General features: G+C 46.7%; 1 protein-coding gene across 1 annotated transcript; it reads left to right on the top strand.

Moving 5' to 3' along the window:
• The first annotated feature begins 26,983 nt into the window (after positions 1-26,983).
• On the top strand, positions 26,984-752,690 carry PPM1E (protein phosphatase, Mg2+/Mn2+ dependent 1E). Its single transcript, XM_069226399.1, has 7 exons — positions 26,984-27,301; positions 402,311-402,429; positions 537,509-537,708; positions 565,793-565,981; positions 664,211-664,354; positions 743,567-743,660; positions 749,673-752,690. The coding sequence occupies exons 1-7, from the start codon at positions 27,111-27,113 to the stop codon at positions 750,728-750,730; spliced, it is 1,995 nt and encodes a 664-aa protein (XP_069082500.1). The 5' UTR covers positions 26,984-27,110; the 3' UTR covers positions 750,731-752,690.
• The last annotated feature ends 400,743 nt before the right edge of the window (positions 752,691-1,153,433 follow it).

Below are 1,153,433 nucleotides of genomic sequence, written 5' to 3' on the forward strand. Positions count from 1 at the left end.
GAACATCACACTGCAGTCCGACCTAAAAATTTCCCCACAATACCAAGTCTGGAAGCACACTTTGTGACGTAGAAAACATACTCATCGACACAAATCTTTTGTGATCCATGTAAAGTCCAATTGGTGGTTCTATCAAATGGTGGTTACTTACCAAGGTAGCACAGGGGTAGCTGCCATATTAAAGCTCATTTTTTTTTGGTTTGTAGCATAGGACACAAATGTCATAGAACAACAATCACCTACACTGATGGCAAGGCCATGATCAAGTAGCAGTTAACACATAATGCAAAGGGTTAACTATATATTTCTTCATAACTAATCACACCAGAGGCAACTAAGGGAAAAGTCATACCTACACTAATCTAACCTGACTACTACCTACCCACAACTGTCCCTAACTAACCTAAGCTAAACTTACTCTACACATATAATGAATCAATCTAAACATCAACCCCCACCCACCATTATGAGACAGGACACATGCAGGACAACACATACTAACCTACACACATACTATACTATCCTAAACAATCATATATTTTTTTGTAAGTTTTTTTGATTTTTATTATTTTCTTTTTTCTTTTTTTTCTTTCTTTTTTTAACACACAGGAACCCCAACATTGACCCCCACCCACCCACTTAATAATTAAAATTAGAAAGAATCAGGACCCCCCACCCTCCTCCCGAACACTAACTAAGCTAAAAACCTATACTAACCTAACACTAATCCCCCAAGCCCACTAATCATGATAACAAGGAAAGAGGAGGGAGGGGAGGGAATTATGTACATTGACCATATCAGTCCTAGAGGTTGGCCCTCCGGAGGGTCCGCCTGATAGACCTGACCCGCTTCTTGATGTAGGCCACATCCTGGCTCAGCTTGTCCACCTTCCTCATAAATTTGTCCATTTTTCGTTCCAAAGCCTGGAATGCCGCAGGGTCAATTGGAGGTGCTGCTGCTGTCTGGGTCCCGGCAGAGGTGCTCTGTGTGGGTGTTGAGCCTAGCCCACTGGACTGTCCTGCAGCTGTCATGATACTGGGTCCTGGTTGTGCTGCAGAGGCAGGGACAACTGTCCCCGCGTGGCTGGGACCACTTGGGGAGAACCGGTGGTTGTGGTGGTGGTGGCTGTAGTGGGCAACGTTGGGCCACCCTGTGGTGAAGCCCACCATGCTCCGGAGGCCCGATCCGACTGGTATTTACAGGCCATCCGTCGGAACCCCGACTGCACCTGCAGGTTGTGTCGGTACCTCATGGCCCGCCTCTCATATTCATGCCTCTGTGCGGCACTCATGTTTGCAGCTGTGAAGACAAAGGGCAACTATTTACCATAGGAACTGCATTGTGTAGAATAGCACAAGTGGCCAATCTGACAATACATTTACTGTACTTGTAACAGCTCATATTACCATACAGATCATTGAAAGTCTCAGAGGAAGTACATGGGAAGCCTGGATACAAAGGTCATCTCACACATAGCATATACAATAATCTACATGATGGGTAACAACTGCCAATAACTTGTCATCAAAAAAATTACAATTGCAGCCAACAATCATGCTGCACCTCCTCCGCCTATTGCCTGGACTACATATGTCAGTGTATGTGATAACAATCACAAACCTCAAGATCTGCAATTTGTAATGGGATTTGCTAGTATAGAACTCATGTGCCATAACCGAGTGTGTACACTAGGTGCAAAACAAAGTTTCAAATGGTCACAAGTATGTGTAACATACTGGTTGCTTCAGTCTTAGGTACCCTATTCCCAAACACATGCCTGTCTTTGAGGGGGGGGGGTGGGAAGAACAACCAACAATCCCAAAATAGATGCACACCCAGGAGTGGATAGAAACCTCAACATGTTTTTGCCTCCACACACACACCACCAGTAAGGGCTATCAACAAACTGGAGTCAGCTAAACCTTGTCCTATCCAAGGTACACACATGTCAAAATGTACTGACCTAGGCCAACATCACATACTTACAGTGAGGCATATTTTTCTACAGACACAGAGGAGCAAGAACACCCATGATCATGAATAGCATGCACACCTAGGCCGTTGCACTCTAGTCCCACACACGTCTAGTACAACTTGTGGAAGTACATGCACCCGGAAGATCCAACCTACAGTGTACTCAGTACATCGGTTACTAGGGAAGCAGAAGATTTCAGACAAGCCATTTGCAGAAGCTATCTGGGAGAATGTCAGTCTGACATGCAGACTCAGTCCGAGACGAGTCCCAGTGCAACTCTTACATTAACTAGTGTATTCCACATGACTCACCCCATTTCCCATAGCGGGCCCTACAGGAATGGCCTACAGACCCAAAATCTGACAAATGGATAAGCATAGGTCAACTCAAAATGAAGTGATAACTGAAATCCCATTAATGGAACAAGACTAATGATTGGGCAGCGCATCAAACTTTGCAATGTGTTCAACACACTGTAGTCCATCACACATCACCAGCAAACACAAAACATACCACACATGCAACACTCACTGTAGGTGTCGGGGTCCTCAAAATGAGCCACCTCTCCCACTGTGTACGGTGCAGGTCCACCTGTAAAGCATAGAAGGAAGAATATACTCAGAATCCGTGCACTGACAAACAATTTCAAATACAAACACAATGTGATAATATGACATGAGTAATGAAACACTTTCACACATGCTCATACTGCATGGAATTATTCATGTGCAACATTTACATAGGATGGGTCTCCTGCTACAGTTACACACACTTCTACACACATGCAGTCGGCCAGACTGTCATGTGGTGGCAAAGATGCACCTACATTAGAATGCAGCAACAATATAGGTGTGCATTCATCTCATCATGTGCATCCAAGAGAGACATCCAAAAGCTGGTTACTTGAGGACTGCATGACCTGTCAAACAGCCTATTCATGACACATTTGTGACAGATAGGTACATGGTACAGAGGGCCAGGTACTTTGGCAATACCTCATGTTGTTACAGTTTCATAAATTGATGTGTCCAAACAATGGTGATTGGCACCAAACATAGATGTTTGTACCCTAGTCCATACCTTTGGACTGCCATCCCTATTCTGATTTTGGCACAAGTGACAATAAATACCTGTCTAATATGTTAGCTGAGGGCACCTGAGTCCTTTACAAATATGGTTCGTGCTCAGATCTGGCATGTAACAATAAAATGTGAAGGAGCACATTTATCATGACAAGGCACGGCACTTCCGTTAACATTTTCCCTACACACTAACCAAACACACATGTCACATATGTGTGGTCCACATTGCTAACTTCAATTGACGTGAAGGCAGCACTCATTTTCAGCATCATGTAGGGTTTCAAATGTCAGTCTAGCTATAGCGTCAACATATGTAGGTATGATGTTACTACATTCATACTTCACTGGCTATTGTGACCTGTAGAGTCCTGATTGCGTCATTAATGTGTCGCTTGTCTGACACAAAGGCGGCACTACATTACATTCTGCAACAAGCAACCTGTATGTGTGGAAAACATGAGCTGCCTGACTGCTAGCATTTGTCATCCTTCACATAGTGCATCAATTACCCTGTATGTTTCCCTAGCATTACACACAGTCAGCTACTTATCTGGCAGATTGGGTAACAATCATCACATGTCACAACGCAGCTTTAAATTGTGCACATTTACATGATCTGTACTCACCAACATGGCCACCAATCCTGATTCCCAGGTGGTCCAGCAGATCTTGCTCCCTGGAGATCAGGTCAGCCCAGCGGTGCTTCAATTGATGGTCATTCCGTTGGCTACCATATAGACGCACCAAGTGATGGCGCACCTTCCCCCACCGGACTTTTCTGGCCTCCGTGTGATACCCCTGTATCACCCTACCCCCAGCCTCCAGCATAAGTGGGAGGAAATGGCAAACAAGCCATATAAATCCCCCCAATTCCTCCTCACCCATCCTGGAAAGCCGTGGCCTACCAGACATTTGAGCACTGAAAATGTTGAAAAAGTAGTAGAAAAAAAGAAAAGGGGGAAATGGGGAAAGTTAGAGTGGGGAAATACAAAGAAAACTTAACAAATGGAAGAGCCCAACTATCCCCTATATCACAGTACCCACAACAGACTCCCACAGACAATATATACAACACTGGACTTGACAAATTTATACAACACAGACTCCGACAGTATTCTACAACAAGATAATGGTGACAAAACAACAAGTGAGATGGCACACTGGACAAAAAAGCACTAATACACAGGACAACACTTTGCACACAGCCACACAGTCTAGAATAATCAGAGACTGCAAAGTGAAAGTGAAAGTACACCCACTGTACAGATTCTGTAAACATGACATCCTATTACATCACATCCTGCATAAAATGGCCGCCGTTTTTTCCCATTATGCGTCATATTTTCACGCATACAGGTTGTGCGTCATATTTTTTGACGCACAGGAGTGCAGATAATGCAGAGTCAAATAATTTTTCATATTTGGTAAATACTATTTGTTTGCGGCATAATTTACAGTTCTAGAGGTGAAAATTAAGCCGCAGCCAAATATGATATCTATTTATGAAAATAAAATTTGACTCTGCATTATTTGCACTCCTGTGCGTCAAAAATATTGACGCACAAGCTGTATGCGTGAAAATATGACGCGTTATGGAAAATATGTATTTCCTTTGTCCAATTGAGTAATGTAATTTTGCATGACAAAATGGTGCTAAGTGATAAACTTTGGGGTTAGCTATAGCAAATGTCGCTTAAAGGATGTATAGAAGGTATTCACAGTGCAATAGTAATGATTGGCCAGAATGGATATTACTCATTATTGTGCACATATGTAGGTAATTGCTGATTGTAAATTTCTATATATGAAAGACATACCTGGATGTATTCCTTAGCAAAATTGTGAGCACATGTATCAAGCTATTCCAAATTGCATTAAGGCCAATTAGGTAATGTAATTGTCGCCTAAACCTTTTTTGGAGGTACCCATGTCCTAATTATGAGTTGATGTATCTAAAATGTGTTTCACTATTGACATGTAGGGCACACATGCGCCTTATGCATGTGTGTGCTTCACATGTGCATAATAAATTTATATTTGTGGTGCAGCAGAGGGGGACTTAGGCCCCCAGCACCCTGGGCTTTGCTGTTCCTGACTTGCAACTTTATCCAGGCTTTTCCCAAATTCTGTAATGCTAAACCATTGGCAGCAGGCCCATGGAACCAGCCAGGAGGACCCACACAAGAACCAGGACACTTTTAAGAAGAAAAGAAAGTGTCGCTTTAGTGCTGAGGAACAGGAAATTCTGGTTAAAGAGGTGACGGAACACCGGCGCCAACTGTTTGTCACCTCAAAATTGCCAATTAGTAGGAGAGAGGCTATATGGCAACAAATTGTCGACAAGATCAACAGTGTGGCAGAAGTACGCAGAACAGTCATCGAGTGCAAGAAACGCTGGCATGACTGCAAGCGCAAGGCGAAGGAAAAGATGGCCAGGAAAAGGAAGGCAGCACTGCACACTGGAGGTGGGAGTCCAGCGCACCAGGAGGCCCTGGACCACATGGAGGAGATGGTCGCAGCCGTCATCCCTGAGGAGATCGTCACAGGGATTCAGGACAGCGCAGACTACCACAATACAACTCACATGCAGGGTAAGTCGCATGGGGAATTAAAATGCACTAATGTTAACTGCAAGCGGGGGGATACAGGCCACAAAATGCATGGAGGTCATCATATACATGGAGTGGCATGGGTAAAGGGGTATGGCATGGGGGCATGGCCTGCACAGACAGAAGCTGGGGCACACCATTACACAACACCAACAACAGTCCCATGGGGGCATGATGCCATGCCAATGATGGAGCAAAGGTAAAGCCACGCCAGGAGGGAAGGGCACAACGTCAAACTGACATCCCGGCACACGTCAGCCACCATACCCCCTACATTAACTAGGGCCCTATTAACAACCTCTAGCCATACCAACAACTGGAATGTAACTGTGACAACAGTTGCCACTACCACCTCCGCTCTGTGTGCAGCTCAAGTAGCCAATGGCAGTAACTTCCCCATGGATCATACACACCTAAATTAGAGGGTTGAGGATGACAACTCCAGTAATCCCCTGAAACAAGACAAAGGCCCCAGTACTGTCAAATATCAATGCCCATAGTTGTCGCAAACATCAGCCAAAGTCATCAACAATAGGAGCTACACAGCACTAAGGACATACCCATGCTGCATATGTCAGGGTCCATCCTGTGCCTGGGTCACAGTGTAACATCCCAAATGTCATACTGCTCAGACAACAGCATTGAGGGGGAGGACACATGTAACTGGTCACTGAAATACACCTGTACAGTCAGAGGAGGAAATAGGACACTGATACGATTATCAGGGCAATCCAATGGACCACACATTCCCAACATCAGCTGTACACATTACCAATGCCAACATCCATATCGTGCCATAACAATGCTATGCATAGGATACGCTACATGTCAACTACATTTAAGTGGATGTGAAAGATCAGAGATTGGGGCAGGTCCAGATTGTGCTGCCAGTGTGCTGCCAGTGCCATCAGAGCACCCACAGCCAGTGAAAGGCCTCACCATGAGAATGGATGTAGACGGAGGCTTGAGTAGGACAAGAAGGTGGCAATTCACTATTTGGCCTAAAACAATACTAGAGGAGATGATGCTGAGAAGTCCAATAACTTAATACTATACATGTGACATGCAGGTGGGCCATACGCCTGGGAGAATGCCCATCTGAAAGACTGGAGCAATGAACACGAAACAAGATCACAATGTGAATTCATCACAAGGCAGACATGTCACATCACTAATGCCACAACACACACACACACTAATTGTACCCCGTTTCATTGCAGAGGAAGATGGATCTCCTGCCGATATGCCTGTCCCAGAATACCCTGATGACATGGATGATGAGCTGACACACATTCCCCAGGAGACCATCCAAGAGTTCCTTGGAACCCTCCAGACCCCACCTTCAGTCACAAGGAGGAGCACAGAACAAGCAGCAATCACACCCACCACCCCAATTGTAAGATCTGCCAGCTCCAATACAGCTGAGGACTCAGACGACAAAAGGCACCAGCTTTGAGAGAACTGTAGTTGGGGTACAGCGGGAGCTGGCCAATGAGGTGCGGGTAGGGATGCAAACTATGGCAGCCAGCCTTGAGGGGGTGCGTTCGTGCATGATGTCATCTGCAGATCAGGCAGCAGCTATGCAAGGGCTAACATCTATCTTGCAGGAACAGCAAAAAAGCCTGAAGGAAATCAGCACAGCTGTAATACAGTTGACCCAACACCTACAACAGCAATCCTGTCAACGCGTGCACGAATGCAACATTGAACCCCTCAGGTCCGACCTGGCTGCCTACCATCGTGATGTGGCTGCTATTCTTAAGAATCAGCAGATCCTCCTTGCTGCAGTACTGCCCTTAAGACCTTCACAGGTAGCAGCGACCAGGATGTCTGACTCCACGTCTTCTAACACTGAGGTGTGTGTTGCCCCTTCACAACCACCACCAAAAAGGACAGAGGAGGCAACACACACATCAGAAGAAGAAGACATGGAACAGATCACATTCACACGAAAAAGTACCCGGAAGCACTAGTCCCTGCCACATGGCCAACTATTACCAAGGTCCTGCGTTTTGTAACATGCCAGTCTTACAACAACTCTACTCAATGACTGTTATGCTAACCACTGTATATCTTGTCAGCCTGCCCAGTGATTTTCTCTCTCTTACTCATTGGCAAATCCTGTCCCTCTGCAGTGTCTGAAACATCACCCCAGCATGTCAAAAGCATTTCCTTAACCCCTTGTGTAGGATCACAATGTAAGATGGCACTATAATGGACTCACAATCATGGACAATGTACATATAGCACTACAGCACTTTTCAATAAATAGCACTTACACAACAAATCTGTCTCTGGGTAATGTGACACATCAACCGCGCAGTAGATAACTGAAATGTGCCTACTGTCAAATTACGTAGCTTGTCAATACAATTGTCCTGATATTATGTATTGCATCATACTCGGCCCTTCCTGAGGGTAATATCTGATGAAGTGAGGAACTATACACCATCATGCTGTGTTGGACAGAATAATGCTTCCTCAAGGGATATCTAAGTCATCAAATAGTGGCAGCAAAATGTTGTCACCATGCAATACTAAGACATATAACAGTGCACACAAATCTAAGCTAACACTACAAAAACTGCATGAATGAAGCTGTCTGAGTTTACATCCAAATAGGTAATCATGCTGAACAGTTTCACAAATGATCTATGTGAGTCATGAAGACAAGACTACAAGAGTGCTTACGACAACTCATCTTATAAGGGTGTCCTTGAACATCACACTGCAGTCAGACCTAAAACTGTTCCCCAATACCAAGTCTGGAAGCACTGTTTGTGACGTAGAAAACATAGTTATTGACAAAAACACTTTGGGATCCATATTAACTGTGATTGGTGGTTGCAACGAATGGTGGAATCTTTGTAAGGTAGCTCTGGGGTAGCTGCCAATCTTACAGCTCAGTTGGGATTTGTTTGTAGCATAGGACACAAATGTAATAGAACAAAATTAATGTACACTAATGCCAAGTCCATGATCAACTAGCATTTAACACATACTGCAAAGGGTTAACTATATATTTATTAAATGGTAATCACAGAAGAGGAAACTGAGGGAAAAGTCTTACCTACCCTAATCTACCCTGACTACTCATTACCCACAACTGTCCCTAACTAACCTAAGCTAAACTTACTTATCACATGTAACGAAACGTTCTAAACTTCAACCCCCCCACCCCCCTTATGAGATGGGACACATGGAGGACAACACATACTAACCTAAACACATACTATACTATCCTAAACAAATATATATATATATATATATATATATATATATATATATATATATTTTTTTTTTTTTAATCTTATTCTTTTTTTATTTTATTTTTGTATTAAACACACAAGAACCCCAACATAGCCCGCCACCCACCCACCCACACACTTAATAAGTAAAAATAGAAAGAATCAGGATCACCACCCACTTACACTAACTAAACTAACAGACTATACTAACCTAACACTAAGCCCTCTAAGCCCACTAAGTATGAGAACAAAGAAAGAGGAGGGAGGGGAGGGAATCATGTCCATTGTCACCAAAGTCTAGAGGTTGGCCCTCCGGAGGGTCCACTTTATGGACTTCACACACCTGTTAATATGGCGTACATCCCGGCTCAGATTATTTATCTTCCTCAAGACACGGTCCATCTTACGTTCCATTTCATGGAATGCTGCAGGGTCAACTGTTGGAGCTGGGGCAGTCTGGGTACCGGCGGAGGAGGTTTGTGGGTGTGTGGAGCCAAGGCCAGTGGGCTGTCCTGAAGCTTTTGCAATGCTGGGGCCTGGAACTACAGCAGACGTAGGGACAACAGTCCCACCTGTGGGTGGGGCCACCTGGGTAGAACTGGTGGTTGTGCTGGTGGTGGGCAAACTAGGGACACCCTGTGGGAAAGCCCTCCATGCCCCGGAGGCCGTTCATTGCGGTATCGACTGGCCATCCTCCTGAACCCCGATTCTACCAGCAGGATATGTTGATCTTTCATGGCCCGCCGCTGGAACTCACGGACCTGGATGGGAGTCATGTTTGCAGCTGTGAAGACAAATGCAAATAATGTACATTATGAACTGCATTGTGTGAAATGGCACAAGAAGTCAATCAGACAATACGTCTACTGTACTTGTAATAGCTCATATCACCATACAGATCATTGAATGTCTGTACATGGCAATACATGGCAGTATACAAGGAAGTACATGGCAGGCCAGCCTACAAAGGTCACATCACACATAGCACATCCAAAACCTACGAGATGGGTAATAACTGGCATTGACTTGCCAAGTGAGTTCTGCCAGTTATCAGCTAACAATCATGCTGCATATCCTCCGCCAATACCTGGGCTACAAATGTCAGTGTACGGAATGCAAAACTAAAGCCACATGGTCTGCAAGTTGTAACTGAACTTGCCAGTAAAGTACCCATGTGCCATACCTGAGTGTGTATACTAGGTTCCAACCAAACAGTCACTTATTCACATGTATGTGTAACATACTGGTAGCATCAGTCCTAGGTACCCTACTCACAAACCCATGCCTGTGTTTGAGGGGGGGTGGAGAAACAACTAACAATTCCAAACAACATGGACACCGAGGAGTGTATAGAAAACTCCACACGTGTTTGGCTCTACACACACACCACAGGTAAGGTCTATCAACAATTATGAGTCTGCAAACCCTTGACCAATCATAGCGCTACTCATGTCAGGACATACAGAGCTTGGTACACAACATATACTTCCAGCAAGGCATGACTTACACCAGACACAGAGTTGCAAGAACACCCATGATCATGATTAGCATGCACAGCTAGGCCATTGCACTCAAGTTCCAAATACCTGTAGCACTACATAAGTACTTTGGTGAATAGGCAAGCAGAAGTCTGTTGGAAAGCGATTTGCAGTACCAATCTGGGAGAATATGGGTCTGACAGGCAGACTAAGGGCCATATTTATACTTTTTGACGCACAACTGCGCCAACGCAGTTGTGCGTCAAAAATGTTAACGCCGGCTAACGCCATTCCAAAGCGCCATGCAGGCGCCTTATTTATGGAATGACGTTAGCCGGCGGAGCTGACTGGTGTGCGTAAAAAAAAATGACCCACACCAGGCAGCGCTGGCGTAGGGGAAAATGGAGCTTGGGCGTCAAAAAATGGGGCAAGTCGGTCTGAGGCAAAAAATCTGCCTCAACCCGAGTTGCGCCATTTTTTTGGACTCCCACCCTCCATTGACATGACTCCTGTCTTAGCGAAGACAGGAGTCATGCCCCCTTGCCCAATGGCCATGCCCAGGGGACTTCTGTCCCCTGGGCATGGCCATTGGGCATAGTGGCATGTAGGGGGGCACAAATCAGGCCCCCCTATGCCACAATAAAAATTTTAAAAAAATACTTACCTGAACTTACCTTAAGTTCCCTGGGATGGGTCCCTCTATACTTGGGCGTCCTCCTGGGGTGGGCAAGGGTGGCAGGGGGTGTCCCTGGGGGCATGGGAGGGCACCTCTGGGTTCCTTCCGAGCCCACAGGTCCCTTAATGCCTGCCCTGACCAGGCGTTAAGAAATGACGCAAAAGCGGCTGGACGTCATTTTTTTTTACCCGCCCACTCCCGTGCGCCATTTTTGCACGGGAGTTTAAATAAGGCGCACATGCTTTGGAGTCATTTTTTAGACGGGAACGCCTACCTTGCATATCATTAATGCAAGGTAGGTGTCCACGGTAAAAAATGATGCAAACTCCAAGATCTTTGGCGCTAGACGGGTCTAACGCCAAAGTATAAATATGGAGTTAGCTTTGCGTCAAAAAATACGACGCAATTCCGGCGCAAACAGAGTATAAATATGCCCCTAAATCTGAGCTGACTTCCAGTGCGACTCTTGTTGATACAAGTGTCATCCACATGACTCACCCCAGTACTCATTGTGGGGCCTACAGGAATGACCTACAATCACTAGATAATACAATAGGATAAGCATTGGCCAAATCAAAACTTTTGAGAAACTGAAATCCCACTCATGGAACAAGACAAATGATTGGCCAGCGCATCACACCTTGCTATGTGTTCAACACACACAAGTCCATCACACATCACCAGCAAACACAACACATAACAGACATATCAACACTTACTGGAGTGTTCGGGGTCCTAAAATGTAGCCACCTCTCCCACAGTGTAGGGTGCCGGTCCACCTGTAAGGCATGGAAGGAAGAAATGTGCTCAAAATCTGTGCTCTGACCAACAATTTCAAAGACATATACAATGTGTAAGCTGAATAACAAAATGACAGCCATTCAGACATGATGATACTGCATCTGATATATCACGGCCAACATGTACATAGCATGGGTCTCCTGTGACAATTACACACATATCTGCACACATACATTGGCCCTAACTATCATGTGGTGGCAAACATGCCCCGTCATTAGTGATCAGAAATAATAATGGAGTGTAATCGTCTCATCATGTGCATCTAAGAGAGACATCCAAAGCCTGGTTACTTGAGGACTGCATTACCAGTCAAAAAGCCTATGTGGCCATGACACATTTCTTACACATAGGTACAATCTACAGAGGGGCAGGGACTTTTGTAAGCCCTCCTGTTGGTACAGTTTCTTCATTTGATGTGGCCCTGCAATGGTGATTTGCACCATCCATGGAGATGTGAAGCCATGTGCATACCTTTGGACTGCCATCCCTAATTGGAATGTGGCACAACTAACTCCAAATACCAGTCTAAGATGTTAGCTGAGGGCACCTTACACCTTTTCACAATGTTTTCAAATCCTGATCTGACATGTATCCAAAAAGATGAAGGACCACAATAATCCCTAACATTCATAGAACTTCCGTGAACGCTTTCCTTCCACACTCACCAGACTCACATGAGACATATGTCTGGGCCACTTTGCTATCATCAATTGACGTGAAGCCAGCACTCATTTTCTGCATCATGTAGTGTTTCTAAAGTCAGTCTAGCTATTGTGTCAACAAAGTTAGTTAATATTTTAGTACATCTTTACTTCTCTGGCAAATGTGGCCTATATAGACATGATTGGCTCCTATTTTGTTTGGTTGTCTGACACAAAGGCAGCACCAATTTACTTAACAGAAAAGTATCCTGTACGTTTGCAGAGCACGTGCTTCCTGACAGCTAGCAATTGTGATCCTTCACATAGTGCATCAAGTACCCTGTATGTTTCCACAGCATTACAGGCAGTCAGCAAGTTAGCTGGCAGATATTGTACAAATCATCTGATGTCACTACAGAGCATTTAATCGTGCACATTTACATGATTAGTACTCACCAACAGGGCCACCAATCACGATTCCCAGGTGGTCCAAGAGATCCTGCTCCCTGGGGATGAGTTCAGCCCACCGGTGCTTCAGCTGGTGGTCACTCCTCTGGCTGGCATACACGTGTTGCAGTTGATGCAGCACCTTTCCCCACCGGATTCTGCGCGCCTCAGTGTGATACCCCGTATCACCCTGCCTCGATCATCAGTGGTAGTAAATGGCACACAAGCCATATAAAGCCCCCCAACTCCTCTTCACCCATCCTGCCAAGACGTGGCCTACCAGACATCTTGCAAATGAAAAGGGGAATAGGGGTAAAAGAAGTAGAAAGGGGAAAAGGGGGAAAGTAGGGGTACAAAAACAGATGAAAAGTAAACTTAACCACTAAAAAAGCCCAACTATCCCCAAACTAGCACTACCCACAACATATTCCCACAAACAACAAAAACACTAGAATACTGGACAAATGTAAACAAAACACAGTAGGACACTATACAACAACATTTATTTCACAAAATGACAATTGAGATAGCACACAGGACACAAAAGCACAAAATCACTGGATACCACCCAGAAAACAGCCACACAGTCTAGAAGATTCACAGACTGCAAAGTGAAAGTGAAAGTACAACCACTGTACATAATCTGTAAACAGGATATTCTATTACATCACTTCCTGTATAAAATGGCCGCCGTTTTTCGCGTTATGCGTAATATTTTTTCACGCATACAGTTTGTGCGTCATATTTTTCGACGCAAAGGAGTGAAAATTAGCCCGCATCCAAATAATAGTAAATAGTCTGTACAATGATTTGGATGCGGCCTAATTTTCACTCCTGTGCGTCAAAAAATATAACGCACAATCTGTATTGGTGGAAAAAATGACGCATAACGCTAGCAACGTCAAAAATTCAGTGCATAAACTGGTTTTGGGCATTTTTTCTGTTTTTATGTTATGTTACATTTGGGACACATCAGAGATAGGCTGATGGCACCCACTATGGTGTTGATGGTGTATGTTCACATGTGAGACATCATACTGCAGCGGACCATGACCCCGCTGCTTCCTTAACAGGATTTTGACGGTTGGCTGACGCACTAGATGGCCATATGTGTGGCCTACATATATGTATTGCACAATTTGGGCATGTTTGGCATCAGGAGAGGATAGCAATGTGACGCACATATGGACAATACCTCAATGCCTATGGCTCAATGTGTGTGCAGTGGCAACTAATGTAGTTGTTGACCGAGTGTGTGTGCATCACATGATGCATTATTGAACATATGCTTGTATGAATGTGAAGTCAATGTGTCCAAACCTTAGATGCAAGTCATTGTGGAAATGAGAGAGGACAAGTGTTAGTCATACATGTAGCAACATCCGTTATGTGTACTTCCAAGATTTTGGTTAACGTAGACACCACAGATGACATAGCATGCACCAGATAGATGGCAGACGCTTGATCATGTCAATGGTCCACAATTTCACCATCCTATGTCCTAGATTTTTGGTAACAGCTTCCTAGGCACTTGTTGGTGAATCCCACATTGAGTCAGACACATGCATTGAGGAAGTGGGTACCATGTAGTTGGCCCAGACAGCCAAAGGTGAACCACAAATGTATGATGACTCCACAGTTGAGGTCATATAACTGAGCCACAACTCTCCAGTGGCTGTGGTGGACCAACAGACGAGGCAGCACGTGTCCACATATTTCCAGTGATCAATTGCACAGAGGTGTCTTTTTCATGTTTGTGGTCCAATTTTGATCCTGTATATTTTTTGGGGTGTAATTTGTCACAGTTCGGTCCAGGACTCATCATGAGTCAGTGGCAGCTATTCCTGTATCTACTGAATATCCTTTGTTGATCAATGTGAGTAAAGTGGTTGAGGACATGAGAACCTACATGGGGATGGTCCCACCCTGTTACTGAAGACGTGTAATGAGACTGTCAACAGGGCAACCTTGATGTGCTGAGTGAGATAATGTCTCAGGTGTCATGTTCCGGGAGGTGTCATTACAACATTTGTACACAGGTTAGCCTCTGCAATTCCCACTGCATCTGGGAACATCATAGCCTCTGTGCTGATTATTCTCACAGGTATTCACCACACACGGCCCATCAAAATGTTGTGAGCAATGTAATTCTGTGTGTGAGCTGTCAGGGTCCTGACATGTATGGATTTTTCATGTACATTATCAGAGGTTGCTGGTTCTGCTGAAGGCCCTGTACCCAATCCCTGCATACAACCCTGGGACACTGTCACACTTTGTTGTTCATGCATAAATGAGACCCAGACAAGGGATGGGCCATGACTTTTGGTATCCATGGAGGATTTAACTCATATGGTACAGTTAAAAGGCAGATGATGCTATACAATGTATTTGGGTATGCATTAATGAAGCACATGCCCAAATACCCTCTGAGGAATGAGAGGTTTGCTAACGCAAGCGTGGTACATATGTAGCCACAGGGAAACTTTAGGGTGACGCACAGACAGATGCCAGTCAGGCTGACAGGATGCAGGGTGAATCAGGATCCAGCAATTTCACAAGTTACATAATCAGTGGTCGAACTAAGACTGTTTGGAGGATGAACTAGACAGTTGACATGTAAAACTGTGTATTTCCTGTGTTTTTGAAGGTGACAAATGAACCCAAGGGCTGTGTTACACTGCTTTATTAGTAGCAATGCTTAATGGTGTATTTGACAAAATGGCAACTCCTATGCTGTTCCAGGCATCAGCAGGGGCAGTGCTTGTTGAAATGGATGGTGTGCATGGAGGTGATCACAGGTGTGGGCTGCATCAGTTTCTCACAAGTCCTGTAAGTGAGATTTGCATTCTAATGGCCAACAGACATTTTCACATGGGAAGCAATCTACAGGTGCTAACAGGGCTTGGAAACTAGAAGCCTGTGTATTAATTGACCTGACGTCCATGCAGTCAGGTGTTCTATGACAATGGTATACCATAGGAAAGGGTGTAGCACACTGAATTGCTATTGACAAGGTGTGTGTGTGTAGAGGAGGGAATATCGGGGTACACATCTTACTATTCCAGGGACTTCTTCAGACAGGTGGGTTGTGACCAGGCGCATGGGTGTGTCAGGAGTTAGGAAATGGGCTGACATGTACATGGAATGTCATGTGCGCAATGCTGCTCATATGTGTGGCACTTGTGCTGTCTATGTTCTGCTTATATGGAACTCTAGTCACAGATAGTACTTCCAAAGATTGGATGCAGTTGGACTTACTGCTGTCAAGGGTCTGGTCAGGCATTCCTGTTACTGATGCAAAAGCACATCAACTGTCTCATGTATGAGGCTTGTTTTCCCCTTATTGAGTGATGGTGTCTTACTTGTGTGCCATATGCTGCGATGAACCATGTTTCCAACATGTATGTGTAAAATAGGTGTGGTCCTCTGCTAGTGCCCTTCAAAGGTGAAATGTACAGGATATATGTCATTTACAGTGTGTGTGTATGTGACCGTTGTATCGTACGCATCAGATTTGCTCTGGGATTTTCAGTGTCCTAATCGGTATATCAGCAATGCTCCATGAGGCAACACTCAATCTGATAGTTAGAGATAAAGGTGTGCACAAATTAATAGCCAAACCATGATATGGTGATTATTATAGGTGTTTATTTAAATTAGTTCATAAAGTTGTGATGGTGATTATATTTAAAATAAATTGTTCACGATATGTTGCCGCCTACATAAACCAGCGGCCGTGTTTTGTTGTTCCCCTTCATGTTGCAGGCCACCATCATCCTCTTCCTCCTCTTCAGGCATGTGTGGCTCGGGTTCCAGGAGGGGAATGTTCCTTTTTATGCAAATGTTGTGCAGAATAGCACATGTTAGAATGATCTTACAGACCATTTCTGGGGAATATAGGAGGCTACCACCAGTGATGTCGAGGCACCGGAACCTCGACTTGAGGATGCCGAAGGTCCTCTCGACTATGGTGCGTGTCCTCCTATGTGCGTCATTGTAGGCACACTCTGCTGCAGTACTCGGGTTGCCAATAGGTGTCATTATCCATGGCTGGATGCCATACCCCTGATCATGCAAGAGAAAATGAATGGGATCATGTTGATGTAGTTAGCCCCATTGAAATCACCTTGAATGGCAGTAGTTGTCTTGTGTTGTCTGTGACTCTTTTGTGTTATTATGTCGCATCCTAGGCCTGTAGGATATACCATCTACATTGTGTTGTTTCCTTGGCTGAATGAGTGTTTGGCTGCTAACCAGTTGTCAGCAGTATGTTTTGGGATCTGCAGTACAGTGTGCCCTCCCTAGCATTATGACTTGTGATACAGGTGTCCCAGTGTCTTCACTGGGAGTGAGATGATAGTTCCATACACAGGTTAAAATTGACAGTGTTGTTAACACGTTCATTTCAATGTACCCTAGACATCCCATACCTTTAGACTTATGCAATGGATTAATGTAAACATAATTGTGACACTTACAATTTGCAAGGTGACATTTAGGCAACCCACTCCAAATGTTGTGATCATTGACGTCTTAACATTAGACTGTACACTAATTTCAGATGTGTGCCAGGTTCAATGGTGACCTAAGAAACATGGCTAGCGGTGTCACAACCTCAGTGTGTTCCTGTCGACATGTTGCTGTTGTGGTGTATGTGTTGTGTGTCCTAGAGGGTTGCTGTGCAGTGTGTATATAAGTAGGTTTTTGTACTTACCAACAAGTAGTCCATTGCCATACCGTCCATCCTGGAAGTGTTCATTGATGGTGCAGTGATGGAAGATGTATGAGTCATGTACACTCCCAGGATATTTAGCCACAATGTTGGTGATCAATCCCTGGTGATCGACTATTGCCTGCACGTTGATGGAATGTGTGTGCTTCCTGTTGCGGTAGAGGTGTTCAGTTGCAGCAGGTGGCACAAGGCGTACATGTGTGCAGTCGATTGCACCAAGGACGTGTGGGAAGTCACTGATGAGGTAGAACCCCTGTTTTGTTTCCTGCTGCTTCTGCAGTGTGTTAGGGAAGCAGATGTGGCGGGGTGTCAGTCGAATGATGGCATCCAGTACTTTGGGCAAAAAGGCGGAGAATGATGGTTGTGATATTCCGCCAACCAGGGCACCAGTTGTTGGGAAAGAGCTACTTGCCAGCATATGAAGTATGGCAAGCAGCTTTGTTTCTGTTGGGATGGTGCGGGGTGTCACCAAAGTGGGGGCCAACTGCTGTTCAATGTTTCACAGCAGCTGCTGAAAGGCCTGCCAGTTCAACCGGTACCTCTGGATGATGTTGTGTTCCCTGAGGCCCTGAAGGGTGGTTCTTGGGCGGAATATCCTCTCCTGCCTTCTGCGCTGCCTTTGGGGTCCCTGCTGATGTGGTTGTAGCTGCTGTTGTTGCTGCTGAGCTCTGCGTCTGCCTGCACGCTGGATTAGTATCACCTCCATGGCTCCCTGTTGCTGCTCTGCTGTTTGTTCTGTGTGTTCTGATTAAATACAGGTGTTTGCCCCATTTTAACGCCTGCCCTGACCCAGGCATTAATTTTTGACGCAAATCGGGCTGTGTGTCATTTTCTGGCTCCGCCTCCCGGCCGTGCGTCATTTTTGCCCGAAAGCATAAATACGAAGCACGGCCCTTTAAGCCATTTTTTGGACTGGAACGCCTACCTTGCATATAATTAACGCAAGGCGGGTTGCCGCATCCAAAAAATGACGCACACAGCGGAATTTTGTCATCCGCGGGCTCGGGCGTCAAAGTTTAAATACGGGGCAACGTTTGCGCTGATTGTGCGTCAAACTTTTTGACGCACAATCGACGCAGACGGAGTATAAATATGCCTCACAGTCTTTAAAACTAGCAATCGTAAGGAACAAGAATGCATCGGCTCAAATGGCGATCCCATAAGAAAGGTCAATACTAAATTAAGATACCACTGAGTCATAGCAAACGGAGTGAGCGGAAACTTATTAGTGAGACCCTTAATGAACCTCAATACCAAAGGTGACCTAAACAGAGAGGGTTGGTCTGGGATACACAGAAAAGCTGACAGCGCTGATAAATAGCCCTTTACTGTGGCAACTGCACAACCTTTCTGTGCCAAGGTTAAAGCAAATAATAACACATCAGACAAATGAGCCTTCAAGGGATCAATTTGGTTCTCTCCACACCTACTGACAAATCTGGCCCACCTGCTTGCATAGATTGATTTGGTGGAGTGTCGCCTGGCCGATAAAATAACATCCACCACCTCCGGCGGGAGAGAAAAGGAACTCAGATTGCCCCGTTCAATCTCCAGGCATGAAGGTGCAGGCTCTGGAGGTGGGGTTGTAGAACCTGCCCCTGCGACTGCGAGAGGAGGTCTGCCCTGTAAGGGAGACGGAGCGGAGGGCACAGAGAGAGTTGGAGAAGGTCTGAATACCACACCCTTCTTGGCCAATCCGGGACTATTAAGATGACTTGGGCCCGTTCTTGGTGAATCTTCCTCAGAACCCAGGGAATCAAGGGTATGGGGGAAACACGTAAAGCAACTGACCCTTCCAGGACATCTGAAACGCGTCCCCCAAAGCTCCTCGCACCGGATACTGGAGGCTGCAGAATGACAGGCAGTGTGCGTTCTCCCGAGTGGCAAACAGGTCTGTCTGAGGAAACTCCCACATCTGGAAGATGTAAAGAACCAGATCCGGATGAAGACGCCACTCATGATCGGACGAGATGAGCCGACTGAGACTGTCTGCACGCATGTTCAGAACTCCGGCCAAATGATTTGCTACCAGGACCAGAGTCGAAGAGCTTCTCTGCAGAGAAGATACAACCCCACTCCTCCCTGCTTGTTTATATACCACATTGCGGTAGTGTTGTCCGTCAGGACCTGGACTGACTGACCGCGAAGGGAAGGGAAGAAGGCCTTGAGAGACAGACGTATTGCCCGCAATTCCAACAGATTAAAGTGAAACCTCTGTTCCACTGGAGACCAAAGACCTTTGATCTCCAGGTCCCCCAGATGAGCTCCCCACCCTAGAGTGGAAGCATCGGTTACAACTGTGGCCACTGGCGGAGGCAGCAAGAATGGCCTTCCTTGCGACAGGTTGCTGACCGCAGCCCACCATTGAAGATCCGCTGCAGTGTCTCTGGAGATCCTGATCGAATCCTCGAGATCTCCTTTGTATGAAACCACTGCCTGCGGACGACCACTGAAGAGCTGTAGGAAGTTGGCTCTGTATGTACTATTTCAAAGTAAGAAATAGCATGCACAGAGACCAAGGGTTCCCCTTAGAGGTAAGATAGTGGCAAAAAGAGATTATTCTAATGCTCTATTTTGTGGTAGTGTGGTCGAGCAGTAGGCTTATCAGAGGGTAGTGTTAAGCATTTGTTGTACACACACAGGCAATAAATAAGGAACACACAGTCAAAGACAATTCCAGGCCAATAGGTTTTTATATAGAAAAATATATTTCCTTAGTTTATTTTAAGAACCACAGGTTCAATATTTACAAACAATACTGTAAATGAAAGGTATTTCACTCAGGTATCTTAGGAACTTTGAATTATCACAATAGCATGTACAGTCCTGGCATAAATGGCAATAAGCTATTTTAAAAGTGGACACAGTGCAAAAATCAACAGTTCCTGGGGGAGGTAAGTAAATGTTAAGTTCACAGGTAAATTAAACACTTACAGTGTTCAAAGTTGGGTCCAAGGTTGCCCACCGTCCGGGGTTCAAGGCAACCCCAAAGTTACCACACCAGCAGCTCAGGGCCGGTCACGTGCAGAGGTCAAAGTGGTGCCCAAAACACATAGGCTTCAATGGAAATAGGGGTGCCCTGGTTCCAGTCTGCCAGCAGGTAAGTACCCGCGACTTCGGAGGGCAGACCAGGGGGGTTTTGTAGGGCACCGGGGGGGACACAAGCAGGCACAGAAAGTACACCCTCAGCGGCACAGGGGCGGCTGGGTGCAGAGTGCAAACAGGTGTCGGGTTTTCAATAGGAATCAATGGGGAGACCCGGGGGTCACTTCAATGATGCAGGCAGGCACAGAGGGGGCTCCTCGGGGTAGCCATCACCTGGGCTAGGCAGAGGGTCGCCTGGGGGTCGCTCCTGCACTGGAGTTCGGTTCCTTCAGGTCCTGGGGGCTGTGGGTGCAGTGTGGTTTCCAGGCATCGGGTTCCTTGAAGCAGGCAGTCGCGGTCAGGGGGAGCTTCTGGATTTCCTCTGCAGGCGTTGCTGTGGGGGCTCAGGGGGGTCAACTCTGGCTACTCACGGGCTTGCAGTCGCCGGGGAGTCCTCCCTGTAGTGTTGGTTTTCCGCAGGTCGAACCGGGGGCGTCGGGTGCAGAGTGGAAAGTCTCACACTTCCGGTGGGAAACGTGTGGTCTTTAAAAGTTGCTTCTTTGTTGCAAAGAGTTGCAGTTTCTTGAACAGAGCCGCTGTTCTTGGGAGGTCGCTCGACCCTGTTGGATGCGTCGCTGTTGCAGTTTTCTTCGAAGTAGGGAGACAGGCCGGTGGGGCTGGGGCCAAATCAGTTGTCATCTCCGTCTTCACTGCAGGGCTTCAGGTCAGCAGTCCTTCTTTTTTTTTAGGTTGCAGGAATCTGTCTTCCTCGGTTCTGGGAGCCCCTAAATACTCAATTTAGGGGTGTGTTTAGGTCTGGGAGGGCAGTAGCCAATGGCTACTGGCCCTGAGGGTGGCTACACCCTCTTTGTGCCTCCTCCCTGTGGGGAGGGGGGCACATCCCTAATCCTATTTGGGGAATCCTCCACCTGTAGGATGGAGGATTTCTAGAAGTAAGAGTCACCTCAGCTCAGGACACCTTAGGGGCTGTCCTGACTGGGGAGTGACTCCTCCTTGTTTTTCTCATTATCTCCTCCAGCCTTGCCACCAAAAGTGGGGCAGTGGCCGGAGGGGCGGGCATCTCCACTAGCTGGGATGCCCTGTGGCGCTGTAACAAAGGGGGTGATCCTTTGAGGCTCACCGCCAGGTGTTACAGTTCCTGCAGGGGGAGGTGAGAAGCACCTCCACCCAGTACAGGCTTTGTTCCTGGCCACAGAGTGACAAAGGCACTCTCCCCATGTGGCCAGCAACATGTCTGATGTGTGGCAGGCTGGCAAAAACTAGTCAGCCCACACTGGAAGTCAGGTGTGTTTTCAGGGGCATCTCTAAGATGCCCTCTGGGTGTATTTCACAATAAAGTGCACGCTGGCATCAGTGTGCATTTATTGTGCTGAGAAGTTTGATAACAAACTTCTCAGTTTTCCGTGTAGACATTATGGTGCTGTGGAGTTCGTGTATGACAGACTCCCAGACCATATACTCTTATGGCTACCCTGCACCTACAATGTCTAAGGTTTTGCTTAGACACTGTAGGGGCATAGTGCTCATGCACCTATGCCCTCACCTGTGGTACAGTGCACCCTGCCTTAGGGCTGTAAGGCCTGCTAGAGGGGTGACTTATCTATGCCATAGGCAGTGTGAGGTTGGCATGGCACTCTGAGGGGAGTGCCATGTCGACTTAGTCATTTTCTCCCCACCAGCACACACAAGCTGGCAAGCAGTGTGTATGTGCTGAGTGAGGGGTCCCCAGGGTGGCATAAGACATGCTGCAGCCCTTAGAGACCTTCCCTGGCATCAGGGCCTTTGGTACCAGGGGTACCAGTTACAAGGGACTTTCCTGGGTGCCAGGGTTGTTCCAATTGTGGAGACAAAGGTACAGTTTAGGGAAAGAACACTGGTGCTGGGGCCTGGTTAGCAGGGTCCCAGCACACTTTCAAATCATAACTTGGCATCTGCAAACGCAAAAAGTCAGGGGGTAACCATGCCAAGGAGGCATTTCCTTACAAGTGTAGATTCCCTTTGGGAGCGGATAGACATTGGAGTTTGGGGTCTATGAGCTCACAATCTAAAAATACATATTTTAGTAAAATTGATTTTAAGATTGTGGGTTTGAAAATGCTACTTTTAGAAAGTGAGCATTTTCTTGCTTTCTGTGACTCTGCCTGTTTGTGGATTCCCTGTCTGGGTCACTTTGACAGTTGGGCTGGTTGCACCTCTCACTAGACAGTGACACAAAGGGGGCTGGGGTGTAGTCTGCATTTCCTGATGAGCCATCTGTGCTAGGAGGCAGGGGAGGAGTGGTCACTCATACCTGAAAGGGCTGTGCCTGCCCTCACACGATGCAGTCTCCAACCCCCTGGTGTGTGTCTGGGGCCTGGCCTGGGCAAGGCAGGATTCCACAAACAAGAGAGACTTTTCTTTTTTGAAGTAAGCCTACTTCAAAGGGCAAAATGGCTATAAGAAGGGCACCCAAAACCACAGATTTTAGATCACTTCTGCAAACCAAGAGGAACCTCTGCCTGGAGAAGAGCTGAAGAGCAGAGGAAAAGGAGCTACCCTGCCTGTGACTGTGCTTTGTGGTGCTGTCCTGCAGTTGCTGCTTCTGCCTGTGCTAGAGGACAAAGACTGGACTTTGTGTGCCTTCCTTCTTGTGAAGAACTTCCCAAGGGCTTGAATTAGAGCTTGCCTCCTGTTGTCTGAAGTCTCAGGGACAGCAAAGACTTCTCTCTGCCAGCACCTGGAGCCTCTGCTGAGACTCCTACTCTGCCAAGTGGTGCCCATCCAGTTCCTGGGGCCCTGAAAAGAGAAGCTGGCAGAACAAGAGTGAGAAATCCATGCACCGACCGCTGCACTGGGAAAAGATCGATGCAACTCAGATCCGCGGCTGATAAATCAACGCGCCGCCGGCTTCACGGCTGAAAATCGACACTTGCCTGCAGCGCGGCTATAAGATCGACGCACGCAGCTGGAGAAACGACGTGCAGCATCGCTGACGGAGGCTAATGAGATCGCAACCCGTGCTGTGTGGTTTTCGGATCATCGTGCGGCAGGATTTCCGATGCAAACATCGCTGGGCATGTAAAAACGACGTAAGGCCTGCCCGGACCCGAGAGTGTGGTTCGAATCGATGCATCGCTCTCCTGTGGAGAGAAGAAACGACGCACGCCGACTCGACTGAAGGAGAAACGACGCACGGTCTCGCTCATGTGTGATATCAACGCATCGCAAGCCCTTTTTGATGCACACTCGTCCGTGCGGGGTTATTTTTGACGCAATCATGTACATTTCCACTCTCACAGCGTTAGCATTGTGTTTAAAATTACACGAAGATTCTTTTTGGTTTTTAATTGACAACTTGACTTGTGTATTGTGGTGGATTTTTGTTGTTTTGGTCTTGTTTTGTTTAGATCACTATTCTCTATTTTTCTAAACCTGTGTTGTGTCATTTTGCAGTGTTTTCATTAAGTTACTGTGTGTGTTGGTATAAATATTTTACACCTGGCACTCTGAAGTTAAGCCTACTGCTCGTGCCAAGCTACCCACAGGGTAAGCGGGGTTAGCTGAGGGTGATTCTCTTTTACCCTGACTAGAGTGAGGGTCCTTGCTTGGGCAGGAGGTAACCTGACTGCCAACCAAAGACCCCATTTCTAACACACGCTGAGTTGCCTTCAACTGACTGTGGCTTTCAATCAGCTAGGCTGATAGCTACAGAGGTAGCTGCACGTAATGGTCCCTGATCGATAATTAAAATAAACAAAGAGGGAAAGGCCATGTTAAATATAAATACAGAAAAGTTTCAATAAAATGTTACTGAAGTATCATGACGGGCCTCTGCAGTATCTTAACATGTGAAAAAATGGCCTGTATATTTTTCTGGAAAAGGTGGCTACCCTTTCACTGTCACACAGATGGTTAATGGAGTATTTTTATTTTATTCAAGCACTAGTGAAAATGTTCTTCTACAGAATGTTATCTATTCGCTCTCCTTACCTCCCTTTACTATTTTGCCCTACCCCACATCCTTTCTGAGCATACTCTTTTCTCCCATCTCACCCATTCATTCCCCTTTCTTCTGTTACTCCTTGTATCTCCCTTGTTAACCTACCTACTCTTCTCTTTACAGTTTGTCTTTCTCTTTAGTCTGAACTCAACTTGTAAAGTAACTTCAAGATGAGCAGCAACCAGTCACTTTTATGATTGTGAACTTTTTGGCAGAACTTTCTTTTAAATGTTGTCTTTCAATGGTTTCTTTAACAACTAACATGCATTTGTGTCGCACACACTATATTTATACGAGGCAAAATTAGAATTTCTCTGATGTTTGTCTCCTTAGTACACTTTTATGGATAAGCATATTAAAGTGGTTCAGATATGTTTTTTAACGTTGAAGTACTTCATCTCACCTTCATTAATTAATACCATGGTGCTGTTAATCTGCAACATTGCAGCTGTGTATGTCATAGCATGAGCGGCTGTTCCCTTCTGATGGTTCCCCTTGCCTCTCTAACCAGGTTCTTCCCTCTCTTTTGTTGATCAAAGTGGTCTGGGGGAAGCTGTCAACTTTGAGCCTTGGGTCACTCATCATTACTGGTACTGGTTTAAAGTCTTAATTAACGATAGGGCTGTTGAAATACCGTCCAGTTGGCAACTCTACTTTTGGGGAAGACATGCCTGTTCTCTCTTTCCATTTCTGACAAGTTTTTTATGGTCTGGCTTGACAGTGCAGCTGTCGCCACCCAACTATGTGATCATTACCAGAGAGGGGCTTTGGCTAAGCCCCATGTTGGGAGCCAGGAGTACGTGTTCTGATTGGGCTGAAGTTGTATGTTTCCACAAAAAAAGTGCCTGGCTGCCACCCACCTGTGATCATTTTGTTTATCTATCCAAGTGCTTCAGGTTGAACTTTCAGGGCACACATGACATTATAGTACTATTAAATTGTCTTAGATAACAAGATAGTTTCTCTGGCAGGAGCACATATGGGATGTTTAGGTCTGGCTAGACATTCCTAGCTATACCTTCTGGCACTGCCAATACTCGTCATCTTATTTTATTGGTCCCACTAGACATTCCTCTAAAAAAGATGAATGCCCTCCTAAATAATACTTTGAACGCTGATCATACCTCATACGACTAATGTTTTAAGCATAAAAAAATATTCAGTGTAAAACTGGCGGAAATATATAGTTTCAGAAGACGTTGTTTAAAGTACCCTTGAAATATATGGGATGGGGCTCAAATAATTTCATAGTAAATGCAGACAATTCGCTGAAAAACTGGCACTGGCCCTCAAAAATAAAATATGGCAGGTGCATACCTACATCTCAAATAACCCGCTTCCGGGAGGCTCTTTTACCTGCTATGTATATCGATGGGAATAACTGCAAGAATACAAAATATCTGCCTCACGCTAAAACTGACGAGGGGAACAAAATCAAAGAATAATAACAACTAAGAGAAATGCGTCCCTTTCTTTTGTGTCGCCTCTTTCCCCCTCCCCCGGGTTTTTCTATTGTAGACATACATACTAATTTAACATCGAAATACCGAGGTCTCTATGGAAACAGTCTCTGAACCTAGCTGACTGCGCCTAACACATACTGAGGCATTCGTAATAAACGTGAGGAGGCGAGCTCGGGGAGGGGGTGTTTGGTCCCCGGCCCTCACTTCTCCTGAATTAAAGGGGGCTGCACGCACCTAGTCCATCATTGCAAGCGATGCCGCTGCCCTTTTGTTGCGTGGCAAGAGAGCGTTTCGGTGGCGCGTGCCCGTCATAACGCGCTCTTCACCTGAGAAAGAAAAGGTTGTTGAGATTTCCACTGACTGAGCGCGCGATTGCTGCTCAAGAGACCATGAAAGAGGGCGAGGCAATTCGGTGCGCGCGGGCTGCGAGTCGAAGTGGCTGGCCAGCGAGTGAGGCTCTGAATAAGAATGACGGGCAGTCCTCCATCTGCCGTGCTCTTCCTTGGGCGGGGAGGGGGTGCGGGGGAGGCACGCCACCCCAAAGGAGCAATGACAGGCAGGTGACGCCCCCATCGCGCGCGCGCACATACTTGGGCGCTATGGCCACTACCTAGCAAGTGCGAGCGCCCCTTAGTAAACTGACAGGCCAGGCAGGACCCGCCCCCCTTTCCCGCACGGGCGCGCGCGCCGCAGTTGCCTTTCACGCGCTCCTCCACGCCCCCTTTCAGGAGCTATCCAGCGCACTCTCCCGTCCGCCTACTCCTCCGCCTTCCATCTGCAGCCGACGCCGCCACCAGAGGTCGGGTCCGCGCTGCTTGGGCTCCTCGTCCTCCCCCCCCCGGCACCGCCACCCCCGGGAGATGAGAAGCAGCGATGGCCGGCTTATCCAACAGCAGCGAGGAGAAGTCGTGCCGCCGCTTCCTCGAGCAGTTCCTGGGGGAGTTTCGGGGGCCATTTGCCGGCGAGGAGGACCCGCTGCCGCTCCGACCGCTGTTCGAGCACATCGCGGAGGACGAGGCGGAGGGAGAGTGCCTGGATCTGTGCCTGCAGCAACTCTACAAATAGTTAAGTAGCGTCCTGTTTGTCAAAGTGTACCACTGTTCATCTTATAAGTGGAGCCGACCGTTGTATGAGCGTTACTACCGGGAGGATATGTCCCCTGTCTGCCCATCACCGGCAGCAGGGTGGCCCGTGGGGCATGTTATGCAGCTCAGATATCACAATAGAAAAGTTTATCCCCTTGCCACAGACTCTACTCACACACCCCTTGAGCATCAATTGAATGCCCTGGAATCTTAACACAGACCTTTGACTCTCAGTAGCCCACCGCCGTTCCTCAGCAATCTCACCAGGTATCGGCTTGTCTCACTCACCGTATCCAATGGACTCCACCCACCGTTTCGATTGATTATCCTCAAATGTCCCACGCACCCATGACTTATTCCTTCCATCCCCATGCAGGCTGCATGAATTGTCTGCGTTCTTTACTCGTGTATCCTGTTGTGTCTCTCCGCATATGATGTGTACTTTCTGGCATCTAACGGAATCGATTTGCTTCACGTATTCCTTGGGCTGCTTGCATATGACTTAAGCAGCCTTTCCATGTAACTTATATTCACCTCACATATTGCTTGGGCGTAGTTTAGTCTTACATAGTTTTGGCTCTTCTCGCATGCTCCGTAGACTCTCTTCAAAAACCTTGTAGAGTCTTATCACCGAATAAGTTTCCTGCTAGTTCCGTGAGTTACGCTCGCATATCAAATGTACGCTCCTTAATGTTTCAAATTAAATCTGATCTCATACCTCATTGGCTATGTACACTTCTTACCTTCTACTCATGCGTCCTATGTACTTCGCCTTCATATTACATGGACTCTGCTTGAATGTTCCACGGACACCTGTACCCCGTGGAACACTCGTGTATTCTTCGGCCTCTCACTCATCACTTAACCTCCTAGACTTTTGAAGTATTCTCATCAAATAGCTACTGCACTGTTAATTTTACTTATCTGTCCTTAAAAACATCTTAGGCATTCGTCTGTGCTCTACTTGCGTACTAGTGGCTCATAAACTGTACTTGATGCGTGAGCTCTCCCTACCTCATCCCGTGGTCTCCCGATGATCTCCTCGCAGCACCCCTCCACATACCCGTAGACAATTTAGGAAGCTTCTCTCTTGTCCTTTAAACTGTCTCGTATGTCCTATAGATCTTACATATGCCTAAGGCTCTTCTCACACAAGGTGCAGTCTCACAAGTCATCAGCATGCCTATCCACTGCTTTGTTTTCACAAATTCCTTGTGCTTTACTCACAGTAACGTGGACTACACTCTCAGCATGGATCAGCACATTATGTATTCTTTGGATCTTTTCTGTGGAACGTCACACATTTTGGACACATTTCACATATCAAGTGGGCTCTTATTAGAACATACTGAGCCACTAAACCAGTGGTTCCCAACCTTTTGACTTCTGTGAACCCCCACTTTTTCATTACTAGAACCCGCGGCCCCCCACTGAATTGTTATTGGAATCTGGGGACCCCCCCATTGAGTCATTACTGAAAGCTGGGGACCTAATATGTTAATATTATTTAATTTTCTAAGCAGACGTGAAACCCCAGGGTCCCTGGACCACAGGTTGGGAACCACTGCTCTAAACTAAACATATTACCCTTTATTCCTCAGTAGAATTTTCTCGCACATTGTGCAGACTTCATTTATATGTTCCATGCGTTCACTTCACATTCACCTTGAACTTTCCTCAATCAACACATCATAATCTCTCAAACATCTTTAATTATTGCGTGGAAGCACCTCACACTTCATGTGACTCTTCGACACTGATTGTGAGACTCACCTCGGACATGCTATTGGTTCCTTAATGATCCCACAGTATTTTGAGTTACTCTTTGGTCTCTTCTTTATGTGGTGGGAAGCTCTGTTTTATAGTGAGACGCTTAGTCTCCGGGTGCATGTCTTTGGATCCTTTCAGACAACTCAAAGTACTCCTTTCACATCCACAGGCTCTCTTAGTACATTCCTTGTACTCTTCGTGCTTATCCTTCACCTACAAAAACTCGTTTTGAAAGCCTGTAAATGCTTCATTTGAGTAGTGGAGTCTTTTCACACTTTATGTGCTGTCGTTACACATTATGCAGAGTTTTATAACGTATCCGTGGCCATCTCTCTTTGCTGCTTGTTAGTTCTCAGGCCCACATTTTTGATCTACTAGCAGAATGTAACACCTAAAATTGTAGGTAGAGACGCCTGTGGCATATGTTGAAGAAGGGTTTTTGATGATAAAGGTGGATGCAGATCACCTTGCGAAGGACATTTTTCTTTGCAAATAATCTAATTCTGGCATAGGCTGATCAAGTCCAGGATTTAATCTCTAGCCTCTTTGTATACGTTTTATGGCTGCATGAAGGCTGCTGCGTATGTGTTTTACACAGTACACTTTTTGTGTTGCTGCCGCTAGATTTTCGTATTTGTGGTGTGGAGCCTCAGGGGGGAATCCCTGTCTTTGGTCCGTCCCAGTCCATTTCCCTGCTTAACATCCATCTTGTACTGGTTCTGCTCTATTTCCTTTTCAGTGCCCATGCAGTAGTCTATCCTCTGTCATTGTGTCTTGTCCTTCTCACTTGTCCGCTCTGCTTAACCCTCACTTTGTACCCTCCTGCCACCTTTCATCAGTATCATAACCCCTTTACCATCACAGTGCTCTTCGCTTCTCCCTTTCCAATACTTCTCAATACTTAACGCCCAAAGCCGACCAGTACATTACATGCATTCCTCTCACAACTCATTGAATCTTCACCGTACACGGAAACTCCACTGACAGTATATGCTTCCCCGTGCATTTATTGGACGCTTCACAGTCATCTCTCTTACAGACTGTAATCACTCATCTCATAATATGATTTTAAAAGTGCCTTAGAGAGGACTGCACCACATACCCGTGAACTCTTCTGTTGCATCCTAGTTACACTTCCCAATCAGAATGAATGCTTTGAAACAATCTGCAAAATATCACTCAGCCCACAGACGTTCCTCACAGATTCAGAAGACTCTTCACAAAACAGATATGTTCTCTTATTGTATCCTGTGCACTTTCCTAACATATCAAGACATCCTCATACAGTCTTGATAAATCATTTTGAGGGTACATGCTCCTCATGCATACTGCTTATACTCTTTAAAAGGCATATAGAGATTACCATTAAATGTCAGACGTTTTGTACATTGTAGCTATCACAAGGGGCTGTTCTTCACATTCCCTACTTCCTTGACTCTGAAGGGCAGTTTGGAATTATTGTTAGAAGGGATTTGAGATTCATTGCTATTTCAAGTATGCATGTTTAAAATATCTACCGTTTACTATCTTTTATTTTTGGTTATGTCAAATATTCCCTTTTTTACTTTTGTAAATACCTTTTCATTGGTCTTAGACATGCACACATGGACAATAGCAAAACACAATGCTGCTGGCATAGACAAAGATATGATAGACCATAGTGAATACAGGTGATGTCACATGTTTAGGCAGTTTCAGAAGGCACACACTGTCCCCTGTTACCAATCAGAGTTGTACCAAGAGAAGCGGTCATTGCGAATGTCTGAGTAATGTAACAACTTTTACAACTTGCTCAAGTTAGTCAGGGCAAGGGTGGTAGGGTTCTTGAGAGGGTAAAACGGGGAGACAGGACTTAGTGTACCATAGGGTAGACAACACGAAGTGGGGAGAGGCAGGACAAGTGACCCTATCCTGGGGGTTGCAGAGTTGAGAAGGATGCATTTCAACGTTCAAGGGGGCCTAGGTGTTTCAGAGGAGGGATCAAGTGTCAGCCTGTATCGTCGGTGTCAACTATTTTTACTAATTCTTTTCAGAGGTTAGATTGAGGTGGAGAGGCCTATGGTTTCATGAGAATGAAATGACAACAGTTGCCCCGTCGAGTGCCAGTCTCTGAAATTCAGAGTGCTCACTTACTTAAGGCTAAGAAAAAAACCCAGTTATTAATATTTCGCCAAAACTAAAAACAAAGGGGCAGATTTATGGAAAGTGGTGCTGCACAGAGTGCAGCGCCACTTACCCTGCAACCCTTAGTGCCCCCCTACCGCCACCATGTGTGCGCCGTATTTAAAATACAATCATTTCTCCTCGTTGCACCCTGCTAACGGCACCCCTAGGGTTGCGTTAGATTTGGCACTGCTGCAGTTTTACGAAAACTCATAAATCTGGGGCAGCGTCAAAATGCAAAATGGCACACCCACAGCAACACTAATTGCACGGCCCTTCCACGCAAAGTGCTGCATGTGAAGGGGCAGTATTTACAAGGTGGCGTTAAGCCACAAAAATGGCTTAACGCCACCTAGTCAATACGGTGCAGTGCCTAGCGCCACTGGAGCATCACGAAAAGTGATGCTTTGGTGGCGCTCTTAAATATGCCCCTATATACTTTAAGAAACAACACAATAATGATATAAATCACAAAAATAAAACTGCCTCATCAAATAATACAAATTGTCAAATTAAATACACATTTACAAAATGGAATAACATACGAAATAGATAACAATGCATGAGCTGCAGGTATCTTAAAAAGTATATATTTATATTTATTAAATACATTATACTATCCCCTTGACTCGTGTATAATCTATTTCATTATATATCTGCATACATACAGATTTGGATTTGGCCTTGAGCCCAATGGATATGGCCTTGAGCGCAATGAGGAGAAACAATGAAAGAGAAACAACAGCACCCAAAAGCTGCTGCCTTTGTGTGTCGAAAGATGGAACTTCAAGGAGGAATCCTTTTTTTAGGTCTCCATTTGACAGTGCAAGTGCTGCTTTGAAGAGACATATCATTTACAATTTAGTGGGCTTCAGCCTGCCATAGGCTTACTATTTGTTTGTGCCTTCATTGCTGTCGTATCCTGTGTTCTCGTTTGTCCATAGCATGACTGCGTCTTGCTTCTTCCTGTGTTTGGCCATCTCCCAGAGCATGGACCAGGTACTCGTTCCGTCCACCGCTCCTGTTTTAGGGGCTTCTCTTTTCTTTGTCTTTCAGAACTCCACATGAGTGCTCGTGTTTTCACTCGGTCTGTCTCCTCCCACTGCACACCCACATGGCATTTGGTAATTTAATATTATGGAATTAGAATTTAGTTAGTATTGCAAATCTGTTGAAAGGTATGCTTGTTCTGTAGTGATACTACATGAGTCAGAAAGCTAAACAACTCATTTGATCAAATATAGTTCAAATGCCATGCACACTTTAATCATTTATTTTGCACAATATAATATTGATTTACAAAAATATGTTGCTTTATTATTCCATTTAATATATATCATTGCATGTAGAATGAAAGTAAATTAAGAATAACCTACGCATGTTCATAAACTAGAGCGAGTTGAGTAACCCAAACATGGCTGCTCTTCTTGTGTTTTCGGTCCAGATGATTTTGCACAGACTCAGAAATGAATTTTTAGGCTTATTCCTTCGTCAGTGCTTATGGCTGTCTGCTTTGAAGAGTGTGCTATAAAGGTGTTGCATTATCAAGCAACATGTCTGGGTACCTTATGCGTTATACTGTGAGCCTGCTGGAGACTTGCGTTACACGCTGCAAGAGCCCATGCAGGATGAGGTCCTGCCTGTTTCTGCTGTTCATACTACACATGACATCTGCTCCTGTTCACCAGGAAGTAGGTGTGTGCATACAAATGATTCTGTGAAATATGCATGCCTCTACAATCTACAATCTATTCTAATTTGTTCTGGGTGCAGACTGGGTCATAGTGCTTATCTACATGACTTTCAGCCATACTGAATAGCAGCCATGGTGCTATTCGACATGGTTAAAAGACATTGAAAACGTCAATAGCTTTCAGAATCCCAAGACCTATTGACTTTGCCAGTGCTTTTTTTAACTTCTTATGCACCTGAGTTTTCCCAGAGAACTAACTTAGATACAGGATAGAACAGCAATCTAGGTAAAGAGCCTTAGAAACAAAATGGGACATCAAGCCTAGGTAAAGAGCCTTTTGACTAAGTATGGTAATTCAACATGTGTGCAGGTGTAAAGGGTAACCAGTACAGTCTCCTCTACGCGGGTGTAAAGTGATCAGCTACCCTTGTGTCTGTTTAGGGCAGAGCCTACCACACAGTGCAGCTGTCTGGTTTGCTTACAACTTGTTGTGGGCATTCTGAAAGCTTCTCTGAGAATGTATTCCGTCCATTGCTGACCATTGGCTTTGTGGTGTGTAACTTAACATTTTCAAGCTTTCTATTTCCTTCCTTTATTTGTTTTTGGTTGTCTCAGTCCATCCTTCCTGTTGCCCAAATCTTGCTTACTGTATTTTTCCACAAACTCGCTTTCTGTAAACAGGCTTTTAAATCTTGCTCTTTTCTTATCACATTTGCTGTGCATTCAAAGACAGAGGACAAATGTCAGGCTCTGTTTTCCAAGGGAGTTTGGTGTTTACTTTTCTTTCACGGACTTCTCAGTGGGAGAATTTATGTGACAATCCTGCTGAGTAACCATGTGAGAGGAAAGGGTGTAAGATGTTGTTGTTTTTTCTAGCACAAAAAAGGAGCAATGCTGATGTTTCTGAATATATCATATTAGTACCTATGAAGCATTTTTTTGTAATTCTGAAGTGTGGTGGAAAAAATATTTTAACAGACCAATACACTAGGTGATGACATTTGCACACATTATCATTTGTGTGTGGTAAAACCCTATTTTGATTTAAATGTAATGGGCATTTCAATTGAAAATGTGTTGAATGTAATGGCAGTGCACTACCACACCACGCATACTCCACTCCACACCCTTCCACTCCAAGCCATGCCACTACATTCTACTACACTCCAATCTACGCCTGCCACTCCACTCAGTGCCCCCCCTCAAAGAAACTTAAGGGCACACCACTCCACTTGACGCAGTAGCACTCCTCTCTACTCCACTCACTCTATGACACAACATGCCACTCCAATCTATGCCCCTTCACTCCACACCACTTAACCCACTCCACTCTACTCCAGTCTATCCTGCTCCACTCCACTCCACCCCAGTCTACCCACTCCACTTCGCTACAATCTATCCCAGTGTACTCAACTCCAATCTACCCCACTCCACCCAATCTACCCCACTCCAACCCAATCTACCCCATTCCAGTCTACCCCACCATACCTGAGTATACCCCACTCAATCTACCGCAGTCTACCCCACTCCACTCCAAACTACCCCAGTCTACTCCACAATGATCCAGTCTACCCCACTCCACTACAGTATACCTGATACACTACAATGTACCCCAATCTACAACACTCTACCCCATGCCATTCTACCCCAGTCCACTATACCTCACTCTACCCCACTCTACTCCAGTCTACTCCACTCGATTCCAATCTACCCCACTCCACCCACAATCCACTCAAATCTACCCCACTCTGCTCCAATCTACTCCAGTCCACCCCACTCCACTCCAGTCCACTCCAATCTACCCCACTCCAGTGTACCCCAATCCAACCCACTCCACTTCAGTCTACCCGATATGAGTGTACCCCTCTCCACTCCAACCCACCCCTGTTTACTTCAAACCAATCTACCCAACTACACGCCAAATTTACCTCCAATCTTCCCGACTCTACTCCAATCTATCCTAGTCCAATTTACCCCACTCCATTCCAGTTTCCCCTACTTCGCTCCATTCTCCTCTGCAATCTATCAACCTCCAGTCCAATCTACCCCACTCCAATCTACCACACTTCACTCTACTCTATCGCAGTCCATTCCACTTAGATCGAGTCTACCCCACTCTACTACAGTGTACCGCCCTCTCCGCTTACAATCTACCCCACTCCACTCTAACTCACTCCACCACAATCCACCCACTTCCATTCTACCACAATCCAACCCCACTCCACTTCACTTCAATCTACCCCACACCGGTCTACCCCACTCCATTCCAATCTAGCCCACTCCACACCACTCCAGTGTACCCCATCTCACTCTACCATACTCCAATCAACCCCTCTCCAATCTATTTTACCCCAATCTACTCCACCCCAATCTTCTCCACTGTGCTCCAGTCTACTCCACTTTATCCCACTCTACCCTAATGTACTCCACCCCACATCCTCCCACCCTTCCCCACTCCAATCTACACCACTCCACTCAGTCTACCCCATTCCCCTCCAGTCTCCCAGTCTCACCCAATCTACCCCACTCCAATCATCCCACCTTCATCTACCCCACTCCAATATACTCCACTTCATTTCAATCTATCCCACTCTAATATACACAATTACCCAATTCCACCCCAATCAACCCCACTTCAATCCACTCCTGTCTACCTCACCCCAACATTCCCCAATCTGGTTTACACCATTCCAACCTATCCAACTCCAATAGACCCCAATGTACCCCGCTCCAATCTACCCCATTCCACACTATCCACTCGATTCCACCCTACCCAATCTGCCCCAATCCACGTCACTCTAATCCACCACATGCACTCAAATCTACCTCACTCCAGTCTAACTCACTTCACCCTACTCCAATCTACCCCATTCCACTCCAGTGTACCCTAATCCAATGCACACCACTCTCCCCCAATCTACCCCAGTATATCCTACTCCACTCTACCCTGATCTACTCCACTCCAGTCTACCCCACACCAACCCAGTATACCCCACTTCACCCAAATCTATCCTAATTCACTCTAGCCCACTCCAGTGTACCCCAATCTACTCCATTCAAGTCTACTCTACTCCAGTCTACCCCACGCTACTGCAGTCTACCCCAGCCTACCCCAATCCACCCCACGCCAGTCTTCCCCACTTCACTCCAGTCTACCTCAATCCAAACTATCCCAATCTCCTGCACTCCATTCCATTCTACCCAACTATAATCCACTCAGTCTACCCCACTATAATCTACCAAACTTCACTCTGCCCCACTCTAATCCACCCTACTCAAATCTAGTCCACTCCACCCCAGACTACCCCACTCCACTCCAATCTACCCAGATTCAACCTACCCCCTCCAATCTACCCAACTCCCCCACTTAAATCTACCTCACTCCAAACTACCCCAGTCGTATCTATTCCACTCCAGTCTACCCCACTTCACTCCAATCTGCCCTACCCTAATCCAACCAAACCACCACACTCCAATCTACCCATCTCCAACCTAATCTACCCCACTCCATTCAATCTACTCCTCTGTAATCTACCCCACTCCAGTCTACACCAATCCACACCTACTCCATTCTACCCCACTCCACTCTACGCCAAACTTCCCCAATCTACCCCACTTCACTCTTTCTTAACCTACCTCACTCCATTCTACCACACCCCACACCACTAACTGTTAGCCATGCTGAACAGCAGCCACACTGGTATACAACATGGCTAAAGCACATCGCCAAAGCCAATATTATAGATGTTGCATAGGCAAGACCTACTAACTTTGCCAATGCTTGTTTTTATCTACCTGCTGCATACAACACTACATTCGGAAGCAAGAAAAGATGTTTTGAAAGTATGAGCAAGTCTTAGATCCTTTAGTTCAACCTCAACAGCACAAGTTGCAGTTCCTTTTTGCAAAAGATTTATCGCAGTTTAATAGTATGTTTAAGATTTTATCTTTGTTTTCTGGCAGCCAGCAGTTCCTGTCAGAGCCATAGTCAGCCCAAACATAGTTTAATACCTGGTTATAGAATGTATGAGCAAGGGTGCAAGTTGATACTAATTTATGCTAGTGTAAGAAATTTAATGAATATAGGCTCAGATTTATGGCAAAGTGGCGCAGCGCAGTGCTGCGCCAAAAATAGCAGTGTCACATCACTTCTGAAATGCAGGGATGTATGTACAGGAGTATGTCACACCCCTGTGTTTCTCCCTGTACCGGCGCTGAATTAAGCTGCCGGAGCCAACGCAGGCATCCTTGCACCATGGTACAAGGGTGTCTGCGTTGAGGGGATAGATTGTCTAGACTGTTTATGTGCAGGAAGGTGCCCCTTCCTGCACACAAACAATCTACAATAGCGATTTGGCATTCTATGTGTGCTGCATTTTTTAGCACACATAGAAGTACCAAAGCGCCATTTTGGAATGATTGTTTATGTGCAGGAAGGGAAACTTTCCTGCACATAATCAATCATTCATGGCGTTTTGCTCTTTCTATGTGTGCTGCAGAATACAGCAAACAAAGAAAGAGCAAAAAACGAGGAGGAATAAAAGTATTCATCCTCGTTGTGCCATGCCTGGGGTAGCATTAGTTATTGTCGCTGCCACAGATTTAGGCCTTAGTGTAAATATGGGCCAGCATCAAAAGCAATGGGTGTTGCGGTGGAACGCCCGCAGCAACACCCATTGAACGCTCTTCTGACGCAGAAAACTGCGTCAGAGAGGCCCATATTTACAAGGAGGCGTTCTGTTTTGTAAATATGGTGCAATGAGACGCTCCAGTGGCACTAGGGCCTTCTAAATCTGGCCCATAGTCTGTTAAGATTATTTCTTGATCTATGGCAGTGTGCTTTCACTTGTGTTTAAAAACAGAGTGACCTGTGCCAGTTTTTTCTTTTTCAGGAACCGTATTTCATTATTGAATTCTAGACCAAGGGGCAAATACGTCGGTAACGTTGTATAGGCAGCATCTATAATATAGACAAGAAGCATAAAAACAGAAATACGACTTAATGTGAAAGTGTAGACTCCATGATGCTGCAAATAGTAATGGTCGTTCAGAATAATACAATGAGATTTATTTACATTTAGGTGAAATACCAAGATGCTCATATGAAAATTGTTGTTTGAAAATTATATGTTTTCCTTTGAAATACTGAACTATGTTGTTAGTGAAAACCGTACAAACTAGCCCTTTGCTGTTCACAAAACCCTTGGCATAAACTGCTCTAAATATTCGTGTCCAGTAAATAGATATGGCTTTTTCGGTTTCTGCCAATGTTCGGCACGTTGTTGGAGTAGAAAAAGGGATGCAAGCGAGAAATGGCGACCCCGCTTTTACATTGTCCAGTTGGATAGTGTCGCTATAGTAAAAATGATCAATCACTTGAGAAAGCGTAGGCTCTTACTGTCAGGCTTGGCTTGGTACAAATGGACGGCACACAGCAGTGCTGAACAGAAAACACACGACAGCACCAGCAGGTGATGATTTGACAAGTATTGAATGGTATTATGTGAAGTTAGACTCCTGCAGGTGATAATACTTCCAGTGCTGATCCCAAAGACTAACAGAAAACCTTAGTTAGGTCTTCTGGGCCTGCGGATGATGCTAGATGTTTTTTACATCCGACAAATAATTCATTGCAAATCTGCTTTTACAAATAAAACACTTTCACGAATGCCACAAGAAACCTGTGAAAATATGCAGGAAGAGAGTAGTATTCTGTCTTTCGCATGCACATTTCTATAAGAAGGTGTTACTCGACAGCAAACAAATAAAGCGCAAAAGCCCGCATTACAAAACGCTGGTTGAAACAAAACCTTTGTTTTGATTTTCAACAAGTTCGAAATAACCAGATCAGAGGCGGTGGAACTGCCAATATGTACTTGTTTAGCCATTTTATTGTGAAAGTTTGAACGATTTATCTTATCAAGTACCAATTTACGAAGTGACAATCACGAATATTTCTACTTTCAGAAAGTCCTAGCTATTTCAGTCTCATCCTTGGAAATTAATGACCACCCATAAGAGTTATGAAAGCTGGATATTACCCCGTTTTCTTCTTTATAGTGAGTTAGGCAGTAAACATTTAAGACAGACTAAGCGGCATATTTATGCTCGGTTTGCCCCGAATTAGCGTCATTTTTTTTAACGCTAATTCAGCGCAAACCTAACTCCATATTTATACTTTGGCACTAGATACGTCTAGCGCCAAATTATGCAGTTAACATCACCTACCTTGTGTCAATGAGATGCAAGGTAGGCGTTCCTGTGAAGAAACGACTCTATGGCCCTTGCGCCATATTTATCCCCTGTGCTAAAATCATGCACAGGGGGCCTTAAATAATGGCGCTAAGCTTGCTTAGCGCCATTATTTAATGCCTGGTTATGGGCAGGCGTTAGGGGACCTGTGGGCCTATTTCCATGGTTAGAGACCATGGAAAGAGCCCACAGGTGCCATTCCCTGGCCCCAGGGACACCCCCACCCACACCAGGAAGACACCTAAGGATGGGGGGATCACCATCACAGGTAAGTAGAGGTAAGTAGAGTTGAGTATGTTAAAAAAAAATGTAAGTGCCATAGGGGGGGCCTAACTTGGGCCCCCCTACATGGCACTGGGCCCACTGGTCTGGGGGGCATGACTACTGTCTTTACTTAGACAGGAGTCATGTCCATGGGGGTTGTGCGCTGAAATTTGCATCTAATCAGGTTAGAGTCATTTTCTTGACTCTAACCTGACTAGCGCCATTCTTTGATGTACAACCTCCAGTGTTCCCTATGCCTCCCCCACACAGCCGGGGTCTTGGGATGACGCTAGCCAGCGGTATACTTTTTGACGCTAATCTGCGTTAGCGCAGTTTAGTTTCAAAAGGTATAAATCAGGGCCCAAATTTGTTAGAGGAGGCATGTTCTGGTTGGCTGAGGTGAGGTCCTACCTAACCTGGCAGAACTTACTACTTCAATCAATCATAGATTTATAAAGTGCAGCTAATCACCCATAGGGTCTCAAAGCGCTGTCTGTGGGTGTGCTGCTTAGTCGAAGAGCCAGGTTTTGAGGTCCTTCCTGAACTGCTTCAGTGATGCGGTCTGGCTGAGCTTGGGAGTTAGCATGTTCCATGTCCGGGCTGCCAGGTAGGAGAAGGATCTTCCTTCTGCTGTGCTTTTCCAGTTCTTGGGGACGGCTGCAAGGGCAAGCTGGGAGGAACAGAGATCTCTGTTGGGTACGTAGAAGGCGAGGCGGTGGTTGAGGTATACCGGTCCTATGTTGTGCAATGCCTTGTAGGTGTGGATCAGGAGTTTGTATGTGAATAGCTTGTTGACTGGGAGCCAATGTAGGTCTCTGAGGTGAGAGGAGATGCGGCTGTGTCAGGGATGTCCCGGATGCGTCTGGCTGCTGCATTCTGGACCCTTTGTACTCTTGAATGAAGTTTCTTGTGATGCCGGCATAGAGTGTATAACCTGCACTCATTCTTGGGTACCTTGGCAAAGAGCAGTGAGGCTTATCACAGAGGCAATATGTAAAGCATTGGAATAGCACATCCACACAGTAAGTACACTGAGCGTCACAAACGAGCCTTTGCACTAGGTAAAGTTTGTATTCAACACACACATGAATTAAGACCACATGAACGTCATGTAAATCTGGGCATAAATCACTTTCAGAAATATCACTAATAGTACGAGGCCCAACAGGGTTAGTACCAAATCAACAGTATGTAAACATGAGAAACAAATACTTTCCCTCTCTGCACCCACATGGGGTACTACTGCATTGGCACCACAAGACCCACTCCGACGATCACCCCAGTTCAATATAAAATGCATTCCGGTTCCCGACGAAAGCAGCAATGTATACATATAGAGAACTATAGCACTTTTGAAATGGCTCCGCAGCCTAGGCCACACCAATAAATGTCAAAGTCAGCCCCAATCGTAAACAGCTTGCACAGCAATGCAGCCACAATGTGAAATAAAACCTAGACACTCACTCCCACACCATCACTCTGCACCGCTACGCAGTGCCACAGATGTCAGCCACACTTGCCTACATGCACTCACACACACTCGCTTCCAGCACCCTAAGGCAGTGCTCTGACAACCGACAGGTAAGGTGTAAATGAGTTTACAGACCCCTCTTGGACCCAAACCTTCCTCCACCCTCCAACCAGTTCCTGACTCCTCCCCAGAGAGAAAATGAAGCAACCTTTCCCCGGATACTAGGCCATTGGCGGCCGGTGGTTACACTTAGTCAATATCCCGGTGTAAATGTACAGAGGAATGAAGTAGAAAATGGCTGATTAGGCAACAGTCGGCCAATGGAGGTTTGGTCCCCAGTCGAGAAGTTCACTCAGGGGTCTCCACACCATAACCAGTGACACGGTCACCACACGCAAAGAGCTTGCAGTCTGTGGTCGCAGGAGATGAATGCGGCACACTCAACAACAGCGAGCCATGTGGGGTCCCGCAACCTGTTCACTACCAACCAAACACTTATGTGTGACATGGCTCCATGATGAAGAGTCACTCTCCTCGAATGCGAGCTGTACTTTGCAGGCTCTACACCAGGTCAATCCGGTCTCCAGGTCCAATACTTAATAAATCATTCACACTGCTGCTACCAGCGTCTATGGGCACATGTGCCCTGACTCACGCAAAACCCTTCAGAGGCAGCCTGCACACAAGCTTTGAGAACACCACAAGGGTGTAAGTGTGCCCATATACATCTGCTGTGCCAGGCTCAGTACATATATAAAAACCCAGATTTGCAAGTGTGCACTTGCACACCTACTTGCACTCGCACACACTCACTTCCAGCACCCAAATGTGGTGCTCTGACAAGCGTCAGGTGAGGTGTAATGAGTTTGCAGACCACTCTTGGACCCAAACCTTCCTCTACCCTCCAACCAGTTCATGCTCCATCAGAGTTCGAATAAAGCAACCTTTCCCTGGGGACTAGGCTGTTCGCAGCCAATGGTTACACTTATTTAAGATCCTGGGGCAAAGGTACAAGAGAAAAAGGAGAAAATGGCTGATTAGGCAATATTCAGCCAATGGAGGTTTGGTCCCCCACTCGGGAAGCTCAGTCAGGTCTCCACACAGGCCTTCTGATGCGGGCCCCAGTTTGCAAAGCATAGAGGTAGAATAGCCTTGGGACATGCTGTTCACAGTTTCACCCAGCCAAGCCAGACACTCCACTTCACAGATAGTTATCAATTCTGCACCTCCCAGGACAGGAGGCACCACGTCTGGGGGCGATGACTTGGACTATCCCAGCCGTCTATGTTGCACACAAAGAGGTGTGCAGTAGCCTGAGTTGCACCAGGCACTTTCAAATGCAGATGCAAAGGGCTCAATGCAGGGCTTCCCCCAGGTGAGGTGCAACATCTAGTGTGCAATGACTTGAGTCACACCAAACAGTCTGGCTGCACATGAAAAATTACTACTGCCGTGCCTTCCTGGAATGAGGCACAACGTCTTGCGCGCGATGACTTGAGTCGGACCAGACAATCCCGCACACAAAAAGTTACCCATACATCTCCCTGGAATGAGACACCCCGCCTGTTGTGCGAGGACTTGAGTCACACCAAGCACTTCTGGACACACAATCAGTTCCTTGTCCATACCTTCCTGGAATGAGGCACACTGTCTGGTGTGTGATGACTTGAACCGCACCAGACAAATCTGGTCACACGCAGGAACGACAGTTCACTGGTACTGCATGAGTTAGAATGCGGCACTGCTCGGGGGCGCCCCTACCTCAACCAGTGACACAGACCCCGCACTCAATGAGCGTGCAGTCCGTGGTTGCACAATTGAAATGTGACACAACAACAATGAGCCACACGGGGTCCCTCAACCTCACTGCCAACCAAACACTTATGTGTAACGTGGCCCCACGATGAACTGCCACATTCCTTGAATGCAGGCAGTACTTTGCAGGCTCCGCACCAGGCCAATCCGGTCTCCAGTTCCAGTACTAAGTTCAACACTCACACTGCTACTAACAGGTGGAATCTAGCTGTGACGTAGATGCGTAGAAGGGTACAGCTCTCCAGATGACACAGTAAAAGGTGCAGGTCCCTCACAGAAGGTCTTTGAAGTCCCTGAGATCTCCATACAGAACAGGGTGCAAGCCTGCGCTGGGGCTGCCTGGTGTGAGTCATTTTTTTTTTACGCACACCAGTCAGCTCCGCCGGCTAACGTCAAACGTCATTCAATAAATAAGGCGCCCGCATGGCGCTTTGGAATGGCGTCAGCCAGAGTTAAAATTTTTGACGCACAACTGCGTTGGCGCAGTTGTGCGTCAAAAAGTATAAATATGGCCCTTAGTGTAAAGATGCAGCAAAGTTAACCTTCAGACAGATTGTTGCAGTGTTTTTTTCTTGGTCGTCCAGTAGTCTTGAAGCAGTATATAGATTTTCAGTGGATATAAAGGTCTTGATTAGTCATAGCAACCTGAATTCATAACAAAGGGCGGAGTCCACTTAGATTTAGCACACTCGGGCATCTTACTGGTTCTGACAATCACACACTCAGGATCTCTACCTTTACTCATACAGTATTCATTTATAATCCTGTACAGTATATTTGAACTTAACACTGCTCTAGGTTCAACTATAACGTATTGACTCTAGAAGATTTCCAAGCACAACTTGTTAGATATCATCAAGCTTTTTAATTTTACCATCACTATCCCTGCACTCACTTGTTTGCTGCAAGTTTTTTGTTTCTGTTTTTCATATTCACGTTGCTTTATTGTATGATCTATTCATACTCCTGGGTATGTAAGTGCTGCATTTACATATGTTACTGTTATTCACCTTAATGGATAATCATTGACTGGAATTTGGAAGGACAAAATTCTTAGCCAGCTTTCAGAAGTTTGCCCACAAGTTATGCGCACATGTTGTCAGGAGGTGCATTAAGCATATGAGCTTTCTAAAAGTCTTTTGTTCTCTTTTCCATCATCACTGTTCAGCATTTGAACTTCGTAATGGTGGAGATGGCCCTTCTTAGCAGATTTCCTTAAGATTTTTAGCTTTTTCTTCTTGGTTTTTAGTTGACTCTTTGTGTGGCCTTAGGACTGTGGGCACTTTCCCACTGTACTGCAGTTAGAAGGTGTGCATGCCCTGCCTACATATGCTAAGAGGGGGGGCTTATGTGGTTGGTGCTGTACCCTGGAGTGCCGTGTAAAAAGGTACACCACCTACCTGGGGCAGGGTACAGCCTTGGCTACTAGTGTGCCACCCACTAGAATAGCCTGTGAAACATGTAGGGGGGCCTGCCAATGCAGGCCTCTGGAGGCGCAGTGTGCTTGGGCTTAGATTGGCACTGCTAACGTCATTGCAGATCCCGAGGGGACCCTCCGCCACCCCTAGAATGCCCCCCCCTGAAGGGCAGAGCAGGTGGTAGAAGGGAGACTGGACAGGTACACATGGGTGTCCCATGCCGGTAGGGAAGAACCCCCATGTGGGTTCTCCCTACCTAGGGGGGTCAGCTCATCCCATAGGTTTTCGCTGATTCCCTACCTGGTGGCCTTATAGCTGTGGGCCCAGTCCCTTGTCAATGAAGTGGGGAAGTGGACGCACCTTCCTACTTGTAAGAGGACGTGTGCTCTGGCCAGTGTGTGCTCATGTGCCCACTTTTGCGCCAAATGTGTTGGGCCTGTCATGGCAGGCCTGGGAGCGCACCTGCCACTGCGGCATGTTTGAATATGTATTCAGCCTGTCTTAACAGGCCTGGGTGTGCATACTAACCTGTATCCAGCCTGTCAGAGCAGGCCTGTGCATACGCACTAGCACCTATGGGGTCTTAAATATGTATCCAGCCTGTCATAGCTAGCCTAGGTATGTGTACTAGCACCTATTTCTCTGCCCTAAAACGCTTTGTGTGCCTTTTAATTTGACTTGAGTCCACACTGGGGGATTGAGGAGCACATTTGTGCATTCCCCGTCGACAGCTATAAAACTCAGGCACACAACTAGAACAAAGACCTCAACCATTTGTGGGCATGGCTGGATGGATTGGAGGGAGAGGTTCTGACATTTGGCCTCTCGGAGATAGATCATGGCCCCAGTAAAGATTAAGATATGCATTCCACAGCCTCATATTACAACAAGGGTATGCCATTCTTTTAGAAGAAAAGATGAAGAATGGAATCGGTATGGTTCAAGTCTGAGGTACCAGAAAAGGTCTGGTCCCTCAGGAGCAAGAGCCCTCACACATCCAGAAGGGCGTCATGCTTCAGCATAGCAAATGCTCCTCATCAAGCTGGCGCTCAGTGTGCGACAGGCACCCGCTAGGGGGATCTTTGCCAGTGATATTTTATGTAACATGCCATATGTGAAGTAAGGTTGTGGGCCTAATGCTGTAGATTGGTGATACAAAGTTGTGAGTGTGAAGGAATGTGCAGGATAAGATAGACTAAGTGGTCCTCACTGGAATTTTTATAGACGAGTCCACCTGTCTAATGAAAAGAATGGCCGCTATCTAGAGAGGCAATGATCTTTGACAGCTCAGTGGGTCAACATGTTTCTTGCTGTTCTAAGTCAGTGCTGATCTTATGGCCATTCTTCAGGACCAAACATTCTAATCTACACAGTAGTTGGCACCTATACTTATGTGTTTCCAATAATTACCAATCACAAATCACCACAAGTTGGTGGAAGGGTAATACCTTGTTAATATTAAGTAGATTATTAGTAAGTAAATTATTATTAGGTAAATTATTAGTAGTATCTCCTCTAACTCAAAATTTCCCAATACTTTCATCCAGAGCTTGACATGTCTCTATATGGCAAATTTTGAGTTGGAGATCATCTTCTGTTCCACCAACCCGTATCCCACCAACATTCTCTTGTGACACCGATATATAGATGATATTTAGCCGAGTTAGCAGCATGTATGCTGGACCTATAAGCATTCCTGGTCCCTTCTTTTTGTAGATGGTTGCACAGCCACATGGCAGACAGGACTGAAATTTAGGGGAGACATCTGTAGTTCAAAGGGGAACCATTTGAACCTCCCCCAGCTTCAAAAGCACACTGCAGTATAACTACTGGTACCCAACTGTAGCAAAGTAGATACACACTTGCAGGAACGTGGAGCACACTGCCAGAAGAACCTGTTGTGCACAAGGAGTAATTACTGCCCTAGGAAGAGAATGAACACCCTTCTTGCATCATGGCTGGCCTGGCCAAACTGGTTGCCGCTGTGTGGCACTCTGAAGTGTGCTGTCCAAGGGCTTGTTGGCTTGCCCCCTGTTCTTTTGTAAAGGTCTCAGGGACATCAAATGCCTCCAGCAAGGGATCTACACATTCTACCTGTGTCATCTGGAGAGTGGTGGCTCTTAAGTGCCTGCATTGTCTGCTGGACATCACCTGGTTGCAGGGATGCGGGTGTGGAACTAGGTATTTCTCCTGGAGATCGGATTTGCCTTTTTGGCATTTGCAGCAGTTCACACTTAAGCCTTGTAGGAAGGTAGCCTCTTTCTAGCCTTGTTACCCCCACTTTTGGCCTGTTTGTAAGTATATGTCAGGGTGTTTTTACTGTCTCACTGGGATCCTTCTAGCCAGGGCCCAGTGCTCATAGTAAAAACCCCATGTTGTCAGTGTGTTTGATATGTGTCACTGGGATCCTGCTAGCCAGGACCCCAGTGCTCATAAGTTTGTGGCCTATATGTGTTCCCTGTGTGGTGCCTAACTGTATCACTGAGGCTCTGCTAACCAGAACCTCAGTGTTTATGCTCTCTCTGCTTTTAAAATTGTCACTGCAGGCTAGTGACTAATTTTACCAATTCTCATTGGCACACTGGAACACCCTTATAATTCCCTTGTATATGGTACCTAGGTACCCAGGGTATTGGGGTTCCAGGAGATCCCTATGGGCTGCAGCATTTATTTTGCCACCCATAGGGAGCTCAGACCATTCTTACACAGGACTGCCACTGCAGCCTGAGTGAAATAATGTCCACGTTATTTCACAGCCATTTACCACTGCACATAAGTAACTTATAAGTCACCTATATGTCTAACCCTCACTTGGTGAAGGTTGGGTGCCAAGTTACTTAGTGTGTGGGCACCCTGGCACTAGCCAAGGTGCCCCCACATTGCTCAGGGGAAATTCCCCAGATTTTGTGAGTGCGGGGACACCATTACACACGTGCACTACACATAGGTCAATACATATATGTGGCGTCACTATGGTAACTCCGAACATGGCCATGTAACATGTCTAGGATCATGGAGTTGTCCCACCAATACCATTCTGGTATTGGGGGGACAATTCCATGCATCCCCGGGTCTCTAGCACAGAACCCAGGTACTGCCAAACTTGCTTTCCGGGGTCTCAACTGCAGCTGCTGCCAACCCCTCAGACAGGTTTCTGCCCCCCTGGGGCCTGGGCAGCCTGGTCCCAGGAAGGCAGAACAAAGAATTTCCTCTGAGAGAGAGTGTTACACCCTCTTCCTTTGGAAATAGGTGTGAAGGGCTGGGGAGGAGTAGCCTCCCCCAGCCTCTGGAAATACTTTGATGGGCACAGATGGTGCCCTCTCTGCATAAGCCAGTCTACACCGGTTCAGGGATCCCCCAGCCCTGCTCTGGCGCGAAACTGGAATAGGAAAGGGGAGTGACTACTCCCCTGACCAGCACCTCCCAGGGGAGGTGCCCAGAGCTCCTCCAGTGTGTCCCAGACCTCTGCCATCTTGGATGCAGAGGTGTTGGGGCACAATGGACAGCTCTGAGTGCCCAGTGCCAGCAGGTGACGTCAGAGACCCCTCCTGATAGGTGCTTACCTTTCTCAGTAGCCAATCCTCCCCTGAGGGGTATTTAGGGTCTCTCCTCTGGGCTATTCCTCAGATAACGAATGCAAGAGCTCACCAGAGTTCCTCTGCACTTCCCTCTTCGACTTCTGCCAAGGATCGACTGCTGACTGCTCCAGGACGCCTGCAAAACCGCAACAAAGTAGCAAGACGACTACCAGCAACATTGTAGCGCCTCATCCTGACTGCTTTCTCAACTGTTTCCTGGTGGTGCATGCTCTGAGGGCTGCCTGCCTTCACTCTGCACTGGAAGCCAAGAAGAAATCGCCTGAGGGTCGATGGAATCTTCCCCCTGCTAACGCAGGCACCAAACTTCTGCATCACCCGTCCTCTGGGTCCCCTCTCATCCTGACGAGCGTGGACCCTGGAACAGAGGAGCTGGGTCCAAGTGTCTCCCACAGTCCAGTGGCCCTTCTGTCCAAATTTGGTGGAGGTAAGTCCTTGCCTCCCCACGCCAGACAGTAATCCTATGTACTGCGTGATCTGCAGCTGCTCGGGCTTCTGTGCACTTTTCCAAGTCTTCCTTTGTGCACAGCCTAGCCCGGGTCCCCAGCACTCCGTCCTGTATTGCCCAACTCTCTGAGTTGGACTCCGACGTCGTGGGACCCTCCTTTGTTACACTGAGTCGACCGCTGTCCTCAGATCTTCTAAGTGCCTGTTCTGGTACTTCTGCGGGTGCTGCCTGCTTCTGGGGGGGCTCTCTGAGTTAGTGAGCGCCCCCTCTGTCTCCTCCAAGGGGCGACCTCCTGGTCCTTCCTGGGCCCCAGCAGCACCCAAAATCCTCAACCGCGACTCTTGCAGCTAGCAAGGCTTGTTTGCGGTCTTTCTGCGTGGAAACAACTCTGCATCCTCCAGCACGCTGTGGGACATCTTCTGACCAAAGGAGACGTTCCTGGCACCTTCCGTTGTTGCAGAATCTTTGGCTTCTTCCATCCGGAGGCAGCCCTTTTGCACCTTCATCCGCGGTTTAGTGGGCTCCTGCCCCCCCTGGACGCTTGCGTGACTCTTGGACTTGGTCGCCTTCCTTTATAGGTCCTCAGGTCCAGGAATCTGTCTTCAGTGTTTAGCTGGCAGTTGTTGTTCTTGCAGAATCCCCTATCTCGACTATACTGTCTTTCTGGGGTAGTAGGGTAACTACTCCTCCTTTTCAGGGTCTTGGGGTGGGGTATCTTGGACACCCTTAGTGTTTTCTGACACTCCCAGCGACCCTCTACAACCTACACTAAGCCTGGGGTCCATTTGCGGTTCGCATTCCACTTTTGGAGTATATGGTTTGTGTTGCCCCTAGGCCTATTTCTACCTATTGCATCCTATTGTGATTCTACATTGTTTGCACTACTTTTCTTACTGTTACTTACCTGATTTTTGGTTTGTGTACATATAATTTGTGTATATTACTTACCTCCTAAGTGAGGTTATCCTCTGAGATACTTTTGGCATATTGTCACTAAAATAAAGTACCTTTATTTTTAGTAACTCTGAGTATTGTGTTTTCTTATGATATAGTGCTATATGATATAAGTGGTATAGTAGGAGCTTTGCATGTCTCCTAGTTCAGCCTAAACTGCTCAGCTATAGCTACCTCTATCAGCCTAAGCTGCGAGAACACCTCTATTCTACTAATAAGGGATAACTGGACCTGGCACACGGTGTAAGTACCACAAGGTACCCACTATAAGCCAGGCCAGCCTCCTAGAAGCCTTCATAGCATTTTTTCCACAAAAGAAGTCCAGGCAAACTTTGCTTCCTTTTTCACATGATGGACATTTTAATGGTACCCATGGTTTGTAGGAATACCCTGGGGAAACTGAGAAAATAGCCAAAATATAGAAACAATTTGTGCTGTACAAGAAAGTGAGTGTTTGTTCCATACAAATGACATCAACTAAACTTTTGCTGTGCTAACACCACCCTCTTCCCACCTTTCAGGAATATGCAGAGTGCCTAAAACATTTTTTACCTCAGTTTTTGTAATTTTCTAGGTTGAGTTCACTTTCCTATTTTTGTGGGTTCTAACTAATTTCATTATGTGAGCAAAAGAGGTGTGAAACCGGAAAGCTATGCATTTCTGACAAGTAGACGCATTTGTCTTTCAGCAAGGGTTCATTGCTATTGCTCTTGCATGGGTTTGCCAAATAAATTATTTGTTGCATTCAAAACTTAATGGAGTTCAAAACCTAATGGAAATATGTGGGGGAAAATAGAAATAGTATAGTGTTTTCTTCCATGTTTTTTCCCCCTAAAGGCATACTTTTAGACCCGTCAGACCATTTTGGTTGCAGAAATATATAGTTTTTGTTGGTTGGTTAAAAACACGCAATACCCAGAGCCATCAACCGAGCTGCAGCTTACGATGGTTGGTTTTTTTGTACCGACCACCATGCATCCGTTCATGAGGTAAAATCTTCTGAAAAATCGATATGAAGGACAGCTATACCTTTTTGAATGTGCCAAAGAATCTGAGTATGAGAAGAATGGTTATTCATAATATTCTGCATTTTGGGCTACCCATAATATCGTGATTCAGAGTGTTTTTTGAAAAATGTCTTCTTTCTCCGCACTGATTTATATTTAAAAGCCAGAATAGAAAGAAATGAAATAGATAGCAGCAAATGTTTGATAATTCTGTGTTCCCACACTTCTTTCAATGAAATCTGTACCACGTTTGTATGGCTGGAAAAGACCCCAAAATGCAATGTTGAAACCAGTCTTTCTGTGAATGTGGATACCGTGGTACTTGTCCCCAAGGTCATCTGCAAAAGAAGAAAACCTACCAACCCCAGATATTTCTGAAAACTAGACACCGTGAGGGAGTACACCATCAAGGGTGATATGGCTTACATTGGACCCTTTCTCTTTTTCTTCCCCCCGCATTCCCTGAAAATAGAAAACTTTGACTAAAGTCATAGATTTCCCCCACAGTTCTGAGAGGGAGAGTTCCAGAATTATTAGGGATACACAAAACTCCACCCGGAGTTTCCACGCTTCCCTTAATACAAAACAGTACCCCACTTGAGTGACTGGGCCAATCATGGACAACAGGAAAGTCCCAAATGCAAAACGGAGATTAATATTTTTCCTTGAAATTTCAGCCTTTCTGGCAATAAGGGTAGCTGTGGTATATGGGCTCTGAGTTGGCCCACACCAATGAAATCCTAGCAGTGCTTGACATTTATGTAAACTAGACACCCATGTTAGTCCAGGGTGATGTGGTCTGCATTGTTCTATGTTTTCTTACCCAGATTGCCAGCAAAAAACAAACAAACTTTGGCTGTGATCACAGCTTTTTCTCACATTTCTGTAGGATCGATGAAAGTTCTACTGCTTAGCGTTCACACATGCTTATCCTGATTAAAAACGGCACCCTGCTTTTGTGAGTGAGACTGTCACCTGTAACTAGACATGGGCGAAATTCGCATCATTTCCTTACCTGAAATTACATGAACTATCCCAAAAATAAGCAAAATAAAACATTGTTACACAAAATGCTCACATTTTATGCTATATACAAACAGCAGTCAGTCGTTTTCTCTTTGTGCATTTTAGTCATGTTCTTCTGCAATAGATTTTTTTGCTTGAATGAAGTCTCAAATGCATGACATGGTGTAACACTGAGTACTTTAAAAAACACAAAATGCTAGAAATTAGGCAAGATCACGCCAGCTTAAACAAGCCCTACCTGCAACAGGAAAAGCCCCAAAATGCAAAGTGGAAACATCAATATTTTTCAATTGAATTGCAATCTTTCTGGAGATGTTGGTAGCTGCTGTATTTGGGCCCAGAGGTGGCTGCCATCCAAGGAATCCTACCAATCCCAGACACTTCTGCAAAGTAGACACCAGTAGAAACAAGGGTGGTTTAGCTTGCATGGATCCCACTACTTTTTCTTACAGAGAATACCCTGCAAACATCAAACTTTCTCTAAACTCACAGAATTCCTCTTTCTTTCCATAGCAGATTACTGTAATGTTTCAGCCTGGGGTCAGCCATCACGCAAGGAAACCCACCAACTCTAGCTATTTCTCAAACCTAGAGAGATGGGAATCCAGGGTGGCGTGGCTCGGGTGGATCCCAGCCTGCCAGCACCAGCCTGTCTTGACATCAGGTCCTACCCTGGGACACAAGGTAGTAATTCTGCCACCAAGGAAAACCTAGATGAGGAGTTTAACACCCTTTCTGCCAGCCATATTTCAAAACTACACCCAAATGAATCAGAATTTCCTTTCATTTGCCATGGGCATGCAGTCATTGTTGAAGCTGTATTCTCCAAGTGGCAGAAGAATTATGTGGACTTTAAGGGTGAAGGGTGTTTTCCAGTGCCGTGACTGGCCATCCTCCACCCTTTGTGTAATTTTTAAAACATCAAACCCTGTGGCCTTGAGGGCTGATTAGGGTAAATCCACTTATCTGCCATCCAGTGGTGGGACAGAAAGATCGCTGGAACTTTAGGGGTGGAGAGTGGCCCAAAACCAGTATATGACACCTTCTACCCCAATTTATCCCTGACGTCTTGAGTATAGTGAGCTTTCTGTCCTCCCTTCCACCAGGAGGCAGACTGGGGGTAAATATCCTCAGGGTGGCAGAAAGGACTGATAGTGCCTAAGAGGGGTAGACTCAGTACTAAAAGGGGATTGTCTGGCTCAGGACCAGGAATGGCTGTCATATATCCATGCCCTGATATCTAGTAGGTTTTCTGCTCCCGTTCCTCTCCCCAGGGCAGGCAGATTGGGATAAATCTCCCAACCTGTCTGCCAGTGGAGCCTGAAAGATTGTTGTAGCTTCATGGGTGTTTAGTGCAGCTCTTGCCAGAGCAGTCCATCCCCATCCCATTTTTTAATATCCGTGGTGTTTAGTATGCTTTCCACCCCACCAACCCTTAGAGAGGGAGAGCAGAGGTAAATCCTCCAGTCTGCCCCTTAGGGAGCATAAAGACTGTTTGCTCTTTAGGTGTGGGTGGTACTATCCAGTACCAGGCAGGCAACCCCCATCCCATTTTTTTAACGGAAAAGAGCTCTTGGTTCTAGTGGGCTTTCTGCCCTTCTCTGATAGACAGATTGACAGTAACCCCCCCAGACTCTTTTCCCAAGACTGTGGTGAGCCTTGGTGGGTGGAAGGAGCACTTGCCCATGTCTAGCGGTCACTTACCCCCCTGTCAAACCCCCCTTTGTCTAGTTGGCAGATCCTTGCTACAGATGGCCCTCAGTCGCTGAGACGTAAGGTGTTGAGGCAGTGGAGGGTCACGGCGTCGTAATGGATGCTGGCCAGGGGTTGGCTTGTCGGAGATCCAGGGTTCCTGGTGCTGGACGCGGTCTGGGCACGGATGGGTGCAGACAGGCTTGCCTTTGGCGTGCCAGCAGTGCGGCCTCCATTAAGAAGGGGGATGTGGGGGGGTCCGGTCACGTGAGAGGTTGGGAAAGGCACTTCACAGGGGAGGGGGTGGGGCTGCATGGGCAGCAGCAGCAGGGGAAGGAGAGGGTCAAGGAAGGGACAGAAAAAGAGAAAAGAGATGGAAGAAGCCAACAGTAAAAACGAGTGAAAGTAAGGCAGAAGTATAGAAGCAGGAGTAAAGGAGAGATAAAGATAGATACTTACTTGTTGATGGCCACCAGGGATGAGGAGGGCCTCGAACTGAGAGTCAGGCAGGCTCCCAGTTCATTCCCAGGCAAGGCAGAGGCAGCAGCCAGAGGAGCTGGGGAGGGCAGCAGACGCTGCCCTTCTGGGCTGGGACTAAGCCCCCAGTCTACCATCCCAAGACTGTTGGGGGCCTCAGTGAATCAAAAACCCAGAGGTTTGGTGGGGCAAATCCTACTCAATATTGCTATCCTGCAGGAGATCTCCATGCCAAGATCTACTTGAGAATCTCCTCTTTCCATCGATGCCGATCCCTTTGTGATGGGTGCTGAGGGGGTTGAGCTACTGCATGAGCACCAGTGGCACTGAAAGCAGCTGGGTTTTAAAGGCTGAATGAATTATGAGATTTCTGTAGCAGTTGGCAACAGTTTAGATAAATAGGTGTGTTAGCAGGCCTAATAGATTGTTGTCTGAAGTTTTTTAGTCGTTGGTTTAACACATCTAGGTAAAGTCATACGTTGTTAAGGGTCTTTAAAACCTTTATTCTGTTTTCAGAGCAGTACTGGATTGAATTATTTATTAATGATTGGGATTGGAAAGAGATACTAGCCGAGGCATAGTTTGAGGTGTTACCCTCCACAAAAAATAACTCCACTATACGAAGTATGTGGGACCTTTTCTGTCTCAAAGTTTAGATTTGTCGAGCGGTTTGAGATGCATGTTTTCTCCGAATTTTTCACCAGTTGTTGGTTGTTTACTTTTATACGCTGAAGTCCGATATATTTGTCCAAATCCCACCAATGACTTTGCTGAGCTGTTCAAGGCAAAGTCTCATCAGCGGATCAACATCCACATTCAGAAACCTATAGCGTTTCAACGGTCTCCGTCCCTTTCATTTTGCTGTTCGCTTCGACATGGTAAAGGAACTGTGGTAACTTTCACTATCCTGGTATTCTCATAGACAGTGCCAGAACTGGAGTCTGCCCGTTGCAGCCTTCCGTTGTTTCCATGCTCTTTTCAGAACCACCCCCTCTCCGCTATTAAAGTTGAGACTCCTGAGCTTTGTCGGTTATGGAAGCACGTGTTTAACTAAATGAGTAATTTTCCTGTGTCACTGGTTTATAAAGTGTTCGTAAGTGAGTATCAGAGAAAACGACTGATTTGGCACACTAATTATAACTGTTACACATAATGAACTAACCTACACGTTGTAGTGTTTCTTCTTTTGAACCCATTGCTACTTATTTGCTGTGTTTGCTTTCATATTGCAGAAATTGGCTTGAAAATGTACGTCTAATGTTAACAAGAGCTGTAAATGCCCAGCTTTCCTAAAATCATGGGCTGATCCATGATGTTCCTCTGATGTGTGCCTTTTCCCTCATTATCTTCAGCTTTTATGCTGAGTCAGGTAGGAAGCGCATTAGTTCCCCGCATCCAGTTATGCTTCTTAGACGTTGTGCAGTAGATACAGTCCCTTGTGTAGTCTGAGAGGTCTTCTATGCCTTATAATCGCCGTCTGCGCTGGTCTCACTGCCTGGATGAGATTATTGTCAATGTGAGAAAATATTTCAATTTTCTGTTTCCTCGTGTATTCTCTTGCCTACTCTCCTAATATCATTGTCCACTTCATTAGTCTGAGGTTAATCGTTGTGGAATTATTGTTGTCAAAAATAATGTATGCTGGATCGAAGGGGAACTCTCTTGCTAAAACGTAATTATTCGTACTCCATCTGTGAAAGAGGAGGTGTGTTTTGAACATTCATGTTTTTTACACACTTCTCCAGTGGTTTGGCTGCAGTTTAGTTCCCGGGTTTCATGGAATTCACAAAGGAAAAGCATAAATGAGTTTAACCACCTTTATAGCCCCCTCAATAAAGCAAACCTTATTTTTGGTGCTAATTAGTGTAACACCCACAAGCAGATGGTGTAGTGAAAATTCCAAAGATGGGCAGGCTCAATTTAGGAGGTACCCTCAATGGTTTGACATGTACAGTCATAGACGCTGGAAGTGAGGGTCCTGGAGTTCTGCTGCACTCCTAAAATATAACCCTATTGGAGTTCGGAACGTGAATGAGCAAGAAAGATGCCTTTAGATTTTGTGTTTGTCGTGTCACATTTTCTGTGCATTCAAATACAGATGTCAAATATCTTACTATGTCTTGTGACGGATTGCTGCTTACTCAGAAACTGGTGTTTACATTTATTTCTTTGACTCTAAAGTGAGAGGACGTTGTAAAAGTGACCTAGGTGACAAAATTACTGGGGTACAGAAAGTGACGCTAAAGGCCGTAGTTTTTTTCTAACGACAATTGAATATCTGTAAATGAAAAATACACGTTTCATAATACATCCGCGATTGGTAAAGTACAAATGAAGCATATGGTTTGTAATTCTGAAGTGCAATGGATCCTTAACATTCTCCTGCTGAATGGGCGTTGCACATTTGCTACAGTTGTTTTTTTATGTGGCGCTGGGATTATTCACAATCGCTGTGACTTTAGTGGTGTAACATTAATGGCAGAACCCCCACTCTGAAAATTGTTCCAGCACGGCTGCGTACAGTGTAGATTGGTGGTAGAGTTTTTAAAGGAGGCACACAAGAAGAGGCAGCGATAGAACACTTAGTTCCAAATGTTAATGATGTTCAGAGGGTAGTTTTTAAATGAAAATATTTCAGGGGGTTGCAATTAGTCGTTTTAAATTTGACCCTGGCTGTGACGAGGAGGTCACTTTCTGTAAAAGAAAAAATATCAATTTTCTTGAGTTTGCAAAGCATTCCCAACTATTGCATTGTGCCAGTATTTTTTGACAACCTGCAAGAACCTTATGCTCTTATTATTTGAACTATGAACAGCAGAGTGGAAACCTACCCCTGAAAAGCCTTGAATTGTATGGAACTGCTTCTAGGGTTTCTCCTTTCAGATTGTTTTTAAAACCACTTGACTTTTATTCATATATAAAATATTTTTGTTTCATGTTATTTTGTTACTTTGGTCCTCATTACGGCCGTGGTGGAGGTGGGAACGCCACCAAAGCAGCTGTCTGGCCTCCACATTACCACCATGGCGGTCCCACCGCCATGCAAAGGCTGGCGGAAGGGGGGTGCTGGGGACCCCATGGCGGCCCCTGCACAGCCCATGCACTTTGCACGCCCAGTGCAGGGTCACCAATGGACAGCCCTGTTGCGGTTTTCACTGCCCGATTTACGGGCAGTGAAAAGCACGGTGGGTGCTGCCACACCCAACGCACCACAACTTTGCCGCCGGCTCGATTTCAAGCCTGCATCAATGCTGTTTCTGCCTGCTGGCCCAGAAGGAAACTCTTAATAGGTACCACGGAGGGACGGTCATCCCGATTATGGACTTTCTGTCCGACAAAGTCAAAATGAGAGACTTTGGGGGTCATTCTGACCCTGGCGGTCTTTGACCGCCAGGGTCACGAATGACGGAAGCACCGCCAACAGGCTGGCGGTGCTTCCCTTGCCATTCCGACCGCGGCGGTAAAGCCGCGGTCGGCCTGCCGGGGCGGGCGGTTTACCGCCGTTTTTGCCCCGGCTGGTTGAATTCGCCAGGGCAGCGCTGCCCTGGGGATTCTGACCCCGTACCGCCAGCCTGTTTCTGGCGGTTGTCACCGCCAGGAAGAGGCTGGCGGTAAGGGGTGTAACGGGGCCCCTGGGGGCCCCTGCACTGCCCATGCCACTGGCATGGACAGTGCAGGGGCCCCCTAACAGGGCCCGGCCAGCTTTTCACTGTCTGCCTAGCAGACAGTGAAAAGCGCGATGGGTGCAACTGCACCCGTCGCACGGCCGCAACACCGCCGGCTCCATTCGGAGCCGGCTCCTGTGTTGCAGGCCTCATTCCCGCCGGCCCAGCGGGATTGTCAGAATGGGGAGGCGGTTTTTTGGCCGCATGGCGGCCAAATGGCGGTTCCTGCCCGCCAGAGTCGGAATCACCCCCTTTATGTCTAATGGCACCAAAAGCTGAATTTGAGTTCTTCTTTCAGATTTTTTCTGTTGCTCCATTCTCAGTCCCATTTGGTAGTGGGGAAATTGCTTTTCTGTAGGGGCCAACTTGTGCAAGGGTGACACTCTGCGCTGGCTTAAATGTTTTGCTGGTCTTCTGGTTCTTGTTGCTTAAAGATGTTTAAGATTACAAATGTAGCAGTCACACCTGCATATATATATGGGTCCTCCTCTGTGTTTTCCCAAAAATATTCTGGATGGCTTAATGCATGAGCATCTGTGGTCTCTACCCATTCCTAGCTTGAGGAGCCTGTTTTCAGTTGATTTATTAAAACAGAGTACTTAGGAATGCTAATGAAGGCCTTACTGGGCTACCAAAAGCATCAGTGAAATACCTGTGTGTGTGTGTGTAACCACGATGCAAATAATGGTGCTGGTAGCATGACTGTAGGTGTGGGTTATAAACTAAAATCTTGAAAAGTAATTAGCACATCTGTAAGTTTGTTTCCTGCATTAAGGAACCAAGGGGAATATTTATACTCTGTTTGCGCCGACTTTGTATTTTTTTTGCCCAAATTTGGCGCAAACTTAACTACATATTCATATTTTGACGCTAGACAGGTATAGCGTCAAAATATTGGAGTTTGCCCCATTTTTTGGATGCGTGAACCTACCTTACGTCAATGAGATACAAGGTAGGCATTCCCATCTGAAAAAATGGTGCTATCAAAATAGCCCAATATTTATCCCCCGTGTTAAAATGATGCACGGGTGGGAGAAGGGGCAAAATAATTGTGCAAACTATGCTTTGCACCATTATTTAACACCTGTGTCAGGACAGGGGCTAGGGGACCTGTGGACCCGTTCCCATGGCTAAACACCATGGATTGGGCCCACAGGTGCCCACTCCAAGTCCCAGAAACACCCCCACCAGAGGGACACTGGAAGATGGGGGACCCCATCACAGGTAAGTTGGGTAAGTATTTTTTAATGTATTTATTTTTGCCATCAGGGGCCCTAACTTGGGGCCCCCTTTATGGCACAGGGTGCAATGGCCATGGCCAGGGGACACTTGTCCCCTGTGCTGGCCATTGGGGTGTGGTGGGCATGACTCCGTTCTTTCCTAAGACGGCGCTGGTTTGCGTAATTTTTTTTACCGCCGGCTAACACCATTCCAACGCGCCAGGCGGGCGCCTTATTTATGGATTGACATTAGCCAGCGCTGCAGGCTAGTTAGAGTTTAAAAAAAATGACTCTAACGGGCTGCGCAGGCGTAGGGAAGAATGGGGGTTGTGCGTCAAAAAAATGGTGCAAGTCAGGTTAGAGTCAAAAATCATGGCTCAAACCAGACTTGCGCCATTTTGTGACGCACAACCCCCATTAAAAAGACTCCTGTCTTAGGAAAGACAGGAGTCATGCCACCCTGCCCAATGGCTATGCCCAGGGGACTTCTGTCCCCTGGACATGGTCAATGGGCACAGTGGCATGTAGGGGGCCCGACGTTAGCCCGCCCCCATGCCACTTAAAAAAACATTTAAAATGACTTACCTCAACTTACCTGTACTTACCTGGGATGGGTCCCCCAATCCATGGGTTTCCTCCAGGGGTGGGCGAGGGTGGCAGGCGGTGTACCTGGGGGGGGGGGGGGCAGGGAAGGGCACCTGTGGACTGTTTCCATGGTCAAAGACCATGGAAATGAGCCCACAAGTCCCTTAACGCCTGCCCTCACCCAGGTGTTAAAAAACGGTGCAAATCAGGCTGTGTGCCGTTTTTTAAAGCCCCCCCCCACTTGTGCATCAAAATGACGCGGTAGTATAAATAAGGCGCACATGCCTTAAAGTCATTTTTTGGACAGGAATGCCTACCTTGCATGTCATTAACGCAAGGTGGTGTCACGCATCCAGAAAATGATGCACACTGCTGAATTTTGACGTTCACAGGGTCGGGTGTCAAAGTATAAATATGGTGTTAGGTTTGCGAAGAATTTGCGCCATAATGTTGTACGCAAATTCGGCGCAAACAGAGTAGAAATATGCCCCCATGTTTTCTAGTTTTTGTGTTTATTAAATACCTAAAGAACCTTGCACACCAAAGGCGAGGGCTGCCACCAGATAACGTGGCTTACCCGTGCCGTCTCACACACCTTTCAGGACTCCTTATTGGCAACTCGTAGGAACTGGAAGAGGGGGATAGGTCGGGAGTTGACACAGTAAGCATGAAATAGAGCGCTCATGTGCCATGGAAGACTTCCCACAATGCTAAATTCTAGTATATACAACATAACATTTTACACAGGGCTTATCTCACTCTGGCGAGGCTCCATAGCATATTTGGATCTGCCTTGACCTGCCTGCCCTGTAGTAAGCCTGATGCTGGTATGGCACATATGTTTTGGAACTGCCCCTTTGCCGAAGACCTATGGCGTGAGGCCATGAACATACTACCTGACATAACAGCCATTACTGACCTCGACAACATGGCGAGTGACATTATGGGGCCCTTTAGACATAGGAGAGCAGAAAGCTTTATGAACCACTTCGAGGACCTGGCAATGCTGATGACCCTGTATGCTGATTGCCATGAACTGGAAAGCTAATGCACTGCCTGGGTTGGGACACTGGGGCGTGGCGATGCTCAAGTGGGGCAGGGCCGAGATGATGGCGTTGTGGCGTAAAGAAGCGCGAGGACTGTGTAAGACACCCTATAGCAGCACACTGGGAGAGCTTACTTGAAGACCTGCAAGTGCCTTAGGAGGAATTTCCTGCGCAGGACTGAGACGCGTACCCTACTGAGACAGAGCTGAGATGCACTGCTTCCCCTCTACCATACACATGTTAACTTGTCCTAACATCGAGACTGAAAGCGCACAGGTGTTGAGGAGTGCAGGTCAGTGCCGGTGGTTTCCGGTGCGGGAATCAGTACTTATTTTTGAGTGCCAGCACTTACTTTTTTGCTTCAAGCATTTACTACGAGCAAAAGACATTCGGAACATAGACTACAACACCCTTATTTAGTGTAAAAGGCCATTTAATAGGACAGGCTTGCTCAATAATCATAACACATCAAATATAACCAGAACTTAATAACAACATTTATTTTAACCTTGTAACTCCCTTTCATCCATTCGCATTTCAAACCTCCACTTATCCTTCGCATCTCCCCAAATCGACTTCTATTTCCACTCATCCCCCTTTTTCCTTTTACCCCTTGCTTGACTCTGGCCTCCCCCGTCTGTCATCCTTCACCTGCTTCTTTCTCCCCCCCTGGAAGGGTGGACAAGCCCGCATCTGACTCTCCACCTTCCCCCGTCCACTGCTCGTGCCGAGCACCCTGTCCTAAAACTGGCAATGAAAAATACACCCTCCCCCCCAATCCTTCGTCGCTCACTCTCACTCCAGACCCATCCATCTCTCCATTTTCACATGTAGGACGGGCAGGTGGCCAACCTTTGCACAGCGTGACTTGATGGTGCTGAAGAGGCCGATCCTCCCAACCCCACCCCTCTTTGTACCTTCCTAAAAACCCTCCCCTGCCTAGCACAGCAGCCAATCCCTCCTAAGGCGGTCTACTTCTGGCCTGAGAACTCCTGTGAAAAGACTGGACTGCGTCCAGCTCTTCACGGGGCTCTGTCGGGACATAGACTCCAACACCCTTATTTAGTGTAAAAGGCCATTTATTAGGACAGTCTTGCTCAATAATCATAACACATCAAATATAACTAGGACTTTACAACAACATTTATTTTAACCTTGTAACTCCCTTTCTTCCATTCGCATTTCAAACCTCCACTTATCCTTCGCATCTCCCCAAATCGGCTTCTATTTCCACACATCCCACTTTTTCCTTTTACCCCTTGCCTGACTTTGGTCTCCCCCTGTCTGTCATCCTTCACCTGCTTCTTTTTCCCCCCCGGAAGGGTGGACAAGCCCGCTTCTGACTCTCCACCCTCCCCCATCCACTGCCATTCAGCAAAACCCACTTGGCGTTTTGCTGACCCAACAGCGAACACACTGCAAACTCATGCTTAACCATCCATGCTCCCCCACCAAAACCTTTCGCCCCACAAATCCGTTAGCAAGAAACGCAACTCCATCAGGTAATTTGCATTTCCCATGTCTGAGAGATGCACACAGTCATCTCTGAAAAGCACCTGTTCCTCCTCCTTCAGTCCCTCAAACGTCAGAACCTTAATGTCAGGGCCCCACAAAAAACCTGCATAGCCCTATTGATCTTCTTCTAGGCCCTCTCAATTGCCCCATGCTTTTGTGCTCCACGCCATTTCCTTTGTGGCACAAATTCTGTCTACACCAAGCAAGTCCCATGCATGATGAGCCTCATCAGAACCAGATCTTGCTGCATGTGTTGCAGTAGGGTGAGCCCTGAAAGATGGACCAAGTCATTTTCCCAAGGTGTACCACCAGCACATCTGGACATCCCCAAGTCGGCAAAATTGAAGTGATAAACGGAAGCAAATTGCCCCACCTCTTGCCACTCTTTCCCCACCACAGCACTTTATGCCGGCTGCTCAGTAGTCCCAAAGATCGTCCATAGACCTGTTTTCCCACATACTTGGCTGCCCAATGCACGAAAGAATGACCACCAGCCACGTGGTTGACTTATTCTTCCCCGGGCCACTTACGCAACCTGGAACAAGAAAAAAAATTCAGCACATCATGCCACAAAGCCCAGGCCTTCTCTTCGTTACCCAGACCTAACCGCCTCATGCTCTCCCCTCAAATGAAACTAGGCTCGAAAATATCTCTCGCAGCACTTTGAGCGCCACCGTCCAATGGGCCCGATCCTATCCCAGTCCCACCCCAACCTGGCTGCCTCCGTTGCTGCCCCTATTCTAAAGGAGTGAGTACCAAAATTACTTGCCTGCCTTCCCAGTCACCTCAGGGCCATCCTCAAAACAGACAACAACTGAAATGCTGTAACCTTGGTGCCATTCTCATGCCGTAAAACCCATTCTCCCTGACTTCTCCTGCATGTGAATTTGTCCCATTTTCGTACCGGGCAGGCTTCCACCACTCCCCCTTGCTCCAACCAAATCCACTTACCCTTGCCCAACTGATCCGTTTTCGATCGCCTCAGCCATATCCCCAATCTGCCACCTTGGTGTTGCACCTCCCACATCTTTACACCACACTCTGTTCCCACCCCCAACAATTCAGACACTCGAAAAGCCCCCGAAAACATCCATATCATGCATAGCCGAAATAGTGTAACCTCATCTGCATTAAAACAACAACCTGGCTAAACGTGCAAGATTTCCAACAACAACTCAAAAGTAATGGCTTCCCGAACAAAAACTGAACTAGAGCGAACCCTCCCCCAACCCTTCAGCATTTTCCCTAGAATGTCATTCTTTGCCGGGTCCCAGCCCAAAAATAACTTCCCATAAAAAGACACCCCCGGCAACTTGCCCCCAATCGTGGCAGGCGATAAACCTTTCCGAAACAAAAACACAAAAAAACGCATCACTCAAGCCTCCAGTACTTCCCGCTTCTGACTCCAAAAGTGACCCCATAAGCTTCAAAGTCCTGAAACTCCAACCATGCCAGGCGATAACACTAAGGGTTGATTCCGCTAGCGACCTCTCCACCAGTCTCATGACCATCACGCCCCTCTCTCCCAAATGTCTGCTGGTACCGCTGTCTTGAATTCGTCCGCGCCGGGTGCCAACTGTTGGAAACACTGCCACTGCAAACGAGATAGGGAATCTGCAATGGAGTTGTTTACCCCAGGAATGTGCGCAGCATTAAATATTCAATAAAAATAAAGAGTCAAACAACGCAACATAAAACACCTAAGCAACTTCAGTATTCTCACATCCCTTGCTTTCTGCTTGTTAACCAACTCCACCACTGTCAGATTATCCACATGAAACTTCATTGTCCTGTTAGCCTATTCATCTCCCCATACCGCCAGCGCCACCAAAAGAGGAAAGAATTCCAAGAATGCAATGCTCCTCCCTTGGCTCAGCCATTGCGCAGGCCATGTCTCTGCACACCATTGCCCAACCCAGAACAATCCAAAACCAGCTGCACCAACCGCATCAGAAAAGATCTGCACCTGCCAAACAGTGTCCTCCTCCCGAAAAGACATTGAGACCCCATTAAACTGCATCAAGAACAGTTCCCATATCCTAATGTCTTCTCATAATCCCACTGTCAACCTTATCCTGTGATGCGGGAGGGATGCACTCGACATGGCTATACCCATTTGCCTACAAAAGGTCCTGCCACCCCAGACCACCGGCATGCAAAGTTGAGGAAGCGCTATAGTTGTTAAGCCACCCACAGTTCAATTTTACACCTCACTCTGACCTCCCTCAGGAACAACAGAATCTCCCCCACCTTCTCAGCTGGGAAGCGAGCTATGAAATCCCCCTTGTCCAGTTCGATCCCCAAAAAGGTTAAGACACAACTAGGGTCTTCTGTTTTCTCCAGTGCCTGAGGCACCCCGAACTCCTGCCCCATCTGTTCAAAAAGCTTAAGTGCCCTGCCTCACGAGCCTGACTGCTCTGTCCCTACAAAGAAAAAATCATCCAGGTAGTGCAACACCGTTCGATGTCCACTCAACTGAAGAAAAACCCACTGCAAGAATGTACTGAAGGTTTCAAACAGTGCACATCAGATCATACACCCCATGGGCAGGACTTTGTCCACATATATTGCTCCCCCCCCACCCCAGCTGCATTCCTAGCAAAGAGAAATCTTCCGGGTGAATAGGGAGCAGCCGAAAAGCTGCTTTGATGTCACCTTTTCCCATCTCCGCCTGTTTTCCACACCCTGTATGATCCGTATGGTATCATCCACCGTGGCGTATACCACCCTCATATCCTCTGGTGCGATGAAATCATTCACAGATGCCCCTTCAGGCCATGACAAATAGTGTATCAACCTAAATTCCCTACTGCTCTTTTTAGGTACCATTCCCAATGGTGAGATCATCAGGTCTTCCATAGGCCACCCGTGAAAGGGGCCCACAATCCTGCCTTCCGCCACTTCCTTGTGCAATTTCTCCACCACTACCTCCGGCATAGACTTAGCTGACTGCAAGTTCTCCGCCCATCTCCTCTTCCATGGACCCTGATAACCCACTCGAAAACCTTCTCTGAACCCCCACTTCAATTTGAGCGCTGTGTCCGTATCTGGGTACACGCGCCACCAATGCATTAATCCCTATTCTAATTGGAGTAGGCGCCCTTTGGCCCAGTAGCGCCCTGACCCCCTCTATCCCTGGCTGCTCGCCACTGTTTGGCAGGACTGGTAAGTGAGAAACATTGCATAACCGGATGCTTGCCCCCACATTTGGAACACTCATGTCCAAACTTACAAGGGTGCCTAGAGCAGAACCCCTTGTTGAAATTTCAACAGGCTCCTGAGGTAGATACCTGTGCCCTCTGAGGCACATCTGCCCCTCCCTGAGTGGGACGCTGCTGAAACGGCTCATACACTACTGGGAGACCACAAGCTGTATGGGTTGATGCAGCAGAATGCGATGACGCCATCCACTGCATCCATAACTCAGAATCCACATCCCCACGGTTTCTCCCGGTTAATGCTAACTCTGGCATAAATCAAGAAGGCCGAAGTCCAATTGTCCATGGTTATTGGAACCCGTGTCCTCTTCTCCAACTCCCACTCCTTAGAACCTTCTTTAGCCTGTATATCCCTATGCAGGAGTTTGAATACGTCCACATATTCGTGCCTCCAAATCCTCGCCTTCGCCTTACCTGCCACATGGGACCCTAAAGGCATCGCGAGACCCATGTAAGGGAGTCTCTTCTAGTGCCCTGCAACCCCTTTATCCTCATCTTCTTTATCCCCGTCTACCCCTTTATCTTCATTCCCGTCCTTTGCCGACGGCCCCTTGTCATCTCTCTTATCTGCCCCGCCTGCAACCATGCCTCCTGCCTCCGACTGAAGGTATAAGGAATCCTCACCCACTCCCACAGATTTGTACTGAGCCATGCCCGCTTTCCCCTTCTTAACTTCCCATGGCGCCCACCATTCTCCTTTACCTTGCAGCCGCTGAGCCGTTGCTCCAACGTCCGTCACTAGCTTGCGCCTGCCACCTTCCTTGCGGGAGACCGTGTGTCCTTGCGCCAACGTAGAAACCTGTAAAGCAGAAGCAGAAGAGGGGGTTGCGCCGCTCCTGCGCTCCTGCCCATTCCCTTGTACCCCGCTCGCCTCCTTCTCTTGGATCTCACCCTCTTCCCAGTCATCCAGCTCATCATCATAATCCAGCTCAAGCACCACCTCTTCATCCTGTCCCATTCCTTCGTCCACGCCAATTGCATCCCCCAGGCTGTATTCATCTCCCATTCTGAAACCCCCCTGGTGTAAATCAGTTGTGTCCTTCCTGCGCTACCACGGTGTTAAAAAGGCCATTGAAACCCCTCTAGTGCTTCCGACCAACATCCAGGGGCTGTATTGCGCCCCTTTGGCTTCGCCACCTTTCTGCCCGCCTCAGATGCCGGCATTGACTCTCCTCATCGCGCCTGGCCGTATGCGCTAACCCCTGCCGTCAGGCTGCCAGACGCACCAGCCTCCTGCTCTAACCCCTGCTCCTCCCGTGGTATCCATACCCAGCTACCCTTCTCTGGTCTGTACCCTTTATCTTGGCACCCCCAAGAGATTTGGGGATAGTGAATGGGGGTTTGGGTGATAGTTTAGTGTTAGGGAATAGTGGTAAAGGGTGAGTGCATAGGAAGTTGGCGCTAGTTGATAGGGGCTAGGAAAAAAGATTTAGGGCCCATATTTATACTTTTTTTAGCGCCGCATTTGCGCTGCTTTTTGACGCAAAAGCGGCGCAAACTTACAAAATACAATTGGGGTATATTTATACTCTGTTTGCGCCGAATGTGCGCCAAAAAATGTGACGCACATTGTGCGCAAACACTGCCCCATATTTAAACTTTGATGCCAGACCCCGCGGACGTCAAAATTCCACCATGTGCGTAATTTTTTGGAAGCGGGAAACTGCCTTGTGTTAATGATATGCAAGGTAGGCGTTCCCTTCCAAAAAATTACTTTAAGGCCTGTGAGCCTTATTTACACCCCAGCGTCATTTTGATGCACAGGAGGGGGTGGGCCTTAAAAAAAGGCTGTGCGCCGTTTTTTAACGCCTGGGTCAGGGCAGGCGTTAAGGGAACTGTGGGCTCGGAAGGAGCCCAGAGGTGCCCTCCCCTGCCCCCCGGGACACCCCCTGCCACCCTCGCCCACCCCTGGAGGATACCCAAGGATGGGGGGACCCATCCCAGGGAAGTTGAGGTAAGGTTTTTTTCCAGTTTTTTTTAGGTGGCATAGGGGGCCTGATTTGGGCCCCCCTACATGCCACTATGCCCAATGACCATGCACAGGGGACAGAACTCCCCTGGGCATGGCCATTGGGCAAGGGGGCATGACAGGAGTCATGTCAATGGGGGTTGTGTGTAAAAAAAAATGGCGCAAGTCCGGTTTGATGCCTGATTTTAGCCTCAGACCTGACTTGCACCATTTTTTGATGCACAACCCCCATTTTCCCATACGCCAGCGCTGCCTGGTGTGAGTCATTTTTTTTTACTCAGACCAGTCCGCAGCGCCGGCTAAAGTCATTCCATAAATAAGGCGCCCGCATGGTGCGTTGGAATGGCGTTAGCCGGCGGTGAAATTTTTATAAGTATAAATATGGCCCAATTGTAGTTTGTAAGTTTGCGCCAATTATGCGTCAAAAAACGACGCAAATGTGGCGCTAAAAAAAGTATAAATATGGGCCTAGGTGTTTGAAGTAAGGAGTATGGGTAACGGTTTATGAATAAGGGGTTAAGGGTTTGAGTTATGGGGTAGGAGATAGTTAGTCATTAGAGGTCATGGCCGAGGGAATGTGTGGGAATAACTTTGGTTCCGTATTAGTGCAAACCACGTGATTCAAACAATTGCCCATTTCACTTCAGATCATTTTCAAACCATTTGGTTCAAACAATTAATATAGAATCATAGTGTGAAGACCTAAGCAGCCATTTCTTTCATTTTTCTAGATGTGTTTCTAGTTTGTTTTTTCAGTGGAGTATCTTCAAATACTTCCAATTCAAAGGGATTCTACTTAACATACGGCGGTATTTGAAAATTAAAATATCAGCTTAAAAACTGTGGAGTGAACCAACAGGTGTACAAACATGATCTACTCATTTACCTTGTTTCAGCTCAGCTGACATTTCCAAAACCTGCATGATATTTTCCTTTGGTTTCCTTAAGCTCTGAAGTAAAGGTTGGGATAGTTCTGGTTTGATAAAGCAAGAGGTCTATATTTCTTGCTCTTGGGTAGTTACTACTCACATTGAAAATGAAGCTTCATTGATACCCGTAATCGGAATCTCAGTTGGAAACGTTTCATCTTTTCCGCTTTAATACTCCACATCTTGTCTCCTTTGTCATTGCTGGAAGTGAGACCGACAAAGCCAGTACCAAAAAATCCAAACAGAAAGTCTTATGCTGGAAAAATATACAAGCTGCTAAGGTCATCATAACAGCATGACAACAACATTGATTCCTGTGCCTTTCACATTTGTCTTTCCTCAGCTGCTGCCTGAGTGTTTTCTCTTCCTCCAAAGTGATCAGCGTACTCCTTCAGTTTCTGGTCTGTATACAGGATCAAGATTCCCTTATGTGCCATTCATATGCATTTCTCTTCGACTGAAAAATGTCCCCTGGTGTACCCTTGCAGTGGCTTGTGTTGGACCTTCAAACTATTCCCATTAGCACTTTTTTGGAATACGGAATCACTAAGATTACTGTGATCCCTATCAAATGCAATGATGCTGAGAATTTTTGTACATTTTTTTTAATTGTTTTACTAATCAGCATCATCTCATGCCCAGCATTATGATAGCTTAGCAGCATTGACACCACATGTCTGGACGGAACAGAATTAAAGGACTCTACAAGTCTTGGGAAATGTTCTTGCTGTGGGTTTCAACCCGTGTATCTGGTTTTTCCATGGTCCCCATACCTTATCAAACTTCAGTGGGCAGCTCCAAGATTTATACACTGTGGTCCTGATTTATACTTTTTGGCGCAAACCTGCATTAGCGCAGGTTTGCGTCAAAAAGTATACCGCCGGCTAGCCCCATTACTAGACACCAGCCGCGTGTCATATTTAAACTATGACGCTACCCAGCGGTAAAGCCCAGTTAGCGTCAAAATTATTGACGCTAACCAGGTGGGGGAGGCGTGGGGGAAACTGGAGGTTGTGCATGAAAGAATGGCGCTAGTCAGGTTAGAGTAAAAAAAAAATACTCTAACCTCATTAGCGTCATTATTTCCCCCATGGACATGACTCCTGTCTAAGCAAAGACAGAAATCAGTCCCCCCAGCCCAATGGCCATGTAGGGGGACCCAAGTTACACCCCCCTTGGCACTTTGCAAAAAAAATGAAAATACTTAGCTGGACTTACCTTCCATCCTTAGGTGTCCTCCAGGTGTGTGTGTGGGTTGGTGGGGGTGTCCCTGGGGGCAGGGAAGGGCGCCTGTGGGTTGTATCCATGGTCTCTGACCATGGAAAAAGGCCAACAGGTCTCCAAACGCCTGCCCTGACCCATGCGTTAAATAATGGTGATAAGCATGCTTAGCGCCATTATTTAAGGCCCGCCTCTCCCGTGCGTGATTTGTGCACGGGAGGCTAAATAAGGCAAAAGGTCCTTTGAGTTATTTTTTGCCCGGGAACGCCTACCTTGCATCTCATTGATGCAAGGTAGGTTCCTGCATGCAAAAAATGACTTTAACTCCAAAATTTTGGCGCTAGACATGTCTAGCGTCAAAATATAAATATGGAGTTAAGTTTGTGCCAGATTTGCGTTTAAAAAAAATTACGCAAGTCCAGCACAAACAGAGTATAAATATGCCCCTGTGCTCTTGGCCTGCATGCACCAGTCTAAGCCATCTTACACAGCAAGAAAAAGCAATAATGACCCCTACACCCTAAGAGAAAACTTCCAGGGTGTATGGACCGTTCGCATTTTTTTAAAAATAAACTCTCACTTTAACAGGTTGTTTGAACAACACAAAACATTTGAAAAGTTTCAGATCATGCTGTTATGACTGACATTATCATCTGTCAGTTTCTTCCTACATGATGACGGTTCCTGTCAATTTACATAGTTGCCCACAGGACTGACGGAGGTTCCTTGGGTTTAGGGGGTATTGTCCTTTGCCATCCAGACAGAGTAAATTCTGTTAGCCAAACTCTAAATCAGTCCTTTTGTCTTTACAGAAGTCATTATGCACACAAAGCTGATTCAATGCAGATAACAGCAGTGAATGCTTCCTTTAGTCAAAGGTGCAAGATGGGTAACAGCTCTGCAGCTTCCCCCGCAGGCAGAACAAAAATAGCTTAGCCAATTGCAGTGCACGTTTGCACTGAGCAACCAGCAGCAGGTGTAATGGTCCTTCAAAGAGCATGTACAGCCCAAAGAATAGCATTGAAAACCTCATATAAGATACACTCCGTGACAGGGTCAGCTGCACTAACAGGTTTTGCATGACTCACGCAGAAGCAGTATGTATTCATTTCAGAAAGATGCATTAACATGCTTAAGTCATGCATAGAATTGGCAGTCTGAGCAACAGCAATGCAAGGTAACTTTCTTCACATGTAAATGGTGCAGCTTTGTCTGGTGCGAGACAAGGTAGATACACGCACACTCTTTATTGACAGAAGAACATACCCTCCATGAACACATGCCCACGAACAAAAAGCGCTTTGCGAGCGGTAGCGGTGCATGAATCCTTTGCATATAGGTTATGAAAAGAATAACAATTAGCAGGGGAAATGTGCTTCACAGCAGCAGAAAGAACCACAGAGGTATGCCACTAGGAAGGCACAGGTTTTTGCCAGGCTTTAAAATCCCACAGTTTTTGCACGAGCAACATTTGTGAAAAGGTTTAAAAGTCTGTCTCTGTTGGAAGCAGTGCTTTAACACTGACAACTTTGAGTCATTACTGCCCTTATTTATACTTTTTGGGGCAAAACTGCACTAACGCAGTTTTGCACCAAAAAGCTTAGCACCGGCTTGCACCATTTCTGTGCACAAGCCGGGCACCATATTTATGGAATGGTGCAAGCCGGTGCAAAGGGTAGGCTAGTGTAAAAAAAAATTATGTTAGTCGGGTGGGGCTGGCAGTATGGAAGAAGGGGGTTTTTCACCAAAAAATGACATTAGGCAGGTTAGAGTAAAAAAAATGACTGTAACCTGCCTAGAGTCATTTTCTGACGCAAAACCACCCATACCACAGTGGCCAGCACAGGAGACCACGGTCCCCTGGGCATAGCCATTGCACCCTGTGCCATGTATGGGGGCCTGTGTCAGGGCCCCCTATGGCACTTTAAAAAATAAAATAAAATACTTACCTGTACTTACCTTACTTACCTGGAATGGGGTCCCCCATTCTCCGCTGTCCCTCTGGTGTGGGTGGGGGTGTCCCTGGGGCCTGGGGAAGGCACCTGTGGGCTTATTCCATGGTGTTCCACCATAGAAATAGGCCCACAGGTCCCCTTACACCTGTCCTGACCCAGGCGTTAAAAAATGGGGCAAAGCAAGCTTTGCACCATTTTTTGACCTGTCCCGAGCACCATTTTTGCACATGAGTATAAATATGACGTTACGTCCATAGAGTCATTTTTTGCACGGGAACGCCTACCTTGCATCTCATTAGGGCAAGGTAGATTTCCACGTTACAAAAATGTCTTTAACTCCATAAATTTGTTTTTTTTTTAAATTGACACTGATTTGGTGCAAAAAGAGTATAAATATGCCCCAAGGTTTGTATGATATAAGGTGGGACGTACTCAGCCAGGGCACAAGATAGCTGTGTTTTCTTGAATCTAATGGCAAGGCTTCATTCCTTTACCTGCCAACTATGCTGGAGATCCTGAATATGGCAAGACTCTTGCTTCAGAAATTAGACCTGCCTCCTCTTAGAAGCGCAGATCATGAAGAACCGATGGAGCCATTGTTGGTGATCATGTGAAGCTCCTTGAATCATCATAGGTGGGACTTGCAGGACAGAGTGGCTTGAGTGATTTAAGTGGCTAGGGCAAAAAAACAAAGAGGTGGAGTGGTGGTGGCAGAAAGTTAACCAGAGATGACGTCTGACAAAGAGGCCACTGGCAGTGCACCTGGTGATAGAAGCAAGCCAGGGAGGTGTTACGCGGTGTTGCCTTCTTTTGTGACACTGCAGGTGTTCTTGTACTGCTGACCTCACCCGGAGCCTATCACCCCTCATAGGCACTGTGTTGACTGCCTACAGACACAAGTATTTTTGAACAATGATCCTACCACCAATCCTGCCTTTAGATAAGTCATGCAAAAATGATTCTGTTGCGGCCAAACAAAGATGAAAATAGATGACTTCTTCAAATTGGAGAATAGCATCCTGTGCACAGAGTGGATGTACAAACTCTCCTTAGGTAACTCAGGCCCATATTTATCCTTTTTTTAGCACTGCATTTGCGCCACTTTTTGACGCAAAAGCGGCGCAAACTTACAAAATGCAATTGTATTTTGTAAATTTGCGCCGCTTTAGCGTAAAAATATGACGCAAATACGGCACTAAAAAAGTATAAATATGGGCCTTAGTGCTCTTCATGAAAAGTTTAGGCAGATATTCACAAAAAGTGAAACTGCCATTTTCACTGTCAAAGAGAAGATGTTTAATTCGGTGTTGTAGGTCGAAGAGACATAAGCGGCATTGCAGTCTAAAATCTGTTGACTTAGGATCAAAATAAAGAACGTTTATGGAGTTGGCAGTGTCCAAAGAATATGCAGTTGTGGATCTTGTGTGACATCAGCAATGCTATGAGATGCCTTACAGCTAGTGAAAGAGATCCAACATTAGAGTTTTGGTAATCCTTATGATGCTGGACAGTGGCTCATTGGTTCATGCAATGGAGAAATTTCAAAAACCTTATGGAGTGTTCTAAGGGAGAGAAGCAGTGGATCATTTTGCAAGGCATATAGATTGCCAGGAAAGAAGAGAGTGGGTGGGTTTGGTAGAGGGCAAAACGGTTGAAAGTAATCCAAGAGGCCATAATAAAAGCAGCAATGCATTTAAAAACAATAGTGCATGACAACAACCACTTCCTTTTCACCTATCTGACCCCGGGCAGTGTAGTCAGGCAAACAACCAGGAGCGTTAATGATGAGCCACTAGGGTGGAAAATTTGTCTTCTTTCAAAGTAATGCTGCAAAGTCGGTCTTACATGGTCTGCAAGGGGGTGATGGATGAGACTTGCATAGATGTGATTTATTCGGTGCCCAGGCTTAGGTGTAGAATGGGGTGCTATACCGACCTACTTAATGGTTATTTGGAGAAGGTCTCCAAATGGATGGCTGGCAGCTGCCTAAGGTTAAATGGGAGAACATAGAGGTGATGGTGGTAGGTAACAATCCGCCCCTCTGGCAACAGCTTAGGTGGCCTACTGTGTTAAGGAAACACCCAATACCCAAAAAAGAGGTAAAGAGTTTAGGTTCTACCCTAGACAACCAGGACTCTATGGCCTTGTAAGCAAATAAGATAGCTGCCACCTGTTTCAGTTTATTAAGAGCACTTTGGAAAACCTTGAAATGGCTTGTGGCTGATTCTAGAAGAATTCTGATCCAGGGGCTGATCCTATTATGCTTTGACTATGGTAACTCACTGTACGTAGGCAGTCGAAAGGCAGTGGTGGGGAAACTTCAAATCATCCAGAATGCCACATCCCGGACACGTTTAGGTAATCCAAAAATCAGTCAGTCAGGTGAGCACTTAAAATGCTTCATTGGCTGCCCATAAGCAGCAGAGTTCAGTTCAAGGTACTCTGCATGGCTCATCAGGCCGAATACAAGGCCCAAAAGTTCTCCACCAATTGATTAAACTGTATCAACCAACAGGGTCCTTAGATCTTGCAATTTTGATCTTGTAGCTATACCCGAGATATTTAGAGCTAGGTATGAGGGTTGATAATTTTCAAATCTTGCCCCTAAGACTTGGAACTCTCTGCCTTTCAAGTTGAGATGCGAAAACAAATTCCTGCATTTTAGAAAGCAGCTAAAATCTGCTCTTCCCATAATGTGTGGTGCTTGTACTTTCACTGTTTTCCTGATGCTGGGAAGCCGGGCTCCAGATAGCCATGATCCTTATAAATCTGGTGAATTGAATTGAATAGAACTGTTGTAGGGGTTATGCCTTCCCTGGGGAGACTGATCTAGGTTTGGAAGTTTAGCTACTGGAAAGGTTTAATTTCTTCTTCTTTTCGTCAATCTTCTATCCTCACTTCTTTCTACAGGCTTTCTGTGCCTCCAGGATGATGCACTGCAGGCTCTCTGTGAGCCTCAGAGTCGTGTGATTAGTCGTGTTATTGTGACCTATTCCAAGGGTTTCTGAAAATAGAAACAGCTGTGGGTGGTAATTTGTGTCCAGGGGCTGACTGAATTCTATACAAGAGGATTTTATCCATTGTTGAGCTAACTGTGTTTTATTATGGCTTCTTCGTCTAAGATATCAAATAAAACAACCAAAACTTGAAAAAGAAAAGGACCCTCGGGGTTATTGTGAAGGAAGGTTGGGTGTCAAGCAGAATACATACACAAAGTTACCTACATAAAATGTGCACCTTGATTTCCCTTTTCAGGCTTGCGATATTATTGATCTTATTATGTGAATACATGAAGTAATGACTTGTAATAGCAAACCCTGGTGCTACTGTTCAGGGTAGAAGGCTGTACAAAGAGGAGTCATACATCACCATGATCAGAAGTGTTGCAATAAAATGGTTTTACCATGGTCCCTGGGATGGAGGCGTGGCCAAGATGGCGACTGGAGCAGACGGTTAAATCCGACTCCGCTCCAGGCCCTACTGTAATCCTACACTAAATGCTCTAACCCTGGCTGTGGGTCGCATTTTGACCCGCGATTGTTGACCTCCGCCCAAGAAGGAAGAATACGCGCACCCCCTGGCTCCTGGGAGTGCGTTCGCGGAGAGCGATAGCCCGAGGCACACTACAGGGAGGAGACAGCGTCCGTCCTGGTGAGTGCGAGGAAACGTGGTGAAGCCTCACCCGGGAAGCGACTAGCCGCGCGAAGACAGAGGCTGCCCAGGCAACAAATAGAGGTTGTGGCCCAGGAAAGCCTGCTGGAGGCCGCATTGGCGCCCACATAAGAATGGCGCCCCCCCCATGCTGAAATCTGTGGTACCTGACGATCCTGTCGTAAGGGTCCGGGTGGGGGGAGCAGCCGATGGAGCCCGCAGATCGCAGCTCTCCCTGCTCCTTATGCCTAAGGATTGGCTCCAAGAGAACTCACATAGGGCCTCGGATTGAAGCAAAGACGACGAAGGGAGGGAGGAGCAGAATATTAAATATGTGCTGCAACTCCCGGCAACTCTCCGGATCACACAGGATAATAGCACCACCTTTTGTACCACACCAGACAAAGCCAGGTTTCATGGCTGGAAGGCAGAGGCATAACCCATGCACTGCAAAAACCACCTCCATGGTCAACAAGGAACAGAAGACGGGAGAACCAGGGCACAAGTAAACGGCAACCACGGACTGGCCCATCGAAAGAACAAGCGGCCAAAGAAAGAGCACAGGTGGTGGCCGAGGTGGGACTTTGGGCTGGGACCCTGCCTCCGCCCTTGGTGAATGGGGAGCAGCTCTAGGCAGATGTCTCCGAACTGGACAGCAAACAGATACATGCATTATTGGGCGGCGGCCCACCTGTAACACCACAAACTGCTGAAGACTTGCTATAGGATATGTTGCTGTTCTGGTAATAATGTGGTAGCTGTAGTGGGCCCAGCACACATGCGAACTACTGTACACATAGAGAGGCAGGGTTGACATATCTATCCTAAGGGCTGAGCACTATTAACTTATGTGTTGTTACGAAACTTGTCTCTGATTGGCCACGTAACCCCCAACATACACCACTGTGTATTCACAGTTGAATAATAGATAGTTAAGTTATGTATAAGCATTACAGTGCTATTGGCTGATCGCCAATTGGCACCACAGCCCGGGATGTGTTATGTCAGAGGGTTTGTTTTATTGGTTTCTAACACTTCTGAAAGATTGTGCATATCAGGATGTGTGATGGGAGGGGGATGGCGTTGAAAAGGGTGGGGGCGTTCAAAGTGAAATCGGAACTCCCAGTCGTCCCACCTTGCACGCAAGTCATAGGTAACTCAACATATTACCAAGCAAATGGCACAATACTCTATTATGACGTGGAATCTAAAAAGGTTGGTGGGCTTTGTTAAAAGATACAAGGTATACCAGTTTTTACGACGGGGCAAAATACAAATAGAGTTGCTGCAACAAACGCATCTTACCACACTAGACCTGGAAAGGATATGCAAGTGATGGCGGGGCACATTAGTAGGGAGAACAAACTCAAGATATGCCAGGGGGACGCTTATATGGGTGGAACCAGGGTTACCTTTGGAGAAGCTACACACCAGGATAGACCCAGAGAGGTGGTATGCAATACTAGAAGGGAACCTAGATGGAGCACCGATCTCTCTAATCTCACTTTATGCCCCTAACACTAATCAGATCACATTCTTGCAGTCACTCACTACTACTCTGCTCCATAATCCGGCAGCACCCTGCTACTGGGGCGGAGACTATAATAGCATCCCAGACATAGAACTGAACTGCTCTCGCCCACCGGTGCCAGGTGCCCAGTCCATATCGATCGCACTACATTTACGTCAGTGGGCAACACACAATCGATTACACGACGCATGACGGGCCTGTACCCCACTGAGTGCGAATACTCATATTATTCAGGGCTGTATGACCTGCACACTAGGATAGACCTTATTTATTGTAATCCGGAGGCATTATTAAAAATTAATAATGCCGAGTATCTTGGTTGTACTCTATCAGATCATTTACCCCTACAAATCTGGCTGCAGTGGAACTGCATCCCCCCCAGCATACCCACACGGAAGATGCCTGTATCAGCTTTACAGGATACAGCATATATGGACTCCCGCAGAGGGCATATTATTAATACTTATTTTGAGATAAACAAGGGCACGGCATCAGATGCAGGGATTCAATCGGACGCCTTTAAGGTGGTACTCAGGGGTTATGCGATAAAAACTGATTTTGGTGCCGGGCTACACCTGCGCAGGGAGCTCCAGGAGCTAGAATCCAAAATACGATATTATGAGCAACTCCTGCTCACAGATGATACTGCGGCCACGCCGCTGGCGAACATATGCATTGCCCCAAAAAAAAGCATTTGATCGACTGGCCCAACTGAATTAAAGGGAATACCAAGCACGTAAGCACACCGAGGTGGATAAAGCGGGCAAGCTCCTGGCCTTGCTTCTAAGGTCGGAGACCGCCCAAACCCCAATTACCGCTCTACGGGGTAGGAATGGGCAGTTGCTGAACACATTTTACAAGTACTACTCCACATTGTACACCACCCCGGAGACGGGCATGGAGAGTGTTGAACTAGAAACGTTCCTGGATGCCTTGCGTATGCCGCACGTGGTGACGGAGGATAGTGATGTGTTAGAGACTCCGCTGTAGATGTCGGAGATGGAAGAGGCAATCAAATACACGGTGCGAGGAAAGACTCTGAGTACCGATGGTTGGCCGATCAAATTCTATGCCACATACCAGACAGTATTAGCCCCTAGAATGTTAATGCTGCATATGCCAAGGAGATCCTACCTATCTCTATACGAGAAGCGACATTGGTGGTCTTGCCCAAAACAGGGAGAGACCCACTAATGATGGGGTCATATAGACCACTGTCACTACTTAACTCGGACTACAAGATACTCAGTCGTATACTGGCGAACAGGCTCTCACCCATTATCACAGAGCTGATCCATACCGACCAGAATTAATTCATCCCAGGCAGGAGCATGTTTCTGAACCTCCCGCGTTTGTTTTCAATAATGAGCTGGGCACGCACGGGGGGGGTAGAAGCATGGATGGCATCACTTGCTATAGAAAAAGCATTTGATACACTGAGATGGGACTACTTGATGAGGGTGTTAAAAAAAAATGGGCGCGGGTGAGGACAAGCACCCTGATCTCCCCCCACTTTTGCCATTGGGCGGGGGACTCAACAGGAATGCCCTGTCACCATTACTCTTCGCAATGGCGATGGAACCCTTGGCACACGCCCTCTGGGTGCCCGCGCCTGATTGGGTATTGTATATGGGTGGTAATTGGCATATTATATCAATATACGCGGATGACGCTTTGGTGTACCTGCGCAACAAAGCCAGGGTGCTCTCTCAACTGATGGCACTGCTGCAGCAATTTGGTAGAGCATCCAGTCTCGAAGTGAACTGGGAGAAATCCTGTTTGTTCCCCTCACATCCCTGACTGTAGCCCAGTGTGAACAGCTGCCCGCCACCCCACTGTCGTGGTCCTGTGACAACATCAAATACCTGGGGGTCATAATATATCACGAGGAAAAGGATCTTATAGATGCAAATATTGGAAGGGTGTTGACAGACGCGAGACCCTACCTCTTTCCCCAATGGGCAGACTGGTCATTTCCAAAAAGCTGGTGCACCCAAGACTATTATATTACTTCTCTGCCATCCCGGTATCCCTCCACGTAAATCGTTTACCGAAATGCGGTCATTTCTTGTAGCACTAATATGGGGCAAAGGAAGACGTCAGAAGTCTCTAGATAAACTATACGCACCCATATCAAGGGGTGGCTTAGGTGTGCCAAATTACAAACAATATTACGCAGCTGCCCAGCTTCAATGGCCTATGTACAGGGTGGCAGCTCATAACCTACACGAGTTGAACAATACCTTCCGGCACGGTAATTTGACCAAGTTACTGAGCTTGATCATGAAATCCGGCCCAGATACACCAGAAAATGATAGCAATCTAGTAATGAAAACAGCCAAGAAATGCTGGACCAAATAAACGCACACTACACACCAAAAATATCCATATGTCCCCCGCTTGCCACTCTGGGTCCTGCCGGGATGCATGGATAAACGTTCCGAGCCAACGGCGTCTGCATGGGAGAGTGCAAGTATAGCGGAATGGGGAGACATATTTGAAGAACACATGTTGGCCCCATTTGACAGTCTGGTCACTAACTATGGTATATCATCAGGCACCTTCCTTGCTTACGCATCAGTAACTCGCTACGCCTCACAATACTGGGGCACCATACATGAGAAGCCACAAACATCGGCATTGTTGCAAACACTATTATACCATGGGGGAGAGAAAAAAGCAATCACAATTATATACAATGCGTTAAACATAGACAGCACACAGCCTCTTAGGGCACTCTGGGCACACTGGGAAACAGCAATCCAGACATCGTTCACAGATGAACAGTGGGAGCAAGCCCTCCTAGTACAAAATATTATCTCCACGAATGCTCGCTACAAATACACACAATTTAACTACTTACATCACACTTACCGTACCCCCGCAAGACTGGCGAAAATGTACCCGGAAGCAGAAGACATGTGCCTGAGATGCCATGCCTGTGATGCCAACTTTTTGCACATGGTGTGGACATGCACCCATGTAACCAAGTTCTGGAACTCTATATCCGAAATACTGAATTGTTTTATGGGATGAGAAACACGCCTGGACGGATCACACGGTATACTGGGGGGTAACACAAAGATCCTTGCAAGGCCACTGACAAGGTCTTAGACCTAGTGCTGATCCTTGCAAAACATTGATTAGCAATGTGTTGGAACTCTAGCGTGACACCACCAACCATGGGATGACTAACAGACGTACACACAGGAATACTCATGGAACAACAAGTAATGCAAGCGGCACGCGCACATAGCGGCCCCACTCCCAGACCCCCAAGACTGGGCAACAGTTCTAGAAGGAGTTGAGAGAATCCTAAACAAGCAGAGAGCCTAGACGGGCACGGGGCATAGGAGCCCTCACTTAACAAGAGATGGGCCGCCCCACTCACCCAACAAGCAGAGTACTGCTGTATCCGCAGACTAGAAGACATGCGCCCTCTCACACGTGCACGCCCTGAGTGCACCCTTAGTTGTTACCAGTTATACTGTTACCTTATTCTGTTTCAGCTTTATCTGATACATAAGTCACTCATGGGTACAACAAACATACAATACATAAGATATTCCTACCACAATCAGTCGTAATGATGAGTGCGCTAAGCACTAGTACACATAACCAAATGGTATGTACGGTCCTAATACTGTAATTGCCAGGTACAATATGTTATGAGATATTGCTTGTATATTACATTGCTATGAAAAAGATGTTTGAACGTTGTATTATAGAGATATGCACCCTGAAACTGTTATCTAATTCTCAAAACTGAGAAAGAGATATGGAAAAAAATGAGGGTCCCTGAGACAGAACAAGAGGCCAGAGAAAAAAAGCGTCTCTGTGAGGGCGTTAGACAAAAGAGAGAGTCTGGGTGTGTATAAGAGTAATTGGAGCAGTCTTGGGGATATGGACTAAAAAGTGATGGGAGCTGGTCGGTAGGGTAAGAAATCTGGATTCAGTGTGAGTGAACTTGCAACAGGCGACAGAACAAGGCACACCGCAGACTAAGTAGGAGGGGTTAGGCTAATCACTATCTTATAGGAAACGATGTGTGGGAGAATAAGACTGAAACTGAGACATTAAGGCCCATATTTATACTTTTTTAGTACCGCATTTGTGTCATTTTTTGACGCAAAAGCGGCACATACTCACAAAATACAATTGTATTTTGTAAGTTTGCACCGCTTTTGCGTTAAAAAGCGGCACAAATGCGGCGCTAAAAAAGTATAAATATGGGCCTAAATGAAATGTGAGAGAACATGATGAAGCCTGGTGTGGGGTAAGGAACTTGGGCCCATATTTATACTCTTTTTGCACTGGATTTGCATCATTTATTTGTACACAAATTCGGCGCAAACTTAACTCCATATTTATACTTTGGCACTAGACCCTTCTAGCACCAAAGTTATGGAGTTTGAGTCATTTTTTGAACGTGAAAACCTATCTTGTGCTAATGACATGCAAGTTAGGCGTTCCCTTGCAAAAAATGACTCTAAGGCATGTGCGCCTTATTTATCCTCCGGCTTCAAAATGACGCACACGAGGAGGTCGGCCTTAAAACATGGCGACCAGCCTGATTTGCGCCGTTTTTAACGCCTGGGTCAGGGCAGGCGTTAAGTGACCTGTAGGCTCATTTCCATGGTGGGAGACCATGGATGCAGTCCACAGGTGCCCTTCCCTGCACCCTTGCCCACCCCTGGAGGATAACAATGGATGGAGGGACCCATTCATGGTGAGTGCAGGTAAGTAGATATATATTTTTTTAAGTGGCCTAGAGGGGCCTAACTTGGGCCTCCTTACATGCCACTGTGCCCAATGGCCATGCCCAGGGGACAGAGGTCCAATGGGCATGGCCATTGGGCAGGGGGGCATGACTCCTGTCTTTGCTAAGACAGGAGTCATTTCCATGGAGGTTGTGCGTCAAAAAATGTTGCAAGTCAGGTTAGAGCCAATATTTCTGACTCTAACCTGACTTGCACCATTCTTTGGCGCACAACCACCCAGTCTTCCCTTCGCCTCTGCTGCCCGGTTACCGTAATTTATTTTGATGCTAACCAGGCGGCAGCGCCGGCTAACGTCATTCCATAAATAAGGCGCCCAGCTGGCGTGTTGGAATGGCGTTAGCCGGCGGTAAACTTTTTGACGCAAATCTGCCCAAGCGCTGATTTGCGTCTAAAAGTATAAATATGGGCCTTGAGGTATTTGCTGATGAATTTACACAAGAGAGGGATTTTGTGGGAGTAGAAGCAAGCCTGAGGCTGGAGAGGCATTTTGGAGCAGTAGGAGAGAAGCTAGAGCAGGAAATGGATTGTGGTGAGCATAAGAGTCTAGGGTAGGGTCAAGAGACCAGTTTAAGTCAGAGCATGATTGTATTGTGAGCGAACCCTGTGGAAGGACAGAGGGCCTCAGCTGACAGCATTTATGGGGCAAGAGTGGGAGACTAGGGAAGTAATTGGGGGGGATCAGCGAAGTCTGTAAAATTTTTGAGTGAGCATTTGGCAAGCGACTATTGAGTGAGGTTGTGGAACTGTGGGAATATAGCGAGTATGGGATGAGTGCTATTGAATGACAACATTAAAATATAAAATGATTGTGTACAAGCGTGAAGGGGGGGCCTGGAGAAGAAGTCAGTGATTGTGAGGCAGCATAGGACAGGAAAGGGTCTGAGTGAGTGTTTGAAACCTTGGTGGTTCTCAGGGCACATTAGGAGCAGGAGTAGGCATTTAGGGCCATATGTACGAACACTTTTTCCCATAGACACAGAATGGGGAAAAACCTTTGCTACATCTGGCCCTTAAGGTGTGAGGAATTTATGGAAGAAGGCTCATTCTTGTGAAAAAGCATGCAGGAGCTAAAATCCCCTTTTGCCAGTGGCTGCAAAAAACCTTGCCCACGCCCTTTATGAGAGTTACACAGGTTTGTTGAACTACGATACCAAGAGCATATTGAAGAATATAGAGGAAAGGACTGACATCATATTAAGCAAGACTAACATAGAGCGAGCAACAGACGTTAATACAAGAATAAACAAGTTAGTGTTAGATACCTCAGGAGTAAGGAATTATTGAATTTTCTGAATTAAAACTATTTCAAGAATGATTTGCAGCTGGGTTACAGTATATAAAAAAATATATAATCAGTCAGCTTCTCTCTCAAAAAACGATAGACAAGTGGGAAACGCTACAAAATGTCCTATTGAACGAACCACTACAATACCAACTTGGTAACCAATATAGCACTCCTCTTTCATCCAGTGATCGCCCCCTCTTTAGCCCAAACGAGAATATGGGCGAGCCATAAAGCTTTCTGGACTTCCAATAAACTACGTAAGGGAGGAATCCTTAACTCCGATATGTGCTTTAACTGAGAAGAAGAGGCTGGGAACCTGGAGCATGTGCAAATTCAACTGCAAATATTTCAAAACATGGTTCATAATTCAGATGTCATCCAGAAATGTTTAAATATTGAGCTGTCTCTAAACCTCAAATCAGTTGGAATATATATTCACAAATCTTGCACATCTTTCAGTCGTCATGGCCAACTGCTAAGCGACCTCTTACTAGCCAATGGTGTCCACTCTAGTCTATGGGAAAGTGAGGAAACATTACTTTTCATACCTGGTTGGCTTGGCTATGCCTCGTCAGAAGTGAGGACAGCATGTTCTGCTCTTAAACCAACTCTTTAAGTACATCAAGACAGATATGGGATAGTATTAATCTTCATTTACAGTCATCCAAACCCGCTCCTCCACACACACAGATGTCAACCGGCTTGAAGCCCATTTACCCCAAACTCCACAGCCTCCATTCCAGGACCGCATGCACAAGACAACTGGAGAAAAGTTGGTCTGGAGCAGTCATAATCACAAGCTTCCTAATGAGCAGGTTTTACTTGATACACACGTACATTTCCGTTCCCCCTCCGACCTCTTTGCTACCTTCTAATCTTTAGTGCTGGATTTTTCTTTGGTATATAGTTCAGTATATCACCATATCATCCAGGCAACCGGACCCCGAATCGCCAACGGGTTTTATTGTAACCTCTTATTTATGTCCATTTCAGCCAAAGCTGCTTGTCTCAAAATGTCAGCCGATATCAAATTAAACAATACATGCATCATCCAAACCTGGATAATGCTGTGGTATATAATATTTGTCCCTTCATCTGGACAATGTACTGTCTTGTACTTTGTAACTTTCTCTCTTTGTAATTTCAGTATTTTTTTAATAGCAAAACAATACAACTCTTTAAAATAAAAAATATAAAAAACTGTCTCAAGAATGGCTCAGCACTCAATGCACAAAGGACGCAGATTTTCGTAAGCAGGTCGCCCTGTTTCCACAAGTAGCTACCGCCCACACCAGACGTCAGAAGTGAGTTACCGAAGTGGCCATTTCGGCAACATTTTCCACAACATGGCAGCCAATGTTTTAACAGTTTATTAGTATATGATAATATTGTGCGTTGTTTGCCATTTTAGACTCAAGACATTTAAACATGTTTGTACTCACGAAGAACAATTTCCCTGTTTTGTGTTTACCCACCATTTTTCTTCTTCGGAAAAACGAGTGCCAGAAGTTGTCGTTTTACGAGGGGTACTTAGACCTCTGGGTTGTGTTGGCTGTTAACTTTACTACATCCCTTCAAATCCCTTCAGATAGCCGGTGTCGGGTACAGAATATAGCGATTTGGCAGACCTGCTGTTACTTCAATGTTTCATTTGGAACTTTTCTATATCCACCCCTCACTCCATGCTATATTGAGGACTCTGCTGTTATTGATAGAACTAATTGACTAAATGCAATACACGCCTTTCGTAAAATGCATCTTTTTCCTGGAAGCTAAATTGAAGAAGAGTTCATGAATGCAAAACGTACCCTTGAGCCAAAGCTATCTTTGGTGCCCTTAATAATGCATCACGCTACTTTATAGAGCAATTGGGAAAGGCAACCACGTCGCAGAACTCAATTTATTTGTAATTTGGTGTTTAGTGCTACTTTTGCAGTTATTGGGTCACGCATATCAACAAAATATTCCACCACATGGCACAAAAGTATATTTTTTTCATTTCAGACGCTCAAAGGTAAACGAAATGCAGTTTTTTGGAATTCAGAGCGATCATGTGGAGCGTGATGTGTGAATTATCCTTTTTATGCATTGTATTGTAATGTATTGTATTTGTATAGCTCTTACTTCTCCAAAGTGGGGAGCTGAAGCACTTGTGCACACGGGCTAGACTGCGTGGATGCTTGGCAGTGGATTGGCTTTGATTTGAGCCTGTGTTGGAAATGTTTCTATGTCGATGACCGCAGAGGTAAGGGACGCAGTACTGATGGATGAGAACGTGTGAAAGTGATACCTGCAATTTCGTTGTTTCTGGTAGGATGGCAGCTCTGACGACTTCTGCGGGTCCCTTATTGTGTTGGTAGTTTTCTTTTACGCCCTGAGTCTGATTTCCTATGCTGGCAGTGTCAGGAGGTCGTTTGCTCTCAAACCTTGTAGGTCAACTGGAGAAAACGGCGAAAATAGAGAACGAAATAGGGGGCCATACCATGAGAATCTGCGAGACTACCTCGTTCTAGTTATCCCTTTTGTCATTATAGGATATCGGTGCTGGGGGTGTATGACTGTTTGCTACCTCCAGGGTGGACACTGTTAGAATCTTCTGTTGACCAGCACTGTGTGGCAAACTTATTTTGTCTTCACAAGGCTGGGTTGCTAGTATTGATTGGTTAGTTTTAGCAGGCTCCCATAGCCTGTATGTGTGGCCTCCAGTTTCAACAGAAGTTGGAAAGGTCCTGCCATATATTTAGAGGTGGGCGAGCCACTAAAAGCTCAAGCCATGGGCTAGGCCCAGGATTAACTCCTCTTGGCACCTTGAGCCCAAAAACATGGGGCGCTTTTATGTGGCTTCTGCGTGCCATCCATACTGAAATGTCTCACACCCACATTGAAAGATAAAACATAAGCTTTGTAAAGCAGGAGAAAGATCTACCCATCTAGTGACTGAATTGCAGAATGTGAATCTAGAAAACTTGGGATCAATTCCAGCTTCCCCACTTGACCAAATTGTGTGGTCCTAGACAAGTACTTTTATTTTACCAAATCTTCTTTTTTATCATTATCACATATGGGAGCACATTCAAATACATGAGTTCAGGATGTGTGCTCTACAAAAACCTCCCTTCTGTTTGATTTAATAGACTATAATATTGCTCAATTACTAAAGGGAATCAAGGCCACAACTACTTCCCTTTTAGTACTCTACTGGCATTGTCGTCAGGGCTCAAGGAGGCATGAATGTTCATATTTGAAAACTATTACTTTTAATAAATGTATCTCCATGCAGTGATATAATCTAATGTATTAAGGTGAAAGGCTTCCCCATATTATATAACTACACTTTTCTCATTTTGAAGTTATTATTGTAGGAAAGTGGAGTATTATGTGGTGTGAGGTTTAGCCCTTAACAGGTAAGACTAGCAGAATACCTCAGAGATGGTCCTTGGATTCATTCTAGTAAACCCACAGCTCAAGCCTGGTAGTGTGGCAATAGCAGTCAGGCTTTACTTAGAGGAACATGTGTTAACCACTTCACAGCACAAATGTGGACAATAAGTAATTGACACGACTCAAAAGAAATCCAACCCCAATTTATAAAAAATAGAGCCTATTTTTATATAATTTTAGACACCAGAACAAACAATATAGGTTAGGAAGAACTGGAGATAATGATTTTAGAAGCAATAGAAAACCACTGCATAAATGGCATTTATTTGTTGCATTGAAGTCAATGGGAAAATGTCATATATTGCAAAAAAATCACTTTGAAAGTGAGTTATGTAGAACCCCGTGGGGGCTAAGCTAGGGCAGTCCCTGGGACCAGATCACAACAGTCCGACCAGTTACCTGATCCCTGGAGTCCGGGTGTGGAGTTGTCCTGACTGTCCCTGGTTTTGAACGGGACTTGTGTTAAAGTCAATGGCAGGGATGCCACTGGTGTAATTCGACCACTTGAAGGTCGAGCTGCGCAGAATCCTTACAGGGGTAAGGTGGTGCGGGCCCTGGGACGAGGCCACAACAGTTAGTTCACTCCTTCCAGGTCTGGGTGCAGAGTTGTCCTGGATGTCTTTGGTGCTGAACGGGACTTGCGCTGGTCCTGTTTTTACCGCTGACACAACAAAGCTGACAAACGGATGCAGAATCTCAGCGGGGGCTCGGTTGCAGATGTCAGATGCAGGTTGCACGCTGTGCCCTACACCTGCAGCATTGAGTAAAGGGGTTTGTTACCAGACTGGCAACCGCATGTCTTGGCAGCAGCAAGGGGGCAGAAATCCTTTGGGAAGTTAGCGGGGTCCAATAGAGTGAGGTAGTGATCTGAAACTTGGAGGTAGGCTGGACTACAACTCCCAGGAGACACTGGACCACCTGGTTTCCATTTATTTCACAGCAGGTTCAATGGCTGGTGAAACTTTGGATCCTGCTGCTTTTTACCTGCACTTTGCAGGGGACTGGTGCCACCGGTCTAAAGGAAACTGAAGGTGCTTCTGGCTTCCACAGGTGCCCCTCTGGGTGGAAGTGATAAGCTATGGCAAAGGACGAAGGTCGATCACACAATTCCCAGTCTGTTGCCTCAGGGGCAGAGTCTGGTTGTCGGTGATGCAGAGCTTCTCTAGGTACTTCTTCGAAGTTGGTCGATCAGATCTGAGGTTCTGATATCAGGGGTGTCCCTTAAGTTCTAGATTTAGGGGAGTTAGGTGTGTGGAGGCTAGTGGCCGATGGGCAGCTAGCTCCTACAGCTAATCCGCCCCTGAGGTGACCATATCTGGTGGAACAGGTCACCTTTATCTACCCAGAACCCTCTATTCTGCCACTCCCAAGATGGCAGAAATCAAAATTTAGTGGGCAGATCAAGCTGCTCACCCTAGCTGTGTGGTCAACCTGCTGGGAGTGTGCACACACCTAGATACCTAATTTTCTGCCTGACCACGAGTAAATGTGCCTGGGGGTAGGGAAGGGCTGTTTCATCACCGGAGGACAGCACTGATGGCTATCGGGGTGATGAAGCCTTTGAAGCTCACTGTCGTGATGGCTCTAGTCACTAGCCCAGCTGATGGGCGGGAGGTGTAACCTCCTTCCTGCCTCAGCCCCTTGTTCTGACTCCTGGGAGCACCAACGCTATCTGGCAGTTGGTCAGAAACCTGTCTTGGCAGCAGCAAGCATGGGAAGAAGTGAAGGCTGCTCGGCCAAAGCACAAAGAAGGGTGGCAAACAGGTGGCCCAGCACTAGTGTGCTACCTGGGTGCATACCAGCCATCCCTCGACATGAGAATCATGTTGGGGGAGAGAAGGCATGTTGTTTGACACCAAACTTGACATATCTGGGCGGTACCATCATGGAGCTAGCAACCCTGGTAAACCGGGGCTTAAGTCCCATGTTAGCCTATGGACGGGCCTGCACTTACATTGTACCTTAATGGGAAGGACACTATAAAGACATGGAAGCTTGTGCTTACATGTCTTCATCTTAAATATATTGCACCCTGCCTCCTGGGTTGCAGATATCTACCTTAACAGTGTCTGACATACATATATGGCAGTGCATGAGACAGTGCTACTCTTGGTGAGGGCACAGTCTAACTCGACGAGTTTGCACTGCTCAGTACTTTGGGAGGGTCAACCATAGAGGCACACACTTGTGCTACAGTTCTAGGTACCCCTTTACCACCTATGCCCTGGGTACCATCTGCTAGGGCCTTACAGGAGGATAAAGGCTTGACAATAAGGTAATTGCCAAGTCAACATAAATATTTAGGGAGAGAGCACAGGTACTGGGGCCTGTTTAGCAAGCTTCCAGTGCGCTAACAGAGTCATACACGTCAGCATTGGGGGCAAAAAGTGGTTGGTGACCATACTCAAAATGGGCACTTCCCTACAATTCACATATATTTAAATTACGTTTGGTGCATGATTTACATAGCAGTCGTATAGTGCGCTGGCTCTCAGAGTCGAGCGAGACCCTTGATATAGTTCTGCCTCGGTTATTTTGTTGGCCTACCTCCACATATTTTATATGTGTTTTCCTTTGGTGAATGATGGGTCAGGATGGTGGACAGGACTGGACAGGGTTTTTATTTCCAGTGTAATTCCCCAGTGGGATGGAGCCTTTGGAGGTTATTTTGAAAGCCGAGCGCATCTCCTGGTGCCTCTGTCACTTTCCCCAGCTCCCCAAAGTTAGTTGCAACAGGTACTGGCAGGCTTTGAGAAACAGCAAGAGACCGAGAGAAAGGTAGTCAGGTAGTGATCAGAGGCAAAGTAGAGGGAGAAGAGAAAAGGAGAGAGAGAGTGATGATGAATGGATAAGTGGATGGATGGATGGAGAGAGATTGTGCCAGGAGATGAAGAGAGCAGGGCTGGGTTTAGTAGTTTTGCCAGGGCTGCTTTTGGTTCCAGATGATGGCCCTGGTAGAGAATTGGTATTGATCATCATATGATAACATAGATTGGATCACATTGAGGCAGTGCGTACTGTTAGAAAATCTAGAGGTACTGTCTTTTATCTTGTGGCTAGAAGTCAAATGTAGGGCAGGACAAACAAGATTTGCTATGTATGTGCAGGGCTCGAAAAATCCACTCCACCACTCTTATTTGATCAGGTGGAGCTATTTTTAATACTTACTCTTGGCGAGGTGACACTGAACAAGTGTTCTGTTCAGTTGAAAAGTGGAGGGGCAATAAAAGATGCCTTTAAATCTTGTTTTTATGTCACATTTGTTCTGTGCTCACAAACAGAGGTCAAAGGTCAGTTTTTAATTTTCCTTCTGACTGCAGAGTTCCAGGGCTTTGTAAGGTGAACTGTGTGACCTGCTGCTTAGAATGTAAAATAAAAGGATATTGGGTGTCAGGTTTTTCCTATCACACACCATTTAAATGATTAAGTCAATGGTGCAAACATTTAAAAATATATTTCAGTAGTTGTGAAAGCCTTTTTATATTTCTGTGTGATGAAAAAATATTTTAATAGGATGAAAACAAATCAGAATACTTTACATGTTGATGTGCAAAGGATATGTTTTCTGAAGCCCAATTTTCACAGATTGGTAATACACTATATAGTTTTATCACTAAAGCTGCAAGTTAGTAGAGAGGTTTTTGGACATTTCTTGGTAAGTTACTGTGTGTAAATTACAATATGTTACTACATCATGGTTTATTAATATATTTATTCAAATTGAGTGTTTAAACAAAATGAGAAACACTCCTGCCCTGATTGCAATATTGTTAGTAAACCTAAAAAAAAATAGGTTATGTGGGCTAGACCTCATGGGTATATGGGCTAGGCTCTTGTGATGCATGCAGCAAACTTTAGTCTACTAAGTCAAACAAAAGTGTTTTTTTGTACTGCAGAAATGCTGAGCTCACATATTTGAAGGTGCAATCATATGTGAGAATTAAGAAAAAGGCGACTCTGTAAACGATTTCCCTAGGATCACACAATTTGAGACCCGTTTACGGGTCAAGTACATTACGGTTAGGTCAAGTAGGTTTTTTAAGTTACACGATCTGCAGGTCTAGTAACATTTTATGATTTTTTGAGACCTGATGTGATGTTTGTGTGGGGAGCAATGGTTAGAGTCTCATTAATTAGGATCTGTGCCTTCAGGTGCTGAGCAGCAGCGGCTACTTCTAATATTGAGATGGGGCATACCTTACAGTTGAGATGGTGGAGTTCTTTTATTCCATTCTTATGTCAAGAACATTCTAAGGTAATGTTGTGCGGAGGTTCCCAGTTGTAGTAGGTTGTCTGCAATCTTGGTATGATGTGGTAGTTACGATTGTTTTAATGGCTCTGAAGCGTACCTGTACTTTTAGGAAAGCTTTATTGTTCTGGGTTCTATCACAAGGTCAGCGTTTGATGTAGTTATCTTGAGAACAACTATGTTTTTACCTCTTTTTGGAATTTTAAGTGCTCCTCAATGCTTCAAATATTGGTTGGCGGTGAGTTCCAGAGCTTGATGGCTTGTACTGAGGAAGTGAAGCCTCAAATGGATTTGTATGAGAATCAGTGGTGCTGTTCTGGAGTGCAATGTCCTATTTTGTTTGTACTGCACAAACTTAAATTGTAGGCAATGTGGTCCTTTTCCTTGGAAGGCTTTGTGGACGGTTCAATTTGTCTTGTACATTGATCTGATCGTTTGACTACAATTAGTAAGTGAAGTGATCGCAGGACTGATATCATGTGTTCTCTGTGATGATGATGGAGGACTTGTCTTCCTACAGAGTTGTGGATTCATAGTACTGTTTTGTGTTTAGCAGGGCGTGTCAAGATGCATCTTGTGTAAAGTATTTGTACATGTATTAATTAACTCTGCAGCATAGAATTAGCTGGTTTGCTGCATGAGTCTCGATGTAAATTTTGTAATTTTGTTAACTCTGTATGACACATTGGCTTCATTAGTACTAGGAAAATATTTGTGACAGAAGAGCCTACATAGTAGAATATTATTATCTCTGTTCTTTGGGTGTGTGTTTTACGCTGCCTCTTGCTCAGTCCCAGGATATGAGTTACAAGCAGGCTGAGCAGCGAGCTATCCTACTGATGGACTGGCATCTTTACTTGGTGTAGACTTAAATCAATAAACTTTATGATGCCCATTTTATGTTTACTGAGTTCAGCCTGGTACTTACTTGCAGAGAGGCATTTCGTTTTTACAACATTTTCTTTGGACCGATGACTAGCCATTTTCAACCAGACTTGGAGACTTAGGTGGAAAGTGCTTGGTGCAGCTGCATGCCTCTCTGGTAGGCGCTTTGTCCCTCTGCTGTATCTCTGTATTCAGATAGCCTGCTTTTGGTTTTGGAGCTGTTTGTTGGTACAGAATCTGATGGGAAAGAGCAGCTTACAATAATCATTTGGTTAGAAATACTTGCTGCAGCTGAAACCTGTATTTACATTGGTGTCTTACTGCTATCTGAGCTGCTAAGGAAGCTGGGGAAAATGGGATAGCTAGGAAATGGTAGCCTTTAACAAGGATCATATTTACTTCTGCAAGCAGACTGTTACAAGCACAAAGGTACTATTTGCATTAAAAATTGCAAGTGCCACTTACCTATTAGTGCATTATTTTCACGCATCAAATGTTTTAATTTATTTTAACTGGTATTAATTTCTATTTTATTTAATTGCTGCTTTGTTTTGAATTCGTTCTTCCACTTTCCTGTCAGTTCTTGTTCGGGAAAATAGGAGGCACGCATATTAATGATTGTGTAGGCATTACCTGCTGCCTTATAATGACTCAGCAAAAGGGGATTTCTTTGAGCAGTTGAAATCAAATACTAGAATAAAACGCATCCATTTCCAGGCTATATCTGTTCCGTACCTACAAATAAAGATTGCACTGCTGCTGCCCAGGGATTACCATTTCTGTGTCTTACCGAAGCTTGAGAAAACCCCTTCACTCTTCACCAATCAAAACAATTAGCACTGCCAGTGTTTGTTTCTTCTTAAGTGAAGCCTGTTCATAATGACCTGCTTTGCAGGGATGTTACAAGTACTTCTAACTGCAGTGCCAACAACAGCGAGACAATCATTGTTGTTAGTGCCCTGTGCACCCTCATCTTATTTGTTACCTTAACATTTCTGAAACTGTGCGCAAGATGAAAAGTTCTTCCCTTCAGAAGATCTTTCTTTGGGCTGTACCATGGGAAAATATTGAGAGGATTGTCAGAAGATGCTAAATTCTTCACTACCGTCAGGCTGTGTATCAGTTGACCTAAAACAGTGGAAACACTAATAAGAAATTAAAGTTCAGGAGCCACATTAGCGCTGCCATAGTGCCATTTTTGTGACGCAAAGGCTGCATTGTCGTGGTATTTTCCCTGCGCCATATCTACAAAGTGGTGCAATGCACGCACTTCGCCACTTTGTGAACCCTTACGCCCCATTATGCCTACAGCAGGCATAAATTATTCATAAGGGGGCAGAAAAAATAGGGCAAAGAAACCTAAAAGATTTGCTTGCGCCTTTTTTTGGGCACTTTTAGTGCCGGCTCAGAGAAGGCGTTGAAAGGGGGCATTCCATTATGTATAATGGGCCCCTATGTTCTTTTTGGCACTACTCCTGCAGAGTACATCAATGGCGTCATCAACAATGATGCTATTGTCCCCTACCCTGCACCATGGTGCTCTGTATTTTAAATTCAGTGCACACATGGTGGCGGTAGGGGGGGCGCTAAGGGGAGCAAGGAAAGTGGAGCTGCACTAGGTGCAGTGCCACTTTCCTTAAATATGCCCCTAAATCTGAATGTGATGATCCAGTTTTACACTTGCTGTATGTTGACAAGAGGTGACTGATCCATCTCTTACTTTAAATCTTATTTTGAGTGGCTAATGCTCAGTCAGTTTATCTATAGAGTCAAAGTACAATGTTGGCAGTGGTCGATAGGCAATAGGGTTTGCTTTCAAGGTAAGGTAAAGGAAGGAGCCACAAAAACAGTGTTTCAGATCATTGAACAGGGGATTAGTCCATATGCACATTTGAAAAGTTGTGTTTTCAGACCTTTCTAGTTATATGTCTCAAGGTACAAGAATAAAGGGGTGAGTCACCAGAGGATATGTAAAATTGAAAATCATGTAATGCACCCTGCAGAGTGGTAATCTGTGCTGGGCAGTCCCTCATTAGGCATGTGGTAAAGTGGGTTTGATGGCATAGACCTGTCAACTACATTTGACTCCTAAAACCATATCATTTTTCAGCATCTTAAATTTAAAATAGGATTATGGTAAGCCTCACTGAATTTAATTGAAGGTAGAACTCAACATACTAAGGCCCATATTTATACTTTTTGACACAAAACTGCGCAAACACAGTTTTACGTAAAAAAAATATAGCGCTGGCTTGCAACATTCCAAAGTGCCCACCGGGTGCCAAATTTATGGAATCCCACAAGCCATCGCAAGGGGTGTGCTAACGTCTCGGAAAATGAAGTTAGCTGGTTGAGGGTGTGGCGGTATGGGGGAAGGAGGTTTTTGCACCAACAAATTATGTTAGGCTGGTTAGAGGCAAAGATGCCTCTAACCAGCCTAGCGTCATTTCTTGACGCAAAACCATCCATACAACATGACTCCTGTCCTCCAAAATACAGGAGTCATGCTTACCGCCCCAATGGCCAGCACAGGGGACAAGAGCTTTAACTTTATTCAAGTGTTCCTATGTTTTCCCACTGAACTTCTGTTACCTCACTTGTTCCCATTCAGTCAGATCTGATGTACACAAATGCTGATCTAAATGTACTATTCCGAGATGATGGCCATACATACAAAAGAATGGTGACATTCCAATAGATAAGTGTTTATTGACTGTAAGGTTTACCAACCACAACATTTTACTTCAATCCTTTTTCTTGTTGCAAATCTTGACATCTGAGAAACTTAACCACAGTCTTGAAATTAAAGGAATCTAACTGTCAGTAATCAAATTCTTTAGAATGGATGTATTTGAACACTGTCGTGGAAAAATCTGTGCCATCTCTTTTGAAATGGGTAGCTCTGACAAATGTATGACGTAGCCCATTTTAGACAAAAATACTAGACTTACTATACAACCTTGACTTTTGAGTAATCGCGCAGTGAAATATATTGAGACTGTATTTATTCCAAAGTCTAGATGAGACAAGCAGGGATTTTGGTAACTCCATAAGACTGCTGTGAGTATTTTTAATCTAAGCACAGGTAGCCCCATTTGTGCACAGTACTTAGGGGCATATTTATACTTTTTGATGCAAAACTGCACTAACGCAGTTTTGCATCAAAATGTTTTCCACCGGCTTGCACCATTCCTGAGCGCCAGCCTGGCGCCATATTTATGGAATGGCAAAAGGTGGGCTAGCTTAAAAAAAATTATGTTAGCCGTTCGGGTGGCGGTATGGGAGAAGTGGTATTTCCACCAAAAATGGACATTAGACTGGTTAGAGGCAAAAAAAATGCCTCTAACTAGCCTAGTGTCATTTTCTGACACAAACCATCCATACCACATGACTCCTGTCTTAGAAAAGACAGGAGTCATGCCCACCACCACAGTGGCCAGCACAGGGGACCAGTGTCCCCTGGGCATGGCCTTTGCAGCTAGAGCCATGTAGGTGGGTCCATTTCAGGGCTCCTAATGGCCCTCTACGTCACTCAACTCTATGCCACTCCACTCTGCACCACTCTGCGCTACCCTTCTGTAAGCCACAGCACTCTATGCTGTGCCACTCTACTCTGCGCCATGCCACTCTACTCTGCACCACTGCACTCTACTATGCACCACTTTAACCTACGCCACTGCATTCTACAACGCTGAATTGTATGTCACTGAATTGAGTGCCACTGCAGTCTCCACCACTATACTCTGTAACACTCTACGCCAATGCACTTCACACCAGTCCACTCTACTCTATACCACTCCAGTGTATGCCACACTATGTGACTCAACACTATCCACTCCAATACACAGTACTCTCCGCCACTGCACTCTACAACACTCTTCGCCATTCCATTCTGTGATACTCAACACGACTCTCCTCTACCCCACTAGCTTTTAGCCATGCTGAGCAGCAGCCCTGTTGGTGTGCAACATAGCTGAAACACATTGGCTAAGCCAATCGCTCTTGCGTAGACAAGACATATTGGCTTTGCCAGTGCTTGTTCATTTTCTGAATCCAGCCTAGCACTTGGTGATATTCACAAGGCAAGGAATCTGCATTTGGAGTATCAACCAAAAAGAGCGTTACTGAAGGTAATTTTTTTTTTTTTTGCTGCACTTATTTTAACAATATAAAGAACTGTTTCAAATCTTTCTCGTCTTCACTATTTATTTGATTGGCACTTATTTAATGAAAAATATTTATTTACAAGTCTGTTTTTTTTGCGATTCAGGCCTTTTATTTGATGACATTTTATTAGACAAAACAAAAATAGACAAAATCCAGGCCATACGTCAATGTGTTTATTTAATTTATACTGCCAGTGAACATAAGTAAATCCCCACAACAGCAACCTCAGCCACAAGAGACCACAAATGTAGACGACAATTAACAATCAGTTACTGCGGTCTGTTACTGTGTCAAAGCTTGACTATAGGAAGCATAATGCCAATGGAACAAACAAAAGTACCTGCGATATTCCTTCCGCAAGCACCGAATATGGTTTTCCCAAGCTGCAAGATGACGTTTTACCTTAGCGGACTAGTTTGAAAATTAAAACCAAAACTTAAAATGGTGGCCACCAGGATCCCCGCAAACCAGACCACACTGATAAACTGTTGTTACAAGTAAATCCTTTATTTCTAAAATCCTCTTTTTAGTTCATCATGTATTTATTTGTTGGGATTGTTTGTGTTTATGTCTAATTAAAGAACACGCAGATTGTATGATACGTAAATACTAGAAGTCTTCAAACATGGAGCAAATATATTCACACTTGGAAACTATTCTTTCGATTTAAAGGAGCATTGTGGGGCATATTTATACTCCGTTTGCGCCGAATTTGCGTTGTTTTTTTCGACGCAAATTCGACGCAAAACTAACTCCATATTTATACTTTGGCGTTAGACGCGTCTAGCGCCAAAGTGCATGGAGTTAGCGTCATTTTTTTGCGTGAACACCTTCCTTGCGTTAATGATATGCAAGGTAGGCGTTCCCGTCTTAAAAAATGACTGCGATGCATACGCGTCGTATTTATACTCCCGGGCAAAAATGACGCCCGGGAGTGGGCGGGTCTAAAAAACCCGCATTTGCGCCGGATTTTAGCGCCTGGGTCAGGGCAGGCGTTAAGGGACCTGTGGGCTCAGAATGAGCCCAGAGTTGCCCTCCCCTGCCCCCAGGGACACCCCCTGCCACCCTTGCCCACCCCAGGAGGACACCCAAGGATAGAGGGACCCACCCCAGGGACATTAAGGTAAGTCCAGGTAAGTATTTTTTAAAAAAAAAATTTGTGGCATAGGGGGGCCTGATTTGTGCCCCCCTACATGCCACTATGCCCAATGACCATACCCAGGGGACAGAAGTCCCCTGGGCATGGCCATTGGGCAAGGGGGCATGACTCCTGTCTTTGCTAAGACAGGAGTCATTTCAATGGGGGATGGGCGTTGTAAAAAAATGGCGCAAATCGGGTTGTGGCGATTTTTTTGCCTCAGCCTGACTTGCACCATTTGTGGACGCCCATACGCCATTTTCCCCCTACACCGGCGCTGCCTGGTGTACGTCGTTTTTTTTTAACGCACACCAGACAGCGCCGGCGGCTAACGCCGGCTAACATCATTGAATAAATACTGCGCCCGCATGGCGCTAATTTTTTGGGCGCAAAACTGCATTAGCGCAGTTTTGCGTCAAAAAGTATAAATATGGGCCCGTATGTTTATATCTTACTTATTGAAATACTAATAATATACAGAATGCATTGTTGCAGGGAAAAGGCAGAAGAAATCACTGAATTTTCATATATGGTCATTGTTATTTTATGACAATTTAAGTCACTCAAAATAAATATAGGGTCTTATCAGCTAGACAGTTGGCTTGTGAAAAAAAGGCAAAAAAGTTTCCTTCAAAATTTACTCCAACGAAATGTCTCCATTTAGTGCAGAAGCATATGTTTTTTCTGATTGAGCTATTTGAAAATTCTGATATCACCAACGTTGGAGGTCCTTCAGATTTTTAATTATGTAGAATCTAATCAAAACTATAAGAAGGAACAGAACAACATTGTCAAATTTAAATGCGTGTGCAGCACCTGGAAATGTGCATATTCCGCCTCTCACAGATACTGTCTGCCCATTTCTCTATTAACCACACTTGGACAAGTCAGATTGTGTTTTCTTTTTTATATGTGACTAAATGGCACTTGGAACATATGCTGTGATCTTTCCTTGTGATTTTCTTCACCTGGTGGGGAATTACCCACTTCTTTGTTTCAGTCAAGAGTTGTATCTTTCATGTTTCATAAAATGCATGCAGTGCTGTCTCCTCTATTACGTGGAAGCACTGTTGGGCAGTAATATCTTGGTCTATTGAGGGTGCTATTAAAGACTCTATTCAAACTCATGAATCATGCTCTTAAAGTTACTAACATTCCAGACTACATGAATGCTATTCATCCTTTGTGACGTTTAACAGTTTAACATTAGCTGTGTGGTTTCTGTTTCAGTGGTGAATGCGTGTTTGGCAGGAAACCCTACACATTTCTCTAGCTTATAGGATATTCCTACCATATCCAAAAGCTCCAGCTGAGAATGAGATTAGGTTTTGTTTAAGAGATTACATTCAATGGACATTTTATATTAAGCCTGAAAAGTGAGGCATACTCACCTTCATCATGAATATACATGTGTGACATCTCTTATCTTTGAGGGTGGGCCTTACATAATTTCTTCTAACTAGGTTGTCCAACTTTGGGTGACTGATCCATGCCCCATTACAAGGATAACCACTTAATTTGCAAACAATTCCCATTTTGGTTCATATGTAAACATATAAACATACTGCATGCAGATATCCTGAAAATCTGACATGAATCCTACTGGACCACTGTTGGACAACACTGTTATATTTGTATTTACTATCACTTTTTTGGCATAAAGCAGGAGATCCAAGAATTGGCACTTTATTGTTTAACGGTGCATTATGACAGGACTCCTGGGTAGAATTGTCTCCTACTACCCGGTGACTCCTCTGTCCTCCTGGTCAGCCTCTGCTGCCCTCTGTGCAGCTCCACCTGTTGCTGCTGCCTCTGCCTCGAAATAACTGAGAGCCTGCCTGACTCTCATTTCGAGGCCCCCCCTTAACCCACAGGCATGTAAGTATCTTCTGTCTCTCTTTTTAGTTCTGCTTTTACTTCAATTTTTTTACTTCTGTGTATTTTTCTGTCTTTTTATTCCATTTGAGTTTCTTTCCTTCTTGTCTCTTTCTCTCTCCCTTCACTCTCCCCACATTGTCCTTGTGCCGCTGCTGCTCCTGCAGCCCCATCTCCTCCTTCCCTGCCAAGTGCTTTTCTTGCCCTCCCACCTCCCTCCCCTTCTTAATGGTGGCCGCTACATGGGTGTGCCGCTGGTGCATCAAAGGCGCATTAAAGGCATGCCCATCAGCGCCCATCCATGCCTGGACCGCGCCCAGAGCCATGGACCCTGGTCCTCATCCCATCCACCAGTTCAACTTCAATAATCTACTCGCCCTCAACCCAGGAAGCTCCTCAGCCTACCACCTAGCCAACTCAAGGAACACTCATGGACCTTTTTCATGCGTGCATGCTCCTGCACCCTCCAAGGACCACCACACGATCCTGTACCAAGCACCGATGACCACCTTAAGTGCATACTCTTCAACACACACTCCTTCGTCAAGCATGCAGTAGAAGTCTGGGACCTCCTTGACTCGACCACCCCAGACGTTGCCTTCTTCACAAAGACATAAAGCAACCCCACCTTTGCCCTGGATATTGTCATGGCTATCCCCGACAACTACAAAATCATCCACAAGGACAGAGCCAACTGGCCTGGAGGAGGCATTGCCATAGTCTACAAGAACACCCTCTGCCTGACAACCACCAATGAGTCACAGTCTGAGCCAACCCATGAACACCTACACTTCCAGATTCAGACCAATCCCAACTCCTCCCTCCGTGGCATACTCATTTACGGGCCATCCGGACCCCGACCTCAATTCTGCAAATGCCTCTCCGACCTCATCGCCCCCCAAGCTCTCACCTCCTCCGACTACATCCTACTAGGCGACCTCAACTTCAGCCTTTATTTCCACCATGACCCCAACCCCACAAACCTCTTGGACAACCCCGTAACACTTGGACTCAAACTACTTGTCAACGTCCCCACCCACAGAGGGAACAACATCACCATCTCTCACACCTCCGAACACCACTTGACCGACCACAAATGTGTCCATTTTCCTTCAAGAAGAAAACTGCATGCCACTATGCACCTGCGCCCTGGCAGATGTTGTGGCAAAGGTACAGAAGCACAACTCACTAACGCTTTCAGCCACTCCACCCCTACCAGACGCAGCAGACGCTAATGAAGCCGCTCGCAATCTACACCCCTGGCTATCCGAATGTGCCCACAGCATAGCCCCCCTCAGGAAACCAGCTGGAAACCAACATAGCAAAAAACCTAAATGGTTCACAACAGACCTACAAGAGGTTCAAACGCTCCTGCGGATGACTGGAACACAAATGGAGGAACAGCAAATCAACCGAAGAATGCATAGCCTACAAGAACGCAGTCACCCCGCACCACCAGAACATCAGAGCTGCCAAAATAGCTGCCATTCAAGAAGGCCTCAGCACTAGCGCTCACAACAGCAAAGAGCTCTTCGACATCATCAAAGAATTGGGACAGACACCTCATCCATCCCTCCCTCCAAGACCTCTGAGACGACCTCGCCACCTTCTTCCACCAAAACATCCAGGACATTTACAAAGCCCTCAAGAACCAAAACCCTCCTGCATCGCTCACAAATACCACCACAACACCAGACCCTGAACTCCTGGACCCCCTTCACCAAAGAGGACACCCCAAAGACATATGAACTCCATCCACTCGGGAGCACCCTCGGATCTGTGCCCTCATCACATCTTCAACCAGGCCAGTACCACCATAGCACCTGAGCTCTGTCAAGCTTTTAACCAGTCCTTCAAGACCGCCACCTTCCTATCAGATTGGAAGCACGCCAAGATCAACCCGCTACTCAAGAAATCCACCGCCGACCCAAGGGAGCTGAAGAACTGCAGACCCATCTCTCTGCTCCGTTTCCCAGCTAAAGTAACGAAAAAGTCCATCAACCAGCAACTCACTGAATTCCTCAAGACACACCAAATCCTACACCCTTTCCAACCCGGATTCAGGAGCAACCACAGCACCGAAAAAGCACTGCTAGCAGCCACTTACATATGCACCATACTAGACCACAGAGGCACGGCTGCACTCATCCTTCTTGACCTCTCTGCTGCATTCAACACTGTTTCACACCCCGCCTTTTGTGCCAGACTCCACAACCCTAGCATCCGAAAAAAAAGCACTGGAATGGATCAGATCCTTCCTCACTGGAAGAACACAAAGTATCAGACTACCTCTGTTCACATCAGAACCCAAAGCTACATGCTGCGAAGTACCCCAAGGATCATCACACAGCGCCACGCTTTTCAACATCTACATGGCCCGCTAGTCAAGGTCACCAAACATCACAGGCTGAACATCGTCTCCTACGCCGGCGATACCCCACTGATCCTCTCCCTGTCCGATGACCCTGTGAAGCCCAAGAGAAGTTTCCACAATGGGATGAGAGCCGTTGCCACCTGGATGGAAGCCAGCTACCTCAAACTCAACTCAGACAAGATGGAGATCCTCATAATCGGCTCCACCCCTTCCGCCTGGAACGACTCCTGGTGGGCCACCGCTCTGGAAAACACCCACACCCCACTCCCACAGACAACGCACACAATCTAAGCATCATCCTGGACTCCTCATTATCCATGACCCGCCAAGTCAACGCCATTTCTTCGTCATGCTTCCACACCCTCCAAATCCTTCCAAAGATCAAGTGGATCCCGTCCGACACAAGGAAGACAGTCACCCATGCACTTGTCACTAGCAAACTGGACTACGGCAATGCACTCTATGCCTGCATCACCAAGAAATTGCAATCAAGACTACAAAGAATCCAGAATTCAGCAGCCAGACTCATCCTGGACATCCCCAGACACAGCCACATCTCCTCCCACCTCAGAAACCTAGATTGACTCCCATTCAACAAGGGCATCACATGCAAACTTCTGATCCACACCTACAAGGCACTACACAACATAGGATCAGCATACTTAAACCACCGCCTTGCCTTTTACGTACCCAACAGACAATTCCGTCCATCCCAACTTGCAGGAGGAAGATCCTCCTGCTATTGCTCAAACTCAGGCAGACAGCATCCCTCAAGCAGTTCAGAAAGCACCTCAAGACCTGGCTCTTCGATAAAGCAGCACACCCACAAACAGCACCTTGAGACCCTATGGGTGATTAGCCGCGCTTTTGAAAATGTTTGATTGATTGTTGATTTTATGCGAAAGACCTTACTCTGCAGCTTCTGATCAGATTGTCAGCCATGCACACCATTGCATAAGGTTGCTCTTGGTTTGCAATTTTAACCAGCTGTTTGGCAGAATTAGGACTTTGATCTTTATCATGCAGGTTTCAGATTTTAATCCTGCCACACGGGGACATGCAAGACCTAGTTTAGAAACTAGCCAAACGTGTACCCTAGTACATAGTGTGACAGTAAGACTGATTTCCTAGTATTGGCCACATTTAATTCTGGTTTATCAATTTCAGGCATTCCAAGAAGGAAGCCAATTTTTGAATTGCACTTTATTAAGGTAGTTGACATTTTACTGTTCTACAAAGGCATTGTGCTGTCCTTCTTGATTTTATAATTGAAGTTTTAAATATGGCGGTGATAAACCCTATTGTAATATCTTTTAAGGTTGGCAAAATTAGTTATGGGTTTGACGTAGGTTACATGGCTGATCCTCTTGATCTACCCTAGGTTGATTCATGTTTTTTTGGCGGGCTTAATACCACTTTAAAAGTGGTTTGGGGATGCTTTATTTCATTGTTTTGTAATGCACTGACTTGCGAGAAAGAGACACTTTGCAGTCTTGCTGAGCAAATTTTCAACAGTTCCTTTTTTAGTTCCCTGCTCTTCCACAGTATATATCAATAGGAAGGAGATGCATAATTGTGGGGGGTTGGGAGATCCCAGTGGTATCAGAGTAACAAGAGAAAACTTATTTGAAGACATTTGCCTTCGTCTTTCTTTGGATAAAGCCACATATGTTCGGTTTCTCAGGCCTTGACTGTGCCAGTTCCAAAGCTGTGCGTCCTTAACATAAAACCTGTAATTAAGACTGGCTGATGTTATCACATTTGCTTTAAAACAAAACCAGAGGTTTCAGCTGGTTCTATAATTTGCCATCACACACTGTAGATGTTTAGATATGTGGCCCTCAAAAAAGCTTTGGAAAGCAAATTGAACTTTATCTCTACGTCACCAGGAGCCTGTGAGGATCTTTAAGAGTTGAGTTAAAGTCCAAGCAGAGTCTGGCTACTAGGTTTTTAATTTAATTTTAGGCTATTTCTTTAATGCTGTTAGGTAAATAATGTTGCACTAATAATGTTGCTGTCAGGTAAATATCACTGCAGTAACAATGCATAAGTAAATAACGTTGTAATAATAAGCAAAGGCAGCATGAAGTCTTGATAAGGCAGCTTTTCCGCATCTGGAAATCGATGTGCTTTACGCAAGTAGTGATTTGTTGTTTTGTGTGACTTTCTGTGTGGACGGTGAGTTGGAAATTGGCCGCGAACATTCAGAACTTTACTTAAAGCAGAATATATTTTTGTAGTTGAAATTTTGGATGTGAAATATTTTGTTGAAGGTTATTTTAAACTCGATATTCTGGCAATATAAGCTCCAGAGTGTTGCCATTTTGATTAATTTAAGAAGAGAGAAACAGTGTACGCTTCTGCCTATGCCTTGTCTTGATCATGAAAGCCTGATAAGTCTCAGCTGGAATATTTGAGACTTTAGTTATCCAGCTAATTTGCACAATGGATTGAAACTTAATACTGTGTAATAAGAGGAGAACGCCTGAGCCATTTAAACGTCTGATTAGTGCTAAATGAGATGCCCTACATGCTAAGTCAAAATATTTTACCATAGTCAAACTTTCAGAACTGTAGTATTTTTTTGTCAAAGATCAATATCTCAAATGCTAAGAACTCTGTGTTAGTCCACCTACATATCTCAACAGACCAGTCCTCTCATGTACATGTAAAAAATACTGCTTAAGCAAAGACAACAATTGTAATTACTCAGGCTCCACTACACATGGTGTCCTTTGTTAGGTAGGTTGAGCTGTGTCTCTATTTATTTATTGCTTGACCTCTTATCTTTTTGCTCTAAGCTAAATCTTTGTTCGTTTGGTAGCTATATATGTATATAATGTTTAAATGGATTGTGCTCTTTTTTTTCCCCTTAGAAGCACTATCACAATATCTTGTAGTTCAAGCTGAACAATTTTCATAACCCCAAGAGGAAAGTTAACATCAAAAGACAAATAAATATTTCAGCTCACTGCCTCCTGTGTCGGACGTTCGGATCTTTAAGCAATCTAGTGCCCCATATTCCTGTCTCGACAGAATAAACCATATGATCTGAAACGATCAGCTGAGTAATAAAGACCTTAGAACAGTGGTTCCAACCTGTGTTCCGGAAACGCCGGGGGGTCTGCGACTGCTTCGAAAATTAAATAATATTAACATACTAACAAAGTATATATAAATAAAGTGTCTATATTGGAAATTTAAAAATGTACTATAAATGTCAAGGAATTTGAAATTTAAGGCTAAAATTGAAATTAGTATCTTCAGATTGATTTGTGGGAGCAGTACAGGCGCATCAGACAGAGCATGGACGATGTGTGGCTTTAATTACATTTCTAAAAGCTTCAACCTTCCTATAATTTTTTTAATTTTTTTATTTATACTTCTTTGCAAATTAAATAAAATGTGTTATCATTTGTGTGTGTGTGTTTGATGAATACTTGTTTTTGCATTTTATGTGTATTGTTTTGCGGTTCACATCATCAACAATGTTTAGGCTGGGGTCCCTGGCTTCCATTAATGACTCAGTGGGGGGTCCCCAGACTCCAATAATGATTCAGTGGGGGACTCTAGGTTTCAGTATGATAAAGTGGGGGTCCACAAAAGTCAAAAAGCTGGGACACAATCCCTTAGAACGATTGAGATGGTGGATTGTCATTTAGTTACTGAAATGGTACATTTTACAGCTAGACTGGATTGAGGTTAAGTAGTCTAATACCAGTGAAAAGTGCATTGATTAATGCTTTGAAACTAGCATTCTTGCTTTGAAAAATGATGTATTCAACATAATCGGTTTTTAATTAGTTTACCCCTGTCTCGGAGGATTCGTCAAGTTTCAGGTATGTCTATTGTGCTCTAAAGTGTAACATATAAATAGTTCAGTGCCCCGAAGAAGTGGTTGCTTCTAATATTGACTTGTATCAAATACAGCTGTCCAGCAAGGAAAAGGAGGTCCTATGAAAAATACTCATACAAAGCCTGGTCTTCCACTTTCTTTCAGAAATAGAAATGAATACATATTTCGTATGGGCTTAAACAATTTCCATTGATAAAAGCCAAAACTGTTCATAAACCTTCACATTTTAAATCTGTGGGACAACGGTAATGCTGATTGGCTTTCTCAGTGTCATTGGTAATACAACAGACTAGCTTTCAGCACCTGTGTTTAATTACTTAATGCTCTTTGTAAAAAAAAAAAAAGACAATAAACTCCATTAAGCTAATGGACATTTTAATGCTGATTCACTGGGGAAGAATATAATTGATAGCCAAGAGCACTGCAACTACTGATGTTAATTCATTCTTAAAGATTGGATTAAATTGTATTCTACCTGTTATATTTCGTGTGTTTTCTACTCTGGCTTGGATTCCGGGACAGTCAACAATCCATGGAAAATATTTAGTCACTTACTGGATACCCTGTTTCACATCCCTGAGAGCCACAGTATCATTGCCAGATCTGCACAATGATGATATTGTTGGTGAATAACTATCGAGATTGTACTCAGCCTCCTGAATTTCAGTGCGTCCCCATCAGGGAATTCAGGGAGGCAATGAGGCTCATTTTCCTAACTCAAGCAAAAATATAATCTAAAGTGATTCTACAGATATTCCTCGATGGCATGAACTAATTTGATTCAAGCCTCTAATCTCAGTCAGCAGAGGTGTGAGGGCCAAAATTGACCTGACCAAGTGGACATGAAGGTAGATTTGGATGCCAAAAGATCATATGTAGCTGCAAATTGCTTACTTAAATTGTGAGCATATGCGACCTACACAGGTCATTGATGCTTGAGGACTTCTAGTCCCTGTTTGATGCCTTCCATCCAAGAGTCAGGTGGTATTCCGGAGACTATTGTGTACTTTTGAACAAGAGTTTCATTGTATGTTGGATTGATCGGACTGTGCAACTGGTTTTGCATAACGTGTGGCCTTGTCAGCAACACCTGTAGATGTGTTTTTGGAAACCAGATATGGCTGAGTTGCTGGGGCACAAGCTGCTTCAATGTGAACTTGGTCGTCATCTGAAACAGTTTTCCTAGCACAGGAGACAATTACACCTCTTCTTGATGCCCAACCCATGGATATACGTAAAACCAGGAAGGTTCCTGTGGGTCTTTATCTTTTTGAAAATATTTTGATCATTCATAAGACTCACATTTAAAGTATAACAATCTAGAATGAAATAATCCAGTGTCTTTATATAATTGTTAACGAAAAATTGAACAAATACTATATTGTTATAAGAATTTAAACTGTATTGTGAGGACAATGTGAAAATGTTTCTGGCATAAGTTATTGTTAGACCTGTCAGCTCTTGACATTGTTTCCCCTGTCTTTTTAGCGTCTGACCTCCTGTTTTTGAACCTGTGCTGAGTTTTGTTTTTGATGGCTTTAGGACTCTGGGCACTTTACCACTGCTGACCAGTGCTAAAGTGCAGTTGCTCCCTGTGTAAATAGTGATGACGATTGGTTTACCCATGATTGACTTATTTGATTTACCAGTAAGTCCCTAGTAAAGTGCACTATGGCCCTGATTTATACTTTTTTGTGCAAAACTGCACTAACGCAGTTTTGCACCGAAACGTTTAGCACCGGCTTGCACCATTTCTGTGCACCAGCCAGGCACTATATTTATGGAATGGCGCAAGCCGGTGCAAAGGGTAGGGTTGCGTAAAAAAAAAATGACGTTAATCGGGTGGGGCTGGCGGTATGGAAGAAGGGGGGTTTGCACCAAAAAATTACATCTGGTGAGCACACAGAGGTGGACATTGCGGATTTGGAAGAGCAGAGTCTTCATGGTGATTTTGTGGCACAACAGGGTCTGATTGGGGGAAGGCACCCTCCATGGCAGACAGCAGTGTTTATTCAAAGGGTGTGAGCTCAGAGGAGCTGGAGGCCAGGCGAGAAGCTAGGAAGCACACTTTGGAGCTTGAAAGGTTCAGGCTGGAAAAGGAGGCAGACAAACTGGCCATAGAAGAAAGGAAACTTATCTTGGCTCATGAGCTGAGCTTAAAGGAGCTGGACTTGAAGGGTAAGGCCAGCACAAATGGTGGCACCATTTCATCAGTGCAGTCTCAGAGAAGGGTGCACCTGCTTAAGAATCTAGGGAAAGAGTACACTAAGGCTGATGACATACACAGGTGGTTTTAGGGCTGTGAGGCAGCTCTCCACATGCACAAGATCCCTAAGAAAGATGATGGGGGCAGGTCTATGGAACTATTTCACAGTGGAGGAGAGAGACACCTTGTTAACACTGGGGCAGCAAGCGAGCTCACCTACACTACGGTGAAGGATACCCTTATCACTAGGTATGGCCTCACTCCAAAGATGTACAGACGGAAGTTCAGGGAGAGTAGGAAACTTGATTCCCGCAGAGGGGTTGGGTGTGTGTGTGTGTGTATGTGTGTGCGTTTACAGTTTGCAGAAGGACTAACACTCCATTCCACGCAAAGCAATCGCCCATTTCTTTTGTTAAGATGTTTGCCCCATTTTCTTCTGCTTTAGCTCAGCAAGTCTGTTGGCTGATTTAGATACCTCTCATTTTGGTGCTCACTCAACCTGCAGTGCTGTGGCTTTCGTCACTTTTCTGCTGGTGAGCATATTGGATAATATCTTGAGGGTCGGAATTTTGTTGGCCAAGCCCCTTTCAAAATGTTTCTCCTCGCACTGGTCTCAACTGACTACACGCTCCAGCCTGCTTGGGGCAGCCCACCCACCTTGCCCTGCAACTCGCTTTGGGATATTTAACAAGAGCAACGCTCCCGCTGCATAGCTCGTGCCCGGCGAGGACTGGGCCAAGAGCGGGCCCATTTTTGCCCATCCATGCCCGTGTTAGGTTGGGCTGGGCCTATTTTCTTCAATCTTTAATTTGCTGACTGAGTGCAGAAGTCGTGAAAAGCTGGTGAGTGGGCATGTGGTTCACTGATGTTCATTGTCATCATGGGTGAAGCAAAAGCTGTGGGTGCTACTGGGCCCCCGTTTACTAACATAGTGGCCCGCCCTAAAGCCACCATAGATAGAATGCTCTAGAGAGCAGTAGAGATAATATCTACAGAGATTGCTCTTGGCAAATGAACACTTTATTTGGCCAACGGCCCTATAGCTGAGGAGTGTTCCAACTTAACAGTTAGCCCTGCAGAATCCTCTGTTGTAACTGATAATGACAAGGGTGCGGGCATTACACACCCACGCTCTCTGACTTATGAGCTTGCTAGCGCAAACTCAGCTGTGAACACTATACCCGAGTCTGATTTGCCTTGTACCTCTTCTTTCCAGTTACCCGCCCGTGCCCAAAATGGCCCAGCTGCTAAAAGGAAGAAAACTGTTGGTAAAAGTCGACCTTCTAAAACTATTAACAAGTCAACCAGTCCTAATTGCCAACATTCCAATCTCCAGATGAATTTGAAACAACCTTGGACATGGGCACGACTTGCAGCGGTGGCTACAATGCAGTCTCAGATAACTCAGTCTCAGGATTTGTCCCCCCCCCCCCAGGCCGTGATGCCCTGCTGGCACAATTTCGTCTGATTATGGATGAGAAACGTCCGCCTTTACTAGATAGGTTTGACTGCATTAAAAGCTGGCTAACCGGCTTATTTCCTTTCACAAGCTAGTGTCAATTTTCAAGGTCCTCAAACTGTTCGAATTCCGACAACCATTCTAGCCCTAGTAATAACTTGGTGAGTGACAGCGCTATTACGGCTCAGACTGATCAGACAGGTCACTCTCCATCTCCCGTTAGCGTTGGGCCAGTAAATCTCGAACAAGTAAGAGTCGGCAGCTCCTCTGTTCCCTTGACAGTGAGTGGAGCTCAGTCAGCAAGCATCCTCATCTGAGAACCACTGCACAAGTGCATAACTGTGCATCGAATAAGGATATTTTGAACTTGCCCCAAGCGGCAAGCCCCCACGTTATGGTCCTGACAGCAGTTCCACCCTAGAGCGTAGATCAAAGTGAAACCTGGGAACAGCTTCGCAATCAAACTAGGCATTGGCTTAGCCAAAATAATTATTGTAATTTGTACGATCACAAGGAGATCATCATGGCACAAAGGGTTAATTGGGTGGGGTGTTCTGAGAAGAGCTTATGGGGGACTGTTATGTTGGTCAGTTTTAGCAACCCCCTGTCTTGTGTGCAGAATACTGGGTACGAAGCAGCCTAGTTGCTTAGATCTTTCAAGAATCTCGGATCTCCCACTTTTTATAGGCCAGCTTCTCCGTTTACCCTGAGCTCTCGCATGCACACGGCTGCTGATCCACTGTCCCTGTTTCCATGTGTCAATAGTTTTGATGCCTTGAATAATTTAGAAGGCGTGGAATGACTAGTTAGTGAGCCAACTGCTTTAACCAGTTCAACAGGTGATAATATGGAATGCTTTTCCTCACCCAGGGTCCCTCCCAGTTTTAGCTCGGAATGCACCCTGGGGTCTATCATTAAAAATATTAAGCTGGAATATAACTGGGTTGCGCTGGAGGTTACATCTTTCTGAATGGCTCTCACTTATTAAGAAATATGATAATATCATTTTCCAGGGGACCTGGGACGTATCTCCCACTTTTGTTGATGGCTATTAGTGCTTCCACAATCCTGCAGTCCCCTCTCGTTATGGTTGTGCTTCTGGGGGTTTAGCAGTATGGGTTATTGTAATCAGTGGGGGTCATATTTGTTTTTTGACTCATTTAAAAGTGATTTTCAAGTCATACTGGTAAAAGCTCACATCAACGTATATTTTGTAATGTTTTTATATAGATTTTGTCAATGTCCAAAATGCTAAATTGTCGGTATCAATTATATCAACAACTTGATTGAAAGGGCGGTCTTTTTTGGTCAGCTTATCTAATTTATGTTTGGTGGGTGATTTTAACATCAAATTACCACCGTTTAGCAAGGTTCTGTGCAGTAGTGCATCTCCTTCACATCACATGGGCCCTAGGACGTTAAAATTAGTAGCTCTCCATGTGCCATGTAATCTGTACAATATAATGGAAGACGCAGGTGCACCATATGTGGATGAGTTCACCTACAGGGGTAGGTGCAGCCCCTCAGTTATTGACTACATCTTTATTATGCATAGCTAGGAAGATATTGTGGTTTCAGGGATAGTAACTGAGACCAGTTTTCAGTGATCATAATCCCTTGGAAGCAGTTTTTTCTATGGCCCCAAGGTAGAAACCCAGAGTATTTATTGGCGCAAATTGCCTTCAGCCCTCTACTGACAATCTTAGGCTTTAATGGCAGCTGCTCAGCCTGCTAGGTTTTTAAATTTAATTGTTAGCACTAATCGCGAGCTAGTAGAAGTGTATCTTACAGAGGAGGATATAGCCTCTTTGATTTCAAAGGCCTTTTGTCAGGCTTTGCTTAAATATTAGAAAAGCACTGTGGAAACCATTTAGTCCTTAGGTAAATTCACTTAGGTGGTTTAACCATGAGTGTTCCGTAGCTAACTGTAGGAGACTGGCCCTCTAGGTAGTGTGCAAAGCTAGGCACACTGTGCAGGGGGGTCCAGGCAACCAAACGTTGGTTTGCAGGGGTAAAAACTAGATCACCTAATGCTCTAATTTTTAAGGTAGCTTGGTTGAGCAGTTAGGCCAATTTTGGAGAAGGGCAAAGCATTTGTTGTATTCACAGTCTTGCAACTCACAAACTTAAGGGAGTAACTTGAAGCCAATTTATAAAAATACTTCAGTTTTTTAGGTAATGTTTGCGACTAAGATCATCGCAATTGGTTAAGTACTTTTAGAGATATAAATTTTTGAAGTTTAATTAAAATAGTCTTTGTGTGTAATTACGCACCATAGGAATCAATGGGAAAAACCTTTAAAATACATATAAAATCTGAGTTTACCAAGTTCTTCTTTTGCAGGTTGATCGAGGTCATCGGTGAGCACACTGTGCTAGCAAGAGAAGTTCGGGCAGCTCCCGGTTCTGGCAGGAGCAGCGGGAGAAGGTCTCTGGAGCAGGTGTAGGGCCACTGCCAGGGACCACTTGGATACGCACTGCACAAGTAAATTTAAAGGTGAATCCTGGGGGTCCCTATGGAGTGTTGAGGTCGCAAGGATGAGGGACCTTTAGGGTACAGCTGGTTCATCGGTTCAGGGCACAGGGCGGCCGGGTGTAGATCGAATCGGTGAGCCAGGAGCTTTGCGCAAGGATGCCATTAGAAGTAGGAGGTAGGTCGGTTCAAGGGTAGTTTACAGGACTATGGGGGCATTCTGGTGGGAGGTCCAGGTTGCTCCTGAAGTCCCTCAACTGGGGCTTCCTCCTGGTACTTTTGCAGCCCCAGGCGGGCTATTTTTCTTGGTGTCCGATGTGGGCTGACCAATACCCAGGGTATTGGCACGGTTTGGACGCTAGAGGGCATAGTGCCACCAAACTTGGCAGGATTTGTCCTCACAGTCATCGGGGTGCAGTTTGATACAGTTGCACCCCGATGTTAGCGGGGTACCTCCACTCCGGTTCTGGTGTTAGCGTGGTACCTCCACTCCGGAGGGAGTTCTCTGGTGATTTGGGAAGCCTGGAGGTCCTCAGGGTATTTATAGAGTTGTCCAGCAGCTCCTCAGCGGCGATTGTCTGGTCCTGCAACAGGCAGGGTTTGGTGCCTTTGCTTTGATGCAGCATATCCACAGTTCTTGTGCTTCGGATCTTCTTGGTGCTGGTCTTCTTCTGTCCGTCGAATCTGATTTCTTGGTCAAGGGATGCCCACTAAATACTGTATTTAGTGGGCATTTTGGGGGGAACCTGATAGTGACCAGTGGGTCCTCTTACCTTAGGGAGGCTACACCCACTAAGTGACCACTTCCTGTGAACAGGGTTCACTTCCCTACACCTGATTGACTATTTTCCTTCCATCCAAGATGGGGGAAAATGAAATGGAGGGTCCACTTTGCAGGCAACACATTAGGGGCAGTGCATGCCAGGTGGGACCACTCCTTCTATCCTTTGTTTGAATTTCATGCCATTGCTCCCGCCAAAGGTGGGGGTTTGCAACAGGGGCAGCCATCTGCTGCTAGCAGCAGGCTTGGGCGGTAGAGTTTCAAAGGTGGTAGCCCTTTGAAGCTGGCCACTAGGGCAATGCACATTCCTGAGGGAGGGGGTGTTAGCACCTCCTCCCAGGAAGGACTTTGTTCTGCAACCCAGAGAGAAGGATCTCTCACCCCAAGGTTGTAGATTGGTTGTCTGGCAGTGGCAGGCTGGATAGAAGCAGTCAGCAACCATGCCAGGCTAGTTAGCTTTTGGAGGGGGCACCTCTAAGGTGACCCTTCGGTACATTTAGTAATAAATCCAATACTGGTACCAGTTTGGATTTATCATTCTGAATTGTTTTATATCAAACAACCCAGGGCTCAGAGTGGACATCATGTAGCTGTGAAACTTGTATTGACCAGTGTCCCACACATGTATCAAAATGGCAGCTCTGTTCACTCACTATGTCCAAGGCTTGGCAAGGACACAGTGGGGGCATATTGCTCATACAGCTATGCCCTCACATACATTATAATACACCCTGCCTTAGGGCTTGAATGCCTGCCAAAGGGGTGTCTTACCCATAGCGTATGTAGTTTATGGTGGGCAGTGCACACAGGCAGGGTGTCATGTTGAGTTTGTGTTTTAGGTTTGCTCCAGAGTACTCAGCCTACAATGGTAGGACTGGTGCAGCTGGATGCTTGGTCCTAGAGGGTGACACAACCAGTGCTGCTGCCCTTAGGGGCCTTCTCTTAGTACCCCATACCCAAGGTACCTAAGTACCTTTTACTAGGGACTTTTAGTGCAGTTTAACGTGTTTCCAATTGTGCCAATGCATCACAACAGTTTAGGGAAAGAGCTCTGACCCAGGGGACCTGGTTAGCAGGGGCCCTGGGCACTAACATTTTTTTAGGCTACATCATATACCAGGCACAAAGTGGGGGCTAACCATGTCAAAAAGAGGTCTTTTCTCACACTAACAGTCAGTTGCACCAGGCCCTTGCAGCCAAACCTAGCAGCTGTGAGCACTGCAAGGAGACACTACTACGAAGTGATCAGTATGCACTGGGAGAAGCTAGCGCAGGCTACTTTGGTACTTTTAGTACTTTTTTGGTCTACAGTTAATGAGCTGAGGTATAAGCATAAGGTTGTTAGTCCTGTATCTTGTCATGCTACTAATACCACCTGGGAGGACCATTTATTAACATCTATAAACCCCCTGTGATTGGTGTTGAGTTTGTTATAGACCCTGCCCTACTTGGTGAATGTAGGTTTAGTCTGGTTAAAGTGACTAGCGCTATCAATCAGAGTGTAAGTAGTAAGGCCCCTGGCCCTGATAGCGTCCCAATCAACCTTATTAGGCATAATACAGACTTTTGGGTGCCACTGTTAACCAATGTATTCAATAATCTGACTCTCTCACCCCTACCATCCTCATTGTCTACATCAGTCATAGTGCCCATATTTAAGAAGGGAGACTGCTCTTTCCCAGGTTCGTACAGATCGATTTCCATGATTGACTCGACAGTAAAACATTTTGAGGAGGGTCATTTACAGCACAGTCAGGGATTGGATTTAAAACGAGGTGGTACAATACCCGTGTCAATATGATTTTCGGAGTAAGTTGGGCACTATGGAAAAGTATCTTTGTACAAAGAGCATGGAGCGACCATCAAAACTCAAATGGTTCTCCTGCTCCATTGGGCAGTATGGATCGTTTTTGGAGGGAGGTGGAAAACCAACCCTCCCCACCAAAGTAAAACTTGGATGCACCCTCCCAATTCAATATCTCACCACAAAAAGGGGTGAGGGTCACTAGAAGAGAAATTATATACAGTGCCAGAACTTAAACCTTGTGCTGGGGAAATATACTATCACTAAAAACACCATTACACCTAGCGTTTATGGCCTTTGATTGTGTTAACAGGTCGAAGTTGTGGCACATGCTTATCGCAATGGGGATGGACGCTGTTCTAGTGCATTTTCCTGCGTATTTGCGCACTGACATGAAGTTAAGATTTTGGATCAGTAAACAAGGGGAGGTCTCGGGGGACATTTGTGTTGCCCCTGGTGTATGCTAAGGGTGCGTATGAGCACCTTTACATTTCATACTATACATCAACGAGCTTCACCCTTACTTACTTAATGTTACGCAGTATGTACCCATAGTTAAAGGAGTGTTATTACCTTCCCTTTTGTATACAGCTGACGCCGCGCTTATTGCCTTATGCTGCATGGGTTCGTGGATTTTATGGCCATCTTAGATTTGTGTACCAATTTTTCTAAATCTTACGTTATGGTGTGTGGCCCTAAACACGCACAGTTTACTAGTCTCTCTATAGGAACTTCTAAGTTAACATGCACCAATATCTTTTCTTACCTGGGGGCTATCTTTGCATCTTCTGGGTCTTGGGCTTCCAATATTGTGCAGCGCAGAGTTAGATTTTCGACTGCAATAGACTCGCTGTGCAGTTTCCCCCATCCTGTGAGAGGTGGCTCGCTTTGTCCCTTGCTTCAAATATATAGATCTCAGTGCATTTCAGTCGCATCATATGGGGAAGAAGTATGGGGAATATCAGATTGAGCGGCCATGCAATGGGTGGAAAACCGATTTTGTAGATGGTTACTTGCAGCACCTATTTCTTCCTCTAGCCTCATCTGTCACAAAGAACTAGGGGGCACATTTATACCCTGTTTGCGCCGGATTTGCATCATTTTTTTTTAACGCAAATCTGGTGCAAACGTAACTCCATATTTATATTTTGACGCCAGATCCGTATAGCATCAAAATATTGGAGTTAACGTAATTTTTTTACTGTGTAAACCTACCTTGCGTCAATGAGATGCAAGGTAGGCGTTCCTTGGCTAAAAATAACTCAAAGGCCCTAGCACTTTATTTATCCTGCCATGCAAAAATCACGTACGGGAGGAGGGCCTTAAATAATGGCGCTAAGCTTACTTAGCGCCATTATTTAACGCCTGGGTCAGGGCAGGAGTTAGGGGACCGGTGGGCTCATTTCTGTGGTCAGAGACCATGGGAGCAGCCCACAGGTGCCCTTCCCTGCCCCCAGGGACACCCCCACCCACACCTGGAGGACACCTAAGGATAGGGGGACCCATCCCAGGTAAGTCCAGGTAAGTTTTTTTTTTTTTAAGTACCATGGGGGGGGGGGGGGTAACTTGGGCCCCCCTACATGGCACTGTGCCCAATGGCCATGCCCAGGGGACATAAGTCCCCTGGGCATGGCCATTAAGCAGGGGGGCATGACTCCTGTCTGTACTAAGACAGGAGTCATGTCCATGGACATTGTGCGACAAAAAATGACGCTAGTCAGGTTAGAGTCATTTTTCTGACTCTAACCAGACCAGCTCCATTGTTTGATGCACAACCTCCTCCTGTTTCCCCTGCGCCTCCCCCACCCGGTTAGCATCATTTATTTTTATGCTAATCGGGCCTTACCGCCGGCTAGCGTCATTCCTTAAATATGACGCCTGACTGGTGTCCAGGAATGGTGCTAGCCGGCGGTAAACATTTGAGGCAAACCTCCGCTAGCGCTGGTTTGCGTCAAAAAGTATAAACCAGGGCCTAGGTCTGAACTTTTTGGAAGACCTAGGCCCGAATTTATACTTTTTGGTGCAAAACTGTCTAACGTCAAAATATAAATATGGAGTTAGGTTTGCGCCGAATTTGCGTCAAACAAATGATGCAAATGCGGCACAAGAATTTATAAATATGGGCCCTAGGTGTTTGTGACAGAGGAGGATAGCTGTGGCTATCCATATAGAAGAACGATCAGGCAAGCCTGACCAGAGATATTACCACAGACTATTTATCTTGTGATAAAGGCATGTCCATCCCATGGTTGGCATATATTAAATTTGTTTTTGGCAGGAATGGCTTGTTGAGGGCTTTTTTTGCAGCCCGATTTATGTACTACTCTTTGTAAGAAGCAGATTAGTTGTGCCCTTCCCTATCATGCCTGCCAGCAACAAACTGCTCAGGAAGTTAAGAAGGTCAGTGTGACCAGGTACCTGCATTAAACTTTTCCATGCAGTACTTTTAACTATTTACAGGACGCGCAAGGACGTTGAGAGCGTTCACTGCTGTTTCGTTTTAGGGCAGACACAATTACAATTTTGTTGTTTTTCCCTTTACGGTTTTTGCACCATCTAGATGATGCTTCCTGCCCGTGTGATGGTACGTCAGGTCAAACAATGATGCACTTTGTTTTTTTTGTTGCAGGTTTTATGACAGATTTACTAAGCTGTTCTTAATCTTGCTCTTAAGAAAAAGACGCCTTAATGTCACACAGGTTTATTGCAGCTTTCTGGTTGTGGTACTGTTTTACATATGGGTATGTTTTTAAAAACAGCAGTGAAAGTGCTTTGGACAACGCTCTATTAATTTTTTATTATTCTGTACTTTTATGTATTTTTTTTAACTTGATGAACTTTTAACACTGTTGCTATCTATGTATGTATAATGAATTATTAATTTTATGGTTGCTATTTACTTACGTATAAAGTTGACTTGACTTGAAAAAAAATTTTTTAAGACAGTTGTTGATTTTGCTTTTATGGTGGTCAGATTGATAAAGCATGATTCTCGCCATCAGTACTGCCATAGACCATAATGGGGCATATTTAAGAGCCCCTAGTGCTGCCAGAGCATTACTTTTAGTGACGCTCCGGTGGCGCAGTGCTCTGTGCCATATTTATAAGGTGGTGTTAAGCCACTTTTTGTGGCTTAACGCCACCTTGTAAATACCCATTCCATTTTGACACTGCCCCAGATTTACGAGTTTTTGTAAACCTGAGGCTGCGCCAAAATCTAACGCTACCCCAGGGATGGCATTAGGATGGTGCAACAAGGAGAAATGCTTTAGTTTCTCCTCGTTTTTTGCAGCACACATAGAAAGAGCAAATCACATTTAAGATTGTTTTTGGGCAGGAAGGTGTTCCTTCCTGCACTAAACAATCTCCCCCTCAACGCAGCCATCCTTGCACTGTGGTGCAAGGGTGGGTGCGTTGGCGCACAGCAGCAAATTTAGAGCTGGCCCAGGGGGAAACACAAGGGTGCACCGTATTCTAGTAAATACGGCACATCCCTGCGCTTCGAAAATGACGGTGCGCAACGCTGCCAAATTTGTTGCGAGTAAAGGTTACAGTTCTATGAAGTCACGGAGGCAAGGACCATACTGCCTTTTGCATTATCTGTTTAATATTTCCTCCCTGTTTAGAAGTATTTGATGACTCTTGAGTGGTTTTCTATTAGGCCTGCAAGAGGTAGCACTTCGAGGCTGATATGGCTGTGCTTTGGTTTTGATGAGGTGCAGAACAGAGGCAGTTGTGAGGATGACTTCAGTCACAAGAGTAGATTTGAACTGGAATCAAAGTTTTTGATGTGCTAAGATGATAAGACTATCATGGGGCGTGGTATCGATGTCGGGCACTAGATCGGCAGATGGTGTCACGTGTAGTTTAGCAGTTGTTTTGACAGGGATTCTGGGAAATTGTTAATGCTCTGTTTAGCTGCTGTCTGCAGTAAAGGAGATTTTGAGGCTAATTCTCGCCTCCATATCCATAAGTGAAACAAAAACTTTTGTCACAGCAGCTACGGTCTTAAAAATTGTATCCATGATTTTTTACACATGGAATCATGTACCTAATGTAGTTTTGTCAGCAGTGGATACTGAATAAGACTGCACAACACTGTGTTAGTTTACACGTCGAACTTATCTGCTGCCTTACCTGCGTTATTGAACACTGCAGAGGAATTTGGGAAGATCTTGGGTTATCATATCAATCCCGAAAAAACTGAGATAATGGTATGGAACCTGAAGGCTGATAGTTGCCATACCACAAACTCAATAAGGTATTTAGGGCTATCAATTGTCCAGGAGATGGAACGAATCACGGCGGTCAATATTAAGTCTGTGGCAACAGAGTGTAGTAAGCTAATGGTAGGATGGCTACATCTTCCTCTCACAATTATTGGAAGGGTTAATTTGGTCAAAATGAGTGAATTTCCTTTATAATTCTATTACCCTACAAACGGATAAAAAACTCTTGATCATGCTTCAACAGAAAATAAACTCCTTTATTTGGGCGCAAAAAGGCCCCAGGATTGCATGGAAGAAATTGCGTAGAAGAAAAGAGAAGGGGGGCCTTACACTTCCTGACATACAATACTATGTGTGCGCATTTCATCTTAAGAATGTTAGAATGTTATTCTCTTACCCAGATCACTTAGCGGTTGTAGAAATGCTTAATTACATGGTAGCAACTGAAAAAGGCGCAGTAAAATACTTTTTACACAAATTCAGTAACCCCAAATTTTTCAAGAAAGTGAGGTTGAAAATATTACAGGATGCAGTCAAAGTTTAGTACAGGTCACGGCAAGTGGCAAAAATCGAGTATTATAGTTATTGCGCTCCGGTTTGGGACTCCCCGGGAACCCCCAGTGTTTGACAGATGTATTGGCTTTGCCCCTTAAGAGAGCGGGGATTGAATTTTGGGGGGAAGTAGTTAGGGATGGTTCTATATTTTCCTGGGAATAATTTACGGAGTGGACAAGAGGAAATTTCTCTAGGTTAAAGTACATTCAATTAAGGAATTGGCCTCAGAGGGCTACAGTCAGGTTGGGGTCTGCAAATCAGTTTGAATACAACTTAATTAAAAATCATGGGAGGTTAAAGAAGGTTTCGAGTTGGTATTGGGGTTTGTTGGATACGCTGGACGGTGATTTTAAGTTGCCCAACTCCCTTTGGGGGGAAGTGATGCCCTCAGACCAAGTACAAGTATGGTGGAAAACATCAATGCGTATAGCATTTAAGGTAGTTAAACCGGCATCATTAAAGAGGAATCATCTTTTTACTCTGCATAGGGATTTCTTTACCCCGTGTAAGCTTTCTAAGATGAGAGGGGGAGAGGCAGTTAACTGTGCAAAATGTGGCTTACTGAGTGCACCCGACATTCATATGTTTTTGGAATGTCCAGCAGTACATAGTTTTTGAGTAAAGCTATGTATGGCGATCTCAAGTCTCCCCTTAGTAATCTTCAGTATACCAGGAGAAGGGGAAGTAAACAGCAGAGCGACAAAGACAGTATTGTTTTATGCGATACTTCTGGCCAGGCGTGAAATCTGTCTGAAGTGGATATCTGTTTCTCTCCCTTCATATACTGACTGGTTTGACACTCTTATTGGTATATCAAAGTTGGATATGGCGGGGAATAATTTAAATAAGGAAAAGAAGGTAAAAATATGGTCACAGTTGTGGAATGGAGGGTCATAGGAGAGTAATATTTGATGGGGTTGCATTATTAAGTTTTTGGACTATGATTAGCCATATCAGTCTCTATTCTTGAATGCAAACTCCTGCGTTGATGTCAAGTGAGAGAGATCCGTGTTCCCTGGCATTAGTCATCTCCATACACAAGAGGGTTTTTGTTTTTTGATCAGGCGAAATGAAGTCGACCAGAAGACAGAGGTGTATGAGGACAAAAAAAACACTGTGTTAGTGTGTAATGCTATTCGGTACCAGCAGCTACTGGACATACATTAGGTTCAGGCTCAAACATCTACAATACCGTCAATACAGTGTTTAAGACCGGCATAACCTATGGATGTTACTGTTTACAAACACCTTCCCCTTTTACTTTGCTTTCACTCCTATCATCTGTGCTCCCTCTATGTCTTATGCCCCTTTGGCAAGATACTTTTTGCTTCTGAACTAATGTACTAAAAGGCATTTCTGGGAAATTCAACTGAAAGATAATACAGAATTCTGAACTTTGATTATTAAAGAACAGGTAAAACCTCTATCATCATTAAAGAAGAGTGCTTTGTTTCAAATCTTGGTTGTCATGATTAAATAATGACATTGAAAATTACCTTCCATTAGTTGGAGCCAGATATTTAGACGCTGCTATCTTTTGTAATGCGCAGGCATTTCGAGTCTGCATAATGTTCTATGATTTGAACGTCATTAGAAATAATTAACATGATGCCAGACATGAAGTCTAATATGGAAAACTAACAATTCTCAGAATAGGAGACAGGACTTTGAGGCAGTTAGAAGAAGTGGACCAATATAGGTGAGCATCCCAATCTAGTGTACACAGAGGGCCGTACTACACTTTGCAAAGTGCAGGGGTGCTGACATTACAGAGGCTGGAAACACTGATTCTGTATGGTAGTTGCACCCCTGCACCATGAAGTTTTGAGATTAAGTCACAGGAACAGAAAATAACAAAGCTGAATTGGAATCACCTGGTCCTTTTCTCGCATGGTTATCCCCAGTTCAGGGAGACAACCATGCTGCCTCTGAGACATGCCGTGTGCACAGTTCTGCATGCCCATGTGTCGGTAGAAATCGCCCAGTGCTCCTGTTACGGCCAGTGTGATAATGAACCAAAGTGGATACACGATTGAACAACTGTTTATTGATTATCACAAGCCTTGCATTGCCAATTTAAGTTGGGGGTGGGAGGACCAGGAGATCAGATATGAAAGATGCCTTGAGGAAAGTGCACTTAGGGGGTCATTATGACTCCGGCGGTCGGTGCTATAGTGGAGGTATTACCGCCAACAGGCTGGTGGTACCTACCTCCACTATTATGACATTGGCGGTTTGGCCACTTCAGTCTCCAGCCCGTCGGCCGTCACTAGGCCACCCATGGAATTATGACCCCGCCCACCGCCATGGTTTCAGTGGTTTCTGTACTGCCACGGAAACCATGGCGGTAGGCACTATCAGTGCCAGGGAATTCCTTCCCTGGCAGTGATAGGGGTCTCCCCCACCCCCCTACCCATCTCCAGAGTCCTCCCCACACTCCCCCCACCCTCCCTCGACACATACACGCACATACATATACACCCATACACACATTCACCCACGTATGCATACATTCATACACGCTTACAGCAACACTCACAAACATACATCCAGGCACACACGCACTCACACGACACAACATGCACGTACACACACACCCACTCATGCACACACGCATTACACACGCATGCACGCATTCAAACACAGTCACACACACCCCACACACACTGTTGCTTGAAGGGGGTCCTCCATCAGGAGACGGGATGTGGCGCTGCTGCCAGCAGCAGTGCCTGCCAGCAAAACACTGCTAGGCCGTATCATGGAACATGATACGGTAGGTGGTGTTTTGCTGGCGTGGCGCTGCTGCTGGCAGCAGCGCCACCTTACCGTTGCCTGCCACCATGACCGTCTTCAGAATTCCGCCATCATTCTGGCGGAATTCCGGCTATGGTCATAATGGCATGGACGGTCGGTAGCCATGGCGACGGTATGTTGGTGGCCGTCGCCGTGGCGGTAGGTGGCATTTGCCGCCAATGTCACAACGAGGGCCTTAGTCAAAAGTCCATTGTAGTGACAGAAGCAAGACGTTTCTGTAGTCAAATAAGAGTTTAATTTTCAGAGCTGGATCCCTCATTCCTGTCCACAAAAGAGACAGTAAGAACGTTATAAAAATGACAAATAAGTATTGTATGGCACATAGAATCCTCAGACTAAAACAACCTGTAATTAACTAAGGCAGCCAAGCTCCAGAATACACAAACCCCACACTAGAAAGCCCTATCCACATACCATCATAAGACACCAGGGGGCATATTTATGAGCTGGTTGTGCAACCACTGCATTAGCATGCGCCAACCCATTCCTGTACACCTGTTGAGCAGCAATGTGGGCTTCACTGCACATGTTTACCTAGTACCGCTGCCTTGACAGTCAGGTCTGTCTTGACCGGCACTTTGCCTGTTCTGTCCTGCAAGACATTCTAATGTATTTGGCTTTGCAGTACCACCTCCAGGGAGGATTTGCTTGGGTCTGTATTCTAAGTCAAGGAATCTCCAGCTAGAAGTCTCTATCAGATGAACAAGTTATATACCTTTGGTAAGCATTATCTCGTAGACACTATGGCCCTCATTGCAACCCTGGCGGTCGGTGTTAAAGCGGCGGTAATACCGCCAACAGGCCAGCGGGGAAAAAAATGGAATTTTGACCATGGCGGCTACCGCCATCCAAAACCGCCACTTTAACACACCGACCGCCAGGGTGGTAACGGCCGCTGGGCTGGAGTCTTTGGTCTCCAGCCTGACGGCCACCACAATCCCACCCTCAGGATTACAACCCGGCCTACCGCCATGGTTTTTGTGCCAAACATAACGCCACGAAAACCATGGGTGATTAGGTCAGGTCAGCAGCTTGGTCCTCCCTGCTCGATGCAGTTGGCTTCTGGGCACAGGTGCGGGGATGGCAACTGAGTTGCTTCCAAGTGCTGCAGTGGTGGATGAGGGGTGCCAATCGAGCGCACTTCTGGTCAGCGCCTCAGCCACTCCACAAGCACTTAAGCGCATTCTAGCAAGTGCTACGAGGCACCAACTTCCTTCTTGTGGCATAGTCTGCACATGCACACAATTGTGCCACCAGGCTAGCCTCTATAGCAGTTCATTCAGGCACGCTAGTGGCACCTGCCATCAAGTTACTCATGTCTCTTCTTCTTCTTAACAAGTGCTGCAATTGTCTTTCAGTGTTGCAGACTGCTCAGGCACATAATAGGGCAATAGTCACGGTTGCAATAGCACAGTTGATGGCATGATTCGTTGATCATACTTCGGTAGTGCCACCACTTCTCCTTTACGATGGCAAGGACCTGCTCCGAGCATAGAGTCATGCTTTAGTGAGTCTCTGTAAGACAAATCCACAGCACTGTGGTTAATACTCTTGCCCATGCCAGTGTTCCACTCCTCACTCGTTCCTTCTTTCTCAGATCGGAGTCTCCCGGGGTTCTAGGACACCAAACCATTCTTCTTACAGATCAGACTCCAGGTGATGTCTCCTCACCTCTGGGAAGAAGGCTGTCAGGCAGACACCAGCTCTGGTTGCGCAGTAGTACTCTAGGTACTCAATGGAGCACCCTTGTTTAGTTGAAGAGAACGTGGAACTGGAACAAGTGGGTCAACAACTTCCACAAGTACAGCAGGCATGGGTTATATATTATCTATCTGCACTTCCAGGACCAGTTTGGGTCAGATTTTCTTTCCTATAGCCTTCTCAGGCTGTTTACTAGATTCAGTCTAAAGTGATTCCCTTCACAGCAAGGCTGTCTCCTGATTGTAACACCAAAAACAGAGGCACAATACATTGGGAGCATTCTGCACCTGGCTACACCTGACAGTGCTCAGGAAGAGGGAGACAGATGACTGACTCGTTTCTAAAGGACCTTCACGCTCTGACAACTGAAACTGCAGTCCCATCTTCACCCTTGTCACTACCAAATGGCTGTATGCAGGGAGACTAATCAGTTGCTCTCTGCAGCAAAAGGACCTCATTGAAATTCTCTGGGGACCATGTCTCCTCTTTCCCCACTTCATTGTCTAGATCCCCTCCCTCCACTCTCAGGAATGTTAGCAATGCACTTCCACATGAGCAGTCAGAGGGCTTCCAAATTGGAACCCACATGCTTCCCTCACTTTGGTTCAATCAAACAGTATACTGTGTGTACCATGCAAACCACGCACACACATACACATGTGCATGTGCTTGGGATATCAGCACATGCATCTAGTTCACCTGTAGCAGCAGAACTTTACACTAGTGAGCCAGTGGGCCACCACTCTTCTGCATAGATAAAAAGGTGTAGTCACACTAAGATCCCTACAAAAACATGGTATGCTGCCACCACTGTGCTACATGTGTGAATCTGTGTCAGGGACAGTAGTCCGTTGTCACTACACTACTGAGCACGCTTGGTGTCCATGACAGGTCCATGACAAGACTCATATCAAGGTCTTCGTGCACATGCTAGATTATTCTAAATAATAGAAGCCCCTTTTCAACACCTGCTCTGAGCAGGCGTTAAAAGTGCCGTAAAAAATGGAGCAAGGAAATCTCATAGATTTCCTTGCCCCTTTTTTCGGCCCCCCTTACAGTGGAATGCCCCCTTTGCATACGTTATGCCAGATGCAGGCATAATGTAGCGCAAGGGTTACAGAGTGGCGCAATGCATGCACGCCACTCTGTAAATATGGTGCAGGGATTTCGGCCTTGTTGGGCCACATTAGCATAAAAAATAATGACGCTAATGTGGAGCAAGGTGGCGCTAGGGTATTATAAACATGCCCCTAAGTGACTTCTTTACAGTAAGTATTGTTGAGCTGTTCGGTAGCTGAGCAAGCAGAAGGGTTCTTTTCGAAATTGATGAGCCCCAAGTTACAATAACAACACAATTAAACAAAATGAGTTAATAAATAAAAATGAAAGTTATGTCCAGAATATATCCTTCATTTGTCATGTGATTAAAATATAAATTGGAGGAACAAACAGGTCACTAAAATCCAGAAAACAGGAACACTACAGAGATCTTCTGCCACTAGATCCTAAACATACATTTAAGGACCATTACACCAAATATGATCAGAACAAACTGACATTCATATTCCATACCATTGACCAATACAACGGGTGAGATGACAGGCACAAAACAGATAATACATCTCAACAGTGTTGTGGAAGGACTGACCCATGACAAAGAAATGCAATTTTTTCTGATTTGATGGAACTATTATTTCATATTATACGGATAGTTTGCATGTTTGAAGCAAAGCAGAATATATTTTTCTGAGGAGTGTATATTTTTATACCCATAGTTTTTTAAAATTGTTTTTCAACTAATTTGTGACTAAATAACAATCATTAACATTAAGTTTATGTTTGTGTAAACAATTTCTTCTCTGCATTTTCAACACATATAAAACACGGTTTATATCCACGTTTTGTATTCTAAGGAGGAGTGCAGAGAACCTACAAAACTATCCAGGCTTAGATTATTGATATTTTGAGTATTTGGGTTTAAAGTCTGAAATTATAATACCATCTTGTATGAACATAATTTAATTATCGTGATTGAATACTACAGAAGCACACTGACATTCACAGATTTATTTTTCAAAACAGAACTCATGGTAGTGCTTCAGTTAGTCCTCCATCTAACTACTCCGGCCCATATTTATGAGGATTATGCATTGTCCTTGGGTCACGCAAGACGACGCATGAACAATGTAAAGGCTTGAGTAATATTTACAAAGCCATGCAAGGCCTGATTTGTGTGGCTTTGTAAAGAAAAGTTAACACAATGCAAGCTGCTTGTGCATTGTGATTTACATTTCAACTTGGGAGACGTTCCATGAGTGGAGCATGGGCATTCGCATTTGACTTTGGCACATTACCAGATTTGTTAAAGCTAGTAAGCCTGGGAATGCATCTAAATGCTACACCTTCCCGAATGAGGTGTGACAAAGACAAATATGTTTATTCCTCTTTCTTATTTCCTCCTTCCAGGTGTGCTGAAGTGGAATTGTAGCTTTTTAGGAGTCTGGTTTGTACTGAGAGTGTGGGAGTTTCTTAAGGGATTGAACCTAGATGACAGACAAAATTAGCAACCTTACTGTTAGCCTGAAAACTATCCTTGGAAAAGTCACTAAGGACAGGGAATGAACAAGTCTAGAAAGAAGGGTTCAAGAAGTGAAAGGTGAGGCACACTCTAGCAATCAAAGGTGTACAAGTCTGATGGCAGACGTGGAGGCCCACAAGAAGAATGTTTATGATACAGTAACGTCCACCTGCTTGTTTGACGTGCGACCCATGATGAGAATGTGTGATACATTGAGGGCCTTTTTAAACATCCGTTCCCTGAGAGACCAGAGCTAGAAGGTTTGGTTGTGGGTAGCACAGACAGACCCTTTGGCCTGAGGCCAGCACATGGTGTCAATCCTGACCGATTATAGATTGCATCCTGCGGTTCAGGGACAAGACCATCCTGTTGATGGCAGCTCGAGAAACTGGGCACTTACTAACTAGGGATATTGCGTTCAGCCAAAACGTATCCTCAGAGACCGGAAAATCGACCAATGGTTGTGACAATGTGAAAAAGAAATTGGGAGACGTGCTTATTAAGTATGTCATTGTAGACAGAAACATCTGTCTATTACATGTAAAACTCCCTGTAAATTGCGTAATAATGTTAAGCAAACGTATTGTCTGATCACTCAATAGCATGATTTAAATGTTCCAAAAAGTCTGGTTATTTGTTATCATAAAGCAATGTTATGTGACAAAGACCACCATAGGTGTTTTTCCCTTTTGTTTAACAGTATTAAGTGGGAGAAGTGGATGAAAGTTTGCAATCAGCTTGTCGTGGTGACAGCGTTATTCATTGCATGAATAAGAATCTTGTACCAACGAAGATAGCAGCTGGTCAAGACCTCTGAACCTGTAGCCTAGATGGGACACATGTTATGTTGATGGTTTTAGGTTGGACTTCAGGGAGATTTGTTTTGCTGATTTTAAGGATGTTTTGGGATGTTTGTGGTTCCTATGTTTGGAATTAAGATGAACTGTTAGAGTTTGTTAACAAAATGTACAGAATCACGCTTGGGGCAAAATTAAGCTATTTATAAATATATATTTATTAGACCTGGCACCCTTAGGTGGTGTTACCCCAGACTTTTTGCCTTTACTTCCGGTTTTGTTGCTGTAACCTTTTGTTGGCCTTTGGACTCCGTGCACTTTACCACTGCTAACCAGTGCTAAACTGCATGTGCTTCTCCCTTAAAACATGGTAACATTGGTATATCCACAATTGGCATATTTAATGTACATGTAAGTCCCTTATAAATCGGTGTACCATATAAACAAGGCCCGTAAATGAAATGCCCCACTAGTAGGCCTGCAGCACTGATTGTGCCATCCACTTAATTAGCACTGTAAACTTGTCCCAGGCCTGCCACCACAGAGCCTGTGTGTGCAGTCTGACTGCATCCCGATTTGTCATTTAAACCTCATGCCAAGCCTTAAACTCACCTTTATGTGCATATAAGTCACCCCTAGTGTACTCCCCAGGTAGCCCATAGGGCAGGCTGCCATGTAAGTAAAAGGCAGGTCATGTACTCTTAAGTCTTTCATGTCCTGGTAATGAAAAACTCCCAAAGACGTTTTTCATTACTGTGAGGCCCGCCCCTCTTATAGACCTGCATTGAGAATTCCTTATAATACTTTTAAGCTGTAATTCCTGATCTGAGAGGAGTAGCTGCATCATGTTTAGTACCATTGGAATGGTAATGATGAATCCTCGCTACTAGTAAAGTTGGATTTATTATTACTATTTTAGAAGTGCAATTTTTAGAAAGTGAGCATTTCTCTGCCCTGTGTGCCTACAGCCTATCTCCAATATACATCTGGCCTGAGCTAGGTGACAGCTACACTTGTGCATTCCCTTCAGACACCCACAACACAGGATACTCATCTGCATTCATCTGCATACTGATGGGTCTTCCTGGGGAGAAGGTTAGGAAGGACTTTCACTTACATCTCAAAGGGTAGTGGCCAGAGCCCTTACAAAGGGGCTGATTATCTCCCATTGATAGTCTGGAGCCATGGCTGAGCTGAAAGGGGGATCTGCACGCTTCCCAGGAACCTTTTGAAATCATCCCCCACATCAAAGACACTTCGGAGTGTAAGTACTGGGTCTCTGACCCACTAAAATCATGTCACTTCTAGACTAGAGGAAACTCTGCTGGAGTAAAGACTGCTGTGCTGGAGGATCACCACTTTGCTGTGCCTGACAGTTTCAAGGAACTGCTGCCCTTCCTTGCTGAGCTGCCCTGAAGATCTCTCCATTGTACCCCAAAAATGAATCAACTATCACCCCCAGAGTGACTCCAAGGGCTTGCCGACTTGCCCCTCGTTCTACGACAGGTTTCCAGACTTCAAAGCCCTCAAGTGCGGCTTCGTTGCTGCTTGCTGCTCATTTAATTGAGACTTCAGAGTGGCTTCGTTGTGGCCTGTTACTCATCTCATCAAGACTTCAGCACAGCTTTGTTGTGGCCTGCTGCTTATCTCATCAAGACTTCAGCGCTGCTTTGTTGCAGCCTGCCGCTCATTTCACCAAGACTTCAACACTGCTTCATTGCAGCCTGCCGCTCATCACATCAGGACTTCAGAACAGCTTCAGTGCGGGCTGCTGCCCTTGTTGCCAAGTGACAGAGATGCTCGATACGCGCTTACCTTCTTTAGCCAGTGAGACGTACTAAGACACAACCCTGCTTTGTGCCCTCACGCCACCCCAATTCAGATCACTTCGCCTCAACCTGCGGCTGCAGCGTTGCATTCCCAAACCACGAAGGCCCGAGCGGCCTTAAGCCTCTGCTTTGCTCTCTACAGTCTGAAGGTAACACACCTTATTCTCTCTACCTGGACTGGTCCCGAACGGCCTGATCAGTCTGCAATGCACTCCTCACAGAAGGACACCAGTAGTCTCATAAAATACCATTAAGGCTCTAAACAACACCATACAGAGTGCTCCTACTGTGATACCTCTTAAAAGTGAATATTCATTGGATTTCTGTCATTTTGGTCTTGATCTATTCATATAAATAATCTCTTCTTTTTTTACACCTGTGTGGAGATCTTTTTGTGGTGTTTCATTGCGATTGCTGTGTGTGTGTTGCACAAATACTTTACACATCTAAATTCTAAGTTAAGCCTGCCTGCTCTGCACCAAGCTATCAGAGGGAGAGCACAGGTTAATTTAGGTCTGGTATTTAACTTACCCTGACTAGGTTAGTAGTCCCCACTTGGACAGGGTGCATACCCCTGCCAACTTGAGACCCAGTTTCTAACAATATTTAAATTAGATATTACATTGATTATAAGGAATTCTTTCTGAAGCCCTTATCTGTAAGATTAGTGTACCTCATTTGTTGAAACAACCTGTAAGGACTCTGTAACTTTAGTGAACGCACTGCAGTTTGAGCTTGTGAAATCTGCCTAGTTTGTTGCTCTACCCAAGATTGTGATACTTATATCATTCTATTATTTTTTTGTCATGTCGTTTCTAAGGAGATTCTCAGTCACCATAACATGTTATCTAGAAACTACTTTGAAGGGGTAGGATGAAAAAATGAATTGAAGTGAAATGTAGAAATGTTTTAGTTGCTGTAAAAAGCAGTAAGGCACGTGAAATTGCATTGTCTGAAAAGCCCATGTCACCTGTTACTTTTTTGCAGCAAAATTGTAATGTTTTCAAACATATCTGAGGGAAGTAACCCGCAAGACCTGGGAGAGCTAGGCTTACTTGAAACAGCAACAGAGTACTGATTTTTTCATGAGGGCCCTTTCAGAGCCGTCAGCGGCCTTTTAGCAAACATATGTCAAAGTTGTTCTGTAAAATGCCCTATTTGCCCCCATTTTAAAATGTTCTCGGAGAAGAAAGGCTTGCAAACCACTTTTAGGAAAGGTGGGCCTGCTTGCTGCAGGTCAAGGCAGGTAGTATGCTCCACCACTTTCAAAGACCAGGAGGCACCATCCATCTAGCATGGAAGGTTTTGCTCAATTTGTTTGCTCCCTTTTGGTTAATTGTTCTCTTCTGAGAGGTTAGGGGCTCATTTACAAGCCCCTTGTGCCACTGTAGCATAATTTATTTTTATTCTATGGCAGCGCAAACAGTCCCCCACACAATGCCGCATTTACAAACTGGCACGATTGGCCTATTGCGCCAGTTTGTAAACCTTTGTGCCGCACAAAACAAATACAGCACTACCATGGTGTTGTTAGGGTAGCGCAGGGCTTTGCAAGCAAACTGACACATCGTGATGGATGCACCAGTTTTATAGTAAAAGAGGGCACAGCGCGGTGCTGCACACAGTTGTGTTGTGCCTAGCTGCTTCATTTCCAAAACGTAGTAATGCGCCATATTTACAAGAATATTGTGTATCTCTGTGTTTTTCCCCCTGCACCTGCACTAAACCAGCTGCCTAGAGCCAACGCAGCCACCGTTGTGCCATGGCGCAAGGATACCTGGGTTGCAGGAGTGATTGTTTATGTCCAGGAAGGAACACCTTCCTGCACATAAACGATCATTAATGGCGATTTGGTCCTTCTATGTGTGCTGCACGATGCAGTACAAATAGAAAGAGCAAAAAACCGAGGAGAAATAAAAGTATTTCTCCTCGTTGCACCACTCTAACGCCACATCAGGCGTGTCGTTAGGTTTTGGTGCTGCCTCAGGTTTACAGTTTCTTATAAATCTGCGGCAGGGTCGAAAAGTAATGGGTGTTGTATGGGGACACCACAGCAACACCCATCGCACAACCGATTGCCACAGAAAACTGTGTTGGGCGGCCCATATTAACAAGGCCGCATTAAGTCACATAAAGTGGCTTAACGCCACCTTGTAGAAATGGAGCAAGGCACATCTCCATCATAGCGTTGCTAAAAGTGACGCTCTGGTGATGCAAAGGTCTCATAAATGAGGCCCTTAGGCCCAGATTTATGAAAAGTGGCGCTGCACCTAGTAGAGCGCCCCTTTTCTTGCGCCACTTAGCATCCCCCTAATGCCACCATGTGTGGGCCGTATTTAAAATATGGCGCACCATGGCGGTAGTCAGGGGGACTAGTGTCATAATTTTTTACGCTAGTACAGCGCTTTGCAGGACTAGCGTAAAAAATTCTGACACTAATCCTGCAAAACACCTAGAGGTCCATTGAACACAATGGAAGCCTCTTTTTAACACCTGCATCTCAATGATTCCTTTGTGCCATTTTTAAGGCCCCCTAGCACCACAGCGCCCCCCTTTCATACATTATGCCTGGCACAGGCATAATGTGGTGTAAGGGATTACAATGTAGCAAGCATTGCGCCACTTTGTAAATACGGTGCAGCGTTTTTACCTTCCAATGCCACATTTGCATCAAAAAAATGACACTAATGTGGCGTTGGAATGGCGCTAAATCCACCATAAATCTGGACCTTAGTAAAAGAGGTACTGGGGTAGCTGAGAAACTGTCACTGGGGTGTATAGTGAGTGCATTTTGAAAGACATTATTTGCACTTCCTAGTTTATTCGGCCTGTGGATTACGATCTCTGGTACGAACGTGCCGCCCAGGGTAGTGTGAGTAACTTTATTTTTCTAGCTTGCATGTCGTTTTCAGTTTCAGGATGGCTCATGGTTACATTTAAGAAAAAAGAAATGATTACTTGTGCAGTCGCATGCATAATCCACCTATGTTGGCAACAGGCAATGCAAGAGATTTTCAGATTAGTGTCAATGAGATAAAGCATTTGTGGCCTGTTTATGCTTCCTTGATTGCACACAGCCTGATTCTGCTTCAGGTAGAAATGATTTAACATTTACATTCAGTGTGCTTTGTAAGAAGGGCTTGAGGGCGGCTGTACTCTATTTTAGAAAAGTACATTGTCTAGTTGCGTATTTACATTGCAACACTGCCCAGCAATGTGAGCCTTTTTAGCACACAGTGCTCCCCTTGATTCTGTATCTTTCATCTCTAAACTTTGACAGTCAGTTTTTTTTTTTATTGCACTCAAACTTTCTTAACATTCAGATTCGAGAGGGCAGGGGGTGCAATGACTCCTTCCTGACACTTCCTATATCCAAATGAAACACCTTGGCCTATAATCTAAAGGAGTAAAATAATTGTTTTTAAAAAAACTGCCGATTATCCAGGGGATGGAGATAATATTTTAATGCAGTTTAGAAATGAAGTACAGAATCTTTTTTCTTGTTTTTTTTTTTTACAAATATATGCCGGGGAAGCAATATTTTAGAAATGTTAAAGTATTTGTGCAGTCTTTGCCCAATGCACCAAGGCGTACCAGCAGTGCAGAATTGTCACATTAACAGTCTGCTATTTCCTACTAAGGGTATAGACGATGGTGCAACCTAAAGTGAGTAAACAGGGCTGTTAAATCCCTATTTACTTTCTGTTTGTGCCTTTAATTTAGAGACTAGGGCCCATATTTATGGGCTTGTGGCGCAAAGAAACATTCCGTATCTATGGCATACGGGGCATTCATATCCTTTACCACTGCACTAGTGTGGTTTTGGCAGCCTAGCGCCAATGCAGGCACCTTTGCACCATGATTCAAGGGTGTCTGCATTGTAGGCAGAATTGTTTTTGTGCAGGAAGGGGCACCTTCTTGTACAAAAACAATCCTGGAAGGCTTTTTCCTCTCTATGTGTGCTGCAGAATGCAGCATACATAGAAAGCGGAAAAAGGTTTTGGCGCAGCTTCAGGTTTACAAGGTCTTGTAAATCTAAGAATGCATCAGAATGCATGGGTGTTCTGTGGGAACGCCAACTGCAATGCTCATGGCACGCCTTCATTGAGCAGGGTAAGGCAATGCAGCGATTTCCTCTTGTAGGAAGCTGGCCTGGTGTGGTAGACACCTATTGTGTTGGCACCTTATACCAGGGCCAGGCAACCCCTATTAGTGAATGAGTGAGTGTGTGTCTAGGAAGCCAGGACTCTCTAGAGGAAGCTGTGGATAAGCATCCAAGACACATCTTGGAGACATGCAAAGCTTATTTAATAACACAACAGTCACACAGTAACTTATCACACGTGAAAGGAACCACACAGTACTACAAAAATAAAGGTACTTTATTACAGTAACACTACACTAGATTACTTATAGCCAGCCCCCCCCCCAGTCGAAGGTAAGTATACATAGAATGTACACACAAACGCAATCTGAAATTAGTTTAGAAAACAGCAAGCATTGGCAAGAACTGTAGAAAATAGCTAGTGTCCTAGGGGAGGGCCAAATCATATACTAAAATAGTGGAATGTGAATTGAAGTCCCCCATACAAGGGTATGGGGTAGTTAGAGGGGAGCTGGGAGAACTCAGGACCCAAAGACGTGAGTACCATAGTGACCTCCAGTGACCAGGAGAGCAGAGGTAAGTACTTGGGGGCATATTTATACTCCGTTTGCGCCGAATTTGCGTCGTTTTTTTAGACGCAAATTCGACGCAAAACTAACTCCATATTTATACTTTGGCGTTAGACACGTCTAGCGCCAAAGTTCATGGAGTTAGCGTCATTTTTTTGCGTGAACACCTTCCTTGCGTTAATGATATGCAAGGTAGGCGTTCCCGTCTTAAAAAATGACTCCGATGCATATGCGTCGTATTTATACTCCCGGGCAAAAATGACGCCCGGGAGTGGGCGGGTCTAAAAAACCCGCATTAGCGCCGGATTTTAGCGCCTGGGTCAGGGCAGGCGTTAAGGGACCTGTGGGCTCAGAATGAGCCCAGAGGTGCCCTCCCCTGCCCCCAGGGACACCCCCTGCCACCCTTGCCCACCCCAGGAGGACACCCAAGGATGGAGGGACCCACCCCAGGGACATTAAGGTAAGTTCAGGTAAGTATTTTTTTTTGTTTTTTTGTGGCATAGGGGGGCCTGATTTGTGCCCCCCTACATGCCACTATGCCCAATGACAGAAGTCCCCTGGGCATGGCCATTGGGCAAGGGGGCATGACTCCTGTCTTTGCTAAGACAGGAGTCATTTCAATGGGGGTTGGGCGTCGTAAAAAAATGGCGCAAATCGGGTTGAGGCGATTTTTTTGCCTCAGCCTGACTTGCACCATTTGTGGACGCCCATACGCCATTTTCCCCCTACGCCGGCGCTGCCTGGTGTACGTCGTTTTTTTTAACGCACACCAGACAGCGCTAAATTTTTGGGCGCAAAACTGCGTTAGCGCAGTTTTGCATCAAAAAGTATAAATATGGCCCTTGGTTTTCCCAAGGACTAACAAGAGGAAAATGGATTGTGCAAGAACATGACCAGACCAGAGGAACCCAAAGTTGGATTCTGAAAGAAGAGGACCTGTAAAAGTAGGGGACAGAGTGCAGTCCACGATGGAGTGCCCAGTCGGGGCAGGAGCCAGTACCCACCCCTCTGTGGATGAAGAGCTGGGTCGACAAGGGAAGGAGAAGACCAGCTGTGGAGTCCCGTAGCTGCAGAGGAGTCTTTGGAGTGGTGCAGATGGCGTCCCACGTTGGTCGTCGGGTTGCAGATGGTCAATAGCCAGAAGAACCACCAACAACCCTTGGCAAATTCAGGAGGAAGCAAAAGAAGAGTTGCAAAGCAGAAGAGGACCAGCAAGGTTCAGGGGACTCGACCCTTGGAGGGGAGTCCGGGCTGACTCTCAGCAGTTGGGATAGTCAGTTGAAGCAGTTGCAGCCCACACAGGCAACCCACTGGCAGCAGGCTCAGTAAGTTGCAGTGAGGCCCCATCAGCACACCTGGAGAGGAGCCCCACGTCGCTGGAGCAGCAGAGAAAAGACCGTCCTTGCAAGGATGAAGTGTTGGTGGGGCAGGGCTACTCAGAGCCTAAAGATCCCTTGGAGCAGGAGAAAACAAGCCTTGGATGCTGCAAGAGACATGGTGCACAGGGGTACTGTCCTGCAAGGAAGGGCCAGGGCTCACTGTCTCCCAAGTTGGACAGCGGGCAGAGAGGACCAAGGGCACCCTCCAGACCACCACCTATGATGCAGGATCCATGCATTTCCGGAGGAGAGCAGACCCGCCCAGCTGGACGTCGTTGCTGTAGGTGCCTGCAGATGCAGGGGAGTGACTCCTTCACTCCAAGGGAGATTCCTTCTTGCTTCTTGGTACAGCTGAAGTCTTGCCAATACCAGAGGATGCACAGCTGAGGAAATGTTGCAGTTGCTGGAAGGAGCCAGGGTAACAATGTTGCAAGGCAAGATCATCTCGAGAATTGCAGTCTTGTCAGTTTCTGAAGCGTCCAGTTGCAGTTCCTGTGGCCAGGAGCAGAAGTAAATGATGCAGAGGAGTCTTTATGGAGTCTTGCATGTCGAATCAGGGGACCCACCTGCTCGGGAATCCCTAAATAGCCCTAAAAGGAGGTTTGGTCACCTGCATGGTGACCACCTATCAGAAGGGGTCGTTGACATCACCTGCCTGTCGTGGCCACTCAAATGCCCTGAGGGGCCTCTGCACATCTTGGTTTCAAGATGGCAGAATCAAGTGGCCACCTGCAGGAGCTCTGGGCACCACCCCTCGGGTGGTGATGGACAAGGGAGTGGTCACTCCCCTTTCCTTTGCCCAGTTTCATGCCAGAGCAGGGAACAAGGTCCCTGAGCTGGTGCAAACCTGTCTATGCAAGGGCGCCACCAAATGTGCCCTTCAAAGCAAACCAGTGCCTTGAGGAGGCTACCCCTCCCAAGCCTTGTAACACCTATTTGCAAGGGAGATGGTGTTGCCTCCCTCTCCCACAAGAAATCCTTTGTTATGCCTTCCACTGCCTTAGCTGGTCAAGCAGCAGGAGGGCAGAAACCTGTCTGAATGGCTGCAGCAGCGTGGGCTGCCTGGAAAACCCTAAAAGACGGGTAGGAGCAATACTATGGGGTCCTCTAAGGATCCCCCAGAGTGCATGGAATTATACAACTAATATTGGCATTAGTATTGGGGTATGATTCCAACATGTTTGATACCAAACATGCCCAGGTTCGGAGTTACCATTATGTAGCTGCACATAGGTAGTGACCTATGTCCAGTACACGGGTAAAATGGCTTCCCCACGCTTACGAAGTCCAGTGTAATGAAACTGTAGTTCATAGGGGCACCTCTGCTCATGCAAGGGTGCCCTCACACACAGGGACCTGCATGCTGCCCTTTGGGCTGGAAGGGCCTACCAAAGGGGTGACTTACCTGTTACAGTGACCTCTAGTGAAAAGGTGCATGGACCTTTTCACGCAGGCTACAATGGCAGGTCTGCAGACACATTTTGCATGGGCTCCCCATGGATGGCATAATGCATGCAGCAGCCCATGTGAGTCCCCTGGTGTCCCAATGCCCTGGGTTCCTAATTATCATATACTAGGGACTTATAATGGGATATCAGTATGCCAATTGTGGAGTACACAAAGGTCCTAGGTAACCAAATTTGGAGGGAGAGAGCACAATCACAGGGGCCTGGTTAGCACGGTCCCAGTGAAAACAGTCTAAGCACACTGATAGCAGGCAAAAAGTGGGGGTATCCATGCCAAAAAGAGAGTACTTTCATACAGCGCTGCCTTGCCTTACTCCATATCTATGAGGCCATTTGAAGTGCCTTTGCGTGGTCTCATTGATATGATTTCAAGGTTTGCACCACTGTTGCGTCACAAAAAGTGACAAAATGGCGGTTCAAGGGGCTCATAAATATGCCCTTTGTTGTCTGGAAGGGCAAGTTAGGGGTAGCAGTGGCTGTCCCTGGAGTCTCCTAATTGACATCTGGTACCTGCACCAACCTTTTCATTGCAATATTAGACTTTACTGCCATCTTGTCTCACTATGGGGATGAGGGTGGGATAGTTAACCTTGAAGAGCCTGAAGAATGGCAGCTGAGAAACTGAAAAAGTTCAGGCAGACAAGATTCCTTAGGCAGTCTGAGGTGACATGAAAGTGAGTGTCAGACCTGACATCCTTAGGGTGGTCCTACCCCCGACTTTGTGTCTTTACCTCCTGATTTGTTGCTGTATCTTTTTGTTGACCTTAGGACTCTAGCTCTTTAGCACGGCCAGTCAGTGCTAAAGTGCAGATGCTTCTCCCCTAAAACATGGTGACATTGGTGTATCCCCAATTGGCATATTTCATTTACCTATAAACCCCTTGTAGAGTGGTATACCACATACCTAGGGGCCTGTAAATTAAATGCTACCAGTGGGCCTGCAGCACTGATTGTGCCACCCACTTCAGTAGCAATGTAAGCCTGTCTCAGGCCTGTCATTGCAGAGCCTGTGTGGGCAGTCCCACTGCCACCTCAACTTGGTATCCAAAACCTGTTGCCAAATCCAGAACTCCCCTTTTCTTACATATGTCACCTCCAGGGTAGGCCCTATGTAGCCAATAGGGCAGGATGCTATGTAAGTAAAAGGTAGGACATGTATCTTTAAGTTTTTCATGTCTTAGTAATGAAAAACTCCTAAAGTCTTTTTTCATTACTGTAAGGCCTCTCATAGGCCAGCATTGGGAATTCCTTATAAAATGTTTAAGCTGTAATTCTTGAACTGAGTGGAGCAGCTGCATCATGTTGGAATAGTAATAATAAATTCTCTTTACTGGTAAAGTTGGATATATTATTAGAAATGTCACTTTTAGAAGGTGGACATTTCTCTGCACTCTCTCCCCTGTGTGCCTACAGCCTATCTCTAATACAGGTCTGGCTTGGGCTACGTAACAGCTACACTTGTGCATTTCCTTCAGACACCCGTAACACAGGACACTCAGCCACATCTGCATTCATCTGCATACTGGTGGTACTTCCTGGGGAGGAGGTTGGGAAGGGCTCTCACTTACACCTCAAAGGGTAAGGACTAGAGTTCACTCAAAGGGGCTAATTACCTCCCACTGGCTGTCTAGTGCCGAGACTGACATGAAAGGGGGACCTGTGCACTTCAGAAGAATGTTTTTGTGGTCATCCCCCCACACCAAAGGCACTTTCTTCTATACGTATTGGGTCTCTGGACCCACTCAGTAGTACATTGCTGGACTAAGAAGAAACCCCGGTGTCGTAAAGGATGTTGTGCCAGCAGGATTGCCGCTCTGCTGGGACTGACTGTTCACAGGAACTGCTGCCCTGCTGTGCTATGTTGCCCTACTGCCTGCTGATCTCTGCCCTGCAACTGGGAACCAAAGATCCCTTCCAGTGTGACTCCAAGGACTGGTTTGCTGGCCCCTACTCATCACCTGCTGGGTACTGCGACAGCCATGTAAAGCGGCTTTGTCAGCTTGCCGCTTTGTTCACCACGAGGTCCTATGGACGACCCCGACCTCGATTCCTTTTTGATTGACAACCCAGCCCTGAGGCCACTCTCCCCGACCAGCCCACCGTACTGTGGAAGTGTGTTTGAGAACCAGCGGGTGCAAGAGAGGAGGACTTCAGTCCCCAACCTCAGTCTGCTCCGTAAACCCACACTTGGCCCGAGCGGGAGACTCGTGGCCAACGGACTCTGCACTCTGCTGCACTCCCTGATTGGACCTCCCCACTCACCCGGGCAGACGAGGAACATCACCCAGCAACGCAGGGCCCATGTCCACGACCCACCTGCACTACTTGCGGCTGGCTCCCCAGGCCTGTCTCATCCACGGAGCTATAAAGCAGCAATCTCACTACGCAGCAACTGCACTCTGCTCATAAAGGTACTGTGAATGTGTGATCCCGACAGCTGACCCCTGGGACATCGCAGGCAGCTGGGGGAGATTACCTGAAAGCATCTTGGTCTTTTTCTAAACCTCCAGAGGACCTTCCGAATCACGATTCAGCTTCTGTAATTGTGTCATTCTTGCCAAGCAGAATTGCCGTAGGGCTCTAAAAGGAGCGTAATTGATTTAAGCACTGCTCTTTCAGTTAATCCTTGTAAACTATGGGGTATATTTATAATGCCCTAGCGCCACCTTGCGCCACTTTAACGTAATTATTTAATAATTTAACAAAATCCCTGTGTGCGCCACTTGGTAACCCTTTGCGCTACATTATGCCTGCGCAAGGCATAATGTATGCAAAGGGGGCGTACCCCCGTTAGGGAAGCCAGAAAAATGGCGTGAGGAAATCTGTGAGATTTCCTTGCACCATTTTTTACGGCACTTTTAACTCCAAGGGGGCTTCCATTCTTTAGAATGGGGCCCTATGTACTCTGCAGGAGTAGCACCAATATTTTGGCGCTACTCCTGCAGAGTACATTGATAGTGTCATGAGAAATGACGCTATTGCCCCCTACCCTGCACCATGGTGCGCCGTATTTAAAATACATGGTGGCGGTAAAGAGATGCTAAGGGGCGCAGGGAAAGTGGCGCTGCACTTGGTGCAACAACACTTTCCATAAGTCTGCCCCTATATATCTCTTGGTCTGGTGATGACATTCTTCGTTGTTTTTAACACAGATAAATATCACCTATTTTTCTAAACTTGTGTGGAGTTTTTTTGTGGTGTGTTCATTGAGTTAATGTAATTTAAGTGTTGCACAAATACTTTACACATTGCCTCTTCAGTTAAGCCTGACTGCTGTGTGCCAAGCTACCAGAGGGTGAGCACAGGTCAATTTAGGTGTGTATCTGACTTGCCCTGACTAGAGTGGTGGGTTCTGCCTGGCTTGGGTACATACCCTAGCCAAGCAGAAACCCCAATTCTAACAGTGAAATTCTACAAACATCACAAACAAGACATGGGTCAGCGGGGTTGGAAGTTACATGAAAGCCCACAAGTACTTATTTTGGCACTTTCATAAATTTGACAGCTTCAATATATTTTGCTAACATATTTTTTCAACTGGTCAGGTCTTTGCTTGTGTTGTTGGTTAGGAGATGTATACTGGTATATTGTGTTAAGATAGTTACCTAAGTGACGCTGCAAAAGTCCTTAGTTTACTTTGGGACTCTATTCTCCAGCAATATCTGATCTGGAACCAAAAATAATGTCACTACAGCTTAAGCAAATCTGCAGCGACTCCCAAGAGCTGACTACCTAATAATGAATAATGAATTGGAGATTTACAAACTGATTTACATCACCAGAGGGACCCTCCAAGTGTAAAATGAAATAACCAGTTTTGGATCTTGTAGGTGAAATGGTGAGTCGGTGTCTCATCACAAAATTTTCCCTCCCATTCTGGAAAATCTGTTTTGCCCGATATGTCTTTTCATCTTCACCGTGTTTCGACAATATTGAAAGGTGGGCGTTGATATGACAAAACAGCATGACGGGTCTCTTTAATATTCACCCGTTGAAAATGAGTGGCAGCTGCATAAAAACATATAACAGAGCCTTTTGTACATTTATTTTAATAGCAACCTGGAAGGGCAGGCGAGTATTCCCCAGAGTGGTTTAAATGACACTTGATGCAACACAACGCCCTGTTTCTTTTCACTTAGCTCTTTTCTGTTTGTGTCACGATTGAAAGTGCAAAGCAGTCTTATCCTTGTTGCATCTTAGATCACTTTGAGGTTTGTCTGTGTTATTCCAAAAGAAGCAAAAATGTCACCAGATAAAGTACAGAGAGGAGCAGTGATTACAGACAGAAAGACAAGGGGGCAGATTTCAGTGGCGGACAGAAACTTGAGCCCCTCCCCCTCCTGCAAAGTACCTTTAAAGGGGGGCCTTTCCCCTGGACCCAGTTAGGGGCCTGCTGCCCGTGCACAGTGAGGGCGCCCCTGGAGCTCGGGGAATAGGGAGAGGGGATTGCTTTGTTACGCCAGTGTCATATTTGTGGTACAAGAATGAGTTTTCAAAATGATTCTTCGGTGTTTTGGCGGAGGCGGAGACTCCCTGCGGCCATATCATGAACAGTTTTGTGTGCGGTATTCTTGTTTGTTGTGCAAAATATTCTTTATTAAAACACCTGAGCAGCGAAGAAGAATACATAGTATGACGGAATGTGCTCGCATCAAGCACAGTGCAGTCGACAGCTGACATTATTATAGCGCCAGGAGATTTTACCTCCGACAAATTCACTGACTGCAGCCGTGAAACGGCCAATACCGGAGCCACGTCCCAGTGTTGCCAGGCCCATGCAAACCTCCTTACACGATACACCCTGAACTCCTGATGTGTTCTGACCTCAACAGCAGGAGACATGATGCCCTTACATGAATGGCAGAGCGGGCAACCTCACCGACGGGTGGGTGGGGGCCGTTTGGGAACAACGTTGCAGGCAGTGCGCCTTTGACTTCCGAGTCTGTCTGTCACGTGAATGGATTATTTGTCACTGACTTCAGTCGTCCGTATTTTATTACGTTGGCTAACCTTTATCTGACTGTGCAATACTGGTGCTAATTCAATAGAAGCAGTAACATGGAAGTCATGAATATATTTGCCACATTATTGATTATTTGTCAAATGTGAGTGCAGACGACCATTCAGAACCTAGGACATTGCCCTCAGCTGTCTCGGGATCACAGCTGAATAGATGGGCTAATCTTTTGTTTTTCCCATTTTATCCCCGACAATCAAAATTTGACGGTCTAAGGCCCATATTTAAACTTTTTCACACAAAACTGCGCTAATGCAGTTGTGCGTGAAAGAGTTTACCGCCGGCTTACGCCATTCCAGAGCGCCATCCAGGCGCCATATTTAAGAAATTGCACAAGCGGGTGGGCTAACGTCAAGGAAAATGACCTTAGCCGGATGGGGGTGGCGGTATGGGGGAAGGGGGTTTTGCACTGAAAAATGACACTAGGCTGGTTAAAGTAAATAAAAAAGACTCTAACCAACCTAGCGTCATTTCTCAACGCAAAACCTACCATACCACATGACTCCTGTCTTATAAAAGACACGAGTCAAGCCCACCATCTCAGTGGTCCGCACAGGGAAAAAGGGTCACCGGGGCTTCGCCACTGCAACCTGTTCCATGTAGGGGGCCCGTTTCATGAACCCCAATGGCACTTTTAAAAATTAAACCAAATACTTGCCTCTACTTACCTGGGATGGGGTCCCCCATACTCCGCTGTCCCTCTGGTGTGGGTGGGGGTGTTCCTGGGGCTTGGGGTGGGCCCCTGTGGGCTTTTTCCACAGTGTTCCTCCATGGAAATAGGCCCACAGGTTCCCTAACTCCTGCCCTGACCCAGGCGTTGAATAATGGCATTAAGCAAGCTTAGCGCCATTATTTAGGCCCCCCTCCTGCCCGTGCACCATTTTTGTACGGGAGGATAAAAAAGGCGCTAAAGCCTTAGAGTAATTTTTTGCCCGGGACTGCTACCTTGCATCTCGTTGACGCAATGTGGTTTCCCACTAGCAAAAAATGACTAACTCCAATATTTTGACATTAGAAGAGTCGAGTGTCAAAATATAAAATTGGAGTTAGGTTTGTGCTGAATTAGCATAAAAAAAAAAGATGCTAATTCAGCGCAAACAGAGTAAAAATCTGGGCCTGAGTGTTTTGTCATTTTTTCTTTTGGGAAAATGGTTTGAGCAAAAATTATCTTGCCGATAGACGTTTTCTGTTTGAACCACTTTCATAGTGGTTACTTGTGCAACTTTTTTATGCGAGACATGGTTTCACATAAAATTTTCATGCACAATATTGTGAAACTACAATTCACACCGTTCATGTAGTTTTGCATCATTTCATCAAATTATCACTACAAGTGGTGATCCTCCTATTATTCAAATTTGTTTCCAGATTCCTTTTCCCACGCTCTACCTCCCTGAGTATTGAATACTCTTATTCTATGCAAAGATCTGGGTCCTGAGATTTCACAAAACGTTTTCTGCAAATTGATAATATCGTATTCATACTGACATGTTAAGCGTTTCTTGAAATTCAAGCCTCACCCCACAGAATCAATCTTTTTCAGTCTTGGAGTACAGCAGCACAATGCAATCAATCTCCCTCTGATCCAAAAACGCATGGTTCGAATCCAAGAGGAACCAGAAATACCTAGGCCCATATTTATACTCTGTTTGCCTCAATTTTCTTAACGCAAATTCGGCGCAAACTTATCTCCATATTTATACTTTGGTGCTAGACCCGTCAAGTGGCAAAGTTATGGAGTTTGAGTCATTTTGTGCAGGTGAAAATCTACCTTGCGCTAATGACATGCAAGGTAGGCGTTCCCCTGCAAAAAATGACTCTAAGGCATGTGCGCCTTATTTATCCTCTTGCGTCAAAATGACGCATAGGAGGAGGTGGGCCTTAAAACATGGAGCCCAGCCCGATTTGCGCAGTTTTTTAACGCATGGGTCAGGGCAAACGTTTAAGGGACCTGTGGGCTCTTTTCCATGGCCAGAGACCATGGAAGCAGTCCACAGGTGCCCTTCTCTGCACCCAGGGACACCCCCTGCCACCCTCACCCACCCCTGGAGGATACCCATGGATGGGGGGACCCATCCATGGTGAGTGCAGGTAAGTATATATATTTTTTGTTTTAAGTGGCATATGGGGTCCTAACTTGGACCCCCTTACATGCCACTGTGCCCAATGGCCATGCCCAGGGGACAGAAGTCAACTGGGCATGGCCATTGGGAAGGGGGGCATGACTCCTGTCTTTGCTAAGACAGGAGTCATTTCCATTGGGGTTGTGTGTCAAAAAATTGAACTAGTCAGGTTAGAGCCAATATTTTTTACTCTAACCTGACTTGCACCATTTTTTGGCGCACAACCCCTAGTTTTCCCTTCGCCTCTGCTGCCCAGTTACCGTCATTTATTTTGACGCTAACCAGGCTGCAGCGCCGACTAATGTAATTCCTTAAATAAGGCACCCGGTTGGCGTGTTCAAATGGCGTTAGCCGGCGGTAAACTTTTTGACCAAATCTGCCCAAGCGCTGATTTGCATCAAAAAGTATAAATATGGGCCCTAGTATTCTAGATTAATTTGATTAGGCCCTGCCACCACCAAGTTGCATCCTGCTCATAGCTTTCTCACATGCTAATGTGAATTCAGGGCTGCAGAAATAGAATACTGTCTTCAAGACAGCTTCTTTCTTTAGGATATAGATACAGATTTACAAACACTTTGCATCGGGTTTCCATTATTTTGATATTGCAAGCCCGAGTCAAAGAGTTGTGGTTGATATTAGGATTGGAACCTAATGTAATGCAAACCTGTGCAATGTGCTGCCTTGCGTTTCTTTGCTTCAAAGAGACGGTCCATGGGAGGTGTATGAGCGTTCCCCTGCAGCCTCCCATGGGTTTTGACATGAATCCCTATCTACAACAAATTGTGGACAGTGATGTGCGCCAAAGTCCTGTTCCTCCTTGAGTCAGGTGTAACAAGGTGAACTGTTTTAATTTCACCTCTTTTTTCACTCTTTGCAGTCTATGGCACACATTCATAGTGGAAATCACCTTAAATCACAGGAGGCCTTCCAGCACAAAAACTATGGGTTTATACTCTGTTTGCGTCGAATGTGCGTCAAAAATGTTGACGCACATTCAGCGCAAACCCTGCCCCATATTTATACTTTGACGCCCGACCCCGCGGACGTCAAAATCCCACCATGTGCGTAATGTTTTGGAAGGGGGAATATGACTTGCGTTAATTAAATGCAAGGTAGGCGTTCCCTTCCAAAAAATGACTTTAAGGCCTGTGCGCCTTATTCACACCCCATCGTCATTTTGACGCACAGGAGAAGGTGGGCCTTAAAATACGGCGCACAGCCTGTTGTGCGTTGTTTTTTAACACCTGGGTCAGGGCAGGCGTTAAGGGACCTGTGGGCTCTGAGGGAGCCCAGAGGTGCCCTCCCTTGCCCCCAGGAACACCCCCTGCCACCCTTGCCCACCCCAGGAGGACACCCAAGGATGGAGGGACCCATCCCAGGGAAGTAAGGGTAAGTTCTGGTAAGTATTTTTTTCCGTTTTTTTTAAGTGGCATAGGGGGGCCTGATTTGGGCCCCCCTACATGCCACTATGCCCAATGACCATGCCCAGGGGACAGAAGTCCCCTGGGCATGGCCATTGGGGAAGGGGGCATAACTCCTGTCTTTGCTAAGACAGGAGTCATGTCAATGGAGGTTGGGCGTAAAAAAAAAATGGCGCAAGTCCGGTTTGAGGCCTGATTTTTGCCTCAGACCTGACTTGCACCATTTTTTGACGCACAACCCCCATTTTCCCATACGCCGGTGCTGCCTGGTGGGAGTCTTTTTTTTTTACGCAGACCAGTCCGCAGCGCCAGCTAACGTCATTCCATAAATAAGGCGCCCGCATGTGCGTTGGAATGGCGTTAGCCGGCGGTGAAATTTTTGACGCGGTGCTGCGTTGGCGCCCAGTTATTTTGAAACAAAAAAAAACTTTATTTTGAAACAAATCTGAATTTTCAAATATTTGGTAACCTGGGTTTGTCCCAAAAAGGTGCTCCTACCTGACGAAGACTTAATAATGAGAAATATCCTCTCTTCGTCGCTGCATTCTGCAGCACACTTAGCAGAAGGAGTAAGCCTCTAAGGTTTGTTTCTGGGCAGGAAAGTGTTCATTCCTGCACAAAAGGAATCCTGCCTGTGCGTTGGCGCGCCGCTGCCTGAAGTGTGCCAGTGCTGGGAGAAAGTAGAAGTGCGCCATATCTTACCAGATGTAGTGACTTTCTGCACTCTCACTTTCAAGCAGCCCTGTACAGAAAATTTCCTGCTGCGTTACCTTGTGTGAAAGAATAGTAGATCTGGCCGCACTCGCCACGATTGCCCTGTTTATTGATTTTCAGTTTACTGGTCTCGAGCGGATTGAGTTTACTGGTCTCGAGCGGATTGATTTTACTGGTCTCGAGCTGATTGATTTTACTGTCCTCGAGTGGATTGATTGCTGACTCCCCATCTCTGAATTCGAGCTTGTGGCCTGTGGATTAAATTCCTTTGAAAGACAACAGAATGAGCAGCTTTGAGTATTTTAATAAACCTGAAAAAGCCTGAAAACTTATTTTTGTAAGGGATGCTACATAAATAGATAAGAATTATTTATGCCTATTTACTGAGAAAACAATACTCTTCCTTAAGATCAGTGGCTATTGGTTGCCTCACAACAAAGGCAATCTGATACAATCCTCATCCTCTTCCCTTCAGAAGTGTTAATGAAGCTTTTGAATACTGGTTTATTTAGGGGGTTTATAAAAGTATTTGCTTGTTTTGCTATCCATCGGACTGGAGAGATTGGATGTGACACCGTTTATCATTTGGTGAGAGGTCTGCTGTGAAAATGCCTGTATTGTTTACTTCTGTTAGGTACACAGTGGGCTTTAATGTCAAAGTTACGTGTTCTAGCATTACGTTGCTGTGAATCACATCACTTGTTCTCAAATTGGATTTGGAAGAAGAGGGAAGACATACCTCTTTGTGTGAAAAATACAGGAGAACAGTTAATTAAATATGTATAGATATCTAGATAGATGGCGGGATAGATAGATAGATCGATAGATAGATAGATAGATATCACATGTTTGGAGAAGTAGAAACATAATAACTGGTGTAACACAACACCGTAGGGGCATATTTATGCGTTTTTTCACGCAGCGCAACATTCACCTTGTTTTGCTGCACTGTGTGACAGGGAAAGGGCAGGAGTGTGCCGTATTTAAGTCAATATGGCGCATTCCTGTTTTTTCCCCTGTGCTGGCATCCTTTTAAAAGGCAAGGGCCAAGGCAAGCACCCTAGCACCGGGGTGGAAAGGTGTCTTTGTTACATGCAGGAATGTTTTTGTGCAGGAAGGGACAGCACGCATAGATAGAGTAAGTAATGAGGAAGAATAAAGATATTTCTCCTTGTTATGTCACCCATGGGAAGGCTTAGCATTTTGGCGCATTTCCAGGTTCAGAAGTTCTGGTAAATATACGAATGTGTCAAAACCCATGGGAGTTGCGTGGGAACACCCACGCGATGCCCATGGAACGCCTTCCTAGGGCAGAGTAAGGCAATGCAGCGATTTGCGCTACTTTGCCTTACTTCAGATTTATGGAACCACTCCCAGGCAAGGTTGCTTTGTGTGGCATTTAAGGTTTGTGTCGTGCCTGTTTCACGTTACGTGGTGAAAACATGACACACACCTGCACATAAATATGCACCTTAATGTATAATGACTAGTCTAGTCGGTATACCTCATGCTGATATTTCATATTTTGAGAGGCACCATAATTTTCACTAATTAATTTTTGTAGTACTCTCAATGACCCTGTGATTCATTTATTGATATAACTTTCCAAGCATTAATCATTATTCATTATTCACCTCTAGAAGCTTCTCGGGCCAATACGTATTTTGCTGTACTTTAGATTGCTTCTTCAGGTCCAAGTTTAAAAATTCACAATCTGTTTCCATAGGTGTAGTTAAGAAAAATGACGTTCATTTCATTGTAATATGTCATAGTCAAGAAACAAATTTTATCTGAATAAATATATTGTCTTTCATTTAATCTCATATATTAAGATGAGGGCGCTCTTCATGGTAATTCCCAGTTTTATGATGCACATAAAGATCATGATTGCTCATAAACAATTATGCTATGTTCGTATATCTCAGCGCATATAGGCCCGTATTTATACTTTTTTTTGCGCCGCATTTGCGTCGTTTTTTGACGCAAAAATGGCACAAACTTGCAAAATGCCATTGCATTTTGTAGGTTTGCGCCGTTTTGTGCTAAAAAGCGGCGCAAATGCGGCGCTAAAAAAAGTATAAATACGGGCCATAGTATTTATTCATAATTATTCTTGTTATAAATTCAAGGACCCAAGTTTAAGATATACATTTCCTAATCTCATTTGCCTACTAACGAATTGTTTGCAGTTTATGCTTTAAGCACTCTTTACAGTACATACATAGCATCGATAAATAACAATTATTTTTGTATTTCTTCAATAAAGGCATATTTTTTACTGTTAATTACTAAAAGCATACCTTCTTCATCATGTCCGATATTTTCTCCTGCATTAGGTTTTGAATAAATTCACTATCTCTGTGTTTTTTCGGACTTCTTGTAATGATACGTATACCTATAAGTCAAGTGAGCTCAGTATTAATTTATATTTCATTGATGATATGTAATTTTTGCTAGACCTTGTCTGCTACATTTACTTTGTTCTTGTTTCTAAACTCATGCATCTCCTGTATGTCAGGCAAAGTATCCTCTCAAATCCATGGTATGGCCTGCTTGAGAGGTATGTGAAAATGGCCACTATTTTGTATGTTGACTGTTTTATTTGCGCCTGCCACGTGTATCATGATGTCCTTAGCGCAGCTCTGTAGTCCATACAAAACTACGAATCAGTTCCCATGGAAGACCTTTCTAGGAGGTGGAATGGTGCATCTAGACAGCAAAAGCATGACTGTGAGATTAAAATACTTCTCTAGGTTGCTCCAAAATGTGATTTATATACACTTTATTTTCTTTATTATTGCTTTCAATTAAATCGATCTAGACAAATTGGAACCAACAAAAGACAGTTAACAGGTGATTTCACCACTTGTCTCAGCCTAGCTACCCAAGGGTTTTCTCCAAGTGTTCGAGGCTAGACTTATTTTAATACTTTTTCTGCTTTTTACTAGTACTGTCTGCATTCACTATAGCCTTGTTATGTGCTCTAACTTTTGAATCAAGTTTTGTTTATTCAAGATATCACAACATGAAATACCCCAGCCAACAGCCAACAGCCAACAGACGTCTTCTCTCTCCCAATTTCAACCGCCAAATCTCCTTAGTTACTGTCAACAGATTCTTACTGTGACATACATTCTACATGGAGGTTCCACATACAGGATGCCACACATCTCCCTCCCTTTATCAACAAAAGAAGAAAGATTTAAGTAAAAGTGTAACAAAGTCATCTATAATTTTGGAGAACAAATCAAAATGAGGAAACATAAATATTAAAGTCATCTAGAATTTTGGGGCGTCTGATAATTCTTGAAGATCTTCTTGGTGAAAAATGATTGTTAACATTACTATGTTTTCCCTCTACACCAATTGCTTCCAATTCCTTTTCTCTACAATCACTTTTCACCTTGACCACTCTCCCAATATTCCACACTTTGTGATCTTCACTTCTTATGGCATTTCCCAGAACTTTCTTAACCTTGAGAGGAATAGAACATTTTGAATGTTCTTTTGAAAGACCAAAGCAAGGACTTTTTACTCAGACCAAATCACCTACTCGAATTACTACTTTCTTCACTGCTCTCTGCTTATCAAATCTGATCTTCCTTTCCGAAACTTTCTTAAATTCTTTCAAACATTTCTGCTTATCATTACATGAAGTATCAAATTTTGAACCAACCTTATCATTCACCCATGAAGGACAGACTAACGTGTTAGGTTTTCTCCTTCTGAATAACTCAAAAGGTGAGAAACCCGTAACAGAATGAGGGGTCAACCGATAGATTTTGATCTTACATGACACTTCCTCCTTCCAGCATTTATTATTTGCCAAAGCCATTTGAATAGTTTCCTTTAGTACTCTATTTAGTCTCTCCACCATACCATTGGTCTCGGGATGGTAAAGACCAGTCTTCTTATGTTTAATGCCTCTCTCACTCAAAAAACGTTCCATGTCCTGTGAGACTAATTGTACACCATTATCAGTGAGTATGGAAGATGGAAACCCTTCTCTGTCAAAAATATAATTGAGGAAGCCTATCACATCATGTGTTTCCACAGAAGTGATTTTGAATTCAGGCCACCTTGAATACATATCCATTAACACAATAAGATATTTATCAAAGCCAGAATATCTAATCGGACCTAAAATGTCCAATGAAATTTCTTGCCAAGGTTCTTTTGGTAGCTCCCTCACTTTCATGGGTTGAACTCTACAACTTAAAATCTTATCAGCTTTGGAACACTCCGCACACTCCCTAACACATCTTTCGATTAACACATCCATACCTGGCCATCAATACATGAGTCTCAACCTTTCTTTTGTTTCTGAAATGCCAGGATGACTCTCATGAGCTATGGAAATTAGTTCATCTCTCAACTTCTCTGGAGGAACAAGCCTAGTTCCTCTCAATATGAAGTCACCATGGGTTGACAATTCATCTCTGACTCTCCAAAATCCACATAATTGTTGATCATTCTTTTCAGTACCATCCCATCCACCTCTGATTTTTTTTAGAACTTTCTGTAAAACTTCTTGAATGACTCCAACATCCATTCACTCACCTTAATTATACCATCCCTGATCATACAAACATCAAAATCATCGCTACCATACATGGGAGAATCCTCGGTCTCAAAAATGTCACATACTATCCTTGAACAACAATCTGCAAGGTTGTTTTCAATTCCAGGTATGTACTGAACACCAAAAGTGAATTCCTGCAAAGCTACTACCCACTTTCTGATTCTACCAGACACAGCATCCAAACCCTTCCTTTCAAAAATCTCTTTTAACGGTTTGTGGTCTGTTCTTACCAAAAATCTACTACCCCAAACGAACTTCCTTAGTTTATTCACCGCCCAGAACACGGCTAACGCTTCCTTTTCGATAACAGAATAATTTAATTCTGCCCCCTTCGAGGACCTTGACAAAAAAAGTATAGTTCTTTCAACTCCATTATGTGTTTGTATTAAGACAGCTCCAAGACCTTTGGCACTAGCATCTGACATTATTACTGTTTCATGTCCAGGTTGAAAACTACTTAAGCCAGAAGCACCTTTCAAACTTTGTTTCATTGAGATAAACTCCTTTTCACACTCATTGCTCCAGTTAAAGGTGACACCTTTCCTCACTAATTCCCTCATACATATAGTTCTGTCAGCAAAATGATCTACAAATTTACTTTAAAACTCTGCCATACCAAGAAATTTTACCACCTCGTCTTTTGAGGAAGGACTAGAGAAATTAACAATGGTATCTACCAATTCTTTCTTGGGTCCAATACCTTTTGAATACATTTTGTGATTAAGATAATCGATTTCATGAAGATTAAATTTGCATTTTTCTGCTCTTAAGGTCAAACCACTCTCTTCTAGTTTCTGAAGGACACGGCAAACTCTTTCATTATGTTCTTTTCCATCTTTACCATATACAAGAATATCATCTTGATATATTTTGGTTCCTTGTAATCCTTCTAGAAGTCTTTCCATGGCACGTTGAAATACAGCTGCAGCCGAAGCCAGACCAAAGGGCATACGGATAAACTTGTAGGTACCAAAAGGAGTAATAAATGCTGTTAAATTTTGAGAGTCTTTATGTAGAGTAATCTGACGGTAGGCAGACGTTAAGTCTATAGATGAGAAACAATTCGCATTTCCTAATAAAGATAGCATTTCATTAATGTTAGGCAAAGGGTAATGGTCCACTACTATACATTTATTTAGTTCCCTCAAGTCAATGCAAAGTCTTGGATCACCATTGGCCTTCACAGCCATAACTACTGGAGCCAACCATTCAGTGGCTTCCACTTCTTCGATAATGCCATTTTGTTTTAGTTTTTCTAATTCTGCTTTCATTTTTTCCTTGACCATTAAAGGTACACCTCTTACTTTACTGACCACAGGTGTGACATTATCCTTCATCTTACTTTTATGCACATAACCTTTCAAACATCCAAGTTTGTTTTGAAAAAGATCTGGAAATTCTTGTTCATATGACGGTCTCAGATCATTAGCATAGATATTACTAGACTCACACTCTTTCACAGTACTAATACAGTCATCATTTTTCAATCTCACAGATGGACATTCATTAGGGTCAAGATACACTCGTAAATCTCTATGGTGGAACCAGCTAATGAGGGAATCTCCCCTCATAGAAACATAAACTTTGCCAGCTGTAAGCTTGAATTGAACCAACAAAGTAACCCAATAATTTAATTGGTTTTCCACCATACCGTTTGGGTGAAATGTCTGGTTTGAAAAGTTTTACCGAAGTTCTGAGGTGTCTTTCAAACAAAACCCTAGGAATAAGTGTAATCTTAGCTCCAGAATCAAACATCATGGGAATATGTACTCCCTCAACTTGTACAGTTTCTATTGGGCCACCGATACCATTTTTGACTTGCAAGACAAATTCCTCTGGGAAATCTTCATCCTCTAAAGTTATTTCTTGAACCCTCTTTCTTTTTATGTCTGTACTCCTGCAACAGGAAGTAACATGTCCTTTCTTATTACATTTCTTACAAGTCATCTTCCATCCAACACAGCCTTTAAAGTTAGCATAATGACCAAACTCACTACATCTAAAACATTTTCCTTAGAAATTTTCCTTCTCCTTATTAACTTTCAAATTCTCTTTCACCATTCTCTGAGGTTTCACCCTCTCTTGTGGGTTCTTCCTCTGACTAATAAGGTGTACATCACATACATCACATTCTCTTCCAGCAAAATTTGTCTTCTTAATTTCTTCAACATAAGCTGAAGTATGTTCATGCATTTTAGCAATGACAATTACTTCACTAAGAGAAGGGTTATCTTTGTTCCAAAAAGATTCTCTAGCCTTCTCAATGCTACAACCCAACATAAACTGGTCTCTCAACCTCTCTTCTTTATTGCTCCCAAAACCACAAGATGAGGCTAATTTCCTTAGAACTGTGATGTACTCCTCTACAGATTCACCTGAGTGTTGAACCCTTTTCCCAAAGTGATACCTCTCTAATACTGTGGACACTTTAGGTAAGTAATGCAAATCAAGTTTCTTAATACAAACCTCAAAATCATTGAGCTCACTCGCATCTTCCACAGAAAGTTCAGGAAGATTCTCGAAAACCTCCTGACCTTCAGCCCCAAGGCAGTGTAGCAAAAGAGACATCTTGCGCTCGCCACTCAATGAAGTGCCACAAACCCTTGCATAATGCGTAAATACACATTTCCATTTTTTCCATGGAATTAGTGGTTCACCAGGGGAAGGTAGGAAAAAGGGAGGACAAGTTACATTCTGCATGTTGAACGGTAGTAGAGATAAAATATGAAAACTTCTTTTAAATTATTAACACTTGTAAAACTCTAAAAACTTTCCTAGAGATTATACAGAATACTTTAAATCATTGCATTTGAAATTACCACACTAGATTTCCATTTATATATATGAATATACTATAAGGTAATATATTATTGGAGAATTAAAAGAGTCATGAAGAGCAAAAACTTTCTTTGTTTCAGATAAACACTTAAAAGTCATAAAACTATGGCTCCAGTTCCAGGAAGCATTTTTTTATGACCCCAGAACTATGGAGCTTCCTGTGCACCTGAGCGACTTCCTGTGCAGTTTAGCGCCACCATCTGGTACTCGGAACAACTTTTGAAAACACTGTCACCAGTGCGGAAGAAACGGTAAACAAAGCGAGATGCCGCTACATGCTGAGGCAAGTCTGTAACTCCGTAGCTGTGTTATTAAGAATTTTGAGGTGATTAAGGAGTAGTTTTATGTTTATTGGAGCGACCGAGAGACCGGAGAGGCTCTGTCGGTCTGTGCCGTACAACGGCAGTTATCGGAGCGACCGAGAGACGGCACTAATCGGAGCGACCGAGAGACCGGAGAGGCTCTGTACAACGGCAGTAATCAGCGCCGAGCTCGAATCTCGTACAACAGCAGTAATCAGCGCCGAGCTCAAATCTTTGCCTCGACTCTGCTGATCCGTGCCACACGATGTTCCGCAAGGCAGAAAAAATACGTTGTGCAGCTCTGTGTGCCTTCACAAATCCGATCAGGCACTTTCACCAAACCGAACCACAGTAATCAGCGCCGAGCTCGGATCTTTGCCTCAGCTCTGCTGATTCACAAATCCGATCAGGCACTTTCCGATCAGGCGCTTTCACCAAACTGCCTCGGCTCTGCTGATTCACAAATCCGATCAGGCGCTTTCTGATCAGGCGCTTTCCCCAAACCGAACCTCTGTGCTCGCAGCGCCTTCACAAATCCTTCGGAAGTTGAAAAATCTTCAGCAAGATTACTGGCAAAAGAAGCAGTGTTGGGGTGTTCACGAAATCTCGATGGATTCTTCACCCTCGTCGCCAATGAAATGATGGGAGGTATGCCTTCTTTATGTTCAAATCAAGTTTCGTTTATTCAAGATATCACAACATGAAACACCCCAGCCAACAGACGTCTTCTCTCTCCCAATTCCAACCGCCAAATCTCCTTAGTTACTGTCAACAGATTCTTACTGTGACATACATTCTACATGGAGGTTCCACATACAGGATGCCACATATTCATTGTTTTCCAACATATTACCTGGTTCCGGTAGTGGCCCACAGTGTCCTAGTGCCATTCTGGTTGGTATTCTGGACAGTGGTGCATTATCAGAAAGACTGCTTGATTTGACTCTGCACACAAAATCATTCTGCTAATTGGCTTTTGTGCTTAGCGTGATTAGTAAGATGCCTGTTTGAAGGACCTGTAGGTGTGCTTCACAAAACCAGAGGATGTGCACTCTTTATGTACTAGAAGGGGAGGTACAGAAAGGTTGAACAGTTGAGTTACTGAGTTGTTAATTCTCATATATCTGGGTATATCAGCACTGGGAGACTGTGGGCCCCCAGATGCGAGAGTTACAGGATCAGAAAATATAGAAGCACAGCCCACAATCTGTCAGGATCATAATGCGGAGAACATGGATGTAGAAGACAGCAACAGTGGCCTGGTAACCAGTGCTTAATTTGAAAATAACAAGGTGCCGATGCTCAAAACTCTCCTCTTAAACATGCGGCTGCTGCCATTAAATGTGGAAACACGAAATATTGAGGTAGCGTAATCCTGAAGCCATCTTGGGCCACTTCAATCCATTTAAAGCCACTCCCTGCCCCTTCAGATCACTTTTGCAGCTTTCTGCTTTCTCCCATTGTGACGCTTTTTAGTTTTTCTCTTCCTCCGTCTTTCGCATATGTGTCTTTTGCTCGCAGCAAATGCTTGGGGCGAACAATAAGCATCCGCTCTCAAAAATAAGTGCGGTGCTCAGCACCAGAAACAACAAGCACAAATTAAGCACTGCCGGTACCACAGGACACTGCTAATCACACGTGGTGTCTTCTTGTACAGTACAAGGTGGGAAGATGTAGGGCTGTATTTATAGGCCCCTAGCGCCACAGGAGCGTCACTTCTTGTGACGCTCTTGTGGGGCTAAGCACTGCGCCGTATTTACAAGGTGGTGTTAAGCCACTTTTTGTGGCTTAACACCACCTTGTATATACGGCCCCTTCCCACACATCACTGTGCGTGGAAGGGGCGTGCAATGGGTTTTGTTGTGGGCGTGCCACAGCAACACCCATTGCATTTTGACACTGCCTTAGATTTATGAAATTTCATAAACCCGAGGCAGCGCCAAAATCTAATGCCACCCCAAGGGGTGGCCTGAGCAGGGTGCAACGAGGAGAAATACTTTTATTCCTCCTCATTTTTTGCTTTTTCTATGCGTGTTGCATTCTGCAGCACGCATAGAAAGAGCAAAATGCCAGAAATGATTGTTTATGTGCGTAAAGGTGCCCCTTTCTGCACATAAACAATTATTTGAACATGACGCTTTGGCACTTCTGTGTGTGCTGCATTGTGCAGCACACACAGAAGTGCCAAAGCGCCATTAGCGATTGTTTATGTGCATGAAGGGAACCCTTCCCACACATAAACCATCACATCCCTCAACGCAGACATCCTTGCACAATGGTGCAAAGAAGCCTGCATTGGTGCTGGCAGCTAAGGGGTGCGCCGTATTCAGTTAAATACGGCGCATCCCTGCATTTCTAAAGTGACGCACCACAGTGCTGCCAATTTTGGCGCAGCACCGCGCTGCACCACTTTTCAATAAATCTATCCCGTAGTTTTTGCTGTGGCACTGACCAAACACATACTCTACATTATCACTAGAGACCCCTTCTAACTGGAGGCCATACTTTATTAAAAAGTTGTCTGCGGTTGGCAGGTAACTGATATTAGCTCTGCAATATTTGGAAAAAACCTTGTCTCTGCTCAGGTAACAGCTCACACAGTTATCCGTGATTTAACATATGATACCTGTCCGGGGTTATAATGGGAGACATCCCATCGATGTTCACATAATTTGAAATGTTTTACAATAGATTTCTTTTTCAATGAGTTTATGGGATGAGAATAGATCCGATACTTCAGGCGACTATTCTCTAAACAGCTCGGTATTTCAACCCTCTTAATTTATTTAGATGTTCTCCCCTCATTCCAAGCAAGACAGCCTTGGCAGTGATTCAAGATGTCATTGCCAACAAGTTTAAAGGAACGGAACAGCTTCTATGTAGGTGGTATTGACAAGCTGGCAGCCTTATGTCTGTGAGAATCCAAGTTTTAACAGGAGTTTTAACATACAACGTTTTTGGAGTAGGAGCTGGATGCTTATAGTACATTCAAGTACAACTTCTGAAACATCAGAACTTTATTTTAAACTATCTCCTTTAGTTTCAAATTGTGAATTACCACATGCAGGACACGATGCATTAGTAAATTAGATTATTTCCTTCAAGTCAGATTCAGGTTCTTATATTTTGGAGTAGTCGGCGGTGTCCCTCTTTTCCACCATTTCTTTCATCCGTCTTTTAATGTTAACTTTCAGTTGGGTGGTCATCAGATGTGAAATAAGGAAGTAGTGGTTGGCGATTACAGTGATCACAGCTATCACCAGGTTCTTCTTTATGGACTCTTCTTCACCTTGCTTTAGTCCTCTGACTATTTATTACTCAACTCCCATAGATCTATGGAGATATGTTTAGAACTCCACAAGCATCCAGCGGCAGTTCCTCCATAGGGGCGTCGCCCTCACCCCATACTGCTGAGCAGAAACTGTGAAAAATAAAATGACTATAAAGTGATTTCATTGCCATTTTATTTTTCACTCTCTGCCAGCAAACGAAGTGTGAGGGCAGGGCCAGTGCATCACTGCTGCTGATTGGCAGCAGTGTGGAGTGGCCACTTCAGTTTGAAGTGCACATGTTGGTTTGGCCGGCTACCTTGCTACGGCCAAACCAACATGCGCAATTCAAACTACTCCTGTATTAGACAGCTGGGCTGGAGAGCAGGCACAAGCCTCCAGTGATTTTCAGAGCGCTGAGTCAGCCCACTCCAGCCAATCAAGACGCTGCTCTCATGCTGCTTAACAGCATGAGAGCAGCATTTTGACTGGCTAACAGAGGTGGCTGTGGGACCTCGTGCTGGGATTGGAATCCGCAGCCAGCAACAGCAAGAACGTGCTGCTGAACATCGAGGACATGCTGCCGGCATTGTAAGGTAAGTGTAACTTTTTTTTATATTTAATGTTTGTTTTGTGCTCCTCAATTTAAATATTTCACCAACCGCCACTGCATGCATCCTCTGAAAACCCCTGTACATAAACAAAAAGATGAGTGGAAAGTTAATATTCTGCTAATAGGCTGTTTCTTTCTCTTGGGATCTCCACTGATAATCATAAGCATAAAATTGTTCCTCCCATGTGCAGGGACCCTGGAGCACTAATTTCAAAGTCAAATTTTTGTTGTATTCTCATTTTTCCTATGTATCTAGACCTGTTTAGTGTAGTCTGGAAATATCACTATGTTATGTCTTTAGTAGGTCACAGTATCTCTTGTCCTTATCTCTCGCAGCATCCGAATCCAGTCTGTTTAGTTCAGGATTCTCGTAATAAGTGGCCTATGTGTGGTGCCAGAAGGCCTCTGGCGGAAAGCACTGTGTGTCCTTTCCGTAAGGAAGCATGTCAACAGGTTTTCCTTTGGAAAAATGCTCCTAAGCCAAGTTTAAAAGAATTGCTCAGGATTCTTTCCTTCCACTTACTTTGGGAAATATACAAACCACCATTTATTCCTCCTTGGTGTACCATATGCATCTTCTGCATGGCCTTGCATGGGGCGTTTGGTAACAGTTAAGTGGGCTAGTGTAATATATAGCTTGTGGACCATGCTACCTAGGTCACATGAGATGAGGTTTTCGGTCTCTGTAGTTCTGTCTATCCCTTTCCTGAGGTCCTGCCTTAAAAAAGGTAACATCCATGCCTACCTCCTTTAATGTGGTTTCCAGTGCTTGGTGGGAGGCCTGAATCACTTGCAGAATCATTGCTGTAAAGGAGGAGGGCTCTATCTGTCCTGGAGCCAACAACAAAGGTTATTTCTTTACCACTATAGGGCTCTGAGTCATCTCAAATGTTGTCTGTGACATCTGGCCCATTCCTGCCTGTCGCTCAAAGAATGGCACAGCATGACTGGAGCACAAGTTGCTGGGGACAGCAATCAGAATACAAGTGGGAGAGGCCTCTTTGGGTCACCAGTATCACAGTCAGGATTAAAATGTTGCTCTTCGCTGGGTCACTTATCATGTCGCCCCTTACTGCCGCAGGCCTCGTGGGCAGGAGTGTTTCTTTGGGGTGAGGGTTACACCCCTCTAAGAAATATATCATGCAATAAATATTTGGGTTCAGTGGCTTGTAGGGTGAGATGTCACATTGGATTTCAACAGGAATTTCACACACACACAAACAAAAACTCACACACACTCTCTCATCAATTTGCTTGGGAATACTTATTTTTTTTTGGTTATTTCACAAAATAATGTGCCTTATCTCACTTAGTGTATGTATGTTGTGATAAATATTTAGGTGCAGGGGCTTGTGGTTGGGTATGGTGAGGAGTCCTGTCAGATTTCACACACTCACACTCGCCCTCTTTCTCTCACTCTCGCTCTTCCTCAATCTGCTTGGGAATTGTTAGAAATGGGGTCTTTGGTTGGCAGTCAGGTCACCCCCTGTCCAAGCAAGGACCCCCACTCTAGTCAGGGTGAAGGAGAATCACCCTCAGTTTACCCCCGCTCACCCCCTTGGTAGCTTGACACAAGCAGGCAGGCTTAACTTCAGAAGTAGGGTGTAAAGTATGTGTACCAACACACACAGTAACTCTGTGAAAACTCTACAAAATGACACAACTCAGGTTGAGAAAAATAGATAATATTTATCTAAACAAAACAAGTCCAAAACGACAAAAATCCAACATACACAAGTCAAGTAATGAACTTAAAAAGCAAACGAGTCGTAAATCCTTTAGAAAACAGTGAGAACGTTGTTAGTGTACAAAAGCACCTGGGTAGCATCAAAATAAAGCAGTGCGAGTGTGCGTCGAAAAAGGCCAGCGATGCATCGATTTCTTACTCGCAAGCGAGAGCCTGCGTCGTTCCTCCTGCGGTCGGCTCGGCGTGCTTAGTTTCTTCTCTCCCACAAGAGAGGGATGCATTGATCCAGACGGACACCTCTGGTCCTGGCAGGCTTTGCGTTGATTTTCCACGCCCAGCGATGTTGCATCAAAATCCGCTCGCACGGTGTCAAGAAACTGCGCTGGGTGGCTTGCATCATTAACATCAGCCGCTGCGGGTGTTGTGTGTCATTTCTCCAGCCACGTTGCATCGATCTTCCAGCCACGATGCAGGTGGAGCATCGATTTTCGCCGCAAGGCCGGAGGCGTGTCATTTTTCAGCCGCAAATCGGGTGGTGCGTCGAAAGTTTCCCCACACGGTGGTCTTCGCGTGGATTCCTGTCCTTTTCCACCAGCTGTACCTTTCAAGGGCCCAGAGACAGGTTAGGGTACCACTTGGCAGGCTGGACTCTAAGCAGAAAGCCCAAGTGCTGTCAGAGAGAAGCCTTGCTGTCCCTAAGACTTCAACAACAGGAGACAAGCTCAGTTTCAAGTCCTTAGAGATTCTTCACCAGTGGAAAGTCACACAAAAGTCAGTCTTTGTCCTCTCTCAGGTAGAAGCAGCTACTGCAGGCCAACCCACCAAAGCACAGTCACAGGCAAAGGGGCAGTACTCCTCCTCCAGCTTCTCCAGCTCTTCTCCTTGGCAGAGGTTTCTCTTGGTTCCAGAAGTAATCTGATTTTCAGGGCGTTTGGGTGCTCTTCTTATACCCCTTTATGCCTTTGAAGAAGGCCTACTTCAAAGAAAAGTCTCTCTTGTTTGTAAGATCTTGCCTTGCCCAGGCCAGGCCCCAGGCACACACCAGGTGGTCAGAGATTGCATTCAGTGAGGGCAGGCACAGCCCTTTCAGATGTAAGTGACCACTCCTCCCCTCCCTCCCAGCACCGATGGCTCATCAGGATATGCAGGCTACACCCCAGCTCCCTTTGTGTCACTGTCTAGAGAGAGGTGCAAACAGCCCAACTGTCAAACTGACCCAGGCAGGGAATATACAAACAAGCAGAGTCACAGAATGGTTTAAGCAAGAAAATGCCTACATTCTGAAAGTGGCATTTTCAAACACACAGACTAAAAACCAACTTCACTAAAATATGTATTTTTAAATTGTGAGTTCAGAGACCCCAAACTCCACATGTCCATCTGCTCCCAAAGGGAATCTACACTTTAATAATATTTAAAGGCAGCCCCCATGTTAACCTATGAGAGAGATAGGCCTTGTAACAGTGAAAACTGAATTTGGCAGTATTTCACTGTCAGGACATGTAAAACACATAAGTACATCTCCCACCTTTAACATACACTGCACCCTGCCCATGGGGCTACCTAGGGCCTACCTTGAGTGTGCCTTACATGTATAAAAAGGGAAGGTTTAGGCCTGGCGATTGGGTACACTTGCCAAGTTGAATTGGCAGTTTAACACTGCACTCACAGACATGACAGTGGCAGGTCTGAGCCATGTTTAGAGGGCTACTAAGGTGGGTGGCACAACCAGTGCTACAGGCCCACTAGTAGCATTTGATTTACAGGCCCTGGGCACTTCTAGTGCACTTTACTAGGGACTTACTAGTAAATCAAATATGGCAATCATGGATAAGCCAATGTACACATATAAATTATACAGGGAACACTTACACTTTAGCACTGGTCGGCAGTGGTAAAGTTTCCAGAGCAAACAAAACAGCAAAAACAGAGTCCAGCACACAGAAAGAACCTTGGAAGTAGAGGCAAAAAGTTAGGGGAGACCATGCCAATGATGCCAAGTCTAACAGGAATACTTAACAAATGTTGGGTATTTCACAAAATAATGTGCTTTCTCTCCCTTAGTGCTCCAACCAATCTGCATTCCTCTCCCCTGCCCCTAAGCCCCTCTTGTGCACCAGCTTATCGTATAATGCAGCGGCGGCATCTGCAGATCTGAACCTGAGACGTCGGCCAAACACACATGCACACTTAGGAGCACTCTCTCCTCTTATCCCTCCCTATTCCCGTGGCCCAGCCCCACCCCTCCCTGTACTTCTGAGCGATAGTGGAACTATCGTTTCATTTTTCATCTCCTGGCTCTTGGCCAGGGGGGCGATGCTCATCCGCTATTGCGGAGAAGCCGCTTCTAACCTGGGGTGACTGATAAGTACTCCAACTTTCTGACCGTCCTTTGCATTTTCTACACAGGCCCCCTGTACTCAAGGTGGTCACATAGCATTTCCTAGTCTTCTAGTTTCTGGCGCTGGTTCAGACACTCTCTGGAGTTCTGCTTGCAATATTTTCCAGCGGTTCTTGGCTTCTGATAGGTAGAATGGCAAACAATATTTCTGAGCCTGTCATAGCACCTCCAAAGAATGTCTGTCATCTTGGCTGGGTTAACCACACCCCTCTGCACAGCTGTTGAGGTCAGATGATTTAAATTGTGGCTGAGACCTGGGGACCCTCTAGTGCGGGTGGGGGTGTCCCTGGGGCCTGGGGAGGGCACCTGTGGACTTATACCATGGCGCACCACCATAGAAACAGGCCCACAGGTCCCCTAACGCCTGTCCTGACCCAGGTGTTAAATAATGGCACTAAGCAAGCTTATCGCCATTATTTAGCCCGCCTCCCTCCCTTGCACCATTTTTGCACAGGGGGATAAATAAGGCACCTGGGCCGTAGAGTAATTTTTGTCTGGGAATGCCTACCCTGCATCTCATTGTCCCAAGGTTCATGCTAGCAAAAAATTACTAACTCCAAAACTTTGGCGCTATACAGGTCCAGCGCCAAAGTATACATTTTGAGTTAAGTTTGCGCTGAATTAGTGTAAAAAAATGATGCTAATTCAGTCCAAAGCACGTATAAATCTGAGCCCTTGTTTTTCTCAAGTAAGATAATGCTTTTGACTCCATGGAAGCTGGCTTTTATCTTTAAGGGGGCCACTGCTTTATCAACTGTCTTTGCTTCTATTAGGCTTGTGTTTTCTGCACGTTTGATACTGATAACCACTGCAGTTTGATCACCAGGCTCTCCAAACTGGGGGTTCCTTATGGAAAACTCTGGATTTCCATATTTTCTGTGATACATGCGGAGCATTCCCCCTTCTTAGCTGAATCAGGTCGCTACCATGTATTAGGATGTGATGTAATTTCCAAGCCTTTCTTTACATTGTTAGCCTATTGGCTACTTATGGTTCGGGACACTTTGAAGGCTTGTATTAGAAGACTGACCATCACATGAGGAAAAAAGGCGGATAATAGTAATTTAGGTCTTGGAGGCTAAGCATACTTGATTACTGAGAGTGGGACAAGCAAGTTTGGTAAAAGTAGTATATTAACAGTGAAAATGCTGCCATTCAGATCTACATTCTCTTGTTATCTATTGCATGTGAGAGAACACCAAATAAGAAAAGCATCTCTGAGCATACAGTTTACATTAGCTGTACTTCAACAGAGGAATGCATGGAATAAGATTGAAATTGTATTAACATGCTGAATAATGTGACCAAAAGCAGAAGAAATCTTAAAGTCTCAAAGGACAGGTATAAAAGTCTGTATAGAAATAGACGTGTCATCCAACAAATATAACGATTATTACCTTCTTAATAACCTTCCTAAAATGAATGGGGAACAAATTAAGTTTCTAAACCTTGAGGTATTTCTTGAAGAACTGTCGGATATTATTAAGACTCTTTATGATTTTAAAGCTGAAGGCTCAGACGATATTGCCAAGAAATTTTAAACAACGTTTTTGGAACAATTACTACAGATTGTTAACAGTCTTGTTTAGGTGAACTAACCTTTCAAAGCAGGACCTCTGCTCTAAACAACGTCTTCCAGTCTCCATTTTACTTAAAGGGCCTCTAAATATATGCATCATATCACTCACTGCTCAATATGAACATCACAATTTATTCTAAGCGGCTTACATGGTTTGTCAATCTCCTGGTATGCAAGGATTATGCGTTATGCGTTTATCCATGGTCTAAACACATTTAGGGCCAGATTTAAGAAAAGTGGCGCAGCACCCAGTGCTTCGCCACTTTTCTTGCGCCCCTTATCGCCCCCCCTAAAGCCACCATGTGTGTGCTGTACCTAAAATACAGCACGCCATGGCGGTACTTAAGGAACTAGTGTCAACATTTTTGATGCTTGTTTGGAGCTTTGCATGATTAGCGTCAAAAATTTTGACGCTAATCCGGCAAAGCTCATTGAGACCCATTATGAATAATGGTGTGCCTCCTTTTAATGCCTGCTCTGAGCAGGCATTAAAATTCCCCCCAATAATAATGCAAAGAAATCTTTTACATTTCTTTGCTCTGTTTCACCCCCCCTTTAATGGGGGCAACGCCCCCTTTGCATTAATTATTGTTGGCGCGTCCATGATGTAGCACAAAGGGTTACAAAGTGGCGTAATGCATGCATTGCGCCACTTTGTAAATCTGGTGCGCCATTTTTTGCCATTTAACGGCATATTAGTGTAAATAAAATGACACTAATGTGTCATTAGATGACACAAGGGGCTCTTAAATCTGCCCCTGAGTGTATTAGAATGGGCCATAGAGACGGAGATAGAGACGGAGAAGAATTGTTCCTTCATTGAATACTAGCCAGGACCACTGCTCTTGGAGGTCGCAAGGGTAGAACCTTAACACAGACTATTGCAACTGGAAAGATCACCAGTGACACTAGGGCCCATAATTATACTTTTTTGCACCACATTTGCGTCATTTTTTGATGCACAAGCACCGCAAACTTGCAAAATACAATTATGGCCCTCATTTATACTTTTTGATGCAAACGTGCGTTAGCGCAGGTTTGCGTCAAAAAGTTTACCCCCGGCTAGCGGCATTCCTGGATGCCAGCCGGACATCATATTTAAGGAATGGCGCTAGCCGGTGGTAAGGCCCGATTAGCGTCAAAAGAAATAACGCTAACCAGGTGGGGGAGGCGTAGGGGAAACAGGAGGTTGTGTGTGAGTTTTGCACGGGAGGGTAAATAAGGAGCAAAGGCCTTAGAATCATTTTTTGCCCAGGAACACCTACCTTGCATCTCATTGAGGCAAGGTAGTTTTCCGCAGGAAAAAATGATGTTTACTCCAATATTTTGACGCTAGACGGGCCTAATGTCAAAATATAAATATGGAGTTAAGTTTGCACCTGATTTGCGTAAAAAAATGACGCCAATCTGGCGCAAACAGTGTATAAATATGGGCCTATAATTTGCAAGTTTGCACCGCTTTTGCGTCAATAAATGACTCAAATGCGTCACAAAAAAAAGTATAAATATGGGCATAGAGGTTTTGGACCAAAGGAGTATAGTGTAAGGGCTCACCAGCTACCCCTCTCCTTACACACCTCTGTTTGGGAATACAGCGTTTGGACCAGGCTATAAAGGGATGTATTCCGAAAGTGGTAAAAAGCACTGTACATAAAAATTGGAGACTTATTTGCATATTTTGACAGAAAGAGGAATGACAAATGAAGGAACTGTTCCCAGCCATGTGCGTTGGGACGCTTCACATTAAAGAAATGTGGCGGGATCTTTGAGTTTATTTATTTACATATTGAGCATTCAATTCTTTGTGGGTTTGACTGAGTTTAGTGTATAAGTTTGTGTGATTACATCTGGAAGTGTATGGATGGCTGGCTGGGTGCCAAATTTATGGAATAGCGCTGGCCGGCGCTAATGCCCTGTTAGCGTCCTTGGAAAGGACATTAACCGGGTGGGGAGGCGTAAAGGAAACCGGGGCTTGTGCGCCGAATTATGGCACTACACTGTTTAGAGGCAGAAAAATTGCCTCTAAGCAGTGTAGCACCATTTTCTGGCACACAGCCCCCATAGACATGACTCCTGTCTTAGCAAAGACAGGAGCCATGCCCACCACCCCAATGGCCATGCCCAGGGGACAAGTGTCCCCTGGGCATGGCCATTGTGGCCAGCGCCATGAGGGGGCCCCAAGTCAGGGCCCCCAAGTGGGGGGAAAAAAAATACTTACCTGGGATGGGTCCCCCATCCTGTGGTGTCCCTCTGGTGTGGGTGGAGGTGGGGGTGTCCCTGGGGCCAGGGAAGGGCACCTGTGGGCACTTTCCATGGTCTCTGACCATGGAAAAATGCCTATAGGTCCCCTTACACCTGCCCATACCCAGGTGTTAAATAATGGCGCTAAGCAAACTTAGCGCGTTATTATTTAAGGCCCTCATCCCCCCGTGCTGGATTTTAGCACAGGGGGATAAATATACCACTAAGGCCATATTGTCCTTTTCTGGATGAGGACGCCTACCTTGCATCTAACTGACTCAAGGTAAGTTTTTACATCCAGAAAACGATGTTAACTCCATAACTTTGGCGCTAGACGTGTCTTACGCCAAAGTATAAATATGGAGTTAGGTTTGTGCTGAATTAGCATTAAAAAATGACACTAATTCAGCGCAAATCGAGTATAACTATGGGCCTGTATCTTTGAAACTATGATGAATTTTGCAAACTGCGTTAATACAACTCACATAAAGTAGTAACTATTATGATATTATGTAATAAAATACATTTATACTGTAAACGTATGTATTAGTTTTTGTTTTACTCTACATTCGACATTGTACCGTTTTGCATTATGCTTTTATTAGTGTCTAAAACAGGTCGAGTTGGCAGGTTATTTTTGTATTGGTAAGAGAAGAGGCAAGGTTCAGGTATGTTTGTAAAACTGTTGCATAATGTGTTAGACAATTTCCATCTTATTTCAAGGATTTTCAGGCTCTTTGTGGAAGGGGAATCCCGAATAAGAGAGCGCTTTTTATACAGATGGGAAGAGAAGGTATGCCAGGGCTTCCTAGTGAGCAAAGAGATACGTTTATGAGCAATGCACATACAGGAGGTGCCCACTTCCAGGGGCATGACGCGGGCTGGTAACATATTGTTTAGGTGGCATTGAACTCCACAGCACCTGCATGCACTGAATAACAAGAGACAGGATCAATGCTGGAGGAGCAGTAGCCAAGTATACACATTCTCACACATACTTTGAGGCTAGCTTCTTATTTACGGATACTGGTGAGAGGTTCTTAAAGTTTTAAAATCAATACTGGCATAAAGATCCCAAAGTTACCAGAAGGATAGGAGATGGCAGATTTCGTTTGGAAACTAGGAAAGAAGCCTGCTCCTTCACACATCTACTACTTCTGGCTGCTAATCAGACCTTTTTGACTAAATGGTGCAAAACGCTTACCCCGACAATACGATTAATTTAGGAGATTGTGGTAATTTTCTGGGTGTGGTAAAAATCGCTCATAAATTACAATGGGAGGAGGTAGCATTCTCTACCACATGGGGACAACTTCTACAGTATTTTGCAACAGATAGTAGACAACTGTTACGCCTGAGATCACGGGCAGCCCTACAGATACTACTGTGTTATCTCATCTAGTATAGTGGGGAAAGAGGTACAAAGGACGATACACCGACTTTGAATGGGTCCCAAGATTCCAGTGATAGAGGGCGCTATATGCATCAGCGCTGTCCCCGTCAGCAGGGTCTTTAGAGACTTGCTGTGGCTTTTAGTTGGTGCTAAGTATTGTTAACAATCCTCAGTAAGAATTTAATTAATAATAAAAACATGTAGTGCTTTAGTAGTATTAATCTCTCTAGTAATCCTTTAGTGTTGCTGACACCAGCACACACTCTTTTGCAGTGATCTTGCTTTATAACAAGAACACCATATATAGTGTTGCTTGTGTTTTTTAGGCTATGCTTGTTAAGTGTGTCTTTCACTGTCCATTTGTTGGAATGGGTGTAGTAAGTGGTTTATTAGTAGGTGCTGGTAGGTACCTACAGATAGTAATAACACCACAATCACAAATAAGGTCCTGTCGAAGTCTCAATAAATTAATCCTAGCTCAACCCTTGGTAGCTTGGCTGACGAGCAGTCAAGCTTATCTGAGGTGAGAGGTGGGTGAAGCATTTAAAAACACCAATACAGTAAATAAGTAAGACACAACATACAATAAAAGTCAAACGCCAATTTATAAAAATAGGACATATTTTTATGATTAAAATGTCACCAAACAACCAAAATCCAATGTAAGGAACAAGAGATATGAATTTTTTTAAGGTTAAAAATAAAACTAGTGCTTAGAAGCAAATAGCGTTCAAAGGGTTAAAAAAAGGTTATGCTGGACTGGAACAAAGTCAGAAGTTCAGGCTGCCCAGGATGTAGCACATTTACTCTTACTTTCAGAAGTGTTTCTTGGTGTAGGAAAGTGTTCCCAGCACCAGGCAAGGGTTCAGAAGCTCTGGTTTGCCTCTTGGGTTCTGGGACTACAGGTTCCACAATGTACCTGGTCAATCCAAGTAAAATTCAGGTGAAGCTTGTCAGCTGAAGTTGTCCTTGTTGTTGATGTTGCAGGTATCCTTTCCAGCATTTTTCTACCTGATGCTAATCAGGGTATCCACTCATCCTTCAAGACAGACAAAGTCCTTTTGTTGTGAAACCTTGTGAATGCATCAAGTGCAGTCCTTAGTACAGTCCTCTCGTGCAGTCCAAGGGTCCAGCAGGGCAGTCCTTCTCCGTATGTTTCTTTTGGGTCTTTGAGGGTCCACAACACCAGCCAGGGGGCCAGAAGCTCTAATTTCCCTTTTGAAGGATTGGGACTACAATTCAACAATGCACATGGTCAAACCCTTTAAAGTTCAGGTAAAGCTGACCAGCTGGGCTTGTCTTAGTGGGGTTGATGCAGGTGACATCTTGAACCTCTTTTCTACCTGTGCTTTCAGGGAGCCCATTCCTTAATCTTTTGAAGCAAAGCAAGAGAAAGTCCACTTTTGTGGAGCCCAGAGTGTGCAGCAGGGGCAGTCCTCTCTTGGTGCAGACTAGGGGTTCAGTAGGGTAGTCCTTCTCTTGATATTTCCAGATTAGGATCCGAGTTGCTTGGTAGCTCTCCTATATTTATCCATGTTTCTAGGCTGGCAAGAGAAGGGGGCAGCCGTAACCTATGGGGTACAGAGTGCCACCCACTGTGATTCCAACCTCCTTAGATGTGTGGCATATTTCTGTCCCAAAACACACTGTTTAAAAAAAAAATTAAAAAAAGTTAAAATGTCTCCTGGAGGTTCAGGTCTGGTTAACCCAACCCACAGGTGTGGCTAACGTTTCCTTCACTCCCTTTCCAACCTCTCTCTCAATCAATTTAGAGAGGCTGCCAACTGGCTGGGAGTGCGGGACGTGTGGTGGGCCTGGGTCCTGCACTATCTGCCCTACCTTTAAAGACCAGTTTGGCTACCCAACCCTGTTCCTGCCCTGGCATCTGCAGGCAACTGATCTCCTCCCACTAGATGTCTCTGTTGTCTCAGCCCAGGCCACTTCACACCTCACCAGAGCAGTTTAGCTCAGCCTGTAAAGGTTGACCAATCAGGAGAGGCTGCTTCAGGGCTCATTTTAGGTAACGTTTAGGAAAACAGTTCTAAAACTACTTTCCTGCAATAGGTATAATAAATCTAGCCTTGGGAAGTTGTTGGATTTATTGTAACTATTATTTTGATACTTTGGATGACTGCTCTAGCTCAATCCTGTAAATAAAAATAGACTTTATTAATGTTTAATAAGGCCTTCCCATGTTAGCCTATGGAGCTAGCAGTGCTTAAGGGGGAAAGCGAAATTGGCAGTTTTCCCCTCACCAGGGCATATGACACATCTTCTATAATGCCCCTGCTTATTTTAACATGGCACATGGGTATGTGAGGTTTTCAGCCACAACGAGGCACACAGCTTTGAGGCTTAGAGGGGCTGATCCTTCCGCAATCCTCTTGGCCCAGTTGGCACATTATCTGGATGGTACGAAGCAGCTAAAGCCATGGCTTCTGGGTCCAGATGTGTCAGATGTCAGTGGAGTTTGGAGATCATGCCTCTTGGTATAATGGACAGTGCACAGGCATAGGGGAAAATGTAGGTTGCCTGTTGGGTCCTCAACCTTTCATTTCCCATACTTTATATTTATAGGGCATTGTGAGACTTTGTAATCATTTGTTTAAATTGACATTTTATTTATTGGTGGTCAGAGAATCCGGTCTTTCCTACTGGGTGATGCATGAATTTTTTACATGAGCAATTTCCTTTCTCTGTGTCAGTTGGTTGACACTAGAGAAGACAAAAATAGGTTGAAGAGGAGATTTTCTCTTCTTCTTCTTCTTCCAGCAAGGATGATTCATCCAGATGAACCTGCTTTAATGACTGCAGCAGTGGTGCAAAAAATGATTGGTGATGCAGTGGCTCAGACTCTGAAAGAGAATAAGCCTAAGCGGGCCAAGCAGAAGGTGGCGCAGGACTTATGCTTTTTGTCAGATGCAGAAAGGCTTTTTACTTCATCAGGTAGATGTGTAAGGAAGAAGGAGGTGCTGGAGATTTTAGGGCACATTAGACGCAACCTGGGGTTTCAGCCATTCCCAGGCCAGGATAATGAGGATGTGTTATTTCCGCAGTATGCAATACCTCCACTGATCTTTATGCCACTCCATTCTAAAATCAAGCAATCCATTTTTGGTGCATGTAAAGAGCTGTATCAAGTGTCAATTCCTCTTTTTCTTCAGAAGCTCTACACTCTTAGAAATTCCAATGATACGTTGTCTTCTATTCTTAAAATAATAAATTAAGAGTCTATTCTCATTGGTACAACTTCCTTGAATCCAAAGGCCTGTTCACCCGCAAATTCTGTGAATGAAAAGGATGAAAGCGCCTTTAAGAGAGTTTTTTCAGCTCAAAATCTTTCTTTAAGATCCTCAACTTATGCAGTTTACTCGGCACAATCATTGGTGGAGCATTTTGATGGGTTAGCAACAGCTATCAGACTGTTTTAATCTTTTTTTAGCCATTAAACAGCAGGCAGAGTATCTTGCTGACATCTCAAATTTTCTGAGAGCTTCTTTAGTGGCAATGAGAGTGCTAGTAGCGGTTAAACAGAACCTTTGGGTGCACTAATTGAAAGTGGACCCAGTGAAGAAATCAGCTCTATTGAAAACTCCCTTTTCCTGCAACAAGCTGTTTGAGGAAAGGTTAGATGAAATGATTATGAAGGCATTTAAGGACAGAAAACACATTCTCCCTTATAAAGAAAACTCTTCCTTATCTTTCTCCCATCCGAAATCTTGGGGTCATTCCTCTTGTTCCCCTCCTAGGCGTGATTATCAAACCTCTTATCGCAATAAGATGTTTCAGCATTAAAAGCAGTGCAAGAAAGATGACGCTAGAGTCCAGCTAGGAACAGCTAAAAAGAGATCCTGACTATTCTGGATCTTCAAAATAAACAGAATGTGTTAGAGGTCGACTTCATTTGATTGTGGACGTTTAGAAGGCATATGTCAACAACAAATGAGTACTGTGTGTTGGTTAGAGCAGGTACTGGATAGTCGTTTATACATTCCTCCCTGGACAGGGTGCTGTTCCACTCCAGTTCCAAGGGATTTGATCAAAATGCAAAGCCTCCTTTCTGGAGTTCAGGAACTCCTCGTGAAGAAAGCTGTTGATAGAGTTCGTCCGTCAGAACAAGGAGAAGTCTCCTATCCCATTCAGTTCCTGCTTCCAAAACTCTCGTGTGAATACAGGGTAAAGCTGGATTAGAAGCGGGTAAATTCCTGGATTCAAACTATCCACTTCAAGATGGTAGCATTGCAATCAGTGATTTCTTCGGTAAAGGAAGGAGATTTTCTCACCACTATAGATTTGGAGAATGCCTATCTCCACATCCGTATCACAGTAGAATTCCAAAGAGATTTGAGGTTTGCAGTGGGAGGTCAACATGTCCAGTTTGCAGCTCTCCCCTTCGGGCTCAAATTCACCCCAAGGGTATTTACAAAGGTCATTGCTCCTCTAATCTCTTTGCTCCATCTTCAAGCCTTCTGTGTTCAGCCCTATGTAGATGATTTGTTCACTCAAGCACCATCAAAGGATATGGTCTACTCCCACACCCCATGTGGTTCTTACTTTATCTCAAAGCCACTGATTTCTGATAAATTGGAAAAAATCAGAGACAGTTCCATCAGAAGACAGGCTCTTAATAGGAGTACGATTTCATACAAACAGGTGGATAGTGACTCTTTCTCAGACTCAGACGAGATTGTTAAAACTCCAGACAAGGTTGCGCAGTCTGTTAACACAGACAAATACCGTCATTGTTTCATGCCTACATGTTAAGGAAGATCTGGCTTATGTTGTTTCTGTGGTTCCTTAGGTAGGGTTCCATCTTCAGCAGTTCGGAAGATACATTCTGTCTCTGTGGGATCTTCTTAACCTGAATCTCGACCAGAGAATCTCTGGTCAATGGTGGCTTGTTCTCCTGATGGTGATTTTGTTTTCTCCATTAGCCCCCTTGATCATCACAACGGATGCCAGTCTCTTTGGGTGGTGGTGGTGGGGGGGGTGAATAGATTATCATCAAACCCAGGGAGTATGGTCTCTTTCACAGAGCAGGAGGTCCTCAAACTGGAGGGAATTATAAGCTGTCTGGCTAGCTGTGAAAGTTTTCTATCCCCAGATCTCAGGCAAGGTGGATCTTGTGAAAACAGATAACATAACCACCAACGCTTACCTCAACAGAGATCACCATCTGTGGTGAAGGTTTGGACATACTTTTCTATTGGGTAGATAGACATCTCACATCCCTTTCTGTCAATCACATTATATAATATAATTTTTTTGCAATGGAGTCAAATGTGCTGATGAACAAATACTGCTCCAGAACAAGGGAGAATCAAAATTGGACAGTGGATGCCTGAACCTGCCATTGGTTTCCTGGTCTTCTTTGTGCTTTTCCCCCCTTTTCTCTACTTTTGATGTTTTTCTGAGGGAGAGTGCTAAGGTACTTCTGATTGCTCCAATATGGGCCCACTCATGGTTGTTTCTTCTCCGGACATCTCTGAAATTGGAGAAGGGGTCCCACCAATCCATCTTCATTAGCTTTTCCATTTCTACAACAGGGGATTCTTATTAGGCTCAAGCTAATGTTCTGCATACTTGGGGTATGGAGAAGAGTGGGCTTCTTAATAACTTGTTTCATACTTTACAGGCATCTAGGCATCCCTCTAACTTAAAGGCTTTTTCCAGAAATTGGAATTCTTTCAGTAAATGGACTGGGACTAGGCAATTAGACCCAACCACAGCAGACTTGTTCCTGGTTAAGGTCATTTGATTTCAGAAACTCTATTCTAAAACTACAGTAGGCTTCTATCTGAGCTTTTAGAGCATCTTGGTAATCTGCTTGATCCAAAGGCCTAAGTTCCCATATAATTTAGGTGTTATATCGTGATCCTCTGCATCAGTACCCGTCTTGGGATTTATTGTTAGTTTTAGAAGCATTAAAATCTGCCCCATTTGGAACCTTTAGATCACATTTATTTTAAGACTTTAACTTTAAAGATTTTCTTCTTCCTTTACATTACATCAGCTAAGAGACTGGGGGAATTAGCAGCGCTTTCTTATAGCCGTCCATTTTTGCAGGATTTTTGAAGATATGATTGTGTTACAACCTTTTCCCTCTTTTTGTACAAAGGGTCTGTCACCTTTACATCAAGACCAGGAAGTTACCTTTCCTCAATTTTTTCCTTCTCCAATTTGTGACGAGGAAGAACAGCTTCACAAGTTGGATGTTAGAAGAGCCCTCCAGATATATCTTGAAAAGCTAGCATCCTTTAGACAGGCTGAGTCCTTACCTGTTAATTTTGGACCTGCCCAGAAGAGTTGCAAACCATATGTAGCTTCTTTAAGCTTTCTTATTGCAGTGGCTTATAGTTCTGTTGGTTACTCTCCTTCAAGTCATATTCAAGGCAGGTCAAGTCGTGGTAGGTTCACATCTATAGCAGAAATCCAGACGGCCTATAAAATGGATATTAGTAAGGTGGCAACATGGGCTTCCCCATCCACTTCCATTAATCACTGTAAGTTTGCCTAGGACATAAAGTTGGGTGATGTTTATGGTTAAAAAGTCTTAGGCCCATATTTATACATTTGTGCAGTTTTGCGTCAAAAAGTATAGCGCAAGCTTGCGTGATTCCAGGGCACCAGCTGGGCTCCAAATTTATGGGATCCCGCAAGCCGGTGCAGAGGGTGGGCTAGCATCAATAAAAATTATGTTAGCCTGGTGGGGGTGGTGGTATGGGAGAAAGGAGTTTTCCACCCAAAAATGACATTAGGCAGGTTAGAGGCAAAAAAAATGGCTCTAACCAGCCTAGCATCATTTCCTAATACAAAACTATCCATACCACATGACTCCTGTCTTAGAAAAGAGAGGAGTTATGCCCACCACCCCATTGGGCAGCACAGGAGACAAGGGTCCCCTGGGGGTGGCCATTGCACCCTGTGCCATGTAGGGGGGCCCATTTCAAGGCCCCCAATGGCACTTAAAAAAGAAAATACTTACCTCTACTTACCCTACTTACCTGGGATGGGGTCCCCCCATCCTCTGGTGTCCCTCTGGTGTGGGTGGGGGTGTTCGAGGGGATCGGGGTGGCCACCTGTGGGCTCTTTCCTTGGTGTTTTCCCATGGAAATGGGTCCACAGGTCCCCTAACGCCTTCCTGACCCAGACGTTAAACATTGGCGCTAAGCAGGCCTAGCGCCATTATTTAGGCCCATCTCCCTCCTGTGCACCATTTTTGCACAGGAGGATATATAAGGCCAGGGGTCTTAGAGTCTTTTTTTGGATGGGAACACCCACCTTGCATCTCATTGACACAAGGTGGTTTCACGCATCCAAAAAATGACTTTAACTCCAATATTTTGACGCTAGACGGCTCTAGCGTCAAAATATAAATATGAAGTTAAGTTTGTGCTGCATTAGCATAAAATAATTATGCTATTTCAGCGTAAAGCAAGTATAAATCTGGGCCTCAGCCTCTATGAAGTAATAGAGAACATTCTGCCAGTACAAATGATTGTGTATTTCTGATGAAAGTTCATTTATGAAGCATACACACAGTTGTCCTGGTTGTTTACTTTGCTTTGTAGATCTCAAATAGTAAGGAAGGAAAAAAAAGGAGTACAATGAGTAATGCTTCAATTACTTACCAGTAGGCGCATTGCTCTGAGTTCTTCAATTTGCTTTCCTTACTTACTTCCCTCCCTTCCGTTCAACAGGCCAACTCTAACACCATTAAGGGCTTGGTACGGACAGGATGATTTTAAGGGGAGGGGCCTCCTTGCTCTGGATTGTTGTTGTCAGTCGGCTATCTGGAGAGGAAGGGCTGGAAAGCAAGGGGAAGGACTCAGAGTAATACCACGAGTAATACCGGTAAGTAATTGGGGCATATCCTCAACTTTGTTACTCACTTGTCTTGCTCATCTTGCAAATATACCACTAAGAGTTAAATGTTTATTGAAACGTCCACAATTACCGATTCTCTAAATCTATATCTTTGAAGACTCTGCACAGATGGCAGTTCTCACCGATGCCCCCTTTAAATATCACTTGTGGCAGGAAAATGTTTTCTGGATCAGCCCCACAGATGGTAGTAAAGACGGTATTCTGCAAAGTGTGATGCTACTGAATGAAGGGCCTGATTTAGAGATTGGTGGAGGGGGTTACTCTGTCTCAAACGCAACGAATATCCCGTCCACCATATTGCGATCCCATTGTAGCCTATGGAGATCATAATATGGTGGCCAGGATTTCCGTCACATTTGTGACAAAGTAACCTGTCTGCCAAAGTGTAAGTCAGGCCCTAAGTCTCCATTCTATTCATTCAGATGCCCTTTAAAGTGACTTTATAGAAAGCTTGTCTGTAAAAATGTTTAGAATTCAGATGTTGAAATTAAAACATTTCTTCACAGAATTGGTGAACAACCGGTCATCCAACCCCATTGGTTAGGTCCTGTTTGCCTTCAGAGTTTCCTCTGTGGTGCAGTTGTCCCCACTAATGATTTAACTGATGCATTGTCCTGGCAGCCACCAACCATCTCACATAGTTTCTCTGGTCCGTGCAGATTCTTGGGAGCAGACCTTGCCATGCTGTTGGCTAAAGCCGTCTTTTTCAAGGCAGAATCTCATTTGTGTTTGAGAGTCAGTTCAGAATTATAATCACTTCTCCGAGTTCAACTAAATTTTCTTTTTGGGTTTGTGTTTTTTAGGAGAAACTTAGGATAATTCAAAAGATGTTAGACTAGAGCTGAAGACGGCTATATGTTTTGAACTCGTTCAGCAGCTTTGGATGATGGTGCCGTTTAACATGAAAGGGGTTCTACAAGTTGATTTAGTAGTATTGGCTTGGGAATACTTTGCATGCAGGGTATCACTTTAAAGAATTTTCTAAATGTATTTGAGGTAGCACTCAATTAGCCAGGTGAAGTTATACACTTAGCAATCTGATCTTATTCTTTTCAAACAACTTAATGTGCATTGTTACGGTCCTTGCATGAAAAACACACAACCTTCCCATAGTATTCTGTTATATGTGAAATTAAAAACAAGATCCTTTTTTATTCCATACTGAATTATAGGTTCTAGGAAGGAGTGAATGCAGTGTAAAGGTCTAAAAAAAGATGCTTATTTAAGGTGATTCCAATCCAAGGTGCAGTGAGTTAGTGTAGCCTGGTGGTTAAGTCATCTGAATGGGATCAAAGGAGCCAGGGTAGGTAGGGATTCTAATGTTCAGCTTCTTCTATTATCAATATCGTCAGGTACACCTGTTTGTTTTAAAAAGCCTTTATGTAATGTATATATTTATCAAACAAAAATATATAGCAGAAACTCAGCCACAAGGGTAACATAGGACTGTACATTAATGCAGTTTATCAGAAGACCTGAACCAGTGCAACCTTTCCCAGGCATGTAGTTTGCTTTCTTCATTCGCCAAGGAGTGAACAATTTTGAGCAAGGTCTTACACCCCCATCTGCTTCTCACTATTCGTAAGGCTCACACATTCCGTGTCCTTGAGTTGCTAGAATGAGATGATAAGAGGGCAAGTCACGTACTTTGCAAACAACACCGCTTAAGGTAATTTTCAAACTATGATACGTTTTTGAGAAAAGGAAATGTAATGTGTTGTTTGCCACTTACTGTTTCGAATTTATATAGCTTTATAAATAACAAGTGAAATTCTCTACAAATGTGTTTGATATGGTAACAAGGCTAAAACTATTACACATGCCCCTTTGCCATTTGCTTTGTCTACTGCATGTATGTTTGATCATACTTTTTCAGCAATAGCTATATGAACGTACATTGTCCTGGTTGTAATCACACCAGACGTCTGGTAGTGCATAATTAACAACTGTATGTAATTTTGTGATAGTCACATTGCATTCATATGGAGTACAGCCCACTGTTTTTAGGTCGACCCTTCTACACAGCGCAAGGGCTGTATGTCGCGAGGCATATTATGACTTTGCTAAGAACGTAGAGGGACTTGGAGCTCACTCGTTGCTTACCATTGGTTGGCTTTTCTTGTCACTTTCATTTGCTTTCTTCTTATTTGTGTCCCAGCTTGTCGGTTTTGCATTTGTCCCTCCTATGGAGCATTGCCCCTTTACAATAACTTTCATTAGTTGGCATTTTAAGCACTTTTTTCTTTTGTATAAAGCACCCGATGAGAGAGTGTTTGTTTTCGAGTCGTTTCCCTCGTGTACATCTTTCCCCCTGCACTCTGTGTTCTCCCAGCCCCTTTTCCCTTGCACTCCACCGTATGCTTCTCCTCATTGCTTCCCCCACCTGCGTCTTCGGTGTTGTCTTCCCCAACCCTTGCTTTTGCTTCCATTCCTCCCCCATTGCTTTTGTCTCCTATCCAGCCCTGGCCCCTGTTGCTTTGTCCTCTACTGGTTTTGGCGTTCGCCACCACCCTCCCTTGTGTTGTTTTGCCATTCACCCCTACCCTCCCCAGTACTGCTTCACCGTTCCTTCACCCTACCCAGTGTTGACTCCTTGGGGCTTGGAAAATGTGGCGGTTCCTTAAATAATCCGGTCAAACGCCAACCAGAACTTTTTGTGGCATACATATCTTGAACACTCTTGAGCAGTTTTACATCGGACCACAAAAAGAGATTACTTTACATTGATGTTAGTGTGATTGATATCAGTAGTTTTTGCTGTTTGCTGTAGAGTAGAGAAATACATCGTAAGGGACTTAAAGTGAGAAATGCTACATTTCAAATACCCCAAATAACGTTGTCTTCCTTTAACTAATCAACGTGGAATTTGAAATGAAGAAGCTGAGCTGGACTGGAAAGCTTTGTATTGAGTTGTTATACTCACCAGTGTACGTAAAGAAAAAAAAAAAGTTTCCAGTGGAAAGTGCAACATGACCCTAACTTCAGAACTCTGTGGACGGAGAGATTGTTGAAGCTGTTCTCTGCAAAGTAAGGAAACAGTAGTCAGTGACTGAAATTAGAATGTTCAAGTTGTTAACTTCTCAGGAACAGAAGAATGTTGATTTAACAATGGACAATGGACAGCAATAAAACCATACGAAGTGTTATTGGGTTTTCATTATGATGAAAGACATTAAATATATTCAGTATTTCACAGGGTCCTGCAAAATATTTCACATATTTCAGCTGGGCCTCTAAAGTATTTTCCTCTTTCACAGGTCCTTGTGAAATATAGGTTTTTATAGCAGCGCACTTTGGCCCATATTCATACTTTTTGACGCAAACCAGCGCCGGTGCTGGGTTACAAATTGGCACAATGCATTCATTACACCATGTTGTAAATTTGGTGTGGTGATTTTGGCAATTCTTAGTGTAAAAATTAATTACGCTAACGTGGCAGTAGGGGCTCTTAAATCTGCCCCTAAGGGCCTGATTTTGATTTTGGTGGATGGAATACTCTGTCACAAATGTGACAGATATCCAGTCTGCCTTATTACGATCTCCTTAGGATATAATGGGATCATAATACTGCAGACGGGACATCCGTCACGTTTGTGACAGAGTATTTTTCTCCACCAAGATATAAATCTGGCCCTCATCCTTGTATGGCTTTTCTAAAAAACTGGATTATTATTTGGGGGGCGGCTGTCCACCTCAAGGAATAAATCACAACTGTTGTCAGGGTGAAACCTCTAAGTCACTTAGGGGCCTGACTTACATAGATGCAATCTTCATACCTGCCAACTCACACAATGCCATAATGTGTCACACTATTTTGGCTGTCTTCGCATGGTCACCTGGTGAAGAGGCGAAATCATGCGGTGGCAGGTAAGAGGAGCTGGAAACCACTGGAAATGTAGATTTCCATCTCCTTTTTGAAGGCTATGAACAGCCGATGTCCATTTAGAGGTCTGAAAACACCCCAGGACATCTACTGCACCCCAGCAACCTTTGAGTTTTTAGTTTTTCAGAGAAGGGGGAAGCAGATCAATGGGGCAAGGCATGGGGCAGAAGGCCCTCAAAGGTATAGTTCAGCATAAAGCCCCAGCCCTCCACAGACACACCACCTTCTAACACAGTGATTTTTATTTTCAGTTTGGCAGCTCTGAATTTTGCATTTCCTAAATAGTAACTTCATAGAAATCGCTATTTAGGAAATGCAAAACGCTAGCATGTGTGTGCTCTATTGCACTTTAAAAAAGCATTTTTGGGTGCTTTTTAAAAAAATTGCACCTGGTTACCATCTACTTGAAGTCAATGGTAATTGCATTTCCTAAATGCTCTGTTTGCATTTAGGAAATGCTTTGTACATGTGCCAAGAAATTGCAAAAAAGAAATCCGTATTTGCGATTCCCTATTTAGGAAATCACAAAATGCTTAACTTAGGGCCTTATGTAAAGTAAATAAAAAGTAAAAAAAACTAACAATAAAATTCCAAACTGAATTAGCAAAATAAACTAAAATGTAGTAACCAAAATTGCAATAAAAGAACAAAAATTCAATAAGGAGAACCAAAAATAAAAATTTTTAAATTTGTTGATAGGTATAGCACTAAAAAGTGCAAAGTACCAATATTAGTCAATGGTTGTGGAAGACCGGTACCTAGGTGCTATTTGAGGACAATCGCTTGGAAACCAAGCAGATTGGTCCCACTGATGCCTGGAAGTTGCATAGTTAAAAGAAAATCTAACTTTTAGTTCAAAAAGGAATTGTCTAACTCCTCTCCACCCAGGTCACACCTGAACCTTTAACCTGCTCCGCTGATCCACTGGTCAGATTCTTGAAGCAGGTTTGGCCCTGCTGACACTGTGGAGCTTTTCAAGTTTAAGTCAAAAATCTTTTAAGTTTCCATACAGAAAGGACTTTGTTGCATTTTAAGTGATGTGGAAATCTCTAAACGGGACAAAGGTATAAAGGTGGAATTACGGCCAACAATGTGGAACTACTAATCAGGTACTGGTCAGATACATTTTGCAGCGGGAAAACAAGTTTTTCAACGTTTCCAAACTTTCTTCTTGTGCCAAACAACCACAGGAGTACATGTCTAAGGCCAACAGGAACTATGGGAATGGACTTTGAGGTTTTCAGGCAGGGGCCAACAGCAGAATATAGTCCAAGTCTATTTGTCAGTGGTCAGCAGCACACTTTAGGAATATTTGTCTTGAAACTTGTTCATGCACAGTGTTGTAGTCAATGATGTCATTTCAGATGTTGTAGTGATGTTATCAGTAATGTCATAGATTATGTCATGAGTGATGTAATGTGAGGTCATAAGCAGTGCATGGCGATGGCACGAGTTACAGTTACTTCAGTTAACTATAACTAGTGAATTTCTGTGGCCTTCAGCCGTGCATGGTGTAGCATTGGGAGCAGGATCTGGCCTGCGGCCATCCCTGTGCCACACCCCACGCGGGCCAACACTACATGTGAGCAGCCAAACTCTTGCTGCGCACAGCCTTGGTCATTCACAGTGTTGGGTTAGTGTAGGAGGCTGGCCTGGCTTGTAGTGGGTACCAAGGGGTACTTACACTCGGTACCAGGTCCAGTTATCCCTTATTAGTGTAGAAGAGGTGTTTCTTGCAGCTTAGGCTGATAGAAGGTAGCTATAGCAGAGCAGCTTAGGCTGAACTAGGAGACATGCAAAGCTCCTACTATACCACTGGTGTCATATGCACAATATCATAAGAAAACACAATACACAGATATACTAAAAATAAAGGTACTTTATTTTTATGACAATATGCCAAAAGTATCTCAGTGAGTACCCTCAGTATGAGGATGCCAAATATACACAAGATATATGTACACAATACCAAAAATATGCAGTAATAGCAAAAGGAAGTAATGCAAGCAATGTAAAGTTACAGTAGATTGCAATAGGAGCACATAGGTATAGGGGCAACACAAACTATATACTCCAAAAGTGGAATGCGAACCACGAATGGACCCCAAACCTATGTGAGCTTGCAGAGGGTCGCTGGGACTGTAAGAAAACAGTGAGGGTTAGAAAAATAGCCCACCCCAAGACCCTGAAAAGTAGGTGTAAAATGCACCTATATTCCCCAGAGAGCACAGAAGTTGTGATAGGGGAATTCTGCAAGGAAGACCAACACCAACAATGCTGCTGTGGCCCAGGAGGGACCAGGATGTCGCCACTTGTGTGAGGAGACAGAGGGGGCGCCCAGCAAGACAGGGAGCCCTCACAGAAGCAGGCAGCACCCGCAGAAGTGCCGGAACAGGCACTACGAAGAGGAGTGAACCGGAGCTCACCCGAAGTCACAAAAGGAGATCCCACGACGCCGGAGGACAACTCAGGAGGTTGTGCACCGCAGGTTAGAGTGTCGGGGACCCAGGCTTGGCTGTGCACAAAGGAAATCCTGGAAGAGTGCACTGGAGCCGGAGCAGCTGCAAATCACGCGGTACCCAGCAATGCAGTCTAGCGTGGGGAGGCAAGGACTTACCTCCACCAAACTTGGACTGAAGAGTCACTGGACTGTGGGAGTCATACTTGGACAGAGTTGCTGAGTTCCAGGGACCATGCTCGTCGTGCTGAGAGGGGACCCAGAGGACCGGTGATTCAGTTCTTTTGGTGCCTGCGGTTGCAGGGGTAGATTCCGTCGTCCCACGGGAGATTTCTTCAGAGCTCCTAGTGCAGAGAGGAGGCAGGCTACCCCCACAGCATGCACCACCAGGAAAACAGTTGAGAAGGCGGCAGGATCAGCGATACAAGGTTGCAGTAGTCGTCTTTGCTACTTTGTTGCGGTTTTGCAGGCGTCCTGAGCAGTCAGCGGTCGATCCTTTGGCAGAAGGGAGAGATGCAGAGGAACTCTAATGAGCTCTTGCATTCGTTATCTAAAGAATTCCCCAAAGCAGAGACCCTAAATAGCCAGAAAAGGAGGTTTGGCTACCTAGGAAAGAGGATAGGCTAGCAACACAGGTAAGAGCCTATCAGGAGGAGTCTCTGACGTCACCTGCTGGCACTGGCCACTCAGAGCAGTCCAGTGTGCCAGCAGCCCCTCTGTTTCCAAGATGGCAGAGGTCTGGAGCACACTGGAGGAGCTCTGGGCACCTCCCCTGGGAGGTGCAGGTCAGGGGAGTGGTCACTCCCCTTTCCTTTGTCCAGTTTCGCGCCAGAGCAGGGCTGGGGGATCCCTGAACTGGTGTAGACTGGCTTATGCAGAGATGGGCACCATCTGTGCCCATCAAAGCATTTCCAGAGGCAGGGGGAGGCGACTCCTCCCCAGCCCTGACACCTTTTTCCAAAGGGAGAGGGTGTAACACCCTCTCTCTGAGGAAGTCCTTTGTTCTGCCTTCCTGGGCCAAGCCTGGCTGGACCTCAGGAGGGCAGAAACCTGTCTGAGGGGTTGGCAGCAGCAGCAGCTGCAGTGAAGCCCCGGGAAAGGTAGTTTGGCAGTACCCGGGTCTGTGTTAGAGACTCGGGGATCATGGAATTGTCTCCCCAATGCCAGGATGGCATTGGGGTGACAATTCCATGATCTTAGACATGTTACATGGCCATGTTCGGAGTTACCATTGTGACGCTGTACATAGGTAGTGACCTATGTCCAGTGCAAGCGTGTAATGGTGTCCCCGCACTCACAAAGCCCGGGGAATTTGCCCTGAACGATGTGGGGGCACCTTGGCTAGTGCCAGGGTGCCCACACACTAAGTAACTTAGCACCCAACCTTTACCAGGTAAAGGTTAGACATATAGGTGACTTATAAGTTACTTAAGTGCAGTGGTAAATGGCTGTGAAATAACATGGATGTTATTTCACTCAGGCTGCAGTGGCAGGCCTGTGTAAGAATTGTCAGAGCTACCAATGGGTGGCAAAAGAAATGCTGCAGCCCATAGGGATCTCCTGGAAACCCAATACCCTGGGTACCTCAGTACCATATACTAGGGGATTATAAGGGTGTTCCAGTATGCCAATATGAATTGGTGAAATTGGTCACTAGCCTGTTAGTGACAATTTGGAAAGCAGAGAGAGCATAACCACTGAGGTTCTGGTTAGCAGAGCCTCAGTGAGACAGTTAGTCATCACACAGGGAACACATACAGGGCACACTTATGAGCACTGGGGCCCTGGCTGGTAGGGTCCCAGTGACACATACACTAAAACAACATATATACAGTGAAATATGGGGGTAACATGCCAGGCAAGATGGTACTTTCCTACAGTTAGCCCATGGCGTGGCCTGTGGCAGCCACCCCCTACCACTCACAGCTAAGTCCTGTGCCCACCCATGTCTAGGCAGCCAACCCCCTGCTGCGCAAAGCAGTGTGTGGCATGGAATTGGCCACATGGCCTAGTCTCAGACAGGCCCTGTGCCCAGAACCCTGGATGCGGGCCCCCTCCACCGTGAACAACCTTTGACCATGCACAGTGTGGGTTAGCCACAGGGCCAACCACCCTTTGTAGCCAACCCACCACACACATGCCCCCTTTCTTTTAAGTGGTTTTCCAACCCCACTGGACTCCTATGGGAGCCAACATGGACTTCTGTGCTCTCACCACAAACTTCAGTTGGTCAAGGTACCACCGCTCTTATACTTTAATTTCTCTTTTTCATTTTCAGAACACAGGGCCTGAGCCCCTCCTAACTGTAAATGGTGGCTGCAACTTTTCTCTTCATGTTGCAGTCAGCCAATCACAGTGCATACTCCTTCAGGACTGGCACGAGCCTCTTGCTCCTGCCAGAGAGCCACAGCTGAAAGGAAAATAGACTCTCTGGGATAATCAGATCACTTCATTGTTTGAACACAACATGCGGGAATCCTGTCTACCCAACCGTCCTGGTATTTATACATTTTGAAAAATATTTACTCAAAAACTAATAAATGGGTTTACACCAAATTACAAAAATTAAGCTTTCTGGGTAAAGATGTAGCTTTCTGCCAAATTCGGTGTAATTCAGGTCAGCTGTTTGGGCTGCAGTGGTGTTTAAGGTTCCTATGGGAAATTGCATAGTGAAATTGCATTTGGGACACCCCATTTTTCTCCCAAGGTATTTAAGAAATGGTTCCAGTGAACTAAATAAATTACGATAAGAGAAGGCTGCTAAGCTCGGTAAAGAAATTTACTGGTGGCCATTACTCACCATTGCACAGCTCATCAGATTTCTATGCACATTGCATGAATCAATGTATGTTAAATAGACTGGTTTGGATTTACTGATTAACACATATTATACAAATATAGTTGCCGAATTAATTTGTGCAGTATGATATTAAAAGGGACAAAGCTTTCTTAACTGTCTATTAATCTTAGCTGCATTGAAGTCAGGATGGGCCCATCCTAAGTAACAGTAAGAAAGGTACCAAATGAATAAAAATATATTGGTCTTTCTGATGAGAAAGATTGTGAATAATCAATTATGTTTTTAATACAAACACATTTTTGACTACATGTCCCAGAAATCTATGTTGGAGGCAGGACGGACTAATTTTTTATATTGTGAAATAGAAAACAAAATTACCAACCTTGAACAAGACCCATTAATTAGGTCGAAACGTGTCAGTACTGCTCTGGTGTACCATGAATAAATGCTTTTGGAATTGAAGTTTGCAGAGTGCAGCAAATTTCTGTGTGTTGGAATATATAAATATACACAAACGTACAATGCAGATACACACATGAAAGTAGAACATTGCTCAGAAATAGAGCTTTTCAGGCTTTGGTATAAATCTGTTTAGTACTTTTTGAGGTATTAGCATTTGATAAAGATGGCTGGTGGTCTTGAAAGGGTTGACACGTTTGTGCATCTTGTCAGTTGAAAAGCAATTTATTGATTTGCTTAGATATTTTGCACTTTTTAACAAATATGCATGACATTTGCCAGACGATTAACATGTTTAGAATACTGTTGGCTTTTTTCAGATTCCTGCAGATCCATCGAAAGGGGGAGGGGCTAGTTAAAGAAGTGGAGCGGGGTAAAAAAGTAATAATTTGATAATAACTTTGGCACTGTGTTGTGAATCTGCACAAAATTTGGCAGAAGCTTGGAAGGGTTAGTTTCTATTGGTATGTCAACTTTAGCACAAATCCTGCGGTGGGCAAGGATAAGAAGAGGGTGGGGTCAAAAAACGTTCATTTGCTTTTAACTTTGCACTGTATGAAGAGTCTGCACCAAATATGACAGCAGTTTTCACATTACAGTCAGTATAGGTATGAATTTTTGTTCAGATCCGGTGGTGGTGCAACATTAACGGGGGATGGTCAAAACACTGTTGATGTACTAATAACTTTGCCACTGTTTGATGGCTCTGCATGAAGTTTAACAGAGACATAGCGCCTTACTCTTGCCGTTTTCAAATTTGTGCATATCATCTGGGTAGCAGGGGGTTACACAGAGAAGGACAAAAACGTCTTCATTTGCTACTAACATTAGCATTGTGAGAATTTCACAGAAGCTTAGAAGAATTGGTTTTCTATTGGTATTTCGATGTTTTGTGCCAGTCCATCAAAGGGGGGTTGTTAAAGGGAGGAAATCAAAAGTTTATTTAGTTGTATCTTTGCCACTGTTTGAAAAATCTGTATTAACTCTAGCAGGCAGTTGCAAGTTACACCCATTGCGTGTATTTAAGATTTCCGTGTGATTCAATGGAGGGGGTGCAAAATTAAAGGGGGAAGGTAAAAACATTTTTGATTTACTAATACCTTTGCCTTTGTTTGATGGATCTGCACGAAGTCTGGCAGACTTAGCACATATAGACAGCTCTTGTTTTCCCAGTTTCATACAGGGCCATCAAGAGCAGATTTGAGAGGAATGTCAAAAAAGGATATATGTGCTAATAGCTTTGTCACCATTTCATGAAGTAGCATGGAATTAGGCAGCCATTTAGTAGGTTTAGCATTCTGTTGGTTAGTTCAAGTTTTGAGCAGACCTGCAAGTGAGAGGCACTAAAAGTTTATTTACTATTAACTTTGCCGCTCTTTGATGAATCTGCATGTAATTTGGCAGTCAGTTGACAAAGTCAGAACAGTGCAATGGGAGTGACCATCTGAAAATAGTACAAGCAGTAAAAACATTTTTTTGTAATGAGCTGGTTTGGATCTGCTGTTTTTGTAACACTATTTTGAAAAAAGTAATTAATAGATTTTATTGATTGTTTATTTTGCAACATAATGTGTCTTTTGTTCTGTAATAATAGTTGTATGGCTATTGTTTATGTAGGAATATGTTGCAACGTGCGTGGTGACTATATACTGAGACGGGGGTATGGATTTGTGACACTGCTTTTGTGTTTGCATCTGCTCTCCGATATTTCATATGGTTGTCCTCAAGAGGGAGGCAGAAGGATCCTTGTTAGGAGCAGCACTCTGCGAACAAGATTCATTTTTAAACAAAAGGCGAAAAAGGTGATTGGCATCGAGTGTGCACTTTTGTGACATACAGCTGATTGTGCTCCACTGGCCTCCCCAGAGGTGGAGGGACCACACCAATGGCAGGGGTGGGCAGCAGTCTCTTGGGAAAAGATTAGGGCTAATTGCTCGACTGTTATTTGAGTTATAGATTGTGGTTTTAACCATAACTTGCAAATTGCAATGATTACTTTGTTTGTTTATTCGTAAAGCTAACTGCACTTTCATTGTGGTTTGTCAGTGCATCTCTATGGTTATTTGAAACCTAAGTTAAGGAGTTATCAAAAGGTAACCATAACTTATCTTTAACCTTTGGTTTATTCCAGTGCATTTTAGTGTTTTTTATCATGTGCTAACCAACAGTTCACTGTGGCCAACTCTCGCTGTGTAAGGCTTTCAGCTGTGTCTAGACCCTGTGCTCAACCCTCCATGGGAGCCAAACCCTGCTGTGCACAGCATCTGGCCACGCATAGTAGGGGTTGGGTGTACCACAGTTGTCCAACCCCAGTTACACGGCCCAAAGACCATGTGCAGCAGACTTTCCCAAACACAACTGTAGTGCATGAAATTAACATTTGTTTGGGCCCCAGGACAGGCTGTCTGATATGTATTCACTGAAAAAAACAAAGGTTTAACTCTAACTCACACCCTAAGGTAACTATAACTTGCGCCCTTGCCATCCACAGTTTTCTTATCAATAATTTTACTGCAAATGTTGCAGTGATAATGTCAAAGATGCCATACAAGATCTCATCAATTATATAATATGTGGAGTATTTAGCTGTGCATGTCGAAAGCGCAAGCTATAGTTACCTTAGGGTGCGAGTTATAGTTACTTAAAAGAACTCTAACTACAACTGCTGAATTTCTATGGTTTTGCACGAGTAAATTCAGAACCTAACTATAAAGTCCCTGTCACCTTTCGCTTTTTCAGTGAATTTCTAAGTTTTTTTTAACATAAAGCAGTTTAAATTATTATACGTGCGCAGCAGAGGTTGGTCACAAGGCCCTTATAACTACCCAACCCCATGCCACGCACATATTTTGGCTGTGGGCAGCACAGGTTGGCCACAGGGCCTGTCTCTGTCAGTGGATCTGTGAGTGGGTGCATGACTGTTTGAGTGGATCTGAAAATGGGTGTGAGAGTCTGAGTGGGTGAGAGGGTGTGCATGAATGTCTGAGTGGTGTGTGAGTGGATGTATGAGTGAATTAATTAGTGTATGAATGAGTCTGGTGTTTTTTCTTCCGGATTTTTCCATGTTTGCAAATATTTTGTGAAAAGTCACGAATACCACGCAAGGTGATGCAAAATTATGTTAAACCAGTGATTTGCACCTAAAACATATCTATATTACACCCCTGGGTTCAGGATATCTTCACCCTGACCCCTTATGCCAGTTTAAATTCAGATTTTCACCCCTGGGGACCGTTTCCCGTGAAATAAAATGGCAGCCTCAACTTCTTTTCGCAAGCGTATTCGTGAACAATTTGCACATTTCGCAAATTATTCCTGGCTAGGGATATACAAATTTATTTTCCCTTCAATATCTGAAAAACTACTGAACAGATTCACATCTAGCTTTCTGCCAAATTTGGTGTAATACCGTCCAGTGGCTCGGCCTGTAGTCATGTCTAAAAAAAATCCTATGGTAATTAACATGGGAAACGCAACCTTTTTGAGACCCCTTTTTGTCGACCCCCACTTGACGGATCCCCTCGAACCTTTCCATGCACAACAAGAATCACTGTGACACTTTTTTGGAAAATTTCTGGAAGATTTGTCAAACGGTGCTAAAGTTATAGACAATTCAAACAATGCTTTTTCTATGGAAACATGGCGACCGCCACTAGGTAATATATATATGAGAAGAGAGAACTCTGGGTAGTTCCCAAATTTAGGTGGAGAGCAGCTCCAGAATAGAGCATCCTACAACACCAGCGACACTAAATTTGCTCATCGCAAAAGTCTTCTTTTCTAGTGAAGCTTTTAAGCATAGGATTAGCACAGTGCCACCCACGGCAAGCAAGAAAGGGACAGATTTACAAGGCCCTATCACTTTTAGTGACACTCTGGTGGTGCTATGCACTGGCCGTATTTAAGCCATTTTTTGTGGCCCAATGCCACCTTGTAAAAATGGCCCTTTCACACGCAGCACTTTGCGTGGAGGGGCATGCAGTGTGTGTTGCTGTGGGCATATTACAGCAACACCCATTGCATTTTGACGCTGCCTCTGATTTACAAGTTTTCGTAAACCAGAGGCTGTGCCAAAATCTAACACCACCCCAGGGGTGGTGTTAGCATGGCGCAAGAAGGAGAAATGCTTTCATATCTCCTCGTTTTTTGCTCTTTCTAAGTGTGCTACATTTTGCAGCACACATGGAAAGAGCAAATCGCCATTGAAGATTATTTTTGTACAGGAAGGTGTCTCTTCCTGCACAATAACAGTCTCCTCGCAGTGCAGACATCCTTGCACCATGGGCACAAGGATGGCTGCGTTGACACTCGGCAGCAGATTTAGCACCGGCACAGAGGGCAACACAGGTGTACCCCGTACTCCATTAAATACAACGCATCCCTGTGTTTTGAAAATGGCGGAGCGCGGTGCTGCCTAATTTGGTGCAGCGTCTCACTCCATCCTTTTCTCGTAAATCTGGGCCAAAGTCTTTTACCATGTATACAGCAAAGTCTTTAAGCATAAGATTAGCACAGTACCGTCCTTGACGAGCTGTAAATGACAAAAGCCTTTCACCACTCCAGGCACAGTATTAGGGCTTTGAATTGGTAAAATACAACCACAGCCAATCTGGAATGAGCAAAAGCAACCTCTGACATGTTTTGGAAGTATTATAGCTCTTCAGAGAGGTTTAGCTTTGTCCAGACACAAAGGAGCATCCAGAATTAGTCAAAACAATACCCTTTCAGGCATACACACACACACATTTTTGTACATATATCATTCATACATATTACAAAGAAATTGTATTATTCTGTGTGATGTTGCGAATTTTCTATTTATACACACAAGCATACGTATTTTTCACTCCCTATCTTCGCAGCTACATTGTTTATTTTTAGGTGGAGATGACGCAGGCGAGTGTTCCCTGACATTTCCACCATGTTCATAACTGATTTGCTCTGCAGGAAGAGAAAAAAAACACGTGCTTTGGCTTTTTCTTGAGCGAAATTCAGGCAGACAACTACAGCTGTTGGATTTAAAAATAGCTCTGGGTGTCCGTAGCAATGAAGGGTTTCCTTTGGTTGTTATGGCAACAATTTGAAGGAATCTGGTTTAAGTGATATTCTGAATTTTCTATTAAGTATACACTCATACAAATTGTAATATTACAAGCAATTAATTTGCTAAAGGAAATATGTATATCATTGCAGAAAAATTAGTTCTGAGTCATAGTTCCAAGTTTTAGCTAGGATTTCATTTGACATAGACTCGATTTGTTCACAGCAAGGAAGTGGAAAGCACAAGGCCGTTTTACCCTATGGCATATGTGACATGCATTTATGCTGTACGATTAGTTGTGACCGCGGGGTGAGATAATGTGGTCATTTAAAATCTGGTGAAGAGGAAAATGTTCTGTAATTGGGTAACTGGACATTTTTACTGCTGCACTGCATTACAACATTACTGGTGTACCGCCAGGCATCACAGTAAGTATCCGCAATGTGTTCAGAAGCTGAAGGCATCTGTGGTGATGTGGAATGTAAAGGCACCACCACTGCTACCACCAATTATTCCTCAACTTCACCACTGAATAGATAAATGTGACAGTAATGACTTGCAGAGACAGTATTATTGTTATGGGCTTATTACTTCCGTATTAACCAGTGGGTTATAAAAGATTCCAATGACTCTTACATGCCATTTTGTAGAGAATACCAAGGGGTGATAGCCCAGTCATGTAGGCCGTCACCTAGAACTGGGTGGTAAAATCCGGGGGCAAAAATCTGATGTACAAATAAAGTTGCCGTGATTCGAAGTTGTGGCATAATTCCTGCATTGTGAGTGCAGAAGCGAAATAATCTGGTATGTTGAAATACCGAGTGCTTTTACTGTGCTGACCTTTTCCAGGGTTCACAGCATTTTTTGTGAATGCTAAACCCATGAACCTTTTGTGGCAGTAACTTTGTAAAGTAATGTAATAGCTGCATTTCTCAGAATTAGCAAAAATACTACATGTATGAAGCAATCCCTGGTCTCCGCTCACTGCCCTGATCCCCTCAAATATCAATTCCTCCATCCACTCTGGGGCCCCCACCGACCCCTGCCCCCACCACCTTTACAACCTTGCATTGAACCCTATCAGCATGTCGCTCACCAGCATCTTCAACACCTTCATCACCACTGCTACCTTCCTGAAGAAATGGAAACACACAGACGTCAGACCCCTCCCAGAGAAAGCCTCCCTGCTCCCCTTCCCGGCCAAAGTACCCGTGAAAGCCATCAACCAGCAGCCCACCGAATTCCTGGAACAAAACCACCTGCTGGACTCCTTACAATCAGAATTCCATGCCAACCACAGCACTGAGACCATGGTGATTGCTGCCAGACGACATCAGAACTCTCCTCGACCGTGGAGAAACTGTGGCCCTGATCTTTCTCGACCTCTCCACTGCGTTCGACACAGTCTCCCACAGCACCCTCATCAACAGACTCTGCAGCATAGGCATATAGCAAGATGCCCTCAAGTGGATCACCTCCTTCCTTACAGCACACACACAGAGCATCCAGCTGCCTCCCTTCACCTCCGCACCCAAAGACATCATATGTGGAGTACCACAAGGATCATCTCTCAGCCCCACCCAATTCAACATCTACATGTCCCCCCTCGCAGACATCGTCAGATCTCACAGATCCCGCAGATGGCACTCAACTGATCCTCTTGCTCACCAGGACCCCTCCGACACCAAAAGCAACTTCTGCAACACCATAGCCAACGTAGGCGAATGGATGAGACACACAACTGCCTCCAGCTCAACTCTGACAAAACGCAGTACTGATCTTCGAGAACACCTCCGCATGGGACCACAGCTGGTGGCCTGCAGAACTCGGACCCACACCGACCGACCATGCACATAACCTCGGCATCATCCTCAACAGCCAACTGACCATGAAACGACAAAGCAATGCAGTCGCCTCCTCCTGCTTCCACACACTTTGCATGTTCTGCAGAATCTTCAGATGGATCCCAACCAACACCAGAAAGACGTCACTCAGGCCCTTGTCACCAGCCACCTCGACTATGGCAACGCCCTGTATGCCGGCATTTCCACCCATCTCCTCAGAAGACTCCAAACCATACAGAATATTGCAGCCAGACTCCTCTTGGACCTCCCCAAATGAACCCTCATCGCCTCCCACCTGAGGGACCTCCATTGGCTCCCTATCCAGAAGAGATGCCATTTCAAGATCCTCATGGCATGCCCGCAGAGCCCTCCACGATGAAGATCTGTCTACCTCAAACATCAACTGAACTTCCACCAACCCTATAGACACCTGCACTCCTCTTCACTCGCCCTTGCGCACACCTCCTGCACCTGTCTCAGCTGCAGTGGTGGCTGCACCTTCTCCTACATTGCTGCCAAGACCTGGAACGACCTTCTGCTCCAGCTCCGTACAGCTCCCTCGCTGGCAGATTTCATAAAGAGACTCAAGACCTGGCTCTTTGACAGAGACCCCTAACGTGACAGTGTTGTGCTTTACAGATCCGGAATGATTGATTAATTGATTGATTGGTCCCATCCCTGAATGGTTCTTCCTTATCCCCAGCACTTTAAATGAAGTTGTTTGGTGTGAATCTACAGTTTATAAATATGTTTGTGTCACACTCTGTGTCAATTTTGCTGTTAAAAATCAGAAAATGAATACGAGTTTGTTCAGTCCTTAAAAAAACGCTTAATGTACATTAACTGTACAGCTGTCTTTTACTGCCTAACATTTTTACCCCAAAGATAGGAGTATTTATTTCAAATGTGGCAGAAACACATACAGAAGATTCTAGGGATATCACTAGCCTATTCATATTTTTAAATGTTCTGCAGGCATCGACTGAATTTTTTTTTTAAACGACAATTCTAAGGTAATCAAGTATTTTCGACCTTTGGTAAATCTGATAATGTATCTTGTGGATTTTCCCCAGGGCAAAACCAAATCAGTGCACCAATTTCTGCAGATTTTTCCTTCTTCTGACCTACAGTATTTTGCTGCAGGTGAAAAACCTGGGAGTGTGCTCATTTCATACTACTCCTAAGCCCGTATTTGAATCTAATATCTGATTTAGCCCTTTATTTAGAATGAGTGGGAAACATTTTTGTAGGCTCTCAGCAAAATTGAGACCAAAAGACCAATAGGCCTCATTAAATTAAGAGGTTCCCATATATATAATTTTGAATTTTATAGATCACTGTCTTTTAGCAGCACCCACGATTTATGTTTTGGGGTAGTAGTACTTCTGGGGAATCAATTGTAGTGCTTTTAGAACCAACACATATGGTCGCCAGACTGAGGAGTATTTGGGAAGTCTCTGATCATCTTGTGACATCACACTGGCCCCCCCCCATGGAACGCAGAGTTTTAGGTCCTTATAATTTCGTCACTGTCCCCTTGCTAACAAAGTCCCCGTGTTTACGCACCATGGATTTCAACAGTATAAACCTGCCAGGGCTCCTTTTCTGTGTGTGCAAACTGTACAGGGATTGGTAGTGCTGCCCTGTGATTGCCTGGTACGCTGCTGTCAATTCTGTCATCTAAAGCAATGGGAAGAAATCAAAGTAATTTATTTCTGTAATCCATTAAAATATAATCAGAATAATCTTTTTTTATTATGGGAAGATGAATGAGTCTCCTTTTTAGCCTAATTCAAGATAAACTCATTAGAATGCCAAAGGTCTAAAGTATCCTTGAAAGGTAGTTGACAGGTTTTAAGCATTGCCACATAAGATAAATTAAAATAAATGAACTGAAATAGTCAATGGTTAATCTGAAAATATGGCAAGGATTTTGTCCCCTGGAACTAAACTGGACACCTGTGAATTAGATCTAATAACAGGTAAAGTAACCACGTGTAATTTATTGAAAGATAAAGCTGTCAAAGTATTTTCTCTTGTAATTGTAGGCACAGTGAATTAATAAGAATCATTGATTTAAACTCAGAAAATGAATACGAGTTTGTTCAGTCCTTAAAAAAACGCTTAATGTACATTAACTGTACAGCTGTCTTTTACTGCCTAACATTTTTACCCCAAAGATAGGAGTATTTATTTCAAATGTGGCAGAAACACATACAGAAGATTCTAGGGATATCACTAGCCTATTCATATTTTTAAATGTTCTGCAGGCATCGACTGAATTTTTTTTTAAAACGACAATTCTAAGGTAATCAAGTATTTTCGACCTTTGGTAAATCTGATAATGTATCTTGTGGATTTTCCCCAGGGCAAAACCAAATCAGTGCACCAATTTCTGCAGATTTTTCCTTCTTCTGACCTACAGTATTTTGCTGCAGGTGAAAAACCTGGGAGTGTGCTCATTTCATACTACTCCTAAGCCCGTATTTGAATCTAATATCTGATTTAGCCCTTTATTTAGAATGAGTGGGAAACATTTTTGTAGGCTCTCAGCAAAATTGAGACCAAAAGACCAATAGGCCTCATTAAATTAAGAGGTTCCCATATATATAATTTTGAATTTTATAGATCACTGTCTTTTAGCAGCACCCACGATTTATGTTTTGGGGTAGTAGTACTTCTGGGGAATCAATTGTAGTGCTTTTAGAACCAACACATATGGTCGCCAGACTGAGGAGTATTTGGGAAGTCTCTGATCATCTTGTGACATCACACTGGCCCCCCCCCATGGAACGCAGAGTTTTAGGTCCTTATAATTTCGTCACTGTCCCCTTGCTAACAAAGTCCCCGTGTTTACGCACCATGGATTTCAACAGTATAAACCTGCCAGGGCTCCTTTTCTGTGTGTGCAAACTGTACAGGGATTGGTAGTGCTGCCCTGTGATTGCCTGGTACGCTGCTGTCAATTCTGTCATCTAAAGCAATGGGAAGAAATCAAAGTAATTTATTTCTGTAATCCATTAAAATATAATCAGAATAATCTTTTTTTATTATGGGAAGATGAATGAGTCTCCTTTTTAGCCTAATTCAAGATAAACTCATTAGAATGCCAAAGGTCTAAAGTATCCTTGAAAGGTAGTTGACAGGTTTTAAGCATTGCCACATAAGATAAATTAAAATAAATGAACTGAAATAGTCAATGGTTAATCTGAAAATATGGCAAGGATTTTGTCCCCTGGAACTAAACTGGACACCTGTGAATTAGATCTAATAACAGGTAAAGTAACCACGTGTAATTTATTGAAAGATAAAGCTGTAAAAGTATTTTCTCTTGTAATTGTAGGCACAGTGAATTAATAAGAATCATTGATTTAAACTTATGTAGGATAATGTAATGAGGGCAGTTATTTTTTATAATCTAATCAGGGGTGGCTCCTTCGCAATGGCAAAGGAATGTCAGCCCCCTGGCTAAGAGCCAGCAGCTGAAAAAACAAAACAATATTATATTATTTTATTTTTTAGCTTCTGGTCCAGCCAGCAGATGCAGGGAGGGGCGGGTCTGGTCCGTGGGAGGGGGGAAGTAGGGGAGTGGAGTCAGTGCGCTAAATGTACATGTCAGTTTGACCGGCCGTCTCAAGCTGGCCAAAATGACATGTGCACTTACGGGGTTGGAGAAACTGCACAGACTCCTATGCAGTGTCTGAGCAGCAGAACAAGCCACTCAGACCAAACCTGGTGCCGCTCTCATGCTTGGCGTAGCATGAGAGCAAAAAGACCTTGCCAGCCTGTTGGCGGTGCTACCGCGGTCATTCGCCCTGGCGGTTTTTACCGCCAGGGTTAGAATGACCACCATAGTATACAATAAGAAAAATTGTTGTTTTCAAACTTGACAATACAACTGTAATTCCATACCAAATACCCTGCCGTACATGAAAAAAAACACATTTTTTACCAGAAATTAGACAAATATATATTCAAATCAACAGAAGAGTAGTTAGTCCCTTAGCAAGTTCATACAAAGTCCAGCAAATTGATCATAGGGACAGAAATTGTCCACTCTGGTGATATGGAAGCAGAAAGAATTGTCTTCATCCAATAGAGAAAATAATTATCCGGTTCATCCAGATTCAGCCGACACGTGTTTCGTCCCAACATGGGACTTTATCAAGGCTTTGAATATTTCTTTTTAGCTATTCTTTATTTGAAGTTGATAATGTAAGTCCAAAGCTCATCGCATCATCACGAAAAATCTGTAATTAAATGTCTCAATTTATGAGACGTATCTGTAGAAGTCCAATGTCAGTCTAATACCTAAATATAAGGTGCCTTTAAAAGTAGTGTGTCCTCCGGCGGTCGAACCTTCATTAACGGCTTCAAAAAAGTGTGTTGCAATTGTTTACAGAGTTAAGATATGAGAGTAGATTTATCAAATACAGTGTAAAACAAGTATCATAATGTACTTGTGCAATCAAATTAGAGTTAAAGAAAGTAGAATCTTTTGCATTCTAACCCAGATTAATGTACCCAGAGTACTATCTATGTCTGAAATCTGTTGCAGGATAAACTAGTTAGAGCAACCTCTTTTTGTAATCTTACATACAATAAAGAAGTGAATGTATAGTCTCTAATCAAGTAAAGCCTAAAGCCATGGGAGTAATTTCCTTCTGCAATTAAAAGCAAATGTAATGTTAGCAGAGTAACCTCCAATTATTGTAGGTTGGGGAAGAAAGTGATCATGAGAAGGGTAGTGTCAACCACAGTGCTGCCTGACTGAAGAGTCATAGAGAGCATTAGCAGACTCATTCAGCAAATAACTACTTTAACTCTTGTGCTAACAAAACCTTAGCTCTTCATCCCCCTGCTCATCCCTGATTGAGAAGCAGACATTGAAGAAAGACTATCAACCACTAGGATATTATAAAAATGGGAGACCTTATGAAGACTAAACAGATAAAAAGGTAACATAAAAAGAAATAGAAATTAGACACATAGATTACAATTATTTTAGAAAGAATAGAGCTAGAGGAAATAAATGATAAGATGAACACTATTGAGTTAGAAAAAAAGATCACAAACATTGGATCGGAGAATTAGACAAACAATGCAAGTCAAGACAAATTTTAAAACAATTTTATTGACTCAGAAAAATATATTAACTGAATATAAAATGCACATACATACTAATGTATACCTGTAGGTATAGCTATTTGTGATGGGCTGCAGTGCACAATATTGATTTTACCTGCCATTTCGAGCAAAAGGATTTTGAGAAAATGTTCGATTATTAAGTTTACGCTAGCAGATTGTTTATGTGCAGGAAGTTGCAGAATGCAGCACATATAGAAGTAGCAAATCGTCAATATTGAATTATTTTTTTATGTGCAAGAAGGGACACCTTCCTGCACATAAACAATCATTCATGGCCATTTTGCTCTTTCTATGTGTACTGCAGAATGCAGCACATATAGAAAAAGCAAAAATTAGGAGAAATAAAAAAAAAAATCTTGTTGCACCATGCTAATCCACCCCAGGGGGTGGCGTTAGTTTTTGCCGGTGCCTCAGATTTACGATTCCCTGTAAATCTGAGGCAGCGTCAAAAGCAATGGGTGTTGCTGTGAAACGCCCACAGCAACACTCATTGCACGCCCCTCTGCCGCTGAAAACTGCATCAGAGGGGCCTATATTTACAAGGCGGCGTTAAGCCACAAAAAGTGGCTTAACGCCACCTTCTAAATATGGCGCTAAAGGATTGTAAGTATGCCCTTTAGACTCAATAGGTATGTAGCTAATAACTGTACTCTTGGTCTTCCTGACCTTTGAAAACTTCAGTTGACATTATTCAATAAAAGTTGAATGTTACCTTCTGTGGCAGTCTTAGGAGATGTAGAGGTTGAAATACATTTCACAGTCTTTATTGTTTTTAAAGAGACAAATTAGAAAAACAAGAGTAACTATATAGATTGTAACAAGACAACACAGACAGTCGTATTAACTTAACATAGATCTCAAGGTGCTGATGTGAAAAGATGGAAGAAGAAACAGAAAGGAAAATCTAGTCAACCATGTGTAAAAGGCAGACCAGAGGATTCAGGGAAAGGAAAGGTATGGTTTAGGGGAAGATAGAAAGAGGACCTGGATTGGAACAAGAATAATGCCCGAGGTGTCACCAGAGTCAGAATTTATTATGGTGAAGCAGAAGAGGGAGAATTTGAGGGCAGGGGTTCTTTATGGGGTTTTTCTTTCTTAGAGATACATGTACAGTGTGTTCCAAAGTGTAGCAGAGGTTGTGTGGTGAAAATGACCATTGGCTAGTATGTTGTCTGCACCCCTAACAAAGCAAATCCATACCCACCATCAGGGATAAGAGTTGTTTCTGGCACGTTGCCAATCACTAAGGATCCTTTAGATTTCTATAATAGTAGATCAAGTGGGGACAGCTCAAAATGACCTAAGGTACCTTGGAGAGAAGAATACACTGGATCCAGGATGATCCGTGGAAGCTCAATTGTGATTTCTGTTTGAAAAATATCAAGTGTGGTCGGCTCAGTTTGGTCCCAAAGAGAGTTAGCAGCCTCACAGTAAAAGAGCATGCGTTCCAAATCAGCCACATTCCCTGAGCTGCCGCAGAATTTAGAGGACTCTGTAAGCCCATGCTTATGTAGTTTTTCTGCTATCCTAAACAATTTGTGGAGAACCCATAGTTTACATTGGTATAACAGAGAGGAGATCTTAAATTCTAAAGAGTGTTCTAGGCACAAGAACCAGTCTTTGTTAGTCAAGGGGGAGGTAGTTGTTGAATCAAACGGAGAGTTTTGCAATCTCTTTTGAATGCAGGAAGTATTAAAAGGTTTCCTATTTATTACGTTTTTGGTAATTTTATGCATCCATATGCGTTTGAAAAGCGATTTTGTTAAGGAAATCGAAAGTGTCTGAGTGGTGACATTTATCATTTTTCTTCAGGGCAGGTTTGAGTCTAAGAAACCTTTAAAAGTCTATATTGAATAGATCATGTTTCTTCTACAAAGTTGTGAATGTAACCTGGGGTACAGTACTGAAGTCTTTGACCAGTCTAATCCCTTTTTTGCCCAGTTTTCCAAATCTCTTTCTTACCACTAATTCATATGTTAGGATTTAACCAAAGGGACAGTAGGTCTGAACCCTTAAAGCGGTTTGTAATGGGTTTGTCTAGAGTTTTGTGTGATTTAATTGAGTTTTTTAGTATCCATTGTGAGTGGGCTAACCTGGGAGTAACTAATGTTAGTGTATTTTGAAAGGATAGGCGGAAAATGAGGTCTATTTCAATCCTTACCCATGGGAAGATTTTATCTTTGGAAGTGAAGAAAGTCTTAGAAAGATATATGGGAATCATGCTAGGGATGAAGTTAATTCGAGGCGATAGCATCATTTTTAAACAATCAGATCTACCCCATTAAGTTATACATTTTGGGTACCATGAATCTGTTAGGTCTTTGATTTTTTTTATATAGGGTTTATTCAGTATGTTCTCCAGATTCCGATAGGTTTTTCTGGAACTCAGTGCCAAAATATCTCAAGTGTTTGTTTTGTCAATTGAGACCGGCCTCAAGATTTTGTTAAAATCATATTTAAGATTTTTTAGGCGGGTATGAGAGATACACCTTTTGTGGATATGAGGTCATTCTAGAGGGCTTTGATTTCTTTTCTAAACTCGTTAGAAGCGCAGGATCTTATGTTTTTTTGGCCATAATGTTGATCATTGTACCTTTAACCAGAAGCTTTGATGTCCTCCCAAAGTATTTCTGGAGACAGTAAAGAGGTTTTGGTAAACTCTTTCATGTCAGGGTTTTGCAAAATATTATTCATTCTCCATATTTTGTCTTTCGGGAAGAACATATCAAGGTTGAGGTCCAAGGATATACAATTGTGATTGGAGATTATTGTGTGGTCAGTTGCTGGATTTGAGGTTCTGGTGGTAAGCAACAGATTAGTTTGGAGGTAATCTATTCTTGTTAAAGAATTGTGTGGGTGGGAGAGGAAGGTAAATTCACTACCAGATCGGTTGTGAACCCGATATATGTCTGAGAGGTTGTGTGTTGAGATTAGATTTAGGAGTTACTTTAGGAGATGCTTTTATGACCTGTCAATACAAGAAGAGAGTCTAGCTAGTGTTAGATCTATAGGTAGGTTAATGTCTCCTCCAAAAAGTATTTCTGTTTTGTTTGGGATATCCTTAAGCATTTTGTTAAGGTCAATCCAGAATTGAGGTATATCAGCAGCTGGGGCGTATATTTTGATCATGAAAAGCAGGTGTTATTTTTGTTAACTTCAGTAACAAGCCCCTGTTCTTCTGAGCCATGCATTGAGGTTTTAATGGAGTTGTTAGAGTTCTTAGAAAACATTGTAAGAACACAGGTCCATATTTATACTGCGCCGGCGCTGGTTTGCGTCAAAAATGTTACCACCTGCTAACGCCATTCCTACGCACCATGCGGGTGCCTTATTAAAGGAATGACGTTAGCCGGCGCTGTGGACTGGTCAGAGTAAAAAAAAAAGACTCAAACCAGGCAGTGTCAGCGTAGGGGAAAATGGGAGTTGTGCGTCAAAAAATGGTGCAAGTCAGGTTTGAGGCAAAAATCATGCTTCAAACCGGACTTGTGCCATTTTTTGACGCACAACCCCCATTGAAATTACTCCTGTCTTAGCAAAGACAGGGGTCATGCATAGTAATTGGGCACAGTGGCATGTAGGGGGACCCAAATTAGGCCCTCCTTTACCACTTTAAAAAAATTTAAAAAAATACTTACCTCAGCTTACCTGTACTTACCTGGGAAGGGTCCCCCCATCCATGGGTGTCCTCCAGGGTGGGCGAGGGTGGCAGGGGGTGTCCCTGGGGGCAGGGAAGGGCACCTCTCTGTACTCCTTCCATGGTCAGAGACCATGGAAGTGAGCCCACAGGTCCCTTAACGCCTGCCCTGACCCAGGCGTTAAAAAACGGCGCACATCAGGCTGTGCGCCGTTTTTAAGGCCCATCCCCTCCTGTGCATCAAAATCGCGCAGGAGTGTAAATAAGGCACACAGGCCTTAAAGTCATTTTTTGGCCGGGAACGCCTACCTTGCATGTCATTAACGCAAGGCAGTTTCCCTCATCCAAAAAATGGCACACACGGAGGAATTTTGACATCAGCGGGCTCAGGCGTCAAAGTTTAAATATGGTGGACGGTTTGGGCCAAATGTGCATCAAAATTTTTGATGCAAATTCGGCGCAAACAGTATAGAGATGCCGCACAGTTTTTCTTTTTAATAGCAAAAGAATGTGCCACCTTGCTGATCACGAGTTTCGCAGATAGGGCCTCTTTTGCACCAATTCCCACTTTGCAGGAAGATAATATTTCCCTTAAGTTTATAATCCTTTTTTTAGATTAATTTGACTGGATGATTAAGATCCTTTGTATTCAAAGAAAGAATTTTCAAAGAAGTTGCCATAGAGGAGTGGTGGTGTTGTATTGCAGTACATGAGTGGGAGAAAAATCACTTGAAGATGTGTTCTGGATGCCTGGTGATAACTAATGTTCTTTCCATCGAGAAGAGGAGGATAAGGGTCGGGGAGCGATTGGAAGGGCATAGGCACAGAAGAAGAGACAAATAGCAATGGGTATCTAGAGAAAGGTAAAGGTAGATAGCTGGAGTGAGAGAGACAAACCTGGAGGGAAAGTACCTCCCCTTTGTAGCCAACCCCACTCACTTCCCCAAGGAAGAAAATGGACGAGTGGAGGTCTAGAGAGACCACTAGGACAGAGGGTCTACAGAGCGTAGAGTGTAGTGTCAATTGAAAAATAGCTCTGGTTGTGGAATTCAGTATTCTGTATTTGGGACTTATTTGAAAAATTACCATAACAGTGTATCAGTATAACATAATGGTTAAAGGTAGTTATATTTAGGACCTACTTTCCTTAGGAAAGTTGCTTAGCCAATAACTTTGGCGCCGTTTGAAGTGAGTGACATACTAGTTTTGAAATCTCTGTGAAGATTCATCAGTTGCCGTCTTGAAAGTTTCGGGGTCCTTCTTTAAGTGGGGGCAGAGAAAAAGGGGGGCCACAAAACACTTTTTCCTCCCGTGCAGTTTCCCTAGGGATTTTTAGACATGAATATAGCCCAAACCGCTGGACAGAATTATACCAAATTTGGCAGAAAGCTAGATCTTGGTTCACAAAGCGTGCTTTTTGTAATTTGGTGTAAATCCGTTTAGTAGTTCCAAAGATAAAAAAGCAAAAAAAAATATAGATATTCTGAGAGCTGACTGGCTGCCAACACTTCAACCAGGAAGTGTTGGCAGACATTTTGGGATTCAGACTGAGTCGAGTCCCCCAAAAAATGTTAAACATAAAGAAAAAGGGGCATTGTAGGAATACCCAGACTCCCTAGGCCTGGTGCTGGGGTGCATCGGGGACCCTCGGCATGGCCAAAAGGCAATTTTTGAAAATATTTTTCTGTGATTCCACAGAGAATCCATGGATCCGGGGGGGGGGAAATAAATGAGCGCTGTTTCTGTTTGAGCCCCTGGTGGGCCATGTCCCGGGGGCATAATATATGATATATTATGGGTAGAGGGTTGCTTGCGGCCCCTTCCCCCATGGTCGATATGGGCCCCAGGGACTGCCACCACCCAGGGCTAGACCAACTGCAAATATGATGGGGGCACGCGGCCTCCATCCCTAGGCCCTTTACAGCCTCGGGGACCGCCACCTTCCCAGGGCTTGGCCTTTAAATTAAAGGGAGGGCCATGCAGACACCTCTTATGTGCCCTTAAGGGCTCCGGGGGCCACCACCTCCCCAAGGCGAATGGTTTTTCAGCCCTGGGACCACCATCTCCTTCAGGCTGGCCCTGCCTAAACAAAGAGGGGGGGCACAGCCCCCTTCCTGGAGCCATTAATGGCCCTGTGGACCGTAACCCCCCAGGGCCAACTCTCTAAGTCCTGAGGTGCCCCGTCTTTGGACATAGTAGTTTGCTGTTGCTTGGCAAGAGCTATGACAGTTCCCCCCTAGCGAGAGCAAACTGTAAGTCTGCTCACAGCAGGCAGGAGCAGAAAAATTGCTCCTGCTTGCTGGGAGTGGAGTTGTCATCTGTTTTCCTGGATGCTTTTAAGTGGGAGGAAAACAGTTGAAGCAATTGCTCCCACACGCAGAGAGCAGTACATCCAAATCTGCTCGGTGGTAAGTGTGGCTGGAGTCCTGCCGTCAGCTACTCTTTCCTATGGTGCCTTGGTGGCAGATGGGAGTCCTTGGTGAAGTCAGGGGGACTCATGCTGTTTAAAGTCTATGGGACTGCCAACATTTAAATATGATGGGCGGACTGTTATGGCGGCAGGTGGGTTTTCAGTCAGACATCCGACGACGGGACCATTACCACCAATATCTAAATCAGGTCCTTAGTCTCCCCTGGCCTGCCTTAATACTGCTTCAACAGTGTTCATAATTTCTAACGCTTCATTTTGCACTATTTCCTCCCACTGTCAAAAATTACAGCCCATTAATTTATTTCTCCTTACTTTCTGGTTTCTTCCCTTCTCTCCTCTTCTCATTACCTCTACTGCTCCTTTTATACCTGTATGTTTGACCACAAAAGCCAACAATCCACCACACTTCATTGCTTTGTCCTTGTGAGATGCTTGTTTTTTAGGAACTTATTGCTCATTTCTCTTCCCTGCTATCTTGTTCCTTCCCTTTCTGTTTCCTCTGACTCCTTTTATATCACTTGGACTGCCTGCGCCCCTGTGCTTTAAAGTGAACAAAGGATGATGTAAAATTACATTGAAATTTAAGTAACAGCATAATACTGTTCTGTAATTTATTGTAGGGTGAAGACTTTTGTCCTTTTTGACTTTCCTTTCTAGCTGCTGATTTTGCCTGGAAGTCCTCTGCACTATTAGACTGAGTAAACCCTGAGCAGCATACAGTGTGGTAACCTGCAAACCAGTGCTTAATTTCAGCTGGGGGTTGCCTGTGGGGGGCACCGGCTCTTATTTCTGGGGACCAGCGCTTATTTCTCCTCATCAGACATTTACCAAGAAAAACAGAGGGAAAAACAAACAAAATGGAAACGCTAAGGAAGAGAAATGCAGAAAAAAGGTTACCAAGGGAGAAAACACAAACCTGTAAGAGTGAGAAAACTGGGCAAGGAGTACCTTTCAGCGAATTAAAGAGGCCTGAGATGGGTTCAGTACTGCTCACCCTTAGTATTCAGCAAGCTGACATTTTATAGCACTGATCACTGGTGCATGAGCAGCGCTTTGGGCATCTGCACTTACTATTTTACAAATAAAGCACTGCTGCAAACTGCTCAGGTGAAAGCTTTGACTCAGGCTAATATTCGGCTAGATGGGTCAGGATAACCATGGAAGTGTTCTCTTCCCTCTTGGACAAAGCTAGGCTGTTGCATGGTGTAAAGCATAGATGCCTTCTCAGCATTAGTTTTCCACTATGTATAGTGGCGATTTGCCAGCAGCTTTAGTCTTAGAAGAAATCTTGCTCTCTGAACAATGTTGTGACCCCAGAGCACATGCTTTTGTACACAGATGGTATGGAGTTGATGGACTACACAAGTGTAGGGCTTCAAATGGAGCTTAATTGTATAACAAAATTCTGTGTAAAACCTGTTAGAGGCTGGGTATTGGTAAGGGTAAGTATACACCTACCACTAGCACTACACCAAGATCCCACAAAGTAGCCCCTGGCTCAACCCCTGGTAACTTGGCAGCGAGCAGTCGGGCTTAACTCAGGAGACGTATGTAAAGCATTTAAATACACCAATACAGTGAATAAGAGAGACACAGCTCAAAATACAAGTCCCACACCAATTTATACAAATAGTAAATACATTTATCTTTACAATGACACCAAAACGACAAAAATCAAATATAGGGAACCAAAGATATGAATTTTTAAAGAGTAAAAGTAAAACTAGCGCTTAGAAGCACATAGCGCTCAAAGGGAAGGTTGCACCGGACCTGGACAGTCAAGAGTTCCAGCCGTCCACAATGTAACACTTTTACACTTACTTCCAGTAGTGTTTCATGATGCAGGAAAGTGATCCACAACCCCAAGCCAAGGTTCCAGAATCTCTGTGCTCCTTGGGATATTGGGACTACAATTCCCACAATGCACCTGGCCAAGTCCTTGCAAGTCCACTGGATGCAGTCCAGCTTGGGGACTTTTGTGGAAGTTCTTGCAGGGAAGCTCTTTTAACCTGTTGGTCCAGGGAATCCACTCCTGAGTCCATTATGAAGCAAGGCAAAGTCCTTTGGGCTGTGGTTCCAGTGTGCAACAGGCACAGTCCTTAAGGAGCATATTTACAAGAAAGTGTTGCATTAGCTCTGATGCACCATTTTTTATGCATCGGCCCGCACCCCATAACATCACTATGGCAATGCTGTATTTACTATACAACGCATCATGGCGCACATTAGCACAATAACGTCATAATTTATGACCCTATTGTGGCGCTTTGCTGGATTAGCACCATGAATTATGGCACTGGTCCAGCAAAGCATAGGGAGGCCCATAGGTTATTATGGGAGCGTGACTGAAAAAATTCTGTAGTGAAATCTTGTCAATTTCATTGCACCTTTTTTTGGGGCCTTCCTGCATGGAAATGCCCCCCTTGCACAGGTATAATGTGGCGCAAGGGGTTATGAAGTTGTGCAAGGCATGTATTGCACCCCTTTGTAAATATGGGCACAGTGAGGGCCTCCTTAGCATAAACAAAGGATGCTAGGACAGTGCAAGGAGTTGCAAGGGGCTTGTAAATATGCCCCTAAGTGTGCAGGCCTCTGGGTCGCAAAGCAGGGATTCAGCAGGGCAGTCCTTCTTGTGGTTTCAGGCAGCAGATCTGAATTCCAGTGCAGATCAGCCGCTTTTATTCAGTCATCTTGGGAGACAGGCAGTGGGCATCATTGTCCATTGAGCTGTAGGGTGCCACCCATAAGTATGACAACTTCCTCCTAAGTATGCATCTTTTTGACCCATAAAGTACTGCACTTAAAATTCCAAGATGGAAGATTTTCCCCCGGAGGAGTAAGATCTGGCTAAACGAACCCCTTGGTGTAGCTCATTTCCATTAACAGCCCCCCTCACACACCTCCATGGGACATCTGCAAATTCCTTTCCTAACCCCACCATCTACTTCTGGGGTACAGGGGTGAGAGGGCAGGCCTGGCTGCATTCCTTTCTGACTGGTATCCTTTTGAAGCCTCCGCTTGATCTACCCAGCCCCCTTCTTGGCCTTGGTTTCACCATCTGCCTACCTCCCCCATCAGATAAACTCTGCTCAGTGCAGGCCAATTATCACCTTATCAAAGAAGCCTGGCTCATCCTGTTAGGGCTGACCAGTCAGGACAGACCACTAGCAGGCTGGAATTTGTCTCACAGTAAAACAAAAGTCTCATAACTTATTTTCTGTTTATGTTATGATAAATTCAACAGTTGCAAACTGTTGCATTTATCATTGCATTCATTTTAGTCCTTTCATGGCATTTTATCATTTTCCTAGCAATATTTAGACTTATGACAAATATTTTCATTATAGCTTATGGAGGCAACTTTCTACAATGGGGGAAAATGAAAGGTGCAGTTTTTCTCTCACCAGGGCATATAAAATATATTTTCTAATGTCCCTTCGTATAGTTACATGGCACCCTACCCCTGGGGCATCTAGGGTAGGGGAGACCTTGGGGGTGACATATCCATAAAAATAAGGTAGATTGTTACTTTAGAAGTGCCATTAATTCCAAAGTCCATTTTGAATGCATTTTACATTTTAAAGACTGTCTGCAAGGCAGGGCCGTCATTACAAATGACTGCAGGCACACAGCAGTGCACACTCCAGTGCAGGAAATCTACTGGGCCTCTTCACTTCCCTGCCCTATTATATGCTAAGGATTTCTATAAAGTTTGAATCCCCCTTGCTCTATAATCTACTATGGAGTAACAGGGTCTGTTGTTGCTAAATGGATTTATAACATTGTGCCATTTGATCACAAAGGGGCGGATGGGGGTGGGGTGGGCGGAGAGAGACACAAAAGATCTTCCATGTCTCCCAGTTTTGTTTTATAAAAAACAAATTCTCCAATGCAACACATCAGAGGATTTTTTTACCCCCCTCCCTGGTGTCGGCCACTGGTCGTGACCTGCCCCAGGGAGGTAGTGTCGCCGACGCCCGCACTAATGAGTTACAGCTTGCTCCATTTCTAGTATGGCGTCCATCAGGCAGTGCCTGACAATCCTATCGAAGAGGGATCAGTCAGCTCATGTGAAGGATTGTGTATGGTTTAGTGCAGTGCTTAATTTGTGCCAGTGGTTGCTGGTTGTGGACACCAATACTCATATATTGGGACCTGGACCTATTTTCTTCAACAGACATTCACACAGAGAAAAATAAAGATAAACGCAGAAAAGGAAGAAAAAAGAGGAAGAGGGAAAAGTATAAAGACAGTAGACAAAGAGAGATTGCAGGGATGAAAAAGATCCTGAAAGAACAAGACAAAAGAAACAGGAAGAACAGTGTGGTGGAAGATAGAAGCATTAATTGGAAACTGGAATCAAAGGGCCTGATTTAGATCTTGGCAGAGGAAATACTCCATCACCAACCTGACGGATATCCTGTCCTCATTATGACGATCCCATAGGATATAAATCAGGCCCAAAATGAGCCACCCTTTGTATACAACAGCTCCTACGTTTGCCAGCTCTGCAGAGGGTTTTAAGTAAAACATCAGATCGGGAACCTGTTTTTTTTCTTTTCAAATCTGAACCAGATGAATGTTATACGAGTGGAGGGAGAAATTCTTAATAGCAGTGAGCCAACAACTACTTTCCTGCTATAAGTGAAAAGGGCAACTAAATGCTGGGAAGTAGACCTAGATGTTAAAACACTACTAGAGAAAAAAATCATGGCGTGATTACCTTGTCTTTCTTGATTTCCATCCACACTGGATATCTATCAGCGTTGCCGGTTTCAGAGGAACAGAATAGATTTTTGAGATTTAAAGTGAGATTAACTTGTGCTGGGGAGAAGGAGGGAGCTTAAATAGATTTCTTGCGGGAAGTTAGTTTGTGTAGGTTCTACCATGATGAAGTATGTAATGTACACAGCATGGTTAGATGTCTGGCATTAGAAATGATGGGTAATCGGCTGTTAAATCCTTTGTGGTGCAGAGGTAAAGGCTTTTGAATTAATAATGAATGGGAATTTAATTAATTAATACCGACCCGTGAGAAGATGGTCAAGCACTAATCCATATTCTGGATTAAAGTTTTTCTTTTGTTGTAGGGTTGTATATGATGTGATTATAGCTGTGTAGGATATTTTATTTTATATTTTATTTTATTTATTTGGGTTATATAACCTAAAATAAATCCAATCTTTAAGGAAAGAGTAAAGACCTAAAACAAGATTATGAGTAATCTTGTGAAAAGTTAGGTAATCAGAGTAATCTCCTTGAGCAATTTAATACATATAATGGTATGAATATTAGCATTTCTTAGAGTATTGCGGAAGACCTATTCAAAATAATGTAATCTAATAGAGTAATATAATTAGAATGAGCTACTGGAATTCTTTTGTGATGTAATCCATGTAATCATTTAGGTTAATATATGATATAGTAAAAAAAATCAAAATATTATCTAATGCTTGATAAGTAGCCAGCACAATTGCTTTTTGTAATCTGATGTAGTTTGTACTGCTGCTGCCCATACTATTATATTAATAGGCTTTTGTTGCAGGGCAGCGCAGAAAGTTATCTTGCTGCACTGAACTGCCCTGCGACAGGAATGCCCGCTGGGCTAGTGCCGTTTTGCCAGCTTCGCATTAACACAGTGCCATGGTGCTATGGTGTCTGCATTGTAGGCAGGATTGTTTTTGTGCAGGAAGGGCCACCTTCCTGCACAAAAACAATCCTGGGAGTTTTTTTCCTCTTTCTATGTGTGCTGCAGAACGCAGCACACATAGAGGAAAAAACGAAAAATAGTAATATTTCTACTTGTTTCGCCTCCCCTGGGGCAGCATAAGGTTTTGATGCATCTCCAGGTTTACAAGGTCTTCTAAATCAAGGGATGCATCAAAATCCATGGGTGTTGTATGGGAACACCCATTGCAAATCCCATGGAACGCCTTCCTTGTGCAGATTAATGCAGCGCAGCGGTTTGTGCTGCCTTGCCTTACTACATATTTATGAGACTATTCAAAGCAAAGTAGCTGTGCATGGCTTCATTGGTGAGTGCAAGGTTTGTGCCACTATTGCGTCGCAAAAAGTGATGCAACTGCGGCTCAAGGAGCTCATAAATATACCCCTATGTGCTTTGCACGCTAGCTACACTTGCTGTATCTGTTATAAATGTGTGATGATAGCTTATGCTACTGATGCCGTGCTGTTGCCTCTTCTGTGTGTAAGGTAAGCATGGCCTGCAGTTAACTTGCTGTCCCTGTTCTACATGTGAGGCAAACATGCACTGCTGATGCTAATGCTGTACCTGTTTCTTTTAGTCTCGGTTACAGACCAGTACAGCTTTTTGTTTCCAATTTAATCAGTGATCGTATGTTCAGTCCTGTGCTCATGATTTCATAGCGTTGTTGTCTGTCAGTGGTGTGATTCTGATTCAATACCTTCCCTCAGCATTGTATTCTAGTGCTTGTGTTGTCCAGAGGCATTTCGGTCTTGTGGGTTCTGATTAAAGGAGTTGTATCCTTCCACTGCTTACGTGTGATGACCCTTAATTCGTATTGTTAGCCCAGGTTTCCAAAGAAAATTGGAATAAAATACATATGTAGACCACCTTTTAGTCAACACTTTTTATCCATTGGTCTTTTCAAATGTAATGCACTTTATTCTTCCTCCAACCACAGCATGCAACATAGGACAGTGGGTCAGCACACTCCATCCATCTACTGCCTGCACTTTAAAAGTGACTTAACTTTGCTGGGGTGCATCCACCTAAACGGTAATAAGCCAGGGTTTCAAGACTAAAGGCACTTGTACATACAAAATACTGTTATTACCTCTGTGTATTAGAGTGTCTTTCACATTCTTCCATAACAGTCAAGACACTTACTGAAAGCTGCAATATTGACTTGTCATAAATGAAGTTTAGCATATTAATTTAGTCCATGGAAAACGACCACAAATCATTTAAGGAGAAAAGTCTATACACAAATTAAGGGGGTCATTATGACCCTGGCCGGTGAGTATTAATGTGGCGGTAGTACTGCCAATAGGCTGGCGATACATACTGCCACAACCCCCCACTTCTCCACTCATACTGCCATGGTGGTATCAGCCGCAGGGCCGGAGATGTCAATCTCCTGCCTGGTAGCCGGCACAGTACCGCCGGCGGCATTATGAGCCTTCCTACCACCATGGATTTTGTGCCATTAATCCCTACGGGTGACAGGGAATTCTGTCTCTGTCACCGGTAGGTGGCTCCCCAACCCCCCCAACACTCACCAGATGCCCCCCACCCCCCTCCATCCAAACTCCCCCCACCCCCTCCGATCAACGCACTAACCCCCATCCCCTCCGATCAACACACACCCCCCCTCTGATCAACACACACACAACCCATTCCCCTGTCATCAACACACACACCGCACCACCCCCTCCGATAAACACACACACCCCACCCCGTCCGATCAACACACACCCTCCCACCTCCTCCGATCCACAAACACCCGACTTACCTTGTCCGGCGAGGAGGTTGTCCGGCAGGGAATGGTAAGGGGCACTGCTACCGCCAGAAGCACCCTGCCAGCAGAACACCACCAGGCCGTATTAATTGTCATAATACGGCTGACGGATTTCTATTGGCGTGGCTATGCTGGTGGTTGCAGCGCCAGCTTGCCACCATCTGCCAGCATGATCACTGACGGATTTCCGCCCTTCTTGTGGTGGAAGTCCAGCGGTGATCATAATACGGCGGACGGATGGCAACCGCGTTGACAGTATTTTGGTGCCCGTCACTGCGCCGGTAGGTGTTTTTTATTGCCAATGTCAAAATGACCAGCTATATGTTGAAGCCACACCCTCTCAGCTTTGTAAAGGACTTGTCAAGAGCTTGTACCTTGTAATGACTTGAGGTAATGTAGCTTTGTGAAGAACTATTCAAGCAGTTGCTTCTAACTTGAGAGGGACATCTAGTACCCCATGTAGAGCTGCAGCCTTTTGAAAGACTCTTCAGGAATTTGCCTCAGACATGACATGAGAAAGCTATCTAGTAAAGACTTGAGGCACTGCAGCATTGTGAAAGACAGACTTTTCAACCAGCTGCATCTAACTGAAGAGGGACGTCTAGAAATACCTTAGCTGTTCTGCAACTTTGTGAAAGACTTTTAAAGCAATTTTAGAACTGTAGCTTTTTGAAAGGCTTTTAGACATTTGTATCTGACTCAAGAGGGACATCTAGTAACACCCTGCCGACTGCAGCTTTGCAAAAGACTTCAAGCAGTTGCATCTGACTCAAGAGGGACATCTAGTAACACCCTGCTGACTGCAGCTTTGCAAAAGACTTCAAGCAGTTGCATCTGACTCAAGAGGGACATCAAGTAATTCCTTTCGGCTCTGCAGCTTTGTAAAATATTTGACTCAGAAAGGGCATCTAATACACCTTGTGGTACTCCAGGTTTGTGAAAGTCTAGACCTATTGACTATGCCAGTGCTTGTTTTACCTTCCGCACTCCACCGGGTGGCATGTGTTTCCTTTCTGTCTCTCACTGTTTTGTATGTCTCTCCAGCCACTATATCTTTATACCTCCCACCCTGCTCCCCTGTACTTCCCACCCCACTTCCAACCTTCTCCTTGGGTAGAAAAAAAACAAAAAAAATATATATACATATATATATGTTCGATGGCATGTGTAGCTGCAGATACACATGCTTTGCACATCCCGCCATCTAGTGTTGGGCTCAGAGTGTTACAAGTTGTTTTTCTTCGAAGAAGTCTTTTCGAGTCACAAGATCGAGGGACTCCTCCCATTTCGGCTCCATTGCGCATATGCGTCGACTCCATCTTAGATTGTTTTCTTTCCGCCATCGGGTTCGGACGTGTTCCTTTTCGCTCCGCGTTTCGGTTCGGAAAGATAGTTAGAATCTCGGAAAATTCGACGGTATTGTTTGCGTTCGGTATCGGGTTAGTTACAACAGATCGACACCGATATTTGGAAGAGCTCCGGTGGCCCTTTGGGGGTTTTTCGATCCCCCGTCGGGGCCTGGTCGGCCCGACCACGTGTCTCTTCAAGGCTGATGGAACGGACCCCATTCCGCTTCTGCCCCAAATGTCACAACAAGTATCCTTATACAGATCAGCATCTGGTCTGTAACTTGTGTTTGTCTCCAGAACACAGAGAAGATACTTGTGAAGCCTGTCGAGCGTTTTGGTCGAGGAAGACATTAAGAGACCGAAGAGCAAGAAGACTGCAAAAGGCGTCGGCGCCGACAGGACAAAGACACTTCGAGGAGGAAGAAGAAACCTTCTCCATCCAGGAGTCGGACTCGGACGAGCTCGATCCCGAAGAAACGCCTAAAACCGTGAGTAAGACGTCGACACACAAAACTCATGAGAAGACCACAAAAGCCCAGGGGACGTCACCGCCAACAGGCCATGGCTTAACCCGAAAAATAGATGACCGATCATCGGCACCGAAAAAGGGCACGCATATGTCGAAGTCATCCGACTCCGGTCGAGAAACCGGCACACAGCGACCTCGACCCCGAGACAGCGGGTCCGAGCAAGTTCGGCACCGACAGGGCGACACCGAATCAAGTCGGCACCGAGAGACCGCGATGCCGAAAGTAAAGAAAGTGTCGTCGGAGCCGAAAAAGGCTACCGAAAAGGTTTCCATTCCGAAACATCCAGCCTCGGAACCGAAATCAGGTTCCTACACAGAGGAACAGGGACTGTCCTCACAAATGCAAGGACATAAGTTCGGACAAAAACTAGAGTCAATGGAGCCAGACTACACTCAGAGAAGGCTCCACATCCAAAAGGACACAGGGAAGATAAGTACTCTTCCACCAATTAGGATGAAAAGAAGACTTGCCTTTCAAGAAAAGGACAAGCAGCCACAGGCAAAGGTGGCAAGACAAACAACTCTGCCACCGTCTCCACCACCATCAACCCACACATCACCGGTAGCCACTCCACCACTGATGCAATCCCCAACTCATACTGGAATGAGTCAGGATGATCCCGACGCATGTGATCTTTATGATGCGCCGGTGTCAGATAACAGCCCAGACTGTTACCCAGCGAGGCCGTCGCCACCTGAGGACAATACAGCCTACACACAGGTGGTGTCAAGAGCAGCAGCATTTCATAATGTCACCTTGCATGCAGAACCTATTGAGGATGACTTTTTGTTTAACACACTGTCCTCCACTCATAGCCAATACCAAAGCTTACCTATGCTACCTGGAATGCTAAAACACTCAAAACAAGTGTTTCAGGAGCCCGTGAAGGGCAGGGCCATTACTCCAAGGGTGGAGAAAAAGTACAAGCCACCGCCAACAGACCCTGTATATATTACGCAGCAATTAACACCAGACTCTGTGGTAGTAGGGGCAGCTCGCAAGAGAGCAAACTCTCACACCTCAGGAGACGCACCACCTCCAGACAAGGAGAGTCGCAAATTCGACGCTGCAGGGAAAAGGGTTGCAGCACAAGTGGCCAACCAATGGCGCATTGCCAATTCGCAAGCACTGCTGGCAAGATATGACAGGGCTCATTGGGACGAAATGCAGCATTTCATTGAACACTTACCCAAAGAGTTTCAAAAAAGGGCACAACAAGTGGTGGAGGAAGGACAAAGTATCTCAAATAATCAGATACGGTCAGCAATGGATGCAGCAGATACAGCTGCTAGGACAGTAAATACAGCAGTAACCATAAGGAGACACGCATGGTTGCGTACGTCAGGATTCAAGCCGGAAATACAACAAGCCGTGCTGAATATGCCTTTTAACGGACAGCAGTTGTTTGGGCCGAAGGTGGACACTGCTATCGAAAAACTTAAAAAAGACACTGATACGGCCAAATCCATGGGCGCACTCTACTCCCCACAGAGCAGAGGCACATTTCGCAAAACACAGTTTAGAGGGGGGTTTCGAGGACAAACTACAGAACCCACAACCTCACAAACAAGGCCCACTTATCAGAGCCAGTATCAGCGGGGAAGTTTTCGGGGACAATATAGAGGGGGACAATTCCAAAAGAGTAGAGGGAAGTACCAAAGTCCCAAAACTCCTCAAAACAAGCAGTGACTTCCACGTCACAAATCCCCAACACATAACACCTGTGGGGGGGAGACTAACCGAATTTTACAAACATTGGGAGGAGATAACAACAGACACTTGGGTCCTAGCAATTATCCAGCATGGTTATTGCATAGGATTTCTCAAATTCCCTCCAAACGTCCCACCGAAAACACACAATATGTCAAAACAACACATGGACCTTTTAGGACTAGAGGTCCAAGCGCTGCTACAAAAAGGAGCAACAGAATTAGTACCAATTCAACAGAAAGGAACAGGAGTTTACTCTCTGTACTTTCTCATACCCAAAAAAGACAAGACTCTAAGACCTATATTAGATCTCAGAACATTAAGGGGCATATTTATACTCCGTTTGCGCCGGATTTGCGTCGTTTGTTTTTACGCAAATTCGACGCAAAATTAACTCCATATTTATACTCTGGCGTTAGACGCGTCTAGCGCCAAAGTCCATGGAGTTTGCGTCACTTTTTAGCGTGGACACCTACTTTGCGTTAATGATATGCAAGGTAGGCGTTCCCATCTAAAAAATTTACTCCGAGGCATGTGCGCCGTATTTACACTCTCGGGCAAAAATCACGCCCAGGAGTGGGCGGGTCAAAAAAAATGACGTCCAGCCGCTTTAGCGTCGTTTTTTAGCGCCTGGTCAGGGCAGGCGTTAAGGGACCTGTGGGCTCGGAAGGAGCCCAGAGGTGCCCTCCCATGCCCCCAGGGACACCCCCTGCCACCCTTGCCCACCCCAGGAGGACACCCAAGGATGGAGGGACCCATCCCAGGGAACTTAAGGTAAGTTCAGGTAAGTTTTAAAAAATATATATTTTTGTGGCATAGGGGGGCCTGATTTGTGCCCCCCTACATGCCACTATGCCCAATGACCATGCCCAGGGGACAGAAGTCCCCTGGGCATGGCCATTGGGCAAGGGGGCATGACTCCGGTCTTTGCTAAGACAGGAGTCATTTCAATGGGGGTTGGGAGTTTAAAAAAATGGCGCAAATCGGGTTGAGGTGAGAATTTTGCCTCAGCCTGACTTGCCCCATTTTTTGGCACCCAAGCTCCATATTCCCCTACGCCGACGCTGCCTGATGTACGTCATTTTTTTTCACGCACACCAGCCAGCTCCGCAGGCTAACCCCGGCTAACGTCATTGAATAAATACGACGCCCGCATGGCGCTTCAGAATGGCGTTAGCCGGCGTTAGATTTTTTGACGCACAACTGCGTTGGCGCAGTTGTGCGTCGAAAAGTATAAATATGGCCCTAAATACCTACATCAAATCAGATCACTTTCACATGGTGACATTACAGGACGTAATCCCACTGCTCAAACAACAAGACTACATGGCAACACTAGACCTAAAGGATGCATATTTCCATATACCGATACATCCTTAACACAGAAAATACTTGAGGTTTGTATTCCAAGGGGTACATTACCAATTCAAGGTGTTGCCATTCGGAATAACAACTGCGCCAAGAGTTTTCACAAAATGCCAGGCAGTGGTAGCTGCACATATCAGAAGGCAGCAAATACATGTGTTCCCGTACCTAGACGATTGGTTAATCAAAACCAACACGCTAGAACGGTGTTCACAACACACAAAGTACGTCATAGAAACCCTCCACAAACTAGGTTTCTCAATCAACTACACAAAGTCACACCTTCAGCCGTGTCAGACACAGCAATACTTAGGGGCGACAATCAACACAACAAAAGGGATTGCCACTCCAAGTCCACAAAGGGTACAAGCATTTCACAATGTAATACAGGCCATGTATCCAAGACAAAAGATACAGGTCAAGATGGTGATGAAACTACTAGGCATGATGTCCTCATGCATAGCCATTGTCCCAAACGCCAGATTACACATGCGGCCCTTACAACAGTGCCTAGCATCACAATGGTCACAGGCACAGGGTCAACTTCTAGATCTAGTGTTGATAGACCGCCAAACATACACCTCGCTTCTATGGTGGAACAATATAAATTTAAACCAAGGGCGGCCTTTCCAAGACCCAGTGCCTCAATACGTAATAACTACAGATGCCTCCATGATGGGGTGGGGAGCACATCTCAATCAACACAGCATCCAGGGACAATGGGACACTCATCAAAGACAGTTTCACATAAATCACTTAGAACTACTGGCAGTATTTCTAGCGTTGAAAGCATTTCAACCCATAATAAGCCACAAGCACATTCTTGTCAAAACAGACAACATGACAACAATGTATTATCTGAACAAACGGGGGGGAACACACTCAACACAGTTGTGTCTCCTAGCACAGAGAATATGGCATTGGGCGATTCACAACCACATTCGCCTAATAGCACAGTTTATTCCAGGGATTCAGAATCAGTTCGCAGACAATCTCTCTCGGGACCACCAACAGATCCACGAATGGGAGATTCACCCCCAAATACTAAACACTTACTTCCAAAGATGGGGAACACCACAAATAGACCTATTTGCAACAAAAGAAAACGCAAAATGCCAAAACTTCGCATCCAGATACCTACAGGATCAGTCTCAGGGCAATGCGTTATGGATGAGTTGGTCAGGGATATTAGCATACGCTTTTCCCCCTCTCCCACTCCTTCCATATCTGGTAAACAAATTGAGTCAAAACAAACTCAAACTCATACTAATAGCACCAACTTGGGCAAGACAACTTTGGTACACAACACTACTAGACCTCTCAGTACTGCCTCATGTCAAACTACCAAACAGACCAGATCTGTTAACTCAACACAAACAACAGATCAGACACCCAAATCCAGCATCGCTGAATCTAGCAATTTGGCTCCTGAAGTCTTAGAATTCGGACACTTAGACCTTACACAGGAATGTATGGAGGTCATAAAACAAGCTAGGAAACCAACCACTAGACATTGCTATGCAAATAAGTGGAAAAGATTTGTTTATTATTGCCATAATAATCAAATTCAGCCATTACACGCATCTGCTAAAGACATTGTAAGCTACTTACTACATTTGCAAAAGTCAAAGCTAGTTTTTTCATCCATTAAAATACATCTTACCGCAATTTCAGCTTATCTGCAAATTACGCATTCAACTTCATTATTTAGGATACCAGTCATAAAAGCGTTTATGGAAGGCCTAAAGAGAATTATACCACCAAGAACACAACCAGTTCCTTCGTGGAACCTCAACATTGTCTTAACACAACTCATGGGTCCACCTTTCGAACCTATGCACTCGTGTGAAATGCAATACTTAACATGGAAAGTTGCATTTTTAATTGCTGTCACATCTCTAAGAAGAGTAAGTGAGATACAGGCATTTACCATACAAGAACCATTTATTCAGATACACAAGCATAAAGTAGTCTTACGAACAAATCCTAAATTCTTACCAAAAGTCATATCACCGTTCCACTTGAATCAAACAGTAGAACTACCAGTGTTCTTCCCAGAGCCAGATTCTGTAGCTGAAAGAGCACTACATACATTAGACATCAAAATAGCGTTAATGTACTACATTGACAGAACAAAAAAAATTCGGAAAACAAAACAATTATTTAATGCTTTCCAAAAACCTCATACAGGAAATCCAATTTCAAAACAAGGCATTGCTAGATGGATAGTTAAATGCATTCAAACTTGTTATCTCAAAGCAAAAAGAGAACTGCCTATCACACCAAAGGCACACTCGACTAGAAAGAAAGGTGCTACCACGGCCTTTCTAGGAAATATTCCAATGACTGAAATATGTAAGGCAGCCACATGGTCTACGCCTCATACGTTTACCAAACACTACTGTGTGGATGTGTTAACGGCACAACAAGCCACAGTAGGCCAAGCAGTACTACGGACATTGTTTCAAACAACTTCAACTCCTACAGGCTGAACCACCGCTTTTGGGGAGATAACTGCTTACTAGTCTATGCAAAGCATGTGTACCTGCAGCTACACATGCCATCGAACGGAAAATGTCACTTACCCAGTGTACATCTGTTCGTGGCATGAGTCGCTGCAAATTCACATGCGCCCACCTGCCTCCCCGGGAGCCTGTAGCCGTTTCGAAGTTGATCTTGAACATTTGTAACTTTGTAAATATATCACTTTAAACTACATTATGTACATACATATTCACTCCATTGCATGGGCACTATTACTATAACACACAACTCCTGCCTCACCCTCTGCGGGGAAAACAATCTAAGATGGAGTCGACGCCCATGCGCAATGGAGCCGAAATGGGAGGAGTCCCTCGATCTCTGACTCGAAAAGACTTCTTCGAAGAAAAACAACTTGTAACACTCCGAGCCCAACACTAGATGGCGGGATGTGCAAAGCATGTGAATCTGCAGCGACTCATGCCACGAACAGATGTACACTGGGTAAGTGTCATTTTATATATATATATATATATATATATATTTTAGAAAATGGTGACCATGGTGTCATTAAAGGGGGTGGGGCGACGCAAGAAAAGTGGCGATGCACCACTTTCTTGTAAATATGCCCCTAAGAGTCTAGCTAGCAGCCTTTCTTTCATGACGGATGTGCTGTAACAGAATCAAACCACCACATATCTTTTTGGGAAGACTATGGTGCACAACTCACACACTTTTTTGTTGTTTGCTGTTTTTATTGTAAATTTGGCCTGCTTAGTACCGTTTCCACAGGAGGCGTGTTTCGTTGTATACTGTGTCTTTTGGTGCGCTCAGGAGCAGGGGAATACGATTTTCTTCTATTAAATGCGGAAGCTGCAGGGTCAGCTGTTGCAGTGGAACTATCTTGCTTGAATAGAAAACCAATAAAACCCAGACTCGATGAAAGCGTGGACTTCAATCCGCTGTCAGAATGATTCATTGGTAAGTCGAAGTGGCTTCGAAGGAGAGATTGATGAACCCCTAACACTTGCCATTACAGGAAGTAGTTGTTCCTCTCGAGGTTTCTGGGGTTTTGAGTCTCAGTGGGGACAGAAAATGAGCTGGAGGGTTAGAGAGGAGCCTTCTTCCAGAGTGACAAATAACGAGCATCACCTTGCAGTCCGGGGTTGTGCGTCAAATCCGATGAAAACCCCTTTGTTATGGCAGTATTGTCCATGGGAAATCGAGTCAACTGTGGGCTCATTGGTCTGATGGTGGCTAGGGTTTTCCAGCCTGTAGGATCAGCTTTCAATACGGTTTAGCGCCCCTTCTGTTTCATTGGCTGGCATGTCCACTACCACTGTGGTGTAGGTAGGTGGTTTCCCGCAGGAGGGATAAATAATGCTCCTTGTTTGGATTTTCTGAGTTTTGCAACATGGCTTATGCAGAGTGGGTAATTATGCATACCTACAGATATTGATTCCTTAGGAGTAATTGATTAATTAGGTTTTTGTTGGATTTCTGGACTACATGATTTCTTCTTTCTTCTGGAGGGAGGTTTTGTCAGTAAATATGAGTTTCTCAGTATGCTTGTAATAATAATAGTAGGAGAATGACATTGAAGCAAGGTTCCAAACATGAAGTACATCTCCTAAAATATTCTTACATATTTCTAGCCTTTTATCCTGGTCATAAAATCTTGCTCTCTTGAGCTCAACTGGTGCTCTCTGTTGCTTTTGTCCGCCTGTTTCCATAAGGTCCCCTTAGTGCAATACAGGTGAAACTAACATACATAATGAGCTCCCTTAAAAAAAAATCTCTGCTGTGTGGATCTTTCCTATCACACCAGCCTTGCAAGTGCTCTGGACAATGAGATGGACTCTGCTGTCTCAATTAAGAGAAGTAGTGAGTCACTGTGAGTGATTCTGTCAGGCAGTCAAGTAGAGACTGAGGGGCAAATTTATACTCTGTTTGCACCGAATTATCGTCATTTTTTTTTTTTACTGTAATTCGGTGCAAAACGAACTCCATATTTATACTTTGGCGCTAGACCCGTCTAGCGCCAAATACATGGAGTTAAGGTCATTTTTTGGACGTGGAAACCTAACTTCCCTTAATGATATGCAAGATAGGCGTTCCCGTGCAAAAAATGACTCTATGGCCTTAATGCCATATTTATACTCCTGTGCATAAATGGTGCACGGATGGAGGAGGGGTAAAAAAAAGGTGCAAATAGTGCTTTGCCCCATTTTTTAACGCCTGGGTCAGGGCAGGCGTTAGGAGACCTGTGGGTCTATTTCCATGGTGGAACACCATGGAATAAGCCCACAGCTGCCCTCCCCAGGCCCCAGGCCCCAGGGACACCCCCACCCACACCAGAGGGACTGCAGAGGATGGGGGACCCAATCCCAGGTAAGTACAGGCAGGTATTTAATTGTATTTTTTAAATTGCCATAGGGGGGCCTGAAATTGGCCCCCATATATGGCACAAGGTGCAATGGCCATGTCCAGGGGACCCTTGTCCCCTGTGCTGGCCATTGGGGTGGTGGGCATGACTCCTGCCTTTTTTAAGGCAGGAGTCATGTGGCATGGTAGGTTTAGCGCCATAAAATGACGCTAATCTGGTTAGAGTAATTTTTTTTTACTCTAGCCTGCCTAACGCCATTTTTTGGTGCAAAATCCCCTTCTTCCATACCACCAGCTCCACCCGACTAACGTCATTTTTATTGAAGCTAGCCTACCCTTTGCACCGGCTTGCACCATTGCATAAATATGGTGCCCGACTGGTCCACAGAAAAGGTGCATGCTGGTGATAAACTTTTTGGTGCAAAACTGCATTAGTGCAGTTTTGCACAAAAACATATCAATCAGGGTCGAATACAGCAAAGTGAAAGGCAGGTATTAAATAACGACTCTAGAAATGGTGCAGTGGAATCTCATAGATTCCTCTGCACCAATTTTCTGGCCCACCAAACACCAAAACGCACCCCTTGCATACATTACGCCTGGCGCAGGCATAATGTGGTGCAAGGGTTTACAAAGTGGTGCAATGCATGCCCTGCGCCACTTTGTAAATATGGTGCTGCGCTTCTTCCAACCTAATGCCACATTAGCATAACAAAATACTCTAACGTGGCACAAGGTGGCGCTAGGGCCTTCTTAAATCTGGCCCTGCGGGTCTACGTTGCTTGGAAACACCATCCTGTCTAACCTGTGTTTCCTATGTAGCCATATGTTTTCCCACCAGTGAAATCTGTGTTGGAGTGTTAAGTCTCCCAGACATTTTGTAACATAAACATACACTTGATCTCTATCTTCGCCAAAGGTTGTGTGATGCCACTATTGAGACTCCCAGAACATGCAGTGTCACTTATGATCTCTGTAATTTTGGTGCAATAATGTCGCTGAAGTCTTTAAAGTGTTGGCAAGCATGGCATATGTTCTTTTCAAATCCATGATTGACTCTGTGTGAAGAGTTTCTAGTTGAAGCAGTCTTTGCTGTGCACACCACAGAGCCTTATGCAGACCACTGGGGTCTTATTGGTTTCAGACTTTGAGGGGCATATTTATACTCTGTTTGCGCCGGAATTGCGTCGTTTTTTTTTACGCAAATCCGACGCAAAACTAACTCCATATTTATACTTTGGCGTTAGACCCGTCTAGCGCCAAAGATCTTGGGGTTTGCGTCATTTTTTAGCGTAGACACCTGCCTTGCGTTAATGATATGCAATGTAGGCGTTCCCGTCTAAAAAATGACTCCGAGGCATGTGCGCCGTATTTACACTCCCGGGCAAAAATGACGCCCGGGAGTGGGCGGGTAAAAAAAAAGCACGTCCAGCCGTTTTAGCGTCATTTTTTAACGCCTGGTCAGGGCAGGCGTTAAGGGACCTGTGGGCTCGGAAGGAGCCCAGAGGTGCCCTCCCATGCCCCCAGGGACACCCCCTGCCACCCTTGCCCACCCCAGGAGGACACCCAAGGATGGAGGGACCCATCCCAGGGAACTTAAGGTAAGTTCAGGTAAGTATTTTTATTTTTATTTTTTGTGGCATAGGGGGGCCTGATTTGTGCCCCCCTACATGCCACTATGCCCAATGACCATGCCCAGGGGACAGAAGTCCCCTGGGCATGGCCATTGGGCAAGGGGGCATGACTCCTGTCTTTGCTAAGACAGGAGTCATTTCAATAGGGGTTGGGAGTCAAACAAAATGGCGCTAATCGGGTTGAGGCGAAAATTTTGCCTCAGCCTGACTTGCCCCATTTTGTGGCGCCCAAGCTCCATTTTCCCCTACGCCGGCGCTGCCTGGTGTAAGTCATTTTTTTTTACCCACACCAGGCAGCTCCGCCGGCTAACGTCATTCCATAAATACGGCGCCCGCATGGCACTTTGGAATGGCGTTAGCTGGCGTTAAATTTTTTGGCGCACAACTGTGTTGGCGCAGTTGTGCGCCAAAAAGTATAAATACGGCCCTGAGTGTCTTTTCTGCTATGGTCAATGGAGAGAATCTCTGCACGGTGCGTTATTATGAGAATACAGTGAGTCTAAAGCACGGAGGCCCATATTTATACTCGGTCTGCGCTGAATTAGTGTCATTTTACTTGACGCTAATTCAGCGCAAACCTAGCTCCATATTTATACTTTGGCACTAGACACGTCTAGCGCCAAAGTTATGGAGTTAACGTCGTTTTCTGGACGGGAAAACCTACCTTGTGTCAGTGAGATGCAAGGTTGGCGTTCCTGACCAGAAAAGGATGATATGGCCTTTGCGCCATATTTATCCCCCGTGCTAAAATCCAGCACAGGGGATGGGGGCCTTAAATAATGGAGCTAAGCTTGCTTAGCGCCATTATTTAACGCCTGAGTATGGGCAGACGTAAGGGGACCTGTTGACATAATTCCATAGTCAGAGACCATGGAACTTGCCCACAGGTGCCCTTCCCTGGCCCCAGGGACACCCCCACGCAAACCAGGAGGACACCTAAGGATGGGGGACCCATCCCAGGTAAGTCCCGGTAAGTATATATTTTTTTTATGCAACACAGCTTGGGGGCCCTGACTTGGAGCCCCCTGCACGGCGCTGGCCCCAGTGGCCATGGTCAGGGGACATTTGTCCCCTGGGCATGGCCCTTGGGGTGGTGGGCATAGCTCCTGGCTTTAGTAAGACAGAAGCCATGTCCATGGGAGTTGTGTGCCAGAAAATGGTGCTACACTGCTTAGAGGCACTTGTTCTGCCTCTGAACAGTGGAGCACCATAATTCGGCGCACAAGCCCTGGTTTCCCCTACGCCTCCCCATCCCTGTTAGCGTCCTTTCCAAGGACACTGACAGGGCATTAGAACCGGCTAGCGCCATTCCATAAATATGGTGCCCAGCCGGCGTCTTGGAATGGCGCTATACTTTTTCACGCAAAACTGCACTAATGCAGTTTTGCGTGAAAAAGTATAAATCTGCCCCGGAGTACTTCTTTTTCGGTCTGGTGTTTGAAACAGCTTTAACTGTTTCTCCAAACTATTGTTTTTTTAATAAAAAAAATCATACATATTCCCCCTCTGATCTGTTGAATGCTCACATAGCACACAGCTTTAGGTGGGAGCAAATTTTCTTTTTTTCTTTTTGTTACTTATTCGTGCAATAAAATATTAACCATTGTACTTGCTGAGGCCAGACTAATTGGCTTTTCGAATGCTTGTATTATATGTTCGCAGCTGTAAGTGTATTTTAAAAAGAGGCTGCCGCAAAGCTACATCTGTTCTTTTAAAACTCATCACACAGCAGGCTTTCCACTAGGAAGTTACCAGCAGTGGGTTAGCAAACCAGAGGGAAGAAGGATAACAGTAGAAATTCAAGATGGGTTTGGAGAAGATGTGAGCTGGACGGACAACGAACAAACAACAGGACGGCAGACCTAGGACAATAGCAGCATTATCAAAATAAATGGCCGAGATCTTCATGAAAGTTGAGAAGCTTCATAGCCTATGATTAAGTATGGCAAAAGTATCATCGTAGCCTTTGTTTCATACCAACAGTTGTAACCGGCAGAGACAATGACCCTCCATGAAGGTTCACTTTTAGGTGCAGCAATGATTCTGGCAGTTCCTTTTGATGTTTCTGACCCAGTCTTATTCTTTACAGCATCCTTCAGTCAGATGGTCCATTGATGTCAGTAACAACGAACCAATAAGATATCTTATTTCGAATGTTCAAATAAGGTGTTTCTCCTTAATCAGAACTAATATATTATGAGATTTGTCCAGGCATCTTTGAAGTTGACATCTGGTAAACCTTATTAAGAATGCTCATTTACAACGTCTGTTTTGCACTTTAGCACTGGAGTGAAATTCCCATTATATAAGGTGTTAGGGAATGCCCATTCTCTTCTGTGCACTTCGTGGTAATGTTTTATTCTGTCAATGCAGCCCAGTTCCTTTTACAAGCAGCAACCATGCAAGAAAATGCTTGTCTTTGATAGACAAGCTGAACATGTTCAACAGTTGACAGTGCTGCATTTAACGGGCCACTGTATAGGCCGTGCCATAAGTCTAGTTTTTGCTTGGAAACACAGGAGTTAAATTGTCAGTCTCGCTGAGCCTTCATTAAAGAGGTAAAATCCTCGACAAAGAGTTGCAGGGACTCTTTGTATATGACCACACTGATTCCTTAATTAATTAATTCTTACCCTTGAATACCCAAATATAGACCTTATTGAACTCAGGGGCATATTTATACTCTGTTTGCGCTGAATTAGTGTCAATTTTTTTTACGCAAATTCAGTGCAAACCTAACTCCATATTTATATTTTGGCGCTCCGGCGAGGGGGTCCCGGTAATAAGAGGCCTCACTGATGTGCTGTGCCCTGGCCGCCCGCTTGGCCTCAAATTGCAGCTTGGTCTGATACCCCTCTGACTTCCCCATTCTCTGGGCTGAGGCACAGGAGGTTGCTTACACCAGACAACATGTTGCGTCTCATAGTTAGTACCCAGATGGTTCCAGATGCCCCCACACCTCCACCCCAGCTTCAGGGTGTTGATCCGTGGGGGGACGACGACATACAGGACAGGCACATAGACGTTATAGTGCAAGGAGGTGCATACAAGCCCTACTAGATCTAGCTTCACCTGCCACCTTCAGGCAGTTCAGCTTGGGCCCCAGGGAGGCCGATTAGTGGTGTGAAACAGGGGAGTAGGATGGGGCCCTCCCACTGGTACCACTTGCAGCACCAGCAGCATAGGCAGAACCCCAGATAACATCGGTCTGGCCCCTGGGGCTTCAGCAGGTGGTAGTAGTTGTGCCTCCCCAGAGGATCATGCAAAATGAGCCCCCCAAGTGCGGGGAAGATGTATCCCCCCGGGTCTGGAAAGGTGCGATGGAGAACAGAGCAAAATGCAGAGTCTCACCTCAAAGTCCTCTGTCTTGTTGCAGTACTGTGGTGGGGGGTTGAGGGGAGAGGGAGTCGGTGTTCACCACCGTATGAGGCGGGCCCCAGTGGGGGTGTCCTCTCCACTCAGTCAGGCCTCTGGGCCCAACCAAGACACTGCAGGCACGAGCAGACTCCGGCCAGCCGCTGTCGTTGCCAGCAGGGAATAGTAGCGGCGAGGGATGGGCCCCAACACAGCCCTCCACCTGAGGAAAGGACCCTGGTCCCACCTTCAGGCCTGACCACAGAGCCACAGGCTTAAACGGGTCCTGGCCCCGTGCTGCCTCCGTTCTGTGGGCCCTCTTGATGCAGGCAGCAGGTGACAGTAGTTGAGGGGGCAGACCCCGGTTGGAGGGGGCAGAAGATCACAGGCACGAACATGCCTCAGCCAACATCTTCCTCTGCCTTCTGGCATCTACCTGCCAACACACTCCGACAATGGTGCTTGCCGAGCATTGCGTCTCTGCCGGGGGGAATGCATTTGTCTCCTTCTGTCCTCCTCTCCGCCATGTTCAAACCCAGGTCGGCACACAGACAGTCCAGCGCTGAAGAGCAACATGCTCCCAATAACTGATAGTCCCCCTACTGCAGGCTGGAATCTCCCACACTCCCCTGCCATCTTGTAGTGACCAGGTATGTCGCTCCCAGCGCAGTTCTGCCCAACACAAAGGGCGATCAGGTGCACAGAGGAAGCAGTCAGTGTCCATGGGGTGGCACATTACCCAGCACTGTCAGCCCCCCCCTCCCTTGGCAGTTTTTAATTCAGATGGTGAGACCGGCACAAGAACCCTCATCTTGAAGCCTTCACTTTGGTACTCTACCAATCACCATTTCTTATCAACTCTGGCTCATGCCCAGCCTTCCTCTTTGGTGGCAGTGATCTTTATAAAATATATACAATCTCCATTGATCTTAAATTTGTACAGTGCCTAATGAAAGTTGCATAAAATTATTCAGATCTAGCAAATTAACATGCTAACTTGATGCACTTAAAAGCCTCACTTTGATGGTGCACTGCACCCCCCTTTGTTCGAATCAGTTTATGAACTATTTTTTTTCACTGATTGTTACACCTAGGCACATTGACGTTATCAACTCTCTTTGGAGATTTTTTGTGATCACAGGTTATAGTTTACCGTGTGAAAGCAACAATTTTGAAGATAGATTTGCGATTACTTTTTTGCATTGTATCCTAGTATTTTTTTTAAATGCATCAAAATCATAGTGAAGCAAATAAAGAGGTATGGATTATGCTTCTTAAGCACCTCTAGACTAAAGGCTTTTATTTACGATATGGTAGCATATTATTTTCTTCTAAGATAAAACAGACGTTTGACATTGAATAGTCCAATGTAAAGTTGTATTCTTTCGAGCAACAGGAAGAGATTGAAATTTGATCAGTTTGGCTGTTCTTTTAAAGTTCAATATATAAGCAATATTGTCCACTTACATATTTTTGTTCATTGTTCTATTCCTTCTTTATTTTGCAGCAAAAGCTGACATTTCAGTATAACACGGCAACCACTTACAAGATACCAACAAACATGTTGTGTTTCACCAAATATGTTGTGTATGTTGCAACTTGCAAGTGTGGTTTGGTGTATATTGCAAACACCATTAGGCCATTGAGGGAACACATTTTGGAGCACGTCAGGGAAATTAGACTCAAGGATGAGAGGTATCAATTAGCTTTACATTTTTACACTTGTAAGGGTGATAGAGGGAAACAGACATGGTTTCATGGGATACAATATATTCCCATTGACCCTAGGCATGGAAATAGGGCACTTGTCCTTGGTAGAGCAGACACTATTTAAATCTAGAAACTGAAAGAGGCTGAGCTATTTCTTAAAGGTAACCATCAACTACAGTACTTTGCGGAGGACTGATACTCTTGGTTCAATCTTAATCTGAATGTATTTTATATAAGGCAACCGATTCTCTTGCTGTGAGGGGTCTCCCTTAAGATGTCCTTTTGAGGTATATGCTAAAGAAACACCAAGAGGTATTCATAAATCACTTGCTTTGATATGAGTGGTCCACTGATGAGTTACTCTTGTTACTCATGACCAAGTGATATAATTGAAAGTTTAGTAAATACGTATGATTTGTACTCAAGGTTATATTATCTTGCAAGTTGAATCTGGTATCTAAAGTCATATACAGGGAGTGCAGAATTATTAGGCAAATGAGTATTTTGACCACATCATCCTCTTTATGCATGTTGTCTTACTCCAAGCTGTATAGGCTCGAAAGCCTACTACCAATTAAGCATATTAGGTGATGTGCATCTCTGTAATGAGAAGGGGTGTGGTCTAATGACATCAACACCCTATATCAGGTGTGCATAATTATTAGGCAACTTCCTTTCCTTTGGCAAAATGGTCAAAAGAAGGACTTGACAGGCTCAGAAAAGACAAAAATAGTGAGATATCTTGCAGAGGGCTGCAGCACTCTTAAAATTGCAAAGCTTCTGAAGCGTGATCATCGAACAATCAAGCGTTTCATTCAAAATAGTCAACAGGGTCGCAAGAAGCGTGTGGAAAAACCAAGGCGCAAAATAACTGCCCATGAACTGAGAAAAGTCAAGCGTGCAGCTGCCACGATGCCACTTGCCACCAGTTTGGCCATATTTCAGAGCTGCAACATCACTGGAGTGCCCAAAAGCACAAGGTGTGCAATACTCAGAGACATGGCCAAGGTAAAAAAGGCTGAAAGACGACCACCACTGAACAAGACACACAAGCTGAAACGTCAAGACTGGGCCAAGAAATATCTCAAGACTGATTTTTCTAAGGTTTTATGGACTGATGAAATGAGAGTGAGTCTTGATGGGCCAGATGGATGGGCCCGTGGCTGGATTGGTAAAGGGCAGAGAGCTCCAGTCCGACTCAGACGCCAGCAAGGTGGAGGTGGAGTACTGGTTTGGGCTGGTATCATCAAAGATGAGCTTGTGGGGCCTTTTCGGGTTGAGGATGGAGTCAAGCTCAACTCCCAGTCCTACTGCCAGTTCCTGGAAGACACCTTCTTCAAGCAGTGGTACAGGAAGAAGTCTGCATCCTTCAAGAAAAACATGATTTTCATGCAGGACAATGCTCCATCACACGCGTCCAAGTACTCCACAGCGTGGCTGGCAAGAAAGGGTATAAAAGAAGGAAATCTAATGACATGGCCTCCTTGTTCACCTGATCTGAACCCCATTGAGAACCTGTGGTCCATCATCAAATGTGAGATTTACAAGGAGGGAAAACAGTACACCTCTCTGAACAGTGTCTGGGAGGCTGTGGTTGCTGCTGCACGCAATGTTGATGGTGAACAGATCAAAACACTGACAGAATCCATGGATGGCAGGCTTTTGAGTGTCCTTGCAAAGAAAGGTGGCTATATTGGTCACTGATTTTTTTTTGTTTTGTTTTTGAATGTCAGAAATGTATATTTGTGAATGTTGAGATGTTATATTGGTTTCACTGGTAATAATAAATAATTGAAATGGGTATATTTTTTTTTTTGTTGAGTTGCCTAATAATTATGCACAGTAATAGTCACCTGCACACACAGATATCCCCCTAACATAGCTAAAACTAAAAACAAACTAAAAACTACTTCCAAAAATATTCAGCTTTGATATTAATGAGTTTTTTGGGTTCATTGAGAACATGGTTGTTGTTCAATAATAAAATTAATCCTCAAAAATACAACTTGCCTAATAATTCTGCACTCCCTGTATACTGTTTATAGTTACAAAACACCTAGCTTGACTCTGGAATGATTTTAACTTTCTGAACGCTGACCATTTAATGATGGCTGCTGTTCTCCTTTTCCTTTCCTTTGGGATGCTTTGAGTCCCATTCCTGTGACAATGTTTGTTGACATACAATCCGGTTAACTGCCCAGTCGGTCACTTTTCATAGTTACATGATCTCCAGGCTAAATTTGTGTTAAATTCATTACACATACCATTCAAAGCTGGCTGTCGTTCTTCATTGCTTTTGGGATACTTTGAGTCCCATTTCTAGGACGACGTTTTGGTAACATATGATGGCACCCGAGTGCAACTGTGGCACATGTGGTAATCGCATGAGGTAACCGAGCGTGCAGTGGCTTTGAAGGAAGTTCTCTTGTTGGGATTTCTGTTTATCCCTGATCTGCGCCATAAATGTATTTACTGATTTTACTTTAATGCAAACCTTACATTTTTTGAGCGATGCTTGATTACTTAGCCAACTCTATCACCACTTGCTAGATGTATTATGATGGTTTTGTGATTACTTAGGTATATGTGGCTTCATTATTGACCACTTGGTGATCACTGAGTGCATGGTTTTGGACAGGAGCAAAGGTTGGTTTTTTAGTACACATAGTAAAAATGTACTAATTGCTCGCAGTATGAGCTCGACTGGTTTAGGTGATATTGAATAATTTAGTAAACACATGCTATTTCAGTATGAGGACTATTTTCCTTGGGAATCTGTGTGTAACTAGGGAGTTGGTACAGTACATGATTTGATTTGATTTTGAATCTGGGATTCATATTACTTTGCAGTAGTAGGACTGCCTTGATATCAAGTTTTCTACAACGAAAATGTATGCTGTTATATTCACCAATTATACCGATATGGATTTGGACTTTGCGGTTGACATAACAGTGTGTCTCTTTGGGCCTCAGGTAACTATAGTAGTTGGGCACTCATCTCTCAATGGATCTACTTATGGGTGACTTGTATACGCATTAGGGTGCTTTTAGCCCAGGGATCATTCCCACTCAATTCAACCGGTCTTTTGTTGACTTCTCGGGTCCTAAATGGTAAACGAATTTTGAGGTAATATGTGTATTAAATATTTATGTGTTCATATTGATTTTATATTAGGCTTGCATGCAAATGAATGTAATTGTTTACCTGCGGAGGATACAATAATTTTGGGAAATGCATATAGTGCGTGAACTAGAATCATGGAGAGCCTGGTGAAGGCTATGTTAATTTTGAAAATATCAGACATATATATTTATTATACATATTTTATCTGTTCTTTTAGCCCTGCAGAAGTTTTGGAGAAAGAGCCTGACAAACATGTGTTGGCTAGAAGCGGTATTCTGAGTCCAAGAGAATAAAAGAACGGCTTATAAACACTTCTTGCAAGACTCATTACATGTTCCTTTAAATTTTGTCTATATATTAATTGTTTTACTAACTTTCCTGCAATGTTAGAATACATTGTTAAATGATTGACATTTAAGGTTTACTTTGAAATCCTTCATCTGTAGCCTCAAACTTAGATGCCTCTAGTAATTTTGGAGTGACATAAATGCCTGCCTGGGTGAAAGCAGTGATTCTGTTGGGAGATAGTATTGGGCCCAGGTAAGTTAAAATTCATGATGTGCAGCACTGTGTGAAAACCAGCAATGCCGCTTTGAGTGAATGGGAAAAAAAGTCAGTGCAATGTGCTGTTTTAGCAAACACTAGTCATTGCTATACACCACAAAAGCATACCAGCACTGCTTTTGTGTGTGATTTGTACTCTAGATCCCTCAGTACAAATTTCAATGCAAGAACAACCATGTTGGAAAGCCATCCTTTTTGCCGTGATCACCCTCATGTTTTGACTGATGTTGGTGGTTACTGACTGTGAAAGTGCCCTGGGCTCTGCTAACCAGGCCCAGGGCCATTGCTCTGTCCTCTAAAGATATATGGTAATTTATATAATTCTAATTGGCTGAGACAGCCTACCAGTAAGTGGTAGGGCATATAGGTTTAGAGACCCCCCGGGACTAAGTGTCCACCACTGTGGTGTCTGGTGTCATTTTACATCCACGTCTGCCTTGCAGGCTGGTTTTAAAATAAAACTATGTCCAAATTACTCTTTGAAATTAAATGTACTTCCAAAGTCCAAAACTACCTTTTCATAACATAAATGTCATCCCTAAGGTCTGCCCTGGGGGCCCCAAGGGTAGGATGACTTCTTATAACAAGCATTTCTCCAGTATTGGATCTTTCATAGATTCACATGCTTGAATCATCCCCGTCGTCGAGGTGGGAGCCTCACGGTAAACTTAAATATATAAAAAGCAGTAAGTCAGTAAAAGTAAAACCAGTAGGCCCTAGTAGGCCTCATAGGGTATTTTACAGTCTATCCACTTTATTTTGTGAAAAGACCCAAACTTGAGTATCAACCAATCAGGATTCAGCCCCTCCCAAACACTCCCAACAGAGGCTGAATTCCCTCAGATTTTCTACCGCACGTCGTGTGAAGGGAGTCTCCCTGAGCTCTGCTCAGTTTTTTTCCTATTTTCTGACTGAAGATTGTTTTTTCTCTCAGGAAACTAGTTACAACTTTACTATGTCTGAAAAGGCAAAGAAGGGTCTGTTCAGAGACTGTGACAACTGTGGGAAGAAGAGACTACATATTGATGACCCCCACAAGAAGTGTATTTACTGCCTTCATCCAGACCATAAGGTGAGAGACTGCAAAATCTGTCGCACCTTTAGTCAAAAAACCCTCAAAGACCGAGAGGGTAGACTTCTCTTATGGCTGCAAAAACAGAAAGCCTTAGAGCATCCTTCATCAGACAGCGAAGAGTCACCACAAACTTCTCGCCCTCAGAAAAGAACAGGTGAGAGAGATAGAGATGCGGATGAACCACCAAGAAAAATGCACAAAAAGACAAAACAAGTCTTAACTGAAGAGGCAGTTAAACATGGACCAAAAAAGGTTCATTCAGAACCTACTACGCCGTTACACAGGAAAAGCACCTCAAAGAAACCATCCCTGTCTCTGTCACCACAAAAAGAGCCAGAAAAACTCTTTTCGGTGAAAAAACAACCGTCGACGACCGCCCCGTCGACGACAGTGTCGACGGTAACAGCGACCACGGTATCGTCGACGTTCACAACACCATCCTCACCGATGATTATGACGTCGTCGCCGTTGTCATCGACGACGATTATTACTGCAAAAATCTTCAAAAGAGCTTCGTCGGCAACCACAGCGTCGACAGCGGAGGCCTCCTGGGTTCACAAATCATCCAGGGCACTCCCATCTACGCAAGATACGTCGGCGAAGCGACCGTCGTCGGTAAAATACCCGTCGACGAAGGGACCGTCGACTAAGGACCCATTGACAAAGACGCAGTCATGGACGGAAGCGTCGACGAGAGACCCGTCGACGACAGTACCGTCGACGACAGTACCGTCGACGAGGGAATCGTCGACGAGGGAACCGTCGACGAGGGAACCGTCGACGATGGAACCGACGATCACCACAGCATTAACAGTTTACAAACCTTTGGACATTTCACCAGATCATTCCTCATACCATCATGAGGACTCCACCAGATTCTTACCCCTTTCCCTTATTAATATAGGGGACAAGCCATCTGACATTTTGCCGATGCATACATCACCAAGTAAAGTGCTGCCATACCCACCGCAACATCTTTTAGACGATGATGATGATGAGGATCAAGGAATGTTTGGGGCAGCTAGTAGCCCGTCCCAACTAAATGTCAAATGTCAAGAGTTTGATGAAGAAGAGGATCAACATTACCAGCATAGTTATGCTTCAACATCTTATCCACAGGCAAACCAACCATCGCCACTAGCTATGCCTAGCACATTAGTGACAGATTTACAACATATGTTGAAGGACTACTATAAAAGGTTCCCACCGTCAACTCAGTCCACGCCACCTAGACCTCAAAGTTACCAGCAAGCTCAAACTACTAATGTTTCCGAAAAGCCACAGGCTAGTAGACCTGTAACTAGCCAAGCTCCGGAAGCTTACCTCTCGTCGGACGACGAAAGGGAAGAGGGCGAGCTAGCAGATTCAGCGGCTAGTGAATGGGACGATTATCTCGTTCCCACACAATCTCCACCTCCAGCAGCTCCAGTGGATTCTCCTCCAGAAGACATAGGAGGTTTCCATAATATCATAGAGAGAGCGGCGAAACGTTTTGGCCTGGCAATTGTTTCCCATGAAACTGAGTGTTTTTTGTATGACTTTAAAGAGCCATCAAAGAGATCTGTAAGAGCCATACCGATTGTGGATTTCTTATGGCAGGAGGGTTTGAAGGCAATGAAAAACCCGGCAACAGTGCCTTCACAAATGCCAAGGCTAGAGAAAAAATACAAGGCCCCAGATGATTCTCCGGCCTGTTTAGTCTAACAGCCGAAACCTGACTCGGTTATATCACAGGCGGCTCAACGACGATCCAAAAACCCCTCTACGCCTATTGCGTCTCCCCCAGACAAAGAGGGAAGGAGACTAGACAATATCGGTAAGAAATTCTCCTCGGTTGCTGCAGTAACGGTCAAGGCGGCCAATTCCCTCGCCATCCTGGGAAGGTACGATCGCCAGATGTGGGCAGACATGTCCGCTTTTGTAGATTCACTGCCAGAAGATCTCAAGGTGGAAGCTAAAAAGGTCTTGCAGGAGGGAGAAAGGGTCTCCGCAGAGATAATAGACAGTTCAATAGATATTTCCCTCACTGGCTTTCGACAATTAGCTGGAGCAGCAGTCCTGCGCAGACAAGGGTGGCTTAAAGCTACTTCATTCAGACCAGAAGTCCAGACTCGTGTTCTCGACATGCCCTTCGATGGAGAGAGTTTGTTTGGCAAACATGTCGACGACGTGCTGCAGGCTATCAAGACGGATACCGATACAGCAAAATCCCTAGGTACCCTGCAGTATAAAAAACTACCTTTTCGTGGAGCAAGGGGTAGAGGTAATTACTCCTTTCGAGGTGGATACCAACAATACAGGTCACAATATCCATCTTCCTCCACAGGACCAGGACATCAGCACCATCAACAACAGCAGCATTATCGATTACCACCAGCCGCAGCTTACAAACATCCGGCTAGAGGAAGAGGAGCTGCCCGAGGAAGAGATACAGGCAGAAAGCAATGACCAGCGGATAATCTCAACACCTCCCCAATCAATATTGAAGGTCGGAGGTCGCATCAATTCTTATTTCCCCAAGTGGAAGGCTATAACATCGGACAGATGGGTACTAGATGTAGTGACCAGAGGTCATACTCTGGAATTCATGCAAACACCACCGAGTGTCCCTCCATCGGGTACACCGCCTCCGAGGTTGAACCAACTTCTCAGGGAAGTAAGAATAATGCTAACAAAAGGAGTAATAGAACCAGTCCCTTTATCTCAAAAGAACAAAGGATTCTACTCCCGGTTTTTCCTTCTAAAGAAACCCTCAGGAGACTGGCGCCCCATCCTGGACTTGAGAGCACTAAACAAGTTTCTAAAGAAACAATCGTTCAGGATGGTAACGTTGCAGGATGTCCTGCGTCTCTTAAACACGGGAGATTGGATGGCATCCCTAGACCTCCAGGATGCTTATTTTCATATCCCCATATATCGCAAACATCGCAAATTTTTAAGGTTCAGGGTAGGAAGTATGCACCTCCAATTCCGGGTTCTACCATTCGGTCTCAAATCAGCCCCCAGAATCTTCACAAAAATGTTAGCTCCAGTAGCAGCACATCTTCGCCAGTCAGGTATCCAGGTCTTCCCTTACCTGGACGACTGGCTTATAAAGGCACCCTCAAAATTCCAAGTAACAAATCATATTTCCTATTGCCTTCAATTGTTACACAGCCTGGGGTTTGTAGTCAACTACCAGAAATCTCAGATCTACCCCAAACAAGAATTGAGTTTCTTGGGAGCAATTTTGGACACAGTACGCAGCAAAGCGTACCCATCACACGAGAGGAAACAAAAGTTAACCTCTTTGGCAGACAACCTATCCAGAAAAAAGTTTGTTTCAGTCCGCATCTACAAATCATTGCTCGGAATGATATCATCGTGCATTCCGCTAGTCCCAGATTGCAGGCTCCATATGCGACCCCTGCAAGAACAATTGGACATACAATGGACACAGGTCCACGGCTCCTTCGAAGACAAGATTCGCATAACGCCTCTAATGAAGAACACTATGAGGTGGTGGGCGACTCCAACCAATTTCTCAAAAGGGCTGTCTTTTCTTCTTCAAACACCAAGTTACATAGTAACAACGGATGCCTCTCTCGAAGGATGGGGTGCACACTGCCAGGACCTGCAAATCAGCGGAATCTGGAATCAGCAAGAGAGCCAGCTCCACATCAATTATCTAGAACTCAAAGCAATACACTTAGCTCTAAAAGCTTTCTTGCCAAAGATACAATGTTCAAACGTCTTAATCCGGACGGACAACATGACCAGCATGTTTTATCTAAACAAGCAAGGAGGCACAAGATCCCTACAACTCTCGCAGCTAGCCCAACAAATTTGGACATGGGCCATCAAACACAATATTTCACTAAAAGCGGAGCATGTGCCAGGACAGATCAATGTTCTAGCAGACACCCTGAGCAGGACAGTAATTCCTTATCACGAGTGGGAGCTAGACCAGAAAACTCTCAATGGCCTGTTTCTATTATGGGGCAAACCAAACTTAGACCTATTTGCCACTCTCGAGAACAAGAAATGCCAGTTCTACGCAAGTTGGCTTTCCCAAAAAGATTCGTGGGGGAATGTGTTTTCGATGAGATGGTCAGGAGTTTATGCCTACGCTTTTCCTCCGATCCCGCTTATTCCGAGAGTCATCAGAAAAATGAAGACGGAGGGGTGTCGACTTCTACTCATAGCTCCCAGATGGCCCAGACAAATATGGTATACGGAGCTCCTCATGCTCTCCGAACGACCACATCTACCACTCAGACAGAGTCCGACTCTTTTAACGATGCACCAGGGACAAGTCACACACCCACATCCGTCGTCTCTTCATTTGTCGGCTTGGCTCCTGAACACAATGAATACTTAAATCTCAAAATTTCCCCAGAGTGTAGAGACATCTTAGCAAAAGCTAGAGCTGACACTACCAACAAAACCTATAGACTTAAATGGAAACGGTTTTGTGTTTGGTGTGCAGTGGAAAATATACATCCTTTATCTTCTACTCCGGAACAGATACTTCCATATCTCCTGCTCCTGGCAAAATCAGGACTTGCATATTCTTCCATACGGGTACATCTGGCAGCAATTTCCAGATACCGCAGATCACCAGATAGACTCTCTTTGTGTTCCACAAGAATTGTCAAACAATTTATGAAGGGCCTTTTTCGGGTCTTCCCGCCAATTAGGAAACCTCCGCCTCTATGGTCATTGAATGTTGTGTTGATGCAGCTCATGAAAGCTCCTTTTGAGCCGATCCACAAAGCTGACCTAAAATTCCTCGCATGGAAAACAGCGTTACTGTTAGCTCTTACTTCGGCAAAAAGAGTCAGTGACATTCAGGCGTTCACTATCAAACAGCCGTTCCTCCAGTTTACAAACTCAGGTGTCATCCTACGGACAAATCCTAAATTCATTCCGAAAGTTCCCTCAACATTTCATTTAAATGAACCAGTCATCTTAAAAACCTTTTTTCCAAATCCGCAAACAGTGGCGGAAAAAACATTACATTCTCTCGATATTAAAAGATGTTTAAAGTTTTATCTACAGAAAACTCAGGCCATCCGCCAGTCGGATCAATTATTTGTAGCATTCGGCGGAACAAAAAAGGGACACGCGGTGTCCAAACAGACTTTAGCAAGATGGATTGGCCTGGCGATTCAGTTCTGCCATTCAAAAGCAGGAAAGCCGCTCCACACCAGGGTGAGAGCCCACTCTACAAGATCGGTAGCCACTTCAGCTGCACTCTTTGCAGGTGTACCACTACATAGCATCTGTAGAGCAGCGACATGGTCCAGCCAACACACATTTACAAGACATTACTGTCTAGAGGAGACTAACCAGGTCGATACAGCAGTGGGACAAGCAGTGCTGAGGCATCTATTTCGTTAAGGTGAGCCTCTTACACATCCCACCACCACACTCGAGGTATGGTCATTAATGGTTCATTTTCTTATACTGTGTTAACGTGTCGTATTCTCCATAATAATAGCATAAATTGTGTCAGGATTTCTTGCCACACACCTTTTATTGCTCTTATATTCGGATGTTTATGAATATAAATATAATTATATGTAAGTGCATATTTAAAACTGAACTAATATGAATCACATCACGTATAGAATTACGATGGAATTACAGTCAATGTAATTCAGTAAGTAAGAAAACATTACTGCTCGTTACTCTGATTCAAGCATGTGAATCTATGAAAGATCCAATACTGGAGAAGAAAATTAGTTACTTACCTGTAACTGCAGTTCTCCAGTATTGGTATCTTTCATAGATTCACATGCGACCCACCCTCCTCCCCTCAGAGGCTCCCCTATTATACAGATATTAAACTTCACACTCCTACTAGAAAATCTGAGGAAATTCAGCCTCTGTTGGGAGTGTTTGGGAGGGGCTGAATCCTGATTGGTTGATACTCAAGTTTGGGTCTTTTCACAAAACAAAGTGGATAGACTGTAAAATACCCTATGAGGCCTACTAGGGCCTACTGGTTTTACTTTTACTGACTTACTGCTTTTTATATATTTAAGTTTACCGTGAGGCTCCCACCTCGACGACGGGGATGATTCAAGCATGTGAATCTATGAAAGATACCAATACTGGAGAACTGCAGTTACAGGTAAGTAACTAATTTTCTTTCAATGCAACGGCTCTCGCATTTGCTCGAGTTAGAGCTATTACCGTTGTAAACTCCTAACTGGATTTTTCTTGCCACACAAATTAAAAGAAAAAAAACGCAGCGCAATCGCGCTATGTAAAATACAGTATGATTGATAAAGAAGTCCGGAAACCATGCTGAAAACACTGAGCCTCGTATGTTTTTCGTAGTTTTCCGGTGCTGTGTAGGTGGGCTAAACACCGGCAAAAGCATGACATATGCATGCCTTTCACAAATGAAAGCAAGCGGATTTTAAAAGGCAAACCCATGAACCAATGAAGTGACTGACGTGACCCAGGCGTGGTTGGAAGCCCAATGAGAGATTACAGCATGGGACGGAGTGCTTTGCGCTGGCCCATAAAAGCAGGGCCAATATAAAAGATGTTCTGTATGCCCTGGTAAGGAAAAACAGCTGAAGTCGTTTTCTCCCTATTTTAGTGCTGTTAGCCCCATAGGTTAACATGGGAAGGCTTTATTTAACTTTAAAAAGTCTAACTTTTGATTGCGGTGAGCTAGTAATATCATTCAGTGTATCAAAATAATGGATACAATAAATCCAACAACTTGCCAAAGTCGGATTTAATATAACTATTACAGGAAAATAGTTTTAGAAATTAGGGGCATATTTAAGAGCTCCTAGTGCCACCAGAGCGTCACTTTTAGTGACGCTCAGGTGGCGCTATGCACTGCACCATATTTACAAGGTAGCGTTAAGCCACTTATTGTGGCTTAACGTCACCTTGTAAATACGTCACTTTCTGTGGAAGAGCCGTGCAATGGGTGTTGCTGTGGGCTTGCCACAGCAACACCCATTGCATTTTGATGCTGTCCCAGATTTACACATTTTTGTAAACCTGAGGCAGCACCAAAATCTAACGCCACCCCATGGGGGGCGTTAGAGTGGCACAATACAGAGAAATGCTTTAATTTCTCCTTGCTTTTGGCTCTTTCTATGTGTCGTGCTTTGTGCAGCACACATAGAAGGAACAACTAGCCATTGAAGATTGTTTTTGTGAAAGAAGGTGTCCTTTCCTGCACAAAAACAATCTCCCCCTCAAAGCAGCCATCCTTGCACTATGGTGCAAGGGTGGGTGTGTTGGCTGCAAATTTTGCACCGGCGCAGGGGTAAACACAGGGGTGCGCTATACTATTGTAAATACAGCCCATCTCTAAGTTGTGAACAGAATGGTACGCAGCACGGCCAAATTTGGCGCAGTGGCGCGCACCATCATTTACACGTAAATCTGGCCCTTAATATCCTGAAGTTACCTAAAGCAGAGCTCTAGCGGCTTCGTCTGACTGGTCAGCCTTTTACTGAGCTGCTACTTGAGTAGGTGTGAAAAGGCCTGGGCTGAAACAATACAGCCATCTTCCTGGAGAAGTCAGGGAGAGGAAGGAGGCTGGGGAGATAAGCTGGACTTCAAAGGCTGAAGAACTGATGTCACAGGACCATGGCCAGCCCCACTTCCTTGATCGCCAGGGGGAGCCCCCCTAATTAGATTACAAGAGGGGGTGTAGTTAGATGTTAGCCACACCTCTGAGTTGGGTTACACAGGCACACAAGGAGAGAATTTCTCTATCTTGATTTTTGTCAAAAGTATGCCACATTTCGTAGGAAGTGGTCATAGCAGAGTGAGGTAACTACACCGCCTATGGTTGGGGTGTGTCCCCCCCTTGTCAGCTCAGAATGGCAAATATAGAAGAGCTGCAGGAGCTCCTCAGAACACAGTCTGGAACAAAATAAGAAGAAGGACCACCCAGCTGGATCAATGGAATGCACTACAGAAGGCTTGTACTCAGAAGGACTGCACCTGCTGCATTCTCAAGGCTCCACAAAGAAAGGACTGTGCCTGACTCAAGGAAGAGTTACATATGCATTGCGCCACTCTGAGATACGGGGCGGGGTTTTCAGCCTTGTTGGGCCACATTAACGTCAAGAATAATGACGCTAATGTGGCGCAAGGTGACGCTAGGGAATTATAAATATGCCCCTAAATCTGAAGGACACCTTTTTGACTGGGACCTAGTGATCACCTTGTCCGACCCGCGCCCCATTACTATTGGCCCAAAACTTAGACTTTGTCCCGGTCTAGCGCGACTAGATAGCCACAAGTGGCGCTTAATGCTTTTTGGTGCTAGAATGCACATTTTTTTTTTAATCTTTAAACATTCATATGTAATGCAGGGTGCAAAAGTTTTCAGTGTGGACGGAAACCCTCAAGCGACCGGAGCAAGACACCACAATGTCAACAAATGTGGCTTTGTGCTGGAAAGTTATAATCCCCAATAGACTAAGCTGACTGCCAAAGTTTGGATTTCCTGAGACTCGCGCTTTGCTCTGGCTGCTTCAGCCTTCCAGCCAGCCTGACGCAAAGGGTTCACCTTGATTAATACAGTATGGTTTCACCAAGCTGTGCACTTAACAAGAAAGATCAAATTTACAAAGCTGCTTGTACTTCCAAGTAAAGCCTGTGAAGTTTCATGGCCTGAGGAGACCCTAAAACAATTGAGTTGAAACGCGTTGACCTTTGTCACTAGGGTATTGATTGAAGGAAACCACACAAGGAGTGAATCCCTGCAAACACGAGCCGCTCCTTGCCAAATGACTTATTTCAGCCCCTGGTTTATTTTACAAAACAGAGTAGACATTATAATTGGGACTTTGACTTTTATATTGTACCGTTATGCTTTAAGGAATTGAACTGTATTGTAGCTAAGCCTATGTCATACTATTCCATTTTTATTTTACTCAGCACATAATGGTGTAGGTTTAGCTCTTACTAAGATTCTGTGGGTGAAATGTGTATTTTAAATGTTGATTTATGTTTTGCCATGACCAGTCCATGTTGTGTATGGTATACAAAAAGTAATGTATGAGTGTATGCCTAATTAATGAAGATTAATCAATGTGATTATGCAAATTAAATGTATTGATCTTGTCAGTAAGTGGTTGCTCTAAATTGATGCACGCAAGGTGCTTTACTTCATTGCTCTCCTCTGACTTCCAGGCACAACTCAAACTATGCCTTATAGCCTGAACATCAGAGCCTTAGGTGAAGGCTACTGTACAGAGACAGTTAAAAGATGCCGACTAGTAATTTAACCTGGTGTCCCAAAGCAGAAAGTCTTTCCTTACAGTCGTAGCCTCCTGAATTCCCGGTCCCAGGATTTGGAAAATTTCACAGTAGTGACTGTACATTGTAAGAGGCATAGGTCAAAGCTCTTGCAGCAAAGTTTGAAGCAGCACAAGCCTTCTTCATTGCCACTTCCACCTTCTTGCTGATTGGATCTGTTTGGGTGGCATCTTCTGATATTATGGTGCTGTGGACCTCTGAGAAGCCAACCTGGTCATAATGGAATCCACCTTATCTGAGGAAGGATATTTCTTTTGAAAATTCCCCAAGGGATACAGCCAGGCCAGAAAGTGAGGAAAAACTGTTTTTCAATGTCCTTTCACTCCTTAACAATGATTATTTGATAGTTTTGTGCACAGACAATGAATCAGGATCCTTTTTCTGATACTAAGTAGAAACATATTTTTAATTGTGCCCCAAATGCACCAGTAAATTTAAATTTTGTCTAGGGTGCATGAAAACCACATTAAAATCCTGACCATGAATATAATAGAATAACACCTTTGCTCAGAGTTCTCATCAGCAGGGTCTTCACTATGCCCCAACATAAATTGTTTACATGGGGGTTCTTGTTTCTTTAATTCTGCAGTCACAGTTTTTGTTTATCATATCCACCAATTCTTGTGTTCTGGGATATGCAACAAAGGAATAATCCCCATGACCCACTGTTAGAAATTGGGTCTCTAGTTTGCAAAGGTATACACCCTTGTCTAAATAGGGACCACAATCCTAATCAGGGTAAGTCACTCACAATCCAAACTATCATGTGCCCACCCTCTGGTAGCTTGGCACTGAGCAGCCAGGCTTAACGTAGAAGGCAATGTGTAAAGTATTTGTGCAATAAACCATACAGTAACACAGTGAAAACTCCACAAAAATACACCACACAGGTTTGGAAGAATATGTGATATTTATCTGGTTAAACTAAGGTCAAACGATAAAGTTTCAATAAGCGCAAGTTGAGCTATCACTTTGCAGGAATCAAAAGAGTCTTAAGTCTTAGAAATCCACAGTTGTCTCTTGTTTGCACAAAGTACCTGGTTTCCGTAAAAAATAACAGCACAGAGACCGCAGAGGAGGAGATGCGTGGAAAAATAGGCTGTGCGTTGGATTTTCCGACATGCCACAGGCAATGCATTGTTTCTTTCCATGCTGCAAGGGGCTTTGTGTGGATTTCCAGCCTGCAGTCTTGGTTCTTCACTGCGATGCGGGGATCTTTTTGATGGCCAGGGACCATGCGGTGAAATCCTGGGCGCGCAAGACAAAGTTACAGGTGTTGCATTGATCCGGTATGGCGATTCGTAAAATTTTCTGTAGCACGGCAGGTGCTGGGTCTATTCGTAACTTGGGAAGTCGGGCTGCGTCATTCCGGTTCGGCTGTGTGTTGATCCGGTAGGGCTGGGCGTCAAATTTCCGGCTGCAAGGCAGGCGCTGCGTCGATTCTTCACTCGGGAAGTCGGGCTGTGCCGTTCTGGTTCGGCTGTGTGGCGATTTCTCAGTCGCACCACAGCTGTGCGTCGTTTCAAGCAGCCAGTGCGTCGGAGTTTCCTGAAGAGATGAAGGGGAATATTTATACTCTATTTGCGCCGAATGTGCGTCAAAATTTTTGACGCACAATCGGCGCAAACCCTGCCCCATATTTATACTTTGACGTCCGGCCCCTCGGGCGTCAAAGTTCCACCATGTGCGTCATTTTTTGGAAGGGGGAACCAGCCTTGCGTTAATTATATGCAAGGTAGGCGTTCCCTTACAAAAAATGACTTTAAGGCCTGTGCCCCATATTTATACTGTGACGTCATTTTGACGCACAGGAGGGGGCAGGCCTTAAAAAACGGAGCCCAGCCTGATGGGCGCCGTTTTTTAACGCCTGGGTCAGGGCAGGCGTTAAGGGACCTGTGGGCTCAGAAGGAGCCCAGAGGTGCCCTCCCATGCCCCCAGGGACACCCCCTGCCACCCTTGCCCACCCCAGGAGGACACCCAAGGATGCAGGGACCCATCCCAGGGAAGTAGAGGTAAGTTGGGGTAAGTATTTTTTTTCGTATTTTTTTTGTGGCATATGGGGGCCTGATTTGGGCCCCCCTACATGCCACGAGGCCCAATCACCATGCCCAGGGGACATAAGTCCCCTGGGCATGGCCATTGGGCAAGGGGGCATGACTCCTGTCTTTGCTAAGACAGGAGTCATTTCAATGGGGGTTGGGCGTCAAAAAAAATGGCGCAAATCGGGTTGAGGCCTGAATTTTGCCTCAGCCCCATTTTTTGACGCCCAACCTCCATTTTCCCCTACGCCGGCGCTGCCTGGTGTGAGTCTTTTTTTTTTACGCACACCAGTCCGCAGTGCCGGCTAACGTCATTCAATAAATAAGGCGCCCGCATGGTGCTTTGGAATGGCGTTAGCTGGCGGTAAAATTTTTGACGCACAACTGCGTTGGCGCAGTTGTGCGTCAAAAAGTATAAATATGGCCCAAAGTATTTTTGGCCCTGAGACTTGAGAAGGCAGGAGGGAAGCTCAATCCAAGTCCTTGGAGAGCACTTCTCAGCAACATCAGAGGCCAGCAGTTCAACAGCAGGGCAACAGTCCTTCTCAGCAGAGCAGTCGAGATGCGTCCTTTGGGCAGCCAGGCAGTTCCTTTTGACAGGTTGCAAGTTCAGGTCCAGAAGTGTCTGAGTTGGTGGGGTCAGGGACCCAGTTTATATACCCAAAAATGCCTTTGAAGTGGGGGAGACTTCAAATAGTGGTTTTGAAGTGCACAAGTACCCCTTTCAGTACAAGTCTGTCTGCCAGGGGCCCAGTAGGGGGTTTGGCAATCCATAGTGTGAGGGCAGGCCACTAGCCTTTAAAATGTAAGTGTCAGGCCCTCCACCCTTCCAGCCTGGGAAGACCCATTCAGTATGCAGATGAGTGCAGGTGTGACCGAGTGTCCTGTGTTTGTGGTTGTCTGCGTGAAATGCACAAGGGAGCTGTCAACCAGCCTAGCTCAGACAATGATTGGAGACAGGCTGTAAGGCTCAGATGGGTTTTAAGTGCAGATAAATGCTCACTTTATGGTAATATAAAATCCAACCTCACCAATAAGCAGGACTTTCTATTACCATTCTGGCCATAGTAAACATAACCTGGTTACCCCTTTCTGATCAGAATCTACCACTCAAACAATATATGAAGGTAGCCCTAATGCTATCCTATGTAAGGAGCAGGCCGCACAGTAGTGGAAAACAAATTTAGGAGTTTTCCAGTACCAGGACATATAAAACACACATGTACATGTCCTGCCTTTTACCTACATAGCACCCTGTCCTATGGGTTACCTAGGGCCTACCTTTGGGGTGACATATTTAGAAAAGGGGGAGTTTAAGGTTTGGCAAGTACTTTTAAATGCCAGGTCGAAATGGCAGTGAAACTGCTGACAAAGGCCTTGCAATGGCAGGCCTGAGACATGGTTAAGGGGCTACATATGTGGGCAGCACAACCAGTGCTGCAGGCCCACTAGTAGCATTCAATGTACAGGCCCTGGGCACATGTAGTGCACTTTATTAGGGGCATAAAAGTAAACCAAATATGCCAACTGGGAATGAACCAATGTTACCATGTTTAAAAGGGAGAGCATATGCACGTTAGCACTGGTTAGCAGTGGTAAAGTGCTCAGAGTCCTAAAACCAACAAAAACAGTGTCAGAAAAGTAGAGGGAGGTAGGCACCCTCAGGCTGTCAGGTCTAACACCCATGATCTCTAAAGCAAGGTTCTCCTCTAAGTGTCTCTTCTTAGTAGAGTCTTTCTTGTTAGGTTTCTCCATCTCTGCAAACATAGGGCCTAATTTACAACTTTTTGGCAAAGGGTAGCGCTGCAAGGCTTCTTGCTGTGCTGCCCTATGTCAAAAGGAAAGGCCGTAATGTGATGTATCAATGAAATATGGGGCATTCCTACCCTTTCTGCCTGCGCCAGTGCACAAATTGGTGCCTATTGCCAACACATGCACCCTTGCACCTTGGTGCAAGGGTGTCTGTGTTGTTGTTACAGTTGTTTTTGTGCAGGAAGGGGTACCTTCCTGCACAAAAACAATCAATGCTACAGAATGCAGCACACATAGAAAGATGAAATAACGAGGAGAAATAAAGTTATTTCTCCTCATTATGCCTTGCTTGGGGAGGTGCACAGTTTTGACGCATTCCTAGGTTTACAGATCCTTCTAAATCTGGGAATGTATCAAAACCCATGAACATTGCATGGGAAAACCCACCTTAAAACCCATGGAACGCCTCCTTGATGTAAAGTAAGGCACACAGGGTGGCTTTGCATCACCTCATAGATATGATTGTGAAGCCTGCTCCACCGAAGTATCATAAAAAGTGACGCTCCGGCAGCGCCGGCCTTTTGTAAATGAGGCCCTTAGTTGTGAATTCCAACAGGGAAGCACTTCGTTGTCTTAACATTCAAGAAACAGCTCACTGGCTTGGCACAGGTGTGCTCCCAGTAAAACCTTGATTAAGACTTAAACTCACACCTCCAAGCTTCATTTAAAAAGAGGATGTGCTGGCTTGGCTCAGCCATGCTCCTCTGCATAATTTAAAAGGTAGCAAACTGGCTCCCAGTGAAGATCACACTGCACTACAGAGTCTCCAACCCTACACAGTTTAGAAAAGGCCCTTCTGACCACAGATGAAGATGACCCCTGCCTCCTGATATTGCTGGACCTCTCAAATGCCTCAGACACAGTCGACCATCCCACTCCTGTAGGCACCCTCAAGTAACAAATGGGATTCACTGGCAATGTTCTTCACTGGTTCTCCTCCTACCTTTCCAGCTAACATCAGTTTGTTCCCATGGGTAGCTCCAGCTCACAAAAGATCCCTATCACATGTGGAGTCACCCATGGTGGCATACCGTCTCCTGTCATTACCTTTACATGGAGTCGTTGGTGCTCTACTCACAGATAACAGCATCAAAACTCACCAATGTACCAATAAAACACTGCTCTACTTCAAAGTTCCCTCTGCTTCACACTTCTAGCACCTCAAACATTGCTTGCACATCATCCTGACCTGGATATCTAGCTCCTTCCTGAAACTTAATCTAACCAAGACAGAAGTCCTATATTTTGCCAAGAACAACAAACCAGATACATTACCAGCCTCGCTCAATGGCATAAACCTTGACTGTTTCGAACCCCGACTCTCACCAAATGCCAAATTACTTGGATTCACGCTGGACACCAAGGTCCTGATTTATACTTTTTGCTGCAAACCTGCATTAGCGCAGGTTTGCGGGAAAAAGTATAGCGTCGGCTAGCGCCATTCCTTGACGCCGGCTGGGCGTCATATTTAAGGAATTACAGTAGCCGGCGCAAAGGTTCCACCATGTGTCAGGGCAGGCATTAGGGGACCTGGGGGCCTATCTCCATGGTGGAACACCATGGAATAAGCCCACAGGTGCCCTCCTCAAGCCCCAGGAACACCCCCACCCACATCAAAGGGGCACCACAGGATGGGGGACCCCATCCCAGGTAAGTATTTTAAATAATTTTTAAAGTGCCATTGGGGGCCCTGAAATGGGGCCCCCTACATTGCACAGGGTGCAGTGGCCATGCCCAGGGCACCCATGTCCCCTGTGCTGGCCACTGGGGTGGTGGGCATGACTCCTCTCTTTTCTAAGACCGGAGTCATGTACTATGGATGTTTTTGCATCGAGAAATTAAGCTAGCCTAGTTAGAGTCATTTTTTTTTACTCTAACCAGCCTATCGTCATTTTTTGGTGCAAAACACCAACCTCCCATACCACCACCCCCACCCGGCTAACATAATTTTTTTTTTTTTTTAACGTTAGCCCACCCTTTGCGACGGATTATGCCATTCCATTAATATGGCGCCCAGCTGGCGTCCTGGAATGGTGTAAGCCGGCGCAAAACTACGCAAACACAGTTTTGCATCAAAAAGTATGAATATGGGCCACAATACCATAGTGCCACCTTGCGCCACATTAACAGCATTGTTTTGGACGTTAATGTGGCCCAACGAGGCCGGAATATCTGCGCCTTATTTACAGGGTGGCACAATGCACGCATTGTGCCACCCTGTAACCCTTTGCGCTACATTATGCCTGCGGCAGGCATAATGTATGCAAACGGGGTGTTCCCCCATCAGGGGAGCCGGAAAAATGGCATAAGGAAATCTATGAGATTTCCTTGCGCCGTTTTTTAAAGGCACTTTTAATGCCTTCTCAAGAGCAGGCATTAAAAGGGGGCTTCCATTCTTTCGAATGGGGCCCTATGTATTCTGCAGGAGTAGCCCCAATATGTTGGCACTACTCCTGCAGAAAACATCAATAGATTCATGTGAAATTACGCTATTGCTCCCGAAACTGCACACACAGGCCTTGCAATGGCAGGCCTGAGACAGGGTTAAGGGGCTACTGAGGTGGGTGGCACAACCAGTGCTGCAGGCCCACTAGTAGCATTTAATCTACCTGCCCTAGGCACATGTAGTGCACTCTACCAGGGACTTACAAGTAAATTAAATAGTCAATCATGGATAAACCAATCAGTAGTACAATTTACACAGAGAGCATATGCACTTTAGCACTGGTTAACAGTGGTAAAGTGCCCAGAGGTCAAAAGCCAACAACAACAGGTCAGAAAAAATAGGAGGAAGGAGGCAAAAAGTTTGGGGATGTCCCTGTCAAAAAGCCAGGTCCTACAGTGGCGTTAGAGGGGTGTTAAGGGGGGCAGGGAAAGTGGCGCTGCACTCGTTCCAGAGCCACTTTCCATAAATCTTCCCCTTTGTGTTGCGTTCACTTCATGGAAAGTACAGATCTTAAGAGAGTTCTGGTCCATAGAATCTGATGAATTTGGCCTTTGCAAAGGGTAGTAAGAGCGAGATTAAATAGCGCATTATCTTTATTCTCAGAAAAAGCCCTGATGTGTGTGTGTGTGTGTGTGTGTGTATGTAACTCGATTTTCTGGCTAGTATATTTTTGTAGGACAGACGTGTTGCACTTAATATTCGGACATGCAGCCCTTCAAGCGGTTAAAAGCCTTACATTGTGTGCTGGTTGCTTGGTTCTCTCATCCCTGTGGCACTGTAAGATGGGCGGCTCTTGCAGAAGTGCGAGGCTCCCTCCCCACCACCCACAGTGAAACAGTGCAGTGCAGCTCCGACAGATGTCCTTGGGGGAGATAGCACGCTGCTTTGTTTCCGCAGAGGCCAAGAGGACCCGAGTTCTGACGCTGGCCTCTTTTTACCTGAGAAACTGAAAATGGACTGGCTGCCGAATCCCGATAGCTTTCTCCTGAGAGTGTCTGCAATTTTCTTGTCAACACGATTTGGCCTTGAGCGGCTATGCTTTGCTGTCAGCACTGTCCCTGCCTGCGAGACTGGAGTGATGCAGTCCGTTTCTAATTTTAGTCCAGGAACGGCATTGCAGGAGCAAATATGCAGCGCTTACAGCTAGAACATTCGGAAACCACTTTGATGACAAATATACGTGATTTATCGTTTGTGTGACTGTTGGTTGATCAGTTGACGTTTTAATGCAGCGATCTTGACTACTGCTAAGAACGTTATACTGACATCACATTTACATGGGCACAGCCCTTAGCTGCATCTGACCTGATATTCTGTTTTGACGCCTATTTTACCAGTTTGATTGCTAGAATACGTTGGAGGTGAGGTGATAACTGTCTGGTGGTTGTCTTTGTGGTGGCCTTACTCCTATAAGATATTGTTATTGTTACAGATGAGCATTATCTACCAAGGGCTCGCGTTTCCTTTTGTTCAGCACATTCCAAAATGTTGACATCAGTAGTTTGTATTCGTGCAGTGGCATTTGTCGATCCTTTCCTTTTTCTGCACATAACATTGAGACCCTAAGGTTAATTTGAATATAGCTATGACTCTTTTGTGTGTGGTGGCGGAAAGCTATACAGAGCCTATTCCCCTTAAAGTGGCTTGATTCCTTTGCCTCTGCTGGTTTTCGCCATCTTTCATTGTCTCCTACCACTGCTAGTGCCCCCCTCCCACACTCCCCCCTGGTTGAAGCTCTCTTGAGAGAGAGGCTGAAGAGAGGGGTATTTTTACTGTCAGAGCAAACAACCTTAACATTGTCTTCACTCAGATTTTGACATTTAAAAAAATATTTTTGTTAAAACCTAGAACAGTGGTTCTTAACCTTTTGATGTCTGTAGACGACCACTTAATCATTACTGGAACCTGGTAACTCCCACTAAATCCTTATTGGAAATAGGGGACCCCCACTGAGTCATTACTGGAAGCAGGGGACATCGGCCTAAGCGTTTTTGATTATTTGAACAGCAAAACAATACACAAAAAATACAGAAACATGGACTCATCAAACAAATACACAAATGCTGAAAAACTTTATTTAATTCGGAAATAAATATTTTAAAAAAATCAAAATGTAATTTTAATAGGAATATTTGAACTTTTCTAAAGTCAATTGAAGCCACACATCATCCATAGTGTATTCTGTTTGATGCACTAGTACTGCTCCCACGAATCAGTCTGAGGATAGTAATATAATTTTTATCCTCCAGTTTTGAATTCCTGCACATTTACAATAAATGTAATTTTTTTCAATTGCACTTTGTGCTTCTCTATTTATATACACTTTATTAATTCATTTTTTTTTAAATTCCCTAAGCGGTCACTTATACCCTTAGAAGATGTCACGGACCCCCAGGTGGTCCTCAGACTACAGGTTAAGAACCACTGATCTAGACGTTTTATTCCTACCCATGGAAGGTTCCACATCATTATTCAGCAAGTGTTTCTGCTGTTAGTTCACTATTAGTAGCCCAGTCGGCCACTCCCCTCCGTGCTGCCAACAGAGATAGCTTACTACAGCTTGGTGGTGAAGAGAAACACTAGTCAGTTATTACTTAAGTGGACTTACTCTTGTTAAATAATAATAATGCTATTCCCTGCTATTGACCTCGCTGTTTTCATCGATTTCCTAACCAAAAGCTCTTTCTAATTAGCTCACTTTCTTTGAAAGCGATTTTCTTACTTAGGTCATCCCCCATTTTGTGAACTGCCTTCAATCCCTGAAACAGAAAGTGACTATAAAGGAGGGCAGGCCTTCGACCATTAAAACAGCAGGGGTACCAAGTAAATGGTTACATGTATGGTTTGCTTGGCATATACAAGTTTACATGCCTGGCAGTTATGGCCTGTTCCATATGACTATTTGGTAATTCTGTCGCCTTGTCTCTTCATAGTCATTTTTTGCCCTGCCATCCTTTCAGCCTAACACATTGATGTATACTTAACACTCATGTCTCTCCCACCCACAGACCAATATCTGGTGATCCTCAGCCCCTGTTCCTACATTTGTTAGCAATGCTACTGCTATAATTTCCTCAGAGTTGTACTATGGTGCTTTGGCTCTGGTGCTCATCCTTGTTGTGATATCCCTTCGCATTGAATGGTAGTCAAAATAATTCTTGCTTACTACTATGGGTGCATGGTTGCCATAGTTAGAATAGGTGGCCTGTTGTCAAACACTGTGCTTGGAGGTGCTTTAGGTAATCATCTTGCCCCCTACAGAAGGAACATTCTACTTTCAAGGAGTGGTTGAGTATTCTTGAAAACCTTAGCAGTGACCTACTGTCTTAAGAAAACAAACTGATTTCTTCCCCACCTCTGCTAAGACAATGCATTTTTTCTTATGTTGAGATGCCAAATGGAAGAAAGATTGGAGGCTGATGAGGCGGCATTGGGGCTGAAAATTGGAAACACTGTGGGGCATATTTATAGGCCCCTTGCGCCACATTAACGTAATTTATTCTGACGTTAATGTGGCCCAAGGAGGCCAAATCCCTGCGCCGTATTTGCTCAAGAGCAGGCGTTAAAAGGGGCCTTCCATTCTTTAGAATAGGGCCCTATGTACTCTGCAGGAGTAGCGCCAATATTTTGGTGCTACTCCTGCAGAGTACATCCGTCATGTAAGATGACTCTATGGCCCCCTACCCTACGCCATATTTTAAATACGACGCACACATGGTGGCGGGAGGAGGGTGCTAAGGGGTGCAGGGAAAGTGGCGCTGCACTTGGTGCAGCGCCACTTTCCATAAATCTGCACCTGTATGACTCATAATTCCTTGCAGCTTATGGCGACAATCTTGTGTTTCTCTATCTGCTTTTTTATCTTGTTCATAAGAGATTCTGGGGCATATTCATACTCTGTTCGCAACGGATTTGCGTCCTTTTATTCCAAGCAAATCCAGGGCAAACTTAACTCCATATTTATATTTTGGCTCTAAACATGTCTAGCGCCAAAATATTGCAGTTAAAATCATTTTTTGGCTGCGGAAAACTACCTTGCATCAAAGAGATGCAAGGTAGGTGTTCCCGGGCAAAAAATGACTCTAAGTCCCTAGCGACTTATTTATCCTCCTGTGCAAACATCACGCACGGGGGAGGAGGGGTCAAAAAATTGTGCAAAGCTTGCTTTACACCATTTGTTAACGCCTGGGTCAGAGCAGGCGTTTGGGGAACCGTGGGCCTATTTCCATGTTGGAACACCATGGAATAAGCCCACAGGTGCCCGCCCCATGGACACCCCCACCCATACCAGAGGGACAGCGGAGGATGAGAGACGCCATCCCAGGTAAGTACAGTTAAGTACAGGTATGTATTTTTTTTTTCAAAGTGCCATTGGGGGCCTTGAACTGTACATGGCACTGGGTGCAATGGCCATGCCTATGGGAACCTGGTCCCCTGTGCTGGCCATTGAGGTGGTGCGCATGGCTCATGTCTTTTCTAAGACAGGAGTCATGTGGTATGATGGTGTTGCGTCAGAAAATTACTCTAGGCAGGTTAGAGCCATTTTTATTTACTCTAAACTGCCTAACGTAATTTTGTGGTGCAAAATCCCCTTCTTCCATGCCGTCAGCCCCGCCCGACTAACGTCATTTTTTTAAACGCTAGCCTACCCTTTGCACCGGCTTGCACCATTCGATAAACATGGTGCCCGGCTGGTGCACAGAAATGGTGCAAGCCGGTGCTAAACGTTTTGGTGCAAATCAGAGCCTCTGTTCCTTTATAGTCATCCATAAAGAGTGTAATGACATACACAAATCATAAAGGAAATACACTAACTTTGACTGAACACAAAGTGATATACATAATATACTACAAGTATAAACATACTGCTTATTGGCAAAATACCAAAGAACTAGGACAGATGCTAAAAGCTGTATAACAGGTCTGGTGTCTTTCAGTGCTAGTTAGACTTCTCTGCGGTATCTTGCTCTCTATTAGCAACTTTTTGAGAGGATCAGATTGCTGTTGCATTTGAGAGGTACCTAGGGGCATATTTATACTCTGTGTGCACCGAATTAGCGTGATATTTTTTTACTCAAATTCAGTGCAACACTAACTCCATATTTATACTTTGGTGCTAGACCCGTCTAGAACCAAATTTATGGAGTTAAAGTCATTTTTTTGGAAGTGGAAACCTGCCTTGCCTTAATGAAACGCAAGGTAGGCATTCCCGTGCAAAAAATGACTCTATGGCCTTGACGCCATATTTATACTCCCGTGCAAAAATGGTGCACACAATGGAGGAGGGGTCAAAAAATGGTGCAAAGTTTGCTTTGCCCTGTTTTTTAACTCCTTGGTCACGGCAGGCGTTAGGGGACCTATGGGCCTGTTTCCATGGTGGACCACCATGGAATAAGCCTGCAGGTGTCCTCCCCAGTCCCCAGGGGCACCCCCACCCACACCAGAGGAACTGCAGAGGATGGAGGACCCCATCCCAGGTCAGTACAGATAAGTACAGGTAAGTATTGCATTTTATTTTATAAAGTGCCAGAGGGGGCCCTGTAATGGGCCCTATACATGGCACAGGGTGCAATGGCCATGCCCAGGGAATCCTTGTCCTCTGTACTGGCCATTGAGGTGGTGGGCATGACTCCTGCCTTTGCATTTTCTGTGGCATGGTAGGTTTAGCATCATTAAATGACGCTAATCTGGTTAAAGTCATTTTTTTTACTCTTACCTGCGTAAAGTCATTTTTTGGTGCTAAACCCCCTTCTTCTATACCGCCAGCCCCACCTGACTAAAGTCATTTTATTTTACTGTAGCCTACCCTTTGCACTAGCTTGTACCATTCCATAAATATGGTGCCCGGCTGGTGCACAGAAATGGTGCAAGCCGGTGCTAAACCTTTTGATGCAAAATTGCTTTAGTGCAGTTTCGCACCAAAATGTCTAAATAAGGGCCCTAGACTGTACTTTGGTTGGTGACCTTATCATTCACTCACCAACAGTGTGGTTAATACTGGGTATACGATGGGGCTATGTGACCCACTGTTTAGCAACATTAGTCACATTTTCAGGATATCCACAATGAATGTGCTCGAGGCAAATTGGCATGCAATAAAACTATTTGGATATCACTTTGCCTTCCTGGAACTTGGGGGCATATTTATACTCTGCTTGCGCCGAATGTGCGTCAGAAATTTTGACGCACATTCAGCGCAATCTGACGCACATTCAGCGCAAACCCTGCCCCATATTTATACTTTGACGCCCGACCCCGCGGACGTCAAAATCCCACCATGTGAGTCATTTTTTGGAAGGGGGAACCTGCCTTGCGTTAATTATATGCAAGGTAGACGTTCCCTTCCAATAAATGACTTTAAGGCCTGTGCGCCTTATTTATACTCTGGCGTTATTTTGACGCACAGGAGGGGGTGGTCCTTAAAAAACGGCGCACAGCCTGATGGGCGCTGTTTTTTAACGCCTTGGTCAGGGCAGGTGTTAAGGGACCTGTGGGCTCGGAAGGAGCCCAGAGGTGCCCTCCCCTGCCCCCAGGGACACCCCCTGCCACCTTTGCCCACACCAGGAGGACACCCAAGGATGGAGGGACCCAACCCAGGGAAGGAAAGGTAAGTTCTGGTAAGTATTTTTTTGTAATTTTTTTAAGTGGCATAGGGGGGCCTGATTTGGGCCCCCCTACATGCCACTATGCCCAATGGCCATGCCCAGGGGACAAAAATAACGGTGCAAATCCGGTGTGAGGCCTGATTTTTGCCTCAGACCTGACTTGCACCATTTTTTTATCCACAACCCCCATTTTCCCAGACGCCGGCGCTGCCTGGTGTGTCATTTTTTTTGGCGTGTACCAGTCCGCAGCGCCGCAGCTAACGTCATTCCATAAATAAGGCGCCCGCATGGCGTGTTGGAATGGCGTTAGCCGGCGTTAAAAGTTTTGACGCACAACTGCGTTGGCGTAGTTGTGCGTCAAAAAGTATAAATGTGGGCCTTGATTTTGCTATCCCGCCTTTGCTGGATGGCTTTCTTCCAGGTGACTGTGATGTATTTTATTTCAGTTGTCTTTAGACTGTCCAAAGGTTGGGTGTATCTTTCTACCTTTCTTTCAGTTCCTGCTAGCCACCTTCCCCTAGATTCACATGACTTGCACGGCGCCAATGCAGTTGAAGCAAAACCAGTATGAAGTATCCATCACATCCCTGGTGCTCACAATAGCAACACGCTGCAGCAACACTTGGCTCAGTGACAATTAGACATTACCCATGCTGCAAACCAGTGAAACAGTTCTGGTGATCTGCTGTCCGCAGGGTCGCTTCACTTGTTGCCTTTGAAACTGAGCAAATCCAAGTTGATATATAAACATATTTACCAAGAAAGCCAAAATAGATATCCATACAGCAGGAGAGTGTCTTTGCCACTGCTGCTAAACTCTTGGGGGCATATTTATACTCTGTTTGCGCCAAATGTTCGGCAAAAATTTTGACGCACATTCAACGCAAAACTTGCCCCATATTTAAACTATGATGCTCGACCCCACGGACGTCAAAAAACCTCAGTGTGCATCGTTTTTTGGCTGCGGGAAACCACCTTGCATTAATGACATGCAAGGTAGGCGTTCCCGTCCAAAAAATGCCTTTAAGGCCTGTGTGCCTTATTTATTCTCCTGCGTCATTTTGACGCACAGGAGGGGGCGGGCCTTAAAAACCGGCGCACAGCCTGATGTGCGCCGTTTTTTAACCTCTGGGTGAGGGCACGCGTTAAGGGACCCGTGGGCTCACTTATTATTATTTTTTTGTTTTTTAAAGTTGCATAAAAGGGCCTAATTTGGGCCCCCCTACATGCCACTGTGCCCAAAGGCCATGCCCAGGGGACAGACATCCCCTGGGCATGGCCATCGGGCAGGGGGCATGACTCCTGTCTTTGGTAAGACTGGAGTCATTTCAATGGGGGCTGTGCGTAAAAAAATGGCGCAAGTCCGGTTTGAGCCATGATTTTTGACTCAAACCTGACTTGCACCATTTTTTGATGCACAACCCCCATTTTCCCCTACGCCGGCGCTGCCTGGTTTGAGTCATTTTTTTTTCACTCTGACCAGCCCGCAGTGCCGGCTAACGTTATTCCTTAAATAAGGCACCCGCAAGGCGCATAGGAATGGCGTTAGCCGGTGGTAAACTTTTTGACGCAAACCAGCACCGGTGCTTGTTTACGTCAAAAGTATAAATATGGGCCTTGGTCCCTTTCTGTGTCCAGGACCATACATATTCTAATTCAGTGAAAACATTCTTAACATAGGCGATAATCAAACCACAGTTTGCTTAAAGGGGAACATATAATAACATTTCCAAAGGCTGGGTGATGGCCACCCCTCCCTTTTTACTAGGGTGCTGCACAAAGCACCAACACTGTTATATCATTGCTTGATGATGTCATGCAGATCATCATAACTCTTGAGCCATACAACTATACCCTGTAATAAGCTAAAGTGTGGTGCAAAACTAGACAAACAGTACCGTGGCATGCTTAATGCAAATGTTTGTCAGTAATCATGGAGCACAACCAGACCTTGCAAAATATATATTGTCAGTTTACCAAGAACTTACAGTGGGCTTAAAGCTCACCCATTGCTTAGCATTGGTTGGCTTTATTGCCACGCTCATTTATTTGCTTCTTCTTTGATTTTTTGATGACTTCATTGTTCAACTTGTGTTTGTCCCTCCCCCGGAGCATAGCTTTTTTACTTAAGCATTACAAGAGACTGCATGTGTTTTCCAGCTTTCTCCCTTGTGTGCTTCTCTCTCCCTCACAATCTGTGTTGCTCTATCTAGTCCATGATGTGCTGTGCTTCTCTCCTTTCAAGCAAATGCCCTATCTCACCTGTGTACGTCTCCCCCGCTCATCTTTTGCTGTCTTCCTCGTGTTCTTCTCTCAGTGGCGTCTCCTCCCCAGTGGCAGAGGGGCATCACCCCCGGCTGAGCTAGCAGATGAAAAATAAAATGATAGCTTGCTATCGTTTTATTTTTCATCATTTTTTATCTGCTGGCTCAGCCAGCAGCGTGTACAGGGACGGGTGGGGCTGGACCACAGGAGGTGGGAGAAGGGAGGAGGGAAGAGTACTCTAAGGGGCAAATTTATGGAAAGTGTTGCTGCACCGAGTGCAGCGCCACTTTCCCTGCACCCCTTAGCACCCCCCTACCACCAGCATGTGTGTGCCGTATTTAAAATACCGCGCACCATGGCGCAGGGTAGGGGGCAATTGTGTAATTTTTAATGAAGCTATTGATGTACTCTGCAGTAGTAAAGCCAAAATATTGCCACTTCTCCTGCAGGGTACATAGGGGCCCATTCTAAAGAATGGAAGCCCCCTTTTAACGCCTGCCCTTGAGCAGGCTTTAAAAGTGCCATAATAAATGGTGCAAGGAAACTTTATAGCTTTCCTTGCACCATTTTACCAGCTCTCCTATCAGGGGAACGCCCCCTTTGTATGCATTATGCCTGGCGCAGGCATGATGTAGCGCAAAGGGTTAAGGAGTGGCGCAATGCATACATTGCGCCACTCTGTAAATACGATGCTGGGACTTTGGCCTCATTGGGCCAGATTAACGTCAAAATAAATTACGTTAATGTGGCGCAAGGTGGCACTAGGGGCCGCACATGCGCACTTAGGTTTCTCCAACCCGTCTGTGCTGGAGACACAGCACAGACGCCAGGCTTGTGTCTGAGCGGCAGTCCAAGCCACTCAGACCAATCCTGACACTGCTTTTATGCCATGTTTAGCATAATAGCAGAGCCAGGATTGCTGGGGAGTCTGTGCTGGTGTCCCAGTTAATGCTGGGACACCAGGCGAAGAGGCGAGGCGAGCGAGGCAGCATGATGTGGCAGGTGGCAACGACGGGGAGAACCAGCAAGTGGGTTTTCCTTTTTTCCTGTTTTCCCGACCCTGCCCCCTCCCCACCTTGACATATGCGGCTCTTGCTGCTGTCTTCTCCCCCACCCTGTGTTGCTCTTCACCTACCCCAGTTGCTTACCTCCAACCCTCGCCCCCCTCATGACTTCTCCACCACCCTATCTATGTTGTTATTTTTTAAATATTTGTTTTGTGGAGGGCCAAACATCAAATTGCTGCTGGCCTTCACAGAAGGGTTTTGCACACTTACAATTTCTTTTTTGGCTGTTGAAAGAGGTACTAGCATCATTGCAGCTTTCTTTTTTTTGCTGATACTAAACAGCACCAGGAAAAAACATTTGGGCCCATATTTATACTTTTTGATGCAAACCAGCGCCGGCGCTGGTTTGCGTCAAAATGTTACTGCCGGCTAACGCCATTCCTACACACCATGCGGGTGCCTTATTTACGGCAGGGAAGGACACTTCTGGACTCCTTCCATGGTCAGAAACCATGAAAGTCAGCCCACAGGTCCCTTAAGGCCTGCCCTCACCCAGGTGCTAAAAAACGGCGCACATCAGGCTGTGCGCCGTTTTTTAAGGCCCGCCCCTTCCTGTGCATCAAAATGACGCAGGAGTATAAATAAGGCACACAGCTCTTAAAGTCATTTTTTGGGCGTGAACGCCTACCTTGCATGTCATTAACGCAAGGCAGTTTCCCGCATTAAAAAAAATTACACACACAGAGGAATTTTGACGTCCGCGGGCTCGGGCGTCAAAGTTTAAATATGGTGCACGGTTTGCGCTGAATGTGCGTCAAAAGTTTTGACGCACATTCGGCGCAAACAGAGTATAAATATGCCCCTTCGTTTTTCCAATACTGTTCAGTATCGCCACAAAGCATTGCAAAAGCTTGTGGGTTCCAAAGGTGAGACCTATTGACTTTGCCAATGCCTGTTTTTATAGTATGATTTTAACTCGGGGAATCGGTACAGTAAATCAGGTCCATTTGTACACTATGGCAGCATAAAAAGATTTCTGTACGTTTTCTGCATAACTTTGCCTCGAGATGAAATCTGACTTAACACATATTGCGTTGGAGCTTCATACAGGCCAACCAGGCACACACTTAGGGCCATATTTATTCTTTTTGACGCACAACTGCGCCAACGCAGTTGTGCGTCAAAAATTTTAAAGCCAGCTAACACCATTCCAAATCGCCATGCGGGCGCCTTATTTATGGAATGACGTTAGCTGGCGGAGCTGACTGGTGTGCGTAAAAAAAAATGACTTACACCAGGCAGCGCTGGCGTAGGGCGAAATGGAGCTTGGGCGCCAAAAAATGGGGCAAGTCGGTCTGAGGCAAAAAATCTGCCTCAACCCGATTTGCGCCATTTTTTTTTACTCCCACCCTCCATTGACATGACTCCTGTCTTAGCAAAGACAGGAGTCATGCCCCCTTGCCCAATGGCCATGCCCAGGGGACTTTTGTCCCCTGGGCATGGTCATTGGGCATAGTGGCATGTAGGGGGGCACAAATCAGGCCCCCCTATGCCACAAAAAAAAAAATAATACTTACCAGAACTTACCTTAAGTTCCCTGGGATGGGTCCCTCCATCCTTGGGCGTCCTCCTGGGGTGGGGAAGGGTGGCAGGGGGTGTCCCTGGGGGCATGGGAGGGCACCTCTGGGCTCCTTCCGAGCCCACAGGTCCCTTAACGCCTGCCCTGACCAGGTGCTAAAAAATTACGCAAAAGCGGCTGGACGTCATTTTTTTTGACCCGCCCACTCCCGTGCGTCATTTTTGCACAGGAGTTTAAATAAGGCGCACATGCCTTGGAGTCATTTTTTAGACGGGAACGCCTACCTTGCATATCATTAACGCAAGGTAGGTGTCCACGCTAAAAAATGACGTAAACTCCAAGATTTTTGGCGCAAGACGGGTCTAACGCCAAAGTATAAATATGGAGTTAGCTTTACGTCGGATTTGCGTAAAAAAAAAATACGCAATTCCGGCGCAAACAGAGTATAAATATGCCCCTTACTGTATGCAGCAAGGACACCATGTTCTAGATGCCACGCAGTACACTGATTGAATGCCAAGCAACTAATGATTTGATTTGTAATAAAGATGGATCTTACATTAAAAAGACCGCCACTACCACTGTTTTTCCATTAGTCTAATTTAGTATAAGTCTGAACCAACTCCTCCAAGAGCTGCACGGTTTGAATACATTGAAAGGATTATTTTCTCTGAATATTGAAAGGAATATTTTCTCTGAAGTGGCTTGTTAGATATCAAGACTGCCCTGTGACTGGCCCTGGTTAGGTGTGTTTCACCTAGGGAGTGTTGGGTGTCCCTGTGTTCACTTGTATAGCTGTCCCCATCCTAGGGAGGATACAGGCATGCATTCAAGTGTGAAGACAGGATGAGCGAACACAGCTGGGGCCAGTATCCTGTAAAGCAGGTTTCTCAAACCAGTAGCTTGTGAGTTACTGGTAGCTCTCTAGCTACCTGTGAGTAGCTCAACTGTGTGCACCCCAGCCTATTAAATTAGAAGTTTTTGTTTTGTTGAATGAATATGTATGTATATCAAAATAGAAAATTGCGTTTTCAAGAGGAAAATGTATATATTTTAAGAACTCATAATTTCCAAAATATATTTAAATCTAATACTTGACTGACTATACAACATTGGAGACTAAATATTAATAATATTACCTTGGTGTCACGGGCATTGCTGCTATGGCTGTTATGTAATACCCATGTAGAGGGATCTTAAAATTACAAATCTTCTTGTGGATTACGTCTGGCAACACAGCTCTGAAGTGGTCACTGCTGCTCATCTTTCATATGTTGACCACTAATTTATTCTTGTCTGATGTAGTCAACACTAATAATATTAGTAGCTAGAGGTGATTTTCATTGAACAGAAGTAGGTTTCATTATTGAAAAAATGGAGATCCTGCTGTAAAAAATGAATTATCACACCTGGACCTACCATATACTAAATACAGGAAGGGAAAGCAAGTTAGGTATAATTGAAGTAAACTGTACGCAATGCTGAATACACATATATTGTAACTATTAAAATGCCTGAGTATCATTGTACTGCAACATATAGGAAATAACAATGAGTTCCTGAAACGTGTCCTAAAGCTCTCACATCCCTTACTACATTCTTGCCCTGAACGATGGGACCCATTGGTGTCAGTGTTGATTGATGGTGAAGTGAGCTATAGGTACTTTCAGTCTCTAGCAGGCACATCACCAACAGTGAAGGCTGGTTGTAGAGTAAGGTGCTAAGCTGATATAAAACTGCAGCCCTGCCGGACTGTTGCACGTTTGCTCTTGACTGACAATAAGCAGACAGGTGAGACATTGTTGTAACTTGAGATGGATAACACTCTAGAAGGAGCATAAACAGGTCTTGGGCACACTACCCAACCTCCCCATGTAATGATTGACTTTGGAGCTAGGTACTCCAGTAAGAAGATGGGCACAGTCTATCGACCATACCAACCAGCTAGCCCTCCTGAAAACTCTAGAGGTTTACTATATGACAGTCTCTGGTTGTAGCAACAACTTGCATGCTCCAGAGAAGTAACAATGGTACAAGGGTGGGGGGGTGGGTGAAGGGATCGGTTTATCAACAGTCTCCTGGAAATGTTTGGTCCAACCATAAACAATAGTAAAGCTATTGGTCCATATTTACCATGTTTTCATGCAACGCAGCAGGATAACTTTATGCGCTGTGTGAATGAAAGGGAGAGGGCAGGAATCCTCTTCGTGGACTGGCGCACTCTGTGCAGCCTAGTGCCAATGCAGGCACCTGTGCGTCGTGGTACAAGGGTGCTTGTGCTGCAGCCACAATTGTTTTTGTGCAGAAAGGGACACCTGCACAATAGCATTCCTGTGAGGCAATTTTCTCTTTGCCAGTGTGCTGCAGAAAGCAGCTCACTTAGAAAGAGGAAACAACGAGGAGAAATAACAATATTTCTCGTTGTTGCACCTCTGGTAGGAAGACATACAATTCTGATGCATTTCCAGATCTACCCGTGTTGGTAAATCTGGGAATGCATCAGAATGAATGGGTGGATGGGTGGGTAGATCCACGCTCCACTCATGTTACACCTCCATCACGCAGTGTAAGCCAGGGCAGCGACTTCCGCTGCCTTGTGTTACACTAGGTTTACCAAGCCTATGTGACTTGTTAAATCTTATTCTAGGTTAGGAGGAGCCAAGATGGCGGCCGGGACGGTCGCTTGATCCGAGCGCTCCGTCCCCGGCCACTCCGAGACATCCTGGAAGGCGCCCCCCCAGTGGCCTGGCAGTGACGGCCGGGACGGCGGCGTGGCTGGGGGAGACCGGGGCACCCAACTCACGCTGCGAGCGCTCCCCGGACCACGTGTGAGGCGAGATTGGGACTCGTCGGTCCGCGTCGGGTGCAGCACGGGGCGGGGGGAGCTGCGGCTGCAGCCCCGGTCGCGCTCTCGCCGGGCGCGGCCGCCTCCTGCCTCCCCGCCTGCCCGCGATTGGGAGAGCAGAAGTGACGCGTCCAGAAGTGGACCGTACAGTTTATCCTGCTGGGCGCCCTGGGACACCGACTCGAGGAGCTGGGGCGCCATTTTAGATCTCGGCGACCGGCACGGATGAAAGCAGCAGAGGAACAGTGAAGAGGCCCGGTAGAGTAGAAGCGAAGCGGCGGCGGCCCAGCAGGCAGCGGGGATTCCAGGTGCAGAAATATCTTAATTTCAAGGAAAAAAAAAAAAAAAAAAAATATTTAAGAATAAGGTGAGGAGGGTGCCTACGAGGAGGGGAACACCAAAATTATACGGAGGAGGTAAACCTTGGGAACGGTAAGCGCCCCCCCCCCTTCACCCCACCGCTTCATCCTCGCAACTGGGCAAGATAGATGCGGATTGCGTGCTCCTGGGAGCACAGCTTATTCAACAAACGCAGAATGGATGGCTGGGCTGGACTGTGGATGCGTGGCCTGCCCTGGACTTCCTAGCGGTGGATCCCTGCCGCAAATGTTCCTAGCTGCACAAGGTATATTCGCAGCACCCCGCGAGTGCCTCAACCCGTGATTTCTCCCGCGTCTCAGCGCCTCACCCGACCGTCCAGCAATCCTCCCCTCTATCTGAGGGAAACCTCTGGCACCAAGCCCTGCCGCCACACAAGAAGAAACAAGTGTTCTCCCCTAACGATTGCATCCTCTACGCATCTAAGTGGGCCCGGTGGACAGCCCCACGGGAACGTATAGTTAGAACATTGAATTCATCAATGACTGCAATATTTGTCAGTGAACACACAGGCCATAATAAACCAAACTAGGACTGGATGTTCCTTTGCTTTGCTACCTAACTGCAAGCCCACCAGTGCGAAGTCTCTGCAGATTGGGAGGCAATCTCATAACAGCCAAAATGGCCGGTAGAGCCAAGTCAACCAAGAACCCAGATCGAACTACCCAAGTGATAACGCCTACAGATCAACAATTTGGCCCATCCCTACAATCTCTGGAAAACACACTTCTAGCGCATTCTGCTCAGTTCGAGAAAGTATTGCAGGCAATACTGGACACTAAGTCATCCCTGGAGGGCAGAATTGATGCAGTCGCGCAAGACTTGAATCTCCTACGAGTGGATCATCGTAGCCTAGCCGAAAAAGTAAAAACAACTGAAGCTGAAATAGCGGAACTAACTCCAATAGCGCAAGGGAACCAAAAACAAATTCAGCGCATGGATGAAGAGCTGAAGATACTCTGGAGAAGATCCGAGGAAATGGAGAGCAGGGCGCGCCGAAATAACGTGAGATTTCTGGGCTTTCCGGAAAGTATGCGTCAACCGGAATCAGAAATTTCCCTAGAGCAGTGGCTAATTAAGGAGGTGTTAAATGGGGCTCCATCCAAGTTTTTCTCAGTTGAAAGGGCTTACAGAGTCCCGGGTAGGCCTCCAGCCCCCGGCCAGTCCCCCAGACCATTGATTGCCAGGTTCTTAAACTACAGAGATCGAGACGCAATATTGCAACAATTCCGCAATAAGGGCCCGTTCAAATATGAAGACTCGAATATCAATGCCTACCCAGACTTCACGCAAGAGGTGCAGAATCAGCGTAATTCTTTTGTTAAAATCAAGCAACGCTTACGAGAACAGAACATAAAATATGCCCTGCTCTTCCCAGCCAAGTTAAGAGTAGTGATGGAGGACCGTACCCATATATTCACCAGTACCGAGGACGCCTGGACATGGCTCCATGCTAAGGGCCTTGCATACCCCCGGGAAGACGCAGAGGGGGACGAGAAACGGGGGAGATCCACTGCAGGGAAGCGATCCAAACGGCGCACCAGAGGCCAGCCCAATGACTGGCAAGCAGCAGAGGAAAGAGCAAAAGTGCTTAAAGAGACGCCGCTACACATGCAAAGCAGCAGTATAACTCCCGACGGACTTGTGGAGCTGGAACCGGATTCAGACACAGCCAGCTCCGCATCCACGGTAACAGGAGAACTAGGTGGACCGAAGGTCACCCCGAGATCTGCCGATGATCTATAAATTATTTGCTCAGGTCCAGAGTGAACACTAGGGATGGCGATTGCAACTGGAAAACTCACAGAGACTCCACGACACTGCCGAGTTGTGGGGATAAAGTGCTTCCAACAATATACATCTTTGATATAAATACTAAGCTAAGTGATTTGGGGCACAAACAGGTGGCATGTGGCGGGTGGGTGGGGTCAGAGGGAACGGAAATATGCCAAGGGGGGGCGCCTGAAGATATTGGCAGACTCAGTCTGCGGCATGATGTGAGCCCCTTACAAGAGCCTGTAAGATATGAGAATCCCACTAAGCAAATCCAACTGGATAAAAGTTATGTTACACATTTTTAAGTTTTGTAGTTTCACTGTAGCTGTAAGTAGTATAGGGGGTTTAATTAGGGGGGTGGGGATTAGTAGTTTAGTAGAAATGCAGCGATCGGAATTACTTAATGCACTAAAGATGGACCTGCACCCGCTATAACTAAATGTTAGCAGCAGAAAGGCAGAGACCAGATGGACCAATATTAAAACCCAGGCCCACAATACAGCAACATACCCCCTGCACCCTACAAGATGTCTTCTAGAAGCAACATGGGGAACCAGTATATTATATTAACATGGAATGTCAGGGGCCTTGGGACGCCGAGCAAACGGGCTAGAGTGCATGCTCGACTTAAGAGACTAGGAGTGCATATCGCTATTTTGCAAGAGACACATATGCTAGAGGGGTATTTACGAGACATGCGCGTGAAGTGGGGGGGCCAGTTGATAGGCACAACATATTCGACCTTTGCGAGAGGGGTGCTGATTTGGATAGCAGCGGGAGTTCCATTCCTCATGTCAACACACAAGATAGACCAGGGAGGGAGGTACGCAGTAATGGAGGGCAGATTAGATGGTAGACAAATGGCTGTGGTCGGGGTATACGCCCCTAACAGTGGCATCACAGGCTTTCTTACCACTCTCACCCCAACGTTGCTGACCCACCCCATGCCACTAGCCATCTGGGGAGGTGATTTTAACAGCACCCCAGTAGCAGCATTAGACAGAACCAGCGCCCACCAGTGCGCATCAACTAACAGGAAGCTCGTAAGTCCCCTGCAAGAATGGGCAAATGTTATGGGCCTATATGATGTATGGCGGTTAGGCCATCCAGAGCAAAAAGAATATTCATTTTATTCAGTCCCACACAACACCCACACTAGAATTGACATTGTATGGGGCACCCGCGAAATAGGGGCGCTGATCACTGAATCCGAATACTTGGCAAAGACAGTCTCGGACCATGCGCCTCTGCGGGCAACTCTGAACTGGGGCAGGGCACGCCAGGTAATTCCCACTTGGAGATTCCAGGCGGAGGCTCTACAAGATCAAGCATTCACTGCAACATTGGGGAAATCTATAGGCCAATATTGGGAAATAAACGCTATGTCTGCAACAACCCGGGCGATAGAATGGGATGCCCACAAGGTAGTGGCCCGTGGAGTATGTATGTCCACTACGTGGGGAGTGAGACGCTCCTTACAGACGGAAATTAGCAAACTCGAGAAGGAGCTGAGGATTGCGGAAAAAGCGGTAGCACGGGGGGAAATTACCAGCACTGTCCTTAAAGAAAAGCGCTTAAAATACAATGAGGCAGATAGCAGGCTCCGCTGCCACGACTATAATATTACTTAACCAGGTTGCAAACGGAAGGAGATAGATCAAGCAGAATGCTAGCGTGGCTACTCCGCGAGGATAGACAGCAGGCTCCGATAGGGGCCATCCGGGTGGGCGCGCAAGAGATGGCTACTACACAAGCAGAAATAAACGAGGCGTTTAGGAATTACTACTCTAACTTATACACTAAACGTACTTCGTGCACAGCTACACAACTAGAGGCCTTTCTGGCGGACTCCTTCCTACCCCAACTACCACAAACAGATAGAGATGGAATTGAAACCCCTATAACAACAGCAGAAATAGAACTAGCCCTTGCACAGCTGCCCAGGAACAAAGCGCCCGGCGCGGATGGCCTCCCTTCGGAGTATTACAAAGCCTATTTACCCAGCCTGAAATCCCATCTGCTAGGAGTGTTCCAGGAGGCGTGGACTAAAGAAAGCTTACCCATATCTCAAAGGGAAGCTATGATAGTGGTACTCCCTAAACAGGGTCGAGATCACACGGATGTGAAATCTTATAGACCACTATCGCTGTTAAATACAGACTGCAAAATATTAGGCAAAATATTGGCCAACAGGTTAGCTCCCCTCATGCACTTATTGATACATGCAGATCAAAGTGGCTTCATCCCCAAGCGTAACACCTTCCTAAATATTCGAAGATTGCTGGGCATAATAGGAGATACCCCCAAGAATGCACAGGAGGAAATGGTGCTCTCATTAGACATAGAAAAGGCCTTTGATACGCTCGAGTGGGACTTCCTGTTGGCCACGATGGCCCGTATGGGAATAGGCCCTAATTACATCCGCTGGGTTCGGACATTGTACTCTAGCACGAGCGCGAGGGTGAAATCAGGCGGGGTGATTTCTGATAGTTTCCCGATTTTTAGGGGGACACGGCAGGGATGCCCCTTATCCCCGCTACTGTTTGCCATAGCAATGGAACCGTTAGCGGCAAAAGTTCGCCTCATGGAGCACGAATGGGGAATTATTAGGAATGGGTTACATCACACGATTTCATTATATGCAGATGATGCTTTGATATATATCAGGAACGGTTGTGCAGCTATCCCACCCGTAATATCTTTATTGGCTGAATTCGGAGGCCTGTCTGGCCTTGTGGTAAACTGGGAGAAATCGTGTGTCTTTCCCCTGGTAAAAAGGGCTCCCAACAACCATGATCCCCCAGAGGTAGGACACCTTAAGTGGTGCCCTACAACATTTAAATACCTAGGGATAAACATATACCATGCCACGGAAGACTTAAGAGATGGGAACCTGGGGAAGGCGCTAACATCTATAAAAGGCTCCCTACAATTCTGGAACAAGCTCCCTCTCTCGCCACCCGGCAAGGTGGCGATTGCTAATATGTTGATTCTACCTAGGCTTCTATATTATTTTGCGGCCCTGCCGATAATCATTCCCAAAAGCTTCTTTAGCAATCTAAACACAGCATTGCTGCAGCTCATTTGGGGAGGTGGCAGAGCGCGAGTGGCGCTATCCACACTACAACGCCCGCTGGATAACGGTGGCCTAGGAACTCCGAATTTTGAAAAATACTACGCAGTCGCACAACTTCAATGGGTCCAATATTGGATCCACAGACCGGAGCAAGCGGAACCTACGAGCCTAGAGCCTCGGCGGAACGGGACTCCCCTTTTAAATTGGCTGTCGACAAAGCCCCCCAAAGTGGCACTGGTCAACCCATTGCTTGCAGCCGCGCATGCGTGCTGGGCCAGATATGTGCAAAACAGAGCGGATAAGCTCCCATACTCTCCGCACGTACCGCTAAATTACCTATTGGTGGGAAATGCAGCTAGAATGCAAGCTGTAAAGCTGTGGAATGAAGCAGGAATACTGACCGTAGGGGATTGCTATGAAGACGGTAAATTAATGACGTTCGAGGCCCTCCAGGCCCTCACGGAGATAAATCCTGGACAGTTCCTGACATATCATGCCGTATGTCACGAAATCAGAAAAATATGGGGAATGGGCACCTCGGAACCAGAGATCTCCCCTGTGCTTCACCAGCTTCTACATTATAGTGATCAAACAAAAACAATATCCAATCTATATAGAATCCTCAACAAGACCCCTGATACACAGACAGGGAAAGCATGGGGTAGATGGAATGCAGTACTCCCCACCCCGATCCCACTGGAAGACTGGCCCAAGGCCCTGTCCCACATCAGAGGTGTGTCAAGGAATCCCAGATTTAGATATACCCAATTCAATTACACGCATCAAACATATCTCTCCCCAGCCAGAATAAAGCGCATGTTCCCTGATGCAGTATCAATATGCCCCAGATGCAGATTGCCGTCAGCACCCTTTTACCACATGGTATGGGATTGCCCGAATATACAAACGGCCTGGGCGGAGGTGGTAGAGGAGGTATCTGGACTAACGGGACTTGCACTGGTAGCAGACCCCGGGTCCTGCCTGCTGGGACTTAGGAAGAGACCAAAAAAACAAAGACATTTACACAAATTTATAGACCTGGCCTTTTTAATGTACAAAAGGTTAATAGCAATGCATTGGAAAGCCTCTAAGGCTCCCGATCTGAAATCCTGGCACTCTCTAATAATACGCTGGGCCCGCACTGAATATCAGGTACTAAAAAGAATGGTGCGCGAAGGGCGACAACACACAGGATGCTCTACCTGGGAGGATATGGTAACAAAGCTGGAGGCCAAAAACGATGAGAAGCCTCCTCGATCTGGGGCGCGCGTATCCGCAACAACCACAGCATAAATTCCCCTGCACCCCCCATCACGGAAACAAAACTCATAGGACACCCAGGCAACACAGCGTACACACATCATCTCCTCCCATCTCTCTAGTAATAATCGCCCACTAAATCTATGTCACCACAGTTTTGGCGTGACGCGGGGAGCAGAAAACCAGGGGAGCCACCCGCATACACTAATCTAGTTGATGCCCCCCTCAGACATTTAGGGAACCCATGCACGCAAAGCAAGGTCCACACTGGTCTCAAACGAATGCCTATATAAAATAAACAATGAAGGATAAACCTATGGAGGGTGCAGCCAGAAATGATACTGCAAGATTAGAAGTGTTCCGTGAAGTGCATATTGGGGGGGTGTGTAACTGTTTCATGACTTTGATAATTAGCCACTGTTTTGGTTTACCCTGTGGTTGCAAATTGAACAATTTGTATCATATTTTGAAAAATAAAACCAATAAATATATTTTAAAAAATATATATATATCTTATTCTAGGTTTTGCATGGCCCTTTGTTGCCTTTACATGGCACAAGGAAGATGCAAAACAATGATAAATCTGGCCCTTTCTTTTTAATCACCACCCTTGGGTTTGGTGGGTGACTCCTAACTCCACAGGAATCCTAACCTTTTTAGTCTTCCCTGACATCTGACATTGTGTTCTAGCACACAGAGTACTAAAAACAATGAATGAATCTGTGGAGCCAAATAACAAGCTGGGCACTGCTTAGGTATAAAAACAGTAAACATTGGTCATGTAGGAATAGTTGAAGAGGCAAACCAAACAGTGGTCTCTAGCTGGAGAAGAGCAAGGATGGCAGGGCTCTAATCCCTATTCTGGCACAGTGGCAGCAAGCTGAGTATAAGCAGGACAGCCGCAGGTCCTCTCCTTCCACAATTTCATCAGAAGAGACCAGATGCCTCTCAGGAGGCTTCTAAGATTCACTAGTCTTTACGGGGAACTGAAACGTTCATCCAGGTAGTCCCAGAAGAAGAAAACCTTTAACCAATTAACGTTTTGCCTCTCCCAGAAATACCTCATCCCTGGGCTTTTACAGTGATATAACCCATACCATCTGGGTATTTAGACCAATACGGTATTTTGATAGTTTCCTTTCCTTACCTATTGCAGTGCTTAGTTATTTAAGGTTATCTTTGAGCCAGATTTACCCAGGGACAAATATTAGCTCAAAACTAGCTTAAGGCTAGCTTTAGTCCCGGCTTAAGCGTGCCTCGAGTCAGGGACCAAATTAGTACAGGAACCTTTGCATCATCCTACAACAGTAAAAAAAAAATATGAATAGATTGCTTGAATTAATCTCAGCCACTAGTAAATACTCTGGGCTACAGTCCAATCCAACATTAATTTTGCTCACTCAGACAGGAAGCAGCTATATGCATGTGGACCTGCACCAAAAGGAACAGTCTAGCCTGAACTGCAAGACCAGGGCCCCGCTGATAATTGTAAATCAAAGCAACCCAGTCCATTTTTTTTATTTTACTCAGTATCCCACAAAGGCAAGCTTCTAAGTTCCCCTTATCGAATTGGTGCAACCAAACCTCCCCACCTTCCCCACTGTGCTGTCTGCTGGGAGGCACCAATGAATGTCACAGCTCTCTCACATCCTGCCTACTGAAGAACACGGACACAAACGTTGTGGCTGCCTGCTCTGATGTAGGGAGATGGGGGAGGGCTGCACTACTCCTGGTGGGATTTTGTGGGCTTGGATCACAGGCCCCTTTAGTTGTGGTACCAGACTCTTGGCTGACTTGAGGCTATGATCCATGTAGAAACAGGAACGGGTATTTCTTGGTCACACCTTTCCCCCGGGCTTTCACAGTCCAAAGAAAAGTCCAGGGGTAGGTGCCAGGGTGAAGCGACGGGTGTGCACATCTCATTGCAAACAAGCAGAGTACAGCATAGGCTTGTGTGGAAGGCAGATAGTCAAGACCTTGATTACCTGAGCCAGCAGATTTATTTGGCACACCACTGCCTGCCTGAGGCAAGGTTCATTAAGGGAAAGAACTCACCCTAACACTTAAGAGAGGAATCACCTGGCTTCAGAGCAACACGTTTAACCTATGTTTGTAGTCCCATGACCAGAATATTAAAATATCACTGATCACATAAAATTACAGAGAAAATTTGATGTCATCTGTAATGTTTGTGGGTATGTTTTGCTCTTTAAGAACTTAGGGCCAAATTAATCAAGCCATTTAGTTGTCACAAACACTGCAGTTTGCTAAATTACAGTGATTGAGTCTGCTAATTGGCTTTTTAGTATGTACCAAACCCATTTTGCGATCGCAAAACGGGCATAATCATTCTCAGTTTGTGAAAGGAGTGTGTTTAAGGTCCTCCCTTCCAAATTGTGATTCAGAATGTTAAATATCAATGGTTTGCATCCGCAGTGTTGACTGCAAACTATTGATGGGACTCCTCAAATAAGGTGGTAACACATTTGCAAAGGAGAAGGGATCATTTGTGGGTCCCTATAACCCTCTCTGAATATAAAACATATGTTTAGGAGTCCAGGGGACGACTGCCAACTCTCAAATATTTTTATTTTTTTAAGACGTAAATACTTTTTAAAATTCTGGCCAATTAAAGGAAAACGACTACATTAAAAAATACTTTACTTAAATACAGTCACAGGCATAGTGGTTTACTGACCCCAGCAGGCCACCATCCTGGTGATGGCATTCACTTGTAGTGAGTTTCAATTTGCGACTATCATGAATAGTAATGAGGTATTTCAGATTGTGAACCACTCTGAATGGGGATGCAAACCGACCTTTAAAACAGACATCGGGTCGCAAAATCAGAATACTTTTGCAAAAAGTTAGTGCATAATTTGTAACTACTTTTTGCACACTGATTCTCTGTACATCTGGCCCTAATATCCTTTTCTCCATACCTTCCATTTTGTTGTCTTGCACATATTCAGATGGCAACTGATTAATTTATCTAAAACCACCAAATAACAGAAAAACATAAAATAATTTTTAGCGACTGTGAACTGCCACAGGCTTTCCTATTATCGATGGCGTAGTGGAACCCCCAGTAGCATTTATCCTTACTCCTACTTTTTGGAGAATGTTTTCCCCCAGATGTGTTGCTGATGCAAACCGCTGACTACAAGTAACGCAACTCTTCGCCATATTAATGAATAGTGGCCATTCTGAGATTCAGGTGACCTGTCCTGCACTCCATCATCGGTGTTTCTGCATAGTCACATTTTGCTGAATGTTGTCATCCACCAACTACGCCACCTAAAGGGCTGGAAACATGGTTTGATTGTTTTCATTTACTGCAAAAGTTCTTGGGCCAAAATGGTTCACATGACTTCTTCAGGTGCACATGTAAACAGAAACCCAGGCCCTGATTTATACTTTTTGGTGCAAAACTGCATTAACACAGTTTTGCAACAAAAGGTTTAGCACCGGCTTGTACCATTTCTGTGCACCAGTCAGGCACTATATTTATGGAATGGTGCAAGCTGGTGAAAAGGGTGGGCTAGCGTCAAAAAAATGACGTTAGTCAGGTGGGGCTAGCACTATGGAAGAAGGGGTTTTTGCACCAAAAAATAATGTTAGGCTGGTCAGAGTAAAAAAATAACTCTAACCTGCCTAGAGTCATTTCCTGATGCAAAACCATCCATACCACATGGCTCCTGTTTTAGAAAAGACAGGAGTCATTCCCACCACCCCAATGGCCAGCACAGGGGACCAGGGTCCCCTGGGCATGGCCACTGCACCCAGTGCCATGTGGGGGGCCCATTTCTGGGCCCTCTATGGCACTTTAAAACATAAATTGCAATACATACCTGTACTTACCTGCGATAGGGTCCCCCATCCTCCACAGTGCCTCTGGTGTGGGGGGGTGTCCCTGGGACCGGCACCTGTGGGCTAATTCCATGGTGTTCCACGATGGAAATAGGCCCACAGGTTCCCTAACGCCTGCCCTGACCCAGCGTTAAAGAATGGGGCAAAGCAAGCTTTGCACCATTTGTTGACCCTTCCTCCCTCCTGTGCACCATTTTTGCACGGGAGTATAAATATGGCATTAAGGACATAGAGTCATTTTTTTGCATGGGAATGCCTACCTTGCATCACATTAAGGCAAGGTAGGTTTTCACTTGCAGAAAATGACTTTAGCTCCATAAATGTGGCACTAGATGGGTCTAGCGCCAAAGTATAAATATGGAGTTAAAAAAATTTAGAATTAGAGTTAAAAAGATGATGCTAATTCAGTGCAAACAGAGTATAACTATGCCCCTGAATCTGTTCAGAAGCAGACTTGAAACACTGATCTTTCACATTTCTATGGAAGGCTATTACTTCTTGTGCTTCTAAACTGGACAAACAAATATAGCACATAGTTACAGGGCCCTTCAGTGTACACCACATGTGCAGAGGTGGCTCTTTTAGGCAAGAGATAGGTTGGGGGGCAACAGTACATAGTAGTGTCTGCCCATGGAGTCACTTGGGGTCTAAATATTAGCTAGATATGGAAATGGGTACCTTTTGAGTTTTATTCCAACAGCACAAGAAAGAAGGGGTTGGCAGAGGTATGGAACATCCTTGTTGTGGCAACAGCTACGATCCTCACAACTGTCAAAAGCTCAGTTCAGAGGACTTTGGTTATATTGAAAAATCACGGCGAGTCGGCAAATAATACCATGGGACCACATGTGGGTTGACATGCCTGTGTGTTGAAACCTTGTTGGGGTTAGGAGTTTTAGTGTAAATCTCAAATAAATAGTTAGACTTACAACTATGCGTAGCTGAGGTTTACAAGTCTTTTGCCCGGCATAGGTTTATGTATTTTACCCCTTATATACTGCTTTACACCCCTGATGTGGCTGCAAAGAAGTCCTGTTTGCGTTATGTTCCTGCTGCCATTTTAAGTGCGTGGATAATATGGTGTTGGATGTAGTTTGGCCTATAAAGGATGCTAGCTGAGGTATGTAAAGATGTTTTATGAATCAATCATTTTTTATTGTAAAGTCGCATAGTGATTAAAACAGTACACAGATAAGTGCCTACAGCCCCTAGGGGCTGGCAGTGTGGCAGTTTGGAAGCCATGAGTGTACACAGCATTTGCCTTCAACCCAGAGACCGGCAGTGAGAGTGGCACATACAGCAGTTTTATAAATGAATTAATGAAAAAAACAAGAACAAACTCCAATAACAACCCCCCATTCCTTCCAAAGATAGGGGTTATATTCGCAGAATCAGTCATGTCTAAGGGTGGCTTGCAGTAAACGTGAAATCGCCATGGTGCTACACTGGGGTAGTAGGCAGGGAACAGTCAGGGGAGGGCAGCAACCATAACAGTTTCAAGTAAATGGCGCAAGCCAGTTTGTTAAATTCCATAGATAATATACATATGAAATGGGGCTATTCCGTGGGATAGTCATCTAACAGCTGATCTAGTGCGAGCAACTTTCTTTCCATTCCTAAGATAAGCCATAACGTATGTAGTCAGGACGCCTATTGAGGGATTTTAGAGGTCCCCCAAAGGGCAATGATGAATTGATGTGCTGCCCCTAATGCTGGTGCCATATGTCATTCTTAAAACTTTATTTTGGCTTCCAGGGCCATAAAAGTACAACATCGAAACATATACAATAAAAATAAATACATTAGTAAAAATAATTTACAAGTACAAAGATAAAATATGCAATCAAGGAGCAATATTGGGATGAGTAAGTAAAGTTTTTGATCTAAGGATCCACATAGCTCCAAGGAATTTAGCAAAACAAATAGCTAAAATCTAACCAGTGTCAGATTTAAGAATGCGAAGAGCGGTGGAATGCCTACGAACACCTAATAACTTACAGGCAGGAGCAAGCAAATTCGTGCGAGGCACTGTATAAGCAGGACAAACAAATAGAACATGAGGGAGATTTTCGTTGAGGGAGTTACATGCTGGCCAAGTCAAAGCCCCCCCTGGGCGTCCATTTGTGTGTAAATTACCTCAAAGGGAGAGCCCCCACTCAAAATTGGAAGTAAAGCTTCCTATCTTTGGGGACCAAAATCTCATCCCAATAAACTTCATATCTGTACACATCTTTAAAATCGATAAAATCACATGTCAGCCTAGAATGGCCCATATCACACAACTCATCAGAGTCTACCGCCCTCCAGTAAAGCTTCTTTAGAACTCCTTTAGAAAGGATAAGGGTGACACTAGGACAATTCTATAGCTCGCACAACTCAAGCCAGTAGAATGCTTCGTTGATGTTTCTAAACCAGGGGACAGTAAGAAAATGATCAGCTTTCAACATGACCTGTAGGGAAGCAACGTAAGGACCTAACTCCAGAGTAGTCCAAAGCTGCCTCCAATAAAGTCCTTGAAAAGAGGGAGCAGCTGAGTACTTTGAGGGAGTGACACAAGATTCCTCATAAAATTATTTTCGATTGAGGATAAATCCTGAACATTGGAAAAGCCCCATAATTCTGCACCATAAAGGGCAGAGCCTGTGGCTTTAGCTTCATAAACCTGAAGTGCGGGCGAATAGGTTTAGTTTAAGAGGACGCAAACTCCTTGATAAGAACACCTGTGACCTGATTGTGCTTTAGTGCCGCCTTGCCAATATGACCCTTCGAAGACATGTTCTCTGAAATAGATAAGCCTAGGGGGCATATTTATACTCTGTTTGCGCCGGAATTGCGTCGTTTTTTTTGACGCAATTCCGACGCAAAACTAACTCCATATTTATACTTTGGCGTTAGACGCGTCTAGCGCCAAAGTCCATGGAGTTTGCGTCATTTTTTAGCGTGGACACCTACTTTGCGTTAATGATATGCAAGGTAGGCGTTCCCGTCTAAAAAATTGACTCCGAGGCATGTGCGCCGTATTTACACTCCCGGGCAAAATTCACGCCCGGGAGTGGGCGGGTCAAAAAAAATGACGTCCGGCCGCTTTTGCGCCGTTTTTTAGCGCCTGGTCAGGGCAGGCGTTAAGGGACCTGTGGGCTCGGAAGGAGCCCAGAGGTGCCCTCCCAAGCCCCCAGGGACACCCCCTGCCCCCCTTGCCCACCCCAGGAGGACACCCAAGTCTGGAGGGACCCATCCCAGGGACATTAAGGTAAGTTCAGGTAAGTTTTTTTTATTTATTTTTTTGTGGCATAGGGTGGCCTGATTTGTGCCCCCCTACATGCCACTATGCCCAATGACCATGCCCAGGGGACCTAAGTCCCCTGGGCATGGCCATTGGGCAAGGGGGCATGACTCCTGTCTTTGCTAAGACAGGAGTCATGTCAATGGAGGGTGGGAGTAAAAAAAAATGGCGCAAATCGGGTTGAGGCGAAAAATTTGCCTCAGCCTGACTTGCCCCATTTTTTGGCGCCCAAGCTCCATATCCCCCTACGCCGGCGCTGCCTGGTGTACGTCGTTTTTTTTCACGCACACTAGGCAGCGCCGGCGGCTAACGCCGGCTAACGTCATTGAATAAATACGGCGCCCGCATGGTGCTTCAGAATGGCGTTAGCCGGCGCTAATTTTTTTGACGCAAAACTGCGTTAGCGCAGTTTTGCATCAAAAAGTATAAATATGGCCCTAAATATCTAAATGATTTCACCATCTCAAGTGAGGTGCCTTTGAGGACAATATTCCCTTTAAATGATTTATGTGGGTTATACAACATCAGTTAGGTTTTAAAGGAATTGATATCCAGGCCCCTAGTGGAACAGAACTCCTCAAAGCGTTCTAGATGTCAACCTCTGCACCAGTAGAGAGGAAACGTCTGGGGGTTAGGGAGTCCGAGTAGTGTGTAGGCTGGGAACCGGGGAATGGATGTCTCTAATGCCTTGACAATGTCGTCTATCACCTACTCCCTGAAGCATGAATGTTTTTTACAGTGCCATAGCAGATGGATTAATGTGCCCATCCCCCCACACCTCCACCAACACTCATTGGAGTGCTCAGGGTGCCAGACTCCCATTCTAGCCAGAGTTAAGTACCAGTAGGACACTATCTTATATGCTGTTTTTATACTGGAGATGTTGTTTGCCATGTGTTGAGCTCTATAATATATGCCCAGTCCACAACGGTTAGGGACCTGCTGAGCTCCCCCTCCCATCGCCTTTGCCCAGGTGTACGCATAGTGATTGCTTCTTTGCTAAAGATAGTGTATAGTTCTGTGATTAAGCTTTTGTCATTGCGTTTCAGGGTTTGCAATCTTTTGAAGTGTGTCAGTGTCCTCTCTGCATGTGGCCTTATGGAGATATTAGACTCGGTCTGCCTCGGTGAAGCCATAGTCTGCTGTAAGCTGTTCAAAGGGAATGATCTCTTGGGGTCGAACAGGTCTTTGATCCTTTTACAGACCCCTCACACCACCGCCAGAACCACTCAGGTTGTAGCCAGAGTGTGAACTCAGGGTTATGCAGGATTGGTGTCATAGGGGAAGGGAAGTTCATGAGCTCCACCCTAGCCGCAACTGTGTCCCACACTCGGAAAATGGCCCCTGTCACTGGTGAGGAGTAAAGCCTCCAGGCTCTGTGTTTCTTAGGGAGCCAGGGTTCTTTCCATATATGAGTGAGTACCTCTGCCTGGTCCATGGAACACCAGTATTTGTCGGTGAGCAGTCTGGCCCATTCTACCAGAAACTGTAATTTCGAGGCCTGGTAGTAGAGCTGGAGTGAAGGCACGGCTAGGCCACCCTCTTGCAATGGTCGATACAGGAACCTTTTCTGAAGGTGTAGTTTCTTCCCCCCGTACCCAGATGAAACAGTTCATAGCAATCTGCAGGGACCGGAGTGCTTATCTACGTGGAGTTAACAGCAAAGTTTGGAAAAGTTCGAGAATTCTAAGCAATGTGGTCATTTTGATAGCTGCGATTCTGCCAAACAAAGAAAGGCCCAATCGTTCCCATCCAGTTTTGTCAATCTTAACCTGTTTAACCAGGGTATCGTAATTCAAAGAGATGGTGTGCTGAAGTGCCTTCGCCAGATAGAGCCCAAGAAATCGGATATGGGCGGGGACCCACTCGAATGGAAATTGAGCCCGGAGGGCAGCTTCTGTCGAAAGTGAGGCGGAGCGATTCATAATCAGCGATTTCCCCATGTTCACCTTGAATCCAGAGAATGTACCAAATGTCTGCAGCTCCGTAACCAGGGCTGGGAAGGAAGTCAGAGGATCTGTGAGTGGTAGAATCACATCATCAGCATATAGGCTGATAAGGTGTTGCTCATTCCCAAACGTGATGCCATATATGTTGGGATGCGCCTGGGCTCTATATAAAGGGAAAAAAGAAGAGGGGACAGGGGCATCCCTGCAGCGTACCCCGACCAATAGGAAAAGGCATGGAGGAAATCCCATGAATATGCACCATTTCCCCAGGAGAGCTATAGACGAAACTGGCTGCTAAATCCAAAGTGTTCCAGCGTTTTGAACAAGTAGGGTCATTGGACTCAATCAAGCGCCTTTTCTGCATCAATTGAGAAGAGTAGGGCTTCTTTCTGTGTGCGTGATACTTTGTCCATCAGATGGTAAAGGCACCTAGGGGCAGATTTACAGTTTTTCACGCAAAACTGTGTTAGTTTTGCTTGATACAAGTATAGCGCCAGCTAGGGCCATTCCAAGACGTCAGCCGTGTGCCATATTTATGGAATGGCACTAGCTGGCGCTAATGCCCTGTCAGCGTCCTTGGAAAGGATGCTGAAAGAGCTGGGGAGGAGTAGGGGAAACTGGGGCTTGTGCTCCGAATTATGGCGCTACTCTGTTCATAGGCAGAAAAATTGCCTCTAAGCAGTGTAGTGACATTTTCTGGTGCACAACCCCCATGGACATGGCTCATGTCTTTGTAAAGACAGGAGCCATGCCCACCACCCCAATGGCCATGCCCAGGGGACGCCGTGCAGGGGGCCCCAAGTCAGGGCCCGAGCAGTGTTGGATATACTTACCGGGACTTTCCTTGGATGGGTCACCCATCTTTAGATGTCCTCCTGGTGTGGGTGGGGGTGTCCCTGGGCCCAGGGGAGGGCACCTGTGGGCAATTTCCATGGTCTCTGACCATGGAAATATGTCTACAGGTCCCCTTACGCTTGCCCATACCCAGGCATTAAATAATGTCGCTAAGCAAGCTTGGCGCCATTATTTAAGGCCCCCATGCTGGATTTTAGCATGGGGGATAAATATGGCGCAAAGGCCATATCGTCTTTTTCTGGACGGGAACGCATACCTTGCATCTCGTTGACGTAAGGTATGTGTTCATGTCCAGAAAACGACGCTAACTCCATAACTTTGGCGCTAGACGTGTCTAGCGCCAAAGTATAAATATGGAGTTAGGTTTGCGCTGAATTAGAGTTTAAAAAAATGACAGTAATTCAGTATAAATATGGGCCCTAGCATTGTCCCCACAGTGATGCGGCCGAATAATGCCAGCCTGGTCTGGGGAGATCAGACATGGCATTAAAGGATTAGGGCGGTGCACGGATATACTAGTGAACAGTTTGGCATCGATATTCAAGAGGGATATAGGTTGGTATGACCCACATAATGTTGGGTCTTTGCCTGGCTTGGGATAATTGTTATGGAAGCCTCTAGCATGGAATCTGTAATAGAGCTTGAGGAGGCAAATGAGTTAAAAAATTATGTCAGGAGTGGTAGAAGGTTTTGTAAAATTGTGGGGAAAAAACATCCGGGCCTGGAGACTTCATAGGTTTAAGACATGCGATGGAGGAGATTACTTTCTCAATACATATGGGTTGGTCAAGGGACTCAGCTGTGTGTATTGGGAGCATCTCTAAAGGCTGTGATGCAAGGTACATCAAAGTATCCTCTGCAGCCCCCTGGGATTCGGTGTACAATGTTTTGTAAAAGCTTTTAAAAGCCTCAGCTGTGTCTCTGAATCTACCTCAGTAGTGGAAGTGGGTCTAATCGCTCAGACAGTACCGGATTGCGTTTTAGCTCGAAGACGATGGACCATGAGTTTTCCTCAGCGATTCCCCCTGAGGTAGAATTTATCTTTTAATCAGAGTAACACATACTCCACCCTATCTAAGTCTAGGCGTTTGAGGAGCAGACACGTGCATTAAATTTCACACCAGACCCGTGGTGCCCCTATGCATTTATAGATCGTCTCGAGTTCTGAGACCTTCTGCTCAAGGGTCTGCCATTTCTCCTTGCAAAGGCGGTTTTCCAAAGCCGAGAAAGCAATTAATTCTCCCCTAACTACCAATTTCAGTGTTTCCCATAAGGAAGACAATGCAACTTTATCATTATTATTGGTCTGCAGGTATCAGCTAACATCTTCCTCATAGCTGTGACAGTTGCAGGGAACTGAAGCAGCGAGTCCAGTAGGAGCCAGCATAGGGTGGCTGGCCTGATGCATTCGAAGCGCATGGTTAATGTTAAGGGGCATGATATGAGAGCGATCTCAGATTCACAAACTAGGGTCTGGATGGCAGGAGTAGGCAGGAAATAATCTATCTGGGCGTATGTTTTGTGTGCTGCTGAGTAGAGGGTATAATGGTGTATTCGAGCAGACATCAGCCAGTCTGCAATCTGCCAGTCAGCAGCGACCTTGGGGTGATGTTGCCCCAGTTTGGTCCGAACATTGGGTCGAGTGATCAAGATCATTGTCCATGACCGGATTGAAGTTTCCCCCCCAATCAGAATAGATGTGTCCAGAGTTTGCAGTAAGGGAGTGAAGGCGTTTGTGATAAATGGTTCTTGTCATTCTTTTGGGGCATACACATTAGCTATGATAAAGAGCCTATACCTGAGAAATCGTCCCTGGATTTCAGTCCCTTTTGAAATTATGTTGCCCTTAAACCAGGATGAAAATAGGATATCTATTCCTCCCCGCTTCGTGACATTTCGTGGACCATAATTAACGCATAAACCCCTTTGACTGCATGTGGGGAACATCCTTGGAAAGGAGATGGGTTTCCTGGAGCAAGCAGATATTGCTCTCTGAGCACTCAAGGAGGTAGAGCATTGTCTTCCGTTTAGTGGGACTGTTGAAGCCTCGGACATTGATGCGTAAGACTTTAACCTCCAAAGTCATCTGTCTGTGGAAATCAAGGGTTGTGTGATATACCCGAGGTAAGGTTCGGGGGCCCCAAGTGGCAAGTTATTTGTAAAGGCCAACAAACCAGCCCAAGACACGTCTCAGTACCCATGTGCAGGAAAAAGGAACAATCACCCCAAAGACCGAAAAAATAGAGGTAACAGTAAATAGACATCTTAACATGAACAAGTCCATCGTCAATGATCATCAGCATAGTCAGATGGGCCCGCCGGGGAGGGGTGGAGGGTTACTGCCTGCCAGTGGAGAGAAACCCTCTGGAAGTTTTACCGGGTGGTGTGTCTGGCTCTCCAGCCCGCTGCACAGAGGCCCTCCCACCACTGACCTCGTAGGAAGATTGTAGGAGGACCCCTCTCCATTAATGCCCTCTAGGCTTCTTGATGTCCCCCGACAGCGCCTGCAGCAATGATTGTCTCTCCTTGGCCATTTGAATGGGGTCCGGCCTCACCCAGGTGGGTGAGCTTTTGACGCGCTGCCATAGTGCCATCTTGCGATGTTGTTGCTGGGTGGGTCTCATTGACTGGTATAGGCTTTGAGATCTGTGATGCCCAATATGTTGCTGGCTTCTCGGAGTGATCTCAGTTGGATCAGCTTCCCATTGTGGCGGAATATAATCCTAACTGGATGACCCCAAGAGTAAGGTATTCCAGCATTCAGTAAGTGGGCTGTAACAGGGTGGAGGTCTTGACGCCTCTTAAGGGTTATTGTGACAGGTCCTGGTATAAGACAGAAGTGTGGTCCCTGAAAAGCATCAGGTGGGCCTCTTTAGCCTTGCGCAAAATGTCTTCTTTAAGCTGAAAGTCGTAGACGCAGGTCAGTATGTTTGCTGGTGGAGCCCCTTCAGGTCTAGGTGGGCCCACTCGGTGGATACGGTGGAGTTTTAGGTCCATGTCCTCAGTGTCTCCTAGAATGTGACGAAAAAGGGCCTTCATGTATTCTTCAAGATCCAGTTCTTCTGCATGTTTCGGGACTTCTCTGATACACACATTGTTCCTCTGGGATCGGTTCTCAAGATCTGTGGCTTGAGTCTGGAGCTCTGTGTTGTTCCTGCAAGCGTATCACTTCTTGATGCAGCCATCTGACCTCCTCATCTTGCCCCATTTTGCAGTCCTCCACTAAAGACACCTTGGGCCATATTTATACTTTTTGACGCAAAACTGCGCTAACGCAGTTTTGCGCCAAAAAAATTAGCGCCGGCTAACGCCATTCTGAAGCGCCATGCGGGCGCCGTATTTATTGAATGGCGTTAGCCGGCGTTAGCCGGCGTTAGCCGACCGGCGCTGCCTGGTGTGCGTGAAAAAAAACCACGTACACCAGTAAGCGCAGGCGTAGGGAAAAATGGCGTTTGGGCGTCCAAAAATGGGGCAAGTCAGGCTGAGGCAAAAAAATCGTCTTAACCCGATTTGCGCCATTTTGTTTTGGCGCCCAGACGCCATTAACATGACTCCTGTCTTAGCAAAGACAGGAGTCATGCCCCCTTGCCCAATGGCCATGCCCAGGGGACTTCTGTCCCCTGGGCATGGTCATTGGGCATAGTGGCATGTAGGGGGGCACAAATCAGGCCCCCCTATGCCACAAAAAAAAATTTAAACAAATTCTTACCACAACTTTTCTTCCCTGGGATGGGTCCCTCCATCCTTGGGTGTCCTCCTGGGGTGGGCAAGGGTGGCAGGTGGTGTCCCTGGGGGCTTGGGAGGGCACCTCTGGGCTCATTCTGAGCCCACAGGTCCCTTAACGCCTGCCCTGACCCTGGCGCTAAAATCCGGCGCAAATGCGGGTTTTTTAGTCCCGCCCACTCCCGGGCGTCATTTTTGCCCGGGAGTATAAATACGACGCATATGCATCGCAGTAATTTTTTAAGACGGGAACGCCTACCTTGCATATCATTAACGCAAGGAAGGTGTTCACGGCAAAAAAAGACGCTAACTCCATGAACTTTGGCGATAGACGCGTCTAACGCCAAAGTATAAATATGGAGTTCGTTTTGCGTCGAATTTGCGTCGAAAAAAACGACGCAAATTCGGCGCAAACGGAGTATAAATATGCCCCCTTGTCCCCTATCTCTTACAGGTTGTGTCGGACCTCTCTGAGATCTGCTGATAAATCCATTTTCACCACTTGTATGTCATCCCTGATGTAGGTGAAGAGAGCCTCCAGGAACAATCTGGTCCCCGGGCCGCCCTCGTCTCCCTGCTGCGAGAGGGTGGTCCTCTTCATGTAGAGATGATATAGTGTTTCACAATTGACTGTCCCCTCACCCCCGGTCCAGGCTAACAGGAGCCCCCAAAGCTGGTGACTGCACTCACTGCCTCTCCCCCAGCTAGGGATGCAGGTCCAGTGCCCCACTGCTACCCACAGCCGCGGGATTCAGTGCTCACCCCAGGGGCTATGCAGTTTGTCCCCTCTCGGAAGTCCTGCATTCAGCCAAGGAGAGGCAGGTAAGCTGTCTGTGCCCACTGTGCGGTCCAGGTGTGCTCAAACAGGCCCCATTCAGTGTTCTGCCACCATGCCCACCTTCTTGTCCCTCTTGGCGGCCAGGCATGACCTCCATTCTCACTCCCGGATATGGAATAGGAGCACCCACTGGAAGCTAGTGGGATTAAACAATGCCAGATGAGGGCAAAGAGCCACACAGTGTCTGGGGGGTAGTTTGTTCATGGCAGGAAGGGCGCTATGGTATGCCATAGTCTTGTCGAGGTCAGGAAGACCAGGGAGTGTGTCTCTTTAGATCACCATCTTGGCCACGCCCCATGAATATGTTTTAAAATGGTTTAGACACCTGCACTCACAGTAGCCTTCCAAGTGATAACCGGAGTCTGCCAGTGTTGTTTGCTCTTACCTTTTCTGTGCCTGCTGGCCATAGACTGGATCATGAAGTAATCCACAGCAAGGCGTAGAAAAAGGATTCAGTGGACACCCTGGAGGCTGTACAACCAGTGACTTTGGAGATGACCTGGCCCTATGCTCACATACCCATCTGCAGATGTAAGATAAGACCAACAGTGTGGCAGTTACATCAGCACAACTTGGCCTCAACATTCAAAGGTGGGGGGGCAAGATCCTGAAGGCTAACACAACGAGCACAACTAAAGTCACTCTCTTGCAGGTGATGCATTGGAAGGGTGGCACAGACGCCAAGGTTAAGACAAGAATTGGAAAAGCAAGGGCTGCCTTCATTTAGCTATAGAAAGGTCTGGAGCTCCAAGGACGTAACTCTGCAAACAAAGATCAGGCTTTTAAACTCCAATGTAAAATCTGTCCTTCTAAATGGAGCAGAAATTTGGAGGCCAACCTCCAGACCTTCACCAACAACTGTCTGAGGAAAATCCTCTAAATCTGCTAGCCAAACACCATCAGCAACAACGACTATGGCAGCAAACGTTTCAACTCCTTGCTCATGAAGAAATCACAGAAAGACACTGGACCTGGATAGGTCACATCCTCTGCAAGCCTGCATCAAACACCACCCTGACCTGGAACCTTCAAAGGAAGGCCAAGAAACACCTGGCAGCAAGGCCTCAAGGCTGACTACGAGGAGATGGGTTACACCTGGAGTCAGATTGAAAAAACAGCCCAGGACAGAGATGGCTGGAGAGTTCTGGTCGATGGCCTATACCCCAGGAGGAGTAGAAGGCGTAAGTAAGTGACCTGCACTGCACTGAAGCATGAGTTGCTGTAGGGCATGCCATTCATTTTAGAAGCTGTCTGTGTCTTAAATCTGAGACAGTCACAGAGTGCATAGCATGAAGATAGTTTAAGTCTACCAGGGAGTATGTTATAGGGAGTACACTCCAAGCCTACAGAGACCGAACCTCTAGATTCACTATTAAACATCCAGGTTATATAGCGCAAAACGTCAACTGAGAAGCAATTGGAAGTACAACACCTGGTGTCACTGTTAAAAAAAAACACAATATATATTGTGCATGGTCCAACCACAAGTTAACAGAAACAAAATTATCCCTACTAAGAGCTGCTGTATACTGGATCATCGGGACTTAAAATATATGGGCATCTATGTAGTGCAAGTCTAACTTAGCCAGGGGGTCATTGAGAACCTGTGTTCCTTTTGACCAAAAAGGCGGGCAATCACAGAAGGCCGATAATCTATAAACTAACATAAGCGAGGAATGAATACTGCCAAATAAGTGAAATTTGGCCAAATGGGGACTACAGCAGTTGGTGCAACAAAGCTGATGTGCAGTTACAGCACAGCTTTTTAAAGCCATGTATAACACCCTACTGTTGTACATAGACACCGAAGAAGCAAAGTAAGAAGTGACGAGCAATGAAGGTTAGCAACCTGAGCAGAAAGTACAGAAATGTAAAAGCCCATATTTTACCTACACCTCCTAGGCCAAAGGAGAGTAAATTCTAAGTAGGTGTTTGCGTCTCAAGCCCTTCTCATTCGGCGAGCCATAGGTCATTCCTCAACCCATAGACAGCCTGGCATGATGCACATGTGAGAATGACCCCAAAGCACTTGTTAGCTTGCCCTGATAGAACAAGAGTAAAATGGCTCACCCACATTGCCCTCCTGTCCTCACCCTTCCATGGAAGCCTAATAGTATCTCTTACTTCACCGAGGACCGTTTTGTGTCTAGTTTACATGGGAAGATAGCTTCCTTCCCGCCTAAAAAGTCTTCCTAGACATATTCTACTTTCATTATTTGTAGGGAATGCCAGTTCAGGTAAAAATGAAACTGGAGAATTGAGACTTACCCTGTTGCCACTGGTAGGGCTAGGCGTACATTTTTACAGAGTAAGCCCAAGTCTTCTCTGTTCCTGAGTCTTGCAAAGAACGACTTTTATACAGTTAATGTTAAATCCTATCTCCTCTAGACAATCTCTTCCGATGGCTCAGCTTACCCAATGAACTGTTGTAGATAGAAAAAATATCTGTGAACCACGCTGTAAATAATCTCAGATTCGTGTTGTAATTTTACTTTACAGTGATTGTATCAGAAAATAAGCAGTATTTTATAGAATAACCCTTCCATTTTATACCACCACATGTACTTTTAGAGTGTGACCTAATAGTTAAGTCCGCCGGTCAAAATAAACTGTGAGTAATGGACATTGAAAAGAACTATAAATCCCAGAGAGTGAAAGCAGACCATTTAGATAATTCACTGTCCTTCAAGTAAAGGAGCTTAGCTTTGCCTACGCAGAGTTTCTTTTTTCAGAGTTTCTAGGTTAATAGCTTTTGTGACAACATTTTAATGTCCTTCCAGGATTCGCAGGAACCTTAAGATCATGACTCAGAAACTGCAAATTGCCAAAGCTACACTGGTCTAGATGTCATTTTACAAGGCGTAAAAAGGCACTATTTTGTAGCTGTATGGACCTATATGATTCAAATTCTTATTACTTTATTGAATTAATTCAATTGCTAAAAATTGATGCAACTGAAAATCTCTTGAACTTTTATTGAACTGCTGGGGTTTAGCAAATATACGTATGTATGTTATCTGCTTCAAGCAGGCAGTGTTTGAGCACGCTGATATTCGCAGGTGATTCTACAAATGTATCCATGTTGATCAGTTACCATTCTTCCACCTGCTCTGCTCCATAAGCAGGCAAATCCTCTCCGAGTTTCAAAGAAAAGCACACCTATTCTTTTCATTTTGGAAGTGATATTCAAAAGGCAACAAATCCCCTGAAATCAACAAAAAACACTTTCTCAGACATTACTGTTTGTGCTGTGTTTGGGTGGCCTAACACTTGGGGGGGTCATACAGCCACCCTTACTTTCAGCTTGTTTTATTTGCTCCTTCAGGCTATGATGGCTAAAAGAAGGATTAGAAGTTCCAAATTGGAGTTCAGAAATTGAAACATCTATAAGCTACCTATCACAAACAAATAAGTAGCATGTTGTATTTAATTTGGAGAAAATTAGCTTAACTGTTTCAATGAAAACCAATATGTGGAAACATTAGCATAGACATTTCTCTAAATCAATATTATCCTATTATCCTTTGTGAAACGTTATAAAGGTAAGAACAATGTTGGTACTTGTCCATTTATTAGGACAAGAGCACCAGCTGGGCTGGCTTATCAGTTTATGTGAGTCTATAGGTTTCGCCTTATTATGAAGCTCCTTTCTGTCTAGTGACAGTAGTGTTGAGTGATGAGAAATCCAAAAAGCAGCATAATCTGCGCAGACACGTGATGTGGGTGTAGAGAGGTTTAAAAAATGAACAATACTCAGGCCTTTATGAAGACTGCAGACAATGCACCATTTGTGGACTGGTTGTTTGGATGGTCCTTCATTGGGTCTCTCCAGGTGCTTAGGTGGTAAAGCTAGTAATGTAATGTGATATTCAGGTATTACATACAGAAGTTCAGCAGGCAGTTATTTTTTAATCATAGTAATTTTATTGTTTTTTAAGAACAAAAGTAAGGCCTGATAGGCCACGTAATACATCAAACAGTTTAGCATATATTGTTCATGTGAAACATGGGGGCATATTTATACTCTGTTTGCACCGAATTAGCGTCATTTTTTTAAACTCTAATTCGGTGCAAAACTAACTCCATATTTATACTTTGGTGCTAGACCCGTCTAGCGCCAAATTTATGGAGTTAAAGTCATTTTCTGGAAGTGGAGACCTACCTTGCCTTAATGAGATGCAAGGTAGGCGTTCCAGTGCAAAAAATGACTCTATGGCCTTAACTCCATATTTATACTCCCATGCAAAAATGGTGCAAGGAAGGGAGGAGGGGTCAAAAAAATGGGGCTGGTGTGGGTCAGACCATACAGGGGATAGTAAAATTTGTGGAATTGTTTAATTTTATCTTCTTTCTGAAGTAGGTTTCTCCTTTCGATTTAATTCCCTTTAATGTACCCTCACTCTTGAATCTGCTTTAATTGTCTTGCTAATATTGTACCTCCTTTATTTCCTTGGGAGTAATAAGTGCTTTGTAAGTGGAGAAGAGAGAGTTCTGCCCCATTTGTGTCCAGGGTTCTAATTTGGCCCTTAATGTTTATGACCAGGAGAAGGAGTCATGGAGAGGCTGATTGGCTTTAGTTCAACTCTGCAGTGTGAAGCTGAGATTCGAGTTGTGCCCTCAACAGCCTTTTGACACGTTTCACCTCAGCCACTAGCTCTATAATGTTGCCCCTCACAACAGCTTTGAACACATCCCACAGACTTGATGTCACCACTTCCCCAGTATCATTGTAATCAAAATATTTTTGTGAAATAAGTGTGAAGTTTGTCTTTTAGAATAGAATGTCTCAAAAGAAGTCTCAAAAGAAGTGGCTGCAGGATCTGGTGCCAATACAGAAGTAACTGAACAGGGGCATGATCTGAGACATTAATTTGGCCTATGCTTGCTCTAGAACTAATGGGCATCGGCGTATAGTTAATCCAGATCTAACCGATGTAAGTATGAATGGTGCACATGGGAAAACAGGTGCAGCTGCATTCATCTTTATGGTTTCCATTTGTATGTTAGAGCCTTAGGCCCATATTTATACTTTTTTAGTGCTGCGTTTGCGTCATTTTTTGACGCAAAAGCAGCACAAACTTTCAAAATACAATTGTATTTTGAAAGTTTGCGCCATTTTTGCGTCAAAAAGCGGCGCTAATGCAGCGCAAAAAAAGTATAAATATGTGCCTTAGTTCCTTAGGACTTCTTTTTAGTGTTTTAGAGAAGGAGCCCATATGTGCTGCGGTCGTATGTGAGCTATTGAGAATGTGATCTTGTGACCAAATAAAATCTCCTGGCACTTTTAGGTGACCTTCAGAAAATCCCTCTACAGAAACTAGGAATTTACATAAAATGGTGTCTTGGCCCATATTGGGAGCATATATGATTGCAAAGGTAAACATCTTCCCAGCTAGTACTATCTTAACTTGGAGGGATCGACCTTCTTTGTCTCTCTTGACTTTTTCACCTCAAAGGGGAGGGATCCTTGTATAAATAATGCAACCCCATTGTGGGGATTGGTCCAGGGGGGTCCCTCCCTTCCCATCTGTCTTGCTCTGATATCAGTGGTCTGTATGTCATGGTGAAGATAGAATGTGTTCTTCTCCTTAGAATAACCCCTCCAACAAAGAGAAGGAAGACTGTGAATATACATAAAGCAGTATCCAAATACACATTCATTGTTGTGCACATGGGAGTTCCTCTCCAAAGCGATACCTTCGGCCACCTCACGAGTGGATAAGCCATTGCATCAACTCGGGGTAACATTCCTTACCTAGTCATGTAATCTAGGCCTCTCAAAAAGGAATTGCCTTTTTCCTGTATGAATTTGGCGGGTTTATGCCAAGCATGGTACCTCTTAAGTTACCTTTGTGCAATGTATAGTAGAAGGATCTAATAAGCCCACAGATCCATCCTAGACCTAGAGGAAATATGGTAGCTACTATGTTGCTATATGTCCTACTATAATCTAGACTGCCACTGTAGAATCACAGGGGACAACAAGAGGGTTGGTAGTCGCTCAATCATTCTTTACTGCCACTGTAGAATCACAGGGGACAACAAGAGGGTTGGTAGTCGCTCAATCGTTCAATTTTGGTTTCTCTCACACACTGCGGTCTGGGACTTCTCCACCCATAGAGCCCATTGCATGGGGTTTGGTCTTATCGCATGGTTCCAGCATAGCTGCACCTTTGTTCGTCCAGAATGAGACCTAGAATTGTTGCTGTCTACTCCACGTTCATAATATAATGGGTCTTGGTTCAGAATTTGAGAATTTGAAATACAGGCCAAATGGTTAGGGCCATTGATACCTTATTTTATCATACCTCAGTTTGTCTGTGATGGGCTGGATTTGCACACAACGCACAAGTGTTGCCGATGTTATTTCTTGAAAAGGTTTGCATTCACAATCTCTATGTTGAACTGGGGCTAGGACTCTGGCTACCGCACAGACTCTTTCGTTCTGAAGAAAACTGTATAATTTAATAAGGAAGTTGTGGTGTTTTGAAGTCCCCGATGGGTGCTGGAAAACCCTATAGATGTTGTCCAGACAAATCTCTCCTGCTGTCTCTTTCAGTAGACTTGCTGTCATTTCCTCCACAAATTGTTGTAGATCTGAACTTTCCACGCACGCTTGTAGTCTGCCAAACCTAGTATTTTCTCTTCAAGAGCAATTTTCTCAATCCTTCATGTTACATTTTTCCCCATGATTGCTTGGATTTGGAGGGTGTGCAGTTGTTCAGTAAGAGATCGATTTGTGTATTCTAACTGCTGGTCTTTGGCTCCCTTCTCTAATACTCTGGTGCTTGCTGAATCTCCATCATTGCGTAGTGTAGTAATCTTTTTATCGACGTTTGAACACAACGTAGCCAGTTCTCATTGACGTCGGATGTTATTTTGTCCCACAGCACCATCTTGAACATGAGTGTCAATCAGGTTTGCGTTTGTTAAAACCATTATCGGGGCTAGTTCATCCAGTGTCGTCGTTGCCAAGAAATGGTGTGTTGTTTTCATATAAGAACTGAACACGTGCTTCACTGTCTTACGAATCAACTTTTTTGGCGGCATCTGAAATCACTGCACTGAGCATCGTTGCTATGGTGATTCCTTTATGTTTCCAATTAAGGGGAAGGAAAGGTTCTTTTTGATGAGAACAGTGAGATGTATCCACCAGTTGAGCCTGAAGCAAGTGGTCTGATCTGACTCTTGCGTGAAAAAGAGGGCTACTTTCTCTTCTAAGGTAATTATACCATTGATGGATTCCCTGTGTGTAGTTTCTTAGGTTCCAGGAGTGGGAATCGATTAGTGGCTATCCCTATTCATTACTGATCCTAAACCACACAGTGACGTGAAATTATTGGCTAAATTAGAAGCACAAACGAGTGTTGACACTAAAAACAGGCCTTAGTCTTCATAACAGCATATACATAGTCATATTGCCATAGACCATGTAGCTGGCTTGCGCTATGCTGTGTTTACACATAAACTTAACGAAATGTATGACTCCCTGGTGCAGAGCAAGATTTGCTTCCCTCTTTCTGTTGTTTGACAGGCTGAAGGGCTCAATAGCATTAACCTTTTCTGGTTTTCACTGAACTGCATGCCACAGATATTGCAAAATTTGGCGTTTCAGCTCTCTTGCAACTCTCTTATTAATACTCAATAATCTTACACAGTAGCGGCTTGAGGACAGCGGGAGGGGCGAGGTGGGAGGGAATAAACATTGAATTAAATTTTATTAAAAAAACACTTACCTCCTCCGCTGCTCCTTGTCCCTCGACGCGCCTCTGCCTCTGCAGGCACAGGCTCCTGCTCAGAGCAGTGTCAGGATTGGCTGGGAGCACCCTGCCAGGGCGTTCTCAGGCAGACTGGGAGCCTGTGCAGGCTCTCTCCAGCCCAGCAACTGGTTTGCTGGGCTGGAGAGAGCCTACAGCGCATGTGTGTTTGGCCGGCCCGAGATGGCCAGCCAAACGCACATGCGCTGTGAAGGGGGAGTGCTGAGCACTCCCCCTCAGTGCACGTCACCCCCATGACATAGTGTATTATTGTTTTCTTTAAAAGGTTTTGCAGCTGCCGCTGCTGGTGGGGGCGACGCTCCTCCGCTCAAACAGAGGAGCCGCCACTGATCCTACATAGTACTAGGACTATGGCGACGAGAACGTGTTTGATGGAACACTTGGAACTAAGTACGACATTTTGAAAGAACAGCAGTGTTTTGGCGCAAGAAGTCTACAACAACAAAGAGGGTCAAAGGAGGACCTGTAGCCTCACACCTCCTCTGAACTTGACTTCTTCATGTACGAAGAACCTGTTAACAAATAGGGACCCAATAGCTGCTCATAGAAATGATTTATAACCTTCAGCAATTTGCCAACATTTACTAAAATGTGCACGGTCTCCCACGCAACGCAATGCAATTTAGCACTGAACACATGGACATTTAAAATAAGTAAATCCACACAATCTTTTGTTTTGCCTTTTGTCATGCGTGCACCCACCCTAAACTTTAGTAAATGGGACCAAAGTTTCTAGGCATTGCCTCTAGTTTGTAATCCATCCATCCATCCCTTTACCACAGGTCTCAGTATGGGTACGAAACACCAGATGCATACTGCAAGCTAGCCAATGAGTATTTTCACAAGTATTTCTCATCACTGGAGACTTTGCAAACCTTGTTGATTTTACCAGTCAATAATTTAAAAGTTATTAGATTAAACATTGCATGAGAGTATCTAATCATTAAAAGCAAACTTCCTTGTTTTCAGCCATTCCATATACTTACAGGCATTTACTTTTTATATTGAGAGAGGACAATTTTGCGTTGTGGCTTTTATAATGATAAGTATAGCAATGCAATGCTTTCAATCAATCAATTAATCAGGAATTTATGAAGCGCACTACTCACCCAGAAGGGTCTCAATGCTTTGAGTCACTTTGCACTACCGCAAAACTGTAGTAAATAACTTCCATTGATTTTTTACATTTACCCTCATGTGCATTTCATAATATTTTCTAAATTATGTATGCATGAATTCTGATAGCAAGGGAAATCCCTGTGGGTAGGTGTCCCTGTAAAGTCATAACTTCCCACTGCTAGTTGAGCCTAATCCGTTCAAGGTTAGCATCATCGCTATCGCTGGAATTCCTTGATGATGTTCAATCAGTTCATCTGCTCTCATGGCTTCATTTTGCAGTTAAGGCTCAGTTTAGATTCAGCACCAGGCTGCTCTTCCCTTCAAGCGAAACACTGTTATGGATGAGGGAGCAGATGGCAACACTTAGACTGTTGTTTTTTCCTCACTCATTTACAAAGAATGGGAATTCGTTTTCACAAATGAGCATCTAATATCTCACTTTATCGTATGTCGCTTCTCGAAGGGGATGTACTCTTTTTATATCTCTCTTGCTGCTACAAATATAAAATGACTACTGATAATTGATAGGTGGTGTGGTCTAGAGGCTAAACTGCGAACTTTGAATCTGGGGATTTGGGTTTGAATTCCTGCGTTTTGTGTGTGATTATGGGGAGAACAATTAATCATTCTGTGCCTAAGGTGTAAATATGTGTATTACCAATGAGACATGTAATTGTGTAATTCACCAATGTAATAATTAATGTAAACCCCTCAATTGCTAGCACCGCGCAATATAAACACCAATGCATACATAGAACAGATGAAGGTGATCATATTACTGCATTCCTTTGCTTGGTAGCAGCCAGTCATATCCCATTGGTGTTTTCAAACATTACTCTAATTATGCTCCTTTACCCCATAGCACAAAGTATAGGTCAGTAGACCAGCCACTCCAGGGTTCTACTTTGAGCGCCCTTACAGATACATCCAAAAAAAATAATGCCCCAAGAATAGAAATTTGTAGGCAATTGTACTTTCCAGTGACTACTAGAAGCAATTACAAACATTTGTGGTGGGGCATGTAGCTAGAAACAGAAAAATAACTCTTAAGGTATTGGGTGAAAGATTTCTCTGTGACTGACCCCTAGCAGTGGGGGGAGGAGTTAAATAGAAACATTTGTGGTACAGTGGGAAAATATGCAAATGTTTTGAAAGAAGGGGTACAGGTAAATAAAAATGGAAAAGTAAGTCTGCCTGGCCCTGTTGCTACCTGGGTGTCGGGTCTTACAAATTTAATGCAGGTGCCAGCCGGTGTCATGGTGTGGTTGGTGAAATGCTGTCTGGAACAGTAGAGTTATTTAAGCTTGGTGGGGAACAGTAGACACCATCGCTCAAGTCTGCCACTGTTGTTTGTTTTCAGGGTAGCCACACGAGATAATGTTATGTATAATAATTTAATTCTTAAATTTTATTAGTTTGTAAATAGCTACCACGAGAGCCTTGTTCAAACTACATTACAATTCCATTTTTATAAAACAAATCTGAAGGAGGAATAATTTGTAGTGTAAATGGTCATCATGAAAACCTGGCTTCAATTGGGCGATGAATCAGTGTTGAAAACCCTGGTTTAGAGCATCACCGTGCACCATGAGATGGAAAACAGTGTTCCACTTTCGGTGGTTTTACATCCTGATTTTTTTTTTGATTCCTTTAGCAGCTTTCTCCCTCTTTTCCGCTTCCAACTTTCTAACTGGCCCTTGTCTAGGTAGCTCTGGTTACTTTATGTGTGAGGAGGGAGCACTATGGCTGAGTAGGATACAATAGGTACCTCACCATCCCCTTATCATTTTTCCATGCATCCCAAGTTGCCCACCTTCTCCTCTCAGTCGGTACCCTATTGCTGCAGTTCTTCGACGTGCTCCTGTGAAGATGACTAACCTTCTACTAAAGTGCAAAGTTTGAACAAAGAAATAAATACTACTGAGGGGATTGGGACCTTCCTGAAGGAGGAAAGTGCTGATCCTGCCTGATAATGTTGTTGCCAATTTTCTGGATATATGCCTAGTTTGTGGTTAGTCTGGAACCCATTTCCATTATAACAAATGTAACATGTTTTTTAAATGTAGACATAGATTGGGGGGCGTTGGGTTGTTGGAAACTTTTTAGTCAAACAGCTTGATTTTATACACTATCTCAGTGTTGATACCGAGAGCAAATAACTCAGAGGCATTTTAAAATATTAAATATGCTTTTCTCCCAATCAGTGTGGCTGAATATTGCAAAAGGAATACTTTGACTAATTTTCTCTTTCTCTCGTTTACGTGTTTTAAAAGACCTTTGTGTTTAAATATGTGTGTTCTGCGACCGCAAGCTTTCATTGGCCTGCCTCAGACTGTGTGAGCAGTTGCATTGCTGTCTATCCCACCTGGGGCTCCGATTCTCCCAGACCGTGACAACTGTTGACATTTCATGATGCGGTGAAGGGAAGAGAGAGGAAAGTGACATTTCAGAGTCCTAGGGGCACTCTTGATAGCTGGAGTTGAAAAAAGGCATCGAAAGCTCACTGGAGAGGAAGGGCTCTTCATGCTTAGCAGAATCATTATGGAAAGCCATTTTAGGGAAAATAAAAACATCCTAACTATTACTCTATGCATTTGTTGTTTTAGATTTTACAGCTACCGCAATGAATGCCAATATTTGATTTAGGTTTCCTACGCATGCTGGATGTTGGTATGATGCTTTTCTGCATTAGATGGTATCAAACAGTGCTTTGTCAAGCCGCCCTTTTCGTGTGTATTCGGAAATGAACAAATTCGGCCTTATTACAACATTGGCGGTCTGAGGACCGCCAATGCCACGGTGGCGGTCAGACCACAGCGGTTGCGGCGGTCCAACCACCACATTACAAGGTTGGCGCCAACCTACCGTTGTCCCCGCCAGGATCTTTTATTCCGACAGGATGATGGCGGATGCAGGTTGTAAGCAGCCAGGGCAGCGCAGAAGTCAGTACCACCGCCATTAAAAGGCTGGCGGAGAACAGGTGCATGGGGCCACAGAGGGCCCCTGCACTGTCCATGGCATGGGCAGTAAAGGGGCCCCCTGGCCCAGCACTCTCGAAATGTGCACTGTCCACTGCGGCAGCATTGCCGCCGGCTCAATTACGACCCAGTGACAATACTGCAGGCACCTTGGTTTCCGCTGGTCAGTTCAGTGGGAAAATCATATTGGGGCCGGCGGGGAGGTCGCCAGCAGGGTTGCCACCATCCTGTCAGGTGTTTGTCAGACAGGTGTTCCCATCCGCCAAACTCTTAATCGGCCCCACTGTCACATGCCTGGTAAACAGACCTCCGCTGTGCTGTTCCTTCTCATTTATAATTCTTGGCATAATTGATGACTAGAAGCTACATTTAAGGCCTGGTGTCTGGCTCTTATCACCACACATCTCTGTTAAACTGGATTGATAGGACTCACTGACTTTTGTACTCAAGTGTTTTTGTGCGCTGAATTATATTTTTGGGGATGCAGTAAATGGGTTGGAGTTTTACAATTTTGAAGCAGGTTTTCGTTTTCCATTCCAGGAAATTGGCAAATGCTGTGCTTTGGGTCTTTGCAGGCATAGCATCTCTCATAGGCATCTCTTTTACCTGATGAAGAGTATGCCAGAGGGCACTACAATTCCCATGCATTCAAAACCAAATTTAGGTAACAAGCGCTTGATACTGAAGGTCTTTCTTACCTAAGAACTGCGATTGGCGATATTTATCAGTTTCATTAATAGGCACTAAGACCTTAATCCCTTACATGGAACTGGAGCAGCAGTGTCCTTGGCAGTAGTTTTCCTGGGATTGTAACTGCAGTGTTGATTTAATGGTGCTTCCATATAAGAGGTACAGCATCATATTAAGACATGTCTTGACCCAGCTAAATCATTCAGTAGGTCAAATCCGATTGTGTACTTTGAATCATTAAGTTAGCTATAGTTAATCAAGAAACCTAACAATCAGATCAAAATTTGGAGGAGGGGGAAGACTTCCCTCTTTGTTAGTTAGTCTTGCATTAGGAAAATCGGTCATACACCACTTTTAAATTCAGAACCTTTATAGTGAAATTGATGTTTACACTCTCAACCCCAACAGTGTTTTCTGATGTTCTGGAGATTAAAAGTGGACACTTTTACTTCCTTTGTCCCAAGTGAGAAAAGTTCTGGGGCAGATTTACAACATTTTGTGCTGGGTTGCTGTCACAAGAGTGGCACAAACCAGTGCAAAATATTTTTTAAGATTTACTTTCCAGTGCAAAGCTTGTTTTGCGCTGTAAATTTCCCTCTAAGTAACGCAGAATGGCACTTGCCACAGCTTTGCATTAGTCTGCTTCAAGGGGGCGTTCCATGGGTGGTATATGGGCGTTCTCATGCAGCCACCCTTGGTTTTTGAGGCAAAATTCTCCTTACTAACAATTGTGGGCATAATTGTAGGCCAGCACTAGCAACAGATCTTCTCTGCTCTCTTCCTGTCACATAATGCAGCGCAGCAACTTTGGGGAAAATTTATACTTGTTTTGCGCTGAATTTGGGTCATTTTGTTTATGCAAATTCAGTGCAAAACTAACTCCATATTTATACTTTGGCACTAGACCCATCTAGCGCCAAATTTATGGAGCTAAAGTCATTTTTTGGACATGGAAACCTACTTTGCGTCGATGAGATGCAAAGTAGGCGTTCCCGCGAAAAAATAACTCTATGGCCTTAGCGCCATATTTATCCCCGTGCTAAAATCACGCACAGGAGCGAGGAGAGGGTCAAAAAATGGTGCAAAGCTTTCTTTGCACCATTTTTTAACACCTGGGTCAGGGAAGGCGTTAGGAGGCCTGTGGGCCTATTTCCATGGTGCAACCCCATGGAATAAGCCCACAGGTGCCCTCCACAGGCTCCAGGGACACCCCCACCCACACCAGAGGGACTGCGGAGGATGGGGGACCCCATCCCAGGTAAGTATAGGTAAGTACAGGTAAGTATTTTTTTTTCTTAAAGTGCAATTGGGGGCCCTGAAATGGGCCCCCCTACATGACACTGGGTACAATGGCCATGCCGAGGGGACCGTGATCCCCTGTGCTGGCCATTGGGGTGGTGGGCATGACTCCTGCCTTTTCTAAGATAGGAGTCATGTGGTATGGATGGTTTTGCATCAGAAAATGACTCTAGGCAGGTTAGAGTTATTTTTTTTACTCTGACCAGCCTAACGTCATTTTTTGGTGCAAAACCCCCTTCTTCTATACCGCCAGCCCCACCCGACTAACGTCATTTTTTTTATGTAGCCTATACTTTGCACCGGCTTGCACCATTCCATGAATATGGTGCCCGGCTGGTGCACAGAAATGGTGCAAGCCGGTGCTAAACGTTTTGGTGCAAAACTGCATTAGTGCAGTTTTGCACCAAAAAGTATAAATCAGGGCCTTTGGGTGCTGCACTGCATTCTGTGACTTGTGTCTAAGGATGGGAATCAAGAAAAGAAAAGCTCCAAGGTGAACAAGATTGCAGAATGTTTTCCTTCTGAGTACAAGAAAATATTTTGTATCTCAAAAGGACAACTGCAACTGGCTTGTGACCTTGATAGCCAAACTACAAATTACTGTCTTAATGTTCATTCTGATCAACACACGTAGTCCGTCAATCTGTACCTCAAATTTTAGATAATCATTCAAATCAGATTTCCACACTGAGGATTAAAAAGTTTATCCTGAAAACCTTTTTTCTGACTCGTATGAATGCAAACAATGTATGTGATATCATGAAATGATGCTGCCTTCCCTATAGGAAAAAAGATAACTAGGCCCTACCAACATTTAAATTAAATACTGTATGCCACATTTCACAGTTGCTGTCCCTCCTTTGCTTCCTATTAAACATATCAAATTTAAGTAATTCTTCTTTCCACTTCTGGCATTAGGGCATAATTACCCACATTGTACACTTTACTCCTGCACCTTCTCCAGTCCAAAATACACATGCATTTTTGTTGTGCTTGAAGTGTTACACCAAAAAACACAACAATAAAAAATGACATCGGTTATATAATCTTTCGTACAGTCACTTATTTAATTTAATTTCAGAATCGTTATTGGGCTTAAAACAAGTAAACCATAAAAGACAATAAAAACAGGATGACATCACAAAAGTGAAAAATAACAGCAGTGAAGTTACCATAATGCAATAAAACCATACAGTGTTGCAGCTTAAAATAACAAAAAAGGCACAAGCAACCCAAAAAAAAAAAATATCCAATTAGAATCAGAGAGCTTCTCTTTTTACCAGCACATTTTAAAAAGCAATCAGTCAGCATCTGGAGATGCAACAAGCTGATCCTAGCTAATCTAAAGTTACACTCCGTCAAAATTGATTTAAAAAAATGTTTGCGCATGAAAAAATAAAAAGAACAAATAAGGACAAAGTGCATAGTGTGTTGTACCAAACAACCATCACATTGACAGGGATTATCTAATTCATCATTCGCCCAGCCATTAGGGACATGTAACAGGTGGTATATTAGGTTAAACTGGAAGAGTGTTAACAGAAATCACTGATTATTTGAGAGCCCATAAGTTAGATAAGGTTCCAGTGAGAGCACTGATTGAACCAGGACATAGGATCTCAGCGAAGACAGAGTCGAGGCTCTAGATTCTCTAGCTTCAGACTTTACCGTCACAAATGCTTTACTGCTCCAAGCAATATCACCTTTGCTGTAGATTCTGGGTGGTTAAACAAGTCAGGACGACCTAGATTGTGAAGCCACTCCATAACATATTTGAGCCACAGAATTTTGTTGTAAACAATCTTTAATAATGACTCTGTTAAGCTCAAGACCTTTTCAAGCCAAGTGACTAACCAGAAGGACAAAGGGCAAAAGTGGATTATATCAGAAATGCAGCCAATTGCTAGCTCTTCATGAGCATTAAAAAGGGACACACAGCAAGGCATTGAAAGAAGACGCTTAAGAAACCTATTTTCTGCAGTTTGTCGGGGCAGTGAGTTGGAATATTCCCCAGAACTCAGCACCTTAGGTAGCAATGGCAAGGCATTTAGGCCCATATTTATACTTTTTGACACAAACCAGCACCGGCGCTGGTTTGCGTAAAAAAATGTATCGCCGGCTAGCGCCATTCCAGCGCACCTGGCGAGCGCCTTATTTATGGATTGACGCTAGCCGGCGCTGTGGGCTGGTCAGAGTAAAAAAAAATGACTCTAACAAGGCAGCGCCAGCGTAGGGGAAAATGGGGGTTGTGCATCAAAAACTGGTGCAAGTCAGGTTAGAGTAAAAAATCATGGCTCTAACCGGACTTGCGCCATTTTTTGACACACAATCCCCATTGAAATGAATCCTGTCTTAGCAAAGACAGGAGTTATGCCCCCCGGCCCAATGGCCATGCCCAGGGGACTTCTGTCCCCTGGGCGTGGTCATTGGGCACAGTGGCATGTAGGGGGGGCCCAAGTTAGGCCCCCCTATGCCACTAAACAAATAAAAAAAAATACTTACCTCAACTTACCTGTACTTACCTGGGATGGGTCCCCCCATCCATGGGTGTCCTCCAGGGGTGGTTGGGGAGGCAGGGGGTGTCCCTGGGGGCAGGGACGGGCACCTGTGGACTCCTCCCATGGTCAGAGACCATGGACATGAGCCCACAGGGCCCTTAACGCCTGCCCTCACCCAGGCTTTAAAAAACGGCGCACAGCAGGCTGGGCGCAGTTTTTTAAGGCCCACCCCCTCCTGTGCGTCAAAATGACGCGGGAGTATAAATAAGCACACAGGACTTAAAGTCTTCTTTTGTACGCCTACCTTACATGTCATTAACGCAAGGCGGTTAACCGCATCCAGAAAATTACGCACACAAAGGAATTTTGACGTTCGCGGGGTCGGGCATCATTGTATTAATATGGTGCAAGGTACCATTTTCTAAGATAGGAGTCATGTGGTATGGATGGTTTTGCGTCAGAAAATGACTCTAGGCAGGTTAGAGTCATTTTTGTTACTCTAACCTGTCTAAAGTCATTTTTTGGTGCAAAACACCCCTTCTTCCACAACGCCAGCCACACCCGACTAATATCATTGTGTTTTTTTTTACACTAGCCTACCATTTGCACCGGCTTGCACCATTCCATAAATATGGTGCCCTGCAGGTGCACAGAAATGGTGCAGGCTGGTGCTAAACTTTTTGGTGCAAAACTGCATTAGTGCAGTTTTGCACAAAAAAGTATAAATCAGGGCCTTAGTCTTTGGGCCCTTGTAAATAAGGGATGAGAAATTCTTAAATGGCATCCAGGATCTGCAGTTTATGTCTGGCACCAATGAGTGAGGACCCCAATTCTGCAGTCCAGCTAGCTGACTCCAAAGTATTTGAGAAATGCATGTGGCATAAACCTTCTTATTCACACCCCTTGCCCCTCACCCCCATTCAGAATTCTCTATACTTTACATTTCTTTTTGTTTCCTTTCTCCTTTTTATTAACTTTATGTGGATTACAGAAACGGTAATAGCCCAGGATGTTTACTGATAATTACAGTGCACAATAGTGCACTGCTTTATTAATTATGGGAGGTTTTCTTGTCTTAAAATGCTGCCATTGTCATTCAAAGAATTCCAAATTCTCACAAACTATCTTTTGACAGATGCCTCGTAGTGCATCATGATTCATTTTCAATAGACTTGTGTTACTCATTAGGAAGCATTGTTTGGCGTTCTTTGTGGTATTGTTTGGGATTTCATTATAAAATGTGAGATTCAGCAGTAATTTCTTCACACATAAAATGTCAGCATTAGTTTTTTCGTTTTGTACTTTTTCTAGAATAGTTTTGCAGAAGAATTCATTGCAAGAAGAAACAAACTTTAGCTTGCTTAGGGTGTTATATATGTTATAATTTTAAAGTCACTTATTAGGCGCACGAACACCGGACTTTCTTGGCTCAGTCATCCAATTTGAGACCCACTGTTCGCCTAATATCCTCTTGTCTCTAAACAGACACAACATTTGGAGCCCCTAGCACCACTGGAGTGTCACTTTATGTGATGCTCCAGTGGCGTTAACCTCTGCTGCATATTTACAAGGATGTTTAACGCCACTTTTTGTGGCGTTACACCTCCTTGTAAATATGGGCTACTCCGAGGCAGTTATCTGCATCAGAGGGGCATGCAATGGGTGTTGCTGTGGGAGTGCCGCAGCGACACCCATTGCATTTTGACGTTGCCTCAGATTTATGAAATTTCGTAAACCAGGGGTGGCATTAGCAAGGCACAACGAGGAAGAATACTTTTATTCCTCCTCGTTTACTGCTTTTTCTGCAGCACGCATAGAAAGAGCAAAACGCCAGAAATTATTGTTTATGTGCGGGAAGGTGTCCCTTCCTGCACATAAACAATCATTTGAGAATAACATTTTGGCACATCTGTGTGTGCTGCATCCCACACATAAAAAATCATACCCCACAATGCAGACATCCTTGCACGATGGTGCAAGGATGCCTTCGTTGGGAGCTAAATTTAGCTCCAGCGCAGGGGACAACACAGGGGTGAGCCGTATTCACTTAAATACGGCACATCCTTGCTTTGTGAAAATTACAGGGCGCGTCGCTGCCAATTTTGGCGCAGCATCGTGCGCCGTCATTTTCCTATAAATATGGGCCAATATTACTAGATGGATACCCCTAGTTATAAAAGACAGAATGAGGAACATTGACAGAGTAACTGATTGAAAAGCAGGGACATATTTATAAGCAGGTGGCGCGGGGCTGTGCCAAAAATTTCAGCGCTGCGCTGTGTCACTTCAGAAACGCAGGGATGTGCCGTATTTACAAAAATATTGTGCGCCCCTGTGCTACCCCTAGAGCTGGCACTGAGGGGCGTATTTATAGTCCCCTAGCACCACAGGAGCATCACTTTTTGTGATGCTCCTGTGGCGCTAAGCACTGCGCTGTATTTACAAGGTGGCGTTAAACCACTTTTTGTGGCTTAACAACACCTTGTAAATATATTCCCTTCCCACGCAGCACTGTGCGTGGAAGGGGCGTGCAATGGGTGTTGCTGTGGGTGTGCCACAGCAACATCCATTGCATTTTGACGTAGCTTCAGGTTTATGTCATTTCGTAAACCTGAGGCAGCACCAAAATCTAACACCACCCCCAGGGGTGGCATTAGCAGGACGCAGCAAGGAAGAATACTTTTATTCCTCCTTGTTTTTTGCTTTTTCTATGCGTGCTGCATTCTGCCATTAGTGATGGTTTATGTGCAGGAAGGGTCACCTTCCTGCACATAAACAATCACACCCCTCAACGCAGACATCCTTGCACGATGGTGCAAGGATGCCTGCGTTGGCACTGGCATCAGAATTTAGCACCAGCGCAGGGGACCACACAGGGGTGCGCCGTATTCACTTAAATACAGAGCATCCCTGCGTTTCTAAAGTGACGCAGCGCGGAGCTGCCAATTTTGGCGCAGCACCACGCTGCACCACTTTTGCATAAATCTGGACCTACATTTAGCTGCCTAGCGCCAACGCCGGCACCCTTGCGCCATAGTGCAAGGGTGCCTGCGTTGCAGGAAGTGATTGTTTATGTGCAGAAAGGTGTCCCTCAATCAGTAGTGGCAATTTGTCACTTTTATGTGTGCTCAAAATGCAGCACACATTGAAGTAGCAAACTGTCATTATTTAATGATTGTTTATGTTCAGGGAGAGACACCTTACTGCACAGAAACAATCATCAGTGGCTTTTTGCAGTTCCTATGTGTGCTGCAGGATGCCGCACACACAGGAAAAGCAAAAACAAGCAGAAATAAAAGTATTTCTTCAAATTGTGCCATCCTAACGCCACCTCTGTGGTGCCGTTAATTTTTGGCGCTGCTTCAGATTTACATTTCCTTGTAAATCTCGCGCAGTGTCAAAAAGCAATGGGTGTCGGGGTGGAACACCCAAAGCAACACCGATTGCATGCCCCTCTGTCTCAGGAAAACTGCAACGGGGGCTCATATTTACAAGACGGCGTTAAGCCACAAAAAGTGCCTTAATGCAGCCTTGTAAATATGGTGCAGGACACAGCATCACAAAAAGAGACGCTTTGGTGGCACTAGGGGCTTGTTAATATGACCCATAATTCAGTAAGTCCTTTTAGAAACTACTGATGGTTTTCTAACTTACAAATTCAAGTGAGAGTTCCTTTCACTCTTTCACCGTAACATAATGCAAAAATCTTCTTCAACACTATATAAAGGTCCGGATGACAGTTTCAAATGGTGGTTAGTTTGAGATCCCTTAGCAATTGATACATTCTTGTTCTTTTTCAGAAAAATTGATTTTATACCCATAGACTTAAGTTAGGGGAAACTCAGGCTGCAACCCTGGCTTGGTGTTTGTTATCACTTACACTGACTTTCTACTCCTGCTTTTAGGAGTCATAGCAGAAAAAAACAGCAACAGAAAATAACAAGGGATATATGTATGTGTATATATATATATATATATATATATATATATATATATATATATATACTAGTTCTTTAAGAGGCCCTTATCAGCAAATAGAATGTGATTCAAAGGTGGGGCAATAGTTCAATACTGTGATGTCACTGGGGGTCAGAAGTTGCCTATGTCACCTCTGCAACGTTGCTAAGGTATGGTGTTTGGCCCATTACTGCCAGCTGAGGGTGGGAGCATAAAAGTAACAAGCATTTGCAACACAGTAGTTCTCGTAATTGCTTGAGTTAGAGCTAATGGTGTTGTAAATGCATAACTGGACTTTTCTTGCCACATAAATTGGTCAACCCTGCTGCATAATTTGGTCCTCTCTGCAACATATTTCCAGTGGCCCTCCATATAACTAAAGCACTTCCATTTACCTTTTTTCTCGTCATGTGGTCAGTTATGGGCAAAAATGTTTTGTAAAAGAAATGCCCTGCATAGCATTATGGGGCGAGTTTCCGAGTGCAGCGAATAGTGTAGTATGTTAACTGTAATGCTCAGAACAGCCCCTAGATGGCACCACTATAAAATAACATTTGTAAGAAACATGGTCATGTAACCATATAGTCAGCCCCTAAAGAGCATAACCACATGAAAACAGAAGCTAATGCAGTGTAACAATGTATTTAGCTCCTAGGCCCATATTTATACTTTTTTAGCACCGCATTTGCATCATTTTGTGACATAAAAGCAGCGCAAACTTACAAAATATAATTGCATTTTGAAAGTTTGCACAACTTTTGCATCAAAAAATTATGCAAATGCGGTGCTAGAAAAGTATAAAAGTGGGTCTTAGTGCATCATACATTTTCAGGTCTAGCAGGCCTACTAGAATAATATTATAAACAAGGTCCTTAAAACACAAACTACTCTCAAAAACAAAAGTTTCAGCCATGAGAGAAATTAAAAAGACACTGACTGGTGGGAGGGCTTATCATTTTGGGTTCCCCCCAACCTAGTGTGGGGATCCAGCAATGACCCAGACAGAAAGAGTGTGTTGTGCTGAACATTTTGATGACTGTCCCATTGTCCTAGGACCAACACACGGTGAGTTATGGGCAGGCATGTTTTATAAAAGGAATGCCCCCAAAGCATTATCGGGGACGTTTCTGAGTGCAGCGCATATTGTAGTTTCTTGACTGTAATGCTCAGAACAGCCCCTAGAGGACCCCAAAATAAAAATAGCATTTGTAAGAAACATGGCCATGTAACCATACAGTGAGCACCTAGAGGGCATAACGACATGAAAACAGAATGGCAGAGAGTAATGCAGTGTAACCATATATGTAACCCCTAGAGGCCTTACACATTTTCAGGCCTAGCAGAACTACTGCAATGCTATTATGCAGTTTAGCGTCAAAAGGTATACCGCCGGCTAGTGCAATTCCAAGATGCCTGCTGAGTGTCTTATTTATGGAATGGCGCAATCCGGCTCAAAGGATGGGCTAACGTCATGGAGAATGACGTTAGCCAGGTGGGGGTGGCAGTATGGGAATAGTGGGTTAAGCGTTAAAAAATTATGTTAGCTTAGTGCCATTATTTAGGCCCTCCTACCTCCTGTGTGCCATTTTTGCACAGGAAGATAAATAAGGTGCTAGGGCCTTTGAGTCATTTTTTGCCCGGGGACACCTACATTGCATCTCATTGACGCAAGATAGTTTTCCGTAGGCAAAAAATGACTTTAACTCCAATATTTTGGCGCTAGACATGTCTAGCGCCAAAATATAAATATGGAGTTAAGTTTGCACCGGATTTGTGTAAAAAAAAGGACACAAATCCAGCTCAAACAGAGTATAAATATGCCCCAGGGCCCTTAAAACACAAAGGGCCAGATTTACAAGGCCCTAGCGCCTCTTAGTGCCACACTAGCATAATTTTCTTTACTCTTATGTGCAATTTTCTTTACTCTTATGAAGCCATTCTCATTTGCCATATTTACATAGTGGCGCAATGCATAATGTATGCACAGGGGGCTTTCCCACACAGGGAGGCCCGTACAAATCGCACAGTGAAATGTATGTTTTTAGCCCCATATTTATGCTGCCAGCGCAGGTTTGCGCCAAAACGTTTACCGCCGGCAAACGCCATTCCAAGTACCAGCCGGGTGCCTTATTTATGGAATGATGTTAGCCGGCGCTGCGGCCTAGTTTGCGTCAAAATAAATGACTCAAACTGGGCAGCGGAGGCGTAGGAAAGAATGGGGCTTGTGCGTCAAAAAATGGTGCAAGTCAGGTTAGAATCAAAAATATTGGCTCCAATCTGACTTGCGCCATTTTTTTACGCACAACCCCCATTGAAATGACTCCTGTCTTAGCAAAGGCAGGAGTCATCCCCCCCTGCCCAATGGCCATGCCCTGGGGACTTCTGTCCCCTGGGCATGGCTATTGGGCACAGTGGCATGTAGGGGTGCCCAAGTTAGGCCCCCTTATGCCACTTAATAAAAAAAAAAAAATTATACTTACCTGCACTTACCTGCATGGGTCCCCTCATCCATGGGTGTCCTCCAGGGGTGGGCGAGGGTGGCAGGGGGTGTCCCTGGGGCAGGGAAGGGCACCTGTGGACTGCTTCCATGGTCAGAGACCATGGAAATGAGCTCACTGGTCCCTTAACGCCTGCCCTGACCAAGGCGTTAACAAATGGCACACATCAGGCTGGGCACCATTTTTTAAGGCCTGCCCCCTCCTGTGCATCAAAATGACGCGGGGATAAATAAGGCGCACATGCCTTAAAGTCATTTTTTGCCCTGGAATGCCTACCTTGCATATCATTAGCGCAAGTTAGGTTTTAACGTCCCAATAATTACGCAAACTCCATAACTTTGGCGCTGGAGGGGTCCAACGCCAAAGGTTAAATACGGAGTTAAGTTTGCGCCGAATTTGCGTTAAAAACAATTACACAAATCCGGCGCAAACAGAGTATAAATATGCCCCTTAGCGTCATTTTTAACACCTAAGGCAGGCGTTAAAGTGAGTCATATACTACAACGAGAGGGACAGGGAGATTAATGGTCTAGTGTACAGCAACTTATGATACTTATATACAAGAGTACACTGTTCCAGAAAAAAGGAAAAAGTAAGTCCACAAGGCACTCCTTAACTAGAAGCAAATGCCCTCACACATCCAATTGGATGTCATGCTTCGTCATAGGGCTTGCTCCTTGTCCGACTGCCGCTGCAATGTCTGATGGACACCCCATAGAGAGGGCTCTTTGCCAGAGATCTTTTATCAATATTGTGTGCTGTGGTATAAGCTATAGGGAAGAATTCCCACCTACAGGCAAGCAGGCAATAGGAGAGCAGAGGAAATTAATAAAATTGGCTCAAAACCCTACACACAACAACAATTTATTGATCAGGGAGGGGCCTTGGTCAAGATGAAAACACGTATGGGAGTGAAAAAGAGATAATGATCAATCACTATCTCAACAACCATCGAATGGGGTGACCTTCACCCCGTTAGTCATCGTATCCCAGACATGGTGACTCCTGTCCTGGGAGGTGTCGGATTGGTAACTATCTGTTGGACTTTTGCTTATGCAGGGTCATCCCCAGTCTTTTTTTCGCCTCCTGCCTCCTATTTTTTTCTGACATGTTGCTGTTGGCTTTTCAACTCTGAGCACTTTACCACTGCTAACCAGTGCTAAAGTGCATATGCTCTCCTGTTTAAATTGTATGTAAGTGGTTTATCCATGATTGGCATATTTGATTTACTAGTAAGTCCCTAGTAAGGTGCACTAGAGGTGCCAGGGCCTGTAAAATCAAATGCTACTAGTGGGCCTGCAGCACTGGTTGTGCCACCCACATAAGTAGCTCTGTAATCATGTCTCAGACCTGCCACTGCAGTGTCTGTATGTGTATTTTTACACTGTAAATTCGACTTGGCAAGTGTACCCACTTGCCAGGCCTAAACCTTCCCTTTCCTTACATGTAAGGCACCCCTAAGGTAGGCCCTAGGTAGCCCCAAGGGCAGGGTGCAGTGTATGGATAAGGTAGGACATATAGTAATGTGGTTTATATGTCCTGACAGTGAAATACTGCCAATTTCGTTTTCACTGTTGCAAGGTCTGTCTCTCTCATAGGATAATATGGGGGCTACCTTTAAATATGATTAAAGTGTAGATTCCCCTAGAGAGTAGATGGACATGTGGAGTTTGGGATCCCTGAACTCACAATTTAAAAATACATCTTTTAGTAAAGTTGATTTTAAGATTGTGAGTTTGGAAATGCCACTTTTAGAAAGTGAGCATTTTCTTGCTTAAACCATTCTGTGACTCTGCCTTGTTTGTGGATTCCCTGTCTGGGTCAGTTTGACAGTTGGGTTGTTTTTCACCTCACACCAGACAGTGACACAAAGGGAGCTGGGGTGTAATCTGCATTCCTGATTAGCCATCTCTGCTAGGAGGGAGGGGTGGAGTGGTCACTCTCATCTGAAAGGACTGTGCCTGCCTCTGACAATGCTGTCTCCAACCCCCTGGTGTGTGTCTGAAGCCTTGCCTGGGCAAGGCAGGATTTCACAAGAAGGTGTGAGTCCCCTTTGAAGGAAGGTGACTTCAAAGACTAAAATGGGTATAAGAAGGGCACCCAAACTTACAAACTTTAGAAACACTTCTGGAACCAAGAGGAACCTCTGCCTGGAGAAGAGCTGATAGCTGAGGAAAACGTGCTGCCCTGCCTGTGACTGTGCTTTGTGGAGCTTTCCTGCAGTGCTGCTTCTGCCAGAGTAAGAGGGCAAAGACTGGACTTTGTGTGCCTTCCATCTTGAAGAAGAAATCTCCAAGGGCTTGATGTAGAGCTTGCCTCCTGTTGTTGAAGTCTCAGGGATAGCAAAGACTTCTTCCTGCCAGCACCTGGAGTCTCTGGAGAGACCCCTACTCTGCTCTGTGGTGCCCTTCCAGTTCCTGGGACCCTGAAAGGAGAGGCTGGCAGCCTAAGGACAAAAATACACGCACCAAGCGCCGTGCGGAGAAAAGATCGACGCAAATCCGATCGCGGCTGAGAAAACGACGCGACGCCGGCTCCGCAGCTGAGAAACGACGCCGCAGGAAACGCGACCGGAGAATCGACGCCCGGAGCAGGAGAAACGACGCGCAGCATCGCTGACGAAGGCTGAGAGATCGCAACCTGCGCCGCGGGACTTTCGGACCGTCGCGTGGCTGGCTGTTTCGACGCGCATCGCCGTGCCGAGTTGTTTTCGACGCATATAACCGTGCAGGGTTATTTTCGACGCACACCGCCCGTGCGGGGTTATTTTTGACGCAAACCAGGTACATTTTCACGCTAGCAGCGCTAGTGTGTTGTTACAACTACCTAAAGACTCTTTTTATTTTAAACCTTTAAAAAATCATAACTTGACTTGTGTATGTGGGATTTTTGTCGTTTTGGTCTTGTTTTGTCTAGATAAATATTTCCTATTTTTCTAAACTGGTGTTGTGTCATTTTGTAGTGTTTTCATTAAGTTACTGTGTGTGTTGGTACAAATACTTTACGCCCAGCACTCTGAGGTTAAGCCTACTGCTCTGCCAAGCTACCAAGGGGGTAAGCAGGGGTTAGCTGAGGGTGATTCTCTTTTATCCTAACTAGAGTGAGGGTCCTTGCTTGAACAGGGGGTAACCTGACTGTCAACCAGAGACCCCATTTCTAACATTGGTGACCAGCGGTCGGGATTGGACTTGTATTTGTACTTGACATACAGTAATTAAGTGTACACTACTGTTTTTGATCTCAGACCACTACGTGACCACATACTACTTGTTTGGTGATCTTTTGATTTTTCTCTTAAGGACTCTTTTTATTCTACTTCCATGATTTTGCTGATCCCTTGACTGATTCTTTTTACTTCATTGGGAAATTATTATTTTTTCTGCCTTTGGAACTTTGCACTTGTGACCATCATGTCTCAATCTGGAGATGCAACAGCTGGAGCTGTGTTTGAAATGGAGAAACTGAAGGAGTACTCAGTTGCTCAATTGAAACAGTTCCTTAAAGATCTTGACTGTCCCACTGAGAGCTCCACCAGGGAGGGGGAGCTGCAACAGGCACAGAGGGCTTGGGTGACAATCAAGAAGGCTGGAGGGCACACAGAGGAGGAGAATATGGGGGGGGAAGTGCAGAGGATACACAGTGGTGTAGTGGAGGAACCTGTTACGCCTGGGGGGAGGGTCCCCAGGAGGGATGGCAGGGTGTCACCCAAGGGTCTGACTCCTGAAGAGTTACAGGACAGACAGGCAGAGAGGGAGTACCAATGGGAGCTGAAAAAGCTCGATTGGGAGTTGGAAGAAAGGAGGAGGAACTTAGAGATTAAAAAAATGATTTATGCTTACGAGCTTAAATTGAAAGAGCTGGAAGTCATGAGGGCTGAGTCCAGCTGGAATGGTGGCAGCAACAATTGTATATCCAGTGATGCTGCAGAAGTGCACATGCCCAGAGAGGTGGTGCCCTACTTGAAGGAGGGAGTTAACACACGCCAGGAGGTTCAGGGGTATGAGGTAGCTCCAGTGATGCACAGGGTCCCTGAGGTGGATTGGGGAACTGGCATGGGGAGTCATATTCCTACTGGTGGGAGGGACACTCTACTGACTCTAGTTGAGAGTGACAGGGAGAGGGGTTCCCCCCAGGTAGAAGTCCTGGTTATGGAGTGTGAAGACATCCCAGAAGAGTGTGGGTTGAGTGTCAGGGACAGTCAGGTACTGTCTCACCAGTCTCAGGAGGGTGATGTGGGGTGCTTTGTCAAAGCAGAGTCACTGGATGGTTGGGTGAAGGGTACTTTGGTTAATTCATGTGAGGGGCTGAGTGATGTAATTGCTGGAGAGCATATGTCTAGTCCTTATTTTCCAGAGCTATGCCAACACCAGGTGGAGTGTGAGTTCTCTGACCCCAGGGAGCTTACAATGGAGGCAGACTTCTGGGTGAGTACCAGAGAGTCTGAAGAGGCATTTGGGGGTGCTCCTGAGAGGAGTGGTCTAGGTAGTTCCCAACCAGGTGAGGTAGGGAAGGATTGTAGTGTCCCAGGTAGGTCCCAGTGTAGTGGGATGGGTGAGGGACCCCATGTCCAGTCTCAGAGGAGAGGGAATGGGGATGGGTTGAGGCCCAAGGTGCCCGAGATCCGGTCCCAGGTCCTGGAGGGTTCCCTGCGGGAACACCAGGAGGGGAGCCTAGCCTGTACCATAGGGCCATCTGTTGAGGGAGACCCCACAGTGTCAGGAGAACTTGGGGGGGCGGCTGTAGCCAGCGTCCCACCAGTTCTGGTGTCTGGCAGTACCACTCCTAGTGAGGGGGTGCAGAAGTCCAGACAGAGGGTTGAGAGGGGGTTGCGGACCCCAGTGGAGAACCTGGAGGGTCAGGGGTCAGCTCTGAGAGCAGAGCCCCCCATGAATGACCTTGGTGAGACCATTTCTGGGTTGGGGGGAATCCAGACTCTGTCAGATGGGCAGAGGTCAGGGGACCTGCGCCCGCCAGACTCTTGTGTGGCCCTTCGGGACAGTGTGTCCCTTGAGGGGGGTAAGTGTGCCCCCCTGGAAGTCCTGGTGTGCCAGGCAATGGTTCAACCGCAGGGTGGTGACTCTGGGTTGAATGATCAGGTTCAGGGGGTAAACTCTGACCTGATGGGGGGTAAGTGTGCTCCCAAGGAAGTCCTGGTGTGCCAGGCAGTGGTTCAACCGCAGGGTGGTGACCCTGGGTTGGATGACCAGGTTCAGAGGGTAAACTCTGACCTGGTAGGGGGTAGGTATGCCCCCCAGGAAGTCCTGGTTTGCCAGGCAGTGATCCAGTCTGTGGGTACAGACCCTGGATTGGGAGGCCAGGTTAAGGGTGTCCCCCCTGACCTGGAGGAAGGGGCTACTGCTAACAGTGCCCCTACCATGTTGTCTTCTGGGGGGGCCACTCCTAGTTGGGTGGTTCAGGACCCCAGAGGAGAGGGCAGGGGGAGGGAAGCCTCACCCCTGGCCCTGGTCCAACCTGAAGGTACAGACCCCAGGTTGGAGGATCAGTTGCAGGTTAACATCCCTGCACTGGTGGAAGAATTGTGCAGGACTGCTTCTACAAGCACCCTGACAGTTTTTGACTCTGGGGGTGCCGCTTCTGCAGGGAGGTTACAGAGCCCCAGAGGGGAGGACCAGGGTCAGGTTGTCATCCCTGACCTGGTGGAAGAGAGAGTGGTCAAAGGGTGCCAGGCACCTGGGGCTACCACCCCCCACTCTCCACAGTCACAGTGGTTAGAGAGGCCTGAGGTCGGGCTCTCATCCCTGACAGTTGTCTGGGGTCACTGTGGCTTGCTGTCCTGGTGGACAGAGTTGCCCCTGGGGGGGGGGAGGACGAGAGTCACACCCCGGGGGTGGAGTGGGCAACACCACTGTGTTGGCCCTGGTGGTACTATCTGCCCATTGCAATACATCTGTGAGCAAAGTAAAGTTAGGTGTTGCACAGATGGTGTCTGTAGATGTGGAGAAGGGTTCCCCATGGGTTAGCTTAGTGGGCCCTGAGAGTATGGACAGAGGGATCCAACTGGAGTCAGGAAGGCGTAGAACTGGAACATGCCCCTGCTGTTGTGGGCCTGGGTCCCTGTTCTATCGCCCCAATCAGGGAAGTACATCAAGGTATTGATTGTTCTCCCCTGGCTTTAGGCTGGTAGGGGGTCGTGTTGGACTTTTGCTTATGCAGGGTCATCCCCAGTCTTTTTTTCGCCTCCTGCCTCCTATTTTTTTCTGACATGTTGCTGTTGGCTTTTCAACTCTGAGCACTTTACCACTGCTAACCAGTGCTAAAGTGCATATGCTCTCCTGTTTAAATTGTATGTAAGTGGTTTATCCATGATTGGCATATTTGATTTACTAGTAAGTCCCTAGTAAGGTGCACTAGAGGTGCCAGGGCCTGTAAAATCAAATGCTACTAGTGGGCCTGCAGCACTGGTTGTGCCACCCACATAAGTAGCTCTGTAATCATGTCTCAGACCTGCCACTGCAGTGTCTGTATGTGTATTTTTACACTGTAAATTCGACTTGGCAAGTGTACCCACTTGCCAGGCCTAAACCTTCCCTTTCCTTACATGTAAGGCACCCCTAAGGTAGGCCCTAGGTAGCCCCAAGGGCAGGGTGCAGTGTATGGATAAGGTAGGACATATAGTAATGTGGTTTATATGTCCTGACAGTGAAATACTGCCAATTTCGTTTTCACTGTTGCAAGGTCTGTCTCTCTCATAGGATAATATGGGGGCTACCTTTAAATATGATTAAAGTGTAGATTCCCCTAGAGAGTAGATGGACATGTGGAGTTTGGGATCCCTGAACTCACAATTTAAAAATAGATCTTTTAGTAAAGTTGATTTTAAGATTGTGAGTTTGGAAATGCCACTTTTAGAAAGTGAGCATTTTCTTGCTTAAACCATTCTGTGACTCTGCCTTGTTTGTGGATTCCCTGTCTGGGTCAGTTTGACAGTTGGGTTGTTTTTCACCTCACACCAGACAGTGACACAAAGGGAGCTGGGGTGTAATCTGCATTCCTGATTAGCCATCTCTGCTAGGAGGGAGGGGTGGAGTGGTCACTCTCATCTGAAAGGACTGTGCCTGCCTCTGACAATGCTGTCTCCAACCCCCTGGTGTGTGTCTGAAGCCTTGCCTGGGCAAGGCAGGATTTCACAAGAAGGTGTGAGTCCCCTTTGAAGGAAGGTGACTTCAAAGACTAAAATGGGTATAAGAAGGGCACCCAAACTTACAAACTTTAGAAACACTTCTGGAACCAAGAGGAACCTCTGCCTGGAGAAGAGCTGATAGCTGAGGAAAACGTGCTGCCCTGCCTGTGACTGTGCTTTGTGGAGCTTTCCTGCAGTGCTGCTTCTGCCAGAGTAAGAGGGCAAAGACTGGACTTTGTGTGCCTTCCATCTTGAAGAAGAAATCTCCAAGGGCTTGATGTAGAGCTTGCCTCCTGTTGTTGAAGTCTCAGGGATAGCAAAGACTTCTTCCTGCCAGCACCTGGAGTCTCTGGAGAGACCCCTACTCTGCTCTGTGGTGCCCTTCCAGTTCCTGGGACCCTGAAAGGAGAGGCTGGCAGCCTAAGGACAAAAATACACGCACCAAGCGCCGTGCGGAGAAAAGATCGACGCGAATCCGATCGCGGCTGAGAAAACGACGCGACGCCGGCTCCGCAGCTGAGAAATGACGCCGCAGGAAACGCAACCGGAGAATCGACGCCCGGAGCAGGAGAAACGACGCGCAGCATCGCTGACGAAGGCTGAGAGATCGCAACCTGCGCCGCGGGACTTTCGGACCGTCGCGTGGCTGGCTGTTTCGACGCGCATCGCCGTGCCGAGTTGTTTTCGACGCATATAACCGTGCAGGGTTATTTTCGACGCACACCGCCCGTGCGGGTTTATTTTTGACGCAAACCAGGTACATTTTCACGCTAGCAGCGCTAGTGTGTTGTTACAACTACCTAAAGACTCTTTTTATTTTAAACCTTTAAAAAATCATAACTTGACTTGTGTATGTGGGATTTTTGTCGTTTTGGTCTTGTTTTGTCTAGATAAATATTTCCTATTTTTCTAAACTGGTGTTGTGTCATTTTGTAGTGTGTTCATTAAGTTACTGTGTGTGTTGGTACAAATACTTTACGCCCAGCACTCTGAGGTTAAGCCTACTGCTCTGCCAAGCTACCAAGGGGGTAAGCAGGGGTTAGCTGAGGGTGATTCTCTTTTATCCTAACTAGAGTGAGGGTCCTTGCTTGAACAGGGGGTAACCTGACTGTCAACCAGAGACCCCATTTCTAACACTATCTGTGAAGTGGTGTCAGATTTGGCTGGGCACCACTGTGAAAAGCGTGTCCCAAGGCAACACTCTCCCTGTGCTTTGAAGACTGGGGCCCGCCCCGGAAGGCCCATGTGGAGTCCCCAGAGTGAACGTCCCAAGTGGGGACCAAACCTCCATTTGACGACTGTTACCTGATAAGTTATTCTCTTTCTTCCCCTGTACCTTTGCCCTGGGATCCTGACTAAGTGTAACCATCGGCCGTGAGCAGCCTAGTATCATGGGAAAGGCTGCATCATTTCTAACTCAGAGGAGGCAGGAATATGGTGGAGGGTGGAGGAAGGTTTGGGTCAAGGGGGGTCTGCAAATTCACTTACACCTCACCTGCCAGCTGTCAGTGCACCACATGAGGATGCTGAAAGCGAGTGAGTGCGAGTGTGTGTATGCTAGCATGACTGATATCCATGGCACCGCAGTGCAACGTCAGAATGTGGGAGCAAGTGTCTGGGTTTGATTTTACCACACGGTACCATTGCCATGCACATTGTTTCCAATACTGCTTTGCACTGACATTTACTTGTGTCGCCTAAGCCGCAGGAGCTATTTTAAAAGTGCTATAGTTCTCTGTATGTATACATTCTGCTATTGTTGTGAACCGAAATGCATCCTACAACTATTTTATATTGAATTGGGGTGATGGCTGGGGTGGGTCTTGTGCTGACGTAGTAGTACCGCCTGCAGGTGCGAGGAGTGAAAGTATTGTTTTTCTCAAGTCTACTTACTGCTGATGTTGTATTAACATTGTTGGGCCTTGTACTATTAGTGACCTTTCCAAATGTGATTCTTGCCCAGTTTTGAAGTTCTTGTGCTGTTAATTCATGTGTGTGTTGAATACAAGATTTGCACCATTATTTCACCCCTCCTCCCCCGTGCGTGATTTTAGCACCGAGGGATAAATATGGCGCTAAGGCCAGAGAGTCATTTTTTGCACGGGAACGTCTACTTTGCATCTCATTGATGCAAGGTAGGTTTCCACGTCCAAAAAATGACTTTAAGTCCAGAACTTTGGTGCTAGACCGGTTTAGTGCTAACGTATAAATATGGAGCTAGTTTTGCACTGAATTTGTGTAAAAAATGATGCAAATTCGGCACAAAACAAGTATAAATATGACCCTATATGCCTTATTCTATAAATTGAAATGTTTCTCCATTTATCATAGGACACTTCAAATTAGGGTTTATGATACCTTTATTGGAGCTGAAACCAAGGACAAAACGGTTGTCAAGCTCTGGTTGTAATGGGTGCTAGAATCCTTTCTCAGGGAAGCAGACGAGTTTAAAATGTCAACATTAAATATTAAATGATACCACTTGTTGTTTGTCGTTGTAAGAGGAACACAGTCTGTGCACTTTTTGTCTGACCTTTTCCTTGTTTGGTGTCAATTCTACTTTATAAATCGCATAATGAAAAAGGCTCATTTTCCTCATCCTGTCCTTTCTAAAACTAGAGAGTAAAACGGAGATAAGCAAAGGTTCAGATAGAACCTTGGGGCTGCTTAAAGCCTATTCTAATGGATGTGAGAGAAGGAAAAGAGCTTGACATGAGGCAGTTAAAATTAATTGATGAAAAATTGAAAACTGTACTGATTTATGCACTTTTGATTTTGTATAGCGACATACATTGGTAATCGGTTTCTTTTGTTTGGGTGCCTGTGAAGAAAAACACCTGTTGTGCTGGATAGTAAATAGCATGTGCTGCTTTGTGTCACTTTATGCCAGCTCCAGCTTAAAGCCTTAGTAAATCTGAGCCATAGGGGCATATTTATAGGCCCCTAGCGCCACCTTGAGCCACCTTAACGTCATTAATTTTGATGTTAATGTGGCCCAAAGAAGCAAAACTCCCAATGCCCTATTTACAGAGTAATCCTTTGTGCTACATTATGCCTGCACCAGGCATAATGTATGCAAAGGGGGTGTTCCCCTGATAGGGGAGCCGGAAAAATGGCGCAAGGTAATCTGTGAGATTTCCTTGCACCATTTTTTACGGCACTTTTAACGCCTACTCAAGAGCAGCCGTTAAAAGGGGGCTTTTGTTCTTTAGAATTAGCCCCTATATACTCTGCAGGAGTAGCACCAAGATGTTGGCGCTACTCCTTCAGAGTACATCAATAGCGTCATGAAAAATGACGCTATTGCCCCCTACCCTGCGCCATGGTGTGCCGTATTTTAAATATGGTGCACATGTGTTGGCGGTGGGGGGGGCTAAGGGGCGCAGGGAAAGTGGTGCTGCACCGAGTGCAGTGCCATTTTCCATAAATCTTTCTTATACTTTAACAGAGTCTGAAGTGCGCTAGTATATTTTTAGTGGATGGGTGGAATCTTTTTCTCCACATTTTATCTAAATATTTTCCATACCTAGAAGGAAAGTATAATACTAATGCCCATTCCTGCAGTAATTAATGTGGTGAATTGTCAGGCCCTTCTCACAATTCAGAGGAACAGTGTTAGGAAGTGAAAGTAATCACGGAAATCTATGACTTAAATTAACTGACAAGGGATAATATTTAGGATTTTTTTAAATTCCAAAAATTAACAGATCCAAGTAAATAATTGGCATAAATTTGGGTTGCAATTATTTGCACATTCTTTTGTGAATCAGTGTTTCCTTCATTTTAATCGTCTTCAATTTGATCGTCAGGGATAATATTTTGGGAGATAAGCACCACCACGTTTACTAGATGGCTCCATGTTTTTAGGAACCCCATCTTTAGCTCTGGACTGTCATTTAACAACCCTATTTTATCTGGCACCTGCAGTCTTGTTTCACCTCAAGTCAAGTAACTGGTCTAAAGCTATAGAACGCAGGGCCTTGCAGAAAGAAATGTTGGGCTGCACAATGGCACTTCCCGTACACGGGGCCTTTTACTCTAGAAGGCGTGCCAAAAAGCTCCTTCTTGCCTAAAGGCCACAGCTATGGGGGAAGTCTTCTTTGCTTTTCCGATTTGATGAGGTATTCAGCTTATTCATCCTTGTTACCTTGAAAACTTGCAAAATAGTTGCTTTCGACGGCCCAGGTTCATGGTGAACGGAAGGTAATGGATTGAATCTTTTTTAGCAGGATGTTCACCTTGCAATATTATTCATTATCTCAAATGATTCATTCCACAATCACAACTCAAACCTCGCGCCAGTCATTACCAGACAGTAAAGTGTTGGGCAGAAGCTGTGCAGTCTCGCACCCTGCACGCACACACGCTTGCTGGAAATCTGCAGCTCATTCAGAATCAATCCTTATAACCTTCGTGTGCGTAGAAGGCTATATATAGATATACACCGCAGGCGAGCTAAATGCGGCTGTAATCCTCAGAGGATCATACCACATGAAAATGATGCTTCATGCAGGCTCCTCGCTCGATAGATGATCTCAGTCTAATGTAAACTTGAAGTGACCAAATGGAAGTGTTCAAACGCGGAATGCTGGCCCCTTGTGCTTCTTCATTCCAAAATAATGTTTTTATTTGATTGTGCGCCCCTCAAGGCATGCAGGACTAGTTCTTAAACTATTGCGGGCGTATTGAGTGTATCAAAACCAAGACTCCCGTCAATGCCTATTCAGGGGCCTGCTGTCTTGAAGCATGTTCTATTGAAGACCTATCATGTGTCTTCACTCCACCTCCAGGAATCTGGGTCACTTGGCCAATGACGACTGTTATTAATAAAAACAACGGGAATCAAAAGTTTTTGTACATCCTGGTTATTTTGTGGCAGATTTATGGAAAGTGGCGCTACTCCGAGTGCAGCACCACTTTCCCTGTGCCCCTCAGCACCCCCCTACCACCACCATGTGTGCGTCGGATTTTAAAATACAGTGCACCATGGTGAAGGGTAGGTGGCAATAGCATCACCCTTCATGACGCTATTGATGTACTCTGCAGGAGTAGCGCCAAAATATTGGTGCCACTCCTGCAGAGTACATAGGGCCCGTTATAAAGAATGGAAGGGCCCTTTTAATGCCTGCTCTTGAGCAGGCGTTAAAAGTGCCGTAAAAAATGGCATAACGAAATCTCATAGATTTCCTTATGCCATTTTTCCGGCTTACCTAACTGAGGAACACCCCCTTTGCATACATTATGCCTGCTTCAGGCATAAAGTAGTGCACAGGGTTACAGAGTGGCGCAATGCATTTGCAGTTAGGTCATGTTCTACTTTCTGTTACTTTGCAGTTTTACTTCTACAACACTACTTTTCTGGTCTCAAATGGTCAGTATTGTAAGGAGAGAGGAGACAGTTGTCTGGCCTTTTCTTTGAAATTGACATTTTTATATTTTGATCTCGATGGAATTTTTATGAGAGTTCCCCAATTATATCTTTGGGAACTCTCAATGATTTTTGCTTGTAATGCAATCTCAGTAATCAATATTTGCAACAGCTAAGAAAGGGAGTACTCGAAAACACCATAGATGATGAGAAGTAAGATGTTCAGCTTGCAATGGTATTGTACATAGTTGTTGGACCTGGCTTTTTGACAGGGACATCCCCAAACTTTTTGCCTCCTTCCTCCTATTTTTTCTGACCTGTTGTTGTTGGCTTTTGACCTCTGGGCACTTTACCACTGCTAACCAGTGCTAAAGTGCATATGCTCTCTGGGTAAATTGTACTACTGATTGGTTTATCCATGATTGACTATTTAATTTACTTGTAAGTCCCTGGTAGAGTGCACTACATGTGCCTAGGGCAGGTAGATTAAATGCTACTAGTGGGCCTGCAACACTGGTTGTGCCACCCACCTCAGTAGCCCCTTAACCCTGTCTCAGGCCTGCCATTGCAAGGCCTGTGTGTGCAGTTTCACTGCCACTTCGACTTGGCATTTAAAAGTACTTGCCAAGCCTAGAACTCCCCTTTTACTACATATAAGTCATCCCTAATGTGTGCCCTAGGTAACCCCTAGAGCAGGGTGCGGTGTAGGTAAAAGGCAGGACATGTACCTGTGTAGTTATATGTCCTGGTAGTGTGAAACTCCTAAATTCGTTTTTACACTACTGTGAGGCCTGCTCCTTTCATAGGCTAACATTGGGGCTGCCCTCATACACTGTTGAAGTGGCAGCTGCTGATCTGAAAGGAGCAGGAAGGTCATATTTAGTATGGCCAGAATGGTAATACCAAATCCTGCTGACTGGTGAAGTCGGATTTAATATTACTATTCTAGAAATGCCACTTTTAGAAAGTGAGCATTTCTTTGCACTAAAATCTTGTTGTGCCCTTCAATCCACGTCTGGCTAGGTTTAGTTGACAGCTCCTTGTGCATTCACTCAGACACACCCCAAACACAGGGTACTCAGCCTCACTTGCATACATCTGCATTTTGAATGGGTCTTCCTGGGCTGGGAGGGTGGAGGGCCTGCCCTCACACAAAGGACTGCCACACCCCCTACTGGGACTCTGGCAGACAGGATTGAGCTGAAAGGGAACCTGGTGCATTTCTTAGAGACTCTTTGAAGTCACCCCCACTTCAAAGGCACAACTTAGTATAAAACAGGGCCTCTGCCCTACCTCATCAGACACTTGCTGGAGAAGAAACCTGAACCAGAAACTACATCCTGCCAAGAAGAACTGCCTGGCTGCTCAAAGGACTCACCTGTCTGCTTTCTACAAAGGACTGCTGTCTTGCTGTTGCCCTGCTGCCTTGCTGAACTCTTGTCTGGCTGTGAAAGTGCTCTCCAAGGGCTTGGATAGAGCTTGCCTCCTGTTCCTTGAAGTCTCAGGACCAAAAAGACTTCTTCCTTTCACTTGGACGCTCCGTGTGCCGAAAATTTCGACGCACAGCTTGTTTCGCGGCGAGAAAAACGCCGCACACCGACGCTGATCGACGCGACGCCCTCGGGACGATCGAGACTTCGACGCACAACCTCGCAAGGACAAAGCCGCCCGACTTTTCCAGGAGAAATCGACGCGACGCCTACCGTGAGTGCGAAACTTTGACGCACGGCCTCGCAAGGACAACGCCGCCCGACTTCCAAGGAGAAATCGACGCGACGCCTACCGTGAGATCGAAACTTCGACGCGCAGCCCCGCAGAACGACGCGCAGCCGGAAAATAAGCAGGAGAATCCACGCACAGACCCGGGACATCTGGTAATCCCCGCGATCCACAAAAAGAGACTGTCTGCGCGCCGGAAAACGACGCCCGACTTCCCCGCGTGGAAAAGAACGACGCAAGTCTGTGTGTGCTGAGGAGAAATCGACGCACACACCCCTTTTTCCACGCATCTCTTCTCCTGTGGCCCTCTGAGGAGATTTCCCACCAGAAACCAGGTACTCTGTGCTTGAAAGACACTTTATTGCTTTTTAAAGACTTAAAGACACTTAATATCACTTTTCAGTGATATCTTTACAAATTCGTATTGCAACTTTGATCGTTTTGACCTACAATTACCCAGATAAATATTCTATATTTTTCTAAACACTGTGTGGTGTATTTTTGTAGTGTTATACTATGGTGTTGTATGATTTATTGCACAAATGCTTTACACATTGCCTTCTAAGTTAAGCCTGACTGCTCGTGCCAAGCTACCGGAGGGTGAGCACAGGCTGATTTTGGATTGTGTGTGACTTACCCTGACTAGAGTGAGGGTTCTTGCTTGGACAGAGGGCAACCTGACTGCCAACCAAAAACCCCATTTCTAACAATAGTGTATTATTTATATGAAAGTTCCAGCGTGACCAGTATGTTTAGAACCAACATGCTGACCATCTTGGAATGGTATAATGGTTTAGAGGCAGTAAACGTGCAGAATGCTGTGCACTGCAGATTAAATAAGCAGCCCATTAACAGTTCAGGGAGCTGTAGTATTCTCTAAGAAATTAAAATAATATCAGCCCACCGGCATTAGCACTGAAGCGCACTCATTGTTAGGCAGACATGTATTGGTGATACAAATGCAGTTACTCAGAAGGCAAGAGAGCCAATAGCTGAAGTTAGTTATTCTGTTGTCCCATGATGTATGCTGTCCTGGATAGAAACAGGCTTCAGCACAGTGTTATACCAATCTACCCTTAAAAGCCTATAGGCTTTAACACATCCTTTTCACAATAAGTAAGTCAGGCCTACTGGCTTTGTCATAACTGTGTATAATAAACAGATCAAATTTAAGCAATCTGATATAACATTTTCCAGTGAACAAATAAGGCCTATAACCTTTACCATTACTTTACACCATGATCAACACAAGTCTACTGTTGGACCTGACTTTCTTGGTGTGGTTTTCCCCCATATTTTGCCTTCAACCCTCCTGTTTTTGCTGACTTTGTTTTTGCTGGCCTTAAGACTCTGCACACTTTACCACTGCTTACCAGAGCTAAAGTGCTTGTGCTCTCTCCTCAAAACATGGTAACCCTGGCTTCCACCCAGTTAGCCCCTTTAATTTACTTGCAAGTCCCTAGTAAAGTGGTACGACCTGTACTCAGGGCCTGTAAACTAAATGCAACTAGTGGGCCTGCAGCACTGATTGTACCACCAATTGAAGTAGCCCTTTTAAATCATGTCTCACGTCTGTCATTATTGCTGGTGTGTATCGTGTTAAACTGCAATTTATAGCTAGAAGTATAAACCTTTTGCCATTTTTAAACCTTGCTATTTAATACACAGAACTCACGTGTAGGGTAGGCTCTAAACAGCTCATAGGACATGATGCAGTATATTTAAAAAGTTTGCCATGTAGTTTTAACCTTTACATGTCCTGGTGCTGAAAAAATTGAAAATTATTTTTTCACTACTGCTAGGCCTACCTCTCCCATAGGATAACATTGGGTTATCATATTACATTTAATAAGTGATCACTTTCATTTAAGAGTAGGTAGGAAAGTCAAGTTTGGTCTCTAAAAGATTTGTAATTTAAAACCATTTTTAATGGTAAAGTTGGATTTTAAGTTGCAATTCTGAAAATGCCACTATTTGAATGTTGGCATTTTCTTGTCCCAACTATTTGGTGCCTGCAGCCTGTGTCCTGGGTCACATGACTAGGTGTTCTGGCAGTTGGTCTTTGTGTATTACTCCCAGACAGTGAGACAAAGGGGGAATACGTGTCAGAATGGGCCATCTCGGTCAGGATGAGAGGAAGGGGGTTTCACCTGTCACGCTTGCACATCACACAGGCTCTGCCTCAGCACACTCGCAAAGGGTTTCACACTAGTCTTTTGTGCCTCCAGGCAAGCTGCTGCCAGGGTCAGGAGGAAGGAAATTCCAGACACCTCTGTAGAAGGAGGACTCTGGAAACTTCTCCCACTTCAAAGTTAGGACCAGGTTTAAGTAGATCCAACTCTTTAGATCACTTCTGGACCTGTGGACTCCGCCAGGAAGATGGACTGCTCATCTGTGAAGTCTGCCCTGCTGACCTGCTAGCTGACCAAGGACTACTTTGCTGCTCAAGGCCTACTGTTGCTGTGCCATGACCTTTCCACTGCTGTAAGCTGCCCTGATGAGTCCAGGCTGCCTGTTTGGACCTAGGTCTCCAAAGAATCTCCAAGGACCAGTCCACTGGCTCCCCTGTCAAGCCACAGGGGCATAACAGGCCTTTTCGCTGTTGACGCATTGGACGCAGCTCGCCATCAACTCCAGCCCAGCACTAAGCAGTTCGTCCTCGATACCAACACATCTCAGTGCAAGTCCTTGCAAGCCCCGGTGGCATCTTTGACATAGACCCAGCCCAACGCCGACACCGGCCCAGCCGCGATGCTTCTCATCTCCTGTGCTGACACGGCGCAGCGCAAGTCTCCACAAGCCCCACCTGCTTTGTCGACAAAGAGGCAGGACCTTACACTTCAGCTCTTTGACAGTGGTCATCGACTTTGCCGCTGTGTGACTCATCTCAATGCCTGACCTCACATCACAGCTTCTCCGCGACGGCTCCTCACTGCCAGCCTGCGTAGCTCAACGCATGGACTTCGCATCTCGACACCCAGACCACACGGTTCTGCTCAGCTGACCAAACTTAGTCGTGCATCCAGCCCACTCTCCATCGCAGTCAGCCTCAGCTTGTGACTTGGACCGGGTCTACCATGACCAGATAACTGTGGCACTTTTTGCTTCTTAGAGCTGGATTTCTAAAAAACATTTAAAATTGCATATCACTGGTTCTTCTAATTGGATTTGTGTTGTTTTGGTGTCAATTTATTAAATGTTACTCTATTTGTCTAAATAGGTGTGGTATTTTTCTTGTGTTGTGTTTTCACTTTATTACTGTTTGCCTGCTGCATAAGTAATTTACACATTGCTAAGGTAGCAGAGGGTTGAGTAGATGTTAATTTGGGGTTTGCTTGTGTTTCACCCTGACAGGACCTGTGGTTGCTAACAAGGATTATCACAATTTAAACCGTCTGATCCTATGGTTTGTCAGAGTGAGTAACCAACAACAAAACCCTTGCCTACTGTGGTAATCTTCTGAGATTCCACAGGGCAAATTACCTGGCTGCAGGTGTTAATACATAGTAGTAGCAATTCAGCCTTAAATGTCTGCTGACTTTAACATATGCTTTTCATGATGAATACGACAAGCTTACTACCTTTATCGTAACTTTGCCTAATAAACAGATCAGGCCTATAGCCTTTTTCTTTAGCTTTAGTAATGCAAAACAACTACAGATTACAGTCAACCATATGAAGTCTTAACATTTTGACACGCCTTTGCTCTACAGACTCTGAGATATGCTTTTACAGTATACAGACGAAACAGAGATTGGGGACATTGTTTACAGCCGTAAGGGCTGTGAGACAGTAGTAACTAGCATCAATACGTTTAGAAGCTGGAGTTAACTAATGACCAGTACCCTAAAAATTGTTGTAGATGCTAACAGAGAGTGTGTCCGGTCGCTTCTAATTACAAAAACTTGTCCCTAAGCCAGTTTTCTTGAGTTGGGATCCATCTCCTTTCTGAGCATTGCACTATGTCCCTTCGCAAGCGGTAACGCTAATGCTGTGATATTCTTGTCCCCGTGGGGAATGGGTTTAACCAAGCCAGGTATGCAGGTCTTAGACTCTGGTATAATCTCGCTGTTTACCACTTAATGCAGTAATGCGTTCACAGTATTCATAGATGAGGGTGAAGTCCATATGCATTCGCACCACAACAGGCACAGCGTGAATCAGTAAGCCATTTTATTATCCGAGTATGATATTCTATGTAAGGACTTGAAGTGAATAACAGTGAGGCAGCTACTAGTCAGTAATGTGCTGGAAAACTTCCATTTCTATTTAGTTGGTAGCTCGTGCTCATCAGTATTCCACTTATCTGATGCCGTTCGTCTGATCATTGGAAATTTGACTTGTATAGAGTTATGCAACCTTGTGATAATGAACTTGGTGGTTGTAGTAGTTAGCACCAGTGAGTGTCTGAAGCGACTCTGGCTTGTGTGGGAATGTTGGGAAATTAGCGCCGCGCACGGGCTGCGCTTAATCAATAAATGTTTCTAGGGTGACGGAGTGCTACTATTAGCTATATCCTTTAACTCAAAAGGTGCTATTCAAGAATCAATCCGAATGAGTGTAATAAATCCAGCATCTTTGTTCTTGTTCTTCAAGGATACCTTGATGCAGGAGTGGCATGGCCGGGAGTAGAGGAATGCCAGATTGGCTCTGCCACTTGCCTTCCCACCTCCAGTTACCTTGCATTCTACTCTGTCTGTTTCTGCTTGTGCCCATGATATGCACTGAAAAACATAGCCTGCAGTGGAAGGGGGAGCAACATTAACTTTTTCAACCGCCAGATGAGGGAGCCATGCTGTTGGGTGGTACCAATGGTGCACATATACTGCCTTCATGCAGAGATAGTATAAAAAATCTAGCTGTGCGAACGCCCCAACCCCAAAACTCTCTACCCCATGGACATAAAGGAGTGTAAGAATTTCCCACTTCAGGCTGGGGCTCTTGACGGCCCATGACAATGAAATTTGGCTAATGCGTTCCTTGGATCCTGCAGTGGGATGTTATTGAATAGATAACGTCGTTTAGGGAGGCCAATCATCTTCATAAGGTACATTTGGGCCACAGTTGAGAGGAGGAGAAGGATCCAGCCATTTACCTGGCTCTCCAATTTGGATGTTGTGACTCCATAGTTGTTGCGCATAATCATATTTATAACCCTGCAGACTGACATTCCATGGTATTACACTGATTAATTTGTCAACTTCGGGGGCACTCGGTGGGAAAGCCTTTCTTCTTTGAGGTGAGATATGGAGCCCTGATAGGTTGTTATATTTCATATATTCTCTAATTACAGGCAACAAGTGTTCTTGCGGAGCTTTTAGGATGATGACCATGTCACCAGCATACATTGAAATAAGAAGTTTACGGTCGGTAAAGTTCATGGCAATGCGCATAATGCTGATGTAGTCGACATGCAAGAGGCACTAGTGCAATCACAAACAGAACCGTCAGCAGTGGACATTCTTGTCTAATGTCTCATGTTATCATCATCTGGTAACATACTGTGCCATTTACACAGATGTGTGCTGTGGGGAGAAAACAGAGCAGCATTATCCAACCCGCAAACGTTTGTGGCATTCCCATCAGTCTGAAGATTGCAATCATATACTCCCATTCGAGTGAGCCACATGTTTTGATTGCACTGCCTTACACTAGGTTGCAATCTGTGTATTAGGCCAAACAACGAGTGCAGATTAAATGGCGTGGATCTATTCACGACGAATCCAGCTTGATCGGGTCTGGCTCGATCAGGAAGAAGAGGACGAATTCAAGTAGCTATAGTTTTAGCTAATATGTTACTGTCCCTCTTAAGGAGTGAGCAGCCTTTGTGGTTTTTAATGCTATTGGTGATGCCCCTAGAGGCCGGCCCCCTCTGCCAATCTAGTCGAGTGCTGTATTAAAGTCCCCCATCCCCCTAATATCACAGTTCGAGGAGATAGCTGCAGCCCCTTGTTTCAAATCCTTTGGTACAATTATGGCTCATCTACGTTAGCGCCATATATATTAAGAAAGGTAACCTGCTTGTCATGCAATGTACCCTGCACATTACAAACCTTCCCTTTTTGCCTTCTGTCAATCTGAGTGGAGGAAGGGGACACCCATTTACACCAAGTTAGTATCCTCCAGATACAAGTTTGTACGACGCTGCAAATCTATGCAACACCCAACTTTTTGCAATTAATGGGCTCGCCTGAAACTGCTAGGTTTCTTGGAAGATAGACATTTCTCCCTTGTGTGCATCAAGATATACCAATATTTGGCAGTTTTTTCTTGAGTTATTTAAACGTTGTACATTCCATGTAAGGAGAGACAGTTCATATGCTTGTAATTCTGAGGTGAGCTAGATAACAACATGGTGCATTCGATGCAAGCCATCTACAGTTTCTTTTTTCAATGGAGAGATATTCATGCCTGGCCTGTTCTACTTTCAGGGTGAAGCCTGAACCCATAATAATGCAGTTTCCATTATATGTTAGTTCCTTTTTTCTCTCTGCATAGTTGAAGCACTGTATATCATTTGCTGAAATAGAAGAAGCGTGCTCTAATCAGTTAAGCAGAATCTCGTGGGGGAGGTGGTCTTGGTTCCACTGATCGGTGAGCTCTGTTAATTGGTAGGAGGAGCTGTCTGTTCCAAATTCCATTGCCAAGTTTCCTCCACATACCACTCATGTCGGTCCCCATTTGCTGATTTAGGCATGCCAAGGCCGTGAAGGTCAATTCACCTCAATCTGGCTTCTAAATTTTCATTCTTGGCTTTAATCAACTGAAGGATATACTCTGTGTCTAGTAGCTTCTCACTCCTTTCCTTGCACCCATCTTCAACATTGGAAATTTGCTTTTCTGCTTCTGATAGGTGCTGCTTCTGCCTTTCAGTTTTAGAGTTCATGGTAGCGATTCTGTTTATAAGATATTCAGGCCCATATTTATTCATTTTGACGCAAACCAGCACCGGGGCTGGTTTGCGTCAAAAAATTTACCGCCGGCTAACGCCATTCCTACGCACCATGCGGGCGCCTAATTTAAGGATTGACGTTAGCCGGCGATGCGGGCTGGTCAGAGTAAAAAAAAAAGACTCAAACCAGGCAGGGCCGGCGTAGGGGAAAATGGGGGTTGTGCGTAAAAAAATGGTCAGGTTAGAGTAAAAAATCATGGCTCAAACCGTACTTGCGCCATTTTTTGACGCACAACCCCCAGCAAAGACAGGAGTCATGCCCCCTTGACCAATGGCCATGCCCAGTGGACCTCTGTCCCCTGGGAATGGCCATTGGGCACAGTGGCATGTAGGGGGTCCCAAATTAGGCCCCCCTATGCCACTTTAAAAAAAATATATATATTTACCTCAACTTACCTGTACTTACCTGGGATGGGTCCCCCGTCCATGGGTGTCCTCCAAGGGTGGGCGAGGGTGGCAGGGGGTGTCCCTGGGGGCAGGGAAGGGCACCTCCGGACTGCTTCCATGGTCAGAGACCATGAAAGTGAGCCCACAGGTCCCTTAACGCCTGCCCTCACCCAGGCATTAATAAACAGCGCACATCAGGCTGTGCGCCGTTTTTTAAGGCCCACCTCTTCCCGTGCATCAAAATGACGCAGGAGTACAAATAAGGCGCACAGGCCTTAAAGTCATTTTTTGGGCGGGAACACCTACCTTGCATGTCATTAACGCAAGGCGGTTTCCCGCATCCAAAAAATTACGCACACAGAGGAATTTTGACGTTCGCGGAGTCGGCGTCATAGTATAAATATGGTGCACGGTTTGCGCCGAATGAGCATCAACATTTTTGACGCACGTTTGGCGCAAACGGAATATAAATATGCCCCTCAGTCTTGGCGTTAATGAAGGTTAGACTACATTGCATCATCCTCAGAAGTGATTTAAAGTCAGAATCCTCTACCTGTTGCGCTCTATTACCTCTTCACCAGTTGCAGCTAACAGCCCCCTGTCTGCCATTTTCTGCCTCTCTCAAGATTCAGATGTGAGTTTAGCTTACCTGTTGTCACCCTTGCCCATGTTCACTGCCAGTCCAGGAAAGTTTAATTGTCGGTGTTGTGTAGAGTGAGGGAGGTTTTTTCCTGCCTCTTACATCTGGGTGAACGCAGCGCAATTGTGTGATACAGCATTTCTTAGATCAGGCAGATTGTCCACCTTACCCAATCTTTTGGGCTTTTCCCTCGTTCTATGCCACTTTTCATTCAGGAGTTGTTCAGAATGCAGCTTTTCCACTGGAATATGGCTAGGGAATAAGCTGTTGCAATGCAGCCTGGTTTCCCACTGTAGACCCGCTCGCAGCATGGCACTCTGCAGCCAGCTCGCACCTCACAATGCCCTCAGACTTTTCTTGTCACAGGTGGGTTCTTAGATAGCACACTTTTTTTCTATTCAATTTCTGGCAATTAAGGTCTTCTCTAATTATCGTCATGAGATGATTTTAGACGGATCTTGTTTTCTAACACCAAGGCCCATATTTATACTTTTTTTCCGCCGCATTAGCTTCATTTTTTGACGCAAAAGTGGCTCAAACTTAGAAAATACAATTATATTTTGTAAGTTTGCACTGCTTTTGCGTCAAAAAAGACGCAAATGCGGCACAAAAAAGTATAAATATGGGCCCAAGTGCCTCACACATGTGCAACCATCTTGGAGCCTGGCACAGTGGCGCCCCCAAGGCCCATATCCTTGACCATTGGCCTGCCACCATAATTAGTACCTCACACATGTGCAACCATCTTGGAGCCTGGCACAGTGGCGCCCCCCAGGCCCATATCCTTGACCATTGGCCTGCCACCATAATTAGTACTGGCCTGCTGTATTAAGCATAAACTTTACCAAGAGGTAAAACATGGAATACAAACAGTAATTTTCTTCAGTGGAGCACACAACTCCGACCAATCAAATGGTCTAGGGAAGCAAACTAATGTGTGGGAGGTGCAATCAACCCCTCTCTCAGTATTACTTTTGAAAGCTCTCTTCATATTGATTACATAAGATGTTGCGCTCTCAAGCCAGCCCTAGAGAGGTTAAAGGAGTAAATTTGCACATTCTTAAGCTATAGCATAAACTTAAATAAGAAGATACATGCCCAGAATTACTAAGGTGTACCAGCACAATATAATGTAATGTGAAGCAGGTTTGAAGTAAATATTTGTGAGGAAAAAAGTAGATTGCTCTGGAGGGTATGAGTGGGAAAAGTTACCCCCACCCCCTAAGTAACAAAGATTTAGTTTCACAATTAAATCAGAATTTGAAAGCCAAGTATGAAATAATTTGAACCATTTTTTAGTATTTTCCCCAGCAGAGCCAGGAAATGAAGATTTAGGCCCATAGTTATATTTTTTGACGCACAACTGCGCCAACGCAGCTGTGCGTCAAAACATTTAACGCCGGCTAACGCTATTCCAACGCGCCATGCGGGTGCCTTATTAATGGAATGACGTTAGCCGGCGCTGCGGACTGGTGTGCGTCAAAAAAATGACTCACACCAGGCAGCGCCGGCGTATGGGAAAATGGGGGTTGTGCATCAAAAAATGGTGCAAGTCAGGTCTGAGGCAAAATTCAGGCCTCAAACCGGATTTGCGCCATTTTGTTTTACGCCCAACCTCCATTGACATGACTCCAGTCTTAGAAAAGACAGGAGTCATGCCCCCTTGCCCAATGGCCATGCCCAGGGGACTTAGGTCCCCTGGGCATGGTCATTGGGCATAGTGGCATGTAGGGGGGCCCAAATCAGACACGCCTATGCCACAAAAAAAATCAGAAAAAAATACTTACCCAAACTTACCTTTACTTCCCTGGGATGGGTCCCTCCATCCTTGGGTCTCCTCCTGGGGTGGGCAAGGGTGGCAGGGGGTGTCCCTGGGGGCAGGGGAGGGCACCTCTGGGCTCCTTCCGAGCCCACAGGTCCCTTAACGCCTGCCCCGACCCAGGCGTTAAAAAACGGCGCACATCAGGCTGTGCGCCGGTTTTTAAGGCCCACCCCCTCCTGTGCGTCAAAATGACGCCAGAGTATAAATAAGGGGCACAGGCCTTAAAGTCATTTTTTGGAAGGGAACGCCTACCTTGCATATAATTACCGCAAGGCTGGTTCCCCCTTCCAAAAAATGACGCACATGGTGGAATTTTGACGCCCGCAGGGTCGGGCGTCAAAGTATAAATATGGGGCAGGGTTTGCGCCGATTGTGCGTCAAAGTTTTTGACGCACATTCGGCGCAAACAGAGTATAAATATGCCCCTCAATCTAGTCCTATTCAGGGTAAAAGATGAGAGCACACTAACGCCAATAATATAATACATTACCTTCCTTTGGGTATACAAGGCACACTTTGGGGGTGGGGGCTTAAGAGTATATAAAACAGGTTTCCCTTACATGACAAAGACATTTTTAATTGCTGTGTGTTACTGCAGGGCACTTTAAACTACAAACAAGCCAAATCACACTGGTGCTGTTGGCAGGCATATCATTTTGGTCATATATGTGGATGGTGAAAATAGACACTTAAGCTCACATATGATATTTAAACCCATGCCATACGTGCATTTTCTGCACCGCCTACAATGATCTTAAAGAACAGTAAAATAGACAACTGTGTGAAACCTATTTTACCAGTACCATTTTGGAGCTAGAGCATATACAGTACAGCACTAATTAGCTTTGTCACAGGGCAAGAGTCTTATTACCAGCAAACATTCCATATGCTACTTGTGATGTCAACGCTACAGCTGGGCATTTTAGTTATGTACTTTTCATTGTTAATGACATCAAAAGCAGTAAATGGAACAGAAAAAAGCAGTAAAAAATATTTTCCGTAGCTTGAAATGACTCTGCTCATGCTTTTTTGTTTTGTACGAAAAGCGACCTATTTTTAGTGGCACCAAACTCAAGAAATAAACAGGCTGGAATTATTATTTTTACACCATCTATTAATTTCAGACTGTTGTGTGTAATTCAGTGATGGCGACTGGGGGAGTTAGCAACTTTCAAGTCTATGTAAAAATGTGGAAACGTTTGTCAGAGTGTGTTAAATTTAAAACAGATTCAAAGAGTAATACAGCTGTTTAGTTAGTTTAAATACATTTCTTTGCTAGCTTTGGCGACTTTCCAGATGTAAAATTAAATTAACTTTTTCACTAACGTCAGTCCAGTAGAAAGACGGATCCCTCGCCCCGCTAATGGAGCCATTAGAAAGATATTGAATCATGCTGGCTTTCAAATTGACTGAGTGCCAGGCATGCAGGAATCAATAATATACACTTTAACTTCCTAGAGATATTTCAAACGGTGCCAAGCAGACAAACCTCATAATCTTGGTGAATACACAGTTTTTCTATTTGAACCAAAACTGTAAAATATTAAATGAAGCTCATGCTTACATAGTTTGCTGAGGATGTACAGCTTCTTTTATCGCAGGCATGTTTTTTGCATCAGCGTTTTAATTTGCATTGCAAAGTTCATGAAATATTAACAGTAATTAAAAACTAAATTCTCTTGTATAACCCCTTTGAAGCGATGTTCCGACCCCATGTCCTTTCAGCACAATCTTAACAAATGTTTTTAATGCATTATTTTATCTCCTTTTTGGAAATGGGGATTGCCTTGAGTGTACCAAATATGAAATATAATATGAAGCCGTGCCTGAGGGCAGGGTATAACCATGCGATATTGAATCTACATTTTTAAAGTGAAGGTCATAAAAAAATTGCCGAACCGACATCATGCAAATGGTGTTATGTGAAGCTGTGCTCTTTCTCTCAGATGCTTGATGATCCTGAGTAACAATCTATGAAGGTATTCGTGTCTATGTTTTTTATCACTCTTAGGCCCATATTTATGAAACGTTAGCGTTGCCTTAGCGTCATTTTTTTTATGCTAAAGCGTGCTAACTTAACTCCATATTTATATTTTGACGCTAGACCTGTCTAGCGTCAAAATATGTTAGCGTAATTTTTAGGAGGCGCCAACCCACCTTGCATCGAATTTTGACAATGATATCAAGGTGGGCGTTTCCTTCCTAAAAATGACACTAGCCCTCTAGTGCCATATTTACCTCCTGACGCTAACACGACATGCATCTAGGAGGCAGACTCAGAAAACATCGCTAAGGTCGATTAGCATCAAACTTTAACACTTGGTCAGTCCATGCGTTAAAGTGCTGTTAGGCACATTTCCATGGGGAAACACCATGGAATGGGAACATAGATGCCCACTCCAACCCCCATCATGACCATCACCCACACCACAGGGACACCACTGGAGGAGGGAGCCCATCCCAGGTAGTTTTATGTGTATGTGTGTTGTGTGCCACTTGCGGACACTTACATGGGGCCCCTTGGCTGGCACTGGTTGTGCTGGGGTAGTCCTGGGGACACTTGTCCCCTGTGTTGGACATTGGGATTGTGCTAATGGCTCCTGTCAATACTTTGACAGGCGGCATTTTATGGCGCTAGTGGGTCAAAAATAACGCTAGGCTGACTAGCAGCAAAATATTTACCGCTAACCAGTCTAGCGTCATTTTTTGCCCACCGGCGCCATTTTCCGTAATGCCATTGAGCACCTGCTAGTGTCTTTTTTGCAGACACTAACCAATCCTTAGCGCCATCATGCGTCTTTTTTTTAAATATGGCGCATGGATGGCTGTAGGGAATGGCGTTAGCCCGCGCTATATTTTTTGATGCACAACTGCGCTAGCATAGCTGTGCGTCTTTTTACATAAATATGGGCCTTAGAGGCTTATTTACAAGCTCTTATAACCTGGAAGTTCCTTGGAATTTAAAAAAAATGAATGGGGTTTTTATGAGTCTTCACATAGCTATGAGCTGAATATATGTATTTTACAATATTTGTATGATAGCTTTAACTTTATTTAGGAGGCTTTTTGAAAACCATGCTTTGTTGCAGTTTTCATGCAGATCAGCATATTCTAAGGTCCCGTCCATGTTTATGCCTAAAGTTTCCACAGGCCATCAAACTGACTTATCCAGTTATATGTCAGCCTTCTTCTCACATCTAGTTGCTGAAACTGAGGCCTAGATTTACTAAGGCTCTGCTCAGGTTTTGCATTAATAAAAGCAACACAAACTAGAACAAAGAGGCATATTTATAGTGCCCTAGTGCCACCTTGTGCCACATTAACATAATTGTTTTTGACGTTAATGTGGCCCAACAAGGCTGAAATCCCTGCGCCTTATTTACAGGGTGGCACAATGCATACATTCCGCCACCCTGTAACCCTTTGCACTACATTATGGCTTCTCCAGGCATAATGTATGCAAAGGGCGCGTTCCCCCATTAGGGAAGCTGGAAAAATGGTGTAAAGAAATCTATAAGATTTCCTTACTCCATTTTTTACAGCAGTTTTAACACCTGCAGGTTTGCGGCAAAAAGTATAGCGCCGGCTAGCACCATTCCATGACACCATACAGGCGCCATATTTATGGCATGAGCTAGCCGGCACTAAGGCCCTGTTAGCGTCCTTGTAAAGGGCACAAACGGGGCCAGGGAAGCGTAGGGGGAACCAGGGCTTGAGCACCAAATTATGGCACTACACTGTTTAGAGGCAAAAAAAATTGCCTCTGAGCAGTGTAGCGCCATTTTCTGGCGCACAAGCCCCATGGACATGGCTCTTGTCTCAGTAAAGACAGGAGCCATGCCCAACACTCAAATGGCCATGCCCAGTGGACAAATGTCCCCTGGGCATGGCCTTTGGGGCCAGCGCCGTGCAGGGGGCCCTCAAGTCAGGGCCTCCAAGCAGCATTGGACAAAAAATAAAAATAATAATCCGGACTTACCTTCGGATGGGTCCCCCATCCGTAGGTGACCTTCTGGTGTGGGTAGGAGTGGGTGGGGACAGGGAAGGGCACCTGTGGGCAATTTCCATGGTCTCTGACCATGGAAATCTGCCTCCAGGACCCCTTACGTCTGCCCATACCCAAGTGTTAAATAATGGCCCTCCTTCTCCCGTGCGTAATGTTTGCACGGGAGGACAAATAAGGCGCTACGGCCTTTGAGGCATTTTTTGCCCAGGAACGCCTACCTTGCATCCCATTGACGCAAGGTAGTTTTACGCAGGCAAAAAATTTAATGAACTCCAATATTTTGGCACTAGACATGTCTAGTGCCAAAATATAAATAGGGAGTTAAGTGTACGCCGGGTTTGCATAACAAAAATGATGCAAATCCGGCACAAACAGAGTATAAATATGGGCCTATGTCTTTTCATATGGAGGATAGAAGAAAGGCTTGTGTGTAAAACAAGTCAATAGAAAACTTCATGACAGCAGCACAATTTGTGTTGCGTCTGATTGTGCTGCGTGAGTAAATGTTTTCTCTGAGCCAAAATAGCTTAGTGTATTGTGACCAAAATGTGGTTCTGTTATCAATTGGCTTCTTGTTTTCCCAGAGTACATTCAGCCAGAAAAAAAGCCTGCTACTGCAGCCCTCTGGTAAACTTCCGCCTTGGAGAAATAAGGTCACTACACACCTTCTGTCAACATTAGTGGATTTTAATTAATTCTAAAGCTGAGCTGGAATAGTGTACACAGTTCTCACGAAGAAACCCTTTCAGATAAGGGCTCACTTCTCACTATTTCCCTCTCAGAATCTGACAGCTGTGCATTGTTGTCATCCAAATGAGTGAATCTGTTCACAAATGCAAGTACATCCTTTGCAGATAGTTAAATCCTTTTAAATGCTTTCCTTACGAAATGAAGTGTTTTATGTTTCTCGCCTGTAGCTGAGACAATTACTTAGTCAAGTAGAACTACTAGAGAACTACTGTAACGGAGGGAGGGTTGCAAAATTATTATGTTTGGCCTACAACATTTAATGAAAGTCCCTATCTTGGCTTTTTGCAACGTTTCTTGGTTTTCCTTTGACTTCATCCCAGCAAAGGTATATTCCTATATTGAATATTTGTATAATGTTAAGTGAGGATCAATGCTTTAGAGAAATCGTGATTTTTACAAATCGTAACCTAACGACTGCAAAAAACAAAACATTTGCAACTTTTCACACTCCCTTTTACAGTCAATGCCGTTTCCTGTAGACTGTAGCTTGTCTGTGCTGACTGGGGTACTACATGGTGCAGCATGTGATTCTGTCACATTGAGAATCATTGTTATCTTGAATATTCATCCTTTTTTGGCGCAAAACACTCCATTTGGTGGCAACATGCCTGTGGATGTGTATGTGTACGTATTTATAAAGCATGAAAGAGGAGAGGTTTGCCAAGTGGGCTGGCAGGAGGACGGAAGGGATGGGATCACTAGATGGATTTGTATACTAAGGGGCATATTTACTGGGATGGTGGCGCAGGGAAGCGCAACAAGTTACCTTGCTGCACTCCCTGCGCCACAGGGAAGGGCAGGAATGCACCATATTTATGCAACACTGTGCATTTCTGTCCTTTCCCCCTGTGCTGGCGCATTTTAGGGAGTCTAGCGCCAACCCATGTACCCTTGCACCATGGTTCAAGAGTGCCTCCTTTGCATGCAAGGTTGTTTTTGTGTAGGAAGGGGAACCTTCCTGCACAGGAACAATCCATGGAGACATTTTCCTCTCTTTATGTGTGCTACAAAATGAAGCACACATAGAAAGAGGAAAAACTAGGAGAAATAATGATATTTCTCCTTGTTACACCTCCCCTGGGGCGGCGTAAGAGTCTGACACATTCCCAGGTTTACAAGTCCTTGTAAATCTGGGAATGCGTCAAAACCTATGGGAGTTGCTTTGGAAAACCCACTGCAACACCCATGGAACACCTTCCTGGTGCACAGTAAGGCAACTCTGCGACTTGTGCTGACTTGCCTTACGCCATATCTATGAGGCCATGAAAAGCCATGCAGAGTGGCTTTGCATGGGCTCACAGATATAGTTCTGCAGCCTGCGTCGCTGGAGCAACAAGAAAATGATGCTTTGGCAGCACACGGGGCTTGTAAATGTGCCCTGAACTGTGAGGGTTTAGGGATGAGATAGAGTTAACAAGCAAGTGATTGGTAATGTGGTTGGTAATTTTGTGAATGCCTTTATTCCTTGCGTCCATACAAGTTTTTGTGGCTTGCTACCATATTTTGTTGTGACATAAATACACAAGATCACTGGCTCAATCTTCTGACTTTAGAAGCACCATTATGACTCGACTCACTACCTCCGCATAGGATTTTTAGAAAATTCGGGAAATGGGGAAAAATTATGTTTCGGAAATCACTCACTCACTGAGGCCCCAATTTATCAACACTGTGTATCAGTTTGTGTTACAAAAGTGTCAGCAAAGTGCTGATTCTGGGATTAACTTTACAGCGCAAAACATCTTTTGCACCGGAAAGTAGCCCAGTACAACTACCCATGGGTTTTGACACAAGTCCCTATCTACTAACATAGATACATATGGATTTGCACCAATAATTTATGCCAATTCAAGACAAGCATAACGTTTAGGAAAATGCGTCTTTTCTCAAAACGTTCTACGGTACCATACAGCACGCAAATAGATGTAAAACTGTTAAAATATGTCAAAACCTAGGGGTATATTTGAGAGGTTTCTGCTATCGGAGCGTCACTTTCTTTGATGCTGTGGCGTTGCAAGCCTCTCAACCATATCTATGAGGCCTCCCAAAGCCACTTTGCATGGTCCCATATATATGAAGTAAAACCAAGCAGCCCAAGTTGCTGCCTTGCCTTACTCTGTACCAGGGAGGCATTCCATGGGCTTTGCAGTGGGTTTTCCCACGGGTTTTGATGCTATCCCAGATTTACACGTAAACCTTGGGCAGTGTCAAAACCTTACGTGTTCCCAGAGCAGGCATAAGAAAGAGAGATGTTATCATTTCTCCTTGTTTTTTCTTCTGCAGCACACATAAAAAGAGAAAAACGCCTCTCTTTATTGTTTTTAGGCAGGAAGGCATTCTTTCCTGCACAAAAACAATCCTGCATTCAACGCAGGCACTATTGCACCATGGTGCGTGGGTGCTTGCATTAGCACTAGGCAGCTAAATGTGCGCAACGGAAAAAGACAGGAATGCACCATATTTCAGAAATATGTACAGCGGCGTAGGGCAGAGCAGCAATAATTTTTACGGTGGGGCCCTGCACCAGTTCCCCATAAATATGGGCCCTATGGTTTTGTCCCAGAAGGATCCCTTTCCTTTACAAACCTTGACTGAAATTATACACACACACACACATACACACACACCTTTGCACCCTTTGCAATTTCCAAGGGTGTGTAGAGTACTGTCCTTATTGTATCTGACCGGGAGAGACAAAAAACCGTGCCATATCTTAGTAGATATGGATCTGATCTACTGTCTCCCTTTCACACAACGCAGCACAGCAGCTGTTTCCTGACTGCATTGTGTGAATTCTTTGTTGTAAGTTTACCCCTGATGTCAAACAGGATGATTTTTAGAGGGAGCACTTTGATAGTGTAGAGGCGGCATAGTCGATCTGGATCCTGATACCGACCTTTAGAACACTGCTAGCCAAAACTTGTTGATTGTGTCCAACTAAACTTACACATAATATGGTATTTTTTTTAATTCCACACAGAAATATCTATAAGAGTTGCATTCATGGTTTCTGAAAATGAGTTTTGACAGCCCTGCAGACGAAGAATTGGTGCTGCTGGAGCCGCATTTTCCATTAATCATTTTGGGGCATATTTATACTCTGTTTGCGCCGAATGTGTGTCAAAATTTTTGACGCACAATCGGTGCAAACCCTGCCCCATATTTATACTTTGACGTCCGACGCATCGGGCATCAAAGTTCCACCATGTGCGCCATTTTTTGGAAGGGGAACCAGCCTTGCGTTAATTATATGCAAGGTAGGCATTCCCTTCCAAAAAATGACTTTAAGGCCTGTGCCCCATATTTATACTGTGATGTCATTTTGACGCACAGGAGGGGGCAGGCCTTAAAAAACGGCGCCCAGCCTGATGGGTGCCGTTTTTTAATGCCTGGGTCAGGGCAGGCGTTAAGGGACCTGTGGGCTCAGAAGGAGCCCAGAGGTGCCCTCCCATGCCCCCAGGGACACCCTCTGCCACCCTTGCCCACCCCAGGAGGACACCCAAGGATGGAGGGACCCATCCCAGGGAAGTTAAGGTAAGTTCAGGTAAGTTTTTTTTTCCGTTTTTTTTTGTGGCATAGGGGGGCCTGATTTGTGCCCCCCTACATGCCACTATGCCCAATGGCCATGCCCAGGGGACATAAGTCCCCTGGGCATGGCCATTGGGCAAGGGGGCATGATTCCTGTCTTTGCTAAGACAGGAGTCATTTCAATTGGGGTTGGGCGTCAAAAAAAATGGCGCAAATCGGGTTGAGGCCAAAATTTTGCCTCAGACCGACTTGCCCCATTTTTTGACGCCCAAGCTCCATTTTCCCCTACGCCGGCGCTGCCTGGTGTGAGTCATTTTTTTGGACGCACACCAGTCCGCAGCGCCGGCTAACGTCATTCAATAAATAAGGCGCCCGCATGGCGCTTTGGAATGGCGTTAGCCGGCAGTAAAGTTTTTGACGCACAACTGCGTTGGCGCAGTTGTGCGTCAAAAAGTATAAATATGGGCCCTTGTATTTCTATGCCCTGCTCTACATTGTGAAGAAATTATTTATTCCCTAGCACTGTGAGGATTTGAGTGTGTGCTGATCCCAGATACTTTGACCCAACACCCCTTAAACCCCCAGTGATTTGAAGTACAAAAAGAGTCTGAACACTTGGGCCCGTATTTATACTTTTTTAGCGCCGCATTTGTGTCATTTTGTGATGCAAAATGGGCGCAAACTAGTGGTGCTAAAAAAGTATAAATAGAGCCCTTGATTCGCTGTCATGCGTTATTATATATCATACTGTGAGTAAAAAAGTTGTCTAATGTAACCGTTCTTATTGTACATGCTTATAGTTTATGTACTCACCTTCTCCGTTATATTCTCCATAGAATCACTGCTTTATGACATAAATTATGTTCTAAGAGGAAAATATTGTGGAGGGTGGACAAAAGCAGAACCTGTGTTTGTAAAGCTCAAGTTCACTCCTTGGGGCATCTTGGCGCTGAATAACAGATATTAATTGGTACTCAAATAAGTGTTAATTACTGATGAACCCCAGAAGTATGAAAGGGGACCCACAGGGACTCAAATTTGTGACCAGAAGGTCAAACACAGACCCGCGAGAGGGATAGCTTAGTCCACTGAGCCACCAGACCAAGCAGTCTGATGCATCCATCTTTGCAAAGACCTCATCCACGTCACTGTGGTAACATGAGTCGATTTGTGATTCATCCGGTCACACCTGATGAGCCAAGAAGGTACAAAGAGATGGTGGTCTACAGGCGAAGGGCTTTGCTCACCCTTCATCCTGGTTAGTAGCAGCACTGAGGTTTTCATTGCAAACTTCAAGTAAAAAGGAAAAAAAGTTCAAAATAACAATGGGAGCTGTCATACCTGTCTCATCCATGCCTCTTTTCACCTTTAGTATCTCCGCTTATTGGGTGGTTTAATAAAGCTCCAGTTGACATATACCGTAAAAATAGAGTGTAGGATTTCCTTCTTAGAATCTGAATATAGCTTCATTTACCTATGAATATTGCAAGCCTAAATTGCTGTGAAACTATATTAGCTCTTGTTACCCAGGGGCGAAGCCAGCTGAACTCTGTTTAATTATGGAAAACGCTTTATCATACCTCGCGGCTGCGTTTCCCTGTTCGTTTTTAGCAGCCTTTGCTGATTCTCGAACAGTTTGACACAGAAGCCTGGAAATGAAATGCCATGAGCAGCTGGTTTGCTGACGCAAGTCCATTGCACAGTCCATTAGAGCTCTCCGTGGGTGCAGCTCAGAGACTGCACCAGAAGCAATGCACCAGGACTGTCTGCTTTCTGGACGGGGGACGCCATGCAGCTCCGCCAGTTCCACCCCAACCCCGCCCCACCATCCCCAACCCCTCCGTTTAATATACTGTCTCGCACTCCTGGAAATTCAGGAGTAAATCATTCCTAAGTCAGGGGAAAGACACAATTGCTCACAGAAACCGCGTCTTTCTCACTGTTCTACTCACACCACGGTCTGCCGCTGCCCTCTTCACCCTGCTGTTCTCATCCTCAGATATTTGCAACCTAACGACACTATGATTGTGCCATATTTACAATCCTGTCCTTAAGACAATAGCGTCAACATTTTTGATGCTATTGTGGCCTTTAATGCACTAGCATAAAAAAATGTTAGGCTAGTGCAGCAAAGCACAGGGAGGCCCGCTGATTAAAATTGGTGCGCCATTTTAATGCCTGCTCTGAGCAGGCGTTAAAAATGACAGGAAAACATGGCGCAGGGAAATGTTGTAAATTTCACCGTGCCATTTTTTCAGGCCACCCTCTGTCGGAATCCCTCTTGCCTACATTATGCCTAGCACAGGCATAATGTGGCGTAAGGGTTTACAGAGTGGACCAATGCAAGCATTGCGCCACTTTGTAAATACGGCTTGGGAGAAAGGCCTCCTTTACGCTGTGTTAGCTTTAAAGAAAATGACACCAGGACAGCGCAAGGTGGTGCTGGGGGCTTGTAAATATGCCCCTTGGAGTGTGAAACTCACTTCCCCCTATGCCTTTCCCACACTCAGGGCCATATTTACAAGGCACCTGGCACAGGGCGGCGGAAAGGGAAGTACTGCACTGTATCTACAAGATACGGTGCGTTTCTGTCCTCTTCCCCGCGCTGTTGCAGAAATTGTTGTCATGTGCCAGAGTAGGCACCCTAGCAAAATAGTACAAGGGTGCCCGCGTTGTGGGGATGATTACTTTTCTCAATGCAGCACAGATAGAAAGAGGAAAAAACAGGGAGAAGTAAAGATATTTCTCCCCATTGCATCACTCTTAGCTTTTGACACATTCCCAGATTTACAAAGCTTTGTAAATCTGGGATTTTGTCAAAACCCATGGATGTTGCTTGGAAACACCCAGGCAACACCCATGGAAATGCCTCCATGATGCAAAGTTCGGCAACGCAACGTCTTGCGCTGCGTTGCCTTACTCCATATCTACAAGGCAGTGAAAAGCCACACAGAGTGACCTTGCATGGCCTTGTAGATATGGGTCAGCAGCCTGCGTCGCTGGTGCGTCACTCACATGCTTGCAAACACCTCTCGTTTCAGCGTCTTTCTTTGAAGCGCCGTGGCGTGGGTGAAGGTTTGCAAGATGGGAGAATTTTGTGACCTTACAGTATCTGGCACTAGAACATGCTCTGATGAGAGAGAATAACATGATAACAGGAGGGAGAGGTGTAGAGGATCTCTCACACGCTATCAAAGGAACATGGAAGTGGAAAAGAAGGCACGAATGTTGGAGTTTGTGCAGGGAATTGTGTCTTGTAACTTGTAAGCGGGAGGTATATAAGGAGCGAATACCTGCAACGGGCAAGAAATGGCAATATAATAGCATTCAAATGGCCCAGCAGAGAAGTTCCGTTAAGTTATATATTCTTCCTTTTTAGGGCAGATTTTGTCCAGAATGGAGATCTGCAACAGCATTGGGAAGAATTTTTGCAGCCTTGCTACAGAAAGAAGTTTGTTGCAGTTCGTGTTATATTAACAGTTTTACACATACTTACAGTGGGCTTTTGGTGAGCCATGTTGATCATGACTAGATGGCGTTCTTGCCTATTTCAGTTCTTTTCTCCTGCATTCAATGGGTTTCCTCCTTATTTTTGTCCTTCCCCAGAGCGTTTAGGTTCCACCCTGCGTTTTGCTTTACTTGGGTGTGTACTAAAGGTCTTATCAGGGAATTATGGGCCTGATTTATACTTTTTTAGCGCTGCATTTGCGTAATTTTTTGATGCAAAAGCTGCACAAACTTACAAAATTCAATTAGATTTAGCATGTTTGCTACACTTTTGCATAAAAAAATGACTCAAGTGCAGCGCTAAAAAAGTATAAATTAGGCCCTACATTTCTTATTGCTTATTTTGTGTGCTACTTCTTGCTCTCTCTTCATTTTAACACAACTCTCTTTTCCTCCTAACTCCCCATCTCCTCAACAGTTTTCTCAGTTACTAGTGAATCTCCAGGCCTCTGTCTCCTTTCTGCTGCTGACATCTGCCCACCTCTTTTTCCAGCAACGAACACTGGTTTGCCTTTGTGTCTTTCTCTCTCGCTCCCATTCCCCCTCCCTGCCTCTCTCTTCACAGTACCACTCTCATCTGCCAGTGCTTGTACAGTTATTCCACCATAGAAAAAGCCAATAGGCGCGGGCTTTGCTAATGCTTTTGATGCAATTGTGAAGTATTGACAAAGCCAGTACCTGTAGCCAGACATCTAAAAAGGTGAGTTTGCCGCTTCCGCATTGACCCTGGATACAATATAGCGACCATCTTGGAAGTACAGAAACTAACGGTCAATAATCTTTTAATGTTATTTACTATAATTCAAAATTGGCTGCTGTGTTTCCTCTTGGCACACCATAGTGGCTCTCTTGGAAATATTGGAAATAAAAATCCAAGTGGTTATTGCCACTATTGGATTTGCCACTGCATGTGCTGAATCGGCAAAGCCTATATTGGCAGAAAACAAACATTGGCAAAGCGAGACAGATTGGCTTTTCAATGCTTGTTTTGAATGCTGCCTCTTACAGAATCTAACTACACTAGTTTTGCAACTACTCAGTTAAGGTTCACTCTGTATGGATACAACTTAATAGTGGCTTGGGGTCAGTAGAATGCACCTAGAAACATCAAATGTGGCCTCATTGCCAGATGAGATGAAAGCAAAGTGGCAATTACGAGCCCCCTTTCCGCCAGCCTTTGCATGGCGGTCTCACTGCCATGCAAAGGCTGGCGGAAAGGGGGCGTTGCGGCCCCTGCACTACCCATGCACTTGGCATGGGCAGTGCAGGAGCCCCCATGGACAGCCCTGTTGCACATTTCGGGCAGTGGAATGCACGAAGGGTGCTGTTGCACCCAATGCACCACAACATTTCGAGCCGGCGTCAATGTGGTGGTGGGTTTTCCGCTTGGCCAGTGGGCGGAAATGCTGTTTTTGCCAGCTGGTCCAGCGGAAAACTCCTAATAGGGTGGGCAAAAGACCTCCAATACTGGTGGTCTTTTCCCTGCAGCGGCTTCGGCGGTCCTGTGAAAGGACCGTCAAAATCGTAATGAGGCCTTGAATCTACAAATGTGAAAGTTCTTTCTCAATGATGATATTTAATTATTATTCATGCCTATCATTTTCTATAAATATTTACTTAAGATAATGTACAGGTCATCATTAAATCGACTTGTAAGTGTACATCACAAACCACGTCTAAGCATAATTAACAATGTTCCTTGTTGGTTTACTACCATATTATCAAGTTTTAAATATATAGCTACCAAAATATTGTAGTTATAATATTGATTACCAATATATTGTGAACTATAAATGGGTTAGTACAGATTAACTATACTTAACTCCACATATATATACTTTGACAATATATATCTTTAAGATATGTAGATGAGAAGACAAGAATGCTAAATATATAGTTTTCTTCATATGCTTACCTTCACAATTGTTTAATAGTTGATATCCTGGCTATGATATTTTGGTAGCACAATGTTTTTGCACTTAGTATTCTGACTTGCACCCTTCCTTATATAGAGATATGAGAGAGATAAAATTTTATTAGTACATTAGTGGCATAGACGTTAGCGTATGATTACTAATTAACCGTCATTTAAAAGGCCTAACAGAGAAATTATTATAGAAATGAAAATGTGCTTTTTTGAATTATGGTGAACCATGTGGCGGCCATTCGTATTTAACATAACGGTTTAACATGAGGATATTTTGGCATTTACATTAAATGAAGTACTAATGTGAATTAACTTTGAGTGTTTTTTTATTAAGATGAATATTAGAATTGAAGTATTAAATGAACATGAATTAATTGCACTAATATTGATTTAAATGAATTTTATCAGCATGAGTTATATGTGTGCAGAAAATGAATGCACATTTTAAACTTTTCTAACACGTCGTAAATAATGTTTGCAATTAAACAGTTTGCTTTGCATATTTGATTTAAGTTGGAAGATGTGCAATAGGTTTATTAATGTATTAATCGTAGTAATGTGTATTAAAGCTTTCTTAGTTTGATTAGGCCTGAAAGATTCATTTTGCAGCAGTAGAGGAAAAATATTTGATTTATCTGTTCCCTCTGACCTGAATTATTTTCCTTGGTTGCTGACGCGATATTGAATGTCCTATTGTATTGAAGACGAAGAACATGTTTCACTATTAACTATGTAGCACTATTTGTTCTAGCTGTCGAACAAGACAGTAAACTTGTAGTTTGCATTCGAAAATTGCGTAGTTTATATTGTGTTTTGTGAGAAAGGATCCTGATAATGCAAATAACTAGAGAATGTAATGTTTTGTTGGAATTGTGTGAAGTCATTGTAATGACAACACGCTTTTGCTGAGAAAATCCGAATAGTTGCAAACTTGATGGTGCTACAGGCAGCCATTGGATGATGAATCTGGTGCATAAGGGTGAGCCCACCTGAAGGACCAATCAATGGACCATGAATATTTCGAATTAAGTGAGGAACTTTAAAACTTTGAGTTAGTCCACTTCTTGCTCGAGTCTGTCCAGGACTCTGGCAAAGTCCATCTATTCCTATCTTAAGTTAGCTGCTGTCACCTTCTGTCTTCTCCAGGTCTCCTGAATAGTTTTCACATAGTCTTAATTGCCCCATTTGTCTATGCTGTTCAGTACTAATATGCCCAACTAATTCTGAACTGCTGACTTGTTTCATGTGCAGCCTGTGTTCTGCACTATCTTGATGCTGCTGTCAACTGACATTGGAAGAAAGTGACCGTTCTAGCTGATTAAGGCCCGTATTTATACTCCGTTTGCGCCAAATTAGCGTCGTTTTTTTCGACGCAAATTTGGCGCAAAACTAACGCCATATTTATACTTTGGCGTTAGACGCGTCTAGCGCCAAAGTATGGGCAAATAGCGTCATTTTTTTGCGTGAACGCCTTCCTTGCGTTAATGAGATGCAAGGAAGGCGTTCCCGTCTAAAAAAATGACGGCGACGCAAATGCGTCGTATTTATACTCCCGGGCAAAAATCACGCCCGGGAGTTGGCGGGTCAAAAAAACCCGCATTTGCGCCACTATTTAACGCCTGGGTCAGGGTAGGCGTTAAGGGGCCTGTGGGCTCAAAATGAGCCCACAGGTGCCCTCCCCTGCCCCCAGGGACACCCCTGCCACCCCTGCCCACCCCAGGAGGACACCCAAGGATGGAGGGACCCACCCCAGGGACATTCAGGTAAGTTCAGGTAAGTATAATTTTTTTATATTTTTTAATTTTTTTTGGTGGCATAGGGGGGCCTTATTTGTGCCCCCCTACATGCCACTATGCCCAATGACCATGCCCAGGGGACATAAGTCCCCTGGGCATGGCCATTGGGCAAGGGGGCATGACTCCTGTCTTTACTAAGACAGGAGTCATTTAAATGGCGTCTGGGCGTCGAAAAAAATGGCGCAAATCGGGTTGAGGCGATTTTTTTGCCTCAACCTGACTTGCCCCATTTTAAGACACCCTAACGCCATTTTCCCCCTACGCCGGCGCTGCCTGGTCTACGTGGTTTTTTTCCACGCACACCAGGCAGCGCCGGTCTGCTAGCGCCGGCTAACGCCATTCCATAAATACGGCGCCCGCATGGCGCTTCAGAATGGCGTTAGACGGCGCTAAATTTTTTGACGCTAAACTGCGTTAGCGCAGTTTAGCGTCAAAAAGTATAAATATGGGCCTAAGTATTTCTGTTTGCTGTCCCATGAGGAGAGGTATAACTAAATGTGATTTCTTGTTTTCTTTTCAGCTTAAATAATTACACCAGCATAATTAGATGATTTTTTAAAAACTATTTTTTTATTTTCTTTTGCCCGCATGTGTTAGCCCATTCCCACACATGCAAGTCTGAATTTGTGTTAGAGTAAGGATGGCTGAGCTCTGAAACTGATGTGAAAAATTGTATTTTGATGATTTAATGATGTCACCATCATCTGCTTTGAAATCTGATAATGTGCATATTTTGTTGTTACTAGTTTATGTTATTGAGTGGTTAATAGTACTGATGTTTAGTAGATTAAGGGGCATATTTAAACTTTTTGGTGCAAAACTGCGCTAACGTAGTTTTGCACAGAAGGTTTATCGATGGCTTGCGCAATTGCTGAGCGCCAGCCAGCCGCCATATTAATGGTATGGCGCAAACCGGCATTAAGCTTGGGCTGGCTTCAACAAAAACTACACTAGCCAGGTGGGGTTGGCGGTATGAGGTCAGGAGTTTGTGTGTCAAAAAATGACGTTAGGCTGGTTAGCAGCAACAAAAAAATCTGCTATCCAGCCTTGCATCATTTCCAGGTGCACAACCATCCTAAAACATGACTCCTGTCTTAGAAAAGACAAGAATCATGCCCACCACCCCAGTGGCCAGCACAGGGGGCCAGTGTCCCCTTGGCATGGCCATTGCACCCTGTTGCATGCAGGGGGACCCTTGTTAGAGCCCCCAATGGCACTTAAAAAAAACACTTACCTATATTTAACATACTTACCTGGGATAGGAACCCCCATCCTCTGGTGTCCCTCTGGTGTAGGTGGCTCCAATGGGGCTTGGGGTGGGCATTTGTGGGTCCATTCCATGGTGTTTGACCATGGAAATGGGCCCACAGGTCCCCTAACGCCTAGTCTGACCCATGTGTTAAAAAATGGCGCTAAGCAAGCTTAGCACCATTATTTGGGGCCTCATGCCACCTGTGCTTCTTTTTGCGCCCGGGTGATAAATGTGGCGCTAAGGCGGTAGTGCCATTTTTCGATGGGAATGCCTAGCTTGCATTTCATTGATGCAAAGTAGGTTCACGCATCCAGAAAATTGTGCATACTCAAAAATGTTGACACTAGATGTGTCTAGCATCAAAATATAAATATGGAGTTAAGTTTGCGCTGCATTTGCGTAACAGAAATTATGCAAATGTGGTGCAAACAGTATAAGTATGTCCCTAAATCTCTTCAGACGCTTTGGTCAGCCTATTGTTTTCATGTATGTTTATAACTTAGTTTTGCGCACCATATATGTTACATTGAGTCTGGGATTGTAATAAAGCTTTGAAACTTTATTCTGTTTGGAGTCTGATTTAGTGTTAAATTGTTTATGTTTAATGGTGTCCAGAATTGTTTATGGTTTTATGTGATTGATCTGTGAATCCCACTACTACACTCGTCACCAAGTCCAAAAATTCAGTTGACACTTTAGTGGTTAGGTTAAGGTATGTTTACTCACCAGTGCGCTTGTGATAACTTTTATCTAGTACATGGCTCAGGCCTATCCGATTCCTTATATGTTTACAGCTCTGTCTTTCAGAATCATACCTTGCCATTGTTCTAAGAAACCTCTTTGAATTAAAGATTGACTGTTTAGACCTATGCCCACAGAAGATCCAGAACCCAGCAGACATGACTAGGGTGGGTACCCGCAGTTCTTCCTATAAAAGGATCATCCTCATAGCTCCGCACTCAATAGATGGTACAAAGAGGTACCAGTCTAAATATTAGACTGTAGTTTTCAAGAAACTCGCATTCACTTACCTGCGCAGTTTCTTATTACGGAGCATCACACTTCATCATCCCGGTAGGTAAAACTACCTCTGTTGCATCATGAGTCTTTAATAGCCACCAGTGACAACAAGCTAGTGTTCCATAGTTGAATTATTTGGAAGCTGATTTCTCTCAATAGTAGAGTAGAGAGCAGAATATATAAGTATATTCTGTAAAAGGTAAAGCATTGGTTCTTCAAATAATGTCGCTCCAAAGCTGGGCAAAATTGTTCCACATTGTATGGACGCATGCCAGGTGGAACACATATTGAGTAATTTAACCACGGGTCAGCGAGCCTTATGAAAATTCATAATATTATTAATAAGATAAAATACATGCCCTTGGGATGTTGCCTTTAATGCCATGTCCTGCCTTTGCAAATGGAATGCACATGTTTATCTATGGATAGGTAATTGAAGAATGAAAACCTGCAGAGCAACAGAGCGCAGAACATGGACAGGACCCTATGATATGATTTACGATCGTTGTGAAGATGGCGATTATTTATAGTTGATGATTTCCATGGTTTAGAGATGTACTGCTCTCTGAAGAGGTGAGCCTTCATCTGTTTTTTGTTCATTGGAGGAGCGCCGGGGTAGTTTTAATGTTGATGAGAATGCTGTTTCAGATGTTGGAAGCATAGATGGAGAAAGCCTGTCTGTGTTTGCAACTGTTTTCCAGTCAGGCAGCATCGTATCTGCTTGCAGGGCTACCTGAAGGTTGTTATTTTCTCGGCTAGGTGTGCATAGGCTGGTTTCCGTGGCCATGTATGCGATGCATCTTGCACTGAATATGTTGTAGACATGGACGGTGGGTTAGTGAGGCCCCTTCATGCTTGGGTTGATTTGGTCGAACTTTAAGCCTTTGATTAGATGTGCTGAAAGTATGAGATGCCTTCCTGGGGAGGATGAGAGGGGTCAATATGATGTAAGGCAAACTATTGCCTCTGTCTAAGAGGTAGGAGTGGACTAATACTCTGTTCTGGAATCTGTATCATTGACAAAGGGTTTCACTTTCTTTATGAGGGACAAAAGGTTGCCATGGAGTTTTTGGTGTTCTTTTAAAGACAGGCCAGATTCAAGGCGCAATCCGAGTAATTTCATGTTACGGGTCGACTGAAAGTGAAACCCTAGAGGTTCAGCTCAGGCTTGGATTTGTAGTTCTTTGTTTTTTTGGCCAATATGATGAAATCTGTCTTGACTGGGTGAAGTTTTGGATTAGGGTTTGAAATCAATTCTGACTGAGACTGATTGTAGGTTTGAGTTGCTAAATGTCATGAACACTGGAGATACAGTTGCTTGTTGTTGGTGCGTTGGTGGATTTTGATGCACATCAGCCATTTCTAGGGAGGAAGAACCTTAATCAGATAAGGCCCGCAGACTGCCACAGCAGGGAGATCTGTACTGCCCTTAGCTGAGTACATCATAAAAAGAAGCAAGTGCCTTTTAGTAGTTCTACAATTGCTCCTTGCAGCAGGAAGCATGCCAGTGTTTGTCCTGTGCCAGATATGAGTAGCCCATCCAGGCTTTTGTTTTTGTTTTGCTCAGTGGCAAGTGTAGTCATACATTTACATTGTGGCATATCATGCATAGATGAGCTGCTCTTAGTTGTAAATAGTATTTATATAGCGCTTGCTTTCCCTAAGGAGGAATTGAACCCAAGATTTGACAGGAAGTAGCTGGTGAGCAAAAATTGACAAACTAAAAAGTCATGCCAATAAGGCTTTATTAAATTGAAGGGGGCTCCCTGACAGAGTGGTGCTGAGTGACTTATGTAGAGTAGACGACGTCTCGCTCTCTCTCTTTTGATTTATCTCAATATGCGTATGCGAGCAAACGAGCGGGAGAGGAGGCCTATAAATCTTAACTGAACTAAAAATGTCTGCAGTTGTGTCTGCATTTATGAGCTATACCTCCCTGCCTCTATTAATAGCACCTTTTCCTGGCTTGAGTTAGACTATAATTGGACAGCAGTTGCCAAACGTTATTTTTCAACCAGTGAGTGGAATGCTGACATTTTCTGGTGACTTTGCAAGGCTAAGCTAACCACAGAAGTGCTTTTGAACGTTCTGTGTGTATTTGAAAACCTGCGTCCTATAATAATAAGGAACTTTGGGGCATATTTACAAACCCCTGGCACCACCGGGGCGTCACTTTTTGTGGTGTCTTGGAGGCGCTGTGCCCTGCGCTATATTTATAAGGCGGCATAAATATGGATCCCCTAATGCAATCTTCTGCAGCAGAGGGGCGTGCAATGGTGTGTTGCTGTGGGCGTACCCATTGCTTTTATACATTGCTCCAGATTTACAAGGAGGCAGCGTCAAAAACTAACGCAGAGTGGCACAACGAGGAGAAATACTTTTATTTCTCATTGTTTTTGCTTTTTCTATGTATACTTCATTCTGCAGCACACATAGAAAGAGCAAAAGTCCATTAATGATTGTCTTTATGCAGGAAGGTGTCCCTTCCTGCACATAAACAATCACTAAATAATGAGGATTTGCTACTTCTGTGTGTGTTGCATCCTGCCAATGAACAATCATTCCCTGCAACACAGGCACCCTTGCACTGGTGCAAGAGTGCCTGTGCTGGTGCTAGGCAGCTAAATGTAGCGCCAGCGCTAGGAGAAACACAGGGGTGTGCTGTATTTTTATAAATACGGCACATCCCTGCGTTTCTGAAGTGATGCAGCGCAGCACTGCCAATTTCTTGTAAATATGCCCCTTTGAAATACATGATGAGGTTGCGAACTGCTCAGTGTGAATCAAGCAATATCATAGGCAAGCTTGAATCCAAACTGGAACGGCATGGGTAGCAAAAAAACAATGAATTTTGACCCAGATCACGATACTGGGGGTGAATGTTTGACATTGTGCAGCATTCTGTCCATCACTTGTCTTTTTAGCATTTGTCGCCCTAAGTGAGACGGGTATGCCCAGATTTGGGTCCCGTGCTCCCCATGGCACTGGAGTCAAGCTAGCCTGCCTGAAAGGGTGTGATCCCCTAAAAGCAGTTCCTAGTCCAGAGAGGACCTGGCCTGGCAGATTTGCATATGGCTGAGTCCAACCTGGAATGGCATGGGTAGCAAAAAAATATGGATTTAGACCCAGATCTCTGTACTGGGGGTGAATGTTTGATATTGCTCTGCATTCTATCCATCAATTGTTCTTTTAGCATCTGTGTGAACTGAAGCACGTTTGGAATAGTTGTGCTGTTGATGGGATGGTTTTTCTAGTCCCTGGGGACATAGGTGGAAGGAACAATGCACTACGCTTTTAGGTTGATAAATCTGCTTATTTGTTTGTGAATTTAGGCCTCTTGGTTAACAAGATGCAAATTGAATCCGGTGGGGGTGGCGGTATGGGAGAAAGGGGTTTTGCACTAAAAAATGACGCTAGGCTGGTTAGAGGAAAATAGAATGCCTCTAACCAGTCTAGCGTAATTTTCTAATGTAAATCCATCCATACCACATGACTCCTGTCTTGGAAAAGAAAGCTGTTACTCCCACCACCCCAATGGCCAGCACAGGGGACCACTGTCCCCTGGCATGGCCATTGCTCCCTGTGCCCTGCAAGGGCCCCAAGTTGGGCCCGGATGGCACTTTATTTAAAAACAAATACTTACCTATACTTACCTGGGATGGGGTCCCCCATCCTCCACTGTCCTTCTGGTGTGGGTGGGGGTGTTCTTGGGGCTCGGGGAGGGCACCTGTGGGCTCTTTCCACGCCTGGTCTGACCCAGGCGATAAATATTGATGCAAAGCAAGCTTTGCACCATTATTTAGCCCCTCCTCCCACCCGTGCATCATTTTAGTACGAGGGGACAAATATATATATATTTTTTAGCAGCCATCTCTTTTACTTAATGAAAACCTCTGCAAAAGTTCAAATATAGTGAATATATAGGCCCTCATTACGAAGCTGGCGGTCATTAGACAACCAGCCTCACCATGGCGGTCCTACTGCCGCGGAGCCAGCAGTAAAGACTGCCACATTACCAGTCGTGGGGCTTGGCAGACGCCAAGCCTCCACAACCCCGCCTGGAGCCACCGGTGCGGTTACTCCGCCACGGCCGGTGGTGAGCACCTCCAACCCGGCAGAAGGCCTCAGCCTGCCATCCGAATTACGAGGTTGCACAATGCCAGGCTTTCCGTGGCGGTCATCCCGCCATGAAAACCCTGGCAGTCACGCACCCAGCGACAGGAATCGTCCTTCCTGTCGCCAGCACACATATACACACATGTCCCCACAGACTCACAAATCCCCCCACCCGTCCACACACACTTAAACCCCCCACCCCTTCACCCTTGCATGCATTGACATACACACATGCAGCACACGCATACATGCACTCAGAAACCCCCACTCACTCGCATTCATCCACACAGACACCCCCACTCACTCGCATTCATCTGCACAGATCCCCTATACATGCGCACATACACACACACACACACATTCACTCGCAGACATGCACGCACTCAGCACCCCCTCCACAAACACGCACACACACACCCAAACACACAGACCTCTTCCCCACCTTTCAGCTGCCCACTTACCTTCTCAGTCGAGGGGGGCGTTCGAGAGGGGATGGGCCCAGGTGGTCTTCCCTTATCACCCCCACCATGGCAACAGGACTCCGCTAAGCCGTATTACGGCTTGTAATATGGCAGGCGGAGTCCTTCTGGCATGGCGGTGCCTGGGGGGGAACCGCCTCTCCATCACCAACTGCCAGCACAACTGCGGGCTGCTTTCCGCCTCAATAATGGCAGAAAGCAGCCAGCACTCGTAATATGGCGGTCGTCTGACGGGTTGGGCTTTGGTGCTCAGTGAAATTGGCCACCAAAGTCCAAAGGAGGGCCATAGTCTCGGTCTCTGACTGCTGAAGCCCAGACTCACAGAATATGATATTTTCACAAGGCAGCTCCTCAGTATATGGAAACATCGTATGGAAACACTCATTTGTATTTGTTTCTTATAATAGCGAAGTGGATCAGAGGTGCACACATTACAGTTCTTTGATGACCACAAAGGCTAGGGCGCTTATTTTCATTGGGCTCCCAAACATGTCCACTGGATGTTTGTACCAAGAAAAGTTAATGCGCAGTATTGACTATGTCTATGTTTCTGTATTCTGTATTCCAATGTCTAAAACTCTGATTGTTAGGTAATAAGGGGACTACCACTAGTCCCAATAATATCACATACACAAACACTATATTTTATCTGGGATCAAGTGTTTCAATAAATGTGTATTTTCCACTGTGCTCAGTGCCTCCAGCTCTTCTGTAGTGGCATCTATCTAGGCCAATGAACCTAAGAGCAGGGGAAAAATCAGGACCCTCAAGTATATATCACAGTCTCTTCATTTTCTGTGGCCTATCGCGTCTCCATAGGACACTGTTGGGGAACACATAGGAGGTTAAATCACACCTAGAGGTCCAGCACTGCCCTCATCATGCAGTCCAAGTGGTCCATGGCACCTTCCGATTTAAAATCCTGCAGAGGGGATTTTTAACAAAGATGTTTCCACCTCTTGTTTTTTCTCTTGCTGACTTCTACTGCTCTGCCTTTGTCGGGTTTCCTAAACCTATTGCCCATCCTCTCCAGATTATCCAACATATTCTGGTTGCCTTTTATTCTCCCTGTCCTATCTCATGATGCAGATTATCTTTTCTTATCTTGGTAAACTCTGCTGGCAATCTTGGCTTCTTCAATGTTGATTCCATTTTCTGTGGCACCACCTTGTGTAAATTTAATTGTGTACAGCCTTTCAAACTTTTTGAATCATTACTGTCTTATTCTTATGTATCCCTGTACCTCCATGTGTTCTCCCTCATTTTCACTTGTTTGTCTTCTAGATATGTAGGTGTATGGTATATTTATAGCACAATCCTAACTGAACGCAGCAGGGTGCTGCACTTGGTCAAAGACAAGTTTAAAGTCAACGAGTGATAGAAGAGGAAGCAGGGTTGTGGACAGTGAGGCCCAAATTTATACTTTTTTATGCAAAACTGCCTTTGCTGAGTTTTGCATCAAAAAGTATAGCGCCAGGTTGTGCCATTCCAGGACGCCAGCTGGGCGCCATATTAATGGAATGGCGCAATCCGGGACAAAGGGTGGGCTGTCGTCACGAAAAATGACATTAGCCGGGTAGGGTGGTGGTATGAGAGAAGGGGGTTTTGCTCCAAAAAATGATGTTAGGCTAGTTAGAGTAAAAAAAAGTTGACTCTAACCAGCCTCGCGTCATTTCTTGATGCAAAACCACCCATACAACATGACTCCTGTCTTAGAAAAGACCAGAGTCATGCCACCACCCCAATGGCCAGCACAGGGGACCCTGGGCATGGCCATTGCACCCTGTGCCATGTATGGGGGCCCATTTCAGGGCCCCCAATGGCACTTTAAAAATAAAATTAAAATACTTACCTATACTTACCTTCGATGGGTCCCCCCATCCAGTGGTGTCCCTCTAGTGTGGGTGGGGGTGTTCCTGAGTCTTGGGGAGGGCACCTCTGGGCTCTTTCCATGGTGTTTGGACTTGTGTAGGGCCAAAATATAAATATGGAGTTAATTTTGCATTGAATTAGCGTTAAAAAAATGACGCTAATTCAGCGCAGAGTATAAATCTAGGCCTAAGTGCATTGTGATGCAGTGTTCTTTAAAGAGGTGCAGCTTCACCTCCTAAAGCAGCAATAGGACGGTCCTGATGAACATGGGGATGTTGTTCCATATCCTATCTGCATAGATTGAAAAGGCCGGTTGTCTTGTCTTTTTCTTTTTTGCACTTCTTAGTCTGTAGTCTGATGGTGCCCTGACAGGGGTGCCAAGAAGCACCAGATATGATGAGTTAACTGCACAGTAAGAAGGGGTTCTGGTTGTGATAGATTTGTAATAAAAAATACAGCTGGTTCTGAAGACACAAGGGGAGCCAAAGGAGTTCCATCAGGATGTGATTGTGTATCTGCTGGTCCTCCTGGATGTAACATGCTCTGGCATGCAGGATGCCCATCAGTTATTGCAGTGTTGAGTTCGGGTGGTCATGGAGTAGGTATCTAAACCAACTGTGGAACATGCTCTTTATTCACCCCAGGAGTGATTCAGCCATATTAATCTTTTTTTTAAAAACACTGAAATCCCCTTTTCATGGGGTATCTGACCAACCTTTATTCAAAGGACTAAAGGTTATTTCATTGTAATTTTTCGTAATCTTTTGCACTGTTTCAAATAATGTTTTTCCCTTTTACGTATAAAACACGTATACGTATATAAGCGCTATAATATATACAAATATATACAAATATTTGCCTCTGATTAATGTATGTTTTCTGATCTGAAACAGTAGATCTCTTCCCCTTCCAGCCATTGGTTCTACTTTTCTTTTTTCTATGTGCTTTTTCATTCCTGCTCTTCCCTGTTCCTTTGTTACCCCTCTATTTTTCTTCTCCCTTCTGACAGATGTTTGTCACTTCCACCTGAGTGCACTGTGCTTTATAAAGATTGATAAACTAGTTTTTACGTTTCCCACTTCCCCCAGGGTTTCTAAGACTGCCTCGCACACATGAAGTGGGTTGAATAATGACTACATAGTGTGATGATATGTGGGATGGGTTTAGGCTGCTTGAATATGTTTTGGCAGCTAATTGATGGAAACAGCCACCTTTGAGATGTCTTATTACTTAAGCACTGCAATCCCAAGTCTGTAGAAATGCAGCTGTGGGTATTTTTGAGACACCCACGCTGCCAGAAGATGAGAAAAGATACACTTTAAAACCTGTAATTTATCTAATAATGTCTCTGCCGTCTTTGTAGGTTTGGCATGTCAGTGAAACTCTACGTCTTTCTTAAACGGTGCAACTTAGAAATGTGGCGGAAGTGGGTTTATTCTCCTTTGGTGGGTATTTGTGGCTCCCTGAAAAAACGTCTAATCAATCTACTGCTAACCTTCTAAAGTCTCACGCTGGGAGATTCACACAGGAAACATCAAAGTATTATTTACTTCACAGTGATGCCCACTGGAGACAAGAGAATTTTAGGCGAAAGAAAACATGATTTTTTTTGTTACTTAAATTAGATGCCTTTCTCCTTGGTTACTGCAAGGACAGTTTTTTACTTGCAGGTAAAAGGACATCACTGCTGAAACTCCAAAACTAAATTGTCCACAATCCACCATGTCAGCATGACCAGATATGTTTGGTCAAAGCGAGTCAATGGCTGAAGCACTATAATGTTTCAACAACTCTGCCATTCACCCAGTCAAAATGTTTGCCTGTGTTTAGGCCATTCTTTCAGAATTTTTTGAGCTCACTTGTGTTCCCGGACCACTTTCAGATACATGAAGGTGCAGGTTTTATGACAGGCCGGTCATCGTACAACCCCAGCGGTCTATGAACACAGCAGAAATCCACCTAGGCCCAGATTTTGAGTCAGGATTGCATCACTGCTGTGATAAAGCCTCGATGCAAAATCCCTTTTGGTATTTACGAAGACATGCAAAGACATTGGCCACGGAGTCCAAGATGGTGGCCGCAGTTTAGCAGCGCTCTGATGGTCCTGTAGCATATTGCCTGCATCCTGACTGAGAGCAATCCGCCAGTCCTGCCTGCCTGTCTGGAGCTAGTGAAGTCATTTGAGCAGGCTCTGCTGATGGAGCACTCAAGACATTGTGGAGCGGCCTACCCTGGTCGGGAGCGGAGTCCTAACAATGTAGCAATGGCATCGACCTTTCTTCCTGGACGGAGATTGGCATGACATCCAGGTGGGTGGCAGAGCTCCACCGGCCTGACCAGGCCCCTTCTGCTTTTGGAGCCGGGGAGATACGCCCAGGTCCCTCCACACGGCCAACTGGCTCTGCGAGAGGATGCGAGGCCCTTGCACAAGATGTGAGTCTGACCCGAGGCTCTCTTCACTCCCTCTGTCGGGCTGCATGATAGATCTGGCCTTCCTGGATTGCGGCACCTCGTAGGTGGATTTCATCGCCTGCATGGCAAAACCCTGTGGCCCTGAGCTCTCCCCCCCCATGGTGACCGGGTTGATTGAAGATTCATCCACAACCCCCCCCTTTAAACTGGGAGACAACAATGAGCGCGAGGCCGCCCACATTTGCACCCTAGTGAACTAAAGAGCCTCGAGGTGCCAGACAACTGACTCCAGTACTACATCCTAAGGATTCCTTAGGGGGCAGAGACGGGTGTGCCTGTCCGCACCACCTGATGTTTGTTGCTGCACGCTCAGGATGTCACTGAAACCCCCCAGGGGGTTGGTGGGACCTATGGCTCTGGTCATTGACGGGGGTAGAGCTCTGCTAAGGCCACTGCTGGCTTCTACAAGGAAGCCCCCCATCCCTCCTTCTGCTCTTCAATTTCCTGCCTGGCTGGCCTTGAGCGCGGTGCCCAGGACCATCTTACCCCTTGCTCGGCAGGGGGACTGCCTTGCCGAAGTGTAGCGGGAGTGCCTAGGTGTCTGTCGGACCTGCAGACATCCAGGACTGCAACACTTTAGGAGTGACATTTGGACACATGTTGTTTTTTTTATCCCGGAGCTGGTGATGGCACGCCTGCCAACGGCTCGTGCTGCCACCAGGTGGGTGGCGCAGCCATTGACCCACAGGGCCTGGACTGAATCAGTGCTCTTCACGCTGAGCAGAGCGCCTTGGATCTGCTGAACCGCCTCCTGAGTCCTGAGACACGGGCTGCTTGTGCTGCCCTGTGACAAGCGGGCAGACCAACTGCCATCCTTTTGCCATAGGTGCTGCCCTTCCCTTGACAGAGAAATGGGGCGAGATAAACACCCATAACCAAAACCCACCTAGACAAAAATAGACTAATGCACCACAACTACAACGGATAACAGAGGAGCTTCTGGAGAGTCACCCCTGAACCCACTGGCAACACCCCCTGTGGACCTGACGACCATTCTTTTAAAACAAAAAAAAAATGTTTTATTGGTTTTAAACAGATGATAAAGATTGACATCAAGCAGGGAGCACCCACATAATATACAATAGCGAAACATAACCCATTGGCCCCAAAAGCAAACTTTTCACCTACAAACATTCCTTTTTCAATTACAAAAGAGTGTTGGGGTTATTACCATCCCTATGAGGTAGGTATGTTACCATCTTCTGGATTTTCCAAATCGTAGTACCTGCAGCAAGGGCCCCAAATCTTACCTAATTTCTTTTGCAGCCTCTGACTTTACATGTAACCCTTTCATCCGCCATGTATAAATCCCTTCCCTTTTTCCAATCAGCTATCATTGGTGGGTCAGGAGCCCCCGTCTGCGCTATGTCTTTCTTAACCACCGCTAATCCCAGATTACAAAAACGTAGTTGTGCTCGCGTGATATCTATGTTTGTGGGAATGCCTAGAAGTGCATATTTTGGATCCACAGGAATTGATGCCTTAAGTATCCCTCCCAATTCCATTATCACCTCCCAAATTGTTGAATCATTGGGCAGTCCCAAAGGATTTGCAGGAATGTTCCTTCTCACATTTTACATCACAGGCATTCCAGTGACTCTGCTCTCCTGAATTTATGAAGCCTGACCTGATCATAATAAATGAGGTGCAGTATTTTAAATTGTATAAGCCTGTCTTGTTTTTATGGCCACTACTCTGGGGTGCATAAGCACTGCTTCCCATTCAGTATTGTCACGTAGGCTCTCATTATCCTAATGAGACCACTGGATTTTGAGCAACAAGATCGTCCACGATGTGGGAGACTGAGTCTAACCCACGGTGAATGACACTTGTCACTCTAAATCCGGGTTTTGCTCCGGCTAACTAGCAGTGCCTCATCTCTCCCAAATGGAAGAGACGATTGGGAAGCCGAGCGCATGACATCTTAGTACTTCTCGGGGAAGTCGTAGTCACTCAGGTCACAACCGGTTCTCTCATACACGGTACGGTCTCATATATAAATGACAAAGGCAGTTTAAGTTTTAAAGAGTGGTTTAATAAAACAACTGCATTTTAGATAGCAAAGCGTGAGCTGCAATAACCAGAACTATAGAACACAGTAAGATTAAAATAGTAACGATTAGAGTGAAGCACAAGAATAAGGCTATCATAGTGCCTCTAGATTATTTTCTCTCTGTTATATTTCGAGCACAGCATGTTAAGCTCTAAGCCTGCCTTTCAGGTTCCCCCGGGAGGACATCAACCCTCATACCTGATCAAAGGCCTGTAATCTGCATCACCATCTGCAACGGGGCATTCAGCATCCAGTTGTAGGTCCCTGTCTGGAATCTCCCTCTTGACGTGTACTAGGACTAGGAAGTGTTTTTATAACTAACACGCAGATGTTCTTAGAAAATGTCCCTACATAAGGGTATATATTTTTCTATGAATACTGGAGACTAAACTTCTACCATGTTTACTGGTAATGTACCAGACTGTAGCCTTGACTGAAGCACAGGGCGATCAAGAATGCATTATTTGAGAACACAGTGCTGAACTAAGCTAAACAGTGTGATAGAAGAAATTAAAACAAGACCGTAAAAACTGGTTATTGTAAAATAACAGTGCAAAGCTGAATAAAGTATATCTAGGGCAGAGTGCACAGCGGCCTAGTATGTCAAACTAACGTGCATGAAGCTATATTCAAAATGGCTACACTACAGTATCATCTAGTTCTCCTAGTTACCCACCCCGTATGTCTCTCCGTTTCTGCAGGTAATCCGGGGTGTTATTATTTATAGTTTTATATGTATATGAAATCCCTTTTTCCGGTATATTTTCCTGAAGAAGCCTACCGTCTAGTGGGGTATACTCTGGGAGTTCCCCTATGTTGATTCCCTCTGCCTTCCGTGTATGGTTCAGCTGTAAGTATCTATAATGTTGCATTGAGTGCAATTAGTATTCTTTCTGGAGGGAGGTAAAAGGGATCAAGTCTCCATTCTCTATGACATCTCCTAATGTAGTTATCCCTATGAGGTCCCAAGACCAAAACCCTTTGAGCTTCCCTATTTCCGTTAAACTCCGACGACCAAGCCATAGTGGGGTCACTCGGGTCATCTTTCTCTCCATCCTAAATATTTACTGGCTATGAGTCATATGCCAATCGTGTCTGTGTTGCCCGTAACAACTTCTTCCATCCTCGTCCTCCATACAAGTAGTGCAAAAAGGACTTTGGAATTGGTGGCGTTCTGCTCGGTAGGAGGGGTGGTCGGCAGATGCGTGTACCCATTTGTTAATTGTTATCAGATGGGCCACCCAGTAATATGCCCTCACGTCTGGGAGGGCCAGGCCTCCATTATATTGGTTTCTCTGTAAAGTTTGTAGTGCTAGCCTCGGATGCCCCCTCCCCCAACCCCCCCCCCCCAACTGCCATCCCCCACCCCCCCACAAAGCAGTTGGCGTACTTCACTATTGATTTGGACCAAGTATTCTTTTCGGCTATATAGATATTTTGAAATATGTATAGGAATTTGGTCAGAGATATAATTTTGAACATTGCTGCGTGACCCATTAAAGTCAGTGGCAGCTCTGCCCATATGCTCACATCTTTTTTGGAAGTCCACTAGCACTCAGTGGAGATTTCAAGCTAGATCCTTTTCTTTATCTAACGTGACATAAACTCCTAGATAGCTAAATCCTTCTCAGTCTATGCTGATATGACGAGGTAGGTTATCCAGCGCTGTGTCCTTTCCAGTTGGGTATAAGTGTGACATATTCATCAACTACCTGTAATATTGCCAGAGTGGTCTCCTCTGGGTTTGTAACATAGAGGAGGACATAGTTTGCGTACAGGGAGATCCTCTCATGCTCCCCTGAGGTTTCCTCCACATGAAAAGACCCTCTGATGACTGGGTGGGTCCGAATCAGGCAGGCAGCGTCAAGGTGAACAAATAAGGGGGAAGTGGGCAGCCTTGCCTGTAGCCCCTTTCTATTGCAAAGTCAGCAAACTGAACACCATTTACTCTAACCTCTGCTTTGGGGCCTTCATAAAGGAGTTTGATCCAGCTTTGGAACCCAGGGCCAAAGCCATATTGTTAGAAATGGGGTTTCTGGTTGGCTAGGGTATGCACCTCAGCCAGGCAGAACTTACCCACTGTAGTCAGGGCAAGGGAGTTACACGTCCAAGATAACCCCTGCTCACCCCCTTGGTAGCTTGGCACGAGCAGTCAGGCTTAACCCGGAGGCAATGCGTAAAGCGTTTGCACAACACACACATACATATGACGCAATATCCCCACCACAAAGGAAACACAACACCAGATTATATAAAAATACACTGTATTGTACACAACGTAATTATTAGACCAACATCACATAACAGTACTATCCTGCTACCTTAGCAGTTGTCAGAACGTTACACATTAGTTACTCTGCAAACTAGCAGTAGTCACACATAACACACAGGTTACTCAGTATTCTGCAACATAAGCAGTAGTCAGGAAACACGTTATCACATTAGCACACTTGTCACCAGAATATCATACAATGCCCATAGTAGGAACATTAGAAAATCTATGGCAAGTTAAGCAAACATATTAGCAAGTCATGCCCATAAAAGGAACATGTGCACACATATGTAAAAGCATCAAAATACAGGTAGGCAATACATCATAATTAATAAAGTCTGTAGCAAGAACTTCCATTATGGGTATATTGGTCCATGTTAGACAGTACCTGTTTTGATGAAGCAGGCACCCTCCGTGCCTGCAAACAAAGAAGAAAGGGGCCCCCAGCGCTCCTCTGCGCAGTGAGGGGGCCTCCTCAAAGTCCTGGGGAAGAGGGGGGCGGCACGCACCCCCTCTGTACTGTTGATGGGCCCCTCCTGGGGCCCGCGATCAGTGGGGGCCCCCCCCGGGCCTCCACCGACCCTCCTGTGGGGGGCCAAGGTCACCCAATGTTTAAAGAGGGAGGGGGGCGCCTCGCACCCCCTCCCGGTTTCCACACGGGCCCCTCCGGGGGTCCCGTTAACCTCTGGGGTCTCCCTGGGCCTCCGGGGCCCTTCCTCGAAGGGAGACCCCGAACTGAAGTATTGCTGGGCCCGCGAGGGGGCCAACCAGTGAGCCGGGGGCCAGGGCGGGCCTCCGGCGAGGCTGCCACCCGGCCCGAGTCCACAGGGGAGTCCTCCGGGACTCCTCCACGCGAGGGAGAGGCGTCCTCCTCTCCCTCGTCGTCCCGATCCCGTCGCAGCCCAAGGTGGGGCCTGCTGGTGCCCCGGGGGCGCTCCTCGGAGCGATCCCTACCCCGGGGGCACCGCTAGGAGCAGGCTTGCTCCGGATTCCTTCAAGTTGGTCTTTCTCGCGCCCCGGGGGCACAGAGTCGAGCGCGGTCCTCGCGCTTGGACAGAAAACAAATAACCCGGCTGCGGCGGTGATCCTGGGCTCAAAATACAGCGCTTTTCACAGCGCTAAGGTAAAATCTGCAGCCTGGGCTGCGGCGGTGATTTTTCCTTTGGCAAAGGAAAAAGCGCTTTTCAAAGCGCTAGTAACCATCTAAAGCCCGGGCTGCGGCGGTGATTTCTTTGGGGCAAAAGAAAAGGTAGTTGCAGGGGTCAGGGGCCACAGCACCCTGCCCCTGGGAACAATAATCAAGGAGACGGTACAGGGCTGGTGGGTCCAGCTACAGGCCAGCACAAGGGGTGCAGTTGGTGGCAGTTCCTCCTAGTGACCAGGCAGGTCACAGGTCAGCACAGCAGCAGCAGTCCATGGCGGTTTCCTGGTGAGTCCATTCATCAGCGTTCTGTGTCCAGTTTCAAGTTCCAAGAATGTTCAAATTGTGGGGAAAATTCCCCTGTACTTATAGTCCTTTTTTTACAGTGTTTTACAATGACAGGGAGAGGAGGTTCCAGCCAGTTACAACTGGTTCTGGGAGTGCCCCCTCTCTCCTTTCAGCACAGGCTCCAAACATCAGTGGGGGGTTAATGACCCTATTGTGTGAGGCCAGGGCACAGCCTTTACAAATGTAGGTGTGCCCGCCTCTCCCTTCTCTCAGCCCAGGAAGACTATTCAGTATGTAGATGCACCTCAGTGACACCTCCACCCTCCCTGTGTACAGGCTGTCTGAAAAGTATGCACAAAGCCCCAACTGTCACTCTGCCCAGACGTGGATTGGAGTCAAGCTGCAAAACACCAGAATTATAAGCACAGATAAATGCGCACTTTCTAGAAGTGGCATTTCTGTGATAGTAATAAAAAATACACCCACACCAGTAAGCAGTATTTATTATCACCATCACAACCATACCAAACACGCCTACGCTACCCCTCATAAATCAGACAATACCCTTTACACATAAGGCAGGGCATTTCTAATGCAATCCTATGAGAAGGCAGCACTCACAGCAGTGAGACACCAAGTTAGGCTGTTTGTCACTACCAGGACAGGCCATGCAATATGGCACATGTCCTGCCTTTCTACATACATGGCACCCTGCCCATAGGGCTAGCTAGGGCGTACTTTAGGGGTGACTTACATGTAGTAAAAGGGGAGTTCTGGGCCTGGCAAGTAAATTTAGATGCCAGGTCCCTGTGGCAGGAAACTGCGCACACAGGCCCTGCGCTAGCAGGCCTGAGACAGGTTTGAAAGTCTACTTCAGTGGGTGGCGCAAGCAGCGCTGCAGGCCCACTAGTAGTATTTAATTTACAGGCCCTGGGTATAGAGATACCACTGTACAAGGGACTTATAGGTAAATTAAATATGCCAATTAGGTATAAGCCAATCATACCAACTTTAGATGGGAGAGCACCTGCACTTTAGCACTGGTCAGCAGTGATAAAGTGCTCAGAGTCCTAGAGCCAACAGCGAGAGGTCAGAAAAACCAGGAGGAAGGAGGCAAAAAGACTAGGGATGACCATGCGTATGGCCAAAAGTCCCAAACATAGGTGGTCATTACGACCCTGGCGGATTACTTCCGCCAGGGCCGCGGGACGCGGTGGCACCGCCGACAGGCCGTGGATGCCCCGCGGGCATTCTGACCGCGGCGGCTTAGCCGCGGTCAGAGAAGGGAAACCGGTGGTCTCCCGCCGGTTTCCCGCTGCCCCCAAGGAATCCTCCAAGCCGGCGCAGCTTGCTGCGCCGGCTTGGGGATTCCGACTCCCCCTCCCGCCATCCAGTTCCTGGCGGTTCTCCCGCCGGGAACCAGATGGCGGGAGGGGGAGTCGCGGGGCCCCTGGGGGCCCCTGCAGTGCCCATGCCAATGGCATGGGCACTGCAGGGGCCCCCGTAAGAGGGCCCCGCTTGTATTTCACTGTCTGCATAGCAGACAGTGAAATACGCGACGGGTGCAGTAGCACCCGTCGCACCTTCCCACTCTGCCGGCTCGATTACGAGCCGGCTTCATGGTGGGAAGGTCGTTTTCCCCTGGGCTGGCGGGCGGCCTTTCGGCGGCTGCCCGCCAGCCCAGGGGAAAACTTGGAATACCCTCCGCGGTCTCTGGACCGCGGAGCGGTATTCCTGACGCGCAACATTGACGGGCGGCCTCCGCCGCCCGTCAATGTTGGAATGAGGGCCATATTTTTTTAGTACCTGCATTTGGACGGGCCAGTGAACCGAGTCAAATAATTTTTCTGCATCCAGTGTTAGGAAAACGTGCAGATCCTTGCGATGTCTGGCTGTCTCCAACCGGTTATATATATAATGCAGATTAAGTCTGATTGACCTCTGCGGTATAAATCCTGATTGGTCTTTATAAATTAGGGGACTGATAACTTTTTTAATTCTTGCAGCCAGTATTAATGCTAATATTTTGGTTTCTTTATTTAATAAGGAGATCAGGCGATAAAAGCTACAATTATTGGGCGGTTTCCCTTTCTTATGTATGACCACAGTTATGGCTCTTCGGAGATCGGGGGGAGACACCCTTCTCCCTTAGCTTCCACATAGAGTTTCATAAGATGTGGGGCTAGCATGGAGGAGTTGCTTTAAAAAAATTCTGCTGGTATGCTATTGGGGCCGGGGACACTACCTGTGTGCATCTTTGCTACGGCCTCTTGGACCTCTGAAAGGGAGATGTCCTCTTCCAACTCCTCACTGTCTTCTGGTTTAAGACTTTGCATGGGGATGGCTGTCAAGTAAGACTCAATTTGCGATGCATCAGCTAGTGGATTTGCTTCATAAAAGGCCTTGTATTAATCGGCGAACGCCTCTACTGTTGTCATGTCAGTATTATGGCCAGTACCGTCCTAATCTACAAATCTACAATATTGAAAACCCACCTTACCTCCATTTCTCTACATCCCAGCCAGGCCAATAGCTTGCCTGCTTTGGCTCCTGCATCATACAGTTTATGCTGGGTGGCAAGAATCTGAGATCTCACCTCCCTATCAGATAGTGCTCGGTATTCTTCTCTTAGTAGTGCTGTAGTACGCATCACCTGCGAGTCTGTCGTGGTGTCTAGATCCTTTTCAATGGAGATCAGCTTTTCCTCTATTGTTTCCATTTCCCTTTTTCCCCTTTTTCTCTTGTGGCCAAGGATATTTTGTTCCCTATCTCTTAGTATAGTTTTAAATGCCTCCCACAAGATTGTTGTCTGACTCCACCGAGGCAGTGTTTTCTTTGAAGTATAATTCAGTATCAATCCTAAGCTCTTTTTTAATTTTAGCATCCCTGAGCTCAAAGGCTTTCAGCTTCCATCCCACACCCGGTGCCTGGGGTTTTTAAGACCCATTGTGATCATGAGTGGGGAATGGTCGGGTTTTCTCCCTAGCCACGTATTTGGCTGCCTCTATCACCGGCACGTCCCTTCCTGGGGCAAAAATATGACCCAATCTTGAAAATACTCCATGGGTGCTTGAATAGTAAGAATACATCCGACTTTCTGGATTATGCCTGCACCAGAGGTCTGTTAACCCCAGTGTACTTACAAAGCATGCTAAGGGTGTTTCCTGTGTGGGGACGATCTGAACCTATCCAAGTTAGTGTGCATTACATCAATAAAGTCTCCCCCTACTATATGTAAGGAGGAGTTGGAGGGCAGCAGACTTTCAGTTACATTTTCCAGAGTGGCCTTCTACAGGTGTCAGGGGGGCATAGACACTAATAAGTGTCATGTCTCTCCTTCCCCAGATGTTCTGTACGGCTACATACTTCCCATCTGGATCTATCCACTGCCTGTCTGTGTGGAAAGGGGGTGTTTTTCTAATTAAAATCGCAAATCCACTGGAGCCGAAAGTGAAATTAGCTTGCACCAAGGTGGTATAGGCCCCTCTATTAAGCAGTCTACAGTGGGATCCCATCAGATTTGTCTCCTGCTGTAAGACCACATCAGGTTTTAATCTCCTGAGAAAATTAGGCCCATATTTATACTTTTTGACGCAAAACTGTGCAAACTCAGTTTTGCGTCAAAAAGTATAGCGCTGGCTTGCGTCATTCCAAAGCACCATATTTATTGAATCCTGCAAGCTGGCGCAAAGGGTGGGCTTACGTCTGGGAACATTACGTTAGACGGGTGGGGGTGGCGGTATGGAGGAAGGGGGTTTTGCACCAAAAAATTACGTTAGGCTGGTTAGAGGCAAAAACAATGCCTCTAACATGCCTAGCGTCTTTTCCTGACGCAAGACCATCCATACCATTTGACTCCTGTCTTGTAAAAGACAGGAGTCATGCCCACCACCCCAATGGCCAGCACAGTGAGCACAGGGGCAAGGTTCCCCTGGGCATGGCCATTGCACCCAGTGCCATGTAGGGGGGTCCATTTCAGGGCTCCCAATGGCACTTTCAATTTAAAAAAATATATATTTACCTATACGTACCTGGGATGGGGTCCCCCATCCTCTCATGTCCCTCTGGTGTGGGTGGAGGTGTTCCTGGGGCTTGGGGTAGCCACCTGTGGGCTCTTTCCGTGGTGCTTGACCATGGAAATGGATCCACAGGTCCCCTAATCTCTGCCCTGACCCAGACGTTAAATAATGGCACTAAGAAGGCTTTAGGCCCGCCTCCCCGTGCAACTTTTTTGCGCAGGAGGATAAATAAGGCGCTAGGGCCTTAGAGTTTTTTTGGGGATGGGAACGCCTACCTTGCATCTCATTGACGCAAGGTGGGTTCACGCATCCAAAAAATGACTTCAACTCCAAAATATAAATATGGAGCTAAGTTTGTGCTGAATTAGCATCAAAATAAATGACGCTAATTCAGTGCAAACAAATTATAAATATGAGCCTTAGTGACTAAGCTTCTCTTTATTTTATTGCCCAGACCATTTTCCTTCCAGGATAGGAATCTCTCTCGGTCGTCCCCATTGCCTAAATGGGTACCTGGCTTGGTATGTGTGCAGTGCAATTACCCCCGCTCGTGTCATCCAACAACTGTAAACAATAAGAAAATAGCCATATATCTTGAAAACTTAACTGTCATCCCCACCCTCTACACCTCTCCCCGTTCCTTAACCAACGTCCCCAGTCATTTATGATCAACTGCATTGCAAGGACACCCTGTGAGGTCAGTAGCCTTCTGTACCCAACACCCTAACTACACTTGGTGGTATTCAAGTCTCAAATGAGCGCTCTCTCCACACTTACTCCCCACACCCCTCCCTCTTTCTGTAAGTGCTGGATACCATACTTGTCTATCTAAATATTAAGAACAATGAATTAAAATATTGTAATAAGCAAGGAAACAAGAGGGGAGAAAAGAAAAGGAGTGTGATAGTCAAAAGGAGATAGAAGGAAAATAGAAAGACAAAAAAGGGGGGCAGAGAGGGGTGCCAGAGTATACGAGCTGTGGGCCCAGTAAGTAATTCAGCTTTGGGTGCTCATCCTCCCTTAGTAAGAGAAATGAAGGAAGAGAGTTAAACGCAACCATCATATCCTTGAGTAGATTCAACTATATTCAACTGTATGTCTGTCAGACTCCCCTCTTGTCTCTACCAACTCTCTTGTTGTGATGGCCGCGACTCAACCCTTTATGACTGATGCAGTGTGTCTTGTGGTATGTGTAATGGTGTGCTATCTGTCTCCCATGCTGTTATGACATCTCCTTGGACCGAATCAGTTTGGGATGAGTTCTAAGATGTCACCACCTCGACCAGTGCTCTGGCCTTTTCTCTCCAGCCGTTGCTGCTCCAAACTCAGCATGCCATCCAGTTGTACCACTTCCTTTCCGATTGAGCCAGTTTGGCGCCGTCACCGTCCACTGCCTCTCCTTGAGGTGGCCACCTGATTTCTCCTCTGCTGGGTGCCACCACAAGCCCCCTCCACTGGTGTCGCTGGGACTCTATCCGCCCCCTGAAGCTCCAGCCAGTCCCCATTATTCTCAGGTGTTTGAAAGAAGTGTGAGGAGCTAGCATGCAGGACTTTTAGTTTAGCGGGGTATAGCAGCATCTATGTAAGCCCCATGGCCTTCATCCTTTGCTTTACCCTTTTGAAGGATTATCTTGGAAGTTGGATGGACCCGGCGTAATCTGCAAATATTTGGATAGTATGATTGTCTTAGGCCGGATCTCCATGTTTCCGCATCTCTCTCAAAATAGTGTCCATGTCTCTGTAATTGAGAATCTTGGTGATGAGTATCCTCGGGGTGGGGGGACCAAGTGGGGAGGGGTGGTGGGACCAGTGCCCTGTGTGCACGTTCTGTCACAAAGACTGGTGACAGTGGTGCAGAGGGGCATGTCTGCTTAATCCAGTTCTCCTGAAATAGTTCTGGGTTGTTTCCCTCTACCCCCTCCAGGAACTCCACAAACCGCAGATTACATCTGCAGGACCGACCTTCCACTTCCTCTAATTTATGCGACCTTGTCTCGAGGACTGTCACCGTAGCCTTTAGGCTGTCTAGTTCTTTAAGCAGCATGGACATGTGGCGATCTATCTCAGTGGACCTCTTTGCCACTGTACGCAGGTCCGTTTGCAGTAAATTGACATCCAGTGCCATAGTCTCTATCTTTGCCTGCATTGCTAGTCCGGAAGACTCAGTGGCCGCCATAATCTGGGTGCCCGAGAGTTACCTCGGGTCTCATGTGGCACCACTAGAGTCCACTCTCGGACCACCCCTGCGCTTTGTGCTGTGTGTTGGTCCATTTTAGTTAGCTGCATGCCTTTTGTGAGTCTGTCCTTACCCATGGCGGGGGAGGGGCGCAAACGAGTCCTTCAACCAGTTCATGCCTATGGCGTTGGGGGGAGGTATGGAAATCACACACCCCCGCAGGCGCCATCACAAGTGGTTGTGTTCTCTGGTGCTATGTTCCGTGAGGTGCAGTGCCGGGCCATGTTCTGTACCTTGGACCCAGGGGGAAGGAATCCATCAGGGACCTCGGAGCGATGACCTGGTGCTCCGCTGAAAATAACTGTGTGTCATACAGATATTGCAGCCCCTCTATGTCTGTTGGGTCAAGGGAATCACAGCTCATCCAGACTTGCAGGCACAATCAGTGAAAAAGAAAGGAGGGGGGCCCCCCCTTCGTTTATCCACTCCGGTGTTAGCTACACCCCAACTACCGGGCCTCTCTGACATCTCTTGCATTAATGTGGTGTCTCTCCTTTTATCTCTCTCTTCCCGTCAATGCAGCCCTCCCACAAGCAGCGGTGTCCTCAGCACTCGGGCCGCACCGGCTCAGTGGCTACCTCCGTATTTGCCCTTGCCATCAGCCCAACAGGCTGTTCCAGTAAGTATTGGAGGCAGAGGATGCTTAGCAGCCTCTAGCTGGGCCGACTCACCCAGTGCTCCACCGCTTCCTCGTCTCCAACGGCCGCATGAGCTGTCTCCTCCCTTCGATCACCTCCAGGATGCCCAGATAGGCCGAGGTGGCAAGCCGGGCCAAATCAGAAGCCGTAACCAGCGCTGCCTGCCACCAGCTCCGCGGCCCATCACTGCTGACCTCTGTGTCCGCCATCTTATGCCGAGCGAGTTGTTTCTTGTTGTTGGTGCCGTGACAGTCTCAGGAGAGTGCGATCGGCCCCTGCTTGCCTCAGTTGTGTCGATCCCTGTCCAGAGTGGGGGCCATTAGGTGGGCAGAGCACTAGGGCAGCAGGACTATGCAGGGTATTTCTCATCAGGCCAGGTGCTCGCACTCTATGCAGTCGATCTGCCATCTTGCAGGCCACGCCCCCTGACGACTATTCTTGAAGCAATCCAAGACTCTAGGGAAGCTGTAGAATCCAAGATGGAGGGCCTACGAATAGACCTCTCACTCTTGTGCCAAGACCTTCACTAGGTGGATGACAGGGTCACAGAAGCAGAGACTCAAATATCCACGACAGCGTTTGAGGTGACAACCCTCAAATGACAGGCCTCTGAATTGTGATCAAAGTTTGTGGCCCTCGATTACCTAGCAGAAGATGCTGAAAACTGTTCCTCTAGTTCCAATCTATGGTTCCCCCTTTTTTGGTTTGTTCTGATTGAAAATGTTCTTTATAGGGGCGACAGCTTCATGGGTAGAAGTATAGGGAAGGGGTACTTTGGGGGGAGGGACATCTTTCCTTTTAGGCACTTACTGTATGGGCCTCCATGGGTAAACTATTTGAATGCTAAATATAGCTTGATGCAGTGCTATATTATCTGCCCAATAAGTCAGAGGCCTACACTGAACCTGAGTAAAGATGTAACTAAAAGGGAAACTGTTGTGGGGTGGGGAGTTGGTTTACCGTTAACTACTTACTGGTTATAGATGCTACTTTATGTGAAAGACTTCATGACACAGGTGATGACACATTGACATACCCCCATAGGGTATTCCACATGCCTTGAGCCGACGGAGGCGTGGCTCTTCACAATTCTCAGTTGACAGCATATCTCAATTTGCCCCGCTTGACTATGGCCACCACTTCTACTGACATGACGCCTATTAGCTTCCTATCTTGGAATACCAACGGTCTCCTCGACCATATGAAGCGTACCACAGTCCTTAACTTTGCTCACAGACAACCCTAGCAGTCTTACTACTACAAGAAACCCATATTATGGGCAACCATTGTCCCTTTCTGACGCGTAAGGGCTACAACATGGTCTTTCTCGTGGGCTATTCACGTGGTGCCTGGATTATGGCCATCCTTTTAAGGTGCACCTTCTCCCTAACAGTATCCAAAGAGATTCATGACCTCCATGGTCGCTTCCTGGCTGTCACTGGTACGTTGGAGGGCCGATGGATGACTTTAGTGAAGGGAATATCCATGCACCTCCAGCAGCCCTCTCTACCGTCCTCCAAGATCTGCCCAAGGTCCTCGTGCACCTTCCAACTGGACTAACTGTAATAGATGGCAACTTTAACGCAGTTTCAGATCCAGAGATCAACACCAGTGGCCCTCCCACTGCCTCTTGATGGACCTGTGCCTGTAAACTTAATGACTGAGCCACTAGTCTTGGGCTGTGCGATGTGTGGAGGATCTGGGATCCGCAGCATCGTCAATTCACACACACATTGGCAGCACACCATACTCATCATGTATAGACCTCAAATATATGCCTGCATCCAACTGCTGTGCCATTTCCCAAGTCCAGATGCTTCTTCATGGTATCTCAGACCAAGCTCCCCTCCTTTTTCACCTGGGTTCCCCCGGGGAGGCTTGTGCCCCATGACGTGCTTCAACGCATAGTATCTTCAAGACAAATCTTGTACTCAAGCTTTCCGCTCTGAGTTCCAGGCATACTTTCAGACCAATTAGCGATCCTTAACTTCCACCGGCAACTTAAGGGCAGCAGGCGAGGTGACTATACAGGGACTTGCCAGGGGATTTATACGCACACAGGAACATGCCCGTTCCCTTCACATCACCCAGCTAGAAGCCTGTGCCTTTCATTTAGAAGAAAGCCTAGCGACCAGCCCATGCGGTGATACCTCTTGCCAACTAAATCTCCTGTATGAGGAGGTATGTATGCAATCCCTGGAGGTGGCTAAACTGTTATGGCGCACCACAACGGCTAGGATCTACGGTTGGGGACAAAAACAGGAAGCTACTGCATTGACTGGCCTCCCAACACCCGGTGACCTTGATCGTCTTTGAAATTGTTGACGGACTGAGTGCCACTCTCTATGCACACCAGGAAATAGTGCAAGCATTTGTTTGTTATTATCAGCGTCTATATACAGCAATTTCTGGGACAAATGCCGCCTTCCCCTCTCAATTATTGAGTGAGATACCCCTTCCTCGACTCTCAAGGGCCGAGACTCAGATGCTGGACAAGGCATTTATGAGGGAGGAGATAAGCGCAGCACTGTCTGTGGTGGCTCCCAGGAAGATCTCTGGCCCAAATTGTTTTCCAGCAGAATACTACACAAGGTTTCAGGATTTCCTGATCCCCCACCTTATGTGGAGGGGGAAGGTACCTTCCCACCAGAAATCAACACAGTCACAAGTGTGGTACTCCACTGTCAATGGCATGCGTGGACTCCCATCCTATATTCCTCATCAACAGGGAGATCAAGATTTTTGCGAGTGTACTTGCCGCTCGGCTTCAACAAATTCTGTCTACTGTGTTACATCCTGACCAATGCAGCTTCATGCCCACTAGAGGCACAAGGCACTGCATTAGGCGGTTCCATGTGGCCCTGGCCCCCTGTAGTCGATTGCTTCCTGATTTACCATTACTTTTCATCGACTTCAAAAAGGCTTTTGACACATTGGACTGGGGTTATCTGACAACGGTACTCAAATGTGCAGGGATTGAGCAGCTTCTAAATACTGGTCCTGGCCCTGTACTCCAGGCCCACGGTGCAGATTCAGATTAACAGAGTCCTCTCTCAGGCATTCCCTCTCAGCTGGCGCACCAGACAGAGTTACCCCCGTCCTCCCTACTTTTAGCACTAGCAATGGAGCCACTGGCATGCCTCATCTGAGCTGACATCCACCTACGGGGATGGAAGTGGGACAAAGGACACAAGGACCCATCTCCCTGTATGCAGATGACATGCTTCTTTGCCTGGCAGACCCCGCAACGATTGGCCTGCGCAGTCTTTGCATCCTCCAGCTCTTCGCAAGGCATCAGGACTCAGGATGAATCCCTCCAAATCAATATTAGTGCCCCGGGCCCAGCCCTGTGACTGCTTCAGTTGGCAGGACACCATCCCCATATGCCATCTTAGCTTTAAATACCTCAGCATCTGGGTAACTCTGCATCCTGAGCTCTCTTGATCCCTAAATATTAACCCACTGGAACGTAAGACCAGAGCTGATCTCCCTAAGTGGCAAACGCTCCCCTTAAATGTCAGGGGTCACATAGCCCTGTTTAAGATGGTGATTCTGCCAAGGTTTCAATACATCTTTCAAAACCTGCCTCTCCTCATACCATGGTCCTGGTTTAGGGCTGTGGACAGGTCCACAATTTTTTTCCCCATGCCTCGCTCTAGCGCACTGTCAAAGAACTCCATATGACAGGGGTTTAGGCATGGTAAACCTATATTACTTTGCCCGCCCATGTCCCGGCAATTCACGACTGGCTTAATGGAGGCTGGTCAGAACCCGTGTGTCGGATTGAACTGTTCCTCATGGGGTTTTCCCAAATTTTGGGTACACTTTACCGCTCCCCCAACCCCCAGGAGATGCCACAGTTGACGATGATAGTCTTCCTAGCTTGGAGAATAGCCCTGCACCACACTCAACGGACCTCAACACTCACAAGGCAAACACCCTTATGGCTCAGTACCCAGCCGCAGGAGATGGCCTCATTGAGGGGATTCTGGAGGTGGAACCTCATAGGTATGTCCCAACTAGGCGACCTGTGGTCCGGCACACACATGCAGTCCTTCCGAGAACCCCAGACTGACTTTGCACTGGCTCACACACAATTCTACAAATATCTATAACTAAGGCACATCTTTCAATCAAACACCTGTTTGTCAACTGCTCTCCCAGTATTCAACCCGCTGGAAGCTAAGCTTGTTAGGGTGCACTGGGCAAATGTGGAATTTCCAAAATATATAACGCACATTGATTATCAGTATCCCAGGCACCTTAGACCACCTTAGAGCTCACGGGAAAAACTGGATAGGCCCACTTGAGGATGCGGACTGGAGTGCTGCCCTTATGGCTCCTAGGATTATCACTGTATTGGCTAAACTATGTCTGATTCAAACGTATTTCTTATTTCTTGTATGAGGCATACCTCTCCACAACTAGACTACATTGAGCAGGCCTCATCCTGGAACCCACCTGCCCCCGATGGGGTGATAGCCCAGCTGGCTTCTATCATGTGGTTTGGTTGTGCCCCAAAATCTAAGAGTACTGGGTCGCAGTGGTGGGGGAGCTGACTGGGGTGTTGGGGTGGGAGGTTCCCCAATCCCCTTTCATGATCCTACTGGGAGTCCTTGAGGGTTATGGGGCCACAAGAGCCAATAAAAACTTTTTAGGTGCAGCCCTAGTGACTGCCAAGAGAGATATTGCGACTCGTTGAAAGAATTCGACCCAAACTATTTTACTCAATGGCGCCACAGGGTGGACTTGTGCTCGCAACAAGAAAAGCCATTTTATGATGCCTCAGGAGGGCCCTCATAAGCATGATCGAGGCTGGGACAAATGGCTTGGTCAACTGATTTAAAACCTTTCCTGTTTTGGGAATTGCAATCCGTACCCTGCCGGGTGACATTTCAGGTGGAAGTTATTATTATGTTGGTTCGATGTGTCACCCTAACATGCTTAACTGTGTCTCATTATATCACTTGTGTAAAACCCAATAAACTTGTTTTCAAAAAAAGACATGCAAAGCCACCTTGTGTGGATTTACATGGTTTAGTAAGTACAAAGTAAGGCAAGTAATGTTACTTATGTTACTTTACGTTGGGCAGGCGTTACATGGGTGGAGCATGGGCGTTCCCATGTAGCCACCCATGGATTTTGGTGCATTCCCAGATTTAGTGAAGGCAGTAAACCTCGGAATGCATCAGAATCTATCCCTTCCCCAGTGAGTTGTAACAGGGAGAAACATATTTATTTTTCCTTATTACTTTCTGTTTCTATGCATAATGCGTTCCGCATCACACGTCCTAGAGGAAAATGTCTCTAAGGATTGTGTTTGTGCAGGAAGGTGTCCCTTCCTGTACAACAATAATCCTGCCTCTAGCGCAGGCACTAAAGTGTAACGGTGCCTGAATTAGCATTAGACAGTACACAGTGTGCCAGCTCATGCAGATGCCAGAAATGTTCCATTTTTTAAAAAATATTGGGCGTTTCTGCATTCTCCCTTTCATACACAGAAAGGGCCAGATGTACCAAGCAGTTTTGCCCATTCTGGGGGTTATTCCAACTTTGGAGGAAGTGGTAATCCGTCCCAAAAGTGACGGTAAAGTGACGGATATACCACCAGCCGTATTACGAGTCCATTATATCCTATAGAACTCGTAATACGTCTGGTGGTAAATCCGTCACATTTGGGACGGATTACCACCTCCTCCAAAGTTGGAATAACCCCCTCTGTGTCTATGGGAAAATGTGTTCGTACATATGGCCCCAAGTTCCCTACTGCGCAGCATTGCGTGAAAGTAAATGTGTGCCCCCCAGTAATTTATTTATGTGTCCTTTAAAGTAAAGTACAATTCCAAAAGGAGATTTTAATGAGTAGAAGCTGTCCTTTGAAACTTCACAGAAATATTTTCTGTTAACTGATGAAGTTCTAGGAGAGTTTGGATACTTTTGCCTAGCCTGTTAGGTTCCCCAATGGCATATTTCGTGAAGGTATTGTTTACTGAGACTAGTCCTGATGATAGACAAAAACACAAAGGCCCTGATTACACATTGGGTGGAGCGATATCCCCAGGTTATTTACCACTAAAATGTTATCATCAACCTGCTTCCTCTGGACCCCTCCTAAGACATGGGTGAGCACAGAGTTCGCCTCCTCTCCCTACATACAATAGCTCAAGCTTCAAATTTCCCCCTGATGGCCTCCCTAGTCCTATCCTGTCTCCCAGCTCCCCCCTTCATTTTCAACATGCTTTGAACAAGTGGTAAATGGCAATGGATTTGTTCCCAGGTAGGAAGTCAGCATGTGGATATTAAATCTGTAATAAAGGGTCTGCATGTTTTTAATTCATTCTTGAGATAAAAACTCAGGAAAGCTTTAGGTACCTGGATACTGGCTGGAAACCTTACTTCTGACAACTAAATCCCTACATTTAAATTTGTTTGCATATCAAAAAACTGGGCTCTTATTTGCAAAATTGCCTTCGCCAACCATTGCACCTTCAGAGAGAAAAATCTACTTTTGAAGAAAAGCATCTACATTGAGGGACATCTGTTGACCGAGGGAACCCTGCAGAAATAAAGGCAGAATAGATAATAGGTGAAGTGCCTTGTCTCACTCAGACAATTTTTTGTTCTGTTGACTGAGCATTTGGACTAGGACTACCTGACTTTGATGCTGCCTTACCATATATGACTTTCTGGTTCAACCCATTGGACTAATTTTTCCTCCAGGAAAGGTCCTAAGTCAGAAGGTATAATCTTTGATCAGCCAAACCACCAACTTTCACTCAACCACCTGCAATGATGGAGTGCTGTGAGGGGACATTTTATTGTTTTCGGGCTTGTTAATGTTTTTACATCACTTTTAATATGATTTTCTACAGGTTTGTGGCACTTCTGCTTTTTACAATTTTTTTCCCAATTTGGTTGGTATATTTAGGTTATTTATTTTTTCTTTATCTGTTGGTGGGAGCATGTTACCAAAGGTGAACAAAGGTAATTCTTTTAAGAAGGTGTGACTATGCTCTGCCTATCATAAACTGTACACCCATCATGGCACCACACCTTTCATCATGATTACTGGCAATATGACTAGACCAGGGGCAAGCGGAATTGTTGACTTCTGTAAACGTTCAAGTCTTGCTCTTGGCAAGATGAACACACTGAACTGAACCACATTTGTGGAATGATACAGATCGGCATGAGTTGAGGTACATGATACACAACATCACACAAAGATCAGGTATCGATTGTATGTCGAATTATCATGTTTTTCACCTGGCCCTTAATTATATCATGTCCAGAATATCAACTGCCAACATATCTTCAAAGTAAGAAGGTAAATAAACATAAGGAAGTGTAGATTTATCACAACCCCACATCTAATGCTGCTGATGATAACTTCACACTGACTTAGTTTGACTTTCTCTCTTTCTCACTATATGTATATATATAGACACGCATATATTTATATGTCCATACATATATATGTATATATTTTTGTCAAAGTAAAGAGATGTGTAGTTATGAACTGTAAATTTACACATCCCTTCCCTTTGTCAACTTACATTGACAATATGTTCACAGTAGTCGTTCTGAATGATATATAATTTCAGGTCACAAAAAAACTCGATAGTGGCAGAACACCTCATGTGCCTATGTTATTGATGCTGTGTAGTCAGCTATGTGCCTTGTAGTCAGCTTCTGCTGTTAAAGGAAAAAGATCTTCTTAGCTAAACAATTAGAATCTGGGAATTCCAAAAAACACCCATATCTCATGGGCAGCATTACTCGAGAGAACACTAGACGCATGCCCTACATCTGCAGTTACGAAAATGAACTGAATCCTCTGCTGTTTGGCAGTACCCCAGTGATCTGTTGAACACTGTGCAGTGTACTGCTGGAGGTGAACGGGATCTAAATGCAGTTCTTGCCCTGCGGAAGGATTCAGTAGCAGAATGGTTAATCGCTTGAAGCAGAGTATTTTTATTAGCATACATATCGCTGAGGCTTGGAAGTATGGTGTGTGGGCTGAATCCTCCAACTCTGGGAATTACTGTGATATCACACCGTCAAAATCGGCTTTTTAAATAATTGGAAAAGCCAAGCTAATACTATTCTCAACTCGAAAGCATTTGTCATCATTGAGACTTCTGCTGAATAGTAAAAAAAAAACATGTGCCGCTTCCTGTCCTGCTTGCTCCTGTGCAAAGCTTTAGTAAATCTGGCCCTTAGTCTCCCTTAGCCCCCTTTTCCCTCTAAGATTGTTGAGAAATGGGTAAATCAGCAGCTCTCCATCTTCACTGAGGCAAACATGCTTCGCCATAGGACTCAGTCAGGCTTTCGCCCCCTTTATAGCTCAGAGTTGGCACTGCTGCTAGCGTCCATCAGTCAAATCATGGACAGGGGCAACACTGAGGCACTGCTGATGCTGGATCTCAGTGCAGCTTTCGACTCCATGTCACAAAATCGTCTGCCTAAACGATTGTGGAGGTGCAATGTCAGGGACACAGCCTTGCAGTAGTTAGCTTCTTTTTTGTAGGACCGCACCTTTCAGGTGGCACTGAAACTTTTCCAATCTCAGGTTTTCCCGCTGCAGCAGGAGGTGCCTCAGGGCTGTTCTTTGAGATCTGGGTTATCCAGTTTGTACATGCACTCCCTGGCTGACATTGCAGAGCGGTACGGATTCAGCATCATTTTGTACGCCGATGATACCCAATTGATCATCAGCCTGTCATAGAGGGAAGTTGACTCTGCCCCACTACTAGGGACCTGTTTGATGGAGGTGGCCCAGTGGATGGACCTTAACTATCTTAAATTGAATGCTGGAAAAACTGAGGTCCTTATCTTGGGGAACAATCCGTCAATGTTGCCTGGTGGACAGACTCGCTCGGCCCTTTGCCTCCTCCAAGGCAGAAAGTCAAGAACTTTGGTATATGATTTGATGCTGAGCTTTCTTTTGAAAGTCAGACCACAGCCTTAGCAGGCAAGTGCTTTGGGATCCTAACAACCCTTAGAAAGAGTTTTGGACTTTTCCCTGAAGCTGCCAGAAGGACAGTAGTCCAGGCCTTGGTTATCTCTAGGTAGGTTTTTTCTGCAAGTTTCGCAATTTCGGCTGATGAGGCTTCAGCGTGTAAAGAACACAGCAGCTCGTCTGCTATTGAACCTCCCCAGGTGGTCCTTTATGGGTTCTGCTCTTCCAAAATTGCAGCGGTTGTCACTTAAGGAATGGCTTACTTTTAGAGCCATGTGTTGTTGTCATAGGGTCCTTAGGAACAAGGGCCCTCGTTACTTGCACCCTTTTTTCAAGTCCTATGTTTCTACTAGAAAGCTAAGATCGGCTGGGGCCTTGCTAACATCTATTTCTACTGCATAGAAGGTGAGGATTGAATATCGATCACATTTGTGACAGAGTAATCTCATCCGCCAAACCCTAAATCAGGCCCTAAGTTTGTAAAGGTTTCTTTCTCATTCAAACAATGCAAAAGTTATTTTTAATAGATCCTTCTCCAGTTTCGTTAATGTTATTATTTCTTTTCTATTTATGTACATGCTATGTGAATTTATGAGTGGTTTTCCTATTCCTTTGGAGTCTTATTAATGGAAAAACAACTTTATCTAATTTCAAGGGGAAATTGTTGCATTCATAAAAGGGGTAAGAGAGGTCTATATTATTGTGTTATGACTGTGTAACAGACACAATTACGACACTTAAACCTTTTGTGTGCCTGTTTTTGATATTTCTGGTAATTCTTAGGCCCAGATTAGCTGCAATCCTTCAGGGATGTGCTGCATGAAACTCAGCAGCACTGTCCCCCAATGATGTCATCAGCTGTGATCAACCCTGTGGGTTTCGTTATTGCCACGTTGATGAGACAGGGAGGGGTCTTGTGTGTATATATAGCAATTTGAAGGTCCTTCCCTAGTCAAGATTATTGACAAAATATTTATGTTTGTGCTTATAAATGTTGAATCGGTTTGAGGAATGATTGATGGGGGAGGTATATGGCTTTTTATGGGTCCTAGAGTCCTAAGAACAATCAGATAGAATGGTACCCTAATATGATAGGGGAAAGAAGTTATTGAAATCAGAGAGTCATAAAAGAGAGCGATAAGGCGTTAAATGGGTGTGAGCTAACAAACTTTTGTCTTGATTTTTATGAAGGAGCTTAAAATAGCGATAATGTATTTATAGTACAAGTGCGATCTTTCCATTGTTCTGCATGCTCTCAAAACCTCTGATTGAAAGATTGTAGCTGTAGGCAATTTTACAATTCTTGCTTGTACTGAAGACATAACAGTAGATGACAACAAATTATCCAGATATGAGTTGATGAAATTTATCAACAGTTAATGTTTCTTGGTGGGCGATTAGCGTGTTAATACATTATGGGTATTGTAGTTTTGCTTTGTTTCCATTTAATGAATTAAACAGTGCTTCTCCAACCTTTTTTAGAGCTACTGATATTCAATAAAAAAAATCATCTGGAGCTACTAACACAAATTACCAGTATTACAAAAGTGACCACTTCAGACAAGGTTCCATTATTAGCCATTGCTTGCAGGATAAAAAGCAGTGACCGCCTCAGTGCATCAGGCAAGGTCGCCAGTAATAATGCCAAATACAAAGCTTCATCAGTTTTTAATTTTGAATGGCTCTTTAAGTAATAGCAATCATATCCACAATGCCCTTTGACACATAAAAGCGAATATCAGTGATTATTAGTTCTGAAAATATTCAGATTTTACTTTTAAATGCATCCTTTTCAATTTCAAAATTATGAAATTCTACAAAACAAAATATTTTTATTTACCAGGTTGGGCTACACATAGGGTGTTACTCACAAGTAGCTGGAGAGCCATCAGTAGCTACATACCTGCTAATTGGAGAACTGTCAATTAGACTAACATAGCTGAAATCAATGATTTGTAGGTGAAATGTTCAGGACTGAAGGCAGTGTCCTTAATAAACTGCAGTGAAATGGAAACCTTATGTGCTACTTCCAATGTTGATAAGTTTGGTAGGATACTTAGGAACTCATTTACAAGGCCCTTGCACCACCGGTGCTCCAAAGGCGCTGTGCCCTGCTCTATATTTACAAGGCTGCGTTAACTTTATGTGGCTTAACGCGGCCTTGTAAATATGGGCCATCCTGACGCAGCTTTCTGTGGCAAAGGGGATGCAATGGGTGTTGCTGGGGGTTGTACCCATTGCTTTTTGACGCCCCAGATTCACAAAAAATCGTAAATCTGAGGCAGTGCCAAAAACTAATGCCACCGCAGGGGTGGCGTTTGAGTCATGCAACGAAGAGAAATACTTTTATTTCTCCTTGTTTTCTGCTCTTTATATGTGTGCTGCATTATGCAGGACACACAGAAGGAGCAAATTGTCATTAATGATTGTTTATGTGCAGAAAGGTGTCCCTTCCTGCACATAATCACCCCCGCAATGCAGGCATCCTTGTGCCATGGCGCAAGGGTGGCTGCGTTGGAGCTAGGCAACTGATTTAGCGCTGGCACAAGGGAAAACATAGGGATGCACCATATTCTTGTAAATACAGTGCATCCCTGCTATTTGGAAATTGCGCAGCTCTGTGCAACATTATTGCTTGCAGCACCGTGCTGCACCATTTCCTACTAAATGAGGGCCTTTTAATGCCTCTCTTACAAGGTGTAGATCGAGGGAGAAAGGTAGGTAGGTGAGTGGGTGGATGAGTCCCCAAGTTTAATATTTATCACTGTGAAAATGTAGTTTTAGGTCTAGTTTATTTATATTTAAAAAGTCTCCATTTGATGAGTAAACAAGTATAACAGTGCTGCAGAGCTCAAAGAAGTCATCCCTGCCAAATCAGGTCGACCTGTCACTCACAGTGACATTGTGTAGCTCCTGGGAGGCATTGCATACCTTTTTCACACCTATTCAAATGTTGGTTGGAGAGCAAATGCAAATTAGTCCCTGGGAACCTGAGGCTGGGGAAAGGTAACTTTGTATTACTTTTCCTTAATATGTATTAAAAATCCAACCTCACCATTGAATTGAATTCATAATAACTATTTATAATTGCAGTTTATTATCTAAATATTTTTCTAGCTAGTCCCATTCCCAAGATGGAGCATTAGTATTTTTATCTGTTTTCTGCAAAGGGCAATTAGGCCTTCCACAGTGAAAACTAGCTTTTGGCCACTGTAAGGACATGTTAACCAGTGCTTAATTTGAGCTGGTGGTTGCAGGTCAGGCCCACCAGCACTTGTTTTAGGGCCACGTCACTTCATTTTCCTCAACAAGCTTGTAATCAAGAGCAAGACAAAAAACTCACAAAAGCGAAAAAGAAGTGGGAAGAGAAAGGCGGAACAATGGTTACAAAGAGAAAAGTCAGTGATTAAAAGAACCTGCAAGAGTGAGATAGAGTCAGAGGGTTCGGGTGAAAGGTTAGAGAGGGGTGAGGTGCAATCAAGGCTATGCAGCATTTGTTATTCAGAACCTTGGCCTTCGATAGCGCCAGCCATGAGCTTCTGAACAGAACTTTGGGCATCAGCACTTATTTTTTACCAATTAAGCATGTATGTTAACATTGACATTCTTTGTGCCGTCTTTTTAAATATCTTGCAGTCTATCTTGTGGACCACAAGGCCAGCATGGGAATGACTTCTTAATATTTAAATGAGAGGTTGTGATCTGTCAAAAGGTTTTATTTCACCAGGTGAATTCGAAAGCCAGGTTTGCACTGCCACCATAGTGGATGGTACAAAAGGTGCTTCAGTCCACTGATGACATTTAAATTTCAATCCTGGGTATTTTTTGTACCATATACTAGAGGGCTATGAGTAAGTTAAATATGCCAAATAGGAATATGTAAATTCATCCATGTTGGAAGGTGGAGCACAAGCACTTCCCTACTCGCTAGCAAGAGTAAAGTGCACAGAGTTCCAAACCCAAGACAAATATAGGTTCCAGCAAAAGAAGAAAAATCTGGAGTGAGCATGCAGAAAATGGCAGATTTACTACATTAAGTGTGGTTCTTTTTCATCTCATTCATTAACACTTCTAGCCCAATACATTATGACCCACACCTTTTCTTGCCCTAATGATGGTTCTGAAAATTGCTGACGTAGGACCAAAATGTCAACTTCACGTACAAAGAAGCCCATGTATATAAAATAGCAAATCTTTGTTTTTCTTTGGACTGTTCTCTGAGGAATATTACTTATTCTTTTCATACTCTGGTATCTTGCCTGGGCCCGAGTCTGTTGTTGCATCTATAAAAATGTTATATATGGACTATATGCTGATGGACTGGTGGTGGAGTTCTGTGTGCTTCATGTATTAGTAGTGCTTCAATAAAACAGACATTAGAAGAAGAAGACTTTTATTCGGTATGAAAAAATTCATCCATTACAACAAATAAACACCAATACAATTGTTAATATAACAATAAAACCATATATAGTAAAAACATCGATTAAAAATATAGACATATAAAACCTCATTCATAGAAAACAGTAAGATCATTGTAAAAATTCTACATTGTTACGCTAAGTAATAGCTCCCTTCAGGAATGATCCCAGGCCCTTCCACACCAATACATCAGAGGCCATTTGCAACCACATAAAAGCAGGACGCTATTGCACGAAACCCTTGGGCCTTAGGAGAGGTAATAGAAATCGAGGTCTAAACGGGGCATAAAAAACACAAAACAATGTAAAATAGGAAAGGGTCCGTTGGGACACCCCATCACAGGGGCAAGGTCTAATAGATTTTTGCCCCATACTGGCCTAGCGGGAAGCACAGATTACTTCTAATGATCCCCAAACGGAATCGAGTTATAAGAGACCTTTCCCTCACATCCTTTATCTCTAAGAGATAGCGCTCAGGACCCACCCACATCTTCAACATGATAAAATCCCTGATCGATTTTTTCCCTAAGGCCTCCCCCTCCCTCTTGGTCTCCTGGATTCTCAAAAAATTGTCCTTAGCCCATTTCTTATCACAACTAGTCAGGCCCTCAGGGAAGTCAAACAAATCAGGCCGCCCCAGATCAATAAGCCATCTTCCTTATGTATGTCAACCATGGAATATTCTTTGCATTGTCGCAAGCCAAACAATCCCTTAAGATATCCCTATTAAGAGTGGCATGTTCGTTACTCCAGATTGAGATCCATAGCAGAAGGGGAGCCAACTGGATAGTGTCCTGCACATACTCAAGATCCAGTTCCAGATGAAGGCAAAAACCAGGGATATTTTGTCCAACTCCCAAAAGCCTTCTACAGAACCGATTTTCTTCCACCGTAAGGGCTCGGGTATCCCTATACCCCCACAGTGCTGCACCATACAGCACGACAGGGAGGCATTTCCGCCTATAGATTTCAAGCAAAGGCTTGATAGGTTTACTACCTACCCTTACAGCAAAGTCAAAAGTCGCACCAACTGTTGCATGAAAAAGCACACCCCTTCTGGCAATACAGGGTTTCCAAGATCCTTTCTCATCAAAAATGACTCCTAAGTATGGAAACTCATGGACCCTGCTGATAATTTGATCCTCCACCCTTAGCTCCCCCACCCTGCTTAAGGGTCTTCCACAAACCATAAAATGTGATTTCTTAAAATTGACCTCTAAACCAAAAGATGACATAAAAGAGGCATAAGCTCTAACTATTTCCCGGAGACCATTCATAGTGCGGGCCATAAGAACCGCATCATCAGCGTACGTCAGCACAGGGATATCAATACCATTCACCTTTGGGACATCCCTACAATGTTCCATCAAAAATCCAGACAGTCCATTTGTATATAGGAGGAACAAAGTAGGAGCCAGAACACACCCCTGGCGAACACCCCTTGAAAGCTTAAAAGCCTCTGAGCATTCCCCATTAGGCCCCACCCTCACATTTGCAATCGCCCCAGAATGGAGATATCGGAGCAGCTCTACAATATTAGGATCCAACCCTAACTAATTTAACCTCTCCCATAAAATGGACCGGTTCACCTTATCAAAGGCACAACTAAGGTCCATAAAAGCAAGATAAAGGGTAGCTTTCCTGGCCTACGTGTATTTACCAATCATCATTAATAGGTTGAGACATTGTTCTCGCGTACCGAGGCCTTCCCTAAACCCACACTGTCCCGGCTTAGAATATCATTAGTTAAGTTGACCTTGTCCCCTTTATGTTTTCTTCTTTTACTTTGCTTCTTTTTGATACTTTGCACATAATAATCTATGTAGAACATCTTACAATTCAGATTTAAAAAGAAGGAGATACATGTTCAATTGAGGTAAGTCCAAGGTTATTTTCCCTCTTTTTTTCTCAAATTAATCAAAATAATACTGCCAGAAAAGTGCTCAATATTGACACGTAGGTTTCCTTATTTGCTGCATAATTTAAATGGTCTTGGTTTGGGGCCTCTAATTATGATGATGAAATCCATATTTCACACCAAACCATGAAATATGTTCATATTTAATGGGTCCCGGTGAAACACAGATTTTATACCACTGCATTTTATGCCGTAAAAGAATCAAAACATAACATAAGGTAATAGGACAATACCCCAATTAACATATTGAGCATGTATCTACAATCACCCTAGAGTGAGAATCCAGTTTATAACTCCATATTAAAGGCCTGGAAATGACCAAAGCATTTTTAAAGTGAACCCAAACACAAAATATATCACCTTTGACTCCTGGTACCCAAGGGACGTCCTCATGCAGGACTGGTTGGAGAGACGCTAGTCTGCCTTCTTCTGACTTCTCTCGTTCAAGAAGTCCTTCAAAAGCCCAAGGATAGCCTAGGTGCTCAGTCATTCTCGTGACCATAGCGTGGTCTCACCAGGCCTCTTTCTCAGATACTCTGTAGCTCATCTGGGTGGGTGGAGGTCGTATGGCTTTTTCTCACACTAGACAATCTGCCTAAGGATTCTTAGGCCCATATTTATACTTTTTGACGCTAAACTGCGCTAACGCAGTTTAGCGTCAAAAAGTTTTGCGCCGTCTAACGCCATTCTGAAGCGCCATGCGGGCGCCGTATTTATGGAATGGCGTTAGACGGCGCAATCAGACCGGCGCTGCCTGGTTTGCGTGGGAAAAAACCACGTAGACCAGACAGCGCCGGCGTAGGGGGAAAATGGCGCATGGGCGTCTTAAAATGGGGCAAGTCAGGTTACGTCGAAAAAATCGTCTTAACCCGACTTGCGCCATTTATTTTCGACGCCCATCCCCCATCAACATGACTCCTATCATTGTAAAGATAGGAGTCATGCCCCCTTGCCCAATGGCCATGCCCAGGGGACTTCTGTCCCCTGGGCATGGTCATTGGGCATAGTGGCATGTAGGGGGGCACAAATAAGGCCCCCCTATGCCACCCAAAAAAAATATAAAAAATAAAAAATAAAACTTACCTGAACTTACCTGAATGTCCCTGGGGTGGGTCCCTCCATCCTTGGGGGTCCTCCTGGGGTGGGCAAGGGTGGCAGGGGGGGTCCCTGGGGGCATGGGAGGGCACCTGTGGGCTCATTTTGAGCCCACAGGCCCCTTAACGCCTGCCCTGAGCAGGCGTTAAAAAGTGGCGCAAATGCGCCGTTTTTAGCCACGCCAACTCCCGGGCGTCTCTTTTGCCCGGGAGTATAAATACCACGTAAAGGCCTGGGAGTCATTTTTTAGACGGGAACGCCTCCCTTGCATCTCATTAACGCAAGGAAGGGGTTCACGCTAAAAAATGACGCACATTCCGGGAACTTTGGCGCTATTCGCCTCTAACGCCATAGTATAAATATGGTGTTAGTTGGCGTTAGTTTTGCGTCTAAATTGCGTCAAAAAAAACAACGCAATTTCGGCGCAAACGGAGTATAAATATGGCCCTTAATGCTTCTCATACGAGCGGCTGGGACATGGACTCTAGGTGCACTAACAGGTTGCGGACTTTGGAGTAAGTGACTGTTAGATCCCAGACCAGAGGCTAACCGCCTTTGCCCGCAGGGCAACCCCCAGAATGCCTAAGGTAGGCCTATTTTCTTTTGAGCACTATTCTTTCTGTTGAGCATATAACTTTGCTCTTTAATTGTAGGGATCCCTGACCCTGATGAATGCCCCAGATCCCTTGTACTATCCAGGTAGATTAAATGTCAGCACTCCCTCTGCAGTTCTTTTACCAACGAGGTTGAGTCCGCCCAGGTAGTACCATCTTACCTGGGTGGGGCTAGGTGGTCATATGATGAAGCATGACACTATAATGTGTGTGAGACCACCTAGTGCGTAAAGGGAACTCCCTCAAAGGCTAAGCCACCCATCACACTCATACACTTCTTGTTCACTTCACGCTCAATCAGCACTTCCTGAACAGGCCTTAAGAGCCCTGTTCCTTTCTCATATGACCCCACACACTTGGTGTGTTTACAGTCTCTAGTGCAAACGGGAGGTAGTGTGGGGTTAGATCACTCCTGATACTGTCTCCTTGTTTTATAATAATCCTAATGCTTCACTTTATTTGTCTGTTCTTGAATAAAGAATATACCCACATGTTGGCAATAAAGGATTAGGATGTCGGACATTTGCCCCTGATGCACAATCTTACCCTTAGCCCCTAGGCTTCGCTATTTCCAACACCGTATTCAGCAATAAGCCCCGTTTTAAAGAGGAACTTGCAAGGTTGCACGCTCTTAGAATGGGAAGGCCTGACCATGTATAAATACTAACACATGTGGAACTGGCCACACAAAGCTCTTGATTAACATTTTCTTTAGGTGGTAGGGTGTCCACATCTTCTCAATGGAAGATAGCCTTACAGACGAGGAGTAAGAGAGTCGATATACAGCTATAACTCTTTCTTTATAAAGCTTAGAAAGTTTAAACCTAAACAAATTGTTTATTGGTCCTTAAATAATACTTATTATGCCCACAAATTGTATCCACCTCGGAAGGATGAAAATACTGAGTCGGCCATACCTGTATTTGGGGAAATATCCAGAACAACGTGTCCAGAACCACGCCTGCGTTGTTCACGCAAGCAAAACGACGCTTGCATGCGTGGGAAAGGCATGCTTGGAAACAACGCGGTCCTTGTTCTGACCGTGTTGTTCACGCATTCGTGGTTCCATACAACCATTTGAGGAAAAATCCGGAACAATGCGTCCGGAACCACGCCTGCACATGCGTGGTTAAGGCAGAGAAAAAGGAAGATCCGTCCTGAGAGGACGCAGTTAGGTAAGTGGGGCTGGTGCAGGGTTAGGGGTAGTTTTTAGGGGTGGGGCGCGGGTGAAGAGGTTGTGGTGGTTAGGTTATTTTTTTTTTTTAAGGGATGGGGTGGGGGTTGGTACTATGGTTTTTAGGGTGGTGTGGGGGGTCAGGGTTGTTTTGTTTTTAGGGGCGGAGTGGGGGGTCGGTGATTTTGTATTTGGGGGTTGGATTGTTAGGGGGTGGGGTTGGGGTAATTTTGTATTTAGGGCAGGTGGGGGGGTTGGGTTTTTAGGGGCGGGTGGGGTCAAGGTAATTTTGTATTTGGGGGGTTGGGGTAAATATGTTTTTAGGGCGGTGGAATTTTAGGGATGGGGGATGGGTAATTTTGTATTTAGGGCAGTGGGGGTCGGGTTTTTAGGGGAAGTGGTGGGGGTTGGGATAATTATGAATTTAGGGCAGGTGAGAGGCGGGTTAATGGGGTGGGGGTGGGGTTTGGGGTAATTTTGTATTTAGGGCAGGGGCGGTTGTTAGAGGTGGGGGTCGGGGTAATTTTGTATTTAGGGCAGGTGGGGGGTCGAGTTGTTAGGGGCAGAGTGGGGGGTTGGGGTAATTTTGTATTTAGAGCGGGTGAGGTGGGTTATTGGGGTGGGGGTCGGGGTAATTTTGTATTTAGGGCGGGGTGGTTTTTAGGGGTGGGGGTTGGGGTAATTTTGTTTTCAGGGGTTGGGTAGTTTTATTTTTGGGGCGTGGGGGTCGGTTTTAAGGCTCAGGGTGGGTGTGGTGTATTGGGGTAGTTTTTAAAGGTGGGTGGTCAGGGTACTTCTGTTTTTAGGGGTTGGGTTGTTTTATTTTTGGGATAGGGGTCTGTGTTAGGGCTCAGGGTGGGTGTGGGGTATCGGAGTCGTTTTTAAGGGTGGGGGGTCAGGCTGCTTCTGTTTTTAGGGTGGGAGGTGGCATGCGACAACCATGCATGCCGTTTCCACACACTCCTTTACTAGGCATACCTTTTCAACGAAAAATCGTTGTAAAGGCATGCGTGGTAAAGGCATGCGTGGGAACATCGCGCTCGTTGTTCCAACAGCGTTGTTCAGGCATGCGTGGTTGCCGCATGTGTGGTTCCATCATACATCTCTGTATTTGTACCAATGATATGCAAATTACAACAGTAGCTCTGCAGTGGTGGCTTATTCGGCTAACTAGTCCAGTGTAATTAATTAACCATGATTCTTTAGTTCGAATCTTTTAAGCGTGTATTTGCAATATATTTTCTTTACAGTTAGGCTAGGCTACCTTCCATCTAGGCTTCTGAAGGGTAGAACACATGCTTGCTGTTTCCTCCAAGGCGATCTACTGTTTAATGTTCAGGCCTTGTCACCGGCTGCAATTAAAAGAAAATGTTTGATTCCGTGAGACCTGAGTGAGCAGGAGCCCTCTTATAATAAAATGAATCCTTCTAATGTACAACATGCTGTTTTCTGATTGGCTTATGGCACTTCTCCGATTATAAATAGCATCGCAGATCCTGAAATATCTATGGATTAACTTCGTACACTGAAGAGCCTTTGTCTTTTTTTGATGAAGTCCTATTTATATGATGGCACCCGTCAGCTCAGGCTCACGAGGAGATTTATTTCCGGCATTCACAGTGTCCGAGCCAATCCCACCAATGGTATTTTAAAATAGGAATGAATAAAGTGGAGAGCATAAAACTTATAGGGCCATGTTGCGTAGCTTTTTCCAATTTTTGTTACTTCTTTGACGCAAAATGGAGCCGTTTTAATAACCTTATGAAAATTAATTTTGCCTCAAACTTTTCAGCATACATTTGAAAGGTAACATGAGTTTAGTTAGCTCTTTTTTTATTTTGCTTATGCAGTGAAAATGTTGCAAAGCAGCCCTTCAAATTGTATTCCCCGACACAATCTCAAGTTATATGGTCGAATTTGGACCCAGAGGCCTACTTCAGTGGGACAGAATCTGAGTCTGGACCCCGGGACCTCTGAGGCACTCCTGCGGGGCCCCATTCCCATTACCTAATTTATATGAAGAATAAAAGAAATAAACTCATGGGCTCCAAGGTGTAATTAGGAGACTGCCGCCGCCGTATGCCAACAATGCTGAATATCAAGGCCGTCAGTGCCCAGTCCTTTTTCTACTAAATGCCTTCCTTGCAAAACCCTAAAACTCTTGTCTCTTTATTTCGTTCATTTACCTAATTTTTAATCACTACTTTGCCCCCTTCTTTTTCTCTTTCCTCCAGTTCTCTCTCTTGCTCTTTGTAAAAGTTTGATGATAAAAAGTAAGCCCCAATCTCCAGAATCTCAAGTTTGATGATGAAAAGTGAGTCGTAATCTCCAACAAGCACCACAAAGCCAATAGGGCTCAGTCTTCAATGTTTTTTTCCTGCACTTTTTGCTTTGCCAATGCTTTTTGTCCATTCTATTACACATCGACATAAAGAATATATAGATGGGTGTTTATGGTCAAGCGGCAGCCATTAAAAAAATGTTTTTTTATAAGTTACTGTTTCAAGATGGCAGCCCCCATCTCTGATGCGCCACTTTGCTTGCGTCGCCCCTGCCCCACCTAATGACACCATGTGTGCGCCGTATTTAGAATACTGCGCACCATGGCGGTTGTTAGACCAATAGCGTCAGCATTTTTTATGCTATTGAGGCTCTTTATTGCAAGGAGGCCCATAAGTTATAATGGGTGTGTCATTTTAACGCCTGCTATAGACAGACGTTAAAAATGATACCAAAAATGGCACCGTGAAATCTTGGAGATTTCACTGCACCATTTTTGTGGGACTCCTAACGCCGGAGCGCCCCTTGTATACATTATGCTAACACAGGCATAATGTGGAGCCAGGGGTCGCAAACTGGCGCAATGCGTGCTAAGCGGCAATTTGTAAATATGGCGCAGCAAAAATTGCCTCCTTGAGTCACAATAGCGTAAAACAAAATGACGCTGGTGTAGCGAAGGAGACGCTAGTGCCTTGTGAATCTGGCCCTTAGGCCCATATTTATACTTTTTGACGCTAAACTGCGCTAACGCAGTTTAGCGTCAAAAAGTTTTGCGCCGTCTAACGCCATTCTGAAGCGCCATGCGGGCGCCGTATTTATGGAATGGCGTTAGACGGCGCAATCAGACCGGCGCTGCCTGGTTTGCGTGGGAAAAAACCACGTAGACCAGACAGCGCCGGCGTAGGGGGAAAATGGCGCATGGGCGTCTTAAAATGGGGCAAGTCAGGTTACGTCGAAAAAATCGTCTTAACCCGACTTGCGCCATTTTTTAACGACGCCCATCCCCCATCAACATGACTCCTATCATTGTAAAGATAGGAGTCATGCCCCCTTGCCCAATGGCCATGCCCAGGGGACTTCTGTCCCCTGGGCATGGTCATTGGGCATAGTGGCATGTAGGGGGGCACAAATAAGGCCCCCCTATGCCACCATAAAAAAATATAAAAAATAAAAAATTATACTTACCTGAACTTACCTGAATGTCCCTGGGGTGGGTCCCTCCATCCTTGGGGGTCCTCCTGGGGTGGGCAAGGGTGGCAGGGGGGGTCCCTGGGGGCATGGGAGGGCACCTGTGGGCTCATTTTGAGCCCACAGGCCCCTTAACGCCTGCCCTGAGCAGGCGTTAAAAAGTGGCGCAAATGCGCCGTTTTTAGCCACGCCAACTCCCGGGCGTCTCTTTTGCCCGGGAGTATAAATACCACGTAAAGGCCTGGGAGTCATTTTTTAGACGGGAACGCCTCCCTTGCATATCATTAACGCAAGGAAGGGGTTCACGCTAAAAAATGACGCACATTCCGGGAACTTTGGCGCTATTCGCCTCTAACGCCATAGTATAAATATGGCGTTAGTTGGCGTTAGTTTTGCGTCGAAATTGCGTCAAAAAAAACGACGCAATTTCGGCGCAAATGGAGTATAAATATGGCCCTTAGGCCCGTATTTATACTTTTTTTAGCGCCGCATTTGCGCCGCTTTTTGACGCAAAACGGCGCAAACCTACAAAATACAATGGCATTTTGCCAGTTTGCGCTGTTTTTGCGTCAAAAAACGACGCAAATGCGGCGCAAAAAAAGTATAAATACGGCCCTTAGGCCCATATTTATACTTTTTGACGCTAAACTGCGCTAACGCAGTTTAGCGTCAAAAAGTTTTGCGCCGTCTAACGCCATTCTGAAGCGCCAAGCGGGCGCCGTATTTATGGAATGGCGTTAGACGGCGCAATCAGACCGGCGCTGCCTGGTTTGCGTGGGAAAAAACCACGTAGACCAGACAGCGCCGGCATAGGGGGAAAATGGCGCATGGGCGTCTTAAAATGGGGCAAGTCAGGTTACGTCGAAAAAATCGTCTTAACCCGACTTGCGCCATTTTTTAACGACGCCCATCCCCCATCAACATGACTCCTATCATTGTAAAGATAGGAGTCATGCCCCCTTGCCCAATGGCCATGCCCAGGGGACTTCTGTCCCCTGGGCATGGTCATTGGGCATAGTGGCATGTAGGGGGGCACAAATAAGGCCCCCCTATGCCACCAAAAAAAAATATAAAAAATAAAAAATTATACTTACCTGAACTTACCTGAATGTCCCTGGGGTGGGTCCCTCCATCCTTGGGGGTCCTCCTGGGGTGGGCAAGGGTGGCAGGGGGGGTCCCTGGGGGCATGGGAGGGCACCTGTGGGCTCATTTTGAGCCCACAGGCCCCTTAACGCCTGCCCTGAGCAGGCGTTAAAAAGTGGCGCAAATGCGCCGTTTTTAGCCACGCCAACTCCCGGGCGTCTCTTTTGCCCGGGAGTATAAATACCACGTAACGGCCTGGGAGTCATTTTTTAGACGGGAACGCCTCCCTTGCATATCATTAACGCAAGGAAGGGGTTCACGCTAAAAAATGACGCACATTCCGGGAACTTTGGCGCTATTCGCCTCTAACGCCATAGTATAAATATGGCGTTAGTTGGCGTTAGTTTTGCGTCGAAATTGCGTCAAAAAAAACGACGCAATTTCGGCGCAAACGGAGTATAAATATGGCCCTTAGTCTTTAGTGGGGAGAGCAAGAAAAAAAAATGTGCTCCTTCGGTATTATGATTTCTCCAGCTCACACACTCCCTTCTAGGTACAGTAGTGTTCCCCATAGCATATTAAGCTGAGCATTCTAAGCAGGGTTATAATAACTCTTTTCTATATATCTCCGCTAAATACAACTTGGAGGAGGAAGGGAGATAGTCTGCTGAGGCGTCATAGACAAATAAGTCTTTGAGTCCTTCTCCCAGTCTTGCAAGAAGCGTTTACAATAGCCCTGCTAGCCTGTGTCAAATATTAGAAGCACGGATACGGCCTTTGTCCTCATCCAAGGTGTAACTCGATCACAGTAGGGCATGGTAGGGCAAGCGTCCTCAGTTACAGAGCAAGTACAGCAGATGCAGTGCAAGTGATTCCTCACACACCGAGCAGGTGCTACATAAAAACAACCTTGCAAGCGTCCCTAACAGACAGAACAGGCACAGCACATCAGCAAATAATACACAGGCAAGAGGAATACATGGTTCCCTCAGATAGACATGATCCGACATGGGAAGCGTCAGAACAATCTTCTGTTCACGCTCGAGAAGAAATGAAGATTGCAAAAAGGAAATCTCCAGAGCAAGCATCCCTTACTCAGACCTAGTACAAACTAGCAGCAGAAATGCATGGTTTCTTCCATTAACAAGGAAAGAAAGTGAAACAGCTGCAACGCATCAAGGACACAGGCATGTCAAGTAAATCAGTGGAAGCAATAGTACAATGTTAACATATACACCCAAGTATGGGCCTGGCAGTAGGTAAACAAGCTTCTTTCAACCCAGAATAAATTTATGTCAGACATGATTAAATGATCTGGTATTGGACTTTACTTTCATTCTGGAACTTGTAGTATTGATATGCCATTTTTAAACGCAGGACTAGTGTACAAGTTAGTTCTAATTAGAATTATATGTGCTTATTAATGTGAGTCATTTGCAATTGAAACAAAATTATCATGATGTGTAGAACTGTATTTTTTTGGCCTGTGCTACCTAGGCCTTCATTCCCTTTGAAGTAAAATAGCTGTTGTTTCATTATATTCATTGTGCATTTATGTTTTTCTTTGTCACCGCCTGCAGCTAAATGTGCGCTATTTATTTTGTATGGCGTGTTGGCCTCAAGAACTCTGGAGGAAGCCTTTATGTACTTTTCAATGCCCTTCCTACTCACATTAACGAGTATTGGATTAATTTATGAGCATTTTCATTGTTTATGTTACTGGTTTGTTCTGAAACCTCTAATGACGTTAGGTCAGAAGGGGCAATATATTATTAATATAATGGGGTAGTGCTAAAATAGTGGAAATATATGATGGTTTATAATTTTGAACTGTGATTTGTTCTAATGTCTATACCCCACTGTGGGTGCTATGACTAGCATGCAGATTATTAGAGCGATAGCGCCCACATTAGTATAAGAGCGTAAACGAAAAGCAGGGCTTGGTTAGTATCTTATCATTGGACAACCCAAGACCTTTAAAATGTTTGCACTATGAGGAGTAGCAGACAGACTTGCATACCCTACACAGAACAAAGCAGACTGCAGCATAGCACACTTCTCTCACACAAGACGAACATGCACTGCATTAGCAGAAACAGTGCAGCCGCATCCCCTTTTGCACAGAAATAATGTTGCAGAACACATTTGACTCACATGGAAACTAACACAAGTCATCAGGAGTGGACCACCCATAGAGGCGTACACAAGCACGACTCACGCTTACAGCAGCAGTGTATGCTCTACAGACAGAAACTCACTGTATCTCAGACACTAACACACAGAGGCCCTCATTACAACTTTGGCGGGCGGCAGAGGCCGCCCGCCAAAGTTGCGCGTCGTGAATACCGCACCGCGGTCGGAAGACCGCGGTGGGTATTCAGAGTTTTCCCCTGGGCTGGCGGGCGGCCGCCGAAAGGCCGCCCGCCAGCCCAGGGGAAAACGACCTTCCCACCATGAAGCCGGCTCGTAATCGAGCCGGCGGAGTGGGAAGGTGCGACGGGTGCTACTGCACCCGTCGCGTATTTCACTGTCTGCTATGCAGACAGTGAAATACATTTTGGGGCCCTCTTACGGGGGCCCCTGCAGTGCCCATGCCGTTGGCATGGGCACTGCAGGGGCCCCCAGGGGCCCCGCGACTCCCCCTCCCGCCATCCGGTTCCCGGCGGGAGAACCGCCAGGAACTGGATGGCAGGAGGGGGAGTCGGAATCCCCAAGCCGGCGCAGCAAGCTGCGCCGGCTTGGAGGATTCCTTGGGGGCAGCGGGAAACCGGCGGGAGACCGCCGGTTTCCCTTCTCTGACCGCGGCTAAGCCGCCGCGGTCAGAATGCCCCGCGGGGCACCGCCGGCCTGTCGGCGGTGCTCCCGCGTGCCGCGGCCCTGGCGGTTCTATACCGCCAGGGTCGTAATGAGGGCCAGAGTCTCCTTTCCTCATTGCATCCCACTCTACCACACTAATACACACACCACTAGTACTGCTGTGCGAGGAGTCGAAGTTAAAGCAAAGAAATTCTCACTGGCCTAGATTGGTGATGGCTCTGTCAAGACAAAGGGAACAGGAACCCAGAAAAGCACCTGTAGTTCCATTTGCCCATTCCCTTGGGCTATTTATGCCTTTCTGCCTTCATCCTGAGGTGCTTGGTTCCGAAATCTAACTCAAGAAAAGTGTGTTATGTTAGAAGAAGGCAATGGGAGACGTTTAAAGGCTTTTTTTACAGTATGGCTCCACCTAGTTGCTGGCCCAGTGGAATAAAATGTTTGCCCTCCGCATAGTTCAGAGTTCTCTTTATGATAATGAATGCATTCTCCACTGAAGGCCGCGGGGCTCTGTAAAGGAATGGGGACTGGGGCAAGGAGTCCTACGAGCACTCTGGTTGTGATGGCCTTGCCCTCTCCTTCTTTATGTTTACCCAAAGACAAAACTGTTTTCTCTCCCTCTTTCGGGTTTGTTGTTGAAAGTGTAGGCATTATGGACAGGGCCCTGCACCAGTGAATTCCTTTCCAATGTATGCTGCAGGAGCAAGATTTTAGCACCTGATTTCATTCAATGTGGACTTTGACTGCAGAAGGTGGTCCCCTTTCTGCTGATCTCTTCTTGACTCACTCTTTCAAAAAATGCTGGGGTGCCATGAGGCACTGCTGAGCCTGTGCTCAAGTGTTCTATGACCAGGCAGAGTCCTTGTCCTTCGACAGATGTTAGCTCACCCACAGTTTTGTTCCCCACTTGTGTGCTGACACCCCTGTTCCCAAACCTAGGGCCGTATTTATACTCCGTTTGCGCCGAATTTGCGTCGTTTTTTTCGACGCAAATTCGACGCTAAACTAACGCAAACTAACGCCATATTTATACTATGGCGTTAGAGGCGAATAGCGCCAAAGTTCCCGGAATGTGCGTCATTTTTTAGCGTGAACCCCTTCCTTGCATTAATGATATGCAAGGGAGGCGTTCCCGTCTAAAAAATGACTCCCAGGCCTTTACGTGGTATTTATACTCCCGGGCAAAAGAGACGCCCGGGAGTGGGCGTGGCTAAAAACGGCGCATTTGCGCCGCTTTTTAACGCCTGGGTCAGGCATGGCGTTAAAGGACAAGTGGGCTCAAAATGAGCCCACAGTGCCCTCCCCTGCCCCCAGGGACCCCCCCTGCCACCCTTGCCCACCCCAGGAGGACACCCAAGGCTGGAGGGACCCACCCCAGGGACATTCAGGTAAGTTCAGGTAAGTATTTTTTTTATTTTTTTTAATAATTTTTTTTGGCATAGGGGGGCCTGATTTGTGCCCCCCTACATGCCACTATGCCCAATGACCATGCCCAGGGGACAGAAGTCCCCTGGGCATGGCCATTGGGCAAGGGGGCATGACTCCTATCTTTACAATGATAGGAGTCATGTTGATGGGGGATGGGCGTCGAAAATAAATGGCGCAAGTCGGGTTAAGACGATTTTTTCGACGTAACCTGACTTGCCCCATTTTAAGACGCCCATACGCCATTTTCCCCCTACGCCGGCGCTGTCTGGTCTACGTGGTTTTTTCCCACGCAAACCAGGCAGCGCCGGTCTGATTGCGCCGTCTAACGCCATTCCATAAATACGGCGCCCGCATGGCGCTTCAGAATGGCGTTAGACGGCGCAAAACTTTTTGACGCTAAACTGCGTTAGCGCAGTTTAGCGTCAAAAAGTATAAATATGGGCCCTAGTTCTCCACCTAAGTGCAAATAGTAGAGGGTGGGTGTGTGTGTGTGTGTTTGTTTCACAAACTTCTTTCTCACCCATGACAAAATCCCTTTCAAGGATAGGAATGGGATTGTAACGTTACCAGATTTTTTAAAAGGTAAATCAGCTTTATTAAAATCAAAATATATATGGGTTATATACTAACAATACAAGATATCTGTCATAACGCTAATTATATAATTTTAAAAGGAATTGTAAAAGCTGTTTAACATTTTAAAGTATAAAAAGGGGAAGAAACATTGAAAACGGAACAAGACCATTTACAGTGCGAAAAATGCATTGGATCTTCAACAGTTAAATAAAAGAAAAAAAGTCATATTAAAAAAATCATAAATGTAAGCTTAATTAAAATTCACTCAAGAACAGAAAAATAAAGAATTCATGGTGGCTTAAAATTCTTAGATAATGTGCAATTAGTAGAATTACAAGCAACAGCATCAGTCAAAGGTAACCAATACAAATCTCTATTTATGGAAGGGCAGCATAAAGAGGTAAAAGCAATATCTAGTCTATGGTAGTGACAAACATTATTCCACCAAGCTTTATAGGAAATATTGGATGAATTTTTCCAATTGAGAGTAATTTGTTGAAAGCCCAAAGCTTACATGAGATCCAACAATTTTAAATTATCATCATCTGAAACAATGTCAGCAGAGAGACTACCTAAAAAAGCATCAGTGGAGATAATTGGGATTGCAAATGAAAAATGCAGGTAAGCTGACACCAAACCTTTCTCTAAAAAGAGACAGTAGGAGGACATTCAAAAAGGATATGCATAAGATCTCCATTTGAGCTATCGCAGGAACAGAAACTTGGAGTGGAGGATACAGAAAATGTTGCTATAGTAGAAGGGGTAAAATAAAGTCTGTGATAAAGAAAGAAAAGTGACTGTGTGGTAGAAGCTGATCTGGATAATTTATAAGATCGATGCCACACCTTATTCCAAAAGGAAACAGTCCAGGTACATCCCAAATCCAATTCCCATTGAGATTCAATTTTAGATTTAGGACGCATCAAAACAGGAGACTGAAAAAGTTTATAGATATTTGATACATTAGGATATGAGATAAGAAAGGAGGACAAAGAAAAGACTAATTCTGAAGAAAGGGAAGGGGAAAGCAAGGAAAAAAGTACATCAAGAATAATATTAATAAGAAGAAGATATTTAGGCATAAATGAATTAGGACAATGAAATAGAAGTTGGAATTGTGAAAAAGAAAGTGGAGTATTATTGTAGAATAAATCCTTGACCCAAACTATATTTCTTTGTCGCCAGGATTTCCAAAATAAGGGTTTTTTATTAATAGTGATAAGACAATTATGCCAAATAGGGGAATTCAGAAAAGAGGAATGAGAAACCGATGGAGGTAAATAGTGAGAGCGCAGAAGAGAGCAAGTATGTTTAAGAAGCAGAGAGGAGATAAGTGAAATATTATAGGAAAAGGATACCACCTCACTAGGGGAAAAAGGCAAAAGAAAAGAACACTCAGGGCCATATTTATACTTTTTGACGCACAACTGCGCCAACGCAGTTGTGCGTCAAAAATGTTAACGCCGGCTAACGCCATTCCAAAGCACCATGCGGGCGCCTTATTTATGGAATGACGTTAGCCGGCGCAGCTGACTGGTGTGCGTCAAAAAAAATGACCCACACCAGGCAGCGCCGGCGTAGGGGAAAATGGAGCTTGGGCGTCAAAAAATGGGGCAAGTCAGGTCTGAGGCTAAATATTGGCCTCTACCCGATTTGCGCCATTTTTTTTTACTCCCAACCCCCATTGAAATGACTCCTGTCTTAGCACAGACAGGAGTCATGCCCCCTTGCCCAATGACCATGCCCAGGGGACTTATGTCCCCTGGGCTTGGTCATTGGGCATAGTGGCATGTAGGGGGGCACAAATCAGGCCCCCCTATGCCACAAAAAAATAAAAATAAAAATACTTACCTGAACTTACCTTAAGTTCCCTGGGATGGGTCCCTCCATCCTTGGGCGTCCTCCTGGGGTGGGCAAGGGTAGCAGGGGGTGTCCCTGGGGGCATGGGAGGGCACCTCTGGGCTCCTTCCGAGCCCACAGGTCCCTTAACGCCTGCCCTGACCAGGCGTTAAAAAATGACGCGAAAGCGGCTGGACGTCATTTTTTTTTACCCGCCCACTCCCGTGCACCATTTTTGCACGGGAGTTTAAATAAGGCGCACATGCCTTGGAGTCATTTTGTAGACGGGAACGCCTACCTTGCATATCATTAACGCAAGGTAGGTGTCCACGCTAAAAAATGACGCAAACTCCAAGATCTTTGGCGCTAGACGGGTCTAACGCCAAAGTATAAATATGGAGTTAGCTTTGCGTCGGATTTGCGTTAAAAAAAACGACGCAATTCCGGCACAAACAGAGTATAAATATGCCCCTCAAAATCCAACCATAATGGAGTAAACCTAGATCCTGACAGGGAGACCCACCTAGAAGCTTGACACAAACAAAAGGATTTGTGATACAATCTAAAATCAGGAAAATTGACTCCTCCCTCCTCTTTAGATTGGCGAAGATGACTAAGAGAAATTCTAGATTTCTTATTGTTCCAGAGGAATTTAGACAATTTGGAGTCCAATTGTGTAAAAAAGGTACCAGGTAAAGGAAGCGGAATCATGGATAGGATATATAATATGTTAGGAGAATTCATCATTTTAATGGAGTCAATACGACCCCACCAAGATAAAAATAAGGGATTCCAAGACAGAATCGATCTATCAACTTTCTCTAAAGCCTCTGAAATATTTACTTCAATGGACTTTTTAATGGATGAAGTGAACCAAATACCTAAATATTTAATCTTAGAAGAATTCCAGTGAAAACCAGTGATATCAAACGATGCTTTAAAACAAAATTTTGTTAGAGGGAGGATTTCAGTTTTATCTGAATTTATCTTATAACCTGAAATCAAGGAAAAATCCACAATTTCCCGAAGTAGAGACGGAATCGAGAGCTCAGGGTTTGAGATATATAAAAGTATATCATCTGCATACGCCGTTAATTTTAAATGTTTCTCGCCATACTGGAAACCTTCAATTTTAATGTTATTTCTAATACTGGATAGAAAGGGCTCGAGAGCTAGAATAAATAGGAGTGAAGAGAGCAGACACCCTTGACGTACACCTAGACGTAATACAAAATATCTAGACAATTTCCCATTTACCAATATCAAAGCCATTGGAGATTGATAAAGCAAAGAGATAAATGAAATGAAATGAGGCCCCAAACCATGCCAGGCTAAAGCTTTTAATAGAAAAGACCAGTCTAACCGGTCAAACGCTTTCTCAGCATCTATGGAAATTGCCGCTAAAGAATACGACACAGCGGGAGCTTTGCTGAGTACATTAAAGAATGTTCTAGAATTGTCAGAAGCAAGCCTACCTTTGACAAAACCCGTTTGTTCCTTACTTTTCAGCGCAGGTAAAAGGGTATCAAGACGTAGGGCTAATAATTTAGCAAAGATTTTATAATCTGTATTGAGAAGAGAGATTGGTCTAAAAATCTTTACAGAAAGTATGATCCTTACCGTCCTTTGGAATTAGGCAAATCGAAGCTTCCTGAAATGTGCCCCCTGTAAAACCAGAACCCATGAAGAATTGGAAAAGTTTAAAATGTTTAGGAAGTAACAGGTCAGAAAAATGTAAAACAAATTCCACTGTAAATCCATCAGGACCAGGAGTTTTCCCTTTTTTTAGAGATTAAAGGGCTTTAAAAGTTTCTAACAAAGAAATATCTGCTTCAAGTGAAGTAGCATCAATCAGTGTCTTATGAGGGTTTGGAATATTCTTTAAATAATCATCAATCTGTAAGGGGGTCGGCACTGACTCAGGAGTATAAAGTGTCTGGTAATAATTAACAAATTCAGCTAAAATATCTTCATCCTTAAAAAGGGACTCACCAGTATCTGAAACTATAGACTTCACATTATGGCGTTGCTTTCAAACTTTTAAATAATTAGCCAGAAGCTTCCCCGCTCTATTTCGACCTCCATAATAACAATCACTACTACTTAGAAGAAAAGAGGAAGCATTATCTGTTGAGATTTTGTTAATTTACAGTTTTGCCTGAATAAGTTCTTGTATATTAAAATTGGAGGAGGAAGAATAATACTGATGTTCTAAGCGTTTAATTTTGAGAAGCAGTGCTTGATGCTGGGCATTGAAAGATTTATTTGTGGAAAATTTGGTGTCAAGTAATAAAGAATTATTAAATCGCCAACTATTGGACTTGGGATGCACCGGGAACAAGTCAAAATCTGTAATGACTGGGGCATGATCAGATATTACCATAGGTTCAATGGAGGAGTTAATAAGATTTTGGGATAATGATTTAGAAACAAAAATATGGTCAGGTCTAGATAAGGAGCCATGTGGTGGAGAATAAAACGAAAAATCCCTATTATCAGGATTACAAGTTCTCCATGAGTCAATTAAATTACATTGTGAGAAAAAATGCCTTAAATTGTTTATGCATTTTATGGGGAGAATTTTTTTATCACAGATTGCCTATCTATAAAGGGATCAAGAATGTGATTGCAATCCCCTCCAATAAGAAGAAAATCATCATTATACTCCAAACATTGTTTAATAATATTGGGCCAGAAAAGATAATCTGAATTATTTGGACCATAAATATTACCAATAGTCATTGTAATCCCCCTAATACTGAGCCTCACAAAGAGCCACCTACCATCAGAATCTGAGTGTTGCGAAATAACATTAACTGATAATTTTTTATGGCAAAGCACAATTACACCATTTTTCTTTGTAGACGAAGGTGAAGTAAAAACATTGCTCACCCAGCCTTTTTTAAGTTTCAGAGCTTCAGAGTCCGTCAAATGGGTCTCCTGTAGAAGAACCAAGTCTGGATTATATTTAGATAAGTGGGATAAAATTCTCTGCCTTTTGATTGGATTAATAAAACCTTTGACATTCCAAGAAACAATCCTGAATTTACGTCACATAACCATATATATACACGAAAGGCCTTGTACCATAAATAACTGAAAATGCATATAAGGAAAAAGAAAACAGAAAAAAAAAGGAGAGAAGAGTAAAGGGAAAACAGCAGGAAAAAGGATGGAAAGTAGTCATGAAAAAAAGAAGAGACAGTACATGTCAAATAAAGACGACTGCAAAAACATACCTGAAATGAATGAACAATAGGGGAGGGGTGGTGACAGCACAGATTGAAGACGGCACAGCAAGGGAACGGAACGCATCAACAGACAAAGGTTACAAGCAAAAATTGTGATTATAGAGCACCAGGAACCTGTGAAAAGAAAACAATACATTAACAAAAAAGGGTCTGTAGTCATGTCAATATAGTATACTTATAAACTGCATATGAAGGACCATCATCTCTATCGCAATAATAGTGAAAGGGCATAATAAATTAAGAAACGTATATAGTCAACGTGTAGAAGGACCAGCTGTTTCCATAGAAATTGTAGAGTGTAGTCGTAGAAAATCACAAAGAACTGCAGGAGAGGTAAATGAAGTGGTCTTGTTTTGATATGTCACTTTCAACAGACACGGATGGAATAATCCAACACGAGCTCCCAAGTCACGAAGCTGTGGACGAAGATCCAAAAACTCTTTCCTTCTGTCTGCTGTAGCTTTGGACACATCCTGTAAAATGAAGATTTTACTTCCCTCCCAAGAAATTTGTTTTTTGGCTTTCTCAGCGTTAAGAATTCACAATAAATCAGTAAATTCAAGAAAGAAAATAATCACGCCTCTTGGTTTAGATGTGGAGGAATGCGGAGAACGATGACCAATGCAGTGCGCTCTTTGGATGTTCAATACTGTAGAAGATGGTAGACCCACCAACTGTGGAAAGAATGAGGTAAAAAATGAAATTGGGTCACTCCCTTCAAGACCCTCCGGTAATCCATAAAGGCGAAGATTATTGCGCCTATTTCTGTTTTCCAAATCATCTGTAAGAGTCTTCAAGATTGCCACTTCCTTCTCCAAACTAATAATTTTATGTGTTTCATCCTGCACGTCGTTGACTCTTTGTTCCAAAGCAGAGAGTCTCACTTCCATTTGAGACCACTTAGAATCAAGATTTTTTATCCGACAATTAATTTCTTCGATAAAAGGACACAATGCACGTATTTCGTCAAGCACAAGTTCAAGAGAAATCGGCGAGGGAGATTTTACTGGTGAAGGTGGGTCTTGTTTGACCCTGTTATGAGTGGATGTAGAAATATTCTGAGGAACTTTAGGCGAAGAAGAAGATGAAGACATCTTTGATATGGAAGAAGAAGAAGACGCTGCAGCAGAAGTGTCCAATTGTAAAAAGTGCAAAAGTTTGTCAGCTGAGGAGGACTGATGCAACAGAGATTTTGTTTTCTTTAGTTTGCCCATATAAAAATAAAAAGCCTTCAATAAGGAAGCAAGTGACACAGGAACTCCAAAAATATGTTAACGAAACAGCAAAAAATAAATAACCAGGCTTGCGCAAAAAAGAAAGTCAAATATTCAAAAAAGTATAATGTAATGGTGAGCAAAGTTAGTCAAAATGGCCGCATTCATGAGGAGAAGTAAGAAAAACTGTAGTTTTTCAGGCGGATTGGGAATGGGCTCCTGTGGCATATGCCAGTAGAGCTTTAACAGAAACTGAGCAACGCTATTCACAGATTGAAAAAGAGGGCATTGCTGTACATTGGGGCTGTAGACATTTTCATCTATATTTGTATGGTCAGCCATTTGTTGTGTATACTGATCATAAACCTTTGATTCCGTTGTTTAATGGATCCTCATCTAAGCCACCACCACGTATTGAGAAGTGGATTTTGCAATTACAAGATTATAATTTCTTGGTGGTATTTCGTCCTGGTAGTTTGAATTGTGCTGACTATCTGTCGCGACATGCCAGACCTGTTATGTCTCGTGAGGTTGCAGACGCCGAGGATGTTGAGGAATATGTACGTTTGATCGTGGAACGGTCTCGCCCACTGCCTATGTCTCTTGATGACATTCGATTAGCCACGAAGGAGGATGAGTGCTTACAGTTGGTGATATCAGCTGTGGCATCCGGAAAGTGGCATTCCCTTTTGAGGAATTTGGCTCTTCAGACAGCTGCAGCACGTACCAAGTTGTCCTCATTACATAAACTTCGACATGAACTGGTTATGTCACCTGATGGATGTTTGTTGAGAGGACACAGGCTTGTCATACCTATGGCATTGCAACAGTCGGTTGTGGACCTGGCCCATGCCTCCCATCAAGGCATGGTGAAGACTAAGACCAGATTGAGAAGTAAAGTGTGGTTCCCGGTACTGGATGATCATGTGGAGCGGGTGGTACAGCAGTGTATGATGTGTCAGGCTGTTGGTCCTGGTGAACGACCTCCACCAATTATTACCGAGCCCATTCCTCCTGTTCCCTGGTTCAGAGCAAGTGCTGATTTTGGCAGTTTGCCAGATGGTCGTCACACCTTTGTTGTGATAGATGATTTTTCGAAATATCCAGAGGTGGAAATTATTGACTCTGTTACTGCAGCCCAAGTTATTCCACGGCTGGAAAAAATCATGGCCACTCATGGTCTTTTGCAGGAGATTCGTACTGATAATGGCTGTCCCTTATACTGGGTGCAGAACCAAACATCATGAACAAGTCCTCTTTTATACTTTTGTTTCCGAAATACTGAACAAATAGTTTGACCGCATCATTGTTTACAGATCTTTTTCCTGTGTTGTGCTATTGTAAAAGATTGTGATTTTGTCAGAGACCTGGTCGTTAAAATCACTGTGTTTATTTTACAATATCGTCATAAGCGGCTTGTGAAAATGGATTATTCAAAAATAAGAGGTGGAGACGATAAAAAGGTGTGTAGTTTTCAAGTAACGTGGGTGCGTATCAGCATGTATAATAGGCACTCAAGACTTAGCAAGATTATTTACCACTTAAACTGAAAAACTAAGAATAAATGATGTATCGTATGCCAGAAAAAAATACCACTTTTAAGTGTGTAGAAAAGAGAATTCATATTTAGACTAATGTTTTCTTCGTTTTTTCTAAACCTGTAATTTGGCATTGAGTGTGGTCTTAAATGTGTCAAAGGGAGACGGAGTTTGACTTCAACATCCATGGCATGTTGTATATTAATTAGATGGCATGGTGCTTTGTGATATCATGGAAACCAAATTCCAATATAACTTTGAGTCCTGCCCTGCACTGTAAGTAAAGCTTGGGGAAGGCGGCTTACAAGGTGCATATGTGGTTGCCAGTGACCAGCAGTCACAGTGCGAACTTGCTGAAGTCAGTGGCTGTGGTTCTTAAGCAAGCCTTCAAAAAGTCTATTGGTTAAATTAAGATCAAAATTATCATCGCTCCAAATGGAAATAATCAGATTAAGTCAATTTTGGTTTAAATTTCACCAACCAGATTTCCAGGTTTTTAATCTGTCGCTGATTATCTGTCCCGCAAAAGAGATCTCCGCACCAACAACAAATGCCTTTCTTGTTTTTATTATCTTTACAGTAATTGCCCTTCATTCCTGGCGTCAGCATTGGCTCGGGCGACAGCAGACGAAATCCTTCAGAGTGACCTCTCGGTGCACTATTTGCCAAAGCGAGTGGATGGCACAGAAGGCGTCATGCGTAAGTACATGGACTGGCTCTAGGCCTAAATCTCAGTCCCAGTGTTTCTCCCGACACAGGTCATTCACAAACCCTTCACACCCATTCAGTTATAAACAAGGCGTTTGGATGTGTAGGACGCGTGGCCTAGAAATAGATTCAATACTTATTAAGGTTTATTATCTGTTTTCATGAAATCACACAGTTAATGAATAGATGAATGTGTACATTTTTACGGATTGTATCCTGATTCTACAAACATTTGAAGTATCTGATTCGACTGCAGTAAAAAACTCTTACATGCACCAATGTGAAAAAAGAAAATAAATACAATTTATAATAACAAAACTAAATATGGTAGTATTCTAGGTTCTGTGCTGTATGTTCAAACGGCTTAAAGGAGTGTCATGCACGTGAAAACATGCCAACTCGGGCGAATTTGAGTCGAACAAGACAAGTTTTATATGCCTTAGATTTGCATTATTTGGCATTTATGTATCCTAAAAGTCATTTTCACGAAAAATATTAACCGATCACCAAACTTCTTTAAACTCTCGAGTCATAGATGCTTTTATCCTTTGTCGTGGATTCGCCGTGTCATTGTTCTGCTGTAAGGATATGCGCCACTGCTCTTATTACTGTCCAGGACCACATTGTAAGTGATTGTGATCATTCATAGAGGCATGCTCAAGTAAGACAGAAAGTTAAACACATGAATGGATTGGGAGAGGGTCAGATTCAGATGCAAATGTTCAACAGACGTTTTCAATTCATCCTTGTGTCTGTAAGTAAGGGATACCCTCCTGATTTTTTGAATTCTCCCTTCCTAAATTGCATCCTCAGTGAAAATGACGCTTGCTTATCACTGACTCTTTAAAAGGAGTCGACGGCGTAATATACAGCAGTACATTTGATACTACAAAAATGCCTTTGGACTGTCAATAACTAGAATAACCCGAGCACAAGAGGTCAATAGTTGACCAATGTGATAATATTTTCTACCACAGAAGTGCTTGGGGCATGTGAAGGTAGATTCTGAGTGTGACTGTACCATATACTTAGGGCCATATTTATGGATTTTGATGCAAAACTGTGCTAACACGGTGGCCGTCAAAATCCATAGCGCCTGCTAGCGCCATTCCCTTGCGCCAGCCGGCTGACATATTTAATGCATGGCTCACTGTGGCACAAAGGACAGGCTACTGTCTAAAGAAAAGACGCTAGCCTGCGGGGAATGGCAGGAGGGGGAAAGGCGTTAGTGGGTCAGAAATTACGCTAGGTTGGTCAGCAGCAATAAAATGTTGCTAACCAGCCTAACGAACTACCACTTAAAATTGACTCCTGTCTTATTAAAGACAGGAGTCATGCCCACCACCCCAGTGGCCAGCCCAGGGGTCCTACTACCCAATGCCAGACAGGGGGCCCCAATTAAGGGGCTCCCAATGGCACAAAAAAAAAATATATTACCTATTCTTACCCAGGATGGTGTCCTCTTTCATCCCTCTAGTGTGGGTGGGGGTGTTCCTGGGGATTGAGGAGGGCCTCTGTGGGCCCGTCTACTCCGTGCGCGCCATTTTTGCACCAGAATATAAATAAGGCGGTAGTTAGTTAACGTGATATTGTGGACGGGAATGTCTACTTTGCATCTAATTAGCCCAAGGTAGTTTGCCGTATCCACAATATGACAATAACTCAATCAATCAGTTTTTATAAAGCACAACTTCGCACCTGTGAGTGTCTCAAGGCTCTGGTGGTGGGTCTGTGCCTCATTCGAAGAGCCATGTCTTGAGGTTCTCCCTGAAGATGGTGAGTGATGGGCTTTGTCTAAGGTGCATGGGTAGGTTGTTCCAGCTCTTGGCTGCGGGGTAGATAAAAGATCTTCCTTCGGCGGTGGTTTTCTGCATACGTGAAAAGGTGGCTAGTGCCTGCTGGGAGGATCAAAGGGGTCTGGTGGGGTTATGGAAAGAGATGCGATGATTCAGGTAGGCCGGTCCGATGTTGTGAAGGGCCTTGTACATATATTATGACGCTAAATGGGTCTAGCGTCAAAATATAAATATGGAGTTAAGTTTGCTCTGTTTTAGAGTAAAAATAAATGGCGCTAAAACGGCGCAAAAAAGTATAAATATGCACCATAATGTGTGAACGATGAGCGGTGTTTTGGTGAGTAAAGAGGATGCCACACCGTTAGAACCTAAGAGAATGCTGTGGTCTTATGCAGTTTATTTGAGCTTTCTGCACATTTTCTATTTTGTCAGGAGCCTGGCCTATTTGTAGCATTCTGATGTGGTTGTGTCATGTGAAGTTGTGCTAATTACTTGAGGTCCTGCATGCTGCATTACTGATTGCAGTGTTGCAGGAACTAAAAATAGGGGCATATTTACAAGCCCTTAGTGCCACCAGAGTGCCACTTTTTTGACGCTCTGGTGGCGCTGTGCACTGCACCGTATTTACAAGGTGGCGTTAATGCCATCTTGTAAATACGGCCCCTTCTCATGCAGCACTTTGCGTGGAAGGGACGTGCAATGTGGGTTGCTGTGGACATTCCACAGCAACACCCATTGCAGTTTGAAGCTGCCCCAGATTTACGAGATTTAGTAAACCAGAGGCAGCGTAAAAATCTAATGCCACCCTAGGGGGGCGTTACCATGGTGAAACAAGGAGAAATGCTTTCATTTCACCTCGTTTTTTGCTCTTTCTATGTGTGCTGAATTGTTTTTGTGCAGGAAGGTATCCATTCCTGCTCAAACACAATCTCCCCCATAGTGCAGCCATCCTTGCACCATGGCACAAGGGTGGCTACATTGGCGCTTAGCAGCCAAATTGAGTGCTGGCACAGGGGATAACACAGGGATGCGCTGTATTCTAGTAAGTATGGTGCATCTCTGTGTTTTATAAGTGACACAACGTGGTGCTGCCAATTTTGGCGCAGTGGCCGGGCTGCGCCACGTCTCAGAAATATGCCCTATAGTGTGGAGTGATGGCCTTGTAAATTATAAAGTGAAGATCCAAAGTAAAGCAAGAAAGCTCTGTCATGCAAAGTTTGTGGCCTAAAGCCTATGGCAAAAAACGTCAAATCCCTAATCTGCATCCCAAGATGTTTTGCAGTGAGTTACTATGTGTAAGTTGATGACTTAGGCTAAGTTCATTGGAACACTAGGGGACATCTGTGAGAGATATTCAGAATCAGTTTAATTAGTATATTAAGCTACAAACTCACACTGTCACTTTTCCACGTTTGTTTTCAAATTTGAAGTATGTTGATAGAAGCCCTTAAATGGCTTTCAAGACTGAACTTCCTGTCTTCATCCAAATCCAACAAGCATTTACAATGCATCGGGTCTCGCGTTTGCTCATGTTAGAGCTGATCGCGTTGTAAACTCCTAACCTGACTTTTCACCTATCGGGCAAAAGTGCATTTATGCACATAACCCGAAAAAGTGAAATCAAGTACGTAAAGCGCTCGACTTCTGCCAAGCGAGATCGGTCTCGTAAATTAGAGAAAAAAAAGTCCACGAGCCCGATGGAAAACAGCGAGCCTCGCATGTTTTCTGTACTTGGTCGCTGCGCTGGAGGAGGGCTAGCCACCGGAAAAGGCATGCCATATGCGTGCCTTCGACTTATGAAAGCAAGCAGATTTTATCAGAGAAGCCCACCAACCAATAAAAAACACTGATGTGAAGTTGACAGGGCTCCAAGCCCTTTTATAAATACAAAAGAGTCTCCCTGCGAAACGCATGCGCGAGCGCATGCAACACAGGCTCGACCCTAAAAAGAAGCATGTGCTATGTGTACTTATTGTTTTACTGTATGTCATTTTTATTATGTAGTACATATAAGAATTTCACAGAACACAAAATCATTTATCTGTACCTAAGATTAAGTTTATCAATGGATTTAGCAATTAGCGGCATGACATTTCTACGAGAAATGTCTTCCATAAGGTCAAATGAAATACATAACTGAGTAAACGTTAAGGAGTGCAATACCCTTGATGGTGATCGGAATCAGGGCTGGTTTTAGGACTGGTGGTGCCCTGTGCGACAGTTTATTTTGGCGCCCCCATCCCATGATCTCCTCGGTTTCGCTCACTACCACTCGGCAAATGTGCCCCTCATCTCTCCATCGCTCCCCTTTCACACACATTCATGCGTTTTAAAGCACTTGTAAAGGCTGGCTTTACTAATCCACTCAGCTAGCCACTTAAAATATAGGGGCATATTTAAGAGCCCCTGGCGCTATTCTAACGCTACATTAGCGTCATCTTTTTATGCTAATGTGGCATTAGAAGGCCAAAAACCCTGTGACATATTTACAAAGTGGCGCAATGCATGCATTGCGCAACTTTGTATTGCTTTGCACTGCATTATGCCTGTGTCAGGCATAATGTATGCAAAGGGGGCACCCCCCTGTAAGGGGGGGCGGGGCAAAAAAAAGGCGCAAAGAAATTTGACAGATTTCATTGTGTCATTTGTTTCCGGCACTTTTAACGCCTGCTCAGAGCAGTCATTAAAAGGAGGCTTCCATTGGTTACAAGGAGCCTCTGGGTGCTTTGCAAGATTAGCGTCAACATTTTTTATGCTAATCCTGCAACACACCGGAAAAGCTTAAAAAAGTCTGACGCTAGTCCCTTAGCTACTGCCATTATGCGCCGTATTTTAAATATGACGCACACTTGGTGGCATTAGGGGGGAGCGCTAGGAGACGCAAGAAAAGTGGTGCAGCACTGTGTGCAGTGCCACTTTTTTCAAATATGCCCCATAGGGCAGTGCTTATTTGTAAATAAAAAGGTGCTGGTGCCCAAAGCCCTCCTCTTAAACACGCAGCTGCTGCAATTAAATGCGTGAACATGGAAAACAGAGGCAGCATAACCCTAAAGCCATCTCGGGCCTCTTCAATCCATTTACAGGCACTCCCTGACCCTTCAGCTCACTCTTGCGGATTTCTACTTTTTCCCATTGTGGCACTTTTTCGTTTTTCTCTTCCTCCGTCTTTCTAACATGTGTCTTTTTCTCGCAGTAAATGCTTGAGGCAGCAAAATAAGCGCCGGCTGTCAAAAATAAGTGTCGGTGCTCCACACCGGAAACAACAAGCACAAATTAAGCACTGCCATGGGGCATATTTAGGAGCCCCTAGTGCCATTCTAACGCCACATTAGTGTCAGTTTTTTACATTAATGTGGCGTTGGAAGGCCAAAATCGCGGCACCATATTTACAAAGAGGTGCAATGCATGCATTTCGCCACTTTGTATCCCTTTGCGCTACATTATGCCTGCACCAGGCATAATGTATGCAAAGGGGGCATCCACCTTTTGGGGGGGCGGGGCAAAAAAATAGCGCAAAGAATTCTGACAGATTTCATTGCGTAATTTTTTTCTGGCACTTTTAACGCCTGCTCAGAGCAGGCATTGAAAGGAGGCTTCCATTGGTTGCAATGGGCCTGTGGGTGCTTTGCAAGATTAGCATCAACATTTTTGATGCTAATCCTGCAACACACCGGAAAAGCTTAAAAAAGTCTGATGCTAGTCCCTTAGCTACTGCCTTTATGCACCGTATTTTAAATATGACGCACACATGGTGGCATTGGGGGGGGGGCACGAGGGGATGCAAGAAAAGTGGTGCAGCACTCTGTGCAGCACCACTTTTTTCAAATATGCCCCATAGGGCAGTGCTTAATTTGTAAATAAAAAGGTGCCGGTGACCAAAGCCCTCCTCTTAAACACGCGCCTGCTGCAATTAAATACGCGAACACACAAAACAGAGGCAGCATAATCCTAAAGCCATCTCGGGCCTCTTCAATCCATTTAAACCCACTCCCTGACCCTTCAGCTCACTCTTGCGGATTTCTACTTTTTCCCATTGTGGCACTTTTTCGTTTTTCTCTTCTTCCGTCTTTCTAACATGTGTCTTTTTCTCGCAGTAAATGCTTGAGGCAGCAAAATAAGCGCCGGCAGTCAAAAATAAGTGTCGGTGCTCCGCACCGGAAACAACAAGCACAAATTAAGCACTGCCATGGGGCATATTTAGGAGCCCCTAGTGCCATTCTAACGCCACATTAGTGTCAGTTTTTTACATTAATGTGGCGTTGGAAGGCCAAAATCGCGGCACCATATTTACAAAGAGGCGCAATGCATGCATTTTGCCACTTTGCAACCCTTTGCGTTACATTATGTCTTTGCCAGGCATAATATATGCAAAGGGGGCATCCCTCATTAGTGTGGGCCAAAAGAATGACGCAAAGAAATCTGTCACATTTCTTTGCGTAATTTTTTTCCGCCACTTTTAGAGCAGGCATTAAAAGGAGGCTTCCATTGGTTACAATGGGCCTCTGGGTGCTTTGCAAGATTAGCATCAATATTTTGTATGGTAATCCTGCAAAGTGCTTGACTAGCGTAAAACATTCTGACACTAGTCCCTTAACTACCGCCATGGTGTGGCGTATTTTAAATATGACGCACACATGGTGGCATTAGGGGGCGCTAAAGGGTGCAAGAAAAGGGGAGCTGCACTGTGTGCAGTGCCACTTTTCCTAAATATGCCCCGTAGTTCTTTTTTTTGCTGCAGGCATATTACCCCTCTATGCTACTTTATGTTGAGTCAAAGCTGCCACTAGGCAAAACTCCCATCTCTCTCTCTATCAGGAACATTAATCGCAAGAGGCATCTAGACATTTTAATTGTTTCTTGAAGGCTAAACGCACAGGGAACTTTTCAGCAGGTGCTTTTAAATCGCAAGTTTCTGAAGTTATTGCTAAACACAGCGCCCCCCTGAGGTCAGCGCCGGAGCGGTCGCACAGCTCGCTCTGCCCCAAAAGTTGGCCGTGATTAAAATTGTGTACAAAGAAGCTATTCTGCATAGTATATTGACATAATATACACTTTGGTACAATGTACTTGGTCACTGTTCTTTTGCTCCAGGATCAGGAGTGTGCATTTCAGGGATTTCTTTGGTTACAAATATAAAAATGCATCATCCTTTTCACTGTGTCAGAAAGTAATGTAGTGAGGGCTGCGTCCAGCAAACCTATGGCGAAGCATCAATTCAGGATTACCTCAAAATAGTTTTGTGTTAAGCTCTAGAGCATAGCTTAGCCAGTACATTACTTGATATGTCAGCAGAAATTATGTATGTGCTGTTTATTTATTTGCATAGTTTTGTAAAGTGCTACTTTGTCACCCTTTCGTCTCTTCGGAGCACTAAAACAGCATATGATGTCGACACAGAGAAAGGTATTTAGGGCCAGATTTATGAAAAGTAACACTGCACTCAGTGCAGCACCACATTTCTTGCGCCCCTTAGCGCCCCCTCTAACGCCACCATGTGTTTAAGATATGGCGCACCATGGCAATAGTTAGAGACTAGCGTCAGAATTTTTTATGCTAGTTCGGAACTGTGCAGGATTAGCATAAAAATTGTTGACACTAATCCTGCAAAGCCCATTGAGGCTCATTGTAAACAATGGTGTGCCTCCTTTTAACACCTGCTTCAAGGAGGCGCTAAAAGTGCCGAAAAAAATGATGCAGAGAAATCTCTTAGATTTCTTTGCCCCATTTTTTCAGCTTCCCTAACAGGTTAACGCCACCTTTGCATACATTATGCCTGGCACATGCATAATGTAGCACAGAGGGTTACAAATTTGTGGAATGCATGCATTGTGCCACTTTGTAAAATTTGGTGCCGTGATTGTGTCCTTGTTGGGCCACATTAGCGTAAAACAAAATTACACTGGTGTGGCGCAAGGAGGTGTTAGGGGCTCTTAGATTTTAAATCTTCCCCTTAAAGTCTAACCATGCCTCTAAGGTATTCATCTAACATTACCCTTTATGAGTGAGGTGCGATTGCCAGTTTCACGAGGGCTTGTTGACTGAGACTAAATCTAACAGACTTATTTTGCACACTCTGCAGTTTGTCAGTAAGTTTCATACGGATACCATTGTACATGATATTGTTGTAATCAATGTGTTCTACTACTAAGGTGTGGTCTAGCTTCACTCTGTTGGATTTGCAGGAGTCAGTGTATGTTCTACAAGATGGTACGCTGGCAGTGTCACGCCTTTTGTACTGCATTATCTGTGCAGCAAAGGCTAAGCACATCTACTAGAGAACTGTAGCATACATTCCAGTTCTACTTTATTCAGTAAAAAGAAAGACATTGAGGAAATTAGAAGTCTGCAGTTAGGAAAGTGTTAAAAAATACAATTGATCCACATGTATTTAAAATTTTCAGCCCAGTTTACAATCCTACAACAATGTATCAGATGGGCGCACATTATTTGGGAATAGGAAAAAGCACATGTGATTGAAAATCTTTAACTTCTTTTAAATTGGTTTACTTTCATTTGTTTGATTAGTAGTGTTGCCATCTTGTTAAATCCTCATGGTTTACATCTGTGAAAGACATTGAAAAGTGTCAAAAAAGTGACTGCCAAACACATAAACCTCTAGTGAAAACTAGAAAAAACATGTTTTATTATATTAATTTTCCAAATTAGTCACCAATTACCAAATTAAAAAATCCACTTCCTATCACTTTTCGATTTCACACTCACTTTTGTTATTACTATCTTTCTAATTGCAAATTCAAAGTGTAAACTAGCAAATGTGTTTGGAAGTTACCATACTTGATTGTCTGTAAGACGAACATATACCACCATAGTGCCATTTGTTCTTTCTTATTTCCCCATCAAACTGTTAAACTAATAATTATGCCTTTTTGATATTGTCAGTCACTCAAAGGCAAGTAAGTAAGAAGTCTACATTTGCCAACTGTTGAAGTATAATTGTACTAACTACCCACTTAACCAGAATGTTCATATTCTATGACTTGGAATTTGGTCTGTGGAACTTAGATTTACTGGTCTTTTTGATTCTGGTAGCATAATCTTATTATTGATTCTCCAAGTCAAGTACCTGGGGTTCATCTTTGTATTTATGTGTTGGTCTTTGTGGAGCTGTAAACCTAGGGCCTAATTTACAAGAATCTGATGCATCGTCATCGATTCATCAGACTTCAGGCTCCAGCCACAGATCCCCTAACAACGCCGTAGATGCACTGTATTTACAATACAGAGCTCTATGGTGCACGTTTTCACAGATTAGTCAGAATTTCTGATGCATCTGTTGGCGCTAAACTGACCCATTGCTGAAGTTGTGTTGTTAAACTTATGCAACTCCAGCAATGCGAGGAGAGTCCCATAGGAAAAAGGCCTGTGTCAATTTTATGCCTGCTCTAAGCAGACGGGAAAATGTTGACACAGTTAAGTCGTATAATGATGCAGTGAAAAGTTGTAAATTTGACTGCATCAGTTCTATCTGTCTTTTTCATGTGGGAATGCCTACCCTGTATACATTATACCTTGTAGTGAATCCTAGTTTGTTTTAACGGTACAACAGGAGTTAGCTTAGCCGTAGGCTTGTAAACTCATGCCCCCGTCACCAAGTGACTTTTAACCTACTTAGCTTGCTCTGTCTTAGTCCAGTTAATTATTTATTTCCTTTAAAATGGCGGGCTTGTTTATAGTTAGGCCACTTGTTATGGGTTCTATTATCAGTGTCACTGCGCCAAGGCGTCAAGATCAAGCACGAAAGACAAACATACAGTAGGCATTCACACTTAGGGATTTTCCCTCTCTATACTTTCGAGGGATTGTTGATATTAATTGCCGTCCCAAGCATGCCTGTTATCTATTGTTATGAATAACACTTATGTCAGGGGACTTTGTAAATCTGTATAAATACAACACACTTTTAGACAGATAATCAGAGGGATTCCGACCAGAGGGCATCGCCACCATCGCTGATACCGATGCTGCAGTCATCTTGACGCTGACCCAGTCTTCATGTCCCTGCGGAGTCTGAGATAGAGACCTCATTCCAAGGTAACGAGGGTTGGGGGCTCCTCTCATGGACACGGCTTTGGCAGATTAGGTTTAACGAACCCAGCTCTCCTTTTATAGGTAGGAGGTTAGACTTACTCTCCTTAGGGTATTAGGGCATATTCAATTTTTTACATATACATATATTTCTTTCATATATTGCATAATGGTGGGGGTCTTTATAACAATGACTCTCCTCTTCACAATACTGTTGCTTTGTATATTCATTATCCTAATCATTGCAGTTCATGCAACTTATCGCAAATTGCAGTTATGTTGAATAAAAACTATTATAACTTCACTGCATCTGTGTTATTGCCTTTGTTTGTATGAGACATAATAAATCTGTGAGAAAAGGGTAATTTCCGTTTAACCACGACAACCCTGAGAGATCTTACTTTGAGTCCATGCGTAAGCCACTGCTACAAATCACCTTTTACTATTATGTTTCGGGTGAGGTACTGCTAGTAAGCCGGTAAGGTTTGGACAACAGTTACAACTAGTTGTAGGAAGGAACTTAGTCACCTACAAACAAAAGTACTGTCATCCTGAGACCAGCAGTCTTGCTCAGAGCAAGAGTCCAAACTACGACAACCTGACACAGGTAAAATGTGACACAGGACTTTACAGACTGACGTATTGGGCCCAATGCATCAGTTTGTAATATGGAGCAGTGTAGTGCACTGCTAGGGCCACCTCTGTGTAAAAAAAAAGACTCAGCATTGGTGCAAAGGGCTTGTAAATGAGGCTCCTAGTTTGATAGCAACGGAGTGTTGAACAGGGGATATGGCCCCTGGGAAGCTACAGTCATTGAGGGAAAGTTAAGGGAAGACTGTTGAGGTACGGGTAGTGCTCCCTTAAGAAGTGTGTCTGGCTTTTTTCTGAATTGTAAGAAGGAATAAAATAATACAAATACAATACTCTAGTCTTGGCTTTTCGTGGCTTGGATTGAGTCACAGTAATATTGTTGTGTAACTAGGATTATTTCCTTGGATGGGGCGGGGCTAACAGCCAATGGTATAGGACATGAAAAATCAGAGCTCCCGGCAGGGCTCCGTCATCCTGACCCATGGACGCTGATCATGCCCCAAGAACTAATAGCAGGGGTGCAGACTAATGTACCCCCCTTGAATGTCCTGGGAGAGAACCATGGGACTCGGCCGATTACAGAGACAATGAGATGGGCGATGAAGCTCTACAAAGTAAAGTTGCCCCAATCACAAATGGTGGTGCACAGAGGCCCACGACCCGATCTAGTGCCTGGACTTGTGTGACCTCTTGTATCCCGACAGAAGATCCCTAGTGCCCCATGATCCACGTTGTCCCTGAGGGGGACATCTCCTGCCTCAGCGGGGTCCAGAGGGGTCCAGAGGTGAACTATGGCGCTGCAATTGGTAGGCGTGGAGGAGCTACAATAACAAAGGAAGCGGTGAACTGAGCCCCGATTGAAGCAGCTGCTGTGTGGCAAGAACAGAACGACTTAAGAACTCCTTGCCGACTATAATCCTGATGAGCATCTTTGAGACTGCTGCGCAAGGGTGCAGAGATTAACAGGGAGACCCGGAGCTGCGGTGTAGCTGCGGTGGACCTGTCTCTGCTGGAATCCGTTGATGGGACTGTGGTCTCACCAGGGACACATGGCTGCATTGAAGCCTCCAGATAGGAATGACGATATAACTGGCTCCTCTCACTCTCCAGATATTGACATTGGCATAACATGCTGGAGGTGATCTGAGCGGGGGGACCTGAAATTCTACCTCCTAACCAGCCACACCAACTTCACCTACCTCCTCTAGAACTCCTGGGGCGTGTGTGCCTGTGTCCCTGTGCAACCTGGTCAACTGATGCGTGGGAGGCCACTTGTTGGAGAGCTGAGGGTGCCTGCAGGCAGCGGCTCCTGGCTGGCCTTCCCTGGGAGTGGTGCTTTGGAATGAGAAACTGAATGATAAGCGACTAAGAATGCCCAAGAACGATCTCTGTTAGTGGCCTACATATAGGGGCCCATGTGGAGGTCCCATCGGTGCGTTTACATGCAAGAGTAACAACATTGCCCCCCTTTTGCAACCTGGAGTCTCCCTGTGGGCTACATTATTTGCCTAGTGCTGCATGCTTGATCACATTCGGAGGTGGGGCCCGACTTTGCTACCAATAAATACCCCCTGCTCTGGTGAGCAGTCTGTCGTATTGCACTGCTGGAGGTGCCTTCCACGGACCCAGTGACATCCGCTGGCAGCCTAACCGCTATATACCTGGGGGACTGAAACACTGTTTACAACACTTGGCTTCTTCTCATTCTTGTACCCTATAAACAGTACTAATTAATAGTAACCCTTCACCCATGTAAAGGGAAGCTTGGCTGCACAGATCATACACTTACAAACTACAACAAAATGGGTACAAATTCAAAGAAAAAGTAGGCCAGTGACACAGGCCAGTCCCAGGATGATCCTCCTTTCATCTCCATGGCTGAGATTGCAATGGAGAGACCTTCACAGGGGGGCACAGTGCAGCCACCCTGGATGTCATCCTTCAAGCAATAGCTGGCTCACATGAAGCACTTAAGTAAAATCAACACTATGATTACTGATCTAGGGCTGTGGAGAGATGACCATAGGGGACTAGCAGAAAGGGTTACCACCACTGAACGAACACTGCAAGATCTAAGCCCTTGGGTCCATACACTTCAAGAACAAATGACAACCATGGAGAATAGAGTAGAGGTACTTGAGCTGCAGGCAGAGAATGCAGAGACTAGGTCAAGGAGGAATAATCTCAGAATTATTGGACTGCCTGGATGCATTAAGGGGACTGGCGCCAATATGACATCCTTTTTGGTTGAATGAATCCGTACTGAGATAGCGCCTGAGGGCCTCTTCCCAATTCTTTGCACTCAAACGTGCCCACCTCGTGCCCTCCCTGCCCCCAGTGACTGGAATGGGAGCCGGTCCCGTCATGGCCAAGGTCCTGCATTTCAAGGATGAGGATTATATCCTCATACAGTCTAGACTCAAAGGGGAAATAGTGATAGAATTCCTAAAGGTGATGGTTTAGAGGAAGTGCAGTGGCAATGGGCCTCATTCACCAATGCTAAAAATAAACTCAGAAAACTAGGTATTAGATATGACATGCTGTTCCCTGCCTGGCTCCATGTTGCCCTTGACAATAATGTACAGTTCTTCACCTCCACACCCCAGCTCTAGGAATGGATTGAGCGGCTACCCCTGCGGGAGGTCAGCTCGGCATCTTGCAGTCAGCAAGATACCCGTCGACCCCTGAGGAAAAGAGCTAAAATGGTGTGAAAACTATCCTGCCCCACTCTCAAGCCTTACAGGAACAACAAAGGGCAGTGGAGGTGGTGGCGGCCATTAGTGGAGCAGGCTCTGTGCCTACCTCAGACCTTGGTTAAGAAGAGCTACAGGACTCAGACTTGGAGCGAGTTTCTGTTTCTTCCCATAATCTTGATATTTTCCTTCCACAGGTCACCCCAGCGCAGCAGACAAACTTATATAGGACTACTGCCTAAGATATGAGAAGTTAATTTTATTCTGTGTTTGAGACTGTTTAGATACCCCAAAGACAATATGATCATGGGCACTAACAATGGGGCGAGATTAGTTTTTAAATAACCACTTTATATTCCTTGGATGGCGTTTAACGCGGCTGGAAGGCTCTGTTCTGAGCCAATCCCACAGTGTAGATTTGTGCATATGAGATATGCGCAAATGTTATTTCACTGTTTACTAGTTTGTATGGGGGTGAATGCACTTGTTGTCCTGGGGCTTAGAAGTCAATGCTTAATATGGACTATAAAATTGTGGGTCACATACTGGCCTCCCTCCTCCTTCCACATATGACCGCAACCAAACCGCATTAATTCTGGGGCAGAACATGGTGTTAAATATATGCAGACTCCTCTCCCTTATGGACACTGCAGGCCCAGACGAGGACTGTTCGGTGATAGTTTCTATAGATATCGAAAATGCCTTTGATAGCCTGAGGTGGGACTACCTGTACCAAGTGATGGAAAGAATGTGTCTGGAAGTGGGTTTCCACCACAGTGGACCAGGCATTTCTATACTGAACCTACAGCCCGGGTCCGCACTGGCAGATGTAATATCCACTGGTTGAGGGGGGTGAAACCTTTCTCAAGCAGCAAGCACAATTCTTTGTTAGAGTGAAGTCAGAAGCAAACCCTAAATCAACCTGTGCTCAACCCTCTGGTGTCTTGGCGCAGAGCAGTCAGACTTAACTCAGAGGCAATGTGTAAAGTACTTATCCAGAAGGTCACATAGTAATAAAGTGAAACACAATAAAAATCCCATACCAATTTAGAAAAATAGAGTAAAATTTAATAAATAATTTAGGATCAAAACAACAAAAATCCAATCAGTAGAACCAGAGATATACAATTGTGGATATTTAAGTGAAAATAGTACCAAAATGTACATAGCTCCACCTGTGTTCTGGTGCGGCGTGACCAGATAACCAAAGTCAATCAATCTATCAATTTTGTAAGCGCCTAAGGCTGTTCGCATTAATTAATGCATAGCAATTTCAAGATGGCGCCCATTTTTTATTTTAACACTCTGTCCTTTTTCTGTTTCGGGCCAGCCAATGATTCTCATCATCGATTAAAAGAAGGACCAAACAAACATACTGCCCGTCATGCCGAAGAATTTTATACACACCCCTGAGACCTTACTCTGTGTCGTGTAAGACCTTATTCGGTGTCTTTCTATCAATTTTTATAAGCACCTAAGATTATTCGCAATAGATAATGCTTAGCAAATTCATCCACCCAGTTGGACACTGTCTTTTAGTTGTGTCTTTCACACTCCAAGATGGTGCCCACTTTTTCTTTCAACACTCTGTCCTTTTTCTATTTCGGACCTGCCGATGATTCTCATCATTGAATAAAAGAAGGACTAAACAAACATACTGCCCGTCATGCCGAGGAGTTTCACACACACTCCTGAGACCTTACTTTGTGTCTCTTCTATACCTTATACCTCTAGGTAAGTGACATTAATGTTAACCTATGTATTTTGCACCTTATTTTGAGGGGGCTGAGTCTGGTTGCTCAACTTAGAAGCAACATATGATTATAATCTTTGTTACATCGGTTTTAGATGACACGGAGGGCTTACACGTCCCTTTTCTCTACATACACGCCAGCTTAATTATCGGGGAGCAAAACACAGCGCCCCCAACACAAGAATTTACCCATAAGAACTGTTTTGTTTATATGTACGTGACCTTTTACTTTTAGATTTACGCCATATTGCTCAAGCTTGTCACTACTTCCTTACTAAGCGATCTTCTCTTCTAGATCGCACTGTAAAAGATTTTGGATCCATACGTGCTGACTTATGAGCAGTCCCTCACGAAGACTCGGGGATAGTAGTGTTTTGCCCCCATCACATGATTCCCACTACTCTTTCTCTATTGGTATGTGATAGTCCTTTTGTTAGTTCCTTTTAAATTCAGCTTACTCATTATCTTCCTCCTAATCACTTACAATCATTTTATTTCAGATCGTACATTATCTTGAAGAGTTTTACTTGATTAGGATAAGTCATCTATTCATGTTAACACCTTACTTATATGTTGGCACGTTTTCCTTTATTCATACACACTTGCGAATGCTTAATTTAGCACACTCACTATATGACGCCTTTCTGTTTCCTTTTTTCCTAATGACACCCTGTCATCAAGAGTGTATTTCTCAACCTTAGTTTCCATTTCTCATCGCCACATATCTAGTGGGAGTCTTTATCCCTATTTCTAATTCTCAATTTCTACTTCGTTTCACGTGCACATCAAACTTTTGGTGATATTTATAATAATAAGTTTATCACTTGTGGTAAACTGTAATCACAGTTTTTTCTCTGTGGCTCCGTTTGGTAATGTCACTTGATGATTTTAGACACTCACGTGTTACTGGTGAAGGACTTGGCCACGATATTAGTGCCAGGTATTAATTTTCCATAATCATGTATAACTACAGATTATGACCAAGCTCATTATTATGTTTCTTACAGCCCTGAGGAAGTCAATGAGATTAATTTCTCGGAGACGAAGCACGTGTTGGCTGTTGGATGTTGTTGTGATGACCACATATGGAATCTTTCTGATGTGATGAACATGTATGAAAACCTCGCACAAGAATAAAGACACTGAACTTTAACTCTGTTTGGATCATATATTGATTTTCCGAAGACCAAGAACCTAACTGTACAGACTCTTATCTTATTTCATACGAGTGTCCTGGCCTTTTGAATCACAAACTCAGGCTGACTGCAATGGAGCGTGGACCAGCTACAGGGACCCATTTAGACCTTTGAGGAAGAGTACCTTAAATCCTGGTTGCAGAGCGTAGTAGAGTCCTGCGTCAAGGATGTGTTTCACAGCCAGCGAGTCCTAGGAGCTGAAAGCTGTGATGCAAGCTCGATGGCGGTATGCCTTTTAAAATGACAGTTATAATTTTTTACTTATCCTTCCTTTTCAGTTCCAAACTGAATCAGTATTTGTTCTTGTGGCATTGTAAAATTGTTGTTTAAGCTTTGCCTCAAATATTACACAGAAAAATAAAGTGGAATTCACAAGCAATACAGGGTAGCATTTGTGGAATGAAAGCAATAATATATAAACACTTATTTCTATGGATGCTTTTTCAAAACAGCTTGAACATTAAAACTATTTACATAAGTCACACTGTGATGACTGCTTTTTTCTATGGTATTGTACCCTACGCATGCACTGAAGGTCACAGCTAGAATGGTAAACTGATTTGACTCCCAAAAGAGGGCAGTAAACACAACAATCAGGCATAATTTCATCTTCACTGGCACCGTGGCCTCTCGCATTACATTCAGCTTTTCTGAAAACAGTAATTACCTTCCCTGTAATTTTGAAAAATCTGTTGTGAAAAGCTACAGTTGGGACAGAACTACCTGCATTGAAATAAGTGCACCAGCACAACCTCTGGCAAAAGTTTGAAAGAAAGGGTAACCAAATGGTACATTTTACAGCACACACAATTACCACATAATCGGGAGCTTCTGTAGGAGCTCTCACTCCTTCATGATGCGTTCAGAAAGCCTTGTTCTGCACCAGGGGTCTGGTGTTTATCCTTTTCAAGACCACTTTGGAAGCAGAGCATTTGGACATAGCAGTATGTTTTGTAATACTTTACTAGTACTACAAGCTATGTACAAAATGCTACTCACAAGCTATGTGCAAAGGCCTACGCCTCAAAGTAGGGAAAAAACCTCCAAACAGGAACTCCCTGGAACAGAAGGAGGACACAAAAAAATCAGAACTTCGATGCCAGGAATTTCACAGGAGGGACAGAGGAAAACACAGGAGCAAAAAACTGGAGTCCAATAGAAGACCAGCAGGAGCATGACCACCACAGGAGAAGTGTTGCAACGCAAGGAGAAGAAGAATATATCCCCTTACATACCCCTTAACAGGAAGTGACATACAGTAAGAAGTAGGACTGCCATCTTGGATTGGGAAAGGGGCTATGGAACCAGATAGGAAAAGGCACCATTGTAGTAAGGGAAACAGATGCATGCAGGGAAGATTAAAGGAGAATGGTATGCTTGGAAAGAGAAATCATGGCTCCTCCAGGAGGAAGAAGGAAAAAGAGAAGGCCCTAGACAGGGGCCCCAGGTAAGTGGAAGGACCGAGGGGGGGTGCGGGCACCCCGCAAGAACACCCGCGCCACGCAGTATGTGCAGTGAGGACCGACGCCCAAATCCTGGGCCTCTGGTCTCACCACGCTCTATTTTCTTTAAACAAAGGCTGCGGCGGGCCCCCGACCCGAAAAACGGTCCGCGGCCCCCACCGCGGCCTGAGTGTGAGATGCAGCAAAAGGCCACGGCATGACAGTAGGTCCCCTTCCCCGAGGCCCCAGGTTTGCGAGGGAAAAGACGGAAAAAACAAAGGACCAGAAGAGGGGCATGAACGGAAGAGGTGTCCTCCCAGGAGCATTCACTCATAGGATAGCCCTTCCAATGGATGAGGAACTGGAGATGTTCGCGGAAGAACCGTTAGTCACAGATCTCCTGGACCTCGTATTCAGGCACATCATCAACCAATTGTGGAGGAGGACAGGAAAATTGTCTGTGAAAAGGATCAGGCACATAGGGTTTTAGCTGAGACACATGAAACACAGGATGTATTTTCCAAGTCCGAGGCAAATGAAGACGAACAGAAATGGGATTGATCTTTTGAAGAATCAGAAATGGACCGTAATACCGGGGTTTGAACTTATTTTGGGATAATCAGAGAAGTAAGAATGTAGAGGAAAGCCAGACTTTATCATTCATTTGATAAGACGGGGCATCACAACGTCATTTAGCAGCCATCCTTTTCATGTGTATCTTGGTGGCTTGAAGATTAGAATGTATCACACGTTGGATACCGCGTATGTTGTGAAAGCAGGGAGTGTAGATGATTCTCTGAGAGTAACAGGAAAGGCCTTAGGATGGAACCCATATGAGCAATAAAATGTAGAGACCTTTGAGGCACTATGCACTGCATTGTTATATGAAAATTCGGCGAGTGGTAAGTACATAGACCAATTACTTTGCGTAGCATTGCAGAAACTACGTAGATATTGTTCAAGACCTTGGTTTAGACATTTTGTCTGTCCATTTGTTTGAAGATGGAAGCCAGATGACAGAGCCACGTCGATTTTGAGTGATCTACATAATTGTTTCCAAAAGCGTGAGATGTATTGAGAACCAATGCTCAGAGACAATGACTTGTTGGAGGCCGTGAAGCCGTGGGTAACTTCTTTAATGCAGTGAAATGAGCCAATTTAGTGAATGAGTCAACTGTCACCATTACTACTCGATTCCCAGCTGAGGGAGGCAGAGAACACATGAAGTCAGTGGATACAGTGTGCCACAGAGCCAGTGGAACAGGTAAAGGACGGAGCAACCCTGCTGGTCTATTACGAGGTATCTTTGCTTGTGCACAGATGGGACAAGAAGTCACATAGCTTTCAGTGTCTGTTTTCAGTGTGGGCCACCAAAAGGAGCAAAGAAGGAGATCTTGGGTGGTTTTAATACTGCGATGACCTGCGACACATTGCGGGTTGCCCTGTGTGCTGAATTTTTTCTCCGCTCTGCTGGTGTTGCAGTATTTAGGTAGGGCGTCATCATGTAGGTGCGCACTGCGTAGGCACTATCTCCTGAAAGGAACAGAAGGAATAATGAGTAGCTGAGCCATCTGACGTCACACTGCCATCAATGCAGCATTGTAAAGAACGAAAATACCTAGTAGATATCCTGCACCAAATTCCCCAGCTAGCAGTCTTGTGTGAATCCAGCTGTGGCGAAAGATGTACGAATCATGTGTGCTCCCTGGGTACCTGGCCACGAGATCAGTTATGATATAGGAGGCATTGCATATCACCTGTATATTAATTGAATGTTGGTATTTACGGTTGCGGTACACATACTCTGTGGGCGATGGTGGGCAGATTGCAACATGTGTCCCATCTATGGCACCTAGGACGTTGGGGAACTGTGCTATCTGGTAGAAATCTATTTTTGTCTACTGTATTTCCTGTGGGGTGTTGGGGAATCTGATGTACTGGTGTATCCTGCTCAGCATGGCGTTTAGAAATGCATTGAAAAATCTAGAGAGGGCACTCTGTGATACCCCTCCAGCTGCTGCTATGACCCCTTGATTGCTCCCTGAGGAAAGTAGGTGCAGGGAGCCTAATACCTGCACATGGGTGGTATGCTATTAGTCCTGTGTGTTGTGTGCTGCAGTATGGGTTGTAGCACAGCTATCAGGTCAAGTATCATGGCTGAGCTCAACCTGTACTTCTCAAATATTTCCTCCTCAGTCTGGTCCAGTCTGGTCAAAAAGGGTAATGCGCACTCTGAAAATGCGCTCCTGTCCCCTCCTCCCTCTCCTCAAACCTGCCAAGATCCTCATTCTCCTCGCCATGACATAGAGTGCAGCCATTGTGGAAAAGAGTCTGAGGCATTCTGGGCCTCTTTATATAGGTTGCACCTGGTTACCACCTGGTTTCAATCCGTGGTAATTTGCATGTGCAAACGGCCATTCTGCGAAAATTTGCAATTTGCAAATTTTTGATGTATCGAATTGCGACATGGTTTTGGGTGTCGCAATTTACGTCTCGTAATTCCCGACATGAAATACCGATTCTGTATTTGCGAGTCGGACTCTCAATTTGCGAAATGCTATTAGCGATCCAGTATTTCATGTTGCAAATTGTGAGACGCAAAATGCAGCACGCAAAACCATGTCGCTTCACAAACATTCGCAAATATTGCGATTCCTTGTTTTTGGCCTGCGAATGCCTTTCATGCATCGCACACCACGTTTTTGCATTGGCAAATGGCTGATTTCTGCGATTCGCACCGTTTGCGAATGCAAAATCATTTGATACATCTGGCCCATAGTAATGTGTTTTATATGCCCTGACAGTGAAATATTGATAACTTCGTTTTTCACGGTTGCAACGCCTGTCCCTCTCATAGGTTAACACGGAGGCTACCTTTAAATCTGATTAAAGTGTAGATTCCCTTTGGGAGCGGACAGCCATGTGGAGTTTGGGGTCTCTTAGCTCACAATTTAAAAATACATCTTTTAGTTAAGTTGATTTTAAGATCATGTGTTTGAAAATGCCACTTTTAGAAAGTGAGCATTTTCTTGATTATACCTTTTCTGTGACTCTGCCTGTTTGTGGATTCCCTGTCTGGGTCAGTTTGACAGTTGGGCTGGTTGCACCTCTCACTAGACAGTGACACAAAGGGAGCTGGGGTGTAGTCTGCATTTCCTGATGAGCCCTCTGTGCTAGGAGGGAGGGGAGCAGTGGTCACTTACACCTGAAAGGGCTGTGCCTGCCCTCACACAATGCAGTCTCCAACCCCCTGGTGTGTGTCTGGGGCCTGGCCTTGGCAAGGCAAGATTTCACAATCAAGAGAGACTTTCCTTTGAAGTAAGCCTACTTCAATAGGCAAAATGGTTATAAGAAGGGCACCCAAAACCACAGACTTTAGAACACTTCTGGAAACCAAGAGGAACCTCTGCCTGGAAAAGAGCTGAAGAGCTGAGGAAGAAGAGCTGCCCTGCCTATGACAGCTTTGTAGAGCTATCCTGCAGTTGCTGCATCTGCCTGTGCTAGAGGACAAAGACTGGACCTTGTGTTGCCTTCCTTCTTGTGAAGATCTCCAAGGGCTTGATTTAGAGCTTGCCTCCTGTTATTTGAAGTCTCAGGGACATCAAAGACTTCTCTCTGCCAGCACCTGGAGTCTCTGGAGGGACTCCTTCTCTGCCAAGTGGTGCCCATCCAGTTCCTGGGACCCTGAAAGGAGAAGCTGGCAGCCCAAAAGTAAGAAATCCACGCACAGAACGGCGTGCGGGGAAAAGATCGACGCGACTCCGATCTGCGGCTGAAAAATCGACGTGCCACCGGTTCGTGGCTGAAAACCGACGCTCGTCTGCAACGCAACCTGAAGATCGATGCCCGGGGCTGGAGAAACGACGCACAGCATCGCTGACAGAGGCTGGTGAGATCACAACCCACTCTGCATGGTTTTCGGATCATCGTGCGACTGGATTTCTGACGCAAGCACGCGGGGTGTTTAAAAAACGACGCACGGCCTGCCCGAACCCGAGAGTGCTGACCGGATCGACAAATCGCTCTCCTTTGGAGATAAGAAACAACGCACGCCGACCCGACTAAAGGAGAAACAACGCAAGGTCTCGCTCGTGAGTGATAGCAACGCATCGCAAGCAAGCCCTTTTTGACGCACACTCGCCTGTATAGGGTTATTTTTGACACACCCAAGGTAAATTTTCATGCTAACAGCGTTAGCTTTGTGTTTAAAACTACATGAAGACTCTTTTTGTTTTTTGATTGATAACTTGACTTGTGTATTGTGGATTTTTGTCATTTTGGTCTTGTTTTGTTTAGATAAATATTTTCTATTTTTCTAAACCTGTGTTGTAGTGTTTTCATTAAGTTACTGTCTGTGTTGGTACAAATACTTCACACCTAGCACTCTGTTAAGCCTACTGCTCGTGCCAAGCTACCAGGGGGGTAAGCAGGGGTTAGCTGAGGGTGATTGTCTTTTACCCTGACTAGAGTGAGGGTCCTTGCTTGGATAGGGGGTAACCTGACTGCCAACCAAAGACCCCATTTCTAACAACCACTATGGTGCGCCGTATCTTAGATACAGCGCACACATGGTGGCTTTAGGAGGGGCGCTAAGGGGTGCTAGAAAGGGAGGGCTGCACTGAGTGCAGCGCCACTTTTCATAATTCTGCTCCTAAGAGGCCTGTCAGGTAGTGGGGAAGCGTTCCCAAATTTAAGGCCCATGGCCATTAAAAAGATACCTAAAGGATTTCTTACTTAATATATGGAAGCCATAAGCTGGGAAATCCTCTCAGTGCCAGTCTGTCCTGTCTCCAGACCCAGCTCATGATCAAAGTAGCTGTTCAACTCTCTCTCTTTTGGATGATTCCCTGCTGGCTTTAAGGGAGGAAGGAGGTGGGTGATGGGCTGCAAGATTGCTGCAGGGGGGTTGTCAAGGGAAAGCCATGCATATCCCATCTTTGCTAAACATTTGGGTATGGAGCCTGTTAACAAAAGATAAAGATCTGGGAATAGCTCAAACTGCTCCTACCAATATTATAGCTTCACCCACAGGCCCCACCACTGCAGATAACTTGTCACCCTCACAGAAAGCAGTACACCAGCATAATCAGAATGCTTTGATCAGCTCAATTAGTTCAGCAACAATGGGGCAATGAGGGATTTTACTTCTGTTCTGATTTGTGCACCTTAAACAGAGCCTCTCAAAGACTCCACTGCTGCCCCCAGCCTTTTATTCAACTGTTAGAGCCAATTCTGCAGGAAATCAAATAACTTAAGAGCTCAAAAGAGCAGAAATGGTCTAAAGTGCAAATCAGCTAACTGGTATTGAAAATAAACTTTCTCTCATCACTGACCAGCTTGAGGAAGTTGAGCAGAGAGTATCTCATCTTGAAAATTAATAGGGACAGCTCCAAAAGATTCTGAAAATTTTGAAAAAGATATCAACACCTTAAGGGAAAAGCAAAATGAGATGGAGAATCATTCATGCCGCTCCAATCTGAGGTTTATCAGAATCCTAGAAAATGCAGAAGGATCACAGGGGATGGTCCCATTAATTGAGAAACATGTTCAAAAATGAATTCTGGCTGATTTTATAATAGACCTTGCAATAATGAGAACACACTAAGGGCCAGATTTAAGAGAAAACGACGGTGCGTGTCACTGCGCCAAATTTGGCAGCATCGCGCACCGTCATTTTCACATCGCAGGGATGCACCTTATTCAATAGAATACGGCGCACCCTTGTGTTTCCCCCTGCGCCGACACCGACTTTGCTGCCGTGTGCCAACGCAGCAACCCTTGCACCATAGTGCAAGGATGGCTGCGTTGAGGGGAAGATTGTTTTTGTGCAGGAAGGAACAACTTCCTGCACAAAAACAATCTTAAATGGCGATTTGCTCTTTCTATGTGTGCTGCAGAATGCAGCACACATAGTCAGAGCAACAAACCAGAAGAAATGAAAGGTTTTCTCCTCGTTGCGCCATGCTAACACCACCTCTGGAGTGGCATTAGATTTTGGTGCTGCCTCAGGTTTACAAAAACTCGTAAATCTGGAGCAGTGTCAAAATGCAATGGCTGTTGCACGCCCACAGCAACACCCATTGTACGCTCCTTCCACGCAAAGTGTTGCGTGTGAAGGGGCCGCATTTACAAAGTGGTGTTAAGCCATAAAAAGTGGCTTAATGCCACCTTGTAAATACAGTGCAGTGCATAGCGCCACCGAAGCCTACTAAAAGTGACTCTCCAGTGGTACTAGGGTCTCTTAAATATGCCCCCAAGTTCCTGGCCAGATCAAGAACACCCAACCAAAATATCCACAAACATTTTTGGTCAACTTTTTGGATTTGGCAAGAGAAATCGTTTGGTTCACCAAAGGAGTTGTCCTTTTGGGTTTTTCCGGATATGACAGTAACAGCAGCCCAGAGACTTCAGAAATCTGCTGGACCCATTTAAAACATTTGGCACACAGCCCTACTTGTGCAGCAGTCTAAGCTGTGGCCACTTTCAGATTTACACTCCGTTTGAGCAAGCACAAGCATTTTTTAAATCGATACAGAGCTCTGAGAAGTAGTCAGATGAGCTATACCCAGATTGATCAGATGGCCTGTGAAAATGCAAGAAGTTAGCAACGAGGTGGCATTTGAAGAATGTTAGATACTCATGGTCCATGGTATAGATGTTTGGAAGGGAATTATGTTCACAGTAATGGTGGGGTAGCCCCTGTCTCTCTGAGGAGGTAGGTCCAGGTGAGTTGAATAGGGTTAATGTAAGGTTTGGATGCCAAGGGTACGCCACAGGGGAAAAGGGGCTCCGGAGGAAGGGGGCACTTACTGTGCAATTGAACTGGCTAGTGAGATGGTTGACGATAGTGGGAAGCCAAAATCCTTAGATATATGCCATATGGCCGCTGGTGGAGGTATGGAGGGTCTACAGTTGCAGCCTGATGCAGAGTGCAGGTGTCATTCCAGAGTGGTCCGCCCTGCTAGTTTTTGCTGGAAATTATACACTACTAGATTGAGAGGGTGCCTCCCCGTGCCCCAGAGGCACCTCTGATGTATTTCTGGTTTCCTGAAGGTAGTGTTCATGTTTGACAATAGGCCCTGGGCTAAGGCTGAGATTACCACAGTGGGGAGAGGGGCTATATGAAGGTGGGAAGCTGTGTCCTTTAGAATCCCTGCACAACTCCACATGTATTGGGGTTGGGCAATTTAAGGATGAAGTAGGCCTGCAACGTCAGGTCAAATGCACATGGAGTTCCAAAGAGTGGGAATTTGACAGATTTTGCTGCCTCACATCTCTATATACTGTAAGGACCTGCGGTCCCGAGATTGTTACATACAGCAGTAGCCCCGGTGTTCTATATATCCCTTGATCCCTTGAATGATGGGAGCAGTGCCTGGGGAAGGAAATCACAGATGCAGAATAGGATGTGGCCTTGGCGTACTGACGGGAAGTTACTAGGAATCAGAGGTTTAAATTCATGCAAATGAATTAGGGGCGCCAAATGTTTTTATTACCCGTGACACTGGCCAGAATGTTCAAGAGTGTATTGAATTGGTACCCAAAATGTCAGTGGGGGAATTCTGATTTTTATCACACGGTCTGGCTGTGTCAGTGATACAGGTATATTGGGTGGAGGCATTGCTAGAGACAGGGAAACTAAGGAGAAGGTGGTCCTAATAGATATAGAGGCCTGTATCCTGAGAACCAAAAATATCAAACACAAATGACCTTACACCAGGCTTCTCCAACCTGTAGCTTGTGAGCTACTGGTAGCTCTCTAGCTACCTGTGAGTAGCTCTCCTGTGTGTAACCAAGCTTATTAAATTAGTGGCTTCTTTTGGTTGAATTAATATTTATGTTTATCCAAAAGGAAACTTGTGCTTTTGAGATGAAAATGTGTGTATTTTAGGAACTCATAATTTCTCAAATTTACAAAGCCTTTTTTGCATTGCATCACTGGGGGCAACCCTACACTGAGGTGGACACTGCTCCTAATCTCACAAATGTTGACCACTAATTTATTCTTGTCTACTGTAGTTAATACTAATAACATTAGTAGATTGGGGAGAGTGCCCTTGAAAAGAAGTAGCTCTCATTACTTAAAAGGTTGGAGACCCCTGCCTTACACTGACCTCGCTTTAGTAATGAAGTACTATAATGGCCTGGAATGTACACAGTACTCCATCACTTGCTGGCTGGTCAAGAGAGTGGTCCCTAGCTGAGGTTACTGCTTTGCTTATGCTAAAGGGCAGAGGTGCACTGGGAATTCGGTAGCCAGCTGGGAAGGATTTCTTAGGGCCATTGAAGCTAAATCAGATGATTTCTTCCCAAAGATGTTTACCTCATCATGACTTATCTTTCCAAGCTGTAGTGCATATTTACACGAGGCTTGTGCTGCTGGTGCGTCACTTTTTTTGACGCACCGGTGGTGCAGGTTGCAGGGCCATATCTACAAGGCCACGCAACGCCACTTTGCTTGGCTGTTCATGGCCTTGTAGATAAGGAGTAAGGCAAAGCAGCACAAGTTGCTGAGTTGCCTTACTCTGCATCAAAGAGGCGTACCATGGGCCTTGCAGTGGGTTTTCTCATGCAACACCCATGGATGTTGACATATTCCCAGATTTACAAGGATTTGTAAACCTAGGAATGTGTCAGAAGCCTACACCTCCCCAGGCGTAAATAGCTTTATTTCTCCTCATTTTTCTTCTTTCCATGTGTGCTGCATTCTATAGCCCACATAAGAGGAAAATGTCTCAATTAATTGTTTGTGTGCAGGAAGGCATCCCTTCCTGCACAAAAACAATCATTCCTACAACGCAGATACCTTTGCACCATGGTGCAAGGGTTCCTGCGTTGGCACATGGCAGCCAGTTGTATGTCAGCACAGTGGAAGAGGACAGGAATGCGCTGTATCTCATAGATAAGGTGTATTCATGGCCTTTCCTTTTGATGCGGACCAGCACTGCAAGAAGCCTTGTGGCACTGCCCTGTGCCAATATATTGTAAATAAGCCCTTGTGTGTTTTTTTGGGACCAGTTCTCTGGACGTGTGGATTAAGCTCCTTGCTGGGCACATTATGGGCTTTTCCCCATATGGTGTCTCTCGTTATTGCCTGTAGCTGTACGCAACAATGCTTTTAATTATAGACCCTGTGGTTGGTGACATGTGTATTGTAATCTGTTTGTGATATTTTGTGAGTACTGCATCCTTGGTGCTACAGGGCATGTGGTATGATGTACTGTGGGTAGACCCCAGTATACTTTATAATGTCTGTGGATACTCCATGCCTTTTTATGCTATTGGTTATAGCACTGTATCCTGGTACTGATTTATAAAAGCAACCAAACGTAAATCGGGGTACATCTGCCACGAAAGGATCCACAGAAAATTTAGCTTTAACTGTGCCTGGAGATTTATCAGGTTTGAGCCAAAGAAAAAGAAGGGAAAAAAACAACAGAATATATGTGAAGGAGGTCCTTGTCACAATGATGCATGGGAAAGTCAGGTTCTAAGTTACTACTCAAAACATTGAGCAGAAGGGATGACAGCTATTTACTGATTACTCAAACATGATTTTGAACTAAATAGATGCTCTTGATTTCCAATAAAAGTCAGGAGTCACTAGAGCAGTTGTCTCACAATTACCAGTCACTTGACATCAGTGTGTGTGCTAATGAAAGATGCACATGCACCTGCACAGTTGTGTACATGTACAATGATATCACCAGTGCTTATTTTGAGGTAGTGGTTTCTTGTGCTCGGCACTGGAACCTAATTGGCAACACCAGCAGTTATGAAATTCTGCCACATGGTGGCGCTGTTTATCTCATTTAGGGATGAGCACAATAACAGTTATGTATTGATTAAATATACATTACAAAAATACTGTTAGAAATGGCCCTTCCTGCAGGGTTATTCTCAGACTTTTTGCCTTTGCTTCTTGTTTTGTTGCTGTATCTTTTTGTTGGCTATAGGACGCTGATCACTTTACCACTGCTAATCGGTGTTAAAGTGCATGTGCTTCATCCCTAAAAATTGAAACATTGGTGTATCCACAATTGCCATATTCAGTTTACCAGTAAGTCCCTTGTAAAATGGTATACCATATTCCCAGGGTCTGTAAATTAAATGCTACTAATGGACCTGCAGCACTGATTGTGCCACCCACTTAAGTAGCACTGTAAACATGTCTGAGGCCTGCCACTGCAGAGCCTGTGTATGCAATCTCACTGCCACCCCGACATGGCATCTAAAACCTCTTGCCAAGCCTGAACTTCCCTTTTCTTAGATATACGCCACCCTTAAGGTAGGCCCTAGGTAGTCCATAAGGCAGGGTGCTATGTAAGCAAAAGGCGGTTATGTACTTTTACATTTCTCAAGTCCTAGTAATGAAAACTCCTAAATTTGTTTTTCATTACTGTGAGGCATTCCGCTCTCATCAGTAAGCATGAGGGAGTTCCTTATATTACCTCTAAGCTGTAATTCCTGATCTGAGAGGAGTATCTGCATTGTGGATAGTACCACTGGAATGCTAGTCATAAATCCACTTTACTGGTAAAGTCAGATTTATTATTACTATTTTAGAAATGCCACTTTTAGAAAGCGGACATTTTTCTGCACTCACTGTTGTGTGTGCCAACGTTATATCTTCAATAGATGTCTACCCTGAGCTCGGTGACAGCTACCTTTGTGCATTGCCTCCAGACACCCACAACACAGGATACTCAACTACATCTTCATGCATCTGCTTACTGATGGGTCTTCCTGGGGAGGAGGTTGGGAAGGGCTCACACTTACACCTCAAAGGGTAGTGACTAGAGTCCACACAAAGAGGCTGATTACCTCCCATTGATAATCTGGAGCTGAGGCTGACCTGAAAGGGGGACCTGTGCACTTCACAGGAACTCTTAGTAGTCACCCCCCACATCAAAGGCACTTTCTAGTATAAGTACTGGGCCCATGACTCACTCAAATCAGTACACTTCTGGACTCAAGGAAACGCTGCTGGAGTAAAGACTGCTGTGTACCAGGATTGCCACTCTGTCACAATTGACTGCTCCGAGGAACTGCTGCCCTGCTTTGCTATGCTGCCCTGCTGCCTGCTGACCTCTGTCCGGTAGCGCAAGATCCAGAGTGACTCCGAGCAGCTTTTTGCTTTCCTTTGCCGCATGTTACTTCAATCACACCCTCAAGCAGCTTTGCCAAACTCTGCCATTTGTAACTCATCATTCAGAGAGGCCCTTCTGAATCTTTACTGCTCGCTGTTTCAGTCACCCCAAGCAGCTTTGGCAAACAATGCTGCTTGCATCTGTGAACACCTGGAGCAGCCCTGTTGAGCCTTTGCCACTTATCGCTTCAATCAACCCAAGTGGCCTTGTCCAACTTGGCCAGGTGCAGCTTCGACCACCTAGAGTGGCCCTGGTAGCCGTCGTCGCCCATGCTTTACTTGCACCTGGAGTGGTCCTGCTCAACTCAGCCGTCACACTGTTCTCCCGTGGACCCCATCTGCTTCGCCGGTGACTGTGCCTGGAAATTACCCATCTGCTCCCAGAGAGGAGCACAACCAGGACAATACTGTTGTCTATAAAATCACTGCACACTCGTGCTGAGGCCTCCTGGCACCACTTATTTGATCGCATCATTGGATATCAACCTTGTTTTATTTTGAGTCTGCAAAGCAAATATTTAACCATTTACGAATTGGATCTGTATTGTGCTGATCTTAAATTAACCAGATAAAAAAGCTTTATATTTCGACTTCTGTGTGGAGTCTTTTCGTGGTGCACCTCCTGTTGTTACTGTGTGTGTGTTGCACAAGTACTTTACACATTGCCTTCTAAATTAGGCCTGCCTGCTCTGTGCCAAGCTACCAGAGGGTGAACACAGGCTAATTTATGTTGTGTCATTGATTTGCCCTGACTAGGATTGTGGTCCCTAATTGGACAGGGTACATACCTCGGCCAACTAGAGATCCAATTTTTAGCAGTGATTTATACTTGCCGCCCAAGCCATTTTTAGAGCTTTTGGGGCCTGGGATAGCTTGAAGTGCCACACATGTAGGAGTGTGATGTTTAGTGGGTGTGTTTGTACTGTCATTGGTAGCGCTGACAAGGGCAATGGGTGGTGCTAACTGCAGGGGCCCCCTGACAAGATACTTGGTGATTTTCTTTTTTTTAAACTAAAAACTGGGTATCATTGTACCTGTAGGGCTCCATTTAGGAAGGGCTCTCTCAATAACTTTTGTCTCCGGGTGAGGATTGGTGACAGATCAAGAGCAGCAATAACTGTTGAACGTCACCATAGGGCAACTCTGTTGAGCTTCATGACCCCCGTACCACCGACTTTGTGATCTTAGGGGCATATTTAAGAGCCCCTAGTGCCTTTTTGCACCACATTAGCGTCATAATTCTTGACATTAATGTGGCTCAACGAGGCCGAAATCCCCACACCGTATTTACAGAGTGGCGCAATTCATGCAATGCGCAACTCTGTAACCCTTTGCGCTACATTATGCCTTCACCAGGCATAATATATGCAAAGGGGGAGTTCCTCCATTAGGGGAGCTGGAAAAATGGCGTGAGGAAATCTATGAAATTTCATTGCACCATTTATTACGGCACTTTTAACGCCGGCTCAACAGCCAGCGTTAAAAGGGGGCTTCCATTCTTTAGAATGGGGCCCAATGTACTCAGCAGGAGTAGCGCCAATATTTTGGAGCTACCTCTGCAGAGTACATAAATAGCATCATGAGAAATTACGCTATTGCTCCCTACCCTGCGCCATGGTGTGCCGCATTTTAAATACGGTGCACACATGGCGGCAGTAGGGGGTTGCTAAGGGGCGCTCGCAAGTAGTGAGGCAGCACATAGGAAGCAGGGCCTAAAGACTAGTTCGAAATGGTGTTCTGGGAAAGACACCCCAGTCCTAATAAATTGCATGCTGAATATTCTTGTTAGACCTGACAGCCTTAGGGTAGTCACCCCTAACTTTTTGCCTGCCTCCCTCCTCGTTTTTGGATACTGTTTTTGCTGGTTTTTAGACTCTGCGCACTTTACCACTGCTAACCAGTGATAAAGTGTATATGCTCTCTCTCTGTAAACATGGTAACTTTGGATCATACCTGATTGAACTATTTAATCTACTTATAAGTCCCCAGTCATGTGCACTCCAGGTGCCTAGGGCATATAGATTAAATGCTACTAGTGGACCCGCAGCACGGATTGTGCCACCCACTTAAGTAGCCCCTTTTCCTTGTCCCAGGCCTACCATTGCTAGGCCTGTGTGTGCAGTTTCACTGCCACCTCGACTTGGCATTTAAAAGTACTTGCCAAGCCTAGAACTCCCCTTTTTCTGCATATAAGTCACCCTTAATGTGTGCCCTGGGTATCCCCTAGAGCAGGGTGCTGTGTAGGTAAAAGACAGGACATGTACCTGTGTAGTTATATGTCCTGGTAGTGTAAAACTCCTAAATTCGTTTTTGCACTACTGGGAGACCTGCTCCCTTCATAGGCTAACATTGGGGCTGCCCTCATACACTGTTGAAGTGGCAGCTGCTGATCTGAAAGGAGCAGGGAGGTCATATTTAGTATGGCCAGAATGGTAATACAAAATCCTACTGACTGGTGAAGTCGGATTTAATATTACTATTCTAGAAATGCCACTTTTAGAAAGTGAGCATTTCTTTGCACTTAAATCCTTCTGTGCCTTACAATCCACGTCTGGCTAGGTTTAGTTGACAGCTCCTTGTGCATTCACTCAGACACACCCCAAACACAGGGTACTCAGCCTCACTTGCATACATCTGCATTTTGAATGGGTCTTCCTGGGCTGGGAGGGTGGAGGGCCTGCCCTCACACAAAGGACTGCCACACCCCCTACTGGGACCCTGGCAGACAGGATTGAACTGAAAGGGGACCTGGTGCACTTCTTAGCCACTCTTTGAAGTCTCCCCCACTTCAAAGGCACATTTGGGTATAAAACAGGGCCTCTGCCCTACCTCATCAGACACTTGCTGGAGAAGAAACCGGAACCAGAAACTACATCCTGCCAAGAAGAACTGCCTGGCTGCTCAAAGGACTCACCTGTCTGCTTTCTACAAAGGACTGCTGTCTTGCTGTTGCCCTGCTGCCTTGCTGAACTCTTGTCTGGCTGTGAAAGTGCTCTCCAAGGGCTTGGATAGAGCTTGCCTCCTGTTCCTTGAAGTCTCAGGACCAAAAAGACTTCTTCCTTTCACTTGGACGCTCCGTGCGCCGAAACTTTCGACGCACAGCTTGTTTCGCGGCGAGAAAAACGCCGCACACCGACGCTGATCGACGCGACGCCCTCGGGGCGATCGAGACTTCGACGCACAACCTCGCAAGGACAAAGCCGCTCGACTTTCCAGGAGAAATCGACGCGACGCCCACCGTGAGTGCGAAACTTTGACGCACGGCCTCGCAAGGACAACGCCGCCCGACTTCCAAGGAGAAATCGACGCGACGCCTGCCGTGAGACCAAACTTTCGACGCACGGCCTCGCAAGGACAACGCCGCCCGACTTCCAAGGAGAAATCGACGCGACGCCTACCGTGAGATCGAAACTTCGACGCGCAGCCCCGCAGAACGACGCGCAGCCGGAAAACAAGCAGGAGAATCCACGCACAGACCCGGGACATCTGGTAATCCCCGCGATCCACAAAAAGAGACTGTCTGCGCGCCGGAAAACGACGCCCGACTTCCCCGCGTGGAAAAGACCGACGCAAGTCTGTGTGTGCTGAGGAGAAATCGACGCACACACCCCTTTTTCCACGCATCTCTTCTCCTGTGGCCCTCTGAGGAGATTTTCCACCAGAAACCAGGTACTTTGTGCTTGAAAGACACTGTATTGCATTCTAAAGACTTAAGACACTCTATATCACTTCCCTGTGATATTTCTACAATTTTCCATTGCAACTTTATTCTTTTTGACCTACAATTATCCGGATAAATATTATATATTTTTCTAAACACTGTGTGGTGTATTTTTGTGGTGCTATATGGTGGTATTGTATGATTTATTGCACAAATACTTTACACATTGCCTTCTAAGTTAAGCCTGACTGCTCGTGCCAAGCTACCAGAGGGTGGGCACAGGATAATCTTGGATAGTGTGTGACTTACCCTGACTAGAGTGAGGGCTTTTGCTTGGACAGGAAGTAACCTGACTGCCAACCAAAAACCCCATTTCTAACATTGGTGATCAGCGGTGAGGATAGGACTTGTATTTGTGCAGTGACATACAGTAGCTAAGTATTTCACTACATACCCACAGTTGAAGGTCAACTTGGTTTTTATCTCTTTTTGAAAATCCGTTTTTTCCTGACAATTTTCAAAAACTAAATCCTCACTCAACATGTCTCTGACTGGGTCTCAGACAGGGGACTTTGACCTAGTCCAGTTGGATACATACACGGTCAAACAACTAAGAGGATTCTGCAGGGCATTAAGGGTACCCACCCAAGGGGCCTCCAGAAAGGAGGACTTTCAAGTGGCGCTGAGGGCCTGGGCAGAAGCCCATTTAGAGGATGATGAGGAAGAGGAGCCAGAAAATGGCCCCTCAGAAGGATTTCCACTATCTATGGATGGTGTTACCACTGCAATTGTGCACCCTTCCAGACCAGGGAGCAGTGTCTCCATGCAAAGCCTGACCGCAGAGGAAAGGAGAGAAGAAAGGGAGTTCCAATTGCAAATGGCAAAACTGAAAATTGAGGCACAACAGGAGGAGAAGAGGGCAGAAAGAGAAGCCAAACAAGCTGAGGCTGAAAGAGCAGCCAAACAGATTGAAGCTGAAAGAACAGCCAAACAAGTGGAAGCTGAAAGAGCGTTGGCTGAAAAGAAACTATTGTTGGCTCATGAACTGAGTCTCAAGGAGCTGGAGATCAAGGCAAGACAGTCTGAATCCAGCAATAATGGTGGCAGCATACAGACAGGACCTGCTGGAGAAAAGAAGGTTCGTATACCCAAAAATGTGGTGCCCAGTTTTGTGGTGGGAGATGACATAGACAAATGGTTAGCTGCTTATGAAGTTGCACTAAGGGCTCATGAGGTTCCTGAAGGGCAATGGGGGGTAGCTATGTGGGGTTATGTGCCGCCATTGGGGAGGGACACACTTCTCACATTGGATCCACCGGATCAAAACACATACCCACTCCAGAAAGCCACTTTACTTGCCAAGTTTGGGCTGACCCCTGAGGGATACCGTCAGAGGTTCAGGGACAGCACCAAACAAACCACACAAACATGGGTAGATTTCTTTGATTTCTCTAGTAAGGCACTGAATGGATGGGTGCGGGGCAACAAAGTAGCAGATTATAAAGGTTTATATGACTTGATCCTGAGAGAGCATATGCTTAATGTTACTTATACCGATTTGCGCCAGCACCTAGTGGATAGTAAGCTGACTGATCCCAGGAAGCTTGCTGAGGAGGCGGACCTCTGGGTTAGCACCAGAGTGTCCAAAAAGGTACCTGGGGGGGACTCCCACAAAGGTGGTCAGGGTTCCCAACAGAAGAAAGAGGGGGGAGATAAACTTACAGATAAGGAACTCTCTAAAGGCCCCCAAAAGAATTCCCAGGGAGGGGGTGGCAACCCTTCCTTTTCCAAATTTGGGAAGAAACCAGGGACATTTGACAGGTCAGGAAAATCTAGCCCCAAATGCATGGAGTGTTACCAATATGGTCACTACAAAGGCGATCCACAGTGCCCCAAGAGGGCACCGTCCACTACCGGACAGGCGCCTGGGTTGACTAGTGTAGCACTCGGGGGGGAGATGGACCCCACTAGCTTTGGGGAGCAGGTAGAGATTTCCCTAGTGTCCCTGGGAGAAGGAGAAATGATGTCCAAGGTCCACATGCCTAAAAATACTTCCAAGTACCGGCAGTGGGTCCTCATTGATGGGCAGAAGGTGGAGGCTCTGCGTGACACAGGAGCCAGTATGACTACTATCAAGAGTCAGCTGGTGTCCACAGAGCAGATAATCCCGAATACATTCCACCAGGTCATAGTCGCTGACAACCGCGAGAGTCACCTACCGGTGGCTCGGGTTCCCTTTGAGTGGGGGGGGGTCTCTGGTACTCTGAAAGTAGCTGTGAGTCCTGCCATGCCTGTAGATTGTCTGTTAGGCAATGATCTAGAGCATACTGCTTGGAAAGAAGTAGAGCTCAGGTCTCACCTGGAGATGTTAGGGTTACCTGAGTGGGTCTGCATGACCACCCGGTCCATGGCTGACCGAGAGGGAAGTCAAGGGCATCTGGAGCCTGGAACGATGGCCCAGGGAGCTGCCAAGAGGAGGGACGAGGGGCGCGGGAAACCGGCCCCAGAAGTTCCCACAGTGGCTGACGGGGCTCCTGAGGAGGAGACTCCCGAGCCAACTGGGGAAGACATTGCCACCCTAGGTGACTTACCGGAGCTTGCTGGCTGGCAAGTTGAGGGTGGACCCACCAGGGAGGAATTCTGCCAGGCGCAGAAAGAGTGTCCCACTCTAGAAGGGTTGAGGAAACAAGCCTTAAACCAGGCAGCAGGTGACGCCTCTGGCAATCACCACCTATATTGGGAGAATGATCTCCTCTACAGTGAGCCTAGGGTTCCGGTCTTTGGGGCAGCACGTGTGCTGGTGGTCCCCCAATGTTACCGAGCCTTCCTACTGGGTCTGGCTCACGACATTCCCCTGGCAGGACATTTGGGACAAGACAAGACCTTCAACAGGCTTGTCAACCACTTTCATTGGCCCAAAATGAGGACACACTCAGACAAATTCTGCAGGGCTTGTCCTACCTGCCAGGCTAGTGGTAAAGCAGGAAAGAGGGTTAAAATCCCCCTGATTCCACTTCCTGTCGTTGGCACCCCCTTTGAAAGGGTGGGCGTCGACATTGTTGGCCCCTTGGACCCCAAAACTGCCTTAGGCAACAGGTTTATCCTGGTTTTGGTGGACCATGCCACCCGGTACCCAGAGGCAATCCCTCTGAGGACCGTAACTGCATCGGTGGTAGCCAGAACCCTGATGGGGATATTTACCCGTGTGGGATTCCCCAAGGAGATAGTGTCTGACAGAGGCACTAACTTCATGTCCGCGTACATGAAGCATCTGTGGGATGCGTGTGGTGTAACCTACAAGTTCACCACACCCTATCACCCCCAGTCTAATGGGCTTGTGGAGAGATTCAACAAGACCCTGAAAGGCATGATTGGTGGCCTCCCTGAGGCCATGAGGCGTAAATGGGACGTCCTCTTACCATGCCTTCTCTTTGCTTACAGAGAGGTCCCCCAGAGGGGGGTAGGGTTCAGTCCCTTTGAGCTTCTCTATGGGTACCCCGTCAGGGGACCCTTAAGCATTGTCAAGGAGGGATTGGAGAACGCTCCAAAGACACCCCCTCAGGACGTGGTCAGCTACATGTTGGCCCTCCGCAATCAGATGACCCGCTTCTGGAAAGAGGCCCAAAGTAACCTGGAGGCCAGTCAAGAGGTGATGAAACAATGGTATGACCAGAAGGCCACTCTGGTAGAGTTTCAACCTGGAGACAAAGTGTGGGTAATGGAGCCAGTAGAGCCCAGAGCTCTCCAGGACCGCTGGTCTGGCCCATTTGAAATAAAGGAGCGGAAAGGGGAGGCCACTTACCTAGTGGACCTCCAAACCCCTAGGAACCCCCTAAGGGTGCTCCACGTGAACCGACTAAAAGCTCATTTTGAGAGGTCGGAGATCAACATGCTTCTGGTCACAGATGAAGGAATGGAAGAGGAGAGTGAACCTCTCCCTGACCTCCTCTCTGCCCAAGAAGGTGATGGGTCCGTAAGCGGGGTCATTCTGTCTGACTCCCTGACTCTAAACCAGAAAGGAGACTGCTATGAGCTGTTGGAGCAGTTCTCCCCCCTCTTCTCCCTTACTCCGGGACTGACCCACCTCTGTGTTCATGATATTGACACCGGTGACAGTCTCCCTGTGAAAAACAAAATTTACAGGTTGTCAGATAAGGTGAAGGCCAGCATCAAGGAGGAGGTCTCCAAGATGTTGACGCTAGGGGTTATTGAGAAGTCCAGTAGTCCCTGGGCCAGCCCAGTGGTGTTGGTCCCCAAGGCTACTGCCCCAGGCGCGAAGCCAGAACTCCGGTTCTGCGTGGACTACCGGGGTCTCAACTCAGTCACACGGACTGATGCTCACCCCATCCCCCGAGCTGATGAGCTCGTGGACAGGCTAGGCGCTGCCAAGTTCCTGAGTACGTTTGATCTTACTTCAGGGTACTGGCAGATCGCCCTGACTGAGGGGGCTAAGGAAAGGTCCGCCTTTTCCACCCCTGACGGCCATTACCAGTTCCGGGTGATGCCGTTTGGATTGAAAAATGCCCCCGCTACCTTCCAACGGTTGGTTAACGGGGTCCTGGCTGGCAAGGATGCCTTCTGTGCAGCCTACCTGGATGACATAGCTGTCTACAGTTCCAGCTGGGAGGAACACCTGCTCCACCTCAAGGAGGTGCTTCAGGCCCTGCAACAGGCAGGCCTGACCATCAAGGCTAGTAAGTGCCAGATTGGGCAGGGTTCCGTGGTGTACTTGGGACACCTAGTAGGTGGTGGCAAGGTGCAGCCACTCCAGGCCAAGATCGAAACTATCAAGGCCTGGCAACCACCTCGAACCCAGACTGAGGTGAGGGCCTTTTTAGGCCTCACCGGCTACTACCGCAGGTTTGTCAAGGGCTATGGTACCATTGTGTCCCCCTTGACACAACTCACGTCCAAGAAGCAACCTAGGTTGGTGAATTGGACAGAGGCTTGTCAGAAAGCCTTTGACGCCCTAAAGGAAGCCATGTGCACGGCCCCCGTGCTCAAGGCCCCTGACTACTCCCAGGAATTTATCGTGCAGACAGACGCTTCAGAGCATGGCATAGGGGCAGTCCTAGCACAGCTAAATGAGGAGGGCCAAGATCAACCGGTAGTCTTTATTAGCAGAAGGCTATTACCACGGGAACAGAGGTGGAGTGCTATTGAAAGAGAAGCTTTTGCTGTGGTCTGGGCACTGAAGAAGCTGAGGCCCTACCTGTTTGGGACTCACTTCCTAGTTCAGACAGACCACAGGCCCCTCAGATGGCTCATGCAGATGAGGGGTGAGAATCCAAAACTTCTGAGGTGGTCCATTTCCCTACAGGGGATGGACTTTACGGTGGAACATCGCCCAGGGGTTGACCACGCCAATGCTGATGGTCTCTCCAGGTACTTCCGCCTTAGCGATGAGAGCTCCCAGGAGGTCGGGTAGCTCTCCCCACTTTCAGCTGGGGGGGACACATGTTAGACCTGACAGCCTTAGGGTAGTCACCCCTAACTTTTTGCCTGCCTCCCTCCTCGTTTTTGGATACTGTTTTTGCTGGTTTTTAGACTCTGCGCACTTTACCACTGCTAACCAGTGATAAAGTGTATATGCTCTCTCTCTGTAAACATGGTAACTTTGGATCATACCTGATTGAACTATTTAATCTACTTATAAGTCCCCAGTCATGTGCACTCCAGGTGCCTAGGGCATATAGATTAAATGCTACTAGTGGACCCGCAGCACGGATTGTGCCACCCACTTAAGTAGCCCCTTTTCCTTGTCCCAGGCCTACCATTGCTAGGCCTGTGTGTGCAGTTTCACTGCCACCTCGACTTGGCATTTAAAAGTACTTGCCAAGCCTAGAACTCCCCTTTTTCTGCATATAAGTCACCCTTAATGTGTGCCCTGGGTATCCCCTAGAGCAGGGTGCTGTGTAGGTAAAAGACAGGACATGTACCTGTGTAGTTATATGTCCTGGTAGTGTAAAACTCCTAAATTCGTTTTTGCACTACTGGGAGACCTGCTCCCTTCATAGGCTAACATTGGGGCTGCCCTCATACACTGTTGAAGTGGCAGCTGCTGATCTGAAAGGAGCAGGGAGGTCATATTTAGTATGGCCAGAATGGTAATACAAAATCCTACTGACTGGTGAAGTCGGATTTAATATTACTATTCTAGAAATGCCACTTTTAGAAAGTGAGCATTTCTTTGCACTTAAATCCTTCTGTGCCTTACAATCCACGTCTGGCTAGGTTTAGTTGACAGCTCCTTGTGCATTCACTCAGACACACCCCAAACACAGGGTACTCAGCCTCACTTGCATACATCTGCATTTTGAATGGGTCTTCCTGGGCTGGGAGGGTGGAGGGCCTGCCCTCACACAAAGGACTGCCACACCCCCTACTGGGACCCTGGCAGACAGGATTGAACTGAAAGGGGACCTGGTGCACTTCTTAGCCACTCTTTGAAGTCTCCCCCACTTCAAAGGCACATTTGGGTATAAAACAGGGCCTCTGCCCTACCTCATCAGACACTTGCTGGAGAAGAAACCGGAACCAGAAACTACATCCTGCCAAGAAGAACTGCCTGGCTGCTCAAAGGACTCACCTGTCTGCTTTCTACAAAGGACTGCTGTCTTGCTGTTGCCCTGCTGCCTTGCTGAACTCTTGTCTGGCTGTGAAAGTGCTCTCCAAGGGCTTGGATAGAGCTTGCCTCCTGTTCCTTGAAGTCTCAGGACCAAAAAGACTTCTTCCTTTCACTTGGACGCTCCGTGCGCCGAAACTTTCGACGCACAGCTTGTTTCGCGGCGAGAAAAACGCCGCACACCGACGCTGATCGACGCGACGCCCTCGGGGCGATCGAGACTTCGACGCACAACCTCGCAAGGACAAAGCCGCTCGACTTTCCAGGAGAAATCGACGCGACGCCCACCGTGAGTGCGAAACTTTGATGCACGGCCTCGCAAGGACAACGCCGCCCGACTTCCAAGGAGAAATCGACGCAACGCCTGCCGTGAGACCAAACTTTCGACGCACGGCCTCGCAAGGACAACGCCGCCCGACTTCCAAGGAGAAATCGACGCGACGCCTACCGTGAGATCGAAACTTCGACGCGCAGCCCCGCAGAACGACGCGCAGCCGGAAAACAAGCAGGAGAATCCACGCACAGACCCGGGACATCTGGTAATCCCCGCGATCCACAAAAAGAGACTGTCTGCGCGCCGGAAAACGACGCCCGACTTCCCCGCGTGGAAAAGACCGACGCAAGTCTGTGTGTGCTGAGGAGAAATCGACGCACACACCCCTTTTTCCACGCATCTCTTCTCCTGTGGCCCTCTGAGGAGATTTTCCACCAGAAACCAGGTACTTTGTGCTTGAAAGACACTGTATTGCATTCTAAAGACTTAAGACACTCTATATCACTTCCCTGTGATATTTCTACAATTTTCCATTGCAACTTTATTCTTTTTGACCTACAATTATCCGGATAAATATTATATATTTTTCTAAACACTGTGTGGTGTATTTTTGTGGTGCTATATGGTGGTATTGTATGATTTATTGCACAAATACTTTACACATTGCCTTCTAAGTTAAGCCTGACTGCTCGTGCCAAGCTACCAGAGGGTGGGCACAGGATAATCTTGGATAGTGTGTGACTTACCCTGACTAGAGTGAGGGCTTTTGCTTGGACAGGAAGTAACCTGACTGCCAACCAAAAACCCCATTTCTAACAATTCTGTTTTAAGCAAATTCTTGAAGGTTGAGCATCCTGTTTCCAGCTCTGTGGAGACATGTTGTGCAAATTTCTAACAGCTGCTGTCCACTCCATTTGGGGCTTTGGCTTTCCTTAGCTTCCCTGAATACAATACCCTTCTTGATACTAACAAGTGATTTGTGTTGCTGGCTTTGACTATTCTATCACTGTGTGTATTGTTTGGCGCCAGTCCTCGGTTGCTCTGGCCGATCACTTTGGAGCAATATTGAGTGAATTAGGTTTTGTTGGTACGAATCGTGCTGAGAAAGTGAGTGCTTAGAATATGTCGCCCTCTGCTACGCTCTGCTGAGTAAGAGAGCAATTGCCGATAGTTAGCCCAGGGATCTTGGTATTGCCATGTTCCTTTGTTTGAGAGAGGAAAATTGTGTTTTCGTGGCTGAGTAATTTTTGAATTTTGAATAGTTTATTTATAGACACAACATGCAGGTTCTGTGAGGGAATGACACAACTAATATCTAGAGACTCAGTTGAAGGAGTTAACTCAGTTTATGCTGTATATATGTGTTTTTTAGGACATTACCTATTTGAGTATTCTGAGTCTGACGGGAATACATGTCTTTCAGTTCAAGAGGCTCTTAACCAGCACAGAGAAAAAGACAGCCGCCTGCTGAAGGTAGAAATAACATATTTATTACCTATGAAAATTTACAGGTGAGTTTCGAAAGTAACTTTAAAATGTTACTTTTGTTTTTTGTTGAAGGAGACAGTACAAAGACATCTAGAGTGTCTTACACGGTCAAATTGGCTGTCAATATTTGCAATTTTTCGTTCCTCTTTTTCTCCATTACCATGTTTATCAGTTCCAAACACATGGAAACTATTGACTTACTTACTGGAGTGTAGAGGATTTAGGCTCTGATTTATACTTTTTGGGTCAAAACTGCACTAACGCAGTTTTGCACCAAAAAGTTTAGCACCGGCTTGCACCATTTCTGTGCACCAGTCGGTCACCATGTTTATGGAATGGTGCAAGTCGGTGCAAAGGGTAGGCTAGTGTAAAAAAAAAAAAAATGACGGTAGTCGGGTGGGGCTGGCGGTATGGAAGAAGGGGGATTTGCACCAAAAAATGACAGTAGGCAGGTAAGAGTAAAAAAAAAAGACTCCAACCTGCTTAGAGTCATTTTCTGAAAAGAAATGTCTTAAAAAAGACTGGAGTCATGGCCACCCCCCCAATGGCCAGCACAGAGGATGGCCATTGCACCGTGTGCCATATATGGCGGCCCATTTCAGGGCCCCCTATGGCACTTTAAAAAATAAAATAAAATAAAATAAAATACTTACCTTTACTTCCCTGGGATGGGGTCCCCCATCCTCCGCTGTCCCTCTAGTGTGGGTGGGGGTGTCCCTGGGGCCTGGGGAGGGCACCTGTGGGCATATTCCATGGTGTTCCACAGTGGAAATATGTCCACAGGTCCCCTAACGCCTGCCCTCACACAGCCGTAAAAAATAGGTCAAAGCAAGCTTTGCACCATTTTTTGACCCCTCCTCCCTCCTGTGCACCATTTTTGCACAGGAGTATAAATATAGCGTTAAGGCCATAGAGTCATTTTTTACACTGGAATGCCTACCTTGCATCACATTAAGGCAAGGTAGGTTTTCACGTCCAAAAAAATGACTTTAACTCCATAAATTTGGCGCTAGACAGGTCTAGCGCCAAAGTATAAATATGGAGTTAGTTTTGCACCAAATTACAGTTTTAAAAAATTACGCTAATTTGGTACAAACAGAATATAAATATAACCCTTAGTGGCTCTCCCGTGCACCGTGTAACTTCTTCAATACGAGTTTAGTGGTACATTGTTTATCAGTAAGCTGTTGCGACACATAGAACTGCCCACAAAAGAAAAGCTATGTTTCAATGCCATGGATACACATGGTATTACATTCCTAATGACTGATTATCTGCAGACTGTTGATCAAGAGTTAGGAAAGGAGCTGACAAAGTCTCAAGCGGCTATTGATGCATTAACTTGGAGATCAGAAAATATTCAATCAGTAGTTTCCTCACCTGCTCGGTCTAGTCAGTGAGCCCTGCTCACCCCTCTCTTCTAACACTTATCCCTAGAGCTCGATCATTTTGTGCCCACCTTCCTTTAGACAAACTTTAAATTTGGTCAAAGACCCTTGCCAATGTAATTCATCTCCTGGGATTGTGGCTTCCGCTGCATTTGCACATGTTCAGGAGATTACCCCTCGTAGGATTTCATTAGCACCTCCTGAAAGATTTTAAGGGTGATGTTGATAAATTTGCTATTTTTATAAATCAGTGCCAGTTGCACTTTTTTTGTCGATCCAATGCTTTCCCTGAATTTGTATTATCATACTTGGGCGCAATAGCAGCATTTTGGTCCATTACATTGATGGTGAGAGCTGGACTGTTGTATAACATTTCAGCTTTCAAAGAAGAACTCAAAATTTGTTTGCAGAACATTCTTATTCAATCAGTTAACAATGAGTTGCTGAGTTTAAAAGAAGGTAACAAGATCACCTTGCTCAAATAGTGGATACTGCCTTTGTTCCTTCCAGCGTACTGTTTAAAGTTAATCGATCTAGTCATTCAGTTAAACCACTGGTTACAAGAAAATAAAGGACACAGGGGCATATTTATACTCTGTTTGCACCGTTTGTGCCTAATGTTGTTTGATGAAAAAACGGTGCAAACTTAACTCCATATTTATGTTTTGACTCTAGACCCGTCTAGTGTCAAAATATTGGAGTTATCGTCATTTTTTGGATGCGTGAACCAACCTTGCGTCAATGAGATGTAAGGTAGGTGTTCCTATCCCAAAAATGACGCTATCCCCAGAGCGCTATATTTATCCTCCGTGCTAAAATCACACACGGGTCGGAGGCAGACCAAAATAATGACGTCAAGCTTACTTAGTGCCATTATTTAACGCCTGGGTCAGACCAGGCGTTAGGGGACCTGCGGACCCATTTCCATGGCTAAACACCATGGAACGGACCCGCAGATGCCCACCCCAAGCCCCAGGAACACACACACCCACACCAGAGGGACACCAGAGGATGGGGGACTCCATCCCAGATAAGTAGAGTAAGTATAGGTTAGTATTTGTAATAACATTTTTAAGTGCTATTGGGGGCACTGACATGGGGCTCACTGCATGGCACTGGGTGCAGTGGCCATGCCCAGGGGACACTGGTCCCCTGTGCTGGCCACTGGGGTGGAGGGCATGACTCCTGTCTTCTATAAGACAGGAGTCTTGTGTTATGAATGGTTTTGCGTCAGGAAATGACGCTAGGCTGGTTTGCAGCGTTTTGTTTTGCCTCTGACCAGCCTAGCCTCATTGTTTGACGCTCAACCTCCATCTCCTCTATCGCCACCCCCACCCGGCTAGTGTCTTTTATTTTGACATTAGCCCAAGCTTGCACCATTCCTTAAATATGGATCCCGGCTGGCTCTGTAGAATGGCACAATCTGGCGCTAAACTTTTTGATGCAAAACTTAGCACAGTTTTGCATCAAAAAGTATAAATATACCCCAAAGAGTGAAGCAAGAGACTAAGGGGGTCATTCTGACCCCGGCGGTCTGAGACCAGACCGGCGGTGCCCCGCAGGGCGGTTCGCCATGGGGATTCTGACACCCCCTACCGCCATCCTGTTCCTGGCGGGACTCCCGCCAGGAACAGGATGGCGGTAGGGGGTGCCGCGGGGCCCCTGGGGGCCCCTGCAGTGCCCATGCCAATGGCATGGGCACTGCAGGGGCCCCCGTAAGAGGGCCCCACAAAGTATTTCAGTGTCTGCTATGCAGACACTGAAATACGCGACGGGTGCCACTGCACCCGTCGCACCTTCCCACTACGCCGGCTCAATTCTGAGCCGGCGTCCTCGTGGGAAGGCTGATTTGCCCTGGGCTGGCAGGCGGCCTTTTGGCGGCCGCCCGCCAGCCCAGGGCAAATCCCAAAACCGCGGAGCGGTATTTTGGTGGGGGAACTTCGGCGGGCGGCCTCCGCCGCCCGCCGAAGTTAGAATCACACCCTAAGGGCCTAATTTAGAGTTTGGCGGAGGGGGATATTTAATCACAAACATGATGGATATCCTGTGTGCCCTATTACCATCTCCATAGGCCATAATGGGATCTCATACATTGAACGGAATATCCGTTACGTTTGTGATGGAATAACTCCCTCCCCCAAACTCTAAGTCAGGCCCTAAATTAGTTATATTCCAGGAAAAGAAACCCAAAGCTCTGTGGGGTTCAAGATAGTGTGGAACCAATGCACGCTGGAAATATTCAAGGACTAGTGTCCAGAGAACAGAAAGAAAAAAAGGAGAACAGAGAACCTGTTTATATTGTCAGGAAAGTGGACACTTTCTAAAGGAATATAGGAAAAGCCCTAGGTGAAAGCTTCCACTTTCTCTCAAAGAAGACTCAGGAAAAGAAGGAACCTTGTCATGAATGAGAGCTCATTATCAAGTTCAGGTGAACGGGTTTCACATAAATGGTAGGAAATTGACTTCTGGGCTAATAACATTTACTACTGAGCTAGTGGACTCGAACATTTTTGGTCTACGTCAGGAAGAAATAAAGCTACTATGACTTACTACTCCTTATTTTGTAATCATCCTGGGCATGTCGTGGATAGATTTACTTACTCTGGTGAGTGATTGAGAAACAGGAATATTTTCCTAATCATCACCGTTCTGCCAAGATCAGTGTTTTTTTGACAATTATTCAGAGGTTCATGATGGTGAAGAAGAATGCAAATAGTCTGAACCAGAGATGATAGGGCCCTTGCTAACCTCACAGTTCCATGTTTTTGGGAGGTGTGTGATAGTATAAAAGCAAATGTTTACTCCCATATCAGGAGTTTGATTGCATGGTCGGTTTACAACCTGGAGCTAATATCCATTCTTATGCTCTAAAGTGAATTAATAAAAAAATAAATCATTAAAGAAAACTTGGCGACAGGGTTGACATCATTCCAAGTCACCAGCATCATTGCCTTTGTTTTTTGTGTCAAAGAAGAAGGGGAAGTTGCGCTGCTGGATAGATACTGAGCTTTGAAAGGAGTCATGATTAACAACACTTTACTCTTAAGTTGGAGTTGAGACTAGCCCATCACCTAGTCTAAGCCAAGACAGGAAATAAATAGAAAACAGCCTTTCGGGCCAAGTTTAGAATATACAAATACCAGTTCATGCCCTTTAAGCTTTCTAATGCTCCTACAGCATTTAAATTCTTCCGATTAAATCCTCATTTATTTCATGTCAAAAGAAAAAAAAACACAGTCAACAAGAATGAACAATCCTGGACCTGTTACAGAAGAGCCATTTGTCTGCCAAGATTGAAAAGTGTGTGTTTTATATTAGTGACATTTAATTTCTGTCATCTAAATGCATGCAAATGAATCAAAAGAACGTTGAGACTGTCTGACAGTGGATTGGAATCAAGGAAGTTCTGAGTTTTTTTGGCATTTACAGATTTTCACCACAGATGTTTACAACATTTCTCTCTAATTTGACTCCAGTAACAAGCTTATTAAGGGGTTACGTAAGTGAGGAATGATAAAAAAGCATTTCAAGAGTTGAAAGAAAAATTTACCCAGACTCATATTTTACAAAATCCCAATGTTGCTAGCCATTTTGTGGTGGATGCAGATGTGTTGCATGTGGCCATTGACTATGTTTTATCACAAAAAATAAAGATACTGGAAAATTACGCCAAGTGGCATTTTTGGAAAATAGCTGTCCCTTGCATAAATAAAGTACACTATTGGAAATAAGGAAATATGGGCTATTAAATCAGAAGAATGTGTACATTATTAGGAGCCAGACATATTGTAATAGTCCTTACAGATCGCAGAAATCTACAGTTTCTTAAACCTGTCAAATTCTTGTTGGCAAGACAGTTGAGGTGGACTCAGTTCTTTTCAGGCTCTGACCTTGGCATCCATCATCATTCAGCTCACAGCTGTGATCACAGATTTATATCTCAATGCTGGCAAAATATATTAAAAATAATTGGAGTTGATGCTTATTTGTCCTCCTGTTATCTGAATCAAACATGATGGACAAGCAGAGCAAATAAATGAAATTGTAGATCAATATCTTCATGGCCAGTTGTTCTATAACTAGAATATTCCCCAGGTGTCAAACTGGATCTGGAAATTTTTTGAGCAATTCCCTTGTGCACCTTTAGGTGGTGTTGTTTGGCTCCGTATGGCGCCATCTGTGTATTCCATGCCAGAAGTGGCATGCATGGTGCATATTTAGGTGCCACACCAAAGTGTCAAGATCAGTTCCTTTTTTCCGTGTCATCAGCGTGGATCTGGGTGAGCTCCCTTCAGTTATATTTGACTGGATTTTCATTTTTTTAAAATTCACTTCTAATGTGCCTTTTTCAATCCTTATTTTTTGAAGATGCCTTCAAAGACACCTACTGGGCTCAAGCCTTGTGGACCTGCCATCAAAAAATGTCAGTAACGGACCCCCACCTGGCCTGTCTGTGGTGCCTGGAGAAGGACCTCAACTCCACGTCCTGTTGAAGGATTGACCTCCTCTGCACAGGACCATTGTACTCCAACATCGTCCTGCTCCCGGGGACCCAACCTTCCTCTCCCCACACCCCACCCCTGAGACCCAGGTGGTCTGGACCTCAACCTCCTGGATATATCCAGGTGCGTGTCCGACCACACGACCGGATAGGGAATCCAAGAGGCCGAATACCTTCAGTAAGAGAATTTTCTCTTCTACCAGCCTGGCATTGCCGTCTGTGAACAATGGGCTCTTATACAGTGTGGGATACGGTTGCGCAAGTGCTGTCTATGGAACCAGATGAGGCCTGGGCCATACTCTTGCAAGCTATTATGGGGGTGTTAGAAAATGGATTATTAGTAAGGGCAGGTAAGTACCTACACTTAGCAACAGGCCACTAACCTTCACTTAGGTCCAGTTAGGGCTCAATAAATTAAACCTAGCTCAACTCTTGGTAGCTTGGCAACGAGCGACAAGGCTTAACTTAGTAGACAATTGTGTAAAGCATTTAAAAATAACAAAACAGTAAATAAGTAAAACACAAAACGCAAAAAAAAATCCAACACCAATTTATAAAACTAGATTATATTTTAATCTTTAAAATGACACCAAAACGAATAGAATCGGATAAGGGGAACCAGAGATATGAATTGTTAAACAATTAATGCTTTTTAGCGCTTAGAAAACGAATAGCGCAAATCTGGTCATCTGGTCGCACGTCAAAGTTTAAGGCCGACCGCGATGGAGCCCTGCTCGGCTACAGCCCACAGGAGGCCTTGGTCAAAAGTTTACCTTCAGACTTAGGCCCGTATTTATACTTTTTTAGCACTGCATTTGCGCTGCTTTTTGATGCAAAAGCGGCGCAAACTTACAAAATACAATTGTATTTTGCAAGTTTGCGCCACTTTTGGCTAAAAAAAATACGCAAATGCGGCGCAAAAAAAGTATAAATATGGGCCTTAGTCGTTTTCTAAAAAAAATTCTTCAGCGGGACCAAGTCGCCAGTCCAATCTGACCTCCTGGAACTCTTCCTCGGATACGTGTCGCGGGAGCCGTCGGTGGAGATTTCTACCGTCTGACTTGTTTTTTCTAGATGAAAATCCTTCGACCAGAGCAAACCTGAATCTTGATCCGCAGTCCCTGGAGCCCTCTTCAGATACACTGCCTGGGAGGTCCCGGTCAACTTTCTACGTTTAGACTCAGTCACTTTTTTGGAGATTTTCTTCACAGGACGAACCTGCAAGTCAGACTGGGTCGCGGTTATGGCAAGCCGGCTAGAGTTGCTGCGGTGGGTCGGTCCTTTTATGGAGCTGTTTTCCAAAAGTTCTCCAAACGTCTAGATCTTCTCCCAGATGTTCTTTTAAGGTTCTTTTGAGATCCACAGCTCACCCCAAGGTTCCATAAGCTCTGAGATGCTCCTTGAGGGTGTGGACTACAACTCCCAGAATGTACCTGGCTCAAACCCCAAAACAGCCACTGGAGAGTGGTCAGTTTCCCCAAGATCTGAGGCAGCGGACTCTGGTTAGCCATTTTTCACCTATAGCAAACAGGAATTCCATCCTTGAACCAGTTAAAGCCAGGCAAATTCTTTCTGGTGGTGGAGCGCAAGTGTACAGCTGGTGCAATCCTTCAGAGTGAGGTGTCCAGGTGCAGGTCAGGGGTCCAGCAGGGCAGTCCTTCTTCTCCTGACGTTCTTTCTTGTTGGAATCTGGTAGGGATCTGAGGTGTGGGTGCAGCTCTGCCCGTTTTATCCTTGCTCCTGGGTGAAAACCAGGGGGTCCTGGTTCTCCAATCAGATGCAGGGTCCTTTCCTCTATGATAGCCACTTCCTGGGAAGTGTGGCACAAATCAAACCCAGGGATCAACATTCTTCAAAAATCCATCATGGCTGAAAGTGATTTTAAGAGGTTACATCTGGCTGAACCCACCCACTGGTGTGGCTAAAAATCTTAAACACAACCCTCTCCTGCTCTCTCCTAATCTAATTTAGAAGGCACCTAATTGTCTGGGGTTTCAAGATGTGTGAAGGGGGTGATGGGCTACTCCAAATGTCCTTCCCTGCCTTTGAAGACCAGTTTGGCAGCCCTCCACCTTCCTGCTTCTCCATCTGCTGTGGGAAGTTCTCCCCCAGGCACATCTCTTTGTGTTCAGTCCAGACTACTTCACACCTCATCAAGGCAGCCTGGCCACGCTGCCAGAGGCTGGCCAATCAGAGCAGAGCAGTACAGGTCTGAAGTTGGCAACCTTTTAGGTAGGGTTTAAAACTCTTTACCTGAGCAAGTTATAATAAATCCAACAATTGTAAGTTGTGGGATTTATTGTAACAATTAATTTGATACCAAACTTGAGGTATCTGACACTTAGGCCCTCATTACAACCCTGGCGGTCGTTGATAAAGCGGCGGTAATACCGCCAACAGGTCCGGTAACAAAAATAAAATTATGACCCCGGCAGAAACTGCTCAAACTGACAGCCACTTTAACACACCGACCGCCACGGCAGTAGCAACAAGCACCGCGGCGGTAACCGTCAACAGCCAAGCGGAAGACAATGTACCACCCACTGTTACAACAGGCCTATCCGCCACCTTTTCCGGGGCGGTACCAACGACATCAAAAGCACGGCGGAAATAGTTCACAGAAGGCAAAGGACTCACCCCTGGAGACACAAAGAAGAACCACGCCACCATGGAGCCCGAGTTGCAGGTGTTCCTCATGCTCGTTTATCTTCTTCTTCACTATGAACACCAACACTGGCGAAGATGACCACAGTGAGTACTGCCGCCTAACACATAGGGGAGGGGGGGGTGGAGGAAAAAGGGAGTGACACACACACGCAACACCCCCACCCCAAACACCATACAAATAACCAGATGCAGTAACATTACATATTCACCCTGTACCCCTCAGGAATAATGCAAGGACAAAAGGAATTGATTAAAGTGAGTGTAATAAGATAAAAGTGTAGAAAATTGTGCTTCAAAATCAAAACAGTATATACATATATACAAATGGAGAGACACTGCCCAGTCCACAATGTCCATCGGCAACAGGGCCACATCACATAGGCCTAGGCCCCACTTGACTCCTGCAACAACTCGGAGAGAACACCACTGGGGCCTCAGGTCTAAAATACACAGGCACCTCAGGGGGACAGGGAATGGGGGGCACTTCAGCCGGAAGGTGGTACAACACCACTGGTCCTGGAGGGGGCTACATGCCCTGTGCGATGTCCTGGGGAGTGCAAGGCCACAGTCTCTCAAGTGGGTGGTTTGCCCACTGCTTGGTCCTGGGGAGTACAAAGCCACAGTCGCTCAAGTGGGTGGTTTGCTCACTGCTTGGTCCTGGGGAGTGCAAAGCCACAGTCTCTCAAGTGGGTGGTTTGCCCACTGCTTGGTCCTGGGGAGTACAACCCACAGCCTCTTAAGTGGGTGATTTGCCCACTGCTTGGTCCTGGGGAGTGCAAGGCCGCAGTCTGTCAAGTGGATGGTGTTGGACCTGGCTTTTTGACAGGGTCATCCCCAAATTTTTTGCCTCCTTCCTCCTATTTTTTCTGACCTGTTGTTGTTGGCTTTTGACCTCTGGGCACTTTACAACTGCTAACCAGTACTAAAGTGCATATGCTCTCTGTGTAAATTGTACTATTGATTGGTTTATCCATGATTGGCTATTTAATTTACTTATAAGTCCCTAGTAGAGTGCACTATATGTGCCTAGGGCCTGTAGATTAAATGCTACTAGAGGGCCTGCAGCACTGGTTGTGCCACCCACTTCAGTAGCCCCTTAACCTTGTCTCAGGCCTGCCATTGCAAGGCCTGTGTGTGCAGTTTTACTGCCAATTCGACTTGGCATTTAAAAGTACTTGCCAAGCCTAGAACTCCCCTTTTTCTATATATAAGTCACCCCTAATGTGTGCCCTAGGTAACCCCTAGAGCAGGGTGCTGTGTGGGTAAAAGGCAGGACATGTACCTGTGTAGTTATATGTCCTGGTAGTGTAAAACTCCTAAATTTGTTTTTACACTATGGTGAGCACTGCTCCCTTCATAGGCTAACAATGGGGCTGCCCTCATACGCTGTTGAAGTGGCAGCTGCTGATCTGAAAGGAGCAGGAAGGTCATATTTAGTATGGCCAGAATGGTAATATAAAATCCTGCTGACTGGTGAAGTCGGATTTGATATTACTATTCTAGAAATGCCACTTTTAGAAAGTGAGCATTTCTTTGCACTTAAATCCTTCTGTGCCTTACAATCCACGTCTGGCTAGGTTTAGTTGACAGCTCCTTGTGCATTCACTCAGACACACCCCAAACACAGGGTACTCAGCCGCACTTGCATACATGTGCATTTTGAATGGGTCTTCCTGGGCTGGGAGGGTGGAGGGCCTGCCCTCGCACAAAGGACTGCCACACCCCCTACTGGGACTCTGGCAGACAGGATTGAACTGAAAGGGGGCTTGGTGCATTTCTTAGACACTCTTTGAAGTCACCCCCACTTCAAAGGCACAACATAGTATAAAACAGGGCCTCTGCCCTACCTCATCAGACACTTGCTGGAGAAGAAACCTGAACCAGAAACTACATCCTGCCAAGAAGAACTGCCTGGCTGCTCAAAGGACTCACCTGTCTGCTTTTCTACAAAGGACTGCTGCCTCGCTGTTGGCCTACTGCCTTGCTGAACTCTTGTCTGGCTGTGAAAGTGCTCTCCAAGGGCTTGGATAGAGCTTGCCTCCTGTTCCTTGAAGTCTCAGGACCAAAAAGACTTCTCTTTTTCACTTGGACGCTTTGTGTGCTGAAATTTTAGGCGCACAGCTAGTCCTGCGGCGAGAAAAAACGCCGCACACCGACGCTGATCGACGCGACGCCTTCGGGACGACCGGAACTTCAACACACGGCCTCGCAAGGACACCGCCGCCCAACTTCCAGAGGAGAAATTGACGCGACGCCTGCGGTGAGAGCGAAACTTCGACGCACAGCCCTGCGGAACAACGCGCAGCCAGAAAACAAGCAGGAGACTCCACGCACAGACCCGGGACATCTGGTAATCCCCGCGACCCATAGAAAGAGACTGTCCGCGTGCCGGAAAATGACACACGACTTCCCCGCATGAAAAATAACGACGCAAGTCCGTGTGTGCTGGGGAGAAATCGACGCACACACTATTTTCCCACGTATCTCTTCTTCTGCTGCCCTTTGTGGAGATTTTCCACTCCAAACCAGGTACTTTGTGCTTGAAAGAGACATTGTTTGTTTTTTAAAGACTTAAGACACTTTGGGCCATATTTATACTCTGTTTGCGCCAGATTTGCGTAGTTTTTTTTTACGCAAATCCGACGCAAAACGAACTCCATATTTATACTCTGGCCTTAGACGCGTCTAGCGTCAAAGTTCATGGAGTTTGCGTAATTTTTTAGCGTGGACACCTTCCTTGCGTTAATGATATGCAAGGTAGGCGTTCCCTACTAAAAAATTACTCCGAGGCATGTGCGTCGTATTTATACTCCCGGGCAAAAATGACGCCCGGGAGTGGGCGGGTCAAAAAAAATGACGTCCAGCCGCGTTTGCGTCATTTTTTAACGCCTGCTCAGGGCAGGCATTAAGGGACCTGTGGGCTCGGAAGGAGCCCAGAGGTGCCCTCCCATGCCCCCAGGGACACCCCCTGCCACCCTTGCCCACCCCAGGAGGACGCCCAAGGATGGAGGGACCCATCCCAGGGAATTTAAGGTAAGTTCAGGTAAGTATTTTTATTTTTAATTTTTTTGTGGCATAGGGGGGCCTGATTTGTGCCCCCCTACATGCCACTATGCCCAATGACCATGCCCAGGGGACACAAGTCCCCTGGGCATGGCCATTGGGCAAGGGGGCATGACTCCTGTCTTTGCTAAGACAGGAGTCATTTCAATGGGGGTTGGGAGTAAAAAAAAACGGCGCAATTCGGGTTGAGGCGAAAATGTTGCCTCAGCCTGACTTGCCCCATTTTTTGATGCCCAAGCTCCATATTCCCCTACGCCGACGCTGCCTGGTGTAAGTCATTTTTTTTTACGCACACCAAGCAGCTCCGCCGGCTAATGCCGGCTAACGTCATTGAATAAATACGGCGCCCGCATGGCGCTTCAAAATGGCGTTAGCCGGCGTTACATTTTTTGACGCACAAATGCGTTGGCACAGTTGTGCGTCGAAAAGTATAAATATGGCCCCTTGTATCACTTTTCAGTGATATCTTTACAAATTCATATTGCATCTTTAATCGTTTTGACCTGCAAATACCCAGATAAATATTATGGGGGTGATTCTGACCGCGGCGGACGGCGGTCGCCGCCCGCCAAGCGGTTCCCGCCGAAAGACCGCAGCGGTCATTCTGGCTTTCCCACTGGGCTGGCGGGCGACCGCCGAAAGTCCGCCCGCCAGCCCAGCGGGAAACACCCTTCCCACAAGGAAGCCGGCTCAGAATGGAGCCGGCGGAGTGGGAAGGTGCGACGGGTGCAGTTGCACCCGTCGCGAATTTCAGTGTCTGCAAAGCAGACACTGAAATTCTTTGTGGGGCCCTCTTACGGGGGCCCCTGCAGTGCCCATGCCATTGGCATGGGCACTGCAGGGGCGCCCAGGGGCCCCACGACACCCCATACCGCCATCCTGTTCACGGCGGGCGAACCGCCAGGAACAGGATGGCGGTATGGGCTGTCAGAATCCCCATGGTGGCGCAGCAAGCTGCGCCGCCATGGCGGATTCCCATGGGCAGCGGAAAGTCGGCGGTACACCGCCGGCTTTCCGCTTCTGGCTGCGGCTGTACCTCCGCGGTCAGAATGCCCGGCGGAGCACCGCCAGCCTGTTGGCAGTGCTACCGCCAACCTCCGCCATGGCGGTAATTACCGCCAGGGTCAGAATGACCCCTTATATATTTTTCTAAACACTGTGTGGTGTATTTTTGTGGTGTTATACTATGGTATTGTATGACTTATTGCACAAATTCTTTACACATTGCCTTCTAAGTTAAGCCTGACTGCTCGTGCCAAGCTACCAGAGGGTGGGCACAGGCTGATTTTGGATTGTGTGTGACTTACCCTGACTAGAGTGAGGGTTCTTGCTTGGACAGAGGACAACCTGACTGCCAACCAAAAAACCCATTTCTAACATTGGTGTTCAGCGGTGAGGATAGGACTTGTGTTTGTGCAGTGACATACAGTAGCTAAGTATTTCACTACCTACCCACTGTTGAAGGTCAACTTGATTTTTCATCTTTTTGCTTTTGGTTCTCTGATGTCCTCCTGGATATACTATTGATATTTTGGACTTTGGATTTTGGTTTTTGCCTGTGATACCTTATCAGAATGAGAATGTGTCATACTTTGTGCCTACTGACCACCTCACTAAGGCTGACCTAAGGAGGCTTTGCAAAAAATGGGGCCTTCCTGTATCAAGGAGATCTACTAAGTTGGAACTGCTAGATACCTACATAGTCTGGGGGGAAGAAAGATGGGCAGAGAGAGAGGCAGCAAGAAACCAAATGACTAAGTACCCCTCAGATAAGGAGGAGGACTGCTCACATGAAGAGGAAGACTATTCAGATGAGGAAGGAGAACCAGAGAGAGATGAATGGCTCCTAGCTCAAAAGCGGCAGGAGCAACAGTTAGAGGAGTATCTTGGAAGGGTTGAGGCAAAAAGACTCTTAGCCCTGGAAAAAGAAAGGATTGCAGCTCAAGAGCTGAAACTGGAGGCCGGAAGGGCTGATTCCAGTTCAGATGGTGGCAGCAAAAATCTTGCATCCAGTACTGCTGAAGAAGGGCACAAGCCCAGAGATGTGGTGCCCAACTTGAAGAAGGGAGTTGACACCCCAGGTGGTTCAAGGGTATGAGGTAGTCCCCGTTATGCACAGGGTCCCTGAGAAGGATTTGGAAACTGTCACAGGGAGTCATATTCCTACTAGGGGGGGGACACTTTACTGGCTCTAGCAGAGAATGAGAGAAAAGGGTTCCCCCCTGGTGGACGTCCTGGATATAGAGTGTAGAGATATCCCAGAAGAGTATGGGTTGAGTGTCAGGGACAGTCAGATACTGTCTCACCAGTCTCAGAAGGGTGATGTAGAGTGCTTTTTCAAGGCTGAGTCACTGGATGGTTGGGTGAAGGGTACTGTGGTTAATACATGTGAAGGGCAGAGTGATGTAATTGCTGGAGAGCATATGTCTGGTCCTTATTTTCCAGAGCTACGCCAACATCAGGTGGAGTTTGAGTTCTCTGACCCCAGGGAACTTACAATGGAGGCAGACTTCTGGGTGAGTACCAGAGAGTCTGAAGAGGCATTTGGGGGTGCTCCTGAAGGGAGTGGTCTAGGTGTTTCCCAACCAAATGAGGTGGGAGAGGATTGTAGTGTCCCAGGTAGGTCTCAGGTCCTAGAGGGTTCCATGAGGGAACACCAGGAGGGACGCCTAGCCTGTACCGTAGGGCCACCTGTTGAGGGAAGCCCTGCAATGTCAGAAGAACTTGGGGGGGGTGACTGTAGCCAGCATCCCAACAGTTCTTGTGTCTGGCAGTACAACTCCTAGGGAGGGGGTGCAGAAGTCCAGACATAGGGTTGAGAGGGGGTTGCGGACCCCAGTGGAGGACCTGGAGAGTCAGGTGTCAGCTCTGAGAGCAAAGCCCCCCAGGAATGACCCCGGTGAAACCGTTTCTGGTTTGGGGGAGACCCAGACTCTGCCGGATGGGCAGAGGTCAGGAGAGCTGCGCCAACCAGACTCTTGTGTGGCGCTTGGGGTTGGTGTGTCCCTTGTGGGGGGCGAGAGTGCCTCCCAGGATGTCCTGGTGTGCCAGGCAATTGTCCAACCTCAGGATGGTGACTCTGGGTTGGATAGCCAGGTTCAGGGGTTAAACTCTGACCTGGTGGGGGGTAGGTGTGCCTCCCAGAAAGTCCTGGCGTGCCAGGCAATTGCCCAACCTCAGGGTGGTGACCCTGGGTTGGATAACCAGGTTCAGAGGTTAAACTCTGACCTGGTGGGGTGTAGGTGTGCCCCCCAGAAAGTCCTGGTATGCCAGGCAATGGTTCAACCTCAGGGTGGTGACTCTGGGTTGGCTAACCAGGCTCAGAGGTTAAACTCTGACCCGGTGGGGGGTAGGTGTGCCCCCCAGGAAGTCCTGGCGTGCCAGGCAATTGTTCAACCTCAGGGTGGTGACTCTGGGTTGGATGACCAGGTTCAGAGGTTAAACTCTGACCTGGTGGGGGGTCAGTGTGCCCCCCAGAAAGTCCTGGTGTGCCAGGCAATTACCCAACCTCAGGGTGGTGACTCTGGGTTGGAGAACCCGGTTCAGAGGTTAAACTCTGACCTGGTGGGGGGTAGGTGTGCCCCCCAGAAAGTCCTGGTTTGCCAGGCAGTGATCCAGTCTGAGGGTACAGACCCTGGGCTGGAAGGCCAGGTTCAGGGTGCCCCCCCGGACCTGGAGGGAAGGGCTACTGATAACAGTGCCCCTACCATGTTGTCTTCTGAGGAGGCCACTCCTAGTTGGAGGGTGCTGGACCCCAGAAGGGAGGGCAGGGGGAGGGAAGCCTCACCCCGGGCCCTAGTCCAACCTGAAGGTACAGACCCCAGGTTGGAGGGCCAGTTGCAGGTTAACAGCCCTGCACTAGTGGAGGAATGGTACAGGGCGACTTCTATAAGCACCCTGACCATGTTGGACTCTGGGGGTAGCGCTCCAGGAGGGTACAGAGCCCCAGAGGGGAGGACCAGGTTCAGGTTGTCATCCCTGACCTGGTGGAAGGGAGAGTGGTTAAAGGGTGCCCAGCACCTGGGGCTACCGCCCCCCACTCTCAACAGCCACAGTGGTGGGAGAGCTTTGAGAGGCCTGGGGCCTGATTCTCATCCCTGGCAGCTGTCAGTAACCACTGTGGCTTGCTGTCCGGGTGGACAGAGTTATCCCTGGGGAGGGGACAAGTGTCACACCCCGGGGGTAGAGAGGGCAACACCACTGTGTGGTCCTGGTGATACTATCCTGCTCCTGGGATACGTGTGCATGGATGCGGGGGTGGTGACTGCCAGTGAGGGGTGTGTAGTGATAGGCGTGATGGTGATGGGGGTAGTGGATGAGGATGTAGTTCATGCAGGTGTGAGTGGAGACACTACAGGGAGGGTGGTAGAAGAGGAGGAGGAGGGGGACACAGTGGAGGTAGTCGATGTTGGTGTGTCTGCATCTGGATGGTGTTTGTGTGAGTGCCTGTGGGTTGATGTGTGGTGCTTGTGTTTGCCTGAGCCACTCCTGTGTGTTGTCTTGGATGCATGCTGGTCTGAATGTGTGCTTGGGATAGGTTGGGGTTGAGGGGAATGGGACCGGGTAGAGGAAGTTGGAGGGGGAAGGCTAGAGACAGGGACAGTGGCTGTCATCAGGGAGAAGGCCAGAGCCTGGATTGATCTCTTTTGGGCCGCCATGCCAGAGCGAATGCCCTCCAGGAATGCATTTGTTTGTTGCAAATGCCCTGCAAGCCCCTGGATTGAATTCACTATGGTTGACTCCTCAACAGAGATGGATCCCAGGAGGTCTATAGCCTCCTCACTCAGGGCAGCAGGGCTGACGGGGGCAGGGCCTGAGGTGCCTGGGGTGAAGGAGATGCCCACCCTCCTGGGTGAGCGGGCACAGGAACCTCGCTGAGGGGCTGCTGGGAGGGCGGTGCTGGTACTGGGGTGGCGACTGTACCTGTAGTTGGGGTCGGCACATAGGTGTCTGCCACCAGCAGGGAGTTTTCATTGGAGGAGGTATCACTGTCAGTACTGTCCCCTCCTGTCTCCGCCGTGGTGCTCCCCTCGCCCTCCGTCCCACTGGTACCCTCACCGTCGGTGGATTCGGCTTCATGGGCCATGTGGGATGCAGCTCCCTCCGTCGCCGGTGCCACTGCTCCTCTACCAGATGATGCTAATGCACATAAGGACAGGGTGAAAAAACAAAAAGGGGTGGGAAGAGACAAAGGATACACTTGGTCAGTGGCTGCCCCAACAACACTGTTGGCGTACACAGCACCCTCACACAGGGAACAGGCCTACACACTATGCAATGCACTACCAGTCCCAATGCTAGTCACCAGCCCAAGGACAGGAATACCTAACGCCAATAGCAGCACACCTGACACCCACAGATCCCTGCCTAGTAGTGGATGCCTACTAGCTTTGTAGGAGGTGGTGTTCATCAGCCCCTGCCCAACATGGGACCTACCCTGCAAAGTCTGGCATGGCCTAGGAGCACCCACAGGCCCACATCCTTCACCCGTAGACCACCCCACCACACGCAAGTAGTAGATTTGGAAACTGTACTCATCCCCTTGTGGCTGCTGTGATGCCCTCAAGCGCCCATTCAGCTCCGGATAGGCCACCACCAGTAGGCGGAACATCAGGGGGGTCAAGGTTCTACGGGCACCCCTTCCTCGTTGGGAGGCCATCCCCAGCTGAGCCTCGCCATCTTCCGTGCCCAGCATCTCATGTCCTCCCACCATTTGCGACATTGGGTGCTCCGCCTGCCGTAGACCCCCAGGGTCTGCACGTCCTTGGCGATGGCACGCCATATACCCTTTTTCTGATAGGCGTTGACCTGCAGAAAAATACACATAGAAAAAGGTATCAGCCATACCGACGGCCTGTTACTCTCATGTCCCACCATAGCCCTCCCATCCCCTTACGCACAGACATTGCCCACCATACATGCAGCATGCTGCCCAGGACCCTTCCACCAACCCCCCCACCTTACATGAGGCCCTCACACACAGCACTACATTGATTCATGCCCCATGCATCGTGCTCACAGTGTACCCACTCTCTGGAGGCCCATACAGCATTCGGTACTGGGGTAGAACCCCATCCACCAGTCTCTCCAACTCTGCAGCGGTGAAGGCAGGGGCCCTTTCCTCAGTGACTCGAACCATGGTCGGTTCCAGACACAGGTCACAGTAGCACTTGCAGTGTAGGTCCTCTCCTGTTGAATGTTAGGTAGCAAGTGAGAAAACAGATAGAAAATGGCAGTCACGTCTGCGGCGGTGCGTACCGTCACTGCCAGCGTACTTCACCATTGGCCACTGTAACCCATAGGGCCCAATGACAACCAATGAGGAGTTGCACGGCGGTACTCGACCGCCTTCCGCAATGGCGCACAACGTCAGCGGCATTACCTCATTTCCAAATGTCCATCCACACAGGACAGGCGGGTGCCATTTCAGGGGGGGGGCAGGCCATGGCACCTAACTGCGTCACAGTACACATAGGCACCATTTAGGAACATACTGTTACTGTCGTAATATGCAATACAGTGTACAGTTTGGAAATGTGGAATACTGACCAGCTGCTCACTCTTTTGCCCCCTAGAATACAACCACTGCAGATGAATAGAGATGGAGACATCACCCCGTGTACAGACCCCTGGTGGACTTGGCAACAATGGAGGACAGTCACATTATCCTCACCTATAGGCTGGAGAGGGCCACAATCACAGAGCTGTGTACCCAATTGGAGCCAGACCTGATATCTGCTATCCGTCACCCCACTGGGATCCCCCTCTTGTGAAAGTCCTATCTGTGCTCCATTTCTTGGCAACTGGTTCCTTCCAAGTGACAGTGGGCTTGGCAGCAGGAATATCTCAGCCAATGTTCTCAATAGTGCTGACCAGAGTGTTGTCTGCCCTGATTAAACACATGCACAGCTACATTGTTTTCCCCCAGGTGGAGGATTTGGCCACAGTGAAAGAAGATGATTTCTATGCAATGGGACATATCCCCAACATTATTGGGGCGATTGATGGTACACATATTGCATTTGTGTCCCCCCGAGAAATGAACAGGAATCGAAAGAGCTTTCACTCCATGAATGTACAGATAGTGTGCCTGGTGGACCAGTACATTTCCCATGTTGATGCTAACGGCCATAAAGGGCCGTCAAAAAATGACGCAAACGCGGCTGGACGTCATTTTTTTTGACCCGCCCACTCCCGGGCGTCATTTTTGCCCGGGAGTATAAATACGACGCACATGCCTCTGAGTCATTTTTTAGTAGGGAACGCCTACCTTGCATATCATTAATGCAAGGAAGATGTCCACGCTAAAAAATGACGCAAACTCCATGAACTTTGACGCTAGACGCGTCTAACGCCAGAGTATAAATATGGAGTTCGTTTTGCGTCGGATTTGCGTAAAAAAAAACGACGCAAATCCGGCGCAAACAGAGTATAAATATGGCCCTAAGTATCCTGGGTCTGTGCATGATGCCTTTATCCTGAGGAATAGCAGCATCCCATATGTGATGGCTCAACTCCAGAGGTACCAGGTGCGGTTAATAGGTGAGCCCCTGGTTCCAACCCAGTATATGTTGGTGTATGGGTATGGTGTTGGCCCCAAGGGTTAGTGTTTAGCTTACAGGTATCCATCAATATTTGCAGGTGACTCTGGTTACCCCAAGCTCTTATGGCTACTGACCCTAGTGAGGAATCCCAGAACAAGGGCAGAGGAACATTACAATGAGGCACATGGGAGAACAAGAATAATAATCGAGAGGACGTTCAGCCTCCTGAAGACCAGGTTCTGTTTCCTCCATCTAACAGGTGGTTCCCTGTGCTACTCACCCAAGAAGGTATGCCAGATCATCGTGGCATGTTGTATGTTGCATAACCTTGCCTTGAGACGTCAGGTGCCTTTTCTGCAGGAGGATGAGGCTGGAGATGGGCGTGTGGCAGCAGTGGACAGTGACGAAGAGGAGGCAGAGGAAGAGGATGAGGTCAACAGAACATCAATCATAATAAATAGTTGACTTACCAGGGTCCAGTCCTCCTGCTACTCCTGCCAGGCCCTCAGGATGCATGATTGCCAAGACTTGCTCCTCTCATGTTGTTAGTTGTGGGGGAGGAGGTGGGGGTCCACCGCCAGTCCTCTGTACTGCTATCTGGTGTCTTGCTGCCACGGAACGCACCTTCCCCAATAGGTTGTTCCACCTCTTCCTGATGTCATCCCTTGTTCTTGGGTGCTGTCCCATGGCGTTGACCCTGTCCACGATCCTCCGCCATAGCTCCATCTTTCTTGCAATGGACGTCTGCTGCACCTGTGATCTGAATGGCTGTGGCTCTGCCCGGATGATTTCCTCCACCATGACTGTTAGACCTGACAGCCTTAGGGTAGTCACCCCTAACTTTTTGCCTGCCTCCCTCCACTTTTTGGACACTGTTTTTGCTGGTTTTTAGACTCTGCGCACTTTACCACTGCTAACCAGTGCTAAAGTGCATATGCTCTCTCCCTTAAAACATGGTAACCTTGAATCATACCTGATTGGACTATTAATTTACTTATAAGTCCCTAGTAAGGTGCATTTTATGTGCATAGGGCTGGTAAATTAAATGCTACTAGTGGGCCAGCAGCACTGGTTGTGCCACCCACTTAAGTAACCCCTTTTCCTTGTCTCAGGCCTGCCATTGCAAGGCCTGTGTGTGCAGTTTCACTGCCACCTCGACTTGGCATTTAAAAGTACTTGCCAAGCCTAGAACTCCCCTTTTTCTACATATAAGTCACCCTTAATGTGTGCCCTAGGTAACCCCTAGAGCAGGGTGCTGTGTAGGTAAAAGGCTGGACATATACCTGTGTAGTTATATGTCCTGGTAGTGTAAAACTCCTAAATTCATTTTTACACTACTGTGAGGCCTGCTCCCTTCATAGGCTAACATTGGGGCTGCCCTCATACACTGTTGAAGTGGAAGCTGCTGATCTGAAAGGAGCAGGAAGGTCATATTTAGTATGGCCAGAATGGTAATACAAAATCCTGCTGACTGGTGAAGTCGGATTTGATATTACTATTCTAGAAATGCCACTTTTAGAAAGTGAGCATTTCTTTGCACTTAAATCCTTCTGTGCCTTACAATCCACGTCTGGCTGGGCTTGGTTGACAGCTCCTTGTGCATTCACTCAGACACACCCCAAACACAGGGTACTCAGCCTCACTTGCATACATCTGCATTTTGAATGGGTCTTCCTGGGCTGGGAGGGTGGAGGGCCTGCTCTCACACAAAGGACTGCCACACCGCCTACTGGGACCCTGGCAGACAGGATTGAACTGAAAGGGGACCTGGTGCACTTCTTAGCCACTCTTTGAAGTCTCCCCCACTTCAAAGGCACATTTGGGTATAAAACAGGGCCTCTGCCCTACCTCATCAGACACTTGCTGGAGAAGAAACCTGAACCAGAAACTACATCCTGCCAAGAAGAACTGCCTGGCTGCTCAAAGGACTCACCTGTCTGCTTTCTACAAAGGACTGCTGCCTTGCTGTTGGCCTGCTGCCTTGCTGAACTCTTGTCTGGCTGTGAAAGTGCTCTCCAAGGGCTTGGATAGAGCTTGCCTCCTGTTCCATGAAGTCTCAGGACCAAAAAGACTTCTCTCTTTCACTTGGACGCTCCGTGTGCCGAAAAGTTCGACGCACAGCTTGTTCCGCGGCGAGAAAAACGCCGCACACCGACGCTGATCGACGCGACGCTCTTGGGACGACCGAAAATCTGACGCACGGCTTCGCAAGGACAACGCCGCCCGACCTCTAGAGGAGAAATCGACGCGACGCCTGCCGTGAGATCGTAATTTCGACGCGCAGCCCCGCAGAACGACGCGCAGCCAGAAAACAAGCAGGAAAATCCACGCACAGACCCGGGACATCTGGTAATCCCCGCGATCCACGAAAAGAGACTGTCCGCACGCCAGAAAACGACGCACGACTTCCCCGCGTGGAAAATAACGACGCAAGTCCGTGTGTGCTGGGGAGAAATCAACGCACACACCCTTTTTCCACGCACCTCTTCTTTTGTGGCCCTCTGAGGAGATTTTTCCACTCCAAACCAAGTACTTGTGCTTGAAAGAGACTTTGTTTATATTCTAAAGACTTAAGACACTGTATAACACTTTTCAGTGATATCCCTACAATTTCACATTGCAAACTTTATTCTTTTTGACCTACAATTATCCAGATAAATATTATATATTTTTTTTCTAAACATTGTGTGGTGTATTTTTGTGGTGCTATATGGTGGTATTGTATGATTTATTGCACAAATACTTTACACATTGCCTTCTAAGTTAAGCCTGACTGCTCGTGCCAAGCTACCCCATTTCTAACAATGGTGATCAGCGGTGAGGATAGGACTTGTATTTGTGCAGTGACATACAGTAGCTAAGTATTTCACTACCTACCCACAATTGAAGGTCAACTTGGTTTTTATCTCTTTTTGCAAATCCGTTTTTTCTCCTGACAATTTCCAAAAACTAAATCCTCACTCAACATGTCTCTGACTGGGCCTCAGACAGGGGACTTTGACCTAGTCCAGTTGGATACATATACGGTCAAACAACTAAGAGGATTCTGCAGGGCATTGAGGGTACCCACCCAAGGGGCCTCCAGAAAGGAGGACTTTCAAGTGGCTCTGAGGGCCTGGGCAGAAGCCCATTTAGAGGATGATGAGGAAGAGGAGCCAGAAAATGGCCCCTCAGAGGATTTTTCACTATCTGTGGATGGTGTTACCACTGCAATTATGCCCCCTTCCAGACCAGGGAGCAGTGTCTCTGTGCAAAGCCTGACCGCAGAGGAAAGGAGAGAAGAAAGGGAGTTCCAATTGCAAATGGCAAAACTGAAAATTGAGGCTCAACAGGAGGAGAGAAGGGCAGAAAGAGAAGCCAAGCAAGCTGAGGCTGAAAGAGCAGCCAAACAAATTGAAGCCGAAAGAGAAACCAAACAGGTGGAGGCTGAGAGAGCTTTGGCTGAAAATAAACTATTGTTGGCTCATGAACTGAGTCTCAAGGAGCTGGAGATCAAGGCAAGACAGCCTGAATCCAGCAATAATGGTGGCAGCATACTGACAGGACCTGCTGGAGAAAAGAAGGTTTGTATACCCAAAAATGTGGTGCTCAGTTTTGTGGTGGGAGATGACATAGATAAATGGTTAGCTGCTTATGAAGTTGCACTAAGGGCTCATGAGGTTCCTGAAGGGCAATGGGGGGTAGCTATGTGGGGTTATGTACCGCCATTGGGGAGGGATACACTCCTCACATTGGATCAACCTGATCAAAACACATACCCACTTCAGAAAGCCACTTTACTTGCCAAGTTTGGGCTGACCCCTGAGGGATACCGTCAGAGGTTCAGGGACAGCACCAAACAAACCACACAAACATGGGTAGATTTCTTTGACTTCTCCAGTAAGGCACTGGATGGATGGGTGCGGGGCAACAAAGTAGCTGATTATAAAGGTTTATATGACTTGATTCTAAGAGAGCATATGCTTAATACTACTTATACAGAGTTGCGCCAGCACTTAGTGGATAGCAAGCTGACTGATCCCAGGAAGCTTGCTGAGGAGGCGGACCTCTGGGTTAGCACCAGAGTGTCCAAGAAGGTACCTGGGGGGGACTCCCACAAAGGTGGTTAGGGTTCCCAACAGAAGAAAGAGGAGGGAGATAAACTTGCAGATAAGGAACTCTCCAAAGGCCCCCAAAAGAATTCCCAGGGAGGGGGTGGCAACCATTCCTTTTCCAAATTTGGGAAAAAGCCAGGGACATATGACAGGTCAGGGAAATCTAACCCCAAATGCATGGAGTGTTACCAGTATGGTCACTATAAAGGCGATCCCCAGTGCCCCAAGAGGGCACCGTCCACTACCGGACAGGCACCTGAGTTGACTAGTGTAGCGCTCGGGGGGGAGATGGACCCAGATAGCTTTGGGGAACAGGTAGAGATTTCCCTAGTGTCCCTGGGAGAAGGAGAAATGGTGCCCAAGGTCCACATGCCCAAAAATACTTCCAAGTACCGGCAGTGGGTCACTATTGATGGGCAGAAGGTGGAGGCTCTGCGTGACACAGGAGCCAGTATGACTACTATCAAGAGTCAGCTGGTGTCAATAGAGCAGATAGTACCTAATACATTCCACCAGGTCATAGTCGCTGACAATCGCGAGAGTCACCTACCGGTGGCTCTGGTTCCCTTTGAGTGGGGGGGGGTCTCTGGTACTCTGAAAGTAGCTGTGAGTCCTGCCATGCCTGTAGATTGTCTGTTAGGCAATGATCTTGAGCATACTGCTTGGAAAGAAGTGGAGCTCAAGTCTCACCTGGAGATGTTAGGGTTACCTAAGTGGGTCTGCATGACCACACGGTCCATGGCTGACCGAGAGGGAAGTCAAGGTCGTCTGGAGCCTGGAATGATGGCCCAGAGAGCTGCCAAGAGGAGGGACCAGGGGCGTGGGAAACCGGCCCCAGAAGTTCCCGCAGTGGCTGACGGGGCTCCTGAGGAGGAGGCTCCCGAGCCAACTGGGGAAGACATTGCCACCCTAGGTGACTTACCTGAGCTTGCTGGCTGGCAAGTTGAGGGTGGACCCACCAGGGAGGAATTCTGCAAGGCGCAGAAAGAATGTCCCACTCTAGAAGGTCTGAGGAAACAAGCCTCAAACCAGGCGGCAGGTGACACCTCTGGCGATCACCACCTATATTGGGAGAATGATCTCCTCTACAGTGAGCTTAAGGTTCCGGCCTTTGGGGCAGCATGTACGCTGGTGGTCCCCCAATGTTACCGAACCTTCCTACTGAGTCTGGCTCACGACATTCCCCTGGCAGGACATTTGGGGCAAGGCAAGACCTTTGACAGGCTTGTCACCCACTTTTATTGGCCCAAAATGAGGACACACTCAGATAAATTCTGCAGATCTTGTCCTACCTGCTAGGCCAGTGGTAAAGCAGGAAAAAGTGTTAAAAGCCCCCTGATTCCACTTCCTGTCGTTGGCACCCCCTTTGAAAGGGTGGGCATCGACATTGTTGGTCCCTTGGACCCCAAAACTGCCTTAGGCAACAGGTTCATCCTGGTTTTGGTGGACCATGCCACCCGTTACCCAGAGGCAATCCCTCTGAGGACCGTAACTGCACCGGTGGTGACCAGAACTCTGATGGGGATATTTACCCGTGTGGGATTCCCCAAGGAGATAGTGTCTGACAGAGGCATTAACTTCATGTCTGCATACATGAAGTCTCTGTGGGATGTGTGTGGTGTAACCTACAAGATCACCACACCCTATCACCCCCAGTCTAATGGTCTTGTGGAGAGATTCAACAAGACCCTGAAAGGCATGATTGGTGGCCTCCCTGAGGCCATGAGGCGTAAGTGGGACGTCCTCTTACCATGCCTTCTCTTTGCTTACAGAGAGGTCCCCCAGAGGGGGGTAGGGTTCATTCCCTTTGAGCTTCTCTATGGGTACCCTGTCAGGGGACCCTTAAGCATTGTCAAGGAGGGATTGGAGAAAGCTCCAAAGACACCCCCTCAGGACGTGGTCAGCTACCTGTTGGCCCTCCGCAACCAGATGACCCGCTTCTGGAAAGAGGCCCAAAGTAACCTTGAGGCCAGTCAAGAGGTAATGAAACACTGGTATGACCAGAAGGCCACCCTGGTAGAGTTTCAACCTGGAGACAAAGTGTGGGTAATGGAGCCAGTAGAGCCTAGAGATCTCCAGGACCGCTGGTCTGGCCCATTTGAAATCAAGGAGCGGAAAGGGGAGGCCACTTACCTAGTGGACCTCCAAACCCCTAGGAATCCCCTAAGGGTGCTCCATGTGAACCGACTAAAGGCTCATTTTGAGAGGTCGGAGATCAACATGCTTCTGGTCACAGATGAAGGAATGGAAGAGGAGAGTGAACCTCTCCCCGACCTCCTCTCTGCCCAAGAAGGTGATGGGTCAGTAAGCGGGGTCATTCTTTCTGACTCCCTGACTCTAAACCAGAAAGGAGACTGCTATGAGCTGTTGGAGCAGTTCTCCCCCCTGTTCTCCCTTACTCCTGGACTGACCCGCCTCTATGTTCATGATATTGACACCGGTGACAGTCTCCCTGTGAAGAACAAAATTTACAGGTTGTCGGATAAGGTGAAGGCCAGCATCAAGGAGGAGGTCTCCAAGATGTTGACTCTAGGGGTTATCGAGAAATCCAGTAGTCCCTGGGCCAGCCCAGTGGTGTTGGTCCCTAAGGCTACTGCCCCAGGTGCGAAGCCAGAACTCCGGTTCTGTGTGGACTACCGGGGTCTCAACTCAGTCACACGGACTGATGCTCACCCCATCCACCGAGCTGATGAGCTTGTTGACAGGCTGGGCGCTGCCAAGTTCCTGAGTACGTTTGATCTTACTTCAGGGTACTGGCAGATCGCCCTGACTGAGGGGGCTAAGGAAAGATCCGCATTTTCAACCCCTGATGGCCATTACCAGTTCCGGGTGATGCCGTTTGGATTGAAAAATGCCCCCGCTACCTTCCAACGGTTGGTTAACGGGGTCCTAGCTGGCAAGGATGTCTTCTGTGCAGCCTACCTGGATGACATAGCTGTCTACAGTTCCAGCTGGGAGGAACACCTGCTTCACCTCAAGGAGGTTCTTCAGGCCCTGCAACAGGCAGGACTGACCATCAAGGCTAGTAAGTGCCAGATTGGGCAGGGTTCCGGGGTGTACTTGGGACACCTAGTGGGTGGTGGCAAGGTGCAGCCACTCCAGGCCAAGATTGAAACTATCAAGGCCTGGCAACCACCGGGAACGCAGACTGAGGTGACAGCCTTTTTAGGCCTCACAGGATACTGCTGCAGATTTGTCAAGGGCTATGGTACCATTGTATCACCCTTGACAGAACTCACTTCCAAGAAACAACCTAGGTTGGTGAATTGGACAGAGGCTTGTCAGAAAGCCTTTGACGCCCTGAAGGAAGCCATGTGCACGGCCCCCGTGCTCAAGGCCCCTGACTACTCCCAGGAATTTATCGTGCAGACAGACACTTCAGAGCATGGCATAGGGGCAGTCCTAGCACAGCTAAATGAGGAGGGCTGAGATCAACCGGTAGTCTTTATTAGCAGAAGGCTATTACCCCGGGAACAGAGGTGGAGTGCTATTGAGAGAGAAGCTTTTGCTGTGATCTGGGCACTGAAGAAGCTAAGACCCTACCTGTTTGGGACTCACTTCCGGGTTCAGACAGACCACAGGCCCCTCAGATGGCTCATGCAGATGAGGGGTGAGAATCCAAAACTCTTGAGGTGGTCCATTTCCCTACAGGGGATGGACTTTACGGTGGAACATCGCCCAGGGGTTGACCACGCCAATGCTGATGGTCTCTCCAGGTACTTCCGCCTTAGCGATGAGAGCTCCCAGGAGGTCGGGTAGCTCTCCCCACTTTCAGCTGGGGGGGACACATGTTAGACCTGACAGCCTTAGGGTAGTCACCCCTAACTTTTTGCCTGCCTCCCTCCACTTTTTGGACACTGTTTTTGCTGGTTTTTAGACTCTGCGCACTTTACCACTGCTAACCAGTGCTAAAGTGCATATGCTCTCTCCCTTAAAACATGGTAACCTTGAATCATACCTGATTGGACTATTAATTTACTTATAAGTCCCTAGTAAGGTGCACTTTATGTGCCTAGGGCTGGTAAATTAAATGCTACTAGTGGGCCAGCAGCACTGGTTGTGCCACCCACTTAAGTAGCCCCTTTTCCTTGCCTCAGGCCTGCCATTGCAAGGCCTGTGTGTGCAGTTTCACTGCCACCTCGACTTGGCATTTAAAAGTACTTGCCAAGCCTAGAACTCCCCTTTTTCTACATATGTCACCCTTAATGTGTGCCCTAGGTAACCCCTAGAGCAGGGTGCTGTGTAGGTAAAAGGCAGGACATATACCTGTGTAGTTATATGTCCTGGTAGTGTAAAACTCCTAAATTCGTTTTTACACTACTGTGAGGCCTGCTCCCTTCATAGGCTAACATTGGGGCTGCCCTCATACACTGTTGAAGTGTCAGCTGCTGATCTGAAAGGAGCAGGAAGGTCATATTTAGTATGGCCAGAATGGTAATACAAAATCCTGCTGACTGGTGAAGTCGGATTTGATATTACTATTCTAGAAATGCCACTTTTAGAAAGTGAGCATTTCTTTGCACTTAAATCCTTCTGTGCCTTACAATCCACGTCTGGCTGGGCTTGGTTGACAGCTCCTTGTGCATTCACTCAGACACTCCCAAACACAGGGTACTCAGCCTCACTTGCATACATCTGCATTTTGAATGGGTCTTCCTGGGCTGGGAGGGTGGAGGGCCTGCTCTCACACAAAGGACTGCCACACCCCCTACTGGGACCCTGGCAGACAGGATTGAACTGAAAGGGGACCTGGTGCACTTCTTAGCCACTCTTTGAAGTCTCCCCCACTTCAAAGGCATATTTGGGTATAAAACAGGGCCTCTGCCCTACCTCATCAGACACTTGCTGGAGAAGAAACCTGAACCAGAAACTACATCCTGCCAAGAAGAACTGCCTGGCTGCTCAAAGGACTCACCTGTCTGCTTTCTACAAAGGACTGCTGCCTTGCTGTTGGCCTGCTGCCTTGCTGAGCTCTTGTCTGGCTGTGAAAGTGCTCTCCAAGGGCTTGGATAGAGCTTGCCTCCTGTTCCCTGAAGTCTCAGGACCAAAAAGACTTCTCTCTTTCACTTGGATGCTCCATGCGCTGAAAATTTCGACGCACAGCTTGTTCCGCGGCGAGAAAAACGCCGCACACCGACGCTGATCGACGCAACGCTCTTGGGACGACCGAAAATCCGACGCACGGCTTCGCAAGGACAACGCCGCCCGACCTCTAGAGGAGAAATCGACGCAACGCCTGCCGTGAGATCGTAATTTCGATGCGCAGCCCCGCAGAACGACGCACAGCCGGAAAACAAGCTGGAAAATCCCCGCACAGACCCGGGACATCTGGTAATCCCCGCGATCCACGAAAAGAGACTGTCCGCGCGCCGGAAAACGATGCACGACTTCCCCGCGTGGAAAATAATGACGCAAGTCCGTGTGTGCTGGGGAGAAATTGACGCACACACCCTTTTTCCACGCACCTCTTCTTTTGTGGCCCTCTGAGGAGATTTTTCCACTCCAAACCAGGTACTTGTGCTTGAAAGAGACTTTGTTTATATTCTAAAGACTTAAGACACTGTATATCACTTTTCAGTGATATCCCTACAATTTCACATTGCAAACTTTATTCTTTTTGACCTACAATTATCCAGATAAATATTATATTTTTTTTTTCTAAACACTGTGTGGTGTATTTTTGTGGTGCTATATGGTGGTATTGTATGATTTATTGCACAAATACTTTACACATTGCCTTCTAAGTTAAGCCTGACTGCTCGTGCCAAGCTACCAGAGGGTGGGCACAGGATAATCTTGGATTGTGTGTGACTTACCCTGACTAGATTGAGGGCTTTTGCCTGGACAGGGGGTAACCTGACTGCCAACCAAGAACCCAATTTCTAACAATGACCCTTAGCTCCTCCTCTGAGAAACTGGGGTGTCTTTGTGGTGCCATGGGTGTAGTGTGTATGGTGTGTGTGAGGGTGTGTGGGGTGATGTGTTGGGGTGTGTGCTGTAAGGTGCGTGGATGGTGTATGAGTGATGGTGTTTTGTGGCTCTGGTTCTGTGGGTGATCTTGGTCTGTCTCTCTCAGTTGGCAATATTTTTTCATTAGAAGGGGTTGTGGGTATTGTGTGTGTATGTTTTATAGTGTTGTGGGTGTGGTGTATGTGTCAGGTGTGTGTAGTATGAACCCAATGTGGTGGTGTTTTGTTAGGTTGTGTGTATTTTGAGCGCGGCGGTATGTACCGCCAATGGTTTACTGCGGTTGAATGTACCTCCAATTTGTCACTGACCTTTGGGCTGGCGGACTTGTATGTGTGTCTGTATAGTGACGGATTGGTATGGGTGTGTCATAATATGGGTAGCGGTAATCCGCTGCGGTGCCGGTATGTTGTCGCTGGTCGGCATTGGCAGTAAGCGGGACTTACCGCCAATGTCATAATGAGGGCCTTAAGGGGACTCTGTTAAATAAAATAAAGTCTCCCCATTTTAGCCTATGGAGGCCCTTCACTACAACGAAGGAAAAACAAATGTGGCTGTTTTACCTCACCAGAGCTCATAAAGCTATTTTTATAAGGTCGCTGCTTATAGTTACATGGCACCCAACCCTAGGGGCACATAGGGGACACCTTAGGGGTGACTGATATGTAAAAATAAGGTAGTTTAAGACTTTGAAAGTACTTTTAATTCCAAAGTCGAAGTTGCATGTAACTTTAATTTAAAAGCAGCCAGCAAGGCAGGTCTGCCTTCAAAATGAACCTGGTCACCACAGCAGTGCACCTATGGGTGCACTACCTATGCTGGAGTCCCTAAACCTAAATGCCCTACCATATACTACTTATTTTATACAGAGCACAGGGCCTGGGACTGGTTAGCAGCACCATTAGAGTCAGGAAAACACCAGCAAAAAGTGAAAGTGGGGGCCTCTGCAATCAGCCCTGTTTTCTCACAGGGAGATATGTATAAGTTCACTATCAGATGCAGATTGAATATGAAAGACTTTCTGGGCAGAGTCATTGCTTCAGTGGTGGTACTTTGATGCCAAGCATGGTTGAGAAGTACTGGCTCTTTGCACATTCCATTCGAAGGGACCCACTCCTTCATTGAAAATGTGAATTTGGCTCTAGAAAGACTCAAGGACAGTGGGGCTACCGCAAGGTTGTTGGGGCTCGCTGTGGCTCCATGACAGCCACACACCGCCTTCTGCCCATCCTGTGATGGGCACATCATTTTTCCCCTAGCCACTACAGCCAGCAGGCACCACAGTCCTTATGTGGCTGTGAACGCGACTCCTTCAGACTCTGTGAGAACCAGAGTCAGAGGTTGACCCAATTCATGCCAAAGTTACACCTGACTCCCTCTCAGATGTTCCATTTCATCAGATCTGTTCTAGATACAGTGCAGTTTTGGGCTTATCCTCTAGAACAGCAATTCCAGGATATTGAGGCTATGATTCCAGTATACAGCGTCTACCTGAATTTCCGTGAGACTAAGGCTGCTGGGCCTCATCGCCTCTCTCATCCTGTTGGTAAAGCATGCCTGTTGGCATATGCATGCCCTGCAGTGGATTTGAAGACCCGGTGAGCACAGCAGTAGGGGAATCTTTCTGATTTATTCTAGATATTGAAGGGGCCTGCAAAAAATCTGCATTGGTGGCTCACAGCCTGCAAATGGGTCAGTATCAGACCCCTTTCCCTTTCAGATCCCCAGCTTACATTAGTGACAGATGCATCACTTCTGGGTTGTGGAAGCCATCTTGGAGAGGTGGAGATCAGAGGACTCTGGTCACAGGCTGAATCTCAGCTCCACATCAAGTTGGAACTGAGAGCATTCCAGTTGGAGTTGAAAGCTTTTCTTCCTTCCATCAAGGGAAGGCTAGTTCAGGTGTTTACAAAGAACACCACTGCCATGAGGCATTGCAACAAGCAGGGCGTAGTGGGGTCATGGACCCTGTGTCAAGAGGCCCTGCACCTCTAGACATGGTTGGAACATCAGGACATTTTCCTTGTGGTTCAACATCCAGCAGGTTCTCTGAACACCAGAGAAACTCAGCTGTCGATGCTTTGGGGATCCCGATCCGGAGGTGATGCAAGGTCTCTTGAGAGATTAGGGAAAACCTTGGTTAGTTCTATTCACCCACCCTGAGAATGTACAATGTTAGCACTTCTGCATGCTGTAGTTTCCAAGTACGCTGTCACTTGGAGACACATTAAGCCGTGAGTGGAGCTCAGGAATCCCGTATGCCTCCCCCCCAATACTACTTCTGTTCAGAGTTCTGAAGAAGACCTAACAAACAAGTTCTCAAGAAGAACAAACAGGCTCAAGTCATCTTGGTTGCCCCGGATTGGGCAAGAAGAGTCTGGTATCCTCAGCTCCCGAGAATGAACATCTGTCCTGTGATCAGGCTGCTCCTTTGGGAGAATCTCCTGTTGCAGCAGCAGGGCTGGTTTCTGCAGCCAAGACTATCCACTCTCCACCTACATGCATGGAGATGAGCGGCAACAGTTGAGAGTTTTTGACTTTCCTCTCAAAGTGTGTGATGTCATCTTAGTAGCTAGGCGCCTGCCATGCAAATGATTTTGCCTGCCGATGGGACAAATTTGTGTCTTGGTGTGTATCAAAATCTACCAGTCCTTTGCATCCTTGAGTGAAGTTCTGCTTTTTGTTCTATCCCTAGCCAGGCAAGGCTTTGGGCATGGTTAAGGGGTACCTGTTAATATAGACCAGGGCACACCAAAAAGGTAGTCCAGCAAAGTTAATCCAAGTGGAAAGTAAATGAAAGTCCAAGCCCACGTAGTTGGTGAAGATAGAATTTATTCTTATCCAAAAAAGTCCCATCCACAGCTACAGCCCCTTCCATAGATGGATTTTTTTTTTAAGCGCAAAAGATGGGGAAAAGTTTGCCCCCATTGCTACTCCCTATATTTGTCGGTACCAAGTACCATTGTGTACAAAGATATTATTATCTAGGACTGTTTCAATGAGATCAATCAACATATTGGAGTGTTCCAAAAGTGAAGCATCCCGTGTATCCAAAAAATGTTGGATGACAACCATGCCTATTGTTCTCGGGATGCTGGTGTATAGTGAAGTAACATCTAAGGTCACTAGAAAGTGTCCCTCTGTCCATTCAAAATAAGAGAGAAGATTACTGACAAATGGTTGTAGGAAAATATCTATGTATTCGGGCAGTTTTTCTGTCGGGGATCCTATCCCTGAAATGATGGGTCTACCCAGTGGGAAGATACCCATTTTGTGTATTTTAGGAAGTATGTAAATGCATGGAGAAGTTGGTGCTGAGTTAAAGAGATAACGGTATTTCATATCCGTAATGAGACATCTGTCTCTCCAACAGATGAGTTTCTGATGTATGCAACACTTTAATTGGATGTGCGAGCTTATGGCATCTACCATGTCTTGTTTATTGTATTATGGTTAAGGGGTACGTTCTGACATTTCTGCCTTCTTGTGGTTGCTGGACCAACCATCCCTATCACAACTTGATTTCTTAAAGGTTTGCAACACATTGCCTTCTATACCTTTCATTGTCCCCCAATGGGACCTGAATTTAGTCCTCACCTTCCTCGTGCTCATATTTTGAGCTGATGCACAGCTGCCCTCTTAGATTGCTGACTATGACACATAAGCAATATAGAGACAAACACAGAAAAGATTCACCCTTATGGATACCTGGGGATCAGGTTTCGGTATCAACTAGTTTGATTAGATTGAAGGACATTTTGCAATTCATATATCCATTAGCTATCAAGATAAAACTTCTGTCTGTGATGCATATCCGTCCAGTATTACATGTGTCTCTGGTTAAGAAAGGTTAATGAGACTACACATTTAACACAATCGCCTTCACTTATAGCGCCGGGACTTCCTGAATTTGAAATCCAAAGCACTGTAGATTCTAAACATCTTCTAATCTTGGAGATGGAGAACAAAGAATCATTGTACTGAGGAGACTTTCGGTAAGCTTTACACACCCATTCTTGAATCATGGTGATACAGTTCTTTAGATAATCAACACTGTACATAGAAGAAACTTTCAGGTTGAGTTGTGTGTTATCCACGTATTGATAATCTCTTTATGTTCTTACTGGTCCAAAGGGTTCCAGGGGTTTCCATGTAGAGGCTGATTATCAAAAACGCATTCTGAATGTCAAGAAAATGTGTTCAGATATGGAGGTGCCCATTTAGATGATCTGGCCTCAGTTTATTCGATATAACTTGAATTACTGTAGTATGTAACCTTGGAAACAGAGACTACGTACAAATGGTGCTGAACATGGCTTGGTGGTCGTTGGTGTCCAAGGACACTGAGAGATTATGATAATGAAACAGATGTTGTTGTTGTCTGTGATTGGTAATGCATCTTGGACCATCCTTCTGGGGATGACAAAATTACCTGGCGTCAATGAGATGCAAGGTAGGCGTTCCTGTGCAAAAAATTACTCTGTGGCCTTAGCGCCATATTTATCCCCCCGTGCTAAAATCACGCACGGGGAGGAGGGGTCAAATAATGGTGTCAGCGTAGGCATTAGGGGACCTGTGGGCATGTTTCCATGGTCAGAGACCATGGAAAGAGACTACAGGTGCCCTTCCCTGGCCCCAGGGACACCACCACCCACACCAGAGGGACACCACCGGATGAGAGACCCATCCGAGGTAAGTACTGGTAAGTGTTTTTTTCTTTTCTTTCGGGGCCCTAATTTGGGGCCCCTGCATGGCACTGTGCTCAGTGGCCATGCCCAGGGGGACCTAAGTTTGGGCATGGCCATTGGGCTGGGGGGCATGACTCCTGTCTTTACTTAGACAGGAGTCATGTCCATGACGGTTTTGCGTCTAACAATGGCACTAGTCAGGTTAGAGTCATTATTTTGACGTCACATTGTTGTTTTCTCTATTGGAGCATGAAGCGGACGATGGGGAAAACGGCCTTCCCGACGTTCGGGAAGGCCTCGTATGAAAGGGGAGATTCTCCATCCACTTTCATACGAGGCCTTCCTGAACGTGTTTCCTTGCCCTCGATCACAGCACAGCTGCGATTGGGGGCCAGGAAACACCACTAGACACCAGGGATTTCACTTGGGGGGTCGGCCCCCTCGGAAAACGGGCCACCCTCCCTCCCCTCGGGGCCATATTTTTATTTATTTGAATGTAGGTGCCCCCTGGGGGGGCGCGATCGCACTCGATCGCGCCACCCCTGGGGCTAATTTGTATTTTTTTTAAATAAAGAAATTGACAGGGGGTCGCCCGTGGGCAGGGCGACTCCCTGTGGGGGCAATACTTTTTTTAAGTAGTAGTAGGGTTTCCCTGGGGGCCATTTTGGCCCCCAAGAAAACCCTACAACTACTAAAAAAAAAAAAAATATATATATATATATATATATATCTACATGGATATATCTTTAGATAGATCTATATATATATCTAAAGATATATCCATGTAGATATATATATATATATATATATATATATATATATATATATATATATATATATATCTAGATTTTTTTTAGTAGTTGTAGGGTTTTCTTGGGGGCCAAAATGGCCCCCAGGGAAACCCTACAACTACTTAAAAAAAGTATTGCCCCCACAGGGAGTCGCCCTGCCCTATATAAATATAGATCTATATATATATATATATATATATATATATATATATATATATATATATGTATATATATATATCTCTACATGGATATATCTTTAGATAGATCTATATATATAGATATATCAAGATAGATATATCTATATATATAGATCTATCTAAAGATATATCCATGTATATATATATATATATATATATATATATATATATATATTTTTTTTTTTTAGTAGTTGTAGGGTTTTCTTGGTTTTGTAAGGCGGGCACCTGTGTTTTTGGTCCTGGGTTCGGCGGCCATATAGGGAAACATATTAAACCCAAACATTTCTGGAAACTAGACATCCAGGGAGTCCACAGAGGTGTGACTTGTGTGGATTCCCCAAAGTTTTCTTACCCAGAATACCCTGCAAAGTTGAAATGTTGAATAAAAACTCTATTTTTCTTGCATTTCTGTCACAAAAACTACAGGAATATGCTGCGATCCACAAAATTCATACCACCCGGTGATTCCTCACCTGTCCTGATAAAAACACTACCCCACTTGATTGCCTAAACCTAGTGCCTGCGTCAGGAATGGATCACTCCAGGATCAATAGTTGCCTCATGTAAGGACCAACATTGACCGTTGTGTGATCTATTCCTGTCGCGGGCACTAGGCTTACCCACACAAGTGAGGTACCATTTTTATTGGGAGACTTGGGGGAATGCTGAGTGGAAGGAAATTTGTGGCACCTCTCAGATTCCAGAACTTTCTATCACCGAAATGTGAGAAAACCAAATATTGAAGTTTGCAAAGGACTCAGGGTAACAGAACCTGATCAGAGCCCCACAAGTCACCCCATCCTGGATTCCCCTAGGTGTATAGTTTTCAAAAATGTGCAGGTCTGGTAGGTTTCCCTAGGTGGCGGCTGAGCTAGAGGCCAAAATCCACAGCTAAGCACTTTGCAAAAAAACAGCTCTGTTTTCTTTGTAAAAATGTGATGTGTCCACGTTGTGTTTTGGTGCATTTCCTGTCGCGGGCGCTAGGCCTACCCCCACAACTGAGGTACCATTTTTATCGGGAGACTTGGGGGAACGCTGGGTGGAAGTTTGTGGCTTCTCTCAGATTCCAGAACTTTCTGTCATCGAAATGTGAGGATAAGGTTTTTTTTGGTCACATTCTGAGGTTTGCAAAGGATTCTTGGTAATAGAACCTGGTGAGAGCCCCACAAGTCAGTCAATCCTGGATTCCCCTAGGTGTCTAGTTTTTAAAAATGCGCACGTTTGATAGGTTTCCCTAGGTGCCGGCTGAGCTAGAGGCCAAAATCTACAGCTAGGCACTTTGCAAAAAAACGATTTCAATGTAAAAATGTGATATGTCCATGTTGCCTTTCCTGTCGCGAGCATTAGGCCTACCCACGCAAGTGAGGTACCATTTTTATAGGGAGACTTGGGGGAACAGAGAATAGCACAACAAGTGTTATTGCCCCTTGTCATTCTCTAAATTTTTTCCTTCCAAATGTAGGACAGTGTATTAATAAAACTGTTATTTGAGAAATGGCCTGTAATTCACATGCTAGTATGAGCACCCCGGAATTCAGAGATGTGCAAATAACCACTGCTTCTCAATACCTTATCTTATGCCCATTTTGGAAATACAAAGGTTTTCTTGATACCTATTTTTCACTCTTTATATTTCAGCAAATGAATTGCTGTACTCCCGTTTTAGAATGAAAACCCATTGCAAGGTGCAGCTCATGTATTGGCTCTGGGTACCTAGGGATCTTGATGAACCTACAAGCCCTATATATCCCTTCAACCAGAATAGTACAGCACACGTACGGTATATTTCTTTAAAAAATATGACATTGCAGGAAAAAGTTACAGAGTAAAAAGTGGAGAAAAATGGCTGTTTTTTCAGCTCAATTTCAATATTTGTTTATTTCAGCTTTTATTTTCTGTAGGAAAACCTTGTAGGATCTACACAAATGACCCCTTCCTGAATTCAGAATTTTGTCTACTTTTCAGAAATGCTTATCTTTCCGGGATCCAGTATTGGTTTCACACCCATTCCTATCACTAGCTGGAAGGAGGCTGAAAGCACCAGAAATAGTAAAAATGAAGTATGTCCGAGTAAAATGCCAAAATTGTGTTGAAAAATGTGGTTTTCAGATTCAAGTCTGCCTGTTCATGAAAGCTGGGAAGATGGTGATTTTAGCACTGCAACCCCTTTATTGGTGCCATATCCAGGGGAAAAAAACACAAGCCTTTTTTGGCAGCCCTTTTTCCCATTTATTTTTTAAAAAACAACATTTTTGCTGTATTTTGGATACTTTCTTGGTCTCCTCCAGGGGAACCCACAAACTCTGGGTATCTTTAGAATCCCTAGTATGTTGGAAAATAAGGACACAAATTTGGCATGGATAGCTTATGTAGACAAAAAGTTATGAAGGCCTAAGCGCGAACTACCCCAAATTGCCAAAAAAGGGCTCAGCACTGGGGGAGAGGGGGAGGCCCAGCAGCTAAGAGGTTAAGGTATGTCTTGTAGCACTATGGGAGCAGAAATGTAGAGTGGATGAAGAGGAGGAAAATAAACAGCCACAGCTCTGTGTCAGGAGCTTGAGGGTGCCGCCCCCTGCCTCCTGTGTGGTCCCACATTCTGCATCCTGCCAAGTCCTGACACTACACATTAGTTAATTTAGAAGTGTTCATGAAAACACGACTTTCGCATTTACTGGTCAGCCCTCTCGATCTCGTATGCAGGCTCCTAATAGCAGAGGGAGAAGGTGGCTTAGAAGGCTGAGGCAAAATCCAGCTACAGAGTGCTGTTAAAACGTAACATTGTAGGTGGATGTCTGGATTACACATGTCTGAGGAATGCAGTTCAAGTATGGTCCCCTCAAACAGGCACTATCCATTTTATTTAGCAGACATACAGCACATGCCTCAGGCAGCATAGTACATCTGCTAAAATGTGGCTGTCAGGCTGCATGTCTGTGTATACCTGAGGGCAATGAGATGCCAAACAGAACAGCAGGGTTAGGATCCCCAGCTTTGCCACACTTTCTTATAGGGCTGTACTTCCAGTCCTATCAAGAAGTAAAGAAGAGGGAATGAGGTGGGTCTTTCCCTTTTCAAACCTGCCTTTACTGCTCTGGCTGGCCTCATTGGGAGTCATGGATTGCTGGTTCCAGTGTCCAGTACCAGATTCCTTCTCTGCTACTAAGTAAGCAAGGTAAGTAAAAGAGAAAAGTATTGTGTCTCTGGTCATGTATGTATGTTTGTGAGTGATTCAAAAGTGAATAGGATTGAGTGAAAGTGTGTGTGTGAAGGTGTTTGGGTGTGTCAATGAGGGTGGGTGAGTGAGAATCGTAGTTTGAGAGTGTAATAAAAGTGTTGTACGAGGGAGTGAGTGAAAGGAGTGTGATTGTGTTAGGAGTGAGTGATTGGAGATGGTGAGGAAAATGTAAGTGAGTCAGGTTTGTAGCTATGAATGGTACAGCAGTTGCAGTTGCACCAGGGCCCAGAGTCAGTGAGTGTGAAAGGGTGAGTGTGTGTAAGGGTGTTTGTAAGTGAGAATGAGAACCAGCAAGTGTGATCATGTTTGTGTGTACCAGTGAGCTGGAGTGAGTATGAGTGAGAATAGTAAATGAGAGAGTGAGAGTTACAGTGAGTAAGGGGGACTAGAGTAAATGTGAGAGCAATTGAATATGAGTTAGGCAAATTAAAAAAATAAATGGTTGAACTCCTTGCGTGTATTACGCCCTACCACTTTCAAATATCACTAGCTGCCACTGAGAGTAACTTGACTGGCAGAGGCAGAAATGCCTCGGGCTTAGTCGCTGGCGCCATCACCAGGTTATGTGCCAGGAGGGGGACGCCAGGAGCTCAGCGTAGAAGACTCGGAGCTGAAAACCAGCTCAGTTTAATCTCTCCTGCCTTCTGCACGGCTCATAATATCGCAGTTGCATGACTTAGCAGCCGCTTTCCACTTCTGCTTCATTTTAACCACTTACCACCCACAGGGCGGGTACAGAATGCAATGTACATGAATAATTGCAGCTTGAGATTAAAAATAAAAGAGAGGGCGCTGACAGACGGGGCCACAGGCGCTATGCACTCCCCCTCACAGCTGTACATTACTCATCAGTCCTTCATGCTTCTGTGTTGTCTTCAGGATGAGTCAAACCCTTTTATGTCTCTGTCCAGCGCTTATGAATACCCTCCTGACACAACAACACTGCTAGCAAATGTCACAACACAGTGGTTCTGCTTGTATATGCGCACCTTAAAACAGAGCCCACTCATTCCGCCCGAACTTCAGAAAGATGTATTGCTGTCCTCTCATATTTTCTTGACACAACTTTAAAAGGAAAACGTGCACTCCTTTGCCGGCAAGTATATACGCTTTAGGCACAATATTTGGTATTGAAGGGGGTGGGCACATTATTGCAGGTTGTTTTGTCCAGGCGCCCACGGATAGCTTTCAGAGAGGATGTCTTTTCATCCATAGGCATGCATACAGAGTGGAAGCATTCTGCAAACAGTGTATCTGTCCACAAAGAGGAACACCCCCTTGTAACTTGAAAAATTTGAGCTTTCTCTTTACACTGAAGTTATATTTCTCTTTAAATGCAACAGATTTCTGTTGGAGTGAGTACATTTGATGTAAATCGACTAATTCCAATCCACCAACTTTCCTTCTACTGGGTGCAGAAGGACTCATTCCTCAAATTTACTTAATGATGACCAGCACAACACTTTGAAAATCTGCAGTGCTGCGTTGCACGAACCATGATATTGTTCTGCAGCAGTTATATAATGCATACTACCCCTATTGGGGTGGGGGCGCTGAAGCGCTTGCCTTCATCGGTGGCACACTACACCGTGTAGGGTGATTGGCAGGAAGGATGTTGTCTTTGTTTTGATCCTATGTTGGAAGTGTTTCCATGTTGTGCATGATGACCACTGAGGTCCGTTTATTGTGTTATGGGACGCAGCACAGTGGATAATTAAGCGTGAGAGACAGATGCACTGTTTTATGGTTTTCAGTATGCTAGCAGCTTTGAACAGCTCTGCCGGTCCCTTATGGTATTTCTTATTATATAGTCTGCTTAGCTGGTTACTGTACTGGGTTCCCAATCTGGGATTCTTTAGAGCGATCTGTTGGTATAGGCATTTTTCATCATCCTATATCTGAGTGTCTTTGTGAGATGTAAAGAAGCAGTCAGATTGCATAGACATTTTAAACTTGCAGTGGTGGATTATATTAAAGTCCTCTGAATTGTCCATTAGTGTGTGACAGATCTCTTCAGTAATTCCATGACTGTTCATTTGGTTATGTTTGGTATTTTGGCTGTATAGCACAAGTGATTGTTAAACCTCACAGCAGATATGTCTTTTGTGAATTTAAGAGACATAAGTTACAGTTTGATGTTTTTGCTGCATATTATGGTCTTAGTATTATTGTGGGCCATCAATGTTATATATGCAAGTACATAACAATATATTGCCACAACAAACCATACATTATCCCTTCCTACCTTGCATGCTTGCTAGTTGAGTTGTTTTCGATTTGTGGGTTGTAAGCTGTGGCTTGATCTTGAGCGTGCAAATGTTTTCTAGGCTCTGTTGCTAGGATGTGAGTGGTGCAGTTATCTAGGATCTCGCTATGTTTTCAGCTGTATTAAGAAGTATATATGGCTGTTACCATAGTCAAGCTTGGAGATTAGGAGCGTGAGGATTGCAGTTTATGTTGGCATGCAAGGTATGGGAAGAAGCAGCATAGTGTTTTCATTGTGTAGAAAGCAATCTTTGTGACATTGTTAACATGTGGTATCAAGGATGGGTTTGAATGCAAGGTTACTTCTAGGTTTCTAACTTCTCTCAGTATTGTTGGTGGGGCTTCAAGTTCCTTAGGCCATATGGAAGCAAGCAGATGTTTTTGCTGTTGTCCTCAGGTCATAATCTTGGTCTGTGCATTACTGAGCTTTAGATGGTTATTCACCATCCATGTTTTTACGGCAAGGAGACAGACATCTGGTCTTTGGGGCTATTTGTTTTTAAAAGGATTTGTGTGCCATCTGCACAGTGAACTGATAACGTTTATGGCTAATTTGGGTTATGTTTGGATATAGTAACTTTGGAAAGCATAGTTTGTGAATAGCAATGGGCTTATACTTTAGTGGGTGGGTATTTGTATTTGCATGTCCCTCTCTAAACCCTGTCCTTACCACCCCCCTATGGCCCCACCCATTCAATAGAAAGTATTCCTCATTTTCCGGCCTCTCGGTCGAGCCATAAGGAATAGCACAGGTAAAAATTTGAAAGAGTTGCTCACCAATGATGTGATCAGCCTACCTCCTGTATAAAATGTACGTATTAGCACAAGGGCGAGAATGCGGAGGCCTTGTCACAATTGTGCTCAAGGTGCACCCTGTGTTTCAAACGTCTAGGCAATGGCAACAAAACTAGCCTTCACTTAGTGCCCTGGGCAAAACCATATTATGCGTCCCTTCCCTTTCTTCCTCTTTAGTTTTCATGTATTGAATGTTTAGGAGGAGTAGGGGGAAGGTGAATGGGATAAGATTAAGGAGTACAATGAAGAAAACCAAGAAGCAGACAAAGCAGCCATTAGCCTCCTGACAAAGTATTTAAATACAATTTTCTTTGAACTCATGCCATAGGGAAACTGTTGCCGGGAGCTCTAGTGCCACTCTGGAAGTCAGCGCCCTTGATGTGGGCCCAGCTCGCACATGCTAAAGGCTGGCCTGAATGCAGTATAAGCCACTTAAAATGGGTAATTCCACACACAAATGGAAAGAAAATGTGGTGGAAGAAATGCTTGAATTAATCTCTTCTGCTGGTGATCACTTGGTGGTGCATTCCAGTCCTCCTTTTTCACCAATGCGGCGTTCTTGAAAGAGACCAGTTTTATGTAGCTCAGCCTTGGCTTTGCTTCAGCAGGAACAGTCTGTGCCGAGATGGGAACACATGCAACCCCAGATTGATTTCGGCCTACTTCAGTGAGGCATAGGGCATTCACTGCAGCAAGAATGCAGCAAACAAAAAGTGATGGAAGGAAAGCTTGAATTAATCTCTTCAATTGAACATCAAGCTGCTTTCTAGGCCTTTGTTTTTCACCCACTATGCCAATCTAGACGTAGACCATCCATAACCAAATCAGCCTTGGTCCAATAGAGACAGTCACTTTAAAAGATGTAGCTTGAATCCAGTGGCACAGGGTGAGGCCCACATCTTGGCATACTGTTCAGTGGTGGGATCCAGTACTTCTGTTTGTGCAGTACTGCTCAGTGATTTTGTGTAACACTAAAATCCCTGAAATAATCTGGCATCAGTTTTTTTTAAATTCTCCTTAGTTTTTAATTTAGCTATTGTTTCCTTTTTCCAAATGTAAGTTTTGCCTCACATCCTTTGTGCTGCAATGGAGTTGGATCTGACCACCATTGACAGCCTCAGCAAGGTAGAGCTGCAGCGATTTTGCAAAGATAGGGGGCTGAATGTGGGGAGAAAGGCTACCAAAGTTGATTTCCAGATAGCCCTCAGAGCCTTTAAGGAGGCCAGGAGAATGCAAGCCACAATACAGGAGCAGGAGGAGGATAACCCTTAGGATGAGGAAGAGAAAAAATAAACTGGCGACAAGCCCTGAGTTGTAGCAACAGGAAGAGCAGGGAAACTTGCCCACTGGAGTATGGTCTCCTGCCGCAGCAGGCAGCATTGTGTCCTCACACAACCTGGCCCCGGAGGAGCTGGAGAACAGGAAGGTTGAGAGAGAGTGCAGCTGCCCAAGCTAAAAATTGAAGCAGCCCAGAAGAAGGGTACTGTCAAGAGGGCTACAGAGAATGCTACTGCAAACAGAGCCTTCGAGGAGAAGAAACCTTTGCTGCTCACAAGGTGAGTCTGAAGGAGCTGGACAACAAAGCAAAACAATGAACAGGTTCCAGCAGTAATAAGTGGAGCACTAATTCAGTGTCTAGTGGAGACATAAGGGCCCTCATTTCCTAAGAACTGGTGCCTAGCTATGCCATTGATAAATGGTTTTCAGCCTTTGAGGTAGCCCTAAGGACGTGCAGGTTCCCAGAGGAGGATTCAGGGGCAAGTCTTTGAAAAACATGCCCTGAATGGGAGGGGATATCCTGCTAATAGTAGAGGTAGAGGGTCAGATGAGATATATCCCTATGAAAGCCATTCTTATCACTAAGTTTCAGCTCACTCCAGAGAGGTACTGCATAAGATTTAGGGACAGCCAGGAGCTGCCAAACCAGTCTCCAGTGGATTTCCTCAATTAAACCAGTAAGGTACTGAATTGCTGGGTGAGGGCATGTAAAGTGAGTGCTTTTAATAGGTTGTGTGATTTGATTTTGAGACAGCACATTGTCAGTACTTGCTTTACAGAGATGCGCCAACACCTGATTGACAGCAAGGTCACTTCTCTGTGGGAGCTTGTCAAGGAGGCAGACCTGTGGTTTAGTACAAGAATTTCCAAAAAGGCTTCTGGGGCATACACAAGCAGGGTGGAAGGTATCCCCAACAGAAGAAAAAGGGGAGAGACAACAATGAAGGCAAAGAGTTCTCTAAAGGCCCCCAAAACTGTTCTCAATGGAAGGGTTCTCAGTCCCAAACAGACAAAAAGAAGAATGGGTTCCCTGAAAAAAGGTTTTTTATATGGTCCATGGTAATCCAAGGGATGTGGGAAAGCTGCTCGTGAGACTCCCAAGGCCCGGGAGGAGACTCCACCTGAGGGTAACACTCCAAAACCTACAGGGTAGGATCTTGCCTCTTTGGGGGACTTACCAGAGCTGGCTGGTTAGCAGGATGAGGAGGGCCCACCAGGGAGGAATTCTGAAAAGTTCAGGACTGCCCTACTGTTAAGGACCTTGGGTAGCAGTCCAAGGCCTAGGAAACTGGTGACACATTTGGAGATCACCTTATCTACTGGAAGAATGGCCTCCTGTATATGTAGCATAAGGTTGATGAGCCTGGGGCACATTGTGTGTTGGTGGACACCCAGTGCTACAGGGCCTTCCTACTGGGGCAGGTTCTTGATGTACCCCTGGCAGAACATCTGAGCCAAAACAAGATCTTTGCGTGGCTTGTCCACCTACTTTTATTGGTCATTGGTGAGAGTGGCCTCAGATGCATTCTGCAGGTCCTGCCCTACCTGCCAGACTAGTGGAAAGTCCAGGTGAAAGCAAAAGGCTCCCCTGGTTCCCCTACCTGTCGTTGGCAACCCCTTTGAAAGAGGGCATTGACATTGTTGGGCCCCTGTTCCCAAAGACTGCCATAAGAAACAGATTGATCTTGGTGGACCATGCCCATAGGTACCCAGAGGACATACCTCTGAGGACTGGGACTGCACCTGCAGTTGCCAGGACCCTGAGAGGAATTGTTACCCGGGTGGGGTTCCCCAAAGAAGTAGTGTCGGACAGCAGTACCAATTTCGTGTCAGCCTACATGAGTCCGTGTGGGATGAGTGAGGAGTAATTTACACGATCTCCACATCCTATCTCGCCCAGACTAATGGGCTTGTTGAGACATTCAACAAAGCCCTTAAAGGCATGATTATGGACCGTTCAGAGCCCATGAGGCGGAAGTGGGACATCACCTTGCCATGCCTTCTTTTTGCCTACAGGGAGGTGCCCCAAAAAAGAGTTGGGGTCAGTCCCTTTGAACCTCCTATATGGCTACTGAAATTGTGACATTGAGTCATGCAATTCATTGAGGTGATTTGGGAATAAATTATGCTTTTGTAGGGATCACTATTTGGTGTAACAACAGTGACAGCCAGTACCAAAGTGGAGGAGCCCAAGATGCTGGAGCTAGGTGTGATTGAGCACTCCAACAACCTTGGGTCCAGCTCAGTGGTGCTAATATCCAAAGCCACCCCAGGACTCTGGTAATGTGTGGACTAAAGAGGGCCCAACTCAATCACCAGGAAGATGCACACCCCATCCCGAGCTGATGAGCTCATGGATAGGTTGGGAGCTGCCATGTTCCTAAACGCATTTGATTTGACATTTGGGACCTGGTAGGTTGCCTTAACCAAGGGACCTAAGTAAAGATCTGCATCCTCCACCTCAGAGGCCCACTTCCAGTTTAGGGTGATGTCCTTTGGAGTAAAGAATGAACCTGCCACCCTCCAAAGGATCGTCACCAGGGTCATGGCAGGGATGCATCCTTTCAGTGTCACCTACATGAATGACGTTGCAGTTTTACGGTCCTGCTAGGAGGACTACCTGTTCCACCTCCAGAAGGTGCTGCAGGCCCGACTAACAAGGCAATGAAGGCCAGATAGGGCAGGGATCTATGGCCTGCTTGGGCCACAATGCATACTCCTCTAAGCCAAGATTCAGACTATCCAGGTTTGGAACCATCCTAAGACCCAGACTGAGGGGAGGGCCCTCCTAGGCCTCACTCGATATTTGAAGGAGGTTTGTCAAGTGCTGCAGCACCATTGTTGCCCCCTTGACTGAGCCGACTTCTAAGCTGATTTCTAGAAAACAAACCCAAGAAGCTGATTGTGGCCTTCCAAACAGACTTTGACACAAGGCCATGTGTACAGCACCATTGTGCAGGGCCCCTGACTTCTTCAAGGGATTTAAGGGCATATTTACAAGCCCCTTGTGCCACACTAGCGTAATTTCTTTTATTCTAATGTGGCGTTAAGGATTCCATTTCCCTGTGCCATATTTACAATGTACGCAGTGCATGCATTTTGCCACTTTGTAACCCCTTGCACCGCATTAAGCCTGCGCCAGGTATAATGTATGCAAGGGGGGTGTTCCCACGCAGGGAGGCCTGAAAAAATGCACAGTGAAATTTACAGCATTTCACTGCGCCATGTTTTCCGTCATTTTTAACACCTGCCCAAAACAGGCATTAAAATTATGCACCTAGAGTAACCTATGAGCATCCCTGTGCTTTGCTGCAGTAGCTTAAACCTTTTTGATGAAAGTGCAGCAAAGTGCCACAGTACCATCAAAAATGTTGGCGCTATTGTGCTAACGACATCCATGGTACGCCGTATTATCAATACGGCATAACCATGCTGTTGTTAAATGGTGGTAGGGGGACGCAGGAAAAGTGACGCATCGGGACCTTCACGCCACTTTCTTCTAAATCTGCCCCTTATTGTCCGGAAGGGTACCTCAGAGCACGGCACAAGGGCTGTTCTCTCACAGCTAACTGAAGAGGGCCTAGACCAACCTGTAACCTTCCCTAGCAGGAGGAACAGAGGTAGAATGCAATTGAGAGGGAAGCTGAGACGGTACTTATGTGGAACTCACTTCAGACATACCAGAGATCCTTCAGATCCCAAACAGTTGTGGTGGTCCATCTCCCTACAGGGAATAGACTTTATGGTGGAACACCTTCTTGGGACTGACCACTCCAGTGCTGATGGTCTTTCCAGGTTCTATTGCCTTAGTGAGGAGAAGTGCTATAAGGGTGGGTATTTCTTGCTACTTTCAGCTGGCAAGGACACAAGTTAGACCTGATGTCCTTGGTATGGTATTGCCCCAAAGTGTTTGGCTTCATCCCTCCTATTTTTGTAATTTACGGAAATTACGGAAGCGGTCCGGCGCAGCAGCAAAGTCCGCGGAGGGGCTGCACTCGGCTGGGCCGTCTGAGTGGCCTAGGCCGCGTGGGCAGCGCTGGTCGGCAGAGGCCAGGACTTCGGCCGGCACGCGGCCGTGCGGGACCCAGATTAGCAGAGGAGGTGCAGAGCGCCCGGCTGCAGGAACGAGAGGACCCGGGCCGGCAGTGCGCAAGTGAGAAGAGCCACGCCGGCTTGGGAGCCAGCGAGCAGCGGCACGGATCGGGCCGCGGAGGTAACGGGATGGGTGCAGGGTCGGATTTTGGCAGTTGCAGTGCACGCCCCGGGCCCCCGGCCCTTTAAAGCAACAAAGGTCCTGATTGGGGACTCCCATGGGCCCTGATACGGCTAGGTAGGATAGCTGTGGCCCCCGCCCTTCTTGCAAGATTTGCTGCCTGGGGATCGAGTGAACAGGTGCGCAGTGCTGCAGGGGGCGGCTACTTGACAGTGTTGATCGGGCTGTTGTGAGGCACAGCTCTTGAGTGCTAAAGAGGGGCTGCCTCCCCACGAGAGCTGGAGAAGGAATTCCCCCGCAGGTGGCGGAGGGCAATGGCATCCTCCAAGTCGAAGAGGGATCAGTCGGTCCGGGAAATGCTGACCAGATCCCATCCGCCGCAGGGCAAACACGCTGACGCCCCTACCCAGGCACAGGGGCTTACAAACAAAGGAGATGTGGAGGACGACAGGGCGGTGCCAGTTACAAGAGGATTCCTCACCTCCTTATTCAACTCCCTGAAGACAGATCTCCTGGACTTGCGGAGGGATCTTTCCCAGGAGATGCGCGAGTTGCATGCTGATCTCACCTTGCTGGGGGAAAGAGTGTCAGGTATTGAGGACAATGAGATATCCAGAGGAGACAAAGTCGAACAAATACAACAAGAGATCATTTGTTTGCGCGACCAGCAGGAGCAACTGCGGATCGCGACTGAAGATCTGGAAAATTGCTCCCGGCGCCATAACATACGAATTAGAGGGGCCCCAAATGGGGCTGAAGGGGACGACATCAGAGAGTATTCTACGGCTTTGTTCCGCTTCCTCCTGGGCCCGGGAGAGTACACAGGAGATCATGCTGGATCGGGTCCACAGAATAGGCCGACCGTGGGGGACGGGGTTGCGCCCTCCCGACATCCTAGCGTGTATACACAACTTTAAGACCAAAGAAGATATTCTCCAAAAGGCACGTAACCTTCCTCAGATTCACTTTAGGGGGCATACCTTGCTTCTCTACTAAGACCTCTCTCTACTTACACTGCAGAGGCGTATGGAGTTCAAGCCCATCACGGATCACCTCCGGGCTAACTCCACATCTTACAGCTGGGGTCACCCCTTCCGACTCATATTTCGCTGGGGCAACCAGACGCGACGGGTGAATTCACCTCAAGAGGACCGGCGGATCCTAAATTTGTAGGAGGATGATGCCAGGGACAGGGTACCTGGGGGGGGGGCCCAGAGAGACGTACTGGATGGCGGCAAAAGAAACGGAGGCGACGACCGTCACGGCCATCGTCTGCAGAGAGAGCTCTTGAGCGACAATCTGTTCTGAACAGCATTGCTACCGGCGCCAGCCCATAGTCGTCGCTTGTTGCCGGCCGCTGGCAGAGGGATACGTGGGCCGCCCGGAGACCTCGGATGTGATGGGCACTGATGTGGGGCCTGGGCGGCGGGGCCGCAGGACATCGCGCTCAGACTCTATGAGACACCCCTGAGCTTTGTTCGAAGCCTCGATTCTTCTGGACTTCCTATAGAGGACTTGATCATTGTTTGATGCACCCCTGTGGTGCCGTTATGCTAGTAAAAGTATGCTCCCCTCACAAGAAATGCCACCAGGCACATATGCCTGTCAGCTCCTACATAAAAACGCCATACGTGGCTGCCCCCGGGACCAAGTTACTTACAGCACACGGATGCCATAGCCCTCTACCTTACACTCACACACTGGACACTTCAGTGCCTGAGCCTCAATGTCCGAGGCCGCAATAATCCCTCGAAACGGTTGGCGATCCTCTCCTTCCTTGAGCGGTCAGAGAGCCATATATGCTTATTAGAAGAGGCACACTTGCTGGCCAAAGACACATACCGAATGCGCTTCAAATGGTTCCCTCAACAATACTGGTCTTCAGCTTCCACAAAACACAGAGGGGTGGCGATTTTTGTTTCTAAAACGTTCCCTGGGGAATTCTTCGCCAAGGTTCATGAGATAAAGGGTAGATACTTAGCTTACAGGGTGCAGATAGATTCATTCCATTTTACAATAGCAAATATTTATGCGCCCAATACACAACAAGAGGCATTCATGACGCAGGCTCTTTCTTCAACGCTATCCACCCCCGACACCGCTATTCTCGTGGGAGGTGACTTAAACCTTGTTATGGACAACGAACTGGATCAGTCAGGGCAACGACACTGGCAGACGGGGGCTATTACTTCAGCAGGTCTACAATGTCTCGCAGACTGTAACTTAGAGGATAACTGGCAGAAGGCTCATCCGAACCTTCGCGATTACACATTTTACTCGGCTGCCACAAAGACTTATACACGCATAGATTATTTTCTGGCTTCTTCGGAGTTCCGAGCCTGTGTTCAGGAGGTCAAAATAGAGCTCGTGCTCTGGCGGACCATGCCCCTATAACTTTGACGGCCCAACCTATTCTTAACTGCACTCGGGGTCCTTGCTGGAGTTTTCAGGACACGCTCCTGCAGACACAGAGTGTAGCAGACGTGTTGAGACACACGATCACAGACTATTTTAGCCGAAATGATAATGGCATACCGCCTTATTGGGACTCTGGGAAACCCTCAAAGCAGTATTACGCAGAGAGGTGATTTCTCTCTCGCCCATGGAAAACAAGGCCTGAAGAGAACAGAGAGCGTCACTAGAGCAGAAGGTGGCTGCACTGGAGCGCTCCCACAAGCAGACGGGAGCCCCAAGAGTCTGGAGGGAATTGGAGAATACCCGCCTCCAACTGAAGTGATTAGACTGGTATTGGGCCGAATACGCTGTAGCACGGCTCAAGCATAAATATTACATTGGGGGCAATCGATGCGGGAAACTTCTTGTCCACAAGCTACGGGCGCAACATCATGCTAGCACCATCACGATGGTGCACTCCTCCTCTCGGGGAGAGGCGCGCACTGACATGCAAATAGCAGAAGTGTTCTCTGAATTTTACAGAGAGTTATAAGCAGCAGATACCACTATTACCCTTGATCCCTCTGCATACCTCACTGATTGCACAATTACTCCACTCTTGGAGAGCGATGCAGCTCTCCTCGACAAACCAGTCCAGATAGAGGAAGTGATCTCAGCCATTTCTCGCCTCAAGACACTCCTCCTTACTATTGATGCTGTGAAGGCGTTTGATAGAGTGCACTGGCCCTATCTCTTCCAGGTGTTGGAGCACTTTGGGGTTGGACCAATCCTTCTGAAGTGGATAAAATGTTTTCTCAAGAACCTATGGTGGTGGTTTGAGTCAATGGCACACTGTCTTCGCCATACGAGACAGGGCTGTCCGCTTTCTCCGATCCTATTCGCTCTTTACATGGAACCTCTGGCACAGAGATTGCAGGCCAATTCCCTAATAACGGGCATTAAATTTGGGGGTGACTACCACCTTATTAGCCTCTATGCAGACGATGTGATCCTTTCTCTGTCAGAACCCATGGTCTCACTTCCGGCGCTTACTGACGCATTACACACATTCGGTTCATCTTCAGGTTTCAAAGTGAATGCACAAAAATCGCAAATCCTGAACTTGTTGGTCCCTCCTGCGCACGAGGCGGAATTACGCTCTAAATACCGCTTTGTTTGGACATCTGCGCATGTCCCGTACCTAGGCATTGATATAGCAACGATGACCACAAAAACGGCCCACAGGAATTACGCTGCCCTCTCCAATGCTGTAATAAAGGACTTGGAGGTTTGGGGTAAACATAAACTCTCCTGGTTAGGTAGAATTGCTGCAATAAAAATGACAATCCTACCGCGCATACTGTACCTATTCCAAACACTTCCCCTTGCCCCGCCACCTAGAACCATAGCTACACTTCAGTCGGCGTTACTAAAATTCAAATGGGCCTGGACACCTGCACGCATTTTGCGTCCCACACTGTATCTTCCTAAAATAGAGGGGGGCTGATGGTCCTGTGCCTCTTGAAATACTATCAGGTGTCTCAGTTGCACTTTTTGCTGGAGGGGAGTCGCCCGCTCACTGAGAAACACTGGTGTTCCATGGACTAAGCTATCACGGGGTCTCATATATGGAAGGAGCCCTGGCTGCAGCGTAGACACAGATCTGCGGGATTATACTCTTCCCCTATCACTAACACAACCTTCTGGGTCTGGGTCTGGGTCTGGGACTCAGTGGCGATCAGAAACGGTCTAATGACCTTTCCCTCCCCTATGACTCCGATTTGCGCAAATCCCGAATTTGCCCCCGGCTTGAAATCCAAGGGCTTTCAGCGATGGCATGAGGGGGGGATGCAAGTGAGTGTGGAGCTTATTCAACACGGACAGCATTATACCCTTCGACCGCCAAAAGGAAGCATATGGGCTCACAGAGGCAGATAGGTTGACATATTACCAGGTTAGACACTGGGTGCTCCAGCCAACGGTCAAGCCCCTAGTAGCGAGAACACTCACAGCTTTCGAGAAGTGGTTATTGATCAAAAAAGATGACAAGCGGCTGATTTCCGAGATCTATCAGCACCTCCAAACTGCCACGTCACTTCCTAAAACTAAGGGTCAAAATAGGTGGGAGGCCCAGTTGTGGAGGGACCTGACGGAAGAGGAATGGGAAGGAATCCACTACAGGGCACACCACACAGCTCACAACATATGTGGTGCTGAAACAGCCTATAAAATAGCAACACATTGGTACTATACCCCGGCGAGAATACACACCTGGGATCCCACTAAAACAGCTCTGCTGGAGGGGGTGCGGAAGTACGGGCACACTCCTACACTTGCTATGGCACTGTCCCAAGCTGAAACGATACTGGAGTAGCATCCTAGATGAAATTGATAGAGTATTCCACACAGAACTTCCCTGATTCCCTACTTACACTATCCTAGGCTTACCGAACCCTCTCACCTTCCCCCTACGATCCTTACGAGGATGGCAGATAGCCCTAGCCCTCAACGCGGCTCACCAGACGATACTAGTTCTGTGGGGCACGGACAAGATTCCGAGCTACACATCATGGCTCCATAGACTATGGTTCATTTTAGCGATGGAGAAGCTATTGCTGGCAGCGGAAAGGCGAGCAGACGAAGTTGTCACACTATGGGAACCCTTTATAAAGATTTTGGCCCTCATTCTGACCTTGGCGGTCTTTTCGCAAGACCGCCGAGTTACCGCCGCGGTGAAGACCGCCGACCGCGGCGGTATGCCGCTGTGCGCATTCTGACCGCTGGGAGCGTACCGCCGGAAAACCGCCAGCAGCCACACTGGCGGTCGGCGGGAAAGTGGAGACTGGTCAACCTCCACCGCCACGCCAGCAGAACACCGCCCACAGAATTACGACCCACATTTCTGTGTGGCGGTCTTCTGTTGGCGGTCTTCTGTTGGCGGTCACCTCCCCATGGCTCCTGTCACCTCCCGGAGGACCAACGTACAAGGTAAGTTGATCGTCCGTGAGGGGAGGGGGTGGGGGAGTGTTGTGTGATGTGTGCGTGCATGGGGGTGTGCGTGGGAGTGTGTAGAGGGGGTGTGTGAGTGCGTGCATGCGGGCGGGGAGTGCTGCTGTGCCTATGGGCAATGTGTGTAGTTCGGCGGGTGCGCATGTCGGCATGTATGTGTGCGGGTATGTGTCCCCGTTGTGTATGTGTGTGTGTAGGGGGTGTGTATATGTGCATGTAGGGGGGTGTGTGCATGTCGGGGTGCGTGTATGTGCATGTCGGGGTGGGGGTGGGGAGGGGGTTCGTACCACCTCTGGTGGGTGGCAGGGGGGTGGAGGGTGTGGGGGGAGGACTCGGGGGGGCAGTGGGGGGTGGGGGAGACCCCTATCAGTGCCAGGGAAGGAATTCCCTGGCCCCGATAGTGCCTACCGCCATGGTTCGCATGGCGGTTCCCGACTGCCAGAAACCGCGGCGGTAAGCAGGGTCATGATACCGTTGGCGGTCTTGGGTCGACCGCCGGACCGGAGTGCGCAGACTCCAGCCCGTCGGTCATGACCGCCGTGGCTGTCGGAGTGGGGAAGTGGCGGTCGGTCGCGGCGGTGACCGCCGCGGTCAGAATGCCATTTTTAATACCGCCGGTCTGTTCGCGGTCCGACCGCCGTCTCTCCGCCGACCGCCAAGGTCAGAATGAGGGCCTTTGTCTGCTAAATTCAATGAACTTACTTGCCCTACATATCTAAAGACCTTGCGCCAGCTGAAAGACAAATGATGACTGCGAGCGCAGTCAGAATCATCTGCCTGGCTTCAAGGTCCTGGAGGAAATTGAACAGCTACCTTGGATGTCTGTGGGGGTGGTAGACAGAGGGAAGCTTGATGTAACGGCAGAGGGGAGCTACTTCATTTCTACCAGTTGTTTTGTTGACTGTTGACTGTTGACTGTTTGGTAATACTGCATATGGGACACTGGCTATAACAGCACTCTCTGACGAAATCCTCATTAAATTGTCTGGTGGGGGAGTGTTATCAACACTGCCGGCCTGTACGGTAGTAGGCATTTAGCTGTGTACCGCTTTTCTCTTTCCTTTTTTACTCAAAATATCAATAAACAGATTTGATCCATAAAACGTGTCACAGGCCTGCTGCTGCGTCCTGTAGTGCAGTTTTTAAACCACCATTTCGACCCGGCAAAATAAATGTTTTGTTAGGCCTAAACCTTCCTTTTTATTACATATGTCACCCTTATGGTAGGCCCAAAAGACCCATAGGGCATGGTGCATTGTATTGAAAAAGTAAGACAGGTGGATTTAATTCCTAAATTCGTTTTTCACAACTGCAAAGCCTATTTCTCCCATTGGATAATACTGTGCTACTTTATTACATTTAATAAGTGCTAATTTATGATCGGGAGCACGTAACAAAATCCTATTTGAACTCAAATGAATTGTAATTTAAATGCACTTAAATGGTAATTTCAGATTTTACGTCGCAATTCTGGATGTGCCACTTTTAGAAAGTTTGCATTTTCTTGCCCTAACTATTTGTGCCTGCGAACAGTGTCCTGGGTCACATGACTGTTAATGGCCCTGCTGTTGGTGTTTGTGTATTGCTACCAGACATTGCCACAAAGGGGACTAGGAATAGGCAGGGTGTCAGGGGTGTTGGGGACAGAGCTGTTCTCTGCCCCTCTTACAGTTCAAAAAGGCTTGCCTCGAGCACACAAAAAGAACAATGACACTATTCTTTTGTCACCCTAGACTTCTTGGAGCCTTGACAGGGGAAAAGAAGAACTTTCTAGAATCAGATGTGGGGGTAGACCATGAGGTGCCCCTACTTCAAAGGCTGGCACCAGGTATAACTATTAGATCCTCAGAATACTGCTAGTTGGCTGGGATATTGTGCGAGCTACAGGGACACAATATGTCTCAGAAACCTTAAGCACTACACCTGGCCTCTGCTGGAGTGAGTCCTAAACCCCCAGGTCCTGGATTGTTGCAAGTGGTGTCAGAGATGCTGCTTCTCCCTAACCCTAAACATTGTGACTTAGATAATATTTCACCAAAAAAGTGACCTGGAGGCCGGGTCCTACCTGGCAGATGCTGCGGTGTATCGCCGGTCGGCCTGACTTTACGTTAGCTTCTGCTACATTCTTCTCAGCAGCTGCAGACCTTGTTCCACTAGACCAGGAAGGGGGGTTGGGAGCACACTGCCTCACATCCCAGCACAGGTCACCCCTTTGCATCCTGGTAAATGCAGTTCACAGTTAGCGCTTACATGAAAATTATCTGTAGTTTTTCACCAAAGTTGGTGCAGACATTGCTGTATATCTCTAGACACGTGTTTCTGGGTTTAGCCCTTCATCAATACAGAGTAGAGAACAAAGAAAATTCATCTGGGGTTGCTGTAAATGCTGCCAAAATCCTCTCAGGTCAAGTACCACTCACAGGCACACAGGTGCATCTCCAAAGCTCGTCAGCTCACTGACTCAAGGGAGCCTTTTAAATAGGAAGGGGGTTGGGAGCACACAGCCTCACATCCCAGCACAGGTCGGCCCTTTGCATCCTGGTAAATGCAGTTCACAGTTAGCGCTTACATGAAAATTATCTGTAGTTTTTCACCAACGTTGGTGCAGACATTGCTGTATATCTCTAGACATGTGTTTCTGGGTTTAGTCCTTCATCAGTAGAGAGTAGAGAACAAAGAAAATTAATCTGGGGTTGCTGTAAATGCTTCTAAAATCCCCTCAGGTCAAGTACCACTCACAGGCACACAGGTGCATCTCCAAAGCTTGTCAGCTCACTGGTTCAAGGGAGCCTTTTAAACAGAAAGAGGGGTAGGGATACTGCCATTGGCCAAAGTTACTTCTAACTGAAGCTCCACCACACCCAGATCAGGCAAGTGCTCTGCTTGTAAAGAAGCCCTAGAAATAGCGGAACACCTTTTATTCCCCTTATTTTAAAAGAGCAAACAATTAATTATTCCACTTTGTACAACCATGGGTGTTCGACACCACAATATAGTTCTTAGGATATGTACATACAACACTAGTCAATGTGTCATATTCTCAGTTGCAATGTTTTAGAATCAGTCTGGCCAATAAGAACTAATAGTTTATGTTAAACATATTTATAGAGCGCACAGTTACCCAAAGGTGTCCTTGTGCTAGCTCTAAGTCAACCGAGAAGGCTGACGCTTAATTCCTGAAAAGGCATGTGTTATGGTATTTCCTGAAATATAACAGACTGAAGGCAAATCTAGTATGGAAAGGTAATTGATTCCAAATTTTAGCAGCATTAATGAAAACGCTTCTTCTGCCCCAGTTAACTCTGTTGAATCTGGATACCACCAAAGTATTGGTGCCTGCACACCAGAGATTTCTTTTGGGCTTGTACAAGTTAAAATTTGCATTAAATATATAGGGCCTTGATCATGTAACGCTTTATAAGCAGTACAAAGTGTTTTGAACTTGATATGCTGTCTGATATCATTGCCGTGATCGCTGAGTTAAACTTTTGGATGCTGGTTAATAATCTTGCCGCAGCATTTTGTAATTTATTTAGATGTTGTTGCTGCATATTAAAATATAACCTGCTGCAGTAGTCAATTTTAAAAAGCACCATGGGGGGAGGGGCTATTGTTTTTTGCAAGTTCGAGGGGATGTATTTGATTTTTTTTTATCATTCTCAAAGCACCAAAGGTAGCTGAAGTAACAGTGTTTACTTGGTCCCTGAAAGTAAGATTGTTGTCCATTTGAATGTCTAGATTTCTGGTCCTGCGCACCGGAGTCAGAAGGGTACTCAAATCCTCTGGCCACCAAGTAGGCGACCAAAAGGAAGCATGATTTCCAAACAGGATGACTTCAGTCTTGTCAGAATTAAGTTTTAAACAATTATTTTCCATCCAGCTGCTGATGGCAAGTATACAGTCGTGAAATCTAGATCCTGTATTTTCAACCTGATTGGATAATGACACAACGATTTGTGTGTCATCCGCATAGGAAATAAGTGAAAAACCATAAGATCTTGTCAGTGGAGCCAATGAAGGTACGTAAACCTTAAACAGTGTGGGGCTCACTGAAGACCCCTGTGGGACTCCGCAAGGCAGGGAAAAAGGTTCAGGTACAAAGGAATCAAGGGCAACAGATTGAGTGCACTCAGAAAGAAAGGAACAGATCAAGGCTAAAGCTGTTCCATTAACTTTGATCCTGGCCAAAAGGTCAATCAAAACACTATGATTGACTGCCAAAAGCTGCTGATAGATCCAACAGCACCAGGGCAGCGTTTCCTTCAGTATCTACAGTGGCTCTGATTTCTTCTGAGGCTTTAATCAAAGCTGTTTCAGTACAGTGTCCACTTCTAAAGACATGTTGGGTTGAATCAGGAAGCTGATTATCCTAAATAAAAGTGGATAGTTGGGCCTTCATAGCTTTTTCTATAAGTTTAATCTGCAATGGAAGAAGTGAAAAAGGGTGAACGTTGTTAGGATCACTGAGACTCAGATTAGGTTTTTTTTTCAAGGGAAGGATGGACGCCATTTTCCATGCTTTAGGGAACTGACCTGATCTTAGTTTCTGATTAAATATTGCTCAGCATCCTCTTCCACATTTCCCCTCGATGTTATAAGGGCCAGATTTATACTTTTTGACACAAACCTGCGCTAACGCAGGTTTGTGTCAAAAAGTATTGCACCGACTTGCGCCATTCCAAGATGCCAGCCGGGCGCCATATTAATGGAATGGCGCAATACGGCACAAAGGGTGGGCTAGCGTCCAAAAAATTGACGCTAGCTGGGTTGGGGTGGCGGTATGGGAGATGGGTGTTTAGCACCAAAAATGGTGCTAGGCTGGTTGACTCTAACCAGATTATCATCATTTTATGACGCTAAACCTACCATGCCACATAACTCCTGTCTTATAAAAGGCAGGAGTCATGCCCACCACCCCAGTGGCCAGGTTAGGGGACAAGGGTCTCCTAGGCATGGCCATTGCACCCAGTGCCATGTATGGGGACCCATATCTGGGTCCCCTATTGCATAAAAAAAAGTTAAATACTTACCTGTCCCTCTGGTGTGGGTGGGGATGTCCATGAGGCGGGCACCTGTGGACTCATTCCATGGTGTTCCACCATGGAAATGAGCCCACAGGTCCCCTAACGCCTGCCCTGACCCAGGTGTTAAATAATGGCGCTAAGCAAGCTTAGCACCATTATTTAGGCCCGCCTCCCTCCTGTGCACAATTTTTGCACGGGAGCATAAATAAGGCGCATGGGCCTTAGAGTCATTTTTTGCCCAGGAACGCCTGCCTTGCATCTCATTGACACAAGGTAGTTTTCCGCAGGCAAAAAATGACTTTAACTCCAATATTTTTACGCTAGACGGGTCTAGCGTCAAAATATAAATATGGAGTTAAGTTTGCGCTGAAATAGCGTTAAAAAAAATGACGCTATTTCAGGGCAGAGTATAAATATGCCCCTTATTGTATATCTGTTCCACATTTATTTAGAAAAAAAGCTTACAATAGAATTGTAAAGCTCTTAATTACCAATAACTTCTTCCTTACCTGGACTAGCAGTGAGTTTTGACACTGTCGGAAACAGTTCCTTCGTGGAGTTTTTTGCTAGTTCTATCTGCTTAGTTAAATAAGTTACCTTTTCCTTTATCAGTAGGGCCTTAAAATTTGCCAGAGATAGTTTATATATTTCTTTATTTTGAGGACTGTAATTTTTCCTCCATTTACATTTGAGCTGTTTACCTAGTTGTTTCTGTTTCCTAAGACTATCGTTATACCATGGGGCAGAAGGACTGCTACCCTTCGAGCTTACAGATTTCTCAGGGGCCAGCACTGAGATGGCTGAGCGCAGCCAGTTGGTATAGGCAGAGACAATATGATCCACATCTTCAGAATAGACAGGCTGAGAACAGATGAGCGTACCTTCAAACTGATCTTTATTAATCTTCTTCCAGGCCTTAGGTGTGTGCGACCTTGGGGCATTTTAGATTTTTACTTTAGATAAGTGCTCAATGTCAAACATGACCGCGTAGTGGTCTGACCACGTCAGCAGAAGGAAGCATTGGAACTTTATACAGGTATTGTTTGAGAAGATTCTGTCCAACAAATGATTGGCAGAGTGGGTGGGGCCTTAGTCTAATTGTTCCAAACCCGCACTAGACATCTTGTCCAGATGTGGGTTCGTATCTTGATCCTCAAAGCGTTCAAGGTGGAAAATAAAATCACTCAGCATCATGTAATCTTTAGCTGCTAGTCCCTCTTCTAATAACGAGCCCTCGTCCTGTGAATAATCACTTCTGTGGCCAGCGCGACGGTGCACTAAGACTCCCTGAAAATGTTTGTTGTTTAGATAATTATAGGCAAAAGGGAAGAGATTCCCATACTGGAGCGGACATAGCGCAAAAAGTCGCTGTTATGGAGCCACGATAAATTATTGCTAAGCTGTCACCCCTTTTAAGTGGCCTATTTAGTATGTGACAATTGAAACCCAAGGGGGAGGGGTGGCCTTTACAAGATCCAATGTAGAGATCCGGGCCTGATGTAGAGTCCAACCAGGTTTCAGTGACAAATGCTATATTGAACTGCTGGTTCATTAAAAACTCAGCAAATTCAGGCCCAGAGTTATACTTATTGATGCAAACCTGCGTTAGCACAGGTTTGCATCAAAAGATATAGCGCCATTCCAGGATGCCAGCCGGGCATTAAGGAATTGCGCAATCCGGCACTAAGGCCCGGTTAGCGTCAAAATAAATGACGCTAACCGGGTAGGGGAGGCATAGGGATAACTGGAGGTTGTGCGTGAAAGAATGGCGTTAGTCAGGTTAGAGTAAAAAAAATGATTCTAATCTGACTAGCACCATTTGTTTGACGCACAACCCCCCGAGTCATGCCCCCCAACCCCTCAGCTTGGCCATTGGGCACAGCGCCATGTAGGGGGACCCAAGTTAGGCCCCCCATGGCACTTTTAAAATCAAATTAAAAATACTTACCTGGACTTAACTAGGATGGGTCTCCCCATCCTTAGGTGTCCTCCAGGTGTGGGTGGGGGTGGGTGGAGGTGTCCCTGGGTGCAGAGAAGGGCACCTGTGAGCTGTTTCTATGGTCTTTGACCATTGAAAATGGCCCACAGATCCCCTAACGCCTGCCCTGACCCAGGCGTTAAATAAAGGCGCTAAGCATGCTTAACGTGATTATTTAAGTCTCTCCTCCTCCCATGCGTGATTTTTGCACGGAGGATAAATGAGGCTCTAGGGCCTTAGAGTAATTTTTTGCCCGGGAACGCCTACCTTGCATCTCATTGACACAAGGTCGTTTTCTGCTGGCAAAAAATGATGTTAACTCCAATATTTTGACGCTAGACGGGGTTAAGTTTGTGCCGGATTTGCGTAAAAAACAAATGACGCAAATCCGGCGCACACAGAGTATAAATATGCCCCTCAGTGCTGTGCTTAGCTAGTGATCTTGCATTCAGTAGCACACAGTGTGATATGCTATTAGTGCATTTATCTGTGATGGCAGTAATCTTATTGTTAGCAATGTAAGGTGTCTGAATGATCATATTAAGGATCTGCAAGCTTCACATAAAGGGCCTTATTTATACTTTTTGGTGCAAAACTGCCCTAACGCAGTTTTGCACCAAAAAGTTTTTCACCGGCTTGCACCATTTTTTAGCACCAGCTTGGCAGCATGTTTATGGAATGGTGCAAAGGGTAGGCTAGCGTAAAAAAAATGATGTTAGGCAGGTTAGAGTTAGGCGTTAGGAGACCTGTGGGCCTATTTCCATGGTGGACCCTTGTCCTCTGTGCTGGCCATTGGGGTGGTGGGCAGGACTCTGCCTTTTCTAAGGCAGGAGTCATGTGGCATGGTAGGTTTAGCACCATAAAATGACGCTAATCTGGTAGGAGTCATGTTTTTTTACTCTAACCTGCCTAAAGTCATTTTTTGGTGCTAAACCCTCTTCTTCTATACTGCCAGCCCCACCCGACTAAAGTCATTTTTTTTTACTCTAGCCTACCCGTTGCACCCTCTTGCACCATTCCATAAATATGGTGCCTGGCTGGTGCACAGAAATGGTGCAAGCAGGTGCTAAACTTTTTGGTGCAAAACTGAGTTAGTACAGTTTTGCTGCAAAAAGTATAAATAAGGGGCAATATTTTGTAAGTTTGTGCCACTTTTTTTCGTCAAAAAATGAGGTAAATGCGGCGCAAAAAAAGTATAAATATGGAGTTAGTTTTGCACCGAATTAGAGTAAACAAATGATGCTAATTTGGTGCAAACAGAGTATAAATATGCCGCAAAGCATAAATATGCCCCTAAATATGGCGTTAAGGCCATAGAGACATTTTTTGCATGGGAAAGCCTATCTTGCATCTCATTAAGGCAAGGTAGGTCTCCACTTCCCAAAAATGACTTTAACTCCATAAATTTGATGCTAGACGGGACGAGCAACAAAGTATAAATATGGAGTTAGTTTTGCACTGCATTAGAGTTAAAAACTAATTATGCTAATTCGGTGCAAACAGAGTATAAATATGCCCCCAAAATTGATAACCTGACAGACCAGCTCAATCGGCTTGAGGCTTACCTCACAAAACAAGAAACGTGTGCCACTGATGTTGAGCAACGCCTCTCTTCCTTGCAAGCTGCTCAAACAACTCTTACTGCTGACTATCGTAAGCTCTGTGAGGAACTCCTTTTTTAATTGATTTTATTAGCATCTCAGCAATAACAATCAGGATCTCACAAAAATGAGCATGAGCTAAATACATAATCAGCAGCAGAGTCAGAAAGTTACAGTTATCATAGCTCTCTCACTTTTCCATAAAACGCTAGCTCTCCCACAGAATATCAGTCCGTTCCACCCACAATGTTCCGCACAAGGAGAGCTAGTCTTCAGATAAACAAAGGATTCTGAAGTTAGTGTAATGCAGTTCTCCAACGTGTTATAATTCCCTCCATCAGCCCCTCCCCTCCAAGGCTTCACAGCAAGAGGCCCATTCCTCTTTTAAGATATCTGTTAAGGCTACCAGTAAAAAAACATAACAGTATTAAAAATCTGCTGTTTAACCTATGTAGCGCTGCAAGGGAAAAGGCCCTAAGGGGCAGATTTGTACTTTCTGCCGCAAACCTGCGTTACCGCAGGTTTGCGTCAAAAAGTATACCACCGACTAGTGCCATTCCTAGACGCCAGCCGGGTGCTATATTTAAGGAATGGCGCTAGCTGGCGCAAAGGCCCTGTTAGGAACCTTTGAAAGGACGCAAACAGGGCCTGGGAGGCATAGGGGGTACTGGGGCTTTTGCGCCAAATTATGGTGCTGCACTGTTTAGAGGCAAAAAAATTGCCTCTAAGCAGTATAGCGCCATTTTCTGGCGCACAAGCCCCATGGACATGGCTCCTGTCTTACTAAAAGCCAAGAGCCATGCCCACCACCCCAATGGCCATGGCCAGGGGACAAATGTCCCATGGGCATGGCCATTGGGGCCAGTGCCGTGCAGGGAGGCCCATGTCAGGGCCCCCGAGCAACATTGGATAGAAAAAATAAAATACCTACCCAGACTTACCTTTATATGGGTACCCCATCCGTGGGTAACCTCCTGGTGTGGGTAGGGGTGGGTGGGGGCGTCCTGAAAGTGCACCTGTGAGCAATTTCCATGGTCTCTGACCATGGAAATTTGCCTCCAGGTCCCCTTACGCCTGCCATACCAGGAGTTAAATAATGGCGCTAAGCAGGCTTAGCGCCAATATTTAAGGCTCTCCTCCTCCTGTGCGTGATTTTTGCATGGGAGGATAAATAAGGTGCTAGGGCCTTTGAGGCATTTTTTGCCCAGGAACACCTACCTTGCATCTCATTAACGCAAGGTAGTTTTCCGCAGGCAAAAAATGTCGTTAACTCCAATATTTTGGCGCCAGACATGTCTAGCGACAAAATATATATATGGAGTTAAGTTTGCGCCAGATTTGCGTTAAAAAAAATGACGCGAATCCAGCGCAAACATAGTATAAAGATGGGCCTACGTACCATTGTCAGAACATCAAGTTCTGCTAGCCCCCAGGAATCTGCGTTCTAGTGATAAAGAGTTATTGTCGGTCCCACGCATACGTCAAACCAGATGTGGTAGTAGAGCCTTCTCCTATTTGGCTCCTACCCTTTGGAATAAATTGCCTTTTTCGGTCGGAAACTGACCTGATTACAGCAAATTTAGGAAATTATTAAAAACTGCACTGTTTTAGTTCCAGTGTTCAGCTGCTTCTGGTTGACCACGGGTGAGATACCCTGGTTGAGGTGATTTGTGCGCATTATCAAACGAAATTATTATTAATAATAATAATAATTATTATTATTATTATTATATGGGCAAATCACTGGAATGCATATATCGGGACGCATTTAGCAATGTGTGTGGCTACTAAGTGATCACTCAGGGGGACAGTCCATGCAGGTCCCAGAATTTGAAGCACTGCTCAAAGGGCTCACTGGGTCATCTAATACTGTTGTCAGGGTGTGGGTCATCCCTCCCCTGGCGAGTAGAGTGTCTGGCAATTTGTCACACCTAGTGCGGCACTTGTGGACTTTCTCAGCTCCTTCCCATTCTATAAGGTCGTCCCATCATCTACTCATCAGTGGGGGTCAAGCACCTATCCAGTGAATTGCAGTAAGCCATTTGGCAACAATGAGTCCCAGTAGTGTGTACCTTCTGCTAAGTTTTTATTTGGGGTTGCCTGAACGTAGTCCCAGTAAACATGTTTTGATTTGTCTAGGAACCATCTAGCCAGCCACTGTTTTAAGGTGTGTCAGTACCTCTTTCCAAAAAGTCATTATCATCTGGCAGCCCCAGACTACATGTAAAAAATCTGTGTTGTCCGCGTCACGTTAGCTTCTCTGTGGGTAAATAATGTGGGATTTTTTTGGGTGAGGGGTATACCATATAAACAAAGTTATATTGGACTACCTTTAATTGACACCGTCTTGACCCCCGCATGTATTTTCCTCCATTTCTTAGGGGTAATGGGTTCCTCACTCTTTCCCTGCCATTGTTCCTCCACCCAGATCTGGGAGGAACTACTTATCATGGCCACCAAAGCTGAAGACTGAAGGCCCGCTCTAGGCAGAATAATATACTCCTGGTGGGTATCCCAGAGTCCACTAGCACTGGCCGGATGGAGCTGATGAGGAATCCTTCGCCAAATGTTTTGCGGTGGGGCGAGCTTATCGCTACCTGGGCCCTCACCTTTCTTGGGCATGCCTCCACGTCCCATTGTAGTCAGACTCTTAATTAGCAAGACCAAAATGGTGTGCTTCGACTGGCTCGAAAAAAGGGTGAGCTTACGTACCTGGGCACTAGACTCTCAGTCTTCCTGGACTTCACTCTTAGGGTGCAGGAAGCTAAGCATCCTTTCCTGGAGGTGAAGGCACTTCTCTGGGACTACAATGAACCCTACGCTGTACTGTACCTAGTGCGCCTCCACTGTAAATTGAATTGGGGAAACCACTATCTTCACATCCCCAACAGAGGCACTGCACTGCATTAAGGCTACTCTTGGATCACGCAGACGAAGATGTCTTAAAACTCAGCCCTTGACATTTGACAGAGAAGCTGGCCTCTCGGACATTGCAGGACCCAATGTTTGAAGCTGAGAGACTTCTTCCCTCTTTGTATCCAGCTCGCCTGGAGAGCAGCTGATCCTTTGCATCTTGACTTATTCTGATTGGCGACCCTTTGCTATACCTGAACAATCTCTTAAGTGTACTGCAAGGAGTTGTTTGTAACTTAAATTGTCCTTATGCATTTACCATACTGCTACTCTCAATGTCTCTTGTTATTCGCTTCTATGCTTCTCCATTTTGGAGAGCCATTGACATTATGTTCATACTCTCGCAGGGTCTATGGTAGATGTATTGACTCATCCCTGGTGCACTGTGCGGTTCAAGTGGTTAATTCTAATACCGCATTCTGGACTGCTTTTCCTTGTAAAATTTTGGTGTCGATTTTGCAGCGAGGGTGTGCACTGATGTTAGGATTGATCAACGTGGGAGGGGGCGAGAAAAGGGGGGTCATTTTTTTAACTCTATTCCTTTTATGGTTATATGTTCTAGGTACTTCTCCTAATTTGCTGTTTTGCTTTATGGATGCTTGCCTGGGTGGACGTGGTTGGCATCGGTGGGAGCCCTACAGGTCCCTTACATACCAGAGACCTCACATTCAACCCTCTTTATAGATCTACAGGTCACAGTTTCTACATAAGATACTTCAGATAAACCTTATTACTTGGAATGTGTGCAGCCTTAATAACCCCAAAAAAGTGCAGGATACGTGCCTGACATGCCATAATGTTCATATTGTGTTGTTACAGGAGACACACCTGAGTTCCAAGGCCCTCTTTACTAGTTTTTGGGCTAATCATAGGGTACATGCCAGCTATTCTGCTATGCCAGGGGGGTAGTCCTGCTGGTCAGGAGGGGTCTCCCTGCTCTTTTGCTGTTGGAACCTTGTGACCCACAGGGCTAGCATGTTATCCTGCAGCTGATCATTCATGGGAAACATCTTACTATTATTAATAGATATGGGCCAATGTTGATGACCCAGAATTTGTTTGGACTGTTTGGAAGTGCTGTTTAACCTTAACCCCTGGCTACATGAGTCAGGGTGGGAATTTTAACCTAGTACTAGGTAGACTGTTCCAACCCTGCAAATCATCCTCCCCAAGCTGCAACCAGCACTTTGTGTGCTATTTTAGATGTCAATAGTTTGCTAGATATTTGGAGGATTTGTCATCTTGAGCTTCGTGAAGGCACACACATTCCCACTGCATACAAGTCCTGGGCCAGGCTTGATTACTGGCTGGGCACAGCAGATACCTATGGATGGGTTACTAAGATGGACCACTTATCTCAGACCTTTTCAAACCACTCCCCTGTGCTCCTGACCCTCGCATTCCCAGCCTCTCTTCATGTCCTCTTTACATGTACACTTTCCCCTTCGGCTTTATTAGACCCAGTTTTTCACTCTGATATTCAAAATGATGTTGCGCTTTTTGGGAATAATGAGGGCACAGTAGACTCTGTGAGCACAGTATGGAAAACATTTAGGGCCAGATGTAGCAAAATTTTGCGAGTCGCACATGGCCCGAACCGCTATTTGCGACCACGCAAAATCAGAAATGGGATGCAAAAACCCAATTTCCGAATCGCAAATAGCGACGCGAGCCAATACCGACTTGCAAAATTTGCGACCCCATTGTGCGACCCGCAAATAGGAAGTCGCAATTTGCGAGTCGCAAACCATATGAAAAAGCCACTCGCAAATTGCGACTAGTCGCAAAAAGCCCTTTTTGCACACCCAATTTACCACTAACTCAGAGCAGGTGGTAACCAGAATCAAAGAATAAAAGGAGACCCAGAAGGCACCTGGGTTACTCAAGATGGTGGAGATATATGTGATAGCAAGGAGGAGGAGAGTCCACGCCGCACAGCAGAGGAGGAGGAGGAGCCAGAGACAGGAGAGGATATACAGAACCAGGCAGACACTTTTCCAACAAACTGAGGAGGAGATTTATGATAAATACAGACTCAGCAGTGCAGCAATCTTAGAAATAATAGACCTACTCAATCTGCAGCTTCAACACCAGACTGTGCGCGGAAGCGCCATCCCCACACATGTGCAAGTGCTATGCTCACTGCACCTCTTGGCCTCGGGTAGCTATCAGGGGGTCATTGCTGTGGCAGGTGGGGTATCTCAAAGTGCACTCTCACGGTTCTTCAGATGTTTCTTAGATGCCATAATCACACACATGTCCAGATACATATACCTACCCAGGAATGAGGCAGAAATCAACAGCACCAAGTTGGAATTCTACAGGATTGCCAACTTCCCACATGTAATAGGGTGTGTGGACGGGACACATATACAAATATGCCCTCCTGCAAATCTAGAATATCTGTTCCGCAACCGGAAGTGTACCCACTCACTGAACATCCAGGTGGTATGTGACGCCCATTATGTCATCACTGACATGGTGGCCAAATTTCCAGGGAGTACACATGACTCTTACATTTTCAGGCACAGTGGGATACACCAATGCCTAGAACGTGGGGAGTTTGGAGACGGATATCTCCTAGGTATAGCTGAATACACCTTGAAGACATACACACAGGTCAATGTGGATACCATCCATGCCCTGCTAACATTGCTTATTTTTGTCAAACAGGTGACAGTGCATATGCTCTAAGACCATGGATACTTACCCCGTATTTAACACCCAGCAATGAGACTGAGAGGCAATACAACAGTGCACATAGGAGGACCCGAAATGTTATAGAGATGACCTTTGGACTGTTGAAGGCAAGATTCAGATGCCTCCACAGAAATGGAGGTGCCCTCCAGTATGCCCCGATAACAGCATTCAAGATTGTTGTAGCATGTGCTATACTGCACAACATTGCCACCAGACGTGGTCTACATCTCACCCCTGAAGACCCAGATTCGGAGGATGACGAGCAAGAGCTACCACATCGCCATCATGGGGATAGAAGCATTGCAAATCAAGGCAGACAGAGACGGGACCACATTGCAACCCAATACTTTGAAAGGTATGTGCTGCCTGTCACCACACACACGAATGTCACACACAAAGAGCCCAGGTGTGAAGTGGAACAAACAAGAACTTTTATTAAGTGGTCAGGGGCTGCTATGAGGACACATTAACCTCATGTGCCTCAGTTGTCCGTAAGTGCGTAGCTCAACTCCTACGCCTAGGACGCCCAGCATGGCTAGTGCCTGGAGCGTCAGCAGATCCCTGCCGTGCACTGCCACTCCTCAATACCCTGGTGTCCGAGGCAGATATACTACTGATAGTGGAGCCCTCCTCACTATCTTGAGGCGTGTCTGCTGTGCCCCTAGCCACCTGTCTTGCCTCCATCATGTCCACAGCGTGGCTTATCCGTCCCAGGCCGCAAGCCACATTGCCTGCAAAGTGGCCCATGTCTACTTGTGAACTGACTGTCTGGCATGACAGCCCTGTTGTGTTCACAGCCAGGCGGACGATGGAGGCAGCCATGCGGTCCAAACGGTGGATGAGTTGGCGTTCACGGCGTCTTGCACTCTCTCTGTTACAAGTTCAGTCACTAGTTGCCTGATGGAGAGTGCAAGGTCACCCACATGACTGTTCGGGTTTTGGAAGTCTGTGTGAACCTGTGCCAGCCCTGTTGTGAAATTTCTCTCCATTCGCTGCATGGCCCCTGATATTACTCTCATCTGCCTTGTTTGCAGGCGCTGACCTCTGATGAGAGCTGCCTCGGCGGCGGACATGGAGGAGTCCCCTACATCTCCCTGTGACACTGCAGGGACATGGACACGTCGTCTGCGATGCGGTGGAGCATCAGGGTCCTGTTGGCTGGCACTGTTGCTGGGACCGGGTGCTGGGTCAATCTCCACAATGTCAAATGGTTCATCTGGAGGGGACTGTGGTCGGGTGGTGCAGGGCCCTGTTGTGGCTGCTCCTGGGTCTTGTGCTGCCTGTTGGCTGACCTCTGCACCCTGGACGGACTGGCTGGTGGAGATGTCTTGTGGGAGAACACTGGGAACACACTGTCAGTATCTAACATCTGTTGTATGCTTCCTAATAAACTGTTGCCTATCAGCTACCTACTGGACTACATTGCCCATAATGCACCATTCTGGTGGCTGCTACTCTGAAATGGAGCTCATTTGGTTGTGCATGCTGCTGTGTACTGGGTGGGTGGGGGTATGGCAGATATGGGTATACATGCATGTTTCATGGTACTCACTTGTTGATGGTCCTGGCGCTGACGTGTCGAGCTCTCCTATTCCAGCCACTGCCTCTGGCTCCAGGGTCTGTTGCACTCGTTCCTCCATGGGTGTGGGTGGTGGGACGGTAGATGGGCCTCCTCCTGTGCCCCTTATCTCCCGGAGGTGCTCTGCCACCCTCTCCTTGGTCCTGGAGCGCAGGCCGTACCATTGCTTTTTCAGCACATCTATGCTCCTGTGGCTCACCCCGATTGCATTCACCTTCTCCTGGATGTCTGTCCAAATCCTCCTTTTGTCAGACTCTGGCACCCTGAGGGCAGCCCTTCCAAATAGTTGGTCATGGTGCTGACAGCATCCATCTGTCAGCACCTCCAGTTCCTTCTCTGAGAATTTGAGTTTCCTTTTCCTGCCTGAGTCCTCCATTGTTGCTGCTGTTCCTCCCGGTGGTTGTGCAGCAGTTGGAAATGGGTGTGGTCCTCCCTCCTCCCAGGTGTATTTGTAAACTTCCTGGCTGTGATGTCATCATCAAGAGCCAGGAAGTGTTTTCCAGAGTGTTCTGCTGCACCTGCATGCAATTTGCGGCACAGTCGCAATTTGCGACACCCCCTCGCAATTTGCGTGTTCGTTTTTAGCGAGGTCGCAAAAAGCGACCTCGCAAACAGCGGACTCGCAATCTGCGGTGCGACTTCATTTGTGAGTCGCAAAATGAAGTTGCTTCTTCTTGTTGGATACCTGTTTGCGAGTCAGAAATTGCGAGTCGCAAAGACTCGCAATTTCCGACTCGCAAATTTTTGGCTACCTACATCTCGCCCCTAAAGCCTACCTCAGCGGGATGCGCATCTCTAAGCAGTTTCAGATTCAGGAGGATCTTTGGTGGCAGTTAGAATTCTTAGAGATTTGCCTTCACCAACTAGAGCATGACCTGCAGTCTGCCTGCAGCTAGCGGCGAAAAGTGAAAATACGGCCCTTGCAAGACTGAATTTAGACAAATATGATACCGCATGCACCCTCTGGGGATGGCGATCGGCCTGGTCGAACAGTAGCACAATTATTGAAACACAGGTGAAGACCCTTGGATGTCACCCGCCTGATTTGCAATGTTGGTACTGCTGTTTACAAAGCTAACTATACCATGCACAAGTTTACAGACTATTACACGCAGCTGTACTCCCCTGGTATTTGCATGATGCAGCTGACTATGCAGCATACCTTGACCACCTTACTATGGCCTGGTTAGAGGGTCCCCGCAGAGCATTCTTAGCAGAGCCTATCGCTCTGGAGGAGATTACTGCGGCAATAGGAGGGCTTCACACCTGCATTTCCTCAGCAGTGATGGCCTCCCTTCTGAGCTTTACAAGGTGCTCTTGACCGTTCTTGCCCCCGCCTCCTGCATGCACCAGCATTGTTCTGTCTTTCCTGTATGAGAGCATCCTCTGCATGTTCTTGAAGCCAGATAAGCATCCTGAGTGCCCTGACTCCTATCGCCCCCTCTCCTTGATCAATACTGGTGCAAACATCCTTGCTAAAGTACTTACAAGTAGGCTAACTCTCTTGCTCCCGAACCTCATGACCAGGTGCAAAAGTGGTGCCTGTCTTCCTTGAAACCACTAAAGCTTTTGATTCCCTCGGGTGGCCATATTAATTTGCTGTGGTGCTTATGGATTCCTTTCCTGTGTCTGATACAACTTGTGTGTATGGACCCCTATCACAGATCAGAGTTAATGGATTGTAATCGGATCCTGTTTCCATTGCAGGGGTACTGGTCAAGGCTGCCCTCTGTCCCCGGTATTAAATGCCTTGGCAACTGAGTCGATGTCCTTGGTTGTTTGACATCTCCACAGCCACAGGGATCTAGCTTCTCCCTACAAAATATTGTCATATTGCTTTATGCAGACAACATCACCTTTTGCGACCCAGAGGTGAATCTAGATCCAGTTATCCAAGTATTCTCGTTGTTCAGGATGGTTTTGAGTATAGCAATCAATTGGTCCAAATCCTTCATATTTACCCCTCACCCTATCTACTTCTGTTCGTCCCCTATCATTGCACCTCTGATGGGTCACTGACTCCATAAAATATTTGTAAATTCATATCAGCTCCAGCAGAGCAGCTGTCATCCTTGAAAATGATGGTGTTGTGATATCCAAGCTGGAAGATCAGATACAAGGATGGATTAAACTGCCCCTTTCCCTAATGGGACGTGTATCCCTGATGAACATGGTTGTCCTCCCTAAACTGCTTCACCTATTCTTGAATATTCCCATCCCTCCACCTTGTCAATCTGTCATACCTTGCAATCTCTTATGGTTTGCCGTGCAAGGTTAGGTGACCAACCTCGCTTTACCTTAGAGACCATGCTGACCCTGCCGTACGACCGGTGTGGTTTTGTGGCCCCTAATTTTGAGCTTTATTATCTTTATGCTCAGGCTTCCTTTGCTCACTATTGGATCAGCGCCCGAGTACGATCAAATGTATTCCACCCCTCTGCTGGCGTTGAGGGGCAGGCCTGTCAGCAGTCCATAGTGGAAATTGATACAGTCCTACGTACACAAGGGGCTCGATTACAGTCGTAGCTCGTTCATCCAATCCTATACTCCCCAAGACAACTAACCATCCACTTCCCACTGCACGGTATTCTGCGCGAAAAAGTGGCCTGTCAGAGGCTTAGATGCTGAGGAGTGATTGAGATAGGGGATCTCTTCCCTGATGGGCAGTTTTGTGAGCGGCTGGCCTCCAGTACAGATGAACCGCTAGACCAACTTTATCTTTTCACGTTCTTTCACGCAAAGCTCCATGAATTATACTCCAGCTTCCCTGCAGCCACAGCAGAATATTCCACCTTCACTCTACCTTTGAGGGCACCATCTTCTCTGTATCTTCTTTCTCCCCTCATTGCATCTGTGCATGTACACTACTTCTGGGCCCTTAGCAGGCCAAGACTTGCTGGGAGCTTGCCTTCAACAATCTTATTTCTGACAGGGACTGGACCTCTGTATGCGGATTGACACAATCCCACTCCCCCAATGGTATGCTGCATCTTCTACATTTTCAATACCAGGCGTATTACGCCCCCACCAAGTTATATTGCTACGCACTACTTGTTACTGATAAATGTGATAGATGTCTTGAGAGTAAACGAACCTCATGCACCTCGTGTTGTATTGCCCTCCAATCTTGGCCTACTGGGCTGCAGTTTTTATTTCTGCCTCTGATATCTTAAGTATATTGCTCCCCATCACCTGGGCTTACTTTGACAAGTATACCAACAGAAATGGCAGAGGACCATAAGAAATTCCTCGCATTGGCACTACTGTTTGCTAAGCGTAGGGTTGCATGTACATGGGGTTGAGGACGAGCCCCTACCATCTGGGAGTTGTTGTCAGACATGGCTTATTGTAAAGAAAAAAGAACATTATACTATTCTATGCTTCCCTATACTACTTGGCTCATGGATATTTAGGAACCCCTTCAGTTGTATCTGCTGATGGAGGCACGACTTTCGCCTCCTGCTTTGGCGAAAGCTACTGTTGCTGTAGATGTGATTTTGACCTTTTTCTAAGCTGGGGTGTGTTCCTGAGCCTTGCACTTCCAATGTAAGCTATTCGTAATACAATACGATTGTCTACTCTGGTATGTGTGAACTGTACCATATATGCCTCTTGACCGCCCTGAAGCAACATTCACTGCATTTCATGATATTAATTGAATATCTGGAGCTGCAGCTAATCATTGTTGTTATTCTGTTCTACTGTCTGAAATACTCAAAAAATAAATATAGAAAAAAGTACACTCACAATGTTGTAGATTTATAGATATTCGAAAGCATTTCTAAAGTTTTCATTACTAAATTTACACTCTTAACTTCAGCGCCTTAAAAGTTGGAAAACGTGCATATGTCACGCAAAGACAAATGAATACCCCCGTATTATTTGGAGGTATAAAGAAAGAGTTCTCTAAGTTTGTAAAAAAAAAAAAAATGCCCATGTGAAGAAGAAAAGAAAAAACAGATTCTGCATTTGCACCTTAACACTTACCATCAACTGATTGCTTTTCTGTCTGTGAAAAATCTATCAGGTGAGAGCTAGGCAAGCACCTGGAGTGAACTACTACTATTTTCATGATAGACATGCCTGTTCTGTTTAGCTTGTTGGCTTAAACAACTTTGGCAAGCGCATTCACACAATCTTGCTTTATAGCGCTGAAGGAAAATGTAACGTCTTCCCCAAACTGAATCTTAAGAGCCCAATATCGGCTTCTAAATATAATTATAATTACTTACAATGTATACAGAGGTAGGAGAATGTATCAGAACGAAAACATTTTAGGATCTGCAAGAACAGAAAAGATGCAACATCAAAAACGAACATTGAATTAGGGTGGGAGGGTGGCAATACTAATGGTCACCTATTAGAAACAGACAATTACATTTGCTATATTGAAAGGACGCCAAATAGGCAAAAGACCGGATGCTTTCCTATACTATAGAGTAGGGTGGAATGAGAAGTAGGCGACTATCTGAACTTAACAGGCCACCCAGCAGAGAAACAAGTAAAGAATCAAATAAAAAAAAAAAGATGTAGCACTTTTCATCTGAGTGTAACTCAAAAAGTAAAGACCGTGGCGATGCTGATGCCACATATGGTGCTTTGCTTCTCCCAATTAATTGACACATTTTGAATGTTCTTGCTTATGCACGGATGAATAGTTCCCAGTCAGGGAACAGAAATTGTTAGAACATTTAACTTGAAGTATCATTGTTTGAAGATAGCTTTGACTCTGTTTGTTGTGCTCGATTCGTTTATTGTTATGGAGGTTGAAAGTACTGCACAGATCGCTCTATGGAGTGGCCTTGGACATTTTGCAGAATTGCTAAGCACACATGCAGATGGCAGTGACATAGGCTGCCATTTTATGAACACAAAAAGCAGCATTAAGTTGCACGTGTGCTTCCAGAGAATTGTAGGTGTGTAGAGGCGTAGGAAAGGCCATGATTGAGATTGGATAAGGGTGGCAATGCTTTTAATAACATCTTTCATAGGTGAAAACTATTTACTTTCTAACGCAAGGGAACATTTAGTCAAGAAATGTCTTTGGTGTCCAGTTAATTAGTACTGCCAAAAGGCCACCCGATCTAAGTCTTTGATGAGAGGACGTGTAGTTTGTGAATGATTGTAGAAGGCAGTTGTACAAGGAAATCTTCGGCTTGCCTCCCGAGACATAAACATGACGTTTCATCGAATTCTGATGCCAGCACACTCCGAGGAGAGCAACCGGAGGTGTGAAGATGGTCCCTCTCCCCTACACAGCTATTTCTTGAGCTTGTCGCCAGTGAAGAAACTAAGGGTCTGTGATAGATCTTGGTGGTCGCAAACGTTGGCGGCGGACTCGAGAAGACCATCAAGTTGACTGTCTTCCTACCGGTGTGTTTAGATATTAGAGTTCTGCAGACAGTGTACTTGTGACAGTTCGCTGACAGAGGAAGGACATCACAGGACTCAATGGACGTCATACAGTGGCTGTGGACTAGAGGTAAATCACTCACACTCTCACTACTTTTGCCATATTTGTCTCCCTGCATCACACATGACACAACATACCACGTACACACCGGTATCCATTGCCATACCAACACAACATGTACCTGCTGCAAACACACATTTACGGGCATCCATGACACAACATACACACAACATTAACACTGCACCTACACACAACACAGCCACAACAACAAACACAACAACACACTGATCTACACAAACACACTCACACATCACAACTAGACACATTGCGACAATGACCACCACACAACACCACTCACCTGCATGTTGAACCCAGCAACACAACAACACCAATGCCATATGCAAGTCGCACACATACTGACACCACCACAGCAGTGCTTAATTTGTGTTTGCTGTTTCCGGTGCGAAGCAGTGGCACTTATTTTTGAGGGCCGGGGCTTATTCTTGGGCCTCAAGCATTCGCTGCGAGCAAAAGACACATATGGGAGAGACGGAGGAAGGGAAAAACGAAAAAGTGTCACAAAGGGAGAAAGTAGAAAGCTACAAGAGTGAGCTGAAGGGTTAGTGAGTGGCTTTATATGGATTGAAGAGGCCCGAGATGGCTTCAGGATTGCGCCGCCTCAGTATTCCGTGTTCCGAAATGTAGTTGCAGCAGTCACGTGTAAGAGGAGGGCTTTGGGCACCGGCACATTTTTATTTACAAATTAAGCACTGAACCACAGCACCCACTCTAGCTCCCTCCACCTCAACTAGCCACTCACATTGCACACACACACATACACGTACTGACTCACACACACAACTAGCAGCACAACATGACATGTACAGGTCCCCCAGCAATGTGCACACATGGAGACAGTTGACAGGTGTGTATGTACCATCATTGTGGTGCCAGCATTCATTTGCCAATGAATACTGCCACCATAATCACAGCTGTGTATGTGTGTGATATGTGTTGTGTACCATTATGTCCACTCTCGAGTCGCTGACATACGCAGGTCACAGTAACTTAACAAAAATTACTTTGACATGTATATGTATGCAGAGTTCCAGTGCTCATGCGCAATGAGCCCCCCAAACATACAAAGCCAATACAGGTTTCCTATCTTCATGTCCAGCGACTAGGGTCGAGTCATGTTTTCTCCGTGGTCCAGTTGCAGCAGCGATGGACAGTGCTGTCCAGCCGTGTCCAATCGAAGTCAGAGGTGAAATGGGGAAAACTGTGTTTTTTCACCACTTTCAGACTTGGAGGTTGGACCACCACTTTTTCCCTGGTGGAAAGGCAGATCCAAATCTGCTCAGTGGTAAGTGTAGCTGGAGTCCCCCTGTATTATTGCCTATGGCGCCGGTGACGGTGGATGGGATTCCTTGGTGGAGACAGTGGTTTGAACGTAGGATTTAATCTGTGAGACCACCAACATCTAAATACAATTGGTGTACTGTCACGGCGGCGGATGAGTTTTCAGTCGAAAAGTCAACGGTGGGACCGTTACCGCCAGGATCTAAATCAGGCCCTAAAACCCATGCTGAAGAGTCAGTTGCTTTATTACCATCTTCAGTTCTCAACTGTGAAGCAAGGTGAACAATCTAAACCGGCAGCCTATGGGTGAGACCAAGGGTGAAGGAGTGTCTGTACACAGCAAGCGGAGGAAAGGATGGTACATTCTTTTTTATATAAGCAGAATAATTGGCACAAAGAATATAACACACCTCCCAACCCCCCTGCCACTAGAAAACAAAAAGAATATACATGTCATCCCATCACAAAATACTTATGCCATCCTTGAACTAGTCTGGTTCTGTCATGGGAAGCTGACCCCCTACCACCTTATTTATACTCCGGCACAGAAACGGCACGCAAGGAGTAGGCAAACCCAAATAATGTTGCTAAGTCCACTTAGTGCCATTATTTAACTCCTGGGTCAGACCAAGCGTTAGGGTACCTGTGGATCCATTTCCATGGCCAAACACCATGGAATGGGCCCACAAATGCCGACCCCTATCCCCAGCAACACCCCGACCCACACCAGAGGGACACCATAGTATGTTGGACCCCTTCCTGGGTAGGTATAGGTAAGTATATTATTTGTATTTTTAATGTGCCGTTGGGGCCCCCTGGCACTGGGTCTTATGGCCTTGGCCAGGGGACACTGGTCACCTGTGCTGGCCACTGGGGTGGTGGGCATGACTCCTGTCCTTACTAAGACAGGAGTCATTTTTGGGTGCTAGTGCATCAGAAAATGATGCTAGGCTGGTTAGCGGCATATTTATTGCCGCTAACCAGCCTAGCGTCAGTTATGACCCACTAGTGCCTTTTACCCTACCACCATTTCCCCTGGGGACTCTAGCCTATCCTTAGCGACGGTGTGCGCCATTTTATAGATATGCCGTATGGCTGCTGCTATGGAATGGCGCAAGCCGGGCCAAAGGATTTTGCTGCAAAACTGTGTTAGCACAGTTTTGTGGCAAAAACCATAAATATGCCCCTATGTCTGCCAACTGTAAACGGTTACCTTTGATATATCTCTTTCTCTCTTTTCTTTCTCTTCAATGTGGTATTTGTTTTTCCTTTCATTTTCTTTTCTCCCCTCTTGAGGGATCTTGTCACCCTGCCTGTTTGCCTAGCTTAAAACAGGGGAAAGATGTAGAGAGCCATCCAGGCTTCCCTATACTTTGTTGAAGTTTTGCACACCTAAGGCAGGGATATGCCCAGGGCTATAAATAAAGAGGAGCAAAACCGTTCTTGGTCTTTGGGCTCCACATAAACCACAGCCCTGTGTCCATGTTATTGTGACAGGCCCGCGACCTAGTGCTACCAGTGCAGTCTCTTGTGCGCAGCGCAGCCTAGGCCCTGCTGCCCGCTACAACTCTCACGCACCTCCCCACGAATCAAGCAATTCCGTCAGAGTCAGAAAGAGTGGTCTTCCCCACTGTGACAACTTCCTTTAGGCTGCAGTTGTGCAAGGACATCTCCGGCTTGCCTCACAATATACAAATATGGGCCCATATTTATACTTTTTGACGCTAAACTGCGCTAACGCAGTTTAGCGTCAAAAAATTTAGCGCCGTCTAACGCCATTCTTAAGCGCCATGCGGGCGCCGTATTTATGGAATGGCGTTAGCCGGCGCTAGCAGACCGGCGCTGCCTGGTGTGCGTGGAAAAAAACCACGTAGACCAGGCAGCGCCGGCGTAGGGGGAAAATGGCGTTAGGGCGTCTTAAAATGGGGCAAGTCAGGTTGAGGCAAAAAAATCGCCTCAACCCGATTTGCGCCATTTTTTTCGACGCCCAGACGCCATTTAAATGACTCCTGTCTTAGTAAAGACAGGAGTCATGCCCCCTTGCCCAATGGCCATGCCCAGGGGACTTATGTCCCCTGGGCATGGTCATTGGGCATAGTGGCATGTAGGGGGGCACAAATAAGGCCCCCCTATGCCACCCAAAAAAATTAAAAAATATAAAAAATGATACTTACCTGAACTTACCTGAATGTCCCTGGGGTGGGTCCCTCCATCCTTGGGTGTCCTCCTGGGGTGGGCAGGGGTAGCAGGGGGGGTCCCTGGGGGCAGGGGAGGGCACCTGTGGGCTCATTTTGAGCCCACAGGCCCCTTAACGCCTACCCTGACCCAGGCGTTAAATAGTGGCGCAAATGCGGGTTTTTTGACCCGCCAACTCCCGGGCGTGATTTTTGCCCAGGAGTATAAATACGACGCATTTGCGTCGCCGTCATTTTTTTAGACGGGAACGCCTTTCTTGCATCTCATTAACGCAAGGAAGGCGTTCACGCAAAAAAATGACGCTATTTGCCCATACTTTGGCGCTAGACGCGTCTAACGCCAAAGTATAAATATGGCGTTAGTTTTGCGCCGAATTTGCGTAAAAAAAAACGACGCTAATTCGGCGCAAACGGAGTATAAATACGGGCCATGATGTTTTTTCAAATTCTGATGCCGCCACCCTCCGAGGAGAGCAACAAGGGGGGTGAAGATGGTCGTTCTCCCCTACACAGCGATTGAACTTGTCGCAAGTAAAGAACTGAAAACTCACGCAGAAGAATCAGTTTGCTTTCTTACCATCTTCAAGTTCTCCTCAACAGAAAAGCAAGGTGAACATTCTAAACCAGTAGCCTGCGGGTGACACCAAGGGTGCGGGAAGGGGTGTACTCAGCAAGGGGAGAAAAGGATGTTACATTGTGCGTTATGCAAGTAGAGTAATTGGCAGGAAGTTAATAACACTTTGGCCTATATTTATAAGTTTGCATCACAAATTTTACCGCCAGCTATCGCCATTCCTACGTGCCTTGCGGACCCCTTATTTAAGGAATGACATTAGCCGGCAGAGGAAAATGGGGGTTGTGCGTCAAAAAAAGGTGCTAGTCAGGTTTGAAGCAAAAATCATGCCTCAACCCGGACTTGCGCCATTTTTTGACGCACAACCCCCATTGAAATGACTCCTGTCTTAGCAAAGACAGGAGTCAGGCCCCCTTGCCCAATGGCCATGCCCAGGGGACTTCAGTCCCCTGGGCATGGACATTGGGCACAGTGGCATGTAGGGGGGCCCAAATTAGGCCCCCCTATGCCACTTTAAAAAAAAATAAAAAAAAATACTTACCTCAACTTACCAGTACTTACCTGGGATGGGTCCCTCCATGGGTGTTCTCCAGGGGTGGGCGAGGTGCCAGGGGGTGTCCCTGGGGGCAGGGAAGGGCACCTCTGGACTCCTTCCATGGTCAGAGACCACAGGTCCCTTAACGCCTGCCCTGACCCAGGCGTTAAAAAATAGTGCACATCAGGCTGTGCGCTGTTTTTTAAGGCCCGCCCCCTCCTGTGCGTCAAAATGACGCTGGGGTATAAATAAGGCGCACTGGCCTTAAAGTAATTTTTTGGGCGGGAACGCCTACCTTGCATATCATTAACGCAAGGCAGTTTCCTGCTCCCAAAAAACGCCGCACACGGGGAATTTTGACGTCCGCGGGTCGGGCGTCAGTGTTTAAATATGGGGCAAGGTTTGCGCCGAATGTGCGTCAAAATTTTTTGACACACATTCGGCGCAGACAGAGTATAAATATGCCCCAAAATGTCTTGGTCAACGCCAGACCTAATTAGGGACCCAATTCTTAAAGAAAGTTGCACAAGTGCACCCATGCTATATGTCTTTGAATTAGTGGCTTTCATTAATTCACAAGAACTTACAGAAGTAGACCAGGAAATCTTACTCCTAGAAAATATTTGTGAACTGTATTTTAGCACGAGCAAATATGCATGTGTAGATTTGCTCATGCGAAAATCTATTCAGCATTTACAAGTTCATGTTGACTCCAACCACTTTTTTCCCTAATCTTAGAAGAACTTCTACTTCTGCCATTGTCAGGAGTAAATTTCCAACCTTTCGCAGAATGGGAAAAGATTAGAGAAGAGCTAGTGAACATCCTTAAAGCATGCAAGTTAGTAGGTTTGCAGACTCAAAGGCATTCCAGCTCTGGAACTATTGCTTACTGCTTCCTCCAGCCCCGGTATGTAGCTCTGCGGAAAGGTAGCAAAATAAGGAAATTGCTATAGTAGGGATTGAAATTGTAAGTATTCAAGCCCTACTACAGTATTAGCCCTGGCATGATCAGAGAGGCTACTATCAGAGCTCTTACATAATGAGATTGCTGCCACATTTTGTCGTCGCACTACATGGCATCAAAGGGACCAGTAGATTTTTTTTGCAGGACTAGTAGATTAAAGAAGCAATCTGTCCCATGGACAAGTAGATATTTTATAAAATTCCACACCCCTGTCCTGTCTTTCCTTAGACAGGAGTCATGTTTTTGGTGGTTGTGCGCCAGGAAAAGGCACTAGTCTGGTTAGAGGCATTTTATTTGCCTCTCACCAGGCTTGTGTCATTTTCTGACACACAAACCCCTCCTTCCCTACCGCCACCCCCACCGGCTAGCGTGTTCTTCTAAGACATTAGCCCAAGTTTAGCAGTGGCTTGCACTATTCAATAAATATGGCACCTGGCTGGCGTTGTTAAATGACGCAAGCTGGCACTAAACTTTGTGCCGCACAACTTTATTAGCGCAGTTTTGCGGCAAAAAGCATAAATATGAGCCTACATTTTTCTAACATTGAACTTGAAATTGTAACAAAGGAATGGATTTGGGGTAATGAGAAGTTATTTGAGGCAGTCTTTTTTGTGTCTCTGAATCCACCAAAAACAAGACCCAGCAATGCATTCAGGAGAGAATTAACGCTGTGGGGGTAACCAAGATTTGTATATATTCCTATGTCATCAGGCCCTGCCCATAGAAGAAGTAGCCGGCATGCTTAAGGAAGCTTTTAAAACTGTTGAAAGGCCTTTCACAGACCTTCCAGCAAGACCAAATATAAGCCTTACTAAAACCAACATGATCCCTGAATCACTGACTGGAGACAATGATATTGATACATTCACATAACAACCTAGAGATACAGGTAGGCTATTTTGCATGTGTGTGTGTCAGTGACTTAGGGGCATATTTATGGTTATATGGCTCTGAGCAGTGCAACAGGTTACCTTGTTGTGCTATCCTGCATCACAGGGAAAGGACAGGAATGTGCTTTATTTATGGCATACAGCGCATTCTTGTCCTTTCCTCTTGTGCTGGTGCCATTTCAGCAAACTAGCGCCAAAGGAGGCACCCTTGCACCATGGTGCTAGAATGCCTGTGTTGCATGCAGGGTTGTTTTTGTGCAGAAAGGGGCACCTTCCTGCACAAAAACAAACCTGGTAGGCTTTTTCCTCTTTCCTTGTGTGCTGCATAGTGCAGCACACATGGAAGGGGAAAAAACAAGAAGAAATAAAGATATTTCTCCTTGATGCGCCTCCCCTGGGGAGGTGCAAGGTTTTGGCACATCTCCAGGTTTACAAGGTCTTGTAAATCTGGGGACGCATCAGATTCCCTAAGTGTTGCATGGGAACACCCACCACAATGCCCATGGAACTCCTCCCTAGCTCAGAGTGAGGTAACACAGCGATTTGTGCTGCCTGGCCTTACTCTATATGAGGCCATTCAAAGCCACGCAAACTGGCCTAATAAATATGAGTTAGTGGTTTGCATCGCCAGTGCATCACAAAAAGTGATGCAACTGCAGCGCAAAGGCCACATAAATATGGGCCATAATGTATAAAGCAGATTTTCATTTTAGTACAATTGATGCTAGGCTAGCCTAAATAAAAATAGGTTTTATACAGTTCCATTTAAAGTATATGTAGTAATAGTGGAGTGAATGATGGGAAACCCAGTTCATTGTGCCATCAAATTCGGTCACTCCCAACAGCACCAAACAGCATCTTTTTAAATCCTGCAGGCAAATTTAGCAGCACTTCTAGAATGCCTAAAAATGCTAAGACTGAGTACAATAGGGCAGAGGGAAAGTGCTGTTTGAGTTTGATGCACATAGGGTACTGTGCCATCTGTACATGAGTTTGGAGTCCTTGAAGGCCCAATTTTGGAAGTGTAAAATTAACAATTAGTGATGGTGTACCACACATGATTTGCCAAATTGATGCCTTGGAACGAACCATCAAGCAGGGGTTCAAGGCATTAAGTGAAGAACAGACTCAAATTATGTTGCCGTCACTGACTTGTAGGGGAGTTTGGGGAGGAATCACAAAATCAGAAAAGGAGAGAAAGGCATCATTTGGCCAGACTTATGACTTGAAACGTTTGACAGGTCCGCTGATTGGTTAGATCAAAGTGGGCCACTTTAGTGCAGTTGTGTCAAAGGGTTTAAGTGAAGTTATTAGTGCATCAGAATTAATGCAGACCTCTTAAAGTCAAAGGAAAGAACAAAATGAACCAACAGAAAGTGAAGGAAGATCCAGCATGGGCAACATGCCTGTGACTGAAACCACATGTGTATTGTCGGGATAACAAAAGAAGGAGAAACTCTAGGACTCCCACACAGGCAAGGGATTTATGAAGGAGGCTGTGCCAAAGGCAAGCCCATCTGCACCTGGACTGCACCCTGGCCCTTCCACCCTCCATTGCTACACCGGTGGAGAGCTCCTGAACATCAAACAGCCCATCAACTGCTGCTTCAGCCCCCCCCACTCAAAACACCCTTTGTGCATCAACACTGCTGCTTCTCCTGCAGTTCGGACCTGTCCACCTACTTCCTCACCCACAGGGCAGCCACACAGAACCGTCCGGACAAACCCAAACCTCTCACTGCATCTTGCTCCATGTATGCTCCCTATGCAAACACACCACGAAAATCTGGGACACCATCTCCACCCTCAACCCTGACATCGCCTTCATCACCAAGACATGGCTAAATCCCTGCTCCAACCCAGACATCGCCACTGCCACACTAGATGGATACAAGATGTTTCACTGGGACTGGACAAACAGACACAGTGAAGGCATCGCCATCATCCGCAAGGATTCCATCCAACTCACTATCCGGAGCTGGGGTAAGGTAACCGGAGCCCAATGGCAGGAGGCTGTGCACACCACACAACCTGAACCCATGTCAGGCATCAACCAAGCCGTCCAAAATTTCACCCCCTGGATCACCAAATGGGCAGACAGCATAGCCCTGTTCAAGCCAGCCAAAGACACCAGCACTGCCAAATCAGCAAGTGGGTACACTCCAGAACTCAAAAAAGCCAAGTATAACTGCCAATGACTAGAGAAACAATGGCGGGCTACCAAGGAGCCCTCTCACAGAGCTGTCTACAAGTCAACACTCAAAAACTACCACCTCCTCATCCAATAAACCAAGAAAGAAGCACAAAAGAAATCTTCAAAAGCATCAAGGAATTTGCCAACCCTTCAGCCACAGAGACCACCATCCATCCATCTCAGGAGCTCTGCAACTCCCTCTCGACTACTTCCTCAACAAGATCTCTGCCATATCCAAGAACTTCGACCCCCAGCCATCTACACCCAGCCTAGACAACCTACTGCAATCAGTGCCACTAGCCACTGTATAAAGACCTGGTCCCCCATCACAGAGCAGACCAGACCAGCCATCATGGCCTCTATCCCCTCAGGGGCCTCCACCGACCCCTGCCCACAATGGCTCGTCAACCTCGGTTCCAGTGCAATCACGATCAAACTTACCAACATCCTCATAACCTGAATCTCCTCGGCATCCTTCCCGAACCAATCAAAGAACAATGAGGTCAGGCCCTTCCTCAAGAAACCCTCTGTCGACCTCAAGAATAACAAACCCATCTCCCTCCTCTCCTTTACTGCGAATATTCTGCAGAAGGCAATACAGCAACAGCTCACAGACTACCTCGAACGGAACCACCTTTTTGACGCATCACAATTGGGCTTGCGAACAAACCACAGCAGTGAAACTGCACTCTTAGCAAGCACAGATGACATCAGGACACTCCTCGACAGAGTTGAATCAGCGGCCCTGAAATCTCCTTGACCTCTCCACACTGTTCGACACAGTGTCCCACCACACCTGTCTCAACAGACTCCACGACTTAACTATCCATTGGAATGCCCTCAAATGGATCGCATCATTCATCTTAGGTCGCACTGAGAGCATCCGCCTCCCCCCTTACCTCCGCACCTAAGAACATCACCTTCGGCGTATCCCACGGATCCTCCCTCAGCCCCACCCTATTCAACATCTACATGACCCCCCTTGCACATATCATCAGATCACACAGACTTAACATTGTCTCCTACAACGACTACACTCAAATGAACCTCTCACTCACCAAGGACCCACTCAATGCCAAAACCAATTTCCTCAACGCCATGACTGAAGTAGCTTCATGGATAAGAGAGAGCTGCCTCATGTTAAACACCGACAAAATGGAGGTCCTGAACTTCGGTAAAAACACCTCCTTCTGATGGATACAACTACCTGTGGATTCCTCACCTAATGAATACTCCCATGGCGCCAGCATTCGACGGAAATCTTCTTCCTAGTCTCTGCACGTCGACGAGGACGTCACTCTAGCCCACGCGACGCCGTCTGACGTCATACAGGCAATAAGAGGTCCTCGACGACGTGCCGACGTCAGTTCCCTTTTTTCCGTGCATTCGAAACGGTTATCTTCGAGGGAGCAACTGTTACTTTCGTGGTTACAGTGTATTTTTTGCTGCGTAGTCCTTCGCTGCAGTAATAATGTCGCAGAGAAAGTCGGGTTTTAAGCCTTGTCGTGAGTGTGGGGGCAAGATGTCAGTTACGGATCCTCACTCCGACTGTCTTTGGTGTTTAAGCTCCGACCACGACGTCTCGACTTGCGATTCATGCCAGCACATGAATCCAAAGGCCCTCAAGGAACGTGAGGCGAAGTTGTTTATGGCGAAGTCGAAGAAAGAAAAACATCATAAGAAGTCTTCTTCGCCAAGGCATCGGCGTCATCGAGACTCCCGGCGCCGTAGAGAATCACGGCGCCATTCGAGCAAGGAGACTCGTTCCAGGTCTTCGGATCGGCGCCGGAGGACTTGGGAGGTCAGTCCCACGGTCACGCCGCATCCATCGACGCCGTTGCCCTCTCCGGCGTCACCGACTTCACCTGGACAGGCGTAGGTGATTGAAGTGGTGCAGCCTCTGGTGTTGTCCCCGGCGTCGCAGACGTCGAGGCCGGCATCGGGGTCGCCTTCGATACAGGCACCCCAGTATCCGGCTTTTCCCACCCCTGGAGCCGATAGTACCGCATTCCTAAATGCGATGTATACCATCTTCCAACAGATGGCTCCAGGGGGTGCTCCGGCTGGCCCTTTGGCCTTTTCATTGGGTGATCCTGCGCCTCTACGGCCGGCACCCTTTATGCCCTTTCTCCCTTTTGGGAACGTGGGCTCGGCGCCGGTGGCCGCTCCGGTGGCTTCGGAGGGATTGGCCCCGGAGATTTCCATCCCGTCGACGTCGGGATTTCGTCCTGTGACTCCGGTGGGTCCATCCGCTCCGAGTGCTCTTTCATCGGCGCCGAAGTTACCTGTGGCGCCGGACGCGGCGTCGGTGGCTTCTGAAGATCGGCGCCGATCTTCGGCTTCGACGGAGGCATTGTCGACTCCGCGTATCGAGCAGAGGCTTCATTCGAGGAGACGTGCTCTCCGTTTATTAGAGGAGCAGGAGTACCAACGAGTCCTGGAAGAAGGAGAACTAGAGGACTCGGTTGATGGACTGCATGGTCTAGATACAGCCAGTGGGCTGGACACTTCCCCTGAGTGGGATCTTTCGTCTCCAGGGGAATACATGGAGGAGGCTGCTTCCTTTCACGCAGTGGTACGGAAGGCAGCTAGTTTTCTGGACCTGCCTTTGCCGGTGGCAGAGACAAAACAGAACCTTCTGACAGAGGTGCTTCATCCGGCCTCAGCTGCGGCAGAGCCTCTATTGCCCTTTAATGACGCTTTGCTGGATCCGGTGCTAGAGGTGTGGAAGAGACCAGTATCTTTCCCAGCGGTTCATAGAGCCGTAGCCAGGAGGTATCGAGCTGCACCAACTGACCCTGGCTTTCTTTCTAGGCACCCTACACCGGAGAGCTTGGTGGTGCAGGCCTCCTGTTCATCCAAATCAGCGCCTGGTTCTTTCCCGACGGTGCCTGGGGACAGAGACTCGAAGAAACTGGATGCGCAGTCCAAGAAAATCTTTTCGTCCTGCAGTCTGGCGTTGAAGGCCACCAACGCAACTTGTATCCTGGGGAGATATGTTCATGCTCTTATGGAGGACATTTCCTCATCATTTACGGAGCTTCCCCAGGGTCTTTTGGATGTTGTTTCAGATGCCCAGGCTGCTGCGACCCAGATTATTCAGGCTGGGCTGGATACGACCGACTCGGTGGCCAGAGCAATGGGCACGACTGTGGTGGCAAGGAGACAGGCCTGGCTCCGTAATTCGGGGTTTTCTGCAGATGTGCAGTCAACCCTATTGGATCTCCCTTTTGATGGGGACAAGCTGTTTGGCGCCAAGGCAGATTCGGCCTTGGAACGTTTTAAGGAGAGCAGGGCCACAGCCAAATCGCTAGGACTCCAAGCTCCTTCTTCCTCTGCCTCTTCCAGGATTTTCAGGAGGTTTCGGGGATTTGGGCGTGGCTCTTCCTCCTCTTCCTTTCGGGGGAGATTCCAGCAACCTGCCTCTTCCCATCCCTATAGATCTTTTAGAGGGAGAGGGAGGGCCCGCACCAGAGGAGCCTCTCAGCAGCACTCTGCCTCTTCCTCGTCCTCTGGAGGGGTGCAGCAGGGAAAGCAGCCTTAGGCTTCCACCATTTCCCACTCACTCCTCTCCTGTAGGGGGAAGATTACAGCATTTTCTCCGCAAGTGGAAGACTATTACAACGGACACTTGGGTTCTCAGTATTGTGGGAAAAGGCTACACCCTTCCCTTTCGGGAGTTCCCGCCCCTCATCCCGCCCCGCCCATCTTATTGTTCAGAAGAACACCTCCTGTTGCTAGAACAGGAGGTACAAGTCCTCCTTTCAAAGGGCGCGGTAGAGTTGGTCCCAGAGCAGGAAAGGGGTCGAGGTTGTTACTCAAGGTATTTCCTGATTCCCAAGAAGGATGGTCGGTTGAGACCAATCCTGGACCTGAGGATCTTGAATTGGTTCCTCAAACAGGAAAAGTTCAAGATGCTGACCCTAGCTCAGGTGCTTTGGGCGTTGAACAAGGAAGATTGGATGGTGTCTGTCGACTTGCAGGATGCTTACTTTCATATCCCGATACTCAAGTCACACAGGAAGTATCTCCGGTTTATGGTGGGATCGCAGCACTATCAGTTTGCGGTCCTTCCGTTTGGTCTTACTTCAGCACCTCGAGTCTTCACGAAGGTGATGTCGGTGGTTGCGGCAGAGCTCAGAAGGAAGGGGATAGCAGTATTCCCTTACTTGGACGACTGGTTGATCAAAGCCAAGTCGCCGGAGCTTGTGTCGCATCATCTGCAGTCAACGACTCAGTTGTTGTTCGACCTGGGTTTTTCGGTGAACGAGCCCAAATCTCACCTGGAGCCCTCTCAGCGCCTCCTGTTCATAGGGGCAGTACTGGATACAACATTGAGTCGAGCCTTTCCTCCGCCTCAGCGGATTCAAGATATTCAGGAATTGGTTCCAATGTTTCGAAATGGAGCGGTAGTTCCAGTCCTCAAGGTCCTTCGTCTGCTCGGTCTGTTTGCCTCCTGCATTCTGTTGGTCACGCATGCTCGCTGGCACATGAGGGCTCTTCAGTGGTGCCTCCGAAGGCAGTGGTCTCAACACAAAGGAGATCTAGAAGGTGCTGTCAAGATCTCCAGAGATGCTGCAGTGGACTTGAAGTGGTGGATTGCGAGCAACAATCTTTCACAAGGAAAGCCGTTCGCGCAGTCGTCACCAGTGGCCATGGTCATAACGGATGCTTCCACTCTAGGGTGGGGAGCTCATCTGGGGGATCTGGAGATCAAAGGCCTTTGGTCTCCAGAGGGGCAGATGTTTCATATCAATCTGTTAGAGTTACGGGCTGTACGTCTGGCTCTCAAGGCCTTCCTCCCTTCCCTTCGTGGTCAGTCGGTACAGGTCCTGACGGACAATACTACCACGATGTGGTACATAAACAAACAGGGAGGAGTAGGGTCGTACCTTCTCTGCAGAGAAGCTCTTCGACTATGGTCCTGGGCAAAGGACAATCAGATTTGCTTGGTAGCAAATCATCTGGCCGGGGTCTTGAATGTACGTGCGGACGGTCTCAGTCGCCAATTCTCGGCGGACCACGAGTGGCATCTCCATCCAGATCAAGCCTGTTTGATCTTCCAAAGGTGGGGGTTTCCTCGGGTAGATCTGTTTGCCACTCTGGAGAACGCGCATTGTCCGTTATTCTGCAGCCTCCAGTATCCGATGCAGGGAGCGTTAGGGGACGCGTTTCAAATAACCTGGTGCGGCCAGTTGCTTTACGCGTTTCCTCCCATACCCTTGATTCCTCGAGTATTGAGGAAGATTCGCCAAGACCGGGCGCTAGTCATCTTAATAGCTCCGGATTGGCCAAGGAGGGTGTGGTACTCCGACCTTCTCCAACTCTCAATGTGCCCTCCGCTCCGTCTCCCTTTCAGGGCAGACCTCCTCTCGCAGTCGCAGGGGCAGGTTTTACACCCCAACCTCCAGAGTCTGCACCTACATGCCTGGAGATTGAACGGGGCAACCTGAGTTCCTTCTCTCTCCCGCCTGATGTAGTGGATGTTATATTAGCGGCCAGGCGACACTCCACTAAATCTATCTACGCTAATAGGTGGTCTAAATTTGTTGCGTGGTGTGGAGAGAGGCAGATTGATCCCTTACATGCTCATCTATCGGACGTTTTGTCTTTTGCTCTCTCTCTAGCGCAGAAAGGTTGTGCAGTGGCTACCATTAAGGGTTATTTGTCGGCCTTGTCAGCCTTCATTTGTATTCCAGACCAACCATCGTTATTTAAATCCCCTATTGTTATCAGATTCTTGAAAGGTCTTCTAAATAAATATCCTCCAAAACCATTTGTTATGCCGCAATGGGATTTGTCCTTGGTCCTGACTTTCCTTATGGGGTCCCCTTTTGAGCCTATGCATTCTTGCCCCTTAAGGTATTTGGTTATAAAAACAGTTTTCCTGGTAGCTATAACATCTGCAAGGAGAGTGAGTGAGTTGCAGGCCTTATCGGTAAAGCCCCCTTATACAACTTTTTATGGGGATAAGGTGGTGTTGAGGACCAAGGCTGCTTTCCTCCCGAAGGTTGTTTCACCCTTCCATTTGGCTCAGACAATTACTTTGTCCACGTTCTATCCTCCGCCTCATCCTTCTAAAGAGGAAGAAAGACTGCACCGTCTGGACCCAAAGAGGGCGTTGAGCTTCTTTATTGATAGAACAAAGGATTTCAGGCTGGAGGATCAGCTGTTCATCGGGTACGTGGGCAAGAGGAGAGGAAAGGCAGTCCACAAGAGAACACTCTCCAGGTGGGTGGTTCTTTGCATTAAAATCTGTTACTCTTTGGCAAAGAAGGACCCTCCTGAGGGCATTAGAGCTCATTCCACCAGAGCTAAGTCGGCCACTTCGGCCTTGGCCAGGGGTGTTCCTGTGGTTGACATCTGCAAGGCCGCAACTTGGTCGTCCCTTCACACTTTTGCAAAACATTACTGTTTGGACTCTGAGGTCAGAAGGGACGGCCATTTTGCACGGTCAGTGCTGCAGGATTTCTTGGTTTGACCATTTAGGCACCCGCCACCGGGCGTGGTACTGCTTTGGGACTCTATTCATTAGGTGAGGAATCCACAGGTAGTTGTATCCATCAGAAGAACGAGTTACTTACCTTCGGTAACGACTTTTCTGGTGGATACATTAGCTACCTGTGGATTCCTCACGGTCCCACCCGCCTCCCCGTTGCCTTTCTGGTCTTACCAAGTAATCCTTGAGTGCGCTCCTCTTGGTCTTCAAGGTTGCAATAGACGTTGTATATATGGATACGTGTGTATATTATCTGTATATATATATATATATATATGTATATATCTTTGTGTACATACATGATTTGCATATATTTGTTCGATATATTAAATTTACAGCTATTCATTGCAATATTGTGTATTTTACAAGGTTATGGGATGTTGCCTTGCTCTTTCATTGCATTGGGTGGTTGTTCTCATGCACGTAAAAAATGTTGGTACTGACGTCGGCACGTCGTCGAGGACCTCTTATTGCCTGTATGACGTCAGACGGCGTCGCGTGGGCTAGAGTGACGTCCTCGTCGACGTGCAGAGACTAGGAAGAAGATTTCCGTCGAATGCTGGCGCCATGGGAGTATTCATTAGGTGAGGAATCCACAGGTAGCTAATGTATCCACCAGAAAAGTCGTTACCGAAGGTAAGTAACTCGTTCATCTGGGACAACAGTAGGTGGCCTGTGGAACTCTGACCCACTCCCGCCCATCAAACCACATACACAACCTTGGAATCACCCTCGACAACCAACTATCCATGGAGAAACAGGTAAACTTGGTTGCCTCCTCCTGGTTCTATATCCCCCGAATGCTCTGCCACACCTTCAGTTAGATCCCCACAGACACCAGAAAGACCATCATGCATGCCCTGATCAGCAGCCGCCTCAACTATGGCAACACGCTCTGCACCGCAATTTACTCCTGCCTTCTTAAAAGACTCCAAACACTTCAGATCACCGCTGCAAGACTCATCCTGGACCTTCCCAAATGAGCGTGCACCACTTCCCCACCTCAAACAACTCCACTGGCTTCCCATCAAGTAGACATCCCGTTTCAAGATCCTCACACTCGCCTACAAAGCACTACACAATATCTGTCTGGCCTACATCAACCACTGGATGAACTTCCACGTCCCCTCCAAACTCCTTCGCTCTGCATAACTCAACCTCACACACAGCCCCCGCATCCATCGAAGCCACAGCAGAGGCCGCTCCTTCTCTCACATACCAACTAAGTGCTGGAACAGTCTGCCCCTACACCTCAGAATAGCCCCCTCCCTGTCATATTTCAGAAGGGGACTCAAGGCATGGCTGTCCGCCTCCGAAGCGGCTATCACAGCGCACAGATACCACTAGGGGTAACAGTGCTGCGCTATACCAAATGATTGATTGATTGATAAAACAGATGAAAGTTCAAGAAAGAGAGAAAATTGGTACTTTATATATTTAATTTGATAAATGAAAGCAAAATAATATTTTCCGGGAACATATTTGAAAAACGAATACAAAGTTTACTGCTGAACATTTATTTTTCAATGCTTCTTTTCATTTGTGTCCCTCATCTTGTGAAAAAACAAACATTTAAGAATACTGTTCAAATATGTTATGTAAAAAAGAGTTATGAGTATATAAATATTTTTTCCTAACTTAAAAGTGTTTGGACCATATTTATGGGAAAATGTCGGACTGCGACGATGTGCCACACTTGGCAGCGCCACGCTCCGTCAGTTTCACAACGTAGGGATGCCCCATATTTAATTGAATACGGCGCACAACCTGTGTTGTCCCCTGCACTGGTACTAAATTTAGCTGCTAGCGCCAACGCATGCATCCTTGCACCATTGTGTCTGATCAATACTGGCGGTTTGGCACTTCTGTGTGTGCTGCATAATGCAGCACACAAAGAAATGCCAAAGCGTCATTTTGAAATGCTTGTTTATGTGCAGGAAGGGACACCTTCCCGCACATAAACAATAATTTCTGCCATTTTGCTCTTTCTATGTGTGCTACAGCATAGAAAAAGCAAAAAACCAGGAGGAATAAAAGTATTCCTCCTCGTTGCGCCTTGCTTGTTCGATTTTGGCGCTGCCTTAGATTTACGAAATCTTGTCATTCTGAGGCAGCGTCAAAATGCAATGGGTGTTGCTATGGCACTCCCACAGCAACACCCATTGCATGCCCTTCTGACACAGGACACTGCATCAGAGGGGCTCATATTTACAAGGAGGCATAACGCCACAAAAAGTGGTGTTACAACTCCTTGTAAATATGGAGCAGAAGTTAGAGCAACTGGAGCATCACATAAAGTGATGCTCCAGTGTCGCTTGGGGCTCTTAAATATGCCCCTTTGTAATGTCATTTCTGCATTCCTTTCCTGCTGCTGCTGTTGCTGCTTCAACACTTGTGTTTGGCTGGTGGCTGGGTAATTGAGCTTCATCCTCATGGCCTGGGCTAATTAGTATATCTTTTTTGATTGCAATGTTATGCAATACTGCACAACAAGCAATATTTGTGTAGTAGGTCTCAGGGTTAGATGGCAAAGCTCCACCACTTTTATGCAGACAACAAACTTGGCCCTAATTAGTCCACATGTCCATTCTACTGCAGGTCTTGTTTTCTTAAGTGCGGCGGTATATCTCTTTTCCCTTGCTGTCTAACTACTGAGGTATGGAGTTAAGAGCCAAGGACCTATGGCATACACACTCCCCTTGAAAATAAATTTGCACATTAATACATAAGGATATATGTTTTTTCAAATACATGTTTGAGGGCCCACTAAAATAACCTTACCTAGCAAATTACTATCTCCCCGTTTGACAAATGATCATAAAAGCAACAATGCCTGAACATAAAGGAAGCTTGAGTACTATCTGGGCGTTTTTCCATGAGGCAATTGCAAAAGCAAACTACCCAAGCATTAAATTAATGTCGTCGTTTTCTATTTCTATACAGAAGTTCTATGTTGGATGGTGGACATATTCATAAATGAGTAGGATCTATGAATCTGATCACTTGAAAGTGAGTAATTTTATAAACTCTCGCCCTAGTGTACGTGAATTTTGGTTAAGAGAGCGTCAAGAAAACAGAAGACTAAAACACGAGACAAAGTATTTTGCAAACATTCATCCTGCTACTGCTTTTTGCAAAATACCTCCTGCTACTGTGTTCTCTGATAGCTACCTGAGAAAGTAAAAGGTATTGCCTGATCTCAGTTACCCTCTAGCTAAAATCTGTTTTAATTCATTACATCCATTAAAATATGCCTAGTCAACCTGTACCCATAAATTTCCCCCTCTGTCTGCTCAAATAGTGTAGCACACTTCCTAAATACCCTCTTTCTCCTCCTTTTTTTAGCTAGGCTACACATCCTTCTCACTATCAGATACAGGGCTGCCATTGTGAAAGAGTAAAATGCATTCTGTGTCCCCTGTTATACTTTTCTCTTGGCTTCCACCTGCTTCCACTTGGTGGTACTGTTTAGAAACGCTGAATAGGCTTTTGAACATACCAGAAGTCGAATTTAGATACTGGCAACTAATTACCGAATCAAAAATCATGTTAGTCGATGGAGTGTGCTTACCGCCAACATTATGACTCACCTGCCAAATTTAAAAGCGGGTGGACCATAGTTTGACCATGAGGGAGACTACTCTGTTCCCCGCCATGGCCAAACTGCTCATAAGGATTAAGGGCAGTCGCAGGAGTGGCTATATGCCCATCCGCACAATTAGGATGGGTAGACATATAGATACTTATTACTTCCTGCTTCTGAATTTTCTTTTTGAAAATAAAAAATAAAACAGTTTGGTGCAGGGCTCTATCGTGTTGATGGAGCCGTGCACCAAACTGTCCCGAAATGACCCCCAGCAGTCATTTAATAATTTAGCAGGACCACCCACACATTTTCCAGTCACCCTGACAGTTGAATTGGTTTTACGTCTCCCACTAAATTGGTCCTCTTAAAGAAACTTTAAATGTACTACTTCCACAGGCCTTCATTATCACACAGTTACCATATGTTAATGCAAATAATTTAAGTAACCCTGATACCATATGTTAATGTGCAACATCTATTTCCACCCAAAGCTGTAACGCTGTGGGCCAGATTTAAGAAAAGTGCCACTGCACCCAATGCAGCACCACTTTTCTTGCATCCCTTCATTTGCGCTAGTCGGACAAAAGAACGCCAGCTCAGGTGGAAAGGACAGAAATGCACCGTATTTTGTAAATATGGTGCATTTCTGCCCTTTCCCTGTGGCGCAGGGCAGCACAGCAAGGCCACCTGCTGCAATGCCCTGCACCATTATTCTTGTAAACATGCCCCTAGTTGTGGGAATATGATGTGATTTTTCCTTTGACCATTGTTTGTGCCCGTTTTCATTTGGGATTCGGATTCCACCCAAAGCCACGCTGCATTAATTTGTGTGAATTTAGGTGGTTTGGCTTTGCATGGTTTACGTGCTGCTTCCGTCCAATTACTCCACTTTGCGTGTATTATCAGTTTGACACCACTCGACACAAAATCATTCAGGACTAAATTTGCATCAGATTATTGGCACAATAATTATTTTGCACACAAAAGCTAATCAATACTCTTTGTGGGTTTATGACTTATAGCACTGCTTAGTATCTTATGCGCACTAGAACAGTGCTTCCCAACCTTTTGACTTCTGTGGACCCCCACATTATCATTACTAGAAACCAGGGACCCCAACTGAATAATTATTGGAATCCAGGGACTGCCCCACTGAGTCATTACTGAAAGCTGGGAACCTAATCTGTTAATATCATTCAATTTTCTAAGCATTTGTATTTTGTAAGTTTGCACTGTTTTTGCGTCAAAAAGTGGCACAAATGCGGCGCAAAAAAAGTATAAATATGGGCCTAAATAGCTTTATTTATCCCTGTTAATTCTTCTTTCCTTGTGTGCTGTATGTTGCAGCACACATAGTAAAAGGAATATGCATCCAAGGATTGTTTTTGTGCAGGAAGGGGTCCCTGCCTGCACATAAACAATCCTGCCCTAACACAGACATCCTTGCACAATGGGACCAGGGAAAGGCAGGAAGCGGGCGATGGAAAGCAGACGAGGAGTGGGTGAGAAAGAAAAGAGGCGGGAAAACAGACGAGGCAGGAACTGAGTTTAAAGTGGCAAAAGTGACAGAACGTGGGCAGAAAACTGGTAAAAAATAGAAAAATACGGGCAAGAACGGAAAGAGCACGGGCCAAGAGACAAGAGAGGTGGAAACATCGGTGAAAGATAAAGAAAAGGGGCAGAAACAGGGAAAGAAGCACAGCAAGAGCGAAACGGGGCACAAACCGAGGTACAGAAAACACAGAGGCACAGGAAAGTGGTTAGACTAAAAACACGGGAGAAGAGGTGCAAACAGAGGGACTGATAGCAGCTAGAGGTTAAAGAAGGCACAAAAAGAGGTTTAAGTGGAAAACATGGGTGAGACGGCGGAACACAGGTAAAGCGGAAGAGAAGCCACCGGGCAGCAGAGACGTGCACCAAGGGGGCGGACCTGTCGCGGGGGAGCTGGTGTGAGGACCTGCTCAGTGTGGGAGATGGAGGGGTGGAGGGTGGCGGGAGGCGGCAAATGTATTTCATTGACTGAAGTTATCTTCAGTTCCTGATTATTACTGAATGCTTGTATACATACCGTGAAAATGAAAATTAGTTTTGCCAGTTGCTGTTTTGGAGGTGTCGTTATAAATTGTTATTTGTGAAGTTTTTGGTTTTGTTATTTTGTTTGAATGTCTTCTGGCTAAGATAAAACCTAGGTCATACGATTTGAATCTTGCAACAAAACGTCAAGAAATATTCTTAAGCATACTGCTTTCTCTACCATTTGCAGAGATTGAGACCATCAAACTGGCTCGCTCAGTGTTCAGCAAACTCCACGAGATCTGCCACAGCTGGGTGAAAGACTTCCCCCTGCGCCGAAAGAGGCATCTCTACTACGAGACCTCGATCCACGCCATTAAGAACATGCGCAGGAAGATGGAGGATAAGCATGTTTGCATTCCTGATTTCAACATTCTCTTCAACCTCGAGGTAACTGCTGCGAATCACATCTTACAAAATAGCTAGCAGTAAGTGAGCACAGTGATAGTTATTCACCACACAAACTGGTAGTCTTGGCATATCTATGCTTGGGGTGCCCTCAACATGTCAAGAAAGGTGAGGAATGTGGCGAATGGTGCATGACAAGAAAGGTGAGCAAGTAAGAGTAAGACCAAGGTCATTACCCAGTACCCTTCCCGATGCTCCATACGCCTTTCTTCAGACCTATGTAATATTCTTTTCCAAGGTGCATGAATAAAAGGAGGTTGAGGACTTACATGTAAATCCATGCCTGTAAGATAGGAGAGTGTTAATCTATGACACTAGGGGGCATATTTATGATCCCCTAGCGCCACTGGAGCGTCACTTCGTGTGATTCTCTGGTGGCACTATGCCCTGCTCTGTATTTACAAGGTAGTATTAAGCCACTTTTTGTGGCGTAACGCTGGCCTTGTAAATATGACCCCTTCACACGCAGTACTTTGTGTGGAAGGGGCGTGCAATAGATTTTTCTGTGGGTGTGCCACAGCAACACCTATTGCGTTTTGACGCTGCCGCAGATTTACGTATTTTTGTACACCTGAGGCAGGACCAAAATCTAACGCCATCCCAGGGGTGGCGTTAGCAATGCTCAAGGAAGGGGAAATACTTTTATTCCTCCTCGTTTTGTGCTTTTTCTATGTGTGCTGCATTCTGCAGCACGCATAGAAAGAGCAAAATGCCAGAAATGATTGTTTATGCGAGAAGGTGTCCCTTCCTGCACATAAACAATCTTTCAAAATTATGCTTTGGCACTTCTGTGTGTGCTGCAGAATGGAGCACACACAGAAGAGCTGAATCATCATTAGTGATTGTTTATGTGGAAGAAGGGACACCTCCCCGCACATAAATAATCGAACCCCTCAACGCAGACATTCTTGCATTTGCTGCAAGGATGCCACGTTGGCAGCTAAATTTAGCACCAGCGCAGGGGACAACACATGGGTGCACCGTATTCAATTAAATACAGCGCATCCCTGCGTTGTGAAAATGAAGGAGCGCAGTGCAGCCAATTAAGGCGCAGCATCGCGATTCGTCATTTCCCTATAAATATGGGCCTTGGATTCCAAATGGAAAACTACAATTAAGGATCCTTTGTAAATGTCCACATTCAACCACTCTTACTTCCCACCTGTTAATAGACTCTGATATTATACTATTCCAGCTCCATTCATCTTTTAATTTCAAGGTGTTATTGACATTATTTTTTATAAAGAATATACTTTATGATAAGCAGTATATTTTGTTTCAGCTGAGAACATAAATATGTACTATTTTTAACAAATGAAACGTTGAAGTGTCTCCTTCCACATGTACTCAAGGGTCAGATTTACTAAAGGTTTACACTGTCCTTGCGTCGCACATGGTGACACAAAGGTAACACAAGCCTTAAGTGAGATTTACTATGCCACTCAGAGCCACCTTGCGTGGCATAGTAAATCTGTAGTAATGTAATGCACAGCAAGTGGCTGCCTTGTGTTACTCTGCCATGGGAAGGCATTCATGGTTGGAGCGTGGGTGCTCTGTGCACTGTGTGCACCAGCACAGGGAGAGAGAAGGAATGTGCCATATCTTAATAGATATGGTGCATTCCTGCACTCTCCACGTGACGCAGCTCAACAAGTTGTCTTGCTGTGTTGCGTTGTGTCACATTTTCGTAAATCTGGCCCCAGGTGTCTACAGGGAGTGACCTAAGTATGAAATACTTCCACATACTGCTTAAAATTGATAAGGTCAGAGGATGAGAGCAAGCATTAAAAATAACATAGAAAGAGAGGAGCAGATGTGATAACATGAGGATAGATGCCTTGACGGATCTGACAGGGTTTGAAGAGGGAATGTGTCTAGATGATGTAAGGTTAGTTAACTAGACTGGTACGGGCATTGCATGGATAAAATCCAGGTGTAAACCAAAGAGAGTCTGGATATCTGCAGATACAAGTTTGATTTGTCCCACAGGCAACAAGAATAGTTGAGTTCAAAAGTATTATAAATGGTACTGCTCAAAAGTACTATAAATGGTTCTGCCGGTGCTTCTGATAAAACAGACCAAGCCCCAGTTGCTGCCAGTGACATTTCAAAGTGGTTTGGCATAAACATGGATGAGTTTTACGTTGTCAGCTCACAAAGCGAGGGAGTCCAACAGACATAAAGTGAATTCAGGAAATTAAAAAAAGGTGGGCAAATGGCACATTTTAAATAAGGAGAAAGCAAGAAGATTTTTAAAACAATTCTGAAAACATAGCCTTGAAATATTTAGAAACAATGAAGACTGCTGCATACTTTACTGCATGAAATATGTTCAACAGTTAATACAGTGTGTCACCTCAACTGCTTGCATGTTTCCATAACCACACAGTGCCCTGGGCTTGCACTGCTTTCTTGCCCTGACCCTTACCTGCTGGGAAGAAGACATCAATGTGTAGTGATCTCTCTGTACTACTGACCTGTCAAGCACAGAACCGTGATCCGTGCAGAGGCAGTTTCTCCTTTAGGGCTAGGGGGATCCCCCCCCTCTGAAATTCCTACACATTTATATCCAGAAATATTAAATAGATTTGTTTAGAGATCCAAACCATATCTCTAAACAAATCGATGCATTTAAGTCTGAGCTGTCAGTCCTAGGCTTCCTGCCATGCCTCGCTTTGAGGCAGGAGACGGAAGCCAAGCATTAAATCAACTTTCTCCACTGTGACGCATGACGCAAAGCTTACCTTTCTAAAGCTTTTTGTTTCCATTGTGGTCTATGGCAGTATCCTCTATTGGCCAGTGACACTTTTAGCATCATGGTTTCGGGCGTCGGACTCTTCATCCCTGCATGAGAGCAGGCGTCTGTCATTTACAGGCATAGATCTCACCCTTTCCCATTTGCCACGCAGTAGGAGTGGATGCAAGCACATGTGATTTGGTACCTTGTCCTCAGTAATGGTAAGTGTTATAATGCTAATCTAGGGTTAAATATATTGTGCTAAGACAATCAGTATCAGCTGGGTGTCGTCGGTGTAGGAGATGATGTTGATGTTGTGTTTGCGAGCGATGTCGGCGAGGGGGCTCATGTAGATATTGAAGAGGGTTGGGCTGAGCGATGAACCTTGGGGTACGCCGCAGATGATCTCGGTGGGTTCTGAGCGGAAGGGCGGGAGGTAGACTCTTTGGATTCTGTCCGAGAGGAACGAGATGAACCATTCAAGGGCCTGTCCTAGGATTCCAGTGGAGCTGAGGCGGGTTATTAGGGTGCAATGGCATACGGTGTCGAAAGCAGCCGAGAGGTCCAGGAGGATGAGGGCGGCTGTTTCTCCGTTGTCCATCAGAGTTCTGATGTCGTCGGTGACTACGATGAGGGCGGTTTCCGTGCTGTGGTTGGCTCGAAATCCTGATTGGGAAGGGTCGAGCGAGTTGTTAGATTCAAGAAACTTGGTCAGCTGCTTGTTGACGGTCTTCTCAATGACCTTGGCCGGGAAGGGGAGAAGAGAGATGGGGCGGAAGTTCTTTAGGTCGTTGGGGTCAGCCGTGGGTTTCTTCAGGAGGGCGTTGACTTCCGCGTGTTTCCAGCTCTCGGGGAAGGTGGCAGATGAGAACGAACTGTTGATGATGCTCCGGAGATAGGGGGCGATGATGGAGTCGGCTTTGTTGAAGATGTGATGGGGGCACGGGTCCGAGGGGGAGCCGGAGTGGGTAGTGTTCATGGTGATTCTGGTCTCTTCAGAGCTGATGGGGGTCCAGGCGTTGAGTGTAGTGGTGGGGGCTGTAGGTTCAGTGGTGGGCGGCGGGGTCTGGGGTCCGAAGCTGTCGTGTAGGTCTGCGATCTTTCGATGGAAGAAAGTAGCGAGGGAGTTGCAGAGTTCTTGTGAGGGCGTGATGACGTTGGAGATGGCGCTGGGGTTGGAGAGCTCTTTGACGATGTTGAAGAGTTCTTTGTTGTTGTGGGTGTTGTTGTTTAGTCTCTCTTTGAATGACGTCCTTTTGGTGGAGCAGATCAGCTGGTGGTGTTCACGGGTGGCGATCTTGAGGGCTGACATGTTTTCTGCAGTGCGCTCTTTGCGGCAGGTTTTTTCGAGGGTACGGCAGGATTTCTTGGATTCTTTGAGGGCGTCCGTGAACCACAGGGGTTTCCTGATGCTGGTCCCGCTTGGGTGGCTTTTAAGTGGAGCGAGGTTTTCGGCACAGTTGGTGATCCATTGCGTGAGGCTGAAGGCTGCGTTGTTGGCGTCGGTGGTGATGGCTGTAGGGTTTTGGTTCAGTGTTGAGCGGAGTTGCTCTGTGGAGATTTTGCTCCAGTGTCTGCGGGGGATTTGTTGTGTGCGATGGTGGTGGGTCTCCCGTTTGAAGGTGAAGTGGACGCATCTGTGGTCGGTCCAGTGTAGTTCAGAGGAGTGGCTGAAGGATATGTGGTTGCTGGCGGAGAAGATGGGGTCGAGCGTGTGGCCAGCGGTGTGGGTGGGGGTGTTCACCAGTTGCTTGAGTCCGAGGTTGGCGAGGTTGTCGAGCAGGGAGGCGGTGTTGTTGTCGTTGTTTTTCTCCAGGTGGAAGTTCAGGTCCCCGAGGATGATCGAGTCTGGTGAGGCTAGGGCGTGCGGGCTGATGAAATCGGTGATGGTTTCACTGAATTGGGCGCGTGGGCCCGGGGGCCTGTAGACAAGAGTTCCTCTGAGGGTGGTTCTGGGGTCGGTGTGGATCTGGAAGTGTATGTGTTCGGCGGCGAGGGGGGTGTCTTCGGTGGTGGTCGTGATGTTGAGGGTGTTCCTGTAGATGATGGCGATTCCTCTACCGGTTTGGTTGATGAGGTCCTTCTGGGCGATCTTGTAGCCGGCGGGGATGGCTATGGCGAGATGTCAGGTGCCAAGGAGGCGTTCATCCAGGTTTCTGTGATGAAGGCGACATCTGGTGCTGTTGTGTCCAGGAGGTCCCATAGTTCGATGGCGTGCTTGTGGATGGAGCGCGTGTTGAGAAGGATGCACTTGAGGTGGGTGTTTGTGCGAGGCTCGGTGCAGGCTCGGTGGAATGTGTACTTGCAGGCTTGACAGGTGAAGGGTCCGTGAGTACGTTTAGGGCTGGCTTGGTAGCAGGTGTCTGTTCGTCCGAGGTTGAGGGCGTTGAGGGAGGCGTCGTCGTAACTGAGACGGGTGTTTTGGGTGCGGTGGGGGCCAGGGGTTCTGGCGCTGGGCACGGTCCAGGCGCGGTCCAGGCGCGGACGGGCGCAGATGGGGTGCCTTTGTTGCGCCAGCGGCGTGGCCGCACAGCGGCCGCCATAAGAGGGAAGGGGGAGGAGGTGTCAGCTGGGAGGTGGGAGGCGGAAGGGAGGACGACGAATGGGAGCAGGGGGGGCGGGGCCGCACAGGTGGCAGCGGCAGGAAAGCGGGAAAGCTGAATGCGGGAAGCGGGGTGGCGGGAAAAGCGAAATCGGAGAGAAAATAAGAAGAAATTCACTGGAGAAAAGCGAGATTAGAAAGACAAATAGGAAGAAATTCACAGGAGGAGAAAGCGCAATGGAAAAGACAAATAGGACGAAATTCACAGGAGGAGAAAGCACAATGGAAAAGAGAAAAGGAAGAAATTCACAGGAGGAGAAAGCGCAATGGAAAAGACAAATAGGACGAAATTCACAGGAGGAGAATGCGCAGTGGAAAAGAGAAAAGGAAGAAATACACAGGTGAAGAGCCAAATGGAAAAGAGAAAAGGAAGAAATATACAGGAGAAGAGCCAAATGGAGAAGAGAAAAAGAAGAAATAGACAGGAGAAAGCACAAAGGAACACCTACGACCTACAAAGAAGTGGCAGGGGCCTGGGCAGGTGGAGCTACAGCGGCGGGGAAGCGACCTACCCGAGGGTCAAGGGTCGCTGTCTCTGCTGCGCAGTGGCCGCCATAAGAGGGAAGGGGGGAGGAGGGGTCAGCTGGGAGGTGGGAGGCGGGAGGGAGGACGACGAATGGGAGCAGGTGGGGCGGGCCGCACGGGTGGCAGCGGCGGGAAAGCTGAATGCGGGAAGCGGGGAGGCGGGAAAAGCGAAATAGGAGAGAAAATAAGAAGAAATTCACTGGAGAAAAGCGAGATTGGAAAGACAAATAGGAAGAAATTCACAGGAGGAGAAAGCGCAATGGAAAAGACAAATAGGACGAAATTCACAGGAGGAGAAAGCGCAATGGAAAAGAGAAAAGGAAGAAATTCACAGGAGGAGAAAGCGTAATGGAAAAGACAAATAAGACGAAATTCACAGGATGAGAAAGTGCAGTGAAAAAGAGAAAAGGAAGAAATACACAGGTGAAGAGCCAAATGGAAAAGAGAAAAAGAAGAAATAGACAGGAGAAAGCACAAAGGAACACCTAAGACCTACAAAGAAGTGGCAGGGGCCTGGGCAGGTGGAGCTGCAGCGGCGGGGAAGCGACATACCCGAGGGTCAAGGGTCGCACCTTTGCGAAGTTGATCCAAATATCTGACTCAAGTTCAAAAGTGAGAAATATGTAGTTACAGTAAAGAAAGTTATCTGCTGTATGGCATTAAAACTGGCCCTACCTTTATGCCCTTAACATCAATTGCAAAAACATGGATTGATTAGCGAATAATGAATGTTAAAAACGTTAAGGTGATGTGTGTCAGCGATTTAGTTCCTCTCATATTTCACATGTTTTACTGAATGATGCATTCCCCAAGAGAGTTCGCTGTTTCATCATGCTGTGTTTCTGTATTTTTTTTCGTGCATCTTATTACTCCTGTATAAGTGCAGATTTTGACTTGCGCCAGGAGTTTATGAAGGGCTTTGATTGAGAGCACTGGCAGTGAGGCTGAAGGCAATACAAAGTGCCTTTCAGTGGGTTGACATGTTATGTATTCCAGTTACAATTGGAATTCAGTGTAAATGTGTGTGAAGGGTGTGCACATAGGTCAAAATATTTAGAAGGCAAAAGCAAATAAAGTGTTTAAATGTGAATGAGTGCAGAGTGTTTGGGGTGGTAAAATGAGGGAGATGCGAGGAAGTGCATTCAGGGGAGAGTGAAAAGAGGGTGCTCAAGAGGAAAGAGAGGAGGTTGAAAATGTGCAGATAGATGAGATGTGCAGAGAAAGGGAATGCATATTTAACATAAAGCACACATAACTGAAGGCCATGCTCCTTCCATAGGCCTCAATAATATTTAATTCAAAGTCTCACAATTTCAGAATGTAAACATTTCTAATGTCAATTATTTATAGAAAATCATTGTTGCTACTAATTTATCTTATACAGCTAACAACCACTGACAAAGCCAATAGCACTGACAGGTTTTAGGTGTATGTCAGTTGTGGTATATTTCTGGATGCAATGACATCTCAGAGAGAAACCAAAATACAGGTTGGGTGGCACACTATGGGAATCACAGAAATTCATTTGCAAGTCCCTTTTAGAGAATCCCCACTTTTTTCATCCCACTTAAAGACCTGGCCGCACATAGGGCCATATTTACTCTTGTTTTGCGGCAAATTTGCATATTTTTTTTTTTACTCAAATTCGGTGCAAAACTATCTCCATATTTATACTTTGGCGCTAGACTCATCTAGCACCAAATTTATGGAGATAAAGTCATTTTTTGGATGTGGAAACCTACTTTGCGTCAATGAGATGCAAAGTAGGTGTTCCAGTGCAAAAAAATGACTCTATGGCCTTTGTGCCATATTTAACCCCCTTCTGCTAAAATCACACACAGGCGAGAGGAGGGGTCAAAAAATGGTGCAAAGCTTGTCTTGCACCATTTATTAACGCCTGGGTCATGGCACGCCTTAGGGGACCTGTGGGCCTATTTCCTTGGTGGAACACCATGGAATAAGCCCACAGGTGCCCTCTCCAGGCCCCAGGGACTCCCCCACCCACACCAGAGGGACAGTGGAAGATGGGGGACCCCATCCCAGGTATATATAGGTAAGTACAGGTAAGTATTTTATTTTATTTTTTAAAGTGCCATTGGGTGCCCCGTGCTGGCCATTGGGGGGGGTGGGCATGACTTGTGGGATGGATTTTTTTTTTACTCTAACCTGCTTAACGTCATTTTTTGGTGCAAAATTCCCTTCATCCATACCGCCAGCCCCACCCGACTAACGTAATTATTTGGTATGCTAGCCTAACTTTTGCACCGGCTTGCACCATTCGATAAATATGGTGCCCGGATGGTGCACAGAAATGGTGCAAGCCGGTGCTAAACTTTTTGGTGCAAAACTGCGTTAGTGCAGTTATGTACCAAAAATAATAAATTAGGGCCATTGTTCTGTATGACGGATTTCAGCCAGCGGCTGTGGGTGCTTCCCAGTGCCTGGTTAGAGAATTTTCTTCCAAAGTTGGTGCCGCATGCAGTGCAAGACACTGGGTAAGCACGTACTTTAAAGGGCTGAACTTGTTGGGCTGTACAATTTGACCATTAAAGTAACAGTTAAACATATTAATGCAGGAGGATACTGGGCAGTTTTTAATGTGTTTAATATTTCAAGACTATACGTTTGGATTGCTTTATAAACCTTGCTTTGTCATTACATTCATTTACTTTCAAAGGCACCATTTTGTCAATCTTTTAAAAAACAATTCTTGGGAGGAGGACCCACACTGGACCTCACATTTGTCCATTAAACCTGTTTGCTTCACTCTCTACATAAAAGTCATACCCAGCTTTTATGCCCCACCACTTTCAAATGTCACCAGCTGCCCCTGGATCTGCGTGTGTGCTTGAACAAAGTTGGAGACCGTTGACTTTGACACGAGTTGAGGGTTGAGCATAGAACGCAAAAATCATGTGGTTGAGCAAGTGTCCCGAATTGAGGGGCATATTTATACTCTGTCTGCGCCGAATTTGCGTTAACAGATTTTGATGCAAATTTGGCGAAAACCTAACACCATATTTATACTATGATGCCCGACCCCGCGAACGTCAAAATTCCTCAGTGTGCGTCATTTTCTGGATGCGGGAAACCACCTTGTGTTAATGACATGCAAGGTAGGCGTTCCCGTCCCAAAAATGACTTTAAGGCCTGTGCGCCTTATTTATACTCCTGCATCATTTTGACGCACAGGAGGGGCCGGGCCTTAAAAAATGGCGCACAGCCTGATGTGTGCCGTTTTTTAACACCTGGGTGAGGGCAGGCGTTAAGGGACCTGTGGGCTCACTTCTATGGTCTCTGACCATGGAAGCAGTCCAGAGGTGCCCTTCCCTGCCTGCAGGGACACCCCCTGCAACCCTCGCCCACCCCTGGAGGACACCCATGGATGGGAGGACCCATCCCAGGTAAGTACAGGTAAGTAGAGGTAAGTATAATTTTTTATTTTTTTAAAGTGGCATAGGGGGGCCTAACTTGGGCCCCCCTACATGCCACTGTGCCCAATGGCCATGCCCAGGGGACAGTAGTCCCCTGGGCATGGCCATTGGGCAAGGGGGCATTACTCCTGTTTTTGCTAAGACAGGAGTCATTTCAATGGGGGTTGTGCGTCAAAACATGGCGCAAGTCCGGCTAGAGCCATGATTTTTACTCTAACCTGACTTGCACCATTTTTTAACGCACAACCCCCATTTTCCCGTACGCCAGCGCTGCCCTGGTTTGAGTCATTTTTTTCTACTCTGACCGGCCCGCGGCACAGGATAACATCAATCCATAAATAAGGCGCCCGCCTGGTGCGTTGGAATGGCGTTAGCCGGCGGTACATTTTTTGACACAAACCAGCATCAGCGCTGGTTTGCGTCAAAAAGTATAAAAATGGGCCTGAATGTGCATAACATTGAATGCAGTAAAGTCCAAAAAACCTTGATGAAAGACTTTTCTACATCCAGCACCATTGCCATTGTAGGAAAGGGTAGTCATTTAGCTTTTTCCAAGAAATGACCAAATATTCTTGTATTGCCAGAAGCAAATTTGCCCCCTCACAAACTCTGTCTGAGTAGGGTATAAGAATGTCAAGAAGACTTTCTCCAGTCTGAAAGGCAGTAATTTAGCATAGATGTTACATTCTACTTTAATTAGGGATATGGGCCTGTAATTCTTGGTTTCCAGGGGATCTTTGTCCTCTTTGTGGATCACTACTATGGTGACCTGGGAGGCTGTTCCGTCAATTTTCCCAGATTCACTAAAGCATGCAAATAGCTTTTCCACATATTCCAATAAAAATATTTAATTGTTTTATAGAAGCTCATAGGAAACCTGTAGGAAGTTGGCTCTGTATATACTATCTCAAAGTGAGAGATAGTGTGCACAGAGTCCAAGGGTTCCCATTAGAGGTAAGATAGTGGCAACATTAGATAATTCTAATGCTCTATTTTGTGGTAGTGGTGTCCAGCAGTAGGCTTATCAGAGGATAGTGTTAAGCATTTGTTGTACACACAGAGGCAATAAATGAGGAACACACACTCAAAGACTTAACACCAGGCCAATAGTTTTATATAGAAAAATATATTTTCTTAATTTATTTTAGAACCACAGGATTCAAGAATTGAAGTAAATACATAAAATGCAATGTACTCCACACAGGTAAGTTAGGAACTTTGAATTAGAGCAGTAACATATACAGTTTTAGTTAAAATAGCAATAAGCTATTTTAAAAGTGGACACTGTGCAAAAATCAACAGTTCCTGGGGGAGGTAAGTATTGGTTAGTTTTTCAAGTAAGTAAGGCACTTACAAGTTCAAGTTCCTGGGCATAGGCAGCCCACTGTTGGGGGTTCAAGGCAACCCCAAAGTCACCGCACCAGCAACACAGGGTCGGTCAGGTGCAGAGGTCAAAAGAGGGCCCAAAACACCTAGGCGCCAATGAAGAACAGGGGTGCTCCGGTTCCAGTCTGCCAACAGGTAAGTACCTGCGTCTTCGGAGGGCAGACCAGGTGGGTTTTGAAGAGCACTGGGGGCAACACAAGTAGGCACACAGAACACACCCTCAGCAGCACAAGGGCGGCCGGGTGTAGTGTGCAAAGCAGGCGTCGGGTTTTCAATAGGAATCAATGGAGGGACCCGGGGGTCACTCCAGCGCTGCAGGCAGGGCACAGGGGGACTTCTCGGGCCAGCCACCAACTGGGCTAGGCAGAGGGTCGCCTGGTGGTCACTCCTGCACTGGAGTTTGGTTCCTTCTGGTCCTGGGGGCTGCGGGTGCAGTGCTTTGCCCAGGCGTCGGGTTCCTTGTTTCAGGTAGTCGCGGTCAATGGAAGCCTCTGGATTCTCTCTGCATGCATCGCTGTGGGGGTCCAGGAGGGTCGTCTTGGGTTACTCACGAGGTCATAGGTGCCTGGGAGTCCTCCCTGTAGTGTTGGTTCTCTGGAGCTCGAGCCAGGGGTGTCGGGTGCAGAGGGTGAAGTCTCACACTCCCGGCGGGAAGAGTGAGTTCTTTAAAAGTTGCATGAAAGTTGCAAAGTTGTTGCTGATTTTGAACAGTGCCGCTGTTCACTGGAATTTCTTATTCCTTAGGGTTCAGGGCCGTCCTTGGATGCGTCGTTGTGCAGGTTCTTTGAGTCTGGAGACAGGCCGGTAGGGCTGGGGCCAAAGCAGTTGTCGTCTCCGTCGTCTCTGCAGGGCTTTTGGTCAGTAGTCCTTCTTCTTTGTGTAGGTTGCAGGAATCTTATTTCCTGGGTTCCGGGGTGCCCCTGAATACTAGATTTAGGGGTGTGTTTAGGTCAAGAGGGCAGTAGCCCTCCTAGAAAATGGAGGATTTCTAAAGGCAGGGGTCACCTCAGCTCATGACACCTTAGGGGCTGTCCGGACTGGTGGGTGACTCCTCCTTGTTTTTCTCATTATCCTCTCCTGCCTTGCCACCAAAAGTGGGGGCAGTGGCTGGAGGGGTAGGCATCTCCACTAGCTGGGGTGCCCTGGGATGCTGTAACAAAAGGCATGAGCCTTTGAGGCTCACCACCAGGTGTTACAGTTCCTGCAGGGGGAGGTGAGAAGCACCTCCACCCAGTGCAGGCTTTGTTTCGGTCCTCAGAGAGCACAGATGCTCTCACCCCAGGGGGGAAGAAACTCATCTCAGTGGCAGGCTGGCACTGACCAGTCAGTCCTGCACTGAAGGATTGGGTAAATTACAGGGGACATCTTCTAAGATGCCCTTTGTGTGCATTTTGTAGTAAATCCAACACTGGCATCAGTATGGGTTTATTATGCTGAGAAGTTTGATACCAAACTTCCCAGTATTCAGTGTAGCCATTATGGAATTGTAGAGTTCTTGTTTGACAAACTCCCAGACCATATATTTAATATGGCCACACTGTACTTACAATGTCTAAGAATGGACTTAGACACTGTAGGGGCATATTGCTCACATAGCTATACCCTCACCTGTGGTATAGTGCACCCTGCCTTAGGGCTGTAAGGCCTGCTAGAGGGGTGACTTACCTATGCCACAGGTAGTATTTTGTGCGCATGGCATCCTGAGGGGGATGCCATGTCGACTTTGCCTTTTCTCCCCACCAACACACACAATCTGCAATGGCAGTGTGCATGTGTTAGGTGAGGGGTCCCTTAGGTTGGCACAACACATGCTGCAGCCCTTAGGGACCTTTCCTGGTCACAGGGCCTTTGGTACCACTGGTACCTTTTACACAGGACTCATCTGTGTGCCAGGGGTGTGCCAATTTTTGTAACAATTGTAAATTTTTAGTGAAAGAACACTGGTGCTGGGGCCTGGGTAGCAGGGTCCCAGCACACCTCTCAGTCAAGTCAGCATCAATATCAGGCAAAAAGTTGGGGAGGGGTAACTGCAACAGGGAGCCATTTTCCTACAAAACCTATTTGTGCTTGGTGCTTTAGCACATTTTAGAGAGTTGATCACATTGATGAGATCTGATTTTTCGATTTATCAAGCTACAAGTTTGTTTTCTTATTTAAGAAAAGTAGTTGTTATTGAAAGGTATTAAGCTAATTGTAGCAATCATCCACCAAGAGAAACTCATTAGGATTGTAGAGATGTGTATAGAATTAGAGAAAGCTTCCCAAGATATTTTTGGTTTATGTTTGGGTATTCCACGATTTTTCTTCGATTGTAAAAATATGATGTTTATTTCCTTTGGCTTTAGGATAATTAGCAAAGTCTTGCTGACCTTGATTTGTTGAAGGATTTTATCTGCATTGATGTTAGTGACTAATTATTTTATCATACTTATACTTTAAATGTTTTAATTTATGTAAAGTCTCTATGCCTTCTAGGGATTTCGAGCCAGATGTATAACCTTTTGTTTTGAGGCTCACAATTTGTGATCAGTTTGGGGATTGCAAATTGCAAGTTGCAAAACAAAATATGTTAACTGTTTGTGATTCCCAGTGGGGTCGCAAATTACCTACCTCATCAATATTCATGAGAGTAGGTTGCAATTTGTGACCCCACTGGAAATGGCTGCACTCATAGGTGGCCTTCTGGGGACAGCAGACCACCATGTCTCTGACTTCATTTCAAATAAAGAATCTTTTTTTAAATGCAGCCCCTTTTCTTTCAAGGAAAATGGTATGCATTTCAAATAAAAATAAAAAAAGTTTTCTTTTAATTGTTTCGGAGTAGGCAGTGGTCCATGGGACATTGCAAATAGGCTCACACCAATTTCAAATTGGTGTTACATGTGATTGTTTTGGGACCTCATTCATGGTTGCAAAACAATCATACATACCATTCAGATACGGTATTAGGAAGGGATGCCCTTACCACACCCCTTCTTAATGCCAAAGTTACTGAATCGCAATTTGGGCTCTGTACATCCCAAACAACAGTTTTCTAGTCACAAACGTTGGCACTAGAAAACTGCTTTGTACATATGGCCCCAGATTCTCTCTTAAGTGCATCTACTGTAGTCTTGTTTTTGGTTGTTGTGATGCTGATAATTACTTGTCTTGTGGTCACTTTCATGATGCCAAACGTTCCAAGGAGAAGCCTGTGATCTCATGCTCTACAAATAAGTCCTTAACAGATATTCGAACCTAGTCTCTCTTTCTAAAGTCATTTATCACCGCATCATTCCTTTTTCATATTTTTTCCTTGAGCCTTGTTTTCATTACATCTAATTAAATGGAGTTTAAGGCCAGTGGTTCAATTTTAGCATTAGTTGCTTTAGTAGTTAGCACATTATTTGCTAGTAAGAAATCAGTTCTTGAAAGTGTGTTATTATTTTGGGAACAGAAATTACGGCCCATATTTATGCTAGGGGTCTAAAAAAATGGCGCAAAGAAATCTAAGAGATTTCTTTGTGTCACTTTAATCTGCATTTTTTAATGCCTGCTAAGAGCAGGCATTAAAAAGAGGCTCCCATTGTGTGAAATGGGCCCTTGGGTGCTTTTCAGGATTAGTGTCTAGCTGGACTAGCGTCAACAGTTATGATGCTAGTACCCCTGACTACCGCCATGGTGCGCCGTATTTTAAATACGGCACACACTGTGGTGTTGGGGGGGTCTAAGGGGTACAGGAAATCATAAATCTGGGCCTTGATTTGCTACCTGTAGGATTAAGCATGCCCCATACATAAGTCAATCTGATTATTTTGCTTGCAGAGATGTCTCATTTGTGTATTGGCTGCATTCAGCCTATACTTACAAGAGGAAATTCTATCGTGAAGTAAGACCCAGCGGAGATTAAAAATCTCTCCCTTTTACTATACCAAAGCCGTTATGTATCTCAGGAGAATCCCTATTTAAGACAGTCCAGAACTTAGGGTGACCACCTGTTAGAATACAAATATGCATTATTTAGAGGTCTACCCCATCCTTAATTTACTAGTAAGCTATCTTCCTTATCATTTGAGGGGGAGCAAGTGAAGTCCTGGTTCCATTGGTTTAGCATGGTTCAAGTCTCTGAGCACCTTTGGTTTCCTATAATATGATAATATCACCTTTAAGTTGGTGGCAGTGGTGAGTAATTTTCTTCCTTTTAACAGTGATTAAGACCCTTTGTGTTCAGACTATTACTAGCAATGACTTCAAGTATCAATGAGTAGACCAGGCGAAGAGCATTATTCCCCCTTTAGTAATTTCCTAACCGCACATGACACTGTATAATCATTAGTCCCACTGATTGAACACATCGTCTACCAGGCTTCTGAGAGAAAAGGATAAAGTGAAAGGAAAGTGATAAGAAAAAAGAGAAGAAATGGAAATGAGAGAAGAGGTAAAAACAATCGTAGGAAACTAAGGGGCATATTTATACTCTGTTTGCGCCGAATGTGCTTCAAAATTATTGACGCACAATCGGCGCAAACCCTGCCCCATATTTATACTTTGACATCCGACCCCGCGGGCGTCAAAATTCCACCATGTGCGTCATTTTTTGGAAGGGGGAACCAGCCTTGCGTTAATTATATGCAAGGTGGGCATTCCCTTCCAAAAAATGACATTAAGGCCTGTGCCCCTTATTTATACCCTGGCGTCATTTTGACGCACAGGAGGGGGTGGGCCTTAAAAAACGGTGCACAGCCTGATGGGCACCGTTTTTTAACGCCTGGGTCAGGTCAGGCGTTAAGTGACCTGTGGGCTCGGAAGGAGCCCAGAGGTGCCCTCCCCTGCCCACAGGGACACCCCCTGCCACCCTTGCCCACCCCAGGAGGACACCCAAGGATGGAGGGACCCATCCCAGGGAAGGAAAGGTAAGTTCGGGTAAGTATTTTTATCCGATTTGTTTTGTGGCATAGGGGGGCCCAAATCAGGGCCTACATGCCACTATGCCCAATGACCATGCCCAGGGGACATAAGTCCCCTGGGCATGGCCATTGGGCAAGGGGGCATGACTCCTGTCTTTGCTAAGACAGGAGTCATGTCAATGGAGGCTGGGCGTAAAAAAAAATGGCGCAAATCCGGTTTGAGGCCTGAATTTTGCCTCAGACCTGACTTGCACCGTTTTTTGACGCACAACCCCCATTTTCCCATACGCCGGCGCTGCCTGGTGTGAGTCATTTTTTTTGACGCACACCAGTCCGCAGCGCCGGCTAACGTAATTCCATTAATAAGGCACCCGCATGGTGCGTTGGAATGGCGTTAGCCGGCGGTAAAATCTTTGACGCACATCTGCGTTGGCGCAGTTTTGCACCAAAAAGGTTTGCACCGGCTTGCACCATTTTTTAGCACCAGCTGGGCACCATATTTATGGAATGGTGCAAGCCGGGGCAAAGGGTAGGCTAGCTTTAAAAAAAATCACGCTAGGCATGTTTGAGTTCAAATAAATGATTCTGACCAGATTAGCATCATTTTTTGACGCTAAGGGGCATATTTATACTCTGTTTGCACTGAATTAGCGTCATTTCTTTTTTACTCTAATCCAGTGCAAAACTAACTCCATATTTATACTTTGGTGCTAGACCCGTCTAGCTCCAAATTTATGGAGTTAAACTCATTTTTTGGAAGTGGAAACCTACCTTGCCTTAATAAGATGCACAGTAGGCGTTCCTGTGCAAAAAATGACTCTATGGCCTTAACGCCATATTTATACTCCCATGCAAAAATGGTGCAAGGGAGGGAGGAGGGGTCAAAAAATGGGGCAAAGCAAGCTTTGCCCCATTTTGTAAGACCTGGGTCAGGGCAGGGGTTAGGGTACCTGTGGGCCTATTTCCATGGTGGAACACCATGGAATAAGCCCACAGGTGCCCTCCCCAGGCCCCAGGTACACCCCCACCCACACCAGAGGGACTGCGGAGGATGGGGGACCCTATCCCAGGTAAGTACAGGTAAGATTGCATTTAATTATTATTTTTTTAAAGTGCCATAGGGGGCCCTGAAATGGGCATGGTAGGTTTAGCACCATAAAATGACGCTAATCTGGTTAGAGTCATTTTTTTTTACTCTAACCTGCCTAAAGTCATTTTTTGGGGCTAAACCCTCTTCTTCTATACTGCCAGCCCTATCCAACTAAAGTCATTTTTTTACTCTAGCCTACCCTTTGCACCGACTTGCACCATTCCATAAATATGGTGCCTGGCTGGTGCACAGAAATGGTGCAAGCCGGTGCTAAACATTTTGGTGCAAAAAACTGAGTTAGTGCAGTTTTGCAGCAAAAAGTATAAATAAGGGCCAATATTTTGTACGTTTGCACCACTTTTGCGTCAAAAAATGACGTTAATGCGGCGCAAAAAAAGTATAAATCAGGGCCTTGGTGCTAGACGGGTCTAGCACCAAAGTATAAATATGGAGTTCGTTTTGCACAGAATTAGAGTAAAAAAAAATGACACTAATTCGGTGCAGACAGAGTATAAATATGCCCCTAAAACTCTCCTCCCTATCCCCCCTACCCCGAAAGACGTAATGGAGAAAAGTGGAAGCTTCTAGTGCCTATTGCCGAGACAGCTTCAACTATAGGAGCACAAATATTAACCTTAGCAAAACAATGTAGTATAGTAATAAGGTTTGAGGGTTTCGGCTAGGTTAGTTAATCCGAAACATTTACAAACCGTTTGATAACAAAAGTTGCAAAAATTACAGTCAGACGAAAGGGATAAAGTCTCTTACTAACATTATTATTGTGTTTACCGTGTTTCAAGTATAGAATGAATCTAAATTGTATAATTCTGAATTTCAGACAAGAAACTACCCTGAATTTTATGTAGCTATATAGATATTAGTCTATGGTAGAGGTTATCCCTTATAGATTGTTATTTTGAGATATGCAGATATGAACATATAGGGCCAAATTTAAGACAAGTGACGTTGCACCCAGTTCAGCGCCACTTTTCTTGTGGCCCTTAGCGCCCCCCTAATGCTACCCTGTGTGTGCCGTCTCTAAGCTACCATGGCGGTAGTTAGGGGAACTAGCATCAAAAACTTTTATACTAGTTCAGAGCTTTGCAGGATTAGCGTAAAAAAAATTGACGCTAATCCTGCAAAGCCCATTATAAATAATAGTGTGCCTCCTTTTATCGCCTGTTCTGAGCAGGTGTTAAAAGTGCTAAAAAAATGGCACAAAGATATCTCTTAGATTTATTTGCACCTTTTTCTCGGCCCCCCTAACAGAGGGGTACAAAGTGGCTCAATTTGTAAATTTGGCATGGCGATTTTGGCCTCATTGGGCCATATTAGCATAAGGAAAATTACGCTAATGTGGCGCATGGAGGCGCTAAGGGCTCCTAAATATGCCCCATAGAGGGTACATTTGTGAGGATTTGTTCATAAAGGTACTCTTCTTGAATGATAGTTGAGATATTGCATACATGTGTTATTATATGACTAGACCATGACGTTTGGTTATTAGTGGCCTGCTTAGAGGAGCAGATCATGTAAAAGAAAGTGCAAAATGAGGTTGCTCTTAAGCAGCATGAAGCTGAACTCCATGATCATTTCATTGAGTAGTGTAAAATGTAATAACAGCAACTGGCATTTACTGACACTAATGGGCGAATATCTGCAACTGGGCAGACTGCAAGTATGCAGATTTAAGTAGGTTCCCGCAGTTTTGCACCAAAAAGTATAAATTTGTGCCTTAGTGCCTTAACTAACCCATAAGAGCCATAAATAAAGTCTGCTTTTTCTAAAGAAACCCTGAACCTCACAACCCTAGGGCCTTATTTACAAGAAAGTGGTGCATCACTAGTTATGTGCCACTTTTCTTACGCCCCCTAACGCCACCATGATAGCACTATATTTTCAGTACGGCGCATGTTAGAGGCAATAGCGTTTTTTTTTTTAATGCTATTCTAATGCTAAACTGGCTTAACATAAAAAAAGACGCTAGTGTAGTATAGTGTTAAAAGGCAGATTGAAATCAATGGGAGCCTCATTTTACCACCTGTTCAAGCAGATTCCATTGCGCCATTGTAGCGAACCTCTAACAAGGGCACACCTCCTTGCATATATCATGCATATATTATCCATGATGTAGCATAAAGGGTTTACAAGGTGGTGGAAACCAAGGGGCATATTATGCTTGCGCCTTTTTAGCACCAAAAATGTTAATGCTAAAATGGCACATAGCTAACTCCATATTTATATTTAGACACTAGACCCATCTAAAATCAAAATATTGGGGTTAGTGTCATATTGTGGATGTGGCAAACTACCTTGCGCTAATTAGATACAAGGTAGGCGTTCCTGTCCACAATGTCACGCAAACTCCTTACTGCCTTATTTATGTTCCGCCTCAAAAACAACGCGCGTGGAGTAGGCGGACCAAAATAATGGCGCTATGCCTGCTTAGTGCCATTATTTAACGCCTGGTTCTGACCAGGCGTTAGGGGACCTGTGGACTCATTTCAATGGCTAAACACCATGGAATGGGCCCACAGATGCCCACCACAAGCCCCGGCTTGCGATATGGAATGACGTTAGCGCAGTTTTGCAGCAAAATCCATAAATATGGACCCAAGTTTTCACCACCTTGTAAATATGACACTATAGTAATGGTCCGTTGGCGTCTCATTTGCCGCAGAAATGTTGCTGCAACTGTGGTGCTAAGGAGCACAAGGGCCTTGTAAATCTGGTCCTTAATTTGATGAAACCGATCTCAGCCTCTTCAGGCCACAGACAAACTTGGTAATCTAGTAAAGTGCTGCTGAGACTGTAATTGGTCAAACATTAGGTTACGCCATCTTATTGCTCATATAGACAAAACCATTCCACTATAGCTGGTGGATAAATATAATTTCCCATTTTATTTGGACCCCCAGGACTGCACAAATTTGGGTGCATCAGGCCAATAGTGTTTTAGGAAGCTGATCCAGCATGGAATGGTTTATCCGGACTAGGTGGTATGTGAGTGGCATAAGCAAATGAAAATGTCTTGCTTGCATATACGGCTGCCCTGAACTAGCGTAGGTAGAGATAAATGGGCAAGCGTGTGCCATAGCGTACATAGTCAGTGTTAGAAATGGGGTCTTTGGTTGACAGTCAGGTTACCCCCTGTTCAAGCAAGGACCCTCACTCTAGTCAGGGTAAAAGAGAATCACCCTCAGCTAATCCCTGCTTACCCCCTTAGTAGCCTGGCAAAGCAGTAGGCTTAACTTCAGAGTGCTAGGTGTAAAGTATTTGTACCAACACACACAGTAACTTAATGAAAACACTACAAAATGACACAACACAGGTTTAGAAAAATAGGAAATATTTATCTAAACAAAAACAACAAAAATCCACAATACACAAGTCAAGTTATCAATAAAAATGCAAAAAGAGTCTTTAAGTAGTTTTAAACACACACTAACGCTGTCAGCGTGAAAAAGTACCTTGAGCGTGTCAAAAATAACCCCGCACGGGCGAGTGCGTGTCAAAAAGGGCTTGCGGGCGTTGATTTCCCTCACGAGCGGGACCGTGCGTCGTTTCTCCTTTCGTTGGGTCGGGGCGTGTAATTTTTTTCCCTCTGCAGGAGAACGATGCGTCGATCCGGTCAGCCCACTCGGGTCTGGGCAGGCCTTGCGTTGTTTTTCCATGCACAGCGGTACTTGAGTCGGAAATCAAGCCGCATGATGATCCGAAAACCCCACAGCGCGGGTTGTGATCTCCCAACCTCTGTCAGCGATGCTGCATGTCATTTCTCCTGCTCCGTGCGTCGATTCTTCGGTCGCGTTTACTGCGAGCGGCGTTTCTCAGCTGGTTGCCTTGCTCTCCTCTGCTTCCTGGTCCCAGCAGGCAATGGGATATCTTCAGAGACTCCCTGTGCAATCCATGCACTGCTCTCATGCTATTACCAAGTATGAGAGCACCACAGGGATTGGCCGCTCACTCAGGCACAGGAAGTCTGTGCTGTTTATCCAACCCGGCTCTCAAATACAGCTGGACTGGAGAAACCTACATGCGCATGTCTGTTTGGCTGGCCTTAGAGGACCGGCCAAATATACATGCGCACTTAAGTGCACTCCACTCCTCCTCCTCCCTTCTATGGCCCAGCCCCACCCTTCCCTGCACACCCTGGCTCAGCCAGCAGGTGAAAAATAAAACAATAATAAAATATTGTTTTATTTTTCAGCTGCTGGCTCTGAGCCAGTGGGGTGACGCTCCTCCACCATTGCAGAGGACCCGTGGCTGCTCTTTCAAGTCTTTGCCGCAGATCCTGCCCCACCACCCAGGCAACTTCTTCTGTTACACCTGAAAGTCTGAAACACTTTTTTACAGAAAAGGCCGCTAAGTCGCTCCTCTTCATTTCCAGCTGCTTCTCTTTGCTTTCTCAAGCTCTCCCAGGGAAGCAGAAGTCAAAAAGCACTGCGCTTCAGTTGGCAGTATGTCCCTTTCTCTTCTTTATGTGTTGTAGACATGATAAATACCCAGAGTCCTTGCCCTTACTATTACAGGGCATTACATACACTTAGAATATGGATCCCAAAATATATACACTAGAGCTGTAAATAACCCTTATGATCCAGTTACTGCAGATGATCAAGGTCTCAAAACAAGCACTCAACTGTCACAGAAGCAAGTAGTGAGTTTTAAAATTAATTTTTAGCTGCTTTGCCAGCCTCACGTTTTTCAAAGAAAAATCATACAAAATACATACATATATAGAGGCTTCCAAGCAACTCTTTCATAATTGGTCTGTTTACATATCACTCAAAATATACTCATTCCGATTCCAACCAAAGGTATTTTTGTACAGAACAGCCTACTCCAGCCACTGTACCATTAGATGCTTTCACTTTGAGTGACTGCATTCTGGCCTTGCACATGTACACATACATCTAAAACATAGGGGCATATTTATAAGCCCCTCGTGTCACATTAGCAAAAAGTTTTTTTTTACGCATATGGCATTAAGATGGCCTTTTCATCGCAACATATTTACAAAGTGGTGCAATGCATGCATTGCGCCACTTTGCAATCCCTTGCGCTACATTATGCCTGCGCCAGGCATAATGCATGTAAGGGGGCGTTTCTCCGTTAGGAGCCTGTAAAAATGGTGCAGTGAAATTTACAAGCTTCCACTGCACCATTTTTAGCATCATTTTTAACACCTGGCTAAGGTAGGTGTTAAAAATGATGCTCCCATTGTTTTCAATGGGCCTCTGTCTACTTTGCAGGATTTGGTAATCTTGCAAAGCGCCACAGTAGCATCAACATTTTTGATGCTGTTAGCCTAACGACCGCCATGGTGTGCTGTATTGTAAATACAGCGCTACCATGGTGTTGTTAGGAGGTGGAAGGGGCAAGCAAGAAAAGTAGCGTATTAGGACCGATGCACCACTTTCTTGTAAATGTGCCCCAAAGTTCCCCAAGAACAGAACTTGTTAGACACTTGCGCTTCCCAGGCTTTCAGATTTACGTTTTTACTGAATTTTACAGATAAACACAGACAGAAAATCATCTGTTTTCTTGTCTGTATTTATTTTTAAATATAGATAATGGATAAAAACAGAAATTCGTTTTTGTGTGATTTCAAGTGTTGACAGTCACAGACGAAAGGCTGTGCTGATTGACTCATAAGGTGTTACAAGAGAAAATGTTTACCAATGAGGCTTGAACAGCACTAGACGTGCATAAAACTGATGCTGAAATATGGCTGTTATCACAAGGGTGAATTAGTTTATCAGCAATGGGCAGTTATATCATTGAAACCTGTCAGGCATTCAAATATGAGTGTACATTTATCGGTTAAATAAAAGCGGAAATTTACTAGTTTCATTTTCAGTTTTCTACAGAACCCAAAATAAATATGAATAAATACAGATGAATTTAGGAAAAAATAAATATGGGTAAATACAGACAGAAATGGCAAAAAAATACTTATTATACATTACAATGTTGATTCCCCACTATAAATCAACTTTAATATATTTAGTTTTCCTACAGAAAATGAGCACAAGTCATTAGAGTAGATGGATTATTTATGCGGATTCCCCCCACCCTTTTCAGGTTTGTGATTAACATTTCAACCAATTGCATCTGACTTGAGAGATAGCTATAGATGTGGAACTGCAGCTTTAAAAAATATGTTTTCACCCTTACTGGAAGAAAACAAGAGCAGAAGAGTGCCTATCTAAAAACAACCAAACAAAATTGATTTTTAGTTACGAGTGAATAAAAGCTCCTGTATTTAATATGATGTAATTACTTACTGTGATAGAAAGCAAAAAATGTAATGAATCTGTACTTTTGATTCATTATTATGAATCAACTTTGGCAAATAATTATACCTATGGAAAACAATATGTGTACATGCACATTTATATATTAAAGCCAACTCCTTTCAGCTTGGTGCAGGTCTTTTTCTTATTAAAGAGTTGCATCTGACTTGAGCAGCACCTTAACTGTGGCCCCATGTAAGAAGATCAATGCTTTTGCATTTGACTTGTGAGGGACACCTTGCTGGCACTAGTGGAATTGCAGCTTTATGTAACAATGTCAATGCTTTTACATTTGACTTGTGAGAGACACTTAAGCCCATATTTATGAGACCCTTGCACCGCTGTTAGGTCACTTTTAGTTACACAACGGCGGTGTAAACCATTAACTCTTATTTATGAGGCCACGCAAAGCCTCTTGCGGGCCGTTAAGAAATGCATAATGCCATTTTGGCATGTATGAAAGGCATCTGAGGTGGTGCAGAATGTGATTTCTATGTAGTAGAAATCGCATTTTGGAAATTGCTAAATAGAAAATCCCAAATAAGGATTTCCAAAAAGTGAATCGCTAACACTATGTACAAAGGATTTCCTAATTGCCAATAGTTGCAAAATGGCCATTCAGGAATTGCAATTACTATCAATGTGGATCTGATGGTAACCAGGTGCAGACTAAAAAAATCACCCAAAATGCATCTGTCTCATTCAGAATTACGGGTAAGTATGTCTTGGTGAAGAGGATGAGGATTTTGGCTGGTAGGCAGAGAATGAGGCAGAGACAGGAGAGAATATTCAGGGTGAGGGCCACTCTTTTTGAACAGACTGAGGCAGAGATACATGAGAAGTACAGACTCAGTAGTGAGGTAATGTTTTAATTAATTGCTGAGTCACAACCTCGGCTACAAACCCCAACAGTCAGAAGCAATGCAATCCCACCACATGTGCAGGCATTGTGTTGTCTACACCTTTTGGCTTCAGGGAGTCACCAGGGAGTTATAGCAATGGCAGCAGGAGTGTCGCACAGCACTTTTTCTAGGTTTTGTCACAGAATTCTGGACATCATGGTTAGGTAAGTAAACAAATGCATGTGTTTACCAAACATGCCCAAATATTTGCAACTGATCAAAGTAATGTTTTACAGTTTCTCTATGTAATTGGCTATGTTGATGGCACACATATTGCCATATGCCCCCCGTACAAATGAATTAATATATAGAAATATGAAAAACACCCATTCTCACAATATACAGGGAGTGTGTGATGCCTCATGCATCATAAGTGACCTTGTATGAAGATTCTCAGGCAGCACCCATGACTCCTTCATGTTCCGCCACAGTAGAATACATAATCGACTGTCCCAGGGTGAATTAGGCGATGGCTTATTACATGGTAAGAGAATTGCTTACTCAATGCATACAGACCTGTTTGTATAATGTGACCTAATGGTTTATCCTTCTCATGCTCTTTAAAGAGACAGTGCATATGTTTTCCGTCCTTGGGCCTGACACTATCCTTGACTCCAAGAACCAGATGTGAAAGCCAGTACAACAGGGCATGTAAGACAACACGTTCCATCATCGAACTGACCTTTGGCATGCTGATGTACAGGTTCTGCTTCCTCTTAAACACAAAACTGTTGGAGCAGTACTTTAGAGACCTGGGACTACCTAGTTTGGATGGGCAGAGTCAGACGTCTGCCCATCACTTCCAGCACAACACTAGCGGTAAGAGGCAGTAAAAACTGCTAAATTCACCCCTTGTCATGAGAGAGGACTCCCATGGTGATGGAAGCATTTAATTTTTAATTTTTATTTTCAAACAGAAAATCCAGATTCTGGATTCTCTGTTTGAAAATAATAAAGAAAGCCGTTTGGTGCAGGCCTCGTCATGTTGATGGTGCCATGCACCAAACTGTAAACAGCACTGATAGGAACCGCTGCAACGGAGGTTCCTGACAGTGTTTTAGAAATGACTGCCGGCTTGGCAGTCAATTCCAAATTTGGTGGGTGGAATAATCTCAACCTGGTGGATGTTAAGTCCTCCTCCAGGCCACTGAACACCAACAATTAAATTGGGTCCTTAGACTAGTCATGGATTGTGGCTTGGTCAGATGCAAGCTATTCACCAACAAGCTATTGCATGTAAGCTTGGAATGGATGCAAACACTAGTGGGAATTAGCCAATGAGAGCAAGTGGAGTAGGTGGTGCCACAGTAGGTAACTTTCAGCAACTACAGCTTGAAATTGGGGTTACTAGCAACAGCTCCAATATGAATCCTACCATAGTGCTGGGTAAGACAATGCATGCCCCATGCTTTCCCCGGGTTCTCCATATTATAGTTTAAACAGAGAAAAAGGGTACCCCCAAATTATTAAGTCCTGGTTTCAGGAATGGGGAAATAACATATAAAAAACGAATATCCTGTTTAACCTGTCTCTTCTTTTAAGTGGAAATGAATCCTGCAGTAGACAGACCCATAACCCACCTTGCAACCCTTTACCACTAGAGATGATAATTACATTAAAACATCTTTTTTCATTTCTGATTTAATATTTCAACAGATATTCTTATATATTTGTATGTTAATCTTGTCTATTCGGTCTCCAAAAAATATTAATCCATGTGCAATTTAATCACAGTAATTGTCTTTAATTTCTAAAATAGCTTATTAATAATTCTTCACACAAAGATTTTTGTTTGTACACAACGGTGTCAGAAGTCTGTTGTCTGTTAAAAAACCTACCACCCTACTTGCAATTAAATGTCCGAGCACAGAATACTGAGGCAGCGTAATCCCAAAGCCACCTCGGGCCTCTTTAATCCATTTTCAGCCACTCCCTGCCCCTTTAGCACATTCTTGCAGCTGTGCTTTCTCCCTTGGTGCGCTTTTCCGATTTTCTCTTCCTCTGTCTTTTCCATATGTGTCTTTTGCTCGCAATAAACGCCTAATGCAGAAAAATAAGTGCCGGCCCCCCAAAAATAAGTGCAGGTGCCTCCACCAGAAACCATCTGCTCAAATTAAGCACTGGGACGCTTGTGCTTTGAATGTCTTTTCCGTTCTTAAACATGCACTAACAAATATTTTTATATCCAGCATAGCAGCGCACAAGTGCTGCTTTTCTGGCGTGTTGGTATGTACTTGGGCTTTTAAACACGCCCACAGCACGTCCATCATGATCACTCGTTCATGGGTTTGCCTTTAAAAAATCCTTTGTTTTCGTTGGTAACTGCGTTACGTTTGTCCCTTCTTAATGCGGTTTTGTTACCTTTGTGGCCATCGACCCTGTTACATGGATAATTGCACTTTTGCTGATAACTTTGACTGCGAGCGAACTTCTTTTTCCTTTTGTCGCTCCCTTCGCGCTCATGGCGGCGCTTTGGATCATCTCGCTTATGTCAACTGTTTTACTTTTTGTTTTCAGTTTGTGTGGCAAGAAAGTTTCATTTAGAAATTTACAACGCTAGTAGCGCTACCTCGAGCAGACGCGAGTCCCATTGCATTGCAAATGCTTGTTTAAAATGTTGTTTCTCAAAGTGTGTCTTCCAAGGTGTTATTAGCATAGCAAGGTTTTACTATCTTAATTACCCTGATCAGCCGAAGTATGAGAGATTTAGCAGCAGATAACCCAAGTATTTTAAGTGCACACATTCAAACGAAGGAGGCTCTGTTTGTAACCGTTATGCTGCAATTGCTAATTGTCATCCCCCCCACTCCCCCTCCCCCAAATTAGCCCGATGTCCTAGAATCAAAGAGAAGGCCAGTAGATAAAAAAGAAGGATGTTGCACCTTCGTGTTTCTGTTTAGTCCTAAAATTGTCTAAAAGGTAGTCCTAAAATTCTACTCCCAGGAGGCCTACTAGATATTGCAGGGACATGAAGTGGCACTACTTGGCAGATGTGCTGGTCCTCCTCCTCCCTGTCTTTCATTGCTTTGATTCTGCTGTTAGGCCTGGATTCAGCTGCATTTCAGAAGGCAGGAACATAAACTATTTGGCTGGGGATGGTCGGTTGGCCCTTTCAGTTTACCATACTTCCAGAACCACCTGAATGGAAACTTGAGCAGCTTGAGAAGCGTGATTTTCGTTTTTACAATTTCGGGGTTCACCTGTTCTGGCTCGATAGAGTTATTAAGGTTGTGCTAAAGATTATTGCCACAACTATAAAGTCTGCTTCAGCCTGCTGTCACGGTGTATCTTATTAGAGCCATTAACCGCAATTGGATAAGAGAGTTATGGCAGCAAAGCACAGTTATGCATACATCACTGAAATAATGTTTAGGAGACAACAGTTATAGAAGGGAAGCCGTGTCTCATCAAAGATTGTAAACATCATATCATCTTAAATAAATATTCAGGAGCTGCATTCTGCAGCTCACGTAGAAAGATGTTTTTATGCAGGACATTTCTCCTTCCTGCACAAAAACAGTCCTGCTTGTAATACAGCCATCCTGGCACCGTGGTGCCAGGGTGCCTGCGTTGGTGCTGTGAAGGAGTTTGTGCGCCAACGCAGGAAGAGAACAAGAATCATATCTTGATAAATACAGTGGATTCCTGCCCACTCCATTTTACGCTGCTTAATAAGGTGTCGTGCTGTATTGTGTGAAATAATGATAAATATGGCCCTTAGTCTATTGAGAGAGATATCCTTTCTATAATATCTCAGGTTTGTACTCATTGACAGAACTCAAAAAACGGCATTTTCATCAGGCTAATTTATTACACTTCTTGACTTGCTAATGACCTGGTTTTTGTACCCTAACCTAGTTGCTGTACATGCCTTGTATAATTTTCATGCAAATAAAGGCGTACATCTTCCTTCATTTGTCATTTGTCGCTCGCTTTAAACCCCTGGTTGTGATTTCACATCATAAATATTCATTTCATTCAAACGCCTGTCAAGGTTGAATCAGCCTTCACACTGGGTTGATATGTTTGTGGTACAAAAATTAAAGGATATACTAGAATGATTTGGCATGTCATACAAAAAGGCTGTGCTTCTCTGCCTGTAAAATGAGATAAAGGGATGTATTCAACACTGGAGCTGCGTAAAGATTGCTTGCATATTCAGGCAATTTTATCCAGTTGTCTAAATTAAAACTTTATATTGGTAGGATCAAGAGGAACAGGCCTACTTTGCAGTATTTGATGGCCATGGAGGGGTGGATGCTGCCATTTATGCCGCACTCCACCTACATGTGAACCTGGTGCGGCAGGAGATGTTCCCACATGACCCAGCAGAAGCGTTGTGCGGAGCCTTCCGAGTGACGGATGAACGGTTTGTGCAGAAGGCAGCCAGAGAGGTGAGTTTTATTTTACTAGTAGAGCATGGAGGTAATGAATGTCAATGACTGAACACATCTAAACCACTTGTAATGCCTTTGGGATGAATCCATTTAATCTTTTTTTAGCTTGCCACAGACAGAAAGCCTCTTTATACCAACTGTTGTTGGATCTGTCCCTAAAGAGACTGCACAGAAAACCAATGTGTTTCAGCCTTATTGGGCACTGGTCAGTGAGATGAATCCTCAGACCTTTAAGCCAAGCGAACTCTGGTGCCAAGAGGTGCATTTCCATACTGGTTGAGGAGACTCACTTAAACAGCACACAAGTGATGTCGCCTCTCCCCTCTCAGGCCACATGCAGAGCATCTGTCTTCCTCCCTTCATTTCTATACCCAAGAACATCACCAGTGGCGTACCCCAAGAATCCTTCCTCAGCCCAACCCTGTTCAATAACTACATGAACGCCCCTCCCAGACCTCGTCAGATCCTTCGGACTCAATATAGCCTCCTACGCTGACAACACAACTAATCCTCTCACTCACTGAAGACCCCACAAAGCCAGTGTCCACAACGCCATGACCAACTTAGCAACATGGATGAAAAACAGTTGCCTCGAACTAAACACCAACAAAACTGAAGTACTTATCTTTGGGAAGAACACCTCCGTATGGGACCACAGCTGGTGGCCTGCAGAACTTGGACCAATGCTCTCTCCATCAGACTACGCACAAAACCTTAGCATCATCCTTGACTGCCAACCACCCATGAATCCACAAATAAACTCAGTCACCTCCTCTGGCTTTCTCATCCTCTGTATGCTTCGCTGAATCTTCAAATGTATCCCTACTGACACCAGAAAGTCACGCACGCCTGTCTCAACTATGGCAATGTTCTCTATGCCGGAGTGTCCTCCCAGCTACTTAAGACTCCAGACTCTAAAGAACACCACAGCCACACTCATCCTCAACATCCCCAGGCACTCTGGCATTACCCCACACCTCTGGAACCTTCACTGGCTCCCTGTCCAGAAGAGATGCCAATTCAAAATCCTCACACTTGCATAAAAGGCTCTCCACAAACTATGGGCGTCCTACATCAACCACTGACTGAGCTTCTACGTCCCAGCAAGACAATGCTCTACCTCGCTAAACCTCGCACACACCCCCAGCATCCATCGCAGCTGCAGCGGAGGCTGCTCCTTCTCCTACACAGCAGCCAAGTATTGGAACAGCCTGCTCCTCCACCTCCGAACAGCTTCCTCCCAGGTGGACTTCAGAAGGAGACTCAAGATGTGGCTTTTTGACAGAGATACGGCACCCTCAGCAGCTAGATACCCTTGACGGTGATAGTGCTATGCTTTACAAATGCTATGATTGATTGATTGAGTGATACATGGAAATACTGCATTTACTCTGAATAACGGATGTATGTACAGCGAGCACTGAACATGGGCAGAAATCCTAAGATATGAGTCTGGGTCATTTACAGTGAAGCAGATTAATCATGGGTGGAGATTTCTGTTTTGTAGAGATGGATCATTCTCTGAAGAAGTGAGTTTCAGCTCCTTTAAGAATTGCAGGAGGTGTGGTGCAATTCTCATGTTCACTGGAATGCTGTTCCAGTTCCTGGGAATGAAGATGATGGAGACTGGTTTTCTGATTTTCTCTTTTTATGTACTGATGCATGTTACTGAATGTTTATGTTGTTATTCAGGGTAGAATGTCTAGTGTTTTCTGCTCCTCATCCACGTGGAAAGGCATAAAGGGGTACATTAACTATTATTTCACTCAGTAAAGCATAATATGGGAACTTGCTGCATTGCATGAAAGGAGGAGAGCAGAAAAGCTCCACATTTATAAATATATAGAGCATTTCTGCTCTCTCTCTCTTTATGTTGGAGCATTGAGCGCTGCCTAGCACCAATAACTATAGTTATGGGCAGGATCATTTTTGTGCAGGAAAGAATACCTTCTTGCACAAAAACAATCCAAAGGAGCATATTCTGTTTCCATGTGTGCTGCAGAATGAAAGACGTAATGAGACAAAATGAAGATATTTCTCCTTGTTATGCCTCTGTCAGGTAGGCACAACATTATGGTGCATATCCAGGTTTACAAGACTTTGCAAATGTGAGTCTGCATCAGAATACGTGGGTGGATGCATGAGAACGCCCGTGCTCTACCCATGTAATACCTACTCCACAAGAAGTAATGCAAGGCAGCTCTTTGTATTTATGAAACCATGCAAAGCCACACAAAGTTTGCGTAGCTTAGAACATGCCAAAAATGATTATGGACTGGGGCTGTGCCACAGCAATGATGCAACTCTGACTCAAAATCACAGTAAGGCCCATATTTATACTCAACTTGCGCTAAATTAGTGTCATTTTTTAACGTTAATTCAGTGCAAACCTAACTCCTCATTTATACTTTGGCGCTGGACACGTCAAGCGCCTAACCTATGTAGTTAACATCATTTTCTGGACGTGAAAACCTACCTTGCGTCAATGAGATGCAAGGTAGGCGTTCCCGTCCAGAAAAGGACGATATGGCCTTAGCACCATATTTATCCCCCCCATGCTAAAATCCAACACAAGGGGATGGGGGCCTTAAATAATGGTGCTACAGCTTGCTTAGCGCCATTATTTAACTCCTGCGTATGGGCAGGCGTTGGGGGAACTGTAGGCATATTTACATGGTCAGAGACCATGGAAAGAGCCCACAGGTGCCCTTCCCTGGCCCCAGGGCTCCCCCCACACCAGAGGGACACCACAGGATGGGGCACCCATCCCAGGTAAGTTACGGTAAGTATTTATTTTTCCACACTCGGGGGCCCTGACTTGGGGCCCCCTGCATGGCGCTGGCCCCAATGGCCATGCATGGCCATTGGGGTGGTGGGCATGGCCCCTGTCTTTTCTAAGTCAGGGGCTGTGTCCATGGGGGTTGTGTGGCAGAAAATGGCGCTAAACTGCTTAGAGGCATTTTTTTACCTCTAAACAGTGTAGCGCCATAATTTGGCACACAAGCTCCAGTTTCCCCTACGCCTCCCTCACCCTGTTAGTGCCTTTACAAGGACACTAGCAGGGAATTAGCGCCGACTAGCGCCATTCCATAAATATGGTGCGCGGCCAGCGTCTTGGAGTGGCGCTAGCTGGCGCTATACTTCTTTACGCAAAACTGCACTAATGCAGTTTTGCATTAAAAAGTATAGATATGAGCCTAAGGCTAAATTTGTTATAGCTGGCTAACGCCATTCCTATGTGCCATGCGGGCGCCTTATTTAAGGAATGACGTTAGCCGGCGCTGCGGACTAGTCAGAGTAAAAAAAAAAAAGACTCAAACCACGCAGTGCCGGCGTAGGGGAAAATGGGGGTTGTGCGTCAAAAAATGGTGCAAATCAGGTTTGAGGCAAAAATCATGGCGCAAACCGGGCTTGCGCCATTTTATGACGCACAACCCCCACTGAAATGACTCCTGTCTTAGCAAAGACAGGAGTCATGCCCCCTTGCCCATTGGCAATGCTCAGGGGACTTCTGTCCCTGGTCATGGTCATTGGGCACAGTGTCATGTAGGGGTGCCCAAATTAGGCCTCCCTATGCCACTTTAAAAAAATATATAAAAAAAATACTTACCTCAACTTACCTGTACTTACCTGGGATGGGTCCCCCCATCCATGGGTGTCTTCCAGGGGTGGGCGAGGGTGTCAGGGGGTGTCCCTGGGGGTAGGGAAGGGCACCTCTGGACTCCTTCCATGGTCAGAGACCATGGAAGTGAGCCCACAGGTCCCTTCACGTCTGCCCTAACCCAGGCGTTAAAAAATGGCGCACATCAGGCTGTGTGCCGTTTTTTAAGGCCTGCTCTCTCCTGTGCATCAAAATGACGCAGGAGTATAAATAAGGCGCACAAGCCATAAAGTCATTTTTTGGGCGGGAACACCTACCTTGCATGTCATTAACGCAAGGCAGTTTCCCGCATCCAAACAATTACTCACACGGAGGAATTTTGACGTCCGCGGGCTCGGGCGTCAAAGTTTAAATATGGTGCACGGTTTGCACCGAATGTGCATAAAATTTTTGACACACATTCGGCGCAAACAGAGTATAAATATGCCCCTCAATCTCTTCTGATGTATTTTAATACAACATGACATCAGAATTACCTGAAGTTGCTGAAAGCTTTTCCATAGCTATTATCTGCTCCTTTCTTCTATAATGGAAACAACCATGTTTTCAACTGTTTGCTGAAAACAAAATAATATGGGAAGTTTCAATAGGTGAAAGCGAAGGCATTTCATAAGAAAGCTCCACCACTTTTCAAAGCCAGATGAAAACAGACCTTTTCATCTACAGGGTAGTGCAGATTTCGACCCAGGGTCCAACTCTCAAAGTTATTTGCACATGTATGTAAGTCAGAAATACACATGCAAATACCCTTATTTACAAGTCTACTTTTAGAAATGAGAAAACAGTGTTCCGTATTTACAATAAAATGATGCAGCATGGCACAGCATGCTTTAGAAAAGTTCAGGGATGCGTCATATTTACAGACATATGATGCATACCTGTACTTTCCTCTGCTCTGGCGCACAATTGGCAGCCTAGTGCCAACGCAGGCACTCTTGCACCATAGTGCAAGGGTATTGTATTGCAGGGATGATTGTTTAAGTACAGGAAGGAACACCTTCCTACACATAAACAATCATTAATGGTGTTTTCCTACTTCTGTGTGTGCTGCAGAAACGAGGAGAAATAAAGAAATCACTCCTCGTGGTGCCAATTACGCCACCCTTTGGGGGTGGCGTAGGAATATGATGCATTCCCAGGTTTATGGAACCTTGTAAATCTGGGATGCATCAGATTCCATGGGTGTTTCGCGTGAACACCCACAGCAACACCCATGGAACTTCCTTTTCACCCAGATTTATGCATGAAAGGGGGCCATATTTACAAGGCTGTGAATAGCCATGCAAGGTGGCTTTACGTGGCCTTGTAAATATGTGTGGGCATACTGTGCTGCAGTAGCTTCACAAAAGTGACGCTCCAGCGGCATTATTCTGCCACAGGGGCCTTGTAAATATGCCCCTTACTTTCGCACTGATAGATTTTCTCACACAAACCTTTTATTGTGAGTAAATCAATGGACATCAATGAGCTTTGAAGGATTAACGTAATTAGCGTTAAACTTTTTTACGCTAATCCTGCAAGGCTCTGAACTTGTGTCAAAAATGTTGACGCTAGTTCTCCTAACTACAGCCACGGTACACCATATCTTTATATTAGTCTTCTTCCAGCTTCACCCAGATTGGGGTACTTTGGGCCTGATTGTAGAAAAGGGGCGCTGCACTCAGTCCAGCGCCACTTTTCTTGTGTCCATTAGCGGCGCCCCTAACACCTCTGCAGCTCCACTTTTCTTAAATCAGGCCTAAAGTACCCGAATCTGGTCACAAGCTGCCGGAATAACACTAATCAAGTAATCAATTAGTACTTGATCAATAGATGGTCGTACGTGACAGTGCATGAGCAGTCTCAGGGGGGACCTAAAAATAACATTGCTACTCTACATTAATATATTATTGCAGTTGAATTGTGACAACATTCTGCTTGCTGCTGGAGGCATCAAGGTGTGAAAGGGAGTTCACTGAGCAGAGTAAGAGATGAATAGCTTTTGAACTCTCTTTCCTAAGGACTTTTAAACCGCATAGGCTACAAGACCTATCTTGTACAAAGTTGCACCTAGTGCTAGAGTTCATCGCAAGAAAGCAAGAATCTATGTACCACATATGCACATAACTTACACTGAACTGCTTAAACACTTACTTACAAAAAACTGCCTATTTTTACAGTAAAGATTTCACGTTTATTCCTCATATCATTTTTTAGCCAATAGCTTTTAGAGATGAGAAGAAGCAAGACCGTGTGGATTTAAAAGTGGGCTGGGGTAACGTCGATGGTTGGTCCAGGTATTATAAAGAATAAAATATTCCCCCGCCATATGTTAAAGAGATATTTCAAGTAGCCTTGGAGTTCTGTTGCCTTAAAAAAGAACTCCATGTTCGGCATTGTTCCTGTATATGGTCACAGACCTTTTGTAAAAATACCATTGTAATACAATATGTGACACATGACAAATGGAGTATTGCTAGTGCTTGTAATGTGCAAAAGGTTCCAAACAGCGTGTGGCATCGTTAACATAATATATTGGAAAATAACCAGAATGAATATAGCTGCTTAGTTTGTTCTTTGGATATTGCATGTGTGAAACAGAAATGATTAGTTGCCTAAAACTACTTTAAGGGCACAAACCAAACTTGTTGACATCATTAACTACATCGAAACTTAAACAAAAGACACCTCAATCACAACCGAGATGAGTTTGTGACATTTTTTCTATATTATTATTTTTATTTATGTTTATTCACACTTTCCCGCTGCTTGATTTCTTTGTAAATAATACCTCACACCGAAAGACTGATTATTAGGAGAGAATACTTGTGGTGATATAAATAAGTATTATCAACAAATATATAAAATACTGTTTGCAACATATAAATGATATCATTTTCACTGAATATTTCTTCAGACGCTCGCTCATGTTTTACAAATTCCACCCACTCGCTCTCATTCTTGCCTTACCACAGATTTAGGAACATTAAAATTGGGCATTTGTGCTCAGAACAAATCTGTTGCTGCAAGAAGCACAGGTTTCTTCTTTTTTTGCCAGTAAGTTGCTGGATGATTTTTTGCAGTCACTAGCTCAGCTAATTATGTTTCATCTGTCATGGTGATTAACTGCACCAAACGTCCTTTTGTGGAATCCAAAAAACATAACTCTAATATTCTCCGAATCTTTGTATCTGGTCACAAGTTTCCGAATATAAAAGATGGGAGAGTTGAGGCAGAGTGTTGATGTTTAAAAATACTGCAGTATGGAATCTGCAAAACCAGAGAAACTTGGGTTCAAGTTACTGTATGGTTACCTCCTTCTGTGAGAGACACAAGGATTGTAACAGAATATGCTACTAATCTGGAGAGTACTGGTTGATCTTATTAAGAACATACTAGAAAACTAAAGTAGCACAACGCAGAGCAGTAATCAAAGTTGCTGCGCTGCACTAGGAGGAGAAAGCAGTGTAGGGCCGTAGTTACTATATATTATCTGCTGCTGCTCTCTTCCCATGCATTGACACAGAGGCTGCCTAGTGCCACGCACACACTTTTGCAACACACTGCAAATGTGTGTGTGCTGTCTAGCATTGGTTTGGTACTGGAAGAGTATCCCTGCTTCACAAAATCCTGTGCTTAGACAATGTTTTTTAACATTTCAACTCTGGATGTGTGTTATACAGTACATCAGACATCCAATGATTGGAAGTGTTTGGGGAAATTTAGACATTTTTGCTACTTAACATAAGAGAGGTATTGATTTTTGATGCAAATCCAAATCTGACAATGTTTGTAGATCTGGCTGTAAACCATGGGTATTAGTAGGGGAACGCCCAAGTACCACCCATGGCACACCCCTTGCTTTAAAGCAGATCAGAGGGCTGTTTGTTCTATTTTAAGGGCAACTTTCCAGTGTATCAGCACTTTCCTCAACCTTGTGCCAGCACAATCTGTTGATAAATTTGCCCCTTAGTGTAATAGCAGTAGTGAAATTCCTCCTTGGTTTTTAACACAAGATTCAACATGCATCTACTTTTTTATGAAGTTATACTTTTATAAGTGCTTCGTATTAAGCCGGTGAAACAGTCATGCCCAATTTGATGGCGAAAATTTGACATATTGTTTTTGTAAATGGAGGATCATTAGTGCAGCCAATCTATAAAGAATGTTGGGCTTGGCTCACTGAGAATGTAAATTATCCATTCTCCGCCCTCAGAATTCTTTCAAGTCTTAATATATAGTCATTTCAGCTGAGATCCCAGAAAGAGAGGAGAAACAGCGAGCGAGAGTGAGGCACTGATAAAAAGAAGAAAAGCATGTTTACTTTTTGTGATTAGTCAGCACAAAATAACACATTCTCTTCTAAGTGCTGCATGTGTTTTATTTCTTCTTTGCCAGCTACTATTTACGAAATAATTCAGATAAGGTAACTAAGATCTGAAGGCTTGTTCTTACAATATCCTGCTATTTGGCTCCTAATCCCAACTTTCCTCCATATATATTTAGCTACTGCTTTATTGGTTTGCTTGCGTCTGTGTGGTGGGGAGAGGTGGTAAGGAAGGGCAAAAAAGGAGGCTAATTCGTGATCCAAGTCCAGGTAAACCAAATCGTAACAGGCTGTAGGTAGAAACAAAGAAGTGAGTCTGCAGCGGATGCAGATTTTCAGAAGTACTAAAATGCGAAAAACCTATTCATGCGCTACTGTGGCGCTAGGGGCTTTTAAATCTGCCCCTTTGTTTTTTGTTTTTGCATGCAAAGACCACTTGAAATCATCCTCGTATTTCCAAGAGCTGAACGCAATCAACTAACAAAACGTCATGGCGTGTGACCAATTTCCAAATCATATATTTCGGGCCCCTGTTACTTTTATTGATGATGAAGCTGTAAACACACGCCCTACATTTAAGAAGGTTCCTTATAGTATTTGTTTTTCTAAATTAACATTTTCTTCTATGTGACATTTTCTTATTTATTGGTTACCTCTTTTATAATTTAGAGGATGTTTTACTCATCATCAAACATGCACTGATTTCAAAAGGTTTGGCTCACCTTTACCTCTGCCTATTCCTGACCCCATAAGTCACCCTTACCTCACTTTACCTCCATCCATGCCCTAGCCCGCAAGTCACCCTTACCTCCCTTTACCTCTACCCACCCTTGAACTCTCAAGTCACCCTCAAGTCCCTTTACCTCTTCCCATTCTGAACCCTCAAGTCACCCTCACCTCCCCTTTACCTCTACTCGCCCCAACCCTCAAATCACTCTCAACTCCATTTACCTCTGCCCTCCTCAAGCCCCCAAGTCACCATAACCTCCCTTTACCTCTGCCCAACTTGAGCACCCAAGTCACTCTAACCTCCATTCACCTCTACCCACCCCAAGTTCTCAAGACACCCTCACCACATTTTACCTCTACCCAGCATTTATCCCTCAAGTAACCCTCTCCTCCCCTTTACCTCAACCCACCTCTGAGCCCTCAAGTCACCTTCACCTCCCTTTACCACTACCCTGCCCCAAGCCTTCAAGTCTCCCTCACCTGCCTTTGTCTCTACCTACCCCCGGATCCTCAAGTCACCCTCACCTCCCTTTCCCCATCTCAAAACCCTAAAATCACTTAAAAAAATGAATAATATTAAAAGTATGTTATTTAAAAAAATATACCTGCATGATAAAGTACTGCATATTAAAAGCACAATTACTTACCTGTGTCATACTTACGTGCATGGTAACAACTGAGTGGTAAAGGTCCAGCGAGATAAAGGCTGCTTTCCCTCAGGCGGGACACATTCCTGCCCCTTCCTTAAAAACTCTCCTGCTGTCATCCTAGCAGCCTAAATATTTTGGGGGCACTGCTGGTTGTTTCATGCTCTTCAGTATATTTGATGGGCTCCTACATCTCTTTGACAGTTTGTTCCCTCCCTACCCACCCTATATTTTAGTTGTTGCCTGAGACAGACTACACGCTGCAGCCTGTAAGACATTATGGCGGTCATTCCAACCTCGGCGGTAAAAGCCGCTTACTGCCAGTCAGAAGACCGCCATAACACCGCCGCGGTCGCGGTAAACCGCCACGGTCATTCTGACCCACAACAGGCAAACCGCCAAAATACCGACATCCACAAAAGTCCGCCACACCAAAGGTCAGCGATAAACTGCCGATGACCAAACCTCCACCGTCACGCCAACAGAAATACCCCCATGCCATTACGACCCACGAATCCACGCGGCGGTCTTTCAACCGCAGTATTCTATTGGCGGTACACGCCACCGCGGTCGAAATACACATACTCGTACAAAACACAACCACATTGGACTATTCGAAATACACACACCTGATACACATACACACACCACTCCCACACACCCAATACAATATAAAACACACACCCACATCACCCACAAACCCCTACAACCAGAAATTCTGAGAGAAGGCGAGAGAGAGACACCACAGTCAACTACCAAGCATCCACAGGCACACAATACCAATACCCACAGAACTTCCACGCACCTCACACAACACACCACTAAATAGCACCCCACCTATCACTACACACTCCACCCCACACATCATCCACACCACCCCATGGCACCTCAAAGACACCCCAGGTTCTCAGATGCTGAACTCGGGGTCATGGTGGAGGAAATCGTACGAGTAGAGCCCCAGCTGTTCGGGACACAGGTGCAGCACACCACCATTGCCAGGAAGATGAAGCTATGGAGCAGAATAGTGGACAGGGTCAACGCTGTGGGACAGCACCCAAGAAATAGGGACGACATCAGGAAGCGGTGGAACGACCTACGGGGGAAGGTGCGTTCCATGGTATCAAGGCACAACATCGCGGTACAGCGGACTGGCGGCGGACCCCCACCTCCTCCCCCAGATTTTACAACATGGGAGGAGCAAGTCTTGAACATCCTGCATCCTGAGGGCCTCGCAGGAGTCGGTGGAGGAATGGACTCTGGTAAGTCTAATCTTCACTACTTCATCCCCCCCACCCCACCTGCATGCCAACTCATACCCCCACCCTCACCCTTACCCCCATCACTACTACCCCTTGCAAATGTCTCACCATCACAACCCACCCATCCCAAAACTTAGCCCTGCATGCGGCCCCAAAGCATGGACACCCATCACCAAGGCATGCCCAATGCACATACCCATCACCCCCCCCCCAAAATACCGTCACAACAGCCCCCACAAAGGAATGCCAGCACTGGGGTACATGGGCACCCACCCATTGCACGCCATTGGCACACACAGAAGCAATAACCATACTTTTATACCCCTGCAGGACCCGAACGCCAGGTCACCGCGCAGGAGGGTCCACAAATGTCCCCTCCACCCCCAGAAGAGGCCCACAGTGATGACAGCAGCTCTGTCTCCCTGGATCTAGATGACCAGCCCGGTCCATCGGGGACCTCGGGACAGTCGGTTCCCCTCAGACAGGCACAGGCCACAGCAGACCTTCCCCCCTCTGGGACCACCAGCACAGCACCCACCCAGCGGGCCCATACCTCTGTCCCCAGGACACGTCAATCAGCAGTGTGTCCACCACTACAGGGAACCCAGGCTAACCCACCACCCCAACAACAACAGGGACCTGGGGGCAGTGGTAGTGGGCACACGGTCCAGGGGACGGAGGCCCAAGGAAACAGGGGAACTGGGAGGGCAGCTGTGCGACAGGGGGGGGACAGGCCAAGGGAACACACTCTCCACGAGGCCCTCTCTTCCATCATGGGAGCATACCACCGCTCCCAGGAGACGATGGCGACGGTCCTGGCCAGGTTTCAGGAAATCCAGCTTCTGCAGGAACAACAGTATATGGGGTTCAGGGAGGAACTGAGAAACATCAGTACCGCCATGGGTACCATCGTAGTGGCCCTGAATGAGTTAATCTCCACATTGCGGACCACTGTGGCACCTCAAAGGGCCCCTGACACTAGCATGGACCAAGAACAGGCTACCACCTCCGCCGGCGCTAGTGGACAGGAGGCCCTGACAGAAGACCAACAGGCCACCAGAACCCCACCCCCTGCAGAAGGAGAACCACCCCGCAAGCGGGCTCTGAGATCCAGGAAGAAGACAGAGTAACATGTCAAGACCCCCGCCAGCAAAGGATACCGCCCTGATTGTCATCCCACTGTCCCACATTGTCACCCTGTCCAACCTTAAACTGCCCCTGCTCCACTTCCCACAGGCATTTGGACAATGCACCTGTGAACCTGATAGTCTGGACTCTGCCATGGACAATCCTCCACCATCACCCCTCACCGATTTGCAACCACCCATCCAAATTAGAGCACTTGAATAAACACACTTATTGCACATAAACAATCTGGAGTCTGTCTGTGATTTTAACAAATGTATTAGACATGACAGTGCCAAAATTGTTATTCACATTGTGATGCCAACAAACCGCTGTCACACAGCTGTAGTCCATGGGGAAACAAAGCAGATGTCACGCAGTGGGGCCCACAGCTCTGAAAACGGAGGGAAAGTCACAACACAGTTACCATACACTGGGGGAAAAAGTCAGACAGTAGAGAGGTAGGAGTCTTTAAGTAAATGTAATATGCCGGTGTGTACTCTTACCTGTGTGACACTGAAAATATTGCTCTATTACTGTGTTCCTGTTGTCTATGTCGTCCTCTCCGGCTTCCTCTTCTTCACTCTCCACAGGCTCCACAGCTGCTACAACACCACCATCTGGACCATCCTCCTGCAGAAAAGGCACCTGGCGGCGCAAAGCCAGGTTGTGAAGCATACAGCAGGCCACGATGATCTGGCACACCTTCTTTGGTGAGTACATTAGGGATCCACCTGTCATATGGAGGCACCTGAACCTGGCCTTCAGGAGGCCAAAGGTTCGCTCGATCACCCTCCTAGTCCGCCCATGGGCCTCATTGTAGCGTTCCTCTGCCCTGGGATTCCTCACTGGGGTCAGTAGCCAGGACAGGTTGGGGTAACCAGAGTCCCCTAATAGCCACACCCGGTGCCTCTGGAGTTGACCCATCACATACGGGATGCTGCTATTCCGCAGGATGTAGGCGTCATGCACTGACCCAGGGAACTTGGCATTAACATGGGAGATGTACTGGTCAGCCAAACAGACCATCTGTACATTCATCGAATAATAACTTTTCCTGTTCCTGTACACCTGTTCACTCCTGCTGGGGGGTACCAAAGCCACATGTGTCCCATCAATGGCACCTATGATGTTGGGGATATGTCCAAGGGCCTAGAAATCACCCTTCACTGTAGGCAAATCCCCCACCTCAGGGAAAATGATGTAGCTCCTCATGTGTTTCAGCAGGGCAGACAACACTCTGGACAATACCTTGGAAATCATAGGTTGAGACATCCCTGATGATATGGCCACTGTTGTTTGACCTGTGAAGTGTGACAATGGGATGTGAGGTCAATGCGCTGGCGTGGCACACCGTGGCGGTAGGCGGTCGAAGACCGCGGCGCAGAGCCGCATTGGTTAACATAGAATCCTATGGGTTTCACGAGCCAATGACGATGTGCGCTGGCGGTCGCGGTACGCACCGCCGCGGTACGCACCGCCGCGGGCGTGACCGCCATTTTCTATCTACTTAATCACTCGATACCTGATCTTCCACAGGAGAGGACCTACACTGCAAGTGCTGCTGTGACCTCGGTCTCGAAGAGACAATGGCTGCTGCGACTGGGGAAAGGGCCCCTGCCATCACTTCTGAAGAATTGGAGAAACTCGTGGATGGGGTCCTCCCCCAGTATGCGCTACTCTACGGTCCTCCAGACCAACAGGTAAGTACAGTGGGACCATGCTTTGTGGGCAATGCCTGGGTTGAGTCGGGTGGATGAAAGATGGTGGGGAGGGGAGCGATAGAGGCATGCATCAGACGACAGATGAGAGCATGTGCCACATGGCAAGGGTGGGGATGGGGGGCCACTCACATCAAGCATGCAGAAGGTGATGATTTTTTTTCTCCCCCTGTACATGTCACATAGGTCAGCGCCCACCAGAAAATCGCTATTTGGCGTGCCATCGCCAAGGACGTCCGGACCCTGGGGGTCCACAACAGACGGGGCACCCACTGCCGGAAGAGGTGGGAGGACATTCGACGCGGGAGCAGGAAGACGGCGGAGGCTCTGCTGGGGATGGCCTCCCAACATAGGCGGGGTGCCAGTCGTCAATTGACCCCCCTGATGTCCCGGATCCTGGCGGTGGCCTACCCCGATTTGGATGGGCGCGTGAGGACATCACAGTAGACACAAGGGGGTGAGTACACTCTCATTCTGGTGACTTTGCGCGCAGTGGAGGTGTCTGGGTGGGGGAGGTGGGCTGTGGGTATCTCTAGGCCAGGGCGATTTCTGTAGGCTAGGCCCCTCCGTAAGGCATGGCACTGTGCCCCGCCCCCCACCTCTGTAGGGTGCCAAATACAGCTATTCATGGCCCTGTGTCATCTATGTGTGCAGTTGTCGTCCATAGGCTTGTAGGCCATGTCCCACTGATTGAGTAGTGGACCCCAAGTGCGCAGCGTAGTGCAGGGGGCTTCTGTGTCTGTCCTCTCCGCCAACGGTAGCGGTAATCCATGCACTCAACATGTCTTTCTTTCTCCCCCTCCCCTTTTTTGTGGTCTTCCTGTTCATGTGTGCATTAGCATCATCAGGCGGAGGAGAAGTGGCATCGGAGCACGAGGGAGCTGCATCCCACATGGCCCTGGAGGGCCATGCAACGGACTCTGAGTACCAGTGGGACGGAGGGCGAGGGGAGCTCCACAGCGGGGACTCGTGCTGATGTCAGTGGCAGCGACTCGTCCTCTGAAGGGAGCTCCCTTGTGGTGGCGGCAACATCCGTGCCCCCCGCAACAACAGGTACAGCCGCCACCCAGCGCACCAGCACCGCCCTCCCAGCAGCCCCTCAGCGTTTGCCCCGTGCCCGCTCACCCAGGAAGGGGGGCATCTCCTTCGCCCCAGGCACCTCAGGCCCTGCCCCTGTCACCCCTGCTGCCCTCAGTGAGGAGGTCATTGACCTCCTGAGGACCATCATTGTTGTGCAGTATACCCTTTTGAATGCCATCCACGGTGTAGAAAGGGAGGTGCACCGGAGTAAGGCATACCTGGAGGGCATTCATTCGGGTCAGGCTGCCCATCAGCGATCGTTCAACGCTCTGGCCTCAGCACTGACGGCAGCAATTGTCCCTGTCTCTAGCCTCCCCCCTCCAACTTCCTCCACCCAGACCCAATCCCCTGTACCTCTGCCTATCCCAGACACACCTACAGACCAGCCTGCACACACCTCAACACCCAAGGGAAGCTCATCCAGACATAAGCACCCCACATCACACAAGCATTCACACAAGCAACATCCACATGCAGACACACCAACACCCACTGCCTCCACTGTGTCCCCCTCCTCCTCGTCTCCCTCCTCCCTGCCTGTGACGTCTCCACTCACACTTGCATGCACAACATCTTCAGCCACTACATCCATCACCAGCACACCCACCAGAACACTCCGCACACGTGCAGTCACCACCCCCACTACCATTTACACGTCCCCTGTGTCCTCTCCCAGTGTGTCTGTCACCCCCTCTTCCAAACCACACAAACGCAGGCAGCCACCCACCCAACAGCCATCCACCTCACGACAGCCTCCAGCCCAAGCACCTGCACCCAAAGACACCAGACTTCACACTCCTACAACCACATCCTCTTCCTCCACTCCCATACCCACTACACCTAGCCGTCCCTCTCTTTCCAAATTGATTTTCCTTTCCAAACTTGACCTATTTCCAACAACTCCCCCACCCCATCCATCGAATAAGACTGCAATCAGCACCTCAGCCACCACCAAACCAGGACCTATCAGGACTGTTGTCCAAGGACTGTGGAGTCCCCCACCCTCAAGGGCAACTAGTTCTGGTAGGAGCCAAGGCACGGCCAGCCCACTCCCGGAAAAACACCGAAAGATCACCAGTGCCTGGCGCGAGAGGCCAAGGACACCAGGGACCAAAATCCCTACCCTGGCTCCGCCTGGAAGTGGGGTGCCACCTGGCACACCGCCAAAGGTGGGAAAGGGCCACAGACGACCAGGGAAGGGTGGGAAGGGCAGCACGCCCGACAAGTCCGGCAGCAGGCCAGCTGCCCAGGAGGGCCCCACCAGCCCCATCCCAGGTGTGCAGGAGGGCCCCGCCAGCCACAGCCCAGCTGCCCAGGAGGGCCCCGCCAGCCACAGCCCAGCTGCCCAGGAGGGCCCCCCCAGCCACAGCCCAGCTGGGCAATGAAGGAGCGCCAAGGCAAGCACCGCTGAACAGGGCAAGGACCGTCAACTCAAGCACCGCTGAACAGGGCAAGGACCGCCAAGGCAAGCACCACTGAACAGGGCAAGGACCGCTGAACAGGGCAAGGACCGCCAAGGCAAGCACCGCTGAACAGGGCAAGGACCGCCAACTCAAGCACAGCTGAACAGGGCAAGGACCGCCAAGGCAAGCACCGCTGAACAGGGCAAGGACCGCCAAGGCAAGCACTGCTGAACAGGGCAAGGACCGCCAACTCAAGCACCGCTGAACAGGGCAAGGACCGCCAAGGCAAGCACCGCTGAACAGGGCAAGGACCGCTGAACAGGGCAAGGACCGCCAAGGCAAGCACCGCTGAACATGGCAAGGACAGCTGAACAGGGCAAGGACCGCCAAGGCAAGCACCGCTGAACAGGGCAAGGACCGCCAACTCAAGCACCGCTGAACAGGGCAAGGACCGCCAACTCAAGCACCGCTGAACAGGGCAAGGACCGCTGAACAGGGCAAGGACCGCCAAGGCAAGCACCGATGAACTGGGAAAGCACCGCTGAACAGGGCAAGGACCGCCAACTCAAGCACCGCTGAACAGGGCAAGGACCGCCAACTCAAGCACCGCTGAACAGGGCAAGGACCGCCAAGGCAAGCACCGCTGAACAGGGCAAGGACCGCCAAGGCAAGCACCGCTGAACAGGGCAAGGACCGCTGAACAGGGCAAGGACCGCCAAGGCAAGCACCGCTGAACATGGCAAGGACAGCTGAACAGGGCAAGGACCGCCAAGGCAAGCACCGCTGAACAGGGCAAGGACCGCCAACTCAAGCACCGCTGAACAGGGCAAGGACCGCCAAGGCAAGCACCGCTGAACAGGGCAAGGACCGCTGAACAGGGCAAGGACCGCCAAGGCAAGCACCGCTGGACTGGGCAAGCACCGCTGAACAGGGCAAGGACCGCCAAGTCAAGCACCGCTGAACAGGGCAAGCACCGCTGCACTGGGCCCCTCATCTCGAGCACCGCTCCGATGGGCACCGCCGTCTCAAGCACCGCTCCGTTGGGCCCTTCATCTCAAGCACCGCTCCGTTGGGCCCTTCATCTCAAGCACCGCTGCACTGGGCCCTTCATCTCAAGCACCGCTGAACTGGGCCCTTCATCTCAAGCACCGCTGCACTGGGCCCTTCATTTCAAGCACCGCTCTGCTGGGCCCTTCATCTCAAGCACCGCTGCACTGGGTCCTTCATCTCAAGCACCGCTGAACTGGGCCCTTCATCTCAAGCACCGCTGCACTGGGCCCTTCATCTCAAGCACCGCTGAACTGGGCCCTTCGTCTCAAGCACCGCTGCACTGGGTCCTTCATCTCAAGCACCGCTCCGCTGGGCCCTTCATCTCAAGCACCGCTGCACTGGGCCCTTCATCTCAAGCACCGCTGCACTGGGCCCTTCATCTCAAGCACCGCTCCGCTGGGCCCTTCATGTCAAGCACCGCTGCACTGGGCCGTTCATCTCAAGCACCGCTCCTCTGGGCACCGCCGTCTCAAGCACCGCTGAACTGGGCCCTTCATCTCAAGCACCGCTCCGCTGGGCCCTTCATCTCAAGCACCACTGCACTGGGCCCTTCATCTCAAGCACCGCTCCGCTGGGCCCTTCATCTCAAGCACCGCTCCGCTGGGCCCTTCATCTCAAGCACCGCTCCGCTGGGCACCGCCGTCTCAAGCACCGCTCCGCTGGGCCCTTCATCTCAAGCACCGCTCCGCTGGGCCCTTCATCTCAAGCACCGCTCCGCTGGGCACCGCCGTCTCAAGCACCGCTGCACTGGGCCCTTCATCTCAAGCACCGCTGGCCCATTGGCGGAAGGGGCAGTGCCGCATCTGTGTCGGGCAGGGCTGCACGAAGCACTCTGGGCACCAGTCCCCCTCCAGAACCAGTGGACACTGTCATCCACTTGAGAGACTGTGGCTTTGCACTCCCCAGGATGTAACAGTGGGCAAACCACCCACTGTAGAGACTTGGGAGACTGTGGCTTTGCACTCCCCAGGATGGTACAGTGGGCAACCCACCCACCGTAGAGACTTGAGAGACTGTAGCTTTGCACTCCCCAGGATGGTACAGTGGGCAAGCCACCCACTGTATGGACTTGAGAGACTGTGGCTTTGCACTCCCCAGGATGGTACAGCGGGCAAACCACCCACTGTAGAGAGTTGAGAGACTGTGGCTTTGCACTCCCCAGGATGGTACAGTGGGCAAGCCACCCACTGTATGGACTTGAGAGACTGTGGCTTTGCACTCCCCAGGATGGTACAGTGGGCAAACCACCCACTGTATGGACTTGAGAGACTGTGGCTTTGCACTCCCCAGGATGGGACAGTGGCCATGGAGGCCCCTTGTGGATCTGGCGTCGTGTACTCATGTGGCTGAGGTGCCTCCCTTCCCTTCCCCCTGAGGTGCCTGTAGTTTTTCTATCTGATGCCCCTGCAGTGTTCTCTCCGTTGGTGTCAGGTATCCTGTGTGGGCCTTGCCCATGTGATTTGGGCCCAGTGGTCCACGGACAATGACAGCTAAAATTATCGGACTTTTAATATTTATGTATATATTAGTTTTAAATGTGTGATATTTTTATATGCTGATAATACAATATATTCGACTGTTTATGATCATTTCATTTTGTCTTTGCATTCTTCCGGGGGGTTTGGGGGTTGTAACAGTGATGTATTGCTATGCATTGATGTGTGTGTTGTAGTGGGTGAGGGTGGTGGTGGGTGTGTAGCGTATGTGTGCCGGTAATATTTTCTCCTCCCCCCTCCCCTGTGTCGTAGGTGCAGTACTCACCGTAGTATTCTGCGCCGGCATTCGTGCTCCTGGTAGAGGAGCAGGAAGACAATGGCTGGTAGGATGTGTAGTTCGGGTTCCATGCTGTCCAGATTCCTCGTCGGGTGTATGGAGGTGAGCGTTTTCCGTTTGAAATGTCTGTTTCTGCCGTGTTTTTATCGGCGGGGCTACCGCCCCGGAAAAGGTGGCGGATTGGTGGATTGTGATAGGGTGGGCGGTACATTCACTCCCGCCTGTCTGTTGGCGGTGACCGCCGCGCTGTTTGTTTGTCCCGCTGTGGCAGTCGGAGTGTTAAAGTGGCGGTCTCTGTTGGCGGTTTCCGCCAGGGTCAGAATTCCATTTTTTACACCGCCAGCCTGTTGGCGGGTTAGCCGCCGCTTTAACACCGACCGCCAGGGTCAGAATGACCCCATATGTATACTTACAGGCAGCTTAGAGCCCCCCAGTGCTTACCATTGGTTGACTTCATCGTCACTCTCATTTCCTTGCTACTCTTTGATCAGTGAGTACCGGCTTTCCATCCTCTTCTTGTATTTTTCTCTAACCTGGAATATGGTCCAAGTACTGCCCTCTTACCTAGTGTCTTTCCAATATTCACCACCTTCAGAGGTATTTTTCCCTTTTACTTGCACTCCTTTAGCCCCTGCATTGTTGCATCTTCTGACCCTCCCTCCGACTGCATCTTGTCCTGTTTATGCTGCCTCTCCTGGTTAACGAAAAAGTGCGTCCTTCCAAAAATAGCTTCTTAAAGTCACACCAGTTGGTTTCAAGATTCTACAAAGTTATAGACACAACTGCACTTTCTGCTGTGCCTGGCCTTTTTGGCGCTATCTTCATGTGGTGCCAACATGGCAAACTTCAGCTTGAATATAAGGTAATTAAATGTTTTGTTTTGTGAAGGCAAAAAATGATCTCATATTAAGAAAATGGATCACTACCCTTCACTGTCAGCGTTGACCGTGTCATAGCACTTTTTTTCTAAGGGTCAGCCATGCAGCAAAGCAGCCACATAACTGTACAACTTGCCTACAAGACATTTGACAAAGCCAGTACTTACTCTTAGGTGATATTTATAGAGTAGTAACGATGTCACAAGCAGACTGTAATGAAATTAGAAACAGGTTTGTACGCAGTTATTGCAGGCTTCTATGTATTATTGTGCTGTTATCCCTAGTGTCCCTCATTTGTTTATTGAAATACATCCTATTCACTTTAATATCATTGGTAGGGCCTGTGGCCTGGAAAGAGTTCCCATCAAAAGAGGTGGCTATGAACATAAACATTCTAAAATTAACAATACATAATGAAAAGCATTCTTTCAAGACTTTAGGGGTTCCACATTCACAAATTCTGAAAAAGCAAGCCAGTAGATAGAGCTTAGACTTTTCTGCTGTGGCAGCAGGGTTTATATCAGCATGATTTTAATATGGTGAATTTTCTTTTTGTACTTTAACCATACATTATTATTTTATGTTTCTTATCAATTTGATTTGAAATGATAGTTGGCTCTCTTGTGTATGGAATGGGAGAGTGGAGGAGAGGGTGGCTATTGTATAGTCTGGGCTAGTCCAGTGCCTTGGGTGTATGGTTTCAGCTGTGATATCATAGATGACATAGCAGTGTTCTAGACTCTATGGTGAGGGTTGTTGGAATGTTGAGAGGACAGTGGGAGATAAGTCGTTGGGACTGTAAATCTTCTCCTTGGCTCTGTATTTTTGCAGCTTATATGTTTATGGACGTTTAACTAATAAAGAAACATTTATCTAACTTCAAAGAGGCTTTGTGATCAATTTCACCTCCTATTTGGCGACAAGAATAACTCAAGGGAAACGGAGAAGAATTGTTTTTAATTCTGCGTGCTCAGGAGACTAATGCTACATTTCAACAGCCTGGAATGTGATTGTTTCAAAGACCTTTCGTCCTGCTGGCGCTGTGTTTGAAAGAGGCTGTGGAGACATCGTCTTGTTCATGGTAACTGTTTCGTGTTTTGGCGCTGGGTTGTGGGCAGCTGTGCCGGCAGTTAAGTGGCCTGGTGAGCGTTCGAGGCATACTGCAGCGTGGTGAGTGCTCGAAGCAAGTTGCTCGAGACATTCCTGAGGACTGGTTGTATGTGTTAGTGCTTGAGGCAGAATACTTGTGGCAGTTTCGAAGGCTGGTTGGTGGCACCAGGCTGATTTTGCCATTGTTATAAGACCTGGACGAGAACCTCCTGTCACATTAGAAAATTGTCATGACATTTGGGATGTGGTTACCAATTAAAATGTTCATTGGATTTCAGAATTTCCAAAGATATTCACAGATGAGGTGGGTGTAATTAAAAACTTTAAACATGCAATTAAAGTAAAAGAAGGATGCATGCCCATCAAACACAAGTTGCATAATGTTCCTCTCAGTGTGAGGGGTGAGTTGTCAAACATTTTGTCCAAAATGCAACAGGATGGTATAATCGAGCCGCTGGATGCCACTTTGTGGTTATCCCCTGTGGTTCCAGCAAAAACAAAATCAGGAGAACTGAGGTTATGTATTGATCTGAGAAGTGTAAACAATGCAATATGGTTGGAAAATGTTCCACTTCCACGCATAGAAGATCTAATCACAGCTGTGGGTCAGGCCAAATGGTATATGAAATTGGATTTAAAGGCAGTTTACCATTGGATTGTCTTGGAGGATGAATCACACCATTTAACAGCTTTTGTAACACCTGATGGCACATTTCAATTTTGGAGGATGCCATTTGGCTTGACCTTTGCTGCATTTGTGTTTTTAAAAGTAATGCCTAGAATTTTGCAGGAGATAAAAAATGCTGTAGTATTCCAAGATGATATCTTGGTATTTGCAAACACTATAGAAGAGCACAGTTGTACTTTACGGTTGGTTTTCAACACATTGCACAAAAATAATGTAACTGAGAAAAGACAAGTGTGCTTTTATGGTCAAGAAAGTGGAGTATCTTGGCCATATTCTTTCAACTGATGGTGTCAAACCCAAATCAGGTTTGGTTGTGTAGATAGTGAAATTTTCTCATTCCAAAGACAAGGACCCGCTCAGATCTTTTCTAGGGATGTGCAAATTCCATTCCAAATTTGTGCAAAATTATTGGTTTCAGGACTTTATTAAAAAGAAATACAGATTTCTTTTGGTCGCCTACATGTCAGCAAAATTTTGAGCTTATTAAGAAACACATGTTATCGGCTCTTGCGTTATGACCTTATGTGGCAGGATGTAAGACATTCATTATGGTGGATGCTAGCGCCCATGGAATAGGAGCAGTAGTTTTGCAAAGTGATGGAACCAAGGAGACTACAATAGGATATGCATCTCAGAGATTGTCTGAAGTACACGCAAGATACTCAGTTATCAAAAAAGAAATGTTGGCATGCACATGGGTAGTCGAAAAATATAAGCCTTATTTGTGGGGGAAGGACATTTTTTCTACAAACTGATCATAGGCCTTTGGTAGAGACCCTCAAAGGCTGCAAGATAAAGAAGTCTACAGCTAGACAAGCCAGGTTGTTGATAATATTGGTATAACTCAGTTTTGAAGTAATGAATAAACCTGAGGCAAGAATTGAAAAGCTGACTGTTTATCGAGACTGCCTTTGGACAACCGGGAACATTCCAGGGAGGAGGAGGAAACTAAGGAATGCATGACTGCAAAGGTTGAAGACCACATAGTGTGTGAAAGTATGAGTAAGTGGTGCAGTGCTGTCAGTAAAGATGTTGATCTACAAGAAGTGTGAAAGTTGTGTTGAAAGGGGTGGCCTAAAGACAAGAGCTTGACGCTGACATTACAACCATATTGGAAAATTGCAGATGAGTTGTCTATAGAAAGTGGTGTTCTGGTCAGGGGAGAAAAATTAATTTCACCTGTTTGTTACAGAAACAAAATAATTGAAACAGCACATGCTGGTCCTTTGGGCATGACTGCCACCAAAAGACCTGTAAGGACAACATGTTGGTGGCCATCCATGGACAGAGAAGTGGATGATGTGGTAGATGAATGTGGCCAATGTTGTAATAGTGATAGACATTTTGTAACATTGGTTTCACAACGAAAGATAACTTTAAGTCCTGAAAAGGTTTGGGAGAAAGTTTCAATTGATTTTCTGGGCCCATTTCATGTTCTACCCATGCATAAGAGGTAAGTGCTTGTGATGACTGATAATGTATTGAGATGAGTGGCAGTGAAAGGACTTGCGGAACCCAACACTGCAAATGTTTGAAAAAATGTCGAAGAAGTTTTCTATAGAGAAGGAATTCCATCTGAAGTTTTATCAGACAATGGTGTACAATTTATATCAACGCCCATTCAGCACTTTTTCCAAAAACATTGGATTAAGCATGTTCGTACTCATTATATTGTCCAAAGTTTAACGCTAAAGTGGAGAGATTCAACAGAGTGTTGGTGGACTGCATACAAAGTGCTCTTAAGTCACAAGCTGATTATGCCAAGGCTATCAGGGACGCTATATACTACTCTGCACTCTGTTATTGGACAGATACCGTTTGAGGTAATGAGAGGAATAAATGCGAGATCATGTCTTTCCCCAAGATAGATGTCTGATGTGGTTGGTGTGTGAGCTGATGTGTAGGTGTTAGCTGAGAAGGCTAAAATGGCAACTGACGAGACTAGTAAGATCAAGGTGAAAAGCATCTTGATAGGAAAATGGAAACGTAAGAATGCTATGGTGGTGTAAGTGGAAAAAGTGAGTAGTAATTCTGTACAGATTTCTAATGACCAATGGTGGAACTTATCCTGGGTGGATAAAATGAACAAAAATACTGAGGAAGATGTTGACAAGAAAGTAGTTTTGGAGAAAAGCACACACTTTCAAGGGAATTTACCACAGAGTAGAAATCTGTTTGAAACTTTTAAAAGAGTTGTCACACTAAGAAGGTACCCAAAAGATTTTTTGATTAACTTTATTTGTTTTTGTCGTGCATTATTTGTATTTGTCGTGTTGTGTGTTGTTGAGATTATTATGTGTGGGAAAAATGTAAAAAAGGGGAAATATGTGTGGTATAGTCTGGTGTCTTGTGTGTAGTTTCACCTGTGAAATCATAGATGACATATTGTTCTAGACCAGTGGTTCCCAACCTGTGGTCTAGGGGGATTAGAGGTCTGTAAAGCCTCCTCAGGGGGTCCGTGACTGCTTACAAAATTAACTAATAGTAACAGATTAATAAAGTGTATATTTTAAAACGGACTTTAAATGTCAAGGAATTTGAAATTGGAAGCTAAATATTAGTATCCTCATATTGATTAATGGGAGCAGTGCATGTGTATCAAACAGAATATAGTATGGACGATGTGTGGCTTCAATTGAATTTAGAAAAGGTCCAACTTTACCATTAAAATCAAATTTTTTATTTCTTTTATTCTGTTTTCAAATTAAATGAAATGTGTTATTGTTTGTGTATGTGCTTGATGGATTGTTTTTTTGTGTATTGTTTTGCAGTTCAAATCAATTTTTAGGCCTGGGTCCCCAGCTTCCAGTAATGTCTATGTAGGGGGTCCCCAGATTCCAATAATGATTCAGTGGGGGTCCCTCGGTTCCAGGAATGATAAAGTGGGGGTCCACAGAAGTCGAAAGGTTGGGAACCACTGTTCTAGATTCTATGGTGAGAGGACAATGCGAGAGAAGCTGTTGGGGCTCAATCCTTCTCCTGGGCTCTATATCCATGTGGCTTATATGTTTATGGATGTTTAACTAATAAAGAAGCATGTATCTAACTTTAAAGGGACTTTGGGGGTTATTCTAACTTTGGAGGAGTGTTAATCCGTCCCAAAAGTGACGGATATACCACCAGGCGTATTACGAGTTCCATAGGATATAATGGACTCGTAATATGGCTGGTGGTAAATCCGTCACATTTCCGTCACTTTTGGGACGGATTAACACCTCCTCCAAAGTTAGAATAACCCCCTTTGTGATCAATTTCACCAATTTTGTAATAGCCATCAGAAAGGCCATGCAATTCATTTTTTGCTACTATGACTCAGGGTCACTTAAAGGTATCTGTTAAGAGGAGCCAGCATTCATTCAGGAGAGCAGTGCCTAAACCTAGACGCAAAAATGTTTGTGGCATCTCCATATGACGCCTTATTCACTAGAGCCACGGCCTTTATTATTACTCACCTCATTACTGGAAGTTGGTAAAGGTTGTGCAGCACGGGTGAGATGAGATAGAATTTTTTCAGCTCCATAATCATCCTAGCTGCAATTTGGTGGCTAGCGCCAACGCAGGCACTCTTGCACCGTGGTTCAAGGATGTTTGCGTTGCATGCAGGATTGTTTCCACCATGATGAAAGGGTGCCTGCTTTGGTGCTAGTCAGCAATTTGTGTGCCAGCGCAGGGGGAAAAGACAGAAATGCACCATATCTTGTAAATACAGTGCATTTCCGCCCTTTTCCTGTGGCACAGGGCAGCGCAGCAGGGTTACTTGCTGCGCTGCCCTGCACCACAAGGGCTTGTAAATATGCCCCTGAATGGATGGTATAAGGTGTCAGACTATCCAAATAGCTTGGAACTTATGGAGTAAGGAGAAGAAAGGAAACTTGCCTTTAAATGGGAAGACAGCAACCAAAAGCGACCTGACTGGCATTAAGGCCCATATTTATACTCTTTTTGCGCCGGATTTGCGTGATTAGTTTTTACTCAAATTCAGCGCAAACTTAACTCCATATTTATACTTTGGTGCTTGACCCATCTATCACCAAAGTTATGGAGTTTGAGTCATTTTTTGTACGTGAAAACCTACCTTGCGCTAATGACATGCAAGGTAGGCGTTCCCGTGCAAAAAATGACTCACTCTAAGGCATGTGCGCCTTATTTATCCTCCGTTGTCAAAATGACGAACAGGAGGAGGCGGGCCTTATAACATGGTGCCCAGCCGGATTTGTGCTGTCTTTTAACGCCTGGGTCAGGGCAGGCGTTAAGGGACCTGTGGGCTCATTTCCATGGTGGGAGACCATGGAAGCAGTCCACAGGTGCCCTTCCCTGCACCCAGGGACACCCCCTGCCACCCTTGCCCACCCCTGGAGGACACCCATGGATGGGGGGACCCATCCATGGTGAGTGCAGGTAAGTATAGTTTTATTTTTTTTAAGTGGCATGGGGGGCCTGGCTTGGGCCCCCTTACATGCCACTGTGCCCAATGGCCATGCCCATGGGACAGAAGTCCCTTTGGCATGGCCATTAGGGAGGGGGGCATGACTCCCGTCTTTGCTAAGACAGGAGTCATTTCCATTGGGGGTTGTGCACCAAAAAATGGCGCAAGTCAGGTTAGAGCCAATGGGGGTTATTAAAACATTGCCAGTAAAATCCGCTTGCCGCCTGCAGAAGACCGCCAACACACCGCTGCGGCCGCGGAATTCTGCCACGGTCATTATGACCCACAGCTCGGAATCCGCCAAAATGTAGACACCCACACAAGTCCACCACACCAAAGGTCAGTTATAAACTGGCGAAAACAAAAACTCCACCGTCACGCCAACATGAATACGCCCACACTATCACGACCCACGAATCCACGCGGTGGTCCTTCAACCGTGGTATTCCATTGGCGGTACACACCACCGCGCTCAAAATACACACACTTTTACAAAACACATCTACATTGGACAATTCGAAATACACACACCTGATACACATACACACACCACTCCCACACACCCAATACAATATAAAACTCACACCCACATCACCCACAAACCCCTACTACCAAAAATTCCGAAAGAAGGCCAGAGAGAGACACCACAATCTACAAACAAGCCTCCACAGGCACTCTACACCATCACCCACATAACATCCACGCACCTCACACAACACACCACTAAATATCACCCCACACATCACAACACACACCAACCCACACATCACCCACACCACCCCATGGCACGGCAAAGACACCCCAGGTTTTCTGAGGAGGAGCTCAGGGTCATGGTGGAGGAAATCATCCGGGTAGAGCCACAGCAATCGGAGCACAGGCTCAGCACACCTCCATAGCTAGGAAGATGGAGCTATGGCGAAGAATAGTGGACAGGGTCAACGCAGTGGGACAGCACCCAAGAAATAGGGATGACATCAGGAAGAGGTGGAACGACCTACAGGGGAAGGTGCGTTCCGTAGTCTCAAGACACCAAATCGCGGTACAGAAGACTGGCGGCGGACCCCCACTTCCTCCCCCACAACTAACAACATGGAAGGAGCAAGTCTTGGCTGTTCTGCATCCTGAGGGCCTCGCAGGAGTAGCTGGAGGAATGGACTCTGGTAAGTCAAATCTTTACTATTACATCCCCCACCCTACCTGCATGCCATCACATACCCCCACCCTCGCCCTCACCCCCATCACTCCAACTCCTCACAGATGTCCCAATATCACAAACCACCCATCCCAACACCAAGCCCTGCATGCAACAACAAAGCATGGACACCCATCACTAGAGCATGGCCACTGCACATACCCATACACCCCCCTAAACCATCATCACACAAGGTCCCACACAGGAATACAAGCACTGGGGTACACGGTCACCCACCCATTGCACACCATGGCACACACAGATGCAATAATCATGCTTTTACACCCCTGCAGGACCCCTACCCAATGTCACCGGGCAGTAGGGTCCAGACATGTCCACACCACCAACAGAAGAGGCCCACAGTGATGACAGCAGCTCTGTCCAACTGGATCTAGACGACCAGCCCGGCCCATCTGGGACCTCGGGAAAGTCGGTTCCCCTGACAGTCACAGGCCACCACAGAGCTTCCCCCCTCTGGAAACACCAGCACAGCACCCACCCAGCGGGCCCATACCTCTGTCCCCAGGACACGTCAAGCAGCAGTGTGTCCACCACTACAGGGAACCCAGGCTAACCCACTACCCCAACAACAACAGGGACCTGGGGGCAGTGGCAGTGGGCACACGGTTCAGGGGATAGAGGCCCAGGGAAACAGGGGAACTGGGAGGGCTGCTGTGCGACAGGGGGAGGACAGGCCCAGGGAACCCACTCTCCACGAGGCCCTCTCCAACATCATGGGAGCCTACCACCATTCCCAGGAGACGATGACAATGGTACTGGCCAAGTTTCAGGAGACCCAGTGGCTGCAGGAGCAACAGTATTTGGGGTTCAGGGAGGAACTCAGATCCATCAATTCCACCCTGGGCACCACCGTAGGGGTGCTGAAGAAGGTCCTCAACACCAGGAAGGACACTGTGGCACAGCAAGGGGCCTCTGACACTAGCCTGGACGATGAACTGCCCACCACCTCCGCCAGCTCTAGTGGACAGGAGGCACCGCCACAGGACCACCACACCAGCACCCCACCCCCTGCAGATGGAGAACCACCCCGCAAACGGTCCCTGAGATCCAGGACAAAGACAGAGAACGATGCCAAGACCCCCGCCAATAAATGAGACCATCCTGATTGTCATCCTTTTGTCCCACCTTGTCACCCTGTCCATCCTCAAACTGCCCCAGCTCCACTTCCTATGCCCCTTTGGACAATGCACCTGTGAGACTAATAGCTTGGACTCTGCCATGGACATTCCTCCACCATCACCCCTCACCATTTTACAACCCCCTCCAATATTGAGCACTTAAATAAACACCCTTAAAGCACAAAACAATCTGGAGTCTGTCTGTGATTTCGAAATAGTGTATTAGCAATTACAGTGACAAAATGCTCTTTCAAATGTAATGTCAATAGACGTATGTCACACAGCTCTAGTCCATGAGGAAACAAAGCAGATGTCACACAGTGGGACCCACATCTGTGAAATCGTAAGGGAAAGTGAAAACTCAGTGACCATACACTGGGTGAAAAGGACAGACAGTATAGCGGTAGTAGTGTTAAAGTACATGTAGCAGGCAGGTTTGTCTTCTTACCTGTGTCTCACTGGAAGTATTGCAGGATCACCGAGTTCCTGTTGTCGATGTCCTCTTCTTCTGCTTCCTCATCTTCACTGTCCACAGGCTCCACAGCTGCCACAACACCTCCATCTGGACCATCCTACAGAAAAGGCACCTGTCGTCGCAAAGCCAAGTTGTGAAGCATACAGCAGGCTACCATGATCTGGCACACCTTCTTTGGTGAGTAGAATAGGGATCCACCTGTCATATGTAGGCACCGGAACCTGGCCTTCAGGAGGCCGTAAGGTCCTCTCTATAATCCTCCTAGTTCGCCCATGGGCCTCAATGTAGCGTTCCTCTGCCCTTGTCCTGGGATTCCTCACTGGGGTCAGTAGCCATGACAGGTTGGGGTAACCAGAGTCACCTGCAAATGGCGAGGGACAACTGTTAGACACACACTAACTCTTAGGGACATCCCCAGACCTAGTCACACTGTATAGGGTCCATGTCCTCACCTAATAGCCACACATGGTGCCTCTGGAGTTGCCCCATCACATAAGGGATGCTGCTATTCCGCAGGATGTAAGCGTCATGCACTGAGCCAGGGAATTTGGCATTAACATGGGAGATGTACTGGTCTGCCAAAAACACCATCTGCACATTCATCGAATGGTAACTCTTCCGGTTTCTGTACACCTGTTCACTCCTGCGGGGGGGACCAAGGCCACATGTGTCCCATCAATGGCACCTATGATGTTGGGGATATGTCCCAGGGCATAGGAATCACCTTTCACTGTAGGCAAATCCTCCACCTGAGGGAAAACGATGTAGCTCCGCATGTGTTTCAGCAGGGCAGACAACACTCTGGACAACACGTTGGAAAACATAGGCTGGGACATCCCTGATGCTATGGCCACTGTTGTTTGAAATGACCCACTTGCTAGGAAATGGAGTACTGACAGCACCTGCACTTGAGGGGGGATTCCTGTGGGATGGCGGATAGCTGACATAAGGACTGGCTCCAACTGGGCACCATGTTCCAGGATTGTGGCACGATCAAGCCTGTAGGTGATGATCACGTCTTTCCTCCATTGTCGACAGGTCCACCAGCGGTCTGTACACCGGAGGATGCCGCCATCTCCTCACATGCCCAATCGGACGGTGCCTATGGAGGAGAACAGCGAGCACAGAGTCAACCAACTCTGAGGTACGTAAACACAGCTTACTCAGAAAACTATTCATAAAACGAAATTTGCCTGTATGAGTGTTGAGCCAAGGTCTAGGTATGTGTGACGCAGTTAAAAATCAAGCCATGTGGGCCCCTGAAATGGCGGCTGCCTGACCTGTAAAGTGGGACAATGGGATATGAGGTAACTGTGCTGGCGTTGTACACCATCGTGGTAGGCGGTCGAACACCGCGTCGCAATTCTGCATTGGTTAACATTGGACCCTATGGGTCCCAGGAGCCAATGACGATGTACGCCGGCGGTGACGGTACGCACCACCGCGGACGGGACTGCCATTTTCTATCTGTTCAATCACTCGATACCTGATCTTCGACAGGAGAGGACCTACACTGCAAGTGCTGCTGTGACCTCAGTCTGGAAGACACAATGGCTCGTGCGTCTGGGGAAAGGGCCCCTGCCTTCAGCACGGAGGAGTTGGAGAAACTCGTGGATGGGGTCCTCCCCCAGTACACTCTACTCTACGGTCCTCCAGACAAACAGGTAAGTACACTGGGAGCATGCTGTATGGGCAATTCCTGTGTGGAGTGGTGTGGATGAAAGATAGGGGGGCGGAGAGTGAGGCGTGCATGAAATGGCGGTGAGTGCATGTGCCACATGGCAAGGGTAGGGATGCGGGCCAATGACTGTGACGGTGCAGTTGGTAATAACTTCTCTTTTTCCCCTGTACAATTCCTGTAGGTCAGCGCCCACCAGAAGAAGGATATTTGGGTTGCCATCGCCAAGGACGTCCGGACCCTGGGGGTCTACCACAGACGGAGCACCCACTTCCGTAAAAGATGGGAGGACACTCGCCGCTGGAGCAAGAAGACGGAGGAGGACCAGCTGGGGATGGCCTCCCAACGTGGGAGGGGTGCCCGTCGCACCATGACACCCCTGATGTTCAGGATCCTGGCGGTGGCGTACCCGGAGTTGGATGGGCGCTTGAGGGTATCACAGCAGCAACAAGGGGGTGAGTACACTCTCATTCAGCTGATTCAGCGCACATTGTAGGTGTCTGGGTGGGGGAGGTGGGCTGTGGGTTCCCCTAGGCCAGAGCGAGTTTGCTAGTTGAGTCCCCTTTTTCAGGCAGACCCTGTGGCACCCCACCTGGGTACATTACCAACTACACCTAGTCAGGCTCCTGTGACATCCATGTGGGCAGAAATCGGCCATAGCCTTGTAAGCCATGTCCCAGGGATTGAATAGTGGACCCCAAATGCGCAGCATAGTGCAGGGGGCTTCTGTGTCTGTCGTGTCCGCCAACGGTAGCGGTATTGCATACACTCAACATGTCTTTCTTCTGTCTCCCCCCCCCCTTTTTGTGGTCTCCCTGTACTTGTGTGCATTAGCATCATCAGGCGGAGGAGCAGTGGCACCGGAGCAGGAGGGAGCTGCATCCCACATGGCCCTGGAGGGCGAGACTACAGACTCCGAATTCACTAGTGTGACGGAGGGCGAGGGGAGCTCCACGGCGGGGACAGGAGCTGACACCAGCGATACGGACTCCTCCTCTGATGGGAGCTCCCTTGCGGTGGCGGGCCCATCTGTGCCCCCCGCATCTACAGGTACAGCCGACACCCCCCCCCCCCTCCCAGCACCGCCCTCCCAGCAGCCCCTCAGCCTTTGTCCCGTTCCCGCTCACCCAGGAGGGTGGGCATCACCTTCACCCCAGGCACCTCAGGCCCTGCCCCTGTCACCCCTGCTGCCCTCACCGAGGAGGCCATTGACCTCCTCAGGTCCCTCACTGTTGGGCAGTCTACCATTTTGAATGCCATCCAGGGTGTAGAGAGGCAGTTGCAAGGCATTCATTCTGGTCAGGCAGCCCTTCAGCGAGCTTTTCAGACTCTTGCCTACGCACTGATGGCAGCCATTGTCCCTGTCTCTAGCCTCCCCCCTCCAACTTCCTCCACCCAGACCCACACCCCTGTACCTCAGCCTATCCCAAGCACACCATCAGACCAGCATGCACACACCTCAACACACAAAGGAAGCTCTGGCAAACATAAGCACCACATATCCCACAGGCACTCACGCAAGCATCAGACACATGCAGGCATATCAACATCCACTGCCTCCACTGTGTCCCGCTCCTCCTCGTCTCCCTAAACCTTCCCTGTCTCGTCTCCACTCACACCTGCATGCACTACATCTTCAGCCACTACGTCCATCACCAGCACACCCACCACCACACCCCGCTCACGTGCAGTCATCACCCCCACTACCATTCACACATCCCCTGTGTCCTCTCCCAGTGTGTTTGTGAGGCCACCTCCCAAGGTACACAAACGCAGCCACACACGCACCCAACAGCCATCCACCTCACGACAGCCTCCAGCCCATGCACCTTCACCCAAAGTCACCAAAAGTACACCTCCTACGACCAATACCTCTTCCTCCACTCCCAAACCCCCTCCATCTACCCGTCCCAGTGTTCCTAAGAAACTTTTCCTGTCCACCCTTGACCTCTTTGTCTCACCTCCCCCACCCCGTCAGTCTCCTAGGACCCAACTCTCCAGGTCCCAACCTAGCACCTCAGGCACAACATCGGCGGGACCATTGGTGCCAGTAGTCACCTGATTATGGAGTGCACCAGGCAGCAGGGCAGGCAGTGTGGCAAGAAGCCACAGCACGGACAGTCCCCCACCTGTCAAGCATCAAAAGTTGGCCAGTGCCCGGCGGGAGAGAGGGAAGACACCAGCCACCAAAGCCGCTCACAGGGGTACAGTTGGGATTGTGGAGTCAGCTGCGACACCTTCCAAGGTGGGGAAGGGGCACAAGAAAACCGGCAAGTCTGGGAAGATCAGCACAGCGGAGAAGACCGCCATCAGCCCCGCTGCCCAGGAGGCGACCGCCAGCAGCCCCACTGCCCCAGACAGGACCGCCAGCAGCAGCCCCCCGCCCAGGAGGCGACCGTCAGCAGCCCCACTGCCCAGGAGAAGACCGCCAGCAGTAGCCCCGTTGCCCAGGAGGCAACCGCTAGCAGCCCCACTGCCCAGGAGAAGACCGCCAGCAGCAGCCCCGTTGCCCAGGAGGCGACCGCCAGCAGCCACACTGCCCCAGACAGGACCGCCAGCAGCAGCCCCGTTGCTCAGGAGGCGACCGCCAGCAGCCCCACTTCCACAGACAGGACCGCCAGCAGCTGAACCACTGCCAAAGACACCGCCACCACAATCACCACTGCCAAAGACACCGCCGCCACAAGCACCGCTGCCAAGGACACCGCCGCCATAAGCACCGCTGCCAAAGACACCGCCGCCACAAGCACCGCTGCCGAGGACACCGCCGCCACAGGCACCGCTGCCAAGGACACCGCCGCCACAAGCACCGCTGCCAAAGACACCGCCGCCACAAGCACCGCTGCCAAGGACACCGCCGCCACGAGCACCGCAGGCCCATGAGCGCCAAAAGCTCTGACGCTACTGAGGCCGCCACGAGCAGGATGAAGCACTCTGGGCACAAAGCCCCCTCCAGAACCAGTGGAGACTGTTATCCACTACCTCTGTCCTTGGCAGGATGAAGCACTCTGGGCACAAGGCCCCCCTCCAGAACCAGTGGAGAGATACATCCACTACCTTTGTCCTTGGCAGGATGAAGCACTGGGCACAAGGCCCCCTCCAGAACCAGTGGAGACTGTTATCCACTACCTCAGTCCTTGGCAGGATGAAGCACTCTGGGCACAAGGCCCCCTCCAGAACCAGTGGAGATTGACATCCACTTGAGAGACTGTGGCTTTGCACTCCCCCAGGATAAAGCAGTGGGAAAACCACCCACTGTAGAGACTTGAGAGACTGTGGCTTTGCACTCCCCAGGATGAAGCAGTGGGTAAACCACCCACTGTAGAGACTTGAGAGACTGTGGCTTTGCACTCCCCAGGATGAAGCAGTGGGCAAACCACCCACTATAGAGACTTGAGAGACTGTGGCTTTGCACTCCCCAGGATATAGCAGTGGGCAAACCACCCACTGTAGAGACTTGAGAGACTGTGGCTTTGCACTCCCCAGGATTGAACAGTGGGCAACCCACCCACTGTAGAGACTTGAGAGACTGTGGCTTTGCACTCCCCAGGATATGGCAGTGGGCAAGCCACCAACTGTAGAGACTTGAGAGACTGTGGCTTTGCACTCCCCAGGATTGAACAGTGGGCATGGGACCCCCTCGTGGATTTGGCTTAGTGCACTCAACCGGCTGAGGTGCCCACCCTTTCCCTACCCCCTGAGGTGCCTGTTTTATTTCTATCTGATGCCCCTGCAGTGTTCTCTCCGTCTTGTTCAGGCATCTTGTGTGGACCTCGCCCATGCCTTTTGGGCCCAGTGATCCACGGACTATGATGGTGGACTCCCTTGGACTTGTGTTCTTGGTGTATTTAATTGTATATAGTATAAATGTATATATTTGTAAATATTTTGGATGTATGTAATTGAATATATCACAATTTTTCGACTCAACTCCTTTTATCCTTGCATTCTTCCAGCGGGGGGTTGGGGGGTGTAACTGTGATGTATTAGCATGTGTGTTGTAGTGGGTGAGGGTGGGGGTGGGGGTGTTGCGTGTTGCATGTGTGTGTCACTGTTTTTTCCCTCCCCTGTGTCGTAGGTGCAGTACTCACCGTGGGCTTCGCCACCGGCGTTCGTGCTCCTGGTAGAGGAGCAGGAAGATAAAGGCTGGAAAAATCTGGTGCTCTGGTTCCATGGCGTCCTGGTTCCTCGCGGGGTGTGTAGAGGTGAGCGTTTTCCCTTCGAAGTCCTGTTTCCGCCGTGTTTTTGTTCGCGGTGAATCCGCCCCGGAAAAGGTGGCGGATTGGTGGGTTGTAATTCTGTGGGCGGTACATTGTCCTCCGCCTGTCTGTTGGCGGTGACCGCCGCTGTGTTTGTTTGTACCGCCGTGGCGGTCGAAGTGTTAAAGTGGCTGTCTATGTTGGCGGTTTCCGCCACGGTCGTAATTCCATTTTGTTTACCGCCGGCCTGTTGGCAGTCTTACCGCCGCTTTAACACCGACCGCCAGGTTTGTAATGACCACCAATATTTTTTACTCTAACCTGACTTGCACCATTCTTTGGCGAACAACCCCCAGTCTTCCCTTCACCTCGGCATGCCTGGTTACCATCATTTATTTTGACGTTAACCATGCCACAGCTCCAGCTACCGTCATTCCATAAATAAGGCACCTGGCGGGCGCGTTGGAATGGTGTTAGCTGGCGGTAAACTTTTTGACGCAAATCTCCCCAAGCGCTGATTTGCGTCAAAAAATATAACTAAGTGTCAGTCTGTCTAGTTAGGGCACAGGGAGTACTAGCTTCATTTGGGGATGGATTCTCTGATATTTTGGGGTATATTTACTAAGATTTTGCATCGTGTTTGCATCACATAACTGACCCAAAATCTTTTTACTTTTCAACACAAAACTAGTTTTGTGCTTGAAAATCAATTGAAAGTAACACAAAGCAGCTCATAGTGCTTTGCATTACTTGGTGCCAAAGGGGGAATTCCATGGGTGATGCATGGGTGTTCCCATGCAACCACCCAAAGTGTTAGATGCTAAATCCTATTTACTAATAAAAAGTAGACAACATACAAAGTGGGAAAAGCTTTAAAGGTAGTCTAAGGATAGTATTTTCTACTGAAAGGCTATCCTTTCCGTACAAAACCTATGATAGACTCATGAAGACACCCTTGCACTATGGTGCAAAGGTGTGTGCATGGCGCACGCCATCAAATTACTGTACTAGTGCTTGGGAGAGGGGAGGAGAGATCCATGAAAACTGTGTAAATCTGGGACTTTATGTTATATTATGCCATGTTTCATTTGTAAAGCACATATGCATCTTTTCAGGTTTTGGGTCTGATTATCGTTTTAATATGTTATATATGTAAATTTCTCCAAGATCCAGGAGTGTGGGGGTCAACTACAATCCTTTTCAACATAACTCCTTTCAAGAAAAACGTACTGCAAGGTTAAATATAATAGGGCAGTGAGTTCTAGCAGCCTGTCTAACAGTACCACCTCGGGAATTAAGTACATTTATTCTTTGTGTACATCACAGCAACATTCTGCTGAAAAATATACACCCCCCGACTTCAGAATGTGATGCTTCAGAGGATCCATTTCTGAACAGTTTCACGTCTCATTTCATGGTGATACTGGTCACGCATCTGCACTCTACTGTGTCTGAAGGATTGGAGCTGACAAGCTGCAAATACTGTCACAAAGATTTCTTTTGAGGACCTGGGTGCAAGAAGAGATTTAAGGATTGTGTAAAAATAGAGTACTGTTAGGGAGAATGTTTCGAGAAAAAAAAAAAAACATAAGGGGTGTTGCCAAATGGAATCGTGTTCCTCCTTTGGTGCATTGAGAGGCTTGGGACAGACCACTGTGTGAATTTGCTAGATAACGTGAATCAGGATTTAAGTTGGAAAAAAGTCTTGGCTCCCATTGCTGCTGGCAGCAGTTGGAGACCCTTCCGAAGGGCAGATGCATTCTTCAAAAATTGCCTTTTTCTCTAAAAATACACAGAGTAATACACCTAGGTTAATTTCACCCAAAGACATCCCCGTGGTTCACAACAACAATAAACATTAAGGTCCATATTTATACTTTTTTAGCGCCGCATTTACGTCATTTTTTGACGCAAAGGCAGTGCAAACTTACAAAATGCAATTGTATTTTGTAAGTTTGCGCTGATTTTGCGTCAAAAAACGATGCAAATGTGGCGCTAAATAGTATTATTATGGGCCTAAGGGGCATATTTATGAAATGTTCACACAGTGCGCCACCTTGCTGCATTGCGTGAAAGGGAAAGAAAGGGCAGAGGAATGCACCATATTTAACACTATACGGTGCATTTCTGTCTTTTCTGATGCCCTTTTGGCTGCCTAGCACCTAAGCAGGCACCCTCGTGTCATACTGCACAAAAACAATACGCTAAGGCATTTTTCCCTTTCTAGGTGTGCTGCATTCTGCAGCACACATAGAAAGAGGAAAAAACAAGACATAAAAATATTTCTCCTAGTTAACCCTCACCTGGGGAAGTGTAGGATTTTGACCCATTCTCGGGTCTACCAGTAAGGGTAATTCTGGGACTGTACCAAATTCCATGGGTGGATATGTGGGAACACCTACTGTCCACCCATTGAACACCTCCTTGTGGCAGAGTAACACAATACAGTGATTTGCGCTGATTTGCATTACTCCAGAATTATCAAGTCACTCAATGCCACACAAAGTGGCTTTGCATAGCTTTATAATCTTACTTTAGTGCTGCGTCACCCTTGCACCACCCCTAGAGTGTCGCAAGAGTGATGCAACACTTTGATCATTTTCCCCCTCAATGCACAATAAGGGGCATAGTTATGAGCCCTGTGCACTGCCGGAGCATCACTTTTGTGCTGCTACAGCAGCGCTACCTGTGTATCCACTCAAAGCCACTTTGCGTGGCTGTGAATGGCCTCATAAATATGGAGGAAGGCAAGGCAGCGAAAGTCGCTGTGTTGCCTTACTCTGCACAAGGGGAAGGTTCCATGGGTGTTGCCATGGCTTTTCCCGGCAACACTCATGGGTTTGATACATCCATAAATGTACGAGAGCCTAGAAACCCTGGGATGCGCCAAAAACGTATGCCTCCCCAGGGTAGGCGTAACGAGAAGTAACATTTTTATTTCTCCTCGTTTTTTTCTCTTTCCATCTGTGCTCCATTCTGCAGCACACATAAGAAGAGGAAAACGCCTCTATGGATTGATTCTGTGCGGGAATGTGCCCCTTCGGGCACAATAACAATCCTGATGACTACACAGGCACTCTTGCAGCATGGTGCAAGGGTGCGGTGGCGCTTGGCTGCCGAAATGGTGCAGGGACAAAGGACAGGAATGCACCGTATTGCATAAATATGGTGCATTCCTGCTCTTTCACCTTAAAGTAGGGCACGTCAGCAAGGTTACTTGCTGCGCTGCCCTACGCCAAATCCCCGTAAAATTGGTCCTTGGTTCTTATGAACCTTAAAATAGCTCCATACAATAGATCAAAACTGATTATAAAGAAACATTTTTTCATTTGCTTTAAAATACAGGAAGAAAAATGTGTGAGCTTCAAGAGCTGTTGCTGACAGACCTTGAGAAAAACTTGTTTGGAGTTTTTGACTTTTTCAACCGATACAATTCAACCTTAAATATGGCCTCAAGATAGTTTCTGGTAATCTTATTACTCAGAGTTCTTTTTCACACCCAAGTATCAATTATATGAGATACAGGGACCCTCCCAGACATGCACCTGCTGAAAAACACCTAAACCAAAAACGTTCCTCTCCTTACACAGCTCTTTGTAACACTGATTGGTTGATCTCCAGATTTGAAACCTCCAATCGATAAAGAGAGATGAAATATACACCAGGTTCTAGCTATCTGGAAATACCCAGAGTGTCAGCCAGCAAAACAGGCATATACTTTGTCAACCATCCATGATCACTCTTTGGGAAATGCTTTTTCACAAAACTGTAGCAATTCTAGGCGTGATCCAATAGCTCAGAGTGAACCTGGATGGTCAAACAACCCTCCCTGTGGCCTTGAAAGTTATGAACAGAATATCCGTCTCTTGAAATGACTGTTCACTACATGCAACACCATGCATATCATCTAATTAATGCAAAGCCACCTCAGAAGGAGTGTGAGATACAGGTACATTCTCCTATTCACTACAGAACTTGGATACAATTATAAGGACATATCCTGGCCAAGAAAGATGTTCATAGGGACAGTTGTAAAGTGATTGGCCCAACTAATAATGGGCCTACTCCCCCTAGCTGCCAAGCACTTTTGATAGTTAGCTTGACAAAAACGATTTCATGGCAGTTGCGGCTCACGGTGATTCCTGGGGGAGGGGCAGGACGGCGCGGCGGGTTGTGGGGGAAATTATTAACATTAAGAAAAAATAATTTAAAAAAGTACCTCCCCTCCTGTGCTGTGCCGCTCCTCTCTCCCTCGTCGTGTCAGCAGCAGGCAGGCACAGGCTCCCAGCCTGCCCTGCGGCCAATCCTGACACTGCTCAAAGCAGCGTCAGGATTGGCTGGGACTGCCTAGCCAGGGTGCTCCCAGGCAGACTGGGAGCCTGTGCAGGTTCTCTCCAGCCTAGCAACACAGAGTCCTGTGTGCATGTGTGTTTGGCCGGCCCGAGCTGGCTGTCCAAACACACATGTGCTCTGAGGGGAGTGCACAGAGCACTCCCCTCTGCTAGTCACCCCCAATGCCCCGCCCCTTTCACAGGGAAGGGATAATAAACATTGTTTATTATCCCTTCCTTGTGAAAGCATTTGCAGCGGTTGCTGCTGGTGGGGGGTGACGCTCCTCCGCCCTTATGGATGAGCCGTCCCTGTTTCAGGGTAGTATGTTGCATGGATGCTTCTCCCAGAAGTTCAAACAGATCGGTCTGAGAAAAAGCCAAAACAAAATGCAAATCCCACACTGGTGTGGGATGTCTTACTCAATATGATCAATGCTTATTAAACGGGGTTGAAGCAGCTACCCCCAGACTGAACCCATATTGCAAATGACCCTCAGTTCCCAGGGCACAGCCCTTCTTGCTTTACACCAACCCTGATTGTAAGCCTTTTGGTGATTTGGTGGCAACCTCCATGAGCTGCAACAGGAGGCTAAAACAGTCAAAGCCAGCCCAAAAGGTAAACCCTGCTTCAGTTTTCCACTCAGAACCAAACTGGTGAAGGGACATGAAATAACCTACTCACGGGCATCTGCTAGATGGTGGTGCTAGTGGAATCATAATCTCTCCAAGCAAGGAATCGCTATAAGAAACAGAGCTTGCCCCTCTTGAATGAGGGTGACTACTGTTAAAGCATAAACCTACCCCAAATGTCAGACATTGGGGCTTATTTATCAAAGGTTTTGCATTGCCCTTGCACCACGCAGGGAAGCCCAGAACTAAGAATGAGATTTACCAAGCCACATAAGGCCACCTTGCATGGCGCTGTATGGCTTGTTAAATCTGGAGTAATGCAAGGCAGCGCATGTTGCTGCCTTGCGTTACTCTGCCCCAGGGAGGCATTCCATGGGTGTTCCCACCCATCCACCCATGGATTTTGGCACATTCCCAGATTTACTGTGAGTAGTTAACCTGGGAATGCCTCAAAATGCTATGCCTTCCCAGGGGAGGGAGGCGAAACAGGGATAAATATGATTATTTATCCCCATGTTTTCCCAATTCTGCAACACACATAGAAAGAGAAAAAGGCTTCAGAGGGTTGTTTTGTGCAGGAAGGTGCACATAAACAATCATACCTTCAACGTAAGCACCCTTACACTATGACGCAAATGTACCTGCATTCGCGCAAGAAAGTAAATAGTGCTGCAGCACAAGGAGAGGACAGGAATGCGCCATATAATGTTAACTATGGTGCATTCCTGAGCTCTCCATGGCATTCAATGCAGCATAGCAAGGTTCCTTCTTTCACCTCAATATGGAGATGTCTGTGGTGAAAAGGATTTGTGCTCCTCAGCTGTAACAGGAAACACCTATTTATGTATGTATATTATTGAAGCTTGAACTTTTAGAATGATTATCTAGACTATAGTGTTTCCTTTCTTAGAACTCCATTCATTAAATGTGGCACAACCAGTGTATTGTCCTGTTAATTTTAGACAGACTGTTGGTACTCACTTAACTGCACATGGGTTCACCAGTGGTGGTGGAGATGTTACCTTTGTGGTTGAGGCACACAGAGCTTATAAATGTGCAGTTTTTTATTGCTAGGTTAATATTCCTGCAGTCAATTCCAATGCTCAGTCATTTCACACATATAATGTAGGTTCAGGTCCAGCTGCATATAGACCGTTTGACTATTTAGAAATACCATGAACTTACCAGGAACATCAAAACTGGTTCTAAGCCACCCTCCCACATACTCTTCAAAATGTCAGACTGGGTCCTGTCAGCAGTGAGGGGGGCAACCTGGCCATCCTTGGCAGGGTATTCACCATATCCAAATTCAGGAGCATTTAACCAGCGTGACACACTAGCTCTTTTTAATAATATAGTTAGACTTTATCAAAGTCTGATGCAGTTTATTATGTGTACATTGACTACTGGCCCAACAAGGGCTCTTCAAGCTGGGCAACCACAGTTAGCTGTACCTGCTATTAATCCGTTTACTATTAATGCCATCATAGGTAAAATCCCTACCAAACGGGATGAAATTCCATTTTGGATTTCCCAAAAAAAACAAATCAACTTGAAGCAGTGTTTCCTCATACGGGACCCCAAGATAAATTTAGAATTCTCACTGTGTGTTGTATACTTGATACGGTTTCCTGAGTTGAACATTGTGCCACATGAGGTGCTGTCATTGCTGGCCCGCAGTCCCAGTGCATGTCCATAGTGGTCCTAACGGTGGCTTCTCTTCTCTGATCCTAACCAGTTCACACATCTTGCTTGGTCTCATTGGCACCCCTAAGGCATGCAAGGTCACCATCTCTCCACTGCACACATGGCTTTAACACATTCGGCACAGCCTATTTCGATAAGGCCAACCCTCCGCGCATAAGGGGTCATTAGCTCACTACCACAAACGTGCTACGTCCCACTTAGCTTGGCAATCTCTTTGTGGCAGCCCATCCTGCCATATGGGGTTGCTGGGTTTTCCACCACACGAGACCTACATCCCTCTCAATATGGCAGTCTCCTCACAGCAGCTCCTCTGGGCATACATGGTCGCTGCGTCCTCATTGCACATTGGCGATGTTCCATTTGCCACAGTGATGATCACTGTTTGCCTGGTGGCACTGTTCACTTCATGGTGACCCTCATGATCACTAACTTTCTCTGCACCGGGCAACAACCTGAGTGGTGCAGTAGCCTTTTCCTCATACCTCGCTAAGGGAATCCACTCAACAAGATTTCCCACTGGACCTCACTCCATCCAATGATCTCTTCTCCCTCACAGGACATACTGGTCTTGGCAAGCAGGTAGGTGCTGGTGCTCCAGGGAAGATGATCTTGGATTCCTTGGTTGATGTCCTCTCACTCTTTTGGGTGAGTAGCAGGCCTTGGGCCCAAGTCCTGGTCCGAGGCAGAAATTTAGCAGAGCTTCTCCTCCTAACGCAACCTAACTGGCAGCTTAAGAATTGGCAACTTTGGGGATTTCAAGATCCCCTTCTTATAGTCCATTCTTAAACACCCAGGGCCTCATTTACAAGAGGCCTGCAATGCTGGAGCATCACTTTTTATGATGCTCTGGTGGTGCTGGCCTCTTAATCATATCTATGAGGTGACACAAAGCCACTCTGCGTGGCTTGGCGTGGCCTTATAGATATGGGGTAAGGCAAGGCAGCTGAAAGCGCTACGTTCCCTTACTCTTCGTCAAGAAGGCGTTCCATGGGCATTGTGGTGAATTTACCCTTTGCAATACCCATCGGTTTTGACACATTCCCAGATTTACAAGGATCTGTAAACCTAGGAATGCATTAAAACTGTGCGCCTCCCCAGGAGAGGCGTAAAGAGTAGAAATACCTTTCTCCTTGTTTTTTCCTCTTTCTATGTGTGCTTCATTCTGTAGCACACACATAAAGAGGAAAATGCTGCCATTGATTGTTTTTGTGAAGGAAGGTGTTCCTTGCAGAAAAACAATCGTGCCAACAACACAGACACCCTTGCACCATGGTCCAAGTTGTTGGTGGTAGGCACCAATTTCTGTGCCGGAGCACACAGAAGGGACAGGAATGTGCTGTATTTCATTAAAACGGTGCATTTCTGCCTTTTCCTTTTGATGCAGGGCAGCCCAGCAAAGACTTGGGCCCCTATTTATACTTTTTTTGCACCACATTTGCGTCAAAAAATGACACAAATGCGGTGCAAAAAAAGTATAAATATGGGCCTTGGTGCGCTGTCCTGCAGCAAAAACTTGTAAATGAGGCCCGCAGATCTTTCTATATGTGCTACAGAATTCAGCACACACAGAAAGAGGGAAAAACAAGAAGAAATAAGGATATTTCTCCTCGTTATGCCTCCCTTGGGGAAGTGGAAGGTTTTGGCACATCCCAGGTTTACAAGGTCTTGTAAATCTCGGGATGCATCAAAATCCATGGGTGTTGCGTCGGTACACCCACCACAACGCCCCTTGAATGCTTCCCTAGAGCAGAATAAGGCAATACAGTAATTTGCACTGCCTTGCCTTACTTTATATCTGAGGCCATTGAAAACCACGCACAGTGGCTTTGTGTGGTCTCATAGATAAGATTTAAAGGTTTGCGGCACCATTTCATCACCCTTGCACCATGGTGCAAGGGTGTCTGCATTGTTGGCACAATTGTTTGTGTGCAGAAAGGCACACCTTCCTGCACAAAAACAATCAATTGAAGTGTTTTCCTCTTTCTATGTGTGCTGCAGGATGTAGCACATATAGAAAAAGGAAAATACGAGAATAAATAAAGTTATTTCTCCTCTTTATGGCTCCCCTGAGGAGGCACACAGTTTTGACGCATTCCCAGGGCTACAGATCTGGTAATGTGTAAAAACCCATGGGTGTTGCGTGGAAAAACCCACTGCAATGCCCATGGAACGCCTCCTTGACGTAGAGTAAGGCAACACAGCGCTTTGTGCTGCCTTGCCTTACTCTCTATTTATGAGGCCATGCAAAGCCACGCAAGGTGACTTTGCATCGCCCCATGGATATGATTGAGAGGCTTGCACCATCGGAGCGCCAAAAAAAGTGCCTCTTGTAAATGAGGCGCTATGTGTGCTGCCAAAACGGCATGAGCACAGTGGGAAAAGACAGCAAGGTGACTTTCTGCGCTGCCCTGCACCAAAAGCCCATAAATACGAACTGTCATGTTTTTTCTATTTCCTTCATATTATGAAAATGAAGACTGTAAAATTTAACTACAAAATATTCACTTTTCATTTTTATATTCAAGTATAATTTATACATTATAGTCTTGTAGATCGATGTCGGAGTATAATGAATTATCCATTTATGCATATTTGACCTAATAACGATCACAGGGGCAGATTTAAGAAAAGTGGCGCTGCACCTAGTGCAGCGCCACTTTTCTTACACCCCCTACCGCCACTATGTGTGTGTATCATATTTAAAATACAGCGCACCTTGGCGCAGGGTAGGGGGCAATAGCATCAACATTTTCGATGCTATTGATCTACTGTTCAGGGTTAGAACCAAACTTTTAGCATTAGCACTGAACAGTACATAGGGGCCCATGGTAACCAATGTGTGCCACCTTTTAACGCCTGCTCTGAGCAGGCGTTAAAAGTAGCTGCAAAAAATGAAGCTGTGGAATCTTTAGATTCCACAGTGCCATTTTTGCAGGCCCGCTAATGGGGGAATGCCCCCTTTGCATATATTATGCACGGCTCACGGTTACAAAGTGGCGCAATTAATGCATTGCGCCACTTTCTAAATATGGTGTGGCGATTTCTGAAGCCTAACGCCACATTAGCGTAAAAGAAAAATGACGCTAGTGCTTCTTAAATCTGGCGTCTTTTAACGCATTTGAGTGTTTTTTTGGAACTGGTTTTGTTCGACATTAGCGTTGATAGTTTTGTCTGTGTTGAAACTCTGACTCAATTTGAAAGCTATTTAATGCGAACAAGACTCTTTTTGATTGAAATACCGTTATTCTTTCTAAAATAATGAACTTTAGAATGGCAACCTTCCTCTGTGTTGATATATATATTCCAAATTAATCCAGACAGTTTGAAGTAAACTTCTGTCACTTTTCATCCTGAGTGAGCGTTTTCTTTCTGGATTATTTTGGACTTTATTTGCCGGTGCGCTTTGCTGGCTCATGCTTCACCCCCCTCAGGTAGCGGGCCCGTTTAGGAGCAAGGAAATATGTGCTGTAGTACTGTAAATAACGGGATAGCCACCGGCACTCAAGATGATCTCCACTTTTTCACTGTAGCATGACGGCTGTGAGAGCCTTTCTCAAATTGAGGTTATTGTGCCCAATCCTCCCTTAAAAACAGACCTTGTGATCATGAGAGAAGCGTTATATCCCTTCATATTGAGATACAATTGAAATCATTACATCATACAAGATGAAATGCCCAATATTGTTGTATCCTCTGATATAGAACTCAGGGCCTCATTTACACTATTTTGGCACAGGGCAGTACCGCAAGCCTTCTTGCTGCGCTGCCCTGCGTCAAAAGAAAAGGGCAGGAATGCGCTGTATCCATAAGATACGGTACATTCCTGTCCTCTTCCACAGCGCTGGGGCACAATTGGCTGCCATGCGCCAATGCAGGCAGCCTTGCATCATGGTGCAAGGGTGTCTGCACTCTAGGGATGATTGTTTTTGTGTAGCAAGGGACGCCTTCCTGCACAAAAACAATCAATTGAGGTGATTTCCTGTTACTATGTGTGCTGCTGAATGCAGCACACATAGAAAGTGGAAAAAACAAGAAGAAATAATGTTAGTTCTCTTCATTGCGCATCCCTTACACCTCCCCTGGGGAAGCTTAGGCTTTTGACACATTCCCAGGTTTTCAGCATGTTGTAAATCTGGGAATGTGACAAATGCCATGGGTGTTATGTGGGAACACCCACCGTAATACCCATAGCACGCCTCCCTGTTGCAGTGTGAGGCAACACAGTGACTTGCGCTGCGTTTCCTCACTCCATATCTACAAGGCAATGAAAATTCATGCATGGTGGCTTTACGTGGCCTTTTAGATATGATTCTGCAGTGTGTGCCACAGGACCGTCATTAAAGTGACGTTCCGGTGGTGCACAGGGTCCTGTAAATAAGCCCCTCAATTTATATAATTTAATTCATCATAACCGTCTCGCTCATGCATAGAAATCGAACTAAGGCCCATATTTATACTTTTTGACGCAAAACTGCGCCAACGCAGTTTTGCGTCAAAAAAATTAGCGCCGGCTAACGCCATTCTGAAGCGCCATGCGGGCGCCGTATTTATTGAATGACGTTAGCCGGCGTTAGCCGCCGGCGCTGTCTGGTGTGCGTTAAAAAAAACGACGTACACCAGGCAGTGCCGGCGTAGGGGGAAAATGGCGTATGGGCGTCCAGAAATGGTGCAAGTCAGGCTGAGGCAAAAAAATCGCCACAACCCGATTTGCGCCATTTTTTTACGACGCCCATCCCCCATTGAAATGACTCCTGTCTTAGCAAAGACAGGAGTCATGCCCCCTTGCCCAATGGCCATGCCCAGGGGACTCCTATCCCCTGGGCATGGTCATTGGGCATAGTGGCATGTAGGGGGGCACAAATCAGGCCCCCCTATGCCACAAAAAAAAAAAAAAAAAAAACTTACCTGGACTTACCTTAATGTCCCTGGGGTGGGTCCCTCCATCCTTGGGTGTCCTCCTGGGGTGGGCAAGGGTGGCAGGGGGGATCTCTGGGGGCAGGGGAGGGCACCTCTGGGATCATTCTGAGCCCACAGGTCCCATAACGCCTGCCCTGACCCAGGCGCTAAAATCCGGCGCAAATGCGGGTTTTTTAGTCCCGCCCACTCCCGGGCGTCATTTTTGCCCGGGAGTATAAATACGACGCATATGCATCGCAGTCATTTTTTAAGACGGGAACGCCTACCTTGCATATCATTAACGCAAGGAAGGTGTTCACGCAAAAAAATGACGCTAACTCCATGAACTTTGGCGCTAGACCCGTCTAACGCCAAAGTATAAATATGGAGTTAGTTTTGCGTTGAATTTGCGTCGAAAAAAACGACGCAAATTCGGCGCAAACGGAGTATAAATATGCCCCTAAGATTCTTGTGTCTCCATTAGAGGACATGTTCCAGGTCAAGCAGTGATTTAAAATCGCTACTATTATCAATTAATTGTCTGTCAACATGAACCATCAATAATATACAGGCACAAAATGTGGAATAAAATATGTGTATTAAACATTAAGGCCCTCATTCCGACATTGGCCGGCGGCGGTCGCCGCCGGCCTGTCGGGGGCCGCCAGAATACCGTTCCGCGGTCGAAAGACCGCGGCGGTGATTCTGACTTTCCCGCTGGGCTGGCGGGCGGCCGCCTTCAGGCCGCCCGCCAGCCCAGTGGGAAAGAGGCTTCCACGATGAAGCCGGCTCGGAATCGAGCCGGCGGAGTGGAAGCTGTGCGACGGGTGCAGTTGCACCCGTCGCGTATTTCACTGTCTGCAAAGCAGACAGTGAAATACATTTAGGGGCCCTCTTACGGGGGCCCCTGCAGTGCCCATGCCCGCGACCCCCCCTACCGCCATCCGGTTCCCGGCAGGAGAACCGCCGGGAACTGGATGGCGGTAGGGGGGGTCGGAATCCCCTCGACGGCGCAGCTAGCTGCGCCGCCTTGGAGGATTCCTATGGGCGGCGGTACACTGGCGGGAGACCGCCAGTGTTGCCGGTCCGACCGCGGCTTTACCGCGGTCCTCCACCCTGGCGGTTTGAAACCGCCAGAGTCGGAATGAGGGCCTAAAACCCCATCAGTTGTCAGTTTGGTGGCAAGGCTGAATCTTATTTGCAAAATACATGACCAACAGTAGCTTAAATTGACAGCTTAAAATGGCGATTCTTGCCCCAGTGGGCAAATATGCACAATATCATATGCCCTAATTCTTTTACACTATTAGTTCAACAATAATTATAATACATTAATCTTGACACATATTTACAATTTAAATGCCCAAGTGGGCAAATAATGTCCCAGTATGATATTCGACTATTAACCCTGGAAAAATATACAAGATCATTTCTTACTCAAAGTTCCCCTGTGACTTCTGACCCAATATGAGGTGTAGAACAAACAATTGAAAGAACACAATAATGTGTAGCAGCCTGCTACAGTCTAATTGAACTGCCAGGGGCATATTTACAAGCCCCTAGTGCCACCAGAGTGTGACTTTTTTTTGATGCTCCGGTGGCGCAGTGTGTCGGCCCAAATTTACAAGGAAACGCAAAGCCACCTAGCGTGAATTTCATGGCCTTGTAAATATGGCCCCTTTCTCCCATTCCTCTGCATGAAAGGGGTGTTCCATGGGTGTTGCTTTAGGTGCTCCCATGCATCACCCATGGAATCTGAAGCATTCCCAGATTTACAAGGCTGGGAAAATGTCAGATTCCTACGTTCCCCCATGGGTGTTGTTAAAGTGGTGCAACAAGGGTGTTAGAAATGGGGTTTTTGGTTGGCAGTCAGGTTGCCCTCTGTCCAAGCAAGAACCCTCACTCTAGTCAGGGTAAGTCACACACAATCCAAAATCAGCCTGTGCTCACCCTCCGGTAGCTTGGCACGAGCAGTCAGGCTTAACTTAGAAGGCAATGTGTAAAGCATTTGTGCAATAAATCATACAATACCATAATATAACACCACAAAAACACACCACACAGTGTTTAGAAAAATATATAATATTTATCTGGGTATTTGCAGGTCAAAACGATCAAAGTTACACTATGAATTTGTAAAGATATCACTGAAAAGTGATATAAAGGGGGTCATTCTGACCATGGCGGTAGCACCGCCAACAGGCTGGCGGTGCACCGCTGGGCATTCTGACCGCGGCGGTTCAGCCGCGGCCAGAAACGGGAAGTCGGCGGTGTACCGCCGACTTTCCGCTGCCCGTCTGAATCCTCCATGGCGGCGGAGCGCGCTCCGCCGCCATGGGGATTCTGACACCCCCTACCGCCATCCTGTTCATGGTGGCTCTCCCGCCATGAACAGGATGGTGGTAGGGGGTGCCGCGGGGCCCCTGGGGGCCCCTGCCGTGCCCAGGCCAATGGCATGGGCACGGCAGGGGCCCCCGTAAGAGGGCCCCAAAAAGTATTTCAGTGTCTGCCCAGCAGACACTGAAGTACGCGACGGGTGCAACTGCACCCGTCGCACCTTCCCACTCCGCCGGCTCAATTCTGAGCCGGCATCCTAGTGGGAAGGTTGATTTGCCCTGGGCTGGCGGGCGGTCTTTTGGCGGCCGCCCGCCAGCCCATGGCAAATGTCAGAATCACCGCCGCGGTCTTTTGACCGCGGTGCGGTGTTCTGACGGCGGTACCTTGGCGTTCGGCCTCCGCCGTCCGCCAAGGTCAGAATGACCCCCAAAGTGTCTTAAGTCTTTAGAATATAAACAAAGTCTCTTTCAAGCACAAGTACCTGGTTTGGAGTGGAAAAATCTCCTCAGAGGGCCACAAAGGAAGAGGTGCGTGGAAAAAGGGTGTGTGCGTCGATTTCTCCCCAGCACACACGGACTTGTGTCGTTATTTTCCACGCGGGGAAGTCGTGCGTCGTTTTCCGGCGCACGGACAGTCTCTTTCTGTGGGTCGCGGGGATTACCAGATGTCCCGGGTCTGTGCGTGGATTTTTCTGCTTATTTTCCGGCTGCGCGTCGTTCTGGGGGGCTGCGCTTCGAAATTTCGATCTCACGGCAGGCGTCGCGTCGATTTCTTCTCTAGAGTCGGGCGGCGTTGTCCTTGTGAGGCCGTGCGTCAAAGTTTTGATCTCACGGCAGGCGTCGCGTCGATTTCGTCTGGGAAGTCGGGCGGCGTTGTCCTTGCGAGGCCGTGCGTCAAAGTTTCGATCTCACGGCAGGCGTCGCGTCGATTTCTCCCGAGCAGTCGGGCGGCGTTGTCCTTGCGAGGTAGTTTCTGGTTCAGGTTTCTTCTCCAGCAAGTGTCTGATGAGGTAGGGCAGAGGCCCTGTTTTATACTAAGTTGTGCCTTTGAAGTGGGGGTGACTTCAAAGAGTGTCTAAGAAATGCACCAAGCCCCCTTTCAGTTCAATCCTGTCTGCCAGAGTCCCAGTAGGGGGTGTGACAGTCCTTTGTGTGAGGGCAGGCCCTCCACCCTCCCAGCCCAGGAAGACCCATTCAAAATGCAGATGTATGCAAGTGAGGCTGAGTACCCTGTGTTTGGGGTGTGTCTGAGTGAATGCACAAGGAGCTGTCAACTAAACCTAGTCAGACGTGGATTGAAGGGCACAACAAGATTTTAGTGCAAAGAAATGCTCACTTTGTAAAAGTGGCATTTCTAGAATAGTAATATTAAATCCGACTTCACCAGTCAGCAGGACTGTATATTACCATTCTGGCCATACTAAATATGACCTTCCTGCTCCTTTCAGATCAGCAGCTGCCACTTCAACATTGTATGAGGGCAGCCCCAATGTTAGCCTATGAAGGGAGCAGGCCTCACAGTAGTGTAAAAACGAATTTAGGAGTTTTACACTACCAGGACATATAACTACACCGGTACATGTCCTGCCTTTTACCTACACAGCACCCTGCTCTAGGGGTTACCTAGGGCACACATTAGGGATGACTTATATGTAGAAAAAGGGGAGTTCTAGGCTTGGCAAGTACTTTTAAATGCCAAGTCGAAGTGGCAGTGAAACTGCACACACAGGCCTTGCAATGGCAGGCCTGAGACAGGGTTAAGGGGCTACTGAAGTGGGTGGCACAACCAGTGCTGCAGGCCCACTAGCAGCATTTAATCTACAGGCCCTAGGCACATATAGTGCACTCTACTAGGGACTTATAAGTAAATTAAATAGCCAATCATGGATAAACCAATCAATAGTACCATTTACACAGAGAGCATATGCACTTTAGCACTGGTTAGCAGTGGTAAAGTGCCCAGAGGTCAAAAGCCAACAACAACAGGTCAGAAAAAATAGGAGGAAGGAGGCAAAAAGTTTGGGGATGACCCTGTCAAAAAGCCAGGTCCAACAAAGGGAAAATATATTTATTTCTCCTCATTTTTTCCTCTTTCTATATGTGCTGCATTCTGCAGCCGAAATAGGAGGAGGAAAATGCCATTAATGTTTGTTCATGTGCAGGAAGGTGTCCTTCCTACACATAAACAATCATCCCTGTGTTGGCGCTAGGCTGCCAGTTGTGCGCCAGCGCTGAGGAAAGTACAGGGATGCTATATTGCTGTAAATAAGACCAGTCCCTGCACTTTCCTAATGGCACCGGCTTGCGGCTCGAGGCTGTGCCATTATTTTGTAAATATGCTTCCTAATCTGAATATATATGTTACATTTCCAAACAGTTCAACATGTGTATACAATTCTTCATCTATGCTGAAATCATGTGGGTATTTGCTGCCAAGCTCAATGATGTATTGTGATCCTATTGCTCCTACTTCTTTATTATGGTCACTTCCTCTGAGATTGGCCAATTTTGGCGGCGGTACGTTCTGGTTGGCTGAGGTGAGGCCCTAGCCAGGCAGAACTTACCACTCCCATCAGAGGGGTTGATTACACTCAGTGTATAACCTGCGCTCACCCTTGGGTAGCTTGGCACAGAGCAGTTAGGTTTATTACAGAGGCAATGTGGAAAGCATTGGCACAGCATGTCCACACAGCAAGTACACTGAGCCAATAATGAGCGTCACAAACGAGACTTCAAATGAGGTCTATGTAAATAAAATGTGTATTCAACTCACACATGAACTAACATCACATGAACATCATGTAGCATAAATCACATTTCAGAAGGATCACTAGAGTACAAGGCCCAACAGTGTTAATATGACATCAGCAGTATGTACACGTGACAAAACAATACTTTCCCTCCCTGGTCCCACATGCGGTACTGCTGCATTGGCAGCACAAGATCCACCCCAGCGATCACCCCAATTCAATAGAAAATAGCCATAGGATGCATCCTGGTTCCCAACGGTGGCAGCAAAGTATACATACAGTGAACTAAAGAACTTTTGAAAAAGCTCTGCGGCCTAGGCCGCACCAGTAAACATCGATGACAACCGCTATTGTAAACAACATGCACGGCAACGCTGCCGCGCTGTGAATTCAATCCCAGACACCCGTTCCCACAGTCTAACTCCACAATTATCAGTCACTCTAGCATACACGCACTCACACACGCTTCTAGCACTCTAATTTCGGTGCTCTGATAGCCGGCAGGTGATGTGTAAATGTGTTTGCACACCCCTCTGAACCCAAACCTTCCTCTACCCACTAACCAATTCCTGTCCCCCACAGAGCTAGAAATGAAGCAACCTTTCCCTTGATACTAGGCCGCTCGCGGCCAATGGTTACACTTAGTCAGGATCCCAGGGCAAAGGTACAGGGGAAGAAAGAGAGAATCACTGATCAGGCAACAGTCCGCAAATGGAGGTGTGGTCCCCATTCTGGAAGTTCACTCAGGGGTCACTACACCAGCCTTCCAATGTGGGCCCCGGTCTGCAAAGCAAAGTGGGAGGGTCGCCTCGGGACACTCTTTTCACAGTGGTGCCCAGCCAAGCCAGACACTCCACTTCACAGGTAGTTACCAATCTGGCACCTTCCAGGACAGGAGGTACCACGTCTGGGGCTCGATGACTTGAACCACCCCAAATTCCATGCCCTTCTGATATTGGCACATGGTCTGGTGCACGATGACCGGATTCGCACCAGACACTACTGAATCCACATGCAAAGTGCTCAATGGAGAGCCTCCCTGGAATGAGGCACAACATCTGGTGTGTGATGACGATAAGTTACCAATGCAGTGCCTCTCTGGAATGAGACACAGAGACTGGTGCACAATGACTTGAGTAGCACCAGACAATCATGCTGTCACGGGAAAGGTTACCACTTCAGCGCCTTCCGGGAATGAGACTCCATGCCTGGTGCATGTTGACTTGAGTTGCATCAGTCAATTCTGCCCACACAATCAGTTCCCGTTCCATATCTCCCAGGAATGAGGCACACTGTATGGTGCTTGATGGCTTAAGCCACACCAGAGCAATACGGTCACACATACAGAGTCGCCAGTTCAGCGATAACCACAAGGCAGAATGTGGCAATGCTGCAGGCACACCCCCACCTCAAAGGGTCGCTAACAGTGACACTGACAACACACAAATTGAGCATGCGTTGGGCCGTGCATGAGAGAAATGTGGCACACTCTACAACAGTGGGCCAGGATGGGTCCTGCAACCACTAATCCATCACTACCAACCAAACGCTTAAGCGTGACGTGGCACGATGATGAAGGGTCACACTCCTTGAATGTGGACAGTACTTTGGAGGCACCGCACCAGGCCAATCCGTTCTCCAGGCGCAATTCTTAGTTCAACACTCACACTGCTGCTACCCGGTGGACTCCAGTAGACCACAGACATGTGGGAGGGCACCACTCTCCAGATGAAACAGCAGAAGCTGTAAGTCCCTCAAAGGAGGTCTTTGATGTCCCTGAGACCTCCACACAGAACAGGGGGCAAACCAATAAGCCCTTGGAGAGCACACTTCAGAGTGTCACACTGCAGCAAGCAGTGTGCCCAGGCCAGACATCATGCAGGAAGGGTGTGAAATCCCTTCCCAGGACAGTTAATACTCCTGTGCACAACAGATTCCTCTGGCAGTGTGCACCACGCAGTTCTCTGACTCTGTCCTGTGTTCCTGCAAGTGTGTCTCTAAATTGCTTAAGTGTTGTACTCCTAGTTATACTCAAGTGCCCTTAAAGTTGGGGGTGGTTCAAAGGGGTTCACTTTGAACCATAGATGTCGCCTCTAAATTTTGGTCCTGCCTGCCATGGGGTCTTGAAGTGCAGATCCCTATCTTTAGTGGTGCCATGATCTGGCTCCAAGAGGCCAAGTGACACAACCTCTCCCTCCAATCTATCCAGCAAGGGCCTCAAATGGCAGAGGTCTGTCGTAACAGTTGCCTACATTTTATAGCTGTCGCTGGGGATTGCACAGATGTGTTCTCTCCCTGCCCCCAGTGGAATGAAGCTTGAATTAAAAAGGCACCCAAAAGAGATTTTAGAACATGGGAATACCCACTTTCTAGATGTGGCAAACCCAGGGTATTACTGACAAAACCTCCTTTACCAATAGAAAGGGTTTGTCTTTAGAAATCTAATGATAGTAAACATTATGAGGCTGCTCCACTACAATCCACTATTGCAGTTAGGATTAATCATAAACGTTCCGCCATATTAACCTATGGGCAGAGCAGCTCTCAATGGTAGTTAAAACACACATGGGCATTCTTCACTCTGTGGGTACATGTGGCCTGGCGCATGCACAAGCCTGTGGGGCAGGCAGGTCACAAGCTTTGAGAACACCACAAGGATGCAAGTGCACCCTGCTGTGTCAGGCTCAATATATATAAAAATACCCTAATGTGCAAGTGTGCACATACTGGCAAGTTGTGCCAGGCTCAGTATACATATGAAAACACCAATGTGTAAGTGTGCACACACTGGCAGACATGCTAGGCCCAGTATATACCTACAAACACCCATGTGCAAGTGTGCACCTTTGGGAAAGCCTTGCTAGGCTCAGTATATACATGAAAACACCAGTGTGCAAGTGTGCACATATAGGTAAGCCATGACAGGCTCAGTATATACATGAAAACACCAATTTGCAAGTGTGATATCGTTAAGCCAAGGCAGGCTCAGTATGTACATGGAAAACACCCATGTGCAACTGGGCACGTATAAATAAGCCATGCCAGGCTCAGTATATACCTGGAAAACACTCATGTGCAAGTGTGCACATATAGGTAAGCCATGCCAGGTTCAGTATATACATGAAAACGCCAATGTGCAATTGTGCACATATAGGTAAGCCATGCCAGACTCAGTCTATACATGAAAACACCATTGTGCACGTGTGGACATACTGGTAGGTGCCACTTCATAACTTATGTAGGGAGGGCGCACATGCACTTTCACAGCGTACTTACAGTGAAAAAGTGCCCAGGGCCCTAAGGCTACTCAAACTGGTTCAGCAAAATCTCCTAGAAAAAGCAAAAATGTCTGGATAACCACCATCCCAACAGATCAGGTCTAACATGCAATATCCTGTCAACACCAAAAAAACTGATTAAGTCACTATTGCAGTCATGGCAATCTTTAAAGTGTCTAGCTACAGGATAACTCAAATCACCATGTTTTATTGCTTTCAGATGTTCAAAGATCAGTTTACGGACTGGGAATATCATGCTGCCCATGTACTTCAGACTTTAGGAGCACTTGAGTACATATATGTAGTAGTCTGTCCCACATGTTATTGTCTGATACATTTTTGCCTCCCAATGGGAAGAGTAAAGGTAGTCCTACTTTAAGATGTACCACAAGACTTATATTTTCCATGTTTTCAAAATCCATTACGATTACTGGGCCAATTACTAACTCAGTTCTCTCCCAAATAGCTATGGACCAGAATATTACTTAGGGATTTTGCTTTTCTATAAGTTATAGCAATGTGGGGACTGAACTCTTTCCCTGCTTCTAGTGATTATGAAGGCATACAAATATGCGTTACTCATGTGGCTGACAGAGGGCTCCTTAAGCAAAAATGTTGATACACTTCTTGAGGACTGTATGATTACAGAGGGTGCCTCCCTCTGCTGAGCCCAGGGGACTATAGCAATCCTTAACTAGGGTATACTATACTCACGTGGAGGCAGGAAATTCCTGTTTATCATGAATGTGCGTCTTTATAAGCATTACGTGTAGGAATTCCTTTGGCCCTGATGAAAGCCCTTGACCACTTTTTGGCACATGTAGGGGAACATTTTGACACTGTGATGGATTAATGGTCATTACACGCAACAGTCAACCACTGTTAGAGCTTGTTTTAACCATTACTGAGCTAGTAACCAATAAAGGTGTTTCCTTTGGGTTTACCTAAAGGTATTTTTTACACATGTCTGGATTCCACCATTTCTATAATACATCTTATATCAAGAACTCCCTCGTACTGAGATTGAGTTAACCCTGATTGTATCATCTTGTCAGGGTGGGATGAGGTTGTCGATTGGAAAGCATGCCACTATTTCAGGGAGAGGCTTCTTCATCCAATATATAGTGCATATTTGCACTATGTAGGGTAATTGGTTGTGAAACAGCATAACCTCTCCATACCATTGAACTACTTTGTGATTTGCTGTCTGTTTTTAGAAGTTATGCGATGGTTGCCCCTCCATCTCTCCATTACTGATTGATTGAAATGCATTAATAGCTTCTGTCGTTGTATTTGATCTATTATGATCACTTTTATATTTTACTCATCAATTTGGCTGGAAATCTAAGTTCTCATATAGTATATATATATATGTATGTATGTATATATATATATACATACATACATATATATTATATATGTAACCTTTGTTTTTTTCAGTGAATTTCTATGTTTTAAATTTTTTATTTCCTAACTATGACATACCTGTAGCCTTTGTTTTTTTCAGTGCATATATATATATATATATACATAGGACTTAATAATTAGGCTCACTTTTTAAATGTACAAAACCTTAGAAATTTGCCAGTTATAATTAGAGTTATCTCAAGTAACTATAACTTGTGCCTTAAGGTAACTATTACTTGCACCCTTGACATGCACAGTTTTTCGTCAAAAAAGTTTACTGCAAATATTACATTGATATTATCAATGATGTTATCAAAGATGTCATGAGTGCCATAATTTCTGAGTAATTAGCAGTGCATGGCAAGGGCGCGAGTTACAGTTACCTTAAGGCACAAGTTTTAGTTACTTGAGATAACTATAAGTGGCGAATTTCTGAGGTTTTGTACGTTTAAAATCTGTTCCTACACCCTATGTGTTAGTCAACAGATAGCCAAGACTGCATATATGGTTTCTACGGATGTGGAAAAAGCTGAAAGATTCAGAAGTATCAATACCTCCCCAGATGTGAAAGGGAAGGATTTGCTGACTGGCCTGCAATCTTTGCTGACAGACCTAGAATCAAATCTGGTTAAAGACGAGGTTGTACTAGTAGTTGGCTGTGTCAATCACATGACCATCAGCCCCACCTCCCAGCAGTACAAAGAAACACATGGGTGGGTCAGCATGTAAGAGGGTGTGATATGAGGGGAAAGATGCCTTTCAAAACCAGGTTTCATCACCTGGGGTAAATCTCTTGATTCTAGTTCCCCAGTACCCCATCAAACAAAAGTAGAAGAGTTTGAAAGTACAAGAGCACCAATAGAAAGTGCTACATAAAATTATTGGCCACAAGTCCACCACAATCGCCTCATGGGCTCTTAAGCGCACAGCCACTCCCTCAAACACAGACTCATAGACACCCTTAACCAAAAAAAAAAACAGAACAGAAAGCAGAAGCAATAGTCCGCTGGAAGTTAGTCAAACTGATACCCACACTTTAAAATCCCCCAAACAGCTTTGAAACTGTTGTGAAGCTGTGGCACAAATGACAGACGTGCTACATAAACACTTGTAAACTTGATATGAAGATGCCATTAAGGCCCATATTTATACTTTTTGACGCAAATCTGCGCTAGCGCAGATTTGTGTCAAAAAGTTTAACGCCGGCTGACTCCATTCCAGAGAGCAAGCCGGGCGCCTTAATTATGAATGACGGTAGCCGGCGCTGTGGCCTAGTTAGCGCCAAAATAAATGACGGTAACCGGGCAGCGGAGGCGAAGGGCAGACTGGGGGTTGTGCGCCAAAGAATGGCGCAAGTCAGGTTAGAGTCAAAAATATTGCTTTAACCTGACTAGCGCCATTTTTTGACGCATAACCCCCATGGAAATGACTCCTGTCTTAGCAAAGACAGAAGTCATGCCCCACTGCCCAATGGCCATGCCCAGGGGACTTCTGTCAAAATAAATGACGCAAATCCAGCGCAAACAAATTATAAGTATGCCCCTTAGGGGCATATTTATACTCTGTTTGCGCCGAATGTGCGTCACAAATTTTGACGCACATTCGGCACAAACCGTGCCCCATATTTATACTTTGGCGCCCGACCCCACGGATGTCAAAATTCCATCATGTGCGTCATTTTTTGGAAGCGGGAAACTGCCTTGCGTTAATGATATGCAAGGTAGGCGTTCCCTTCCAAAAAATGACTTTAAGGCCTGCGCGCCTTATTTATCCCCCAGCGTCATTTTGATGCACAGGACGGGGTAGGCCTTAAAAAATGGCGCACAGCCTGATGTGCGCTGTTTTTTAACACCTGGGTCAGGGTAGGCGTTAAGGTATCTGTGGGCTCGGAAGGAGTCCAAAGGTGCCCTCCCCTGCCCCCAGGGACACCCCCTGTCACCCTCACCCACCCCTGGAGGACACCCATGGATGGGGGGACCCATCCCAGGGAAGTAGAGGTAAGTTCAGGTACGTATTTTTTTACTTTTTTTTTAAGTGGCATAGGGGGGCCTGATTTGTCCCCTGGGCATGGTCATTGGGCAAGGGGGCATGACTCCTGTCTTTGCTAAGACAGGAGTCATGTCAATGGGGATTGTGCGTCAAACAAATGGTGCAAGTCCGGTTTGAGGCCTGATTTTAGCCTCAGACCTGACTTGCACCATTTTTTGACGCACAACCCCCATTTTCCCATAGGAAACGCCATTCCATAAATAAGACGCCCGCATGTTGCGTTGGAATGGCGTTAGCCGGCGGTGAACTTTTTGACGCACAACTGCGTTGGTGCAGTTGTGCGTCAAAAAGTATAAATATGGCCCTTAGTGTCCTCCCCACCCCCAGATCAGCCTAACTCACTGGGCAGAACAAAGCCGGAACTAAATGTTTCCTGACCCTCTTGCCCAAACAAACACCTGCCAAAAGCTTGAGTGTGTTGGAATGCCCAATGATGGAAAACAAAAGCATCTCGCTTACATCACCCGCACAGTAGGGGAGATTGGCAGCCGAGCATGCGCATTGCTCTTGTTAGGGGCAAAATGTAACAAATATACAAAGACTGAGAGCACCCCCACTTAAACCTGCAGGAGCACATTTACTATTATTTTATGCAACGCGGAACACCAAGTCAACTTGCTGCATTGTCTTGCATGGAAGTGAAGGAACAGAAATGCTCCAGATGAATATATGGAGCATTTCTGCTTTCTCTTTGTGCACTTTATGTAGGAAGCTGGCTCTCTATATAGTCCAGTAAACTAAAGTACACTGTGCAGAGTATCCATTGGATCCCCAAAGATTTGCAGAGACAGAAATAGATAGGTCTAGTGCCCTTTTTGTGGTAGTGTGGGCGAGCATCTAAGTTTATCAAGGAGACGTGTTAAGCATTTGTTGTACTCACAGAGGCAATAAATGAGACACACACTCAAAGAATAAATCACAAACCAATTAAAAAAAATAACTGTTATTTTTATCTATGTTTTGAACCAAATAAGGTAAGCAGTTTTTCAATTAAAAATACTTTGCTGTTTCAAAAATCAACAGTGCAATTTTCAGTCTTCAGTGTTAGCCTATGGAAGGAAAACAAGAAAGCAGTTTTTCAGGTAATTACACATCTTACAACCACAGTCTTCAGAGTTTCATGCTAGCACAGGGCAAGATTCAGGTTTGTACCAAGTGTGCACCTACAGCTGCACGGGGACAGCTGGGTGCCAAGGTTGAAATCGGAGTTGGTGCCCTGTGTTAGTCAGTGGAGACTGGTGAGGACTCAAGATGCACTGCTCCCAGGTAGGTACAGGCAGTATCAGAGGTTGGTCTCCATGGTTGCCACAAGGCAGCACCAAACTTACACCCTCAGCAGCACAGGGGCGGCTAGGCGCAGAGTGCCAACACAGCATCTGGCACCCAATGCTATCCAATGGAGACAGGGGGTATCCGCTCCAGCGCTGTTTACAGGTGAGTATAGCGGGGTCAGGGGTGGATCTCCTGGAGATGAAGCAAGGACAAGGGGGGGGGGGCGGCACAAGGTGGCAGCAAACTTAAACCTTCAGCGGCACAGGGGCGGCCGGATGCAGAGTGCCAACACAGCCTCGGACTCCCAATGTTAGTCAATGCAGGAGATCACTTTCATGAACAGGCTACAGGCTCTGACCAGGGGGCCAAGAGAAGTCAACCCAAGGCTGCCCAGGTGAGTTACGATGTCAGGCATCATAGGGACACCAATGGTCTAGCTCCCCGAGGCCCAGTGGCTCATGGTTGCAGGGGTGTCTTTTGGCATCAGAAACAGTTTACCGGGCAGGTTGCGGTCAGTGGGGGCCTCGGATTTAGGCTGCAGGCATTGCTGTGGAGTTCAGCAATGGTCAGCCCACGATGTAGTCTGGGTCAGAAGAGCAGGGGAACCTTCACTGGACTGGTGGGTCACTTGGACTTGGGCTGTGGGCGTCGGGTACAGAGGTGATTCCAGGCGGCGGTTTCACAGTGCCTCAGGCAGACTTCTTTCTTCTTTGGAGATGTTTGTTTTGGACAGGTCCACTGTCCACAGGACTTCTTATTCTTTGTTGAAGACAGGCAGTCCTCCCAAGGCTTTGGAGGTCACTGGACTGCAGGACAGTTATTTTCTGGGCGCAGGTTTCTTTGAAGACTGCAGACAGGCCAGTAGGAATGGGGCCAAGCCAGTTGGTGTCTTCATCTTCTCTGCTGGGCGACCTCTGTTTTGTCCGGCTCTTCTAAGGTCGACAGGAATCTGATTCTAGGGTTCAGGGTGCCACCTAAATACTGAATTTAGGGGCATTACAGGGATTGCCAGGTGGTAGCCAATGGGCTACTCACCTTTAGGGTGACAACACCCTTCCTACGACCACTTCCTTTGATAAGTGGCATAGCTCTAACCCTATTGGCCTAATCCCTTCCATGCAAGATGGAAGAATTTAAAAGGTAGTATCCACTTCAGCGCGTCTACCTTAGGGGTGGGACTGGCATGGAGTGGACACTCCTCCTAATTTACCTAATTTTCCCATCAGTCCTGCGGCCAAAACTGGGGGTCGGCTTCCTCCACCATTTGGAGAGACCTGGGTCGCATTTTGAAGGCAGCAAGGCCTTTCATGCTCCCCGACCTGGAATGGCCATTCTGCCTGGGAGAGGAGGTCACACCTCTGCCCAGAGCAGGCCTTTGTTCTGAGCCCTCAAGAGCATTGGTTCTCACCTCAGGTTGCCAGAACTCTGTCTAAAGTGGCTGCACTGGTTCTGACTAGTCAGTGCCCACTCTAAGAGTTGGTAGGTTTCAAGGGGGCACCTCTAAGGTGCCATCTGAGTGCATGTATTAATGTATCCATCACAGGATTCCGTGAAGGTTTATTAATATGAGATCTGTGATACAAAACATCCTTATTGTCAGTGAAGTCATCGTGTAGCTGGGGAACTCGTGTCCAGCACATGTACTTAAAATGGCTACACTGTTCACCTACTATGTCTGAGAATCGACAAAGACATAGCAGGGGCATATCTTCTTATGTAGATATGCCCCTCACATATAATATAATGCACCCTGCCTTTAGGGCTGGAATGCCTGCCAGTGGGGTGACCTAGGTGACTTACATATATTGCCTGCAGTGTGCAGGGTACAGAGTACACAGGCTGTGTGCCATGTCATGTTTTCATTTTAGGTCTTCACCAAGACATGCTGCCTGTGAAGGCAACACTGTGTTCACTTAGGTGAGAGGGTCCCTGAGGGTGGCACAGTCTGAGCTGCAACCCTCAGGGGCCTTCCTTTAGTACCCCATGCCTTAGGTTCCAGGGATACCATTTACTAGGGACTAACAGTGGCAACTAAAGGTTTGCCAATTGGGAAAAAACGAATGTGCAGTTTTAGGGAAAGAGATTTGGCACTGTGGACCTGTTTAGCAGGGACCCTGTGCACTTTCACTTGAAATTGCACCAGAAACCAGGCAAAAAGGGGGTAGTGACCATGTCAAAAGAGGCACTTTTCTAAACTATAGCATAAGGGTGCCTGCGTTACGGGCAAGATTGTTTTGCCGCACGAGAAATGCCAGCATGAAAAGCTGCACCAGTGCATGTTCGTGCTTTGAAGAGCTACAGTGATGGACATGTGTAGGCAGCTGTTTCCGCCAGCCCTTTCTCACCAGCAACATCCACTTCCAGGTGACAAAGGAGAACACATCCAATCATCAGGGGAGATGCTGAGTCTATATTTGTTACAGCAGTATTTTGTACGCCGCTGGGTACTTCGCTCGTTGAATGAGTGGCCCCACTGCAACTGCTGCTCAAATGCCTTCTTCCTGCTCTCCACCTTTGCTGACAACTGTTCCTTAATTTAAATGGCAGGAGAGTTCTCCAGTGCTGAGCGGCGGGCACCCGCTGCTGTGCCTACCTGGACAGTGCCAGCTGCACGACTATGCCTGGCTTGAGAAGTAGGAGGAAGCCCACGGATGCCGTGGAAAAAATGTGCAGCCGGATGATGTGTTTCCTCGTGAGTGCCGCTGCATCAATACATTTAGGTGAGGGGGATTCTCTTGGGAGCCAATCACAGTGCAGCAGGCACTCATGTTTTGTACTGGCAGCACACAACTCCTGCACAATGAAAACGTATACTCCTCCTACGAGCGGGGGACCAAACCCCTTCTGTAATACTCTCGAAAGGTCCATTCTAGGTTGATCACATAAGGTCACAACGGCTGCGGTGTCAAGCCAGACCTAAAAAGCAGATTGATTTGTGATTTATGAGCCCTAAAAACAGGGGAATAAAGACATTGTCTTGACAGCTGCCAGAACTGATCAGAACGCACTCTGCTGGAAGTGGGAAAGAGGACGAGAGCGAGCATCACAAGAGGGAAGCCTCAGAAACGGTACCCTGGTGATCTGGAGGGCTGTTAGTGGAACAAGCAAACGTGCACTCACTTCTTATCACGACGGATTTGAGGCCTGGAAGCATTTGTACACCATTCACTACCCAGATTTCCTGGAAATACACTGGTGGTGGGGAAAGGTACGCTAGCCTTTACACCAGGGCTTTACCTGCCAGGGCACGCCAACCCGAGTATTATTATAGCACTGCCCTGAATCTTGTACAGTGCTGAGCACATCTACACAGCAGGTGGTACTACTGCTGGGGTGGCGGTACTATAGAATACTACCGCCACCCCAGTGGTTTGCAGAGATGTTTTCAAAGCTGAATGAATTGGCTTTTCTGAAGCAAGCCTTCAAGTGAGATGTTAAAAAGAGAAGAACTGAAGCAAAACCTCCTAATGTGGCAGCTAAAATGTTCTGAGCATCTGGCACAATAAATCAGAGGCAGATGTCTACATTTGGAGGCGAAATCCATCAGTGACATGAAGCTCAAGGTGACTTTGACAATGAAGCCACGACAGAATTGATGCTTTTAGTATGTGCACAGCATAGTCAATGTGGCTGCTGCTGAGATAACAGCGTCTGCGGGGAGGGCTGAACCCAGGGCTCCGGTTGTCACTGGAAACAGCCCCGGTAGATCGATGCATCTTGGTATAATAGTCGCAGGTGAGTCAGATCTCCACACACTTTCCAAGCATTACTTGGCTTCCACTCAAGCTAAAAGACAAGGGAGGTAAACTGCAGAAATCTAACCTTCTGCAGCCTCATGCAGAGTAGAGGGCTTATTTCTCTATCTTGGCAGCGCAGACGCCGTTTCTCGTGTAAGCACAATTTGGACTAGAAAGTCCACGCGGCTGGTTCTGAATGTTCATGAAATGTCTTTGGTCCATAACTAGCCGTGCCCCAAGGATTGTTGTCTGATGTTTGTGGATAAAGTTGCTAATACTATCAGCTGCACTAGGGGAACTAGGTCAGAGCACCGCCGTCCAGCCCCAACTTGGGGGCATATTTATACTTTTTGGTGCAAAACTGCACTAACGCAGTTTCGCACCAAAATGTTTAGCACCAGCTTGCGCCATTCCTGAGCACCAGCTGGGTGCCATATTTATGGAATGGCGCAAGCCGGTGCAAACGGTGACCTAGCATAAAACCAAAAAAAAGGATGTTAGCCAGGTGGGGCTGGCGGTAAGAGAGAAGGGGGTTTTGCACCAAAAAATTACGTTAGGCTGGTTAGAGGCAAAAAAGATGACTAACCAGCCTAGCGTCATTTTCTGACACAAAACCATCCATACCACATGACCACAGTCTTAGAAAATACAGGAGTCATGCCCACCACCCCAGTGGCCAGCACAGGGGACCAGTTGAGCTCCCGATGGCACTTTAATTAAAAAAAAATATACTTACTCTACTTGCCTGGGATGGGGTCCCCCATCCTCCGGTGTCCCACTGGTGTGGGTGGGGATGTTCCTGGAGCTTGAGGAGGGCACCTGTGGAACCATTCCATGGTGTTTAACCATGGCAATGGGTCCACAGGTCTCTTAACGACTGGTATGACCCAGGCGGTAAATAATAGTGCAAAGTAAGCTTTGCACCATTATTTAGCCCCTCCTCCCATTTGTGCATCATTTTAGTATGGGTGGATAAATATGGGGCTATGGCGTTAGCATAATTCTTTAGATGGGAACGCCTACCTTGCATCACATCTAAAAAATGGTACAAACTCAAATTTTTTGACGTGAGAAAAATGAACTCTGAAAAATATTTAATAACCAAGAGCGGGCATTATTCTTTAGAAGGATAGCAACTCCTTTGGTGCGTCTGATAAACCCATTGTGGAACAATTGCAAAATGTATCATGGAGAAATATGACAATACAGTCATATGTTACAAAAAATGCGCATAAGATCATTTAAAAAACACACATTTTGGAAGACTACTATGTATCCATATCATCCTAGAAATGCACACTGAATTCCTAATAAATAGTAGAGGTGGGTGGTGAGCTCCACTCCGCTAGCTGAGCTAACGTTTTTTTTGGCAATCAGAGCTCTGCTTGGAGCGCGGAGTTCGGGCAAACACTCCTCTAGCCTCACCAGCGGAGTGGAGCTCACTGTGTGCGCTCTGCTGCCCAGTTATGGGCCACACAGCTCAACCGTAACTGGGCTGCAGTGTGCACTCTCCCGACATCAGCGGGGTGGAGCTGCTCGGTGGCGGCCCAGGAGCTCTGGATGATCCAGTGAGCCAGCCAGGCTGCTGGTAACAAGGACTCGCTGGCAACGAGAACCCAGGTAAGTCCTCGTTTTTTTCACTATATGCACACTCACTGGTGACAAAAGTCCTGAAACAGCAGCTTTCTCTGAATTCTCTGAATTCAGGCCAGGGCCGTAGGCAGCGAAAGCTGCCGTTTCAGGCCTCTTGTGCACCGGCCTGGCCTGTATGCACTAATTGCAGACTGGGCAGGCTGGTGCACAAGAGGCCTGAAATGGTAGCTTTTGCTGCCTGTGGCCCTGCCCTCCTAAATGTGCCCGATCTCAAAAGCCCTAAACAGAGTCGGGCCTAACCAGGCCCGACCCTGCTTAGCGCTTCCGAGATCGGGCACATTCAGGGGCGCTCCGCAGCTCACAGAAGTCTGTGGAATTCCAGGGAGTTATTAACCAGCTCCACGGAATTCCGCGGGGTGGAACACCCTCAGCCCCACCCACCCCTAAGCACACATAGAAGTAGCAAATAGTCATTACCTAATGATTGTTTATGTGCAGCTGCATCCCCCCGCCAGCAGCAGGGGCTGCAAAACTTTTATAGAAAAAACATATTAAACTCAGGGGCATATTTATACTCTGTTTGCACCGAATTAGCGTCATTTTTTCCTTTTACTCTAATTCGGTGCAAAAATAACTCTATATTTATACTTTGGTGCTAGACCTGTACAGCGCCAAATAAATAGAGTTAAAGTCATTTTTTGGAAGTGGAAACCTACCTTGCCTTAATGAGATGCAAGGTAGGCGTTCCTGGGCAAAAAATGACTCTATCTCCTTAACGCCATATTTATACTCCCGTGCAAAAATGGTGCACGGGAGGGAGGAGGGGTAAAAAAATGGTGCAAAGCTAGCTTTGACCCATTTTTTAACGCCTGGGTCAGGGCAGGTGTTAGGGGACCTGTGGGCCTATTTCCATGTTGGAACTCCATGCAGTAAGCTCACAGGTGCCCTACCCAGGCCCCAGCGACGCCCCCACCCACACCAGTGGGACAGCGGAGGATGGGGGACCCCATCCCAGGTAAGTACAGGTAAGTATTTTATTTTATTTTTTAAAGTGCCATTGGGGTCCCTGTAATGCCCCCCCCACATGGCACTGGGTGTATTGGCCTTGCCCAGGGGACCCTGGACCCCTGTGCTGGACATTGGGGTGGTGGGCATGACTCCTGTCTTTTCTAAGCCAGGAGTCATGTGGTATGGATAGTTTTGTGTTAGAAAATGACTCTAGGCAGGTTAGAGTCATTTTTTTACTCTAACATGTCTAACGTCATTTTTTGGTGCAAAAACCCCTTCTTTCATACTGCCAGCCCAACCCAACTAAAGACATTTTTTTTGCCGCTAGCCTACCCTTTGCACCGGTTTGCACCATTCCATAAATATGGTGCCGGGCTGATGCACAGAAATGGTGCAAGCCGGTGCTAAACTTTTTGGTGCAAAACTGAGATGGTGCCGTTTTGCACCAAAAAGTATAAATCATGGCCTCAGTTTATTATGTTGTTTCTGTAAAAGTGGGTGGGGGCATGGGCGTGACATGGACAGAGGGGGAGTGCCCAGCACTGCCCCTCAGTGCGCAAGTATGTTTGGCTGGCCGTCTCGGGTGGCCAAACATACATGCACACTGTGGTCTCTCCAGCCCGGCACTGTGCCAGCTGGAAAGAGCATACACAGGCTCCCAGTCTGCCTGGGAGCACCCTGGCTGGGCGCTCCCAGCCAATCATAATGCTGCTTTGAGTAGCGTCAAGATTGACCTCGGGTCAGACTGGGGGCCTGTGCCTGCAACGACAAAGCAGAGCGGATGGAACGACGCAGCATGGGAAAAAAGGTAAGGGTTTTTTTTTTTTTGGGTAACCCCCACCGACCCTCCCTGGCACAACACCCCACCCTACCCTTTTTTCCCCTCCCAGGAGCCACGAATGGAAGGGACACCTTCCTGCACATAAACAACCATTAATGGGATTTTGCTCTTTCTATGTGTGCCGCAGAATGCAGCACACATAGAAAAAGCAAAACCGAGGAGACATAAAAGTATTTTTCCTCGTTTCGCCACTCTAACGCCAGTCTAACGTTTTCTCGTAAATGTGGGGCAGTGCCAAAAGCAATGAGTGTTGCGTGGAAACACCCACAGCAACACCCATTGCACGCCCCTCTGCTGTAGAAAACAGTTGGGGGCATATTTACTAAGCCACGCAAAGTGGATTACCCCCACCTTGTAAATATGGAAAAAGGCACAGCGCCACTGGAGCATCGCTGAAAGTGACGCTCTGGTGGCGCTAGGGGCTTGTAAATGATCCCTAAGTGAGAGAAAGCACATTATTTTGTGAAATAACCAACACTTTTTAAGTCTTTACAAACAATGAGAGGGAGAGAGTCTGTGTGTGTTTTTGTCTGCATGTGTAGAAATTCCTGGTGAAATCCAACAGACACCGCATCAAACCCGACTCAAAGAACCTGTACCTAACTATTTATCACAAAATACATTTTATTAGAGGGGATTAGCACCCCAAATACACGCCCCCCACCCCTTTCAAAAGCTATACCCCTGCCTGAAAAGGATTTTGCATCGGTTCTAAAAATAATGCAAACCAGACTCAAAACCATTGTAAATCTGGCTCCAAGAGATAAGAAGATGAGAAAAGATTCCAATTTAAGTATGTTTATTTGGTTTATCAAAACCGTAAAACTGTTTAGTATTTACAGCACAAAGATTGCCTTAATCACAAGTTCTTTTACTATTAAAGGAGAAAGATTCACAATCCTCACAATATTTTTTTTTCATATTCATTTATTGATTTTTGCAATCGTACAACATTACAGGGATAATAATATTCCCAAATTCCCAAGATACAGAGAGAGCGATGATTCTACATACATATTACGTTGCGTATGGGTACACAGGACATAAACCCCATAAACAGGCTGTGTACAGTGCCAACGCCCAGCGATCATATCCCTCTGCAAGCCTTGCGGTATATCTACTTTTTATTCTTCTCTATATTCTCCTTCCTGTGCCACTGCAGGCTCCTCAATTTCTTGTTGTAGTCATACCTCAACCAAATCCCACTCCATTCAACCCCTTGATTGGTCCCGCTGTACACCAATTTGTGTCTTACTCCACATTTCACCCACACCCATTGCACCAGTCCCCATAACCATTGTTTCTTAGTGGGTGGCCAGTTAGTCATCCATCTTAATGCATTACATTTCGGTGCTACAGCTAGGCCTAGCTCAACTAGCTTCTCTGCATGTTTGCTATGTTTAGTATGGGCCACCATACCCAATAAACATGACTGCATCTTGGGAAGCACTGGTAGATCAGTTAAAACCTTGAGCACTTGAATTACCTTGCCCCAAAAGGCTCCCACCTGTGCGCATGTCCACTACATATGTATATAAGTCCCAGGGGTGGATCTGCATCTTGGGCAGTGTTCCTGTTTGACTGGGTCCAATCTGTGTAACCATTGCGCATGACATAACTCCTATGGATAAATTTGTAATGTATTAGCTTAAATCATGCATTACGAGTCACTCAGGTTTCTCTTCAAATTGAATGTTAGAAATGGGGTTTCTGGTTGTCTAGGGTAAGCACCTAAGCTAGGCAGAACGCACCACCCTAGTGAGGGCAAGTCAGTTGCACACCAAATATAACCTGTGCTCACCCCCTGGTAGGTTGGCCCAGAGCAGTCAGGCTTATCCTCAGAGGTCATGTGTAAAGTGTTTGCACTACACACACACCAGTGACACAATAAAATATACCACGAAAGAGACTCCACTTACGATTAGGTACAAAAGAATATGCTTCTTATATTGTACACAAATCTATCTATCTACCTATCTATCTATCTCTAAGACGATATGATGCACCTTATGTAAATATTGAAGGAGGATTTTTTTGTTCTGGAATTTTATAAGGTCCAAAAATGACATCCACTTAGTAATAATCAGGGCCTAACATGCAGCAAATTGGGTCTAACACCCATAGACCCTAAGTTACCACCACAAATATATGGATCACTAATTACCCCCCATAAGCGTGCCAGCGATGACAAGCCCATACAGGGACCGGGAGCTTGACGCTCCTATTAGCGGGGTTACAGTAGACTTGTGGTTCTTCTGTTGCAGAGTGGAAGAAAAACTCCTTTCCTCCTATTCCCCCATATGTGATACTGCTGCAGGCATACCCAAATGTCCAGCTCCCAAGGTGCAGGCGTGCACTGACCCCTCTTCTGGGACCCCACTGCGGCGGGTCAGGAGCCCCTTGATTGGTGGATCTAGAACCTTGCAGGGAGTTGGGGGAGGACGGCTCCTGTGGCCATGCAGGTGCTCCAAGCCACTCAGGCAGAACTGTGGCACCACTCCGGCAGTAGGAATTATGAGGGCACTCCCCTCAGGGAGATTATGGTAAGCTTTGCAGCGGAGTGAGCCCGGGTGTACTTTCAGGAGCAGCCTCCTACTGTTGGACTCTGTGCACATGGCCAGTGAAGTGCGAGTGGAGAGGAGGCATGTACACCAATCCCAAGTGCAAGTTCCCCACCAGAAATGAGGGCGCTTCAGGCAGGCATGGCAGGTGCACAAGCGTGGCTCCTGATGTCTCGTGGTTAGTCGACTTGCACCTGTACCGTCCCAGCAGCACAAGTCAGGGCTCAGAAAACTGCTGTACCTCCAAGGGGTGAAGCGGCCCTCTGGCGTCTCCAGTGATAAGTAGACTTGCGCCTGCACTTTCCCAGCAGCGCGAGTCGGGGTCAGAAAAATGCTGTATCTAGCGCCCTTCCTTCAGAGTTGGGCTGGAAATGGAGCTCCGCATGCACCACCACCAGGGCCAGATGAGTGCGACCCATGCACTATACTAAAAAGCACAGGGGACAGCCCATCATGACTTCAGGGCCCACTCACAGCACTCACCACGTGCTAGTGTCACCAAACTAAGTAAAAATGCAGCACTGACTTATGCGCTCATTGTAAGGACTGCGAGGGCCGGGCTCAAAGTCCCTTGGCCTATTCCGGGGAAGTCAGTCCCAGGGGAACACTTGGGGGCACTAAGGGCAGGCATGCCAGCACATAAAGGCAACAATGGCGGTGGTTCTTCCTGAAAATCCCAAAGTGCCTAGTAAATCCAGAGTCAAGAGACAGCAAGCAGCAGGGCAACAAACAGAAAAGCAATCCAGTGAGTCCTTTAGACCACCCAGCTAGTGGCAGACAGCAGGGCAACAGGAAAAGAGCAGTCCAGATGAGTCATTTGTGCAGCAGTCCTCCTGATAGAGTTTCAATACCAGTTCCAAAAGTGCTCTAAGAATCATGGGATCAGAACCCCTGTACTTATACTCCAAATGTCTTTGCTCAGGAGGTGACTTCAGAGGAACCTTTTCAAGGGTAACACAACCCCCTTCAAGCCAATTCTGGCTCCAGGCATCAGTAGAGTGTAAATAAGCCCATTGTGTGAGGCAGGGACCCAGGCTATACAAGTGTAAGTGTGCCCCCCTTCCTTCTCTCCCAGCCCAAGAAGACTATCAGTATGCAGATGGATGCAGACGTCTCTCCTGTCACACCTAGCCCCTCCTGTGTTGAGGCTGTCTGGAAAGTATGCATTAAGTGTAGCTGTCACTCTGCCCTAGATGTGGATTAGAGTAAGGCTGCAAGCACATGGAGTTATAAGCACAGATAAATGCCCACGTTCTAAAAGTGGCATTTCTAAAATAGTAGCGTAAAATCCACCTACACCAGTAAGCAGGATCTCTCACTACCATTACAAACATACCTACGCTATTCCTTCCAGATCAGAAATTACCACTTAAACATATATAGGGGAATTCCCAATGCTATCCTGTGGGAGGAGCCACCCTCACCGTAGTGAAAAACTAAATAGGCTGCTTTGGGGAACTAACACAAAGAGCTCCACTCACTGAAGGTATAGAGGGACACTCTGCACACTCGTGGAATCCTGCGGAGCGCTGAATACGCACTAGTTGCTTCAAAGGGTCAGAAGAAGTAACAAAATGAAGTGTTCACCAGGTGCTAGTGTCACCAAAAAGTGGAGAATGGGGTGCTTCCCAAGTGCTGTGCTATCAGAGACCAGGAGCACAACCAGTGGCTGCCACGCACTGGGCTTGAGGGAGAACACTGGGGGGCAACACAAGGCAGGCAATAGTAGGCAGGCAAACCAGCACAAACAGTCCAGCAGTCCTGTTGGCGAGCTCTCTTGGCAGCACCACAGTGTCCTTGCAGAACAGATTCAGGGTGCAGCTAACAGCATAGCAACAACAGTAAAGCAATCCAGTGGGTCCTTTAGGCCACCAAGCCAGTAGCAGGCAGGAGGGCAATGGCAGATGACAGGCACAGATGAGTCCTTTGTGCAGCGCAGCAGTCCTTCTGACAGAGGTTCAGTTCCAAAAGTGCTCTAAAAACATTGGGTCAGAGCCCCTGTACGTATACTCAAAAATGTATTTGATGTAAGGGGGAACTTCAAAAGAAACCTTAGAAGTACAACACAAACCACTTTCAGCCCAGCCCTGGCTCCAGACATCAGTAGGGGGTAAATCAGCCCTTTGTATGAGAGCAGGACACAGCCTACTGGTATGTAAGGTGTGAATGACCATTCCCTCTCGCAGCCCAGGAATTCTATCAGTATGCAGATAGATGCAGATGCCTCTCCTGTCACAACTAGCCCCTCCTGTGTTGTGGATGGCTGGAAAGTATGCACAAAGTGTAGCTGTCATTCTGCCTTAGATGTGGATTGGAGTAAGGCTGCAAAACACTAGAGTTAAAAGCACAGAGAAATGCCCACTTTCTGAAAGTAAAAAGAACAGATGATGGGCGGAATGCTGAACAATGAACATTTTTGCTTTTGTTGCCCTATGCGGGAAGGATGTGCCCAGATGTGGGTCCTGTGCTTCCTGTGCCACTGGATTTCAGCTTGCCTGCCTGATGATGCTTGGTTCCGGTCCAGGGAAGACCTGGCCTGGCAGTTCAGGCTGGGCAGTTCCCATGGGGAGAAGGGTCAAGACTGATTTGTATGTTGCTTGGTCCAAACTGGGGTGGTGTGGTGGTCAAAAAAACAATGGATTAAACCCAGATCTTTGCGACTGGGGATGAATTTTTGCATTGTTCAGCATTCCGTCCATCTAAAAGTGGCATTTCTAAAATAGTAATGCAAAGTCCAACTACACCAGTAAGCAGGATTTCACCACCATTCCAAACATACTAAACATGCCCACACTGCTCCTTTGAGATCAGAAATTACCACTCAGAAGTAAGTATTTCAGGGAATTCCCAATGCAAATCTATGAAAAGAGCAGCCCTCACAGTAGTGAAAAATGAAATAGGCGGTTTGTCTCTACTAAGACATGTAAAACATAAATGTACATGTTGTACCTTTTACATACACAGCACCCTGCCCACAGGCTATCTAGGGCCTATCTTAGGCGTGACCTAGGTGTACTAAAAGGGGTGTTTAGGCCTTGGCAGGTAGTTTGAAATGTCAAGTCAATGTGGCAGTACACCTCACACGCAGGCCTTGCACTGGCAGGCCTGAGACAATTTTGAAAGGCTACTTCTGTGGGTGGTGCAATCAGCGCTACAGGCCACTAGTAGCATTTAATTTACAGGCCATAGGTATATTATATACCACTTTACACGGGTCTTACGTGTAAATTAAATATGTCAAACAGGTGTAAGCCAAACCAAGGTGCATATTTAAGAGCCCTTAGCGCCACCGGAGCAACACTTTTCGTGGCGCTAAGCACTCCTCCATATTTACAAGGAGGTGTAACACCACTTTTTTTGTGGCTTTACGCCCACTTGTAAATATGGGCCCCTCTGACGTAGTTTTATACAGCAGGGGGACATGCAGTGGATGTTGCGGTGGGCGTTCCACCGCAACACCCATTGCTTTTGACCCTGCCTCAGATTTACGAGTTGTCGTAAACCTGAGGCAGCGCCAGAAACTAACGCCACCACAGAGGTGGGGGATACCTTCCTGCACATAAATAATCTATCCTCTCAACGCAGACACCCTTGCACTATGGTGCAAGGATGCCTGCATTGGCTCTAGGCAGCTTAATTCAGCGCCAGCGCAGGAGAAGAGCAGGCGAAAAAACACAGGGGTGCGCCGTATAAAATACGGCGCACCTCTGCGTTTCTAAAGTGGTGCAGTGCTATTTTTGGCTCAGCACCGCGCTACGCCACTTTAACATAAGTGGGGCCTCAGTTTCAGGGGAGGGAACACATGCACTTTAGCACTTATTAGCAGTGGTGAAGTGCCCAGAGTCCTAAACCCAACAAAAAGAGGGTCAGAAAAATAGGAGGAAAAAGGCAAAAAGTTTGTGGGATAACCCTGCAGAAAGGGCCGTTTCCAACACTGAATCCATCTTTCTCACGATAATTCACTATTTTGGAAAATATAGCTGTGTTAGAATATACATGACACATATGAGAACAGTACAGAAAATACATAGGGCCATATTTATCATTTTTTCACGTGAGACAGGGAGACACCTTGCTGCGCTGTGTGAAAGGTAGAGGGCAGGAACGCACCGTATGTACCAAGATATGGCACATTCCTGGTGCGCTTTTGGCTGCCCGGCCTTGCTTTGTGTGAAATCCTACTGCCAAATGAAACCAGACACAAGCATCGGGAAAGCAGAATATGGTGCGATATCCCACAGCATAATGTATAGTTTCTGCTAAATTACCCATGTTATGCCGTTTAGCTTTAGACAATTGCGATTGTGTCCAAATTTGCATTGGAGGCTGTACAAATGTCACACGAGACTCCGTTGGCTTCCCTTCCTGCCTTGACGTAGAGTGAAGCATCTTTCTAAAACAGCATGTTTTTGCACAAATACAGCCCATGACCTTATCGGCAAGAAACTTTTTGTAATTACAGCACAGCAGATTTTGTCCAGCTCGTAAAGCACTGCAGGTATAAACATGCAGCATTGCAATTCAGGGGCATATTTATACTCTGTTAGCGCCGGATTTGCGTCGTTTTTTTTTACGCAAATCCGACGCAAAGCTAACTCCATATTTATACTTTGGCGTTAGACCCGTCTAGCGCCAAAGATCTTGGAGTTGCGTCATTTTTTAGCGTGGACACCTTCCTTGCGTTAATGATATGCAAGGTAGGCGTTCCCATCTAAAAAATGACTCCGAGGCATGTGCGCCGTATTTAAACTCCCGGGCAAAAATGACGCCTGGGAGTGGGCGGGTAAAAAAAAATGACGTCCAGACGCTTTTGCGTCATTTCTTAACGCCTGGTCAGGGCAGGCGTTAAGGGACCTGTGGGCTCGGAAGGAGCCCAGAGGTGCCCTCCCATGCCCCCTGGGACACCCCCTGCCACCCTTGCCCACCCCAGGAGGACGCCCAAGGATGGAGGGACCCATCCCAGGGAACTTAAGGTAAATTCAGGTAAGTATATATATATATTTTTTTTTGTGGCATAGGGGGGCCTGATTTGTGCCCCCCTACATGCCACTATGCCAAATGACCATGCCCAGGGGACAAAAGTCCCCTGGGCATGGCCATTGGGCAAGGGGGCATGACTCCTGTCTTTGCTAAGACAGGAGTCATGTCAATGGAGGGTGGGAGTAAAATAAAATGGCGCTAATCGGGTTGAGGCAGATTTTTTGCCTCAGACCGACTTGCCCCATTCTTTGACGCCCAAGCTCCATTTTCCCCTACGCCGGCGCTGCCTGGTGTGGGTCATTTTTTTTTACGCACACCAGTCAGCTCCGCCGGCTAACGTCATTCCATAAATAAGGCGCCCGCATGGCGCTTTGGAATGGCGTTAGCCGGCGTTACATTTTTTGACGCACAACTGCGTTGCCGCAGTTGTGCGCCAATAAGTATAAATACGGCCCTCAATTTTTTTGTTAATCTGCCCTTACTTTCCTGTTCTGGTACTGTATGAAAGAGACCTGAATGGCTGAGTTTACCAAACTTCCTGATTGTCAGCCGAGTATTGACAACTAAGAAATCCGCCAAACTCTCTTTTTGCTCCTTAAAAGACTGAAACATTACCAAGTCTCTGCTCGCTTCCTACTTTCTAATTCTAGCATGATTTTTATGAAACCCGAAACCCTGCAAATTGCAGTTTCCCTTGTAACCTTGCTCATGGAAGATCCTAAACTGGGCTATTTGATACCCAAGTTTCCACCCTAGGACTCTAGCCGCAATGTAATTCAGTGCCAGAATGTTGCATGGAAAAGGTCAAGGACTTATGTGCTCCACTCCACCTTTCTTGCATGCCGTGTTTAATACCTGAATACAGTTTAAAAACATAAAGGGAAACCGCTTGAACATCCGAAGCACAAGCAACGTCAAATCACAGGAGATCACTCCATCGTTGCATTATTCATCTGAAGGCATCGACTTCAGACACCAGAAGCCAAGCCCTGTAAGGATGTCCTCAGGCACCATCAGCTCATTAATGACAACATCAAATACACGGCAGGATAAAACTGCAGTAGTTGCAGAATTATTGGACGGGTACCAAGAAAGGCTGATTAAGACGAACCCAGTGCTCTATTGACACGCACACATGCAAAACAAACTTACTTCAGTTTGTCCACGTCTTTAGGAAAGAAAAATGCTAAAGGCTCAGATCTCTATATAGATTTGACGGAATGGCTAGACATTGGTTAGCCTACTGCTAACGAGTATTATCACATCACAGTATGATGTGCCCTTGTTTGTGAATGAACCTCGGGCCCATATTTAGACTTTTTGGTGCAAAACCACACTAACGCAGTTTTGCACCAAAAAGTTTAGCGCCGGCTTGCGCCATTCTTGAGCGACAGCCGGGTGCCATATTAATGGAATGCCGCAAGCCTGCGCTAAGCTTGGACTAATGTCAACTAAAATGACGCTAGCCTGGTGGGGGTGGCAGGAGAGGAGATGGAGGTTGAGCGTCAAAAAGTGACACTAGGCTGGTTAGAGGCAAAAGAAATGCCTCAAACCAGCCTTGCGTCATTTCCTGATGCACAACCATCCATAACACATGAATCCTGTCTTATAAAAGACAGGAGTCATGCCCACCACCCCAGTGGCCAGCACAGACAACCAGTGTCCCCCTGGCATGGCCATTGCACCCAGTAGCACTTTAAAATAAAAACAAAAAATACTTACCTTTACTTACCTGGGATGGGGTCGCCCATCCTCTTGTGTCCCTCTAGTGTGGGTTGGGGCGTTCCTGGGGCTTGGGGTGAGCCCCTGTGGACCCATTTCATGGTGTTTACCCATGGAAATGGGTCCACAGGTCCCCTAATGCCTGGTCTGACCCAGGCGTTAAGCAGGCTTTGCACCATTATTTAGCCCCTCTTCCCACCCATGCGTCATTTTAGCACCGGTAGATAAATATGGGGCTACGGGGATAGCACAATTTTTTAGATGGGAACGCATACCTTGCATCTCATTGATGCAAGGTAGGTTCACATATCCAAAAAATGGTGCAAACTCCAATATTTTGACGCTAGACGTGTCTAGCGTCAAAATATAAATATGGAGCTAAGTTTGCGTTAAATGTGCGTAAAAAAATGACGCAAATTTGGCGTAAACAGAGTATTAATGTGCTCCTCAGTGAACCAAAAGTCACAGAGACAATTTATGTTATAATAATCTGTGGTTTTTGGATCAAAACTTTGCCCGTGCCTTTTGGCCATCACCTCCACCATTTTTAGCTTGAAATCTATGCTTTCAAAGAAGTGTGTTCTGTTAAACGTAATAACTGGAAAACCTTTTTGCTGTGCTAGAATTTGACCAAATTAAGTTCAATGTGAGAAGGGGAAGCTGGGAGGAATTTCTGTAGTTGTTGTAGGAGGTTTGTAATTCTTCTTATTCTTGTGTATGCTGTAGGAGAAAGTTAGGCATTTTATTATTTTATAGAGATCTGTGTAAAAGGGAGGACTTCCTGCATTATGAGAAGGTTGAAAATTCACAGTCTCCACGATCACGAAGAGCCTTATTTATAGATAAAGCAGTGTGAGGAATGGCCTGTATTATATGATGTGCTTATGTGACCTCACTGTGTAATACACTACCAGCCCTTTTAGGACCAATCAGGTTTAGGGGAATATTTATGAGCCCCTAGCGCCACTGGAGCTTCAATTTTTGTGATGCTCTGGTATCGCTAAGCACTGCGATGTATTTGCACGGTGGCATTAAGCCACTTTTTGTGGCTTAACGCCACCTTGCAAAGATGGCCCCTTCACACGCAGCCATGTGCGTGGAAGGAGCTTGCAATGGGTGTTGCTGTGGGCGTGCCACAACAACACCCCCTGCATTTTGACGCTTCCTCAGGTTTATAAGTTCGTAAACCTGAGGCAGCGCCAAAATCTAACGCAAGGGGTGGCGTTAGCAAGGCACAACTAGGAGGAATACTTTTATTCCTCCTTGTTTTTTGCTTTGTCTGTGTGTGCTGCATTCTGCAGCACACATAGAAAGAACAAAATGCCAGACATGATTGTTTATGTGCAGGAAGGTGTCCCTTCCCACACAGAAACAATCATTTCAAAATGACGCTTTGGCACTTCTGTGTATGTTGCATTCTGTAGCACAAACAGAAGTACCAAATCGCCATTAGTGATCATTTACGTGCAGGAAGGGACACCTTACCACACATAAACAATCAGACCCCTCAACACAGACATCCTTGCACGACGGTGCAAGGAAGCCTGCGCTGGCGCTAGGCAGCTCAATTTAGCACCAGAGTGTAGGGGACAACACAGGGATGCGTTGTATTCATTAAATAAGGCGCATCCCTGCGTTTTGAAAATGACGGAGCGTGGCACTGCAAATGTGGCGCAGCGTTGCGCCCCATCATTTTCAGTCAAATATGGGCCTTAGTTTGTTAAACTTTACCTCAACACTGGGTAGGTGTGGCTCTGAGCAGTCAGACTTACACAAAGGAACAAACGTAAAGCATTTGAACAGCACCAAAACAATGTAAGAAGAAAGAAACTCAACACTCAAGAAATGCAACAACAATTTATAAAAATAGAGTATAGCTTTATGAATTTAGGGGCACCATAATAAATAAGGTGCACTGGAGGGTTCCTGAGAAATGGCTTTTACAAGGGACAGTAAAACAGAACTTTCCACTTACCCAAAAGCAAATTCAACAAATTTAAAACCTTTTCAAGAAAAACATTTACTAGTTGGATTGTGATTACTTAGAGCTACTTTGGACAACCAACTTCAGTAGGGAGCCAGTCAAGGGGACCAGCAAAGTTCAAAGAAACAGTTACTTCCTCAAGAAAAGCAGTCTCCAGTTGAATTCCAGCATTAGTGATTCCTTGCTATTGACTTCTATAGCGTGATCCTGATGCAAGGGATACAGAAGGCTGAAGCTCCATGGTCCACAGTTACCTGGTGACGTGTGTGAGAAGCTGGCCTGGCTTGTGGTGGGTACCAGAGGTACCTACACCTTATATCAGGTCCAGTGATCCACCTTAGTGAAATGTAGGCAGTGTCTAGCAGCTTATGCTGTCTAGGGTAGCTGTAGCAGAGCAGCCAAGGCAGAACTAGGAGACATGCAAAGCTCTTGCAATACAACTATAGCCACACAATACTTATACACAATAAAAGACAATACTCAGTTACCAAAAATAAATGTACTTTATTTTAGTGATACAAGGCCAAAAATATCTTAGAGGCAATACCCAAACTGGAGGTAAGTATTATACACTAGTAACCAGAATCAGGTAAGTACACAGCCAGAAAATAATGCAAACAGTGAAAAACACAATAGATTGCAATGAGCCTAGGAGCAACACAAACCATATACTAAAATAGTGGAATGTGAATGTCGGTTTCCCCCCTAGGCAAGTGTAGTGTGTATAGGGGCGCTGGGAGTGTAGGAAAACACCAAAGGTAAGTAAATTACCCCACACCAGAGCCCAGGAAAGCAGGAGTAACGTACAGCAAGTTTCCTCTGAACACACTAGGAGTCGTGGTAAAGGATTATGCAAAAACCAAGCAAGACTGCAAACAACCAACAATGGATTCCTGGATCTGAAGACCTGTGGAGAGAGGAGACCAAGTCCAAAAGTCGATGAAGAGTCCAGGAAAAACAGGAGCCCCTGCCAACCTGGATAAAGGTGCAAAAGTGGATTCTCCGGTTAGAAGAAAAGAGCAGAAATGCACCAAAGAAGAAAGCTGTGGGTTCCTGCTTGGTGCATGAGATGTCCCACGTGAAGTCGTTGGATGCAGGCTGGTTTTTGTCATTGGATTCCGCCAACAAGCCTTGGCTCATACATATTTTCGTGGTTGGCAGGAAAAGGAACTACCTAGGCTCAGGCGCGACTTGGGTACCTCAACCCAGACTGAGGAGACAGAGGGAGTTCTCTGCACTTTAGAGAGCCCTCAGAAGACCAGGCAGCACCCACAGGAGTCCTAGAACACAGGACAAATGAGTTGCAGAATGCGGTTGTCGCAGCACTAGACAAAGGGATCCCACGCCGCCGGAGAACAAATCAGGGAGCTGAGCGTCACAGGATAGAGTGCTGGGGACCTGGGCTACGCTGTGCATGAAAGACTTTTGGAAAAAGTGCACAGAAGCCCAAGGAGCTACAGAATATGCGGTGCCCAGCAGTACTGTCTAGCACAGGGAGACAAGCCCTTACCTCCACCAAATTTGGACAGCTGGACCTTTGGACAGTCAGGATTACTTCGCTTCACCACCTGTGTTCCAGGGATCACACTTGTTGCCAGGAGAGGAGTCCCAGAGTACCGGTTGTCGTTGCAGAGAGGTGCCTGCTGAAGCAGGGAAGTGACTCTGTCACTCCACAGGAGATTCCTTCAGTCCTTCTGGTGAAGAATGAAGACAGGCAGTCCTCAGAGCATGCACAACCTGGAAACTGTTGCAGTTGCTGGCTGGAGCTGACGTTGCAGGGTCACAGTAGACTTCCTGGATACTGTGTTGCAGTTACAGCTGTCCTGGAGCAGTCTGCGGTTGATCCGACGGTCAGAAGCTGAAGCAGAGAATGAAGAGGAGTCTTGGTGGAGTCTTGCAAACCGAATCTGAGGAAACACCCAGAGGAGAGACCCTAAATAGCCCTGAGAGAGGGATTGGCTACCTAGCCAGGTATGCACCTATCAGGAGGGGTCGCTGTTGTCCCCTGCTGGCACTGGCCACCCAGATGCTCCGAGAGGGTCGCCACACCTTGCAATCCAAGATGGCTAACGCCAGGGACACTCTGGAGAAACTCTGGGCACCACCCCTGGAGTGGTAATGGACAGGAGAGTGGTCACTCCCCTTTCCTTTGTCCAGTTTTCGGCTAGAGGAGTGACTGGGGGTCCCTGAACCGATGTAGACTGGATTATGCAAGGAGGGCACCGTTTGTGCTCTTCAAAGCATTTCCAGAGGCTCTGGGAGGATACCCCTCCCATGCCTGTACACCTATTTCCAATGGGAGAGGGTGTTTCACCCCTCACCTAAAGGAAATGCATTGCATTGCCTTTTTCGGATGGAGCTGCTCAATCCCCAGGAGGGCAGAAACCTTTCTGTGAGGTGGCAGCAGCTGGGGCTGCAGTGGAGACCTCAGAGAGCTGGTTTGGCAGTACTAAGTGTCCATGGTGGAGCCCCCAGGGCGCATGGAATTGGCCCCCAACACCAAGATTTCGATTGGGGGCTCAATTTCACAATCTTAGACACCTCAGGTGGCCATATTCGGAGTTACAATTGTGAAGCTGCATATATGTATTGAAATATATGTAGTGCACGCTTATATTTGTGTCCCCGCACTCACGAAGTCCGGGAAATTGGTCCTGGACAATGTGGGAGCACCTTTGCTAGTGCAAGGATGTCCTCACACACAGTACCTTTGCATCTAGTGCTCAGTAACGGAAGGGTAGATATATAGGTGACTTATAAGTTACCTGGTGCACTAAAAATGGCTGTGAAATAGTGTGTGCACTATTTCACTTAGGCTGCAGTAGCAGTCCAGAAGGAGTGTTTGTATGGGCTCCTTATGGGTGGCAAAAGAAATGCTGCAACCCATAAGGATCTCCTGGAAACCCAATGCCCTGGGAATCTAGGTACCATATACTAGGGACTTATAAGGGGGGTCCAGTGTGAATTGGAATATGGAGTCACTAGACTATAGTGACAAATTTGGTAAACAGAGAGAGCATAAGCACTGGAGTTCTGGTTAGCAGAACTCTAGTGACTCAGTCAAGCATACTGACAACACAGTAAAACATACTGACATATAGGCCACAAACTATGAGCACTAGGGTCCTGACTAGCAGGATCCCAGTGAGATAGTAAAAACACACTGACAAACAGTTAGAAATTGGGGGTAACATGCTAAGAAGGCTTGTACTTTCTTACAACATGATTCTGACCACAGGGGTCGACCTCCCTCAAAGTCCTCTCGAAGTCAGCAGAAGTCCAGCCACCACTGAGCTACTAGTCGCCCTGCACAGCGGCTTCATCGATTTCCTTGTTTAAGCCATAACACTGTTTCTGGGCAACCAAACTACAGTCCGACAACTCTCCCAGATCCAGCAGACGTGAATGCAACATTGGAGAGTTGGGTCCTGGTCTCTTGGGCTGCACAGCGGCGATCCGGTGATCTGGGTTGCCAAATTGCCCCTTCAGGCTTCTTCAGCTTTTGTGGCTATGTGCTGCGAACAGGAAGTCAGCCAACTGACTCTTGGGAGTCTCTACTTTGTTCTGGCTAGGAGGACAACTTCTTCACAAGCAGGAAACCACAGGCAAAGTCCATTTGTTTGCTAGCCCAAAGAGAAGCAGGTACAGCCCAACTTCAGTGCAACCTCTTCTTCCCTGGCTCTAGGGTCAACAGAGCAGTCCTTCTTCTGTCTTCTTCTCCAGTCAAGCAAAATCTGAGTTGTTGGTGCCAAGGGGTGCCCCTTTTATGCCCAGAAAGTGCCCTCAGGTGATATTGCAATCACTAGACAATGGGCTACCTGGTTCCTTCCTGCCTGATGACAACTTCTTGTGAAGTGTGGCATCTAGCTAGCCCACAGTCATCTATTCTTCCCACTTCCCAGATGTCAGTAGCCCTCTCCTTTGAGAAGCCCACCCTAAAGCTGTGGCTCCCTGTGGACTACAGGCCCATGGAAAAAACGTTTTGGCCAGTGTTTCACCTTCTCTGTCCGTGACACCAGCCTGTCTACCGGAACAAAAGAGCAGCCTCTCTCTATTGTGCTCCCTATTTGCCCCACAAAGGCGATTTCCACTTTGAAGTTCGCCTTTTGGGCGAACACCCTGTGTGGCTTCTTGTCAAGAGGAGGTAGGACTTCCTCCAGTAGTAAGCCTCTATTTTTACCTGTCCTGGAAGCCAATGACACGTCTCTCCAGGCAGGCAGAAGGCTGTGTCTTGGCCAGCCTCAGTAAATGACCACTGGAAAAGTGGGCAACCAAGTGGCAACTTTCTAAAACTTGCATGTGACAACAAGTTACATCTGAGGGGTTCAGCATGTAACTCTATACTCACCAATGGGGCTACTTGTCTCCCTCCCAGTAAAAATGACAAGTGAAGGTTTTTACATGGTGACAGGGGAACACATTATACTTTCCTAATATGCTGCACCCTGCCTTTGGACTCGATATGCCTATTGGAGGGGTGACGTTATTTGAGATAGCTGATACAATCATTGCAGCAATAGATGACCTGCTGCTGTACATTAGAGCAATAGTCATTTCATCATTGTTCAGGCGTGATTACCAGGCATATATACGAGTAACATTAATAAACACTCTGTAGACATTGAATGATCAGTCATAAAAAAAATAAACAAGCTCATTGAACAATATGCGGTGTGAGATAAATCATATCCTGTCTAGGGAGGGTGGGGTGTCTGATGGGAGTATTCAAAGAGTGTGGGAACTAGTTGGATGTGTGAGGCGCAAGGTAGACCTTGAGTGCAATATCTCGTATGAATGGGAATATGTCTTGGGTCACCGCAACTATCAGGGAGTACGGAAGTCGTTCTTAGCCTCTATATTTACTAGGAAGGTCTCCCAGCATTTTCCCCCAGAGCAGATGATTCCGCACGCTTGTAACCACTGAATAGTGTCGGCCTCTGCACATGTCCATGTCAGCAGATTGCAAATTCACTAATGAAAGTCTTGGGGGGGTGCTGGTGATTTCCATGCCGTAACCACTCTACATGTATACAGAATAAAGGCGAGGTCCCTTCAGTCCCCCCCTTTTTACGGAGGCGAACTGAGGGCATATTTATACTATGTTTGTGCCGAATATGCGTCATTTTTTTACACAAATTCGGCACAAACTTAACTCCATATTTATATTTTGCCGCTAGACATGTCTAGTGTTAAAATATTGGACTTAGCACCATTTTATGGATGCGTGCACATAGCTTGCGTCAGTGAGATGAAAGGCAGGCATTCTCATCTAAAAAATAGTGCTAGCCCCATAGCCCCATATTAATCCCCCCATGCTAAAATGACGCACGGGTGGGAGGAGCGGCTAAATAATGGTTAACCTGACTAACGTCATTTTTTCTGATGCTAGCCAGACATGAGCACCGGCTTTGAGCATTCCATAAATTTGGCCTCTGGCTGGTGCTTTGAAATGACGCAAGCCGGTGCTATACTTTTTTGCCGCAAAACTGCATTTGCGCAGTTGTGCAGCAAAAAGTATAAATATGGGCCTTGGTAAGCAAGAAGAGGGAGTGTGGAGAAGGGCATGTATTGTCAATTCTGTCACTGTCTCAGTCACCCTGTGCCACATTGCTTGTAGTACCGGACACTCCCACACCATGTGATAAAATCCCATCAATGGCAATGTGCAGGGTGGACACCCAGGGGAAAGCATGCGTTTGATGCGATGAGGGTCTAAATAAGCCTGATGGACATAATTAAATTGTGTGAATCTAAACCTAGGGTTTCAGGACACACCTTTCACTAGGTGGAGCACTCTAATCCAATCTTTATCTGATAGTGGTTGTGGCAGCTATGCATCCCATTTGCCATAAGACTTGGTGTGGACACAAGCAATGCCGTATAAAGAGTGGTGATCGCATGTTGTGTGCCCCCAGCCAAGAGTATAGCGTGTAACACCAGGGATGTGGGAGATTCCCTGTCTGCGAGTTCCCAGTAATTTCGCAGTGCATGTTGTAATGTGTAATAAGTGAAGAATTGTCCGGACTGGATAGAGTATGTCTTTGCAATGTCCTGGAACATCATATGGGTGCCCTCCAAATATAGATCCCCATATGGGTGACACCTTTGGCCTTCCATAGGTCTCAATCAGTAGCCTGTATTGCTTCTTTCAATTTAGGTGAGTCCCATACAGGGATTTGCAATGAGAATGGGAGGCGGGAGTCTGTGAGGTGAAAAAAACGGCACCAGCATGCATGGGCCACTTTCAACTGGTGCAAGACACTCTGATAGGGTCCAGGCGAGTCCGAAAGCCATTTGTAAACACTTACGCCATCCAGAATTGCTTGAACTGGGGGCAATCCCAGGCAGCTGGCGGAGCACAACCAGGCCATTAGCCACTGCAATTGTGCTGCAGCGTAATAGAGTTCAAAGTTGGGGGCTCCCAACCCGCCTTCCTACAGCGGTCTCTGAAGTTTGATCAGGGCCATTCGGCGGCAGCCGTCGCTCCACATGAGCTCAAGCATGAGGCCATTAAGGGGGTCATTCTGACCGCGGCGGACGGCGGTCGCCGCCCGCCACGCGGTTCCCGCCGAAAGACCGCTCCGCGGTCAAAAGACCGCGGCGGTCATTCTGGCTTTCCCACTGGGCTGGCGGGCGACCGCCGAAAGTCCGCCCGCCAGCCCAGCGGGAAACACCCTTCCCACGAGGACGCCGGCTCAGAATTGAGCCGGCGGTGTGGGAAGGTGCGACGGGTGCAGTTGCACCCGTCGCGAATTTCAGTGTCTGCTAGGCAGACACTGAAATTCTTTTTGGGGCCCTCTTACGGGGGCCCCTGCAGTGCCCATGCCATTGGCATGGGCACTGCAGGGGCCCCCAGGGGCCCCGCGGCACCACCTACCGCCATCCTGTTCCCGGTGGGAGAACCGCCAGGAACTGGATGGCGGTAGGGGGTGTCAGAATCCCCATGGCGGCCGACCTCCGCCATGGCGGTAATTACCGCCAGGGTCAGAATGACCCCCTAAGTGTCTGGAAGAAGGCACGTGGGAGCATTATGGGTAATGCTGCAAAGAAGTATAACAATCTGGGCAGTATCAACATCTTAGGTAAGGCAACATGACCCAATGGGGACAAGGGTAAGGACTGCCAAAATGGGAGGGAACGGCGGATACTGGCAACTGCCTTATCAAGGTCGTCCTCCCGGATGTCCCTCACTGTGTGATAAATATGAACTCCCAGGTACTTAGAGGAGTCATAACACCACTGGAGATGTACGTCCGCCATAGCTTCCATGCATGATGTCAGATGCAGTGCCAAAGAGAACAGACACAATTTGGGACAGTTCACCTGTAGACCCTAGGCTTCACCAAATGACGACAGGAGGTACATAAGGACAGAGAGTGAGACCTTGACAACTCGCAGATAGGCTAGGGCGTTGTTTGCATAAAGTGATATGATGTGATGGGAGCCTAATTCAGCAACTCCCCAGGCTCCCGATCGATCGCGCAGTTGATAAGCAAGAGGTTCTAATGCAAAAATAAGCAGTGATAATGGACATCCCTGGGGGTCCCCGTTGACTAGCAAAACTGTCCGATATCACCTGACCAGTCTTTACAGTAGCCACCGGACCTGTATACAGGGTACACACCTATCCCAAAAACGGAGGCCCAAATCTCATAGTTGTGAGAGAAGAGAAGAGGAAATCCCACCCTATGGTGTCGAAGGGCACGTGCGAGGGGTGTTACGGATGAGCCGCAGCAGTCAGCGTATATTAAGGAAGGTGCTACGGTCCGGTATAAAGCCCGATTGATCGGCACAGACTAGCTTATCAATAATGCAGATTAGTTGTTCAAAAGATCGTACCCAATATCTTACAATCAAGATTCATTAGTGAGAGGGGGAGATATCACTTGACATCTGTTGGACCTCGACCCGGTTTGTGAAGAATCACTAACAGTGCTTCATGGAGTGAGTCCAGTAATCGGCCACTGACGTGGGCTTCCTTAAACACCTCAAAAAGGTGCTGCATGGTGTAGGTAGAGAAGGTAGCATAGTACTCAGTCGGCAGACCATCTGTGCCCTTGGTTTTATTATGGGCAATCTGCGATAGAGCTGTGAGAATCTCATCTACTTGTAGGGGCACCTCAAAGGCGTCCCTTTGAGAAACAGACGCCCATATTTATACTCGGTTTGCGATGAATTAGCGTCATTTTTTTTTTACGCTAATGCAGCGCAAACATAACTCCATATTTATACTTTGGCTACGATGCCTGGTACGAGCTGGTCTCGTCCTGCACCGGGCCAACGAGGATGAGCCTCCCACTCACCCCCCCAGGGCAGGGGTGGAAGGGGAATCGCTTCCACTTCCACCCCTGCCTCCCCAGTGACATCTGTTGACGTCAGAGGTCACCTCCGATCGCTCTGGATCCCGGAAGAGAAATGCAAAAGCATTTATTTTCCAACCCGAAGGTGGGGCGGGAGAGGCATTAAAGGAAAGGACAGGCCTTTCCTTTCATGTCTCTCTCAGCATTTCGCGATCGGACAGCAGAAATGCCTACTAGACAGCAGGGCTTTTTTTATATATATATATATATTTCAATAAGGGGAGCGGTCCCTTGGGCAAGGGTCGCTCCCTAGGCGGGCCATTTTTTTAAGGCCTTTGCTGCCCCCCTTGGGGGCTGATCGGCCTATTGTTATTAGGCCGATCTGCCTCTGGGGGGCAGAAACCTCTAGACGCCAGGGATTATTTATTCTTATTATTTTGTAGGAGGAGGGGAGCGAACCCTTAGGCAAGGGTCGCTCCCCTGGGGGGCAAATTATTTCAATCGGCCTATTTTTCTTAGGCCAATCTGCCCCCAAGGAGGACAGAAACCACTAGACACCAGGGATTTATATATATATATGTATATATATATATATATATGAATATGGGGAGCAACCCCTTGGGCAAGGGTCGCTCCCTAGGGGGGGCAATTTTTTAAGGCCTTTTTTGCCCCCCAGGGGGCAGATCTGCCTACTGTAATTAGCCCTAGGAGGGGCAGAAACCACTAGGCACCAGGGATTTTTATTTTTTTACAAATGGGGAGCGACCCCTTAGGCAAAGGTCGCTCCCCTGAGGGGGCAATTTTATTTTAGGCCAATCTGCCCCCAAGGGGGGCAGAAACCACCAAACACCAGGGATATTTTTTTTTGTCAATTTCACGCAAGGGGAGCAACCCCTTAGGCAAGGGTCGCTTCCCTGGGGGGGGGCAAATTTGTTTTAGGCCATTTCTGCCCCCCTTGGGGGCAGATCGGCCTATTTTTATTAGGCCAATCTGCCCCCAAGGGGGGCAGAAACCACTAGACACCAGGGATTTTTATTTTTTTACAAGGGATATTTTTTTGTGTCAATTTCACGGAAGGGGAGCGACCCCTTAGGCAAGGGTCATTCCCCTAGGGGGCAAATTTATTTTAATCCGTTTCTGCCCCCCTTCGGTGCCTATCAGCCTATTTTTATTAGGCCCATCTGCCCCCAAGGGGGGATGAAAGCCCACCAGAGACCAGGGATTTTTTTGGCCATACCTCCACTCTAAATAAATGGGGCCAAAGTTGTTCTGCCCACCGGCGGGCAGATAGGGCAGTTACCCCGGATCCACTCCCCTGGAGGGGGGGGGGGCAGAAAGCCTACTAGATGCCAGGGAATTTCAAAAAAACAAATAGTGGGGTGGTGGCTACCAACCAGTATGGGCATGGTTATGCCCCCACCCCAACTGAAGGGGGTAACAGTCTTTCAACTCTCTCTCACACAATAAAACAGCTTATCCCATGGCAAGCAAGAGGACATTTGATTATTTGGGGTTTTGGTTATACATTTGGGCCATGAGAGCTTGTCTAACTCTCAAAATCGTCCCACTTGGAATGGTGAGGGCTGCACTTTTTGGACTTTGGGACGCTGCCATGTAGAAATATCCACAAGACCTAGACACATCTGAAAACTAAGGCCCATATTTATACTTTTTGACGCACAACTGCGCCAACGCAGTTGTGCGTCAAAAATTTTACTCTAACACCATTCCAACGCGCCATGCGGGCGCCTTATTTATGGAATCACGTTAGCCGGCGCTGCGGACTGGTGTGCGTAAAAAAAAATGACTCACACCAGGCAGCGCCAGCGTATGGGAAAATGGGGGTTGTGCGTCAAAAAATGGGGCAGGTCAGGTCTGAGGCAAAATTCAGGCCTCAAACCGGATTTGCGCCATTTTGTTTTACGCCCAACCTCCATTGACATGACTCCTGTCTTAGCAAAAACAGGAGTCATGCCCCCTTGCTCAATGGCCATGCCCAGGGGACTTATGTCCCCTGGGCATGGTCATTGGGCATAGTGGCATGTAGGGGGGCACAAATCAGGCCCCCCTATGCCACAAACAAAATCTGAAAAAAATACTTACCAGAACTTACCTTTCCTTCCCTGGGATGGGTCCCTCCATCCTTGGGTGTCCTCCTGGGGTGGGCAAGGGTGGCAGGGGGTGTCCCTGGGGGCAAGGGAGGGCACCTCTGGGCTCCTTCCGAGCCCAAAGGTCCCTTAACGCCTGCCCTGACCCAGGCGTTAAAAAACGGCACCCATCAGGCTGTGCGTCGTTTTTTAAGGCCCACCCCCTCCTGTGCGTCAAAATGACATCAGAGTATAAATATGGGGCACAGGCCTTAAAGTCATTTTTTGGAAGGGAACGCCTACCTTGCATATAATTAATGCAAGGCTGGTTCCCCCTTCCAAAAAATGACGCACAGGGTGGAATTTTGACGCCCGCGGGGTCGGACGTCAAAGTATAAATATGGGACAGGGTTTGCGCCGATTGTGCGTCAAAGTTTTTGACGCACATTCGGCGCAAACAGAGTATAAATATGCCCCTAAATATCTGGGGGAGTCCAGGGTGATGTGCTTCACATGCATCCTGCACCATTTTCTTACCCACAATGCCCTGCAAACCTCCGCCTTTGCTGGAAATCACACATTTTTCCCACATTTTTATGATGGAACCTTCCGGAATCTGCAGGAATCCACAAAATTCCTACCAACCAGCATTGTCGCATCCATACCGATAAAAATTTGGCCCCACTTGTCAGCCTAAAAAAGTTTTTTTTCAAACTCCCCATTTGGACCCTCTTTGGTTCCCCCTCAATTTCAACATGTTTTTGGTTCTTCCGTGTCACAGGCACTTCGCCCACCTACACAAGTGAGGTATCATTTTACCAGGAGACTGAGGGGAACGTTGGGTGGTAGAAAATTTGTCCCAGTGTGGTTATCCCACACAGAAATGTGGGGAAAATGTGATTTTTGTAGCTAAATTTGAGGTTTGCTTTGGATTCTGGGGAAGAAAACACTGGAGGATCCGCACAAGTCACACCTCCCTGGACTCCCTCAGGTGTCCAGTTTTCAGAAATGTTTGGGTTTGGTAGATTTCCCTCTATGGCTGTTGAGCCCAGGACCAAAAATGCAGGTGCCCTCCCCCATACCCCCCCCAAAAAAAACAGATAGTTTTTGTGTTTGATCATTTTGATGTGTCCACATAGAGTTTTGGGGCATTTCCTATCGTGGATACTAGGCCTACCCACACAAGTGAAGTACCATATTTATCTGGAGACTTGGGGGAACGCTGGGTGGAAGGAGATTTGTGGCTCCTCTCAGATTCCAGAACTTTCTGTCACCGAAATGTGAGGAAAAAGTATTTTTTTGGCCACATTTTGAGGTTTGCAAAGGATTCTGGGTAACAGAACCTGGTGAGAACCCCACAAGTCAACCCATCTTGGATTCCTCTAGGTGTCTTGTTTTAAAAAATGCACAGGTTTTGTAGGTTTCACTAGGTGTCGGCTGAGCTAGAGGCCAAAATCCACAGCTAGGCACTTTGCAATAAACAGCTCTGTTTTCTTTGGGAAAATGTGATGTGTCCACGTTGTGTTTTGGGGCATTTCCTGTCGTGGGCACTAGGCCTACCCACACAAGTGAGGTACAATTTTTATCGGGAGTCTTGGGGCAACACAGAATAGCAGAACAAGTGTTATTGCCCCTTGTCTTTCTCTACACGTTTTCCTTCCAAATGTAAGACAGTGTGTAAAAAAGATGTCTATTTGAGAAATGTCCTGTAATTCACATGCTAGTATGAGCACCCCGGAATTCAGAGATGTGCAAATTACCACTGTTTCTCAATACCTTATCTTGTGCCCATTTGGAAATACAAAGGTTTCCTTTATACCTATTTTTCACTATTTATATTTCACCAAATAAATTGCTGTATACCAGGTATACAAGGAAAACCCATTGCAAGGTGCAGCTCCTTTATTGGCCCTGGGAACCTAGGGTTCTTGATGAACCTACAAGCCAAATATATCCCCACAACCAGAAGAGTCCAGGAGACGTAACGGTATATTACTTTTGAAAATCTGACATCTGACATCGCAGGAAAACGTCACAGAGTAAAATGTGGAGAAAAAAATCTTTTTTTTTACCTCAATTTCATTTTTTTTTTTATTTCAGCTGTTATTGTCTGTAGGAAAACCTTGTAGGATCTACACAAATGACCCCTTGGTAAATTCAGAATTTTGTCTACTTTTTAGAAATGTTTAGTTTTCCGGGAACCAGCATTGGTTTCACACCAATTTCTGTCACTAACTGGAAGGAAGCTAAAAGCACAAAAAATAGTAAGAATGAGGTATGTCCCAGTAAAATGCTAACATTGTGTTGAAAAATGTGGTTTTCTGATTCAAGTTTGCCTGTTCCTGATAGCTGGGAAGATGGTGATTTTAGCACCACAAATGCTTTATTGATGCCATTTTCAGGAGAAAAAAAACACAAGCCTTCTTCTGCAGCCCTTTTTGCCCATTTTTAAAACAAAAAACTAAATATTTGCTCTATTTTGGCTAATTTCTTGGTCTCCTCCAGGGGAACCCACAAACTCTGGGTACCTCTAGAATCCCTAGGATGTTGGAAAAAAAGGATGCAAATTTTGCATGGGTAGCTTATGTGGGTAAAAAGTTATGAGGGCCGAAGCGTGAACTGCTCCAAATAGCTAAAAAAGGCCTGGCACCGGAGAGGGGGGAAAGGACTGGCAGCGAAGGGCTTAAAGAGGCGGGGGCCATGGGGGTGATGAGCACTGAGAGGAATGGTGTGCACTCCCCTCAGTGCGCATGTGTATTTGGCCGGCCGTCTCGGGCCGGCCAAACACACATGCGCACTGAGCTCTCTCCAACCAGGGCACTGTGTTGCCAGATTGGAGAGAGCAGGCACAGGCTCCCAGTCTGCCTGGGAGCACCAAGACAGGGCACTTCAGCCAATACTAATGCTGCTTTCATGCTGCCAGCAGTATGAGAGGAGCGTTAGCATTGGCCGCAGGGCAGGCTGGGAGCCTGTGCCTGCAGTACAGCCAGAAGAGCGGCGCAGAGGTGGGGAGTAAGGTAAGTTTTTTTTTTATTAATTTTTCTTTTTGTTTTGTGTGAATCCATTGCTTCCACACCTCTACTCAAGGATCCCTTAGGCTAGGCTTGAAACGCTCCTGAGGAGATTGGTTTTAACATTCCCTGCCTTATACCTATACCATGTTTTGACTGAAAATGAAGTCTCCCATATTTCTTCTGAAGATTGTAAGTAACCCCGTTTTGAGAAATAGAATAAAAATTGTGTGGTCTTGCAGGTAGTTTTCACTGGCGCAGGGCTTCAATAAATGATCAGACCCAGAGATGCTCCATAACTGAAGTGGAGATTGGCATTTCATTCATTCGCCAGTGAAGATTCCCTTTAAGCCATTTTTGTCTACAAAAGAATGTCCAGACATAGAACTACAGGGCATCATCGAAAAACTGGTCAGCAAACGCACTCCACCTGTGGTTTTAAAGTTAATATCAGACCTCACATGTAATCAGAACATAAAAAACCTGCTAAGTAATACTAAACTAATAACAATGACTATGATAACAGTGGCGATAAATTTGAGAAAAATATAATAAATTAAAATTTACATAGCACCTTCCTGCACAAAAACAATCCTGAGAGGCCTTTTCCTCCTTCTGTGTATGCTGAAAATGCAGCACACATAGAAAGAGGAAATAACGAGGAGAAATAAAGATATTTCTCCTTGTTATGTCTCTCCTGGGTAGGCCCATCTTTTTGGTGCATTCCCAAATTTACCTATTCTTGTACATCTGGGAATGCCGAAAAATCCATGGATTTTGCTTGGGAACACCCATGAAAAAGCCTGTCTGACACAGAGCAATGCAATGTAGCGATTTGCACTGCATTACGTAACTCGAGATTTATGAAGCTATGCAGGGCCATGCAAGGCGGTCTTGTGTGGCTCCATAAATCTTATTTTTCATTTGTATTGCATTGTATTTTCTAGCAATACATTGCGTGGTGCAAGAGTGACACAAAGGGGCTCATAAATATGCCCTAATGTTTCTGGCTCCAGCAGGCCCCTGGAGGCTGTACATGGCACTCCATATTGTCATTAACCACCACAGTACATTACATGAAATGGCAATGCACTGAAGCCTCGTTCAGGGAAAAACTCTACGCTAACCTAGTTGACTGTATTTACAGACTTCCATGATGGACTGTTGTGAACAACTTCAACAAATACCTGCATAATCCCTATTGCTGGTGCATGCGCCCCCGGGTTGATAATATTTACAGACTTTAAGGATGGGCTGTTATGACCACCTTTAACAAAGACCTGCATTAACCTTATTGCTGGTGCATGCGCCCCCGGTTGACAATATTTACAGATTTTAAGGATGGGCTGTTATGACCACCTTTAACAAAGACCTGCATTAACTTTATTGCTGGTGCATGTGCCACCCTGGTTGATAATATTTACAGACTTTAAGGATGAAGTGTTATGACCACCTTCAACAAAGACCTGCATGGACCCTGCTACGGATGCTTCAGAAGGTGGAGCCAAGAGTTCTCTATTTTCTGTTGGCTGGTTACAACCCACTAAAGGTTCTACTGGTCTGCCCTGGTGCTGCCTTGCTTGAGTGAAAGCCCAAGACAGCAGAGTCCAGCTATGCGGATCCAGCGCCAAGAAGCCATTTTCCCCTTCATCAGACAGCGTAAAAATCTCCTTCCAAAAACACATCTGCTTCAAGTGCTGTGGAGGCCCTGCCTAGCAAGCACGCTCTATTCCAGCAAAGGCTTTCATTGCTTTTGTTTTTATTCAGTCCATGCTTTGTTGCTGAAGTCCAACATCAGATTGACTTCCCTTTTACTGTACAGCATTAGTCGTAGAGATCACGAACATATTTTTTTGGGAAATATTGCAATACAGTTTTACAGCTACTGCTGTTTTTGTGTTTATCTTTTGCAGGATTGTTCAGCCGTTTATGATCATTTATTAATTTCCAATGGTATATATATTGCTAATATTGAGGGGCCAAGGTTGTATCATATTTTCACTGCTTCACCTTATATTGTGATTTCTGTTTTTTTCCTATTTTACCTTTATTTTACTGTAAAACGTATTTATTGGGATATTTTTAAAGTGTTTATTTACAAAAAGTCAGAATTTTGTCTGGACATTTATACTATCATTGCCTTTTGATAATTGTGTTGTACGGTGCCTACAATCAACCAGAGTTGTCTTTAGAATTTTTGGGGGCGTGTGTAAGAAAGATTTTGGGGGACCCTGGTAGGAATAATTTTGAATTTTCTATAGGTTCAGGTCCACATAATGCCAAGCAGGGCCGGCTTTAGGACTGGTGGCGCCATGTGCGACAGTTTATTGTGGCACCCCCCACCCCATGACCTCCTCCTCGGTTTCACTCACTACCACCCTGCAAATGTGCCCCTCAACTCTCCATTGATCCCCTTTTACATACATTCATGTGTTTTAAAGCACTTCTAAAGGCTGGCTTTATTAATTCACTCAGCTAGCGCCATTCTAACACCACATTAGCATCATTTTTTTTACGCTAATGTGGCGTTAGAAGCCTAAAACGCCGTGCCATATTTACAAAGTGGCGCAATGCATGCATTGCGCCACTTTGGATCCGTTTGCACTACATTATGCCTGCGCCAGATATAATGTATGCAAAGGTGTAATTCCCCCATTAGGGGAGGCCAAACAAAATGGCACAAAGAAATCTGACAGATTTCTTTGCGTCATTTGTTTCTGGCACTTTTAACACCTCCTCAGAGCAGGCATTTAAAGGAGGCGTCTGGTGGTTACAATGGGCCTCTGGGTGCTTTGCAGGATTAGCATCAACTTTTTTTATGCTAATCCTGCAAAGCGCCGGACTAGCGTCAAATATTCTGACACTAGTCCCCTAACTACCACCATGTTGCGCCGTATTTTACATACACCACACACATGGTGGCGTTAGGGAAGTGATAAGGGGCGCAAGAAAAGTGGTGCAGCACTGTGTGCAGCACCACCATTTTTTTCAAATATACCCCATGGGGGCATATTTTAGAGCACCTAGTGCCATTCTAACGCCACATTAGTGTAATTTTGACGTTAGAAGGCCAAAAACGCTGCGCCATATTTACAAAGTGGCTATTGCACCACTTTGTAACCCTTTGTGCTACATTACGCCTGCACCAGGCATAATGTATGCAAAGAGGGCATCCCTCCCATCAGGTGGGCAAAAAAAACAACGCGCCGGACTAGCATACAAAATTCTGACACTAGTCCCCAAACTACAGCCATGGTGTGCCGTATTTTAAATATGATGCACACATTGTGGCATTAGGGGGGTGCTAAAGGGTGCAAGAAAAGTGGTGTTGCACTGTGTGCATCGTCACTTTTTTCAAATATGCCCCATAGGGCAGTGCTTAATTTGTAAATCAAAAGGTGCCAGTGCCCAAAGCCCTCCTCTTAAACATGCGGCTGCTGCAATTAAATGTGTGAACACGGAATACAGAGGCATAGTAATCCTGAAGCCATCTTGGCCTCTTCAATCCATTTACAGGCACTCTCTGCCCCTTCAGCTCACTCTTGCGGATTTCTGCTTTTTCCCATTGTGACGCTTTTTCGTTTTTCTCTTCCTCCGTCTTTCCCACATGTGTCTTTTTCTCACAGTAAATGCTTGAGACTGAAAAATAAGTGCCGGCCCTCAAATATAAGTGCTGGTGGTCTGCACCGGAAACAAGAAGCCCAAATTAAGCACTGCCATAGGGGCATTTTTAAGATCCCCTAGTGACATCCGAACACCACATTAAGGTCATTTTTTACACTAATGTGGCGTTAAAAGGCTAAAAACGCCGCGCCATATTTACAAAGAGGAGCAATGCATGCATTGCGCCACTTTGCAACCCTTCGCGCTACATTATGCCTGCGCTAGGCATAATGTATGCAAAGGGGGCATCCCCCCGTTAGTGGTGCCAAAAAAATTACGAAAAGAAATCTGTTAGATTTCTTTGCGTCATTTTTTTCCAGCACTTTTACCGCCTGCTCAGAGCAGGCATTAAAAGGAGGCTTCCATTGGTTACAATGGGCCTCTGGGTGCTTTGCAAGATTAGTGTCAACATTTTTTACACTAATCCTGCAAAGCGCCAGACTAGTGTAAAAGATTCTAACGCTAGTCCCCTAACTGCCTCCATGGTGCACCTTTTTTTAAATATGATGTACACATGGTGGCATTAGGGGGCGCTAAGGAGTGCAAGAAAAGTTGCGCTGCACTGTGTGCAGCGCCACTTTTCCTAAATATGCCCCATAGTTCTGTTTTTGCAGCAGGCATATTAACCCTCTGTGCCAGTTTATGTTGAGTCAAAGCTGCCACTGGGTAAAACTCCCATTTCTCTCCCTAGCAGGAACATTAATCGCAAGAGGTATCTTGACATTTTAATTGTTTCTTGAAGGCTAAACGCACATGGAACTTTTCAGCAGGTGCTTATAAACCACAAGTTTCTGAAGTTATTTCTATAAACAGTGCCCCCATGAGGTCAGCGCCTGGTGCAGTTGCACCGCTCACACCGCCCAAAAGCCAGCCCTGATGCTAAGCGAACTTCCAGAAAATTGAGTTCAAAAACAGTTGAAATATGCCTATCCTGAATAAGCATGACATTTTTTATAAAATTAAAATGTAATATGCCTTGTCCAGGACCTCAGGAATGCTTAAGATGATCATGGGAAAAGAGAGAGAGAGAGAGAGAGAGAGAGAGAGAGAGAGAGAGAGAGAGAGAGAGAGAGAGAGAGAGAGAGAGAGAGAGAGAGAGAGAGAGAGAGAGAGAGAGAGAGAGAGAGAGAGAGAGAGAGAGAGAGAGATATGATATATATATATATATATCACTTTCTTAGGGGACATTTGGGAGGTGGTGGCCGTGGGCAATAGCCCACTTTGCCCATGCCTTAAAATGTCTGTGCACTCAACCATGCACTTTATTCTTTGAGTTCACCCATGACTGCTTATTCATGTTGGGGATCCAGCTTTCTATTGCAGTATGATTTCTTGGTGTCTCGGTTATTGGGTAACACCTGCACTCTAGACATTGTTTTGCTTGGTTGTCCCTGTTACTGCAAGGATCACATACAAAGCCTGATACTGCCTGGCACTTGAGATAAGGATTATTCGATGCAAACACTGGGACAAATGTATTAAATCTGCATGCAATGCACTGTATTGCATAAAAGCCAGCAAGCCAAAGTATCACCATACCTACTAAGATTTAGTGCTATTTCTCCCTCCCCTGCATTGGCACACTTTAGGCTGCTTTGCTTCAAATGCACTCACCCTTGCACCATAGTGTTAGGGTGTTTGCATGATTTCAAGCATAGCCTTTATACTTGGAAGGCACCCTTACATTACAAAATACTGTGCTTTGACATGGTTCATCACTTCCCTCTTTGTGTGTCTGCTGGGTAGTACAGACCACATACAAAGTTGGAAACGTTTTGAGAAAATAATTTTTTTCTAAAAATATGCGCCTGCCTCAAGGAGGTGCCATTTTTTTCCGCAAAGGCCCCTGCCTGCCTTTTAGTAGACAGGGACTTGCATCAAAATCCATCTGTTGGTGGATGGGAATGCCCATGTATTATCCATTAAACAGCCTTTTGACGCAAAGCAACGCATAGTGCTACTATGCTTTCTTTTAAGGCTACTTTTCACTGTGAATCAGGATTTGTATTTGAAAGTAAATCCCAATACATCACTTTGCACCTGGTTTCGTCATTATTTTCACACAAAACTGGTGCAAAGATTTAGTAAATTCCCACTTTATTTTATTACCTTTATTCAGCAATGTGAAGAGGCGCCTACGACTTTGTCAGTTTACCATAAAATGATTCTGTGAGCCTGCTGAGATCTACCTAGTTTTTCCTTAGAAAACACGCTGTTTATATAAGCTCTGTACGGTGACGAGTATATGTTTTTTATTGTCAATGCTGAACTTGTTGATTTTTATTGCAACAAATTTTGCTTGGGGGCTAGCAGGTGAACGTTTTTTATTTTTAACATTGTCAAACGACATTTTATATAGATGCATAAATATTTTCAATCCACCGGTTGAAGTGTATTATAAAATTTATGGCAACTGTAATTATGCGTGCAGTGGGGGCAGGGTCAAAGGTTTGGCGAAAATAAATTATATATAACTTTTTTGTTTTTTCACCGTCTGGGGACTACATATAAATAATGCACAGATTAAATGAAAAATGTATGCAAGTCAAGTTAATCAGTGGGAAATGCAATACCGTACATTATGAAACATGTTAGTTAATGTATTGCAGAGGTCTCTGTGTGTAACCAGAGAGCTACACAATCGAATCCTTATTGTTGCAATGGACAACAATGACTTGTGTATGTTTAGTGCTAAGCTTGCCTGTGAAAGAAAGCACTGTGAAAATATGTATTTATTTTAAACTTGTATTAAACACATTATAAAATAGGCAGCTAGAAAATGTGCAAAACGGTTGATGATAAAGTGATTCCAAAATATAGATTTTAGTAATACCCAGACTGTATTGCAATTTTTTTTCGTTTTTTAAAAGTAGCACGCTCTTCACAGCTCAGCTGGTAACTCTCCTGTAGTACCACTCAACAAGAATAAATCCGTGTTAACAGGAAGTTTCAAGTGATTCTGTCAATTAAAGCCAGTATCAGCTCCCAAGCACCCTTTACATTTGCAGAATGACCAGTTGGGCAAAGTTACATTTCTTTAAGGCAGCAGACACCCTGGCAAGAAGGCTTGTTTAGCTGTCTGATCCTCCCTTGGTTTCACAGCACAGGAGACTCCCTGCCTTATCTATCACCCTCAAAAATAGTAGGGGAACTGCTTTAAGAAACTAGGGCCATGTCGTGCTCTTCAGATCCACCCTCTTCGCCCACTGTTTCTACCTGTTAATGACAGCGGGATGCTTGTAAGGAGGATACCGGAAACCTCAAAGTTTTTTGCACTATCACTGATTCTTATTACAGACTAGTCATGATGTACTGCGCCCTTCCCTAACTTTTTCGCTTTTTTGATTTGCACAAATATGGTTTCCAATGTATGTTTGGATTATGGATTATTATTCACAAACATACACTTTTTTGATTGTTGTATGTTTTATACATGAAACGTACAGCGCTGGAACACCCTATGGGGTCTCGATGAACCTTTATGAAATCAAATACACAAATCGATATATGAATTAAAATGTATCTTCTTGTAATTCTCTTTCAGAACCTGCGGTGTGGAACTACTGGCGTGGTAACGTTCATCCGGGGGAACATGCTGCACGTTGCGTGGCTGGGGGATTCGCAGGTGATGCTGGTGAGGAAGGGGCAGGCCGTCGAGCTCATGAAGCCTCACAAGCCCGATAGAGAGGTAGGACGAGATTTAAGAATACCACGGCCCTCATTCATTACAATTTTGCGGTTAGCACAAGTAATAAACGCAAAAGATAGAGTCAGTTTTAAATTTTAAAGTGCGCAGCGCAAAATTATATAGGGCCATATTTATACTCCGTTTGCGCCGAAATTGCGTCGTTTTTTTTTGACGCAATTTCGACGCAAAACTAACGCCAACTAACGCCATATTTATACTATGGCGTTAGAGGCGAATAGCGCCAAAGTTCCCGGAATGTGCGTCATTTTTTAGCGTGAACCCCTTCCTTGCGTTAATGATATGCAAGGGAGGCGTTCCCGTCTAAAAAATGACTCCCAGGCCTTTACGTGGTATTTATACTCCCGGGCAAAAGAGACGCCCGGGAGTTGGCGTGGCTAAAAACGGCGCATTTGCGCCACTTTTTAACGCCTGCTCAGGGCAGGCGTTAAGGGGCCTGTGGGCTCAAAATGAGCCCACAGGTGCCCTCCCATGCCCCCAGGGACCCCCCCTGCCACCCTTGCCCACCCCAGGAGGACCCCCAAGGATGGAGGGACCCACCCCAGGGACATTCAGGTAAGTTCAGGTAAGTTTTATTTTTTATTTTTTATATTTTATTTTGGTGGCATAGGGGGGCCTTATTTGTGCCCCCCTACATGCCACTATGCCCAATGACCATGCCCAGGGGACAGAAGTCCCCTGGGCATGGCCATTGGGCAAGGGGGCATGACTCCTATCTTTCCAATGATAGGAGTCATGTTGATGGGGGATGGGCGTCGTTAAAAAATGGCGCAAGTCGGGTTAAGACGATTTTTTCGACGTAACCTGACTTGCCCCATTTTAAGACGCCCATGCGCCATTTTCCCCCTACGCCGGCGCTGTCTGGTCTACGTGGTTTCTTCCCACGCAAACCAGGCAGCGCCGGTCTGATTGCGCCGTCTAACGCCATTCCATAAATACGGCGCCCGCATGGCGCTTCAGAATGGCGTTAGACGGCGCAAAACTTTTTGACGCTAAACTGCGTTAGCGCAGTTTAGCGTCAAAAAGTATAAATATGGGCCATAGTTTGTAGTGGTGCAGTTCTGAGACCACAGCGGCCGCAATACTGGGCCACATGCATTCCGAGAGCGAGGCTTGTCCCTTGTATTATCTTCGCCTCTGACCTCGCGTCCGCGGCCATAGAGTGTATGCGTATCGGCGTGACGCTCAGTGGCTGGCGTACTACACTCCTTCCAAGCTTTCAACCATAACAGTTAGGGCCATATTTATACTCCGTTTGCGCCGAAATTGCGTCGTTTTTTTTGACGCAATTTCGACGCAAAACTAACGCCAACTAACGCCATATTTATACTATGGCGTTAGAGGCGAATAGCGCCAAAGTTCCCGGAATGTGCGTCATTTTTTAGCGTGAACCCCTTCCTTGCGTTAATGATATGCAAGGGAGGCGTTCCCGTCTAAAAAATGACTCCCAGGCCTTTACGTGGTATTTATACTCCCGGGCAAAAGCGACGCCCGGGAGTGGGCGTGGCTAAAAACGGCGCATTTGCGCCGCTTTTTAACGCCTGGGTCAGGCATGGCGTTAAGGGACAAGTGGGCTCAAAATGAGCCCAGAGTGCCCTCCCCTGCCCCCAGGGACCCCCCCCTGCCACCCTTGCCCACCCCAGGAGGACACCCAAGGCTGGAGGGACCCACCCCAGGGACATTCAGGTAAGTATTTTTTTTTTTTTTTTTTTATAATTTATTTTGGCATAGGGGGGCCTGATTTGTGCCCCCCTACATGCCACTATGCCCAATGACCATGCCCAGGGGACAGAAGTCCCCTGGGCATGGCCATTGGGCAAGGGGGCATGACTCCTATCTTTACAATGATAGGAGTCATGTTGATGGGGGATGGGCGTCGAAAATAAATGGCGCAAGTCGGGTTACGATGATTTTTTCGACGTAACCTGACTTGCCCCATTTTAAGACGCCCATGCGCCATTTTCCCCCTACGCCGGCGCTGCCTGGTGTACGTGGTTTTTCTCGCGTACACCAGGCAGCGCCGGTCTGCTTGCGCCGGCTAACGCCATTCAATAAATACAGCGCCCGCATGGCGCTTCAGAATGGCGTTAGCCGGCGCAAAACTTTTTGACGCTAAACTGCGTTAGCGCAGTTTAGCGTCAAAAAGTATAAATATGGGCCTTAATATCCAATAACAAAAAGTTACGAGATCTGCTGTGGGGCTTCCTGGCCGTGTATGATCACTCACACACATACTCCTCCAGTCTCTGATTTCCTAATGTGTGGTCTTAGCTGGTCTGGGTACCTTTCGATTAACATTCACTGTGGGTGTGATGTTGAGGTGTTTTGCTTATCGTTGTATATATAGGCTCTTCCAGACAGGGCCGGCTTTAGCGCTGGCGACGTCCGGTGCGACAATGTTTGCTGGCACCTACCAATGACCACCTTTGCCATGGATTCCCTCACAACCCCCATTTAACAGTGCTCTCACGTCTCCATAACCACTTTCTCTGATGCAGTTAATTCGTTTTATAGCACCTCTCATACACAGAGTAAATCAATCGTGTGTGTAAATTAGTCTATAGGAAATGTGACATAAGACTGAGGACTACAAGGTGTAGGAGTCACGTCATTTATACTGGTAGGCGGTATAGTTTGAGTGCTCAGACTAGAGGAGCACAAACTCTAAATTTAAAAAGTACAACCATGGTTGTGGGTTGTCTTTACTTATAATAATTGATTTCTACCAAAATTAACCCCTTTTGCAGCATTTAAAGAAAGACTACGGAAAATATAATGCTCTAACCCATGGGTACTCGCAAACATTTGCCCAGGGGCCAAAACGTTTGGTCTGTGGCATGCCTGGGGGCCGCATTGATGCCAGGGCAGTGGGGGTGGGGTGGGGTGGCTAGGGGGATTGGTGGCAAGGTAGGAGTAGGGGAGGCAAAGGATATACATCTAGTGGCTGAAATAAACAATGGGAAACCAGAAAACCTGGAATTAATCCTGGCTTACCCACTTTTCTAAATTGTGTGATCCTAGGCAATTGTTTAGTGTCACTTTCCCTCCTTTTTCTGCATTATCACATTTAAGATGACCTCGAAATACATGATTCATGGTGTGCGCTGCACAAAACCTGCTTCTATGTTTGATTTAATAAACTATAATGTTGTTTATGTATGATAGGAACTCAGCCCACCCATAAAGTGCACACACCAAGTGACTTGCCTGTTTAATTTACTATTGGTGGTGTTCTCAGGGTAAGGGAATTTATGTTTCCAAATTTATGTTTGAAAACTATCACTTTTAAATGAATACATCTCAATGCACTGATAAAATAGCTTGTACTAAGACTAAAAGGTTCTGCATGTTAACTAAATACACTTTTTTAATTTTGAAGAGACTGTCTTAGTTTTACACTTATGCTGCAAGATGTCTTTAAAAATGAAGGCGTTTCTAAAGTTAAGTGCAGGAGTCCCTAGTTACTTCCTTTCCTTAACACCAATTAAGTTTGAAATAAATGTTTGTGTGTGTATTCATTGTGTGTGTATTTAATATTTTTGTTATGTGCGGAGTAGAGCAAACAGCTGCCCAGTGCTCCTGTTGCCCCAGGGGCCGCATGTAAAGGTCAGAGGGGCCGCATGAGGCCCGCGGGCCGTACTTTGAGTATCCCTGCTCTAACCTATACCTTGCAGTTTCAAACTCAATGTTCAATTTTAGGATTTTAAATTATAAATTGCAAGTAACTAAAGGATCTCTCTGACAAAAGCAGTAACCCACTGACTTACTCACATGCTATGCACTCTGTGATGGGCATGGTACACATTCTTTGCCGCAGGCATATTAACACTTTGCGCTAGCTTATGATGAGCTAAAACTTCCACTAGACAAAACTCTATCTCTGTCCAGTTGTCCATTAATCACCAGGGTTCCCTTAACATATTCATTGTTGCCTGAAAATTGCTGGAAGCAAGGAAGTCTGCAGCATATACTTTTAAAACCATAATATACTTCCTAAAACGGCACCCCCACCGGAAGTCAAAGCCCTAATGCTGGCCCTACTACTAGACATTATTGAATCACCTTCGGCTGGGGAGGTTGAGGTACTTTGATGTTGGGCTGTTGGTCAAGCTCATCCCCCTCCTCCCAATCTCCAGTAGGTGTGTGCTAGAGATGTGCTTCAGGTCCTTGTGATGGCTGTGGGCACCACTTAGTGAAAGCCAACACATTTCTCATGACACAGTCATAATTGTTATTTGCAGTCACCATTTTGCTGTTCTTGTCGACATCTCTTGGATGGCACAGTTGCCTGTTATATATTAGAAACCAATCTTTTATGTGGTTGTCCGAGTCCGGGTCTTCAGGTTGCGCTTGCATTTTGGTCTTGGGAACCCACAGGCCGGCGTGGTGAATGTTGCCTCAGAGCCCTTCCAAACAGGATGCCAGCTGGTGCTCTTGGGTCGTGTTCTGTGAGGTGCTTCTATATGCTCTGAGGGCCTTGTGGTTGGCATCCTCAACGTCACCCTGTTGCTCAGACCCAGTGCGGAACACCTTAAGTGTGCATTAGTCTTTCAACTTCACCTTTGGATTGTGGCCAGCAGGTGGTTATTTTCTTGTGAGTGACGACAAAGGATGGCATGTTTTCTTTAGAATCCTGGCTTTGGAATGGATGGTCAATGTTGTTTTTGAGGGTGGAGAAGGCCCCAAACTTTGCAAAGGTTTTGTCAAGCCACCTCCAAGTTTGTTTAAAGTTTGTGCTTGTCACTATTTCTACATTGTGGGATTTAAAAATAGCGTCTGACACCAACAGCATGTGGCATCCATGAGACAGGGATCCAAAATCAACTCTGATGTTTCAACAGGGACCCGCACTGGGGCTGTCATTGTGGAGCGAAGGAGGCCATTTAGGAGCCTTGCATACTTGACACTGTTGGTATTGGGCAATCATGTCATCTACCTCTGCGTCTAGAGCAGGAAACCAGACATTCCGCTGCAGATTTTTGTTTACCCTTGGGGGCATATTTATACTTGTTTTGTGCTGAATTTGCATCATTTTGTTTTGAAGCAAATTCGATGCAAAACGAACTCCATATTTATACTTTGGTGCTAGACATGTCTAGCGCCAAATTTATGGAGTTATAGTCATTTTTTGGAAGTGGAAACCTACTTTGCGTCAATGAGATGCAAAGTAGGTGTTCCTGTGCAAAAAATTACTCTATGGCCTTAGTGCCATATTTATCCCCCGTGCTAAAATCACGCATGGGAGGGAGCTCTGGGGTCAGGGCAGGTGTTAGGGGATCTGTGGGTCTATTTCTATGGTGAAACACCATGGAATAAGCCCACAGGTGCCCTCCCCAGGCCCCAGTGACACCCCCACCCACACCAGAGGGACAGCGGAGAATGGGGGTCCCCATCCCAGGTAAGTATAGGTAAGTATATATATATATATATATATATTTTTAAAGTGCCATTGGGGGCCCTACATGGAACTAGGTGCAGTGGCCATGCCCAGGGTCCCCTGGTCCCCTGTGCTAACCATTTGGGTGGTGGGCTTGATTCCTGTCTTTTCTAAGACAGGAGTCATGTGGTATGGATGGTTTTGCATCAGAAAATGTCTCTAAGCAGGTTAGAGTTACTTTTTTTACTCTAACCTGACTAACGTAATTTTTTGGTGCAAAACCCACTTTTTCCATACCGCCAGCCCCACCCGACTAACGTCATTTTTTTTTTACGCTAGCCTACCCTTTGCACCAGCTTGCACCATTCCATAAATATGGTGCCCGGCTGGTGCACAGAAATGGTGCAAGCCAGTGCTAAACGTTTTGGTGCAAAACTGCGTTAGTGCAGTTTTGGACCAAAAAGTATAAATCAGGGCCTTGGTGTCCAGTGTGGGCGAGGTGTAGTGTCTCGTGTTGCAACATGCGGGGGGATTACAAGCCTGTGCCCTCTCATTAGGATCCCTTGCTCAGTGGCCCTGAGTTTGTGCCAAATGTCCTATAGAGCAGACAGGTCACCTTGAGCTATGCCATTGTACTTCCTCACATCTTGAATGAAATCTCTCCATTTGCTGGACTCGGTCGTGTCCACAGTCTTTTGGACAATGGATCAATTGCAGTGGCTTTGGCGATGCCAAAAGGCATATTCATCCTCATCAGATGGAGCTTTGGAGCAGCTTGGTGTTCACCTAAGGTGCCTAAGGTGCCTGAAAGGGGGGCTTTGGAGCAGCTTGGTGTTTGTCTATGGTGCCTGGGAAGGTAGTCTGTGGGATGTTCGCATCCAGGTCTGTAGCCTACCATTAGTTGGCATTTCTGGAGGTGATAGGCCCATTTTTCAATGCATGGAGGAAGATGATGTGCAGTGTGAGCAAACAGTGAAATGAGCAGCTTGTGTTCAATGATTCGGAAGGGGCAGCCGTAGAGGTTACCAATGGAAGTGGTGTTACCCCCACTTGATGGCAAGTGCTTCTTCGATTTGGGCATAGTGCTTCTCAGTGTCGATCAGGGCCCTGTTTGCGAATGGTGCCCAGTGATCGCCATCCGTGTGCTACATCAAAACGGTTCTGAGGCCGATGGGGCTGGTGTCTACCACTAGCTCCAACTCGTTCGTGGGGATAAAGGCCCATATTTATACTTTTTGACGCTAAACTGCGCTAACGCAGTTTAGCGTCAAAAAGTTTTGCGCCGTCTAACGCCATTCTGAAGCGCCAAGCGGGCGCCGTATTTATGGAATGGCGTTAGACGGCGCAATCAGACCGGCGCTGCCTGGTTTGCGTGGGAAAAAACCACGTAGACCAGACAGCGCCGGCGTAGGGGGAAAATGGCGCATGGGCGTCTTAAAATGGGGCAAGTCAGGTTACGTCGAAAAAATCGTCTTAACCCGACTTGCGCCATTTTTTAACGACGCCCATCCCCCATCAACATGACTCCTATCATTGTAAAGATAGGAGTCATGCCCCCTTGCCCAATGGCCATGCCCAGGGGACTTCTGTCCCCTGGGCATGGTCATTGGGCATAGTGGCATGTAGGGGGGCACAAATCAGGCCCCCCTATGCCAAAAAAAATTATTAAAAAAAAATAAAAAAATACTTACCTGAATGTCCCTGGGGTGGGTCCCTCCAGCCTTGGGTGTCCTCCTGGGGTGGGCAAGGGTGGCAGGGGGGGTCCCTGGGGGCAGGGGAGGGCACTCTGGGCTCATTTTGAGCCCACTTGTCCCTTAACGCCATGCCTGACCCAGGCGTTAAAAAGCGGCGCAAATGCGCCGTTTTTAGCCACGCCCACTCCCGGGCGTCTCTTTTGCCCGGGAGTATAAATACCACGTAAAGGCCTGGGAGTCATTTTTTAGACGGGAACGCCTCCCTTGCATATCATTAACGCAAGGAAGGGGTTCACGCTAAAAAATGACGCACATTCCGGGAACTTTGGCGCTATTCGCCTCTAACGCCATAGTATAAATATGGCGTTAGTTGGCGTTAGTTTTGCGTCGAAATTGCGTCAAAAAAAACGACGCAATTTCGGCGCAAACGGAGTATAAATATGGCCCAAAGTACTACTACATTGTCCTAGAGGAGGGCACTCTCGTGGCTTGAAACCCTTCTTTGGTCTTTTCCCATGCCTCTGGGGTCAAGGCTTTGGTGAGGTGTCTGAGGAGGCCAGCGTCACTAGGTTGGGGATGAATCTCCCACAGTAGGTTGCAAAACATAGGACGTTTCAAACTTCAGCAGGGGATGTTGGCATGGCCTTGATGTTTATACACATGGCTAGATCGATTTTGATGCCAGCATTTGAAAAGATAGAGCCAAAGAACTCCAGGGCGTATTTAGAACGAATTGGTATAGGGCAGCACCACAAGTATTTTTGCTGCATTGTCCTACACCAATTTGAAAGGGCAGAAATGCTCTGGTATATACAAAATATGGTGCATTTCTGTCCTTTCCCCCTGCAGTGGTGCACAATTTGCTGTCTAGCACCAGTGCAGGCACCCTTGCACCAGGGTGCAAGGGCGCCTGCATTTCATGCAGGATTGTTTTTGTGCAGGGGCACCTTGCTGCACAAAAACAATCCCCTGAGGGGTTTTCCTCTTTTTTCGTAGGAAAAGGAAAAAACAAGGAGAAACAAATTTCTCCTCTTCGCACCTACCTTGGGGAGGCATAAGATTTTGACACATTCTTAGGTTTTCAGTTCCTTGTAAATCTGGGAATGCATCAAAATCCATGAGTGTTATGTGGGAAAACCCACCGCAACGCCCATGGAACACCTCCTGACACAGTGTAAGGTAAAGCAAAAACAACAAGTGATGGACGGAATGCTGAACATTGTCAAACATTCACCCCCAGTACAGTGATCTGGGCCTAAATCCATCGTTTTTTTGCTGCCCATGCCATTCCAGTTTGGACCCAGCCATATGCAAATCAGTCTTGACCCTGTTCCCCATGGGAACAGTCCAGCCCGAACTGCTAGGCCAAGTCTTCCCTGGACTGAAAACAAGCATCCTGGGACCGGTTTCGGGGTTTCACCCCTCATGACAAAGCAAAAACAACAAGTGATGGACGGAATGCTGAACATTGTCAAACATTCACCCCCAGTACAGTGATCTGGGCCTAAATCCATCATTTTTTTGCTGCCCATGCCATTCCAGTTTGGACCCAGCCATATGCAAATCAGTCTTGATCCTGTTCCCCATGGGAACAGTCCAGCCCGAACTGCTAGGCCAGGTTTTCCCTGGACTGGAAACAAGCATCCTGGGGCATCCTGGGACTGGTTTCGGGGTTTCACCCCTCATCAGCCAGGCTAGCTTGAATCCAGTGGCATGGGAAGCACGGGACCCATGTCTGGGCATACCCTTCCCACTTAGGGCAACAAAGCAAAAACAACAAGTGATGGACGGAATGCTGAACATTGTCAAACATTCACCCCCAGTACAGTGATCTGGGCCTAAATCCATCATTTTTTTGCTGCCCATGCCATTCCAGTTTGGACCCAGCCATATGCAAATCAGTCTTGACCCTGTTCCTCATGGGAACAGTCCAGCCCGAACTGCTAGGCCAGGTCTTCCCTGGACTGGAAACAAGCATCCTGGGACCAGTTTCGGGGTTTCACCCCTCATCAGCCAGGCTAGCTTGAATCCAGTGGCATGGGAAGCACGGGACCCATGTCTGGGCATACCCTTCCCACTTAGGGCAACAAAGCAAAAACAACAAGTGATGGACGGAATGCTGAACATTGTCAAACATTCACCCCCAGTACAGTGATCTGGGCCTAAATCCATCATTTTTTTGCTGCCCATGCCATTCCAGTTTGGACCCAGCCATATGCAAATCAGTCTTGACCCTGTTCCTCATGGGAACAGTCCAGCCCGAACTGCTAGGCCAGGTTTTCCCTGGACTGGAAACAAGCATCCTGGGACCAGTTTCGGGGTTTCACCCCTCATCAGCCAGGCTAGCTTGAATCCAGTGGCATGGGAAGCACGGGACCCACGTCTGGGCATACCCTTCCCACTTAGGGCGACAAAGCAAAAACAACAAGTGATGGACGGAATGCTGAACATTGTCAAACATTCACCCCCAGTACAGTGATCTGGGCCTAAATCCATCGTTTTTTTGCTGCCCATGCCATTCCAGTTTGGACCCAGCCATATGCAAATCAGTCTTGACCCTGTTCCCCATGGGAACAGTCCAGCCCGAACTGCTGTATGCCCAGACGTGGGTCCCGTGCTTCCCATGCCACTGGATTCAAGCTAGCCTGGCTGATGAGGGGTGAAACCCCGAAACCGGTCCCAGGATGCTTGTTTCCGGTCCAGTGAGGACCTGGCTTGGCAGTTCGGTCTGGACTGTTCCCATGAGGAACACGGTCAAGACTGATTTGCATATGGCTGGGTCCAAACTGGGGCGGCATGGTAAGCAAAAAAACGATGGATTAAACCCAGATCTATGACTGGGGGTGAGTGTTTGACAATGTTCAGCATTCCGTCTATCACATGTTGTTTTTGCTTTGTCGCCCTAAGTGGGAAGGGTATGCCCAGACGTGGGTCCCGTGCTTCCCATGCCACTGGATTCAAGCTAGCCTGGCTGATGAGGGGAGAAACCCCGAAACCGGTCCCAGGATGCTTGTTTCCGGTCCAGTGAAGACCTGGCTTGGCAGTTTGGTCTGGACTGTTCCCATGAGGCACAGGGTCAAGACTGATTTGCATATGGCTGGGTCCCAACTGGGGTGGCATGGTAAGCAAAAAAACGATGGATTAAACCCAGATCTATGACGGGGGGTGAGTGTTTGACAATGTTCAGCATTCTGTCCATCACTTGTTGTTTTTGCTTTGTCGCCCTAAGTGGGAAGGGTATGCCCAGACGTGGGTCCCGTGTTTCCCATGCCACTGGATTCAAGCTAGCCTGGCTGATGAGGGGTGAAACCCCGAAACCAGTCCCAGGATGCTTGTTTCCGGTCCAGTGAGGACCTGGCTTAGCAGTTCGGTCTGGACTGTTCTCATGAGGAACAGGGTCAAGACTGATTTGCATATGGCTGGGTCCAAACTGGGGTGGCATGGTAAGCAAAAAAACGATGGATTAAACCCAGATCTATGACTGGGGGTGAGTGTTTGACAATGTTCAGCATTCTGTCTATCACATGTTGTTTTTGCTTTGTCGCCCTAAGTGGGAAGGGTATGCCCAGACGTGGGTCCCGTGCTTCCCATGCCACTGGATTCAAGCTAGCCTGGCTGATGAGGGGAGAAACCCCGAAACCGGTCCCAGGATGCTTGTTTCCGGTCCAGTGAAGACCTGGCTTGGCAGTTCGGTCTGGACTGTTCCCATGAGGCACAGGGTCAAGACTGATTTGCATATGGCTGGGTCCAAACTGGGGTGGCATGGTAAGCAAAAAAACGATGGATTAAACCAAGATCTATGACTGGGGGTGAGTGTTTGACAATGTTCTGCATTCCGTCCATCACTTGTTGTTTTTACAGTGTAAGGTAACTCAGCGACTTGCACTGCATTGTCTTACACTACATCAATAAGCGTCAAAAAAAGTGACATTCCAAAGGCGCAAGGGGCTTGTAAATATGCCCCTCCATCTCTAAGCAGTACAACTGCCACTTGTTTTGATTAAGGGTGAGTCCCCAACGGCTCTCGATGGTGGGGATATGGAAGAGGATGTCAACGCTGACATTGATGACACTATCAAGGCCTGTGAGGACTTCTCTTATTCCAATTTGGAAAATACGTGCCACTAATGAGATACTTAAGATTATCCTATGGCAACCGCAGAGGCCGGCATGAGTAGAAAACATTGGGATGTACCAGATGCCCTCATGTAGCTCAAGTTGATGTTATCTGGAATTCAGATCTAGCTTTGAAAACCACCAGCTGTTCGTCTCCGCGATGAAGTCATAGATTGTGGGGGAGATGTGCCTTTCCATCTCAATAGTAGACAAAATTAATACACTGTTCCTAAGGAAAGGAGAAAGGGAAACCCTGTGGTTCAGGAGCAAGAGCCCTCACACATCCATTCGGATGTCATGCTTTATCATTGGGGTGCTCCTCGTCAGACCGGCGCTGCAATGCCTGACGGGCTCCCCATAACGGGGAGATCTTTATAGAATCGCTGCTGTAGTGGACTAAAACCTACAGGCAGGTGGTTATTCAAGAGCAGGAGAGGATAAAATTGGTTCTCTATCCAAACAAGCAATTCTCATTCAATGAACAGAGAGAGGATAGGACCAATATTAAAAACAGATTGAAAGTGAAATTGAGATGATGCTCAAACACTTTCAGAGAGTGATGGGGCGAGAAATTATCTTGAAGCCACCCAAACAACGGTCAACATGTTTCACGTCTTCCGGTCTAACAGATCCACTGACGCTTCTTCAGGACCATACATCAAAAAGATACTTCGCCTGTATCACAATAATTAAAGCATTATGGTGTAATGTAAAAAAAGGTTTCATAAACCAAACCAAACTTTGCAGTCACTTACAATAAAGCGTACTGTCCGTCTAGTCATCTAAACATATTAGGGTCACCCTAGAAAAAGTAAGAAAGTGGATAAAAACTAAATAAGTATTAGTGGTGTAAGCGTGACCAGTGCTGGGTTAGTGTGCACACTGAGTGATAAAACCGCAAAGCATAATGTGAAATGGGAAACTACTGGACAAAAAATGGAATAAATTAACACAAAAGCATATATTCCTGGCAAATTTGAAAGGGGTCATTTTAAGTCAAATAACGACCTTAGGTCAAGTCAAAGGTGTAATACATCGTTGTTCTCATATGCAACAAATTGTTGAAAGACTAACTTAGACATTGTGTATGATTATACCCAATATGTAACACAACATAATGTATGCAGGTACGTTGATGTCTGTAGCCATATGAAACAATAACATAATCAGCATTTCAAGTATCAGCGATGCAAGTATTCACGGCTGCTAAGTAAACAAACGGACCAAGTGCGAAATAGGCACAAATTTACAAAAGCCTAAATAATGTCAAAAAGAGATTTGGCTAAATGATAAATGTACGCTCCGTCCTACAGCATATGGGGCAGAGCAACAAGGTACTCACAATTTGTGCAGACAATCCTTTCTCGATCACCTACCCCAGCGCGTCCTCCTGGAACAGTGCACGCTGCTGGTAGGTGCGGTTTTATGAAGCCGGAGAACGCTGAAGTAGAGCGTTTCTCTGACGATCGTCATAAACAAAAAGAAAGGACAAAACAGTGCAGTCGCTTCACTGACACTGTTAAAGGACTAAGAAAATATCGCATTGGGAGGCCATGATGGAATGGCACTCGTGAAAGAGAATATGAGGGAAAATTGAAATAAGAGAAACTCTAAAGAGAGCATATGAGCTACAATCAGGGAAAGTACACATTTAAAATATCCAGCTATCGAGGGCTCGGATGGGTAGAACAAATTCAAGACAGTCTATAAAATGATTTTTTTAAAAATTATGAAAAAGGGACAAATAGTGGAAGTCAACTATCACAGACATGTATTTTTGAAGAGAAGGAAAAAACCAGATTACTTTAAATCAATAAGTCAAAAATGGCAGGGGTAACGGTAGTAAAATCTATTTCTGAGACAGACTAACCCAAGGTATATCATCATTAAGACCTGTGACATGTGTCCAGAGTCTATGGGCCATATTTATACTCCGTTTGCGCCGAAATTGCGTCGTTTTTTTTGACGCAATTTCGACGCAAAACTAACGCCAACTAACGCCATATTTATACTATGGCGTTAGAGGCGAATAGCGCCAAAGTTCCCGGAATGTGCGTCATTTTTTAGCGTGAACCCCTTCCTTGCGTTAATGATATGCAAGGGAGGCGTTCCCGTCTAAAAAATGACTCCCAGGCCTTTACGTGGTATTTATACTCCCGGGCAAAAGAGACGCCCGGGAGTTGGCGTGGCTAAAAACGGCGCATTTGCGCCACTTTTTAACGCCTGCTCAGGGCAGGCGTTAAGGGGCCTGTGGGCTCAAAATGAGCCCACAGGTGCCCTCCCATGCCCCCAGGGACCCCCCCTGCCACCCTTGCCCACCCCAGGAGGACCCCCAAGGATGGAGGGACCCACCCCAGGGACATTCAGGTAAGTTCAGGTAAGTATAATTTTTTATTTTTTATATTTTATTTTGGTGGCATAGGGGGGCCTTATTTGTGCCCCCCTACATGCCACTATGCCCAATGACCATGCCCAGGGGACAGAAGTCCCCTGGGCATGGCCATTGGGCAAGGGGGCATGACTCCTATCTTTACAATGATAGGAGTCATGTTGATGGGGGATGGGCGTCGTTAAAAAATGGCGCAAGTCGGGTTAAGACGATTTTTTCGACGTAACCTGACTTGCCCCATTTTAAGACGCCCATGCGCCATTTTCCCCCTACGCCGGCGCTGTCTGGTCTACGTGTTTTTTTCCCACGCAAACCAGGCAGCGCCGGTCTGATTGCGCCGTCTAACGCCATTCCATAAATACGGCGCCCGCTTGGCGCTTCAGAATGGCGTTAGACGGCGCAAAACTTTTTGACGCTAAACTGCGTTAGCGCAGTTTAGCGTCAAAAAGTATAAATATGGGCCTATATACCCAACGTTGTTCAAGTCTGAACAAAGAATTGGTCATATTACCAAGATAGTTGGGAGCGTCGACGACCACCATTTCAAATCGTCGGGGTCATGGGGCAATTCAAGAAAATGAGCGCAGAGTTCCGTAGTGATGCGCCTACACCTGATGTTACTGCGGTGTTCGTTTATTCTTAACTTCATGGGTCTCTTCGTCATGCCTACGTAACGTAGGCCACAAGGACACATGATCACGTAGATACACTGTCTAGTGTTGCAATTAGTGTGTTTTGTGAAGCGCCAGTGGCCAAAAGGTTCTAAGTCAAGGGTCTTGATAGCTTTGGTCAAAGGACATACATTACACTGCCCGCACGGATAATGGACAGTCACTGGAGGGAGATTCCAAAGTGTTGATTGTGAATTGTCCCTGCGATTGTTGCGTGGTCGGGTATGTACCACTAAGTCCTTGATGTTCTGTGTCCTCTTAAAGGCAAAGAGGGGTCTAGGGATAGTTTCTCCTCCACCAGTAAGAATTGCCCACCTCTTGTTGATAAATTTTTTGACAACGTTAGATGATGGGGTAAAGGTAGTGACACAAGTGAGACATGAAGTACGCTCCTTTCTATCATTGCATAAAAGAGCTTCACGGTTATTGTTTCGAGCTCTCTTGCGAGCTTGTTTCACAATATGTGTTGGGTACTGGCGGGCATATAGTTTTCCCTGTATGTTATCTGCTTGAACCTCATAAGTACTCGATGAACTACAGTTGCGTCGTAACCTAAGGAATTGCCCAAAGGGGAGATTATCGCGTAGGGCTTTGGGATGGTGACTGTCATATGTCAGTAAGCTGTTGCGGTCAGTGGATTTGTGGTAAGTACTGGTAAACAGTTTACCGTTCTGGATGCTGATCAACAGATCAAGAAAAGCCACTTGGGTGGTGGAGACAGTGGAAGTGATTTTAAGGTAATGATCCAATGAGTTGATCCAATCGCTGAAAGGAATAACTTCAGCCAAAGGGCCCTGCCATACTATCAAAATGTCGTCAATGTAATGACGCCATAATTTAATATAGTCATGTAAGGGATTGGTATGGGTGAGTGTTAGACTTTTCATCCTTGGCGTGGCCTCCCTTAACTTTTTGCCTCTGTTCCCCAGGTTGTTGATGTGTGCTGGACTCTGATTTTGCTGTTTTTGTTACTCTGGGCACTTTACCACTGCTAACCAGTGCTAAAGTGCAAGTGCTCCTGTTTACATTATATGTAAGTGGTTCATCCATGATTGGCATATTTGAATTACTAGTAAGTCCCTAGTAATGTGCACTAGAGGTGCCAGGGCCTGTAAATCAAATGCTACTAGTGGGCCTGCAGCACTGGTTGTGCCACCCACATAAGTAGCTCTGTAATCATGTCTCAGACCTGCCCCTGCAGTGTCTGTATGTGTATTTTTACACTGTAAATTCGACTTGGCAAGTGTACCCACTTGCCAGGCCTAAACCTTCCCTTTTCTTACATGTAAGGCACCCCTAAGGTAGGCCCTAGGTAGCCCCAAGGGCAGGGTGCAGTGTATGGATAAGGTAGGACATATAGTAATGTGGTTTATATGTCCTGACAGTGAAATATTGCCAATTTCGTTTTCACTGTTGCAAGGTCTGTCTCTCTCTCATAGGATAATATGGGGGCTACCTTTAAATATGATTAAAGTGTAGATTCCCCTAGAGAGTAGATGGACATGTGGAGTTTGGGATCCCTGAACTCACAATTTAAAAATACATCTTTTAGTAAAGTTGATTTTAAGATTGTGCGTTTGGAAATGCCACTTTTAGAAAGCGAGCATTTTCTTGCTTAAACCATTCTGTGACTCTGCCTGGTTTGTGGATTCCCTGTCTGGGTCAGTTTGACAGCTGGGTTGTTTTTCACCTCGCACCAGACAGTGACACAAAGGGAGCTGGGGTGTGATCTGCATTTCCTGATTAGCCATCTCTGCTAGGAGGGAGGGGTGGAGTGGTCACTCTCATCTGAAAGGACTGTGCCTGCCTCTGACAATGCTGTCTCCAACCCCCTGGTGTGTGTCTGAGGCCTTGCCTGGGCAAGGCAGGATTTCACAAGAAGGTGTGAGTCCCCTTTGAAGAAAGGTGACTTCAAAGACTAAAATGGGTATAAGAAGGGCACCCAAACTTACAAACTTTAGAAACACTTCTGGAATCAAGGGGAACCTCTGCCTGGAGAAGAGCTGATCGCTGAGGAACAAGTGCTGCCCTGCCTGTGACTGTGCTTTGTGGAGCTTTCCTGCAGTGCTGCTTCTGCCAGAGTAAGAGGGCAAAGACTGGACTTTGTGTGCCTTCCATCTTGAAGAAGAAATCTCCAAGGGCTTGATGTAGAGCTTGCCTCCTGTTGTTGAAGTCTCAGGGATAGCAAAGACTTCTTCCTGCCAGCACCTGGAGTCTCTGGAGAGACCCCTACTCTGCTCTGTGGTGCCCTTCCAGTTCCTGGGACCCTGAAAGGAGAGGCTGGCAGCCTAAGGACAAAAATACACGCACCGAGCACCGTGCGGAGAAAAGATCGACGCGAATCCGATCGCGGCTGAGAAAACGACGCGACGCCGGCTCCGCAGCTGAGAAACGACGCCGCTGGAAACGCGACCGGAGAATCGACGCCCGGAGCAGGAGAAACGACGCGCAGCATCGCTGACGAAGGCTGAGAGATCGCAACCAGCGCCACGGGACTTCGGACCGTCGCGTGGCTGGCTTTTTCGACGCGCCTCGCCGAGCCGAGCTGTTTTCGACGCATATACCCGTGCCGGGTTATTTTCGACGCACACCGCCCGTGCGGGGTTATTTTTGCCGCAAACCAGGTACATTTTCACGCTAGCAGCGCTAGTGTGGTGTTACAACTACCTAAAGACTCTTTTTATTTTAAACCTTTAAAAAATCATAACTTGACTTGTGTATGTTGGATTTTTGTCGTTTTGGTCTTGTTTTGTCTAGATAAATATTTCCTATTTTTCTAAACTGGTGTTGTGTCATTTTGTAGTGTTTTCATTAAGTTACTGTGTGTGTTGGTACAAATACTTTACGCCCAGCACTCTGAGGTTAAGCCTACTGCTCTGCCAAGCTACCAAGGGGGTAAGCAGGGGTTAGCTGAGGGTGATTCTCTTTTATCCTAACTAGAGTGAGGGTCCTTGCTTGAACAGGGGGTAACCTGACTGTCAACCAAAGACCCCATTTCTAACATTGGTGGCAGCGGTGGGATTTGGACTTGTATTTGTACTTGACATACAGTAATTAAGTGTACACTACTGTTTTGATCTCAGACCACTACGTGACCACATACTACTAGTCTTGTGATTTTTGTTTTTTACTTGGACTGTTTTTCTCTGCATTCAGTTTCTTTTTTTTCGCTGATCCCGGGATTGACTTTGCTGAAACTTCATTTGAGAACTTGCTTTTCTGTTTTTGGAACTGTGCATATTTTTTTTAACCTCTCATCATGTCTCAGTCTGGAGATGCCCTAGCTGAAGCTGCTTTTGACTTGGAGAAATTGGAGAGCTACAAGGTGGCTCAGTTGAAGCAGTTTTGTAGTAATGTTGGCTGTCCCATTAAGAGCTCATCCAAGAAGGATGAGCTGCAAAAGGCGCTGAGGGCCTGGGTGACAGCCAAAGCAGCTGAGGGGCACACAGATGAGGAGCCAGAGGGGGAAGAGGAGTTGCAAGTCACTCACACTGATGTAGTGGGTGGGCCTGCTATGTCTCAGGGGAGAATCTCTAGGGCAAGTAGCAGTGTATCCTCCAAGGGTCTGACACCTGAAGAGTTACAGGACAGACAGGCAGAAAGGGAGTACAAATTGGAGCAGAGAAGGCTAGCCCTTGAGGAGAAGAAGATAACAATGGCTCATGAGCTTAGCTTGAAAGAGATAGATCATAGAAGCCAGTCCAGTAGGGATGGTGGCAGCAATTCTACAGTGCAGCCTGAGAGAAGGGTACACATCCCAAAAGACCTTGTGAGGGATTATAAGAGGGAGGATGATATCTACTTGTGGTTCAAGGGTTATGAGTCAGCTCTCCACATGAACCTGGTCCCTGAAGCTCATTGGGGGGCAGCCCTGTGGAAGCATTTTGAGGCAGAGGGGAGGGACACACTGACGGCCTTAGGGGATGCTCAGAGTCTCACCTACCCTGCCATGAAGGAGGCCTTACTTACCAGGTATGGTCTCACCCCTGAGCAGTACAAAGAGAAGTTTAGATCCTACAAGAGAAAGGAATCCCAAACATGGTTGGAATGTGTTGATTCTTGTTGCAGGTCACTGGATGGTTGGGTGAAGGGCAGTAAGGTAAACACGTATGAGGGGCTTTACAATTTAATTGCTTGGGAGCACTTGTACAGTTTATGTTTTCCAGAGCTGCGCCAGCACCTCATTGACAGCAAGCTGACTGACCCCAGGAAGCTTGCACAGGAAGCGGACCGCTGGGAGAGCACCAGGGTCCAAAAGAGGTATGGGGGAGACCACGCCAAGGGTGGGCAGGGTCCCTCTCAGAAGAAAGGGGGGGGTAAGGGCAAACAGGATGAGTTCTCTAAAGGGCCCCAAACTGATTCCCAGGGTAAGGATTCCCAACCCCCCAGTGAAAAGAAGACATGGTTCTCCAAAGGGAAGCCAATGGCAGGTGGTCCCCTACGTAAGTGCTATTCATGTGACCAGGTGGGTCATGTGAGGGGGGACCCCAAATGCCCCAAAAGTACACCGGCACCCACTGGTGCGCCGTCCCAGGGTTTGGCCAGTGTAGCGCTTGGGGAGGAGTTGGTTTCAGGTGGGTGGGAACCAGCAGAAATGACCCTTGTCTCACTAGGGGACAGTGAGATGGTCCAGAGAAACCTAGTGCCTGATAACACTAAGAAGTACAGGCAATGGGTGACCATCAATGGACAGAGGGTGGAGGCTCTGAGAGACACAGGAGCCAGTGTGACTACAGTGAGGAGTCACCTGGTGTCTGAAGAGCAGATTGATCCCCGGGTACTTCACCAAGTAGTTGCAGTAGACAACTCGGAGCGCCTCTGCAGAGTGGCGCAGGTTCCCTTTGAATGGGGGGGGGTCTCAGGTTCCTGGAAAGTAGCTGTGAGTCCAACCATGCCTGTTGATTGTTTGCTAGGCAACGACCTGGAAGATTCCCCTTGGAAGGAGGTGGAACACAGGTCTCACTTGGAGATGTTGGGTCTGCCTGGGTGGGTATGCGTATCCACCCGGTCTATGGCAGCCAATCAGGGTAGTCAAGAGCCCCTGGAGCCTGAAACAGTGGCCCAGGGGACCGCCAAGAAGAGGAAAGGCAGGAGGCGCGGGAAACCCGCCCCAGAAGTTCCCACGGTCCGGGAGGAGGCAGAGCCTGAGGGTGATGCCCCGGAACCTACAGGGGAACAGGTGGCTGAACTGGGGGAGGTCCCTGAGCTGTCGCAGTGGCAGCAGGAAGGGGGACCCACCAGGGAAGTATTCTGCACAGCGCAGAAGGAATGCCCTACTCTTGAGGGACTGCGGCAGCAGGCTGCAGCCCAGGCGGCTGGCGGGGCGCCAGGTACTCACCTGATTTATTGGGAGGATGGCCTCCTGTATAGTGAGCCTAAGGTTCCTGAGCCGGGGTCAGCTCGTATGCTGGTGGTACCCCAGGGCTTCAGGACCTTCCTACTGGGTTTGGCTCATGATGTGCCTTTGGCAGGACATCTAGGGCAGGACAAGACCTATAAGAGGCTTGTCTCCCACTTTTACTGGCCCTTGATGAACAAGCAGTCAGCTGCTTATTGTAGATCTTGTCAGACTTGTCAGGCAAGTGGCAAGAGTGGGGGGAAATGCAAAGCTCCCCTCCAACCTTTACCGGTAGTCAGTACTCCCTTTGAAAGGGTAGGAATTGACATTGTGGGGCCTCTGGATCCCAAGACAGCCATGGGCAACAGGTTCATCCTGGTCTTGGTGGACCATGCCACACGGTACCCAGAAGCTATTCCTCTAAGGACGGTCACCGCCCCCGTGGTGGGACGTGCCTTGATGGGGGTTTTTACCCGCATGGGGTTCCCCAAGGAGGTAGTATCTGATAGGGGTACAAACTTCATATCCACTTATATGAAGTCTCTGTGGAAGGTGTGTGGGGTAACCTACAAGTTCACCACCCCTTACCACCCCCAAAGTAATGGTCTGGTTGAGAGATTCAACCGCACCTTGAAAGGCATGATTCAGGGCCTGTCAGAGCCCTTGAGGCGTAAGTGGGACGTCCTCTTGCCATGCCTTCTGTTCGCTTACAGGGAGGTGCCTCAAAAGGGACTTGGCTTTAGCCCCTTTGAGCTCATCTATGGCCACCCTGTGAGGGGACCGCTCAGTCTGGTGAAGGAGGCTTTGGAGAAAGCTCCTAGTAAACCACCCCAGGATGTATTTAGCTACATGCTGGCACTAAGAAACCAGACTGCCCGCTTCAGGCGTCTCGCTCAGGAGAACCTGGAAGCAAGCCAGGAGGACATGAAACGGTGGTACGACCAGAATGCCACTCTGGTTGAGTTTCAGCCTGGACAAAAAGTGTGGGTCATGGCACCAGTAGAGCCTAGGGCTCTCCAAGATAAGTGGACTGGGCCTTTTGAGGTGGTGGAAAGAAAGAGCGAGGTCACCTATCTGGTAGACTTGCAATCCCCCAGGAACCCCTTGAGGGTCCTACATGTCAACCGCCTCAAACCACACTTTGAGCGAACTGAGCTATCCATGCTCCTAGCGACAGATGACGGGGTGGAGGAAGAGAGTGAGCCTCTTCCTGACCTCCTGTCTGCAGGAGAGAAAGATGGGTCTGTGGAGGGAGTGATCCTCTCCCCCTCCCTGACTGAGGAACAGCAGAGGGACTGTCGCCACGTGCTGGGACAGTTCGCCTCACTGTTTTCCCTGATCCCAGGAGTCACACACCTGTGCACACATGATGTGGACACTGGGGACAGTACACCTGTTAAACATAAGGTTTACAGGGTGACTGACAGGGTGAGGGCTTGCATTAAGGAGGAAGTCTCCAAAATGTTAGCCCTAAGGGTTATTGAGCACTCCAGCAGTCCTTGGGCCAGCCCAGTGGTCTTGGTCCCAAAGGCTACTGCTCCTGGTGCCACTCCAGAACTTAGGTTCTGTGTGGACTACCGGGGTCTCAATGCGGTCAGCAAGACTGACGCACACCCCATCCCCCGAGCTGATGAGCTCATTGATCGGTTAGGAGCTGCCCAGTACCTCAGTACGTTTGATTTAACATCTGGGTACTGGCAGATTGCCTTAACTGAAGGGGCAAAGGAGAGGTCAGCATTCTCTACCCCCGATGGGCACTTCCACTTCAATGTGATGCCCTTTGGAATGAAGAATGCCCCTGCCACCTTTCAGAGGTTGGTCAACCAGGTGTTGGCAGGACTGGATGAGTTCAGTGCCGCCTACCTGGATGACATTGCTGTGTTTAGTTCCACATGGGAGGAACACCTGCAACACCTCTGGAGAGTGTTAGAGGCCCTGCAGAAGGCAGGCCTCACTATTAAGGCGAGCAAGTGCCAAATAGGGCAGGGTTCTGTTGTGTACTTAGGACACCAGGTGGGGAGTGGCCAGGTGGCACCCCTACAGCCTAAGATTGACACGATTCTGGCTTGGGAGCCTCCCAAGACCCAGACTGAAGTGAGAGCCTTTTTAGGTCTCACAGGATACTATCGGAGGTTCGTTAAGGGATATGGTACCATTGTTACCCCCTTAACTGAGTTGACTTCTAAGAAGCAACCCAAGAAAGTGATCTGGACAGAGGCTTGCCAGAACGCTTTTGATGCCCTGAAGGCTGCCATGTGCACAGCACCGGTGCTGAAGGCACCTGACTACTCCACGGAGTTTGTTGTACAGACAGACGCCTCAGAGCATGGTATTGGAGCAGTACTCTCACAGCTGAATGAAGAGGGCCTAGATCAACCCGTAGCCTTCATTAGCAGAAGGTTACTACCCAGGGAACGTAGGTGGAGTGCCATAGAACGTGAAGCGTTTGCTGTGGTCTGGGCACTGAAGAAGCTAAGACCCTACTTGTTTGGGACTCACTTCCGAGTTCAGACCGACCACAGACCCCTCAGATGGTTAATGCAGATGAGGGGTGAGAACCCAAAACTGTTGAGGTGGTCCATTTCCCTACAGGGGATGGACTTTACGGTGGAACATCGACCCGGTACAGAGCACGCCAATGCTGATGGTCTGTCCAGGTTCTTCCGCCTCAGTGATGAGAACTCCCATGAGGTTGGGTAGTTGCTCCCCACTTTTAGCTGGGGGGGACACGTGTTAGACTTTTCATCCTTGGCGTGGCCTCCCTTAACTTTTTGCCTCTGTTCCCCAGGTTGTTGATGTGTGCTGGACTCTGATTTTGCTGTTTTTGTTACTCTGGGCACTTTACCACTGCTAACCAGTGCTAAAGTGCAAGTGCTCCTGTTTACATTATATGTAAGTGGTTCATCCATGATTGGCATATTTGAATTACTAGTAAGTCCCTAGTAATGTGCACTAGAGGTGCCAGGGCCTGTAAATCAAATGCTACTAGTGGGCCTGCAGCACTGGTTGTGCCACCCACATAAGTAGCTCTGTAATCATGTCTCAGACCTGCCCCTGCAGTGTCTGTATGTGTATTTTTACACTGTAAATTCGACTTGGCAAGTGTACCCACTTGCCAGGCCTAAACCTTCCCTTTTCTTACATGTAAGGCACCCCTAAGGTAGGCCCTAGGTAGCCCCAAGGGCAGGGTGCAGTGTATGGATAAGGTAGGACATATAGTAATGTGGTTTATATGTCCTGACAGTGAAATATTGCCAATTTCGTTTTCACTGTTGCAAGGTCTGTCTCTCTCTCATAGGATAATATGGGGGCTACCTTTAAATATGATTAAAGTGTAGATTCCCCTAGAGAGTAGATGGACATGTGGAGTTTGGGATCCCTGAACTCACAATTTAAAAATACATCTTTTAGTAAAGTTGATTTTAAGATTGTGCGTTTGGAAATGCCACTTTTAGAAAGCGAGCATTTTCTTGCTTAAACCATTCTGTGACTCTGCCTGGTTTGTGGATTCCCTGTCTGGGTCAGTTTGACAGCTGGGTTGTTTTTCACCTCGCACCAGACAGTGACACAAAGGGAGCTGGGGTGTGATCTGCATTTCCTGATTAGCCATCTCTGCTAGGAGGGAGGGGTGGAGTGGTCACTCTCATCTGAAAGGACTGTGCCTGCCTCTGACAATGCTGTCTCCAACCCCCTGGTGTGTGTCTGAGGCCTTGCCTGGGCAAGGCAGGATTTCACAAGAAGGTGTGAGTCCCCTTTGAAGAAAGGTGACTTCAAAGACTAAAATGGGTATAAGAAGGGCACCCAAACTTACAAACTTTAGAAACACTTCTGGAATCAAGGGGAACCTCTGCCTGGAGAAGAGCTGATCGCTGAGGAACAAGTGCTGCCCTGCCTGTGACTGTGCTTTGTGGAGCTTTCCTGCAGTGCTGCTTCTGCCAGAGTAAGAGGGCAAAGACTGGACTTTGTGTGCCTTCCATCTTGAAGAAGAAATCTCCAAGGGCTTGATGTAGAGCTTGCCTCCTGTTGTTGAAGTCTCAGGGATAGCAAAGACTTCTTCCTGCCAGCACCTGGAGTCTCTGGAGAGACCCCTACTCTGCTCTGTGGTGCCCTTCCAGTTCCTGGGACCCTGAAAGGAGAGGCTGGCAGCCTAAGGACAAAAATACACGCACCGAGCACCGTGCGGAGAAAAGATCGACGCGAATCCGATCGCGGCTGAGAAAACGACGCGACGCCGGCTCCGCAGCTGAGAAACGACGCCGCTGGAAACGCGACCGGAGAATCGACGCCCGGAGCAGGAGAAACGACGCGCAGCATCGCTGACGAAGGCTGAGAGATCGCAACCAGCGCCACGGGACTTCGGACCGTCGCGTGGCTGGCTTTTTCGACGCGCCTCGCCGAGCCGAGCTGTTTTCGACGCATATACCCGTGCCGGGTTATTTTCGACGCACACCGCCCGTGCGGGGTTATTTTTGCCGCAAACCAGGTACATTTTCACGCTAGCAGCGCTAGTGTGGTGTTACAACTACCTAAAGACTCTTTTTATTTTAAACCTTTAAAAAATCATAACTTGACTTGTGTATGTTGGATTTTTGTCGTTTTGGTCTTGTTTTGTCTAGATAAATATTTCCTATTTTTCTAAACTGGTGTTGTGTCATTTTGTAGTGTTTTCATTAAGTTACTGTGTGTGTTGGTACAAATACTTTACGCCCAGCACTCTGAGGTTAAGCCTACTGCTCTGCCAAGCTACCAAGGGGGTAAGCAGGGGTTAGCTGAGGGTGATTCTCTTTTATCCTAACTAGAGTGAGGGTCCTTGCTTGAACAGGGGGTAACCTGACTGTCAACCAAAGACCCCATTTCTAACAGTGAGGATAAACTGTTTCTTGAAATTAAACATATATAAGCAAGCCAGACTTGGGGCAAAAGTGCTTCCCATCGAGGTACCCCGGATTTGTTGGAAAAGCTGCTCTTCAAATTGACATTTTTTTTTGTCATTGCCAAGGTCGCGCCTTGCATGATAAAGGTGATGGGGGAAGAAAAATTCCCAGGGTCTTCACGCAGTAAGGTTTCCACTGCCTGTAATGTGGCCTCTTGGGATATGTTTGTATAGAGGGCCTCGACATCTAGGGTAATCAATCCGTGGACCTCTACTGTAGTGTTGATAGTCTCAATTAGATTCAACACATCTTTCGTATCTTGTAAATAGGTGGATGTTCCCTTCACCAATGGTTGAAAAAAATGGTCACAGAAGATAGACAAGGGTTCAAGTACTGAACCTATCCCAGATACTATGGGACGTCCAGGAGGCGGAAGTATTCCCTTGTGAATCTTAGGTAAACAATAGAAATAAGGGGTCCGAGGATTCGGAGTCCTAGGAAAGCCGCCTCCTTAGGAGATATCCAAGAGTTACTCAAAGCTTCTTTTGTCAATGACCTGATCTGAGACTGGAGAGTGGGAGTGGGATCCTTCGTCAACAGAACATAATAAGTAGAATCACTGAGGAGGCGTAAGCATTCTTGTCTGTAATCGTCAGTATTCATAATGACAATCGCCCCTCCCTTTTCTGCCTGTTTGATAACGATGTTTTGGTCATTGGCTAATCTTGTTAGAGCTTCTCTTTCAACCAAAGAGATGTTGCAAAATGGGTGTCTAGGTTGTAAAGAAGAAAGGTCCGAAAGAACTGCTTTTTCAAATGCAAGGACCTCACAGGGAACCGTCAAAGATGGAGGGACAAAAGTAGAGGGAATGCGTAACCCAGAGTCTGTTGGAAGAGGTGCGTCTGGCTTGGTATTAAAGAAGAAGTGTAACCGGATTTTCTTGAAAAATTGAGAAAGTTCACAGTTTAATCTAAAAGGGTCTTCTCCCGGGGTAGGGACAAACCCTAAGCCCCGATTCAGGACATGTGCCTCATCCACTGAAAGAAATCTTGAAGATAGATTTACCACGAAGTCCTCGGAGTTGGATTCTTGCCCTGGCTCCTAGTGACCATTTGGGGTTCTTCCCTTGCCCATTGCACGTGTCTGCCTCTTCCTCTCCTTCTGCCTCTTCCTCTGCCCCGGCCGCGGCCTGAAAAAGGCATATATGGCATCATGGGACGTGGTTGGAAAAGGGGAAAAGGCGACTGCCAAGATATGGGGTGGTTCACCGGAAAGGGGGGTAATTATAAAAGGGCTGTGGGGGATTATCATCTGTGCTCCATCCATCTGAGGAAGAGCTGTTACTGTTGGAGCGCGGTTTTCTGAAAGATGATTGTGACTCATCTGATGATCGAGATTGTGTATATGCCTCAAAATCATCTTTAGTATAAGGATAGATTTTCTCCCTACTAAATCTGGTGATATCCTTCTGGAGTTTAGAGATTTTCTGGTGTGTTAAAAATTCCTTGGTTTCGTTTAGTTCAGCGTTTATCTCTGCTAAACGGCTTTTGAAGGCAGTCAGAGTAACTGTGGTTTTGAGAGTACCCTCTAAGAGATTGATCTGAATCAAAATGGAATCAGAAAGACGTTTTGAAGTGTTGATAATCAAGACTAGCCAGTCCCTAGTGCTTTTTCAAGCTATCTGGGCCCAATCTTTCCTGAACGCTAGGTCTTGTAGAAAGATTCTGGGCATATTGGACACGAGTAGACCATTAGGAGCTATATTGGCTCGAAGGTACTCAGTCATAATGGTCCCATGCACAACGGTTTTGATAAGGTCACGTTTCAATAGAGACAATTTGTCCCAGTCTTCTTTGAGACTAACTGAGGGCGCAGAGCCATCATTATTAAGGATAGGCGGGGTTTGCAGGATGGCCGCAACCACATCATCATTGAAACTTAAGCCTTGGAAACTATCCATGGCTAATGAGAGATATTGCAATAAGCAACAGATTTCTCTCAAGCAATATAGGGAGTCCCACAGCGCAGCCGCTGTACTAAAGTATCAACATCAAAGAGAGGGACAGGGTGGATTAAAGGTCCACTGTATGATCTCCTCAAATAACAGTAGACAAAATGAATACACTGTTCCTAAGGATAGGAGAAAGGGAAACCCTGTGGTTCAGGAGCAAGAACCCTCACACATCCATTCGGATGTCATGCTTCATCATTGGGGTGCTCCTCGTCAGACCGGCGCTGCAATGTCTGACGGGCTCCCCATAAGGTGGCTCTTTGCCGGAGATCTTATATAGAAGCGCTGCCGTGGTGGACTAAAACCTACAGGCAGGTGGTTATTCAAGAGCAGGAGAGGATAAAATTGGTTCTCTATCCTAACAAGCAATTCTCATTTAATGAACAGAGAAAGGATAGGACCAAGATTAAAAACAGATTGAAAGTGAAATTGAGATGATGCTCAAACACTTTCCTTGTCAATAGCCATGTTGGGAAAGCACATGTCAATACAGATGTGGATGCCTCTCAATTGTTTAGGCTTGTTTGTGTCTACCATTGGTGACACCCCGGGGGTGGACCGAGACACCTTCTCTATGACCCCAGCATCTTTGAGTTCCTGCAGTTCCGCTTCCATGGCAGGGCGAAGGTAGAATGGCATCCTGCGGTGCATTAGTGCAATGGGTTGCACAGTCGGATCGATATGTAAGGACACTTGTGGTCCGTTCAGGCATCCTAAACTTATGAACTGATGCCGGAAATGGGTGAGCAGGCGGTCAGGTTCACTGGATGTGTCACCAGTGACTGTGGCAAATTGGATGAGATGCAGACCTTAGGAAGCTTGTCTGGTGTATGGTGAGCACCTATGGAGTTATCACCTTATACCAGGTCCAGGTATCCTCTATTAGTGAGGTGTAGGCAGGGTCTAGGAAGCCAGGGCTCTCTAGAAGTAGCTGTGGATGAGCAGCCAAGACTTATCTAGGAGGCATGCAAAGCTTGTGTAATACCACTGTAGTCACACAGTGTTACACAAATAAAGGTACTTTATTATGGTAACACAAATACTAAAATATTGTATAAGCAATACCCCTCTAGTAGGTGAGTAACCACACTATTATATACACATTACAAGTCAGGAATTGGCATAGAAAACAGTGAAATAACAGAAAATAATGGAGACCCTAGGGGGAGACCAAACCATGTGCTAAGTAAGTGGAATGCAAAGGTCAGTCCCCCACCCAAGGAAGTGGAATCTATAGAGGGGAGTTGGAGGAACTAGGAACCCCAAAGGGTAAGTACCAGGGTGCCCCCAGATGACCAGGAGAGAAGAAGTAACTACCTGGTTTTTCCCCAAACCCACAGGTAAACTTTCTAATAGGACTGTGCAATACTAGGAGAAACCAAAGATGGATCCTGACAGAAGAGGACCTGCACATGAAGGGGACCAAGTCCAGTTCGAGTTGAGTGTCCAGTTGGGGCAGGAGCCCCTACCCACCCTTCTGGAATTGTAGGACCAAGTCAACAGTGAAGACAAAGACTCAGCTGTGCACCAATGGAGCCGTAGAGGAGTCCTAGAAGTGATGCAGCCAATGGCCCATGACAGAAGAAGATGTGCAGTCAGTGGTGTGGGAAAGCCACCAACAAGCCTTAGCAAAGGCACAAGTAGCAGATGAATAGTTGCAGAGCTGCCGGGGACCAGGAAGGTCCAGGGAGACTCAACCCAAGGAGTGGAGTCCCAGGTGACCCTCAGCAGTGAGGAGAGTCAGAAGTTGAGGATGCAGCTCCCACAGGCAACTCACAGGCAGCAGGCACATGAGTTGCAGTGAGGCTCACTCAGCATACCTGGAGAGGAGTCCCAAGTCTCTGGACTAGCTGACAGGAGACTGTGCTTTACAGGTAAGAGTGCTGGAGGCCAGGGCTTCATGGAGCCTTAAGATTCCTTGGAAGAAGAGCCAACAAGCCTTGGTTGCTGCAAGAGTTGTGTACTGTCCTGGAAAGAGAGGCAAGGACTTACCGTCCCCCAAGTTGGACAGCTTGTAGAGAGGACCTAGGGGACCACTCCAGACCACCATTTGTTTTGCAGGTTCCACACAGTTCTACAGGAGAGAAGATCCACGCAGCCGGTCATCATTGCAGTTGGTGCCAGCGGATGCAGGGGAGTGCCTCCTTCACTCCAAAGGAGATTCCTTCTTGCTTCTTGTAGAGGCTGAAGACGCGCCACCCTCAGAGGATGCACAACCAGGGAAATGTTCCAGTTGCTGGAAGGAGCTGGAGAAACAATGTTTCGGAGTCGTCGCTGGAGTTGCAGATTGTCGGTACTGGGGGGGTCCAGTTGCAGTCCCGGTGGCCAGAAGATGAAGTAAACGATGCAGATGAGTCCTGCTGAAATCTTGCACGTCGAATCTGAGGACCCAGCCAAGATGGAGACCCTACTAGCCCAGGAAGGGGGATTGATCACCTAGCAGGGTGACCACCTATCAGGAGAGGGCCGTGATGTCACCCGACTGACTTGGACACTCAGATGGTCCCAAAGGCCTCTCCCACCTTGGACTCAAGATGGCAGAATCAAGTGGCCACCTGGAGGAGCTCTGGCCACCACCCCTGGGGTGGTGATGGGCAGGGAAGTGGTCATTCCTCGTCCCATTGTCCAGAATCGCGCCAGAGGGGCCCTGGACTTGTGCAAACCGGTTTATGGAAGGAGGGCACCAAATGTGCCCTTCAAAGCATACCAGTGGCTTGGGGAGCCTACTCCTCACAAGCTATATAACACCCATTTGCAAAGGGAGAGTGTGTTGTCTCCTATTCCCAAGGGAAATCCTTTGTTCTGCCTTCCTGGGCTCGAGCTGGTCAAGCAGCAGGAGGGCAGAAACCTGTCTGTAGGATGGCAGCAGCGCAGGCTGCCCTGGAAAACCCCGCAAACTTGTAGGAGCAAGAATCCCCCCCCCCCAGAGTGCATGGAATCATACAACCAATACTGGCAACAGTATTGGGGTATGATTCCGACACGTTTGATACCAAACATGCCCAGGTTTGGAGTTACAATTATGTAGCTGGACATAGGTAGTGACCAGTGTCCAGTACACGGGTAAAATGGCTTCCCCGCAATTACGAAGTCCAGGAAAACGGAGCTGGAGTTTGAAGGGGCAGTTCTGCTCATGCAGGGGTGCCCTCACACACTGGTACCTGCACCCTGCCCTCTGGGCCTGCCATAGGGGTGACTTACAGTGATTTGGTGCAGTGACCTGTAGTGGAAGAGTGCATGTACCTTTTCACGCAGGCTGCAATGGCAGGCCTGCAGACACATTTTGCATGGGCTCCCTTGGGTGGCATAATACATGCTGCTGCCCATGGGGAACCCCTGGTGCCCCAATGCCCTGGGTACCTAAGTACCATATACTAGGGACGTACATGGAGGCACCACTATGCCAATTGTGGGGTGTACTAATTCAGGGATAACTGACTTAAAAGGGAGAAAGCACAACCACCGGGGTCCTGGTTAGAAGGATCCCAGTGAACAGTCAAAACAAACTGACAGCAGGAAAAAAGTGGGGGTAACCATGCCATAAAGAGGGTACTTTCCTACACAGAAGCTCAGCGGTGTCACAGCTGAGGAGCATTTCATAGTCAGATAATACAACAAAGAATCTTTTTGTGCAAGTTTGTGCCCCATGGGTGACAGAACAGGCAAACACACCAGCCAGAGGTATAGGTATCAAATTTCCATAAGCGAAACTCTTTGCAAATGGAGCATGTTGGGGGACACGGATGCAATATTTGAAACTGCGCCTGGCTGGTTACATTGACGGATAGGCCCCTTTCGATGAGATTTGTACCTTAGATGTGGCATATAACCACTTGGAAGGTACGGCGGGCTTGACACAGTGGGAGACCAGGCTCAATCTTATAATCAGGATCAGAAAGATGTTGTTGCCATAGTTTTCTGTGGAAGCGCCACTGTCAGGTGTGAGTGACAATGTGTTGCGGAGGGGCTGAGGAACAGGGCGCATACTCCTTGGCTTCGGAGTGTGCCATGCCCTCAGTATGTGGACATTCTGCACCCACCACAGCAGACTTTCACATAGTGGTTAGGTCTCTGGCACATTGAGCAAGTTGTGCCACTGTTGGGGCACTCCTGGAGAGGATGTGGTGGGGACCCGCAGTAGCCACAGGTGTCTTTGGTGTGGTCATCAAAGGGGATGGCCTTTGGGGCTCCTCAACGTGGGAGGCCTTAGGAGTCATCGGCTGCCTTCTCCACTTTGACAGTTTTGGATCCGGGCTCTTGTGTCGTGGTGAGTTTGTGGGATGCCATCTCAGTTTGTTCAGCTGACTATTAGTTCATGGGAGTGGGCAAGCATGAGGATTTTGTCTAGCGGCATGCCAGGGCAAAGCAGGATGTGACACCTGAAGGTTGATCACTGACAGCATTTAATAATTTGTGTGCATACCTCTTTCTGGGGGTCATCTTCTCTGCAGGTGCTGGCGAGGTTCATCAGGCGGGTTGAAAATAAAATTGATGAATTCCCCTTCCTGTTTGTTGGCTTGTCAGAGTTTGAATCTTTTAGAGTATGGATTCATTAGGGGGTCTGTTGGAAATGGGGTTTCTGGTTGGCTAGGGTACGCACATAAGCCAGGCAGAACCCACCCACTCTAGTCAGGACGAGGGAGTTACACACCCAAGATAACCCCTGCTCACCCCCTTGGTAGCTTGGCATGAGCAGTCAGGCTTATCCCAGAGGCAATGATTAAGGCATTTGCACAACACACACCACACACGTGAGACATATCCGCACCACAAAGGAAACACAACACCAAGTTATATAAAAATAAACTGTATTATACACAACATCATTAGACTAAACACAGCATGTCAGTAATACCCTGCTACCCATGCAGATGTCAGAACATTAAACAGTACTATCACTCTGCAGAAATCAGCAGTAGTCACATATAATACACAGGTTACTCACTATTCTGCAACCTAAGCAGTAGTCAGGAAAACATTACTACACTAATGCACTTGTCATAAACTCATCATGAATGTCTATAAAAGGAACATGAGAAAATGCAAGGCATAGACATCATATTAGCATAAATGCCTATAATAGGAACATTAGCAAATCATCAGATAATATAGGAAGCATCAGAAAAAACACATTACCATTATTGCCCATAACAGGAACATTATACGGCTGTAGCCACATCACCACGAAGGCCTTTATCAGGGTAAACCACGTGATATCAGCACAGCAGCAGCAACAGTCCAAGGCGGTTCCTGGTGAGTCCCTCCAGCCGCATTCTGTGTCCAGTTACAAGCATGTTAAAAGTGTCTCCAAAGTGTTCCCCAATTGTGGGGAAAAATCCCCTGTACTTATACTCAGTTTTGCAAGGGTTTAACAAAGAGGAGGAGGGGAGGTTCCAACTAGTTACAACTGGTTCTGGGAGTGCCCCTCTCTCCTCCAGCACAGGCTCTAAACACCAGTTGGGGGTAAAAGAGCCCTTTGTGTGAGGCCAGGGCACAGCCTTTACAGATGCAAGTGTGCCCAGCCTCCCCATCTCTCAGCGGAGGAAGACCATTCAAAATGCAGATGCACCTCTGTGACACCTCCAGCCTCCCTGTGTACAGGCTGTCTGAAAAGTATGCACAAATCCCAACTGTCATTCTGCCTAGACGTGGATTAGAATCAAGCTTCAAAACACCAGAGTCATAAGTACAGCGAAATACTCACTTCCTATAAATGTCATTTCTGTAATGATACAAAAATCCACCTACAGCTGTAAGCAGCATTTCTCACTATCATTACAACCATACCAAACATGCCTACGCTACCCTTCATAAATCAGACAATACCCCCTAGACATAAGGCAGGGCATTTTCAATGCAATCCTATGAGAAGGCAGCACTCACAGCAGTAAGAAACCAAGTAGTCTGTTTGTTACTACCAGGACAGGCCATGCAACCAGGTACATGTCCTGCCTTCTACATACATAGCACCCTGCACATAGGGCTACCTAGGGCCTACCTTAGGGGTGACTTACATGTAGTAAAAGGGGAGTTCTGGGTCAGGCAAGTAAATTTAGATGCCATGTCCTTGTAGCAGTAAAGTGCACATACAGGCCTTAGACAGGTTTGAAAGGTTACTTTAGTGGGTGATGCAAGCGGCGCTGCAGGCCCACTAGTAGCATTTAATTTACAGGCCCTTGGTATAGACATACCACTGTACAAGGGACTTACAGGTAAATTAAATGTGCCAATGAGGTATAGGCAAATCATACCAACTTTTAGAAGGGAGAGCACCTGCACTTTTGCACTGATCAGCAGTGATTAAGTGCTTAGAGTCCTCGAGCCAACAGCAAGAGGTCAGGAAAAATAGGAGGAAAAAGGCAAACAGTCTGGGGATGAGCCCGCAAAAAGAGCCAGAACCAACAGGGTCAAATTATGTGTGGAGGGCAGTTATGTCAGCATCATAGTCCACGTTCCCTGCAGTTTCGAGAAGATTGCAAGAGTTTGAAGATTTCCTCACCAGCATCACGAAGGAGAAATTACTGTTTCATTTCCACATCCATTTCTTTGGTGGGTTTAAAGTAGCTGTGCAGTTGCATAACCCAAACATGCCACTTTGGAGCTGTAGTCAAGGGGTCACTGAGTTCACTGATTGGGGCATGGCATTGGGCACACCCCCAATAGTGTGGGCGGATATCAGGAGTTGCGGAGGAGTGACAGCAGCTTGAAATTGTGAAAACTGTTTATTCCATGTGGATTGTGCGCTATCCTGTTGAGCAGCATTCATGATAAGGTGCAACTGTGTGACTTGCGGCATGTGATGATTGGCAGGGCATGAGAACTAGGGCTGCGCAGACAGTATTTGTTGTGGCAGGAGGAGATGGCCGTCCTGTGGAGAGTGGGGCGTTTGCATGCGTGTCATGTCCAGAATCTGGTGTTGTGGATGGGAGTGTGAGGCTGGAGCAAGGTGTGCTAGTGAGCCTTGGAGGGTGGGGGAAATGCAGTTGGTGTTGGCAGGCTTCCCCGCTGAGGCAGTGTCGAGGTGGTTGCTTCACAGTGGTAGGCACCCTTCTGAGAACTTGTGGCTTGTTGGCAGCCTTGCGGGCTGAGGCAGCATGGAGGGAGTGGTGTTGTGGGCCCCTCACTTTGACAAGAGGGAGTGCAATGGATCACCCTCGCTATAGGCCCCCAGGACCGCAACCTGCATTCTGCAATGCCATCTCTGAATTTATTGCCCTACTAGCCATCCAATCCAATCACTACATCCTACTTCCACCTTGATGACCCCCAACTACGCCAACTTCACCAATCTCTTGGAAAAAATAAGCAACATCGGCCTCACCCAAATGGCCACAGACCCCACAAGCAGTGCAGGATACACGCTGGGCCTTATCTTCACATCCAGCGACAGAATAAAGTACAGACATGTCACCAAACTCACCTGTACCGACCCCACCATTGTCCAATTCACCATCACAGGTTCCCAGGGCACCAACACCAAGCTCCCCAGCTCCTCTAACCGCAGCTGGAACAAAGAAACTGAGACCCAGTGTACGCAGACCCTCAACACAGTTCCGCCCAATGGCTTGTCAGACCTGGAGCAGGCAGTCCAGAACTTCTCAAACTGGATCACCAAATGCGCTGCAAGAGTTGCCCCGTGAAACCAGCCAGAACCTACAGAGCCTCAAGATGAGCCAGCTGGTATGCGCCATAACTCAGAACCACCAAACGCAACTGCAAATAATTAGTGAAGCAATGGTGTACCACGAAAGACCCACCAACCGAACTGCCTTCAAGACAGCTCTCGACAAGTACCATTAACACATTAAGGACACAAGAAGAGACATCCTTACAGACTGCACTGAGACAAGCACCAGCTGCACAAAGGTACCCTTCAATATAGTCAGGGAGTTCTTCTGCCCATCCGACACCAAGAACACAGTTCGCCCTTCCCAAGAACTCTGTGATTCCCTTTCGCTACATAGCCACCATCTACAACAACATTGACCCGCAACCCACCGACTTCACTCCAGAGTACCCACGGACCCCAGCCCCCACCATTTCTTCAACCTCATAACCCAAGAAATTAGCACACAACTCACCTACATCCTCAACGCCTTCATCACAACGGCAGCCTTCCTGGACAAATGGAAACACACTGAGGTCAGCGGTCTCCTGAAGAAACTCTCCACCGACCTCAGCAAACTCTAAAATTACTGCCCCATCTCTACCCCGCCAAAGTCCTCAAGAAGACCATCAACCACCAGCTCACCAAATACCTAGAAAAACACAACCTTGACACCTCCCAATCCGGCTTCCACACCAATAAGAGCACCAAGACCGCCTTGATCTCCGTCACTAAGGACATCAGATCCCTGGACTGTGGCAAAACAGCAGCCCTGATCCTCTTCTACCTCTCAACAGCGTTCAGCACCATATCCATCACACCCTTATCAACAGACTCAACCACATCGGCATCCAGGTGAACTCCTTCACATGGATCACATCCTTCCTCACGGGATGAATTTGGAGAATCCGCCTGCCACCCTTCACCTCAGTACCCAAGACCATCATCTGTGGTGTACCCAAAGGATTGTTGCTCAGCCACACCCTGTTCAACACCTTCATGACACCCCTCACAGAAATCATCAGAACCCATGGACTCAACATCATGTCCTATGCAGACAACACACAACTCATCCTCTCGCTCACCGAAGACCCCTCCACCACCAGAAAAAACTTCTGCAGTGGCCATGACCAGTGTCTCTGACTGGAAGAGAACCAATTGCCTGATACTCAACATGGACAAGACAGAGGTGCTTATCTTCGGGAAGAACACCTCCCCATGGGACAGTAGCTGGTAGCCCTCCAAACTTGGACCCAGACCAACAGGTCACGCCTGCAACCTTGGCATCATCCTCAACAGTAAACTCACCATGAAGCGCCAAATCAGCGCAGTCGCCACCTCCTGCTTCAACACCCTCTGCATGCCCCAATAAATCTTCAGATTGATCACCATCAGCACCAAAAAAAATGTCACCCAGGCCCTCATCGCCAGCCGGCTCCACTACAGAAACACGTACAACTCCGGTATCAGCACCCAACTCCTGAGGAGACTCCAAACCATACAGAACACAGCAGTCAGACTCATCTTCAACCTCCCCAGATGTACCCACATCACCTCCTACCTCAGGAACCTCCACTTGCCCCCCCCGTCCAGAAGAGATGCCAGTTCAAGCTGCTGGTACACACATACAGAGCCCTACATGAACAGGGACCATCATACATCAACCACTCTGTGAACTTCCAACTACTCTTCAGACACCTGAGCTCCACCCCTCTGGCCCTCGCAGTAGCACCCTGTATTCGCTGCAGGCACAGCAGAGGTCCGGCCTTCTCCTACCTCACCACCAAGGCCTGGAATGGCCTGCCCCTCCACGTACGAACATCACCCTTCATGGCGGATTTTAGAAAAGGACTCAAGACCTGGTTGTTTGACTTAGACCAGTGAAACCTTGGGTGCCCCGATACCCTCAGGGGTGAAGAGCAGTGCTTTATAAAATCTTGTTTGATTGATTGAATGGATGTGGCGGGGTATGTTCCACCATGTTGCCACTGTAGTGGCATAGTGGTGCAGTGCTAAGGCTGCAGCAGTGGCAAATATGCGGGCCCAGGGCACCGGTGGTTCTTCACTGACCCTCCGCACACACTAAAGCATGCGGGCAGGGCTTAACCCTTTCATTATCTTTGACTCTGACCTCGCGCTGGAGGTCAGACCTTGCATGTGTGTCAGCGGGTCCAGTGGCATACTAAGGTCCTGATTATGAGTTTGGCAGGCCGACTGCCAGCCCGCTTGACTTATGCAGAGAGGACTGCCGTGGAGCCTGGAGTTCTCCCCCCGATCGAATTACCATGTTTCCACCGGGCTGACCAGCAGAAACCTCCTGATAGGTTTCCGTCAGTTAGCCTGGTGGAAACAGGGCGGCGCCATTGGCCTGGGCTCCTCAGGGAGCCATCGCAGAAGAGGGTGTCTCCAGCACCTTTGGAATGCGTACTGTTTGCTGTAGCAGACAGTGCGCTTTTCGAGGGTGCTGTGCAGGGAGGACCCTGCAGTCTGGCCCCCAGCACTGCCTTTCCACCAGCCTTTTCATGGCGGGACCCTGTCATGAAAAGGCTGACTGAAAAGGAAGTTGTGATCACCACAGCGCTGCTGAACTCAGTGCCATCGTGGCTGACCACAACTTAGACCGCTGCTGACCTGTCGGGATCCAAGACCGCCAAACTCGTAATTAGGCCCTAACATCACACGAGCACCCCTCAGACTTTAGTTAATGGGTGATTACATGTGTCTTATGTTACAATTGTCACAAATTCAGGGACATATTTATACCCCATTTGTGCCAAATTTGCGTCATTTGTTTTTAAACAAATTCGGGGCAAAGCAAACTCCGTATTTTTTAAAAATATTGGAGTTTGCACCATTTTTTAGATGCATGAACCTACCTTGAGTCAATGAGATGCAAGGTAGATGTTCCCATCTTAAAAATGATGCTAACCCCATAGCCCCATATTTATCCCCCTGTGCTAAAATGACGCACAGATGCGAGGAGGGGCTAAATTTATTTAATGCCTGGGACAGACCAGGCGTTAGGGGACTTCTGGACCCATTTCCTTTGTTAAACACCATGGAATAAGTCCACAGGTGTCCTCATCAAGCCCCAGGAACACCCCCACCCACACCAGAGGGACACCGGAGGATGGGGGACCCCATCCCAGGTAAGCAGGGTGAGTATAGGTAAGTATTTATTTTTCTAAATTAAAGTGCCATTGGGGACCCAACTTGGGGCTCCCTGTATAGCACAGGGTGCACTGGCCATTCCCAGGGGACACTGGTCCCCTGTGCTGGCTATTGGGGTAGTGAGCATGACTCCTCCGTGAGCCACTGCTCCAGGACACCTCCAAAATCGCAACAAAGTAGCAAGAAGACTACCAGCAACATTGTAACGCCTAATCCTGCCGACTTTCTCGACTGTTTCCTGGTGGTGCATGCTCTGTGGGCTGTCTGCCTTCACCCTGCACTTGAAGCCAAGAAGAAATCTCCTGTGGGTCGATGGAATCTTCCCCCTGCTAACGCAGGCACCAAACTTCTGCTTCACCGGTCCTCTGGGTCCCCTCTCATTTTGATGAGCTTGGCCCCTGGAACCCAGGAGCTGGATCTAAGTGACCCCTAAAGTCCAGTGGTCCATCTGTCCAATTTTGGTGGAGGTAAGTCCTTGCCTCCCCAAGCCAGACAGTAATCCTGTGTACTGCATAAACTGCAGCTGCTAGGGCTTCTGTGCACTTTTGCAAGGAATCCTTCATGGACAGCATAGCCCAGGTCCCCAGCACTCCATCCTGCATTGCTCAACTCGCTGAGTTGACCACCGGCTTCGTGGGACCCTCCTTTGTAGTGTTGAGACGACCACCATGCTCAGATTTCTTGAACCCCTGTTCAAGTGCTTCTGTGGGTGCTGCCTGCTTCGGCATGGGCTCTCTGTGTTGCTGAGTGCCCCCTCTGCCTCCCCCTCCAAGGGGCGACCTCCCGGTCCTTCCTGGGCCCGGGCAGCACCCATTTTCTTCAACTGCGACCTTTGCAGCTAGCAAGGCTTGTTTGCAGTCTTTCTGTGTGGAAACAACTCTGCATCCTTTAGCACGCCGTGGGACATCTTCTGTGCAAAGGAGACAGGAGTCATGTGGTATGGATGGTTTTGCGTCAAAAAATGACGCTAGGCTGGTTAGAGGCCTTTTTGTTGCCTCTAAACAGCCTAACTTGATTTTTTGGTGCAAAACCCCCTTCTCCCATATCGCAACCCCCACCCGGCTAACGTATTTTTTTTTTACGCGAGCCCACCCTTTGAGCCAGTTTGCACCATTTCATAAATATGGCGACCGGCCGTCGCTCAGGAATGGTGCAAGCCGGTGCAAAACTTTTTGAAGCAAAACTGCGTTAGTGCAGTTTTGCATCAAAAAGTATAAATATGCCCCTCTGTATCGCAGAAAGGCCATGTTTAAGTCATTGCAACACTATACAAATCTCTTAGCATACGTTAGCACTTCAGTCATTAGTTTCCGTGTAGATCACATTCTAATGAAATACCGCTAGGAGATTTATTAATTTTCAGTGCAACAACCAAAGTCTGTGCTGTGTTGCACAAGGGGAAGACAGCAGCACAATGCCATATTTATTAACAAGCATTAGAAGTGACTCCAGAGTCATTGATAGGTTGAGGCATTCAACAAGTCATCATACAAGCACTCTGACCCATCCAATTCTTGATTTGTGATGCTGAGAGCCATGTGGACATGTCACACCTTCAGCTATTCCAGCCTTATTAGGCAACGTAGTTTGCAGTGCACCTGTAGTTTCTCTTTCCCTTTTATATGTACTGGCATACAAATTCAAGCATGCAAAGTGCTGTCACAGAAATGCTAATAGGCTACTGTATTTTCTTTTTAATAAAGAATAAATATATTTCTCCTTATTGCGCCTGTATCGGTAAAGAGTACAAATTTGACACATTCCCAAAATGTACTCTTAGTAAATCTGTGAATGCTTCAAAAAAGCATGGGTTGTGATGTGCAGGAACACATACTTTCCACCCATGTAACATCTTTCTGGTGCAGAGTAACCCAAGGCAACGACTTGCTCTGCCTTGTGTTAATCGATATTCATCAATTCATGCAAGGCCACACAAGGTGGTTGTGCATGGCTTGGTAAATATAACTTGAAGAATGCATTGCCCTAGGGCTTGATAGATCCGGCCCATAGTTTTTAATCAACTCTTAAAGGTTCAATGAGGAACATCTGAAAGTAAACACTAGGGCCTTGTTTATAGTGTTTTCTGCAACATGCAGCAGCCAGTCTCTGCCACAGGAGCGTCACCTTTTTTCACACCCTGGTGACACAGAGTGCAGACCCATATCTATGAGGCCATGCAAAGCTAGTTTGCATGACTTTTCATGGCAACATATATATATATGGAGTAAGTCAAGTCAAAGCGTTGCCTTACTCTGCATCGTGGGAGAGTTCCATAGACGTTGCAGTGGATTTTCCAATGCAAAACGCATCGGTTCAGACACATTTCCAGATTTACAAGGCAATGTAAACCTGGGAATGAGTCATAACCATATGTCTCCCCAGGGGAGGCGCAAAGAGGAGAAATATCTTTATTTCTCCTTGTTTTTTCCTCTTTCTATGTGTGCTGCATTTTGCAGCACACATAGAAAGAGGAAAAGGCCTCCATGGATTGTTTTTGTGCAGGAAGGTGGCCCTTCCTGCACAAAAACAATACTGCATGTGACGCGGGCACCCTTGCACCACAGTGCAAGTGCGCCTGTGTTGGCGCTAGGCAGCCAAAAAGGCACCAGCGCAGGGGGAGGACAGAAATACACCATATTTTGTAAATACGGTGCATTTCTCTGTGGCACAGAGCAGCGCAGCCAGGTTACTTGCTGTGCTGCCCTATGCCACTATTTTTGTAAAAGTGGCCCAATATATTCAGACCTTTTGTGTTTGATTTGAATGATCTGAAGCTTAAAGTTTCAGTGCCTTCCTACGAATCTCAGGGCCTCCTTCAGAACAACTTGCGCATCATCATCAATGCGTCAGAAATTCTGATGCATCTTCCTACTAAATTCTGACGCAACTTCCTACTTCAGACTGACATGAAGACCACAATAAGAGGCAAACTTGCCTACAGACCCCCAAGACCCCAAGTAATATTCTACAACACCATTCCCAACCTCATCACCCCTCTAGCAATCGACTCTCAACACTGCATCCTACTCGGTGACCTCAACTTCCACATCGACAACCTCAACAATGCCAACTCCACCGTCCTTCTGGAGACCCTGAACAACATCGGCCTCACTTAATTGGTCACCGAACCAACGCACAAAGCCAGACACACACCTGACCCCTTTTTTACCTCCAGCGACAGAATCAAATTCAGCCCCACCACAAAACTTACCTGGACTGACAACACCATTTTATCAATCAGTTTTTTATAAATCGTGGCTACTCACCCGGAGGGTCTCAAGGTGCTGTGCGGAGGGGACTCATCCGAAGAGCCACATCTTGAGGTTGTTCCAGCTCTTTGCTGCAGTGTGGGTGAAGGATCGTCCTCCCGCAGTGGTTTAGCCGATGCGAGTTATGGTGGCCAGGGCCATCTAGGCGGAGTGGAGGGATCCGGCGGGGTGTGGAAGGAGACACGGTGGTTCAGGTAGGTTGGTCCTGCGTTGTGTATGGCTTTGTACGTGTGGGTGAGTAGCTTGAAGGTGATTTGCTTCTCGACCAATAGCCAGTGGAGGTTCCTCAGGTGTTGGGAAATGTGTTCTAGGCGTGGGAGGTCCATAAAGAGTCTGGCGGAGGCATTCTGGATGAGTTGTAATTTTGTGATGTTTCTAGTTGAGGTGCCGGCGTGGAGGGTGCTGCCGTAGTCGAGCTTGCTTGTGACTAAAGCGGGGGTGACTATCCTGCAACAGTCTGCTGGGATCCATCTCAAGATTTTCCGAAGTTTGCGGAGTGTGTGCCAGCAGGAGGAGGTGAATGAGTTTACCTGGTGGGTCATGGATAGGGAGGAGTCGAGGATGATGCCTAGGTTGCGGGCGGGCGGGCGTAGTCGGTGCAGCGGGGCTCTGAGGGATGTGGGCCCCCAGGAATCGTCCGAAGCTGAGGTGGCGTTTCTGAAGATAATGAGCTCAGTCTTCTCGGAGCTGAGCTTGACCATCTCTGATGTACAGCACATCATCACCAGGTGTCAGATCTCCTCCCACTGCAGTTGGAGCAAGGTCACGGAAACTCAGTGGTCACAGGCCCTCACCACCTCTCGTTCCGAGGCCTCAACAGATCTTAACCAGGCCATCCAGAATTGCATCTCCCGGATCACCGACAGCACAGACAGAGTTGCCGCACTGAAACCTACAGAATACAACAAGACCTCCAAACATGCCAGCTGGTACACCCCAAAACTCAGGACCACCAAACCCAGTTGCCACTCACTGGAGAAATTATGGCCCACCACAAAGTACCCTACCGACAGAGCAGCTCATAAAATAGCCCTCAACAACTAACACTGGCACATCAAAGAAGCAAAGAAAGCAGCCATCACCACCCGCATTGACTCCACGGCCAAATACACAAAGGAACTCTTCAAAATAGTCAACAGATTATCTAACCCCATTGTCATAGAGAATTTCATCCACCCCTTCTAAGAACTCTGCAAACCCTCTCATAGTACTTTCACAGCAAGATCACCAACGTCTACAACAATTTCAACCTCCAACTCGCCACCTTCAACCCCAACGACCTCGACCAACCAGCAAACATCAGCCAAACCATTACCACCTGGTCTCTGCTCACCACTTTGTCTCACCTCAGCCATCAGGTCTTCCATCCACTCCGGGCGTCTACCAACCCCTGCCCCCACCACCTCTACAACCTCACAACAAACCCAATCAGCTTGCAACTCACCAGCATCAACACCTCCATCTCTACAGCAACCTTCCAGCACAGGCGGAAACACGCTGTCAGAACCCTTGTAAAGAAAACCTCCCCCGATCCCAAAAACTATAGTCCGAGCTCCCTGCTCTCCTATCCAGCTGAAGTACTTGAGAAAGCCATTAACCAGCAGCTCACTGAATTCCTGGGGGAAAAACACCTACTGGACACCTCGCAATAAGGATTCCGTGAAAAACTACAGCACTAGGACTGAGCTGATTGCTGCCACAGACTACCAGAACACTCCTCGACCATGGAGAAACTGTGGCTTAGAGCTTCCTCGACCTCTCCGCAGCGTTCAACACAGTCTCCCACACACATCAACAGACTCTACAACATAGGTGTAGGAAAGTACCCTTTTTTTGGCATGGTTACCCCCCCTCCCCCACTTTGTGCCTGCTATCACTGTATTTTGACTGTGTTCACTGTGATCCTGCTAACCAGGACCCCAGTTTCTGTGCTCTCTCCCTCTAAATTCAGTTGTCCCTGACTTAGTACGCCCCACAATTGTCATACTGGTGCCCCTATGTAAGCCCCTAGTATATGGTACTTAGGTATCCAGGGCACTGGGGCACCAGGGGTTCCCCATGGGCTGCAGCATGTATTGTGCCACTCATGCGAGCCCATGAAAAATGTGTCTGCAGGCCTGCCTTTGCTGCCTGCGTAAAAAGGTGCATGCACCCTTTTACCACAGGTTACTGCACCAGTTCACTGTAAGTCACCCCTATGGCAGGCCCTCCTAAACCAGAGGGCAGGATACAAGTCCCTGTGCGTGAGAGCATCCCTGCATGAGCAGAGGTACCCCTGCAAACTCCAGTTGCGGGGAAGCCATTTTACCTGTGTACTGTCCAGCTACATAATGGAAACTCCAAACCTGGGCAGTTTTGGCATCAAACATGTCAGAATCATACCCCAATACTGTTGCCAGTATTGGTTGTATGATTCCACGCACTCTGAGGGCTTCTTAGAGGATCCCCTCAGTATTGCTCCTACCAGTCATGTAGGGTTTTCCAGGCAGCCCATGCTGCTGCCACACCTCAGACAGGTTTCTGCTCTCCTGCTGCTTGGCCAGCTCAAGCAGGGGAAGGCAGAACAAAGGATTTCCTGTGGGAGAGGGAGGCAACACTCATTCCCTTAGAAATAGGTGTTACAAGGCTTGGCAAGGGTAACCTCCCCAAGCCACTGGTTTGCTTTGAATGGCACATTTGGTGCCCCCTTGCATAAACCAGTTTGCACAAGCTCAGGGACCACCAGTCCCTGCTCCGGGACGAAATTGGAAAAAGGAAAGAGGAGTGACCACTCCCCTGTCCATCACCACTGCAGGGGCTGTGCCCAGAGCTCCTCCAGGTGGCCACTTGATTCTGCCATCTTGAAACAGAGATGTGCAGAGGCCCCTGGGAGCCTCTGAGTGGCCAGGTCGGGCAGGTGACATCACAGACCCCTCCTGATAGATGGTCACCTTTCTAGGTAACCAATCCCCATTTTAGGGCTATTTAGAGACTCCCATTGCAGGTGGGTCACCTTGCTAGGTAACCAATCCCCCTTTTAGGGTCATTTAGGGACTCTCTTTGCAGGTGGGTCCCCAGATTCGACATGCAATACTCCACCAGCACTCCTCTGCATCGTTTACTTTGATTTCTGGCCACTAGAACCTCAACTAGACTCTTCAGGAACCAACAAGACTGCATCTCCGGTAACGACTTTGCCATATTGTTTCTCCGGCTCCTTCCAGCAACTGCAAATCTTCCCTGGCTATTCATTTTCTGGAGTCAGTGAGACTTCAGCCTGCACCAAGAAGCAATCTTCCTTGGAGTGAAGGAGTCACTCCTCTGCATCTGCATGCACCTACAGCAAAGACGTTCAGCTGCGTGGATCTGCTTTCCTCTGGAACTGTGAGAATCCTGCATTACAGGTGGTAGTCTGGAGTGGTCCCCTCGGGTCCTCTCTGCCAGCTGTCCAACTTGGGAGATGGTGAGCCCTTGCCTCTTCTTGACCAACAGTACCCCTGTGCACCGCAACTCTTGTAGCTACCAAGGCTTGTTGTCTCCTACTCGAAGGGATCTTAAGGCTCCGAGTAGCCCCGGTTCCCATCACTTCTTCCTGCCAAGCACAGTCTCCTCTCTGCTGCTCCAGCGACTTGGGACTCCTCTTCAGCTGGACCTCACTGCAACTTAGTGTGCCTGCTGCCACTGGGTTGCCTGTGGGGGCTTCGACTACTTCTGTTGGCTCTGTCGACTGCGGAGGATCACCCCGGTTTCCCATACAAGAGTTGAGTCCTGTGGGCCTTGTTGGTCCTCTTCAGCCTTGCAACTCTTCTTTTGCTCCTCTTGCATTTCCCAAGGCTTGTTGGTGGATCTTCTAAACCACTGACTAACTGCAACCCGACAACCAATGTGGGACACCATCTGCACCACTCCAATGACTCCTCTTCAGCTCCTGGGCTCCGCAGCTGGTCATCTTCTTCCCCCATCAACCTGGTCCTTCATCCACAGAAGGGTGGGTAGTAGCACCTGCCCCCACTGGACACTCCATCATGGAGTGGACTCTGTCTCCTTCTTTTGCAGGTCCACTTCGTTCAGAATCCACCATTGGTTTCTTCTAGACTGGTTCTGTTCTTGTACAATCCCTTTTCTACGTTCTCCTGTTCGTCCTTGGGAAGACCAGGTACCTACCTCTGATCTCCTGGTCGCTGGGGGTCACTCAGGTACTCATCTCTGAGGGTTCCTAGTTCTTCCAGCTCCCCTCTAGCAATTCCATATCCTTGGGTGGGGGACTTCACTTTGCATTCCACTTTCTTAGTATATGGTTTGGCCCTCACCATTTTCTACCATTATTGCCAATGTTTGTTGTTTCTATGCTAATTTCTGATTGCTATTGTGTATATATAACTAGTGTGTCCAACCCCGGCGACTACAAACTGCTCCGTAAAGACTGGCTTTCCTAACCAGGCGGCAGCCTGACCATCGTACACAAATCCACTCTCTGCCTTACAACCAACGCAGAAGAACACTACCCCCTCATGGAGCACCTCCATTTTCAGATCAACGTCACCCCCAAGTCCACCTTCCACAGCACCCTCATCTAGAGGCCACCAGGCCAGTGCCCAGCCTTAAGCGACTCCATCGTCGACATCATATCTCCCCTCACACTCGCCTCCACAAACTACCTTCTCCTCGGCGTCCTCAACTACCACATCGACAACTGAAACTACATCAACACCGCTTCCCTGCTCGAGAACTTCGCCACAATAGGCCTCAAATTACTGGTCACCTTGCCAACACACATCACTGGACACATATTCAACCCTATCTTTTCTGCCAGCAACAACATCACCGTCGACAACACCTCCAACCTCCATGCTACAGTGGACCGACCGACCACCATTGCATTAATTTCTCCATCACCATACCGACCATCCACCTCCTTACACTCCGCTCCAGAAACAGGAAATGGAACCTGATCACTGAGGAATAGCTCACTAACACCTTCAGCAAGTCTCTTCCTCGCCACAGAACTTCCACCAATCGATCTTCGAATGCTCCAACACCCCAGCACCACTCTGAAAGACCTCAGCAAAACACAACCTTAAAAGGTCCAGCCGGTTCTCCTGCACACTCCAGGCGAAACTGCTGACGGCTAGAAAAAAGATGGCGTAACAGCAAGTCCCCGGAAGACCTCACAGCCTTCAAATCCACCATCAAATCCCTCCAGTACTTCATCATATTCACCAAGAAAGCTGCCCTGCAGGACCGTATCAGTGCCACCACACACAACACCAAAGAGCTCTTCGCCGTGGTCAAGGAGTTCGCCAAACCCCAATCAGAAGCGGCAAACATGACTCCATCTCAGGACCTCTGTGACAGACTAGCCACCTTCTTCCATCCGAAAATGAGACATGAACAATAGCTTTGGACCCCAAGGCCCTCCGAGTCCACCAACAGCCCTCCAGCCAGACCCTCTGAACCTTCACAGATTCTGCACTGCTAGACCACCTTCACCACAGACGAGACCCACTCCTTCATGAGCAGCATCCACTCTGGAGCCCCTACTGACCCCTGTCCTCGCCACATTTTCAACAAAGTTAACACCCCCATTGCACCCAAGGTCTGCCACATTCTCAACTGTTCCATGGAGACAGCTACCTTCATCGAGGACTGGATGCATACTGAGATCTGCCCGCTCCTGAAAAAACCCACAGCCAGCCCCCTGGACCTCAAGAACACAGAGAGTCAGACTCCTGCCTTACCTGTCAGAACCTGCAGAGATCAGCTGAGAAGTTCCACAGGGCTCCTCCTTGAGCCCCATGCTCTTCAACATTTATATGGCCTCACTCGCATCCATCGTCAGGAACCATGGACTGAATATCGTCTTCTAAGCCGACGACACCCAGCTGATCATCTCACTGACCGGAAACTCCACAAACTGCCAAGAAGAATTACCAGAATGGGATGGAAGCTGTTGCCGCCTGGTTGAAGGACAGCTACCTCAAGCTCAACTCTGACAAGACTCATCCTAGGACCCACCACATCATCCTGGGATGACTCCTGGTGGCCTGCTTTCCTCGGCAACCCCGACCCCTCCACTCCACCCCCAACAAACCACGCACACAACCTCAGCTTCATTATGGATTAATCGCTCACCATGACCTGGCAAATCAACTCAGTCACATCCTCCTGTTTTGACACACTCCGACTTCTCCGGAAGGTCTTCAAATGGATTCCAAACCACTGCCGCAAAACCGTCACCAGCAGACTTGACTATGGCAACAACCTCTACGCCAGCACCACCCAGAAGAACCTGAAGAAGCTACAGCACATCCAAAATGCATCCACCACACTCATTCTGAATGTCCCCCACTGTGAACACATCACCGGATACCTCCACTGGCTTCCCGTTGAGAAAAGAAGCAACTTCAAACTCCTCGTCCATGCATACAAGGCGCTTCGCTACCTAGGACCCACCTTCTTCAACCACTGCATCACCTTCTACTCTCCCACCAGACCTCTCCGATCTGCTCAATAGGCACTAGCCACCATACCCTGCATTCGAAAGACCTCAGCCGGAGGAAGATCATTTGCCTACCTCGCAGCAAAGAGCTGGAACACCTTGCCTCTTCACCTCAGGCAGTCGCCATCATTGCCTCAATTCAGAAAGGACCTTAAGACCTGGCTCTTCAACTAAAGCACATAGGACCAACCCCCTCAGCACCTTGAGACCCTTACAGTTGAGTAGTTGCACTCTATAAATTATGATTGATTGATTGCCTGTTCTTATTATCACGTTTAGGCCTGTTTTTTCTAGCATTCTGGGACTTGAAGTACTACATTCATGATGGAGAAATAAAGCTACAAGTCCATTATTGCAGCTGTTAAAAATGAAATTTTTGTGATTTACTTGTATTTTCCACAGAATTACTCAGGCGTTCTGGCACTGCAGTGTTTCGTTTGGAACCGTGCCAGGCAGGAAGATGGTATCACCACTTCACCAGGCGAAGGGAAGCTCCATGGAAAGGAAACAAGATGGTTTCATAAACAACAAAAAACACTGATATTGCTTATAAAATGCCAGTTAACATTTTTGAGGCATTTAATTAAGTAGGAACCAACTTCCCCTGCTGCATGGCCGATGACATTCCTTTATGTATGTCAGCTTCATAAAGGAGCTTTGGGATCTCTGTGCCCACGGCTACCGAACGATACCATGCCGTAGGTGATACATTAGACCAGTTCAAACTTTTTGGGCCATCAGCACTTTTCATGCTGTGATTTTTGATCTAATGTTGCTCTTCATTCCCAGTCCTGCGCTGTAGCCAGACTTCTGCACCTGGTCGGCAGGTAGTGATATATTGAGCAGAAGAGGTAGTTGAAAGTACCTGAAGGAAGGAGAGAGAGAAGGATAAAGAAGTTAGGGCCTGAATTGTGACTGTGAGGGGACCCAGGGCCTGACAGAGACTTAGAAATCCTGGCCTAGATTTACTAACAATTTGTGTATTGGTTGCATCACTTTTGTGGTGTAGCCCCAATGCAAAATCCATTTTGGCATTCACTAAACCATGCAAAGTCGATTAACATGGCTTTGTGTGGTTTAGTAAATACAAACTAATGCAGCATATGTTTGCCTTGCACACTTTTGTGTCTGCGGGGTGTACCATGTATGGAGCACAGAGGGTCCCATGTATCCACCAATGTATTTGGATGCAAACCCAGATTTACAAACACTAGGGTTTGCACCAAAATGGTGCACCTACCCGACAGAGGTGTAACCAGGAGAAATACATTATTTCTCCTTGTTACTTCCTTTTTGCATGTGGTGCAATATACAGCACACATGGAGAGAGGACTATGGGCCAGATGTATCGTTCTTTACAATAGGGATTACCAAATTGCAAATTGTTTGCTAATCGCAATTAAGTAATCGCTTTTGGAATGTATGAAACTCTAGGAGTTACATTTACCGCTTCGCAAGGGCTTGCAAATGGACCTACCTCAATATTCATGAGGTAGGTCGCAATTTGCGAGCCATTTTGAATGGCTACCGTCACAGGGCTGGTGTCCTGCTGGGCTCAGCAGACCACCATGTCTGTGATTGCTTTTCAATAAAGCTATATATATTTTTTTTAATTCAATCTGTTTTTCTTAAAGGAAAACGGGATGTGTTTAAAAAAGAACAATGAAAATTTTTCTTTTCATTTTTTTAAGATTAGGCCGTGGTCCATGGGATGTTTTTGCATGCATTCCTTAGGGACACCTTCCCCATTGCGAATGGGTTACCACCAATTTGAAATTGGTGGTAACTGCGATTGTTTTGCGACCGCATTCACAGTCACAAAACAATCATACATACCTCTGCAATTAAGTTTGGGAAGGGACGCCCTTGACACACCCCTTCCTAATACCGAATCGGTATGTAGTAGCAAATCCAAATTGTGATTCGGTAACAAGTTACTGAATCGCAAATTGGACTTGTTACATGCCAAAATGCATTTTTGCAATCGCAAACGTGCAAAAATATTTGATACGTCTGGTCCCATGTCTTGAAGGATTGTTTTTGTCAAGGAAGATATCCCTTCCTACATAAGAACAGTTCTGCCTGTAACACAGGCATCCGTACACTATGGCTAAGGAGCACACAGTGCACCAGCACTGTGAGGGAGCAGAAGTACGTCATATCTTAGTAGATTGGACTGATTTCTTCCCTCTCCCTCTCGAGCAACGTAGCGCAGCAAGTTGCCTTGCTGCTTTGAGTGCAAGGTGGCCCCAAGTTTTAAAGCAATGGTAGAGCAGACCAGAGACATTTTGAGAGCATCTCCCATTGTCATTTCAGTAAGAGATCTGGGAATGACTGTGCAAAGAAATGCAAAGAAACAACCCAGCGTTAGTGTTTTTAACTTTATCAAAGCTATTAACCGTCATGGCAACTGGCAGAGTATGATGCTTGCTGTCCATCAACCAGCACAAACTCTTGCTATACAACATTGTGAGGGGCCAGCGCACCTCTCCTCTCGCAGGCACGCTCGTCTTTTCAAATGCATTGATGTACGACTGTTGGCAGTTAGTAAATACCTAAGCGGATTAACACGTGCTGCACAGATCTGAGAGTAAAGTTAAGATCACAGATGTGAAGGTAGGCACGGTCGACATAACGTCTTCGGGAGATGTGCTCTAGTGGATGATCTTTCACCTGTGGGACCAGCTCACCCAGCACCTTAACTGTGCAATTTAGTTTGATCTTAGGCAAATCACATTACCTTGGTATTGGGGCCTGTGGAAACACTCCAAATCAAATACAATTTTTGCGTCTCAAATGTTAGGTGTCTTGCTTGCTACCTGATATCACAGTTAATATAAAACATTTCCCATTCCACAGACAGCTAGCTGGAAGTGAAAAGAAAACAATCTCAGCATACTGTACCTCACTGAGTCACAGGGACACTAGAAGCTGGTGTGTTAGCCAAAGTGATAATACTAAGCACTAAGAGGCATATTTACAAGCCCCCGCACCCCTTAGAGCGACTGTAGTGTACATTTTTGTTTACACTATAGCGGCGCTAAACAGACCCTCACCATGCGCCGTATTTACGAAGTAACACAATTGTAACATTGCACCACTTTGTAGACCCTTGCGCCGCATTATACCTGCACCAGGGTGAGCGAAGGTGGCAGGGGGTGTCCCTGGGGTCAGGGAAGGGCACGTCTGGACTGCTTCCATGGTCAGAGACCATGGAAGTGAGCCCACAGGTCCCTTAACGCCTGCCCTCACCCAGGCGTTGAAAAACAGTGCACATCAGGCTGTGCGCCGTTTTTTAAGGCCCGCCCCTTCCTTATAAATAAGGCGCACAGGCCTTAAAGTCATTTTTTGGATGGGAACGCCTACCTTGCATGTCATTAACGCAAGGCGGTTTCCTGCATCCAAAAAATGAAGCACACAGAGGTTTTTTGAAGTCCGTGGGGTCGGGCGTCATAGTTTAAATATGGGGCAAGATTTGCGCTGAATGTGCGTCAAAGTTTTGGACGCACATTCGACGCAAACAGAGTATAAATATGCCCCTCAGTGTCTGGACTGTTTCAAATCCAAGCTTTGGTCCCAGTACTACTCCTGTTCCCAGAGTCAATGGAGCCACTCTAGAGGCCATCTGCGTTGCACTCCAAATCCTCCAATAGGCACAAAAAACACAAGAAGTCGAAGAGGAGTTCTGCTGCCTCGTGCCAGTCCCACTCCCTTGACAAAGCGTGTGGGCGACACCAACCATCTCGCTCCCTCTGGCCAACGTTGTAGCTGATTTTGTGGCATGTCTCAGCACAACCTGATATTCTGGGGCCTTCAGCCACGCCAAACCAGATCAAAGAGTTCTGAACATCTGTGCTCCTGCTCTTCAGAACCCTATCAATCCCTACGGCACGCCTGGGGGGCCCAGGGAGTCGAGTGGTGTTCCAGCTGGACTACTGCTGGCGGGTTAATCCTCGCGCCTGCTGGACTTTCCAAAATCTTATACTATCAGCTCCAGTTCTGACGCTGTGCCAGGCTCTCATATCCACGCCAGGCCCAGGTATGTTGACACAGACCTCACCATCTGAAGAGGTGGTCCTGACTTTATCTCTGATGCTGAATCACCACCAGTCCGACTTCGATTGACGTCGCCCTGACTTTGAGCGAGACGCCCATTTCTACACTAGCATTACCACAAACCAGACATCAACGACTATGATCAGGGTGATCAGTTCGCTCAGCCCTATACTGAGGATAATTGGTATGAGGATTTGCAGGTGGCTAGTGGGCTGGATACCTCCCCAGAGACAGACTTTTTCTGCCCTCCCAGCCCAGCCACAGAAGAATCAGCCTCCTATGATATGGATATGTGTAGGGTGGATGAAGTCCTTGACCTCCAGCTCCTCACTAGGGAGGTAAAACTAAATATATTGACTGAGGTCTGGCAGGTGGGCCAGGCTGCTTCTGAGTCCCTCCTTCCTTACAGTAAGGTCCTGTCTGATACTCTCCTGAGGGTTTGTGCCAATCCTTGCAGTGGGCCCCCAGTTACCAGGCAAAATGCCAGGCATCATCACCGCTCTCTAGGTGACCCACCTTCAACAAACCCTTCCTCCTTCCCCACCCAAAGCTGACAGTGGTGACCAATGTTCCTCTGGACTACTATCCAAGACCAATGCATCACTTTTGGGCTGGGGAGGCTACCTGGGAGTGGTGGAGATCAGAGGCCTTTGGTCTCCAGTGGAGAACCTGGTCCATAGCAAACCTCTAGAGCTGTGGGCCACTCACTTTGTGCTGAAAGCCTTCGTGCCATCAATCAAGAGGAGGCTGGTAGAGGTGCTCACAGACATCACCACAGCCATGTAGTACTGCAACAAACAGGGTAGAGTGGGGTCACTGACCCTTTGCAAGGTCGCCTTTTGCCTTTTGAATGGCTGGACCACTAAGGGATCTTCCTGGTAGTAAACTACCTGGCAGGCTTATTGATCGCCAGGACAGTCAAACTTAGCCATCAGCGCCTGGTGGACCATGAGTGGCAGTTACACCCTGAGCTGGCACAAGGTTTCTTGTGCGAATAAGGGGGGAGACCCTTGGCGCGATCTGTTTGCCACTGCTGAGAATGTGCAATCTCAGCACTTCTGTCCATTGGAGTTTCCAAGGTGTCTCTTGCTTGGAGATACATACTGCCATGGGTGGTACTCTGGACTCCTATATGCCTTTCTGCTGCTAGGACTCCAGTTCTGAGTTCTCAAGCAGATCAGGACCAGCTGGGCCCAAGTCATCCTAGTGGCTCTTGAGCGGGCACAAATAGTATGGTATCCAGAACTCCTGAGCTTGAGTTTTTGTCCTCTGATCAGATTCCCCCTCTTAGAGAATCTGTTGAAGCAGCAGAAATGTTAGGTTCTCCTTCCCAGCCTGCACACTCTCCACCTTCATGTATGAAGATTGATCAGCACCAGCTAAATGCCTTCAGTCTCCCTCCAGAGGTAGTAGATGTAATTGTGGCAGCCAGGCATCCCTTGACAAAGTCTGTTTAAGCCTGTCACTGGGACAGGTTTGTGGTTTGGTTCAGCGCACACCAAATTGACCCCCTCCAGACTAAATTGTCAGATGTCCTGTAGTTTGTTCTTTCTCTCGCCCCCAAAAAGGCTTTTTTTGGGCACTGTTAAAGGTTAGCTTTCATCCCTTTTCAGCCTTCCTGTGGTTGCCTGATCAGCCTTTGTTGTTTAAATCACTGGTTGTGATGAGGTTTTTGAAAGGACTGTAGCATTCATTTCCCCCTTCTCCTTTTGTGATACTCTAATGGGAACTCAAACTCATCCTTACTCATTTATTGTGCACTCCTATAGAGCTGCTCCACTGCTGTCCCCTACAGCTCCTCATCAACAAAACAGTGGCCCAGATTTATGGGCTTTGTGGTGCAGGGCAGCACTGAAAGTCACCTTGCTGCGCTGCCCTGCGTCACGTCACAGGTAAAAGGCAGGATTGCACAGTATTGATCCAATATAGCTGTCACTGTCCTTTTCCCTGCAGTGACTCCTTTTTGGCTTCCTAGCCCCAACGCAGCATTGTGCAAGGGGGCCTGCGTTACATGCAGGATTCTTATTGTGCGGGAATGGGTACCTTCCTGCACAAAAACAATACTAAGAAGCTTTTTGTCTTTCTATGTGTGCTGCAGAATGCACAATGCAGAACACATAGAAAAGAACAAATGAGAAGTAAAGACATTGCTCCTCATTATGCCACACCTGGGGAGGCATATGATTTTGGCACATTCCTAGGTTTACCAAGGTTGGTAAATCTAGGAATGCATTGAAAACCACGGGAGTTGCGTGGTAACACCCATGTAATGCCTCCCTAGCGCAGAGTAAGGCAACACAGCAATTTGCACTGTGTTGCTTTTTCTCCATATTTTTAAAGCCATTCAAAGCCAACCAAAAAATATGACTTAGTGGTTTGTGCCATGCATGTACCATATTGCATGGTGCAAGCATGGTGCAAACCCCTCATGAATATGTCCCTATGTTCCTAAGTGCAATCATCTCTGAACAGCATGTGAGTGAGTTTCAGGTTGTGTATGTCCATCCACCATACACCACATTCTTCCCCGATAAGCTGGTTCTGCAAACTCAGACTTCCTTTCTACCAAAAGTTGTGACACCATTCCACACTGGCCAAACCATCATCCTGCTGGTGTTCAGTGTTCTGCCACACCCCTCTAAGACAGAGGAGAGACTTCATCACTTGGATCCCAAAAGAATGCTTAGCTTCTTCACAGTTCGTACAAAAGACCACTAGGTGGATGAACAGCTTTTTGTGGGATTCATCAGAGTGAAAATATGTAAGGCTGTGCAGAAGCGTACCATTTCATGCTGGATTGCGTTCTTCATTAAGATCTGCTACACTTTGGCACAGATGCAAACATTCAGAAGGAATGCGCGCCCATTCCACCTAGGTCACCGCCGATATCACTGCATTTGCATGCAGAGTCCCTGTCCTAGACATCTGACAGGCAATTGCGTGGGCATCTCTCAATACGTTCAAGAAGCACTATTGTCTGGACAGCAAGTCCACCAGAAAGGGCACTTTGCCTGATTGGTTCTGCAGGAGTTTTGGTTTGAATCCATTCCCAGCCCACCTCCTATTAGGTACTGCTTTGGTATCTATTCAAAAGGTGTGTGCGGAATCTGCGGCTGGAAGTCTCTATCAGCAGAAGAAATTACTTATCTTCAATAATGCTTATCTGGTAGATACTCCGTCTAGCTGCAGATTCCTCACTGATTCTCCCCATTGTGTGATTGGACTCAACCCATTAATAAGATTGTAAGTCTAGGAATTTCCACACTAGGTGGGAAGTTGTCTCAACAGCACCCAGCGACATACGGACTCTGGAGAGCTGGGTATGATTGGAGGACTGCACCAGAGCTGCACTCTATTCCACACAGCTTAAGATTTGATGAGAAGTTGCTGATCAAGATGAGGTGCCTCTGGAGTCTTGAATGGGTGACAAATTCAATGGAAGTATCAGGCTCACAAGACTTAATCGCCACTGTGGCCTTGTTGAATAGAGATTGTGGTGGGAAACAATGAAGCGGAATAAGAAAACCATAAATCTTACCAGGAAGGCAGAAATGTTGGTTCCTCTGGACTGCTCACCAGGATTCATATATTGTTGTGCTTCTTTTACTCACAAGATGTTTACTCACTGGCTATATTGAGAGCATAACTGCACAGCCGCAGCAGGCAGCAATGTGCTCTGGACTACTATCCAAGACTCAAATTGTTAGTCTTCTTTACTCAGAAGATTTTGTACTTAATTGTTATATACATTGCCGCAACTTGATCTATAGAATATGCATGCACATATTCTACATTGATGCTATAATGGACATTGTAGACTAAGCTGACCATGTTTGGAATAATAAACCAGAACCTATTTATGTGTTTTAGGACAAATGTGCTTAATGTCAGCTATACATTATTTTTATGAAAGCTGGGCAAGTGAATCCACTGCAGTTATATTATTATTCAGTTGAAATCTAGGGCAGATGACTAAGCTACAGTTGCTGCAGACTGTACTTTGGAAAAAAGGAACATACCATATCTTACCCTATGCTGGTGCTGTTAATCAGCGGGAACAAATCAAGGCTGTACTCAGCAATTTGGTTGAACCCAGCTGGTTTATATAGAACAGTAAAGAATTGATGCTATGATATGTAATTGTGATTTTTCTCAATTGGGCTGAGCCTAAGTGCGATTCTATTAGGATGTGCTTAAAGGGTGAAACTCTCTACTATGTAAATGGTAGGTCTCTAAAGGTTCATTTTAGACTAAGGACCCTAGTATTCATTAATTGCCCTATGTTATTTGAACAGCACCTACCACTGTAGAGACAAATTCTATTAGCCTGTACAATCTCAGAGTTTAAGATGGAGCAATCAGATACTCTTTCTATAAGATCATAATCAAATCAGGTCGAAATTAACTCAAAATCATGTGGCCTTCTGCTGCTTCAAAAATGGCTGCAAAGAACTTCAAACAAAGTCATGAGAGAATTGCCAGAAACACTTTTGAAAACGCAGCTGTCCATCTCATTTTCAATAATGGCAAGATCATGATTTATTCAAATGATGCAATCCTTCGATCTCAAATTCATGTGCTTTCTTTTAAAAAAACAAAAACACTGTTATTACCATTTGTAAAAGGCATACATTCACTTTGATTATTAATCCAGGTGTCTAGCAAGTGAAGTAATGGATGGAATGCTTGAATTAATCTCAGTCACTGGTAATGACTCTAAGCCACCTTAGTAGAGCTGATCTATAAGGCATAGCTTGAATCCGGTACCACAATAGGCACAAGTCACATCTGGGCATACCCATCCCACCTAGGGTATCATAATGAAATATACAAAAAAAAGTAATGGATGGAATGCTTGAATTAATCTCAGCCACTGGTAATGACTCTAAGCCACCTTAGTAGAGCTGATATATCTGGCATAGCTTGGATCCGGTACCACAATAGGAACAAGTCACATCTTGGCATACCCGTCCCACCGAGGGTATCATAATGAAATATACAAAAAAGTAATGGATAGAATGCTTGAATTAATCTCAGCCACTGGTAATGGCTCTGAGCCGCATCCCAGAACATCCTCATTTTGCACACCAGGCTACCTCAGTTTGCACCTAACCATATCCAAATCAATCTTTCAATTCAAACAGTTCAGCCCAAACTGCCAGGCCAGGTCCTACCTGAACCACAACACAAGCAACCCAAGACCGCTTTCGCCCTTATTAGGGCTCATCAGACAGGCATAGCTTGGCTCTAGTGGCACATTGTTCACTGGACCTATGACTGGGCATACCAGTTCCATCTGTACATCACAGATCAGCACATTTACAATCATTATTTCAGCTCTACGCGTGTCTATGTGGGCATCACCTACCCTTTACAGCATGCCCCACTATTCTTTCCATTTCTGCCATATTTTCTCTCACCTTTTGGAGCAACGTCTGCCTTCATAAACTGTGTTTTCAGCTTGCAAGAACCAATCCCTGGCCCCTTTCAGTTTCTCACTTTCAGGGGAGGGCAGCTCAGAGTAGCTCCACAACTCTGAACTAAATTTCGCCTTACCACGGTCAAACTCAGATTATATATCTTGGGTTATCTTGGCATGTTTTCAAACTCCCAGATATTTGCGTTGTGGATGCACTGCCTTTTTGGTGCAGCCACGATGCAAACTGTTATTTGTGATTTACACAGCCACGGAAATCAGATTTGCATGGCTTTGCTTGGTATTTTTCCCCAAAAATAATGCATGGCAGCACATAGCATTGCTTTAAGTTAGGGAGGAGTTCCGCTGGTAGAGCATGGGTGTTCTAATGCATCCACCCATGTATTCTGGCGAATTGGTTTACTAAAGCTAATACTGGGAATGCATAAAAAATGTATGCCTCCCTCAAGCTGTCATAATGAGGGGAAATAGCTTTATTTCTCCTTGTAACTTGCTCTTTCAATTCATGCTACATTCTTCTCCAACAAAGAAAGAGAACATTCCTTTAAGGATTCTGTGTTTTGCAGAGAGATATACCTTTCTGCACCAAAACAATCCTGCGTGTAACACATATACCCTTGCACAAGGGTGCCTGCATTGGCGCTAGACTGCCCACAGTGCACCAGCACTAGAATACAGTATAAATGCACCATATCTTATTAGATATGGTGGTTTTATTCCATATTCCATTTGTGCAATGCAGCTCAGCTACTTTGCTTGCTGCCCTGTAAAATGTAAGTAAATATGCCGTTCAGTAGCTATAGTTTGGTGTCTGTTCAGTCTGTGCTTTGAGAGAGGCTGTCACTTATCCTGCCCAGAAGCTCTTTAGCCTTGTTCAGGCCCACAGTATATGCATGAAAATGCCTTTTTCATTGCACTCACTTAAACAGTTGTCTGAGGTAGCCTTTCCTATTTTTACATGATGTAGTATGATGTGTGCAGAATTCACAGTTGTGCCAGCCAAAACCCTGCTCTAGTTGCCTCCTCTTTGGGGGGAGGCTCTAAGAGCATCACGTCATCATTTCCTCTTGAATATAGGTTCTTCTATTTTCCGTCTGTTTTCTCAAGAGGTTTTGGGTGCTATTGCTATCTTTTAGTGGGAGCCGTATTCTGCGGTTGTATGGTTATCTATGTGGGCTGCAAATATCTGTCTTAATTGTACATATCTGTATGCTTCTGAATTTGACAGTTTATATTCTTACTTACCTTCAGTCACGCTCTTTCTGGTAGACACTCTATCTAATTGCAGATTCCTCACCTTTTGAATATGGCTCTAGGTGGAAACTTTTCAGTGGTACTTCTGTACACAGTCAGATGGGGCCGTGTGGCTCTCACTAATGCTGTTCTGCCCCATAAGTGACATGCGGAGACAATGTAGATGCCAGTCCTGTGTAGTGGCGTCAGCTGCTTTTGAAGCTGTCTGCGACCTCAGATGCAAGTCACTAGTATCCAATTAGGTTTGACGAGTGTGCAAATTCCTGAACTTGGGATCTTTTTTAAATGGACAGAGCCCGCTTCAGAGAAGGGTGAGGATGAGAGGGGTGGTGAGGAATCTGTGGTTAGACAGAGTCTCTACCAGAAAGAGTGATACCAAAGGTAAGTAACTTGTTCTTCTGATATAGATTTCTAACAACAGATTACTCACATTTTGAATAGGTACAAAAGTAATACCTATTCAGAAGTGCGTCTGTGAATTGGCTTAAACCAAAAGGTCCTTTAGGAACAGGCAGGCAAATGCCCCTCTTGGAAAACCGTGCTGTCCACAGAGTAGTGCTTCATGAACGTATGGCAGACATGCATGTAACCACTTGACAGGTGTCTGGGACAGGAACCCAGCATGCCAATGTAGTGGTAGCAGCCTTGTGTCTGGTGGAATGAGCCTTTAATGTGCTGCGTCTTGGCAACTGTATTGCAGATCTTGATGCAGAGCGCAATCCAACATGAGATAGCCCTTTCTGGCAAGGCTTTGCACTTCTCCGCTCCCCCTAACCCCACAAAGAACTGATTGTCTACACTGTAATCTCTGGTATGATTGATGTAAAGCTCAGCACTCTTTTGGGGTCAAAGCGATGGAGTCTCTCCTACTTAGATGGGTGAGGCAGAGCATAGAATTCTGGTTTGACTGAAGTGAAACTGCATCACTACATTTGGAAGGAAAGACGCCAGAGTTCGCAGCACCAGTTTGTCTGGGTGAAAGTGGTATACAGCGGTTGACACAAAGAGCGTGAAGCTCACTCACCCGCCTCACTGATGTAATGGCAACGAGAAATACTGTCTTGAGGGTTAGAAGTCAAATGGGACAGCTGTGCAGCAGCTCTAAGGGAGTACACATCAAATATGTGAGGCTGGGTTAAGATCCCACTGTGGCATAACGAAGGGAGAAGGAGGAAACAAATGTTGGAGTCCTTTTGAAAAACACTTCACAACGGGTGATTTAAATATTGACGGCTGGTCTGACAATTGTAAGAAGACCAAAAGAGCACAGAGGTACACTGTAAGTAAGCCGAAAGCAAAGCTTTGTCAGGCAAGAAACATGTCAAACAACAAAAAAATCAGATAACCTGGCCTTTAATGGGGTCTATCTGTTGGGTACCACACTAAACCAAAAATCTGTCCCAACAACAGGCCTATACAGTTTTCATCTAGGACATATGGCTGCCAAGATGACATCAACCCCCTCTGGTGGAAGGTCGAGATGTTCAGCTGTTGCTCCCTAGTCTACATGCTTGAAGGTGGAGATTGCGGAGAGCTGGGTGCAATGCGCAGCCACGTTGCTTTGACAGCAGATCCTCCCGGAGGGGCAGCCTGACCGGAAGACAAATTCTCATGCCCAGGAGCTATGGATACCATTATCTGAGCACAATCTGGTGCTACTAGGCTGACCTGGGCCTCTCAGCCGTGATCTTCTTGAGAACTGTAGTTGGGGAGGTCTCAACAAGAAGGCCTACAAGACCCCTGTAGGAGGCTGGACTGGCTTGTAGTGAGTACCAAGGGGTACTTGCACCTTGCACCAGGCCCAGTTATCCCTTATTAGTGTATAGGGTGTCTAGCAGCTTAGGCTGATAGATAATGGTAGCTTAGCAGAGCAGCTTAGGCTGAACTAGGAGACGTGTGAAGCTACTACAGTACCACTTAGTGTCATATGCACAATATCATAAGAAAACACAATACACAGTTATACTAAAAATAAAGGTACTTTATTTTTATGACAATATGCCAAAGTATCTCAGAGTGTACCCTCAGTGAGAGGATAGGAAATATACACAAGATATATATACACAATACCAAAAATATGCAGTATAGTCTTAGAAAACAGTGCAAACAATGTATAGTTACAATAGGATGCAATGGGGACACATAGGGATAGGGGCAACACAAACCATATACTCCAAAAGTGGAATGCGAACCACGAATGGACCCCAAACCTATGTGACCTTGTAGAGGGTTGCTGGGACTATTAGAAAATAGTGAGAGTTAGAAAAATAACCCTCCCCAAGACCCTGAAAAGTGAGTGCAAAGTGCACTAAAGTTCCCCTAAGGACAAAGAAGTCGTGTTAGAGGAATAATGCAGGAAAGACACAAACCAACAATGCAACAACGATGGATTTCCAATCTTGGGTACCTGTGGAACAAGGGGACCAAGTCCAAAAGTCACAAGCAAGTCGGAGATGGGCAGATGCCCAGGAAATGCCAGCTGCGGGTGCAAAGAAGCTTCTACTGGACAGAAGAAGCTGAGGTTTCTGCAGGAACGAAAAGGGCTAGAGACTTCCCCTTTGGTGGACAGATCCCTCTCGCCGTGGAGAGTCGTGCAGAAGTGTTTTCCCGCCGAAAGAACGCCAACAAGCCTTGCTAGATGCAAATCGTGCGGTTAGCGTTTTTGGACGCTGCTGTGGCCCAGGAGGGACCAGGAGGTCGCAAATTGGACCAGGAGGTAGAGGGGACGTCGAGCAAGACAAGGAGCCCTCTTAGCAGCAGGTAGCACCCGGAGAAGTGCCAGAAACAGGCACTACGAGGATGCGTGAAATGGTGCTCACCCGAAGTTACACAAAGGAGTCCCACGTCGCCGGAGACCAACTTAGAAAGTCGTGCAATGCAGGTTAGAGTGCCGTGGACCCAGGCTTGGCTGTGCACAAAGGATTTCCGCCGGAAGTGCACAGGGGCCGGAGTAGCTGCAAAAGTCGCGGTTCCCAGCAATGCAGTCTAGCGAGGTGAGGCAGGGACTTACCTCCACCAAACTTGGACTGAAGAGTCACTGGACTGTGGGAGTCACTTGGACAGAGTTGCTGGATTCGAGGGACCTCGCTCGTCGTGCTGAGAGGAGACCCAAGGGACCGGTAATGCAGCTTTTTGGTGCCTGCGGTTGCAGGGGGAAGATTCCGTAGACCCACAGGAGATTTCTTCGGAGCTTCTAGTGCAGAGAGGAGGCAGACTACCCCCACAGCATGCACCACCAGGAAAACAGTCGAGAAGGCGGCAGGATCAGCGTTACAGAGTTGCAGTAGACGTCATAGCTACTATGTTGCAATTTTGCAGGCTTCCAGCGCGGTCAGCAGTCGATTCCTTGGCAGAAGGTGAAGAGAGAGATGCAGAGGAACTCGGATGAGCTCTTGCATTCGTTATCTAAAGTTTCCCCAGAGACAGAGACCCTAAATAGCCAGAAAAGAGGGTTTGGCTAGCAACACCTGAAGGAGCCTATCACAAGGAGTCTCTGACGTCACCTGGTGGCACTGGCCACTCCGAGCAGTCCAGTGTGCCAGCAGCACCTCTGTTTCCAAGATGGCAGAGGTCTGGAGCACACTGGAGGAGCTCTGGACACCTCCCAGGGGAGGTGCAGGTCAGGGGAGTGGTCACTCCCCTTTCCTTTGTCCAGTTTCGCGCCAGAGCAGGGCTAAGGGGTCCCCTGAACCGGTGTAGACTGGCTTATGCAGAATTGGGCACATCTGTGCCCAAGAAAGCATTTCCAGAGGCTGGGGGAGGCTACTCCTCCCCTGCCTTCACACCATTTTCCAAAGGGAGAGGGTGTAACACCCTCTCTCAGAGGAAGTTCTTTGTTCTGCCATCCTGGGCCAGGCCTGGCTGGACCCCAGGAGGGCAGATGCCTGTCTGAGGGGTTGGCAGCAGCAGCAGCTGCAGTGAAACCCCAGGAAAGGCAGTTTGGCAGTACCAGGGTCTGTGCTACAGACCACTGGGATCATGGGATTGTGCCAACTATGCCAGGATGGTATAGAGGGGGCAATTCCATGATCATAGACATGTTACATGGCCATATTCGGAGTTACCATTGTGAAGCTACATATAGGTAGTGACCTATATGTAGTGCACGCGTGTAATGGTGTCCCCGCACTCACAAAGTCAGGGAAATTGGCCCTGAACAATGTGGGGGCACCTTGGCTAGTGCCAGGGTGCCCTCACACTAAGTAACTTTGCACCTAACCTTTACCAGGTAAAGGTCAGACATATAGGTGACTTATAAGTTATTTAAGTGCAGTGTAAAATGGCTGTGAAATAACGTGGACGTTATTTCACTCAGGCTGCAGTGGCAGGCCTGTGTAAGAATTGTCAGAGCTCCCTATGGGTGGCAAAAGAAATGCTGCAGCCCATAGGGATCTCCTGGAACCCCAATACCCTGGGTACCTCAGTACCATATACTAGGGAATTATAAGGGTGTTCCAGTAAGCCAATGTAAATTGGTAAAATTGGTCACTAGCTTGTCAGTGACAATTTGTACAGAGAGAGCATAACCACTGAGGTTCTGATTAGCAGAGCCTCAGTGAGACAGTTAGGCACCACACAGGGAACACATACATATAGGCCACAACCTTATGAGCACTGGGGTCCTGACTAGCAGGGTCCCAGTGACACATAACAAACATACTGAAAACATAGGGTTTTCACTATGAGCACCGGGCCCTGGCTACCAGGATCCCAGTGAGACAGTGAAAACACCCTGACATACACTCACAAACAGGCCAAAAGTGGGGGTAACAAGGCTAGAAAGAGGCTACTTTCTCACAACCCCTAAGTTGCACTGTCGGTGGAACTTGCTTCAGAGATAGGGAGACACCTTGGAACTCCAACATGCAGAACTGCTGACATTGTGCATTCTCCTCAGTAGTGAACAGATTGAGCCAAGATTTCCTTACGAGAGACCTTGTGCCACCTCCAGGTGTAACTGATACTCATGATCTGTCAGGCGTCAATGGCTTAGTTTCTCCATGCTGGTGTTCAAAGATCCCACCATGTGGTTCACCACCTGGAAGAATCCTTGATTATCTATTTCCAGAGACCCAGCAATTCCAGGGACAAGGTCCATGACTCCACTCCACCCTGTTTGTTGCAATATCACATGGCGGCATGTTGTTTATGAGCACTTGCACCAGCCGTCCCTTGATGGAGGGCAGGAAGGTTTTTACCCCAAAAGGATGGTTCGCAGCTCCAAAAGATTGATGTGGAGTTGGGCCTCTGCCAGAGACAAGAGGCCTGTGATCTCCACCTCTCCTAGGTGGCCACTCCAAACCAGAAGTGATGCACCAATCACAACTGTCTGCTCTAGGTGAGGTAGGAACTAGGTCAGTAACCACCACTGTAGGTCTTTTGCAGTCTCCTCTCGGATCTGGAAAAGATTGGCAAGGTCACCTTGCTGCTGGCTGCACTGAGACTTCAGATCCCATTGCAGAGCCCACATATGCTACCTGGCATGCTTCACCAGCATGATGCACAAAGCCATCAGTTCCAGGTGCTTGAGAGTTGACCTCACGAAATCCAGGACAGAAGCTGAAAGATCAGAATCATAGCCGGAATGTCCTGGGCTCTCCTTTCTGGGGGCAAAGGACAATGTCCCGAATGGCTCCAATGAAAGGGAGAGCCTGAGAAGTTGTCAGGTGTAAATTTGGGAAGTTGATAGTGAACCCCAAGGATGTCAGGAGGTTCGCTGTAGTTTGGAGCGGTGTGATGAATGCCTGGGTTGAGCACACCTTCAGCAGCCAGTCACTGTGGTAGGGGAAGGCTGGGACCCCTGACCTCTGAAGATATTTTGCCACCACTGCCATCACTTTTGTGAAGACAAAATGGGATCACAGCACACTAAAAATGCTCCTCTTCCACTGTAAACCGCAAATAGTTCTTGTGAACCTGCAGGACAGGGATGTGAAAATAAGCATCCTGCAGGTACAATACTAATATCCAGTCTCTACGGTTGAGGACAGACAAGACCTGGGCCAGAGTGAACATCTTGAACTTGTCTTTGAGAAGGAAGGCATTAAAAGGGCACAGACCTAAAATTGAACCAAGGCCTCCTTCCTTCTTTGGCACCAGGAAGTAGTAGGAGAAACAGCCACAACCCACTTCCTGTGGAGGCTGCCTTCTTGATACCCCCCCTGGCCAAGAGAGCTTGCACTTCTTGCCATAAGACGGACAGATGGTCCTCTGTTGGTTGTTCCAAGGATGGTGGAAGGTGTGACTGAGCAGCACGAAGGATAGGGCATACCTTCCAGGCAATTTGCAGGTCCTACCTGTTCTATCTTATGGCCTGCCAACCCAGTTAAAATTGTTGGGTCGTGCCACCAACTGGCTGGCTGTGCTCCACTAAGGATGGGTGCCATGGCCACAGCCACTAAAGGACTGGGAACTCTGCTGGAGCTGAAGTGACCATCTGTATGAAGTACCCATCCTAGAGCCAAGGAAAGATCTAAAGGACGATGTGGGTGCCATGGCAGAGCAGACAAATCCAAGGAGCACGCTGTGACCCTGCTCTCCTTGAAACGCTCCAGAGCAAAATCTTCTTTGTCCCCAAAAAGGCAAGTTTCCTCAAAGAGCATATCCATAAGAGATGACCAAACATAGCCAGAGAAACCTGTAGATTTCAACCAGGTGTGGAGACATATAGCACCACTAGGGCAAGTGGCTTGCTCAATGGAATCTGTCCATTATCCAGGCCATAATGAATGGTAAATTTAGTGGTGTTGTAGCAATCTTGTATAGTCTGGGTCAGTACAAGGCGAAGGCCCATATTTATACTTTTTTTGCCCCGCATTTGCATCATTCTTTGACAATTATATTTTGTAAGTTTGTGCTGCTTTTGCATAAAATAAATGACAGAAATGCAGTGCAAAAAAGTATAAATATGGGTCGAAATTTGTCCAGGACACCTTGGAGGACTTGAGCTTCCGAATCCCAGAGACCGTTTCAATAGTGGCTCAAAACGCAACTGTCATGACCTACTTGCAGTCTGTGTCAATCAATCAATCAATCCAAAAATTTATAGAGCGCGCTACTCACCCGTGAGGGTCTCATGGCGCTTGGGGGGGAGTAAAATGGGGGGGGGCAGGGAGGGTTACTGATCGAATAACCATGTCTTGAGCTTCTTTCTGAAGACCAGGAGGTCTTTGGTTTTGCGGCGGTCGGTGGGGAGGGAGTTCCAGGTTTTGGGGGCGAGGTAGGAGAAGGACCTGCCTCCTGTGGTGGTGCAGTGGATGTGGGGGACTGTGGCTAGAGCGAGGTCGGCTGATCGGAGGTTGCGTGTGGCAGTGTGGAAGTTAACTCTGGAGGGATTTGTGTGCGTGGATGAAGATCTTGAATGTGATTCTCTTGTCTATGGGGAGCCAGTGAAGGGAGATTTGAGGTGTGGTGAGATTCGATCTTGTCGGGGGAGGCCAAGGACGAGGCATGCAGCTGTTTTCTGGATTCTCTGGAGTTTGCGTTTGAGTTTGAGTGTGGTGCCGGCGTAGAGGGCTTTACTGTAGTCCAGTCTGCTGGTGATGAGTGCGTGGGTGACTGTCTTTCTGGCTTCTGGGGGAATCCATTTGAAGGATTTGTTTTAGAGTGCGTCGTGTGTGGAAGCAGGAGGAGGTTAGAGCATTGATTTGCTGTGCCATGGAGAGGGAGGGGTCAAGGATGATGCGGAGGTTGCGTGCGTGGTTTGCGGGTGTGGGGCCTAGGGCGGTGGGTCACCAGGAGTCGTCCCATGTGGTTTTGTTGGGGCCGAAGATGATGATCTCGGTTTTGTTTGAGTTGAGCTTGAGGTGGTTAGTGGTCATCCAGTTGGCGGTGTCGAGGAGAACGGCATGTAGGTTGGTTTTGGCGGAGGTGGGGTTGCGGCTGAGGGAGAGGATGAGTTGGGTGTCATCTGCATAGGAGAGGATAGTGATTCCGTGTGCTTGGAGGATGTTGGCTAGGGGGATCATGTAGATGTTGAAGAGTGTGGGGCTGAGGGAGGACCCTTGGGGGACTCCGCAGGTGATCTTGGTAGTGTTGGAGTGGAAGGGTGGAAGGTGGACTCTCTGGGTCCGATCGGTGAGGAAGGAGGTGAGCCAGTCTAAGGCTTTGTGGCAAATTCCTATGTTGTGGAGGCGTGTGCGGAGTGTGTGGTGGCAGACGGTGTCAAAGGCTGCGGAGAGGTCTAGGAGGATGAGTTCGACGGTCTCGCCTTTGTCTACTTTGGAGTGCATGCGATGTGTCTGTGGCCCACCGGAAGTGTGGCGAGGTTCTTGTTCTTGTAAGTTCTGCTTTGGCCCATATAGGGGCGACCCTTTCTGGTAGCCACAGTGCTGCTGACGGCGGGAGCGCCAAAGGCAGTCCGTGCCCTCCAGAAGGAGTCCCCAAGGGAAAAAAAAAACAAAAGGGGAAAAAACCTCAACAAAAGGAACTCCTGAAACAAAAACAAAGGTAAACAAAAATCAGAACAAAAAGGAAAAATGACCAGGAAAAAGCTGAAACAAAATCAGAATATCAATATCTGACGCAGAGGAACAGGAGCGAAGACCACCACCAAACAGGAAGTGTTGCAGCGCAAAGAGAAAAAGAAGCACACACCTTACATACCCAAAGAACAGGAAGTGACCGATAGGAAGTAAAAAGTTGCCATATTGAATTGGGATAAAGTCTTAGAATTCTATGGAAAAAACACCATAGTGAATAGGGAACCAGTGCATGCAGGGAAAAGGAATGCATGCTGGGAAAAGAGAAGGAAACATGGGTAAAAAAGTACGTATAAATGTAGAAGAAAACAAGAACGACAGAAAAGAAGAAAAAGAATATAATAGGTGAGTGGGGGAAGCAGGATCTAACGGGGGAGCGCCACGCCAAAGTAAAAACGAGTCCCCATGCCCAATTTGGGGCCTCGACAAATATAAGAAAGGCTCGGGCGCGGCTCGTCCTGCTGCCGTGCGCTGCGTCCAGAGCCAAACAAGCTTGTGGAGGGAACTAGCCTCTTCCCAAAGGTCTCCACTCTCTTAGATTCCCTGTGTGGGGGAGTAGTAAGGAAGGCATTCAGGTTTGTCTGACTGATGGAAGCTTAGATCATCAAGCTCTTCGGGGAAGGATGTTGAGTCAAAAAAGCAGGGTCGCCAAGGGCATGACGATGGCGCTACACACAATGGATATTCCCCAGGGACCCAGACCAAGGTTTGGCCAGGTTCCAAAGAGGGTGTTGGTGAGTGCCTCATTAAAGGGCCACAAGGACTCAGTGTGTATTCAGCTACCCTCTGCATAACCATTGCAAACAAGGTACTTTCGTTAGTGGTAGGGCCTGTTTGTGAGATTAGGCCAGTGGCAGTAGAAGAGTGCTGGGTACTGGCATCCTGAAGGTCCTCATACCAGTTTTCTTCATGGTAGGGTATTCCAAATTCATCTCCCACATCATACTTATCAGAGTCTGTTCCAAATCAGGAATGTAACATATGAAACCTACACTGTGGGACCGAGAGGCTTGGTGGTTCAGACAAAATGGTTAGGAACACATTGTATATCCCCAGAAATAGTGATCCGGTCCCATATCTGCTCCAGCTTTTCTTCCAAACCTAATAAGGTCCACTGAGTAATACGTTTCTGAACTCAGTAGATCCCCGCAAAAGTAATTTGAGGAGGGGCATCAAAGTCTTGATTTTACCTTGCAACTTGTATAGATCCACGGATTCTACAATGTTCTTACCCAAGATACCAACCATCCCATTTGTGGCAAGACTGGTTTGAGGTCTCCAGAGAAACCACACTAGCCCTTGTGATCTGATTCAGGTCACATTGACTCTTTCACTAAAATTGATCATTTCTATTTTCAGAAGATTGAAATTACTGAGCTTATCTAAACATATGATCTACCCTTATTATTCCTAACAGAAACCTGGCTAAGAGTCTCCATTACATGGCCTCTTCTTACCACTAGGATTTGCTATCATTCACTTAGATCAGGAAGTCCCACTTCTTGAAGAACTGATGGAGATTAGTGGTTTAGTCCCGCAACAGTAGAAATCTCATTAACCTGAAGTGACAAATACAACTGGCAGACTCTCGCTGCAGCTCCTCTCGTATCCATAAAGGAGATGCACAGGGATCCAACCTGTGTTTTTCAATCTGTACATGGAACACCTTAATTACTTCATGAGACGATTAAACATCTCCCAACAGCTCTAGGCTGAAGACCATCCGCTGACTACAAAAGTTTCTTCTTAAGAAGGTTTATAAGGGCATATTTATCAAAGAGTTGCCCTGCTCTTGCAACAACTCTTAAGTTAGATTTATCAAGCCAGGCAAGGCCACCTTGTGTGACTTTGTCTGGCTTGATAAATCTAGAGTAACGCAATGCAATGCAACACAAATTGCTGCATTGCGTTATTTTGCCCTGGGAAGGCGCAGGTGTTCCCAAGCATCCACCCATGGAGTTTTGGCGCTTTTCCAGATTCACCATTTCTGGTTATCCTGGGAATTCGTCAAATTACCCACGCTTCCCCAGGTGAGGCATTAACAAGGAGATATAGCTTTCTTTCTCCTCGTTACTTCCTCTTTCCACATGTGCTTCATTCTGCAGCACACATAGAAAGAGGACAATGCCTCTGTTGATTGTTTTTGTGCAGGGGCTCCTCCTAGGACACACAATCTTGTTTGCAATGCAGGTACCCTTGCACCACGGTACAAGGCTGGCTGCATTGGTGCTAGGCAGCACGTTGGGCGCCAGTGCAGGGAAAAGACAGGATTGTGCCGTGCAATGTTAAGTACGGTGTATTCCTGCCTTTTCCCTATCATGCAGTGCAGCAAGGTGACTTGCTTCACTGTTTAAATATTTGATAAATATGCTTTATAGTGTTTAACTAACATCCTGGAAGGATTGCATGTGTGAATAACACATCATCTTAAAATCAAGCCACAGAAGACAGAGTTCCTTCTGATTACTCTTTGCAAAATCAGCCTGGCCTGATGCAGTTAATTTGGCTGACTGCAAGCCTCCCATTGTCAAAAGATTTACATCAGGGAACTACACGAATATCTGGCTTTTAAAGCTATAGGATTCCCACAGTGGAGAGAGATCTGCTCCTCTGACCTTCCCCCAGGGAGAGAAATGTACCCAAAATTGTGTGATCCAACAAGTCAGAATCACCACGCTTAGAAGGAGAGGCTGTGTCAGTCACAAGACGCATTATCAAGTTGACAACTCTACCCTGAGACAGGAACTCAACCTGTTGGTGTAATGGAGTATTCTAGCTTCTAGCTGCAAATCCTTACCTTTAATTCCCCAGGTGTCAGGCTGGATCTGGACACTTTTTCTGAGCAATACCCCCTGTGCGAGCTGTTGGTGGCTCAATGCGGCTCCACGTGGCATCGTTGAGGCCGAGTGTGTCATTGCGGCCACCCATATAGGTGCTACCGAGGCCTACGGACATCAGTTCTTTTCTTTCTGCACCAGTTAGCGTAGATCCAGAGAGAGCTACTCCTCTGTTGCTTTTTGACAGGCCTTTTTTTTTTTACTTTCTGTCAATTTTATTCTTAAGTGTCCTCAGGACACTTGGGAAAGAAGCATAAGAAAAAAAAGTCCAAGAGGACTCCATCTTCACCTCGGCTGATGAGCAGAGAACATTGGCATTCCCGGCACGGTTCTGCTGAGCCGTTGGCCAGTTTGACTCCATGCCTTCCACCCTTTCCAGGAGCCAAATCCACACCCGTTCAGATAAAGGAGGTCTGTGAGGCCAAGCATTGTGTTTTCAAGCGGGCCAACGCCTCTGGCGTGCCTTTGGTCCCTGCGAGGTCAGATGAAACTCTAACCAAATCCACGCAGGCGGCTTTAGCCTCAGCTCCAGGTGAGTCTCATGGATCTGAGTCTGGATCGGTACCGGCGCTGGTCGTACCCAAGCAACCATCTCCGGCATCGCAGATGCTCTCGGCGCCCACCAATGGCGCTAGCCCAATTCTTATCCACGATGATCCAGAGCCAGAACGGCCTCGCACAATGCCTATTCCGGCGCCAATGGTACCCACATGTGCCAGATCATTGATTGAGCCTTATTTTACACAGCCAGGCATGGGGGAAGAGTGGGGGAGGTCACTGGACCCTTTAGAACACCAGCTGGAAAGATCTTTGGAGTGGTATGAGGAGCTAGGAGAGGCCAGTGGTCTGGACACCTCTCCAGATACTGGCTTGCTCTCTCCACCCACTGTGGCTACGGAGGAGAGAGCATCTTCTGCAATGGTGGTGCCTAGGGCAGCGGAGGTCCTTGACCTCAAACTGCCCTAAGTGGCTGTCAAGACCTACATCTTGAAGGAAGTGCTTCAGCCTGTGGCTTTGACCTGTGCGGCCGTACTGGGCGCTGACTTGGAGGGAGAGCACTGACCCCCAGGTGGAGTGGGTAGGGGCTGCGTGGATGCTGTTTTTCACAATAACTTAAGATTTAAAAGCACTGAAGCAGAGTTCCATGTGCATCCAGCTTGCAGGCAGCAATAAAAACATGTCAAGGTAGCTGTTGTGAGCAATGTTCCTGGAGTTTTGTCTAGTGGCAATTTCGACTCCCCCAATTAGCACAGAGGGTTAATATGCCTGCTGCAAAGTACAGATCTGTATTTTATGTGGCTAGCTGAGTGGATTAGTTAAGCCAGCCTTTACCATTGCTTTAAAACAAATGAAATCTATGTGAGAGAGGGGCTATGGAGCGATGTGGGGCACCTTTACAGGGTTGTAGTAAGGAAATCTGAGTAGGTGGTCAATGTGGGGGGACAACAAGAAATATTGCCGGCCCAGGCGCCACCAGTGCTAAAGCCGACCCAGTCACCGGCTCCATCTCCAGACCAAGCCCGCCCAGCTCCGGTGTCAACACGTCTGATTCAACTTCCCACACAAGAGGCAGAGGCCATTATTCATTCCAGGAGAGAGGCTCAATGCCTAGTAGTGGAAGAGGCTTGTGGAAGACAACAATGTACTGCCAAGGTGTGTTCTTGATGCCTAACATATGATTTATACAGGAAGTGCACCCTTCCAGTACAAAATATTATGCTCAGACATACTCTAAAATGTTTCCACTTTGTATATATGCTATACAATGCAGTACACATGTAAAATGTGAAAAGTTAGGCAGAATAACACGTCTCCTTATTAGCGCATGCCACAATGGGGTGTTGTTTTTTAGCACAAAGCATTGTCTACCATTGTTAGTAGTTAGGTGTTTGGGCCTGGTTGCTCCAGATCTTCTTGAGAGCTCTTGGCAGAAATATGTAAGGTAGGCCGGAGCTCCACTCGAGATGGAAACTCCAGTACACAGAACTGCTGACATTGCGAGTTCTCTCCAGTTGCAAACATATCTAATCAATGCTCTCCCCACTCTTGAAAGAGATGTTGCACCACCTCCAGATGGAGATGCCATTTGTGATCTGCTAAGCATTGACGGCTGTGTTTATCCCCCTTGGCATTCAGAGAGCCTGCCAGGCATTGAACCACCAAGGAGAAACACTGTTGTTTCCAGCCATTTCCAGAGACACAGAGCCTTCTAACAAAGGGTCTGTGACCCCAGGCCCCCCTCCCCCCTTGTTGCAGTACCACATGGCAGTGGTGTAATACATGAAGACCTACACTAGCCTTCCCTTGAGGAGGGTAGATAGGCCTTCAGTGCCAAGCAAATTGTCCCAAACTCCAACACGTTTATGTGGAGCCTGGACTATGCCAGCGATAATAATCTTCTGATCTCCACCTCCCACAGATGGCCACCACACCCCAGGAGTGATGCATCTGACACTACAGTCAGTTCTGGTTCGGGAAGGGAGAGAGGTCTGCCACTGACCCGATTGCAGTTCTTCTGCCACCACTGCAAATCTGTTGCAGTTCCCTCTAAGATCTGGACCTTGTCGAAAAGATTGCCCTCAGGATGTGCCCATTGAAACTTGAAGTCCCACAGCAGAGCTCGCATATGCCAGCAGGCATGCTTCTCTAGCAGGAGGCTTTGAGGCCCAACAGCCTAAGAGTCTGTCTCACTGAAACCCTGGATAAAGGCTGAAACATCAGTGTCAGAGCCTGAATATCCTGTACTCACCATTCGGGAGGATAAGCCCAAAACTACATTGTGGCCAGAACAACTCCAGTGAAAGGGAGCATCTGAGACTGAGGCAGGTGTGCCTTCAGCACACTGATAGTGAACCCCAGTGAGTACAGGAAGTTGGATGTAGTCTGGAGGTGGAAGACGACTGCCTGGGGTGAGCCCACCTTCAAGAGCCAATTGTCGAGGTAGGGGAAGACTGGAACTCTAGACCTCCGCAGGTGTACTGCAACAACCACCATCTCCTTGGTGGACACCGGAGGTGTTCCGGTGAGGCCAGAATGGAGCACAGCAAACTGAAAGTGCTCCTGGCCCACAACTGCAGGTAATGTCTGTGGGCAGGCGAGCATTTTGAATTTCTCCTGTTTGAGGAAGAGATTAAGAAGGCACAGATCACATATAGGATGAAGGATTCTGTCCTTCTTGCAGGAATAGCAGCCATGACCTACTTTGATGCCAACACCCTATTTATGGCTCCTTTTGTCACAAGACCCAACACGTTTTGGTGGAGTAAGGATAGATGGTCCTCCATCAACTGGTCATAAGTGGGTGGCATGGATCGAAGGGGAGCAGCAAAGGGGATGGAGTAGCCCCTTTGTACAATTTGTAGAACCCGATCGTCTGATGTTATTTACCTCCAGTGAAGCAGGTCATGGCATATCCTGCCCCCACTGGATGCCCATGGTGGTAGATGGGAAGGCTAAAGGGGCTTGGAGGCTGCATCTGCAAGGCAAGTGTGAACTGCCCCAATCTCTGGCTACCTGTCCCACATGTTCTGAAGAAACCACATCCTCGGCCATGAAAAGGCGTGGAAGCTTGCTGGCCCTGGTGGCTGGGAGGGTATTGACTTGGTTGCAAACCCTTTTTCGTGGCCACAGAAGGCAAACTGGGGCTGACAAGGGGCCATAGAGAAGCCCAAGGACCGGGCCGTACCTCTGAAGTCCATCTTCTCCCTGAAAAGATAGAGCCCTCAAAGGGGCATGTCCATAAACTATGCTTGGACATCTCCTAAAAAGCCAATAGTTCATAGCCAGGCTTGGTCCCAAAGGGCCACCAATGAAGAAATCGCTCTGTCCAGAGAGTCGCTCATGTCCAGACCAGAAACTATGCTGCGTCTCTCCTGTCAGTAATAGCCTGAGAGAGTATGGATTGGGCCTTCTCCAAGACCATAGGCAGCACTTGCGCAACAGAGTCCCAGATCGTATGGGAGTAACAGCCCAAGATGCATGGAGTGTTCACAGACCACAGTGCCAACCTTGCCAAAGAGAACATTCTCTTTCTAAAAAGTATGCAGCCTCTTGGATTCCCTGTCGGGTGGAATTGAAAGGAAAGTGCTAGGGTTGATTCTGGAAGTGGAGGTCTTGACCACCAAGCTTTCTGGGGTGCAGTGCTCCATGAGGAAACTGGGGTCTCCTAAAGCGGGTGATGGCGGCAGGTAGTCATCCTGTGCACAGGAGCTCCTGTGCAGGACTTGGACCAGTGTTTCATTAAAGGGGAGCAAGGGTTCGGAGGAGGTAGTCTCTGGCTGAAGAACCTCTTTCCCCAACCAGAGTCCCCTCTGCGCTTCCCCGATTTTCCCAGAGCCGGAGCGACCCCTGCCCAACTTCAAGATTTTTGGTTGGCTTGACCCCTCTGCAGTGTCTTCAGGCCCCATGGGTTAGGGAGGGACTCTATTGGTTCCTGCCAGCGGGTACGCCCTCGGCCCCAGTCAGGCCCCTCGGATCTGCTGCTGGATCCTGCAGGGGTCTCTCCTAAGACCAATAACTTAGGCATCTTCTACTGTACTGACAACCGCAGCACCATCGATACCCATAGGTGAAACCATCCCCACCATCCTTGACTCCGACACAGAGCAGGACCAGTGTCACACAGCACCGGTACCTGCACTGTCCAGAGCCATGCCTGCTGGGTCAGAGGCAGGGCTTTTTGTCTTTGACAAGCCAGGTAGAGCAGATGCACAGGAGGGGTATGGTGTCCCTGATGAATATCATCACCCATTGGATGATGAACACAAAGTTACCACAGCACACCACTGTACAGTATAATCAGAATACATAGGATTTGTATCCCTGGTAGAACATGAAATTGAAAAAGGAATGCGTACATGTCCCAAGTCTGTTGGAGAAGGTGTCATTATTTGGAGGCACAGTCTGCCTCAAAAATAGATAGTGAGTTCTTCAAAATACAGCCCTCTGAGTAATAAAGTAGAGCATGGTAGTTCGTAAGAGAGGGGGAACTAGAAACAATCATGCCAGTGAGTATAAAGACCCAAACTGTGTTCTAAGTAACTAAACATCATCGGTCCCAATTTGTGAGAAGAACAGACTCAGGGCCATATTTATACTCCGTTTGCGCCGAAATTGCGTCGTTTTTTTTGACGCAATTTCGACGCAAAACTAACGCCAACTAACGCCATATTTATACTATGGCGTTAGAGGCGAATAGCGCCAAAGTTCCCGGAATGTGCGTCATTTTTTAGCGTGAACCCCTTCCTTGCGTTAATGATATGCAAGGGAGGCGTTCCCGTCTAAAAAATGACTCCCAGGCCTTTACGTGGTATTTATACTCCCGGGCAAAAGCGACGGCCGGGAGTGGGCGTGGCTAAAAACGGCGCATTTGCGCCGCTTTTTAACGCCTGGGTCAGGCATGGCGTTAAGGGACAAGTGGGCTCAAAATGAGCCCAGAGTGCCCTCCCCTGCCCCCAGGGACCCCCCCTGCCACCCTTGCCCACCCCAGGAGGACACCCAAGGCTGGAGGGACCCACCCCAGGGACATTCAGGTAAGTTCAGGTAAGTTTTTTTTTTTTTTTTTTTAATAATATTTTGTGGCATAGGGGGGCCTGATTTGTGCCCCCCTACATGCCACTATGCCCAATGACCATGCCCAGGGGACAGAAGTCCCCTGGGCATGGCCATTGGGCAAGGGGGCATGACTCCTATCTTTACAATGATAGGAGTCATGTTGATGGGGGATGGGCGTCGTTAAAAAATGGCGCAAGTCGGGTTAAGACGATTTTTTCGACGTAACCTGACTTGCCCCATTTTAAGACGCCCATGCGCCATTTTCCCCCTACGCCGGCGCTGTCTGGTCTACGTGGTTTTTTCCCACGCAAACCAGGCAGCGCCGGTCTGATTGCGCCGTCTAACGCCATTCCATAAATACGGCGCCCGCATGGCGCTTCAGAATGGCGTTAGACGGCGCAAAACTTTTTGACGCTAAACTGCGTTAGCGCAGTTTAGCGTCAAAAAGTATAAATATGGGCCTCAATGCCCTCACAGTGTGAAAAGATAGAGATGGGACTAGATACAAACAACGAATATTATGTTGCTGAGAAAATAAATGATACGTATAGGCATGCATGTACTTGCAAGAAAAAAGGGGGAAGAGTCACAAAGAACTATAGACACAGAAGTAAACAAAAGAAAACAAAAGTAGACAATCAAATGACAACAGCAGTGTGGACCACTATGAGTCCATTAATTAGCAAAATTTCAGGTAATAACAAGTAAAGTGCTGGTCGATCCGCAATACAGAAAAATGATAAACATATCCAGCAACTGTAAGACAGGGTTGTTTAACAATGAGGGAAAGCGTGTGGGTCAGGTAACATGCTGGTCAATTAGGTAATACAAAAGTCATAGCAAGGAAATGAGAAGTTAGGCAATGATGACGCATGAACAACATCACAACTAGGTAAACGTTACGTAAGAAAAACATGCAATTCCCGGTCAATGTTGAGCCCCTGTTCAACTGCTCGGAGTTTCAGGATCCATTTGGCCTCACATTTGCGAAGATCTTTTGTTCTGTCACCCCATCTAGGTGAATTGCACACATGAGTTATGCCATGAAATCTTACGTTCAGAACATCTTTGTCCCCGTGTTGTGAGTTGAAGTGAACAGCAAGTGGATACGTTGTGTTATGATTCCTAATAGCTCTAACGTGTTCCTGGATGCGTTCCATCAGTGGGCGTATTGTACTACCCACGTAAATCAGACCACATACACAAATGACACAATAAACCGTATAACTGGTGTTACAATTCATAAACTCCCTGATATGATAAATGTTCTTTGTGTTGTAAGAGAAAGATAGAGTTCTGTTAAGGGCTAGTTGACAAGATACACAACAGCTGCACTTTAAAAAAACCTTTGGTTTGCCTTGAATCCAAGTTGTTGGATGTACCTGTATGGGAGGAGCACGAAAACTCAGGCACAAAATATTCCTAAGGGTACGACCCCTACTATGTGTACTGTTAGGAGAACTGCCAATGGAGTCTTTTAAACTTGAGTCCAAAAGTAACACATGCCAGTGCTTTTTAAGAATACCTAGCACTGTCTTGCTTGCTTGGCTGTACTGAGTGACAAAAGAAATAGGCCTCTTGTTGGACCTATCAGTGAAAGCTTTTTTGTGGCCTCTGATCAATAATGATTGTTGGTCTTTGGAGGAAATGTGTCTACTTGCCATCGAGATGAGATCTTCTGTGTAACCCCTGTCTCGGAAACGTGCCAAGTTTTCAAGCTCATGTTTAAAAACCCCAGTGTCACTGCAATTGCGGCGCACTCTAACCATTTCGCCATAGGGGATAGCCTTAATTTGTGTTAAGGGATGTGCGCTGCGTGCGTGGAGAATGGAGTTACAAGCCGTTGGTTTCCTGTACAGTCTGGAAGAAATCTTGTTACCCGTAATGTACAGAAGTAGGTCCAGAAACTCAATTTGGGCACAATCCACTTTGTGTGTGAACACTAAATTGAATTAATTGGAATTTAGGTGGTCTATGAGTGCAGTAAGGTCCTCGCTATTGCCAGTCCAGTTGGCCAATATATCGTCAATTTATCTCCCCCAATACAAAATGCGTTGGGTGAGATGAGTAGGGCATCTAGCCCAACGGTGTAGCTTCTCAAATTGCCCCATATATAGATTTGCATACGAGGGAGAGAATTTGGCTCCCATAGCTACTCCCTGGCGTTGCTGGTACCAGCTTCCTTCATGCAGAAATACATTGTTTTCAAGTACCAGACGTGTTAAATCCAGAAGCATAAGGGTGTGTACGTACAATGTGGCATCACGATCAGCAAGAGTTGCCGAGAGCATCTCTAGACCCATCTCAAGGGGAATAGAAGTGTAAAGAGAGCTTACATCAAAACTAAGAAACATGCACTCATCTGACCATTCAATATCTTCCAGTTGACATAGCAAGTCCCTGGTGTCCTGGATGTATGAGGGTAGATTGTGAACTAGTGGCTGAAGGAAAGAGTCAATATATTCCGAGATGTGTTCTGTTGGTGAACCAATGCCAGAAATGATAGGTCTGCCTGGTGGAAAGTCCCCTGATTTGTGGACCTTAGGTAAGGTGTATATGCAGGGTGCCCAGGGTGTGCCATTGAATAAGTACTTATATTCCAAATCAGACAGAAGGCAAAGGTTCTTCCAATGTGCAACTTGTTCTCAATCATGTTGATGATCCCAGGTAGGGGGTTGTTCTGCAGCTGTGTGTATGCCTGTTTGTCACTAAGTTGTCGATTGATAATCATACCTGTTCATTACCACAACATTCCCCCCTTTATCAGCCTCCCTGATGACTATATCAGTGCATTTGGAGAGTCACTGCAAGGCCAAAAGTTCACCACGGTAGAGGTTGTTGTTTATTCTAGGTGTACAGGTTCTGAGTTTGTCCTCAAGGTGAAACAATTCTGTACTAACTGCTTTATAAAAGACATCAATACAGTTATCCGGTGGTAATACTGGTACAAATGTGGATCTGGGTTTAAACCTGCTGTCAAGATCCAGATTTGGTGGAATGTCCAAATGGGATAGTAGTTCATCAAAAGAGGGGGTCGGTAGAGTGGTAGTGTCACGTGAAAGGATCATGTGAATGTCTTGCAAGTCCTTAATGGATTGGTTGCAAGCTTGAGAGGGAATGTGAGGGATTTTGTTAGTCACAGGTTTATTAAGAAAAAACGTTTTCAGTTTTAGATTTCGTATGAATTTGAAGAGATCAAAATGTATAGTGGCAAAATCAGGTTTGGAAGTAGGACAGAAGCCCAGACCTTTTTTCAAAATGTTTATTTCGTATGTAGACAACTCAAGAGTATACAGATTGATGACCTGTACGGAATCCCCTTTTAGAGTAAGGGGATCAAGATTGGTATAGCTGTTCATGTTCTTTGGATGATACCAAGGTCACCTGGTATGTGGATGTGGCGGATGCCATTGGGTTAGACACCTCATCTGACACTGGCCTGGTCTCTCTTCCTACTGTGGCTACAGAGGAAGGGACCTTTTTCGCTATGGTGTTGCGTGGCATGGCTGAGGTCTTGACGTTTCAGTTGCCCTAACATCTTGACTTGCTGCGCTGTTGCGGGTGAAAAAGAGAGAGCAGAAATGCTCCATATTTACAAAGATATAGAGCATTTCTGCCCTCATCTTGTGCTGGCACACACCTGGTACTCTTGCACCGTACTGCATGAGTGCCTGCATTAATGGCATGATTGTGTTTGTGCGGGGAGGTGCATCTCCCTGCACAAAAGCAATCCAAAGAGGCATGTCCCTCTTACTGTGTTGCTGAAGAATACAGCACACACACACAAGTAGTAAGTAACAACAAAAAATAACGATAACATGGAACATCACTTTTTTTTATGCAACCGCAACGCAAACCCTGAACTCATATCTATGAGGCCACACAAAGCCACTTTGCATGGCTTTGAGTTGCCTCATAGATATGGAGTAAGGCAAGACAGCGCAAATTTCTCTGTTGCCTTACTCAGTGCAAGGGAGGCGTTCCATGGGTGATGCGGTGGGTGTACCCATGCAATACCCTTGGATCTAGATGCATCCCCAGATTTACAAAACCTTGGGATGTGCTATAGCCTTACTCCTCTCCAGGAGAGGCGCAGCGAGGGGAAATATCTTTATTTCTCCTAATGTTTTCCTCTGTCTATGCTTGCTGCATTGTGCACATAGAAAGAGGTCAAAACCCTCCCAGGAGTGTGTTTGTGCAAAAACGTCCCCATTTTTGCACAAAAACAATCCTGCCTACAACGCAGACACCCCTGCGCCATGGTTGCTAGGGTATCTACGTTGGCACTAGGCTGCCAAAAAAGTGGCAGTCCAGTGGAAAAGGACAGGAATGCGCTGTATGCCATAGATATGGTGCATTCCTGCCTTTTAACTGACACAGGGCAGCGCAGCAAGGTGACCTGCTGCACTGCCCTGCTCCAAAAGCCCATAAACATGAGCTTGTATATTTAACTAGTTATACTGTTGTTTCACTAAAGGTGCTAAGGATAGTAGTTCACTTACCCAAGCTCAGCACTTATTGAAAACATAAACAAGCACACCCATACACACATTATTTAAATGATTAATATTGTTTTTCCACAGGATGAGAAGCAGCGCATCGAAGCACTTGGAGGCTGCGTGGTTTGGTTTGGCGCCTGGAGAGTTAACGGGAGTCTTTCGGTCTCAAGAGCCATCGGTAGGCAAAATATTAAATTATCATTTTACTTAAGTGCAATGATTAACTTCTGCAGAATACATGTCCTCTCATAATGAAGCCCATCACTAGTTGATGACTAAGATGACGGATTCTTAGACAGAAAATGAATCGAGAATCAAAGAGAGAAAACACCAAAAGCAATAGTAACACTTCAATGCACATTTATTATTAATTCACACAACACAGCAGTGGTAGCTGGTGACAATTGAAAGTGGTAGGGCGTAAAAGTTGGGTATGACTTTTATGTAGGGAGTGAAGCGAGCAAGCCTAATGGACAAACGTGGGATCTGGGGTGGGTCTTCCTCCCAAGACAAAATTGAAAAAAATGGACAAATGGTGCATTTGATAGCAAATTAATTTAGTGAGAAGCAGTGCAAATGTAGAGCCTTGAAATATTAAACACATTAAAAACTGCCCCAAATCTTACTGCAATAATAAGTTCAACAGTTATTTTAATGTGCAAATTGTACAGGGTGACAACTTCAGGCCCTTAAAAGTGTGTGCTTGCCCAGTGTCTTCCACTGCATGGAGCATCAGCTTTGGAAGAAAATGTTCTAACCAGGCATCAGGAAGCACCCACAGCTGCGAGGACGATTTTGAAACTTTGGGGCATATATATGAGCCCTTTCAGGCGCTGTTGCATCACTTTTTTGTGACGGTACGGTGGTGCAAACCTTGAAATCATATCTATGAGACAAAGCAAAGCCACTTTATGTGGTTTTGAATGGCCTCATAGATATGGAGTAAGGTAAGGCAACGCAAATCGATGCGTTGCCTTACTTTGCGCAAGGGAGGCATGCTACGGCCGTTGCGGTGGGTGTTCCCATGCAACACCCATAGATTCTGATGCATCCCCGTTTTTACAAGACATTTTAAACCTGGGGATGCGCCAAAACCTTATGTTCCCCCAAGGGAGGCGCAACACGGAGAAATATCTTTATTTCTCCTTGTTTTAAAATCTTTGTATATGTGCTGCATCCTACATCACACATAGAGGAAAAAAAGTGTCTCCAGATTGTTTTTGTGCAGGAAGGAGCTCCTTCCTGCACAAGAACAATCCTGCCTACAGTGCAGACACCCTTGAATGACGGTGCAAGGGTTCCTGTGTTAGCGCTTGGCAGCCAAAATTATGCAAACGCCATGGGAAAGAACAGGAATGCGCAGTATTGTATTGATACAGTGCATTCCTGCCCTCTTATGCTGGATAGCACAGCAGGGTGACTTGCTATGTTGCCGTCCACCAAAAGCCCATAAATCTGGGCCCTTGTTTCACCACAAAGCCTATTTTGTCCTGTCTCTCTCCCCTCATAGTTGCATATCTCAGAGGTCTATTTTTGTTGGTCTCTGGGCTGCATATATTTGAGAATGTCACACAGTGCAGCGAGTAACCCTGCTGCACTACTTGACAGTTAAAAAGCAGGTGTGTTCCTGACTTTTCTCCCTTTGGTGGTGCACAATGGGCTGCCTAGGGCCAATGTAGGCACCCGTGTCTCCGTTGTATGCAGGGATGTTTTTGCGCCGGAAGGGACTCCTACCTGCACAAAAACATTTCTGGGAGGCATATTCCTCTTTCTATGTGTCCTGCAGAATGCAGCACACAAAGAAAGAGGAACAAACGAGGAGAAATAGAGAAACCTCTCCTCGTACGCCTCCCCAGAGGTGACGTAATATTATTGTACATCCTCATGTTTACAAGGTCTTTTAATTCTGGTGATGCGTCACAATTCATTGGAGTTGCGTGGGAACACCCGAACAGCGACCATGAAAGCGCTGCCCTAGCACAGATTAAGGCAACATAATGATTTGTGCTGTGTTGTCTTACTCCAGATATTTCAGTCAGTGGCTTTGCGTGGCTTCAAACATCTGACTTAAGGTTTGCTACATTCTAGCACCACGTTGCGTGGCAAACGAGTGACACAAACCGGGTCATAAATATGACCCTGGGTGTTGGTCTCTGGGGAAAGTTGCTCCCCTGAGGCCAGGAAGGCGTTGAGAGAAACCACTCTGACGTCTACTTGAATTGTGGAGCTAAAAGGTTTTTCACCAGAGACCCTCATGTGCTCGGTATCTAAGGCCTACTCGTCATGAGAATATTGTTTTTGTTTCCTTAATAATAACTGAGTTACATTTGTGTGTTGTTTGCAACAGGTTTGATTTATCTTCTGTCAGGGCTTGTTGAGGTCTAGATGAAGGTTAATATATTTTAATAAATGAAAACCACTGAATATTATAGAGGATGTATTTTTTCTTTCACATCATTGCAGGTAAACAAAGAAGTATTAAGATACGCAAACATTTTTGAGTTGATTCAAAGTCTTTCTTGTATACCTGTAGGCAGAATGCCAGAGGTTATAGCATTACAGACTTTCTGTGAAAGAGTTTATCTACTACTCCTGTTATAATTCTAGATTTCAAGAAGACTGGTAAGATCAGGATTAATAAAAAATAAGTAGATCTTGTTTTTATATAGCAATTACCATAGTGTTTGCTATTTTTCTTATGCCAAATATCCTCTAGAGGTCGTTCATTAAAGTACCAGTATGAGAGATTGGGGGGCATATTTATACTCAGTTTGCGCCGAATTTGCGTCGTTTTTTTCGACGTAAATTCGACGCAAAACTAATTCCATATTTATACTTTGCCGTTAGACGCGTCTAGCGCCAAAGTTCATGGAGTTAGCGTCATTTTTTTGCCTGAACACCTTCCTTGCGTTAATGAGATGCAAGGTAGGCGTTCCCGTCTAAAAAAATGACTCCCAGGCATGTGCGTGGTATTTATACTCCCGGGCAAAAATGACGCCCGGGAGTGGGCGGGGCAAAAAACCCCGCATTTGCGCCTCTTTTTAACGCCTGGGTCAGGGCAGGCGTTAAGGGACCTGTGGGATCAGAATGAGCCCAGAGGTGCCCCCCCCCTGCCCCCAGGGACACCCCCTGCCACCCTTGCCCACCCCAGGAGGACACCCAAGGATGGAGGGACCCACCCCAGGGACATTAAGGTAAGTTCAGGTAAGTATTTATTTATTTGTTTGTGGCATAGGGGGGCCTGAATTGTGCCCCCCACATGCCACTATGCCCAATGACCATGCCCAGGGGACAGGAGTCCCCTGGGCATGGCCATTGGGCAAGGGGGCATGACTCCTGTCTTTGCTTAGACAGGAGTCATGTTAATGGGGGTTGGGCGTCGTAAAAAAATGGCGCAAATCGGGTTAAGGCGATTTTTTTGCCTCAGCCTGACGGCCAAACGCCATTTTTCCCTACGCCGGCGCTGCCTGGTGTACGTGTTTTTTTTCACACACACCAGGCAGCGCCGGTCGGCTAACGCCGGCTAACGCCATTCAATAAATGCGGCGCCCGCATGGCGCTTCAGAATGGCGTTAGAAGGCGCAACATTTTTTGACGCAAAACTGCGTTAGCGCAGTTTTGCGTCAAAAAGTATAAATATGGCCCTGAATGTGATCTGCAGGTTACCCAATATAATCACAATCAGCGCTTAACTCATGACATGGAGTAAGGGTTCCGTTTAGAATTAATGAAGCAAGGTACACATTGCAGGGGCTGATTTATAAACTCTATTGGTCTCCACTGTGGATGGCAGTATACCGAATCTGCAGCAGTATAATCGAGTTCTCAACTAGGCATGTACGCCTATTTTTAATATTTGAAGCAACACAGCGCAGCAAGCAGAACTACTGTAGTGAGTGAAAGGGTGAGAGCAAGAAAGCTCCGTATTTAAAAAAAGGTATGGAGTATTTTTTTCTCTCTGCTTGCACTGGCGCACTGTGTGCTGTCTAGACTCGAATACGGTCCACCAGTTTCAAAGTCAGCAGCTCTGGTCGTTGCACCACATCCTCTCCCACAGAGAGAACGTTTTCAAACTTCATATCCAAGCTAGCCACTGGTCTTTTATACCAATGCTGTTGACTTCTGAGCTGTGAATAGGACGTTTATGTCTACCATTGTATCTGTTTTGTACTAGAAGTGTCCCCTTCCAGTTCAAAATAATATGCTTTGACACAATTTAATATGTTTCCCATTTTTTATGTGTGATGCACAAATGAAAAGTTGGAAATGTTTTGAGAAAAGAAAAGTTTTCTCAAACATTAAACTTGCCCCAAGTAACACATTAATTTTGGTGCAAAATCCTAGATAACTTTTATAGTATGCAGGGCTCTTCTTCAAAATCCATGGGTGGTGCATGGAAATACCCAGGTACCACTATGGGATGCCTCCTTAATGCAAAGCAGGCCATGGGCACTGGCACAAGCAAGGAAAATGACCCCTTTGACTGCTGTTGGGGTAGTAAAATACAGCAATCATTAGGGTTGATTGGGTTCCTCGGGGATCTAGGCATCACTGCCACTGCACATGCTGCACCAATAGTACCTATGCCCACTGAGCATATTTGCATTACTTTTGGGGCTACTTCCAGCACCAACAAAGTCTGGCTTATCAAGAGTCAGCGCCATTTTATGTCAATTTGTGTGTCTTTAGACTGGTAGAAAGGGCCAGATGTACCTAAAAAGTGCTTTGCGATTTCCTAATACGTTCCGATGGGCCATTTGCAACCGTAAAAGAGCTTCCTACATCTGGACCAAAGTCTTGATAAATCTGTTCCTACGTATAATAAACTCATTAGATACTTGGGGGCATAGTTACAATCTTTTGATGCAGGGCAGTGCGGCAAGCCTTCTTGCTGCGCTGCCCTGTGTCAAAAGAAAAGGGCAGGAATGTGCCATATCTATAAGACAGTGGTTCCCAAACTTTTTCGATCCCCGGCTCCTTTGACCTATTGGCCGTGTTGGCCACGGCTCCCCATTATGTTACTTTTTTTTGGCGGGTGGGGGAACGTAATCCCAGCCTGTACCTGTACCTACACTATTTACAGTTTGACTTCTTAATTCTCTCGTTCAGGTTCCTGAAAACCATTTATTTTAAACTATTTCTTTTCTTTTGTCATAGGGATATTATTAATGGTACTCTGGCGCCCTCCGCTGGTCACAATAATTAATGCAGGGGGTTTTGTTTCCAAAACCACGGTGAAAAGCTACCGATTAAAAGCACCTCCGAGTGGTTTCCAGACTGTGTGCGGCGCCCCTGGCTAATTTTGACGGCGCACCAAGGAGCCGCGGCGCACAGTTTGGGAACCACTGCTATAAGATATGGCATATTCCTGTCCTTTTCTCCTGCGCTGGAGCACAATTGGCTGCCATGTGCCAACGCAGGCACCCTTGCACCATGGTGCAAGGGTGTCTGCCTTTCAGGGATGATTATTTTTGTGCAGGAAGCGACACCTTCCTGCACAAAAACTATCACAGGAGGTGTTTTCTTCTTCTGCACCACACATAGAAAAAGGAAACAATTTGGAGAAATAAAGGTATTTTGTTGCACCTCCCTTACGCCTTCCCTGGGGAGGTGTAGGCTTTTGATGCATTCCCAGGTTTACAAAATCTTGTAAATCTGGGAATACATCAAAATCCATGGGTGTTGTGTGCAAACACCCACGCCAACACCCACTTTGATGCAAAGTAAGGCAACACAGCGACTTGCGCTGCTTTGCCCTACTCCATATCTACAAGGCCATGAAAAGTCACCCAAAGTAGCTTTGCGTGGCCTTGTAGATATGGGCCTGCAGCCTGCGCTACCAGTGCGTCACAAAAAGTGATGCACCGGTGGCGCAAGCCACTAGTAAATGAGCCCCCTGGTATTTATTATTTCATGTAATAACAGTAAAAGAATACCAAACAACAATCTGTGTTTTCATTTGGATGAGACACCATTCTTGCATCTACATATTGAGAGTTATAAATTATGCATGTTCATTTGTCTTAATTTCACGTAAGGTTCTTGGCCACAGAATAGTCACCTGGTATAAAGATAGTATACCTTATATTTCAATGGATATTAGCTCTTAAAAGGTTCAGCTCGTATAATAATTGTATTGTTGCATTAGATGACAATGTTGATTCTAACATAGTTGTTTTAAATTTTGTAGGTGATGCAGAGCACAAGCCGTATATTTGCGGAGAAGCGGACTCTACCTCTGTAGTCCTGGATGGGTCTGAAGACTACCTCATTCTAGCCTGTGATGGCTTTTATGACACAGTGAGCCCTGATGAAGCCGTGAAGGTTGTGTCTGACCACCTTAAAGAGAACAATGGGGATAGCAGCATGGTTGCACACAAGTTAGTAGCATCGGCCCGAGATGCAGGATCTAGTGACAATATCACAGTCATTGTGGTTTTTCTCAAGGATATGAATACTATGGAAAATGTCAGTCAGGAGTCCAACTGGACAGAGAACTCTTTTGAAGGAGGTCAAGAGGACAATGGAGATGATAAGGAGAACCATGGGGACTGCAAAGCATCAAGGCCCCTGCATCAGTGTTCTGCTCCTGCAGATCTGGGTTACGATGACCGAGAAAATTCTTTCACGGATAGAACTAGTCTAAATCTAGGGCCAGATGTGAATCTCATCGAAGGCCCAGGCTATCTAGATCTAATGCATGCTGGTGCAAGCAAGCTCCGGAGTGCCAAATGTTTGCCATCCATCCAAGTGTTTTCTTCTGATACACCAAAGAAAGTTAATTTGGTTAACAAAATCCTAAAGGCACAAACACCAGAGAGCTCATTAGTAAATGCACAGGGAAGTGTCAGAGAAATGTTTGAAAAACAGAGTTTGTGTCATATTTATACAATGAAACGTTCACCTTCGCTCTGTTGGGGTTTGCCATATGAACACTTTGAAACCATGGGGAAACGTGTCTGCGATTTTCCCCTAGTGCATTTGTATTATCCAAAGAGGCGACGAGGAACTAAGGCCAAACCAAAGTTACAAGCACTTCTCTTTGTTCAAGGGCCCTCCCATAATACAGGATCCAGGCTCTCTAGGTTTGTCCGGAGTGGTGCTCAGAACAAGGTGTTGGTAAGAAGCAGTAGGCTGCGGAGGCAAGACAGTCCTAAAAGGTCTTGTGAGAAAGCTTCAGTGGTTCCCCTTCAGAAACAGAGCAGCTGTATACCTTCATCAGATTCCCACAGGAGTTGTAAAAAGTAGAACCGATGTCTCGTGTTATATACTGTAGTGCTTTAGTAAACTAGGTTATATAATCACTGACTTAATCAGAATCTCCATGATTCTTCCTAGAAACAAGGTGGGCATTCGGAATAACACTGTATGGATCCTACAAAGCTAACATCTATTTTATATGTAAATAGACAGGGCAATTCCTTGAAAGACTTTCACATTAGAGTATGGCCATCTCTAGAAATTCCTGGTAGTACCTGTAGGTCATGTAGGCTCAAGAGAAGAAAAATTGCATTTTGCAGTAAAACAAGAAATCTAGTAAAAGCGCAGAAGCCAACAGAGAACATTTATTTTCAGTGTTTTGTTAATAAATTTGTCTCAGCCAAAAATACACCCAGTATTAGCGAGTCTGCTGGCCTGTTGGTATGACTAGCCAACCTCTGAAATTACAGTAGTTCACAGTTAGTTGGTGGTGGAGAAAGGTTACTCTGATCAGATGACAGTCTTTACCGACCTTGGTGGAGAAGGGCGGAGTTACCCTGCTTAAATGATAGCCTTTGCCTACCCTTTGCCATTGGTTGACGGGCCATACAGCACACCAAGGAAGTATGGTAAGGGCATGTCTGATGTTATGGAGTTCAGCTCATTTCCCACCCAAGCTATTGAACGCTTAACTTGTTCCCTGTGCATTACTGAGTCTGCATCAGCTAATGGCAGTGCACTAATCAGTGAATCACACCAGTGGAAATAAAGAGGTATTTAAAAAAGTCATAAAAAGTATGAATTTCATGCAGTAGGCACTCGGCAGTAATGATAACCCCTTGCGCCACTCTTGCACTGTTGCAAATATTTTTTAACATTTAAGAAATATATTTTGTCCTTGATCATTTAGATTTTCAAGAGATGGTTTTAGACCTGCTAAGTATTAACACTGCCATACATTACAATTGAATTGTGTTTCGCTGTGAGACCTCGGTGGCAGAAGATCTTACGATGCCCACAAATTCTCATATTATTGACTCAAACGAAAGTTGCAGCGATGCAACTGAGCTTTCTGGGCATAGCCTGCCCGGGGTTGGAATTCCTGGGGAGAAAAATATTATTTAACAAGCAAATCCGCAAAGCCCTTAAAACGTGGATGCTTCCTCAATTACATCTTAAACTTTACCAGCGTGGTAATATAAATATTTGTGGCCCCTAGATGATTTGCTTATCCAGTTCAACACGAAAGCTAAGGCGGGTCTTGAGCTATGCATAAGAGAGTAATTGCAAGTTTTATTCCCAGGTGCATAGGAAAAGCACTCACAACAGGTACGCAAATGTCTGTCCCTTATGAGCAGCCAATGTAACTTATAACAAGCTCACTTTTCCATAGATATAAGTGTAGATACACTATTACAAAGAGGTAACCAAACTAGCGCAGCATGATAGCGTTTTTACTATGCTAATCCTTTATGGTTGATAACTGCTTTGGCCCAGGCATGCTCTAGCCTATGCACTAGGCAACCCAGTGGTTAACTCTTCATTAGATAACTCAGAATAATCTGTTTCCATTTGGTATTTGTTTTAACCAAAACGGTGCTCAGGTGAACAAGAACAACCAACAACAACCCAGCTTGACTTCTGGATAACAGTCAGTTAAAACATTGGGATAGATTTACTAATGTTTCATGCAAAGTAACGCACCAAGGCCCATATTTATACTTTTTTAGCACGGCATTTGCGTCATTTTCTGATTCAAAAACGGCGCAAACTTACAAAATATAATTGGGGCATATTTAACTCCGTTTTTTTCGACGCAAATCTAACTCCATATTTATACTTTGGCGTTAGACGCGTCTAGCGCCAAAGTTCATGGAGTTAGCGTCATTTTTTTGCGTGAACACCTTCCTTGCGTTAATGATATGCAAGGTAGACGTTCCCGTCTTAAAAAATGACTCCGATGCATATGCGTCGAATTTATACTCCCGGGCAAAAATGACGCCCGGGAGTGGGCGGGTCTAAAAAACCCACATTAGCGCCGGATTTTAGCGCCTGGGTCAGAGCAGGCGTTAAGGGACCTGTGGGCTCAGAATGAGCCCAGAGGTGCCCTCCCCTGCCCCCAGTGACACCCCCTGCCACCCTTGCCCACCCCAGGAGGACACCCAAGGATGGAGGGACCCACCCCAGGGACATTAAGGTAAGTCCAGGTAAGTATTTTTTTAAAAAAAATTTTGTGGCATAGGGGGGCCTGATTTGTGCCCCCCTACATGCCACTATGCCCAGTGCCCATGCCCAGGGGACAGAAGTCCCCTGGGCATGGCCATTGGGCAAGGGGGCATGACTCCTGTCTTTGCTAAGACAGGAGTCATTTCAATGGGGGATGGGCGTCGTAAAAAAATGGCGCAAATCGGGTTGTGGCAATTTTTTTGCCTCAGCCTGACTTGCACCATTTGTGGACGCCCATACGCCATTTTCCCCCTACGCCGGCGCTGCCTGGTGTACGTCGTTTTTTTTAACACACACCAGACAGCGCCGGCGGCTAACGCCGGCTAACGTCATTGAATAAATACGGCGCCCGCATGGCGCTTCAGAATGGCGTTAGCCGGCGCTAAATTTTTTGGCGCAAAACTGCGTTAGCGCAGTTTTGCGTCAAAAAGTATAAATATGGCCCAATTGTGTTTTGTAACTTTGCACCGCTTTGTCATAAAAAAATTACGCAAATGCGGTGCTAAAAAAGTATAAATATGGGCCCAAGTTGCTCCACTGCGTTGTTTGAAAGGAGAGAGCTGAAATGTGCCACATTGCTAGAGAAACGGCGTTGTCCACCTTTTTCCCACCACTGGGGCACCTGTGGATGCCTAGCTACAATGCAAGCACCCTTGCGTCAGGCTGCCTGATTTGCTGTTAGGATTTTTATTGTACAGGAAGGCATACCTTCCTGTACAAAAGCAACGCTTAGCTCCTTATTCAAAATGTTGGTGCTACTCCTGCAGAGTACATAGGGCCCCATTATAAAGAATGGAAGGCCCCTTTTAACGCTTGCTCTTGAGCAGGCATTAAGGCCCATATTTATACTTCTTTAGCGCCGGATTTGCATCATTTTTTGACGCAGAAGCGAAAGCAAATTTACAAAATATCATTGTATTTTGTAAGTTTGCGCCACTTTTGCGTCAAAAAATGACGCAAATGCGGTGCTAAAAAAAGTATAAATATGGGCCTAAGTGCCGTAAAAAATGGCGTAAGGAAATCTCATAGATTTCCTTACGCCATTTTTCCAGCTCCCCTAACGGGGGAACCCCCATTTTGCATACATTATGCCTGGTGCAGGCATAATGTAGCACAAAGGCATACAGAGTGGCGCAATGCATGCATTGCGCCACTCTGTAAATATGGCACAGGGATTTTGACCTCGTTGGGCCACATTAACGTCAAAATAAATTACGTTAATGTGGTGCAAGGTGGCGCTAGGGGCCTATAAATCAGCCCCATAGTTTTTAAGGTACACTTTGGAGCAGTATTACTACGTTTTTGGGCAAAACAGTGCAGCAGCAAAACTTGCTGCGTTGCCTGAAAGAGGGTGAGCTAAAGAATGTCATATGTACTAAGATATAACACTGTTTCTCTCTTCCTGGTGCACTGTAGGTTACCTTGTGCTAATGGCCAAAAACATTTTCATTATAGTGCAAGAGTGTGTATTTGAAGGTAGTTTTTGTTATGGATCAGTACCGTTCTAGTACCAACATGTTTTCTTCCAAGTATGTTTGCTGTACAGTCTAGCACACGTGCAAAGTTGGAAACATTTGGAGAAAAGAAACCTATCCTCAAACTTTACCTGCCTAGAAGGATACATTTTTTGCCTCAAAATCCTGTCTACCTTTGTTAAAAGATTGGGCTTTGCATCAAAATCCATAGGTGGTTGCCTGGGAACACCCGTGATCCGAACCAAGGATCGCCAGCCCCCTTGAAGCAAGATAGAACACAAAGAGCTAATTAGCGATACTTTATGGTTAGGATTTGCACTGGAAAGTAAATCCCAGAACAACAATTTGCACCGGTTTGCATCAATTTTGTTTTTCAAACATGGTACAAAGTGTTAGTAAATCAGCCCCATGGTGTACGTCCTCATATTTTTCTTTGAGCAATATTTCTGGGAATAAAGAAGGAATGGCAGGTTGCTCCTTATTAAGTAGAATCATTATGCAGTTACTGTAGCATGATATCAGGTAACAGCTTCTTATGGGATACTGATAACCCAAAAAGCCAAAAGTTATTTGGATAAATAGCCACATGCATATGTAAAAAAAATAGTTCAGTCCCCCTCCACCCGCCCACCACCCCCCCTGCCGGTATCACAGGTGTAATGTCAAAATGGTATCAGAATGATGTGTAAACCCATAGCAGTATTAACTGTATATATTTATTATATTGGTGAATAGCACCACTGTAGTTAAGGCAATATTGCACTTAGCCAAGGGAATTCAAAAATCATGTTTTGCAGCTAATATGTATATGTATGCATTAAGAAGCTCATGAATATGTTTCCCTTCTATGCAATAAAATGCCGGATATTTGCAGAACAGTTATGTCTCAGTTTGCAATAGAAAAGTACTTGGATCAGAAAGGTAGTAAGATTGGCAGGTTGGTGAGAGTTTCACTTTGAGACAGCCTATATACAATTAGGTGCATATTTATCAAAGTATGGTGCAGCAAGTCATCTTGGTGCGCTGCACCTCGCCATGGGGAAAGGGCATTAATGTGCTGTATTTAAGGCGATATGGCACATTCCTGTCTTTTCTTCTTTGTGGCTCCCTTCAGGCAGCCTAGTGCCAAAGCAGGCACCAAGCAGCATGGTTTTTGTGCAGGAAGATACACCTTCTTGCACAAAAACTATTCTAGGAGGCATATTCCTCTATCTACATATGCTGCAGAATGCAGCACACACAGAAAGGAGAAGTAACAAGGAGAAATAAAGGAAATTCTTCTTGCTACAGCTCCCCCGGTAAGGCTTAAGATTTTGTCACAGTCGCAGGTTTTAAAGTCCTTGTAAATCGCGGAATGCGTCAAAACCCTGATGAAACGCCTACCCAGGGCATAATAGTGCAACACAGCAAGTTGGCTAAACCAGGTTTATGAGTCCAATCAAAGCTACACAAAGTGGCTTCATAAATCTGTCTTAGAGGTTTGCGTTGCCCGTGTACCACATTGCATGGTGCAAACGGGATGCAGAGCTCTAATAAATATGCCCCTTAGGGGCATATTTATACTTTTTGATGCAAAACCGCACTAACGCAGTTTTGCATCGAAAGGTTTAGCACCGGCTTGCGCCAATCCTGAGCACCAAACGGGCACCATATTTATGGAAAGGCGCAAGCCGGTGCAAAGGGTGGGCTAGCGTAAAAAAAAATGACATTAGCCGGGTGGGGGTGGCGGTATGGGAGAAGGGAGTTTTGCACAAAAAAATCACGCTAGGCTGGTTGGAGGCAAAACAAAATGCCTCTAACCAGCCTAGCGTCATTTTCTGATGCAAAACCATCCATACCACATGCCCACCACCCCAATAGTCAGCACAGGGGACCAGTGTCCCCTGGGCATGGCCATTGCATCCTGTGCCATGCAAGGGTGCCCAAGGTGGGCCCCCGGTAGAACTTAATTAAAAAAAAAGTACTTACCTCTACTTACCTGGTATGGGGTCCCCCAACCTCCGGTGTCCCTCTGGTGTGGGTGGGGGTGTTCCTGGGGCTTGAGGAGGGCATCTGTGGACCTATTCCATGGTGTTTAACTATGGAAATGGGTCCACAGGTCCCCTAACGCCTGGTCTGACCCAGGCGTTAAATAATGGTGCAAAGCAAGCTTTGCACCATTATTTAGCCCTTCCTCCCACCCGTGCGTCATTTTAGCACAGGGGGTATAAATATGGGGCTATGGGGTTAGCACCATTTGTTTAGATGGGAACGCCTACCTTGCATCTCATTGACACAAGGTAGGTTCACGCATCTAAAAAATGGTACAAACTCCAATATTTTGACGTTAGACGTGTCTAACATCAAAATATAAATATCGAGTTAGTTTTGCCCTGAATTTCCGTTAAAAAAAAATGATGCAGATTCGGCGCAAATGGAGTATAAATATGCCCCTTAGATTGAAAAACATGAAACTGAAAACATAGGTTGATGAAAGAAAGCTCTTGATATTTTTGTACTCACTAAACATCTTTAGTGTATCCATTGGTAGAAAGCACCAGTACTGCTATTTTTTTAATCTAACATCTGGAAATTATTATTGCGATATGAGAAACATTGGCATGAAATTGTTTTTGTGAAGGACTTGAGATATTCAGGGAACAGTTGGGTTAGAGCCAGTATAGCCAAGAATAAAGGATGATGACCATTCATCGCTGCTTTTAAAAATAAAGCCATGTAGTACTTGATGATTAACATTCAAATAGCTACACCGGCATTTCGATATTTAACATTCCCAAATGGTAAAAAAAAAACATTCATAGCAGGTTATCTATAATTTTAAGACACAACCTTGCATGTACCTAGGGTGGCAGAAATGGTATGTTGGTACATATCTGCAATATTCTACTAAATAATTTACTTAATGGAGAGAGAGACAAGGAAGCATGACATTAAGGACAAGAAAGAACTCTGTAAATGTGCTCACTTGAGCACTGGCACACCTTCATAAGATATGTTCGCAAGGCTGGAAGATTAGGAAGTATGACATTATGTGGGCATACCTGTACTTTAACAGGGTAGAGACACGTGACTTGTCTTTATTCCAACAAATATCTTAGTAGGCAATGCAACAATGAACTTTGACAAATCTTGTCATCTAAAAAACTACTTCCAGTTTCTATAGAAAATACCTAGCAATGGGAAACCACAGGTAGTGGCTATTTCTGTTGACACACAGTTCTCAGTAGGTCAATTGCTTTCAGATCAAACATTTTATAACATTATCACCCAATACCAAGGGCATTACCATTAGTTAAGGCCCTCTCAAACTTTATAGTCCAGAGGAACAGGCATAGCTAAAAGCTATTAGAACATTCTACCCCTAAGGGCTCAGTATTCTAATTTAAATAGGGAGAAACTGGATGAGGATCATTCAAAGGTTGGAGCAGGTTGTCTCCAATGGAGATTGCAGTGTCCTAATCCTGTTTAATGGCAAGAGGTCATGCTAGCCACAAATTAACAAATATTTGTACAGTGGGATTTATAGTAATTGGTGTCAATGTCTAACCAGTAAGTAAGTGTGTGCGCAAAAAAATTAATGTTCTTTATACGTGTTAGACAAATATTCTTCATCAAGTCTTGTGTTTTCCCAGCCACTAATTACAGCCAACGAGGCTTGAGTTAAACTGTGCAGTCAGTCTTTTCAATTTTAGTTCACACCCCCAGGAAAGGATACAGTAGAGAGAATATAGGTCCATTTGTACGAAAGCTTTTTCCCATAGACTCAGAATGGGTAAAATCCTTTGGTACATCTGGCCCATAGTGTCTAGTTCATAGATTTTGCATTCTATTCTAAAAAACAGAATTGTCAATTTTTGGAACATTGTTTTAGTTTTCATGTATAATATGTAAGCATTCAGGCCCAGATTTGACTCAGCGAAGTTGCTGCGCTGCCTTGCATCAAAGGAAGAGAGAAAAATGCTCCATCTCTACTAATATATAGTAAATTTTTCTCTCGCCCTTTGGTGGCGCACGTTTAGCTACTATGTGCAAATGCATACACACTTGTGCCAAAGTATGTGTGTGTTCTCTGAAGCATAAGCTTTGTACTGGAATGGCACCTCTCCAGTTCTAAAACTATCCTTTAATACTTTTATTCACTTTGTATGTGTGCTGTATAATGCAGCACACGAGCAAAGTTGGAAAAGTAAGAGAAAATGAAAACATTTATACTTGTGCCTGTCTCGAGAAGGCATAAGGTTTTGGCTTAAATCCTTGTCTGCAAATGTTAGTAGACACAGATCTGCCTCAAAACCCATGTATAGTTGCATGAGATTGCCTATGTTTCACCCATGGAATGACCACTTGATACAAAGTAGTGCATACTTTGGGGAACTCTCCAAAAGAATTCCTGGTTTGTGTTGTATAGAAAATCCCACCCCAACACTTTGCATTGGGTTTGCGGTATTTGTGTGATGCAACCACAGCGCAAAGGGTTGGCAAATCTGGGCCTCAGTTATAAAGTTTTTCGTAGAACAGTTATGCATAATATTTACAGAATCATACAGGGAGGATAAAAGAGAAGCATGTTAGGGAAACAGGTGATTACCTATTGTGCTCACCTTTGTGTTTGCCTTGTGCCAGGCTTAGATGTGGAGGCATGAAGTCTAGAGGTGGCTGTTTCGCCACAGAGAGTCTAGTCAGTCAGTCTTGCTGGTGTTTCTAATAATGCTATTAATTCTGGGACTTAAAGAGCATAATTCTAAAAGGTTGCCAAGGTCGCACATAGAGACTACATTTTTACTTGTAGAGGAGGAACACATTACAGAGAGTTGGCTTAGAAGTAGCTGACATTATTTAGGTGCAGAAAGCCTTGAGCAAGATAAAACGTGTTGGCTGTGAGGACTGTTGATACCTTGGCCCAGATGTAATAAGATTTGGTGCAACACTGCAAGACAACTTGCTGCATCAAATGGAATGCACCGTATTTACTCATATATACTGCATTCCTGCTCTCTCTTTTTGCTGGCACACTAGGTGCTACCTAGTGCCAACGCAGGCACCCTTGCGCCATGGTGCAAGGGCACCTTTGTTGAAGGCAACATTGTTTTTGTACAGGGAGGGACACCTTCCTGTACATAAAAACACTCAAAGGTACTTTGCTCTTTCTACGTGTGCTGCAGAAGAAGCATATTTCTCTTTGTTACTCCTATGCTGGTATGGTGTACTATTTTGTTGCATTTCTAAGTTTAGTAAATCTGAAAATGCACCAAAAACCCTGGGTGGATGCGTGGGAACGCCCACCCTCCACCCATGTAACGCCTTCCCAATACGCTGCCTTGCATTACCCCAGATTTATCAAGCCACGCAGAGCCTCGGAAGGTGGCTTTACGTAGGTTAGTAAGTCTGACTTAAAGGCTTGTGTTAGCTTTTGTGAATGTAGTGCCAACACAATCCCCTAGTAAATCTGGCCCGTATGTTGAATAACTGAAGAAGATATGTTTGAAATGGTAAAGAATGAGCAATAAAAAGAATTGGAAGGAGCATTCCAACACACCTCAGGGCTCTCTCTCTATTTTCTACTGCACATGCATATTTTGCATATATGGTGTTCTTCTTGTTTATTGAGTACATAGAACTTAGGCCCGTATTTATACTTTTTGACGCAAAACTGTGCAAACGCAGTTTCGCATCAAAAAGTTTACTGCCAGCTTCCGCCATTCCTGAGTGCAAGCAGGACACCATATTTATGGAATGGCGCAAGCCGGCAGTAAGGATCGTGTAGCATCAAAAGAAAAGACGCTAGCCGAGGGGGGTGGCTGTAGAGAGAAATGGCTTTAGGGCACCAGAAATTAAACTAGGCTGGTTAACGCCAATATATATGGCGTTAACCAGCCTAGCGTCATTACTTGACGCAAAAGAACCCAAAATGACTCCTGTCTTAGTAAAGGCAGGAGTCATGCCCACAGCCCCCATGGCCATGCCCAGGGGATCACTGTCCCCTGGGCATGGACCCAGTGCCATGCAGGGAGGGGCTATGTAAGTGGCTCCCAATGGCACAGGCAATAACTTAATATAATACTTACCTATACTTACCCATGATGGGGTCCCCGTCCTCTGGTGTCCCTCTGTTGTGGGTGGGGGAGTTCCTGGGGCTTGTGGTGGGTGCCTCTGGGCCTATTCCCTTGTGTATGGCCAAGGAAGTGGGTCCGCAGGTACCTTAACGCCTGGTCTGACCCAGGTGTTAAATAATAGCGCTAAGCAGGATTAGTGCCATTATTTAGTCCCGCCTCACACCCGTGCACCATTTTTACAAGGAGGGATAAATATGGCGCTACGGGCAAGCCCACCTTGCATCTCATTGACGCAAGGTGGGTTCACGCATCCAAAAAATAACAATAACTCCAATATTTTGACGCTAGACGTGTCTAGCGTCAAAATATAAATATGGAGTTAAGTTTGCTACAGATTTGTGTTAAAAAAAAAAAAACAGTTGGCACAAACGGAGTATAAATATGCCCCTTGATTCTTCGATTCATTGGCTATTCTATTAACTTTTGAAATTGTCCTCTCAATTTTATGAGTTACGATTTTGCCCTGGTTAAAGGTTCCCTCAACGTCATTTATTGATTTAAGATAAATTACCAAATAAGTCATTTGCCTGACCCAGGCTTTACTAAAACTGTATCCTACTATTTTTTATGATCTGGCTTTTCAGAAATGTGCTTGTTGCATCCTAGCCAATAAAGGATAGGAAAAACACATTTAGGCAAATATGTCTTTATACAGAATACCTTGCTAACATAACTCTCTGTTTCATTTGTTAGTGATCTCCGACCATGATGACTGATTTGTATTGAAAAGCACAGGGTTATCCTAAGTTATTTTCCATTTACCTATTTTTACTGTAGAAAAATAATGGATAATGCAACACCGGGAAGAAATAAATTGAAGAACAAATGGTATATGTTGCATCCAGAAGGACAAACAATATATTCATGAAGCGTTACTGAAAGTTCAAAAGGGTAAACATCACCCATTCAAACATATCAACTAGACTCTCCTGTATGTTTCCCAATCCTATTTTCATAATGCCCAAATTCAGTTTCACAGAAAACTGATAGATAGAGCATTCTATAATTGAGGATTCAGTTACTTTGTATGCACTGAAGAATCCGCATATGAAGTTACTTACTGCCTTAAGGATTAGCTCAAAGCTTCTTGGTGAGGAGAGCAGGGCCATGCTGTTTGACACCATTGAATGATATGAGCAGTAAGAGAACAGTACATTGAGAAAGTGGTACAATTACTAGAAATGTTCAGTGGAATGAGATGTGTTAAAAACATGAGGACTGATGTGTGTGCATTATTTACTTCTGAGTATTTTCCATTTTTTACAGTGTAAAATATTCAGATTAGTTCAATAAAAATAAAACATATACCAATGAACACTGCTTAATAATGCCTAAAATAGTTTCTGAGTATCACTGGCTTTGTCATAATGCTTACACACCAGTTAAAAGGAGACATAAAGCCTCCTCAAAAAAGGTCTCATTAGTGTTCTTGTCATTTAAAATAGGACCTTCTTTCATGCTATTGACAAGCTTGAAATTAGCCATAATATTTCTAAGGAATTATTTCTTTTTATTTATGTTCTTTTTAAAAAAAAAACGTTTACATTGAATTTCATTTCCAATTATTTTGCTTCTGAAAAGGCAATTCAATGAATATTAGCCATGTGTCAGTCCCCCTATATTTTTGATTCCTTGCATTCAGATACAGTACATCTAGATTGTCTGGATTAAGCCGCTAAAAATGTGAGGGACACTATAAGAGTAAACATTATAGTTGCTATTTACAACATGGTTTTTGTTGTTGTTGTTGCACCAGACAGCGAGGTGTAAGAGCGATGCAAACCGTAAGACACATTTATGAAGCCACCCAAGGCCACTTTCTATGGCCCTGAGTGGCTCCATAAATTTGGAGTAAGGCGTTGCAGCACAAATCGTTGCATTGTCTTACTTTGCCCTGGGAAGGTGTTGCATGGGTGTTCCCACAGAACTTCCAGGGTTTTTTACGCATTCCCAGATTTGCTAGAACTGGTAAACCTGGAAATGTGCCAAAAAGATACGCCTTCCCACCCGAGGCGTAACAAGGAGAAATATCTTTAACCCTTCTCTTTATTTCCTCTTTCTATGTGTGCTGCATTTTGCAGCACACATAGATAGACGAATTATGCCTCTCAGAATTGTTTTTATACAAGAAAATGACCCTTCCTCCCAAAAACAATCCGGCATGCAATGTAGGCACCCTATGTTGCAAGGGTGCCTGTGTTGGCACTAGACTGCCTAAAGGGTGCCAGCGCAGACATAAATGCAGGAATATTCCATATTGCCTTAAATACGCACATTCCTGCCCTTTCCCTGTAGCGCGGTGCAGCACAGCAAGGTGACTTGCTGGCCTGCGTGACATAAACAGGCTCCTTCATACCTAACTATGAAATAAAGGTTCAAATTGTTTAAGTAACCCATAATTATTTTTAAACGTACTCACAATTCTCTCAGCTTTCTTTTAAGTACCATGCCTGCTCTACAGTGTAGCAAATTCCTACTTCAAACACAGTATTCAGCTCCTAGGATAATGGAGAATAAGAAACAATGGGGCATATTTATAATCACCTTGCGTCACATTAATGCCATTATTTTTTATGTTAATGTGGCCCAACGAGGCAAAATTCCCGTCGCTGTATTTACAGAGTGGCGCATTGCATGCATTGTGCCACTCTGTAACCCTTTGTTCTTCATTATGCCTGCACCAGACATAATGTATGCAAAGGGGGCGTTCTCCCTCAAAATTGTAACTCTTGTAACTCTTCAGGGAACAGGATTTATGTAAACGGGATCAGACATATGAAAGGAGGCTTTCAGATACTGTTAAATTACAAAGAGGCTCCAGTTATTACGCACTTATAGAATGTATGACCACTTTATCTCAGAAGTCAAAAAAAAGATGCGCACTCTTTCTTTTTCTCATGAGCGACTTAACAAAGCAGTGATCAATGTGTAATTCTTAGTTGGTGTTCCCTGAGTAGGTCAAAGTGAAAAAGTATTTTTTCTTTGCCTCTCAGAAAAGGAGCGAAAAGCATGAACAGGAAGGACCCTGGGTCTAACACATAATATGGATATTAATTGTACCTCATAATTGTATTCTATCCAATCTGGGATTATTCCAAATATACAGTCCTGTGATAAGAAAAAAGATTGTAAACGTAGTAGGTGTCCATCACATTGCTCAGTACAGATTTATAAGTAGATAAACGTGCTCTGTAGGGTAATTCAATTTAAAATGCCAGTATACATACTACAGTTGTGACTATTGGTTTGGCATATACTGCTTTCTATTCTAAAACCTAGATGCAAACGCAGTGTTTTGTGAAATGCAATTTTTTTCTTCAACTGGTTATAGGAGTAGTTCTCTTTTTTTCAAAATCCTGTGCCCTTATTTGCTGCTTATTGACATAAGCAATAAGTACCCCTCTGATTAATGGTATATAAATGTCTGTATCTCGTACATAATAATGGTATAAATGGTGACACTGTACAAAAATGTAAGACCGAAATAAAAGTATCTATATATTATTGTATTAACTGTATTTATTAGCTCAAACTTCGTCTGTGAATTATGTATTTTTATGCATAGTGTTTCGGATAGTGGTAGTGAATGTGTACAATTTCCATACTTTTAAAGAGAGCTGAAGTAACTCTTTTATAACATTAACAAACTCTGCTTTGGGTTAGGTTTTACCAGCATATAAGTCTGGTAAACACAGAGGGCAACAAGTGTGATTTAGAAACATGTAGTGTTTATTTGAGATGTGGACTTCGGGCCATCAGACTGATGCTGTTTAAAGATCACTCATTTGAAATATTCACTGTGAGTTTGAAGGGGGCGAACTTCCCTTTTCTTGCCTACACTTTTTCATTGTGACACTGAGTTGAGTGATGTCAAATTGTTTGGCTCACCCTTACCTCATGAGCTGTCGTCCCATTTCGGTTTGCACTAAAATGTAAAGGAGAAGCACACATATACTGTATGTAAATAATTGTCATTTGCTTACAAGTGCCATTGATTGTCCTTGCTGGTAAAAATAATCTTTGAAAAAAATAATGCTAAGTATGTTATACATTGTTTGCCTGGAAAGTGCTGGACAGGGACGATACCTATTCTAGTTTTCTACTGATTCAGCATACAGGAGTAGTTTACTTTTCTGCACTGTGGTGATCAGGAATAACTGCATTTTGTTGGACAGTGCACACCAGTAAACAATGTCTGATCTATGAAAATAAAATGTTCTACATTTACATAAGTAATTGCCATACAAGTGTCATTGGCAGTGTAACTACACTATCACTACTCCTCTTATATCATAGAGTTTGATATGAGAAATGGCCTTAAAATGGTGGCTGAATTAGAATAACAAATTTCTTGTTTACTTTAATACTCATTAAAACATTATATGGACTGAAAGGGGGATATCACAGCTTTGCACATGCTCAGAATATACTGAAACATTTTAACAATCATTATCTTTTTTATGAATGACAAACATCACTCACTCTATACCATGGTAGTGTGTAGGACAGCCAAGGAAAATTCCACTTCACCTTTGTGAGTTAAATGTGGTTCTCCTATCCTGCCAGTAGAATTGCAAAGCTATCTCTAACAGAATAATTTATATAGATATACACAAATATTTTAAGTATGTTGCCACAAATTAAATCGTTTTACAGCTAAAATGAATCATTAAATGTATTTTGATTGTTACTGTATATCTCATTTGCAAATACATCTTTCCCTCTGCAGTTTACATTAAAATCTGTACAAGCCACTATTAACAGAAATGAGGCTATAGACTACTTTTCACTGTATATTTTCTTAACTAATTATGCATACAAAATTTGAACAATTTGTGTTAGATTGCATCAGAAATGATTATGAATGAATAGAATTGTGCTGTTTTCCACTTAACAGTGGTTGATTGTGGTATTATCCTATTCATGAGACTCCACCTCACTTCTCTTATTTAGAGGGGTGTCAACTGCATTTCCCAGAGTACATTATTAAAATGATGGAGACTTCTTCTGCTTGCAAATTGCTCTTTAGCTCACTTGTGGCTTCAAGCGTGGCACATCAAGTATTAAAAAGCTCATTCATATTTTGAAGGGAAAAGATTTGTTCATTTTCGGAAAGCAAGTATATTCAAACTGTACTAGTATCTTAATAAAAATACAGCAGTCTTAAACCCATTTTAAGGAGTCTAATTTATTTATTTTAATTGTGTTGATAACTTTGCAGATTGTTCTCCAGATATTAAAACTGTTATAGGTTCATGGCATGTCCGTCATAGGTTTACCTTCCAGAATCCAAGCAGTCATTAGAATGTTCTATAGCCTTAGAACCCGCCGTAGCGGGCTCTACCGGCTATTAAAGGCCCGCTCCCCGCGTTAAATGCCCGAGCCGAAGGCGAGGGCATTTAACAAGGGAGAGGGACTTTAATAGCCGGTAGAGCCCGCTACGGTGGGTTCTAAGGCTATTAGAACATTCTGCCACACAGGGCAGAATGTTCTATTAAAAAAAAAAATGTTCAAGGAGCCCGAGGGGATTAAGATCCCCTCGGGCTCCGTGAGGCTTTGTTCACAGCTGTTGCTGTGAACAAAGCGAACATTGGAATGTTGGCGCTGCGGGCTTTTACCGGCCAGTAAAAGCCCGCGGCACTCCATTGTTTTCAATGGAGCTGCCAACGTTCCAATGTTCTAATACTTGTTAAATACCATTGAAAGCATTTAGGGGCACATTTACAATCTTTTGATGCAGGGCGGCGCTACAGGCTTTCTTGCTGCGCTGCCCTGCATCAAAAGAAAAGGACAGGAATGTGTTCTATCTACAAGATACAGCACATTCCTGTCCTTTTTCCCTGCGCTGGCTCACAGTGGGCTGCCATGTTCCAACACTGGCACCCTTGCACCATGGCGCAAGGGTCTCTGCGTTGCAAGGATGATTGTTTTGTGCAGGAAATAAAGGCATTTGTCCTTATTGCACCCCTTATTTGTCCTTATGCCTCCCCTGCCAGGTTTACAAATCATTGTAAGTCTGGGAATGTGTCAAAATACATGAGTGTTGCATTGGAACACCACTGCAACACCCATTGAATACCTCTTTGACAGAGTAAGGCAAAGCAGCAACTTGTACTGCATTGCATTACTCCATATCCACAAGGCCATGTAAAGCCATGCGGAGCAGGAGAATGAAAAGGAGAGGAGGGCGATGCTGACACTGGCATTGCAGTGCAACAGGCAAAAAGAGAAAAGAACGCTGATGTTGAGCAGGAGGAAGAAGGGGAGAGAAAAGCTGACACCATGGAGCAGGAAGAGCTGAGGAGTGGCTTGAGGCTGAATGGTGGATGCTGCCAGAGATGCTGCTGCAACCCGCCACAGCTCAGGAGAGATGTAGCTAGTGCAGTGAGTGAACAGAGTGAGTTGGGGAAACCTCTTACAACAAAGAGGGAATATCTGTAATCAAAAGGGGGAACGTTTAAGCTGCATTTATTGATGGAATAAGGGGTCACAAAGGGAAATGCTTGTGAACACAAGGGGAAGCACTTGAGAGACGTGTGGTGGTGAATACGGTGTACTATGGGAAGCACCCTGAGAGCACCCTTCTCTTTCTTTAAGTGTTGGAGCTGGTGACATATAGCCTTGATGTTCAGTTTTCTTTTGATTTAAATCCTACAACTTTTCCTTAACTGAAACCTTACTGTATTACTTTTGGGTACTTTCCTTGCTTTATCCCAACGACCCTGTAAAGTAAAGAAAATAGAGTATACTTACACACCTCAGGTGATTTTGTGACGGGAAGGACTATTAAGAAAGTAATCTACCATATTCACTGTACTATCCCTATTTTTCGGATGGCTCTGGCTGTGACACTGCAGGAAAGTTAAAAAAGTCAATCCTACGCCTGTCAAGATGAGAAAAAGAGTCAACCTCATCCTCCCCTCCTGGGACAGTATTTCTATGTATGAATTTTTGAATTTTATGTACCATCAGTATCATCCTAGTGTTCAATAAAGCAGCAAGATTTGCCGAAACACCAAGGGGCATATTTATACTCTGTTTGCACCGAAAGTGCGTCAAAAATTTTGACGCACAATCAGCGCAAACCCTGCCCCATATTTATACTTTGACGTCCGACCCCGCGGGCGTCAAAATTCCACCATGTGCGTCATTTTTTGGAAGGGGGAACCAGCCTTGCGTTAATTATATGCAAGGTAGGCGTTCCCGTCCAAAAAATGACTTTAAGGCCTGTGCCCCATATTTATACTCTGACGTCATTTTGACGCACAGGAGGGGGTGGGCCTTATAAAACGACGCACAGCCTGATGGGCGCCGTTTTTTAACGCCTGGGTCAGGGCAGGCGTTAAGGGACCTGTGGGCTCGGAAGGAGCCCAGAGGTGCCCTCCCCTGCCCCCAGGGACACCCCCTGCCACCCTTGCCCACCCCAGGAGGACACCCAAGGATGGAGGGACCCATCCCAGGGAAGTAAAGGTAAGTTCGTGTAAGTATTTTTTTCTGAATTTTTTTGTGGCATAGGGGGGCCTGATTTGGGCCCCCCTCCATGCCACTATGCCCAATGACCATGCCCAGGGGACATAAGTCCCCTGGGCATGGCCATTGGGCAAGGGGGCATGACTCCTGTCTTTGCTAAGACAGGAGTCATGTCAATGGAGATTGGGCGTCAAAAAAAATGGCGCAAATCCAGTTTGAGGCCTGAATTTTCCCTCAGACCTGACTTGCCCCATTTTTTGACGCACAACCCCCATTTTCCCATATGTCGGCGCTGCCTGGTGTGAGTAATTTTTTGGGACGCACACCAGTCTGCAGCGCCGGCTAACGTCATTCCATAAATAAGGCGCCCGCATGGCGCGTTGGAATGGCGTTAGCCGGCGGTAAAATTTTTGACGCACAACTGCGTTGGCGCAGTTGTGCGTCAAAAAGTATAAATATGGGCCCAAGCCTCCAAAACCATATTTCCGCCCTTCTTTCCCACAAGTGGTGTCAGAAGTGAGATTGGAGGAAATGGAGGCTTGGATGTCCAAAATGGCAGAAGGGCACCGAGGGGGAAAAAGCCAAGAAACTTTTTTTGCCTGTTGCCAAGAGGATAGAAAGACCTTCCAGACAGCCCTGATGGGACTGGTGGACATGATGGACAAGGTGGCACAGTCACAAAATGAAACAGTCTGTAGGCTAGCGATGCGTTGGGCAACAACGAGGGTACACTGCCTTTCCCTTGGTTGTGTTGCAAAAGTTCACGTAGGACCCTGATTTTCTTCTCAATAATATTGAATGTTTGGCTCAAACAGCTGCTTGGCCTACAGACAGATGCGGGCAATACTTAGGTATCCTTAGTGGTGACCTACAAACTGCTCGAAAGCACATTTTTTGGCATGTTAGCCCCACTTATTGGCTGGTATCTGATGTGATTTCGACTGAAAGTGCACTGGATCCCTGCTAACCAGATCCCCAGTGCCAGAGCTCTTCCCCAAAGCTGCAAAGTTGTTCTCCACAATTGGCACACTCTTTAGCACCCTCTGCCAGTCCCTAGAAAATGGTACCGCTAGAACCTACGGTAATAAGGAAAGTCCCTGAGGGCTGCAGCACCAGTTGTGCCACCCCCAGGGACCCCTCACCAAACCCACACAGTGCTGCCATTGCAGACTGTATATGGTGTGGTGGTGCAGGTAAAATTGAAAACATGACCTGTCACACCACCCTGCGTGCCAGGGCCGTTACCACTGCATGTGCCAGGTGTAAGTCACCCCTAAGGAATGGTGTTTCAAGACACATGTGAGGGCATATATGCATGAGCAGATATGCCCCTGCTATGTTTCTGTGGGTTCTGTGGATTCGTAGACATAGTAAGTGAAAAGAGAAGCCATTTTAAATACATGTGCTGGACACTGGTCATTATGAGTTTTTCCAGCTACATGATGGCTTCTCTGAATCCAGGGATGCTTGGGGGCATATTTATACTCCGTTTGCGCTGGAATTGCGTCGTTTTTTTTTACGCAATTCTGACGCAAAACTAACTCCATATTTATACTTTGGCGTTAGACGCGTCTAGCGCCAAAGTCCATGGAGTTTGCGTCATTTTTTAGCGTGGACACCTACTTTGCGTTAATGATATGCAAGGTAGGCGTTCACGTCTAAAAAATTGACTCAGAGGCATGTGCGCCGTATTTACACTCCCGGGCAAAATTCACACCCAGGAGTGGGCGGGTCAAAAAAAATGACGTACTGCCGCTTTTGCGCCGTTTTTTAGCGCTTGGAAAAGGCAGGCGTTAAGGGACCTGTGGGCTCTGAAGGAGCCCAGAGGTGCCCTCCCATGCCCCCAGGGACACCCCCTGTCACCCTTGCCCAACCCAGGAGGACACCCAAGGCTGGAAGGACCCATCCCAGGGACATTAAGGTAAGTTCCGGTAAGTATTTTTTAAAATATTTTTTGTGGCATAGGGGGGCCTGATTTGTGCCCCCCTACATGCCACTATGCCCAATGACCTGCCCAAGGGACAGAAGTCCCCTGGGCATGGCCATTGGGCAAGGGGGCATGACTCCTGTCTTTGCTAAGACAGGAGTCATTTCTATGGGGGTTGGGAGTCGAAAAAAATGGCGCAAATCGGGTTGAGGCAAAAAATTTGCCTCTGCCTGACTTGCCCCATTTTTTGGCGCCCAAGCTCCATATCCCCCTACGCCGGTGCTGCCTGGTGTACGTTGTTTTTTTCCACGCATACCAGGCAGCGCCGGCGGTTAACGCCGGCTAACGTCATTGATTAAATACGGTGCCCGCATGGCGCTTCAGAATGGCGTTAGCCGTCGCTAATTTTTTTGACGCAAAACTGCGTTAGCGCAGTTTTGCGTCAAAAAGTATAAATATGGCCCTGAGTATTTAAGTGGCACTCCTGAACCCTAGAACTCAGAACCTGACACCCTAAGAAGAAAAGGACAAAGAAGAGATGCACCAGCAGAAGACGAAAAAATGGAGCAGCTGACCTGGTACCAACCCCGCCGGCCTGTCTGCGCTCCTCAACAGACTCTTCACCAGAAGACGCCTTGTCCTGCAGCTGAACCTCCAGAAACCTAGGAGGAATGCCCCCTTCGAAAAAAGACTCAAGTCTCCCAAGAGCAGTGGACCAGCTCTCCACCCAACTCCCAGGAAAGGACTCTGCAGCTTCCAGAACTGTAAAGACCTGACACCTGAAGACACCACTGCACCCCCAGTCACTGACTCGAGTGGACCTCCTGTGCCAGCAAGGTCCCCAGGCTATCCAGAGTCCGAGTCCATTGTGGTTTTACCCCTCCTAGACACCCTGAAGACGCCTGCAGCCTCTGCACACAGTCCCCCTCTCCTGCAGCCTCTGTGGTAAGAAAAACTCGACACCTAAAGCAACCACTGCACCCATCACCGCCGGCTGAAGTGGCCAATATTTATACTTTTTGCTGCAAACCTGCGTTAGCGCAGGTTTGTATAAAAAAGTATAGCGCCGGCTTGTGCCATTCGTAGACGACAGCCGGGTGCCATATTTATGGAATGGCGCGAACCGGCGCTGATGCTCTGTTAGCGTCCTTTGCTGGGGAGGGGTAACCGGGGCTTGTGTGCCAAATTATGGCGCTACACTATTTAGAGGCAACACAATTGCCTCTAAGCAGTATAGCGCCATTTTCTGCCGCACAACCTCCATGGACATGGTTCCTGTCTTTGTAAAGACAGGAGCAATGCCGACCATCCCAATGGCCATGCCCAGGGGACAAATGTCCCCTGGTCATGGCCATTGCGGCCAGCGCCGTGCATGGGGCCAACACAACAAGTGATGGACGGAATGCTGAACATTGTCAAACATTCACCCCCAGTACAGTGATCTGGGCCTAAATCCATCGTTTTTCTGCTGCCCATGCCATTCCAGTTTGGACCCAGCCATATGCAAATCAGTCTTGACCCTGTTCCCCATGGGAACAGTCCAGCCCGAACTGCTAGACCAGGTCTTCCCTGGACTGGAAACAAGCATCCTAGGACCGGTTTTGGGGTTACACCCCTCATCAGCCAGGCTAGCTTGAATCCAGTGGCATGGGAAGCACGGGACCCACGTCTGGGCATACCCTTCCCACTTAGGGCGACAAAGCAAACGCAACAAGTGATGGACGGAATGCTGAACATTGTCAAACATTCACCCCCAGTACAGTGATCTAGACCTAAATCCATCATTTTTTTGCTGCCCATTCCATTCCAGTTTGGACCCAGCCATATGCAAATCAGTCTTGACCCTGTTCCCCATAGGAACAGTCCAGCCCGAACTGCTAGGCCAGGTCTTCCCTGGACTGGAAACAAGCATCCTGGGACCGGTTTCGGGGTTTCACCTCTCATCAGCCAGGCTAGCTTGAATCCAGTGGCATGGGAAGCACGGGACCCACGTCTGGGCATACCCTTCCCACTTAGGGCGACAAAGCAAACACAACAAGTGATGGACGGAATGCTGAACATTGTCAAACATTCACCCCCAGTACAGTGATCTGGGCCTAAATCCATCGTTTTTTTGCTGCCCATGCCATTCCAGTTTGGACCCAGCCATATGCAAATCAGTCTTGACCCTGTTCCCCATGGGAACAGTCCAGCCCGAACTGCTAGGCCAGGTCTTCCCTGGACTGGAAACAAGCATCCTGGGACTGGTTTCGGGGTTTCACCCCTCATCAGCCAGGCTAGCTTGAATCCAGTGGCATGGGAAGCACGGGACCCACGTCTGGGCATACCCTTCCCACTTAGGGCGACAAAGCAAACACAACAAGTGATGGACGGAATGCTGAACATTGTCAAACATTCACCCCCAGTACAGTGATCTGGGCCTAAATCCATCGTTTTTTTGCTGCCCATGCCATTCCAGTTTGGACCCAGCCATATGCAAATCAGTCTTGACCCTGTTCCCCAGGGGAACAGTCCAGCCCGAACTGCTAGGCCAGGTCTTCCCTGGACTGGAAACAAGCATCCTGGGACCGGTTTCGGGGTTTCACCCCTCATCAGCCAGGCTAACTTGAATCCAGTGGCATGGGAAGCACGGGACCCACGTCTGGGCATACCCTTCCCACTTAGGGCGACAAAGCAAACACAACAAGTGATGGACGGAATGCTGAACATTGTCAAACATTCACCCCCAGTACAGTGATCTGGGCCTAAATCCATCGTTTTTTTGCTGCCTATGCCATTCCAGTTTGGACCCAGCCATATGCAAATCAGTCTTGACCCTGTTCCCCATGGGAACAGTCCAGCCCAAACTGCTAGGCCAGGTCTTCCCTGGACTGGAAACAAGCATCCTGGGACCGGTTTTGGGGTTTCACCCCTCATCAGCCACGCTAGCTTGAATCCAGTGGCATGGGAAGCACGGGACCCACGTCTGGGCATACCCTTCCCACTTAGGGCAACAAAGCAAACACAACAAGTGATGGACGGAATGCTGAACATTGTCAAACATTCACCCCCAGTACAGTGATCTGGGCCTAAATCCATCGTTTTTTTGCTGCCCATGCCATTCCAGTTTGGACCCAGCCATATGCAAATCAGTCTTGACCCTGTTCCCCATGGGAACAGTCCAGCCCGAACTGCTAGGCCAGGTCTTCCCTGGACTGGAAACAAGCATCCTGGGACCGGTTTCGGGGTTTCACCCCTCATCAGCCAGGCTAGCTTGAATCCAGTGGCATGGGAAGCACAGGACCCACGTCTGGGCATACCCTTCCCACTTAGGGCGACAAAGCAAACACAAGTGATGGACGGAATGCTGAACATTGTCAAACATTCACCCCAGTACAGTGATCTGGGCCTAAATCCATCGTTTTTTTGCTGCCCATGCCATTCCAGTTTGGACCCAGCCATATGCAAATCAGTCTTGACCCTGTTCCCCATGGGAACAGTCCAGCCCGAACTGCTAGGCCAGGTCTTCCCTGGACTGGAAACAAGCATCCTGGGACCAGTTTCGGGGTTTCACCTCTCATCAGCCAGGCTAGCTTGAATAGGGCGACAAAGCAAACACAACGAGTGATGGACGGAATGCTGAACATTGTCAAACATTCACCCCCAGTACAGTGATCTGGGCCTAAATCCATCGTTTTTTTGCTGCCCATGCCATTAGAGTTTGGACCCAGCCATATGCAAATCAGTCTTGACCCTGTTCCCCATGGGAACAGTCCAGCCCAAACTGCTAGGCCAGGTCTTCCCTGGACTGGAAACAAGCATCCTGGGACCGGTTTCGGGGTTTCACCACTCATCAGCCAGGCTAGCTTGAATCCAGTGGCATGGGAAGCACGGGACCCACGTCTGGGCATACCCTTTCCACTTAGGGCGACAAAGCAAACACAACAAGTGATGGACGGAATGCTGAACATTGTCAAACATTCACCCCCAGTACAGTGATCTGGGCCTAAATCCATCGTTTTTTTGCTGCCCATGCCATTCCAGTTTGGACCCAGCCATATGCAAATCAATTTTGACCCTGTTCCCCATGGGAACAGTCCAGCCCGAACTGCTAGGCCAGGTCAGGGCCCCAGAGCGCTGTTGGGGTAAAAAAATAAAAAATAAATACTCAGCCGGACTTACCTAGGATGGGTGCCCCATCCTTAGGTGTTCGCCTGGTGTAGGTGGGTAGGGGTGTCCCTGGGGCCAGTGATGGGCACCTGTGGGCAATTTCGATGGTCTCCAACCATGGAAATATGCCTACAGGTCCCCTTACGCCTGCCCATACCCAAGCGTTAAATAATGGCGCTAAGCAAGCTTAATGCAATTATTTAAGGCCCCATCCCCGTGCTGGATTTTAGGATGGGTGGATAAATATGGCGCAAAGCACTATCGTCCTTTTTTGGACGGGAACGCTTACCTTGCATCTCATTGATGCAAGGTAGGTTTTCCCCTCCAGAAAATGACATAAACTCCATAACTTTGGCACTAGACTTGTCTAGCGCCAAAGTATTAATATGGAGTTAGGTTTGCGCTGAATTAGCATTAAAAAATGATGCTAATTCAGCGCAAACCAAGTATAAATATGGGCCTTGGTGTCAACAACATCCCCCAGCTCTTCTGTGCGCGAGTCTACTATGGTTTCACCCCTCCTGAACTCCTTGACGACATCTGCAGCCTCAGACCACAGGACCGTCCAACCGCAAGTGCTCCTGGACAAGGAAACCCAACATTAAAGGACACCTTTGCATCTGTCGCCCCTGGACCAAAGGTGCACCTACGTCTCAGAGCATCCCATGTTTGTGACCTACTTGTTGGTTGCCCCCGACTTGCCCCCTAGCCAGAGCCTGCTACCTAAACCCACAGAGAATAATCCCTGTTGAAAATACATTGGGCCCCAACGCGTATTGCACTCTGCACCCGGCCGCCCCTGTGCTGCCCATAGTGACCTGTTGGAATGGTCCTGAGCCTTGCCCAGTATTTACCTTAACTCTACAAGATTGGTCCCACGAGTCATCAGTAAGTGCTTGTTTGCTTACTGTGTTTTCCTATCATAGGTTAACATTTAAGAACTCTGGAATTGCTGTGTCGATTTTTGAAACTAAAAAGTATTTTTCCTCGCAAATGTACTTACCTTATAAAGAAGTTCTTGGGTTTAAGGTATATATAAAAAGAAGTGTTATTTTCCTAAGTTGGTCTCTGATTTATTCTTTGAGTGTGTATCTCATTTATTGCCTTTGAGTACAACAAATGCTTAGCACTTCCCTCTGAAAAGCTTAACTTTCACCCACACTAGCACAAAAAAGAGCATTAGTCCTATCTACTTTTGCCTCTGCAAACCTATTGGAGATCCCCTGGACTTTCTGCATGGTGTATTTCTTTTAAGTGCACCATATATAGAGCCAGCGTCCTACACTGCCTATTAAGCCGCTAACCGGAAAATAATTGCCCCTTATGAAGACATTAATAGGAGCATTGTGGAGGGGTTAGGAGTTGATAGTGAAACATACCGATTCCATCTATGACAAATAAAGAAGGACCTCAGGAGCCTTCCTGATCCCTGTATTATCGGGTTAGAGATATGACTGATAGATGGCTTTGGCTGAACATGGCCATCAAAGAAGAGATCATGGAGAAGATCTACTTAGAACAGGGCCTGGTATCTCTACATCCTCCCGTACAGAAGTGGGTAAGACAGCACAGCAATGTTGCCCTTGAGACAGTTGTAGAGATTGTGAGCGCCTTTAGTCATGCCCAAGACCTCACGAAAGGGAAAGCAGAGTGGCTGGAAGGGTAGGACCCTAGTACCTGTGTGGCCTGCTAAACCTCAAAGTCCCCCGAAAACCTGAAACAATCCCTACAGTGCTTGTACCCAGTCCAAGTCAACCAGGATTTCAGTGCTTCCACTGTGCTAGATGGGGACATATCGGCTAAGTTGGCCCACAAAAGGTAGAACCCATGGATATTGAACTGGTCCGATCATTATATTACACCACTACAGGAACCAAGCCGATCTATTGTTGCACCATGAAAGTGAATGGAGACCCCATTGAGGCCCTCCTGGACATTGGATGCGATTAGTGTCATCAGACCACAAGTCATCCGTGGAGGGGTTCCTAAACCGAAGGTTATGGTCATTATTGAATGTGTACATGGAGATAAGATGAAGTATCCTCTCAACACCATCAATGTACACCATGAGCAAGGGCTGATACCACAGCTCCCTGAATCGCTCATTGTGGGCTCTGACTTCCCCAACTTAGGTCCATAATTATGCAAAAGTGGAGGAGCACAGTGCTGCACCAAAAATAGCTGCCCTGTGCCACTGTTGAAACGCAGGGATGCACTGTATTTACAAGAATACAGCGCAGCACTCCTTTTCCCCCTGCACAGGCACTGAATTAAGCTGCCAACATAGGCATCCTTGCACCATAGTGCAAGGGTGACTGCGTTGAGGGGATAGATTGTTTATTTGCAGGAAGGTGTCCCTACCTACACATAAACAATCTGTAATGGTGATTTGTCACTTCTATGTGTGCTGAAAAATGCAGCACACATAGAAAGAAGCAAAAGATTAGGAGGAATAAAAGCATTCCTTCCTGCTTTGCCATGCTAACAGCACCACTGGGGTGGCGTTAGTTTTTGGTGCTGCCACAGATTAACAATTTCTCATAAATCTGGGGCAGTATCAAAAGCAATGGATGTTGCACTGGAACACCCACTGCAACGTCCATGGCACCCCCCCTATGATGCAGAAAACTGCATCAGAGGGGCCCATATTTACAAGGAGGTGTAACGCCACAAAAAGTAGCTTTACACCTCCTTGTAAATATGGAGCAGTGGTTAGGGCCACCGGAGAGTCACGAAAGGTGATGCTCTGGTGGCGCGAGGGCTCTTTAACCCCTTCGCTGCCAGCCCTTTTCCCCCTCCTGTGCCAGGCCTTTTTTTGCCTATTTGGGGCAGTTCGCGCTTAGGCCCTCATAACTTTTTGTCCACATAAGCTAACCAAGCCAAATTTGCGTCCTTTTTTTCCAACATCCTAGGGATTCTAGAGGTACCCAGACTTTGTGGGTTCCCCTGAAGGAGGCCAAGACATTAGCCAAAATACAGTGAAAATTTCGGGTTTTTTTCAAACAAATTGGAAAAGTGGCTGCAGAAGAAGGCTTGTGGTTTTTCCCCTGAAAATGGCATCAACAAAGGGTTTGCGGTGCCAAACTCACCAGCTTCCCAGCTTTCAGGAACAGGCAGACTTGAATCACAAAACCCAATTTTTCAACACAAATTTGGCATTTTACTGGGACATACCCCATTTTAAAAAAAAAATGTGCTTTCAGCCTCCTTCCAGTCAGTGACAGAAATGGGCATGAAACCAATGCTGGATCCCAGAAACCTAAACATTTCTGAAAAGTAGTCAAAATTCTGAATTCAGCAAGGGGTCATTTGTGTAGATCCTACAAGGGTTTCCTACAGAAAATAACAACTAAAAAAGAAAAATATTGAAATTGAGGTGAAAAAAACATAAATCTTTCTCTACGTTTTACTATGTAACATTTTCCTGCAATGTCAGATTATCGAAAGCAATATACCGTTACGTCTGCTGGACTCCTCTGGGTGCGGGGATATATAGGGCTTGTAGGTTCATCAAGAACCCTAGGTACCCAGAGCCAATAAATGAGCTACACCCTGCAGTGCGTTTTCATTCTATACCGGGTATACGGCAATTCATTTGCTGAAATATAAAGAGTAAAAAATAGCTATCAAGAAAACCTTTGTATTTCCAAAAAGGGCACAAGATAAGGTGTTGAGGAGCAGTGGTTATTTGCACATCTCTGAATTCCGGGGTGACCATACTAGCATGTGAATTACAGGGCATTTCTCAAATAGATGTCTTTTTTACACACTCTCCTATATTTGGAAGGAAAAAATGTAGAGAAAGACAAGGGGCAATAACACTTGTTTTGCTAATCTATGTTCCCCCAAGTCTCCCGATAAAAATGATACCTCACTTGTGTGGGTAGGCCTAGCGCCCGCGACAGGAAATGCCCCAAAACGCAACGTGGACACATCCCATTTTTTGACAGAAAACAGAGCTGTTTTTTGCAAAGTGCCTACCTGTAGATTTTGGCCTCTAGCTCAGCCGGCACCTAGGGAAACCTACCACACCTGTGTATTTCTTAGAACTAGAGAACTAGGGGAATCCAAGATGGGGTGACTTGTGGGGCTCTGACCAGGTTTTGTTACCCAGAATCCTTTGCAAACCTCAAAATTTGGCTAAAAAAACACATTTTCCTCACATTTTGGTGACAGAAAGTTCTGGAATCAGAGAGGAGCCACAAATTTCCTTCCACCCAGCGTTCCCCCAAGTCTCCCGATAAAAATGATACCTCACTTGTGTGGGTAGGACTAGCACCCACGAAAGGAAATGGCCCAAAACACAACGTGGACACATCACATTTTTTCATAGAAAAAAAAAGTGCCTACCTGTGGATTTTGGCCTGTAGCTCAGCCGGCACCTGGGGAAACCTACCAAACCTGTGCATTTCTGAAAACTAGAGACCTAGGGGAATCCAAGATGGGGTGACTTGTGGGGCTCTGACCAGGTTCTGTTACCCAGAATCCTTTGCAAATCTCAAAAATTGGCTAAAAAAACACATGTTCCTCACATTTCTGTGGCAGAAAGTTCTGGAACCTGAGAGAAGGCACAAATTTCCTTCAACCCAGCGTTCCCCCGAGTCTCCCGATAAAAATTATACCTCACTTGTGTGGGTCGGCCTAGCGCCCGCGACAGGAAATGCCCCAAAGCACAACGTGGACACATCCTATTTTTTTACAGAAAACAGAGCTGTTTTTTGCAAAGTGCCTACCTGTAGATTTTGGCCTCTAGCTCAGCCGGCACCTAGGGAAACCTACCAAACCTGTGCATTTCTGAAAACTAGAGACCTAGGGGAATCCAAGATGGGGTGACTTGTGGGGCTCTGACCAGGTTCTGTTACCCAGAATCCTTTGCAAACCTCAACATTTGGCTAAAAAAACACATGTTCCTCACATTTCTGTGGCAGAAAGTTCTGGAATCTGAGAGGAGGCACAAATTTCCTTCCACCCAGCGTTCCCCCAAGTCTCCCGATAAAAATGATACCTCACTTGTGTGGGTAGGCCTAGCACCCGCGACAGGAAATGCCCCAAAGCACAACGTGGACACATCCCATTTTTTGATAGAAAACAGAGCTGTTGTTTGCAAAGTGCCTACCTGTAGATTTTGGCCTCTAGCTCAGCCGGCACCTAGGGAAACCTACCAAACCTGTGCATTTCTGAAAACTAGAGACCTAGGTGAATCTAAGATGGGGTGACTTGTGGGGCTCTGACCCGGTTTTGTTACCCAGAATCCTTTGCAAACCTCAAAATTTGGCTAAAAAAACACATTTTCCTCACATTTTGGTGACAGAAAGTTCTGGAATCAGAGAGGAGCCATAAATTTCCTTCCACCCAGCGTTCCCCCAAGTCCCCCGATAAAAATGATACCTCACTTGTGTGGGTAGGACTAGCACCTAAGAAAGGAAATGGCCCAAAATACAACGTGGACATATCAAATTTTTTCATAGAAAACAGTGCCTACCTGTAGATTTTGGCCTCTAGCTCAGCCGGCACCTACGGAAACCTACCAAACCTGTGCATTTCTGAAAACTAGAGACGTAGGGGAATCCAAGATGGGGTGACTTGTGGGGCTCTGACCAGGTTCTGTTACCCAGAATCCTTTGCAAACCTCAAAATTTGGCTAAGAAAACACATGTTCCTCACATTTCTGTGGCAGAAAGTTCTGGAACCTGAGAGAAGGCACAAATTTCCTTCAACCCAGCGTTCCCCCAAGTCTCCCGATAAAAATGATACCTCACTTGTGTGGGTAGGCCTAGCGCCCGCGACAGGAAATGCCCCAAAGCACAACGTGGACACATCATATTTTTTGACAGAAAACAGAGCTGTTTTTTGCAAAGTGCCTACCTGTAGATTTTGGCCTCTAGCTCAGCCGGCACCTAGGGAAACCTACCAAACCTGTGCATTTCTGAAAACTAGAGACCTAGGGGAATCCAAGATGGGGTGATTTGTGGGGCTCTGACCAGGTTCTGTTACCCAGAATCCTTTGCAAACCTCAACATTTGGCTAAAAAAACACATGTTCCTCACGTTTCTGTGGCAGAAAGTTCTGGAATCTGAGAGGAGGCACAAATTTCCTTCCACCCAGCGTTCCCCCAAGTCTCCCGATAAAAATGATACCTCACTTGTGTGGGTAGGCCTAGCGCCCGCGACAGGAAATGTCCCAAAGCACAACGTGGACACATCCCATTTTTTGACAGAAAACAGAGCTGTTTTTTGCAAAGTGCCTACCTGTAGATTTTGGCCTCTAGCTCAGCCGGCACCTAGGGAAACCTACCAAACCTGTGCATTCCTGAAAACTAGAGACCTAGGGGAATCCAAAATGGGGTGACTTGTGGGGCTCTGACCAGGTTTTGTTACCCAGAATCCTTTGCAAACCTCAACATTTTGATTAAAAAACACATTTTCCTCACATTTTGGTGACAGAAAGTTCTGGAATCGGAGAGGAGCCACAAATTTCCTTCCATCCAGCGTTCCCCCAAGTCTCCCGATAAAAATGATACCTCACTTGTGTGGGTAGGCCTAGCACCCGCGACAGGAAATGCCCCAAAACGCAACGTGCACACATCAAATTTTTTGAAAGAAAACAGAGGTGTTTTTGCAAAGTGCCTAGCTGTGGATTTTGGCCTCTAGCTCAGCCGGCACCTAGGGAAACCTAGCAAACCAGTGCACGTTTAAAAACTAGAGACCTAGGGGAATCTAAGATGGGGTGACTTGTGGGGCTCTGACCAGGTTTTGTTACCCAGAATCCTTTGCAAACCTCAAAATTTGGCTAAAAAAACACATTTTCCTCCCATTTTGGTGACAGAAAGTTCTGGAATCAGAGAGGAGCCATAAATTTCCTTCCACCCAGCGTTCCCCCAAGTCTCCCGATAAAAATTATACCTCACTTGTGTGGGTAGGACTAGCGCCCACGAAAGGAAATGGCCCAAAACACAACGTGGACACATCAAATTATTTCATAGAAAACAGTGCCTACTTGTGGATTTTGGCCTGTAGCTCAGCCGGCACCTGGGGAAACCAAGCAAACCAGCGCATTTTTGAAAACTAGAAACCCAGGGGAATCGAAGATGGGGTGACTTGCGGGGCTCTAACCAGGTTATGTTACCCAGAATCCTTTGCAAACATCAAAATTTGGCCAAAAAAACACTTTTTCCTCTCATTTCGGTGACAGAAAGTTCTGGAATCTGAGAGGAGCCACAAATGTCCTTCCACCCAGCGTTCCCCTAAGTCTCTCAATAAAAATGGTACCTCACTTCTGTGGGTAGGCGTAGCGCCCGCGAAAGGAAATGGCCCAAAACACAACGTGGACACAACATATTTTTTCACAGAAAACAGAGGTGTTTTTTGCAAAGTGCCTATCTGTGGATTTTGGCCTCTAGCTCAGCCGGCCCCAGGGGGGGGCAGAAATGCCCTAAAATAAATTTGACCCCCCCACCAAAGCCCTCCTGCCCGGGAGCGACCCTTGCCTACGGGGTCGCTCCCCCTGCGTGACATTGGCGCCAAAAAACAAATCCCCGGTGCCTAGTGGTTTCTGCCCCCTTGGGGGCAGATTGACCTAAAATCGGCCAATCTGCCCCCAAGGGGGGCAGAAATGGTCTAAATACAATTTGCCCCCCAGGGGAGTGACCCTTGCCTAATGGATCGATCCCCATCTCTAAAAAAAAAACAAAAAAAAAAAACACAAAAAAAACATTTGCCCTGGCGCCTATAGGTTTCCCCCCCCCCGGGGGCAGAAATGGCCTAAAATAAATTTGCCCCCCCAACCTCCCCTCCCTCCGGGAGCGACCCTTGCCTACGCGGTCGCTCCCCCTGCGTGAGATTGGTGCCAAAAAACAAATCCCCGGTGCCTAGTGGTTTCTGCCCCCTTGGGGGCAGATTGACCTAAAATCGGCCAATCTGCCCCCAAGGGGGGCAGAAATGGTCTAAATACAATTTGCCCCCCAGGGCAGCGACCCTTGCCTCATGGGTCGCTCCCCATCTCTAAAAAAACAAACAAACATAAAAAAAAAAAAAAGATCCCTGGGGCCATATTTATACTTTTTGACGCAAAACTGCGCTAACGCAGTTTTGAGTCAAAAAAATTAGCGCCGGCTAACGCCATTCTGGAGCACCATGCGGGCGCCGTATTTAATCAATGACGTTAGCCGGCGTTAGCCGCCAGCGCTGCCTGGTTTGCGTGGAAAAAAACGACGTACACCAGGCAGCGCCGGCGTAGGGGGATATGGGGCTTGGGCGTCAAGAAATGGGGCAAGTCAGGTTGAGGCAATTTTTTCGCCTCAACCCGATTTGCGCCATTTTCTTTCACTCCCAACCCCCATAGAAATGACTCCTGTCTTAGCAAAGACAGGAGTCATGCCCCCTTGCCCAATGGCCATGCCCAGGGGCACAAATCAGGCCCCCCTATGCCACAAAAAAAAAACAAAAAAAACACTTACCTGAACTTACCTTAATGTCCCTGGGATGGGTCCCTCCAGCCTTGGGTGTCCTCCTGGGGTGGGCAAGGGTGACAGGGGGTGTCCCTGGGGGCATGGGAGGGCACCTCTGGGCTCCTTCAGAGCCCACAGGTCCCTTAACGCCTGCCTTTTGCAGGCGCTAAAAAACGGCGCAAAAGCGGCCGTACGTCATTTTTTTTGACCCGCCCACTCCCGGGCGTGAATTTTGCCCGGGAGTATAAATCCGACGCACATGCCTCGGAGTCGATTTTTTAGACGTGAACGCCTACCTTGCATCTCATTAACGCAAAGTAGGTGTCCACGCTAAAAAATGACGCAAACTCCATGGACTTTGGCGCTAGACGCGTCTAACGCCAAAGTATAAATATGGAGTTAGTTTTGCGTCGAAATTGCGCAAGGGGGGGCAGAAAAGGCCTTCACGAAAAATGCCCCCCCCTGGGAGCGACCCTTGCCCAAGGGGTCGCTCCCTTTTGTCAAAAAAAAAAATCCCTGGTGTCTAGTGGGGTTTCAAAAGCCGGATTGCAAGCAATCCGGCTTTTGAAACCCTGGGAGAGACTTCAAAGGGAAGGAAATACATTTCCTTCACTTTGAAGCCCCTCCGGGCCTCCCCCACGTGATTCTTTCAATCGGGGGAGGCCCCTGTGACAAATCAGCACGCACTCGTGCGCTGATGTCACAGGGGGGGTGGGGGGGTCGGGGGTGGAAGGGGAAAGTCTTCCCCTTCCATCCCCGCCTTGGGGGGGGGGGAGGGGGGTGCACAGGGGGGGCGCGCTAGCGCTACCCCAAGTTCCCGTGCTTTGGACGAGGTGACCTCGTCCAAGGCACACGGGAACTGTAGCCTTGGACAAGGTCACCTCGTCCAAGGCACAGAACCGGTTAATATGCCTCATAGAGTCTATCCATCACAAATTGTAAATAAAGGAGTGATATTAGCCATATACCCAAATTTTCAAGTGTGGAAAGTGAGTTGGATCAATGCAAGTTATACCACCCTGGATAGCTGCGGGTGTTTGGCTGTCCAAAAAATGAGGGGTTGTTACTCAATTCTGTGTGAAAACACCACTTACACAGGTTGGTTTTTGTACCCCCAGAAGTGGTAGCATCAAAGAACAAATACTAATCATAGTATCAGAATATTTAAACCAGGGACCAGATTTACCAAATAGTCCGGCAACGCACTATCGACAAATGCTGTACCGGGTGAGGAGAGAGCAGGAGAGCACCATATTTATAGAAATTTGGCTCTATCCTCCCCTCTCCATAGCACTGGTGCTGATTTTGGCTGCCGTGTGCCACACACACAACTTTGCGCCATAGTTAAGGGTGTGTGCGTGAGTATAGCATAGGTTTTGTACTGGAAGAGTCATCCACTACAAAATACTATGTGTAGACACACTTTAAAACTTTTCACGCATTGTAAACGTGCTGCACAATGCAGCATGCATGCACAGTCGTAAAAGAAAAGAGAAATGAAAACTTTTCTCCTTTTAATGCCTGACTTCACTTTGTATAAACTTTTGGCACAAAACCATGTCATTTATTGTTTATAGATAGGTTTTTGCGTCAAAAGTCATGGGTGGTTTCATGGGAATGTCCATGCAATGCCCCCTTGGCGCTAACTAACGCAAAGCAGTGCTTTAGGGTACTTTCCAGTGCAAAACACGTTTTGCATTAGAAAGTAAACAGGTAAAAAAGATTTTGTGTCAGTTTTGTGATGCAAACATGGCATAAAATCTTGGTAAATATACCCCTAGGTCTACTTAGATGAGCCATAAATCCTCCGCAACGCACAAACCTCTTTGTGGGCCGTTCACAGACCGCTCTCAATACTTTCATACTGCTAGCCACAGGCCCAATACAACACAGTGTACCCACACCAACATACTGCCGCCATTCAAGGTCTCATATCACATTCATATTCCACAGGACGCAGTCCCAAATCAAAACACCTCTCACCCAGTCATTAACCAACTTGGATATAAACACACCACAAGTAAACTTCCATTAACACATATGGTAAGTGCCTCAACAATCTTCACAAATAAAAAAAAAACACTACGTTACTATTATGTACCTGCCGACATTCGGAACATTACTAAACGCGTAACTAGTGAACCTTTACTAACAGCTCCCATTACAGCTACATGAGGCTCAGGAAGATGTGTCTTTCTTGAGATTTTAGCTCACACTGACCGTGCTAAATCCAACTCCTTCTAGTTTGTTGATGCCAGTTACAGGTTGTCTGAGAGTGCCTTCTGAGGCCCTTTGGTGAAGATAAAGTGACAGCATGTGTATCTCTAGTACCGTCACTATTTGCCTTCCAACTATGGGGGGCCTGTGAAAGCACACCTAGCCTAAGCTTTTCCTACCTGTTCACATCTTTGTCCACATCAAAGTCCTAATCCTGTATGCGTGCCACGTGAACCTTTACTAATGCCTTCCGTTGCTAGCATCCTGAAGCTGAAGAAAGCATGCCTTTAATGCACCTTCAGTGCACTCGTGCTAAATCCAACCCCTTCCAGTTTATGGTTCAATTTGGGGGTGTCTGAACTGCCTTTCGAGGCCCACGTTCCTCAAACTGAGTGAGCATATCTACTATTGAAATTAAGGCAAATATGATTGGGAAACCTGCCTAAGTTCCCTAAAGAGCAATTCAAAAACTACTAAACAATTTGGGGCCTATGTCCAAAAAAGGCATGTATTGCAGCACAGCGAGTCACCTTGCTGTGCTGCACAGCATGACAGGGAAAGGGCAGGAATGCACCATATTCATGGCAATAGGGCACATTCCTGCCTTTTCCCCTGTGCTGGTGCCCCCTTTTTGGCAGCCTAGTACCAAAGCAGGCATCCTTGCATGCATGCAGGATTGTTTTGTGGAGGAAGGGACAGCTTCCTGCACAGAAACAATCCTGAGAGGCATATTCCTTTTTTATGTGTTGTGTAGAAAGCAGCACATATACAAAGAGGAAGTAACAAGGAGAAATAAAGATATTTCTCCTTGTTACGCCTCGTCTTGGGTGGCATTTATTTTTTGGTGCATTCCCAGGTTTACCAGTTCTAGTAAATCTGGAAATGATTTAAAAAAAACATGGTAGCTGCTTGGAACGCCGATGGAATGCCTTCCTTGAGCAGAGTAAGGCAACCCAGTGATGTTTATGGAGTCACTCTGGTCCATATTTATACTCTGTTTGCGCCAGATTTGCGTAATTTCTTTTTACGCAAATTTAGTGCAAACTTAACTCCATATTTATACTTTGGCGCTAGACCCGTCTAGCGGCAAAGTTATGGAGTTTGAGTAATTTTTGGGACTTGGGCCCCCTTACATGCCACTGTGCCCAATAAGCCATGGCCAGGGGACAGAAGTCCCCTGGGCATGGCCATTGGGCAGGGGGGCATGACTCCTGTCTTTGCTAAGACAGGAGTCATTTCCATGGGGGTTGTGCGTCAAAAATTGGCGCTAGTTAGGTTAGAGACAATATTTTTGACTCTAACCTGACATGCACCATTCTTTGACGCACAACCCCCAGTCTTCCCTTCGCCTCCGCTGCCCGGTTACTGTAATTTATTTTGACGCTAACCAGGCCACAGCGCCGGATAACATAATTCCATAAATAAGGCGCCCGGCTGGTGCGTTGGAATGGCGTTAGCCGGCTGTAAACTTTTTAACGCAAATCTGCGCTAGCACTGATTTGCGTCAAAAAGTATAAATATGGGCCTCAGTGCCCTTGCCTGGCATTATAAATCTAACTTAAGGTTTGAGTCGCTCTTGCACCACGTTTTGTGGAGAAAGACCAACACAAAAACGACCTTGTACATAAAATTGTGCGCCTTATTTATACTCCTTTGTAATTTTTTACGCACAGAAGGGGGCGGGTCTTAAAAAACGGCGCACAGCCTGATGTGCGCCATTGTTTAATGCCTGGGTCAGTGCAGGCGTTAAGGGACCTGTGGGCTCCCTTCCATGGTCTCTGACCATGGAAGGAGTCCAGAGGTGCCCTTACCTGCCCCCAGGGCCACCCTCTGCCACCCTCGCCCACCCCTGGAGGACACCCATGGATGGGGGGACCCATCCCAGGTAAGTACAGGTAAGTTGAGGTAAGTATTTTTTTATTTTTTTTTAAAGTGGCATTGGGGGCCTAATTTGGGCCCCCCTACATGGCACTGTGCCCAATGACCATGCCCAGGAGACAGAAGTCCCTTGGGGCAAGGCCACTGGGCAAGGGGGCATGACTCCTGTCTTTGCTAAGACAGGAGTCATTTCAATGGGGGTTGTGCGTCAATAAATGGCGCAAGTCCGGTTTGAGGCATGATTTTTGCCTCAAACCTGACTTGCACCATTTTTTGACACACAACCCCCATTTTCCCCTAACGCCGGCGCTGCCTGGTTTGAGTCTTTTTTTTTTACTCAGACCAGTCCACAGCGCTGGCTAACATCATTCCTTAAATAAGGCGCCCGCATGGTGCATTAGTATTACGGTATGATTCCGATATGTTTGATACAGAGCATGCCCAGATTCGGAGTTACCATTATGTATGTGGATATAGGTAGTGACCTGCATCCAGTACACTGGTAAAAATGTCTTCCCCGCACTTATGAAGTCCAATGCAATGGAACTCTACTATACTCATGCAGGGGTGCCCTCACACAGAGGGACCTACACCCTGCCACTTGGGCTGAAAGGGCCTACCATAGGGGTGACTGATAGTGACCTGGTTTAATGACCTGTGGTGAAAGGGTGCATGCACCTTTTCACACAGGCTGCAATGCCAGGCCTGCAGACACATTTTGCATGCCCTGGTGTCCCAATGCCCTGGGTATCTAATTACCATATACTTGGAACTTATAAGGGCACACCTGTTTGCCAATTGTGGAGTGCACAAAGGGCCAAGGTAACCAAATTTGGAGGGAAAGAGCCCAATCATTGGAGTCCTGGTTAGCAGGATCCCAGTGAAGTTAGCCTAAGCACACTGATAGCAAGCAAACGTGGTGGTAACCATGCAAAAAGAGGGTATTTTCCTACAGCCAGAAGCCTTTTTACCAGTCGCAAATGGCCTGATGGGCCGTTTGAGACTGGCAAAACTGCTTCATAATCTGGTCTCAGATTCACAGGAGGTTGCGCTGAGGTTCAAACCCAGATCCCGAGCTCTGAAGCGGTCGCTCTGACCACTGCGTTACATCCTCTCAGGCCCCTTTACATTTTTGTCACACGGGGTACTCCATGACAAAGCGCCTGATGTTCCGTCCACCATTATGTGCAGTGTGGTGACTGTAATAAACTTGTTATATGGAGAACAGAAAGCACGTTGGAAAACATAGGAATAGCTGAGATGTGCACTGGAACAGTATCAACAAGTCTCTTGTCTCTTTTCTTGCTAAGAGGAATATCTGCAATGACAACATAGTTGATTCTTTCTAGCTGTTGCAGGAAGGCAGACGGCAAAGTGTCAATCGTGCAGCCTTTTTACATCCTCCACAGCAGATGAAGTGGAGGCTGCTCTTCTGTAGCAGTAAGAATTTCAAAAATAGTAAACTGAGGCCCATATTTATATTTTTTGACGCAAACCAGCGCCGGCGCTGGTTTGCGCCAAAATATTTACCGCCGGCTAATGCCATTCCTACGCACCAGGCGGCCACCTTATTTAAGCATTGACGTTAGCCGGCGCTGCGGACTGGTCAGAGTAAAAGAAAATTACTCAAACCAGGCAGTGCCGGTGTAGGGGAAAATGGGGGTTGTGTGTCATAAAATGGTGCAAGTCAGGTTTGAGTAAAAAATCATGGCTCAAACCGGCTTGCGACATTTTTTAACCCGCAACCCCCATTGAAATGGCACCTGTGGACTGCTTCCATGGTCAGAGACTGTCAGAGTCACCAAATCCTCGGGGTCTGCGCACGTTCCCAACATAACCACCACTGAACAGCTCCAAGACTCTGATAGATAAATCACAGAGACTGAGAGAGTTCAAGAGGGGAAGAGGGGATTAGGAAGGGAACAGCTGGGAAGGAGACCTGTAGTAAGAAAAAGGTTAGAACACACAATATGAAAATTATATCTCCTGAAATCAATACTAGACTATGATTCTAAGCCTAGTCACTCTGAAAACATGAACAATCTAAGAGTTAAGTTTAAAATGACTAAGTTTCAAGATGGCCGGATACCTGTATGGGAATCAAGATGAAATAAATGAAAACTTTCTTATTCAAGTACTTTCCTTTACATGAGAATCAGAAAAACATTCTGACTAAATTTTAAACCAGTCATATAAATCCTGTTTTGAGAATGTATACTAGGACCATACAATATTGCATCTAGAAACTCTGACCTTCTGTGTACTCTTAAAATGTTTCAACACAAATTGCGCATATTGCCTATATATATATATATATATATATATATATATATATATATATATATTAAACACCATAAAAGGATTGTGCAACATGAATAACACAATATGGATTCAGGAAACAAATCACATAACTTGTCAACTTGAATATTACATAATAAATATCTTAGAATAGTGGCATACAATAAACAACATGAAATAAACTCGAGTTGAGAATCGTGCGTCTTGCCGATTCGAGTGTTACCATGTAAAATACCAAGAAATGGTAGCACGCAATGAATATCAAAGTCAAATCATCATTAATCGAATCGCGCGTCTTGCCGATTCGTAAAACACGATGTAACTGTCAAGAAATAACAGCTCACAATAAATAACAAGATCAAAGTACAATGAAACGAATCGCGCTTCTTCTGCCGATTCTTAAGCCACCATGTAAATGTCAAGAAATGGTAGCGCGCAATGAACAACAAAGTTAAATCCTCATGAAACGAGTTGCGCGTCTTGCCAATTCGTAAAACATCATGTAAATGTCAAGAAATAGTAGCTCGCAATGGACAACAATGTTTAAACACCATAAAACAAATTGCGCGTCTTGCCGATTCTTAAGCCACCATGCCAATGTCAAGAAATGGTAGCACGCAATGAATAACAAAGTCAAACCTTTATGAAACAAATCGCGCATCTTGCCTATTTGTAAAGTACCATATAAATGTCAAGAAATGGTAGCGCGCAAGTAATCTGTTACTCATTTAAGAATTAAACCAAGAATATGAAAATAAATTCTCAATAACGGTGTCGGGACAGTCCAACCACCGTCTTACCGCCTGGAACAATGATGATCAATGAAGGATGAAGGGCAGAAGACTGGAAGATCCAAGTAGGCCGCCGGGACAGGAGCTCATGAAGAAGCTGCTGCTCTGCACCGGGACCTCTGAATAGTGAGCACTTGGAGTTGGGCTGGCTCTCTTTTATAGAGTCTTGGCCCAACCCAGAACCACGCCCAGGCATGTTGCAGGGAAAGTCTCTGGAAGGCCCTGGAAAGGGGCCACACCCTAACACACTCTGAAAACCTGCAGCAAAACATTGCAAAGGAACAGTATTTGTAAGCATATTAAAAATAAGTTTTCAGGATTGAACTCTGCAATGCAATAGGTTAAACCACAACATATCAGCACAATGCATAAATTACTTTCTTTTGAGAGTGCTGGGTTTTTGCATTTTTGTCGCCAATAGAGCACGTACTGCTCTGGTGTTGACAGTACTCCCCTCTCCCAGACGCGCTCTAGGGCCTGGTTTGCTTGGATTAAGACGATGAAAGCGTCTCACAAGTACTGGAGCATGAACATCAGATGCAGAAACCCATGAGTTACTTTCAGGACCATAACCTTTCCATGAGATTAAGGGGCATATTTATACTCCGTCTGCGCCGATTGTGCGCCAAAAATTTTGACGCACAATCAGCGCAAACGTTGCCCCGTATTTAAACTTTGACGCCCAAGCCCGCGGACGACAAATTTCTGCCGTGTGCGTCATTTTTTGGATGCGGCAACCCACCTTGCGTTAATTATATGCAAGGTAGGCGTTCCCGTCCAAAAAATGGCTTAAACGGCCGTGCGTCGTATTTATGCTTTCGGGCAAAAATGACGCGCGGCCGGGAGGCGGAGCCAGAAAATGACGCACAGCCCGATTTGCATAAAAAATTAAAGCCTGGGTCAGGGCAGGCATTAAAATGGGGCAAACACACCTGTATTTAGTCAGAATAGACAGAACAAACAGCAGAGCAGCAGAGCAGCAACAGGGAGCCGTGGAGGTCATTCTAATCCAGCATGCACGCAGACGCAGACCCCAGCAACAACAACAGCAGCTACAACAACACCAGCAGGGACCCCAAAGGCAGCGCAGAAGGCAGGAGAGGATATTCCGCCCAAGAACAACCCTTCAGGGCCTCAGGGAACACAGCATCATACAGAGGTACCGGTTGAACTGGCAGGCTATTCAGCAGCTGCTGCGAAACATTGAACAGCAGTTGGCCCCAACTTTGGTGACACCCCACACCATCCCAACAGAAACAAAGCTGCTTGCCGTACTTCAAATGCTGGCAAGTGGCTCCTTTCAAACAACTGGTGCCCTGGTTGGCGGAATATCACAACCATCATTTTCCGCCTTTTTGCCCAAAGTACTGGATGCCATCATTCGACTGACACCCCGCCACATCTGCTTCCCTAACACACTGCAAAAGCACCAGGAAACTAAACAGGGGTTCTACGCAATCAGTGGCTTCCCACACGTCCTTGGTGCAATCGACTGCACACATGTACGCCTTGTGCCACCTGCTGCAATTGAACACCTCTTCCGCAACAGGAAGCACACACATTCCATCAACGTGCAGGCCATTGTCGATCACCAAGGATTGATCACCAACATCGTGGCTAAATATCCTGGGAGTGTAAATGACTCATACATCTTCCGTCACTGCACCATCAATCAACACTTCCAGGATGGACGGTATGGCAATGGACTACTTGTTGGAACAAAAACCTACATATATATACACTGCACAGCAACCCACTAAGACACACAACACATACACCACAACAGCAACATGTCAACAGGAACACACTGAGGTCGTGACATCGCTAGCCATGTTTCTTAACTCACCGTTGAACCTGTCACACATCGGAAATTACTGTACAGCCTAATGTGCATACGTCAATGAGTGTGGTTACCTAAATGTCACCTTGCTAATTGTAAGTGTCCCAATGACCTTTACATTAATACATTGCCTAAGTCTAAAGGTATGGGATGTCCAGGGTACTTTCATATGAACGTGCTAACAACACTTTCAATTTTAACTGTGCATGGAACTATCATCTCACCCCCAGTGAAGACACACGGACACCTGTATCACAAGTCACAATGCTAGGGAGGGCACACTCTACTGAAAATCCCTAAACATATTGCTGACAAAAGGTTAGCAGACAAACACTTGTTCAGCCAAGGAAACAACACAATGCTGATGGGATAGCCTACAAGCATAGAATGTCACATTAGTACACAAAAGAGGCACAGACAACACAAGACAACTACTGCCATTAAAGGTCTTTTCAATAGTGCCAGCTACATCAACATGATCCCATTCATTTTCTATTGCAGCTGATCAGGGGTATGGCATCCAGCCATGGATTATGACACCATTTGGAAACCCGAGTACAGCTGCAGAGCGTACATACAACGAGGCCCATAGGAGGACACAAAGCATTGTCGAGCGGACCTTTGGCATCCTCAAGTCAAGGTTCCGCTGCCTCGACATCACTGGTGGTAGCCTCCTATATACCCATAGATGGTCTGTAGGATCATCCTCACATGTGCAATATTGCACAACATTTGTGTCAGAAGAAACATTCCCCTCCTGGAACCAGAGCCACACATGCCTGAAGAGGAGGAAGAGGAGGATGATGGCCTGCAACAGGAGGGGAACTACAGAACACAGCTGCTGGTATACGCAGGCGGCAACAGATTGTAAATAATTTCTTCTGAATATGATCACCTTCACCACTTTAGTTAACTATTTTAAATAAACACCTATTATAATCACCATATCATGGCCTGGCTATTCCTTTTTACACACCTTCATCTCTACTTATCAGAATAAGAGTGTTGCCTCATGGAGCATTGCTGAGATACTGAGTAGGACACGGAACATCCCAGAGCTTATGTGATGCCTAAGATACAATGGTCACATACACACACACTCTTAATGACATATATCATGTACATATCTCCTTTGAAGGCCAATAGCAGAGGACCACAACTATTTCACACATACATGTTGAAATCAAGGTCCAACGCAGCATATGGCACACAACTATGACACCATCACTCAATAAGGGGAATACAAGATTCATACATGAGGCAGTCAATGTGCTTTGGCATCACTAACAGGAATGTCTGACAAGACCCTTGACATCAGTTAGTTCAACTGCATCCAATATTTGCAAGGAATATCTGTGACTAGAGTTCCATAGAAGCAGAACATAGACAGCACAAGTGCCACACATATGACATGCATTGCGCACATGACATTCCATGTACATGTCAGCCCATTTCCTAACTCATCACACACCCATGCACCTGGTCACAACCCACCTGTCGGAAGAGGTCCCTGGAATACTAAGATGTGTACCCTGATAATACCTCCTCTACAAACACAGAGCAAGATTAGCAAACAAGTGTGCTACACCCTTTCCTAAGGTATGCCATTGTCAAATAACATCTGACTCCATGGACGTCAGGTCAATTTATACACTGTCTCCTAGTTTCAAAGCCCTGTTAGCACATGTAGATTGCTTCCCCTTGTGAAAATGTCTGTTGGCCCTTAGAATGCAAGTCACACCTACAGGACTGGTGAGAAATAGATGTAGCCCACACCTGTGAATACCTCCATGCACACCACCCATTACACAAAGCACTGCCCCTGATGATGCCTGGAACAGCATAGTAGTAGCCATGATGTTGAATACATCGTCAACCATTTATAGTAATTAATCCGTGTAACACAGCCACTGGGTTCATTTGTCACCTTCAAAAACTCATTATTTAACTTGTCTAGTAGCTGGCTCCTGAATCATCTTGCATTCTGTCAGCCTGACTGGCAACTGTCTGTGCGTCACACTAAGTTATCCCTGTGTCTACATATGTACCACACTTGCGTTGGCAAACCTGCCATTCATCAGGGGGCATTGGGCATGGGCTTCTACCATGCATACACAAATACATTGTATAGCATCATCTGCCTTTTAACTGTACCATTTGAGTTCAATCCTCTTGGAAATGCAAAATTCATGGCCCATCCCTTTTCTGGGTTGCATTTATGCATGAATGACAAAGTGTGACAGTGTCCCAGGGTCATAGGCAGGGCTTGGGTACGGGGCTTTCAGCACAACCAGCAACCTCTGATAATGTACATGACTAATACACAAATGTCAGGACCATGACAGTTCACACACAGCATCACAGTGCGTACAACATAGCGATGGGCCGTGCATGCTGAATAGCTGCGAGAATAAACAGCACAGAGGCTATGATGTTCCCAGATGCAGTGGGAAGTGCAGAGGCCAACCTGTGTACAAATTTTGTATTGACACCTGCCGGAACATGACAATTGAGACATTATCTCACTCAGCACACCAAGGTTGCCCTGTTGACTGTCTCATTACACGTCTTTAGTGACAGGGTGGGACCATCCACATGTTGGTTCACATGTCCACATCTACTCTACTCACATTGATCAAGAAAGGATACTCAGTAGTTACAGGAATAGCTGCCACTGACACATGATGAGTCCTGGTACGAACTGTGACAAATTACATCCCAAAAAATCTACGGGATCATCATTGGACCACACACATGAACAAGACACCTATGTGCAATTGATCACTGGAAATATGTGGACACGTGCTGTCTTGTATGCTGGTCCACCACAGCCACTTGATAGTTGGGGCTTACTTCTATGGCCTCAACTGTGGTGTCATCATACATATGAGATTGACCCTTGTCTGTCTGTGCAAACAACATGGTACCCACTTCATCAATGCATGTGTATGACTCACTGTGGGATTCATCAACTAGTGCCTAGGAAGCTCTTACCAATACTCTAGGACATAGGATATAGAAATTGTGGACCTTGGACATGAATATGTGTCTGCCATCCATCTGGTGCATGCTATGTCACATGTGGTGTCTACGTGACCCTAAAACTTGGAAGTATACTTTGCGGGTGTTGTTACATTTATGACTAACACATGCCCTTGCTCATTCCAATATTTACTTGCATCTTAGGGTTGGACACATGGACGTCACATTCATACAACCAAATGTACAATAATGCTTCATGTGATGTACACACACACCTGGTCAACCAACAAATTAGTTGTCAAAGCACACACTTTGAGCCAAAGGCAATTAGGTATTGTAAATATGTATATCACATTGCTATCCTATCCTTATGGCAAACATGCACAATTTGTGCCATACATATATGTGGGCCACACATATGACCATCTATGACGTCAGCCAACATGCAAACATACTCCGCTGCAGTATGATGTCACACATGTGAACATACACCATCAACACCATACTGTCTTCAATTAGCCAATCTCTGATGTGTTCCAAAAGTAAAATAACCAAAAAAAAGGTAAAAATGCTCCAAACCAGTTAATGCACTGTGATTTTGACGTCCCTAGCGGTGTGCGTATTTTGTTTTTGCGTCATTTTTTTTGACTCACAGGAGTGAAATATAGCCCGCATCCAGATATTTGTACAGTCCATGTATCATTATATGGATGCGGGTTAATATTCATGTCTGTGGTAAAAAAAAATGACGCAAATAGAGTTTTGTGCAACAAAAAATGACGCATAACGCGAAAAAGGTGGGACTTTTCATTCAGGAAGTGATGTAATAGGATATCCTGTTTACAGATCACGTACAGTGGGTGTACGTTCACTTTCACTTTGCAGTCTATGATCCTTCTAGACTGTGTGGCTGTGTAGAGAGTGTTGTCCAGAGATTTTGTGGGGAAGAGGAGTTGGGGGGCTTCATCTGGCTCGTTACACATTTCTTGCCGCTCATGATCCAGGCAGGGGACAGGGTCATACAGGGCTACCCGACAGAGGCGCGCAGAATCCGGTGGGGAAATGTGCTGCATCACCTGCAGCATGTGTATGCCAGCCAGAGGAGTGACCACCAGCTGAAGCACCGGTGGGCTGACCTCATCACCAGGGAGCCGGATCTCTTGGACCACCTGGGAATCATGATTGGTGGCACTGTTGGTGAGTACGACTATTATTATTGTGCAAAAATTAATGCTCTGTTGTGACATCAGTGGATTAGTGCAATGTCTGCCACCTAACTTGATGACTGTGTGTAATTTTGGGGACATATGAGGGGATCATTGATGCACTATGGCAAGGATCACAATTGCTAGGTGTCAGGTAGCACGTGCTCAGCAAACTTACAGGTAACTTTACCATGAAGGACATTGGTGCGGCCTTTCTGTCAGCACAGCTAACAAAATAGGAGCCAATCATGTCTATATAGGGTACTATTGACAGAGAAGTACAGATGTACCAACATTTAGGCCAACTATGTTGACGCAATTGCTAGACTGACTTTAGAATCACTACATGATGCTGAAAATGAGTGCTGCCTTCACAACAATTTATAATAGCAAAGTGGCTCAAACATTGGTCTCATGTGAGTCTGGTGAGTGTGGAAGGAAAGCGTTCACAAAAGTACTATGAATGTGTGGGATTATTGTGTTTCTTAATCTGTTAGGATAAATGTCAGTTACATCGTGTAAAGGTGTAAGGTGCCCTCAGCTAACATCGTAAGATGTTTGTAGGATTTGGTTGAGCCACAATCCAAATATGGATGGCAGACCAAGTGTATGCACATGGCTTTACATCTCCATGGTTGGTGCAAATCACCATAGCTGGGCCACATCAATTAACTATACTGTAACAACAGGATGGCTTACATGAGTCCCTGCCCCTCCCTCTGTACATTGGTCCTATGTGCAATAAATGTGTCATGGCCACAAGGCATGTTTGACTGGTAATGCAGTCCTCAAGTAACCAGGTGTTGGATGTTTCTCTTCTATGCACATGATGAGACGATTACACTCCATGGGGCATATTTATACTCCGTTTGCGCCGGAATTGCGTCGTTTTTTTTTACGCAATTCCGACGCAAAACTAACTCCATATTTATACTTTGGCGTTAGACGCATCTAGCGCCAAAGTCCATGGAGTTTGCGTCATTTTTTAACGTGGACACCTACTTTGCGTTAATGATATGCAAGGTAGGCGTTCACGTCTAAAAAATTGACTCCGAGGCATGTGCGCCGTATTTACACTCCCGGGCAAAATTCACGCCCGGGAGTGGGCGGGTCAAAAAAAATGACGTACGGCCGCTTTTGCGCCGTTTTTTAGCGCCTGGAAAAGGCAGGCATTAAGGGACCTGTGGGCTCTGAAGGAGCCCAGAGGTGCCCTCCCATGCCCCCAGGGACACCCCCTGTCACCCTTGCCCACCCCAGGAGGACACCCAAGGCTGGAGGGACCCATCCCAGGGACATTAAGGTAAGTTCAGGTAAGTCATTTTTTTTTTTTTTTGTGTGGCATAGGGGGGCCTGATTTGTGCCCCCCTACATGCAACTATGCCCAATGACCATGCCCAGGGGACAGAAGTCCCCTGGGCATGGCCATTGGGCAAGGGGGCATGACTCCTGTCTTTGCTAAGACAGGAGTCATTTCTATGGGGGTTGGGAGTCGGAAAAAATGGCGCAAATCGGGTTGAGGCGAAAAATTTGCCTCAACCTGACTTGCCCCATTTTTTGACGCCCAAGCCCCATATCCCCCTACGCCGGCGCTGCCTGGAGTACGTCGTTTTTTTCCACGCACACCAGGCTGCGCCGGCGGCTAACGCCGGCCAACGTCATTGATTAAATACGGCGCCCGCATGGCGCTTCAGAATGGCGTTAGCCGGCGCAAATTTTTTTGACGCAAAACTGCGTTAGCGCAGTTTTGCGTCAAAAAGTATAAATATGGCCCCATATTTTTTAGTGCTCACCAAATATGGGGCAAGTTTGCAACCACATGATAGTTAGGGCCAATGTATGTGTGCAGATATGAGTGTAACTGTCACAGGAGACCCATGCTATGTACAAGTTGGCCGTGAAATATCATATGCAGTACCATCATGTCTGAATGGCTGCCATGTCCTTATTCAGCCTACACATTGTAAATGATACTGAAAATGTTGCACTGTGCACAGATTTTGAGCACATTTCTTCCTTCCATACCTTACAGGTGGACCGGCACCCTACACTGTGGGAGAGGTGGTGACATTTGAGGACCCCGACCACTACAGTAAGTGTTGATATGTCTGTTATGTGTTGTGTTTGCTGGTTATGGACTCGTGTGAGTTGGATGCATACCAAGGTGTGATGCTGGGGTCAAGTTTTTCACTTGTTCTATGAGTGGGAATGCAGTTTTCACATGTTTGGAGTTAGCTAATGCGTATCCAATGGTATCATGTAGGGATTGTAGGACATCCCTGTAGGCCCCACTGTGAGTACAGGGGATAGTCATGTCTCTGACACTTGTATCACCAAGAGTCGCAATGGAAGTCAGCCCCTATTTAGTCAGCCTGTCAGACCCACATTCTCTAAGATTGGTGGAGCTAATAGCTTCCCAATAGACATCTGCTTCACTATTTACCTATGTAATTTTGAAACAGTAGGTAGAACCTCCTAGCATCATGTACTTCCACATGTAGTGCATCAAGTCTGTGGAACCTGAGTGTAATGGCCTAGGTGTGCATGCAATTCATGCTCATGGGTGTTCTAGCAACTCTGTGTCTGATGTAAGTCAGGCCTCACTGGAAGTATATGTTGTGTACTAAGTTCTGATTTTCCTGACATGTCTGACCCTATGAGTGCTCTAGGGTTTGCTGACTCCAAAATGTAAATAGACCTTACCTGTGGTGTGTCTGTAGAAACAAACATGTGTGGATTAGCCTATACACTCCTCGGTGTACATGATGTTGGCAAATTATAGTTGTATATCCACCACCCCCCCTCAAACACGGCCATGGGTTTGTGAATGGGGTACCTAGTATTGATGCTACCAGTATGTTACACATACCTGTGAAGAAGTGACATTTTGGTTGCATACTAGTATACACACTCAGGTTTGGCACTTGGTACCATACTGGAAATTCCAGTTACAACTTGCAGACCATGTGGCTTTAGTTTTGCTTTCCGTACACTGACATTTGTAGCCCAGCTCTTGGTGGAGGATATGCAGCATGATTCTTAGCTGATAACTGTCAGAACTCAGATTGCAAGTCAAGGCCAGTTGTTACCCATCTTGTGGGTTATGAATGTGCTTTGTGTGATGTGACCTTTGTTGTCTGGCCTGCCATGTACTTCCTCAGGGACATTCGATGCTCTGTATCGTGATATGAGCTGTTAGAAGTACAGTAGATGTATTGTCTGATTAACTTGCTGTGCTGTTTCACACAATGCAGTTACTAATGTGGCATATCTGCATTTGTCTTCACAGCAGCTAACATGACTCCAGACCAGGTCCGTGAATTTCAGCGCCGGGACATGCAATACCAGCACATCCTGCTGGTGGAGTCAGGGTTCCGGAGGATGGCCCGGCGATATCGCCATGAACGCGCCTCCGGGGCATGGCGAGCCTTCCCACAGGGTGGGCCTACTGTGCCCACCACATCCAACACAGAAACAACCACCAATGAGAGCCAGGTGGCCCCACCCACAGCTGCCTCTGTTGCATCTACATCTCCTGGACTTCCTGGCCCCAGCATTGCCACCGGTGCAGGACAGCCCACACAGACCTCCTCCACTGGTACCCAGACTGCCACTGCTCCAGCTGTTGACCCTGCCGCCTTCAATAGACTTGAAAACAAGATGGACAAAGTGCTGCGCAAGGTGAGCCACCTGAGCCGGGATGTGCGGCACATCAAACGGCGGGTGAAGGATATCAAGAGGACCCTCCGGAGAGCCAACCTCTAGACAGTTGATTAGATGGACATGATACCCTCCCCTCCCTCCTCTTTCCTTGTTCTTATACTTAGTGGGCTTAGGGGGCTTAGTGTTAGGTTAGTATAGGCTGTTAGTTTAGTTAGTGTTAGTGGGTGGGGTAGGGGGTCCTGCTTGTTTCTTTTTTGACTTATTACATGTGTGGGTGGGTGGGTGGTTGGCTATGTTGGGGTTCTTGTGTGAATTTTTTCTTTTTTTTTTTAAACAAAAACAAAAAAAAAACATAAAAAAACTATTTACCAAAAAAATATATATTTGTATAGGATAGTATAGTATGTGTTTAGGTTAGCTGTGCTGATTTCCTTCTGGGTTTTCTGCAGTTCCTGCAAGATAGATGTTAGGGCTTGCATAGCTGCTGCTTGATCTGCAGTTGGCATCATGCACGAACGCACCCCCTCAAGGCTGGCTGCCATATTTTGCATCCCCACCCGCACCTCCTTGGCCAGCTCCCGCTGTACTCCAACTACAGTTCTCTCAAAGCTGGTGCCAGTGTCGTCTGAGCCCTCAGCTGTATTGGAGCTGGCAGGTCTTACAATTGCGGTGGTGGGTGGTTCCTCTGCGATGGCTGCTTGTTCTGTGCTCCTCCTTGTGACTGAAGGTGGGGTCTGGAGGGTTTCAAGGACCTTTTGGATGGTCTCCTGGGGAATGTTTATTGGCTCGTCATCCATGTCATCAGCGAAATCTGGGACAGGCATATCGGCAGGAGATCCAGCTTCCTCTGCAATTAAATAGGGTACAATTAGTGTGTCTGTGTTGTGACAATTTTGACGTGACGTGCCTGCCTTTTGATGAATTCACTTTGTGATCTTGTTTTGTATTAATATCTGCAGTCCTTCAGATGGGCATTGTTCCAGGCCTATGGCCCACCTGTGTGTTACATGTATGTTATTGAGTTATCAGACTTGTCAGCCTCATTGCCTCTAGGTGTTGCTTTATGCCAAATAGAGAATTGCCACCTTTTTGTCCTACTCGACCCTCCGTGTGTATCCATTCTCATGGTGAGACCTTTCACTGGCTGTGGGTGTTCTGATGGCCCTGGCAGCACACTTAACTATCAGGACCTGCCCCAATCCCTGATCGTTCACATCGACTTAATTGTAATTGACATGTTGCATATCCTATGCTTGGCAATGTTATGATGTGATATGGATGTTGAAATTGTTAATGTGTCCTGCTGATGTTGGGTAATGTGTGTTACATTGGATTGCCCTGATAGTCGTATCAGTGTCCTATTTCGTCCTCTGACTGTGCAGGTGTATTTCAGTGACCAGTTACATGTGTCCCTTCCTCAATTCTGTTGTCTGAGCAGTATGACATTTGTGATGTTGCCTTGTTACCCAGGCACAGGATGGACCTTGACATATGCAGCATGGGCGTGTCCTTAGTGCTGTGTCGCTCCTATTGTTGTTTACATTGGCTGATGTTTGTGACAACTATGGGCATTGACATTTGAGTGTACTGGGGCCTTTGTCTTGTTTCAGGAGATTGTTGCAGATGTCATCCTCACCCCCTAATTTAGGTATGTATGTTCCATGGGGAGGTAACTGCCATTGGCTACTTGAGTTGCACACAGATCAGAGGTGGTAGTGGCAACTGTTGTTGCAGTTACATTGCAGTTGTCGGTTTGGCTAGAGGATTGCTAATAGGGCCCTAGTTAATGTAGGAGGTATGTTGGCTGACGTGTGCCAGGATGTCACTTTGACGTAGTGGCCTTCCCTCCTGTCGTGGCTTTCCCTCTGCTCCATCGTTGGCATGACAGCATGCCCCCATGGGACTGTTGTTGGTGTAGTGTAATGGTGTGCCCCAGCTTATGTTTGTGAGGCCATGCCCCCATGCCGTGCCCCTTTACCCATGCCACTCCATGTATATGATGACTTACATGCAATGTGTAGTAGGTATTTCCCCCCCCCGGTTGCAGTTGACATTAGTGCATTTCAATTCCCCATGCGACTTACCCTGCATGTGCGTTGTCTCGTGGTAGTCTGCGCTGTCCTGTCCTTGAATCCCTGTGATGATCTCCTCAGGGATGACGGCTGCAACCATCTCCTCCATGTGGTCCAGGGGCTCCTGGTGTTCTGACTCCCCCCTCCAGTCTGCAGTGCTGCCTTCCTGTTCCTGGCCATCTTTTCCTTGGTCCTGCGCTTGCAGTCATGCCAGCGTTTCTTGCACTCGATAACTGTTCTGCGTACTTCAGCCACACTGTTAATCTTGTCGACAATTTGTTGCCATATAGCCTCTCTCCTACTGATTGGCAACTTTGAGGTGACAAACAGTTGGTGCTGGTGTTCCGTCACCTCTTTAACCAGGATTTCCTGCTCCTCTGCACTGAAGCGACACTTTCTTTTCTTCTTAAAAGTGTCCTGGTTCTTGTGTGGATCCTCCTGGCTGGTTCCTGGTCTGCTGTCATCTTCCTGGGGTCTGTAGTGGCATCTGGGATCCATTTTGGCTCTCCTCTGGTGAACTGGCAGTATTCGCGTAAAAAAACGGCGCATATCCGGTTTGCAGTGTCGTAAATCGACCCACAGTCATTTCCACAGTCATTTCCGCCGCGTTTACGTCATTTTCCTTTACGACTTGATGCCGCGGTGTGCGTCAAAAATAATGACTCCCACCTGTTGTTTGCGCCGCCGTGCGTCAAAGTATAACTATGACACCCGCACAGCGCACCAAAATGGCGTTAGCCGGCGGTAATATTTTTGGGGTGGGCAAGGGTGACAGGGGGTGTCCCTGGGGGCATGGGAGGGCACCTATGGGCTCCTTCCGAGCCCACAGGTCCCTTAACCCCTGCCATGTCCGTGCGCTAAAAAACGGCGCAAAAGCGGCTGTACGTCATTTTTTTTGACCCGCCCACTCCCGGGCATGAATTTTTCCCTGGGATGGGTCCTTCCAGCCTTGGGTGTCCTCCTGGGTTGGGCAAGGGTGTCAGGGGGTGTCCCTGGGGGCATGGGAGGGCACCTCTGGGCTCCTTCAGAGCCCACAGGTCCCTTAACGCCTGCCTTTTCCAGGCGCTAAAAAACGGCGCAAAAGCGGCCGTACGTCATTTTTTTTGACCCGCCCACTCCTGGGCGTGAATTTTGCCCGGGAGTGTAAATACGGCGCACATGCCTCGGAGTCAATTTTTTAGACGGGAACGCCTACCTTGCATCTCATTAACATAAAGTAGGTGTCCACGCTAAAAAATGACGCGTCTAACGCCAAAGTATAAATATGGAGTTAGTTTTGCGTCGGAATTGCGTAAAAAAAAACGACGCAATTCCGGCGCAAACAGAGTATAAATATGCCCCATAGAACCTTGTCAGGAGCAATGATAGCTCTGGAGGCTTGAAATGCAGGCAACGTGGTAGACTCTTGATGGGACAAGGCGTCAGCCTTGCAATTATCTTTACCAGGCCGGAAGGTTACTACAAAATCAAATTCGGCAAAAAAAAACATCCAGCTTAATTGCTGAGGGGTCAAAAGTCTGGCGGAACTCATGAATTGAAGATTACGATGATCAGTATATACTGTGACAGTGTATTTGGCACCCAACAAATGATGTCTCCATTCTTTAAAGGCGTCACGAATCGCCAGAAGCTCTTTTTCAGCAATGACATAGTTCTGTTCGGCTTCGTTCAACTTCCGAGACATATAAGCTACAGGATGAAGTTGACCAGTGTCTTTATTTTGTTGTGATAAGACGGGTCCTATTGCTTCATCTGAAGCATCAGCTTCCACTATGAAAGGTTGATTCGCATCAGGATGAGTCAAGACTGGGGCAGTGGAGAAAGCTTCCTTCAAAGTCGAGAAGGCTTGATCAGCTTCTGGGGACCATTCAAACTTTTCTTTCTTTCTTAGTAGCTTAGTGATTGGAGCCACTGTCTGGGAGAAATGATTTATGAACCTCCGGTAAAAATTTGCAAACCCCAGGAAACATTGTACATCACGAACAGTCTTTGGGGTGGGCCAATCAGATATGGCTTTTACTTTCTTTTCTGCCATCACCATACCTTGAGGGGTAAGAATAACCCCTAAAAACTCAACTGTGGTAACATGAAACTCACACTTGGTTAGTTTGCAATATAAATGGTGTTAAAGAAGGGCTGCAAGAATTTCCTTGACATGTTGGACATGTTCGTTTTCATTGTCTGAGTAGATCAAAATGTCATCGATGTAGACTATGGCAAATATGTCGAGGTACTCTCTAAGAACGTCATTCAAGAAAAATTGAAATACTGCTGGAGCATTACACAGACCAAAAGGCATGACGGTGTATTCAAAAAGGCCATTTCTTGTCTTGAACGCTGTTTTCCATTCGTCACCCTCTCTCATTCTGACCAAATGATAAGCACCTCGAAGGTCAAGCTTCATGTAGATTTTTGCTCTCTTTACTTGTTCCAATAAGACCGGAATTAGGGGTAAAGGATATTTATTCTTGATGGTGACTTTGTTCAATCCCCTATAGTCGATGCAAGTTCGAAGTTCTCCATTAGCTTTTGGAACAAAAAACAAAGGCGAAGCTGCAGGAGACTTAGGGCCATATTTATACTTTTCGACGCACAACTGCGCCAACGCAGTTGTGCGTCAAAAAATCTAACGCCGGCTAACGCCATTCTGAAGCGCCATGCGGGCGCCGTATTTATTCAATGACGTTAGCCGGCGTTAGCCGGCGGAGCTGCCTGGTGTGCGTGAAAAAAAATGACGTACACCAGGCAGCGCCGGCGTAGGGGAATATGGAGCTTGGGTGCCAAAAAATGGGGCAAGTCAGGCTGAGGCAAAATTTTCGCCTCAACCCGATCTGCGCCATTTTTTTAAACTCCCAACCCCCATTGAAATGACTCCTGTCTTAGCAAAGACAGGAGTCATGCCCCCTTGCCCAATGGCCATGCCCAGGGGACTTCTGTCCCCTGGGCATGGTCATTGGGCATAGAGGCATGTAGGGGGGCACAAATCAGGCCCCCCTATGCCACAAAAAAAAATAATAATTACTTACCTGAACTTACCTTATGTTCCCTGGGATGGGTCCCTCCATCCTTAGGTGTCCTCCTGGGGTGGGCAAGGGTGACAGGGGGGGTCCCTGGGGGCATGGGAGGGCACCTCTGGGCTCCTTCCGATCCCACAGGTCCCTTAACGCCTGCCCTGACGAGGCGCTAAAAAACTACGCTAAAGCGGCTGGACGTCATTTTTTTTGACCCGCCCACTCCCGGGCGTGGTTTTTGCCCGGGAGTGTAAATACGGCACACATGCCTCGGAGTGAATTTTTTAGACGGGAACGCCTACCTTGCATATCATTAACGCAAAGTAGGTGTCCACGCTAAAAAGTGACGCAAACTCCATGGACTTTGGCGCTAGACGCGTCTAACGCCACAGTATAAATATGGAGTTAGTTTTGCGTCGAATTTGCGTAAAAAAAAACGACGCAAATCCGGTCAAACGGAGTATAAATATGCCCCCTAGAGGGGCGAATGAAGCCATTCTCCAAAAATTGATCTAGGTATTTTCGTAAATGTTGATTTTCATGTTCTGACAGGGCATATACACGACAGATGGGAAGTATCGCACCTGGGGCTAGATCAATTTGACAGTCATAAGATCTATGAGGAGGTAGAGTCTCTGCTCCTTTCTCATCAAATATATCTTTGTAAGATGAATACTGTTTGGGCAGCTGAATTTCTTTCTCCGCGGCAGTAGCTATGTAAGAGTTGCAAACTTTTGGTACTTTAATCTTTTGGAGACATTGTTCGTCACATAGCGCAGATGAGAACACGATTTTTCGTTTTTCCCAATTGATCTCCGGATTGTGATGAGTTAACCATGGCAAGCCGAGGATAATCTCATATTGGGGAGCATGGATCACGTCAAGGATGATTTTCTCTTTATGTTTCTTTCTTTGATTCTTATCTTCACAAATCATCGACAAGGGGATAGTCTGAAGAGTTACCGGACCTCCAGTCAAGAGTTTTCCATCGACTGCCTGGATGATTTCTGGGGTCTTCTTTTCAATACATGGGATCCCCCATGCACGAACCAATTGGACATCAACAAAGTTCCCAGTAGCCCCAGAATCGACTAGAGCTTTTTTTGAATAGATCTTTTTCTTGACCTGAACTCTTATTTCCAGTTTAAGATGTCTAGATTATGAAGGGTCCACGGTGACACCCAAGAGCAACCCTTCTCTGCATCTTGGGTGTTTTAGTTTTCCAACTCGACTGGTGCTTTGGCTGCGACCTTCTGAACTGGACCTTGCATGTTCTTTGGTTTGATTGGACAATCTTTGGCAAAATGACCTTTTTGCCCACAATAAAGACATTGTCCATTTTTTCTGCGTAGGTCCTTTTCATCTTTGGTCAAAGGTCTTCTGATGGTTCCAATTTCCATCGGTTCCGGCGTTCTTTCTTTCGGAGTTCTTGAGTCTCTGTTATCATGAACGCTCCATGAATATTTCTCAATGTTTTTGCGCGTTTCTTTACATTCTGCTAAACGATGATCAAGTCTCAAGACAAGGGCCCGTATTTATACTCCGTTTGCGCCGAATTTGCGTCGTTTTTTTCGACGCAAATTCGGCGCAAAACTAACGCCATATTTATACTTTGGCGTTAGACGCGTCTAGCGCCAAAGTATTGGCAAATAGCGTCATTTTTTTGCGTGAACGCCTTCCTTGCGTTAATGAGATGCAAGGAAGGCGTTCCCGTCTAAAAACAGACGCACATAGCGGTGCGTGGTATTTATGCTCCAGGGCAAAAATCACTCCCGCGCGGCAGGCGGCGCAAAAAAATGGCGCAAAGCATGAATAGCGTGACATTTTAACGCCTGGGTCAGGGCAGGCGTTAAAATGGGGCAAACACACCTGTACTTAATCAGAACACACAGAACAAACAACAGAGCAGCAGAGCAGCAACAGGGAGACATGGAGGTGCTTTTTCTTCAACGTGCACGTAGACGCAGAGCCCTGCAGCAACAACAGCAGCCACAACAACAACAGCAGGGACCCCAAAGACAGCGCAGAAGGCAGGAGAGGATATTCCGCCCAAGAACAACCCTGCATGGCCTCAGGGAACGAGACATCATCCAGAGGTACCGGTTGAACTGGCAGGCCATTCAGCAGCTGCTGACAAATATTGAACAGCAATTGGCCCCCACTTTAGTGACTCCACGCACTATCCCAACAGAAACAAAGCTGCTTGCCGTACTTCACATGCTGGCAAGTGGCTCCTTTCAGACAACTGGTGCCCTGGTTGGTGGAATCTCACAACCATCTTTCTCCGCATTCCTGCCTAAAGTACTGGATGCCATCATTGGACTGACACCCCGCCACATCTGCTTCCCTAACACACTGCAGAAGCAGCAGGAAACAAAACAGGGGTTCTACGCCATCAGTGGCTTCCCGCACGTCCTTGGTGCAATCGACTGCACACACGTACGCCTTGTGCCACCTGCTGCGAGTGAACACCTCTACCGCAACAGGAAGCACACACATTCCATCAACGTGCAGGCCATAGTCGATCACCAAGGACTGATCAGCAACATCGTGGCTAAATATCCTGGGAGTGTACATGATGCATTCATCTTCCGTCACTGCACCATCAACCAACACTTCCAGGATGGACGGTATGGCAATGGACTACTTGTTGGTAAGGACAAAAATCTTCTTATATACTCACTGCACAGAAACCCTCTAGGATGAACAACACATACACCACAATAGCAACACCTAGACAGGAACACACTGAGGTACTCACATCACTAGCCATGTGTCACAAGTCACCATTGAACCTCTCACACATTTGAATTTACTCCACAGCTTAGTGTGAAGACATTCAGGACTGTGGTTGCCTAAATGTCACCTTGCAAATTGGAAGTCTCACAATAACCTGTACACTAATACAATGCATAACTTTTAAGGGATGGGATGGCCTGGCTATGTTCATATGGACGTTTCTAATACCCTTTCATGTTTCAACTCTGCATGGAACTATCATCACACCCCCAGTGAGGACACACGGACACCTGTGTCACAAGTCACAATGCAAGGGAGGGCACACTGTACTTGAGAAACCAATACATCCTGCTGACAAACAGTTAGACAACAAACACTTGCTCAGCCAAGGAAAATAAACAATGCCAAAGTTTCCACCAACAACCATAGGTTGTCACATTAGTACACAAAATAGTCACAGACAACACAACACAACTACTGCCATCAAAGATACGTACAACAGTGCCTCCTACATCTAATTGATACCATTCTGTGTTTCTCTTTCAGCTGATCAGGGGTATGGCATCCAGCCTTGGATAATGACACCATATGGGAACCCAAATACTGCTGCTGAGCGGGCATACAATGACGCCCACAAGAGGACACGCAGCATTGTGGAGAGGACCTTTGGGATCCTAAAGTCAAGGTTCCGCTGCCTTGACATCACTGGCGGAAGCCTACTATACTCCCCAGAGATGGTATGCAAAATTATACTCACTTGTGCCATATTACACAATATTTGTGTACAAAGGAACATTCCCCTCCTTGAACCGGACCCAGACATGCCTGAGGATGATGATGAGGAGGATGCTGGCCTGCAACAGGAGGGGGAACAACCTAACACCGCAGCAGGAGTGCGTAGGCGCCAACAGCTTGTGAACAATTTTTTTACTTAAGTCATTATCATCACTTGTATTCCACACTTGTAAATAAACACTGATCACAAACACCACATTATGCTTTGGCCTATTCATTTCTGACCACCTTTAGTTTGAAATAGCTGAAGATGAATGTCGTCTCATTGATCAAGAATGCCATTAAAAATCATCACACCAAAAATAAACATCACAACTGTATGCACAGAGGGTAGGATGTGACATGTTACATTACCATACACAGAGCCCAACAAGAGTACAAATGTGACAATTAGACATGCCGGATCCAAACAACTGAAACAGTCTCTCATCCAGCCCAAAATTGGAGATCATTTGAAAGTCACATCACACGGGTTCAGAGACAGGGTGGGACCATCCATGTGTACGTGAACATGTCATCAATGGCTTCTCTCAAGTGTATGATATGAGCAATACACAATTGCAACAACATCAGCTGCCACTAACTCAGGAGGAGACCTTGAAGTTACAGTGACAACATACACACAGACAGGTCATACTGGATCCACATTCCCACACACATGTACACATATGTCATACAACCAACCTAATATTTGAAAGTAGACCATCACAGTTGTGTCCCAGTTTGAACCTAGCAGGAAGATTGTAACATGACACTAAACCAGTTTATGCAGAAAGGGACACAGACAAGCAAACCAATCTTCGCATTATCACATCGTGAACGCTGAGAGTCTTGCAAACTTAGGGGGTCTTTCGGACCCTGGTGGTAATTACCGCCCTGGCGGAGGTCGGCGGTAGCACCGCCAACAGGCTGGCGGTGCACCGATGGGCATTATGACCGCGGCGGTTCAGCCGCGGCCAGAAACGGACTTCCCGCTGCCCTTGAGAATCCACCATGGCGGCGGAGCGCGCTCCGCCGCCATGGGGATTCTGACACCCCCTACCGCCATCCTGTTCCTGGCGGGTCTTCCGCCAGGAACAGGATGGCGGTAGGGGGTGCCGCGGGGCCCCTGGGGGCCCCTGCAGTGCCCATGCCAATGGCATGGGCACTGCAGGGGCCCCCGTAAGAGGGACCCACAAAGAATTTCAGTGTCTGCTTTGCAGACACAGAAATTCGCCACGGGTGCAACTGCACCCGTCGCACCTTCCCACTCGGCTGGCTCCATTCTGAGCTGGCGTCCTCGTGGGAAGGGTGTTTCCCGCTGGGCTGGCGGGCGGACTTTTGGCGGTTGCCCGCCAGCCCAGTGGGAAAGCCAGAATGACCGCCGCGGTCTTTCGGCGGGAACCGCTTTGCGGGCGGCGACCGCCGCCCGCCGCGGTCAGAATGACCCCCTTAGTCATATGAAAATGGTATGCAACTTAGCTCCAAATCATCAATACTGCAAACGTCAAATGGGCTAATGATATGAATGAATGGTCAACAGTCATTCATACCATATGGCCTTACATTCGCCCGCTGCTGCAGGTTTGCCAGGATATGATAAAAATACTCCATGGATACAGTAGCTATTCTGGATGGTCAAATCCTAGGGTGCTGGGGGACTAACTCCACCTCTACCACCCCCAAAACATACAGGAATCATGTACTTGTGAACTAAACACATGCATAAGGCACATATGTGGCCTCAATGTCACAAGTCCTACACAAATATGAAACACAAAATCATAATGGGACATGGTCAGCCCCCTAAAAACTGAAAGTGACTCTCCCACTCCCTGTTAGGACTACAGATAAAAGCATCCCCATCATAAAGGTGGGGACATTTTGGAGACGGAATACATAATGGGATCAAAAATCTCATTTCAAAATAGCCATCAGCAATTACACCAAATATGTTGTCAAATATGGTCAATACATTAGTTAACGTATCCCAAACATCACAGTGTGAAGGCCGTCTATACATAAAAGTACGGACATTTGTCAGATACAAACACAAATGTGTCTCACATCGCACCGTTTTACCATGACAAATCACCTTTCCAAAGCTAAACACATGAAGACATTTGGATCAATTTGCTCCATATTCTACGCATACAGCATGGCCGTCATAATTTGTTCATGTACATGAGTGCACACAATGCAGAGTCAGATACAAATGTATCCAAAAGTGTCTTGATATTTCACCTTCAAATTATGATTTACATCCACAATCTTTTTGACTCTGCATCGTGTGCACTACTGTACGTGTAATAAAAACCATGCACATGATGTATGCGTGGTCAAAATGACGCTATATGCACAATATGTTGGTCATCTCATGTACATTATCAATATTAATATTCATATCATATTTTTTGACTCCGCATCATGTGCACCACTGTACGTGTAATAAAAACCACGCACATGATGTATGCGTGGTCAAAATGACGCTATATGCACAATATGTTGGTCATCTCATGTACCTTATCAATATTAATATTCATATCATATTTTTTGACTCCGCATCATGTGCACCACTGTACGTGTAATAAAAACCACGCACATGATGTATGCGTGGTCAAAATGACGCTATATGCACAATATGTTGGTCATCTCATGTACATTATCAATATTAATATTCATATCATATTTTTTGACTCCGCATCATGTGCACCACTGTACGTGTAATAAAAACCACGCACATGATGTATGCGTGGTCAAAATGACGCTATATGCACAATATGTTGGTCATCTCATGTACATTATCAATTATTAATATTCATATCATATTTTTTGCCTCCGCATCATGTGCACCACTGTACGTGAAAAAAAAACGACGCCCATGATGTATGCGTGGTGGAATTGACGCTACATGCACAATATGTTGGTCATCTCATGTACAATTGGAAATATTAATATTCATAGCATATTTTTACACTCCGCATCATGTACACTGTAATGCGTCAAAAAAATATGACGCACATCTGTGTATGCATGAAAATATGACGCATTACGCGAAAATAAAAACGGCGGCCATTTTATGCAGGAAGTGATGTAATAGGATATCCTGTTTACCAAATCTGTACTGGGAGTTGACTTTCACTTTCACTTTGCAGTCTCAGAGTTATCTAGACTGTGTGGTTGTGTGAAAGGTGTTGTCCTGTGTTTTACTGCTTTAGTGTCCTGTGTGCCTTGTATTTTGTCTTTGTGTCAATCTTTTATTGTTGTCAAACATTGTCTCAGTCTGTTTAGTGTTGTTTGGTCTATACCTGTGATAGTTTGTATTGTCTGTGGGAGTCTGTTGTGGGTAGCATAGTTTGGGGTGTTAGTTGGGCTATTTTTCTCCTTCTTCTTTTTCTTTCACACCTCTACCTTTCCCCATTTCCCACTTTTTCTTTCATTTTTCTTTGTTACTTTTTTCAACCTCGCATCATGTCAGGTAGGCCTCGCCTGTCCAGGATGGGTGAGGACGAATTGGGGGGCTTCATCTGGCTCGTAAGCCATTTCCTCCCACTGATGCTGGAGGCTGGGGGCCTTGTGATACAGGGGTATCACACGGAGGCGAGGAAAATACGTTGGGAGAAGGTGCGCCATCACCTGGTCCGGGTCTACGGGAGTATGAGGAATGTCCATCAACTCAAGCACCGCTGGGCAGATCTGATCACCAGGGAACAGGACCTGCTGGACCACCTGGGACTCCGGATTGGTGGCTATGTTGGTGAGTAATAATCAATTACATGGGAATAATAGGAATGTGTGCGTGAACATGTGATGATTGGTAGCCAATCTGCAAAATAAGTAGCTGACTGCGAGTTATACTAGGGAAACCTAGGCCCATGGGCATACACATAAATCCCCATTTTTGCTACACATGTACACCCAATAACAGCAGTAAAATGCAACATCTATTAGTATTTTGCTAAGTAGCCCCCTCTCTGCGTCACAAAATGATGCAAATGCTGCGCTACAAAGGTATACATATGTGTCCAAATGTGTATTTGTTGCCGGGTGTGTATGAAGACCTATGCTACCAGGCCGATGCCTTATCTTCGCAACACATACCAGATGGCTGTAGCTGCATGGAATGTAGTGTTGCATTTGTGTCTGAAAAGCAACACGTGAACTGCTCAATTTGTACTCTACTGGTCATAATGGCCAGTGAGTACGTCATGTAGAAACAACATACCTACATATGTAGACGCCATAGCTAGACCGAAAATTGCAAACACATGATGATGCAACACCTGTGTGTTGCCTTCACGTCACATGAAGTTAGTCATGTTGTCCACACATATGTCACATGTGTGTCTGGTTGCTGTGTGTTGAACCTGTCCCATAGCCTGTTTGATGGTGAGTGGTCATGCAGTCCTCATGGAACCAGTTGTGAAATGTTTCTCTCTGTGATGCACATGCTGAGATGTATGGATCACATGATTGTTCGGGCCTACTAATGGAGGAGTAACTTGGACGACACATGACTGTCCTGGCCACTGCATGAGTGTAGTAGGGTGTGTCACTGGAGCAGGAGACTCATCCAATGATAATCTAGAATACAAAGTCAGCCAGGCAGGATGAGCATGTGTGAAAGTGTATCATTACCATGTAATATTCACACACTGTCATTGTAACAGAAATTATTTGTCTGTTCACCCAGTCTGAGTATAATCTTCCTTTCATGCTTTACAGGTGGACCAGCCCCGTACACCGTTGGTGAGGTAGCCCATTTTGACGACCCCGATACCTACAGTGAGTGTTGCCTAAGTGCTATTTACATTGTTTGGAAATGAAGCATGATGGATTACTGTGTGTTCAGGACAATTCATGATATGATGTGCTGGCCGTTCATTGACTTTGTTGTTTTGGTGTGATATCAAATTGGAATAATGTTTCGGTAAAGCAATCCCTAGTCATCTCTCAGATTGAGGGGCAGTAGGTCATTCAATTAGTGCGACTATTGGGAATAGCATGACTCATTTTGAACACACTGGTCAATGTTAGACTTGGTCAGGAACTTGCCATTAACTGAGTCAGCATATCAGACTGACAGTCTCCCAGATAGCTTAGGCACATGGCTTCGATGACAAGTGCTTCTTCCTAGTTGAGGATGGACTGTGTACACTGTAGGTCGGATCTTCCGGGGGCATGTACTTCCACAAGGTGACCTCGAAGTGTGTGTGACTTGAGTGCAATGGCCTAGGTGTTCTGTTGAATCATGTGAATGGGTGTTCTACCTCCTCTGTGTGTGTTGTAAAACATGCCTCACTAATAGTATGTTATGTTTGGCTAAGTCATATCATTTTGACATGTGTGGACCTGGGATGTGACAAGGTTGGGCTGACTCCAACGTGTTGCTAGCCCTTCATAGGTGTTGTGTGTGAAGGCACATGCTTGTTGCACTTTCTGTACACTCCTGGTTGTGCATTGATCATGGGATTGTTGTTTGTTCTTCCCACACCACCCACAAATACTGGGATGTTACTGTGAAACAGGGTACCTAGGACTGTAGCAACCAGTATGTTACACGTACTTAACACCTTTTGTGACTTGAGTTTGTACCTAGGTCCAGATGTAGCAAAATGTCTCCACATTGCAAATAGCATAATTTGATGTTAGTGAGTTGCAAACGTCTGTTTCCTAATCCGAAATGTTATTGGTGGTCATGTACATATTCGCAAAATGGTTTTCTAAAGTAAAAAAATAAAGGAGTTTACCAGCCCTACTTGCAAATCACAGTGTTAGGCAATCCCATTTGCTAACGAGTACGTGGTTGCAAAGTGAGTAGCTGTTATCATCCACTTGAAGTGGCTGCTAACCAACTTGCTGACTGGAAGGGGTCCTCATTGTGAACCTTCACCTTTGTGAGTGGACCAAAATACTCCTGCACAAAACAGCCAGTGCTCTAGGGGAGCAATCATTATTGTGTAAATTACGAACAATCAATTGTTGTGAATTTAAACAAATCGCAGCTCATTTTCCTTTCAGATAAAGGGCCTACACTTGGTGAAAAATAACTTGCTTCATTTAAAAGCAGTCACGTCTATGGAGTTCTGCTGTTCCCAGCAGGCCTCCATCCCCGTGAGTGCCCATAGTTGCTAAGGTGGTGCAAGTTGGAACCCACATCATTGATGTTCATGAGGTGGGATTTAGGGACCCCATAGTGACTCGCAGACGGTGTCAGAGACACCGTTCAGCTTTGCAATTTGCTAGTTGATTTCCCATCAATTCCTACATCTGGCCCATAGTGTCGACATATGATTCATGGCCAGGGGTTCAATCTTAGCACACAACTATTTCGAAATGCCATTGAGTGAGGAGTGTGATTCTTATCACATAGAATGACATATGTAGTGAAGTCAGTATGCGGACGAGCTGGTGCCATAATGTATAATGGCTTAGGTATGAATTGTAGGAGTAGTTTAGGGTGATGTCATCCATCATGTAGAGACATGGATCTGCTATATGTGATATGCCCTTCAGTATGCATGATTCACATGTACTTCCTCTGAGCCTTCCCGTGACATATGTTGTAACAATTGCTGCAACCAATACATTGCTAGTAATGGTCAAATTACCCATTGTGGTATTCAACCCACTGTAAATTCTATGCTCAATATTTGCCTTTTCCCTTCACAGCTGCAAACCTGAGTGCCGCAGCTCGAAACCAGTTTGAGCGCCGTGCAATGAGGTACAGGCACCTCCTGCAGGTGCAGTGTGGGTATCGGAGGATGGCCCGCAGATACAATTCGGAACGGGCCTCCGGGGCGTGGTATGCCACACCACAGGTTCCACCAACGGTGCCACCTACAACCACCAGGTCTGCCCAAGGGGACCCAGCGACGGACCAGCCATCTTCCTCCCGACCTGGACCCAGCCGTGTGTTGGGAGCAGGGCTGCCCCGTGGCCACTCCACTCCAGCAACAATCTCCACCTCCACCGGCACGCAGACCAGCAGTGACCCTCCAATTGACCCTGCAGCCTTCAACGCATTGTCTAGGAAACTGGACAGGTTAATTCAAAAGGTTGACAACCTGACGGAGGACATGGCAGAGGTCAAAAAGAAGGTGCGCTCCATCCGGCGCACACTTCAGAGGGCAAATCCTTAGTTATTTTGCCCTCCTGAACTTTTACCCCTCCCCTCTCCCCTCTTTCCTCTTTTCATACTGTTAGTTGGGTTTGGGGGGTTAGTTGTAGGATAAGTATAGGTAATTAGCTTAGTTAGTGTTAGGTAAGAGGGTGGGGGGTCCTTATACTTTCTATCTAATATTTTTGTGTGGGTGGGTGGGTGGGGGGCAATGTTGGGATTCCTGTTTGATAAAAAAAAAAAAAAAAAAAAATAATATATAAAAAAAAAAAAAATACAAAAAAATATATGTTTGTTTAGGATAGTATAGTATGTGTGTAGGTTAGTAAGTGTTGTCCTGCATGTGTCTTGTCTCATAATGGTGGGTGGGGGGTTGATGTTTAGATCGTTTCGTTACATGTGTAGAGTAAGTTTAGCTTAGGTTAGTTAGGGACAGTTGTGGGTTAGTAGTAGTCAGGTTAGATTAGTGTAGGTTTATCTTTCCCTTAGTTGCCTCTTTTCTTACTTATTTGAAATAAAAAATGTGTTAACCCTTTACCAGATGCGTTAGGTGCTACCTTTTCATGGCCTTGACATCAGTGTAGCATAAAGTTTTAGTATGACATTTGTGTCCTATGCTCGCTATCCCCAGGCTATTGAGGTTTAACATGCCAGCTACCCGTGTGCTAACTTGGTAAGTATCCACCGTGTGGGAGAGCCACCATTGGTAGTCTGCATAGATCATCAAGATTTGGGGTTGGTATGTATCCTACTTCACAAAGAGTGCTTCCAGAGTTGATTTTGTAGGTAAATAGATAGGTCGGACAGCATTGTGAAGTTCAGGGAGAGCTTTGTAGATGAGTATTTGTTCACACTCTTGTCTTGTTGCTGTCATTGCTGACCTACATCATGTGTGTACTGCTTGAGCATGACTTTCCTTCATGGTAGTATACGCTGTAAGGGTGATTGATGCAGTGTAATTTGGTTAACATTCCTTTCATTTTACAGCATAATGTATTGTGTTAGTATCGCAAGGTGCCTACATTTCTCATCCACCATTAGTTGTCTGGAATAGCTATGGATGGGGCCTCATTCTGTCCAACACAGCATGATTGTGTGTGCTTAGTCCCTACATCAGTTATTTTCCTCAGTCTAGTAAAGCTATGATGCAATCCTGGCCACTGCACAGATGTTTCAGTAGACATGAAATCAGGACAGTAGTCTAGAGAATCAACATGGTTGCCACACAGCCACTTTGGAGTTATGTACTGCACAGTTGAAGTGTGAAATGACACAGAGACACAATTGTTGTGCAAGTGATATTTATTTTTAGGTGGAGTAGTGCAAAAAGTCCATTAACAATGTTAGGTGAGTCCGTTCTGGTGCATTCTTAAATGGTGATCCTATTTACAGGGTGTGGATGATGCTCCTGACATGCTGGGGTGATGTCACAGACGGTGCAGAGGAACAGGAATTGCCAAATGGTAGGAGAGAAACATTTACAGCCAATGTGGACAAGTTAAACAGTAGATTGCCGAACAGTCATTGAGGGTAGTTGGAGTGAGGCTGGCATGTGTCAAAACGTAGGACCTTGGTCAGAGTGGGGCATGGTGCAGGGACTAGGGCTTCCGGGTACTCTTGCGTGTGAATGTTATCTGTTCCATGTCTTCTTCTTCTGATGTGTGTGTTGCCTGGTGTGTCCTTGTTGTTGTTGGTTTTGAAGGGGCAACACACACCTCAGTGTCAGAAGACATGGAGGCAGACATCCCGGGGGCTGATCCCTGTCCAGTTATGAAGGGCAGTACTGCAGCAAGGAGAGCGTGCTGGTTTTTCAGAATGGCAGCCACATCCCGATGGTAGGCAGCCAGGTCTGCCCTGAGGGGTTCGATGTTGCATTCGTGCACACGCTGACTGGCTTGCTGTTGGAGTTGTTTGGTCAACTGGATGACAGCTGTGCAGATTGCCTTCTGTGTTACTAAAAGTTCCTCCAACAGCGATGTTCTGGCTTGCATTGCAGCTGCCTGATCAGCAGTTGACAGCATGCACGAACGCACCCCCTCAAGGCTGGCTGCCATAGTTTGCATCCCCACCCGCACCTCCTTGGCCAGCTCCCGCTGGACCCCAACGACTGTTCTTTCGAAGCTGGTGCCAGTGTCGTCAGAGTCCTCAGCTGTGTTGGAGCTGGCAGGTCTTACAATTGGGGTGGCGGGTGGTTCTACTGTGGTGGCTGCTTCATCTTGGCTCCTCCTTGTTACTGAAGGGGGGGTTTGGAGGCTTTCGAGGACCATGTCAATGGTCTCTTGTGTGAGGTTGATGTTCTCGTCATCCATGTCATCAGGGAACTCATGGACAGGCATATCGGCAGGAGATCCGTGTTCCTCTGCAAAGAAACAGGGTACAATTAGTGGGTCTGTGTTGAGATCATTTAGCACTAAGATACAAGCCTTTGGATGCCTTTACTTTGTACTCTGATTTTGTCTTGGTATCTGCTGTCTGTCATAGGGCATTGTTGTAGGCCTATGGCCCACCTGTGTGTCACATATATGATATGGAGCTATCAGACATGCCTGCCAGGACATCTCTAGGTGTTGATTTGTAATTATTTTGGAATATGCATTTTTTTGTCCTACTCCTCTCTCGGTGTTTCACTATTGTTATGGAGGGACATTTGTTTGGGTGGGCTCTCATTATCCTACATGTGATTCTTGGCTTTCTAGGCAGCAGGATAGCTAATGGTGTGGGGGACTAAGTTTGACCCACTTGTAAATAACTCTGTCACCCAGATATTGTATTTAGCTCAGACAGACTAGCAGTGCCTCTGGTCTCCCACAACAGAGGAATGTTTAGAAGTCCAAGCCCATGACATCTTTGGGACTTCTCAGGGAAGTGGTGGTCACTCAGGTCCTACACATTTCTATCTTTTCCGGTATGTTCCCATACACAAATGACACAGACAGTATTTGTTGGATATGAAGTTTCAGTGTACAACTGACTTGTAGGAATTTCGTTGTGAGCCCCAATAACCAAAACAATACACACAGTTAGAACTGAAATAGTCCGCATGAAAGTAATTCATTGGTACACAGCTATCATGGTGCCTAACAGTTTCTACTCTCCCTCTGCTTGTTCTATATATAGCACTGCATGTTAAGTTTGGAGCTTGTCTGTCTGAATCACAGGGGAGACATCATCCCTCATATCAGAGGAATGGGCTGGGATCTGGTTGTGCATCAGCAGCAAGGCAGGCAGCATCTAGATGTGATTTTCTGTTTGTAAACTCCCCCATGCGTGTCTTGGGACGAGGAAGTGAATTTAAAAGACATATGTCATGGTGATGACAAAGTTTCCCTACGCAGGAATGGCAAACCTTAACCCCTACCACATCTATCATCAACGAACCAGACGGTATCCTTGACTGGGGCACAGAGTGAATATGTTCTGGCAAACTCCAGTGCAGAAGTAGGCAAAACAGGGTGATTTGACTAATTGCCAACACCTCAGGACTGACTATTTGCTACATTAACTGATAGGAAGGGCAATGAGATTCATTTAGTGCAAAGTGCTCTGAGGCACTTAGATGTGAGCAAATGAGTATAAGTACATTCAGGGTAAGATGCACAAAGGCCTCCAGCCTGAGGCTATTGCGCAAAGTATACGTTTCACTTGCCACGCTACACTTTGACTGACTGTGGGTGTTGTGACTGCCCTGCCAGCACACTTGCCTCACAGGCCCTGCACCATACACTTTTTATTCACATTGCATGATCTGTACATGTTAGGTGGCATGACCTATGTATGTCAATGTTAGGATGTGGTATGGATGTAAACATTGTTGATGTTTGTATCTGATGGGGTCTCGTGTGTCTTACTGGATTGGCTTGTTTATCGTATGGATGTCCTATTTTTTGGTTAGACTGTGCAGATGTGTTTCATTGACCAGTTGCCTGTGTCCCCTCGTCAATGTTGTTGTCTGAGCAGTATGACATTTGTGATGTAGCATTGTTAGGCAGGCACGTGAGGGACCCTGATGTATGCAGCATGTGTGTGTCGTTAGTGCTGTGTGGCTCCTATTGCTGTTTACTTAGGCTTATGTATGTGTCAGTTATGGACATTCGGCATTTAAGTGTACTGGTAGCTTTGTCTTATTTCTAGGAGTAGTTGCAGATGTCATCCTCACCCCCTAATTTAGGAATGTATGTTCCAGGGTGGGGTTCATGCCATTTGGTACTATAGCTGCCCAGAGATGAGAGGTGTTATTGTCAACTGTGGTGGCAGTTAAGTTGCAGTTGTTGTATTTGCTACTGCATTACAGGTAGGGACCTAGTTGATGGGGAATATTTTGTGCAAAACAAGTGCCTGGATGTGGATTCAGGGTAGTGTCCTTCCCACCTGTCACTGGTTTCCCTTGGCTCTCTTGTTGTAATTACAGGATGTCCCCATGGGACTGTAGTGGTGGCAGTATTTTGTCGTGGCCCGGCTATGGTCAGTACTGGGCATTCCCCCCTGCCGTGCCCCTTTCCCCATGCCACTTCATATATGTGCTAAGTTACATGCATTATGTAGTAGGTATCCCCCCCCTGCTTACAGTCCCCATTATTGCATTGTAATTCCCCATGCGACTTACCCTGCATGTGCGTAGTGTCGTGGTAGTCTGCGCTGTCCAGTCCTTGTATCCCTGTGACGATCTCCTCTGGGATGACGGCTGCGACCATCTCCTCCATGTGGTCCAGAGCCTCCTGTTGTGCTGGACTCCCCCCTCCAGTCTGCATTGCTGCCTTCCTGTTCCTGGCCATTTTCTCTTTGGTCCTACGTTTACAGTCATGCCAGCGTTTCTTACACTCGGTGACTGTCCGGCGTTCTTCAGCCACACTGTTTATCTTGTCCACAATTTCTTTCCAGATGGCCTCTCTCCTACTGAGTGGCAATTTTGAGGATATGAAAAGTTGGTGCTGGTGTTCCGTCACCTCTTTCACCAGGATTTCCTGCTCCTCTGCACTGAAGCGACACTTTCTTTTTTTCTTTAACATGTCCTGGTTCCTGTATGCTTCCTCCTGGCTGGGTCCTGGTCTGCTCTCATCCTCCTGGGGTCTGTTGGGGCATCTGGGATCCATTTTGGGTCTCCTCTCCTGTCAGTGCAGTTTTCGCGCAAAAATGACACGCAATAGCGTGAAAAAAAACGGCGTCTTCACGATAGCGCTGTCGTAAATCGACCCACAGTGATTTGTGTCACTTTTACGTGGGTTTGCCTTACGACAGACCGACGCTGGTTGCGTCACGAAATAATGACTCCCACCTGTTGGTTGCGCCGCCGTACGTCAAAGTATAAATTTGACGCCCGAATGGCGCATCCAAATGGCGTTAGACGGCGCAATTTTTTTTGACGCAAAACTGCGATGGCGCAGTTTTGCGTCAAAAAGTATAAATATGGGCCAAGATTTATTAATTCCTGACAGTCTGTAGGTTGCGGTTCGATTTGCGCTAAGATATCTTTTAGTTTCTCTTTGAGTCCCTTGTAAAACAAGACCGCTTGTTTTTCTTCAGACCAGGATGTCTCGGCAACCAGCCGGTTAAAGTTGGCTAAATGCGACACTAGGTCTTGATTCCCATGGCGTAAATCTAATAATTCACGATCTGCTGACTGTGTTACACTTCTACGATCAAAAACTCTCTCAAATTCATGAACAAAATTTCTCCAGTTGTACAACAAGGGACTATTTTTACGCACAAGAGGAATTGCCCAAGTAGCTGCATCCCCAGACAGATATGATAACAAGAAAGCTACTTTGGACTGGGCATCGGGGAAAGTATTTGGTCTGCAGGTGAAGTGTAGTTCCACTTGAATCAGGAAAGATTGCGCTTTCAAAGGGTCACCTCAGAAACGTTCTGGGGGAGCTAAAGGAATTGCAGAAGGAACATTTAGGGAAATCAGATTACTTCCAGATGCCTAAGAAGAAGTACCTGGCCAAGACACACCTGTGGGACTTTGTTCCTTCTTCTCTACCTTATCTTGCAACTGACTCACTCTCTCTGCTAAGCTAGTTGTCAATTCTTTGGATGATACCACCTCTGCTTGGAGCTGGGTGATAGCCTTGGCTAACTCGTCTAGCGTGGCCATGCTGAGAACATACAAAAGCCAGGAGGATAATAATTTATGGGCTCACTATTCTGTCAGAGTCACCAGATCCTCGGGGTCTGTGCACGTTCCCAACACGTCCACCACTGAACAGCTCCAAGACTCTGATAGATAAATCACAGAGACTGAGAGAGTTCAAGAGGGGAAGAGGGGATTAGGAAGGGAACAGCTGGGAAGGAGACCTGTAGTAAGAAAAATGTTAGAACACACAATATGAAAATTATATCTCCTGAAATCAATACTTGACTATGATTCTAAGCCTAGTCCCTCTGAAAACATGAACAATCTAAGAGTTAAGTTTAAAATGACCGGATACCTGTAGGGGAATCAAGATGAATTAAATGAAAACTTTCTTATTCAAGTACTTTCCTTTACATGAGAATCAGAAAAACATTCTGACTAAATTTTAAACCAGTCATATAAATCCTGTTTTGAGAATGTATACTAGGACCATACAATATTGCATCTAGAAACTCTGGCCTTCTGTGTACTCTTAAAATGGTTCAACACAAATTGCGCATATTGCAGATATATATATATATATATATAGTAAACACCATAAAAGGATTGTGCACCATGAATAACACAATATGGATTCAGGAAACAAATCACATAACTTGTCAACTCGAATATTACATAATAAGGCCCATATTTATACTTTTTGACGCAAAACTGCGCTAACGCAGTTTTGCGTCAAAAAAATTACCGCCGGCTAACGCCATTCTGAAGCGCCATGCGGGCGCCGTATTTAATCAATGACGTTAGCCAGCGTTAGCCGCCGGCGCTGCCTGGTGTGCGTGGAAAAAAACGACGTACACCAGGCAGCGCCGGCGTAGGGGGATATGGGGCTTGGGCGTCAAGAAATGGGGCAAGTCAGGTTGAGGCAAATTTTTCGCCTCAACCTGATTTGCACCATTTTTTTTCACTCCCAACCCCCATAGAAATGACTCCTGTCTTAGCAAAGACAGGAGTCATGCCTCCTTGCCCAATGGCCATGCCCAGGGAACTTCAGTCCCCTGGGCATGGTCATTGGGCATAGTGGCATGTAGGGGGGCGCAAATCAGGTCCCTCTATGCCAAAAAAAAACAAAAAAAAAACACTTACCTGAACTCACCTTAATGTCCCTGGGATGGGTCCCTCCAGCCTTGGGTGTCCTCCTGGGGTGGGCAAGGGTGACAGGGGGGGTCCCTGGGGGCATGGGAGGGCACCTCTGGGCTCCTTCAGAGCCCACAGGTCCCTTAACGCCTGCCTTTTGCAGGCGCTAAAAAACGGCGCAAAAGCGGACGTACGTCATTTTTTTTGACCCGCCCACTCCCGGGCGTGAATTTTGCCCGGGAGTATAAATCCGACGCACATGCCTCGGAGTCGATTTTTTAGACGTGAACGCCTACCTTGCATCTCATTAACGCAAAGTAGGTGTCCACGCTAAAAAATTACGCAAACTCCATGGACTTTGGCGCTAGACGTGTCTAACGCCAAAGTATAAATATGGAGTTAGTTTTGCGCCAAAATTGCGTTAAAAAAACGACGCAATTCCGGCGCAAACGGAGTATAAATATGCCCCTAAATATCTTAGAATAGTGGCATACAATAAACAACATGAAATAAACTCGAGGAGAGAATCGTGCGTCTTGCCGATTCGAGTGTTACCATGTAAAATACCAAGAAATGGTAGCACGCAATGAATATCAAAGTCAAATCATCATTAATCGAATTGCGTGTCTTGCCGATTCGTAAAACACGATGTAAATGTCAAGAAATAACAGCTCACAATAAATAACAAGATCAAAGTACAATGAAACGAATCGCGCTTCTTTTGACGATTCTTAAGCCACCATATAAATGTCAAGAAATGGTAGCGCGCAATGAACAACAAAGTTAAATCCTCATGAAACGAGTTGCGCGTCTTGCCAATTCATGTAAATGTCAAGAAATAGTAGCACGCAATGGACAACAATGTTTAAACACCATAAAACGAATTGCGTGTCTTGCCAATTCTTAAGCCACCATGCCAATGTCAAGAAATGGTAGCACGCAATGAATAACAAAGTCAAACCTTTATGAAACAAATCGCGCGTCTTGCCTATTTGTAAACTACCATATAAATGTCAAGAAATGGTAGCGTGCAAGTAATCTGTTACTCATTTAAGAATTAAACCAAGAATATGAAAATTCTCAATAACGGTGTCGGGACAGTCCAACCACTGTCTTACCGCCTGGAACAATGATCATCAATGAAGGATGAAGGGCAGAAGACTGGAAGATCCAAGTAGGTCGCCGGGACAGGAGCTCAGGAAGAAGCTGCTTCTCTGCACCGGGACCTCTGAATAGTGAGCACTGGGAGTTGGGCTGGCTCTCTTTTATAGAGTCTTGGCCCAGCCCAGAACCACGCCCAGGCATGTTGCAGGGAAAGTCTCTGGAAGGCCCTGGAAAGGGGCCACACCCTAACACACTCTGAAAACCTGCAGCAATACATTGCAAAGGAACAGTATTTGTAAGCATATTAAAAATAAGTTTTCAGGATTGAACTCTGCAATGCAAAAGGTTAAACCACAACATATCAGCACAATGCATAAATTACTTTATTTTGAGAGTGCTGGGTTTTTGCATTTTTGTCGCCAATAGAGCGCGTACTGCTCTGGTGTTGACAGAGACCATGGACAAGAGCCCACAGGTCCTTTAACGCCTGCCCTCACCCAGACGTTAAAAAATGACACACAGCAGGCTGGGTGCTGTTTTTTAAGGCCCGACCCCTACTGTGCGTCACAGGCCTTAAAGTCGTTTTTGGACGGGAACGCCTACCTTGCATGTCATTAACGCAAGGCGGTTTCCAGCATCCAGAAAATGACACACACAGAAGAATTTTGACATTCGCGGGGTCGGGCGCCATAGTATAAATACGGAGCAAGGTTTGCGTCGAATGTGCGTCAAAATTTTTGATGCACATTTGGCGCAAACAGAGTATAAATATGCCTCAAAATGTGGTGTAACATAACTGTTTTGGATTGGTTTTGGGACTCTGTGTCACAAACACTGTACCTAGCTAGCATGTTCAAATGCCTGACTCATGGGTAGTATACAAACAAGTGACCAGGAAGTGGTATCCAACATTCCAGTACATGTGATGGCTTACCCTTGTAACATTGCCATTAACATCCGTCCTCTATCTATCCTGTGCTTAGTTTGTCATGGGAGATGTTTTGTCCCCCAAATCAGGGAAGTTCACACAGCATTAGACGCTACAGGTATGACAAACACATATCCTGAATGATGTACCACAATGAATGGCATCTGATGGTTATCCACATTTACAACACATGCACACAAGCACATTATGCAAAATACGTCTTGTGACGTTCACACAGAGGCACAACAACAATTGAAATAGCCAATTCACATACATATACACACAGGTCATGAGTGAATGTATCAAGTTGCGTACCCTTGCTATCCTCTATTGACGCACCACCTGCTCAAACTAGGGAATATCAATTTTTATTCCAATTGTTTGGGTTGCTGTTGCGTCAGTCAAGAGTGCTTATCCGGCACAACAACATTAATATTATGGTCCGCTGTAGTGTGGTCTGCCACATGTGTCCAAACACTGGAACACACACAGCAGGCCCAAGCAGCCTATCTCTGTATAGTTACAGCTTTCATGTACATAAAAAATGAGAGAAATGACACGAACACAGTTAAGGACAGATATTTTGACGCAAATGCGTAAAAAAAACCGAATATGAGTCAAATTTTGCCACATATGCGTTGAAAAATTACGCTCACAGCATTATACATCCATTGGTCCCTAGCGGTAATTCCAACACTGCACCCCATGAAATTGGTCATCCATGAAAAATATATTGATCTTTGAATGCAGGGGAATTTTTAAGCCAGCCCGTAAGCGCCATAAAAATTTCACACATCATAATAAAAACGCACCACATTTGAAACAGGAAGTGATGTAATAGGATATCATGTTTACAGAAATGGTACAGTGGGTGTACTTTCACTTTCACTTTGCAGTCTGTGATTCTTCTAGACTGTGTGGCTGTGCTGAGAGTTTTGTCTGTCCAAATTGTGCTTTTGTCTCCTGTGTGCCATTCCATTTGTCATCTGTTGTAGTTGTAATTGTCTCAGTAAATCAGTGTAAGTGTGTATTTGTCATTTTTTGTGTCTGATTTTGTCTTTGTACTGTTGGGAGTGTGTAGTGGGTATTGTTAGTTGGGGTACTGTTGGGCTGTTTGTGGGTTCTTTATATTTCATTTTCCTAGCTTCTTTCCCTGTATTTGCCTATTTTCCCTTTCCTATCCATATAACTTTTTGTCATGTTGGGAAGGCCACATCTAGGGAGAATGGGTGAGGAGGAGCTGGGTGCTTTCATTTGGCTGGTGTGCCACTTCCTACCCCTCAAGTTAGAGGCTGGTGGCAGGGTGATACAGGGGTATCACACGGAGGCGAGGAGGCTCAGGTGGTCCAAGGTGATCTTCCATCTGAAGAGTATTCAACAGCCAACGTAACGACCACCAACTCAAGCATTGCTGGGCTGACCTTGTGACCAGAGAGCAAGACCTGCTGGACCACCTGGGTTTGGTGATTGGTGGCCCTGTTGGTGAGTACAGATCAGACTAATGTGCACATTTAAATGCTCTGTAGTGACAGTAGCAGATTTGTTGACATGCTGCATGCAATATTTGTGGACATGTGGAATGTAAGTTAAATATACAGTGGCCCTGATTTATACAATATTAGCTACACATTACCATCATTTGTTGACGCACAAGCTGCACAAACTTACAAAACACAACTTGATCTTGTAAATTAGTGCTGCTTTGACGTCAATAGATGATGGTAATGCGGCACACACAAATGCTTTATTCATGGTCTGTGAGTGTACCAGGAATGAAATGTATTTCACAGGCTAAAGCAAGGAATGAATGTAGTCCCCAATTATTTGGAATACATGTCTGAACTGTATTCATGGCCATACGTACAAAGTTCTTCCTAACCTCTGGTAATATTTTAGGCTGATACTTTGACTTGGTTTGTGCAGCATTTAAATTAGAAATGGATACCAAAGTAACGCACACGGGATAATATCTAAATGTTTGGTGCTACTTTCCATAGCTGTAGCGTAAAAACATGAAGCAAATGCTACACATTAAAAAAATAAGAATATCTGGCCCTATGTTCATTGTTCCTGTGTGTTTTAATTTGCCTTGGGCACAATTGCTGGTACAGAACTGATGCATTTGCCATCTGTGTCACTTTGTAGCCAAGCAATTTTCATAGGTTAGTGGGTCATCATGGGATCCCTGAACTTGGTGAATGCATGTTCACAAAATATTTATTTGCATGATGTTGTGCAAGGGACCCCTGACTGCTTCCATCATACATTATAAATGACGGAATAGTTTGCTAGTTTACATTTGGTACACCCCTGCTGATCTAGTGCAGCATATGTACAACAGTTAACTTCTCAGTATGAAAGCTATCACAGACATGGGTGTATGCTAAGATCAGCAGACCAGCATTCCTGTGACTTCTGCCATTCCCAAGGTGCATACAAATTCAGACCTATCTCATCAAGATTGCAAATGTAAGATGATGGGTGTGGCTACCTGTGATTTACAATACCTGATATAGATACACAGGGCCCATGAGTAACACATTTCAGGTGCAATGACTACACCTGTGCCCATGCATTCTGTCATGGATGATCAAATTAGACACTGTCAGCATATATTTCTTTGTTGTTTTGATTTAGATGAATAGCCAATCCATGTTTAGCGTAACATTCTCATGAAGTAACACACAGGATCCCTCCCATCATGGTTTCATGGGGGCATATATGTCTGTGGGTACACTGGCAATGTGCCATATGTAACCTACAGACAACACAGGCCCACATACAATGGACCATAGAAAGCATAATAATTCTTGAGCTAAACTCAACCCACATGAGCATCACACAGTAACTGATTGTCCCTTGATGCACAAGCCACAATACCTGAGTGACTGGTATTGCAGTGCACCTGGAATGTGGCTTTGCATGTCTCTCATAACAACAAATGACGAAATGGAGTACCCTCTCTAAATAAATCTGCACCCAATTGAGTATTCATGTTTGTCACCACATGATTGTTAGGGACAGAGCATGTGTGCATATGTGTGTCTATCACTCACTGGAGCGACAGTGTCCATGCATGTTTGCAGTAGTATGTCTGTTGGGGTGTCTACATGCCTGATGTGCTGCTCTATCATATAAAATGTCACACACAGTAATTTGTTGATCCAAGTTTTGTACAGAGAGCAGACATTGAGCACATTTTACCCCTCCATGTTTTACGGGTGGGCCTGCCCCATATACAATTGGTGAAGTGGCTCGATTTGCGGACCCAGACATATCCATTAAGTGTTGATATGTTTGTCCTGTGTTGTGTTTGCAGCTGTTGTGTGATTGACTTCTGTGTGTTGGACTCACTGCAAGGTATGATGTGCTGGCACATGATCTGATATGTGACTTGACTGGAGGTTGACATTTTGTTCCATGTTTGAGTTTGACATTCTGTGGTGGAGAGTCATATATTGGGAGTCGAGTGCTGCGCTATATGCATGGGCAGGTGAACATGGTGAATTTTGGCTACATGTCTGCCAATGATTAATTTGGAGGTGGCCAGTTTCATGATTTAGTCAGCAGGTCATACCCTGATTCACACAGACCAGTGATGCCGAAGTCTTACCCACAGACTTGAGCATCCCAGTTAACTAATGAACACGTAGGACTGTATGTTTGACTTCCTAGTAGCATCTAGCTGCACATGTTGTGCTCCGTTTATGTGGCACTCGAGTGAAATGTCGTAGGCGTGCATGCAGGCCAAGGCCAGATGGGTGCTTGGATCAATGTGCTTGTTTTTGGAAAGGTATCAGTGAGATCGATTGATGTTGACAATTGTCCGCAATTAGAAACATAAACGTGGATATGACTGTCCAATGTTTGAGGCAATCCTAGTTGGCAGCCCTCCTTACCTGTGGTGGACTGACTAAACCCATGGACAGTTGTCTAAAGCTTCCTGGCTGTCCTTGATGTTTGAAAGTATGTGTTGCATGTCCATCCCCCCTGAGGGACGGGGTTGGGGTTAGGAAATATGTGAACCTAGGTGTGAGGATCCCAGTGTAGAAGACAGACATGTAATTCAAACATTCATTTGTTCCAACCTACGATGCCCCCTCATGATTAGCAACTGCATACCGTCCAGGCAATTCTATTTACAAATCACAGGTCTTGTGGGCCTTGATTGTCATCCAGAAGATAGTCATTAGTTGGCCTGACACATGTGGAGCACTTGCAGCATTTATTATGTGACTAATAGCAGTACAATGATGCACAGATCATTTAGGGCCAGATGTAGCAAACCGTTTGTGAGTCGCAAACGGCGAAAATCGCCGTTTGCGAGTCGCAAACGTGGGTTTGCCATGCAGAAATGCATATTGCGAGTCGTTACCGACTCGCAATATGCATTTCCGACTCGCAAATAGGAAGGGGTGTTCCCTTCCTATTTGCGAGTGGCTGTGGGATGCAATACCATTTGCGACCGCGTACGCGGTCGCAAATGGCATCGCAGTTACCATCCACTTGAAGTGGATGGTAACCCACTCGCAAATTGGAAGGGGTCCCCATGGGACCCCTTCCAGTTTGTGACTGGACCCAAAAATATTTTTTCAGGGCAGGGAGTGGTCCAAGGGACCACTCCCTGCCCTGAAAAAATACAGAAACTAAAGGTTTCGGATTTTTTTTAAGTGCAGCTCGTTTTCCAGTAAGGAAAATGGGCTACACTTAAAAACAAAAAACTGCTTTATTTAAAAGCAGGTCACGAACATGGAGGTCTGCTGACGTCAGCAGGCCTCCATGTTAGCGAGTGCCTATACTCGCAATGGGGCTGCAAATTGCGACCCACCTCATGAATATTGATGAGGTGGGTCATTGCGACCCCATTGCGAGTCGCAGTCGGTGTCTGAGACACCGTACTGCATAGCAAATTGCGACTTCCAATTTGCGTGTCGGATGGACTCGCAAATTGCAAGTCGCAATTTTGCATTTTGCTACATCTGGCCCTTAATTAGGTACACACCTTGTGCATTGCTGTGCTGTTAGATAGTAGATGTGTAGGCTGCATTGGCATGTCATTCCTCAGGGTCATTCTATGATCTGTACTGTGATTTGGACTATATGTGCTATTTTTGTTAGAATATCATCTGTAGGTGTATCACACAATGATGTCACTAATGTTTGGCTTTCTCTATTTTGACAGCTGCCAACATGAATGCCCATGAGATCAGGGAATTCCAGAGGTGGGCAATGTGTTACTGCCACATACTAGATGTGGAGGCCGGGTTCCGCAATATGGCATGCCGTTATCGCCATGAGAGAGCCACAGGGGTCTGGAGGGCATTTGCCCCAGGGGGGCCAGCCTTGCCCACAACACCCACCACCACCACTACAGCTCAGACCACAGTCGCCCAAAGGATGACAGCCACTGTAGCAGGTCCCTCAACCTCATCAGCTCCAGGCACACAAGCAGCAGCTCCTGCAACTCCCCCTCCAACCACGGCACCAGCACCAGCAGTGGCATCAACAAGTGGAACACAAACAACCCCAGCTGCTGTGATAGACAATGTGGAATTTCAGACATTGAGGGCCATATGTATACTTTTTTGTTTTGCGTAAAAAATATTACCGCCAGCTATCGCTATTTTGGTGCGCCGTGCGGGCGTAAAAATTATACTTTGACGCACGGCGGCGCAAACCACAGGTGGGAGTCATTTATTTTGACGCACACCGCAGCGTCAAGTCGTAAAGCAAAACGACGTTAACGCGGCGGAAATGACTGTGGGTCGATTTACGACCCCGCAAACCAGATATGCGCCGTTTTTTGATACAATAGCGTAAAAAAAAACACGAACACTGCCATTTCACCAGAGGAGAGACAAAATGGATCCCAGATGCCACCACAGACCCCAGGAAGATGACAACAGACCAGGAACCAGCCAGGAGGACCCACACAAGAACCAGGACACTTATAAGAAGAAAAGAAAGTGTCGCTTCAGTGCAGAGGAGCAGGAAATTCTGGTTAAAGAGGAGACGGAACACCAGCACCAACTGTTTGTCACCTCAAAATTGCCAATCAGTAGGAGAGAGGCAATATGGCAACAAATTGTTGACAAGATCAACAGTGTGGCAGAAGTACGCAGAACTGTCATCGAGTGCAAAAAACGCTGGCATGACTGCAAGCGCAGGACCAAGGAAAAGATGGCCAGGAACAGGAAGGCAGCACTGCAGACTGGAGGTGGGAGTCCAGCACACCAGGAGGCCCTGGACCACATGGAGGAGATGGACGCAGCCGTCATCCCTGAGGAGATCGTCACAGGACAGCGCAGACTACCAGGAGACAACGCACATGCAGGGTAAGTCGCATGGGGGAATTGAAATGCACTAATGTTAACTGCAACCGGGGGGAATACCTACTACACATTGCATGTAAGTCATCATATACATGGAGTGGCATGGGTAAAGGGGCACGGCATGGGGGCATGGCCTGCACAGACAGAAGCTGGGTCACACCATTACACTACACCAACAACAGTCCCATGGGGGCATGCTGCCATGCCAACGGTGGAGCAAAGGGAAAGCCACGCCAGGAGGGAAGGGCACAACGTCAAACTGACATCCCGGCACACGTCAGTCACCATACCCCCCACATTAACTAGGGCCCTATTAACAACCTCTAGCCATACCAACAACTGGAATGTAACTGCGACAACAGTTGCCACTACCACCTCCGCTCTGTGTGCAGCTCAAGTAGCCAATGGCAGTAACCTCCCCATGGATCATACACACCTAAATTAGAGGGTTGAGGATGACAACTTCAACAATCCCCTGAAAAAAGACAAAGGCCCCAGTACTGTCAAATGTCAATGCCCATAGTTGTTGCAAACATCAGCCAATGTAAACAACAATAGGAGCTACACAGCACTAAGGACATACCCATGCTGCATTTGTCAGGGTCCATCCTGTGCCTGTGTCACAATGTAACATCCCAAATGTCATACTGCTCAGACAACAGCATTGAGTGGGGGACACATGTAACTGGTCACTGACATACACCTGCACAGTCAGAGGACGAAATAGGACACTGATACGATTATCAGGGCAATCCAATGTACCACACATCCCCAACATCAGCTGTACACATTACCAACGCCAACATCCATATCGTGCCATAACATTGCTATGCATAGGATATTTTACATGTCAAATACATTTAAGTGGATGTGAAAGATCAGAGATTGGGGCAGGTCCAGATTGTTAAGTGTGCTGCCAGTGCCATCAGAACACCCACAGCCAGTGAAAGGTCTCACCATGAGAATGGATGTGAGTAGGACAAGAAGGTGGCAATTCACTATTTGACCAAAACCAACACGTAGAAGAGATGATGCCGACAAGTCTAATAACTTAAAAACATACATGTGACATGCAGGTGGGCCATAGGCCTGGGAGAATGCCCATCTGAAAGACTGGAGCAATAAACACGAAACAAGATCACAATGTGAATTCATCACAAGGCAGGCATGTCACATCACTCATGCTACAACACAGACACACTAATTGTACCCTGTTTCATTGCAGAGGAAGATGGATCTCCTGCGGATATGCCTGTCCCAGATTACCCTGATGACATGGATGACGAGCTGATAAACATTCCCCAGGAGACTATCCAAAAGTTCCTTGAAACCCTCCAGACCCCACCTTCAGTCACAAGGAGGAGCACAGAACAAGCAGCCATCGCAGAGGATCCACCCACCACCCCAATTTTAAGACCTGCCAGCTCCAATACAGCTGAGGACTCAGACGACACAGGCACCAGCTTTGAGAGAACTGTAGTTGGGGTACAGCGGGAGCTGGCCAAGGAGGTTCGGGTGGGGATGCAAACTATGGCAGCCAAGATAGAGGGGGTGCGTTCGTGCATGATGTCATCTGCAGATCAGGCAGCAGCTATGCAAGCCCTAACATCTATTTTGCAGGAACAGCAAAAAACCCAGAAGGAAATCAGCACAGCTGTAATACAGTTGACCCAACACCTACAACAGCAATCCTGTCAAAGCGTGCACGAATGCAACATTGAACCCCTCAGGGCCGACCTGGCTGCCTACCATCATGATGTGGCTGCTATTCTTAAGGATCAGCAGATCCTCCTTGCTGCAGTACTACCCTTAAGACCTTCACAGGTAGCAGCGACCGGGATGTCTGACTCTTCTAACACTGAGGTGTGTGTTGCCCTTCACAACCACCACCACCAAGATCAGAGGAGGCAACACACACATCAGAAGAAGAAGACATGGAACAGATCACCTTCACACGGAAAAGTACCCGGAAGCACTAGTCCCTGCCACATGGGCAACAATTACCAAGGTCCTGCGCTTTGTAACATGCCAGTCTTGCAACAACTCTACTTAATGACTGTCCTGCTTACCACTGTATATCTTGTCAGGCAGCCCAGTGATTGTCTCTCTCTTACTCATTGGCAAATCCTGTTCCTCTGCACTGTCTGAAACATCACCCCAGCATGTCAAAAGCATTTCTGTAACCCCTTGTGTAGGATCACAATGTAAGATGTCACTCTAATGGACTCACAATCATGGACAATGTACAGATAGCACTACAGCACTTTTCAATAAATAGCAGTTACATAACAAATCTGTCTCTGGGTAATGTGACATATCAACTGTGCAGTAGATAACTGAATTGTGCCTACTGTCAAATTACATAGCTTGTCAATACAACTGTCCTGGTATTATGTAGTCAGCTAAATCTGCACAATGCCCATGATTGCATCATACTCTGCCCATCCTGAGGGACATATCTGATGAAGTGAGAAACCATACACCATCATGCTGTTTTGGACAGAATAATGCTTCCTCAAGGGATATCTAAGTCATAAAATAGTGGCAGCAAAATGTTGTCACCATGCAATACTAACACATATAACAGTGCACACTAATCTAAGCAAACACTACAAAAACTGCATGAATGAAGCTATCTGAGTTTACATACAAATAGGTAATCATGATGAACTGTGTCACAAATGATGTATGTGAGTCATGAAGACAAGAATACAAGAGTGCCTACGAGGACTTATCTTATAAGGGTGTCCTTGATCATCACACTGCAGTCAGACCTAAAACTGTTCCCCCAATACCAAGTCTGGAAGCACTGTTTGTGACGTAGAAAACACACTTATCAACAGAAACACATTGCGATCCATATTAACTGTGATTGGTGGTTGCAACGAAGGGTGGAAACTTTGCAAGGTAGCTCTGGGGTAGCTGCCAATCTTACAGCTCAGTTGGGATTTGTTTGTAGCATAGGACACAAATGTAATAGAACAACATTCAGGTACACTGATTCCAAGCCCAGGATCAAGTACCATTTAACACATACTGTTAAGGGTTAACCAAACATTTATTAAATGCTAATCACAGAAGAGGAAACTGAGAGAAAAGTCTTACCTACCCTAATCTACCCTGACTACTCATTACCCACAACTGTCCCTAACTAACCTCAGCTAAACTTACTTATCACATGTAACGAAACGTTCTAAACATCCACCCCCCACCCCCCTTGTGATACGGGACACATGGAGGACAACACATACTAACCTAAACACATAGGGCCATATTTATACTTTTTGACGCAAAACTGCGCTAACGCAGTTTTGCGCCAAAAAAATTAGCGCCGGCTAACGCCATTCTGAAGCACCATGCGGGCGCCGTATTTATTCAATGACGTTAGCCGGCGTTAGCCGCCGCCGCTGCCTGGTGTGCGTGAAAAAAAATGACGTACACCAGGCAGCGCCGGCGTAGGGGAATATGGAGCTTGGGCGCCAAAAAATGGGGCAACTCAGGCTGAGGCAAAATTATCGCCTCAACCCGATTTGCGCCATTTTTTTCGACTCCCAACCCCCATTGAAATGACTCCTGTCTTAGCAAAGACAGGAGTCATGCCCCCTTGCCCAATGGCCATGCCCAGGGGACTTCTGTCCCCTGGGCATGGTCATTGGGCATAGTGGCATGTAGGGGGGCACAAATCAGGACCCCCTAGGCCACAAAAAAAAAAAAAAAAATACTTACCTGAACTTACCCTAATGTCCCTGGGATGGGTCCCTCCAGCCTTGGGCGTCCTCCTGGGGTGGGCAAGGGTGACAGGGGGGTCCCTGGGGGCATGGGAGGGCACCTCTGGGCTCCTTCCGAGCCCACAGGTCCCCTAACGCCTGCCCTGACCAGGCGCTAAAAAACGGCGCAAAAGCGGCTGGACGTCATTTTTTTTTACCCCCCCCACTCCCGGGCGTGAATTTTGCCCGGGAGTGTAAATACGGCGCACATGCCTCGGAGTCAATTTTTTAGACGGGAACGCCTACCTTGCATACCATTAACGCAAAGTAGGTGTCCACGCTAAAAAATTACGCAAACTCCATGGACTTTGGCGCTAGACGCGTCTAACGCCAAAGTATAAATATGGAGTTAGTTTTGCGTCGGAATTGCGTCAAAAAAAACGACGCAATTCCGGCGCAAACAGAGTATAAATATGCCCCATACTATCCTATACTAAACAAATATATATTTTTGTGTGCAGTTTTTTTAAATATATTTTTTTAAACACACAAGAACCCCAACATAGCCCTTCACCCACCCACCCACACACATAATAAGTAAAAATAGAAACAATCAGGACCCCCCACCCACTAACACTAACTAAACTAACAGCCTATACTAGCCTAACACTAAGGGGGTCATTCTGACCTCGGCGGTAAAAGGCGCTTACCGCCGGTCAGAAGACCGCCATAACACCGCCGCAGCCGCGGTAAACCGCCACGGTCATTCTGACCCGCAACTGGCAAACCGCCAAAAACCCGACATCCACAAAAGTCCGCCCCACCAAAGGTCAGCGAAAAAATGGCGATGAACAAAGCTCCACCGTCACGCCAACAGAAATACGCCCATACCATTCCGACCCACAAATCCACGCGGCGGTCTTTCAAACGCGGTATTCCATTGGTGGTACACACCGCCGCGGTCAAAATACACACACACATAGAAAACTCAGCCACATTGGTCAGTTTGAAACACGCACACCTGATACACATACTAACACCACTCCCACACACCCAACACAATATAAAACACACACCCACATCACCCACAAACCCCTACGACCCGAAATTAATGACGAAGGCTAGAGACAGAGCACAGAATAGACAATCCCACAACACAGAGGCACACAACACCATCACCCACACAGAATCCACGCACCAAACACCACACACCACCACACGCACCACACTCATCACCACAAACGCCACCCCACACCTCATCCACACCACCCCATGGCATCCCAAAGACACCCCAGGTTCAGTGACGCCGAACTCAGGGTCATGGTGGAGGAAATAGTCCGTGTAGAGCCCCAGCTCTTCGGGGCACAGGTGCAGCACACCACAATTGCCAGGAAGATGGAGCTATGGCAAAGGATAGTGGACAGGGTCAACGCGGTGGGACAGCATCCACGCAATCGGGATGACATAAGGAAGAGATGGAACGACCTACGGGGGAAGGTGCGTTCCATGGTATCAAGGCACAACATTGCGGTGCAGAAGACTGGCGGCGGACCCCCACCTACTCCCCCAGAATTTACCGCATGAGAGGAGGAAGTCTTGCACATCCTGCATCCTGAGGGCCTCGCAGGAGTAGGCGGAGGAATGGACTCTGGTAAGTCAAATCTTCACTACTGCTTCCCACCCCCACCCCACCCCACCTGCATGCCAAATCATACCCCCACCCTCACCCCCACCCCCATCACACCAACTCCTAGCAAAAGGCTCACCATCACAACCCACCCATCCCAACACCAAGCCCTGCATGTGACCACAAAGCATGGACACCCATCACCAAAGCATGCCCACTGCACACACACATCACCCCCACAAGCCACCCTCACAAAAGCCCCCACAAGGGAATGCCTGCACTTGGGTACACGGACACCCACCCATCACACGAAATGCCACACACATAAGCAATAACCATACCTTTATACCCCTGCAGGACCCGAACGCCACCACACCGCCACAGAGGGTCCAGAGATGTCCATCCCACCCCCAGAAGAGGCCCCCAGCGATGACAGCAGCTCTGTCTCCCTGGAGCCAGATGTCCAGCCCGGCCCATCGGGGACCTCTGGACAGTCGGTTCCCCACAGACAGCCACAGGCTACACCAGACCCATCCCCCTCTGGGAACACCAGCACAGCTCCCACCCAGCGGGCCCATGCCTCTGTCTCCAGGACACGTCAATCAGCGGTGTGTCCACCACTACAGGGCACCCAGGTTGACCCACCACCCCAACAACAACAGGGACCTGGTGTAGGAAAGTACCATCTTGCCTGGCATGTTACCCCCATTTTTCACTGTATATATGTTGTTTTAGTTGTATGTGTCACTGGGACCCTGGTAACCCAGGGCCCCAGTGCTCATAAGTGTGCCTGAATGTGTTACCTGTGTAGTGACTAACTGTCTCACTGAGGCTCTGCTAATCAGAACCTCAGTGGTTATGCTCTCTCATTTCTTTCCAAATTGTCACTAACAGGCTAGTGACCAATTTTACCAATTTACATTGGCTTACTGGAACACCCTTATAATTCCCTAGTATATGGTACTGAGGTACCCAGGGTATTGGGGTTCCAGGAGATCCCTATGGGCTGCAGCATTTCTTTTGCCACCCATAGGGAGCTCTGACAATTCTTACACAGGCCTGCCACTGCAGCCTGAGTGAAATAACATCCACGTTATTTCACAGCCATTTTACTCTGCACTTAAGTAACTTATGAGTCACCTATATGTCTAACCTTTACCTGGTAAAGGTTAGGTGCAAAGTTACTTAGTGTGAGGGCACCCTGGCACTAGCCAAGGTGCCCCCACATTGTTCAGGGCCAATTCCCCGGACTTTGTGAGTGCGGGGACACCATTACACGCGTGCACTACATATAGGTCACTACCTATATGTAGCTTCACAATGGTAACTCCGAATATGGCCATGTAACATGTCTATGATCATGGAATTGCCCCCTCTATACCATCCTGGCATAGTTGGCACAATCCCATGATCCCAGTGGTCTGTAGCACAGACCCTGGTACTGCCAAACTACCTTTCCTGGGGTTTCACTGCAGCTGCTGCTGCTGCCAACCCCTCACACAGGCAGCTGCCCTCCTGGGGTCCAGCCAGGCCTGGCCCCGGATGGCAGAACAAAGGACTTCCTCTGAGAGAGGGTGTTACACCCTCTCCCTTTGGAAAATGGTGTGAAGGCAGGGGAGGAGTAGCCTCCCCCAGCCTCTGGAAATGCTTTCTTGGGCACAGATGTGCCCAATTCTGCATAAGCCAGTCTACACCGGTTCAGGGGACCCCTTAGCCCTGCTCTGGCGCGAAACTGGACAAAGGAAAGGGGAGTGACCACTCCCCTGACCTGCACCTCCCCTGGGAGGTGTCCAGAGCTCCTCCAGTGTGCTCCAGACCTCTGCCATCTTGGAAACAGAGGTGCTGCTGGCACACTGGACTGCTCTGAGTGGCCAGTGCCACCAGGTGACGTCAGAGACTCCTTCTGATAGGCTCCTTCAGGTGTTGCTAGCCTATCCTCTCTCCTAGGTAGCCAAACCCTCTTTTCTGGCTATTTAGGGTCTCTGTCTCTGGGGAAACTTTAGATAACGAATGCAAGAGCTCATCCGAGTTCCTCTGCATCTCTCTCTTCACCTTCTGCTAAGGAATCGACTGCTGACCGCGCTGGAAGCCTGCAAAACTGCAACATAGTAGCAAAGACGACTACTGCAACTCTGTAACGCTGATCCTGCCGCCTTCTTGACTGTTTTCCTGGTGGTGCATGCTGTGGGGGTAGTCTGCCTCCTCTCTGCACTAGAAGCTCCGAAGAAATCTCCCGTGGGTCGACGGAATCTTCCCCCTGCAACCGCAGGCACCAAAAAGCTGCATTACCGGTCCATTGGGCCTCCTCTCAGCACGACGAGCGAGGTCCCTCGAATCCAGCAACTCTGTCCAAGTGACCCCCACAGTCCAGTGACTCTTCAGTCCAAGTTTGGTGGTGGTAAGTCCTTGCCTCACCTCGCTAGACTGCATTGCTGGGAACCGCGACTTTTGCAGCTACTCCGGCCCCTGTGCACTGCCGGCGGAAATCCTTTGTGCACAGCCAAGCCTGGGTCCACGGCACTCTAACCTGCATTGCACGACTTTCTAAGTTGGTCTCCGGCGACGTGGGACTCCTTTGCGTAACTTCAGGTGAGCACCATTTCACACATCCTCGTAGTGCCTATTTCTGGCACTTCTCCGGGTGCTACCTGCTGCTAAGAGGGCTCCTTGTCTTACTCGACGTCCCCTCTACCTCCTGGTCCAATTTGTGACCTCCTGGTCCCTCCTGGGCCACAGCAGCGTCCAAAAACATTAACCGCACAATTTGCAGCTAGCAAGGCTTGTTGGCGTTCTTTCGGCGGGAAAAAACTTCTGCACAACTCTCCATAGCGAGAGGGATCCGTCCACCAAAGGGGAAGTCTCTATCCCTTTTCGTTCCTGCAGAAACCTCAGCTTCTTCTGTCCAGTAGAAGCTTCTTTGCATCCACAGCTGGCATTTCCTGGGCATATGCCCATCTCCGACTTGCTTGTGACTTTTGGACTTGGTCCCCTTGTTCCACAGGTACCCTAGATTGGACATCCATCGTTGTTGCATTGTTGGTTTGTGTCTTTCCTGCATTATTCCTCTAACACGACTTCTTTATCCTTAGGGGAACTTTAGTGCACTTTGCACTCACTTTTCAGGGTCTTGGGGAGGGTTATTTTTCTAACTCTCACTATTTTCTAATAGTCCCAGCGACCCTCTACAAGGTCACATAGGTTTGGGGTCCATTCGTGGTTCGCATTCCACTTTTGGAGTATATGGTTTGTGTTGCCCCTATCCCTATGTGTCCCCATTGCATCCTATTGTAACTATACATTGTTTGCACTGTTTTCTAAGACTATACTGCATATTTTTGCTATTGTATATATATATCTTGTGTATATTTCCTATCCTCTCACTGAGGGTACACTCTGAAATACTTTGGCATATTGTCATAAAAAATAAAGTACCTTTATTTTTAGTATAACTGTGTATTGTGTTTTCTTATGATATTGTGCATATGACACTAAGTGGTACTGTAGTAGCTTCACACGTCTCCTAGTTCAGCCTAAGCTGCTCTGCTAAGCTACCATTATCTATCAGCCTAAGCTGCTAGACACCCTATACACTAATAAGGGATAACTGGGCCTGGTGCAAGGTGCAAGTACCCCTTGGTACTCACTACAAGCCAGTCCACCCTCCTACATTGGTTGTGCAGTGGTGGGATAAGTGCTTTGAGACTACTTACCACTCTTGTCATTGTACTTTTCATAAGAGAAAAATATACAAAACAAGCTCAGTATATATACACATAGCCAAAAAGTTTTGCATTTCCTCTTTTCACTCTTTTCTAAGTGCTGAAAAGTACTTCTAAACTTTCTAAAAAGTTCTAAAAAGTTTTAAAAGTTTTTTTTCTCTGTCTTTCTAAAAGCTCTGACAAACTTTTTTCTCTTTTTCTATCACTTTAACTCTCTCTAAAAATGTCTGGCACAGGCCAAAATGTTGATCTGTCCAAACTTGCATATGATCACCTTAGCTGGAAAGGAGCAAGGAGTCTCTGCATAGAGAGAGGTTTGAGTGTAGGGAAGAATCCTTCCTTGGAATTGTTACTTAACATGCTTAGATAACAGGATAAGGCTAGAAGTGCCCCATCTGTTGAAAAAGTAGCTAATGGTTCCCAATCTGATCCAGGGACTCCCCCAGGAAAAGATTCAGGAAAGAAACTTCCTAGCCTGCCCATTACTAGACAGTCTAGCATAGTTGGTAATGATGAAGAGCCACACCATACAAATAGTGTTGTCTCACATCATAGCAAAAGCATTTATTCACACCACAGTGGTACTGATGTTTCTGTTAGCCAAGCTGTTAGGGTGCCCTCTGTAAGGGACAGGTCTCCTTCTGTCCATTCTCACCATACTCCTGTTTCAAGGCATGTCCCTCCCACCCACCCTGATGACAGATTGTTAGAAAGGGAGCTCAATAGATTGAGAGTGGAACAAACCAGACTGAAGCTCAAGAAGCAACAGCTGGATTTGGATAGACAGACTTTAGAAGTAGAGAAGGAGAGACAGAAACTGGGTTTAGAAACCCATGGTGGCAGCAGCAGTATTCCCCATAGTCATCCTGCAAAAGAGCATGATTCCAGGAATCTGCGCAAGATAGTTCCCCCTTATAAGGAGGGGGATGACATTAAGAAGTGGTTTGCTGCACTTGAGAGGGCCTGTGTTGTACAGGATGTCCCTCAAAGGCAGTGGGCTGCTATCCTATGGCTATCATTTAGTGGAAAGGGTAGGGATAGGCTCCTTACTGTAAAAGAAAGTGATGCCAATAATTTTGCAGTTCTTAAGAATGCACTCCTGGATGGTTATGGCTTAACCACTGAACAGTACAGGATGAAGTTCAGAGAGACCAAAAAGGAGTCTTCACAAGACTGGGTTGATTTTGTTGACCATTCAGTGAAGGCCTTGGAGGGGTGGTTACATGGCAGTAAAGTTACTGATTATGGCAGCCTGTATAACTTGATCCTCAGAGAGCATATTCTTAATAATTGTGTGTCTGATTTGTTGCACCAGTACTTGGTGGACTCTGATCTGACCTCTCCCCAAGAATTGGGAAAGAAGGCAGACAAATGGGTCAGAACAAGGGTGAACAGAAAAGTTCATACAGGGGGTGACAACGATGGCAACAAAAAGAAGGATGATAAGTCTTCTGACAAGGGTGGGGACAAATCTAAAAATGAGTCTTCATCAGGCCCACAAAAACACTCTTGGGGGGGTGGTGGGTCCAAATCCTCTTCAAATCAAAACAAAGAAAAGAAACCATGGTGCTATTTATGTAAAATAAAAGGCCATTGGACAACAGATCCCAGTTGTCCAAAGAAAAGCACCAAGCCTCCCACTACCACAACCCCTACTGCTACACCTAGTGCCCCTAGTAATAGCAGTGGTGGTGGGAGCAAACCTACTAATAGCCAATCCAAGGGAGTAGCTGGGCTCACTATTGGTAACTTAGGGCCATATTTATACTCCGTTTGCGCCGAAATTGCGTCGTTTTTTTTGACGCAATTTCGACGCAAAACTAACGCCAACTAACGCCATATTTATACTATGGCGTTAGAGGCGAATAGCGCCAAAGTTCCCCGAATGTGCGTCATTTTTTAGCGTGAACCCCTTCCTTGCGTTAATGATATGCAAGGGAGGCGTTCCCGTCTAAAAAATGACTCCCAGGCCTTTACGTGGTATTTATACTCCCGGGCAAAAGAGACGCCCGGGAGTTGGCGTGGCTAAAAACGGCGCATTTGCGCCGCTTTTTAACGCCTGGGTCAGGCATGGCGTTAAGGGACAAGTGGGCTCAAAATGAGCCCAGAGTGCCCTCCCCTGCCCCCAGGGACCCCCCCTGCCACCCTTGCCCACCCCAGGAGGACACCCAAGGCTGGAGGGACCCACCCCAGGGACATTCAGGTAAGTTCAGGTAAGTATTTTTTTTTTTTTTTTTAATAATATTTTGTGGCATAGGGGGGCCTGATTTGTGCCCCCCTACATGCCACTATGCCCAATGACCATGCCCAGGGGACAGAAGTCCCCTGGGCATGGCCATTGGGCAAGGGGGCATGACTCCTATCTTTACAATGATAGGAGTCATGTTGATGGGGGATGGGCGTCGTTAAAAAATGGCGCAAGTCGGGTTAAGACGATTTTTTCGACGTAACCTGACTTGCCCCATTTTAAGACGCCCATGCGCCATTTTCCCCCTACGCCGGCGCTGTCTGGTCTACGTGGTTTTTTCCCACGCAAACCAGGCAGCGCCGGTCTGATTGCGCCGTCTAACGCCATTCCATAAATACGGCGCCCGCATGGCGCTTCAGAATGGCGTTAGACGGCGCAAAACTTTTTGACGCTAAACTGCGTTAGCGCAGTTTAGCGTCAAAAAGTATAAATATGGGCCTTAGTTGGGGTTGGCCTTGTTAGGGAGGCCACAGAGGCTATGTTAGTCTCTGAGGGGGCTATTGATTTAGCCACCTTAGTTGCTTGTCCCCTTAATATGGATAAGTACAAGCAGCTACCCCTAATAAATGGTGTTGAGGTTCAGGCCTACAGGGACACTGGAGCCAGTGTGACTATGGTCATAGAGAAACTGGTCCACCCTGAACAACACCTACTTGGTCACCAGTACCAAGTAACCGATGCTCACAACAACACACTTAGCCACCCCATGGCTGTTGTTAATCTCAACTGGGGGGGGGTTACTGGTCCAAAGAAAGTTGTGGTAGCCACAGATTTACCTGTAGACTGTCTACTAGGAAATGATTTGGAGACATCAGCTTGGTCAGATGTGGAGTTGGAGGCCCATGCAGCAATGCTGGGCATCCCAGGGCATATTTTTGCTTTGACAAGGGCTCAGGCCAAAAAGCAAAAAGGACAGGGAAGCTTGGATCCTGGAACAATGGACCAAGTGCTCCCTAAAGCTAGGGCTAGTAGAAGCAAACCACTTCCTACTATCCCTCCCTCTACAGTGGATTCAACTTCAGAGGAAGAAGAATTCCCTCCCTGTGCAGAACCTACACCAGAGGAGCTTGAAGCAGACACTGATGAGCTTTTGGGTGAAGGGGGGCCTGCCAGGGAGGAGCTGAGTGTGGCACAGCAAACCTGTCCCACATTAGAGGGTCTAAGACAGCAAGCTGTCAAACAGGCTAATGGGGATGTCAGTGACTCTCACAGAGTTTACTGGGAGGACAACCTCTTGTACACTGAGCATAGGGATCCTAAACCTGGAGCTGCCAGGAGATTAGTGATTCCTCAGGAGTACAGAAAGTTCCTCCTAACTCTTGCCCACAAGATTCCCCTAGCTGGACACCTGGGACAAATGAAAACTTGGGACAGACTTGTCCCTTGTTTCATTGGCCTAGGATGTCTGAGGACACAAAAGAATTTTGTAAGTCCTGTGAAACCTGTCAAGCCAGTGGCAAGACAGGTGGCACTCCAAAGGCACCCCTTATCCCACTGCCTGTGGTTGGGGTTCCCTTTGAAAGGGTAGGGGTTGACATAGTTGGCCCCCTTGACCCTCCTACTGCTTCAGGCAATAGGTTTAGCTTGGTGGTAGTGGACCATGCCACAAGATACCCTGAAGCAATTCCTTTAAGGACCACTACAGCACCTGCAGTGGCAAAGGCCCTCCTAGGAATATTTTCTAGGGTGGGCTTCCCAAAGGAAGTAGTATCAGACAGGGGAAGCAATTTCATGTCTGCATACTTAAAGGCCATGTGGAAGGAGTGTGGTGTAACTTACAAGTTCACAACACCCTATCATCCACAAACAAATGGACTGGTGGAGAGATTTAATAAAACTCTCAAAGGCATGATTATGGGTCTCCCTGAAAAACTCAGCAGGAGATGGGATATCCTGTTACCATGCCTCCTTTTTGCCTACAGGGAGGTACCCCAAAAAGGAGTGGGCTTCAGCCCCTTTGAACTTCTTTTTGGTCACCCTGTTAGGGGTCCACTCACACTTGTAAAGGAGGGTTGGGAACAACCTTTAAAAGCTCCTAAGCAGGATATTGTGGATTATGTACTTGGCCTCAGATCAAGGATGGCTGAGTACATGAAAAAGGCCAGCAAAAACCTTCAGGCCAGCCAAGAGCTCTAGAAGCAATGGCATGATCAGAAGGCTGTTTTGGTTCAGTACCAACCAGGGCAGAAAGTGTGGGTCTTGGAGCCTGTGGCCCCAAGAGCACTCCAAGATAAATGGAGTGGTCCCCACACAATTGTTGAGAAAAAGGGTGAAGTCACCTATTTAGTTGACTTAGGCACTGCAAGGAGTCCCCTTAGGGTACTCCATGTAAACCGCCTGAAACCCTACTATGACAGGGCTGATCTCACCCTGCTCATGGAAACTGATGAGGGACAGGAAGAAGACAGTGATCCTCTACCTGATCTCTTCTCTTCCACAGAACAAGATGCTCTTGTGGAAGGTGTAGTTTTGGCTGATTGTCTTATTGCTGAGCAGAAAGACCATTGCATAAATCTCCTAGATCAATTCTCTGAACTCTTCTCTACTGTGCCAGGTACCACTTCTTGGTGTGAGCACACTATAGATACTGGAGACAGTTTACCTGTCAAAAGTAAGATCTATAGGCAGCCTGACCATGTCAGGGACTGCATAAAGCAAGAGGTGCAGAAAATGTTAGAACTAGGAGTGGTTGAGCACTCTGAAAGTCCATGGGCTTCTCCTGTGGTACTTGTACCAAAACCCCATTCCAAAGATGGAAAGAAGGAAATGCGGTTTTGTGTAGACTATAGAGGTCTCAACCTGGTAACCAAAACTGATGCTCACCCTATACCCAGGGCAGATGAGCTCATAGATACACTGGCATCTGCCAAGTATCTAAGCACTTTTGATTTGACTGCAGGGTATTGGCAGATCAAATTGTCAGAAGATGCTAAACCTAAAACTGCATTTTCAACCATTGGAGGCCATTACCAGTTTACTGTAATGCCTTTTGGTTTGAAAAATGCACCTGCCACTTTTCAAAGGTTGGTGAACACAGTCCTGCAAGGGCTGGAGGCTTTCAGTGCAGCATATTTGGACGATATAGCTGTCTTTAGCTCCAGCTGGGATGATCACCTGGTCCACCTATGGAAAGTTTTGGAGGCCCTGCAAAAGGCAGGCCTCACTATCAAGGCTTCAAAGTGCCAAATAGGGCAGGGTAAGGTGGTTTATCTGGGACACCTTGTTGGTGGGGAACAGATTGCACCACTTCAGGGGAAAATCCAAACAATTATTGATTGGATTCCCCCTACCACTCAGACTCAGGTGAGAGCCTTCCTAGGCCTCACTGGGTATTACAGGAGGTTCATTAAGAACTATGGCTCCATTGCAGCCCCTTTTAATGACCTCACATCCAAGAAAGTGCCTAAAAAGGTATTATGGACAGCAAACTGTCAGAAAGCTTTTGAGGAGCTGAAGCAGGCCATGTGCTCTGCACCTGTCCTGAAAAGCCCTTGTTACTCTAAAAAATTCTATGTCCAAACTGATGCATCTGAATTAGGAGTAGGGGCAGTCCTATCACAACTTAATTCTGAGGGCCAGGATCAACCTGTTGCTTTTATTAGTAGGAGGTTGACCCCTAGAGAAAAGCGTTGGTCTGCCATAGAGAGGGAGGCCTTTGCTGTGGTCTGGGCTCTGAAGAAGATGAGGCCATACCTGTTTGGCACTCACTTCATTGTTCAGACAGACCACAAACCTCTACTTTGGCTAAAACAAATGAAAGGTGAAAATCCTAAATTGTTGAGGTGGTCCATATCCCTACAGGGAATGGACTATACAGTGGAACATAGACCTGGGAGTAGCCACTCCAATGCAGATGGACTCTCCAGATATTTCCACTTAGACAATGAAGACTCATCAGGTCATGGCTAGTCTTATTGTCCTTCGTTTGGGGGGGGGTTGTGTAGGAAAGTACCATCTTGCCTGGCATGTTACCCCCATTTTTCACTGTATATATGTTGTTTTAGTTGTATGTGTCACTGGGACCCTGGTAACCCAGGGCCCAGTGCTCATAAGTGTGCCTGAATGTGTTACCTGTGTAGTGACTAACTGTCTCACTGAGGCTCTGCTAATCAGAACCTCAGTGGTTATGCTCTCTCATTTCTTTCCAAATTGTCACTAACAGGCTAGTGACCAATTTTACCAATTTACATTGGCTTACTGGAACACCCTTATAATTCCCTAGTATATGATACTGAGGTACCCAGGGTATTGGGGTTCCAGGAGATCCCTATGGGCTGCAGCATTTCTTTTGCCACCCATAGGGAGCTCTGACAATTCTTACACAGGCCTGCCACTGCAGCCTGAGTGAAATAACGTCCACGTTATTTCACAGCCATTTTACACTGCACTTAAGTAACTTATAAGTCACCTATATGTCTAACCTTTACCTGGTAAAGGTTAGGTGCAAAGTTACTTAGTGTGAGGGCACCCTGGCACTAGCCAAGGTGCCCCCACATTGTTCAGGGCCAATTCCCCGGACTTTGTGAGTGCTGGGACACCATTACACGCGTGCACTACATATAGGTCACTACCTATATGTAGCTTCACAATGGTAACTCCGAATATGGCCATGTAACATGTCTATGATCATGGAATTGCCCCCTCTATACCATCCTGGCATAGTTGGCACAATCCCATGATCCCAGTGGTCTGTAGCACAGACCCTGGTACTGCCAAACTACCTTTCCTGGGGTTTCACTGCAGCTGCTGCTGCTGCCAACCCCTCAGACAGACAGCTGCCCTCCTGGGGTCCAGCCAGGCCTGGCCCAGGATGGCAGAACAAAGGACTTCCTCTGAGAGAGGGTGTTACACCCTCTCCCTTTGGAAAATGGTGTGAAGGCAGGGGAGGAGTAGCCTCCCCCAGCCTCTGGAAATGCTTTCTTGGGCACAGATGTGCCCAATTCTGCATAAGCCAGTCTACACCGGTTCAGGGGACCCCTTAGCCCTGCTCTGGCGCGAAACTGGACAAAGGAAAGGGGAGTGACCACTCCCCTGACCTGCACCTCCCCTGGGAGGTGTCCAGAGCTCCTCCAGTGTGCTCCAGACCTCTGCCATCTTGGAAACAGAGGTGCTGCTGGCACACTGGACTGCTCTGAGTGGCCAGTGCCACCAGGTGACGTCAGAGACTCCTTCTGATAGGCTCCTTCAGGTGTTGCTAGCCTATCCTCTCTCCTAGGTAGCCAAACCCTCTTTTCTGGCTATTTAGGGTCTCTGTCTCTGGGGAAACTTTAGATAACGAATGCAAGAGCTCATCCGAGTTCCTCTGCATCTCTCTCTTCACCTTCTGCCAAGGAATCGACTGCTGACCGCGCTGGAAGCCTGCAAAACTGCAACATAGTAGCAAAGACGACTACTGCAACTCTGTAACGCTGATCCTGCCTCCTTCTTGACTGTTTTCCTGGTGGTGCATGCTGTGGGGGTAGTCTGCCTCCTCTCTGCACTAGAAGCTCTGAAGAAATCTCCCGTGGGTCGACGGAATCTTCCCTCTGCAACCGCAGGCACCAAAAAGCTGCATTACCGGTCCCTTGGGTCTCCTCTCAGCACAACGAGCGAGGTCCCTTGAATCCAGCAACTCTGTCCAAGTGACCCCCACAGTCCAGTGACTCTTCAGTCCAAGTTTGGTGGAGGTAAGTCCTTGCCTCACCTCGCTAGACTGCATTGCTGGGAACCGTGACTTTTGCAGCTACTCCGGCCCCTGTGCACTTCCGGCGGAAATCCTTTGTGCACAGCCAAGCCTGGGTCCACGGCACTCTAACCTGCATTGCACGACTTTCTAAGTTGGTCTCTGGCGACGTGGGACTCCTTTGTGTAACTTCGGGTGAGCACAGTTTCATGCATCCTTGTAGTGCCTGTTTCTGGCACTTCTCCGGGTGCTACCTGCTGCTAAGAGGGTTCCTTGTCTTGCTCGATATCCCCTCTACCTCCTGGTCCAATTTGTGACCTCCTGATCTCTCCTGGGCCACAGCAGCGTCCAAAAATGCTAACCGCACGATTTGCAGCTAGCAAGGCTTGTTGGCGTTCTTTCGGCGGGAAAATACTTCTGCACAACTCTCCACGGCGAGAGAGATCCGTCCACCAAAGGGGAAGTCTCTAGCCCTTTTCGTTCCTGCAGAAACCTCAGCTTCTTCTGTCCAGTAGAAGCTTCTTTGCATCCACAGCTGGCATTTCTTGGGCATATGCCCATCTCCGACTTGCTTGTGACTTTTGGACTTGGTCCCCTTGTTCCACAGGTACCCTAGATTAGAAATCCATTGTTGTTGCATTGTTGGTTTGTGTCTTTCCTGCATTATTCTTCTAACACGACTTCTTTATCCTTAGGGGAACTTTAGTGCACTTTGCACTCACTTTTCAGGGTCTTGGGGAGGGTTATTTTTCTAACTCTCACTATTTTCTAATAGTCCCAGCGACCCTCTTCAAGGTCACATAGGTTTGGGGTCCATTCGTGGTTCGCATTCCACTTTTGGAGTATATGGTTTGTGTTGCCCCTATCCCTAAGTGTCCCCATTGCATCCTATTGTAACTATACATTGTTTGCACTGTTTTCTAAGACTATACTGCATATTTTTGCTATTGTATATATATATCTTGTGTATAGTTCCTATCCTCTCACTGAGGGTACACTCTGAGATACTTTGGCATATTGTCATAAAAAATAAAGTACCTTTATTTTTTGTATAACTGTGTATTGTGTTTTCTTATGATATTGTGCATATGACACTAAGGCCTGTATTTATACTCCGTTTGCGCCGAATTTGCGTCGTTTTTTTCGACGCAAAACTAACGCCATATTTATACTTTGGCGTTAGATGCGTCTAGCGCCAAAGTATGAAGAAAGAGCGTAATTTTTTAGCGTGAACGCCTTCCTTGCGTTAATGAGATGCAAGGAAGGCGCTCCCGTCTAAAAAAATGACGGCGACGCAAATGCGTCGTATTTATACTCCCGGGCAAAAATCACGCCCGGGAGGTGGCGGGTCAAAAAAACCCGCATTTGCGCCTGAATTTAACGCCTGGGTCAGGGTAGGCGTTAAGGGACCTGTGGGCTCAGAATGAGCCCACAGGTGCCCTCCCCTGCCCCCAGGGACCCCCCCTGCCACCCCTGCCCACCCCAGGAGGACACCCAAGGATGGAGGGACCCATCCCAGTGAAGTACAGGTAAGTTCAGGTAAGTATAATTTTTTTTTTGTATTTTTTTTGTGGCATAGGGGGGCCTTATTTGTGCCCCCCTACATGCCACTATGCCCAATGACCATGCCCAGGGGACACAAGTCCCCTGGGCATGGCCATTGGGCAAGGGGGCATGACTCCTGTCTTTACTTAGACAGGAGTCATGAAATGGCGTCTGGGCGTCGAAAAAATGGCGCAAATCGGGTTAAGACGATTTTTTAGCGTCAACCTGACTTGCGCCATTTTAAGACGCCCTAACGTCATTTTTTCCCCACGCCGGCGCTGCCTGGTCTACGTGGTTTTTTTCCACGCACACCAGGCAGCGCCGGTCTGATTGCGCCGTCTAACGCCATTCCATAAATACGGCGCCCGCATGGCGCTTCAGAATGGCGTTAGACGGCGCAAAAATTTTTGACGCTAAACTGCGTTAGCGCAGTTTAGCGTCAAAAAGTATAAATATGGGCCTAAGTGATACTGTAGTAGCTTCACACGTCTCCTAGTTCAGCCTAAGCTGCTCTGCTAAGCTACCATTATCTATCAGCCTAATTTGCTAGACACCCTATACACTAATAACTGGGCCTGGTGCAAGTACCCCTTGGTACTCACTACAAGCCAGTCCAGCCTCCTACATTGGGGGCAGTGGTAGTGGGCACACCGTCCAGGGGACAGAGGCCCAGGAACACAGGGGAACTGGGAGGGCTGCTGTGCGACAGGGGGGTGACAGGCCCAGGGAACCGACTCTCCAAGGGGCCCTCTCCTCCATCATGGGAGCATACCACCGCTCCCAGGAGACGATGGCGACGGTACTGGCCCGGTTCCAGGAGATCCAGGCACTGCAGGAGGAACAGTACATGGGGTTCAGGTAGGAACTGAGGAACATCGGTTCCGCAATGGGGACCATCGTCGTGGCCCTTACCCAGATCGTCACCACATTGCGGGACCATGTGGCACCCCAAAGGGCCCCTGTCACTAGCCCAGGCCAGGAACAGCCTACCACCTCCGCCGGCGCTAGTGGACAGGAGGCCCCCACACAACGACAGGCCACCAGAACCCCACCTCCTGCAGAGGAAGAACCACCCCGCAAGTGGAACCTGAGATCTCACAAGAAGACAGAGTAGGATTGCAAGACCCCCACCAGCCTAAGATACCCCCTGATGTCATCCCACTGTCCCACATTGTCACCCTGTCCAACCTTGAACTGCCCCTGCTCCATCCTTCCCCAGGCATATGGACAATGCACCTGTGCGACTGAGAACTGGACTCTGCCATGGACATTACTCCACCCCCACCCATCACCGTTTTACAATCATGTACCCATATGAAGCACTTAAAATAAATCACTTATTGCACTTAAAATAACAGGAGTCTGCTTGTATTCTTAACAAATGTATTACACATAACGGTGCAATAATGTCCAGTTACTTTGTGATGACAACATACCAATTTCAATAAGCTTTAGTCCATGGGCAAACAAAGCTGAAGTCAGGCAGTGGGTCATACAGCTCTGAAAAGGGAAGGGAAAGTCACAAATCAGTTAACAGGAACTGGGGGGAAACACAGACAGTGGAGACGCATGAGGCCTTAAGTAAATGTAAAATAGCGTTGGTGATTCTTACCTGTGTGCTACTGAAAATATTGTTGTATGACTGTATCCCTGTTGTCCGTGTCGTCCCCGTTGTCTTCCTCCTCTTCACTCTCCGCAGGCTCCACAGCTGCTACAACACCACCATCTGGACCATCCTCCTGCAGAAAAGGCACCTGGCGTCGCAAAGCAAGATTGTGAAGCATACAGCAGGCCACGATGATATGGAACACCTTCTTTGGTGAGTACATTAGGGATCCCCCTGTCATATGCAGGCACCTAAACCTGGCCTTCAGGACCCCGAAGGTCCTTTCTATGATCCTCCTAGTTCGCCCATGGGCCTCATTGTACCGTCCCTCTGCCCTGGTCTGGGGATTCCTCACTGGGGTCAGTAGCCACAACAGGTTGGGGTAACCAGAGTCACCAATTAGCCACACACGGTGGGGCATATTTATACTCCGTTTGCGCCGAATTGACGTCGTTTTTTTCGACGCAAATTCGACGCAAAACTAACTCCATATTTATACTTTGGTGTTAGACGCGTCTAGCACCAAAGTTCATGGAGTTAGCGTAATTTTTTTGCGTGAACACCTTCCTTGCGTTAATGAGATGCAAGGTAGGTGTTCCCGTCTTAAAAAATGACTCCCAGGCATGTGCGTGGTATTTATACTCCCGGGCAAAAATGACGCCCGGGAGTGGGCGGGGCAAAAAACCCCGCATTTGCGCCTCTTTTTAACGCCTGGGTCAGGGCAGGCGTTAAGGGACCTGTGGGCTCAGAATGAGCCCAGAGGTGCCCTCCCCTGCCCCCAGGGACACCCCCTGCCACCCTTGCCCACCCCAGGAGGACACCCAAGGATGGAGGGTCCCATCCCAGGGAAGAAAAGGTAAGTTGTGGTAAGTATTTTTTTTAAATTATTTTGTGGCATAGGGGGGCCTGATTTGTGCCCCCCTACATGCCACTATGCCCAATGACCATGCCCAGGGGACAGAAGTCACCTGGGCATGGCCATTGGGCAAGGGGGTATGACTCCTGTCTTTGCTAAGACAGGAGTCATGTTAATGGCGTCTGGGCGCCCCAAAAAAATGGTGCAAATCGGGTTAAGACGATTTTTTTGCCTCAGCCTGACTTGCCCCATTTTGGGACGCCCAAACGCCATTTTTCCCTACGCCGGCGCCGCCTGGTGTACGTGTTTTTTTTTCACGCACACCTGGCAGCGCCGGTCGGCTAACGCTGGCTAACGCCATTCAATAAATACGGCGCCCGCATGGCGCTTCAGAATGGTGTTAGCCGGCGCTAATTTCTTTGGCGCAAAACTGCGTTAGCGCAGTTTTGCGTCAAAAAGTATAAATATGGCCCGGTGTCTCTGTAGCTGTTCCATCACATAAGGGATGCTGCTATTTCGCATGACATACGCGTCATGCACTGACCCAGGGAACTTGGCATTTACATGGGAGATGTACTGGTCAGCCAAACAGACCACCTGGACATTCATCGAATGATAACTTTTTCTGTTTCTGTACACCTGCTCATTTTCTTTGGGGGGAACCAAAGCCACATGGGTCCCATCAATGGCACCAATGATGTTGGGGATATGGTCAAGGGCATAGAAATCACCCTTCACTGTAGCCAATTCGCCCACCTCAGGGTAAATAATGTAGCTCTGCATGTATTTCATCAGGGCAGACAACACTCTGGACAAAACCTTAGAAAACATAGGCTGAGACATCCCAGATGATATGGCCACTGTTGTCTGAAAAGACCCACTTGCCAAAAAATGGAGTACTGACAGAACCTGCACCAGAGGGGGAATCCCTGTGGGTTGGCGGATGGGGGACATCAGGTCTGGCTCCAGCTGGGCACATAGTTCATGTATAGTTGCTCTGTCAAGCCTGTATGTAAGTATGATATGTCGTTCTTCCATTGTCGACAGGTCCACCAGCGGTCGGTACACGGGAGGATTCATCGTTCTCCTCGCAAGTCCTAGCGGACGGTGCCTTGGAAGGACAACATGGAGCACACAGTCAAGCAACCCACAGGTTCGTTCACACAGCTTGCACAGTACACGAATCGCTATACATTGAAAGGCTTGTATGAGTGGCAATGCAAGGCCTAGGCCTGTGTGACGCAGTAGAAATTATGCCATGTGGGCCCTTGAAATGGCGATTGCCTGACCTGTGAAGTGTGACAGTGGGATGTGAGGTCACTGCGCTGGCGTGGCACACCGTGGCGGTAGGCGGTCGAAGACCGCGGCGCAAAGCAGCATTGGTTAACATTGAACCCTATGGGTCTCATGAGCCAATGACGATGTGCGCCGGCGGTCGCGGTACGCACCGCCGCGGGCGTGACCGCCATTTTCTATCTGATTAATCACTCGAGACCTGATCATCCACAGGAGAGGACCTATACTGCAAGTGCTGCTGTGACCTCGGTCTGGGAGATACAATGGCTGCTGCGACTGGGGAAAGGGCCCCTGCCTTCACTTCTGAAGAATTGGAGAAACTTGTTGAAGGGGTCCTCCCCCAGTATGCGCTACTCTACGGTCCTCCAGACCAACAGGTTAGTACACAGGGTGCACGTTGAATGGGCTATGCCTGTGTTGAGTGGGGTGTATGTAAGATGGTGGGGAGGGGAGCGAATGAGGAGTGCAAGGCACGAAAGATGAGAGCATGTGCCACATGGCAAGGTTGGGGAGGGGGGGCCACTCACATTGACCAGGCAGAAAACTGATGCGATTTCCTTTACCACCCTGTACATGTCACATAGGTCAGCGCCCATCAGATGATCGACATTTGGTGTGCCATCGCCAAGGACGTCCGGGCCCTGGGGGTCCACAACAGACGGGGCACCCACTGCCGAAAGAGGTGGGAGGACATCCGCCGCGGGACCAGAAAGACTGCTGAGTCACTGCTGGGGATGGCCTCCCAACGTAGGAGGGGTGCCAGCCGCCAATTGACCCCCCTGATGTCCCGGATCCTGGCGGTGGCCTACCCCGATTTGGATGGGCGCGTGAGGACATCACAGCAGACACAAGGGGGTGAGTATCAGCACATTCTGCTATCTTTGCGCGCAGTGAAGGTGTCTGGGTGGGGGAGGAGGGCTGTGGCTATCTCCAGGCCAGGGCGCATTCTGTAGGCTAGGCCCCTCCGTTAGACACGGCCCTGTGCCCCCGCCCCCCACCTCTGTAGGGTGCCAAGTACAGCTATCCATGGTCCGGCCTCACCCATGTGTGCATTTGTCGTCCATAGACCTGTAGGCCTAGTCACAATAACTGAGTAGTGTACCCCGATTGCGCGGCCTAGTGCAGGGGGCTTCTGTGTCTGTCCTCTCCGACAACGGTGTTGCCAATGCATGCACTCAACCTGTCTTCATTTCTCCCCCCCCCATTTTCTTTGTCTTCCTGTTCATGTGTGCATTAGCATCATCAGGCGGAGGAGAAGTGGCATCGGCGCACGAGGGAGCTGCATCTCACATGGCCCCGGAGGGCCATACAACAGACTCCAAGTACACCAGTGAGACGGAGGGCGAGTCGAGCTCCACAACGGGGACCCGTGGAGACGTCAGCGACACCAACACGTCCTCGGAAGGGAGCTCCCTAGCGGTGGCGGCAACATCCGTGCCCACCGCCACAACAGGTACAGCCACCACCCAGCGCACCAGCCCCGCCCTCCCAGCAGCCCCTCAGCCTTCGCTCCGTCCCCGCTCGCCCAGGAAGGCGGGCATCTCCTTCGCCCCAGGCACCTCAGGCCCTGCCCCAGTTACCCCTGCTGCCCTCAGTGAGGAGGTCATTGACCTCCTCAGGACACTCATTGTTGGGCAGTCTACCCTTTTGAATGCCATCCAGGGTGTAGAAAGGGAGGTGCATCGGAGCAATGCATACCTGGAGGGCATTCATTCGGGTCAGGCTGCCCATCAGCGATCGTTCAACGCTCTGGCCCCAGCACTGACGGCAGCCATTGTCCCTGTCTCCAGCCTCCCTCTTCTGACTCCCTCCACCCAGTCCCAGTCTCCTGTTCCTCTGCCTATCCCATCCACACCATCAGACCAGCCTGCACACACCTCTACACCCAAGGGCAGCTCATCCAGACATAAGCACCACAGATCCCACAAGCATTCACCCAAGCAACATCCAGATGCAGACATGCCAACAGTCACTACCACCTCTGTGTCCCCCACCTCCTCATCTCCCTCCTCCCTCCCTGTGACGTCTCCACTCACACCTGCATGCACACCACCATCAGCCAGTACTTCCATCACCAGCACACCCTCCATTACAGTCCGCACACGTGCAGTCACCACCCCCACTGCCATTTACACGTCCCCTGTGTCCTCTCCCAGTGTGTCTGTCACCCCCTCTTCCAAAGCACACAAACGCAGGCAGCCACCCACCCAACAGCCATCCACCTCACGACAGCCTCCGTCACAAGCACCTGCACCCAAAGACAGCACACTTGACTCTCCTACAACCACATCCTCTTCCTCCACTCCCATACCCACTACACCTACCCGTCCCTGTCCTTCCCAAGTCGTTTTCCTTTCCAACCTTGAGCTTGTTCCAATCACTGACCCACCCCCTCCATCTGGTAAGAGTAAAAAAAGCACCTCAGCCACCACCACCCCTGCATCTACTGTGACCATAGTGCAGGGCTATTGGAGTCCACCAGCTCCTAGGGCAGGAACATCGGCCAGCAGCAAGGGGACAGCCAGCCCACCCCCTGGGAAGAGGACAAAAAAAAAAAGGCCTGGCGTGACAAGACTGAGACGGCTGCCACCAAGGACAGTAGCCTTGCCCCGTCACCTGCCACATCATCCAAGGGAGGCAAGGGCCACAGAGCTTCAGCGAAGGAGGGCAAGGGCAGCAGGGCGGAGAAGTCAGGCAGCAGGCGAGCTGCCCAGGAGGGCCCCACCAGCCCCATTCCGGTTGTGACGGACGACACCCACGGGCCCAGGACTCCATCACAGGAGGGCCCCGCGACCGCAAGGTCGGATGGCGACTGAGCGGGAAGTCTTGGCCAGGTCTGGCTCCCTAGAAACACAGGACAAGCACCGCTGAACAGGGCCCCGGCAGGAGGAGCACTGCTGAACAGGGGCCCGCCGGGAGACGCACCGCTGAACAGGGGCCCGCCGGGACAAGAACCGCTGAACAGGGGCCCGCCGGGAAGAGCACCGCTGAACAGGGGCCCGCCGCGAGGAGCACCGCTGAACAGGGGCCCGCCGGGAGAAGCACCGCTGAACAGGGGCCCGCCGGGACAAGAACTGCTGAACAGGGGCCCGCCGGGAGGAGCACCGCTGAACAGGGGCCCGCCGGGAGGAGCACCGCTGAACAGGGGCCTGCCGGGAGAAGCACCGCTGAACAGGGGCCCGCCGGGACAAGAACCGCTGAACAGGGGCCCGCCGTGACAAGAACCGCTGAACAGGGGCCCGCCGGGAGGAGCACCGCTGAACAGGGGCCCACCGGGAGGAGCACCGCTGAACAGGGGCCCACCGGGAGGAGCACCGCTGAACAGGGGCCCGCCGGGAGGAGCACCGCTGAACAGGGGCCCGCCGGGAGAAGCACCGCTGAACAGGGGCCCGCCGGGACAAGAACCGCTGAACAGGGGCCCGCCGTGACAAGAACCGCTGAACAGGGGCCCACCGGGAGGAGCACCGCTGAACAGGGGCCCACTGGGAGGAACACCGCTGAACAGGGGCCCACCGGGAGAAGCACCGCTGAACAGGGGCCCGCCGGGACAAGAACCGCTGAACAGGGGCCCGCCGGGAGGAGCACTGCTGAACAGGGGCCCGCCGGGACAAGAACCGCTGAACAGGGGCCCGCCGGGACAAGAACCGCTGAACATGGGCCTGCCGGGACAAGAACCGCTCCGCTGGGCCCTTCATCTCAAGCACTGCTCCGCTGGGCCCTTCCTGTCAAGCACCGCTCCGCTGGGCCCTTCCTGTCAAGCACCGCTCCGCTGGGCCCCGCCGTCTCTGCACCGCTCCGCTGGGCCCTTCATCTCAAGCACCGCTCCGCTGGGCCCTTCATCTCAAGCACCCCTCTGCTGGGCCCCGCCGTCTCTGCACCGCTCCGCTGGGCCCTTCCTGTCAAGCACCGCTCCGCTGGGCCCCGCCGTCTCTGCACCGCTCCGCTGAGCCCTTCATCTCAAGCACCGCTCCGCTGGGCCCTTCATCTCAAGCACCGCTCCGCTGGGCCCCGCCGTCTCTGCACCGCTCCGCTGGGCCCTTCCTGTCAAGCACCGCTCCGCTGGGCCCCGCCGTCTCTGCACCGCTCCGCTGGGCCCTTCATCTCAAGCACCGCTCCGCTGGGCCCCGCCGTCTCTGCACCGCTCCGCGGGGCCCTTCCTGTCAAGCACCGCTCCGCTGGGCCCTTCATCTCAAGCACCGCTCCGCTGGGCTCTTCCTGTCATGCACCGCTCCGCTGGGCCCTTCATCTCAAGCACCGCTCCGCTGGGCCCTTCCTGTCAAGCACCGCTCCGCTGGGCCCTTCCTGTCAAGCACCGCTCCGCTGGGCCCTTCATCTCAAGCACCGCTCCGCTGGGCCCCGCCGTCTCTGCACCGCTCCGCTGGGCCCTTCCTGTCATGCACCACTCCGCTGGGCCCTTCATCTCAAGCACCGCTCCGCTGGGCCCTTCATCTCAAGCACCGCTCCGCTGGGCCCTTCATCTCAAGCACCGCTCCGCTGGGCCCTTCCTGTCACGCACCGCTGGCCCATTGACAGTGCCGGTTCTGTGTCGAGCAGGGCTTCACGAAGCACTCTGGGCACCATGCCTCCTCCATTAACAGTGGAGTCGGTAATCCATCTGATGGACTGTGGCTTGGCACTTCCCAGGATGGAACAGTGGGCAACCCACCCACTGTAGAGACTTGAGAGACTGTGGCTTTGCACTCCCCAGGATGGCACAGTGGGCAAGCCACCCACTTTAGAGACTTGTGAGACTGTGGCTTTGCACTCCCCAGGATGGGACAGTGGGCATGGAGGCCCCTTGTGGATCTGGTGTCGTGGACTCATGTGGCTGAGGTGCCCCCCCTTCCTTTCCCCCTGAGGTGCCTGTAGTTTTATCATCTGATGCCCCAGCAGTGTTCTCTCCAATGGTATCTGGTCTCCTGTGTGGGCTTTGCCCATGTGTTTGTGCACATTGGCCCACGGACTATGGAACTTTGACGGAATGTGCAGGACTTATTGCCTATGTATATATTTTTGACTATGTTCATTCCTTATTTTGTATCTTTCATATAGCATATTTCCCATACCTTCAATGGAGCTATTTATACATATATTTTATAGATCATTTTAATTGTGTCTTTGCATTATTCCGGTGGGTTTGGGGGGTGTCACTCTGACTTGTTGCTCTGCATTGGGGTGTAGGTATTTGTGGTGAGGGGGTGGGTGTATGGCGCATGTGTGTGCCCGTAAGCTTTCCTCCTCCCCCCTCCCCTGTGTCGTAGGTGCAGTACTCACCGTTGTCGTCTGCGCCGGCGTTCGTACTCCTGGTAGATGAGCAGGTAGACAATAGCTGGTAGGATGTTTAATTCGGGTTCCATGCTGTCCTCCTTCCTCGTGGAGTGTGTATAGGTGAGCGTTTTCCCGTTCGTAGTCTGTTTCCACCGTGTTTTTATCGGCGGGACTCCCGCCCCGGAAAAGGTGGCGGATTGGTGAGTTGTGATAGGTTGGGCGGTACATTGTCTGCCGCCTGCCTGTTAGCGGTGACCGCAGCGCTGTTTGTCTGTCCCGCCGTGGCGGTCGGAGTGTTAAAGTGGCGGGCTGTGTTGGCGGTTCCCTCCAGGGTCAGAATTCCTTTTTTTGGACCGCCTGCTGTTGGCGGGTTGGCCGCCGCTTTATCACCGACCCCCAGGGTTGGAATGACCCCCTAATCCCACTAAGTATAAGAACAAGGAAAGAGGAGGGAGGGGAGGGAATCATGTCCATATCAAAAAAGTCTAGAGGTTGGCCCTGCGGAGGGTCCTCTTGATCAACTTCACACACCGGTTAATGTGGCGCACATCCCGGCTCAGATGGCCTAACTTGCGCAGCACACGGTCCATCTTCCGTTCCATGTTGTGGAATGCTGCAGGGTCAACAGATGGAGCTGGGGCAGTCTGGGTACCGGTGGGGGAGGTCTGTGTGTGTGTGGAGCCAAGGCCAGTGGGCTGTCCTGCACCTGTAGCAATGCTGGGGCCTGGAAGTCTGGCAGATGTAGGGACAACAGTCCCAGCTGTGGGTGAGGCCACCTGGCTTGAAGTGGTGGTTGGGCTGGTGGTGGCTGTGGTGGGCAAAGTAGAGCCACCCTGTGGGAAGGCCCTCCATGCCCCGGAGGCCCGTTCATGACGATATCAACGGTCATCCTCCTGTACCCCGACTCCACCAGCAGGATGTGCTGGTATCTCATGGCCCGCCGCTGGAACTCACGGACATGGTCTGGAGTCATGTTTGCAGCTGTGAAGACAAATGCAAATAATCTACATTAGGAACTGCATTGTGTGAAATGGCACAAGAAGTCAATCAGACAATACATCTACTGTACTTGTAACAGCTTATATCACAATACAGATCATTGAATGTCCCTGAGGAAGTACATGGCAGGCCAGCCTACAAAGGTCACATCACACATAGCACATCCATAACCTACAAGATGGGTAACAAGTGGCTTTGACTTGCCATCTGAGTTCTGCCAGTTATCAGCTAACAATCATGCTGCATATCCTCTGCGAATACCTGGGCTACAAATGTCAGTTTACGGAATGCAAAACTAAAGCCACATGGTCTGCAAGTTGTAACAGGACTTGCCAGTATAGTACCCATGTGCCAAACCTGAGTGTGTATACTAGGTTCCAACCAAACAGTCACTTTTTTCACATATATGTGTAACATACTGGTAGCATCAGTCCTAGGTACCCCATTCACAAACCCATGCCTGTGTTTGAGGGTGGGGGGTGGATAAACAACTATCAATTTCAAACAACATGGACACCGAAGAGTGTATAGAAAACTCCACACGTGTTTGGCTCTACACACACACCACGAGTAAGGTCTATCAACAATTAGGAGTCTGCAAACCCTAGACCAATCATAGCGCCACACATGTCAGGAAATGCAGAGCTTGGTACACAACATATACTTCCAGTAAGGCATGACTTACATCAGACACAGAGTTGCAAGAACACCCATGATCATGATTAGCATGCACACCTAGGCCATTGCACTGAAATTCCACATACTTGTAGCACTACATGTGGAAGTACATGCTGCTAGGAGGTTCTACCTACAGTTTAATAAGTACCTTGGTAAATAGGGAAGCAGAAGTCTATTGGAAAGCAATTTGCTGTACCAATCTTGGAGAATGTGGGTCTGACAGGCTGACTAAATCTGAGCTAACTTCCAGTGTGATTCTTGTTGATACAAGTGTCATCCACATGACTCACCCCAGTACTCACTGTGGTGCCTACAGGAATGGCCTACAATCCATAGATAATACAATAGGATACGCATTGAGCAACTCAAAACATTTGAGAAACTGAAATCACACTCATGGAACAAGACAAATGATTGGCCAACGCATCATACCTTGCTATGCGTTCAACACACATGAGTCCATAATCAGCAAACACAACACATAACAGACATATCAACACTTACTGGAGTTCTTGGGGTCCTCAAATGTAGCCACCTCTCCCACAGTGTAGGGTGCCGGTCCACCTGTAAGGAATGGAAGGAAGAAATGTGCTCAAAATCTGTGCACAGACCAACAATTTCATAAACATATACAATGTGTAGGGCTGAATAAGGAAATGGCAGCCATTCAGACATGATGATACTGCATCTGATATATCACAGCCAACTTGTACATAGCATGGGTCTCCTGTGACAGTTACACATATCTGCACACATGCATTGGCCCTAAGTATCATGTGGTGGCAAACATGCCCCGTCATTGGTGACCAGAAAAAAATATGGAGTGTAATCGTCTCATCCTGTGCATCCAAGAGAGACATCCAAAGCCTGGTTACTTGAGGACTGCATTACCAGTCAAAAATGCTATGTGGCCATGACACATTTATGACACATAGGTACAATGTACAGAGGGACAGGGACTTTTGTAAGCCCTCATGTTGTTACAGTTTATTCATTTGATGTGGCCCAGCTATGGTGATTTGCACCAACCATGGAGATGTGAACCCATGTGCATACCTTTGGACTGCCATCCCTAATTGGAATGTGGCACAACTAACTCCAACAAACATTCTAAGGTGTTAGCTGAGGACACCTTACACCTTTTCAGAATGTTTTCAAATCCAGATCTGACATGTATCCAAAAAGATAAAAGACCACAACAGTCCATAACATTCATAGTACTTCCGTGAACGCTTTCCTTACACACTCACCAGACTCACATGAGACATATGTCTGAGCCACTTTGCTATAATCATTTGACATGAAGCCAGCACTCATTTTCTGCATCATGTAGTGATTCTAAAGTCAGTCTAGCTATTGCGTCAACAAAGTTAGCCAATATGTTGGTACATCTTTACTTCTCTGGCAAATGTGCCCTATATAGACATGATTGGCTCCTATTTTGTTTGGTTGTCTGACACAAAGGCCGCACCAATTTACTTCATGGAAAAGTATCCTGTAAGTTTTGCTGATTACGTGCTACCTGACAGCTAGCAATTGCGATCCTTCCCATAATGCATCAATTATCCCAGTATGTTTCCCCAGCATTACACACAGTCAGCAACTTAGCTGGCAGACATAGTACAAATCATCTGATGGCACTACAGAGCATTTAATTGTGCACATTTACATGATTAGTATTCACCAACAGGGCCACCAATCACGATTCCCAGGTGGTCCAAGAGATCCTGCTCCCTGGTGATTAGGTCAGCCCACCGGTGCTTCAGCTGGTGGTCACTCCTCTGGCTGGCATACACACGCTGCAGGTGATGCAGCACCTTTCCCCACCGGATTCTGCGCGTCTCTGTGTGATACCCCTGTATCACCCTGCCTCGATCATCAGTGGCAAGAAATGGCACACAACCCATATGAAGCCCCCCAACTCCTCTTCACCCATCCTGCCAAGACGTGGTCTACCAGACATTGTAGAAATGTGAAAGGGTATAGGGGTTAAAGAAATATAAAGGGGAAAAGGGGGAAAGTAGGGTTACAAATACAGAAGAAAAGTAAACTTAACCACTAAAAGACACAAACAACAAAAACACTAGATAAATGGACAAATGTACACAAAACACAGTAGGACAGTATACACCAACAATATTTATTTCACAAATTGTCAATAGAGACAGCACACAGGACACAAAAGCACAAAATCTATGGGCACCACTCTACACAGCCACACAGTCTAGAAGAATCATAGACTGCAAAGTGAAAGTGAAAGTACACCCACTGTACATGATCTGTAAACAGGATATCCTATTACATCACTTCCTGTATAAAATGTCCGCCCTTTTTCGCGTTATGCGTTATAATTTTTTCACGCATACACTTTGTGCGTCATTTCTTTTGACGCACAGGAGTGAAAACTAGCCCGCATCCAAATAATAGTAAATGGCCTGTACAATTATCTGGATGGGGCCTAATGTTCACTCCTGTGCGTAAAAAAAAATGACACAAATTCAGTACTTCTGTACACAAAATGACACATAACGCTAGCAACGTCAGAATTTCAGTGCTTGAACTAGTTTTGGGCTTTTTTTCAGTTTTTATGTTATGTTACATTTGGGACACATCAGAGATAGGCTGATGGCACCCACTATGGTGTTGATGGTGTATGTTCACATGTGTGACATCATACTGCAGCGGACCATGATCCGCTACTTCCTTCACAGTATTTTTACGGATGGCTGACGCACTAGATGGCCATATGTGTGGCCTACATATATGTATTGCACAAATTGGGCATGTTTGGCATCAGGAGAGGATAGAAATGTGACGCACATATGTACAATACCTAAATGCCTTTGGCTCAATGTGTGTGCTGTGGCAACTAATGTATTTGTTGACCAAGTGTGTGTGTACCACTTGATGCATTATTGCACATGTGCTTGTATGAATGTGACTTCCATGTGTCCAAACCTTAGATGCAAGTCAATGTGGAAATGAGAGAGGACATGTGTTAGTCATACATGTAGCAACATCCGTAATGTGGACTTCCAAGATTTAGGGTAACGTAGACACCACATATGACAAAGCATGCACCAGATAGATGGCAGACGCTTGTTCATGTCAATGGTCCACATTTTCAACATCCTATGTCCTTGAGTTTTGGTAACAGCTTCCTAGGCACTAGTTGGTGAATCCCACAGTGAGTCATACACATGCATTGAGGAAGTGGGTACCATGTTGTTTGCCCAGACAGACAAAGGTGAATCACAAATGTATGATGACACCACAGTTGAGGTCATAGAAGTGAGCAACAACTCTCAAGTGGCCGTGGTGGACCAGCAGACGAGGAAGCACGTGTCCACATATTTCCAGTGATCAATTGCACATAGGTGTCTTGTTCATGTGTGTGGTCCAATGTTGATCCTGTATATTTTTTGGGGTGTAATTTGTCACAGTTCGATCCAGGACTCATCATGAGTCAGTGGCAGCTATTACTGTATCTACTGAGTATCCTTTGTTGATCAATGTGAGTAAAGTGGATGTGGACATGAGAACCTACATGGGGATGGTCCCACCCTGTCACTAAAGACGTGTAATGAGACAGTCAACAGGGCACCTTGGTGTGCTGAGTGAGATAATGTCTCAGGTGTCATGTTCCGGCAGGTGTCATTACAAAATTTGTACACAGGTTAGCCTCTGCAATTCCCACTGCATCTGGGAACATCATAGCCTCTGTGCTGATTATTCTGGCAGCTATTCACCACACACGGCCCATCAATATGTTGTGAGCAATGTAATTCTGTGTGTGAACTGTCAGAGTCCTGACATGTGTGGATTTTTCATGGACACTTTTAGAGGTTGCTGGTTCTGCTGAAGGCCCCCTACCCAATCCCTGCATACCGCCCTGGGACACTGTCACACTTTGTTTCATGCATAAATGAGACCCAGACAAGGGATGGGCCATGAATTTTGGTTTTCACAGACGATTTAACTCATATGGTACAGTTAAAAGGCAGATGATGCTATACAATGTATTTGGGTATGCATTGAAGAAGCACATGCCCAAATACCCCCTGATGAATGAGAGGTTTGCTAACGCAAGTGTGGTACATATGTAGACACAGGGATACTTTAGTGTGACTCACAGACAGATGCCAGTCAGGCTGACAGAATGCAGGGTGAATTAGGATACAGAAATTTGACAAGTTACATAATCAGTGGTCTGACTAAGACTGTTTGGAGGATGAACTAGACAGTTGATATGTCTAACTGTGTATGTCCTGTGTTTTTGAAGGTGACAAATGAACCCAAGGGCTGTGTTACACGGCTTAATTTGTATCAATGCTTAACGGTGTATTCGACAAAATGGCAACTCCTATGCTGTTCCAAGCATCAGCAGGGGCAGTGCTTGTTGTAATGGGTGGTGTGCATGGAGGTGATCACAGGTGTGGGCTGCATCTGTTTCTCACAAGTCCTGTAGGTGAGATTTGCATTCTAATGGCCAACAGACATTTTCACACAGGAAGCAATCTACAGGTGCTAACAGGGCTTGGAAACTAGACGCCAGTGTATTAATTGACCTGACGTCCATGCAGTCAGATGTTCTATGACAATGGCATACCATAGGAAAGGGTGTAGCACACTGGATTGCTATTGACAAGCTGTGTGTGTAGAGGAGGGAATATCATGGTACACATCTTAGTATTCCAGGGACCTCTTCAGACAGGTGGGTTGTGACCAGGTGCATGGGTGTGTCAGGAGTTAGGAAATGGGCTGACATGTACATGAAATGTCATGTGTGCAATGCTGCTCATATGAGTGGCACTTGTGCTGTCTATGTTCTGCTTCTATGGAACTCTAGTCACAGATAGTCCTTGCAAATATTGGATGCAGTTGGACTTACTGCTGTCAAGGGTCTGGCCAGACATTCCTGTTACTGCTGCAAAAGCACATCGACTGCCTCATGTATGAGGCTTGTTTTCCCCTTATTGAGTGATGGTGTCTTAGTTGTGTGCCATATGCTGCGTTGGACCTTGATTTCAACATGTATGTGTGAAATAGGTGTGGTCCTCTGCTATTGGCCTTCAAAGGAGAAATGTACATGATATATGTCATTTACAGTGTGTGTGTATGTGACCATTGTATGTTACGCATCACATTAGCTCTGGGATTTTCAGTGTCCTAATCAGTATATCAGCAATGCTCCATGAGGCAACACTCTTAGGCCCGTATTTATACTCCGTTTGCGCCGAATTTGCGTCGTTTTTTTCGACGCAAATTCGACGCTAAACTAACGCCAACTAACGCCATATTTATACTATGGCGTTAGAGGCGTCTAGCGCCAAAGTTCCCGGAATGTGCGTCATTTTTTAGCGTGAACCCCTTCCTTGCGTTAATGATATGCAAGGGAGGCGTTCCCGTCTTAAAAAATGACTCCCAGGCCTTTACGTGTATTTATACTCCCGGGCAAAAGAGACGCCCGGGAGTGGGCGTGGCTAAAAACGGCGCATTTGCGCCGCTTTTTAACGCCTGGGTCAGGCATGGCGTTAAGGGACAAGTGGGCTCAAAATGAGCCCAGAGTGCCCTCCCCTGCCCCCAGGGACCCCCCCTGCCACCCTTGCCCACCCCAGGAGGACACCCAAGGACGGAGGGACCCATCCCATGGACATTAAGGTAAGTTCAGGTAAGTATTTTTTTTTTAATTTTTTGTGGCATAGGGGGGCCTGATTTGTGCCCCCCTACATGCCACTATGCCCAATGACCATGCCCAGGGGACAGAAGTCCCCTGGGCATGGCCATTGGGCAAGGGGGCATGACTCCTATCTTTACAATGATAGGAGTCATGTTGATGGGGGATGGGCGTCGAAAAAAAATGGCGCAAGTCGGGTTACGACGATTTTTTCGACGTAACCTGACTTGCCCCATTTTAAGACGCCCATACGCCATTTTCCCCCTACGCCGGCGCTGTCTGGTCTACGTGGTTTTTTCCCACGCAAACCAGGCAGCGCCGGTCTGATTGCGCCGTCTAACGCCATTCCATAAATACGGCGCCCGCATGGCGCTTCAGAATGGCGTTAGACGGCGCAAAATTTTTTGACGCTAAACTGCGTTAGCGCAGTTTAGCGTCAAAAAGTATAAATATGGGCCTTATTCTGATAGTTGGAGATGAAGGTGTGCAGAAATGAATAGCCATTTCTGTGCACTAGCCGGGCACCATATTTATGGAATGGTGCAAGCCGGTGCAAAGTGTAGGCTAGAGTAACAAAAAAATGACTTTAGTCGGGTGGGGCTGGCAGTATAGAAGAGAGTTTAACACCAAAAAATGACTTTAGGCAGGTTAGAGTAAAAAAAAAATACTCTAACCAGATTAGCATCATTTTATGGTGCTAAACCTACCATGCAACATGACTCCTGCCTTAGAAAAGGCAGGGGTCATGCCCATCACCCCAGTGGCCAGCACAGAGGACAAGGGTCCCCTGGGCATGGCCATTGCACCCTGTGCCATGTATGGGGCCCATTTCAGGGCCCCCTATGGCACTTTAAAAAATAAAATGCAATCTTACCTGTGCTTATCCGGGATGGGGCCCCATCCTCCGCAGTCCCTTTGGTGTGGGTGGGGGTGCCCCTGGTGCCTGGTGAAGGCACCTGTGTTCCACCATGGAAATAGGCCCTCAGGTCCACTAACGCCTGCCCTTACCCAGGCTTTGAAAAATGGGGCAAAGCAAGCTTTGCCGCATTTTTTGACCCCTCCTCCCTCCCTTGCACCATTTTTGCATGGGAGTACAAATATGGCGTTAAGGCCATAGATTCATTTTTGGCACGGGAACGCCTACTTTGCATCTCATTAAGGCAAGGTAGGTTTCCACTTCCATAAAATGACCTTAACTCCATAAATTTGGCGCTAGACGGGTCTAGCACCAAATATAAATATGGAGTTAGTTTTGCACCGAATTAGAGTAAAAAGAATTTTTTACGCACATTTGCCGCAAAAAGAGTATAAATATGCCCCTAAATATGCCCCTAAGCATAAAAAAATAAAGCTAATCTGGATAGTCATTTATTTTGACTCTAACCTGCCTAACGTCATTTTTCTTTTTACGCTAGCCTAACCTTTGCACCTGCTTGCACCATTCCATAAATATGGTGCCCAGCTGGTGCTAAAAAATGGTGCAAGCCGGTGCAAAACTTTCTGGTGCAAAACTGCGTTAGTGCAGTTTTGCACCAAAAAGTATAAATAAGGCCCTTGATGTGCCACATTACACAGTGGTTGTGTAAGTGCTATTTATTTTAACCCCTTCGCTGCCAGGCCTTTTCCCCTCCTGCAGAGTCTTTTTTTGGCTATTTGGGGCAGTTTGCGCTTTGGCACCCATAACGTTTTGTTCACATAAGCTACCCACGCCAAATTTGCATCCTTTTTTTCCAACATCCTATGGATTCTAGAGGTACCCAGACTTTGTGGGTTCACCTGAAGGAGACCAATAAATTCGCCAAAATACAGCGAAAATTTAGTTTTTTTCAAAACAATGGGAAAAAAGTGCTGCAGAAGAAGGCTTGTGGTTTTTTGCTGAAAATGGCATCAACAAAGGGTTTGCAGTGGTAAAATCACCATCTTCCCAGCTTTCAGGAACAGGCAGATTTGAATTAGAAAACCAAATTTTTCAACACAATTTTGACATTTTACTGGGACATACACCATTTTTACTATTTTCTCTGCTTTCAGCCTCCTTCCAGTTATTGACCGCAATGGGTGACAAAGGGGTCATTTGTGTGGATCCTACAAGTGTTTCCTACAGAAAATAACAGCTGAAATAAAAGAATATTGAAATTGAGGTGAAAAAACAGCCATTCTTCTCCACTTTTTACACTGTAACTTTTTCCTGCGATGTCAGATTTTTTAAAGCAATATACCGTTACGTCAGCTGACTCTTCTGGTTGCAGGGATATATAGGGCTTGTAGGTTCATCAAGAACCCTAGGTACCCAGAGCCAATAAATGAGCTGCACCTTGCAATGGGTTTTCATTCTATATCGGGTATACAGCAATTCATTTCCTGAAATATAAAAAGTGAAAAATAGGTATCAAGAAAACCTTTGTATTTCCAAAATGGCCATAAGATAAGGTGTTGAGAAGCAGTGGTTATTTGCACATCTCTGAATTCTGGGGTACCCATACTAGTATGTGAATTACAGGGCATTTCTCAAATAGACGTCTTTTTTACACACTGTCTTACATTTGGAATGACAAAATGTAGAGAAAGACACTTGTTTTGCTATTCTGTGTTCCCCCAAGTCTCCAGATAAAAATGGTACCTCACTTGCGTGGGTAGGACTAGCGCTTGCAACAGGAAATGCCCCAAAACACAATGTGGACACATCACATTTTCACAAATAAAACAGAGCTGTTTTTTGCAAAGTGCCTAGCTGTGGATTTTGGCCTCCAGCTCAGCCGGCACCTAGGGAAACCTAGCAAACCTGCGCAGTTTTGAAAAATAGACACCTAGGGAAAGCCAAGATGGGGTGACTTGTGTGGCTCTGACCAGGTTCTGTTACCCAGAATCCTTTGCAAACCTCAAAATTTGGCCCAACACTTTTTCCTCTCATTTCTGTGACAGAAAGTTCTGGAATCAGAGAGCAGCCACAAATTTCCTTCCACCCAGCGTTCGCCCAAGTCTCCCGAAAAAATGGTACCTCAGTTGTGGGGGTAGGCCTAGTGCCCGCAACAGGAAATGCCCCAAAACACAACGTGGACACATCACATTTTCACAAAGAAAACAGAGCTGTTTTTTGCAAAGTGCCTAGCTGTGGATTTTGGCCTCTAGCTCAGCCAGCACCTATGGAAACCTAGCAAACCTGTGCAGTTTTAAAAACTAGACACCTACGGGAATCCAAGATGGGGTGACTTGTGGGGCTCTCACTAGGTTCTGCTACCCACATTCCTTTGCAAACCTCAAAATTTAGCCAAAGAAAACACCTTTTCCTCTCATTTCGGTGACAGAAAGTTCTGGAATCTGAGTGAAGCCACAAATTCCCTTCTATCCAGCGTTCCCCCAAGTCCCCAATTAAAATAGTACCTCGCTATTGTGGATAGGCCTACTGCCCACGAAAGGAAATGCCCTAAAACACTATCTGGACACATCAAAATGATCAAATACAAAACTACCTGTTTTTGCGGGTGTGTACCTGCGTTTTTGGTCCTGGGCTCAGCAGCCTTCTAGGGAAACCTACCAAACCCAGACATTTCTGAAAACTAGACACCCGAGGGAGTCCAGTGAGGTTTTACCCAGAATCCTCAGCAAACCTCAAATTTAGCTAAAAAATTACATTTTTCCCACATTTCTGTGTGGGATTACCGCACTGGGACAAATTTCATACCACCCATGTTCCCCTCAGTCTCCCGGTAAAAATTATACCTCATTTGTGTAGGTGGGCCAAGTGCTTGTGAAAGGGAAGAGCCAATAACATGTTGTTATTGAGGGGGAACCAAATGGGGTCCAAAAGGGCAGTATGCAAAAAAACATTTTTAGGCTGACAAGTGCAGCAGGATTTTTCTCGGTATAGATGAGACAATGCTGGGTGGTAGGAATTTTGTGGATTCTGGAAGGTTCCATCACAAAAACGTGGGGAAAATGTGTGATTTTCAGCAAAGTTGGAGGTTTGCAGGGCATTGTGGGTATGAAAATGGTGCGGGTGCATGTGAAACACACCACCCTGGAATCACCCAGGTGTTTAGTTTTCAGATGTGTGTAGGTCTTGTGGATTTTTCTACATGGCAGCGTCCCAAAGTCCAGAAAGTGCAGCCCTCTCCATTCTAAGTGGGACGATTTTAAGAGTTAGCCAAACCAAAACCCAAAATAATCAAATGTCTTCTTGCTTGCTGTGGGATAAGATGTTTTAGAGTGTGGGGGAGAGCTGAAAGACTGTTACCCTCTTCAGTTGGGGTGGGGGCATAACCAGGCCTATACTGGTTGGTAGCCACCACTACAATATATATATATATATATATTTTTAACTCCCTGGCATCTAGTAGGCTTTCTGCCCCCCGGGTGTGGATCCGGGGTAATTGCCCCATCTGCCCATTGGTGGGCAGAACAACTTTGGCCCCATTTATTTGGGGTGGGGTTATGGCTATACCCCCACCCTCTTATTTTGGAAATAAAAACGTCCCTGGTCTCTGGTGGGTTTTCAGCCCCCCCTTAGGGGCAGATGGACCTTCCAAAAATAGGCCCATCTGCCCCCATATGGCCAACAGTAATGTGCCCCCATGGGGAGCGACCCTCACCCAAGGGGCTGCCCCCCTAAAGAAAACACACACATATACACACACCAATCCCTGGTGCCTAAGTGGTTTCTGCCCCCCTTGGGGGCAGATTAGCCTAACAAAAACCGGCTGATGGTCTAAATACAATTTGCCCCCCAGGGGAGCGACCCTTGCCTAAGGTGTTGCACCCCCACTTGTAAAAAAAAAAGAAAACAAAAAAAAGTATCCCTGTCGCCTAGAGGTTTCTGCCCCCCGGGGGGGCAGAAATGGGCTAAAATAAATCCCCCTCCCCCGGGAGCGACCCTTGCCTAAGGGGTCGCTCCCCTTGCATGAAATTGGCGCAAAAAAAAGATCCCTGGTGTCTAGTGGGTTCTGCCCCGCTTGGGGGCAGATTGGCCTCATAAAAATTGGCCGATCTGCCCCCAAAGGGGGCAGAAATGGCCTAAGTATAATTTGCCCCCTAGGGAGAGACCCTTGCCTAAGGGGTTGCTCCCCAACTCTAAATAAACAAAAAAACACACAAAAAAACTAAAAACAAATGATCCATGGTGCCTAGTGGTTTTTGCCCCCCCTGGGGGCAGATCGGCCTAACAACAATAGGCTGATCTGCCCCCGGGGGGGGGCAGAAAAGGCCTTGAAAAAAATTGCCCCCCTGGGGAGCGACCCTTGCCCAAGGGGTCGCTCCCCTTGTGCCAGTTTCATTTTTATAAAACATCCCCGGTGTCTAGTGGGCATTTCAAAAGCCGGATCGTTTTGAAATGCTCTGAGAGACTTCAAAGGGAAGGAAATTTCTTTCCTTCCCTTTGAAGCCTCTCAGGGCCCGCATCACATGATCAGAAGAGAAATGCTTTGCATTTCTCTTCCGATCGCGCTGGAAGCTGAGATTCCAGCGCAATGGGGAAGTGGCCTCTGATGAGATCAGCGCCCATTTGACGTCACTGGGGGGTCAGGGAGGGGTCAGGTGGAAGGGGAAGGGCTTCCCATTCCATCCCTGCGTTGGAGGGGTGGGAGGGAAGCCCACAGAGGGAGCGTAGCGCTCCCTCTGAGCTCTGTGCCGAGGACGTAATGGTTACGTGAGCACTGTGCCGGTGGACGTAACCATTATGTCCCCGGCACAGAAGGGGTTAAAGTGCTGTAGTGCAATATTTACATAGTCCAGGATTGTGAGTCCATTAGTGTGACGCCTTTTGTTGTGATGCAACACAAGTGCAATGGGACATGTCCTTGGACATGCTGGGGTGAAGTGTCATACGGTGCAGAGGAACATGAATTGCCAATAAGGTAGTGAGACACAATTACAGAGCATAGTGTCAAGGTAAACAGTGTGCTGGAGAACAGTGCATGTGACCAACTGTAGCAAGACTGGCATGTTAACAAGCACAGGACCTAGGATATCAGTGGCCATGTGGCATGGACTGGTGCTACTGGGTACTCCTACGGGTGAAGGTGATCTGTTCCACGTCTTTATCTTCTGATGTGTGGGTCGTCTCCTCTGCCCTTGGTGGTGGTGGGTTTGAAGGGGAGTAAGAATTCCCGGTAGCTGCCAACTGTGGGGCTATTAAGGGCATTACTGTAGCAAGGAGGAGCTGCTGATTCTTGAGTATAGCAGCTACATGACTGTGGTAGGCAGCCAGGTCGGCCCTGAGGGGGTCATGATTGCATTCGTGCACGCAGTGAAAGGTTTGGGATGCCAGGTGTTGTTGCAACTCCCTAACTGCTGTGGTGAATACCCTTACACATTGTTGTAGTCCTTGCAGGAGGGATGGTAGCGCTTGCATGGCTACTGCCTGTTCTGCAGATGACATCATGCACATGTGCATCCCACAAGGCTGGCTGCCATAATCCCCACCTGGACCTCCTTGGTCAGCTCCTGCTGTACTCCCACTACTGTCCTCTCAAAGGTGGTACGAGTGTCCTCAGCTGGGTCGGAGCTGGCAGGTCGTACTATTGGGGTGATGGGTGGGTCCTCTGCGATAGCTGCTATATCTGCCACACTGTTAATCTTGTCAACAATTTGTTGTCATATTGCCTCTCTCCTACTGATTGGCAACTTTGAGGTGACAAACAGTTGGTGCTGGTGTTCCGCCACCTCTTTCACCAGAATTTCCTGTTCTTCTGCACTGAATCGACACTTTCTGCTGTCATCTTCCTGGGGTCTGTACAGGCATCTGGGATACATTTTGGCTCTCCTCTGCTGAAATGGCTGTGTTTGCGGGGAATTTTGACACTGTTGCGTCAAAAAACGCTGCATATCCGGTTTGCGGTGTTGTAAATCGACCCACAGTCATTTCCACCGCGTTAACGTAGTTTTGCTTTACGACTTGACGCTGCGGTGTGCTTAAAAAATGACTTACACCTGCGGTTTGCGCCGCCATGCGTCAAAGTATAACTATAACTATGCGCCCATAGTTGCCGCAAACATCAGCCAATGTCATCAACAGTAGGAGCTATACAGCACTAAGGACACACCCATGCTGCCTATGCCAGGGTCCATCCTGTGCCTGGGTCACAATGCAACATCCCAAATGTCATACTGCTCAGACAACAGCATTGAGGGGGAGGACACATGTAACTGGTCACTGACATACACCTGCACAGTCAGAGGAGGAAATAGGAGATAGGCAATCCAATGTACCACACATTCCCCAACATCAGCTGTACACATTACCAATGCTAACATCCATATTGTGCCATAACAATGCTATGCATAGGATACGCTACATGTCAACTACATATTAGTGGATGTGAAAGATCAGAGACTGGTGCAGGTCCAGATTAAGGGGCATATTTATACTCCGTTTGCGCCGGATTTGCGTCGTTTTTTTTTAGGCAAATTCGACACAAAACGAACTCCATATTTATACTCTGGCGTTAGACGCGTCTAGCGCCAAAGTTCATGGAGTTTGCGTCATTTTTTAGCGTGGACACCTACTTTGCGTTAATGATATGCAAGGTAGGCGTTCCCGTCTAAAAAATGACTCAGAGGCATGTGCGCCGTATTTACACTCCCGGGCAAAAATGACGCCCGGGAAAGGGCGGGTCAAACAAAAATGACGTCCAGCCGCTTTTGCGTCGTTTTTTAGCGCCTGGTCAGGGCAGGCGTTAAGGGACCTGTGGGCTCAGAAGGAGCCCAGAGGTGCCCTCCCATGCCCCCAGGGACACCCCCTGTCACCCTTGCCCACCCCAGGAGGACACCCAAGGATGGAGGGACCCATCCCAGGGAACTTAAGGTAAGTTCAGGTAAGTATTTAAAAAAAAAAAAAATTGTGGCATAGTGGGGCCTGATTTGTGCCCCCCTACATGCCACTATTACCAATGGCCATGCCCAGGGGACATAAGTCCCCTGGGCATGGCCATTGGGCAAGGGGGCATGACTCCTGTCTTTGCTAAGACAGGAGTCATTTTAATGGGGGTTGGGAGTAAAAAAAAATGGCGCAAATCGGTTTGAGGCGAATATTTTGCCTCAGCCTGACTTGCCCCATTTTTTGGCGCCCAAGCTCCATATTCCCCTACGCCGGCGCTGCCTGGTGTACGTCATTTTTTTTGACGCACACCAGGCAGCTCCGCCGGCTAACGCCGGCTAACGTCATTGAATAAATACGGCGCCCGCATGGCGCTTCAGAATGGCGTTAGCCGGCGTTAGATTTTTTGACGCACAACTGCGTTGGCGCAGTTGTGCGTCGAAAAGTATAAATATGGCCCTAAGTGTGCTGCTAGTACCATCAGAACACCCACAGCCATTGAAAGGCCTCGCCATTAGAATGGAAGTAGACGGAGGGTTGAGTAGGAATAGAAGGTGGCAATTCACTATTTGGCCTAAAACAACTCTAGAGGAGATGATGCCGACTAGTCTAAAAACTTAGGGGCATATTTATACTCTGTTTGCGTCGGAATTGCGTCGTTTTTTGTGACACAATTCCGACGCAAAACTAACTCCATATTTATACTTTGGCGTTAGACGCGTCTAGCGCCAAAGTCCATGGAGTTTGCGTCATTTTTTTGCGTGGACAACTACTTTGCGTTAATGATATGCAAGGTAGGCGTTCCCGTCTAAAAAATTGACTCCGAGGCATGTGCGCCGTATTTACACTCCCGGGCAAAATTCACGCCTGGGAGTGGGCGGGTCAAAAAAAATTACGTATGGCCGCTTTTGCGCCGTTTTTTAGCGCCTGGTCAGGGCAGGCGTTAAGGGACCTGGGGCTCGGAAGGAGCCAAGAGGTGCCCTCCCAAGCCCCCAGGGACACCCCCTGCCACCCTTGCCCACCCCAGGAGGACACCCAAGGCTGGAGGGACCCATCCCAGGGACATTAAGGTAAGTTCAGGTAAGTTTTTTTTAATTATTTTTTTGTGGCATAGGGGGGCCTGATTTGTGCCCCCCTACATGCCACTATGCCCAATGACCAAGCCCAGGGTACATAAGTCCCCTGAGCATGGTCATTGGGCAAGGGGGCATGACTCCTGTCTTTGCTAAGACAGGAGTCATTTCAATGGGGGTTGGGAGTCGAAAGAAATGTCGCAAATCGGGTTGAGGCGAAAAATTTGCCTCAGCCTGACTTGCCACATTTTTTGCCGCCCAAGCTCCATATCCCCCTACGCCGGCGCTGCCTGGTGTACGTGGTTTTTTTACACGCACACCAGGCAGCGCCGGCGGCTAACGCCGGCTAACGTCATTGAATAAATACGGCGCCTGCATGGCGCTTCCGAATGGCGTTAGCCGGCGCTAATTTGTTTGACGCAAAACTGCGTTAGCGCAGTTTTGCGTCAAAAAGTATAAATATGGCCCTTAATACAATACATGTGACATGCTGGTGTCTGGTGAATGCCCATCTGAAAAGACTGGAGCAATAAACAGGAAACAATATCACAATGAGAAATCATCACAAGGCAGGCATGTCACATCACCAGTGCCACAACACAGACACACTAACTGTACCCTATTTCATTGCAGAGGATGATGGATCTCCTGCGGATATGCCTGTCCAGGAATACCCTGATGACATGGATGATGAGCTGACAAACATCAGCCACCAGACCCTCCAAGATGTCCTTGGAACCCTCCAGACCCCACCTTCTGTCACAAGGAGGTGCTCAGAACAAACAGCCATCACAGAGGACCCACCCACAACACCAGTTGTAAGACCTGCCAGCTCCAATACAGCTAAGGACTCAGACGACACAGGCACCAGCTTTGAGAGAACTGTAGTCGGAGTACAGCGGGAGCTGGCCAAGGAGGTGCGGGTTGGGATGCAAACTATTGCAGCCGGCCTAGAGGGGGTGCGTTCGTGCATGATGTCATCTACAGATCAGGCAGCAGCCATGCAAGCCCTAACATCCATCCTGCAAGGACTACAACAAACTGTCAAGGAATTCACCACTGCAGTAAGGAAGTTGCCACAACACCTCGCACCCCAAACCTTCCACTGCATGCACAAATGCAATCATGACCCCCTCAGGGCCGACCTGGCTGCCTACCATCGTGATGTGGCTGCTATTCTTAAGAATCAGCAGATCCTTCTTGCAGCAATACTGCCCTTAAGACCTTCACAGATAGCAGCGACCGGGATATCTGACTCCACGTCTTCTAACACTGAGGTGTGTGTTGCCCCTTCACAATCACCACCACCAAGGACAGAGGAGGCAACACACACATCAGAAGAAGACATGGAACAGATCACCTTCACACGGAAAAGTACCCGGAAGCACTAGTCCCTGCCACATGGCCAACTATTACCAAGGTCCAGCGCTTTGTAACATGCCAGTCTTACAACTGTACTCAATGACTGTTCTGCAAATCACTGTTTATCTTGTCACCCTGCCCAGTGATTGTCTCTCACTTACTCATTGGCAAATCCTGTCCCTCTGCACTGTCTGATACATCACCCCAGCATGTCAAATGCATTTTCCTTTACCACTTGTGTAGGATCACAATGGAAGATGTCACTATAATGGACTCACAATCATGGACAATGTACATATACCACTACAGCACTTTTGAATAAATAGCACTTACACAACCACTTTGTCTCTGTGTAATGTAACACATCATCTGTGCAGTAGATAACTGAAATCTGCCTACTGTCAAATTACGTAGCTTGTCAATACAACTGTCCTGAAATTATGTAGTCTGATAACTATGCACAGTGGCCTGGATTGCACCATACTCTGCCCTTCCTGAGGGTACTATCTGATGAAAAGAGAAATCATACACCATCATGCTGTGTTGGACAGAATAATGCTTCCTCAAGGGATATCTAAGCCATCAAATAGTGGCAGCAAAATGTTGTCACCGTGCAATACTAACACATATAACAGTGCTCACAAATCTAAGCAAACAGTCAAAAAACTGCATCAATGAAGGTGTCTGAGTTTACATCTAAATAAGTAGTCATGCTGAACAGTGTCACAAATGATGTTGGTGAGTCATGAACACAATACTACAAGAGTGCTTACGACCACTCACCTTATAAGGTATTCCTTGAACATCACACTGCAGTCAGACATTAAACAGTTTCCCCAATACCAAATCTGGAAGCACTGTTTGTGACTTTGAAAACATACGTAATGAAAAAAAGACGTTGGGATCCATAGTAACTGTGATTGGTGGTTGCAATGAATGGTGGAATCTTTGCAAGGTAGCTCTGGGGCAGCTGCCAATCTTACAGCTCAGTTGGGATTTGTTTGTAGCATATTACACAAATGTAATAGAACACAATTCATGTACACTTATGCCAAGGCCCTGATCAACAAGCATTTAACACATACTGTAAAGGGTTCACTACATATTTATTAAACGTTAATAACAGAAGAGGAAACTCGGGGAAAAGTCTTACCTACCCTAATCTACCCTAACTACTCATTACCCACAACTGTCCCTAACTAACCTAAGCTAAACTTACTTATCACATGTAACGAAATGCTCTAAACATCAACCCCCCACCACCCTTATGAGATGGGACACATGGAGGACAACAGATACTAACCTAAACACATACTATCATATACTAAACAAATATATATTTTAAAAAATATATATATATATATATATATATTTTTTTTTCTCTAAACAGACAAGAACCCCAACATAGCCCCCACACACTCAAAAAGAAAAAATAGAAATAATCAGGACCCCCCACCCACTATCACTAACTAAACTAACAGCCTATACTAACCCAACACTAAGCCCCCTAACCCCACTAAGTATAAGAACAAGGAAAGAGGAGGGAGGGGAGGGAATCATGTCCATTAACAAAGTCTAGAGGTTGGCCCTTCGTAGGGTCCCCTTAATGGACTGCACACGCCTGTTCATATGGCGAACATCCCGGCTCAGGTGACTCATTTTACGGAGGGCACAGTCCATTTTGCGCTGCATGTCCTGAAAAGCTGCAGGGTCAGTTGTAGCAGCTGGGGCGGTCTGGGTACCAGCTGAGGACGTGTGTGGGTGTGTATTGTCAATGCCTGTGGGCTGCCCTGAAGGTGGTCCACTGCCAGGGCCTGGAGCACTTGCAGACGTTGTTGGGACAACAGTCCCAGCTGTGGGTGGTGCCACCTGGGTGAAAGTGGTGGTTGTGCTGGTGGTGGCTGGGTGGACAAAGTAGGGCCACCCTGTGGGAAAGCCCTCCAGGCTCCGGAGGCACGTTCGGTCCTGTATCTTCGGGCCATCCGTCTGTATCCCGACTCTACCAGCAGGATATGCTGGTAACGCATTGCCCACCTCTGGAACTCACGCACCTGGATGGGTGTCATCTTAGCAGCTGTGAAGACAAAGGCAAAAAATTACATTAGGAACTGCATTGTGTGAGTGCCAGTGGAGGAAGTATGGGCCCTTGTCGGTGCCATGTCTGTAGGAGGAGGTGCAGGTGGTGCTGTGACAGGTCCTGGAGCTGTGGATGTTGACGGTCCAGCAAAGGTGCCTGCTAATGTTAGTGCCACCTGGGTGGTAGTGGTGGTGCTGGTAGTGGTGCTGTGGTGGACACGGAAGGGCCCTCTTGGGCAAATGCCCTCCACACTCCGGAGGCTCTTTCATGGCTATAACGCCTTGCCATGTTGCAGAATCCCGACTCTACATCCAGAATGTGGCGGTAACGCATCACCCTGCGCTGAAACTGCCGAATCTGGATGGGATTCATATTGGCAGCTGTTAAGACAAATAGAAAAACAAACATTAGGTACTTCATTGTGTGAATGGCACAAGAAGTAAATCAGACAGAACATCTGCTGTACTTGTAACAGCTCCTATCATCATACAGATCACTGAGGCCCATATTTATACTTTTTGGCGCAAAACTGCGCTAACGCAGTTTTGCGCCCAAAAAATTTGCGCCGGCTAATGCCATTCTGAAGCGCCATGCGGGCGCCGTATTTATTGAATGGCGTTAGCCGGCGTTAGCCGACCGGCGCTGCCTGGTGTGCGTGAAAAAAAACGACGTACACCAGGCAGCGCCGGCGTAGGGAAAAATGGCGTTTGGGCGTCTAAAAATGGGGCAAGTCAGGCTGAGGCAAAAAAAAACGTCTTAACCCGATTTGCGCCATTTTTTAACGACGCCCATCCCCCATAGAAATGACTCCTGCCTTAGCAAAGACAGGAGTCATGCCCCCTTGCCCAATGGCCATGCCCAGGGGACTTCTGTCCCCTGGGCATGGTCATTGGGCATAGTGGCATGTAGGGGGGCACAAATCAGGCCCCCCTATGCCACAAAAACTTACCTGGACTTACCTTAATGTCCCTGGGGTGGGTCCCTCCATCCTTGGGTGTCCTCCTGTGGTGGGCAAGGGTGGCAGGGGGGGTCCCTGGGGGCATGGGAGGGCAGCTGTGGGCTCATTTTGAGCCCACAGGTCACTTAACGCCTGCCCTGACCCAGGTGCTAAAATCCGGCGCAAATGCGGGGTTTTTTGCCCCGCCCACTCCCGGGCGTGATTTTTGCCCGGGAGTATAAATACGACGCATTTGCGTTGCAGTCATTTTTTTAGACGGGAACGCCTACCTTGCATCTCATTAACGCAAGGAAGGCGTTCACACAAAAAAATGACGCTCTTTCCTCATACTTTGGCGCTAGACGCGTCTAACGCCAAAGTATAAATATGGCGTTAGTTTTGCGACGAATTTGCGTCGAAAAAAACGACGCAAATTCGGCGCAAACGGAGTATAAATATGCCCCGTAGTGTTTCTAAAGTCAGTCTAGCTGTTGCATCAACAAAGGTTGCTAATATTTTGGAAAATCTATACTTCACTGGCAAATGTGACCTATATAAACATGATTGGCTCCTAATTTGTGTTGCTGTCTGACACAAAGGTGGCACCAAATTACATTAAGCAAAAGTATTCAGTAAGTTTGCAGAGCACTTGCTTCCTGACAGCGAGCAATTGTGGTCCTTCACATAGTCCATCAATGACCATGTATGTTTCCGAAGCATTCCACACACTCAGCAACTTAGCCAGCAGATATTGTACAAATCATCTGATGTCACTACAGAGCTTTTAATCGTGCACATTTACATGATTTGTACTCACCAACAGGGCCACCAATCACTATTCCCAGGTGGTCCAGCAGATCTTGCTCCCTGGTGATGAGGTCAGCCCAGCGGTGCTTCACCTGGTGGTCATTCCTCTGGCTCCGATACATGCGCTGCAAGTGATGCAGGACCTTTCCCCACCGGATTCAACATGCCTCGGTGTGATACCCCTGTATCACCCAGCCACCTGCCTCAATCATCAGTTGGAGGAAATCGCACACCAGCCATATAAACCCCCCAAGCTCCTCCTCACCCATCTTGCCAAGACGTGGCCTACCCAACATCTTAGCACCGAAAATGGGAATAGGGGATAAACAAGAACAAAGGAGAAAAGGGGGAAAGTAGAATGACTAAAAAGTTAATTTAACAACTAAAAGAGCCCAACTATCCCCAAACTAGCACAACCTACAACATACTCCCACAAAAAACAAAGACAATACAATACTGGACAATAGTACACAATTAACACTCAAACAGTATACAACAACAATTTTAAATAACAAACTAACAAGTAATGGAGCACACAGGAGACAAAAGCACAATTTCACTGGACAAAACTCAGAACACAGCCACACAGTCTAGAAAAATCACAGACTGCAAAGTGAAAGTGAAAGTACCCCCACTGTACATATTCTGTAAACAGGATATCCTATTACATTACTTACTGCATAAAATGGCCGCCGTTTTTATCATTATGTGTCATAATTTTTGACGCATACAGTATGTGCATCATTTTATTCGACGCACAGGAGTAAAAATTAGGCTGCATCCATATATTTGGAAATAGTCTTAGCAGTTAACCAATTTTAAGGGCATAATGCGTCGTTTTTGGGGCATGAGCGTCATTGTTTTACGTTTGTGCGTCATTTTTTGACGCGTATGCGTAAAAATTTCAGGGCAGTAACAGGGTTTGGGTAATTTTGCCATTTTAATGTAATGTTACTTTTGTGACACAACTGAGATAGGCTGATTGCACCCACTTTGATGTTGACGGTGTATGGGCACATGTGAGACATCATACTGCTGCGGACCATAATCTGCTACTTCCTTAACCTGATTCTCACGCTTGGCTGACGCACTAGATGGCCATATGTGTGGCCTACATATATGTATTGCACAAATTGGGTATGTTTGGTGTCAGGAAAGGATAGCAAGGTGATGCACATAAGTACAATACCTCAATGCCTATGGCTCAATGTGTGTGCATTGGCTACTAATGTAGTTGTTTTTTTAGGGGTGTATGTTGTCACAGTTACGTCCAGGTCTCATCATGAGTCAGTTGCGCCTATTCCTGTATCTACTGAGTATCCTTCTGAGATCAATGGAAGTAAAGTCGATGAGGATATAAGAACCTACATGGGGATGGTCCCACCCTGTCACTGCAGATGTTTTATGAGACTGTCAACAGGGCAACCTTGGTGTGCTGAGTGAGATCATATCTCAGGAGTCATGTTCCGGCAGGTGTCATTACAACATTTGTACACAGGTTGGCCTGTAAAGTTCCCACTGCATCTGGGAACATCATAGCCTCTGTGTTGATTAATATTGCAGCTATTCAGCACGCACAGCCCATCAATATGTTGTGAGCAATGTGATTCAGCGTGTGAACTGTCAGGGTCCTAACATGTGTGGACTTTTCATGCACATTGTCAGAGGTAGCTGGTTCTGCCGGAGGCACCATACCCAATCCCTGCATACGGCCCTGGTACACTGTCACACTTTGTCGTTCATGCATACATGAGACCCAGACAAGGGATAGGCCATGATTTTGGTATTCAAAGACAATTTTACTAATATGGTACAATTAAAAAGCAGATGATGCTATACAATGTATTTGGGTATGCATTGAGGAAGCACATGACAAAATACCCCTGAGGAATGTGGGGTTTGGTAACGCAAGTGTGGTACTTATGTAGCAACAAGGAACCTTTAGGGTAATGCACAGACAGGTGCCAGTCAGGCTGACAGGATGCAGGGTCAACAAGGATCACAAGGTACATACTCAGTGGTCTGACTTACACTGGTCGGAGGAAGAACAAGACAGTTGACATGGGAAACTGTGTTTGTCCTGTGTTTTTGAAGGTGACACATAAACCCAAGGGCTGTGTTACATGGCTTAATTACTAGCAATGCATAACAGTGTATGTGACAAAATGGCAACTTCTATGCTGTTCCAAGCATCTGCAGGGGCAGTGCATGTTCAAATGGGTGGTGTGCATGGAGGCGCTCACAGGTGTGTGCTGCATCAGTTTCTCACAAGTCGTGTAGGTTAGATTCGAGTTCAAATGGCCAACAGTACCTTTCACAGGGGAAGCAATCTACAGGTGAGAACAGGGCTTAGAAACTACAAGCTAGTGTATTAATTGACCTGACATCCATGCAGTCTGATGTACTATGACAATGGCATAACATAGGAAAGAGTGCAGCACACTGGATTACTATTGTTAGTGTGTGTGTAGAGGAGGGAATATTGGGGTACACATATTACCATTCCAGGGACCTCTTCAGACAGGTGGGTTGAGACCAGGAGCATGGGTGTGTCAGGAGTTAGGAAATGGGCTGACGTGTATGGAATGTCATGTGCGCAATGCTTGTCATAGGTATGGCACTTGTGCTGTCTATGTTCTGCTTCTAGGGAACTCTAGTCACAGATGGTCCTTGCAAAGATAGGTGCTGTACGACTTACTGCTGTCAAGGGTCTTGACATACATTCCTGTTACCAATGCAATAGCACATCCACTGCATCATCTATGAGGCATTTTTTTCCCTTATAAACTGATGGTGTCTTAGTTGTGTGCCATATGCTGCGATGAACCATGTTGCCAACATGTATGTGTGAAATAGGTGTGGTCCCCTGCTATTGCCCTTCAAAGGTGAAATGTACAGGATATATGTCATTTACAGTGTGTGTGTATGTGACTGTTGTATAATACGCATCACAATTGCTCGGGAAATTTCTGTGTCATGATCGGTATATCAGCAATGCTCCATGAGGCTACACTCTTATTCTGATAGTTAGATATAAAGGTGAGCACAAATGATTAGCCATACCATGATATGGTGATTATTATCGGTGGTTATTTACATTTGTTAATACAGTGGTGATGGTGAGTTGTTTTAAAAGAAATTGTTCACAATATGTTGGCACCTATGCAATCCAGTAGCTGTGTTTTGTTGTTCCCGCTCATGTTGCAGGCCAGCATCCTCCTCTTCCTCCTCTTCAGGCATTTGTGGCTCTGGTTCTAAGAGGAGAATGTTCCTTCGTATGCAACTGTTGTGCAGGATGGCACATGTTAGAATGATCTTACAGACCATTTGTGGGGAATATAGGAGGCTACCACCAGTGATGTTGAGGCACCTGAATCTCGACTTGAGGATGCCGAAGGTCCTCTTGACTATGCTGTGTGTCCTCCTATGTGCCTCATTGTAGGCACGCTCTGCTGCAGTGCTTGGGTTGCCAAATGGTGTCATAATCCATGGCTGGATCCCATACCCCCGATCAGCTGAAAAAGAAAATTAATGGGATCATGTTGATGTAACTTGCCCCATTAATATCACCTTGCATGGCAGTAGTTGTCTTGTGTTGTCTGTGACTCTTTTGTGTTATTGTATTCCTTCCTAGGCTTGTAGGATGTACCATCTGCATTGTGTTGTTTCCTTGGCTGAATGAGTGTTTGCCTGCTGACCGGTTGTCAGCAGTATGTTTGGGTATTTGCAGTACAGTGTGCACTCCCTAGCATTGTGACTTGTGATACAGGTGTCCCTGTGTCTTCACTGGGGGTGAGATAATAGTTCCATACACAGATTCATTTTGACAGTGGTGGTAACACGTTAGCATCTATGTACCCTGGACATCCTATTCCTTTAGACTTATGCAATGGATTAATTTAAACATCAGTGAGACGCTTACATTTTGCAAGGTGACAATTAGCCAAACCTCTCCATACGTTGTGATCATTGACGTCTTAACATTTGACTGTACACTAATTTCAGATGTGTGACAGGTTCACTGCAGACCGATCAAACATGGCTAGCGATGTCACGACCTCTGTGTGTTCCTGTCCACATGTTGCTGTTGTGGTGTATGTTTGTGTGTCCTTGAGGGTTGCTGTGCAGTGTGTATATAAGTAGGTTTTTGTACTTACCAACAAGTAGTCCATTTCCATATCGTCCATCCTGGAAGTGTTAATTGATGGTAGAGTGACGGAAGATGAATGAGTCATGTACACTCCCAGGATACTTTGCCACAATGCTGGTGATCAATCCATGGTGATCGACAATGGCCTGCACATTTATGGAGTGTGTGTGCTTCCTGTTGCGGTAGAGGTGTTCAGTTGTAGCAGGTGGTACAAGGCGTACATGTGTGCAGTCAATGGCACCAAGGACGTGTGGGAATCCATTAATGAGGTAAAACCCCTGTTTTGTCTCCTGCTGCTTCTGCAGTGTGTTTGGGAAGCAGATGTGGTGGGGTGTGAGTCCAGTGATGGCATCCAGTACTTTGGGCAAGAAGGCAGAGAATCATGGCTGTGATATTCCGGCAACCAGGGCGCCAGTGCTTTGAAAGGGGCCACTTGCCAACATGTGAAGTACAGCTAGCAGCTTGGTTTCTGTTGGGATGGTGCAGGGTGTCAGCAAGGTGGGTGCCAACTGTGGCTCTATGTTGCGCAGCAGCTGCTGAATGGCCTACCAGTTCAACCTGTACCTCTGGATGATGTCATGTTCCCTGAGGCCATGAAGGGTTGTTCTGGTGTGGAATATCCTCTCCTGCCTTCTGCGCTGCCTTTTTGGGTCCCTGCTGGTGTTGTGGTAGCTGCTGTTGGTGTTGCTGGGCTCTGCGTCTGCGTGCACAATGGATGAGAAGCACCTCCATGTCTCCCTTTTGCTGCTCTGCTGTTGCTTCTGTGTGTTTTGATTAAATACAGGTGTGTTTGCCCCATTTTAACGCCTGCCCTTGCCCAGGCGTTAATTTTTTACGCATATTGACTAACGCAAAGCAGTTTCCCGCATCCAGAAAACGACACACACGGCAGGATTTTGACGTCCACGGGCTTGGGCGTCACAGTTTAAATACGGGGCAAGTTTTGCCCCGAATGTGCGTCAACATTTTTTACGCACATTCAGCGCAGATGGAGTATAAATATGCCCCTTAGTGTGTCTGTGTTGCGGCAGTTGTAATGTGACATTACTGACTTCCTATTAGTGGAACATTATAATCTTGGTTCCTGTTCATTGTTCCTGTCATTAATATTAGCATTCTCCCAGGCCTATGCCCCACCTGCATGTCACATGTAGTGTGGGCAGTTTGGGGAATTTTCTGTGTCACATCCTCTAGGTGTAGGTTCTATCCAAATTGTATGTTGCCACCTTCTTGTCCTACACAACCCTCCGTCTACTTCCATTAGCATGGTGAGGCCTTGCAATGGCTGTGGGTGTTCTGATGCCACTTGCACCACACTTGACAATATGGAACTAATCCAGTCTCAAATATTTCAATACACCTATATGTCGCTGAGCCCTAGCATATACTATGTATAGCATTGGCATGGCATGATACAGGCTTCAGCATTGGTAGTGTGGAATGTTGATGTTGGGGAATGTGTGCTACATTGGATTGCAGTGATGGTCCTGGCAGTGTTCCATTTCCTCTTATGATGGTGCGAGTGTGTTTAAGTAGCTAGACACAAATGTCCTCCCCCTCAATGCTGTTGTCTTAGCAGTATGACAGTTGGGATGTTGCAAGGTGGCATTGCAGCTATTGTAACACAGGCACGGGGTAGACCCTAAAATGTGTAGCACAGGTATGACATTACTGCTGTGTACTTCATAATGTAATTAACAATACCTGATGTTTATAGCGCCTATAGACATGAGAATTTGACAGGATTTGCACTTTGTTAGGAATTACAGTGGATTGATAACGTCGTCATCCTTGGGTGTGTTTGATCCATGGGCACCTAACTGTCATTTGCTACTTGACCTGCACACACAGCACAGCTGGTAGTGGCAACTGTTGTCAATTGTAAATACCACTTGCGGATATGGCCTGAGACTGTTAATTGAGCCCTAGTTCATGTAGTGACAATACCAGCTGTCGTGTGACAGCAGGCCAGTTATACGTTGTGCCCTACCCTCCTGGACTGCCTTGGCATGGCAGAGTACCCCATGCAAAGGTTGTTGGTGTAGTGTTGGCTGTGCCCCTGGTTTCCCCTGCACAGCCCATGCCATGCCCCTTTGCCCTTTCCACTACCTGATTTTCATGGCTGACATGCATTGTGTGGTAGGTATGTCCCCCCTGCTTACAGTTAACATTTAGGCATTTTTGTACCCCGTGCAACTTACCCTGCATCTGTGTGGTTTCCTGGTAGTCTGCACTGTCCTGTCCTTGAATCCCTGTGACGATCTCCTCTGGGATGACTGCTGCCACCATTTCCTCCATGTGGTCCAGGGCCTCCTGCGGTGCTGGACTCCCACCTCCAGTCTGCAGTGCTGCCTTCCTGTTCATTGCCATCTTTTCCTTGGTCCTGCGCTTGCAGTAATGCCAGCATTTCTTGCACTCAGTGACTGTTCTCCGTACTTCTGCCACACTGTTTATCTTGTCCACAATTTGTTGCCAAATTGCCTCTCTCCTCCCAATTGGCAATTTTGAGGTGACAAAAAGTTGATGCTGGTGTTCCGTCACCTCTTTCACCAGTCTTTCCTGCTCCTCTGCACTGAACTAACACTTCCTTTTCTTCTTCTCCCTCCCCTGGGTCTTGTCTGGGTCCTCCTGGCTGGTTCCTGGTCGGTTGGAGACTTCCTGTGGTCTCTCATGGCTTCTGGGATCCATTTTAGGGCTCCTTTGCACATTTTGCTGTGTTTGCGCCACTTTTGACGATATTGCGGAGAAAAATGGCGCGTATCCTGTTTGCGACGTCGTAAACCGGATTAAAGTCATTTTCGCCGTGTTAACATAGCTTTTCTTCACAACGTGGCGCAATGGTTAGAGTAAAAAAAAAATGACTCTAACCCGTGGTTTGCGCCACGGAGCCTCAAAGTATAAATTTGATGCTTGGGTGGCGCAAAGAAATGTCGTTAGCCGGCGTTACACTTTTTGACGCAAAACTGCATCGGCATAGTTTTGCAGCAAAAAGTATAAATATGACCCTGAGACTGTTGCAGGAAGTTGAATGAGGCTTGCTGTGACCAGTGCCTAATTTGAGCCAGTTGGGGTCCCCAGCACCTATTTTTGGGGACCAGCACTTATTTTTTCACATCAGTTATTTGATGAGAGGAAGAAAAGGAAAAACACAGATTGGAAAGATGGAGGAAGAGAAAGACGGCAAAGCCATGATAAAGGGAGAACGTAAGAGCGAGAAGATGATACAGGAAGTGCCCGGTGGTGGATTAAAGACTAACAGCCTTTGTATTTGGTGTGCTGACCTTTAATTGCACTGGTCGATGAATTCTGCGCAGAGCTTCGTCACCAGCACCTTTTCTTTCACAAATTAACCACTGATTATCACAATCTAAGGAATTTGAATTGAGGAACTTTAAACAGCTCAGATTAAGTGAGAGACACTGACCAAGGACTCAGGCTATAAGTGCAGCACTTGGCCTCACAACCAGATATCCTGACTTTGAAACTACATATCCAGAATCAAGTCCAGGCGTCAAAACACCTATGGGCATATTTATACTCCGTTTGCGCCGATTGTGCGTCAAAAAGTTTGACGCACAATCAGCGCAAACATTGCCCCGTATTTAAACTTTGACGCCCGAGCCCGCGGATGACAAAATTCCGCCGCGTGCGTCATTTTTTGGAAGCGGCAACCCGCCTTACGTTAATTATATGCAAGGTAGGCGTTCCCGTCCAAAAAATGGCTTAAATGGACGTGCGTCGTATTTATGCTTTCAGCAAAAATGACGCACGGCCGGGAGGCAGAGCCAGAAAATGACGCACAGCCCTATTTGCCTCAAAAATTCACGCCTGGGTCAGGGCTGGCGTTAAAATGGGGCAAACACACCTGTATTTAATCAGAACACACAGAACAAACAGCAGAGCAGCAGAGCAGCAACAGGGAGCCATGGAGGTGATACTAATCCAGCGTGTACGCAGACGCAGAGCCCAGCAGCAACAACAGCAGCTACCACAACACCAGCAGGGACCCCAAAGGCAGCGCAGAAGGCAGGAGAGGATATTCCGCCCAATAACCACCCTTCAGGGCCTCAGGGAACACGACATCATACAGAGGTACTGGTTGAACTGGCAGGCCATTCAGCAGCTGCTGCGCAACATTGAACAGCAATTTGCCCCCACTTTGCTGACACCACGCACCATCCCAACAGAAACCAAGCTGCTTGTCGTACTTCATATGCTGGCAAGTGGCTCTTTCCAAACAACTGGTGTCCTGGTTGGCAGAATATCACAACCATCATTCTCCGCCTTTTTGCCCAAAGTCCTGGATGCCATAATTCGACTGACACCCCGCCACATCTGCTTCCCTAACACACTGCAGAAGCAGCAGGAAACAAAACAGGGGTTCTACGCAATCAGTGGCTTCCCACACGTCCTTGGCGCAATCGACTGCACGCATGTACTCCTTGTGCCATCTGCTGCAACTGAACACCTCTACTGCAACAGGAAGCACACACATTCCATCAACGTGCAGGCCATAGTCGATCACCAAGGATTGATCACCAACATCGTGGCTAAATATCCTGGGAGTGTACATGACTCATACATCTTCCGTCACTGCACCATCAATGAACACTTCCAGGATGGACGGTATGGCAATGGACTACTTGTTGGTAAGTACAAAAACCTACTTATATACACACTGCAATGCAACCCTCTAGGACACACAACACATACACCACAACAGCAACATGTCAACAGGAACACACTGAGGTCGTGACATCGCTAGCCATGTTTCTTAAGTCACCATTGAACCTGTCACACATCGGAAATTACTGTACAGCCTAATGTTAAGACGTCAATGAGTGTGGTGGCCTAAATGTCACCTTGCAAATTGTAAGTGTCCCAATGACCTTTACAGTAATCCATTGCATAAGTTTCAAGGTATGGGATGTCCAGGGTACTTTGATATGAACGTGTTAACAACACTTTCAATTTTAACTGTGCATGGAACTATCATCTCACCCCCAGTGAAGACACACGGACACCTGTATCAGAAGTCGCAATGCTAGGGTGGGCACACTGTACTGCAAATCCCAAAACATACTGCTGACAAACGGTTAGCAGACAAACACTCGTTCAGCCAAAGAAACAACACAATGCAGATGGCACAGCCTACAAGCATAGGATGCCACATTAGTACACAAAAGAGTCACAGACAACACAAGACAACTACTGCCATGAAAGGTCTTTTCAATAGTGCCAGCTACATCAACATGATCCCATTCATTTTCTCTTGCAGCTGATCAGGGGTATGGCATCCAGCCATGAATTATGACACTATTTGGCAACGCAAGTACTGCTGCAGAGCGTGCCTACAACGACGCCCATAGGAGGACATGCAGCATTGTCGAGCGGACCTTCGGCATCCTCAAGTCAAGGTTCCGCTGCCTCAACATCACTGGTGGTAGCCTCCTATATTCCCCCAAGATGGTCTGTAGGATCATCCTCACATGTGCAATATTGCACAACATTTGTATCAAAAGAAACATTCCCCTCCTGGAACCACAGCCACACATGCCTAAAGAGGAGGAAGAGGAGGATGCTGGCCTGCAACAGGAGGGGGAACTAAAGAACACAGCTGCGGGTATACGCAGGCGGCAACAGATTGTAAATAATTTCTTCTGAATATGATCACCTTCACCACTTTCGTTAACGAATTGAAATACACACCTATTCTAATCACCATATCATGGTCTGGCTATTCCTTTTTGCACACCTTCATCTCTTCTTATCAGAATAAGAGTGTTGCCTCATGGAGAATTACTGAGATACTGAGTAGGACACGGAACATCCCAGAGCTAATGTGATGCCTAACATACAATGGTCACATACACACACACTCTTAATGACATATATCATGTACATATATCCTTTGAAGGCCAATAGCAGAGGACCAAAACTATTTCACACATACATGTTGAAAGCAAGGTCCAACGCAGCATATGGCACACAACTAAGACACCATCACTCAATAAGGGAAAAACAAGTCTCATACATGAGACAGTCAATGTGCTTTGGCATCAGTAACAGGAATGCCTGACCAGACCCTTGACAGCAGTTAGTCCAACTGCATCCAATATTTGCAAGGACTATCTGTGACTAGAGTTCCATAGAAGCAGAACAGAGACAGCACAAGTGCCACACATATGACATGCATTGCGCACATGACATTCCATGTACATGTCAGGCCATTTCCTAACTCATGACACACCCATGCACCTGGTCACAACCCACCTGTCGGAAGAGGTCCATGGAATACTAAGATGTGTACCGTGATAATACCTCCTCTACACACACAGACCAACATTAGCAAACCAGTGTGCTACACCCTTTCCTATGGTATGCCATTGTCAAGGAACATCTGACTGCAAGGACGTCAGGTCAATTTATACACTGTCTTCTAATTTCAAAGCCCTGTTAGCACATGTAGATTGCTTCCCCTTGTGAAAATGTCTGTTGGCCCTTAGAATGCAAGTCTCACCTACAGGACTGGTGAGAACAGATGCAGCCCACACCTGTGATCACCTCCATGCACACCACCCATTTAAAAAAGCACTGCCCCTGATGATGCCTGGAACAGCATAGGAGTTGCCATTATGTCAAATACACCGTCAACCATAGATACTAAATAAGCCGTGTAACACAGCCCTTGGGTTCATTTGTCACCTTCAAAAACACAGGACGTACACAGTTTGACATGTCAACTGTCTACTTTGTCCTCAAAACAGTCTCAGTCAGACCACTGATTACGTAACTTGTCAAGTAACTGGATCCTGAATCACCTTGCATACTGTCAGCCTGACTGACAACTGTCTGTGCGTCACACTAAAGTATCCCTGTGTCTACATATGAACTACACTTGCATTAGCAAACCTGCCATTCATCAGGGGACATTGGGCATGGGCTTCTTCCATGCATACCCAAATACATTGTATAGCATCATCTGCCTTTTAACTGTACCATTTGAGTTACATCCTCTTGGAAAAGCAAAATTCATGGCCCATCCCTTGTCTGGGTTGCATTTATGCATGAATGACAAAGTGTGACAGTGTCCCAGGGCCGTAGGCAGGGATTGGGCACGGGCTTTCAGCACAACCAGCAACCTCTGACAATGTCCATGAATAATACACAAATGTCAGGACCCTGACAGTTCACACACAGCATCACTGTGCGCACAACATAGTGATGGGCCGTGTGTGGTGAATAGCTGCGAGAATAATCAGCACAGAGGCTATGATGTTCCCAGATGCAGTGGGAAGTGCAGAGGCCAACCTGTGTACAAATGTTGTAATGACACCTGCCGTAACATGACACCTGAGACATCATCTCACTCAGTACACCAAGGTTGCCCTGTTGACTGTCTCATTACACGTCTTTAGTGACAGGGTGGGACCATCCACATGTTGGTTCACATGTCCACATCTACTTTACTCACATTGATCAACCAAGGATACTCAGTAGGTACAGGAATAGTTGCTACTGACTCATGATGAGTCCTGGACCGAACTGTGACAAATTACAACCCAAACAATATACAGGATCATCATTGGACCACACACATGAACAAGACACCTATGTGCAATTGATCACTGGAAATAAGTGGACACATTCTGTCTTGTATGCTGGTCCACCACAGCCACTTGATAGTTGGGGCTCACTTCTATGTCCTCAACTCTGGTGTCATCATACATATGAGATTCATCCTTGTCTGTTTGTGCAAACAACATGGTACCCACTTCCTCAATGCATGTGTATGACTCACTGTGGGATTCTGCAAGTAGTGCCTAGGAAGCTCTTACCAATACTCTAGGACATAGGATGTAGAAAATGTGGACCATTGACATGAACAAGCGTCTGCCATCCATCTGGTGCATGCTATGTCACATGTGGTGTCTACGTGACCCTAAAACTTGGAAGTACACTTTATGGGTGTTGTTACATGTTTGACTAACACATGCCCTTGCTCATTTTCAATTTGACTTGCATCTAAGGATTGGACACATGGACGTCACATTCATACAACCATATGTACAATTATGCTTCATGTGATACACACACACTTGGTCAACCAACACATTAGTTGTCAAAGCACACACATGTCAAAGGCATTTAGGTATTGTACATATGTGCGTCACATTGCTATCCTCTCCTTATGCCAAACATGCACAATCTGTGCAACACATATATGTAGGCCACACTTATGACCATCTATTGCGTCAGCCAACTGTAAAAATACTGTGAAGGGTGTAGTGGATGATGTTCCGCTGCAGTATGATGTCACACATGTGAACATACACCATCAACACCATACTGTCTTCAATTAGCCAATCTCTGATGTGTTCCAAATGTAAAATAACCAAAAACAAGTACAAATGCCCCAAACCAGTTTTTGCACTGTAATTTTGACGTCCCTATCGGTGTGCGTCATTTTTTGACAACCAAAACTGTATTTGTGTCATTTTTTTGGACGCACAGGAGTGAAATTTAGCCCGCATCCAGATATTTGTACAGTCCATGTATCATTATGTGGATGCAGGTTAATATTCACGTCTGTGCGTAAAAACAAATGACGCAAATACAGTTTTGGTAAACAAAAAATGACACATAACGCGAAAAAGGCAGGACTTTTCATACAGGAAGTGATGTAATAGGATATCCTGTTTACAGATCATGTACAGTGGGTGTACTTTCAATTTCACTTTGCGGTCTATGATCCTTCTAGACTGTGTGGCTGTGTAGAGAGTGTTGTCCTGAGATTTTGTGCTGTTTTTGTCCTGTGTGCTATCTGTAAAGTCCATTTGTGAAATAAATATTGTTTGTGTATACTGTAGTACTGTGTTTTGTCTACATTTGTCCATTTATCTTGTGTTTTTCTTGTTTGTGGCAGTCTGTTGTGGGTAGTGTTAGTTTGGGGATAGTTGGACTCTTTTAGTGTTTAGGTTTACATTTTTTTCTGTCTTTGTACCCCTACTTTCACCCTTTTCCCCTTTCTATTTCTTTTACCCCTATTCCTTATCATCACTTATAAGTATTCTGGTAGGCCATGTCTTGGCAGGATGGGGGAAGAGGAGTTGGGGGGCTTCATCTGGCTGGTGACGCATTTCTTGCCGCTCATGATCCAGGCAGGGGGAAGGGTGATACATGGGTATCCAACAGAGGCGCGCAGAATCCGGTGGGGAAAGGTGCTGCATCACCTGCAGCGTGTGTATGCCAGCCAGAGGAGTGACCACCAGCTGAAGCACCGGTGGGCTGACCTCATCACCAGGGAGCAGGATCTCTTGGACCACCTGTGAATCATGATTGGTGGCACTGTTGGTGAGTACGACTATTGTTAATGTGCACGATTAAATGCTCTGTAGTGACATCAGGGGATTAGTGCAATGTCTGCCAGCTAACTTGCTGACTGTGTGTAATGCTAGGGAAATATAAGGGGATCATTGATGCACTATGGCAAGGATCACAATTGCTAGCTGTCAGGTAGCACGTGCCCAGCAAACTTGCAGGTTACTTTTCCATGAAGGAAATTGGTGCGGCCTTTTTGTCAGAACAGCTAACAAAATAGGAGCCAATCATGTCTATATAGGGTACTATTGACAGAGAAGTACAGATGTACCAACATTTAGGCCAACTATGTTGACGCAATTGCTAGACTGACTTTAGAATCACTACATGATGCTAAAAATGAGTGCTGCCTTCACGTCAATTGATAATAGCTAAGTGACTCAGACATATGTCTCATGTGAGTCTGGTGAGTGTGGAAGGAAAGCGTTCACAGAAGTACTATGAATGTGTGGGATTATTGTGTTCCTTGATCTTTTTGGATACATGTCAGTTCTTGATTTGAAAACATCGTGAAAAGGTGTAAGGTGCCCTCAGCTAACATCTTAAGAGATGTTTGTTGGAATTAGTTGAGCCACAATCCAAATATGGATGGCAGTCCAAGTGTATGCACATGGCTTCACATCTCCATGGTTGGTGCAAATCACCATAGCTGGGCCACAACTATTGACTATACTGTAACAACAGGATGGCTTACAAAAGTCCCTGCTCCTCCCTCTGTACATTGGGCCTATGTGCAATAAATGTGTCATGGCCACAAGGCATGTTTGACTGGTAATGCAGTCCTCAAGTAACCAGGCTTTGGATGTCTCTCTTGGATGCACATGATGAGACGATTACACTTCATATTTTTTAGTGCTCACCAATTATGGGGCATGTTTGTAACCACATGATAGTTAGGGCAAATGTATGTGTGCAGATATGTGTGTAACTGTCACAGGAGACCCATGCTATGTACAAGTTGGCCGTGATATATCAGATCCAGTACCATCATGTCTAAATGGCTGCCATTTCATTATTAAGCCTACACATTGAAAATTTTTATGAAATTGTTGCACTGTGCACAGATTTTGAGCACATTTCTTCCTTCCATCCCTTACAGGTGGACCGGCACCCTACACTGTGGGAGAGGTGGCGACATTTGAGGACCCCGACCACTCCAGTAAGTGTTGATATGTCTGTTATGTGTTGTGTTTGCTGGTTATGGACTCGTGTGAGTTGGACGCATAGCAAGGTGTGATGCGTTGGGCAAGCTTTTCACTTGTTCCATGAGTGGGAATGCAGTTCTCACATGTTTTGAGTTTGCCAATGCGTATCCAATGGTATCATGTAGGGATTGTAGGACATCCCTGTAGGCCCCACTGTGAGTACAGGGGATAGTCATGTGTATGACACTTGTATCACCAAGAGTCGCAATGGAAGTCAGCCCCAATTTAGTCAGCCTGTCAGACCCACATTCTCTAAGATTGGTAGAGCTAATAGCTTTCCAATAGACATCTGCTTCCCTATTTACCTACGTAATTTTGAAACAGTAGGTAGAACCTCCTAGCAGCATGTACTTCCACATGTAGTGCATCAAGTCTGTGGAACCTGAGTACAATGGCCTAGGTGTGCATGCAATTCATGATCATGGGTGTTCTAGCAACTCTGTGTCTGATGTAAGTCAGGCCTCACCGGAAGTATATGTTGTGTACTAAGTTCTGCATTTCCTGACATGTCTGACCCTATGAGTGCTCTAGGATTTGCTGACTCCTAATTAGATAGACATTACCTGTGGGGTGTCTGTAGAGACAAACATGTGTGGAGTTTCCTATACACTCCTCGGTGTACATGTTGTTGGCAAATTATAGTTGTGTATCCACCCCCCCCCCCTCAAACACGGCCATGGGTTTGTGAATGGGGTACCTAGTACTGATGCTACCAGTATGTTACACATACATGTGAATAAGTGACGGTTTGGTTGCATACTAGTATACACACTCAGGTTTGGCACTTGGTACTATACTGGCAAGTCCAGTTACAACTTGCAGATCATGTGGCTTTAGTTTTGCTTTCCGTACACTGACATTTGTAGCCCAGCTCTTGGCGGAGGATATGCAGCATGATTCTTAGATGATAACTGTCAGAACTCAGATTGCAAGTCAAAGCCAGTTATTACCCATCTTGTAGGTTATGGATGTGCTTTGTGTGATGTTACCTTTGTAGTCTGGCCTGCCATATACTTCCTCAGGGACATTCAATGCTCTGTATTGTGATATGAGCTGTTACAAGTACAGTAGATGTAATGTCTGATTAACTTGCTGTGCCGTTTCACACAATGCAGTTACTAATGTAGAATATCTGCATTTGTCTTCACAGCTGCTAACATGACTCCAGACCAGGTCCGTGAATTTCAGCGCCGGGCCATGCGATATCAGCACATCCTGCTGGTGGAGTCGGGGTTCCGGAGGATGGCCCGGCGATATCGCCATGAACGGGCCTCCGGGGCATGGCGAGCCTTCCCACAGGGTGGGCTTACTTTGCCTACCACAGCCACCACCAGCACAACCACCAATCAGAGCCAGATGGCCCCACCCACAGCTGCCACTGTTGGTCCAACATCTGCTGGACTTCCTGGCCCCAGCATTGCCACCGGTGCTGGACAGCCCACTAGGCCTGGCACCACACCCACACAGACCTCCTCCTCCGGTACCCAGACTGCCACTGCTTCATCTGTTTACCCTGCAGCCTTCAACAGAATGGAACATAAGATGGACAAAGTGCTGCGCAAGTTGAGCCACCTGAGCCGGGACGTGCGGCACATTAAACGGCGGGTCAAGGACATTAAGAGGACCCTCCGGAGGGCCAACCTCTAGACACTTTTTTTGATGGACATGATTCCCTCCCCTCCCTACTCTTTCCTTGTTCTTATAGTTAGTGGGCTTAGGGGGCTTAGTGTTAGGTTAGTATAGGCTATTAGTTTAGTTAGTGTTGGTGTGGGGAGTGTGGGGGGGTCCTCATTCTTTATATTTTTACTTATTAAGTGTGTGGGTGGGTAGCTATGTTGGGGTTCTTGTGTGTTAAAAACAAAAACCACAAAAAAAAAGAAATTACAAAGAAAAATACCAAAAATATATATATTTGTGTAGGATAGTATAGTATGTGTTTAGGTTAGTATGTGTTGTCCTCCATGTGCCCCGTCTCATTAGGGGGGTAGATGTTTAGAACGTTTCGTTACATGTGATAAGTAAGTGTAGCTTAGGTTAGTTAGGGACAGTTGTGGGTAATGAGTAGTCAGGGTAAATTAGGGTAGGTAAGATTTTTCCTTCAGTTTCCTCAACTATGGTTAGCATTTTATAAATATTTGGTTACGCCTTAATAGTATGTGTTGAATGGTACTTGATCGTGGGTTTGGATTCAGTGTACATCAATTTGGTACTATAACATCTGTGTCCTATGCTACAAACAAATCCCAACTGAGCTGTACGATTGGCAGCTAGCCCAGAGCTACCTTGCAAAGTGTCGACCCTTTGTTGCAACCACCAATCACAGTTAATATGGATCCCAATGTGTTTCTGTTGATAAGTGTGTTTTCAAAGTCACTAACAGTGCTTCCAGACTTGATATTGGGGAAACAGTTTTAGGTCTGACTGCAGTGTGAGGATCATGCACACCCTTATAAGATGAGTTTTCATTGGCAATCTTGTATTCTTGTCTTCATGACCCTCATACATCATTAGTGACACAGTTCGGCATGATTACCTATTTGTATGTTAACTCAGACACCTTCATTTGTGTAGTTTTTGTAGTGTTTACTTAGACTAGTGTGGCATGTTTATTGTGTTATTTTTGCATGGTGACAACATTTTGCGGCCACTATTTGATGACTTAGTTATCCCCTGAGGAAGCATTCTTCTGTCCAACACAGCATGATGGTGTATGGTTTCTCACTTCATCAGATTTGTCCCTCAGGATGGGCAGAGTATGATGCAATCATGGGCACTGTGCAGATTTCTCTGACTACATAATATCAGGACAGTTGTTTTGACAAGCTACGTAATTTGACAGTAGGCACATTTCAGTTATCTACTGCACAGTTGATATGTCACATTACCCAGAGACAGATTTGTTGTGTAAGTGCTATTTATTGAAAAGTGCTGTAGTGCTATCTGTACATTGTCCATGATTGTGAGTCCACTATAGTGACATCTTACATTGTGATCCAACACAAGGGTTTACCAAAATGCTTTTGACATGCTGGGGTTGCTGTTTCAGACAGTGCAGAGGGACAGACTTAGCCAATGAGTTGGAGAGAGACAATCACTGGGCTGGGTGACAAGATATACAGTGGTTTGCAGAACAGTGCTTGAGTACAGTTGTTGCAAGACTGGCAAGTTACAAAGCGCAGGACCTTTGTAAATGTTGGCCATGTGGCAGGGACTAGTGCTTCCGGGTCATTTTCCTTGTGAATGAGATCTGTTCCATGTCTTCTTCTTCTGATGTGTGTGTTGCCTGCGTTGTCCTTGTTGTTGTTGGTTGTGAAGGGGCAACACACACCTCAGTGTTAGAAGACGTGGAGTCAGACATCCCGGTCGCTGCTCCCTGTGAAGGTCTTAAGGGCAGTACTGCAGCAAGGAGGGCCTGCTGGTTCTTGAGAATAGCAGCCACATCACAATGGTAGGCAGCCAGGTCAGCCCTGAGGGGTTCAATGTTGCATTCGTGCACAAGTTGACAGGATTGCTATTGTAGGTGTTGGGTCAACTGTATTACAGCTGTGCTGATTTCCTTTTGGGTTTTCTGCAGTTCCTGCAAGTTAGATGTTAGGGCTTGCATAGCTGCTGCCTGATCTGCAGATGGCATCATGCACAAACGCATCCCCTCAAGGCTGGCTGCCATATTTTGCATCCCCACCCGCACCTCCTTGGCCAGCTCCCGCTGTACTCCAACTACAGTTCTCTCAAAGCTGGTGCCAGTGTCGTCTGAGTCCTCAGCTGTCTTGGAGCTGGCAGGTCGTACAATTGGGGTGGTGGGTGGTTCCTCTGCGATGGCTGCTTGTTCTGTGCTCCTCCTTGTGACAGAAGGTGGGGTCTGGAGGGTTTCAAGGACCTTTTGGATGGTCTCCTGGGGAATGTTTATCGCCTCGTCATCCATGTCATCAGGGAAATCTGGGACAGGCATATCGGCAGGAGATCCATCTTCCTCTGCAATGAAACAGGGTACAATTAGTGTATCTGTGTTGTAGCAATTATGATGTGACGTGCCTGCCTTTTGATGAATTCACTTTGTGATCTTGTTTTGTGTTAATTTCTCCAGTCCTTCAGATGGGCATTCTTCCCGGCCTATGGCCCACCTGTGTGTCACATGTATGTTATGAAGTTATCAGACTTGTCAGCCTCATCGCCTCTAGGTGTTGATTTATGCCAAATAGAGGATTGCCTCCTTCTTTTCCTACTCGACCCTCCGTGTACATCCATTCTCATGGTGAGACCTTTCACAGGCTGTGGGTGTACTGATGGTCCTGGCAGCACACTTAACAATCTGGACCTGCCCCAATCTCTGATCGTTCACATCCACTTAAATGTCATTGACATGTGGCATATCCTATGCATGGCAATGTTATGATCCGATATGGATGTTGACATTGTTAATGTGTCCTGCTGATGTTGGGGAATGTGTGTTACATTGGATTGCCCTGATAGTCGTGTCAGTGTCCTATTTCCTCCTCTGACTGTGCAGGTGTATTTCAGTGACCAGTTACATGTGTCCCCTCCTCAATGCTGTTGTCTGAGCAGTATGACATTTGGGATGTTGCCTTGTTACCCAGGCACAGGATGGACCCTAACATATGCAGCATGGGTGTGTCCTTAGTGCTGTGTAGCTCCTATTGTTGTTTACATTGGCTGATGTTTGCGACAACTATGGGCATTGACATTTGAGAGTACTGGGGCCTTTGTCTTGTTTCTGGGGATTGTTGCAGTTGTCATCCTCACCCCCTAATTTAGGTGTGTATGATCCATGGGGAGGTTACTGCCATTGGCTACTTGAGCTGCACACAGAGCAGAGGTGGTAGTGGCAACTGTTGTCGCAGTTACATTGCAGTTGTCGGTATGGCTAGAGGATTGCTAATAGGGCCCTAGTTAATGTAGGGTGTATGTTGGCTGACGCGTGCCAGGATGTCAGTTTGACGTAGTGGCCTTCCCTCCTGTTGTGGCTTTCCCTTTGCTCCATCGTTGGCATATCAGCATGCCCCCATGGGACTGTTGTTGGTGTTGTGTAATGGTGTGCCCCAGGTCTTCTCAGAACGGGCCATGCCCCTCTGCCGTGCCCCTTTACCCATGCCACTCCATGTATTAGATGACTTCCATGCATTTAGTGGTCGGTATCCCCCCCGGTTGTAGATGACATTATTGCATTTTAATTCCCCATGCGACTTACCCTGCATGTGCGTTGTCTCCTGGTAGTCTGCGCTGTCCAGTCCTTGAATCCCTGTGACGATCTCCTCAGGGATGACGTCTGCAACCATCTCCTCCATGTGGTCCAGGGCCTCCTGGTGTGCAGGACTCCCACCTCCAGTCTGCAGTGCTGCCTTCCTGTTCCGGGCCATCTTTTCCTTGGTCCTGCGCTTGCAGTCATGCCAGCGTTTCTTGCACTCGATGATTGTTCTGCGTACTTCAGCCACACTGTTAATCTTGTCGACAATTTGTTGCCATACGGCCTCTCTCCTACTGATTGGCAACTTTGATGTGACAAACAGTTGGTGCTGGTGTTCCGTCACCTCTTTAACCAGAATTTCCTGCTCCTCTGCACTAAAGCAACACTTTCTTTTCTTCTTAAAAGTGTCCTGGTTCTTGTGTGGGTCCTCCTGGCTAGTTCCTGGTCTGCTGTATTCTTCCTGGGGTCTGTAGTGGCATCTGGGATCCATTTTGGCTCTCCTCTGGTGAAATGGCTGTGTTTGCTGGTTTTTTTGACGCTATCGCGTCAAAAAAAACGGCGCATATCCGGTTTGCGGTGTCGGAAATCGACCCACAGTCATTTCCGCCGCGTTAACGTAGTTTTCCTTTACGACTTGACGCCACGGTGTCCCCAGCATTACACACAGTCAGCAAGTTAGCTGGCAGACATTGTACTAATCCCCTGATGTCACTACAGAGCATTTAATCGTGCACTTTAACATAATTCGTACACACCAACAGTGCCACCAATCATGATTCCCAGGTGGTCCAAGAGATCCTGCTCCCTGGTGATGGTCAGCCCACTGGTGCTTCAGCTGGTGGTCACTCCTCTGGCTGGCATACACACGCTGCAGGTGATGCAGCACCTTTCCCCACCGGATTCTGCACACCTCTGTCAGATACCCCTGTATCACCCTGCCCCCTGCCTGGATCATGAGCGGCAAGAAATGCGTCACAAGCCAGATGAACCCCCCCAACTCCTCTTCCCCCATTCTGGCAAGACGTGGCCTACCAGACATACTTAGAACTGAAATTGAATAGGGGTAAAAGAAATAGAAAGGGGAAAAGGGGGAAAGTAGGGGTACAAAGACAGAAAAAAAGTAAACCTAAACACAAAAAGAGCCCAACTATCCCCAAATTAACACTACCCACAACAGACTCCCAGAAACAATGAATCGACAAGATAAATGGACAAATGTAGACAAAACACAGTACTACAGTGCACACAAAAATTTGTATTTCACAAAAGGACTTTACAGATAGCACACAGGACAAATACAGCACACAATCTCTGGACAACACTCTCTACACAGCCACACAGTCTAGAAGGATCATAGACTGCAAAGTGAAAGTGAAAGTACACCCACTGTACATGATCTGTAAACAGGATATCCTATTACATCACTTCCTGTATGAAAAGTCCCGCCTTTTTCGCGTTATGCGTCATTTTTTGTTTACCAAAACTGTATTTGCGTCATTTCTTTTGACGCACAGAAGTGAAAATTTAACCCGCATCCACATAATGGTACATGGACTGTACAAATATCTGGATGCGGGCAAAATTTTACTCCTGTGCATAAAAAAAAATGACGCAAATACAGTTTTGGTAAACAAAAAATGATGCACAACGCTAGGGACGTCAAAATGACAGTGCATTAACTGGTTTGGAGCATTTTTACTTGTTTTTTGGTTATGTTACATTTGGGACACATCAGAGATTGGCTAATTGAAGACAGTATGGTGTTGATGGTGTATGTTCACATGTGGGACATCATACTGCAGCGGAACATGATCCACTACTCCCTTCACAGTATTTTTACAGTTGGCTGACGCAATAGATGGTCATAAGTGTGGCCTACATATATGTGTTGCACAAATTGTGCATGTTTGGCATAAGGAGAGGATAGCAATGTGACGCACATATGTACAATACCTAAATGCCTTTGGCTCAAATTGTGTGCTTTGGCAACTGATGTGTTGGTTGACCAAGTGTGTGTGTATCACATGAAGCATAATTGTACATATGGTTGTATGAATGTGACGCCCATGTGTCCAATCCTTAGATGCAAGTCATATTGGAAATGAGCGAGGGCATATGTTAGTCATACATGTAACAACACCCGTAAAGTGTACTTCCAAGTTTTAGGGTCACGTAGACACCACATGTGACACAGCATGCACCAGATGGATGGCAGACGCTTGTTCATGTCAATGGTCCACATTTTCTACATCCTATGTCCTAGAGTATTGGTAAGAGCTTCCTAGGCACTACTTGGAGAATCCCACAGTGAGTCATACACATGCATTGAGGAAGTGGGTACCATGTTGTTTGCACAGACAGACAAGGGTGAATCTCAAATGTATGTTGACACCACAGTTGAGGCCATAGAAGTGAGGCCCAACTATCAAGTGGCTATGGTGGACCAGCATACAAGGCAGCACGTGTCCACATATTTCCAGTGATCAATTGCACATAGGTGTCTTGTTCATGTGTGTGGTCCAATGATGATCCTGTATATTGTTTGGGGTGTATTTTGTCACAGTTCGGTCCAGGACTCATCATGAGTCAGTGGCAGCTATTCCTGTATCTACTGAGTATCCTTGGTTGATCAATGTGAGTAAAGTGGATGTGGACATGTGAACCAACATGTGGATGGTCCCACTCTGTCACTAAAGATGTGTAATGAAACAGTCAACAGGGCAACCTTGGTGTGCTGAGTGAGATAATGTCTCAGGTGTCATGTTCCGGCAGGTGTCATTACAACATTTGTACACAGGTTGGCCTCTGCACTTCCCACTGCATCTGGGAACATCATAGCCTCTGTGCTGATTATTCTTGCAGCTATTCACCACACACGGCCCATCACTATGTTGTGCGCACTGTGATTCTGTGTGTGAACTGTCATGGTCCCGACATTTGTGTATTATTCATGGACATTATCAGAGGTTGCTGGTTGTGCTGAAAGCCCCGTACCCAATCCCTGCCTACGGCCCTGGGACACTGTCACACTTTGTCATTCATGCATAAATGCAACCCAGACAAGGGATGGGCCATGAATTTTCTTTTCCAAGAGGATGTAACTCAAATAGTACAGTTAAAAGGCAGATGATGCTATACAATGTATTTGTGTGTGCATGGAAGAAGCCCATGCCCAATGCCCCCTGATGAATGAGAGGTTTGCTAACGCAAGTGTGGTACATATGTGGACACAGGGATACTTTAGTGTGACGTACAGACAGTTGCCAGTCAGGCTGACAGAATGCAAGGTGATTCAGGATCCAGCTACTTGACAAGTTACGTAATCAGTGTCTGACTGAGACTGTTTGGAGGACAAACTAGACAGTTGACATGTAAAACTGTGTATGTCCTGTGTTCTTGAAGGTGACAAATGAACCCAGTGGCTGTGTTACACGGCTTAATTAGTATCAATGCTTGACGGTGTATTTGACATAATGGCAACTCCTATGCTGTTCCAGGCATCATCAGGAGCAGTGCTTTTTGAAATGGGTGTTGTGCATGGAGGTGATCACAGGTGTGGGCTGCATCTGTTTCTCACCAGTCCTGTAGGTGAGACTTGCATTCTAAGGGCCAACAGACATTTTCACAGGGGAAGCAATCTACATGTGCTAACAGGGCTTTGAAACTAGAAGACAGTGTATAAATTGACCTGACGTCCTTGCAGTCAGATGTTCTATGACAATGGCATACCATAGAAAAGGGTGTAGCACACTGGTTTGCTAATGTTGGTCTGTGTGTGTAGAGGAAGTAATATCAGGGTACACATCTTAGTATTCCAGGGACCTCTTCCGACAGGTGGGTTGTGACCAGGTGCATGGGTGTGTCATGAGTTAGGAAATGGGCTGACATGTACATGGAATGTCATGTGTGCAATGCTGCTCATATGTGTGGCACTTGTGCTGTCTCTGTTCTGCTTCTATGGGACTCTGGTCACAGATGGTCCTTGCAAATATTGGATGCAGTTGGACTTACTGCTGTCAAGGGTCTGGTCAGGCATTCCTGTTACTGATGCTGATTTCAACATGTATGTGTGAAATAGTTGTGGTCCTCTGCTATTGGCCTTCAAAGGAGAAATGTACATGACATATGTCATTAAGAGTGTGTGTGTATGTGACCATTGTATGTTAGGCATCACGTTAGCTCTGGGATGTTCCGTGTCCTACTCAGTATCTCAGCAATGCTCCATGAGGCAACACTCTTATTCTGATAAGTAGAGATGAAGGTGTGCAAAAAGGAATAGCCAGACCATGATATGGTGATTAGAATAGGTGTTTATTTAAATTCGTTAACTAAAGTGGTGAAGGTGATCATATTCAAAAGAAATTATTTACGATATGTTGCCGCCTGCGTATACCAGCGGCCGTGTTCTGTAGTTCCCCCTCCTGTTGCAGGCCAGCATCCTCCTCTTCCTCCTCTTCAGGCATGTGTGGCTCTGGTTCCAGGAGGGGAATGTTTCTTTTGACACAAATGTTGTGCAATATTGCACATGTGAGGATGATCCTACAAACCATCTCCGGGGAATATAGGAGACTACCACCAGTGATGTCGAGCCAGCGGAACCTTGACTTGAGGATGCCGAAGGTCCGCTCGACAATGCTGCGTGTCCTCCTATGGGCGTCGTTGTAGGCACGCTCTGAGCAGTACTTGGGTTGCCAAATGGTGTCATGATCCATGGCTGGATGCCATACCCCTGATCAGCTGCAAGAGAAAATGATTGGGATGGATCATGTTGATGTAGCTGGCACTATTGAAATGACCTTTCATGGCAGTAGTTGTCTTGTGTTGTCTGTGAGTCTTTTGTATAATAATGTGGCATCCTATGCTTGTGGGATGTACCATCTGCATTGTGTTGTTTCCTTGGCTGAACGAGTGTTTGTCTGCTAACCGTTTGTCAGCAGTATGTTTTGGGATTTGCAGTACAGTGTGCCCTCCCTTGCATTGTGACTTGTGATACAGGTGTCCGTGTGTCTTCACTGGGGGTGAGATGATAGTTCCATACACAGATTTAGACTTAGGCAATGGATTAATGTAAAGGTCATTGGGACACTTACATTTTGCAAGGTGACATTTGGGCAACCCACTCCACACGTTGTGATCTTTGACTTCTTAACAGTAGACTGTACAGTAATTTCCGATGTGTGACAGGTTCAATGGTGACCTAAGAAACATGGCTAGTGATGTCACGACCTCAGTGTGTTCCTGTTCACATGTTGCTGTTGTGGTGTATGTGTTGTGTGTTCTAGAGGGTTGTTGTGCAGTGTGTATATAAGTAGGTTTTTGTACTTACCAACAAGTAGTCCATTGCCATACCATCCATCCTGGAAGTGTTCATTGATGGTGCAGTGACGGAAGATATATGAGTCATCTACACTCCCAGGATATTTAGCCACGATGTTGGTGATCGACTATGGCCTGCACATTGATGGAATGTGTGTGCTTCCTGTTGCGGTAGAGGTGTTCAGTTGCAGCAGGTGGCACAAGGCGTACATGTGTGCAGTCGATTATACCAAGGACGTGTGGGAAGCCACTGATGAGGTAGAACCCCTGTTTTGTTTCCTGCTGCTTCTGCAGTGTGTTAGGGAAGCAGATGTGGCGGGGTGTCAGTCGAATGATGGCATCCAGGACTTTGGGCAAAAAGGCAGAGAATGATGGTTGTGATATTCCGCCAACCAGGGCACCAGTTGTTTGGAAAGAGCCACTTGCCAGCATATGAAGTACAGCAAGCAGCTTGGTTTCTGTTGGGATGGTGCGGGGTGTCACCAAAGTGTGAGCCAACTGCTGTTCAATGTTGCGCAGCAGCTGCTGAATGGCCTGCCAGTTCAACCGGTAACTCTGGATGATGTCGTGTTCCCTGAGGCCCTGAAGGGTGGTTCTTGGGCGGAATATCCTTTCCTGCCTTCTGTGCTGCCTTTGGGGTCCCTGCTGGTGTTGTGGTAGCTGCTGTTGTTGCTGCTGGGCTCTGCGTCTGCGTGCACGCTGGATTAGTATCACCTCCATGGCTCCCTGTTGCTGCTCTGCTGCTCTGCTGTTTGTTCTGTGTGTTCTGATTAAATACAGGTGTGTTTTCCCCATTTTAACGCCTGCCCTGACCCAGACGTTAATTTTTGATGCAAATCGGGCTGTGCGTCATTTTCTGCCTCCGCCTCCCGGGCGTGCAAAAATTTTGCCCGAAAGCCTAAATACGACGCACGGCCCTTTAAGCCATTTTTTGGACGGGAACGTCTACCTTGCATATAATTAACGCAAGGCGGGTTGCCGCATCCAAAAAATTACGCTCACGGTGGAATTTTGTCATCCGCGGGCTCGGGCGTCAAAGTTTAAATACGGGCAACGTTTGCGCTGATTGTGCGTCAAACATTTTGACGCACAATCGGCACAGACGGAGTATAAATATGCCCCTGAACGTCCAGCTCTGCAAGGCCCAGGGGCTCTGAGTGCCGGAGTGTCCTTTGCCGTTGGGAATAGCTTACCAGGCAGGTCACAGTTAGGGGGAGTCTTTGGTTAAAGGCTGTAGGCCTTCAGGCAGAGTCTTGCTGGGGTCAGCCCATGGTGGACTCAGACTCAGAATCACTATGGAACCTCTATAGGACCAGTGGGTCTTGGACTCGGACAGGGTGTGTCGGGTGCTGAGATGGGTCCGGAAACGGTGTTGCAGTTCCTCAGGGCAGAGCTCATTTTCTTTTAAAGTAGGTTTCTTCTTGAATGGGTCTGCTGTTCTCGGGAGATCTTGATCTTTGTTGAAGGCAGGCAGTCCTCCCAAAGCTTTGGAGGTCACTGGGGTCCAGGACAGGTTGTCTATGGCACAGGATCATCAAGAGCTGCAGATAAGCCGGTAGGGATGGGGCCAAGTCAGTTGGTGTCTGTAGTCTTCCCTGCTGGTGCGACTCTGTAGTGTCTGGCTCTTCTTAGGTTGTCAGGAATTTGAGTTCTAGGGTTCAGGGGTGCCACGTTAACACTGAATTTAGGTACTTTACAGGGAGCGCCAGGTGGTAGCCACTAGGCTACTCACCTTTAGGGTGACTACACCCTTGTTATGACCCCTTCCATTGGGAAGTGGGCATAACCCGAACCCTAGTTGCCTACATTCCTTCCAAACAAGATGGAGGAATTTGAAAGGTAGTGTCCACTTCAGCTCGTCCACCTTAGGGGTGGGTCTTGCATGAAGTGGTCGTACTTCCCAATCTGCCTAATTATCCCTCCAATCCTACCTCAAACATTGGGTCAGGAACTGTGGGTCGGCGTTCTATACCATTTGAAGAGGCCTGGGTGGCCTTACAAAGACGGCAAGGCCTTTGAAGCTCCCCACCCTGGAATGTCCATCCTGCCTGGATGAGGTGTTAGCATCTCTGACCAGAGCAGGCTTTTGTTCTGAGCCCTCAAGAGTATTGGCTTTCACTTCAGGGGGGTCAGAACTCTGTGTATGCTGGCTGCACTGGTTTTGAACTTTTAGTGACCCACCAGCAGCAGAGGCTGCTGACCCATATCTACAAGGCCACGCAAATCCACTCTGCCCGTCTTTTTATAGCCTTGTAGATATGGAGTAAGGTAACGCAGTGCAAGTCGCTGCATTGCCTTACTTTGTGTCAGGGAGGCATTTGCATAGGTGTTGCTTGACTGTGCGATAACACACGTTCTGAGGGTCCCAACAACTCTCTGACAGCATTCCTAGGTTCAGCGAACTTGGGTGCAACCCTGTGCGTGGAGTTCTGGTCCTTGGTGCTGCACAGCAGCAGTGGGAGCAACTTGAAGACTTTGGGCTACCAACTTGCCCCAGCAGACGGCTTCAGTTGTTGTGTCCCTGCGCTATGAACAGGAGGCTAGTCAGCTGCCCCTTGGATTTCCTTGAGCAGGACACAGCAGTACCTCTCTTTGCTAGCCACTAGGTACAGCAGATGTAGTCCTTGTCGGTGAAGCCTCTCTTGTGCTGGTCCCTTGGTGCAGCAGGGAAGTCCTTCTTTGGTCCTTCTTCCAAGTAGGTCGAGATCTGGGGTCTGAGTGCCAGTGGTGCCCTCTATATGCTCAGAACGTGCCCTTAGGGCAGGATGACGTTAGTAGCCATGGGGTTACCAAGTTTCCTCCTGCTTGGTGACCACTTTCTGTGGACTGTGACATCTAGTTTCCCAGGATGCAACATTCTGCCCACTTTCAAGATGGTGAGACCTCTTTCCTGGTTTAAACGACCTTACTAGCTCACCTACAAGGTGCAGCAACCTTGTTACATGCCTCTGGGGAAACTAGTTGGGCAACTTGTTTCCTCTCTCTGCCTCCTGTGCCAGCCTGTCTTCTCAACAGTGGGGCAGCCCTCCCCCTGGTGCTACACATCTGCCCAACAGGGGCGCATTCACCTGAGAAGCCTGCCTGTTGGGGCTAACACCCAAGCAGCATCCTGCAGGCAGTGACACCTCCCTTGCTTGCAATCCCTCATTGTTCTCCTTCTTGAGATTTGTTAGCACGTCTATCCGGGGGGCAGAAAGCTGTCTTTTGGAGCAGTCTCATGTGTGCCTAGGAAGGCACAAGAGTTTTAAAAGCAACAAATTGACAGCTTTGCTAAAGTTGCTGGCTGCAACAAGTTACATACATTTTGATTTGAGATTCAAGTTGAGCTTAATGTAAGGAGTTGTTTGATACCTGGTCTCACCATTCAGGAGTTAGCACAGCTGAGGGGTCAGCGTGTAACCCTGTACTTGCCAGCTGGGCAACCTAGGCTTTTCACAGTAAAAACAGTTGTTTCACATGTTTTACTGTCAGGACTTGTAAAGCACATGTCCTGCCTGTGTCTTATATTGCACCCTGCCTTTAGGGCTCGCTAGACCTGCCACAGGGGTGACATACATGTATATGAGAAGTGGTGACTTTGTCATTGCTTTCAATGGCAAAATCAGGTTTGCAGTGCACAGCTGCTTTCAGGGGTGGCTGGTACCCTTTGAAAGTGGTGGGCTGAGTGAAGTGCCCCACCACTTCCAAAAAGAACAAAATAAAACACCCCCTCCCTCCAAAAGTTAAAATAAAAAAATAACACTAACTACAAAATAAATCATACCCACTCCACTTACATGAATTACATATTTCAAATAACATAAAATAAAACCCAGGGGCTGCACGTCCCCTCAGTGTTCTTTTCCTTCGATGCATGAAGAGCTCCCCTAACCAATCCAGATGCTGCTCTCATGCTGTTATCCACCATGAGTGAACTGCCTAGACTGGATGGAGTGGGCTGGCTGGACGCTCCTTCAGGTCTTGGTAGCCTGTGCTTGGTCGCCACCCATCTGTCTTAAGACAGCTATGTGGAGAGCTTGAAAGTCCGCATGTCACTTTGGCTGGGGCAAAAACATTGACCAAAGTAACATGCGCACTTTTGAGCATCCAGTCAGGCCTGCCTATGTCCTCTGCTGCTAATCGGCAGCAGAGGACATGCCCAGCATGTCTCTGGGGGCTTGGGGCTGGCGCTGCTGCAGTGCGCACTGCACACACCGGTAAAAATAAATTGGGAATTAAGGCCCATATTTATACTCTGTTTGTGCCATATTTGTGTCATTTATTTTGGCGCAAATTTGGCTCAAACTTAACTACATATTTATACTTTGGCGCTAGACCCGTCTAGCGTCAAAGTTATGGAGTGTGCGCCATTTTTTTGTACGTGAAAACCTACCTTGCGCTAATGACATGCAAGGTAGGCGTTCCCGTTCAAAAAATGACTCTAAGGCATGTGTGCCTTATTTATCCTCCGGCGTCAAAATGACGCACAGGATGAAGCAGGCCTTAAAACATGGCGCCAAACCGGATTTGCGCAGTTTTTTATCACCTGGGTCAGGGCAGGCGTTAGGGGACATGTGGGCTCATTTCCATGGTGGGAGACCATGTAAGCAGTCCACAGGTGCCCTTCCCTGCATCCAGGGACCACCACTGCCACCCTCGCCCACCACTGCAGGACACCCATAGATGGGGGGGGCCCATCTACGGTGAGTGCAGGTAAGTATTTTATTTTTTTATTTTAAGTGTCATGGGGGGCCAACTTGGGCCCCCCTACATGCCACTGTGCCCAATGGCCATGCCCAGGGGACAGAAGTCCCCTGGACATGGCCATTGGGCAGGGGGGCATGACTCCTGTCTTTGCTAAGACAGGAGTCATTTCCATGGGGGTTGTGCGTCAAAAAATGGCCTTAGTCAGGTTAGAGACAATGGGGGTTATTACAACTTTGGAGGAGGTGTTAATCCGTCCCAAAAGTGACGGATATACCACCAGCCGTATTACGAGTTCCATACGATATAATGGACTCATAATTCGGCTGGTGGTATATCCGTCACTTTACCGTCACTTTTGGGACGGATTAACACCTCCTCCAAAGTTGTAATAACCCCCAATATTTTTTACTCTAACCTGACTTGCACCATTCTTTGGCGCACAACCCCCAGTCTTCCCTTCGCCTCCCCTGCCCGGTTACCGTCATTTATTTTAACGCTAACCAGGCTGCAGCGCCGGCTACCGTCATTCCATAAATAAGGTGCCCAGCTGGTGAGTTGGAATGGCGGTAGACAGTGTTAAACTTTTTGACGCAAATCTGCGCTAGCGCTGATTTGCGTCAAAAAGTATAAATATGGGCCCACATCTTTTCATTGCCATTTAATTTTTTCCTGAGGGGAGGGTATGGCCTGATGGCGGTGACGCTCTCCCGCCCTCGAGAAGAAACCACCATTGGCTGCTCTACCAGTCTGCAGTGTTTTAATTGAGGGACCTCCAAGGTGGCTTAATCAGTGCTGTAAGCCCTGGGGTACCCCTCTAACTTACACACCCTGGGTTCCAGGGTACTGTTCACTAGGAATTTATAGATAGGTTAGCCATTTCCAATTGGGTATAGCCTATTCAACATACACTTTAGGGTCAGGGCACTGACACTGAAATCTGGTTAGCAAGCCTCAGTGCACTCTCAGGGGTATATTAACTAAGGTTTTGCGCTGTGTTTGCACCACAAGAGTGACACAAATCAACGCAAAATCTTTTTATATCTATTAACTTTGCAGTGCAAAATTGTTTTGTGCTGGAAATTTACTTAAAAGTAATGCAAAGCAGGGCATAGTGTTGCTTTGCATTACTTAGCACCAAGAGGGTGTTCCATGGGTGGTACATGGGCATTCCCATGCAATCACCCAAAGTTTTTGATGCAAAACCCTACTTACAAAAAAAAAAAAAAAGAAAAGAGACAGGTTTTGTGTCAAAAATTAGCACCCACTGTACAGTACTCATACAAAGTAGGAAACTTTTTAAAGTTAGTCTAAGCATGATAGTATTCTGTACTGTAAGGCTATCCTTCCAGCACAACACCTATGCTTGATTCAAGCAGACACCCTTACACTATGGTGCAAAGGTGTGTGCATGGCTACAAATTTCTGAGCCGGCGCTAGGGAGACGAGAGAAGAGTACCATATTTCTGTAAATATGGCGCTCTCCTGCTCTCTCCTTCTCATGCAGCGCAGCATTTTTGGCTGTTGCACTGTACTACATGAAAATTGAGTAAATCTGGGCCTCAGTGTTGAAAAACCAGCAGTATCCATCAAAAAAACCTGGTGGCGATTATCCAAAGAGAGGCATTTCCTTACAATCCTCTATCCTGGATTTCAATGAGATTGACTCTGATGCTGCTGGGCCTCATGGCCTCCTGCTGGTAAAGCATGCCCGCTGGCATATGCAGGCTCTGTAATGGCACAGAAGGCCCAGTAGGCCAGCTTCTGGGAATCTCTCCGACTTGGTGCAGATATTGGAGGGAACTGCAAAAGATCTGCAGTGGTGGCTGGCGAACTGGGATTGGGTCAGCAGCAATCAATCAATCAATCAATCAGAATCTGTAGCAACCACTACTCACCCATAAGAGTCTCAAAGTGCTGAGGAGGGTCCGTCCTCTGCGCTTCAGTCAAAGGGCCATGTCTTAAGGTCCTTCCTGAATTGAGGTAAAGATAGTGACTGCCTGAGGTGAAGATGCAGGGTGTTCCAGCTCTTTGCCACAAGGTAGGCGAAGATCTTCTTACAGCCAAGGTCGTCCTTATGTTGGGTCCGGTGGCTAGTGCCTGTTGAGTGGAGCGGAGAGGTCTGGCGGAGGAGTAGAAGGTGATGTGGTGGTTGAGGTAGGTGGATTCTAGGTCACAGAGCCCTCTCCCTTGCCCACTAAGAGCTCACAGTAGTGACATGTGTCACTCCTGGGTTGCGTGGCCATCTGGGAGAGGTAGGGATCAGAGGACTCTGGCCTCCAGTTTAGTCTTAGCTAAAGATCAACTTGTTAGAGTTAAGAGTGATTCGCATTGAAGGCCTTCCTCCCTTCCATCCAGGAACGACTGGTTCAGGTGTACATTGGCAACACCATCACCATGTGATATTGCCACAAACAGGGTGGGGAAAGGGTCATAGCCCCTATCCCAGGATGTTCTGCACCTCCGAACATCAGGACATTTTCCTGGAAGTACAACACCTGCTGGGATCTCTGAAGAGCATTGCAGACAAATGCAGGTGTCGATACCTCACGGATAACGACTGGCATCTGCACTCGGAGGAGGCACAAGATCGCTACTGGGGAGAATCTTGGTTAGATCTATTACCCACCGTAGAGAACTTGCTACGTAAGCACTTCTGCATGTTGGAGTTTCCAAGGTGACTCATGTATCCCTTCCTGCCAATATTACTCCTGCCAAGAGTTCTGTGGAAGATCAGGACGGACCAGGCCCAAGTCATCCTTGTGCCTCCGAACTGGGCATGGAGAGTTTTGGTATCCTGAGAGCCTGAGCATGAGTATCTTTCCTCCGAACAGACTGCCCTTTTGGGAGGATCTTCTGTTGCAGCAACAGGGTAGGTTCCTCCACCCGAACCTGCGTACTCTACACCTTCATGCATGGTGATTGAGTGGCAGCAGTTGAGAGTCTTCAATTTTCTTCCAGAAGTCTGTGAGGCCATCTTGGCAGCTGGGCATTCCTCAACAAAGAATATATACGCCTGCCATTAGGACAAGTTTGTGGCTTAGTGTATTGATGCTCTTTCTGCACCCTTGTCTGAAGTCTTGCTGTTTGTTTTGTCATTCGCCCAGCAAGGCCTTGTTCTGGGCACAATTAAAGGATATCTGTCCCACTGTCTCAGCTTTTTTGCAGTTGCCAGACCAACCCCTGCTATTCCAGCTATCCGTTGTGACACAGTTTCTGAATGGCCTCCAAAATCTGTTTTCATTCAGACCTTTAGTTATGCCCCAATGGGATCTTAATTTGGTTCTGACCACCTTAATGTGTTCACCCTTTGAAACTGTGAATAGTTGCCCCCTAAGACTCCTCACAATAAATATAGTCTTCTTTGTAGGCATCATATTGGCCAGGAGGGTTAGTAAGCTTCAGGCACTATCTCTCCACCCTCTGTACACCAGCACCTTTCTAGACAAACTGGTTCTCCAAACCCATTCCTCTTTTCTGCAAAAGATGGTGGCAGCCTTTCCATGTCGGCCAGAGCATCATGATGCCGACTTTTTTTGCTCTCACTTCTCCCCTCCAAGGAGGAGAGACTCCCACACTTGGACCCTCAAAGACTGTTGACATTCTACATTGATCAAACAAAAGAACACCAAGAGGACAATCAGCACTTTGCTGGATTTGCTGGAGTGAAGAAAGGAAAAGCAGTGCAGAAACCACCTCTTCATGGATTGCACTCTGTATTAGGAGCTGCTACGCACTGGCCAAGAAGTAACCCAATGAGGTCTTGTGGCCACATTGCACCAGAGCCAAAGTTGCTAGAAATCTGTCAGGCGGTGAAGTGGGCACCATTGCATGGGCTTACCAAACTGTCTTGACAGTCAGGAATTCTGTGGCAGTCACTTTGCCAGTTCATTCCCCTAGGACTTTTGGTTTGAACCAGTTTGCAGGCCCACCTCCTGGGAGGTACTGCTTTCATGGTTATTCGAAGATAAGGAATCTGCAGCTAGAAGCCTCTATCAGATCAACAAGTTACTTACCTTCAGTAATATCTTATCTGGTGAGCCTCTGGGGCATATTTACAAGCCTGTGGCGCAAGGCAGCACAGCAAGTGACCTTGCTGCGCTGCCCCGCACCGCAGGGAAAGGGCAGAAATGCACTAGGGGCAGAAATACACTGCATCTACAAGATACAGTACATTTCTGTCCTGTCCCCTCCCCCTTGCTCTGGTAGACAATGGGCTACCTAGCACTGATACAGGCACCCTTGCACTATGGTGCAAGGATTCCTGCATTCCAGACAGGATTGTTTCTGTGCAGGAAGGGACACCTTTCTGCACAAAAAGAATCCAGGGATGCTTTTTCCTCATTCTGCAGCACACATAGAAAAAGTAGAAATAAAGATACTTCTCCTTGTTACGCCTCCCCTTGGGAGTCGTATGGTTTTGACACATTTCCAGGTTTATACATCCTTGTAAATCTGGGAATATGTCAAAAGCCATCAGTGTTGTGTGGGAAACCCCAAAGCAGTTCTCATGAAATGCCCCCCTTATGCAATGTAAGGCAACACAGCAACTTGTGCTGCACTGCCTTGCACCATATCTATGAGGCCATTAAGAACAAGTTACTTACCTTTGGTAACGCATTATCCGATATGGACTATATCAAGCTGCAGACTCCTTATCTTTCAATTTCCCAGGCGTCAGACTTTTGTGTGAGCAGTACCCCTGAGCGCCGTTTTGTGGCTTCGGTCGGTTCCCCTTGGCGTTGGTGGCGCTGGATGGGACGTCACAGTCACCTATATAGGCACCACCCAGGCATGTGGACATCAATTACTTTTCACGACTTTCTATGCCAGGAGCATAGAGCCATGAAGTGAACTGAAGAATGTGTGTCCAAACTAGGGCCCTGAAAGGGATTAACCTTAGCGCTAGAAATCTGTCTGCAGAGTGGGGAGGCATGGGTGGGTGTAAGGAATCAGCACCTAGATATGGCCCTCATTATGACATTGACGGTCAGGTGACCGCCACGCCAGCAATGGCGGTAGCACTGTTGCCAGGCTGGCGGTAATGACCTCCAAATAATGACCATGGCGGTGATCCCTCCCATATACAGCCAATGTACAACCCCAACGGCCATTGCGGGTACGACCACTGACCACAGTGGTAGCCACCTACAGGCAGACAGAAGACAAGGATCCGCCCGCCATATTATGACATTGCAGACCGCCAGGATTTCCGGGGCTTTAGCACCACCACCAAAAGCCTGGCAGAAACACATCATATAAAAGGAGACACTCACCTCCAGTGACACAGAGGACTCCGCGGCCACCATGAACCAGAACTGGAAGTCACCCTGATGCTGTACCAGTTGATGGCCGCCCAGGAGCACCAACATCGACGAAGACGATGACGGTGAGTACAGCCGCCTAGCACACAAGGGAGGGCGACAGTAGAGTGACACACACCCACCTAACACACACCATACACACACACCACACACCCAGAACAATCTGAAGAGTAAATCAACAGCAAAAGAACCCAGGAGCAAATAAAGCTAGGATACATACCTCTGGTCCAACCACTGTAATCATGTTGGGTAACAAGATCAAATTCAAATAAATACATTTATACATATCTACAGGCAGAGCCGTTGCCCAGTCCAAAGTTTTAAAATGCACACAGGGCAATGTCCAAGGCCCAACCTGACTTCTGACAACCTGGTCACTCCACTGGGCAGGGGCATCATGTAGATGGCAGGCAGGCACCTCATGGAGCTGGGTGGGGCTGGGAGAGTGGGAGGGTGGAGAGGGTGTTCTTGTGAGGGTGGTCCTTGGGCTTGGGTTTGGAAGTGGTCGGGTCCTGGCCCTTTTGGGTAGGAGGCAGAAGAGTGGCCTTGGGACGGGGTTTGGTGTGCCACTCTTGTTCCCCTTAGTGGCGGGGGAACTCTTAGGGTGATGAACAGGAGTCAAATGAGAGGTGGAGGGACTGGTCTGGGGGAGGGGACTTTCCTCTTATGGGCAGGACGGGGGGCTAGGGAAGAGGTCAAGGTGGGAAATGAAAAGCTTCTTAGGACCAGTGGAGCGAGGTGTAGGAGGAGGAATGAGAGTGGGGTAGAGGAAATGGTTGTAGGTGGAGGAGGTGTGCCGGACGTGGGTGGAGGTGTATGGACAGTGTGCATGTGTGAGGTGGATGGCTGTTGGGTGTCCGAGTGGGAACGTTTATGTGTCTTTGGAGGGGAGGGCAGATAGGGTGGGTGTATTTTGTGGTGGTGTCTGAAAGTGAGGTGGGTGTGCTGCATGAGGTGGTGATGGTGATGGTGGTGATAGCGCATGTGGTGTGTGGGTTGCATGTCTGCAGGTCTGCTGTTGTGGTGACTGTGGGCAAGACTGTACAAGTGGCAGGATCTGGGACTGTTGATGCAGTGCATGCATGTGTGAGTGCTGATGTGACTGTGAGGGAGGAGGGGGGGACAGTGGAGGCAGTGGCTGTTGTTGTATGTGCACCTGTGTGTTGGCTGTGTGTGTGCATGTGGAGTGAAGTGTGGTGCCTGTGTTTGTGCGAGTCCTGTCTGTTGTTTTGGGTGCATGCTTGTCAGAATGTGTGCGTGGGATGGGTTGGGGAAAAGGAGACCGTGACTGGGAAGAGGTAGTTGGAGGAGGGACGGAAGAAACAGGGACACTGGCTGCCATCCAAGAGGAGGCCAGAGCCTGAAATGATCTCTGTAGGGCCGCCAAGCCAAAGTGAATGCCTTGCAGGTAGGCATTGCATTGCAGCATCTGTGATGCCAGCCCCTGGATGGCATTCACTATGGTTGACTGCCCTACAGAGATGGATCTCACAAGGTCAATAGCCCCCTCACTGAGGGCAGCAGGGCTGATTGGGGCAGGGCCTGAAGTGAGAAGGAGGCGCCCACCCTCCTGGGTGAGCGGGACTCTGCAACTGGATGAGGGGCTACTGAGAGGGTGGTGCTGGTACGGGGGTGGCGGAAGATCTTGTAGCTGGGAAGGTTCCCAAGGGTCCACCACCACCAGGGAGCTTCCATCGGAGGAGGAATCAAAGTCAGTAGTATCAGCTCCAGTCTCCCCCATGGTTCTCCCCTCGCCCTCCAACCCACTGGTCTCCTCAGCATCAGTGGATTTGGCCTCCTGGGTCCCGTGGGCTGCAGCTCCCTCACTCGTCGGTGCCCCTACTCCTTCACCATATGATGCTAATGCACACATGGACAAGATGACAAAAGGAGCGAGGGTGGAGGAGAAAGTAAGGGAGTACAGGGTCAATCACAGCAACAACAGCACAGATGGCATACACATCACAATCACTCCGTGGGACTTATCTTGCACACTATGGACCACAGTGACAAACCATTGCCTAGGTACTACAGCAGGAAGGAACCCAAACACTACCATCTGCACACCTACTATAACCAACTAAAGGCCATATTTATACTTTTTGACGCAAAACTGCGCTCAAATTTTTACCACCGGCTAACACCATTTCTTTGCACCATGCGGGCGTCAAATTTATACATTGACGCACTGCGGTGCAGACCTCAGGTGTGAGTCTTTTTTTTTTACTCAAACCAATGCGTCACGCCGTAAAGGTAAATGACGTTAACGCGGCGAAAATGACTGTTAGCCGGTTTACGACGTTGCAAACCGGATACGCGCCGTTTTTTGATGCAATTGCGTCAAAAAGCAGCACAAACACAGCAAAATGTGCTAAGGAGAGCCAGAATGGATCCCAGTTGCTTGGACAGATCCCAGGAAGATGACAACAGACCAGGAACCAGCCAGGAGGACCCACACAAGGCCCAGGACAGGGAGAAGAAGAAAAGAAAGTGTCGCTTCAGTGCAGAGGAGCAGAGAAATTCTGGTGAAAGAGGTGACGGAACACCAGCTCCGACTGTTTGTCACCTCAAAGTTGCCAATTAGTAGGAGAGAGGCAATATGGCAACAAATTGTTGACAAGATCAACAGTGTGGCAGAAGTACGGAGAGCAGTCATCGGCATGACTGCAAGCACAGGACCAAGGAAAAATGGCCAGGAACAGGAAGGCAGCACTGCAGACTGGAGGTGGGAGTCCAGCACCGCAGGAGGCCCTGGACCACATGGAGGAGGTGGTCGCAGCCATCATCCCTGAGGAGATTGTCACAGGGATTCAAGGACAGGACAGTGCAGACTACCAGGAGACAACACACATGCAGGGTAAGTTGCATGTGGAATTAAAATGCACAAATGTTAACTGTAAGCGGGGGGTGGACATACCTACTACACATTGCATGTAAGTCATGATATTCAGGGAGTGGCATGGCTAAAAGGGCATGGCACGGGGGCATGGGCTGTACAGAGGATACCTGGGGCACAATACTACACTACACCAACAACCTTTGCATTTGGGTATGCTGCCATGCCAAGGACGTTGGAAAGGTAAAGCCAGGCCAGGAGGGTAGGGTACAACGTTAAACTGGCAGCCTGTCACACGTCAGCCAGTATTCTCCCTACAATAACTAGGTCCCAATTAACAACCTCTGGCCATATCTGCAAGTGGAATTTAACATTGACAACAGTTGCCACTACCACCTCGGCTGTGTGTGCAGGTCAAGTAGCTAATGGCAGTAACGTCCCCATGGATCAAACACATCCAAATTAGAGGGTTCAGGATGACAACTTTATCAATCCCCTGAAATCAATACAAATGTCCCAATCCTGTCAAATGTGATTGTCCATAGTTGCTACAAACATCAGCCATTGTCATAAACATTAGGAGGTACACAGCACTAATGTCATACCCATGCTGCATATGTCAGGGTCCACCCTGTGCCTGGGTCACAATGCAACATCCCAAATGTCATACAGCTCAGACAACAGCATTGAGGGGGAGGACAACTGTAACTGGTTACAGAGATACACCGCACAGTCAGAGGAGGAAATGGAACACTGCTAGGACAATCAGTGCAATCCAATGTAGCACACATTCCCCAACATCAGCAGTACACATTACCAATGCTGACATCCACATCGTGCCATAACAATGCTATACATAGTATATGCTAGATCTCAACAACATATAGGTGGATGTGAAAGATCAGAGACTGGGGCAGTTCCAGGTTGTTAAGGGGCATATTTATACTCCGTTTGCGCCGAATGTGCGTCAAAAATTTTGACGCACTTTCAGCGCAAACGTTGCCCCATATTTAAACCCTGACGCCCGATCCGGTGCACCAGGAAAATGGCGCTATGTGCGCCAGTTTTTGGAAGCGGCACCCCGCCCTGCGTTAATGACATGCAGGGTAGGCGTTCCCGTCCAAAAACAGACGCACATAGCGGTGCGTGGTATTTATGCTCCAGGGCAAAAATCACTCCCGCGCGGCAGGCGGCGCAAAAAAATGGCGCAAAGCACGAATATCGTGAAATTTTAACGCCTGGGTCAGGGCAGGCGTTAAAATGGGGCAAACACACCTGTACTTAATCAGAACACACAGAACAAACAACAGAGCAGCAGAGCAGCAGAGCAGCAGAGCAGCAACAGGGAGACATGGACGTGCACGTAGACGCAGAGCCCTGCAGCAACAACAGCAGCCACAACAACAACAGCAGGGACCCCAAAGACAGCGCAGAAGGCAGGAGAGGATATTCCGCCCAAGAACAACCCTGCATGGCCTCAGGGAACGAGACATCATCCAGAGGTACCGGTTGAACTGGCAGGCCATTCAGCAGCTGCTGACAAATATTGAACAGCAATTGGCCCCCACTTTAGTGACTCCACGCACTATCCCAACCGAAACAAAGCTGCTTGCCGTACTTCACCTGCTGGCAAGTGGCTCGTTTCAGACAACTGGTGCCCTGGTTGGTGGAATCTCACAACCATCTTTCTCCGCATTCCTGCCTAAAGTACTGGATGCCATCATTGGACTGACACCCCGCCACATCTGCTTCCCTAACACAGTGCAGAAGCAGCAGGAAACAAAACAGGGGTTCTACGCCATCAGTGGCTTTCCGCACGTCCTTGGTGCAATCGACTGCACACACGTACGCCTTGTGCCACCTGCTGCGAGTGAACACCTCTACCGCAACAGGAAGCACACACATTCCATCAACGTGCAGGCCATAGTCGATCACCAAGGACTGATCAGCAACATTGTGGCTAAATATCCTGGGAGTGTACATGACGCATTCATCTTCCGTCACTGCACCATCAACCAACACTTCCAGGATGGACGGTATGGCAATGGACTACTTGTTGGTAAGGACAAAAATCTACTTATATACTCACTGCACAGAAACCCTCTAGGATAAACAACACATACACCACAATAGCAACACCTAGACAGGAACACACTGAGGTACTCACATCACTAGCCACGTGTCACAAGTCACCATTGAACCTCTCACACATTTGAATTTACTCCACAGCTTAGTGTGAAGACATTCATGACTGTGGTTGCCTAAATGTCACCTTGCAAATTGGAAGTCTCACAATAACCTGTACACTAATACAATGCATAACTTTTAAGGGATGGGATGGCCTGGGTATGTTCATATGAACGTTTCTAATACCCTTTCATGTTTCAACTCTGCATGGAACTATCATCACACCCCCAGTGAGGACACACGGACACCTGTGTCACAAGTCACAATGCAAGGGAGGGCACACTGTACTTGAGAAACCAATACATCCTGCTGACAAACAGTTAGACAACAAACACTTGCTCAGCCAAGGAAAAAAAACAATGCCAAAGTTTCCACCAACAACCATAGGTTGTCACATTAGTACACAAAATAGTCACAGACAACACAACACAACTACTGCCATCAAAGATACCTACAACAGTGCCTCCTACATCTAATTGATACCATTCTGTGTTTCTTTTTCAGCTGATCAGGGGTATGGCATCCAGCCTTGGCTAATGACACCATATGGGAACCCAAATACTGCTGCTGAGCGGGCATACAATGACGCCCACAAGAGGACACGCAGCATTGTGGAGAGGACCTTTGGGATCCTAAAGTCAAGGTTCCGCTGCCTTGACATCACTGGCGGAAGCCTACTATACTCCCCAGAGATGGTCTGCAAGATCATACTCACTTGTGCCATATTACACAATATTTGTGTAAAAAGGAACATTCCCCTCCTTGAACCGGACCCAGACATGCCTGAGGATGATGATGAGGAGGATGCTGGCCTGCAACAGGAGGGGGAACAACCTAACACCGCAGCAGGAGTGCGTAGGCGCCAACAGCTTGTGAACAATTTTTTTACTTAAGTTATTATAATCACTTGTATTCCACACTTGTAAATAAACACAGATAACAAACACCACATCATGCTTTGGCCTATTCATTTCTGACCACCTTTAGTTTGAAATAGCTGAAGATGAATGTCGTCTCATTGATCAAGAATGCCATTAAAATTCATCACACCAAAAATAAACATCACAACTGTATGCACAGAGGGTAGGATGTGACATGTTACATTACCATACACAGAGCCCAACAAGAGTACAAATGTGACAATTACACATGCCGGATCCAAACAACTGAAACAGTCTCTCATCCAGCCCAAAATTGGAGATCATTTGAAAGTCACATCACACGTGTTCAGAGACAGGGTGGGACCATCCATGTGTACGTGAACATGTCATCAATGGCTTCTCTCAAGTGTATGATGTGAGCAATACACAATTGCAACAACATCAGCTGCCACTAACTCAGGAGGAGACCTTGAAGTTACAGTGACAACATACACACAGACAGGTCATACTGGATCCACATTCCCACACACATGTACACATATGTCATACAACCAACCTAATATTTGAAAGTAGACCATCACAGTTGTGTCCCAGTTTGAACCTAGCAGGAAGATTGTAACATGACACTAAACCAGTTTATGCAGAAAGGGACACAGACAAGCAAAAAATTCTTCGCATTATCACATCGTGAACGCTGAGAGTCTTGAAAACTTAGTCATATGAAAATGGTATGCAACTTAGCTCCAAATCATCATTACTGCAAACGTCAAATGGGCTAATGAGATGAATGAATGGTCAACAGTCATTCATACCATATGGCCTTACATTAGCCCGCTGCTGCAGGTTTGCCATGATATGATAAAAATACTCCATGGATACAGTAGCTATTCTGGATGGTCAAATCCTAGGGTGCTGGGGGCCTAAGTCCACCTCTACCACCCCCAAAACATACAAGAATCATGTACTTGTGAACTAAACACATGCATAAGGCACATGTGTGGCCTCCATGTCACAAGTCCTACACAAATATGAAACACAAAATCATAATGGGACATGGTCAGCCCCATAAAAACTGAAAGTGACTCTCCCACTCCCTGTTAGGACTACAGATAAAAGCATCCCCATCATAAAGGTGGGCACATTTTGGAGACGGAATACATAATGGTATCAAAAACATCATTTCAAAATAGCCATCAGCAATTACACCAAATATGTTGTCAAATATGGTCAATACATTAGTTAATGTATCCCAAACATCACAGTGTGAAGGCCGTCTATACATAAAAGTACGGACATTTGTCATATACAAACACAAATGTGTCTCACATCGCACCGTTTGACCATGACAAATCACCTTTCCAAAGCTAAACACGTGAAGACATTTGGATAAATTTGCTCCATATTCTACGCATACAGCATGGCCGTCATAATTTGTTCACGTACATGAGTGCACACAATGCAGAGTCAGATACAAATGTATCCAAAAGTGTCTTGATATTTCGCCTTCAAAATATTATTTACATCCACAATATTTTTGACTCTGCATCATGTGCACTACTGTACGTGTAAAAAAAACGACGCCCATGATGTATGCGTGGTGAAATTGTCGCTACATGCACAATATGTTGGTCATTTCATGTACAGTATTAATTATTAATATTCATATCATATTTTTTCACTCCGCATCATGTGCACCACTGTACGTGTAAAAAAAACGACGCCCATGATGTATGCGTGGTGAAATTGACGCTACATGCACAATATGTTGGTCATTTCATGTACAGTATTAATTATTAATATTCATAACATATTTTTTCACTCCGCATCATGTGCACCACTGTACGTGTAAAAAAAACGACGCCCATGATGTATGCGTGGTGAAATTGACGCTACATGCACAATATGTTGGTCATTTCATGTACAGTATTAATTATTAATATTCATATCATATTTTTTCACTCCGCATCATGTGCACCACTGTACGTGTAAAAAAAACGACGCCCATGATGTATGCGTGGTGAAATTGACGCTACATGCACAATATGTTGGTCATTTCATGTACAGTATTAATTATTAATATTCATAACATATTTTTTCACTCCGCATCATGTGCACCACTGTACGTGTAAAAAAAACGACGCCCATGATGTATGTGTGGTGAAATTGACGCTACATGCACAATATATTGGTCATTTCATGTACAGTATTAATTATTAATATTCATATCATATTTTTTCACTCCGCATCATGTGCACTGTAATGCGTCATAAAAAATTGACGCACAACTGTGTATGCGTGAAAATATGACGCATAACGGGAAAATAAAAACGGCGGCCATTTTATGCAGGAAGTGATGTAATAGGATATCCTGTTTACAAAATCTGTACTGGGAGGTAACTTTCACTTTCACTTTGCAGTCTCAGATTTCTCTAGACTGTGTGGTTGTGTGAAAGGTGTTGTCCTGTGTTTTACTGCTCTAGTGTCCTGTGTGCCTTGTATTTTGTCTTAGTGTCAATCTATTATTGTTGTATCACATTGTCTCAGTCTGTTTAGTGTTATTTTGTCTATACCTGTGATAGTTTGTATTGTCTGTGGGAGTCTGTTGTGGGTAGCATAGTTTGGGGGGTTAGTTGGGCTATTTTTCTACTTCTCCTTTTTCTTTCACACCTCTACCTTTCCCCATTTCCCCCTTTATATTTTATATTTTGTTGGTACATTCTTATCCCTCTCAATATGTCAGGTAGGCCTCGCCTGTCCAGGATGGGGGAAGACGAATTGGGGGGGTTCATATGGCTCGTTAGCCATTTCCTCCCACTAATGCTGGAAGCTGGGGGCCGTGTGATACAGGGGTATCACACGGAGGCCAGGAAAATCCGGTGGGAGAAGGTGCGCCATCACCTGGTCCGGGTCTATGGGAGTCTCAGGAATGTACACCAACTCAAGCACCGCTGGGCAGATCTGATCACCAGGGAACAGGACCTGCTGGACCACCTGGGACTCCGGATTGGTGGCCATGTTGGTGAGTAAAAAACAATTACATGGGAATGACAGAAATCGGTGTGTGAACATGTGATGATTGTTAGCGAATCTGCAAAATAAGTAGCTGAGTGTGTGTAATGCCAGGGAAACCTAGGCCCATGGTTATACACATTAATCCCCATTCTTGCAACACATGTACACGCAATGACAGCTTTATAAATTCAACATCTATTTGTATTATGCTAAGTCGCCCCCTCTCTGCGTCCCAAAATGTTTCAAATGCTGCGCTACAAAGGTATACATATGTGTCCTAATGTGTATTTGTTGCAGAATGTGTATGAAGACCTATGCTACCAGTCCGATGGATCATTTTTGCAACACATACCAGATGCCTGTAGCTGCATGTAATGTAGTGTTGCATTTGTGTCAGAAAAGCAACACGTGAACGGCTCTATTTGTACTCCACTGGTCATAATGGCCAGTGAGTACGTCATGTAGAAACAACATACCTACATATGCAGAAGCCATAGCTAGACAGAAAATTGGAAACACATGATGATGCTATACATGTGTGTTGCCGTCACGTCACATGAAGTTAGTCATGTTGTTCACACATATGTCACATGTGTGTCTGTTTGCTGTCTGTTGACCCTGTCCAAATAGCCTGTTTAATTGTGAGTGGTCATGCAGTCCTCATGGAACCAGTTTTGGAATGTCTCTCGGGGATGCACATGCTGAGATGTATGGATAACATTATTGTTGGGGCATACTAATGGAGGATTAACTTGGACGACACATGACTGTCCTGACCACTGCATGAGTGTAGTAGGGTGTGACACTGGAGCAGGAGACTCATCCAATGTTAATGTTGAATACAAAGTGATCCATGCAGGATGAGCATGTGTGAAAGTCTATCATTACCATGTCATTTTCACACAGTGTCATTGTAACAGAAATCTTTTGTCCGTTCACCCAGTCTGAGTATAATCTTTGTTTCATGCTTTACAGGTGGACCAGCCCCGTACACCGTGGGAGAGGTGGCCCATTTTGACGACCCCGATACCTACAGTGAGTGTCGCCTGAGTGCTATTTACATTGTTTGGTAATGACGCATGATGGATTACTGTGTGTTCAAGAGAATTCATGATTTGATGTGCTGGCCGTTCATTGGCTTTGTTCTTTTAGTGTGATACCAAATTTGAATAATGTTTCTGCAAAGCAATACGTAGTCATCTCTCAGATTGAGGGGCTGTAGCCCATTCAATTATGGCGGCAATTGGGAATGGTATGACTCATTTGGAATAGACTGGTCAATGTTAGACTTGGTCAGGGACTTGCCATGAACTGAGTCTGCATATCAGACTGACAGTCTCCCAGATAGCTTAGGCACATGGCATTGATGACAAGTGCTTCTTCCTAGTTGAGGATGGACTGTGTACACTGTAGGTTGGATCTTCCATGGGCATGTAGTTCCACAAGGTGAACTCGAAGTGTGTGTGACTTGAGTGCAATGCCCTAGGTGTTCAGTTGAATCATGTGAATGGGTGTACTACCTCCCCTGTGTGTGTTGTTAAACATGCCTCACTAATAGTATGTTATGTTGGGCTAAGTCATAACATTTTGACATGTGTGGACCTGGGATGTGACAAGGTTGGGCTGACTACAACGTGTTGCTAGCCCTTCATAGGTGTTGTGTGTGAAGGCACATAATTGTTGAACTTTCTGTACACTCCTGGGTGTGCATTGAACATGGGATTGTTGGTTGTTCTTCCCACACCACCCACAAAGACTGGGATGTTACTGTGAAACAGGGTACCTAGGACTGTAGCAACCAGTATGTTACACGTACTTAACACCTTTTGTGACTTGAGTTAGTACCTTGGGCCAGAGTGAGAAAAATGTTTACACGTTGCAAATGGCATAAATATATGTGTGGGATTTGCAAACGTCTGTTTCCTAATCCAAAATGTCTTTGGTGGTCATGTACATATGAGTAAAATGCTTTTCAAAATTGATATAATGAAGGGTTTTACCAGACCTACTTGCAAATCACAGTGGTAGGCAATCCCATTTGCAACCGAGTACGTGGTTGCAAAGTGAGTAGCTGTTATCATCCACTTGAAGTGGATGGTAACCACCTTGCTGAGTGGAAGGGGTCCTCATTGTAAAGCTTCAGCCTTTGTGAGTGGACTAAAAAAATCCTGCGCAAAAAAGCCAGTGGTCTAAGGGACCAATAATTACCGTGAAAATTTCCAAGTACAATTGTTGTGATTTAAAAATAATTGCAGCTCATTTTTCTTTCCGGTAAACGGCCTACACTTGGGGAGAAATAACTTGCTTAATTTAAAAACAGTCACGTCTATGGAGTTCTGCTGGTCCCAGCAGGCCACCATCCCCGTGAGTGCCCATGTTGCTAAGGTGGGGCAACTTGGAACCCACATCATTGATGTTCATGAGGTGGGTTTTAGGGACCCCATAGCGACTCGCAGACGGTGTCAGAGACACCGTTCTGCTTTGCAATTTGCTAGTTGATTTTCCTAAATTCCTACATCTGACACCTAGTGTGGACACATGATTCTGGGGCAGGGGTTCAATCTTAGCACACAACTAATTAAAAATGCTATTGAGTGAGGAGTGTGAGTGTAATCACATAGAATGACATATGTACTGAAGTCAGTATGCGGAAGAGCTGGTGCCATAATGTCAAATGCCTTAGGTATGATTTGGATGAGTAGTTTAGGGTGATGTCATCCATCATGTAGAGACATGGATATGCTAGGTGTGATATGACCTTAGGGATGCATAATTCACATGTACTTCCTCTGAGCATTTCCGTGAACTATGTTGTAACAATTGCTGCATACAATATATTTCTAGTAATGGACAAATGAGCCATTGTGGGATTCAACCCACTGTAAATTCAATGCTCAATATTTCCCTTTTCTCTTCACAGCTGCAAACCTGAGTGCCGCAGAGCGCAACCATTTTGAGCGCAGGGCAATGAGGTACAGGCACATCCTGCAGGTGCAGTGTGGGTATCGGAGGATGGCCCGCAGATACAATTCCGATCGGGCCTCCGGGGCGTGGTATGCCACACCACAGGCTCCACCAACGGTGCCTCCTACAACCACCAGGTCTGCCCAAGGGGACCCAGCGACGGACCAGCCATCTTCCTCAAGACCTGGACCCAGCCGTGTGTTGGGAGCAGGGCTGTCCCGTGGCCACTCCACTCCAGCGACAATCTCCACCTCCACCGGCACGCAGACCAGCAGTGACCCTCCAATTGACCCTGCAGCCTTCCAGGCATTGTCTAGGAAACTGGACAGGTTAATTCGAAATGTGGACAACCTGACGGAGGACATGGCGGAGGTTAAAAAGAAGGTGCGCTCCATCCGGCGCACACTTCAGAGGGAAAATCTTTAGTTATTTTGCCCTCCTGAACTTTTACCCCTCCCCTCTCCCCTCTTTCCTCTTTTCATACTGTTAGTTGGGTTTGGGGGGTTAGTTATAGGATAAGTATAGGTAATTAGCTTAGTTAGTGTTAGGTAAGAGGGTGGGGGGTCCTTATACTTTCTATCTAATATTTCTGTGTGGGTGGGTGGGTGGGGGGCAATGTTGGGATTCCTGTTTAATAAAAAAAAAAATATATATATATATATAAAAAATAAAAAATACAAAAACATATATGTTTGTTTAGGATAGTATAGTATGTGTGTAGGTTAGTAAGTGTTGTCCTACATGTGTCTTGTCTCTTAATGGTGGGTGGGGGGTTGATGTTTAGATCGTTTCGTTACATGTGTAGAGTAAGTTTAGCTTAGGTTAGTTAGGGACAGTTGTGGGTTAGTAGTAGTCAGGTTAGATTAGTGTAGGTTTACCTTTCCCTTAGTTGCCTCTTTTATTACTACTTTTAAATAAAAAATTTGTTAACCCTTTACCTGATGCGTTAGGTGCTACCTTTTCATGGCCTTGACATCAGTGTAGCAGAAATGTTAAGTATGACATTTGTGTTCCATGCTCCCTATCCCCAGGCTTATGAGGTTTAACATGCCAGCTACCCGTGTGCTAACTTGGTAAGTATCCACCATGTTGGAGAGCCACCATTGGTAGTGTGCATTGATCATCAAGGTTTGGGGTTGGTATGTATCCTACTTCACAAAGAGTGCTTCCAGACTTGTTATTGTAGGTAAATAGATAGGTCGGACAGCATTGTGAAGTTCAGGGAGAGCTTTATAGATGATGATTTGTTCACACTCTTGTCTTGTTGCTATCATTGCTGACCTACATCATGTGTGTACTGATTCAGCATGACTTTCCTTCATGGAAGTATACGCCGTAAGGGTGATTGATGCAGTGTAATTTGTTTATCATTCCTTTCATTCTACAGCATAATTTCAAATTTTAGTATTGCATGGTGCCTACATTTCTCAGCCAGCATTAGTTGTGTAGAATAGCTATAGATGGTGCATCATTCTGTCCAACACAGCATGATTGTGTGTGCTTAGTCCCTTCATCAGTTATTTTCCTCAGTATAGTAAAGCTATGATGCAATCCTGGCCACTGCACAGATGATTCAGTATACATGAAATCAGGACAGTAGTATAGAGAATCGACATGGTTTCCACACAGCCACTTTGGAGTTATCTACTGCACAGTTGAATTTTGAAATGACACAGAGACACAATAGGTGTGCAAGTGATATTTATTTATAAGTGGTGTTGTGCAAAATGTCCATTCACCATGTTTGCTAACTCCTTTCTGGTGCATTATTACATGGTGATCCTACAGAAGGGGTGTGGATGATGCTCCTGACATGCTGGGGTGATGTCACAGACAGTGCAGAGGAACATGAAATGCAAAATGGTAGGAGAGAAACATTCACTGGCAAGGTGGACAAGTCATACAGTGGATTGCCGAACAGTCATTGAGGTTAGTTGTAGTGAGACTGGCATGTGTCAAAACGTAGGACCTTGGTCAGAGTAGGGCATGGTGCAGGGACTAGGGCTTCCGGGTACTCTTGCGTGTGAATGTTATCTGTTCCATGTCTTCTTCTTCTGATGTGTGTGTTGCCTGGTGTGTCCTTGTTGTTGTTGGTTGTGAAGGGGCAACACACACCTCAGTGTTAGAAGACATGGAGGCAGACATCCCGGGGGCTGATCCCTGTTGAGTAAGGAAGGGCAGTACTGCAGCAAGGAGGGCCTGCTGGTTTTTCAGAATGGCAGCCACATCCCGATGGTAGGCAGCCAGGTCGGCCCTGAGGGGTTCTATGTTGCAATCGTGCACACGTTGAGTGGCTTTCAGTTTGAGTTGTTGTGTCAACTGGATGACAGCTGTGCCAATTTCCTTCAGTGTTTTTGAAATGTCCTCCAAGAGAAAATTTCTGGCTTGCATTGCAGCTGCCTGATCAGCATTTGACAACATGCACGAACGCACCCCCTCAAGGCTGGCTGCCATATTTTGCATCCCCACCCGCACCTCCTTGGCCAGCTCCCGCTGGACCCCAACAACAGTTCTTTCGAAGCTGGTGCCAGTGTCGTCAGAGTCCTCAGCTGTGTTGGAGCTGGCAGGTCTTACAATTGGGGTGGCGGGTGGTTCTACTGTGGTGGCTGCTTCTTCTGTGCTCCTCCTTGTGACTGAAGGTGGGGTTTGGAGGCTTTCAAGGACCATGTCAATGGTCTCTTGTGGGAGGTTGATGGTCTCGTCATCCATGTCATCAGGGAACTCATGGACAGGCAGATCAGCAGGAGATCCGTGTTCCTCTGCAATGAAACAGGGTAAAATTAGTGTGTCTGTGTTGTGACAATTTTGCAGTAAGATACAAGCCTTTGGATGCCTTAACATTGTACTCTGTGTTTGTCTAGGTATCTGCTGTCCGTCATAGGGCATTGTTGTAGGCCTATGGCCCACCTGTGTGTCACATGTTTGATATGGATCTTTCAGACATGTCTGCCAGGTCGCCTCTAGGTGTTGCTTTGTAATTATTTAGGAATAGGCGTTTTTTTCTCCTACTCCTCACTCGGTGTTTCACTATTGTTATGGAGGGACATTTTGTAGGGTGGGCTCTCATTATCCAACATGTGATTCTTGGCTTTCTAGGCAGCAGGATAGCTAATGGTGTGGGGGACTAAGTTTGACCCACTTGAAAATAACTCTGTCACCCAGATATTCAATTTAGCTAAGACTAACTAGCAGTGCCTCTGGTCTCCCACATCAAAGGAATGTTTAGACATCCGAGCGCATGACATCTTTGGAACTTCTCAGGGAAGTGGTGGTCACTCAGGTCCTATACATTTGTATCTTTTCCGGTATGTTCCCATAAACAAATGACAAAGACAGTATTAGTTTGATATGAAGTTTCATTGTACAACTGACTTGTAGGAATTTAGGTGTGAGCCCCAATTACACAAACAATACACACTGTTAGAATTGAAATAGTCCGCAGGAGAGTTTGACCACCGCCAAACTCCAAAACCGCCTGCAACGCATCCAAAACGCCTCGGCCCGCCTCATCCTCGACGTACCCCGCAACAGCCACATCTCCGCACACCTGAGACACCTGCATTGGCTCCCAGTCAGCAAAAGGATCACCTTCCGTCTTCTCACCCACGCACACAAAGCCCTCCACAACAAGGGACCGGAATACCTCAACAGACGCCTCAGCTTCTACGTCCCCACCCGCCCCCTCCGCTCCGCTGGCCTCGCACTTGCTGCCGTCCCTCGCACCCGCCGCTCCACGGCGGGTGGGAGATCTTTCTCCTTCCTGGCGGCCAAGACCTGGAACTCCCTCCCCACCAGCCTCAGGACCACCCAGGACCACTCCGCTTTCCGGAGACTCCTAAAGACTTGGCTGTTCGAGCAGCGATAACCCCCCCATTCCCCCCTAGCGCCTTGAGACCCGCACGGGTGAGTAGCGCGCTTTATAAATGTTAATGATAATGATAATGATAGTAATACATTAGTACACAGCTTTCATGGTGCCTAACTGTTTCTACTCTCCCCCTGCATGTTCTATGTATAGCACAGCTTGTTAAGTTTGGAGGTTGCCTGTCAGAATCACAGGGGAGACATCATCCCTCATATCAGAGGAATGGGCTAGGATCTGGTTGTGCATCAGCAGCAAGGCAGGCAGCATCTAGTTGTTATTTTCTGTTTGGAAACTCCCCCATGCGTGTCTTGGGACAAGGGAGTGAATGTAAAAGACATATGTCATGGTGATGACAAAGTTTCCCTACGCAGGAATGCCAAACCTTGACCCCTACCACATCTATCAGCAACGTACCAGACGGTATCCTTGACTGGGGCACAGAGTGAATATGTTCTGGCAAACTCCAGTGCAGAAGTAGGCAAAACAGTGTGATTTGACTAATTGACAACACCTTAGGACTGACTATTTGCTACATTAACTGATAGGAAGGGCAATGAGAATCATTTAGTGCAAATTGCTCTGAGGCACTTAGATGTGAGCAAATGAGTATAAGTACATTCAGGGTAAGATGCACAAAGGCCTCCAGCCTGAGGCTAATGCGCAAAGTATACGTTTCACTTGCCACACTACACTTTGACTGACTGTGGGTGTTGTGACTGCCCTGCCAGCACACTTGCCTCTCAGGCCCTGCCCCATACACTTTTTATTCACATTGCATGATCTGTACATGTAACGTGGCATTACCTATGCATGTCAATGTTAGGATGTGGTATGGATGTAAACATTCTTGATGTTTTGAGATGATGTTGGGTGATGTGTTTTGAATTGGATTGGCCTGTTTATCGTATGAAGGTCCTATTTGTTTGTCCGACTTTGCAGGTGTGTTTCAGTGACCAGTTGCCTGTGTCCCCTCCTCAATGTTGTTGTCTGAGCAGTATGACATTAGTGATGTAGCCTTGTTAGCCAGGCACGTGAGGGACCCTGACGTATGCAGCATGTGTGTATCGTTAGTGCTGTGTGGCTCCTATTGCTGTTTACTTAGGCTTATGTATGTGTCAGTTATGGACATTCGGCATTTGAGTGTACTGGTACCTTTGTCTTATTTCTAGGAGTAATTGCAGATGTCACCCTCACCCCCTAATTTAGGTATGTATGTTCCAGGGTGGGGTTTCTGCCATTTGGTACTATAGCTGCACAGAGATGAGAGGTGTTATTGTCAACTGTGTTTGCAGTTAAGTTACAGTTGTTGTATTTGCTACTGCATTACAGATAGGGACCTAGTTGATGTAGAATAGATTTTGCAATACAAGTGCCTGGATGTGGATTTGAGGTAGTGTCCTTCCCACCTGTCACTGCTTTCCCTTGACTCTCTTGTTGTAATTACAGGATGTCCCCGTGGGACTGTTGTTGTTGCTGTATTTTGTGGTGCCCCAGCTTCGGTCAGTACTGGGCATGCCCCCCTGCCGTGCCCCTTTCCCCATGCCACTTCATGTATGTGCTGACTTACATGCATTGTGTAGTAGGTATCCCCCCCCTGCTTACAGTCCCCATTATTGTATTAGGATTCCCCATGCGACTTACCCTGCATGTGCGTAGTGTTGTGGTAGTCTGCGCTGTCCAGTCCTTGAATCCCTGTGACGATCTCCTCCGGGATGACGGCTGCGACCATCTCCTCCATGTGGTCCAGGGCCTCCTGTTGTGCTGGACTCCCCCCTCCAGTCTGCATTGCTGCCTTCCTGTTCCTGGCCATTTTCTCTTTGGTCCTACGTTTGCAGTCATGCCAGCGTTTCTTACACTCGGTGACTGTCCGGCGTTCTTCAGCCACACTGTTAATCTTGTCCACAATTTGTTTCCAGATGGCCTCTCTCCTACTGAGTGGCAATTTGGAGGTGATGAAAAGTTGGTGCTGGTGTTCCGTCACCTCTTTCACCAGGATTTCCTGCTCCTCTGCACTGAAGCAACACTTTCTTTTTTTTTTTTAAATGTCCTGGTTCCTGTATGCTTCCTCCTGGCTGGTTCCTGGTCTGCTCTCATCCTCCTGGGGTCTGTTGGGGCATCTAGGATCCATTTTGGGTCTCCTCTCCTGAAAGGGCAGTTTTAGCGCAAAAATGTGACGCAATTGCGTGAAAAAAAACGGCGTTTTCACGATTGCGCTGTCGTAAATCGACCCACAGTGATGTGCGTCGCATTTACGTTGGTTTCCTTTACGACAGACGGACGCTGTCTGCGTCACGAAATAATGACTCCCACCTGTTGGTTGCGCCGCCGTACGTCAAAGTATAAATTTGACGCCCGCATGGCGCATCCAAATGGCGTTAGACGGCGCAAATTTTTTTGACGCAAAATTGCGTTAGCGAAATTTTGCATCAAAAAGTATAAATATGGCCCTAAGTGTGGTGCTAGTGCCATCAGAACACCCACAGCCAGTGAAAGGCCTTACCATGAGAATGGAAGTAGACAGAGGGTTGAGTAGGACAAGAAGGTGGCAATTCACAATTTGGCCTGAACCAACACCTAGAGGATGAGATTCTGACAAGTCCACAAACTGACCACAATACATGTGACATGCAGGTGAGGCATAGGCCTGGGAGAGTGCTTATATAAAAGACAGGAACAATGAACAGGAACCAAGATCACAATGTGAAAATAATCGGAATGCAGGCATGTCACATTACAAATGCCACAACACAGACACACTAATTGTACCATATCTCATTGCAGAGGACGATGACACTCCTGCAGATATGCCTGTCTAGGACTACCCTGATGACATGGATGACGAGCTGACAAACATCAGGCAGCAGACCCACCAAGATGTCCTTGGAGCCCTCCAGACCCCACCTTCAGTTACAAGGAGGAACACCTAACTAGCAGCCATCACAGAGGACCCACCCACCACCCCAATTGTACGACCTGCCAGCTCCAACACAGCTAAGGACTATTGCGACCCTGGCACCACCTTTGAGAGAACTGTAGTTGGAGTACAGCAGGAGCTGGCAAAGGAGGTGCAGGTGGGGATGCAAACTATGGCAGCCAGCCTAGAGGGGGTGCGTTTGTGCATGATGTCAACTGAAGAACAGGCAGCAGCTATGCAAGGGCGAACAACAATCTTGCAGGAACTTGAAAAAAGGTTGAGGGAAATCAGCACAGCTGTAATAGAGTTGACCCAACACCTACAACAACAATCCTTTCAACGCATGCACGAATGAAATATCGAACCCCTCAGGGCCGACCTGGCTGTCTACCACAGTGATGTGGCTGCTATTCTTCAGAACCAGCAGCTCCTCCTTGCTGCAGTACAGTCCTTAATAGCCCCACAGTTGGCAGCTACCGGGATGTCTGACTCCACGTCTTCAAACACTGAGGTGTGTGTTGCCCCTTCACAACCACCACCACCAAGGGCAGAGGAGACAACACACACATCAGAAGATGAAGACGTGGAACAGATCACCTTCACCTGTAAGAGTACCCGGTAGCACTAGTCCCTGCCACATGGCCACCTATTACCAAGGTCCTGTGCTTTGTAACATGCCAGTCTTGCAACAACTGTACTCAAGCATTGTTCTTCAGCCCACTGTTTATCTTGTCACCCTGCCCTGTGATTGTCTCTCACTAACACATTGGCAAATCCTGTCCCTCTGCACTGTCTGACAGACATGTCCTTTTGCACTTGTGTAGGATCACAATGGAAGATGTCACACTAATGGACTCACAATCATGGACAATGTACATATAGCATTACAGCACTTTCAAATAAAGAGCACTTAGACAACAACTTTGTCTCCGTGTAATGTGACACATCAACCGTGATGGCCATCAGTGGTGTTTATCTCAGGTCAATGATTACTGATTGTCAATACACCTGACCTGAACGAATCTTGGCTGATAACTATGCACAGTGGTCTGGATTGTATCATCATCTGCCCTTCCTGAGGGTTAGTTCTGAGGAAAATAGAAACTATACACCATAATGCTGTGTTGGACAGAATAACGCTTCCTCAAGGCATGTCTAAGCCAGAAAATAGTGCCTTCAATTTTTTCTTCAAGCCAAAACTTACGTATGTGACATTTGAACCAATTTTATAACTAACACACACTATACGGCATGAATGGATGTGTATGAGTTTCCATACAGATAAGTCACCGGGCTGAACATTGTAACAAATGATAGGTGTGAGTTATGTATACCTTACTACATGAGAGCATACTACCACTCACCTTATAAGGATTCGCTTGGATATCAGGCTCAGGAGACTTAATACAGTGTCCTCAATACCAAATCTGGTAGCAAAGTATGTGACACTGAAAACATACATCACAAATTAACCACACTTTGGGATCCATAGTAACCGTGAGTGGTTGGTGCAATGGATGGCCAAATCTTAGCTAAGTAGCTTTGGTGTAGCTGCCAATGTAACAGGTCAATTGGGATTTGGTTGCAGCATGGGACACAAAAGCTAATACAAAAAAAGAGACACTGTTCACTCATGCCAAGGCCCTGATCTACAAGCATTTGACACATACTGTAAAGGGTTACCTAAATATTTATTAAACAGTAAAAACAGAATCTAAAACCAGGGGAAACACTTTACCTAACCTAAACTATTCTAACTACACATTACCCACAACTGGCTCTAACTAACCTAAGCTAAACTTACTTATCACATTTAACGAAACGATCTAAACATCAACCTCCCATCCCCCTTATAAGACGGGACACATGGAGGACAACATATACTAACCTAAACACATACTATTTTATGCTAAACAAATATATATATATATATATATATATATATATATATATATATATATATATTCATATATATATATATATGGTTTTTTTTAAACACCAAAACCCCAATATCGTCCACACACACATAATAAAAAAAGGTTATAAAAAGTATCATACCCCCACCCACTACTACTAACTGAACTAATAGCCTATACTAACCTAACACTAAGCCCCCTAAACACATCTTTTCCTTGGCCTTTTTGATGGCATGCACCCTCCGATTCACTTGTGCCACCTCCTGCTGCAGCCTGGTCATTTTCACAACACATGGTCCAAGTTCCGTTGCATCTGTAGAAAAGCTGAAGGGTCTATGGGGGTCATTCCGACCCTGGCGGTCATGGACCGCCAGGGCCGGGGACGGAGGAAGCACCGCCAACAGGCTGGCGGTGCTTCAGGGGCAATTCTGACCGCGGCGGTAAAGCCGCGGTCAGAAAAGGGAAAGCAGCGGTTTCCCGCCGGTTTTCCCCTGCCCCAGGGAATCCTCCACGGCGGCGCTGCAAGCAGCGCCGCCATGGGGATTCCGACCCCCTTCCCGCCAGCCTGTTCCTGGCGGTTTACACCGCCAGGAAGAGGCTGGCGGGAACGGGTGTTGTGGGGCCCCTGGGGGCCCCTGCAGTGCCCATGCCACTGGCATGGGCACTGCAGGGGCCCCCTAACAGGGCCCCATTAAGATTTTCAGTGTCTGCAAAGCAGACACTGCAAATCGCGACGGGTGCCACTGCACCCGTCGCACACCAGCAACTCCGCCGGCTACATTCAGAGCCGGCTTCATAGTTGCTGGGGCTTTCACGCTGGGCGGGCGGGCGGCCTTTTGGCGGTCGACCGCCTGCCCAGCGGGAAAGTCAAAATGACCGCTGCGGTCATTTGACCGCGGTACGGTCTTTTGGCGGTCTCTGCCCGGCGGGCAGCGCCCGCCGCCCGCCGGGGTCGGAATGTGCCCCTATGACTGCAGCAGGGGTGGTCTGGGTGCCAGTGGAGGAAGTATGGGCCCTTGTCGGTGCCATGTCTGTAGGAGGAGGTGCAGGTGGTGCTGTGACAGGTCCTGGAGCTGTGGATGTTGACGGTCCAGCAAAGGTGCCTGCTAATGTTAGTACCACCTGGGTGGTAGTGGTGGTGCTGGTAGTGGTGGCTGTGGTGGACACGGAAGGGCCCCCTTGGGCAACTGCCCTCCACACTCCCGAGGCTCTTTCACAGCGATAACGCCTTGCCATGTTGCAGAATCCCGACTCTACATCCAGAATGTGGCGGCAATGCATCGCCCTGCACTGAAACTGCCAAATCTGGATGGGATTCATATTGGCAGCTGTTAAGACAAATAGAAAAACAAACATTAGGTACTTAATTGTGTGAAATGGCTCCAGAAGTAAATCAGACAATACATCTAATGTACCAGAAACAGCCAATATCATCATACAGATCACTGATTGTCCCTGAGGAAGTACATGCCAAGCCAGCCTACACATGTCCTATCATCAAACAGCACAGAAAAACTCTAAAAGATGGGTAACAACTGGATTGACTTTGGCATCATTGTTCAGCCATTTGTCAGGTAAAAATAATGCTGCAAGTCCTCCACCACTGACAGGCCAACATATTACTATGTTCTTGATGACAATCTAGGGCCACAAGATCTGCGAGTTGTAAATGGAATTGGCAGGATAGAATGCAGTTGCTAATCATGAGTGGGTATCCTAGGTTTGGACAAGTGATTTACAGATTTACATGTCTGTCTACTAAACTTGGATCATCAGTCCTAGGTACACTATTCACAACCCTACGCCTGTGCCTGATTTGGGGGTGGGGGGGGTGTGGACAAGCAACAAATACTTTCAAACAACAAGGACACCCAGGAAGCTTTGGACAGCTGGACATGGGTTTGGCCAGCACACCACAGGTAAGGAGGAAGTCCAACTAGGATACACCCAAACCTTAGACAATCCCATCCACATTTATGTTTGGAAATGTAGACCATTGTCAACATCATTTCCTACCAGTAACCCATGACTTACAACAAGCAGATAGATGCAAGCACACATCTGGCCATGAGCTGCAGGCACACCTAGGCCATTGTACTCAAGTGCCTCATACTCGTAGCACAACATGTGGAGCTACATTCTGCTAGGAAGTTAAACATACAGTCAAACATGTTCATTAGTGAATAGGGAAGCTGAAGTCTGTGGGGAAGACTTTGGCATCCCTATTCTGGGAGAATCAGGGTCTGACTTGCTGACTAAATCACTAATATGGCCCACTGCTACATTTTCAGATTTTAAGTTTTATCTACATAACTCATCCCTATTCACATTGCCGTGCCTACAGGACTGACCAACAATCCCAAATTATGACAATACGCTAATGATTGGCCAACTCAAAGATTGGGAAAACATGATACTCCACTCAAGGAACAAATCCGATCATTGACCAGCGCATCACACCTTGCTATGTGTCCAACACACAGGAGTCAATCACACATCATCAGCAAACACAACACAGAACAGAAATATCAACACTTACTGGAGATGTCTGGGCCCGCAAATCGAGCCACCTCTCCGATAGTGTAGGGTGCAGGTCCACCTGTAAGGCATGGAAGGGAGAAATGTGCTCAATGTCTGTGCACTGTCCAACACTTCCAAATACAAATACTATGGGCCATATTTATACTTTTTGACGCAAAACTGAGCTAACGCGGTTTTGCGTCAAAAAAATTAGCGCCGGCTAACGCCATTCTGAAGCGCCATGCGGGCGCCGTATTTAATCAATGACGTTAGCCGGCGTTCAAAATTTTTGACGCACAATCGGCGCAAACCCTGCCCCATATTTATACTTTGACGTCCGACCCCGCGGGCGTCAAAGTTCCACCATGTGCGTCATTTTTTGGAAGGGGGAACCAGCCTTGCGTTAATTATATGCAAGGTAGGCGTTCCCTTCCAAAAAATGACTTCAAGGCCTGTGCCCCATATTCATACTCCGACGTCATTTTGACGCACAGGAGGGGGCAGGCCTTAAAAAACGGCGCCCAGCCTCATGGGCGCTGTTTTTTAACGCCTGGGTCAGGGCAGGCGTTAAGGGACCTGTGGGCTCAGAAGGAGCCCAGAGGTGCCCTCCCATGCCCCCAGGGACACCCCCTGCCACCCTTGCCCACCCCAGGAGGACACCCAAGGATGGAGGGACCCATCCCAGGGAAGTTGAGGTAAGTTGGGGTAAGTATTTTTTTTCGTTTTTTTTTGTGGCATAGGGGGGCCTGATTTGGGCCCCCCTACATGCCACTATGCCCAATGACCATGCCCAGGGGACATAAGTCCCCTGGGCATGGCCATTGGGCAAGGGGGCATGACTCCTGTCTTTGCTAAGACAGGAGTCATGTCAATGGAGGATGGGCGTCAAACAAAATGGCGCAAATCGGGTTGAGGCCTGAATTTTGCCTCAGACCTGACTTGCCCCATTTTTTGACCGCTGCCTGGTGTGAGTCATTTTTTTTGACGCACACCAGTCCGCAGCGCCGGCTAACGTCATTCAATAAATAAGGCGCCCGCATGGTGCTTTGGAATGGCGTTAGCCGGCGGTAAAATTTTTGACGCACAACTGCGTTGGCACAGTTGTGCGTCAAAAAGTATAAATATGGGCCTTAATGTCTCAGGATTCTTATACCGGCAGGTATCCTCACAACATTTGTACACAGGTTGGCCTCTAAAATTCCCACTGCATCCAGGAACATCAGTGCCTCTGTGCTGATTAATCTCACAGCTATTCACCACGCAAGCCCCATCAATATGTTGGGGGCAATGTGAATCAGCGTGTGGACTGTCAGGGTCCTAACATGTGTTGACATTTCATGCACATTATCTGACGTTGTCTGTTGTGCTGGAGGCACCATACCCAATCCATGCATACAGCCATGGCACACTGTCACTATTTGTCACTCCTGCATACATGAAACCCAGACAAGGGATAGGCCAAGATTCGGCTATAGTTCCACCCCATGGTACAATAAGTAAACTGATTATGCTATACAATGTATTTTGAGTATGCATTGTAGACCCACCTGACACAATACCCTAGGAGGAAAGTGAGGGCTGGGAAAGCAACTATGATACAAAATTAGCCACAGGGAACCTATATAGTAACGTAAAGACAGGAACCAGTCAGGATAACAGGATGCAGGGTCAATCAGGATCCAAAAATTTAACAAGGCAAATACACAGTGGTAAGACTGAGACTGGTCAAAGGTGGAACAACAATGTGGAAAATGAAAACTGTGTTTATCCTGTGTGTTGGAACGTAACACAATAACCCAAGGGCTGTGTTACATAGCTGATTTTTACGGAAATGCATAACAGTGTTAAACATAAAATGGCAGCTTCTATGCTGTTACAGGCAGCTGCAAGGGCAGTGCATGTTCAAATGACTGGTCTCCATGGAGGTGCTCACAGGTGTGTGCAGCTTCAGTCTCTCACAAGTCCTGTAGGTGAGATTCAAGTTCAAAGGGCCAACAGTACCTTTCACATGGGAAGCAATGTACAGTTGATTACCGGTCCTACAGACTACAAGGCAGTGCATTATTTAACCTGACGTCCATGCAGACAGAAGTACAATGACTATGGCATACCATACTAAAGAGGGAAACACACTGGATTCACATTGTGAGTCTGGGTGTGTATAGAGGAGGGATTATCTGGGTACACATATTCCCATTCCAGGGTCCTCTGGAGAAGGGTGGGGTGAGACAGAGAACATGGGTGTGGCTGGACTTAGGACATGGGCTGCCATGTGCAGGGGATGTCTTGTGAGCAATGCTAGTCATACCTGGGGCACTTCTGCTATCCATTTGCTGCTTATATGGAAATCTTGTCACACATAGTCCTTGCAAAGATAGGTGAGGCAAATACACAGTGGTCAGACTGAGGGCCATATTTATACTTTTTTGACGCAAAACTGCGCTAATGCAGTTTTGCGTCAAAAAAATTAGCGCCGGCTAACGCCATTCTGAAGCGCCATGCGGGCGCCGTATTTATTCAATGGCGTTAGCCGGCGTTAGCCGGCGGCGCTGCCTGGTGTGCGTGAAAAAAAACGACGTACACCAGGCAGCGCCAGCGTAGGGGGATATGGAGCTTGGGCGCCAAAAAATGGGGCAAGTCAGGCTGAGCCAAATTTTTCGCCTCAACCCGATTTACGCCATTTTTTTCGACTCCCAACCCCCATTGAAATGACTCCTGTCTTAGCAAAGACAGGAGTCATGCCCCCTTGCCCAATGGCAATGCCCAGGGGACTTATGTCCCCTGGGCATGGTCATTGGGCCTAGTGGCATGTAGGGGGGCACAAATCAGGCCCCCCTATGCCACAAAAAAATAAAAAATAAAAACTTACCTGAACTTACCTTAATGTCCCTGGGATGGGTCCCTCCAGCCTTGGGTGTCCTCCTGGGGTGGGCAAGGGTGGCAGGGGGTGTCCCTGGGGGCTTGGGAGGGCACCTCTGGGCTCCTTCCGAGCCCACAGGTCCCTTAACGCCTGCCTTGTCCAGGCGCTAAAAAACGGCGCAAAAGCAGCTGGACGTCATTTTTTTTGACCCGCCCACTCCCGGGCGTGAGTTTTGCCCGGGAGTGTAAATACGGCGCACATGCCTCGGAGTAAATTTTTTAGACGGGAACGCCTACCTTGCATATCATTAATGCAAAGTAGGTGTCCACGCTAAAAAATGACGCAAACTCCATGGACTTTGGCGCATGACGCGTCTAACGCCAAAGTATAAATATGGAGTTAGTTTTGCATCGGAATTGCATCAAAAAAAACGACGCAATTCCGGCGCAAACAGAGTATAAATATGCCCCTGAGACTGGTCAAAGGTGGAACAACAATGTGGAAAATGAAAACTGTGTTTCTCCTGTGTGTTGGAACGTAACACAATAACCCAAGGGCTGTGTTACATAGCTGATTTTTACAGAAATGCATAACAGTATTATACATAAAATGGCAGCTTCTATGGTGTTACAGGCAGCTGCATGGGCAGTGCATGTTCAAATGGCTGGTCTCCATGGAGGTGCTCACGGGTGTGTGCAGCTTCAGTCTCTTACTGCTGTCAAGGGTCTGGTCATACCTTCTTGTCATCAATGCAATACCACATCCACTGCCCAATGTATGAGGCATTTTTTTCCCTTATTGACTGATGGGGGCATATTTATACTCTGTTTGCGCTGGAATTGCGTCGGTTTTTTTTTGCGCAATTCCGACGCAAAACTAACTCCATATTTATACTTTGGCGTTAGACGCGTCTAGCGCCAAAGTCCATGGAGTTTGCGTCATTTTTTAGTGTGGACACCTACTTTGCGTTAATGAGATGCAAGGTAGGCGTTCCCGTCTAAAAAATTGACTCCGAGGCATGTGCGCCGTATTTACACTCCCGGGCAAAATTCACGCCCGGGAGTGGGCGGGTCAAAAAAAATGACGTACGGCCGCTTTTGCGCAGTTTTTTAGCGCCTGGTCAGGGCAGGCGTTAAGGGACCTGTGGGCTCGGAAGGAGCCCAGAGGTGCCCTCCCAAGCCCCCAGGTACACCCCCTGCCACCCTTGCCCACCCCAGGAGGACACCCAAGGCTGGAGGGACCCATCCCAGGGACATTAAGGTAAGTTCAGGTAATTTAAAAAAAAAAAAAAATTGTGGCATAGGGGGGCCTGATTTGTGCCCCCCTACATGCCACTATGCCCAATGACCATGCCCAGGGGACATAAGTCCCCTGGGCATGGCCATTGGGCAAGGGGGCATGACTCCTGTCTTTGCTAAGACAGGAGTCATTTCAATGGGGGTTGGGAGTCGAAAAAAATGGCGCAAATCGGGTTGAGGCGAAAAATTTGCCTCAGCCTGACTTGCCCCATTTTTTGACACCCAAGCTCCATATCCCCCTACGCCGGCGCTGCCTGGTGTACGTCGTTTTTTTTCACGCACACCAGGCAGCGCCGGCGGCTAACGCCGGCTAACGTCATTGAATAAATACGGCGCCCGCATGGCGCTTCAGAATGGCGTTAGCCGGCGCAAATTTGTTTGACGCAAAACTGCGTTAGCGCAGTTTTGCGTCAAAAAGTCTAAATATGGCCCATGGTGTCTTAGTTGTGTGCCATATGCTGCAATGAACCATGTTGCCAACCTGTATGTGTGAAATAGTTGTGGTCCTCTGCTATTGCCCTTCAAATGTGAAATAGACAGGATATATGTCATTTCCACTGTGTGTGATGTTGGGTGAACATTCATACCCATCAAACGTGATGTGTCTTTTTCAGTATCCTAATCTGTATTTCTGCAATGCTCCATGAGGCTAAACTCTGATTATGATTTCTAGGGATCATGTGATGCATACAAATTACCCAGAGCATGATTGAGTGATGAACGTATGTGTTTAATGACATATGATAACAAAGTGGTGATGGTGACTATAGTTAGAAGAAGTTTTGTACTCCGACGCAATCCTGCAGCAGTGTTTGGATGGTCCCCCTCATTTTCAGGGACAGCATCCTCCTCTTCAGACATTTGTGGGTCTGGTCCATAGAGGGTAATGTTCTTCCTCACACAAATGTTGTGCAGGGTGGCACAGGTCAAAATGATCTTGCACACTATTTCAGAGGAATATAGGTGGCTGCCTCCGGTGATGTCCAGGCACCTGAATCTTGACTTCGGGATGCCAAAAGTCCTCTTAACTATGGTGCGTGTCCTACGATGTGCCTCATTATAGGGACACTCTGTTGCTGTGCTTGGGTTGGCAATTGGGGTCATGATCCATGGCTGGATCCCGTAACGCTGATCAGCTGAAAGGGAAAATGAGGGTAAGTATTTTGTTGTTGGTTGCACCGTGATTGTCACTTTGCATGGCAGTTGTTATCTTATGTCATCTGTGACTCATCTGTGTTTGTGGTATTGTGTGCGATCCTAGGCTTTTGTGATGTTCTTTCTGCATTGGGTTGTTTGACTATCAAAACTGGTGTTTGGCTGATTGACATGATATCAGTGGTATATTTAGAAACTTGCTGTTCGTGTGTATCTCCCATGTGTTATGTAATGTGAAAGAAGTGTCCGTGTGCCTTCACTGGAGGTGACATGATACTTCCACACACACACTATCAATTCCACTGTGATGGTAAAATGGTTGCACTATATGGCCTGAACATCCCATCCAATTCGACTTATATAATTGCAGGTGAAATGCAACAGTGAGGCCCTTTGACTTGGCTAGGTGACAATTCACAACACATCTCCATAAGTTGGTAGCACTGAAGTGTTCACAATTGACAATGCACAATTATACCATGTGTGACAAGTTCTATGCAAACCTATTTTTGTGCCCCCACCGAGTTGGCTCATGTGCAAACGCGTACCTACACTACTAAACTTGCTCCAGTTAAGCTGGCTAACTTGGTTGTGGGGGTGAAGGTTTTAGTGTAGGATGGTCCATCTGCCTGTACATCTTTTATGTCTATGGGGAATTGTCTCAATCCGTATGTGTAGCAGTGTGCACTTTGCATTAGTGTCACATCCACATGTTTTCAAAGCACAGTCTACTTCCTTATTGTTAGCTGGCAATGTCACCCCAGGAGTGATGTGAGATGTTGGTACTGCCTGAATAATTCCATGTCACCTTCATTAGAGTCTGCGTCATCATGCTATGTGTCTCATGGTGTTTGACCTGCAGCAACACACATTACACACCCCTTACACAAGACGTTTTGCTTAGAAGTGTGTGGGATTGAGTGTTATTGATGTGATTTTGAAAGGTTCATCTTCCAAGTTGTACTGCCAGTTAAGGCCATGTCATTGTCACTGTGTGGTTTTAAATTGGTCCTGTGTGGCTCTAGAGTGGCATCTCTTGTTATTTGCATCTGTCATTTCTCCATAGGTATGATCCCATTGGATCAGGATATCAAACATGACTACCAGTGTCACACCTCAGTGTCTTCCTGGCCACGTATCAATGAAGTGGTGTATGTGTTGGGTGTCCTACAGGGTTGCTGTGCTGTGTGTAAATTACTAGGTTTCTGTTCTTACCAACAAATAGGCAATTGCCATATCGCCCATCCTGGAATTGCCAATTAATGGTGCTGTGGCGGAAGATGAATGAATCATGTACGCTCCCAGGATACTTTGCCAAGATGTTGGTGAACAATCCACGGTGATCCACAATGGCCTGCACGTTGATGGAGTGTGTGTGCTTCCTGTTGCCGTATAGGTGCTCGGTTGCAGCAGGTGGCACAATCCGGACATGTGTGCAGTCATTGACACCAAGCACATGTGGGAAGCCGTTGATTTGGTAGAAGCCCTGTTTGGTCTCCTGCTGCTTCAGCTATGTGTTGGGGAAGCTGATGTGGCGGGGTGTGAGGGAGATGATGGCATCAAGTACCTTGGGAAGGAAGGCAGAGAATGAGGGCTGTGAGATCCCGGCAACCAGGGCACCAGTGGTTTGAAAAGAGCCACTTGCCAACATGTGCAGGACAGCTAGCAGCTTGGTCTCCGGTGGAATGATGTGGGGTGTCTGCAAGCTGGGTACCAACTGTGGCTAAATGTGGCACAGCAGCTGCTGTATGGCATGCCAGTTTAGTCTGTACTTCTGGATGATGTTATGTTCCCTGAGGCCCTGAAGGGTTGTCCTGGTCCTGAATATCCTCTCCTGCCTTCTGCGTTGCCTTTGGGGTCCATGTTGGTATGGTGGTAGCTGCCGCTGTTGCTCCTGTGCTCTGCGTCTTCGTGCATGCTGCATGAGTATCACCTCCATGTCTTCCTTTTTGAGCTATGATGTTGCTTGTGTGAGTTTTCCTTAAGTAGTGGTGTGTTTGCCCCATTTTAACGCCTGCCCTGACCCAGGCGTTAATTTGGTGCCATTTTCCGGCTCCGCGTACCAGACGTGCGCCATGTTTGCGCGGTTGGATAAATATGGCGCACAGGTGTTTAAGTCATTTTTTGGACAGGAAAGCCTACCTTGCATCTCATTGACCCACGGCGGTTTTACGCATCCAGAAAATGGCGCACACTAGGATATTTTGACGTTAGACGGGTCTAGTGTCAAAGTATAAATATGGTGTTAAGTTTGCGCCGGATTAGCGTCAAAACAAATGACGCTAATCCGGTGCAAAGGGAATATAAATATGGGCCTGTCTCTGGTGTCTGTCTGGGTTGCAGGGAACATATACGGGGGTTCACCTTCTGCAGGGGAGGGGTGCTGGAGGCCTGTGAGTCCTGTGGCAGTGCCTCCTGTCCACTAGCTTCAGCAGATGTGGAGGGCTGGTCAGTACAGTGGCTGGTGGAAGGGGCCTGCTGGTGTGTTGTGTATTCACGCATGATGTTCGCCATGTCACTCAGCACCCCTACAATGGAGGACATGGTAGTATTCAAGGCCTGCAATTGTTGCATGACCGCCTGGTGGTGTTCCCCCTGCAGCCACTGGTTCTCTTGCATGATGTTGAGCACCTGACACATCCTGTCCTGGGATTGTTGGTATGCCCCCAAGGCATTTGTGAGTGTCTTCTGGGCAGTCGGTTTCCTGGGCCTGGCCTCAATTTGGCACACAGCTGACCTCTGACTGTCCTTGGCCTCCTGTGCCTGTGTCCCCTGAACGGTGTGCCCACTTCCACTTACACCAGGACCTTCATCTTCTTGCCTGTGTGGTGTTGACTCAGGTCCCTGTACAGGTGGGAACACTACTGATTGACGTGTCCTGGGGACAAGGTTTGAGGGCATTGGCTGGCTGCTGTGGTGTTTGAGTCTGAGGGGGGGGTCCTGTCGTGGACTGTCTGAGGGATATGGTAACCGACTAACCTGTGGTCCCAGATGGGCCAGGGAGTTCATCCAGATCAAGTCCTCCAGAGATGCTGTCATCACTGAGGGTATCTTCTGGTGGTGGACTGGGTTGCCGTGGCACCCCCTCGCCGCTGACATTGGCTGGTGCACCTGTGGGGATGTAAGTGATTTGTTAGGGTGATTGTCTGTCACATGTTCCACATTTCTACCTTTCCCAATGATATTTGTGTTGTTCTCCCACCTTTGGTAGTGTATGGTGATGGATTGTGGGATTGGTAGTTCTACATGCTGTCTACACATTGCTGGTGGGTGTGCATGCAGAGCTGGGAGGGATGTGCTAGCAGTGGGTATGGCATGCAGAGGTAGACATTTAGGTGTAGTAATTGGGGTGGTGCACTGTGTGGGATGGAGTGGGGTGAAGGGAGTCAGGGTGAGGGGGTGACATGGCATGCAGGTATGGGTGGCGGTGGGTTGGTAATGGTGACTCCAATGTTCAGTCTTCCGGCTACTCCAGTGAGGCCCTCAGAATGCAGTATTGCCAAGACTTCTCCTCCCATGCTGTCAACTGTGAGAGGGGTGAGGGGTCCACCACCAATCCTCCTGATGGCGAGCTGGTGCCTTGCTGCAATGGAACGCACCTTCCCCCGTAGGTCTTTCCACCTCTTCTTCATGTCATCCCTTGTGCGTGGGTTTGCTCCCACGGTGTTCACCCTGTCCACGATCCTTCACCATGGCTTCATCTTCCTGGCAATGGAGATCTGCTGTACCTGTGCTGCAAACAGCTGTGGCTCTAACCTGACTATTTCATCCACCATCACCCGCAACTCCTCATCAGTGAAACGGGGGTGCCTTTGTGGGGACATGGGTGTTGTGTGATGTGTGTGTTATGCAGAGGGTGTTGAGTGATGTGGTGGTGTGTGTGGTGTGTGGTGCGTGACGGATGAATGGGTACTTGTGGTGTGAGTGTGCAGTTATTTCTGGGATTGGCCTGGCAAGGTGTTGCAGTCTTCTCGTGTTTGCAAAGGATTGTGGGTGATGTGTGGGTGTGTTTTATAGTGCTGTTGGTGGGTGTGTGGGGTGTGTGTATTTCTGTCAGGTGTGGGTTTTTTGGACTGGCCAATGTTGCCTTGTTTTGTTTTTGGATGGCCATTTCCGCTGCGGCGGTGTGCACTGCCAATAGTTTACCGTAGTTGAATGGCCGATGTGGTGATTTGTGGGTCATTATTTGGAGGGCGTTGTTTTGCTGGCGTAACGGTATGGGTGCTAGTTCCAACAGTGTATCACGTTCGTTGGGTCTGGCGGATTTGTGGTTGTGGCTGGTTTCTGTTGGTTTTGTGTGTATATGTCGTAATCTGGCAGACGGATTTTTGCCTCCGTGGCAGTATGTTGGCGGCCGTCACCATGGTGGTATCAAAAAATACCGCCAACGTCATAATGAGGGCCATACTCTCTACCAGATAATGCATTACTGAAGGTAAGCAACTTGGTCATCTGATAGAGACTTCTAGCTGTAGTTTCCTTACCTGTGAATGGATACCCAAGCCAAATCTCCTTGGCGGTGGGCTGCAGACAAATTTTCTTAACTAGAAAATCATACAGGACACTACTGAAAATTGAGTGGATAGCTGAAGGTATTAAATCGAAAACAGAGGAGAAGGTGTGAACGAAACCAGAACCAACAGCTTTGAAAAAATGGGCAATTCCAGTCGTGCTGGACGCATTAAGGCACATATTTCTACTTTTTTATGTCTGCATGCTCTGGTGATATATAGCGAGGGTCTGGCTTACTCGTCCTAAAACCTCCCGAGGAGTTAATAAAATGTTGATGACACCCATTGGTATCTATTGGCCACAATAACCACCCGCTTGGAAGTGTCAGTGAAGCATTAAACGTACCATTCTGGACCCACTCATTGAGCTCATCTTCAGTTGCATTCTTATATTTTTGCCATTTGTAAAATTTTGCGGGGGCAGGTATACTGGACATGTTTAATTCCGTGATTGTTGCTAAGCCCAAACAACTCGTTTGTTGCACTGTTTCATTTAAGAAGATCATGTGTACAGGAATGAGGCATGCTCTAAACAATGTTTCTTTTCCCCTAATTTGCCAATTTTTTGTGCCCCAGACACTTTTCAGATCAATTGACTTAGACCAATATTCATAGACTTCTATCGATAACCGGGAAACAAAGGATTCCAAATATATAAATTTAGTATTGGTCAATAATATGTGTATATCCTTAGTAGGTGGTACCTTAAAATAATAGGACTCAGCATTCTTTTGATTGTGCCCAGAAAAATATGCAAACTTTTCAGAATATGTTTTGGAACTTCCTTGCGATGGAGTTGGGCAATGTTCATATTGCGTGTAATTAACTACAGTTTTGGGACTGCTTGCTCTATGTATGAAATGGTGCCCATAGTAATTATAGCAAAACATATCACCATAATTTTCTTTAAATTGGTAAACATCTTCTTTCTCAAAGACAGTATAATATTGCAATTCAGTCATCATAGAATCAACAGTTTTCACATCCCAATCATCAGAAACAATGCCTGGTATCACTATATCATTCATTGATAATTTGAACACATACTGTATTTGAATAACTTCCGTGGGACCATATATATCAAACATTACTTTGTCCCAAACAATCCCATCAGGAATTGGCACTGCGGAAATGTTCACAAAGGACAAGTCTCTTCGGACTTTATGTGAAGAAAAATGTGGTTTTAAAACCTCCTCCACCAGTTCAACTGTCGATCTTTCAGGTAAAAAATGACCATGTATTAACAGGAAAAAGTTGATGACAAAACCAATCCAAAATAGAAAGGCTAGGACAGTCAAAGAGAGCCATAGATAATTCCATGGAAAAATATGTTTCTTTAAGCCAGTTTGTTAGTTTACGTGTACTTGACAAATCAGCTGTCGAAGAGGCGAATGAGTCTGAGAAATCATCATTGAAGTCGGCAAAATTACCAGAGGCAGTTCTTTCAAATGGCGGAGCTGTTGTCAGTGGTGGAGTTGGTGTTTCCTGCAGTGGCACTATAGACAGCACCATCTGCTTGACTTGAAGTCGAGTTGACTTGATCAAATGTTTCTCAATTAGTCGATGTTAGTGGAACTAATGCAAGATCATCTTCCACCCTCCCCATGCTCGGAGAGGTGTCGGTGTTGGTGTACACAACTTGTAGAGGAACTTCTTCGCCAGTAGTGAGAGGGATTCGGGAACTACTGGATGTTCCTCTTGGTCGGCTATGCAGGATCGGCCACTTGGTGTAGTTTGACATTGTCAATAGAGACAAAACGATTTTCTTTGGCACCTGCCAACAGTGGTAGAATGACAGTTCTGGTACCGTGTATCCCTAGTACAGGGACTGGTGCTCGATAAGAAGGGCCAAATTCCTTTTTCACTGCGACTTTTTCACGTACCACATCCCCAATCCTGGGAATCCAGCCGGTAGATGTTACAGGCATATCCTTGATTCCTGTGGAGGCGGCTTTTGGAAGAATTATCATCACGGAACTGTTGCAATTCCTGTAAGACAGTGACACATTCATTTATGTAAAAAGATGTTTCTGCTGCCTCCACGCCAAGACCATCAAGATCCGGAACATACCTTTGAGTTCCGAACAGGCACTCATATGAAGTACGACACCCCCAGGGACATTCTAGGCAGGTTATTTAGTGCTCTCTGGACTCCATACAGGTGATTAAGCCAACTACGACCCGTACCTAATACTCTGGCTGTTAAGGATTGCTTTAAATCACGGTTTAATCGCTCCATGACACTATTTCCCTCGGGATGAAATGGAGACGAGTACTGGAGTTGGACCCCCAATGAAGCAATGGCGTCCCTGAATACCCTAAAGGCAAAAGCAGGGCCCTGGTCTGAATGGAAAGCTGCAACTGCATATGTACCGATAAAGACTTGCAAATCTTTGATAACAGTCCGAGCATCAGCCGAGCGTTGTGGCCACACCCATACAAATCTGGAGCATGAATCAACAGCGACTATGATATATTTGTATGCACTATCAGGTGTTAAGGGACCACAGTGGTCCAAGTACACACATTGTAATGGTTTGTTTGAAATTAAGAGGGGTGTCTGCGGCGGGTGCTTGGCAGTGGAAACTTTGATTTGTTGACAGATGCACAACAAAGGACATACTGCTTAGTCTCTTTGTAGAGACCTGGCCACCAATGGCGGGCCTGCAAGATCAAAATTGTAGCCGCCACACCAGCCTGGGCAGATGCCACCCCCTCATGACCTGCTTTAATCAATTGTGATCTTATGTCTTTATAGGGGATGTCTCGTATGCCTACGCCTGGTATCTGAACCTCAGCGTTCAGCATACCTCCCATACGATAGTGATATTTATTAGGAAATCCTTTAGGATAGGGCGTACCATCAGCCGTAGCTGTCACGGCAGCCCAGATGTCTGTGTGCGGTTTTGAACTCAAATGAGTCACTGCAGCTACAGCGGCCACAGCCACTGCTGACTTTGCGGCTTCATCAGCCAGTGTATTTCCAGCAATGTGTATTCCAACGCACTGGTGTCCAAGTGTATGTACAACATGGACATTCAGTAGCGTCTCTTTCAGGCCAGCTATTTTCCCCCACAGTAGTTTGTGTTTAATGGTGTTGCCTTTGGAATCTCTGAACCCATTCTGGCACCAATAATGCAGGTATTCATTAAAGGACTGGGCACAGTAATATGAATCACAAACAATCAGCGTAGGCTGTGCAGGATCTGTGTGTTCCAGTGCCATCAGCAGAGCTTTTAGCTCATCCAATTGTGCTGTACAATCCCCTAGGGTCTGTGTAAAGGTATGTAGAGGACAACATTTATCACCCTCCATATAGCCACTTACGACTGCGCAAGCAGCAGAATATTGATGTTTAGTTCCAATTGCAGGTTGTGCAGAGCCATCAGTGTACATGACTCTATGATGCTGATCAATAGGCAAAGTATTTTCTGGAACTGGATATTCTATTTCATATTGTAGAAATTCCTGAGTTTGTAGCTTTGGGTCAAAAATGTAGTCTACATCAGTGGCTGTCAGAGAAGTAGCCCACTGTATCCAACGTGGGTGTAATGCTTTTGCATTTGGAACGCTAGCTTTTGTAACAGCCTATAGTGCCGGGATTTGAGAAAAGACAATAATGCGTTTTCCTTGGACAAGAGGTCTTTCTTTAATGACATCCATCTGTACAGCAGTGAGTATTTTCTCTGTGGGAGCAAAGCGTTCTTCTGCTGCGGAGTACAAATGCGTTTTGTATGGTATCGTGACTGTCTCACCTTCATTAAATATCACATAGGTGAAACCAATGGCCCCAGCTATTACTCTGATGACCAAATGTGTTTTGTTGTCCCTTGAGTGTAAATTTTGTGCTGCAAGCATGTCTGTCTGCAACTCTCGAAGAATGCGTGTATGTTCAATTGTCCAGAATTTACTTGAAAAATCGAGACGCATTAAGACATAGAAAGGTTTTATGCGTGTAGCATAATCTGGAATGTAAGTTCTGCCAGAAACCCAATAATGATTGGAGATTTTTAATTGTATTCAGTGGTTGTAACTGTGCGCATTTCTCTAAGAATTTTGGCGCTAGGCTCTTCCCTTCACTTGACAGCTCATATCCTAGGAACAGGACGCTAAGGAACGCTATTTTTGGTTTTTTGAAGTTAAATTTGTAGCCAAATTCAGCAAACCCTCCAACTATGCGGGCTACCCATCTTAAATGGTGTAGTAGTTCATCACCCATGAGATATATATCATTTATATAGGACAATGCTTCAGGGTCAATCTCGTGCAAAATAGCAGTGACACGAGCCGCGAACAGCCCTGGGCTGTTCTTATACCCCTGAGGTAAACGACAACTTTTTCTGGGAGCCTAGTGCGCTAAAACTTGTTAAGTCTCTACTCTCAGGCGCTATATTCTGGCAGAAAAACCCATTGGAAATGTCTAGTATTTTCTTGTATTTTTTATGCACTGTGTTGCTCATTAGTGCAGTGCTGTGCGAGTTTTGGATAGCATAAGTACGTGTATGACTGTTGAAATGTCTGTAGTCTAAGACTATTCTGTATGAATGGTCTAGTTTAGCTAGGGGGAATTATGGGTTATTCATTGGCGAGGCACAGGGTTCAATCACACCCTGGTACTCTAATTGCGTGAGTATTTCTCTCACTGGTGCTTTTGCTTCATGTTTTATAGGATACTGCGGTAGTGGCTGAGGTTCGTTCTTAATTGGGATTACATGGTAGGGGGATTCTTTATCCAATCTCACGTGATTTCTGTATAATGCATGTGCTTGTGCCAATGCCCATTTAATGGAATAGGATTCAGTGAGTTCCTCTGGAACAAGGGGTGAGAAAGAAGGCTTAATCACAACTTCTCCATATGGGCAGGTACGGACAAAGTCAGGCGGCCAACAAGACATCATATACTTTTACTATGCGATCCCAAAAGATTGCATCTATTGTGCATTCAACGTCTCCTTCTAACTGTAGCGTTACTTTGTACACCCTATCAGGCGTGGAGACACGTATGTCCGCAGTTTCTACTTGTATAAAGTCATCAGTTGCTTTCAACTCCAGATGCTCTAGAAAATTCTGGCGAACTATTGTGACCTCTGCCACGCTGTCTAGCAAGGTTAGAGCCCAATTCTTGTTCTTCAAGAGAACCCTCTTCCTGTGTGGCATGTCGGACTGTGTCTGCTGCCACCTTTTTCTTTTTAAATTGTTGTTTTCGTTGGCCGGGTTTCTCTTCCTTTTTAACAGAAACCTCTGAAGAGCATTGTGATTCCTGTCTCGGTTTCAAGTACTGTGTTCTGCGCTCTGATCCCCCACCTCTCTCATTTCTTTTTTCCGATGAGTCCTGAAAGGAACGAGATTGGCGTGCATCAGTATATTGATATCTATCAGGCGTTTTTATATTATCTCTATTTCTGAGATTATACCTATTTTGTGGGGTCTCCATACGTGGAGATTCTCCCCTCTCTTTCTTAGTGTAGTGTGGTCAGTTTTACGTATATTTTGCGCATTAGCTTGAGGCCTTAGGCCTCTGTGCACTTTGCCCTAAATATATTTTATTCATTTGCTAACAGCTTAGAGCCTCTGTGCACTTTACTCTAAATGCTTTCTATTAGGCTTCGTACTGTTATTTTACAGAATAGCCAGTTCTACGGTGTTGTTTTTTATTCATATCACACTGTTTTGCCTACTTCAGCACTGGAGTTCTTCATAACATATTCACTCTGTGCTTTAGTCAAGGATACAGTCTGGTACATTGCCGATAGACGTGGTAGGAGTCTAGACTTGCCATTCCTGCGCAGGAACATTTTGTGATCACGATGACATGTTAGTTATAAAATCACTTCCTTGTCCCAATACATGCAGAGGGAGATTCCGACCAGGGAACCACAACTAGACGCTGACTGCCTCGTTGCAGATGCTGAACCAGATCACAGGCCTTTGCTCAGGTATGAGTGTGTCCGTCTCCCTAGTGATACAGAAAGGCAAGCTGAAAGCTTAACATGCTGTGCTCTAAATAGAACAAGCAGAGGGAGAGTAGAAACGGTTAGGAATTATGATAGCTTTATTTCTATGTTTTACTCTCCTGGTTACTATATCAATCCTACTATGTTGTATTGTTCTGGTTATTGCGGCTCACGCCTTAATATCTAAAATACAGTCGTTTTATTAAAACATTATATAAAACTTATACTGTCTTTGTCATTTGTATATGAGACCATATAGTGAATGAGAGAGTTGGTTTGGATCTGAGTGACCACGACTTCCCTGAGAAGTTCCAAAGATGTCATGCGCTCGGCTGCCCAATCATTTCTTCCCCGTGGGAGAAATGAGGCACTGCTAGTTAGCCGGAGCAACAACCGGATTTAGGGTGACAGAGTTCCTTACACGTGGGTCAGACTCAGTCCCCCACACCGTTATCGATCCTGCTGCCTAGAAATCCAGTAGTCTCATTTAGGATAATGAGAGCCCACGCGACATGGCGCCGCCAACGTTTGGTCTGGCTCTAATGTTTGGGTCCGACTGACTCTCTCGGTCTCGTATATATTTTGACTCCTCGGTTCCGTATGCGGAGACGTCCGTGGGGCTGAGGGTTTCCGCCACCACAGGTGGGTACATCCTATTACTTAGTGGTTGGTTGTTCAAGCTTGAACTTTGAAAGGAAATACCCCGATATTGGTGTGCCTTCTCTGTCCTAGAGCTATTATTGTTATACTAATGGCGAATCCAGTTGTAGTAAATATACCGCTTAATATGCGATTTCCGCTCACGGGTCATCTGATAGCACATGGACTGACGGTCCAGGGGGGTCCGGTCACTTTTGTGGTGGACGCCCATGCAGCCTATAGAACAGAACTTTTTTATTCTTGGGTCGTATTTCCAGCAGCTGATGGGGGTACAAATACTTTTCACGAATATACTGTTGCGAATGTCCCTGGACAATACAGGGCTTATGCATACTTAGAAATACCTTTATCTTATCAAGAACACCATAATTGGCTTGATGGCGCCCTCCCACATTCAGTAACACCAGTACGGTTAGGTCCGTTGAGTAATGATGGTCCGACCTGGCCTTTATTGGCTACATATACACCATATCCTGGAGTGGCAAATGTGCCAGTGGCTGAAGTGCGTCGTTTATATGTGGAATTAACTGCAACGTACAGACGATTAGTTCAGTTTGTGATGCAGACATTAAATACTAATGCAGCGCGTGCTGCTCCAGCTCATCCACATGCGGTGGTGCCGGGAATAAATCCGGCCACTGTACACTCTGTAATGGGCAAGGTACCGGCTAAACGTGAGGAGACTCCATTTTGGCTGGCGCAAAAAATTAATACGCTGGAAGCAGTATTTCCCCATACGGGACCTCAGGATAAGCATAGAATTTTGACGATGTGTTTGCCGTATGGGATGGTTCCTACGGTGGATCTTTGTAATACTTGGGGCACGGTGTTTGCCGCTCTCTATTCTACAGCACACGGTACACCGACTTTGGCTAATTTGCCGGAGGTGCTTAAACAAATTCAGGATGAATATGGGGCTGCCCCTGCCTTGGATTTAGGCATGCAATTGATGGGTAATTTTGACGCGGTTTCTTCTATTATTTTGAGTAATCTCAAGGGGGAGGCTGTAGCACTAGCAGTGCGAATGCGTCTTCGGGACGTTCCGCAGATTAATCAGGAGCAGGAACTTCCGAGAATAATAGCTGAAACATATTCTAGTATTGGTCGTGATAGCCTAGGGGCTCGACCGCAGAAACCACAATTGCAGGGTAAAAACAATAAGGATAATTCTAAGCAACAGCAACCTGAGGGTGCGAAAAAGCGCTGGGATAAGAAACAGCAAACACCTAAGAAAGATGGTGGGCAGTCTCCGCAACCGGAGACCCCACAAAATAAGTATAATCTCAGGAATAGGGATACTTTGAAGACGCCTGATAGATATCAATATACTGATACGCGCCAATCTCGTTCCTTTCAGTACTCCTCGGAGAAAAGAAGTGAGAGAGGTGGGCGGTCAGAGCGGAGGACGGAGTACGTGAAACCGAGACAGGATTCACAACGCTCAGCGGAGGTTTCTATTAAACAAGAAGAGAAACCGCTGCAACAAAAACAGCAGTTTAAAAAGAAGAAAGTGGCAGCAGTCTCAGTTAGACATGCCGCTCAAGAAGAGAGTTCTCTTGACGAACAAGACATGGGCATTAGCGCTGTTAGACAGCGCGGCAGAGGTCACAATAGTTCGCCGGAGTCTTCTAGAGCATCTGGAGGCGAAAGCAACTGATGACTTCATACAAGTCGAGACGGCGGATATGCGAGTCTCTGATCCTGATCAAGTATATCTTGTGACTCTACGATTAGAAGGGGACATTGACCGCGTTGTACACGCCATCTTTTGGGACCATATGGTGAAATCATATGATGTCCTGTTGGCCGAACAAGATTGGCCACCTGACTTTGTTCGCGACTGTCCAGTTGGGGAGGAGGTTATTGCGCCTTCCTTTTCACCACTTGTTCCGAGAGAACTAGCGGAGTCATATGGTAAATCATGGGATCTAGCACAAGCCCCCGCCCTATATAGAAATAATGTGGGGTGGGATAAACAATCACCTTATCATGTCATTCCCATTAAAGGAGAACCTCAGCCACAGCTGCAATATCCTATTAAATTTGAAGCAAGGGCATCGGTTCGGAAAATTCTTACACAATCGGAGTACCAAGGTGTGATTGAGCCTTGTGTCTCGCCGATGAATAATCCCTTATTTCCGGTTGCTAAACCGGACCATTCCTATAGGATAGTGGTGGATTACAGACATTTGAATAGTCATACACGCACATACAGAATTCACATAGCGCTGCGCTTATGAATAATATAGTGCGTAAAAAATACAAAACAACCTTGGATATCTCGAATTGATTTTTCTGCCAGAATATAGCACCCGAAAGTCGGGACTATACCGGTTTCAGTGCGTTTGGCTCTCAGAAAAAGTTTTGTCGTTTACCTCAGGGGTATAAGAATAGCCCAGGACTGTTCTCGGCTCGTGTGACTGAACTTCTGCACGAGTTGGACCCTGAGGCGTTATCATATGTTGATGACATTTATTTGACGGACGATGAGATTCTACAACATCTCAGTCGCGTATCGCGCATTGTTGTGGGTTTTGCTGATATTGGTTATAAGTTTAATTTTAAGAAATCGAAGATTGCCTTCCTCAGTGTTATTTTCCTGGGATATGAGTTATCCAGTGAGGGCAAGAGCCTGGTGTCACATTTTTTTGAGAAATGTGCTTTACTGCAGCCTCCTAATATGGTTCGGAAGCTCCAGTCTTTGTTGGGGTTTCTGAATTTTGGCAGAACTTACATTCCTGATTATGCTACACGTATAAAACCCTTATATGAACTGATTCGCCCGAATTTTTCAAGTAGATTTTGGACGATTGAGCATACACACATACTGCAAGAGCTGCAGAATGATCTCTTAGCGGTTAAACATTTACACACGCGGGACAATAAAACTCATTTGGTCATCAGGGTGATTCCTGGGGCTGTTGGATATACGTATGTCACCTTTAATGAAGGGGAGACAGTCCAGATAGCATACAAGTCCCACTTGTATTCTGCTGCAGAACAACGTTTTGCACAGACTGAGAAAATTCTCACTGCAGTACAGATGGCTGTGATCAAAGAAAGACCGCTAGCCCAGGGCCAACGCATTATTGTCGTTTCCCCAATTCCGGCCTTGGAGGCTGTTACAAAAGCAAGTGTTCCTAATTCGAAAGCTTTACACCCGCGGTGGATACAATGGGCTACGTCTTTGACGGCCACTGATGTGGATTACATATTTGACCCTAAGCTGCAGACTCAAGAATTTCTTCAATATGAAATAGAGTACCCGGTTCCTGCTGGCACATTACCTATTGACCAATATGAAGTGGTCATGTATACCGATGGCTCTGCGCAACCGGCGGTTGGGACTAAACAACAGTATTCTGCTGCTTGTGCGGTGGTGAGCGGGACTATGGAGGGGGGAGTTTTCTGCCCCCGACATACTTATACTAAAACCTTGGGAGATTGCACGGCGCAGCTGGCTGAGCTCAAAGCTCTTTTGTTAGCGTTGGAGCATGCAGAGCCGGCGATATTGACCTTGCTGGTCTGTGACTCCTACTACTGTGTGCAATCCTTCAATGAATATCTGCATTATTGGAAAATGAATGGGTTCAGAGATTCTAAAGGCAACACCATTAAACATAAATTGTTGTGGGGTAAGGTTGCGGGTCTGAAAGAGACGCTTCCTAAAGTCCATGTTGTACATACACTTGGACAGCAGCGCGTTGGAATACACGTTGCTGGGAATACTTTGGCTGATGAGGCTGCAGTGACTATCGCCACTGTAGCCGCGGTAACTCGTTCGAGTTCAAAACCAGACATAGAGATTTCGGCTGCCATAAAAGTTACGGCTGATGGCACGCCATTTCCTAAAGGATTCCCTTCTAAATATAGTTACTGCTTGAGTGGTGCACTAAATGCTGTTGTTAATATTCCAGGCGTTGGTGTACGTGAGTTACCGAATAAGATTGAGAGACCTCGATTAATTTCTGCAGCGCATGAAGGGGTGGCATCTGCGCATGCTGGTGTGGCTGCCACGATTTCGCTTTTACAGGCCTGTTATTGGTGGCCTGGTCTCTATAAGGAGACAAAGCAGTATGTCCTTTGTTGTGACGTCTGTCAACAAATTAAAGCATCGTCGGCTAGACGCCCGCAGCAGACTCCTCTTCTGATATCAAATAGACCATTACAGTGTGTGTACTTGGACCATTGTGGTCCACTGACACCAGATAGTGCATACAAATACATATTGGTTGGTGTAGATTCGTGCTCCAGATTTGTGTGGGTCTGGCCACAGTGCTCGGCTGACGCTCGGACTGTTATTAAAGATTTGCGTATCTTTGTCGATACATTTGCAGTTGCGGCTTTTCATTCGGACCAGGGCCCTGCTTTTGCCTCTAAGGCATTCAGGGACACCATGGCTTCGTTGGGGGTCCAACTCCAATTCTCGTCTCCATTTCATCCCGAGGGAAATTCTGTCGTGGAGCGTTTAAATCGTGATTTAAAGCAATCCTTAACAGCCAGGGTTATAGGTACGGGTCGTAGTTGGCTAGCCCACCTGTATGGAGTACAGAGAGCACTTAATAACTTGCCTAGAAGGTCACTGGGGGGTCGTACTTCATATGAGTGCCTGTTCGGAACACGAATGCATGTTCCTGATCTAGATGGTCCTGGTGTGGAGGCGGCAGATACGCCCTTTGACATAAATGATCGTGTCACTGTTTTGCAGGATTTACAACAATTTCGTGAAGATAACTCTTCTGCGAGTGCTGCCTCCTCTGGAATTAAGGATGAGCCAGTAACACCTACTGGTTGGATACCCAGGATTGGGGATCTAGTGCGTGAAAAGGTTGCAGTAAAGAAAGAATTTGGTCCTTCTTATCGAGCACCTGTCCCGGTGTTGGGGGTGAGCGGCACGAGAACTGTGATTTTGCCGCCGCTGCAAGGGGCCAAAGGAAATCGTTTTGTTTCCATTGATAATGTCAAGTTACAACATGTGGCCGATTCTGCACAGCAGACCAAGAGGGACACCCAGTAGTTCCGGCATCCCTCTCACTACTGGGGAAGAAGTCCCGCTGCAGGTGATTAGCACCGACCATGTTTCCTCTCCGAGCTTGGGGAGGGTGGAAGATGATCTTGCGATTGTTCCACAGTCGACGATTGATATCGATTCTTTTTCTCAAGTTGCTGTACGTTCTACTGATGTTTCTGAACATGTGATTTATAGCGTACCTAGGAGAGAACCTCCATCAGCTTCCTTGTTCACTGTTGCACCTTTTGCAAGAACTGCCTCTGGCTGCTTCAACGACGCGGATGCGGCTGTATCCAGCTCTTCGTCTTCGCTGTCTTCAATCCGAGGTCCACGTAAGTTACTAAGTTGGCTTAAACGTACATATTTTGTTGTTCCTTGGAACTATTTGTGGCTTTTTATGGCTGTACTGACTATTTTTTTATGGTTGGGATTTGTGGTTACCTTTTTTCTGGTAATACATGGTCATTTTCTTCCTGATCGATCAGACATTGAGCACGTGGAGACTGTGTTGAGACCACATTTTTCGTCTCATATGGTTCGAAGAGACATATCCAATGTGAACATTTCTGCGATACCAATTCCGGATGGAATTGTGTGGGATAAAGTAATGTTTGAAATATATGGTCCCACTGAATTGATTCAAATACCGTATGTTCTTAAGTTATCAATGAATTATATTGTTATTCCAGGCATTGTTTCTGATGATTGGGATGTGAAGACAGTAGATGCTATGCTAAAAGATTTGCAATATTATACTGTCTATGACGATGAAGATGCTTACCAATTTAAAGATAATCATGGTGATATGTTTTGCTACACCTATTATGGACACCACTTTATTCACAAAGCGAGTAGCCCTAAGTCCATCTTTCATTATGTACAATGGGAACATTGCTCGACTCCTCCACCAGGGAGTTCGAAAACGTATAATGATAAATTTGCATATTTTTCTGGGCATGATCAGCGAAGCGCTAAGTCTTACTATTTTAAAGTGACACCGTATTCTAATAAGCAAATTTTGTTGACCGATACTAAATTACTGTATTCTAATTCGTTTGTATCTAAACTTTCGGTCGAAGGATATGAATACTGGTTGAAGACTGTTGACTTGAAAAGTGTTTGGGGTACGAAAAATTGGCAGATGCAAGGCAGAGATACATTATTTCGAGCATGCATTATCCCTGTGCAAATGATTTTCCTCAATGACACAGTACAACAGACTAGTTGTTTGGGCTTGGCGTCGATTAGAGAATTGACTTTGCCTAGCATACCTGTCCCTTCTAAATTAAATAACTGGCAGCACTATGTGAATGCTACTTTTAGTGAATTTACGCATTGGGTCCAGAATGGTACGCTTAACGCTTCATCGTTACATCCGGGCGGGTGGTTATTGTGGCCTGTAGACACTAATCAGTGTCATCAACGTTTTGTTACCTCTTCTGGGGGGTTCAGGACTAGTAGGGCAGACCCTCGTTACATTTCACCAGAACATGCAGATATAATAACTACATACAGTGTGGGGAAACTTTGTCAACAATGGTTGAAGTACTCCACGCTGGGTGCAGTTAAGTCACACCTCAAGTTACTGTCTAATGGTACTGATTTACAAGATTTCTTGTCAGGTCCCAAGGTGCCCCGGAGAAAAAGGTTCTTATACGAAGTGTATAATGAGTTTTGGAAACTTTCCCAGCAGGAGGCTGCAGCCAGGTTAAGACAGATTGATCGAGAAAATCTGCTGCAGACTTTGTCTGTTGTTGATAATGGCATGCATACCCTTTCTGACCGTGTTTACACGATTGACAGCATTGTCTCTTCTGCTATTGACATTATAAAATCAGACATGTCTTTTTTATATCATGGGCAGAGTCAGACACGATCTATCATGCAGCTGGGTTGGACTCTTCAGACCTTGAAGGCGGGTCGCGTTCCATGGCAGCACATTCGTGCCAGAGAGATCTTTATCTCCTTTAATTTAACTCGTCAACAACAATTGATGGCTAAGAAGGAAGCGACGTATGTTATGTTAAATATTGAAAAGTTGGAGAAACTGCCTTTTACGGTGGCTGAGATTCCGTCAGCTGAGTGGTTGATTCACGGGGTTATTAATTTGCCTATCTCCACTCTGCAATTTACTTCTTGTTTGAAGCACATTCCGGTGGGTAGATATGAACTATTGGGTGACAGTTACATACACGAGGTGTGGGAGCTTCCTTTTCAGTACAGATGTGTTAATGGTTTGCGGGAAGTTTTTCTTAGCGGTAGCGACTGCGAAACTTCTGTTAGCCATTCCATGGTTTGTAAACAGCTGTCCTTGCACGGAGCGTGTAATGCTTCGATTGCTAACTTAGCTTGTTATCTGAAGGGAGTTCCGGTCCCGGTAATTAAAAACACTTTCCAGGTGCTTTCTAACGGCAGTTACATTGTTCTTAACAGCGAACGCTGCTGTGGCATGCGTGCCGGAATAGTTTACATCGTCGTTGTCAACAAGGCCGTTACGTGCTGAGGGAATGTGTTGTTTCCCCCTACTGAATTTAGGGAGGTAGCGGACATCTGGCCTCATATTGCTACTTCCAAGGTTGATTTCGACAAGTTGAGTCGGCTGAAAGCTTTATTGTTTCAAAAGCATGTGGCCCTTACATCTGCTAGCGAGACCTACGCACTTCAAGTGGCAAGGTCATCGGCGGAGATACAGTCCCTTTTGAATACTAACTTTCCGAGTCACTTCGGTGAACTTGTGGGACATATATTTAATGCATCCAGCACTGCTGGTATTGCTCATTTTTTCAAAGCCGTTGGTGTTGGTTTCGTTCACACCTTCTCTTCCATATTCGGTTTGATACCTTCGGCTATACACTCTATTTTCGGAAGCATTTTTGGGGGTTTCCCAATTACTTTGGCTTTATTGGCTGGAGTTTTGCTATTGTTGCTATTTTTTCGCAATGGCTGTCCCGCCGCAACGAGATCCTGTATTGCTGCTCCCGTCAGCGCAGCTGTGTCGTGAACGCATGATGCAGTGTTTTGGAGCAACACTCCTGGCTCATTTGGAGTGTGACTGGTCTTTGTCGTTCCGACCGGTTTTGGATTGTGTGCAACCCGTGTTTCGATGCCTTTGGTGCTCGTTTGAACATGCACTGGCTTTCTGTCTCTCACTGCAGCCCTCTCCAGTGGTTGATCTTGATCTGTTGATGTTCCCGATTAGGGCTCATTCCCAGACTTGTGCACTACGGTTGCGTTTGCTTCGTGAAGCGGATTATGAGATTCCCTTCCTGGAGGAAAATGGTTTTGTCTCTTTCCTTGGCACTACACGGGGTGCCGCCCTGAATGGTTTTGGGGCTTTGGAACACACCTGCTCCATGGTACTTTGTGGCGTGGATCTTCCGATATTGACATATCTCGAAGTGGAGGAGCTTCTACGTTCTATTGCTTCTGTCTGACAATTGGATTATTTTTCTCTCTCTCCCGACTAAATTGACACTATATTGCAATTCGCTCTATCGTCACATGTTTCCTAAATTTATGACTTTGTTGTCTTCTCATCTTGTCGAAATGTTGGGTTTAAATTTAGGTCATGTTTTTTTTTTATGTTGTTAGAACCACTTGCTACCGACAAGGGGAGGGTGTAGTGTGGTCAGTTTTACGTATATTTTGCGCATTAGCTTCAGGCCTTAGGCCTCTGTGCACTTTGCCCTAAATATATTTTATTCATTTGCTAACAGCTTAGAGCCTCTGTGCACTTTACTCTAAATGCTTTCTATTAGGCTTCGTACTGTTATTTTACAGAATAGCCAGTTCTACGGTGTTGTTTTTTTATTCATATCACACTGTTTTGCCTACTTCAGCACTGGAGTTCTTCATAACATATTCACTCTGTGCTTTAGTCAAGGATACAGTCTGGTACATTGCCGATAGACGTGGTAGGAGTCTAGACTTGCCATTCCTGCGCAGGAACATTTTGTGATCACGATGACATGTTAGTTATAAAATCACTTCCTTGTCCCAATACATGCAGAGGGAGATTCCGACCAGGGAACCACAACTAGACGCTGACTGCCTCGTTGCAGATGCTGAACCAGATCACAGGCCTTTGCTCAGGTATGAGTGTGTCCGTCTCCCTAGTGATACAGAAAGGCAAGCTGAAAGCTTAACATGCTGTGCTCTAAATAGAACAAGCAGAGGGAGAGTAGAAATGGTTAGGAATTATGATAGCTTTATTTCTATGTTTTACTCTCCTGGTTACTATATCAATCCTACTATGTTGTATTGTTCTGGTTATTGCGGCTCACGCCTTAATATCTAAAATACAGTCGTTTTATTAAAACATTATATAAAACTTATACTGTCTTTGTCATTTGTATATGAGACCATATAGTGAATGAGAGAGTTGGTTTGGATCTGAGTGACCACGACTTCCCTGAGAAGTTCCAAAGATGTCATGCGCTCGGCTGCCCAATCATTTCTTCCCCGTGGGAGAAATGAGGCACTGCTAGTTAGCCGGAGCAACAACCGGATTTAGGGTGACAGAGTTCCTTACACGTGGGTCAGACTCAGTCCCCCACACCGTTATCGATCCTGCTGCCTAGAAATCCAGTAGTCTCATTTAGGATAATGAGAGCCCACGCGACATTAGAAGTTTGTTGCTTTTTATCCACGTGTTTCTTATTACCCTCAGGTGCTTGCTTGCGGGTATCTTTGTTTGATTGACCCTGAAATTGAATTTTTTGTGGTCTGCTATTATTTTAGGCAGCTCTTGTTCTTGATCCTGTTGTGGAACGTCACAAAACCGCATGCGCACTGCAAGTGCGACTGCTTCCCCTTTAAGGTTACTTAAAATGATTGAGGATACCGTGGCAAAATTGCCCATCAATTGCATCCCCAAATCTAGGGCCGGGGCAGCCCCATATTCATCTTGAATTTGTTTCAACACTTCCGGTACATTGGCAAGTGTCGGTGTACCGTGTGCGGTTGTGTGGAGCGCGGCAAATACCGTGCCCCAAGTATTACAGTTTTCTACTGCAGGGACCATACCAAAAGGCAAGCACATTGTTAACATTCTATGGGGCATATTTATACTCCGTTTGCGCCGGATTTGCGTGTTTTTTTTTAACGCAAATTCGACGCAAAACTAACTCCATATTTATACTCTGGCGTTAGACGCGTCTAGCGACAAAGTCCATGGAGTTTGCGTCACTTTTTAGCGTGGACACCTACTTTGCGTTAATGATATGCAAGGTAGGCGTTCCCGTCTAAACAATTGACTCCGAGGCATGTGCGCCGTATTTACACTCCCGGGCAAAAATCACGCCCGGGAGTGGGCGGGTCAAAATAAATGACGTCCAGCCGCTTTTGCGTCGTTTTTTAGCGCCTGGTCAGGGAAGGCGTTAAGGGACCTGTGGGCTCGGAAGGAGCCCAGAGGTGCCCTCCCATGCCCCCAGGGACCCCCCCTGTCACCCTTGCCCACCCCAGGAGGACGCCTAAGGATGGAGGGACCCATCCCAGGGAACATAAGGTAAGTTCAGGTAAGTAATTTTTTTTTTTTTTTGTGGCATAGGGGGGCCTGATTTGTGCCCCCCTACATGCCACTATGCCCAATTACCATGCCCAGGGGACAGAAGTCAGGGGGCATGACTCCTGTCTTTGCCCTATGTTTATCCTGAGGTCCCGTATGGGGAAACACTGCCTCCAGCATATTAATTGTCTGTGCTAACCAAAACGGAGTTTCCTCTCGTTTGGTGGGTACTTTACCCGTAATCGAATATACAGTTGCAGGATTTATACCTGGCGTTACTGCATGTGGATGTGCTGGAGCAGCACGCGCTGGGTTTGTATTTAGGGACATATTTATACTTTTTGACACAAACCAGCGCCGACGCTGATTTCCGTCTAAAATTTTAACGCTGGCTAACGCCATTCCTACGCACCATGCGGGCGCCTTATTTAAGGAATGACGTTAGCCGGCGATGAGGACTGGTCAGAGTAAAAAAAAGTGACTCAAACCAGGCAGTACCGGCGTAGGGGAAAATGGGGGTTGTGCGTCAAAAAATGGTGCAAGTCAGGTTTGATGCAAAAATCATGCCTCAAACCGGACTTGTGCCATTTTTTGACGCACAACCCCCATTGAAATGACTCCTGTCTTAGCAAAGACAGGAGTCATGCCCCCTTGCCCAATGGCCATGCCCAGGGGACTTCTGTCCCCTGGGCATGGTCATTGGGCACAGTGGCATGTAGGGGGGCCCAAATTAGGCCCCCCCTATGCCACTTAAAAAAAAAAAAAAAAATACTTACCTTAACTTACCTGTACTTACCTGGGATGGGTCCCCCATCCACGGGTGTCCTCCAGTGGTGGGCGAGGGTGGCAGGGGGGGTCCCTTGGGGCAGGGAAGGGCACCTCTGGACTCCTACCATGGAAGTGAGCCCACAGGTCCCTTAACGCTTGTCCTCACTGAGGCGTTAAAAAACGGCGCACATCAGGCTGTGCGCTGTTTTTTAAGGCCCGCCCCCTCCTGTACGTCAAAATGACGCAGGAGTATAAATAAGGCGCACAGGCCTTAAAGTCATTTTTGGGGCGGGAACGCCTAACTTGCATGTCATTAACGCAAGGCAGTTTCCTTCATCCAAAAAATGACGCACACAGAGGAATTTTGACGTCCGCGGGCTCGGACGTCACACTTTAAATATTGTGCACTGTTTGCGCTGAATGTGCGTCAACATTTTTGACGCACATTCGGCGCAAACAGATTATAAATATGCCCCTTAGTGTTTGCATCACAAATTGTACTAATCGTCTATATATTGCTATTAATTCAATATATAAGCGACAAACCTCAGCTACTACTAAATTTGCAACCGCAGGATGTGGTGTATAGGTGGCCAATAAAGGCCAGGTAGGGCCGTCATTACTTAGTGGACCTAACCTTACTGGTAATATTGTGTGGGGTAGGGTACCATCAAGCCAATTATTATGTTCTTGATAAGATAGAAGTATCTCTAAATATGCGTATGCTCTGTATTGTCCAGGCGCATTCACAGGTGTATATTGGTGAAATGTATTTGTGTTCCCATCAACTGCTGGAAATGTGACCCAAGAGTAAAAAAGTTCTGTTCTATATGCTGCATGGGCGTCCACCACGAATGTGACTGGACCTCCCTGGGCCGTTAGGCCATTTGCTAGTAAGTGTGCTGTTAGAGGTTGTCTCATATTAACAGCTATTTGTACCTGTTGGGGTTTCGCCAAGATATTAACACTATGAGTTCAGAGAAGGCACACCAAAATGGGGTTTCCTTTTAAAGTTCAAGCTTGAACAACCGCCAGTTGTAGTAGGATTACCTACACAACTGTGGTGGAAATCCTCAGCACCACGGACGTCTCTGCATACGCCATTGAGGTGTCATTATATATAATGAGACAGAGATACTCTGGAGGACTCGAAAATTAGAGCCTGACCAAACGTTGGTGGCGCCATGGTGCGTAGGCTCTCATTATTCTAATGAGACTACTGGATTTTGAGCAGCAAGATCGTCCACGGTGTGGGAGACTGAGTCTGACCCACTGTGGGTGACACCTGTCGCTCTAAATCCAGGGTTTGATCCAGCTAACTAGCAGTGCCTCATCTCTACCAGAAGATAGGGATGATTGGGCAGCTGAGCGCATGACATATTAGGCTTCTCAGGGAAGTCGTGGTCACTCAGGTAGCATCCGGTTCTCTCATTCACAATTCAGTCTCATATATAAATGACAATAAGAAGCAGTATGAGTTTTAATAACTGGTTTAATAAAACTACTGCATTTTAGATAGCAAAGAGTGAGCTGCAATAACCAGGACGACACAACATGACAATATTAAAATGGTGACAGGGAGAGTGAAGCACAAGAATAATGCTATCATATTGCCACTAGGATTTATGGACTATTTCCTATCTAAGTCATAATCTGAGCACAGCATGTTAAGCTCTAATTCTGCCTTTCAGGTTCCCCTGGGAGGACATCAACCCTCATACCTGAGCAAAGGCCTGTAGTCTGCATTAGCATCTGCAGCAAAGCATTCAGTAATCAGCATACAGTTGTGGTTCACTGGCTGGAATCTCCCTCTTAACGTGTAATGGGATTAAGAAGTGTTTTTATAATAACACAGCTGAACTTCTAAGAAAATGTCCCTACGTAAGGATGTGTATTTTCCACGAATGTTGGAGACTAAGGGGCATATTGATACTCTGTTTGCGCCGGAATTGCGTCGTTTTTTTTGACGCAATTCTGACGCAAAACTAACTCCATATTTATACTTTGGCGTTAGACGCGTCTAGCGACAAAGTCCATGGAGTTTGCGTCACTTTTTAGCGTGGACACCTACTTTGCGTTAATGATATGCAAGGTAGGCGTTCCCGTCTAAACAATTGACTCCGAGGCATGTGCGCCGTATTTACACTCCCGGGCAAAAATCACGCCCGGGAGTGGGCGGGTCAAAATAAATGACGTCCAGCCGCTTTTGCGTCGTTTTTTAGCGCCTGGTCAGGGAAGGCGTTAAGGGACCTGTGGGCTCGGAAGGAGCCCAGAGGTGCCCTCCCATGCCCCCAGGGACCCCCCCTGTTACCCTTGCCCACCCCAGGAGGACGCCTAAGGATGGAGGGACCCATCCCAGGGAACATAAGGTAAGTTCAGGTAAGCAATTTTTTTTTTTTTTTGTGGCATAAGGGGGCCTGATTTGTGCCCCCCTACATGCCACTATGCCCAATTACCATGCCCAGGGGACAGAAGTCAGGGGGCATGACTCCTGTCTTTGCCCTATGTTTATCCTGAGGTCCCGTATGGGGAAACACTGCCTCCAGCATATTAATTGTCTGTGCTAACCAAAACGGAGTTTCCTCTCGTTTGGTGGGTACTTTACCCGTAATCGAATATACAGTTGCAGGATTTATACCTGGCGTTACTGCATGTGGATGTGCTGGAGCAGCACGCGCTGGGTTTGTATTTAGGGACATATTTATACTTTTTGACACAAACCAGCGCCGACGCTGATTTCCGTCTAAAATTTTAACGCTGGCTAACGCCATTCCTACGCACCATGCGGGCGCCTTATTTAAGGAATGACGTTAGCCGGCGATGAGGACTGGTCAGAGTAAAAAAAAGTGACTCAAACCAGGCAGTACCGGCGTAGGGGAAAATGGGGGTTGTGCGTCAAAAAATGGTGCAAGTCAGGTTTGATGCAAAAATCATGCCTCAAACCGGACTTGTGCCATTTTTTGACGCACAACCCCCATTGAAATGACTCCTGTCTTAGCAAAGACAGGAGTCATGCCCCCTTGCCCAATGGCCATGCCCAGGGGACTTCTGTCCCCTGGGCATGGTCATTGGGCACAGTGGCATGTAGGGGGGCCCAAATTAGGCCCCCCCTATGCCACTTAAAAAAAAAAAAAAAAATACTTACCTTAACTTACCTGTACTTACCTGGGATGGGTCCCCCATCCACGGGTGTCCTCCAGTGGTGGGCGAGGGTGGCAGGGGGGGTCCCTTGGGGCAGGGAAGGGCACCTCTGGACTCCTACCATGGAAGTGAGCCCACAGGTCCCTTAACGCTTGTCCTCACTGAGGCGTTAAAAAACGGCGCACATCAGGCTGTGCGCTGTTTTTTAAGGCCCGCCCCCTCCTGTACGTCAAAATGACGCAGGAGTATAAATAAGGCGCACAGGCCTTAAAGTCATTTTTGGGGCGGGAACGCCTAACTTGCATGTCATTAACGCAAGGCAGTTTCCTTCATCCAAAAAATGACGCACACAGAGGAATTTTGACGTCCGCGGGCTCGGACGTCACACTTTAAATATTGTGCACTGTTTGCGCTGAATGTGCGTCAACATTTTTGACGCACATTCGGCGCAAACAGATTATAAATATGCCCCTTAGTGTTTGCATCACAAATTGTACTAATCGTCTATATATTGCTATTAATTCAATATATAAGCGACAAACCTCAGCTACTACTAAATTTGCAACCGCAGGATGTGGTGTATAGGTGGCCAATAAAGGCCAGGTAGGGCCGTCATTACTTAGTGGACCTAACCTTACTGGTAATATTGTGTGGGGTAGGGTACCATCAAGCCAATTATTATGTTCTTGATAAGATAGAAGTATCTCTAAATATGCGTATGCTCTGTATTGTCCAGGCGCATTCACAGGTGTATATTGGTGAAATGTATTTGTGTTCCCATCAACTGCTGGAAATGTGACCCAAGAGTAAAAAAGTTCTGTTCTATATGCTGCATGGGCGTCCACCACGAATGTGACTGGACCTCCCTGGGCCGTTAGGCCATTTGCTAGTAAGTGTGCTGTTAGAGGTTGTCTCATATTAACAGCTATTTGTACCTGTTGGGGTTTCGCCAAGATATTAACACTATGAGTTCAGAGAAGGCACACCAAAATGGGGTTTCCTTTTAAAGTTCAAGCTTGAACAACCGCCAGTTGTAGTAGGATTACCTACACAACTGTGGTGGAAATCCTCAGCACCACGGACGTCTCTGCATACGCCATTGAGGTGTCATTATATATAATGAGACAGAGATACTCTGGAGGACTCGAAAATTAGAGCCTGACCAAACGTTGGTGGCGCCATGGTGCGTAGGCTCTCATTATTCTAATGAGACTACTGGATTTTGAGCAGCAAGATCGTCCACGGTGTGGGAGACTGAGTCTGACCCACTGTGGGTGACACCTGTCGCTCTAAATCCAGGGTTTGATCCAGCTAACTAGCAGTGCCTCATCTCTACCAGAAGATAGGGATGATTGGGCAGCTGAGCGCATGACATATTAGGCTTCTCAGGGAAGTCGTGGTCACTCAGGTAGCATCCGGTTCTCTCATTCACAATTCAGTCTCATATATAAATGACAATAAGAAGCAGTATGAGTTTTAATAACTGGTTTAATAAAACTACTGCATTTTAGATAGCAAAGAGTGAGCTGCAATAACCAGGACGACACAACATGACAATATTAAAATGGTGACAGGGAGAGTGAAGCACAAGAATAATGCTATCATATTGCCACTAGGATTTATGGACTATTTCCTATCTAAGTCATAATCTGAGCACAGCATGTTAAGCTCTAATTCTGCCTTTCAGGTTCCCCTGGGAGGACATCAACCCTCATACCTGAGCAAAGGCCTGTAGTCTGCATTAGCATCTGCAGCAAAGCATTCAGTAATCAGCATACAGTTGTGGTTCACTGGCTGGAATCTCCCTCTTAACGTGTAATGGGATTAAGAAGTGTTTTTATAATAACACAGCTGAACTTCTAAGAAAATGTCCCTACGTAAGGATGTGTATTTTCCACGAATGTTGGAGACTAAGGGGCATATTGATACTCTGTTTGCGCCGGAATTGCGTCGTTTTTTTTGACGCAATTCTGACGCAAAACTAACTCCATATTTATACTTTGGCGTTAGACGCGTCTAGCGCCAAAGTCCATGGAGTTTACGTAATTTTTTAGCGTGGACACCTACTTTGCGTTAATGATATGCAAGGTAGGCGTTCCCGTCTAAAAAATTGACTCTGAGGCATGTGCGCCGTATTTACACTCCCGGGCAAAACTCACGCCCGGGAGTGGGCGGGTCAAAAAAAATGACGTCCGGCCGCTTTTGCGCCGTTTTTTAGCGCCTGGTCAGGGCAGGCGTTAAGGGACCTGTGGGCTCGGAAGGAGCCCAGAGGTGCCCTCCCAAGCCCCCAGGGACACCCCCTGCCACCCTTGCCCACCCCAGGAGGACACCCAAGGCTGGAAGGATCCATCCCAGGGACATTAAGGTAAGTTCAGGTAAGTTTTTTTTTTTTTTTGTGGCATAGGGGGGCCTAATTTGTGCCCCCCTACATGCCACTATGCCCAATGACCATGCCCAGGGGACATAGGTCCCCTGGGCATGGCCATTGGGCAAGGGGGCATGACTCCTGTCTTTGCTAAGACAGGAGTCATTTCAATGGGGGTTGGGAGTCGGAAAAAATGGCGCAAATCGGGTTGAGGCGAAAAATTTGCCTCAGCCTGACTTGCCCCATTTTTTGGCGCCCAAGCTCCATATCCCCCTACGCCGGCGCTGCCTGGTGTACGTCGTTTTTTTTCACACACACCAGGCAGCGCCGGCGGTTAACGCCGGCTAACATCATTGTTTAAATACGGCGCCCGCATGGTGCTTCAGAATGGCGTTAGCCGGCGCTAATTTTTTTGACGCAAAACTGCGTTAGCGCAGTTTTGCGTCAAAAAGTATAAATATGGCCCTAAACGTCTCCCACGTTCACCGGCAATGTACCAAACTGTAGCCTTGACTGAAGCACAAAGTGATCAAGAATGTCTTGTTTGAGAACACAGTGCTGTCGTAGTTTGGACTCTTGCTCTGGGCAAGACTGCTGGCTAAAGGATAACAGCACTTATGCTTGTAGGCGACTAAGCCTTTCCTACAACAAGTCGCAACTGTTGTCCCAACCTTACCGGCTCACTAGCAGCACCTCACCAGAAACACAATAGTAAAAGGTGATTTGTGGCAGCCTTTACGCATGGACTCGAGAATAAGACATCTCAGGGAGTGTCGTCGTTAAATGGAGATTACCCCTTTCACACAGATATAGCATGTCTCAGACAAACACAGGCAATGACAAAGATGCAGTTTCAATGGTTTTTATTCAACATAACTGCAATTTGCGATAAGTTGCATGGGCTGCTCATAAAACTTCTGCAGTGCCATAGCTCGACTATCCCCATGCGTGTTCCTAATTCCTCTTTGGCTTTTGTTCAATTCAGCTGTGAAGGATACTTTGTTAATGCAGGGAATGGCTCCACAGACTGATGACTAGACCTGCACGTAACTGTAACAACATGGAGGCCAATAATGACACAGGATACACATGGCCCCACATACTTGAACTGCACACCTTTGTGCAATTAACCACTGGAAATATGTGAACACATGCTGCTTGGCCTGCTGGTCCTCCACTGCCACAAGAGAAACATAGGTCATTTAAATGACTCAAACTGTGGAGTGACGTTACATTTGTGGATTGGTTTTGGGACTCTGTGTCACAAACACCATATCCACATAGCATTTTCAAATGCCTGACTCATGGGTAGTATCGAAATAAGTGACCTGGAAGTCGTATCCAACATTCCAGGACATGTGATGGCTTAGTCTTGGAACATTGCCATGATCAACCGTCCTCTATCTATCCTGTGCATGGTTTGTCATGGGAGATGCTTTTGTCCCAAAATTCTGGGACGTTCACACAGCAGTTGTTGCTACGTGTATGACAAACACACTTCCTTACTCATTTCCACACTGAATAGCATCTGATGGTTTTCCACATTGACAACACATGCATACAAGCACATTTATGAAAACACGTCTTGTGATGTTCACACAGTGGGACAACTAAAACTGAAATGGCCAATTCACACACATTGACACACAGGCAATGAGTTACTGTATTAAGTTGCGTAGCCTTGCTATCCTCTATTGACGCACATCCTGCTCAAACTAGGTAATACCAATTTGTATTCCAAAAGTTTGAGGATCTGTTGCATCAGTGAAGAGTACAAATCCGATACAAAACTAGAGGATCATGGTCCGCAGTAGTGTGATCTGCCACATGTGCCCATACACTGGAATGCACAATGTAGTTGCAAACAGCCTATCTCTGTATAGTTACAGCTGTCATGTACTATAAAATTGTGAGAAATGACCCACACCCAGTAAAAGACATACATTTTTACGCATACGTGTCAAAAAAGACGCACATGTGTCAAAAAACGCTGCATATGCGTAGGAAAATGACGCTCACTGCCATGATATATCCATTGGCCCTGAGCGGTAATTCCCACACTGTACCCCATGAAATTGGTTAACAATTAAAAATAATTGGAAATATGGATGTGGGGTAATTTCTAAGCATGTGCGTCCAAAAAAATGACACACAGACTGTAAGCCTTATAATATTTTGATGCATCATAATAAAAACGCACCGCATTTGAGGCAGGAAGTGATGTAATAGGATATCTTGTTTACAGAATTGTTACAGTGGGTGTACTTTCACTTCCACTTTGCAGTCTGTGATTTTTCTTGACTGTGTGTTGCTGTGTTTGGACTTGTCTCTCTGTGAATATTGTGACTGTGTCTCCTGTGTGCTCTTTATATTGTCGTTTGGTGTTTTCTAAGTGTCTGTGGTATCGTGTGTAAGTGTATATTTGTCATTTCTGGTGTCTAATTTTGTCTTTGTACTGTTGGGAGTCTGTTGTGGGTAGTGTTAGTTTGCGGATAGTTGGGCTGTTTTAGGATTATTTACTTTTCATTTCCCTCTCCTCCTTTCCCTTCATTATCCTCTGTATCCCTTAATTCCTTTATTATTTCAGTCATGTTGGGTTGGCCATGTCTGGGTAGAATGGGTGAGAAGGACCTGGGGGGATTCATTTGGCTGGTGTGTCACTACCTCCCATTGATGATCGAAGCAGGTAGCAGGGTGACACAGGGGTATCACTCAAAGGGAAGGAGGCTCCGGTGGTCAAAGGTCCTGTACCATCTGCAACGCGTCTACAACACACCGCACAACAACCACCAACTAAAGCACCGCTGGGCTGACCTTGTTGCCAAGGAACACGACCTGCTGGACCACCTGGGGATTGTGATTAGTGGCCCTGTTCGTGAGTACAATTCAGAGTAATGTGCACATTTAAATGCTCTGTAGTGACAGTAGCAGATTTGTTGATATGCTGCAGGCAATGTATTTGGACATGTGGAATGCAAGTTAAACATACAGTGGCCCTGAGTTATACAATAATTGCTACAAATCCCCATCATTTGTTGACGCAACAGCTGCACTGAGTCACAAAACACAACTGGAGCCTGTAAATTAGTGCTGCCTTCACGTCAATTGATGATGCAAATGTGGCTCTAACATGTTTTAGGCATGGTCTGTGAATGTACCAGGAAAGACATGCTTTTCACCAGACATTTTCAAGAATTAATGTGTCCCCCAATTATTTCTAATACATGTCTGAACTGTATTCTGGCCCATACGTACCAAGTTCTTTCTAACCTCAGGTAATATCTTAGGCTGATAGTTTTCCTTGGTTGTGCCACAATTAAATTAGGGATGAATGCCAAAGTAATGCACACGGGTTCATATCTAAATGTTTGGTGCTACTTTCCATAGCTGTAGCACATAAAATTAAACAAATGATACAAATTGAGGGATAACAACTATCCATGGCCCTCTGTTCATTGTACCTGTGTGTTTTAAATTGGTCTTGGTTACTATAGCTGGAACAGAGCTAATGCATTTGCCATCTCTGTTACTCTATTGCCATGAACTTCTCATAAGTTATGGGATCATCATGGGATACCTGACGTTTGCGAATGCTGTTCACAATGTATTACATGCATGATGTCGTGCAAGGGACCCCTGACCAATTCCATCATACATATAAAGTTCCCTAATACTTTGCTAGTTTTGTTTAGTACACCCCTGCTGATCTAGTGCAGCATAAGTTTAGTAACTAACTTCCCAGTATGGAGGCTATCATAGACATGGGTGTATGCTAAGATCAGAAGACCAGCATTCCTGTGACTGCTGCTATTTCGAAGGTACATACAAATTGAAGCCTACATCATTACGATTGACACAGTGGTACATTTGCTAAACCATGTGTTAATAATATGACAGTGTCAGTTAGCTGTATAGCTGCTGATCTACCAACTTGGCAAATGTAAGATAATGAATGAGGCTCACTGTGATTTCCAAAACCCATAATGGGTACACATGGCAATGAGTGACATATTTCAGGTGCAATGACTCCACCTGTGCCCATGCAGTCTGTCATGGATGACTACAATACACACTGTCAGCATATATCTCCTTGTTGTATCAAAATATTAAAACTGGTCAATCCATGGCTAGCCTCAAACTGTCACCAATTAATGCACAGGATCCCTGCCATTATGGTGTCATAGGGGGCATATGTGGCTCAAGGTACACTGTTAATGTAGCATATGTAACCTACACACAACACAGGCCCTACATGTAAGGGACCATATAAAGCATGATAAATCATGACCTTAAATCAACCCACAGGTGCGTCACACAGTAAATGATTGTCCCTTGATGCACAAGCCACAATACCTGAGTGACTGGTATTGCAGTGCTCCAGGAAAGTGGCTTTGCATGTCTCTCATTATTACAAATGATGAGAGGAGTACACTCCGTAAATGAGTCTGCAACCAATTGATGGAGCATGTTTGTCACCACATGACAGTAAGGCCCACTGCATATGTGCAGATATGTGTGTATCACTCACTGGAGTGACCAGGTCTGTACATGTTTGCAGTGGTATGTCTGTTGGAGTATCATCATGCCTGAGAGGCTGGACTTTCAGATTTAATGTTACACACAGTAATTTTATTTGAAAGTGTTGTACAGTGCACAGACATTGAGCACATTATTCCCTTCCATGCCTTATAGGTGGACCTGCCCCCTACACAATCGGAGAAGTGGCTCGATTTGCGGACCCAGACATATCCAGTAAGTGTTGATATTTCAGTAATGTGTAGTGTTTGCAGCTGTTGTTTGATTGACTCCTGTGTGTTGGACACATAGCAAGGTATGATGTGCTGGTAAGTGATCGGATATGTTACTTGAGTGGAGTTTTACTTTTTTTCTATCTTTGAGTTGGACAATCTGTAGCGTATAGTCATATTTGGGGATTGTAGTGCAGCCCTGTAGGCGTGGCCATGTGAAGAGGGTGACATTTGTTTTTGAAATTTTTATAAAGAAAAATTAGCAGAGGCCCATATTCATGATTTAGTCGGCAAGTCAGACCCTGAATCTTACAGAATAGGGATGCCAAAGTCTTACCCACAGACTTGAGCCTCCCTGTTCACTAATTAACATGTTCGACTGTATGTTGATTTCGTAGCAGCATCTAACTCCACATGTTGTGCTACGTGTATGTGGCACTTGAGTACAATGTCATAGGTGTGCATGCAGCTCATGGCCAGATGTGTGCTTGCATCTATCTGCTTGTTGTAAGACAGGTATTAGTGGTATTAAATGATGTTGACAATTGTCTGCATTTACAAACATAAATGTGGATAGGATTGTCCAAGGTTTGGGTCTATCCTAGTTGGACATCCTCCTTACCTGTGGTGGACTGCCCAAACCCATGTACAGCTATCCAAAGCTTCCTGGGTGTCCTTGATGTTTGAACGTATGTGTTGCTTGTCCATCACCCCCAAGGCACAGGCTTGGGGTTATGAAATGTGTACATAGGTGTGATGATCCAAGTTTAGTACACAGACATGTAAATCTGTAAATCACTTGTCCAGACCTAGGATACCCACTAATGATCAGCAACTGCATTCCATCCTGGCAATTCCATTTAAAAATTACAGATCTTGTGGCCCTTGATTGTCTTCCAGAAGATAGCCATAAGTTGGCCTGTCACATGTGGAGGACTTGCAGCATTTTGTATGTGACTAGTGGCTGAACAATGATGCATAGGTCATTTAAGTTGATACACATCTTTTAGAGGATTGCTGTGCTGTTAGATAGGACATGTGTAGGCTGCGTTGGCATGTACTTCCTCAGGAAGAATCTGTGATCTGTTTGGTGATATGGCCTGTTTCATCTACAAAAGATGCATTGTCTGATTCTGATCAGTAGCTATATCACACAATGAAGTACCTAATGTTTGGCTTTATCTTTTTTAACAGCAGCCAATGTGGATGCCATCCAGATTCGTGAGTTTCAGCGCCGGACGATTTGTTACCGCCACATTCTGGATGTGGAGTCTGGGTTCCGCCACATGGCACGGTGTTATCGCCATGAAAGAGCCTCAGGGGTGTATAGGGCATTTGCCCAAGGGGGCCCTTCGGTGTCCACAACAGCCGCCACCACCAGCACCACCACTACCACCCAGGTGGCACCAAAGAAATCAGGCACCACTGCAGGACCATCAACTTCCACTGCTCCAGGACCACTGACAGCAGCACCTGCACCTCCCCCTACAAGCATGGTACCACCAACCAGACACATATCTACAACTGGCACTCAGACCACCCCTGCTGCAGTCATTGAGCCTGCAGATTTCAGAGTGATGCAACGTGACATGCAACGTATGTTGCGGAGACTGAACAGGTTGCAGGAGGAGGTGTCACAAATTAATAAGAGGGTGCATGCCATCAAGAAGACCCTGCGGAGGGCGAACTTGTGACAATTATACCCTCTGCCATGATTCCGTCCCCACCCTCCTCTTTCCTGGTTCTTTTAATTAGTGGCTTTAGGGGGCTTAGTGTTAGGTTAAAATAGGCTGTTAGTTTAGTTAGTAGTAGTGGGTTCGGGGGTGGGGGTATGATATTTTAAAATGTTATTTTATTATGTGTGTGGGAGGGTGGTTGGGGGATGATGATGGGGTTTTGGTGTTTAAAAAAATATATATATATATAAAAATACAAAAAAATATATATTTGTTTAGTATAAAATAGTATGTGTTTAGGTTAGTATATGTTGTCCTCCATGTGTCCCGTCTTATAAGGGGGGTTGATGTTTAGAGTGTTTAGTTAAATGTGATAAGTAAGCTTAGCTTAGGTTAGATAGGGGCAGTTGTGGGTAATGTGTAGTTAGGATAGGTTAGGTTAAGGTGTTTCCCTAGTTTTATTATCCTTTTTTACTGTTAAATAAATATTTAGGTATTTCTTTACAGTATGTGTCATACGCTTTGGGATCAGGGCCTTGGCATGGGTGAACAGTGTCTCTTTAGTATTTTCATTTGTGTCCCATCCTTCAACCGAATCCTAATTGAGCTGTCACATTGGCAGCTACACCAGAGCTACTTTGCTAAGAATCTGCCATCCATTGCAGCCACCACTCAAGGTTACTAGGGATCCCAGTGTGTATTAATTGTTGATGTATGTTTACAATCTCACATACTTTGGGACCAGATTTGGTATTGAGGACACTGTTTTACGTCTGCCTGCAGCCTGATGTTCAAGTGAAGCTTTATAAGGTGAGTGATGGTATATTCTCAAGTAGTATAGTGTACATGACTCACACCTATCATTTGTTACATTGTACAGCCAGGTTACTTATTTGTACGTACATTCATACACATCCATTCCTACTGTATTGTGTGTGTTGAGAAAATTATGACAAATGTCACATAAGTAAAGACTGTCTAGTACAATAATTTGAAGGCAATATTTTTTGGTTTAGACATCCCTTGAAGAAGAGTTATTCTGTCTAACACAGCATTTTACTGTATAGTTTTGAGTTACCTCAGAATTTACCTTCATGAAGGGTAGATGATGGTGTAATTCAGACCACAGTGCATAGTTATCAGCCCACATTCTTTCAGGGAAGTTGAATTGACATTCTATGGTCATTGACATGAGGCAAACATCACTAATCTCCCTCACGGTTGATGTATCACATTACACAGAGACAAAGTGGTTGTTGAAGTGCTATTTATTTTAAAGTGCTGTTGTGCTATATTTACATTGTCCATGATTGTGAGTCCATTAGTGTGACACCTTCCATTGTGATCCTACACAAGTGCAAAAGGACATGTCATTGAACATACTGGGGTGAAGTGTCACACAGTGCAGAGGGACATGATTTGCCAATGAGTTAGTGAGAGACAATCACAGGGCATTGTGACAAGGTAAACAGTGGGCTGGAGAACAGTGCTTGAGAGCAGCTGTTGCAAGACTGGCATGTTACAAAGCACAGGACCTTGGTTATAAGTGGCCAGGTGGCAGGGACTAGTGCTACCGGGTACTCTTAGGGGTGAAGGTGATCTGTTCCACGTCTTCATCTTCTGATGTGTGTGTTGTCTCCTCTGCCCTTGGTGGTGGTGGGTGTGAAGGAGCAACACACACCTCAGTGTTTGAAGACGTAGAGTCAGACATCCCGGTAGCTGCCAACTATGGGGCTATTAAGGGCTATTAAGGGCAGTACTGCAGCAAGGAGTAGCTGCTGGTTCTTAAGAATAGCAGCCACATCACTGTGGTAGGCAGCCAGGTCAGCCCTGAGGGGGTCAATATTGCATTTGTGCACGCGTTGAAAGGTTTGTTGTTGGAAGTGTTGTGTCAACTCTCTTACAGCTGTGCTGATTTCCTTCACACTTTTTTCAAGTTCTTGCAAGATTGATGTTCGCCCTTGCATGGCTGCTGCCTGTTCTGCAGTTGACATCATGCACGAACGCACCCCCTCTAGGCTGGCTGCCATATTTTCCATCCCCACCCACACCTCCTTGGCCAGCTCCCGCTGTACTCCAACTACAGTTCTCTCAAAGCTGGTGCCAGTGTCGTCCGGGTCCTCAGCTGGGTTGGAGCTGGCAGGTCGTACAATTGGGGTGGTGGGTGGGTCCTCTGTGATTGCAACTGAAGGTGGGGTCTGGAGGGTACCAAGGACATCTTGGAGGGTCTGCTGGCTGATGTTTGTCAGCTCGTCATCCATGTCATCAGGGAAGTCCAGGACAGGCATATCCCCAGGAAAGCCATCGTCCTCTGCAATGAGATATTGTACAATTAGTGTGTCTGTGTTGTGGCATTTGTAATGTGACGTGCCTGCCTTCCTATTTGTTGCACATTGTGATATCGGTTCCTGTTCATTGTCCCTGTCTATAATATTAGCATTCTCCCAGAACAAAGCCCCACCTGCATGTCACATGTAGTGTGGTCAGTTTGGGGACTTATCAGCATCACATCCTCTAGGTGTCGGTTCTGCCCAAATTGTATATTGCCACCTTCTTGTCCTACTCAACCCTCCGTCTACTTCCATTCTCATAGTGAGGCCTTGCACTGGCTGTGGGTGTTCTGATGGCACTTGCACCACACTTAACAATCTGGAACTGAGCCAGTCTCAGATATTTCACATCCAGCTATATGTTGCTGAGACCTAGCATAACTATGTATAGCATTGGCATGGCACACTACATATGTCAGCATTGGTAGTGTGTTATGTTGATGTTGGGGAATGTTTGCTACATTGGATTGCACTGATGGTCCTAGCAGTGTTCCATTTCCTCTTCTGACTGTGAGGGTGTATTTCACTAGCTCGTGACATATGTCCTCCACCTCAATGCTGTTGTCTGAGCAGTATAACATTTGGGATGTGGCATGGTGTAATTGGAGCTATTGTGACCCATGCACAGGGTGGTCCCTGACATACGCAGCATGGGTATGACATTAGTGCTGTGTGCCTCATAATGTTTATGACAATGGCTGATGTTTGTATCAACTATGGACATTCACATTTGACAGGATTAGAACATTTGTATTGATTTCAGGGGATTGATAACGTTGTCATCCTGAACCCTCTAATTTGGGTGTGTTTGATCCATGGGCACGTTACTGCCATTAGCTACTTGATGTGCACACACAGCAGAGGTGGTAGTGGCAACTGTTGTCAATGTTACATTCCACTTGCGGATATGGCCTGGGACTGTTAATTGAGCCCTAGTTCATGTAGGGAGAATACCAGCTGTCGTGTGACAGCAGGCCAGTTTTATGTTGTACCCTACCCTCCTGGACTGCCTTTGCCTTTCCAACATCCTTGGCACGGCAGAGTACCCCCATGCAAAGGTTGTTGGTGTAGTGTTGTGCTGTGCTCCTGGTTTCCCCTGCACAGCCCATGCACAAATGCTGTGCCCCTTTGCCCTTTCCACTACCTGATTTTCATGACTTACATGCATTGTGTAGTAGGTATGTCCACCCCCCTGCTTACAGTTAACATTTGTGCATTTTAATTCCCCATGCGACTTACCCTGCATCTGTGTTGTCTCCTGGTGGTCTACACTGTCCTGTCTTTGAATCCCTGTGACGATCTCCTCAGGGATGACGTCTGCCACCATCTCCTCCATGTGTTCCAGGGTTTCCTGCGGTGCTGGACTCCCACCTCCAGTATACCGTGCTGCCTTCCTGTTCCTGACCGTCTTTTCTTTGGTCCTGCGCTTGCAGTCATGCCAGCGATTCTTGAACTTGATGACTGTTCTCCGTACTTCTGCCACACTGTTTATCTTGTCAGCAATTTGTTGCCACATTGCCTCTCTCCTACTAATTGGCAATTTTGAGGTGACAAAAAGTTGGTGCTGGTGTTCCGTCACCTCTTTCACCAGAATTTCCTGCTCCTCTGCACTGAACCGACACTTTCTTTTCTTCTTCTCCCTCTCCTGGGTCTTGTGTGGGTCCTCCTGGTTGGTTCCTGGTCTGTTGTCATCTTCCTGGGGTCTGTCCAAGCATCTGAGATCCATTTTGGCTCTCCTTAGCACACTTTGCAGTGTTTGCGCTGTTTGTTGATGCTACTGCGATGTCGTAAACCGGCTCACAGTCATTTTCGACGCGTTAACGTCATTTTTCTTTACGACGTGACGCATTGGTTTGAGTAAAAAAAAATGACTCACACCTGTGGTTTGCGCCGCCATGCGTCAAAGTATAAATTTGACACCAGAGTGGCGCAAAGAAATGGCGTTAGCCGGCGGTAAATGTTTTGACGCAAAACTGCATTGGCGCAGTTTTGCGTCAAAAAGTATAAATATGGCCCTTCATCTTCTGGAAGGCACTGATTTGTTCAATGGAAGCCAAAGGCTGAAAAACGACTGTCACATGGAGTGATCTTGCAACCATAGTTGGGGCAGTTTCTAACAGTCAGAAACAGAGAGCATAAAGGATTAAAGTATTAGTTCCACCTAGTGTTTTTTTCCTGGGTATGTTTTTATAATTTCTAAATAAATCACGATTCAGTTTTCTCAGCGACTGAAAATCCTTAACTTTTTTTTTCAACAATTGGTATTATTATTATTCTCACAGAACTGCGGTATTCTTATGTTCTGAAAGAGTCAGCAGCAAGAATTTTTCGAAATGTGTTTGATCTGATTTAATTTGGCGTTTTCAGTTTTGAATTGGTTCTGTGGCCGTTGGTTTACATTAAGGCCCATATTTATACTTTTTTAGCGCCGCATTTGCGTTTTTTTTTGGCGCAATAGTGGCTCAAACTTACAAAATACAACTGGATTTTGTAAGTTTGTGCCACTTTTGCGTCAAAAAGCAGCGCCGATGCGGCGCTAAAAAGGTATGAATAAGGGTCTAAGGCCCATATTTATACTTTTTTAGCGCCGCATTTGCGTCGTATTTTGACGCAAAATCGGCGCTAATTTACAAAATTCAATTGTATTTTGTAAGTTTGCGCCCAATTTTGCGTCAAAAAACGACGCAAATGCGGCAATAAAAAAGTATAAATATGGGCCTAAGTATTTTCTGATAAGTCCCTCGCCTAGGTAACTCAGGCCCATATTTACACTTTTTTAGCGCGAATTTGCGCCGCTTTTTGATGCAAAAACGGTACAAACTTACAAAATACAATTGTATTTTGCAAGTTTGCGCTGCTTTTGCATAAAAAAATTACGCAAATGCGGCGCTAAGAAAGTATAAATATGGGTCTCAGTGCGCAGTGCTGATTGTTATCAGTTGCATTTTTCGTGCCTGCAAGTTAAACGAAAGCTATGAAAAACAGTTACATTTGACACGTTTGCTAAACAGAGCCGCAAACGTAATCAGTTAAAATAATACGTTTGCTTGTTTTCACAAACCAGAATATAATAGTTTTTGATGAGCAACTGCTGAGAAGAAACCACAACCTCTTAATTTTCAAAAGGGCCGTCATTTCGTTGGTGCCTCTGTGGTTAATGCAAGAAAGATGTTTTGCCATAGACTGCAGTGGGTGCAGCTGAGTAGGCAGGAAACCCAAGTCTGGACTTTAAAGAAAATAGAAAGTAAGACAAGCATTTTCAATGCACCGGGTGTCGCATTTGCTCGAGTTAGAGGTATTAGGGTTGTAAAGAAAAAAAAACAGCGCAATCGTACTATGTAAAATGCAGCGCAATCGAGCTGCGTGGAAAATAAACAGATAAAGTAGTTCGGACACCATGCTGAAAACATCAAGCCTCGTATGTTTTTAGTAGTTTACCCGTGTTGTGTAGGTGGGCTAAACACCAGAAAAGGCATGACATATGCATGCCTTTCATAAATGAAAGCAAGCGGATTTTAAAAGGCAAGCCCACAAACATATGTAAGTGACCGACGTGACATGGGCGTGGTTGGAAGCCCAAAGAGAGATTACAGAATGTGCCGGAGCGCTTTGCGCTCACCCATAAAAAGGGAGTCTTGGATGATAAAGCTTGCATCTTCCTCACCCTCCAGGCAGGTGTTATTGCCACTAGAAAGACTGTCTTGATGGTAAGCTGCCGAAGGGAACAAAAATGTGCAGCGGCTAGAAGTGAGCACATATGAGGTATGTGAGAACCTGAGTCCTTTATCATGCCCACAGAGGCATGATAAAGGGCGCAGGAGGAAACATATGTACCACCCCTTTGAGAAACCTATTTACAATAGGGGACCTAAAGAGGGTTGATCAGGCAGACGCAGGAAGTTGAACAGAGCAGAGAGATAAGAATATCAGAAGAGGCGGGCCATTGGCAGGCATATAGGGGCATATTTAAGAGCCCCCAGCGCCATCGGAGTGTCGCTTTTCGTAACGCTGTGATGACGCTATGCCCTGCGCCGTATTTACAAGGTGGTGTTAAGCTACTTTTAGTGGCTTAATGCCACCTTGTAAATACAGCCCCTTCACACGCAGCACTTTGTGTAGAAAGGGCATGCAATGGGTGTTGCTGTGGGCGTGCCTCAGCAACATCCATTGCATTTTGACACTGCCCCAGATTTACAGGTTTTCGTAAACCTGAGGCAGCGCCAAAATCTAACACCACCTAAGTGGTAGTGTTAGAGTGGCACAACAAGGAAAATTGCTTTAATTTCCCCTTGTTGTAGGAAGCTGGCCTGGTGTGTAGTGGGTACCCAAGGTATTTACACCTTATACCAGGTATCCCCTCTTAGTGTAGTGTAAGCAGTGTCTAGAAGCCATGCCCTCTAAAGGTAGCTGTGGATGAGTAGCCAAGGCTTATCTAGGAGACATGCAAAGCTCATGCAATACCACTGTAGTCACACAGCACTTACACACATGAAAGAAAATACTAAATTGTACAAAAATAAAGGTACTTTATTTTAGGAACACAATACCACAAAATACTACAAGGGCAACCCTCCAATAGGAGGTAAGTAATACACTAAGGCCCGTATTTATACCTTTTTAGACCTGCATTTGCAGCGCTTTTAGACGCAAAAGCAGAGCAAACTTACAAAATACAATTGAATTTTGTCCGTTTTTGCTGCTTTCGTGTCAAAAAATGACGCAAACGCAGCGCTAAAAAAGTATAAATATGGGCCTAAATATATACACTAGTAAACAGTAACAGGCATAGAAAAGGTTAGAAAATAGCGCAAACAGTAATAACCAATAGTGACCATAGAGGGAGCCCAAATCATATACTAAAAAAATTAAATGTGAAAAAAGGACTCCCATCTAGGTAAGTGGAATGTGCAGAGGAGAGCTGGGAGTACTAGAAAATCACAGAGGTAAGTAACACAGTAACCCCCAGCGACCAGGAAAGCAGGAGTAAATCACTGGAATTTCCCCAAACCACCCAAAAGGAAGGAAAAGAAGTAAAGAAGACACCCAGACAAGACTGCAAGAAACCAGTAATAGATTCCTGAAGAAAGAAGACCTCTGGAGAGAGGGAACAAGGTCCAGGAATCACAGTGGAGTCCAGGAGGAGTAGGAGCTACTACCCACCCAGCTGTACTTGCAGGAATTGGTTGATGGTGAGGAAGAACATGTCAGCACTGCAGCCCTGGAGCTGGAGAAGAGTTCCTGATGGATGCAGAAGATGCCCATGCTGGAGTGATGATTGCAGATGGGTGTCGGTGCAGGAATTCCTCCAACAGGCCTTGACAAAGACAGACATGCGGTTAGTAGAAAAGTGGTGCTACATGGGACCAGCAAGGCCCAGGAGGACTCAACTCAGGAGGGGGAATCACAGAGACCCTCACCATCACAGGGAGTCCACAGGAGCAGAGGCAGCACCCACAGAAGTCCCACAGGACAGGGACACAGAAGTCGTAGGAGCCCATGCAGCACTACAGAAAGGGATACCAGGCTGCAGGAGAACCACACACTATGCAGAGGGCTGAGAGTCGCAGGAAGGAGTGCTGGGGGCTGGAGCTGCATGTTGCCTGAAGATCCTTTGGAGGAGCTGCAAACAAGCATTGGCAGCTGCAAGAGATGTGGTGCACGGGGTACTGTCCTGCGTGGGAAGGCAAAGGCTTACCTCCACCAAAGTTGGACAGCTGGTAGAGAGGACCAAGAGGACTACTCCGAACCACAGCCCGTAATGCAGGATCCATGCAGCTCAGGATGAGAGGAGATCCACTCAGCCGGTCACCGTTGCAGCAAGTGCCTGTGGATGCAGGAGAGTGACTCCTTCACTCCCAGGGAGATTCCTTCTTCTTCTTGTGCAGGCTGAAGAGTTGCTGTCTTCTGAGGATGCACGGCTGGGGAAATGTTGCAAAGCTGGCAGAAGCAATGGAAACAAATTTGTAGAAGAGTCTTCTTCGTTGGTTGCAGTGTTGTCGGTTCCTGGAGGATCCTGTTGCAGTTTTAGTGGCCAGAAGTCAAAGTGGAGGTTGCAGAGGAATCCTGCTGGAATCTTGCAAACCGAATCTGAACCAAAGCTGAGGACCAACTCAAGAGAGAGACCCTAAATAGCCCTGAAAGGGGGATTGGTTACCTAGCCAGGTAAGCACCTATCAGGAGGGGGCTTCTGACGTCACCTGCCTGGCCTGGCCACTCAGATGCTCCCAGAGTTCCCTGCCAACCATGGAAACAAGATGGCAGAATCCAGGAACCCTCTGGAGGAGCTCTGAGCACCACCCCGGGGATGGTGATGGACAGGGGAGTGGTCACTCCCCTTTTCATTGTCGATTTTCACACCAGAACAGGGACTAGGGGTCCCTGAACCACTGTGGACTGGTTTATGCACTGAGAGCATACGGAGCCCCCAGAGTGCACAGCATCATACTTCCAATACTTGCAATAGCATTGGGGTATGATTCCAACATGCTTGATACCAAACATGCCCAGGTTCGGAGCTATCATTATGTAGCATGGGTAGTGACCTATGTCCATTACACTCGTAAAATGGCGTCTCCCCCGGAAAATGGAACTGGAGTTTGTGGGGGCACCTGTGCTAGTGCAGGGGTACCCTCACACACAGGTACCTGCACCCTGCCCTTCTGGCTGAGAGGACCTACCATAGGGGTGACTTAGAATGACCTGGTGCAGTGACCTGTAGTGAAAACTGGTGCATGCACCCGTTTCACGCAGACTGAAATGGCAGGCCTGCAGAACCCTTTGCATGGGGTACCTATGGGTGGTAGAATAAATGCTGCAGCCCATAACGATCCCCTGGAACCCCAAAGCCCTGGGTACCTAGGTACCATATACTAGAGACTTACATGAGGGTGGCACTGTGCCAACTGTGGGAAGAAAAAGGTACAGTTACCAAGTTAGAAGGGAGAGAGCATAACCACTGGATTCCTGGTTATCAGGATCTCAGTGGACACAGTCAAACACACTGACAACAGGCAGACAATGGGGGTAGCCATGTCAAGAAAGAGGGCACTTTCCTACACAACTACCCTCCCAAATGAAGGACAAAAAGGCTAACCTTGCCCAGATGAGTCTTCATTGTCTAAGTGGAAATATCTGGAGAGTCCATCTGCATTAGAGTGGTTACTCCCAGGTCTATGTTCTACTGTATAGTCCATTTCCTGTAGGGATATGGACCACCTAAAAAATTTGGGGGTTTCTCCTTTGATCTTTTGAGCCATAGAAGGGGCTGGTAGTCTGGCTGAACAATTAAGTGAGTGCCAAACAGGTATGACCTCAGCTTCTTCAAGGCCAGGCCACACCAAAGGCCTCCCTTTCTATAGCTGACCAATGCCTCTCTCTGGGGGTCAATCTTCTGCTATGAAAGCAACCCCCACGTCTGAAGCATCAGTTTGAAGTATGAATCCCTTGGAGTAGACAGGGCTTTTTAACACAGGTGCTGGGCACATGGCCTGTTTGAGGTCATCAAAAGCTTTTTGACAGCTGGCTGTCCATAGACCTTTTTTAGGCATCCTTTTAGATGTGAGATCTACAATGTCATTTTTTGCACGGGAACGCCTACCTTGCATCTCATTAAGACAAGGTAGGTCTCCACTTCCAAAAAATGACTTTAACTCCATAAATTTGGCGCTAGACGGGTCTAGCACCAAAGTATAAATATGGAGTTAGTTTTGCATCGAATTAGAGTGAAAAAAAAGTCGCTAATTCTGTGCAAACATAGCATAAATATGCCCTGCAGTGTGCACCGACTGCAATGTTAGGCTGGTGGAAGAAAACATTTTCTTGCCTAAGCTATCCAGGAAATAGTGGAACGTGGAGCCGCACGAGACAACGGCTCCACAAAACCATGCCTGGAACGCCGATGTTCCACACTTGATGCATTGGCTGACGAATGAGGTGAAGTTGAAGACTGCTTCAACTTCTTTTTCTTCTTGTGCCTCTTCCCCAAGTGTCTAAAGAACCTCGAGTGTGAGGAAGAGGACTTGGGGCTCTGTTAGAAATGGGGTTTTTGGTTGGCAGTTAGGTTACCCCCTGTCCAAGCAAAAGCCCTCACTCTAGTCAGGGTAAGTCACACACAATCCAAGATTATCCTGTGCCCACCCTCTGGTAGCTTGGCACGAGCAGTCAGGCTTAACTTAGAAGGCAATGTGTAAAGTATTTGTGCAATAAATCATACAATACCACCATATAGCACCACAAAAATACACCACACAGTGTTTAGAAAAATATAGAATATTTATCAGGATAATTGTAGGTCAAAAGAATAAAGTTGCAATGGGAAATTGTAGAGATATCACTGAAAAGTGATATAAAGTGTCTTAAGTCTTTAGAATATAAACAAAGTCTCTTTCAAGCACAAGTACCTCGTTTGGAGTGGAAAAATCTCCTCAGAGGGCCACAAAGGAAGAGGTGCGTGGAAAAAGGGTGTGTGCGTCGATTTCTCCCCAGCACACACGGACTTGCGTCGTTATTTTCCACGCGGGGAAGTCGTGCGTCGTTTTCCAGCGCGCGGACAGTCTCTTTCTGTGGGTCGCGGGGATTACCAGATGTCCCGGGTCTGTGCGTGGATTTTCCTGCTTGTTTTCCGACTGCGCGTCGTTCTGCGGGGCTGCGCGTCGAAATTACGATCTCACAGCAGGCGTCGCGTCGATTTCTCCTCTAGAGGTCGGGCGGCGTTGTCCTTGCGAAGCCGTGCGTCGGGTTTCCGATCGTCCCAAGAGCGTTGTGTCGATCAGCGTCGGTGTGCGGCATTTTTCTCGCCGCGGAACAAGCTGTGCGTCGAAATTTTCGGTGCACGGAGCGTCCAAGTGAAAAAGAGAAGTCTTTTTGGTCCTGAGACTTCAGGGAACAGGAGGCAAGCTCTATCCAAGCCCTTGGAGAGCACTTTCACAGCCAGACAAGAGTTCAGCAAGGCAGCAGGCCAACAGCAAGGCAGCAGTCCTTTGTAGAAAGCAGACAGGTGAGTCCTTTGAGCAGCCAGGCAGTTCTTCTTGGCAGGATGTAGTTTCTGGTTCAGGTTTCTTCTCCAGCAAGTGTCTGATGAGGTAGGGCAGAGGCCCTGTTTTATACCCAAATGTGCCTTTGAAGTGGGAGAGACTTCAAAGAGTGGCTAAGAAGTGCACCAGGTCCCCTTTCAGTTCAATCCTGTCTGCCAGGGTCCCAGTAGGGGGTGTGGCAGTCCTTTGTGTGAGAGCAGGCCCTCCACCCTCCCAGCAGAGGAAGACCCATTCAAAATGCAGATGTATGCAAGTGAGGCTGAGTACCCTGTGTTTGGGGTGTGTCTGAGTGGATGCACAAGGAGCTGTCAACTAAGCCCAGCCAGACGTGGATTGTAAGGCGCAGAAAGATTTAAGTGCAAAGAAATGCTCACTTTCTAAAAGTGGCATTTCTAGAATAGTAATATTAAATCCAACTTCACCAGTCAGCAGGATTTTATATTACCATTCTGGCCATACTAAATATGACCTTCCTACTCCTTTCAGATCAGCAGCTACCACTTCAATACTGTATGAGGGCAGCCCCAATGTTAACCTATGAAGGGAGCAGGCCTCACAGTAGTGCAAAAACGAATTTAGGAGTTTTACACTACCAGGACAGGTAAACTACACAGGTACATGTCCTGCCTTTCACCCACACAGCACCCTGCTCTAGGGGTTACCTAGGGCACACATTAGAGGTGACTTATATGTGGAGAAAGGGGAGGTTTAGGCTTGGCAAGTACTTTTACATGCCAAGTTGAGGTGACAGTGAAACTGCACACACAGGCCTTGCAATGGCAGGCCTGAGACAAGGAAAAGGGGCTACTTAAGTGGGTGGCACAACCAGTGCTGCAGGCCCACTAGTAGCATTTAATCTACCAGCCCTATGCACAGGGAGTGCACCTTACTAGGGACTTATAAGTAAATTAATAGTCCAATCAGGTATGGTTCCAGGTTACCATGTTTTAAGGGAGAGAGCGTATGCACTTTAGCACTGGTTAGCAGTGGTAAAGTGCGCAGAGTCTAAAAGCCAGCAAAAACAGTGTCCAAAAAGTGGAGGAAGGCAGGCAAAAAGTTAGGGGTGACAACCCTAAGGCTGTCAGTGTTACACCGCAGCGCTCGCTGCGGCCGCGGGCTCAGGTTGCCACGGCGCGGCACGTTAATTTTGCCGCGGCCGACGCCCGGGCCGCGATAGACGCCGAGGCAGACACCCAGGTCGCGGGGGTCGCTGCGGCTCCGGCGAGGGCCATAAAGGCTCCAGGGAGCCGGTCTGGGGGTCACGGCGCTCGCCGCTCCCCCTTTTTCAAGTTCTGCCTTAAAGGCAGACGCGGCAGAGCCTGAAACCCCGAGGGGGTTTCAGGCATGGCCGCACACAGCGCATTATGCGCTTAACATTTATTTCTCTTGCATGTATTCACCTGCCCACCACCACTTACCGATGTTCCTAGGACAAACCGAACCCTTACACTGGGGGTTCTTTATACTTGCCTTTTTTCTCTTCCCAGCATGCTTACCACTTCCTCTCTACCCAGCATGCATTGTCTAACACACATACCTAATTCATTACTGTTTTCTTTTCCCCAATCCAAGATGGCGGTGTTCTACTTCCTGTTTCCTGTTTCCTGTCCAGGGGTATTTAAGGGGATTCCAACTGCCTGTTCATTGCGTTGCAACACTCCTTGGTGATAGTCACGCTCCTATTTGATATCCTTCTGCGAATCCTGTCTGTTCCTGATTTGCTTTGTTTTCCTGCCTTCCTGAACTGCGGTCCTAATACCCTGGTGTCCTCCTTTTCGTTTCAGGGAGTTCCTGTGGAGGTTTTTTACCCTACTGGGGTTTTTCCTCTGGGACTCCTTCTGGAGGGCACGGACTGTAGTGGTTCGCTCATACCAAACAGCACCGTGGCTACCGGAAGGGGTCGCCCCTACCTCGGCCAGAGCAGAACCCGTCGGAACAAGGACCGTTCCCCTACGCCTCTCCGCTGCGAGGGTAAGACCGTTGAGAACCGCGACAGATTGCAACGCCCACAATTCCTGTTGCAGTCCAGAACTATGGATAACCCAGTGGTAAACACGGAACCTACTAACCAGGACCTACTGGCGACGATACAACAACAGGCTCAAGAACTCCAGCAATTACGTACTGAGAATACTGTTTATCGACAAACCTTTGCCTCCAGGACCACAGATGTCCCTGCAGTAGCCGCCTCTACACCTCGATTTTCCGGGGATCCCACCACATTAAAAGAATTCCTGGATGCCTTAACGGTGTACTTTGCCTTTCGCCCCTCGCAATTTGTACAAGATAAGACCAAGGTGGGGTATTTGATTAGTGCCTTATCAGGACCAGCCTTGGCCTGGGCCACACCTCTAGTAACCAGAAACGATCCCTGTCTATCTAATTATTCCACCTTTATCACTACTTTTAAACAGATGTTTGAACGCCCTGGACTCGAGGCGTCAGCAGAAGAGGCTCTTTGCGAAGTCCAACAAGGGAGTCAGGATGTATTACAATACATCACCCGTTTCAGACAATTAGCTGCAGAAACAACCTGGGTGGAACGTACCTTGGTGACACTCTTCCGTAGAGGTCTAAGAGAGGACATCAAAGATGAACTAGTACATTCTGCCAGGATAGAAAACCTCAAAGGGTTGATGGACCAAGCACTAACTATAGAGTATCGGTTAAATGAACGACGAATGGAGAAAAAGAAGAGTCGTTTGCCTTTTCACTCAGTACCATCTCGTCCCTTCGCCCATCGTTCCGAGGAAGCCCGCCCTGAATCCAAAGGGAATACCTAGGAAGAGCCCATGCAGATTGACACAGCTCGCGGACCTCTATCCGCCAGCGAAAGGGAACATAGACGAAGGAAGGGGCTTTGCCTATATTGTGGTGCAGCTGGTCACCTAATTCGCGCCTGCCCCATTCGTCCAACCAAGCCCTTGGGAAACGCCAACTCCCGTCCCCAGTAAGAAGGGTGAGGACGGGATATCGTGATATACCTTCTATTTGCTCTTCCAGGGAGGAAGGAACTGCTCTTTTTCTCTTACCAGTTATCCTCCATTTAACTGATGGCCGTGAAGCAAGAACTTTGGCTTTATTGGATTGCGGAGCCAGTGGCCTATATTTAGATGAAACCTGGGCCAAAGAACAACAAATAACACAAATACCCAAAGAAATACCAGAACAGGTACATACTGTTGATGGGTCACTCTTGGCCTCTGGACCGGTACAATACACCACCCCTACTTTCTGTTTACAGTTCGGTAAACATCAGGAAATTCTCTCGTTTGACTTAATCTCATCACCACACCATGTCATGATCCTGGGAATTCCATGGCTTACACGGCACAATCCTTACATCAACTGGGAAACAAAAACCATTTCGTTATCCTCCCATTTTTGTCAACACCATTGCTATCCGGCCGGGGATTATTGGTCCCCAAAAAGTCTCTCAACAGCACCTGCCCAGGTGGGAGGATCCATTAATGTTCTACAGGGAGTTCCCAGACAGTATCAGGACTATATCGATGTATTCCAGAAGCCAGAAAGACCTGAATTGCCACCCCACAGAGAATACGACTGTGCCATTTCTTTAGAGCCAGACACTGTAGTTCCTTTTGGGCGGATGTACTCCCTCACTGAACCAGAGAAACAAATTCTGAAGGAGTACCTAGATGAGAATCTACAAAGTGGGTTAATAACTCCCTCCTCTTCACCCGCCGGGGCTCCTCTTTTCTTTGTACCAAAGAAAACCAAAGACCTGCGTCCCTGTATCGACTTCAGAGGGTTAAACAGGATCACTATCAAAGACCGGTATCCGCTACCCCTCATCAAAGACATCTTAGAAGCAGTCAGAGGAGCCAAGAGGTTCACTAAGCTGGATCTCCGAGGAGCCTATCATCTGCTAAGAGTCAGAGAAGGTGATGAGTGGAAGACCGCCTTTAGAACACCTTTTGGTCACTACGAATATAGAGTAATGCCCTTCGGACTCACTAATGCCCCGTCCATCTTTCAAAGATTCATGGATTCTATCTTTTCTGATCTTTTGCAACAAACAGTGGTAGTGTATCTTGACGATATCCTAATTTATTCGGTTCATCCAGAGGAACATTCCAAACACGTCCGCCAAGTCTTAGAAAGACTCCGACAACATCATTTGTTCTGTAAGCCTGAAAAATGCGAATTTGATCAGATAGAAGTGAAATATTTGGGATACTGTATAGACCAAACCGGAATTGCCATGGACTCAGACAAAGTACAGGCTATATTGAACTGGCCATCTCCTTCTTCCATCAAGGAGACTCAATGTTTTCTGGGACTAGCCAACTTCTACCGGCAGTTCATAGCAGACTTTGCCCAGAGAACCAGCTTCATTACTCAAACCCTCAAAAAGGAACACCTAAAGAAAGGTTTTTGTTGGACACCAGGCGCTGAGTCAGCTTTTCAGGACTTAAAGAAAGCCTTTAGTCAAGCCCCTATTCTTCGACACCCAGACACTAGCAAACAATTCATTGTTGTCACAGACGCCTCAGAAAGAGCCATTGGGGCTGCCTTGTTACAAAGACAAGACGATGATGACCTAGAACACCCTGTATTCTATCTATCCCACATTCTATCTGATTCTGAGCGAAACTATTCCGTGCTAGAACGCGAATTACTCGCCTTAAAGGTCGCGTGCACTGAATGGAGACACTTTTTGATGGGATCAAAGGAGCCCTTCGAAGCCCGGACCGATCATAGAAATCTACAGTGTTTAAGAAATTTCCAGTGCCAAAATAGCCGGCAAGCTCGATGGGCCTTCTTCTTCAGCCAGTATGATTTCTATATCACCTACATCCCTGGTTCTCAGAACATCCTGGCGGATGCCCTGTCCCGACGTTATCCTGGGTGCGGTGATTCCGCGGTTCAAAACTTATTCGACAACAATAAAATCATAGGGGTAGCACAGACCTTTTTAGATCAAGTTAAGTCTGAATATGCCCGTCTACACGAAACAGAACTAAAGAGGTTACGTCCACAGCTGCACATAGATCATGACTACTATTATCATGATAAGGCCCTGTTTTTACCCACTAAAACAGTGCAAATCGAAGCCTTACACATGTGCCATGATTCTCCTATTGCGGGTCATCGAGGAGTGAAAGCGACTCAAGATCTTTTGCTTCGCTCTTTCTGGTGGCCAACTCTCAAGGCTGACACTGAGGCATATGTGTTATCCTGTCCTACATGTGCTCAAGCCAAGACACCCCGAACCAGACCTGTGGGCTTACTCCGCCCATTACCTGTTCCCCCAGGCCCATGGCTTACCATATCCACCGATTTTATGTGCGCCTTACCTTCCTCAATGGGAAACCACGTCATAATGGTAACTGTGGACTCCTTCACCAAGATGGCCCACTTCACGGCCTTGAGAAAGTTACCCACGGCAAAGGAGTTAAGTCAGGTCTTTACTCAAGAAATGTTCAGGCTACATGGGCTACACCAAGTTATTATATCAGACAGAGGTCCCCAATATATCTCCCGTTTCTGGAACCAATTCTGCAAGATCTTGGGGATCCAGGTGGCCTTGTCATCCGGGTTCCACCCTCAAACCAATGGACAAACAGAACGACTCAATCAGGGTCTCGAGCAGTACTTACGTAGCTTCTGTAACGCTACACAAAGTAATTGGGCTCCCTACTTACCGCTTGCCGAATTCTCCTATAATAACTCTCTACACAGTGCCTCTAAAGTCTCTCCTTTCTATGGCTCCTATGGTTTCCATCCCAGGGCCTTCCCAACTCCCCTGAGAGACAACTCCAACCTTCCCGCCATCTCCTCTTTCGTTCGACAGCTACGGGGTATACAGCGAATTATCCATTCTAACCTTGTGTCCACCAAGTCCCGCATGAAGACAATAGCAGATAGGAGACGCTGTGCGGCTCCTCTATATCAAGTCCATGATAAGGTCTGGCTCTCCTCTAGATTCCTACCTCTCCGACTCACCCAAAACAAATTCAAGCCCCGCTTTTATGGTCCCTTTCTCATTCTCAAGAAGATCAACCCAGTGTCCATGCGTCTTCGCCTACCTCGGACATGGAAGATCCACCCAGTATTCCATGTCTCGCAACTGAAACCTTACCGTCCTGATCTCTTTCATAGGCAGTTGCCCTGTCCCCCTCCTTTGTTGGTTGACAATGTGCCTGAATACGAAGTGCAGGAGGTCTGTGACTCTCGATTTTTCCATGGGCGCCTCCAATACCTTATTCATTGGAAGGGGTACCCTTTGAGTGAGTGTTCCTGGGAGGATGCCTCTTCAGTCCATGCTCCTCTTTTAATCCGCCGCTTTTTTCGGCTCTTCCCTCACAAACCCGGGGCCTCGGGGAGGGGGCATACTGTTACACCGCAGCGCTCGCTGCGGCCGCGGGCTCAGGTTGCCGCGGCGCGGCACGTTAATTTTGCCGCGGCCGACGCCCGGGCCGCGGTAGACGCCGAGGCAGACACCCAGGTCGCGGGGGTCGCCGCGGCTCCGGCGAGGGCCATAAAGGCTCCAGGGAGCCGGTCTGGGGGTCACGGCGCTCGCCGCTCCCCCTTTTTCAAGTTCTGCCTTAAAGGCAGACGCGGCAGAGCCTGAAACCCCGAGGGGGTTTCAGGCATGGCCGCACACAGCGCATTATGCGCTTAACATTTATTTCTCTTGCATGTATTCACCTGCCCACCACCACTTACCGATGTTCCTAGGACAAACCGAACCCTTACACTGGGGGTTCTTTATACTTGCCTTTTTTCTCTTCCCAGCATGCTTACCACTTCCTCTCTACACAGCATGCATTGTCTAACACACATACCTAATTCATTACTGTTTTCTTTTCCCCAATCCAAGATGGCGGTGTTCTACTTCCTGTTTCCTGTTTCCTGTCCAGGGGTATTTAAGGGGATTCCAACTGCCTGTTCATTGCGTTGCAACACTCCTTGGTGATAGTCACGCTCCTATTTGATATCCTTCTGCGAATCCTGTCTGTTCCTGATTTGCTTTGTTTTCCTGCCTTCCTGAACTGCGGTCCTAATACCCTGGTGTCCTCCTTTTCGTTTCAGGGAGTTCCTGTGGAGGTTTTTTACCCTACTGGGGTTTTTCCTCTGGGACTCCTTCTGGAGGGCACGGACTGTAGTGGTTCGCTCATACCAAACAGCACCGTGGCTACCGGAAGGGGTCGCCCCTACCTCGGCCAGAGCAGAACCCGTCGGAACAAGGACCGTTCCCCTACGCCTCTCCGCTGCGAGGGTAAGACCGTTGAGAACCGCGACAGTCAGGTCTAACAGGCTCCTTCAGCGGTCCTGCAACCTTCTTCTCAATCGGGAGCGAGATCTCCTAGGAGTCGCGCTAACTGGCAATGACCTCTGGGCCGCAAGCAACTTTATGGACTGCTCCCTCCAAGTTTTTTGCGACATAGCCTCGCAGTTCGAGAACATGTTATTGTCACGCTAAAGACACTATAGGCACACCAATTGCAGGTCCGTTACTGACAGGCACATACGGCTTGAAACCTGCCTTCCTAGAAGTTATCCTTCGACACACTTAAAAAAATAGCAGACAAAGTTGAAAAAATGTCAAAAAGGCATGGAGTGGTAGCTCTTCTCCGGATCAGTGCTAACTGGCACAGAAAAAAAAGAACTGATGTCTGCGCGCTTGGATGCTGTTTATATAGGTCACTGCAGTGTCACAGCTGGTACTGACCACGCCACACGGAACTGAACGAAGCCACCCGACGGCACACAGGAGTACTGCTCATGCACAAGTTTCCGGGTCCAGTTTGACACCTGGTGTAGGAGGCTGGACTGGTGTGTGGTGGACACCTATGGTGTTGGCACATTATACCAGGTCCAAGCAACCCTTATTAGTTAGTGTTTCAGTGTCTAGGTAGGAAGGGCTCTCTAATGGTAGCTATGGCGAGCAGCCAAGACTTATCTATGAGGAGTGTGAAGCACTTGCAATGCCACAATAGTCACACAGTAACTTATCACACATGAAAGGCACCACACAGTGTTGCAAAAATAAACGTACCTTATTACAGGCACACTGAACTAGGTTGTTATAGGCAATCCCTCCTTTCTAGAGGTAAGTACACACACAATAGGCACAGGTAAGAAGTACTAAGAATTTGCATAAAAACATTAGAAATAGCAAGGAATAGCAAGGGCCCTATGGGGGGCCAAACCATATATCAAAATAGTGGAATGTGAGGATGGGTCCCCAACCAGAGGATATGGAGTAATTAGCCAAGGGCTGGGAGAGTATGGAACCCCAAGAGGTGAGTATCTAGAAGACCCCCAGCGACCAGAAGAGCAGAGGTAACTTACCTGGTCGTCCCATAGGCTTATATGGGGACTTGGAATTGGAATCATGCAGGACCAGGCTGGTGGAACCCAACGGTGGATGCCGGATGAAGAGGACCTGTAAAAGAAGGGCACAGAGTCTAGTCCACGCAGGAGTGTCCAGGTGGGGCAGGAGCTAATGCCCACTCTTCTGTGTGTGAACATCTGGGTCGATGGGGGTGGATGAAGTCCAGCTGCGGGGTGCAGGGACTGCAGTGGAGTCCCTGAAGTCACCTAGGAATGGTCCCACAACGGTCACCAGATTGCAGACGGGTCAGTGGCCAGGATGACCACCAAAGCGCAAGCAAATGCAAATTGGAACTGAAGATTTGCAGAGCTCAAGAGGACCAGAAAGGTCCTATGAACTCAATCCTTGGAGGGGAGTCTGGGCTGACCCTAAGAAGACAGGAGAGCCAGCAGAAGCAGTTGGAGCCCCCATGAGCAACCCATTGGCAGCAGGCATAGTATGTCGCAGTGAGGCCTAGGCAGCACACCTGAAGAGAAGTCCCACGTACGCTGGAGCAGCAGAGGGGAGATTGTCCTTGCATAGGTAGAGTGCTGGGGGCCAGGGCTACGTGGAGCCTGAAGATCCCTCAGAGCCGGAGTCAACAAGCCTTGGTTGCTGCAACAGTCGTGGTGCACAGGGATTCCATCTGGGAGGAAGAGGCAAGGGCTCACCGTCTCCCAAGTTGGAAATAAGGCAGAGAGGACCCAGAGGATCATTCAGAACCACCACCTGTGTTGGAGAATCTTCGTGGGTCCAGAGGACAGCAGATCTCAGCAGCTGGACATTGTTGCCTTAGGAGCCTGCAGATGCAGGGGAGTGAATCTTCACTCCAAGGGAGATTCCTTCTTGCTTCTTTGGTGTAGCTGAAGTCTTGCCACCCTTGAGGATGCACAGCCATGAAAATGTTGCAAAGTGCCGACAGGAGCAATGGAAACAATGTTGCAAGGAGATGTCATCTCGGTGTTGCAGTCTTGTTGCGTTCCTGTGGAGTCCAGCAACGGTTCTGGTGGCCAGGAGCAGAGGTAGTCCCTAAATAGCCCAAAAAGGGGCTTGGTCACTTTTCCAGATGACAACCTACCAGAGGGGGTCACTGACATCTGCCTAGCCTGACCAGTCAGATGCTCCAGGGGCCTCTGCCCAACGTGATTTCAAGATGGCAGATTCAAGTGGCCACCTGGAAGAGCTCTGGGCACCACCTACTGTCCATCACTGGGGTAGTGATGGACAGGGGAGTGGTCACTCCCCTTTCCTATGTGCAGTTATGCGCCAGAGCAGGGACTGGGTCTGGTGCAAACCGGATTATGCAAGGAGGGCATCAAAGATGCCCTTCAAAGCAAGCCGGTGGTGTGGGGCCACTGCCCCTCCCCAGCCTTGTAACACCTATTTCCAAGGGAGAGGAAGTTGCACCCCTCTCCCACAGGAAATCCTTTGTTCTGCTTTCCCCTGCTTGAGTTGGTCAAGCAACAGGAGGGCAAAATCCTGTCTGAGGGGCTGCAGCAGCGTGGCTGCTCACAGACCCTGGAAGACTGGTAGGAGCAATACTGTGTGTCCTCTAAGGAGTCCACAGAGTGCACGGAATCATGCCACCAATATTGGCATTAGTATTGGGGTATGATTCCGACATAGTTGATACCAGACATGCCTAGGTTCGGAGTTTCCATTATGTAGCTGGAACATAGATTGGGACCTATGGCCAGTACATAGCTAAAATGGCTTCCCAGTACTTACGAAGTCCAGGGAATTGGAACTGGAGTTCGTAGGGGCACCTTTTCTCATGCCAGGGTGCCCACACACATAGGCACACATAGGGACCTGCACCACGCCCTTTGAACTGGAAGGGCCTACCATAGGGGTGACTTACAGTGACCTGATGTAGTGACCAGCAGTGAAAGGGTGCATGCACCTTTTCATGCATGGTGCAAATGGCAGGTCTGCAGACACAGTTTGCATTGGCTCCCAGGGGTGGCATGATATGGGACACCCCTGGTGTACCAATGCCCTGCCTACCCAAGTACCATATACTAGGGACTTACAGGGGTATACCAATATGCCAATTGTGGGGTGTAAAGGGTACCAAAACAACCACATTTAGAGGAGAGAGCACAATCACTGGGTTCCCGGTTAGAAGAATCCCATTGAAAACAGTCTAAGCATACTGACAACAGGCAGAAAGTGGGGGTAACCATGCCAAGAAGAGTGTCTTTCCTACAACTGGGAATTTCAAAGGTAAGGAATCTGCAGCTAGAAGTCTCTATCAGATATTCCACGCAAGGTGGCTTTGCGTGGCCTCGTATATGGGTCTGCACTCTGCGCCGCCAGACTTTACATGCCTCTGCGACATCAGCCTCTCAGCCCTTATTAGCACACGACCATCCTGTAGAAGGCTGAGTCAGACATCTCCTCCAAGGAAAAATATAACATCCAAAAGGTGGGTCTTTTAGATTGTTCAACGAGGCTGTACCATGCCATTTTTAGGCCCACTGCATCTCCTGCCCACATGAGAGCATCTTTCAGAGAAGCATGTTTTTAATTTGCTCCATGAAGTGCAGGCTCTGTCCAAAACGGCCATAGAGAAGGTTCTGGTCCCATAGAGCCTGGCTGTTACTCCTGTGATTTCCGTGTACCAAAGGAGGACAAAGGCCTCCACCCCATTTGAGATCCACATCCTCTGAATGCCATCTAAAGGAAGGAGAAATTCAATATTCTCACACTGGGCAAGGTTCTGTCTGCTCTGGTCCAGGTTCTGTCTGCCCTGTATCCAGGCAACAGAATGGTGGCTGTGGACCTGTAGGACACCTATTTTTATCTTCCTTTCCTGCAGTCTCATAGGCAATACTTATTATTCAAGGTGAGCAAGGAGCATTTAAAATGTACAGTGCTCCCCTTTGGCAGAAGCAATGGTGATTGGGTATTCACGAAAGTGATGGAGGTCACAGCACACATTCAGTGTTCCCCTACTTCAGTTTTCCCGTACTTATACAACTGACTGTTGAAGGTAGGCTCACCAAAGTCAGACGCAGACCAACTTCAGACGAAGGCGAACCTCCTGATATCGTCAGGGTTCACTACCAATGTACCAAAGTTCTAATGGACTTCTTTGCAAATGTTTCTTTTCATTGAAGTCACCTTGACTATAACTTTGCATGTAACTTTTCTAACTTTGCATGTGTGCTGCACTGTACGGAACACAGACAAAGTAGGAAACATTTGAAACTATTTCTTAGCAAAGTATTTTACACTGGAACAGTACCTTTCTAGTACAAAACCTATGATAGACACAGATAAATTTTCGCACTTTGCTGCAAATGCGTGTGGTTGGTGCAAGGTAGCATGAAAGTGTGTCAGCCAAGGGGGTAACAGCAGCAACAGCCATTTTTTTTTTTAGTAACTATAGTGTCATTGTACTTCATTTAATCCAAAGCAGCACCACAATTGTGGTTTCTTTGTGCCATTGAATAAATAAAATAGTAAATTTGGTCCTTAGGGGAGCACTTTTCCCCTCCTGACACAATGCCTTTTCATGAATGAAATCAAGAATGGTGGTTTCACGCTGCAAGAGCCAACTGTTAATGCTAAACATAACAACAGAAATTCAATTCACACTGCCATTTACACTGCTTTGCACAAGGACCTACACAAATCATCAACTGATATGGGCCTGACTAACTTCCATCAACATATTCTCTCAAAGGTGATGAACAAATTGTGATATATTATCATATTGTGCATAATGCTAAGCAAGCGGGTGGCTCCAGTATTGGCCTTTAAGTGATGTGTGTAGGAAAGTGCCCCTTTTTGGCATGGTTACCCCTTCCACATACACACACACTTTTTGCCTGATATCTGATGCTAACTTGACTGAGTATGTACTGGGATCCTGCTAACCAGGCCCCAGCACCAGTGTTTTTTCCCTAAACTGTACCATTGCTTCCACAATTGGCACACCCCTGGCACACAGCTATGTCCCTTGTAAAAGGTACCGGTGGTACCAAGGGCTCAGTGGCCAGGGAGGGTCCCTAAGGGCTGCAGCATGTATTATGCCAATCTAAGGGACCCCTCAGCAAGTACATGCCCACTGCCATTGCAGCTTGTGTGTGCTGGTGGGGAGACAAAAGTAAAGTCGACATGGCATCCCTTTCTGGGTGCCATGCCCACAAACCACTGCGTAGCCAAATCCACAAGGGGTCTGTACACTGGGTCTTGTCTCCTCCTCCTTTTCATCCACAGTGGTAGGTATCTAAGGGACACAAGAGTGAGTAGGAGTAAGGAAATGGCTCCCTGTTGCAGTTACTCCCCACTTTTTGCCTGATACTGATGCTGACTTGACTGAGAAGTGTGCTGGGACCCTGCTAACCAGGCCCCAGCACCAGTGTTCTTTCACTAAAAATGTACCATTGTTTCCACAATTGGCACACCCCTGGCACACAGATAAGTCCCTTGTAAAAGGTACCAGTGGTACCAAGGGCCCTGTGACCAGGGAAGGACTCTAAGGGTTGCAGCATATGTTGTGCCACCCTAAGGGACCCCTCAACTAACACATGCACATTGCCATTGCAGATTGTGTGTGTTGGTGGGGAGAAAAAGGCAAAGTCGACATGGTATCCCCCCCAGGGTGCCATGCACACACAATACTGCCTGTGGCATAGGTAAGTCACCCCTCTAGCAGGCCTTACACCCCTAAGACATGGTGCACTATACCACAGGTGAGGGCATAGCTGCATGAGCAATGTGCCCCTACAGTGTCTAAGTCCATTCTAAGACATTTTAAGTGCAGTCTGGCCATGGGCTGGGAGTTTGTCAGTACGAACTCTACAGCTTCATGATGGCTTCACTGAAGACTGGGAAGTTTGGTACTAAACTTCGCAGCTCAATAAACCCACACTGGGGTTAAAGATGCCCATTTATTTCAGCCAACCCTTTAGTGCAAGGCTGACTGGTCTGTGCCAGCCTTCCACTAACAGACATGTTTCTGACCCCCATGGGGTGAGAGCCTTTGTGCTCTCTGGGTTCAGGAACAAAGCCTGCTCTCGGTGGAGGTGCTTCACACCTCCCCTCTGCAGGAAATGCAACACTTGGTGGTGAGTATCAAAGGCTCCTGTCTCCTGTTACATTGCTCCAGGGCACTCCAGCTAGTGGAGATGCCCACCCCACCTAGACCAGGCCCCACTTTTGGCGGGAAAATTATTAAACACCAGGAGGAGTGTCCACCCCAGCTGCCCCCCCCCCCCCCTCCCACAGTGCCCAGAGTCCTCCATCTTGCTTTGGAGGATGTTAGCCAATAGGGTTAGGAATGTGCCCACCTCCACAAAGGAAGTGGGTACAGGAAGGGTGTAGCCACCCTCAGGGACAGTAGCCATTGGCTACTGCCCTCTGACCCCTGTAACACCCCTAAATCTAGTATTTAGGGGCACCCCTGAACCTTGCTATTCAAATTCCTGGAGACCTAACAAGAAGAAGAAGGACTGAAGAGCCACATCAGCAGAGAAGACTCCAGACGACAACTGAAGAGGCCCCAACCCTACCGGCCTGCCTGCAGCTTCAAGAATCCTCCTACAAGAAGATGACCCGCCCTGCAGGACCAGTGACCTCTACAACAGCAGTTTGGTTTCTTCAGTCGACTCCCTGGGCAGCGCCTGAAGCATCTTTGGATCCCCATGGTTCCCTCACTGAAAAGCATTGGCTGTTTGACACTGCATTTGCACCCTGTACCCAGCCACCGCTGAGGGTGTGTGCTTGGTTCTGACCTGTGCCCCCCCTCCGGTGCTGATATTACCCCACTGGTCTGTGCCCTGAAGTTGCAGGTACTTATCTGCAAGCAGTTTCTTTCTGAGAGCCTTCTGTCTCCATACGATTCCATTGGGCGTCATATACCAACTTTGACCTTTGCGTCCGGCCATCCCGTGTTGCTGGTGGTACATTCTTGAGGCCAGATTTAATGGAAGATGATGGTGCACAGCACGGCGCCATATTTGGCAGCATCGTGCACCGTCATTTTCAAAACACAGGGATGAGCTGTATTTACGAGAATACAGCGCACCCCTGTGTTTCTCCATGTGCTGGTGCTAAATTTGCTGCTGTGTGCAAATGCAACCACTCCTGCATCGAAGGGCAAGGATGGCTGCGTTGAGGGGAGATTATTTTTGTGCAGGAAGGAACACCTTCCTGCACAAAAACAATCTTAAATGACATTTTGCTCTAAATGCAATGGGTGTTGCAGTGGCATGCCCACAGCAACACCCATTGCATGCCCCTTCCACTCAAAGTGCTATGTGTGAATGGGCTGTATTTACAAGGTGGCGTTAAGCCACAAAAAGTGGCTCAGCCACCTTCTAAATATGGCGCAGGGCATATCGCCACCAGAGCATCACCAAAAGTAATGCTCCGGTGGCACTAGGGGCTCTTAAATATGCCCCTACGTGTCTCCCTAAACTTTGACCTGTGGACACCTTAATCCCCGAAGACTGGGATCGTAAGTCAAGTACTTACCTGTAATTGCGTTGTTACTTTTCCTCCCCTAGGATTGCATTGCTTTCTATGAGAAATTGCAGTGTCCACTTTTGAAACTGAAAATTATTACTTACCTGTAAACTGTTTTGTTAGACTTTTTCATCCTTGGCGTGGTCTCCCTTAACTTTTTGCCTCTGTTCCCCAGGTTGTTGATGTGTGCTGGACTCTGATTTTACTGTTTTTGTTACTCTGGGCACTTTACCACTGCTAACCAGTGCTAAAGTACCAGTGCTCCTGTTTAAAAAGTGTACATAACTGGTTCTCCATGATTGGCATATTTGTTTTACTGTTAAGTCCCTAGTAAAGTGCACTAGAGGTGCCCAGGGCCTGTAAATCAAATGTTACTAGTGTGCCTGCAGCACTGGTTGTGCCACCCACACAAGTAACCCTGTAATCATGTCTCAGACCTGCCACTGCAGTGTCTGTATGTGTATTTTTACACTGTAAATTCAACTTGGCAAGTGTTCCCACTTGCCAGGCCTAAACTTTCCCTTTTCTTACATGTAAGGCACCCCTAAGGTAGGCCCTAGGTAGCCCCAAGGGCAGGGTGCAGTGTATGGATAAGGTAGGACATATAGTAATGTGGTTTATATGTCCTGACAGTGAAATACTGCCAACTTCGTTTTTCACTGTTGCAAGGCCTGTCTCTCTCATAGGATAATATGGGGGCTACCTTTAAATATGATTAAAGTGTAGATTCCCCTAGAGAGTAGATGGACATGTGGAGTTTGGGGTCCCTGAACTCACAGTTTAAAAATACATCTTTTAGTAAAGTTGATTTTAAGATTGTGCGTTTGAAAATGCCACTTTTAGAAAGGGAGCATTTTCTTGCTTAAACCATTCTGTTACTCTGCCTTGTTTGTGGATTCCCTGTCTGGGTCAGTTTGGCAGTTGGGTTGTTTTTCACCTCACACTAGACAGTGACACAAAGGGAGCTTGGGTGTAACCTGCATTTCCTGATTAGCCATCTCTGCTAGGAGGGAGGGATGGAGTGATCACTCTCATCTGAAAGGACTGTGCCTGCCTCTGACAATGCAGACTCCAACCCCCTGGTGTGTGTCTGAGGCCTTGCCTGGGCAAGGAAGGATTTCACAAGTAGGTGTGAGTCCCCTTTGAAGAAAGGTGACTTCAAAGACTAAAATGGGTATAAGAAGGGCACCCAAATCTACAGACTTTAGAAACACTTCTGGAACCAAGAGGAACCTCTGCCTGGAGAAGATCTGATAGCTGAGGAAGAAGTGCTGCCCTGCCTGTGACTGTGCTTTGTGGAGCTTTTCTTGCAGTGCTGCTTCTGCCAGAGTAAGAGGGCAAAGACTGAACTTTGTGTGCCTTCCATCTTGTGAAGAAATCTCCAAGGGCTTGAGTTGGAGCTTGCCTCCTGTTGTTTGAAGTCTCAGGGACAGCAAAGACTTCTCTCTGCCAGCACCTGGAGTCTCTGGAGAGACTCCTGCTCTGACAAGTGGTGCCCTATCCAGTCCCTGGGCCCTTGAAAGGAAAGCTGGTGGAAATCCAAGGAAATCGACTTCGGACGACTCCGGACCGACGCCGCTGCTGAATCCGGTAACGCCGCCTGCACCCAACGCGTGACCTTCGCTGGAACGCGACGCTCTTCGCAGGCACGACGCCGCTGCAGCCCCGCTAAAGTCTGCAACTCCGTGGAAGTCGACACACCACGTCGTGACCGACGCCGTTCGAAGTGCGTGGATTCAACGTTTCGCACAGACGCCGCAACCCCAGACTTCGCGTATCGGCTTGTTTTCACTCTTCACCAAAGGTACTGTACTTGGGGGTCTACACGACTCCGTGTCCGGCACCGTTGGTGTCGGCTTGTTGGGAACGACTCCGTCACGACGCCGTGTTAACATCTCATCGAAGCATTTTAGTTTCTAAACGATATTTTTGAGTTTAATCTTTAAAAGTTCATAACTTGACTTGTGTATGTCGGATTTTTGTCGTTTTGGCCTTGTTTTGTTTAGATAAATATTTCCTATTTTTCTAAACTGGTGTTGTGTCATTTTGAAGTGTTTTTCATTAAGTTACTGTGTGTGTTGGTACAAATACTAGCACTCTGAAGTTAAGCCTACTGCTCTGCCAAGCTACCAAGGGGGTAAGCAGGGGTTAGCTGAGGGTGATTCTCTTTTACCCTGACTAGAGTGAGGGTCCTTGCTTGAACAGGGGGTAACCTGACTGTCAACCAAAGACCCCATTTCTAACATTGGTGGCAGCGGTGGGATTTGGACTTGTATTTTTACTTGACATACAGTAATTAAGTGTACAATACTGTTTGAGTTCAGACCACTACGTGACCACATACTACTAGTCTTGTGATTTTAGTTTTTTTCTATTTGGACTGTTTTTGCTCTGCATTCAGTTTCTTTTTTCGCTGATCCGGTGATTGACTTTTCTGGAACTTCATTTGAGAACTTGCTTTTCTGCATTTGGAACTTTGCACTCTTTTAACCTTTTATCATGTCTCTACTTGGAGATGCATCAGTTGAAGCTGTTATTGACCTGAAGCAATTGTATAGTTATAACAAGGCTCAGCTAAAGCAGTTTTGTAAAAATTTTGGTTGACCCATTAAGAGCTCTTCCAAGAAGGATGAGCTGAAAAAGGTGCTGAGGGCCTGGGTGACAACCAGAAGCACTGGAGGGCACACTGAGGATGAGGAGGAGGATGAGGATGAGGAGGGAGAGCAATCAGTACAAAATGGTATAGTGGGGGGACCTGTTATTCCCAGGGAAAGAGTCTCTAGGGCAAGTAGCAGTGTATCCTCCAAGGGCCTGACACCTGAAGAGTTACAGGACAGACAGGCAGAGAGGGAGTACCGATTGGAGCTGAAAAAGCTCAGTCTAGAGATGGAACAGAGAAGGCTGGCCATTGAAGAAAGGAAGTTAGCAATGGCTCATGAGCTCAGTTTAAAAGAGATAGATCAGAGGAGTCAGCCCAGTAGGGATGGTGGCAGCAATCCTACAGTGCAGCCTGAGAGAAGGGTAAACATCCCAAAAGACCTTGTGAGGGATTATAAGAAGGAGGATGATATCTACTTGTGGTTCAAGGGTTATGAGTCAGCTCTCCACATGAACCTGGTCCCTGAAGCTCATTGGGGGGCAGCCCTGTGGAAGCATTTTGAGGCAGAGGGGAGGGACACACTGACAGCCTTAGGGGATGCTCAGAGTCTCACCTACCCTGTCATGAAGGAGGCCTTACTCACCAGGTATGGTCTCACCTCTGAGCAGTACAAGGAGAAGTTTAGATCCTACAAGAGAAAGGAATCCCAAACATGGTCGGAATGTGTTGATTCTTTTTGCAGGTCATTGGATGGTTGGGTGAAGGGCAGTAAGGTAAACACGTATGAGGGGCTTTACAATTTAATTGCTTGGGAGCACTTGTACAGTTTATGTTTTCCAGAGCTGCGCCAGCACCTCATTGACAGCAAGCTGACTGACCCCAGGAAGCTTGCGCAGGAAGCGGACCGCTGGGAGAGCACCAGGGTCCAAAAGAGGTATGGGGGAGACCACGCCAAGGGTGGGCAGGGTCCCTCTCAGAAGAAAGGGGGGGTAAGGGCAAACAGGGGGAGTTCTCTAAAGGGCCCCAAACTGATTCCCATGGTAAGGATTCCCAACCCCCCAGTGAAAAGAAGCCATGGTTGTCCAAAGGGAAGCCAGTGGCAGGTGGTCCCCCACGTAAGTGCTATGCATGTGACCAGGTGGGTCATGTGAGGGGGGACCCCAAATGCCCCAAAAGTACACCGGCACCCACTGGTACACCGTCCCAGGGTTTGGCCAGTGTAGCGCTTGGGGAGGAGTTGGTTTCAGGTGGGTGGGAACCACAGAAATGACCCTTGTCTCACTAGGGGACAGTGAGATGGTCGAGAGAAACCTAGTGCCTGATAACACTAAGAAGTACAGGCAATGGGCGACCATCAATGGACAGAGGGTGGAGGCTCTGAGAGACACAGGAGCCAGTGTGACTACAGTGAGGGGTCACCTGGTGTCTGAAGAGCAGATTGATCCCCAGGTACTTCACCAAGTAGTTGCGGTAGACAACCCTGAGCGCCTCTGCAGAGTGGCGCAGGTTCCCTTTGAATGGGGGGGGGTCTCAGGTTCCTGGAAAGTAGCTGTGAGTCCATCCATGCCTGTTGATTGTTTGCTAGGTAACGACCTGGAGGATTCCCCTTGGAAGGAGGTGGAACACAGGTCTCATTTGGAGATGTTGGGTCTGCCTGGGTGGGTATGCGTATCCACCCGATCTATGGCAGCCAATCAGGGTAGTCAAGAGCCCCTGGAGCCTGAAATAGTGGCCCAGGGGACTGCCAAGAAGAGGAAGGGCAGGGGGCGTGGGAAACCGGCCCCCGAGGTTCCCACGGTCCGGGAGGAGGCGGAGCCTGAGGGTGACGCCCCGGAACCTACAGGGGAGCAGGTGGCTGAACTGGGGGAGGTCCCTGAGCTGTCACAGTGGCAGCAGGAAGGGGGACCCACCAGGGAAGCATTCTGCACAGTGCAGAAGGAGTGCCCTACTCTTGAGGGGCTGCAGCAGCAGGCTGCAGCCCAGGCTGCTGGCGAGGCGCCAGGTACTCACCTGATATATTGGGAGGATGGCCTCCTGTATGGTGAGCCTAAGGTTCCTGAGCCTGGGTCAGCTCGTATGCTGGTGGTACCCCAGTGCTTCAGGGCCTTCCTACTGGGTTTGGCTCATGATGTGCCTTTGGCAGGACATCTAGGGCAGGACAAGACCTATAAGAGGCTTGTCTCCCACTTTTACTGGCCGTTGATGCACAAGCAGTCAGCTGCTTATTGTAGGTCTTGTCAGACTTGTCAGGCAAGTGGCAAGAGTGGGGGGAAATGCAAAGCTCCCCTCCAACCTTTACCTGTAGTCAGTACTCCCTTTGAAAGGGTAGGAATTGACATTGTGGGGCCTCTGGATCCCAAGACAGCCATGGGCAACAGGTTCATCCTGGTCTTGGTGGACCATGCCCAGTCTGGTGAAGGAGGCTTTGGAGAAAGCTCCTAGTAAATCACCCCAGGATGTATTTAGCTACATGCTGGCACTAAGAAACCAGGCTGCCCGCTTCAGGAGTCTCGCTCGGGAGAACCTGGAAGCAAGCCAGGAGGATATGAAACGGTGGTACGACCAGAATGCCACTCTGGTTGAGTTTCAGCCTGGACAAAAAGTGTGGGTCATGGCACCAGTGGAGCCTAGGGCTCTCCAAGATAAGTGGACTGGGCCTTTTGAGGTGGTGGAAAGAAAGAGCGAGGTCACCTATCTGGTAGACTTGCAATCCCCCAGGAACCCTTTGAGGGTCCTACATGTCAACCGCCTCAAACCACACTTTGAGCGAACTGAGGTATCCATGCTCCTAGCGACAGATGACGGGGTGGAGGAAGAGAGTGAGCCTCTTCCTGACCTCCTATCTGCAGGAGAGAAAGATGGGTTTGTGGAGGGAGTGATCCTCTCCCCCTCCCTGACTGAGGGACAGCAGAGGGACTGTTGCCACTTGTTGGGACAGTTCGCCTCACTGTTTTCCCTGATCCGAGGAGTCACACACCTGTGCACACATGATGTGGACACTGGGGACAGTACACCTGTTAAACATAAGGTTTACAGGGTGACTGACTGGGTCAGGGCTTGCATTAAGGAGGAAGTCTCCAAAATGTTAACCCTAGGGGTTATTGAGCAATCCAGCAGTCCTTGGGCCAGCCCAGTGGTATTGGTCCCAAAGGCTGCTGCTCCTGGTGCCACTCCGGAACTTAGGTTCTGTGTGGACTACCTGGGTCTCAATGCGGTCAGCAAGACTGATCGGTTAGGAGCTGCCAAGTACTTCAGTACGTTTGATTTAACATCTGGGTACTGGCAGATTGCCTTAACTGAGGGGGCAAAGGAGAGGTCAGCATTCTCTACCCCAGATGGGCACTTCCACTTCAATGTGATGCCCTTTGGGATGAAGAATGCCCCTGCCACCTTTCAGAGGTTGGTCAACCAGGTGTTGGCGGGACTGGATGAGTTCAGTGCCGCCTACCTGGATGACATTGCTGTGTTTAGTTCCACATGGGAGGAACACCTGCAACACCTCTGGAGAGTGTTAGATGCCCTGCAGAAGGCAGGCCTCACTATTAAGGCGAGCAAGTGCCAAATAGGGCAGGGTTCTGTGGTGTACTTAGGACACCAGGTGGGGAGTGGCCAGGTGGCACCCCTACAGCCTAAGATTGACACGATTCTGGCTTGGGAGCCTCCCAAGACCCAGACTGAAGTGAGAGCCTTTTTAGGTCTCACACGATATTACAGGAGGTTTGTTAAGGGATATGGTACCATTGTTACCCCCTTAACTGAGTTGACTTCTAAGAAGCAACCCAAGAAAGTGATCTGGACCGAGGCTTGCCAGAATGCTTTTGATGCCCTGAAGGCTGCCATGTGCACAGCACCTGTGCTGAAGGCACCTGACTGCTCCAAGGAGTTTGTTGTGCAAACAGATGCCTAAGAGCATGGTATTGGAGCAGTACTCTCACAGCTTAATGAAGAGGGCCTAGATCAACCCGTAGCCTTCATTAGCAGGAGGTTACTACCCAGGGAACGTAGGTGGAGTGCCATAGAACGCGAAGCGTTTGCTGTGGTCTGGGCACTGAAGAAGCTGAGACCCTACTTGTTTGGGACTCACTTCCGAGTTCAGACCGACCACAGGCCCCTCAGATGGTTAATGCAGATGAGGGGTGAGCATCCAAAACTGTTGAGGTGGTCCATTTCCCTACAGGGGATGGACTTTACGGTGGAACATCGTGCTGGTACAGAACACGCCAATGCTGATGGTCTGTCCAGATTCTTCCGTCTTAGTGATGAGAACTCCCATGAGGTTGGGTAGTTGCTCCCCACTTTTAGCTGGGGGGGACACGTGTTAGACTTTTTTATCCTTGGCGTGGCCTCCCTTAACTTTTTGCCTCTGTTCCCCAGGTTGTTGATGTGTGCTGGACTCTGATTTTACTGTTTTTGTTACTCTGGGCACTTTACCACTGCTAACCAGTGCTAAAGTGCAAGTGCTCCTGTTTAAAAAGTGTATGTAATTGGTTCTCCATGATTGGCATATTTGTTTTACTGTTAAGTCCCTAGTAAAGTGCACTAGAGGTGCCCAGGGCCTGTAAATCAAATGTTACTAGTGGGCCTGCAGCCCTTGTGCCACCCACACAAGTAACCCTGTAATCATGTCTCAGACCTGCCACTGCAGTGTCTGTGTGTGTATTTTTACACTGTAAATTCGACTTGGCAAGTGTACCCACTTGCCAGGCCTAAACCTTCCCTTTTCTTACATGTAAAGCACCCGTAAGGTAGGCCCTAGGTAGCCCCAAGGGCAGGGTGCAGTGTATGGATAAGGTAGGACATATAGTAATGTGGTTTATATGTCCTGACAGTGAAATACTGCCAACTTCGTTTTTCACTGTTGCAAGGCCTGTCTCTCTCATAGGATAATATGGGGGCTACCTTTAAATATGATTAAAGTGTAGATTCCTCTAGAGAGTAGATGGACATGTGGAGTTTGGGGTCCCTGAACTCACAGTTTAAAAATACATCTTTTAGTAAAGTTGATTTTAAGATTGTGCGTTTGAAAATGCCACTTTTAGAAAGTGAGCATTTTCTTGCTTAAACCATTCTGTTACTCTGCCTTGTTTGTGGATTCCCTGTCTGGGTCAGTTTGGCAGTTGGGTTGTTTTTCACCTCACACTAGACAGTGACACAAAGGGAGCTTGGGTGTAACCTGCATTTCCTGATTAGCCATCTCTGCTAGGAGGGAGGGATGGAGTGATCACTCTCATCTGAAAGGACTGTGCCTGCCTCTGACAATGCAGACTCCAACCCCCTGGTGTGTGTCTGAGGCCTTGCCTGGGCAAGGAAGGATTTCACAAGTAGGTGTGAGTCCCCTTTGAAGAAAGGTGACTACAAAGACTAAAATGGGTATAAGAAGGGCACCCAAATCTACAGACTTTAGAAACACTTCTGGAACCAAGAGGAACCTCTGCCTGGAGAAGAGCTGATAGCTGAGGAAGAAGTGCTGCCCTGCCTGTGACTGTGCTTTGTGGAGCTTTCCTGCAGTGCTGCTTCTGCCAGAGTAAGAGGGCAAAAACTGGACTTTGTGTGCCTTCTATCTTGTGAAGAAATCTCCAAGGGCTTGAGTTAGAGCTTGCCTCCTGTTGTTTGAAGTCTCAGGGACAGCAAAGACTTCTCTCTGCCAGCACCTGGAGTCTCTGGAGAGACTCCTGCTCTGACAAGTGGTGCCCTATCCAGTCCCTGGGCCCTTGAAAGGAAAGCTGGTGGAAATCCAAGGAAATCGACTTTGGACGACTCCGGACCGACGCCGTTGCTGAATCCGGTAACGCCGCCTGCATCCGACGCCGTGACCTTCGCTGGAACGCGACGCTCTTCGCAGGCCCGACGCCGCTGCAGCCCCGCTGAAGTCCGCGACTCCGTGGAAGTCGACACACCACGTCGTGAGCGACGCCGCTCGAAGTGCGTGGATTCAACGTTTCGCACAGACGCCGCGACCCCCGACTTTGCGCATCGGCTTGTTTTCACTCTTCACCAAAGGTACTGTACTTGGGGGTCTACACGACTCCGTGTCCGGCGCCGCTGGTGTTGGCTTGTTGGGAACGACTCCGTCACGACGCCGTGTTAACATCTCCTCAAAGCATTTTTGTATCTAAGCGCTATTTTTGAGTTTAATCTTTAAAAGTTCATAACTTGACTTGTGTATGTCGGATTTTTGTCGTGTTGGTCTTGTTTTGTTTAGATAAATATTTCCTATTTTTCTAAACTGGTGTTGTGTCATTTTGCAGTGTTTTTCATTAAGTTACTGTGTGTGTTGGTACAAATACTTTACACCTAGGACTCTGAAGTTAAGCCTACTGCTCTGCCAAGCTACCAAGGGGGCAAGCAGGGGTTAGCTGAGGGTGATTCTCTTTTACCCTGACTAGAGTGAGGGTCCTTGCTTGAACAGGGGGTAACCTGACTGTCAACCAAAGACCCCATTTCTAACATGTTTTATCAGTGAATTCTAAACAAAGGCCCCCAAGGTTACATTGGCATCAAATGCCGCCTACCCCCACGGCGACAGCCGCCAACATACCGTCACCGTGGCTACCAGCTGTCAACCACATTATGACCGTAGGCAGAATCCCGCCAGAAGGCTGGTGGAATTCCATCCACGGTCATGGTGGCGGACGGCGGTAAGATGTTGCTGCTGCCAGCATCAGCTCCATGCCAGCAAAACACCGTTGATGTATCATGTTCCATGATACGGCCTGGCGGTGTTTTGCTGGTGGACACTGCTGCTGGCAGCAGTGCAGCATCCCATCTCCTGCCGGAGAACTCCCTGCAAGCAAGTAAGTCAGGTTCACCGAGCGGGGAGGGGGGTGGGGAGTTTTGTGTGTGGGTGTGTTGTGTGTATGACTGAATGTGAGTGTACATGTCTGTTGTGTGTTGTGAATGCGTGTGTGCGACAATGTATGTTAGTGTGTGTTTGTATGTGTGCATGCGTGGGTGGATGTGGGTATGCGTGTGTATGTGTGTGTGTGTGCGTGTGGGTGTGTTGATGTCGGGGAGGTTGGGAGAGGGAGGGGGGAGGACTCTGGAGAGGGGGTAGGGGAGACCCCTATCAGTGCCAGGGAAGAAATCCCTTGGCACTGATAGTGCCTACCGCCATGGATTTCGTGTTGGTAAAAAAGCCACGAAAACCATGGCAGTAGGTGGGGTCATAATCCAGAGGGTGGGATTGTGATGGCCGCAGGGCTGGAGACCGAAGTCTCCAGCCTGGCGGCTGTTACCACCCTGGCGGACGGAGCGGTACATAGGCGGATTGGCTTGAGCCAAACCTCCAATGTAATAATTTGGGAAAAGGTACTGCCAGCCTGTTGGCAGTACATTTCCCCAAATTGCCACCATCCGCCAGGGTCATAATGACCCCCAAAGTGCATTTGATACATAAAAGTAATGCATTCTTGAAACTGTACTTACCTGCAACAAAGATCCTTTTGGTTCCAGAAATAAAGTAACAAAGTATATTTTTTTATACATAGAACATTGGCCTGTAGATAGTCATTGAGTGTGTGCCTCATTTCCTGACTGTGTGGGTACAACAAATGCTTAGCACTACCCTCTGACAAGCCTAACTTTTCGGCCACACTACCACAAAAGAGAGCATTAGTATTTTCTACTTCAGCCTCTGTAAAGTCTCTGGTGATCCACTAGACTCTATGCAGATTATAACTTGCTTTGGTATAGAATATACAGAGCCAGCTTCCTACAATGTGGACCATGTCTGCACCACCGCTACCACCAGAAATAGTAGTACACTTTGGGGCAGGTTTACTAAGACTGCATTGGCAGAAAGTCAAGTAAAGTGACACAAAGGCCCATATTTATACTTTTTGACGCAAATCAGCGCTAGCGCAGATTTGCGTCAAAAAGTTTACCGCCGGCTAACGCCATTCCAACGCACCAGCCGGGCGCCTTATTTAAGGAATGATGTGAGCCGGCGCTGCGGCCTGGTTAGAGCCAAAATAAATGACGGTAACCGGGCAGTGGAGGCTAAGGGAAGACTGTGGGCTATTGGTCAAAGAATGGTGCAAGTCAGGTGGTTCTAACCTGACTAGCGCCATTTTTTGACGCACAACCCCCATCGAAATGACTCCTGCCTTAGCAAAGACAGGAGTCATGCCCCCCTGCCCAATGGCCATGCCCAGTGGACTTCTGTCACCTGAGCATGGCCACTGGGCACAGTGGCATGTAGGGGGGCCCAAGTTAGGCCCCCCCCATGCCACTTAAAAAAATAAAAAAATTATACTTACCTGCACTCACCATGGATGGGTCCCCCCATCCATGGGTGTCCTCCAGGGGTGGGCGACGGTGGCAGGGGGTGTCCCTGGGGGCAGGGAAGGCCACCTCTGGACTGCTTCCATGGTCTCCCACCATGGAAATGAACCCACAGGTCCCTTAACGCCTTCCCTGACCTAGGCGTTAAAAGCAGCGCAAATCCAGCTGGGCGCCTTGTTTTAATGCCCGCCTACTCCTGTGCGTCATTTTTACGCCAGAGGAGAAATAAGGCGCACATGCCTTAGAGTCATTTTTTGCACGAGAACTCCTACTTTGCATGTCATTAGCGCAAGGTAGGTTTTCACGTACAAAAATGACTCAAACTCCATAACTTTGGAGCTAGACGGGTCTAGCGCCGAAATATAAATATGGAGTTAGGTTTGTGCCGAATTTGCACCAAAATGAATGACGCAAATCCAGCACACACAGAGTATAAATATGGGCCAAAGTCTGGGAAGAGTATTTACTTTTTGGTGCAAAAAGGTATTTTGCACTGAAAAAGTACCCTTTTCTCCAAGTTAAATATTGCTTTGTGCCACTTTGCTTCAAGAGGGCATAAACATGGGTGGTACTTGGAAATTACCTATATTCTGTTTTTTCCAACATTTTATTCAGGATTTCCATATTGATATAAGCAGTTACACACAAAATAGTGATTGGATCACATCAGGTACTTTACAACAGATATCATCACACTTCTTATAGGCCTTTATACACATAGGACTTTAACTGCCTTTGCCATTAAACTTCAACCTGTTATATCATACAAGAATCATACTTCTGTACTGAAACCATTCCCCCATATTTTCTGGTGTTTTGCGTACAGGCCCTTGACTTGTAAATTGGAAATCTTAGGGTCAAGCACGGATGGAGGGTTCATTATTGCTTCAGTTCTTTGTAATTTTTTTAGTAACTGTAGGAAGCTGGCTCTCTTTATTTGGTGCACTAAAAAGAAGTACACTGTGCAGAGTCAAGTGATTCACCAATTGGCTTGCAGAGGTAAAAGTAGATAGTACTAACACTCTTTTTTGTGATAGTGTGGGCGAGCAGTTAGGCTTGTCTGAGGGCAGTGCTAAGCATGTGTTGTTCTCACACAGGCAATAAATAAGTCATACACTCAAATAATAAATCCAAGACCAATACAGAAAAATAACACTTCTTTTTGTATATGTTTTGAAACCAAGAACTTCATTACAAGGTAGGCATGTTTTAAAGCATAAATACTTTTCACTGACAAAAAATGTTTACAGTGCAATATTTGAGTTCTTCAATGTTAATCTATGGGAGGAAAACAAGCAATTTACAGGACCAATCTCCTGCGTTTAAGGTGAGTAGTGGGCAACATCCAAGGCAGCCCCCTCTGTAAACTCTCGTCAGCAGGGGCGCGGCCGGGTGCAGGGTGCAAAACAACATCAGGTTCCCAATACATTTCTATGGAGATCGGTCACTGTGAAAAAAGGCTGCAGGCTAAGTGTAGGAGGCTGGCCTGGCTTATAATGGGTACCTGATGGTACTTACACCTTGTGCCAGGTCCAGTTATCCCTTATTAGTAGATTAGTAGTATTCTAGCAGCTTAGGCTGATAGAGGTAGCTATAGCCGGACAGCTTAAGCTGAACTAGGAGACATGCAAAGCTCCTTCTATATCACTTTTTATCATACAGCACTATATCATAAGAATCACAATACTCAGAGTTACTAAAAATAAAGGTACTTTATTTTAGTGACAATGTGCCAAAAATATCTCAGAGGATATACTCCCTTAGGAGGTAAGTAAAGTACACAAAATATACACACAAACCAAAATCAGGTAAGTAAACAGTTAGAAAAGTAGTGCAAACACTGTAGAATACAATAGGATGCGATAGGCCTAGGGGCAACACAACCCATATACTAAGAAAGTGGAATGCGAACCACTTAGGGACCCCAGGCCTAGTGTAGTGTGTAGAGGGTCACTGGGAGTGTAAGAAAACACTAAGGGCCAGATGTAGCAAACGTTTAGCGAGTCGCAAACGGCAAAATTTGCCGTTTGCGACTCGCTAAACGCGTATCCCAATGCAGAAATGCATTTTGCGAGTCGTTACCGACTCGCAAAATGCATTTCAGACTCGCAAATAGGAAAGGGTGTTCCCTTCCTATTTGCGAGTCGCATTGGGATGCAATACCATTTGCGACCGCATATGCGGTCGCAAATGGCATCGCAGTTACCATCCACTTCAAGTGAATGGTAACCCAATCGCAAATTGGAAGGGGTCCCCATGGGACCCCTTCCAGTTTGTGACTGGACCCCAAAATATTTTTTCAGGGCAGGGAGTGGTCCAAGGGACCACTCCCTGCCCTGAAAAAAACCCGAAACTAAAGGTTTCGGTTTTTTTGAAGTGCAGCTCGTTTTCCTGTTAGGAAAAGGGGCTACACTTCAAAAAAAAAAAAACTGCTTTATTGAAAAGCAGGTCGCAAACATGGAGGTCTGCTGACGACAGCAGGCCTCCATGTTTGCGAGTGCCTATACTCGCAATGGGGCCGCAATTTGCGACCCACCTCATGAATATTCATGAGGTGGGTCATTGCGACCCCATTGCGAGTCGCAGTCGGTGTCTGAGACACCGTACTGCATAGCAATTTGCGACTTGCAAATTGCGAGTCGCAGGTACTCGCAATTTGCAAGTCGCAAATTGACGACTTGCTACATCTGGCCCTAAGGGTGTCCAAGATACCCCACCCCAAGACTCTGAAAAGTAGGAGTAAAGTCACCCTACTTTCCCAGAAACACACTAAGGTTGTGATAGGAGATTCTGCAAAGACAACAACTGCCTGAAAAGCACTGAAGATGTATTCCTGGACCTGAGGACCTGCAAAGGAAGGGGACCAACTCCAAGAGTCACGAAAGTGTCCAGGGGGGAAGGAGCCCACTAAACTCCAGATGATGGTGCAAAATGGCTGCCTCCGGGTGGAAGAAGCTGAAGATTCTGCAACAACGGAAGATGCCAGGAACTTTTCCTTTGCACAGAAGATGTCCCACGGCGTGCTGGAAGATGCAGAGTTGTTTCCACACAGAAAGACTTCAAACAAGCCTTGCTAGCTGCAAAGGTTGCAGTTGAAGAAAATGGATGCTGGCCAGGCCCAGGAAGGACCAGGAGGTCTCCCCTTGGAGGAGGAGACAGAGGGGGCGCTCAGCAGCACAGAGAGCCCATGCAGCAGCAGGCAGCACCCGCAGAAGTACTTGAACAGGAGTTCAAGAAATCTGAGCACGGCGGTCGTCTCAACACTACAAAGGAAGGTCCCACGAAGCCGGTGGTCAACTCAGCAGGTTGAGCAATGCAGGACGGAGTGCTTGGGACCTGGGCTGTGCTATGCACAAAAGATTCCTTGGAAAAGTGCACAGAAGCGCTAGCAGCTGCAGATCACACAGTACACACAATTATTGTCTGGCGTGGGGAGGCAAGGACTTACCTCCACCAAATGTGGACAGATGGACCACTGGACTGTTGGGGTCACTTGGATCAAGCTCCTGTGTTCCAGGGACCACGCTTGTCAAGATGAAAGGGGACCCAGAGGACCGGTGAAGCAGAAATTTGGTGCCTGTGTTAGCAGGGGGAAGATTCCGTCGACCCACGGGAGATTTCTTCTTGGCTTCCAGTGCAGGGTGAAGGCAGACAGCCCTCAGAGCATACAGCACCAGGAAACAGTCGAGAAAGCCGGCAGGATTAGGCGCTACAATGTTGTCGGTAGTCATCTTGCTACTTTGTTGCGGTTTTGCAGGTGTCCTGGGGCAGACAGTGGTCGATCATTGGCAGAAGTCGAAGAGGGAGATGCACAGGAACTCTGGTGAGCTCTTGCATTCGTTATCTGATGAGAAACCCACAGGAGAGACCCAAAATAGCCCTCAGAGGAGGATCGGCCACCTAACCAGGTAAGCACCTATCAGGCGGGGTCTCTGACGTCACCTGCTGGCACTGGCCACTCAGAGGCCTCCATTGTGCCCTCACACCTCTGCATTCAAGATGGCAGAGGTCTGGGACACACTGGAGGAGCTCTGGGCAACACCCCTGGGGTGGTGATGGACAGGGGAGTGGTCACTCCCCTTTCCTTTGCCCAGTTTCGCACCAGAGCAGGGGCTGGGGGATCCCTGAACTGGTGTAGACTGGTTTATGCAAGGAGGTCACCATCTGTGCCCTTCAAAGCATTCACAGAGGCCAGGAGAGGCTACTCCTCTCAGGCCCTAAACACCTATTTCCAAAGAGAGAGGGTGTAACACCCTCTCTCAGAAAAATCCTTTGTTCTGCCTTCCTGGGACTGGGCTGCCCAGACCCCAGGAGGGCAGAAGCCTGTCTGTGGGTTGGCAGCAGCAGTAGCTGCAGTGAAAACCCCAGAGAGCTAGTTTAGCAATACCCGGGGTCTATGCTGGAGCCCCGGGGATGCATGGGATTGGCACCCCAATACCAGATTTGGCATGGGGAGACAATTCCATGATCTTAGACATGCTACACAGCCATATTCGGAGTTACCATTGTGAAGCTATATATAGGTATTGACCTATATGTAGTGCATGCGTGTAATGGTGTTCCCGCACTCACAAAGTCTGGGGAAATTGCCCTGAACTATGTGGGGGCACCTTGGAAGTGCCAGGGTGCCCTCACACTTAGGGGCATATTTATACTCTGTTTGCACCAAATTAGTGTCATTTTTTTTTACTCTAATTCGGTGCAAAACTAACTCCATATTTATACTTTGGTGCTAGACCCCTCTAGCACCAATTTTATGGAGTTAAAGTCATTTTTTGAAAGTGGAGACCTACCTTGCCTTAATGAGATGCAAGGTAGGCGTTCCCGTGCAAAAAATGACTCTATGGCCTTAACGCCATATTTAGGGGCATATTTATACTCTGCGGCATATTTATACTCTGTTTGCACCGAATTAGCGTAATTTATTTTACTCTAATTCGGTGCAAATCTAAATCCATATTTATACTTTGGTGCTAGACCCATCTAGCACCAAGCCCCTGATTTATACTTTTTTTGCACCGCATTAACGTCATTTTTTTGGCGCAAAAGTGGCGCAAACTTACAAAATATTGGCCCTTATTTATACTTTTTGCTGCAAAACTGCACTAACTTTATCACCGGCTTGCACCATTTCTGTGCACCAGCCGGGCACCATATTTATGGAATGGTGCAAGCCGATGCAAAGGATAGGCTAGAGTTTAAAAAAAATGACTTTAGTCGGATGGGGCTGGCAGTATAGAAGAAGAGGGTTTAGCACCAAAAAATGGCTTTATGCAGGTTAGAGTAAAAAAAATGACTCTAACCAGAGTAGCGTCATTTTATGGTGCTAAACCTACCATGCCACATGACTCCTGCCTTAGAAAAGGCAGGAGTCATGCCCACCACCCCAATGGCCAGCACAGAGGACGGGGTCCCCTGGGCATGGCCATTGCACCCTGTGCCATGTATGGGGGCCCATTTCAGGGCCCCCATGGCACTTTAAAAAATAAAATGCACTTACCTGTACTTACCTGAGATGGGGTCCCCCATCCTCGCAGTCCCTCTAGCGTGGGTGGGGATGCCCCTGGGGCCCACAGGTCCCCTAACGCCTGCCCTGACCCAGGTCTTAAAAAATGGGGCAAAGCAAGCTTTGCCCCATTTTTTGACCCCTCCTCCCTCCCTTGCACCATTTTTGCATGGGAGTATAAATATGGTGTTAAGGCCATAGAGTCATTTTTTGCACGGGAACGCCTACCTTGCATCTCATTTAGGCAAGGTAGGTTTCCACTTACAAAAAATGACTTTAACGCCATAAATTTGGCGCTAGACGGATCTAGCAACAAAGTATAAATATGGAGTTAGTTTTGCACTGAATTAGAGTAAAAAAACATTACGCTAATTCAGTGAAAACAGAGTATAAATATGCCCCTTAGCGTCAAAAACTGATGCTAATATGGTCAGAATCATTTAGTTTGACTCAAAACTGCCTAACGTCATTTTTTTTAAAGCTAGCCTACCCTTTGCACCGGCTTGCACCATTCCATAAATATGGTGCCCAGCTGGTGCTAAAAAATGGTGCAAGCCGGTGCAAAACTTTTTGGTGCAAAACTGCCTTAGTGCAGTTTTTGTAGCAAAAAGTATAAATAAGGCCCTTAGGAGCATATTTATACTCTGTTTGCGCCGGATTTGCGTCATTTTTTGTAACGCAAATTCGACGCAAAACTAACTCCATATTTATACTTTGGCGTTAGGCGTGTCTAGCGCCAAAGTCCATGGAGTTTGCGTCTCTTTTTAGCGTGGACACCTACTTTGCGTTAATGATATGCAAGGTAGGCGTTCCCGTCTAAAAAATTGACTCCGAGGCATGTGCGCCGTATTTACACTCCCGGGCAAAAATGACGCCCGGGAGTGGGCGGGTCAAAAAAATGACGTCCAGCCACTTTTGCATCGTTTTTTAGCGCCTGGTCAGGGCAGGCGTTAAGGGACCTGTGGGCTCGGAAGGAGCCCAGAGGTGCCCTCCCATGCCCCCAGGGACCCCCCCTGTCACCCTTGCCCACCCAAGGAGGACGCCTAAGGATGGAGGGACCCATCCCAGGGAACATAAGGTAAGTTCAGGTAAGTAATTTCTTTTTTTTTTGTGGCATAGGGGGGCCTGATTTGTGCCCCCCTACATGCCACTATGCCCAATGACCATGCCCAGGGGACAGAAGTCCCCTGGGCATGGCCATTGGGCAAGGGGGCATGACTCCTGTCTTTGCTAAGACAGGAGTCATTTCAATGGGGGTTGGGAGTTAAAAAAAATGGCGCAAATCGGGTTGAGGCGAAAATTTTGCCTCAGCCTGACTTGCCCCATTTTTTGGCGCCCAAGCTCCATATTCCCCTACGCCGGTGCTGCCTGGTGTACGTCATTTGTTTTCACGCACACCAGGAAGCTCCGCCGGCTAACGCCGGCTAACGTCATTGAATAAATACGGCGCCCGCATGGCGCTTCAGAATGGCGTTAGCCGGCGTTAGATTTTTTGACGCACAACTGCGTTGGCGCAGTTGTGCGCCGAAAAGTATAAATATGGCCCTTAGTAACTTTGCACCTAACCTTCACCAAGTGAGGGTTAGACATATAGGTGACTTATAAGTTACTTAAGTGCAGTGTAAAATGGCTGTGAAATAACATGGGCGTTATTTCACTCAGGCTGCAGTGGCAGTCCTGTGTAAGAATTGTCTGAGCTCCTTATGGGTGGCAAAAGGAATGCTGCAGCCCATAGGGATCACCTTTGACCCACATAAACACTCGGAAGGAGCCCAGAGGTGCCCTCCCCTGCCCCCAGGGACACCCCCTGCCACCCTTGCCCACCCCAGGAGGACACCCAAGGATGGAGGGACCCATCCCAGGGAAGTTGAGGTAAGTTGGGGTAAGTATTTTTTTTCGTTTTTTTTAAGTGTCGTAGGGGGGCCAGATTTGGGCCCCCCTACATGCCACTATGCCCAATGACCATGCCCAGGGGACATAAGTCCCCTGGGCATGGCCATTGGGCAAGGGGGCATGACTCCTGTCTTTGATAAGACAGGAGTCATGTCAATGGAGGTTGGGCGTCAAAAAAAATGGCGTGAATCCGGTTTGAGGCCTGAATTTTGCCTCAGATCTGACTTGCCCCATTTTTTGACGCACAACCCCCATTTTCCCATACGCCAGCGCTGCCTGCTGTGAGTCATTTTTTTTGACGCACACCAGTCCGCAGCGCCGGCTAACTTCATTCCATAAATAAGGCGCCCGCATGGTGCGTTGGAATGGCGTTAGCCGGCGGTAAAATTTTTGACGCACAACTGCGTTGGCGCAGTTGTGCGTCAAGAAGTATAAATATGGGCCCTAATCTGACTCATTTTCCCACCTGTCTTGCCACCAAGAAATGGGGTTAGGACAGGGGAGTTGGTCATCTCCACCATTAGGAGAGACCTAGGTCGCATTACAAAAGCGGCTAGGCCTTTGCAGCTTCCCGCCCTGGAATGTCTGTCCTGCCTGGAGGAGGTGTCACACCCCTGCCCAGTGCAGGCTTTTGTCTCTGGCCTCTGAGAGTGCTGGCTCCCACCTTAGGACGTCAGAAACGTGGCTAAGGTGGCTGAACTGGTCAGGATCAGTCAGTTAACACACTAATAGGTGATACGGGGCACCTCTAAAGTGCCCTCTCGCAGCATGTATTGATACTTCCAACACTGGGATCAGTGTGGGCACAACAATATGAGATGCTTGATACCAAACATCCCTATCTTCAGTTAAGCCATCATGTAGAAGGGGAACTCATAGTGACCAGTGTCCAGCACATGTATTTAAAATGGCAACCCTGGTCACTTACTATGTCTGAGAATCGACAAAGACATAGCAGGGGCATATCTGGTCGTCTTTGCCTTAGGACTTTAAGGCGAGCTAGAAGGGTGACTTACACATATTGCGTGGAGTGTTAGGGGACAGGGCACAGAGGCTGTGTGCCATGTCATGTTTTCACTTTGCTCTGCACCGACACGAAGCCTGCAATGGCAGCATGTCATATTCTTGGTGAGAGGTACCTTAGGATGGCACAATTTGTGCGTCAGCCCTTAGGGACCCTCTTTAGCACCCCAAGCCCTAGGTTCCAGGGGTACCATTTACTAGGGACTTACAGAGGGTACTAAAGATTTTGCCATTGGGAAAACAACTGAGCAGTTTTGGGGAAAGAGATCTGGCACTGGGGACCTGATTATCAGAAACCCAGTGCACTTTCAGTCAAAATACATCAGATACCAGGCAAAAAGTGGGGGATAACCATGCCAAAAAGGGTGCTTTCCTACAGCAACCAAAAGACCTATCCACAAGAAGGCCATTTTCAAATGTTGGCATCAAAATGAAGGGATCAGCAGGGATGAAGCAGACCTACTTTTGTATCCTTCACAATTTTCCACCCCAGGATTTCCTCAGTGTGCGATTAACTTACCAGTCCTCTCCTCAAATGGAATAAGGTTACTGCAGTGGCAAATTGTGTGTAAAAAAGCCAATATTTTACATCAAAGGCATGTCGCTTGATTATCTAGGCAATGTTCCAAATTCTCTCTGGTGAAGTAAACCTGATGTAGATATTTTAGTTGGATCGGTCTAAATTAGGAAACATGGCTGCCTCGCTAGGAGCCATCTTCACATCTCTCCAGTTATCATCTGTCAATGCTCCGATGTCTTTTTCCCAAGCCTGGCACAGTGTGCTGAATGAATCTGGAGTGTTGACCACCAAAGAACGGTATACTTAGGACATTAGTCTGTGAAACTCTCCAGATAGTAGCTTTGCCTCAGGCGGAGTAACGTTAGGGAGATCTGCCAGCTCCATGAAATAAAGAATTATGGCATGGGGTAATTCAAGTCAGCGAAATAATTTATTAGTGTGGAGTTCTATTTCATTCTGCATCTCTTCAAATAATCACAATGTTGTTACACTAATTACGTTGGCTAGTTTTGATGCTTCTATCTCGTCTCTATAACAGAAACTAGAAAGGATAAACACTTCACTCAGGGGCATATTTATACTCTGTTTGTGCCGGATTTGTGTCTTTTTTTTTTTTTAACGCAAATCCAGTGCAAACTTAACTCCATATGTATATTTTAACGCTAGACCCGTCTAGCTTCAAAATAATGGTGCTAAAGTCATTTTTTGGATGCATGACACCTCCTTGTGTCAATGAGGTAGGCGTTCCCATGAGAATGACTCAAACACCCTAGCGCCATATTTATCCACCCGGGCAAAAAAGATGCACTGGTGGGAGGCGGAGCCAAAAAATGACTCAAACACCGATTTGCATTTAAATTTAACGCCTGGGTCAGGCCTGGGTCAGGGCAGGTGTTAAAATGGGGCAAACACACCACTACGTAAGGAAAACACACAGAAGCAACATTACAACCCACAGGAGAAGATGGGAGTGATACTGATACAGCTTGCTTGCTAGATGGCGCAGAGTACAGCAACAACTCCAGCAATCACCACCACCACCATGCAGCCCACAAAGCCAACGCATGAGGCAGGAGAGGGTCTTAAGAGCCAGGACAACCCTCCTTTGCATCAGGGACCTGGACATAATTAAGACCTACAGACTAAACTGGCAAGCCATCTACACCTGCTGCACCACATTGAGCCACTAATTGCAGCCAGCCTGAAGTCCCCACACAATATACCACAACAAAGCTGCTTGCTGTCCTACACATGCTGGCAAGTGGCTCACTCCAAACAACGGGTACACTGGTTGCTGGTGTATCACAGCAATCATTCTCTGCATTCCTGCCAAAGGTCTTAGACGCCATCATCTCTCTGACACCGTGCCACATCAGATTCCCCCACACCCAGCAAAAGCAGGACGGGAACAAACAGGGTTCTATCAAATCCATGGATTCCCGCATGTGCTCGGTGCAATGGAATGCACCCATGCCCGGCTTGTACCACCTGAATCAACAGAGCACTTACACCGGAATCACAAACACATGCGTTACATTAAGGTGCAGGGCATAATGGACCACTGCGGATTATTCTTAAACGTTTTGGCCAAGTATCCTGGGAGTGGCCATGACACCTACAAATTCCGGCTCAGTACAATCAATGAACAGTTCCAGGATGGACAATTTGGAAATGGCCTACTTGTGGGTACGTCTACAAATCTAGTAATGTACACACAACAACCCAACCCTGTCAGACACACAAGACATACACCACTACAGTAACATATGGCCATGGTAACACACATGCAGGTGATACCACATATGCAACATGCTGCAGTCCAGCACAATCAGTGCACAACACCAATACACACACCCACATGTACCTAACACACCCACAACTTGACGGGCACACCGCAGGAGGGACAGGTGCAGACATGTACCCTTTGAAAACAGCAGAACCACATGACCACTACAAGTGGCCTAAGGTTGCCCACTATGTTCACATCACACTCACTACACCAAACAAATAATATCACAGACACATCAAGGGCATACACCATGCCCATGTCATGTAACTTCCAAATAGGCACAGATGTCTTGAGTCATGTCGTGCTAATCACTGCCAGAACAATGATCAAACACCACACAACTTGCGCCAATACCTACTGCATCTCATCAACACATGCCTAACTTACCTGTAGTGTGCAGAGACAACTGCCTGACGCAGTGGCTTACATACATAGGAATACAAGATCAATCACCAACACATACCATGTTCCAGATGTGTTAGAAGTGGAACCACAGTCACTGTAGTGCAACCTCACATGCAACACTCACTGATTCACAATACTATCATGTCTGTACCAGATATAGAAAATGGCCTAACAGTGGGCAGAGACACAGTCAGACAGTGCAGTTCATGGATGTCCTAGTGGGTACCAATAGGAGACAACAGGACGTCACTGACCTCACAGGCACTGTGCCAAGGGACACATTTACTAAGTAGCTGAACTACGTTCCATAGCCTGCACTGTGCATGGGTCGACAGTAGATATGCACAGTATTGTTTTGGAAGATAGGAGAGACACTGCGAGTTATGTTGATCAACCAGCGACAATGGGATACACACCCTTGGACACCTCATGGCTGACACAAACATTAGCTGCCACTCTGGAACACCAAGGGAACAATGTAATAGCCCACAGTTTAATAGTCATGGCCTGCATTGTATGTACATCTTGGCAAATGCCCATCTCTACATTACTGTAAGCCACATCCAAAGTTGGCCACCCTCCTATGCTGCATGTAGCGTGGAAGGGGTGTGCAATGTTTCTCGCTGCAGGTCTGTCACTACAAGATACAGAGCATGAAGGTGCAGATTCACATGTTGCTTTCCCCTAAGACCTGAGGAAGTGCCAACAAAAAAATACCACCCAAGGAGTGCAGTATGCAGTTTGAAAATAGGAGGTAGACAGTGCTATGAACTCAGATGAATATGGCACAAGTGCATGCTGCACACGGCTGCACACACAGAAAGTGCCATCTGGCCATCAAAAAAGCATATGCTCAGGGTGGTGTACCGTACAGCACAGATACATCTGTACTGCCATTTGATAAAGTTTGTTTTGACCAATGACTTTGTGTTTCACCACTGCGCATATTAGTTGCTCAATGTTCACCAGTAGCACATGGTATGTTTTGTTCAGTTTAGCCGCCTATGGGCTTTGACATGGCATTAGCCATTACTTTCTGTATTCAGTTTAGCCGCCTATGGGCTTTGACATTGCATTAGCCATTACATTCTGTATTCTGCCTATTGGCTTTGACATGCTGTATCCAGTCTAGCCGCCTATTGGCTTTGACATTGCATTCCTATTGGCTTTGACATGATGTATTCAATTTAGCTGCCTATTGACTTTGACATGCTATTAGATATTCTGCCTATGGGCTTTGACATGATATTATATATTGCATTTTGTATTCAGCTCAGCTGCCTATTGGCTTTGACATGATATTATACATTGCATTTTGTATTCAGCTCAGCTGCCTATGGGCTTTGACATGATATAAGACATTGCATTTTGTATTCAGCTTAGATGCTTATTGGCTTTGACATGACACTAGACATTGCATTTGATATTTAGGTTAGCTGCCTATTGCCTTTAACATGACATTGCATTTGATACTTAGGTTAGCTGCCTATTGCCTTTAACGTGGAGTTAGATCTTGCAGTTGAGAATCCAAGCTGTATTTTTCCAAGCTGTGTTTTTGCACCAGAGAACCAAGATGTTTTTCTCACAGTAGACTAGACATGATAAGAGAGAGTACATGGGTGTTGTTTTTTCTTCGCTTGAGCTTGGGAACAGGAGTAGTCTTGGAGACCTGGCCAGTCTCCAAAAGGCTTGCTCAGTTTCCCAGGTCTGAGAGGAGGGGGCACACCTTTGTAACGAATGTAACAGGCTGCAGAGGGTCAGATTCGAATCTGCCGGACCTCGTGCTGGAGCTTGGCGCAGGCTGCCAGCAATCCCGTGTGGGTAGATGAATCTCTCTTTCTCGCGGCTGACAGGGGTCATCAGCTTGCAGACCTTAGAAAGATGAAGCTGTAGATAGTTCCCACACGGTGAAGTATTTGTTTTGCTTTGCATTCAATATCTTATAAATATAACCTGCTGTGTATATTGCAAACTGATATATTTTGTTTGATTAACGCGGACTTGAAAGCTACTAATTCGTCATTCATAAATATTGTGGTTGGGGAAGAATTAACAACAATAAAAGTCTTCTTTGACCTCAGAAGTGCATTTCTGTTGTGTTATGTTAGTGCTTAGAAACTAAATAAGAGGAAAGCACTACAATTGGTACCAGGAGTGGGGTCGGTCATTAAGAGGTGATTAAGAGGGTGTTGACGAGTTGGTAGATTTCTAAGTGCACACTTTAAAAGTGTAATTGTTTTTCTGTTGTTTGGAGAATTACAGAAATTGTTTTTTTTGGAGAATCACAGTAGCACGGCAGACCATGTCTTAGAATACATGTGTTGATAAACTGCCTGATGGTGCTACGAAAAACTGTGAATTGTTTTCTGTTTGGGGAATTACAGAAGAAAATGCATGTGTAGCTAAAAGGCCTGATAATGCTTTGAGAAATAATTTCTGTTGTACATATGTAGAAAATGTGTCTTTTGGAAGTAATGATGACAGAAAGGTCTGGATACCTTTATCTGCTTACAGAGAAATGCAGGAGAAATGTAGGAAGTTGGAACATGAAAATAGGAATTTACGTGAGCAAATTAGCCCGACTGAAAGTTATAAAAGGGCTGTTTTTGAAGAATCTTTCTTGTCCCATTCCAGTAATGAGGGGGTTAAGACAGCTCCGAGCTGCACTGAGTTTTCGTGTGAGCCAGGGTTTTTGGCAGTGAAAGCGCATTCCTTAACTGATAAGATGCACAAGTAAAACGAAGGATTTTAGAGCAAGACACCCCGAGTTTCATTAGCTTGTTTGATTTTTGGAAAAAGAATAGCCCTCATTTGAGTGAAATCCTAACACTTTTGTATATGGTCACTGTGAAAAATTATATGCAGCTGCGCGCTTGTGATTTGGCAAATGAAATAATGCAGATTTTAGGTTTCTGCGCAGTGAAATTGAGTGCAAATACTTATGTACACGTAAATCATGAACAAGGAAAGAAAATAGTGCCCCTAGCTAGAATCATACAATGGATCTGGTACTTGCAAGACAGGGCTAGAGTACCACAGGTAAAAAAGTTATCAATGAAGTTGTGTGCACCATTTGAATTCGTGTCTACTGAAGATAAAAAGCATGTTTGTTTTATTAATGATTCATTGACTGAAATGTTGTTTTCTGGCACAGGAGAAGGAACAGCGTTGTATAATGTGTGTCAGATTTTAAAGCAAGAGCTACGTGAGATGTGTCATTTTTATGCTGATTTTTGGTTCTTTGATAATGTTTTAGCACCTAACTGGTTCAATTACCTTGCAGATGTTAATGAGAAAAATTCAGAGAGAGAAGTGTTCACCCAGAATTCTGCCTTAGTGGGGATGGCTAAGTGGGTGCCCCAGAAATGTGAACAGCTGAGAGAAAAAGCCACTTACAGGTGGGCAGAGATGAGAGAGATGCACATTCCCCTAGATTTGATAAAAACTGTGCAGTACGCCCAAAACCAATCTGTCATGCAAGCAGTCACAGAGCAGTTGGGGAGAGGAAAGTTACCAGGACAGAAATGGCAAATTGATCAGGTTTTAGGGAGAGTGATTGCTGCAAATTACCAAGGAAAAATCGAAATTATGCTGATACCTAGAAAAGAATCTGATTCATTCATACAAATTGGAGACAGAATGGCCCAAATTGGCAAAAGTGCAGTGAATGGAGGTTTGTTAAAGAAGGAGTCTGCCCCAGCCCTTCTGACAGTGCAAGAAAAGGGAAGCTGTGGCGCAGCAGATAAAAACCTCAGTGCTGATGTGTGGGCTGAAGCCCTAAGTGACCCTCCAGAACCTGCAGTGAAGATAACAAAGGGCCCCAAAAACGTGCTGCTGATTATAAAACAGGGAAAGAAAGAGGAAGGGTGCAGTTTAAATGAAAAATGTTATTTGCAAGAAAAGTCATACTTGTTTCTTTTGCAGATCCTACCACGTTTCGCCACTGTCCCTGAGTGTGCTGTGTGGTCCCCCTTCCGGTGTGTGCGTGTGGGGTCGGGGAAGGGACCGAACCCCCAACCTGAACCTGGCTGACTAAAGTGCCAGCACCATGGATCCATTTTGCGCAAACTGCGCCTTCAGTTCAAGTTCAACTTGTTTGATTGCATTCTTCCACTGGAACTAAGCTGTGTTTTTTTTTTTTTCCCTTCTCGTATGGAACTCTGACTTTTGCTTACCTTCCAGCAAACCTTTCAGGTGGACCGTGCACCTTTACATGAGTAGAACTCATGCCACATCAAATTGCTAACACTGTTGAATTAGAGACTCATTCAGAGTATAAAAATTGCCCAGTCTTTTCTATGTAGATGTATCTGATGTGAAAAGTTATGAGATCAATGTGTTAATTGACTTCTATTGCTTTACAGGGATTGCTTTGATCTGATGTTTTTTTTTGTTTTTGTTTGAAACAAGAGATATGTGAAACAAAAATTCATTGGTCAAAGGGCGGAATGTACTGCCATTTGATAAAGTTTGTTTTGACCAATGACTTTGTGTTTCACCACTGCGCATATTAGTTGCTCAATGTTCACCAGTAGCACATGGTATGTTTTGTTCAGTTTAGCCGCCTATGGGCTTTGACATGGCATTAGCCATTACTTTCTGTATTCAGTTTAGCCGCCTATGGGCTTTGACATTGCATTAGCCATTACATTCTGTATTCTGCCTATTGGCTTTGACATGCTGTATCCAGTCTAGCCGCCTATTGGCTTTGACATTGCATTCCTATTGGCTTTGACATGATGTATTCAATTTAGCTGCCTATTGACTTTGACATGCTATTAGATATTCTGCCTATGGGCTTTGACATGATATTATATATTGCATTTTGTATTCAGCTCAGCTGCCTATTGGCTTTGACATGATATTATACATTGCATTTTGTATTCAGCTCAGCTGCCTATGGGCTTTGACATGATATAAGACATTGCATTTTGTATTCAGCTTAGATGCTTATTGGCTTTGACATGACACTAGACATTGCATTTGATATTTAGGTTAGCTGCCTATTGCCTTTAACATGACATTGCATTTGATACTTAGGTTAGCTGCCTATTGCCTTTAACGTGGAGTTAGATCTTGCAGTTGAGAATCCAAGCTGTATTTTTCCAAGCTGTGTTTTTGCACCAGAGAACCAAGATGTTTTTCTCACAGTAGACTAGACATGATAAGAGAGAGTACATGGGTGTTGTTTTTTCTTCGCTTGAGCTTGGGAACAGGAGTAGTCTTGGAGACCTGGCCAGTCTCCAAAAGGCTTGCTCAGTTTCCCAGGTCTGAGAGGAGGGGGCACACCTTTGTAACGAATGTAACAGGCTGCAGAGGGTCAGATTCGAATCTGCCGGACCTCGTGCTGGAGCTTGGCGCAGGCTGGCAGCAATCCCGTGTGGGTAGATGAATCTCTCTTTCTCGTGGCTGACAGGGGTCATCAGCTTGCAGACCTTAGAAAGATGAAGCTGTAGATAGTTCCCACACGGTGAAGTATTTGTTTTGCTTTGCATTCAATATCTTATAAATATAACCTGCTGTGTATATTGCAAACTGATATATTTTGTTTGATTAACGCGGACTTGAAAGCTACTAATTCGTCATTCATAAATATTGTGGTTGGGGAAGAATTAACAACAATAAAAGTCTTCTTTGACCTCAGAAGTGCATTTCTGTTGTGTTATGTTAGTGCTTAGAAACTAAATAAGAGGAAAGCACTACAACATCCACCTCCACATGGCAGATACCCAAATACCCCGGTGTAGGCAAGGTAGCGTTGGTGCACGGCTACACATGTGCAACTGGTGCAGGGGACAACAAAGGATTGTCAAGTAACATCACACATGGGGCATCCTTGCATTGTTGAAATGTTGCAGGACACAGCAGCCACTTTAGGAGACATGTTGAGCATTCACACTAACCAATTTCATAGGCCCTAAGGCCCATATTTGTACTCTGTTTGCGTCAAATTAGCATAATTTGTTTTTGTACGCTAATTGACGCAAATCTAACTCCATAGCCGCTAGACCTGTCTAGTGCCAAAGTTATGGAGTTAGCGTCATTTTTTTTACCTTGAAAATCTACCTTGCGTCAATGAGATGCAAGGTAGGTGTTCCCAGGCAGAAAATGACTCAAAGGCCCTAGTGCCTTATTTATCCTCCTGTGCAAAAATCACACACGGGAGGAGGAGGGCCTTAAATAATGGCACTAAGCCTGCTTAGCACCATTATTTAATGCCAGGGTCAGGGCAGGCGTTAGGGGACCTGTGGGCTCATTTCCATGGTCAGAGACCATGGAAACAGCCCACAGGTGCCCCTTCCCTGCCCCCAGGGACACCCTTACCCACCCGCACCCACACCTGGAGGACACCTAAGGATGGGGGGACCCATCCCAGGTGAGTCCAGATAAGTGTTTTAAAGTTTTTCTGAAAGTGCTACATGGCACTGTGCTCAATGGCCATGCCCAATGGACCTAAGTCCCCTGGGCATGGCCATTGGGCTGGGGGGCATGACTCTTGTCTTTACTAAGGCAGTAGTCATGTCCATGGGGGTTGTGCATCAAAACAATGACGCTAGTCAGGTTAGAGTCATTTTATTGACTCTAACTTGACTAGCGCCATTTTTTCCCGCACAACCTACAGTTTTCCCTACGCCTCCCCTACCGGGTTAGCATCAAAAATGTTGACTTTAACCGGGCCCTAGCGCCAGCTAGCGTCATAGCCTAAATATGATGCCTGCCTGGCATCCAGGAATGGTGCTAGCCAGCACTATACTTTTTGACGCAAACCTGTGCAAACGCAGGTTTGCGTCAAAAAGTATAAATATGTACCTAAGTGTCACCTCATCTGCAATGACACATGTTAAAAGGGATGGGATGTCCAGGCACTGTCATGCCACCATGTTGCCACCACATCTGACCCCACTGTGTTGTCAGGATGTGCCATGTCCCCTCTACTGATAGCACACTGATACAAAAGTGCACTACAAATGGCATGGTACATACAGAATGACTATCAGTGTGGAATCCAAATCAAGTGTTCCAGGTTCTTGACTCATACACAAGATTGTCATGTCCAACAACCTAGTGCTGAGGAAAGATCGCACAAGGTTAGGAACTCAAAACAAAACAAAGATACATATGAGTCACAACCAGATCCTAATATCAACTGCTATGCTACATGACTCACATCTTGCAAGCCCTCACAATGATTTGCTCCCGTAATCTTTTGCAGCAGATATGGGTTATGGCATACAGCCATGGATAACGACCCCATTTCACAACCCAAGAACAGTGGCAGAGCGTGCATATAATGAGGGACATCTGAGGACACGGACCATTGTGGAGAGGACATTTAGGGGCATATTTATACTGCCGGAATTGCGTCGTTTTTTTTTACGCAAAGCTAACTCCATATTTATACTTTGGTGTTAGACCCGTCTAGCGCCAAAGATCTTGGAGTTTGCGTCATTTTTTAGCGTGGACACCTACCTTGCATTAATGATATGCAAGGTAGGCGTTCCCGTCTAAAAAATGACTCCAAGGCATGTGCGCCTTATTTAAACTCCTGTGCAAAAATGACGCACGGGAGTGGGCGGGTCAAAAAAAATGACGTCCAGCCGCTTTTGCGTCATTTTTTAACGCCTGGTCAGGGCAGGCATTAAGGGACCTGTGGGCTTGGAAGGAGCCCAGAGGTGCCCTCCCATGCCCCCAGGGACACCCCCTGCCACCCTTGCCCACCCGGGAGGACGCCCAAGGATGGAGGGACCCATCCCAGGGAACTTAAGGTAAGTTCAGGTAAGTATTTTTTTTTTTTTTTGTGGCATAGGGGGGGCTGATTTGTGCCCCCCTACATGCCACTATGCCCAATGGCCATGCCCAGGGGACATAAGTCCCCTGGGCATGGCCATTGGGCAAGGGGGCATGACTCCTGTCTGTGCTAAGACAGGAGTCCTTTCAATGGGGGTTGGGAGTAAAAAAAAATGGCGCAAATCGGGTTGAGGCCAATATTTTGCCTCAGACCACACAATCACAATCACATACCATGACGCTTGCATAGTTCTGACTGCCATACATATGTGGCTACACTGTGGTCACACTAACAGACATATGCATAACGTGTATACATTTGCATGCTGCTGAATCTGTGATACACACATTGGTGTAACACAACAATCACACACAAATCACATTGTAGAATGGACTACCACATGTGGCCATACACAAAATGCCATATTGCAGCCCAGCACATACAATTATTATGTTAATACAGGGTGCATACATCAACGAATCTCAAAATCACGCAATCATGATTAGAAACAAAAGCAAATGCGTCGGAAATATCTGCAAACGCAAACTACATGACCCATGGGCCCTTAGCGCATTTTCCACCTTCGCACTCCTCGCAATGCTGATTTACTGTTAAATTGACTTATAAAGGTAATGTGTCAATATAAATAAACGCAAGTAAGTAATGCGTCAGAAATACGCAAATATCAGATGCGTCAAAAAATACACGCATAACAGAAAACGTGATGCAAGAACAAAGGAAGTGATGTAACAGGATATCCTATTTACAGGCATTGTTCAGTGGGTGTACTTTCTCTTTACAGTCTGTGCCTCTTTTGACTGTGTGGTTGTGTTTTGGAGTTGGTGGTGTCTACTTGTGGTCTAGTCTATCTTGTGCTGTCCCTCCTGTCGTGTTTACTGTTGTATTTTATTGTCATTTGTCCGAGTGTCTGTGAATTTGTTGTGTTCAGTGTAATTTACCTTGTATTTGTGCTGTCGGGTGTCTGTCTGGGTTAGTTGGGTGATAGAATTTGTTGGTGTTAAGTTTCCTTTCATTACTCTTTTTTTTCCATTGTAATGTCTGACATTTATTCCTGCCTGTACCCCAGTGCAATGTTTGGCAGGGGAGGCTGACGAGAATGGGGGAAGAGGAGCTGGGAGGATTTATTTGGTTGGTAGCCCACTACCTTCCACTGATTCTAGAAATGGGTGGCTGTGTGATCCAGGGCTACCATACAGAGGCAAGGTGGCTGCGGTGGGGAAAGGTGTTCCACCACCTGAAGAGGGTGTACCACAGCAGTCGTAATGACCATCAGCTGAACCATTGCAGGGCTGACCTTGTGGGCAGGGAGCAGGATCTATTCGATCATCTTGGTGTGGTGATTGGTGGGCCTGTTGGTGAGTACCCCGTTGGCTAACTAATAACTGTTCACTGCACTTGAATGCCAGTGGCAGGTGCGTTGGCATTCTGCATGCAATACGTGTGGCCAGGTCGTATGCAACCAGAATGGAGTATCACTGTGCCACTATAGACCTGGGCTTCACATATCCTAACATTTAACTAATGCAAGTCAGGAATTTGGATAGTCATGCACATCCATCACTAAGTCACACATTTCATGGGCCATGGCAACATCTGTGCCCCAGCATTGTGTCATGTATGATAAGGTTAAAACTGCCAGTATACCATTTGTGAGTGGATTGTGATAACTAAGTACGAAAATCCATATATGGTGCAATAATGTCAGAGTTTCACATACATCAGCCCTGCCATTCTGTTAACAAAGGGGGAATACCCGCCTTAGGGGGCACTTGCAATGGGCCATTTGATGCCATCAGTCAAATGTGACACATCAGTCATGGATTACACAATGCATGTGAATAGCAGACTAACTATTTAGCTACATGTCCTCCACAAAGTGCCTCTGTGTGCCTTGCAGGACAAGCCAGAATACCTGGATCAGTTGTCTTGCAGTGCACAAGGGTTGTGTCATTTATTTGTCACCCAACTCCCACTCATGCCATGGAGTTCCATTTTCTACAGATTGACCACACATGGTTGTTGCAGAATGTAGCACTGCATGCGTCTCAGGCCCAGTGCAAGAGTGCAGATGTATGTCTCTCATACACCAGAGTGACAGTCTCATTGTGAGTATGCAGTGGTGTGTCTGTTGCACTGTTAACAACCTGGATGAATACCTCACTCTTCTGAAATAGTACATACTGCCATATGTTGTCCACTAGTAGTGACTGTTATGTGATACTAACCATGGTTTTCCATCTATATATTTCAGGTGGGCCTCCCGCCTACACCATCAGTGAAGTGGCAAGATTTGAGGACCCAGATGTATCCAGTAAGTGTCATTTTGTCTGTCCTGTGTAGTGTTGAAGTGTTTAGTGTGAGTGAGCACAAATTCAGCACCCAGTGCTAGGAGTGATGAGCTGTAAAATGATCAGAAAGCAGATTAGGATGGATGGTGACAATGTGCCACATTTAAGTGGTTCACCATGCACAAGCAAAGTGTCATATCATGTGAGGCTTCTGGTGCTCAATGGCCAGCATTGTGTAAACAAGGTGATGACAAGCCACATGTAGCTTCTTATGTGACTCAGATGTGCACCGTTGTGTATGTAATGGCACTGGAACACACCATCATTCACACAACACAGTGATGCACCATTTTCTTGAAAAATTGGGCCATCCCTGTATTGTGATGTACATGTAGGAATGTGTGGGCATTTGTCTACTAGCATGGTGCCAATAATTTGTAGTCCACCTATGTGACAACTAAATGGAACGTGATAGGCATGCATGCAGGTCAAGTACAATTGTGTGCTGGCATAGTTATGGGTGTGTGAGGAATGGTGTTGGCTGATCAGGTATTGATCGGTGTCTACATCCAGACACATGACTGTAGAAGTGAGAGAACTATGGATACCAACTTCATACTTTGTCATGTCCGAAATTATGGTCCACCCCCTGACTCCATGTATGAGTGGGCATGCATTGGTGGATGAGCTGGACAGTTGAGATGTTGATCTGCATAGCTATACCCACTGGGGCACATGGGGTGGGATCAACCAATGTGTAGGTAGATGTTATGCTCACTGTGTAGGTGACAGGCCATTTGATCGGGCTTGCATGTGTACATATCAACACTGAACCCTTATGGTAAATAACATCATCCCATACTCACAATAACAGCATCAAGTTTCAGGTGATGTTTGTTTGACAATTTGACACTCAAGAAGAGGAATAGTGTCCCTGATCAATGTGAATTTGAGGCTGCCTCAGCATTGTCACACATGGTACAAAGTCTACGCACATATGAATTTGTTTGTTACCTAGGGGGTCATTCAGACCCCGGCGGGCGGCGGGAGCCGCCCGCCTGGCGGGAACCGCCGAATGACCGCACCGCGGTCAAAAGACCGCGGCGGCCATTCTGTGTTTCCTGCTGGGCTGACGGGCGACCGTCAGAAGGCCGCCCGCCAGCCCAGCGGGAAACCCCTTCCCACGAGGACGCCGGCTCCGAATGGAGCCGGCATAGTGGGAAGGGTGCGACGGGTGCAGTTGCACCCATCGCGAATTTCAGTGTCTGCAATGCAGACACTGAAATTCTATGTGGGGCCCGCTTACGGGGGCCCCTGCAGTGCCCATGCCATTGGCATGGGCACTGCAGGGGCCCCCAGGGGCCCCACAACACCCCTCACCGCCATCCTGTTCCTGGCGGTCGGAACCGCCAGGAACAGGATGGCGGTGAGGGGGTCGGAATCTCCCATGGCGGCGCAGCAAGCTGCGCCGCCATGGGGGATTCCTCAGGCATCGGAAAACCGGCGGGACACCGCCGGTTTTCCTGTTCTGACCGCGGCCAAACCGCCGCGGTCAGAATGCCCTGCGGGGCACCGCCAGCCTGTTGCCGGTGCTCCCGCCAACCCCGGCCCCGGCGGTCCTTGACCGCCGGGGTCGGAATCAGGCCCCTAATCTTGTTGTGGATGGCTATGGTGTAAGGGAAATGGTGCTAAGGCAGCGTTGTCGTTTCATCCATCAGGGCCATTGTACCATCTGGATTTTGAGTAGGAGTGCATGTGCTATTCGATGTTGATAGTAAGCTGATTTACTGTACATACTCTACACAATGCTGACACTGATATTTGCCTGTCTCATTTTTACAGCTGCCAACATGAATGAGAACCAACTCAGTGCGTTTCAGAAGAAGGCAGTGCGCTATAGGCACATTTTGGCAGTGAAATCTGGGTTCAGGAGGATGGCACGCCTCTATCGCTCGGAGCGATCCACTGGTGAGGGGCTGGCATTCAGCCAAGGGGGACCCACACTGCCCACGCAGGCTGGACCAAGCACAACTGCTGTGCAGGGGCACACAGCTGCCAACATCACCCTTGCTCCAGCTGCTGCACCCACAAGTGGCATGACACAGCCAGCCACATCAGTTGCCATTGACATGAGTGCCATACAAGATCTACAGAGTGATGTACAACTGGTTCTACAAAAGTTGGACTCCATTGAGCAAGAGGTGGACAAAAATAGCAAGGCCTTCAAGAATATTAAAAAAAGACTCAAAAGGCCTAAGCTACGAATGACGTTATGCCACTCCTCCCAAATTGACTCCCCTCTCTCCTCTTTTTATACAATTTTTAGGGGGTTAGTTGTAGGTTAGAATAGGTTAGTAGGTTAGTTAGGATAAGTAGGTTTGGGGGGTGGGTTTACAACTTTTTGGGCCATATTTATACTTTTTGACGCAAAACTGCGCTAACGCAGTTTTGCGTCAAAAAAATTAGCGCCGGCTAACGCCATTCTGAAGCACCATGCGGGCACCGTATTTATTCAATGACGTTAGCCGCGTTAGCCGCCGGCGCTGCCTGGTGTGCGTGAAAAAAATGACGTACACCAGGCAGCGCCGGCGTAGGGGAATATGGAGCTTGGGCGCCAAAAAATGGGGCAAGTCAGGCTGAGGCAAATTTTTCGCCTCAACCCGATTTGCGCCATTTTTTCCGACTCCCAACCCCCATTGAAATGACTCCTGTCTTAGAAAAGACAGGAGTCATGCCCCCTTGCCCAATGGCCATGCCCAGGGGACTTCTGTCCCCTGGGCATGGTCATTGGGCATAGTGGCATGTAGGGGGCACAAATCAGGCCCCCCTATGCCACAAAAAAAAAAAAAAAGTACTTATCTGAACTTACCTTAATGTCCCTGGGATGGGTCCCTCCATCCTTGGGTGTCCTCCTGGGGTGGGCAAGGGTGGCAGGGGGTGTCCCTGGGGGCATGGGAGGGCACCTCTGGGCTCCTTCCGAGCCCACAGGTCCCTTTACGCCTGCCTTGTCCAGGCGCTAAAAAACGGCGCAAAAGCGGCTGGACGTCATTTTTTTGACCCGCCCACTCCCGGGCGTGAATTTTGCCCGGGAGTGTAAATACGGCGCACATGCCTCGGAGTCACTTTTTTAGACGGGAATGCCTACCTTGCATCTCATTAACGCAAAGTAGGTGTCCACGCTAAAAAATTACGCAAACTCCATGGACTTTGGCGCTAGACGCGTCTAACGCCAAAGTATAAATATGGAGTTAGTTTTTCGTCGGAATTGCATCAAAAAAAACGACGCAATTCCGGCGCAAACAGAGTATAAATATGCCCCTTTATATTTTACTATGTGGTGGGGGTTGATATTGGGGCTTTTATATGTTTGTAAAAAAAATGTACAAAAGAAAATACAAAAAATATATATTTGTTTAGTCATTGTTAGTAAATGTGTAGTTTAGTGTATGCTGTCCCGCATGTGTCCTGTGAAATAAGGGGGGTGGAGGGGTGGATGTTTAGAGTGTGTCATTAAATGCGTAAGTTAGGTGTAGCATAGAGTAGTTAGGGTCTATTGTGGGTTAGGTATAGTTAGGATAGGTTAGATTAGGATAGGTGTTAATTATTATTGTTTAATTGATTTATTTTTCATAATAAATGTTATTGGATACTCCTTTACTTCATGAGTCATATGCTTGGGTCTCAGGGTCTTCCCATGGGTGTACAGTGCACATTTTGTGTTGTCCTGGGATCTCAGTCCTGCATCCAAATCCCTCTCTTGACATTTACAACACCTCCTTATGACTGATCTGTCACATTGGCATCTACAACACATCTACTTACCTGTGCACCTGCCATCCGGTGTTCCCACCACTCAAGCTGACTATGTCGACCATGTATAGGACAGGATAGGTGTGGGAATTCAGCTAACATTGTATGTGTTTTGTTCAGGGATGTTGGTCACTGTGGGACATGTTACTACTGTCTACATATCATTCCTATCCTGATAAACTCAACAGTGGCAATAATGGATGAGAGTGAGTCCCTCTGTTTCACACTAATGTGTACTAGTGGTAATCCCAGTTGACGAAATAGCCAGATGACTGTTTCACAACTATTCTTGCAGTATGTAATGGGTGTGGCATACATGTTTTCAGAATATATCACATATTCAGTGATTTGATGGTAGGGGATGAGGCCAATATCAACGTACAACATGTAGGTACCATGTGCATAGATATGTGCCCACATTTCCATGCACTCTTGTACTGACACTCTGTGACTTGAGACATGTTACACACATCACAAACACTAGGCATAGTAGAAGTGTCACAACACACGTAAACATGCTGGTTGTGTAGGTGGTGTTTATTTACAAGTGTAACAGTGCAAAGTTTTCTCAAAGCTGGTGCCTGTGCCCTTGGACTCCTCTGCTGTGTCGGTGCTGGCAGGTCGTACTCTTGGGGTGCTAAGTGGGGCCTGTGGAATGTCTGCTAATTCAATTCTCCACCTTGCGACTGGAGGTGTTGTCTGCATGTTCACAAGGACTTCTTAGAGGGTCTCTTGGCTGATAGTTGCCAGCTGGTCATCCAGGTCATCAGGGTACACCAAGAAAGGTAGTTCCGCGGTGGAGCCATCACCCTCTGCAATGAGATGGTGTATATTCAGTCTATCTGTGTTATGACAGTTGACAAGCCACTTCACTGACTTGATGATTGAGGCTCATTGTCATTATAGGCCCATGTTGATGTTGAAGTGGTGCAGCACGGTGCTGTGCAACAATAATCAGCGGCGCACTGCTTCACTTTGGTCCCACAAGATTGCACCGTATGCAAGTGAAAATGGGGCACCCCTGTGTTGTCCCCTATACTGGTGCAAGATTCAGCTGCCAGCGTAATTGTAGGCATCCTATCACCATTGTGCAAGGATGTATATGTTGAGGGGTATGATTGTTCATTTGTGTGAAAGTGTCCCTTCATGCAGATTAACAATCACCAATGGCACTCTGGCACTTTTGTGTGAGCTGTGGAATACAGCACACTTGGAAGAGCCAAATCATCATTTACATGGGATTGTTTATGTGCATGGAGTTACACCTTCACGGTCTTATACAATCATTTCTGACACTTTGCTCTATCCTATGCATGCTGCAGATTGCAGCAGACACAGATATTCAGAGATGAAGGAGGTACAAATGTATTCCTCCTCGTTGCACCCTTCTAATGCAACCCCTGGGGCTGGCGTAATAGGTTTGGCCCTACCTCAAGTGTACAATATTCCATTTATCTGAGGCAGCATTAAAATATATTGGCCTTCATTACAAGCCTGGCGGTCGGTGATAAAGCAGCAGTAATACCGCCAACAGGGCGGCGGTAACAAAAATGGAATTATGACCACGGCGGACACCACTCAGACAACAGCCACTTTAACACACTGACCGCCACGGCGGAATCAACAAGCACCACGGCGGTAACTGCCAAAAGCTAGGGGGAAGACAATGTACCTCGCACTGTATTATGACAGGCCTATCTGCACCTTTTCCGGGGCGGTACCAACAACATCAAAAGCCTGGCGGAAACAGATCTCAGAAGTTAAAGGACTCACCTGTGGAGACTCATGGAACAACCACTACGCCATGGAGCCCGAGTTGCACATATTCCCCATGCTCGTCTACCTTCTGCTGCATTATGAACATCAACGCCGGCGAAGACAACCAAGGTGAGTACTGCCGCCTAGCACACAAGGAAGGGGGGAGCAAAAAGAGAGTGACACACACAAACAACACGCAACACCCCCACCCCCAACACTATACACACAACCAGATGCAGTAACATTACATATTCCCCATGCCCCTCATGAATAATGCAAGGACAAAATGATGTGAAGAAAGTGAGTGTAATATGAAAAAATACTAGGAATAAGTGCATCAAAATCCAAATGTATATACATATTTACAAATGTAGGCACACTGCCCAGTCCTCTATGTCTATGGACCACAGGGCCACATCACATAGGCCAAGGCCCCACCTTACTCCTGCAACAACACGGAGAGAACACTGCAGGGTCATCAGGTCGAAAATACACAGGCACCTCAGCGGGACAGGGAATGGGGGTCACCTCTGTCGGAAGATGGTACAACACCACTGGGCTTGGAGGGGGCAACAGGCCTTCTGCCCTGTCCTGGGGAGTGCAAGGCTACAGTCTCTCTAGTGGGTGGTTTGCCCACCTGCTCTGGAGGGGGCAACATGCCCTGTGCTTGGTCCTGGGGAGTGCAAGGCTACAGCCTCTCAAGTGGGTGATAAGGCCACAGTCTCTCTAGTGGGTGGTTTGCCCACATGATCTGCAGGGGGCAACATGCCCTGTTCTTGGTCCTGGGGAGTGCAAGGCCACAGTCTCTCTAGTGGATGGCTTCTTCCACTGGTTCTGGAGGGGGCATTGTGCCCAGTGTGCTTCATCCTGGGAAGGATGGGGTTAGTGGATGGCTTCTTCCACTGGTTCCGGAGGGGGCATTGTGCCCAGTGATGCAGATCTTGGAGAGTGCAAGGTGGGCACAGAGGTGTCCGCCACGACCAAGGAGCTTCCATCGGAGGAGGTTTCAATGTCCCAACTGTCCCCTCCCCCCCCAGTCTCCGGCTTGGTGCTCCCCTCACCCTCCGTCCCACGGTTGCCCTCACTGTTGGTGGATTCTGCCTCTTGGGCTCTGTGGGATGCAGCTCTCCCCGTCCCCGGTGCCTCTGCTCCTCCGCCAGATGATGCTAATGCACATAAGGACAGGGTGACAAAACAAAAAGGGGGGGGAGACAAAGGATACACTTGTCAACGGCGGCAACAACACCACCGTTGGCGTACACAGCACACTCACACAGGGAACAGCCCTACACACTAGGCAATGCACTAACAGTCACAATGCTAGTCACCAGCCCATGGACAGGGACACCTAACGCTAATTGCAGCATACCTGAGACCCACAGACCCCTGCCCAGTAGTGGATGCCTACTAGCTTGGCTGGAGGTATTTTACATCAGGACCCTGCCCAACATGGGACCTACCCTGCAATGTCCAGCCTGGCCTAGGGGCACCCACAACCCCACATCCCCCACCCGGATGCCACCCCACCAAGTGCAAGTAGTAATTGGGGCACTGTAATCACCCCCTTGTGGCTGCTGTGATGCCCCCAAGCGCCCATCCAGCTCCGGATAGGCCACTGCCAGTATGTGGGCCATAAGGGGGGGTCAGGTTTCGACGGGCACCCCTTCCTCGTTGGGAGGCCATCCCCAGCTGGGCCTCCGCTGTCTTCCGTGCCCAGCATCTCAGGTCCCCCCACCGTTTCCGACAGTGGGTACTCCGCCTGCCTTAAATCCCCAGGGTCCGCACGTCCTTGGTGATGGCACCCATATACCCTTTTGGGCGCTGACCTGCAGAGAAATACACATAGGAAAAGGTATCAGTCAGACCGTCCTGCCTGTTACAATCATGGCCCACCTTAGCCCTCACATCCCCTTACACACAGACATGGCCCACCATACATGCAGCAAGCTGCCCAGTGCCCTTCCACCAACCCCCCTTACACGAGGCCTTTACATACACCACTCCATGCATTCATGCCCCATCCATCATGCGCACAGTGTCCTCACTTGTTGGTCTGGAGGCCCATACACCATTCGGTACTGGGGTAGGACCCCATCCACCAGTCGCTCCAACTCCGCTGCGGTGAAGGCAGGGGCCCTTTCCCCAGTGACACGAGCCATGGTAGGTTCCAGACACAGGTCACAGCAGCACATGCAGTGTAGGTCCTCTCCTGTTTAAGGTCAGGTAGCAAATGATTGAACAGATAGAAAATGGCAGTAGCGTCTTCGGCGCTGTTTACCATCACCGCCGGAGTACATCACCATTGGCCACTGTGACCCATAGGGCCCAATGTTAACCAATGAGGAGTTGCACAGCGGTTTTCGACCGCCTCCCGCAACGGCGTACAACGTTTGTGGAATTACCTCAATTCCACATGTCCCTCCTAACAGGACAGGCCAACGCCATTTCGGGGGGGGGGGGTAGGCCACGGCACCTAACTGCGTCACAGTAGCCATAAGCATCATTTGGGCCTATCCAACAATGTACTGTTATAGTCACAACATGCAATGAAGTGTAGTGTTTGGAAATATGGGATGCTGACCAGCTGCTCACAATTTTTCCCTCTAGATTGCAACCACTGCGGATGAATAGGAAATGGAGACATCCCTACGTGTACAGGCCACTGGTGGACTTGGCAAGAATGGAGGACAAGCACATTATTCTCACCTATAGACTGGACAGTACCGCAATCACAGAGCTGTGTGCCCAATTAGAGCCTGACCTGATATCTGCTGTTCATCAACCCGCCGGGATCCCCCCTCTTGTGCAAGTGCTATCTGTGCTCCATTTCTTGGCAACTGGTTCTTTCCAAGTGACAGTGGGCTTGGCAGCAGGAATGTCACAGCCAATGTTCTCAATAGTGCTGACAAGAGTGTTGTCAGCCCTGATTAAACACATGCACAGCTACATCGTTTTCCCCCAGGTGGAGGATTTGGTCACAGTGAAAGCAGATTTCTATGCAATGGGACATATCCGCAACATTATTGGGGCTATTGATGGTACACATATTGCATTTGCCCCTTCCCCCTGGAGAAATGAACAAGTGTTCAGAAATCGAAAGAGCTTTCACTCTATGAATGTGCAGATAGTGTGCCTGGCGGACCAGTACATCCCCCATGTCAATGCTAAGTATCCTGGGTCTGTGCATGATGCCTTTATCCTGAGGAATAGCAGCATCCCATAAGTGATGGCTCAGCTCCAGAGGCACAGGGTGTAGCTAATAGATGAGCCCTGGTTCCCACCCAGTGGATGTTGGTGTATGGTGTGGGCCCTAAGGGTCAGTGTGTGGCTAACAGTTGTCCCTCGATATTTGCAGGTAATTCTGGTTACCCCAACCTTTCATGGGTACTGACCCCTGTGAGGAATGCCAGGACAAGGGCAGAGGGACGTTACAATGAGGCACATTGGCGAACAAGAAGAATCATAGAGAGGACATTCGGCCTCCTGAAGGCTAGGTTTCGTTGCCTCCATCTGACAGGTGGTTCCCTGTGCTACTCACCCACGAAGGTCTGGCAGATCATAATAGTGGCATGCTGTGTGTTGCACAACCTTGCCTTGCGTCGCCAGGTGCCTTTTTTGCAGGAGGAGGTGGCTGAAGATGGCCGTGTGGCAGCAGTGGACACTGTGTACAGTGAAGATGAGGAGGCAGAGGATGAGGATGAGGACAACAGAAGTGCAATAATTCGACAATACTTCCAATGACACGCAGGTAAGACAGTGTAACTTCAAATTTAAATGACTGCTTTGTGTTTGACATTGTCACTGGCAGGCTGATTTTCCCACTTCTATGGTCACTCACTGTACCCTTTTGCATCTCTATTTGCAGATATTTGTGCCCCACTATCGCTCCTGGTGTGTTGACTGCACCCAACGACAGGTCATTCCTATGTATGCATTACTATACAGTTGTATTGCAGTGTTTATACCTAGTTAAACGAATATATAGTTCAATGATTTGACAGACTCCATACCTGTAGTAGTTTTCAAATGTTGTTTATTTAAGAGCTAATAAGTAGAGGGGGATGTGCAATGGGCTGGGTTGATGGTGGAGGAAAGTCCAGGAAAGAGTCCAGGCTATGTGGATCACAGGTGCATTGTACAAGGGGGCATAGGAAGAGGAGCAATGGCAGTTCAAGGTGGACAGGGGGACAGGGTGGGACACAAGGGTGACAATCAGGAGAGTCTTATTTCCTGTCGGGGGTCTTGGCAATAATTTCTGTCTTCTGCCTGGATCACAGGGACTGTTTGCGGGGTGGTTCTCCATCTACAGCGGGAGGGGTGCTGGTGGCCTGTTGGTCCTGTGGCAGGGCTTCCAGTCCACTAGCGGTGGCGAAGGTGGAGGGCTAGTCATCGGTTTGGCTAGTGGTAGGGGCCTGGTGGTATGCCACTGCCTCCCTCATAGTGTTGGCCATGTCTGCCAGCACCCCTGCAATGGAGACCAGGGTAGTGTTAATGGACTTCAAGTCCTCCCTGATCCCCAGGTACTGTCCCTCCTGCAGCCGCTGGTTCTCCTGCAAATTGTCCTGTATCTAGTCCATCGTCTCCTGGGAATGGTGGTATGCTCCTAGGATCTTGGTGAGTGCCTCCTACAGAGTTGGTTCCCTGGGCTTGCCCTCCCCCCCTGTCGCACAGCAATCCTCCCAGCTTCCCTGTTGTCTTGTGCCTCTGTCCCCTGAACCGTGTGCCCACTGCCACTGACCCCAGGTCCCTGATCTTCCTGTGTTTGTGGGGTGCCCTGGGGTCCCTTTAGTGGTGGACACACTGCTGATTGACGTGTCCTGGGGACAGAGGTATGGGCTCGCTGGGTAGGTACTGTGGTGGTGTTTCATGAGGTGGGAGGCTCTGTGGTGATATGGGACTGTGCCTGGGTAACCGACTGTCCGGTGATCCCTGATGGGCCAGGTTGGTCATCCAGATCCAGGCATCCAGAGCTGCTGTCATCACTGTGGGCCTCTTCTGGGGGGGGCTGGATGTTGCTGACACCTCCTCTCCGATGAAGTTGGCTGGGGGACCTGTGGGGATGTAAATGCAGTGTTATTGTTTCTGTGTGCGACATCTTGTGCATGGGTGTGTTGCCCTCTAAGGTTGTTATTGCCCTGGCAGCTTTGCCTTGTGTGAGTAGTTATTTGGTGGGCTTGCTGTTTCCCTCTAGTGTGCATGCTTTAGTGATAGGTGTCCATGTAGGTCTGTGATGGGAGTCCATGCATTGGTGTTGCATGCAGGGCTTGGTATTGGGAGGGGTGGGTTGTGATGGTGGGGTGTGTAGGAAGTGGTGGAGTGATGGGAGTGTGGGTAAGAGTGGGGGTTTGTGATGGCATGCAGGTAGGGGGGTGATAGCAATAGAGATTGGACTTACCAGAGTCCAGTCCTCCTACTCCTGCCAGGCCCTCAGGATGCATGATTGTCAAGACTTGCTCCTCCCATGTTGTTAGTTGTGGGGGAGGGGGTGGGGTCCACCGCCAGTCCCCTTTACAGCTAGTTGGTGTCTTGCTGCAGTGGAACGCACCTTCCCACGTGGGTCGTTCCACCTCTTCCTGATGTCATCCCTTGTTCTGGGGTGCTGTCCCACGGCATTGATCCTGTCCATGATTCTCCGCCATAGCCCCTTCTTCCTAACAATGGATGCCTGCTGCACCTGTGATCCGAATATCTGTGGCTCTACCCAAATGATTTCCTCCACCATGACCTCAGCTCCTCCTCAGAGAATCTGGGGTGTCGTGGTGCCATGGGTGTAGTGTGAGTGGTGTGGGTGAGGGTGTGTGGGGTGATGTGTTGTGGTGTGTGATGTAAGGTGCGTGGATGGTGTATAGGTGCTGGTGGTGTGTGACTGTGGTCTTGTCTGTGGTCTTGCTATCAATCTTGTGGCATTTGTTTGTGGGCGTAAAGGGTTGTGGATAGTGTGGGTGTGGTGTGTATATGTGTGTCAGGTATGTGTAGTTTGAATTGTCCAATGTGATGTAGTTTTGTATGTGTGTGTATTTTGACCGTGGCGGTATGACGCCAATGGTTTACCGCCACTGAATGTCCACCGCAGTGATTCGTGGGTCATAATGTTGTGAGCGTAGTTCTGTTGGCATAACGGTGTGGGTTTTGCTACCGCCAGGTTATCACCAACCTTTGGGCTTTCGGACTTGTGTGTGTGGCTGTGTAGTGACAGACTGCTATGCGCGTGTCATAATATGGGTAGGGGTGATCTGCCGGGGCGGCGGTGTGTTGGCGGCAGTCAGCATGAAGGTAAGTGGTACTTACCGCCAATGGCATAATGAGGGCCACTGTGTGTTGCTGTGGCACACCCATGGCAACACCCATTGCACCACCTTCCACGCACTGTTATGATCAGGTGGCTACGTATTTTCAAGGTGACAGATTGCCATAAAAAGTGCCTTAACGCTACCTTATCAATACAGCCCACTGCTTAGTGCCACTGGAGCATCACTGAAAGTGATGCTCCTGTGGCGCTAAGCACAGCGCCATATTAATAAGGTGGCTAAGCCACTTTTTGTGGTCTAACGCCACCTTGTAAATATGACCCCTTCCCACACAGCATTGTGCGTGGAAGGGTTGTGCAATGGGTGTTGCTGTGGGTGTGCCACAGCAACACCCATTGCATTTTGACGCTGCCTCAGATTTATGAAATCTTGTAAACCTGAGGCAGCGCCAAAGGGGGTGGCGTTAGCAGACCTCACCAAGGAGGAATACTTTTATTCCTCCTATTTTGCTTCTTCTATGCGTGCTGCATTCTGCCACAGGCATAGAAAAGGCAAAATGCCAGAAATTATTGTTTATGTGTGGGAAGGTGTTCATTCCTGCACATAATCACACCCCTCAACACAGACATCCTTGCACAATGGTGCAAGGGTGCCTACGTTGGCGTTTGCAGCGAAATTTGGTGCCAGCACAGGAGGAAATGCAGGGTGCGCTGTATTCCCATAAATATGGTGCATCCTTGCATTTCTAAAGTGCCGCAGCGTGCTGCTGCCAATTTTGGCGCAGTACCACGCTGCGCCACTTTTCTTTAAATCTAGCCCTTAGTGATATCACAACCAGTGGCACAGGGTTGTACATACCATCTATCCCATCTGCTGCATTTGTACATGTGGGCATTTAGGCCTGGTGTTCTTAATTTGTCCAGGTTGTGTATGTTTCAATGGTGCATGGCACTCCCAAGGCGCAGGCACATGGATAAGCTTACATTGACATGGTGCAAGTAGCTTAGGCCCATATTTATACTTTTTGACGCAAATCAGCACTAGGGCAGATTTGCATCAAAATGTTTACTGCCGGCTAATGCCATTCCAACGCGCCAGCCAGGCGCCTTATTTATGAAATGACGTTAGCAGGCTCTGCGGCCTGGTTAGCGTCAAAATAAATGACGGTAACCGTGAAGCAGAGGCGAAGGGAAGACTGAGGGTTGTGCACCAAAGAATGGTCCAAGTCAGGTTAGAGTCAAAAATATTGGCTCTAAACTGACTTGCATTTGTGTTTGACAATGTTCAGCATTCCGTCCATCACTTGTTGTTTTTGCTTTGTCGCCCTAAGTGGGAAGGATATGCCCAGACGTGGGTCCCGTGCTTCCCATGCCACTGGATTCAAGCTAGCCTGGCTGATGAGGGCTGAAACCCCGAAACCGGTCCCAGGATGCTTGTTTCCGGTCCAGTGAGGACCTGGCTTGGCAGTTCGGTCTGGACTGTTCCCATGAGGAACAGGGTCAAGACTGATTTGCATATGGCTGGGTCCAAACTGGGGTGGCATGGTGAGCAAAAGAACGATGGATTAAACCCAGATCTATGACTGGGGGTGAGTGTTTGACAATGTTCAGCATTCCGTCCATCACTTGTTGTTTTTGCTTTGTCGCCCTAAGTGGGAAGGATATGCCCAGACGTGGGTCCCGTGCTTCCCATGCCACTGGATTCAAGCTAGCCTGGCTGATGAGGGGTGAAACCCCGAAACCGGTCCCAGGATGCTTGTTTCCGGTCCAGTGAGGACCTGGCTTGGCAGTTTGGTCTGGACTGTTCCCATGAAGAACAGGGTCAAGACTGATTTGCATATGGCTGGGTCCAAACTGGGGTGGCATGGTGAGCAAAAGAACGATGGATTAAACCCAGATCTATGACTGGGGGTGAGTGTTTGACAATGTTTAGCATTCCGTCCATCACTTGTTGTTTTTGCTTTGTCGCCCAGACGTGGGTCACGTGCTTCGCGTGTCACTGGATTCAAGCTAGCCTGGCTGATGAGGGGTGAAACCCCGAAACTGGTCCCAGGATGCTTTTTTCCGGTCCAGTGAGGACCTGGCTTGGCCTGGCTTGGCAGTTCGGTCTGGACTGTTCCCATGAGGAACAGGGTCAAGACTGATTTGCATATGGCCGGGTCCAAACTGGGGTGGCATGGTGAGCAAAAGAACGATGGATTAAACCCAGATCTATGACTCGGGGTGAGTGTTTGACAATGTTCAGCATTCCGTCCATCACTTGTTGTTTTTTCTAAACTGACTTGCGCCATTTTTTGACACACAACCCCCATGGAAATTACTCCTGTCTTAGCAAAGACAGGAGTCATTCATGTCCCCCTGCCCAATGGTCATGCCCAGGGGACCTCTGTCCCCTGGGCATGGCCATTGGGCACAGTGGAATGTAAGGGGGCCTAAGTTAGGCCCCCCTATGCCACTTAAAAAAAAAAAAATGTATACTTACCTGCACTCACCATGGATGGGTCCCCCCATCCATGGATGTCCTCCAGGGGTGGGCGAGGGTGGCAGGGGGTGTTCCTGGGTGCAGGGAAGGGAACCTGTGGACTGTTTCCATGGTCTCCCACCTTGGAAATGAGCTCACAGGTCCCTTAAAGCCTGCCTGACCCAGGCGTTTAAAAATGGCGCAAATCCGGCAGGGCGCCGGAGGATAAATAAGGCGCACATGCCTTAGAGTAATTTTTTGCACTGTAACGCCTACCATGCATGTCATTAGCTCAAGGTAGGTTTTCACGTACAAAAAATTACTCAAACTCCATAACTTTGGCGCTAGACAGGTCTACCCCAAAGTATAAAGACGGAGTTAAGTTTGCCCGAATTTGCGAGAAAAAAAATATGACGCAAATCCGGCGCAAACAGAGAATATATATGGGCCTTAGGCCCATATTTATACTTTTTGACGCAAATCAGCGCTAGCGCAGATTTGCATCAAAAAGTTTACCGCCGGATAACGCCATTCCAACACGCCAGCCGGGCGCCTTATTTATGGAATGACATTAGCCGGCGCTGCGGCCTGGTTAGCGTCAAAATAAATGACCGTAACCGGGCAGCGGAGGCGAAGGGAAGACTGGGGGTTGTGCGCCAATGAATGGTGCAAGTCAGGTTAGAGTCAAAAATATTGGCTCTAACCTGACTAGTGCCATTTTTTGGCACACAACCCCCATGGAAATGACTCCTGCCTTAGCAAAGACAGGAGTCATGCCCCCCTGCCCAAAGCCAGGCCCAGGGGACTTTTGTCCCCTGGGCCTGGCTATTGGGCACAATGGCATGTAGGGGGGCCCAAGTTAGGCCCCCCCCATGCCACTTAATAATAAAAAAAATTATACTTACCTGCACTCACCATGGATGGGTCCCCCCATCCATGGGTGTCCTCCAGGGGGTGTCCCTGGGTGCAGGGAAGGGCACCTGTGGACTGCTTCCATGGTCTCCCACCATGGAAATTAGCCCACAGGTCCCTTAACGCCTGCCTGACCCAGGCGTTACAAAACGGCGCAAATCCATCTGGGCGCCTTGTTTTAAGGCCCGCCTCCTCCTGTGCGCCATTTTGTCACCAGAGGATAAATAAGGCACACATGCCTTAGAGTAATTTTTTGCACAGGAATGCCTACCTTGCATGTCATTAGCGCAAGGTAGGTTTTCACGTACAAAAAATTACTCAAACTCCATAACTTTGGCGCTGGACGGGTCTAGCGCAAAAGTATAAATATGGAGTTAGGTTTGCACAAAATTTGCGCCAAAATAAAAGACGCAACTCCGGCGCAAACAGAGTATAAATATGGGGCTTAGTGTGCAATGTGTCCCTCTGCGCTCCATTGACATACAGTGTGTGTGTCCTACGTGCCTCCCCTTCCTGGTATTCTGTACTGTCCTGTCCTTGTATCCCTGTGATGATTTCTTCCGGGATAACTGCTGCAACCATCTCCTCCATCTCGTCGAAGTCCTCTTGCGGTGCTGGACTCCCACCTCCAGTTTGCAGTGCTGCCTTACAGTTCCGTGCCATTTTTCCTTGGTCTTTCTCTTGCAGTCATGGCAGTGTTTCTTGCACTCAGTCACTGTTCTCCTAATCTATGCCACACTGTTGGCCTTATCCACAATCTGCTGCCAGATTGCCTCTCTTCTTCCAATTGGCAATTTAGAGGTGACGAAAAGTTGATTTTGATGCTCTGTCACCTCTCTCACTAGTATTTTGTGCTCCTCTGCGCTGAAACAACACTTCCTCTCTTTCTTCTCCATCCCCTGGGTCTTGTCTGCGTCCTGCTGGCTGGGTCCTGGTTGACTGGGGTCTCCTTGGGGTCTCTCCTTGCTTCTGGGGTCCATTTTGGGGCTCCTTCGCACTGTTTGCTCTGTTTGCGTCTCTTTTTGATGCTATTGCAGGCAAAAATGTTGCATTTCCGCTTTGTGATACATTTCCATGTCATAAACCGGATTAGAGTCATTTTCCCTCCATTAACGTCATTTTGTCTTACAACAAGTTGCAATGGTTAACTGGGAAAACAATTACCCTAAACATTTTTTAGCGCCACCCAGTGTCAAAGTATAAATTTGATGCCCGAGTGGCTTTAAAAAATGGCACTGGTCAGCGCTAACCTTTTTGACGCAAAACTGCTTTAACACAGTTTTGCATGAAAAAGTATAAATCCGGCCCAAAGTACCTTTATTTTTGGTAACACTGAGTATTGTCTTTCTTGTGTATCAATACTGTGTGACTATAGTTGGACTGCAAGAGCTTTGCATGTCTCCTAGTTCAGCCTTGGCTGCTCTTCTACAGCTAACCCTAGGCAGCCTAAGCTGCTAGACACTGCCTACATTTCATTAAGGTGGATCACTGGACCTGGTATAAGATGTAAGTACCTCTTGTACCCATTACAAACCAGGACAGGTTCTCACACGCAGACTTTGGGCGGAAGGTCAAAAGCTGTCAACTGCTGCTGCTCAATCTCCATGCAAGTAGGCAGAGACTGGGTAGGTTTGAGTGAAGAACTGTCCCTTGTTGCTGCAACAGAAGATCCTCCTGTAGGGGCAGCCTGATCAGAGAATTGATGGCCATGCTCAAGAGCTCAGAATACCATACACTTTGTGCCCAGCCCCGAGTCACAAGGATGACCTGGGTGGGGTCATTCTTGATCTTCTTGAGTACTCTGGGCAGATGTGGTACTGGTGGAAAGGCGGAAAGGAGGCCAGAATCCACTCAAGATAATCCTCTGTCATTCAGTCGCAGGATGGTGGCATGGCCGGAGGGGTAATCTCGAAGGGGGAGGGAGTAGCCCCTTTGTATGATTTGCAAAACCCACCTGTCTGTTATGATGGATTCCCAGCGGGGCAGGTGATGGTGAATCCTGCCTCCAATGGTCCGTGATGTAACAACGGATTAGGAAGGTTTGGAGACTGCAGCTGAGTTGGTGGAGGGTGGTCTGGGCCGACCGCTGGCTCCCTGATCCACAGGGATGTTGGGTTTCGTGTCTGCAGTCACACAGAGGCTGGGCAGCAAGCGTGGCACAGTGGCTGGAGTAGAATGGACATGGTTGCCACAAAAGGGGCAAAAGCAGACTGAGGGGAGCGAGGGGCAGCTGCGAGGCCAAGGGACCGAGCCGTAGCTCTGGACTCCTTAAATCGCTCGAGAGCTGAAACGCTTTGTCACCAATGAGGCAGGTGCCATCGAAGGGAATGTCCATAAGCAGTTGCTGGACATTCCCCGAAAAGCCAGACGTACTCAACCAAGTGTGGCGCCTCAAAGACACCACTGATGCAACCAATCTACCTAATGAGTCAGTCGTATACAGCCCACAATGAATCGTGAATCTGGCTGCATCCCACCCGTCAGCAACCGCTTGGGAGAGAACGGTCAGGGCCTCTTCCGGGACCTGTGGCAGCACCTGCATGACCATTTTCCATAAAGTATGGGAATAGCAACCAAAAAGGTATGTGGTGTTTAAGGACCGCAACACCAGACTAGAGGAAGAGAACATCTTTTTCCACAGTCGGTCAAGTCGTTGTGATTCCAAATCCCAGGTTGCTGATGGTAATCCGCCAGAAGAGGAAGAAGCCTGAATGACCAAACTCCCAGGCGTTGGATGTTGGGTCACAAATTTAGGGTCATTAGGCGCAGCCCTATGGCGGCAGACGATTCTTCTGTTGACAGTAGGCCCTGTGCTGGGTTTAGATATTGTCTCCAGCAGGACATTAGTGAGAGCTTCAATAAGGGGCAAAACAGGTTCAGATGTGGAAGCCCCTGACTGAAGCACCTCAGTCATCACCAAAGGCAGCTCCAGGCCCAGGACTTTAGCCGCTCTTCTTACCAACATAGAATATGAGGCTCCCTCCTCTGTAGCCACGGTAAGGGGAGAAAGCATGCTAGCGTAAGGGGAGCTGTTGAGACCACTGGCTTTATCCTATTCCTAAATCCAGTCCATTTCAGGATATTCTAGCTGGAAATCTAAAGGGTCCAGCGACCCCTCCATACTCTCACCGTACCCGAACCTATAGGCATGAGGGACAGGATCTGGGGAATATAGTCCCCTTCAAAGACGGAACCAGCATCAAGCAACATCGTTCCTGCTCTGGATCGGAATCAGGAATGAGTATGGGATCAAGGTCGATCGTGTGCCCGGCCGGCATCAACGATGGCACGACTGGTGCTGGTACGGATCCAGTAACAGATCCTAGGCTGTCCTCCAGAGCTGAAGCTGCCGGTGCGGAACCGAGGGGACCGCCTCCGGCCTTCCTGAGAACTAAGATGTCACAGGAGGGTTGGTGTAGGAAAATGCCTTTCATGGCATCGTTACCCCCTAACTTTTTGCCTTTTGTTGATGCTAGTTATGATTGAAAGTGTGCTGGGACCCTGCTAACCAGGCCCAGCACCAGTGTTCTTTCCCTAAACTGTACCTTTGTCTCCACAATTGGCACAGCCCTGGCATACAGGTAAGTCCCTTGTAAGTGGAACCCCTGGTACCAAGGGCCCTGTGGCTAGGGAACGTTTCTAAGGGCTGCAGCATGTATTATGCCACCCTGGGGACCCCTCACTCACCACATGCACAATGCCTAACAGCTTGTGTGTGCTGATGGGGAGAAAATGACTAAGTCGACATGGCACTCCCCTCAGAGTGCCATGCTCACAACCCACTGCCTGTGGCATAGTTTAGTCACCCCTCTAGCAGGACTTACAGCCCTAAGGCAGAGTGCACTATACCACAGGTGAGGGCATAGTTGCATGAGCACTATGCCCCTACAGTGTCTAAGCCAAATCTTAGACATTGTAAGTGCAGGGTAGCCATAAGGAGTAGTAGATGGTCTGGGAGTTTGTCAAACATCAACTCCACAGTTCCATAATGTCTACACTGAATTCTGGGAAGTTTGGTATCAAACTTCTCAGCACAATAAATCCACACTGATGCCAGTGTGGGATTTATTGAAAAATGCACACAAAGAGTACCTTAGAGATGCCCCCTGTATACCAGCCCAAATGCTAGTGTTAGGCTAACTAGTTCCTGCCAGCCTGCCACATCCAGATGGGTTTCTGGCCACATGGAGTGAGTGCCTTTGTCACTCTGTGGCCAGGAACAAAGCCTGCACTGGGTGGAGGTGCTTCTCACCTCCCCCTGCAGGAACTGTAACACCTGGCGCTGAGCCTCAAAGGCTCGAGCCTGGTGTTACAGTGCCCCATGGCACTCCAGCTAGTGGAGATGCCCGCCCCTCCGGACACAGCCCCCACTTTTGGCGGCAAGTCCGGAGGAGATAATGAGAAAAACAAGGAGGAGTCATCCACCAGTCAGGACAGGTGTCCTGAGCTGAGATGACCCCTGCCTTAAGAAATCCTCCATCTTGTTTTGGAGGATTCCCCTAATAGGTTTAGGGATGTGCCCCCCTCCCCTCAGAGAGGAGGCACAAAGAGGGTGTAGACACCCTCCAGGACAATACCCATTGGCTACTGCCCCCAGACCTAAACACACCCCTAAATTGAGTATTTAGGGGCAACCCTGAACACAGGAAATCAGATTCCTGTAACCTGGAGAAAGAAGAAGGACTGCTGACCTGAAAGCCCCGCAGGGGCGACGGAGACGTCAACTGACTTGGCCCCAGCCCTACCGGCCTGTCTGCAGACTCAAAGAACCTGCACAGCGACGCATCCAGCCGGACTAGCGACCTCTGAGGACTCAGAGGACTGCCCTGCACCTAAAGGACCAAGAACCTCCAGAGAACAGCATCTCTGTTAAAAAACAGCTACAAGAAACCTACTTTAAAGAGACTCTCGTCTCACTCTGGAAGCGTAAGTCTTCACACACTGCAGCCAACACCCCCGGCTTGAGTTAAGGAGAACCAACCCAGCAGAGAGGACCCCCAGGCGACTCCAACGAGGTGGACACCCTGTGTCGACCTCCCTGCACCCCCACAGCGACACCTGCAGAGAAGATCCAGAGGCTCCCCCTGACTGCGACTGCCTGGTAACAAAGGAACCCGATGCCTGGACCAAGCGCTGCACCCGCAGCCCCCAGGACGAAGAGGAACCATCTACCAATGCAGGAGTGACCACCAGGCAGCCCTCATCCTAGCCCAGTCAGTGGCTGGCCCGACAAGCCCCCCTGTGCCCTGCCTGCACCGCCAGAGTGACCCCCGGGTCTCTCCATTGTTTTCAACGACAAACCAGACACCTATTTTGCACACTGCACCCGGCCGCCCCTGTGCCGCTGAGGGTGTATTTTGTGTGGCTGTGTGTGCCCCCCCAGTGCTCTACAAAAAACCCCTGGTCTGCTCCCCGAGGACGCAGGTACTTACCTGCTGGCAGACTGGAACTGGAGCACTCCTGTTCTCCATAGGTGCCTGTGTTATTTTGGCCCTCCTTTGACCTCTGCACCTGAACAGTCCTGTGTTGCTGGTGCTGTGGGTTTGGGGTTGCCTTGGACCCCTAACAGTGGGCTACCTATGCCCAGGAGACTGAACTTGTAAGTGCTGTACTTACCTGAGAAACTAACTATTACTTAACTCCCCCAGGATCTGTTGATTTTTGCACTGTCCACTTATAAAATAGCTATTTGCCATTTTTACCAAAACTGTGTATACTACTGTTTATATTCAAAGTTCTATACTTACCTGTGTGAAGTACCTTACAATTTATGTAATTACCTAAATTCTGAATCTTGTGGTTCTAAAATAAATTAAGAAAATAATATTTTTCTTTATAAAACCTATTGGCCTGGAGTTAAGTCTTTGAGTGTGTGTTCTCATTTATTGCCTGTGTGTGTGTACAATAAATGCTTAACACTACCCTCTGATAAGCCTACTGCTCGACAACACTACCACAAAATAGAGCATTAGTATTATCTAATTTTGCCACTATCAACCTCTAAGGAGAACCCTTGGACTCTGTGCACACTATCTCTCACCTTGAGATAGTATATACAGAGCCAACTTCCTATAGTTGGTCTGCCCAAAAATGAGGTGCATGGCTTCATAAGACTATATGAGATGGGCAGGCTGGCTCGGGAAGGCGTGCAGCCAACCCAGAAGCAAACTCCGAGGACGGGGATCTAGAGCATCAACACTCCTCCTGCTTCGCATCGTCTGAGTGACGGTGTGAAGTCAAAGAACATTTGTTCTTCTTCGACTTCTTCTGACCTGAATGTCCTGACGATTTGTAGTGGGACTAGGATGGGTGGTGATGGCTCCGCAAGTGGTCTCAAGACCTTCCTGTGGAACGACACTGGGAGCGATGAGTAGCCTAGCGCCGGGCTGCCATGAGCTTTAGGAACCACTCCCTAAAAGCCTTTGGGTTCATGGCAGGGCACTCGGAGTATAACTTCGGGTCGTGGTCGCGCTTCAAGCACCACAAAAGCACACAAGGTGCAGATCAGTCACCGACATCATGCGGTGACAGGAGCCACGCGGCTTGAATCCGGTCTTGCAGGAATACATCTTGACGCACAGAGTAACCAAAAACTTCGACAAAAAGGTTGGAAAGTCAGTCAAAAAAAACTACCATAGGGGCTCATTCAAACTATGGACCATATTTATACTCTGTGCCAGATTTGCATCATTTATTTTGCCAAAAATTCGACGCAAACCTAACTCCATATTTATGCTTTGGTGCTAGACCCGTCTAGTGCCAAAGTTATGGAGTTTGAGTAATTTTTTGTACATGAAAACCTACCTTGCGCTATTGACATGCAAGGTAGGAGTTCCCGTGCAAAAAATGACTCTAAGGCATGTGCGCCTTATTTATCCTCCGGCGTCAAAATGATGCACAGAAGGAGGCGGGCCCTAAAACAAGGCGCCCAGCCAGATTTGCATAATTTTTTAACGCCTGGATCAGGGCAGGCATTAAGGGACCTGTGGGCTCATTTCCATGGTGGGAGACCATGAAAGCAGTCCACAGGTGCCCTTCCCTGCACCCAGGGACACCCCCTGCCACCCTCGCCCACCCCTGGAGGACACCCATGGATGGGGGACCCATCCATGGTGAGTGCAGGTAAGTGCAGGTAAATATACTTTTTTGTTTTGTTTAAGGGGCATAGGGGGGCCTAAGTTGGGCCCCCCTACATGCCACTGTGCCCAACGGCCATGCCCAGGGGACAGGAGTCCCCTGGGCATGGCCATTGGGAAGGGGGGCATGACTCCTGTCTTTGCTAAGACAGGAGTCATTTCCATGGGGGTTGTGCGTCAAAAAATGGCGCTAGTCAGGTTAGAGCCAATATTTTTGACTCTAACCTGACTTGCTCCATTCTTTGACACAAAACCTGCAGTCTTCCCTTCGCCTCCGCTGCCCGGTTGCTGTCATTTATTTTGGCGCTAACCAGGCCGCAGTGCCGGCTAACGTAATTCCATAAATAAGGCGCCCAGCTGGTTCGTTGGAATGGTGTTGGCCGGCGGTAAACTTTTTGACACAAATCTGCGCTAGCTCTGATTTGCGTCAAAAAGTATAAATATGGGCCTATGTTTGCAAGTCTGCTATTGAAGCCTGCGTAAAATGGTGCATGCACCCTTTCACCACAAATATCGGGCTTCCCTTATCTCCTGGTCACTGCACTTAGTCACTGTAAGTCATACCTCTGGCAGGCCCTTCAGCCTAAGGGCAGGATGCAGGTCCCTAAGTGTGATGCGGCGGATATGGCCAAACAAATACAAAAAAGATAACATTGGCCAGAACAAAAAACCCACACCAGACACAAGTACACCCACCCCACACACCCACCAACAGCACTATAAAACACACACCCACATCACCCACAATCCTTTGCAAACACAAGACCTTTACACTTGGCTACACCAATCCAAAATAGGACTGCACACACATCACAACTACCTATTCATCCGTCACGCACCACACACCACACACCACACACCCCACCACATCACACATCACCCCTGCACAAGCTACACACATCACACAACACCCATGTCCCCACACAGGCACCCCCGTTTCACTGATGAGGAGTTGCAGGTCATGGTTGAGAAAATAGTCAGGGTAGAGCCACAGCTGATTGGAGCACAGATCCAGAAGATATCCATTGCCAAGAAAATGGAGCTATGGTGGAGGATCGTGGACAGGGTGAACGCCGTGGGACAGCATCTACGATCAAGGAAAGACATAAGGAAGAGGTGGAATGACCTACAGGGAAGGTGCGTTCCATAGCAGCAGGGCACCAGCTCGCTATCCAGAGGACTGGCAGTGGACCCCTCTCCTCCACCACAGCTGACAGCATGGGAGGAACAAGTCTTGGCAAGCCTGCATCCTGAGGGAATCACTGGCGTTCCCAGAGGACTGGACACTGGTGAATCAACATTTACTACCTATCACCCCCCATACCTGCATGCCGCCACCACCCCTCACCTTGACACCCATCACCCCACTCATCCCACACAGTGCACCACAATTAACAAACCTAAATGCCAAGTCCTGTATGCCATACCCACTGCATGAACATCCCTTCCATGCCTGCATGTACACCCATCACCAATGCATGCACAACATGGAGAACTAACAATCCCACAATCCATTACCAGACACAAACAAAGGTGTCAGGGCAACAGCAATAATATAGGGGAAGCTAAGGATGCAGAATATGTCACAGACATGTAGCATAATACACCACTTATATCCCCACAGGTGCCCCAGCTAATCTCAGCATGTAGAACTACCAATCCCACAATCCATCACTATACACTAACAAAGGTGTGAGGACAACACAAATATCATTGGGAAAGCTAGAAATGCGGAACATGTGACAGACAATCATCCTAATCACTTTCATCCCCACAGGTGCACCAGCCAATGTCAGCGGCGAGGAGGTGCCACTGCTACACAGTCCTCCACCAGAAGATGCCCCCAGTGATGACACCAACTCTAGAGTTCTGGATCTGGATGAATTCCCTGGCCCATCAGGGATCACTGATAAGTCGGCTACCCCAGCCCACACTTAGTCCACCACAGAGCCTCCCCCATCAGGATCCAACACCGCAGCAGCCACCCAACGTCCCCAGACCTCTGTCCCCAGGACACATCAATCAGCAGTGTACCCACCTGTACAGGAACCCCAATCCACACCTCACAGGCAAGACAATGAGAGTCCTGGGGTCAGTGGCAGTGGGCACACCGTTCAGGGGACACAGGCACAGGAGGCCAGGGACAGTCGGAGGACAGCTGTGCGCCAGGGGGAGGACAGGTCCAGAGAACCAACTGCCCAAGAGGCACTCACCAATGTCCTGGGGGCTTATCAACAATCCCAGGACAAGATGGGTCAGGTGATAAACATCATGTAGAAGAACCAGAGGCTACAGGAGGAACACCACCAGGAAATCAAGAAAGAATTGCAGGCCTTGAACACCACCATGGTCTCCATTATAGGGGTGCTGGGTGATATGGCCAACATCATGAGTACCTACACATCACACCAGTGGGCCCCCTCCACTAGCCAATTACTAACCATCCCTCCACATCTGCTGTAGCTAGTGGACAGGAGGCACTGCCACAGGACCCACAAGCTACCAGCACCCCCCCTGCAGAAGGTGAACCACCCCGCAAACAGTCCCTGCGACCCAGACAGACACCAGAGACACTTGCCAAGACAAAGACCACCGCCAGGAAATGAGGCTCTCCTGAATGGCCCCCTTGTGTTCCACTATGTCACCTTGTCCACATTGAACTGGCATTTCTCCCCTTCCTATGGGCGCTTTGACACTGGACCTGTGTGACAAGCATACTGGCCCACTACACTGGACTATTCCCAACCATCACCCCACTCTATTGCACTTCCCATTTTATACCAATTTTTATTAAACACCCTTCGACACAACTTGAGTAAAATGTACAATGCATTGAACTGTAATAAACTGCATGATCCTGTATAAATGTCCAGTAACATGTTGATCCATCCAACAAATGTGTCTCAGCAGTCTGTAAACATCACAGCAGTACACTGTTGGAACAACACCAACATCTGCAATAAGGGAAGGCATAGGTGACAGTCAGGTGAGATGCAAAGCTAATGACTTGCATTATGCTGCAGTCACACAGCACAATACTAAAATTTTGAAATCTTTAGTTCAACAGTCTTTCCTGAGTGTCATTGGAAGTACTGCAGGATCAAATGTGACCTGTTGTCCTCATCCTCTTCCTCTTCCTCCTCCTCACTGTCCTCTGTGTCCACTGCTGCCACAGTTGTGTTGTCACCCCCTCCTCCTGAAGATGGGGTACATGCCGTCTGAAGCCAAATTGCGCAACATGCAGCACACAAGATTCTGCAGACCTTCTCTGGGGAGTAGCATAGGGATCCACCTGTCAGATGGAGGCACTTGAATCTAGCCTTCAGGAGCCCAAAGGTCCTTTCTACAATCCTCCTGGTAAGCCCATGAGCATCATTGTACATATTTTCAGCACCTGTTCTCAGATTTCTAACAGGGGTCAGGAGCCAGGACAGGCTTGGATAGCCGGAATCACCTGCAAGAAGTAAGGGACACACACTAGCCCTGCACAATGGCATGGGCTATGACTCCTGAAGGCATACACTGACATACATTGGATGGGGACTCAGGCTCACCTATTAGCCACACTGTGGGCCTTATTTATACTTTTTGGTGCAAAACTGCACTAACGCAGTTTTGCACCAAAAAGTTTTGCACCAGCTTGCACCATTTTATAGCACCAGCTGGGCACCATATTTATGGAATGGTGCAAGCCGTTGCAAAGGGTAGGCTAGCGTAAAAAAAATGACATTAGGCAGGTTAGAGTCAAAATAAATTACTCTAACCAGATAAGCTTTATTTTTTGATGCTAAGGGGCATATTTATACTCTGTTTGCACCGAATTAGCGTCATTTTTTTTAACTCTAATTCGTTGCAAAACTAACTCCATATTTATACTTTGGTGCTAGACCCGTCTAGCGCCAAATTTATGGATTTAAAGTAATTTTTGGGAATTGGAAACCTACCTTGCCTTAATGAGAGGCAAGGTAGGCGTTCCAGTGCAAAAAATTACTCTATGGCCTTAACGCCATATTTATACTCCCATGCAAAAATGGTGAAAGGGAGGGAGGAGGGGTCAAAAAATTAGGCAAAGCTTGCTTTGCCCTATTTTTGAAAGCCTGGGTCAGGGCAGGCGTTAGGGGACCTGTGGGCCTATTTCCATGGTGGAACACCATGGAATAAGCCCACAAGTGCCCTCCTGAGGCCCCAGGGGCACCCCCACCAACACCAGAGGGACTGCGGAGGATGGGGGACCCCATCCCAGGTAAGTACAGGTAAGATTGCATTTTATTTTTTAAAGTGCCATAGGGGGTCCAGAAATGGGCCTCTGGGCCCCCAAACTTGCCACAGGGTGCAATGGCCATGCCCAGGGGACCCTTGTCCTCTGTGCTGGCCACTGGGGTGGTGGGCATGACTCCTGCCTTTTCTAAGGCAGGAGTCATGTAGCATGGTAGGTTTAGCACCATAAAATGACGCTAATCTGGTTAGAGTCACCTGCCTAAAGTCATTTTTTGGTGCTAAACCCTCTTCTTCTATACTGCCAGACCCACCCGATTAAAGTCATTTTTTTTTACTCTAGCCTACCCTTTGCACCGGCTTGCACCAATCCATAAATATGGTGCCCGGCTGATGCACAGAAATAGTGCAGTTTTGCAGCAAAAAGTATAAGTAAGGGACAATATTTTGTAAGTTTGCGTCACTTTTGCGTCAAAAAATGACGTTAATGTGGCACAAAAAAAGTATAAATCAGGGCCTTGGTGCTAGACGGGTCTAGCACCAAAGTATAAATATGGAGTTAGTTTTGCACTGAATTAGAGTAAAAAAAATGACGCTAATTTGGTGCAAACAGAGTATAAATATGCCGCAGAGTATAAATATGCCCCTAAATATGGCATTAAGGCCATAGAGTCATTTTGTGCACGGGAATGCCTACCTTGCATCTCATTAAGGCAAGGTAGGTCTCCACTTCCAAAAAATGACTTTAACTCCATAAATTTGGCGCTAGACGGGCCTAGCACTGAAGTATGAATATGGAGTTCGTTTTACACCGAATTAGAGTAAACAAAAATGACGCTAATTCGGTGCAAACAGAGTATAAATATGCCCCTATGTGCCTCTGTAGTTGTGCCATCAGCTGTGGGACACTGCTATTCCTCAGGACAAAGGCATCATGCACCGACCCTGGATACTTGGCAGTGACGTGGGAGATGTACTGGTCAGCAAGGCACACCATCTGGACATTGAGGGGCATATTAATACTCTGTCTGCGCCCATTGTGCGTCAAACATTTTGACGCACAATCAGCGCAAACGTTGCCCCGTATTTAAACTTTGACGCCCGAGCCCGCGGACGACAAAATTCCATAGTGTGCGTCATTTTTTGGATGCGGCAACCCGCCTTGCGTTAATTATGTGCAAGGTAGGCGTTCCCGTCCAAAAAATGGCTTAACCGGCCTTGCGCCGTATTTATGCTTTCGGGCAAAAATGGCGCACGGCTGGGAGGCGGAGGCCGAAAATGACGCACAGACCGATTTGCGTCAAAAATTAACGCCTGGGTCAGGGCAGGCGTTAAAATGGGGCAAACACACCTGTATATAATTAGAACACACAGAACAAACAGCAGAGCAGCAGAGCAGCAACAGGGAGCCATGGAGGTGATTCTAATCCAGCGTGCACGCAGATGCAGAGACCAGCAACAACAACAGCAGCTACAACAACACCAGCAGGGACCCCAAAGGCAGCGCAGAAGGCAGGAGAGGATATTCCGCCCAAGAACAACCCTTCAGGGCCTCAGGGAACACAACATCATACAGAGGTACCGGTTAAACTGGCAGGCCATTCAGCAGCTGCTGCGAAACATTGAACAGCAGTTGGCCCCCACTTTGGTGACACCCCGCACCATCCCAACAGAAACAAAGCTGCTTGCCGTACTTCACATGCTGGCAAGTGGCTCTTTTCAAACAACTGGTGCCCTGGTTGGCGGAATATCACAACCATCATTCTCCGCCTTTTTGCCCAAAGTACTGGATGCCATAATTCGACTGACACCCCGCCACATCTGCTTCCCTAACACACTGCAGAAGCAGCAGGAAACAAAACAGGGATGCTACGCAATCAATGGCTTCCCACACGTCCTTGGTGCAATTGACTGCACACATGTACGCCTTGTGCCACCTGCTGCAACTGAACACCTCTACCGCAACAGGAAGCACACACATTCCATCAACGTGCAGGCCATAGTCGATCACCAAGGATTGATCACCAACATCGTGGCTAAATATCCTGGGAGTGTACATTACTCCTTCATCTTCCGTCACTGCACCATCAATCAACACTTCCAGGATGGACGGTATGGCAATGGACTACTTGTTGGTAAGTACAAAAACCTACATATATATACACGGCACAGCAACCCTCTAGGACACACAACACATACACCACAACAGCAACATATCAACAGGAACACACTGAGGTCCTGACATCACTAGCCATGTTTCTTAAGTCACCATTGAACCTGTCACACATCGGATTTTACTGTACTGCCTAATGTGAAGACGTCAATGAGTGTGGTTGCCTAAATGTCACCTTGCAAATTGTAAGTGTCCCAATGACCTTTACATTAATACATTGCATAAGTCTAAAGGTATGGGATGTCCAGGGTACTTTGATATGAACGTGTTAACAACACTTTCAATTTTATCTCTGCATGGAACTATCATCTCACCGCCAGTGAAGACACACGGACACCTGTAGCACAAGTCACAATGCTAGGGAGGGCACACTGTACTGAAAATCCCAAAACATACTGGTGACAAACGGTTAGCAGACAATCACTAGTTCAGCCAAGGAAACAACAAAATGCAGATGGTATAGCCTACAAGCATAGGATGTCACATTAGTACACAAAAGAGTCACAGACAACACAAGACAACTACTGCCATTAAAGGTCTTTTCAATAGTGCCATCTACATCAACATGATCCCATTCATTTTCTCTTGCAGCTGATCAGGGGTATGCATCCAGCCATGGATTATGACACCATTTGGCAACCCAAGTACAGCTGCAGAGCGTGCATACAACGAGGCCCATAGGAAGACACGCAGCATTGTCGAGCGGACCTTCGGCATCCTCAAGTCAAGGTTCCGCTGCCTCGACATCACTGGTGGTAACCTTCTATATTCCCCCGAGATGGTCTGTAGGATCATCCTCACATGTGTAATATTGCACAACATTTGTGTCAGAAGAAACATTCCCCTCCTGGAACCAGAGCCACACATGCCTGAAGAGGAGGATGATGGCCTGCAACAGGAGGGGGAACTACAGAAAACAGCTGCTGGTATATGCAACAGATTGTAAATAATTTCTTCTGAATATGATCACCTTCACCACTTTAGTTAACTAATCTAAATAAACACCTATTATAATCACCATATCATGGTCTGGCTATTCCTTTTTGCACACCTTCATCTCTACTTATCAAAATAAGAGTGTTGCCTCATGGAGCATTGCTGAGATACGGAGTAGGACACGTAACATCCCAGAGCTTATGTGATGCCTAACATACAATGGTCACATACACACACACTCGTAATGACATATATCATGTACATATCTCCTTTGAAGGCCTATAGCAGAGGACCACAACTATTTCACACATACATGTTGAAAGCAAGGTCCAACGCAGCATATGGCACACAACTATGACACCATCACTCAATAAGGGGAAAACAAGCCTTATACATGAGGCAGTCAATGTCCTTTGGCATCACTAACAGGAATGTCTGACAAGACCCTTGACAGCAGTTAGTCCAACTGCATCCAATATTTGCAAGGAATATCTGTGACTAGAGGTCCATAGAAGCAGAACATAGACAGCACAAGTGCCACACATATGACATGCATTGCGCACATGACATTCCATGTACATGTCAGCCCATTTCCAAACTCATCACACACCCATGCACCTGGTCACAACCCACCTGTCGGAAGAGGTCCATGGAATACTAAAATGTGTACCCTGATAATACCTCCTCTACAAACACAGACCAACATTAGCAAAGCAGTGTGCTACACCCTTTACTAAGGTATGCCATTGTCAAAGAACATCTGACTGCATGGACGTCAGGTCAATTTATACACTGTCTTCTAGTTTCAAAGCCCTGTTAGCACATGTAGATTGCTTCCCCTTGTGAAACTGTCTGTTGGCCTTTAGAATGCAAGTCTCACCTACAGGACTGGTGAGAAACAGATGCAGCCCACACCTGTGAATACCTCCATGCACACCACCCATTACAAAAAGCACTGCCCCTGATGATGCCTGGAACAGCATAGTAGTAGCCATTATGTCAAATACATTGTCAACCATTGATAGTAATTAAGCTGTGTAACACAGACATTGGGTTCATTTGTCACCTTCAAAAACACAGGACATACACAGATTGACATGTCAACTGTCTAGTTTGTCCTCCAAACACTCTCAGTCGGACCACTGATTATGTAACTTGTCCAGTAGCTGGCTCCTGAATCATCTTGCATTCTGTCAGCCTGACTGGCAACTGTCTGTGCGTCACACTAAAGTATCCCTGTGTCTACATATGTACCACACTTGCATTGGCAAACCTGCCATTCATCAGGGTGCATTGGGCATGGGCTTCTACCATGCATACACAAATACATTGTATAGCATCAACTGCCTTTTAACTGTACCATTTGAGTTAAATCCTCTTGGAAATGCAAAATTCATGGCCCATCCCTTTTCTGGGTTGCATTTATGCATGAATGACAAAGTGGGACAGTGTCCCAGGGTCATAGGCAAGGCTTGGGTACGGGGCTTTCAGCACAACCAGCAACCTCTGATAATGTACATGACTAATACACAAATGTCAGAACCATGACAGTTCACACACAGCATCACAGTGCGCACAACATAGTGATGGGCCGTGTGTGCTGAATAGCTGCTAGAATAAACAGCACATAGGCTATGATGTTCCCAGATGCAGTGGGAAGTGCAGAGGCCAACCTGTGTACAAATGTTGCAATAACACCTGCCGGAACATGACAATTGAGACATTATCTCACTCAGCACACCAAGGTTGCCCTGTTGACTGTCTCATCACACGTCGTTAGTGACAGGGTGGGACCATCCACATGTTGGTTCACATGTCCACATCTACTTTACTCACATTGATCAACAAAGGATACTCAGTAGTTACAGGAATAGCTGACACTGACTCATGATGAGTCCTGGTCCGAACTGTGACAAATTACATCCCAAAAAATCTACAGGATCATCATTGGACCACACACATGAACAAGACACCTATCTGCAAATGATCACTGGAAATATGTGGACACGTGCTGTCTTGTGTGCTGGTCCACCACAGCCACTTGATAGTTGGGGCTTACTTCTATGGCCTCAACTGTGGTGTCATCATACATATGAGATTGACCCTTGTCTGTCTGTGCAAACAACATGGTACCCACTTCCTCAATGCATGTGTATGACTCACTGTGGGATTCATCAACTAGTGCCTAGGAAGCTCTTACCAATACTCTAAGACATAGGATGTAGAAATTGTGGACCTTTGACATGAATATGTGTCTGCCATCCATCTGGTGCATGCTATGTCACATGTGGTGTCTACGTGACCCTAAAACTTGGAAGTATACTTTGCGGGTGTTGTTACATGTATGACTAACACATGCCCTTGCTCATTCCAATTTTTACTTGCATCTTAGGGCTGGACACATGGACGTCACATTCATACAACCAAATGTACAATAATGCTTCATGTGATGTACACACACACCTGGTCAACCAACAAATTAGTTGGCAAAGCACACACTTTGAGCCAAAGGCAATTAGGTATTGTACATATGTTCGTCACATTGATATCCTCTCCTTATGGCAAACATGCACAATTTGTGCCATACATATATGTGGGCCACACATATGACCATCAATGACGTCAGCCAACTGTAAACATACTGTGAATGGTGTAGTGGATGATGTTCCGCTGCAGTATGATGTCACACATGGGAACATACACCATCAACACCATACTGTCTTCAATTAGCCAATCTCTGATGTGTTCCAAATGTTAAATAACCAAAAAACATGTAAAAATGCCCCAAACCAGTTAATGCACTGTAATTTTGACGTCCCTAGCGGTGTGCGTCATTTTTTGTTGCACAAAACTGTATTTGCGTCGTTTTTTTTGACGCACAGGAGTGAAATATAGCCCGCATCCAGATATTTGTACAGTCCATGTATCATTATGTGGATGCAGGTTAATATTCACGTCTGTGCGTCAAAACAAAATGATGCAAATACAGTTTTGTGCAACAAAAAATGACGCATAACGCGAAAAAGGCGGGACTTTTCATTCAGGAAGTGATGTAATAGGATATCCTGTTCACAGATCTTGTACAGTGGGTGTACTTTCACTTTCACTTTGCAGTCTATGATCCTTCTAGACTGTGTGGCTGTGTAGAGAGTGTTGTCCAGAGATTTTGTGCTGTATTTGTCCTGTGTGCTATCTGTAAAGTCCTTTTGTGAAATACATTTTGTCTGTGTATACTGTAGTACTGTGCTTTGTCTACATTTGTCCATTTATCTTGTGTATTTCTTGTTTGTGGGAGTCTGTTGTGGGTAGTGTTAATTTGGGGATAGTTGGGCTCTTTTAGTGTTTAGGTTTACTTTTTTTCTGTCTTTTTACCCCTACTTTCACCCATTTCCCCTTTCTATTTCTTTTACCCCTATTCCTTCTCTTCAATTAGAAGTATGTCTGGTAGGCCACGTCTTGGCAGGATGGGGGAAGAGGAGTTGGGGGGATTCATCTGGCTGGTGACACATTTCTTGTCGCTCATGATCCAGGCAGGGGGCAGGGTCATACAGGGCTACCCGACAGAGGCGCGCAGAATCCGGTGGGGAAAGGTGCTGCATCACCTGCAGCGTGTGTATGCCAGCCAAAGGAGTGACCACCAGCTGAAGCACCGGTGGGCTGACCTCATCACCAGGGAGCAGGATCTCTTGGACCACCTGGGAATCATGATTGGTGGCACTGTTGGTGAGTACGACTATTGTTATTGTTTACAAATGAATGCTCTGTTGTGACATCAGTGGATTAGTGCAATGTCTGCCAGCTAACTTGATGACTGTGTGTAATTTTGGGGACATATAAGGGGATCATTGATGCACTATGGCAAGGATCACAATTGCTAGCTGTCAGGTAGCACGTGCTCAGCAAACTTACAGGTAACTTTACCATGAAGGAAATTGGTGCGGCCTTTCTGTCAGCACAGCTAACAAAATAGGAGCCAATCATGTCTATATACGGTATTATTAACAGAGAAGTACAGATGTACCAACATTTAGGCCAACTATGTTGACGCAAATTGCTAGACTGACTTTAGAATCACTACATGATGCTGAAAATGAGTGCTGCCTTCACGACAATTTATAATAGCAAAGTGGCTCAAACATTGGTCTCATGTGAGTCTGGTGAGTGTGGAAGGAAAGCGTTCACAGAAGTACTATGAATGTGTGGGATTATTGTGTTTCTTAATCTTTTAGGATAAATGTCAGTTCATGATTTGAATACATCGTGTAAAGGTGTAAGGTGCCCTCAGCTAACATCGTAAGATGTTTGTTTGAATCGGTTGAGCCACAATCCAAATATGGATGGCAGACCAAGTGTATGCACATGGCTTTACATCTCCATGGTTGGTGCAAATCACCATAGCTGGGGCACATCAGTTGACTATACTGTAACAACAGGATGGCTTACAGGAGTCCCTGCCCCTCCCTCTGTACATTGGGCCTATGTGCACTAAATGTGCCATGGCCACAAGGCATGGTTGACTGGTAATGCAGTCCTCAAGTAACCAGGCGTTGGATGTTTCTCTGGGATGCACATGATGAGACGATTACACTCCATATTTTTTCTTGCTCACCAATTATGGGTCAAGTTTGCAACCACATGATAGTTAGGGCCAATGTATGTGTGCAGATATGTGTGTAACTGTCACAGGAGACCCGTGCAATGTACAAGTTGGGCGTGAAATATCAGATGCAGTACCATCATGTCTGAATGGCTGCCATTTACTTATTCAGCCTACACATTGTAAATGATACTGAAAATGTTGCACTGTGCAAAGATTTTGAGCACATTTCTTCCTTCCATACCTTACAGGTGGACCGGCGCCCTAAACTGTGGGAGAGGTGGTGACATTTGAGGACCCCGACCACTACAGTAAGTGTTGATATGTCTGTTATGTGTTGTGTTTGCTGGTTATGGACTCATGTGAGTTGGACGCATAGCAAGGTGTGATGCTGTGGTCAAGTTTTTCACTTGTTACATGAGTGGGAATGCAGTTTTCACATGTTTTGAGTTAGCCAATGCGTATCCAATGGTATCATGTAGGGATTGTAGGACATCCCTGTAGGCCCCACTGTGAGTACAGGGGATAGTCATGTCTCTGACACTTGTATCACCAAGAGTCGCAATGGAAGTCAGCCCCTATTTAGTCAGCCTGTCAGACCCACATTCTCAAAGACTGGTGGAGCTATTAGCTTCCCAATAGACATCTGCTTCACTATTTACCTACGTAAGTTTGAAACAGTAGGTAGAACCTCCTAGCAGTTAGGCCTCACTGGAAGTATATGTTGTGTACTAAGTTCTGATTTTCCTGACATGTCTGACCCTATGAGTGCTCTAGGGTTTGCTGACTCCAAAATGTAGATAGACCTTACCTGTGGTGTGTCTGTAGAGACAAACATGTGTGGATTAGCCTATACACTCCTCAGTGTACATGTTGTTGGCAAATTATAGTTGTATATCCACAGCCCCCCCTCAAACACGGCCATGGGTTTGTGAATGGGGTACCTAGTATTGATGCTACCAGTCTGTTACACATACCTGTGAATAAGTGACAGTTTGGTTGCATACTAGTATACACACTCAGGTTTGGCACTTGGTACCATACTGAAAAGTCCAGTTACAACTTGCAGACCATGTGGCTTTAGTTTTGCTTTCCGTACACTGACATTTGTAGCCCAGCTCTTGGTGGAGGATATGCAGCATGATTCTTAGATGTTAACTGTCAGAACTCAGATTGCAAGTCAAGGCCAGTTGTTACCCATCTTGTGGGTTATGAATGTGCTTTGTGTGATGTGACCTTTGTTGTCTGGCCTGCCATGTACTTCCTCAGGGACATTCGATGCTCTGTATCGTGATATGAGCTGTTAGAAGTACAGTAGATGTATTGTCTGATTAACTTGCTGTGCTGTTTTCACACAATGCAGTTACTAATGTGGCATATCTGCATTTGTCTTCACAGCAGCTAACATGACTCCAGACCAGGTCAGTGAATTTCAGCATCAGGCCATGCGATACCAGCACATCCTGCTGGTGGAGTCGGGATTCCGGAGGATGGCCCGGCGATATCGCCATGAACGTGCCTCCGGGGCATGGCGAGCCTTCCCACAGGGTGGGCCTACTGTGCCCACCACAGCCACCACAAAAACAACCACCAATCTGAGCCAGGTGGCCCCATCTACAGCTGCCTCTGTTCAATCTACATCTGCTGGACTTCCTGGCCCCAGCATTGCCACCGGTGCAGGACACCCCACACAGACCTCCTCCACCGGTACCCAGACTACCACTGCTCCAGCTGTTGACCCTGCCGCCTTCAATAGACTTGAAAACAAGATGGACAAAGTGCTTCACAAGGTGAGCCACCTGAACCGGGACGTGCAGCACATTAAACGGCGGGTCAAGGATATGAAGAGGACCCTCCGGAGGGCCAGCCTCTAGACATTTGCATAGATGGACATGATACCCTCCCCTCCCTCCTCTTTCCTTGTTCTTATACTTAGTGGGCTTAGGGGGCTTAGTGTAATGTTAGTATAGGCTGTTAGTTTAGTTAGTGTTAGTGGGTGGGGGGTGGGGGGTCCTGCTTGTTTTTTTTTTACTTATTACATGTGTGGGTGGGTGTGTGGGTGGGTGGGTGGTTGGGGGGCTATGTTGGGGTTCTTGTGTGTAAAAAATAATAATAATAATAATAATACCAAAAATATATATTTTTGTTTTGGATAGTTTAGTATGTGTTGTCCTCAATGTGTCCCGTCTCATAAGGGGGGTGGGGGGTAGATGTTTAGAATGTTTCGTTACATGTGATAAGTAAGTGTAGCTTAGGTTAGTTAGGGACAGTTGTGGGTAATGAGTAGTCAGGGTAGATTAGGGTAGGTAAGATTTTTCGCTCAGTTTCCTCATCTATGGTTAGCTTTTAATAAATATTTGGTTACCCCTTAATAGTATGTGTTGAATGGTACTTGATTGTGGGTTTGGATTCCGTGTACATCTCTTTTGTACTATAACATCTGTGTCCAATGCTACAAACAAATCCCAACTGAGCTGTACGATTGGCAGCTAACCCAGAGCTACCTTGCAAAGTGTCTACCCTTTGTTGCAACCACCAATCACAGTTAATATGGATGACAATGTGTTTCTGTTGATAAGTGTGTTTTCAAAGTCACTAACAGTGCTTCCAGACTTGATATTGGGGAAACAGTTTTAGGTCTGACTGCAGTGTGATGATCATGCACACCCTTATAAGATGAGTTCTCATTGGCAATCTTGTATTCTTGTCTTCATGACCCTCATACATCATTTGTGACACAGTTCGGCATGATTACCTATTTGTACGTTAACTCAGACACCTTCATTTGTGCAGTTTTTTTAGTGTTTACTTAGATTAGTGTGGCATGTTTATTGTGTTATTTTTGCACGTTGACAACATTTAGCGGGCACTATTTGATGACTTAGTTATCCCCTGAGGAAGCATTCTTCTGTCCAACACAGCATGGTGGTCTATGGTTTCTCACTTCATCAGATTATTCCCTCAGGATGGGCAGAGTATGATGCAATCATGGTCACTGTGCAGATTTCTCTAACTACATAATGGGGGTCATTCCAACCCTGGCGGTGGGTGATAAAGCGGCGGCCAACCCGCCAACAGGCAGACGGTCCAAAAAAAGGAATTCTGACCCTGGCGGGAACCGCCAACACAGTCCGCTACTTTGACACTCCGACCGCCACGGCGGGACAGACAAACAGCGCGGCGGTGACCGCCAACAGGCAGGCGGCAGACAATGTACCGCCCACCCTATCACAACCCACCAATCCGCCACCTTTTCTGGGGCGGGAGCCCCGCCGATAAAAACACGGCGGAAACAGACTACGAACGGGAAAACGCTCACCTATACACACTCCACGAGGAAGGAGGACAGCATGGAACCCGAATTACACATCCTACCAGCTATTGTCTACCTGCTCATCTACCAGGTTACGAACGCCGGCACAGATGACAACAGTGAGTACTGCACCTACGACACAGGCGAGAGGGGAGGAGGAAAGCTTACGGGCACACACATGCGCCATACACCCACCCCCCCACCACAAATACCTACACCCCAAATGCCGAGCAACAAGTCAGAGTGACACCCCCCAAACCCCCCGGAATAATGCAAAGACACAATTAAAATGATCTATAAAATATATGTATAAATAGCTCCATTGAAGGTATGGGAAATATGCCATATAAAAGATACAAAAATAAGGAATGAACATATTCAACAATATATACATCGGCAAAAAGTCCTGCACATTCCGTCAAAGTTCCATAGTCCGTGGGCCAATGTGCACAAACACATGGGCAAAGCCCACACAGGAGACCAGATACCATTGGAGAGAACACTGCAGGGGCATCAGATGATAAAACTACAGGCACCTCAGGGGGAAGGGAAGGGGGGGGCACCTCAGCCACATGAGTCCACGACGCCAGATCCACGAGGGGCCTCCATGCCCACTGTCCCATCCTGGGGAGTGCAAAGCCACAGTCTCACAAGTCCCTACAGTGGGTGGCTTGCCCACTGTACCATCCTGGGGAGTGCAAAGCCACAGTCCATCAGATGGATTACCGACTCCACTGTTAATGGAGGAGGCATGGTGCCCAGAGTGCTTCCTGAAGCCCTGCTCAACACAGAACCGGCACTGTCAATGGGCCAGCGGTGCTTGAGATGAAGGGCCCAGCGGTGCGGGGCTTGAGATGGCGTGGCCCAGCGGAGCGGTGCTTGACAGGAAGGGCCCAGCAGAGCGGTGCTTGAGATGGCGGGGCCCAGCGGAGCGGTGCTTGACAGGAAGGGCCCAGCGGAGCGGTGCTTGAGATGGCGTTGCCCAGCGGAGCGGTGCTTGACAGGAAGGGCCCAGCGGAGCGGTGCTTGAGATGGCGGGGCCCAGCGGAGCGGTGCTTGAGACGGCGGGCCCAGTGGAGCGGTGCTTGAGATGGCGTGGCCCAGCGGAGCGGTGCTTAACAGGAAGGGCCCAGCGGAGCGGTGCTTGAGATGGCGGGGCCCAGCGGAGCGGTGCTTGAGATGGCGGGGCCCAGTGGAGCGGTGCTTGAGATGGCGGGGCCCAGCGGAGCGGTGCTTGACAGGAAGGGCCCAGCGGAGCGGTGCTTGAGATGGCGGGGCCCAGCGGAGCGGTGCTTGAGATGGCGGGGCCCAGCGGAGCGGTGCTTGAGATGGCGGGGCCCATCGGAGCGGTGCTTGAGATGGCGTGGCCCAGCGGAGCGGTGCTTGACAGGAAGGGCCCAGCGGAGCGGTGCTTGAGATGGCGGGGCCCAGCGGAGCGGTGCTTGAGATGGCGGGGCCCAGCGGAGCGGTGCTTGAGATGGCGTGGCCCAGCGGAGCGGTGCTTGAGATGGCGGGGCCCAGCGGAGCGGTGGTTGAGATGGTGGGGCCCAGCGGAGCAGTGCTTGACAGGAAGGGACCAGCGGAGTGGTGCTTGAGATGGCGGGGCCCAGCGGAGCGGTGCTTGAGATGGCGGGGCCCAGCGGAGCAGTGCTTGAGATGGCGTGGCCCAGCGGAGCGGTGCTTGACAGGAAGGGCCCAGCGGAGCGGTGCTTGAGATGGCGGGGCCCAGCGGAGCGGTGCTTGAGATGGCGGGGCCCAGCGGAGCGGTGCTTGAGATGGCGTGGCCCAGCGGAGCGGTGCTTGAGATGGCAGGGCCCAGCGGAGCGGTGCTTTAGATGGCGGGCCCAGCGGAGCGGTGCTTGACAGGAAGGGCCCAGCGGAGCGGTGCTTGACAAGAAGGGCCCAGCGGAGCGGTGCTTGAGATGCCGTGGCCCAGCGGAGCGGTGCTTGACAGGAAGGGCCCAGCGGAGCGGTGCTTGAGATGGCGGGGCCCAGCGGAGCAGTGCTTGACAGGAAGGGCCCCTGTTCAGCGGTGCTCCTCCCGGCGGGGCCCTGTTCAGCGGTGCTCCTCCCGGCGGGGCCCGTTCAGCGGTTCTTGTCCCGGCGGGGCCCTGTTCAGCGGTGCTCCTCCCGGCAGGGCCCGTTCAGCGGTTCTTGTCCCGGCGGGGCCCTGTTCAGCGGTGCTCCTCCTGGCGGGGCCCTGTTCAGCGGTGCTTGTCCTGTGTGTCTAGGGTGCCAGACCTGGGCAAGACTTCCCGCTCATTCACCATCCGAACTTGCGGGCGCGGCGCCCTCCTGTGATGGAGTCCTGGGCCCGTGGGTGTCGTCCGTCACACCCGTAATGGGGCTGGTAGGGCCCTCCTGGGCAGCTCGCCTGCTGCCTGACTTCGCCGCCCTGCTGCCCTTGCCCTCCTTCACTGAAGCTCTGTGGCCCTTGCCTCCCTTGGATGATGTGGCAGGTGACGGGGCAAGGCTACTGTCCTTGGTGGCAGCCGTCTCAGTCTTGTCGCGCCGGGCCTTTCTCTTTTTTGTCCTCTTCCCAGGGGGTGGGCTGGCTGTCCCCTTGCTGCTGGCCGATGTCCCTGCCCTAGGATCTGGTGGACTCCAATAGCCCTGCACTTTGGTCACAGTAGATGCAGGGCTGGTGGTGGCTGAGGTGCTTTTTTTACTCTTACCAGATGGAGGGGGTGGGTCAGTGATTGGAACGAGCTCAAGGTTGGAAAGGAAAAGGACTTGGGAAGGACAGGGACGGGTAGGTGTAGTGGGTTTGGGAGTGGAGGAAGAGGATGTGGTTGTAGGAGAGTCAAGTGTGCTGTCTTTGGGTGCAGGTGCTTGTGACGGAGGCTGTCGTGAGGTGGATGGCTGTTGGGTGGGTGGCTGCCTGCGTTTGTGTGCTTTGGAAGAGGGGGTGACAGACACACTGGGAGAGGACACAGGGGACGTGTAAATGGCAGTGGGGTGGTGACTGCACGTGTGCGGACTGTAATGGAGGGTGTGCTGGTGATGGAAGTACTGGCTGATGGTGGTGTGCATGCAGGTGTGAGTGGAGACGTCACAGGGAGGGAGGAGGGAGATGAGGAGGTGGGGGACACAGAGGTGGGAGTGACTGTTGGCATGTCTGCATCTGGATGTTGCTTGGGTGAATGCTTGTGTGATCTGTGGTGCTTATGTCTGGATGAGCTGCCCTTGGGTGTAGAGGTGTGTGCAGGCTGGTCTGATGGTGTGGATGGGATAGGCAGCGGAACAGGAGACTGGGACTGGGTGGAGGGAGTCAGAAGAGGGAGGCTGGAGACAGGGACAATGGCTGCCGTCAGTGCTGAGGCCAGAGCGTCGAACGATCGCTGATGGGCAGCCTGACCCGAATGAATGCCCTCCAGGTATGCATTGCTCCGATGCACCTCCCTTTCTACACCCTGGATGGCATTCAAAAGGGTGGACTGCCCAACAATGAGTGTCCTGAGGAGGTCAATGACCTCCGCAATGAGGGCAGCAGGGGTAACTGGGGCAGGGCCTGAGGTGCCTGGGGCGAAGGAGATGCCCGCCTTCCTGGGCGAGCGGGCACGGAGCGAAGGCTGAGGGGCTGCTGGGAGGGCGGGGCTGGTGCGCTGGGTGGCGGCTGTACCTGTTGTGGCGGTGGGCACGGATGTTGCCGCCACCGCTAGGGAGCTCCCTTCCGAGGACGTGTCGGTGTCGCTGACGTCTCCACGGGTCCCCGTTGTGGAGCTCTACTCGCCCTCCGTCTCACTGGTGTACTCGGAGTCTGTTGTATGGCCCTCCGGGGCCATGTGAGATGCAGCTCCCTCGTGCGCTGATGCCACTTCTCCTCCACCTGATGATGCTAATGCACACATGAACAGGAAGACAAAGAAAATGGGGGGGGGGGAAAATGAAGACAGGTTGAGTGCATGCATTGGCAACACCGTTGTCGGAGAGGACAGACACAGAAGCCCCCTGAACTAGGCCGCGCAATGGGGGTACACTACTCAGTTATTGTGACTAGGCCTACAGGTCTATGGACGACAAATGCACACATGGGTGAGGCCGGACCATGGATAGCTGTACTTGGCACCCTACAGAGGTGGGGGGCGGGGGCACAGGGCCGTGTCTAACGGAGGGGCCTAGCCTACAGAATGCGCCCTGGCCTGGAGATAGCCACAGCCCTCCTCCCCCACCCAGACACCTTCACTGCGCGCAAAGATAGCAGAATGTGCTGATACTCACCCCCTTGTGTCTGCTGTGATGTCCTCACGCGCCCATCCAAATCGGGGTAGGCCACCGCCAGGATCCGGGACATCAGGGGGGTCAATTGGCGGCTGGCACCCCTTCTACGTTGGGAGGCCATCCCCAGCAGAGACTCAGCGGTCTTTCTGGTCCCGCGGCGGATGTCCTCCCACCTCTTTCGGCAGTGGGCGCCCCGTCTGTTGTGGACCCCCAGGGCCCGGACGTCCTTGGCGATGGCACGCCAAATGTCGATCTTCTGATGGGCGCTGACCTATGTGACATGTACAGGGTGGCAAAGGAAATTGCATCAGTTTTCTGCCTGGTCAATGTGAGTGGCCCCCCCCTCCCCAACCTTGCCATGTGGCACATGCTCTCATCTTTCGTGCGTTGCACTCCTCATTCGCTCCCCTCCCCACCATCTTACATACACCCCACTCAACACAGGCATAGCCCATTCAACGTGCACCCTGTGTACTAACCTGTTGGTCTGGAGGACCGTAGAGTAGCGCATACTGGGGGAGGACCCCATCAACAAGTTTCTCCAATTCTTCGGAAGTGAAGGCAGGGGCCCTTTCCCCAGTCGCAGCAGCCATTGTATCTCCCAGACCGAGGTCACAGCAGCACTTGCAGTATAGGTCCTCTCCTGTGGATGATCAGGTCTCGAGTGATTAATCAGATAGAAAACGGCGGTCACGCCCGTGGCGGTGCGTACCGCAGCGGTGCGTACCGCGACCGCCGGCGCACATCGTCATTGGCTCGTGAGACCCATAGGGTTCAATGTTAACCAATGCTGCTTTGCGCCGCGGTCTTCGACCGCCTACCGCCACGGTGTGCCACGCCAGCGCAGTGACCTCACATCCCACTGTCACACTTCACAGGTCAGGCAGCTGCCATTTCAAGGGCCCACATGGCATGATTTCTACTGCGTCACACAGGTCTAGGCCTTGCATTGCCACTCATACAAGCCATTCAATGCATAGCGATTCGTGTACTGTGCAAGCTGTGTGAACGAACCTGTGGGTTGCTTGACTCTGTGCTCCATGTTGTCCTTCCTAGGCACCGTCCGCTGGGACTTGCGAGGAGAAGGATGAATCCTCCTGTGTACCGGCCGCTGGTGGACCTGTCGACAATGGAAGAACAACATATCATACTTACATACAGGCTTGACAGAGCAACTATACATGAACTATGTGCCCACCTGGAGCCAGACCTGATGTCCCCCATCCGCCAACCCACAGGGATTCCCCCTCTGGTGCAGGTTCTGTCAGTACTCCATTTTTTGGCAAGTGGGTCTTTTCAGACAACAGTGGCCATATCATCTGGGATGTCTCAGCCTATGTTTTCTAAGGTTTTGTCCAGAGTGTTGTCTGCCCTGATGAAATACATGCGGAGCTACATTATTTTCCCTGAGGTGGGCGAATTGGCTACAGTGAAGGGTGATTTCTATGCCCTTGGACATATCCCCAACATCATTGGTGCCATTGATGGGACCCATGTGGCTTTGGTTCCCCCCAGTGGAAGTGAGCAGGTGTACCGAAACAGAAAAAGTTATCATTCGATGAATGTCCAGGTGGTCTGTTTGGCTGACCAGTACATCTCCCATGTAAATGCCAAGTTCCCTGGGTCAGTGCATGACGCGTATGTCATGCGAAATAGCAGCATCCCTTATGTGATGGAACAGCTACAGAGACACCGTGTGTGGCTAATTGGTGACTCTGGTTACCCCAACCTGTCGTGGCTACTGACCCCAGTGAGGAATCCCCGGACCAGGGCAGAGGAACGGTACAATGAGGCCCATGGGCAATCTAGGAGGATCATAGAAAGGACCTTCGGGGTCCTGAAGGCCAGGTTTAGGTGCCTGCATATGACAGGGGGATCCCTCATGTACTCACCAAAGAAGGTGTGCCAGATCATCGTGGCCTGCTGTATGCTTCACAATCTTGCATTGCGACGCCAGGTGCCTTTTCTGCAGGAGGATGGTCCAGATGGTGGTGTTGTAGCAGCTGTGGAGCCTGTGGAGAGTGAAGAGGAGGAAGACGACGGGGACGACACGGACAACAGGGAGACAATCATACAACAATACTTTCAGTAGCACACAGGTAAGAATCAGCCATGCCATTTTACATTTACTTAAGGCCTCATGCGTCTCCACTGTCTGTGTTTCCCCCCAGTTCCTGTTAACTTCTTTGTGACTTTCCCTTCCCTTTTCAGAGCTGTATGACCCACTGCCTGACTTCAGCTTTGTTTGCCCATGGACTAAAGCTTATTGAGATTGGTATGTTGTCATCACAAAGTAACTGGACATTATTGCACCGTTATGTGTAATACATTTGTTGAGAATACAAGCAGACTCCTGTTTTTTTAAGTGGAATAAGTGATTTATTTTAAGTGCTACATATAAGTACATGATTGGGAAAGGGTGATGGGTGGGGGTGGATTCAATCAATCAATCAATCAATCAATCATAGTATTTATAAAGCGCGCTATGTACCCGTCAGGGTTTCGAGGCGCTGAGGGGGGGGGGGGAGCGCTGCTGGTTTAGCGGTCGAAGAGCCAGGTCTTGAGGAGCCTTCTGAATGCGAGGAGGTCCTGGGTCTGGCGAAGGGATGTGGGAGAGAGTTCCAGGTCTTGGCGGCGAGGAAGGAGAAGGATCTGCCGCCGGATGTCTTGCGCTGGATTCGGAGTACGATGGCGAGGGCGAGGTTGGCGGATCGGAGTTGACGTGTTGGGGTGTAGAAGTGGAGTCTGGTGTTGAGGTAGGAGGGTCCGGTGTTGTGAAGTGCCTTGTGAGCGTGGGTCAGGAGTTTGAAGGTGATCCTCTTGTCTACCGGGAGCCAGTGGAGTTCCTTTAGGTGAGGGGAGATGTGACTTCGGCGGGGTATGTTGAGGATCAGTCGGGCGGAGGCATTTTGGATACGTTGGAGGAGTTTGATGTCTTTGGTTGGGATGCCTGTGTAGAGTGCGTTGCCGTAGTCAAGTCTGCTGCTGACGAGGGCCTGGGTCACCGTCTTTCTGGTTTCTGTTGGAATCCACTTGAAGATTCTGCGGAGCATTCGGAGGGTGTTGAAACAGGAGGAGGAGACGGCGTTGACCTGTTTGGACATGGTGAGGGCGGAGTCCAGGATGAAGCCGAGGTTTCTTGCGTGGCTGGCAGGGGTGGGTGGGGGTCCGAGGACGGAGGGCCACCATGAGTCGTTCCAGGCCGAGGGAGTGCGTCCGAGGATGAGGACTTCCGTCTTGTCGGAGTTGAGTTTCAGGCGACTGTTGTTCATCCAATCGGCGATGGATTTTAGTCCCTCGTGGAGGTTTGTTTTGGCGGTGAGCGGGTCTTTGGTCAGGGAGAGGACGAGCTGGGTATCGTCGGCGTAGGATATGATGCTGAGATGATGTTGGCGGGCCAGTTGAGCGAGGGGGGCCATGTAGACGTTGAACAACGTGGGGCTGAGGGAGGATCCTTGGGGGACGCCGCAGATGAGGTTGGTGGCTTTGGAGCGGAAAGGGGAGAGACGGACTCTCTGCGTTCTGTCGGAGAGGAAGGATGAGATCCAGTGGAGGGCTTTATCTTGGATGCCGGCTTCCTGGAGGCGGGTCAGTAGGGTGCGGTGGCAGACGGTGTCAAAAGCGGCTGATAGGTCGAGGAGGATGAGGGCCTAGGTTTCGCCGTTGTCCATTTGATGTCTGATGTCATCTGTGGCGGCGAGGAGGGCGGTCTCAGTGCTGTGGTTTCGTCTGAATCCGGATTGTGAGGGGTCCAGGATGGAATTGTCTTCGAGGAAGTGGGTGAGCTGAGTGTTGACGATCTTCTCGATGACTTTCGCTGGAAAAGGGAGGAGAGAGATCGGACGGAAGTTTTTGAGGTCGTTGGGGTCAGCCTTGGGTTTTTTGAGGAGGGGTTGGATTTCTGCGTGTTTCCAGCTGTCCGGGAAGGTGGCAGAAGTGAAGGAGAGGTTGATGATCTTGCGGAGTTCGGGGGCGATGGTGGCGTTGGCTGAGTTGAAAACATGATGGGGGCAGGGGTCCGTGGGGGAGCCTGAGTGGATGGTGTTCATGGTTGCTATGGTTTCTGCCTCGTCCACGTGGGTCCAGGCGGTGAGGCGGCAGTCGCGGGAGGAGACGTCGGGGGTGGGGTCTGGCAGTGGGCCGGTGATGAAGCTGTCGTGGATGGTGGTGATTTTCTGGTGGAAGAAGGTGGAGAGGTCGTCGCAGAGTTTCTGGGAGGGCGGGATGTCGTTGGAGTTGGCTTTCGGATTGGAGAGTTCCTTCACGATGCCGAAGAGTTCTTTGCAGTCGTGGGCGTTGTTGTTGATGCGTTCGGTGAAGTGGGCGCGCTTGGCGGTGCGGATCCGTTGGTGGTGTTTGCGGTTGGCGTTTTTGAGGGCGGCGAGGTTGTCGGGTGTGCGTTCTTGGATCCATTTCTTTTTGAGTTTCTGGCAGTTGCTTTTGGAGGTGGTGAGATCGTCTGTGAACCAGGCTGGTTTTCTCTTTCCTTGGGTGGTGGTGGGTTTCTTGAGAGGGGCAAGGGTGTTGGCGCAGTCGAGGATCCATTGATGGAGGTTGATGGCGGCTGTGCTCGGGTCGATTGCGTCGGGTGGAAGGTTGTTGACGAGGGTGCTGGTCAGTTGTTCTTGGGTGATTTTGCCCCAGCGGCGGTGGGGAGGTAGCTGGATGCGGTGTTGCTCTGTGGTTTTCTTATAGGTGAAATGGACACAGTGATGGTCAGTCCAGTGGAGTTCGGAGGTGTGGCTGAAGGAAATGTGGTTGCTAGAGGTGAAGAGGGGGTCAAGGGTGTGTCCGGCGATGTGGGTAGGTGTGTTGACTAGCTGGCGGAGACCGAGGTTGAGGAGGTTGGAGGTCAGTGACGCGGTGTTGACGTCGTTGGCATTTTCCAGATGGTAGTTCAGATCTCCCAGGAGGATGTAATCCGGGGAAGCGAGGGCGTGGGTGCTTGCAAGGTCGGCGATGGTGTCGTTGAAGGGGGGTCTTGGTCCTGGAGGGCGGTAAATGAGGGTTCCTCTGAGGGTCGTGTTGGGGTCCGTGTGGATGTGGAAGTGGAGGTGCTCGGCTGTCCTGAGGGTGTCGTCCGAGTGGGTGTGGATTTTGAGGGTAGCTTTGTGAGCGATGGCTATTCCGCCGCCGATTCCGTTGGTTCGATCTCTTCTGGTGATTTTGTAGCCGTCCGGTATGGCGATGGCGATGTCCGGAGACGAGGAGTCGTTCCACCAGGTTTCGGTCAGGAAAGCCACGTCAGGAGCAGTGGTGTCGAGCAAATCCCAGAGCTCGATGGCGTGTTTTCGTGCGGAGCGGGTGTTGATGAGGATGCAGTTCAGGTGGTTGGGGTTGGATGTTTTCGTAGTTGGATTGGTCGTTCTGATGCAGGAGAAGTTGCAGGTACGGCAGGAAAAAGGTCCTTTAGTGTGCTTCGGGGATGCCCGGTAGCATTCAGTGGAGGGGCCGGGGTTGATGGCGCGGAGTTCGTTGATCGAGTAGCGGATGCGGGGGGCGCAAGGGCCAGGGGGTGTGGTGCTGGGCGCGGTCCAGGCGCGGACGGGCGCAGACGGGCTTGCCTCTGGCAGGGAACGGGGAGCGCACAAGGGGCAAAACACTGAAAACGAGCAAAATACAAGCAGTTACAATAAGAAAAAGCACACAATCAGAAAAACAAAATGGCACAATATACGATCGGGGAGACAGCAATCAGGGGGGCACAAAGGGGGCAGAAGCGCCGGCGGCGAGGCGCTGAAAAAAGCGAAAAAAACGAAAAACACTTACGGGACGACGGAAAGCGGCACACGGGTCAAGTGAAGCTAGTCAGAGCCCACTAGACCCCAGGGATGAGGCGCAGGAGGATGCCTGCGGGTGGAGGAGGGCCTTGAACACGCAAACAGCAGCGTGGTCAGGGGACAGAGGCAGGAGGCAGCAGGTTGGTGCTGCGGTCGTGGGGGGCGAGCTCAGGACCTGAAACAGGTCAGAGGTCGCTCACTCGCGACGCGCAGCGCCAGCCATTAAGAAGGGAGGGGGGAGGGAGGAGCAGCTGGGAGGCGGGAGGCGGGAGGGAGCGGCAAATGGGGGCGCGAGGGGGGCGGGGCCGCAGGGAGGCAGCGGCAGGGAACGGGGAGCGCACAAGGGGCAAAACACTGAAAACGAGCAAAATACAAGCAGTTACAATAAGAAAAGCACACAAACAGAAAAACAAAATGGCACAATATACGATCGGGGAGACAGCAATCAGGGGGGCACAAAGGGGGCAGAAGCGCCGGCGGCGAGGCGCTGAAAAAAGCGAAAAAAACGAAAAACACTTACGGGACGGCGGAAAGCGGCACACGGGTCAAGTGAAGCTAGTCAGAGCCCACTAGACCCCAGGGATGAGGCGCAGGAGGATGCCTGCGGGTGGAGGAGGGCCTCGAACACGCAAACAGCAGCGTGGTCAGGGGACAGAGGCAGGAGGCAGCAGGTTGGTGCTGCGGTCGTGGGGGGTGAGCTCAGGACCTGAAACAGGTCAGAGGTCGCTCACTCGCGACGCGCAGCGCCAGCCATTAAGAAGGGAGGGGGGAGGGAGGAGCAGCTGGGAGGCGGGAGGCGGGAGGGAGCGGCAAATGTGGGCGCGAGGGGGGCGGGGCCGCAGGGAGGCAGCGGCAGGGAACGGGGAGCGCACAAGGGGCAAAACACTGAAAACAAGCAAAATACAAGCAGTTACAATAAGAAAAGCACACAATCAGAAAAACAAAATGGCACAATATACGATCGGGGAGACAGCAATCAGGGGGGCACAAAGGGGGCAGAAGTGCCGGCGGCGAGGCGCTGAAAAAAGCGAAAAAACGAAAACCACTTACGGGACGGCGGAAAGCGGCACACGGGTCAAGTGAAGCTAGTCAGAGCCCACTAGACCCCAGGGATGAGGCGCAGGAGGATGCCTGCGGGTGGAGGAGGGCCTCGAACACGCAAACAGCAGCGTGGTCAGGGGACAGAGGCAGGAGGCAGCAGGTTGGTGCTGCGGTCGTGGGGGGCGAGCTCAGGACCTGAAACAGTCCATGGCAGAGTCCAGTTCTCAGTCGCACAGGTGCATTGTCCATATGCCAGGGGCAGTTCAAGGTTGGACAGGGTGACAATGTGGGACAGTGGGATGACATCAGGGGGTATCTTAGGTTGGCGGGGTCTTGCAATCCTACTCTGTCTTCTTGTGAGATCTCAGGTTCCGCTTGCGGGGTGGTTCTTCTTTTGCAGGAGGTGGGATTCTGGTGGCCTGTCGTTGTGTGGGGCCCTCCTGTCCACTAGCGCCGGCGGAGGTGGTAGGCTGTTCCTGGCCTGGGCTAGTGACAGGGGCCCTTTGGGGTGCCACATGGTCCCGCAATGTGGTGACGATCTGGGTAAGGGCCACGACGATGGTCCCCATTGCGGAACCGATGTTCCTCAGTTCCTCCCTGAACCCCATGTACCGTTCCTCCTGCAGTTCCTGGATCTCCTGGAACCGGGCCAGTACCGTCGCCATCGTCTCCTGGGAGCGGTGGTATGCTCCCATGATGGAAGAGAGGGCCTCTTGGAGAGTCGGTTCCCCGGGCCTGTCCCCCCCCTGTCGCACAGCAGCCCTCCCAGTTCCCCTGTGTCCCTGGGCCTCTGTCCCCTGGACGGTGTGCCCACTACCACTGCCCCCAGGTCCCTGTTGTTGTTGGGGTGGTGGGTCAACCTGGGTGCCCTGTAGTGGTGGACACACCGCTGATTGACGTGTCCTGGAGACAGAGGCATGGGCCCGCTGGGTGGGAGCTGTGCTGGTGTTCCCAGAGGGGGTTGGGTCTGGTGTAGCCTGTGGCTGTCTGTGGGGAACCGACTGTCCAGAGGTCCCCGATGGGCCGGGCTGGTCGTCTGGCTCCAGGGAGACAGAGCTGCTGTCATCGCTGGGGGCCTCTTCTGGGGGTGGGATGGACATCTCTGGACCCTCCGTGGCAGTGTGGTGGCGTTCGGGTCCTGCAGGGGTATAAAGGTATGGTTATTGCTTCTGTGTGTGGCATTTCGTGTGATGGGTGGGTGTCCGTGTACCCATGTGCAGGCATTTCCTTGTGGGGGCTTTTTTGTGTGTGGCTTGTGGGGGTGATGTGTGTGTGCAGTGGGCATGCTTTGGTGATGGGTGTCCATGCTTTGTGGTCGCATGCAGGGCTTGGTGTTGGGATGGGTGGGTTGTGATGGTGAGCCTTTTGCTAGGGGTTGGTGTGATGGGGGAGGGGGTGAGGGTGAGGGTATGATTTGGCATGCAGGTGGGGTGGGGGTGGGAAGCAGTAGTGAAGATTTGCCTTACCAGAGTCCATTCCTCCGCCTACTCCTGCGAGGCCCTCAGGATGCAGGATGTGCAAGACTTCCTCCTCCCACGCGGTAAATTCTGGGGGAGTAGGTGGGGGTCCGCCGCCAGTCTTCTGCACCGCAATGTTGTGCCTTAATACCATGGAACGCACCTTCCCCCGTAGGTCGTTCCATCTCTTCCTGATGTCCTCCCGATTGCGTGGATACTGTCCCACCGCGTTAACCCTGTCCACTATCCTTTGCCATAGCTCCATCTTCCTGGCAATTGTGGTGTGCTGCACCTGTGCCCGAAGAGCTGGGGCTCTACACGGACTATTTCCTCCACCATGACCCTGAGTTCGGCGTCACTGAACCTGGGGTGTCTTTGGGGTGCCATGGGGTGGTGTGGTTGAGGTGTGGGGTGGCGTTTGTGGTGATGAGTGTGGTGCGTGTGGTGGTGTGTGGTGTTTGGTGCGTGGATTCTGTGTGGGTGATGGTGTTGTGTGCCTCTGTGTTGTGGGATTGTCTATTCTGTGCTCTCTCTCTAGCCTTCGTCAATGATTTCGGGTCGTAGGGGCATGTGGGTGATGTGGGTGTGTGTTTTATATTGTGTTGGGTGTGTGGGAGTGGTGTTAGTATGTGTATCAGGTGTGTGTATTTCAAACTGACCAATGTGGCTGAGTTTTCTATGTGTGAGTGTATTTTGACCGCGGCGGTGTGTACCGCCAATGGAATACCGCGTTTGAAAGAGCGCCGCGTGGATTTGTGGGTCGGAATGGTATGGGCGTATTTCTGTTGGCGTGACGGTGGAGGTTTGGTCATCGCCAGTCTTTCGCAGGCCGTTGGTGTGGCGGACTTTGGTTGTTGTCGGGTTTTTGGCGGTTTGCCAGTTGCGTGTCAGAATGACCGTGGCGGTTTGCCGCGGCGGTGTTATGGCGGTCTTCTGACCGGCGGTAAGCGCCTTTTACCGCCGAGGTCAGAATGACCCCCAATATCTGGACAGTTGTATTGACAAGCTACATTATTTGACAGTAGGGACATTTCAATGATCTACTGCGCATTTGATATGTCACATTATCCAGAGACAGATTTGTTGTGTAAGTGTATTTATTGAAAAGTGCTGTAGTGCTATATGTACATTGTCCATGACTGTGAGTCCATTATAGTGATATCTGCCATTGTGATCCAACACAAGGGGTTACGGAAATGCTTTTGTCATGCTGGGGTTGCTGTTTCAGACAGTGCAGAGGGACAGACCTAGCCAATGAGTAGGAGAGAGACAATCACTGGGCTGGGTGACAAGATATACAGTGGTTTGCAGAACAGTGCTTGAGTACAGTTGTTGCAAGACTGGCACGTTACAAAGCGCAGGACCTTGGTAAATGTCGGCCATGTGGCAGGGACTAGTGCTTCCGGGTCATTTTCCTTGTGAATGTGATCTGTTCCATGTCTTCTTCTTCTGATGTGTGTGTTGCCTGCTTTGTCCTTGTTGTTGTTGGTTGTGAAGGGGCAACACACACCTCAGTGTTAGAAGACGTGGAGTCAGACATCCCAGTCGCTGCTACCTGTAAAGGTCTTAAGGGCAGTACTGCTGCAAGGAGGGCCTGCTGGTTCTTGAGAATAGCAGCCACATCACGATGGTAGGCAGCCAGGTAGGCCCTGAGGGGTTCAATGTTGCATTCATGCACGCGTTGACAGGATTGCTGTTGTAGGTGTTGGGTCAACTGTATTACAGCTGTGCTGATTTCCTTCTGGGTTTTCTGCAGTTCCTGCAAGATAGATGTTAGGGCTTGCATAGCTGCTGCCTGATCTGCAGATGACATCATGCACGAACGCACCCTCTCAAGGCTGGCTGCCATATTTTGCATCCCCACCCGCACCTCCTTGGCCAGCTCCCGCTGTACTCCAACTACAGTTCTCTCAAAGCTGGTGCCAGTGTCGTCTGAGTCCTCAGCTGTATTGGAGCTGGCAGGTCTTACAATTGGGGTGGTGGGTGGATCCTCTGCGATGGCTGCTTGTTCTGTGCTCCTCCTTGTGACAGAAGGTGGGGTCTGGAGGGTTTCAAGGACCTTTTGGATAGTCTCCTGGGGAATGTTTATCGGCTCGTCATCCATGTCATCAGGGAAATCTGGGACAGGAATATCGGCAGGAGATCCATCTTCCTCTGCAATAAAACAGGGTACAATTAGTGTGTCTGTGTTGTGACAATTTTGACGTGACGTGCCTGCCTTTTGATGAATTCACTTTGTGATCTTGTTTTGTATTAATATCTGCTGTCCTTCAGATAGGCATTGTTTCAGGCCTATGGCCCACCTGTGTGTCACATGTATGTTATTGAGTTATCAGACTTGTCAGCCTCATCACCTCTAGGTGTTGCTTTATGCCAAATCGAGAATTGCCACCTTCTTGTCCTACTCGACCCTCCGTGTACATCCATTCTCATGGTGAGACCTTTCACTGACTGTGGGTGTTCTGATGGCCCTGGCAGCACACTTAACAATCTGGACCTGCCCCAATCCCTGATCGTTCACATCGACTTAAATGTAATTGACATGTGGCATATCCTAAGCATGGCAATGTTATGATGTGATATGGATGTTGACATTGTTAATGTGTCCTGCTGATGTTGGGTAATGTGTGTTACATTGGATTGCCCTGATAGTCGTATCAGTGCCCTATTTCTTCCTCTGACTGTGCAGGTGTATTTCAGTGACCAGTTACATGTGTCCCCTCCTCAATGCTGTTATATAAGCAGTATGATATTTGTGATGTTGCCTTGCTACCCACGCACAGGATGGACCCTGACATATGCAGCATGGGTGTGTCCTTAGTGCTGTGTCGCTCCTATTATTGTTTACTTTGGCTGATGTTTGTGACAACTATGGGCATTGACATTTGACAGTACTGGGGCCTTTGTCTTGTTTCAGGAGATTGTTGCAGATGTCATCCTCACCCCCTAATTTAGGTATGTATGTTCCATGGGGAGGTTACTGCCATTGGCTACTTGAGCTGCACACAGATCAGAGGTGGTAGTGGCAAATGTTGTTGCAGTTACATTGCAGTTGTCGGTTTGGCTAGAGGATTGCTAATAGGGCCCTAGTTAATGTAGGAGGTATGTTGGCTGACGAGTGCCAGTATGTCAGTTTGACGTAGTTGCCTTCCCTCCTGTCGTGGCTTTCCCTTGACAGCATGCTCCCATGGGACTGTTGTTGGTGTTGTGTAATGGTGTCCCCCAGGTCTTCTCAGAACGGGCCATGCCCCCCTGCTGTGCCCCTTTACCCATGCCACTCCATGTATATGATGACTTACATGCAATGTGTAGTAGGTATTCCCCCCCCCCGGTTGCAGTTGACATTAGTGCATTTCAATTCCCCAGGCGACTTACCCTGCATGTGCGTTGTCTCCTGGTAGTCTGCGCTGTCCTGTCCTTGAATCCCTGTGACGATCTCCTCAGGGATGACGGCTGCGACCATCTTCTCCATGTGGTCCAGGGCCTCCTGGTGTGCTGGACTCCCCCCTCCAGTCTGCAGTGCTGTCTTCCTGTTCCTTGCCATCTTTTCCTTGGTCCTGCGTTTGCAGTCATGCCAGCGTTTCTTGCACTCGATGACTGTTCTGCGTACTTCAGCCACACTGTTGATCTTGTCGACAATTTGTTGCCATATAGCCTCTCTCCTACTGATTGGCAACTTTAAGGTGGTGCTGGTGTTCCGTCACCTCTTTAACCAGGATTTCCTGCTCCTCTGCACTGATGCGACAGTTTCTTTTCTTCTTAAAAGTGTCCTGGTTCTTGTGTGGGTCCTCCTGGCTGGTTCCTGGTCTGCTGTCATCTTCCTGGGGTCTGTAGTGGCATCTGGGATCCATTTTGGCTCTACTATGGTGAACTAGCAGTGTTCGCGGTTTTTTTTTGACGCTATTGCGTCAAAATACAGCGCATATCCGGTTTGCGGTGTCGTAAAAAGACCCACAGGCATTTCCGACGCGTTAACGTCGTTTTCCTTTACGACTTGACGCCGCGGTGTGCGTCAAAAATAATGACTCCCACCTGTTGCTTGCGCCACCGTGCGTCAAAGTATAAATATGATGCCCGCACGGCGCACCAAAATGGCGTTAGACTGTGGTAATATTTTTGACGCAAAACTGCGCCGGCGCAGTTTTGCCTCAAAAAGTATAAATATGGGCCTGAGTGAGTGGAAACTCTTCCGATTCCTGTACACTTGTTCATTGGCCTTGAGGGGGACTAAGGCAATATTGGTCCCGTCGATGGCCCCAATAACATGTGGTATATGTCCCATTGCATAGAATCCAGACTTCACAGTGGGTAAATCATCTACCTGGGGGAATGCGATGTAGCTGCACATGTGTTTGAGCAAGGCTGCCAAAACCCTTGCAAGCACAATAGAGAACATTGGCTGTGACATCCCTGCAGCCAAGTTCACTGTCACCTGGAAAGAGCCAGTTGCCAGGACATGGAGCACTGAGAGTACCTGCACAAGAGGTGGGATTGCTGTGGTACTACAGACAGCAGGTATCAGATCAGGATCAAATTGTTCACACAGCTCTGTGATTGTGGCCCTGTCCAGATGATAGGTGAGTATGATGTGTCAGTCCTCCAGTGTAGCCAAGTCCACAAGGGGTCTGTACACGGGTGTTTGCCTGCTCCCATCCCTCTGCAGTGGCTGGTACATAAGGGACCCAAATGTAAGAAAGGAGTAACAACAGGAACCATGTACACACTGCAGCAGTGTACACAGAGCATGCTTGTATATTGGACACTGGAATTGTGTAGGTGAGTACATTCGACTACATTGATGCACTTACCAATCTGTACATGTGTACCAACATTAGAAAATGGCACCCGCCTGTCTGTATTCATGGACAGGTGGAAGTGACCTCACTCCGCTGGTGTTCGCGTCATGGCGGGAGGCGGTCTGCACCACCATGCAATTCCTCATTGACTAACATGGCCCTCTATGGAGGATGGGAACCAATCTTGATCAACGCTGGTGGTGACGGTGTTCACCGCCGCTGACGTGACTGCCATTTCCTTTCTACCACTTCACTTGATTCCTGACTTTCCACAGGACAACATCTCCACTGCGTGTGCTGCACAGGACAACATCTCCACTGCGAGTGCTGCTGTGACCTGTGTCTAGAACCTGCCATGGCTCGTGCAACAGGGGAAAGGACCCCAGCCTTCACATCGGAGGAGTTGGAGAGCCTCGTGGATGGTGTCCTACCCCAGTATGGGCAGTTGTATGGGCCCCCAGACCAACAGGTGAGTACACCATGGGTACGTTGCATGTGACATGGGTGCATGGAGATGTGTGTGTGTGTGCTGGCAGTGTGTCAGATGGGAGGAGGGTACGGCGGTAGCAGCACTAATGCAGGGGTATGGGTCATGTGTGTGCCTGATGAGGGGGTAATGCTTTTTGTGAGCCTTATGTGTGACAGACTGGATTGTCTGGTTAATGGTTTCCCACCTTCTGTGTGTGCTCTGCAGGTCAGCGCCCATCAGAAGGAGGTGGTTGTGGCGTGCCTCTGCCAAGGACGTGCAAACCCTGGGGGTCTATAGCAGGCGGAGCACCCACTGCAGGAAACGGGGGAGGATCTCAGACACTGGGCCCGGAAGACTGCGGAGGCCCAGCTGGGGACGGCCTCCCAATGAGGGAGGGGTGCCAGTTGGAATCTGACTCTCCTGATAGCCCGCATACTGGTGGTGGCCTATCCAGAGCAGGATGGGCGCTTGAGGGCATCACAGCAGCCACAAGGGTACAGTGTGTTTGACAACCAACTCTGTTGCCTGGCATTGGCTTTGGGTGCAGGGTACTAGTCAGTGGATGCCCCAATATGCCAGTTCAGACATTGCTGAGTGGTTCAGCTCAGGTTAATAGGGTGGAAAGCATGTATTACATAGCCAGGTAGGTGGCTTCCCATCTCAGACAGGGCTTAGCTGGTCCCAGTTGGTGTGTAGCTTGCAGTGTTTGGCTCCTACCTGCTGTGGTAATTAGCCAATGATATGCCAGTGTGGTCCATACTGCCCATTCTCAGTCTCAGTGTGTGACAGTGATGTGTCTGCCATCTGTGCTGTTGGTGCTGAGATTGACCCTGTGCTCCCTTTCTCTCTCTCCACCCTCTCTCCTTTTGTCTACCTATCCTTGAGTGCATTAGCATCATCTGGCGAAGGAGCAGGGGCACTGGCGAATGAGGGAGCTGTAGCCCATGGGACCCAGGAGGCAGAGTCCACCAAAGCCAAGGGGACCAGTGGAATAGAGGGCGAGGGGAGCACCACGGCGGGGACAGGAGTTGATACCAGTGACTCTGATTTGTCCTCCGATGGGAGCTCCCTGGTGGTGGCAGACCCCTCTGGGACCACCCCAGCTACAGGTTCTACCACCACCCCCCATACCAGCACCGCCCTCCCAGTAGCCCCTCAGGAGGGTGGGCATCTCCTTCGCCTCAGGCACCTCAGGTCCTGTCCCAGTCAGCGCTGCTGCCTTCAGTTAGGAGGGTGTTGACCTCCTGAGATCCATCTCCGTAGGGCAGTCAACTATAGTGAATGCCGTCCAGGGGCTGCATCCCAGGTGCAGCAATGCAATGCCTTCCTGGAGGGCATCCACAGGGGCTTGGCGGCCCTACAGAGATCATTTGAGGCTCTGGCCTCTTTACTGACGGCAGCCAGTGTCTCTGTTTCATCTGTTCCCTCCTCCAACTACCACTACTCAGTCCCAGGCCCATATTTAAACTAATATTTCTATATTATCTAATCATTTTTTGACGCAAAAGCGGTGCAAACTTACAAAATACAATTGTATTTTGTAACTTTGGGCTGCTTATGCGTCACAAAATGACGCAAATGGACGCTAAAAAAGTATAAATATGGGCCCCAGTGTCCTCACCCCCAACCCATCCCATGCACACATTCCGATAAGCATGCACTGAAAACAACACACAAGACTCACACAGACAAACACAGGCAGCACACTTCAGTCCACAAGCACAACCACAGCCAACACACAGATGCACACACAACATCACCCACTGCGTCCACTGTGACCCCCTCCTCCTCCTTCACAGTCACATACTTACTCACACCTGCATGCACTGCATCAACAGTCTTAAAACCTGCCACCTGAACAGCCTTGCCCACAGTCACCACAACAGCAGACCCGCAGACATGCACCCCACACACCACATGCGCAGTTACCACCACCACCTCATGCAGCACACCCACCTCACTTGTAGACACCACCACAACATCCATCCACACATCCTGTTTGTCCTCCCCCACCCTGTCTGCTCCCCTCCAGAGACACACACACATTCGCACTCAGACCCCCAACAGCCATCCACCTCACACACGCACACTGTCCATGCACCTGCACCCAAGTCCAGCACACTTACTCCTCCTGCAACCACTAAGTTTATCTCCACTCCCATACCTCCTCCCACATCCTGCCCCATTGCCCCTAAGAAGCTTTTCCTTGCCTGCCTTCACCTCTTCCCACTCCCTCCCCCCATCCTGCCCGTAAGAGGAAGGTCCCACTACCCCAACCCATTACCTCAAGCACCCAGTCTGACACAGCTCCACCCCCAAAGTCTCCAGATGCCACTAAAACGCACATCAGTGGGATGCCGGCCCCCCACACCAAGGACACTCCTCCCCCCCAAAAAAAGGGCTAAAGTGCCACCCCCTCCCAAACAGACTAGCAAGACTGTGGGGCCACCTCCAAATCTAGGGCCAAGGAGGCCCCACCAAAGTCCAAGGTCAAGGCAGCCGCAACCAAATCCCAGGACAAGGAAGCCCTAACCAAATCCAAGGCCAAGGAGGCCACACCCAAATCCCAGGCCAGTGAGGCCCAACCAAAATCCAAGGCCAAGGAGGCCCCAGGCAAATCCCGGGCCAAGGAGGCCACACCCAAAATCCAATGCCAAGGAGGGCCCACACAGATCCATGCCCAAGCAGGCCCCAATCAAAACCATGGCAAAGGAGGCCCCACTCAAAACTGTGCCCAAGGAGCCCCATCCGGAACCAGAAGCCATGGAGCAGCATCCCGAACCAGAGACAAGGAGCACCATCAATAACCAGTGGGCAGGAAGCCCCCTCCAGAACCAGTGGGCAGGAAGCCCCCTCCCAATGAGTGCCCTCACTCAAACACCCTCCTAACCCCTCCCCCCCGAGGTGCCTGCCCATTTCCAACCTGATGTCCCAGAACAGTGGAGTCCCGTTGTTGTCAGGAGTCAGGTTGGGGCTTGGATTTTGCCCTTTGGGCATTTGTGACTTTGGACTGGGCCTGCATGTATTTATTTCTGTAGTTGTGTATGTTTTTGCATTTTACATATTCATACAACAGGAATACAGTGGTTGGAACTGTGTGTGTGTCCTGGGTTTCTTTACTCCGGGGTACTGTTACTGGTATTTTCCTCTGCATCTGGTTCTGAGTGTGTGGTGTGTGTGTGTGTGTGTGTATGGTGTGTGTTGTGCGTGTGTGTGTCACTCCCCCCATCCCTCCCTTGTGTGTCGTCTTCGTCGGCGTTGCTGCTCCAGGACGGCCATGGCGTGGTACAGCATCAGGAAGACTTGCAGTTCAGGTTCTGTTGCGTAGGCTCTCATTATCCTAATGAGACTACTGGATTTTTGGGTGGCAAAATCGTTCACGGTGTGGGGGACTAAGTCTGACCCACGGCAAAGGACCCTTGTCACCCCAAATCCGGGTTGAACTCCGGCTAACTAGCAGTGCCTTATCTCTCCCAAAGGAAAGAGACAATTGGGCAGCCGAGCGCATGACATCTTGGTGCTACCCATGGAAGTCGTGGTCACTCATTTCACAACCTGTTCTCTCATACAGAGTGTGGTCTCATATATAAATGACAAAGGCAGTTTTAGTTTTAAAGATTGGTTTAATAAAATGACTGCATTTTAGATAACACGGCGTGAGCAGCAATAACCAGAACCATACAACACAGTAGTATTGAAATAATAACGAGGAGAGTGAAACATAAGAATAATGCTATCATCGTGCAACTAGATTACGTTCTCTCTCTAAGTTATATTTTGAGCACAGCATGTGAAGCTCTAAGCCTGCCTTTCAGGTTCCCCCGGGAGGACATCAACCCTCATACCTGAGCAAAAGCCTGTGATCTGGATCAGCATCTGCAACAGGGCAGTCAGTATCTAGTTGTGGGTTCCTGGTTGGAATCTCCCTCCTACGTGTACCAGGACTAGAAAGTGTTTTTATAACTAACACGCCGGTGTTCTAAGAAATGTCCCTATGTAATAATGTGTACTTTCTTCGAACCCTAAAGACTAAGGGCCATATTTATACTTTTGACGCACAACTGCGCCAACGCAGTTGTGCGTCAAAATTTTTTACGCTGGCTAACGCCATTCCAAAGCGCCATGCGGGCGCCTTATTTATGGAGTGACGTTAGCCGGCGCAGCTGACTGGTGTGCGTAAAAAAAAATGGGGCCGGCGTAGGGGAAAATGGAGCTTGGGCGTCAAAAAATGGGGCAAGTCAGGTCTGAGGCAAAATATTGGCCTCAACCCGATTTGCGCCATTTTTTTTTACTCCCAACCCCCATTGAAATGACTCCTGTCTTAGCACAGACAGGAGTCATGCCCCTTTGCCCAATGGCCATGCCCAGGGGACTTATGTCCCCTGGGCATGGTCATTGGGCATAGTGGCATGTAGGGGGGCACAAATCAGGCCCCCCTATGCCACAAAAAAAATAAAATAAAATACTTACCTGAACTTACCTTAAGTTCCCTGGGATGGGTCCCTCCATCCTTGGGCGTCCTCCTGGGGTGGGAAAGGGTGGCAGGGGGTGTCCCTGGGGGCATGGGAGGGCACCTCTGGGCTCCTTCCGAGCCCACAGGTCCCTTAACGCCTGCCCTGACCAGGCGTTAAAAAATGACGCAAAAGCGGCTGGACGTCATTTTTTTTTACCCGCCCACTCCCGTGCGTCATTTTTGCACGGGAGTTTAAATAAGGCGCACATGCCTTGGAGTAATTTTTTAGACGGGAACGCCTACCTTGCATATCATTAACGCAAGGTAGGTGTCCACGCTAAAAAATTACGCAAACTCCAAGATCTTTGGCGCTAGACGGGTCTAACGCCAAAGTATAAATATGGAGTTAGCTTTGCGTCGGATTTGCGTAAAAAAAAACGACGCAATTCCGGCGCAAACAGAGTATAAATATGCTCCTAAACTTCTACCACGTCTATCGGCAATGTACCAGACTGTATCCTTGCCTGAAGCACCGAGCGAGCAAGAATGTATTGTTTGAGAACTTCAGTGCTGAAGTAAGCTAAACAGTGTGAGAGAAGAAAATAAAACAAGAAAGTGAAACTGGTTATTGTAAAAGAACAGTGCGAGGCTAAATAAAATGCATCTAGGGCAAAGTGCACAGAGGCCTAATACTTTAAGCAAACGCGCAGAAAGCTACATTAAAAATGGCTACACTACAGTTCCATGGCGGCCGTGGACTCCTGTGTGTCCCTGGAGGTGAGTGTCTCCTTTTATGTGATGTGTTTCCGGCAGTCTTTTGGTGGCGTTGCTAATACTCCTGAAATCCTGGCGGTGTGCTATGTCATAATATGGTGGTCTGATCCTTGTCTTCCTCCTGCCAGTAGGTGGCTACAGCCATGATTGGTGTTCGTACCGCACTGGCGGTTGGTGTGGTACATTGGCTGTCTATGGTAGGGCTCACCGCCCTGGTCATTATTTGGTGGTCATTACCGCCAGCCTGTTGGCGGTAATACCGCTACATTTATCCTGAGGGACGGAAGACCGCAAGGGTCATAATGACCACTTCAATATCCAATATAAACCAGGATTTGCATTGGAAAGTATCCCAAAGTAAGGCAAAGTTGAACTATGCGCTGGGTGGTACATGGGGGTTCCCACACAATGACCCATCAGTTTTAATACAATTCCTTATCTACTAAAATATGTAGACAGGAATTTGCGCCAAAATCTTACACCTCCTCGAAGCCATCTTTGAAGTGTGCTGCATAGTGCAGCACATATACAAAGTGTGAACATTATTAAAGGATAGTTTTTGTACTGAAAGGACTTGCTGTACTTTAGAGAACACATACACCTATTGCACAAGGATGTGTGCATTGGTACATGGTAAAAAGTGCGCAAGCGCTGTGGGAGAGAAAAAAATGCACTATGTCTTAGTATCTCTGGAAGATTTTTTCTCTCTCTCTTTGACATAAAACTGCAGCAACTTTAATTAGTGCGCTGCCTTGCATCAAATAATAATAGATCTGGGCAACAATGTGCACAAGCTGCAGAACCCAAGGCAGGTTTATGTAAATTACTCTGAGGAAAGAAAAGCACAACTAATAAATATGTGGTTTCTCATGTGTCCCGAGGACAAATTATTCCTGATTAGTATTAGTCTTCAGGTTACTCACTTACCCTCACAGCGCACTTTTCCGAATCCATTGTCTTCCTCTGATTCATTTGTGTTTCCGCTTGTTTTCCTTAACTCACCATTGGTTGCCTGCCGTGCCCTGGATCTGTACCTTCATCTGCACCGCTTTAGGGGGCATATTTATACTCTGTTTGTGCCAAATTTGCGTCAAAATTTTTGACGCAAATTCGGCGAAAACCTAACACCATATTTATGCTTTGATGCCAGACCCCGCAAAAGTCAAAATTCTGCAGTGTGCGTCATTTTCTGGATGCCTGAAACCGCCTTGCGTTAATGACATTCAAGGTAGGCGTGCCTGTCCAAAAAATGACTTTAAGGCATGTGTGCCTTATTTATACTCCTGCGTCATTTTTACGCACAGGAAGGGTTGGGCCTTAAAAAATGGCGCCCAGGCTGATTTGCGCATTTTTTTAACGCCTGGGTGAGGGCAGGCGTTAAGGGACCTGTGGGCTCATTTCCATGGTCTCTGACCATGGAAGCAGTCCACAGGTGCCCTTCCCTGCACCCAGGGACACCCACTGCCACCCTCGCCCAACCCTGCAGGACACCCATGGATGGGGGGACCCATCCCATGTAAGTACAGGAAAGTAGAGGTAAGTTTTTTGTTTGTTTTTTAAGTGGCATAGGGGGGTCTAACTTGGGCCCCTCTACATGCCACTGTGCCCAATGACCAGGCCCAGGGGACAGAAGTCCCCTGGGCATGGCCATTGGGCAGGGGGAAAGGACTCCTGTCTTTCCTAAGACAGGAGTCATTTCAATGGGGGTCGTGCGTCAAAAAATGGCGCAAGTCCAGTTAGAGCCATGATTTTTTACTCTAATCTGACTTGCACCATTTTTTGACGCACAATCCCCGTTCTTTCCCACACCTGCATTGCCTGGTTAGAGTAATTTTTTTTTACTCTAGCCAGGCCGCAGCGCCGGCTAACGTCAATCCATATATAAGGCGCCTGCCTGGCACGTTGGAATGGCGTTAGCCGGCTGTAAAAAAAAATACGCAAACCAGCGCTGGCGCTGGTTTGGGTCACAAAGTATAAATATGGGCCTCAGTTTATTGTGTTTCTGGTTTGTTCCTTCTGATTGTTGGAAGTCTCTAATTTCCTTCCCCTGGTGGTCATTCTTCTATCAAGGTTGGTCTGGCTGTTCAAAGAAGAAAGAGTGCTTTGCATTGAAAGAGTACTTTTAATTTGGCAGGGCTTAACTACGTATATTTTATGCCCATTGATTGTTTGCTTCGCTTGCTTATCTTGCTCTTTGTTTCTGGCCAAGCTTGGTATGAATATAAAAATGTCCCCCACATGTGTTTACAACTCCTGCCTTATTAATCCACACCAAAGAGTTATAGTTAGGTCAGTTTCCTCAGGAAGAGCATTTTTGGTTTACTAATAACTTTGGCACATCTTCAGGAAGCTTTAAAAACAAAAGTTCATCCACCTCAGATCCTTCCTGGAAAGTTTTGCACCAATCCATCAGGTAGCGGACAAGAAAAAGAGGAGGGGTCCCAAAATGTTGATTTCCCAAGTTAACTCCTATTGGAAATTTTGGGGAGTGATACAGAAAAAATATCTAAATGGGATTACACCAAATTTGGCAGAAAATTAGAACTTCACTCTAAAAGCATGCTCAGCTTCATTTGGCGTAAATCCCTTCAGCCATTTTAAAGACATTGTTTAGGTGGTCACAAAGGGGTTAAAAAGTTAGTGAAATATTTACCTTTGTTTAAAGGGGGCTAGTCAATCTAGATTGCCTAACCACAACCTGAAGAATATGTTATGGTAGCCATTACAGGACCCAGGGACATGATGAAAATTAACCTGACCCCAAGGGGCATGTGGGGTGGGCCCCAAAGGGACCCCCCCAACCCCTTTATTGGCGGGAAACAACATGGACAACATAATGTGGCAGCCATTAGAGGACTCAGGGGCATGATCTCCGTTGAAATGCATTGCAGCGAATGCCAGGTTTTGTGGGTTACAAAAAGGAGCACATATAAAGGGTAACAACAGTCCCAATACAATTCATCTGATTGTTGTACCATACTAAGTTTAGGAACTGTGGTGTGTTCGAAGGTGGTTTTACCCTGTGAGAAATGCAGACCCTCTGCTGGGATTTGATGAACCATTTTCGAAAGAAAACTGTTTTCTGTCATGATTTTCTCATAGAGGTTTATGGAAGATGCTCCAGAACCTAAAATGAAACTATGGCCCTCATTTTAAGATTGGCGGTAAATGTCGCCTACCATCGCCGTGGCTAACAGCCATCTGCCAAATAATGACCACAGCCAGATTGCTGCCACAAGAAAGGCAGAAATCCAGCCATGGCCATACTGGCAGATGGTATTAAGGTGGCGCTGCTACCGCCAGCAGCGCCACGCCAGTAGACCACCACCAGCTGTATTATGACAAATAATATGGCCTGACAGTGTTCTGCTGGCAGGCGCTGCTGGGGGTAGCAGCGCCCTCTCCCATTCCCTGCCAGAAGACCCCCTGGATGCAGGTAAGTTGGGCTTCCGACAGGGGCAGGGGTGTTGTGTGTGTTTGTGTGTGTGTGTGGGGGGTTGTGCATGAATGTGTGAGTGTGTGCGTGAATGCGACTGTGTGTGTAGTGTTGTTTGCGTGGGTGTATGCATGTGTGAGAATACATGTATGAATGGAAATGTGAATGCATGTCTGCGTGTCAGTGTGAATATGTGTACAGATATGTGCGAGAATTAATGGATGTATGCGTGAATGAATGCATGTCTGCCTGTGTCAGTGTGTGTATGCGTGGTGTGTGTCTGCGAGTGTGTGTGAATGGGGGTGGGGGATTGGAGAGGGGGTAGCGTGGATAGAGAGGGCTGTGGGGGGGGCATCTGGGGAGTGTTTGGGGGGGTGGGTGAGCCTCTTACCAGTGACAGGGCAGAAATTCCCTATCACTGGTAGGGCCAAACACCATGGTGTTACCATGGCGGTAGGCAAGGTCAAAATGCTGCCGGCGGTACAATAGCGGCCGCCGGGCTGGAGATTGTCATCTCCGGCCCTGCGGCTGCTACCGCCATGGAGGCTGGAATGGTAAATGGTTGCAGCCAACCCGCCAATGTCATAATGCGGTGGTATGTACCGCCAGCCTGTTGGCGGTAATACTGCCACATTATCACCGGCCGCCGGGGTCATAATGACCCCCTATATTTGCTACAAGTTCACACCAGCTTCCTCAACCACGTAAGAACAAAGGGCCAGATGTTCAAAACGTTTTGCACGTCGCAAACAGCGAATTTTGCTTTTTGCGACGTGCAAAAAGCACATCGTGATGCCCAATCCCTGTTTTGTGAGTCGGTAACATGGTTACCGATTCACAAAACGGGACTACGAGTCGCAGCACGATGCTGTATTGTTTTGTGACCCCGAACGTGGTCGCAAAACAATTGCAGTTAGCGCCAATTTCAAACGGGACCCCTTCCCCTTTGTGAATGGCATTGAAAACATTTTTTCAGAGCAGGCAGTGGTCCTATGGACCACTGCCTGCTCTGAAAAAATGAAACAAAAACGTTTCGTTTTTTAGTTTTGTTATGCATCTCGTTTTCCTTTAAGGAAAACGGGCTGCATTGCAAAAAAAAAAAAACTGCTTTATTTACAAGCAGTCACAGACATGGTGGTCTGCTGTCTCTAGCAGGCCACCATCCCTGCGAGTGCTGCGAGTCTCACGGGGTCGCAAATTGCGACCCACCTCATTAATATTAATGAGGTGGGCCTTTGCGACCCCCTAGCGAGTCACAGATGGTGTCAGGTACACCATCCAACATTCTGAATTGCGACTCGCAAATTGCGAGTTTCTCTGACTCGCAATTTGCGAGCTGCAATTCAGAAAGTACTTACATACAGCCCAAAGTCTCATAATCCAAGTAAAACCTGTACTTCTAACAACAGGAGCATCATGTCAATTGATTTCCAAGTGTTCTACTGCAGCTTTCCACAGTGTTCAAATGAACAAGAAGAATGCTAACATTCTGTATTCATTTGAAAACTGCGGCACACCTGAAGCCATCTTGATGCAATTAAAGCACTAACATTTAAAGCATTTCCTTCTGAAATGAACAAAGGCCCAAAGTTACTAACACTTTGTGTTGGGTTTGCATTATTTTTGGAATGCAAAAACTGATGCAGTGTTATACTGGGATTCACTATTTAACACAAATCAGGATTTGCGTTTGTGGTAATTTGCCAAACTAAAGCAAAGTTTGCTATGCACTGCTTTGCATTACTTTGTGTGAAGGAGGCATTCCATGGGTGATATATTGGCCTTCCCATTCAACCACCCATGGATTATGTATGACACAAATCCCTATCTATAAATATTTGTAGACCAGGATTAGAATCAAAATCTTACGCATCCTTGAGGCATCCATAGCAAGGAGCAATGTTTCTATTTCTCCACAGTGTGCCTACTTTGCATGTGTACTGACTGGAGAGCACATACAATGCAGGAAAAGTGTTAAGGGATACTTTTGTACTGGAAGGGGCCTTTTCCAGTACAAAATCTATTCCATACAGGATGCACACAGTCTTGCACTATGACGCAAGAGTGTTTGTTGGTAAATGGCAACTGTAAGGAGATGCCTGTTTTTGTAGGGTCATTCCCAAAGTTTCGGACTTATGCTGCTGTTTTTTTTTTAACTCAAAGTGCACTGAGGCCTGTTAACCAAACCTCATTGCCTGTGCCCTTACCCTTAAACAGGTATGCTGAATTGGCTCCTACACAATTGGCTATGCTAACGTAACTGCAAGTTCCTGATAAATAGTACCCACCGTACTCAGGGCATGTAAATTAGAGAGTCCCTCCAGGGATTGCAGCACTGATTGTGCCATTCTGGGTGTGAAATGAGTGCAACAAAACTCCAAGCTGCCATTTGCAGGCTGTGAGAACAGTTTACACTGCTGGCCAAAATTTGATATTTAAAGCTATGGCAAAGCCAGACTTCCACCTGGTATATGTGTGAGTCACCCCTAGGGCAGGCCTATCAAATACTAAGAGGGGTGCAACATATCTCAAGGGTGTATATTATATGTACTGCTAGTAAAAACGCAAAACTGTAATTTTCACTGTGGAAAATTTGGTTGCCAAATTAGAGAGCACAGAATTACACGCTGACCCTTCAGCTGTGCCAACTTTGGACAAAAGTGGGTCATCCAAGCTATCAAACAACTTGTTACATTAAGCCTGACCTGAACGTAACTTGCAGTCTGCAACTTTAACCAAGTTGCCATTTTGTTGTCTCTAGTCCTCTGTGCCTGTACCAGTTGCACACGGGGTTCTGTTGCTGAGATGGCTTTTTTGCCATTTTGGGGAGATGTGATAACGACTCCCTGGGAAGGATAAAATAGGGGCCTGCTCTGGAAGGAGGTGTCACATTCCTCCTGCAGGAAGCCACATGGGTGTCGGCCCAAAGGTAAGCTTCAAAGGAAAAGCTGCCTATAGGGAGCTGAGCTCAGGTTGCACTACCACCCCCCACTTTTTACCTGTTTTTTTAGATGCAACCTTGACTGAAGTGCACTGGGTTCCTGCTAATCAGGTCCCCAGTGCCAGTATTCCTTACACAAAACAAGACACCTGGTCACTTGATCCCCAAGTGACCAGGTCCTTTAGCACCTCTCTAATGCCCATATTTATACTTATTTAGCTCCGCATTTGTGTCATTTTTTTATGCAAAAGCGGCGCAAACTTACAAAATACAATTGTATTTTGTAAGTTTGCGCCGCTTTTGCATTAAAAAATGACGCAAATGCAGCGCTAGAAAAGTATAAATATGGGCCTAAGTCCCTAGTAAATGGCACTACTGGTACCTAGGGCATGGCTACTAAAGAGGGGCCCTCAGAGCTGTAGCACAACCTGTGCCACTCGAGGAAACCCAGCACCAAACTTCCTCCAAAAAATTAAAACAATACATGGTACACACTTGGGTGCCATGTCCATTAAAATACTGCTTTTAATACGTGTAAGTCACCCCTACAGCAGGCCTTCCAGCCCTAAGGCAGAGTGCATCATATTACAAATGAGAGCTGTACAACTCAGAGGGCAGACGAGGAGGTATTAAAAGAGCACTGGAGGAGCTACCAGTAGGCACCAAACACACACCCTCAGCGGCACAGGGGCGGCAGGGTGCAAACAGGACATCAGGTTTCCAATGCTGGTCTGTGAGGAGACCCTGGGGGTCACTCAGAGGCTTCAGCGAGGTCCGAAGGGGGTGTCTCGGGCACACCACCGGTCAGACCGGAAGGAGGGCTACCTGCTGAAAGTTGAGGCACCTGGGGGACGGTTTCTCTAAGGCTTGGGGGCTGAGGGTTCAGTGTGTTCTTAGGCGTTGGATACCTTCGTCCGGAGCTTCGCGGTCAGGGAGGTCCTTGGGATTCTCTCTGCAGGTGTCGTTATGAAGAGGTGGAGAAGTCAACCCAGGGAGGCCACTTGCTCGCAATTGCCTGGGGACCCTCTCTTGCTGGGTGGACCACCAGGACACGGGCCGTGGGCATCGGGTGCACAGGGGTCAGGACTCACGTATCAGCAGTGAGTTGGGAGTCCTTGGTTGTAGGTTTTTCCTAGGCAGAGCTGCTGTCCCTGGGAGTACTTGGTCCTTTTGGGTGCAGGGCAGTCGTCTGGAGTTGAGCAGAGGCCGCTGGTCCTGCTGGACGCGTTGCTGGTCTTTTGCAGGTTCTTTGAAGCAGGAGACAGGCCGGTAGGGATGGGGCCAAAACAGTTTTCGTCTTACTTCTTTTCTGCTGGGGGTTTCAGCTTAGCAGTCCTTCTTCTTCTTGTAGGTCGCCAGGAATCTGGTTAGCTGGGTTCAGGGAGGCCCTTAAATCCTATATTTAGGGGTATCTTAGGGGTCAGAGAGCAGTAGCCAATGGCTACTGTCCCTGAGGGTGGCCACATCCTCCTTGTGCCCCCTCCCTTTGGGGAGGGGGCACATTCCTATACCTATTGGTCCCTGTCCTCCAAACGAAGATGGAGGATTCTGCAGGGAGGGGGTCACCTCAGCTCTGGACACCTTAGGGGTGGTCCTAGCTGGGGTGGTCACTCCTCCCTGTTTTCCCTAATTTTCCAGCTGGACTTTCTGCCAAAAGTGGGGCTTTGTCCCGGGGCGGGCATCTCCACTAGCTGGAGTGCCCTGGGGCACTGTAACCTGAGGCTTGAGCCCTTGAGGCTCACCGCCAGGTATTACAGTTGCTGTAGGGGGAAGGCATGAAGCACCTCCACCCAGGACAGGCTTTGTTTCTGGCCACAGAGTACACAAAGGCACTCAGCAACTTGTCTGAAAGTGGCAGGCTGGCACAGACCGGTCAGTCCTACACTAGCAGTTTGGCTAACATACAGAGGGTATCTCTAAGATGCCCTCTGTGTGCATTTTAAAAAGAAAATCCCACACTGGCATCACTGTGGGTTTATTGTGCTGAGAAGTTTGATACCAAGCTTCCCAGTATTCAGTGAAGCCATTTTGGAACTGTGGAGTTTGTAATGACAAACTCTCAGACCATATAGTCAATATGGCTACTCTGCAACTGCAATGTCTAAGAATGGACTTAGACACTGTAGTGGCATATTGCTCATGCAGCTATGCCCTCACCTGTGGTATAGTGCAACCTGCCTTAGGGCTGTAAGGCCTGGTAGAGGGGTGACTTACCTATGCCGCAGGCAGTGATTTGGGGCTTGGCACCCTGAGAGGGGTGCCATGTTGACCTTGTCTTTTTATCCCCACCAACACACACAAGCTGTGAGGCAGTGTGTATGCACTGAGTGAGGGGTCCCCTAGGGTGGCATAATACATGCTGCAGCCCTTAAAGACCTTCCCTGGCCACTGGGCCCTTGGTACCATCGGTACCTTTTACAAGGGACTTAACTGTGTGCCAGGTCTGTGCCAATTACGGAAAGAAAGGTACAGTTTTAGGAAAAGAACACTGGTGCTGGGGCCTGGTTAGCAGGATCCCAGCGCACTTGCAATCAAAGTTGGCATCAACACTAGGCAAAAAGTGTGTGGGGGAGGTAACCATGCCAACAGTGGCACTTTCCTACAAGGGCCTATAGGCATTGAGCAAATATGCCCCTACTATGTCTTTGTCGATTCTTAGTAATAGTAAGTGTGCAGGGAAGCCATTGTAAATACATGTGCTGGACACTGGTCAACACAGGTTCCCCAGCTACACAATGGCTTCTCTGAACATAGGGATGTTTAGTATCAAACATCTCATATTAATAAACCCTCACTGATGCCAGTGGTGGATTTATGAATACATGCACCAAGAGGGCACCTTAAAGGTGCCCCCTGAAAACCTAACCAACTGCTAGTGTCCAGCACAGCCACCCTAGACAGGTTTCTGGCCTCTAGAGGTGAGAGCCAGTGCTCTCGGGGGCCAGGAACAAACCGTAGTCTGGGCATAGGTGTTATCACCTCTTCCAGGCAGGATGGACATTCCAGGGCAGGGTGCTTTAAAGGACCAGTTGCCTTTGTTATGCGACCCAGGTCTCTGCAGATGGTGGAGATGACTACCCCCTCACCCTACTTCTCGGCAGCAAGAGAGGTAGGAAAATTAGTAAGATTAGGAGTTTTGCCCACAGCCAGCCAGTCCCACCCCTATGGTGGACTAACTGATGTGGACATCACTTTTAAAATTTCTCCATCTTCTTATGGGCGGAATTAGTATTCTAGGGTTAGGTTATGCCCACTTCCCAATGGAAGTGATTGAATAGAGGGTGTAGTCACCCTAAAGGTAATCAACTTATTTACTGCTACCTGTCACTCCCTGTAACATTCCTAAATTGAGTATTTAGATGGCACCCCTGAACCCAAGAACTCAGATTTGAGGGATCAAAAGAAGGGCAAAGAAGAGTCACTGCCTGCCGAGAACAGCAGAAGAGCTGTGGAACTTTTGGCAATAAACCTAGCCTGCAATTCTCTTGACAAATTTGACTGAGTGACTTGTCCTGCAAAGCTGGAGAACTACTGAAGCCACAGGTAGCCTGCCAGCATCTCAAAAATCACCACCAGTGCCTCACTGACCTAAAGTTAGTATGTGTTATAGGGGCGATAGGCGCTCTGTGTCATTGAGGTGGCGGGCACGTTATTGTCTGCATTGCAGGGAGGCAGGGAGGGGGGATACGTTGGGATTTTTATTGTGTTTGTTGACCGGTTTCCCAAGTAGCATTGGTTCACACACATGGTCACAATTCCACATTGAGAGTTTTAGCAGGCAACTCCCTCCCCATGGCACCACTGGTCAAGTCCAACCCGGGGCCATACAACCCACTGTGCTTTTGGATACAAAGAAGGATGGAATTAATTTAAAAGTACTTTCTTGAAATGTCAATGGGTTGGGGGACAAAATTAAGAGAGGGGTGGTCCTCCAATTTCTTGAAAAGCATTTGCCCGATATAGTCCTCTTACAAGAAATTCCCCTACAAGGTAACACATACAGGGCTCTAAACAGGTTGGGGTAAAGAAAGTTAGCTGGCTACACCATATGCTCCAGGGGAGTGGGAATCCTAATGCACAGAATGACACTCTTCACCATCAAGAATACTTGGACTGATACGCTCATAAGTTATGTGGCAATCTCGAGGGAGTGGGAGGGGTGAGTGCTAAATGTCATCTCAGTGTATATTTCCCCCAGATTACATGATGCAAGGTTTGCAGACATAAGAACTCTCCTTATAAGCATCCCCATAGGGGACTTTAACAGTGTCCTTTGCGACTCTAGACCGGTGGCCGCAGAGGTGAGCTGACTTCCCCCACAGTACTCTAGCACAGTGGTTCCCAAACTGTGGTCGGGGGACCCCTGGAAGTCCCCGAAGCCTCCTCAGGGTTCCTTGACTGCTTAGAAAATTTAATAATAATAACATATTAGGTCCCCAGCTTTCAGTAAAGACTCATTGGGGGGGCTCCCCGGATCCCAATAATGATTCAGTGGGGGTCCGCGGCTTCCAGTACTTATAAAGTGGGGGTCTACAGGTGTCAAAAGGTTGGGAACCACTGCTCTAGCAGACATCCTATAGGCACTGGGACTTAGAGACACCTGGCGTGCTCACAATCCCACGACAAAACAATACATATTCCATCCCATTCTGGAGCATATGGGAGCCTCTCACTAATCAATTACATCCTTAGTTTGCCTCATCTCCTTCCACGTTTTAGAAAAGTCAGCCATTTAGCACGCGGTATCTCCGATCACTCACTGGTCTGGGCAACATATGAAATACCAGACAGTAGCCATACCAGAAATATAGGGCCTCATTTATGAGGCCCTAGAGGAACACTGCCCCACCGGAGCATCATTTGTATTGATGCTCCGGTAGCGCAGTGTGCCAGACCATATTTACAAGGCCACACAAAGCCACCTTGCATGGGTTTTTAGGGCCTTGTAAATATGGACCCTTTTCACGCATACTCTTTCACGCATAACACTGCGTGAAAGGGGTGTTCCATGGATGTTGCTTGGGGTGTTCCCACTCAACACCCATAGTACCCGAAGGAATCTGACACATTCCTCAATTTACAGCTCTGGGAATGCGACATTCTGCAGCACACACAGAAAGAGTAAAACACCTCTTGTGATTGTTTTTGTGCAGGAAGGTGTCCCTTTCTGCACAAAAACAATCAACCCCACAACACAAGCCTTCTTGCACCACGGTGCAAGGGTGCCTGTGTTTACGCTATGCAGCAATTTGTGCACCATCGCAGGGGGAGAGGATCTTTTAGATACGGTGCATTTCTGCCTTTTCCCGGTGGTGCAGGACGGCGAAGCGAGGCACATAGTCTGCTGCCCTGCACCACAGGGGTCTTGTATATGAGGCCCATAGTGATTAACCCATGGTATCTGAAGATTCCGAAGATCAGGGCAAACATACACAAGGCTACAGAGAGATACTTTATAGAATATGAGGGGTCAGTAGATTCCCCACAGATGTTATGATGGGAAGCGTATCAGACAGTCATAAGAGGCAAGAGGCGAGGGGCTCTTGCTGATAGAGGAGGACAAAAAAGAGTAAATGACCCATCTAATGACACTTACCTTTGGTAATGCTTTTTCTGGTAGGCACAGTATCTACCTGTGGATTCCTCACCTTTTGAATACTCCCAACGCACCAGCATTCAAAGAAAATCTTTTCTTTGCAGCTCCCCATGTCGATGAGGACATCACAATAGTACGGCTCCGCACCCAACTCCATCTGACGTCATCAGAGCCATAGGTCCTCCCCAGCGTGCTGATGTAGGTTTCACTCACTTTTTTACTGTGCCTTTGAGGCGAACAGGTGACTACCAACATCACAAGCACAACATGTGCAAACTCAATTAAAATATATATATATATACAAATATATATGTATATATATTTAACATCCTTATATAAACATTCATTTTGAATATATATAAATTGACAGAAATGCCAATTTACAATATATATATGGCTAATATCATTCTTGGTATAACCAGACAGGCAACGGGGAAGCGGAAGGGACCGTGAGCAATCCACAGGTAGATACTGTATCCACCAGATAAAGCATTACCGAAAGTACGTAACTTGATCTTCTGATGGATACACCTACCTGTGGATTCCTCACCCTTTGAATAGAATCACAAAGCAGTACCTGTAGGAAAGTACCATCTTTCTTGGCATGCTACCCACAATTTTACCTGTATGTCAGTATGTTTTTGCCTGTCTCACTGGGATCCTGCTGGTCAGGACCCCAGTGCTCATAGTTTATGGCCTAATGTGTGTGTCTGTATAGTGCTTAACTGTGTCACTGAGGCTCTGCTAATCAGAACCTCTGTGCTTATCCTCTCTCTTCTTTTACGTTTGTCACTATAGGCTAGTGACTTCATTTACCAATTTCAGTTGGCACACTGGACCCCCCTTATAAGTCCCTAGTGTATGGTACCTAGGTACCCAGGGTATTGGGGTTGCAGGAGATCCTTATGGGCTGCAGCATTTCTTTTGCCACCCATAAGGTGCTCAGACAAACCCTTTCACATGACTGCCACTGCAGCCTGCATGAAATAACGCACATGTTACTTCACAGCCATTTTCACTGCACTTACATAACTTATAAATCACCTATATGTCTAACCTTCGCTTGCTGAAGGTTAGGTGCAAAGTTAATAAGTGTGAGGGCACTAGCAAAGGTTGACCTCCGGCAGCGTGGGACCCTTCTTTGCAGTGCTGCACCAACTATATTTTGCACCTCCTTTGTCCCCATGTCCTGGGACTCCCATGGGTGCTGCCTGGTGTCCTGAGGGCTCTCTAAAGTGCTGAGAGTCCCCTCTTCCTCCTCACAGAGTTGAGGTCCTAAGGTCCCTCCTGGGTCCAGCCTGCGCCATTTTGACGCAAAATGCAACTTTGTCGTAAACAAGGCTTGTTGCAGACTTCCAAAACAAAATCACATCAGCATTCATCTTCACATCGTTGGACATCCATTGCATCATGCAATAACCCGCTGGCAGCTTCCTAGGATGCATTTCTGCAGTCTTCGCCCAACTGGAGACTCTTGTTTTGCACCCTCTTCTGGGTTGGCAAGGGCTCCTGTCCTTCATGGAACTTCTTTCGACTTCTGGACTTGGTCCCCTTCTCTTGCAGGTCTTCAGGTCTAGGAATCCAGCAGTTGTTGTTTGCAGACTTGGTTGGTTATTGCAATAATTCCAATCACGAGGTGTAGTGTGACCTAAGGAAACTTGTAGTACTTTACTCCTGCTTTTCTGGGCTCTGGGGCGGGGTAATTTACTTACCTTTACTGTATTCTTACTCTCCCAGCGATTCTGCACACACTACACTTGTCTAGGGGGGAATTTGTGATTCGCATTCCAATTTCTTAGTATATGGTTTGTGTCGCCCTTAGATCTATTTTCTCCCATTGCATTCTATAGCATTTCCTATTGTTTGCACTATACTATGTCTAATTGCTTGCCTTATTTTGGTGTCTAGTGTATATATTGTGTATAATACTTACCTCCAGAAGAGAAGGAGTATTGCCTCTAAGAAATTTTGGGTACTGTGTCACCCAAATAAACTACCTTTATTTTTGGTAACACTGAGTATTGTCTTTACTTGTGTATAAGTACTGTGTAACTATAAGTGATATTGCATGAGCTTTGCATGTCTCCTAGTTCAGCCTAAGCTGCTCTGCTATAGCTACCTCTATCAGCCTAAGCTGCTAGAACACTACTACTTCACTAATAAGGGAGAACTGGACCTGCTATAAGGTGTAAGTACCCAAGGCACCCACTACAAACCAGGCCAGCCTCCTACAATACTCCACTCGGAGGTGGGTGCCTGTCTGACTATACCAAGAAATCCTGCAGCACTGGACGGCCAAAATGACCGTCCCTCATCACTTCTGAGTCTAAGTAGTAATGTTTTGCAAAAGTGTGGAGGGAAGTCCAAGTTGCTGCCTTGCAAATGTCAAGCACAGGCACATCTCAAGCCAAAGCAGAAGTGGCAGACTTAGCTCTGGTCGAATGAGCTCTAATGCCCTCAGGAGGATCCTTCTTTGCTAGTGAATAACATATTCACATAATAACATATTCACATAATAACAATGTTCCACCTTGACAGTGTTCTTTTGTGGATGGCTTTGCCCTCCATCTTTCCCACATAGCCAATGAAGAGCTGATTATCTGTCCTGAAGTATTTCGTACTGACCACATAGAAGTTCAGTGCTCTCTTTGGATGATGCAGCCTTTCCTCCTCCTTCGAAGGATGGGGGAGAGGTTAAAAGGATGGAAGAGTGATAGATTGTCCTAAATGGAAAGGTGTCACAGCCTTAGGCAGGAAAGCCGCTCTGGTTTTCAAAATCACCTTATTAGCATGGAAGGTAGTAAAAGGGGGCTTCAGACTAAGAGCCTGCAGCTCACTAACACACCTAGCTGATGTGATCGCTATAAGGAAAACAGTTTTAAGCGTAAGGAACCTCAAAGAACAACTATGCAATGGTTCAAAAGTTGAACCCATCAAATATGTCAAGACTAATTTAAGTCCCACAGAGGTATTATAAATGGAGTGGGATGAAACCTGTTAGTCAAACCCTTAAGAAACCGTAATGCTATATAGGACTTAAACAAAGAGAGTTGATCAGGCAAACAAATGAAACCCGACAGTGCAGATAGGTAACCCTTCACGGTTGCAACTGCACAATCTTGCTGCGCTAAGAAAAGAGCCAACTGTAAAACTTTAGACAACTGGGTCTTTAATGGATCAATGTGTCCCTCCTCATACCACTTAACAAATTTTGCCCATCTGCCAATATAGACAGTCTTGGTGGAGTGTCCACTGACTGATAAAATAATCTCCACTACTTCAGGGAAAAGAGATAAAGATTTCAGGTTGCCCGTTCAAGCTCCAGGCATGTAGGTGCAGGCTCTGGAGGTGGGGGAGTAGAATCTGCCCTTGCAAGTGCCAGAGGAGGTCTGTCCTGAGAGGGCACACTGAGAGATGAAGAAGGTCTGTGTACCACACCCTTCTTAGCCAATCTGGGGCTATTAGTATGACTCATGCCAAGTCTTGGCAAATCTTCCTCAGAACCTGAAGAATTAAGGGTATGGGAGTGTAGGAAAGTACCATCTTGCCTGGCATGTTACCCCCATATTTCACTGTATATATGTTGTTTTAGTCTATGTGTCACTGGGACCCTGCCAGGCAGGGCCCCAGTGCTCATAAGTATGTGCCCTGTATGTGTTCCCTGTGTGATGACTAACTGTCTCACTGAGGCTCTGCTAACCAGAACCTCAGTGGTTATGCTCTCTCTGCTTTCCAAATTGTCACTAACAGGCTAGTGACCAATTTCACCAATTCACATTGGCATACTGGAACACCCTTATAAATCCCTAGTATATGTTACTGAGGTACCCAGGGTATTGGGGTTCCAGGAGATCCCTATGGGCTGCAGCATTTCTTTTGCCACCCATAGGGAGATCTGACAATTCTTACACAGGCCTGCCAGTGCAGCCTGAGTGAAATAACGTCAACGTTATTTCACAGCCATTTACCACTGCACTTAAGTAACTTATAAGTCACCTATATGTCTAACCTTCATCTGGTGAAGGTTGGGTGCAAAGTTACTTAGTGTGTGGGCACCCTGGCATTAGCCAAGGTGCCCCCACATCGTTCAGGGCAAATTCCCCGGACTTTGTGAGTGCGGGGACACCATTACACGCGTGCACTATACATAGGTCACTACCTATGTATAGCGTCACAATGGTAACTCTGAACATGGCCATGTAACATGTCTAAGATCATGGAATTGTCACCCCAATGCCATTCTGGCATTGGGGAGACAATTCCATGATCCCCTGGGTCTCTTGCACAGAACCCGGGTACTGCCAAACTGCCTTTCCGGGGTCTCCACTGCAGCTGCTAATGCTGCCAACCCCTCAGACAGGGTTCTGCCCTCCTGGGGTACAGGCAGCCCTGGCCCAGGAAGGCAGAACAAAGGATTTCCTCTGAGAGAGGGTGTAACACTTTGGAATAGGTGTGATGGCTGGGGAGGAGTAGCCTCCCCCAGCCTCTGGAAATGCTTTGATGGGCACAGATGCTGCCCATCTCTGCATAAGCCAGTCTACACCGGTTTAGGGATCCCCCAGCCCTGCTCTGGCACGAAACTGGACAAAGGAAAGGGGAGTGACAACTCCCCTGACCTGCACCTCCCAGACGAGGTGCCCAGAGCTCCTCCAGTGTGCCCCAGACCTCTGCCATCTTGGAAACAGAGGTGTTGCTGGCACACTGGACTGCTCTGAGTGGCCAGTGCCAGCAGGTGACGTCAGAGACTCCTTCTGATAGGCTCTTACCTCTCTTAGTAGCCAATCCTCCTTCCTAGGTAGCCAAACCTCCTTTTCTGGCTATTTAGGGTCTCTGCTTTGGGGAATTCTTCAGATACCGAATCCAAGAGCTCACCAGAGTTCCTCTGCATCTCCCTCTTCACCTTCTGCCATAGGATTGACCACTGACTGCTCAGGGCGCCTGCAAAACTGTAGCAAAGACGACTACTGCAACCTTGTATCGCTTCATCCTGCCGGCTTTCTCAACTGTTTCCTGGTGGTGCATGCTCTGGGGGTAGCCTGCCTCCTTTCTGCACCAGGAGCTCTGAAGAAATCTCCTGTGGGTCGACGGAATCTTCCCCCTGCAACCGCAGGCAACAAAAGACTGCATCACCGGTCCTCTGGGTCCCCTCTCAGCACGACGAGCGTGGTCCCTGGAACTCAGCAACTCTGTCCAAGTGACTCCCACAGTCCAGTGACTCTTCAGTCCAAGTTTGGTGGAGGTAGGTCCTTGCCTCCCACGTTAGACTGCATTGCTAGGTACCGCGTGATTTGCAGCTGCTCCGGCTCCTGTGCACTCTTCCAGGATTTCCTTCGTGCACAGCCAAGCCTGGGTCCCCGACACTCTAACCTGCAGTGCACAACCTTCTGAGTTGTCCTACGGCATCGTGGGACTCCCTTTTCTGACTTCGAGTGGACTCCGGTTCACTCCTCTTCTAAGTGCCTGATCTGGTACTTCTGCGGGTGCTGCCTGCTTCTGTGAGGGCTCCCTGACTTGCTGGACGCCCCCTCTGTCTCCTCATCCAAGTGGCGACATCCTGGTCCCTCCTGGGCCACAGCAACATCCGAAAACCCTAACCTCAACCCTTGCAGCTAGCAAGGCTTGTTTGTGGTCTTTCAGCGTGGGAACACCTCTGCAAGCTTCTTCACGATGTGGGACATCCGTCCTCCAAAGGGGAAGTTCGTAGTCCTCTTCGTTCGTGCAAAACACCAAGCTTCTCCCATCCGGTGGCAGCTTCCTTGCACCCTCAGCTGGCATTTCCTGGGCTCCTGCCCACTCTCGACACTGTCGCGACTCTTGGACTTGGTCCCCTTGTCTTACAGGTACTCAGGTCCGGAAATCCATTGTTGTTGCATTGCTGCTGTTGGTTTTCCTTGCAGAATCCCCCTATCACGACTTCTGTGCTCTCTGGGGGTTGTAGGTGCACTTTACACCTACCTTACAGGGTCTTGGGGTGGGCTATTTTTCTAACCCCCACTGTTTTCTTACAGTCCCAGTGACCCTCTACAAGCTCACATAGGTTTGGGGTCCATTCGTGGTTCGCATTCCACTTTTGGAGTATATGGTTTGTGTTGCCCCTATACCTATGTGCTCCTATTGCAATCTATTGTAACTTTACATTGCATTACTTCCTTTTGCTATTACTGCATAATTTTGGTATTGTGTACATATATCTTGTGTATATTTGGCATCCTCATACTGAGGGTACTCACTGAGATACTTTTGGCATATTGTCATAAAAATAAAGTACCTTTATTTTTAGTATATCTGTGTATTGTGTTTTCTTATGATATTGTGCATATGACACCAGTGGTATAGTAGGAGCTTTGCATGTCTCCTAGTTCAGCCTAAGCTGCTCTGCTATAGCTACTTTCTATCAGTCTAAGCTGCTAGAAACACCTCTTCTACACTAATAAGGGATAACTGGACCTGGCACAAGGTGTCAGTACTTCTGGTACCCACTACAAGCCAGGCCAGCCTCATACATTGGTTGTGCAGCGGTGGGATAAGTACTTGTAACTACTTACCACTTTGTCATTTTGTACTTTTCATAAGAGAATAATATACAAAACAAGTTCAGTGTATGTACACCTAACCAAAAGTTTTGCTTTTCTTCTCTTACACTTTCTGCTAAGTGCTGAAAAGTACTCCTAAACTTTCTAAAAGTTTCAAAAAAAGTTTGAAAAAGTTTTTTTTTCTGTCCTGAAACTTTTTCTCTCTTCTCACTGTCTCTAAACCTTCTTCTATCATGTCTGATGTAGGAACTTCTCTTAAAATGGTTAATACTACTTATGACAATCTAAACTTTAAGAGCCTAAGGAGTCTCTGCATTGATAGAGGTTTAGTGATAGGGAAGAACCCCTCTAGAGAATTTCTGTTTAACATGCTCATTGAGAATGATAAGTCCCTATCTGGCACTTCAACTGAGAAGTTAGTAGATAGCTCACACTCTGACTCAGGGGAACCCCTCGAGGGAGGTTTGGAGGGTTCTCTTCCAAATCTGCCCCTTAGCAGACCTCCTAGCAATGCTGGTAGTAATAGAAGCTCTCATCATAGTAGGGATGCTTTTGTTCCTGGAGGCCAGGTTGTTAGAGTCCAAACTGTTAGGGACAGATCTCCCTCTGTTATTTCCAATTTGTCCTCAGTGTCTAAACATTCCCAACCCACCCACCCTGAAGACAACATGTTAGAAAGGGAACTCAAAAAGTTGAGAGTTGAAGAGACCAGACTGAAGCTTAAACAGCAACAGCTGGCTCTACACAGGGAATCCCTAGACCTGGAGAAGGAGAGACAGAGATTGGGGTTTGGACCCCATGGTGGCAGCAGCAGTATTCCTGATAGTAATCCTGTGAGAGAGCATGATTCCAGGAATCTGCACAAGATAGTTCCCCCTTACAAGGAAGGAGATGACATTAACAAGTGGTTTGCTGCACTTGAGAGGGCATGTATGGTACAGGGGGTCCCTCAAAGGCATTGGGCTGCTATTCTATGGCTATCTTTCAATGGAAAGGGTAGGGATAGGCTCCTTACTGTTAGAGAAAGTGATGCCAATAATTTTGCAGTTTTGAAGGATGCACTCTTGGATGGATTTGGCTTAACCACTGAACAATACAGGATTAAGTTCAGAGACACCAGAAAAGAGTCCTCACAAGATTGGATAGACTTTGTTGACTGTTCAGTGAAGGCCTTGGAGGGGTGGTTACATGGCAGTAAAGTTTCTGACTATGAAAGCCTGTATAATCTTATTCTGAGAAAGCATATTCTGAATAACTGTGTGTCTGACTTGTTACACCAATATCTAGTGGACTCAGATCTGACCTCTCCCCAAGAATTGGGAAAGAAGGCAGACAAATGGGTCAGAACAAGAGTGAACAGAAAAGTTCATACAGGGGGTGACAAGGATGGCAAGAAGAAGGATGGTAAGTCTTCTGACCAGGGTGGGGACAAATCTAAAAATGAGTCTTCATCAGGCCCACAAAAACACTCTGGTGGGGGTGGTGGGTCCAAAACCTCTTCTAATCAAGTAAAAAAGCCTTGGTGTTATTTATGTAAAGTAAAAGGCCATTAGACAACTGATGCCAGTTGTCCAAAGAAAAACACCAAACCTCCCACTACCACAACCCCTACTGCAACCTCTAGTGCCCCTAGTAATAGCAGTGGTGGTGGGAGCAAACCTACTAATAGCCAATCCAAGGGAGTAGCTGGGCTCACTTTTGGTAATTTAGTTGGGGTTGGTCTTGTTAGGGAGACCACAGAGGCTGTGCTAGTCTCTGAAGGTGCCATTGATTTGGCCACCTTGGTTGCTTGTCCCCTTAATATGGATAAGTACAAGCAACTTCCCCTAATCAATGGTGTTGAGGTTCAGGCATACAGGGACACAGGTGCCAGTGTTACCATGGTGATAGAGAAACTGGTACACCCTGAACAACACCTACTTGGTCACCAGTACCAAGTGACAGACGCTTATAACAACACTCTTAGCCACCCCATGGCTGTAGTGAATCTCAACTGGGGGAGGGGTTACTGGTCCAAAGAAAGTTGTGGTTGCTTCAGATTTACCTGTAGACTCTCTACTAGGAAATGATTTATAGACATCAGCTTGGGCAGAAGTGGAGTTGGAGGCTCATGCAGCAATGCTGGGCATTCCTGGGCATATTTTTGCTTTAACCAGGGCTCAGGCCAAAAAGCAAAAAGGACAGGGTGACTTGGATCCTGGAATAATGGACCAAGTGCTCCCTAAAGGTAGGGGTAGCAAGGGTAAATCCCTACCCACTATCCCTCCCTCTACAGATGATTCAACTTCTGAGGAAGAAGAATTTCCTCCCTGTGCAGAACCTTCACCAGAGGAGCTGGCAGCAGACACTGCTGAGCTTTTGGATGGAGGGGGGCCTGCCAGGGAGGAGCTTAGTGTGGCACAGCAATCCTGTCCCACATTAGAGGGTCTCAGACAGCAAGCTGTCAAGCAGCAAAATGGGGATGTCAGTGACTCACATAGAGTTTACTTGGAGGACAACCTCTTGTACACAGAGGCAAGGGACCCAAAACCTGGAGCAGCCAGGAGATTGGTCATTCCCCTGCAGTACAGAGAGTTCCTCCTATCTCTGGCACATGACATTCCCTTGGCTGGGCATTTGGGCCAGATTAAAACATGGGAAAGGCTTGTCCCGCTGTTTCACTGGCCTAGGATGTCAGAGGACACAAAAGATTTTTGTAAGTCTTTTGTGACCTGCCAAGCCAGTGGCAAGACTGGTGGCACTCCAAAGGCTCCCCTTATTCCACTACCTGTGGTTGGGGTTCCCTTTGAAAGGGTAGGGGTTGACATAGTTGCCCCCCTTAACCCTCTTACTGCTTCAGGCAATAGGTTTATCTTGGTGTTAGTGGGCCATGCCACAAGATATCCTGAAGCTATTCCTCTAAGGACCACTACAGCACCTGCAGTGGCAAAAGCCCTCCTGGGAATCTTTTCCAGGGTGGGTTTTCCAAAAGAGGTTGTATCAGACAGGGGTAGCAACTTTATGTCTGCATACTTGAAAGCTATGTGGAAGGAATGTGGTGTAACATACAAATTCACCACACCTTATCGTCCACAAACAAATGGACTGGTAGAGAGGTTTAATAAAACTCTCAAAGGAATGATAATGGGACTCCCTGAAAAACTCAGGAGGAGATGGGATGTCCAGTTACCTTGCCTCCTTTTTGCTTACAGGGAGGTACCCCAGAAAGGAGTGGGCTTCAGCCCCTTTGAACTCCTATTTGGGCACCCTGTAAGAGGTCCACTAACACTTGTGAAGGAGGGTTGGGAACAACCTTTAAAAGCTCCTAAGCAGGATATAGTGGACTATGTACTTGGACTAAGATCCAGAATGGCGGAGTACATGAAAAAGGCCAGTAAAATCCTTCAGGCCAGCCAAGAGCTCCAAAAGCAATGGCATGACCAGAAGGCTGTTCTGATTCAGTACCAACCAGGACAGAAGGTGTGGGTATTGGAGCCTGTGGCCCCAAGGGCACTCCAAGACAAATGGAGTGGACCCCATCTCATTGTTGAAAAGAAGGGCGAGGTCACCTACTTGGTTGACCTGGGCACTGCCAGGAGTCCCGTTAGGGTGCTCCATGTCAACCGCCTAAAACCCTACTATGACAGGGCTGATCTCACCCTGCTCATGGCAACAGATGAAGGACAGGAAGAAGAAAGTGACCCTCTCCCTGATCTCTTCTCTTCCACAGAAGAGGATGCTCTAGTGGAAGGAGTAGTGTTGGCAGACTGTCTTACTGCTGAGCAGAAAGACAACTGCATAAATCTCCTTGGTCAATTTTCTGAACTCTTTTCAACTGTGCCAGGCACCACATCTTGGTGTGAACACACAATTGATACTGGAGACAGCTTGCCTGTCAAAAGTAAAATCTATAGGCAGCCTGACCATGTCAGGGACTACATAAAGCAAGAAGTTCAGAAAATGCTTGATCTAGGAGCGGTTTAACATTCTGAAAGCCCATGGGCCTCTCCTGTGTTGCTTGTACCAAAGCCTCACTCAAAAGATGGAAAAAGGGAGATGAGGTTTTGTGTAGATTACAGAGGTCTCAACCAGGTAACAAAAACTGATGCTCACCCTATACCCAGGGCAGATGAGCTCATAGATACACTGGCATCTGCCAAGTATCTAAGCACCTTTGATTTGACTGCAGGGTATTGGCAGATCAAATTATCAGAGGATGCTAAAGCAAAAACTGCAATTTCAACTATAGGAGGGCACTACCAATTCACAGTAATGCCCTTTGGTTTGAAAAATGCACCTGCCACTTTTCAGAGGTTGGTGAATACAGTCCTCCAAGGGTTGGAGGCTTTTAGTGCAGCATATCTGGACGATATAGCTGTCTTTAGCTCCACCTGGGATGATCACCTGGTCCACCTGTGGAAAGTTATGGAGGCCCTGCAGAAGGCAGGCCTCACTATCAAGGCTTCAAAGTGCCAGATAGGGCAGGGGAAAGTGGTTTATCTGGGACACCTGGTAGGTGGAGAACAGATTGCACCACTTCAGGGGAAAATCCAGACAATCATGGATTGGGTTCCCCCTACAACTCAGACCCAGGTAAGAGCCTTCCTAGGCCTCACTGGGTATTACAGGAGATTCATTAAAAACTATGGCTCCATTGCAGCCCCACTTAATGATCTCACTAGCAAGAAGATGCCTAAAAAGGTATTGTGGACAGCTAGCTGTCAGAAAGATTTTGAGGAGCTCATACAGGCCATGTGCACTGCACCTGTCCTAAAAGCCCCATGTTACTCCAAGAAATTCATTGTTCAAACTGATGCATCTGAATTAGGGGTAGGGGCAGTCTTATCACAACTCAATTCTGAGGGCCAGGATCAACCTGTTGCATTTATCAGCAGGAGGTTGACCCCTAGAGAAAAGTGTTGGTCTGCCATAGAGAGGGAGGCCTTTGCTGTGGTCTGGGCACTGAAGAAGTTGAGGCCATACCTGTTTGGCACTCACTTCATTGTTTAGACAGACCACAAACCTCTACTTTGGCTAAAACAAATGAAAGGTGAAAACCCTAAATTGTTGAGGTGGTCCATATCTCTGCGGGGAATGGACTATACAGTGGAACATAGACCTGGGAGTACCCACTCCAATGCAGATGGACTCTTCAGATATATCCACTTAGACAATGAAGACTCATCAGGTCATGGCTAGTCTTATTGTCCTTCGTTTGGGGGGGGGGTGTGTAGGAAAGTACCATCTTGCAGGGCATGTTACCCCCATATTTCACTGTATATATGTTGTTTTAGTCTATGTGTCACTGGGACCCTGCCAGGAAATAGGTGTGAGGGCTGGGGAGGAGTAGCCTCCCCCAGCCTCTGGAAATGCTTTGATGGGCACAGATGCTGCCCATCTCTGCATAAGCCAGTCTACACCGGTTTAGGGATCCCCCAGCCCTGCTCTGGTGCGAAACTGGACAAAGGAAAGGGGAGTACCTGCTTCTGTGAGGGCTCCCTGACTTCTGGGCGCCCCCTATGTCTCCTCATCCAAGTGGCGACATCCTGGTCCCTCCTGGGCCACAGCAGCATCCAAAAACCTTAACCGCGACCCTTGCAGCTAGCAAGGCTTGTTTGCGGTCTTTCTGCGTGGGAACACCTCTGCAAGCTTCTTCACGACGTGGGACATCCATCCTCCAAAGGGGAAGTTCCTAGTCCTCTTTGTTCTTGCAAAACACCAAGCTTCTCCCATCCGGTGGCAGCTTCCTTGCACCCTCAGCTGGCATTTCTTGGGCTCCTACCCACTCTCGACACTGTCGCGACTCTTGGACTTGGTCCCCTTGTCTTACAGGTACTCAGGTCTGGAAATCCATTGTTGTTGCATTGCTGGTGTTGGTTTTCCTTGCAGAATCCCCCTATCACGACTTCTGTGCTCTCTGGGGGTTGTAGGTGCACTTTACACCTACCTTACAGGGTCTTGGGGTGGGCTATTTTTCTAACCCTTACTGTTTTCTTACAGTCCCAGCGACCCTCTACAAGCTCACATAGGTTTGGGGTCCATTCGTGGTTCGCATTCCCTGTTGGAGTATATGGTTTGTGTTGCCCCTATACCTATGTGCTCCTATTGCAATCTATTGTAACTTTACACTGCTTGCATTACTTCCTTTTGCTATTACTGCATAATTTTGGTATTGTGTACATATATCTTGTGTATATTTGGCATCCTCATACTGAGGGTACTCACTGAGATACTTTTGGCATATTGTCATAAAAATAAAGTACCTTTATTTTTACTATATCTGTGTATTGTGTTTTCTTATGATATTGTGCATATGACACCAGTGGTATAGTAGGAGCTTTGCATGTCTCCTAGTTCAGCCTAAGCTGCTCTGCTATAGCTACCTTCTATCAGCCTAAGCTGCTAGAAACACCTCTTCTACACTAATAAGGGATAACTGGACCTGGCACAAGGTGTAAGTACCTCTGGTACCCACTACAAGCCAGGCCAGCCTCCTACAGGGAGGAAATGTGTTAAGCAGCCGGTTGCACCAGTACAGCTGAAACATATCCCTCAATGCTCCCTGCATTGGATACTGGAGGCTACAGGACAACAGGCAGTGCGCGTTCTCGCGAGTGGCAAACAGGTCTACCTGAGGGGTCCCCCACAACTGGAAGAAGTGAAGAATGACGTCCGGACAGAGATGCCACTCATGGTCAGCTGATAAGTGCCGGCTGAGACTGTCTGCACATATGTTGAGCACTCCGGCCAAATGGTTTGCTACTATGCCAATCCGATGGTCCTGAGCCCAGGACCAGAGCCGCTTGTGGTCAGCTGATAAGTGCCGGCTGAGACTGTTTGCACGTAAGTTGAGAAATCTGGATAAATGCTTTGCTACTATAAAGATCTGATGGTCCTGAGACCAGGACCAAAGCCGCAGAGCCTCTCTGAGGAGACGGTGCAACCCTATTCCTCTCTGTTTTTTTATATGCCACATCGCGGTAGTGTTGCCTGTCAAGACTTGTACCGACTGAATGCAAATGGACGGGTGGAAGGCCTTTAGGGCCAGACGTATCATCCTTAACTTTAACAGATTTATGTGAAACATCTGTTCCACAGGAGACCATAGACCTTTGATCGCCAGAACCCCCAGATGTGCTCCTCACCCTAGAGTGGAGGCATCAGTTATAACTGTGGTCACTAGAGGTGCAAGACAAAATGACCTTCCTTGAGATAGATTGCCATCCACACTCCACCATCGAAGATCCAGTGCAGTGGCACTGGAGACTGTTATTGTCTCATTGAGATCTCCTTTGTGTTGAAACCACTGCTTGCGGGGGCACCACTGGAGAGCCCTCATGTGCCAACGTGCATGAGTGACGAGCAGAATATAGGAAACTAATAGACAGAGCAGGTGTAAGACCTTTAGGACCGAACCACTGCTCCATCTTGAAACATTAGAATCATAGCCTGTATATCCTGAATTCTCTGAGGAGGAGGAAAGGCATGATTCAATGTTTTGTCCAGTACTGCCTCTATGAACAGAAGTCGCTGAGAGGCTCCAGGTGAGATTTAGGCACGTTTAACAAAAATCCCAGGTTGAAAACAACTCGGTTGTCATTTGCAGATGGTGCAGCACTAACTCTGGGGACTTGGCTTTGATCAGCCAATCGTCCACGTAAGGGAATACCAAAATTCCCTTCATTCTGAGATGCGCTGCAACGACTACCATCACCTTTGTGAAGATTTGAGGTGTGGAAGTAAGACCAAAAGGAAGGACCACAAACTGTTAGTGCTGCAATCAAACCATGAAACGGAGACACTTCCTGTGCGACTTCAGGATTGGGATGTGAAAATATGCATCCTGCAAGTTGATAGAAACCACCCAGTCTTCCTTGTCCAGTGCAAGAAGCACCTGTGCCTGGGTCAGCATTTTGAGTTTTTCCTGTTTGAGGAACCAATTCAAAATCATCAGGTCCATAAACGACCATCGTTCTTGGGCACCAGGAAATACCTTGAATAACATCCCTAGCCCCTTTCCTGCTCCGGAACCAATGCCACTGCACCCTTTAACAGCAGATTTTGTACCTCCTGTTGAAGTAACAGTAGGTGTTCTTGTGAGCGAAAGATTGTTGGGAAGGGAGGGGAAAACTCCCGAAAGGGAATGGCATATCCATTTCCTACAATGCTCAGCACCCACGAGTCTAATGTTATCAACTCACACTCTTGGAGAAAATAAATTAATCTTCCCTCTACGGGCAACACATTCTGCTGAAAGGGAAGAGAACTAGGGCTGCTTCCCTGACAGGTTCCCAGCGGAGGATGAAGAAGAGGAGGAGGAGGAAGGCTGCTGAGGGGCACCATGTATTCTAAGGCTTCCACGACCTCTGTAGGACATGTAGAGGGGGTTGGCAGGTTGTTGACTTTGGAACTGCTGCCTTCCATGAAAGGAGCTGTGGCCAAACCCCCTAAACCTACGGAAAGGTCTATAGGTCGAGGAGAGTGATTGAAGACCTAAAGACTTAGTAGTGGCTTTGCTGTCCTTGAACCTTTCAAGTGCAGAATCAGCTTTCTGAGCAAACAATTTGGACCCATCAAACAGGAGGTCCATCAAGGTGAATTGTACATCCGGGGAAAACCCCAATCCGCTAAGTCATGCATGCCTCCTCTGGCCACTGATGTTCCCATGCCTCTGGAAACTAAGTCGGCTGCATCTAGGCCAGATTGAATAACCTGCCTAGCCACCGCTTAACTATCTTGCAACAATTCTTGAAAATGTTCCTGCACATCCTGTGGTAGTTTGGGAACAACTTCTCTTGCAGTATTCATTAGCGCATGGATATACCTGCCCAAAACAGATGTAACATTAACCAACTTTCAAGTCATACTACATAAGGAGAAGATCTTTGCAGAGTTTTCTATGCATTTTGATTCCCTATCTGCCGGAGTTGTAGAGAAGTGTAGGAAAGTGCCCACTTTGGCACGGCTACCTCCCATCCAAGCACTTTTTGCCTGATATTAATGCTGACTTTAATGAGAATGTGCTGTGATCCTGCTAACCAAGCCCCATCACCAGTGTTCTTTCCCTAAAATAATCCCATTGCTTCCACAATTGGCACACCCCTGTCACACAGTTAAGTCCCTTGTAAAATGTACCCATGGTACCAAGGGCCCTATTAGGAGGGAAGGTCTCCAAGGGCTGCAGCATATATTATGCCACCCTGGGTGACCCCTCACCAAGCACTTGCACACTGCCATTGGAGCCTGTGTGTGCTGGTGGGGAGAAAAAGACAAAGTCGACATGGCAACTCTCTCAAGGTGCCATACCGATAAACCACTGCCTGTGGCATAGGCAAGTCATCCCTCTAGCAGGCCTTATAACCCTAAGGCAGGGTGCACTATACCACGGTGAGGGCACAGTTGTAGGAGCAACATGTCCCTACAGTGTTTAAGTCCATTCTCAGACATTTTAAGTGCAGTGAGTACTGAGTATAATGACTGGGAGTTTGACATTACGAACTCCACAGCTCCAAAATGGCTTCACATAAGTCTGGGACATTTGGGCCCATATTTATACTTTTCTAGGGCCGCATTTGCGTCATTTTTTAACACAAAAACGGCACAAACGTACAAAATATATTTGAATTTTGTATGTTTGCGCTGCTTTTGCATCAAAAAATGATGCAAATGCGGCACTAGAAAAGTATAAATATGGGCCTTGGTATCAAACTTCTCAGCACAATAAACCCACACTGTAGGAAGCTGGCTCTGTGGCCCTCATTATAACCCTGGCGGTCGTCTGCCAACAGGCTGGCGGTAAAACAAATGGAATAATGGCCACTGCGGAAACCGCTCACACAGACAGCCACTTTAACACACCGAAAAGCACGGCGGAAACAGTGCACAGAAGGGAAACGACTCACCCCTGGAGACTCAAGGAAGAACCACGCCGCCATGGAGCCCGAGTTGCAGGTGTTCCCCATGCTCATCTATCTCCTTCTTCACCATGAATACCAACGCCGGCGAAGACGACCACGGTGAGTACTGCCGCCCATCACACGAGGGGGGAGGAAAAAGAGAGTGACACACACATGCAACACCCCCAACACCATACACACAAACAGATGCACAAACATTACATATCCACCCCATACCCCTCAGGAATAATGCAAGGACAAAAGGAATTAATTAAAGTGAGTGTAATAAAATAAAATACTAGAAATACGTCCTTCAAAATCAAAACAGTTTATACATATATACAAATGGAGGGACACTGCACAGTCCAAAATGTCCGTGGGCCACAGGGCCACATCACATAGGCCAAGGCCCCACTTGACTCCTGCAACAACACGGAGAGAACACTGCAGGGGCATCAGTTTGAAAATACAGAGGCACCTCAGGGGGACGGGGAACGGGTGCACCTCAGCTGGAAGATGGAACAATGCCACTGGTCCTGAAGTGGGCTACATGCCAATCACACTGTCCTGGGGAGTGCAAAGCCACAGTCTCTCAAGTGGGTGGTCTGCCCACTGCCTGGTCCTGGGGAGTGCAAAGTCACAGTCTCTCTAGTGGGTGGTCTGCCTACTGCTTGGTCCTGGGGAGTGCAAAGCCACAGTCTCTCAAGTGGGTGGTCTGCCCACTGTTTGATCCTGGGGAGTGCAAAGCCACAGTCTCTCTGCTGGGTGGTCTGCCCACTGCTTGGTCCTGGGGAGTGCAAGGCCACAGTCTCTAAAGTGGGTGGTCTGCCCACTGCTTGGTCCTGGGGAGTGCACGGCCACAGTCTCTCAAGTGGGTGGTTTGCCCACTGGTTCTGGAGGGGGCCTTATGCCCAGTGTGCTTCATCCTGGCAAGGAGGGGGTGAGTGGATGCCTTCTTCCACTGGTTCTGGAGGGGGCTTTGGGCCCTGTGATGCAGCACATGGGGAGTGCAAGGTCACAGTCTCTCACCTGGGTGTCACACCCACAGGATTTGCAGGGGCCAGGACGCACTACAGTCCATGGAGGCAGGACTACACACTGCCGGCTGTGACAGCTACTCAGGCTCAGTGGTGGCAGGGCTGGTGTCGGGAATGCCAGTGGTGGGGGGAGGCTCCTGGCCATCCCCTGCAGCCTAGGACGGCTGCCCACTGGGGCTGATGGAGGTGCTGGCAGTGGTGGGGGAGGCTCCTGCCTGTCCCCTGCAGCCTCGGATGGCTGCCCACTGGGGTTGCTGCTGCTGGCACTGCTGCAGGCAGTGATGCTGGTGGCGGTGCTGGTGTTGGGAATGCCCGTGGTGGGGGAGGGTCCAGCCCTTCCCCTGCAGCCTCGGCGGCTGAACCGCCATGGTTAGTGATAGGGGCTCAGATTCAGTCCCTGCACCAGTCCTCCTGACCTTCCTGCCTGCAGGGGCTGGCCCCTTGCCCTTCCCAACTTGTGGTGCCTGTTTGTCCTTCACCATTGCAGCCGGTGGTGCCTCCTTGCCCTTGTCCTTCACAGCTGGTGGTGCCTCCTTGCCCTTGTCCCACACAGCCGGTGGTGCCTCCTTGCCCTTGCCCTTCGCAGCTAGTGGCACAGACCAGTCAGTCCTGCACTGAAGGATTAGGTAAATACAGGGGGCATCTCTAAGATGCCCTCTGTGTGCATTTTTTAATAAATGCAACACTGGCATCAGTGTGGGTTTATTATTCTGAGAAGTTTGATACCAAACTTCCCAGTACAGTGTCGCCATTATGGGACTGTGGAGTTTGTTTGGCAAACTCCCAGACCATATAGTTAGTATGGGCACACTGTACTTACAATATCTAAGAATGGATGTAGACACTGTAGGGGTATATTGCTCATGCAGCTATGCCCTCACCTGTGGTATAGTGCAGCCTGCCTTAGGGCTTTAAGGCCTGCTAGAGGGGTGACTTACCTATGCCACAGGCAGTGTTTTGTATGCATGGCACCCAGAGGGGGATGCCATGTCGACTTTGCCTTTTTCTCCCCACCAACAAACACATACTGCAATGGCAGTGTGCATGTGTTAGGTGAGGGGTCCCTTAAGGTGGCACAACACATGCTGCAGCCCTTAGGGACCTTCCCTGGTCACAGGGCCCTTGGTACCACTGGTATCTTTTCCAAGGGACTTATCTGTGTGTCAGGGGTGTATCAACTGTGGAAACAATGGTACATTTTTAGTGAAAGAACACTGGTGCTGGGGCCTGGTTAGCAGGGACCCAACACACTCCTAGTCAAGTCAGCATCAATATCAGGCAAAAAGGGGGGGTAACTACAACAAGGGTCAATTTTCCTACAATACCCAAGCAATACCTCCCCAGAGGAGGGCCTGTGAATCCAATTAAACCAAACAAATCCTGGAAGACAGAACAGGCGAAGTGCCCGGCATGGTGGACCTGACTGTCCAGGCATTAATGTTTTGTGCAGGGATGCTGCCTGGTAGATACCCAGGAGAGAAACGCTGCACTCTAACACAATGGTCGCAGCCTTGGCTCTGATAGAGTGAGCCCACACCTTCAGGGTGGACCTTAATACACAGGACAAGTCATTGTGAGATGTCTTTTTCTGTACAGCTTTCCTTTTCTTTGTCCCAACATAACCCATGAAGAGTTGATCATCCACCCGGACCTCTCTTGTGCAGTCAAGGTAGAATGAAAATGCTGTTTTTTGGGTCCAGAGGGTACAGTCTCTCCTCTTCCATAGAAGGATGAGGCGGGACAAAAAAAAGTAGGCAGGATGATGGTCTGGCCTATGTGAAAATAAGTGACTACCTTTGGAAGGAAGGAGGCACGTGCCTGGAGGACCATTTTGTCTGGGTATAAGGTAGTATAAGGAGTGTGCACCAAGAGTGCCTGTAGTTTTCTGACTCTACTGTCCAATGTTATGGCCATTAAAAAGGCTGTTTTGATGGTCAGTAGCCTAAGAGGACAACTGTGTTGAGGTTCGAATGGTGCACACATGAGAAAGGAAAGGACTAGGTGGAGGTCCCACTGAGGCATGCTAAAGGGCTTGGATGGAAACATATGTGGTAGGCCTTTAACAAACGTACTCACAATCAGTGACTTGAAAAGAGCCGAGATGGCAGACAGGTAATAGTTAATAGTGCCCAAAGCAGAGCCCTACTGGGCCAAGGACAGTGCAAACAAATTAACTTATGAGAGAGGAGCAGATGAGTGGTCGACATTGTAAGAGGCACACCATGATACAAAAGTTTCCAAATGGCGTATATCATCTTGGTGGATGGATGCCTGTCTGCCAGAATAACAACACAGAATTGTGAGGAAGTCAAAAGCTGTCAACTGTCACCGCTCAATATCCACGTATGGAGGTGGAAGGTGCGCAGGTTCAAGTGCAGGACCTGGTCCTATTGCTGCCACAGAAGATCTTCTGGAAGAGGCTACCTGACCAGAGGATCAATGGTCATAATGAACAGCTTGGGATACCAGACTCTATGCCTAATCTGGACCCCAAGAATGGCTGGCCTTGTCTTTCCTGATCTTCTTAAGAACTCTGAGCAAGAGTAGTATTAACAGAAAGACGTACAGGAGATCGGAGCTTCACTTGAGATGAAAAGCGTCTCCGAGTGATAGCCACCTTGGAAACTTGAGCATGCAGAGCTGCTGACACACTGCACATTCTTGGAGGTGGCGAACAGATCTAATCAAGGCGTTCACCAGTGGTGAAAGAGGCCTTGTACTACCTCCGGATGAAGACACCAGTCGTAATCTGTTAGGCATCTTTGACTGAGTTGTCTATCCTGACATTCAAAGAGCCCATCAGGTACTGAACCACCAGGGAAATGCCCTGAAGTTCCAGCAATGTCCAGGGGACAAGAGCCACTTGACACAGGTTTCACAACCCCACCCTGCCCTCTTTGTCACAGTACCACATGGCTGTGGTGTAATCCATAAACACCTGCACCAGCTTTCCCTTGATCAAAAGAAGAAACGCTATTAATGCCAATCGGATTGCCCAAAGCTCCAACAGGTTTATCTGAAGCTTGGTCTCTGATGGAGACCAAAGTCCACTGATCTCCACCCCATCCCATAAGTGACGAGTCTGTCACTACAGTCAACTCTGTTTGGGGAAGGGAGTGGGATCTGCCACTGACCCAATCCCGGCTCGTTAGCCACTAATGCAAGCCCTTTGCGGTTCCCTATGAGATCTGGGCCATGTCAGAGAGGTGCCCACTTGGCTTTCAGGTCCCACTGCACAGCCAGCTTATTGGAGAGGGCATGTGTCACCAGCAGGATACAGGAGGCCATGACGCCCACAGCCTCACAGTCAGTGCCACGAAAACCCAGTACTGAGGCTGAAATATCGCCATCATAGCCTGAATATTCTGGACTCGCCGCTCAGGAGGATAGGCCCAAAACTGCAACGTGTCAGGAACAGCTTTGATGAAAGGTAGGGCCTCATTTGCAAGAAACTGATGCATTCTCATCCATGCATCAGATTTCTTGTGCCTGCCGCAATTCCCTAACAATGCCATAGATGCGCTGTATTTACGATACAGAGCTCCATGATGCATGTTTTCACAATGCGTCAGAAAATCTGATGCATCTGTTGGTGCTAAAGTGATGCATTGCTGGAGTTGCGTTGTTAAACTAACACAACTCCAGCAATGCGAGGAGAGTCCCATTAGTCAAGCTATCTGAAGGTTGGAGGCAACTGCCTGAGGCGAGCCCACTTTCAACAACCAGTCATCGAGGTAGGGGAAGACGGAAATTCCTGACCTCCAAAGATAAGCTGCGACCACCGCCATCGCCTTGGTGAATACGTCAGAGGCTCTGGTAAGGCTGAAGGGGAGCACAATGAACTGAAAGTTGTCCACTGTGAACCGCAGACAGGCGTCTTTGGGCTGGTAGGATGGGGGTGTGGAAAGAGGTGTCTGTAAGTCCAATGCTACCATCCAGTCTCCCGGGTCAAGGGCAGACAAAACTTAGATGAGAAAGAGTATTTTGAATTTCTCCTTCTTCATGAAGAGGTTGAGAAGACATAGATCTAAGACAGGATAAAGTCCTCCATCCTTCTTTGGCAAAAGAAAGTAGCAGGAATAGAAACCATGACCTACTTCTTATGCAGGCACTCTCTTTATGGCTCCCTTGGCCAAGGAGCCTGCACTTCTTAATGTAGCAAGGAAATATGGTCCTCCGTCAGCCGATCATAAGTGGGTGGAATGGGTGGTGGGAGCGTCACCAAGGGGGAGGGTGGACTATCTGTAGGACCCAACGGTCTGATGTAACTTCCACCAGTGGGGGACGTGATAGCCTATCCTGCCTCCCACTGATGGTCTTAGGGAGGACTAAGGAGACTTGGAGACAGCGACTCCCAGGGGGGATGCCGATGGGGGGAGTGGACTGATCTGACCATTAGCTGCCTGTCCCACCCATGTCCTCAGCCATGAAAAGGCTGGGAAGACTGATGGTCGTAGTGGCTAGGAGGTTATGGGCTTGGCTGGAGACCGCTTCCCTAGCCATGAAAGGAGCGGAAGGTGGCCTGGGCCCATAGACAAGCCCAATGACCTGGCTGTAGATTTGCTGTCCTTAAGGCGGTCCATAGCTGAATCATAGGCTCTCCAAATAGGCAAGAGCCATCAAATGGCATTTCCATGAGGGAAGCCTGGACATCCCCTGAAAAACTGTGGTGCCGCAAGGCCACCGACGATTAAATTGTTCTGCCTAGAAAGCTGGTTGTGTCAAGTCCACATCTGGGGAAGAATTTTACTGCATCCCTCCCATCGGCAACCGCCTGAGAAAATATGGCCCAGGCCTCTTCCGGAACCATAGGGAGCACTTGGGCAAACAAATCCCATAGTATATGGGAATAACCACGCAATACGCATGCAGTCTTCACTGACCGCAGTGCTTTTCCCGAACGTGCCCAGCCTCTTGGATTCCCTTTTCGGTGGCGTGGTAGGGAATGCGCCATGGTGAATGCAGGGTGAGGAAGCTGGGACCACCAAGCTCTCATAGGTGGTGTGCTGGGTAAAGAAACTGGGATCAGCCGGGAGCGGGCGATGGCAGCGGGCAGTCACCCTATTCACAGGAGCCCCTGTGCAGGGCTTGGACCTAGCCCCAAGTAGGACATCTGTAAGGGCTTCATTAAATGGAAGTAAGCTGTCTAAGGAGGAAACTCCCAGCTGAAACACCCCATGCCAAACATTACTTTTGATTGCCATTGAGGGTAGGTTAAGGTCCTGGACCTCAGCCACCCTGAACACCACCAAAGCAAAAGAGACTCCCTCTTCTGTAGCCACAGTAGGCGGGGAAACCAAGCCAGTGTCAAATGAGGTGCCTGACCCACTAGCCTCACCCAAACCAGATGTCCTCCTCAACTGGGCCCTCTCCATAAGGGTCCACAGACCCCTCTCAAACACCTCCCTCTCCAAGCCTATCTATTAAATAATCCACTGGCTGCAGTCCGGGAGGATGCCATTGGCTGGCACCCTATGCATTGTCAGACAACACCAATCAAGCTTCGTATCGGAGTTAGATATGACAATGAGGATGCATCGCCTAAGCGCGCTGGCACTGGAGCAGGCACTGAGGAAGGTCACGGTCTCTCTGGTTGCTGTGCTCTGGATCCCTAGGGCCCAACTGGCACCGAGTGTGAACCCACTAATTCTAATAGTGGTCCCTCCTGCGCCCATGGCGCCCGAAGGCACTTTAGAGGGGTGGAACTGGATGCCAGTAACACAAACAGGGGCTACACCCCTTCAAGGAAGCACCTTGCTTCTGGTTCTCTTTCAAAGTTGTGCTCTTTATTCTATGTGTGACAGGTCTCATCCTGACTCTTTTACTCTCAACTTTGGCCATCGACTAATTTTTGACCCCGCTGTCTGATGACGTGCTTTATACTTCCTTTGTGCAGGAATTTGGGTGTATATGGTGCAGTGCTTAATTTGTGCTTGTTGTTTCCGGTGCTGAGCGCCGGCACTTATTTCTGAAGGCCGGTGCTTAGTTTTCTGTCTCAAGCATTTACTGCGAGGAAAAGACACATGGGAAAGACGGAAGAAGAGAAAAACGAAAAAGCGTCAGAAAGGGGAAAAGCAGGAAGCTACAAGAGTGAGCTGAAGGGGCAGGGAGTGGCTATAAATGGACTGAAGAGGCCCGAGGTGGCTTCAGGATTACGCTGCCTCAGTATTATGTGCTCGCACTTTTAATTGCAGCAGCCGTCTGCTTAAGAGGAGAGCTTTGAGAACCAGCACCTTTTTGTTTACAAATTAAGCGCTGATATGGTGAGAACACTTTGCCCTTTTTAGGGTCGAGCCTGCGTTGCATGCGAGACTCTATTGTATTTAGAAAAGGGCTCGGAGCACTATCAACATCACATCAGTGTTTTTTATTGGTTGGTTGGCTTCCCTAATAAAATCTGCTTGCTTTCATTATTCGAAGGCACGCATATGTCATGCCTTTTCCGGTGGCTAGCCCTCCTCGAGCGCAGCGACCAAGTACAGAAAACATGCGAGGCTCGCTGTTTTCCATCGGGCTCGTGGACTTTTTTTTCTCTAATTTACCAGCGCGATCTCGCTTGGCAGATTCGAGCGCTTTACATACTTAGGGGCATATTTATACTCCGTTTGCGCCAAATTTGCGTCGTTTTTTTCGACGCAAATTCGGCGCAAAACTAACGCCATATTTATACTTTGGCGTTAGACGCGTCTAGCGCCAAAGTATGAGTAAAGAGCGTCATTTTTTTGCGTGAACGCCTTCCTTGCGTTAATGAGATGCAAGGTAGGCGTTCCCGTCCCAAAAAATTACTGCGACGCAAATGCGTCGTATTTATACTCCCGGGCAAAAATCACGCCCGGGAGTGGTCGGGTCAAAAAACCCTGCATTTGCGCCTCTTTTTAACGCCTGGGTCAGGGCAGGCGTTAAGGGACCTGTGGGCTCAAAATGAGCCCACAGCTGCCCTCCCATGCCCCCAGGGACCCCCCCTGCCACCCTTGCCCACCCCAGGAGGACACCCAAGGATGGAGGGACCCACCCCAGGGACATTCAGGTAAGTATACATTTGTTTTTTTTTTATATATTTTTTTTGGCATAGGGGGGCCTGATTTGTGCCCCCCTACATGCCACAATGCCCAATGACCATGCCCAGGGGACATAAGTCCCCTGGGCATGGCCATTGGGCAAGGGGGCATGACTCCTGTCTTTACTAAGACAGGAGTCATGTAAATGGCGTCTGGGCGTCGTTAAAAATGGCGCAAATCGGGTGGAGGCGATTTTTTAGCGTCAACCTGACTTGCACCATTTTTAAGACGCCCTAACGCCATTTTTCCCTACGCCGGCGCTGCCTGGTGTACGTGGTTTTTTTCCACGCACACCAGGCAGCGCCGGTCTGCTTGCGCCGGCTGACGCCATTCAATAAATACGGCGCCCGCATGGTGCTTCAGAATGGCGTTAGCCGGCGCAAAAAAATTGACGCTAAACTGCGTTAGCGCAGTTTAGCGTCAAAAAGTATAAATACGGGCCTTAATTTCACTTTTTCGGGTTATGTACATAAATACACTTTTGCCCGATAGGTGAAAAGTCGGGTTAAGAGTTTACAACGCGATCAGCTCTAACATGAGCAAACGCGAGACCCGTTGCATTGTAAATGCTTGTTTCCTGTGTCTTCGGCCTTTTTTTAAGACAATTCGGTATTTGTACTACCATCTGGCCCACGATAATTATGCCACCATTCAAACAGGGTGCCCGCAAGGAATACGTCACATGTGGCTCACACCTGACATACCAAGTACACTACCTCCCGACTTTACCTCTAGCTTCGTTTGACGTCTCTCTTCGGTTCCCAGTTTTTTTTTTTTCATTCGTTTATTTGTTTTGCACTTGGAGCGCGGACTTACATTCTCCACACGTCCCGTTTTTAACCCCGTTTCTGCAGTAACTCCGTAAGGAGCACTGAATGCACCCAAGCCCCTTTCTACCTTTACCACTGGGACACGGATGGTCCCCCTATAGCCAAAGGACAGAGCCTTCCAGGCCCTCACTCTACATCACCATGCCCTTCATTTAAACAGACGCAACACTATACCGGGAACCTACCAGATGACCGCAGAGACGCCTGTAGTGGCAAGAATGAAGGATGCGAGGCAGCTGCATTGTGTTCAAACCGTTCTTTATTCTTTTCCTGCCACTAACAACAAGGCCCACGAGGAGCTGGCGAGAGCACCGCCGAATCGCCGTCTGCGCGCCGCTTTCCGTCTGTGCCTCGCGCCGCCCCCTGACGTCACGACTACCCTCGATGCGGATTGGCCGCGACGTCAGGAGGCTATAAACATTAAGGAAGGACAAATCCTGTCCCCGACGTCTAGTACGTCAACTCACGTACGACATCTCCCCTTTTAACAGAACAAGAACTTATGGAACTTCATCTCATAACAAAATCTTCGAACCTCTTGGGAGCTCGGATACGCCTCATTGGCCTACTAGAAGTATTATACTGGGGTGAACCCACCCTGACAGCGCATGCATCCTCTTGATCAGAACTCATCACGTTGTGATTGTCGCTCTTCGCAGGTTCGGTCCTGCTACCATTCTGTCCTTCGACATCCGTCAAGCCGCGCCATGCTTTCTCACACCGCTCAGCACTTCCATGCACGATTCGCTCTCTCATAGGAGACGTACTCACACACTCCTCATCACTACTGATTACATCCCTGGCTCCACGGCCTTGCCACTCATCCTCATCGTCCGTGCTTTCGGTCCCACACGCACGACTACCTCTCATGATGATTTCCTCCTGACCAGCCTTGAGCCTGATGATATCGTCCTTGCTTCGCCATCCCCTTCCTTCCAAACAGACTGCCCCTCTTGTCACTGCTTGCATCCGTACAGGGGTTTGAAACACAGACTCTCCTTTCATTACCTTGTTAGGTTTCTTCACCAATACCCAGTCCCCCTTCATTATATTTTTAGTTTTGGCTCTATTCACATTGTCAGCATACCGCTTGTTGCTTTCCTGTTTAGCCATTATTCTTTCTTTGACTCTCAATCTCTCATCAGATACCCCCTCACTTTCTTCCCTCATGTCATACCACTTATTGAATTTGGGGGTAAGCTCACTCATGCATCTTCTCCCTCTCATCAAGTAGAATGGAGTGTGTCCCGTAACTTCACTGGGCGTGTTATGAAAAGTGTGTACTTTGTCTGCTAGAAACGCTTTCACATCCATATGGGAGGCGACTGCCTGTTGCACGCCCTCTTTGAGGAACCTATTCATCCGCTCGACCTGCCCATTGCTCTTTGGGCTGTACAGCGGGGTCTTCTCCTGCTTAATCCCTAACCTGGACAGAAAATCCTTCATCTGCCTGGACACTAGCTGGGTGCCATTGTCGGAAACCATGATCTTTGGCTGCCCCTCAATCGCGAAACTTTTCGTCAATGTCTTGATCACTCGTTCAGTGGTAACTTCCCTGACGAACTTGTAGTGAATCCATTTGGAGAAGTAATCCGTGAGGACGATGAGATGTCTACACTCGTCTGGTAGCAGTGTGAATGGGCCCGCGAAATCAATGGCAATCTTGTTCCATGGGCCGGCCGGAATGTCCACCAGTTGCAGCTCCCCTTTTGCCGTCTTCCAATGCTTGTCGGCCCTTAAGCACGGTCCGCACCAATCAATGAAGCTGCAGATGTCGCTGCACATCCCTGGCCACCAGTAGTATTGTTTGAGGAGATTTTTTGTAGCGGTACTGCCCGGGTGACCCTTATGGGCAATCCTGATTAACTTGTCTCTCAAACTTTCCGGAGGTACAAACAGCTCGTGTCTCTTCACAAAGCCGCCCTCAATGGTGAGTTCTGGACTGACCTGTTGAAAACTCCTGAGTGCTCCGTGCAAGTTCCAGACCGGGGGCCAACGAGACGTCATGTGGTCCATCACCCTTCGAATAGTCGTGTCCTTCTCTTGAGCCGTCAACCACTCTTCCTCCGATATAGATCCCTCGCACATGGCTGTGGCGTCAACCATTGCTACAACGCATTCCGTGTCATCCAGGGAAGCGTCCTCCTCACCCGTGACTGGTATGCGCGATAGGCAATCCGCCCTGCAGTTGAGGCCACCCTTGATGTGTCTGATGTTGAAGTGATATTCTTGCAACTTGGATAGTAAACGTAGGAGCCTCGAGCTGGCTTTGCCATTGCCACGTCCTTTCCCGTCCATCATGTATATCAAGGGTTTGTGGTCAGTGACCAGTTCGAACTCCCTGCCCCACAGATAGTTCCTCAGTTTCTCCACGGCCCAGACGCATGCGAGCGTCTCCCGCTCGATGGTGCTGTAGTGCTTCTCTGCTTCGTTCAATGATCGGGATATGAATGCCACTGTGTTCTCCTTCTTCCCTTGAAATTGGCAAAACACTGCGCCGATGCCCTTGGCACTAGCGTCAACCGTGATTACGTTCCGGAGATCCTTGTTGTAAGGCTGTAATATTGGAGCCGCGGCGATTGCCTGTTTGACGGATTCAAAGGCATCACTTTGTTCCTGCGCCCACGTGTACTTTTTGTTCTTCCGTAGCAGTTTCCTTAGAGGTTCCATGGTGGTCGCGTATCCTTGCATGAACTTGGAATAGTATTCACTGAGTCCCAGGAACGATCGTAAGGCGTCCTTGTCTCCTGGGCAAGGGGCATCTCGTATGGCCCTCACTAAATCATCTTTAGGCGCAATGCCATTTGGAGTAAGCACATGCCCTAGGTATTCTATCTTCCCTTCCATGAACTTGCATTTGTCCTTGGAGACCGTCATCCCCCTTTCTTTTAGCACCTCCAGCACTCTGCCTAGCAGTTCCAGGTGCCCCTCCACATCTTCCGTGTGTATCAAAATGTTGTCCTGGAAGGCTTCAACTCCCTTCATATCGCAGAAGAGAAGATCCATCAGCTTTTGGAAGACGCCCGAGGCCGATGCAAGGCCGAACGGAAGACGGACGTATTGGTATGCTCCAAACGGGGTAATAAAGGTGGTCAATTCCTTGGAATCCTCCGTGAGACATACCTGGTGGTATGCGGATTTCAGGTCTATCAGGGTGAAAAATCTCGATCCTGATGTGGAAGATAATATCTCCTGAATGTTGGGCAGAGGATGGCAATTCACCAGGATATTTCTGTTCAAGGATCGCAGGTCAACACATAATCGAATGTCCCCTGTCCTCTTCTTCTTAGACACCACGATTGCGGACACCCACTCTGATGCACCTGCTTCCTCTATTACTCCCTCCACTTTCAGCCTATCCAGAACATCTTTCAGCTCGCCCCTTACAGAAAGAGGAATCGTTCTGACCTTGTGCTTAATTGGTATGGCACCCTCTTTCAACCGTATGGCATGCACAAAACCTCTTACACACCCTACCTTGTTTTCGAACACGGAATCAAATTCATCGAGAACCTCAGCTAATCCTTCATGCAAATCTTCAGGCTGCACATAATTGACCCAATCATCTCTCAGAACTATGGGATCTTCTGCCCCAGGGACTAGCACCACACCCAGCTTCGCCAGGTCCTTCCACCCCACAAGGCTCCTCCCTTTTTCAGCTACATATATCTTTGTTCTCACCGTGCGCCCTCGAAAGGTGAGGGAGTCCCAGAAGTACCCCCTCATCACTATGTCATGTTCCCCGAAGGCCTTTGGATTCGCATCCGTCTCATGCAGTCGTACATCCTGCCATTTCAAATCAAATGTCCTATCAGAGATCAGGGTAAGTGGGGAACCAGAATCAGCCGTAAATGGCAATTCAAACGCACCAATCATGACAGAGCCAATGGGCCCCTTCACTCTTCCGTCCTCATCATAAATGGACAACACGATGTCCGCATCCGCATCCATGTCACTCTCGCTCACCGAGCTCACTCTCATGCCCGTACTGTATTTCTTGGCTTTACATACGGCCGCAAAGTGGCCCATCTTCCTGCATTTAGAACAGCTTTTGGACAAGGCAGGGCAAGTCCTGCTGTCCGCTAAGTGGTCCCTTGACCCGCATCTAAAACAAGCGAGCGACCTCCTGCCTCCCCCTCTATCGCTCGTCGCCCTGTCTGGAGTCTTGGGCGCATGTTTATGCTTGTCCTGCACATAGAACACATTTGAAGCCTGACTAGTGCTCGCCAGTTCCTTAGAAGACATCATGGAGCGTTCCACTGCCTTTGCAATGGCCATCACTTCTTTCAATGAAGGATTCCTGCATGCAAGCAACCGTTCCTGCACTTTCTTCGAATAGCAGTAGAACACCACCTGGTCTCTGATGTACGTATCAGTCATCTCCGCAAATTCACAGTCTTGGGCCAAAACTCATAAGCACGCAATGTACTCTTCGATAGTCTCTCCTTCCTCCTGTTTCCGCAGTGCGAATTTATGGCGCCCCACCATGATGTTACACTCCTCAGCATACTGTAGCTCAAGTCGCTTAACAGCCTCCTGGTATTCATTTAGAGGAGTTGTAGCCCCAGGGGCATTCATATAAACCGGCAAGCTATCAAAAACCTCCTGGCCTGCCTTCCCCAACAGTCCGAATAACAGCGACTTTTTCCGCTCGGGGCTATACCCTTTACCATCAATGGAGACGATATAGTTCTCAAATGCGCGCAGCCATCCCTTCCATTTCATGCACGGCTTACCAGGAGAGTCCAGGAAGAGAGGAGGCACGCAGATATGACCGGTCTGCGACATGACGGAAAAGCGGGCTCCGCTCCCGTAGAGACCACTAGATATAGGTGCAGCAGCAACTATGGAAGTCTCCTAGGCAGCGCGGGAGGATACCCCAAGACGTCGGACAGCCGAGGACCACCAGTACATGGGCCACTTCCTATAAGGTGTGCACAAGTGGGCAGGAACCCCGGGGCGCAGGCCTACTTCCTGGTCCTCACGTGGCAGGGATCGTCAGAGATCGGTCGCTTGGAGCTCCCCAGCATCAGCTCACCGAGAGCAGTGCATGTGGTCATCGGCGGGGAGACATCAGCGCGCCCCTTTAACATCAGGAACCATCAGGCATGGAGGGCTTCACTCGTGGGCCATGTTAGAAGCTGTGACCCTCGTCGCCATTTGTAGTGGCAAGAATGAAGGATGCGAGGCAGCTGCATTGTGTTCAAACCGTTCTTTATTCTTTTCCTGCCACTAACAACAAGGCCCACGAGGAGCCGGCGAGAGCACCGCCGAATCGCCGTCTGCGCGCCGCTTTCCGTCTGTGCCTCGCGCCGCCCCCTGACGTCACGACTACCCTCGATGCGGATTGGCCGCGACGTCAGGAGGCTATAAACATTAAGGAAGGACAAATCCTGTCCCCGACGTCTAGTACGTCAACTCACGTACGACAACGCCATTCAACTGACTTTGGTTCAGAGACCCCTATCCCCACGGACCGCATAAATACAGCCATAAACCGGTAAGACCCTTCCTCATACCGCACTCCGGTAGCAGTGGAGACTTGACTTTATCGGACTGTGTGGCTGACACTCTCACTTTTCCCTCCCTACGCCAGGGCCTCTGTTGTGCCTACCTACGATTCAAAGCCTAACTCTACTCCAAACTGTAGGCGCTACTCTGTTAGTGCGACTCATTAGTACCTTTTAGTTTTGGATCTGACAATGAAAGCATGACACATTTTGGGTGACTTAAATCACCCAGACTGCTACGATGGGTTCTTCTTTCTTCTACATTTAGGCCCATAGTTATACTTTTTTAGTGCCGCATTTGCATAATTTTTTTACGCAAAAGCGGCACAAACTTACAAAATGCAATTGGAGCATATTTATACTCTGTTTGCGCCGAATGTGCATCAAAAATTTGATGCACATTCTTCGCAAACCTTGCACCATATTTATGCTATGATGCCCTACCCCGCGAATGTCAAAATTCCTCTGTGTGCGTCATTTTCTGGATGCGGGAAACCGCCTTGCCTTAATGACATGCAAGGTAATGACTTTAAGGCCTGTGCACCTTATTTATACTACTGTGTCATTTTGACTCACAGGAAGGGGCGGGTCTTAAAAACTCCTGGGTGAGGGCAGGTGTTAAGGGACATGTGGGCTCATTTCCATGGTTTCTGACCATGGAAGTAGTCCACAGGTGCTCTTCCCTACCCCCCAGGGACACCCCCTGCCATCCCCACCCACCCCTGGAGGACACCCATGGATGGGGGGACCCATCCCAGGTAAGTACAGGTAAGTTGAGGTAAGTATTTTTTAAATTATTTTTTTTAGTGGCATACGGGGGCCTAACTTGGGCCCCCCTACATGTCACTGTGCCCAATGGCCATGCCCAGGGGACAGAAGTCATTTCCATGGGGGTTGTGCGTTAAAAAATGGCGCAAGTCCGGTTAGAGCCATGATTTTTTACTGTAACCTGACTTGCACCATTTTTTGACGCAAACTCCCATTTTCCCCTACGCCGGCGCTGCCTTGTTAGAGTCCTTTTTTTTTTTACTCTGACCAGCCTGCAGCGCCTGCTTACGTCAATCCATAAATAAGGTGCCCGCCTGGTGCGTTGGAATGGCGTTAGCCGGCGGTAAATGTTTTTACGCAAACCAGCGGCGGCGCTGGTTTGTGTCAAAAAGTATAAATATGGGCCAATTAAGTTTGCGCTGCTTTTGCATCAAAAAGCGGCGCAAATGCGGCGCAAAAAAAGTATAAATATGGGCATTTGTGCGCTTACCCTTTTCTTCTTTCTACTGTCACATGGATAATCTGGTCTGTGAAGCAGGGAACCCCGCCTATATATTTTCCATCGCGGTGTGAGAGACATTCACGCAAACTTTGGTCTTGTCTCACGTTATGTTTTCCCTTCTTTTTTCTTTTGACTTCCTAATTGATAGTCGCGGCCTGGTGGGACCCCTTTGGATCTCTTATATCGGAAACTGTGGACCGCCCACAAACTGTATCTATTTTGTTATGGACATCTTTTTACATTTCTTACTGTCTTGGATAATCTTGGTCAATTATTCTTTTTCCCAGTACATTCTTGGGGTCTTGTATGCATCATGAACCTTATGTGGTCTTTAACATGCTGACCTATTGATTTCTGCAAATTTTGGGATTATATTGATGACATTTCTGTAATATGTTTTGCATAACTGAACGCTGTGGGCCTGTGTTATAACATATTTATATATATTATTGGTAAACAGGATATGATGTCACCACACATGCTTCTACTAGCTTTTGAAAATTCACCCCAAACATATGGGGCTCCCCTTCTCTTTGCCTTTTTTCTACTCTCGTTACCACTCCTTTACCCTCTTTAGCTCCCTTTTTCTCTATATCGAACCAATTATTAATTTAAATTGTTGCCTTTCTATTGGCGTTTTATGTAATCATGATTGCTCTTTTGTCTCACGCTCACTTGGGTTACTGGCTTATTTTGGGTTGTAATATGATGTATTTATAGCCTTCAAGAAGCCCCAGGCTTGTATGCCAGTAGAGGGCAAAACACGTGTTAGCTACTCTTGCACCACATAAGGAAGGGTCCATAGGATTGCATCTGTACTTTAATAAAGCAATATCTACCGTCAATGTGTTGAATATTGAACTTGGGTTAAGGATTAACCTAGGATTCAAATTTTCTAAACAGTTCCACCCTGAAAATTTCTTACCCCCGCTTACTCACATTGATCAACACAGAATCAACACAGATACCCCCACTTACTCACATTCATCAACACAGACACCCCCACTCACTCACATTCATCCACACAGACACCCCCATATACGTGCACATACACACACTGTCACGTACTGCGCTGGACTTCTCACCTCTGGATTTCGGATTGGCGAATACACCAAGTCTTCTACAGGTCCTGGATGCTCCCAGATAAGGGCGACCCCTTCTAGTAGCCACGGTGCCGCTTGACAGGCTACGCCAAAGCAGACCGTACCCTCCAGAAGGAGTCCCAGAGGGAAAAAAACCCAACACTGGGGAAAAAACCTCTAACAGGAACTCCAGAAGGAAAACAAGAAAAAACAGGACTTGACAACAGGAAACAAAAATAGGCAATATCCAGGGTACAAGGCAGGAAAAAAGGAACAGGCAAAAATATCCCAAGGAAAAAAGAGGAACAAAGAACAGGCAAAAATCTCCCAAGGCAAAAGCAGGAACAAAGAACAGGCAAAAATCTCCCAAGGCAAAAAAGCAGGAACAAAGAACAGGAGCGAACAGCACAACCAGAAGGAAGTGTTTGCAACGCAAGGAGGAACAAGACTGACTGACTTATATACTGAGAAAAGGGAAGTGACATCACAGGAAAGGGAAGTAACACCATCTTGGATTGGGAAAAGCCCATAGACCAGTATAGGAAAAAGGAAGTAGTATAAAGAGAAACAGAGCATGCTGGAACAAAAACACAAAGAAGACAAGATGGACACAACATGGATAGAGACAGGCAAAGGCCCAACAAAAAACCCACCACCAACAAGAAAAGAAGAAAAAAGGCTACACGTAAGTGTAGCGCGACCGGGAGCGAAATATATGCTTCCCAGAAAGCTTAGTCAAAAAACGCGGGGAGCGGCGCTCCGAATATCGGTAGCACGTTCCACCCGCGAGGACAGAAAGAGACGCCGCGTCAGAGCACGGCATTACACACACACACACACATTCACTTCCCTTCTCCGTTGAGTAGTACGCCCAAGAGGGGATGGGTCCTGGAGGTCTTGCATCGCCAGCACCACCACGCCAGCAGGACTCCGGCAAGCCGTATTACGGCATAGTCCTGCTGACATGGCGGTGCTGGCGATGCACCTGCAGACCGTCATCACGAATGCTGGCGACTTTCCACCATAAAGATGGCGGACGGCTGCCAGCATTCGTAGTATGGCAGTCTGCAGACCACCAGCACTGGCAGTCTGGTAGAGAGTTTGGCTTCGGCGGTCAGATAAATTGACCGCAAAAGTCAAAATGAGGGCCTATATCTAGCTGTCAGTTTCTTTTCACAACTTTCAATGCCAGATGTGTGGAGCCATGAAGAACACCGACCACTGGTGTGTCAAAACTAAGGGCCTGAAAACGAAGTCCTTGCCCCTAGAAATACCTTTGTGGAGCAGCGAGGATGGGTGGGTTGGTAAGGAATCTACAGCTAGATAAAGTAACTACCAGATAAGGTGTTACCAAAGGTAGGTAATTTGTCCATCTGATAGAGACTTCTAGCTGCAGATTCCTTATCTATGAATAGATACCTAAGCAATACCATCCAGGGAGGTGGGTCTGCGAACCAATTTCAAATGAGAAAGTGATGTAGGACCAACCAGGCAAAGGACCTATCCGTACAGACCTGACTGTCCAGGCAATAGTGTTTGATAAACCTGTACAGAGGTGCCCACGTTGCTCCCTGGCAGATGCCCAGGACCGGAACTCCATGAGATAATGCAGAGGTCGCAGCTTTAGCTTCAGTGAATGAGGTTGTAAGCCCTAATCGGGTTGCTTTTTGGCCAGTACATAGCAGATCTTGATGCAGAGCATGGCCTAATGAGAGATGGTTCGCTTCTGCACTGCCTGACCTTTCTTCATGCCCACATACCCCACGAAGTGTTGGTCGTTCAACCACAACTCTTTTGTTCAATGCGGTTTTTTGGTCCAGGCAGTGGAGTCTCTCCTTTGTCTTAGAAGGATGTATGTCTGTGTAAAAAGTAGGCAAGTTGATTGATTGGCCTACAGGAAAAGGCATGACTACTTTCGGCAGAAAAGAGGCCCTAATGTGAAGCACCACTTTGTCGGGATAGATGGAGAAGTAGGGCGGCTTAGATGATAAGGCCTGCTGCTCACTCACTTTGTGGGCAGATGTAATTTCCAAAAAGGTCAAAACCAAAATAAGATCCCACTGGGGCATAATGAATGGAGAAGGAGGGAAAATATGAGTTAAACCTTTGAGAAACCTATGTACACTAGGATATTTAAACAAAGAGGGTTAGTCATGCAACCACAAAAAAACAGAAATGGCAGATAAATAGCCCTTCCGAATGCCCAAAGAAAAGCCCTGTTAGGCAAGGGAAAGAATGAACAGTAAAACCTCAGAAAGAGGGACAGAAAAGGAATGGACAGACGTGTCTGTGCACCATGCCTCAAATTTGTTCTTACGACAGGCGTACAGTTTTGGTGGAGGGACACCTGCCTGCCAAGATGAGATTACAGACTTCAGGAGGAAGGTCAAAATCTGTCAACTGCCGCTGCTCAATCTCTAAGTAAGAAGGCAGAAAGTGGACAGGTTCGGGTGAAGAACCCTCCCTTGCTGCGACAGAAGATCTTCCCGAAGAGGCAGTCTGATTGGACAATTGATGGACAAGCTCAGAAGCTCAGGATAACAGACTCTCAATGGCCAGTCTGGAGCCACAAGGATTACTTGGGCCTGGTCATTCCTGATCTTGTTGAGAACTCTGGGAAGGAGTGGTATGGGCGGAAAGGCATATGGAAGGCCTGAATTCCACTCAAGACAAAAAGCTTTTCTGAGGCAGCGCCCCCTTGGAAACTCCAGCGCGCAAAACTGCTGACATTGTGCATTCTCAGCAAAGGCGAACAGATCTAACCAAGGCTCTCCCCACTGCTGAAGGAGACCTTGCGCCACCTCTGGTTGGAGATGTCATTTGTGATCTGCGAGGCTTTTCAGCTGAGTTTGTCTGCTCTGGCGTTCAGAGAGCCCGCCAGATGTTGAACCACCAGGGATATGCCCTGCTGTTGTAGGCATGCCCAGAGACGTAAAGCCTCTTGACAAAGGGTCCACAACCCCACCCCACCTTGTTTGTTGCAGTACCACATGGTGGTGGTGGTGTTGTCCGTGAACATTTGCACTGGCCATCCCTTGATGGAGAGTAGAAAGGCTTTCAAAGCCAGTCGGATTGCTCGAAGCTCCAGCAGGTTGATTTAGAGTCCTGCTTCCCCCAGAGACCAGATTCCCCTGATCTCCACCTCTCCCAGATGGCTGCCCCGTTCCAGAAGTGACAAATCTGTCACTACTATCAGATCTAGTTTGGGAAAGGAGAGGGATCTGCCTCTGACCCAATTGTGATTTGTTAATCACCACTGCAGATGTTTTGCAGCTCCCTCTGAGATCTGGATCATGTCGGAGAGATTCCTCTGATGCTACGTCCATTGGAACTTCAGATCCCACTACAGAGCCCACACATGGCATCTGGTATGTGTCATCAGCAGGATGCAGGAGGCCAAGAAGTCTACCAGCCTCAGAGTGATTCTCACTGAAAACCAGGATAGAGGCTAAAACATCAGTATCATAGCCTGAATGCCCTGGACTTGCGGTTCGGGAGGATAAGCCCGAAACAGCTATGTGTCCAGAACAGCTCCAAAGAGGAAGCAACTGAGAGAAGAAGTCAGGTGTGACTTTGGCATGTTGATAGTGAAAACCAGCGAATGCAGGAGGTTCGCCATACTCTGGAGGTGGGAGGCGACAGCCTGGTCAGAGCCTGCCTTCAACAGCCAGTATTTAGGATAGTGGAAGACTGACAACAATGAACATTGCAGATGAGCTGCAACCACCGCTACCATCTTGGTGAACACCTGAGGGGCACTGGTAAGACCAAAGGGTAGCACTGTGAAGTGAAAGGGCTTGTGGCCTACCATGAACTGCAAGTAATGTCTCTGTGCTGGCAGGACGGGGATGTGGAAATAAGTGTCCTGCAAGTCCATTGCTACCATCTAGTCTTATGGGTCCAGGGCAGACAAGACCTTTTGAGCATTTTTAATTTCTCTTTCTTGAGGAAGAGATTGAGGGATCATAGGACTATTTCCTTGTCCTTTTTGGGAACCAGAAAATAAGGAATAACAACCATAGCCTACGTCTGGCGCCAGAACCTGGTGTATGGCTCCCTTGGCCAAGACAGCTGAAACTTCCTCAGGGAGAAAGGACAGAGGATCCTTCATCATCCGATTGTGAGATGGTGGCAATGAGAAAGGAGGTAGTCTTGAAGGGGAGGAAGTAGCCCCTTCAGATAATCTGCAAAACCAACCTATCCAAGGTAATGGATTGCCAGTGGGGCAGGTGATGACGAATCCTGCCACCAACTGGATGTCCATGGTGGCAGAGAGGCAGATTAGGAGGGTTTATGTGCTGCTGCAGGGCGGTGTTAGGGGGCAGACTGACCAGACTACTGGCCACCTGACCCACAAGGCCACCTGACCCACAAGGTTGTGGGTCCAGCACCTTTGTGCACGCGGAGGCTGGGAAGCATGTGCGGCACAGTGGCTGGACGGGAAGTGGCGTGGTTATAAGCCTCTTCCGTATCCAGGAAATGAGCAAAAGGTAGATTAGGGGTATGGGGGTCTGCCGTGAAGCCCAAGGACCTTGCTGTAGTCCAAGAGTTCTTGAAGTACTTCAGCTCTAAGGGGCATATTTATACTCTGCGCCGGATTAGCGTAATTTTTTTTAATGCAAATCATTTTCTGGATGCGTGTTTTGCTTTCACTAATGACCGAGCTGACAAAAATCTATGGAATGCACTTCTCAGTTCAAAGAAGACATTTATTTTTACTTCACCACGAGTTTCCTAAAAAATGAGAGATTAGTAGGTCGAAAGCACATGTTTAAATATAGCCACAGCAATGAAAGGAAAAATATATGAAAATGATTCTCAACTGCAATGTACACAGCAAATATATGTGATTATATTATAGCATAATTACAAAGCAAAGAATAAAGTAAAAATTCATCACCGTAGGGCCTGCCAAGCTCTTTCTCATGCCAGCAAGAAGATGACCCCGTTCAACTGCGAGAAAGAGATATCCACTCTCACGGGACAAGTGTCAGGCATTTGACGTCTAATCCTAACCGAGGTCTTGGAAATTCCCTCGCTACTGAGCAGGGCCACCTTTATTATATCTTTAAAGAAACAAAAGGGCTTTCTGGGAAAAACCCTTCCCATGAAAACGAAATATTCAAACATGCTGGCTACTGTAGGTCAGAGTTGGAAGAAAAACGTTGAAAACTGGCCTAATTCTCAAGGCTCTCCTCCCAGGGCTGCACCGTTCCCTGCACTGACAAAAAAAAAATTACTTTCTTATCATGCTGACTGACTAAATGTTTGTGTTTGGTGAGAAAGAAATACAAAAAACAAGCTCAGTTTACCATTTGGAAAAATACAGCTAAACTGCAATATCTCAACTGCAGTGTCTAACGCCAAGATAAAGTCAATAGGCAGCTAAACTGAATACAGAATGTAATCTGCAACTGGTGAAAATTGAACAAATAATCCAAATGCAAAGTGGTGTAACACAAAGTCATTGGCCAAAAACACCTATTTTACTACAATGTGTGAAACCGCCTTGCGTCAATGAGGTGCAAGGTAGGTGTTCCCGTCCACAAAATGACTCAAACACCCGGGCGCCATATTTATCCATACGGGCAAAAATGATGCACAGCAGGGAAGCAGACCCGAAAAATGATGCAAAGCCCGATTTGCAACAAATTTTAATGCCTGGGTCAGGGCAGGCGTTAAAATGCGGCAAACACACCACTACTTAAGGAAAACACACACAAGCAACATCATTGCTCAAGAAGGACAACATGGAGGTGCTACTCATGCAGCATGCCAGATGACGCAAAGCGCAGGATCAACAGCAGCAGCTACCACCACACCAACGTGGGCCCCAAAGGCAACGCAGAAGGCAGGAGAGGCTCTTCAGGAACAGGACAACCTTCCAGGGCCTCAGGGAACAGGATATCCTCCGGAGGTACAGACTCAGCTGGCAAGCCATACAGCAGCTGCTGCGCCAAATTGAGCCACAGATAACAGCCAGCCTGCAGACACCACACAGTATTCCACCAGAGACCAAGCTGCTAGCTGTCCTGCACATGTTGGCAAGTGGCTCATTCCAAACTACGGGTGCCCTGGTTGCTGGGGTATCACAGCCCTCATTCTCTGCCTTCCTTCCCAAGGTCCTTGATGCCATCATCTCCCTCACACCCCGCCACATCAGCTTCCCCAACACACAGCAGAAGCAGCAGGAGACCCAACAGGTATTTTACCAAATACATGGCTTCCCGTAAGTGCTTGGTGCTATTGACTGCACCCATGTCTGGATTGTACCACCTGCTGCAACAGAGCATCTATACCGCAACAGAAAGCACACCCACTCCATAAATGTGCAGGCCATTGTTGATCACTAGGGATTGTTCACCAACATCTTGGCCAAGTATCCTGGGAGTGTACGTGATTCCTTCATCTTTCGCCACAGCACCATCAATCAGCACTTCCAGGACGGATGATATGGCAAAGGCCTTCTTGTCGGTAAGTCCATAAACCTAACAATATACACATGGCACAGCAACCCTGTAGGACACGCAGTACATACACCACTACATTGACGCGTGGCCAGGATGACACTGAGGTGTGACGCAGGTAGTTATGTTGGACACCCTGACACAATCGGATACACACCTATGGACAATTGACGGCTGCCAGTAACAATAGATGCCACGATAGAGAAACAAGGGACCAATTTCAAACCACACAGCGACATTGACCTGGCCTGCACTGGAAGTACAACTTGGAAGATTAACCATTTACTATTATATTAGGCCACATAGTCAATCCCACACCCTCCCAAGAAATAAGTACTTTGGAAAGGGAGTGCAATGTGAATTGCTGCAGGTCAAACACCATAAGACACATAGCATGATGATGCTGACTCACACATAGGTGACATGGAAATACTGAGGTAGTACCAACATCACACATCACTCCTGGGGTGATGTTGCCAACTAGCAATAAGGAAGTGGACTGTGCTATGAACACATATTGATGTGACACTAATGCAAACTGCATACTGCTGCACATACTGAAAGAGCCAATTCTCCATCTAAATAACAAAGTTACAGGGAGATGGCCCTTCCTGCACAGATACATCCACCTCCACAAGCCAGTTAGCCAGCTTACCTGGAGCAAGTTCGGTAGTGTAGGTACACGGTTGAACATAAGCCACTGGCAGAGGGAACCACAGAGGTCTACAAAGAGCCAAGTCACACATGGGACAATTGTGGATTGTCAATAATGAACACCTCCGTGCTGCCAACTTAGGGAGATGTGTTGGGAATTGCCACCAAGCCCAATCAAAGGGCCTCACTTCTGGTTTTCATTTGCAATTACATATGTCCAAGTGGATGGGAAGTCCGGGCCATGTAGTGCAACCACATTACCACCACATTGGAATCTATTGTGTGTGTGGAAGTATCATGTCCCCTCCAGTAAACGCACACTAAAACATGTAGCTCACTACATAACGCATGGGAGATAGACACTGAACTGCAATTTGGAAACTAAACCATAGATATCAGGTCAATGAGCCAAACAGAAGTTGTCAAACATCCCAATGCAGAAAGAACCTCACAGAAGCCCAGGATCCCACACATTGCCACAAACACATATGAGTCACAGACGACATAAGATACCAACTGCCATGCTACATGACATTCCTGGTGCAAGCAACAACAAAATACTTACTCCTATTTTCTTTTTCAGCTGATCAGGGTTATGGGATCCTGCCACGGATCATGACCCCATTCCCCAACCCAAGCACAGCAGCAGAGTGTGCCTATAATGAGGCACATCGGAGGACAAACACCATTGTTGAACGGACCTTTAGCATCCTGAAGTCCAGATTCAGGTGCCTTGACATCACCGGAGGCAGCCTCCTGCATTCCCCAGAAATGGTCTGCAAGATCATATTGACATGTGCCATCCTGCGCAACATTTGTGTTAGGAGGAACAGCCCCCTATATAAACCTGAACAAGAACTTCCTGAGGAGGAGGAGGAGGCGGATGGTGCCAGGGAAAATGAGGGGGAACATCCAAACACAGCTGCAGGAATGTGTCGCAGACAGCAGATAGTTTAAAACTTTTTTCAACAATAGTCACTATAAACACATTGTTATGATATGGAATTAAACACCTCACTTTATCACTGAATCCTGCTCTGGGTACCTATTTATGCATCACATGTTATTTAGGAATCTGAGTGTTACCTCAGGGAGCATGTCACAAAGACAAATCTGACTACTTCTGATGCCACATCACATTTGATGCGTATGATTGTACAGCAAACATCACACACAGTTTGGGAAAAAAACATATTTTCTATTTCACATATGAAGGACAAAATCATAGGACCACAGCTATAACAGACATCCATGTTGCCAACATTGTCCACTGTTGCACATGACACACAACTATGACATTGTCAATCATAAGGTAAATAAGTGCATTATACATGAGGCAGTGGATGTGAAATAGCATTGGTAACAGGAATGTATGATCAGACCCTTGAAATTAGTAAGTGTGACATTTACTATCTATGCAAAGAGCTTGTGTGACAAGAGGTGTATCAATCCTGAAAATGGATAGCATGAGTGTCCCAGGTATGACAAGCAATGGCCACAAGACATGCCCTGCACAGTCCATCCCTGGTAATAAGTCCTGCCACAGCCATGTTTTAAGTCTCTGCCCTCCCTTCTCTAGAGGGCGCTGTAAATGGACTATCTGTACCCTGAGAATCATCATCAACACTCACCCAGACTCCCATTCTGACACCTGTTTTCTTCCCTTTTCTATATGGCATGCATAGTACAACTAAATAAGCCTGCATGGACTTCAGGTCCCATAATGCACTGCCTGGTAGTCGATAAGACCTGTAATCTTCTGTCCATAGCTTCCCATGGGAAAAGTCCGGTTGTCCCCTTATACTGGATTCTCTGCTCCAGGACTTGTGAGAGACTGAAGCTGCACACACCTGTGAGGAGCTTGCGTGACAAGAAGTGCATCAATCCTGAAAATGGATAGCATGAGTGTCCCAGGTATGACAAGCAATGGTGACAAGACATGTCCTGCGCAGTCCATCCCTGGTAACAAGTCCTGCCACAGCCATGTTTTAAGTCTCTACCCTCCCTTCTCTAGGGGGCGCTGTAAATGGACTATCTGTACCCTGGGAATCATCATCAACACTCACCCAGAGTCCCATTCTGAAGCCTGTTTGCTTCCCTTTTCTATATGGCATGCCATAGTACAACTACATTAGCCTGCATGGACTTCAGGTCCAATAATGCACTGCCTGGTAGTTGGTAAGACCTGTAATCTTCTGTCCATGGCTTTCCATGGGACAAGTCCGGTTGTCCCCTTATACTGGATTCTCTCCTCCAGGACTTGTGAGAGGCTGAAGCTGCACACACCTGTGAGCTCTCTTGTGCAGCCCAGCCATTTGACTCTGTCCTGGCCTTGCTCCTGCCTAGAACTGCTTAGAAGCTGCCATTCCCTGAAGCTACTCTTTGTGCTTTGGAGTACAGTTCATTTGTGTACCAGAGCCCTTGTTGGATTGTGTTACAGTCTTGATTACCCATGAAACTGCTTTCTGTTTCCTCAGTGTTGTTCCTGCTTGTTCCAGTCAGACTCTGCTCCCCTCCCTGTTTTTCAGCCTTGTTCATGTTGGTTCCTGACAGAGCCTGCTTCCTGTTAGCCAGACCTTTTCCAGTCTTTGCATCAACCAGAGCCTGTTCCCTGTGTCTGCATTTGCCTCCTAGTTGGTTCCCTTGCCCTCCGTTTCCTCTTGGGGTATTGTGTCTGGTAAGTGTACTATCAGTCCTCAACTGTATAGAATTGTTTAATTTTGTATTTGAACTGGCACATGGTTTCCAGGAGGCTAATCCAGCCCCCATCCTTTGTCTAGTTTTGCATGTATTCATTAGTGCCAAACAGTGACAGTGTGGTATGGCTGTATTCCTGGATTTGTTACTGTGCCTCCATCACACAGTTACTCATTGTCCCTTGATGCACAAGCCACAATACATACCTGAGTCACTTGTATTGCAGTGCACCAGGGAAGTGCCATTGCAATTGTTACCCAATTACAAATAATGAAATGGAGTACCATCTGAAATGGATTTGCCACAAAAGTGTGTAGTCAGGTTTAGCACCACATGATTGTTAGGGACAGTGCATGTGTGCATATGTTTGTCTATCACTCACTGGAGTGTCAGTGTCAATGCAAGTTTGCAGTGGTATGTCTGTTGGAGTGTCTACATGCCTGATCTGCAGCTCAATCATATAAAATGTCACACACTGTGCTATGTTGTTCCCACATTTGTACAGTGATCAGACATTGAGCATATATCTCCTTTCCATGGGAAAAGTGGCTCGATTGGAGGACCCAGACGTATCCAGTAAGTGTGAAAATGTCTGTCCTGTGTTGTGACTGCAGCTGTTGTGCGATTGACTCTTGTGTGGTGGACTCATTGCAAGATATGATAAGCTGCCATGTGATCTGATATATGACTTGACTGAGGTTGATATAGTGTTCCATGCGAGGGTTAGACATTCACTGGTAGAGAGTCACATCTTGGGAGTCTTGTCCTGCGCAATAGGCAGCAGCAGGTGAAAAAGGTGATTGTTAGCCACATGTAGGCCCAAATTTGATTTGGAGGTGGTCCAGTGTCAGAATATTGATAGCAAGTCCTACCGTAATTTACACTAAACAGTGACGCATAAGTTTTCCACACAAAATTGCGCATCCCTGTATTGTAATGTACATGTAGGACTGTATGGGTGACTGTCCCCGAGCATCTAGCCCCAAATGTTGTACTCCATTTATGTGGCACTTAAGTGGTATGTTATAGGCATGCATGCAGGTCAAGGCGAGATGTGTGCTTGCATCAATGTGGGTGATTTAGGAAATGGGTCAGTGAGATCTGATGTTGATGGTTGTCCACAAATGGAAACATGAATGTAGATGTGATTGACCAATGGATACCTCACTCCTCGTTGGCAGGCCTCCATATATGTGTTCCACTCACTAAGGCCCATATTTATACTTTTTTAGCGCCGCATTTGCGCTGCTTTTTGACGCAAAAACGGCGCAAACTTGCAAAATCCAATTGTATTTTGCAAGTTTGCACCGTTTTTGCGTCAAAAAGCGGCGCAAATGCGGCGCTAAAAAAGTATAAATATGGGCATAAATCCATGTACAGCTGGACAAGGCTTTGTGGTTGTCCTTGATGGTTATGATGATTTATTGCATGCCCACCCCTGAGGCACCTAATATATGTAGGTAGGTGTGATGGTCAAAGTGTAAATGACAGACATCTAATTCAAGCATGCATGTGTCCCAAACAACACAGACCCTTTATGATTAGCAACTGCATACCATCCTGCCAATTACATATACAAATCACAGGTCTTGTGTACCTTGATGTTGATCCAGCTGATAGGGATTAGTCAGCCTGGCACATGTTGAGTACTTGCTGCATTTGCATTGTGACACATTGTACTACATAAATGCACAGATCACTTAATTTGGTACACACCTTGTGCTTTGCTGTGCTGTTAAATACTTGATGGGTAGGCCGCGTTGCCATGTCATTCCTCAGGGACAATCTATCATCTGTACTGTGATTTGGACTGCATGTGCAATTTGAGGGAGAGTGTTAGATTAGCATCTGTACATGCAACACACAGTGATGACACTAATGTTTGCTTGTCTCTTTTTTACAGCTGCCAACATCAATGACGCAGAGATTAGAGAGTTCCTGAGATGGGCAGTGCAATACAGGCATGTGTGTATGTGTATGCCTGTATGT

This window comes from Pleurodeles waltl, chromosome 3_1, assembly GCF_031143425.1.
Source record: "Pleurodeles waltl isolate 20211129_DDA chromosome 3_1, aPleWal1.hap1.20221129, whole genome shotgun sequence".
Taxonomy (NCBI): domain Eukaryota; kingdom Metazoa; phylum Chordata; class Amphibia; order Caudata; family Salamandridae; genus Pleurodeles; species Pleurodeles waltl.

Bases quoted from the DNA above. Each gene is read 5' to 3' on its own strand.
- PPM1E (XM_069226399.1), top strand. From the start codon at position 27,111: ATGGCCGGCTTATCCAACAGCAGCGAGGAGAAGTCGTGCCGCCGCTTC. The intron at 402,430-537,508 runs GTAAGTACATGG...TACCATTTGCAG, and splicing joins TGGCACAGAAGGCGTCATGC to AGATTGAGACCATCAAACTG. The intron at 664,355-743,566 runs GTAGGACGAGAT...GTTTTTCCACAG, and splicing joins CTCACAAGCCCGATAGAGAG to GATGAGAAGCAGCGCATCGA.